The sequence below is a fragment of the Eschrichtius robustus genome, chromosome 1 (genome assembly GCF_028021215.1).
Source record: "Eschrichtius robustus isolate mEscRob2 chromosome 1, mEscRob2.pri, whole genome shotgun sequence".
Lineage (NCBI taxonomy): Eukaryota > Metazoa > Chordata > Mammalia > Artiodactyla > Eschrichtiidae > Eschrichtius > Eschrichtius robustus.
Genome location: NC_090824.1, coordinates 34541003 through 35694435, shown reverse-complemented (window position 1 = coordinate 35694435; position 1153433 = coordinate 34541003). Strand labels below are relative to the sequence as shown.

At 37.1% G+C, this 1153433-nt stretch overlaps 7 protein-coding genes and 1 pseudogene across 16 annotated transcripts; 5 read left to right on the top strand and 3 right to left on the bottom strand.

Annotated features, from left to right (window-relative positions):
* The first annotated feature begins 262742 nt into the window (after positions 1-262742).
* CCDC196 (coiled-coil domain containing 196) lies at positions 262743-275781 on the top strand. The gene is made up of 10 exons (XM_068565084.1): positions 262743-262792; positions 262897-263049; positions 265459-265555; positions 266597-266647; positions 268296-268373; positions 268576-268659; positions 269188-269247; positions 269619-269760; positions 275422-275477; positions 275662-275781. The coding sequence occupies exons 1-10, from the start codon at positions 262743-262745 to the stop codon at positions 275779-275781; spliced, it is 891 nt and encodes a 296-aa protein (XP_068421185.1).
* A 10260-nt stretch (positions 275782-286041) lies between these two features.
* GPHN (gephyrin) lies at positions 286042-918130 on the top strand. Of its 2 annotated transcripts, XM_068543944.1 has the most exons (24): positions 286042-286584; positions 407426-407504; positions 519870-519927; positions 577901-577993; positions 613681-613775; positions 652352-652418; positions 658318-658590; positions 659919-660026; positions 687487-687621; positions 703153-703209; positions 741025-741067; positions 793960-794097; positions 817323-817415; positions 826971-827026; positions 832721-832840; positions 834372-834430; positions 835496-835649; positions 853708-853829; positions 888657-888744; positions 900447-900520; positions 904748-904812; positions 908112-908215; positions 915618-915714; positions 917152-918130. In XM_068543944.1, the coding sequence occupies exons 1-24, from the start codon at positions 286521-286523 to the stop codon at positions 917283-917285; spliced, it is 2376 nt and encodes a 791-aa protein (XP_068400045.1). In that variant the 5' UTR covers positions 286042-286520; the 3' UTR covers positions 917286-918130. The 2 variants fall into 2 exon arrangements, with proteins under 2 accessions (XP_068400045.1, XP_068400051.1); XM_068543950.1 differs by lacking the exon at positions 703153-703209 and having other exon boundaries at positions 286044-286584; positions 917152-918128.
* Positions 756400-758674, bottom strand: LOC137762668 (mitochondrial assembly of ribosomal large subunit protein 1 pseudogene; annotated as a pseudogene).
* Positions 918131-941776: 23646 nt separating the features above from the next.
* GARIN2 (golgi associated RAB2 interactor family member 2) lies at positions 941777-961605 on the top strand. 3 transcript variants are annotated; one of them, XM_068564984.1, is made up of 6 exons: positions 941777-941947; positions 944724-944923; positions 945628-946162; positions 949028-949275; positions 955639-955667; positions 959351-959484. In XM_068564984.1, exons 1-6 carry the CDS (start codon positions 941789-941791, stop codon positions 959482-959484), a joined length of 1305 nt encoding a protein of 434 aa, XP_068421085.1. In that variant the 5' UTR covers positions 941777-941788. The 3 variants fall into 3 exon arrangements, with proteins under 3 accessions (XP_068421085.1, XP_068421022.1, XP_068420950.1); XM_068564921.1 differs by lacking the exon at positions 959351-959484 and adding an exon at positions 961576-961605 and having other exon boundaries at positions 941789-941947; XM_068564849.1 differs by lacking the exon at positions 959351-959484 and adding an exon at positions 958367-958447 and having other exon boundaries at positions 941789-941947.
* Positions 961606-979587: 17982 nt separating this feature from the next.
* Positions 979588-1082970, top strand: PALS1 (protein associated with LIN7 1, MAGUK p55 family member). Of its 7 annotated transcripts, none has more exons than XM_068543909.1 (15): positions 979588-979704; positions 1009740-1009817; positions 1016708-1016995; positions 1030610-1030818; positions 1047215-1047292; positions 1047865-1048011; positions 1049203-1049364; positions 1051202-1051279; positions 1061078-1061261; positions 1064137-1064208; positions 1064569-1064640; positions 1066926-1067093; positions 1068142-1068344; positions 1070057-1070167; positions 1079987-1082970. In XM_068543909.1, exons 3-15 carry the CDS (start codon positions 1016731-1016733, stop codon positions 1080161-1080163), a joined length of 1926 nt encoding a protein of 641 aa, XP_068400010.1. In that variant the 5' UTR covers positions 979588-979704; positions 1009740-1009817; positions 1016708-1016730; the 3' UTR covers positions 1080164-1082970. The 7 variants fall into 7 exon arrangements, with proteins under 7 accessions (XP_068400010.1, XP_068399992.1, XP_068400019.1 ...); XM_068543891.1 differs by having other exon boundaries at positions 1016466-1016995; XM_068543898.1 differs by lacking the exon at positions 979588-979704 and adding an exon at positions 998620-998635 and having other exon boundaries at positions 1016466-1016995.
* A 2054-nt stretch (positions 1082971-1085024) lies between these two features.
* On the bottom strand, positions 1085025-1098229 carry ATP6V1D (ATPase H+ transporting V1 subunit D). The gene is made up of 10 exons (XM_068543884.1): positions 1098167-1098229; positions 1097611-1097810; positions 1093281-1093398; positions 1092063-1092142; positions 1090632-1090699; positions 1089858-1089902; positions 1088650-1088753; positions 1088128-1088194; positions 1086864-1086942; positions 1085025-1085726 (listed from the first exon to the last, which is right to left on the bottom strand). The coding sequence occupies exons 2-10, from the start codon at positions 1097649-1097651 to the stop codon at positions 1085585-1085587; spliced, it is 744 nt and encodes a 247-aa protein (XP_068399985.1). The 5' UTR covers positions 1097652-1097810; positions 1098167-1098229; the 3' UTR covers positions 1085025-1085584.
* On the top strand, positions 1097978-1117310 carry EIF2S1 (eukaryotic translation initiation factor 2 subunit alpha). The gene is made up of 8 exons (XM_068543872.1): positions 1097978-1098417; positions 1102409-1102657; positions 1107659-1107738; positions 1109306-1109457; positions 1113530-1113636; positions 1114998-1115095; positions 1115827-1115970; positions 1116765-1117310. The coding sequence occupies exons 2-8, from the start codon at positions 1102417-1102419 to the stop codon at positions 1116888-1116890; spliced, it is 948 nt and encodes a 315-aa protein (XP_068399973.1). The 5' UTR covers positions 1097978-1098417; positions 1102409-1102416; the 3' UTR covers positions 1116891-1117310.
* A 2766-nt stretch (positions 1117311-1120076) lies between these two features.
* On the bottom strand, positions 1120077-1143235 carry PLEK2 (pleckstrin 2). Its single transcript, XM_068543860.1, has 9 exons — positions 1143104-1143235; positions 1135578-1135742; positions 1126320-1126501; positions 1125016-1125107; positions 1124514-1124701; positions 1124178-1124279; positions 1122337-1122420; positions 1121348-1121426; positions 1120077-1120603 (listed from the first exon to the last, which is right to left on the bottom strand). The coding sequence occupies exons 1-9, from the start codon at positions 1143143-1143145 to the stop codon at positions 1120476-1120478; spliced, it is 1062 nt and encodes a 353-aa protein (XP_068399961.1). The 5' UTR covers positions 1143146-1143235; the 3' UTR covers positions 1120077-1120475.
* Positions 1143236-1153433: the final 10198 nt, after the last annotated feature.

The following is a 1153433-nucleotide window of genomic DNA, read 5'->3' as shown; positions in this document are numbered from 1 at the left end:
TCCTGCACCCCCATGAAAGAACCAGCCATGGTGCTCTGCTCTTAGGCTTTAGAAGGCAATGCTGACTTGCTTTGCTTCAGGCCATCTTTTCACTGTCTCAATTACTTCATCGCTACCCCCGGAAAGCTATCTCAAAAGAGCGTGTCCAACTAGCAAGGCAGTATAAATGGGTTGGCATGTTTAGCCAGGATCTTTGGGCTGCAAGAACAGAGACCCATTCAAGTTAGTTCACATTATGGGAGTCTGTCATAAGGATATGCATGAAAACAAGGGGTTCCATAAAGCCCAGAAACAGCTGCATACTAGCTGGAGGGAATACAGAGGCCTAGTTCAGACGTGTTCTTTCCTGAAGAATTTCATCAGTCTTCACTCAGAACTCCACCATTAACACTAATGCAGGTCCTCTCCATCTCTGTTTCTGCTTCTCCATGAACCAAGTCAGCCTCTACTCTAGTGACTCTTAGCTACCTCCTAACTTGCATGCTCATGGTTATTATCCCGGACTCTTCTATAGCATGATATCTGTATCCACCTTCTCTCAGTGTGCTGTCCCATTTCTGTTCCTCCTACAAACTAATCAACCCTCTCTAATTCTAGTTCAAATTTCTAAGGAAGACTCATGATGTCCTTGCTTAGAAGAGCTTTCATGCCATGTGACATCATAGGCTGCCATTTGCCAGCCTACGGATTTCCTAATCTATACATCAGATACTTGCTACCAGTCTAATCGGTTCAAGCTGTGGCAGTGAGGTTCCCCTATATAGAGAACTTAGCCACTACTTCCATAATTAGAAAGCAGTGCATGGGAATCCCTTCGCATGAGGCTGTGGTCATAGCAGACTTTTAGCCTGTTTGGAACAATCAGGAAGTGAGAGATCATTTGTCAATTAGCTGAGCATACTTTTGCATATCTCTTGCATTGTGTTTAATAAATAATTTTTAAACCCCTATTTTACAGGAGCTCATCCTCTCCATTTTAAGAAAGAGATAACCATAGATATTAGATCCAATTTCCACTTTAAAGTGGAAGATATCACTGAGCAGAAAAGTGGCCTTAGATGCTTGACAAGAGTCCCAGTTTAAGGAGCCTCCTACAGAGAGTTTCTCAACGTCAGCAGGAGGGCACAGCAATCCTCCTGAGTGGGGAAATGCCTTTTTCTCCATAACCAAAGGCTCGTGTTTCTAGGACAGTTCAGAAGAAAACCTGCCTAAGAAGGACCATCCTTGCCACTCATTTAGTTCCACTGTCTCCTCAGTCAGCAAACAGAGCACTGACCTGGGTCTGAAGCTGTCGCGTGCCAGGTACAAGACCCGTGCCCCAAGCAAACATCCTCTGGCATCGGAATCTAAGGTGATGGCCCAGCAGAGAAAGTCAGTTTGGTCACCAGAGGCCTACACGGTGCCTCTGTGGCCTCCTGGGGTCTGGGGATGGGAGCTGATGCCTCTAACCCTCTGTCCCCACCAAGTGCCACTTGAGTTGAGCACGGAGAGGTTGCTGCAATCAAACGGCTGGCAGAACGAGCGCACTTGTGCTCAGTGGTGCATCTGGAAATTGGCCTTCTTTGGCTTTTAACAGGACATTTCTCCAGCAGTTTTATGATTACCAAAGACAATCAGGGCAGTTGGAAACCTGGAATATTTGTACCCTTTCCTCTGTTTGGGCCTCAAGCACCAAAAACATTAAGTCAGTGCTCTAGAGGGTCCCTCCTCTTTAGAGAAAATGTTTAGTAATTAAAAGGCACTGTATTTCTGTACTCATTAATTTTAAAATATTCCCCAGTCAATATTCTTAGCAATTAACATGATTATTTACTGCTTAGTGATAAGCTGAAGCTATAACAAGAATCCTTCTTCTACCACCTTCTGTTTTCTATCAGGAATAAATAATAGCACTCAACTATTCACAATATCTATTGTAGCTGGTGTGATTTTAAATTATAGACATAAACATCTATTTTTTTTGTTCCATCAATTCTTGGTAGTATTTCTTGACCACCACCTATCACTATAAGGTGAGGAATAGTAAGGACTACTCCTAACTCACTGTCCCTATCTCTCTTCTATTCTTATCCATATTTCTGTTGTATATTTTCTTTTACATAATTAATGACAATAACATTTAAATACTATTCCATAACCTTAATTATGTCTTCCACCCTTTGTTTATAGGTTGAGTCTAAAAGCTAACAAGCCAATAAATACCTTTTTTGTTATAATTACTACGCAAATATTATTCACCACAGAGGCAAATGGTAGCATATAATTACTTTTCCTTCTCTACAGGTAAAATATCATAACCCCTGGGACATCTGGAGAAGAACGTCATTAGTGTCAAGGTCAAATAGATTATCTGTCCTGACACTCAACCAATGCTCCAATCATCTCACAATATATTAAACTTTCTATGTGACCCATGACTTTGTTATAAAATGATTTGGTTTTTCCCAAGATTTCTAATTGGGTTTCTTCCACTCAGTTGTAGGAGGGCATGGAATCCCCATTTTACCCAGGGACCACCTTCAAGGACCTTCCCTCCTGGTGGACCAATCATTCTCCAGGCCTGCTGCACCACTTGCTATGCTGGGACTTTCCTTCACCACACTATTGGGTTAGAACCACTCTTTCCTTAATCATGGCTTTCTTTCCCCCTGTTTTTGCTAGAATAACTCTCTTATTTTGCCAAGTAAATATTCTGAATTCCTGTAATGCCTAAAAATGTATTTTACCCTCCCACTTGATTGGCAGTTTGGCAGGATACAGAATTCTAGATCAAACTAAACCTAGTTCAAAATAATTTTCCCTAAGAACTTTGTGGCACTGCTCCATGACTTCTATCATCCAGTGTTGCTGATGCCAGCTGATTTTAGTTACAATGCAGGCTACTTGATTTGTCAGTTTGTTTTACTCGGAAAGCTTTTAGGGTCTTCTCTTTATTCGGACCTTTCTAAGTATGATGAGATGACTCTTATGTGTGGATCTTTTTATGTTTTCATACTGCTCTACACTTGAAGAGCTGTGTCAAATTGAAGACTTGTACCTTTCATCAACTCTTGTAAATTTACTCACAATTTAAAAAATCAACCCTATATTATATAGTCTAAATTCTGCAACTACCATTAGTCATATGTTGAACCTGGATTGATCATTCTTTCATGTTCTTTTTTTCTCATGTTTTTCATCTATCTTTTTGCATTGTAGCTAGGAAGATGGCTTTGACTTTACTATCAAAATTTGCTATTGATTTAAAAGTTTTTAACAATTTTATTTTTTACAAAAGTTAATTCTTTGACTATTTGTTTATTATATCATTCTGTTCTTGTCTTGAATACAATGCCTTCTCAATTTTCTGTGAGGACATATTCAGCTTTTTAAAGTTATCTTTTGTTTCCTGAAATAGCTTCTCCAGGATCAGTTATATTTGTTTTGCTCCTTCTTTTACATACTGCTCTTCTTCTTCATATATTGTTCATTCATATTCAAGAGAAACAGACAAGGCTGATTATTCCAGGTAGATACTTTACCTAGAAGATTTCCTTCTGCTACTTTATAGGACTGTATGATTATTTCCCTAACAGACTTCTGCCCTAAATTGTAAGACTGATTGTAACTTTTGCATATCTGGATGGGATATATTTAATGGCAGGCTTTGTTTTAGGGTGATCAGTGAGAAACAAACTGCTCAAATTTCAGAAGAAAAAAATGCTTTATTCTGGGACAGCAATACTCACTAAGAATCTTAGCTCTCTACAGATTGCTTGTTCTCTTTCTAGAGAACATTTTTCAGTTTGGGTTTGTTTTGCTTTTTGGTTTTGGCTTTTACTTATTCGTTTTTTAGTCTTGGAGTAAATTCAAGCTACTAATTGTTTTACAAAGGGAGGCCAAGGAGAAGGGGAGTATGGGGCTGACTTCTGCAGCTCTTATCTTCAAGCAATCCTTTTCTTTTCAGTTGCCTCTCACTACTGCTCTCTACACCTATTGACTCAGAGTCCAAAACCTCTTAACGGTTTCACAGGTAAGATCAGCTTCCACCTCTCCTGCAAGCCCCACTTGCCCTGTGGCTTCCTCTGCTTTGCTCACAAATCAACACATTTTCATTTTCCCTCTTCTGAAAATTTCCTGAAATCACTTACTCACCAATGATCTCTCTTTCCAAACTTTTTGCCATTATATGCTTATTCCGTTTTGTGTTTCTCTAAGTCCTGAAATTTCAACTGGGTTTCAGGGGGTAAAGGGAGTCGATGAGTGAACAGGTTTTGAATCTTGAATTAGCAGCCCCCCAACACATGTTTTGGGGTGTTTAGACAAGAGGAGAGCAGTGTTTCTCCTCCCCCAGGGCCAGAGAGAGGACATCAATGGTGGTGGCCTGTGGAGGACAGTTGTGCCCAGCAGGATGGCTGCCTCATAAGAGTCACGAGCCACAAAGGCTGTGTGGCAGCAGAGCAAAGAAGCCCAAGTAGGAGACCTTGAGAAACGATTGTGAGTCAATTGTATGAGTCAGTCATTTGTCTGCAGAGCTCTCATAAGTAACTGGGGGCCACTTTAAAGAGGGTAGAAAAGAGGGGGTTAATCTCTAAAAGTAGGCAAGCAAAAGCTCATTTCAACATACACTGGGATAAGAAAAGAAGGGTAATCTTATATTATATTCTTTTTGTCCTTTAAAAATTTTCCTCCATAGAAGTGTTAGTGCAGTTCAAATGAAGATTAACCTTTAAAACATAGAAGGCCACCTCCAGGGACGAACTTTTGTTTGGTACAAGACATCTTGCCTGTTACGTACGTAATGTCTAACTCAAGGTGAGGGAAGGAGGGTGTGGAGGAAACCCATACTTACTACGATTCTACTACATGTTAGGAATTTGAGATATCTTATTTTGATTCATCCTCACAAGAACTCCATGAGATTTATTCATTAATTCCATCAACCCACTAAATTTAATGAATAGCCTATGCATACTTGGAACTGTGCTAGGCATGGGGAGAACAACGGTGTATGAAGACAAACACTCATTGTGTTTACAAACTAGTGTAGGAAAACAGACAATTAAATGATCACATGAATGAGTGTAAAGTTAAAATTACAAGTTCTACAAAGTGCTATATGATGCCATAAGAATGCAAAAATGAGGAAATCTGAGCTAGTATAAGGGGAGGATGAGGGAAGGCAAGAAAATGACATTTGATCTGAGATCTAAAGAAATAATGAGAGTTAACCAGCTGAAAAGGAAGGGGAGGAGTATTCCAAGTAAAAGACATATCTGTGCAAAGGCCCTGGGTAGAGAAAGCACTACAGTTTTAAAATATTTATTTATTTATTTGGTTCCGCCAGGTCTTAGTTGTGGCACGCGGGATCTTCGTTGCCGCGTGAGGGCTCTTAGTTGTGGTATGCAGGATCTAGTTCCCTGACCAGGGATCGAACCCAGGCCCCCTGCATTGGGAGTGCAGTCTTAACCACTGGGCCACCAGGGAAGCCCCAGCACTACAGTTTTAAATATGTGAAAGAATCACCATTTGGCAACCACCATAGTATAATTATTTTAGGCAAGAATCATCAATGAATTCTAATATTTGAAGATGAAAGTTTGATAAGGAACAAGACTCTAGATAGTCTCAGAGTATCTCCCCACAAGATATTTTTTAATTATAAAGGGAAGTATCACAATGGCTAAACCTGACAGACATCACTTTAACTAAGTGATCAAAATTAACATCATATCAACAGTAATGGGATAGTTGATATCATGTTCCTCCTGCTATGATGCACTAAGAACACAAAATTGCTTCCGTGATATTCCTGCCCAAAACGTATAACCTGTATCTAATCATGACAAAACATCAGACAACCCAAAATGAGAGACATTCCACAAAATAACTGGCAGGATTCTTCAAAAATGTCAGTGTCATAAAAGACAAAGAAACACCGAGGGACTATTCCAGATTAGGGAGTTGAAAGAGACATGGAAACTAAGTGGAATGTGTGATCCTGGATCCTGAAGCAGAAAACATTTTTTTTCTTTTGCTATAAAAGAAATTAATGGGATAATTAGTGAAATTTGAGAAAGGTTCATAAATTAGAAAACAGTACTACATTCATATTAATTTATTTTGATGCTCTCAAAAAATTCAGAAAAATATAGTGAATGATACATGCAGTAAAATTTAACATTTGAGGAATATGAGTGAAGTGTAGACAAGAATTCTTTGTACTATTTTTGCAGTCTTTGTATAAGTCTAAAATTATTTCAAGATAAAAGGTTAAAACAACAAAAATACGTGAAAGATGACTCCTATGAGTGGAAATCAATAAACAAAGGAAAGTGGGAGGCAGGATGAAGCTGAACTCGTAGAGAAAGGCCAAACCATGCTGTCCTTGAAAATCATGTTGAGATGTTGGTCTTTATCCTAAAGCAATGGGAAGCCACTGAAAGGCATGGAGAGGAAATGACATAACCAGATTAGCATTTTTGAAAAGCTCACTCTGGTTGCAGGACAGAAGAGAGACTGTAGAGGATCCAGAATAACTAGATAGGAAGCTGTCATGTAAAGTGCAGCAGAGTGGTGGCAGTGGGCCTGGATAGCAGTGGATGGATTTAAGAGCCACTCGGGTGTTAATATTTACAGTGCTTGGAATAGAGTGGAAATGGGAGAGGAGGGTGACGAGTGGGAATGGGAGGAATCACACCGGACTCCTAGGTTTCTGGTTTGCACAACTGGGTAGATAGTGGGGACCTTCTGTCAGATAGGGAAGACAGAAAGAAGACCAAGTTGAGGGGAATCAAGAGTTTGATTTTGGATGTGTTGTGTTTAGGTTCCCTTTGAGACATCTAGGGAGAGCTGTCAAGTAGGCAGCTGCACTTGAACGGTGGTGGGAATGAAAGGTGGGGACATGGCTGAGTTCGCCCAGAGAGCAGGGCCTAGGAGAGAGCCTCAAAGACCTCTGGTCTGTCTGTGTATCTATTTTCTTACCTTCATTTCATAGATGAAAACAGAAGGCAATAAGTGACAGAGAAGAAATTGAAATGGAGGTCCTCCTGACTTCAGATCTCTGCCTTTCCCAGTAAGCTCTCAAAAAAGTACAAGATGCTTTTGGTCCTTTTCCAATTTTATGCAAAATCAGCCTGAAGGAATCAAAATGTATTAAGAAAGAAGTGACATGGTAGAAGAGGTTTTTAGGTCTTCCTTTCTCTAGATGCCCAGTTAACAAGATTTTTAGGAAAACCAAAAAGCCACACTTTTCTTTTATAGGTTTTAAAATTTGCTTGCAGTTTATCTCCAGAAGCATATTGGAAAGACATTTTTCTTTTTAATATAAACAAATCCTTTGGTAATGGTGTAGAGAGTCAGAAAAATCTATCCCTGCTTTGGGTATAAATTTCCATGGTCAGGCTTTGCTGAGTTGGTTCTTCCCTGAACTTTAACATTCATCTCCTGTTAACATGTAAGAAATGAGAGAATTGGAGCTTGCAGTGGCCACTTTAGCAGAGACTCCAACATAAAACTGCAGTAATACTGCTTCCCCCTCTACCTCCTCATCTCAGGTTATGGCTGTATATGCGGAGTGAAGAATTTCATGTGTTATTTAGAGATTTCACCTGTTACCTAGAAATTTCATGTCTGTGATTCCATTAACCTTTTCTGAGTTAAGCGAAACAAACTCACAGCTATCCTTTGCACATCTCATAAAGAAGCTTGTAATAACTCCTGGCTTATGAGGTTGGCTGCTGGCAAATCCCTAGGGCACTGTGGTGGAATATGAGAGGCCAGGAACAGAGCCCAGCTAACAGAAGTGCTTAGAGTGACGAGCTAAAAATGAGAGGTTCAAAGATGGGAGGCTCTGGGATAACTCAGAAGCCCACCTGTTTTCTTAGACACTCTTTAACCTTTGTAAGAACATTCACACATTTATTTGATCTCCTACTGTGCTTTGCCAACACCAAGTACCCCCACATCCATATGCTAGTGTAGCTCTGACCCCAGCTCTAGGGTGTCTTCCCTAAACTCACAGTTATCTTTTGAAGAAGCAGTGTATTTTTCAGACAAGCAAATAAATACAGGAGTGTCCAGTCCTGTGCCCAAACTATGTTAATTTGAGTTAACATTCAGCTGTGGTCTTGAGCCCTTTGGCTATGGTGCTGACCATCTTTTGAGCAGGCTTAGACCAAAAATCTCGAGCAGAAATGGCATCTCTTATTCTCATTGCAACACCAAGACCCCTCTACTCAAAGAAGCATCCCCCAAGCACTATTACTAAACTTAGTCTGACCCAGGACAGAACCCTCATCAAATCTCTCAGGTCCAGTGGGTTAACCTGGAGTGGTAGTGGGGCTGGTTATGTTGTACCCAAACTCCTCTTTATGACATCTGTCCTCTATTTCCTGTCCATGTCACAGAAACACAACTAAATGATAATCTGAAAACATGTCAGAACATAAGCACAATGAAAATAATAATAGCTAACATTTACTGAGTACTTACTGAGTGCCAGGCACCATGTTGAGCCCTTCACATACACTATTTTATTGGTTCTTCCCAACAACCCTATAAGGCAATTACTATTGTCCCCATCTCGCTGATAAGGAAATAAGACTTGGCAAGACTAAGTAACAGCAGTCAGTGGTGCTTGGCCAAGGGGACAGAGTAAAACACAACTCTAAGTAAGCCACTAAATCTCAAGATGGGAACCCCCGAAACATAATTTCATCCAGTTTCAAAATAGTTTCATGACCAACAATCAGCCAGGAAAACACTGGACACAGTCTCATAAAATGAAATTTAGCTTGTAAGCCCACTTCACAGGGGTGTCAGCAGTGTGATCCTATGCCAGAGCAAGCATAGTTTCATAAATGATTGTAAGTATTTATAACAAAACAATTTACATCCTTGTAATAATCATTCTTTGTGCAAGAATTCTCATTGAGGACTTCCCTGGTGGCACAGTGGTTAAGAATCTGACTGCCAATGCAGGGGACACGGGTTCGAGCCCTGGTCCGGGAAGATCCACATGCCGCGGAGCAACGAAGCCCGTGTGCTGCAACTACTGAGCCTGCGCTCTAGAGCCTGCAAACCACAACTACTGAGCCCACGTGCCACAACTACTGAAGCCCGTGCGCCTAGAGCCCGTGCTCCACAACAAGAGAAGCCACTGAAACGAGAAGCCCACGCATGGCAACGAAGAGTAGCCCCTGCTTGCCGCAACTAGAGAAAGCCCACGCGCAGCAACGAAGACCCAATGCAGCCAAAAATAAATAAATAAATAAATAAATTTTTTAAAAAAAGAATTCATTGAATTTTTTCAACGTTTTTGTGCACACTCACACAGAAAGTGAACAAAACCTAACCGTACAACTTTGTATTTGCATAAAGTAAACACACATCTAACAACCATCACTGATCAGGAAACTGAATATTATTAACAGACAAATATCCCCCCTTCTCCCCCAATATATCAAACGGTAAACTATTCTCCTAACTTCTATCACCACAGATAGTTTTGCTTGTTTTTTAACTTCATATAAATGGAGTCATACATTAGACATTCTTTTGTGCCCAGCATCTTTTGCTCAACACTGTTTGTGAGATTCATTGTGTATGGTTGTAGTACATTCATTTTCACTGCCTCATGGCATTTCATTGTATGAATATACCATGATATAGCGATACTTACCCAGTCTACTCTTGATAGACATTGAAATTGTTTCTAATTTTTGGTTATTACAAATAATGTTGTTGTGATGATTCTCATACATGTATTTTGGTACCCATATTATGCATTTCTGTTGAGTATATATCTAAGAACACAAACAGTGGGTCACAGAGTATGTACAGCTTCCATTTTAGTAGATGGTGCCAAGTTATTTTCCAAAATAGTTAATACCAATTTGTACATCCACCAGCAGTATCTGCAGGATATGAACATCCTCATTGTTCCATATTCTTATAAATACTTGGTATTTTCAATCATTTTTATTCTAGCCATTCTGGACATTGTAGAATCTTGTTATGATTTTTATTTTACCTCTAATGAGGTAATTTACCTCTAATGAGATTTTACCTCTAATGAGGTTAGCATTGTTTTAAAAGCAACTGGGAGTTGGTTTAATCAGGTAAGATACATAAACAAGAAATGAGAGTCATGAAAAAAGAAGTTTCTATACTCACAGCTCCCTAGAAACAGCAGGCATGGCATGGCATGCCACATAGGGAGGCCACACAGGGAGGCACCAGGGTTGCTCAGGTGGCAGAGGGAACTGGGGAGAACATAAGCAAGAGCCTCTATGGTGGTTTTGTCAGTTGTTCCCAGGCCCTGGGATGGTTAGGGCACAGGTATGGTGACCTCGAATGTGAGACACTGATAACGGTGGCTGGGAGTGTGGACTCTGGATTGGTTGGTTTGTTTACTATTTCTAGGAATTAGCTAAGCTTTAGAAGGGCAGATCCTCCAGAGTCAGCAAGGCCCCAAGATGTCAAAACACCAGAGTACAGAAAATAAAAAGACATGGTTAATGCAAGTACTTTTTCATATGATTAATGGGCATTTGGAGATACTCTTTTGTAGCCATTCAAGTCTTTTGCCCATTTTTCTATTGAATTGTCTGTCTTTCTCTTTTGTTGCTTTTTATTTTATTTTTAAATTTTTATTGGCGCATAGTTGATTTACAATACTGTATTGGTTGTCTTTCTCTTATTGATTTACAGGAATTCTTCCTATATTCTGGATGTGAGAACTTGGTCAGCTATGTGTATTACAAATATCTTTTCCCATTCTATTTCCTTTTCACTATCTTACTGCTGTCTTGTGATGAATAGAAGTTCTTAATTTTTATGTAGTTCAATTTATCAATCTTTTTCTTCATGGTTAATACTTTTGCTTAAAAAATATTTGCCTACTCCAAGGTCATGAAGATATTATCCTCCATTATTTTCCAGAAGCCTTGTTGTCTTACTTTACCTATTGAAAACTACAGTCCATCTGGAATTTATCTGTATGGTGTTGATATGGGGAAAAAAATTTTGTTTCCACATAAATATCCAATTTGACCAGTATCACTTATGGAAAAGCAATCCTTTTCCCACTATTTTCAGTAACAATTTGTTACAAATTAGGTGAACATTTATGTGTGTGTGGGTTTTTTTAAGACTTACTATTATGTTCAATTGGTCACTTGTTTAGAAGATTTTGCCAACACCATGTATCTTAGTTACTGATAGTATAAGAACTCTGGCTTTGTTCTTCTTTTTCAGGAATGTCTTGACAATTTTGGGGTCTTTGAATTTTTATATGAATTCTAGAAGCAATTTGTCAACTTCCACAAAAAACAGTACCCACTGGGACGTCTTGAATCTATAGATCAGTGATGTCAAGTTGATATTACAATATTGAACCTTCCAAACTATGAACATTGTTTGTCCTTCCATTTATTTAAGTCTTCTCTAATTTCTTTCAATTTTATTGTATAGTTTTCTTTGTACAGGTCTTACACATCTTTCATTATATTTATTCCTAGTTATATGATGTGTTTTAATGCCTGTGGCAGTCATTGAGCTACACCGCTTGGGTCTCCCTTTTAAAAAGAACTTGCTATTGAGCTGCAAGAAGTTCTGATAGCTGACAGTCTCCAGCTGTTAGTACCTTTAGGATATGCTTCATCTTTAGAGGTTAAGAACAGGCTATTCCTGAGAAATCCCCAGACAATGACTGAATACAGTAAGGATACTTGGCTCTGGCCATATCTGCCCAATATGGGACCCCCTTAACAGACAATTTTTGCTTCAGTGCTCCGCATTGTGCGGGTCAAGACTTTGTGAGATCAATATCATGGTCTGAGGCTATCCTTTCCCAATTGTGCTTCCTCCTTCTTTTATCTTTCATGGATGTGACCCCACAACAAACATCTTGCACTCCTCAATCTGTCTCACTGTCTACTTCCCAGAGGATCCAACTGATAATGCTATTATTAAGGGCGTTTTTTAAAAATAGTATATTGTTCCACGTGCGGTACTCTTTATTTTAAATATTTATTTATTTACTTATTTTGGCTGTGTTGTGTCTTAGTTGCAGCACGCAGGCTTCTTAGTTGCGGCATGCAGACTCTCAGTTGTGCACGCGGACTCTTAGTTGCAGCATGCAAACTCAGTTGCAGCATGCGTGCCGGATCTAGTTCCCTGACCAGGGATCGAAACTGGGCCCCTTGTATTGGGAGTGCAGAGTCTTACCCACTGGACCAGCAGGGAAGTCCCAAGGGTATTGTTTATTAAACTTCAATTTCTACTTGCTTGTTGCTGGTACATGAAAACACAATTGATTTTTACATGTGACTTTGTATCAGTAACATTACTAAGTTCATTATTCATCATGATTCTTCTGCATTTTCTAGTAAAAACTACAGAATCCTTATATCTTTAATTTTTTTCTCCTGCTTTGTTGCACTAAGACCTATTATAAAATATTATAAACATCATAAGACAAAGTTATTATTTTTTCTTTAAATAGTTCTTTGTATTTTAAAATAAAAATCATCTTCTATATTTACCTAAATACTAACTATTCCAAATGTTCTTCGTTTCTTTCTAAAGATCCAAGTTTCCACATGGTATAATTTACTTTCAATCTGAAGAAATTCCCTCAGCATGTGTAGTGCAAGTTTTCTAACAGTAAATTCTCTTAGTTTTCTTTTATCAGAAAATGTTCTTATTTCACCTTTGTTCCTTTATAAAAATGTTTTTTTAAATAATTTTTTTATATTTATTTATTTATTTATTTATTTATTTATTTATTTATTTATGGCTGTGTTGGGTCTCTGTTGCTGTGCACGGGCTTTCTCTAGTTGCAGCGAGCGGGGGCTACTCTTTGTTGCGGTGCGTGGGCTTCTCATTGTGGTGGCTTCTCTTGTTGTGGAGCACAGGCTCTAGGCACGTGGGCTCAGTAGTTATGGCTCGCGAGATCTAGAGTGCAGGCTCTGTAGTTGTGGTGCTTGGGCTTAGTTGCCCCTTGGCATGTGGGATGGTCCTGGACCAGGGCTCGAGCCCATGTCCCCTGCATTGGCAGGCGGATTCTCAACCACTGTGCCACCAGGGAAGTCCCCTAAAAATGTTTTTTTGATATATAATTCATATACTACACAATTCACAATTCATTAAAAGTGTATAATTTAATGGTTTTTAATATATTCACAGAGTTGTGCAACCATTGCCACAATCAATTTTAGAACATTTTCATCACTCGCCCGCAACAAACCTCAAAGGAGCAGTCACTCCTCCTTTCTCCTCCACAATCTTCTTCCAGCCCTAGGAAACCACTAATCTACTTTCTTTCTCTATGTATTTGCCTATTTCGTAAAAATGGAATTACATAATATATGTAATATATGGTCTTTAGCGACTGACTTCTTTCACCAAGCACAATGTTTTCAAGGTTTATCCATGTTGTAGCATGCAGCAGTATTTTATTTCTTTTTATGGCCAAATAATATTCCATTGTATGAATGTGCCATATCTTATTTATCCATTCACCAGATGATGGATATTCAACCGTTTTCACTTTTGGATATTATGAGTAATGCTGTTATAAACATTTGTGCACATGTTTTTGTGTGGACATATGTTTTCATTTCTCTTGAGTATATACCTAGAAGAGGAATTTCTGGGTCTTATGGTTATTCTATGTTTAACTTTTTGAAAAACTTCTAGACTGCTTTTCAAAGCATCTGTTTGCATCATTTTACATTCCCACCAACAATGTATGAGGCTTCCAAATTCTCCACAGTCTTGTCAACATTTGTTATTAGCTGTCTTTTTTTTAATCATAGCTATCTTAGTGGGTATACAGTGTTATCTCATTGTGGCTTTGATTTGAATATCCTTAATGGCTAATAAATGTTGAACATCTTTTTATTCGTATATCTTCTTTGAAGAAATATCCTTTGCCCATTTTTAATTGGGTTGTCTTTTTATTATTGGGTTGTATACCTTTGTTCTTATATTTTCACTGGGTATAAAATTCTGGTCAAAAGGTTGGTTTTTTTGTTTGTTTGTTTGTTTGTTTAAGCACCTAAAGATATTATTCCAGAAATCACCATTAGGCAAAAACCACAGTAAAAATTTTCACAGACAAGATCCATAGACAGATACTAGTGAAAGACTGAAGTGAAACAGGATAGCTGCATGGTCTCAAAACACTTCCTACAAGACATTTTTAATTACAAAGGGAAAAACAATAACTTTCCAGTGAAGAAACGTGACCTTACCCAACTGATCAAAATTAACATCACCAGGAATGAGACATTTACCATCATGAACTCCCTGATACGATGCACTGAGAAGAATACAACATCACTTCTGTGATATTCTTACCAAAAATACTAATTCTAATCACCAGAAAGCTTCAGACAACCCCAAACTAAGAGACAGTCCACAAAATATCTGACAAATAACCTTCAAAAGTATGCAGGTAATAAAAGACAAGGAGAGACCAAAGAATTGTCACAGATGTTGGAGAGGAAACATAACAAATAAATACAATGTGGGATTCTCAGTTGGATCCTGCACCAGGAAAAAAAAAGGACATTAGTAGAAAAACTGGTGAAATTTTAGTAAGGTCTGTAATTTAGTTAATAGAATTGTACCAATGTTAGTTTCTAGGCTTTGATAATTATCAATGCTTATGTACACTGATAACATTAGGGGAAGCCGGGTGAAAGGTGGACAGAAATTCTCTGTACTATTTTTGTGACTTTTCTGTATTTTCTAAAGTTACTTTAAAATAAAAAGCTTTTAAAAAGATATTATTCCACTATCTTTTGGCCTCTAACATTTCTGATGAGAAGTGAATGATAATTCAAATCATTTTTTTTCTGATGTAATATGTCATTTTTCTCTGGCTGCTTTCAATATTTTCTCTTTAGCTTTGGTGTCAGCGATTTGCCTTTGATGCACATAGGCAAAGCTTTTTGGCATTTATTTTGTGTGGTGTTCACTGAGATTCTTGAGTCTCTCAATTTATGTCTTTCAATAAATTTGGGAAATATTCAGCCATTCTATCCTTAAATACTTTTTATGCCTAAGTCTCTTCTCTCTTTGGGATTCTACTCATTTAGATGTTACCATTTTTGTTACTGTCCCTTAGTTGTCTGTGATTCTGTTTATATTTTTCAAACTTTTTTCTCTCTCTTCTTCATATTGAATAACTTCTATTGATATATCCTCACATTCACTGACTCTTTTCTCTCTCATTTCCATGTTTTCAGTGAAGCCCATTCAGTGAATTTTTAACTTCAGATACTGTACTTTTCAATTCTAGAATTTTGTAGTTTGCTTTCTATAGTATTTCTCTGTTGAGATTCCTCTCTTTTAATTTATTACAAGCTTATTTTCCTTCACTGAGCATACTCATAATGTCTACCTTTAAATCTTGTGAGCTAATTCCATGGGTTGCTCCTAAATTTCTCAGTGTTGGTCTAAGTTTACTGTCTTTTCTCTTAAGACTGGGGCACATTTTCTTGGTTTTCATATGTCAAGTTGAATTGAATCGTGGATCTTATCAATGCTGTGTTGTAAAAAACAAGATTTATTTACATCCCTCCAAAGAATGGTGATGCTTTGTTTTAGTGGTCAGTTAATTTGACTTGCTCAAATTGTAAACTCTGTCTCTTGCATAACAGCTCAAATCTCACTTCTGATCTTCTGGCCTTCCTCGAGGTACTTGGAGTATGTCCCAGGCGTGTATGGTTCAGGGGTCAGCCAGAAACTTGGGCAGAGTTTATACAGAGAATTTGGGGCTCTGACTCTCTCCTTTCCAGGATTATAATTTCACTTTCCAGTCACTGTGGTAATCTGTCCTCTGATTCTTTAGGACAGAAAGACAGGTCCTAAAGGTCTTTTACCAGAGTTTTTGTCACCTCAGATAGTACCAAACTTTGGCCTGCCCTCAGACTAAGTCATAAAAATAGGGATCTCCCCCTTATTGGTCCCTTCTTGCAGGTTTTATCTCCCCTCCAGACTTGCCCTCCTAAAAGATTGCTGTTGTTATCTGTGGATGGTGAGGTCCAGTTGGAGCCCACTTAGTCTTGCCCTTGGCTGCTGTTTCCTGATTTGCTTCTTTCTGGGCCAGTGCCACTTATACTACTTTGCAAACACATCAAAGAGAAGCAACTCAGACTGTTAGGCTCATGTCTCTGCACTTCCCTTTGCAGTAGCACCTTCAAGTCCAAGCTTACTCAGTAGTCTTGAAGACCAATTATCATCTCCTAAGCACCATAGCACTGCTGAAAACTCTGCTCAGCTTCTTTCCTTCTTAGCAGGTGTCTTTTCTCTTACTTTCTGCCCCTCTTCCCAGGCCACGTATAAATTGGCAAATGTCTCATTTGGAAAATAGCACAGATTGTCGGGCTTTCCTCTAAGAGTTTCCCTTCTCTCCAGGATTGTGGCCCTCCTGTCCCAGCTGCTTTGAAGCTCTCCAATGCTTCTGAAACCAAGTTTTGTTTTGTTTTTAATCCATGTTTTCTCTGCCACAAGCTAGTTTGCCATCAGTGGAAGTTGAACATTATCATCTAAGTCTTTTAAATTAATTTAGGAGATTCACTTAAGCATATAGCAGCAAGAAGGCAATTTTGATTAAATATTTATGTAAGATGAAAATAAGTTATAAAAATCAGAGTTTTAAAGGTTTAATTCAAGTCGGTGAACTCCCTGTATCATAGTGGATAACAGCATTCACTTTCGAGTAGCCAGATCTGACCTCGAATACTACTCTGCTGCCTCCTAGGCAAATAACTTCGGGCAAATCACTTCAGTTTTCTCACCTGTAAAAGGGAGATGATAGTACCTACAACCACAAGTTATTATGAGAAAACTAAATAAATTATTATTTGTAAAGGCCTAAGGATAAATATCCCTAAGGTATAGGTAACACACACACACACACACACATATATATATATATGCCTTCACCACAATCAGCTAAGGACTTGAGGCCTCTTCCTTCATATGGTAAATACATTGGGCATGGTAACCTAACCATTGTAACCACGTATCCCAAAATCAGAGTAGATTAACACAATAAATGCTATTTCTCCCTCATGTCACGGTCCAATGCAGGTTGGCAGGAAGTATGGGGGAGCCCTGTGTTTCACACAGTCATTCAGGGATCCAGGCCCTTTCCGTCTTGAGGCTCCATACTCCTCTGGCTCTGTGGCATTCTCTCTATTCAGACGATAAATGCAGAAAGAGAGAGAAGGCTCGCACATGGGAGGGTTTCATCGACCAGGCCTAAAAGTGGCATATGTCACATCTGCTCACATCTGACTAGTCAAACTCCAGTCACTTGGCCACATCTAATTACAAGGGAGTCTGAGAAAAGAGTTGCCAGGAACAAAATAAAAATACTTGCTGAACAAGTAGCCAGCAACAAATATCATATTAAGTTGTAAAATATAATATATAACAGAGCATATCATATGATGATATTGATGACATAAAAATTGTATATCATCTATATTCTTAGCTAGATTTTGACATCTTTTAGGACAACGATTTTGTATCATTTTTTCTAGAACAGTATCTAACACTTACAGTAGTTCCCAATAAATGTTTGAAGAATGGGTTGTACAATATTGAAGCTAAAAGAGTCCTTGGAGATTTTCTAATCTAAATCCTTCATTTTAAATGTGAAGAATCAGAAATCTAGAGATGCTAAGCCCTTTGCCCATGTTTACTGGCAAGGCTGGGACCCATTTATCTCATATTCCAAATCAAATGAGACAATCTTTTTAAACCAACTCATCACGCTTCCCAGACCAAATGAGATTCTCCTTTTAACCAACTTATCAGAACTCGCACATAACAAGAATTATTTGTTCCAAAGAAGTCTTCTTGGAGTTTCTATACTAGTCAGATACTACTGCCATTTTAAAAATTCACGGAGCTTCATTTTAGGAATTGTTTTCATAGCCGATGGCATTTTCTTTAGAATTCCATTAACAGTGGCTGATAAATATTCATCCCCTTTATGGATTTGATTTTGAGAAACAGAAGTTGTTTGGAATCCAATTTGATAGATAAAGGTGAGTGGAGGTGACCTAGCTATGCAATACTGGTTTTGATTTTTTTAAAAAAGGTGAGACTGTATGTTATATGATTTGCCAGCCTGTTTGGGGGACAATTCCAGAAAAGGGGATGTATGGACATTTTGAGCAATGGCATCACTGTTGGAATAAGTTTGTGCAGTCCTAAAGTTACTGGTTTGAAGAAAAATAAGTAACAGTCATCTGAAATGTATACATTCTAGTTTAACCCACATGTCAGAAACGCCAGTGTTGTCAAATGCCCATGTGAACTTCTTATGCCTAAGATTCTAGTAAGAAACTTAGATGATTTTTAGGCCCATACTAGCTCCTTTTTCAAAGCAGCCACAGGATGAGAGAAAGAATTGCTATTAGAAGAATGGAGGAAATGTTTCTGGATAAAATAGCAGAAAGTTGGTAACCTTATCCACCCTTTTCTTGGGAAATACTTCGGAAAATACAAGAACAAAAAACTGCAAAATTTAGTTAGGAAATTTTGTACCCTAACTAACACTTCAGTTCAGGAGCTGAGAGGATTCTAAAAGCAACCACATACTCAGTGAGAGGATCCAAGAAGAAAACTTCTGTCCTCTCCATCAACAAGCCTCAGATGAGGAGAGATCTCTCCTCCTTAGATGATAAACAAATCAACAAGAAGCAATGGGGACCCTTGATGAGAGTCTGCAACACAGAACAGAAAGAACAATGCTCTAGCAACAGGTGTCCAGGGTTCTGCCTTAATTACCCTAAACTAACCTGGGGAAGATGGAAGTCAGAGTTCAGAATCTTGCTTTTGTTTTGTACACCTTTATAGAAATGTAAACATCAGTCTCATTAACTTACACTCACACCTGGCCTATTTTGAAACGCTCCATGGCATTTCCCTCACAATTGCATTTAAAGACGTTTCAATTGCATAATTACACTCTTTTGGTAAATTACCAACTTGAGCAAAGATCCATGTGGAAAGGAAAGGACTGTTAGGCAAGTGCTTCCTGGGAAAGTGCTATTGTACTGTAATAGGAATCTTTTTGGAAGTAAACATTTATTTTAGAAAATAGAAACATGTGAACATGTGGCCACAAAATAATTACCCAAGAACTCAACAAAGACCCCAGCCTAGAAAGCCTTTAGCTGGCCTACTCTGCCCTCACAGCTACACATAACGAAAACTCACACAATTCATTCCACCTAAGCCACCCTTTTCTCAGGCTGAGCTCTAATGCCTCTTGGATGTGGCATTTCCAAGAAAGTGGGAGATATGCAAATACACGGGTGGATGAATTGTCCAACCCTCAACAAGCCAGTCATCTGCCTCACCTCAACAGCTGAGCTGCTTAAAACTCTTTTTCCCTGGGGCTTTTAGATCACACTTAACTGAGGAAGTGCTGAACCCTGATGTGTACTCCTGGAAGGGCAGTTATTCACAGAAACCAACATCAGGGGGTTTCAAATTTCATCTCCGGGCAATTGCCTCCAGATTAAATTGTTCTCAGTTAACAGTCAAAAGCTGCCTCTATCTGCCAGTCCTAAATGCTCCACCTGGGATGGGAGACCCAGCTGTGCTCTTTTTCTGCCTCTCACATCTTCAAAAGTAATAAAGCCTCAGCAATTGGAATTTAGCTGTCAATTTTGCTGATGAGGCAGCAGGAAAATTAGAAACCATTTCCTAGCCTATAGCGGTGCTGGACCCCACAAATGCTAACCGGAGCAAGAAGTTGTGGCTGCACGCTTAAGTCAGCAGCCAGGAAGGGCAAGGCTTGGAGAGCCTTGACTGAGAAAGGGGCATTTAAAAATAGTTATCTTGCTTCCCAGAACTCCTATTTTAAAGGGGGCATCTCTGTTAATTGAAGGTTGTTTAAAATCTGATCTTCTCCGTTAGAAACAAAACAAACAACTTAGAAATGCATCAAGCAGATTCCCTAGAGACCAACATTACCCAGAAAATGTAATAACGCAAAGCCTAAGCAGCTGAGTTTTTATTTGTGCCTAGCTTCAGAAAGCCAAACCCCTAAGGGGTCTGAACCTAGGGTTCATTTATTCTTAATAAGTTCAGTTCCAGGGGTGCTGTCAGCCTCCAGCTAATGACAACACTGCCAGCAGCTGGGGTAGCTGGATTGCAAAGAAGAGTGAGGATCTGAGACAAGAAATATAAGTGTTGATTCATGTCAGCATTTATTAATGTCCAGACCCCACGTCTTATGTTTCTAACAGTTCATTCAGTATGGATTCTCTAATCCCCCTAAAAGAGAGCACTTCTTGGTGCTAATCAAGATGGCACTGGAGACAGAGGCAGTAATAGGCACTTCCAGGCAGCTTCCCCTTCACCAACCACAGATCCAGTGTTACAGCCACTCAAATGAGCTGGTCCTGGCCCACAGGACACACAGGGGGACTGCCCAATGTCACACTACAAAATGGCTGTCTCCTGGTCACGAGAGACATCAACCCAGATGATAAGTCATGAACTCATATTTTACTCTCTTCCCAGAGATGTGGTTTCCTCCCTGAGGAATCCAAGGCTACCACACCCACGTGAAGTAAAGGATCTGGGTCAGCAACTTAGCTGCAAGTCTGGTCAGCTTGGTCTTGTAATGCAGCCACCCTATCACAGGCCTTGCTTAAATCACCTTCCCTGGCCTCCCAGACTGAGTAATTCAGGTGGTCCTCCCTATTCTCTTGGTCAGCCCCATCTATAGCAAAAGTGAAGCATTTCCAAAATGATGTGAGCAGTGGAGATGATGATAAAGGAACAGAGTGAAGTTAGTTAATGGCCCAAGGGATTGGTTCTCTCTAGATGGGCCTGGGTTGCTTCCCTAACAGAACATGAAGAGGGGTTTTCTGGCTGAGGATACATCAAAAGCAGACAAGGGGACATTCTTGGGTAGACACACTACGTGTAGGAGGCTTTTCTGATTTCTGGGTCCTATCTGTCTCCAGTCTAGTCTAAGTACAGAGCCTTATGCTCTAGGAAGTACTGGGGTCTCACCTTCCACTAAACCCTGGATTCTGTAGCCTGATTCACAGAATCAAATCTACAGTTTGGACCTCTCCTTGGTCTTGAATCTGCAGAACCATTGTCTACTCAACATCTCCACTTAAACATTTCAAATGATTATTGAATTCATCAACCCATCAAAAACAAAACTTATGATATTCTTTCCAAACCTGGTTCTCTTCCTATGAAATCTCCATGGATGTGCCAGTCACTTTAGCCAGAAACTAGGAGTTGTCTTTGACATATTACTCTCCCTCACCCCTGATATCCAATTGATCATGGGATCCTGTAGATGTTATCTCCCAAATGTCTTTCAAATATACCCTCCTCGCCATCTCTACACTCTCTCTAGTCCATGCAGTCGTTATCTGGATCCCAAGCTACTGCCATTGACTCCTCTTTGGTCTTCCTATTTTCACCCTAGCTTCTCTGCATTCAATTCTCCACAGAGTAGCCAGAGTGACCTCTCTGTAGTACAGATCTGATAGATCACTCCCATATTTATGCCCTTCAGTTGCTTCCCATGGCTCTCAGGACAAAAGCCAAATCCTTGGCTTGGTTTATAAGGCGGTCCATGGACTGGCTCCTACCTACCTCTCCAGGTCCACTTGCTCCTCTCCAGACACATCAACTTTCCTAGGCTCCTCACAGGCGCTGTGCTTAGCTCCCACCAAGGGAATTTTACATGCCCACCTCCCTCTCCCTGAAGTGCTCTTCTCTCTCTGCTTCACAGTCACTACTTCAGGGGTTCCCCTCTGACCTCCTGACCAGGTAAGCTGCCCTGTTACATGCTCTCATAAAGATCATGTGTCTCCCTTTCAGAGTCCTTACCACAGTTAGTTTCTGTTTGTTTGTATGATTATTTGATTAGTGTCTCTCTCTTCCAGTTTGCTGTAAGCTCCATGAAGTCCATTTTTGCTCATTAAAGTGTCTCCTGTACAATGATGCATAGTCGGCATTCAAAAATTGTTGAAGAAATGTATTGAATTAAGTGCTAGAGGCAATAAAACAATGTCTACAGAATCTTGAAGGAAAAATGTTATGATCCAAGAGATTGCTTTAAGTTTTCATTTTACTTGGAATGCTTCACACCCTCCTTGCTTAAAAAAATTAAAATCCTACAGTTGACATTAACAGAGTCTTTGACCACTACCCACCCCCAACACCACACACACATACACACACACACACACACACACACACACTCGAACAAGCACACACACACGCATGCGCACACACTCAAAATACCTATTCCTTACTTAAGAGATAACTACTGTTGAAAATGTGGTACGTACTCTTTCAGAATTTTCTCTATACTTTTACATATATACACATGTACCCAGAAAAATACTTAATACTAGTTTATGAGAATGAGGGTAAGGTCCTCAAGAATTTTCAACTTGGATAGGATGTCTTTTACTTGGGAAGACAACAAAAAGACATTTCCAGATACACAAGCACTAAAAAAAATATACCACCCATGTATCCTTTAAAAAAAAACTTTTGAAAAATTATTTCATCCAAGAGAAGATAAAAAGTGTGATAACAAAGGATTCATCTTCACACAGTTTAGACTAAAGAGTTGTACTGTATGTTTTCAGATGAGGTCTATGGTCAGAGGACAGCTTTCTTTACCACGTTTCTCATTATTTTTCCCTTTCTGTTTCCACACCTTCTAGTTTCAGGAAATTGGGTATTGAGCCATATTCCTTACTCCCCAGTGATGGCTAATTTTGTCTAATAACATCATAAAATAATAATAATGCCGTTTCAGTCCTTGCTAATAATGATCAAACTCCATGTGGACAGGATGCTGCCCCAGGAGAACTGCTAGAAAAATCTCTGTTTTCTTTTCTCCACAAAAGCTTAGCTATAGGAAGAACATATTGTTCATTTCATTACCAAGGAAACTGAGATAAGATTAGCTGCTTTAAAACTCATATAGCTTTTTTAAGTGGTAAAGAATAACAAGCCAGATGCTGTCTGTCATTACACTTTTTCTTTTATCATTTTTCATCTAGTATCTATGAAGGTATCTGTGTAATTGACACTTAAAACCAATATACAAGTGAATTATATTTTAAATATATATATATATAAATAAATATCCCAAAATGTTAACAATTACTATATGTGAATTTAATTTTTCATTTAAACAAATACTATTATATGAGAAGAATGGAGCAATGGGTAAGACAGGCAAGAAAGGGTGGTAGAATTTTGGCTGCTTTACCTCTATTTTATACTTTATAATAATTTACAATTTCTATGAATTTGAACATTTCTCATACTTTTGGGTTCACTGCCATTAAGCTATTTGTAATATTCCTTTGTAATATTCTTAAATTTGCCTGCATCAGTAGTTTTCTCCTCTGCTTCATTCTTGACATTATTTCTTTGTGGCTTCTGCCTTTTTTTCCCTTAAGTAATTCTGCCAGAGATTTGTCAGTTTCCTAATGCTTTAAAAAAAAAAAAACCTTTTGGTTTTGATACCTGTACTGTAACTTTTTTCCCTAGGTCATTAATTTTTGTCTCTTGTTGATTATTTTCTTTCTTCTATGTTTTTGGAAGTTTATTCTATTCTTTTTAACTTCATAATTTGGATGCTAAGCTTATTTTTTTCAGTGTTCTTTTCTAATACAAGCATAATAAGCTATAAATTTCCCTTTAAGTACCACATACATTCTAGACTATAAATTTCCCTTTGAGTACCACTAACTACCACACGTCTTAATACTTAGTATTTATTTCTTTGTTGTTCAGTTCTAAGTGCAAAACAGTCCCGTAAGCAATACCTACAATCTGTATATTGTTAGCAGTTTACAACAAACACAATCTGTCACAGTCTATTCCTGATCTAAATTTTCCAATAATTCCCAAACAAGAAGCCATGCAGTACTAAATAGCACCAATAGTATTATATATAAGTACTAATCTGAGTATAAACTCTGTCTTTAAGATCTAAATACAAAGACTGGCCAAACAGGCTAAGACCACACACCCTGTGAAGTTGCCAATCCACTAATTTGGTAAACAACCTAATTACTTTCTCCCATCATGTATAAAAATTCTTTACTACATATCCTTGGGAAGTCATTTTCCTGATTGTATCTCAGGTGTACATCTGTACATCTGTTCATGTATGCAAGTCTTTAATAACAATTTGGCTAGCGCTCAATATAGTTACTGCTTTTTGCTTTAGCACATATTTTTCAGTACCCATTATTTCTGACATTTGGATTATTTAGAAATAAGTGTTACAGTATACAAACGTGAGTTTTCTTAAGTTATCTTTTTGGCGTTTAATTTCTGAACTTGTTAGCATTGCAGTCATTAAATATGATCTGAATAATACCCAATCATTAAATTTGTAAAGAGTTGCTTGCTTAACTACCTAGAAACAATTTTTATAAATGTTCCATGAGAATTTAATACAAATATATATTTGCTGTTTGTTGGGTGAAGTGCTTTATGTGCCCATTAGAACAGCCTTGCTGTCTGTATTGTTCAAATCCTCTGTATTTATATTGATTTCTTTTTTTATCTGCTTGATCAAATATTGAGAGGTGTATTAAAATCTCCTACTTTGATTACAGCTCCATTTCTCCTTGGTGTTTTATCACCAATCTATAATTAGGTGCATTCCAGGTTAAAATTGTTGTATCTTCCTCTTAAACTTTAACTAATACTTAGACCCTTCTTCATCTCTAGTAAAGCCCTTTTGCCTTAAAGCTTATTTTATCTGACAATAATATGCATAGCTATGCCAATTTTCTTTTGGTGACTATCTGTCTGCCTACATTTTTTTCTCATGCCTTTACTATCAACCATTCTGTGTTCTTATGTTTTAGGTGTGTTTCATGTAAACAGTTGTTGGGTGGATTTTTTTTTTTTAATTCAGTGTGACAAGCTTTGTCTTTTGAATAAAGAGTTCAATTTATGGAAGTTTATTGTATTAATATACTTTCTAATGTTGTCCCTCCTCCTATCATTCTTTCATATCTATGGAGGGGTTTCAAACTAAATTCCTATCTTCCTTCTGGGGCTCTGATTAAACATATGTTGGAGCTTCTCTTTCTATTATCCATGCCCCTTAATTTTCTTATATTTGCCATCTTCATGTCTCCCTACAAGAAATTCTAGGAAATTTATTTAAATCTATCTTCCAACTTGCTAAATCTCTCCTCAACTGTATCAAATCTGCTATTTAATCAATCCATTAGTTTTCTAATTTTCATCATTATATTTTTTATTTCTAGAAATTCTGTTTGTTTCTTTTACAGATCTGAGAATATATTGCTCCTTCATATACTTTCAGTGACCTCTCTTTAATGTCTTTAAACACTGAACATACTTTTTAAAAAATATTCTATCACTGATAATTTTAACATATGCAACATTTGATGGTCTAATTTGATGGTTGTTGGTTTCTGCTGACTCTCCTCCGCATCTTGTTTCGTCACGGGTTCAGTGATTTATACCTGTAAGCTCATATTCCTTGGAACTTCATCTGTGGAATTCACTGAGGTCTGAGTGTAAAGCAAGTCTTGTCTAAGATAATTTACATTTGCTGCTGCCAAGTATGTGAGGACACAACTAATCCAGAACCACTCTAAGTTAAATTTTCAAATTGGGGTTTCGTAGGCCAAACAATAGCATGAATTCCAGCCCAAAATCTTTTCAAGTATAAGCTATGGCTTAGGAATTCATAGGGAGAGTTTTTTCTTTGCCCTTAAACCTGGCCCACCAACAGGGCAGGTTTTTTCCTAGCTTTGCCTCTACCCGAAGTATACTGCCTTCCAGGGAGTCTCAGGTTTATCGAGAGGGAGTGTTCTTTGACCTTCCATCTGTTCAAACCCCTCTCTTATCTCTGCACTGGTAAGGGTTTCTCTGAACATCTACTCTGCCATGTTGCCAGAATCTGAAACTTTTTATATTTTTTTGTATTTTCAATTTTTCTACAAAGAACATGTTTTACTTTTATGATTTTAAAATCAGATATTTTCCCCAAAGAGGTATATACCATTTTGGATATGACATATGATCAGAGCAACACTGAAGAAAATACATCCAAAAAAGATTAAAAGGAAATATGCCAGGGACTTCCCTGGTGGCACAGTGGTTAAGAATCCACCTGCCAATGCAGGGGACATGGGTTCGAGCCCTGGTCCAGGAAGATCCCACATGCTGTGGAGCAACTAAGCCTGTGCACCACAACTACTGAGCCTGCCCTCTAGAGCCTGCGAGCCATAACTACTGAGCCCGCGTGCCACAATTACTGAAGCCTGCGCACCTAGAGCCCGTGCACCACAACAAGAGAAGCCACCACAATAAGAAGCCCGTGCACCGCAACGAAGAGTAGCCCCCACTCGCTACAACTAGAGGAAGCCTGCACGCAGCAACGAAGACCCAATGTGGCCAAAAATAAAATAAATAAATAAACAAACAAACAATAAAAGGAATGAGCATCTTGTAATTTTTTTTTAAAAAAGGAAATATGCCAAGATATATTCTAGGTATAAGAATTATAGAGAATTTTTCTTTCTCGTTTTCTGTATTTTCCAAATTTTTTATATAAAACAAATATTTACATTAGAGCAGGAAAAAGACAAAATTTTTTTAAGAGAAAGAATGAGATTAAGAGACAGAAAATGGTATCATATCAAGAAACCATTCATGTACCCCTCTAGAAAATTATTAAGCCATATTTTAGTTAGAAAAAATCCATTTCTAACAATATTAACTCAAAAAGCTACTGCAATTTGACCTTGGTTATGGTCTCAGCATATCTTCCCACTAGGTCCAGATCATCCTGAAATCAGAACAGTTCTTTCCTAATGCATTTATAATGACACACACTGAAACCAAGGAACATCTACTGCATGAGGAAGATGTCAGTGCAGATAAATAGCCCAAAACTTTAATTCTCTACAGAAATACTATGCTTATATCATAGAATAAGCATAGTCTCCTTTCCTTTTGATTCCACAGCTCTGGGAAATCCTAATAGTCAAACTAGCAAGGTTCTGAACTGGCATCGATCACACTGAGCCCTGTCTTGTATTTTCCTGGCATGCAAGTTTCAGCCTTCAATTTAAATAAAGGGAGAGTATATGGAAAGTAAACAACACACTCCTGAACAATTAAATCAGAAGGGAAATTTTTAAAATATATATCTTCAGAAAAATGGAAACAGAGTATACCAAAACTTAATGGGAAGCAGCAAAAGCAGTTCTAAGAGGGAAGTTTATACTGATAAATATCTACAATGAAAAAAGAAATATCTCAAATTATGCCTCAAGGAACTAGAAAAAGGAGAACAAACTAAGCCCAAATTAGCAGGAAGGAAGAAAATAAAGATTAGAGTAGAAATAAATGAAATAGAGAATATGAAAACAATAGAATAGGTTAACAAAACTAAAAGTTGGTTCTTTGAAAAGATAAACAAAATTGAAAATCCTTTAGCTGGACTAACCAAGAAAAGGAGAGAGGACTCCAGTAAATAAAATTATAAATGAAAGAGGAGATATTACAACAGATAAGACAGAAATACAAAGAATCACAAATGACTACTATGAACAATCATAGGCCAACAAATTGGACAACCTAGAATAAAAAAAGGATAAATTCCTAATATATATAACCTACCAAGACTAAATTCTGAAGAAATAGAAAATCAGAACAGATAATAACAAGTAAGGAGATTGAATCAGTAATTAAAAATCTCCCAACAAAGAAAAGCCCAGGACCAGATGGTTTCACTGGTGAATTCTACCAAACATTAAAAAAAAAAAAAAAAATTAATGCCAATCCTTCTCAAACTCTTCCAAAAAATTAAAGAGAAGGGAGTACACCCAAACTCATTTTATGAAGCCAGCATTACCAAAGCCAGATGACACTATAAGAAAACTACAGGCCAATATCCCTGGTGAATATAGATGCAAAAATTCTCAACAAAATACTAGCAAACCAAATTCAACAGTTCACTAAAATGATCATGCACCATCAAGTGGAAGTTTTCCCTGGAGTACAAGGATGGTTCAACACATTCAAATCAACAAATGTAATATATCACATTAATAGAAAGAAAAATAAAAATGACATGATCATCTCAATAGATGCAGAAAAAGTATTTGACAAAAATCAACAACTATTCATGATAAAAAAAAGAAAAACCTCTCAACACCACAACATAATAAAAGTCATACATGACAAGCCCACAGCGAACATCATATTCAAGGGTGAAATGTTGGAAGCTTTTCCTCTAGGATCAGGAATAAGACAAAGGTGCTGACTCTCACCATTCTTGTTCAACATAGGGCTAGAGTCCTAGCCAGAGCAATCAGGCAAGAAAAAAATAATAATAAAAAAAAACATCCAAACTGTCTGCTTGCAGATGATATATTATCTATAGAAAATCCTAAAGACTCCACCAAAAAACTGTTCAAACTAACAAACAAATTCATTAAAGTTTCAGGATACAAAATCAACATCCAAAAATCAGTTGTGTTTCCATATACTAAAAATTAACCATCTGAAAAAGAAAGAAAGAAAATGATCCCATTCACAATAGCACCAAAAACAATAAAATACTTAGAAATAAATTTAACCGAGGGGAAAGAGCTATCCACTAAAAACTATAAGACACTGATAAAAAAAAAAACTGAAGACAGTATAAATGAATGAAAACATATCCCATGATCATGGATCAGAAAAATTAATATTGCTAACATGTCTGTACTACCCAAAGCCACCTAAAGATTCAATGCAATCCCCACCAACATTTCAATAGCAGTTTTTACATAAATAGAAAAAAACAGTAATAAAATTTTTATGGACCCACAAAAAGACTGCAAATAACCAAAGCAATCTTGAGAAAGAAGAACAAAGCTGGAGGCATCACACTCCTTGATTTCAAACTATACTACAAAGCCATAGTAATCAAAATAGTATAAATGGCATTTTAAAAAAGAGCCCTGAAATAAACTCACACATATATGTTTGACTAATATTTCACAATGGAGCCAAGACTACTCAATGGGGAAAATACAATCTCTTCAATAAGTAGTATTGAGAAAACTGAATATCCACATGCAAAAGAATGAAACTAGACCTCTGTCTTACATCACTCACAAAAATTAACTTAAAATAGATTAAAGACTAATATGTAAGACCTGAAACTGTAAAACTCCTAGAAGAAAACAAGGGGGTGACCTTGACACTGGTCTTGGCAATGATTTTCTTGGGTACAACACCAAAGGCACAAGGAATAAAAGCAAAAATAAACAAAAGAGCTACATCAAACTAAAAATCTTCTGCACAGCAAATGAAATGATTAGCAAAACGAAAAGGCAACCTACGGAATGGGAGAAAATATCTGCAAACCATATATATCTGATAAGGGATTAATATCCAAAATATGTAATGAACTCATTCAACTCAAGCAAAAAAAAATATATATATATATATAAATAACCCAATTAAAAATGGGCAAAGGACCCAAATAGACAATTTCCAAAGAAGATATACAAATGGCCAGCAAGTACATGAAAAGGTGCTCAACATTACTAATCATTGGGGAAATGCAAATCAAAACCACAATGAGATATCAACTCACATCTGTTAGAATGGCTATTATCAAAAAGACAAGAGATAAGTGCTGGTGAAAAAGGAACACTTGTGCACTGTTGGTGGAAATGTAAATTGGTACAGCCACTATGGAAAATAGTAAGGAGGTTCCTCAAAAAATTAAAAATAGAACTACATATGGTCCAGCAATCCCACCTTCGGGTATATATCCAAAGGAAATGAAATCATTATCTCAGAGACATAGCTGTACTTCCATGTTCTTTGCAGCATTATTTACAATAGTCAGGACATGGAAACAACCTAACCGTTTGTCACAGGTGAATGGATAAAGAAGTTGTAAGATATAAATACACACACACACACACACACACACACACACACACACAATGGAATATTATTCAGCCATAAAAATTAAGGAAATTCCACCATTTGCAGCAACATGGATAAACTCTGAATGCACTATGCTAAATGAAATAAGTCGTATGGAGAAAGGCAAATACTGTATGATCTCACTTACATATGGAATCTAAAAAAGCAAAACTCATAGACACAGAGAGTAGATTGGTGTTTATAGGAGGAGGGTGAGGGATGAGTGAAGGTGGTCAAAGAGTACAAATTTCCAGTTATAAGAGGAATAAGTTTTGGGGATCTAATGTACAGCATGATGACTATAGTTAACAATACAGTATTGTATACTTGAAAGTTGCTAAGAGAGTTAATTTAAAAAGTTACTTTATATACACACACACACACACACACACACACACACACACACACACACAAAAGAGTAACCATATAAGGTGATGGATGTGTTAACTAGCCTTATTGTAGTAATCATTTTGCAATATATATGTATATCCTATCATCATGCACACCTTAAACTTACACAATGTTACATGACATTTATATCTCAATAAAACTGGGGACAATTCTTCTGTGTTATTCCATATTGATATAGGGCTGGCAGCAGCTTTATTATTTTTCCTACCATATAGTAATATATTTCTGGGCACTGGAAGGGTCTGATTCATATATAGTTAACTACTATCTATATTCCTCTTTCTGTGACTCCCTCCTCACTTGTTCTCCTGCTCTCACTTGCCATTGGCTGGTTCCCTTTTGGTCTCTTCCTTAGACACCCCTAGCCCACCCTGCTCCAGACTTGGCACTGAGCATCCTTATCTTCATCTTAAATTCCCAGGGTCTAACACAGTTCCTAAACTGCAGAAGGCCTTCAATAAGTGTCTGGTGGAAGGTAGAGGGTAATCTCATGGTTATATGAACTTCAGTGGCAGCTGGAAGATTGTTTTCCCCTTAACATACATACAAATAATTCCCCAGTGCAGCTATCCTCAAACTCCACCATCGCAGAAACATGCGTTTTTTAATGGCCTGTTGTTTGAGATCTTTATTAATAATAAAATGCAAGAAGGCCAGTAGCCATGACAGAAGCAACAAATCAGCGTGGTTTCACTCATGGCTGCCTTACCTCTAATGAATTAAACTAGGCAGACAACTGGGAGAGAATTATGAGGCTGGATTCAATTCACAATAGTCCAAACAAATGCTTGAGATTGTGTTTGCTGGGCACCGGGAATGGAGGAATAGGTCAGCTGAAGTCTAGAGGCAGGTCCAAGTAGAATAACAGGCAGGAGGGAGCAGCCTCAGTATGGGGAGTGGGGTCTGCCTAGAAAGTCGTTAGAGCTTCCAATGACACTAAGTATGCAAAAGGCTTGGTGAACTAAAAAGCCTTAAGCAAATCTTTGGAGTTATTATTATTGTAGAAGGAAAATGTTTGTGAACCTCTGGAGAAATTGTCACCCCATCCAGGATTCAGGTGGGGCTGGCCCCGATCAGCTATGGCTGGGGGGAAAGCAAGGACCCCAGGTTGTCTTTGAGAGGCTTCAGACTTTGTGCTCATCTAAGCTGCCACCCGCCTGACAGAAGCAGATTTCATGTATAATTCACATCATGGAGAGCGATTATAACAAATGCCACAAGTGCTCTCAGGGATTGTGAGTCAATTGGGTTGTGCTCCCCTAGCCCTGGTTAGCTTCCCCTCAGAAACCTGAGCACTAAGCAGGTGAATCTTCCGCAGTCCACCCCCCACCTCCTCTTTCTTTTTAAAGACACCTGAAAGAGCAATGAGCCAGAAAGCAGTCCTTCAGGGCCCAAGGAGTGCTCTGCTTTCCAATGCTTAACCAGCACACCAGGGTGATGAGGAAACAGAAGGCATAAAACTGCTTCTCTAAGCAGAGCTGCTCTGGGAATTCTCTCAGCTCCACGGCTCCCTCCCTCACAGCTCTTAGCTAGTTTTTTAAAGATAAAGACCAAACAGACAGATGATTCCTTAACACCCAATGCTTTATTTGTTCAACATGAATATGGGAGTTTAGCATAGACAGAGGGAATTAAAGAGGCTTGCATTTGTAGTCTTCCAGTGGATGGATCCAATTTGAGTTCAAAAACAGTGAGGGAGAAAGACCACGAAAGAAAACAGAAGGAGAGGTCCAACCCTCCAATAATTGGTCTTTGCCCAGATATGTGCTCAAGATGTTCTCAACAGGAATTTTAAATATTGGATACTGACAAATTAGTAAAGATCCTTTACTCCTTGCCTACAAAAATCGCATCCACATTGCCACAGCCTCTCCCCAAAGGACCACTAAAGGCCACGCACATCTTAGTGGAAGAAGGGACCACCCAAAGAAAGAGGTTAAAAAGACTTGTTTGGAGATAAAAGACGACAAACAGTTTGGCAAGGATGACAGCCAAGGTCCCTTCCTCACACTGTATATTCTCCTATAAGCTTGTCCTTGTCCTCTCACTGTGTCCCTCTATCACTGATGTTGTGGTCATCTGACCAAGGAAAGCCCAAGCACCTTTGTTTGGTTTTCAAGTGCCTCCTTGGGCAGATCCTGCACTGACTTTTCTAGCCTTTTCTCACATGGACTCTGGAACCACACTGCCTGGTGCTAAATCTTGCATCTGCTACTTACTAGTGGTGACCTTGGGAAGTTAGTGGGGTTTCTGTGCCTCAGGATAATATAATATTTCACAAGTGCTGTCTTGACCCAGTTTTGAGATCATGGCTAAAAAACTCTCAATCCCCTTTTGCAGCATTTTGCTAAACCCACACTCCAACTGTTTCCCTTATGGGGCTCTAACATTCCTGGGCTATAACATACATACCCCAACTGCCAGAGGCCTGACACCAAACTTCAAAGGACGGCCCCTTCTTCCTCGCACTTGCAGAATCATGAAAAAATATCCAATCCACAAGAAGCCTGGGAAACCTAGCTAACCCCACCTGCTTGTCATACACATTAGCCATCTCCTACAGTTCCAGCTGTCACTCTTTCCCCTGGAGTAACCCCTTGTTGCTCTTGTGGCTCTGTGTGGCAGCCTTTTCTCTTTGGGAGCTGTGAGTAATAAAACGTTCTGCCTTCCATCTATTCACGGACCACGGTCTTGTATCCTGCCATTATCTGAACCTAACAAATGTTAAAATAAGAAAACGCAGTTTCCTCATCTGTAAAATGAGTATAATTATTATTAATGGTTGTAACTACCTCACAGCAATGTCACAAGAATTAAAGGGGTTATTATTGATAAAGCCCTTAGAAGCTATACTAGTACGTTATATAAAGAAAAGAAAAGAAGTCATCAAATCTAACTACGGGAGGCTGCTTGGACTTAGTATTCATATTCCATCTCTGCTGCTTCCTCCAAGATTACTGTTTTTCCTCTCCATGCTTTTTTGTCCAAACCCTTCCTATTCCTTAAGTTCCAGTTTAAATGCCATATCTTTAGGTCAACTGGGTTGTGTTTCTTTTGCTCTGATTAGTTCCTTCTCAGAAACCTGAGCTCCAGGCTGGTGAGTCTCCAGCAATCCTCCCTTAACTTCTTTTTAAAGATATTTTAAGGAGCAATTGCACCAACAACGATGATCCTTGATTTCGACAACAGAAGTCACCTGTCCCTCCATTTAACTCTCATAGCACCTAATTCTTGGTTACATAAAATCATGGACCTTTGAAGCTGAAAGAAAGCCAAAGGTCAGCGCATTCAAGTGGAAGCCTATCTACAACATCCCAGGGCATGGCCCGCCAGCCTCTGCTCAAGAACTATGGACATTCAATCCACCCTTGTAGCTCTGACCTTGGAAGAAGGCTGGTGCTGCAGAACGTCGCCCAGTGCCCGCTAAAGCTTTAAAAGGTCTAATGCTTTTCTCTTCTCCTTACCCAAATCCTGGTTCTACCTTCACTCAATAAAATTCTAGAGTAGAGACTGCAAAATGGCAGCTTACAGGGACAAATCTGTGTTTTGTTTATCCTTTGTAGTGATTTTCCTCTACATAGTGTTTTTTTAATTTGTAAAATTAACTGCCAACATAAAAAAATTGAGAGGTTTCATGTAAATTTCTGTATTTCTGATTCCTCTTTAAAAACTGAAGGATATGATTATGTTGAACCTGTAATTTCCGGAGACAATTATCACCTGGGGCGGAGTAGGGGCTGCCCCTAAGTAGGGCCGTGTGCCCTCCACAGTTCTCACCCATCCCTATAGCTTCCCCGGCCCAGGGTACTTCTGCTCAGCTATGTCCCCTAATTGTTTCTTATGAACACTTGAGTTTGAAACGTTTGCCCTTGAGAGTCTGGCTAGTACACACCACATCTACTTGCACACTCAAATGCAAAACGTAACTCAGGGAATACACGTGAGAGGAGCATGTTTCTTCCTCCTTTGTTGCTAAAAACATTTCCATTCAAAATGGAGAAAACCACAGAGACGCTGTTGAAACCCTCAATTTCCAGGAACTGGGGAGAATATTTTGATGGAGTCGTAAACAACAACCCAGGAGTACCCACATCCTGCCCAGACAATCATCCTAGACCTTCGTCCCACCCTGCCCTGCCCCTCCTGAGGGAGCTCTGCACAACCACACAGTGTTAAGCAGAAAACTAGGACAATGGGATTAGAGATGTAGGCTGGATGGGAATCGTATCAAAAATCTCATCCTCATGTTGTTTTCTATCTGGGTTACAATTAAACAAATATAATAAATTTTCTGCTTTAGCCAGAAACACTTCCAGATTTAGCTTTCTGGAACAGACACTAACTGCATCAGAAAGATGAGAATGTAATTTGGAGAGGGAAAGAAAAAAAGATTTGAACTCAAAGGGAAAAAAATAAACTATTCACAAACTTAAAATGGGGGTTGGGAGAAACCAGTGACTTCACAAAGGCACCTAGAAGCTACCTCCAGTGGCAAAGTGCCCCCTCACAGAACCCCAGTGCATTTCTGTGGAACCCCAGGGCTCTAGAAGAAACGTTTGTGAAATGCTGCGCTATCAGTTAAAACAGCAATGGCAGCAGTTGTGCTGAGTGAGGCCAAAGCATCCGACAAGAATTAGACACCCGAGCAAAGCAGCTGAGAGCAGTTGAGGAGAATAACCCTGCTGGATCAGACACAGCTTCCAATATTCCATTGCTACAAATGCCACCTACAGATCTGAATGCAAATACAGATGCCTTGACTTACTCAATGTAGCAAATAACTTCTCTGAGCCTTGGTTTCCTCATTTATAATAATATTACCTACCTGAGAGGGCAACTGTGAAGGTCAAATGAGGAAAGCGCTTAAATGTTCTATCTGGCCACCAGCTCTCGATAAATCTTGGCTAGTAATTATAATTATTATTGCTAGTGTTAGCAGGAACTGTAGCATGTTTGGATTAAAGAGAGTAACTTGTTGCTTATCTTGTGGTTTAAAGCCATATTTTCATCTATTCTCTGCTTTAACAATCCACAGTCATAATGTCAGGGTCTCTCTCTCTTTTTGTCCCCTGACCTTTCCCTAATGTGGAAGTGTCTACTCTTGATGGTTCATGATTTTTGTTTCAGCCACGAGTTTGCTATCTGAGAGATGAGCTTCTGCTTTTAAATTTGGGGGTGGGGTGGGGAATAAAAGGTAGGAGATGAAGCCCCTTATACTGTCTTATGTCTTTTGAAGTTTCTTTTCTGAAGTCATTTAAACTCTTTGACTCTCTCTCTCCAAGGACACGTGAGAAACAATATGGGATATTCTAGTCTGGCTTAACAATAAAGAACTTTTTTGAGGCCAGCTACAAGCACTGCTACTCCTTAATGTGATGCTTGCACTGCATTTTCAATGTCCTGTCCTGTTAAACAAACCTTTTGAGCACCAGTCTTAAAAAGCATATCCTTGCTCTTCAGCGGGGTTCTGTTGTTATAGTTCCCTGAGAACAGAAACCCCTAGGATATTATAGAATCATGTTTTGGAATCTGGAAACGATCTGGGAGACTGCAGATTTAGTAGTTTTTAAAAAGTAAGGCCCAGAGAGATCATAGAAAATAAGATCATATGTCTTATCAGAGGCAAAGCCAAGACTAGAACCAAATCTCCTTAGTTTGGGTTCAGGGCTCTTTCCATTACCCCCATTCAGATAGAGAATGGTCAGGATTTCCTATTTTCCCCAAACACGCGTTTATTCCCAGTTTGCTCCTGGGCACCTCGGAGGTAACCCTTGGCCATCACTGTCCGCCCCAGCTCTGTGGCGCTGAGAGCTGCCCAGCGACTTCCTGCAGCTCCTGTTTTCCCACTGCTACACTGCTGCTGACATTTTCCAGAGAGCCACAGTTCCCTAGCCCCACATTATTTGTCCAAATGGAAATGGAAATCTGTATTTTTGACTCCTACAAGAAAGGTTAAAAGCCCTGAGGTTTATTTTCCCTGGTCTCTTCAGGGTGCTAATCAGCAGACAGCCTTTGAACTGCAGCATTTGGAACCCTGCAGGCCTCTGCCACCTGCTGTGGCTATAGATGTTTTGAAGTGAAGAAAGCTCCCTGGTTTTGCAGCTAAAAAGCTGGAATTCCCAGGAATGGGGGGTCTGCTTCCTGAGGAGACTGCCCTCCTGATCGCAGTCTGTGAGGAAATGAAGGGGCTCTCTCACTGAGAGTGAGGGGAAGGACCAGAAAAGGCAGAGGGGCTATAAAACAAAACAAAACTGAGACATTGATACTAAGCCAAGAAAAGGCACAGGAGAAAGGAGACGAGGAAAACAGCCATATAAAAACAGGAAGAAATGAGAAAGCTGAAAAGTAAAAGTGGGAGCTGGTGAGGCTCACATAGCAGAAAGGGCATCAAGGACAAAGATGACGGATCTTCCATAGAAGAGACCACTGGTCTCTAACACAATGGGTCTGAAGTATAGCAGAACATGCCACCCCTAAATATGCCACTTCGGCATAAGGATCATCTTGAGTGAAGGCCGTTGAGAAGAAGCAGATACAAGAAAAGCTCTCTGTCCTCCCCCACTTGTCTAAAAACAAGACATGAATTTGTAAAGGTGCCCCCCCAACCCCGTCCCAGCCAGGAGGGACAAAAGTTAATCACCAGAGACAATATACACACAATCTACACACAATCACCAGAGGAATCTACACACAAACCATGCTAATACTAGCCCTTATCTTCCATTAGTTTCTCCACATATTTGCCTTCCCACAATTTGCCACCCTACAAACTCAAAGTCCTTTTCCTTTGCCTTGTCACTTTACTAAAACTTTACTGTTCTTTTGTTAAGATACTATATAAACCCAAGTTCTAACGACCGCTTTGAGTTTACTCATTGCTAAGTGTTCACTTGTACTCAATCAGTTCAGATGCTAGTAAACTACTGTTTGCTTCCTCTTGTTAATCAGTCTTTTGTCAGTCTAATTTATAAGGCCCCAGTCAATGACCCTAACATGGTGCTATAGACAATGTTTGTGTCCCCACAAAATTCATATGTTGAAATCTAGCCCCCATTGTGATAGTATTAGGAGGTGGGGCCTTGGGGAGGTGATTAGAACATGAGAATAGAGCCCTCATGAATGGGATTAATGCCCTGATAAAAGAGACCCTAGAAAGATTCCCCCACCTCCTCTGCCAAGTGAGGACACAGCAAAAAGATGACCATCACCAGACACTGAATCTTCTGGTGCCCCAGTCTTCGACTTCCCAGCTTCTAGAACTGTGAGAAATAAATTTCTGTTGTTTATAATCCACCCAGTCTATGGTATTCTGTTATAGCAGCCTGAATGAACTGAGACAGATGGATAGAGAGAAAAAGAATTTTTCTTCTCCTATAGGTCACACCAACCAGGGATGGTGGTCCAGCCTTAAAGACAGAAAGGAGCTGCACATCTAGACTTCCATGGTTTGACAGTTCTTACTACTTCCCCAAGTGAGGTGGGAATGGACGCTGCAAGACGTGGGGTTAGATATCTAGATATTGAAATAATAACACTCAGTAAATCATAGTTAAAATCCCATCTAAATGTCAAATGTCATTTGGGACATTTTGGGGACATTAGGCTAATGCTACTGAAACCAGTTCCCAAGGAGGATCTAACTCTCTGTACCCCTGACCCACTCATAGTTGGCAGAGGCAGGATTATAGAATAGAAATTTGGATGTAGAAGGTTGCAGAGACACATGTCAATGGGATTGAGTTCTTATGTTCCCAAAGTGGAGGACAAAGTACTTCAGATGATAGGTAAGGCCTTCCAGAGCACTACCTACATGCCTCACACGTCTGAGCCTGCTTCCCTCTCGAAAAGAATAGAAAATCTAAGACAAAAAGCATAAAAGAATAACCCTCCTGGATCAAACACAACACTTCAAATATTCCATTGCTACGAATGCCACCTACATCACAAAAGCCTCTGTCAGATTTTCAAATTCAGTGTTCACTCCTAAAGAAAATAAGAATGAAGGAAAAAAATTCCTTCTATGTATCAGCTCAACTTCTTGGGCCTTTCTTTCTGAACAACTCTGCATGCCTGAGGAATTTTTTGAACTTGGAACTTTGGTTCATAATCCTCCCAGTAGCAGGTTGAGTTTTTATATTTAAGCTCAATGTTTTGCAGTCCTACCATTACATTTGTAATTAGCTGCATATAACTAATTAAATGTCTTTAAAGTCTTAAGTAAAAGTTTATGTATAGTATTAAGTGAAGAAACTCTTTTCAGGATCCCCATTTGAAACTATGGATAAAGGATTAGGTATAGTACGGCAGATATAGACTGGCTGCCCCCACACCACTGGGTACCCCTTTTCCCTTGTTTTCCTCAGCTACAGAATGCAAAAGCCAGAGCACTTACCTCCCCAGTCTCCCTTACAGCTAGGGGTAGCCATATGATCCCTGAGGAGGTGTTCCCTTTCCAAATATGAAGAGAAAGTCTCAAAAGGAGAAGGATTAGGGCTCTTCCCCCTTCTTCCTGCCTGGAATTCAGAAAGAGCTGCCTGGAGGCATAGCATCCATCTTGAAACCACATGGATGAAACTAAGAATGGAAAGCAGGAGATAGAAGGAGACTGGTGTATTGCCCTTAAAAAACACTGCACTAGCCTAGGGCTGCTTATCTCCAGGCTTCTTGGGACATGAGAAGAATAAAGGCCTTGCTGATTTACGCCACTGTTGGGTAAAGGAAAAAGTCTGAAAGACTTTAAAATGGACCACTTGTCTTCAAAGGAAAGTTAGGCATTGACTAATGCACTCTTCCCGGTTGTCTGATTCTATGGGGTCTCTGCAATTTTCAATGTTGTTGAACTATTTTACAACTCTGTAAATTATATGGAACTGACAGCAAGGTAAATGATTCTTGTCCATAAACATGCAAATGAATTTTGTCTGGCAGAGGTGCAACTGATCTCCCACAGTTTTGCTCTACTAAGCCAATTCAGTTTAGTATTCCTGATTGCTTATATATGTCTCTGTTCTCTAGATTACCCTTTGAATTGGTTGTAATATCTTACTGGTTCCCTCTTTAATTAATGAGTTAAATAAAATCACTGGCATGTGTTCATTCTATATTTGTATGGATATCATAAATTTACCTTTTTAAAAAAGATATATTCTTTAACAAGGGTCCTCTATTACTTGCAGTCTTACTAAAGTAATCTTAACTGACACATATACCTAGCATGACTACATATCCAAGTAAACTGGTACCCAGATGAGAGCTGAACCCACCACCTCCAATACAGAAAAGCAAAGCAGGAAAAACAACTCATTCTAGCAGACTCTGATCAAACCAGTGTCATCCAGACTTACCACACATGGCCATCTTCCTAGTCAACATCCTCCAAAGCAGAGAATGAGCAGGGACAGTCTCAAAAAGAGGTGACTTTGCTTACAAATTCCTGAGATATTTTGGCAGAAGAGGAAACTGGCTATAAGAAAGTCTGGAAGAGCCTGTGTGGGTTTTACTTCCCTTGTCAGTGCTGACAATTGAAGGTTTGAGTTTGAGATGAGCATGTGCACGAAGAGAAAGGAAGCATCACTCCTGCTCCATCCACTCTCTTTCTCTACCCACAGCAAGAGACTCTGTAAAAGAGAAGAGACGTTCAGGGTTCAGTCTCTTTGGTCTCTGACATAGGGAAACAAGTTCAAGTGCCCTTCTCCTTCTCCTTTGTATTATTTGTCTGACACGCTACGGCCCCTGAATGTGTCTTATCTTTCCTTGATGGAAATCCCTTGAGGGCTGGGGCAAATCTCTGTGATGGATCTCATAAAGCATCCAGCACACTGGGGGCATTTTATTTGAATTAAAGAACCTACTGGCAATTGGAATAAGATATTAGCATTTTTTTTTCTCCCAGGGATATCTCTGCAACAGTTCCAGGAGATGGGCTAAGTTCTATCCTAATAAACATGGGGACATTTTGCATGAGACTATTAGACCTTGTCATATTCAACATAACCCCCACCCTCATCTGACCTCCCAGAGGCTCTGTGAAGAATTGAATTCCATTGTCTGTGTTTGAAGATGTACTCTCTTGTGTATTAACATGTTAAAGGTTAATGCCAGCCCGAAAAGCACTTTCTAGAGACCTGGGTAAACAAGGGACCAGAGTTTGAAAGGGAATATCTTAACATTTGAAAGAGAATATTTTAACAGTAATGCTATTTAAGCCATACTTGATCTAAAGGATAACCAAAAAACTCCCCTGGGAGAAAGAACGCTTAAAAACTGTCCTTCCTTTAGAGATGTGGATTCTGAAGTAATCCTCTACTGGCTGGACCTGAAGTACTTTTTTTGGAAAGTAAATTACGCTTTTAAGATGCTAGTATCACTAATATGTATTAAATGGATAACTAATAAGAACCTGCCGTATAAAAAAATAAATAAAATTAAAGAAAAATAAAAAGATGCTAGTATCTGAGAGTGACGGTAAATGGTCCAGGACAGGGCTGTGGAGTCAGATAGACCCAGGTTATTACATTAACTTAGATAACATGGGGAGCCTGACAGGATGCTTGGCACATAGCACCAGTAAATGGTCATTATTGATAGAAGTCTATCTGGCTTATATGACCTTACCTTTGAGGGCTTGTGACCTGGAGTTAGCCAGTGAGGTTAATTAGATGAAAGACAACCTTTTAAAGAGAGGGTAGTAAGACCAAAGGTACTGGAATCAGTTTGTGAGAAATAAAATGAGGGCACGGACTTTGTCCTACTTACCCTGTGTCTCCAGACAGGGCCTGGCACATAGAAGGCATCAATAGGTACTTGTTGAGTCCAGCAGGAGGTCCAGCTCCCTCCTCAGTACTTCTGAGCTTCAAGGGGAGGTGGGTGCTTCGGTTTTCAAGGTGGTTGTCGTGAGCTCCCTCTGAGCTCCACTCCAGGCACATCCGCTCCTCTCTCTTGAGTCTTGTTCACCAGGTGTGGACGCATGAACCCCGGCCGCTTTCTCTTTCCATCCCCCTAACATCTCTAATACAAGGCTGGTGTGCGAAGCTCACCTTTTCTCGACAGCACGTGAGGATCACATCACAGTTCAGAAAAACATGCCCCTTGGAAGTCGGATGAACATTACTGTTCCTCGAGCCTCTGACCGTTTCTGCCACAGGAGACCCATTTTAAACCAGCTCTCTCCCTCGCTCTCCTTACAAGGGCTCACTGCCCCAGGGGCACAGAAGCCAATACTATGGCACCGGCTTTTGAGAAAAGAAGCTTTATCTCCAGGTCTACTGGCAAGGAGACAGGAGACAGGACTCAAATCTGTCTCTCTGATCTGGGGTTCCGTCAACCATTTATGACTTAGAGGAGGAGGGCTGGTGTGCAGAAGAACTGGTGGGGCAGATTTCCATTGGAGGGCTTTGGAACGTGGCCATTTATGGTAAGATACGGTAAAGGGGTCTTCTGCAAAAGATCTTCCGGAACGTCGGCCCCTGTGCTTCTGAAAGGGTTTGGCTTTCAGGTTCCGGTCGTGTCCTGTTCCTTTGGTTCCGTGTGGCGGGCGGGGTGGGAAACTTTGGTTCCGGTTGTTATTTGAGATCAAAATTTTCTCCTCTGTGCACGCTTCGCCTGCGTGACTGTTCTGTCTCTAAAAGAAAAACTCAGTGTCTTGTTAGAAACAGTATAGGGCCTGTTTGACCTGGTTCTACGGTTACACGCTGGTGGACCATCAGGTGCTTGGGGCTGGTTCCCCCATCTCCTCTCTCCTTGGAGAAACTGCCGTTTTAATCGCGCCTAACTGACAGACTGAGGATGGCAGAGCGGATGGAGGGGCTCAATAATTCTGCTTCAGCATAGCAGGTAAACCCCTTTTGTCAGAATCTCTCTCTTTCAAACTATACCAAAACCTTGTCTTTCAGAACCAAAAAGGTCATTAACCTGTTTCTAAAAATAATCACCCCCAATTCTTCATCTCCCCTAATATACCCCACTTACCCTTACCCATCCCCCTCACCCAAGTTCACTGGTAAACACTTCGACTCTTTTGCTTCCTTTTTTTTTTTTTTCCTGGTTTTTACTTCCATATCTTTTAACATGATGCTTACACTGCTATTTCTTGCTTTATCAATTTTAGACATTATTAATTGACTTCTGTACCAGACTCCATAAACCTATGCCAGATAATTTAATAGAGGGAAATTTAATATAGGATATTAGTTAGAAAGTGTTAGAATTGCTGAAAGAGCAAACAGAGATCAGTAACTCCAGCTCCTGCCTCCCCCAGGGCTGGAGGGACCAGGAGAAGGAGGTGTTCCGGGCTGCTTGACAGGAGGGGGAACTACTGGGGCCACCTGTCAGATTATGTTAATATTATTAACTGCTGAATCAGTACTGTAATTACATTTTGTTTCTCATACAATTTTTTTTTGTTTTTCCTGAAATAATTGCATTTTTTTGTGATATGCTTAGTTTACTGAATAACTAGTGCCAAGTGTTCCCAAACAGTCTGTGAAAACTCTCAATGCTCTCCTCCATTTGGTCCAACACACAGATGGAGTGATTCAGAACATGCCACCCCAGGATCTGCTGCTTTGGCATATTGATTATTTTGAGCTGAAGGTACTTGAGAAATAACAGAGGCAGGAAAGGGTTCTCTCAGCTCCCCCTTTCTACCTAAAAGCAGGTCGTAAAAGTTCCCATGAGAAAGGTGCCCTTCCTATAGCAGGAAGAAAAGAACAATCTCACCACCAGAATGGACCCATGCAAACAAAACTAGTAAAATAATCCTTATCTTTCATTAGTTCCTCCCCCTCACCCATATACCCCGGTCACTGTCCCACAACTGACCGTCCCAAGCCCAAGCCCCTTTGTCTTGTCACATCCCCACAATTTATCCTTCTCTGTATAAAAAAATTATATAAGCTTTATGGCCTATTGGCTTCTTTGGGTCTTCATTTTCCTTTTGAAGACTACCATGTACACATAAAAATATTAAATAAATTTGTATGTTTTTCTCCTGTTAAACTGTCTTATGTCAGTTTCATTCTTAGGCCAGCCACAGAACCTAGAGGGCAGAAGGAAGTTTTCTCCCCCTACATAGATAAGCCATTCGTTCCCTGTACTTTCCCTGGAGACTCTCCTGCCACCCCCGCTCCCCCAGCCCCCAGCCTCCCTGCTCCTGCCTAGGCTGGCTGCTGTGGAGGGGGGAGCAGGGGGCTGGAATATAGCTGTCATGCCAGTATGTCCCATAAGGGAGACCTCCATAGCTTTCTCTTCCTTGGTTTACTCCCTGACTGTGCTGAAGCAAAAGCTCCACAGAAGACAAAAAGTACAATTTTTGTACTTGTACATGGCTGTCTGAAAACACCTTATCCTATCCTTACAGTGGATTGAATCCCAGATTGAAAGCTGTTTCTCTTGCAGTATCTTGAAGGCATCACTCCACCTTCTTGTAACCTTCACTGTTGCTTTTGAGAAATTCAATCCCATTCTGATTTCTGATCCTTTGTACGTGACCTTCTTTTCTCTTTGGAGTCTCTTAGGATTTTCTCTTTATCCCTGGTGTTCTGAAAATTCACAGTAATGTCCTTGATCTAGGTCTTTTTATATTCATTGTGTTGGCCAATGCAAGGATCTTTTCATCCAGACCAGGAATCAGCGAACTTTTTCTGTAAAATATGAGATGGCAAATATTTTAGGCTTTGTGAGCCATACAGTTTTTGTCACAACTTCTCAACTGTTATCATTGTAGCAAAGCAGCTGTGGACAAATATGTAAATAAATGAGCATGGCTGTGTTCCAGTAAAACTCTATTTACAAAAAGGTAACAGCATGAATTTGACCCACGGGCTGTTTGCCAGCCCCCGATCTGGACTTTAGATACTCATGACCCTCATTTCAGGGAGATTTTCTTGTGTTATTTCTTTGATAAAATCCTTCCCTCCATCTTCTCTTTTCTCCCTTTCTAGATCTTCTATTAGTCAGATGTTGGCTTTCTTAGATTAATTCTCTAATATCCTTGTCTTTTCTTATTGTCTGTCTTTTTGTTTTACTTTATGGGAGATTTTTCCCACTATTGAATATTTTTGTAATTCTATTTTTTAATTTCTTACATCTTTCTTGTTTTTGGATTATTTTTTTAAACAGTAGCCCACTTGTGTTTTGCAGGTGAAATATTTTTGTCTTTCTACGAATATTATTGTGGAGGATTTATTTTTACATTTTGTTCTGCTCTGGGTGGTATCTCTGTTTCCTCTGAGCAACGCCTTCCCAACCTTTCTCTATTTTTTTGGTTTCATTTTGTTTCTCCATCTTTTATGCTGGATGCTTTCTTCAAACTTCTGCTGATCCTTAGCTGTTAACTCATATTTAAAAGTAAGGTGGAGAAAAGTGATGGCAGAATAAAAATTACCAAATAGTAATAACTACCAAAATGTACTTCCTGTCAGCTCTTATCAGACCAACCCTCCTCCAGAAGACCACTGTAAACCCTGAACAAAATACAGCAAACAATCTCCTGAAGGCACTACCGAGTGACTAAAAGTAGCCAGATACTGGAGAAGAGTTGACGTTAGGAAGCACTGGGTCATTTCTCATTCTGTACAGCTTCTAGCCTGAGAACAAGTCCCAGTCTGTGCTACATGAAGGTCAAAATACTACGAGAAACCCACAGACTTGCTGGCTTGAATAATCAAACTCCTGGCAGCAACAAAGTGAGGGGCAATCCAAAAAGGAGAGAGTCAGAAAAAGGAAACCCCAAATTCTGTGTAGAAACTCCCACCCCATCTCTGGTTGCCCCCTGAACCACAGTGTATCAAGCAGACTTCAAGCAGCTCAGCTAAGGCTAAAGTCTGGAACAAAAATGTCAGCTGCTGCCCACCACAGGGCAGTTTGCAGTTCAAGTTCAGACAAGTTAACTTTCTGGCAATTTTTTTTAAAATAAATAATTAATTTAAAAAAATAAAAATAGAAGTTATGAGACATTCTGAACGCCGAGGACAGGCTTACCAACTTGCAAGGTTTAAGGGGGGTCCTCAAACCTCAGGATCTCTAAACATTTCCTGTTCCGTTTCCCCAGAGAAGAAGCCACCTCTCCTGCAGGGGTTTAGGCCCTGGCTGCCAGCATCTGCAGGGCAGAGCAGGGCAGGGTAGCTGGAGGGAAGACATGTAATTGATCCCCATATTTTACCTGTGTGTTACCTCCACCATCTGTGGTTCATGATGTCCTCATAGCCCAAGCCTTTCCAGATTCAATTTCTAAAGAGAGAAGTTGGGAGTGTTAGAGGGGAGAAGTGTGGTTGTCCCCTCTCTGCAGGTGTCAGGAGGGACCTGGGGCTCTAACTGAACCCAGAGAGATTTTCAACCCATGGCCTGGCTCAGCCCATGTCCCAGGCCCCCTGCTGCACTTCTGGAGCCATCAGCTTGCTTCTCCTCGGTGCCCTTCTCTGTGGGCACTGAGGCTGCAGCTTCCCCATCTCTGGTAAATCAGTTGCCACTCTTTCATTTACTTTCCATCCTCCGAGAATGTGTTGACATCTTTCCTAGTTTCCCTCATTTCCTCTATCCTGTGGCTTCATCACATTTTATTTTTCCTTTGGCAGTCACTTTCGTGAGGTTTCAGGAGGAAGAAGAGCCGATTGCATGGGTTAAACTGCCATGTTTAACTGGAAGGAACTATGATTTGGGAATATGCCCGACAGCTAGCAGCAAACGGTCACGGCATTGGGCAGCCCAGGAGAGGATGTGCCTGGAGTGCTGACAAGCTCAGCCAGCGGCTGCCCTGGAAAGGCAGGTACAGACAGAGAGATTTAAAGACCACCTTCGGAGGTTCATAGTTGTCCTTTATTTCTGTTTGAAGAGGGTAGTATCAGGGCCTGGGGTTTTCAGCTCGAAAGTGTCTGGAGGCAAAGGAAAAGGAAACATAATCCAGTTCCCTGGCAGGCTGTCAACGGCTAAAAACCAGGAGTGTCCTAATGTTCTAGTTAAACCTGCCCTCCTTTCCTGGCATCCATGTGATTTATGCTAGGGCCTCTCTCAGGTGACAGCTGCCCCTCTGTTCTCCTAGCAGAGTTTCTGGCTGCTTCCAGACTCCTTTTGAGGAAAGACAAAATAGCGTTTTTCACAGAACATGAAGGGCCACCTTGGGTCCAAGTTTCTTTCCCAATTAAACTGCTAGTGAGGAAAGCCAGGCCGCCTCCCTCCCATCTGTACCTTTGGCTGTTCTCACATATCCAGAACAGGAACCAAACCTGCCTCACAGGTGTGTGAAGATGCAAAGATTCCCCAGGAATTGAGCCTGACATTCCCTGGGCAGCAACCCCAGACAGTGGTACTAGTGTTGGCTGGATTTTATAGCTGGGGGTGAACTGTCATGCTCACCACTCACCCCTGGGGCCCAGCACAGTGTCTGGCACGTGCAGTAAGAGCTCAATAAAAAATTTTGTGAATATCAAAATGAATGAGGCGAGGTTAAGGACCCAACCAAGTCCACACAGCTAGTACCTGAGGGAAGGGGAATTGGAAGCCAGGGCTGTCTGACTCCCACGCTGAGGCTGGAACCCCAGAGCTGTGTGGACTGGAACAAGGTCCGGGAAGAAAGAGCCCTTTACTTGAGCAACTGAAGACCTGCAGCTCCACCCACATCTGACCCCATCCCAACTTGAGTCTGCCTGGCTGAGCCTCCTCTCTGCTTCCTTAGCTAGCCAATGGTGCAGAGTTTTTCTACAACTTGAGCAGATTGACTGCAGCAAAGCAATGTCTTGGATCAAGTGCTGCCACCTTCCATCTGCAGGAAGGCTGCCTTTCAGCAGTAAAAGAAATCAATCCTTCCTGTAGTTACTTTAGCCAGACTTCAGGGACAATAGCTAAGGCAGCAACCCCTGCCCAGACTCAGGTGCTTCACCCAGCAGGGCACAGCGAGGGCATCTGACCAGGGGCCTCATGCCAGCTCTCTGGGGCACTTTCTGGAAGAAATAGTGAACCTGGAGGCTGCTGAAGGATGGACAACACCTCCAGTAATGAGCTGCGCCCACTCCAGCCTCCGTGCCCACAGCTTGGGCAAGTCTTCCCATACTGACCAATAAACCACTCCACTGGTTCACGCTTCCCCATCAGGGGTGTCTCTCATTCTGTCCTCACTCGGGAGCCAGAAAGAACCTTTCTTCCCTCAGTAACACCATCTCTGTTTTCCCTGACAACAAGCAGAAACCCAGCCAGTCCCAAACACCACAGCAGCCTTAGGAAGCTTCTGGAAATGGGGAGAAAAGCATCAATCGACAGCATCCCTTTCAAAGGAAAGGGCTGGAAATCGGCTTCTCTTCAGCATCAAGAAAGATTTTCTTGTTTCTTTCCTTTTCTCCTGCTGACAGGCCATGGTCTATCTGCTCCAGGAAAAAGATTTCTTGTTTTGCTAATCCCTCATGGCAGGGAGATTGTCCCTCTGCCATTCCAGGAGCCTGGAAAGCCAGAACCTCATTTTGAAAAAGACCCTAATTCCCATGGAGCAAAGGGATCATGTGGTTCAGATATAAAATAGGATTTATAGGGGGAAAACATAAATAGCAAAGCAGCTGAGCACATGTAACCCCTGGGCCTCTCACCATCCCACAATTCAGGCCAAGTGTAGACAGTCTGCATGCTTTGTGGCAAGGTTCCCATCAAAGGGCCCCATCCCTGGACCTTTGTGTCCATCCTCATTTTATACACACAACAGTTATTTAATACACACCTAGCAGGTACCAAATGGATGGGATCTGCACTAAATGGATGGGAGATCCTAGCATAATATCATTTAAATGTCACGCAAATGTCTGCTACCTGTGTATTCCAAATTATCCAGCTTTCCTGGGTCACCCTTTTCTTCAATTTGAAAAATAAAATGGATTGAGCATCACTCCCTCATTCCAGTAAACTCCAAGATTTCTATGTGTTTTTGAAAGGACTCATGTCCTCATGGTCATCTCTCCACCTGGTTTCCCCTCCCCACCAAAGTCTCAAATAATCTTTGAGAGTTTCCTCCAGAAGCTCCTCTCTAAGTCAGTGTTCCTTCACTGCTCCACTCCCTCAAGGTTTTTGGCAATAGTTTCCCATTAGAACAAACTCCAAAAGATTGTCCACATTTTTATTTAGGACGAAGTCTCCCCTCACTGAATACTACCGATATAAATAGGCCATTGGGAATCACTGGGATGTAGAGACTTTCATTACAGTGGTGTTTGCTATATGAGATTCCACCCATGTTTGAAATTTTCCACTGGCGTCAAATTGAATTCCTTTCTCTGACCTTCTAGAAAGTGAGATGCAATTGCCCCAAAACATCATTACAATGTTTAACGATATGGAGCTATCTAACTCCTCCCCCCCAAAGAAACAACTTCCCTTAGAGTTCCAGGAAAATCTGATGAAGACAAATAGTCATACACAATATCAGGAAAATTCACTGACCTCATATGCACATTAGCATCTCAGATGTAGACAACACAATGTCTCCAAGCCTATCTCAAAGTAGTAAATTTTGTCCCCAAATATATATATGTTAGGTTCTTCTCCATATTATATTTTTCACAATGCCCACTCAGTTCAATATTCCCTGACTTTCAAAACAACATTCTATAAAAAGCAGTAGCTTTGTTATTTAAAAAAAAAAAAAAAAAATGGAAGGACAAGTCTTCAGACGCAGTTTGTGCCTTGATTCAAAAGTGCTTGTCTTCAGCCATAGTGTCTAATGTTATCTGAGGAGTTCTTGGTCTCTTATGAGAATCTGTTGCCCACAGGAAAGGTCCTCAGACACTCACAAGCATTCCCAGTGTGTTGCATATCAAGGCCATTGCTATATGCCCTCCCAACACAAACACACACACACACACACACACACACACACCCTCCTCTCAAAAAAATTGTCCAGCAAACACCAAGTTCACATAAATCCTAAGAATCATAATTCAGACAACCTACTATATCCTAGTCACAAAATGAGTCTACAAAATGCTCTAAGTGACCTGCAGGACAATACAGGAAGTCACTGGGGCAGGGAACTGCTTACCCCAAAAGCATTTATGCCAAGGAAATAAAAGGAAAGAGCGTTACAGGCCAGAGCACATGTGAAATGTCTACTCAGTGCAAGACTTGCCCCTCAAGCTTGGTACTTCGTATAATTTACCTCAATTAAGTATGAGCATCTCACCTTTTAAGACTCTACAACCTATGTCACCTAACTTTGAGACCACCAACTATCCCTGGGTTCAGTCATCATCAAGAACCTGCTCAAAATAGTCCAGCTCGCACTGGCTGATGACACGTGAGCAACTGTCAGTGTACAAACTTGTGTGCAGGGGGAGCTTTCAAATCCATTTCAGTTGGGCAGCTGCTTATCAAGACTTTTCCCCAGAAGCCTATTTAGCCTAATGATTGTGAGTAGCAATGACTTCTGCTTAACTAGTACAGTAATCAGTGCAAATTCCCCCTAAATACTAGAGACCCATTTAGCAGGTGCCAAGTGATGCTTAACCAAGTGCTAAATAGGTGTGAAAGCCTCAGTTCTGGTCTTACCCAGCTAGTTGCCAAATACATAAAGATGAAATGGGGTTCTAAGTATGCCTGGATGGATGAATTGTTTAAAACATCTCTCTAATTGCTGTAACAGCCCCTCCCTGCATTTCTTGCCTCAACGAGTCCTTGTGAAGGCAGAGACAGCACCAGGGACAGAATAGAGCAAAAGTAAAGTCGATAGCACTTTGAACTGTCTGCTCCCGATTCCCAGTTGCTCCTCTTTCCCAGCCCCCACTCAGCATTCCTTTCCTGGTCAAATGTCCTAATTTCTGCCTTTGTACATAACAGTGGAGCTGCCTTTCATGCACTAAACAAGGGCTACCATCCCAGCGTGTACACTGCCTTGTCATCCATTCTGATGGGAAGTAAGACTGTGCTCCGGGACCAAAGGAAGGACTGAAGATAAACATTAAAGAGAGAGGACATTCCATATACAGTCAGGTGTATATGTGTAATTGACCCAAATAATACTCTCTTCATTATTTGGAAAAAGAACTAACTTTTACTGAGGGCTAGCTTGGGCTGGAAAATGCCCAGGGGTTATACAATTAAATCCTCCCTGACACCCAGTTCACCCCATGCTCAGCCAATCCATCCATGGCATTTCACTGCTGGCTACTGGTCCATGGGTGGGCATGTGTTCTAAGAGGGTCCAAACAGACGGAGGAAAAGTGCATGCATTCAACTCCTGGGGCAGAGGTTTTGCTCTCTCCTTCACTAGACGTGAGAGAGAAAGCATGTTACCCCAATGGCTGCTGCTGACCCTCTTGCAAATGCAAAGGGAGCCAGCCTGACTACAAAGCTGAAAATCAGAAGAGGACACAGACAACAGAACTGGAGGAAACATAACTTGGGCCCCAGTTGCATTCTGCCGGGAGCCCTCTTTACCTCTGGACTTCTCTCTATGTGAGCAAATACATTTCCACATTGTTTAAGTCCACTTGGGTTGACCTTTCTGTTATTTGCTGCTGAAAGCATCCTAATTAAAACTACAGCACTCTGGGGAAGGAACTGTAATATCCTATTTCTAGCTGAAGGACCAGAAATGCAGTGGAGTTAAATTACTTGGCTGGGGAACTGGCTGAGACCAGGTTCAGACCCAGGATTGCCTGGTGTCTGGGTTGTGCAAACTGTCTCCCGAGGAGTAAGAAGAGTCTGAGAATACCCTAAAAAGTGGCAGAACTTCATTCCTGTGATGACTGATTTTATATGTCAACTTGACTGGGTCATGGAGTGCCAGATATCTATAAATTTCATGGTATGTTTATGAAGATGTTTCCAGATGAGACCAGCATTTGAATTGGTGGACTCTGTAACGCAGCTTGCCCTCCCCAGTGTGGATGGACATCACCCAGTCCACCCTGGGGACTAACTAGAACAAAAGGCAGAGGAATGGAGAACCCATCCCTTTCTGCCTGACATCCATCATCTCCTGCCCTTGAACTGGGATTTACACCATCATCTCCTCTGGTTCACAGGCCTTCAGACTCAGGCTAAATTACACTACTGGCTTTCCTGGGATATATTCCTAGATTATATGTATTCCATTGGTTCTGTTTCTCTGGAGAGCCCTGACTAATATAATCCCTTACAGTTACTTTTTTAATCAAGTAAGTGATTTGGAACCAAGTTTGGAAAAATCAGGTGGGTGGTCAGGCAGAGAAACGACATCTTGGCTAAAGTTAGGAGACCTTCCCTTGTGGCTGAAGGCGGTCCTGAAGGAAGAGTTCCCAACAGTTTTTAGCAATGACAGCATTGGCAGAACAAGACCAAAGTCTCCCAAGGTAAGTACTTTAAAGGACCCTATTTTTCAGATGCACATATTCTAGTACGTTTAAGAAGTCATGGAGTCTTGATTATCGTCGTTCTATCCCGCATTCCAATCCCAGGCTAGAAACTCTGGACGTGTCTCTGAGTCCTCCCTCAAACACAAAGTCCCGAACATTCTCATTCCTTCATTGCGTCTTTGGAATTCATCTTTTCCCTTCCATTCACCTCAACTTGCACAACAAACGCCTTTCTCATTTTTCTCCTCACACTGCGGTCACCACTTCACTGTTTGGCCTATTATAATAGTTACCTATTATAATACTTACAGACACTTTCTGCTCTGACATCCTCACCTCCCCAAACAACTTCCGTTGTTCCCCCTCTAAAAAGACTCAGAAAACTGCACTGTAGCCTCATACAGCAAAATACGGGCTTTGTCAGGAGACCTGGGGCCAAATCTTCGTTCTGCTACTCATTAGCTGTGTGATTTTGCATAAGTTCCTTTGTCCTATTAGGCCTCAGTTTTCTCATCTTTAAAATGGAAGTAATAACAAGTACCTTATTGGACAGTTGTAAGAATTATAGTGGACAATAAATACTTAGCGATTTAAAGAGTGATTAAATGAGAAATCACATCAAGTATCTACTACAGGACCAGGTAAATATTAGACATTTAATATTGGCACCAATCATCATTACTATTGTATTTACCATATTTAGTTATCATATAGTATATGGTGGCCGTCACCAGTGATCTAACTTCTTGGTTTGGCAGTTAAGCTTTACCTGGATTCCTAGGCTTATGCTTCTGCTGCCCTCTCTTACGTTAGCATTTCACTCCAGTCATACTCTTCTGTTCATTGTCTTCTAAATATGACTCATACATCCCCAGGTCTAAAGATAGTTTCTTCCACTACCCCTGCCTGCAGCACTCTTCCCAAGCCCCTCCACTTACCTAAATTTTATCCTTCACTTAAGGTTTTTAAATCATCCTGTCTCCTCTCTAAGTCATCTCTGACTGTACCAGACCATTTACTAAGCTTTTTCTCCATACCAGGCATCTTCCACTCAGCCTAAGTGGGTCTTCCCAAACTGAGTATAAGGTGCTTGAGGGCCTACACCTCTTGGACTCCACAGTACTTAGCAAACTTCCCAGCACATAGTAGGAACTCAATAAATCTTGACCATTATCATTATTATATTACAATTTAGTTAGGCCACAACAAATTTTTTTAAAAAATCATTATCTTACAATATCAAGTGTCTATTAAGCAAAAATCTTTTATCCCTGATTTTTGAGGTTCTGGGTATGAGTGTACATTTCTGAAGCTAAAAATATTATTCTACTATAACTTCATTCAAATAGACCTTAAGATAATTGATAGCTGTACAAGCTGTTTGAGGCTTTACTGACTCCAACCTCACATGTCTAAAGGTAGATACAGATACCGATAGATTTTTTTCCATATAATCTGAGGTTGGGGTCATTCACAGGTGACAGCCCTGGAACCTTTGATTGCACCAGTAGTAGCAGAGCCAGCGTCTCTGTTTATTGATGATAAATCAATATGGAGCAAAACTGCTGAGTTTCCACTCCAAGGAAAGGACCAAGGGACGAATGAGTTAATACAGGTGAAAATACTTCTTCAAGTATAAAACAGCAGTCTGTGAATGAGTATTTCCATCGTCATCACCATTATTCCCCCTGATGATAATTAAATCACAAGGATTCTCTTAAGGACGGGGGATGGTCTTTACTTCTTGGAATCACTCCTATCACCCAAACTGGGTTTATTCAAAGATAGCTCAGACTCCAGCACCTCTCTCTTTATAGTGACCAAGTAGAAAAAACTTTGAAAAGCTTTGCTTATTAATAACACTCCCACAGAGAAAGAATATGAGAGCTTAGGTGTGAGTGAATAAATGTCTGTGTGTGTAATAAATGGCCCAGATTTCTCTAGAAATACCTGGAAAGGAACCCCATCTTCTGACAGCGTCATTAACAAGCTGTGTGCATTCACTGTCTCCATCCTAGATGCTCCCCACCGCGAGCTGGAATCTGTGATCTGGGACCAGCTGCTCCGCCAAGCACAGATTTTAATGAGGGACTCTGCAATGGGAAGCAATAGCTGCCATTGATTTTTACACTACTAGGGGCTGCTGACCGGCACCAGGGAGACTTGCCAAGGTCTTGGGGCGTGTGGAAGGAGCAGTAAGCTGTGTACAGATAGAATTTTTGCATGTTGTTGACAGCCAGTGAGAGCAAGCTATACAAACACAGCTCCTGGTCACATGAAGCTTGCAAAATTAAACTTATCTGGCTAGAAAATAAAAAATTAAGACTTAATTTCATTCAGCTGAATGCCACTGAATTTTAGGCAGAAAAGAGTTTGTTTTTTCATGTAAACTTGTCCTCCCTCAAACCAAAATTCTTCTCAATAAATTAAGCAGAGCCAAGATTTGAAGTCAGAAGCTCTGGATTTAAATCCCAACTCTACACCTTACTTATTAGTTGTATGGTCCTGGACTTAAATTCCAGGGGTCTCAGTTTCTTCACCTATAAATGAGAATATTGAAAGTAAATTTTTAAAACTTTAATTCTCACAGAATGGCTGTGAGAATTCAATGAGATTATATTGTCCTAGATCAGATTTCCCAGAAGGAGAGCCTGAGATGAAGATTCGTGGGCAAGCGATTCAGTATGAAATGCTCCCAGGAGAAGCAGGTAAGGCAGTGGGAAAGCAGGACGGGAAGAGAAAGAAACTAAGCCAGGGTGCAATTTCAGACAAAGCCTTATGGAGAGGTACTTCTGCCTGATCCCACAGAGCAACTTGGGAGCATAAATTATGCCTGAGTTTGTTTCAACCCAAGCAAGGGAGCTGGTCTTTCATACTCCACACCTGTCAATCATTGGCTAAGGGCTGCCCCAGGGACCTGAACTCCAGGCCCTGACAACTCTGTGTGGAGACAGAGGACTCTAGTGGCTGGGAGCAGTCTGAAAAGCAGGAGCAAGCTGATGGGAGCAAAAGGGCACCAAACCCAGGAGAGAAGTGAAGAGTTAGGGTAAAAAGGTGTCAAGAGGGTAAAAAGGTGTAAAGAGTAGACAGAGCCTGGCACACAGTAGGGGCTGGACCTGAATCTGCCAGTGGGCAAAAGGTGCATCATCTATTTTAGGTCACAAATGGAAAATTCTATGCAACTAAATATCTAGAAGCCTGAAGGATTTTCTGAACTATTAACCCTGCCCAAAAGCTGCATGTTCAATGCCCTGGAGAGATTCTTTAAGCAGCTTCTTGGGAAACGATCAATATTTTCTTCCTCATTGCTAGTCAGACTATGAGTGAGAAATCAAGATGAGGTTGATGTTAAAATAATGAACAGGAAGCAATTCAAGGGAAATGAACTCATTTCTTCTTGAACATTTGTAGATTTCTGGCAAGAAGATGAAAAGGGGTCAGGAAATGGTTCCAACCTTGTTAATAGACAAATCCCCAGAGTTGACTCCTGGGACAAATTTCACAAATCCTCAGTAAAGATGTCTCTAACCACACCTCTGAAGCTGAACCAGCTTTAACCAACACGTACAAAGGGGTCATCAGGCAGCCCCCAGAGGACATCTCACTATACTGTCAGCAGCTTTGTGTGGGGCATTTAACCTTTAAGGGACAGGAGGAGCCAAGACTGCAAAACGACAGAAGCTTAGACATAACTTTTGATTTCATCAGTCTCTGAAATCAGGATGCCCCAATACCCCAGGATCTTTGCCCTCTATCTCTCATGAGACACTAAGTTGAAGAATTTAGTGGGTCAATGAAAATTTGTCTCCTACTGTGTGAACGAATGACTCTCCAAGCACATCAGTTTTCCTTCTTCCGGGTGGAGATGTGACGATGCCAAAAATATTCAGTCTTTCTGGAGAAGAATAAAGAAGAAACAGAGCTGAAGAAACAGAACCCTGAAGCTCCACCACAGCTGCACATTTTCATTCCAATTAACAGATATTTATCTTGCCGTTACTGTATGCTAGGCTCTGCTATGTGCGGAGGGAACGGTGAGCGGTGCACCACATAGGTACCCCTCAGGGCAGCGGACTGACACTGGAGGCAAAGACAAGCATTTCAAGAAGGAGGGGCGGCCGTGAGGGGCAAGTCCCCGAGTGAAGGAGGAGAGGGGGGATGAAGAGAGTCAGAGGGATCTTGAGCAGGTGGAGAAGCCAAGAAGCAAGAGTGGGTGGCTGGTGAAGCAGCAGAAGCAGCAGCAAAAATTGCTTATAGCAAAACGGTTTCTCTCTCAGCACTCTTACCTTGACCCTCTTACTCAGAATTCCTACCAGAGAAATATCTGCCTTTGGGGGAGCACCAGGGGAACGAGCTCCTGCCCTTCATTCCCTGCCCTTACTCCCTCTTTCCCAAGGCAGGAGGTAAGTCTTCCTAAGGGGCAAAAGCACAACCCAAGCCCCTAAAGGTTATCACAAAGAAGGTTCACAATGAATGTTGATGAGGGATTTTATTTCTAAACAGATGAAAAGGAGAGATTGAAAAAGAGACAAACAAGGGCCATTGAAGAATCAAGGTCTGAAGGCAGTAGAAATGGTGACGACCATATGTCCAACTTTTCCTATTGTCCTGGCTTCATTATTAATAATGCCCCCTTTTACTCACAATAGTGTCCCAGTTTGGATAATAAATTGTATGGTCATAATAAAGGAAATGTGATCAAGCATATAGGAGGGAGAGTAGCTAGTCTTGGTAGGAGAACATCTACTCCTCAGATGAAAGAATAAGGGAAAGATGAAGATTTATGAGTGAGAAGTCAATTCAAGGGGCCAAAAGAGTAGATTATTATACCAAGCCAAAAAGCCGGGTTAGGTTATTTCTAAGGCCTCTTCCAGCTCCTAAAACTCTATGTTCCCATGGTTTTTCCCAATAATAAGGGAAGAAAGTAATGTTGAGAGCTTAAATGGGTTGGTAGCTTGGCAAAGAGTTACCAAGAGATAATTATCTTCTGATTCTATCTACCTAGTATCCCACCTGCAGGGCCTAACTCCCCACCTCCACCCTAAGAGAACCCAAACTGGAGGAGTTTTAATCTCTAAGAAACAACTTGGAACCTAATTAATTGTACAGAAAGTTGGGTGTAAATAGAATGAGAGGAAGTGGTTTTCAAAGAGTCTAGACAAACAGAGGCCAAACAACAAGAATTTGCTGTCACATTTTCAGCACTGCCTAGAGGATGATATGGCCTATTTATGGGCTTGTACTTAACAAACAACTTTTAAAATTATAACTTATGGATTTGCCTACAAAGAGAGAAGGCACAAACCAGCCAATTCAATATTTACACACACACACACAAATACACACTCACCCCTGCTCCACCCACAAAATTTCATGTTCTCATTATAAATATCTGAGATTTTCCACTTATACATCAAGTTCACATGAGTTTGCTGAATGTGAGTCACTTCCCTGAGTCTAACCTTCTCAGAAGAGACAATCTCATATTTCTGAAACCACAAAGCTTAAAAGCTGACCCCGAGTTGGGCACGGTCCCACGAGGCCCTGACTGAGATGCCAGTCCACTTCTCTTCTTGGTAACTCTGTCTATTCATTCTTCAGCATTAATACCCAGGAACTCTGAGCAGCTCTGGAGCCTCTGGGGTCCCCTTGCTGTGGGTAAAGACTGAGCAACACAAGGAGGATCTGTGGTAGGACTGGAGCTCAGATTCCTCCTCTCTACATCCCCCAAGCATCGCTGGACCCATCTTTCTGGAGTGCCCACCTGAGTAGTCTTAAGTCTCCACCTAATTCCTTTCTCTCTGGGACCAGCTTCCCAGAGTGTGTAGATTGGCAGTTCTTGCCCTCCCTGATGTTTTCTGACTTTGAGGAGCCTCCTCAGGCAAATAGGAGTTTTCAATGAAACAGTGTGAATTTCTTTCTTAATTTCTTGTCTTTGCCAACCCCACCCGACTTAGCAAATATTATTTTCTGCTATTCTCCAAGTCAGGCAAACATGGCCAATGCCATCTTCCCACCGTTACCCAAGTCCTTCCCCTGCAGTATTCTCTCCCTTCCTTCCAGGCCCAGCCTGAGCACCCCTGACTCCAGGCAGCCTTCTCCCTGAACTGGTTCCCTTTCTAACCTCCAAGAGTTCTCACTAATTGCCGAACCTAACATCTAGCACTTGCCCACACCCAGCAGCAAGAGAGAAGCTAGAATAAGGAAGGTGAGCTTGTCAGGGAAGCCTGGAGCCCAGGCTTAAATAGGAGCTGTAGTAGGCTTGTACTAGTAGGAGCTGTGTCACTGGCTTTAGGTCACCAGCCAGCCAATGGCCATTGTAGATTTTTAGGCATGCTGAAAGCAATGCCTTATGAAGGAAAAGGACATTTTCAATAATACACTGGCACAGGATGCTGTTCGTGCAGAAAGCAGGCAGGAAATGCCTACTTGTTTAGTATGCCTCTGAGTGGCTGCATCTTTCAAGCTTGATTAATACTTAATGTGATTGTCTTTAAAATCTGTCACTATTTGGCAGTGATCAAGACGAGTGCCAGGGACAGAAGCACAAATATTTGTATTAGGGCTATGCCGTGTGCTAGGGTTATATGATTAATAAGTTTTGCCTGGTCACCCACAGAGATTTTGTTTTCTAATTTATCCAGCAGTAGTATTAAGCAAAAATGCTGGAACCAGTATGGAAAAAAAGGAGAGGAAGGGCAGGTTGTTAGTAGCTTTGGGGTTTTTCCTTTAATTATTGAAAGGGTAGCCCATTGCTTGAAGGGACTGGCTCACAAATTTAAAAGTCCTCAAAATCCTACTGGAACCAGAGCAGACAGTCTCGAAGCCTGCATTTCATCAAGGCAGACACAGTCTGAAGAGAGCAGAATATGCCAAAGAAATGCTTTAAAATTAAAAAGGGGGGAGGGTGGGCAGGGAGAGAGAGACAGAGATTTTGCTGCAGGGAGAACAACAACAATTTTCTTAAGTTTCAGAGAAAATGCACACAAAATACCAGATGCCATTACTCCAACAATTCAAATACAGCCACACTAGATATTTCCAAGCAAGAAAGAACATTCTGAAAGGAGACAGAAAAGAGGGGTGCCCAGGCTGCCGCTACCCCATGAACAGCTGTGAAGTGATTACAGAAGACTCTGCCTGCTCCAGGCAAATCCTTAAAGGTCCAACTCTGCCTTTAACTCTTCAGTGGTCACAAGGTGGTCACATGGGGCACCATGTTTTAGTTTTTCTCATTTCAGGTGGGCAGAAGGGCCTACAGGTATCTCTCCAGGGCTTCCTGGCTATGTGTTCAAGCCAGCTACTCAGAATTGCTATGTCCTGGGGGCTTTCAGTCACTCAAACCTAGGTTTGAATCCTAGCTCTATCACTTACTAAGTATGTGATCTTGGGCAAGTCACTTAACCTCTCTGGGCACCAGTTATCTCATCTGTAAAAATAAAGACAATACTTGGGTTATTTTGAGGATTAAATGACCTATAAAATGAAAAACAGTAGCCATTATTCCAAGAGACTCATTCCTTCAAATCTCTCATTTCTACCTCCTTTGCTTCCTCTATCTTTCCCTCCCTCCTACCTTCTCATGCAGTATTAATTTCCAGCCATCCTACCCATACAAGCCCATCAGGTCTGCTAGCTTACCTGAATATTCGTTTCCATGACATCCACAATCATCTTTCAAGTACTAATCCAAAGACATTGATCCAAACAAAGGAAGACAGCAACCCCTACAGGATACAGTACTAACAGAAAGTGTCTAGTTCAATCATCAATATATTATTATCATCATCATCATTAATTAGGTGTCTGCTATGTGCTAGTTTTATAAAAGATGTGCTATAAGATAAGGCCAATAAATTCCTAGCAAGGCCAGATTACTCTGTGCCAAAAGCCAAATACTGTACAGGGTGGTGAGGGCGCAGAAAAAAGAAACCAACAGAGAAGAGGGGTTTGGGCTCAGTGAGTAACTCTGAAAGCTGACAACTGCATGAAAGGAGGCTAAGCAGTAATAAGGGGATAACTCCACAGATTTTTTTTCCCCCAGCTTCATTGAAATATAATTGACATAAAACATTGTATAAATGTAAGGGGTCCAACATGATGATTTGATACATGTATATACTGTGAAATGATTACCACAGTAAGGTTAGTCAACCTCATCACCCCACTTTTTGTTTTTTGGATGTGGAGAGAACTAAGATCTACTCTCTTAAAAATTTTCAAGTATGCAATGTAGGATTGTTAACCATTATCACCATGTTTCACCTTAGATCCCTAGGACATATTCACTTTTTATTTATTTATTTATTTATTTATTTATTTATTTATTTATTTACGGCTGTGTTGGGTCTTCATTTCTGTGCGAAGGCTTTCTCTAGTTGTGGCAAGCGGGGGCCACTCTTCATCGCGGTGCGCGGGCCTTTCACTGTCGTGGCCTCTCTTGTCGCGGAGCACAGGCTCCAGACGTGCAAGCTCAGCAGTTGTGGCTCACGGGCCCAGTTGCTCCGCGGCATGTGGGATCTTCCCAGACCAGGGCTCGAACCCGTGTCTCCTGCATTAGCAGGCAGATTCTCAACCACTGCGCCACCAGGGAAGCCCCATATTCACTTTTTAACTGGAAGGTTGTACGTTTTAACCATCTTCACTCATCCCCGACCCTCCTATAACCTATAAATTTTTTTAGATTCCATATATAAGTGAGATCATACAGTATTTGTCTTTCTTTGTCTGACTTATTTTACTTTGCTTAATGCCCTCGAGTTTCATCTATGTTAACAATGGCAGAATTTTCTTCTTTTTTATGGCTGAATAATATTGAAAAAATTATATACGCCACATTTTCTTTATTCATTCTTCAATCGACGGACACTTAAGTTGTTTCCATGTCTTGACTATTGCAAATAATGCTGAAATCAACATGGGGGTGCAGGTATCGCTTCAAGATAGCGATTTCATTTCCTTACGATATATGCCCAGAAGTGGGATTGCCAGATCATTCTGCAGCCTTGAAATAGCCAGTGACAGACCCACAAAGGAATCACACCCACAACCTAAATCTACATTCCAAAGAAAAATTTTGAGCATGACGCTTCAACATATATAAATGCAAATACAATTACACACACACGTAAATACATGTTTATACATGTAAGTGTGCTAATAATTGTATCTATTATAAAACGTACTCGAACACAGTAATTTAAGTGAAGGGATAAAGAACAGTCATATCCTTAAATAGCAATTCTAATATTTCTTTTTTTCTCCATGGAATCATCTTGTGCAACTTCTGAGATGTATGCACCCCACTTTGGAAATGGTTATTCTAGCCATCTGAGCCTTCAGCCCCTTCAGTAATGAAAGTCTGTTTTCAATCAGTTCTGCTAAATTGAGCAAATCCTAAATATAAGCATCTTCTATGAGACCCGCTAATAGTGCCGAAGGGTCAAAGTCGAACAAATCAGACTCAGTCCCGGTCCTCAAGGTGCTCACAAGCTAGTGGGAGAGAGCCACCGGAAACAGACCTTGTCAGCAGAATGTTGGAAGTTTGCCCACGGGCACCTAGCCCAGCCTGGGGAGGAAGAGTGAGCAATGCTTCCAGGAGCACACCTGAACCTGGTGGTGGAGCATGAGTAGGAGTCAGGAGTTGAAGGATGGTGATCTGCTGGTTGACCGAAAAGTTGTGTTTCCATACAGCCTTCCAAAAAACACAACAGTGAAAAGGAGAGCGCCGGCTAATTGAATCAAAGAATGAATTGAGGATTAAAACCCAGAAAAGAATATAAGAAGGCATATGTAACATGTCCTGACCTCTGAATAATTAATTTGGAATTACATTAAGTCTAAACGCCAAAATCTTGGCATACCATTCCTAGCTTGTTAGCCAAATCCCTGAGAAACAGGAAAGGCATTTAAAACCTCTTGAACTCCATGACCCCATCTATAAAATGAGATGTCAACAAATCACTAACCATAGAAAATACTTTAATCACTAAACATAACAGAAATCTCTTGTAAATGTATTTTGAAGCTTCTAAATCTAATCTAAGACCTTGTCTAAGTATCAATTAACAGAGCTTTACGATTCCAATGAGATAGGACTAATTTTCAAAGGGGAAAACTGAGTCACAAGAGGAGCAATAGCCTATCTACACTGGCACTGCTGGAGCCCAGGCTTATTGTCAAGTTCTCTACCATCCATACTACTACAGTCTCTGTGGTTTCTGCCTTGGGCCCTCTTCTCTACTCTACCCTCTTCCTGGTGCCCTCACCACTCCCATAAATGTGCTGAGAGCTCCCACATCTCTACCTGTAGCTTTGACCTCTTTTATGATCTCCCTGCCCCTTTATCCAACTGCCTTCTGACCACTGCTCTAATGGACATCCCAGCTGAAACATCCAAACTGATATCATTATTTTCCCTCAACAAACCTGACCCTCTTCCTGGTTTCTTACTTGGGGAAATGGTAGCCCCATCTACTAGATTCCCCCAGCCAGCACTGAGGAGTTATTATTCACTCCTCCCATTTCTCACCCATCAGTCACCCAGGACAATGGACTTCCTCTTCTAACTAGCTCTCAAATCTCCCGCACATCTCCATACCTGTGGCCACTACTACTGTCCCATTGGCCTTTGCTGAAATAGCCTTCTTCCTTTCCAATCCATTTTAAACTGTAAATTGTATCATGGCATTCTCTTGCTTGAAACCCTTCAAGGTTTTCTATTGCCCTTAGTACCAAGTCCAAATGCCTTAACAGCACTCATATGGCCCTTTAGGAACTGGTCTCTCTACATGTCCAGATTCATCTCTCACCTCTTCCCTCCTCAAACTCTATGCCCTAGCCATGCTGAATTCTTTCTACTCCATGAATGCACTGTACTCTCACTACTGGGCTTTCACAGACATAGTTCCTCTGCTTGGAATACTCCTCCCTCTTCACTTGGCTAATTCCTACTTATTTTTCAGATCATCTTCCTCTAGAACTCTTCCCTCATCCACTGAACTAGCTTGTAGCCATGTAGTGTATTCCCAATTGCATCTGTACTAGTCAAGAAAGTACAGGCTGTGCTGTGGCAACAGTAAACCCCAATGCCTCAGTGACTTAGTAACATTTAAATTTTTAAAATTTAATTTGGAAATAATTTCAAACTTACAAAAAGTTGCAAACCTAAAAACAGTACAAGGAACATCCATACACCCTTTACCCAGATTTGCCTATTGTTAATATTTTACCCCCATTTGCTTTTGTATTTGAGGGTAAGTTATATAGACTATGGCCCTTTGCCCCTGAATACTTCAGTGTGTATTTCTTAAGAATAGAGAGGTCTCTTACATAACCATAGCACAACTGGCATCTTCACAGGTTGACAATGCAATACTTTAAAAAAATCTAATACAATACTTTAAAAAATCTAACCTAATATTCGCATTCCAATTTCATCAGCTGATCCAATTATGTCCTTTGAAGCACTTTTCCCCTTTCTGTACATAATCCATTCTAGGGGCAGATATAGCATTTAGTTGTCTTCTTTAATCTGGAATATTGTCACTGTCTTTCTTTGCCTTTTATGACATCGACATTAAAAGTTTTTTTCTCATTCACATCATAGTCTGAAGCAGCCTGGGCTGCCCTCCTCCATTTGTAACTATGCTCGCTGGCACGTGTCTCCAAAGTCATCAAGTCTAGGTAAGCGTGAGTATGGAGAAAGTATGTCCTAGATGAAGGTGACACATTGCTTCCACTCACATGCCTTTGGTCAAAATTAATCACACAACCCTACCAAATGCAAGGGGCTGAGAAATGTAGAAAAGCAGACAGATGAATGAGTCTAACAGCCTCTGCCATTCTTCCTACATTTCCTGTATCTTGAAATCTATAATTTTCTATTGTAAATACTTTTATGAAACTGGTTGTCACACATGCAGATTTTTGACTGTGTCATAGCAGGGTTTCCTTAGTCACTGCCATCTCCCTAGCACCTACTGTAATGCCTAGAACATAGTCAGGGCTCATTAAATATTTGCTGAATGAATGAATGTGCAAGTTTGCTCAGTTTACGTATTATTTTAAGTATCATGCAACCTCAAGAACCCTAACAACATTAGAAGGCTCAGAATAGAGTCTACACATTTAGTTTGGTCAAAGAAGTTTCCCTAAATTCTCAAAGAGACAATCAGTTCTAGAAACAAGATGTAAACCATACTAATGACCATAAATAAAGCCAGGAAATAGTTAATAACCACCTAATTATGGTTTGAAAATTGTTTCTGGAATAGCCACAAATTCTAAGATGCCTACCGACTGCTGGGTAAGATATGTGAATTAAGAGGAAGCAAAGATTCCATTTAAGTCCTATAAATATCTCCAACCAGTCTCTCTGGAGTCTTTAACAATTTGTTAGAGAAGATTCTCTATCTCTTCCTTAAAATCCTTGGTTGCAACTTAACGCTTATGTGGAGGTTACTAAGAATAATACATAAGACCTTAAAAACCTACAGCCCACAGCTGTAGAGACTCACCAATGTCACGAAACTGGCGAAATAATGCCAACATCAGAACTGAGACTTCTGATTCCATTGTTCGTGATATCCTTCCCTTATACCTGGTAACCTGGTCAAGTTCCAGCTCTCGAGCCGTCACTGCCTCTGTTTAGCTGTTGCTATCTCAGCAGCCAGATTCATTAATATGCCCCGATAGTGCTCTATCTTCAGGCTTAAGCTTAGAAATCTCTCATTGTATTTGAGATTGGCTACTTCCACGTCTGTTTCTCACATTAAGCTCTGGGAGATGGGTCCCTGTTTTCTTCACTTACATTTACCCCCAGTAGGCATGTTAATTGGCCACAGTTGTTACAAATCTGACGGCATAAGCCTGAAGGGTTTTGCACTGTTCTGTGGTTTCCTTGTCAGAAACCTCAGCTTTGAACTACCCCTGAAATTGGAGCTGGAACATCTAAGCAGATGTGACTTGGCAGGCAAAGGCTAAGAAAATATATACATCATCCTAGCTCCCGTAATAGTGGCTTTCATCATATTTCTTCCCTTTAACACAGCACAGTTAGCTCTTTTGTGAAGACTTTACCTTGCACGTCTCTTACTAATTAAGCCCATTCCTTCCTGGCAGTCTCTGTACTGCAAATGGGATTCAGCACTGGCTGCTTTGTGATTTGCAGCCACAGGAGTTAGAAAGATCAGGGCGCCCAGAGAGCACTCTGGAAGGGGTGGGAGAGGAGGAGGGGGGTGAGAGGAGTGATAAATTGTTTATTTGTTCCAAGTAAAAATTACATATCCCCTCCTGGACTTTCTCACTAAGCACTGAATTGTTTTATTACCAAGTCCTGAAGAGAGCCAGAAAATGAGTATTAGACATGTGGAAAACATACTTTAAAGAAATAGTTCATCTGGCAAATAATTTGAAACAGTGCTTTTTTTTCAAGCTTGCCTTTTCTTAATAACCAACATACATATGGTGAGCATTTTATGCCAGGCACTTGTTAAGTTCTTAATGTACACTAATTCTTTAAATCTTTGTATCAACCTTATGAAGTAGATGCCATTATTATGCCCATTTTACAGATGGGAAAACTGAGGTACTGGGAGACTGAGTATAGTCGGGTCTTACAATGTTAAGGGGCAGAGCTAGAATTTGAACTTGGCAGTTTGATTTCAGAGTCAATTCACTTAACCACTGCACCAAACTCTCACAGGAAAAAAAGACAACTGTCACTACATTTCCTTACTTAGTAAATGTTTTACTTTAAGCAAATTGATTAACCTCAGCCTCTGTCTCCTCACCTGGATGAGGCTAATAGTATCCACTTGGCACGCTGGATAGAAGAATTAGTGGCAAAGTCTATAAAGTACCTATTACTGGAACCCGCAGCATGGACTCCATAGTAGTTATTAATCTTTGTCATTCCTTATATATCAAGAGGGACTCCACAGCAACTTCTGTAAACAGAATCACCAAGATGTAATCATTTAAACCCAAGACCAGAGGCACCAAATAAATATTAATAGTTACAGCTTCAGCATTGAAAACCTAACCTCAAGTAGACAAACGTCATGGATCCAAACACCTAGGAGAAATTACCTAAAATCTTCACCTCTCTCGTCCTGTAGCTCACCAGGTTCTGGCCGGTTCCCAGGGCCAGCCTCACCCGGGCGGGGTGGGTGGGGGGGCCCTTGGGCAGCCAGGTCAAGTCCAGGCCCTCTGGGCCCATTCAAGATGGGTTTGAGTGTTGGTTCAAAGTCTCCCCAGAGTAAACCTCATTCCACACATACCACAGAGTTCAGCCTGGAATCCTCCCCTAGCCTCCCCAGAGCTCTTCAGATTGGGTGTGGCCTGGGTTAACCACCTTGAGAAGATCTAGATTTGAAAGAGCTCTGCTGGGAAGGAGAGAAGAAACAAAGCATCATTCCAAGGCCCTCAGAGTTTCCTGGCCCCAGGTTAAGACTTGCACCAAGGAGGCTAGTCAAGCTCAAAAGTGCCTTTCAGCCTTCATGCAAACTTCTTTCAGGGAAGGAATAAGCCATAAGACACACAGCTTCCAGCCAGGGCCTGTGACCACAACATCCAGGGCTTTCAGCCTGAGGATGGAAGCCCAGAGGAAATGCAGGCAGAGGGAATAGAGATTAAACAAAGTGGACGCCCCTTGGAAGCCCAGCCACATGGAGGATACCCCTGAAGAAGAATGAGGAGGGTCAGACAGGGTGTCTGTCCTGCCTGGGATCCGCTGAGGCAAAAGGAGGGCCTCAGAAGCTTCAGACAGCCTCATTCTTTCAACGTGGGAAAGTCAATGCGCGGCACTGAAGCTGATGCTTTGAGGGTGAAATTGAAAGAGATATAATCCTGAAGTGTGGTTTTGTCAGAATAGAATAAAAACTGTCACTAGAAAAAGAAAATTGCTCATGAAAGGGCATGAGCCTTTCCTGTCTACTCAGAAGAGTGAAAGAAAATGCATCTGCTCAGCTGCTGAACTTTGCTTGAAGAGCAAAGAAAAATCTATGAACCAGGAGAGCTAGCGGTACCTCTGTGCAGGGTAAGGATTCGTGGTCAAATTAAAACTTCATTTTGAAGAAATCGTTGTTAAAGTCCCTAGACATGAAATTATTATAATTAGGTAATAGCTCCTGAACTTAAATCTCTCATCAAACTGAGAGTGGGGAAAAGGTAGCTACACTGGACCTCATTAAAACTAAATGAATAAATACCAGCTTCCAGAAGAACGCCAACGAGAAAAAAATGCCAAAGAGAAGAAAATGCAGTGAGTGTAAGCTCAGGAAGGGGCAGAGGCAAAACAATGGAGCAGAAGGAACTCTAAATTGGGTGCCAGGAAACCTGGGTTTGTGTCCTGCTGGCAGCTGCATGACTTTGGACAAATGGCTCAAGCCAGTGTTTGTTAAACTATAGCATAATTATTCAGAATCCTCTGGAGGGCTGGTTAAAACGCTGGACCCCACCCCAGAGTTAACATGCAGATTGCTGGGCCCCATGCCCAGAGTTTCAGGTTCCCTGGGTATAGTATGGAGCCTGCAAATTTGCATTTCTAACAGGTTCCCAGGGGAGGCTGATGCTTCTGGTCCTAGGACCACACCTTTGGATCCGCTAGGCCTATCGATTTCCATATCAATAAAATGACAATGGAAACCAGGTGATCTCTAAGCTCTCCTCCTGTTCTAAAATTCTATGAGATGAACAACCTGGGAAAGCAAGAACGGTAGCAAAAGATTTACCCTGCAATAGTAGGAGCAGCTCTGCTTGCTGCCTGAACTCTCAGGGAGCTATCAAGAGGAACGTACTCTGATTCAGTTGATCTACTGAAGACCCGACAGCAGGACAGAACCCTGAGCAACACATCCTGTGTGGCAGCAGCAGTGCTGGTTCATCAGTCTTTCCCCTTATATTTATTAATATATATTTATATTAATTTATTAATAAATATGTATCTCATAACAAGAATGTGTATGTAAAAGTATGTAAAATTGACATAGCTAAGGATTAATTGAGCAAACTTGATAGAAGTATGTATTTTTATTCATATTTATAATTAGTTGAGTTTATTTATATGCATACATGTATGTATAATTAAACCTATATACATTTCTCAGAAAAACTTATATAACTTTACATGTAATACTCATATGCTAACTCTTCTATGATGTCTCCCCTGATCCCTCACAATCAGTTTCATGTAGTAAAAACTCTTGCTTTTAGATGAGAAACTTATCTAATGTATATGTATATTTAATTACTCTTACAGTTAAAAAAATGACTTTAGAGTGAAGCTGCCCTAAGTTCGCATTTTGGCTCCACCGTTTGGTAGCTAAGAGATGTTGGGCAAGTTACTCAACCCCTCTGAACCTCAGTTTCCCTGCAGGGAAAATGGGGGCAAAAAATAATTACCTCATAGGGTCAATGTGAGAATTACATGAGTTAATGTATAATAAAACACCACATTTATAAAATGGTAGCTATTATTATAAAACAATGTGCTACTCTTTTCATTAAAATGTTAAATAAATTACGTACGGAGCTTTAATACATATTAAATTAACATAATCAGTCTCTAACTTAAAAAATTGGGTCTCTACTTCCAAGGTTAACTTCAAAAATAATGTGGGGCCTGTCAGATGGCTCCCAGGAGGGGAAATGTTGATAAATGTGGTAACCTAACAAGCAATGACCATGACCTAAGGGAAACAGTATCATTTTATGAATTTGCTAGTTGGTCTTTCCTGTTAGATCTTTAGCCATGACTTAGAGACAATGATTCATGTTTGAAATGGTCTTTTTGGCCAATATCTCTGACCTTAACTACTTTGGAGTCTCTCACCACCACTTTCCACTGCTTATTTGCTATTTCCACACACAGCCTCTTCCATATTATCACCTGGACAAAAGTGCCTGCCATCATCCAGTCACATTAGCAGATACCGCAACGCTTTGGATTCACCTACTGTGAGTAAAATATGCATAAAGATCCAGGCTTTGCCTTGAGCTGAAGTTTTTGCCTAAGGTCTTCAATTTTACATTTGGTCTATAATTAATTATGTTTATTAAATTGTCAAGCATTTGGAGAACCACTCATGGACAAAGCTCTGGGCTGAGCACTCAGGAGGGCTATGTTTGGGGAAAAACATAATCCTAGAGTCTAACAGGAGAAATAGTATCTAGATGCACGTAACTATCGCAGGTAGAGAGTAGAATGTAATGAGTATCACAAAGGATCGCTCCAAACTAAGACATGCAGTTCAGAAGACAAAATCTCTCCCTACTAGGAGAGGTCTAGGAAGGCAGGACAATGAGCAGATTGCAAGTTTTATATTTCTCTAAAACAGCATAAATTGAAAGAGGAAACTGCAGGATGAGGCAATGATATTTACAAAGATATTGACATATAAAGGTGGGATTTCTTTTGGCCACAAGTAACACAGGAAATGTAAAGGAATGGACAATAGTTAACATTGACTCACATTTGCTGAACGCCTGCCGTGTGCTTTATGTACTTTCGTCCATTATTTTATCTGATCTTCATAACAACCTTATGGAGTAACTATTAACTGAAACCAACACACTTTCCCATCCCTGGAAACAATACTAGGAACAGGCAAAAATAATTTAGCTATTTGTTCCTGAAATACTTACTCCTGGAAGATAAGACTGTGAAGCACATAAAATAGCTCACGTCAAGACTCTTGCCTCCTGGCACCCAGCAATCCAAAGCTACTGTTATAAACTGCCCAATCCCAACATCTCCTGCCTTTTAAGACCTGCCTTAAAGTCATGCAGCCCAGGACCTAAAGCCCTATAAAAACCCTCTCTTGACTTCCCCCTTCTGAGACACTATATTCTTTGCCAAGTGATGATCTTTCCTTAACTGCAGTAAGTCTAATAAACTTAGCTGTGCTTGAGCAACAGATTTTTTTAGTTGTCTTTTGAAGACAACTACTAATATTACCACTGATATTGAGGACACACTAATATTATATCCCCATTTTACAGATGAGGAAACTGAGGCACAGAAAGGTGAACTAACTTGTTCAGTGTTTCAACAGTCAGTGGCAGGGCTGGAACTGAAACCCAGATTTTCTGATCCTTAAGTCCAAGCTCTTAACCAGACAGTGGCAAGTTGGGGAGTCTGAATATTTTGGGTACTCAAAGGGATGTTCAAAGGCCCCTCCTCCCAAAGCCTTCTTGACTCCTGCCTTCTACAACAGGAGGAACTTCCTGAGGAACTCCCTCTACAACATCACTAGCAAGGGGCCAGGGGGTTTCTGTTTCAACATTTCTAGATACGGGTCCTTGCTGACTCAGAAGACAGCCCCTTGCATGATTCAACTGAACTAATCATTCTTTAGCTCTAGGCTTTTACAAAAGAAAAGAAGTCCACTTATTAGGAGCATGGACCCACCCCATATTCCTTCACCCCTGGCCCAAGAGTAGAAGATGATCCAGGGTCTTTCTCCTTGGAACGGTGTTGGCTTGTGGTGTCATGATTTTAAACCATCTAAACCATGGTTCAGCTTAGCAGTCCCCTTGATTTTCATCCTGGGATATCCAGGGAAACAGAGTTGGGCCTTCAGACATCCCTTGATGCTACCAACCACAGCACTTCCAGTTAGTTCCCAGGTCTCAGATGTTTATGCTGAATTTCCAAACTTCTGTTCATTAGAGCACAGCCAGCTTCTCAGTGATCCTTTTCCCCAAAGCTGTTACTTCAGAAGTAGGGAGCACCAGCAAAGGAGGCATGCAGGAGACAACTCACTGAGTTATAACTCAGTAATAACTGAGTTATTTCCTCCTGAAACTCAGGCAGAGGATGCAGGGTCTAACTTCTATTTGACTACTTCTTTTTTTTTATTTAATGAACAAGAACATCTCTGGCTGAGTTGTGCTCACTGGTACAAAGTTAACTTTGTGATCACTTCTGAGACAAAATATAATTAGAAATTCCTTGGCTTCTATCTTTTCCAAAGGGATATACATACACAGAAGAAAATGATCATACATAAGATAACATCTCATTTGTCTTTTTTCATTCTAACCTCAAGTTTAGAAAATTACCCATAGAATTTCAAGAAGAATTCACTACTTCAAAGACACTAGCTTAGCTCCGAAATTCACATCAACCATAAACTTGAGCATCAAGTCTTCCACCAAAATCATTAATTTTTTTAAAAGAGGGTGAGAGCAATGACAGTTTCCTGGAACACATCTCTCTCAGCTTCCTGAAATGAAATTCACCCACGCTCAGTGAGTTGAGCTCAGTTTCGGAAACTACACTCTTATTACCTCCTCCCGAGTCTCGTGCTTCAGTTTCCTTAATAATTCTTAACTAGAATTGCTTTTCCTTTCTGAGAAATTGATATCTCCCTCCTCCATACACATATAGCAATTTATTCGTACTTCTATCCTAGCACTTACTCCTGTCCTGGGCCATAATTCATTATAAGCAGCTTAAATGCAGGGACCATTTTTTGTGCCCTTTCAGTACCTATCACTGTGTGGATAGGAGCCCCAACACTGTTTGTTGAGTCGCTGAGTGGAGCTAATGAAAAAGACATTTTGAAAGAGCAGTTCAGGATGATTAAACTGGCTGTGGCACGAGGGAGACTTGGGAAAGTGTGCAGAATAGAAGTAAAAGCATCACTTAAAGAGTGATGACGGTATCTTAGTGTGAGATTAGAAGGGCCTGAACTAGGCAGGTGGCAACGGGAATGGAAGTAAAGGACCAATATGAGAGAAAACTGGGGAGAGAAAAGGCATGGTTGACAAGTAATTGAATCCATGGGGTGAATGAGCAGGCCCAGGATAACTAGCTGATGACCAAAAATTCATGCTTTCCTAGAATATCATCAAGAAGTGACTGCCCCTCCAGGGACTACATTTCCCCACTCCCCTTGCACCTAGGTGGGGCTCCCCACCCCCCTTGCACCTAAGTGGAGCCACATAACTAGCTTTTGCCATTGACATGTGAAAGGAAGTAATGTGTGTCGCTTCCAGATCAAAGTGGTTAAAAAGTGAGTGAGGGGGCGCTGGAGGGGGAGAGGGGGTTCCCTGGACTGGGACGGTCCTGGCACCCTCACACCTGCCCCTGGAGCGGCCACCCTCCCTCTCCTCTCCCCAACCCCCTCCATGGGCGGCCACCCTTGCCCGGCGCCACAGGTCTGTTCAGCCCTCTGGGCCCCCTCTCCAGCCGCCGCCCACGTCTCGCAGGAGCCAGGCTGGTTTCAGAAATGCCCTTACAGCAGCAGCCGCCGTGTGGCTGACAGGGTCTTGGTGCTCCGGCCGCGTGTCAGTCCTGTGCCTCTGAGGAGGGAGAGCCGAGTTCAGGACACAGGTCCACCAGAGACGTCCTGGCTTCACGTAATATCAAACGGCAAAAGCTCTCCCAGAGATCTCCATCTCAACGCTAAGATCCAGCTCCACTCAATGACCAGCAAGCTACAGTGCTGGACACCCTATGCCAAACAACTAACAAGACAGGAACACAAGCCCACCCATTAGCAGAGAGGCTTCCTAAAATCATAATAAGGTCACAGACACCCCAAAACACACCACCAGACGCGGTCCTGCCCACCAGAAAGACAAGATCCAGCCTAATCCACCAGAACACAGGCACCAGTGCCCTCCACCAGGAAGCCTACACAACCCACTGAACCAACCTTACCCACTGGGGGCAGGCACCAAAAACAACGGGAACTACGAACCTGCACCCTGAGAAAAGGAGACCCCAAACACAGTAAGGTAAGTGAAATGAGAAGACAGAGAAACACACAGCAGATGAAGGAGCAAGGTAAAAACCCACCAGACCAAACAAATGAAGAGGAAATAGGCAGTCTACCTGAAAAAGAATTCAGAGTAATGATAGTAAAGATGACCCAAAATCTTGGAAATAGAATGGAGAAAATACAAGAAACGTTTAACAACGACCTGGAAGAACTAAAGAGCAAACAAACAATGATGAGCAACACGATAAATGAAATTAAAAATTCTCTAGAAGGAATCAATAGGAGAATAACTGAGGCAGAAGAACGAATAAGTGACCTGGAAGATAAAATAGTGGAAATAACTACCACAGAGCAGAATAAATAAAAAAGAATGAAAAGAATTGAGGGCAGTCTCAGAGACCTCAGGGACAACATTAAACACACCAACATTCGAATTATAGGGGTCCCAAAAGAAGAAGAGAAAAAGAAAGGGACTGAGAAAATATCTGAAGAGATTATAGTTGAAAACTTCCCTAATATGGGAAAGGAAATAGCCAATCAAGTCCAGGAAGCAGAGAATCCCATACAGGATAAACCCAAGGAGAAACATGCCAAGACACATATTAATGAAACTATCAAAAATTAAATACAAAGAAAAAATATTAAAAGCAGCAAGGGAAAAACAACAAATAACATACAAGGGAATCCCCATAAGGTTAACAGTTGATCTTTCTGCAGAAACTCTGCAAGCCAGAAGGGAGTGGCAGGACATATTTAAAGTGATGAAAGGGAAAAACCTACAACCAAGATGACTCTACCCAGCAAGGATCTTATTCAGATTCAACGGAGAAATTAAAAACTTTACAGACAAGGAAAAGCTAAGAGAATTCAACACCACCAAAGGAGCTTTATAACAAATGCTAAAGGAACTTCTCTAGGCAGGAAACACAAGAGAAGGAAAAGACCTACAATAACAAACCCAAAACAATTAAGAAAATGGTAATAGGAACATACATATCGATAACTACCTTAAATGTAAACGGATTAAATGCTCCCACCAAAAGACATAGGCTGGCTGAATGGATACAAAAACAAGAGCCATATATATGCTGTCTACAACAGACCCACTTCAGACCAAGGGATATGTACAGACTGAAAGTGAGGGGATGGAAAAAGATATTCCATGCAAATGGAAATCAAAAGAAAGCTGGACTAGCAATTCTCATATCAGACAAAATAGACTTTAAAATAAAGACAATTACAAGAGACAAAGAAGGACACTACATAATGATCAACGGATCAATCCAAGAAGAAGATACAACAATTGTAAATACTTATGCACCCAACATAGGAGCACCTCAAAACATAAGGCAAATGTTAACAGCCATAAAAAGGGAAATCAACAGTAACACAATCATAGCAGGGGACTTTAACACCCCACTTTCACCAATGGACAGATCATCCAAAATGAAAATAAATAAGGAAACACAAGCTTTAAATGATACATTAAACAAAATGGACTTAATTGATATTTATAGGACATTCCATCCAAAAACAACAGAATACACTTTCTTATCAAGTGCTCATGGAACATTCCCCAGGATAGATCATATCTTGGGTCACAAATCAAGCCTTGGCAAATTTAAGAAAATTGAAATCACATCAAGTATCTTTTCCGACTACAATGCTATGAGACTAGATATCAATTACAGGAAAAAATCTGTAAAAAATATAAACACATGGAAGCTAAACAATACACTACTTAATAACCAAGATATCACTGAAGAAATCAAAGAGAAAATCAAAAAATACCTAGAAACAAACGACAATGAAAACACAATGACCCAAAGCCTATGGATGCAGCAAAAGCAGTTCAAAGAAGGAAGTTTATAGCAATGCAATACTACCTCAAGAAACAAGAAACATCTCAAATAAACAACCTAACCTTACACCTAAAGCAATTATAGAAAGAAGAATAAAAAAACTCCACAAGTTAGCAGAAGGAAAGAAATCAAAAAGATCAGATCAGAAATAAATGAAAAAGAAATGAAGGAAACGATAGCATAGATCAATAAAACTAAAAGCTGGTTCTTTGAGAAGATAAACAAAATTGATAAACTATTAGCCAGACTCATCAAGAAAAAAACAGAGAAGACTCAAATCAATAGAATTAGAAATGAAAAAGGAGAAGTAATAACTGACTCTGCAAAATACAAAGAATCATAAGGGATTACTACAAGCAACTATATGCCAATAAAATGGACAACCTGGAAGAAATGGACAAATTCTTAGAAAAGCACAACCTTCCGAGACTGAACCAGGAAGAAATAGAAAATATAAACAGACCAATCACAAACACTGAAATTGAGAGTGTGATTAAAAATCTTAGAACAAACAAAAGCCCAAGACCAGATGGCTTCACAGGCGAATTCTATTAAACATTTAGAGAAGGGCTAACACCTATCCTCTCAAACTCTTCCAAAATATAGCAGAGGGAGGAACACTCCCAAACTCATTCTACAAGGCCACCATCACCCTGATACCAAAACCACAAAGATGTCACAAAGAAAGAAAACCACAGGCCAATATAGCTGATGAACATAGATGCAAAAATCCTCAACAAAATACTAGCAAACAGAATCCAACAGCACATTAAAAGGATCATACACCATGATGAAGTGGGGTTTATCCCAGGAATGCAAGGATTCTTCAATATACGCAAATCAATCAATGTGATACACCATATTAACAAGCTGAAGGAGAAAAACCATATGATCATCTCAATAGATGCAGAAAAAGATTTCAACAAAATTCAACTCCAATTTATGATAAAAACCCTCCAGAAAGTAGGCATAGAGGGAACCTAGCTCAACATAATAAAGGCTATATATGACAAACACACAGCCAACATCGTTGAGACAATGGTGAAAAACTGAAACCATTTCCTCTAAGATCAGGAACAAGACAAGGTTGTCCACTCGCACCACTATTATTCAACATAGTTTTGGAAGTCCTAGCCACAGCAATCAGAGAAGAAAAAGAAATAAAAGGAATCCAAATTGGAAAAGAAGCAGTAAAACTGTCACTGTTTGCAGATGACATGATACTATACATAGAGAATCCTAAAGATGCTACCAGAAAACTACTAGAGCTAATCAATGAATTTGGTAAAGTAGCAGGATACAAAATTGATGTACAGAAATCTCTTGCATTCCTATACACTAATGATGAAAAATCTGGAAGAGAAATTAAGGAAACACTCCCATTTACCATTGCAACCAAAAGAATAAAATACCTAGGAATAAATCTACCTAGGGAGACAAAAGACCTGTATGCAGAAAACTACAAGACACTGATGAAAGAAATGAAAGATGATACAAATAGATGGAGAGATATACCATGTTCTTAGATTGAAAGAATCAACATTGTGAAAATGACTCTACTACCCAAAGCAATCTACAGATTCAATGCAATCCCTATCAAACTACCTATGGCATTTTTCACAGAACTAGAACAAAAAATTTCACAATTTGTATGGAAACACAAAAGACCCCGAATAGCCAAAGCAATCTTGAGAAAGAAAAATGTAGCTGGAGGAATCAGACTCCCTGACTTCAGACTATACTACAAAGCTACAGTAATCAAGACAGTATGGTACTGGCACAAAAACAGAAATATAGTTCAATGGAACAGGATAGAAAGCCCAGAGATAAACCCACGCACCTATGGTTACCTTATTTTTGATAAAGGAGGCAAGAATATACAATGGAGAAATGACAGCCTCTTCAATAAATGGTGCTGGGAAAGCTGGACAGCTACATGTAAAAGAATGAAATTAGAACTCTCCCTAACACCATACACAAAAATAAACTCAAAGTGGATTAAAGACCTAAATGTAAGGCCAGACACTATAAAACTCTTAGAGGAAAACATAGGCAGAACACTCTATGACATATATCACAGCAAGACCCTTTTGGACCGACCTCCTACAGAAATGGAAATAAAAACAAAAATAAACAAATGGGACTAAATTAAGCTTAAAAGCTTTTGTGGGCTTCCCTGGTGGTGCAGTGGTTGAGAATCCGCCTGCCAATGCAGGGGACACGGGTTCGAGCCCTGGTCTGGGAAGATCCCACATGCCGTGGAGCCACTGGGCCCGTGAGCCACAACTACTGAGCCTGCGCGTCTGGAGCCTGTGCTCCACAACAAGAGAGGCTGCAATAGTGAGAGGCCCGTGCACCGCGATGAAGAGTGGCCCCCGCTCGCCACAACTAGAGAAAGCCCTCGCACAAAAACGAAGACCCAACACAGCCAAAAATAAATAAATAAATAAATAAATAAATAAATAAATTTATTTTTTTTAAAAAAAAGCTTTTGCACAGCCAAGGAAAACATAAACAAGATGAAAAGACAACCCTCAGAATGGGAGAAAATATTTGCAAATGAAGCAACTGACAAAGGATGAATCTCCAAAATTTACAAGCAGTTCTTGCAGCTCAATATCAAAAAACAAGCAACCCAATCTAAAAATGGGCAGAAGACCCAAATAGACATTGTTCCAAAGAAGATATAGATTGCCAACAAACACATGAAAGGATGCTCAACATCACTAATCATTAGAGAAATGCAAATCAAAACTACAATGAGGTATCACCTCACACCAGTCAGAATGGTCATCATCAAAAAATCTACAAACAATAAGTGCTGGAGAGGGTGTGGAGAAAAAGGAACCCTCTTGCACTGTTGGTGGGAATGTAAATTGATACAGTCACTATGGAGGACAGTATGGAGGTTCCTTAAAAAACTAAAAATAGAACTACCATAAGACCCAGCAATCCCACTACTGGGCATATACCCTGAGAAAACCATAATTCAAAAAGAGTCATGTACCACAATGTTCATTGCAGCTCTATTTACAATAGCCAGGACATGGAAGCGACCTAAGTGTCCATCAACAGATGAATGGATAAAGAAGATGTGGCACATATATACAATGGAATATTACTCAGCCATAAAAAGAAATTAAATTGAGTTATTTGTAGTGAGGTGGATGGACCTAAAGTCTGTCATACAGAGTGAAGTAAGTCAGAAAGAGAAAAACAAATACCGTATGCTAACACATGTATATGGAATTTAAAAAACAAAAGAAAAATGGTCATGAAGAACCTAGGGGCAAGAAGGGAATAAAGACGCAGACCTACTAGAGAATGGACTTGAGGATACGGGGAGGGGGAGGGGTAAGAAGGGACAAAGTGAGAGAGTGGCATGGACATATATACACTACCAAACGTAAAATAGATAGCTAGTGGGAAGCAGCCGCATAGCACAGGGAGATCAGTTCGGTGCTTTGTGACCACGTAGAGGGGTGGGATAGAGAGGGTGGGAGGGAGGGAGACGCAAGAGGGAAGAGATATGGGGATATATGTATATGTATAACTGATTCACTTTGTTATAAAGCAGAAACTAACACACCATTGTAAAGCAGTTATACTCCAATAAAGATGTTTAAAAATAAATAAATAAATAAAATCCAAAAACAAACAAAACAAAACACTAAAAATAGAACTACCATATGACCCAGCAATCCCACTACTGGGCATATACCCTGAGAAAACCATAATTTAAAAAGAGTCATGTACCACAGTGTTCATTGCAGCTCTATTTACAATAGCCAGGACATGGAATCAACCTAAGTGTCCATCAACAGATGAATGGATAAAGAAGATGTGGCACATATATACAATGGAATATTACTCAGCCATAAAAAGAAACGAAATTGAGTTATTTGTAGTGAGGTGGATGGACCTAGAGTCTGTCATACAGAGTGAAGTAAGTCAGAAAGAGAAAAACAAATACCGTATGCTAACACATATATATGGAATCTAAAAAAAAAAACAAAAAAAAAAGGTTCTGAAGAACCTAGGGGCAGGACAGGAATAAAGATGCAGATGTAGAGAATGGACTTGAGGATACGGGGAGGGGGAAGGGTAAGAAGGGACAAAGTGAGAGAGTGGCATGGACATATATACACTACCAAACGTAAAATAGATAGCTAGTGGGAAGCAGCGGCATAGCACAGGGAGATCAGCTCGGTGCTTTGTGACCACCTAGAGGGGTGGGAGAGGGAGGGTGGGAGGGAGAAACAAGAGGGAGGAGATATGGGGATATATGTATATGTATAGCTGATTTACTTTGTTATAAATCAGAAACTAACACACCGTTGTAAAGCAATTATACTCCAATAAAGATGTTAAAAAAAAAAGTGGGTGAAAAATCCCCATGATTTTTTGTCTCATCTGTCACCCAGAAGGAGAGAATTCCAAGGTCCTGGAGGAGACTGGAGACAATTTGGAAGACGCCTGTGTCCTTGAGTGACCACACGGACGGCTGCCTACTAACTGAGAACACTGATATTTTACTTTACATGAGTGAGATGTGAATTGCTATTGTGTTTAGTTTATCTGTTACAGCAGCTAGTGTTATCTTAATTAAAATAGAAAGGGGCAGGAAAAGCCATGGATGCTTTTGGGTCCCTCGTGGCATCCAGTACTTTGGAGAATGGTGGCACTGTCTTAATATAATGAGGGGTAACAAGAGGAGGACCATTGAAGAGGGGAATTTCAATACACAGCTGAATGATATAATGATGTGAGGAAGATTCCAGAAAATGGAAGTCAGAAGGCTCAGCCCAAGACTAAGTTGCTCTGCTTAAAAAGTATGTCCTTAAACAAATTCCTTAACTTTTCATCCTCAGTTTCCTCATCCAGAGTGTAATATATGAAGGCAAGTCTTATAAACTATAAATAGCTATTCCAATGTAAAATGGTATTATTTTAATCTAATCACCCCCTTTTAAAATGACAGGGGAACTTACAGATCATCTGAGTGAGAAAAATGCTAAATCTCATATAGCAGTTACTATAAGTGGGCACTGTGTTAACTCATACCATCTTCATGACATAGATATTATTATTATCATCACTAATTTATAGGTGAAAAAATTGAAACACAGATGGGTTAAGTAATTTTCTCAAGGTCACACCACTAATAAGTGGAAAGTAGGGATCAAACCCAGGCAGTCTGCTTTCCAACTCTGTGCTCTTTACCACCACGAAAAGATATCTCTAGGTACAGCTTCTTCATTTTAGATGTGGAAACGTAGGTCATGTCACACAGGTGGTTATGCACTAAATATAGACTACAGTGACAGAGAAGGCAATTTTCTCCCCGGGAAAATTCTAGTTTCTCATAAAAGCCTGGTTCTGCAGAAAATCACTGAGCTGAGGATGCATAAATTACTAAAGAAACCTAACCAGATATTTGAGCAGAATTTATGTTGATAGGAGAAAAAGCAAAATGAGCTTTACCCTTGCTGTATCTTTGAAATATAAAACAGGAGGGATGAGCAGATGGATTTATTTAAATTTTTTCCAGCAAACTTTTCCTGTGGTTCTAAGACATATCAAGGTCCTGAGGGAAGTGAACCCCAGTCCCTTGAACCCTTTCCAATCTAGAGCAGAAAAATGGCCCCAGGGTGACCAAGAGGCCAGATCAAGCTCAACTCTCCTTCTGAAACCTTTTTGCCACAGTAAACCAAGTATAAGGAGCTGCTAGGAGAGCACACAACATGCCTCCTCCTCCTTGATTTCCTGAGATGCTCATCCCTGAGGAACCTGAATGTCCAAGCAGAGCCCCTGACAGGTAAGTGATGCCAACTGAAACTCTCTCTGGACAAAGCCACCTGTAAACAAGACTCCTCCAGATGCCATCTGAAGCCACCACATGAAAGAGTGGCTTCTCCTCATGTGAGACCCTTCACACTTGCTTACATTCAGGTCAGAGAAAATCTCACGTATCTGTAAGCCCCAGGGCCAACATGGTTCTCCCCTGGAACCAATAGGATCCACATGGCTTTCTCATTCCTACTGACCCTGTTTGTGGAATGTCATCATTCTCTTACGACACAGGTGGAACATCTTAGATGAATTTCCAGATGGCTAGTCTGCCCCTTTCTATTTCCCACACTGAGAGAGACGCAGGTCTATTGACTGCTACAGACCTGCGCAGACACTTTTGAGTATGTTTGTCATCTTTATATGGACTGTTTATCTCTGACCATTCGTTGGCCTTGATTAATTCAAGAAGACTCAAAAATCAAAACACATTGACAAAGATCTTTATTATGAAATGTGAAATGATAAGATAAAATCAAGAAGAAAAAAATCATTCAAAAAAGAGAAGAGAGTTAAGTAGGGACATTGGGAATCTATGATGAAGAGAAAGAGACCAGTTACTGCACAGACTTTTTCCTCCTGTCCCAATGCCAGGGGTCTAGAGATACAGATAACACCTGCCCCTGCATCACAGGCTATTGCAGAAAGGAAGGGAGAACTGTTCTTTACCTTTGGACTACACCACTTACAAAGCCTCTCCTATATCTTACCTAGTCCGTTCCCCCAACAATCCATTTTATAGGAAACTGGGGTCAAATTATTTAAGTGATTTGCTCTAAGTCACAGAGTTCTAAACAGAATGTGTCTACAGATTCCAACCCCAGGCTCTTTGTCCCACACCACACTCTCTCTTGCATCACCAAGTGAATTTGTGGGAAAAAACCACTGTTTCCGCCATCAGCTATATGATCAACGATGAATTACAACTTCTTTAGGGCCTCAGTGTCTTCACTTGGAAAATGAGGTTACACTAGAAATGGATGATCTACAGTTCTGAAAGTCCATGAACCCAGACGTCTGTCCTCCATCAAGTTTAACAAAACAGTATTTTTTAAATTGCCAGTTATAATTAGTGGATCATGAAATTAATTTAGTGGGTAGCCACCATTACCTTTTTTTTTTAAGTGACAGAACAGAAAAGGTTTGAACAGAATAAGGAAGGGTAAGATAGGAAAAAATGTCAGCATGCATCCCATGAAGTAAGGGTGAACACTGTTTTGTAAAACTGGGTGTGTACACTGAGTCATAATATAAAATTTATTTCTTACTATAAGACACAGTCAAAAATGATTGAAACTCAGGTTTAAATTATAGATTCATAAGACACATTACAGCAGAGTTTTACTGTATTCCAAAAATACGTATACACTTGCTTGGGGGGGGGAGGGGTGTTGTTTTCTTGTTTGTTTGTTTTTGCTTTTGTGATTCATTTGGCTCTGGTTTGACTTTCTCTTCCTTTTTTTGTTATCTTTTCCCCCAACCAGGAGTTCTCATCCCCTCCTTCACTTTCTCATTTGCTTTGGGGAGGTTTCTGGCTGCTGCCAGAAAGGGGAGTTCTGAACGAAGAGAAGGCAATGAGGGGTTAAATGGCATTGCATGTTCTGCAAAGCTCATGACATCTGGTTTCCTGAAAGGGGGAAGCACAAATGATAAAGAAAGTCTAGTTGGAAGGAGACTGAAGGCCCTAGAGATTCTGAACAATAGTGTTGTGGTCTAGGAGGGAGGGGGGCTATAATTAATATATCTCTGTCTCTTCCATCTTCTCCTTGTAGGAGGGTGATTAACATAAATGTGTTCCAACTCTTCAAATAAGGGTCTCTCATAAGGGGTCTATGTTGAGAGAAGTGGGGATTGTTTCTGCTTTCCCAAGGCTGGCAGCCTAAGAGAAAATTGTTTAAAGTCATAAAGGGAATGGAAGTTTGGGGAGGAAATTGAGGACTAGGTCTTCCAGTCCATTGCTCAAAACCACTCTCTTCCCCAAAAAGACTGACCCCTCTAGTTCAAGTTTAAGCAGGTGAGGCAAGTAGTTCCATGGGACTGGATATTTCCATGACCCTGGAGCCTCCCACAAGAGATTTCCAATTGTTACCCTTTCCTGGATCCTCTTGGGTACAAAACCTCTGACTTCCTGTGTGACTCAAAGTTTGAAGTCCCGGTCAGTGGCTAGAAAACGGAGTCTGCTGTGCTATCAGAGTCTCAGTCATTCAACGACTGAGATGAAGGTCGGTAAAAATATTTGACTGAGACCTTTTATTCTAAATTATCTGGCTGGAAACTCGAGATGTGGCATCCTAATTCTTCCTTTCAGCCTGGTCTCAGGACAGCTTGGCTTGGAATAATGTCCAGGAAATTATTAATAATGAGAAACTTTCATTCCCGGCAGGCCCAATCTATTAATAGGGAGGTGAAATGTGTGATCTCATGGGTTCTGCATAAATACTCTCTTTTGGCCTCTCAATGGCAAAAATACCAGTGTTTCCTTCAAGGGGCTGCAGGTGGAGGTGAGACAGGGCAGTCCCCTGGTTCTAATTGGCTCCCTGCGCTGAGCTCTGTGCATAGAGTCACGGTGTCCACTTCAGATCTGCCTGGCAATAATGCCTTGTCAAGTGCTACTGTGTTAAGCGGCCCCTGTGGCTTTATGAAACAGTTGACCTGCTATTGACCTGTTCTGTGTCCTTGCAGCTCAGGAGCAGTCTGTCTAGCTAATCTATCATGGGCCCCATGATAGATTATAATGAAGATTACAAAGGCACTGTTAAACCTAATGTCTCCCAACTGCCCTATAGTACAAGGAGCAGTTTCCTGTTAGAGGAGCATGGGCGAGCCCCTCCAGGGATATTAGGTCAGTAGCAGTGACTCCAGAGCTGCTCAGTAACAACCCCTTCTCAGCTTCTATCCCTCCAAGGAAAGCCAATGGTCCATCAGGGTCAGCCCCACATTTTTTCAGAACACAAACCTTTCCTTCATTTATTCCCACATCCAAAAGTGGCTGCAACAAATTTCCACAGGTAAAATCTTATCTTTAGCATTAAAAGTGAGTTACCAGGATTTATCCTTCTATGCTTTCTACTGGGTGGGGATGTTTAGCATCATTCCTGCCCTGGCCATAGTCAAATAAGGTAAGCACTTGCAGATGAGAGAACCAAAGCACTAAAGAGGTACTTAGATTAGATAAAATCAACGTTGACAATCAACTTCCTGTGTAAGACAAGAAATTCACCCAAGGAGCTGGGTAGCTGCAATAGCTGAACCTGGGTTTACTAAGAATTGAGTTTCCTGGGTATCAACACAGAGGGAGTTTGATGAGTTTCCCAGCTTTCTTCATTCAAGAGGAAGGAACTGTGCCATCTCCTCAGAGGAAGTAAAGCATGTCCTTAAATTTTTCCCTAAGACAAACTTCTCCCATGAAGCTTCATATTAGAGACACTGCATGGACGATGCCCTCAACAACAGGAAGTGCAGTCACAGTTTCAACAGGGCACCTGTCGTTTTTCTTGGTGAACCAGCAGGGTAACAAAACACAGCTCAGTGAAAGCAGTCTGCTGGAGGCCAAGCAGGATGGCCTGACCACATCTTTCCTATGGTCTGGCTTGATCAAAGAATGAAGAATAGAATACCTGAAAAAATAAATGGGCCTTTCAAAAGTCCTCTATAAAGAGTACTTTCTTTGTGGAAAATACTAGAGTGGTCAATCATGGCCTGCCCCACTCTCCAAATCTCCCTCCCCTAAGGAATCTACTCCATGGTAAAGCCACCATGACCCCACCTGCACGGGACACAGGTGGTTAGAGAAGGGCAGCCATTTCATCAGATGGCCAGATTCCTGAGGCCTGACTTGAAAGATGAACAGAGCTAAGCAGATGATTCCCCAGGAATTTGAATGCAAAGCCCCAGTTGGCATCAGGAATGGTTCTGAGATCAGAGGTGGGAAAAGCTGCGATGGCCAAGTACTGAGGTTGAGGAAGAGGGAAGAAGATGCCATATGATATTAGGAAAGACAGCTGGTAAAGAGTAAGAACAGAGCACATCTACACACAGAGACAGAAACAGGGCAAATCAGAGACCATGCAGCTCTTGAGAGAGACTGTGATCACATACTCTCCCCCAAAGCTGCCTTGGATCCGAACCACCTCGCATTTCCAGACCTAGCTATGGTGATCCCTAGGGGAGCCCTGGATTCTTATAATAAACTCTCAGTTTCTCCAGTAAGGTTGAGTAGGTCTTTATTCCTTGCAAATAAAGAGCCTGACCAAAATGCAGGCTTTTAATAAGAGTTGAAAACAGACAGTAATACGTCCCAGTCTCTACATTGCAAGCATCGTGTTGTTGAGTGAGGGCAGATCCAATGAACGAGAGATCAAAAGCAGATGGTATGACACACAACAACATGGATGGATCTCAAAGGCATTATGTTGAGTGAAAGAAGCCAGTCTTAAAAGGTTACATACTGTATGACTCCATTTATAAGTCATTCTTGAAAAAACACATAATAGTCATGGAGAACAGATCAATGGTTCCCAGGGGCAGGTGTGGGAAGAGAGTGTGACTATAACAGGACAGTACAAAGGGATTTGGGGGGAAGATGGTGCTAGTGGTGGTTACACAAATCTATACTTGTCTTTAAAGACATAGAACAGTAAAAAGAAAAGAAGGAAGGGAGGGAGGGAAGGAGAGATGATCGCTCAAGTGAGAAGCGCTACTAAATGAGACCTTCAGACAGACCAGAAGTTGGGCCAACTCTAGGCAAAATCATCTCAGCAGATGATCTTCTCATTGCTCTTAGCCTTCTCTTTTCATCCCTCAACTCCTCCTTCTTTTCTTTCTGGCTGACATGGCCTTCATAACAAAATCAAACCAAGGAAATGAGCAATGAAGGTGGAATTTCAGGTATCAGCCAAGAGGTGAGAGAGGTTTTGCGCTGGGATCAGGTCTTGCCATCTCTCCTAAAATCACACTGTAAGTCAGAAGTAGTTCACACGATTAGCTCCAGGTATAGGCTCTCCTGGGAAATTGAGTATCTGGCTTTCATTTTTTTGTGCCCAACTGCCGTCTTTTCCTGCCATTATCAAATTCATTTTTCCCTTCTTTTTTTATACCCAGCAGCATCTCTTTTTACCTATTCAGGAAGTCACGCTCTCAGCTTGCTAAAGAGATACTTCATGATATTTTCCCTGAACACAGAACTCAGAGGAAAAGTTTGGACTTGTAGCTCTCAGTTGTTTCAATTTTCCTCTTTGCTGGGAGATATTGGTATATCCTGACCGACAGCAAAAGCTCAAGCAAAGTAACTCTGTGTGAGATAAAAAGAAGCCTGTGTTAACGTATAAATTAGTAGCAATCACATCCTGGAGGATCTAAACTGTAACTTGAACAGGATCCTCAGATAAGCAGCAACAAAGGACTGTCACGATTTTTTAGAGAGGGGTGCAGAGAAGGTAACTCTGCAAGTCAGACAGGACTCAGAAACAATTGCAAAGGAGAGTGAGAAGACCACATACACCAGGGCTGGCCACCTACTAGTCACCTGCCGTCTTACATGGTCATTATCTTCTCAGCCACTGAAATGCATAGAAGGAAATGAGCAGAAGAGCAGTGGCCCTGGAGCCACACCCAGGCAACACCACATCCTAGAACCATGATCTTTGGCAAGTTCCTTGGGCAAGTTTCCTCAGCTTCCTCATCTAGAAACAGAAAAAATAATAGTACCTACCTCATGGAGTTGTGAAGATTAAACGAAATATACATATAACATACTTTAACAGTGTCTGGTTCAGTGTGCTGCACCCCCTCCAACACACACATACACACAAACAATCACCATCACCACCACCACCACCACCACCACCACAAAGTTATTCAAGGGGATCTCGGTGGAGCACCGACATTGTCCACTGTACAGAAGCTCTCAGAAATGCTAGTTCTCACGATGAACCTGACAATGAGCCACCCCTGCTCCTCACCAGGAGAGTCAAATGAAATGAATTAGGAGACATTCTCTGTGAGAAGATTTACACCAGTAAGACAGGGAGCAGTAAATAAAAGCAACAGATTAGTGCAATATTACTAAATCCCATCATTTAGGTTCCCGCCTGGCAGATTTAATAAATGAGATCTATCTCTTCTTGGTGGATGCAGTAGCATAAGTACCATCTAAATCAGGTCTGCAGAGAATCAAGTGACCTGATGGATATCTATCTCTTAGTTCAACAGCAGTAATGCATGGAGGATTTGGAGGGATTTGCACCGGGAATTAGAGAATGCAACATTTGTCTTGAATTAACTAATTTTTATAATCAATGTACTGTGAGTGATATGCTCCTGCGAAGATAGATTTGTGACCTGCCTGAAGCATCAATTATGTTCCAATTTATACAGTAAATCTATTTGGTAATATGAGGTGTTGCAGTAATTTTAACACATCAGTAAAGATGGAAATCAATTTCTTTTCCTTAGTAAGTTTTGTAAATAAAAAGAAAATATAGGGTTTCCGGGTCCAAGCCAGCCTTTTGCTTCAACTTTTTCTACTTCATTGCTGCTGATTGAGGACAGGGTTTGTCCCCCTAGAAATTCCACTCTGACACAAGACCAAGCTGGCACCCCTTGGGCGGCAAACCTCTTGAGTTTTGGGAAGAGTGGGATCTTCTTCGGGACAGGCCTGTTGCTGGGCTGATGGGCTGGAACTGAGCTTTAAAAGTGTGTCAGATACTGTCACACACATTATCTCACCTGGCAAAGGAGGCTGGGCAGATACTAGCATTCTTACTTTACAATAAGAAAAATGAGGCTCAAATTCAACAAGGGATTTACTGAGGATCAAGATGAGGCTCAAATGTTACATCTTCAGACTGTAAACCCTGATATTTGTCTATGAATCCACAAAGTAATTTAATGGTTTAATATCTGTGTAAATACGCCCCTGTCTTCTGAGCACATGAGAACATGAGGTCGTTGAGACAAGTAGGAAGTTGCCAAGTGGAGGAAAGGGGAGGGAATCTCAGGTAGAGCAAACAACATGTGCAAAAGCAGGAGGCTTACAAGTGCACGTGAGATGGAGAAAGTCAGAAAGAGCATCAGTCCTACACTTAAAAAAAGACTATTTTACAAAGAAAACAGTACATCCAAAACTTTTCTTGAAACCACCAAAGAGTTGAGGTGGCAGGACGACTAATTAACACAAAATCTGAGGAAAGACAGGCACCTGCAAGGAGAAATGAAACGTGTGCTCTTGCTTACTTGGGATGGATGTTGTTAGGCATTGAAGAATTTAGCTAAAATTGTCAGCAAACTGGTAAAGGACAAGTAGAATGTTTAGAACCCCTGGGGGATTTTCCTGAGGGGGAATCAATAGCCACTTGTAATTTCTTCTTCATGGATCTCACTGGGCACTCACAGAAAAGTCTGGCAAGAGTTCTGAGAAAGTGTCCCTTGTCCCACAGGCTTGTGGAAAGGAAACAGCTGCTGCTGCAGGAAACATGAGGAACCCTACCCAGATCCTGTTGCACTATATCACCAACAGAACAAAAGCTTTAAACTGTTGGAAGAAGAACAACACACACTATCACTCTTAGGGCACAGAAGATAACCTACTGCAGCCAAGGGAAGAAAACAAAAAAGAGCCCTCTAGTCCTGGGGATGGGGCAGTAATACCTGCTGGACCAGAACTACCTCTTGGAGGGGGCAGAAGCACTGAGACCCAGGGACATAGCCCCTGTCTGACACCTTCTAATGAGAATGACAGAGAATGCCTTTCCACTGCCCAACACTTCCTATGACCAGGCTAACAAGCAGCAAGTAACAAATAATAATCGAATATTGCTGAGAGACTTACAAAAGTGTGGAGAGAAACTCTCCCTGAGGAAATCTCAATGAGAAGACGGAAACCTGAGGATGCAGAAGACATTAAGCAAAACCCTCTGCAAGCCAGCCCCTACCCTCAATACAAGGTAATGCCAGAGGAATTTTAAGTCTGCAATGGGCTGTGGCTAATCATGGCAACAACAAACCCCAAGCTCAGGTCACCAAAAGCCTAGCAGAAGGAAAGGTGTACTCATTTCCACATACAAAAACTATTTACAGTCTCTACTATGCTATATAAGATGTCTAGATTTTTTTTTAATTATAAGACATATTAAGAAGAAGAAGAAAACAATACTGTCAAGAGATAAAGCCAAAAAAACTAGGCATATCCTATCAAAACTGCTGAAAACAGAAGAAAAATGTTTAAAAACTATTTAATAGAGCTGGGGAAAAGATACATTATATACATAGGAACAAAGATGAGAATTACAGAAGACTTCTTGTCAGAAACCAAACAAGCTAGAAGACAATGGAGTGACGGATTTAAAGTGTTAAAAGAAAAAGACTATTAACCAGTTCTATAACCAGCAAAAATAATTTTCAAAAATGAAGAAATACTTTCTCAAAAACAAACAAACAAACAAAAAACAGAGAGAATCCATTGCCGGCAGACCTGCACTATGAGAAATATTAGAGGAAAAATATCAGGCAAAAGCAATATGATACCAAGCACAAAACTTGGTATCAAGTTTTCACACAAAGAAATGACAAGCCCTTAAAATGGAATAAATGAAAGTAAAAATAAAATTCTTTTTTTTCTTATTTTTAATGGCTCCAAAAAATAGGTGATTGTTTAAATAAAAATAGTAGCAATGTATTGTATATTTATATCATATGTAAAAGTAAACTATATAACAACAATAGCACAAAGGATGAAAGGAAAAAATTGGCAACATACTGTTGTAAGGTCCTGACATTACACACAAGGAGGTATAATATTATTTGAAGATAGACTCTAATTAATTACAGATGTATAAAGTTGTACATCGCAAACAGATTGGCAATCACTAAAAAATTTAAAAGAAAGGGTAAAAATAATAAGCAAATGGTGGTAATAAAATGGAATCATATGTTTAACTAATTCAACAAGGGAAAGAAAGAGGAAAAAATTTTAAAATAGTTGGAAAAATAGAAAACAACTATCTAGATGGTCGATTTTAAGCAACCATATCAATAGCCATACTAATTATAAATGGTCTAAACTCATCAATTAAAATGTAGAGATTGTTCAGTTGTATAAATAAAGCAAGACCAATGATAACACAAAAAATAGTCGAACTGAAAGGAGAAATAGACCAATCCACAATTATGATTGAAGGCTTCAACACTCCTCCATCAGCAATGATAGAACAGAAAGACAGAAAATCAGTAAGGAACAGCACTATCCACCAACTTAGGCTAATTGGCATTTACAGGATTCTTCACCCAACAAAAGCAGAAAACACATTGCTTTCAAATGAACATAGACCAGTCAGTATGACAGACCGTGTTCTAGACTAGGAAACAAACCTTAACAAATTTAAAGAAATAGAAGTCACACAAAGTATGTTCTCTAACCAGAACAAAATTAAACTAAATTTTATAAAAGAGGGACAGACGGTTTAACTAGAAACTTTAGTTTCACCAGGTTGGAAAGGGAGCTAAATGGTCTTCTAGGACTATGCTGGTCTCAAAGCATGTGTTGCACATGCAGATAAAGACAGGCGAAAGCTTTATAATTTACTGTGAAATTAACACACATAGTAGGAAAACTATTTTTGGTTATCACATTCCTCCCCATCTAGCAGGAAATGCCTATGATTTGCTTTGACTTGAGATGTATATAGAGTCAGCCCTTTGTAGCCACACATTCAACGAACTGTGGATCAAAAGTATTTTTTTAAAAAATTCCGGAGTTCCAAAAAGCAAAACTTGAATTTGTTGCACGCTGGCAACTATTTACATAGCATTTACATTGTATTTACAACTATTTACATAGCATTTACATTGTATTAGGTATTATAAGTAATCCAGAGATGATTTAAAGTATACAGGAGGATGTATGTAGGTTATATGTAAATCTATGCCATTTTATGTTTGAGCATCTGAGGATTTCCGTATCCACGGGGGTCCTGGAACCAATCCCCCACAGATACCAAGGGATAACTGGGCAGAGAAAGGCAGTGAAAAATAGATTGATATCTGGGGATCCAAATCCAGGGTCTCCTGCTGATCATGCCCTGCTTTTTCCTTTCGTTTGTCAGACCACACAGTGCAAGCAATACAGTATGATGATTCAGCCCTCAGGCCTTAAGGACCTAGAGAGCAAAGCTCAATCCGTGCTCCCCTGCTCACCAGCTATGTGGTTATGGGTATATTATTTAACCTCTCTAAACTTCATTTGCTCGTCTGTCAAGTGGAGATAGCAACTGGATCTATCTCAGATTGGTTTTGTGAGAATTAAATGAAAATGATGTATGAAAGCACTTAGTACAGGGTGTAGAGACCGTAGTAAGCCCTCAGTAGAGATAGTTATCACCATTACCATCCATAATTATTATTCCTAGGGAAGAAATTCTCCTGGGAAGCTCTCCATAAGGCTAAAACACTTGTGCTGTTTAAAGACTATTTATTTAAATTTGGAACCTGGCAAGAGGCATAAAATTTATAGGTAGGAAGAAATGAAATCTGCTGTGGTTTCCCATCTCCTCTCTGGGAAGGTCAGGGAGAATAAAATGGAGCCAAAATACTGGGCTGCCCTAAACAGACTCTCTCACAGGAAGACCCTGTCCCATCCCATATTCCCCCAAAGCTGTTTTCCCTACCTGATTGTTGGTGCTTGAATTCCTTTAATTGGAACCAAACACTGTCATTCCACAACAGAAATATGACTTAAAATACATATAGTGCTGGGATGGGTGGTACAGTGTATTATTATACATTCCTATTAAGATAAAGAAAGCAGATTTTATATAAGTGGGGAGATGCTTTGTTTACATGAAGGGTGGGGAACTGGGAGGTCCTCACTAAAAGGGGAGACAGTACATCCTAAAGACCACCTGAACCCAAAGAAAAAGGCAAATGAGTAAAACTAAAAGGATCCTGGAGGGCAGGCAGATCAGAGTTCTCCAAACACCAGCCCTCAGACCAGTTTGTTAGAATCTTCTAAAGAGACCGTTAAACATACAGACTCCTAGCCTCCACCCTGGACCTACTGAATCTGAACCAGTTGGGGTGGGGTATAGGATTTTAACAAGCGGGAGGAGCCAGATGTGGGAATCCCATGTCAATATCAACTTTTCCCTTCATAGAGGATGAAAACTGAGCCCAGTATAATGAAGTAACTTTGTCCAGGGTCATTTCATAGCTGTCTTCGATACACTTGGCTCAGCTGTCATTGTGGGAGTGAGAAAGAAGTGTGAGCCAGCAACTCTAGTCACTTTCCCACCCACCCCCTAATGGTTCACTCGAGCATTTAACACATGGACAGTGTCACCATCCTGCGATTCCAGTCTTTCTGTGCTACCCATGGCGACAACTCTCTCAGGATGGCTGAGCTAAGCCAAACTCCTCTGTAAGTTCAACTTCTCGTTTGCAATTTTTCTCCAAACAGAAAAACTATCAGAGCTGGAAATGTCATATTTGGTCAGTAGCTGGCAGTCATGATTGGAGCAGCACATGCTAACAAGAGGAAGTAGCAAGAAGCCAAAAATGAATCTAAAGGGAGCAAAGTGACCTCTAACCAACAAGAAAACACAAGCCCATCAACCAAGAAAATCAATGAGGTGAAAGTGGTCTGCTCAGGAAAATCAATAGGGTGTAAATCGGCTGCACTCAGCCCTGTGGCCTTGCACCTGGCTCCAAGCCCAAAGTTGAAGTCATCACTCCTGCTCGTCAAAGAGCTCCTCACTCCCACCTCAATCTCCTCCCCCTAGAATCTTCCTGTTTACCACATTTTCTCACTGAAATACCCTAAATCTTGTCGACACATGAAAATGTGCTTTCTCCATCCTCTCATGGCCACCACTTTTGCCCAGAACCTCATCATTTTATATCTAGATTATTTCCAGAACCAGCTCCCTCTGCCTCCATCCTGTCCCTGGTGTACCTGGCATGCAAAGCTCAACGTAATGTCTCCTTTGTCTCCATTACTCCCTTATATGAACCCTCTGCCAACAAGGAAGGTCTCTTCTTTATCCCTGCCTGAAACTCAAAGTTTTTGTTCAGACCAGTCCTTAGGATGCCTATTCTCTTCTCTCTCTGAATATTCAGATCTTCCACCCACTTTGGGTTGAGCTAAAGTGTCCCCTTCTTTACCAGGCCTTCCTGGAACACCAGCAGCCCCCCAGAATCCCCTCCTTCTCTCAGCACCTGTGGAACTTTTCAGCGGCATCCCTCATGTCTGCATTAAGGAGGCCCACATGTACATTAAGTACATGCCTACATTCACTGTTACAATGCTGGGGGTTGGTGGATAAGGGTGTTGTCTCTATAATATTCTAAACTCCTGGAGGAAGGCAGTATAGAATGAAAAGTACACTGGGATGAGAGTTGGGAGCTCTTGGCCCAGCCCTCCTTTGCCTGTAATTACTGTGGGTTCTTGGGCAAGTGATTGAAGCTCTCAAGGCTTTTCTATAAAATGACATGGTTGTATGGGAGACCTCTAAGTTTCCTTCTCATTCAAACATTCTAGACTCTAAGACAAAAATTGTCTCTCCTTCATATCCCCCGTAACAGTGACTAGCTCTTTCCCCTTAATTTTTTTTAACCTCTTAAGATTCTCTTTCCTAACTTATTAAATAGGATTGATAATAATACCTTGTTCATAGAGTTTTTGAGAGGCCCAACTAAGATACCGCTTGTAAGATACTTAGCACAGTCCTAGACCAAAGTAAGGGCTTTATAAATTTTTGTTATTATTATTAAAGAAATAGAGGAGCATATTAAATATCTGTCAAATAAATGAATAAAAACAACTATGTTTGAGCCAAAAAAATCTGAAGTAATTTAATTGCTATTTAAACAATAAGGTATGTTACCTTTTCTTTAAAAACAGAAAGTATTTTCCTTTCCTTTCTTTGAGCTAGAAATTCCCATTTATAACTGCCTTTCTGCGTCCACATTGAAAGCAGAAGATCAGAGCTATTTCTGCAGGCCTATGTGCTGGACAGTGGGCTCCAGGAAGGCTAGGGAAAGATGTGCCCATCCCAGATGGCACTCCTGAATGTCAAAGCAGCCGCACATCCCAAATAGGAAGACCAAACATTCCATTTAGAGAAGCCACAGTCGCTTTAACCTGAGACATGAAGATGGTGTTTCCTTGAGAATGAAACGAGGAGAAGGCTGCAGTTCAGAGGCCCCTGGTCCCTGGCTGGCAAGGTGCTAACCGTCAGCGAACTCACGGAGTGAGTCCTTTTCCTTCTCAAAGCAGATCCACTTGATGATGCTTCTCTCAGTTAGAAGACAGAGAAATCTCACAGAGTTGGTGCTCATTTACTCAAACAGTCAAGTCCAAAGCAGAGGAAGTGCGTCCTGAGGCAGGTCCCCAGGGATGAGACCACACCCTGAGCCAACCAGCTGGGAGGAAGAGTCCCAGCTCAACAGATTGTGGAGTTTCAGGAGGAACCATGACAAGGCCAGCTGCCCCTGTGACTAAAAGACAAGACAGTCATTCCAGAAAATAGTATTCATGGAAATGGAGTTAGGCTGCCTGGAGTAGATTAGGAAACCAGAATACATGGCACTCCAGAATTCAAATAACTCAGACTAGATTTAGGGAGAGTGGCAAGGTCCTCTTCAGAAATATAACAATTTAGTAAGTCCACAGAACAAAAAGCTTCATACAATAAAAAAAATTTCTTTACTAGTGCTTATGATTCCAAACTTTTAAAGTATTGCTTCAAGTGCCAACAAAAATAAATAAATAAATAAAAAACCAAACCCTTCCTATCCTTTGATGGAATTCCACTGGCGTTGGGAGGCAGGTATGAGTGTAAAATATACAGCATGATTTAAAAAGAAATAAATACTTTCAAAAATGTATTACTCAGTAACTAGGTTATAGATGAACAATTGGTCAAAACCAATTTGTAAAGGAACTGCTACAGTCTCTCTATAATCTTACAAATGTTCCACATGCATCCCTTTTTCCATAGGACACACATCAATCCTGAAGTCTAATCCATTCTGGACCCTTTGTATGTTGATGGTTGAAATGACAGCCACAGTGCCTTCCTTCATTGACTCACGGTCACTGGAAAGTAGAGCAAACACAAGGTTCTTTGAAGTCTCTCAAGCGGAAGTTGGATGGAATGATATCTGGGGATAAGGTTAACCACTGTTCAATTGTTTTAAATTACCTTGTGTTAATATAGGGTATGTGTATGATATCAAACATAAAAAGCACCTAGGGGAACTTGACCAATGTTACTTGGTGACAAGGAAAGAAATGGTGAAAGTGTGTACAGTGGGAACTTCCCTGGTGGCACAGTGGTTAAGACCCCACATTCTCAATGCATGGAGCCCGGGTTCAATCCCTGGTTGGGGAACTAGATTCCACATGCATGCCGCAACTAAGAGTTTGCATGCCACAACTAAGGAGCCCACTGGCTGCAACTAAGACCCGGTGCAACCAAATAAATAAATACATTTTTTTTTAAATGAAATTAGAACATTCTAAAAAAAAAAAAAAAAAGTGTGTACAGAGTACCATGGTGAAATCTCAGGAGAACAAGTGGGAAAGAGAAGAATTGTTATGGGGACGTCACAGAGCAGAGCAAGTATTAAAGGTAGGGCCCAAAGAATGGAAACATGTCATTGTTCTGCCTCTTACCAATTTTAGGACCTTGCATAAGTCCTTCATATTCTCTAAACCTCAGCTTCATCATTACAAAATGGAGAAAATAGTAACTGTCCTTTGTGAGATCAAAGTATTGTTTTTCTCATGCAGGATCTCAGAGAGCAAAGTATAAAGACAAATCAGTGATAGACCCAGAATTCTGATATTTAAAAGATTTCTTGATCTGTTTGGAAGATCTGTTGTTTGTGGTAGTAGTTTCTAGTCTCAGAGTGGCCTACATGTTCCTGGACATGAAATAAAATGTCAGCCCCTGAATCCCTGAGTCCCTGAGTCAGGAAGGCCCCACAATACCATGAGAACTTGCGTCACGGAAGCTGGGACTGAACAAGTGGGTACACACGTCTTTTCACCTGTTCTGGCTATTAAGGTACAAGGGCAAGAATTCATTTTTATTTGCATACAGAAAGCCTCTTAGGGTGGCCTTGTCTCCTGAATACTGATCATATACCCAAAGGAGGTAGATTAATAGGTTAGTTCTGTTTTTGTAACAGAGACACCCACGACTCTATTATGTTCTTGCACGATCTCTAAGGGCATGCACACATGAGTGTGAGTGTGTGTGCATGTGTGTGCGTGCATGTGCATGTCAACCATGACAGACATGCTCTGGGTGTAGAAGGCCACTGACTCTCTGAAGGAGAGAAAGCCAAAGTGATAAGCTTAACCCAGGTGCCTATGGGAATTCTACTCCTGACCAATAGTGACCATCTCTGAATCTTCCTCGAAAGTGGTTTCAGCAAGCCTGGGAGCCCTGCCCTCCCCTCAGAGTCCAGCCCCTCTGTTGTGCCGAGGCTGCCAGCCAAGGGACAAATTAGTGTCAATGATGATGTCAACATTTGTCTGGTGAGTCCTGCATTCAGCACATCTTCCTAACGAAGCTCTGGACTATTTAATTAGTAGCTGCTCTGACAATTCTGTCCTTGTCACATCAGCCATAGATTGGAACACAAGGGAGAAAATGTCCATTGAACCCATGCCACGGCATTTGCTCTTTAAATTGAGATGAGTGGGATGCATTCACCTTGCTAATGCATAGAAATAAGAGGTAATGCAGTTTCTCACCCTATCAGGTGGGAAGGTACAGAGACACAGCCACGCATAAAACAAAGGATGTTTGTTTTTCTCCCCATCCAAGCAGTTGTTTTGCTTACCACCTCTCCTTTTTGAGGCATACATGCACTCCCTTTTAGGGCATTGTCCTTACAGTCAGAGGGACCTGAGTTTTAATTCTGCTTTGGCTTTTATTAACTGCCTGATTTGGAGCTAGATTCTTAACTTCTCTGAACCCCAGTTTTCTCATCTGTTAAATGAGAATAATAATGCCTACCTCTGAGGTTGTTATAATTCAAACAAACAAATGAAGCACTAAGCATAAGTACTAAATATTTGAAAAAGAACTTTTCGTATTACTGTTACATCTCAATGTCCTGAGATCTGAAATAAGAGATTAATTCCACACTGTGGTGAGCATAGTACTGGCTTTATTCACCTCTCTTCTGTTTCCCACTCCACACCCTTTTTTTCCCCAACCTAGTTTCTTCACCACTCCTTATACAACATAGGTTTCAGCCATCTCACCACCCCAGTTGTCTTCCTCTGTAAATTCCAGTTTGTAGGTAGTTTTCAAAAAGTGTGACTCCCAAGTTTAACCCCAAGCTCCCTTTCACTAAGTACAGTGGGACTTTTATTTCCCTTGAACTAGACAACTTGCTGACTAATTCAGTCTCAGATCCCATTAACTTTTCAGCAGCCATGCCATACAGGATGGGAAAGGGCCCTTCTATCCCAAGGGCCAAGAAGGTAATTTATTTGGAAGAAACCACCAAACTCCACCCATTTAAATTTTTATTTAACAGAGAGAAAATGAGACCTTGAGTGATAGAGTTCATTTGTGATTATTAGAATCTTCGAAAAGGTTACGGTGTTTACTACAAAATATAAAACAGTGATCTGCTTCTTTACCACTTAAATTTCAGGAAGGAGATTTAGAAATTTTGGAAGGCAACCATCCATTAGAGTCTTGGGAGACAAACAGTATTAAGATGGAATCTGACAATCAAGGAAAATGAAGATAAACAATAAAATAGTTCCATAAATTTTAGAGGATGTGTCATTGTTTCAAGGTTTTCTATTTACTACTTTAAAAATCAAAGGAAGGAATAGGTCCCTGGTACCTTCTTGAGAGTCAGTATGCCACAGAGAATGCAAAAATACATGAAAATCCTTAGTATTTTTTTATTATGATCATTCCTTTAGAGCCAGTTTTATTTCTAATTGTTAGTAGTTGTTTCATTTAGAATTCTGTTTTATAACAATGATCCACCTCTGTCATATTATTGATGTTTTTTACACCTTTAAAATAGATTTGTAATCAATAATACTTGTTAACGTTTGTCATAAAAAATTTAATGTAAATCTTATGCATTCAGTGGTCATTACTCTGTAATATGTAAAGACTTACCAGTACTCTGTTCTGCTAATTAATCTGAGGATTTAGACTGTAAGCTCCATGAGGGCAGGCAGTTAGTAGTTTTCTCATTTTTGTAACCATTTCTATTGTATGTCTGCATAGCATAGTACCATGATTTGATATATCAGAAATGGCATGTTTTAATTGGGTCTTCTTTATAGTAATAAAGGCTAAGAAAAGGGGGAAAAAAATAGGTCCATAATTTTACTTGTTCCTCCCTTCCAGTTCAAAAGAAAACATAGGTCTTTTCAACAGATAAAATTGCCTTTAAGAAAATTAAGAAAGTAAGATGGGATTTCTTTCTTTTTCTAAAGATGAACTTTTTAAACACTGCCCTTTTACCCTTGAAACCACCACTCCACCTCCCTGAAGGGGCCCAACCAGATCATGTTGCCTGTCAGCAAAAACCCATGTCTTCTCCAGAGAATCCTCTGTGCCTTGCAGTGCCTGGCACAAGTCCAATAGTCAATAACTAAATGGACAAGTATTTGTTGAATTAATGAATGAACAAATGAACAAATGAGTTAATGAATAACAATCTTCTCTGGGGGGGGGGAGTTTAGTTACCATATAATCAGGGTTGAGTGTAGATGACAGAAAACTAGTCCAGCTCATTCAAGCAGAGAGCTTAATATTGGGTAATAGGGGTTTACACAGACATTGGCAGAACTGGAGGAGAATCAGTCAGTCAGAGAGCTGCCACTAGACCTATAGATTTCAAGGTCACCTCACCATGACAAGCCACAGATCAGGAAGCTGCTGCTTTGGCCCTGGCTACAACTACCCTTCATACCTACAAATCTTGTGACTACACAGGGATATATACATATATACCGAATATATATATATATTCTTTTTCTTATTCTTTTCCATTATGGTTTATTCCAGGATATTGAATATAGTTCCCTGTGCTATACAGTAGGACCTTGTTGTTTATCCATTCTATATATAATATTTTGCATCTGACAGTCCCAAACTCCCAATCCAACCCACCCCTGCCCCTCCTCCCCCTTGGCAACCGTAAGTCTGTTCTCCATGCGACATGTAGTTTTTTATAGCTTCCTAACATATCGAACTAGAAAGAGGGTGGAGTGAAGTTTGAAGGAGCCAGTCCCTGTCAGGAAGTTCTTTCAATCTAATGAGAAAAAAGATTTAGTCATGAGAGAGGACGAAACAAGAGAAGAAACAGGAAGGGCTAAGAGATACACCTAATGACTCTATGGCCTTGATTTTCTAGTATGCTCCAGTTCAACTATTCGGGTCTATTATCAGACCTCATGCATCTTTTTGGGTTTGTAAAACTCGATGACATCAGATCCAGAAGAAAAAAATTCACCCCATTCCCCAAATATCATTTCTTCTATGACTCCATCCATATAGAAGACAGCCAGTATTCTGGAAAGAAATTACAGTAATTAAGACTAGGGTCTGTCCTGCCAAATATTTCCTTGGAATCTTGAAAACCTTCCCATCTGTTGCATAGAGGAGGCAGGTTTTCCAAACCAACTTCTGAATGAATCACAAGCTGTGATGGTCATGACAATGGGCCTCACAAACTTCCATCTGCAGGGAGTGTAACTGCTCAAGGGCCCCAAGCTGCTGCTGGCTCTGACACCCACTGAAATTCATCACTGCTGTGGCACCAAGGCCACTCTTCCCAAAAGCTGCTCCCAGGCAATGACTAAGCACAGCAAGGAGTCTAAGGCAGGCTCTTTCCTGGGAGAAATGGGACTCCTTTAATGGGTGACTTTGGCTCAAGGACTCCCCCAGAGCCTTGCCAAACTTTCCTTAGCCTGCTCGGCATCTAGGGTGCTCCCATGCAACATTGCTTTCCTCTGTCCTTCACTCAAGGTCAGATTTGCTCTGATGGCTCTTCCAGTCTCTCTCAGCTCCCTCCCATTTTCCCAGGCATTTCCCTTAATAAAATCCTGTCTTGGCATCTGCTTTCTGGAGGACCAGGACTATCACATGAGTCATGCTGGGAGAAGCTTTACAGCTGATCTTTAATATCCCAAGCCCAAGTATGTCCATAGGATGGGGAGGGAGACAAGGAGGAGATGGGGATAAGAGATCATTATGAGACCATGCAGAGTAAGCCTCTTACATAGGCAATGGAACCATGGTTCACATATACATATATCTAATGAGAGAACAGCTTTCAGTCATGGACAGGAGGAAGTCAGAGAACAAACAGTAAGAGCTAAGAGATATGCATGGCTACTCTATGACTGCGAGTTTCCAAGATTGTTCCAATTCAAATATTCCGGCCTATCACTAGAATTCATGCACCTTTTTGAGCTTATAAAACAAGCTCATACCAGGTACAAAAAGAACAAAATTTATCCCAATCCCTGAATATCATGTATACATGTATACACATCTGTGTGTGTGTGTGTTTATATAGAAGCAACTATTAAAAGGAGGACAGGGGCTTCCCTGGTGGCGCAGTGGTTGAGAATCTGCCTGCCAATGCAGGGGACACGGGTTCGAGCCCTGGTCTGGGAAGATCCCACATGCCACGGAGCAACTAGGCCCGTGAGCCACAGTTACTGAGCCTGCACGTCTGGAGCCTGTGCTCCGCAACAAGGGAGGCCGCGATAATGAGAGGCCCGCGCACCGCGATGAGGAGTGGCCCCCACTTGCCGCAAATAGAGAAAGCCCTCGCACAGAAACGAAGTCCCAACACAGCCATAAATAAATAAATAAATAAATAAAAAATTTAAAAAAAAAAAAAAAAGGAGGACATTTTATATTGTTAATCCTTGTCAAGAAAGATAATCTCCATTCTTGAATAGGTAAAATAATGAAAATGTTTTAAAGCTTTTTTTCTCCTGCTTGTATTCAGGCAAAATTTTCTTTCCTTGTAATGAGTTTTTATTGTTAGAAGTTCAGTACTTTTGCTTAAACGGTCACTAAATCAGAGTTTCCCTTGATTATTTTATTTCTGAGTATTCTCCTTGTTAGCTTAAGTTAAGTAGGAAGATAGATAGGTAGATAGATAGATAGATAGATAAGTATAGATAGGCAGATAGACAGACAGGTCTATCTCACTGTTTTCGAAATCTAGTCTGCAAACTCCATGTCAGGCCAGTGCAACACTGTCACCTCAGTTCCTAGCACTATGCTGGGCATACAGTCAGCACTTAAAAAAAAAAATTAAGTCTCAACCTTGATCCTTACAAAAGCTGACTTGACTCAAAACAACTCACAGAAGATTCTCTTTGCATTTATCTTCTATTATTTGTTAACCCCCTAAACAAGAACACATCTAGAAGGAACTAAATTCGGAGCCGACTTTCATGGCCCAGATCATGTAAAGTAGAGAAAGGGATTGCCAGATGGAACTTCAGTGTTACCCACTAACTCTAAACACAGTCTGTCCAAATGCAGTGACTCAAACCCCTGTTCAGCCACTCTTGGAGATCATTACAATGTGAAATGTTCAGGGATACCCAGCACCCTCTGAGCAGTCTAAGAGGGGCAGGAATTGCTTCTATACCATTGTTTCAGTTCTGGAAGATAAACCTGGAAGCAGAAACTGCTTCCTGCCCAACAGAGAGTCAGATTCATTGAGCCCACATACCCAGGGTCTGACCAAGACAGTCCCATGACCTAATTATTAGCATCTTTATAGGGTAAATTGGATTATATAGGCCAGGAATGCCATTTTTTAGTGGCCTAGAACTTGAAAAAGGAGAACAAAGATTTTTGAATGACGAAGGTAAGACTACTGGTGTGATGAGTTTGTGTCTTTCGTTGTGATTTTTTTTCTTTATCCCTCCTACCATTTTTTCTACCACTCTGGATCCTGCCCCTACTCAATGAGGCACACTTATGAAGTAGGAAAATCCTGACCCTTAGAAATTCATTCAAAAATTATTTATTGAGCACATACTACATTCCAGGCCTGAAGTTAGGTCCTGTGGAGCCCATGATGAGCCAAACTTACACACTTTCTACCATCATTAGAGCTTTAAGTTTGGGAGGGAGATCATCAGTAATAAAGTAATCCCACAAATCAAGATCCAGTTATACATTAAGAAATGTGCTATGAAGAGCAGGATGCTATGAATCATCCCAGAGGAAGTAATAGATTGAACTAAGCTGTGAAACATGAGGAACAGTTAACTCAGAGAAGCCAGGTAGATAAGAACCGGTGGGGTAGGGAACGTGGCTCCAGGCAGGCGGATCAGCACGTGGAAAGCAGGAAGGTTTAAACACAGAGCATTTCAAGAACTGGAAGAAGGCCACGATGGCTGATCCCAAGCATGAGAGGGAGTGCAGTGAGATAAGACCACAGAAGAGGCCACAGCCAGATCAGCAGGCCCTTGTACACATGCCAGAGCCCTGAGGATTTTCTCTCCTTTGGTTTTTCTTTATCCCCTCACCCCAGAGCCCAGTGTCCTCAGAGTTCCCCCAAGCTTGCAACTGACTGCACACTTTCCTCAAGCATTTCAAAATTCTCTTAGCCTCCTTCCTCCCCCATGAAAACACACAGGCTCGAATCCTGGACTAGAGCCCCTGTCCCTTTCTGCTATCAGCTCTCCCTCCTTGGCCTTGCTGCTTTTCCAGTGCCAAGTGTCTTGTTATTTTTTTTTCTCCCTCTTAGCTCAGATTTATTCTCAGATCCTCCCTTTGTTGATGTATAAATTCCAGGCTAGCACCTACTGTGTAATCCTTCCCAAGGATAGTGGACATTAAAAGGGAAAGCAGTGCCTCTCTGCTTTAACCCACAACAAGGAATCCCCAGACTCCAGGGGGTTTATCTTTCAGAGAGGAGAAACATCTGTGGGCACCACAATCCTGGTGCTCCTTAAATCTGCTGTGTAAGCAAGTGCCATTTTCCCCAAACTACACTTGTTTACATCCTAGTAGAAATATATGAGAGAAGATTATCCCCAGCTGCATTTAATAAACCAGTGGTTCTTAACTGGGGGGGGTGACTTTGGCCCCCAGGGAATTTATGACAATGTCTGGGGACATTGTTGTTTGTCACGCTGGAGTTGGGCGGTGATGCTTCTGGCATCTAGTAAATAGAAACCGGGAATGCTGCGAACATCTTAAACATCTCACAAAGCACAAGACAGCCCGCACAACAAAGAATTATTTGGCCCAAAATATTAATGATCATGAGATTGGAAAACCCTGCAATAAACTCCTCCAACTTCGAAGTGGCAGTTCAAGGTTTATATCCCTCATCCTTGATTAATATCAGTAATTTATCATAATTAATATCATTCCATGGCTAACCACCTCCACAATGCATTGACATAATTACTGCCTATATTTTTATGTATTTTTATTGATTACACTTTCACCCTTTTTGTCTCTTTAACTTGGATATTTAAGGTCTTCAAGGAGATGGTGCTTCATATATACTTAGTAACCCAGTTAAGACCTGGTTGAGCAGTTGACATCCAGTAGTCTTACCCTGTGTTGAGAGAGATGATTAGATTTCTGAGAGGTACTAGGTCTCCCTTCTGCTTTGCATATTCTCTTTATACAGGACATGGGACTGCTGCAGTGGGCCCCAGGGCTGCCCTGTGCAGAGGGAGACAAAGATGTTTAATAGTCAGGACAGAACTGAGCATGCTGTAGTGACAACAATCTCAACATCTTGGATGCTTTAATACTTCAAGAGTTTATTGCTCACTCACACTACATATCCAACACAGGCCAGCTGGGGGTTCTTCTTCCCTGTGTCATTCAGGGGCCAAGGCTGATGGACACTCTGCTATCTCAAGATGGGGCTTCAAGGTTCCCTTCAGGAGGGAAAGAGATGCTAGAGAATCATGCTTGAGCCCAGAATTGATACAAGTCACTTCTGCTTGTGACTCAGAAATAGTCATATAGTCCTATCCAGACTAGAAATAACAGCAAGAGAACTAGGAAATGTAGGGGAACTAAAAGAATATTAGCTGAGTTTGAATTCCAGCTTTATCACCTATAAGCTGGGGTAAGTTATATAACTTCTCTAAGCCTCAGTTTCTTCACTTGTAAAGTGGCAATAATAATAAGTATTTACTTCATAGAATGGTTGTGAGGATTAAATGAGATGCTTTATATATAACCCACAGCATACAATATTGGCTCAATAAATGAAAATTGCTATTGTTATTACAGTGATGACAATAATGAGAATATTGTTTTGGTTCTTCGGACCACAGGCATGTATAGGTTCAACAGATCATAATATAAAGCAGACCCAAGAGGAGGTTACACCCTGACTGGCTTTTTTCACTGGGAAAACATGGTGATTTGTCAAATTTTCTTTTGTATTCCTAAGAATAAATAGATTTACTCTTTGTTCATTCGTCCAAGATCATTTTTGAATACCTACTATATTCCAAGCATAATGCAGATGGTGCCAATAGAAAAATGAATAAGACCTCAGTCCTGTCTTCAAGGGTTCACAGTCTGGAGGGGAGGCAGCTGAGGTCTATGGAAGCTCTGTGATAGCACCCCACAGACCAGGGAGGCAAGAGTCAGGTCACAAAAAGCAAATGGAAGTTATCAGGGAAGGAGATGGACTGGACAAGGGAGAACAACCCAGCCAAGGAAAGAATATGGCAAAGGTACAGAGAAAGCTTGGTACATTCCATCATTTAGCAAGTCCAGAGCACTGAGGAGGGGAAGGGGCAGATGCAGAGGGGTCTTCTACACAAAGAAGAGTTCACACAGGACAGTGACATGATCAAGTTTGTTTTTGAAAGAATCTATTTAAGTGGTTACATTAGTCTGCTCAGGCTACCATAACAAAATACCACAGACTAGGTGGCTTAAACGACAGAAATTTATTTTCTCACAGTTCTGTGCGCTGGAACCCAAGATCAAGGTGGTGGTAGGTCTGGTTTCTCCTGAGGCCTCTCTCCTTGTCGTGCAGATGGCCACTTACTTGCTGTGTCCTCACGTGGTATTTTCTCTGTGGTCTGTATATCCTTAGTGCCCTTTCCTCTTCTTATGAGGACACAAGGTATATTAGATTAGGACCCCTCCCTTATGACCTCGTTTAACCTTAAATACCTCCTTAGAGGCCCTATCTCCAAATATAGGCACATTTGGGGGTGTTAGGGCTTCAACATATGTATCTGGGGGGGGCATATAATTCAGTCCATAACAGTGGGCAAGCTTGGATGCAGGCAAGCTAGAGAGGTGAAAGCAGCAGCAGCAGCAGCTCAAGCAAAACACTGCATTGAGTTAACGGGAGTAGGGATGAAGAAAAAGGGAAGTACCTGAAAAATTAAAAGTTGGTAGGACTGATGAGACATGATACTCATACACTGTGGTATGACTTAGGCAACTGAGTAGGGACTAATCATACCAGGTACTGAGACGGAGGGTGTGAACACGTATTGAGGAAACCTAACTCAAAATTGGAATCGGGAAGCCATGAAGTGCAGGCTCTCATGCACGTGCCCCTGCGCAGCTTGCTTAGTGCAGTAGGAAGAAGGAAGCTTTCCTCTCTCAGCCGCAACAGTAAACTGCCATCTCCTGCAGGCAATGAGAAGCTGCCACCACTTGGAACTCTCATTTTCCTCCAATGAACTTTTGTTAATAAAAACAACCCCGCCAACTTCCTCCTTTCCTCTGTGAAAGAATGCTCTCCTTGTTTGTTCTCCAGGCTTGCCTATGATTCACATAGTTTGTACCAAATTGCAATTCCTCTGCTATTCCCAAATAAACTCATCTTTTTTTTTTTTTTTTTTTGCTTAAATAGAATTGCTCTTCGCTCTGTTTAAGGTTGACAAGGGAAAACAGTAGGTAGGGGACAGATGAAGAGTTTATGTTTTAACTGTTGGTTTTGAGGTTCCCGGGGGACATACGAGTGGCGAAATTAAACATGTAGTAAGTATGTGGTCTGGCTCCAGAAAGAAATCCAGGCTGGACATACAGATTTGGGAATTGTCAGCATAGATAGGGGCTGATTAAGGACATAAGAGTGGATGAAATCACCCAAGGAAAGTAAGTAGAGTAAGAAGAAGAGATGGCCAATGGCCAAAAGCCAAACCTCAGAAAACAGAACAAAAGAAAAAAAACATTTAAAGAGTAGGTGGAATAAGATTTGCTTGTGAAGGTGCCTGAGAAGAAGAACCAGGAAGGTAATTGAGATATCAAGAGCATTTGAGGTCATGAAAGCCAGGGGAGGAAAGGGTTTTGGGAAAGGCCTGATCAGCAGGGTCAAAAATGCCACCAAAACATTAACAGTGTGGACCTTAAAATGGACTAAGCTCGAAGAGGTCACAAATGACCCCCATCGGAACAGTTCTAGCACAGAATGTGAGGCAGAAGCCACCCTGGGAGGGTTTGACCAAGGCGGGTGGGGAAGGGGGGATGCTGAGTAAACCAATCCTTTCAATTTGCTTGTGTGAAGGAAATGACAAGGAAAGAATGGAAACGAAAGGGAAACTTAAGAGCAAATGAAGGACTTGGTTTTGTTTAGGTAAAAGACTTAAGCACATTTATATGCTGAGGGGATGTGCCAGTAAACAAGTAGATTGAAAATATAACCAAGTGAAAGAAACCGATAGCATAAAACCCCAGGGAAGCAAGGGGATGCAATCCAGGGTCCAGGTGGAAGGAATGGCATCAGGCATAAGAATCTTCCGCGTGGACAGATTACATCCCTGAAATCAGAACAGAGAATCAGCATGCCCAGGCTCCAACCTCTCCTCCCCACCATCTGCTCAGACATCTCCCTCTTTCTCAGGAAAAACCCATTTTTCCAGGTTGGGCTATGGTTAGCTAGACATCTGGACTTAGCACAGTCCCTAGCACTACTTAGGTTTCATAAATATTTGCTGAATAAATGAATCTAGGAGAGGACCCTTAGCCTTTTCAGTGCAGACCTCGTACCTTCCCGTGATCACCAAAGAGGGGACCATACAGTGGTCAGATGAAAAGAAAAGGTGGGCACACTTGCAGGGAAGGTCTCTTGGAAAGATTCATTATTCATTCCACAAACCTCTACTTGGTGTATGGCACTGCCTTCAGCCATAGAACAGATGGCCCAAGGCAACAGATTCACAAAGACTCTTTCAAACTGGAGGGTTCCCTGCTCCCTGCAAATGACAAATCGGTGGCTTCTATACACACCCATCTGCCGTGACCTGGAGCCCAGATATTCTCTCTGAATCCCCAGCATTGGGAAGTGAATCACTACCAATTTTTCTTTCTGTCAACAGGAGCTGAGGAATAATTATGCCCCATTGACACAGGCAGCTCCAATTGCCTTCAGAATTTGGCCTGAAGCCCAATTATATTTCTCTAGCTTGTGCCACAGTACAATTTGTCTCACTTCTTTCTCTTGCTTTTTAGAATATTCAAAAAATTTTGGCTCAGTGAAACCAACCAAGCATGTTCTTTAAGAATAATCTTGAGCACGATCCATAAGCCAAGTTAATATGATACATATTCTGAGAGAAATTCAGTTGAAAGCATCTAGATATATTATTTTAAAATTATATGCACATGAGTAAAGTATATCGCACACAAATAATTTTAAAATGCTGTTGCTAAGTTGAATATAAATCGAGGTTGTAAACATGTACTTGTACAGGCACATGGTCCCAAATTCACCAATGAGCTGCTTTATAAAAATTATTTCCTAAGCTGGCTGTTTGAAATTTAGACTGTATGCTTACAGAAATAATACTATGAATGGTAAGCAGATTCCCAGAGTTATCTCCAAAAACCCTTCACCTATATAACTCAGATGCATTGGTGGGACTGATCTGGTTCCTGGGGAGCATGGACTCTGTGTTCAGAAGGGAAGAAAAAGAGGATAGGAGAGCACAGAATTGAAAAAAAAAAAATCAGCTCCCAGCTAAAAACTGTTAGAGAGTGGTGGTCTGTGCACCCTCCCCTTCCCAAGACCACCATGTTGCCCTACTTCTCAGGTTCTGGAATCCTTTCTCCAAGCTCAGACCTCCACTTGATACCAAAGACTTCATGCACCAACTGTGCTTATCCCTGCCCATGACCAAAAAACACATTCCCTCAGAAGCACAGATCTTACCCTACGAACAGAGCAGCACTGCCCATGGGCTTGTCCTCAGGACACGTCCCAGACGGGAACTGCCTGGTAAGACCCACACCAAGGAAGGGTTTGTTTGGCTCGTCCAATGAAGGCTTGTTCAGGGAATTCCCTGGCAGTCCAGTGGTTAGGACTCCACAGTTCTACTGCCAGGGGGCCTGGGTTCGATCCTGGTTGGGGAACTAAGATCCCATAAGCCGCCTGGCGTGGCCAAGAAAAGAAAAAAAAAAAAAAAAAGAACGAAGCCTTGTTCAGTCTCGTTTCCATTTCTTTTTCTTTTTCTTCCAAACTGTATAGTTGCTAACACTAAAAATCAGGAGTAGAGAGTAGATATTACTCATGCTCCCCAACCTCCACTTAGGCTTTTCTGAACATACTTCCCAGTCCCTTAGTAGTAGGTGGGGTCAAATGACTGCTCCTGGCCAATGGACTGTGAGCAGAAATGACATGTGTCTTTGAGGCAAAGTCAGGGAATAGTTCCTGTGTGTGTTCTCCACTCCTTCTGTTTCTCAGTATATTGTTTTCCCAGGGCTGCTGTGACAAACCGAGTGGCTTAAACAACAGAAATTATTCACAGTTCTGGAGGCTAGAAGCTTGAGATCAAGGTGTTGGCAGGGCCATGCTCCCTCTGAAGGTGCACGGAAGGATCTGTTCCAGGCCTCTCCCCTCCTTTCTGGTAGTTCCTCGGCTTGTGGCAGCATAACCGCAAATCTTCACATGGCATTCTCCCTGTGTCCATGTCCCAGTGTCCAAAATTTCCCCTTTTTAGAAAGATACCAGTCATACTGATATAGGGCCCACCTAATGACCTCATTTTAAAGTGATTACCTCTGTAAAGACCCTATCTCTAAATAAGGTCGCATCCTCAGGTACTAGGGATTAAGCCTGCAACATACCTTTCTGGGCAGATGCAATTCAACCCATAACACTTGGCCACTGGTTATAATGGAAACCTAGTGTTGAGCCAGTAGAGATGGCTTGATGGGTTGATGCATGGAGGGAAGATGCCTTGGAGACTTGCCCAGATTCCCAGAGAACTTCACATGAAGGAGGAAAAATGTTTGTTAAGCCACTAGGACTTGGGAGCTGTTTGTTATCACAGCATAGGCTAGCCTAACCAACTATTGATATAAGACTATCTCATATAAAAATCCAGATTTCTTCCTTGGAATATCTAGCTTGCTGGGCTTGCATCTCATGCTGGCAGATGAAGACTAGCAATTTCCTTAGACTGAACTAAATACTGCTCCCTGGTCTCCAATTCACTACAATCCCCACTGCTCCTTATCATGCCCCCAACCATTATATCCATTACAATTTTCCATTACATGTCTGTTACTATTTTTCTTAATCTTACCCTGCTTTCTTTGTTTATATTACCTGCCTGGCCTCTTTAAGCTTGTGAATCTGCCAACTCTGCTCTAAACTGGTCCTATTATTCATAGCTGCCTCCTTACTTCCATTTCTGAAAGTTTAAATTATAATTTTTGTGTGTGTTCTCAATAGCTCCCTAGGTAGCTGCAGGCTATAATGGAGGAGTAGATCCCTTCTAGCTCAGAGTTCATAATTATCTGTTTTTCCTGTTCTCTTTTAATGGAGAGGCATAAACACATTTCAAATATATGTTGAAAAACCATCATAATATCACAAAGAGAACTTTATACCTATTTTCAAAGCATTGTTATACTCATAACAATTCTAACAAGTTAGACGTAGAAGTATTATTATCATTTTTTTTTCAATGAAGAAACAAAAGTAATGAAATCAGGTGATATAACCACAGTCCCAGACCCAGTGACTGGTGAAGACGGGATGAAGTCTGCAGCCCTTAGGACTCAAAGGCAGTGTTCTCTTAACTTCTGGGTCTCCATTTCCTCACAGAAAAATGAAATTATTAGACAAGAAGTAGGAGTTTCCAATAACGTTTAGTTGTGTAAGTTTTATTCTGGTCAAAGCTCACTTAGAACAGCCGAAAGTATTAGACATAAGTGGCTCTGGCTGAAGTAGAGGTGAACGCCAGAGTCAGAAAAGTGACATTTTGATACTGGCAGATGTTTTGACCAAGGAACATTTTGACTCAGGAGAAAATACAACCAGTTAAACTTTCAACTTAAAAAACATTACCAATTTTCTTTTTAAATTACCAAATGTAGGGGGTTGAATGGTGGCCCCAAAAAGGTATATCCACATCCTAATCCCCAGAACTTGTGAATATTACCTTATACGATAAAAGCTTGAATGTGACCTTATTTGGAAAAAGGGTCTTTACAGATGAACTTAAGGACTGTGAGATGAGGAGATGATTCTGGATTATCTGTGTGGGCCCTAAACCCAATGGAAGTGTCTTTATAAGAGACAGAAGAGAAGACACAGGCACAGAGGAAAAGGCCACGTGAAAACAGAGGCAGAGACTGGACTTACGTAGCCACATGCCAAGGAACACCTGGGTCCACCAGAAGCTGGAAGAGACAAGGAAAGATTCTCTCCTGGAGGCTTCAGAGGAAGCACAGCCCTGCCGACACCTTGATTTTGGAATTATTGCCTCCAGAATTGTGAGAGAATAAACTTCCATTGTTTTAAGCCATCAAGAGTGTGGTAATTTGTTACAGCAGCCCAGGAAACGAATACACCAGGTAATGTGAAACATCAGTAAGCCCACCCTATACCTTACCTTTACCACACTGCCAATACTATTCTAGGATGAAGAAGTAGGGGTGAGGTCAAGATGAAAGATGTGGTGAAGGTGGATGAGTTTCAGAGACAGGGTGAGACCGAGGAATTCTTTAAGAATTTACTTATACCTTGGCTGGTCCATGTCTCAAATTCTCTCATTCAACCATCAGAGTTAAAGACACTGTGCATACTGATATTTAGCCCCTTATTCTCAGTTCCAGACTGCACAGGAAATTGCCAATTATATTTCTAGCAGTCCTCTCAGAACTTGTGATAATGTATGTTTTCATTTCATAATATTCCCATGTAACTCTGGTTTGGGGAGATAAGCCTGATGCTCCTAAGAACATATCCCAGTTTAATCAGACTTTTAAGAAATACCTTTAACATTTTTTTCTGAGTAAAAGTAATAAATACGAATAAAAATTCAAACAATAGATAAATGAGTAAAATAGAAAATGAAAATCACCACAACAGGGGTTGGGTTTGGGGTAGAGTAAGAATCAAGGCTAGCCAGGCACACTTTATTGATGATAAGGACCCGGGGTTTTATGATTTTACAGGATCATTTTGTGCAGCCATGCCATGCCACAATGTCTGTATCAAAATGATTGAGCCAAGATGAATTTTGCATCGTGATAAGCATGTCAGAATGCCCTGCTTCACCCATAGAACTGTACACTGTCTGACCTTCCAATACGCAGAAAGTCCCTTAAGAGATTTCCAGAAACCCCTAAGAGATCTTTGGGCCACAGTTTGAAAAATGCTGGGTGAGACGTCCTTCAAGTGCCTCTCAGCTATAACTTTCAATAAATGTGTGTAGATGTGAATGAGTTTAATAGACAGTGGTAAAATAACACAATACAGCAGAAAGCTATTGGAACGGATACCCATAAACCAGTTAATGCCTGTCAGCAATCAGAAAACTAGTAGCTTCTGCCTCTGTTGATACTTGCGATTACAACTTAATGATGTTTTTACTTAACTGATGGCAGTTGTCTCCACGAGAAGCTGTTAGCACATTAGGTCTTTATTAAGACTGGCAAAGTAATAAATAATCTTTGTGACTTCTCTTTTGTTCACAAGGTTAATTGTTGCTTAAGAGTATTCTTGTGATGTATTAAGAGCCCCCAAGAAATTATATATGCAAACCATTAGACTAAAAACAGAAGTCTCAACAATCTACTAATTTACAAGTTGTTGATGGACCCAAGTTGTACCTGGCAGTAAGATACTAGCAGTAAGATACTGGGTATTACCCAGGATTTTGCATTCATTCTGATTTTTTCATTTAATTTAACAGATACTTATTTAGCAAAACACTAAGTTAGGAACTCTGGGAGGTACAAAGGTATATACCACCAATGCTCTCCAACGTTGTTGAGGAGAAAAATATACATGTGTTAAGTGAATTATTGAATGAGCTGTATTCAGAGGATGCAAAGAGAAAACTACTCCAGCTTGGTTGTAATACAAAGTCTTCGGACTTCCCTGGTGGTGCAGTGGTTGGGAGTCCGCCTGCCAATGCAGGGGACACAGGTTCGAGCCCTGGTCTGGGAAGATCCCACATGCCGCGGAGCAACTAGGCCCTGAGCCACAACTACTGAGCCCGCACACCTGGAGCCTGTGCTCCGCAACAAGAGAAGCCACCCCAATGAGACGCTCGCGTGCTGCGGCGGGCAGGGGGGTGGCCCCCACTTGCTGCAGCGGGAGAGAGCCCGTGCAGCAGCTGAGATCCCACACAGCCAAAAATAAAATAATTAATTAATTATAAAATATATATATATATATATAAAATCTTTTTTACACATAGCTGAATATGGTTTGCTAAAATTTGCTTAGAAGTTTTTTTTAAGTCTACGCCATTTGTCTAAGTCACTGTTAATTGGTTACTTTGCTACTTGCTGCCAAATACACCCTAACTTACTTAGGTGTGGTCCATTAGACACCACTCACCTTGGAGTGGGACTGGACCTAAGAGATCATTAATTTCTACCTCTCTGTCCTACCAAAGAGGAGGGTGGATCCCAGAGAGAGGTGAAGGGATTGGTCCAAATCACGTAGCAGAAGCAAAGCCTGGACCAACCAGGGTTCAGGTCACTAAATTCCTTATTTCCTTGAGGCCTTTAGAAGATGGATTCAGTTGTGCTAATACTGCCCTTTATAGTTTGTCCAGTTTGGACACAATACCTCAAATTCCATCACATGAATTAGACACACAGGCAGAAAAGAAAAAAAGATGATGATGGTCATAGTGATGATGATGGTGGTGGTGATGAAGAAGGAGAAGAGGAGAATGAGAAGAAGTAGAAAATAGCTCTATTTAGTGAGAGTTTACGATAGACCAGGTGCTTTACAAACACATCTATTATAACCTTGATAGCATCTCTCTGAGGTAGATACTAAAATTATTCTAACTTTACAAATAAGGACACAGTGTCGTTGAATGCTGAGGTTGCACAGTAAGTGGCTGCCAGTAAATGTGAAATCCCAGACTGGTCTGACTTCAGAGCCTGGATTCTAAACACATATAACACTACGGGCTATGCAATTTCTGAAAAACCCTGCCCCCACTACCAGTCTGAGAGGGACAAGACAGGGACACAGGACAGTCCTTGCTGATGTCTGAGAAAGCCCTAAGAAAGACTCAGATTGTGCCAGCAGCCCCAAATGGTATTTCTGATGTTCTCGCTCTCTGCGGTGCTTTCAGTTACCAAGACAATCATCTCCAGCAGGAATTCCAATGAAGCTCAGAGCAAATTAATTAGCCTTGCTGCAGACACAATAAAACTCTGCAAGCAGTTACCATAGTAGGTAACCTTGCATGTTTTACAAAGTATGGCATTCTTACTTCATCTCACGTTGAATAATGAATAATTTTCCCTGCCCCCTGCTGAACAGTGAATGATGAGAAGCCCTTTGGTAATTCAGTGGTGTTGAATTAAATCTATGGTAGAATATCCACATTTTTTCCTAGGCTGCCATCCCCTTAGTTTAGCTCCCTCTCCCTTTTCCTCTCTCTGTCCCTCACAGATTCCATCACAGACATTGAAAGGAGATGGTGCTACATTCCTGGCTACAGAGGGAGCATCTGTTGGCAACATCCAGCTGGAGTCAGGCTCCTGTGGGAAGCTGGAGGTCACTGGGCACTCCAGGCAACCTAGATGCGGTAGTACTGCCCAGAGACCTCAGCACCCACTCTGAACCCACACAGCATCACCTCTGAGGAAGTCAATTCCAACATCCTCTGTTGCTCTCTAGCCCCTGCCCTGCTTTATTTGTCTTTAGAGAAGTTATATATGTATTTGATTTTGATTTTATTTTTCTCCACTGGATATAAATATCATGACAGCAGGGACTTTGTTTTGTTCACTGCTCTGCTGGGGAGAAAGCACCGAAAGCAGTGCCTAACACATGGAAGGAATGCAGTAATATTTGCTGAATGAATGAATGACTGCCAAAAACATTGGCCAGTAATGGCAGTTTTACTGAGGATTTCCTGGGGGAGGTAGAGGAGAAAATGAAATCACATTCCATGTAGTAAGACTTCACCCAGTCCCCCACTGGACCTCTTCCTCTGATGTAACTCCTCTCCTTTTCCCACCCAACCTCCACAAATGCACTTCAATTGTCCCAACAATCTAGGAAATATCAAAACAAAATATCAAAATATCAAAACAAAAGACTAGAGTCTCTGCACATGTACCCCAGCCCAAAAACCACCTTAGAAATCATTTCAACCAAAGACAAAACACCTCAAACATCAATAGGGAACTGACTAGATAAATTATGGTACATTCATAAAATGGGATATTATGCATCCATTACAAAGAATTTGGCCAATGACAGATAGATAGATAGATAGATAGATAGATAGATAGATAGATAGATAGATAGATATTGGGTGGACCAAAAAGTGCCTTCAGTTTTTTAAGTAAAAATAAAAGACACATTTTTCATTTTCACCAAGAATTTTATTTTGAACAATGTATTCGCCCTTTTTTTCCACTACCTTCTGCCATTTTTCAGGCAACTTCTTAATTCCATCTTCCCAAAACTTTTTATCTTTTTGAGCAAAGAACTGTTCCAGGTGCCTTTTACAGTCTTCCAGGGAATTGAAATTTTTTCCATTAAGAGAATTTTGTAAAGACTGAAATAAATGGAAATCCAAAGGTGCAATGTCTGGTGAATATAGCAGATGAATTAGAACTTCCCAACAAAGCTGTAACAGTTTTTGCCTGGTCATCAAAGAAACATGCAATCTTGTGTCATCCTGATGGAAGATTATGCGTTTTCTGTTGACTAATTCTGGACGCTTTTCATCAAGTGCAGCTTTCAGTTGGTCTAACTGGGAGCAGTACTTGTTGGAATTAATCGTTTGGTTTTCTGGAAGGAGCTCATAATAGAGGACTCCTTTCCAATCCCACCATATACACAACATTACCTTCTTTGGATGAAGACTGGCCTTTGGTGTGGTTGGTGGTGGTTCATTTCGCTTGCCCCATGATCTCTTCCATTCCACACTGTTGTACAGTATCCACTTTTCATTGCCAGTCACAATTTGTTTTAAAAACGAACGTTTTCATTACGTTTCAGTAGAGAATCGCATACGGAAATATGGTCAAGAAGGGTTTTTTTGCTTAACTTATGTGGAACCCAAACATCAAAGTAATTCACATAGCCAAGCTGGTGCAAATGATTTTCAGCACTTGATTTGGATATTTTGAGTATGTCGGGTATCTCCCCCATAGTATAACGTTGATTGTTCTCAATTATTGTTTCGATTTGATCACTATCAACTTCAACTGGTCTACCCGACTGTGGAACCACGGTCTACCCGTCACAAACCACTTTTGACACATTCGATCAGTCACAGCACCTTCTCCATACACTGCACAAATCTTTTTGTGCATTTCAGTTGCATTTTTACCTTTCTTGAAATAATAAAGCATAATATGCCAAAAATGTTGCTTTTTTACTTCTATCTTCAATATTAAAATGGCTACACAAAAATGCACCAATTTTGATAAGTCTTTTTTTAAATGCAAGCTGATATGACAGCTGTCACATACAATCTAACAAAATTGTTTCGAATGAAGTTAGACAACTAAGTGCTACTAGAGCCACCTTACGGAAAAAACCAAATGAAACTTTTGGCACACTCAATAGATAGATAGATAGAAAGAAAGAACAATGGCCAAGATATATTGTTCAATGAAAAAAGCAAGGTGTAGTTCCACATATATAGTATGATTATATAGGTGAAAGAGAGAGAGCAATACACATATATTAATATTTACTTAGTAGATCTTTGGAAAGACACATAAGAAACTGCTAATGGTAGCTGCCTATAGGGAACAGAACTAGGAAACTGTGTATCAAGGGTGGAAAGAGACTCTACTTTTTAGGGAGTTTTTGGTAGTGTTTGAAGTTTTAGTTTTTGGGGGGGGGGTGTTTCTTGTTTTTTGAGTGTTTAAATATTTTATATACATCAAATAAATGTAAATAATTAGAAACTAAAGGATAGAAAGTGTGGGTGACAGGCAGTCAAGCAAGCCATAGATCAATTCCACCTTCCCCTCAAAGACTTCATCCAACCAAACAGGAATATCATGCCTTGGGAGTGTCTGCTAAAAAAATTAGACTTGAATCTTCACCCTTCCATTCTCTGCCAAAGTGAAGCCTCAGAGCACATAACGGCACCCACTGGATCCCAAGGCCAAAGAAACTCAGTGAGCCGGCACTTAACTTAATGCATTTGCTCCATCCAGAAAAGCTATTTAAATGTAACTATGAGGTTGGTCTCCCCAGAACTTTTAGTTTCCCCAGCCATTCTTTTCATAGAAAATAATGCTTAAATCAGAGTAACTTAGCTTTTGTGAAAACAATATAATGTAATGAGTGTTTGGAAATGTTCTAGTTATCTAAGAAATCTCCAGTCACATCAGCTTGGTTTTCTGGAATGTACATCTTACCAAAGTATTGATTATCTGCTGGTTCTGTTGCCTGTATACACCACTTGCTAATATGTCCTCTGAAGTTGTCAGGTCAATTGTTGAAGTAAGAGAGAGCGCAAGAGCAGGGATTTTCTGGTTTTGTGTCAATCCCCTGAGAGGAATCCTGCCTGTCCCTTGGAAGGGTATTGTGAACCCTCCCGAGGGGTGAGGGTGTTGACTCTGCCAGAGAGACCCCATGGTGGCCAACGACCACCTTCAGTGGCTGACCAAGCCATGCTCCAGAGCCACTGAGGGACAGCAGGGAGTTAAGTCAGGATCCAAGAAATGTTCATTCCAGGCCATCCTCATCTCCCACAGATTCTGCCAGGCCCCTCACCTATGTCTATACCTACACCCACACCTAACATGTACGAAGATATCTATACCCTTTCTCTTGACTGAGTTGGACAAAAAACTGAGGGAGATTGAGCAGAGACAAGGTAAAGAGAAGGCTGGTGAAATTCACTCTTGAAAGAAGTAGGGGAAGCCTTTCTTTTAAAGTGATTCTGCACTATTTGGCACCATGAAGGAAACCATGGTGGAAAGAGCAGTTCCTGTCTGATTGCCAAGGAACAAACATGATTGGATTTTACACTTTCAAGCCAGCTGAAAAGAGAGGGGGCTGTGATAAAACTGAAGAGAAAGTCCTGTGCTATCAAATTCTGGATAAGTCAGGTGAGATTGTCAGCAAAATGTAGATGATTTAAATATGGCCAACAAGTGTAGGTTCATATCTTCATAACTTTCTATTTTGCATCTTCCTAGAATTAAAGAAAAATTGTTAATGTAATCAGCAAATTCCTAGATCACTGACAATTCTAGAGGATAAATGAACCCTGGCATTTTAATTTAGGAGCTGATTAGCTAGTAAAAGAGGTTCCATTTAGAGCTGAATGATCCTGTATTTCTAGCCTTAGAGCTTCATTCCTCTAATTTAAGTTCTTGACAATCACAAATCACTCAAGACAGAGCCCACTTTAAACACTTATCAGTCAATCACATCTAAATGTGAATTAATATGTTTTAGATCTCCCCTTAAGAATAGTTTGTACAGGAGGAAGAGGGACAGAACATGGTTCTGCATGTTTGAGGGAGTTGGAAAGGAGGTGCCCTCACAGACTGGAGTAACTGGGAAGAAAAGATGGGAAGCATAGAATGGGCACCAAACACAAATTTCACTACTTTCCTTGGGGAACAGGGCTCTCAGGCAGCAGAGAGCTTTGTCCACCTCACGTGCCTCTGTATTCTGTCCAGTGGCAGAGAACATGGTGGTTTCCTGACATCTCCTGATTCATATCTATATCTTTAGATCTTTATGTATAGAGGAACCTTGTCCCAGGGTATCTGCCAGCTCCCCAAGCTGTAGCGGTCCTTGGTCCGTCCCCCTAACTAGCAGCAGAATAGCATCACCTCACTCTGAAGTTTCATCCTCTGCTGCAGGGTATCACCTCCACCTAGCCACTCCCTCTCCTTCTTAACCACAGTAACATGACCTTGAACATCCTTATTATACAATAAACCTAGAACTGATAATGGTTTATGAATTCATCTGCATGGTCTATTATTGGCAACCTCTTGAAGAATCAACCCTAATGTTAAACGTGACTTCATTAAGAAAGCTTTTACACTAAAATCAAGCTGGCTCCTATAGCCAGAGACCTGACACTTAGGGAAAACTGAACCTCACATTATGAGTTAAATTGTTTCCCCCAAACTCATATGATGAAGTCCTAACCCCTAGTACTTCAGAATGTGACCATATTTGGAAATAGAGTTTTTGCAAATGATGAAGTTAAAATGAAGTCATTAGGGTAGTCCCTAATCCGATATAACTGTGTCCTTATAAAAAGAGGAAGTTTGGACACAGGGATACACACATGCACACAGAAAGAATGTCATGTGAACATGAAGGCAGAGATCAGGATGATGTGCCTATAAGCCAAGAAACAACAAAAATTGCCAGCAAACCACCAGAAGCTAGGGAAGAGGTATGGAACAGTTTCTCTCAAAGCCCTCAGAAGAAGACAACCTTGCTGACACCTTAAGTTCAAACTTCTAACCTACAGAACTGTGAGACAATCAATTAAGCCAAACTGTTCTTGGTATTTTGTTACAGCAGGCCAAGCATATTAATACACTAAACTTCAAAGCCCTGGCTCAAGATCCATTGACTTAAACTCTAAAACCTAAAATTGTTCCTTTCTCTATTTTGCCCAACCATTCCAGGAATCAGTCTTCAGCTAAACAGCTCCAAACTGAGATGGGTCTTGAGTTTCCAACTAGGGAAAGATAAATTTGGATTTTAGTCCTGGTTGACTCTTTGGGTGAACTTGAACAAGTTATTTCATCAATTTCCTGACTGTCAAATGAGGAGGTTGAATAAAATTCTGGTTGGCAAATAGACTGTATCTCTTGTGCCTATTCTAGCTGAGTTGTGGCAGCTACCTAGAGCACGATCTTGAGCACTCTACGAGGACCGTATTCCTTCATCTCTGAGCCTGACCCTCTGGATCTGCTCATCTCATTACATGACTTCCAAATAATTTAATGAGTTATATCCATCCCTTTCACACACTGTTCCAATAGGCTCTAGGTGAGACTCTTCATATTCCCACAGAGTAAGTGCTTCAGCTTTGGGATCACTCTGCCTTGCCACTCAGGTGCCTTGACTAAATAGAAAGAATACAATGATTGATCAACAATGGCTGCTGTGGACAAGATGGGAAGTCTGCCCCACATGACCTATGTACTTGCTGTCCCTGGACTGAATCGAAAAACTTTACAATTTTTTTCTCCACTGATCCAGAGCTTCTTATTATTGCCCTTATTATCACTTTCAACCATTGCTGCTGCTTTATGCTATTCTCTCCCAAACTATCTGCTCTTTCTTTTTTTTTTTTTTTTTCTCTCACCTCTTCTCCAACTGTGATAGTTAATTTAATGTGTCAACTTGACTGGGCTATGGGATGCCTGGATAGCCCATTGTTTCTGGGTGTATCTGTGAGGGTGTTTCCAGAAGAGATTAGCATTTGAATAGGTAAACTGAGTAAAGTGGATTGCCCTCACCAGTGCAGGTGGGCATCATCCCACTGGGTCCCTGAACAGAACCAAAAGACAGAGGAGGAATAAATTTGCTCTCTGGTTGAACTGGGACGTCCATCTTCCCCTTCCCTTGGACGTTGGTGTTCATGGTTCTTGGGCCTTTGGATTCCACCCAGGGCTTACACCATTGGCTTCCTTGGTTCTCAGCTTTTTGGATTCAAATTGAATTACACCACAAGCTTTCTTGGTTCTCCAGCTTACAGATGGCCTCTTGGCCTCCATAATCATGTAAGCCAATTCCTATAATAAATAAATAAATCTATCTAATTTTCTATTAGAATACGTGTATATATCCTACTGGTTTTGTTTCTCTGGAGAACCCTTCTACACCAGACTTTTCCTACTCTCACTCTCCTATGCTTTATGGCTTTGGTGCTGCCAGAATTGTCTATTATAGCTATCACCAGCCAATGAAAATACACTTTTCCTTCTGGGTTAGTAAAATGGTCAATTACAGGACATTATCTATGACTTTTTTGGCTTAAGCTCTTGGCAATTTTCTTCAGTGTTTATAGTAGTCTTTTTTGTCAAGTCTCCTAAGGGTTTGTGGTAGTCCTAGGTGGTTATGCGTGCTGGATGCTGATACACTGGGGCAGTGTTGTGATACCACAAAGAGCCTTCCTAACACTCAGTGACTGACAGAAGGTAAAGTCACATTTACGATTTCTGAAATCGAGGTGATTACATTACAGCAAACAAAGTTCTATCTTTATCTAGAGCTTTCCATACATTATCCTGTTTGATCTTCACAACCTTGTGATATAGGCAGGACAAGTATTCTGTTATTCTCACATTACATTTAGGGATCATAATCAGAAAGACTAAGTGACTCAGTTACGTAGAATTAAAAGATTTCAGGTTGTGTCATCTTACCAATCACTCAGCAAATCATTTAATTTCATTCATTGAGATATTATCATATATGAGTAAACCCTCTTTAACAGCCATCAAGACCCAACAAGTGAGTAGCGGTAGACAGTTTGACCAGGATTGCATTGATTAAAGACCACATTTAACGGAGCCTTAAACTGTGTCCAACTGTGTCCTGCTTTTCCCCAAAGCAGCAGGATGGCTTCTCTCTGAAGTACTCTCTCTTTTAGTGAACCAGTTTGGTGTAATTTCATGCCTGACTCATAGGCTCTGCTTGCCTCATCAGGTGTGAATCAGATAAAGAAATAACTAAATTCACTTTGCCCATGGTTCCAAGCCAATACACTCAGAGTGAGGGCTTGTATTTTACTCCACACTTATCCCACAAGGGTGATGGGTTTTGGGGTCAATGTTTTCCTTGCTAAACAGTTGTCCTTTACACTATGGTCTAGAAACCATCAGTGTATCTGGTAATCAAACTCAGCATAAGTATACAAACACATTGCCACGTGCTTCCAAGGGAAGCAACCAATCTTTAATGTTTCCTAGGACTATAAGGAGACCATAATGAGGTTTATGCTGTATATAACTCTCATTTTTCTGAAATATTGGCAAATAGAAATAACAGGTTCTCCTTTAGCCTAAATTTTCCTGTGGACCAATAACTAAAGAAAATTACCCTGAGAGCTCAAATAGTACCGGCTTGCTGTGAAAAAGCACACATCTCTAGGATGAGAAATAAGCATTTTCTTGCCTCCTGGCTCTGGGGAGACATCCAGCGTCAGAGGGAGTTCTGCAGGATGAGCAAGGCAAGCTCACCTCAGGAGGTGCAGCTGTGCTCTGGCTGAGAACAAGAACTACAGGTTTGCTCCCCAAAGAGCTGGTGAGTATTAGGAGGAGGCATGAATACCACCATCCTTTTTTGCTCTTGACAGGTATTACCCACGTTATTTGCCAAAAGGACAGAGCACAGGTTTCAAATAAGTCTTTCAAGCTAAGATAGCACAGAGCTCATGATCAGATTAGAGACTGAAAGCCACCAGGGTGATGGCTGCCGGGCAGGCTTCCCACAGCCTTGCATCACTCTTTTTGAGGCTGTCCGCCCACTCTTCTTTCCAAGTACGGCCATCCATCAAGTGTCTCTGGTATATTTGTGAGGCTCAAATGCCCAGAAACTTTTTAGGTCTTATTTTGTCAGACTTTTCACCAGATAAATCATATTTGATCATACTCTACTTCTTTATATTCTCTTTTTTCTCTGCATCTATGACATTATACTCTCATGGGTATTTCTCTACCCCTTTGACAACTTTTTCCCAGTATTTCACTCATACCTCCTCCTCCAACTAACTTTCAAATGCTGGAGTTCCTAAAAGCGCATTCCCAGCCCCTATTCTTTTTTCTATCTAGACTTTCTCCTAGGTGATCTCATTCATTTTATCTTTCTAAGTGTTATCTGTATACTGGTGTGCCAAAAAAATTTCTCCATGGAGATTCTTCTTCCTGAGGTCTAGATTTGTTTATCCAACCACTTTTCCATTATCTCACCTGAGATGTCTCAAAAGCTCCTCAAATTTAACAAAAGCAAAACTGAAGTCTTGACCCAAAAAAAAGATCTGAGACTTCCCTCACGGATTTTGATCAAGAAGGACAGACAGCCACCTATTCCAGGAGAATCACTTCTGGTAATGCGGGACTAGATAAATCAGACCAACTCTTTCACTGAAAACAGCTACAAAAGCCAGGGAAAATATTCTATATATGTTTGAGGGCCTCAGAGAACTATCAGTAACACAGCAGTGAATAATCATGAGGCCAAGATCCAAGAAAAGAAAGAAACCCAGAGAAATGAGCTTAGCTTTGGGGACTACTTTTTCCCTGGGGAGATCTTCCAATTACATAGAGATGGCTGAGAGGCAGAGAAACTGAGCAAAGTATTCAACAAACTGATAAGGCAAAGAGATAAAAATGACAGTTTGGGGCCTGCCAAGGAAGGGAACCCTCTTAAAGTTCCCAAGCTTTGGGGCTTGATTTGGGACCCTGCATTATTCAGGGGTTGTCCAGAGAAACAGAACCAATAAGATGGAGAGAGAGAGAGAAAGAGGGAGAGAGAGAGAGAAAGAGAGAGAGAGATTTTAAGGAATTGGGACATGCAAGTATGGGGGCTGGCAAGTCTGAAATCTGCAGGGCAGGCCAGCAGGCAGGAGACACAGGGAAGAGTTGATGCTGCAGCATGAGTCAGAAGGCAGTCTGGAGGTAGAATTCCCTCTTCCTCGGGGAACCTCAGTCTTTTCTCTTCAGGCCTTCAACTGACTGGACGAGGCCTACCCACACTGTAGAAGATAATCTGCTATACTTAAAGTCTACTGATTGAAATGTAAATTTACCTAAAAAATACCTTTACAGTGACAGCTAGACTGGTGTTTGACCAAATATCTAGGTGCAGAGACCTCCCCAGGTTGACATACAAAATCAACCATCACAGATCACAGACCACTGCTGATTTAAGAACCACACTTTGAGTAGAACTAGTCTAAGATCGTTGCATTACAGTTGAGCATTGGACAATGTGGGTTTGAACTGCGAGGGCCCACTAATATGCAGATTTTTTTCAGTAAATACGTACAACAATACTACATGATCAGCAGTTGGTTGAATCCACAGATGTGGAACTACACATATGGAGGGCTGACTATAAGTTATACTTGAATTGTTTGCTGCTAACCCCTGTGTTATTCAACGGTCAACTGTATTTGGTATTAGGAAAAAGTATTCATTACATTAGGCTTTGATAAGTCAAGGATATATAATATAATCTCTAGGATAACCAATAGAATAGTAAAATAATGTTTAACTTGGGATAATAGAAAATAATCTAAATACAAAGGAGAGATAAAAAAGAATATAAAATAGATGAAACAAATAAAAAGCAAATACTAAGATGCTAGATTTAGGCCCAAATATGTCAGTGATTAGTTTCAATGTAAATGAACTAAATATTTCAATATTTAGTTGAAAGAGGGGCTTAGTTATATTTCAATGTAAATGAACTAAATATTTCAATATTAGTTGAAAGAGGGGCTTAGTTATATTTCAATGTAAATGAACTAAATATTTCAATATTAGTTGAAAGAGGGGCTTCCCTGGTGGCGCAGTGGTTGAGAATCTGCCTGCCAATGCAGGGGACACAGGTTCGATCCCTGGTCTAGGAAGATCCCACATGCCACGGAGCAACTAGGCCCTTGAGCCACAGTTGCTGAGCCTGCGCGACTGGAGCCTGTGCTCCGCAACAAGAGAGGCCGTGATAGTGAGAGGCCCACACACCGCGATGAAGAGTGGCCCCCACTTGCCGCAACTGGAGAAAGCCCTCGCACAGAAACGAAGACCCAACACAGCCATAAATAAATGAATAAATAAATAAATAAACAAACCACTATTTGTCAGATTAAAAAAAAAAAAAAGAGGAAGATTATCAGGATGTACTTAAATATATATATAGATGTATATACATACACACACACACACACTGCTTAAGGACACACATTTAAATATAATACAGACAGGTCGAAAGCATGAGGATAAAAATGGTATACCATGAAAATACTAACCAAAAGAAACTACAATAGCTATACTGCTATCAGATAAATAAGACTTTAGAACAAGAAACATTATTAGAGCTAAAGAAGAACATTGTATAATAATAAAGAGGTCAATACACCAGGAAGATACAACAGTCCTACATTTGCTTGTTCCTTGGAACATAGCTTCAAAACATATAAAAAAATACAGAAAGAGAAGTCTGCAAATCCACATTTACATTGGAAGAGTTTAACACACCTATCTCATAGGTAGAGCAAGCAGTCAAAAAATTCAGTAGGAACACCAAAGATCTAAACAATACAATCAAACTTTTCCTGGTGGACATATTTATAGAACAGTGTACCTAATGACTGCAGAATATACATTCTGTTCAAGGACACACAGAACATTTGCCAAAATTGCCATATTCAGAGTCATAAAGCAAGTCTCAACATATTTCAAAATCAAAATCATATCAGAATATGTTATTTGGTTTCAGTGGAATTAAGCCAAATAAGTAGGAAATCCCTCAATTTGGAAATTAAGAAGTAAATTTCTAAATGCCTATGGGCCAAAGAAGAAATCACAAAGGAAATTATATAACAAATATTAACCCAAAGATTTTTTCTAAAATACGTATTCAAATCACACTTACATGAAAATTTATAGCCCTACAGACATACAACAGAAAAGAAGAAAGCCTGAACATCAGTGCACTAAGTATCCACGTCAAAAAGCTAGAAAAAGAGCAGAAAATTCAGCCCAAAGAAATGAGAAAGAAGAAAATGATAAAGATAAGAACATATGTTAATGAAAAAGAAAATAGAATAGTAGAGGAGATGATCCAAGAAAACAGTAGTTTTGCTGAAAAAACTAATAAGGTAATACTCCTTCAAAAAAAGGCACAAATAATTCATGTCAGGAATGAAAAGGGGATACCACTGCATATCTTACAAACAATGAAAGAATAATAATAAGATATTTTTAACTACATGCCAATACATTTGAAAATTTAGATGAATTAGATGGTATATTCCATAAAACACACACACAACTTAGCAAAACTAAAAGTAATTTAAAAAGTAATTCATTGCTTAAAAACCTTCCCAGAGAAACCTATAGGCCTAGATGGTTTTGCTGTGAATTCTAGAAAATATGTCAAGAAGAAACAATGCCAATTTTTCCACATATTCTTCCGGAAAAGAGAAAAGGAAAGATCACTCTTCAGTTCATTTTTAAAAACTTTTAGTGGAGTATAGTTGCTTTACAATATTGTGTTAGTTTATACTGTACAGCAAAGTAAATCAGCTATACGTATACATATATCCCCTCTTTTTTGGATTTCCTTCTCATTTAGGTCACCACAGAGCACTGAGTAGAGTTCCCTGGGCTATGCAGTAGGTTCTCGTTAGTTATCTATTTCATACATAGTATCAATAGTGTATATATGTCAATCCATATCTCCCAATTCTTCCCACCCTCCCCCTTTCCCCCTTGGTATCCACACGTTTGTTCTCTACATCTACATGTCGCTATTTCTGCTTTGTAAATAATATCGTCTATATCAATTTTTTTCATATTCCACGTATATGCATTAATATACAATATTTGTTTTTCTCTTTCTGACTTACTTCACTCTGTATGACAGTCTCTAGGTCCGTCCATGTCTCTACAAATGACCCAATTTCATTCCTTTTTATGACTGAGTAATATTCCATTGTATATATGTACCACATCTTCTTTATCCACTCCTCTGTTGATGGACATTTAGGTTGCTTCCGTGTCCTGGCTATTGTATATAATGCTGCAATGAACATTGGGGTGCATGTGTCTTTTTGAATTATGATTTTCTCTGGGTATATGCCTAGGAGTGGGTTTGCTGGGTCATATGGTAGTTCTATTTTTAGTTTTTAAGGAATCTCCATACTGTTCTCCATAGTGGCTGTATCAATTTACACTCCCACGAACAATGCATGAGGGTGCCCTTTTCTCCACACCCTCTCCAGCGTTTATTGTTTGTAGATTTTTTTTATGATGGCCATTCTGACCCATGTGAGGTGATACCTCATTGTAGTTTTGATTTGCATTTCTCTAATGATTAGTGATGCTGAGCATCTTTTCATGTGTTTGTTGGCCATCTGTATGTCTTCTTTGGAGAAATGTCTATTTAGGTCTTCTACCCATTTTGTGATTGGGTTGTTTGTTTTTTTGATATTGAGCTGCATGAGCTGCTTGTATATTTTGGAGATTAATCCTTTGTCAGTTGCTTTGTTTGCAAACATTTTCTCCCATTCTGAGGGTTGTCTTTTCTTCTTGTTTATGGTTTCCCCTGCTTTGCAAAAGCTTTTAAGTTTCATTAGGTCCCATTTATTTTTGTTTTTATTCTCATTACTCTGGGAGGTGGGTGGAAAAAGATCTTGCTGCAATTTATGTCAGAGTGTTCTGCCTATGTTTTCCTCTAAGAGTCAACCTTTAGCCAGACTTACCCATAAATTTAGTTCATTTTTTAAGGCCAGAATAATCTTGATACAACAACTTGCCAAGGCCATTTCAAGAAAGGAACATTAGAGGCCCAGCTCACTTATGACATTGATTTTTTTAAAAAATTCTAGACAAAGTCTAGCAAATCAAATATGGCAATGTGTGAAAAAGATTATATCAATACATCACAACCAAGCTGGAAATGCAAGAACTGCAAAGTTGGTTTAACATTCAAAAATCATTCAATGCAATCTGCTCCATTAATAAAATAAAGGAGATGAATCCTGTGACCATCTCAGTAGATGCAGAAAAAAGCAGTTCATAAAATGCAATACACATGATTAAAAAAAAAAACTGGTAGCAAACTAGAAAAAGAAATTAACATCCTTCATCTGATAAAGAGTATCTACAAAAACATAAAATAACACTTAGGTCCTTCATCATCTGCTCCGGAGCCACTCTTCTTCGAATCTTCTCCATCTCAGTAAAATGACATCTCCATCCATCCAATTGCTAAAGCCAAATATCTGAAAGTAATTATTTAGGGTTCAGTCTCTCTGTCTCCTACCAGCCTCATACCCAATCCATTATCAGTCTATTGATTCTACTTCCAAATATTTCCAGAGTTTTCCATCTCTTTCATTACTACTGTTTTCCATCTCTTTCATTACCACTCTGGGCTACTACCATCTCTCACCGGGATTATGACCATAGACTTACAACTGGTCTCCCTGTTTTTATTCTTGCCCCCTCCAAACCATTATCCAAATCCACATAGCAAACAGAGTGATATTCTTAAAGCACCAATCAGATTACATCACTGCCTGTTTAACAACTCCCTAAGGTTGTTGGGAAAAACATCCAAAATCCTTACCAAGGTCTACATGCCTCCATGCCTCATCCTAGCATCACTGTCCCCCTCACCCACTGTGTCACGCTGGCCTCTTTCAGTTCTTTGCATTTGCCAAGCTAGTCTCCGCTTCAGCATTGCTCCCCCTACTTGCAGTGTTTGCTTCCTCACTTCTCACTGGGCAACCTGACCACCCTATGGTTTCCTTTCTTAGAACCCTATACTTTCCCTTCAGAATTCTTATCATAATTTGCAAGTCTATATTATTCTTTTACTTCTTAAATTTCTATCTTCTTCACTATACTATAAACTTCACAAAGGCAAGAATCATGACTGTTTTGTTCTCTTCTGTTTCATCTCTATCCTAGTGCCTAGTGCATAATAAGCATTCGATGAATCATTGTCGAAAAATGAATGAATGAATAAGTGAATGAATGAATTCTTCTTATATTCCAAGTATATTAAAAGTATGTGTAGTTTTTTCAGGAAATTCCTTCCAGCATGCACAGTTTGAGCCACCATTGTTAATAACTGACTGTAAGCAGTTTCCGGCATATAACCTTGAGCTTCCAGACAAACCTTGAAGCAAATGAACACTGTGTCTCACTTAGACCTCTGCAATTAATTCTAACTTCTAAAAAACCTTATCTACTGGCACTAGGGCTGGCTTTGCATGGATCTTACGGGAAGTTATTGCAAACAGGCATAAAAGCAACCAAAGGCAACATAACAAGAGTTAAAAGCTTTTATTCAGCTACAAATACAGTTTTCTAGCTGAGCAGACTTCAAAACCTTCATTTTCATGGTAAGCAAATAATGTTCCTAAAATAAAATATGTGCAGCCAGTGATATTTATTTACAAATGCCCTATGACTACCTTCTAAGAAATGCTAAATGATGGTAAAACTTCAGAAGACATCAGTGCAACCAACACCATCTTTCTGTTAAAAATATTTTCATCTTTATGTGATAACCCCAGGAATACAATCTTTATAATCTCGCAACTAATCACTAACTCCAGAGTGATGTAAAATTAATTTGGTTATGCCTTAGTACCTCATTTTTTTCTACCTGCAAAAGGTGGCAGCTAATGTTATGTGAAAATAGAATCTATAGAGACCCCGTGTTCCTAACGCACTTTAATGATGGGGTCAACTCCCTCAGTATCCCAGAAAGAGAGGAAATAAAATTTTCATTTTTCTTCATAGGTTGAAAGACATGGTCAGACTTTGTACCATGATTGGAACCAGTTCTTTCTAGGATTAAGCCAAAATCAAAATCACAGGTTGATCATATGTTCCAAAAAGGTAGTTAACTCAGTCTCATAGACAGGGGAAAAGGAAAGGCATCTCCCAGTTGTATCCTTACTCGAAGGAAACAAGAAGAGTCCAAATTATCAAGCTGCAGACTTAAGGGCACTTAAGGGCTCTAGAAGCCACAGCAACTGGTGAGGGTAACAAGGGCTTTATATTCTCATGGTGATGAGTTCAAACCCCAGCTCCTTCACATGCAAATTGTATGTCCCTAGGCAAGTTACCAAACCTTACTCAGCTTCAGTATCTTCATCTATAGAAAAAGGATAACAATGCTGTCTTGTACAGAAAGTACATGGCACACAGTAGGAGTTCAAAAAATGGTAGTTATTCAGTGAAATAGATATTGGCATTTCTATTCCTCCTTTGTTAAAAATAAATGAAGGAAAGGAGAATGGGAACTAGCAAAGGTATTCTTAAATACTAACATTCCTCCTGGTGATGTTCAATACTGCCAGAAAACCTAAAACCCCTCAAAAAAGGAATGTGAATTAGATATAAAATATAGCTGGTCCCCAGAACTTTGTTATCTCACATCCCCAAATTAACATTATCTAAGAAACCAAATGACATCAAATCTGTACTACACTGAGAATAACTTTCAGAACCCCATGGGTAAGAGACAGAAAGGAAGGGAGGAGGAGGCTGAGATGGAAATAAAATGGAGGGGAAGGGAAGACATGAAAGAAAGAGAAGAAAGAGAGAAACCAACCAGTTCCATCTGGATTAAAGTTCACTTACAATCAGAACAATAATGGGATTGTCTTCTCCTTTCTGCTGTGTTCCCTATGAAAGTCAAGACCGTAGCTGTTTTGTTCACTTCTGTATGCCCAGTAGCTAACACACTGCCTGGAACATAATAGGTATTTAATAAATAATTGTCGGATATACAAAAACATGAATGAATGAGTGCTGTGTATGTCTCTGGAGTCGTAAATATTCACCCTGCCTCCAAGAACTTGAAAACAAAAAGGACTGATTTTATGCATTGACTCTGGGTATCTGGAACTGGAATTCCAGATATGAGTGTCCCCAGGTTTGCACCATCTCTCTAGCCCTGCAAAATGGCCTTTTCAAATAAAGATCTGAAGGTCCTGTGGGGTGGCCTCAATTTCAGCTCTCAGTCTGCCAGTGTTCTCAGTCGCCTTATAATACAGTGTCTGGTGCTAGATATTAAAATGCAGAAAGAACTTTTTAGAGACTCTGAGTTGTATACAAAAAAAAAATCAAAGATAGAGCTGAGCAGTTAGAAATCCGTCAATACAGTGTCTTGCTCTCATTATTGAGAGATGCTTAATCTCATTATTCAGTTTTGGGAGAGAACAGGAGGCATGTAGTGAAATTCAATAGAGACATAATATATAGCTTCGAGTTAACAACAGATAGTGTAATGTTGAAATAACCAATTTCAAAATAAGTTTAACTGTCAATAATTATAACTATTTAATCAAAATACTGTAAAAATATTTTTTGGTATATTGCATATTAAAAATTTTTAATCTATTAAACACAGGTCAAATGCCCCATCAAATATAGAAAGGCTACAGAAATTTCACCTGGTTGATATAAACCACTTCATTTACATTTGGGGACTTTTTCTAGAACAATTCTTATAAACCCACTACTACCAAAACACAGCTATGAGGATTAAATTTAATTGTGTATGTAAAAGCGTTTTGCAACATTATGTCTTTTTTTTTTCTCAGAAAGATATGAGACATTTTTGTTTCTTTCTCAGCCAGTTTGCGTGTAACATGTAATGAAATCACCTTCCATTTTCACCTGTCTCCCTATTAGAGGCAAGATTTTTTTTCTTTCCTTCTTAAACTAATGAGATTGTGAAAAAAGCAATCTCATCCCATCAGAAGCCACCATATTTCAGAAATGAAGTGATTTATGGGCAGTAATTACATTACGAAAAGTTTATACATCATTTGGGTATTATTCAGGGGAAAAGTTATAGTGTGTTGTTGCTGTTATTAAACCCCAAAGACCCATTGATCAAGAATATAAAGATCAACCACTTGTTTTGTTAAGTAATTAACTTAACTCTTCCCCATAGCTCCCATTCAGGCTTAGAACAATCCTATTTCTCATTGGAATGAGAGTCCCAAGCAATGTAGTTAAAAGGGCTACTAAAAGGTGATGCCAATTAATTGCCAAAAGTAATTGTCATTTTGTAATCACATTATTATCTAATTTGTTGCCACTAGATCATTAAAGTACCAATTATGCATCTCTGCTCTAATGCATTAATTAAAAAAAGCAATCATGCATTTATTACCTTTATAATTCCTGAGATAATTATACAACAGGCTGAAGGTATATTTCTTCTGGGTTAGGAAATTAGTATGCCAGAACTGATTATTAGAGCTAAAACCAAATATCCTCAGCTTCTTTATTCAAAGTGCCGTAGGGACATTCTATAGAATGGAATTCTGAGGAAGTAATAGTTTGCCTCTGTAAAATACTGCATTCTCTCTTCCTCCATTCTTTGCCAGTGGGGAGTCACATAGAAAGAAAACCTTGTTCAGGAATAAGAAAATGGTTTCCAGATTGGTTTATAGATTATGAGTTCTTGAATGGACATGTGGTCCAAGACAGGCTGTACTTCTCGGCTGTCCAATGAACCACTCTCATCTTGAGTAAGTCCCATCCTGCCTGAGGAGGGGTTAAAGCATCCCTACAGCATGGAGAAGGAAGCCGGGGCGGGGTGGGTGCGGGGGGCGGAGGGGCATGTGAAGTGGCAGTCTGGAGACATTTTCAAGTTTGTCTTCATTATTGTTCTTAAAATTCCGTGAATTCCCAGGTCGTAAGTCTCTTCCTTAACATAGATATAAAATCCATTCTGGAGATAAATAGAAATAAGTTATGGAGTCTCTATTTTGGATTATCTGTTCTATTTTTAATATAAATGGGTTTCAATCCAATTGAAGTGTCCTTTCTTATCAAAAAAAAAGTTATGGCATTGCATGTTTTTTGTCCACTCTTCTCCATATTTACCACATTTAAGACTGAAGTGGTCGTATTAGGTGCTCCCTGTAGCTACACATACGGCAGAAGGATTCCCCAGGATACTGCGGTGGCCATCCTCTTCTCTCAAAAAGGATTCTGTGCAAGGTGCTTCTCCAGCTGTCACAGTCCCACTGATACTCCTTTATTCACTCCCAACATTGTTCTAGCGCAGAGGTCAACTAACTACAGCCCAAAGACCAATCCAGCCCACCTCTTATTTATGTAAATAAAGCTTTATAGGAATACAGCCAGGCCCACTGGTTTACATGTTGTCTCTACCTGCTTCACTCTACCACAGCAGAGGTGAGTAGTGACAACAGAGACTGCATGGCCCACAAAGCCTAAAATATTTGCTATCTGGCCCTTTACAGAAAAAGTTTGCCAATCCCTATTTTAGTGGGATTTTTTCATCTTACTATTACAGACTCTCCTTCCTCTGAAATAAAGACCTTTATTCTTACATTGCTTAATGTTTTTCTTTTCTTCTCTCTGGACAATTCTTTCTAAATTACAGCATCTTCTTTAACTTCTGAAATTTAAATCTCTGTAACATTTCATCCACACACTCCCTGGCAGCTTTGAGAACACTTCCCCCAAGGATGCTCACAAAGGCGCTTGATAATGTCTACTTTTGATCTGTAGCCTAATAAGGAATCACTCTCTGAGTGGATGTAAAAATTTCATTCATTCCATCATGAATAGACATTTGATGAAGGTCTTTGTTATGTGCTAGGCACTGATACTAGATGCAAAATTCCATAAGACACAGTCTCTCCCTACCTAGAAACTCACAATCTGGCAGAGAAGACATCATACACATCAGGGTATTATTGTTCTTGCAACTGTTGTTTGTTTTAACACTTTCTTAGTTACATGCCAAGAACTGTGTTGAGAGCTTAACATATATTAACTCATTTAATCCTCATAACAATCCTGTGAGGAAGATGTTATTATTATCTTCATTTTACAGATAAAAAAATTTAGGTATGAATAAGAGAACTTCATGTGAGGTAGAATTATAGTACAGGTTTAGTAATTTGCCCAAGGTCACACATTTATTAAGTAGCAGAGCTGGGATTTGAACCCAAGCAGTCTGGCTCCAGAGTCCAAACTCCTAACTACTTTGTCGGTATTAACTTTTGTTTCCTCTGCCCTGGACATGAGAGGAGGCACCTCTACATGGGACACCCCTGAATTCCCCGTCACATAACATGCAGAGGATCTGAATTATGCCGTTGTTGACCGAAACAAAAAATGCACAACGTGAGAGCTGTGACTTTCAGTTTTATTTGAGGACCGTACTGAGGACTATAGCCCAGGAGACAGCCTCTCAGATAGCTCTGAGGACCTGCTCCAAAGGGTTAGGGGAGGAGCCAGGATGTATATGAATTTTCCTGGCTGGGAATTACGTGTAGTCAAGGATACATCCTGGTAAAAGATTACTGTTAATCACAAAAAAACCCAGATATTTCAAGTTCATGATTTTAGTGCTTATCTATATATGGGAAGATGCAAGAATCTGGGGTCATTAAAATTCTTCCTTAGATATGCATTTTAACCAGCTAGGAGCTCATATACCCAAAACATGGAATGCTTCATCCTGTTTTTGTCCTGAATTCCTTTCAGGGTGTACTGAAGGTCAGCGACTGCAGTGGCTAATGACTTGATCCTTGTAGAACTGGGTGGCAGGCACTTTCTTCGTTCTACACCCTGCAGATTCACGTCACTTGCCAGCATCATCCTGCTTTGCTTGAGCACTGACACCTTCAGACTCCCAGTGTAAGACCTGGCGATCTGAGGATATTCTGATTTCCCAGAAAATGGTTCTTTTATCAAACTAGAGCCTCTCAAAAAAGAAAAAGCTGGTTTTAACTTCTCTGTAGTGGGAGGGGGAGGACTACTATCCATTAGCAAAACTGATGGTGGCTACTTCTGATTTCCGTGGGAGAAGCAAAATTCCTCTGCAGAGAGACAATTCTTTAGTTTAGAAAAATACTCTGATGCATCTTAATGGGGTGTTTTTATTTGGGGCCTGGTTTTGGTTCATTTAAAAAAATTTTTGCTGTTACTGTAGGCACCTGAGTGTAAATGGATAGGAGTGTGTGAGACAATGAGAGTTGAACTGCTCTGCGTAGTAAGGTGAAGAAAATTTTGAGGGCACCCCAGAGAGAGAAGATAAGGGACTTGACTGAAAATGGAAGAGGTATGAAGGCAACCTGAAGACAGAAAGAGGCTCAAGAAGATGCCCAGGCATTGGGGCCATCAGAAGAGAAAATTGGCCAGGGAGAAATCCCCCGTAGGGAGATGGTCAATGGTCTTTAGGACAGTGATGCCTGATACCAAGTTTAAAGTTGTTTGCTGTGCTATGTGATCCTGAGAGAGGTCAACAGCTCCAGAGGAGACAGGAGCAGTGACGGGGGAGGGGAGGATAGTAGGAGCAAGACTGTTTATAAAAACAGTCTCCTAATAAAAGGCATAATCAAGATTGGAAAGGAAGAAGTAAATCTAACTCTATTCATAGACAACATACTCTTGAACATAGAAAATCCTAAGGAATCCACAATAAAACTATCAGAACTAATAAAAAAAATTCTACAAGGTTGAAAAAGATAAGATCAATATATAAAGGTCAATTGCATTTCTATGCACTAGCAATGAACAATCCAAAAATGAAATTAAGGAAACAGTTCCATATACGATAACATCAAAAGAAATAAAATACTTGGGAATAAATTTAACAAAAAAGTGCAAGACCTATATACACATTACATTGTATATAAGCACATCATCACTGAAAAAAATTAAAGACTTAAATGGAAAGACATCCTATGTGTATGGATGGGAAGACATTATTATTAAGATGACAATTTCTCCCAAATTGATCTACAGATTCAATGTAATCTCTATAGAAGTGTCTGCCTTGTTCACAGAAATTGACAAGCTGATCCTAAAATTCACATAGAAATGACAGGGACCCACAATAGCCAAAACAATTTTAAAAAACAACAAAGTTGGAGGGGACTAGTAATTCCTGATTTCAAAACTTACTACAAAGCTTCAGTAATCGAGACAGTGTGCTACTGACGTAACGATAGACATATAGAGCAAGAGAATAGAGTTAAGAGACCAGAAATAATCTCATATGCCTACGGTCAATTGATTTTCAATAAGGGGAGAGAATTCAGTGGAGAAGAATAATCTTTTCAACAAATGGTACTAGGACATGCAACAGGATGAATTTGGATCTTATCTCACACCATACACAAAAGTTAAATCAAAATGGTATAAAGACCTAAATTTAATAGCCCAAACTATAAAGCTCTTTGAAGAAAACATACGCATAAATATTCGTGATTTGGGGTAAGGCAATGGTTTCTTAGACATGACACCAAAAGAACAAGCAACAAAAGGAAAAATAGATAAACTGGATTTCATGAAAATTTAAAACTTTCATGTTTCAAATGATAGTATCAAGAAAGTGAAAGAGGGCTTCCCTGGTGGCGCAGTGGTTGAGAATCTGCCTGCCAATGCAGGGGACACGGGTTCGAGCCCTGGTCTGGGAGGATCCCACATACTGCGGAGCAACTAGGCCCGTGAGCCACAATTACTGAGCCTGTGCGTCTGGAGCCTGTGCTCCGCAACAAGGGAGGCCGCGATAATGAGAGGCCCGCGCACCGTGATGAAGAGTAGCCCCCACTTGCCGCAACTAGAGAAAGCCCTCGCACAGAAACGAAGACCCAACACAGCCATAAATAAATAAATAAATAAATAAAATTAAAAAAAAAAAAGAAAGTGAAAGACAAGCCCACAGAATGGGAGAAAAATTTTGCCAATCAGGTATCTGACAAGGGACTTGTATAGAGAATAAAGAACTCATAACTCAGCAACAAAAATCCAATCCAATTGAAAAATGGTCAAATCATTTTGCTATTTCTCCAAAGAAGATATACAAATGACCAACACGCACATGAAAAGATGCCCAATGTCATCAGTCATTAGGGGAATGAAAATCACAACCATGATGATATAATTCTCATCTAGTAGGATAGCTATAATCAAAAAGATGAACAAGTGCTAGGAAAGATGTAGAGAAGTTGAAAATCTCATATTGCTGGTGGGAATATAAAATTATGCAGCCCCTTTGGAAAACAGTATGACAGTTCCTCAAAAAGTTAAACACAAAGTACAATATGATCTTGGAATTTCACTCCTGGATAGATATCCGAGAGAACTGAAAACATACATCCACACAAAAATGTGTACACGAATGTTCACAGCATTATTGCTTTTGGCCAAAAAGCAGAAACAACTCAAATGCCCATCAGCTAATGAGTGGATAAGCAAAATGTGGTATATCCAAACAATGGAATATTATTCATCAATGAGAAAGAATAAAATACTGACACGTTACAATATGGATGAACCTTAAAAATATTAAAGAAGCCAGACACAAAAGGCCACATATTGTGTGATTCCATTTATATGAAATGTCCAGAATAGGCAAACCCATAGAAACAGAAAGTAGAATGTGGTTGCCAGGAGCTGGGGGGAGGGAATAATGAAGACAGGCCACTGATGGGTGTGAAGTTTCTTTTTAGAATGATGAAAATGTTCTGGAATTAGATTGCAGTGATGGTTGCACAACTTTGAAATATACTAAAAACCACTAAATGGTACAACTTTAAAAGCATGAATTATATATGAATTATACCTCAATTTAATAATATTTTTAAAAAGCCTCCTTTTCACCAAGTATAACCAAAAGAAGGTGAGCCTGCTGAAAAGGTAGGGAAACAGTTGGTAGGGGAGGAAATCACCTCATTCCTAGAGAAAGACCCTAAAAAAAGAGTATTCTTTTTTTTAACTCAAAAGAATTAAAGGTGGCTTCTAAGGCATTCACACTTCAAGTACTGCACCAGATAGCAATTTCATCTAAGGTAGAAAGTGGTTTCAGACAGTTCTGATGGAAAAGAAAGGGAAAAGAGACTTCCAAAACGATGTGCTGTGGGCAGATGTTTTTGGCTTTTCAGAGTGGCAGGAGTTCAAAGGAGGTGTGTGCAGGATTCTCTGGCTGCAGAAAAGCCTTTATCTCATAGGACTAGGAATGTTCTCAGAAAGAGCACGCTGAGAGTGTCCTTGGGGCCTGAGAGCCAGCCCCAGCTAGGAGTCACCCCAGCAAAGTGGGAGGGAGCACAGCCCTGGGCAGGCCCAAGGTCTGGGAAGAGGAGTTACGTGGACAAGGCTGGCCCTCCCACCCCCGCCCCACTGCCCTCCATGGACCTGTGCTGGGACTTGCGGTCGGTTCACGATGCTGCCGACCACACGGGTACCTCGATGAGACTGTGGCAGAGCCCGTTTCTGTGACCTGTGACGTGGTTCGTCCGTAACTTGAGCAACTGGGGAAAATGAGCGTCCCTTCCAGTTCAGTCCCTCAGTTCCCCAGTTTACAGTTCTCTTTTCACTAGAACTTATTTTCCAGAATGTGTGTTAAGAATGTTTACAACTTAGGGAACACCAAGTTTAGCACAATGCATTTTCCCTGGTTTCTGTGTCAACACCAAGGCCAGGCAACCTGACCCATCGTCCGCTCGCCTTCCTGATAAAGTCAATAAAATCCCCACTGAGATGGTCTTTGCCAATAAGGGAGGGACTGTGTACATGACGACTCCCTGGCAGAGAAAAGAATGAAGAGCCAGCAAGTAGATAGATGTGTCTGAAAGCAGGCTTAAGAATAGCTCCCACATACTTTCTACCAGGCAGAAATTCACTTTTTCCACAGGTATTGAACGAGGGCCATGGCTACTGGCTATCCTCACCTCTGTGTCAGTCGTTTTCATCTGATCAGCCACTGATTGAACAGTCTCTGGGTTTGGGGCTGGGAAGGCAGAAAGAGAAGAAAAAGACCACACAGAAAGAAATGAGCACCTACTCGGGTCAAAATTTGCTACTAACCTTGTGAGACCAGTTAGGGCTCGATGGGGCTTGAGACTTCATTCTTCCTGAAGGGAAGTGTGGACACTGAAGCAGGGAAGAGTTAAAGGGAGAGGGCAGCAGAAACCACAGTCAGCGAGGTGAGGGTAGGAGATGCGGAACACCCTCAGAATACCTGGGAAACATCCACGGGAGCCCCACCACCGCGCACGCGCACGCGCACGCGCACGCACTGTATTCCTACCCTCCGCCCAGGCTGGAGGCCTCTTTCTCACGCGAGAAAAAGTAACAGGTAGCTAGATCAAGGGCGCCACACCAGAACACCAGCCTCTGAAAACTGAGCCATAGAAAAAAGGTATTGCTTGCTCCTGCCTCTTCACCAGGGAGTGGCAACGCTCACCAGGGACAGCCAGCAGCACGGTCTCTTATCTGAAGCTCAGCCAGAGAATCAGCGAGGTCCACGTCTCCAGCTTTCTCCTCCTCAGAGGACACCCGTCACTGGTAGGAAACTGTTGACGGAAACTGCCCACCTTGGCCAGGCACGAGAATAGCCGCTTGCATGAGTTACCTCACAGTAGGAGGTCCCAATAAGGAACAAGGGACTGACAGCTGCCGCCAAAACCAACCAGAAGAATTCGGGAGGGGCCAAAAGGAAGGAGGAGACGCCAGCCCATGATATGTCCTGCCAACCTCCCAGAAACGCTCGCGCTGGAAACTATCCTGACTGAGAGTTGCGCGTGCCACCAAGAAGGGCCCTGGCGAGACCAGATATGGACACGAGCAAGATAATGGACCAGAGACAACCCGGAAGGCTAACCCCACCACCATAAAACCCGAGACTGCGAGCCAGGAGGCAGAGCAATTCTCTGGGGTTCCCTCACCCCTCTGCTCTCCCCTCCAATGCCCTTTTACAATAAGGTCTTTTGCTTTGTCAGTACGTGTGTCTCCTTGGACCATTCATTTCTGAGTGTTAGACAAGAGCCCACTCTCAGGCCCTGGGAGGGGCCCCCGCCACCCTGAAGCACCACCACCATAGGACAGAAGGAGAAGGGGTCGACTGCCTAGGTTCCAGCCCCTTACCTTTGGGCACTACAAAACCACCGCCTGTTAATGTTGCAGGCTTCTAGCTCCAGTTCTGAGATCGAAGAGTCCCAAGTTCAAACCTCAGCTCTTCTTCTAACAAGCTGAATGACTTTGGGAAGTTACCTTCTCAAAAACATCTAAGGGGAGTTGTCAGGTAAGCATACGGATGCACGGGTTTGGACCTGAGGGTACTAGACCAAAGATCTAAACTTGAAAGTCAGCTGTTGTTGGAGGCGACTGAAGCTAGGGCTTAGGTGAGATTGCCCAGAAAGAACACAGAATGATTAGAGAGCTCAGGAATGTTGGGGAAAATCATCAAAACCTCAAAAATGGGCCACAGAGACTTCTGAGCTCTGGGCATTGTCCAGTGGACCCTCTGGGGATTGTCTGATTCTGTAGAGCTGTGCACCTTTGATTGTCTTCCTATTGGCCAGGCTATTTTACAACTTTCTAGGGATAGAGGTTAATTTGTAGAAAACTGATAGTAATGCAAATGATTGTTGTCCATAGCATGGTGGATAAATGTTGTCCCAATAGAGATACAATTGATTTTTACCCTGTAGAAAAGATGCCCCCAAGAATTACGTTTTACTGTTCTATATTAACCATTTTGCACCTATTAGCAAATTCATTTCAGCATTCCTGAGTATATATGTCTGTTTTTCAAATTCTCCCTGAACCTGATTTTAACACCTTCCTGGTTTCTTCATTCATTAATGGGCTACATAAAATCTTTGATGTGTTCCTTTCCCATTTATGTGAGACTTGATTTTACCTTTTTGAAAATGCTTTAGCAGGACCAAGCCCTTGAGGAAGACCAGCAGATGGTGGAGGAGCATGATCTTACAAAGGAGGGAAGGAAAAAAGCAGCCAGTGAAGCAGGGGAAATAAGCAGGAGAGTCTGGGCACAAAAGTCAAGGTAAGGCGAGCGTTTTGAAAACAGGGAGTGGGCAACTAAATCCAAAGAGTATTTAATTAATTTTCATCTGACTTGACCACACAACTGCACGTAGCACACAGCCCTCCCTCCTGCTGCTGTTCTGCGCCAACCATTCCTCCCACCAGATGTGAGGCAAACTTTTCTAAACCATTCAAAGCACTGGATGTCTTGTTACTCCCTTCTCCTGGGACTGGAGGCCTACTTGTCTGACATTTACGTAACCAAGGGAACCTACTCAAGCATCCTTTGTAGAACAAGGAACATTTACTTCAAGGTGATTTTCTGTTCCCAACTTGAATCAGGTGGCACTATTTAAAAAAAAAAAAGGAAAAGCCCTGATATGTAATCTGTCAGCGCACCGCTTTAAATAGAGTATATATCTAACTGCTACTCTAACACCCTTAGAGGTTGTCCCACCACCTTAACATCATGGGAAGACAATCAGTTGGCAAATTTGATCATTCCTTCATTTCCAACTCACAGATGGGAAAACTGAAAAGAATTATGCAGCTCATGTATAAGTTACTCATCTCTTCAACCTTGCTCTTACTTCTTATGTGAACTTGGGATCTCAGTAAGCCCATTTTCCCCATTTTTTTTCCATGCTCTGACTTTCTGATAGATTGCATATATCATAGCAACAATCTTCCCCTATCATTTTCCAGCTCCTACAACCTGCAGAAAGCAGGAGCAGGTTATGATAAAAATCACTGAAATCCAACCAATAGGTTTTTTTTTTTTAAAGCAAACCCTTTCAGGTGTTCTCTAACCCTTAAAATCATAAGCCACAGGAAACGATTAAAGGTGCTCTCATTTTTTTTCATCCCCATTGTCCAGGTGGAAGGGAAATCCCCCAGCCGCCAGCAGGCATCATGACTTTTCATGTGTTGAGCACCCAATACACAGATCAACCTCGTGAATTGGGTGCTCTACTGCATCACCTGCTATGATCTTTCCAGGTGCACCCACAAACGACACTTTAGCTAACAAGCCTGAAGTTTGTCTGCTCATCAGAAGGGCGCTTTAAGAAAGTACCCATTTGTCTAGAACTGGAGGTGGCTGCAGTCACTGGCATTTCAGATGGTCCCGCTTTTCAGCATTACAGATTCTAGGGGAGGAACCTGACAGCACAGTATACCTCCCTCTCCAGCATCCACCTTCTCGTCTGCTTCCTAAAGACAAAGATGCGCTGCTAGTCGTTTTCAAGCTTTAGAGTTCTTGGTATTATTACAGAATAACCACAGCCCAAATTCAGATGGCACTTGTGAGTACATGCTAGTAACACCTCTGGTATATGCCAACCGTTGCCATGCTTAAACTTAACAAAATGTTGGTTAATTCTACGGAGTAGCCACTAGATGGCAGGCTTCAACCTCCTAAATCGGAGGTTTAAGCATCTCCGATGCTTCCAGTCTTTGCTGCCTACAGGGCTGGGGGACACTGAAATGACAAGCTGTGGGCAGAGGCATCTCTGCCTTTTATTAATATTCCCAGGCACAGCTTGAGCAGCTCTCACTTCACTTTAGGAAGCTGATCTGGCTGGGCATTCATGTGGTTTAAGAAGAAATATTCCCTAATCACTTCTCAGGTGACACAATTTTATGCTTTAGCTCCCGCCTTTATAGAAAAACAAAAATGTCTTCCCAAAGGATTCATGCTGGCCCCATGTAATATCAAACGTCAAAAGCTCTCCCAGAGATCTCCATCTCAACGCTAAGACACAGCTCCACTCAACAACCAGCAAGCTACAGGGCTGGACACCCCATGCCAAACAACTAGCAAGACAGGAACACAATCCCACCCATTAGCAGAGAGGCTGCCTAAAATCATAGTAAGGTCACAGACACCCCAAAACACACCACTGGATGTGTTCCTGCCCACCAGAAAGAAAAGATCCAGCCTCATCCACCAGAACACAGGCAGCAGTCCCCTCCACCAGGAAGCCTACACAACCCACTGAACCAACCTTACCCACTGGGGGCAGACACCAAAAACAACGGGAACTACGAACCTGCACCCTGAGAAAAGGAGACCCCAAACACAGTAAGTTAAGTGAAATGAGAAGACAGAGAAATACACAGCAGATGAAGGAGCAAGGTAAAAACCCACCAGACCAAACAAATGAAGAAGAAATAGGCAGTCTACATGAAAAAGAATTCAGAGTAATGATAGTAAAGATGATCCAGAATCTTGGAACTAGAATGGAGGAAATACAAGAAATGTTTAACACGGACTTAGAAGAACGAAAGAGCAAACAAACAATGATGAGCAACACGATAAATGAAATTAAAAATTCTCTAGAAGGAATCAATAGCAGGATAACTGAGGCAGAAGAACGGATAAGTAACCTGGAAGATAAAATAGTGGAAATAACTACCACAGAGCAGAATAAAGAAAAAAGAATGAAAAGAACTGAGGACAGTCTCAGAGACCTCTGGGACAACATTGAATACATTAACATTCGAATTATATGGGTCCCAGAAGAAGAAGAGAAAAAGAAAGGGTCTGAGAAAATATTTGAAGAGATTATAGTTGAAAACTTCCTTAATATGGTAAAGGAAATAGTCAATCAAGTCCAGGAAGTGCAGAGAGTCCCATACAGGATAAATCCAAGGAGAAACATGCCAAGACACATATTAATCAAACTATCAAAAATTAAATACAGGGCTTCCCTGGTGGCGCAGTGGTTGAGAGTCTGCCTGCCAGTGCAGGGGACACGGGTTCGAGCCCTGGTCTGGGAAGATCCCGCATGCCGCGGAGCAATTGGGCCCGTGAGCCACAGCTGCTGAGCCTGCACGTCTGGAGCCCGTGCTCCGCAACAAGAGAGGCCGCGATGGTGAGAGGCCCGCGCACCGCGATGAAGAGTGGCCCCCGCTCGCCGCAACTGGAGAACGCCCTCGCACAGAAACGAAGACCCAACACAGCCAAAAATAAAATAAAATAAATAAATAAATTAAAAAAAAAAAATTAAATACAAAGAAAAAATATTAAAAGCAGCAACAGAAAAGCAACAAATAACATAACAGGGAATCCCCATAAGGTTAACAGCTGATCTTTCAGCAGAAACTCTGCAAGCCAGAAGGGAGGGGCAGGACATATTTAAAGTGATGAAAGGGAAAAACCTACAACCAACATTACTCTACCCAGCAAGGATCTCATTCAGATTCGACGGAGAAATTAAAACCTTTACAGACAAGCAAAAACTAAAAGAATTCAGCACCACCAAACCAGCTTTACAACAAATGCTAAAGGAACTTCTCTAGGCAGGAAACACAAGAGAAGGAAAAGACCTACAGTAACAAACCCAAAACAATTAACAAAATGGTAATAGGAACATACATGTCAATAACTACCTTAAATGTAAATGGATTAAATGCTCCAACCAAAACACATAGACTGGCTGAATGGATACAAAAACAAGACTGGTATATATGCAGTCTACAAGAGACCCACTTCAGATCTAGGGACACATACAGACTGAAAGTGAGGGGATGGAAAAAGATGTTCCATGCAAATGGAAATCCAAAGAAAGCTGTTGTAGCACATGTCAGACAAAATAGACTTTAAAATAAAGACAATTACAAGAGACAAAGAAGGACACTACATAATGATCCAAGAAGAAGATACAACAATTGTAAATATTTATGCACCCAACATAGGAGCACCTCAATACATAAGGCAAACGTTAACAGCCATAAAAGGGGAAATCAACAGTAACACAATAACAGTAGGGGACTTTAACACCCCACTTTCACCAACGGACAGATCATCCAAAATGAAAATAAATAAGGAAACACAAGCTTTAAATGATACATAAAACAAGATGAACTTAATTGATATTTATAGGACATTCCATCCAAAACCAACAGAACACACTTTCTTCTCAGGTGTTCATGGAACAATCTCCAGGATAGATTATGTCTTGGGTCACAAATCAAGCCTTGGTAAATTTAACAAAATTGAAATCGTATCAAGGATCTTTTCTGACCATAACGCTATGAGACTAGATATCAATTACAGGAAAAAATCTGTAAAAAATACAAACACATGGAGGCTAAAAATACACGACTAAATAACCAAGAGACCACTGAAAAAAGCAAAGAGGAAATCAAAAAATACCTAGAAACAAATGACAATGAAAATACAATGACCCAAAACGTATGGATGCAGCAAAAGCAGTTCTAAGAGAGAAGTTTATAGCAATACAATCCTACCTCAGGAAACAAGAAACATCTCAAATAAACAACCTAACCTTACACCTAAAGCAATTAGAGAAAGAAGAACATAAAAAACCCAAAGTTACCAGAAGGAAAGAAATAATAAAGATCAGATCAGAAATAAATGAACAAGAAATGAAGGAAATGATAACAAAGATCAATAAAACTAAAAGCTGGTTCTTTGAGAAGATAAACAAAATTGATAAACCATTAGCTATACTCATCAAGAAAAAAGGGAGAAGACTCAAATCAATAGAATTAGAAATGAAAAAGGAGAAGTAATAACTGACTCTGCAGAAATACAAAGAATCATAAGGGATTACTACAAGCAACTCTATGCCAATAAAATGGACAACCACAAAGAAATGGACAAATTCTTAGAAAAGCACAACCTTCCAAGACTGAACCAGGGAGAAATAGAAAATATAAACAGACCAATCACAAGTACTGAGATTGAAACTGTGATTAAAAATCTTCCAACAAACAAAGGCCCAGGACCAGATGGCTTCACAGGTGAATTCTATCAAACATTTAGAGACGAGCTAACTCCTATCCCTCTCAAACTCTTCCAAAATATAGCAGAAGGAGGAACATTCCCAAACTCATTCTACAAGGCCACCATCACCCTGACACCAAAACCAGACAAAGATGTCACAAAAAAGGAAAACTACAGGCCAATATCACTGATGAACATAGATGCAAAAATCCTCAACAAGATACTAGCAAACAGAATCCAACAGCACATTAAAAGGATCATACACCATGATCAAGTGGGGTTTATTCCAGGAATGCAAGGATTCTTCAATATATGGAAATCAATCAACGTGATACATCATATTAACAAATTGAAGGAGAAAAACCATATGATCATCTCAATAGATGCAGAGAAAGTTTTCGACAAAATTCAACACCCATGTATGATAAAAGCCCTGCAGAAAGTAGGCATAGAGGGAACTTTCCTCAACATAATAAAGGCCATATATGACAAACCCACAGCCAACATTGTCCTTAGTGGTGAAAAACTGAAACCATTTCCACTAAGATCAGGAAAAAGACAAGGTTGCCCACTCTCACCACTATTATTCAACATAGTTTTGGAAGTTTTAGCCACAGCAATCAGAGAAGAAAAAGAAATAAAAGGAATCCAAATCAAAAAAGAAGAAGTAAAACTGTCACTGTTTGCAGATGACATGATACTATACATAGAGAATCCTAAAGATGCTACCAGAAAACTACAAGAGCTAATCAGTGAATTTGGCAAAGTAGCAGGATACAAAATTAATGCACAGAAATCTCTTGCATTCCTATACATTAATGATGAAAAATCTGAAAGAGAAATTAAGGAAACACTCCCATTTATCATTGCAAAAAAAAGAATAAAATACCTAGAAATAAACCTACCTAAGGAGACAAAAGACCTGTATGCAGAAAACTGTAAGACACTGATGAAATAAATTAAAGATGATACAAACAGATGGAGAGATATACCATGTTCTTAGATTGGAAGAATCAACATTGTGAAAATGACTATACTATCCAAAGCAATCTACAGATTCAATGCAATCCCTATCAAACTACCATGGCATTTTTCACAGAACTAGAACAAAAAAACTTCACAATTTGTATAGAAACACAAAAGACCCCGAATAGCCAAAGCAATCTTTGGAAAGAAAAACGGAGCTGGAGGAATGAGGCTCCCTGACTTCAGACTATACTACAAAGCTATAGTAATCAAGACAGTATGGTAGTGGCACAAAAACAGAAATATAGATCAATGGAACAGGATAGAAAGCCCAGAGATAAACCCACGCACATATGGTCACCTTATCTTTGATAAAGGAGGCAAGAATACACAATGGAGAAAAGACAGTCTCTTCAGTAAGTGGTGCTGGGAAAACTGGACAGCTACACGTGAAAGAATGAAATTAGAGTACTCCCTAACACCATACACAAAAATAAGCTCAAAATGGATTAAAGACCTAAATGTAAGGCCAGACACTATAAAACTCTTAGAGGAAAACATAGGCAGAACACTCTATGACATAAATCACAACAAGATCCTTTTTGACCCACCTCCTAGAGAAATGGAAATAAAAACAAAAATAAACAAATGGGACCTAATGAAACTTAAAAGCTTTTGCACAGCAAAGGGAAAAATAAGCAAGATGAAAAGACAACCCTCAGAATGGGAGAAAATATTTGCAAACGAAACAACTGACGAAGGATTAATCTCCGAAATATACAAGTACCTCATGCAGCTCAATATCAAAAAAACAAACAACCCAATCCAAAAATGGGCAGAAGACCTAAATAGCCATTTCTCTAAAGAAGATATACAGACTGCCAACAAACACATGAAAGGATGCTCAACATCACTAATCATTAGAGAAATGCAAATCAAAACTACAATGAGGTATCACCTCACACCGGGCAGAATGGCCATCATCAAAAATCTACAAACAATAAATGCTGGAGAGGGTGGGGAGAAAAGGGAACCCTCTTGCACTGTTGGTGGGAATGTAAATTGATACAGCCACTATAGAAAACGGTATGAGGTTTCCTTAAAAAACTAAAAATAGAACTACCATACAACTCAGCAATCCCACTACTGGGCATATACCCGGAGAAAACCATAATTCAAAAGGAGTCATGTACCACAATGTGCATTGCAACTCTATTTACAATAGCCAGGACATGGAAGCAACCTAAGTGTCCATCAACAGATGAATGGACCTAGAGACTGTCATACAGAGTGAAGTAAGTCAGGAAGAAAAAACCAAATACCGTATGCTAACACATATATATGGGATCTAAAATTTAAAAAAGGTTCTGAAGAACGTAGGGGCAGGACAGGAATAAAGATGCAGACGTAGAGAATGGACTTGAGGACACAGGGAGGGGGAAGAGTAAGCTGGGACGAAGTGAGAGAGTGGCATGGACATATATACACTACCAAATGTAAAATAGATAGCTAGTGGGAAGCAGCTGCATAGCACAGGGAGATCAGCTTGGTGCTTTGTGTCCACCTAAAGGGGTGGGATAGGGAGGGTGGGAGGGAGACGCAAGAGGGAGGAGATATGGGGATATATGTATACATACAGGTGATTCACTTTGTTATCCAGCAGCAACTAACACAACATTGTAAAGCAATTATACTCCAATAAAGATGTGAAAAGAAAAAAAAAAAGATTCATGGCAAGGGGATGTGTATGTGTGCAGAATAGTCACCTGTGCGTTAACAGAGAAATGTTTTCCAGGGGTTCAAGGGAATATAGAATTTACCCACTGGCAAAATAAATGGAAATATATATTACTGCAACACACATATACAAACCAGAAAAAAAATCATATTAACAATAGCTTGCAAATACTGTTTCAAGTTCCAACCATAATTATAGGTTTCACCATGAACCCTGCTTATTCTTTCTGACTTCTGACGACTCAGTCGCCTACTCAAAAAGGAGAAAATAAAGGTGCAAGAACCTTTAGTTTAAGGTGTCCAGTCACATCTTCAAAAAGCAGAAAACAAAATCTCATCCAATTTGTTTGGAAAGAGAGAATTATGTACTTGTTCCCACATAGGATCTACTAGTCGGGGAGGGGGCTGATGAGGAGGGGAGGCAGGGTGCAAATGAGGACAGGGATCTACACTGGGGACAGTGGTTCCACAGACAGAAATAATCTAGGTTCTCTTGGACAAAATGAGGAGGTAATTTAGTTGCAGCTGGATCAAGGTTTCAGAGCAATAAGAATCAGGTAAGGCAACAGCGAGAGTTAATAGAGGACCGTTTAGACTCACAATAAAGATATAATTTCCTTAGGGCCTTCAAAATAACAATAACTTCCAGAAGGTAGTTAGCATGCAGATTTGGAGATTACTTCAGCTCATCCTGTTCATCAAGACACACACATGGGTCCACCCACAAGAGCCAGTAATTAGATTCCACCACTCCCTGTCCCAAGCGGTCTTGGACAGTGACCATTAACCCTCTGCCCCAGAGGCGGGAGAAGTGATCTGGGAATGCCGTGTGCAGAGACCAGGGTTCATCATGACAGCAGCAATTACCCTCCCTCCAAGTGTGTGTCTGCCTCGGGGGCACGAGGGCACTTGGCACATTAAAGAGCATTTATAAACAGTAGCTTAGAAGAGCTCAGGGGAAGATGAACCATGTAATGAGTGATGGTTATTAATGACCATTATTATCCTTGTCCTGACCCAAGAGCCATTCCTCTGAGAATGTTTACTTAGTATGCAGGACTGGAGCTGAGTCAAACACGAGGAGCTCTGTTTTTACTTCTGCTATTAATCCACCAGTTTTACAGGGAAAGGAAATAGCGCCATGAAGTGAAGTTCTCTTCTTAAAAATTAATATATATAAATGAAAATTTTAGAGCCCCTGTGTTCCACATGAAGAGAAACAGATCGATTCTCTGTGTGGCAAGTCACATAATGGAGAGCATAAGGGCAGGTTTAACGTGAATAAGATATTGATTTCCCCTTGTTACTTGATTCAACTTTATTCCTTTTGGATTGCCAAAGGCCTCTGTGACAACACAGGCTGTGGTCTAGAGGGCAACTTGGAGCTGTATTCTCTGGTCCTTCATTTATTCATTAAAGTTTTGTGCTAACAACATCTGAGTGAAAGAGAGGTTCAGTTAAGCCAACAAGTATGCCTGAGCCTTTTCAGACTGAAGAAAGAGTGAACAGGTTAATTATCGAGAAAAGGACAGGCAGGCCATTCTCAGTACAGTTTATGGTATTTTGGAGGGGTTTGGCTTATTTTTTTTACTTGTCAAAATTTCATAATTCATTAATACAGTTCTGTTAATATTTCATATCAGACAAAAAGACTCTGAGGAAAAAGTGAACATCCTCTTTCACGTACCTGCCCCCCTCTCCCAATTCATATGTCTCCTCTGGGTAATGCTCTTAACACTTAGATATGTGTCCATCCTGGATTTTCTATGCCTTTGCATCCATATTCATGTATATAGATTTGTTTTCACAAAAATGGAGCCATACCATAGTATTGTTCTAGAACATAATATGTCTTGGAGATCTTTCCATGTCAGGATAAAGGGAGATCCCTCACACTTTTTAACAGCTGCACAGTATTCCACAATATGAATACCCTTCACTTATTTAATCCTTCTCCCACTGATGGGATTTCAGAATGTTTCCAGTTATTACTGCAATGATACCACAGAGATCACACATCTCAGCCTCACAGAAGGTCCCTTGACACATGGGTGGCCAGAGGAGAGGCAAAGTGGTGGTAGGATAGGTCTGGGATGGCAGAGGTATGTCCTGGGACCACCATTTCCTGTCCTGGTAGCCTATGGCCCCAGAGACAGGTTCAGGACAATATCTGAAAGGTTCCCCTGCCCCCGGCTGAGCCCATCCTGTCCGTACTTTGCTCAGGACAGGTGCAGATGAGGCTGAGAATGAGCTGGTGGCCCTGACTAAACCTCACAGTTAAGACGAGGGTGTTGAAGTTGAATAAACTGGCTGGATCCAGTGACCTGATACAGGGGCGGCATGCGGAGTGGATACATCAGTAACAGACACGGAGCATTTAGAGCCAATGTAACAAAGAAAAACAGAGGCATGTCAGCAGAATCCAGAGGACAGATACCTCCGTGTAGGGCCGCAGCCTGGTGAGAAAGGAAGGAAGGAAGAGAAGAAGAGGAAAATAGGAATTGCTTGAGTATTTATTCAAAAGAGACTGAATTCACCTGAAGACTCCCAAATTTGCTTTGAATTGGGAAGATCAAGTTTATCACCATCACTGAAAAAGATTTGAGTGTTGTATTGGTTTGCTAGGTCTGCCATAACAAAGCACAACAAACTGGGCGGCTCAAACGGCAGAAATGTACTCTCTCACAATTCTCTTAATTCTGGAGGCAAGAAGTCCAGGATCAAGGTATCAACATGGTTGCTTCCTTCTGAAGGCCAAGAGAGAAACTGTTCCATGCCTCTGCCCTAGCTTCTGCTGGTTTCCTGGCAACCTTTAGCGTTCCTTAGCTTTAGAAGCACCACTTTGATCTCTGCCTTCTTCGGCATGTGGTGTTTTCCCTGAGTGCATGTCAGTGTCCAATTTTCCCCTTGAGGTAAGGACATGGATCATATTGGATTAGGACTCATCCTAATGACCTCATTCCAACTTGATTCCCTCTGTAAAGACCCTGTCTTCAAATAAGGTCATATTCTGAGGTACTGGGGGATTAGAACTCCAACATATCTTTTTGGAAGGACAAAATTCAACCCACAACAAGTGTTAAGTTCAGTTAAAGAGAAAAAAAGTTCTAATTTTGCACACCTGAATTATGTAGACTGAAATTTGAATCTCCAAAACTATTTTATTTGCATTAAGAAACAGGAAAACTAATGGAAGTTTCTGTTCTTGAAAATGCTTGACCTGTAGCCTAGAATATATCTCATGCTAGATTGTCTCTAAGTTTAGCAGAATTTGCAAATAGTCCCCTGAAAATCCACTGCCTCACCTCTACAGGGATATGACCCTCAAGGCTACCAAGGAAGCTCCTCAAGGAAGACCCCACTGGCCACCGAGTTCACCAGAGAATCAGCCCTAGGAGGCAGCACAATAAGTTACCATGTGCTGAGTCTTGCACTGAAGAGGTGCCAGAGGAGATACCTAAGACCAGAAAAGGGGGCCGCCCAGGGTGTCTATGCAGAACAGAGATGCCTAAGAGCAGGGAGCAGGATAGAAACCCGGAAGCTCATGTGAAGCATCCATTTGACATGCAGCCTTCCTAGGACTCTTCTCATGATTCACTTCCCTGTTCATCCTAGCAGGTGGGTTCCAAGCACCAGCTCCAAGGGGCAGTCCAGGTGCCCATGCCAACACTTTGAATGGTCAAGTAGAAAGCAGGCAGGATCCATCCCAAACTCAGCGAGGAAGAAACTTGTCAGAAGCCAATTCACTCTCAACTAGTCAATGTCTGAAATGAAGGCAGCAATTCAGCAGCAGCAGTCATTTGTGGAGCTTCTGAAAGACTGTAGTACCTGCCATTCTGTCTTGACAGTTTCTATGAGACCTCATCCAGTTAGGGAGTTGGTTATGGAGCTTTGTACAAGGCTGTCATTTCCTCGTATGTGTCAGAGGTTGACAGTTCTTGGAGGGAGCGTTGTCAGCACAACAAGTGATTGAACTGTTGGAGGCTGCCGCAGTACATTCCAGCCAAGAGTGGAGCTTAGACAGCCTCTTGTGACAAAGGCAACAAAAAACACAGAGACAAACCACCGACAGCTGGTGAGAGGCTCACACCTATCTGCTAGATGAGTTTTCTCCAAAAAGCACAAATTGTGTATCATGTGCATGCTACATGCAGTGCTAGAAAAGCAGCCTCAAAGGATGACCAATGGAATGTGGTAAATAAACACCCAGCTCCCTCACTCCAACTGGGAGAACTCCAGGCATCTTTTGTACACTGGCTGTAGAGTTCCCCAGGGGCATAAACTCTAGTTGCCCAAGTGGGCACTTGATAACACCCCTTTCCTGGCTGCCTCCCTTCCCTGTCTCACTTTCCCCTTCCTCTACTGGTGTTTCCTGGAATCAATTTCCAAATAAACTCCAGGCACCCAGATCCTTGTCTCAGGGAAGACCCAACCTAGGACAATCACCTGCTGAATTGGATTGTTCCTATTTCACCAAGATGTAAACCCAGGTCTTAACATGGATTTGCTGAGAAACCTACTCTGTGTTCAGTACTGTGTGGTCTGGGGAAACACAACATAAGCTGAAGATAAGCTCCAGGACAGCCGGTAAGAACCGACTGAAGGTACAGAGAGAAGTAGGTTTCACTGAGAAAGAAAAAAAATGGATGTAGAGGAGCCATTTTCTCCTCCTAGTAATGAACCAGATCTTAGAATAATTTATGCCCTCTCCCCCCCCATCTTCTCCATTCCCTTTAAGTCCCATCTTCCAATAGAGGGAGGTGTCCTAAGCATGTGAGTAGATGTCATTGGCTCTCTTTTGGATCCAGCCTGCCACAGGCCTCATGTAGTCTCCACACTCCAGACTTTTCCATGCCTTAAAAGTCTACATTTTACTCCTGTGGAATCTAGCCACCCTGCTTGTGATGGGGTCATAAGTTCAATTCAGATGGGGAAGACTGTTCTCCTTGGATTGGAATAAGGCAGGTGCTTTGAGCCCTTTTGGACTCCTGTGCCTAGTCTTTAACTGGTCCAGGATCCAGGCAGCAGATGACATGAATAATTGGCTCCTTCAAACACCTACAGACACCAGATATGCTACTTTCATGATGGAACAGTGGGAGGAGAGCACTTTCACTTACTATGTTGGCAGAAGGAGTGTTTCACTGCTTCATTTTGTGGGCAGAAGATCAGATGGTCAACCCAGGAACAAATTAGCAGTACCAGGTGGCAGGAGTCACATAGCCCAACTCCAGCTGCAAACATCTGGCTTCACTCCGACTCATTTAATGAAGATTAGTTCTCCTCACCTCCTCAAATCAGCTCCACTAGAAAGTAGGTCCACCTGATGGGTGGCACAGGAAAGAGAACTACCCATGTGTCCTTAGCCAAGCCACTTCATGTCTCAGGGCTGCAGGGAACTCCCTCTCTTCCCCTGCCTTCTTGCCCAGTTCCTAATTGCTAGGTCTCCATGAACAAATGTGTTTTCCTCTGCAAACTTCCCCATTGACCCTGTGCTGCAGCCAGACCCTGAAGTGTCTCACAGCAAAGCCATCTCCTGTGGCACAGGTAATCCTAACACCCTTCCAGCTTTAGGACTCTATGGTTCTGTGTGCCCAGAATCCCTCATACATAGAACTTCTTAACACTTCAATTCCCCCAGCCGGGGAGTCACTGCCCATCCTCCACCTGGCAGTTGTATAACTATAAATAACTCCCTGAAAATCCACTGCAGAGGCACAACCCTCAAGGCTCCAGGGAAGTCCCCACTGGCCACCAAGTTCACCAGAGAGGCCCTAGGAAGCAGCAAGATAAGTTACTACGTGGTGCATCGTGTACTGCAAAGGACCGAGAGCCCTGTGCTGTGTCACCCAGGCCTGGAACAGAGAGACAGAGGTAGAGGCAGGGGCAGGTCATGACCTCAGGTAGACTCTACTCCCTCTGGACTATCAGAAATTCATTTCTATGAGAAAGATACAGGGAGGGAGGAATGTTCCATCACAGTGAGATCATGTGAAACAAATATTTCTAAGCCCCAGGTATTGGCCTATGTAACTCAAGTGGGGTTGACTTGTATTAACACCAAGGGAGTTGGCCCAGGCATGGGGAGTTCACTGTCATGGAATTTGACCAGAAGTATGTTCTCCCCCCTCCTAGGTACTCTTATTCTCCATAACCTGACATTCCAGGAAAGCCACCAAGCTTTCCAGTGGGGCAGACCATGAGGGAGGGCCTAAACCGGAGCAGAAAGATCAGAATAACAGGAGCAGTTCTGAGCTAGGAGAAAGGACACCAACCAATTGTCCTTCCTCTGTGAAACAGGCACAGTTGGAATTTAATACAGCAGATATTTTACCTCCAAGGTAAACGTCTGAAGGGTCATTTATGCTCTCCAACCCAAATGCCCTTTGACAGTGTGGGCAGAAATGATGTCCCCTTGGCCTAGGGCCTTTGACTGCTTCTGCCACACTTACCATCAGGTTGGACATTGAGGCCTAGAGTGAGACTTAGAATACCATTCTCTGCCTCCATTGTAGTTATTCATGCTCGTATCTTATCTTTAGCCCAGTGGTGAGGACCCTGACCTGGGAGTTAGAAACCCTGGGTTTGATCTTGGCTCAGCACTGAAAAGCTAGAGGTCAAGGGGAAATCTTTTACCTGTTCTAAATTCCACTTCCCTACTTCAAGAAATAAATAGATAAACCAGGAAATCTCTAAGGTTTCTTCCATCTCCTAAAATATCTCTACTTCCATTCAATTTAAAGACACACAATGGTTTAATTGCTTGCATAGGCCATATGTAGTAACGGGGGTAAGAGAGGCAGATGGTTGAGAATAATACCTTTTCAAGACACCAATAAAAAGTAATTTATATTTCAAGACTCCTATTCTGTCTTCTTGGAAAGCCTGAAAGAAATTTCTTCTTTTATCCGGTTGCCAGACAACCTTTCTATTGAGGATTTCATTTCCCTTTTTTTAAAAGAAGTATAAATCCGGCTTTGGATACCTGGTTAGGGGGTGAAAGCTGACTTCAGGTGTCCCTCAGCAAGAATGTGAATTATGGTTGCCTATCAGGAGTTTGACTGAAATTGAAAGAATTTAAGGAGAATGCTTTAAGGCAGCTGATGAAACTAAAAATGGCTAGTAGATGCTGGAGGCTAGAAAAAGCTATGGAGAGGATTGATAATTAAATGGTGCATTGTATTTAGTGATCCTCTATGTTGCAAAAATATCTTCCCAACTTGTATTCATCCTCATATTAGCCTTTTGAGTAGGAAGGACAGAGAGTCTCTTTTTTAACTGATGAACAAATTACACCCAAAAGGATAAATGACTTGCCTTAATTTTCATTTCTAAATAATGGCAGAGCCTCTCCAGTTTGGTGCCTGATTTTTGGGTGAGCGTCTACAGAAGACAAAGAAAGTTTATTTTCATCAATCAGCTTCCCTCAGACAAGCAGCCCAAGAAGGGCCAGGACAGAGAAAGATGAGAAGCACCCAGGCAGATTAGGCAATGTACCTCTAGGCCGGAAAATCCAGTGTTACTTTTTCAGGGGACAAGAAGAACCACATTTCCCTTGTCTCAAGTCCCTGCCCAGCCCCTGGGAGAATATTCCCTCCTAGGCAACCAGGGCACCTCCACTTGTCAGGACTCAGCACGATGTTTTAAGAGGAAACAGAAAGAAGTTCATCTGTTGGCAAAGCCAAATTCAGCAGAGAAGATTGTTCCATTTCAGTTCCCCAGCACCACACTGCCAGTCTATAGAAAAAAGAACCACTTGTCGTACTGTAATATATTTGTTTATATGTCTCTCTTCCTATTAGGCTGTAATCCCATTGAAAGCCAAAGACTGATGAAGCATACAGGTAGGTTTAAATTGGCAGGGAGAAACCACTTTTGCTTAATCTGTAAGGTTACGTGCCTGATTTCTTTGGCCAAGAACGCGAGAAGCGGTGGGGCATCCACCCAGAGCAGAAGCAGATGAAGCTGTTTTTAGCAGCTTCCCTTGGTGCCCAAAGCACCTGAGGGGCTGGGGGTCATGATGCAGCCCAAGTCTAATCCTTTTATACCTGGGACTTGCATCACTATTCAAGAATGTATGCAAATAATTCATACCTTTGATAGGAAATATTTCCGGATACCATCATCCTTTTGCTTCTTGAGTCAAACCCAGCATCAGCAAGGCCATATCCAGAGGTAGAAATGGGGTGAGATGGGAGGGAAGAAAATAAAGGCAAGTATCCAAGCTTTTCCTGGACAATATTCTTACTTCCAGGTGCCCAGCAGGCTGGAAAGTCCATTTCCCTGCCATTTCTTATTCTTCCTGTTCCCCAGTGTCTATATAGTGTCTGGTCCATGGTTTGTACTTCGCATGCATTTTTGAATTGACTACTGTAGTTGTCTCTTAGCTGGATTTCCATCTAAATGCCTTTTTGCTCCCATCCTAACAATACAAACATGAGCTTTGGAGACATTAAATGATTTGAATGATGACCCAGCTAGTTAGTAGCATAATCCAGATCTACAAGCATTAATTCCATCATTTTTTTCTACTCTACCACACAGCTCCTCTCCTCCTAAAAACCCACAGTAGTTCCCTGTGGGTTCTAAAAACCTACAGGGGTACCCCGTGGTTACTACATCAAATTTCGATGTTTCTGCTCTCCCAAATGCCGCCCATCTCTCCATTTTTTCCAGGTTAAAAAAGACTCTCTTTGCTAGTCAAGCATACCTGCTGGTCATCTCCTCATTCTTGCATTCTTACAAGCCCTTAATCGGGCAATAAAATGTTCCCCTGCCTCTTTCTATGAATTCATGTCTCTTTTCCTTTTTTGGGAAGTTAGGTCAGACTGCATTCCTCCAGGAAGCCCATCCAAACTAGTACCACCTCCCTCTGCTCAAATCTGACCACTCCCCTGTCAGCATCAACAGTACTTATATTCTCTTCATGGTTCATACTGGCTGACACATACCACAGACTGAATAAATTTGTTGAGTGAATGAATAAATAGATCCTGTTGATTCTATTTCTGAGCCATCTCTCAAACGTGTCCCTTCCTCCCTGTTCCCACTGTCATAGCCCCAGGCAAGCCTCTCATCATTGTTCCCGTGGACCATCCAAATAGTCTTCAAAGAGCTTCCCTTCCATCTTCCCTCTATCCGGACTCCACAAGTGCCACCTGAGTGAACTTTCTGAAAGAAATCTGATCATGTCTCCTAATTTCATGGTTCCCCAATGCCTTTGGGATAAAGTCAAAAGTTCTTAGCATGACTTTTAAAGCTCTTCACAATCAAGTCTCAAACAATCCTTCTGTCTCTATTACTTTTCGCTAACCCTTCAAGCACAGAGTGTATGTCTTTTTTTTTTTTTTTTTTTGGCTGTGTTGGGTCTTTGTTGATGAGCGCAGGCTTTTCTCTAGTTGCAGGGAGCATCGTTGCGGTGCGTGGGTTTCTCATCGCGGTGGCTTCTCTTGTTGAGGAGCACGGACTTTGGGCACGTGGGCTTCAGTAGTTGTGGCGCATCGGCTCAGTAGTCGTGGCTAGCGGGCTTAGTTGCTCCGCGGCATGTGGGATCTTCCCGGACCAGGTCTCGAACCCGTGCCCCCTGCATTGGCAGGCGGGTTCTTAACCACTGCGCCACCAGGGAAGTCCCAGGGTGTATGTCTTGTCAATGCTACTCTGTTTGCCAGAGGCATGCTTGTTTCTTTTCTACCTGCCAAACTTCCATTTATGTTTTGGGGTCTATCACACATCTTACCGCCACAGCCTGGATGGTTGCCCCACCTAACCCCAGAGATAAACCTGCCTTCCTCTGAACTTCCCGTGATTTGGGGCACACTGAGTACAGTTCATTTTAATTGCTAGCTGGTCAGTCTTGCTCTTGCTTTGTGAGCCTCTTGAAAGCAGGACCAAATGTTCCTGTCTTTTATATCCACAGCCCCATTAGAGTACTTAGCTCCTAGGATGCTCTCAGTGAATGAGTGAACGAAGCAGTTTGTTCACACCATGGTAATTTTCATTCACTTGAAACCATACACTTTTAAAGCTGAAAAAGATATTCGAAAATATATTTTCTAAACTGTTCATTTTTCATATGAAGAAACTTCAGCCTACAGGGCTTTAAGAGACTTGCCCAAGGTCATAAAGAGGCAGCAAGGGGCATTGACCCTGGTCACCCGACTCATACCACCTTCTACTTTATTGTACATATAAAGTTGTGATGCCAAAAGCCAGAGTAAGCACCTCAAGCGAAAAAAATGAGTATCTTCTTTCTTTTGCATTTTTCTATACAGGGGACTATATACCCTCATTTGAATTCAACAAATGTGACTGAATTAATGACATTTACAGACCTGCATCTCTGCTTTGCAGTTGTGCAGTTGCCCCTTGATATCATTTTGAAGTGCATTTTAATGAGTCAATTCCGTTGACTTACATTTTTAAAAAATTCTTCAAATATACTGAAATTCTGCAAAACTCCTCTTTGGATGATGTATATTAAAGTATTTAAGTTAAAGTGTTGGTGAGGATGTGGAGAAGGGGGAACCCTTGTACACCATTGCTGGGAATGTAAATTGGTACAGCCACTGTGGAAAACATACAGAGGTTACTCAAAAAATTAAAAATATAACTACCATATTATCCAGCAATTCCACTTCTGGGTATTTATCTGAAAAAATAAATGAAAACGCTAACTGGAAAATATATAAGCACCCTCATGTTCATTACAACATTACTTAAAATAGCCAAGTTATGGAAACAACCTAAGCGTCCATCAATAGATGATCAGATAAAGAAGATGTAGTATATATATACAATGGAATATTACTCAGCCATAAAAAGAAGGAAAGCTTGCCATTTGCAACAACATGAATGGACCTTGAGAGCCTTATGCTAAGTGAAATAACTCAGACAGAGAAAGACACCACATGATCTCACTTATAAGTGGAATCTAAAAACAAAACAAGCAAACAAGAAATCAAGCACATGGATACAGAGAAGAGATTGTTGGTTACCAGAGGTGGGGGCTTGGGGATGCAAAATGAGTGAAGGGGGTTAAAAAGTACAAACTTCCAGCTATAAAATCAATGTCATGGGGATGTAATGTACAACATGGGGGCTATAGTAAATAATACTGCATTACATATTTGAAATTGCTAAGCAAGTAAATCTTAAAAGTTTTCATCACAAGAAAAAAGGTATTGTAACTATGTGTGGTGATGGATGTTAACTAGACTCATTGTAGTGACCCTTTCACAGTATATACAAATAATCGAATCATTAGGTTGTACAGCTGAAACTAATATAATGTTATATGTCAATTGTATCTAAATTTTTTAAAAAAGAAGAATGGTAAAGCAAGCAATATCTGAACCTGAATTTTCCCATAAATTTCCTTTGGCTCTCCTTTATACTTTACTGCTTACAGCTGAAAAACTGTATTTACAGATAATTCCTTCAAATGTCCTGTTAATGCTTGAAAGGTATTTGCTTTCTACATAAACTTCACCTCTACAATACAGAAGTCAAGCTTAATTTTGATTCCATATTGCTTAGATATGATGCTCATTTTTAACTCCTTGTTTTATGTAAAATTAAATAGAAATTAAATGGCCAAAACACTGGCAAAAAAAAAAAGTTTACCTTAGACAGTTATGGACACTGACTTCTTCTAATACCCGAGATCAAATTACAAAGTTCCCAATTTATGCCATTAATGTAGACAAACGCTAATGTCTAGCTATTCCATTCAGACTTCTTTTTTTTTTAACTTATTTATTTTATTTTATTTATTTTTTGGTTGTATTGGGTCTTCTTTACTGCGCGCGGGCTTTCTCTAGCCGCGGCAAGCGGGGGCTACTCCTTGTTGCGGTGCATGAGCTTCTCATTGCGGTGGCTTCTCTCGTTGCGGAGCACGGGCTCTAGGCACACAGGCTTCAGTAGTTGCGGCACGCAGGCTCAGTAGATGTGGCTCACGGGCTCTAGAGTGCAGGCTCAGTAGTTGTGGTGCACGGGCTTAGCCACTCCACGGCATGTGGGATCTTCCCAGCCCAGGGCTCAATCCAGTGTCCCCTGCATTGGCAGGTGGTCTCCCAACCACTGCACCTCCATTCAGACTTCCGTCTCACAATATGATGCTGAGGATAATTTGCTCTTCTCAGATGGGAAAAGTCAAAGAAAGATGATCCTAGTGATAATCATGGTAATAACAGACAAGTGGAGAAGCAGAGGAACTGACACTGTCAATCAGTGGGAAAATAGGGCACTCAGATTCTTCTATTTTTTCAATCTTCTACAAAACTCGAACACAAAGAGAAATGCTTCTTTACAGGAAAAAAAATTAAATGAATTCATACTTTACTCTTTTGAGCTATGCAAGGCAACGTGCCCTCAGGATTCATCACTGCTTCCTGCTTGTTGACCCCATCAGTCACAAGTTTGCATTCTTCTCACAACAGAGGGCAAGTGTCTTAAAAGATTCTAAGAATTTTGTTCAAGTAAATACACAACAAAGATTTTTCAATCATTTGCCATAGAAAGGGAAATGGCCACTTTAGAGAGATTTAATAGCCCTTAACAGCACATCCGTGCACTAATGTGTGCATAGACTGTAAGCGAGGAGGTTATCTTTTACGCTCCTGCTAATACACTCCGTTTCCCCCTTTGTCCTGCTTATAGTTCAAACAGGCTTCAGTAGTCACATCGCTGTCATTTGGTACTATCTCAAAGTTAAATCATAATGAGTTTCGAGACTGTTGCTTGTTTCTCTCTTGTTTCTGCAGAAATGCAGGCTCCTTTTCCATTTTGGAGGATCTGAGCCTCCAGGTTTCTATGATTGCCTCTCACGCCTTCTCTCTCCTTTTATTCTCTCCTCTTCTTTGGCTCAGAAAGCAAACTCATTACCAAACCAAATATATAAGCCTCCCACACAGAATCTGTAGGAGAAAGTCGTTCCATTTAATTCAGAGGAGCTGTTTCAGAGGCCCTCCACCGTCCTCAGCTTCACCGGCCTGCAGGCCACTCCACGTGTCACCTGATGAAATACAGGACTGTCTCTTCAGGGCCTGCTCTGTTGGCTGAACAAAGTCACTGACATGGAAAAGTAACTAATTTTCTACGGAATACACTTACTCCCAAACAGTTTACAATCTCAAAATTAAAATTAGTATAATAATAATTACAACAATAATAACAACAAACACATAAGCACTTTGTGCCAGGCACTCATCAGAGCACTTCACATATATCATTTCATCTAGTCCTCACAACAACCCTATGAGGTAGATTCCCTCATTATCCTTATTTTATAGATAAGTGAAGTGAGGCTCAGAAAGCTTACCAACTTGCCCAATATCACACAGCAGCGAATGGCAAATGCAGCCTAAATTTCATAAACTCTGGTGCCAAGTTCATTCTCTTTACCACTATGCTGTGCTGTCTCAAATTAAAGGACAAATATATCCTTTTATAATAGAGATAATAATAAAAATAGTAAGACCAAACATTTATTGAGGGCTTACTATGTGCCAGATACATAACTTATAACAACCTTCTGGTGTTATTACTATCCTCATTTTCCAAATGAAGAGACTTAGGTTAAGTAGCTGGCCAAAAATCATGCAGCTAGTAATTGTCAGAATTAGGAAGTGAATTCATGCACCCTGACCCCTAAGTCATCTTGGTATATTTCTTCTCCATCTTACTTCCGTAAACGTGAGGAAAATGAGGCCCAAAGGGGTTTAGTATTTATATAACAATAACCTGATCTAATTATTTTCAAGGTAGTTTTTCAAAAACTCAGACCAAATTCCAGGTCTTCTGAGTCTCAATTATGTGCTTTTCTCATTGTAGCTGCCCTTCTTATGTTCCTTATCAGTGAATGCTGCCCCCTCCAGTCACCTAGGAGTCCATGTTAGACACCTGAAATCATTCCTAGTTCCTCTGTAATGCTCAGCAGCCTATAGCCAATTTGTCATTATGTTCCATTGAATCTACCACCAAACACTTCTCGAATCTAAACCTTTTGCCTTTGGGATAATGTCCAAACTCTTTAATGTAGCAACTTAAGGTCCTTCACAATCTTATCTCAACTTTGTTTGCAAGTCTCTCATTACCACAAGGGACCCCACCCCTTACACATAAACACAAACACACACACACACACACTGTACATTGCACAGTAGTCATGCTAAGCTACATGAAACCCATGTTTCTTTATACCCTTGCTTTTGCAAACACTATTCTCTTTGTAGGCAATACTCTTTCCCAAACTCTCCATTTTGTAAACTCCTATACAATCCTTAAAGCCTTCTTTTGCTTACCCAGGCAGATCCAGTCTCTGCTTCCTTGATACTCCCATGACACTTTTGTAGTATTTATCACACTGTGTTAGCATTTCTTATCAGACTATAAATTCTAGGAGGGCAAGAATTTTGTTTTAAATTCCTTTGCACCTTTATCACCTAACACCATGCCTGCATCATACTAAAGGTTTAATAACTGAGAGTTCAGTTAAATTGAACTTCTCTTACACAACAGCTGCCTTTATTGGTCTAGCTCCTTGCTACTCAAAGTGGGATCTAAGAGTAAGGCCCTATGGGACTAGTATTTGAATCTCCCTTGTACTTAGTTATAACTTGAAATACTCGGGAATGTATTTTCCTCTCTTACCCAACTAGTATAACTGAGATTAATACCAGTCTTCTAAAATTTGTGGGAGTTCACAGATACGCAAAATTTTGCAATCAGATATTATTTCTTTAGGCTTGGCCAACAATGGAGATACTATATTAGGGTAACTTTCCCTTCTCAGTAAAAAACAAAACCACTCATGAAAAATCAGAGTTATATTGAGGAGGATAAATAAAAAATTAAAAGTTCTCTTTCAACAATTACAATAGAAATATAAATACTCCAAGTTGAAAGTTTAAATTGGCCTTGGAATTCCAGCTAAATTAATACATACATAAAAATATACAGAGTATATTTCCTTATTAGTTTTTAAGCACAGAAGATGAACAGCAGAAGGAGTTGATAGTGTTTCACAGTTAGAACTGCTAAGGACCTAAAAATGTTTTTTTAATTAGTTTTTCTTCCCAATTCTGGGTGGCAGGACCATATGGCTACCCATTCATTTTAAAGATGAAGATAATAAAGCACAGAGAGTTAAATGATTTGCTGAAATTACCCAAACTACCACCTTCTGGTAGTAAAATAGTAGTAATCACTTATTAGGGCTTACTCTGTGACTGACAGAGTGCTAAGAATTTGTATGAATTATCTTAGTCCTCACATGAATACCATGAGGTAGGTGCTAGCCTACTTCCTCAATTGTAATATCCTTTTATTAAAAAACATTTTAACATCTCTAAAATAGGTGAATTTTACAATCAATGTTGTGTCATAGTTTGATTGGCAGTCATTTTTCTTCATTAGTTGTATAAAAAGTAATGCTAGCATCCTAGATCTAAGAAAATACAGTATCAGCCCAATTTTTGCAGGTGAAGAAATGTGACCTTGGAGAAATAAAGTCAGCTTGTCCAAAGTCAAACAGCTAGTAAGTGGCAGAGTCAGGATTTGAACCCAGGAATTTGACTGTAAGCCCACATGCTCAACCATCTATGGTACCACCTTCGATAGTTAATTCACACTCACGGCATCTGAAGTTGCCAGTGTAGTAAAGAATGCTCTCCATTGGCTCTAGAAGACAGTTGTCTCTGGTTGCCAGGGTCATTGAGAAGAGTGATGACTGATGAATGAATGAAAAATTGAGTTTCCCTTAGCAGGTGGCCTTTGACTTCTTGGGGGTTGCTGCAGTGATACAAAGCATCTATTAGTAGGAAAGGCCTGTGGGAAGTGCATGTTCTTCCCAGAGGCTACAGTTGGGTTGCAACAACTTCCAGCAGGTGCCATGGGGTCACACCCCTCGTTTTCATCCCCCAGCTCTGCATCTCCCTCCTGTAAAGGCAGCCAAGTATGGACCAAGCTCTGATTAGTTCATCATCCTCTATGAACTCATTCTACTTGCTAACATAAAGCCTGACTCTTCTCTAAACTGTGAAAACCCTTCTAAGACCATAGTTAAGTTTCCATTATTGGTTATGTTTTAGAAAACAAACTTGGCAAGACTTAAACTTGGCAATAACAAAATAGATATGTATTTTTCATTAAGGAGCGTTAGAATGCAGTTGTCTGCAGGAATTGGAATGTGTCAGCTGCTCAGAGAGAGACACACAGTTGATATGGGTAGCAGTGTGACTAATTAGGTTTTCTTTTGAGAAGGAATTGGTTTGTATTGATTCATTTATGTCTGATGTAACTCAGCAGTCCTCCCCCTGCCCAGGGAAGCCTGCCTGGACTGGTAAATGATAAGAAGACTGGCTCACTGGGGCTATGTCTACCTCACTGCTAAATCCAGTTTTCAGGGCCATGGTGACCAGATCACCCTTGCTGGTGTCCATTCCCTGCTTAGACACAGGCCAATCCTATGAGCTATCCCTGCTGGCTGGATATGGAAGGCCTAACACCAGGGTTGCCTTGAAAAGTCACTGGAGAATGCTCAGATTCTGAGCTGCAGAGAGTTTGTGCTTTCCTGATTCAATAAACTAAACCCAGAGGGACCCATCCTATATCTTATGTTAGGAAAAGCTCACTCTCTCTCTAGATGCAGACCGCTACCATCACTCCCATCACAGGTAGAAGAATCTCTCCAGTGACAGAACTCAGCACTAGAGTTAATATATCAAAAAACTATGCAGACAAAGCATTCAGGGCAACTTTTAGCATCAATAGTGCTTTTCAAAGAGAATTAGGAGGGGTGGATCTCAGATATGGTTTTGTAACTAATTAGCTGAATGTCCTTGATCAATTGACTGAACTTCTCTGGGTGCCTTTTATTTGTAACATTTCATATTAAAGATGACACCAGTAAATTTATCATCTCTAGAGCCCATGCAGAGTCATTTCTCCCAAGAGAATAGTGGTTTGGCACTGAGTTATCCACACTCTTTTGCCCAGAAACCGTTGTCTTCAACACACACCAGCACTGATTCACTAAGAGCAGTCTGAAGTTCTGCAACCATGAACAGCATTTATTTCTGTAAAAACAGGCTCAGAGAGATTAGGTAAAGTCACCCATAAGTAGTGAGAGTGAGATGCTGACCCATGTCTGTCTCAATCCCAGAGTCACTCCTTTGTTACTACTCTACTGCCAGTCGGCTATGGACCCGGGAGGGAGGAGTTCCTGAAACAGTGAATCTCCAGGAAAGGAGAATGGAAACCCCGCTTGGGCATGCCATGGAGTTTTTTTGTTTGTTTTTTGTTTTCTTTTATTTATTTTAATGTATTTATTTTTGGCTGCTTTGGGTCTTTGTTGCTGCGTGCAGGCTTTCTCTAGCTGCAGCGAGCAGGGGCTACCCTTCATTGCGGTGCACAGGCGTCTCATTGAGGTGGCTTCTCTTTGTTGCGGAGCATGGGCTCTAGGTGCACAGGCTTCAGTAGTTGTGGCGCACGGGCTCAGTAGTTGTGGCACACGGGCTTAGTTGCTCCGTGGCATGTGGGATCTTCCCGGACCAGGGCTTGAACCTGTGTCCCCTGCATTGGCAGGTGGATTCTTAACCACTGCACCTCCAGGGAAGCCCTGCCATGGAGTTTATAGAGAAACTAGAAGACTTTTAGAGGAACTACCAGAGACAGAAAGCATAAACTTTTAGTACTAAAACAGGTGGTAGAACAGAAGAAGCTTCCTGGGAATGGAAATGTCCAAAGAAGACCAAGCCGGGTCAAAGTAACCAGCATGGCAGAGCATAGGAAATGTTGCCAGATCAGGTTCAAGTGAGCACAGAGAGAACAGTTTCATCCCTACACTCTGTGAGCGATCTTAGGACCCAAGCAGAAAGGGCTTTGTCATCTTACTGACCGCCACCCTGCCCTTGGCAGTTGTGATTTCAAATAAGTAAGGATTTGTATTGATTAAGGTTTTTTGGTTGCAAACAACAGGAACTGACTCTAGCTAATTTGAACAACAAATTAAAAAGAAACCTTGGGAAGTACATGGGGCAGTTCACAAAAATTAAAGGAAAGCTAAACCTTAGATTTTAGTGCAGTCCAAAATAAGGGTAGCTTAGACAATCTCAATAGCAGGACTATTGGACAGTCACTTCAGGTCACGCTTCCAAAAACAATCCATCCTTGGGTCAATCTGTTTAAGATTTAAATTCCTGAAGAGAGTATCTGATTGGGCTGGCTTTTCATGTGGGGGTGTGTGTGTGTGTGTGTGTGTGTGTGTGTGTGTGTGTGTGTGTGTTAGGTCTTAAAAGATTACAGTAATAATGTATTTAAAGTATTCATCAGCGTCTAGGTTATATAAACAATTTTAACGCAAACATTCCTTAGGGCATCTTTCCCATTGCTCCCAAGATATCATCTCTTTCTGTTGCTATAGGCATAGATGGCTTCACTCCATTCTGTCTTCTCTGGACCATGACAGAATTCCAGCATTTCTCACATTTCTTGTACTTGGAAAAGTGAAACACCTTTCCCTGTCATAATTATTTTCATCCAAACATCTGCAGAATCATCAGATTCTGACAAGCACACGTGCACACACTAAGAAAGGACATGCTTCAGGCGGAAGTCTCATCAAGAGCTACTTGCAGTGTGGGAAGGGTAGTTTTACCACCAGGAGGGAAGGAAGGGCAGGCAGAAACAGTGGACGTCCACTGCAGGGTCCCAGACCAGCAGTTCTACAACAGAGCAAAGAGGGCAGATTGTGTGCCTTTCCAGGAACTATACCTGGAAAGTTCCTGGGAACCAGAGGCTATGTCAAGCTGAAAGAAAATCCACGCATGCAAGTAAGTGCTGGGGAATAGGAGGGACTCAGGAATCAGATATTCAGAGCAGAACTGGTGGACAAAATGCCTGGACAGTGTGACAAAATTTCACCCCAGCCAGAATCATCTTAAATATGTCTTGCTACAGTTGGGTCCATATAGAACCTGGGTTAGCCGAGAGAGAGAGAGATGTAAGCTGTTTAGGAGTTGGGTAACAGAAAATAATACTAAATCTTGCCAATGACAAGATAGAGGAAGCTGAAACAGTTCTGCCCCTGTAGAGCAGGTAGACTCGAGTCAAACAGGGCAGGAATTATCTCTGGGAGCCCCCAGTTGTGCCCCAGTACACACTAACAGACACAGACACACACACCACCACCACCACCACCACCACCACACTGGGGTAAAACCAGGGAATAGATGCTATTGTCTTCAGTTTCTCCCTATCATTCTTCAAGAACTTGGATAAGTGTCCCTGACTTTCAAACTCTTGTCTCCCATGTTTTTTTATATTTGCAAACTCATTTACAACGTGTTATGCTTTTGCACTTTAAGACATTATCTTTTATTCCAACTACGGAATAAAATATTTTATTGCTAAAACGTAGTGGAAAGAGCATTTTATTTGGTGTCAGAGGACTTGCGTTGATGAATCTAGTCTGGACACTCATCATCAGGCTGTTCTCCCCTTGGTTCTCCATCACTGCAGGGTGAAGGGCAAGACAAGGAACTGTGTTCACTCAACTTTCTCTCTCCTTGGCCACTCCGCTCCTCGAGGTCTAACCTTCATTCTAAGCTGCTCTACCTTGTAACTAAATCATGTCCAGCCCAAGTGAAGACAGTGTGGCATAGAGGAAAGGATCCAATTGCCCCAGTTCAAGCCCTAGCTCTACCACTGATGAACTGGAAAGCTTTAGACATATTACCTCGCTGAGGCTCTGTTTCACAATCTGTAAAATCCTCTCTTTCAAGAAGTCCATGAAATAGTTTATAAAGAAAGAAATGCCCACCGTAGCACCTGATGGCTATTATCATTACCTCTCGCACAAAGCCTTCCCTGACCAACCCTTTCTACTGATCTCTCCTTTCTTATCATACCTTTGGATGAATTCTCTGTATCATTTAGATAGTCATCCAATGCTCTGGGCTGCTAAAATATTACCTTTCTTCTAACACCAACATCAAAAATTTCCCCAATGTATTGTTTTAAAAACCGATTTGACAATGACCTGGTATGTTCTTTTTCCAGGAAATATCCTTTTAATTAAACTCTCCCATCAGCATGAAGTCCTATGACTTAGCAGCATGAGTAAGATGTTTAAGAAAGACCATTTTGAGTAAGAGGTTTATAACTATATGCTAATATACTTAAGTCTGCTCCTTTTCCTTTTTAATTTAACCCAGAAAGGCTCTTCATGTACATATACTCGATTTCTGAACCTTGGGATAAGCATGTATTTCCTGACCACCCGGAGTTAGTTGCTTCTCTTTTCCTGCTATTAATCCTAGTCACACCATCACAGCCTTGCAGTCCCGTGTCCTAGTTGTGCACATCACCCTCTGTGTTTCAGTTGTGCTCAGCATTGGGATTTGTTAGCCTAGGAAAAATGCAGAAGTGGGTGGAAATAAGAGCCAGGCTTTGTTCGAAACCTTGCCTACTCCTCCCCTTTTACACCTCCCCAGGCACCACAGCCCTCTAAGGAGTTATTGAATTTGAGTCTCTTTTCATCAATTTCATCAAAAGTCCGGCAACAGCTGCTGCATTTGAGTAAAAAGGCAACGAGTGAGGAACTTTAGAGATCTAATATCAATTCAGCAAGCTCAAGTCAGAGACACAATGTGGCTTTGGTGGAAGAGATGAAAGGGCATGGTGGATGGCTTCCCTGGGTGGGAGGGAAATGAAGTCTGAAGGCTGTTTCTGCTGAGTGTGCTTATTGTCAGGTGTCTGGAAACAGATCCCTAAAAATTGAGCAGGATCAAAGGACTCATCAAAGAACTATTCATCAAAGCTGGAATTCCACGCAGTCTGTATTAGAAACCATGTCCTCGCTCCAGACCCAGGAGGATCTGCACAGGTGGAGACAGTCTTCACTCCTGCTTATTGGTGTAAATCAATGATACTCAAAATGCGGAGGGGAGAAAAAGATAAATACCAGGAAAATCAAGGTCTCTGAGAGCTTTATGGCCTTTTGAAATTCTTAAAAAAATCTCTACCTCCTTCTTTCCTTTCCTAGGAAGGCTCTCGCTAGCACCAAAAATAGGTTTATACTTCTTACTATTTGTAAAAGGTAACACACTGAATGCCAGCAATGATATCACACAGTGTACAGTTAGATCCGATCTCTATTCTGTGGGCTCACATTCCCACTGAGATATAAATGAGAGAAAGGAAACAAAGGCCCTCAGGAGCAAGTATGTACATAGTATTTACACATGTTCTCTTGCTTTCTCCACCAAGCTGAAGGAGAGTGGTGAGCTCTGCATCCAAAACAGCCCCTTGTCTCTAGAAGGTACTCCAAGAATTGGAAGAAGAGAACTTGCACTTTGTTTTAGCTACTTTTGAATGCTAGATGAAAACTGAGGGGGTTTGCCATGGTCACAGATGGTAGACAGATAGGCAGAAAGGAAATGCCAGAGGCTACATGTATCTGTGATGAAGGACAAAGCCATGATTGGCAGACAAACTTCCCACCACATTTTCTTTTTTTTTTTTTTAATATTTATTTATTTTTTTATTCAGCTGTGCCGGGTCTTAGTTGCGGCACGTGGGATTTTCATTGCGGCATGCGGGGTCTTTTAGTCGCAGCATGCAGGCTCTTAGTTGCAGCATGCGGGATCTAGTTCCCTGACCAGGGATCGAACCCCGGGCCCCCTGCCTTGGGAGGGCGGAGTCTTAACAGCTGGACCACCAGGGGATTTCCCCCCACCACATTATCTTGAGAAGCAGAATGCATGCTATGAAGGATTGGGTTGGGTACAGATTCATAATAGACTCGATACTGCAATTAAAGTTCATGACTTTCTCCACATGATCTCTAAGCCCAAGACCAAGTGAAAAACAACAATGGATGAAATGTTTCTCCCTAAAAGATCTTGGTGAGACAACAGTTGATGATTCAAGGTTATGGATTAAAGGTTATGAGCCCAGATGTATCTTCCAATAAGGACAGAAAAATAGGAGTCAGTTTTGGACGTTTCCAAACACTGTGTGATGTCTTTGCCAGACAAATCTTGTCTTAACTTTAAAAGCATTTGAGAAATGGGATGCTTCTCTACAGTATAGCTTCCTGTAGTTTTCATAGAAGAAAACCAAATGTTGCAGAATTTGAAGGGAACAAAAATCATCCAGTCCAATTAAGTTTTCAAGTGAGAACTGAGTTCTCTCAAATGAGGTCTTTTCAAGAGGAAACTGGAATCACATTTCCTACAATATTTGGGGTATGGCTACAAGTAGACTTCTCTTCCTTACGGTCTCTGACCCTCTTCCAGGAAGTAACAGCTAAATGCAAAATTAGGATGAGGTCTTACTGGGAAGGCAGTCTCAACAGGAAGACTGTTCCAGGGAGTAGTCCTTCCGGGAAATAAATCCCCACACTTCAGTGACAACTGTGGGAAATGCTCTCAGCAGACTTGCTACAGAGCAGCCACTGGGAGTGGGGTGGGGAATATCATTGCCTGTCAGACACACAGCTTTTACTTATGTTTCTTAGGAAAATAGTACATGTCCTTTCTGTTTCCCACTGAGAGTGAATTACTCTTGCCTGCGCTCAAGCAGAGAGAGGCTGACGGGTCTGGGAGCACTCAGCTACAGCCTATTTAACTGAAGTTGCCTTTAAAGTTGGTTAACAATGAGAAAAACTCTGTGCTCCCATCTATGTATATGTCCAAGCTCAGATAAAGGAGAAAAAAGCTGGTGCAGAGGAACTTCTCTGGTGGTCCAGTGGTAAAGAATCCGCCTTCTAATGCAGGGAACCTGGGTTCGATCCCTGGTCAGGGAACTAAGATCCTACATGCCACGGGGCAATTAAGCCCACACACCACAACTATTGAGCCCGCGCACCTCAACAAGAGACCCCACGCGCCCTGGAGCCCCACGCACCACAACTAGAGGGAGAAAACTCCATGCGCCACAGTTAGAGAGAAACCTGCGCAGACCACGGCCGAAACAAAAAGATCCCACATGCCTCAACAAAGTTCCCGTGTGCCGCGACTAAGACCCGACGCAGCCAATAAATAAATTCCTTTCTTAAAGAAAGTTGGTGCACAAAAATGCCTTCATTTGACAAATTTAAATATGTTACTGACTTGATATCTAAAAACTCTTAAAGTTGTTGATATAAAAGTTAAAATGCAACCTGAAAATGATTACATCTATATTCTCTGATAGTTCAAATGTCTTGCTCACTTGCTCACACACCCACAAACAAAGTGACTTTCCTGGAGGTCAAACTGTACACAGCCTAGTTCGGCAAAGGAAACAGCAAACCTTTCCTCCCACTCTGTATCATTATCGTTGGTGTTTAGCATTTACATAGCACTGTACTTTTGGCTGTTCTTTATAAGCATTCCTATCAGCTGGCCCTGAGCAGTAACCTTCTTTTAGAGGTCAGGTCAGAGAATGCCAGTTTGCAAAAGAGTCACATAGAGGCCAAGTTTTGAGCAGAATCTCAAATCAAGAAACAATATTTGAGTACATATCTTTGAAACAAGAACTAAAAATAAGGTAGATAACCGTCATACTCCCAAACCCAGTTGTTAATCATTTAGGTTGTTTCTCTTAGAAAAATTTTCAGGCCAAATCCATAGCAGTTTATTACTCAATTCCTAGTATCTTTGTCTTTATTCACTATTACAATCAGCTCTAGGCACTTCTAAGATGAATTTCTGTTATGAAATAACATTAATATAAAAAGCCTACATACTTGGAATAATCCTTCCATCAGTCTTACAAAGCCTGGTTTTATTTGTTTTACTATTCAAAAGCCATATTTGTATCTTAATTGTCCAAATCAACTGACCTAATTATTGTTGACATATTTTAACCATTGTTTAATTAGTTTAGATAAGTAAGAGTTGGTAACTGTGTATGTCCCTGTCACAAGTTTAAAAGACAAAGGAACAATTTCGACGTTCAATGATTTAGTGTTAGCTTTTAATGGAAAGCAGAAACAGTAGAGAAAAAGAAAAGCAAACTCAGCATCACATGCCATGATTTGTCAACTGTAAAGCACAATACAAATGTTTGTTGGTGTTGATGATGGTGAAGGGAATGATGAGGAGGAGGGGGAGAAAGAGGAGGAGACAGTTGTCAATTCCACAGAGAAGTACCAAGTGTCATTTCTGGTCCTTAGTCTCAATGACGTAGACAGTCAGCCTTGACTAATCTTAAACTGGTTTTGAAAAGTTCTGGTGGTACAACAGGGCTGGTGGCCTGGTCTGGAAGTCTAAGCTTCTGATTGCAGATAATTCTGATTGTTGACCATATAACATAGATATTTTGCTGGAGTGACAGGATCTCAATCATTTATCTAGTCTTTGATCTTGGAACTTCCCAAATGGCAGAAAGACTCAGAATGTCATAAAATGTAGCTGGAAATGACCTGGGACTAACTTGTTTTTTGGGGGAAACAAAGGACACTGAAAACAGCTGGCTCTTTGTCAGAATCAGAACATCCAATAACTTGCAGTGATTTTAGCCAGGTACAAAATGTGAACATTTTGAACTCAGATTGTAACCCATTAAAGCTTTCCTATCTGAAATTCCGCAGCAACCATGAAAACAAGCACTAACTGTGTACTTTGGGCCTAAAGAAAATTAGACAATAAGCTGCAAATAGCTAACTCCGGTTTCTTTCTTTGTGCTATTCCCATGAATATCTGTACAGATAGCCTATAAACATCATGCGAAAAAGCACCACCATCCCATTCAAATGCCCTCTTTTCTGGTACAACACCCATTCCCATCATTACCTCCAAGTATTTATTTTCTTAACTTATGCTGCTGCTTCCCCACCTACACACCACCCCCACTCTACCCCCAATCCTAATTATCTATCTCAGGTCATTGACTCTGAATAACTGGATAACTGTCTGATCATCCAGCCACTGCTGAGACATGGATAGTAAGGCTGTGTCATGTGGTGAAAGGGCCACAGACTCTGGAGTCAGACTGCCTGGGTCCAAATCTCAGCTTTGCCAGTTTCTCGCTACTTGACCTTGGGCAAGTTACTGAACCTCTCTGTGTCTCAGCTTCCTCCTCTGTAAATTAGGAATGAGAAAATTGCTTCACCCATAGGCTGTCATAAGGATTGAATGAGTGAATACATGTAAAGTGTGTGGAGTAGAACCTAGAATATAGTAAGCATTCTACAAGTCCAAGATATTTTTCATCATTAAGGGCAAATGTTGAACAACCTTGCCGATGTCCTATTTCGGAAAAATACGCTGCCTCTCTCTGGACAGGCAGGCAGCTCTCTGAACAACTTTTGGCCCCTGACACTCCCTGGCCCTCCTTACACGCTACAGATGGGACCACAGCCACCAAGCTCTCTGGTGCAAGCACCCCCTGGACTCTATTCATCCAGCTGTCACTCATATACCTCCTAACCTATCCCTCTGGCCACCACTACTCACAAGTGTCTCTAGAATGGGTACAGATTCAAGTAAAATTTTGTTGGGCAATGAAGGAATAAGATTGCTAATATTAGTAAGAGAACTAAAGCAAGGTTTCTTGTCTGTCTCCGGTCTGAATACTCCAGAGGGTAAATACCTTAGAACTGCAACAGGTCATTGCCAAGAAGCACTTTCCTTTCAGCATCATTCATCATATGATCTGCATAAACATTCTGCCCCTCTCCTTCTCCTTGGCAGAAACATCCATTCAATTCTTCTCTAGCCAAACCCCTGTTGCTTACTTAGAGGCTGGATCTCAACTATCCCTATTAAGGCTTTTTACCCTCTCTGAAAAGCCCTAAATAGGCCCACTTCTCCCAACATTTCCTGCAGGTAGAAATTTAAAATCATGTAGGAGGAAGGAGAATCAGAGGCCAGTGGAGAAACGAGCTGGGACGAGCTGGATTCTCATTTCACCTTACATTTCTGACCAGCCAGTTTCTGAGGGTGCTCATATCACATTTGCTACTTGTGCTGTTTCCTGAGAAGGAGCCAGAGGAAGATAGTGACCAGGAATGGTAAACATGACAGGTCCAGTTTGAAAACTGACTTTGGAATGAATTTTTTTTCTAACAGCAAAGATTGGAGAGCAGATACCAACATGCAAAGTACTGGTCGTTTTCCACTTATAAAAAATTGAATAACAGGCTATAAAGCAACCTATCCTATAATAAAGAATGTATTATGTTCTACCATGAGAAGGAAATAGTAAATAAGTATTTTTGAAAATAAGATCTTAGGATCCTCCAGGATCCACAAGGTACTTCATTATAATTTTTTTTTTAATTTTGTGACTTTATGGCAATTATGTCTTTAAAAAATAATGTAAGCATTGCTATAGACTGAATGTCTGTATCCCCCAAAATTCATATGTTGAAATCTAATCACCAACGTAAAGGTGTTTGTAGGTGGGACCCTTGGGAGATGATTAAGCCATGAGTGTGGAGCCCTCACGAATGGGATTGGTGCCCTTATAAAAGAGGCCCCAGAGAGTGTCTCTGCCCCTTCTGCCATGTGAGGACATAGCACCAAGAAGCCAGCCCCTCACCAGACATCAGATCTATTGGTGCCTTGATCTTGGACTTCCCAGCTTCCAGAAGTGTCAGAAATAAATGTCTGCTGTTTTTAAACCACTTAGTCTATTTTTGTTATAGCAGCCCAAACAGACTAAGACAAACATATTCTGGATCTCAGGCTTCCAAAGTCTCAAAAGCCACCAAAGATTGAGAAATCCATAAAACAGTTCACTCTTGGACAGAAAATATGGAAAAAATGTATAAAACTCTAATCTAACAGATGCAGATAAGAAAAATGGCAGCCAAAATAAAAGTATCTTTGAATTTGTTCTTTCAATCTTTTTATGAAAATTCTCAATTTTATTTCAGATAGTGTCACTTTTGCATGCTCTGTCCATAATTTTTATAGGAAAGACATTTTTCCTGATTCACAGTCAACTCAGGTGATTCTAATAACAGTTTCCAAGCCTTACCTCTTGTCTGACTGGGCTGAGCAGAAGCTGACAACCAGGTTCCAGGAGTAGTTCCACCTCTACTTTACCTTGTAACCTCTCTGAGATTCAGTTTCCCACTTGTGAAATGGAGATGATGATTTGAAACAGAAGCTCTTTGTAAACTCTAAGTAATGCTTGTATTCTAAGACAATGTATCATTCCAAGGGGCATGTATGCTTTCTGAAAAGGCTACAAGGGCAAATACTCAACTAACTTTTTTACTTACCTTTGGTTTGATGTTTCCCCCTCCTTGATCCTCTAAATTAGTTTAGTGAAAGATGCATTCCTCCCTTCTTCTTGAATCCTTGTAAATAATGGAAGGTTTTTTACTGAGTATTAGGGGAGGAGAACAGCTATCCCCACACAAACATTTTACAGAACTGAAAAGGTAGGCCAACAAAAAGAGAGATTGCTAGGGTATGAACTGAATTAAGATACAGAACAAAAGGAAAGATAGTAATTTCTTTAATCACAACCTCCATAATAACTCTCTTCTCTTCCATTTATTAATTGGCTCAGTCATTTGTTCAACAAATATTGATGGCAATTTTGACCACAGGCACTATTCTTGGCCCCAGATATCCAGCAGTGACAAAACCAAGGCCCTGCTCTCATCAAGTTCACATTCTAGTTGTGGGAGCTGGTGGAAATAGACAAGAAATAAACATGGGGGGGGAGGTGCTAAGTACTAGGAAGAAAAATCAAGCAGGCTTAGGGAGCAGAGTGTGATGGAGGGAGGGGGTGTTATGCAGGGTGGTTATTATGCCTTTCTCATTAGGCAAGACTGCAGCTGAGGCTTAAAGAGAGCAAGACAGCAAGTCACTCAAATATGTGGGGACAGCATATCCCAAAGAGAAGGAACAGTATGAAATCCTGGAAGCTAGAGGGTGTTTGGCATGTTCTAGGAAGAGTCAAGAGGTCACTGTGCCTGGAGCAGTGAGAGCAAGGGGACAGGGATGACCCATGAGGTCAGGGAGATGGCAGAGGGACAGGGGGTGTGCAGTCTTGAAACTCATGGTAAGGATTTTGCATTCTATGCAGAGTGATAAGAGAAGATTTATAGGTTTTAGTGCAGAGGAGTGACATGGTCTGATTTATATTTTTAAAAGATTCCTCTGTGGAATATATGCAGGGAGTGGGGGAGAGAGGAGCACAGGTAGAAGCAGAGAGAACAATTTGGAGGCTGCTGCAACAGCCCAAATGAGAGATGATGATGGCTGAGATTAGCACGGTAGCAGTGGAGGTGGTGGAAGTGAGAATTCTGATTTTATTGTGAAGATTCCATCTCTGGGGGGTGCTAATGGACTAGGTGTGCAGCAGGTGAGAAAGAGGGGTCAACTGGGAGAATGGTGATGCCATTGCTCAAGACGGGGGAAGCCTACAGGAGGAATAAAAGCGGTGAGAGGAAAGAGAATCAACATTTGTTTTGGACATGGCAAGTCTGAGCTTCTGTTAGAAATCCAAGTGGAGATGCTGAGGCTATAAAATATGCAAGGTTTTTTTCCCATCTGTAAAATATTCAGGAGATCGATTTAGGCTGGAGATAGAAATTTAGGAGTCATCAGGGAAAAGACTGGATGGGCAAGGTTGCCAGATTTAGAAAATAAAAGCACAGGACTAAAAAATTATTGGTGGTCTATCTGAAATTCAAATTTAACTGGGAATCCTGTATTTTATGTCAGCCCTGTGGGTAAGGTTGGCTGAGATCACATAGGAAGTTAATGTGGACAGAGGAAAGAGAATCAGCCCAAGGAGTGAGCCCTGAGGCATTGCAATGTAAACAGATGAGAAAGGGGAGGGGGAGCCAGTGAAGAGTCTAGAAGGAAACCCAGTAAAGAAAGAGTTCTAAGAAGGAAGGAGTGATCAACTGTGTCAGTTGCAACTAATATAGTACAGGGGGAGGAAAGTCTGACTGGAGTGGATTGAAGAAAAAAATGGGAAAAGAGAACAAGAACGTAGGCAATACTTTTTGAGTTTTACTATAATGGGGAATATATAAGTGTGCAGTAGCTGGAGTGTGATCTGTGGTCAAAGGAAGTGTTTTTATAAGATGAAATAGTGGCCAGCAGCCAGGACAGGGGACTGAATTGGCATCCTGACCCCGGAGTGGCCATGCACTTGACACAGAGAAGCTGGTACTCTCCTGTACACAAACTCAGAGCTTTGGCATCCAGGTTGGAGTGGAAGAACCACAGTGGGTCCCAGACCAGGAGTGTCTAAAATGTGCACAGTGTAACAGCAAGTTTAACTTAATCCCCAGAAAGTACCACTGTCTCTGGGGTGGGAAGTGCTTCTGCATATAAATCCCTAGCCCTGGGGGTTTCAGATTTGGGTGGACGCTGTGTGTCTGAGTATCTAGGGTGCTACTACCTCTGACTGCTGGAAAATCAGATCTGAAACAATGGTTTGTCATCTTTTCAGCAATCAGAGATCTTGTTTCTGGATAGAAACAGGCATTATGGAACTGAAAATGCATATATTTCTACTGCTCAGATACTTAGGGCTTTGAAGAGGCAACACAAGATCTCAGGCATGTCCTTGCAGTATTCAGGTGCTGGAACAGAGGATGTGACCCAGATGAAGGGTGCAGCTGGGGGAGATTCGAGGTCCAATAGGAGACAGTCAGCTGTGGGGCTGGCAGCCATTTACAAGGCAGCCAGGTGTCTCCATGACTCATGGGACCATAGATGAGAGGCACCAATGAGTCCAGTGACTTGGCTGACAGAGCAATCTGGCACCCTACACCTTCCCTCTGTATCCTCACAGGTGATGAATCTCATCAGTGCTGAGCAATACAATTAAAGAATTTAGAGAAACAAATGTGTTCACATTTCTTCACATTTAAGAATGTGCATATTGGGTTTCCCTGGTGGCGCAGTGGTTGAGAATCTGCCTGCCAATGCAGGGGACATGGGTTCAAGCCCTGGTCTGGGAGGATCCCACATGCCGCGGAGCAGCTAGGCCCGTGAGCCACAACTACTGAGCCTGCGCGTCTGGAGCCTGTGCTCCACAACAAGAGAGGCCATGATAATGAGAGGCCTGCGCACCGTGATGAAGAGTGGTCCCCACTTGCCGCAGCTGGAGAAAGCCCTCGCACAGAAACGAAGACCCAACACAGCCATAAATAAATAAATAAACCCAAAGTTTAAAAAAAAAAAATTACCTTTAAAAAAAAAAAAAAAGAATGTGCATATTATCTTTCTGGTACTTTCTTGGGAGTGGGAGAGTCTAAGCTATACCACTTCTAAACTTATTCTAACATTATCTGTATCGAAGTTATATGATTTCCTAAGTTTACTGGAAGTTTATGGCCCATCATTGTTGATGTTATTTAATTCTTCCACAGAAACCTGGTAATAATGCCTGTTTCTGCTTAATATTGTAGTCTACCCAGCTTTAAATATAACAATTAAGGTTTGCTTTAGCATATTTTATAGATTGTCTACTTATTGTGTCACTAATTTTGAGCTTTGAAAAAATGTTTTACACTTCACCCAGGGAGAGGAGCCAGCTTCATGTTTTGTACTTTTTCACATAATTTCCCTTATTAAAATGACTGTACAGAAATTTGTTTATCTAGCTTATAGTTAACACCAATACTGAAATTTTTTAAAAGGTGAGTTATTGCAGCATGCATGGCGATGATCGAGTAAGGAGGAGGATCATGCAGGAGAGAGTGTAAAATTGCAGAAATGTTGCCCTTGAGTAAGCAAGGTTGGGGGATGTGCAGGATCTAGCCCGCAAGTGGAAGGACTGCCCTGTATAGGTGCAGGAATAGCTCACCCACTGCAGCAACAGCAAGAGCAAGTTTGTGGGTACAGATGCAGCTAGGTTATGAGTTTGGGTGGTGAGAACATGTGGAATTTCTCTTCTGAGTGCTTGTATCCTCTCAGTGAAATAAGAAATTAGGTCATGAGCTGAGAATGAGGAGTAGGGAGGGACGTTGGAGGCTGGAGGAGAGAAGGTATGAGATGATATTCTAGCAGGGATGGAGGGAATTGACTAGGGAAATGCTGCAAGATTGGTTGGCTACACGATCCACGTGAGGCTGTGGTAATTAATTCAGAGTAGAGCAATGGAGAAATACGGGGGCAAGGGAATTGAAGATACATGCAAGGGAATTTGGAGGGGGTGGCAGTAAAGACTTGAGAGGAGATAATGATCAGTGCAAAGGGGATAGAGTCGAAGGATTGGAGGTGAGGCAGAAGAGCTGTTGGAGTCCAGCTACTGGAGGGAATGAGCCTGACAGATAGTAGATGGTGGTAGGATATCAAAACGTTTGAAGTTGAGATTATGAAGGGAACGCACTTCCATCAACATTCTCGTTGCCTGCCATTATTTCTAAGGTTCAGTAAAAGTCAGTTTGATGTTGCCTAAGAAGACTGCACAACTGCCAAGGAACATGGTTCAGAAAAATCTCCCCTTCCCACTCCCCTTCTTACTGCTTCTTCCCATCCCCTTTCCTCCCTCCCTTCACCCACCCCCCTCATAAATCTGAAATGGAATAAAACTGCTCACATTTGAATTTAACTGAAAGAGACTAAAACCAACCCCTGATGAAAGAGCATCCTTCTGTTGCTCTGAAGATGTAGAGAAAACATTAAAAAAGCATGTTGCTGATAGAAGCTGAGAGGAAAAACACAAGAAATAGTTGTCTCTGGCATCTAAGCAAGCCTGACGCTGGGTGTTTTTAGATTTATATGAATGATAAATAATACAAGATTCCCTGTAGAGAACAAATCCAAGTGAAAAATAACCAATTGAGAAGAGAGGTATGTGGTTAGTGATCTCAACAAGAAAGGATGAGCTATTCTGAAATCCAAGATATCAAATGATAATTTCTCATTTGTAAAATTATACCCTTGGCAATTATCCAGCTGCCTTTCTCTCTCTCTCTCTCTCTCTCTCTCTCCCCCTAATGGATTTACATCTCTATCCAAGTAAACTGAGGTCCCATCTGTATTAGTAGGAATTAATTCTGGAATGTTATTTTATTTGGAAAATTCTTTGTCTGTTTTTTTAAACCTTTCTGTTTTTCTTCTCATTCAAACATTTCAGCAAAATTCTTCTCCACGTCTGGCATTTCCAACCAGTGGAGTAGTGGGGTCGGGGATTACTGTGCTTTTCCTTGGGAGTGATCTGATTTCAAAAGTGAAAAAAAAAAATCCATCCACTTTTTTACAGTAGGCATTAAACACTTGGGCATTCATATTTAGCAGAAGAAATGCAAATGGTTTATAAATATATAAAAGGTTGTTCAGTATCACTGGAATGCATTTATTTAACTCATATAGTGCATATTATGTCAGGCACTGTTCTAAGCAGTGTTTAGGCACCATTCTAAATCTTTACAAACATTAACATAATTAATCCGAATAATATTATTTTGCAGATACTATGATTTTTCCCATTTTCAATGGGAACAATGAAACTGAGTCACAGAGAAGCTATGTAACTTGCCAGGGTCACACAGCTAGTAAGCAGCACAGCCAACCAGGTGGGCTGTGGGTCCATGCTTTTACACACTATACGATGCAGTCTTGCCAAGGAAATGTAAATTCAAATAAGATACCATTTTCCATCCAACAGATTGGCAAAGAATTTTTAAATATTGGTAACATCAAGTGCTGGTAAGGATGCAAGCAAATGAACACTCAAATACTGTTACACCCTGTTTAGAAGGCAATCTGGCAGTATTCACTAAAATTTGTAGTACACAAAACCCTCTAAGTAACATTCTACTTTGAGGACTGTGGCCTACAGAAATAAAAGCATAAGTCCATAAGGCTGTACATGAAATTGCACCAGTGTTTGTGGTGATGACAAAACTGGAAATAGTACAAATGTCCATCACAGGAGCTATGGTTGAATAAATTATGTTACATCCATACTATGAAACATTATGCAGCTATTTTAAAAGACTTCAATCTATATCTATTGATCCAGAGAAAGTTTCAATAACGTGTACAGTACAATCCCACTTTGGGGGCTATTTTTCTGAGCATATTTAACAGTTACATCAGGAAGTAGGATGGGCAGAGCAGATTATTAACTTTCTCCATATATATTTCTGAATTGTTTGACTTTTTATATAAGCTTGTATTGCCTCTGCAATTTAAAAATCTAAGTTAAAATAATTATAAACATAAATGTAATAATCAGCGTAGAAAATTTGTTTTAGATCTTCAGTTCCACATAGAAAATTATATAAATAATATAGTTTTTCAGATCAAATGTGAAAGACTCAGATTTATATTTATGGAGATCTCTTATGTACAGGCATTGTAATTTATAGTTCTCAGCAATTACAGAGGAAACATTAATTTTCTTTAAAGGGCATTTCTGGCAATAGAGAACAGAAGGGATAGTTTGCTCATTCTTTGCTTAACAGTATAACTAGCTAGTGAAGGGTAATATTTTAAAAATCAGTGTATAATCTACAATCTCCTTTTCTATTCCTTCAGTTTCACCCTCAAGTAGAGAGAAAATCCACATTTAGGAGGGAAATGGAGGGGCTGGTGGTGTTGAAAGGTTTAAAAATTCCTTTCTTCTTTGATAAAGAGGATTAGACAGACATTTTGGGGGCTTCACTTCCTTCTTTCTATACTCTACTCTGTGTAGGGCTCAAAGAGGTAAAGTGGAAATCTGAAATAGTGGCTGGAAATGGGGGCACAGGGAAAACAGTAAGGAGACTGCCAGCGTCATCTGATTTCTGGTTGTGTTAACCATAGGCCCTTCCTGGGCTGGTGAAATTTAAAGTGCTGCTGCCATCTTCAGGAGTTCGCCACTGTCATATTTGAGTAAGGTTACAAGTAAGTTGGATACAGCCTTATAACCCTCTCCAGGAGTTCTGAATTGCAGCTACAAAACAGACCAGCAGTAACCCCAGGTTACTGCTAAAATAAAGGTAGTTCCTCCTAAAAGCTTAAGACGGTTACCTCGTAAGGCAGCTTTGGTGTATATGTTTAATGTTATAAAGTGGTAAATTTCTCCCTTTGAGAGGCAATACTAATTAAATTAAGACTTAGGGTCCAAAAAAATCCTCAAGTGTGACTGAGAAGTAAGCCAAGGCTTTAAAAAAAATGGGAAGGGGGTTAAGTTAGAGCAATTTGGATGCACCTAGTGGCTCTGAAGGCAATCGAGTCAGTCTCCCGGAGGACCATGTGATCAATTTCCACAGCCAACATTAAGTTTAGAGAACATTTGATAAAAAATGAACCTGTGGCTTTCCATTTCTACCTCATTTCTTGAGTGGTTTGTTCATTAACTCTAAGCCTGTCTCTCTGCTCTGATTTCTTGAGTTATGGCTAATGGATATAAAAGTCCAAATTATCTAACAGTACTCTCAACAAAGTTCCACTTCTTCTTTCCCAGAAATAATTTTACTTCACTGCATTGTGAAGAAAAATTAATTAAGCCCTAATGCAAAAATAGGTCCATTACACTATCTTTCTTCATGATAGTTAGAGGTATCCACAAACGGTACAGGAAGTCCGTGAGAACATGAATACCCCTGGTGGCTCTCAGGGGGGCAGTGGTCCAATCTTCAGGTCATGATATCACGATATTCTCTCCACATACTCTTTTGAGACACTGAAGTTTTCATAGAGCTCACTTCACACTGTTTCTTTTTTGTTTATTCATCATTTTAAGCAATCTTAAGTTCTCATGGCAAGTTGGAATGTACTTTATAGAGGCCATTTTTGCTCTTGGTTTACATTATTAAAAGCAGAGAGAAAATCCCTTTCAATTCACCTTTAGAAAAATTTCACAACATTTTAGATATCCAAGTTCCCTTTCACCATAAATCTGGCAGTTAAAAAAATGTATACTGAAAGAAAGGATTATAATACATAGCTAGCGCCACACTGGGTATGTCATCAGCATGACACTTCTGAAACTTTGCTGTATTTGGAAGACTGTCTATGTCTTCTGAAATCTTGCCTTGGAGTTATTCATTTCCTTGGCAAATACTTTCTAAAGGCGTATTAATATGCTAGGTATTCTGCTAGGTATACTTTTTTTATGTTTTCTGTTCATTCTTCACAATGATTCTGTGAAGATCATACACTCGCCTTTAGCAGATGAGGAAACTGGGATACAGATAGTTTAAGCAACTTGCCTCTGGTGACTTACAGTGAGAACCCGAGTGTGCCTTACTCTTATGCCTACACTGCTTGCACAATAGAATTGCCAAAGCCAGCAACATTCTGAGCACTTTACTGCCTACTACAATTATGAAACAAGTCATTCAATGAACAGTTGACTCTTTGCTACATTCAAGGCATTGTGAATTTTATTAATATAGCAGTAAGAGAGGAAAAAATAAGTCAGGCCTAAAATTAGACTATAAAACAAGCAAAAGTGATAAAAATGGAAAGTATGATTCAAAGCATATTGAGTTACTTGTGCTCACTACCACTGGGGGCATTGCTGACTTACAAGTGGAAGGAGAACTAAGTGAACAGATTACACACCAGAGAAATCCCATACCCTTAAGATAATTTTGAACCCATCCACAATGCCACATAGAAAGAAAATGTTTAGGTAAAAAGCTAAGACATACTGAAATGCACCTTACCACAATTTGGCATCTGGGCCGAGGTATAGATTACAATTTTTATTTCTACTTTACTTCCTATCCCTATTACACCTGACCACTTGAAATGGGAAAACAAATGCTCCTTTGCAAAATTTACCCCATCTTGTTTTATGTAGGATGCTGTTACTATTTCTGGATCTCAGAGCCTATAGCCTTAATTCAATGTTAGGGCAAATCTGGCCATGTTCAATTTCACCACACTCACTGTTCTTTCTACAGAGCTCTAAATGGTCCCAGATGCAGAAGTTAAACAGTGAAGCCACCATCTCAGCCCAGTGCCCTAAGAAGCCTCTGGTGCCACTACACAGCTGCTTACAGCTTAATGAACCACTGCTTAGTGTGCTGCTAAATGAGGTTGCAAAGAGCGAACCATTTCTAATGGCATCAGCCTTTCACTCGAGAAAAGGAGTTCTCATCACTTACCTGACTTCACCTGAAGGACAAAAATCCCCCCCCCCCACCGCCCTGCCCCGAAGACATTTGCATTTGGGGAAACTGGAAACTCTGTAAGGAGCAGATCCGACTCTGCCTGCTGATCTGACTTTCTGCTCGAGCACCCGTCATTAGTATTAATGCTAAATTGGAAGGAGAGGCATCGGGGTCCTCGGGCAGAAAGTCAGCACGAAAGGCTGAATGTGAATTAGGCAGGATGGATGGGTCACACTTAATGCTGATAATGATGAAAACTTTATATTGCTCAAGTGCTTCTTGAGGAGCGCAGACAAATGCTACCCTGATTCAGCCTAAAAGCATTGAAATCACTAGTCCTGTAATGACATTACATATATAAAAATGAAAAGTTGAGGAAATCATTTGGATATCTGTCTAGAGATGTACTTCGTGTTCAAGGAGACCCTCTACCCTAGAACTGCCAGGGCCATTTATCTGAGCCCCTTAATGGAAACTGCCTCAGACATTAGGAGTGTTCATTTATTCCTATCACTGCAAACTCAATAGGTCTAGAATATCATCTGCAGTATCCCCAGCCTCCTTCTAAGCTCACTTGGTACCTCAACTATCCCAATGTCTCCAGCCTCAACAGCGGGCTCTCCCCCACCCTCTGCCTTGGCCCCAGCACTCAATGTCATCAAGTCTTCCTTAGGTCCATTTCAGCATCCTTCCATCTGCCTTCCCTTGGCCAGATTCTCATCATTGCAGTTCTGATTCTACACTGACTTGACCCTGAGGGTAGCAGAACATGCCACCTCAAAATAGGCTACTTTGGTAAATTAATTATTTTGAACTGTAGGCATTGGAAAAACAGCAAATGCAGGGAGAGGCTTCCTCTGAACTCCCTTATCTGCCCAAAGTCAGATCCTCCAAAAGGATCTCACTTGTCATAAATCCCCTCCCCAGAAGTTTCATCAACCAGGCGAGATTGACTCTTATCACAGGAGAGGAGCCTAGAAGTCGACACCACACCCAGGCACACTTTGTCACAAACTATCACACCTCCCCTCTGTTCTTCTAAAGTCCATTCATCTTTCCTAAAAACCATTTACTCTCCTCTTAAGAGGCCTATGTACCCCTCCTCTTTCTCTATTAGGATGGTATTTAACCCTGAATTCTTAGCTACCTTGGAGAGTTACTCATTTTTCCCTGGGTATCTCCCATGTATACATGAGGGCTACATGTTAATAAATTTCCATTTGTTTTCTCTTGTTAATCTGTCTTTTACTACAGAGATCTCAGCTAAGAACTCAGAAGGGTAGAGGGAAAATTATTTTCCTCCCCTGCAACCCATAATCAGTCTCCTGGCCTTGCAGCATCCTTCACAGATTAAGTTTCCTAATGTGCCACACTCCCCCATTCAAACCCCCTCCGTGGCTCTCAAGTCTTCAGTCAAATTCTGACTCCTCAGCATGGTAGTCAAGGCCCCCATGAGCATCCCAACACAGGGCTTCAACTACTTCTCTAAGCTCTCAAGGCCCCAGACAGACCAGCCTCTCTTCCCGCCCCTGTAACAGGCTCCATCATTTCCATCCCCTATTATTCAGGCCATTCTGCCTGCCTCTTCTCTCATAAAAATCCTACTTCTTTTCAAAGACTGAGCTTACATGAGTCACCACCAGTAAGCCTCCCCAGTTCACCCTTCTGTGTTCTTTTCTTCTCAACACGACTTCTTTATTTATAACACTGTTTCCCAAAAGGATTTACAGCTAACTCCTGCAGAGATTACTGACTACGCCACTCGTTTACCACTTTCCATTATAATAGTAGTGAACACGTATAGTGCTTACTAATTCCTGTCTCTATATAGTGCTTTATATACATTAACCTATTTAAAACTCACAACAAACCTAGGAGGCAGGTACTATTATTTCTCCCTTTTACAGATCAGACACTGAAAGCTCTCACAACCTGCCCAAGGTTGCCCAGCTAAACAACTGCAGAGCCAGGATTTTGACCCAGGCAGTCAAACTCCAAAACTATGTTCTAATAGTTAATCTTTTATTATTCATTAACTTTTTATCCCTGCTCCTACCTTTCCACATAGTAGTCACTATGTCTCATGCCTCATCTTACCCCTTCCCATAACTAGTACAGAGGTTTGCACATAATTAGTTCTTTACAGTTGCTGATCTTATCTGCCTTAGATTAGTCTTAAATTCTTCCCGGGGGGGAAAAAAAGGTGGATATAAGCAAATAAATTATGAAGTCTTTTACACGCCAGTCTCCCTGAAAATCTAGGACCAGACCTTATAAAGACTTTTATCATCTCCTTTGAATCACGAATGCGAATCACATAGTCTGAAAAATCTGACTTTCTAAATGTATGAATTCTAGTAACAAGGCATGTAAAGTGAAACCATTCCCCGCCTCCCCCATACACATACCAATTTCCAATATAATGTTAAAAAGTATTTTCACAGGGAAAACAATTCCCAAGGAAATAATTCTCAAACGCATTAAATAAAAAATCATTACTGAAGAAGATTTAGGGAGGGTAGTCAATCTGTTGCAATATTATCCTAAAAGAAGTTTTTGCAGCATTTAGAATTTATTATTCGCAATATATAATCACCTATGAGGTCAAGAACCTTGTCTGATATCACGTTTATATTGTCCAAGCACCTAGCATAGTGATAGACACATATTAGTTCTTTAAAAATTCTCTGAATTGATTTCTCCAACTTTGGGGTTTTCCTGCCACCACTGATTTCTTTTCCTATCTTTCCCTGGAATATGTTAATTTCTCCCTAGCCTATGGATTCCCCTCCTCAAACTTTCCAGCTCCTGCAGCTTTGTTCTCTTTGCTCATCTTTTTCTGGGCCATTCCACTGCCTACTAGAGTTAGCCTGTAATATCATATTTGCCAGCAGGTGCTGCCATTTGCCATAGGATTTGCTAATTTTCAAAATTCCCTAAATTTGAGACTCCAGATTTTGTAAAATAATACAGTGCCTAATTTATCAACTTGGCAGGTTTGAAATGCTATAAAATCAGTTACTTAAAACGAGTGAAACTTGCAATGTGCTGCACAGTTTTAATGAGCAGAGTTCCACTGCTCCATTAAGACAACAGGAGACCACATTGAGAAAACAAGCAGCAAGAGTGTAGGTTAAGAGAATAGCAGGAAAACCTGCCTCTTGCCCACAAGATCCCAGCGGGGACAATGTGTTCAACAATTGACTTTCTCCTTGACAACTAAAAAAGGCTCATCTTAATGTCTTTCATATCTGTTCTTCCTCTCCATTTCCATACAAGGTCAGCTCTTTATTACCTCCTATAAAAATTACTCCAGTAGCCTTATGTCTTTGCTCCCTGCCCCCAGGTTCTTCCCACTCCAAACCATCCTGCGCATTGCTGGAATAATTTTCCTAAAATGATGCTTGCTTAAAAACCTTCAGTGATGCCCACAATCAAGGCAGCCCTCTTCAATGTGACACTCCAGACCTTATAATCCAGTCTCAGGTTACCTGTTCAATCTTACTTTCTATTATTCCCAGATTCTCCACTTTGACAAGGCAGGGGATTTTATTCTTCGCCACAGATTAAGCTCATTCCCGTCTTAGTACCTTTGTGCCTGCTAATCCACACACCTGAAATGTCTTCCTTCTTCTCTTAACTCCTTAGTCAACGCTATGGCTATCGTAATTTCCCAGGAGTAATTAAATGCATGGAATATTGCTGGTTAACATTATTCCTTCTCCCAGCATCCCCGGGAACATCTGAAATGTAGGACAAGTACTCTCTGACAAAACAATATTAATGAAATACAATACTGTGTAACACTTATACAGAGCATTGAGTGAGCAGACAACACACAGATAATTCCTGAGGGACCTCAGTCAGCACAAGCCCTTCTACTTGCCCATTTTTGCATTCCCAGGTGAGATATGATTTTGAAGGAGCCTCCCCCCCTTCTCAGGACTTACCTTCAGTGCATGAATGGAATCGTAGAGGTAACAGGAAGAACCCTCTTCTCCATTTAAGCTCCATCTTTCTTCTCTGCCAGCCCAACCCACATTTTCTTACTCTCCTGACTTCCTGAGAGTCACAGGCCACACCATGTTGTTGCTACCCCACTACCCTGGACTTAAGACACACAAATCATGACATCTGCTGGAATCACCAGAAGGAGGGCCAGCTCCATAATGCTCCCCTTTTCAATATGTTCATAGGCTGACCAGAGTCACTTCCCAGCTCTAGTTAGTCCTCCAAGAGCCTCTCTACCCACCCAGTCAGCCTCCTCTATGATACATCCTTGATTTATTGTTTTTGGATGAAATATAGTCTATTTGGAATCAGAAATCAAAAGGTTTAGATTCAAGTTCTAGCTCTGCTACTATCTAGCTGATGTATATGAACCTCTGTACCCTCAGAGGTAAAATGGAAATTATAACTTCCAAAAATTCAAGAAATGAGCTCAAAGGGGATAATGTATATGAAGCACACTGAAAACTATAAAGCACCACACACAAGTACAATGTCAAGTATTTCTTCATTCACTTGGTAGCACTCACAAACATACAGTTCACCCCATGAAGAAGAGACAATATGAACAAAGCTAAGACCCTGGCAGGAAGGAGGAGCTCTCTAGTTATTTTTTTCTTAGCACCATTATGCTATAGAAACAAGAATCTGTCCACCAGTTCCAACTGAATGTCATCTGGGCACAAATTTCTTATGAGAATGGAAGTACGGCAAATACAAGTGATGGTTCCTAAAGTATGACCCTCTGTCAGTATTATTAATGCACAATGTCTCAGCCTTAGCAGAAGACAAATTAGTGGCCACCTATGAGGTACAATATAAAAAATTCTGGATAAGGTCCTGTTTCTTAGGGATTCTCCCCCCATTCTCCAATACCCCCCAAATTTCATCATTAGAGCTTCATTTATTCAACTTTTGGAGAGTTTTTAGTCTTCAAAAGTCCTTTATTAAAATTAGAAGATCTGTGAGCCCTTAAATCTCTTCTATCTCACACCTGAGTAGAGTTTAGCTGAAGGAAAAGAAGAGCAAAGTCATACAGGAATAGAAATCAGGAGGAGGGGGGAAGAGTGGAGGGCCTTGGAGGGTCACGAGAGGGTCAAAGAGGAGACCAGGAGGACCAACGACAAAGTCCATACTCACCCTAGTTTTGCTTTAGCCAGACCTTGTTAATATATGTTGTTTGCCTGATTTTCATTCTTTTTGTATCCAGCAGCTTACAATTAGCCTTGACGGCTGATGAAGCCCATACGCAAGCAAAAGTGAAAAGAATGTGTTTTTTTGTTTTTTTTTTTTATGGCTCTGTCGGGTCTTCGTTTCTGTGCGAGGGCTTTCTCTGGTTGCGGCAAGCGGGGACCACTCTTAATCGCGGTGCGCGGGCTTTTCACTATCGCAGCCTCTCTTGTTGCGGAGCAGAGGCTCCAGACGCGCGGGCTCAGTAATTGTGGCTCACGGGCCCACTTGCTCTGCGGCATGTGGAATTCTCCCAGACCAGGGCTCGAACCCGGGTCCCCTGCATTGGGAGACAGACTCTCAACCACTGCGCCACCAGGGAAGCCCCAGGAATGTTTTTTTTTTTTTTTTTTTTTTTTTTTTAAGTTTTAAATGTATCTCTGGAGCTATCTCGGCACACACAGAGGCCGAAGAGGAGCAGTGGGGCTGTAGGCAAAAGGGGGACCTGCCTTGTGATTTGAGTCCAAAGCCGATGGGGCTTCCCACCAGCAGCCCTAGTTTGGCAGCGTAGCACTGGAGGCATGCCTCTTTGGAAACGTATTGGAGCCCTGCTTAGCTGTGTCTGCTCCTCCTCAACATGCTTCCTTTTCTATCTACAGCATTTAGAAAGATGAGAGACAACGCTACGAAGAACATAAAGTCTTTTGCAAACCGTCTCTGGCTTCACATTCAAAGCTGTTGCTATCAGGGTTGGATTTAGCAACTTGGCATTCACTTCATAGGACCACCCCTATTGGCGGCCATCTGGAGTCTTTTGGAGAATTTTTAAAGAGACACTGCTTGGAGAGCATTTTGCAGTGGAGGAAGCACTAGTGTTCAATCCAGGAAACCTGGTCTGAGGCCACCATCAGTAGCTAAGTGGCCTTGGGCAGTCCACTGCACTTCCTTGAACCTCTGTTTCTCTATCAGTTCAGTGACTTGTCAATTCCTTGCAAGATTTAATAGTCTGGGGCCGAGGTCCCCAAAGTGTGGTCCCTGGAGGAGCGACATCAGTACCACCTAGGTACTTAGCAGAAATGCACATTCTCAGCCCCCACCAAGGCCTCCTGAATCAGAAACTCTGGGAGGAGGGCCCAGCAATCTGTGTTTAAGAAACCCTCCAGGAAATTCTGACACCCAGTCAACTTGGAGAACCACTGCTGTAGAGTTCCTTGTTGTCCTTCTGCTGTTCCCAGTGTGCCTGGACAACACTGATTTGCAGTTGGTTGAAAGTGTGCTGACTGCTGGCCACAGGAGGCACTCACCTGCCAAAGATGGCTGACCAGGCAGCTGGAGAGGTCCGAAGCAGAGTGTCAGGGATTCTGCAGAAGACCCTTCTGTCACTCCCCCAGCCTCTCCCGTGGCCAAAGTTCCAGAAAACGCCAAGACTGTCTACAGAACAGATATATCTTCTGGGCCATGTTCTCATAGCACATTTTTACAACATCAAAAGAAACAAGAGCAAAAGTGGTTTTAATGATGCTAACTTCTCTTCCAACTATTTTCATCTCTAGTCCCCATAGGTACATGTCATTTAGTGCTGGGCAGGGGAAACTACTTCCTTCATTTTAGCTTTTTGTTTTTCCCCCTACTTTTTCTGACAGCTCTTGTCTTCCTCTAAGTTATCAGGGACAACTTGCAAGTGTTGTGCTGGGTCCCACCAGGGAACTGTGGTTTCCTAGCAACAGCCAGGGCCTGCTGGGCGATTCTGTGAGTCACCAGCTCCAGGCAGCTCCTGATAAGCAGTGCGGCTTGCAGAGGAACCCTCTGTGGACCCCACACTGGAGCCTGCCTCATAGAGTGATGGGATCTATAGAGAACAGACCATCGCTAGGACCTAAAGAGAGACATAAATAGAGCGCTCTTTATTCTAAACTAAATGGATCCTGCTTCCTGATTATTCCATGATGTGTTGAAAAAGGAAAAGGGAGGAGGGAGGGAAGTAAGGGCAAAGGGAGAAAGAAAGGAAAGGAGGGAGGAAAGAAGAAATGTTTTCAACAAGCATCCCCTGAACATCTGCATTGTATACTTTAGCTACATACTGGAGATGCAAAATCAAATAAAGTGTAGTCCTTGACCTCAGGAAGCTTGTAGTCTAAGAGGGAAAACAGTTCAGTAAACTCAGTTTGCATTCCATCCTAATAGATGTCATACTCCAATTTCCATGACAGAGTATAACTGCAGGGCTTCATGGGCCATAATAAGGCCTCTTTTAATTCTGTAATATTTTTATTTCCCTAAAAAATCATCATTACCATTGAGATTTTTAAATGTCTGAGGATTAAGTCATATACAATATTGCTCTTACAATGTATTTAATCTCTGTATCTGTGGTTATATAACCTTTCTTATTCTTAATGCTGTGTATTTGGGTCCTTTCTCACTTTTTTGTGATAAGGTTTTCCAAGAGTTCGTCTCTTTTATTGATCTTTTTGAAATAGGCTCTTGGTAAATTTATCAATTTCACATTTCTTTCAAATGTATTGATTTCTGTTTTTGTTTTTATTGATTCCTTTCTCTTGCTTTCCTAAAGTTATATTTGTTTTTTGTCTTCTTGAGTTGGAGCCATAATTGAATCCATTTATCTTCATTTTTCTTGTGTATTAATAAAAGCACTTAAAGCTGTGACTATCTCTGATTTCAGGTTTGGCTGCTGCCATATGTCTTAATATGAGCTCTTGTTGAATGTCCTTATTTACTTTTGTCTGCTTGATCTAGCACAGGGATTAAAGTCCCCCTCTATGATTATGGCTCTTGTGGATTTCTCATATTTCTAAGAGGCTTTGATATATATATTTGATGTACACGATTTAGCACTTAAAGTTTCAATGATTCCTTCATCTTTGTTATGGATTGCACCTATTAGCAATGGAAAAAGGAAGAAAGAAATAGAAAAATGCTTCTTCATCTCATTTAATGGCCCAGGCCTTGAATTCTACATCATCTGATATTGATATTGTCACCCCTGATTTACTTTTATTGTCCATACTATTCTCTACTTTAACATAGAGTTGTGTCTTGTATTTTGACCAAGTGTACTTGGTCCTGGATCTGTTTTCCCTCCAATTTATTCCTTGTGCTTCTCTTACTTAGCTCTGCATCATAGTGGGGTCCCTACAGACTGTCAGCTGGCTTCCCACTGGGTTTGGCCAATAGAAGAAATCTGTGAGAGAAAAAAATAAGCAGGGGTATTCCTCTGCCCCCACCTCTTATGTGTTGTTTCTTCAATAGCTGCAGCTCTGCTCTGGCTCCAGCTCCTCCTGAATGATCCTGTTCTGCCTTCTCCCTTGTCTTTCTAACATTGAGTGGATAATAGTTTCCTGAGGTTGCTAATCTCTGGGCTGCCTCACTGTCCCCCATTTAGCTTCTGTACCTTCAATCCCCTGTGTAACTGACATCCTACATTAAACTCCCTTTGTGGTAAATATTCAGGACTTGATTAACTATTTCCTTTCCCATATTAAGGAAGTTTTCAACTATAATCTCTTCAAATATTTTCTCAGTCCCTTTCTTTTTCTCTTCTCCTTCTGGGACCCCTATAATTCGAATGTTGGTGCGTTTAATGTTGTCCCAGAGGTCTCTGAGACTGTCCTCAGTTCTTTTCATTCTCTTTTCTTTATTCTGCTCTGCAGTAGTTATTTCCACTATTTTATCTTCTGTGGTAAATATTCAGAGTGGCTTTTGTTTTCCTGAGTGAACCTTGATATACCCACCCTATTTATTTTAATACGAAGATTTAACCTATTCATTTTTACAGCAAATACTGTGGGTTGACTTACTTAACATCAATCCCAAATCCCCTTTTCCTTGGCTTCTCTAGTACAAAAGCTGCAAAACCAGAAACTAAACTCTCTTTCAGCAAGCAAGGCCATGTGATACAATGAGACATATATAGAAGTCTATCAGGAATTTTTGGAAAAGTCTTGCTTTCCAAATAAAGATATCACCCTTTCTTTCCCTAGGCCTTCTTCTTCCTGTCTGGACACTGGATTTGATGGCTAGAGCTTCAGCAGCCATTATGAGACTATGAGGAAAAGACAATTAGAAACGCAGTGAACTGAGCCCTGAAACACTTGAGCCACACTTGAACCTACACCAGCAACCTCCAGACATCCTGTTACATAAGGAAAAGAAAATGATTATTTGTTTAAACTACTAATAGTAGGATTTTCTGTTATCCTCAGCAGAATGCAATTTCTAACTCAATATTTCCCAAAAGGACATAATTGGCACTGGGGGCTGGTCAATTCTTTTTCTATAGGGGCAGTCCTACAAATTGCATCCCTGGCCCCAGGTATTAAATGCCAGTAACACCATTTAAGTATTATGCAAATCGAAATCTCCCCCCATATGGGGATATACGTATGCATATAGCTGATTCACTTTGTTATACAGCAGAAACTAACACAACACTGTAAAGCAATTATACTCCTATAAAGACGTTAAAAAAAAAAAATCTCCCCCCATACATTTCCAAGTGCCTTTGGAAGGGATAAGGTTGTGCCCTTCCAAAAAAAACAATGTGTATACACAGCAAACACAGGAAGTTTTGTTTTTTTTAATATCATGTCAGAGTTACATGGACCCATGGCCTCCCTAAGAACTCATCAATCTCCTAAAAAAATTATTGTTGTAAGGACATAAGTTTAGATATTTATTACACTTTCGGGGGAGTATGAAAGTTTTTAAAAATAAAGAAAAGTACAAGAATAATATAACAAACACCCATGTATCCACTGTTCAGAATTAACAAATGTTAACATTCTGTCACTTTGCTTCAGATTTTTTTGAATAAAAGAAGCAAAATATTATAAAGTTGAAGTCCTTTATTTCAAACCACAGTCTCAAAACTCTCCTACCCTTCTTCCCCAGGGGTAATCACTATCATGAGTTTGGCATGTTTCCACTTAGTTCTTGTTTCTTACTGTTAATCGCTGTCTTTGTAGGCAATTCGTAGTAAAGTGGGTATGGCTTTGAGTGCTTCTTAAATGTGCATGAATCCTAGCATGGTATTCATACCATTCTGGAATTTGCTCTTTTTTCTTTTTAACTAACTTTATGTTTTTGATATTTAGTTAAAACACAAATGTAGTTCACTAATTTTAACTAATGTATATTATTCAGTTGTGTGAATTAAAAGTTCATTTATCTATTCCCCTTGTGATGGACATTTAGATTGTTTCCACTTCTTCACTATTACAAACAAGGACATCATTGGAGGAGTTCATGGGGAAGCACATTTACAAGAGTTTCTTTAAAGTGTATACTTAGAAATCAAGCAGCTGAGTACACACATCTTCAGTTTTGCTTCTTATTGCCAAATTCTCCAAAGTATTAGTACTAATTTAAAGTCCACCAAAAGATTAAGAGAGTTTCTGTTTCCCCATATGGTCACCAACATGTGGTATTGTCAGACATATTAGTCTTTGGCAATCACATCGATGGATAAGAATTAATATGTCTTTGTTAAATAAAATTTGCATTTTCCTGATTACTAGTTAGACTGAGTATCTTTTGGGGGGAGGGAGGGGGCATTTGGCTTTTATTTTCTTCAAATTGCTGTAAATTGAATTTTTCCTTAATCTTTCTATCAGTCTTTTTATTATTGTTTCATGGGAGTTTTAAATTCTCATTGATTATAGAGATTTGGCAGACTTTTTATTCATTCATTAAGCACCTGCAATATGCCAGGCACTATTCTAAGCCTGGGGATAAAATAGTAAACAAATCAGACAAAACTTATATACTCACAGAGCCTCTATTTCTCCCTCTTTCCTCCACAATCTGAGGTTTTTATCTGAATAATCTACCTTTTTAGATCATATTATTATCATTTTTCATATTTTTGCTATATTTTATAACATTAACAGCAATCATTTATACACTAATACTAAATTTTATTGGTTTCATTTTTTGCAATAACTTCTGTGATGCTCTGGCTTCCTCCAGTTTGAATTATTTATTTTGATTTCTTTCTTGAATTGCGATAGGACTTCTTCAAGGAATTTTTCTCAGGAAAATGAATATTTTATTAGTACTTGAATGTGTGAGAATAGATTTCTCTATGCCCTCTCACATAAACCAAATAAGAAATTCTTGGGCAATAATGTTTCCTTCAAAATTCTATGTATGTTTTTCCCTGTCGTCCAACAATTAGTATGGTGGGAAAGTAGTATGCCGATGCTCTTTTTTCCCTTTTCCAGATAATCTGTTTTGCTTTGTTGTTTTTCCCTGAGTGCAGGAAGGGACCTGCATTGGGCTCTATCTTAGTGTAGGAGCCTATACACTAAGTTTACCTGATTCCTAGTAGGTCCTTTCAGTCTGAAGATGCCAATGTTTTATAAGCTTAGTTTTTTTCTATTATTTCTTTATTGTTACCATTTCTGTAGCTGCTCTCTTCTTTTGGTATTTTTATTATACCTAAGTTGGATCTGTTGGATTTATTCCCTGTACATGTTTCCTTTATATATGCATTATGGTTAAGTTTGTATTTCTTCCTCTGTGATCTAGGAGAATTTCTCAACTTAATCATCTAATTCATCAATTCAATTTGCTGCAGGATTCAATTTTCTCTATGCTGCCTTTATTGAGAATTTTAAGGATTATATTGCTGATTTTATGGCAATATTTCCTAGCCTCAGATTGTTCCATTTTCATAAATACAGTGTCCTCTCTAATCTTGTATTGAAACATTAAAAGGAACTGGTGATTCACCTAAGTTTTTTCTTCTTCTGATTTCTTGGAATAAGTTCATTTCAGAGGGGCTGTTTCCTTGGATTGCTCTGACTGGTCTCTCTTCTTCTACCCATGTTTTCTTTTGTTTTGCCTTCAGATCTTTGTATATGATGCAAAACCTCTGAATGAAGCTCTCATTCTAGCATAATGCCTGGCACATAGTAAGTGCTCAACAAAAATTTGTTAACAAATGAATGTCTACATTTTTCCTGTTTGGGGATTTGAAAAGTCACTTATCAGAAACTGTGCAGGTCTCTATTCAAACTGTTTCATTTCAGACAAAGAAGAAAGGGAAAATTTCATATTTTCATGGCTTTATTTTTATAAGATTGGCAGTCTAGTTTGTACCCAGAAGTTAGGAAAAAGCGTGTGCAAGAAAGTTTCCCTGCTTAGCCCATTGTACTTAGGGGATGCTTTTCTATGTTTGTTGTGGTCCCCCAAGCCAGCCCCTTCTCTGAATGGCACAGCTCTCTTTAGTACCAAACTGCTGTGATGATGCCTCCATTTTACTTGACATGGCAGTTCATGGCAAGGATGGAGTCAAGGTCCAACTTCCCAAGGTAATTTGTAGTGCTCAGATGTGTCCCACATTTACTTGAGCCTCTGTTGTCTGAGTTTGGAGATTATCTGAGGCTCTACTAAGGGAATCTACCCACTTATTGTTCAGGTGTCTCTTCTTCATATACATTGGAGTCAGTACTCCTCTAAATCCAATTTTTAAAGCCTTCAGTCAAACTTGCATTAGTTTCCTAATGCTGTCATAACAAATTGCCACAACCTGGATGACTTAAAACAGTAGAAATCTATTCTCTTACAGTTCTGGAGGCTGGAAGTCCAAAATTAAGATTTTGGCAGGGCCATGCTCCCTCACAAGGCTCTAGGGAAGAATCCTTCCTCGCCTCCCTTTAGCTTCTGGTGGTTGCCAGCAGTCCTTGGCGTTCCTTGGCTTACAACTGCACCACTCCAGTCTCTGCCTTGCTTGTTACATGGCCTTCATTCCTGTGTATCTGTTCCAAATATCTCTCTTCTTATAAGTACACCAATCATTGGATTAGAGCCCACCCTAATCCAGCACGACCCCATCTCTGTTTGATTACATCTATAAAGATCCTATTTTCAAATAAGGTCACATCACAGGAGCTGGGAGTTAAGACTTGAACATATTATTTTGGGGGACACAACCCACAACAAAGCTTTTAAAAATAATTCATAAAGTAAGAACTTTTCATTACTAAATAGTAAGACCCTAAATCAAGTTTTATATAAACTATATCTTATAGAGATGTCTCTAAAGTTTCTGGCCTCCGGTTGCATCGTTTTCTGTTTTCTAACTCTGCTGCAGATGTTTGCTAATATTTCTTGAGCCATTTCAAATGGAAATGGGGTGAAAAGAAGAAGAGTTAAATGTGTGGATTCGAATCACTATCTTAAGTGAAATAATGTTATTTCACAAAATTTATCAATATTCACTTAATGATAAATATTAAATGGGATTAATAACGAGCACTAGGAGAGAAAAATAGTGCCATGGCTTTCAGCCATTAAAGAAATACAAATAGAATGATCGATGATGTCAAAAATCTCTGCCCTGAGATTTTACTGAACAACAGCTCAAGGCACACTGCTTCCCTCCGCTGAAAAATAGTTTTCCCCCAGAGAACTTGCTTAGGTGCCTAGCTTAGAAAATATCTAAGGGTGTTTCTCAAAATTTTTCTAATGTCAGTAAAAATGGAAAGATAATGTGGAGAGACATTTTCTCATTCTTCCTGCTGAAGGGAGGAGGGAGGCCCCAAGCACAGGTTGAACTTTGGGAGCAGTGTAGAGGGGGCAGCACGGATGAGGCAGGCGGCCGGAGGTGAGGAGAGACCAGGAACCTTGCCTGTTCCCACAACTGACCAGGCACTGTTCATGGACTAATTCCTTTAATCCTCACATGAGTCTGCAAGACAAGTGGTATTAGTTCTGTTTTTACAGATGAGGGACCCAGGCTCAAAGGGATTAATTTCCCCCCATGGTCATATAACAGTTAAGAGGCAGAAGCAGGGGGGAAGGGGTGGGTTGTTAAGACAGCAGTAAGTGTAGGGCTGAACAGTGAGGCAGGCACTTATCTTCTCTGAGCCTTAGTCACCTCACCTGCAAAATGGGACTAACACCCACCTTGATGGGGCTAAATGAGACAAAATATGTGATACTTGTTTCAGAAGAACATTAGTTCTCTTCTCCCACTTTTCCCAACCTAGAAGGGGAAATATCCCCAAGGGGATCCCGACCTGCCTAGCTTTGTTGTATGAATAATACTTTTTCCTTTCATTCTCAAAGTACTTCCACATGCATTATCCTAGTCAATTCTGGTTAGGAAAGTCTAACCCCCACTCCACTGCTCTGGCAGATGAAGAAACAGTCTCAGAAGCATTGAGGAATCATCCCAATGTCATAAGCTCCAGCTGGAACTGCGCTCCAGATCACCTGACTTCTGGTTACAGCTACACCTAATGGAGCAGTCCTGAAGCACTGCATTTGCTGAATTACAAAGTGCTGTAGCTGTACATCAGAGCCAAAAGCTATAACAAGCTGCTGTGACAGCAATTTTGGGTTGAGTTTCTATTGACCTGTTAGCTGTCCACCCTTACTGAGGCATCAGCTATCTCGCCTATTCTGTGTACAGAGTGAGGCTTCAATAAAGAGCTAGGTGGGGACCATCCATCAGTGTCACCTGCTGTGTCTGGAGGCTCTCGAGGAGACAGGAGTGGCGGGGGAGCAACACTGCCCACAGTCTGTGACCAGGGAAGCAGGCTCACGTAACATCTGAATTGTCACTCCACGGGGACTCAGCCACCTAACGCCACCTCTCAGACAGAGCCTTATCTAGGAGATAGAAATGAAGACCCCTGTCCCCTTAACCCCACAAGGAAAACAAAGAATAATCATAAATTATTATAAATAATGTGGAGTAAATCAATCATTATCTATCTATCATTATTTAACTTCCACTCTCAGATTTCTGCAACCACTTAATCTCTCTCTCTCTCTCTCTCTCTCTCTCACACACACACACACACACACACACACACACACGAGTCTAAATCTGGTTCAAGTTTGGCTGGTGTACATATATCTTGACTTTCACAGAAAACAAGGCAAATGTTAAATCCTTCTTCCCTTTTGGATCAATAATTTTTGGGAGCCTTAATACTTAATACTCGGAGACAAGCTCCAGAGTAATGCTCAGTTAAAATGCTGCACAACCGGCCTCATTTCCATCGCAGGATCTTAAGCTCCTGATTGTTAAACCTTCTGTGATGGGAATCCTTTGCTTACTATTCCCCTCATGTGCAGGCTGCATGATTAACTGCTCAAACGTGAGCCATGCTTTATGCCAAGGTGATCTCAGGCTACTGCACACATTACACAGACTTTGCATATCGGGGGAATAAATCTCAACGACCCTAAAATCTTTCCCTCATAATCAGTTTTCTTTCCTATAACTGCATCTCTCTAAGGACTGTCTGGAGCTTTACGGCAACAAATAAGTTAATATAGGAGAGGAAACAGATGGGCTTGACTGCATTCTGGGATTTTTATAAAGCAACTCATTTTGGAAAGTGTAAGTAAGGTTCTGTCTACAAATTCCCCAAAGGCATGAATAAAGAATGGGAATTTGGGTCCCAAAATAACAAGAAAGGACAATAATTAGGGTATCAACCCACAAGTGGCCTGAGAATTCAGTCAGTAGCACTGAGGTTCCAAATGCAAATTCCAGATAGTCACTAACTCACTTTATGATCTTATACATGTCAGTTAAAGCTCTACATTGAGTTGGAGTTTTCATTTGCAACACAGGTTTGATATAACAAATGTCTATTCAAAGTGAACATGCTACTTTTTACTAGCCACTAGAGATTTTTGTGCCTTGTCTTAAAGAAAAGTTTGAGGCTTAGTTTAATTTAAAAATAACAAATTGTCATCAACAGACCACTTCCATGACTCAGGACTATCGATCATAAAGGTGGTATGCTGAGGGTGAGGTGAGGGCTAGATAGAAAGGGAGAAATTCCAGAAATACCCAGACCACTCCTTCTTTTCTGAGAACTGCTCCATGGTGGGCCTCTGCATGACTGTGACCATTCTACTCCCACACACCACTGCCCATCCCCATCCTGAGCCATATTGAGCAGAGTAGGTATCTGACCTAAAGGGAACCCATCCTGAGACTGAAATGGAGTAACCGGATTCTATCTCCTAGAAATTTGGAATTAAAAGACAATGGGCCTCATCATACATTGCTGGTGGGAGTGCAAAATGATGCACCCACTATGGAAAACAGTATGGCAGTTCCTCAAAAAGTTAACATGGAATTATCATATGACCTAGCCATTCTCCTCCTAGGTAGAGGATTGAAAATATGTTCCTGTAAAAACTTGTACACAAATGTTCATAGCAGCATTATTGATAATAGCTAAAAAGTAGAAACAACTCAAATGTCCATCAGCTGATGGATAGATAAACAAAATGTGGTATTTCTGTATACTAGACTATTATTTAGCCATAAAAAGTAATGAAGTATTCTTACATGCTACAACATGGATGAACCTTAAAAACATTATGCTAAGTGAAAGAAGCCAGACACAAAAGTCATATGTTAAATGATTTCATTTACATGAAATGTCCAGAATAGGCAAAGCCAAAGAGACAGAAAGTAAATTAGTGGTTGCCAGAGAATAGGGGAGAGGGGATAGTTGGGACTAGATGCTAAGAGATACAGGGTTTCTTCTGGGGTGAAGGAAATGTTCAGGAATTAGGTAGTGGTGACGGCTGGACAACGTAATGAATATACTGAAGACCACAGAAGTGAACACTTTAAATGGTGAATCTTACATTATGTGAAGTGTATCTCAATTTCTTAAAAATACTATCTTAAAATTAAGCATTGAGATTAAGTCAGATAGGAATGGGCTGTGGACTGGAAACTTCCTATAACTCAGAGACTGAGGGTACCATTCATGGGCATCCATAATGAGCCAAACACAAGCTCAGCAGAGAAAGCTGGTCTGCAAGGGAAACAGAGAAGGAGCAGACATTCCAACAGCAGGAGAAACAAGGTGACTGGCAGCCCCTGTATTGCGAAGCTCTCTGAGTCCTAGTGTGGATCCTTGTGAGACCCAGCTGAACATCCTGCCCTTGGGAGATACCCCTGTATCTACTTAATAGGTTCCCCACTTTTGCTCAAGCTTGTTTGAGAGGATTTCTGTTACTTGGAACCAAACAATCCCTGTCCAAGACCAGTACCAAGTAAATGACAATACAGTTAAAGCATTCATTCCCCTTCCCACCCCACCGAGATGTTAAAAGCACTTTCCAGGTTTCTCAGACACCCATATGAAAATAGAAATACCATCAAGTACAAAACACCCGATTCTACTTGAAGAAAGGAAAGCTCACTTTCGCTTGGTCCGCACACTTTCACACCACAGCTTCTGAGCCTACGCTCTAGAGCCCGCGTGCCACAACCACTGAAGCCCGCGCACCTAGAGCCCGTGCTCCGCAACAAGAGAAGCCACCGCAATGAGAAGCCCGTTCACCGCCACAAAGAGCAGCCCCCGCTCGCCGCAACTATAGGAAGCCCGCGTGCAGCAACAAAGACCCAACGCAGCCAAAAATAAATAAAAATAAAATAAATAAAAATTTTTAAAAAGGTTCGGAGGCCCAAACATAGCAGGAGCTTAGAGAAACATATGTCTAACCCAAGGGCCAGGGGGCATGAAAGACACAGCAAATACTGGTCTCACCTGACTCCTCAATCAGGGCTTGAAGGAAGTCCACCTTCAAGGTAGCTGCAAACTTCTCAGAGAACCCCTCTCAAGTTTTCTCCCTCCACCCTACCTACCCTGAGGGTATCCTTGTTTCCCACTGAATGGCTAAATGGTAAATGTCAGGGAGGACACTCACTTAAATATAGTAGAGAAGGTTGGGCCATTCCCATGTCTGTCTTTTTTTTTTTTTTAATCACCTATATAAGATCTTAGCTTTTCTCCCAAAGTATAAAGTAACGTGATGTAGGAGACAGGCTTGTTGAACACCCTTCCTAATAGCATCCATGAAAATTAACTTTCATTGATTTGCTATTAAAATTCTACATCCATAACTACTTTGTATAATGATTTACTCAGTAAGGCTGATTTTGAGTCATGAGCTGGTAGGTGCATAGGTGCATTTATAGCAGAAAATTCAATTCTTTTAAAGGTGCCAGGAGATGCCTAAGCTCAGCATCACTGTTCACCCCAAGGTTCCTGAAGATTGGAATCTCAACATCTTCCAGAGATGCAGCTTACAGAAACTAGGCTTGCAAAATCAGGATGTTGCCTGTGAGGTCATTGGACCTTGGCCTAAATCTAATTTGAATAATTACATTTCGTTCCATCCTGAGTCAGTAGAGGCCCCTGATTAATAATCAGTATTTGCTACATGCCAGTGAAGTGTTTGCTGCTATAAATAGGCAGAGTTAACAATCTCATTAACTATAGGAACTGGCAAGATGAACACTTCATTCAGGGAGAAATATAGATGACAGTATTTTTAAGGTCTGTGGGCACTGAGCTGTCCCTGACCCTAATCCATTAGCAGTTACTGTCAAAGATCACTCTGTTAACCCTCATTTTTAAAACCTCCTTCCAAAAGCTATCACCTTTTCTTTCTGAGGGCAGGCATTTCAGTAATAAATATTCTGTAATGATACCATAGAACCTTGAGATGCCTAAGGATAAAACGTGACTGGAGAAGCATATGTCACTGTCATTCTAACACTTCTAACTCTGATAGTTCACAACCCTTAGACTTGCTGTCCTCAGTGACCAAGGCCCAACCTCTGGTGGCCAGGTCGGGACAATTCTGCCACTGCCTTTTTCACATCAGTGCTTGGCTCTCATGGAGTTTCTTTGATGCTTTCTTCTACCCAGTTTCAATGAAATAAAATCCAGTATAGGGCAAGCCTCCTGGGCCAAGAGTGTGTTCTATTAAGTGATTTATAATCTAAAGTTCACAATCCAATTTCCATCTGAGAGTATTTGAATTTGGTCTTCTATATAATTAAAATGAACATTTTGCCAACAGTAGGATTCCGGTCCTTTTGTTTTTCCTCTTTTTATTTCATTTGCAAAAATGTGTCTCCTTCCCTTGTCTTGCTCCCAAAAAAAGGATGCCTGAGTCCTAGAGTACCAAGCCAGATAAGCTGTGGCCTCACCATTAATCTCTGGCCTTTATAGAATTTTCTAAAGACAGGATCTTGGTTTTTCACACATTAACTAAATGTATATATCACCCCAGTGGCTGTGAGCCCAGGGCCTGGGGTCCATCTTTACATTTGGCTGTAGATTATATTTCTCTCCTCTCTCATTATCAAACCTCTCTACTGAGTGGCGCATTATCTGTTGCATTGGTCCTCTGCCTTCACTGCTGTGTCAAATGCCACCAGTGGTGTCCTAATGACAAGACCTCATTTCCATGGCTCTGTGGAAGTATCTGCCACCACTGAGCACCTTTTGCATTCTTGTACTTCTCTCCTCCCTTGGTTCAACTAACATTCTTCTGATTTCCATTAACTTTGGTGATAGAGTTGCCAGATTTAGCAAACTACAGGATACCTAGTTAACTTTGATTTCAGATAAATATGCATGGGATGTATTTATACTAAACTGTTATTTGTTGGTTAACTAAAACTTGAATTTAACTGTGTGTCCTGTATTTTACCTGGCAACTCTACTTGGTGATGATATTTCTCTGCCTTTTTCCATCCAGGCTTTAGTCTTTGTTCCTATCATTTCCTTTATGTTCGTTTGCCCCTCTATGAATGTATCTGTTCTACCAGGCTCAACCATCATATCCCTTCTAGATCACCTCTCTCCTTCCTCTGAACTCTTTACACATATCTGGCAATTTAATATGCTTCCCTGTCACATACATCTCTTCTGTTGTCTTAAACTATTATTTGAATCTTTCATGTGTTCATTATTTATTGCTTACGTGATTTTAGATTCCTAAAGGTCAGAATTCTTCTTTGTATACCAAGGCCTGCAGCTTGGCTTCCACGGATGGGCTTGTCAACAAATGTATAAAATTCCCATCCTTTGGCTTCTATTCCAAAAATAACCCCTTACCTTTTTATATTTACAATGCTGCCTGGAAATCCTACCACTACGTTTCCTCAGTCCTTTCACTCTCCCACCCTTCTGAGTGTTGCACCTCTTCATAATTCCAGCTCCTCCCCCTCCTCGCTCTTAGCTGATTGTCTTTCTTCCTGCCTTGCTGGGATAATAGAGGCATTCAGAGAATACTTGCACAGGCTCTCACTTGTGTGACAAGCAACCTACCGGTGTCTGTACCCATATATTACGCCTTCCCCCCTGTGACAATGACTCTGCTCCGTGCTCCTTTCCAAAGCTAACCTTTCCCTTGTTCAGTGGATCTCACCTCCCCCACTGACTCAAGGACATCACTGCAGCAATTCTCCTTTCTTTCCCTTGTACATTCAATGTTCTCCTTTCTAAGGGTTGTTACCATTAACTTGCACAAGTATTTCCCCTCTTAATAAGCAAACAGACAAACCAACCTCCCACTCCCTTGACAGCAAATTACTCTCCAGCTACCACACTATTTTTCTGCACCTTATACAGCAAAATTCCTCTAAAGGGCCTCTCTTTTCTGTCTCTACTTCCTCTCCTACTATTTTCTTCTGAATCCACTGCAAGCAGGATTTGGTCCCACCTACACCTAAACTGCTTTTGTCAAGGTTGCCTATTAATCACTTCCAAGTTGTCATAATAGGTGGAAACAACTTAGCCTCACCTAACTCAGGTGGTCAGCATTATGTGAGTTGAGTTCATTGCTTTAGCAATTGTCCCTCTCTCTTCTGTGTGATAAGTTCCCAAACATTCTTGAAACAGCATCTTCCCTCAGCTTCTATATCACTCCCTTTTGGTTTTCCTCCTTCCTCACTGGCTGTTCCTTCTCAATCTCTTCTGCCTATTATTTCTCATATTCCCGACCCCTGTAAGGAGGAATGCCCCAGGACACAAGCTCTGAACATATTCTTTGTCTATATTCAACCCCTTAGGTGATCTCATCCAAACCTCATAGACTTAAATACTTTCTATATGCTAACAATTCCCAAGGTTTTGTCTCTAAGGAGGACCTTTTCCCTGAGCTTCAGACTCATATATCCTTTTGTGTACACAACAACTCTACTTGAAAGTCTACAATGAATCTCAAGTTAAAATGTCCAAAATTAAATTGGTCTCCCCACTCTTACCCCAAACCTACTTCTCTCATAGAATTCACCATCTTAATAACTTTTAAATCCATTCTTCCAGTCACTCAAATCAAAACCTTGGAGTCATCCTTGACACATCATTTTCTTCCACACCCCACGTCCAATCAATCATAAAATCCTGTCACGTCTACCCTCAAAACGTATTCAGAATCTGACCACTCTCACTACCTCCACAAACTCTTGCCGTTGATCTATGACGGTCACGTAATCCGGCCTCCCATAACGTTCTGACCTCCAATCCACTCTTCTTCTAACCGGATTCCTTGCTGTTTTTTTGAAGATCCCAAGAAAACTCCTTGGAATCGCTTTTTATTTGCTATTTCCTTGGCCTGAAATAGCCTTACCTAGATACCCATCACTTCCTTCACAGATCTGCTCCAAAGTCACCTTATCAGAGTGCCCTTCCTGACTACTTTATGTAAAATAACATCCTTCCTCCCCTCTCCCCAACCCCATAAGCCCTATCTCCACTATTCTGCTTAATTTTCTCTCTAAAAATGTCATGTCAAGATAGGAGTTTGTGTACTGTCTATCTCCCCCACTAGAGTGTAAGCTCTACCCGAACAGGGACTTGGTCTATTTTGTCACTGCTGTATGTTTAACACCTAGACCCATGCCTAGCACTTAGTAAACATTCCACAGATAATTTTGTGTACATGAATGAATTTTGTATACTCTATGTTTTAATATCAGACCTTAAAAAAAGTTATTTTACCAGCAAAATGAGTTTATTTGAGAATAGTAGAGAATTGCAATTCAGGACAAGCAAACTATGGCGAACCATAGGCAAGTCTGGAGAACAGAGGAGAGGGGAAAGGAAAGGAGGAAATTGAGGAGGGCTGTGATGGTGTTTCATTGGCTGCAGGCGGTGGGCAGCTTGTAGTTGATGGGTGGGAAGGAAATCGTTCTTCCTGCTGGCGTCTGTAAGTTGTGGTGAGTGATACGTGTGTGAGAGCTCCCCCTTCAGGGCTTCCTGACTGCAATTTAAATGAGGTTTCCTTTATTCATTTTCACAAATATATTAGCCTTCTCTCAGCTGAAATGTTTTAAAAGATTCACATGCTTAAGTGTCAGATAACAAAGGCTCATCCATTCCTTTATTCATTCAACAGATACATATTGAGCATTTACCATGGACCAAGTGTTTTCCTAAACACAAGACAGTGGAGCATATGGAGTGGAGACCAAAGTCCTGTCCCTAGGATTTACCAGCTGCGTTGCCTTTGACAAGCAGTGAAAGTATAAGTGTCTTCCTGGATAAGACCATGAAGGAGGACTCCAGGCAGGTAAAACTGGTTTGGTAAAATTATGTGATCACTTCAGCTTGTTAGAAGTCAGATGTAAAGTTAACTGCTGAGGTACCCAGGTGGAATCTTCTCAGGTTTCAGCAGCTATTTAAATCTTATGAGGAATGAAAGAAGAGAAGCTGTAGGAGGATTTATTCCTTCCCTCTAAATCTAAACAAGTAAACAGCTTCTCTAAATTCTGCATTGATCAGCAACATTAGATCAAGAAAACTATCCACCTTGTAGGGTGATTGGGAAAAACAAAGAAGGTAATGTTTTCACCTGGATGTGCTTTGCAAACATTTTAGGGCCATGTAAATCATTACTGATCCTCACCACAACTTTATGAAGCAAACTGGGCAGTACTTTTACAATAGACCCATTTTTTAACTAATTTTTAAAAACTCATAAAGGTTAAGTGATTTGCCCCTAAATCACAGAGCTAGTAAGTAGCAGAGTTAGAGCTACATCTCTGGTCTTCAGGCCTGTGTCCTAGCTCTATTTCCATGGAACTCTTCCTTCCACGCAGTTCAAATTATGTTGTATGGATTAATGGAATTATGTTTATGAAGTCCCTCAAATGTCTTTGGCAAGAGATCTAGAGAAGTATCTGTATTATTTTCCTAGGGCTGTGTGTGGTTAGGCCATTCAAGATGGCTGTTCTCTTGCTCTCTGTACATTCCCTGCACAACCAGTCCCTGCTTTACTCACATGACTATCCAATCCTCTTAATTATAGACCTTAATTAGCCCCTGGTAACTAATAAGCCCATATAACATCGATTCCCCCCTATAAAAGGTAGCCTCGTTCTCCCTTGTTCGAGTAGTAAAGACAGTTGCTGTGTCCTGCTTGCCATCTCCTGCACACAGTGGGATGTCACTCCAGGACCTTGCTTCCGGTATGTAAGATTCCCCCGGTCCAATAAGTCACAGATGTCTCTGTCACTGACTCCTGGCTCTTTCTTCCATCTTGAGGCTGGGCAACTGCAAGGCTTGCAGGCCTGCAGGGTGCAGCCCAACAGGCTGCCATAAGTAAGTATCACAAATTAGGTGACTTGAAACAACAGAAACGTATTCTATCACAGTTCTGGAGGCTAGAAGTCTGAAATCAAGGTGTTAGCAGGGCCATGCTCCCTCTGAAGGCCCTAGGTAAAACTCTTTGCTTGCCTTCTGCTAGCTTCTGGGATTTGCCCACAATCCTTAGCATTCCTTGGCTTGTAGAAACATCACTTCAATCTCTGCCTTCATCATCACGTGGCATTCTCCCTATGTGTCTGAATGTTTGTTTAAATTCCCTCTTCTTATAAGGACACAAGTCATTGGATTAGGGCCCACTCTATCCTACAATGACCTCATCATAACTTGATTACATCTGCAAAGACCCTGTATCCAAATTAGGCCACTTTGGCAGGTACCAATGGTTAAGACTTGAACATCTTTTGGGGGGACACAATTCGACCCATAACAGTATTTAAAGGGCCTAGAAACATCTTTCAAAGAGCATGCCAGGCAGGAAGTTAACATCGTTGGAAAGTATGCATGTCCAAAGACAGTCCAGGTATGCATGGCTCAGACACAAGACAGAGTTTCTCTTGCAACTGACAAACACAAAACCTAAAGGCATGAAATTGTCACCCTGGTGGAGAAGGGTTTGGCAAAATGCCCTTGTTTCTCTGAGAGGCAGATTGATTCCTAAAGTAATCTACCTTAATCAGCGTTATATAATCCCACAAAAGGATGTGCCATGAAAGCAATGATGCAAGCAGGGCAGAGCTCAGCGAGGAATCTTGCCCTACATTGTTATGCGGTGCCACTGCGCAGCTGGCACACCTTTCATCTTGCTCTGCCTCTAGCACCTCGACTGGCAACTAACCCAGTTTAGTCAGACCTTCCAATGTTAAGGGAGCTCTATATTTAGACAGTGTTCCCTGCCTGAGGATGCACTATACTGGCTGCAGTGTCACACCTTAACACAGCTCTGTGCCTGCCCTTTGTGTTTGTTGGGGGAACCAGCAGCCTTCCCTGGCATGTGGACTTAAGGTATTTTTAGAGCTAGAGAGACCCCCAGAAGCTCATCTAATTCAACTCTTCCTTTTAACAGCATCCACATGCAGACTTGGATTTGAATCAGAGTCCCAACAATTCCTAGCTGTGTGACTTTGCCTCAGTTCCTTAACCTCTCTGTGCCTCATTTTTCTCATCTGTAAAATGCAGACAATAGTAGTAGTATTTACCAGAAAGGGTTATCGGAAGAATAAATAGATCCATGTAGAGTACTTAAAGTAGTGCCTGGCACATAGTAAATACAAAAGAAATTTTAACCATTACTATTTTCATCATTTCAGATGAGCACAATCAGACCCAGAAATATGATGTGAGTTGCCCAGTTTAACCGGCAATCTAGTGCACAGTCAGACTTGGAATTGGTCTGCTGGGGCAATACTCTCTCATTTGGTCCACAGTTAGCACACTTAAAGTAGCTCCTTTGAGATGGATAAGAAAGGTAGGAGCCATGTCTCACCAGCTCTACTCTTCTGTCTTTAATTTGTTTCCTGGGTTACCTGATTGTGAAAGTCAGGTGATGGGCCTAAGGGGATGAGATAATAATAAAAAACAGCAAGTTAGATTGGAGGGGTGTGAGATTAAAGGCAAGGGAACCACTTAGTGGCCATTACAGTAGGCCAGCTGGTAAAAATTAGATGGGCAGGGAAGAAAGAATGGGGAAATAGTTTATTAAAAAAATCATAATAAACTAAGGTGGTTTATTACCAGCAAAAGCACAAGGCAAGCAGTGAAAGTATAAGTGTCTTCCTGGATAAGACCATGAAGGAGGACTCCAGGCAGGTAAAACTGGTTTGGTAAAATTATGTGATCACTTCAGCTTGTTAGAAGTCAGATGTAAAGTTAACTGCTGAGGTACCCAGGTGGAATCTTCTCAGGTTTCAGCAGCTATTTAAATCTTATGAGGAATGAAAGAAGAGAAGCTGTAGGAGGATTTATTCCTTCCCTCTAAATCTAAACAATTGAGGGTTGACCAGCCCAAGAAAACACCCTGACCTTCATAGCATAAGAGAACCTTGTGTGACACTGAAAAGCAGGGTATCTTGAGTAAAGGTACAAATGAATTTTTCTCAGGAAAAGAAAAACTAATACTTTAAAAATATCTCTGAGCTCCAGGCATGTCAATTCATCTCATCAAATTCTTGGGCCCTGCATGAGACCGCAAATGATAAACAGGTTAAGGAAGTGTGTCCCCACTTTACAGAGAGGAAGAGGTGTTGATAGAACCTGGTAAATTATTGGATGTGGGCATAAAGGGAGATGAGGCCTTGAGGATAACACCCAGATGGAGGGCACTTTCCTGAGTTTGGAATTAACAAAGCGCTTCCACATCCACTTCTCATTTCTCCAAAGTACCTTAAAAGACAGGTAATCACAATAACAATCATTTGTTTTTCATACCTACTCTCTTTAATCCTCAAAAGATCTCTACTAGGTAGACTTATCTTTATTTTACAGATGAAAGAATCAAGATTCAAAGAGGTCACAGAACTCTGGTTTTCTGATACCACTTTCCTGACTCTCAAGTCTGTCAGCGTGATGGCAATGAGTCTTGTAAGGAAGGAGAACCAAATATGGCAGTAACTGAGAAAGCCGCACTCGGAAGCTTTGGCTTTGAAATGCCACATCTAACTGTCAGGGCCAAGAGAACATTCTAGCTTTACACTCAGAAGGTGGGCCTCTGGAAAATCATGACACAAATTTACTCATTCATTTGTACATTCAGAGATACTTCTTGAGTGCCTGCTATTTGCCAGGCTGGTCCTGTTCTAAATGCTGAAGATACAGCAAAGGACAATACAGACAAGGGCCCAGTGCTTTGTCTCCTAGATGGGGAAACAGGTAATAAACAAGTAAACAAATAAGATCTTCAGACAGTGCTGCAAAGAAAGTAAATCTGAGGCAACTGGTACGGGGGCTCTGAGAGGGTAATTAGCAACGTGAGGTGAGTGAGTCAGTGAACACATCCTCATCTACATAGCACCAGAAATTCTTGTGCAGGAAAGGAGTCAGCCTGGCTGAGATCTAGGTAAAGCACTTTTCAGGCAAAGAGAAGGACAGATACAAGGCCTGAGGCTCAGCCAAGTCAGAGCTAAGGGACCGTAGCAGATGAAACTGGAGAGGTGGGCAGGGGCCAGTGTACGTAGGTTTTGGCATGCTCAGAAGTTTAGATTCTTTTTCCAAATTAAAAAGAAAACCAGTGGAGAATTTCAGGTGAAAGAGTGATTTTATCTGATTTGTTTTTAAAAGATTCCTCTAGTTGCCATATGGAGAATGGATTGTAGGGCAGCATGAAGGACAGATGGGAGACGAGTTAGGGTATTCTATAGCCTAAAACGAGAGATGGTGTGGCTTGGATTAGGGTGAAAGCAGTGAAAGTGGAAAGAAGTGGATGGATATGGTATATCCCTTTTTTGAGCACAGAGCTAATGGACTAGATGTGGAGAGTAGAAGAAAAAAGGGACTCAAGGATAATTCACAGAGCTAAGTCCTTGCTGTCTGCTGTGGTGAAAGAGAACACCGTTAAGCCTAGGCAATGGAGGCAATAAATCGATGCAACCAAGGCAGTATAGAGGATTAGGAAGGACTCAGGCTTTGGCTGCAAATCTAAACTCAAGTTCTGGTTCCATCACAAATAACTAACTTTGGACAAATTTTCCTTCATCCTTGAGCATAGCCTTCCCTCGTGTATAAAATGGTAATGATAGTGCCTTTTCTCCTAGGATTATTGCTAGATAATTCATGGAAAATACTTAAAACAGTAGTGGCATATAGTAAGTGCTCACTAAATGCTAGATTGCCATTCTTTTCCATTAAGAATTACTTATAGGGAAGCAAGGTGTCACCTCTTTGTGCTTAGCTTCCAGATCTCTTGTTTCTTATCACTACCTAATCACATCATCCTCTTGGATCTGAAAGCAGCATCTCTTTGAGTTGGGTCCACAAAAGAAAGGCAATTGATCACCTGCTCTCTGGGTGTTCACCTTATGGCAACAGGTACAAGGTTTCTGGGTCTACCCCAGGCATCCTTGCCGGGGATATCTGGCAGGTAGGACATTTTCACAGGCCACTCCTGGCCAACTCTGCTCAAGCCAACTAGGATTTCCTTGACTATACTTGGCATACTCAGAAGCACGACTCAAGTGTTTATGCTATATAATACATAATAAAGCTTGGTTATTCATGAATGGAGTCATATTGTGATATAGTTGGACTAGTCATCTGCTAGATCAGCATCTTTGAAAAAGTTTTAACCATGACATCTAGTAAGAAATACATCATAGAGAATGAAGCTTGTTATAAAAAGTAAGTCCTTTCCTAAAGATGTTTACAAATGTGAATGTATATGTCCTTACAAAACCAAAGAGAAACCTTGTATCAGATCTTGTAACATTTGACATTACATTTCAATACATCTTCTCAGTCCAAGAGACTCAGAAAGGTAGTATTAAATCAATCAAACTTGTAACAGTATAGTTTCAAAGATCATATTTTAGGTAGGTAAAAAATCTCTCATTTTAACAGATCATGCAAACAGGAACATAAAGACATAAAATACCAGCTTGTACAGGCACTCCCACTAGCTACATATATTACAGTTTAGCATGAAGTTTTAAAATATTAATCACAACCAGATTGCAACGTAAACACCAAGTAAAACTGCGTGTTCCCATGCCTTTGCTAGTTTTGACTTAAGAGGTTTGCCTATAAAAGAACATGATGACTTTTCTTGGATAAACAGCAAAACTCACAGATGAAAATGCACACTGTCCCTTCAAAAGTATCACCTCTGTAGCCACAAACATCTATGTCAGCTCTTCCTGCTCTCAATATACGCTTTTTTTTAAAATAAATTTATTTATTTATTAAAAAAAAAAAAAGAAATACATCATAACCCAGTAAACAGTGTGTAAAGGAACAAACCACCATGGAACAGCATTTATTCTTAATACACATGGTGCACTCTGAATATTTCCTGTTCCTGTTCCCACCACCACCTTTTGTTTCAACTTCTGGTCACAACCCATTAAACTGATTTCATAACCTATTAATGGGTCATGACTCACAGTTTGAAAAGCTGTGCTGGAGGGCTGCAGCAAATTGTTCTATAGCTGAGTATATATTTATTTCTCTAAACCTCCTTTTTCAGAAAGTTTCTCGAGCCTCACCCTGTGTGGTTTGCTGTGATTTACATGTATTTGAACTCTCTACATCTGTAAAAGGCATTCATTGCTTGTAATTTTTCAAAGGATGCTTCTAACTCAAGTGTTAACCCATCTGTTAAGACCTATTTATTGCTTTTTAAAAGAAAAAAATTAAAAGCAAATTAGGAATTCCAGGCTTACACTAACCAGGATTTTTTTTTTTCCTTTTGTAAAAGGCTTCCATCTGCCTGCCCTCTTTTGCACATAACTCAAATAGGAGCACGCATCTCATCAAATCAAATGTGGGCTCTGTCAAAAAGCTGCCAAAATATCATGCCAGTTGCTTTATTTTTTTAAGGAGAATTCAAATCAGATTTAACATAATGACTTGTTTGTTTTGTTGCTTTTCTTTCCATCCATTATAGAAACATGGACTTCAATTTACTGTATGTAAGTATATGCAGTAGCCTTCCAGAGGCAGTCCCAAGGTACACTAAGATAAATCGGGATTACACAGTTCTGCCGGGGCAAAGATTAGTGGTGGAGAAACAAACCACTGTAGGAGCTGGGGTAGATCAAGAGCTCGGAGCTCTGAGCCCCATTAGACTAGGAACACCAGGGTGGGGCAAATTATCCCATCTGACTTGTTTTACTCTCTCCCACAGAGCCTGGCCCAGAGGAACTCAATACCCTCCCATTCCATTCCCCTGGCAAGTCATTTAATCTTTGACTAGTTCTCTTTCTTGACCTAACCTTGAGATTTAAAATAATAGCTGTCTATCTATTCCCCCAAAGAGCTTCTAAGAATAATCAGGAATTAAAGAGTAGAGTATAAGTAGATTGAGGGACCAAGAAGTTACTGCCCAGTTATCAGATGAAAGAGCCTGAAGCCTCTTGGAGAGATCTCCCTCTCTTCCTCCCCAAGATGGGTGGTCTCAGGACCACTACCCTACCACCAACAAGGATGCCACACCTGGAGGGGAGGCTGGTGATATGAGATGGTTAAGAGCAATGACTCTGAAGTCAAGCAGATCCTTCCATTCAAATTCTGACCCTACCATTTAGATCTGTATGACGTTGAAAAAAAATCACATAATCTCTCTAAACGTGTTTCCTCCTTGTTGTGGGATTAAATGAGAATAAATCAGGTAGAGCACTTACTATTCTAGAGAAAAAGAAGCCCACAAATAGCAGATGCTATTATTTTTGTTATTGTTACTGCTATGAAAGGAAGAAACTTAAGTATCTTGTAGGTAAAGAGCAAATTGAAATGTAGAGAAATCTGTAAAAAAAAAAAAAAAAGAGAGATAGAGAGAGAAAGCATGCTTGTGATGAATATGTTGATAAAGCCAAATGCTTAGATTTGAAAAGCAATGACATAATACAAAATAAGAGATTGATGAAGCTGAAAAAGTAAAGCTGGAAAATTATTTTAAATGGAGTATTTAGGAAGAATTGCTTTCCTGAATCAGCCTAATTAATGTCTTGGTGGTTGGGCCTTATTTAATCATGCATATATCTTGTTACCTAATCATAGGGGTTTATTAAAGCAGAAGCTTATTTTTCAATTTCCCTTCACAACATTTTCATCTCTTTTTGTCACATTCTCATACTGAAGAGCCCTTCACAAGAAAGCTAATTTTTGTTTACTCAAAATATGCCCTATCACATCTTATCCACTAATCCTTTATTATTCTGTGATGTTAAATCTCCTTCTGTGGTTCTAATCAATGTACCTCTTGAGTAGTACTTGGGTATCCCATGCATATATCTGAAATAGAAGTAATTAAAGGGAAGTGGGGCAGAGGATCTTTAAGTTTGAAGACTCTGATAGAGTAAAAATGACTATGACAACATTTCTGGTTGGATTTTAGCAGCATTTCTTTACTTGTAGAATTTAGTATAACCTATTTATCTGGTCTTTCCATTTCATAAATAAGAATCTTGTCTCCGGTTTTCAGCTCAGTTCAGTGACTCTCCTAGTGACATCTGACAGGGTTCTTTTCAATGTAGCCTTCTAAAATACGTCTCCTAACTACCTAGGCAAGAATACATTTCCAGCCCAAATCAATCCACTTCTAGGATACATGTATTTATGGAAAATGGAACATATTAAGTTGTATTTTCCTGTGATTTATTTTATTATTCTAGAAATTCTGTATCCTCATTTCTGATTGATCAGCATTTGGCCGTGGCTCCCTAGACTCTGCATCAAGTAACTAATGATCAATAAACAAAATGTGCCAAGGAAACTGTAATTTAAAGAAATCTTGCTATTTAAGAATATTTGTCTGTAAAATGAGTATTACTTTATAATGTAGATAAATTTTTTGTGTTTAGACTTCTGTAGAGCACTTTTCTTAAAGGGGAGCCTCAAGGCTACACCATAAAGGAAAAACAAGCCCATATTAAAAATGTCAGTTAATGTCTCTTGTGTGTAGTCTTGAGCAAGGTATTTCGCTTATCAGAACCTCAGTTTCATATCTGTTAATGGCAATGATATTGTGTACCTTGACTGTTGTAAGGATTAAAACTGATGACTAACAGGACATTGTAAAACATCTATACTTTAATTTTATTATTTATTTATTTATTTTTGGCTGTGTTTGGTCTTCGTTTCTGTGCAAGGACTTTCTCTAGTTGTGGCAAGCGGGGGCCACTCTTCATCGCGGTGCGCGGGCCTCTCACTGTCGTGGCCTCTCTTGTTGCGGAGCACAAGCTCCAGACGCGCAGGCTCAGTAGTTGTGGCTCACGGGCCTAGTTGCTCCGCGGCATGTGGGATCTTCCCAGACCAGGGCTCGAACCCGTGTCCCCTGCATTGGCAGGCAGATTCTCAACCACTGCGCCACCAGGGAAGCCCTATACTTCAGTTTTAAAAATGAGATAATGTTCCTGGCAAATATTAGCTACTTAATAAAGGCTAGCTATTTTCTATTAGAAACTCTGTTTATAATAATGAGACTGATAGAGCTGAAGAATAAGTCAAGCAGGAAAATTATTTTTAAGTGAAATATTCAGGAAGAACCACTTTCATGAATCAACCACATGTCTCTGTGGTGCCAAGTTATTCAGACTAAGCAACCAACCACTATGTATCCACTGGTTTGGCCCTTTGGGGGAAACTCTGAAAGCTTAAACTTCTGTCTCATTGGATAACTTTGCCACCATGCTGATTTCCTTCTGTGTCATTTAGTAACCAACCTTCTTTGATTTACCCAAGTATTATCTGGGTCTAATTTGTTATTGGAGGCTAGTACTGACATTTGTTAATGTGATGGTTAAACAGAATTAAATGAGATAATGCCAAGCTGGAATCTTAAGTGCTCACTTGATATTATTATTTCCTAGCAGGTAAAAATAGTTGGATAAGATGACCCCTGAATTCTCTTCTGTTTTTTTAATATTTCATGAGTTCAACCCAAAAGACACTAGCATAACTCGCTGAAAACTGCATAGCCTTTTATCTACAATTACAAAACACAAAGTGCTCTTAAAACTGAAAGTTTTTCATAATTCATCTGTCGGCAAACTTGACCTGAATGGCTGGGAAGCTATTCATAGTCCTTACACATTTCACTGCAGAAATATTCATGCATTTGATTGCAGGGTACTTGACCCAGACCATGCTGGCTGTGTTATATAGTATACACAGATTGTGTCATTCCTTTACAGTGGCCTGTAAACACTATAATCCAGGATCATATCTGGAAATCCTGAGAGTCACCCGTCACCAGCTCTTTTCCTACAGAGCTCAGCACAGTGCCTCGCCTAAGGCAACTTTCCCATTCAACTGATTAGATTCTTGTGAAGTATGTTCCTGCCTTGCAATTGTCCCTGCAACCCAGGTTTTAGCCACTTGACTCAACAAAGTAAAGACGGGAAAGAGAAAGGAACAAAAATTAAATCAGTAAGTATGTCTAATTATTAGGAAAAAACATTTTTTTAAAAACTTGAAATTATTGGTAAAAAATGAGACAGGCATTATATGGAGCCTTCACACAAACACCCTTCTAAGACACTAACACCACTATCACCAGACATTTCGCTAAGTTCTTTCCAAAGAACTTCTACATAATATTTTCCCCAAAGTGTATATAGTATTTATAGAAAACATAACAATTTTTACAAACAAGAAAAACCTAGACCCAGCACAGTTTTCTAATTACCACCGTTAACAACAACAGCAACAAAAATGTCTTTGTGTAGAAGAGTACAGGTTATTGGCAGACTATGACGTATGGTGATTTACTGTCTACAGCAAAGTTCTGAGAAAACTGGGAGGAGCTGTTCATCCTCCTGCTATGCTCTTTCAGTCTTGATTTCTTTCTACTCTTTTCCTGCTTGGAAAGAGAGCCATATCACTTTTGAGCAAGTAGCTAGTGTATAGAATAAAAGGGAAGGTCATTACAAAAACTACTTTCAGATACCACGTGTACACAAACTTCATATTTAAACATTATACTCTGCTAGGTAAGAAGCACAGAACAAGTTTGGAGAAACAATTTACTACTAATAGGCAGACTTTGTTTTTGTTGTTGTTTTCTTCAAGCTTATCTCTATATGTTCATTCTTTTATAACAGTTATGCCTTATTTATGCTTTTACAAAATCATCCTGTCACCATATGATCCAGCAATTCCACTCCTAGGTATATAGCCAAAGGAATTGAAAGTAGGGACTCAAACAGGTATGTGTACACCAGTGTTCATTATAGCATTATTCACAATTAACAGATAAATGAATAAACAGTACATGGTATGTACATACAATGGAATATTATTTAGCCATAAAAAGGAATAAAGTTCGGATACATGCTACACCATAGATAAACCATGACGACATTATGCTAAGTGAAATAAGCCAGAGACAAAAGGATAAATATTGTATGATTTCACTTGTATAAAATATCTAGGGAAGGCAAATTCATAGAGACAGAAAGTAGACTGATAGTTACTAGGAGTTGCAGGGAGGGGAAATGAGGATTTATTGCTTAATGTTTAGAGAGTTTCTGATTGGGGTGATAAAGTTTTGGAAATAAATAACGGTGATGGTTGCACACTACTGTGAATGTAATTAATGCCACTGAATTGCTCATTTTAAAATGGTAGATTTTATATTACATATATTTTACCACAGAAATACCCCCAAAAAACTCATGTCTAAAGACTGAAAAAAGTGAATTAGGAAAAATTAGGCAAAGTATTTGAAGTCTATGGCTAATGCATTAATAGACTATTAAACAAGTTGGGTGTGCTAAACCCAGAATTATACCTGATGATATATGAAATACACCTTTCTCTTGTGCCTTCGACATATCTCCACTTTCTATATACAGGTCTCTACTCAAAGCTTAAACATTTTGAAACATAGTCAGATTTCTTCTACATTCCTTATTAAAAATATGTACTTAGGCATTGTGGGTGAGGCTAGCTGTTTAAAATACCAGAGGACAGGCAGCTTTTCAACTCAAACTAAGTAATAAATTATGTACTTAAGAACAACAATCTTCAGAAATAGAAGTCATCCCCAGAACTCGAGGTTCCTCAGAGATGTAATATACCAAGAATAGACCTTGTCCAGGCATCATCTTCTAAAGCTCCATAACCCCTGAATCTTGTTTCCAATTGTTCATTCATACAGTGAGTCTCTTCTAAATCACACCTGGGGGATTCTTTTTGCACATAGATATTCAATTTTTCTAAGACATTTGCTGTAAAGATTATATTTTCTAATTGAATTACGTTGGCACTTTTGTCAAGAACCAGTTGATCAAATATATTAAGATATATTTTAGACCTTCTGTTCTGTTGATCTATTTTTCTATCTTTATGGCAAAATCACATTATTTTGATCATTTTAGCTTTACAGTATTAAAATCAGATACTGTAAGTCCTACAACTTTGTTCTTTATTTCCAAAATTGTTTGTCTATTCTAGGTCTTTTGTGTTTCTATATAAATTTTAGAATCAGCATGTGAATTTCTACCAAAAAAACCAAACCTTGCTAGGATTTTTATATCTACAATATTGAGTCACTCAACTCATGAACATGGTATACTTCTCTGTTTATTTAGGTCTTTAATTTCTCATAATTAAATAGTGCATATTTTTCAGTATACAGGTCTGGTACATGTTTTATTAAATTTATCCCTAAGTATTACATAGTTTTTGATGCTATTGTAAATGGCATTTTTTTAGTTTAAATTTTCAATTTTTCATTTTGAGTACTGTTGATTCTCATTTTTGCAGTAGTTATGCGCTATGAAGTCATCACAAACACTGAATTAATGCATACTGAACCTTTGCTCCTAGGGAAAATACAGAATTAGGTTGCTGTGCATCTCTGTTCACAACATTTTCATCAACTGATCAGTAGATAATCTTGTTTTACATCTATTTCTGTTTAAAGACAACTTAATATATATTGTCTCATTAGTGTTGAACTCACAGCCAACAGCACTATAACTCATGCCTGAATTAAGCTTATCCAAACCAAGTAAGGCATATCACAGCTTTCTTGTACTTAGGAACACTATACAGCACTTTAACACTATTCTTGGTGTCATTTTAAACAGCAAACTCATCAACAAAAAGCAAAAAATATGAAAAATGTGACATTGGAGCGCAAAAAAGGAAACTTGTTTATAATATGAGAGCTGAAACAAGAAAGCAAAACATCACCTTATTCAGCTTCATCTGGGAATGTGAGTGTTGGGTGACTTGAATTTTTCACTGCTCTGTGCATGTCTACAAATGATCACAAAAGCACTATTAAGTATTGATTTGGCGGTTACAAGTAAGTAAATTTTAGTGAGTAAGCAAATTTGAAAATACAGAATCCAAGAATAATGAGGATCAATTGTATTTATTTATTTTTAATTTTTATTGGAGTATAGTTGATTTACAATGTTGTTACTTTCTGCAGTACAGCAGAGTGAATCAGTTATACATATACATATATCCATTCTTTTTTAGATTCTTTTCCCATATAGGTCATTACAGAGTATTGAGTAGAGTTCCTGTGCTATACAGTAGGTCCTTATTGGTTATCTATTTTATATACAGTAGTGTGTATATGTCAATCCCAATTTATCCCCCCCCCACTTCTCCCCCCTGGTAACCATAAGATTGTTTTCTATATCTGTGACTCTATTTCCATTTTGTAAATAAGTTCATTTGTTTAGATTCCACATATAAGTGATATCATATGATATTTGTCCTTCTCTGTCTGACTTACTTCACTCAGTATGACAATCTCTAGGTCCATCCATTTTGCTGCAAATGGCATTATTTTGTTCTTTTTTCTGGCTGAGTAATATTCCATTGTATATATGTACCACATCTTCTTTACCCATTCCTCTGTTGATGGACATTTAGGTTGATTCCATGTCCTGGGTGTTGTAAATAGTGCTGCAATGAATATTGGGGTGCATGTATCTTTTCAAATTATGGTTTTCTCCAGGTACATGCCCAGGAGTGGGATTGCTGGATCATATGGTAACTCTATTTTTAGTTTTTTAAGGAACCTCCATACTATTCTCCACAGTGGCTGTACCAATTTACATTCCCACCAACAGTGTAGAAAGGTTCCCTTTTCTCCACACCCTCTCCAGCATTTATTGTTTGTAGATTTTTTTGACAATGGCCATTCTGACCGGTGTGAGGTGATACCGCATCGTAGTTTTGATTTGCATTTCTCTAATAATTAGTGATGTTAAGCACCTTTTCATGCGCTTTTTGGCCATCTGTATGTTTTCTTTGCTTTTTTTTGTTTGTTTATTTTTTGACTGTGTTGGGTCTTCGTTGCTGCACGCAGGCTTTCTCTAGTTGTGGCGAGCGGGGACTACTCTTTGTTGTGGTGCATGGGTTTCTCATTGCGGTGGCTTCTCTTGTTGCAGAGCACGGGCTCTAGGTGCGTAGTTGCAGCATGTGGGCTCAGTAGTTGCGGCACGTGAGCCCTAGAGCATGCAGGCTTCAGTAGTTGCGGTGCGTAGGCTCAGTAGTTGTGGCTCGCAGGCTCTAGGGCACAGGCTCAGTAGTTGTGGTGCACGGGCTTAGTTGCTCCGTGGCATGTGGGATCTTCCTGGACCAGGGATTGAACTCACATCCCCTGCATTGGCAGTTGGATTCTTAACAACTACGTCACCAGGGAAGTCCTGTATGTCTTCTTTGGAGAAATGTCTATTTAGATCTTCCACCCACTTTTTGATTGGGTTGTTTGTTTTTTTGTTATTGTTGTTGTATTTGTTGTTTGTATATTTTGGAGATGAATCCCTTGTCAGCCGCTTCATTTGCAAATATCTTCTCCAATTCTGTGAGTTGTCTTTTCATTTTGTTTATGGTTTCCTTTCCCGTGCAAAAGGAGGACAATTACAATTGGTTTTTCAAGTTGTATACACAATGGACATTTACCTTCAATCCTGTGACCTTACTAAACCTAATTTATAAGGTCTAGCAGTTTTTTGGAGATTCCTTAGGGTTTTCCACATTGATAATCATGTAGTCTGCAAAGTGTTATATCCTTACTGATATTCTGTCATCTACTGCTATCAGTTCTGAGAGAGGAATATTGAAATCTCTGACTATAATTATCAATTTCTATTTCTCCTTTCATTTCTATACATTTTGGCATCATGTATTTTTTTTTAACATCTTTATTGAAGTATAATTGCTTTACAATGGTGTGTTAGTTTCTACTTTAAAACAAAGTGAATCAGTTATACATATACATATGTTCCCATATCTCTTCCCTCTTGCATCTCCCTCCCTCCCACCCTCCCTATCCCACCCCTCTAGGTGGTCACAAAGCACCGAGCTGATCTCCCTGTGCTATGCGGCTGCTTCCCACTAGCTATCTATTTTACATTTGGTAGTGTATATATGTCCATGACACTCTCTCACCCTGTCACATCTCACCCCTCCCCCTCCCCCTCCCCATATCCTCAAGTCCATTCTTTAGTAGGTCTGTGTCTTTATTCCCATCTTGCCACTAGGTTCTTCATGACCTTTTTTTTTTTTTTTTCCTTAGATTCCATATATATGTGTTAGCATACGGTATTTGTTTTTCTCTTTCTGACTTACTTCACTCTGTATGACAGACTCTAACTCCATCCACCTCATTACAAATACCTCCATTTCATTTCTTTTTATGGCTGAGTAATATTCCATTGTATATATGTGGCATCATGTATTTTGAATCTTATTATACATCAGAATACTTAGGATTGTTATGCTCTCTTGATGAATCAACCATTTATCATTATCCATGATAATATTCCTTGTTCTGAAATTTACTTTATCTGATATTAATAATAATCACTTCAGCTTTCTTTAAATTAGTATTTGCATGATATGTCGTTATCCTTTTATTTTTAATTTACCTGTATCTTTAGAGTTTAGACACTTTTAGATAGCATATCATTGGGACTTTATTTTTAATCCAATCTGATAACCTCTGCCTTTTAGTTGGATTGTTTAGAATAGCATTTACATTTAATACTATTAATGATTATTGATGTGGTTGGCTTTATATCTACCATCTTGCTATTTGTTTTCTATTTGTCCCATCTGTTCTTTGTTCCTTTTTTCTCTTTGCCTGTCTTCTTTTGGAATAATTGAATATATTTTATGATTCCATTTTATCTTCATTTTTGGCTTATTAGCTATACTTCTTTGTTTGACAGGTTGCTCTAGGTTTGTCAAGGAAAGATGAGACCACCACTCAATACCTGAAATAAAAGGACGATAGAAAGGGAGAGCTGTGTTGATCAGGCACAGTGTCTCAGTGCAAAGCAGATTACTAATTTTATATTTAGTTTGGGGAAGTGTGGCGTTCAGGGATGGGGACTTTGAGAGGTGAAAGTCGAAGTGTGATTACTCAGGTGAAGTTATTGTTGACTGGTTGGCACTCAGTGTAATGTTTATGGAAGTGAGTTCATCCTGGATTAACCCATTTCAGTAGTGAGCGGCTGACACTGATTGGTTGGCTTGTGAAAGCATGTTTACTGAGGTGAGTTGTTGATTGACTAAACAGGTTTAAAGCCAATTCTTTTTTTTTTAATATTCTAATTTTATTGGAGTATAGTTGATTTACAATGTTGTATTAGTTTCAGGTGTACAGCAAAGTGATTCAGTTATACCTATACATATATTCATTCTTTTTAGGTTCTTTTCTCATATAGGTTATCACAGAATATTGGGTAGAGTTCCCTGTGCTATACAGTAGGTCCCCACTGGTCATCTATCTTATATATAGTAGTGTGTGTGTGTTCATCCCAAGCTCCTGATTTATCCCTCACCTCTGCATCTCCCTTTTGGTAACCATAAGTTTGTTTTCGATATCTATAAGTCTGCTTCTGTTTTGTAAATAAGTTCATTTGTATCTTTTTTTAAATTAGATTCCACATATGAGTGATATCATATGATAGTTGTCTTTCTCTGTCTGACTTACTTCACTTAGTATAATATGATAATCTCTAGGTCCATCCATGTTGCTGCAAATGGCATTATTTCATTCTTTTTTATGGCTGAGTAATATTCCATTGTATATATGTACCACATCTTCTTTATCCATTCCTCTGTCAATGGCATTTAGGTTGCTTCAATGTCTTGGCTATTATAAATAGTGCTGCAGTGAACATTGGGGTGCATGTATCATTTTGAATTATGGTTTTTCTCTAGATATATGCCCAGGACTGGGATTGCTGGATCATATGGTAGTCCTATTTTAGTTTTTGAAGGAACCTCCATACTGTTCTCCATAGTGATTGTACCAATTTACATTCCCACCAACAGTGTAGGAGGGTTCCCTTTACTCCACACTCACTCCAGCATTTATTGTTTGTAGACTTTTTGATGATGGCCACTGTGACTGGTGTGAGGTGATATCTCATTGAAGCTTTGACTTGCACTTCTCTAATAGTTAGTGATGTTGAGTATCTTTTCATGTGCCTCCTGGCCTTCTTTATGTCTTCTTTGGGGAAATGTCTATTTAGGTTTTCTGCCCATTTTTTGATTGGGTTATTTGTACTTTTCATAATGACCAAAGACTTTTTATAAGTTTGTAGGAACTTTTTTATTCTCAAATTTAAAACATATATTGTAATTTACCACACTCTATAATACTTTCAAATAATATTATACCTCTTCAAGTATATTATAAGAATCTTACCACAATATACTTCCATATCTCCCCTTTCATCCATTGTGCTAATGTGGTTCTGTATTTTATTTCTGCAAAATTATTAATCCCAAAATACATTGTTATTATTTTAAATAATCATCTCATAGAGTTTTTAATGAGAAAAAAGCTTTTCTATATTTACTCATATATTTGCTGTTTCCAGTCTTTTTACTTCTTTGTGTAGATCCAAATTTCCATTTTCCTTCTGTTTGAAGAAATTCCTTTTACATTTCTTGCAGTGTAGACTGCTGGTGATGAATATGTTCTATTTTTGTTTTTATGAAAATGGGTTTTTTTGCCTTTATTTTTTGAAAAATATATTTTGCTGGGTATAAAATCTTAGGTTAGATTACTTTCCTTCTGTACTATAAAGATATTCCATTGTTTTTTGACTTGCATGGTTTTTAACAAATCTGTTATCATTTCTCTCTCCCTCTTTGTTAATGACTTTTACCTCTAGTTGCTTTAAGATTTTGTCTTCATCACTGAATTTCAGCAATTTGATTATGATATGTCTTGTGGTTTTCTTCTGTTTCTACTACTTGAGGTACATTGAACTTCTTAGATCTGTGGGATTTTGGGGTTCATTAAATTTGGAAATTTTTTTACTATTATTCAAATATTTTTCTGCCATCCCTTCTTGTTTTCTCCTTCTGGGGTTCCAATTACATGTACGTTAGAACATTTGATAGTGTCCCTGAAATGGCTGATTTCTTGTTACTGATTTTTTTTTTCTCTGTATGCTTAATTTTGGATGGTTTATACTGTGATATCTTCAAATTCACTGATCTTTTTTGCTGCAGAGTTCTAATTATCAATTCCATTCAATATGTTTTTTATTTCTGATATTGTATTTTTCATTTCTAGAAGTTCAACTGAGATGTAATTAATCTCTTTTTTCTCTCATTTTCATGCTTTCCCTTCTGAAACATATGGAGATGGGCATTTTTAATGTCTTTGTCAGATAATTCCATCATCTCTCTCATTTCTGGATATGCTTCTATTGATTTTTCTCCTAATTATGGATACTATTTACTGCTTCTTTGGATGTCTGGCAATTTTTTTCTTGGATGTAGGTCCTTTGTATTAGAAATTCTTACCACTCTGGCTACTGAGAACACCAGCTATTCTGAGACCTATGAAATCTACCTACTCTTTTCCAGGGTTCTTTCCGTGACCTCAGGTAATTTTCTCAGATGCAGTAGATAATTACTCAGCCAAAGACTCAGGGAACTCCTTCTACAGATATGTAAAGATTTCTTTCTGTGAATTTCTCACATCTCCCACATTTTTCCCTGAATATTCTGGCCACCTTGGTCTGCCTAAACTTCAAACTCTGTCTTCTCATCTCAGCAGGACTGCTACTCCCTGTTTGGCTTCCCCTTCCCTGTGCTGCAGTCTGGAAACCCTCTCCAGGTAATAATCTGTTATATTTATAGGACTCACCTCATTTGTTTCCCTGGTTTCAGGGATCACTGCCCTGTGCCACCTGTTGTCCCATGTCTGAAACCCATTGATTCATTTTGTCCAGTTTTATAGTTGTTTAAAGAAGGTGAGTGAATATGGTCTTTGTTACTCAGTCATGGCCAAAAGTTTCCTGAGGGGTTCTTTTAAATGTGAGACATTTTAGAGGTCTCACATTAAAAGTATTAATTGAAAATAATTGAACTGTTTTTTGAAGATAGGTATTTTGTTTTGTTGGTTTAATAAACAATTACCTAGGACATAAGTTAAAGTTTAATCATGCATAACAGTTTAGTGCATGGACTCTGGAATCAGATTGTCTCAATCTTGGTGCTGCCATTTATAAGCTGAATGAGACTGATCCATGTTCTCATTCCCTCTTTCCCTCTGCTTCCCCACCTGTAAAATGAGAGTGATAAGGCTACCTATTTTATAGGGTTGTGGTGAACCTTAAGTGAGCCATATGTGCATAAGATACTGTAGCCATAATCTATTGCTGAGTAACAAACTTGTATAACAGAATACTCTAAAACTTAGTGAATTAAAAAAATAACCTACTTAGCTCACAGTTTGATAGGTCACAATTTTTTTTTAATTTATTTTATTGAAGTATAACTGATTTACAATGTATTAGTTTCTGCTGTACAGCAAAGTGACTCAGATATATATCTCTCTATATATTCTTTTCCATTATGGTTTATCACAGAATACTGAATATAGTTCCCTGTGCTATACAGTAGGGCCTTGTTGTTTATCCATTCTATATATAATAGTTTACATCTGCTAATCCCAAACTCCCAATCCAGCCCTCCCCCACCCCCCTCCCCTTTGGCAACCACAAGTCTGTTCTCTGTCTGTGAGTCTGTTTCTCTTTTGTATATAAGTTCATTTGTATCATTTTTTTAAGATTCCACATATAAGTGATATCATACAGTATTTGTCTTTCTCTTTATGATTTCCTTCACTTAGTATGATAATCTAAGTCCATCCATGTTGCTGCAAATGGCATTATTTCATTCTTTTTTATGGCTGAGTAGTATTCATATATATATATACACACATATATATATGTGTATATATATACATATCTCACATCTTCTTTATCCATTCATCTGTCAATGGACATTTAAGTTGTTTCCATGTCTTGGCTATTGTGAATAGCGCTGCTATGAACATAAGGGTACATGTATCTTTTTGAATTATAGTTTTGTTGTTTTTTTTTTTTTTTTTTGGCTGCATTGGGTCTTCATTGCTGTGTGCGGCCTTTCTCTAGTTGTGGCGAGCAGGAGCTACTCTTCATTGCGGTGTGCGGGCTTCTCTTGTTGCAGAGCATGGACTCTAGGCACGCAGGCTTCAGCAGTTGTGGCTCGCAGGCCCAGTAGTTGTGGCACACAGGCTGTAGAGCGCAGGCTCAGTAGCTGTGGTGCACGGGCTTAGTTGTTCTGCAGCATGTGGGATTTTCCCGGACCAGGGCTCAAACCTGTGTCCCCTGCATTGGTAGGCAGATTCTTAACAACTGCACCACGAGGGAAGCCCTTGAATTATAGTTTTGTCTGGATATATGCCCAGGAATGGGATTGCTGAATCATATTGGCAACTCTAATTTTAGTTTTTTGAGGAAACTCCATGCTGTTTTCCATAGTGGCGGTACCAATTTACATTCCCACCAACAGTGTAGGAGGGTTTCCTTTTCTCCACACGCTCTCCACATTTGTTATTTGTAGAGTTTTTAATGATGGCCATTATGATTGGTGTGAGGTTGTACCTCATTGTAGTTTTGACTTGCATTTCTCTAATAATTAGCAATGTTGAGCATCTTTTCATGTGCCTGTTGGCTATCTGTACAACTTCTTTGGAGAAATGTCTATTTAGGTCTTCTGCCCATTTTTCAATTGGGTTGTTTTGTTGTTGTTGTTGTTATTGAGTTGTATGAACTGTTTTTATATTTTGGAGATTAAGCCCTTTATGGTCGCATCATTTGCAAATATTTTCTCCCAGTCTGTAGGTTGTCTTTTTGCTTTGTTTATGGTTTCCTTTGCTGTACAAAAGCTTGTAAGTTTGATTAGGTCCCATTTGTTTATTTTTGCTTTTGTTTCTATTGGGTAGGTCACAGTTTTGATTGCACTTCTCTGAGCGTTGCAGTCTCAATGTGGCTTACTCATTCATCTACAGTCAGTTGCCAATGAACGAGCTGACTCTGCTTCTGGGGTTCAGCTTCTTGTTGGCTCTGATGATGGGGGTAAATGCACCACATGTCCCTCATCCTCCCACATGGTAGCCTGAGCTTGTTCATATAACTGTTCAGGGTTCCAAGAGCAGCAAAAGTGCAAGCTCCATTGTTCAAATACTTCTCAAGTCTCTGCCTCAGTCAAATTTTCTATTTTCCCATTTACCAATACAGGTCATATGGTGTAGCCCAGAGTCAGTGAAGGAAGGCACCATCAGAGGTGTGAATACAGAGAAGGGGCAAATTTGTGGCCACTTTTGCTATCTGCTGTAAACTCTTAGCAAAATTATAACTGTTTAATATATGTTAGTTATTTTTTATTTTATTGTAATATATTACAAATACAACAAGCATGTAGTAGTTATTATTTACAAATGATAGACAGTAATAAGAATCAGGTAGCTGTGGTATCAATTGTTAACTCTATCTCATCAGTATATAGTTATAGCTAAAATAAATGTGTTTGTCTTGGCTCAACTGATCTTTTCACTCTGCTTCTGTGCAATCATTACAACTTCAGGGGACATCGCTTGCCTCCAATTCCACAATCACGTTCTGCTGCAAAATTCCTTCTCTCTGCACTCTTCAGGGGGAACAGTTGTATAAATCACTCAGAATATTGACAAGAAAAGAGCAACTTCTGAGCTGAGTGCTTTTTGAAAAAAAATCATTCCTGCTTACCCAGAAGTCATTTACATACGTTAATTCCTGGGAGTTGAAATCCACAGCACCCCTTTTGCTGTAGCAACTGTGGGAGAAACTTTTTTTTTTTTTTTGCAGCATCACAGAGGGTTTACTGCTTAAGCATTTTATGCACACATATGTGGATACTCCCGACAACAGAAATACTATGTATTTTTCCTGCACATTTGGGATTAAATAGCTCTCCTTCCCTGGTTGTGTTACTCTCCTGACACCAAATGCCACAATTACTGTCCCAATGAACTATTGCCTGAATCTTCCAGGATCAAGAACTTATCTGCAAATCATTGCTCAGTCATTCTCTGGTCCTACATTCCAAAACTCGATTCAGTCATCAATAGGCTGTGCATATCCCACAAGTCTTCACTGAACCTCAGTAACCTACAAGTCACCTTCTTTGTGGCAGGATGATTCACTGAGATATTAATTTTACCTTGTTCCTGCTGTAATAGGAGAATACAAAGAATGAAAGGGAAATTTTCCTCATCCTACCTACCTTCCAAGAATAATCATGCCCCTGTGACCAGCCTCCCTTGCTTTGTGAGAATTATTTTAGTAGCTTTTTTGTGATTCAGAAGAGACCTTGAAAGCAACACCCCTCTCACACCCAGATCTCTGAGAAGAAGCTGATACTTGGGAAACAGGGATTAATGGCCTGACTTCTGCAGAAAGAGAAGGATTCCTTCAGAGTGGGAGGTTCTTGGAGGGGGGAGAGAGGTATTGTGTGTTTCAGGTGTAGATGGAAGACTTGGCCTTTACTCCCATGCAGTGACCAGACCTCTGCTGTGGCAACACATGGATACCAGGTATCATGGTCTTTGGAGCCATGACCAAGTTTGGTACAAGGGAGTGTTCATATTCAAAAGGACCAGGTAGGCTTGGGCAATGAACATCTTAGCCGCAACTATGATCGAGTAAAGACTGAGGGCCTTTCTCCAAGTTTCCTACATTGTGTAGGAAATCCTTGTAAGAGAACAGCCCCGTCCCCCGCTCCCCTGCCCCATGTGCCTGCAATTAGATTTCCTGCTAGCTCTAACGTGACCAAGCCAGTAAACAAAGCATGAATTACCTTTCTTACATCTTAGTCAAAGTGCGAATTTACAGTGATATGCTCATGAAAATAAAATCTTCATCACAAGTTCCTAGGAGCTGGTGCTCTAAGGTATTTTCCTTTGTACTTTTTGGTTTCAAGCTAGTCCTCAGAAATCCCCGGGATAATATGATACAGGAGTTGGTAGGAGTCTAGTATGTCAGTGCTAAAACCTCCTCTGGATCTGGTGCACAATAACTAGCTAACTTGCACCAATAGTCCTGTTAGCAGGTGTGAGATAAAAAGGGTTCAGATCCTACCATGCCCGCAGAAGAAATTACATAGAAATGTTGCTGTAGGACTTTACATTAGAAACTCTCTATCAGTCCTAGTTGTCTCTATCTACTAGTCCAAAGGCAATTTCCTTCCAAACTTTTAGCATTACAGATTCCCTCTTTCCCCTTGAACCTGAAAATCCAGCTGTGTTCTCTCGCCTCTGACATCAGCATTATTGGCTTTGATACAGCCAAACCATCTGGTTGATGAGGCATGAGGCAGAATGGAACCTAGCTCACTGTTCCCTGCTGTTTCCACATGAACACTACCAAATCAGCTGGCATCAACATGGATGGTGAGCTGTGACTCAGATTCACAAAGAATGAATGTATTATATGACCTGGCCCATAATTTCCAGTGACCATCATTGACATTTCCAGGTTGAGAATGAGGCATCTCTTCTTGTGATATCATGGAACTTTTGGAGGATGCTTTTGGTTAGGTGATCTCCCCAAGAAGTTTACCAGATGATGGGAAATCTTTAGTGCAGATGATAATATAGAGTTCTAGAAAATTGAGAAAAAAGTTAACATTTTTAGCTATTTCATTGTCTAAGTATGAAAAGTATCTGTTCATTTACTGTTTGAATTCATACTCCTTCTAAAGCTGCTCTTTATTTTTTCCTACTCCTTTTCAACACCTTATCTGTAAGTAGGAAAGTTCTACCCATCAGCGTTAACCATTTTCTTCACCTCCCACCCACAATAACTCACTCCCCCAGCTTTCCTGTCATTTATAACTTGGGGAATTATAAGGGAAAAGAGACAACAACAACTACAAAAAAGGGATAAGAGTAAGAAGAGGCAGTATGATGGTGGAAACAGATTTTTTAATCAGAGAACCTGGATTTAGTTTTCATTCTGCTACTTACTAAATGATTGTATATCTTTGTGTAACATCATTTGAACTCTCTTCACCTCAAATTCCTAATCTGTAAATTAGGGAATAGTAAATGAGGTCAGGTGTGGTCTGTGCAAGCCCTTATTGATATTATTTATTAAAGGAAAATTGAGAAAAGAGTTTTGAACTTTATATTAGACCAAAAATAGAGGCAATAAAATGAAAGTTGCTGAAGAAAACTAGTTTCTCCTTCTCATTTTCCCCATGAGCACTGAAGTAGGGACAATACTTGTTTGGTTTAGTACTTTCATTATGGAGATGAATTCTCTGAATAGATTTTCCCTGGTAGGGTGAGACTTTCTCTCTCTCTTCAGGGAATAGAAATTTAGGATTTAGGAAACAACATCAGGCCCTCCACTTATTTATCTGCCTGTGTCCCTGGACTGTCCACTTGCCCTTCTCCAGCTCTCCTTTGAAACTGAAATATAAAAAGAAAAGGGCCATCCACATCCTTACTCAACGTGACTGTGCAAACCTATTTCGTTCTTACTTTGTATTCAAGACACACACGCTCCTTCTCCTGTAGTATTTGCTGATATACTTTGCACTCCAGCTGCTGCAATATTTAAATCAGTGATTCAGTACACAGACCACACGATGTGCCACTACACTCCAACAAGCAAGGTCTGTCTCTCCGTGGGGACAGAGGATCTAAGCATCTGTCATTCTCTTCCCGTCACTTATAATTAACCACACACCCCTCTACACACATAAATATTTATGTGCAAAAATAAAACTCCCTGGTGCTTTAAGCCAATCTCTCTTCTCCTCAGTGAGCTTTGAAAGTTGCCAAAATGAATGTTTTACTTAATTCAAGACTCTATAAGAAACTCTTTAGTGTGAAGAATTTATAACACATAATTATAGTCCCAGAAAATAATTTTAAAACTTTGGAGTTAGAAGTAGGATACATGCACATTTCTAGAATGTGAGCTTAATGAGGGAGTGATATTTGTTGTCTGTCTCATTGACCCACCCCAAGTGTTTAGAACAGTCCTTCGTATAAAGTATGAGCTCAATGAATATTTTTTGAATGTTGAATGAATGAATGTACAGAAACCCCAAATATGAGGCATGATTCTGCTGTTTAGGATGAAGAATTTAAGACTAGAACATCTGGGCAAACATTGTGGAATCTGAAAATACTTTGATATTAAGTGAGAGTAAGCCAGAGTGAGAAATAATCACCCACTTATTATTAATTGACTCAACAAATCATTTAACTATTGTCAAGCATCATTACATTAAGTCCTGAAACTTTTATAAAAAATAAATACTGGTCCTTACCCTCAAGGAACTCTTGGCTTGTGTGTGATTCTCAAAGGATGGTGCATGGATCTCCTGCCTGTATTTGTTAAAAGTGCAGATTCCCAGGTCCCACCCCAAACCAACTGAATCAGAATCACTGAGGATGATCCTGGGAATCTGTATTTTCAACTTGCTAGCCAGGCACTTACGATTTGAGAAGCTGGTCTAGTGGAACTTCTGTTATTTTACTGTTTCTCAGCAATTACCATTCAGGTAATATTTACATTGCCACAGCCAAACATCCCTTAGTGAATCAATAGAATGTAATAATATTAAGGTAACATGACCATTTTAGATTAGTTGTTCAGTGTCCTATTGATTGGAGCCTACAAAATGGTACTCTTTAAAACCAATCTTTACTGGGACTGTAATTTGAGATGAGTTAAAAAGACAAACATGTAGCTCATGTAGACTTTCAGAAACAGGCCTAAACCGAATTTCCTGCATGTTCCTAAACTTCTGCAAATAGTGTTTGAAACTTGCCTCAGGCCTCACCAATTTCAAGTATTCCAGTGTCTCCATTAAACTGTCCTGCTCAGCACTAACTCCAGAATTGACTGACACCTGCACACCTTCTTGAAAAGACTAATTAGGTCCTCAGTGCCTAAGGTGTAATCAGAATCAACTACCATCTGTCTCAGGATGACACAGCCTTAACATTATGAATGTTTAGCTTTAATTATGTGTTTGTGTAATTTAGTGCAATTTTTTATGACTACTGACATAGCACATCTTTAAACAACTTTGCTGGCCTCCTGTGGATTGTAAGATCCATTTCCCAGTTGTTCTTCCCCATTGGAATATCTTCTTGGACCTCGCTTCAGCAGGCAGAGCCTTTCACATTTTTAATTGTCTAATGTCTTGTTCACTTCTACTCTTGGATATTTCCACATTGTTCAACTCTGTGATTTCTTCTGGCTCATGAATCATGTCCTTTATAGATCCTGACATCTTTAATAACCACTCTCCCCATTTTGACATTCATGCCAATCTTTCTCCAATTCCTCAACAATTATTTTTGAAATGATTTGCAGAAGTTTAATATTCAATTATTTTCCTAGTTCTATGACTCCGAACTGTGTTGTTTACCATTTCACTAAGTAGAGAGTACAAACTAAGAGTTGATCACATACCAGTGTTGGTTATTATTTATATATTAGTATATTATAATCTTATCCTCTGTGGAAAAGGTATATTAAATTTAATGCCAGCCAGAAAAATGAAAACGGTTTGGGAATTGCAAACATTGGTCACTGAGCTAGATGCAAACACCTCCTCAACATTTTTTAAAAAACAGATTAATAATGATTTGAGATAGCACCATTTAATGTCTTAATGTTAAACTGTTCATATTTGCTGTTAATCAAAACAATTTTTTCAATTCAAAGTGATGGTACTTAATGTTCTGTTAATTATACAAGGAGCTAATCAATTTGTCCCTTAAATGGATGTTCAACTGATTAAGAGAAGCTAATCATCAGTTATGAAATCCATACGGCTCAGACGAGTCAGTGATAAAATGCTTCTGCTAACTTGGGGCCAGTAATTCTGTCCCCTTAAATTACCTCTTATTTCAGTTGGGAGAAGTTATTTTCTTTTCTTAAATATGTAAGTGTTATACTCTTACTTGTGGATTGGAAATTAAAGCCCAGGTTAGCCTATAGTTTAGGAATCAAACCAAGGACAATGCTATGGTAGTTCAATTTCATGTGTAATCCCTAAAGGACAATAACTCGGCACAGGAAATATAATTCAATATTAAGAATAGATTGCTATGAATGAAATAAGACTATTTATAAGTTTAACTCCCCTCAATGCTATAAACAGGGGTTAGGTATGTTAATTGTTCAGTACTCTAAAAAGATCATTTTTCTGATAATACCATCCATTCAACAAATTTTATTAAGCATCTATTAAATATCAGGTACTGTGCTAGACACCAAAAATGTAAGTAAGGGCATATAAGGCACAGTTCCTGATCTTAAAAGGCTAACAAAGAATCAAAAACAACCACCATGGTAGAGCTTAAAAGTCCTACTCACAAGAAAAAATAAATTCTATCTATGTGTACTGACAAATGTTAACTGGATTATTGTGGTGATCATTTCACAATATATGCAAATATCAAATCGTTATGTTGAACACCTGAAACTAATATAATGTTATATGTCAATTATACCTCAATTAAAAAAAATTTAAGCAACCAAAATGATAGATAATTAGATACATTTTTACCTATAAGAGTTACTCAAAAATAAACAAATAAAACAAAAAAGAAAGAGAAGCAGAGTCATATTGCAATGTGCTAAAGCTTATACATCAGAGATTAACAGGTGGATAAAAGGTGCTCATGCCAGAGAAAAGCATAGTTCAATGACTCCAAATTCAATTGACTGGCAGGCAGAATGCCTGGCCTCTAATTCTAGCTTGTAGCTGTCACTGCCATCCTATTTGACTTTGGGAGTATTTAAATTCTCTCTGTATTTCAACTTTCTCATCTGTAAAAAAGAAAAAAAAAAAAAGGCAGTGAATTTTCCACCATACAGTAGAGGTCAATTTTAGATCCCTTGGAGGAAAACCAGCACATCCTCAAGGGCTTCTGTACTCGGAATCCAAATGCACAGTGCATTGGTCAATCAATCATTCAGTCAGTGTCTATTGATTATTTACTGAGTGCTCTTCAAGAATGCCAGGCCCTGTGGGGAAAGAGGAAATAAAATGATTACTTTCTTAATTAGTTGCCAGCCTTGTTAGGAAGAAAACAATTAATATGCAACAATAATGAAGAAGGAAATAAATGAATGAATATTTATTGGGTGACTATTATATGCCAGACACTGTTATGCTCTTTAGACTGCAAGGCGTTTTCACATGTTATATTATTTAAGAGTGAACAAGTGTATATAATCAAATACTAGACTGTGTAGTCTATTAAGATCTGTATAAAGTTGGAGGAGAGAGATACCAGTTATGCTACATCCAGAGATAGCTCCACTGAAGTTAGAGGATTTGAACTAGGCCAAGATGTCGAACTGTTTGGAGCAAGTGAAGTTGGACTTGCAACACATTCCAGAGGAAAGGGATCAAACCCCAAAGAGGCAAGGAGCAGAAGCTGATTGTGGTGGATTTATGGGCATATGCTTTTACTGAAACAGAGGTCGTATAGACGGATGATGGGAAACTAGAAATGGACTTTGAATGCCTAATTTAAAATTTGCAGGAATGTCAATTTAGGAGAAAGTGTGTAGAAAGAAAGAAAATATTTGAAATTGGTATAGGATGAAATTTCTAGAGTAGGGAACTCATGTGATAAAAGAGGTTTAAGGGAGATTGATCTGGTAATGTCATATTGACTAGATTTTACGGTTCAGCAACTAGACCATCAGGAGATCGGCTTTTTCTGATCCCATATTTCTGATTTCTGCAACACCCAAATCACAGATTTTGTTTTTATCTTTTGCAGAATAACATATCACTGAGAGATTTTAGATCTGCTACTTGATTTACTGAACCTGCAGTAACAGATGGCTCATGCAATATAAAGTGTTAATCCTACTTTTTCAATTTGAGGATTGTCATGCAAAGATTTTCTCAAAAAGGGGACAGTTGTTTATTTGCCCAATTTATATTTCTTCATGGTCTTCCTATCTATCTTTGTTTTAGCTCAACCCTGAACCAAAAGTCAGCAAAATAATGCCATTAATCCTTTTCTTCCTTCAATATCCAGGCACAATGAGTGCCTGGCTGAGGTGAAATGGGGCCATGACTCCTGTGGGGTCCTCAAAGCTTTTTGTGGAATGAGAAGTTGGAGGTCAAAGAATCAAAATGAAAGTTGCCACAGCAACTGCTCTCTCTGCACGGTGACTGGAGAGAGCTTGGAAAGAAGAAGAAGGGAGGAGCAGTAAACAAGAAGAAGAAAAGTGGAGATAAAGTGGGTGTTCTTTTCAAGTCTAGAAGAGGAGCCATGGGGCCAGTTCAAGACACAAGCTCAGTTCTGCAATTGCCTAGAGCATCTTAGGAAACTCCTGGGCAACACCCCCAGCAGAAACATTCACCTTCTGTCTTTCCTCCTCTTTTTCCCCTCTCTCTATGTATCTCCAATCCACAACCCCCCTCCTTTGCCAGAAACCAGTGCTTTTTTATCCAGACCTACTATTCAAAGGGGAAAGAAGGAGAGTTCTTTGGTAGCACACAGGAGAGGCTGACATTTGATTTTTATGGAGAGTACATTTTTACAAGTTATGCTTCATGAATGTGTACCTATCTATCTATCTATACATCTATCTAAATATATTTTAACATGATACGCTTTTGTAAACAGGACCATAGGAATCTTGATTTTCAGGCCTATCTGGAATCCTCAAAAATATTCCTAACTGCCATATTTTGTCCCTTAGTTTTCCTATCCCTTCCTCCCTGGCTCTTCTCTCCTCACTGTCTTCTCTTCTTCTCCATTCTTGGCAGAAAACATACAAAGCAAAAGAAAATATGGGGACTTCCCTGAAGGAATACTGACTCTAATAGAAGAGACTGACTTTCTGGAAAATGTAGACTGTACAGGGGGACACCCAAACAGCACACTCTCGTTTCTTCATCGTTTTTGTCAATGGCCAAAGGACTTCCCTCTTTCATACATCAGTGGATCTGAAACTGGGTCACTTTAACCACGGCACTATTCATCAAGGTTTCAAGAATCATTATGCTGCAGCCCTCATGCTCCTTTCTTGCCTCTCACAGAACCCCAGTGGGAATAAGGTATTCTCATCTCTACCAGAATAGCTTTATCACTCAGGCATGTGCTCCTGGCCATTGAACACAACACAGAAATGCTGAGATGTCCCTCTGTGCTGGAGAGTTAGAAGAGAAGATGATCTAGTCTAGAGCCTGGATGGAACTTTCTGACCCCTTTTAATATTCAGTTTTTTGATTTCTGAAAACAGACATACTCCCTCATTTCTAGTTTTTTGTTCTCTTCCCTCCCGCTCCCCATCCCCTCTCTTTTACACACACACACATGTCTCTTATTCTATTTTACAGCAAAGAACTCCTATCTAGTTCCCTGTATTTTCCTCCGTTTCAATTGCATGTAAAAACATCAGCAATGATTCTAAAGCCATAAATTTTATGATTTGGAAATACTATATTCTAATTAGGTAACAGCGCATGGAGCATCTGTACACTGTTTCAGACCAAGTTCTGACTACTACACTTCCATAGTGTCATAAGCCCACTCTGTGATCAATTTTGTAATAGGAAACGGGTAAGTTTTAATAAATATTAGTCAAGTTCACCCACTCTGAACTGGTCTTCAGATTTCTTGTCAGTCCCTAGATTTCAATCACAGGTATTGCTGATGTAATAATTCTCCATTGCTAATCAATAATAATTTTCCATTAGCTAATCAATGAGCTTCCTTGTAAGAACTTTGACAGATGTCTGAGTATTAAAATAGAGGAATGGGATGGAGTAGAAAAACCAACATTGATTTCTTTTTAATGTCAGACATAGTATCAGACATGTACAAGTTTTCATCTTAACCTCATTGTGATGATTTGAAAACAGAATAATAGGACTCTGATAGCCAAGGATTTAATGGCTTCAAAACATACTGGGTCTATTTGTCCTACAAGTATGGCAAAGATATATATTCACACTTTTTCTTCTAATGCAGTAATCTGGTATCATACCTGTTATATTAAATAAGATTCCATTTTAACCTATTTAAAATTCATTTTTAAAATTAAAAATACTTTTTGACTCTTCTTAGAATGTTTCAGACACATACTGCTACATTAGACACATTTCACACCCACATTAATCAAAGCTCAGAGAAATTATTACTAAAGATGTGAGATTGAACACTGTCTTTTGAGACATCTAGAGCAGACACTATACTGCACAGAAGACAATATCCAACTCAAACCTCCATCTGCCCTCCTTCCACTTCTCAACAAATCTCTACTAAAAATTTTTATAAGCCAAAGAAGCCACCACTCAAGAGAAATTGTTGAAATCTTTACAGCCAGATCTATTTTTTACTTTACTGGGTAAACAAACAAACAAAAGAATAATCAATGGCAGATGTGGTTATATTAAAGAAATCCTGCCCAGTTGGAAAAGTCTAAGAGAATGGAAGTTATTTTTCTCCAGAAAGCCATATTGCTCTCCATTAGCAGTGATATTGTCATTTACTTTTACAAAGCACATTGACATCAAGGGTCAACAATCTTTTTCTTGAAAGTGCATTCATTCTTTATTCAAAAAATATTTGACGGGGCTTCCCTGGTGGCACAGTGGTTAAGAATCCGCCTGCCAATGCAGGGGACACGGGTTCGAGCCCTGGTCCAGGAAGATCCCACATGCCGTGGAGCAACTAGGCCTGTGAGCCACAACTACTGATCCTGCGCATCTGGAGCTTGTGCTCCGCAACAAGAGAGGCCGCGACAGTGAGAGACCCGCACACCGCGATGAAGAGTGGCCCCCACTCGCCGCAACTAGAGAAAGCCCTCGCACAGAAACGAAGACCCAACACAGCCAAAAATAAATAAATAAATAGTGTTCCCTTTATAAAAAAAAAAAAAATTTGACATCTATTATGCACACAAATTCAACATACTGGGGATACACCAAAGCAATCTTGAGAGAGAAGAACAGAGCTGGAGGTATCACACTCTGACTTCAGGCTATACTACAAAGCTACAGTAATCAAAACAATATGGTACTGGCACAAAAATAGACATATAAATCAATGGAACAGAATAGAGAGCCCAGAAATAAACCTATGCAACTATAGTCGATTAATCTACAACAGAGGAGGCAAGAATATACAATGGGAAAAGACAGTCTCTTCAATAAGTGATGCTGGGAAAACTGGATAGCTACATGTAAAAGAATGAACTCAGAACATTTTCTCACACCATATACAAAAATAAACTCAGAATGGGTTAAAGACCTAAGTATAAGACATGGCACCACAAAACTCCTAGAAGAAAACACAGGCAGAACACTCTTTGACATAAACCATAGCAGTATTTTTTTGGATCTGTCTCAGCCTAAGGCAAAGGAAATAAAAATAAAAATAAACAAATGGAACCTAATTAAACTTAAAAGCTTTTGCACAGCAAAGGAAAGCATCAACAAAATGAAAAGACAACCCACTGAATGGGAGAAAATATTTGCAGATGTTATGACAGATAAGGGGTTAAAATACAAAATATATAAACAGCTCATACAACTCAATATCAAAAAGCCAAACGACTTGATTATAAAATGGGCAGAAAAAAATAAATAAATGGGCAGAAGACCTGAATAGACATTTTTCCAAAGAAGATATACAGATGGCCAACAGGCACATGAAAAGATGCTCAACACTGCTAATTATCAGAGAAATGTAAATCAAAACCACAACGAGATATCACCTCACACCTGTCAGAATGGCTATCACCAAAAAGACCACAAATAACAAATATTGGCAAGGATGTGTCAAAAAGAGAACACTTGTAAACTGTTGATGGGCATGTAAATTGGTGCAGCCACTATAGAAGACAGTATGGAGGTTCCTCAAAAAAATAAAAATAGAATTACCATACGATCCAGCAATTCCACTCCTGGATATATATCCAAAGAAAACAAAAACACTAATTTAAAAAGCTATATGCATACCAATGTTGTAAATAACAGCAGCATTATTTACAATATCAAAGATATGTAAGCAACCTAAGCATCCATCCAGATAAATGGATAAAGAAGATGTGGTATATATATATATATATATATATATATATATATATATATATATACACAATGGAATACTACTCAGTAATAAAAAGGATGAAATTTTGCCATTTACAATAACATAAATGGACCTGGAGGGTAATATGCTTAGTAAAATAAGTGGGACAGAGAAAGACAAATACTGTATGTTGTCACTTATATGTGGAATCTAAAAAATAAAACAAATGAGTATAATAAAACAAAAGCAGACTCACAGATATAGAGAACAAACTAGTAGTTACCAGTGGGGAGGGGGAAGAAGGGAGAGGCAAGATAAGGATAGGGGATTAAGAAGCACAAACTACTGTGTATAAAATAAATAAGCTACAAGGATATATTGTACAATCAGGGAAAACAGCCAATATTTTATAATAACTTAAAATTGAGTATAATCTATAAAAATTTAGAATCACTATGTAGTACACTTGAAACTAATATAATATTGTAAATCAGCTGTACCTCAATAAAATTTTTTTTTAATTTAAGAAAAAGGAAAACTTGTTTTAAAAAAAAAAGGACTGGGGATACAAGATTCCTCTTTTTCTGGGACTTATATTCTAGAGCAGTGTTATATAATAGAACTTTCTGCAATGATGGAAATGTTCTATATCTCTGGTGTCCAATATGATAGCCGCTAGCTACATGTGGCTATTGAGAACTTGAAATGTGACTAACACAGTTTGAAAACTGTATTTTGTATTTTATTTAATTTTAATTAAATTTATATTTAAATAGCCACAAGTGGCCAGTGGCTATATATTAGTGTGGTTTAGTGCATGCACGAGTGTGGGTGGCGGGTGTAGTGAGGGGGTAGAAACAGACTCCATAAATACTTAACCGAATAAGAAACATCAAATTATACTAAGTGCAAAGCAGACAAAGTAGGGTGATGTGATAGAGAGTGTTTGGGAGGCTACTTTAGAATGGGTGGTTGCGGAAGGAATCTGACAGAGTGACATTTAAGCTGCCATCTGAATGACAAGAAGGATCCATGCAAATATCAGAGGATGAGCATCACAAGGAGAGGGAACAGCTAGTGACAAGCCCTGAGGTGAGAACCAGTTTGGTGTTCCAACACCAAGGACAGAAGGGAGACCAGTGTGGCTGGACTGGAGAGCAGAGAGTAAGAGGAGGGCAATAGAGTTGAAGCTAGTGAGTTATAAATAATACCTGTATTTGCTTCCTAAGGCTGCTGTAACAAAATACCACAAACTTGGTGGCTTAAACAGCATAAATTATATTCTCTCACAGTTCTGGAGGCCAAAAGCTGAAATTAGGGTGTCAGCAGGACCTACATCCTCTAAAGGATCTAGGCTCTAGGGGAGAATCTTTCCTTTCCTCTTCCCAGCTTCCACCAGCTCTCAGCAAGCACTGGTGCTCCTTGTCTTATAGCTGTATCACTCCAATCTCTACCTTCGTCTTCATGTGGGCTTCTTCTCTATATCTCCTCTGTCTCTGTGTCCTCTCGTCTTCTTATAAGGACACCAGTCATTGGATTTAGGGCCCACCCTACTCCAGTATGACTTCATTTTAACTTAATTACATCTGCAAAGCCCTATTTCCAAGTAAGGTCACATTCTGAGGTTCCAAGTAGACATGAATTTTGGGGAGGACACTATTTAACCCCCTACAGCACCCATTTTGTAAGACTTTGAAAGCCAGATTAAGGAGTTTGACTTTTATCTTAAATGTGATAAGAAATCTATTGGGAAATTCGGAGTAAGGGAGTGACTAATATGATTTATGCTTTTAAAAAATCATTTTGACAATAGGGAGGAGAAGTAAGGTGGAAGAATGGAGACCAGTAAAGAAATCATTGCAGGAGCCCAGACATGAGAGGACAGTGGCTTGGATACGGCAGAGTTGGTGGAAATGGAAGAAGTAGGCATATTTGAAAGATGTTTTGGAGGTAAAGGGGATGGAATTAACTGATAGATTAGGTATGGGAAGGAGCGGAAAAGAAAAATCAAGGAAAACTCCTAGATTTGGGGTTTGAGCAAACAGTAAGTGGTGTTGCCACTTATAGGCCAGGGCAGAGTGTGACTGAAGCAGGTTCTGTTGGTGATGTTAAGTTTGAGATGCTTTTTATATAATCAAGTAGAGATACTGCTAGGTAATTTCACATGCAACTATAGAGTTCTGAGTAGTCAAATCTGGAGATGTAGATTTGGAGATTCAGATGAAGAAACTAAGGCACAGAGAAGCTAGAGAAGTTTTCGCAGGTCACGCAGCTAGTAAATAATGGCAGAGGTGGAGTTAGAACCTGAGAAGTCTAGCTCCAGAATCCATTCTTTAACCAATTTGCTGTACTACTCATTAGCACTTAAAAGGAACTGAGCTAACTGGAACATAAAATATATCCAATGAGAATATACCCAATAAGAATTCAACAATATCCTGATCAAGTACAATCACAAAAAAATAATTGATTATTTACACCAACTATCAGAATTTAGTAATTAAACTGTAGCAACAGTTGATGCCATACCTTATAATTAACATAGATCAGTTTTAAAAATGGCATCCATGATTAGTGACAAATAGCAAAATACTTCAGTTTATAGTCACTGTATTTACTACCAAGAGAGAATGTGGCACTGGTAAAAAAAATTCAAACTTTTGAAAAAGAGAAAAGTAGGAGATTTTAGAAAGATGTAGTGTGCACTGTAGACTCTTTTCTTTGGGGACTTTTGGGAGGCAAGAATGCACAGTGGTTAAAAGCACAGATGGCTCTGTGCCCTGCCATGTCCTCAATGTGGGTCACTGGGAAAGTTTTTAACTTCTCTTGCTTCTATCCTTTACCTATCTCTTAGAGTTATGGTAGGAATAAAGTGAGATAATACACAGAAAATGCTTAGAACACTGCCTAGCACATAATAAATACTCAAAAATGTTAACCATTTTCAGATTTCCTCAGTCTGTCTGTCTTTCTGGCCTTAGTCTGAAATTATTGTCTAAATATGAGGTGGCAAATGTTAGACCCTCTTCAGAAGCTCCCCCCAAGTATGAAAGGGTCCACTCTACTGCCTGTATCTCTTCCTTATCTCTGCTCTTGGGAGCTAAATGTTTTCTTCAGGAAATCATTCAAAATCCCTATTGTCAACCATGAAATTATACTTCTAGAATTTGCCAAATTTATTCTAAAAAAGAATTAAGAACTTATGCTCAGATTTAGCTGCAATGTTGTCATTAATAGTGATGAAATGAATTCAGAAAAAGTTAATAACAACAACAGAGGATTGTTTGGATAAATTGTGGAGCACAACACACACAATAGAATCTTAAGCAATTCTAAAAAGAATGTACAAAAATAATGAGCGACGGGGAGTGAAGTTCATAACATATTTTTTTATTTTTAAAAAGCATGCTACAATGCAACATATGCTCTATGGTACTATTTTTTTAAATGTATAAGTTAATATAAGCACAGAAGATGTCTCGAAGGTTTTCACCAAAATGTAGCACATCATCCACTCACCCCTCCCACTAACACTGCAATGGTCTACTAGCTAGTCTAGAAAACCAGCCATTCTTGTGTAAACTCAGCCTAATCCTCTTGCAAAGCAGAGACTGGGAGAAGAAAGGGGATACACTGGTTACAACTGGAAGGTAGGAGCAGCAGTCTGCACCTTCTCATTCTTCCCTGTATACCTCTTTGTGTTGAAGGATTTTCCGCTGGGGTTTCTCGTGTCAATGTCCACAAGTAGCTAAAGGAGTCATGGATGACAACAGAAGCAAAAGTTACTGTATTTCCTGCGTAGGACTTTGCCCATGGTCACTGCTGTGGTTCTAGGGCCATTGTCCTACCCCTGACCTAGGCCTTTCAAATGATTTTATGATTATTCAGGAATTTGAAATTGTTCAAATAGTGAATGATCAAAATTAATCTCCCTGCTTTGTATCACTAATGGCAATATTTTTTAAAACAAATTATAGATTCAATTTATTACTATATTCTTAGTTATGAAATACATGCAATCCTTTTTAACCATAATAATTGAGAGTGCTTGTTTTAACTTCAGAAATGGAGGGGACTGCTATGTGTTAAAGTAATCAATATTTAAGGTCATTAAATCTTTTTATAATACATTCAGATGGTCATTCCACAGCCTCTGGTAAGAGATTTATGATTAGCCATAAAAGTTCATAGTAAAATGTCATCTTCACATATTTTAATGAAGATGCTATAATATTTGTTCTAATTTTTGAGATCACTTTCAGTCCCTGGCATTTGTAAGCAAAGAAGAACCCTTTTAATGAACATTAAAGTACATTTTCTCCAAGCTTCAATGTTTCCATCACTTGGAACTATAGGTATAAATTAGCTGGTAATTTGTAAACTAAGATCAAACAAATGAAATTGGCAGTTTTTGACCTACAAAAAAATGACAATTTCATATGGTTCATCCTAATATAATTAAATGTATATAAATGATTTTTAAAATAAAGCCCCCTAAAAATATTTTTAAACAATTATTTTTACACAGATATATTTGTTATATACAACAGAGTTTATTTGTTTGTTTGTTTTTAATCTGAGATTTAACAAAAGTTTTATAATCAGTATGTTCTAAGGGAAGCAGGAACAGGGAGACATTAAGTATAAATTATGTAACTTGCTCTAGGAAGTAAACAGGTTAAATGGGCAACCAGGGAAAGGGCCTCAGAGCTAAAATAATTTTTTAGCCATTCAACAGATATTTGTTGAACTTATATATGTGGCAGGCACTGTACCAAATGCTGAGAACACACCAGTGAACAATTCCCTCATGGAAACTGTGGTCCAACTTTTTTACTTAATTTTATGTAAATATTCTCACAAGTATATTTCTTGTTTCTAGGGAACATTTAGCTACTATTTATATGTTTTTCTCACACTAATAAAATATTTTTATTGTTTTATATATGACATCAAAAATATTATTTTTTGCAATGAGTTTATATTCTTACTCATGTACCACTGTCACCCCTGTTGCATTTTTTTAATTGTAGCAAAATACATATAAAATTTACTGTTTTAACCATTCTGGCAATATGGTTTTTGTTATCAAGTGTGTAAGGAAAGTGTTCAAACTACGTGCATTTAATACTATAGATCTATGTGCATTGGACATTGTGGATCTGTCTAATGAAGTACCAAAAGTTCAAAAAGTAGGAAACTAAATCAAAAAGAGAGTGTACCCTTTGGGAAACTGGCAATCAGAGCATGGTAGCGACTTGGCAGCAAGTTCTAGGTCAGTGTTTCCCAAACATGTTTGATTATAATGTGGTGATGAAAAATCAACAGCTCATAAAATATAATAAGCATCTGGATTAAAGTAGACAGTAAAAAAATGGTCTCTGAGAAAATGTAACTGCTGTTAGACATAATCAAAATTTTATCCATAACACAATGTGCGTAATACAGGCTGAAGATCATGGGAAAGTCAACATATGTTGCTGTTTAGATTAAGTTGGTAAAATGGTCAAATCTGACTCTGCATCAATTAACAAATTGAACACCAGTCAATTATGCTTCAGGTGACATATGCAACTTTCTTTGCTCTTAGAATTGCCCACCATATCTTGAAGACAGACTTTTGCATACTAAGAGCAACAGAAATATGCTTAGTATTTTTCTCACATATATTTTTGAAACGCACTTTTGAAGAAAATATTGCTCCCACCAGGTTTTGGGGTTTGTTTTTGTTTTTGCTGAACCTATTAATATCTTAGGACAGTTTGGGAACACCTTTTATCTGCCATGCGAAGCTATAAAGGATTAATGAAAAAGGCTTTGGTCACGTGTGGCACCTCACCTTATTTTTTCAAAAGGTTTTATGAACACTGAGAATACCTTCCAACTTATGTGGCTATAAGTGATCTCCCCTACTTATTTACCAGGTTGGGACATTATAGAAAGCTAAGATGATCAGTTAATTAATTAAAGTGTTCCTTCTTTAGATTATAAACTTGGAGAGACAAGGAGAGAATCAGCTCCTGGTTTATATCCCTAATCATCTCCTTATTTAAAGCATCTAGCATGTTACCTTTCAACGTCTGTGAAAAAGAGGCAGTATGGCCTAATCAGACACACCTGAATTCAAATTCTAACTCAACCTCTTAATAGCTGAGCGACCATGGGCAAATTCGTTAATCCCAGGATTTGTTAATCCTGTATTATATGATGGTGACAACTCGTTCCACTATTGCTGTGAAAAGTAAGTGAGATAAATATAATGTGTCCAGTACAAAACTTGGGTACACAATAAAGACTCAACAAATGTAAGGTCCTTTCCCTTACTTTATATATATTCTTCATACCAGAGTCAATCTGAAAAAAAATTATAAAGTGAAGCCCCCTTGCGCTTTCCCTTTTAGTACCCAAAGACATTTTCACTTGTGGTGGGTTGATTTGGGCTAAGGTATAATTCCTGGATGTTCAAATTCCCTCTTTTGTCATTACAGTTAATTGGTTGAAAAAGTTGTTGACCTTTAAGGTTTCCTTCAGCACAGGAATTCTTTCAGCTCATCATTCCCCTCCTCTCCTCCCTACCAAATTTCTACTTAATCTGATAAACTAGGCATCAGGGAAAACCTACTGCATATTGCCCAAGGCTTCCAGAGGCAATTTTCTGGGCACAAGCAATTAGCTGTCCTCGGCAACATTGCACAGTAGGCAAAGCTTTCCTCCTCCCTCTCCTGCGGTACTCACCCCCATACCTGCAGGATTCCTCAGCTGCCTTCAGCCTGCCAGAGCACTCACACCCACCTACAATTCTGACTTCTACAGGAGCCTCAAGCTCTAAACTTTCCCCCTCCATCCCCCTTTATAATCTTCTATTCTCTCTTTGGAGTTCATCTAAGCTAGGTTATACAAGGTAATCTGATTTAAACTTTTCTGATTGACACCTGCATTTTAAAGAAGAATGCGTTCATGGACATATATACACTACCAAATGTAAAATAGATAGGTAGTGGGAAGCAGCGGCATAGCACAGTGAGATCAGCTCAGTGCTTTGTGACCACCTAGAGGGGTGGGATAGGGAGGATGGGAGGGAGGCACAAGAGGGAGGGGATATGGGGATATATGTAAATAAAGCTGATTCACTTTGTTATAAAGCAGAAACTAACACACCACTGTAAAGCAATTATACACCAATAAAGATGTTAAAAATAAATTTCTAAGATAAAAAAAAAAGAAGAATGAGTTGGCATAAATAGTGAAATGTTTATGGGAAATATTTCTGAACCTTCGAACCGTTAAGATGCCCTTTGCACACTCTAGGCTACCAGATCTTGCTCTAAAGTTTTATCTCATTAAAAGAATAGAAGCCATTTCTTATATCCTTGCTTATGAAATATTTCCAATTATTATGATGTTATTTCTTTTGTGTTATGATTCCTACTCATCTGGTGTGAAACTCATAGGATTTAAGCTATATTAAGTAATTCAAGATAGAGTCACAGTGGCCAAAGCGAACTTCTGTATTAGTTGTTTTGAAACGTCTGGTATAGGACTGCAAGTGTCTCTTGGTCTGATAAATAAAGAGTGCTACTTTAGATAAGGAATTTGTTTGTTAATGTCCAAGGAAAGATATCACTAGAACAGAAGGAAGAAATGATAGAGACAAGACTTCCTGGGGCGTAACAGTTACACCCTACTGGCAGACTCCTTAAAATGAGACCACTGAGCCCAGTGACTCTTTGCTGGAGGACCTGACTCCATGCTGCTGAGAACTGATGCAGATGGAGGCTGCCAGAGGCTTCCTCTTGGAATGGTTCATTTTCTCTTTTCACTACTTTGACTAACCTGTGTTGTGTGCTAATTGTGTGCAATAGACCAGTGATTCATAAATTGAATATTAGCTACGTTTCCTCCATCTCCAGTCCCGTGATTCCTACCTGGCCTTACCACTGGACCCTATGTCAAAACACCAATCCCTGTGATAAATTAACCAATGCCAGTAGAGTTCTTAGAAAACATGCAAGTCTCAGTGACTTCTTTTTCATACTGCCCTTCAATCTGTAATGCCTCACTATCCTTCCTCCATCTATATAAAATCAGGGGTCTCAAGTTGGTGGCCTAGGATTTCTGTAGGGCCCTGGATATGTTTTGTTTGGCTGTTTCATTGGGCCTATAATAGGTAATGAAGCACATATTATTCTTACCCAGCAACATAAACAGCTCAGCACCTATTGTGTTGTATCTAGTCTACTTCATATATTTATGTTAACTGCACAGGTACTTGAGTTTGTCAACCCCCTACTCATGCTTCAAGACCTCTCATCATAAAATCATCTTTTCCATGAAGATTTGAGAATCAATCCTTTGCGTATTTACAGCAAGTTAGTTGCTAGTTGCATTAAGTTATACTGCCTAGTCTTATGCAGGGGCTCTGAATAGAATAGTTGACTGCAAATGCAACCCAGTGGAGTAGATGTCATGGTGGAGATTTCAGAATGTGGCATCCAGGAAGCAAGAGGTATTTTGAGGCTGACTGAGCTTTTCTGTGCCCTTAAATTGCCCAGTGTAGGATGCTAACTCCTTTACATCTAGGAATGTCTAGTACAGCCACTAGTACCTTCTAGTGGCTCTGGAGGCAGTACTTATCCTTATATCCTATATACACCATGTCAATATTTATACAAATTTCATTTGCATTATGGAACATCACTTTTCCCTCCCTCTCATGCATAAACTGAACTATTTGGACTATAGCCAGGACCCACTCCTTTGTTACCTTTCTGCTCCTCTAAGCAAAATAAGCAAAAGCAGCACATCCTGCCCTCAATTCCCTCCATTGTCATGACTCTCCCAAGAGGATAAACATAATAATGATGAAAGTAATCACCAATTTTTTTAAAAAAAGGCATAAATCTAGTGTCTTGGAGCTTTTCTATAGGCCTACCATATAAGATTCATTCTCCTGGTATTTTGGTAACTGAAGCTCCTTGGACTGGAGATTGAAAGGACATAATATTATTCTAAACCTTATTCTTTTGCAAACAACCTAATGGCAAAATTCCAGCATAATCATACTGGACATTTACATAATGCCCTTTTCACAGGCATTCATAGTGCTTTGCAAAATTTTTATGCATTTTTTTAATATTAGATAAGAAAAGAGGGGAAGATGATTGATTTTCGATGGGGAAAGAGGGATAGGTAAAGCCTGGGGAAAAAAAAGTGTGAAACAGAAAGCTTAACAGTGGATTCCTGACTCTGAACCTAATGTTTGTTCTCTCCAATATCCTTCTAATAGCAAAGGATTTTTTTTCTTTTCTTGAGTCTGCTATTCAATAGCACCAAGTGAATATTGAAAAGCAAAAGAAGAACATTAAAGTGGCCCTTAGAATTGGACACAGACAAGAGACATGTTTAGAAGGCAAGATTTATTAAAAACAGTTTCCAAATAAGCCTATTTTTATGAATTAAGAAACCAATAGCAAGTCAAATTAGGAGAAAATATTAAATACCCACAAAACAAGCTATATCTTTGTGTACCCTAATGATGGAAGATATAGGAAATTGTTAGCTAAAAAAAGACCAGACTATCCTTAAATAACTTAGAGATAAGCAATAATAAATTATAATCCATCTGATAAATTTCTCAAAACAAAAATACATCCAGCTTGGACTCACTGGGGATTTTTCAGAATACTAGATTTAGAAGAGAAAAAACAGTACCTGAAATAGAAAAGCGGGGCGGAGGGGGGAGGCAAGGAATATATAGAGTGATTAAATTCTGAGCCTGATTTAAAAAAAAAAAAAACAGTAAAAAAGAACTAGTGATGTCATAATAACCCTAAGGATTTAAAAAGAGTTTCCTCAAATATATCTGGGGGATAAGAAACACTGGAGAGAAAATAGGCCCATTAATAAATGACAGATGAGAGGAAATGAGATTTTGAAACAGTTGGGTTACTGAACTGCTTTTTTATTTTTTTTAATATAAATTTATTTATTTTATTTATTTATTTTTGGCTGTGTTGGGTCTTCATTGCTGCACTCGGGCTTGCTCTAGTTGCGGTGAGCAGGAGCTACTCTTCATTGTGGTACGCGTCCTTCTCATTGCGGTGGCTTCTCTTTGCTGCGGAGCACAGGCTCTAGGCATGTGGGCTCAGTAGTTGTGGCACAGGGGCTCGGTAGTTGTGGCTCACAGGCTCTAGAGCGTGGGCTCAGTAGTTGTGGTGCACGGGCTTAGTTGCTCCATGGCATGTGGGATCTTCCCAGACCAGGGCTGGAACCATGTCCCCTGCATTGGCAGGCAGATTCTTAACCACTGTGCCACCAGGGAAATCCCTGAACTGATTTTTTTTTAAAATGGATCTTTTAACAAGAAAAACAAAAAAGGGGGATAAGGACAGAGAAGGAACAAGACTTGTCAGCAGAATGCTGATAAATAGCAAGCAAGGGAATTCAGTCCTTGCAAAAAATAAGGATTTTCCAAATCAGCAAACTTGGAGGATATGCCTTCTACTGGGGATAAGAAAGAATTGAGTAATTTATACTCTGAAGCACATTTTCTCTTGCATCTTCTAGCCAGGATGATCAAACCATATTATCAACCCCAGAAACTACTTTGACTTCATGCAAATCACCTGCATTGCGTTCTCACTTCTAATGTCCTCAGGTAATCTCACATGCTTTTAACAAACTTAATTATCTGCTTGTGCCAAGCACTGTATTAGGTACTGCAAATACAAAGACAAACATTAGCACCTATTCTAATTCATCCAATTTACCCTGGGCCCCTCAGTTTTGTTCAGGACTCCATCTGCCTTTCAACACGCACACATACATGCACAGGCATACGCACATCAACCTAAAAGCATACAAGTTAATACCTTTTTTTCCTTTATATGACATTTACTTATCTTCATTCCTAAATTGAGGACTCTGGAACTAAATACCCATGACCTTGAACAAGCCAATCATAGCCCCAAAGCTCTAAGAAAGCCAATCAACTTTCTTTTAAAACACATCAACAGTTTTAACTGAAAAAGTAATTAATATGTATGGTTAACATTTCAGACTCTCAAAAGGATCAATATACAATTAAAAGTAAGTATCCCCCTCAACCTAAATCACCAGACCCACCAGAAGTCTCACTATTGAATTACTTATGTAGTAGTCTTCCATATGCTTTTCATATACAAACATAGGTATAGGAATATCTTTTTTTAAAGAAAACATAAATGAACTGATTTTAAACCCTGTTCTGCATTTTTGCCTTTTTTTTTTTTTAAGTTACGCTGTATCTTGGGCAGCTTTCCATATCAGCACATAGAGATTTTTTATAATAACTGCATTAAAAAGTAGCTGCATAATATAGTATTTTATTGTAAAGATTACTATAATTTACTTAACAAGCATATTGATTGCTTCCTCTCTTTTACCATTACAGAAAACTATGTTATATATACATCTATAAGGAGATAATAATATACTTTTGTGCAGAGTTAATGCAAAAATTAAATGAGATAATTTACGTGAAAGCATCTAGAATGCCTAGCACGTGTTAGGCATTTTTAGTATGTGTTAGTTAAAGGAATGAACTGAATGAGGGAGCAAAGGAACCAACAATACATCCTGTTTTGTTTCTTGTCCAATGTCAGTCTCCACCCACTAGAATGAAAGCTTTATGAAAGTAGGGATCAATCATGTCTGTCTTTGGTCACCGCTGAATCCCTATAACTTAGAATAGTGCCTTGCGTATAGTAAATGTTTAAATAAGTAATTGATTAATGAACGGATATCATCAGCCATCATTCTTATTTTCCTGTGACTCAGTTTTAACTTCAAGATAAAAGGGCCAATTTAAGATGAAATACAGCACAGCCTTCTTTCAAGCGAGATTATTTGTAATTTGATTCTGAGAAAAGTTAAAAAGCAAGGCCACTCCCAGATGGGTGTGGGACCCTAGCAACTCAAACTCTCCTGCCTGCCCACACTAATCTCACTTGGAAGGAGTTTACACTGTCAGCAACCTTCATAAGCCTCTTGGGATATCATTATAGGCAGAAATTTTGAAAGTGATTTTAATTACATGCAGAAAAGAGGAATAGGTGCCACACCTACATGGCCCTGCCTCCAAGTGTGAGGCCTGGGGTGACTACCCTAGTTGCCCTACCCAAGGGATGAACCTGTTAAAGACAGCCATCATTTGTGAATTAATCACTGTTTTCAAATATAGATCAAAGTCCAGTCAAAGATTTCTTTATAATAACATTATGCTCACTAGGATTGCTTTCTTAATTTGGAAAGATTTGGAGAAATGTCTCAACTCTGGGTGCACCATGGGAATATAGTCCATATAGGAATATCACCCGTCCCATGTGTTGCCAAAAGAAAAAAAATTGACAACCACTAGTCTCGAATAGGGCTTTTTAACTCACGTGAGAAAAAGTTGGTCAGATTTCTAGAGCCATGTAATTGCATATATGGGACAAGCAAAGTCTTAAGTTTGGGAATGATGTTATAACAATAAATTACGTCGGGCCTCCCTTGGCTCATTCTGAACTTGTTCTCATGTTCAGAAACAAACAGCTGGGAAGACACAAAGTAATTATTAGTGTAATACTGTACTGTCTTCACTCTTTACTTCTCGAGTGGAGAAATATGCACCCCAAAGTAGAGAGTGCATCCTGAAGGCAGAGCAAGAATCTTTCAAGTGCTTTCTCCATTGCTCTCCCTTTCCATAACCTCACACGGATGGCAGCTGCTCCCAAAAACATTCACTCTCAATTCCCAACTTCTCTAAAACTCTACTCGACGCCTAGACCATGAGTTTATCTCTCTTCTCCCCACCTCCTTGATGGCATTATCAGTCAATCTGCTCTGTCCTGTACTCACATGGTACATAGTTTTCCCTTCTTGACTTCAATGCTGATTGAAACAGATACCATTTATTGTCAGAAGTATCTCCAAGTGACTTGAAGGGTTTTTGTTTGTTCTGTTTTTAAATTTTATATTATTTTTTTCTAAATATAGATGTTTCAATATTTTCTTCCTTTTTCTTCATTCTTTCTATTTTTTAAATTAGAATATATTGATTCTATAAAAGAAAAAAGTTTTTAATTTAAAAGTTTCTTCTACATGCCCATTAGAGAAACTCTGGAAAGTCCAGAAAAATAGAGGAAAAATATAATCACTGAGAGAACCTTAATTTTAGTGTATCTTCTTCAGTCTTCTACACACACACATGTATATGCACACACATATAGACTATGCTGTTCTGTATTCTTTATTTCATATTGTATTTTGAGTATTTTCTCTTTTTATTAAATATCTTTCAGAGTAAGATTTCTATGGCTCATTGCATTCTGTTGTATGGATATATCATAATTTATTGATCCATTCCCCTGTTAGAAATTTAGATTGTTTCCAATTTTTCATGACTTTATAATGAATGTTCATTATAAATTAATGATTTAATTAATTAATCTTTGAATCTATGATATTTCCTTAAAATAGATCACTAAATGTTTGAATTCCTGAGCCAAAAACTATAAACATTTCTTAAGAGTTTATGAAAGTTTTAAAAGTTTATGAAAATTTCAACTGTACCACAAAGTAGAGAGACCAGTATAATGAATTTCCCCATACACATCACCCCACTGTCAACATTTATCAAAATTTTTGCAACATCTTTATTTTTAAGATTATTGATATGCAGTATATTGTCTAATCACTTTTCAGAAGTCTGCCAATTGTCATTCTCACCAGCACTGTGAAGCTCCCACAAGTACTCTAACCAGTGTTGAGTATTTTCAGCATCTAATTCCTGCTGGTTAATTTGGTCAGTTATTTCAAACCTATCTTGTCAGAATCTGGCACTACATTGTCTCAGAGTCCAGTTCAGATCCTTTGAGAATTCATTTCATCCCACGAAACAATTTCTATTTTTCAAGATTGCCTTCCTATCTTCAGTTGAGCAGAGGAACTCAGACTTCATCTGACAGTCCTTCAACCTCTGGAAGATGGACGTAGCAGCAGCTCCCTCTCGATGAGACTATCCTTCGTGTACCTGGGCAGTACAACTGATCATCCCATTGCTCATCAGGACTCACTGTGAGTGATGATGATTGAAGGTTGTTGGCGGCTTTTAATCTCATACTAAGAGTTTCCATATGTCAGCCTTCTTCAAGGTCTGCATCTTTGCTGAATAGACTAAAATTTAGAATATGTAATTAAACATGACTTATTATATGCATTATCAGAACTAGGTTGGTCTATTTATAGAGAAATTGAATATCTCACTAGCTTAATACTTTTATTTGCGGCTAGATGTTCACAAGCAAAGTATTATTATTGTTGTTGTTATTATTGCATAAATAATATAATGGCTCTATGTTGTACTGGAAAGATCACTAAATTGGGAATAAAGAGTCAAAGTGTAGACTTGACTGTGCAATTAATTAGTTAGGTTAGGTTAGTTTTAAAATCACTCAAGATTTAATTTTGCTCTACTTTACTAAAATCCCTTACAGTTCTAAAATTCCACAACTTGAGAATGTCTTAATATAATTCCTTACCCATTTGTTATTTTAAAATGCATTTTAAAAGATGATAGATAGCATAGTAGGTATTATTACTTATCTGTAGGAGTTAGGTAAGTCACCCAGTGGTGTGCTGCTGATAAATGTTTAACAACAGGCTTTCTGGGGGGGGGGGGGCGGAAAGCCCTGTTATGTATCACTGGCCTAGTCCCATAGTGTAAATAGTCCCATCATAGGTGATGTAAAGCTACCAGCTTGAGTAACTGACAGCAGAATTGGGAAGAGATAGGCACAGTTGTCTCACCAGCTAGGGTGAGCTGGCTCTGGCACACCACTGACCCTGCATTTATGTGGTATTCCAGGTAGACTCCATTAAGCTGCAAGCAACAGGAATTCTAGCTATCAGTGGCTTAAACAACAAAAGCACTTAATTTTTCATGCCCTAAGAAGTCTGAAGGTAAGTGGTTCAAAGATTTCTTTAGCAGTTCTACCTTGTCAGGGTGTTGGGTTAGTTTCTTTATAATTCTCTTGGTCTTCTACATCATTGAAAATGAAAATGGCTACAGTACCCCCAAGCATCCAAAGTAAGAAAGAAAACATAGAGTAAATATAGTTTTTCCTTTTTTTAATCTCCTTTATTAGAGAGGACAAATTTTGCCTAGAAACCCCAGCAGCCTTCCCCTTAAGTTTTGTTAGCCAGCACTGAATCACATGTCCATACTTAAACCTATCATTGGCAAAGAGGATCTGACCAGCTGTGATTCCAACCCTGGGACTAGACACAAGGAAGAAAGAGGAAGTAACATTGATATAGGCAAACAATGATGTCTGCTACACACAAAAAGATTTCAAGCTGAAAAATGCTGATGTTTTCAACTATCAATTCAATTTGATAATTATTGAATCTGTTCAATGGGCAAGACAAAAAATGTATCTGTCTCCCTTTCATCATGATCACATGCTCATGAATAGCTTTATAGAGTACTTCCCAGAAGAGCCATTAATATATTCACCCTTTTTAAGCTTTTTTATGTTCCTAGGTCAGTATTATTTTTAAATGCCCATCCATGCCATAACTTAAGTTCCAAAGAACTTTTACTTAGTTAATGTGAACCTCTTAAATGAAGCTTTGTGACCATATGGACACAGGAGTAAACAGTCCTTAATGAATTAAAAAATGTAGAGTTAGCATCTATTTCAGAACTTTTATTGTCATGACACATTACTATGTAATACACTTCATTTTCTTTTTAGTAAATGCTGCTTGGTTTACAGATAAGTTTATAATACATGTACCCAAGTAATAACACTTCTTTTATTTAAAACGATTCTGTAGTTCAGAAATAATGTTCTATTTGATGCCTCATTTTGTAACATTCAGAAAGTTTGCTACAGTGCACTCACACTAAAATTGGAAAGGGAGTCTGATTTGGTATCTTAAACAAGTCTCTGAATAAAATTTTTTGTGCATGCAAAATAGCAGCTTATAAAGCCAGAAGATTTTCAGTGTTGTCACCCAGGACTACACAGCCTTTTAAAAAATACAATCCCTGCTCAGATTTTGTTTCTTTATGTTTCCTAATTATCATTTATAATCCTCTATTTATTTGCAAGTGCAAATGAAAAAACAGAAAAAATGCCACAATGTAGAAGAAAGGCTTAATAACATGATAAATATCATCTTATTTTTAGTATTTGATTGTTGAAGCAGTATAGGTGACGAGGGTACATAATTTGGTATTTTTATTTTGTAGTGCCTAAAATTATACATGGTTATTATTAAATTTTTAGAAATTCAGTAGAGGGCTACTTTAGGTTGTTTGGTTTTTTTCAGTTGAGGTAGCATATGAGCCTATACAAACAGCTAAACAAGAATCAGAGAATTCTGTGCTCAGTCTGGACCACTGAGCCTACTTTTGATTCTGGCTATGCAATATGACTAGATTGTCTAATTTGAGATGCATTATATACCCCCAACCCTTTACAAATGTTACATTTTATCTTTGTAATACTTTTTTATGTCCCCCGTAATGCCTAACAATAAATGTCAAAAAATATCTGTTGTTTTGGGGGTTTGGTTTTCATTTTATTTTGAAGAGTGTTGCCTCTGTCATTCACTCCCTGACATAGTGAATCTAAACCTATCAAATTAGGAAATGAGATCAAATTTGCATTTCATATAATTTAAGCAAAACTCTGCTTAAATTACCTGGATCTAAATGCCTTCTTTAAAAGTGATCATTTCAATGCAAGAAAAAGAGAGAGAAAGGAAGAAAGAAACAAAGAAACAAAGAAAGAAAAAAAGAAAGAAAGAAAGAAAGGGAGAGAGAGAGGGAAGGAGGGGGGAGGGAGGGAAGGAGGAAGGAAGGAAGGAAGAAAGGAAGGAAGGAAGGAGGAAAGGAAGGAAGGAGGAAAGGAAGGAAGGAAGGGAGGAAGGAAGGAAGGAAGGGAGGGAGAAAAACTTAGAAATTACAGAAAACAATTGATTTATCTTGAATTGAGTTTTCAAAATGGCAGTCTGCAGGCCAAACAAATCCCATAAATATGTTGTTTGGTTCATGCAACATTTAAAAGTCAAGAGGTTACATAAAAATTCGGATTTCCAGTTTCTCTTGAAAGTCATTAAGAACTGGCAGGACTGGGTCTGCATTTTCAGCTGGAGCTGAGTGGTGGCTCCCATCCCCACACTCACTGTAGATGAGGCCTCTGCTGCCCCCTATCCCCATGCAGTCCCCACCATGAGCTCCAAGTATACACTTAGCACCCATACACCCCAGCTTCTCTAACCCAGGAGGCAAGTGGGGGCTGTCCTCATCCCCACCCGTTGCCAGGCCTTGCACTGGATGGACCTAATTGCCAACATGGGACATCTTTTTCTAATTTACAATAGGAGACCCATGGCTAGCAGCCCTTGCAGGATCTTGGTCTATGCCTGGAAAGTCCTAAGAGCAAGGATTTTCTCTTCTTTGTCTCATCTGACTTTGTAACCCTAAGGTTGGGCAGGTCTAGGACATATAACAGGATTTTTAAAATATTGAACAAATAAATAATTCTTGAATACATACCTCTACCTTCTACCCTCTACCAAACATTATTTTCAAGGACTCCTAAATTTTAAGGTATATTTGGAGGACTATTGGCACCTTCATAGTCACCTGCCTGTGGGATCTGGACCTCTTTAAGGTGAATTTTGTGGACATTGTATCCTTCTTATTGACTGATTAGACTGCTCCATATTAAGAGATTCTACTTTTCCTGTTTGTTATGTACTATAATTCCCCAGTGGAACTGAAGCCTGGGCACCCAGGTAGTACCCTAAGTCCATCTAGTTTGTCCTACCCACCCCTCATTTTTCCAACCGTGCACCTGAAGTCCCAGTATGCCTTACCACTGAGTACACCCAAAATGTAACAGTAAATTTCATCAATCCATTTTCTACTTCCATAAGCAAAGCAAACTTCCTTTACAGATGTATAAACACACACACACTCAAACACACACATAGATGAATAAAACTAGAAAATATTTTGGTTCCAATGTATTGTATCCATATATATTTAAAGCATATACAAAAGAATAGTTTTTTGTTATTTGTTTACTGATTTATTTGTTTACGGATTTACTTCTGTAGAAAGGATCTGAGGTGATTTATTAAAATAATAAAAAAGGGGAAAAGTCATTTAAAAAATCAGGACCAAGAAAAATATTAATTACGTTAGAAGATCATAAGCAGGGGTTAGGACCCAAATGTCCAAAGTCACAAAATTATCTCTGAGATTCCTAGTAAACCAGACGAAAAGAAAAACAAAACCAGTTTATTGACTTATCCCTAAGAAAAACTACATACCAATAGTTCTCTGAAGAGGCAACACTTTCTTTGGTACCCAATTCTGAGTGAAATTTGTGATGTGTGGTCACCTGTGGGCAGCAGTGGTGGCCGGGAAGAATAGGTGAGAGAATGATGTCTTGGATAATCTTCTTTACAAATGCAGGAAGTCTTCATAAAATTTTCTCAAGGCTTCCCAAGTGAAAGGTGAAGGTGTGACACAAAATATGACTCAGAGGAGGCAGGCAATTCTACAGATGGCCCAGAAAAAATCGATTCAAGCAAGCAGCTTTCTGCTGATGCATTGTGATCTGAGAAGAAAACTTGAAGTGGTATTGCTCAAAGGCCAATCCACAAATGACATATCAAAATCACCAGAGAGTGCTTGTTAAAACTGTACTTTCTCCAGATCTACAGAGTAGGGATCTGTGGGGGATGAGCCCGGAAATCTGCAGCTTTTACAAATTTCCCGGGGGATTCTTAAATACAGTAGAGTCAAGAACCACTGCCCTGGAACAGTGGTCTTTAGACTTATTATTTTTTGCTTGTCTATTCTAAAAGAATTTTGAAACACTAGGAAACTAGGTATCATTTCACATGTTTTTAGATTGACATCTAAACTTTTTTATTGTAAGTTAAAGTTGTTAAAAAAATACAATTTCTGATGTAATATTGATGTTTTCAAATAAATCTCTTATGTCACTTTAAAATGTATACAATTAATCTTAAAAACCCGCATGCAATAAAATCTAAATACATGAACAAGCTCTTCTTTAGCAGTGAAAATTTTTACATTTCTGGGGCTTCCCTGGTGGTGCAGGGGTTAAGAATCCGCCTGCCAATTCAGGGGACATGGGTTCGAGCCCTGGTCTGGGAAGATCCCACATGCCGCTGTGCAACTAAGCTTGTGCGCCACAACGACTGAGCCCGCGAGCCACAACTACTGAAGCCCCTGTGCCTAGAGCCCATGCTCCACAACAAGAGAAACCACCGCAGTGAGAAGCCTGTGCACCGCAACAAAGAGTAGCCCCCGCTCGCCGCAACTAGAGAAAAGCCCATGTGCAGCACTGAAGACCCAAAAACAGCCAATAAATAAATAAATAATAAATTCTTTAAAAAAAAACAATTTTTTTTACATTTTCTCCTTTTTCTCCTTGAACTCAAATTTCCATCCCATTTTCCCCACAGAATTTTATTCAAATGTAATGTATTTTATGCTTGAAGTCTTTTTTTATCATCCTATCATTCTTCTCTGCAAAATATGTATGTACATTGAAATTCTATTTTTTTTATTTCATGTGACCTTAAGTTTCTAAATGTTAAAATTTCTTCAGAATTGCATTAGTATTATAACTATTAGTAAGTAGTACACATTGACAAAAAATAGACATTTTCATAATAATTTTTAATTATAATGAATTATTTTAGAAATGCTTCTATTAATTTGATGGGTAGACTGTTTTACCCCCTATTTAATTCTTGTATTAATAGGTTAATATTATTTATAGCTAGAATAAGACAGACTTCAGCATCAATTTTATTCATATTTTTTGCTTTACATAAAATACTCACTTAGAAAAATTGTTTACACAAGGTAAACAGGAGTGGAATGTGTTTTGTTATAGCAGTGTCACTCAGATCTTTGAAATCCTTCTGAATTATAAGCCAAAACCCATATAGTAATTTATCATCAAAATTTATATTTAATAAATTTAAGCTGAAAATTTGATTAGGTCATTCTTCAATTTTGTTGAAAGCAAAGAATTGGAAACCACATGACCTGCAAAAGAATTTGTAATCCAGTCATTAATAATCATTCACTCTCTTTAACCCCAACACCAACCTTGTAGTGAGTATAATGCCCTAGAGGTTTTTACACAACCCCCAAAGCACACCACTGAAGTAAGATAAGTCACTGAAGTAAGATTTCAGGTGATTGAAAGGTATTCCATTTTAACAAGTGTAAAAGTGTGATTAGGAAAGGGGGGACAGGAAAAGCCACCAAGGGGCATTTTCAGGCAGATCTACTTCGGTAAAAGAGTACTTGTGGAAACCGAGGATCCAGCAAGATCCTCTGAAAACTACCCTTGTTCCCACATTTCTTAAAAAGTCTTTGTGAAAGTTCAAATACCTCAGTTTGAAGACCATTGTACTAAGCATCTGGACACATTGGGAGAATACTTTCAAAAAGTCCTCAACAATAACAGAGAATTTAAGAGTTCCAAAATTTAATCTCCATCTTCTTAACTACCCGGATTCACTCCAAATGTAGGTGCACTCTAGCCTGGGACAGCTATAGCACAGATTAAAGTGAAGCAGACCACAAAACGGTCATAACAGACAACACAGGGAGATGTGGGAGATCTTCAAGAGCCTACAATTTTTGCTATTATGATTTTGCCAGCACATCTCTCCTTATTTTAGTTAATGGAATTCTTAAAATCTCCTCAGGGGTTGAACTGGCTCTGGGTCAGAAAAGACCAGAAGGTCCTCATGTTTCTTCACTGAGGAATTCTGTAATTTTATTGCTACAACCAAGGCTGAGTGTGAGGAGGATAGGAAAACTTTTTTTTTTTTTTGCTTTAATATGAAAATAATTGCCTCTACTCTTGGAGACCTGGCTTAATTAAACTAATCTGATTTTCTACTGGTAAAACTAACAAAAATGCTATTGCTCTGAGTTCTCTAATTATAGAGCAATCACACTTTCTCTTAACAGATACTAAAATCAAATGCTATAACGTTGGGTGAGTTCATTGTGAATAGCTTGTTATAAGGTCTATTTTGAGGTACCACATGAATTTCAGTGAATATTATGCAGTGACAGGAAGAAACAGAAAGCTTACTGCAGAAAAAAAAAGTATGAATTGCTACTAAAATTTATCTAAACAGTGATGAGGTTCTACAAGTTATTTCGTAAGAAGTATGTTTGCTAACCATAAACTCTTGTTCTTCCATCCCAAACTCCTTAAATTCAACCCCTTCTCAATCTCCCCTCTTAGCTACCCCCTTCTTCATTTTTTTCCCTGCATCGCCTGAATGAGATGATCAGCCTTTTGATGGATACTCTCACCAGTACTCTCAGTATCATTACTCCCTTGAACTTCTGCACATCCGTTCTGCCAAGTCGCAGCTCAGAATCAAATAACCATCTGCTCTCTCTACTACTGCTTCTAGTTTGCCAAGTACTGCTGGAGAAATTGCATGACTGCTGATTCATGCCATGGCAGATCAGCAATTCCCAAATTACCTTGACCCTTAGCACTACTTGGCAATCCTTTCACTCTTGCCTGGTTGGCTTCCTTTTCCACTGCTCAAGTGCTATTCCAAACCTCAAGTTATTACTCTTCCAAAGTTTCCTACCATGCTTCATGAATCAACAGATGACCTAAATGTCTACTTCAGGGAAAATTTAGTGTTCAACTTCTTTCCTTTCCACTTCTAATGTTCGTCTATCTCTTCACCCTCCCTACCTCTGTCCCAGAGATAATGTAGTATGTCAATTATTCCCCTTTCAAAACTGGGGTGTTCGGGGGTTTTTGGGGGGGGGGGTTTAAGCTCTTAAAGTCTGTGTACATTATTACAAGGCAAATATTCTTCTTGGAAGTCATATTCCAAGTTGAAGAAAGAGGCATCAGAATGTTAGGAAATTAAAGGTGCTGATTGGCTATAGAAAAGAGCACATCAGAATAGCAAGTGTTCTACTTTCAATCATTCCCAACCAAGGACTGAAAGGAAGGTGAGTTGGGATTCTGCATGTGCATTTAAAGTTTTAAAATTCTAACATAATTCTGCCAACCAAATGTCACAACAAGAAATTTAAAGAGGTCATGCTTCAGTGATCATTGCCATTTTTGTCCTCTATTTGCTACCACCTGCCACATCTGCAGTCTAAAAAGCCACAACTAATAATTAGTCCAACTTGTTCCTTCTTTTAAGTGTGTGGAGTTCGCTCACACTCTTTCAATCCAAACTTTTCATGGGAACTCCTAGGGGAACCTATGTGAATTACATTATGTTTCACCTGATATGGCTATTCTAATGTAATGTCATATTACACTAGCTATCATATAAAAATTACAAGTGACACATACATGCTTTAGAAAAAGTATTTGTAGAGACTGCCTAAAGAGAAGTTTTGATGTAGAAGATACTTTATATACCCTTAAAGTGTATATAATTTGGGGAGTTCTCTCTTTCCAAAAAAGAATACAAAATTATGAATACCAAATGAGGTCCAGGGCCCTTTGGAAGAGGTCTGTGAAAATGAAGGGCTCTGAAGCTTAAGCTTCATTAGGATAGTATAAATCAGCTTTTTGTATTTGACCTCTTACTTAGGACATTAAACAATACCTAAACCCAAACCATCCAAAAATTCACTAAAATGTAAATACCTGACATGAGCCAAGAACTTCACATATTGTATTTCATTCTTACAAAACACCTTTTAATTTACCATTCTCGTTTTTATAAAAGTGGAAACTGGGACTTAGAGAATATAGTAAGTTGCTCACAGTCAGCCCACTTCTCACAGCAAAGCTGAGATTCCAACGAAGATCCGACAAACTAAATCTTGTGTTATTTTCACTACAATACTCTGCCTTTAAGGTTTCCCAAAAGACAAAAGGTTTAAGTCATTTTGGAGAATGCCCCTAGAAAATCCCTGAAAAGGCTCAGTTAATACTTGAAATTAACATGACAATTCACATTTGAGAACGTCATTAAAAATATTGCCCTAAAACTGTGTGTAAAGAGCATAAAAGGGAATCCCCTGGCGGTCCAGTGGTTAGGACTCCATGCTTTCACTGCATGGGCCCAAGTTTGATCCCTGGTCAGGGAACTAAGATCCCACAATCCACGCAGCGTGGCCAAAAAAAAAAAAAAGAAAGAAACAAATGTATAACTCTTACAGTTATCTTCTGATCACTAAGTGAATAGATGAAGATGGGAGATTTTAGGGTCTAGGAGAAACATGATTCTAATAAGGAGAGGAAAATGGAGGCAAAATCAGAATCTGGAGGTAAGTCTACAATTACAGCCTCTCAGGAAGGAACTTGGCTATGGAATGACATACTAACAGTATGATCTTTTACAAATTATATCTTCTTGTTTCATGTCTGATATAATTCTACCTTGCCATTGTGATATATCACGTTTTAAAGATAGGAAAGTAGGGGCTTCCCTGGTGGCACAGTGGTTAAGAATCCACCTGCCAACGCAGGGGACACAGGTTCAAGCCCTGGTCTGGGAAGATCCCACATGCTGTGGAGCAACTAAGCCCGTGGGCCACAACTACTGAGCCTGCATATCACAACTACTGAAGCCCGCATGCTAGAGTCCATGCTCCACAACAAGAGAAGCCACCGCAATGAGGAGCCCGCGCACCGCAACGAAGAGTAGCCCCCGCTTGACGCAACTAGAGAAAGCCCGCGAGCAGCAACAAAGACCCACCACAGCCAAAAATAAATAAATAATTTTTTTAAAAAAAGATAGGAAAGTAATGACAATTGGTTCATGTATTGTATTACTCAATATTATACCCATACCTGTATTTGCCAGTTTGGCCTCTATTTTTTTTTAATGTATCCTAGAAGTATCCCCTCCTCCTCCTAAGTCTCCCAGAGGCAGATGCTTTGTCTTTATCTTTTCCTTACTCACAGAATCCAGTGCTGTGCCCTACAGATAGTAGGCATTCCATGGAGGTCAATTGCCATGGAAGATGGTGTTGATGAGTTATTTTTGATAAACCATCACTTTCTAACGCAATAGGAATTCCATAATATAGATGTGTTATGATTCTACCCTATTCAGTCAAAGACTTCAGAATAAAACTTTTGGCATTGGTTAAAGCTAAGGCAAGAACTGCTCAGATGTAGTTAGTAGTATTTTCAGTCAACAAGCTGTCACTGATGTTGGAGTTACTTTAAAGACCTGTGAAATCTGTGGTCTTAGCGCCATTGTGACCTCAACCTGTAGCTAAAAATCTGTCCAATGCAACAGGAGTTTCAAGAACAGCAGCACAAAAATGATGACTTAACTGAATGGAACAACAAGGCACATATTTTCAAGAAGACCTTTTTTATTCTTAGAGTAGGAGTTTTCCTTCAAGATGACAAGTGCTTCAAACTCTCCAGGATCTTACTTATCTTCCAAAACAAGGTGAGTCTTTGACGGAAGATGCCAAGTGGTAACTATCCAGGAACGAAAAGAGGGTCTCTGTTATTAGCCCGGGTTGAAGGCAGATATAGTGTCTCTTCCCACAGAAGTTCAAAAATAGATGACAACTACTTGAAGGAGTTGAGTGAGGATTTAAAACTAAGGAAGCAGGAACTGCTAGAGATGCTAAAACCTCTAGAAGATAAGAACAAGCTGTTATTCCAGAAGTTGACGTCTAACTTGGAGGAAAGACAAAGAAGGTAAGTGTTCCCTTCTCAGGATTTCCTAGAAGGGGAAAGGCAAGAGAACTTTAATCCATAGGATTTAGCAATGATTATTTACATTTTTTAAAAGGTTTAGACCTTCAGCTATAGTAAATTAAAAAGAATGTAACCACAAAATCAGGGTGGCAAGGAATCCTTCTTCTTTTAGTAGAATTAAATATAACTCAGCTCATCTCACAGGGCTACAGTTATTACTTTTCTTCCCAAGAAACTGTTAAGAGACTTTACTATCCTCAATCCATCATGGTCACACAGATAGCTCCTCATTCATGTTTGTGGAGTCACTTTAGGATAGATGACTCTGTTCTTCCATCGCCAAGCAGTGAAATGGTAATCATTTCTGAGCATCAAAGTCCTCTGGATTAGGGTCTGGCCTTACTAAATGTACTAGGCAGTTGAGGTCTTAACTCTTTGCTAGGGCACTCACTGTTCTTGGAATCCACCAACTCTCTTTTTCCCTTCTAGTTTCAGAGAATCTCACCTTAATGTGTCTACCTTCATTCTCTACCTTACCATAAACATTTCAGGGAGTTCAGACTTTTGGAGAGAAAACACCAGGCAGAAAGTTGTGAGAACAAACGCCAGGCAGAAAGTTGTAGTCAAGCACCAGCTGTTTACAACCGAGAAACTCAGCCCTCTCAGGGCAAGAGAACACAAAGGTTGGCTTCTTTGCTTATAATTAGAGAGGGAAAAGCACAAAGAACATAAGCATAAGTTAATTAATACCTTTGAAGAATATCCTCTCTCACAGTCATAGATTTGATATTAATTCGGATTTTGTCAGAAACTTCTTTTTTTTTTTTTTAGAATAACAGAAGACTTTTAATTAGTAAAAAATAAGATTCAACTAATAAAATCAAGATAAATATTTAAAAATTTAACATAAAATATTTTACTACCCACATAGTCTGCCATACTTGGTTCTAAGGAGAAAAAATAAGCCTAGAAAGTGTAAAAATGAAACATTTCAACTTTATACATAACATTTTATATCTTTAATTAAAATTATAAAGCAAATATAACAAAAATGATAGGATTCATTAATTCTAAGAGATGAAAATCAATTAGGTAAAAATCAATTCTTTTAGTCATGGTCTTGTTTTCTTTCCTTTTAATTTTTTACCAACCACCCCAATACAGTAAATGTATATCATTTCTTCTTCACTCTTATATAATATTTCATTTTCCTTAAGCATAAAGTACTCTAACATTCTAACTCTGCTGCAGAAAGCAGTAGCATAATATTAACAGCAGCAATACTACTACTGCTATTAATACTAATACAACTACTAACAATAATAAACAATGAATGAATAGGCCTCTAACAAATAGTCTGGATTTGCAACAAAACAAATATACAAAAAAATTTACAAATCACTGCTTCATTCAATTTCAGGAAAATAAAATACAATAAAATTCTAATATTAAACTCTTTTGTCTGTGAATCATGTCAATATTTAGAAGACTGAAAATATGCAGGGTTATTCAAAGATTATGCAGGCAAAGATAATTTTTTTTTAACATCTTTATTGGAGTATAATTGCTTTACAATGGTGTGTTAGTTTCTGCTTTATAACAAGGTGAATTCGTTATACATACACATATGTCCCCATATCTCTTCCCTCTTGTGTCTCCCTCCCTCCCACCCTCCCTATCCCACCCCTCAAGGTGGTCACAAAGCACCGAGCTGATCTCCCTGTGCTATGCGGCTGCTTCCCACTAGCTATCTATTTTACATTTAGTAGTGTATATATGTCCATGCCACTCTCTCACTTTGTCACAGCTTACCCTTCCCCCTCCCCATATCCTCAAGTCCATTCTCTAGTAGGTCTGTGTCTTTATTCCCATCTTGCCCCTAGGTTCTTCATGAGTCAGAAACTTCTTGATGGCTTGATTCTCTAGAGGCTACCATAAGGATATAAGTGGGTTCTCCAACTAACTCAAATGATTTTTATGTGGAGAAGCAAAGTAGGGGAGATGGACAGAGATGGGAGTAGGGAATAATTCTGAGATATATCCTTAAGACAAGAGGTTCTTCAACCTCCTTCTTCACAGAGGCAAAAAAAACGCCCCTTTCTACCCCAAAAGTCATACAACAAAACTTCCTTCTGAAGGGGTGGAGAGGAGTCTCACTAGCTGTTGGAGACCTAAGTTTTGAGCCTTACAGAGCACAGAATTCATTATAGAGCACATACCTAAGGCAAACGTCGATTAGGAATGAAATTGTCTTTTGGAGACCTTCTATGTCCAGAAGGACTTCCATAAATCTTGTGATTTCAGCCCCTATCTCCCTCTCATGGTAGAGTAGTTTCTGACTGGTCATGGAATATTAATATTTCTTTTTAGGAAGTATTATGTTTTGTGATATCTCTGTCTTCTTTCTAGTCTGCAGATCATGAGGCAGATTATGGCAGGGAAGGGGAATGGTGAATCCTTAGTCATTGAGCTCATTAAGGAAGCAGAAGAGATGAAGCAGAATCTGGTAAGAGGTTGGTGGGCACTCCAGGGAATGGCCTTCTGAACAAGGCTGTCAATTCCATTGCTGTCAGACAGAGTGCTCATCTCTAGCATTGGTGCTCCAACACTCATAGGTCCTTGATCTAGAAAAGTCCTGGAGTTAGGACAAAGGGAGTCAGGTGAAATGTTGGGAAGAATAAGAACTAGCTAGCAAAAATTCTATTTTTTTGACTTTTGAAAAACTTTTTATCTAAAGGTTAATGAATACAAGCATATTAACCCCTCACATTTCAGAAGAAATAGAAAATAACCAAAGTAAAAGAAAGGAAAGAGTTTGGTCTGAGAGATTCTTTCAAGATTTTAAAAAATTAACAATATAGGACTTCCCTGGTGGCACAGTGGTTAAGAATCCGCCTGCCAGTGCAGAGGACACAGGTTCGAGCCCTGGTCTGGGAAGATCCCACATGCCGCGAAGCAACTAAGCCCGTGCGCCACAGCTACTGAACCTATGCTCTAGAGCCCCCGAGCCACAACTACTGAAGCCCGTGCGCCTAGAGCCTGTGCTCCGCAACAAAGAGAAGCCACCACAATGAGAAGCCCGTGCACTGCAGTGAAGTGTAGCCCCTGCTCTCAGCAACTAGAGAAAGCTCTTGCGCAGCAACAAAGAACCGACATAGCCAAAAATAAATAAATAAAAATATAAATAAGTTTATTTTAAAAAATTAACAACATAAAGGATCTTAAAAATTAAAAATTAGTGGTCTAAGCCCCAAAGAAACTGCCATATGATCAGAACATCTTAAGTGTTTCAAGTGTGAGGAACTCACTACTATATAGATATACCACAATTACCATAATTAAAGTTACTATTCCAAATTGTTATTTTTTTTATCATCATCATCAATCTCATCTCTCATGTTCCTGGGTTTGGGGCTAGGCCCACTTATTGCCTTCCTCTGTGGTTTACTATGCCCCTACCCCTTAGTCCCCCTATTAATGATTCCTTCCAACTTTAATGACTAGACAAACACATATTTCTATCTGTTTGCTTTTTCCCCTCCAACAGGAAAGGAAAAACAAGATGCTTCGGAAGGAAGTGGAAATGCTATGGAACAAGGTATGTGTGCCTCTAAGGATCTCTTGAAAGTATCTGTCTTACAAACCATAATGCAAAGAAGCTTCCCTTTTTTCTGGTCCACATCCTCATTTTTTCATGTCTCTGTTTCCACCCATGCCTCATTCCAATTCATTCTCTGATCTTATTTAAAACAATCAAGTAATGTCACTCTTCTTAGGAAAACCCTTTACAGCCATTCCAGGCATAGTCTGGCTCTTGCCTACCTTTCTAGTCTCCTCTCATAGAAGACCTCCCCTCCCACACTGGCCTCCACATGCCAAGACCTTTCTTTTCTAAAGACTTTTGCTTTTGCTTTATCCCTGGGCTGTAATGCTATTTTCTTATAGTTGGCTCATTCTCATCCTTCAGGTCTCCGCTTAAATGTCACCTCCTCAGGGAAGCCCTCCTTATTCACTCCACCTGAAAAAGGACATCACCCCCCCCCACTTCCTATTATACAATTCTGTTCATGTCTTCCATAACAATTTTTATAATATAAGCTCACTATTTTTTTTATTTTATTGTGTTATTATTATTTTATTTGTTTCTTATCTCCCTGCCCTGTTCTGGAATACATGCTTCTCCAGTATCTTGATTGCTTTGTTCATCTTGGAATCCCTAGCATGTAGCACAGTGCTTGGCACATAGTAGACAATCAATAAATGTAAGTTGAATGAACGAATACCTGATTCTAATTCCCCTTTGACTTTGCAATAATCACAGGATTGTTTAATATAAAAATAGTATGGCCTTTTGCTGGGAAACCAAGCAGGGGTAGAAATTCCTTTGTGGACTAAGCCTTTGGGATCCAAGTGCTTTTTCACAAATTATGAGACCTGAATAGCAGATTGTCTTGTGATATAAACAGGTGTGAGTGTGATCTCTGACTGCTTTTTCCATCTCACCTTTGCACAGATAATTAGGATACTATCAAGCCCTGCATCTTGTACTGAGATCTGATCCTAGTTCTCAGTGGCAGCTACAAATCAATTCTATGAATTGTGAGAAGTTTTAGTTTCTGAGTTCTTGAGTCTTAGTGATAGGAAATATGCCAGCATCATTCCTCTGTCAAAATCCAGTTTCTCCAGAGTTCCCAAAAGACTTTGTATAAGGGATGTCCATATACCTGAGCTTGTGATTGACTTTCCCTCCCCATACTTTTAGACAATGAGAAATAGAGAGACAAGATCGTATGCCTAGTGGTTAAGAAGACAGACTTCAGAGTCCAAGAGATCTGGTTCAAATTCCAGCTCTGTACTTTCCTACCTGAGTGACCCTAAACAAATGACTTAACCTCTCTAAGACTCAGTTTTCTTATCTATAAAATGGAAATAAAAATAGTCCTGTGAGGATTAAATGAGAACATTTGTAATGTAGTAGAGTAAATAAGTAATGTAGTAAGTAGCTTACAGTAGTGATTGACATATAATAAAGGTTCAGTTAATAGTTTTTATTATTATAAGTTTCACTCAAAAGACCAGATGGAAGGGCTCATTCCATTCTGAACCTCCTTTGGTAGTACACTTTTCATATCAGGCCCTGAGAGTTTTCTGACTGGCAGGAACCAAAAGCCTTGACACCTATTGGCTTTCCACTTCCCTCATGAAGTCCCAGTAATTTAAAGCTTTGCCAAAATGTCTCTCTACAGACATTCAGCACAGAAGAACTCAGTGATCAACAAAAAGCACTGCAGATAAAGAACAAAGCAGACTTACAGGACAGAAAGGCAAGTGGACTGCATGGTGCTTAGAATTTCAAAGTTGTTGATGCCACACAGATGGCAACAGCCCGTTGACAATCAGGACTGATTAGGGTAGACAGATAGGAAGGATCTGGGCCTTAAGGGTATACTGGATTTACCGTCTGCTAAGACATTGCATTTCTTTCCTGGGACCTCCTATTCCCTTAGCTCTCTTCTTTCTTCCCAGGCTCCCAAAACCCCCTCATCATCTAGGAAGACCAAGAATGAACTGGAGACATTGTGTGCAGAGAAAGTGAAGGAAATAAGGAAGGTAGTATGATCTTTCTGAAAGTAGTGGCTTTTAGAGCTGATAGATTAGAAATCTTTAATGTAGCAATAATCTGCCTAAGTGTGCTCCTGAACTGATACAAAATTTTATAGGAGATCTGGTTCCCTTGGGGTATTACATTTGAGTCAGAGTGACACGGCAAGTTTCTGGTAAATCACGATAGCTAGAGCAAAGTGGGAAAATCTGTACCAATAATGACAACTTCGAAATAGCTATGTGATGTCAAAACACTTGTTAATTTGTTTTTGAACATTTATTTAGAGATATTATGCTTGTATCTAATCTTCCCGCAGCCAACTCATTGATAGAAAACGATCCTGTTCATTTAGCTTTTAGCTTTTGGAGAGTGGGATGTACAGGTGATGCCAATTAAGAGGACTGTGCAGTTGAGACCAATATATTAGTGAATCTATGACACCATAATTTTGCTATAAAGTCTTTGCAGCATATTGAGAAAACTGATTTCTGATCTCAATTTACTTTGTCACCAGAGGCTCTTTCTTCCACCAGGAAAAGCAACAGAGGAAAATGGAATGGGTCAGGTATCAGGAACAAGCTAACTTCATTCAGGTACTAAGTCTTCCAAGCCTGGACACAGGGTACAATTTCATTCATGCAGTATAGAGGCTTTTAGTTTCCTAATGGTAAACCTGATCCTCTCATCTGGGTTACCAATTGTCATGCTAAAAGAAATGTTTTGTGAGAAGATGACTGAAGAGACCTATCTCCAGCTTTACCTTGAGTATAGCACTTTTTCCCTATGATCTTGATTTTGTCCTATTTGAAATGGGGGGAAAAAAATTACACATAATTTCTGCCCACTTTTAAAGACTGAGCATGATAGAATCATTTTTAAACTTCTGAGTTAAAAGGATTCAGGTAATAGTGGATTTAGAGAAGCCAATACTATATGAGTAGTTTTGAAAAATGTTCTCTTATAGAATGACTTTAATGGCAAAGTGATTGAGCCAAGAATTGAAGCCTTGAAGAACTACCAGAAGCCCAATGATCTGAAGTTATCACTGTACATACAGCAGAATTTTGAGCCAAAGCAAGCATTTTTGAATCTTCCTGGGTCCCGAGGTAGGTAGAGTATCATAGGTACACAATTTGAGGTTTGTTTTGTTTTACATTGGAGATCCCATTACCTGTAAAGTGATAACACAATACCTGGCACACAGTAAGTTAGTTAGCAGTGTTATAATAAATGTTTTCACTATCATCATTATTATTATTACACTGAAACCCTTATATCAAGATAAGGTTTCCTCTAGAGGAAATAAAATTTTCCTTTGTAAAGACTGAGTAATATACTGTGTGTTTAGCATATGTAGTTGATACATAGTTGACACCTGATAAAATATTAGTTTTCTCCTCACCTCGTCCCCTGTCTTAGGAATTAGAGTAGTTTGATCTCACAAATCTTATTGGAATAGACTCTGCTACTTCAGAATAGAAGGCCAAAGAGACATCCAACAATGGTTGTGAGTTTCATCAATCCAGATATTCCTCTGGGAGTTTCACCATTTCCCCACCCCAAAGAATTTATGGCATCATTAGAGGAAATCATATAGCTTACCATAAAAAAATAAAGGAATGGTTTCTGAGGGACAGGAAGAAAGGGCTCTTAATTTTTCGTGGATCTATGAATCTGAACTCTGTAATTTAAAAAAGAGACATGCAATAAGAAATCATGGCTAAGGGATGCCAATGTTTTATCAGTATTAATATGTATGTCTCTAATTTCTTCTCAATCATATTCCATAAGGGCTTGAATAACTTATAAAATCACACACAGCATGAAGATCAAATAAACAGATGACTAAATCAAGGCAAAGGGAAAATAAGTTGAAGCCAGGTAAATACATAAAAATGTGTAATGAAAGTACCATACAGTTGGTACAGGTAGGCTTCAGTCTTGGTTATGAATTTCCCCGAAAAAGAAACATGAATTTATGGTGTCCACAAAATAAAAATAAACCAAGTTCTCAGAAGAAACACAGCTTTTACTGGTACTGAAATGAGAGAGAAATTTCTCTTCCAGGTCCTCATCAGGGGGACAGGACACTCTATGTGTGTCATAGTAGCTAATGTCCTCAAAAATATTTCTAAAATAAATTCAGAATCTAAATTTCCTAGGCTGTTTCTTATCTGTTCCTTGGCACAATCTGATAAGAAATTATTGATGTGAACTTTTTTTAAAAGCGATGGATCAGCTCAAGGTGATTTGGTCCAGGTCCATAGCACTCTGTTGGTCTGACTTGATCCATATTTAAAAGTTAGAAAATCTGGATGATTGGAGGAAATAGCTATCCTTCAGCCAGTGTTCCATTCATGTCTCTCTTTTAACTGTTGTTCTGATAAGAATTGGAAAGCAGAAAGCTTGAGGTTTTCTTCTCCAATAAGAACCTGGAATACAACCTGGAATACAACCAGAATTAAAAAGATAGAGGAGGGGAGGGTTATGAGGGCGAGAGATTCACGTCTTATTTCATTTAAAATTAGCTGAAAGTCATCTCAAGGGATCCATAGAGTAAGGAGCCAAAAATCTTTTCCCTCTGGATTCAAATCAAGCCAAGAAAATAAATAGTGAAAGATTCCATTCAGCATGATCACTACGGAAGATTTTTTTTCCCCTTGCTTGCAGAACACTGAATCTCTGAACTCTGAACTAGAACAGCCCACAGATCAACATCCTCTTTTCTCTTCTCTCCTCTAATGCTTCTGGAGTATTAAGCGATAGGGCACTAAACTGTTCAGTTACCACAAGTGCATGTAGCCACAGGCATGCGTGACCCATTGCTTGTGTGTTATTGATTGCACATGCATTGAGCACTGATTGTAGGCCAGTTTCATTTTCTAATACACACATATACAAAATTTATGAGTTTGTTTGAGCCCAAGTGGATATGAAATTTAAGTCTTAGATTATGGTTTTATTGACCTATTTATAACCTAGTGTTTAATTATTGAAAAGAAAACAAAAGGAATATTAGTTTTCTTCGTAGAGGGATTTTTAAAGTAGTTATATTAAGATATTATTACCAACAGTAGTATGTGTTGTAAATGAAAAACAAATGTAGTTTTCTATAATAGAAAGTAAACATAATAAGTATACAGAGAACAAAATTTTAGTATTCTAACACAGTGCTGAACCCTAAGGCCTGTTTTATCTTTATTAGGAAGTGAGATCAGCAAGATGTAGAGAGTTTTAAAGAAAACCAGCACCAAACTGAAACTCTTCTCCTTGATGCCATCAAGGTGTCAAGTTTGAAAGAATCAAAAAGGAATAATTTTCTCACTGTGACTTATAGTATTTAATGCTGTGTTCCAGCACCTCCTAAATTTATTGCAGTTACCTCCTAAAATCATCTCACCATCAAATTTTGGGAAATAGCAATTTACTGGGAAAAGCACTGGATTTAGAGTCAGATATATGAGTTGCAGGTCTTATTCTGAGGCTAACCATTTAGATGACCTGGACCAGTCATTTTGTTTCAGTGTTTTTCTTTATCTAACGCAACAATAACATATTATAGAGCATGTTGAAAACATGGTTTTGTGTAACCCTCATGATGACTCTATGGGGTAGGTATTATAGAACAAGAAACTAGTTTAGAGAAGCCAGGCTTCTGACTGCATATCCAAAGCTCACCTCCTAAAATATGCTATAAAGTGACAGTGTTCCAGTATGTGATTTCTTATGACTCTTCCACCTCTAAAGGCTATGATTTGAATTCAAGCTTATCACTTGTTTAATGTATAATCCTCCCAATAAAGAATCATACCCCCATCATTAATTTGCTCAGTAACAAAAGAAATACTACTTCCAAAAGGGGTTGACAGATTTGTAATTCTGCATATAGCCCAGTAGGTGGCACCAATCACATCCAGGCCTTTAGTCCATAAACAGTGGTAATTCAGGAACCTGCAGGGAGCCATCAGTCTTCTATTGCCCTTAGGACAAAATGTGCTACTTTTATGTATCAAATGAAAAAATTTAAAAGATCTATTGGTGTTTTCTGCCATGCTTTGTGACACTGAGGTGTATTACTGGCAGCCTTGATTATCCCGTATTAAATTCAGCATTCTGCTGCAAAATCCGTACCTATTATTCCACTCCGTGAACTACAGTGTCCTCCATTCCAAAAACAGCCACTGTCCCGCCCTCCACAATCCCTAATACTGTTTGTTTTTTTTCTACCACAGATAAATCAGGCGATCAGGACAAGGAATTAAAAAATCAGGCAATTGCGCAAGGTGGGGACCTTTTGAAGTTTAAGTACTTAGTAGTGTTCCTGGATAATGTTCCTTTTCCTCTAGTTTCAAAAGAATTGAATTTCACAGATCTGTCTTAAAGGATTGAATGTAATTCTGGACACACCTTCCAGCAAATCAGGGTACAGACCCTTCTGTTATAGGCATTTCCAAGTAGAGGGAGGGGTATCGCACTGCTCCTCGCCAAGAATTCCTCCTCCCACATCGATTGTCCTGTGTGCTGGTTGGCTGCATTGCAGTGGTGTGATCTGTTTAGTTGGCAAAATATAATCCTGTGTTAATACTGACTTTGTAACACTTCAAGCAATCCCTACTTGCAAATTCCCTTGAGGCCCAGGTTGTATGTATCATTAGCCAGGTCAGTCTCATCGGTTTAGCATACTTCATCACCTAGTCTTATAGAAGAGAAAAATATTTTATATCCACGGTGAAGTCTTTCCAGAGACGGGCCACATTTGAAGGGATTTACTTCCAGACCAGTATAAAATTACAGTTTGACCCAGAGTGTACGGCAGCCCTTCCCAGGCTTCTGTAGGGTCAAGAGAGCAGTTCTTGGCCTTTGGCAGTCACCTATCTTAGAGCGCACAGGCACGAAGCAATCTTTAAATTCAGCTGTTTCCCATCACACCTGCCGGTGTTTAAAGAAGAGGTTTATCTTCCATAATAATAGAACTGGTGATAAGACACTTGATTCTGACAGCCTTGCTTTTTTCTCCTCCCCTATCCCACCCCCAAACGCCCACCCCAACTCTTAGCATTTCCTTGAGCTCTTTTAAGAAGCTGAAGGTTGCATGTGAATATTTTGCTACACTTATAAATTGAGATGAAAGCCCAGTGCAGTGGGAAATGAATACTCTTGAGACCTTATTTATTCTATAACTCCCTCTGTTCTGAAAGCAAGTCATTCTCCCCAGCTTCAACCTTTGCTTCACTTTAGTATTACTCCTCCTGATGGCTGAATACACTCCAGCAGGTGCTGCTGAAAGGAAAAAAAGTAGTGTTAAGCTAAAATTTTGAAAGGCAGGGGCGGAAACCCACAGCTGGCTCCAATCTGAGTCCTTGATAAATAGCATTGCCCTCAAATACAGGCTTTTTCAAGCTTTGCAGCAACTTGAACTTTTTGAATGTCAGCCTTTGGTTCATGGTATTAGTAGGTCATGAAGTTAACTTCTTTTTTTTTTTAATTTAATTTAATTTTTATTTATTTATTTTTAGTTGCATTGGGTCTTCGTTGCTGCGCACAGACTTTCTCCAGTTGCAGGGAGCGGGAGCTACTCTTCATTGCGGTGCCCGGGCTTCTCATTGCAGTGGCTTCTCTTGTTGTGGAGCACAGGCTCTAGATGTGTGGGCTTCAGTAGTTGTGGCACGCGGGTTCAGTGGTTGTGGTGCACGGGCATAGTTGCTCCGCGGCATGTGGGATCTTCCCGGACCAGGGATCGAACCCTTGTCCCCTGCATTGGCAGGCAGATTCTTAACCACTACACCACCAAGGAAGTCCGAAGTTAATTTCTAAACTAGCTCATTCTTTCACTTCCTATAAAACTCCACAGAAGTCCAGGGGAGAACAAAAGTCTTCTTTCCTAAATATACATTTTGAAGGTTGAAAAAAAAGTAAACTGTACCTGTATTCATATTATGATTATTTCAGTGAGTGACAATCTATTCTAAACTTTTTTGCATCACACAATCAGGAGAGCAGAAGGTTGTCTAGGATTAGGTTGTCATACTTAGCTAATAGAAAGAAGATCCCCAGTTAAGTTTGAATTGCAGATAAACAATAAATGTTGAGTTTAAATATGTCCCAACTATTGCATGGGACATACATATACTAAAAATTATTTGGTGTTTATTGAAATTCAAATTTAACTGCGTGTCCTATATCTTAGTCTGGCAACCCTTACCTAGGACTGACTCACCACAGAGCCTATTTAGCACCCTACAATTCTCCCTCTTTCCCTTTTTATTCTCTCCCTTTCTCTCTCAGTCTGTGCCTGGTTTTCTCTCTGCCTCCTCTTTCTCATCCCCACCCCCACCTTCATCTTTTGTTTGTTCTCCGCTGTCCACAGTTAGCCATTTTTGTGGAATATGTGTCTGGGTTACCAGAGGGTGTGCAGATATCTGCGTGATTTATCACCTCATTTCTTCATTTAAAAGTTGTATTGGAAGCACACTTTGTAGGCTCTCAAATAAAATTGTTTTTACTTGATGTAATCTTCAAACGATTTTTTTTTTCCTGTGGGACATGAGCTCTCAACGGAAAAAAAGCTTGCCACTTCAACTTTAAAAACATTGTTTGATGAAGTTATTTTCTAAAACAACAATTAGAAAATCCACATCAATGCTAATACCAGAGTCAGTCCTACAATGATATGGTACTATGATGAATGTTAATAGCCTTGCAACTCAAAATAAAACTAGGTTTTTTTACTCAAAGAAAGCTCTCATTTTCCTAATTTTCCCCATCAGGTACCATGGACACTGCAGCTATGAGCAGAGCAACTACTGGCAAAAGTGAATCTAATGTGAAAATTACTTTGGTTTTTGAAATCATTTCAAAGGCTTGAATAGACAGTGGGTGTAGAATTTTGGAATGCATTTGTTAATATTTTTAGTATTCTAATTTAATATTTTTAGAGGATTTGCAAAATGAGTGCCAGGACACTTGGTGCTTTAGCTGTCATTTTTTTCTGTTTTTTCCTGTCTTAGAGAATTCTGGGCACAAAGACCTACACAGAACAACAAGGAGCTAAAGGAAGTCAGTTTGATGAAGGAAGAGGGAGGCTCTTTTTTCTGAGGTCAAGGCCAGATGAAGCGCTGAAGGATTAGAAGGCTTTCACTCCCTTTGCTTTGGACAGATTTAAAGACTAGGTACAGCCATTTGTGTTAATTAAAATCTCTCAAACCTTTGTTTTAGTGCTATTTCCACACTCTCTCCCCTCCACAATGGGTGGAAATGCTAGTTAGATGCTTGGCCTTAAGCACGTCAGGAATTTAGTCATCTAGGGATTGTAAACAGCCTCATTATTTTGATAGCTTTTGATTTTTGAAATGACTAGATTCAAACTACATTGTATGTTGTTAACAAGTCCATAAAAGCTGCTCCTCTCCACCTCTGAAATGTTTAATTCCGGGCAGATCCTCCACTAGCAAATGAGCAAAAGTAGTTACAAAATAAGGAAATAACACTCCATAGACTCCTCTTACTCTTTCACCCACCTCACCCATCTGCCCTGTTGATACTGCCTCCTAGTTATCTATTCCTTGAATATCTTCTGCCTTCCCAGTGCCACTGTTTTAGTTCAGGCTCTCTTTCCTGCCTGGATTACCACAGCCTCTTTAACTAGTTTCCCTGATTCCAGCCCCTCTAATCCATCTTCCACATCACCACTGAAACTATCTTTTCTAAAAGAGAAATGAGATCATGTCACGTCCCTACTGATTTCCCCTTGACTTCAGTATAAAGTCCAAACTCCTTCACAAAACACATAAAGATCTGCCTCCTGCCTACATCCCCAGTCTCATCTTTCACTGTAACCCCCTTCCCTCACACGTCTACAGTGAGCTGCACAGAACTAGTTGCAGTTCCCCTGATGCACCATGAGTTGTGTTATATCCATGCCTTTGCACAAAGCTGTTCCTCTGTCTGAAAGATTCTTCTCTTCTTGTCTGCTTGACCGTTGCCTATTTGACCTAAGGGCCAAGTTTGGTGCCCTTCTACTACCCCAGTAATTCTCAATCCTAGTTGTGTATCAGAATATCCTTGGGAGCTTTTAAAAACACCAATTCACTAAGCCCCTCTCCAGATCATGTAAATTATGATCTCTGAGGGATTTCTCTGGTGGCGCAGTGGTTAAGAATCCGCCTGCCAGTGTAGGGGACATAGGTTCAATCCCTGGTCCGGGAAGATCCCACATGCCATGGAGCAACTAAGCCCGTGTGCCACAACTACTGATCCTGCACTCTAGGGCCTGCGAGCCACAACTACTGAAGCCCGCGTGCTGCAACTACTGAAGCCCACGTGCCTAGAGCCTGTGCTCTGCAACAAGAGAAGCCATCGCAATGAGAAGCCTGCCCGCGCACCACAGCAAAGAGTAGCCCCCGCTCACCGCACCCAGAGAAAGCCCGCTTGCAGCAATGAAGACCCAACGCAGCCAAAAATAGATAAAATTTTTTAAAAAAATTATGATCTCTGAGAGAGAGGGCAAAAGCATCTGTATTTTTTAAAAAGGTCCCCAGGAAATTCTTATGTGCAGCCAGGTTTCAGAATCATTGTTCAGGCTACCTTACATCTACCATAGCACTTAGCGAACTATCTTGCAATTGTTTATTTACCCAGCTATTGATCTCCCTTACCAAATTGTGAGCTCTTTGAGGCCCAGGACTGTGTCTTCTTCATCTTTTCATTTTGATCACCTAACACAGTACCTGGGATTTGATAGAGCCTCAGGTATGGCATAAGGCCACAGAAAGTTAATTCCAAAGTCCCAGGTCTATTGACACCCTGTCTTGTGTCAGTATGATACCACTGGATCATACTGTAGTCCCTGAGATCTTCAGATCTTTTCTTTAATTAAGTTGTCATTAATTTCCTATCTCATGTCAATATGAGGAAAGTTGATTTGTTACAAAACACTTCATGACCTGTAGGAATCCCTTGTATGGTGTAATGAGTAAAGTAAGACAACTAAGTAAAAATCTTCCCTCTCCCAAGGTCAATTTACATTTTTAAAGGTTGCTTTAAAAGGTGGATTTTTTAAAATGTACTTTCAGACTGGAAAATTTTACAGGAAATCATAGAATTTGGGCATTAGATGGGCCTTTAAACAAGTATAAATCTCCATCACTTTACAGAAGAGGACACTGAAGTTCAGATATGTTGAAAGGGTGTCCAAAGTCCCACATGTTACTGTCCCACAGTAACAGTTAAGCTAATTACCAGAGCCTGGTATTATTACTGCCAATTCATATTCCAATTTAACTCACATCTTTCCTCTCTTGACCACAAAAATAACAGGCTCTGCAGTCCTAAGGCAATTAGTTTCATGTTCTATCAACTGAGTTAGCTGAGTGTGTAGTCCACATTCTGTTTCAAGAAAGCCACATCTGTTCTCATCTAGGCCCTCTGTGCTTTAGCAGTCCTGAAAGATTTTCCAAGTCAATTGGATTAGACAGAGCAATGAGAACAAAAATCAGGAATATAAAATCTGATTGTACCACTGACTATCTGGACTACATCGTTTAATCACAAGGCCTTTGATTCCCATTTTAAAAATTGAATTAAAAGAACATCATTCAAAAGTTTTAAAATCATGTTTTTTGTTTGTTTTTACCATTGAAATGGGTTTAGATGAGTATCTGACCTTTTTTCCCATTTTTTTTTGTTAACCAAAGCATGAAATAAACAATTCACTTGCTAGCAGAGATGTATAACTTCTTAAAAAGTGAATCATTTGTCATCTCTAAACTACTGAAATTGTATGTTATTATTAGGCTTATCACCTTTCCCTCAAATGTTCCAAATCTTTCAATTTCTTCAAAGCACAAAACTGAAGTATTATAGCCTTTTATTCTACTGTCTTTAAGACTTCACATTGGATTCTGACTTTCACCTATATGGCAGTGCAAAGTTATCAGTTAGATTGGCTGGCTATGCCTGGGTGTCTGCATTTTGATAAGTCCAGAATATGGATCTCAGCTTTGTGGGTACAAATTTATTCAGTCAACTTACCCAACAGATCAGAGACTCATTCGAGATACCCAAACTCCCAAGAGAATCACTGATAAATCCAATATTAGTTTAAATTACAGGGAGGGCTGTTCCTTCCAATGTGGTTGGAATATGTCTATATTTAGGGCATTCCCAACTCAGAATCAAATTATTAGCAAAACTGAATTAGTAATCAAAATATTTATGGCACTGAAACATTACAATTTTATTTATACTCATAATATTCCAGTTATGTTTCTCTGAGAATAAAATCACTGATACTCTTGACTGTACTTGGGAGATACTTTTCAATTTTAAGTTCAACTGAGGAAAACTCTATCCCATCAGCAAAACATTTAATAACCATAATATTGGGTAGTACTATTTTTGTGGCTTATCTCATTTATTTTACCTTGACATTCTAGCTATTCAAAGAATATTTGCTAACATTTCACCCCCAAAATTTGCTTTTTTGCAACGACCACAAAGTGATTTGTAATGTTTGTCACACTTCTTTCCTAAATGAAATAAGGCCAACAACAACAGTCTGCTATTTTCATCTTTAATCTAGAATTGCAGACATCAAAGGGGACAAGGGACAGTATGCAACATCTTGCCTTACTCTTTTAGATCCAGGCAGAAAAATCCAGCTTTAATATTGTTTGTGTGAACTCTGGCCACGTTAGCTGGTGTCTCCTTTTATAGGCAGAGGCTTCTGCAAGCTGTTACATGCCAAGGCAAATTTCTAACAGCCCCTCTGGTACCTTGGGAGTAGCCTGCACTGCTAGCAATTCAAAGTCCCTATTGCCTTATATGTTCTGTATTTAGTCATCAAATATTAGGAAATGGGAAGAAAACAAGGTTCTGTGTTGGAAAGGGACACACGCTCTGCACCCAATCAATCCCACAGCAGGCGATACACAGGCAGATAAATATGAAATGTAATTATTACATGGTAAAATGAGATTTTTCAGCACAACTGAAAAATCCATCATCTCTGCTTCCTTCACCAATTCATTTATGCTTTCTAACATTTCAAACTTCTACTGAAGGTTCATTTTAAGCTAAACTACTGTATAAACATTCCTATCGACCATACTTCCTCCAACTATTAGTCAACCTGGGAGAAAATGAGGTTACTTAGGTTAACAAAATAATTTTTTGTTGCTTTTACAGAGACAAAACTATTTTTCTAGGGTAGGTGGGCTTTGATTATATGGAAACCAATTAATAATAATAATTTTTGATTTTTTAAAAAAGCTCACTTAAACTTAATCCATGTCAGTGGTTAAGTTTGGGACTATTTTTTCTTTTCTTTATTAAAAATATTTATTTATTTATTTATTTGGTTGGTTGCACCAGGTCTTAGTTGCAGCAGGTGGGCTTCTTAGTTGCAGCTCACGGGTTCCTTAGCTGTGGCACGTGGACTCCTTAGTTGTGGCATGCAAACTCTTAGTTGCGGCATTCATGTAGGATCTAGTTCCCAGACCAGGGATCGAAGCTGGTCCCCCTGCATTGGGAGCATGCAGTCTTAACCACTGTGCCACCAAGGAAGTCCCAGGGACTATTTTTTCTTTACTTGTGTATACTGAATCCTAAAAACTGAAGGCCTTGTAGACAGAGCCCTTTTAAGAAATTAAATAGTTTCTGGACACTTAATGTTACTTTTCCATTTAACAAATCTCATTCTCCTTTCCCTTATCTAATAATTCCTTCCTCTTCTAGCAAATACTGTCCTCCTCCTCTTTCGTCTACACTTTCTTTGAATTAAGGAGGGAGAAAAACCAGTGCTTTCTTTAGAAATAAAACTTTTTTGTTTCTGGTTTCCTTCTTTTATCAGGTAAGCAGCCATATAAATAAGTGGTGACCTTGTATATTTGTAAATTGTCAGGACACACAGGGAAGAGCTTCTCTATCTTCTGAATATTAACATGAAACAATGTGGGTGGTATCAAGTGTATAAATTAAAGCCCTCAGAAAAGATTAAAATCTATAGTAATGGTAGAGAGAGATAGGAGATTTTGTGTGTGTGTGTGTGTGTGGGGGGGTGTTATGCATTTATTTTCCCAACTGTTATGCTAATTCAGATGCCTTAATGGAAGTATCCAGCTTTTCAACTTTTTATCATCAGAAACAGTTTTAAGTCTCAGTTGACATTTCAGTTTAAACCCTTTCTGACTAACTACTAATCTATCAAGGCACTAGCCTTACATATGGTACCCAGATGCATCCTCCCTTGATCTTTGTCTGTTTGGTAGGGGTTCATCTGATCCTGATCCTCTGGGTGAGCACATGACTGAGGCCAACCAATTAGAAAATGCTATTGCCTTTGCCTTAGTGCTTTGGGATGGAGACATGACCTAAACTTGTGGTTTCCAAGATTTTGGTCTCAGGACCCCTTTACGCTCTTAAAAATTATTGAGGACTCCAAAGAGCTTTTGTTTAAGTAGGTTATACCTATTGGTATTTACTATATTAAAATTTTTTAAATATAAGAATATCCAAACACACATTCCATTAGCTATCAGAGTGATGACATCACTACACATCACGTAGCCTCTGGAAAATTCTACTGTATCTAATGAGAAAATGAGAGGAGAAAGACACATAATGACTTAGTATTAGTATGAAAATACTTTTGACTTTGTAGACCCTCTGAAAAGATCTTGGAGTCTCCTGGTGTCCCTAGATGGACTCGAAAACTACTCATCTAAATTATAGCTTACAGAAGCCAATACGTGTCTGAACTTCCTAGCTGCATGAGCCAATGAATTCCTTCAGGCTTAAACTAGCGTCAGTCACTTGCAACCAAAAACATCCTCATACATCTGGATTTCCAGTTGGGGACCTCAGAGGAAGAGAGTAAGTGTGAGGAGAAATACAAAGGACTGTGGCACAAAATTATTCAAGCAGCAATCTGGGCAGCAGAATATAATATCAAAAGTCCGAGGAAGGAAAAGTTCAATGAATTTTAATAAACATGGCAGACATCGGAAAACATTGTCCTAGTTGTTCCCAAATAAGTGTCATCAAATTCCATGAGAAATTGATGTGGCTCAGCTCCACTTTACTAAAAGATAACAAAGGCATCAGAACTAAAACCAAAATGTCAATTTCATTAGTAGAACTGACTATATTTATCTTATTAGACTTTGGAAATTTCTAATTTAGAAAACTACTTCTGGGGGAAAAGCATTAGGCTATTTAGGTCAAAAATTTTAAATTTCCCCAGTATTCTCTATTCTATAGAGCTGTATTTTCTCTAACAATGTGTCTAATTTCTAAATCTCAGCTTTTTATTTCTTTTTAAAAATTATTTATTTATTTTTGTCTGCGTTGGGTCTTCGTTGCTGCGCGCGGGCTTTCTCTAGTTGCATTGAGCGGGGGCTGCTCTTTGTTGTGGTGTGCAGGCTTCTCATTGCGGTGGCTTCTCTTGTTGCGGAGCACGGGCTCTAGGCCTGCGGGCTTCAGTAGTTGTGGCTCGCAGGCTCTAGAGCGCAGGCTTTTTTTTAAATTTTATTTTATTTATTTATTTTTGGCTGCATTGGGTCTTCGTTGCTGTGCGCGGGCTTTCTCTAGTTGCGGAGAGCGGGGGCTACTCTTCGTTGCGGTGCGCGGGCTTCTCATCATGGGGGCTTCTCTTGTTGCAGAGCACAGGCTCTAGGCACACGGGCTTCAGTAGTTGTGGCTCGTGGGCTCAGTAGTTGTGGCTCATGGGCTCTAGAGCGCAGGCTCAGTAGTTGTGGCGCACAGGCTTCGTTGCTCCGCGGCATGTGGGATCTTCCCAGACCAGGGATCGAACCCGTGTCCCCAGCATTGGCAGGCGGATTCTTAACCACTGCACCACCAGGGAAGTCCCTAAATCTAGCTTTTAGAGAAACTTCTGAACATTCTTTTCTAATAGGCTGAGTTTGTAATTTATATGTTTACACAGTAATATAATCTATCACCACCTGTACTGGGTTGAATAGTGTCCCCTCAAATTTCACATCCACATAGAACCTTGGAATTTGGAAATAGGGTCTTTGGAGATGTGATTAGTTAAGATGAGGTCATGCTGGATTAATATGGGCCCTAAATCCAATGCCTGGTGTCCTTAAGAAGGGCAAGTAAAAATACACACAGAGAAGAAGGCCATGTGAAGACAAAGGCAAAGACTGAGTGATGCAACTGTAAGCCAGGGAACGCCAAGGATTGCAGGCAACCACTGGAAGCTAGAAAGAGGCAAGGGAAGAATTCTTCTCTAGAGACTTTAGAGTGAGCATGGCTTTGCTGACACATTGGTTTTAGATTTCTGGCCTCCAGAACCACGAGAGAATAAATTTCTGTTGTTTTAAGTCACTGAGTTTGTGGTACTTAGTTATGGCAGCCCTAGGAACTAATACATTGCCTGATTCAGTCAGTCAAAAGTTCATCTTAACTCTATCACCCTTCCTTTGGGGAAAATACTATGTTAAAGTCAACCAGAGCTTCACCTTACATCCATTTTTAAAAAAATTGTGCTAAATACACCTAACAAAATTTACCATTTTAATCATTTTAAAGTGTACAATTCAGTGGCATTAAGTATATTCAAAATGTTGCTTGCACCCATTTGTAATCCACTCAGTTGTGGCTATTAGCCAATTGGGAAAGAGGCAAGAGTAGAATAAGCCTTAGTGGAAGAATAATGCATTACCAAATCTGTTCTTGCTTACATCTAGTGCTAATGAGGAGAGTCTAACCCCAGAAAAGCCAGTAAACTTTTGCCTTATTTATATTGAAAGTGTGATTAACCACAGGAAAACTAAAGTACTAGGAGGACTAAATGTAAATACACCAGTACCAGAAAAACTCAACTGTCCTTCACTCAGTAATTCACTTCTACTGATAGACTTTCATCTTTATAATGAAAGTCATTATGACAGCCAAGTGTTTACCCATCTTTTATGTTCTCAGTTAGTGTAAGCTCAATTTTCATTATTAAAATCTCAGGAATGGAGAGAATAAATCCCTGGGCACTTCTAATGCTTTATATACAAACTCTGAACTTTTCCACTTTCTACCCCCCCAAATATGTTCCTGAGGTATTTATCAGTCTTTGGAAATGCTACTGTCTTCCTACTTTCCAGAAAGTTTTCTTTGTTGTAACACTTGATTCCCAGATGAATTCTGAAGAAATGTCACATGGTAACAGGAGTTAAAAAGCATGTGGATACTGCAATATTCATTCAATAATCAGCAGTAAAACAAAAAGTCCCACTAGACAGCAAGGTCACTAGGCTTTTCCTGTGTAAATTTTGTTAGAGCTTCCTAAATTCAGCTGAGATGAATATACTCGAGGAAAACTGTTGAAAGACAAGCATCTATTATAATTGTCCAGTTTAATTCTATTAACATTACTACTTTTCAGCAATTTTAGCAGGTTTAACAAACTAACCTCCATATACTTTAAAAGGCTTAATTCATCTTCACCCTTCCCAATTAAAATTTTTTTTATAAATTTATTTTTTATTTATTTATTTTTGGCTGCATTGGGTCTTCGTTGCTGTGCGCGGGCTTTCTCTAGTTGCAGTGAGTGGGGGCTACTCTTCATTGCGGTGCGTGGGCTTCTCATTGCAGTGACTTCTCGTTGCCAAGCACAGGCTTCAGTAGTTGCAGCACGCGGGCTCAGTAGTTGTGGCTCCCGGGCTCTAGAGCGCAGGCTCAGTAGTTGTGGTGCACGGGCTTAGTTGCTCCGCTGCATGTGGGATCTTCCCGGACCAGGGCTCGAACCCGTGTCCCCTGCACTGGCAGGCAGATTCTTAACCACTGAGCCACCAGGGAAGTCCCCAATGAAAATTTTACTGAATTTCACCATTGCTGCTTTTATAGATACAGAAAGTCCCTTGTTTTCTGTTATTTGTGAAACAAAAGTGCCAGTTTCTTTCCATGAATAATAACGGAATATTCTAAATTGAAAGGGTGCTTATCTACCAGCTTATATAAAGGATAAAGAAAAAGACCCCAATTCATTTAAGGTTACAGAACCTATAGTGGGCAGGATTAGAATTTATCTCTCTGAAAATTCAAGACATTTAAAAATCATTTCAAATTTGGGGCGCTAGAGGGAATAAAGATAGAAAGGTAATGTAACCAACCATTTGCTCATCTTTAGTTTGAAATAAAGAAAACATACTTTCACATACATATCTCTCATTTGAAACTAGTTAAGAATCCATTGGCTCACAGGCTCTATGGTGATAGATTATTATAGGAGGTGGGTTCATGATGTGGCTTCAGTTTTAAATCCACTGTCAAAAATACTAGCAATACACATACTCAAAAGAAATTTTACTAATTAATTTTCTCCCACCTCAATTCCACCCATCATCCCCTTTGTACTCCCATTATTTAAAATGAAATACATAACAATGTGAATCTTCAGTTAGAGTGTAAGTCCACGTTCTAGTTGGCACAATAAAACTTATAACCATCAAACTGAGATTTTAATTGTATACAAATGTTGATGATTATACATTTTTTTTGACACTTTGCTTTTCATTTTTATGCTTCCCGGTTTTACCAAAACTGAGAAGAAAAAAAACATACATATACATGTGTGTGTATATAATGTTTTTTATTCAGAAGTTGAAAGGGCTAGAAAGAAGGGAACTAAGAAACCCATGTGAAATAGCCACAGGTGATTCATATCACTCTTTATGAAAGACACATGAAGATAAGTGGCAACAAAAGCTATTTTCATGGTAACCTCATATCCCACAAATACTGAAATGAAAATTGCCACCACCGGGGTTCTATTTCCAGGTTTGTGATTGTGGCTCAGGGGGGAGGAACATTCTCTAATCTCATTCTCTAAGATCGGTGCTTTTCACCTAAAAGCAGAGCCTTTAGCGAAGAAGCCTGATGCCACAAAGCCATGGGACAGTGGGAGAAAGAGAAGCCAGCTATCTCTCCTCAAGATGCTCTGCCGCAGGCTCCTAAGCTTCGCTAGTGAGGATCCTCCTGAAGGTACAGACTTGGAGTTGGGAAATCCTACGGTAGGGCGAGCCGACTTAAAAGCAAGCGGGAAGATAAGGCAGGATAGGATACCTCCTCCTTCGCCAACCTCGGGCTGTCACAGCAGCTGCGGTTCTGCCACCCACGCAGCTTTGTAAGGCACCTCCAGGGTCCCTGGCGCCTTTCCTCTTCCCCTCGGGAGACCTGCTTTGCCGCCCCAAGAGCCGGCCGGAGTAGCTGACAAACGCCAGGCTCGGCAGGGGATTGCTTCTGTCTGGAGCTCGGCTGAGGCAGCGTTCATGTCTCGCGCGCACACGCGTTCTCCCAACCAATCCCGCGCTACTCGCGCGCCCAGGAGCGTTCCCCGGTCCTGCTCGGGCTGCGCCGGCTCCTTCCCGCTCCCAGCACTCGGCAATCGAGCTCTTACTCCTCCCCTCACTCTCCACGAGTTCCACGATTCTCGGTGTAGCTCCGCCCCTGTCCCCGAGTACGCCCCCGCGACCTCCCGAGCTTGTGCTCTCCTTTCCCCTCAGTCTCCTGCCGTCCAGCGGCCCTGGGTCTCGCGCTCCGCAAAGCGACAAGAGTCTCTCCCGCCTCGCTCCTACGCCTCCGCGCGCTCTCCCTCAGCAGCCACCGCGTAACCCACCCGCAGCTCGCTGTCTTGGACCCGGACTCGGGGTCGCGCGCCCTGACTCCGCCTAGTCCCCCCCGCGGACTCGCGCCCTCCGGGCCCGGCCTCTCGCTTGCGCAGGCCGCCGAGCACTCGCCTCGCGCTTCCCGGGCGCTCTCGCGCTTTCCGAGGCGAGCGCGCTCCCGGCCCGCGCGCTCCGGGCTCTGGCTTTTCCCGGCTCCCGTCAGTGCGGTGACTGCGCTGGGAAACATGGCGACCGAGGGAATGATCCTCACTAACCACGACCATCAAATTCGGGTCGGAGTCCTCACAGGTAACCGGGGGAGGAGGTCCAGAACCGCCGCGGCTGCTGTCCCCGGCTTGCCTCAGGCTTCTCGCCTGTGGTGACCCTTCTCTGTGGCCTCGGGAGGAGGGAAGGCTGAGGAAGGGGACTGGGGTGGGGGGGGCGGACGTATTACAACCGTTGAGAACTGCTGGAGGTTGGGGTGTTCCCGCGGGGTCCCCCGGGAGCTGGGGCCGACCCCGTGGGATGTCAGGTCCCAGTGCCTTCGCAGCCGAAGTCCTGGGCCCCTGGGGACAGAGGGGTCGGTGCGGCGGCCGCTGCGGGGCTCCTTGCTGCCAGTGCAGGCGGCGGGATCCCGGCTCCGCAGGCTGAAGCACGCCGCTCTCGGCTGGCCCGCGCGCTTCCTCCGCTACTGCTGGTCCCAGAGAGGGGGGAATCCCATTTCCACCCCCTCCCTCCTCTCCCTTCCCCCAACCCGGGCGGCCCCGCTCTGCTCTAGCCGTGCTTTCGCGGGGCACCGGCCGGAGCCGACACGGTTGTTCGTTAGGCAGAACTCTGCTCCGCCTCCGGCTGCCCCTCGCGAGCCGGGAATTCCCTCAGCCACCCACGGGACACCCCTCGTCTCCCCCGGGAGGTGGGGGATCGGCTTGCACCCGGACCTCGGAAAGTGTTTGCATTCCGCCTTCCCAAGCAAAGGGCCCTCTGCCCGCCTCTTCGTTTTCTTAGAGGGACAAGCTGTTATCTGCGGCGGGGGGGATCCAGCCCTTTTTACTTGAGAGGGAAGGATTCCCCCACTCGGGCTCCTCTGTTCCCCTCCCTTCTGGGACCACCCCGCGCCCGGATGGTCCTGAGGCTTGTGAGGAGCGCACTTTTCCCGGGTCGCGTTTCCCTTCCTCGCGGAAGCCGTGTGTGCTCTGCATGTCTGATTCCGTTGCGCTGTATTTGGGTAATATCCCTCAGTTCGGCGACAGGCAGTTGCTGCAGGGCATGACTTCCGAGATGAATAGCAAGCCGATTTGTAGGGGTTTCTGCTGTGGTTCTGTAGTTGGTAAGGTTTCTGTGTAATTGAGTGGCGAGGTGGGGGTTAAAGAACTATATTTGGAACCTGAGGGCTTAGTTCGGAGTGAAGGAAATCCAGGACTTGCTGATTTCGGAAAAAGAAGCGAGGTAGACGGGAATCCTGGTGTTCTCCTCCCACCTCCCGCCCCCCCCCCCCCCCCCCCCCCCCCACACACACACACACACACACACACACACACACACACACACACAGACTTTTAAATTTTTTTTCCCTTGTCAAGTTCTGACAGGTTGAGACGGTGCTCGAGAAGGAACTAAATTGAATGAAACTTGCTTTTATTATTAGGTAGAAAAAATCTCTCTTGGTAAGATAAAAATGCAAAGCTTAATTTCGCTGCTGAGTTTTATGAAAAAGATTTACATGGTACCCCTTCCTGTCTTTTAAGTAACTGGGTCGCCTTTCTCTGATATTGTTTCCAGATGTTGTTGGTGATTTATTGAATTTTCCTAATTGAAAGCCCCTGAGATAGAGAAACTAGTCTAAACCAGTTGCAGGAAGGGACCCTCCCCCGCCCCCCCCCCCCCCCCCCGCATTAGAAGATGCGCTGTTCTCTTCTTTTGGTGCTGAAGCTCTTGCCTTGTGTGAAGATTCAGTTGTAACTCAGAAGTCTTGGAGTTGACATTGCTGATTTTCAAAGAATCTAATTGCGGGGTGTAAAAGTATATACCCTATATCAACCCTCAACTTGCACTTTAAATTCTAGACGTGCTTTGAAAATTATTAGAGTAGTGAGAATGAGGCTTAATAGAAACCAAAGTATGTCAACTGTCCATGGAAATGAAAGGTCATAGATGTTTTAAAGTTAAACCATAGAGATTAGAAAAAATTTCTTTTTTGTTTATTTAAGCTTTCTATAATAGTTTTATTTAGTGAATCATACCTGGGTTAAGTGACATTGTAGATAGCTGTTGTACAGAATGCTTTGAAAGCTGCAGCCCTTATCTGTGTCTCTGCAGTCCAGTAGGGATGACATTGGTATGCAAACAACTAAAGAAACAGTGTATGTCATCACTGTGCTAAAATTGTCTAAATAAATTACTTGTGTGATTGAGAGCTAAATGTAAAAGGTATTCCATACTCAGATGGATTAGGAGCAAATGTGATTACCTGAAGGGATAATTTGGTACATTTACCAGGGCTAAGAAGAAACTGACATTTTTAAGGGGAGTTGAAAGTCAGTGGCAACCTTATAAATGAATATGTTGCTGAGGGTGAGGCTCTTGAGCAGAATAAAAATGTAATGCAAAGGCCCTGGAATGCCCAGGTAGGATAGGTAGGTGGCACGAGCAGAATGTCAATGAGAGAAGATAACTTTGGCAGTGGAATTAAAGACAATCTAGGGAAACTCTCATGAGAATGAGGTACAGTAGTTTAGGGGGAGAAGTCTAGGGTCAGGAATAAGGATATAGGTGAAGGAATGAAAAGGAAATTGCACATTTGGGAGAAGTGGTAACAGAGGACAATAGAATTTGGTGATAAAATGGATATTTGAAGTCAGAAATAACTCTGAGAGGTTTTTACTTAAAGTTAGTGATATAAGTATTGTCTGCTATGATAGAGCCTGGAAATGTGGAGAAGAATCAGAGGAAAGAGCAGCAGTCCCCAGTCTGAATAGTGGATTTTACTACAAACAGCTTAGTATTTATGGTCTTAACATTCCATGTGATTTTGTACACACAAAGAAGACCTACAGAAATAAAGCCATGTTACACAATTTTGTCTTGTAGAACTTCCAAGTACTGCAGTTTTACTATGTAAAATTATTCTTTACTGAACTTAAGTACTATGATTTCATACTTAAGAAAATTGAATTGAAGCCACACTTAAAACCTTGATTTTATGAGTTATAATTTGTGGCTTTCTTAAAGGTGGAAGGCTTGTTTTATAAAATATCCTCTCCATGTTTCATAATAGTGATTTTAAGTATTTTATCTAAGTCTGTTTTACAGAGGTTTTAGAGGAAAACTTAGAGGTTTTAGAGGTTTTACATATTTTAGAGGAAATGCACATATTTTACAATATGTTAGTATTTTGGTGAATTGTGTTGTCATTTCTAAAATCTTTGATTTCTTTGTGACATCTTTGATTATGTCTTGAAAGATAGTTTTTATACCACTTTGAAACTTTTCATCTTCTAGGTGTTTTTGTCATCTTTATCTCAGCTATGAATTTGGCAAATATGGTACGCAGTCTATTGAAACTTCGTATCAAATGAATTAACTTAGAATTTTGAAAGAATATGGTAGGAAAATACTTAGCAAAGGCATTTCTTTTTTTTATTACTATCTTGAATCATTCAGAACTTGGAAATCAGAGTATGATAGCTAATGTAACATGGATATGTTAGGTATATTATCTTTTTGTTCAGGAAAATGGGAACATTTACATAGGTTTTCATGGAAACATTTTATGTTGAAGATTATTGTCGATCTCTAAAAACAATATCTTTGTTAGTAACTGTTTTATGTTGATTTGTTAGAAATGAAAGTTATATGGTCTTTAGTGATCTAAGCTCTAGTTTTTAATGCATCTGTATCTAATGTTCTTTACTTCTATTACTATTTTTAACAGACTAAAGACAATGTGATGATGAATAACATGAGGCAAACAAGTATCTGTTGCTTTGAAACTAGAAACAAGATGTGGGGCGGATGTAGGAATTTTTATTATTTTTTTTTTACAACTTCAGTAGTAATTATACTTACAGTCTTAACAAGTACACAGCAGGCTCACTATATCAAATGTGTCATTTTCCACCTATTTTTGTCTATTTCTAAAGAAGCTGTTTATCAAGGGAGCACACTACTTCTACCACTGTAAGTTCCGTGGAAACATCAGGAAAATAATGAATACATATATGTTTGTGATATAGAGTGGGATAGATTATGTTTCGTTGGTTATTAAATATCATGTTAGCTAGCCACTGCTAATGTTTGGTATACCAAAGCACTTAGCTATAGATGATAATCCATTACCTAAATATTCACTAACAGTGGCATGGATGAGAAAATGATACAAATTTTTAGGAAAGGGCATTTTAAAATCATGCTTTTGCTCTAGTAATATACATTTTATTGCACTAAATTGTAGATTTGTAATCAGGAAGAGTTATTAGACATATATAAAACTAGATAATAAAGATTAAATAGAAGACTAATTGTAAACTAGAAACCAAAAATATTAGTTACATGTAGGGGGTATTTCAGTCATTTATAAATAAAGTCATTCAAAATATTAAAAAAACAAGTTCTAAGCTAAGGAGGTAATAATCATTTGACTCTGGAATTGTTCAATCGTTTATTTTATTTAATTCCTCATGCTTATCCTTGTGCATTATGTGTGTCAATATTATTTTCTGAAAAGCCCATTTACTGATAAAGATATATAAATATATCTTTTGAGAATAGATGTTGTCATTAAGTAAGGCAAATCACTATTGCAAACAAAACCTATATCCTGTGAAATGGAATTGTGTGTACTGGCAAACATACCAATATTGATCTATATGACTGTTATTAAAAAGAAGCCTATTTCTCAAACTAGGTCGTTCTTTCATGAATTTTTGGTTGGAAGCAATGTATTCGTGATTAAGAAATCATTACATTAACTTCTATTGAATACATTTAATACTATCACCACTGGCCCAAGACTTTATAAACTAGTAGTATGTAAACACAGTTAAGAGTTTTAACTATATTCAAAATACATATGACTGTTTGACTTTAAGGTATGTCGTGGAGAATCAGCAGTATGTTATTGGGGAGGAAATGATGAATGAATCTGTTTTTCTCTTACTGGTGAGAGATTCCTGGTTAAGGTGAATAGGGTGCTTTTTTGATACAGTGAGTAAAATAGATAAAGTCTATACTTTGCACCTGTAAATAGGATTGAAGAACTAAGCATATTTGGAATTTGAGATGTTAAAAAAAAAATCCTAAAAAAAAAAAAATTAAACCACAAGGGATTTCTTCCTTCACATCTGGGCAGAGAAGATGAATACCAAGGAAGAAGAAAAGATTATTTAACCTGTTAAAAGTAGTTGGATCTCTCAGTGCTTTGTGACCGCCTAGAGGGGTGGGATAGGGAGGGTGGGAGGGAGATGCAAGAGGGAGGAGATATGGGGATATATGTATATGTATAGCTGATTCACTTTGTTATAAAACAGAAACTAACAAATGATTGTAAAGCAATTATACTCCAATAAAGATGTTAAAAATAAAAATAATTGGATCTGTATTTAATATGAATAGCATGAAACCTTACTTAATTTTTGAGCGACCTCCCCGAAAAGCAAATGTCTAATGAGGTATTGTGATGTAGAAATTCCATCCAGGTGGTTTAACGAGTTCATAAGTGAGTTTGTACTTAATTGATTTAAACTAAGTAAGCAGAACTTCTTGAATATATTGTAATTAAAATAAACAACTCCAACAACTTTTACAGTAGTTTTGCCAGTAAGTATACATTTTGAAAGAATGGAATTAAATTTACTATGCTTTAAAAAATGTCCTGATTTGACAAATAAAGGAGCAAGCAAATGTGGTGGAAGGAACTTTACGCAGTTTGTGCCCTGCTTCTCAAGTTGGGATACATGACATTGTGTTCAAGGGATACTCTAAGGATTCTAAGCCTTAGAATCTAAGCTATGGGAACAAACATAATAATTCTTGAAGTATCAATTTTACTTAGAGTATATAATTTAAACCACTTTAATATTACAGTAAGCATGAGTAAATTAGGCATGAATGTAGACTTTTAAAGGAGCTTTTAGACAAAATCAAACTTCAAAGAAATTTCAAGTGAACCCATTGTATAACTCCAGGCCTCATTGTTCTTCTGTTATTGGTACTTCGGTGAGAAAAAACTAAGGCGCACAGGGCCACAGAAAGAACTCTAGAAGACTCTATCTAATGCTAGTTTGGCCAGTAAAGTCCTGTAACTTTGAGCAGAATTATTTAACTCTCTCTCTCAGCTTTTCTCACCACTAACATGAAGGAGGCTTATATGGCAATATAGGTTTCTATCCTTTAGTATCTTGACCAGCCAGAAAGAGAAATATAGTATATCAGGCTTAGGTTTTTTTTTTTTTTTGTCTTTATAATGGGAATGATTATGGGGGAGGGGTAGATTATACATTAAAAATGCAAGAGGATAAGAAATGGAAGAAAGAATGAAAAATTTCAGTGATTAGGTCCAGTCAGTATAAACCAAAGGGAAAATATTTAGATTTTTTTTCATTTAGAAATTTTTGTGGTATTAATCACAAAATTAACAGTAGTTTCAGTTTTACACTTAATTTCAGACTCAGCTCACACTTCATTTCCTCAACAAAATCTTTCCTAGGAATATTCTCTACAATGATGTCTTTCTTTCTTTTCCTTTAGTGTTTATAAATGTTGCTACACCCTGTAATCATGTACATGTGGGAGGCTGCAAGATGTAGTTTAAAGAAAAAAAAAAAAGACTTTGGAGTCAGACTTGTATTTCAGATCTCAGATCCTGATATGCCCTTTATTTTGGAAAGTCTTTTAACCTCTATGAATTTCAATTTCCTTCTCCAAAATGAAGATGGCAATGCTTACTTCACAGAGTTGTTAAGAACTGAGGGGACTTCCAGTGGTTAAGAATCCGCCTTCCAGTGCAGGGAACACAGGTTCGATCCCTGGTCAGGCAACTAAGATCCCACATGCCCTGCAGCTCTAGAGCCGGCACACCACAACTAGAGAGCCCACGTGCCGCAACTGAGACCTGACGCAGCCAAATAAATAAACAAATATTAAAACAAAAAACCAACAAAAAAACCAACAACAACAAAAAAACGGGACTTCCCTGGTGGTGCAGTGGTTAAGACTCTGTGCTCCCAATGCAGAGGGCCCAGGTTCGATCCCTGATAGGGAACTAGATCTCACATGCATGCCACAGCTAAGAGTTTGCATGCCACAACTAAGGAGCCCATGTGCCGCAACTAAGGAGCTGGTGAGCTGCAACTAAGGAGCCCATGTGCCACAACTAAGGAGCTGGCGAGCTGCAACTGAGGAGCTGGCGAGCTGCAACTAAGGAGCCCACCTGCCACAACTAAGGAGCCCACCTGCTGCAACTAAGACCCGGTGCAACCAAATAAATAAATTAATTAATTAATTAAAAAAAAAGAACTGAGGTAATGTATGTGAAAATGCCTACCATGTATGTCTAACTTGGATTATACAGTTGACTCTTGAACAGTGGGGTGGGGGGGGAGTAGGGGTGCCAGCCCCCCGTCCCCCACCCCCCACAGTACAAAACCTGAGTTTAACTTTGTAATTGGTCCTCCATAGGTGTGATTCTCCCCTATCCAAGGTTCCTTATATGTTGATTCAACCAACCTTGGATTGTGTAGTACTATAGTACTTACTGAAAAAAATCCTGGGTGTAAGTGGACCCGTACAGTTCAGACTGCTCTGGTTCAAGGGTTAACTGTATACTCAGTAATCTTCTTTTCCTCTTCATATGCTATTTTGGCATAATTTGCTGATAGCTTCATGTATAAACATCTTTAAAGTAGATTTTAAAGTTCTTGAAACAGGTGATGGTGTTCTTCGCTTCTTCTGTGCCCTTTTGTCGTAGCACCTATTAATGAAGTATTTGCATAGAAGATGTTTAATTAAAAAAAAATTGGATGGTGTGACACTTAGTAGTTTAGGAAGCAGCTACTGAGAAACATTTAGATAAACTAGAACTTTGCAATTATTACTAAAAAGACAGTTCAGGGTAGATGGAGTGGGGTTTAGTATTTTTCTGTATATTTATTACTGGTAATAGGATGATACCAATGATGTCTATTTGAGATATTTTATACTATCAAATTTAATATTTTATATATTTTCTTTATATTTCCCTTATGTATTTCTTTATGTATTTTTTAATCTATTTTCTAATTAATTTGTATTTATTCTTAGTTGATGGGCATAGTCTGTATGAGGATTATTTTAGAGTAATTTTAGAGTAATTTTTTAAACTGTCATCTTAAAAAATGAAAAATTGAAATTATAGGTAAAAGATTCTGAAAATGCTGCAGGTTATTTTGAAGGTTAATTCTGAAGGTCAAAATAGCATAAAATAGGAGTCAAAAGTTCTACATCTTCCACCACTTTCAAGACACTTAACCACATTTTACCTCAGTTTCCTTAGCATTGGATGGAGGAAGTTATGCTTACCTTACATAGTTAATATGAGGGAGAAAGGAAATAATGTGTTCAATAATCAACACCTACTATGTGCCAGGCTCTGTGCTAAAGTGAGGGATACAATAGTGAATAAAACAGACACAGTCCTTATCCTCTTGGAGCTTATATTTTAGCGCTAACATGAACACACTATTTAGTCAAGTTAGATGTTGACAAATCATGCTACGTTTATGTTGCATTTCAAGGAATAAAGTGCTTCTATATTTTATTTTTGTTGTAGATAAGTATAAGCACCAAAGCCGTTTTCATGTCAAGCCATTTTTGACACAAATTTTTAAACCATTACACATTTCCTGCTTTCTAAGATAGAAAATATTGAACATAATTTAATTATTTTATTCATTCAGGTTTAAGTAATTATAGCTAACATCTGTCGAGTTTATATACATACATACATATATATGGCATAAATATGTTCTATTTGTGCTTAGCACTTTGCCCATGTTATTTTATCCTTACAACCTTTATAAGGTAATATATTATTCCGTTTACACCACCTGAGAAATAGGTTAGGTAGCTTGCTCAAGATTACACCAGTGGCCCTGCCAGAATTCGAGCACAGGTCTGACTGTACTCTGAGCAATTACATTTCTATATTCTATTCTGAATATCTTTTATTGTGGAGTGTGGTAGTATAGTTCTCTCTAGTGTTTTCTTTTCAGTTGTGACTTTACACACTTGTTCCCTTCCCCACTTATAGTTTCTAATCTACTGGAGATGCCTTTTTGTGGCAGTCAGTGGCAGACTACAGGCCATAACTGACCAGTACACATGTTCATTAGGCCCATACTGTGTCTTTACAAAAAAGTATGTTTCTAACATTAAAAAATGACATTTTATATAAATCCGTACTTTTAGCTTTTTAAGATTCAGCAACACTGCAACCTCTTTCCCTCAGGACAATAGTTGGTTAGAGTGGCTGTCCCCTTGAGATAGGGCATGTATTCTCCAGTTTGCCACAATTCCCACTTAACCTATTTGTTATCTGCCTCACCTCATAGGTATTTGAGTTTGTGATCTTTGCTCATACATATTCTTCTTTTTCCATCATATCTTGGGCAACTTTTCATCTTAGTGAAAATGATAATACAGAGTTTATCAAGAGCTTACCAAGTGTGAAATAATTTTCTAGAGCCTGCCATAGAACCTATTAATTTATTTAATCCTCATAATAGTATCACCATTTTGCATTTGAAGAAATGGTAGCAGAGAGAGATTAAGTAATTTGCTCAAATTACTGCAATAAGAAGCCAAGCTGATAAAAGGCCAAACTGTGAGTTGAACCCATGTAGTCTGTTCCTAGAGTGTAAGCTCTTAACCACTACGTTATACTCCTTGGCATTTAATAATTAATTCGTATAGATACACATCTTTCTTTTTAATGACTCTATTGCATCATAAGTTACGTTATATTTAGTCAGTCCTCAATTGATGTCCATAGAGGTTTCTTATTTTTCATGTGACAAATGTTGCAGATAATAACACTGTACATTTATTATTGCATATTTGTGAGTTTTTTTAAAAATATAAGTTAAATTACTATAAATAGAATTTTGGGGTCAACACTATCTGCGTTTAAAATTTTTGATAGAAATTACACCCTTTTTGGAAGACAAGTTTGTACTAATTGTAATTAATATTCTCACTTTCATTTGGTATTATCTTTTTAATCTTTACGAGTTCTTTTGAGATACAACTCTTTCTTGAGTTATATACGTGGATTAAATTGCAGACGACAGATACCCACCTCACAGTTACCTTAAGTGAAAAGGGGAATTTATTAATTTACATAGAGTATAGAGGAGGAACTGACTTTAGATACTCAAGCAGTGTGTCCAGGGGATTACTGTAATGATGGACACTTATTCTCCGTTTTAGTGCTTTGATTTTTCAGTATGTTGCATGCTGACTTCCTTGATGTAGCCAGAATTGGGGCAGGGAGGGTGCAGGTTAGGAGATTATAGTAATAGTCAATCAGGTTTTCCGTACCCAACTAGTGAATCCAGAGGAGAGATTTTCTTTTTCATGGCATTTGTATATAAAAGTCCAGGTTGCTTCTTCACCTGGCTTGGCTCACAGGTCCATCTTTGGGCCAATCATTGTGACTGGGAAAGTGAGGACTGTGATTGGCCAGGTCTGTATTTCATGTCTGTTTTGGGATTGGGACACTAAATAGGCAGCGTCACCAGAATCACACGCAGAAGGGGATAGGGAAGCCTTCAAAAGAAGAGGGGTTTCTGCCACTAGAAGGGCAGAATTTAGAGGTTTTCTTGTCTTTATGCCTTTTTGCTTTCTTATTTTCCCCCCTAAGAGTATAGTTTATCTGCCCTATTTCCTTTCTCCTGCTTCTTCCATGAAAGTGGTCCTCTGGCAGATAGTTCTCATTGGAACTGGAACAAGTTAATGTGTGAGAACTAGTGGGTTAAACTCAGGGCCCCCTAATATCAACAGTGGTTAATTTATCAGGAGCACTCACAATGACTGACTTCCACTTTTTCATACACTGCGTAAGTGTGGTTATCTAAGGACATTTTAGAACAGTAGTATGCATGTAATAGTAAGATTTTACTAGTTTTTACAATAGTTCTTTTATGTTGCTTTATTTAAATTTTTGACCAGCTATGAGCCTTTATTTTACAAATTAATTAATTAAATTTTATTTTTGGCTGCCCTGGGTCCTTGTTACTGTGCGCGGGTCCTCTCTAGTTGCGGCAAGCGGGGGCCACTCTTTGCTGCGGTGGGCGGGCTTCTCATTGCAGTGGCCTCTCTTGCTGCAGAGCACAGGCCCTAGGCGTGCGGGCTTTAGTAGTCCTAGTGCAGGGGCCCAGTAGTTGTGGCTCACGGGCTCTAGAGCTCAGGCTCAGTAGTTGTGGTGCACGGGCTTAGTTGCTCTGCGGGACGTGGGATCCTCCCAGACCAGGACTCGAACCCGTGTCCACTGCATTGGCAGGCAGATTCCTAACCACTGCGCCACCAGGGAAGTCCCTAGCTATGAGTCTTTAGTCTTTTTTTCTACAAACGATCCCTCCCAGTATTTCCTAAGTTTTGTTCCTAAGTTTAGCACTTTTCAGGGAAATGTTATAATAGGTATGATGTTAAGAGATTTTTATGTGGTCAAGTAAATTTGGAAAGTGGTATATAATATATCTCTCCTTATGGAGATTAACAGTATACTCGAGCATATTAACATGTTAAAGATGTGAATGGTGTTACAGTTGTGGAGCCTGTTGAACTTTATTTAGTCTAGTGTTTCCAAAACTTTTTGAGAATGGAACATTTTTTCAAGACATACCAGAATTCTGTTCAGCACTTCTTTGGGAAATAGTGGTCTTTCCCCTGCAAATGATATTTTGGAAGTCTATATAACACCTTTATATTCTTTTAGCTTTTTGCTGTAGAAATAGTGGTTTCCTACAGTAATCTCTACTATGAAAATTAATTTTTTTTCTGGATTTGCCTTTAAAGTATATATATGTATATATACTTTAAAATGTAAATATATATATATATTTTTTTTTTTCCCCCCCAATTATCACCTCTGACTTTTTTTTCTTTTTCTTTCCACATTAAAAGATTGGCTGACTATATTATCTTATTCAGAAAATCTATGATAGCAAAGACCAGTCTTGATTCTGTTACTACTGTATGGGGAAAGAACCCTGGAATAAGTTCTATTTTGGATTTTTCCAGTGAGCATTTGGTATCATTATTTGTAAAATGTAAAGATGAAAAGATGCTTTTTAAAATCTCCTTCAGCTCTAAAATCTTAATAATCCCAATCTCAGGAACATACCTCATGTTTACCATTCTCATTGCTTGTATTCACATTATCTACAACCTGTTACTGACAGCAAAATTGTTGATTTGAAATGTCTTCCTTGCTTCAAGCAGGAAAAACTGCTAGAAGACACTGACATTCATACCAAGTGTAAATGGAAATAATAAATGTCTGTTACTTCCATTGCAAAATATGTGCAGTTTTATTTCATTCACTATCTCATGCTGCAGAGAGTTCAAATTGGAAAATGTTTAAGATATAGAATAAAAATTTACACACATGTAAGTGTAATAACTGATTCACACAATCAAGCTTAGAAGAATAATACAGATTTAGAGGTTTCAAGGTATTACCTTTTTCTTTTTAAATTTAAATTGTAGTGATACACCAGAGACCTGGAAAGCAAAAATTAGTATTCTCCCCAAATACTATGATTATTTTGCTATTAAATATTTAAAATGAAGCTATTGTAAAAATAAGACATATACCTTCATGAACAATATTATGTTTTAGGTTCACACAGATATTCAGAATAGTAGGTAGGCTGTGGATTAGACCACCTGGGTTTATACCTGAGTTAAGTGTAGGTTTTAGAGTTACTTAACTTCTCTAAGCTTCAATTTTCTCATCCACGAAATGGGGAAAAATCCTTTGCCTACCTGAGAGGGTTGTTTTGATAAGTGAAATAATAAATGTAAATGTTGAGTGAGTGTGCCCACATAATAAATATTCATTAAGTGTTTGTTGTTATATATTGTAATAATTTGAATCTAATTACCTTTACAAAGATGATAACAGAAAACAACCAATATAACTTTTAGATATCTGACCCAATCATGGTTTATTTCCATGCTGTTTTTTTCTTTTATTTTATCTTATTTTAGGAACATCATTAAGGAACAATACTGTACTGGGGTTTTGCTTGATCTAAATTCTTATTTTCTAGCTTAATTCTGGTGTTGTTAGAGTCAGAAGATGCTGGTTGTAGTGTAGTAACTAAGGACAAGAATTTGAGATTTTTGAGGTGCAGGTTTAAAGTAAAGTATATATGGGAAACTGCTTCTGATATTCTCTAGGGCTTGTTAAGATCTGTGGAGAAAACTGCCTCTACATACAGATATGTAGGTATTATAGTTATGGACTACTTTAGTTAAAGTGGAAAAGTTTTAAGTGTTATACAAATGGTGCAGTAATACAGGGTGGTAAAGTGATAGCAAAATGAAACTATTTACATAGATAATTGTTGATTTGTAGAAAAGAGAGTTTTAATTGACATATGAGGAAAATAGTAAATCCCAGGGACAGTGAGCCAAGGCTTAGACCTTGTGTTTGGGTTGACTTGGGGCATAAGACAAATGAATATTATATATAAAAGGAGATCGATACTTTATAAAATCAGGTACCAAAAGAAAATCTCTAGAACTTAAAGCATTGCCAAAGATGATTTTGGGCAGGAAGGTTTGAGAATAATTGACTTAGGTCAGTATTGGGCTTGGAATTTTCCGGTTTTCTTCTGCAGATGGGTCTATGAAGCATTATTAATTTAAAAAAATTGTCACGTATGCATCATAATGAAACATTCATTACTTTCTGATTCTAAATGCAATTCAGAAGTGGGTCATATCTAATAACATGAGAAACTTGAAATAGAGACCCCCCCCCACCCCCATAAGTAGGAACTTTTAAACAGCTAAATAGGTATGGATCTGATTTTATTACTATTGGTTTCCTGGCCTGTCATTTCCTGTTGATTAATCTGTTAGTCTGACCATAGCCTGACTTGTTAACAGACAATGCAACACAATTCAGTAACTGTCTCAGTCTACCTGGGTTGCTGTAACAAAGTACCATAGACTAGGTGGCTTATAAACAACGGAAATTTACTTCTTACAGTTTTGGCGTCTGGGAAGTTCAAGATCAAGTTACCAACAAATTCAGTGTCCAGTGAGGGCCTACTTCCTGGTTCATAGACAGCCATTTTCTCTCTGTCTCCTCACATGGCAGAAAATGGGAGGGAACTCTCTGGGTCTCTTTTATAAGGGTACTGACCCCATTCATGAGGGCTGTGTCCTCATGACCTAATCACCTCCCAAAGGCCCCACATCCAAACACCATTACACTAGGGGAATAGGTTTCAGCATGTGAATTTGGCGGGGCCTGACACAAATATTCAGCCTTCGGCAGGTATGTGCCATGTGATGTGCTTTGTGTTTTGCTAAGCTAATACTACTGAATGTTTATAGTGTCATCCTTTAGGGACGAGGAGTTGGTTGTAAAGCAGGTTTACAGGTTTATTTATTTATATATTAAAACACTTGCCAAGTCCTGTGTGACAGGGTTTACTAAACTTTTTATGTAAAGGGCCAGATAGTAAATATTTTAGGCTTTGTGGGATGTATAATTTCTATCACAGCCACTCAGCTCTGCCCTTATAGCATAAATGCAGCCATAGACAATATGTAAATAAATGAGCATGACTGTGTTCCAACGAAACTTTATTTACAAAAACAGATGGTTGGCCAGAGTTGGCCCAAGGGCCATAGTTTCTCAGTCCATGCTCAGAGACACAGTTTGTGTTAGGAAAGTATAATTTTAAGTTACCTGCATGTGAATTAAACTTTTATATTAAAATATGCATTGTAAACCACCACAAAACTTAGTGGCTTAAAACTACGATTTAATGTTTCTCACATTTCTGTGAATTACCTCAGTCATTCTCCTTTATGTGGCATTGGTTGGGGTTCTGGTATAGCAGCAGACATCTGGAGGCTTGATTGGGACTGTTGTCCAGGGCCTTGGTTCTCCTGCATGTGGGTTTCTCCACATGGCTGATTCATTAGCCTCATGGTGCGATGGCTGGGTTCCAAGAAGTATTCCAAGAGCAAGCGTTGTGACAGGGAGGAAACAGATCTGCCAGGATGATTAAGGGGTAGGCCTGAAACTGGCATAGCCTCACTTCTGACATTATTCTATTGGTCGAAATACTCAGAGGCTCAGCCCAGAGTCATCGTGGGAAGAGACTAGGAATACTAGGAAGCATGATTAATTCGGGGTCATCAAAGTGGCAGTCTATCACAGGATTGTTTTGGTTGCAAGTGACCATTCAAATTGGGCTAGCCTTAGTAAAGGGGGCATTTATTGTAAGAATACTGGGGTGTCTATCTCAACCTAAATATGGGATGAGGCCCTAGGAATATTGGACCCAAGGTTTGAAGGTCCTAAGGACTGTTTCTCATCTTGCTTCACTCTGTAAAGTAAGCTCTATTATCTCTTACCACAGACCTGCCTTTTTTGCAGTGCGAAAAACATTACCATTGACTGCTCCTGTATTGTTTAGATCTTCCCATTTCAGCCATTCAGAAAAGGACTGACTCTATTTTCGCAGTTTTGTTTCTAAAATACTTGAGGAAGAACTTTGTCCTGGACCAGTCATTTGTGATAAGAGGATAGAGGTTATGTTGGACCATGTGGACAGGAGTAGGAGCAGTTAACAGAAAAGGGATGCTGGATATTTAACTCCCAAGTAGTTCGCTTGCTTTCTCCCTAACCATCTATTTCCTGACATAAACTAATTTGGTAATTATTTTAATAAGTAATTTGTTTCCCCATTTCAGGCCTAGTTTACTTTTTTTCTTCAGCTATCTGCCTTTGGCTGTTTCATTGTTCTGCTGGAGAGTAGGCTGAAGCAAGGACTGGAATTAGTTCAGTATTTGAATATTCACTGTAATTTCTTCTTGCTTTGAGTAGGGTATAGCAGCATTTAGTATCTATTATTTCACTTTGCCACCATTAACATAGACTCAGATATGAAGGTGATCCTACTATGCTGTTATTCATTGATTCCTAAGGTTGATTTGGGTGATTTGGTTGGCTGAGTGAGTATATCCTTTCTCTGGAAAGGGTCCACTTACATACAAGAATGCAGGAACTATAATACAGAATGAAATAAGAGCTGTAATAGATACAAGCAACATACTGTGGATGCACAGAGGAAGGAACAATTAATTTTGACTGAGTGGCTGTAGGAGGGATGGTATTTTAAAGGAGATGGTTTGAGCGGGCGTGGAAGAATGAATAACCCATCCTTAGAAAAACAAGGAAAGGTAATCTGGCTGACAGGTTTCTTTCCCTGTTGAAGGGGTGGCACCAGAATGTCTTGGCTAAAGTAGATGAGCTTAAATATAGGTATAGAGGATTCAGGATAAACAGCAGCGTGTACTTCTTTTAACCGTTTTCGGTTAAAATTACAAGAGCTAATTTGGTTTTGCTACATTCAGGCCTTAGGTGACTATGTGGTAGTTTGAAATTTGAGAATTTGATTTTTTAAATAAAAGAGTTTATCTCAAAGACTCAGATTTTGGATATAGAAAGAACTTTAAGGATTATCTGTACTCACCCACTCTAGTACATAAAGAAACTAAGACTGAGTTAAATGACTTATTTAAGTTTACACATCTAAATGATAGAGTTGGAGCTAAATCCAGGCTACTTTACTCCTAGTCTTGGGTATTAAAAAAATTATATGGTGTATCCTTTTTAGTAAGATTTGTCCCAAATACCCCATTCAAATTATCTACTGTAGGAGTTTTAAAATTTGAGATATAACATGTATACAGTAAAATGCACAAACGTTAATTATACAGTGTGGTGAATTTTTCATATGTATAGATCCTTGTAAGTACCACCCATGAACATTTCCAGCACTCCAGAATTTTCCTTCATGCCTTTTACTAGTCAATATCTAATTCCCCGCCACCTCCAAGTAATCACTATTCTGATTTTTATCATAAAGGATTAACTTTGCCTGTTCTTGAATTTTATATAAATTAATGACTTCTTTCGCTCATTATTATGTCTATGATATTATCCACGTTGTGTGTGGCAGTTATTTGTTCTTTTTATTAATATGTGGTATTCCACAGAACAAATTGAATTATTATTTTTCTGTTGGTGGACATTTGACTTGTTTCTAGTTTTTGACTTTTTAATAAAGCTGTCATGGATATTCTCATATGGGTCTTTTGATAAATATATTGTCTCCATTCTAGGTGTAGAATTTCTGAGTTATTGTTTCCCCAGAAGGTTGTACTATTTTCTGTCCCCACCAACAATGGAGGAAAGTTTCAGTTGCTCTACATTCTTGTCAAAATTTGCTATTGTCAGTCTTTTTCTTTTTAATTTTATTTATTTTATTTATCTATTTATGGCTGTGTTGGGTCTTCATTTCTGTGTGAGTGCTTTCTCTAGTTGTGGCAAGTGGGGGCCACTCTTCATTGTGGTGCGCGGGCCTCTCACTATCGCGGCCTCTCTTGTTGCGGAGCACAGGCTCCAGACGCACAGGCTCAGCAATTGTGGCTCACGGGCCTAGTCGCTCCGCGGCATGTGGGATCTTCCCAGACCAGGGCTCGAACCCGTGTCCCCTGCATTGGCAGGCAGATTCTCAACCACTGCGCCACCAGGGAAGCCCTGTCAGTCTTTTTAATTTTGACCATTCTGGTGAGCGTGTAGTGGCTTCTAATTTATATTTCCCAGATAAGTAATGATGTTGAGCACCTTTTAAAGTATTAATTTAAAAAATATATATTTTTAATAGGACTGTCTTTGTCTTATGGATTTGTGGGAATTTTTTATAATTCTGAATATGGGAACTCTGTGTATATGTATGGCAAATATCTTCTCACAGTCTGTGGCTAGGCTTTTCACTCTCTTAATAGTGTCTTTTAAAAAATAAAAATTCTTAACAGTAATGAAGTTCAATTTATTAAATTTTCTTTTTATGATTAGTGGATTTCTTGTGTCTTGTTTAAACAGTCTTTGCCTGTTACAGGATCATTAAAATATTATCCAAATTTTCTTGAAGCTTTATTGCTTTCCCTTTCACTTAAGGTTCTGTGATACATTTCAAATTAATTTGTATGCATGACGAAGTAGAGATCAAGAATTTCTTTTGAACATATGGATAGCCAGTTGATCTGGCATCATTTTTTGAAAAAACTGTCTTTTCCCCACTGGATTGTAGGGTGCCTTTGATATAAATCAGGCGGATTTGTTTCTACAGTGTTTCTGTTCCACTGGTCTGTTTGTCTATCTTTGCACTAACATTACCTTGTCTTAATTACTATAGCTTTATACTAAGTCTAGATATCTGGTAGTATAAGTTCTCCAAAGTTTTTCTTCTTCTTCAATTCTTTTTTTTGTTTTTTTTGGAGGGGAAGGCTGTACTCCATCATTTGTATTGTCATATGCATTTAGAATCAGATTACAGTTTAAAAAATCTGTTGGTATTATGACTGGGATTGCATCGAAGCTGTAGATCAGTTTGGAGAGAATTGGCATGTTACAGTATAGTCTTCCATTCTGTGACTATGGATTATCTGTCTATTTCCTTGGGTCTTTAAGTTCTCTCAGCAGTGTTTTATGGTGTTCAGTCTAGATGTCTTGCATAACTTTTGTTAAGTTTATGGCTAGGCATGTAATGTTTTAAAAATGTTGTTGTAAATGGTATTGTTTATTTAAATTTCATTTTCCAGTTGTTTCATATTAATTCATAGAAATACCATTGATTTTTGTATTTTGGTCTAATGAACAGCAGCCTTGCTAAATTAGCTTTTCTTTTTATTGCTTTCTATTTTATTTATTTGAAAAATTGTTTTAATTTTTAATATTTTTAATTGAATGAAAGATTCTTTAAATTCTACAGTGCTTTACAGTTTTCAAAAGTTTTACAAACATGATTTCATATAATCCCATAATAAACCCCTTTTCCCCCTACTCCTTTATTGCCCTTACCCCCTTCTCTTCCCTCTGGTAACCACTAGTTTGTTCTCTATATCTGTGAGTCTGCTTCTTTTTTGTTTTATTCACTAGTTTGTTGTGTTTCTTTTTTAATTAATTTTTATTGGAGTATGGTTGCTTTACAATGTCGTGTTAGTTTCTGCTGTACAGCAAAGTGAATCAGCTATATATATACATATATCTCCTCTTTTTTGGATTCCCTTCCTGTCTAGGTCACCACAGAGCACTGAGTAGAGTTGCCTGTGCTATACAGTAGGTTCTCATTAGTTACCTATTTACTACATAGTAGTGTATACATGTCAATCCCAATCTCCCAATTCATCCCCCCCACCTTCGCCCCTTGGTATCCATATGTTTGTTCTCTACTTTTTTATGTCTTTGTCTCTATTTCTGCTTTGCAAAGAAGTTCATCGGTATCATTTTTCTAGATTCCACATAAAAGTGATATTATACGATATTTATTTTTCTCTTTCTCACTTATTTCACTTTGTATGACAGTCTCTAGGTCCACCACATCTCTGCAAATGACACAATTTCGTTCCTTTTTATGGCTGAGTAATATTCCATTGTATACATGTACCACATCTTCTTTATCCATTCCTCTGTTGATGGACTTTTAGGTTGCTTCCATGTCCTGGCTATTGTAAATAGCACTGCAGTGAACATTGGGGTGCATGTATTTTTTTGAATTATGGTTTTCTCTGGGTATATGCCCAGTAGTGGGATTGCTGGGTCATATGATAGTTCTATTTTTAGCTTTTTAAGGAACCTCAATACTGTTCTCCATAGTGGCTGTATCAATTTATATTCCCACTGAGTTTGTTGTGTTTTAGATTCCACATATAAGTGTTACCGAGTCCAAGCTCATACTGCTTGCCACATAACATGCCAGTAATTCGAGAGACAAATTGTTGGGGCAAGGAATAGAGACTTTATTTGGAAAGCCAGCAAACTGAGAAGATGGTGGACCAGTGTCCCGAAGAACCATCTTGCCTGAGTTAGAATTTAGGCTTCTTTTATAGTAAAAGAGGAGGGAGTGTGATTGGTTGTGCAAATTTCTTGGTGCTGTAATCCTTTGTTCTTGCAGCTGTCCACTAGGTCTGGTCACAGTGTCCCTATAAACCTCCATTAAGACAAAAGTTATTCTTTGTTCTGCAACTTTTTAATCTCTATATGAATAGAAAAGTTTTAAAGGTCAGAGCCTTGAGAATGGTCTATCCTGTATATTTCAGGCTATAGGCAACATTTATTTATTAACTTGTAGCAAAAGCAATAGAACACAAAGGTTAAAGTAAAAGAAAGAGATCCAATGTGGAGTCAGATTTGTTCTTCCCTATTCCATAAGTGATATCATACAGTATTTGTCTTTCTCTGACTTACTTCACTTAGCATAATGGCCTCCAAGTCCATCCATGTTGCTGCAAATGGCAAATAAATTAGCTTATTTTTAATATTTAGTAGTTTGTAGATTCTTTTGTATTTCCTGTTTACAACCATATCATGTGAGGATAATGATGACATTACTTACTCCTTTTTAGTCTTTATACTTTTTTGTTTTTCCTTATTGCAATGATCAAGATTTTCAGAACAATGTTTAGTAGAAATAGTGATAGTTTTATTCCTGAACTTAGGGGGGGAAAATGTTCACTATTTCAACATTAATTATTATGTTAGCTATAGGTTTTTGTAGGTACCCTTTGTCAGATTAAAGAAGTTTCCCATCTATTCCTAGTTTTCTAAATTATTAATGGCTAAATTTTATTTAAATATATTTATATTTAATTTAAATATAAGTTAATTATTAATGGTTAAATTTTATGAAATGGTTTTTCTGCTCTTACTGAGATAAATCATATGATTTGTGCCCTTAATTCCATAATATAGTGAATTACACTGATTTCAATGTTAAACTAACTTTGCACTCCTAGGATAAGTCCCACTTGGTCACAGTGTATTGTATCACTGGATTTAATTTGTCAATATTTTGTATGGGATTTTTATGTCTATTCATTAGCCTGTAATTTTCCTTTCTTGTAAAAATTTTTGTCAGGTGTTGGTATCAAGTTTTGCTGGCCTCATAAAAACTAGTCTCTGTCTCTCTTTTTTATTCTTTGAAAGAGTTTGTGTTAGATTGGTACATTTCATCTGTGCTAGAAAAGAATGTTCTGCAATTTGTTGATGTTAGTGTTATGTGTCAACAAGGTCAAATTGTTTAATCATGTTGATCAAATCTTTTAATGATTTTCTTTCTGTTTTTGTCAGTTATGACAGAAGAATCTTAAAATTACCAACTATGACCATAGATTTTTCCTTTCAGTTCTTTCAACTTTTACTTTATGTATTCTGGAGCTCTTGTTAGGTATATAAAAATTTAGGATTGTTATAATTTACAATTGAACTATTATGTCATTATAAAATGTCTTTCTCTATCTCTAGTAGTATTCCTTGTCTTGAAGTCTACTTTAGAACTTATATTAATATGATTGCTCTTTCTTTTCATCAGTATTTCTACAGTTTATTTTTTTCTTTTTATTTCAAGCTATCTGTATTCTTTTGTTTAAGGTATATCTTTTGGAAGTAGCATATTATTGGGTCATGTTTATTTGATCCAGTTTGACAATCTTTGTGGATTTTTTTTTTAAGCTCTTAATTTTATTTATTTATTTATTATCTATTTTTGGCTACGTTGGGTCTTCGTTGCTACGCGCGGGCTTTCTCTAGTTGCAGTGAGCAGGGGCTACTCTTTGTTGCGGTGCGTGGGCTTCTTACTGCGGTAGCTTGTCTTGTTGCGGAGCTGGGCTCTAGGTGCACGGGCTTCAGTAGTTGTGGCATGCGGGCTCAGTAGTTGTGGCTCATGGGCTCCCGAGTGCAGGCTCAGTAGTTGTGGCACACAAGCCTAGTTGCTCCGCGGCATGTGGGATCTTCCTGGACCAGGGATCGAACCTATGTCCCCTGCATTGGCAGGCAAATTCCTAACCACTGCGCCAACAGGGAAGTCTCAATCTTTGTGTTCTAATTGGAATGTTTATTTACATTTAATGTGATTACTAACATAGTTGGGTAGACTTCTGTCATCTCATCAACTCTTTTCTATCTATCTCATCTGTTCCTTGTGTTTTTTTTCATTCTTCCCTTCCTACATTTTTTGATTTGTCAACTTTTATAAATTTCATTTTTACTAATTAACTTTTCAGTTATACATTCATCTATAATTATACTTTTTTAGTCATCCTAGAGATTTTCATAAACATCTTTGATTTATTGGTGTATCTTAAATTAATACTTTTTAAACAATACCTTTTTCTATTTATCCATATATATATACTCTTTCTAGTGCTCTTCATTCATTTTTGCAGTTCTCTGCTATCATCTGGGATAATTTTCCTTTAGTTTGAGGTAATTCCTTTAATATTTCTTATATTGCTGATCTCTTGGAGGGAGATTTTCTTAGCTATTGTTTGTCTACAAACATCTTTATTTCACCTTTCTTTTTAAAGGAAAACTTTTCTGTTACAGAATTCTAGGTTGGTGTCTTTTATTCTTTCTACAGTACAAATATGTCATTCCTTTTCTGGCTGTCATAATTTCCTTTGAAAAGTCAGCCATCAGTCTTATTGTTGCTCTTTTAAAAGTAATGTGTGTTTCTTTGCTGCGTTTAAGAATTTCCTTTTGCTTTTAGTTTCTAAAAGTTTGTGTGGTATCTAAGCATGATTTTATTTGCATTTATCCTGTTTGGGGTGTGCTGGGTTGATGTTTTTCACTAATTTTGGAAAAACTTTGGCTTTTATATCTTTGTTACGTCTACTCTAATCTCTCTCCTCTCTCCTCAACCTTATTAGATGTTTTGGCTGTATCCCATATGTCTCTTGTGCTTGTCCTCTTTACTCTTTTCTCTGTGTGGGTTAGTTGGGTATTTTCTATTGACTTGTTTTTTAAGCTTACTGTTCTCTCTTGATGTGTCCAGCCTAATACTGAAATTACTTCAAATAGCTTATTTTTTCAGTTCTAAGAATTAAAAAACAATAGTCCCATTTTTAAAATAGTCTTTTTAAATAGATTCCCATTTTTGTTGACTATCTCTATCCTTTCATAAACTTTTTCTATTTTTTTCTTTCATGAAAATATTGATAATTGCTGTTTTAAAGTCTTTGTCTGCTTATTCCACTATCTGCATCATCTCTGACTCTGCTTCTATTTTCTAGTTTTTGTCTTGATTATAGGTCATATTTTCTTGTCTCTTTACATACGTTGTAACAGAAGGAAAAAATATACCATGAAAATATTGATGAAAAGAGTGGTTATATTAATAGAAATTCAAATATTTTATTATATACTGAACACTGTATATTGTAACTTAGCTATATAGAGGCTGAAGAGGATATCTTCCTCCAGAGGGTATCTTTCTTCCCTTTTTCAACTGTTAGGCCAATTGGGTGAGGTGCTGACACCTCAATTTAATTAAGAATTGAGCTGGATTTAATCAGGGTCAGTCTGGAGTGCAGTTACAGTAATATTTTAGTAAGATTGAATCGTCTCTTACTTGTCAACCTTGCCCTACTAGATTTTTGATTGAGAGACTGTCAGGTTTCTTCTCCACAGTCCTGAAAGACTACAGGAGATTCAGTTCTGTTCTTTGGAGGTCTTGAGATTGGCCCTTTGATCTCTTGCTTCACACTGCTTCAAATTCAGGCAATGTTGGAGACCTGTCATGTTTTGCTTGTGTGATTCTCCCTTTTCTAGCAAGTTTTCTCCTAAGTACCATGAAACTAAGGGAAATCTCACTCTGCAATTCTAGCTCATTCTCCCAGCCTCCTGCATCACTGTAGAACTTAGCAAATGTCCTTTTTAGCCTTGTATTTGGAGCTTTCTAGTTTTCAGTCCATCACACTTAAAAGCTATGCTGCTTACTGTTTTCACCAGTCCTCCTGCCTGGGCCAATCTCAGTTCTCAGGCTATGCCCGGAATCTTTAAATGCTCCTAGGAAAGAAAAAGCAGGTGATTATCACCTCACCTAAAGAGGGCTCTTTAGGTGGAATTTCAGTTTATCTACTTCTTGTTACTTCTTAAGTTCTCTGATGTCTTAAAAATATCACATTTCCTTCATTTTTTTCCCCTAGTTGTTGTTGAAGTATTATACACCTACTGTCCTTAAAGATTGAAGCAGTGAAATCTATTTTTTTCTGATTATAAAAGTAATACATGCTGAATTAACTTTTGCTGAGTTATACTGCATGACAAATGACCCCCATATTTCACTAGCTTACCAAAACAAAGGTTTATTTTTTGCTCTTGCTACATGTTACCCGAAGGTTGGCAGTGGCTCTGCTCTTGCTCCATGTGTCTTCTAATTCTGAGATCCAGGCTGGAGAACAACTCCTATTTGGACCACTCTGTTCTTACAACAGGGGAAAAAAGAAAGAGTTGGCAGAAATACGTTCTGGCTCTTAAATCTTCTGCTTGGATGTTTGTTCATATGTCATTGGCCAAAGCCAAAGTCAGTGGGGCAGAGATGTTTACTCCTATAAAAGTACTGTGTTACATAGGAACAAGTAGAGGTAGAGGTTTCTTCTCCTTTTGAAGAAAGGTAGAATGAATAATTGCAAATTGTAATAAAACTTACTAGCCATGCTAACTGAATATAAATGTAGAGATGTATAGTAGTTATAGTGGAATTCTACCTTCTGCCCTCCAGGATCGTCAGTGGTGATACTTTGGTATATATTCAGGATTGAAGCCTTCTTATTGTCCTAACTTGATGGTTTCTTTAAAAATAATAGTCTTGACATAAATTATAAATAAGACCTTTGTCTTTTCAGCCATTTACTCATAATAACAGAAGAGCGCTCTAACTGGCTACATTTGGTTCTTGCTTGCAGGTAGTTTCAGACTTACTGTAATATTCAATTTACATTTCTAAATATAAAATATCTTTTTATTTTAAAAAATTTTTCTTGGGCTATAGTTGTTTTACAATGTTGTGTTAGTTTCTACTGTACAGTGGAGTTCCCTGTGCTGTATAGCGGGTTCTCATTGGTTATCTGTTTTATACATATAAGTGTATATGTCAATCCTAACTTTAACACAAGTTTGGGTCTGATTCATGGCTTGTAGTGTTATCACTTTCTCATTCTCTGAGGGAAGATAAAATTCTGTGTTGTGGGATTTTATAAAGGATATATTTAAGGGAGAGAGTGCTGGAAATAAGTCAATAAAAAGTTCTTATGCAGCTCAGTTATTTTACCTAATGTGGTTCACAATGAAGTTTAAAGTGGGTTAACCAGACTTCCTGTTAGAATGAGAATAGCCATGAAGAGGGTTTATTTAGTCATGTATATTTGTAGATATTGGGTTGGCCAAAAAGTTTGTTCAGGTTTTTTTCCTGTAAGATGTTAACAGAAAAACCCGAACAAACTTCAGTATTTTTACATTCAGAGCGATTCTTAGTGATTCAGATTTTCATGAAGGGGGTCCATTGGTAGGGAAAAATGAAAGTAATTTTGTATAAATCGGGGGGAGGGCAAGACTCATTTGTGAGTTTGGACACTGAAGGGCTCTTAGCGTTTGAGACATGGAAGAAGAGGGAGGTGAAGAGGCCTGGGAAAAAATTGTTTAACTTGTAATTTGCCTTAGGTCCAACTTGGCAGAGGGTGGCATGCCAGTGAAAATCAAATTTACAAGACAGCCTGGCGCCGTTGGTACCATGGAAAGAGTGACTTGAATGAAGCACATCTAAGTTCATATTCTATTCCAGTTATGTAACTGAAAAGATGTGTGATTTGGGCAACTTAAGTCTTATTTTTAAAATAGAAATAATTGATTTATTGCTTCTACCATCTTTTAATTTGTTCCTCTGTCCCTTGAGTCACCACTTCCTCTTTTATCCAACTTTAATTTCATGGTCCTTCATTATCTGTAGCATGCATCCTCAACTCCCTGGCATATACCCTTAACTTTCTTGTCTCATTCTAATGTGGTCACACTCAGTTGGAAAAACTATAACCCAGATTAAATCTAATATTCATTTAAATCCAATCTGTATCTGTGGAGCTGTATGTGTCTAGAGGAAAATGCAAAATCATGCTGACTAGTTTTACTTTAAATTCATCACAAATGTCAAGTGAATCCTTAATAAATAGTACCATATTTTCCTAGCTCATTTATTTTTCTGTTCTCTTAAATGACTGATTTCATGTTTTCTGTCATCATACCTTCCAACAATATCTCATCCCCCCGTCTTGTCCTCAGCTGATGATTTTGCTTCCTACCTCACTGAAAAAACATGAAGCAATCAGAAGAGAACTGATTGCATGGACTCCTTTTACCACATCTACCTACTACCAACATCTCTAATCCCTATAGTTTGTATTCTCACCTATTACTTTCTACCTTTCTAAAGCCAATTCCCTCCATTGTGTTTTAGATTCTATTTCTTTATGCCTAATTAAGGACATCAGTTCTCCACTCTCACTATGTCATAGTTTTCTCAGTACTGTATCACTGCCGTAAGAAGACAAAACCTACTGCTCTTTCTATCTTTAAAACATCTTTTATTTTTTCCCTACTTACTTACCAGGTAACACTTTATTTGCTCCCCATTTACAGCAGACTCCTTGAAAGAGCTGTCTGTGTTGTGTCCAATTCCCTTCTTCTTATTTCCTCTTAAATCCAGTACAATCAAGCTTTTGCCATTACCACTGCATTGAAACTACTTTTGACAATGTTACCAATGACCTTCATATTGTTAAATCTCAAGTTAATTTTTCCATACTCATCTCCCTTGATTTAGCAGCAGCATTTGACACAACTGACCATTCCTTTTTACATATACCTTCTTCAGTTGGCTTCCAGGACATTATAGTTTTCAAAAATCTTTCTTCCTATGTCACTTGTTTTCCTCCTCTTCTCAGTCTCTTAAATATTGGAGTATTTGTTTTGGGTTCTCTTCTATGTCTATACTCACTCCCTTGGTGACCATGTCTTTAAACACCAACTATACCCTGAAAATTCCTATATCCTGAAAATTCCTAAATTTGTATTTACAGTTGATCCTTGAACAACATTGGTTTGAACTATGTGGGTTCACTTATACTTGGATTTTTTTCATAGTAAATACTACAAGTACTACACGATCCATGGTTGGTTAAATCTGCAGATTCAGAACCAAGGATACAGAGAAACCTTGGCTAAGGAGGGTAAACTATAAGTTATACTTGGATTTTCCACTGTGTGGAGAGTCCGGTGTCCCTAAGCCCTGTGTTGTTCAAGGGTCAACCGTATATCCCCATTTAAGGTCCCTCTCTTAAATTCCAGACTCATAGATATTGTATACAGATCCTCTACTTGACACTGCCATTTGGATTTCTGATTAACATCTTATAATGAATATGTCTCAAACCAAATTACTCATTCCCTGCTCAAAACTTGCTCTTCCCACAATATTTTTTTAGTTCAGTAAATGTTTACTACGTTTTTCCAGTTGGAGCTGCCCTTGATTCTTCTTTCTTACTCCCATAACCAATTTGTAATCAAAATCTTGTCAAGCCCTACTTTCAAAATATGAAAATATATTTTAAATATGTCAGTTTCTCACTACCTGAGCTGCTTTCACCCTGGTCCAAACCACCATTATCTCTCACCTGGATTACTGCAGTAACCTCCTTGTAATTTGTCTCTCAGTTGCCCTCTTACATGCCCTCTAACAGTCTTTTCTCAACATAGTAGCTGAGTGATCCCTTCAAAAAGGGCTTTTCCCTTTAGAAAAACTCTAAAGTTTAGAACTCTCCAGTGGCTCCCAGGAACCACACAACCAACTTCTTTAAATGTCACCATTGCAAACCACTGTAATTAAAATCGCATCCTAATCTCTTTTTCACATACACTCCTCCCCTATATACCTCTAATCCCCCTTACCTGCTCTGTTTTTCTTCTGTAGCATTTTTTGCCATTTAACACATTTCTTAATTTACATATTGAATTCATTGTTTATTGTCTATCTCTTCTGTTAGAATAAGCTTCACCAGGGCAGAGATCTTCATCTATTAGTTCTGTTTACTGATATATTCTGAGTACTCCAAACAGTGCCTAGCACATAGTGCCCAGTAAATATTTGTTGAGTGAAAGAATTACCTGCATCTCAAGATTGTGTAGATATTAAATGTGATAATGTACTTGTATGAACGTCATACAATAACTGGCAAGTTGTACATGCTTATTAATTTTGTTCTCTTTCATCCTCTGTTTCTTAGTTACTGATGCTTTATGTAGGTTATCTGGAGGTATTAGGAGTGCTGTAGACTTCTAGATACCATATTTTATCCCATTCTCCCTGGTGTAGCCTTTGCACCTGAACCCAGCTTTTCCTAATTCTTCATTTTGCTCGCTTCCTCTATCCAACAGAGGAGGGAAGGAGTTAGAATTAAAGGAGTAGAAAGAAAGAGGAGGAGAAAGAGGTCTCTAATCTTCTTGTGCATGGGTAAAAAATTTATCAGACTTGTTTTAATGATCTCTGTCTCTTTCATTTTAGTAAGTCTATTTTTTTCTTTCTCTCCATATATTATTTTCTGGTTCATAGTTCCTGGCATGTAGTTGATGCTCAACAATTTTTGAATGACCGTATTTCCTCTCTTCAGTGGAATTGATCTTTCCAAGCACAGACGGTCTCTTCTATGGATCAAATGAAACAGAAGATTCTGAGAACTAGGGGGTTAATTCAGACCAGTGAGGAAAAAGCTGATATAGTCCTATGCTACATGGGCCAGGGGGAGAAAATTTAGTTATGCAGTGAATCAGAGATAGACAGGTTTTGGCACGAACAAGGTGTTTGAAAAAAGTACAGCCCCTTGGGTTTTATAAGTCATTTTTTGTTGTTTTTTTCTTACAAAACATTTTGTTATCCCAGTGTTATAAATGGGGAAACTGAGGTTCAGAGTTGTGATATATCCTGTACAAGGTCAAATAGTAAGTATCGGAGTTGGTGCTCAAAATTAGGTCCTCGTGATAGCTAATTTCCTGCTCATTCTAGTAAGACAAGGAAACAATAAGGAATAACACAAAAATAGCATTCTGAGGCATTTATCCTAAGTTTATGTCCTGGCTCTGCAGGTTATGGGTCAGATCACATTCTTTCTCTGAGCATGATAACCTTTTACAGGGTGATGGTTGTGAGATTTAAATGAGAGGATGAACGTAAAAGTGCTATAAAAATGTTGTGTTTTTGGTGTTATTATTCTATCACAGGGTGGCAGACCATGACTGTACTGAGATTATAGGAAATGGTAAGACTGAGTAGAGGCAAGTAAGAATACAGTTGTATCAAGCTCCTATGAAAATGTCACCAGTGGCGAATAAGAAAAAAAATGGGGCTGGTGAATCTGAAGAAAATTAGTAAATATTAAAATGAATGAAAATAAATGAGAAGTTAAGGGAGAAAGAAATAATTTCAGAATGAGCAGGGGAAAGAGATGATATAAGTTCCTAATTTAATGAGAAGAGAAAATGTGAATTTTCTCCAAAACGGAAATTCTCAAACTGAAAGAGACCTACCTTAGAGTCTCTCATTTTATAGGTAAGGAAATGGAGGAGTCTCAGAGAAGTCAAGCAAATTGCTGAAGTCTGTAACGAGTGGTGAAATTAGAATTTAAACCCCAATCCAGGGCTTTTTCTATATAACAGAAGAAATACTCTAATAATCATAGTTAACACATATCATTATGATTAGTATATATCAGGCTTTGTACTGAGCATTTTACATGTATTAACTAGGTTAAAAGTAATCATAACCTAAAATAATAAGGCCTATTATTCCATTTTCTCATGTGAGGAAAACTGAGGCACAGAGAAATGAAGTGGTATATCTAAGTCACATAGTTTACTGGTGGAGCTAGAATTTCAACTTGGGTAGTTTGGGTTGTCCATTTTCTTAACCCCACTACATTATATTACAACTTTATTTCATTGAGATAAATGAAATAATGTTAAAGATAACATAATTAGCTCTTTGAATGAAATTAGTATTTTTGAAAATGATTAAGTGATAATCAATTTTGAATGTGTTGGTATAACAAATTAAACAGAAGATGGCATTGAAATACCTGCTTTTCCAGTAAACCTGGTAAAGTTACTCACCTGTCTTTTTTTTTTTTTTTAACCTGTCTTTTCTAAAACAAGTGTTACCAATTTGAATTAATACAAAAGAAATATCACTGAAATTTTATTCATATAAAATAATGCTAAAATAAGGTATTTCCAAACATGCTAATATTAATAAGTCATCTAGTCTACTTTGGTAGCATTTTGTGAAGTCCTTGGGTTATGTTAACATAGCTAAAAAAAAAAAGCCAGGTTTTATTTTTAAATGGCAGTTTAGGCCATTAAAAAACCCATTTAGGGTTTTTCAAGGTGATTGTTTCAGTAGTAAGGATAGATGATATGCCATTTCCAAGGCCCTTCGTTTCTTCTAAAGAAATCCTCATCAAGTCTCAGCATCCAAGTTTCTTCGGTTGTTATTTGGTACCTAATTTACAGTTGTTCTTTGGGTCCTGTCAACTTGACTTTATGTTCCAATGACTGTAGACTTTGGCTTCACTGTTAGGTAATCTGCCTCTTTTCTCTTCTGCATCTTTTCTTTATTAAACATACTGTGATAAATTGCAAAAATGGCCACAATTTTTTGCATCTCCTCCCATTGTGAGGTAGGGCCTTTTGTCTCACCCCTTGAATCTGGGACTTGCTTTGACCAGTTGAATATGGCTAAAGACTATTTGTGCAAGTCTTGAACCTTGACCTCAAGAGGTCTTTTGCTGCTTTTTGGAACCTCTCCTCTCCTGCTGTGTGTAAAAGCCTGGATTAGCTTTCAGCATGCTGAGATACACACATGACCCCTGTTGCCCCAGGTGACAGTCTACCTATTGATGGAGATGTCAGTGAGGCCATCATCTATGTCCCAACTGACAATACCACTTGATATATGAACAAGCCCAACAGAGATTTGCTGGTAACTTTTTTAACCCATAGTCTTATGGATAACTTTTCCTATAATTTTTACCTGAACTGCTCAGTTGATCCACAGAATTTTGAACTAATGAAGTGGTTAATTTTTAAGCTATTAAGTTTTTTTTTTTTTTTTAATTTATTTATTTATGGCTGTGTTGGGTCTTTGTTTCTGTGCCAGGGCTTTCTCTAGTTGTGGCAAGCGGGGGCCACTCTTCATCGCGGTGCGCGGGTCTCTCACTATCGCGGCCTCTCTTGTTGCGGAGCACAGGCTCCAGGCGCGCAGGCTCAGTAATCGTGGCTCACGGGCCCAGTTGCTCCGCGGCATGTGGGATCTTCCCAGACCAGGGCTCGAACCCGTGTCCCCTGCATTGGCAGGCAGATTCTCAACCACTGCGCCACCAGGGAAGCCCTAAGCTATTAAGTTTTAGAGTGGTTTGTTATACGTATAGCAAAAGGTAAGAGATACACATGCTTTCCTGTCTTGTCAAAACTCTCCCTTGATTCCATCCCCCATCTCTGACTAATTTTAAGGTTGTCTCTTTTTCTACCCACAGGTGAGTCACCAGCTTCCATGTCCTATCTGAGGGCCAATGAGCAATATTTTCTAGTTCTTCTTCATGAAAGAATAGCTTCTTTCTGACTTTTGGCTTTGTGCAAGAAGGCCAGTGCCAGCTATCCTTCAGCGGCCCTTCTTTTGGGAGTAAGCATTAAAACTGTAGTCTTTAAGATGCATACGTGGGATTTATACCTACAGGGGCTGCTGAATGTGAGTCCTGTTTACTACTACGGGTTTGAGTTTCATTTTTGCTTCTAGAGCACCTAGAGATTTTCTTTTCATCCCTTCACATTCATCTACTTTTCTTGATTTAAAGTCTCCACAGGCTTTGATCTGCTGATCAACCAATTCTTTAAAACTCCTTTATACTCTCTTTCAGTGAAACTACTCTTTCCTGTTTTATCACCTGTCTTTATGGCTACTTCTCATTCTTTAAAGTGTTTTTCTTTCTTTGTATTAACTATCTGTGTTTATTGGAGCTCTATCCCTGGTTCTTAGCCCATCTTAGTTTAGATATTACTTTTGGATAACCTTTTCTACACTTACTACCTTAACTACCACTTTTATGTTCTTGCCTCTTGTCTAAGCCTTAAGCTAGAAAGTTGTTGACCTCCATATTCTTACATTACATTCCCTATTCTGTTTTCCACTTGATTATCCTCTAGGCACCTCTACATGCCCAAAACAAAACTCGAACCTTTACGCTTGAAAACTTCTTTAACCGTAGCCCCCAGTATGGTTAAGGGAGACTGATAGCACCGTAATACAGAAAACTTGAAGTCATCCTAGATATTTCCCTTTCATTCGTCTCAATGTTTATTTACTCATTAATGCCTGCCTCAGTAGCATGTCTGGAAATCTATTTACTTTCCTTATTTCTTTCCATATAACTACCACCACAGGCAAGAGAAGAATATTTCCATCTTCTCAGAAAGTTCTCATACTTCATACCTCACACTTCCTACGTCACTCTGTCTCTTTCTCATTTTCCACCTGACCCACCCTGTTTCCTGGTTCTAATTTTCCAGTGTAAGACCTTACAACACTATACAGTTGTCCTTGGTATCTGAGGAGGATTGGTTCCAGGACCACCCCCATACCAAAATCTGTAATTGCTCAAGTTCCTTATATAAAATGGCATAGTGTTTGGGTGTATCCTATGCACATCTTCCCATATACACCTTAAATCATCTCTAGATTATTAATAATAACCTAATACAGTGTGAATGCTGTGTAAATAGTTGTAAATATAATGTAAATGCTATGTAAATAGTTATCAGCACATGACAAATTCAAGTATTGATTTTTGGAACTTTCTGAAATTTTTCTTTAATATTTTTGATCTGCAAGTTGTGTGAATCCACAGATTCGAAACCCATGGATACAGAGGGCTGACTGTAATTCCATTTTCTTGCCCCTTTTTGTGTGATTTTCATCATATGTTTTACTTCTGTGTATGTTATAAACCCCACCTTACAGTGTTGCTATATTTTTTTTTTTTTAAAGGAATTCCTTATTTTTATTATTTATTTATTTATCCATTTATTTTTGGCTGTGTTGGGTCTTCGTTTCTGTGCGAGGGCTTTCTCTAGTTGCGGCAAGTGGGGGCCACTCTTCATTGCGGTGCGCGGGCCTCTCACTGTCACGGCCTCTCTTGTCGCGGAGCACAGGCTCCAGACGCGCAGGCTCAGTAGTTGTGGCTCACGGGCCTAGTTGCTCTGCGGCATACGGGATCTTCCCAGACCAGGGCTCGAACCCGTGTCCCCTGCATTAGCAGGCAGATTCTCAACCACTGCGCCACCAGGGAAGCCCGAGTGTTGCTATATTTTGCATTTAACAGTTATTTGACTTTTAAGTGATGTAAGAAGAAAGAAAACATAGTCTTTATATTTACCCACTTATTTACCATTTCTGGTACTCTCTGTTCTTTCCTTTAAATCTAAGTATCCATTTTGTATCCTTTCTTTTTGACCTGAAGGACATCCTTTAGCATTTCTTATAGCGAAGATCACATGGCAAGTGTTCATTCTCTCAGCTTTTGTTTAGCTGGAAGTGTCTTTTTTCACCCTCATGTCTGAAGGATATTTTTACTGAATATAAAATTTCAGGTTGCTTCTTCCCCACACCCACAGTACTTTGAAGATGTCATTCTATTGTCTTCTGATCTTTGATGAGGAGTTGGTAGTCATTCTTATCCTTGTTTCGCTTGTGCATGATGTGTCTTCCCTCCCCACTTTTTTTCTCCATTTTCTGGCTGCACTCAAGATTTTTTTCTTTATCTTTGGTTTTTATCAATTTGACTATGATATGCCTAGATGTGGTTCTCTTTATATTTATCCTGGTTGGGATTGGCTAAACTTCTTGAAATTGCTGTTTTTCATCATATTTGGGAAGTTTTCAGCCATTTATTTTTCAGATATTTCTTTTGCCCCAGTCTCACTGTCTTCCCCAATAGGACCACAGTTACACATATTTTAGATCATTTGATAATGTCTGCAGGTCCCTGAAGCTTAATTCATTTTTCTTGAGTTTTTTTTTCTCTCTGCAAGTTTTGGTAATTTTAATAATTGGTCTTTAACTTCACTTTCTTATACCATCTCCAGTATATTGTTAAGCCCCTCCAGTAAACTTTTAATTTCAATTAGAGTACTTTTAAGTTCTAGAATTTCCACTTGGTTCTTCTTTATGTTTTCCATTTAGTTAATTTCTCAGTTAATCTAAATTATTTGTTTTTATATGGATAGTTCCCTGGCTTCTTGATCTTCCTTTTGTTTAATTTCATCAAAAGCCCTTTTATTTAATTTCATCTTGATTATAAAATGGTACTAGATATAATTTAGTACAAATTAAAAATATTTGGCTAATTATCTAAAAGTTTACATTTTGGGATATTTTACTTTCCTGAACTTTATGGGTTTTATTGTTTAAAAACCACGTGGATTTACAATTTATGCCAGGATTGGTGTGTGTAATCAAGGGCAGGGATGGGGACAGAAATGAGATTAAGGTTACGTTGGGTAGAATGGCCAGTGCAACAAATGGGGCTATGGCTTTAAAGACGTTTTAAGTTAGGTGCAGATCCCAGTAAATGATTGGATTTTACCTGAGTTTTGCTCTTATACTGTCAGTTGTACAGTTAGGGAATCATAGACTTTTAGTACCTGAACAGACTTTAGAAGTGATCCTAATAACCTCATTTTCATTCTTTGAAAGTGAGTATGTAAGGATTTCATTCACACTGAGTTGAACAGATATGTGAAAGATACTTCTAATGCAGATTGTTAAGCAAAAATACATAGTATAATACATACATGGTACAATATAAAGGTTTCAATAGTTTTCAGCCAATTTGTGGCAAATAATGTACAGATTTAAAATATTGGAACAAAGGTGGATTCAGAATTTGAAGGATAAACAAGTCACTAGTTTAAAAACAGAAAACAAAAACCAAAAGATGGTAGTAGCATAAGCACCTAATGTTTTTTTTATTACGTCACAAAACAAAATCTCTGTAGCAGATTGTGAACATATGCTAGGTTACATAGAATGGTATATTACTCATATGGTACATTACATCAAATATATTTATGCACATTTATTTATGTACACACATTTACCTAAGTTGTATTAAGTTCTATAATATTACCAAGTAATAATTTTCATCTTCTTTCCTATATTGATATGGGATTCATAGATGTTTATCAGTAGAGAATGAAGTGACTGTTTTGCAAATGTGTATATTGTTTATCACTCTTACCTCCCTAGCATCTATTACAGTGTCTGGCATATGGTAGATGCTTAATAAGTATTTATTGCATGAATAAATGAATGCATACAATTTTTAAAAGAATTCTTTTGAAAGAGTGCATAGAGAGATGAATTTCATTTTTGTACTGACTGTACTGCCAGATACATTATAAAGTTGAGGCATAAGCCTATACAAAATCCTCTGAAATAGAACTGTTATCCTCAAAATTTGGAGTTTGCCTTAGTATTTGGGATTTCTCCTTAGTCTGCTTCATGAACATTAACTTGTTTGTTAATAGACAGGTAATAGCTAAAGCATTTTTATGTGATGTGTACCTAAAATTATCATATGACCTTTTTTACCCTCAGTTTCAATGGTTTCCATTCATTGTGGCATTTAATCACCTTCTATCTTGTATTATTTGTTATTTAAATGTTTCATGTATATTAATGTTATTTAACTAGGTTGCGTACTTCTTAAGTATGGAGACCCTCTTTTATACAATTATTTGCCACATAGTGTAATATTACTCATGTAGTTGATGGCCAGTACATGTTGAATGATTTAAAAGGAGGTTGCAGAGCAGAAATATGTTTGAGACTTTGGTGGCCTTTAAGCCAAGACTCTAAAGAGATGTTGTTAAGTGCCTTTCTACCCATATCTTTGTAAGGGAAATAGCTTCTGTACTATTAAAGCCCTTGCCAAAGTGGCATGCCGAGGCAGGTGTGCATTTTGTATCTCTTGATACCATTCTTTCCAGCCATAGCCATTTGGACTTAAGAGGGGGCACCTGTTTCAAGAGATGCTCAATAAATAGACTGGCCTGTAATCTGTTTATCTTCTTGTGTTTAAAGATGATTTTATCTAATCTGATGGGAATTAAGAAAATGAATGATTTAGCAGGACAGCTGAACTAATGAGATTTCATGAGGTTGAGTTAGTTTATATTAAGTTGAATCTTGTACCGGCTGAAGTCATAGGAAGCAGAAAAGAGAAAGGATAGAAAGTAAAGTAGCTTGTTAGTAGAGAGATCAGAGCAATAGCTATGTGAATACTTAGATATGACACATAAACTGGCTTCACTTGAATCAGTATTTTAAATTATATAGAATAAGAACTTAAGTTTTTGAAATATTATACTTAAGAAAACAGGAATGACATTGTGATGTCAAATACGTATATGCCTGTTCTGTGACTCATCTTTTGTGATCTTATTGAGAATTAGTGTTAGGCTTTGTTAGGGCTTATCTATTTCACTTTTGCTCTTGTTCCATGTGGTCCTAAATCCAGGCCATTCTGAAGTCTCAACTTAAAGCCTAGGGTACTTTATCAAGGTCCTTTTAACTTTATATATATATGTGTGTGTGTGTGTATATTTATTTATTATATATTTATTCATTCATTCATTCATTCAGGCTGCACCATGTTTTAGTTGTGGCATGCAGGATCTTAGTTGCAGCATGCGGACTTCTTAGATGCGGCATGTGGTTTTAATGCGGCCTGCATGCGAGATCTAGTTCCCCTATCAGGGATCGAACCCCGGCCCCCTGCATTGGGAGCGCGGAGTCTTACCTACTGGACCACCAGGGAAGTCCCAAGGTCTTTTTAACTTAAATTACAGTCTTACCAACATGTGTGACTACTGAAACCTCTGCCATTTTCTGCTGGCATTCTTGGAGTTTTGCTCTGTGCATGTAAAGTTTAGGAGTAAGTCAACAACTGGAGGGAATATCTTTACAGGTTTGTAGCCTCCTACTCTGCAGTTCCTTTAAAGTCTCAGTCCCAGTAGTGGTTTAATAATAGTTTTATTTGTTTTCCCCCAGCCTTCTTTTCAGAAGCTAGGGTTGTGGTGGTGTGGGAGTAGTTTGAGGTATAAGTTCAAGCAGTGACTTTAGCTGTGGTCTTTGCTAGAGCTAGAGTACTTTGGTTCCCATTACCCTACAGGAACTGACTGATTATCTGCCAGTGCTTTCTTCTGTACAGAGGAGCTCAGTAGGTCTGTAGCTTTCACTCAGCTCACTTTACATTTTTATTTTATTTCCAGACCACAGGATGGGAGTGGGGTGAATATATAAACAGTAGGCCCTTGAACAATATGTGTTTGAACTGTGCGAGTCCACTTAATATGCAGAGTTTTTCCAATAGTAAATACTATAGTAGTACATTATCTGAGGTTGGTTGGATCCGTGGATGCGGAATTGTGAATACGGAGGAACTGAGGACACAGAGGGCCAACTATGTTATACATGGACTTTCGATTGTGCGGAGGGTTGGAACCCCTAACCCTACGTTGTTCAAGGGCCACCTGTATGTTTGTGTGTGTATATATGTACACACACACACACATAAGTATGTATATATAAATATAAAATATAAATATATAACTATATAAAATAAGTATTTTATGTACTATTTATGTAAATATATTTTTAAATGAATGTTGAGTAAAATTGACTTTTTTGGTACACTTCTGTGAATTTTAATACATACATGAATTCACATAGCCATGGCCACTGTCAGGATACAGAACAATCTCATCCTACCAAAAACCTCCCTTGTGCTATGTCATTTTGGTCACCTTCTCCCTGACTATAACTTCTGGCAACTACTGATCTGTTCTTTGTCACTGTAGTTTTATCTTTTCAAGAATGTTATTTCAATGGAATCGTACAGTATTTAACCTTTTCTAGACTAGTTTCTTTCAGTCTACATAATGGCTTCTGAGATTCATCCAAGTTGTTGCATTTATCAGTAGTTCATTTCTTTTTATTGTTGAGTTGTATTTCATTGTACAGATGTACCATGGTTTGTTTATCCATTCACCAGTTGAAGGACATCTGGGTTTTTAGTTTGTTTTTTGTTTTTTTTTTGTAACAGATCAGCTCTAAAAATTCACATACAGGTTTTTGTGAACATACGTTTTCATTTCTCTCGGGTAAATACCTGGGAGTGGGATTGATGGGACCTATGGTAAGTGTATATTTAACTTTTTAAAAAACTGCCAAACTGTTTTCCGTGTGGCTGTACCATTTTTGTCCCCCCAGCAATGTATGAGAGTTCCAGTTGCTCTGCATCCTTACTAGTATTGTTCGTGTCAATATTTTTTATTTTAGTCATTCTTTTAGGAATGTACTGGTATCTCATTGTGATTTGCATTTCTCTATTGGCTAGATGTTGAACATCTTTAGAAATGTGCTTATTTGCCATCCCTATATACTATTTGGTGAAATATCTGTTTAAGTTTTTTAAGTCTTTTGCCCATTTTTCAATTGGGTTGTTTTTTTTTTTAAGCCTCTCTAAATATCTTTTTTTTTTTTCCCTCTTCCCAGTTTTCTTTTCTCTTTTCTGTCACTACTGTGTGTTTGGAGCTGATGCTATGAGTCTATGTATAAACTCACTATACCATTTTTTTTTTTTTGGCTGTGCTGCGTGGCATGTGGGTCTTAGTTCCCCAACCAGGGATCGAACCCACACCCCCTGCATTGGAAGCGCAGAGTCTTAATCACAGAACCGCCAGGGAAGTCCCACTCACTATACCATTTTGATAGAAAGTTTAAGACAGAATATTTTCAAAGGCAGAATTTTTCATATGAAGGGATTGCAAAAAAACTATGGGAATGGAAATGGAAGGACATAATCGGGAATATCTAAATAATCCCACTGTATATTCTTTTGCAGATACATATCCTGATCTAAGAAATGGAATGAAACTAGTTTTTATTTGGATCAATATAAGATTTTGAGAGATTAGTGTAAGCCTAACTTTTGGTTCCAAAAATTTAAATTTCTGCATTTAAAAACTAGTTTTAAAAGTCTGTTTATATAGTTTTATATTAAATATATTGAACATTTAACATTGACTTCATTGAAGAATAACAGAAGTACTGTTGTACTGTTATGTCAGATATGTCAGATTACATATATGTCATATTACATATGTCAGACTACATTGACATGTTTTATTTCATTACCATTTTAAATTGGTGTCCCTTCATGGCAGCGGTCGTAGTATCTTTGGGTGCTAGAATATACAAAGGCTTCTACTTCAAGCATTTGTTACATGTCTTAATTAAAAAAACAAACTGATAAAGTTTAATGAATACTAAGATATTAAAATGTTTTCCCAAGCTTTGTTGAGAATATAATGGCAAAACAATGGTTTAATGCAACAGCAACTTGTAATTACCACTTTAAAATAAAAGACAAGTCATCACTGATTTAAGTGAACAATGACTGAGATACTTGACACTTGTAAATAGAATGACTGCTTATGTAAATTATGTCATATCTTTAGGAATTTGTCTTTAGTTGTATTGGCAGAATTATGATTTCTAAGGGAAATATTCTAAGGGAAAGAAGATACATTTTTTACATTAAATTATAAGATGGAACATGCTACATAGTTTTTGAAGGCATAGTTTTGAAGTTTTCAAAGCCTACATGTTTTCTCGCAAATAAAATCAAAGTATTAAATTACAAGAAAAGTAAGGTCTCACTGTCAGATTATCTGTATGTTCCCTTCTGAATCCACTGGATTCTGTGACTTAAGTGTGTTTAAAACAAGGCTGTCATCAAAAATCATCTTGACTTTTAAAAGTGTATTCTACTTCAGAATTATGTGTGGAATAAATCCCTTAAAACTGAGTTATTTTCCAGTTATGTGAGTTATTAATGTATCTTACAGTTGTGGAATTCCAAATTATGATAATCCTCTTGCCCTTGATTCTCATTTTGGTTTGAGAATATTTCTTTGACCTGGCTGCATACTAATTACTATCCACTGGAGACATTTAATAATAATCATTATTTTAGAAGCAGTTTAGTAATTTATTTGAAAAATTACTAAAAACCTTCACCCCCCCCTGCTAAATGAAATCTCTCAAACTAACGTGGGATAGGTTTTCAGTTGAAGAATTATGGTAATCTTTACTACTGTGTGCTAGCAAGTTTCACTATATAAAACTGAAGGTTTATTGATTCCTGAGGAATTATAGCATCATGGTAACATGTACTCCCACTCAGAATTTATTTTAAGAAATGACATAAATACCATGTTGTAATTGATCTCTTGTACAAAAAGTACTGAAATACAGTGAGGAGAATACACGAAGAAGACAACATACAGTCTTGAAGATCAGAAACAATTTTTCTGTGAAATTCTCAGAATAATGAGGATTTGAATAATGAGGTGTGAGAGTGAAAAAAATAATCTGATTTTACTGTCAGTCTTAGATAATGATACTCATCAGACCCATATATTTTTTTATATGGCTTCCTTTCAAAAAAATCTTTAATGTTTGCTCAGCCCTGAAATTTGATCCTTCATTTTAAGTCATTCTTTTAATTGCTCATATCATTTAGTATAGAATTCATTGTTATAAATGGAATTAATTATGTAATGCTATTCTCATTAACATAATCTTAAATTAATAGCTATTTCTATATTCTCTTTAATCCTCAGGTTTCCGGAGTCTAGGATAGTATTGACTATAATTGCTGTTTTGATTTATTTCATAACAATTGCTTATGGGTTTCATATTACTGATGAGGAAATTGGTGTCCCAGTGGTGAAGAAATGGTTTACCCAAGGCCACACAGATATTTAGCTGTCAGGCTGTGGCTAGAATTCAGGTTATCTTATTTTTAGTCTAGTATTTTGCTTTATATATGTTTGTATGTGTATTATTTCTAAAAATAGGCTACGTTAAAATATCTTAATTTATAAAACTGAAGTTACTTATAGAATATATATTTTCAGTTGCTGCTGTAAATAAATTATCACACAGATGGCTTAAGCAATACAAATTTGTTAGCTTATAGTGTTATAGGTCAGAACATGGATCTTACTGGGCTAAAGCCAAGGTGTCAACAGGGCTGCATTCCATTCTGGAGGCTATAGGGGAGAATCTGATTCCTTGCCTTTTCTAGCTTCTAGAGGCTGCCTGCATTCCTTGGCTCATGGCCGCCTTCCATCCTTAAAGCCAACAATGATGGATTGTGTCCTTCTCATACTACCATCCATCCTGTGTTCTTTCTTTGAAAACAACTGAGAAGGGTACCCTCTTTTAAGGACTCAGGTGATTAGATTGGGTCAACCCAGATAAACCAGGATAATCTCCCCATCTCATGGTCCATAATCTTCATTACATTTGCAAAATCCCTTTTGCTATGTAAAATAACATATTCCCAGATTCCGGGGATTAGGATGTTTACAGCTTTTAGTGGGGAGGCACATATAATTTTTTTTCTTAAAGGATTTAATCGTAATCTATGACGAGCTTCTTATTAAACAAAATGTAATGCTCTAGACCTCTCTAAGAATAATAAGTTTTAATTATAAGACTTAATGAACTTAGTTTTTTGAATGCTAGAAACATAATTTTAAAGAATAATATAGGGTGTAACATCTAGGATGGCTAATTTTGAACATATTAAATTAAGATGTAATTTAAGCCTCATACTAATATACAAGGTTTGGTACTTAGTGGGTTTATTATATACTTACCTAATTCTTTGTTGATGGTTTCACTTCTGTCCCAAAAGCAGGAATGAAGAATTCTTTCTTTATTATTTCTGAATACTAGGTTTCATTTAAATGACTTCACCCCTTTTCCTTTTAGCTCTCTAAAGTTTTCATCTGAGCCTGTTAAATGTTCATTTGAAAGTTAGGTCAGACCTTAATATAGCATGAACTTCTTTCTAGATAAAGGAAATGTAAACAATCCTAAGTTAGTAACTTACTTTACATCCCAGTTCTAATATTTTTAGAATATTCTTATTTTACACCCCAGTTCTAGTTATATTTTTATTTTACATCCCAGTTCTAATATTTTTCTTTATGTCTTATGACCAAACCCTTTTTTAGTACTTTGGATCCAATAATATGTATCATGTCTGATTCATCACCACCTCTTTGGCCAACTCATCTTGGTAATTTTGCTTGACTGCTTGCATTTTTTTCATTGGACACTTGTATGTCTCTTTCTTTTTTTTTTTTTTAAATATATATTTACGATTTTTTAATTTTTATTTATTTATTTATTTATGTATTTATGTATTTATTTATTTATTTATTTTTGGCTGTGTTGGGTCTTCGTTTCTGTGCGAGGGCTTTCTCTAGTTGCGGCGAGCGGGGGCCACTCTTCATCGCGGTGCGCGGGCCTCTCACTGTCGCGGCCTCTCTTGTTGCAGAGCACAGGCTCCAGACGCGCAGGCTCAGTAGTTGTGGCTCACGGGCCCAGTTGCTCCACGGCATGTGGGATCTTCCCAGACCAGGGCTTGAACCCGTGCCCCCTGCATTGGCAGGCAGATTCTCAACCACTGCGCCACCAGGGAAGCCCTGTATGTCTCTTTCTAATCGCAAATGCTAGTAATTTCTAGTCTGGCTTTTCTTGCCCACTGACAAATCCTTGGTTCTGCTATTCAGAGTTTAAGGAGACCACAGCAAGTTTTTATTATATTAATGTTTTACATTACTGTCAGCGTAGGTACACAGTAAGTACTTGATGAATAAATTAAGTACATGTTCCATTTGAAGCATTCAGAGGGCATGAACATATATTCTTAACAATTTCCTGACGATTTCTCAAGTTGCTATTCATCTTTGTACCTCTGGGGAAATAGATAGCTATCGCTGTATAAATGTGGTTCCTTATTAAAATACAGGGAGATTTAAACCTTTCATTGGACTCAAAACATACCTGTCTTTAGCATTTACTTTAGTGGTTTCTAAAATTTTGGATTTCATGGACTAGTAAAACATATTAAAAAGTTTGGAGGATGGACAAAGAAGTGCCAACTTTTTATTTTTCTAAGAGCATAATAAAAACCCAACTGTTATCAGCTATCACCGTCATAAAGGAATGTTTGAACGTCTAAAAAAGGACGAAGTCACTGAATAAAAAAGTCCTCTAAATTTAATAAAGTTAGCTTTATAGAAAAGCTCAATACATTGTCATTTACTTTTCTGAGTTTACTGAGAATGACTTAAACTTAAAAAAAAAAATTGGTCTTGGGTACCACTTATGTAGTCATTCCCTTTTATTTAAGTGGAGCTTCAGTCTCAGTGTATGTGGCTTTCTTAAATCTTAAAGCTAGCTACTGGTTGAAACAAAAGGCTAAGAGGAATTTAGAAGTACTTAGTAGTAGCCTTTTTCTTAGGATGACTTGCTTTGATCACACATCTAACATTTTGATGTAGTAAATAACATTTTATCCTTTCTGCTTCCCCTACTGTCCATTTCCTACAAAAACATCACATTCTCCCACTACGTATTCAGTACTCTGTAATCCTCTGTATTTTCCAGACCCTTGAGCCTTAATTTTGTTGCTGTGGCTATCTAATGCTTTTTTCATGGTCTGCTTAGTACTTTCTGATTTATTTGTATTTAATATATACATACATTCAGTATAGCACAGAAATGTTTAAAATGAAAAAATTTTCAACCTCAATCCCTTGTCCTTTTCTTTAAAGGTAGTCACTGTAAATTTCTAGTATAACTTTTTAAAAAACATTTTATACATATACCAGTAGCTGGATATATTTAAATATGTCTTCTAATATATACATCTATTAAAACATACAGCAATGGGTTTACACTTACGGTACATTTTTAGCTTTATTCCTGGCTCTACTTTGGCCTCACCCTTGTTTTTCTGTTTTTAAGAGTTTATGTTTAATTTATGCTCTTATCACACATTTTTAAATACACTTATATTTAAATTCTTCTTTGTACAAGTAAGGATACAAACAAATAAATACTACTTTGTTATATTTTTAGTATGCTACAATTAAATCTTGATAATTATTAATTACTCCTTTACAAGTGCTAATGATTGTAAGCCAAGAATTTTTTTTTACCAGTTAAAAGTATTAGAAAGCATTATTCCTTGGCATGTATATCATTAAATCTTTTCCTCAAATTTTATAACAAGTATGTGTAAGAAGTAAAATTTGCTGTTTCTGGCTAATTTTTGTGTTGGATGAGTCATCTATAAAGTGGGGAGGAAGAGGAGAAGGGTAAGTGTGTATGTCAGATTTTGTTTAATTGGGAAAGGTATTAAATTATCACAAGGAGAGGGTATATTATATGCCAACAACCATGTCCATTCATAAAAATGAGATTTATCATAGCAGTCATAGTATAAAACATTTGGTTCTTTTTATTGTAAATGTATCATCCATTCCTTTTGCTGATGTTCTGTGGCTAAGTGTTATGTACTTTTTTGATTACATTTCTCTTTCCTACTGAGATATAACTAGTTTGAGCAAATCACTGAACTGTGGGCTGAGACTCCTTCTCTTTGGTAACAATGGACATCTTTCAGAGCACAGTGGTACTTTGAGCATCATAGGTCTGTTTTACCTGGACTTGACAGGTTTCCTAGACAATGAATTTGGTGTCTTGATGAAAGAAATCTGCTAAACTGGTGTAAGATGCATGCATTTTTGGCATACTGTTTCTTATTGTGTTAGCTTAACTTATTGAAAGTCACTTCTCAGACAGAAGCAACTAATATGAGATTTAATGCTGGGTGTTTGACATTTCAAAATTAAGTAATATTAGCTAGGTGAAAAAAAAAATTTTCTCTATTTATAAACTGGATAATCCTGAACGATTGCACAGTCCAACCCAAATAATCTTAAATGAATTGGTTGCATGGTGTAGTTTACAAATTTGAAAAACTTGCTCTTAGGCCTTGCCTGATGAACTTTATGTATAAATACAAATATACAAATTAAATATATTTGTTAAGGTTATCTAGCTTGAATACTGCTCGTCAGTATTCTTTTTCTTAAATTCTAGTTTGACTCAAAATCAATGTTGTAATTATGATGATTATGACTATTGGTATGTTTAAAGGGACACATAGGTTAACTTTACAACATTCAAAGTTAGGCAGGGAATTTCTGCTTTGTAGGGTATGGGAAGCTAATGTTAATTTATTGTCAGGGAAGAGAACTTAAATAATACTAGTTTTTTGTTTTTGAATGTAAACTTCTGGAAAAATTTTTTTTTAATGAGCTAGCAAGTACGATTATTATATTCATCAGCTAAGAACTGAATAACTTTAGTTTCAGCCCTGACTCTGTCGTTACTTAGTTGTATGACCTTGGGAAAATCCCTATGGGCTTTAGTTTCTTCACTTTTTATTTTATTTAAAAAAAAATTTTTATTGAAGTATAGTTGATTTACAGTATTGTGTAAGTTTCAGGTGTACAGCACAGCAATTCAGTTATATATATAACTGAATATATATATATTCTTTTTCAGATTCTTTTCCCGTATAGGTTATTACATAATATTGAGTAAAGTTCCCTGTGCTATAGAGTAGGTTCTTTGTTGGTTATCTATTTTATACATAGTAGTGTGTTTATGTTAATCACTGCCTCCTGATTTATTCCTCCTCCCACCCTCCTTTCCCCTTTGGTAACCATAAGTTTTTTTCCTGTGTCCGTGAGTCTCTTTCTGATTTGGAAATAAGTTCATTTCTGTCTTTTTTTTTTTTTCCTTTTAGATTCCACATATAAGCAATGTCATATGATATTCACTTTTTAAATAGTGGAGTTGAACTCCTAGTTTATCTCTGAAATCCCGATCACTTCTAAAATTTGGTAACATTTTAAGATTCTTCGCCCCCTCCCCCCAGGCCAAGATAGTTTTGAATTACATTTAAATTTACCTTTTATTTTTTTCTAAATATGAATATGGCTTTAGGACTTTGAAATTGAGAGGGTACAAGTTCTAAACCAGAGAGAATCTTCTTAATAATCCCTTTGCTGACCACAATGTATGACCTAAGGAAGGAATTAGCGGTTCTAGGCCAGTGTGAGATAGGAATAATATTTTATGTGTATGTATGTATTTGTTATGTATGCATTTAAAGGTATATATATATATATATATATATATATATATATATGCATGTAAGTGTATATAATTCACTCTACTGCTATCAACTAATGTTATCATTAAGTCCCAGTAGGCAGGCATTGCATACCTGGATATAGGGATTAAGGCCTTTACAAGTGTTCCTTTTCCTCTTCTAGCTGTAAGGCTGGAACTAGCATGTATTCCTGCTCCTTCAAGAGTAGAGCCATCCCTACCCCCTGTGCTTCCCTCTCCTAGCTACAGTGAGTTTCCACCAGGCTATTATGGTTTTGATGTACTTCTCCCTATGTATTAAGGATTTTGTTCCGTATGTTAGTGCAGGGTAGGTTCTTGTTTCGTCACAGAAAGAATTCAGAGATGAGACATGGAGGCCAAGTAAACAAAGTGAGGATTTATTGAGCGACAGTATAACTCTCTGAAGGGAAAGCCGGTAGGCTCAGGTGAGCCCCAGAGTTCCTTTTAGCAAGATGGTTATATGGGATGTGAAAATGATTGGGTGGAATATTCATCGAGCAGGGAGGAGTTTTGGGGGTAACTTCCTGGTTTTCATCCCAGCTCCACCTTCCTGAGGGGAGGGGAAGTTTTTGTCCTTATTGGGTCTTCTTGGATCTGTCATGGCATCAGGTGCATGATGGATACTGCTCTGGTTGCAAGGCTAATTCTGTGGAAATGAGGGAATAATGAGCAAAAGGTTACTTTCAGATTCTGGAGGTTCCTGCCTTTCTTTCTTTGCCTCTAGGACCCCTGTTATCACAAGATGTATGGTTTCCTGTCACATGACCTGTGACATGCTCACTGAGAACTAGCTTCTCTGCTCACATCTGGCTAACTGCCTGCTCTAACACTTAGGGGAGATAATCCAGATGAGTGTGGTTAAAGTTTCCCACCTAGGTTAATTAGCAGTTTTATTCGAAGTTGTATTTGGACTAAATTATTTTTTGACTTCTTAACTTGCTTTATTCTGTGGGCTAATGTTGAAACATATTTGTTCTAGAGACTGACAATTTTAGGGATGCTGGAACTGCCTTTCTCTGGACTGGATGTACTTTGATTCTTTTTTTTTTTTTTTTAATCAGTCATCAATTTTATACACATCAGTGTATACATGTCAATCCCAATCGCCCAATTCAGCACATCCCATCCCCACCCCACCGCGGTGTCCCCCGCTTGGTGTCCATACGTTTCTTCTCTACATCTGTGTCTCAACTTCTACCCTGCAAACCGGTTCATTTGTACCATTTTTCTAGGTTCCACATACATGCGTTAATATACGATATTTGTTTTTCTCTTTCTGACTTACTTCACTCTGTATGACAGTCTCTAGATCCATCCACATCTCAACAAATGACTCAATTTCGTTCCTTTCTATGGCTGAGTAATATTCCATTGTATATATGTACCACATCTTCTTTATCCATTCATCTGTCGATGGGCATTTAGGTTGCTTTCATGACCTGGCTATTGTAAATAATGCTGCAATGAACATTGGGGTGCATGTGTCTTTTTGAATTATGGTTTTCTCTGGGTATATGCCCAGTAGTGGGATTGCTGGATCATATGGTAATTCTATTTTTAGTTTTTTAAGGAACCTCCATATTGTTCTCCATAGTGGCTGTATCAATTTACATTCCCACCAACAGTGCAAGAGGGTTCCCTTTTCTCCACACCCTCTCCAGCATTTGTTGTTTGTAGATTTTCTGATGATGCCCATTCTAACTGGTGTGAGGTGATACCTCATTGTAGTTTTGGTTTGCATTTCTCTAATAATTAGTGATGTTGAGCATCTTTTCATGTGCTTCTTGGCCATCTGTATGTCTTCTTTGGAGAAATGTCTATTTAGGTCTTCTGCCCATTTTTGGATTGGGTTGTTTGTTTCTTTAATATTGAGCTGAATGAGCTGTTTATGTATTTTGGAGATTAATCCTTTGTCTGTTGATTTGTTTGCAAATATTTTCTCCCATTCTGAGGGTTGTCTTTTCATCTTGTTTATGGTTTCCTTTGCTGTGCAAAAGCTTTGAAGTTTCATTAGGTCCCACTTGTTTATTTTTGTTTTTATTTCCATTACTCTAGGACGTGGATCAAAAAAGATCTTGCTGTGTGATTTATGTCAAAGAGTGTTCTTCCTATGTTTTCCTCTAAGAGTTTTATAGTGTCCGGTCTTACATTTAGGTCTCGAATCCATTTTGAGTTTATTTTTGTGTATGGTGTTAAGGAGTATTCTAATTTCATTCTTTTACATGTAGCTGTCCAGTTTTCCCAGCACCACTTATGGAAGAGACTGTCTTTTCTCCATTGTGTAGTCTTGCCTCCTTTGTCATAGATTAGTTGACCATAGGTGCGTGGGTTTATCTCTGGGCTTTCTATCTTGTTGCATTGATCTGTGTTTCTGTTTTTGTGCCAGTACCATATTGTCTTGATTACCGTAGCTGTGTAGTATAGTCTGAAGTCAGGGAGTCTGATTCCTCCAGCTCCGTTTTTTTCCCTCAAGACTGCTTTGGCTATTCGGGGTCTTTTGTGTCTCCATACAAATTTTAAGATGATTTGTTCTAGTTCCATAAAAAATGCCATTGGTAATTTGATAGGGATTGCATTGAATCTGTAGATTGCTTTGGGTAGTATAGTCATTTTCACAATATTGATTCTTCCAATCCAAGAACATGGTATATCTCTCCATCCGTTGGTATCATCTTTAATTTCTTTCATCAGTGTCTTATAGTTTTCTGCATACAGGTCTTTTGTCTCCCTAGGTAGGTTTATTCCTAGGTATTTTATCCTTTTTGTTGCAATGGTAAATGGGAGTGTTTCCATAATTTCTCTTTCAGATTTTTCATCATTAGTGTATAGGAATGCAAGAGATTTCTGTGCATTAATTTTGTATCCTGCAACTTTACCAAATTCATTGATTAGTAGTCTTCTGGTGGCATCTTTAGGATTCTCTATGTATAGTATCATGTCATCTGCAAACAGTGACAGTTTTACTTCTTCTTTTCCAATTTGTATTCCTTTTATTTCTTTTTCTTCTCTGATTGCCGTGGCTAGGACTTCCAAAACTATGTTGAATAATAGTGGTGAGAGTGGACATCCTTGTCTTGTTCCTGATCTTAGAGGAAATGCTTTTCAGTTTTTCACCGTTGAGAATGATGTCTGCTGTGGGATTTTCATATGTGGCCTTTTTAATGTTGAGGTAGGTTCCCTCTATGCCCACTTTCTGGAGAGTTTTTCTCATAAATAGGTGTTGAATTTTGTCAAAAGCTTTTTCTGCATCTATTGAGATGATCATATGGTTTTTATTCTTCAATCTGTTAATATGGTATATCACATTGATTTGCGTATATTGAAGAATCCTTGCATCCCTGGGATAAATCCCACTTGATCGTGGTGTATGATCCTTTTAATGTGTTGTTGGATTCTGTTTGCTAGTATTTTGTTGAGGATTTTTGCATCTGTATTCATCAGTGATATTGGTCTGTCATTTTCTTTTTTTGTAGTGTCTTTGTCTGGTTTTGGTATCAGGGTGATGGTGGCCTCATAGAATGAGTTTGGGAGTGTTCCTTCCTCTGCAATTCTTTGGAAGAGTTTGAGAAGGATGGGTGTTAGCTCTTCTCTAAATGTTTGATAGAATTCACCTGTGAAGCCATCTGGTCCTGGACTTTTGTTTGTTGGAAGATTTTTAATCACAGTTTCAATTTCGTTACTTGTGATTGGTCTGTTCATATTTTCTGTTTCTTCCTGGTTCAGTCTTGGAAGGTTATACCTTTCTAAGAATCTGTCCATTTCTTCCAGGTTGTCCATTTTATTGCCATAGTGTTGCTTGTAGTAGTCTCTTAGGATGCTTTGTATTTCTGCGGTGTCTGTTGTAACTTCTCCTTTTTCATTTCTAATTTTATTGATTTGAGTCCTCTCCCTCTTTTTCTTGATGAGTCTGGCTAATGGCTTATCAATTTTTTTTATCTTCTCAGAGAACCAGCTTTTAGTTTTATTGATCTTTGCTATTGTTTTCTTTGTTTCTATTTCATATATTTCCCCTCTGATCTTTATGATTTCTTTCCTTCTGCTAACTTTGGGTTTTGTTTGTTCTTCTTTCTCTAGTTTCTTTAGGTGTAAGGTTAGATTGTTTACTTGAGATTTTTCTTGTTTCTTTAGGTAGGCTTGTATAGCTATAAACTTCCCTCTTAGAACTGCTTTTGCTGCATCCCATAGGTTTTGGGTCGTCGTGTTTTCATTGTCATTTGTCTCTAGGTATTTTTTGATTTCTCCAGTGATCTCTTGCTTACTTAGTAACGTATTGTTTAGCCTCCATGTGTTTGTGCTTTTCACGTTTTTTCCCCTCTAATTCGTTTCTAATCTTCTAGCGTTGTGGTCAGAAAAGATGCTTGATATGATTTCAATTTTCTTAAATTTACTGAGGCTTGATTTGTGACCCAAGATGTGATCTATCCTGGAGAATGTTCCCTGCGCACTTGAGAAGATAGTGTAATCTACTGTTTTCAGATGGAATGTCCTATAAATATAAACGAAATCTATCTGGTCTGTTGTGTCATTTAAAGCTTGTGTTTCCTTAGTGTATTTTTCATTTCAGTTATTGTATTGTTTATCTCTGTTTGTTTGTTCTTTAATTCTTCTAGGTCTTTGTTAAACATTTCTTGCATCTTCTCGATCTTTGCCTCCATTCTTATTCCGAGGTCCTGGATCATCTTCACTATCATTATTCTGAATTCTTTTTCTGGAAGGTTGCCTATCTCCACTTCATTTAGTTGTTTTTCTGGGGTTTTATCTTGTTCCTTCATCTGGTATGTAGCCCTCTGCCTTTTCATCTTGTCTATTTTTCTGTGAATGTGGTTTTTATTCCACAGGCTGCAGGATTGTAGTTTTTCTTGCTTCTGCCGTCTGCCCTCTGGTGGTTGAGGCTATCTAAGAGGCTTGATGGGAGGCTCTGATGGTGGGTAGAGCTGACTGTTGCTGTGGGGGTCAGAGCTCAGTAAAGCTTTAATCCACTTGACTGTTGATGGGTGGGGCTGGGTTCCCTCCCTGCTGGTTGTTTGCTTGAGGCAACCCCACACTGGAGCCTACCTGGGCTCTTTGGTGGGGCTAATGACAGACTCTGGGAGGGCACACGCCAAGGAGTACTTCCCAGAACTTCTGCTGCCAATGTCCTTGTCCCCATGGTGAAACAGAGCCACCCCCCACCTCTGCAGGAGACCTTCCAACACTAGCAGGTAGGTCTGGTTCAGTCTCCCCCGGGGTCACTGCTCCTTCCCCTGGGTCCCGATGCGCACACTGTTTTGTGTGTGCCCTCCAAGAGTGGGGTCTCTGTTTCCCCCAGTCCTGTCGAAGTCCTGCAATCAATTCCCACTAGGCTTCAAAGTCTGATTCTCTATGAATTCCTCCTCCCGTTGCCGGACCCCCAGGTTGGGAAGCCTGACGTGGGGCTCAGAATCTTCGCTCCAGTGGGTGGACTTCTGTGGTATAAGTGTTCGCCAATCTGTGAGTCACCCACCCACCAGTTATGGGATTTGATTTTATTCTGATTGCGCCCCTTCTACCATCTCATTGTGGCTTCTCCTTTGTCTTTGGATGTGGGGTATCTTTTTTGGTGAGTTACAGTGTCTTCCTGTCGATGATTGTCCAGCAGCCAGTTGTGATTCTGGTGTTCTCGCAAGAGGGAGTGAGAGCACGTCCTTCTACTCCACCATCTTGGTTCCTCTCCTCTACTTTGATTCTTTTGATCACAATGAGATTTAAATTTCAGTACACTAGGAAACAAAAACCTATGAAAAGGATTTCTCCCACCCTTTATTTCCTATCCAAAGGAGTGTAAACAATACCTCTACTTTTCTGTACCCACCTGAAGGTGGGAATTGTCCAAAAAGTCCTTGTAATGAGAACTAGCTTTATTAGCGTAAAAATTGTAGGTTGACCAACAGGAGAGTTTTGCCTGTAATCTGTGTGCAGGCATCTGTAGATACTAGCAAATGACTGCTCCAGCAAAAGGAAGTGTTCTGACCTTTCTCTATGGCAGAAATTGTGGGGTCCAGTGACAACTTCTCTTTGCCTTGTTTAGAAAACTAGGAGATGGATTTGTCCTATAATCTATATAGGGGGACAAATATACCAAACATGAAAAAGAGAAATAAGAGATCTTTAAACACAGAATTTGCAGAAGTTACTCATTTTATCTTAGGGAAAAAATGTAATCCATCTTGTAGGAAAGGGTGCAGGGACTTTTTATACCTTGCCTAGGAATGAGGGTTATTATTTGCTAGTCCCATTTGTTTCCACAGGGTCAAATTGTTACATGATGGTACCAGGAATCTTAGACCTCAAGTATTACTTCTTAATTAATATAAAACTAGAGAGCTAAAATATTTTAAAAATAGAGAATACTTTTATCAAATTCTTGAGATATGAATAAGAGGACCTAACAATTTGTTTTCTTTTGTTCATTTGGTAAAAGAAAAATGATTAGGAATGGGGAGACGTTTCTCTCAAATTTTTAGTTAAAATCATATGACTTCTGATTAACATAAGATTTTGTCCCAAATTATGAAGGCACTGAACACTGAGATGAGTTGTTAAACATTCTTATGACTAATATGTTAACAGTTTTACAGTTAAAACAAGAGTGTATTTTATGTTTAAAAATATAAGGTAAAGTTTGCTTTACTATTGCAATACTGCCATATTCTTACCTATAATTCATTGGTGTTTAATTGTAGAGAATTAGGCTTTGTTCCTTTGAAATATATGACCATTGGAAATAAGAATCAAAGGATTTTTTTGGTTTGTTTTTGGTTTTGTTGTTTTTACCCTTTTTTGGTAGTAGTATTTTTTGATCTGTTCTAGTAGTTGCCAAAAGTTCACTCTAAATTTAAGTTAAATACCACAAAGTAAGCATTTCCAATGTAAGAAAAATAGCATATCCTCTGGTATGCCATTTTTAGTACTGAGTGACGAAAGCAAAAGCAAGGGCTTGAAACACACACTATAGTCATAAAGTGTTAGGACTGAAAAGGGCTTTAGAAATTATCCACTCTAACTCCTTCCCTTTTAAAATTATTATCTTTGGATAGATGAATAACTGTTCTGAACCTTGATTTACTTTTATATAATTTGGCAACAGACTTGTTGAGCCTTATGTGACTGTTACGATTAAATATAAGAAGATGACAATTTTAAAATGTTAATGATTATAATTGTTGTAACCAGTTATTACTACCCTAATTTTTAAAAATCAAGAAAAACAGTAGTAAAAGATATCACACATAAAACTACAAAACACAAGTAACACTTGAACAGAAAATTTTGACTCCAAACCCTTGCTTTTGTGTGTGAACTAACAGCTATTAACTTATATTTTTTATTCTTAATTTTGTTTTAGTCATTTTACTATACATAAATAATCTGAGATTTAAAGTAAGGAAATACTGAAAACATGAAACTAAAATATAGTGCTAGATTTGAGAAATTCTTTCAAGACTTTCAGGAAAAAAAGAAACAATATAAGATAAAAATGAAAGAAAAAGCAAAAAGAAAATTCATTTTTAAATTTTCTATTTATTTTAGGATTTTCTTCTTTTTAATACCATCAGTTTATCAATCCTAAAGATTCTTCTTTCTTCATTAGGAGTGATAATTATTTTAACACCTACTGAACTCATATCATCTCATGTCATTTTTTAAAAAAAAGTCTTCCTTCATTCCCCTACCTTTAAATTTTATATTACTGGGAATTTAGTTAATTCATCTTCTTGCCTTAAAGAACCTTAAAGTATTTTTGACATTTGAGTTATCTTTAGCCTACTTTTAAAAGTCTCTGGAAAAAGAGATTCCACTATTTCACTGATATCCATTCAGGTATTTAATAGCACTCATTGAAGAGATATTTCCATTTAATCAAATAGGTAGGCATAAAAGAGACATAAATCCTTGTATCTTGGGTATTTTCTTAATTCTGCAACTGACTTTAGAAGATAGCTAGGCTGTTTTATGAGGGAATAAAAATAACTAAGGAATTGTATCGACTGTGTCTCTGACACATAGTAAGCAGATAGTATTTTTTTATTGTCTACTTTTTCCCAGTGTATGTTGTATGGGTTCCTAAACTATCCGTAGTGTTAACTTAATGTAAACCTTTTGACCCCACTAGACTGAGCTCCTTGAAGGAAGGAATTTCTTCTTCATCTGTAAGATCTTTAATCAGGCACAGCCCTGGGAGGTAGTCAGTCAGCTTTTGTTTGTTGGTTCGTTTTCTGAACTGGAGTTATTTTGAGTTTTAGAGGCTTAAGAGTGTTTATAGACTCCTAAATATTTTGTAGAATAAAGCAGAGGACATCATATTTTGGGGCAATGACAACATTTCTCTTGGCAACACAGGGCTGTTGATAGTTAAGGAATGTGAGACTTAACAGAGACTTAGCCTCTTTGAAACTTTGTAGCATAGATTTGCCTGTAGATGCGGACTTTGGAAAATAAATCCTATAGGTAAGAGAGTAACCAAAAGATGTGGCAGGCTAGGTTGTCTTTAAAAGTGTTGTGGGCACTACATTTTTAAATGGAGCTAGCGCCAATCAGGCAGGGCATTTCAGGAAATTCAATATAGGTAACCATCATGAAGGGATGTAATTATTACCTTGGAGCCAAATTTTGCCATTTAGCAGAGTCCTGGGATATGAATTTAGACCCCCCAGATAAGGAACTGGTAAGAAAACAGAAGCAGGCACTAAAGCAGAATCCAACCCTGGAATCTTGTGCATACTAGGTTAGAGAAAGCTGAGGCTCCAGAGCAACATTAGAGCATAGAGGTGGTATCTTATCTTTAGATTTGTTTAGCAGTCCAGAGGACTTGGGATGGTGGTGCAGCAGTGGCTGTATGTCATTACTTGGTCTGGAAGGGTGACTAATGCTAAGCCCTAATGGATAAATAGGTAAGGCTATTTAATACTGAGTTGCTTTCATCTGGAATCTTCCAGGGGCCCGTTTTGTCCAGATATAGAGCAAGAAAATGAGAGAGGGGTGGGATGCAGAGCTGATCAATCTAGGAGGATTGCCGTGATTCCTGTTTAAATCCCTAGGGATTTGTTTGGATCTTGACAATACAGGTTCACAGAAAATATTTGTTGAATGACTGACTAAATGTAAATGGTCACTTGGATGCCCTAGGGCTATTCATACAACCTAGTTTAAGTTATGTGGATCATTTCCTTTATGTGATTATGGAAATAATAAACTCATCACCTCAGAACTTGAATGTAAAATCTGGGAGTTAAATTACTGATCTGGGTAGTAGGTTTTATTGGTATCACTTTTGTTGCTTTTGTTCATTGATGTATACCCTATTCAGTAAATAATTATTGAATACATTTTGTTGCTGTATACTATGTTTAGTGATTAATTTTATTTTGTGTCTTTTTTCAGTAGGTGTTTTTTGAGAGTCACTGTGGGATCTATAAAGTGTAAGTGTAAGATCTTATCTATAAAGTGTAAGGTCTCTGCCAATAAGGAGCTTAAGTGACAGTAGCTAACTCAGAGGAAGTTAGATAACTGCAAGTCAGTAAATGCAGTGAGTGATGTTTCAGAAGAAAATATTTGTAACTGTACATTCAAAACTTGATAATGGCAGCCTAGTTAGTATTTTGAAAACATTATTCTCTAATAAAGGCACTGTTAAAAGAAATAGAAAGTACTGTTATTTCACATTTTAATTAGAGGAAAGAGAACCAATTTATTTTTGAGTAGAGGTGTTATTAGATCACTCATTAATATTTCCAAAAGAAAATTTATAGAATTCTAGTTAAGCTGCAGTAGGAAGGAAGTAAATGTTTTGTAAATAATCATTCACTATATTTAAGATTTGATTGGTTCAATGCATTAATTAATACAGGTGTTCAGGATACTGTTTTATATTTTTGGGTGAAAGCACATTAGTGTTAGTTAAGTTTGTGTGCCCTGTTTTTTGTATTAGATCCATTTTAATTTAATGAGAACAGTGCCATCTACTGAGTCACCAACATGATTTAACACCTATTATTTACAAGGAAAAAAAAGAGGGAAATATACTTCTATTCGGTTATTTTTCTTTCTTATTTTATTTTTAAATCTAATTGTTCAGTGTCAAAAGAAGTTTTAATGAAAGAATATGAGTAAACAGGTGCTTTGATGCTAAAAAATTCCTTGGTTGGAAATAGCAGGTGAATTTGAGCTTTAAATACATTCTTTTTCTAGTACATTAAACAGATTGAATACTATCAAAAGCCTCTTGAACTACTTGTAGAATATATCACTTTATCCATCATCATCCCCATGCTTTCTTACTTTTATACTCCATATTCCATAAGCATATTTTTCTGCTTCTTAAGTCAAAGTTTTTTAAATAATGGATTGAATTCTTATCTTTTCAATTCAGTGGGGTAATTAAGTGAATTGTGAAAATTATCCCAATATCCCATCATTATATAAATTCATAGTATGTTTATAAACATATGGTTACATTTGGCCTTGAAAAGATATTCTAGGAAATCTCTATTTCCAAGAATAAAAAAGCATCTTGAAGAAAATATGTTGTGCTGTATATTGTAGCTAAATTCAAATCATTCTAAGCACATGAAGAAGTATGTAATATATATATTTTTGATGTGTCATTCTTAATTTATTGATACTGAATTATGGCTGTGTTTAAACACCTCTGTTGATAGTTACCCATGACTGATGAAAAAGTCACTCTTCCTCAAGAACTAAGCAAACCTATTTTCCCCTGCATGAATAAATCTATTGGTATGCTAAGGAATTGGTTGTACACAACTGAAAGGGAAAACTGTCACTGTCATTGTGAAATTGAATTAAAATGTGATAGATCTTACTTTTCTCTGTTCCGTATACTTACCTCATTTCTGTTAACAGACCCCCTTCCTCCCCCAACACACACCATTGTGCTTTTGTTGAGGTTACCAAACATAATATTCTACCCTTGTTTATTGAGGTGGGGACTTAATCCAGATGTAGTCAATTATAATGCCCCATCCCACTGGCTATGGCAATATATCCAGGGGCAGATAGGAGTTCTAACCTACCAAAGCTCACCCTTCCATCTCCCACACCATGTAGATAGATAACCTATGTTTAGCTGGAGAGAATGAGATCCACTCACAGAGTGAAGAGGCAGAGATAATCCTGACTGTGTGGTCAACTCCCAGGTTCTAGTTCCTCTTGTCCCTGTAGTGGCCCTATATCTGGCCAGTTTTTGATACACTGAGATGTCTAGATATCCTATAATAACCATATCCTACTTCTCTTTTTAACACTTAAGTTATATCCTTTACAATCAAAATAAATCTTTATTTTTCATACTTAATGTTGCCAGTTCATTTTTTAAGCACATTTGCTGAGAAAGCTGACTCTGCTTTAGTCCTCAAATTTAAATCTTTTCCTACGGGCTAGAAAAGGCCTCCATTTTATCATTAAGTCAAGGGTTTAGAAACAAAATTTTCGGCTCAAGGGATACTTGTGTTTTTTTTTTTTTTTAAATTAATTAATTAATTTATTTTTCGCTGTGTTGGGTCTTCGTTTCTGTGCGAGGGCTTTCTCTAGTTGCGGCAAGCGGGGGCCACTCTTCATCGTGGTGCGCGGGCCTCTCACTATCGCAGCCTCTCTCGTTGCGGAGCACAGGCTCCAGATGCGCAGGCTCAGTAGTTGTGGCTCACGGGACTAGTTGCTCTGTGGCATGTGGGATCTTCCCAGACCAGGGCTCGAACCCGTGTCCCCTGCATTGGCAGGCGGATTCTCAACCAATGCAGCACCAGGGAAGCCCAATACTTGTGTTTTATATTTTTATTACCACTCTTCTTTCAGTCTTGGAACATGTATAATACTTCTAATTAGTTCAGGAATGAGGGTGGGGATTTGGGAGGAAACCAGTGAAGTCAACAAATGTTTGAGATTCCAGGCATGGGACAATTCTTGTAATGATAAAAGAAGTTTAGAAAATTCTCACTAAGGAAGGTTCTGAACACAGCCACCTTCCTTGAGAGTATCCTCTGCGTCTCTACCCTTTAACCTGGGACAGTCTTAGCAATGTGGGTGGAATTCTGGGTGAGTATCTTTGCCAACCTAAGATTTCTCCTTCTACTTCTTGTGGAGTATTTTTGGGCAAGTTATCTTCGTAAATGTGTATAGCCCTTCCCTGCTTCCTCCCTACCAATCTCTTGTCCTTCTGACCCTAAGTAAAATGTCAAAAGGATTCCTTTGCCTTAAGCCATTCATTTGACATCTGCCTGCACAGCTGTTAGATTGAGAACTAAGAAATTTCAGAGTCCCTAAAACCAATTCTGATTAGGCTAGTCACTTACTGTCTCAATACTTAACATTCACATCTTTAAATGAGTAAGTTAAACTAGTAGGTGATCTCATTAGTTTTTTCAGCTCTTGAGAAATCAACAATTCTAAATAAATTGCTTGTTTTAATGACTTATCTTTTTGTTTCACTTAAACATATCATTAAGTGCCTACTGTGTACCAGTTACTGGACTAGGTGCTCTGGGGAATTAAATATAATATTCATTTCCTGTCAATAGAATTTTAAGCTATTTAGGGGATTAACCAGAGAGAAATATCAATTAAAAAACAACATGGTGTGGTGTAGTGTTTCTCAAAGTGTGTAACATTCAGATACTTGGGATAATGATAGAGATGTTCGAGACAGAGCATTAAATAACATCAAATTGCATAAAAACCTTTTCCATTGTTCTCTTTCAATCCTTTTCCTTGTATCTATAAACATAAGCCCTTAACACTTCTTGAACACATTCTCCCTTTTTAACAAAGAGGGGCTCAGGCTCAAAACATTCTGTGGGCAACATTCTCTAGTAGAATTTAATGATATTCTACTGTTATCTTTACTGTTATATATATATATTTAATTTTTATTGGAGTATAGTTGATTTACAATGTTGTATTAGTTTCTGCTGTACAGCATAGTGAATCAGTTATACATATACGTATACATATACTCACTCTTTTTTACATTCTTTTATAAATTGGGAGATTGGGATTGACATATATACTGTTATCTTTTATTTATGGCAAGTCATGCATTTTTCTCATTTGTGGTAATGATATAAAGGTTTTGTTTGGAAGTTTTTGTTTTAAAAAGTGAGTTGATTAAAAATGGCTAACATTGGAAATTTTGTATACTGTTTTAAGAACTGCCAAAATTAATGTCTTCCTTCTCTTGCCTGGATTGTTTTAATTTCTTTTAAATCACAACAAAGTAGAAATTTAGGAGAGATGGTTCAAAGGTACTCATTCTTTATTCCTTATCAAATGTAATGTCTTAATATTTATGTGCTCTACTTTCAGTCATCTGTCTGAAAGTGGGACTCTTCACTTGTCCAAAGCGTGTTGGTTCCAGATATGATATTGTTCCTTCAATGATTAAGGGCAGAGGAGTACAGAAGGATTGTGCATAACCTTTACTAGGATAGATATTTTGGGTCCTATGGTGAAATTTAGTCATAAGTTTATCCCTAGCGAAATCTCATCAGACTTCTCCTCAGGCAAAATTCCTTTAGTTTTTTTCTTCTGCTTTATTTGGTAATGATGGATAAGTCTCTTTCTAAAATATCTTAGAAAGAGACTGGTCAAAACAGCAGGGAGTAGAATTTCTTAACTTCAGAAGGAGAATTTGCATGTGTTATTCATTTTCCCGTGGTGTAGATGTGACTGATATAATTTCGACCTTGATTGGCAAATCTTGCCATAATTTAATAATACGATAGGTTACTTGAAGAAGGAACGATTGTAACATGACACATTTGAAGGATTTCAGGTTCCCTGTATAGATTTAATTGCCTTGTAATTACATATAAATAATTGAAGATTGAGAAGCACTGGTGTAGTGGAAAGTGCACGGAGTCTGTTGTTAGGATAAGTTGGATTTTCTTTGGCTCTACTACTAGCTGTAGTGACCTTGTTCAGGACCCTTAAGTTCTCTGTGTTTTTATCTTATTTAATTAATTAATTAATTTAATAAATTTATTGATTTATTTATTTTTGGCTGCATTGCGTCTTCGTTGCTGTCCGCCTGCTTTCTTTAGTTGCGGCAAGCGGGGGCTACTCTTTGTTGTGGTGCGTGGGCTTCTCATTGTGGTGACCTCTCCTCTTGCGGAGCACGGGTTCTAGGCATGCGGGCTTCAGTAGTTGTGGCACGTGGGCTCAGTAGTTGTGGCTTGCGGGCTCTAGAGCGCAGGCTCAGTAGTTGTGGCACACGGGCTTAGTTGCTCCGCGCCATGTGGGATCTTCCCAGACCAGGGCTTGAACCCGTGTCCCCTGCATTGGCAGGCAGATTCTTAACCACTGCGCCACCAGGGAAGCCTCTCTGTGTTTTTAGATGGATTATAAATTTTGTAAAGTCCTTTCCAGCTCTAAAGTTTTGTAATAACCTACTATATACCCTACTTTAAGTTCCTTGCTACTCTAAGTGTAGTCTGTGGTCTAGTAACAATGTCATCTGGGAGTTAATTAGGAGCACAGAGTCTCAGGCCTCAATCCTAGACCTACTGAATCAGAATCTGCATTTTAACTAGATTCCTGGGTGATTACATGGAAATGAAAGTTTGAGAAGCACTGCTATAAACTACTTATGTATTTTAGTTGTTACCTGAATGTTCAGTTGCTCATCTGAACATAGGTGAAAGTGTATTAGAAGGCATAGGAATTGATTTGAGAAAAGGGAAATGTGGAGATTCATGTAGATTAGCATAACTGAAGAACAATTAAACTTGATAATACTGTTTCAAATTGTGAATTATTTAAATGGTTAGAATTCATTTTAGAGAAGAAAAGGGAATTAAAAAACAGTTCGTCTCTTTAATACAGAAGAGAAAGATGATAGCCAGTGTTTATTAAGAATATACTAGTTTCAGGAATTCCCTGGTGGTCCAGTGGTTAGGACTCCGTGTTCTCACTGCCGAGGGCCTGGGTTCAATTCCTGTTCGGGGAATTAAGACCCCGGAAGCTGTGCGGCACGACCAGGTGGGGAAAGAAAAGGAATATACTAGTTTTAATTACATGATTGTATTATTCTGTTGGTAGCACCGTGGGATTGACATGAGGGTATTTTAACTTTTCCTGTTATTTCCACCAAAAATTCCCACCCCCACCAAATCTTCCAAATAAATTTAAATTGCATGTAGAAGGTATGCTTGCTGTGAAAATTTAAGTCTTTTAGCTTTATGCTCTTCCAGGCAGATTTCTATCCTGGAGTCCCTCTTACATAGATATCACTGGCATCATTATACACATTTTCAAGATAAGAAGACAGGTTACAGAGAGGTTTAGTAAATTGACTAAGGTCTCTCAGCTAATAAATGACTGAGCCATGATTCATATCTTAGGCTGACTGAGTTTAGTTTTTCTACCATTATACCTTACTGTTTCTCTCTTGAAAAAAAAATTCAAATTTATTACAAAATATCTAAAGGCTGAACATTTACTTTATAAAAGAATTATGCTTCCTTTAAAAACCATCAGAAGGCTTTCACAATCCTTTGTAAAATAAAAATGACTTGGAACTTTTTAATTTCTTTATAACTTTTAGAGATACATGTAATGGAATAAGTGAAGTATGCTGGTATTATCAGTCAGAGTTCAGTAAGGGAAGCAGAACCATCATGAGTGTTATGGAATCAAGAATGTATTACAGATATAAAACCTTGTATAATTGTGGGAGAAACTGTCAAGTAAGAATCCTACAAGGGAAATTGGAAGTGCAGAGGAAAGTCACTAATCACCTATTCTGAGACATTGATGTTGGTGTATTAATTGGAGCTTGCAAGGGAATATGGGAAGCCAGGCATTTCAAACTATTAGAGTGGGATCACAAAGAATAGCTACTGGATAAGTCTGTGGAAGGCTGTTGCCTGTGCTTCTGTCTTTCATCACATCTAACCATGACGATCTTCAGAAACTAATGGCTGCTGCTTCACCTCCGCCTTCCAGGTCTCATGGACATTTCTATGGATTAGCCCAGAACTACTCAGAGAAGAGGATTCTGGGAAACATAGTTTTGGCTTATCCAAGTGGACGTTATTAAATCACCACAATGTGTCTTATGACCTAATACTGAAAAAAGATGCTAAGTAATTGGTTGATGTTGTTATATACTATTAGCAAAGAATATGTTGACAAACTCCTTTCATGAATAATTCAGTGTGAGATTTTGGGTGAAAAAGCAGTACTTTGGGGACTTTAGATTCTAATCATATCTTAGATTTATGGCCTAGTTGCTTAATTGTAGTCATGTTCTCTTCTGTAAAAAGAAAGAGCCAGCTTCATTTGATAAATATTAGTAAAATAAATAAATGGAAATCTCTCAACTTCCCCCTAATGTTTTATTCTAAAAATGTTCTCACAGCAAAGGTGAAAGAATTTTACATTGAATATCTGTATAGCACCATCTAGATTCTGCTACTAATATTTTATTTTTCTTGTTTCATCAGTGTATCTAGCCATCTGTCTATCCCACATTCCGTCTATTAGTCCATTTTATTTTAGGTGCATTCAAAGTAAATTGCAGGGCTTCCCTGGTGGCTCAGTGGTTAAGAATCCGCCTGCCAGTGCAGGGGACACGGGTTCAAGCCCTGGTCTGGGAAGATCCCACATGGTGCGGAGCAACTAAGCCCGTGTGCCACAACTACTAAACCTGCGCTCTAGAGCCCATGTGCCACAAGTACTGAAACCCATGTGCCTAGAGCCCGTGCTCCGCAACAAGAGAAGCCACCACAATGAGAAGCCCACACACTGCAACGAAGAATGGCCCCCACTTGCCACAACTAGAGAAAGTCTGCGCACAGCAATGAAGACCCAATGCAGCCAAAAAAAAAAAAAAACCAAAGTAAATTGCAGACATCAGTATGGTTCTTCCTAAATACTTCAGCATGCATGTTATTAACTAGATTCAGCATTAATTTACAGGTTTCTTTTTTCTTTTTATGTAAAATTTACAGTGAAATAAACAAATCTCAAGTCTGTTTTCCCTAAGTTTTGACATGCGTATATCTGTGTAATCAAAATCCATATTGCTGTAGACTGTGTCCCACCCAAAATTCATAAATTGAAACCTAATCCCTAATGTGATGGTATTTCAAGGTGGTGCCTTTGGGAAGTGGTTAGGTCATAAGGGTGGAACCCTCATGAATGGGATTAGTGCCCTTATAAAAGATTCCAGAGAGCTCCCTTATCTCTTCCACCATGTGAGGACACAGCAAGAAAATGGCAGCCTGTGAACTAAGAAACAGGTCTTCGCCAGACACTGAATCTGCCAGTGCCTTAATCGTGGATTTGTCAACTGTGAGAAACATTTCTCTGCCCACAAGACAGAATATATGTTTTACTCTAAAACCATTATAGTTTTAGGCCTATTTATCTCAAATTAATTTTTGTGTATGATGTGAGGTAGATGAAACCTCTATACACTTGGATCAGTGAATGGAAATCACTATGGGTTATATTTTATCCAAACACACTAAATTTTATTTTTCCCCAAATATGATAAAACAGATGCTGTGGATGTTATTTGTTTAATGTGTTTCTGGGTTAAAAAAAAAATTGAGAGTGGAAATGATCACAAATCATATGACAGAGTCTTTCTAGCTGGCTCTAAGTTGACATTAGAAAATCAAGACCACTCTGGGAACAGAAATCTACATGTGGTAAGTAATTTTGCTAGAGAAAGGGGCTGACTGTGGTGGATGACCTAATGTAATTCTGGTATAAAAATACTGTAAATGAACTTTATTATGATTTAGTGTCAGAGGTGAAATGCCTGCTTTTAAAGTTAAAGTGACCAATTATAATGTATGTGTTGAGACATACTTTCTTACATACTTTTATTTTTTCAACAGTCAAAGAAAGCAAATATGGACTTCCAAAAACTAAGAGTATTATCTGCTATTGTAATACCTACTAGGTGATTCAGTTTGTTTACCTTTGGTGGTAAGTTTCATAGCCAGCAAGCAGTGTCAGTGTAGGACTACATAAAGAAGTTGCTCTATTATTGAAAAATTTATGTCAAGTTGTATAAGTTTCTTAATCTGGCTCTGATGTACATTTTATCTTTCTTATACCAGACACAAAAATATTAATTTTAGCAATCTTTAGATCACAGTGTTACTTATGAGTGACAGGAAAGAAATATAAATGTAAATGAATGAAAAATAGCACTAAAACTACTCATTTAAGTATAATATTTTTCCAGTGTTTGGGTCATAGAAGTTATCAAATTTTTATGATTGTAAAATCTTTTATATGTATAAAAATTAAAGTTTATAGTAAAAATTCTTGGGCACATAGTAAATGCAACCATCATATTAGCAAAATTGTCATTTTTCAAATGTTCTCTTAGAACACTGAGATGATTTATGTGGTTTTTTTTTCTATGTTAGTTGATATGATCATATCAATTTTCTTCTATTGATATGGCACATTACGTTGATTTTTTTTTTTTTTTTTGAGTATTGAACAGTCTTGCGTACCTAGAATATATCCCATTTGGTCTTGGTGTGTAATTCTTTTTATATACTGTTATTCAATTTGTTAGCATTTTACTGAAGAGTTTTTGTATCTAAGTTCATGAGAGAGATTGCTGTGTAATTTTCTTTGTACTATTTTTGTCTGTTTCTGGGTCCAGGGTAATACTAGCTTCGTAAAATGAGCTGGGAAGTGTTCCCTTCTCTTCTCTGTGTCAGAAGGGATTTTGTAAAAATATTCTTTAAATATGTGGTAGAATCCTCCAGTGAAAACATCTGGGCCTGGAGATTTGTTTTCTTTTTTTTTAAAACTTTTAAAGTTATGAATTCAGTTTCTTTAGTAAGAAGCTAATCAGATATGTAGACCTAATCAGATATTCAGGACTATTTCATCGTGGTTGTATTTAGTAGTTTGTGGTTTTGGAGGAATTGGTTCATTTCTTATAGTTTGTTGGATTTGTGAGTGTAACGTTATCTGTAGTATTCCTTTATTACCTTTTAATGGCTATGTGATCTTTACTACTGTTCTCCTTTATTCCTGATTTTAATGATTTGTATCTTCCCTATTTCTTTCTTTGTCAGTTTTGCTACAAGTTTTAGAATTTTATTAACCTTTTCAAAGAACCATCTCTTTGTTTCATCAGTTTCCTTTATTGTTTTCCAGATTTTAATTTTATTAATTTTTGGTTTTATAATTTTCTTCCTTTTGCTTGCTGTGGGTACATTTTACCTGTTTTTTTTTTTTTCTTTTTTTAGTTTCTTGAAGTAGTTGGAGCTTGGATTACTGATTTGAGGCCTATCCTTTTTTCTGATATAAACATTTAGTGTTATGAATTTTCCTCTTGGTACTGCTCTAGCTGCACCCATAACTTGATAAGTTGTATTTTCATTTTTATTTAGTTCTATGTATTTTTAAATTCTTTTGAGAGTTCTTTCACCCCTAGGTTATTTAGGAGTATGTTCTTTAATTTCCAAGAGTTTGGAGATTTTCTTGTTGTCATTACATTATTGATTTCTAGTCTGATTCAGTTATAGTCAGAAAGCATACTCCGTATGATATCAATCATTTTAGTTTGTGAGGTTTATAATCTAGGATATAGTCTATCTTGGTGATTGTTCCATGGGAATTCGAAAAAAGTGTTTATTCTGTTGTTACTAGATGGAGAGGTCTATAAATGTCATTTAGATTCTATTGCTTGGTCATGTAGTACAGCTCAGTTCCTTCATATTTTTGCTGATTTTTCTGACTAGTAGTTCTTTCATATGCTGCAAGTGAGATGTTGAGGTCCCCAACTAAAATGTGGCTATGTCTATCTCTCCTTTTAGTTCTCAGTTTTTGTTTCATGTATTGGGAAGCTCTGTCATTTGATTCATACATATTTAGGATTCCTATGTCTTTTTGGTGGGTTGATCCTATTATCATAAGGTAAGATTCTGCTTTGTCCCTAGTAATTTTTATTGCTCCAAACTTTATCTGATAATAATGTATCCATCTTTGCTTTTTTTAAATTAAAATTTGCATGACATCTCCTTTTACATCCTTGTCTTTTAATCTACTTATGTTTGAAGTGAGTTTCTTGTAGACAGTGTATACTTTAGTTGTGTTTTTTAAATTCACTTTGCCAATTTTTGCCTTTTTGTGTGTGTGTGTGTTTGAACTGTTTACATTTAAAGTAATTATTTACATGTGAGGGCTCAAGTCTGCCATTTTATTATTTGTTTTCTGTTTGATCCCTTGTTTCTCATTATTCTATTTCTGTTTTCTTGGCTCCCGTATGGATTACTTGAACACTTTCTAGAATTTTACTTTGATTATAATGTATATAGTTATCCATATAATTTCTTCAAAACCAAAACTACTATACCCTTTGTATAGTTTTCTTAGTGGTTGTTATAGGTAGTATAATAAACGTACATACTTTATCATAGTCTACTGGTAGATGTAACCATTTTACCATTTCAAGTGAAGTGTAGAAAACTTAATTTCATTTAGACCACTTTGCCCTTATATTTAAAATATAATTGTTATAACTATTTCCTTTACTTGTATTCAGCACATCAGATTATGTTATAATTTTTGCTTTTGCCATCAAATATGATTTTATAAATTCATGAGGAGGAGGATAGTCTGTTATATTTATTACTGTCATTACCTATTCCACTGGACTTCTTTCCTCTCTGAACTTCCAAGACTTCTTTTCTGTTTAGAGAACTTACTTCAATCATTCTTTAAAGGTATGTGTGCTAACGACAAGTTTGTCTGAGACTGTTTCCCACTCATTTCTGAAGGATATTTTTGCTGAATATAGAATTTGTGGTTGATGCTTCTTTTCATTCAGTATTTGAAAAATGTTATGCCACTTCCTTCAGGCTTCCGTGATGTCAGGTTAGAAATCCACTGTCATTGGAATTGGTGCTCCTCTATACATTGTTTCTTTCTGATTTCTTTCTTTATTTTTCTAAAAAAATTTTTAAAAATTGAAGTATATTTGTTTTTCTTTTGTTTTGTTTTCCCAGCACCATTTATTGAAGAGGCTGTCTTTTCTCCACTGTATATTCTTCTTTGTCACAGATTAAGTAACTATAGGTGCATGGGTTTATCTCTGGACTTTCTATCTTGTACTCTTGATCTGTATTTCTTTTTTTGTGCCAACCATACTTTTTTTTTTTTTAATACAGCAGGTTCTTATTAGTTATCTATTTTATGCATATTAGTGTATATATGTCAATCCCAATCTCCCAATTCATCCCACCACCACCCCCGTGCCCCCTGCTTTACCCCCTTGGTGTCCATACGTTTGTTCTCTACATCTGTGTCTCTATTTTTGCCTTGCAAACCGGTTCATCTGTACCATTTTTCTGTATTCCACATATATGCGTTAATATTTGATATTTGTTTTTCTCTTTCTGGCTTACTTCACTCTGTATGACAGTCTCTAGGTCCATCCATGACCCAATTTCGTTCCTTTGTATGGCTGAGTAATATACCATTGTATATACGTACCATATCTTTATCCATTCATCTTTCAATGAGCATTTGGTTTGCTTCCATGACCTGGCTATTATATAGTGCTGCACTGAACATTGGGGTGCATGTGTCTTTTTGAATTATGGTTTTCTTTGGGTATATGCCCAGTAGTGGGATTGCTGGGTCATATGGTAATTCTATTTTTAGTTTTTTAAGGAACTTCCATACTGTTCTCCATAGTGGCTGTATCAATTTACATTCCCACCAACTGTGGAAGAGGGTTCCCTTTTCTCCACACCCTCTCCAGCATTTGTTGTGTGTAGATTTTCTGATGGTGCCCATTGTAACTGGTGTGAGGTGATATCTCATTGTCGTTTTGATTTGCATTTCTCTAATAATTAGTGATGTTGAGCAGCTTTCCATGTGCCTCCTGGCCATCTGTATGTGTTCTTTGGAGAAATGTCTATTTAGGTCTTCTGCCCATTTTTTGATTGGGTTGTTTGTTTTCTTAATATTGAGCTGAATGAGCTGTTTATATATTTTGGAGATTAATCCTTTGTCCGTTGTTTTGTTTGCAAATATTTTCTCCCATTGTGAGGGTTGTCTTTTCATCTGTAATTTCCTTTGCTGTGCAAAAGCTTTTAAGTTTCATTAGGTCCCATTTGTTTATTTTTGTTTTTATTTCCATGACTCTAGAAGGTAGGTCACAAAAGATCTTGCTGTGATTTATGGCACAGAGTGTTCTTCCTATGTTTTCCTTTAAGAGTTTTATGGTGTCTGGTCTTACATTTAGGTCTTTAATCCATTTTGAGTTTATTTTTGTGTATGGTGTTAGGGAGTGTTCTAATTTCATTCTTTTACATGTAGCTCTCCAGTTTTCCCAACACCACTTATTGAAGAGACTGTCTTTTCTCCATTGTATATCCTTGCCTCCTTTGTCATAGATTAGTTGACCATAGGTGTGTGGGTTTATCTCTGGGCTTTCTATCCTGTTCCATTGATCTATATTTCTGTTTTTGTGCCAGTACCATATTGTCTTGATTACTGTAGCTTTGTAGTATAGTCTGAAGTCAGGGAGTCTGATTCCTCCAGCTCCTTTTTTTTCCCCTCAAGATTGCTTTGGCTATTTGGGGTCTTTTGTGTTTCCATACAAATTTTAAGATGTTTTGTTCTAGTCCTGTAAAAAATGCCACTGGGAATTTGATAGGGATTGCATTGAATCTGTAGATTGCTTTGGGTAGTATAGTCATTTTCACAGTACTGATTCTTCCAATCCAAGAACATGGTATATCTCTCCATCCGTTGGTATCATCTTTAATTTCTTTCATCAGTGTCTTATAGTTTTCTGCATACAGGTCTTTTGTCTCCCTAGGTAGGTTTATTCCTAGGTATTTTATCCTTTTTGTTGCAATGGTAAATGGAAGTGTTTCCTAATTTCTCTTTTAGATTTTTCATCATTAGTGTATAGGAATGCAAGAGATTTCTGTGCATTAATTTTGTATCGTGCTACTTTGCCAAATTCACTGATTAGCTCTAGTAGTTTTCTGGTAGCATCTTTAGGATTTTCTATGTGTAGTATCATGTCATCTGCAAACAGTGACAGTTTTACTTCTTCTTTTCCAATATATATTCCTTTTATTTCTTTTTCATCTCTGATTGCCATGCCTAGGACTTCCAAAACTATGTTGAATAATAGTGGTGAGAGTGGACGTCCTTGTCTTGTTCCTGATCTTAGAGGAAATGCTTTCAGTTTTTCACCATTGAGAATGATGTTTGCTGTAGGTTTTTCATATATGGCCTTTATTATGTTGAGGTAGATTCCCTCTGTGGCCATTTTCTGGAGAGTTTTTATCATAAATGGGTGTTGAATCTTGTCAAAAGCTTTTTCTGCATCCATTGAGATGATCATATGGTTTTTCTTCTTCAATTTGTTGATATGGTATATCACATTGATTGATTTGCATATATTGAAGAATCCTTGCATCCCTGGGATAAATCCCACTTGATCATGGTGTATGATCCTTTTAATGTGCTGTTGGATTCTGTTTGCTAGTATTTTGTTCAGGATTTTTGCATCTATATTCATCAGTGATATTGGTCTGTAATTTTCTTTTTTTGTAGTATCTTTGTCTGTTTTTGGTATCAGAGTGATGATGGCCTCTTAGAATAAGTTTGGGAGTGTTCCTTCCTCTGCAATTCTTTGGAAGAGTTTGAGAAGGATGGGTGTTAGCTCTTCTCTAAATGTTTGATAGAATTCACTTGTGAAGCCATCTGCTCCTGGACTTTTGTTTGTTGGAAGATTTTTAATCACAGTTTCAATTTCGTTACTTGTGATTGGTCTGTTCATATTTTCTGTTTCTTCCTGGTTCAGTCTTGGAAGGTTATACCTTTCTAAAAATTTGTCCATTTCTTCCAGGTTGTCCACTTTATTGACATAGAGTTGGTTGTAGTAGTCTCTTAGGACGCTTTGTATTTCTGTGGTGTCCATTGTAACTTCTCCTTTTTCATTTCTAATTTTATCAATTTGAGCCCTCTCCCTCTTTTTCTTGATGAGTCTGGCTAAGGGTTTATCAGTTTTGTTTGTCTTCTCATAAACCAACTTTTAGTTTTATTGATCTTTGCTATTGTCTTCTTTGTTTCTATTTCATGTATTTTTGCTCTGATCTTTATGATTTCTTTCCTTTTACTAATTTTGGGTTTTGTTTGTTCTTCTTTCTCTAGTTCCTTTAGGTGTAAGGTTAGATTGTTTATTTGATATTTTTCTTGTTTCTTGAGGTAGGATTGTATTGCTACAAACTTCCCTCTTAGAACTCCTTTGCTGCATCCCATAGGTTTTGGATTGTTGTGTTTTCATTCTCATTTGTCTCTAGGTATTTTTTGATTTCTTCTTTGATTTCTTCAGTGATTTCTTGGTTATTTAATAACGTGTTGTTTAGCCTCTACATGTTTGTGTTTTTTACGTTTTTTTTCCCTGTAATTTATTTCTAATCTCATAGCATTGTGGTCAGAAAGGATGCTTCATACGATTTTGGTTTTCTTAAATTTACTGAGGCTTGATGTGTGACCCAAGATGTGATCTAACCTGGAGAATGTTCTCTCTGCACTTGAGAAGAAAGTGTAATCTGCTGTTTTCAGATGGAATGTCCTATAAATGTAAACGAAATCTATCTGGTCTGTTGTGTCATTTAAAGCTTGTGTTTCCTTATTAATTTTCTCTCTGGATGATCTGTCCATTTGTGTAAGTGAGGTGTTAAAGTCCCCCACTATTATTGTGTTACTCTAGATTTCCTCTCTTATAGCTGTTAGCATTTGCCTTATATATTGAGGTGCTCCTATGTTGGGTGTGTATATATTTATAACTGTTATATGTTCGTCTTGGATTGATCCCTTGATCAGTACGTAGTGTCCTTCCTTGTCTCTTGTAACATTCTTTATTTTAAAGTCTATTTTATCTGATATTAATATTGCTACTACAGCTTTGTTTTGATTTCCATTTGCATGGAATGTCTTTTACCATCCCCTCACTTTCAGTCTGTATGTGTCCCTAGGTCTAAATGGGTCTGCTGTAGACAGCATATAGGTGGGTCTTGTTTTTGTATCCATTCAGTGAACCTGTGTCTTTTGGTTGGAGCATTTAATCCATTCACATTTAAGGTAATCATTGATATGTATGTTCCTATTACCATTTTCTTAATTGTTTTGGGTTTGTTTTTGTAGGTCCTTTTCTTCTCTTGTGTTTCCCACTCAGAGAAGTTCCTTTAGCATTGTTGTACACCTGGTTTGGTGGTGCTGAATTCTCTTAGCTTTTGCTTCTCTGTAAAGCTTTTGATTTCTCTGTCGAATCTGAATGAGATCCTTGCTGGGTTGAGTAATCTTGGTTGTAGGTTCTTCCTTTTCATCACTTTAAATATATCATGCCACTCCGTTCTGGCTTGTAGAGTTTCTGCTGAGAAATCAGCTGTTAACCTTATGGGAGTTCCCTTGTATGTTATTTGTTGTTTTTCCCTTGCTGCTTTTAAGAATTTTTCTGTGTCTTTAATTTTAGTCATTTTGATTACTGTGTGTCTCGGCGTGTTTCTCCTTGGGTTTATCCTGCCTGGGACTTTTTGTTCTTCCTGGACTTGGGTGGCTTGTTCCTTTCCCATGTTAGGGAAATTTTCGAGTATAATCTCTTCAAGTATTTTCTTGGGTCCTTTCTCTTTTCTCCTTTTGGGACTTCTATAATGTGAATGTTGGTGTGTTTAAATGTCCCAGAGGTCTCTTAGACTGTCTTAATTTCTTTTCATTTTTTTTCTTTATTCTGTTCCACGGCAGTGAATTCTACCATTCTGTCTTCCAGGTCACTTATCCTTTCTTCTCCCTCAGTTATTCTGCTATTGATTCCTTCTAGTGTATTTTTCATTTCATTTATTGTATTGTTCATCTCTGTTTGTTTGTTCTTTAATTCTTCTAGGTCTTTGTTAAACATTTCTTGCATCTTCTCAAGCTTTGCCTCCATTCTTTCCTGAGGTCCTGGATCATCTTCACTATCATTACTCTGAATTCTTTTAATGGAAGGTTGCCTATCTCCACTTCATTTAATTGTTTTTCTGGGGTTTTATCTTGTTCCTTCATGTAGTACATAGCCCTCTGTCTTTTCATTTTGTCTGTCTTTCTGTGCATGTGTTTTTCATTCCACAGGCTGCAGGATTGTAGTTCTTTTTGCTTCTGCTGTCTGCCCTCTGCTCGATGAGGCTATCTAAGAGGCTTGTCAAATTATATTTGACTTATAACATTTCAGGTGTACAGGAAAGTGATTCAGTTATACATATATATATATGTATAACTGAGTATATATATATATTCTTTTATGTATATATATTTTTTTAGATTCTTTTCCCTTATGGTTTACTACAAGATACTGAATATAGTTCCTTGTGCTGTACAGTAGGTCCTTGTTTATCTATTTTCAATATAGTAGTGTTTGTATGTTAATCCCAAACTCCTAATTTCCCCCCTCTCCCCCCGCTATCCCCTTTGGTATCCCCTTCAGTTTTCTTTCTATGACTGTGAGTCTATTTCTGTTTTGTAAATAAGTTCATTTGTATCATTTTTTTAAGGTTCCACTTATAAGTGATGTCGTATGATTTTATGTCTTTGTCTCACTTCGCTTAGTATGATAATCTCTAGGTCCATCCATGTTGCTGCAAATGGCATTATTTCATTCTTTTTAGTGGCTGAGTAATATTCCATTATATATATATACACCACATCTTCTTTATCCACTCATCTCTTGATGAACATTTAGGCTGCTTCCATGTCTCAGTTATTGTAAATAGTGCTGCTATGAACATTGTGGTGCACATACATTTCTTTTTGAATTACAGTGTTCATCTTTTCCAGATATGTGCCCTGGAGTGGGATTCCTAGATCATACAGCAGCTCTATTTTTAGTTTTTTGAGGAACCTTCATACTGTTCTCCATAGTGGCTGCATCAGTTTACTTTTCCACCAGCAGTGTAGGAGGGTTCCCCACATCCTCTCCAGTATTTATTATTTGTTTTTCTGATTTCAAGATTTTTTTTCCTTTGACTTTTATTTCTAGAAGTTTAATTATGATATGGCTTGGAATGGATTTTGGAGGATTATCCTGATGTGGCTTGACATGGAATCTTTTGGGGGTTTTTGCCTATAGGCTTATGTCTTTTGTCAAATGGGAAATTTTCTCGCAGTATTTCTGTAAATTCTTCTCAGCCTGTTCCTCTTTCTCTTTTGCTCCAGTGATATGAATTTAGGTCTTTTGATATTATCCCACAGGTTCCTCAGTTTCTGTGTATGTGTTTTTTTAAGTCTATTTTTGCTGTTTTGGTAAAATTTCAAAGAGTATTTGTAATTGTTTTTGAAGCAATTTTTTTTTAGGTTTTTTTTTTTTTTTTGATGTGGACCATTTTTAAAGTCTTTATTGAATTTGTTACAATACTGCTTCTGTTTTATGTTTTAGTTTTTTGGCCACGAGGCATGTGGGATCTTAGCTCCCCAACCAGGGACTAAACCCGCACCCCCTGCATTGGAAGGTGAAGTCTTAACCACTGGACTGCCAGGGAAGTCCCTTGAAGCATCTTTATGATGGCTACTTTAAAATCCTTGTCAGATAATTCCAGCATCTGATTCTTGATGGTGTTTGTTGATTTTTATTCTCATTGAAGTTTTGATTTTCCTTGATCTTGGTATGAGGAGTATTTTTTGGTTGTGTCCTACAAATGTTGCATGTTGTTATTGATTCTATTTTAATCTTCTAATTTGGTAAGCATACACACTGTGTCAGTTTAATGCATAGTCTCAGCCTGCTTTTGGGAGCTGTGGTTCCAATGACAGTTTAGTGCTCAGAGCTTTTATAATGCTCTTCTGGTCTCCTTCTATGCATCCTGTTTGGTCCCTAATGGTGCCATCCTCAGTTGTGGAATGAATGTCCCTGGTCTGGATCTGCTAGGTCAGAGGTAGATGTCAGGCCTTTGGACATGGAAAACTCTTTCGCTGCCTGCCTGCTGCTGACAGGACTCCCACTCCATTCCAGTTGGTGCTTTTGTTGGAACCAAAGGTGTTTCTCAACCTGCCTGGGCTGCTTTTTACCCCTGAGTGTTGGGTCGGGTAACATCAAGCCTGGGATGCCTTTTTTAGTTAGGTGATAGATTGAGCAATGCTGAGCTGCTGTGTTATTCTTCAAGTTCTGGGGTCCCTAGCCAGTTGCCTTCTTTTTTCCATCTTTCAGATTTCTCCTATGGCTGTCTAGTATACTATTTCTAGGTTTTTTAGTTGTTCTTAGCATGGAGAAGCATGGAGAGATGAGTCCATGACGTTGTGCCCCAAACTGAAATCCTAATGCTTTTTTTTTTTTTCTCAGTACTTTTATTTATTCTCTTCTTTCATATATATATATATTTTAAATCTTCATTGGAGTATAATTGCTTTACATTGGTGTGTTAGTTTCTGCTTTATAACAAAGTGAATCAGTTATACATATACATATGTCCCCATATCTCTTCCCTCTTGCGTCTCCCTCCCTCCCACCCTCCCTATCCCACCCCTCTAGGTGGTCACAAAGCACCGAGCTGATCACCCTCTGCTATGCCGCTGCTTCCCACTAGCTATCTGTTTTACATTTGGTAGTGTATATATGTCCATGCCACTCTCTCACCATTGTAAAGCAATTATACTCCAATAAAGATGTTAAAAAAAAATAAAAGGGAAACATTTAAAAATTGAGGACACAGAATTATTGAATATAAAGAAATTAATATTTCATAAAAGGCAAAAATTAATCAAAAGAAAACTGAGGTAGTCATACTAATATCAGATAAAAGACACTTTAAAAATGCATAATTGGAGTATAAAAGCTCACTATAAAATAACCAACGTTTATTTCACCAGAAACGTTTAACAATTGTATTGTACACTTGAACGCACCTAATAAAGAGAAAAACAAATGCCGTACGCTAACACATACATATGGAATCTAAAAAAAAAAAAAAGGTTCTGAAGAACCTAGGGGCAGGACAGGAATAAAGACTCAGACGTAGAGAATGGACTTGAGGACGCAGGGAGGGGGGAGGGTAACCTAATGCTTTTTATAAATAATAATTTTAAAAGGTAGTAGTACTGTAAATGAGGATTTGAGAGGTTTTTTTTTGTGATGGATATATGTTTAGCAGTATTGGCCATTAGATTTATTTATTCTACTTTCTTAAATTTGCTTGGATTTTTTTCAGAAATAGAAAGTACTAAAATTTTTTTTTTTAAATAGTAAGAAAACACAATAATCGAAAGCAAACCTAATTTTCATGTAGCACCTTTTTTAAACCATATTATATTGGAGAGTACCATTAAAGCAAATTATTCTGAAACCAGATAAATATTTAGGTGTTAATTCATTTCTACATTTTATATTCTGTGTCCCTTCAGCCATCTATGTATTTCTGTTGCAACTTATTATTATGGAACTGAAGTGTGTCTGATACTGGATTAGCAAAAAAACCTGCAAAGTGGACCTAATAAAAGATATTGGTAATGTTATAATTAAAGAACAAAACCTTTTGTTAACACATTCACTCAGTGAGATACTGTTTGTTTCTGGGAAGCAACAAAAAATATTTTGATAACTAGGATTAGGATAAAAGTAATTTGATGACATGGTAACAAGCTGTCTTTTTAGTATGTTTGTTGATTTTGTGGTTAGTGGGTTCTCTCTTCTTTGAATAAGTACAGTTGAGTGGTATTCAGTATATTGACAGACTTGTACAACTACTACCACTCTCTACTTCCAGAACATTTTCATCACCCGGTAAGGAAATCTTGTACTTATTAGCAGTCACTCCCCATTTCCCCCTCACCTCACTTCCTGGCAACCACTAATCTACTTTCCATATAAATTTGACTATCAGTCTGGACATTGCATATAAATGGAATCATACAGTATGTGTTTTTTTTGTCTGGCCTTTTTCCCTTAGCATATGCTTTTAGGGTTTATCCACATTGTCGCATATATCAGTACTTCATTTAAGTGCCAAATAACATCCCATTTTATGAATATACCACATTTTGCTTATCCATGGATCAGTTGGTGGACATTTGGGTTGTTTCCACTCTGAGTATTATGAATTATGCTGGTATAAGCATTGATATACAAGTTTCTCTATGGAAATGTTTTCATTTCTCATGAGTAAATACCTAGTAGTGGAATTGCTATGTCATACTGTAACTTTATGTTTAATTTTTTAAGGAGCTGCCAAACATTCTGAAGTGGCTGCATCGTTTGACATTCCCACCAGTAAATGTTTGTGGGTTCCAGTTTCTCTGCATTCTTGTCAAGACTTGCTATATCTGTCTTTTTTACTTTATTCATCCTCTGATCTCTCATTGTCATTTTGATTTGTATTTGCCTGAGGACTAACAGTGTTGAGCATCTTGTCATGTACTTACTGGCCATTTCAGTATCTTTTTTTGAGAACTATCTATTCAGGTCCTCTGCCTACTTTTTAAAAATAGACTTTATTTTTTAGAGCAGTTTTAGTTTCACCACCAAATTGAGGAGAAGGTACAGAGATTTCTCATATTACTCCTGCCACTGCATATATATAGCCTTCCCCACTATCAAAGTCCCACACCAGAGCGGTACATTTGTTACAATTGATGAATCTACATTTACACATCATTATCACCCAAAGTCATAGTTTACATTAGGGTTTACTCTTGGTGTCATATTTTGTATGGGTTTTGACAAATGTATAATGACATGTATTTACCATTATAAAATCCTACAGAGTAGTTTCACTATTCTAAAAATCCTCTACACTCTGCCTACTTGTTCCTCTCTCCCATAGTCTCTGGCAACCATTGATCCTTTTACTGTCAGTACAGTTTTGCCTTTTTCAGAATGTCATGTAGTGGAATCATACGGTGTTTAGCCATTTCAGATTGTCTCCTTTCACTTAGTAATATGCATTTAAATTTCCTCCATGTTTTTTCATGGCTTGGTGGCTCATTTATTTTTAGCACTAAGTAATATTCCGTTGTCTGGATGTACCACAGTTTGTCCATTCACTTATTGAAGGACATCTTGGTTGCATCCCAGTTTTGGCAATTATGAATAAGGTGCTATAATCATTCGTGTGCAGGTTTTTGTGTAGGTATACGTTTTCAGCTTGTTTGGGTAAATACCAAGGAGTGCAGTTACTGGATTGTATGGTAAGAGTATGTTTAATTTTGTAGGAAACTGCCAAACCGCCTTCCAAGTGGCTGTACCATTTTCCATTCCCACAAATAATGAATGAAAGTTCCTTTTGGTCCACATACTTGCCAGCATTTGGTAGGGTCACTGTTTTAGATTTTGGCCATTCTAATAAGTGTGTAGTGGTGTCTCTCTGTCATTTCATTTTGCATCTCCCTAATGACATATGATGTTGAGCATCTTTTCACATGCTTATTTGCCACTTGTATATTTTCTTTGGTTAGGTGTCCATTAAGGTCTTTAGCCCATATTTTAGTTGGATCATTTGTTTTCTTATTTTTGAGTTTTAAGAGTTCTTCTCCTATGTATCTTCTAGGAGTTTTATATTTATAGTTTCATGTTATATATTTAGATCTATGATGTATTTTTAGTTAATCCTCTGCCCATTTTTAAATTGCATTTTTGTTGTTGTTGCTGAATTGTAAGAGTTCATATCCCTCCTCATATATATGATTTGTAAAATTTTTCTTTCATTCTGTAGGTTGTCTTTTCATTTTCTTGATGATATCCTTTGAAGCATAACATGTTAAAATTTTGATGATGTCCAGTTTGTCTATTTTTTTCTTTTATAGCTTGTGCTTGTGGTGTCCGATTTAAGTAATTGTTGCCTGATACAAGTTCATGAAGATTTACTCCTGTATTTCTATTTATTTATTTATTTATTCATTCATTCATTCATTCATTCATTTATGGCTGTGTTGGGTCTTTGTTTCTGTGCGAGGGCTTTATCCAGTTGCGGCAAGTGGGGGCCACTCTTCATCGCGGTGCGCGGGCCTCTCATTATTGCGGCCTCTCTTGTTGCGGAGCACAGAGTCCAGACGTGCAGGCTCAGTAATTGTGGCTCACGGGCCCAGTTGCTCCACGGCATGTGGGATCTTCCCAGACCAGGGCTCCAACCTGTGTTCCCTGCATCGGCAGGCAGATTCTCAACCACTGCGCCACCAGGGACGCCCTGTGTTTCCTTTTAACAGTTTTAAAGCTTGATCTCTTACAGTTTGGTATATGATCCCTTTAGAGTTAATTTTTGAATATAATGTGAGGTAGGGGTCCAACTTCATTATTTTGCATGGGGATATCCAGTTGTAATAGCACCATTGTTGAAGACAGTATTCTTTCCCCATTGAATGATTTGGCACTATTGTCAAAAACCACTTGACCATAGATGTATAGTTTTATTTCTGAACTCTGAATTCTGTTCCATTGATCCTTATATTTATCCTTATGCCAGTAACATACGATTTTGATTCCTGTAGCTTTGTAGTAAGTTTTGAAATCAGAAAGTGTGAATCCTCCAACTTTGTTCATCTGTTTCAAGATTGTTTTGACTATTTGGAGTTCCTTGCAATTTCTAGGAATTTTAGGATAAACTTTTACATTTTTCAGAAAAGGCCATTATGATTTTGATAGGGATTGTACGGAATCTAGAACATTTGGATTATATTACTGTATTAACAGTAGTGAGTCAGTTCATGATTGTGCAATGGCTTTCCACACAGTTACATCTTATTTAATTTCTTTAAAAAGTGTTTTGTAGTTTTCAGTGCCGAAGTCTTGTACTTAAAAAAAAAAAACACCAAAACCCTAAGTTTTGGTTAGGGTTTTTTTTCTTTTTGATGCTATTGTTAATAGAATTGCCTACTAAATTTCACTTTTGGATTATTCATTGCTAATGTATAGAAATACTGTATATTTTGGTATACTGATCTTGTATCCTGCAATCTTGCTGAATTTATTAGTTCTAATAATTTTATTGTGAATGCCTATGTGTTTTCTGTGTACGTGATCATGTTTCCACAAATATAGATAGTATTTTAGTTCTTCCTTTTCAACTGGGATGCCTTTTATTTCTTTTTCTTGCCTAGTTGCTCTCACTAAAACTTCTAGGACAATGTTCAGTGTAAGTCATGAAAGTAGGCTTTCTTTTTCTTGTTCCTGATTTTACAGGGAAAGCTTTAACTCTTTTACCATTGAGAATGATGTTAACTGTGTTTCTCGTAAATGCTGTTTTCATGTTGTGTAAGTTCCTTGCTATACCTGGTTTGTTGAGTGTGTTTGTCATGAAAGGGTGTTGGATTTTGTCAGATGCTTTTTGTGCATCAGTTGTGATGATCGTGTTGTTTTTTTCTTTATTACAGTGGCCTATTATATTATATCTGATTTTGGCTACATTTCTTTATCCTTTTCAGTTTCAGTTTTCTGTAGTATTTCATTCTTTCATTAAAAAATCTTTTTTGAACATTTGTTAGCAGGCACTGTCCTAGACATGTACTCATTCATTTTTGACCAGTTTTAAAATTCTTTTATATATACTGTTGTTTTGTTCTGTGTTTGTTTAGATTTGCCTTTATATTAAACAAGTTTTTTTTAAAATAAATTTATTCATTTAATTTTATTTATTTTTGGCTGCATTGGGTCTTCGTTGCTGCATGCGGGCTCTTCTCTAGTTGCGGCGAGTGGGAGCCTCTCTTCGCTGTGGTGCGCAGGCTTATTGCTGTGGCTTCTCTTGTTGCAGAGCATGGGCTCCAGGCGCACGGGCTTCAGTAGTTGTGACACAGGGGCTCAGTAGTTGTGGTGCACGGGCCCAGTTGCTCCGCAACACATGTGATCCTTCCGGACCAGGGCTTGAACCCATGTCCCCTGCACTGGCAGGCGGATTCCCAACCACTGTGCCACCACAGAAGCCTACAAGTTTTTTTTTTTTTTTTTTTTAAAGTGGTAACTTCCTGTTCCATTGTCTTCTGACTGAACCTGAATCCTGCTTCTCCCCACATCTTTTTTATTTTTTGCACCTTATTTTGTTTTTTTTAAAGAAATTCACGTTCTTTTTTTTAATTTTATTTTTTATTTATTTATGACTGTGTTGGGTCTTCGTTTCTGCGCGAGGGCTTTCTCTAGTTGTGGCAAGTGGGGCCCACTCTTCATTGCGGTGCGCGGGCCTCTCACCATCGCAGCTTCTCTTGTTGCGGAGCACAGGCTCCAGACGCGCAGGCTCAGTAATTGTGGCTCACGGGCCCAGTTGCTCCGTGGCATGTGGGATCTTCCCAGACCAGGGCTCGAACCCGTGTCCCCTGCATTGGCAGGCAGATTCTCAACCACTGCGCCACCAGGGAAGCCCAACCCCACAAGTTTTTTGATCATCATTTTTATTCACTTCTTATAGCTTTCTTTTAAGGACATATTTCCCTTTCTTTGGCATGCTTTATTGAGAAATTCTTTTTAGAAAGCTTGACAGGCTCATTTATTATATATCTGAAAATGTCTTTGTTTTGGCCTTGCTCTTGGGGAAAGATTTTTCCCCTCTCACCAAGGTATACCATTACCAGTTTAGGTTGGTAGTTATTTTCTCTTAACATTTTGAAGTTATTATTACATTTATCTTCTAGCTTCATTTGAGCTATTAAGAAGTCTTTCATCAATCTAATTGTCATTCCTTTGTTAGTGATCTGTCCTTTTACTTGGGCTGTTTTAAAGATCTCTTTGTTTTTTTTTGTATTACAGTTTCTGTATAATATATCTGGATTATATTATATATAGCATGGATTTATATTTGTCATCGTTTGTTCTTCTTGTATCTGCAGGTTCAAGTCCTTGATCTGTTGTGGAAAAGTCTTAGCCATATTCTTTTTAAGTGTTATTGTTTTTGTATTCTTTGTAGTCTCTCCTTATTGTGCTAAGTAGTGTGGTAAGTCATTTGCTTGTATTGTCTCATTGAATCCTTACAACTGCCCTTTTTTACGTATAAGAATACTGAGACTCTGCCAAAGACATTAATTATCTTGCTCATGGTTATATGTCTAGTGAACCCAATAGTCTTACTTTGGATGAATGTTCTTAGCCAAAGGATACAATGCTCCTTCTTCCCAATTTCCACCCCTAAAAGCCAAAAGCAAAATAAAGAAATGGAAAGAAAATCAGTGGTCATTTTATCCAACCCTGTAGTTTATGTGATCTTTAGCTAAACACTCTAATAGTTTGAGAGGGAAGGCCATTAGTATAGTTTTGTATATGTTGAGCTTAAGAAGCTTTTGAGGCATGAATCTTTGATAGTTGCCTTACTTTCAGGTATAACATTTCCTCAGCTCATTTTGTGCATTTTCTTTCCTTACTTGAAGAAACTCTTTTTAGTGGAAAGTAGTTTTAAGGAGTTTAATCTGCTAGGGGTGTTCATTGCTTTTCTGTAATAGTTATTTTTAAGCCTTTCATTGGATGGAAGTTTTTAAAGTTTTTCTTCCTTACTCTGAGTTCACTTATTTCTCTGCTGTATATATGCCTTTGTATTTTGTTTTATTATTTTCATTATAGGCAGAGTCTTCTCTTCATTTTTTTATCTAAGTAGTTTTTTGGGGGAAGGTATATATGAAATTATATACTTCCTATTTGTTAATTTTACATCTTATTTACTAATTCTCTTGTGATTTGTTATAGATTTCTGTTGATTATTTTTGCATTTTTATGATGTAATAAATTATACCATAAATATAGATTGCTCTAAATAGAGATTGCTTTACGTGTTTTTTTCCTTTTTTTTTTTTGCCTCTGATGTTTTCTCTTCTCTAATTCCCCCTCATATATTACTTTTTTAATACTAGACTCATTGTCTTCTTCAGCTACATCTTATTAGACCATACCTTTTAAATGCATCATAAAATGCAGAAAATTAAGAGGAGAATTTTTTAGGCTCTCTTTTAAACCAAATGTTTTAGTAGGCAAAACTGTGATTACCTTCTTAGAATTGGGTTCTTATAATTCAGTTGATTCATAGTAGGTGGTATATGTAGAAGTCTACTGGAGTACGAACTAGTTGAGGCAAGAATTGTGGCTTTTCATCTTCTACATTCCTAATGCCTAGCAAAGTTCTTATCACATAGAAAGCCCACAGGAAATATTAATGTTAAATGAATACTTCCAAACCTTTTGTGACTAATATAATTAGAAGTGGCATATATAATTAGAAATGTGAATGTTATTATCGTTTGTGTGTGTTAAGGAATTCAATTTTACTTGTTACTTAAATCTTCATAAAATCTTAAGTTAGTGAAGGAACTTTAGAAGTTACTCCAATTCCATCTTAATGCCTATAGTAATAAGCACTTAATGCTGATAAAACTATTTAATTTAATTAACTAATAGGTAAAATTTAGGGTCAGAAAGACAAATTACTACCAAAATAAAGAAAATAGAACATTTTAATATGACTTGCAAGCTTCTTGGGCTCACATATCTTAGGGAGGATAGGTGGAAGGTGAAGTTTAAGGATCACAAAGACTTCAATCTAAGGCCAATAAAATTGAACATTTTGAAATAAGAGTTATAGACTACTTAGTGTTTGTTATTGGTCAAATTTTTTTTGATCCAGTGTTCAGTTTGTTTCTGTTACAACAGTCTCATGAAGCTGAAATGGGGATCACTGAGCAGGTATTTCTCCAAAGAAAATTGAAAAAATTGTTTCGAAAACATGGGATCCCGTTGTGAATCTCATAGGCTATGAAATCCTTGTAGGAAATTTATGTTGGTAAAAACTAAAAGAATAGGATTTCTAAAAATTCTAACTTTTAATTTATAAAATAATAAAATTTGAGAAATGCAAAATACACAAAGAGGAAAATTAAAAATTCCTGTAACCCCTCTATCCAGAAATAGTCATAACATTTTGATGTTTTTCCTTCCAGTTTCGTTTTCTCTGTGTATTTTGCAAACTTTGAATCAGACTCTAAGAACTGTTTTGTTCCTTGGTTTTTTCAGCTTTATGAACATTTCCCATGCTATTAAAAATTCAGCACAGAATCATTTAAATGGTTATATAATTTTCTGTTGAATACCAGTGTCATAATATAACTAATCTTCAACAGTTGGGCATTAATTATATCCAATTTTCAGTAGTATGAGCAGTGCTATGCTGAGCATTATTATGCCTAATTTTTATACACTATTACTATTTTTTAGGATGAATGGAATGGGATTTTAAATCATGTATTATGTCTAGCAGCTATGCTTCTATTTTATCTTAAATATTTTCCAATTATATCTTTAAATATCTCTCTTGGTAGTATGTAGTCAACAAATATTTGATATAAATTAGGTCACTTTTGTCTAAGGTAAAATATTTATTTTCATTTTTCTATTTTTACCCATCAGTTGTAGATGTATGAAGGAATCTTATATTTTCTTAAATCTGAAACTTGTAAATGTAAAGAAGGAAGCTTGTATTTCTTCACGTCTAACAAGTTGATTACACATCTTATCATTAATGTTAACATTCCCTGAGAAGAATATTCCACTGTCCTTTATGTACAGTCAACTGTACATTGTCCACTGTGATAAAATATGCCTCTGTGATATCCTCTGAATGCACTAGTTGTCAAAAACTTAAGGTATGAACACTTTGTTTCAATATTAGCCAATAGGTCAGACTAAGCACTTTAATTGGATTATCTCATTTAATTCTCACAATATTACATGAAGCTAAGGTAGTATTTCATCCTATTTTATAGATGAATTCTGATTTTTAGAGATTTTGCCAGAGTTTATGCAAGGTATAAATGGTAGAATCACTGTTAGAACGTAGGAACTGTGGCTCTAGCATCTATATTTGCGAACATATACAAAAGGAATGTATGTCACTTAATACTGTTTTCTTCCTTCTACTCTCATTTCTGAAGCTTATGGTTAATCTTGTGGATTATCTCCATTAGCACAAGTTTAAAAATTTACTGAATATAATATCTATGCATATATTTGTGTGTGTGTATTCAGGTGTAAATATACACCCACAAGCACAACTTAATGTTAAAGTTTTAATATTAAGAATATTAAAACAGTTACTTTGTAGACACTAGGTTATAGGATAATATCCATTAAATGAAGTCTTGTTTCTGGCTATAATTGGAGTATAATTAAAATATAATTTTAAATGTCTTTTTAAAGCATATTTCAGAAAAACAGATTTTACTGTTTGCTTCAGAAAATTATTCCAATTATGTGATTGTGTTTGTACTCAGAAGTGCTTATGTCTAATTTAAAACTATTCGTTAGTTGTAAGCTAATATTTTTTGTTGTCATTAGGATGGACAATAGTTATTTGTCCTTATAAAGCCCTTCAAATAATAAAAACAGATTTAATGGTTATGAATTTAACCTTGGACAGAAAGTTTCCAGATAGGGAACTAATAGAGTTCAGGGATATGCAGGGTGATTTTTTACTAGTAATTTGGTTATGTTTCCTTTTTTTTTTTTTTCCTTAGAAGTTACATGAGGGCAGTGATTATTTCTGTTGACTAAGGTTTATTCATCTGAATGTAAAGCATTATTTTTATGGCTAAAGCCATTGGTGGTGGTGAAGGGGGCTGTGATAAAGAACTTTATTGGATAAGATGCCTTTATCACCAATATAAATTCTTTTTGTTTTAACACCATTTCTGTAAAGGCAACAAAGCATAGAGAGTATACTCATTGCTATTTGGAGTACTTTGTTGCCAATCTGGAACCCCTGCTTGTACTTTTATAGTAGTTCCATAACAAGGCTATTTTTAAAAACAACATACTAAACTGAAATTCCAACATTGATTGGATTGATACTGCTAGTTGTAAATTAACACTTCCAGTTGTAAATCTTGAGGAAATTGGCATCAGACTTCAAACATATTCTGTTTTCATTTGGTTAGTGTTCTCAGTATTATATTGTGCTAAAGAGAAGAGTCTCAGTGCTTAAACCTCTTTAAAGATGTATAACTTGATATTTGTTCTTTTGAAAATCTTAGCCATCAATTACCAATTCAAAGGCCTGTGTCCTTGGTTCCTTGTTCTCCCAGTCATTGCCCTGTTAGAGCATTATTGTCTCTCATAGGGACATAGTAATGCATCCATACTATTTTTCATATTACTGCTAGATTAAAGTTTCCAAAGTTTAGCTCTAATCATGTTGTTTCCAAACTTGAATGTGCAAAATGATTTCCTGTTGCCCAGTGTGTTTTCTGTGGCTCAACATTTTAGGCTGTTTTGATGATTTCATCTTCTATCTACTTTTTTAGGTGTCTCTCGTTATTGTTTTCTCTTGACCTTATACTTAAGCCAAACTGTTCCCTAAATAGCCCAACACTAGTAGTACTTTTATGATTTTGTTTACACTGTTTTCAGTGTCCACTTCATGGACTTACCTGCCTTTGCCTGTCCAAAAAGATATACCGAATATGCCCAGTTCTAATGACTTTTCCATGAAGGCCTTCAAATCAAGTAATCACTGTAACTGTTTCACTTTTATAAATCTCATTTTATCTCCTGTAGTTTCTCTACATACTTGCTCCTTCTCCTATTATTTTTTAAACTTTTCATTTTGGAAAATTTAGGGTATATACAAAAAACAGTATGATATACCCCTATGTACTCATCACCCAGATAGAGCAGTTAGCATTATGACATTCTTGTTTCATTTATATGTTCCTCCACTTTCCACCTTCCACTCAGTTATTGTTAATTATTTGAGATAATTTATATATATTAAAATTCACAAATGTTAGCTGTATAATGTTGACAATTATGTGCATACATGAAACTCTTCTCCTTTCATAATACAGAATGTTTCCATCTTTCCAGGAAGTTTCGCCTGCCACTTTTCAGTCAGTCCTCCCACACTGAAGCAAGCACTTTAATTTTTTCACCATATATTTGTTGTACCTTTCTTATTCTTTCCACGTAAATGGAATTATACTCTTTGTGTAAGGCTTCTTTTGTTCAGCATAACTTTTCTGATATTTATTCCTTGTTATTCCATTTTATTGCTGAGTACTATTCCTTTGTATGACTATCTCATGATTTATTTATCTGTTTGGTTAATGGACATTTGGGTTAGGTTCAGTTTTTGGCTGTTGTGAGTACAGCTGCTATGGACATTTGCATATGTCTTTTTGTAGATATAGTTGATTCTCATTATTTGTGGTAGTTATGTTTTATAAAGTCACTGTGAACATTGAACTAGCTAATACTAACCATTTCTTCTAGGGGAAGTACAGGGTTAGGTTCCTGTGAGCTTCTGATCACAGCATTTTTGTCAACTGATCAATATATAACCTTCTTTTATGTATGTTTCTGTTTAAAGACATGTTATTTAACATATTTTGTTGATTCATTAACACTGAATTCTACAGTAGAAACTAACACAACATTGTAAAACAACTATACCCCAATAAAAACAAACAGACACTGAACTCATGTCCAGCAGCACTATAACTCATGCCTGAATGAAGCTTATCTAATACTCGTACTTGCTCCTTAAGGCACATCATAGCCTTCTTGCACTTAGGAATACTAGAGAACACTTCAGCACTATGATAGGGGGACATTCTGAACTGCAGCATCACCAACAAAAAGCAAAATAACTTGAAAAACATGGTACTAAAGAGACCACAAAAAGGATGCTTGTTTACACTATTAGAGTTAAAACAAGGCAGAGTGTTGCCTTGTTCCACTTGAGCTGACAATGTTTGTGTCAGGCAATTCAATTTTTCTCCATTCTGCACATGTCCACAAATTGTTGTGAGAGTGCTGTAAATGTTGCTTATTGGGTTACAAATGTGTTTTAGTAAGTAGGTGAATTCACAACTATGGATTCTTTGAATAATGAAAATCAACTGTATATGTTTTCGTTGGTCTTGGGTAAATATTTATAACTAGGATTACTGGGTCAAATAGTGTCTTCAACTTTATAAGATACTGCCAAACCTTCTTCCAAAGTAATTGTACCATTTAAAATTTCCACCAACAATGCATAAGAGTTCAGTTTTTTCATATACTCACTAATATTTGGTATTATCAGTCCTTAATTTTAACCACTGTTGTGTTCATTTGGTTCTTACTTGCTGTAGTTATTTTTTCATATCTTATCTTTCCTTCCTCTCCCAGCTGGAAACTTTCTGATGGCAGTATATAATTCACCTTTGTATTTGCCAAACTAGTATTTTTCAGAGGTACTATATAGCCTTGTTGTTAAGTGCAAAAACTTTGGATCCAGATTGCCTAGATTCAAAGCTCACCTCTTCCACTTACAAGTTTTGAGACCATGGGCAATAAAAATAGTATAGTATTAAATGAACTTTTCATAGTTAATTAATTGGCTCTCCCAACAAATAATTAATTTTGGAAATCAAGCTTCTTTGAGGTTAAGTAACTTGTCCCAGAGCCAATGAGTGGGAAGTACTAGAACAAGATTTTAAACCCAGGCTTAACTGACTCCAAAGCCTATTCTCTTAATCACTATACAGCATATTGCTGTCACCTGATTCCCACTTTGAAACCTACTATATATCATTAAATTACTGTTTACTATCCTCAATTAAGATGTAAATGAATGAAGGTACATCTTTAAATGTTGAGTGTTCCAATCCATGAATTTGATGTATTCCTCCATTTACTTAGATATTTTAATTTTTTTGAATTGCATAATTTTCAGTGTGGACATTTTGCATACCTTTCATTATATGGTACCTAGTTATGTGACATTTTCGATGCCTTCGTAAGTGGTGTCATTTTAAAAATCTTTATCTTTGTTATAATTAATTTTTTATATTGACCCTACATCCTTCAACCTTGCTAAATGTGTTTATAAATTCTAATAGTTTATCTGTACATTCTTTGCATTTTTTTGCCATATTGTACTGTCTAGCACCACCAGTTCATTTTTGAATAGAAGTGATAATAATGAATATTTTTGTCTCATTCCCAATTTGAAAGGGAAAGTTTTTAACATTTCATCATTAAGTGTAATGTTTTGCTTTTTGTAGGTATCTTTTGTAGATGTCAGACAAGGATATAACTAGTTGTAGATATCAGACAACTATTCATAGTTGGCTCAGAGTTATTAACATGAATGGATGTTGAATTTTATTTAAACATTTTTTTTTCAAGTACGAGATGGTCATATGTTTTTCTCCCTTAAAAGAGAAATATTGGTATAGTAAGTAACATTGATTTTTAAAAAATATTAAACCAACCTTGCATTCCAGTAAACTTGGCTGAGGTGTATTTTGTAATCACTGGATTTAATATGCTAATATTTAGGATTTTTATAATATGATTATGAGAAAGGTTGTCTTATTTTTTGTCTGATTTTGATATCAGGGTTATATTGGAAGGGCTCACTTCTTTTCTGGAAGAGTTTTTATAATACTAATGTTATTTCTTTCTTTCTGAACTTTATTACTCTTGTTTGTCTTTTTCTGTGTTATTAGAGTGTCTAGGATCTTCAGTACAATATTGAATAGAAGTGGTCAGAGTGAATATCCTTGCTTTGTTGCCAATTATTAGAGGGAAAGCCTTCAGTACTTTAATATTACGAGCATTTTAAGCATTTGGTTTATTTGTTGGATTTTATTAGATGCCCTATACTGGATTGAGGAAGCTTACTTTTATCCTTAGTTTAATGAGAGTTTCTTTCAGTCATGAATTTGTGTTGAATTTTTTCAAATGCTTTTTTGGTTGGTATCTATTGAGGTTTTATATTCATTGATCTGTGTAGAGGTTTTAAAATGTTAATCCAATTTTGTGTTTGTGGTATAAACCCAGTTGGTCATGATGTATCATCCTTTTTATATATTTCTGGATTTCATTTTCTATTTTTAAAAAGGATGTTTGCATCTATACTCACGATGGGTACTGGTCTGTGTCTGTTTTTTGTTTTCTTGTGATGTCCTTGATCATTTTGTTGTCAGGATTATGCTGGCCTTATAAAATAAATTGGGAAGTTAAATATTTAATAGAATTTACCAATAAAGTCATCAGTGGCTGGAATCTGGGTTTGCAGGATTTGTATATGGTTTTTTTAGATGGGATGGGGTAGGTGGAAATTGCTTAGTTAGGGAGAGTACCATTCCAATTTTCTATTCTTGTGTCAGTTTTGGTAAGATGTAGTTTTTCATGGAATTGATCCATTTAATCTAAGTTTTCAAGTATATTAGCAAGCAGTAGTTCATAATATCCCCTTAATATACTTTTAATGTCTGTATAATCTTTCATGATGTATGTCAAATCTTTTAATTTTGTTTTTTTAATAAATGTATGTACGTACGTATGTATTTATTTACTTATGGCTGTATTGGGTCTTCATTGCTGTGTGTGGGCCTTCTCTAGTTGTGGCGAGCGGGGCTACTCTTTGTTGCGGTGTGCAGGCTTCTCATTTTGGTAGCTTCTCTTGTTGTGGACCATGGGCTCTAGGCACACAGGCTTCAGTAGTTGTGGCACATGGGCTCAGTAGTTGTGCCTCGCAGGCTCAGTAGTGGTGGCGCAGGGCTTAGTTGCTCCGCGGCATGTGGGATCTTCCTGGACTGGGGCCTGAACCCATGTCCCCTTCATTGGCAGGTGGATTCTTAACCACTGCACCACCAGGGAAGTCCCAAATCTTGTAATCTTAATATTGATTATGTGTGTATTGTTTTTTTCTCAGTCTTGGCACAGGTTATCAATTTAATTAATGCTTTCAAAGACCCAATTGTTGATATGATTTTTCTCTATTGTTTGTCTATTTTCTATTTCAATGATTTCTGTCCTTTGATTATTTCCTTTCTTCTGTTTACTTTGGGATTAGTTTGCTCTTCCTCACTCCATCCCCTAGCTTCTTAAGGTAGAAACTTAGATCTTCGATTTTAAACTTTCTTCTTTTATAACATAGGCCTTTAAAACTATAAATTTTCCTATAAAATGTTTTAGGTATCTCCTGAAATTTTTGATATGTTTATCATTTGTTTGAAATATTTTCTATTTTCTCTTGTGATTTCTTCTATGGCATTATTATTTAGAAATACATTCTTAAATTTCCCATTATTTGGGGAATTTTCTAGTTACATTATTATCATTGATTTTTTAAAATATAATGATCTTGAGGTCAGAGAGCATACTTTGTATAATTGCAGTCCTTTGAAATTTATTGAGACTGTCCTTCATTGGTTAAATGGTTGAACAAACTTTGGTACTTTCAAAGAATGGAATAGTACTCAGCAATAAAAAGGAATGAACCATTGAAACAGGAAACAACCTGGATGGGCCTCAAGGACTTTAAGCTTAGTAAAAAAAGTCAATGTCAAGAGGTTATACCCTATATGATTCTATTTATATAACATTCTCCAGAAAAAATATCAATTGAGATGAAGAACAAACTAGTGGTTGCCACAGGAGCAGGGACAAGCATGGTGTGGGATGTAGGTGTTAATACAAAGAGATAATATGAGAAGTTATTTTGTAGTTTATGGTACTGTTCTGTATCTTGATTGTGGTAGTAATTAAACAAGTCCATAAATGGTATAAAACTGCGTGTAACTATGTACACACATATACACTAATGAATACATGTAAAAAAATGTTGAAAATAATAAGGTTTGTAGACTAGGTAGCAGTAACGTACAAATGTTGAGTTTTCTAGCTTCGATGTTGTACTATACGACATATCACCATTGGGGGAAACTAGGTGAAGGGAACACAGGACTCTAGTATTTTTGCAACTTCCTGTGAGTCTGTGATTATTTCAGAATAAATAGTTACATTATGATAACATTCAATTTATCAGTTTGTTCTCTAATGGATTGTGTTTCGATATTCTAAGAAATGTTTTGCTAAATCAGAGTCACAGATGTTTTCTTCTAGGTTTATTTGTAGAATTTACACAATTTTAAGCTTTAGGTCTGTGATCCATTATGAAATGATTTTTTTTTCAGGTTTTTAAATTTATTTATTTTTATTTATTTATGGCTGTGTTGGGTCTTCATTTCTGTGCGAGGGCTTTCTCTAGTTGTGGCAAGCGGGGGCCACTCTTCATCGCGGTGCGTGGGCCTGACTATCGCGGCCTCTCTTGTTGTGGAGCACAGACTCCAGACGCACAGGCTCAGTAATTGTGGCTCATGGGCCCAGTTGCTCCGCGGCATGTGGGATCTTCCCAGACCAGGGCTTGAACCCGTGTCCCCTGCATTGGCAGGCAGATTCTCAACCACTGCGCCACCAGGGAAGCCCATGAAATGATTTTTATACATGATGTGAGGTTTGGATTGAAATTCTTTTTTTTTTTTTTTTTCTGTATGCTTGTCCAATTTTCCCAGCATCATTTGATGAGAAGACTGACATTTCTCTACTAAATTTCGTTTTCACCTTTGTCTAGAAACAAATTTCCACCTATGTCAGGGTCTGTTTCTGGACTTTTTTCTCTTCCTTTGATCTATTTATCTGTTTTTACACCAATACCATGCTAGTTTGACAGCTGCATCTTTATGATAGTTCTTGAAATCAGATAATGTTAGCCTCCAAATTTGTTCTTTTTCCAAATTTTTTGTGGCTATTCTAGATCTTTTGCATTTCCATATGAATTTCAAAAGCAGTTTATCAAATTCTGCAACAAAATCTGCTTGGATTTTTGACTGGAATCTACATAGGTCAATTTTGAAACAATTGGCATGTTAACAATATTGAGTCTTTTACCCACAAACAAGGTATATGTCTTATTTATTTAGATCTTTAATTTTTCTCGGTAATGTTTTGTAGTTTCAGTGTATAAGTCTTTCACATTTATTGTGAGGTTTATTCCTAAGCATTTCCATATTTTGGATGTTTTTGTAATTGGTACTTTAAAAAATTTCCCTTTGTTCATTGATAGTATATAGAAACACAACTGTTTTTTGTACATTGACGTTGTATTCTGTGACCTTGCTAAACTTATTAGTTCTAGTAGCTTTTGTGTAGCTTTGATGAGAGATTCGGATGCTGATAGAGATGTGGCTTTAGGGAGGGAGGACAAATTCCCCCATTGGCTAGGATAAGAAATGTGAGAAGATTCCCTGGGACCTGATAACCAATGCTTTACCTAAGTGTTGAGCGTGAGGGCTGGGTGGGGAGGGAATTCCCCCATTGTCCTACCGATTGATTATGTTTAGAGGTTAAGCAGTGAGTTCGAGGATTCAGACAAGCTGCCCAAATGGTACTTTGGTTGTTAACTCTCTTCTGTGTGGGAGGAAAAGGAAGGTTATCCTGAAAATGTGGTAGCAAGCCCTGTGGCCCTAGTCAGAGGCAATATTGCTTGGCTGCTGAATCAACAGGTCCCCCAAAGTGAAATAAATTGTGTCAGCAGTGAGGATATAGACCTTTGGGTGAAGAAACAATATTAGAAGTTGGTTTGGTTGAATGATGGGGCTGGCTGCTCAAAACTGAAAGTAAATGCAAAGCCATGTTTATTGTTTTGTGCCACTTTCTCAGTCTGCATCCTCTTATCCCACCTTCCCTGTGTACCTTGACTTCAGATGCTTCAAAGGAAAATCTAAGTGCTCTTGGGAACTCTGAAGGAGAGGAGGGACTCAAATTTTTATGGCTCTGTTGAATACAGGTGCTGAATTCACCATCCTTCCTGGTCCCATGTGAGGAGGAAAAGATGGCCACAGGTGTTGCCAAAAGTGCCAAAGACTGAAGGGAAGAGATGCAGTGATATGTAGGTCCCCTGAGCTGGGGTGCTTTCCATATATTGGAAGTTACATGAGGGAGGAAACAACCCCAGGGCTTGAACCCAACTGTGGAGAGAGAAGCTAAAGGAGAGAAAAAGCCTACCTACAGCTCTTGGTGTCCCCAGCATCCTTTTTCTCTCTTGCTACCTGCTCTTCCCTGCAGTTAACACCTGGGAGTGTCGTAATCATTTGTGGCTATTACTGTAGCCCCTGATGTGTGCTTATTAGACATCTTGGTCATATTTTGGTAGGGGAAAAAGTACCTGAATTCAACTGGTAGATTTGAACAAAGTTTGCAGCTGGGAAATAATGTTAAATTGACCTTCTGGGTAAAGACCTTAGACTGATTACATATACAGAGTTTACCTTAAATGTTTGGGCCTGGTTCACTGATGATTCAGCTAAGTGAAAAGCTGATGGTGTCCACTGGGTGGCAGCCACTCTCCAGCTCCAAGGACAACTCTGAAAGACCAATTGTGGTAAGGGCTGATTATGATTAGCACAATAGGCTAAATTGAAATTTGTTTTCTTTGCCTTAGACCAAGAGTTGGCAAACTTCACCCCATGTGCCAAATCTGGCTGCAGCCTGTGTTTGTGCTGCTTTGAGCCTGGGAATGTTTTTTACATTTTTTAAAGCAGTGGGAATAAAATGAATATACACCAGAGATTGTATGTGGCTTATAAAACCTAAAATATTTACTATTCGCCCTTTACAAAAATAAAAAATTAGCCAATCCCTGCTTTAGGCAGTACTCCAAAGGATCAAGTATGTTATATTTTTCCTGAGTGGTGGGCTATTGACAGTGGCCTCACTTGGGTAGGATTACAGAATAGCAGATTAAAGGCACATCCTCAATGAGACCACAGCTGTGGAAACAAATCACAGCTGCCATTTGGAAGGTCTTGGTCACTCATATTGATGCTTAGAGTAAGGGCCTGTTTTTTCATGAGAGTGACTAGAATCAAATTGCTGATCAAGCCTACACTGCCCAGGTCACCACCACAGCCACCTGGATCCATCATTGTACTGGGTGTGGCTAATGTATCCACCACTGTAGACTGGGCCAAAGATACAGTACTATATGCTTATGATGTACAAGCCATCACTGCCTGCCAAACTTGTCACCCGTGGCAGAAGTTGGCCTGTTTTTCTCATGGTGAAGGACCTTTGACTCCATCTTGGGTCTACTGGTAATCCTTCACATAACTTTTTCAGGAATGGTTTTGTCATCCAGTCAAATCAACTGACTGGCTATACCATTGTCACTCTTGAAACGAATGTGTCATGTTTTTGGCCTTCTGAACTGTTTACATTCTGACACTGGTGTTCTTTTTGTCACAAAGGCCAAACTCGGTGGGGCAGTAGTCAAATTGTTTGATGGAAGTTCTGTGTTTCTTACCATCCACAGGCATCTGGTATCATTGAGTACTGAGTTGCCCTTCTCCAACATCAGCTTAAAAACATTTTTGACTGACTCTCTTTCACCACCTCCTGGTGCACGTACCTTGGTAAGGCAATTTGACACTAAATGTGGCCATCCTCAGAAAGTGATCATCTCTTGACTGCTTCCTTGCTAATAATGATCAGGGCTAAAAGGGCAGAAGATAATGTAGACCTATTTTGAAAATTCAAGATTTTGCCTTAACTATTCCTGAGCATAATGCTTCTTTCTTTCCTGTAATAGTTACTAGGCTATAATGGTTGGTATATCCTCAAGGTGTCAGCTTAGCCAAAATGGGGAGAGTTGGATGGCAGGTGCAGACTTTATTTGTGGCTGGGGTTCTAGAGAGTCTAACCATCATGCTAGCCCACACTTGTCTTTAAATATTTGTTAAAATCTTTCTGGTTTCTTCTTGTCCCCATTTATGGTGACTTCCTCCTGTTACAGCTGTTCTACCAAGGATGAAAGCAGCTCTTCTTCCATTTTCTGGATTTTATTTCATTTAGGTTTCTTTGCCTCCCAGCTCTATGATTTTTTTTTAAAATAATGATTTTTTGGTTTATTCAACATGTTCTTGTATTTAGGGTGAGAATGATGTTCTCTTGTGACTGTAACTTATGCAGAAGAAGTAGTCTCTAGGGAATAGCTTTAAAATGATATAAAGCATAGAAAGCACTTTGATGTGACACAAATAGGAAACACTCAGTAAATGGTAGTTTTTATTTGTGTCATTGCTATTGTTGTTACTTATGCTATCCTTCTCTCAAAGGAATAGATTATGCAGTCAAATTTCTTTTATTATGATCCCCTCTGTGATCCAAACATTGTAGCTAGGCAGAATCAGGTTAATAAATATGGAACAATAAATATTTTAAATCAGATAGAGAAAATGAATATCATTTTAAAAAGAATATTTTTTCTTGTGTTTTTATCTTCAGAATCAAGGAACTGCATTGATATTAAGTATTAAATGGAAATTTTTATCATGAAGATTCAAAAGCAAAAGAAAAACACATTTTGTTACTTAAAAATGCATTGTAGCTATTGCTGGTAATGTGTGACAACTTTTTAATATAGTACCAGGTAACATGATAGGGTAGAAATCAGAGAGCACATTACCAAGTTGTTTGATACTACAAGAGGAAAGTCAGAGGCAGAAAAAATATGACTTTCTATAGAATGCCAGCATATTAAAGTTAATTTCCTAATATATCTAATATTATCTTTAGTAATATATCTAATCAGAATTTTGATATAATAGCTCATGCCAACCTATTTGGTTATTATCCATCTGGATATCAAACATTATACATAAAACCTTTTGGATCCCAAATTCATTAATCCCCTATGAAAAACTAGGCTTCATATGACATCTCAAGGGATTGTATTTTATCTAAAATCAACGTTTGTCACTTGGAGATTTTCTATATAAAAGTAAGCAGTGCTCATCATATTTGTGTTTAGAAGGGTAACTCTGAGTCTATTGGAGGTTAAGTTATGGCCTCTTAGAAGAAAAGATTAAATGTAGGGATTTAATGAGGGATTAGGGATGATATGGACTGGGGTAAGGCATTGGTTTTAAAGAAGAGGAAATGCCTAGGTGGAATGGATCGTATTTTGTTTATTCCTGAGTTGATGTGTGTGTGAGAGATAATCTTTTTTGTCACAAGAAGTGGTTTTGGAAGGCATCTACAATAGTTGTTTTTCTAGGTCACATTAGAAATTAATATAAAATTGTATGACTTACTTTAAATATTTTTTACCCTTTGGAATTTTAAAAGTGTACCGCTACCTTATTATTAAACTGTAAAATATCAAAGGAGCTGCTAGAACTTGCTTATGGGGCAAAAATTATTCAGAGACTAAGTTTGACTTTGAACATCATTTTAGATTTAATATAGGCTTTCAAGTAAGTATTTGATGATGTAGAAGCTAAGTTTCGAAACTTTTTGAGTGCAGTGGAGTAGCTGGCAGCAAATTAGCATTCTTACCTAGAAAAACATGATAAAATATGGACATTACATTACATTACATTACATTACTATACTATGAACAGCTGAGTTTATGTTGGGGGCATATTTTAAGTCTTAGTTGCATCTGTGATAAGTCTCAGCCTACCTGTTCTGTCCTAATCATACTGGCAATTACATTAAATATAAATAGACTAAAATTCCTGTTGAAACACTAAACTTGTCAGACTGTATAAAGGAAAACAAAACCCAATTACATGCTACATTCAAGAACCACATCTTAAATATAAAGACCAAGGGAGGTTGAAGTAAAAGGATAGATAAAGATCTGCCATGCAGACTCTTAAAGGAAATCTGGTGTGGCTACACTAATGTCAAAGTAAACTTTAAAATCAAGACTAGATATAAAAGATGTATGATTATAATGATAAAAGGGTCAGTGTTTTAGGAAGTTATCACAATCCTAAATCTACATGGACATGGTAAGATAGTTTTAAAATATATAATGCAAAAATTGGTAGAAACAAAAGGAGAACTGGGCAACTCCTCAATCATAGTGGGAGAATTTATGATAGCTCTATCAATAGCTGATAGAAGTAGATGATCAAAAAATAAAGAGATAGAAGAGTAATCAGTGACCTAGTTAATAACTCTACAACATGTCACTGGAAAATGATAGAATACACATTCTTTTGAAGTTCATATGAAATGTAAACTAAAATTGACCACATAGGTCATATAGATTAATAGCTGTAAAGATTAGTGCAATTCTAATTAAAATGTCACATAGATTATTTTGTTTGTTTTTTAAAATTGATGATCTAGTCTAAAATTTCTTTGGAAATTCAAAGGGCCAAGTGTAGCCAAGGGAATCTTAAGGAATAACAAAGTAATTGGAAGACTTTAGGATACCAGATATTGATTTTCTGTAACACTAGAGTTATTAAGACAGTGATATTGGTGCAAAGGTAAACTAATGGAACAGAATAGAGTGTTCATTATAGTCGAGAGAATAATGGCCTCCAAAGATGTCCAGCCCTAATCCTTGGAACCTGTAATATGTCACATTATATAGCAAAAGGAACTTTGCAAATACAGTTAGGGTTGTTTAGATAGAGAGATGATCCTGGGTTATCTGGGTGTGCCCAATCTAATCACATGAGCCCCTAAAAGCAGGAAAATTTCTCTGGCTGGAAGCAGCAGATAAATGCAGCAGAGGTGGGAGTCGGAGAGATTTCAAGTATTGGGAGGATTCTATGCACTATTATTGTTGGCTCTGATATTCAGGTGCCCATGTACAAGGGCTGGAAAGAGGCCTCTAGTTGCTTAGAGCAGTCCGCAGCTGACAGCCAGCAAGGAAACAGAGACATGAGTCCTGATACCAAAGGACTTGGATTCTGTGAACTTGAATGAGTTTGGAAGTGGATTCTTCCCAGAGCCTCCTAATAAAAGCCAAGCTGACAGACACCTTGATTTTGGTTTTGTGAAACCTGAAGCAGAAAAACCAGCCAAGCCAACCCAGACGTCTGACTTACAGAACTGTGAGATGGTAAATTTGTGTTGGTTTAAGCTACTAAAAGTGAGTTAGTTGTGTTAATTTGTTACAGTAGCAACAGAAAACTATTAAATCCAGGAAAGGATTTATACATATACTGTCATCTGATTTACAACAAAGATAACATTGCATTACTGTACAGAAGAGAATTTTTCCCCCCCTGGATATCCTTATGGAAAAGATGACCATTGACCCCCACTTCACATCATACATAAAAATTCATTTCAGATATATCATAGGTCCAAATGAGAAAGATAAAAAAAATAATGCTTTTAAATGAAAACATGGGAAAATATCTTCATGATCTTGGGTTAGGCAAGGATTTCTTAAACAGTAAACAGAAAATTTGATAAACTGGGTCACATTACAACTTAAGGAAAGACTGTAAAATTGGATCACATTAAGAACTTTAGGAAAGATACTATAAAATACTAAAATGCAAGCCATAGAATGAAAAGTTATTTGCAATACATATATACAACAAAAGATTCATTTCTAACAACCCAATTTAAAAAATGATCAGAAGACTTGTAAGATACTTCACAAACAGTATGTGATCAATATGAACATGAAAAGGTGCTCAACACTGATAATCATTAGAGAAATGCAAATTAAAATCACCACAATATATATATCTCTATACTTTCACCACAGTGGCTGGATAAAAAGATGACATTTCCAAGTGTTAAGAAGTTATACAATTATCTCATACACAAATTGATACTACCACTTTGGGAAGCTGAACAGTGTTTACTAAACCTGAACATACATATTTTCTGTGATCCAGGAATTTCACTCATAGGTGTATATCTGACAGGAATATTTGCTTATGTTCACCAAAAGACATGTGCAAAATGTCTATAGCAGTGCTATTTGTAATAGCCTAGATTGAAAACAACCCAGACGTCTGCCTATGGTAGAACAGATAAATAAATCATTGCATTTTCATGCCGTGGAATACTATACAATGAGAATGAACAGTGCACAATTAAATTTAAAAACATAGATGAATCTCATAAGCATAATGTTTACCAAAATGCACTAGATTGAAGAAGACTGCCTGTAGTGTGATTTCATTTATATAAAGTTCAGAAACAGGAAAAACTAACATATAGTTTCAGAAGTCAGATAGTAATTCCTACTGTTACGGGTGGAGTAGTGACTGGAAGTTTTGTTTTTTAAAAAAGTAAAGATTTACACCCTGCTTCCAACAACATCTATGGTTATATTAATATATGGTTTTATTATCCTCTACTATGGTTATATTAGAGGAATTGGCCTTTTAATTCTTTTATTTCCTTTTCTGTATGATAAGTGATTCTGTTTTACTTGCATCAGTTTAATGGTACTGATTATTTACGCCTTTACTTGAGGCTTGTGCCTGTGCCAGGCAGGTAGATAGGAAGGTATATGCATAGTCAAAGGTAACCAACTGAGATTTATTTGTAAGTGATAGCTTAATTCTAGTGAGATTTTAAATTACTACTTTTAATTAACCAGTTTTTTGACCTTCGTTGGAGTTTACCTTTAGAGCTGCCTGACTTTGTTGAAATTTGGATTTCTCTATTACTTAGATTTATGATTAGTTCTGTAAAATTTCCAGTAAGCCTTGGGTTAAATTGTGAGTTTGGGAAGAAGTAATTACAAGTATATAGTAAGGTTCTCAAAAAATCTGTGTACTTCAGATACCATCCTTCTTAAATTTGTCTATATAAATTACAGTATAATCTAGTGGTTCAGTATACTTTTTTAGATATTCATGGTGCTTTCTAAGACGAATTTTGTTCTCTGCCCACATTAATATCTTTTCTGATTGCCTTGTTAATTAGATAAACCTTTAACTGTGAAATGTGCCATCAAAAATGTTTCAGTTTTGCTTTTATCCTTTTAAGGGAATTTATCACAAAGCCAAAGCAGAGATAATAGTAATGATTATAATAATAGAAATAATAGCAGTAACATTTATAATGTGTCTGGCAGTATTCTAATCACTTCATCTGTATTGACTTATTTACTGCTTGCAACAACTTTGAGAGAGGTGCTATTGTTAGCCTCATTTTAAACATGAAAAAGTCAAGGAACAGAGAGGTTAACTTGCTGAAGGTCACACATTGATTAAATGGATGCTAAGATCAAATCCAGGTCATCTAGCTTTGGAGTCTGTGTTCTTAAACCACTATGCAAGTAAAAGAAGGATAAGGAGATTTTAAAATTCAGTTGCTAAGTAAACAAGTCTGAGGTTTTTACAAAGTTTTCAAAGTTTTGAAGAGGTTAATGATTATATTTAAATAGAAGTGATTAATACATAAAAATTTATAATTGCATATTTAAAATACTAATTTAAAATTTGCAGTAAGGCATGCAAATGTTTACTTATTTCATGTTTAGAAGTTTTGCTGTGTTTTTCTTTTCTTTGTTGAAAGAAGAAAGTAATTCATGGTCTATCCTATGGAAGAGTGGCAGGTTGTTCTATAGCTCCATGTGATGAAGTTGATGTGGAATTCTTAAATTGCTCCTTGGAAATTCCTGAATATTTAGGAACTTCATAAGAGTATTCTGGAAGCAAGCATTAAATGGAAAACATGGTACTTAAAAATCTATGAAGCAAATGAAAAATAGAAAAGAATTGGTATGAATGTTAAGAATGACACTAATCTGAAAGATATTTATCTGGCTCCATTTATCCAGGTTTTTCTGATTTACTTATCATACATCCCAATCCTCAGTCTCTTTCCAGGTTGGTACATCTTTATTTTAAAATTTTCAAAGCTGTTTAAACTGATTTGGATGCAGCATCTATTTGTATAACTTTATTTTATAGTTTTACAATTATCTCGTTTGATATTCAGGCTACCCCTATGAGATCGGATAAGGACATATAATTGTCCCTATTGTATAGATGAGGGGCATAATGCTTAAAAAAGTTAAAATGTATATACAAAGTCACCTTGCAAATAATGCAACATAACTGTGTTTTGAAACACAGTGTTTTTTTTCTACTGTTATTGGTTACTTTCAATACGATTAAAAAAAACTTACATATGATTAAAATCACACTATTAAGAGTTGTAATTTAGTTGCAAAAGATGAAAAGCAACTCAACAACGAAAATCAGATGATTGGATTAAAATGGACAAAAAACTTAAATGGACATTTCTCTAAAGAAGATGTACAGATGACCAACAAGCATATGAAAAGATGTTCAACATCACTAATCATTAGGATAATGCAAAATAAAACCACAATGACGTATCACCTCACACCCGTTAAGATGGCTACTATCAAAAAATCCAGAAAATAACAAGTATTGGTGAGGGTTTGGAGAAACTGGTACCCCTATGTGCTGCTGGTGTGAAAGTAAAATGGTGCAGCTGCTATGGAAAACAATATGGTAGTTCCTCAAAAAGTTAAAAATAGAATGATCATATGATACAGCAATTCCACTTCTGAGTATATATCCAAAAGAACTGGAAGTAAGATCTTGAAGAAATATTTGTACACCTATGTTCAAAGCAGCATTATTCACATTGGCCAAAAGGTGGAAGCAACCCAAACGTCCATTGGCAGTTGAATGGATAAACAAAATGTAGTATATACGTAGAATGGAATATTGTTCAGCCTTAAAAAGGAAGGAAATTCTAACTCAAGCTACAACATGGATGAACCTTGAGATATTAGGCTAAGTGAAACAAGGCAGTCACAAAAAGAAAATACTGTATGATTCCACTTACATGCGATTCCTAGAGTAGTTAAAGGCACAGAAACAGAAAGTGGAACTATGGTTACCAGAGGCTAAGGGTAGGAGAAAATGAGGAATTGTTGCTTAATGGGTACAGAGGTTCAGTTTTGCAAAATAAAAAGTTCATGAGATTGGTTGCACAGCAGTGTGAATATATACTTAAAAATGGTTAAGATGTGAATTTTATGTTGTATATTTTACCATAATTAAAATTTTAAAAGTGAATTGCATAAAGTTATAAAAAAATCAGATTATGCCAACCCTCCAAAGCCTCCCAGTATACTTTAAATACAATTTAAATTTTTAAGAAAAAGATTAAAAATTGTACAAGAAATGTGTATGTGTTTCTTACAGTTAGGTATGCTCCTTCCCTTGTATTAAAGATCTTTTAATTTTTACAAGAAACCAAATATCAGCAGGTCTTTTACTTTTGGATGTATAACAACTCAAAATATTTTATGAAGTATTTATGTGTTAAATGGAAAATAAAGGAAGATTTTAAAATATATATTCAAATATCATCTTAAATAAGTTGCTGCCTTGATTTAAAGATCAACTTGCAATGGCAATCAACTTGCAAATCCAAGGGAATTTGCTATTACCTGTATGTTTTCAGTTTTACCACAATGGAGTTATTCATAATGTGATATCAGGTTAAGAATCATGTGGTGGTATGTATGTAAATCAGCTGATTTTGCAGCCAAATAACCCGAATGTTATTGGTGTTCTGGGGATAAGTTTTATGATTGCAAATAGTTGGAAATGATTGTGAATGATGTGGAGAGAAGCATTTTTAACTGTGGACACTTGGAGACTTTGCTGCAGTGGGTTTAACTCTGCATACTGACTACAAAATGAATGAGGGAAACAGAGCTCCAATGAAGACGATCTGGGATTTGCATGATTCAAAGTCCTTTACCTTAAAGGAATCCTTACTGATGGTTATTGCCATGTTAGAAGAGAGATATTTTTAATAAAAGACACATTCAGAAATTTATAAAATAAATAACATTTACTCTTGAAAATATTCAATAACGTCAGTCAAGGAACCTTGAATTTAATTATAAACCCATTGTACATTTATCAGTCCTGTTGATCTCTGCATTAGTAATGTTAACCATACATCTTATTTATATGGTATCTCACAGGTCTCAATGTGCTTTAACATATTACCCATTTGCTCTTTTCAGTAATTCTGAACATTAGGTAGTACAGATATTCTTATTCCCATTGTGTATATAGGTGAAGAGTCTGAAGGATATATACTTACGCTCATATAGCTAGTAATTGATAGAACCAGACTTGAGGTCACTGTTCAGACTTTACTCTTACTGTTCTTTCTATTGTACCATTGATTTTAAAACCTGACTATATCCCAAAATCTTAACTCACAATTGCTGAGACAGAAGGAGGTTCTGGTACTTAAAAAAACAAAAAACAAAAATTCCCTGGATGTTTCTGATGCACGTTATGGTTTGAGAAGCATTGTCCTTTACTATGGTTAATTAAATTGATTGCAGCAAACATTACTCTTAAAATTTTTTCATAATACAATGTACAATTTGTTGGGCATCTTCACAGGAGATCTGGTGACTACTCATTGTATTCCATAGCTAGTTATCTGATATTTGTCTTCTAGAAGAGAAGGAGGTAGAATTGCTGCTGAGCCTCCAGTTCCTAATAGAGAAAACTCCTGATTGCTTAATAGGTCTTACAAATCAAAATATTTTTGTATTCAACAGAAGTCTCTGGACTGATTTCTAATTCCATGTGAACTGAGAGTAGACAGGGCTTTTTTTTTTTTTCCCATGTAATTAATTTTTATTTTTTCATCTTGATCTTTTGTTAGCACTTTTATGAGTTCATCAGTTTTTCATTAGAGTTCTGAAAATGCTTATTCATTCAGTTCAGCAGTACAGTCAGTTACCAGAAACCTGTACTTGTCAGAGTCTTTTCCATGAATTCCTTGAAGATGAAACCCCCTTTTTTTTTTTTTCTTTTAATTTTATACACATCAGTGTATACATGTCAAGATGAAACCCTTTTATAGGAACATATTTGCAAAAGCATCAGAGTACACCCAGAACTGTCTGTAAATGACAAAAGACTTAAAAATGACCACGGTTAAAGATTTGATGAAAGTTCATAACAATGCAATTGACAAGGAAATTTAGTTATTTCTGAGATATACATTTTAAAGTAATAACTAGAATTATGACTTATAACATTCTACCAGAACATATAAGATTTTTAGAAATTTCATGTAATGTCTGAAACATTTATATTAACATATTTTCATACAAATAACTCAATGAAAGTTTGGTATTAGTTGTTTTATTTGTTTGTTTTTTTATACTGCAGGTTCTTATTAGTCATCAATTTTATACACATCAGTGTATACATGTCAATCCCAATCGCCCAATTCAGCACACCACCATCCCCACCCCACCGCAGTTTTCCCCCCTTGGTGTCCATATGTGTGTTCTCTACATCTGTGTCTCACCTTCTGCCCTGCAACCCGGTTCATCTGTACCATTTTTCTAGGTTCCACATACATGTGTTAATATGATGTTTGTTTTTCTCTTTCTGACTTACTTCACTCTGTATGACAGTCTCTAGATCCATCCATGTCTCAACAAATGACTCAATTTCGTTCCTTTTTATGGCTGAGTAATATTCCATTGTATATATGTACCACATCTTCTTGATCCATTCGTCTGTTGATGGGCATTTAGGTTGCTTCCGTGACCTGGCTATTGTAAATAGTGCTGCAATGAACATTCGAGTGCATGTGTCTTTTTGAATTACGGTTTTCTCTGGGTATATGCCCAGTAGTGGGGTTGCTGGGTCAACTAAGTGGGGTTGCTTAGTTTTTTAAGGAACCTCCATATTGTTCTCCATAGTGGCTGTATCAATTTACATTCCCACCAACAGTGCAAGAGGGCTCCCTTTTCTCCACACCCTCTCCAGCATTTGTTGTTTGTAGATTTTCTGATAATGCCCATTCTAACCAGTGTGAGGTGATACCTCACTGTAGTTTTGATTTGCATTTCTCTAATAATTAGTGATGTTGAGCATCTTTTCATGTGCTTCATGGCCATCTGCATGTCTTCTTTGGAGAAATGTCTATTTAGGTCTTCTGCCCATTTTTGGATTGGGATGTTTGTTTCTTTAATATTGAGCTGAATGAGCTGTTTATATATTTTGGAGATTAATCCTTTGTCTGTTGATTCGTTTGCAAATATTTTCTCCCATTCTGAGGGTTGTCTTTTCGTCTTGTTTATGGTTTCCTTTGCTGTGCAAAAGCTTTTAAGTTTCATTAGGTCCCATTTGTTTATCTTTGTTTTTATTTCCACTACTCTAGGAGGTGGATCAAAAAAGATCTTGCTGTGATTTATGTCAAAGAGTGTTCTTCCTATGTTTTCCTCTAAGAGTTTTATAGTGTCCAGTCTTACATTTAGGTCTCTAATCCATTTTGAGTTTATTTTTGTGTATGGTGTTAGGGAGTATTCTAATTTCATTCTTTTACATGTAGCTGTCCAGTTTTCCCAGCACCACTTATTGAAGAGACTGTCTTTTCTGCATTGTATATCTTTGCCTCCTTTGTCATAGATTAGTTGACTATAGGTACGTGGGTTTATCTCTGGGCTTTCTATCTTGTTGCATTGATCTATGTTTGTGTTTTTGTGCCAGTACCATATTTTCTTGATTACTGTAGCTTTGTAGTATAGTCTGAAGTCAGGGAGTCTGATTCCTCCAGCTCCGTTTTTTTCCCTCAAGACTGCTTTGGCAATTCGGGGTCTTTTGTGTCTCCATACAAATTTTAAGATGATTTGTTCTAGTTCCGTAAAAAATGCCATTGGTAATTTGATAGGGATTGCATTGAATCTGTAGATTGCTTTGGGTGGTATAGTCATTTTCACAATGTTGATTCTTCCAATCCAAGAACATGGTATATCTCTCCATCTGTTGGTATCATCTTTAATTTCTTTCATCAGTGTCTTATAGTTTTCTGCATACAGGTCTTTTGTCTCCCTAGGTAGGTTTATTCCTAGGTATTTTATTCTTTTTGTTGCAATGGTAAATGGGCGTGTTTCCATAATTTCTCTTTCAGATTTTTCATCATTAGTGTATAGGAATGCAAGAGATTTCTGTGCATTAATTTTGTATCCTGCAACTTTACCATATTCATTGATTAGCTCTAGTGCTTTTCTGGTGGCATCCTTAGGATTCTCTATGTATAGTATCATGTCATCTGCAAACAGTGACAGTTTTACTTCTTCTTTTCCAATTTGTATTCCTTTTATTTCTTTTTCTTCTCTGATTGCCGTGGCTAGGACTTCCAAAACTATGTTGAATAATAGTGGTGAGAGTGGACATCCTTGTCTTGTTCCTGATCTTAGAGGAAATGCTTTTCAGTTTTTCACCGTTGAGAATGATGTCTGCTGTGGGATTTTCATATGTGGCCTTTTTAATGTTGAGGTAGGTTCCCTCTATGCCCACTTTCTGGAGAGTTTTTCTCATAAATAGGTGTTGAATTTTGTCAAAAGCTTTTTCTGCATCTATTGAGATGATCATATGGTTTTTATTCTTCAATCTGTTAATATGGTATATCACATTGATTTGCGTATATTGAAGAATCCTTGCATCCCTGGGATAAATCCCACTTGATCGTGGTGTATGATCCTTTTAATGTGTTGTTGGATTCTGTTTGCTAGTATTTTGTTGAGGATTTTTGCATCTGTATTCATCAGTGATATTGGTCTGTCATTTTCTTTTTTTGTAGTGTCTTTGTCTGGTTTTGGTATCAGGGTGATGGTGGCCTCATAGAATGAGTTTGGGAGTGTTCCTTCCTCTGCAATTCTTTGGAAGAGTTTGAGAAGGATGGGTGTTAGCTCTTCTCTAAATGTTTGATAGAATTCACCTGTGAAGCCATCTGGTCCTGGACTTTTGTTTGTTGGAAGATTTTTAATCACAGTTTCAATTTCGTTACTTGTGATTGGTCTGTTCATATTTTCTGTTTCTTCCTGGTTCAGTCTTGGAAGGTTATATACCTTTCTAAGAATTTGCCCATTTCTTCCAGGTTGTCCATTTTATTGGCATAGAGTTGCTTGTAGTAGTCTCTTAGGATGCTTTGTATTTCTGTGGTGTCTGTTGTAACTTCTCCTTTTTCATTTCTGATTTTATTGATTTGAGTCCTCTCCCTCTTTTTCTTGATGAGTCTGGCTAACGGCTTATCAATTTTGTTTATCTTCTCAAAGAACCAGCTTTTAGTTTTATTGATCTTTGCTATTGTTTTCTTTGTTTCTATTTCATTTATTTCCCCTCTGATCTTTATGATTTCTTTCCTTCTGCTAACTTTGGGTTTTGTTTGTTCTTCTTTCTCTAGTTTCTTTAGGTGTAAGCTTAGATTGTTTACTTGAGATTTTTCTTGTTTCTTTAGGTAGGCTTGTATAGCTATAAACTTCCCTCTTAGAACTGCTTTCGCTGCATCCCATAGGTTTTGGGTCGTCGTGTTTTCATTGTCATTTGTCTCTAGGTATTTTTTTATTTCCTCTTTGATTTCTTCAGTGATCTCTTGGTTATTTAGTAACGTATTGTTTAGCCTCCATGTGTTTGTGTTTTTTACGTTTTTTTCCCTGTAATTCATTTCTAATCTCATAGCGTTGTGGTCAGAAAAGATGCTTGATATGATTTCAATTTTCTTAAATTTACTGAGGCTTGATTTGTGACCCAAGATGTGATCTATCCTGGAGAATGTTCCGTGCGTGCTTGAGAAGAACATGTAATCTGCTGTTTTTGGATGGAATGTTCTATAAATATCAATGAAATCTATCGGGTCTATTGTGTCATTTAAAGCTTCTGTTTCCTTATTTATTTTCATTTTGGATGATCTGTCCATTGGTGTAAGTGAGGTGTTAAAGTCCCCCACTATGATTGTGTTACTGTCAATTTCCTCTTTTATAGCTGTTAGCAGTTGCCTTATGTATTGAGGTGCTCCTATGTTGGGTGCATATATATTTATAATTGTTATATCTTCTTCTTGGATTGTCCCTTGATCATTATCTAGTGTCCTTCCTTGTCTCTTGTAACATTCTTTATTTTAAAGTCTGTTTTATCTGATATGAGTATAGCTACTCCAGCTTCCTTTTGATTTCCATTTGCATGGAATATCTTTTTGCATCCCCTCACTTTCAGTCTGTATGTGTCCCTAAGTCTAAAGTGGGTCTCTTGTAGACAGCATATATATGGGTCTTGTTTTTGTATCCATTCAGCAAGCCTGTGTCTTTTGGTTGGAGCATTTAATCCATTCACGTTTAAGGTAATTATCGATATGTATGTTCCTATGACCATTTTCTTAATTGCTTTGGGTTTTTGTAGGTCCTTTTCTTCTCTTGTGTCTCCCACTTAGAGAAGTTCCTTTAGCATTTGTTGTAGAGCTGGTTTGGTGGTGCTGAATTCTCGTAGCTTTTGCTTGTCTGTAAAGCTTTTGATTTCTCCATCAAATCTAAATGAGATCCTTGCCGGGTAGAGTAATCTTGGTTGTAGGTTCTTCCCTTTCATCACTTTAAGTATATCATGCCACTCCCTTCTGGCTTGTAGAGTTTCTGCTGAGAAATCAGCTGTTAACCTTATGGGAGTTCCCTTGTATGTTATTTGTCTTTTTTCCCTTGCTGCTTTCAATAATTTTTCTGTCTTTAATTTTTGCCACTTTGATTACTATGTGTCTCGGCGTGTTTCTCCTTGGGTTTATCCTGTATGGGACTTTCTGCGCTTCCTGGACTTGGATGGCTATTTCCTTTCCCATGTTAGGGAAGTTTTCGACTATAATCTCTTCAAATATTTTCTCTGGTCCTTTCTCTCTCTCCTCTCCTTCTGGGACCCCTATAATGTGAATGTTCTTGCATTTAATGTTGTCCCAGAGGTCTCTTAGGCTGTCTTCATTTCTTTTCATTCTTTTTTCTTTAGTCTGTTCCGCAGCAGTGAATTCCACCATTCTGTCTTCCAGGTCACTTATCCGTTCTTCTGCCTCAGTTATTCTGCTATTGATTCTTTCTAGTGTAGTTTTCATTTCAGTTATTGTATTGGTCATCTCTGTTTGTTTGTTCTTTAATTCTTCTAGGTCTTTGTTAATCATTTCTTGCATCTTTTCAATCTTTGCCTCCATTCTTATTCCGAGGTCCTGGATCATCTTCACTATCATTATTCTGAATTCTTTTTCTGGAAAGTTGCCTATCTCCACTTCATTTAGTTGTTTTTCTGGGGTTTTTTCTTGTTCCTTCATCTGGTATATAGCCCTCTGCCTTTTCATCTTGTCTATCTTTCTGTAAATGTGGTTTTTATTCCACAGGCTGCAGGATTATAGTTTTTCTTGCTTCTGCTGTCTGCCCTCTGGTGGTTGAGGCTATCTAAGAGGCTTGATAGGAGGCTCTGGTGGTGGGTAGAGCTGACTGCTGCTGTGGCGGTTAGAGCTCCGCAAAACTTTAATCCACTTGACTGTTGATGGGTGGGGCTGGGTTCCCTCCCTGTTGGTTTTTTTGCCTGAGGCAACCCAACACTGGAGCCTACCTGGGCTCTTTGGTGGGGCTAATGGCAGACTCTGGGAGGGCACACGCCAAGGAGTACTTCCCAGAACCTCCGCTGCCAGTGTCCTTGTCCTTACAGTGAAACAGAGCCAGCCCCCGCCTCTGCAGGAGACCCTCCAACACTAGCAGGTAGGTCTGGTTCAGCCTCCCCCAGGGTCACTGCTCCTTCCCCCGGGACCCGATGCGCACACTACTTTGTGTGTGCCCTCCAAGAGTGGGGTCTCTGTTTCCCCCAGTCCTGTCGAAGTCCTGCAATCAATTCCCACTAGGCTTCAAAGTCTGATTCTCTATGAATTCCTCCTCCCGTTGCTGGACCCCCACGTTGGGAAGCCTGACGTGGGGCTCAGAACCTTCGCTCCAGTGGGTGGACTTCTGTGGTATAAGTGTTCGCCAGTCTGTGAGTCACCCACCCAGCAGTTATGGGATTTGATTTTACTCTGATTGTTCCACTCCTGCTGTCTCACTGTGGCTTCTCCTCTGTCCTTGGACGTGGGGTATCCGCCTTGGTGAAGTCCAGTGTCTTCCTGTCGACGATTGTCCAGCAGCCAGTTGTGATTCTGGTACTCTCGCAAGAGGGAGTGAGAGCACATCCTTCTACTCCGCCATCTTGGTTAATCTCCCCTAGACAGGACTTTTTATTTATTTATTACAAATTATGATCTAATAACTTCCACAAGGTAGAAGCAGATACACACACACAGAGACACACACAGGCACAGACACACACACACACGAATAGTAATTGTTAAAAGCATCTAGTACACTTTACTGCAATCGAGTACTAGATTTGACTCTAAATATCCTGGAAACCAAGACAAAATAGGAACAAAAAAAAATATGTCCTATGGATATCATTATCTGAAAAGAAGAATCATCAGTTTTCCAGGAGAGTCAGACTTCTCTCAAAAAAAAGTTTGAGTAGTATTCAACATAAGCAAATTATAAAGCATAATGGATAAGGTATTCAATTATGGACTTATAAAAGATATATAAATGTTTTTCTATCACTTTCACTATTATGCTTTTGTAAGGAGGTGAGCATCAGGTTTTTCTTAAAAGGAAGAAGGTTTAACTATTTTAAATTGCACGCAGACATATTTGGTTGATCTAAAAAGAGATAATTTTTGGTAGCTTCTCCTTTCACTTTTCTAACAGGATTTTCCACACAGCAGCAGTTTTTAATTTTGACGAAATACAGTTTATATATATTTCTTTTTATGGATCGTACTTTTTGTTTTAAATCTAAGAATTCTTGCCTTACCCATAAGACTTTCTCCTGTTTTTTTCTAAGAATTTAATATAATTTTACATTTCACATTTAACTCTATGATCTAGTTTGAGTTAATTTTTCTTTAAGGTGTGACACAGGTGGAGGTTAAACTTTTTTGCCTCTGAATGTCCACTTTTTCCAGAACCATTTGTTGACAAGATTGTCTTTCCTTTATTGAATTGCTTTTGTACTTTTGTCAAAAATGAGTTGGGCATATTTGTGTGGGTCTGTTCTGGGTTCCGTATTCTGATTTATTGATATGTGTGTTTATCCTTCTGCTAATACCACACATTCATTATTACTGTCTATATGTCTTGAAATCTAGAAGAGTGGTTCCTCACTCTTAGTTCTTTTTCAAAATTGTTTTAACTATTCTAGTTCTTTTGTCTTTCTATATGAATTTTAGAGTGATGTTGTCTAGGTATACAAAAAATTCACTGAGATTTTGATAGGAAGCGTGCTAAACTGGATATCAATTTACGGAGAATATGTATCGTTACTGTGTTGAGTCTTCCAATCCATGAACACCATATGTCTCTCTTATTAGTTCTTTGATTTCCTTCACCAGCATTTTATAATTTTCAGTATACAAGTGCTGTACAAGATTTGTTAGATGTACTTACGAGTGTTTCATTTTCTTTTGAACAATTGTAAATGGTATTATATTTTAACTTTAAGATAATGTTTTCATGGCTAGTACATAGAAATACAATTGATTTTTATATGTTTATCTTACATCCTAACATCTTGGTGAACTCACTTATTAGTTCAAGGAGTTTTTGGTAGATTTTGTGTGTTGACGACGATGTTATATGTAATGAGGGATAGCTTACTTCTTTCTTTCTAATCTGTATGCCTTTTGTTTCCTTTTATTGCCTGTTGCACTGGTTAAATCTTCCATTACTTCATTCAGTAAGAGTGATGAGAGAAGACGTCTTCATTTTGTTCCTGACCTTTAGGGGAAAGCATTCAGTCTTTTTACCATTGAGAATGGTTTTAGCTGAAGATTTTTATAAATGCTGTTTATCAAGTTGATGAATTTCCCTTTTTTTCCTATTTTTTTTGAGATTTTTTTTTTTTTATTATGGAGGGATGCTGAATGTTGTGAAATGCTTTTTCTGCCTCAGTTGAATGATCATGTGATTGTACTTCTTTAACCTATTACTATGTTGGATTACATTAATTGTTTTTCAAATTTTGAAACAGCCTTGCATCCCTAGAATAAACCCCATTTGGTCTTGGTGTGTAATTCTTTTTATATATTGCTGAATTCTGTTTGCTGACTTTTGGCTAGGATCTTTGGAGTCTATATTCACATGGGAAATATTTGTGGGATTTTGTTTTTGTTTTTTGGTACTGTCTTTGGTTTCTGCATCAGGGTAATAGTAGATTCATAAAATCAATTTGGAAGTTTTCCCTCCACTTGTTTTCTGAAAGAGATGGTACAGAATTGGTATTAATTGTTCTGTAGATATTTGGTAGGATTTTCCACTGAAGTCATCGCAGCCTGGAGATTTCTTTTTTCGGGAGATTTTTAATTGTAAATTCAATTTCATTAATAGTTGTAGGATTATTCAAATTATTTATATCATATTGGGTGAATTGTGGTAATCTGTTTTTTGAGAAATTGGTCTGTTTTCTTTATGTTGCTAAATTTAACTCCTTTATAGCTGTTTGTAATATTCCTTTATTATTTTGATTTCTATGGAGTCCATAGTCATATACCTCCTGTTTTATTCCTAATATTGGTAATTTGTGTCTTCTATTTTTTTTTTTTTTCTTTGTCAGTCTTGTTAGAGGTTTGTCAACTTAATTGATCTTTTCTCAGACCCAGCTCTTTAGGGTATGTGTGCTGGTGACAAATTTTCTTAGTTTTACTTCATTTGAAAAGTGTCCTAATTTCTTCTCCACCTCTGAAGGATATTTTCACTATATATAGTATGTAGGTTCACAGTTCTTTTATTTGAGCACTTCCTTCTTCCCTGGTTTCTGATCTCCTGTCATTTGAATTGTTTTTCTGCTGTTGGTAAGGTGTAGTTTCTCTCTCACTGTTTTCAAGATTTTTTCTTTGTCTCTAGTTTTCAGAAATTTGGCTATGATTTGTCTTGGTACAGATTTCATTACCTTTCTCCTGTTTGAGGTTTGCTCAGCTTCTTGCATCTGTATGTTTGTGTCTTTTGCCAAATTTGGGAAGTTTTCAAGGCATTATTTCTTCAAATACTTTTTCAGCCCTGCACTTTTTCTCCTCTCCTTTAAGACTCAAATGATAGGAAAGTTAGGCCTTTTGTTATGGTCCCATAGGTCCTTGAGGCTTTGTTTATTTTTAATTTTTTTTGGTCTATTTTTCTGTGGTTAAACGTCTGTATCATTTCTGTATTGGTACCTATCAGTTGTCTTTTTTCATTCAGTTTGAGATCTTCTGGTTCTTTTTATGACAATTGACTTTTTATCTTTTTTTTTTTTATTGAAGTATAGTTGATTTACTATGTTCTGTTAGTTTCTGGTTTACAGCAGAGTGATTCAGTTTTATATATATATTCTTTTTCATATTCTTTTCCATTATGATTTATTACAGGATATTGACTATAGTTCCCTGTCAATACAGTAGAACCTTGTCATTTATATATTTTATTTATAGTAGTTTGTATCTGCTAATCCCAAACTCCTAATTTATCCCTCCTCAACCCCCTTTGGCAACCATAAGTTTGTTTTCTATGTGAGTCTGTTTCTGTTTTGTAAGTAAGTTCATTGTATAATATTTTAGATTCCACAAATAAGTGATATCATATGGTATTTGTCTTTCTCTGTCTGATTCACCTCACTTAGTATGATAATCCCTAGGTCCATCCATGTTGCTGCAAATGGCATTATTTCATTCTTTTTTTATGGCTGAGTAGTATTCCATTGTATATATGTATATATGACATCTTCATTATCCATTCATCTGTTGATGGACATTTAGGTTGCTTCCATGTCTTGGCTATTGTAAATAGTGCAGCTATGAATATTTGGGTGCATGTATCTTTTCAGATTAGAGTTTTATCTGGATATATGTTCATGATTGGGATTCCTGGATCATATGGCGACTCTGTTTTTAGTTTTTTTAAGGAACCTTCATACTGTTCTCCATAGTAGCTGCACCAATTTGCATTCTCAACAACAGTGTAGATGGGTTCCCTTTTCTTTACAACATCTCCAGCATTTGTTATATGTAGACTTTTTAATGATGGCCATTCTGACCAGTGTGAGGTGTAGTTTTGATTTGAATCTCTCTAATAATTAGCAGTGTTGAGCATCCTTTCATGTGCCTGTTGGCCATCTGTATGTCTTTTTTGGAGAAATGGCTGTTTAGGTCTTCTGCCCATTTTTTGATTGGGTTGTTTGTTTTTTAGATATTGAATTGCATGAGCTGTTTGTATGTTTTGAAAATTAAGCCCTTGTTGGTCGCATTGTTTGCAAATATTTTCTCCCATTTCGTAGGTTGTCTTTTCATTTTGTTTATGGTTTCCTTTGCTGTGCAAAAATTTATAAGTTTGATTAGGTCCCATTTGTCTATTTTTGCTTTTATTTCTGTTGCCTTGGGAGACTGACCTAAGAAAACACTGGTACAATTTATGTCAGAGAATGTTTTGCCTATGTTCTCTTCTAGGAGTTTTATGGTGTCATATCTTATATTTAAGTCTTTAAGCTATTTTGAGCTTATTTTTGTGTATAGTGTGAGGGAGTGTTCTAACTTCATTGATCTACGTGAGGCTGTCCAGCTTTTCCAGCATCAATTGCTGAAGAGACTGTCTTTTCTCCATTGTATATTCTTGCCTCCTTTGTCAAAGATTAATTGACCATAGGTGTAAGGGGTTTTTTGGGGGCTCTCTATTCTGTTCCATTGATCCATAATGACAGTTGATATTTTTGTTGAAACCTGGGCATTTTGGGTATTACATTATGAACTAGGATCTTATTTAAATCTTCTGTTTTTGCTGGCTCACTTACACATTGCTCAGGCAGGAAAAGGGAGGTAGTCATTTCCTCTTTACTGCCAGGCTGGGGTAGAAGTCAAGTTCTCCATTTGGTCTCCTTTGATACTTGAGTTAGGCCCTCCATGGCACTGCTGGGTGAGCATGGTACTTCTGGCCCCCCACTGAGTCTTCAGTGATCTCTCATTGTCTAGGATTGGTCGGTGAACATATATGAGGATGGATGAATATATTTGGAAGTTTTCCCAATAACTTGAGTTTTTGTTTTTTTTTTTTAATTTTTATTTATTTATTTATTTATTTATGGCTGTGCTGGGTCTTCGTTTCTGTGTGAGGGCTTTCTCTAGTTGTGGCAAGTGGGGGCCACTCTTCATCGCGGTGCGCGGGCCTCTCATTATCGCGGCCTCTCTTGTTGCGGAGCACAGGCTCCAGACGCGCAGGCTCAGTAATTGTGGCTCACGGGCCTAGTTGCTCCGCGGCATGTGGGATCTTCCCAGACCAGGGCTCGAACCCGTATCCCCTGAATTGGCAGGCAGATTCTCAACCACTGCGTCACCAGGGAAGCCCCAATAACTTGAGTTTTGATATGGGCTTTAGCCAGAGATATAAAAAATAGAGGAGAGCATAAATTGGTTCTGTAATTTATGCTCTTCTGTGCATAGTCATGGAAATATGCTATACTAATGCATGTGCTAAGGATTAACGTCAACTAGCTCTGTATAGTGCATGGTAATCCTCCTGTGTTCCTATAAACCAGAGATCAGTAAACTTTTTCCATAAGGGGTAGATAGTAAATATTCTAGGTTTTGTGGGCCAAGAGGCAAAATTGAAGATATTATGTATATACTACTATCACAAAAAAGAAAACATATTTTTACAATTTTTAAAATTTATTAAATCCAAATATAATTATAATAATTAAGTGCCGTATTTGTCATACACATTTACCAATTTAAAGAATGGAATTGGGTGGGGAATGATTAGAGTTTACAGTTAGTATTTCTTGTCATCAAAATAAATTGTAAATGTTAATTTATTAATGCTGATTTGTATGGAGTGTTTTATTTTTGCATATGTCTTTCCACACATTGAAAAGATAGTTATTGGTGAATACTGATATCAGTCCGTGAACAGATAATTTTAATGGAGCACATTAATTATTTGGAATGTGGTTTTAGAATTCTATTAAGTTTTCTTGCCTTTTAGCATGTACATTACATTGCAGAATAATCACATCCAATTGAAGATAAGGTGGAAGCTCCTTAGTTGCATAGTTATTAAGTGGATTTTAAAATATGAAAAAATTTCTTTCCACTTGCATCAGATCCAAAAAATGCTGCTCAAACTGTAGTTTGAACTCAGGAAACATATCTGTTGCAAATTTATTGGGAAAGGAGATTTCGCTTATTGTTTTAACTTTTCTCAGGGTGGGAATGTTTTACCTTTTGACAGCAAAGTGCACAACAGCTTGAAATTACTTAAAATTACTTAAGATTCAAACAACATTGGTAGTTGTGAAATGGTTATCATAGCATAGGTTTTACATATTAGCATTATTTTGGCTTGTAATTTTAGGTTGGATATATTAAGAAAATTACTAAATTTCCATCATGACAGTTTTTATCTTTCATTCAGTTTGCTCAGTGATAGTTCTTTACTTAGTTTGCATCCTTTTTAGGAGAATTCAGGGAACTTTTCTCCTAGGAGGTAGAAAATGGTAGGACTTAAACATGGAAAAAAAATATAAAGTGGCATATGAGGATAGGTAATTGGTAATAGTTAAATGCATCTTAAAATGAATTACTTAAAATTGGAACAAAATTTGGTATAAGAAATGGATTAGAATCCTAATATTCATATGGAATTGCAAGGGATGCTGAGTAGCCAAAAATATGTTGAAAAAGAAAAAGCTGGGGGACTCACAGTTCCCAATTTAAAAGCTTCTTACAAAGCTACAGTAATAGAAACAGTGTGATATTAGCATAAGGGTAGACATATAGATAAATGGTATAGAATTGAGTCTAGAAATCAGCTCATGTATCTATGAGTATTTGATTTTTCAGAAGAGTGCCAAGGCCATTCAATGGGGAAAGAACAGCCTCTTTCGTAACTGGTGCTGAAACAACTAGATACCCACACGTAAAAGAATGAAGCTAGACTCTTACTTTCACACCATGTACAAACATTAAGTCAAAATGAATAAAAGACCTAAATATAAGAGTTGAAATTATGAAATTCTTAGAAGAAAACATAGGGGAAGTTCTTCATGACCTTGGATTTGGCAATGGTTTCTTTAAATATGATACCAAAAGCACAAACTACCAAAGAAAAAATAGACAAATTGAACTTCCTCAAAATTAAAAACTGTTGTGCATTAAAAGACATCATCTAGAGAGCATAAAGACAACCTACAGAATGGAAGAAGATATTTGTAAATCATATGTCTGGGTCTAGTATCCAGAATATATAAGGACGTCTTACAACTCAACAACCTAATTTAAAAGTGTGCAAAGAACTTAAATAGACATTTCTCCAAAGAAAATATACAAATGGCCAACAAGCATATTAAAGAATGCTCAACGTCATTTATCATTAGGGAAATATAATCAAAACCACAATGAGATAATACTTCACACCCCACTGTTATGACTAAATTTAAAAAGACAGACAATAATGTCTGTGGATTTGGGGAAATGGAATCCTTGTACATTGTTGGTGGAATGTAAAATAGTGCAGCTGCTTTGGAAAACAATTTGGCAAAAAGTTAAACATGGAATTTCCGTATGATCCAGCAATTCCATTTCTGGGTATATACCTCAAAGAGTTGAAAACAGGTACTCAAACAAATATTTGTACGTGCATGCTCACTTAGCCTGTTCACAATAACTGAAAGGTGGAAACAGCTCAAATGGCCAACAAAGGGTGAATGGATGAACAAAAGTGGTACATACATACAATGGAATATTATTCAGCCATAAAGAGGAATGATTTTTCTCTGTACATGGATGAACCTTGAAAACATTATGCTTAGTGAAAGAATCCAGACACAAAAAGTCGTATATTGTATGCTTCCATTTGTATGAAATATCCAGAAAAATTAAATCCATAGAGACCGAAAACAGACTGGTGGTTGCCAGGGATTGGGGGAAGGGAAGGGAGCATTGGGGACTTGCTGCTTAACGGGTACCAGGTCTTCTCTTGGGATGATGAAAACGTTTTGGAAATAGACGTGGAGGTGCACAACATTGTGAATGAACTAAATGTCACAGAATTGTGCACTCTAAAATGGTTAATTTTGTGTTATGTGATTTTCATCTGAATAACAAAAAATACAGAGATTTATCTTAAAAAAATGAAACCAAGAATTATGGAGTTAGTCTAATTTTTCTTATATCAGATATTGAACTGATATATTTTCAAAATAAAAGGAATTAAGTGCTCATATTTTTTGGTATATTTTAAAATTACAGTATAATGATATTTTCCACTAAACCTTTAACTTTCACACTATGATCATAGAAAGGGACATTTTTTGAAAAATATGTATGTTCCTAAGAACCAGCTCTTAATTTTGTGATATTAATTATTGGAACAAAGAGCATAATAATTCCTTTTGTTGGCATATACTGGGGGGGGGGGAAGAACAACAGAAAAATATGATGACCAAACTGATTGATTTTGGTGTGATTTACACATGAAAAAAGTATGTTCACTAGCTTCTTAAAATCTACCATGTTTTTATTTATAATTGAAAAACAAAATTTGTTACATTGGTGAAATATATTTTAAACTAAAAATAATAAATATATTAGGCAGGTAAAGTTTCAAAATATTTGTTAAGAAACTATTGAATTTCTTTAGATTTCTTGCTCTGTTTTAAACTTAAACTTTGGATGGGATATGAACGTTAGAAAGTGCCTCCTTTAGCAAAATTCATTTTCACTAGCTGACTAATAAGCCTTTATAGGAGCAAAGGTTTATTCTGTTTTAATTAAGCCTCCAAAACTTTCAGGCTCTTGAAGTTTTTAACTAAGCTCTCATATTTGCCAAATTGGGCAAGAAACTTTATGAGAACAAATTTTATGATATAATATAATTTCAATATTAGTTCAACGCAACTGGAAACCAACTTTTCTTATAGTGTGGCATCATTTTATTTTTTTCCTTTTGGCCCTAATTAGGAAATGGTGTAATAAGCATTTGTGTTAAAATTATGAAGAGCAGAAAATTTGTCTTGAATCAACAGGTTGAGATCAGTGTCTGTTAAATATGGAGAGAAAATTATATATTGATCAAAATTACTTCATTGTGAAAAAAAAACGTGGGGGATATCTTTTTGGAGTTAATAAAAAAACTGCAAACTTGATTTCAACTTCAGATCCTTTAAATGCATCATTATATACATTTTTCATTTATATTAGAGGCAGATTCAGATTTATGGAGCTTATAATTTTGAGCTGTAAGAAAAGGGAATATAAAATCTAAATAAAATATTAGGTAATGGATCTTTGAAAGGAACAAGGCAAGTGTTATATTCTTCTTGCTCTTTATGAAGATTCAAAATGGCTAAGAGATACATAATAAAACTGTTAAATTGAAGTAGGAAATAATCACTTAATATTTATGCTAACAAATACAAAACTTTTATATGAGTAAAATTTTATTTCACCTTTAATTTTGGGATGGATATTTTATCAAGGTATAGACTTAGATTCTAGATTTTCCCCCAGCATTTTAACTATATTGTTCCATTGTCTTCTGTATTCCATAGTTTATGTTGGACTCTCAACTGTAAGTTTTATTGTTTTTCCTTTGAAGGTGATGTGTCCTTTTTTTTCCCGTTGCTGTTTTTAAGATTTTCTTCTTATCTTTGATTTTCAGCAGTTTGCTGAGGGTGGTTTTCTTTCACATTTTCCAGTACAGGGTTGGCTATATTCCCAGAGTCAATGAGTAATGTATTATATCAGTTTTGGAATATTCTCAGCGGTTTTTTTCTGAAAATATTGCTTCTTCCCCATTCTCTCTCTCCTCAACTACAATTACATTAGCTGTTTGATTCCAACATGTCTCTTATGCTCTGTTCTTCTTTTTTTTTTTCCTCTTTTTGCTTTAGTTTGGATGCTTTCTGCTGATCTCTTCAAGTTCACTAATCCTGTGTTTTGCTGTGTTGAGTTGGCTAAAAATCCACCCACAGATTTCTTAATTTCAGATACTGTATTTCTCAGTTCTAAAATTACTATTAGATTCTTTTTCACAGATTTTAATTCTCTCTTGAAATGTGAAAATTTTCATCTACTGTGAACATTTTTTCTATATCTTCTTTAACTTATGGTTTTCTTAAAGTCCTTGTCTTCTAATTCTGTATTATCTGTGGGTTGGCATATACATTATTTTTTAACTGGTTATTGGTCACATTTTGTCCCCTTTCCTGTACTTTGTAACTATTATTGTATACCAAATACTGTTTATCATAGGATCATAGAAATTGATGTAAATGTTATTTTCTTTCAATATTATATTAGAAAGAAATGATTCAGTGTTAACCGTCCCAACTCAACCACAAATTGAGCTGGGTGGTTTGAGTGACAGCTTTAGATATACTCAGTCTACCTCTGGTTTTAAATGTCTTAAGGGCCAGACCTATTGTGTTGCAGTTATTCCTCTCTGCTGTGGCTTTGTACTAATGTACTGTGAACTTGGTGGAGATTTTACCCTACCATTTGCCTTCTGCCCCCTTTTACTCATCTCCCCTCTCACGGTGGGATGCTTGATTGAGAGCAAATATCTTGAGGGGAGACCTATTGAAATTCTGACTGAAAGTGGTAGGCTCCATCTGTTGTAATGTGACTTTAACTCCTAATCACTTCTGCACTGCAGAAAACATTATTTGCCCTGTGTCCCATTCTCTTCTCCTCCCCCCAGAACTTCTTGTGCAGTCCTAGGCCTCAGCAAATCTCCCAGAAGAAAACTGTCTGTCTTGTGGGTCCCATGGGATTCCAGTCTGTCATTGCCCGCCCAAGAGCTATCACAAACTATGCTGGTTTCTCTTTTCCCTGGTAGTGTCCCTCTGTCTGGTTCTTACGTCTAGATGGTAAATCCTCCCAGTAATGAAACAATCAGGAGGCTCAGCTTACCCAAGAAGAGATAGCACTTTTCTCCTAGTTTATCCTTTTTGTATCCAAAGTTCTCCATTGTCTTTAAAAATATGATTTTGGGGGATAGTTTATCTTTTTTTTTTTTTTTCTACTTGTTGTGGAAGCAGTGACTTGCCACTATGGACTGGTAAATTAGTCTTGTAAAAGTAAAATAAAATTCAGACCCATATGTTTATTCTTTTATATATTGTATTTATATAAAGCCTGTGTGCTTAGATTATTGATTTATTATTGAATGTTAATATTTGCTGTTTAATCTACCAGGCCCAGAAATTGATCATTCTTGTTTAGAAAAACCCTATCCAGAGAACCAATTTTAATTTCAAAATTCCTTTTGGACAGTAGTAATTTAAATGAAATGTAAACAAAAATTGATTTTCTTTTTCTTTCCCCTTTTCCTGTTTAGTGAGTGATAGTTGCTTCAGGAATCTTGCTGAAGATCGCAGTGGGATAAATCTCAAAGATCTTGTACAAGATCCTTCTTTGTAAGTATTTGGTTTTCAGTATTAAGTGTAAATTAAAACTTTATGATTTGTGTGACTTTTTCCAGAAGAGTTGTAACAGAACTGATTTAAGGTTGAGTAATTTCTTGTTTTCTAACAATTTGTGTTACATATCGTGAAGCACATAGAACAGTTTGAACAGAAGTGAAGTTATGGAACACTTTCTGTTTAGAAATTGAAGAGATTTTAGAAGAAGAGATAAAGTTGTGATTAATGATTGACTTTCAAAGAGTATCTACTAATGGTTGATGATATCTTACCAATTTGGCAGTAGATAGTAGGCAGGGAAGATAATTAGTAGTTGTTTTGCTTGGGAAGGCAAGATTGAATTTGTTTACATTAATTTTAAACTTTTTTGAATAATTTATAATAATCATTTGTAAGTATAATTACAAATGTAAAACGGTTATTTGTAATAACAATATACTTGACTGTATTGAATATATTTCTGATGTTTTACATTAGAACACTATATGTAGCACAAGATTTTTGAACAGTTTTGTAGGTTTCAGTTTTTAATGTTCTTGCTCATGAGTCAATTCCATTCTTTATCAGAACATATTTCATATCAGAATATAGTGTCACTTTCTATTTCTATTTCGTGAATCAATTTTTTTCAGTTTTATATTAACTGCAAATCATGCATACTATCTTCTGTAGGAAAATATCCTTCCAGTAATATCACCTTTTATTAAAAAAATATTCAATACTAGTTAAGCCCTGGGCAGCAGGGAAAGAAAATTGAGTGTTGGCAGATGCTTTCTTTATATTTGATATTTAATGCATTCAGTAAAATATATCATAACAAAAAATTACTCTTCCACATCAGATGTAATCTATACTCATCCAAATTTTACTAGTAATTCATTTAAAATTGTGTGAGGAATAAAACACAGGAGTGTGTTGAAACTGAAGGTTATTGATTTCGTAATGATTTTCCAAGTCATTAAAAAAATATAGTTGCAAGACAGAATGGTGAAAATGATTGAATATTGAAGTTATTGTAATGAACTCATTATTGTAATGAGTTTCGAAATGAGTTTCCAATCCCAATTCTCTAAATTTTTTTTCTTTTTTTAATGTCTCTCTTTTCCTCATTCAAAAGGATTGTCAATATTCCTTCTCCATGATTTTTATTGAAATGAAGATTGATAAGTTGTCCTTTCAGTTCTATAAATATTTAATGAAGAATAGAATTGTTCTATGTGGATATAAATATTCCTAGTAAATGAATATTGAATAACATGTGCATGAGGATATGGGAAGAAACTTTACAATATCATTGAAAGATGTCACCCATTTGAATGGATAAAATACATTATTCCATTGTGTTATTTGTAAGGTATATTTTTGGTACAGTGGGATTATATATCTTTTTAATGCAGTCTTTTTGGAAAAAAATGTGCTTATATGGACTTCAATAATATAAAAGCTGCAGAGAATATACTTGAAAAATGGATCATAATAATGAGTTGTAGTGTTTTGAAACACTTTGGTACTTCTTCCTAGAATGTAGAATAATATTCATAATGTAACCTATCACTAAAATAGGAATTTAATCTTAGAGAAAATTTCTAAGAGAAGTTTATCTCAGATCACTACTGCATTGAGTGGACAAAATAATTCTACGTCTCTGTTTTAAAGTAGCCAGATATCTTAATTTAACATCATTCTCTTAATTTGGCATTCATCTCTTGGCATTAGTCTTGAATGTAAGAATTCAGTGAGCAAGAATTTGTCTTTGCCCTTGACACTTGGATTTGGAAAGACCTTTTTTCGTAATAAGAATTGTCAAAATGTACTATTAATGACTAATTCATTTTTTAAAGATATATTTCTTACTTGCTGAAATTCTGTAGGGAAAGAAATGCCTGGTGTGGAAAACTAATGTGTTTTTTTCAGTTGTTATGATGGGAAATATTTTATTCTGAGTTACTATTCTATAGCAATATTAACTTAGTACATACCTTAAGCCAGCTACCAGTTTTCTGGCGCAGACTCCCAGACTCTTGATGTAATTCTTTACTGTTTGTTCATCAGTTCATGTACACTACTTTTTGGTTCTATATGAATTGTTTATGTTGTAACATAAAGTAGAAAACATTTCGGAAATAACTTTTCTGCAAAAATCCCCTCAAAAAATAACTGGCATTTGATGAGTACTCCTGACTAGTGTAAGGGTTGCTAAAATTGTATAATATGTTATTTTAATAAATGTTCCAAATAAAAAATATTATTAGAATAAGATATGTGTGTTGAATGAATGCTCTATGTGTTAATCTGCCTGGCAGATTTGTATTATGCTTCACCTACATGAGCTCCTGATACTGAAAGGAGTTGATGTGTGAAGAAAAATTAAGTGCTGTGTTTCAATCACTAATGCTGTACGAAAGGAAGACAGAATAAAGAGAGAAGGAAAAAGTAGGTTGAGAAGAACCCAGGCTAATCTGATCAATATTGATACTCAGAATGGTGTGGAGAGTGTCTTAATCAGATAAATGTGCAGGTATGGAATATCTGTGGACAAAGTATAGTAATAAAACCAAGTTGTATGTGTGTATATGTATGAATGAATGAAGTTTAAGAGGTTTACTGCCTCAGAGGAGAGCAAAAGGGCAGAACCAAAAGTGACTAATTTATACTCTTATATCTATGGCAAGCTAATGGAATAATGTGATAGATCCTCTGTAGTTTATCTAAACTGTGTATAGTACACAACCCAAGATTTTTAGTAAAATCATTGTAGTGAAAGTAATTATTGGGCTTGAGTGAACTGAGTGAGCTATATTGTGTGAACATGATGAAGGAGGGATGCCATGGGCGGAGAAAAAAAAATAAAGTTGTGAATCCCTAAGCAAGACTTTCTGATCTTGTTACTAACTTTTGATTTGATGTAATAATGAGGGCAGAATCTGACTTGTGGCAAGGTTGTGGTGAGGGGAATACATGACAAGCTCTCTTCTTTGGGTAGTTACTCTAAGAGTATTTGTTTCTGTCGTAGTCTTGTAGGTGTTACGTACAAGACCAAGTAGAGGAACTTGACTTTCACTTTTTGCTAATAATGTGCCTAAAGGTTTGTTTGAATTAGTAATTTGCATGCGTGTTAAATTTTGAAATAAACAATTTAACAGTTTTACTTATCTTCTATTTATGATTATAAACATTTTAAGAATGATTTCCTCTGCTGTATGTATAATTTGTCAATTTGAGTTGTTTTATGAGACTTCTTGTATTAGTTGTGGTCTTCAATGGCACATTGAAAAGTGTTGTCAAATTTAACTTGATGTTATATTAGAAATGTATCTAATGTGATACGTAATTTTCATACATACAAGAAAGTATTAACATGGTATAATTAATTTTGTTCACTTTAAGTGGAGGGTTATGTGCTATTTAAATCATAAAAATTTTTACTTTTTCTTGTTATCTATGCTGGAGAGATGACTATTATATGAAAAAGAGATACTGTATATAGCATACTTTCAGTTACATCAGTTGTGTTCTCTATAGTGATAATTCTCAAAAATGCTTTCAAATTTCTATTGTCTATTTGCTGAAGATGAAAGATAAAACATATTACGATATTTATGCTTTAGATTTGTTATTGCTTATTTATAAACTATTTAGCAGAGATAATTATTTGAACTCAGATTCATTTATAGAAATTATTAAAAGCTGTTTAAGAATCAAAAGAGGAAATATAACATAAGAATGAAAAGGACTAACAGAAATTGAATACCTGTTTGTGCTACTCATTGTGTTGATGCTGATTGTGTGTGTGTGGGGGGTATAGATGGATGTATCTTGTTTGTTTAATTTGCAAAAGCTGTTAAAAATTTTGGTGCATCGTAGATACGTGATATGTAAATCAGAGGAGGAATTGTTTAATTCATAGAAGAATTGTCCATCTCTGAATACTAGAAATATAATTCATAATGTAGGATATTAGTAATTTTCTTTATAGGGCAAATAGGGAAGGTTTATATTCCTTGAAAATTTTGCAAAACATGAAAATTATGCCAGTCTTTGTTGTTTTTCTTTCTGTTACTCAGAATGTATTTTCAATTGCTTCAGTAATGTTAAGATTTTGAAAAAGATTTTACCAAATTACGACCTCTTGTGATTTTTAAGAAAGGGTGATTCAATAAAATAGAAGAAATCTTAATTATAAATTCTGGATAAATTGTATTATGGATGAGGAAATACTTCTTCTTGTTAATATTGTTAGTGTATTTTTTTTAATTGTGGTAAAATAAGCATAACAAAATTTACCGTTTTAACCAACTTTACCATTTATAAGTGTACAGTTCAGTAATGTTAAGTATATACACACTGTCGCAGCCTGTCCCTAGAGTTTTTCATCTTGGAGAACTGTAACTTTATACCGATTAAACAATAACTCCCTATTTCCCCCTCCCCCCAGCCTCTGGCAACTACCGTTCTTTCTGTTTCAGTAGTTTTGGAATACTCTAGGAATCTCATTAGTGGAATCATGCAATATTTGTCTTTTTGTGGTTGGTTTATTTCAGTTAGCACAATTGCTTCAAGGGAGTTCCAGCATGTGTCAGAGTTTCTTTCCTTTTTAAGGCTGAATAATGTTCCATTTTATATATATATATATATATATATCACAGTTTGTTTACTTATTCATCCATTGATGGGCACTGAGTTGCGTCTACCTTTTGGCTGTTGTGAATAATGCCGCTCTAAACGTGGGTGTGCAAATATCTCCTTGAGACCCTGGTTTCAATTCTTTTGGATATATACCCAGAAGCGGAATTGCTGTATCATATGGTAGTTCTGTTTTTAAGTTTTTGAAGAACTTCCATAGTGTTTTCCATGGTGATTGCACCATTTTATATTCCTGCCAACAGTGCATAAGTGTTCCAATTTCTCCACTTCCTCACCAACACTCATTTTCTGTTGGTTTTTGTTTTTTAATATAGTAGCCATCCTAATGGGTGTGAGGTGATATGTTCTTGGTATTTTTAATTGAACTTCACTTCTTTTATCTTTAATAATTTTGATGCAGCTCATCTAGAGAGTAAAGAAAAATAAAAGGTACTCTCTCTGTTTGATTATTATGATACTTTGGTACCTTGTGAAGTAAACTGTGTTACTTATTCAGTAAAATAGAAATTCTTTTCACTATCATTACAAAGATTATAAAGTACAGATACATCCAGGGTAATTTCATAACAATATCATTTTAATCAATTAATCTTCCTTGTTATGTATTGTATTACTCATCTTGTATTAATACTGCTCTTTGTTATACCTAATTTGTAAAGGATTGCTTTTGGGTAAAAAAAATTTTCTTATTTAGTTAGAAGGTGCCTGATTGGAAATGCAGCATACTAATTAAATAATAACAAAAACCTGCTAGTTGAAATGTATTTTGATAGTATAGATCATTAGTGTTTGATAATGGCATTTAATGTTTAAGAACAAAGATAAAATTGGACAAAATAGTTGTATCTGATTATAAATTTCTTAGACATGAAAATTTTATTTACCTTTATGTGCTTCTTTACATATTTTACCACCTTTGGTGGAAGCTATTCTTTTCATGGTCCTGAAACACAGCCTCATCCCCCTGAGTATGTATACTTGTCTTCACACTACAATCTGATTGAATGATATTTTGGTCCCTTGGATCATGACATTAAATATGAAGGAAAGGCAGGATTGCCGTCTGGAAAGCAATCATATCTAAATATAGCCTGTACTTATCTGCTGGTGTTAAGACAGGTTGCTGTGGTGAACTGAATTTCTTAAAAGTGCCAGTCATCAGAGGATAAACAGTGGTTTTTGAAGTGGTTATTTTCCATAGAGCTGTACATTCTCATACTGCAGGTAGATGATTTTAGTTAATGTTTTTTACGGCTTATTGATTAAATTTCAATTTTAATGTTTTTTATGGCTTGCTTATTAAATTTCAATTTTAGAGTATCTTTGAGACCTTTAATATATTTTTAAAAAAATATCTCTCTTTAGCTTTTCTTAAAAAATTATTTTATTTTTGGCTGCATTGGGTCTTTGTTGCTGCATGTGGGCTTTCTCTAGTTGTGGCGAGCGAGAGCTACTCTTCGTTGTGGTGCATGGGCTTCTCATTGCGGTGGCTTCTCTTGTTGTGGAGCACTGGCTCTAGGTGCGCAGGCTTCAGTAGTTGTGGCGCGCGGACTTATTAGTTGCGGCGCACGGGCTTAGTTGTTCTGTGGCATGTGGGATCTTCCTGGACCAGGGCTGGAACCCGTGTCCCCTGCATTGGCAGGCGGATGATTAACCAATGCGCCACCAGGGAAGTCCCAAGAGACTTTTAATTATTAAACAAAATATAAGAGTTTTTATATTGTTATCCTTTGTTTCTCTTAAGATAAATTTCATTTGATGTGGAAATGATTTTTCCAAGGACAGCATTTTAAACATTATTGATCATTCATTTTGCTCTGCTGCCAATAGTTCTGCTAAATCGAAGACAGACACCAAAGCTGTCTTGTCTGTAATAACATCTCTAACTGTAAGTTTTTATCATTTTTAATGAGGTTCCTTTTTGGATTATATGGTTATTAGACTGTAAAGTGTATATTTGGACAGTACAGCTTAATCTAGGCTGGTGCTAAGGTATTATGGTACTGTGCTCTATGTCAGAACTGCAAATCCAAAGACTTTGGATTATACTTTACTTTTAGAAGACTTTCTGTCATTTCCATCATTCCGTACATTCCTGAGAATGTATATTGCAGTTTTTATGGGTTCATTTGTTTAAAAATTTATTTAATCAAAACACTAGTAGAGGACTTCCCTGATGGCGCAGTGGTTGAGAATCTGCCTGCCAATGCAGGGGACATGGGTTTGAGCCCTGGTCTGGGAAGATCCCACATGCCGCGGAGCAAATGGGCCCGTGAGCCACAACTACTGAGCCTGCGCGTCTGGAGCCTGTGCTCCGCAACAAGAGAGGCCGCGACAGTGAGTGGCCCGCGCACAGCGATGAAGAGTGGCCCCCGCTTGCCACAACTAGAGAAAGCCCTCGCACAGAAACGAAGACCCAACACACCCAAAAATAAATAAATAAATAAATAAATAAATAAATAAATAAATAAATAAATAAATAAATAAAGTTACATAAAAACACTAGTAGATGTTCATCTTACATTCTTCAGCAGTTAGGTTTAATTGACATTGTTCTTGTAATTAAGGAACATATGATTGAAGATGAATAATATCTGAGTTATCTACCTGAGGCATATAGATGACCAATCCAGTATTAGAATTTTTTAATGAAATAAATAATGTATTGTTTTAATTAGTTGATTCTTTCATTTTCAGGGTACAGACACCTAAGTCAAACTAGCTTAAAAAGCTAGTTTGTGATTTGATTGGCATATGTAACTAAGGAGTACTTCTCAAGGAATCAAGAAAGAGTTTCAGAAACCAGATCAAGGGTGGGAGCCTCAAAGAAGAGAATTAGAGAGTTTGTGCAACTGGGTTTGTTTCTCTCACTTTCTGTCATCATCTCTTTTGGTTTTTCTTGGCTTTATTCTCACTTACGGCAGTCAGGCTTTCTCCATGAAATGGGCAAGATGGTTGATAACTTACTCTAATTCCCTTCCTTCTAGCTCCATGATCTCTCTTCACTTCATCTCTCAAACATAAAATCTCATGGAATAATTCCGATTTTGTTAATCTGGTCATGTGCCCAAACCTCAGCCAATCACTGTGGCCAGGGGTATAGGCTATCTTGACTTACCATTCATGGGACAGATGCCTGTGGTCAGAATGGTGGGCTACCCTAATTAAATGAGAGAGAAGATAGTCCCAGAAAATGAGTGATAAAACTAAGAGATGTCTAGTGTATTCAGTCTCAGCTGTTAATTTAAGGACGAATGTATACATTGTCAAGAATTGTTATTATTTTAAAACAGAACATTTTGCTTGCCTTCGCATATCATCTCAATTAGATAGGTATTGGTAGTAATAGCTATAATAATTTTAAAGGACTGCATAGTTCAGTTAATTGATAATAGTTGTTCCCTATTTCCTGATATTATTGACTGTTTATGTAGTACACACACACAAACGTGAAATGACTCAGATGAATTTATTACTTTAATTACAACTGGCTAGACAGCAGGTAGAATAATAGCAGATTATTTCTATCTTTCCATACTTTCTTCTTTCTTAAAAAGAGAAACTTTACCGCTGTCAGTCAAAAAGGGAAAAGGAGTCAAAGATTCTCATTCCCCTTTCCATTATAATACCTTAACTGAGGAATATTATTATAGAGGCATATAAAAGTTAAATGGGAGCACTGACAAAGTATTTTAAAAAGAGGTGGTCCTTGAAATGAAGCTTTTGTTAAGGGAAAAAAAAGCAGGAAGGGAGGGAGGAAAGAAGGAATAACAGAGAGAGAGAGAGAGAATGATTGATTATGAGAATGAATAGAAACTCCAGGGGTATGTTACGCTTTTTAGAAACTCAGTTTGGCTGAAGATGAATGAGAGTCTACGAGATTAAAACTAGTAATTAAAACAAAGTTTTGATATCCATGTATTTCATTTATCAAGAACACATTGATACATCTGACACTGATGGCCAGAGTGAAAAAATGAATGATTGCATTGTCTACTTATATTAGTTTTATATTGCCGTGTAACAGATTACCACAAACTTTCTTAAAACAACACGTATTTATTATCTCACAGTCAAGATTTTGGGCACAGTTTAACTGGTTCCTTTGCTCAGTATCTCCCAAGATTGCAATCTAAGTGTTGGCTGGGGATTGCATTTTCATCTGGAGGCTTGACTAGGGAAGATAGCTCCAAACTAGTTCAGGTTGTTAGCAGAATTTGTATCCTTGTGTTGTATGACTGTATATCCTGCTTTTTGCTGGGAGTTGGCTAGTTTCCTTCTGCACCTTCCATCATCTTACGGTCTATTGCCTACTACATTGAAATTTCCTTTTCTGCATGGGAATCATACTCAGTTTAGCTCTGTCAATTTAGAGATGTAAAACCTAAAGCTCAGCTGAGTTGTGATTTATCTAAGGTCCTAAAACTACATGGTGATGGGCCTCCTGACAACCAGGCATTGTGTTCTTTCTACTCCTAGCCTTAGTTTTGACTTTCTTGGTTTTGTTCTCACATTAAAAAAAATTTTTTTTCCAGTTTTATTGAGATATCATTGACATACAGCACTGTATAAGTTTAAGATCGACAGCATAATGACTTCACATTTGGTTTTAGTTTGTATTGCTGAGTTTATTAAAAGTATGATGGAATAACATCTTAGCACTGGCCACCTAGGAACTGACATTAAAATGTTTGAAAATATTTTTTTCTATATGGCTTGTAGGTATATGACTTTTGATCATTTAATTGTTTTCTCACCATGAACTTTTATATATATATATTTTTCTCAGTTTTTATTAGGAGGAGGAGGAACAGAATTTTTGTTTCCTTTGGTTATGGTTTATGTTGGTATCTGCAGAGACTAAACGTGAGATTGAAAGTGAGATTTAACACCTGCAAAGGAAAAGCCTCAATGAAATAATGACAGTTGAGTCCTATATATGAACTCCTTTTGGATTTTTCAGTGGAAGATTGTTGGTTGTTGGTTGGGAAGACAAACAGGCAGGTAAAGAAGCTTGCTAATCAAAAGTCTGCCTGAGTATGCTTCCCTAATGAGTTTCCTAAGAAACACCTGCTTGTGACTCAGCCCACATTAGGAAGAAAATGACAAAAGAAAAGCTAGGAGAGACCCGTTTATTTCTTTTCTAGATGTTTTAAGAGTTTAAAGTTTTAAAATACTATTCTTTGAGAGTAAGGAGGATTAAATTACCTTTACCCAGCTGGGAAAATGTCCACAATACTAGACAATTGGGCAGCAGTTTAAAGGAGACTAGCCCTTGCTGCCCCTTCTTTCCACTCCTACCTGGTCAGTGTGGTGAATGTTAACTACCCTAATCTTTTTTTACCCTCTGAGAGAAATTAAATGAACGTTAAGAAGGAAGCTGAAATTTTAAATTTAGGGTAATCCATTTAGGGAGGAAGGCTGGTTGAGCTGATTGAGCTTGGGTTTTTTCCTTCCTGGAGTCCTCTATGATCTCCCATGTGCTCCTCCTATATGTTGCCTAAACTTCTATCATAGCTTTTTACACTATATTACCATTGTTTGTATATGTACTGTCTGTATTTCTCAATAGATTATAACTTCCTTAAGGGCAGAGACTGTTAATGTTTAATCTTATATCACTACCACCTACCACAATAGACCCAACCAGACATATTCCTTAAATAGTTGAGTGAAGGAATGAATGTGTGATTCAGTGACTTAAATGAAAGAATGGGTAATGGAAAGAGTCAGAGAGTAACAGACTGAATGTATAGTGAATATACATTGGCAAAACGTGCTTTTTCCCCATTCTTCAGGCAGTTCTAACATTCAGCCCTTTATTGGTGTTCAATACAAAAGTTTACTCTCTGGTGACCTAATAGCTGTATTTAAACTTTGATCAGTATTGGTTCCTTCTGCAGCCTCAGTATCTTTCTAAGTGTGTATGAGATAAATGAGAGACCTAACTCCATGAGCAAAAGGATATGACGAACTCACTAATCCCCATGGTTTTGATTTCTAGGCACTTGCTGTTTAGAATACTGAGAAGATATCACCAACAAAGGATTCCATTTTTTCCTGATGAAATCGAGGAAGATCCCTGAAAGCATTTTCAAAATTGAATCTATTTTCTGAACAGTTCACTTTGAAAATAACTCTCATAGCATAATTTTGTAGAGGAAAAAAAATATTTTGAGTAATTCAGTCTTACTTTAACTTGTTTCTTAAAAGACAGTAATTTAAAAAGTAAGTTAAGATAGTATTTTTCTTTTTGTTCTGTAAAGTTGTATCTTATCTTTCCCTCTTTTATAAATAACTAAGACCATAGTCAGACTGGACAAATATTTGAGTTGCACTTTGTGAGGTGAAGTGACATTTATATTCTGGTCAGAGTTTCACTTAGCCACCTTGCATTGAGTGCAAATTTTTATAGTTCACTTAAATTGGAAGCAAAGTGATATTAAGTTGACATTTTTTAGCAGAAAAAGATGAAATGTAAATAGGGTACTTTTTAATACTTAGTTTAAAACATTCTTTTCTCTATAATTAAGTCAAGAATTTAGAAGTGCTTAAAAAACAACTAGTGAATATTTATTGAGTATATACTATGTGTCATTTAATATGGTAAGACCTGCAAAATAATGGTAGATAAAGTAGGCATGGTCCTTGCCATAATTTGGGGGACAGTTTTTAGTAAAATGGACTTCAGGTTACTCTTTTTGTTTCCAGAATACCTTTATAAAGGACAGTGGTTTGGGAAGGTGTCAGATATTGCTAAAAAGATGTAATCCAAAGGTCAGTTGTGTGTCCTAATAAAGTATATTACATTCTCAAAAGGGTAGAATTAGATCATTTGTTATATATGTTATTTATAACTTTTAAATTTAGTTATTTCATTGATTTATTCAGACCAATGATTTAGTCAGGATAATTGGATTTGAGAAAGCCATCCAGAATAAGCTGTAGTTTGTCAGTGCCTCCCTTAAAGTGTAATGGAAAAACTGAACACAGTGTTTTAGATTTGATCTGGCTATCACCGAAGAGATTAAGACTTGCTGAAATTGTTTGTTGCGCTTCTAATTCTTTGTGAATTTACTTTAACTTTTTTTTTTTTGGAGGGAGTGGGGAGTAGGTAGGGAGCCTGAACAGAGGCATTATCCTCCTTTCCTAAGGATCTTTTTAATGTCTAGACAACTTTATTCTCTATTGAGATCTAAATCGTATACCATACAGTTCGTCCATTTAAAGTGTACACTGTAATGGGTTGTTTTAAAATTTTTATTTTGTATTGGAGCATAGTTGATTAACAATGTTGTGTTAGTTTCAGGTGTACAGCAAAGCTATTCAGTTATACATTTACATGTATCTATTCTTTTTCAAATTCTTTCCCCATTTAGGTTATTACAGAATACTGAGCAGCATTCCCTGTGCTATGCAGTAGGTCCTTGTTGGTTATCTGTTCTGAATATAGCAGTGTGTACATGTCAATCCCAAGCTCCCAATCTATCCCTCCCCTCCACCCTTCTCCCCTGGTAACCATAAGTTTGTCCTCTAAGTCTATGAATCTATTTCTGTTTTATAAGTAAGTTCATTTGTATCTTTTTTTTTTAGATTCCACATATAAGCGATATCATATGATATTTGTCTGACTTACCTCACTTAGTATGGTAATCTCCAGATCCATCCATGTTGTTGAGGTTGGCATTATTTCATTCTTTTTAATGGCTGAGTAATATTCCATTGAATATATGTAACACATCTTCCTTATCCATCCATCCATCGATGGACATTTAGGTTGCTTCCGTGTCTTGGCTATTGTAAACAGCGCTGCAGTGAACACTGAGGTGCATGTATCCTTTCGAACCACGTTTTTTTCTGTATATATGCCCAGGAGTGGGATTGCTAGATCATATGGTAGCTCTATTTTGGGTTTCTTAAGGAACCTCCATGCTGTTCTCCATGGTGACTGTACCAATTTACATTCCCACCAACAGTGTAGGAGGGTTCCCTTTTCTCTGCACCCTCTCCAGCATTTATTGTTTGTAGACTTTTTGATGATGGCCATTGTGACTGGTGTGAGGTGATATCTCATTGTAGTTTTGATTTGCATTTCTCTAATAATTAGCGATGTTGAGCAGCTTTTCATGTGCCTCTTGACCATCTGTATGTCTTCTTTGGGGAAATGTCTATTTAGGTCTTCTGCCCATTTCTTGATTGGGTTATTTGGTTTTTTGATACTGAGCCACATGAACTGTTTGTAAATTTTGGAGATTAATCCCTTGTGGGACACATCATTTGCAAATATTTTCTCCCATTCTGTGGGTTGTCTTTATGTTTTGTTTATGGTTTCCTTTGCTGTGCAAAAGCTTTTGAGTTTAATTAGGTCCCATTTGTTTATTTTTGTTTTTATTTCCATTACTCTAGGATATGGCTTGGAAAATATATTGCTGCAGTTTATGTCAGAGAATGTTCTGCCTATGTTTTCCTCTAGGAGTTTTATAGTATCTGGTCTTACATTTAGGTCTTTAATCCATTTTGAGCTTATTTTTGTGTATGGTGTTAAAGAATGTTCTAATTTCATTTTTTACACATAGCTATCCAGTTTTCCCAGCACCATTTATTGAAGAGATTGTCTTTCATCCATTGTATATTCTTGTGTCCTTTGTCGTAGATTAATTGACCATAGGTGCATGGGTTTATTTCTGGGCTTTCTATCCTGCTCCATTGATCTGTATTTTGGTTTTTGTGCCAGTTCCATACCGTTTTGATTACTGTAGCTTCGAAGTCAGGGAGCCTGATTCCTCCAGCTCTGTTTTTCTTTCTCAAGATTGCTTTGGCTATTCGGGGTCTTCTGTGTCTCCATACAAATTTTAAGATTTTTTGTTCTAGTTCTGTGAAAAATGCCATTGGTAATTTGATAGGGATTGCATTGAATCTGTAGATTGCCTTGGGTATTATCGTCATTCTGACAATATTGATTTTTCCAATCCAAGAACACAGTATATCTTTTCATCTCTTTGTGTCATCTTTAATTTCTTTCATCAGCGTTTTATAGTTTTTTGGAGTACAGGTCTTTTGTCTCCTTAGGTAGGTTCATTCCTAGGTATGAAGTATAATAAACCTAGGAATTATTCTTTTTGATGTGATTGTTTCTTTAATTTCTCTTTCTGATCTTTCGTTGTTAGTGTATAGAAATGCAACAGATTTCTGTGTATTAATTTTGTATCCTGCAACTGTACCAAATTCATTGATGACCTCTACTAGTTTTCTGGTAGCATCTTTAAGATTTTCTATGAATAATGTTGGGTTGGCCAAAAAGTTTGTTCAGGTTTTTCCTTAAGATGTTACAGAAAAACCTGAATGAACTTTTTGGCCAACCCAATATTAAGTCATTTGCAGTGACAGTTTTGCTTCTTCTTTTCCAACTTGGATTTCGTTTATTTCTTTTTCTTCTCTGATTGCTATGACTAGGACTTCCAAAACTATGTTGAATAAAAGTTGCAAGAGTGGACATCCTTGTCTTGTTCCCAATCTTAGAGGAAGTGCTTTCAGCTTTTCACCATTGAGTATGATGTTAGCTGTAGGTGTGTCAAGTATCACCTTTATTATGTTGAAGTATATTCCCTCTGTGCCCACTTCTGGAGAGTTTTTATCATAAATGGGTGTTGAATTTTGTCAAAAGTTTTTTCTGTGTCTATTGAGATGATCATATGGTTTTTATTCTTCAATTTGTTGATGTGGTGTGTCATACTGACTGATTTGTGGATATTGAAAAATCCTTGCATCCCTGGGATAAATGCCACTTGATCATGGTGTTTGATCCTTTTACTGTATTGTTGGATTTGGATTGCTGGTATTCTGTTGAGGATTTTTGCGTGTATGTTCATCAGTGATATTACCTGTAATTTTCTTTTTTTGTGGTATCTTTGTCTGGTTTTGGTATCAGGGTGATGGTGGCCTCATAGGATGAGTTTGGGAGTATTCCTTCCTCAGCAATTTTTTGGAATAGTTTCAGAAGGATAGGTGTTAACTTGTCTCAGAATGTTTGATAGAATTCGCCTGTGAAGCCATTTGGTCCTGGACTTTTGTTTGTTGGAAGATTTTTACTCATTTTCAATCTCAGTACTTGTGATTGGTCTGTTGATATTTTCTATTTCTTCTTCGTTCAGTCTTGGGAGATTGTACCTTTCTGCGAGTTTGTTGCTTTCTTCCAGGTTGTCCATTTTATTGGCATATAGTTGTTATGATCCTTTGTATTTCTGTAGTGTCCGTTGGAACTTCTCCCTTCTCATTTCTAATTTTATTGATTTGAATCCTCTCCCTTTTTTTCTTGATGAGTGTGGCTAAAGGTTTATCAATTCAGTTTCTTTTTGAAGAACCAGCTTTTAGTTTCATTGATCTTTTCTATTGTTTCTTTTGTTTCTATTTCATTTATTTCTGCTCTCATCTTTATGATTTCTTTCCTTCTATTAATACTACCTTTGGGTTTTGTTTGCTCTTCTTTCTCCAGTTGCTTTAGGTGTAATTTTGGGTTGTTTATTTGAGATTTTTCTTGTTTCCTGAGGTAAGATTATATTGCTATCAACTGCAGAAGACCTTCCAATACTGGCAGGTAGCCCTGGCCCACAGGTCACTGCTTTCTCCCCCTGGGTCCTGGTGTGCACAGGACCTTGTAGGTACCCTCCAAGAGTGGAGTTTCTGTTTCCCCCAGTCATGTGTAATTCTTGCGATCAAACCTTGCTGACCTTCAAAGCCAGATTCTCTGGCGGCTACTCCCCCCATTGCTAGACCCCCAGTCTGGAAAGCCTGACGTGGGGCTCAGGACTTTCACTTGTGTAGGAGAACTTCTGTCGTATAATTATTTTCCAGTTTGTGGGTTACCCACATGGCGAGTATGGGATGTGATTTTATCACAGTTGCACCCCTTCTACCATCTCGTTGTGGCTTCTTTTTGTCTTTGGATGTAGGGTATCTTTTTTGGTAGGTTGCAGCTTTTTTTTTTTTTTTTTGGTCAGTGGTTGTTCAGCAGTTAGTTGTGATTTTGGTGTTTTTGTAAGAGGAGGTGAGCTCACATCCTTCTACTCTGCCATCTTGCTGGCCAATTCCAGTTCTTAATGGTTTTTATTGTATTCACAGAGTTGTGCTCTCATCACCACCACCAATTTTTTAGAATATTTTCATTGCCCCAGAAACAACTCCCCAGCCTCCCCCTCCTAGACAACTATTAGTCTACTCGTTGCCTCTATATATTTGCCTGTTTGGGATAATTTGCATGAATAAATAAATATGTTCCTTTTCTGACTGGCTTCTTTCACTGAGCATAGTATTTTCCAAGTCCATCCATGTTGTTTCATATGTCAATACTTCATTATTTTTATTGCCAAATATTATTTCATTGTATGGATATACCACATTTTGTTTATCCATTCATCAGTTAATGGACAGTGCGATTTTCCCACTTTTTGGAATTGTGAATAATACTGCTATGAATTGTAAAGGTTTTTGTATGGAAGTATGTTGTCTTTTCTCTTTAATATAGAGCAAGTGGTAGAATTGCTTGGTCATATGGTAACTTCATGTTTTAACATTTTAAGGAAGTGCCAGAATCACCCCCTTTCCCCCCAGATTTTTGTATTGTGGTAAAATACACACAATAAAGTTTACCATCTTAACAATTTTTAAGTGTATAATTTGATGGTATTAAGTATGTTTGTAATTTTGTGCACTTATCACCAACATCTATCTCCAGAACGTTTTCATCTTCCCCAAATGAAACTCTGTACCCGTTAAACACTAACTCCAGTTCTATGCTTCTCTGCAGTTCCCAGGAATTGCTCCTGGCAACCAGTATTCTACTTCTATCTCTATGATTTTGACTACTCCAGAAACCTCATATAAGTAGAATCATACAGTATATGTTGTTTTGTAACTGGCGTATTTCACTTAACATAACGTCCATAATGTCTTCAGAGTTCATTCATGTTGCAGCGTATCAAAATTTCCTTCCTTTTTAGGGCTGAATTCTATTCCAGTGTATGCAAATAGCACATTTGGTTTATCAGTTAATTTGTCAAGGTATACTTAGATTACTTCCACATTTAAGCTATAGTAGCCAGCCTAATGGGTGTGAGGTAGTACCTCAATTTCCCTGATAATTAGTGATGTTGAACATCTTTCCATGTGCTTATTAGCCATTTGTGTGTCTTCTTTGAGAAGTGTCTATTCAAGTCCTTTGCCCATTATTGAATTGGGTTATTTGTTTTTTTGTTATTGAGGTTTTGGAGTTCTCTGTATAATGTGGATATTAATCCCTTATTAGGTATATTAATTGCCCACATTTTCTCCCATTCTGTGGGTTGCCTTTAACCTTTGTTGATGTTGTTTGATGAAGAACATTTTTTAATTTTAATGGAGTCCAGTTTGTCTTTTTTTTTTTTTCTTTTCTTTTGTTGCCTGTGCCTTTGGTGTCTTATCCAAGAAATCACTGACAGATCCAATGTCATGAAGCTTTTGGCCTATTTTTTTTTTTTTTAATATTTATTTATTTGGTGGCACCAGGTCTTAGTTGCAGCATGCAGGAGCTTCATTGCAGTGTGTGGGATCTTCGCTGCGGTGTGTGGGATCTTTAGTTGTGGCATGTGGGATCTAGTTCCCCGACCAGGGATCGAACCTGGGCTCCCTGCATTGGGAGTGCAGAGCCTTAACTATTGGACGACCAGGAAATTCCCTTGGTCTACATTTGATTCTGAGAGTTTTGTAGTTTTAAGTCTTACATTGGGGTCTTAGATCCATATTAAATTAATTTTTATGTAAGGCATAAGGTAAGAATCCAACTCATTCTTTTGCGTATGGACATCCAGTTTTCCAGCAGAGTAACATTTTAATTTCTTTAACAATTTTTCACTATATTTTTAAAGTATTTTCTTAGTGGTTACTCTATGGCTTGCAACAAATATCTTAACAGATTCTACTTATTTATAGTAACTTAATTTGTGTGAGATATAGAAATGTTAATTCTGTATAGCTCTATTTATTTTCCTCCCTTTTTAAAAACAATTATTATACATATTTTCTCAATATATGTTACAATCCCAACACATAAATTGTTATAATTAGGTTATATAATTTTATATCTTTTCAGGAAACAAAGTATATGTGTGTAAAAGTGTTCATTATGTTAATATTCTTATTTACTATTTTTTATTCTTTTCATTTGTTCTTGTGGTGTTGTCATCTAGTATGTTTCCTAACCCAACACAGCTTTGTCCCTCAAGCTTCTTGTGCTATTTTGTCAATTATATTTTGTTTTTATGTGCTGTAGGCCCAACAATATAATTAGGTCTTTCTCTATATACATACAAACATAATTTTATACAGTTGTTCTTTAAATCAGTTAAGAAAAAAAGAAGTATACAATTATACTGTCTTTTATAATTACCTACACAATTACCTTTGCTCTTCATTGTGTGTGTCTGTGTGTTTCTGTGTATATTGTAATTACTCTGGGGTATTGGCTTTCAGTCTTGAAAGTTTTTTAGTATTTATTGTAAGGTAGTTCTGCTAACAATAAATTCTGCCTATTTTATTTATCTATGAATATCTTTATTTTGCCCTCATTTTTGAAATATTACTTCCCTGGACTTAAATTTTTATTTGACCCATTTTTTTTCTTTCAGTGGTCTAAATATTTATATCATTCATTCTACTGCATTCTAGTCTCTGTTTCTGATGAGAAGTCAAATGTTTATCTTATTGGAGTTCCATAATATGTGATAATTCAGTTTTCTTTTTTAGTTTCATGATTTTGTCTTTGTCTCTCACATTTTTACTGTAGTGGGTTTATTTGTGGATGTCTTATCTTAATTGGAGTTGGTTGAGGCTCTCAGATGTGTAGACCAATGTTTTTCATCAAATTTTGGAAGTTTTCCGCCGTTTTTCCTTGTAATATTTTTCAGCTTCATTCACTTTATTTTCTCCTTCTGATACTCCCATTACACATACAGTGATGTTTTTGGTGGTGTCCCAGAGTTTTCTGAACCCCTGTTCATCTTTCTTTATTCTTTTTTCTCTGTTCTTTGGTTTACCTAATCTCCATTGCTTTATCTCCAATTTCATCAATTCTTTCTATTGCCAATTCATATTTAATGTTCCCCTAGTGAATTTCATGTCTTTTTTTTTTTTTTAAATAAATTTATTTATTTATGGCTGCGTTGGGTCTTTGTTGCTGCGCCCGGGCTTTCTCTAGTTGCGGCGAGCGGGGGCTACTCTTTGTTGCGGTGCGCAGGGTTCTCATTGCAGTGCCCTCTCTTGTTGTGGAGCACGGGCTCTAGACGTACAGGCTTCAGTAGTTTAGGCTTGCGGGCTCTAGAGCGCAGCCTTAGCAGTTGTGGCGCACAGGCTTAGTTGCTTTGCGGCATGTGGGATCTTCCCGGACCAGGGCTCAAACCCGTGTCCCCTGCATTGGCAGGCAGATTCTTAACTACTGCACCACCAGGGAAGTCCTCCGTGTCAGTTTTATACCTTTCATCTTCAGAATTTCAATTTGGTTCCTGTATTATAATTTTTTTGTTGTTATTTTGTATTTAATGAGAAGTTGTCATCACACCTTCCTTACCTTTTTATTTTTTCCCAGTTTTGTTGAGATGTAATTGATATATAACATTGTATTAGTTTAAGTTAACAACATAATGATTTGAAATATATATATATACAGATAGTCCTTGACTTAACAATGGATTGATTTAGACTTTTTCAACTTTACAATGGTGTGAAAGTGATATGCATTCAGTAGAAACCATACTTCGAATTTTGAAGTTTGATCTTTTCCTGGGCTGGCACTGTACCAAATGATATCTCTTGTGATGCTGAACAACAGCAGTGAGCCTCAGCTCTCAGTCATGTGATCATGAGAGTAAACAACTGACACCCTTACAGCCATTCTGTACCCATACAACCGTTCTGTTTTTCACTTGCAGTACAGTGTTCAATAAATTACATGAGAAATCCATTACTTTATTATAAAATAGACTTTGTGTTATATGATTTTGCCCAGCTATAGGCTAATGTAAGTATTCTGAGCACTTTTAAGGTAGGCTAGGCTAAGCTAAGAACTTCAGTAGGTTAGGTATATTAAATTATTTTCAGTTTACAATATTTTCTACTTATGATGGGTTTATCAGGGTGTAACCCCATTGTAAGTTGAGGAAGATCTGTATTGCCAAATGATTACCACAATAAGTTTTAGTTAACATCTGTCATCTCACATAGCTATAGTTTTTTTTCCTTGTGATGAGAACTCTTTTGATCTACTCTCTTAGGCACTTTCAAATATGCAGTACAGTATTGTCAACTATGGATACTATGCTCTACATTATATCCCAAGAACTTATTTATCTAATCACTCTAAGTTTGTACCTTTTAACCACCTTCATCCATTTCACCCATCCCCCACCCCCTGCCTCTGGCAACCTTCAGTCTGTTCTCAGTGTCTATCAGGTTTTTTTTTAAAAATTCCATATATAGATGAGATCATACAGTATTTGTCTTTGTCTCTCTGGCTTATTTCACTTAGCATAGTGCCCTGAAGGTCCATTCATGTTTCACAAATGGCAAGATTTTATTATTTTTTATGGCTGAATAATATTCCATAGTGTGTGTATTTATGTGTGTATATATATATACACACACATATATATGTATACACAGAATTTTCCTTATCCATTCATTCATCCATCCATGGACACTTAGGTTGTTATCATGTCTTGGCTATCGTAAATATGCTGCAGTGAACATAGGGGTGCAGATATCTTTTCGAGAAGGATTGGTATTAATTTTTCTTTATTTTTCTTTTATTTTGTTTTTTAATTTTTATTGGAGTATAGTTGATTTACAATGTTGTGTTACTTTCTGCTGTACAGCAAAGTGAATCAGTTTCACCAGTGAAGCCATCTGGTCCTAGACTTTTATTTGTTGGGAGGTTTTAGATTACTGTAATCTCCTTCTAGTAACCAGTCTGTTCAGATTTTGTATTTCCTCATGATTCAGTTTTGGTAGGTTGCAACATGTTTTCTGTCTCTTTGTTGAAATTCTCACTTTGTTTATGCATTGTTCTCTTGATCTTGGAGAGTTTCTTTATTACCATTATTTCAGCTCTTTATCAGGTAAATCACTTATCTTCATTTCATCAGTCTGTTTCTAGAGTTTTACCTTATTAATTTGTTTGGAGCATATTCTTCTGTTTTTTGTTTTGTTTTTGTTTTTGTTTTTTTTTCATTTTCCTTGACTCTGTGTAAGTTTTGATGCATTAGATAAAATAGTTCCCTTTCCCAGTTTGATGGAGTGGTCTTATTTAGGAGATGAACCTCATCAATCAGGCCAGCCTGAGCTTTTAGTTTTCTCCCAGACCTTTATGATTGTCCAAGCTGCCATCTTTATTTTTAGTGGCTTCTAGTAGTTGAGGGTGTGCTGAGACAATTCAGTGTTGATGATATGGTTATTTTCTTGTTCATCTGATGTGTAGGATTTGCTTAGTTTCTGGATTTCTTTCAGAGGGAGTTGCTCTGTGTGTAGCTGTAAATTTGGTGTGTCCATGCTAGGTATTAAGATCAGGAGGCTCCTGTGTTGCCATCTTGGGCAACTGCATTGGGATTTAGTACACTAAGGACTGGGTCTTGATAAAATAAATATCCCGTAAGGGTTTCTGGAGTTCAGTCCAAGATGATAACATAGGAGCCTCCTGAATTCATCTCTTCCCATGGACACTGAATCTACAGTTAAACATGGAACAATTTTCTTTGAAAAAAATCCTGAAAAGTTCTTTATCAGTGAAATGGAAAACTATCACATAGTACTCTGTTTTTCTTTATGGGAGGAGATAAGAGAGTGAGGTCTAGTTGGATGTAAATGTAAACTTTCAAAGGGAAAGACAATTAGCTACTGTAAATTCAACTAATATTTTTATTTTTTGCCACAAATACTAGACTTTCCAGATAGAGTGAGAAGTAAAATAATTTTACAATTAAAATTCAATGAAGGAAGTATATTTGTAATTTAGATTTAGGGGGAAAATCTGACAGTAATATATGTAGGCTTGTTGGATCTTGTTTTGATTTTATTTCTCCATTATAAGTTGATTTATATATATTTTTGTACTTAGTAAATTGTTGCTTTTGTACAACTCTTCTGGACTCTTTCTGGTTTTTTACTTCTTTTCCTAAATTTGCACTTCTGCTACTGTTCTTGCATTTAATCATTTATCCTAGAATAGAATAAATGTTCACTTAAAGATTTTTATTTTTTCTCAAATATTTTTATTTCAGTTTTTTGGTAGTATGTAATGTGTGCTTATGAAGCTACCGGTGGGTATGCACACACACAAGGCTTCTGCCCTGCCAACATACATGCACATGTGTACACACACACACACACACACACACACACACAAATGTGATTGTATGGATACATACATAAATACGCCTGTATATTTATAGTTACATATGTAGATATATGTATATTTGCACAATATACATTTCAGAAAAATACACATATACTTCTTATATACATGTATGGTGTTTTGCATGTTTTTTTTTATTTAACATTATATTTCAAAGATGTTTCAATTTCAACATAAAAAGACATCTCTTTTTAATAACTGCATTGCATTTCATTCTATGGATGTGCCATAATCCACTTAAGTAGTCCTCTGTTGATGGTCATTTGAATATTTGCTACTCAAATATTGATGTAGTAAAAATGCTTGTGCTAATGCCATATTTTTTATATGTGCTAGTGTGGAACTATAGGAGGCATTTCTAAAAGTAATTTGTAACTTAGAGGGATATGTACTCAAAGTACATTTTGAAGTGTTAATAATAATGTCATAATTGAGTTCTTTCCAAGAATTCCAGTTTTCTCTGCAATTCATCTTAGAAGGGTGATAATGTCGATTCTTGGAATACAACATTTCATTCAGTCTTAAGCCAATTTTGTTCAGTTTAACACGATTATAGCAGTGAAGTTTGGACTCTCTGTCTGATTGCTTAGTGAACTGGGGTCAAATAGGTGTCAGGCAGTTAACCTGTAGGCTAAATGTATAATTTATCATTCCTAATAACGTCATGTTTGAGAGAGAATAGGGCCATTAAAACAAATTATATATGTTTTGAAACATTTATTGACCAAAAATTTGGATTTTATATTAGTGGATCCATAAAACCAGTCTACTGAAAAACTATTTTCAAAAATAAAACCATGTCTTAAAAAATAACAATTAGACATGTACTTTAATGTGACAGTTCAAAATTTTATTTATAGTGATTATCATCACATAATAAAAAGTGACAAAAGCAGAATAATATTTTGTACATATTTACATGCTTTAAGCAGTTTTTTAGCCATATCAGTCTGTAATATTGTGTCACTGATATTTTATTAAAAAGTATAATCTTCTTTGTTTAAATTTTTAAAATAAATTTCCTATAATCTTCCTCAGAAAGTTTTGAAATGTTTATTTTAGCCCAAGTGCTTTTACAGGTGGTGTTTTTTGTTGCTCCATTCAGAATTCCTTCCTTTGACACATATTTATAGAAGATTAAACTCCTTAAAATAACTTGTGTCTATGATTCTTTGTAATGTTTCACAATAGTAAGATGTTGCAAAATTCTAGGCTTTCTCCGTTTTATTCTCTTCTGTACAAAATATAAATATACTAATTTCATTTGAAAATGAGAGCTCCATCAAAAAGACTCTTCTCACGAGTCAAGATACTACAAAGCACAACTATAAAATTTCAAAATTAAATCTTTTATCCTGTATGGGCTTTTATTCTTTGAGTTATCTAATTCCTCCTTTGCCTTTTAAAGGATGAATTTCAACTTCTTCTGTTTATAAACTTTGTTTTTAGTAATTACAATTCACTAAAAAGTTTCAAAAGCTGTACTTTTGGTGCTCCATTAACTGATTTTGAAAAACATGCACACAAATTTAAATGATTCATTTATAGGAGTAATCAGTACTCATATGGCACTTAGTTGATTTACAAAATAATTCTTAAAATAGGCTTTGTTGTCAGTATAATGCCTTCTGCCTGTAGTTCTGAAGAATTGAGCCACATTCAGACGCAGCCGTCATACTTTTCTTGGGCATTAATTTACAAGATAAATTAATTCCCTTTATTTTATTTTATTATTATTATTTTAAAATTTTATTTTATTTATTTTTGGCTGCATTAGGTCTTCACTGCTGTGCGTGGGCTTTCTCTAGTTGCGGCGAGTGGGGGCTACTCATTGCGGTGGCCTCTCTTGTTGCGGAGCACGGGCTCTAGGTGCACGGGCTTCAATAGTTGTGGTGCGTGGGCTCAGTAGTTGTGGCTCATGGGCTCTAGAGTGCAGGCTCAGTAGTTGTGGCGCACGGGCTTAGTTGCTCCGTGGCATGTGGGATCTTCCCGGACCAGGGCTCAAACCTGTGTCCCCTGCATTGGCAGGCAGATTCATAACCACGGTGCCACCAGGGAAGCCCTAATTCCCTTTAAAAGAAACAAATATTTTACATGTTTAATAATGTCAATTTGTAACAAAACATGTTAAGAAAATAAAAAGAGATGTAAATCTATAGCTGTAATTTACTGTGTCGAGAAGGAAAAACTTTTCCTCTACTCTTTATTTAATACTGTGAATTAAACTAACAGATTAGCAAGACAAAAGACATTTTATTACGTATATATGTACCAGTTCACAAAAAATATGTGACTCAAATCGGTGTTAGAATTTGGGGTTTATATACTGTCTTAAAAGGGGAAAGGGAGGGGGAAAAGAGCACTTATGTGAAAAAATTACTTTTTAGAAGGGGAGGAGAAAGGTCAGTGATGAGAAAACAAATGACTTTCTTGAAAGATCTGCAGGCACTTGGAAGAACAGATGGGAGATATGATAGTTTTGTGACAATTTCTGTTTGGGTTGTGTTGCCTACTTCTCCTCCAAGATTAGATTTGCTTGGGGGATGGGTTGGGGCGTGGGGAGGGTGGGGTGTAGGAGTGGGGGAGTATTATGACAATTGAGTTCTTTTTGAATTCTTTTGGGAGGCTCTACGTTTAGGCAGAGAAGTGATTTCAGGAACTCAAATGCCTTCAGCTCAAAATAATTTTTATGTTACTGTGGCCTATTCAGGACCCCTTCAACCGAGTCTGAGAGTTTGCCAGATTTTCTTGGATTTGCCTGCTCTTCATTATTCAGAATAAAGTCAGAATGTTATTTTATATTTTTAAATGTTAAATAAGTAGGTCTAAATAGGTAGTTTTCATAATATATTATGGATCTGTTCTTACTGGCAAACTGCATGGTCACCTGTTTTTCTTCTAGTCGAATTTAGTAGGAAAGTTACTATCACCAATACTTTATATTGAGAAAGGCTTCCCAATGATTAATAGAATATTAAGCTTTTAAATTAGTGAAAGTTGAACATGTGAAGAACTCTTAATATCTCTTACACATAGGGAATCAAAGCATAAGGTAATTTATAAAATGGCTTCAAACATATTTAAAAAAACCAGAATGTAATATTATAATGTATCATGAGATCATCACTTTAAAATACTTATTTCTGAGAAAGCTAATTTGTCTAGGAAGATAATATATAATATCTCGTAATGGTAAAGTTCTTGTTATGGCCTTATGGCCATAATTTAGATTAGTAGAAGATTAGCAGGTTTCTTTTTTTCTTTTTTTCCCGACCTGCGGCTTGGGGGATCTTAGTTCCCCAACCAGGGATCAAACCTGGGCCCCAGCAGTGAAAGTGCCAAGTCCTAACCACTGGGCCGCCAGGGAATTCTCTAGCAGGCTTTTCTAAATAACCATTATTTTAAAAATAAAAGAAAACAATACTATAAAACAGGATTAGAATTCCATACCAGATTGAAAGCATTCTGAGGGGAGGAACCTCATGTACCCCATTCAACCTATTTTTTCATTGCTTGACAGTCCCTCACACTCAGTAAGAAATTTTCTTAATAAAGTAAGAATACCTAATGTTAGGTTTTAGCCTTCCCACTTATAAGATGTGTACCAAAAAGAAGTATAGAGTATTCCAAAGGGAGAGTCTATCTCCTTTTGGCCAGAGCCTTCATTAAGGAAAAGGAAAGAGTGTTTGAATTATCAATATCCAGAGATAAGGTAGATTGTAGGAGCACAGTTGTGGTTATTTAAAAAAAAAAAGAATAGGAATTGTTTGGGAAATAATGAATGTCCAGAGCATTAAGTACATAAAAGAAAGTAATGGGAAACTATTGAAGGAAGGGACTTGAATGGCAAAGGAAGGAAAACTTCTGAGCAGGAAAGGCATGTTGGGAATTGTCATTAAAAGGATAATTAACTGACAGTAGTGTGCATGAAATGGGCTGGATCCAGAAAAGCATGGAGATTATTAATACAATTGTACATACTTTACTATTCCCATAAATCACCCTAAGTTCTAAGTTATTCATATTTCAAAAGTTAATAACTTTATATATTAAGTTGTGGAAATACTAGAATTACTGCTACAATACAAATATATGGTACATAGATTCCAGTCATCAGTCATATAATAATTTGCTCCTCTTTGTTTATAAATCCCAGAATATATGTTCAGGGTTTGGAATCTGAGAAGTCTCTTTTCCAAAACACTTTACATATTATATAAGCTATGTTAAAGTGGATCTAAGCTTAGTCTGTGCATCATCACGTTTCAGAAGCTGCTAGTTAGCCAGGTCGTGATATGTCTTTTTCACATATACATGAATATAAAAATAGCACTATATGTATAAAGTTTCTTTTTAAGGTGCTTTACAAATATTATTTCTCCCTATATTTTATACTCCTTATATTTTACTCTCTCCTTTTATTTTACACTGCTTTATCTTTTCTGTAGCACACTTAATCAGATCTGCTTCCTTACCCTCAGGTAGAACATCTGGTAAGTAGTATTTATGGTGGAGTAGTATCTGGGAAAATAATTGACATGCGAGACAATATAGCACAAAAGTTAAGAGCTCAGATCCTAGCTTGACAGCCTGGATTGAAATAGTATGTTTTCCACTTAACAGGGCTTCTTAACCACTGGACCTCAGTTTCCATATCCGTAAAACTGGGATAATAATCTTACCTACCACGTAGGATTATTGTGAGGCTTAAATGAGGTAATATAAGTAAAAGCTCTTAGAACAGATTCTGCTAAGTGGAAAGCACTCAATAGATGCTGTCATTATTTTTATAATTTGAGTTATTTAGATAATCTGAGAAAGCACTATATGTACTTTACTAGAATGGTTCTCAAACTTTATTGGGCAAATTTTATTGTACAAAGGTTAGGAATTTATTAAATTATATATTCCTAGGTCACAGCTGAGAGATTCTGATTCTAGAATAGGGGGTAAATCCCAGAAATTTGTCTCTTTTTTAGAAGCATCACAGGTAAACCCGTTATTGAACGTATTTTCAGAAATTTTCCTTGAGTTTCAGAAAATGTAACAGTTGAACTATTATAAAAATTAATGCATTGGATATTACTAGTTTCCATGTAAATCATACAACTTTGGAAAGAATTTTGACATTTCTATCAAAAGCTACAAAAATGTTTTATGATTTGATTCAGTAAATCCATTTTTGATTATTTTTCCTAAGGAAATAATCCAAAACGTTACATTAGTTCATCCTTTATTTTAAAATTTTGATATCAAATATGACAACGTCTAAATATAGATTGCTATCTGAATTATTGTTTATCTGTTTAGCGGATCATTGCATAACCATTAGATTTATGATTGTAAGTACTACAGTATCATAGGAAAATATATAGAAAATTAGAAAGCGTAATTTATATGCACACAGTATTTGCAGTTGTGTGAAAATGTAACTTGGCAAGTGTTACAAAGAATGAAAGGAATATGTTCAAATTTAAAATAGTTGGCCTAGGATTAATTTAAAAGGCGGTATATATACATATGAACCCATTGTAAGCTATTTGGACAATTCATGGATTAAATGCAGTGAATTATGCTTTTAGACTCAGCTTTCTTTGTATCATATAGTCTCTCCCAAGATGAAACAAAAACAAAACTTCACAAGTTTTATTGTAAACACTTTCCTATAAATTCAGAGGCATTGGGTCCTCTCTAGGCTATTTGCTGAGTAGAGCCCTGATGTCAGGGATCCTTCTGACTCTCAAAGATAGAGAAAATGTATTAATTATCAGCACAATTCTAGAATGTTACACTAAGGGTTAATAATTGCTTTCTGCTCACCTGCTGGCTTATGAAAAGAGAGCTGACAGGCATTAAGGATTTGACATTACACACACACACAAATACCGTAAACCCAAACACAGCCAGTTAGTATAAATTCGGTACTCCCACCCCTTGCTGGTATCTTTTAGTAGATGAGTAATCAGTTAGTTAAATGACAGCTTTGATGGCAAATGGTAAAGCAGAAAATAGGGTATGGCATGATACAAGAAAGTTTCTGTTTTCTATCATATAGGTTGTTTTTATTTATTCTTGTGGGACAGTTCAAGTCTTAAGATTTTTCTGGATTATCATTCTAAGAGAAAGTTAATCTACTAAATTGTGTTTTTATCAATTAGGAAACAACAGAAAATGCAACTCAACTTGGCTTAAACAACAAAAGGAATATATTGGTTTATAAAATTTAACAAGTTTATAGATAGTTAGGGTTCAAGTATAGTTTAATCAGAGCTCCAGCTGTGTTTTTTGGTTTTGATTGATCAGTTGGTTGATTGGCTTATTTATCAATATTTATTTTTTATACTTCTCTCACCTCTGCCCTCTCACAGGCTGACAAAGTAGACAGCAATTCTAGGTTATTGATATTGAGAGAAAGCTTCTATGTCTCTGAATTCCCAGTGGAAGATCATAGACTCAACTTTGATTGTATTGGCTGGCTTAGGTAGTATACCGGAAGTGGTCACTTTGGCAAGGGGTTAGAATGTGCTGATTGGTTTAACTTAGTTCATGCTTCAGCATTGAAGCTGGAAGTCCAAGATCAGGGTACCACTATGTGAGGACAGCAAGAAGATGGCCAAGCAAGCCAGAAAGAGAGCTCTCGCCAGAACCTAACTATGCTGGTACACTGGTCTTGGACTTCCAGTTTCCAGGACTGTGAAAAAATCAATTTCGGATGTTTAAGCCACCTAATCTGTTAGTTTGTTATGGCAGCATGAGCTGACTAACATACCTGGCAAGCTTAAATGTTATACAACTGTCAAGTTTAAGGAGTATGTAGTTACTGTCTTATATCCTGATTTAGTTGAGTCTTTATTTAGTTCTAATCTTTTCCCCTCATATTCTTTGCCTTTACTGGAAAATAGTGTGCTTCATAGTGTGGCAGTAGATCCTTGAAAATAATGTTTTTAAGTGCAGAAAGGACAGATAGTTTTAATTGTCCCATTTCTACATTCTTCTGTAAATATAGAATGTTGAATCCGGTTTTTATATATTAGACTAAAATTTTGCTTCAGGTTTTTTTAAAAGAAAATATTTCCATTTTTAATGTTCAGCTTAGAATTACAAGATGGTCATGCAATTCATATGTGGTACTGAATAGGTCAATAAAATCCTTCTGACAACTTACTATTGAAATTGCTACTATATCTTGACATTTATAATATACCAAGATGAAATCTGGTCCTTAGCATCATGATCGTGATCGCTCTTATTGTCATCAGCTCTAAATCAGTTTCTTCTGGGTTCTTTGATCAAAAGAGATGAAATAAAGAATGATACTGTTTCAACTGAAAGACATACAAATAACAGCTACTGCCAAAGATTTCTGAAATTAAAAAACATAAAATATCAAATACTGCCACAAAGTAAACATTTCTTTGGAAGACAAATCAAATATGTCTTACCTGTTCTCTGTTAAATTAATACAAATACACTATTCTTAATCATGTGCTCCGGTACTTTCTTTTTAGCTTTATTCCAGAAAAATAAGGAATCATTAGCATTCCAGGCTCTCAGGATGGTGTCTGTCAGTAGAAGCATAACAGCAGAAATGGAAACATTTTGAAATTCATAAAATGCAGAACTTAATTAAATTCACAATAAATTCTAATTAGAAGATAGTGGTGTTATAAAGATGAGTTCTGATGAAGAGCTAGTAAATTTTTTCTATCAATGATGAGCAAATCAACCCCAGTAATGAGTCCTTCTTTATATTTTTCTTTATTTAATTGCACTTGCTAGGTAATCTTCTTCCAGAGATATTATGGAATCTCCTAATTATTATTGGCTGGAGAATGGATAGTCAGAGTCCTGGTTGATGGTATGATGACTTTATGTTATTACCAGTTTGCATTTATATAGCATGTTTCCTCTTAGGAGGTCAGATATTTCATAAAAGTTAGTAGTTAATATCAGAAAATTCCTGTGAACACAAGAGAAATACATATAGCTAAGAGAAAATCCCAACTTGCTCACAACTACTAGAAGTAATTTATCCATCTGTTAAAAAATTATGACTGAATATCTGGTTTGTGTGTAGTAAGTTACAATCTGATCTCCAAAGCAAATTGAATAAATTATATAATCTAAAGAGTATATAATATAATTTGTGGTGGTAGAAATCTGAAATTGGGAGAGAGGAAATTCACTGGAAAGGGTCATGTGGAAACATTCTAGGGTGATGGAAATATTCTGTATCTTGTTTGAGTGACAGTTTCTCAAGTATATATAATTGTCAAAATTCATCGAACATAACACCTATGATCTTTGCGTTTTCTTGTAAACTTCTGAGAATTTGAGTAGGGGTATAATGTGATTAAATTTGCATTTAAAATCAATTTAGCAAAGGTGAAAAAGATGGAATATATGGGAAAAAAGGTGATGTCTTTTGTGGCTGCTAATGGGTTGTCAGAAAAAAAAAGTGACAATTACTGTTTTTTTCTTTTTTATGAAACAGATTCTGGTAGAAAATGTGTATATACACTGTAATTCTGGTCTGATTTCTCACCAAGATTGTATAAAGCAGTGAAAACCTCTTCAACTTTCTACCAGAAATTTCATTTGTCAAACCCCTCCAGCTAGTGGTCCCTAGGACTATTGTATATTATATCCACTCCTGGTTAAGTTAATAAAAAAAAAACTTATTATAATGTTGATAAACATGTCAACATAATATTGATTGCTGCAGCAAGGGAGGATGTATAACAGAGGAACTGGAGTGCCATGGTAAGAGGGATTTAATAGGGATTTATCATAGGATTTAGGCTTGTGCCTAAATATGGTTCCCTTGTATTATCTCCTTAACCCAAAAAGTCTTTGGACTCCACCTGGGTTCGTACTCCTGTGCCAGCAAACTGGAAATTCTCTCAAGGCTTTAAAATGGTCATAAATCGTAAGGCTCATCTGTTTGTTTCCCATCTCTCTCAGATCACTGTCCTTCATGCTTGAGTTCCAGTATTTGAATATTGTGGTTTTATATATTTTACCTGATTTTTTTATGCAGTAGGGATAATCCAGTCCCTGTTATTCCATCTTAGTCAGAAGTAGAAATTTTGGTATTTTTTTTAAAAAAAATATTGGAGGAGGAGGATGTGTGGGTAGACAAAAAAGTTCAGTATGCCAGTGCTTATTTGGAAGACATGAAAGGCCACAAAACTTAAATGACAGTAGAAAAGTAATATTAAAACAGCCATAAGTAGTTTTTAAAAATTAATTTCAGGAATAGTTTTTGATCTGTGGAAAGAGAGGCATTTTAGCTAAGTTGTACTGAATAATAAGCACATATCAATTAATTGCAAGCACCTTGAAAGGAGTATTTACTGATTTAATTTTGCACATGTTGCATATTTTGTGTTTATATTGAATGCTCCGTAAATAAATGTTGAATAAGTATTTCCAGGATCAGAGATCTAGCATTCATAATATTTATCCTGTCCCTGAGCTTAATGAAGATCCATTTCTAGGTAAGATGAGAACTAATGCTTGTTTATATAAATCCAATCAAATATATGATTTTACATTACAAATTTTAATTTTCACTCAATTTTTAATGTCTGTTCCTTATTCTAGTCTCTCTTCATCTACTGATTATCAACTTTATGTCTCTCTAAATATTCACTCATTTATTCATTAACTAAAAATTTTGAGCACTTACTCTAGTGATCAAAGATTAATATGATTCTTGGTCTTCCAGAGCTTATAGGCTAGTGGGGAGGCACGTATTAGTCAAATAATCACTCTAATTTCTATATAAGTGCAGACTGAAATAACTGTATCAGAATTAAGGAAAACCTTTTGTTAAGACTGAGAGAATCTATTAATTCTCATATGTAGAAGAGAAGGTATTTTGGATGGTATTACCAAAGGTAATTTAGCATCATCCTTATAAAGAACAAAGAATATGTTTTAAAAAACATAAAAGCATGTATTAAATAATTTTCAAGTAGATAGTTACAATTTTGAGTTGTTTTGATAGTAGGTTATTGAATACCAGTTATATATTTAATCCTCCCTGGTTATTGTACAAATTTTTCTCCATCATTCTACTTAATTTCAGTAAATGGAACAAACATCTACCAGTTACTCAATCCCCAAACCTAGGAAACATTTTTGGTGTTTGGTCCCTTTTCTTCAATTCCACTGCCACCACCACCACCACCACCACCACCACCACCACCACCACCACCACCACCACCACCACCACCACCACCACCACCACTCACTCACTCACTCTAGTCCATTATCAAATCCTATCTGTCTTACCTCCAAAATAATATCAAATCTATTTATTTCATCTCTTCTACCACCATCCTGGTTCAAGTGAATGTTATCTCTAACTTTATTGCACTACTTCTAAATATCTGTTTCCATTCCTGGTATCTTCTAATCCATTTTCCATACAGCAGCCAGAGAAATCTCTTGTAAATCAGATCATCACCAGTTTTCTCCTTAAAATCTTTTAATGGATTTCTGTCAACATTCAGAATAAAATCCAATCTATTAAAGGTTCACTACTATTCCTCTGTGATCTGGTTCCTGACCTTTTCTCCAGTCTTACCTCATTACTATTTTCTCTCTCTCTCTTCACACAAAATATGCTGACTTCATTTTTATTGGAAGAACATCCCTTTTATTCTAAGCCCTTTTCTATCTTGGTGCCCTTCATTTATTTATTTTTATTTATTTATTTATTTAATCAGTCATCAATTTTATACACATCAGTGTATACATGTCAATCCCAATCACCCAATTCAGCAAGTGCCCTTCATTTAAATAGCTGTCCATTGTTCTTTACATGGCTGCCTCATGGATTTTAACTGATATCATCTTCTCATATAGACTTTATCAAACTTGCCTAAAGTGGTCTCTCACCGTAACTTTACATCATTGACCTGAAGTTATCCTATTAATGTATTTGTTTCCTTATTTAATTTTTATCTCCCTAAATTCCATGAGAACTGAAATTTCATTCTGCTTATATTGGTTTTAGCTAGAAGAATTTTGCACTTAGTTGCTCAATAAATACTTTTATTGCATGGGTATTTCCCCAATCTTTTAAGTCTAAATTATAACGCAGGATCATAACCACAGGAAGAAGTAGCACAGCATTATTGATAATTGATGATTTCTGAAAATTATAATCCATGTCAGTAGTTTTAAGGTAGTGAGCATTTTGGATTATAGCTGAAAAGCTCTTTAATTTTCAGTAGAGTAAAGAAAAAGGTAAGAATTGATATACATTCACAAGTGTAAAGTTATTTGCTATTCAGTTCAACAAATATCTTAATTCAATATTTAGTGTGTTCACTATTGTGTTAGGCAAGCTGTCTAGCCTGGTTAAAGGACAGTAAATGTTCTCAACCTGCATTCTAATTGCGGCAGGTAATTGGTATAGAATTTGGGCGTAACTCATTATCAAAATTCATGAACATCAACTAGTTTTAGTTCTTATTTACTATGAGAAGCCATAAAATAGACCCACATTTTTCAAGGTCTGCACGAGGATACCTCAGGTTGCTGCCCTAGCAAACTCTTAGGGACACTGATGGAACAGTTAAAAATTTTAAGGGAAACTCAGCAACATTTGTCAGACACCACACAAAGTACTGGCTGAAGGAAGTTCATAATTTCAGTGTTAGACTGCACCTTTTGATGATGTCATGTTTTTGTGATGATACATGCAGTTACTGTGATAAAAAGCAGATACTGCAGGAAAATCAATCTGAAACAGCAAGTGAGGGCAGTGGTATCCAGTATGATTCCAAAGTTTTAGAATATGTGCAGGGCTCAACAAGTGTATGCATCCCACAATCCCATAATTGTGATTATTTAATAATGAAGTTAAAATGTGATTTTTCTTTTAATTTTTATCTTTTTTGTTTTTAAATAGCTACTAAGTTGTTATAACATAAAAATGTATTAAGTTGTTTGAACCTAACTATTTAATAAACAGAACTGTAGTAGTTCTTTTGGCTTGGGAATGCCATGAAAAAATTATTAAGACCATAAGGTCACCTTGAACTGAGAAAGTGTGGGAACCTCTCATGTAGCCATATTTGGATTTTTTCCCCCAAATATGATTTTAGTCATTTTTGATGGCATTTGTCTAGAGATCTTGTCTTTGGCAGCCACTCTAGAGGACATTTCTGTTTATAATAGCTAGTGTCTAGAGTACTATGGAAGCATAGAGAATGAGACAGTATTTTCTGGGTGCTTATTACTCATGTTATAGGCATCTTTTTTTTTTTTTTTTTAGATTTATTTTTTTATTTTTGGCTGCATTGGGTCTTTGTTGTGGTGCGCGGGCTTCTCATTGCGGTGGCTTCTCTTGTGGAGCACGGGCTCTAGGCACGCAGGCTTTGGTAGTTGTGGCACGCAGGCTCAGTAGTTGTGGCTCGCAGGCTCTAGAGCGCAGGCTCAGTAGTTGTGGCGCACGGGCTTCGTTGCTCCGCAGCGTGTGGAATCTTCCCGGACCAGGGCTCGAACCTGTGTCCTCTGCATTGGCAGGCAGATTCTTAACCACTGCACCACCAGAGAAGCATTTTTTAATCTTGGTTAATACTCACAGTATTCCTGAGATGTGAATAATATTCCCATTTTATAGGCAAGGAACCAAAGGTCAAAGAAATTAAATATTTTGCTCAATGTTACACAGCTAAATGGGTGAAACTAGTATTTAAATCTAGTTCCAAAGTTTGTTATATTTTCATGATAAAAAACAAGTAATTTTCATGTTTATGGGAACCCTGTAATGAAGGCTTCTTGAGGTGATACTTCAGTTACTGTTTTCAATTTAGGGAAGTTATTTGGGTGGGGGATCAAGGGAACAAAGATCTACTATCTTAGGATTGGAAGTAAACACACAATACTAGATTTATATGTTAGCTCTTAGTCCCTATTGTACATGCTAGCTTTTTGCTTCATTTGCTGGATTATTAAATTTGTTAGTGTATTTGGTAGCTTTATTTCCATAGTAGACAGTGACTGAAGATTGTTTTTGTGTACACATAGTTAAGTCTGGTCATCTACAATTTAATAGTCCATAAGAGTCAAGTATTACAGTGTTACCTTTTCATTGTTGATTTTATGGTTTGAATGTATTCTTACCTTTGTGCTCCTAGAGCATAAAGACATCTCTGGAGCACATAAAAGACCTTTTATTATTTGTTCTCTATTATCTCCTTCTGGAATTTCTATAGTATTTTGAATTACAGTATTTCTACTGATCTCTTTTTTTTTTAAAATTAATTAATTAATTTATTTATGGCTGTGTTGGGTCTTCGTTTCTGTGCGAGGGCTTTCTCCAGTTGTGGCAAGCGGGGCCCACCCTTCATCGCGGTACGCGGGCCTCTCACCATCGCAGCCTCTCATGCTGCGGAGCACAGGCTCCAGACGCGCAGGCTCAGCAGTTGTGGCTCATGGGCCCAGTTGCTCCGCGGCATGTAGGATCTTCCCAGACCAGGGCTCGAACCCGTGTCCCCTGCATTGGCAGGCAGACTCTCAACCACTGCGCCAACAGGGAAGCCCTCTACTTATCTCTTAACCTTTTTTTTTTTTTTGCTGCATTCTGTCATTTTTGAGACATGCCTTCCAGTTTATGAATTCTGTTTTCAGCTGTGTCTGATCCCTTGCAGTCTCCGTAGTTTTCCCCAGTCCTAAAGTACTACTATACATTTCATTCATGGATGTCCTTGTTGGTTATTTTCAGATCTGCCTAGTCAGTTTTCTTACATTTAGTACTTTCTCTAGCTGTATTAGGTATATTAATGTTCTTTATCTAATAATTCTGATACTTATAGTATTTTCAGGTCAGATTCTATAGCTTGTTGTTTCTACGTATACTTCTTGTCGTAATTTTTTGTTTGCTTTTAATTTGTTTGGTGACTTTTGAATATGTGGAGTTTGTTTCTTTATGAGAAATGTGATTCTTCCATGCACATGGGGATAGTACCAGCGTGGAACCACTTAAAATTTTTTTGGGTGATATGAATTCAGGCCATAAACATGCATAAGTGTGGTTATTAATTATCATGGGACTCTTTTTTTCCTTTTTATTCTGCCCAGATCCAAGGCAGACAGGCATGTATCTCTGGAAACTCACTGTTTGGGTTTTTGTTTATTTGTTTTTTGTAGTTTATGATTTGGAGATTCTTGACTGTATGTGGGTTTTATTTGATATGGCTTCCAATCCAAATTGAACGTTTAAGTTCCTGGCCCTCAAAAATGGGGCTCTTTAGTACCTTCACTCTAGGCCACACATCAGCAGATGCCACCAGGGTCCAGCAAATATTGGATTTCTGCCTCCTTTTTTTCTTACGGTCCTTTATAAATTCTTTAGTTTCCAACCAGCCCAGCCATGTGTTTAATTGGCTTTTTAAAAAAATATGTTTTATTCAACATTTTTAAGTGGTGGTAGGCCAGGAGGGGAGTTAACTGAGTATCTTGGTCTACCATAGCACAAAAAGACAACCCATTTGATTTTCTGGAACCCTGACAGTAATCTGTGCTCACTGGAGTCAGATGCAGGTTACAAACATTAGAACTCTTCTGTATGGATTTGCTGTTACTTTACCCAGAGGTAGAATTAGAACTGTTTGACTGTCCTGGCCATGGACAACTAACTCCTACCTCCAAGGAACTTTTAAAATGGTGAAATTTCCCTAAAAAATATATCTCACACTTATAAGACTATAGCATATTTTGAAAAGATATACTGGGGTGGTAGTGGTGATAGGAAACCAGTTGTTAGGTATTCTATATTCATTCTTGAATATTACACCAAAACAGTAACATAAAATTCAAGTTATAAATTGAAGCTCTGTTAATTCAAAGCTATCTTTTCTGTTTTATATTAAAGTGTTAAGCTTAAACAGATTTTCTTCCTACCCCAAAATAGTTACATAAGAACAGTCTGTTGTCACAGAAATCATCCTATTATAAAGTCATTCTATTATAAAGGGTATAGTCTTTATTTAAAATGTTAAGCTACAAATATTTATCCTTTTGAGCCATCTGCTCTCCTAAATACCCATAAGTATTTTAGACTAAAATCGGAAAAATGGAAATACTTGAAAACCTTTTCATTGTTGACTTGATTTTTTTATAGCATGTGTCTTGCTTTGAGTAGAAATAGATTGATGCAGTGAGCTTACTTGCAAAACATTACATTACCCTTATTTAAAAAAAAAACAATTTTAAATCCTCTTATAGAAAGGACGCTCAATATCTGAAATTATTTTATTAAAAATACAATTTGTAATCTAAATAAATTTAAATAGAAACTCTACTCAATATGTTTATTCCCACAATAAATATATTTAACTCTTTTTTTGTCTATTCCTGACATTTTGTATATATATTTAACTCTTTAAGTTTAAAATTCTATTAGGTGAATTTATGTTTAAAATCATTACCTTAATTAACTAAGAAAGTTTCTGTTAGGAATGTGTGGAGAAAAGTTTGCTCCTCACTCCCTCCTAATGAAATCATTTTAATATTGCCTTTATAACTCCAGAAAATTAATAATGTCTTTAATTAGCCGTTTTTATGAATACATGTTTTGTTGAACATTTATTTCATATTTCCTTTTTGGATGTCATTTCTCTAAACATTTGGAGAGAGATTAGTCACGCTTGTACTACCTCTGCTCACCCATCACTCACACACACACACACACACACACACACTTACACACACACTCATTCCCAGAAGACTGAAAAATGGAAAGAAAGATGCATTAGAGCTGGACAAAATAGGGGTTTAAGAAAAGTCCCTGAGAATTAGTAACCATGATCTTAGAATGAATTTTCAATTCAAGTTCGTATCACCTGGACTGTACAAAAAAATGTAAATGTGTGAATTTAGTTTAAAGCAGTTCGTGACTGGTAGTGCTTCTGAGCACCTCACAGAAACAAATGCAGATTCCCTGGTGAATATATTTTATCCTAAAGTTCAAAGAAATACCACAGATTATTTCCTATGAATATGAAAAGCCACAAGGAAATGATGGACCATGAATGAGAATTACCAGAAACACTAGACAAGTTGTGTAGTTTGATTTGGAGGCCGTTGCATTTGTGGATTCTATTCTATTTGGATGGGATTGTATATGCCCCCAAAGTAAGAAATTTATTAATTTTTTACTGTCTAGTATCCTTTCCCTATTAAGATTCATTTGTGGAAGCAATGGTCCAGTATCCAGCAGCCATGATAGTGACCTGAGGTTGGAGAAATATTTTCTAGAGTCTAAGCCATGCTCTTTGTTCCACTAAAATATAATACAGTTATTTTTCCTGCTCCTTTTGTAGTTGATTTTGTTTCCACTTGTCTTCTAAGCCTGATTTTCTGGCCTTAATTTGGTTTTTCAAGCTTCTATTTCTTGTTTATGCCCTTTTTTGCTTAATAAAGATGGGGTTAGTTTTTTGGTTGTTTGCAACCAATTACTTTGATATTTGCCTTCACATTAGAAGGACCCTGTGCATTTTCTCAACTGTTCCCTCCTTGTGAACACACACCGGGAAAGCTTGCCTCTCTTGAACATGAGCATGTCAGCAGCATGTAGAGAGTGTTTGTTTGTTTGTTTTTGAATGGCTCCAGTTTATATTTTTGGTTGATTTTTAATCTCTATTTTCCCCTCAAAGTCCTAGTGAGCCCCACTCTCAAGTTAAACACTGATAGTATTCTATTTTGTATCCAAACACTTAAAAAGACAAAATTCATTGCTTTTCAAGGTAACATATGCCATTTCTTTTTCTTTTTCTTTAAAGATTTATTGATTGATTGATTGATTACTATGTTTGGTCCTCATTTCTGTGCTAGGGCTTTCTCTAGTTGCAGCAAGCGGGGGCCGCTCTTCATCGCGGTGCGCGGGCCTCTCACTCTCGTGGCCTCTCTTGTTGCGGAGCACAGGCTCCAGACGCGCAGGCTCAGTAGTTGTGGCTCACGGGCCTAGTCGCTCCGCGGCATGTGGGATCTTCCCAGACCAGGGCTCGAACCCGTGTCCCCTGCATTAGCAGGCAGACTCTCAACCACTGCGCCACCAGGGAAGCCCTCTTTTTCTTTTTTTAAAACATGGCTCCAGTGTATTCAGTATCCTCTCTTTTATTGAGCCCAAATTTATCTCATTGCTGGTTCTAAATCCCTTCACTAGGCATCCAGAAAAGCTTACTCAACCTTCCATATAAAAGCTCTTTACTTACTTGAAAATAGGTAGCAAGGTCAAGGCTCATTTTTTTCTTTGGGTTGTTTTTTTTGTTGTTTTTTTGTTTTTTCTTTTACCTTGTCAAAAGGGAAAAACTTTAGAATTTAATGTTTGGCAAGTCAGTATAGGGATAAGTCATCATTAGTGAAGAATAAACATTAGCCATATTGTTATTTTAAACAAAACAGTTTTATTTTTGCCTTCAGAATTCTGCCTGTTATTTACTGCTTCTCATCCTTTCTCCTAAAAGTTCCCAAGCTTTCAGCCATCTCAATTAAAGCATAACTTAGTTTTAACTAGCACAACTATATGTAATTGGTTGATGATACTGGATCCAATTGTGTATGTTCTATAGCCTTCTGTCTACAACTTGATTATAAAATTGCTTTGAGTAAAGTAAGAGACTAATGAAAGCCTACTCTGAGTTACTGTAGTACACAAAGTTTAATTTTATTACCTCTACTTTCCTTTTTATATCCTTTCTCTCCTATCTTCATTGCCTCCATGATATCTCCCTCTTCCTTTTATTAAATCTTTTCTCAGGAAAAGATCTGATCACTTAGTTTATTGAAGATTTAAGTGGCTGGTGGTCAGAAACAAGTTCTTCCTCTGGACTCTGCAGTTTAAACAAGGAATGAAGTCATATACTGTTTTTGGTGGGGAGTGGTAGGGTGTGTGTGTGTGTGTGTGAGAGATATCTTCATAGCAGCCGTTAAATCACACTATGCATGCAACTATCTACTTGTAAATCCAATGCTTAGAATAAACAATGAATTATCTAATACATTTTGCAATTTTTTTTACACCATGAAAGAATGTAGTGGGTACTCAGTTCTTATATATCGAATAATTGACTAAAATTTCAGAATACTAAAAAGTTAGAAATTGTAGTTGACAAAATATTTTATGATGCTCTTATGTACAAGTTAACAAAAGCACTGGCTGTCCACATTGGACTCTGTTGATTGATTCTGCCTAGAAAGGCAATCACATATTTGAGCAGTAGTTTAGTTGCCATTTCTGGTTGGAGATTTAATATAGCAATGAATAATTTATCTTAGAAAACTTCTTTATGAGGGATTATGATCCCAAGTAGTATTTGACGTGTGGATAAGGTCTTTTATGGTATAGGAGCTTCATCTCCAGGGTAGATGCCCATAAAGCCTCAAGTCAAATTGATTCTATTTACACTTCAGGTAGAAGGCCCATTAGGGCAAAAGAGAGTGAAGACACCAAGCTTTCAAGTGTAAAAAATTCTACATCTCAATAGAGGTTATAAATACTACATTAAATTTATTTGTTAATTTATTATTTTCACCTTTTTGTTGTTGTTATGCCTCAACTCTTTATTTTTTCAACTTTTTATTTTGAAAACTTTTAGCTTTCGGAAGAGTTGAGAAAATAGTGTGGTGAACACCTATACACTGCACACCTAGATTCATGAATGTTAGTATTTTCTAATACATGCTTTATCTATACGTATATATGGCTCACATTTTTTCCCTCCACTCTTTGAAAATATGTGCAGATATCATGGCATTTCACCCCTGAATACTTCAGCATGTGTCCCTAAAAATAAGAGTATTGTTCACAAAACCCTTATTATATGCTAGAAATTTAACACTGATATAATAATATCACCTATTTTACAGTCCAGTCTATATTTCTCCAATTTTCCCAAAATATTATTTATATATTTTTAAATTCAGTATTCCATCAAGAATCATGAATAGCATTTATACTTTATTTTTAATTAATTAATTTATCTTTTAAAATTTATTTTTTGGCCACGTTGGGTCTTCGTTGCTATGCACGGGCTTTCTCTAGTTGTGGCAAGCGGGGGCTACTCTTCGTTGTGGTGTGCGGGCTTCTCCTTGCGGTGGCTTCTGTTGCTGCAGAGCACAGGCTCTAGGCTCACAGGTTTCAGTAGTTGCAGCACACAGGCTCAGTAGTTGCAGTGCACGGGCCCTAGGGCACATGGGCTTCAGTAGTTGTGGCTCGCTGGCTCTAGAGCACAAGCTCAGTAGTTGTGGCACACGGGCTTAGTTGCTCCGCGGCATGTGGGATCCTCCTGGACCAGGGATCGAAGCCATGTCCCCTGCATTGGCAGGCGGATTCTTAACCACTGTGCCGCAAGGGAAGTCCCATGAATAGCATTTGTTAGAGATATCTCTTCATTTTATTATATAAGTTGTCAGAAATTTGATGCAGAATAATTCCATATTTTAGCAACTATGGAAAGTGTCTTTTCAGTCATGAAAAAAATATATATATATCTAGATAATTTAGAAATATTCCACTGTAACTTTTATGATAGTTGAATTTATTATTTAAAGTGACTTATATTCCTTGAAAACAGTTTACTTATGGATGTATGTGTTTGTGATGCCCTAATTAAAATTCTTTTATCTCTTTTTAAAAATTTATTTTTAAAATAATAATATAGTAAAACTGACTTTCTTTTCTAACCACCACCACAATCAGGATACAGAATGGTTCCATTATGCCCCCCAAATCCTTTGTATTATCACTTCATAGTCACACCATGACATCCTCATTCTACCTCTGATGACAAACACTGATCTGTTTTCCATTACTATAGTTTTTTCTTCTAGAGTGTCAAATAAACTGAATCAGATGGTATGTACCCTTTTGTGACTGGCTTCTTTCAGTGCATTGTCTTTGAGATTCATCCAAGTTATGTGTATCAATAATTTATTCCTTTTTACTGAACAACTGTGGATATACCACAGTTATTTATCCATTCCTCCATTGAAGGACATCTTGATTGTTTCCAGCTTTTGCCTATCACAAATGAATTTCCTGTGAACATTTATATATAGTTTTTTATGTGAATGTAGGTTTTCATTTCTCTGGCATAAATACTCAAAAGTAAAATTCTTTGGTCATATGGTAAATGTGTATTTAACTTTATAAAATGCCAAACTGCCTTCCAACATTTGCATCATCTTGACACTGGAGTTAGTTGATTGTCTTTTTCCATGTGAGTTTGTATCCTGTATTATTTTATAAGACCCTGAGTCTTAGATCCTATGAATAATGATATTTTTGTGGACTTCTGTGGGCTGTGATTCTAATATCAGCTCTGTTTTACAAGACTTTGCCATGTTATTTGGGTTTGTCCTTCAGTGCACCCTTAGTGGTCACTCAGGACCTGCCTCTGGGTCTACTCATTACTGAAGGTCTTTAAATCTTTGGTATGCTAATTAGGATCTCAGATTCATCCATAAATGGGCAGGTCAAGAGTGAGTCTGTCAGTTCACAACAGCTTTATGGGGTTGCTTTCCTGGTCTCCCTTCTCAGTTGTTGCCTAGGTATTCTCTGCTTCCTTGCGGTCTGCTTTTTGTTCCTCAGGGAAGAAACTGCTCTCTTCAGCAGTTGCACTACATCCAGGGCTGTGTGGTGGGAAGACAGTAACATACAGAAAAATCCTACAGGGTTTGGTCCTTCCCTTTTGGTTGTCACTGCTTCTCTGAGAGTTTGCTTCACCTTCCTTAGAGTTTTGGCTCCTGTAAGCTCTCATTTCCGGCCTCACTTACCACAGTTGCTGTGGGACTGCCCAGGCAGTTGTGGTATGGAAAAAAGGAGAAGGAAAAAAAGAAAAGGACCTAGGGATTTCTCCAACTCTTTATCAGTGCTTTAAGAGTTTAGAGCAGCGGTCCCCAACCTTTTCAGCACCAGGGACCAGTTTTGTGGAAGACAATTTTTCCATGGAGTGGGGGTGCGGGGGGTGGTTTTGGGATGATTCAAGTGCATTACATTTATTGTGCACTTTATTTCTATTATTATTACATTGTGATATATAATGAAATAATTATACAACTCACCATAATGCAGAATCCGTGGGAACCCTGAGCTTGTTTTCACTTGCCACTCACTGATAGGGTTTTGATATGAGTCTGCAAGCAATTGATTTATTATGGTCTCTGTACAGTCAAACCTCTCTGCTAATGATAATCTGTATTTGCAGCCACTCCCCAGGACTAGCATCACCGCCTCAGCTCCACCTCGGATCATCAGGCATTAGGTTCTCATAAGGAGCGCACAACCTAGATCCCTTGCATGCGCAGTTCACAGTAGGCTTCGTGCTCCTATGAGAATCTAATGCTGCCACTGATCTGACAGGAGGCAGAGCTCAGGTGGTAATGCGAGTGTTGGGGAGTGGCTGTAAATGCAGATGAAGCTTCGCTTGCGCTCCCGCTGCTCACTTCCTGCTGTGCAGCCCAGTTCCTAACAGGTCCTGGACCACTACCAGTCCGTGACCTAGGGGTTGGGGACCCCTGGTTTAGAGAGCTTCTCCTGGATCTCACCTGCATCACACAGTACTCACTTCTGGGTTCCTGGCTTCATTGAGTTCAAGCAAGCGATAAGAGGGGAAAAAATGTTAAATTTACCACTGTTTCAGTGGTATTTTGAATTTTGATATTCTTCCCTGATCTGCCTGTTAGCATTTTCTTTGCAGGGTTTTCAAACATTCTATCCAGGTTTTATAGTTGAATTGGTGGGAGCTAAAAGGAGACTGGTCTTTATTCCATCTCATGGGAACCAGAACCGCTAATTGAATTTTTAAAGGGTATTGAGGATATAATTGACCATCTACTTCAGTAGATAATTTCCAAACTGTGGGAGAAGCGAATTTAAAACAAACATCAGGCTCTTTTTGTTGTCATTGTTATTTGTACCTTTGGCATGAGATAAAATTTATGGAAGGTGTAACTAGAACATCATAAGAAGAAATTGATCTTAAGTGAAATATTAATTCATTAATTTATTCATTCAATAAAAACTTAATAAATAGCAACTCTGTGCCTGGGACTGGAATATGATAATGAAGAAGATAGGTAGAGTTTATTTTCTGTAAGGGGGTAACAGATATGAGACAGGCATTTATAGTACACTGTAAAAACACTATGTTCAGAAGTGCGAAGAGAACACTTAAATTGTTTTTTTCTTAAAGTATTTTTTTATTCTTTTTTTTGGGGGGGGATTTTTTTTTTTAATTCAAACAGAAAGTCACAAAAATTATACTCATCCTCATCAGTTCACTCAGTCCCATGTAATTAATTTTTTTTTTCATCTTGATCTTTTGTTAGCACTTCTATGAGTTCATCAGTTTTTCATTAGAGTTCTGAAAATGCTTATTCATTCAGTTCAGCAGTACAGTCAGTTACCAGAAACCTGTACTTGTCAGAGTCTTTTCCATGAATTTCTTGAAGATGAAACCCTTTTATAGGAACATATTTGCAAAAGCATCAGAGTACACCCAGAACTGTCTGTAAATGACAGAAGACTTAAAAATGACCATGGTTAAAGATTTGATGAAAGTTCATAATAATGCAGTTGAGAAGAAAATTAGTTATTTCTGAGATATACATTTTAAAGTAATAACTAGGATTATGACTTATAACATTCTACCAGAACATATAAGATTTTTAGAAATTTCATGTAATGTCTGAAACATTTATATTAACATATTTCCATACAAATAACCCAATGAAAGTTGAGTATTAGTTGTTTTGTTTTTTTATACTGCAGGTTCTTATTAGTCATCAATTTTATACACATCAGTGTATACATGTCAATCCCAATCGCCCAATTCAGCACACCACCATCCCCACCCCACTGCAGTTTTCCCCCCTTGGTGTCCATATGTGTGTTCTCTACATCTGTGTCTCAACTTCTGCCCTGCAACCCGGCTCATCTGTACCATTTTTCTAGGTTCCACATATATGCGTTAATATACGATATTTGTTTTTCTCTTTCTGACTTACTTCACTCTGTATGACGGTCTCTAGATCCATCCACATCTCAACAAATGACTCAATTTCATTCCTTTTTATGGCTGAGTAATATTCCATTGTATATATGTACCACAACTTCTTTATCCATTCGTCTGTTGATGGGCATTTAGGTTGCTTCCATGACCTGGCTATTGTAAATAGTGCTGCAATGAACATTCGAGTGCATGTGTCTTTTTGAATTACAGTTTTCTCTGGGTATATGCCCAGTAGTGGGATTGCTGGGTCATATGGTAATTCTATTTTTAGTTTTTTAAGGAACCTCCATATTGTTCTCCATAGTGGCTGTATCAATTTACATTCCCACCAACAGTGCAAGAGGGTTCCCTTTTCTCCACACCCTCTCCAGCATTTGTTGTTTGTAGATTTTCTGATGATGCCCATTCTAACTGGTGTGAGGTGATACCTCATTGTAGTTTTGATTTGCATTTCTCTAATAATTAGTGATGTTGAGCAACTTTTCATGTGCTTTGTGGCCGTCTGTATGTCCTCTTTGGAGAAATTTCTATTTAGGTCTTCTGCCCATTTTTGGATTGGGGTGTTTGTTTCTTTAATATTGAGCTGAATGAGCTGTTTATATATTTTGGAGATTAATCCTTTGTCCGTTGATTCGTTTGCAAATATTTTCTCCCTTTCTGAGGGTTGTCTTTTCGTCTTGTTTATGGTTTCCTTTGCTGTGCAAAAGCTTTTAAGTTTCATTAGGTCCCATTTGTTTATTTTTGTTTTTATTTCCATTACTCTAGGAGGTGGATCAAAAAAGATCTTGCTGTGATTTATGTCAAAGAGTGTTCTTCCTAAGTTTTCCTCTAAGAGTTTTATAGTGTCCAGTCTTACATTTAGGTCTCTAATCCATTTTGAGTTTCTTTTTGTGTATGGTGTTAGGGAGTATTCTAATTTCATTCTTTTACATGTAGCTGTCCAGTTTTCCCAGCACCACTTATTGAAGAGACTGTCTTTTCTCCATTGTATATCCTTGCCTCCTTTGTCATAGATTAGTTGACCATAGGTGCGTGGGTTTATCTCTGGGCTTTCTATCTTCTTCCTTTGATCTGTGTTTCTGTTTTTGTGCCAGTACCATATTGTCTTGATTACTGTAGCTTTGTAGTATAGTCTGAAGTCAGGGAGTCTGATTCCTCCAGCTCCATTTTTTTCCCTCAAGACTGCTTTGGCTATTCGGGGTCTTTTGTTTCTCCATACAAATTTTAAGATGATTTGTTCTAGTTCCGTAAAAAATGCCGTTGGTAATTTGATAGGGATTGCATTGAATCTGTAGATTGCTTTGGGTGGTATAGTCATTTTCACAATGTTGATTCTTCCAATCCAAGAACATGGTATATCTCTCCATCTGTTGGTATCATCTTTAATTTCTTTCATCAGTGTCTTATAGTTTTCTGCATACAGATCTTTTGTCTCCCTAGGTAGGTTTATTCCTAGGTATTTTATTTTTTTTGTTGCAATGGTAAATGGGCGTGTTTCCATAATTTCTCTTTCAGATTTTCATCATTAGTGTATAGGAATTCAAGAGATTTCTGTGCATTAATTTTGTATCCTGCAACTTTACCATATTCATTAATTAGCTCTAGCAGTTTTCTAGTGGCAGTTTTAGGATTCTCTATGTATAGTATCATGTCATCTGCAAACAGTGACAGTTTTACTTCTTCTTTTCCAATTTGTATTCCTTTTATTTCTTTTTCTTCTCTGATTGCCGTGGCTAGGACTTCCAGAACTATGTTGAATAATAGTGGTGAGAGTGGACATCCTTGTCTCGTTCCTGATCTTAGAGGAAATGCTTTCAGTTTTTCACCGTTGAGAATGATGTTTGCTGTGGGTTTGTCATATATGGCCTTTATTATGTTGAGGTAGGTTCCCTCTATGTCCACTTTCTGGAGAGTTTTTATCATAAATGGGTGTTGAATTTTGTCAAAAGCTTTTTCTGCATCTATTGAGATGATCATATGGTTTTTCTTCTTCAATTTGTTAATATGGTGTATCACATTGATTGATTTGCATATATTGAAGAATCCTTGCATCCCTGGGATAAATCCCACTTGATCGTGGTGTATGATCCTTTTAATGTGTTGTTGGATTCTGTTTGCTAGTATTTTGTTGAGGATTTTTGCATCTGTATTCATCAGTGATATTGGTCTGTCATTTTCTTTTTTTGTAGTGTCTTTGTCTGGTTTTGGTATCAGGGTGATGGTGGCTTCATAGAATGAGTTTGGGAGTGTTCCTTCCTCTGCAATTTTTTGGAAGAGTTTGAGAAGGATGGGTGTTAGCTCGTCTCTAAATGTTTGATAGAATTCACCTGTGAAGCCATCTGGTCCTGGACTTTTGTTTGTTGGAAGATTTTTAATCACAGTTTCAATTTCGTTACTTGTGATTGGTCTGTTCATATTTTCTGTTTCTTCCTGGTTCAGTCTTGGAAGGTTATATACCTTTCTAAGAATTTGCCCATTTCTTCCAGGTTGTCCATTTTATTGGCATAGAGTTGCTTGTAGTAGTCTCTTAGGATGCTTTGTATTTCTGTGGTGTCTGTTGTAACTTCTCCTTTTTCATTTCTAATTTTATCAATTTGAGCCCTCTCCCTCTTTTTCTTGATGAGTCTGGCTAAGGGTTTATCAGTTTTGTTTGTCTTCTCATAAACCAACTTTTAGTTTTATTGATCTTTGCTATTGTTTTCTTTGTTTCTATTTCATTTATTTCCGCACTGATCTTTATGATTTCTTTCCTTCTGCTAACTTTGGGTTTTGTTTGTTCTTCTTTCTCTAGTTTCTTTAGGTGTAAGCTTAGATTGTTTACTTGAGATTTTTCTTGTTTCTTTACGTAGGCTTGTATAGCTATAAACTTCCCTCTTAGAACTGCTTTTGCTGCATCCCATAGGTTTTGGGTCGTCGTGTTTTCATTGTCATTTGTCTCTAGGTATTTTTTGATTTCCTCTTTGATTTCTTCAGTGATCTCTTGGTTATTTAGTAACGCATTGTTTAGCCTCCATGTGTTTGTGTTTTTTATGTTTTTTTCCCTGTAATTCATTTCTAATCTCATAGCGTTGTGGTCAGAAAAGATGCTTGATATGTTTTCAATTTTCTAAAATTTACTGAGGCTTGATTTGTGACCCAAGATGTGATCTATCCTGGAGAATGTTCTGTGCGCAGTTGAGAAGAACGTGTAATCTGCTGTTTTTGGATGGAATGTCCTATAAATATCAATTAAATCTATCGGGTCTATTGTGTCATTTAAAGCTTCTGTTTCCTTATTTATTTTCATTTTGGATGATCTGTCCATTGGTGTAAGTGAGGTGTTAAAGTCCCCCACTATTATTGTGTTACTGTCAATTTCCTCTTTTATAGCTGTTAGCAGTTGCCTTATGAATTGAGGTGCTCCTGTGTTGGAGCACCTATATTTATAATTGTTATATCTTCTTCTTGGATTGATCCCTTGATCATTATGTAGTGTTCTTCCTTGTCTCTTGTAACATTCTTTATTTTAAAGTCTATTTTATCTGATATGAGTATAGCTACTCCAGCTTTCTTTTGATTTCCATTTGCATGGAATATCTTTTTCCATCCCCTCACTTTCAGTCTGTATGTATCTCTAGGTCTAAAGTGAGTCTCTTGTAGACAGCATATATATGGGTCTTGTTTTTTTATCCATTCAGTGAGCCTGTGTCTTTTGGTTGGAGCATTTAATCCATTCACGTTTAAGGTCATTATCGATATGTGTGTTCCCATTACCATTTTCTTAATTGTTTTGGGTTTGTTTTTGTAGGTCCTTTTCTTCTCTTGTGTCTCCCACTTAGAGAAGTTCCTTTAGCATTTGTTGTAGAGCTGGTTTGGTGGTGCTGAATTCTCTTAGCTTTTGCTTGTCTGTAAAGCTTTCGATTTCTCCATCAAATCTAAATGAGATCCTTGCCGGGTAGAGTAATCTTGGTTGTAGGTTCTTCCCTTTCATCTCTTTAAGTATATCATGCCACTCCCTTCTGGCTTGTAGAGTTTCTGCTGAGAAATCAGCTGTTAACCTTATGGGAGTTCCCTTGTATGTTATTTGTCTTTTTTCCCTTGCTGCTTTCAATAATTTTTCTTTGTCTTTAATTTTTGCCACTTGATTACTATGTGTCTCGGCGTGTTTCTCCTTGGGTTTATCCTGTATGGGACTCTCTGCACTTCGTGGACTTGGGTGGCTATTTCCTTTCCCATGTTAGGGAAGTTTTTGACTATAATCTCTTCAAATATTTTCTCTGGTCCTTTCTCTCTCTCCTCTCCTTCTGGGACCCCTATAATGCGAATGTTGTTGCGTTTAATGTTGTCCCAGAGGTCTCTTAGGCTGTCTTCATTTCTTTTCATTCTTTTTTCTTTAGTCTGTTCCGCAGCAGTGAATTCCACCATTCTGTCTTCCAGGTCACTTATCCATTCTTCTGCCTCAGTTATTCTGCTATTGATTCCTTCTAGTGTAGTTTTCATTTCAGTTATTGTATTGGTCATCTCTGTTTGTTCTTTAATTCTTCTAGGTCTTTGTTAAACATTTCTTGCATCTTTTCAATCTTTGCCTCCATTCTTATTCCGAGGTCCTGGATCATCTTCACTATCATTATTCTGAATTCTTTTTCTGGAAGGTTGCCTATCTCCACTTCATTTAGTTGTTTTTCTGGGGTTTTTTCTTGTTCCTTCATCTGGTATGTAGCCCTCTGCCTTTTCATGTTGTCTGTCTTTCTGTAAATGTGGTTTTTGTTCCACAGGCTGCAGGATTGTAGTTTTTCTTGCTTCTGCTGTCTGCCCTCTGGTGGTTGAGGCTATCTGAGAGGCTTGATGGGAGGCTCTGGTCTATTTATTCTTTAAGATACAACTTTTAAGGGTTTGGGGCCATGTTAAAGTTAAATGTACATTAATGCATTTATATATGAAATAGCTGAATATTTTTAAAAATTCATTTAAAATAATTCTATAAATTAAATAAACAATTGGCCCAGCAGGTAAAAGGAAGATATTTCATATTCTTGTAATGAAGCCATAATATTTTTTTCTCTCAAAACTTTAAATGCCACATTATTTACTTTGGTAGTGAACTATAATTTCAACATTAAATAAACAATTTCCAAGCTTTTTAACTGCCAGACTGGAAAACAGAAGTCCATAGTCTTTTAAAATCGTCTTCTACCAGTGTATAAATACCTTATATGATTGTGTACTTTATACTTTTTTTCCCCTAGGTAATTTTATATCCAGTCTCTAAGAGATTAAATTAGTCATCAGGCATTTTCTTTAATCAGTATGTTGATGTAGAATTGATAGACCAGATATTAAACTTGAACTAAAATATCATTAGCTATAGATTTTAAGATTACCTTAGACCTGTGAAACGTAATATGTTGCTGATGACTTTTAAAATTCTAAAATATTAAAAAATTAAGTGAAATTATGAATTTGGAATTTGGTGACTTTGACTAAGATCATTCATCATGCCCTTCCATAGTTACCTCCTTTTCCCAGGACCATTTTCCCCAGTATCATTTCTTTACTATACTTTACTCAGAATGCACTTCCCAATATTTCTGACTTAAGGTATTTCTCTATACCAGGACACATATTTCATATAACAAGATATGAATATTCTTACTGCCATTTTGTAAAGGAAATTTCTGAGAAATTTAGACAACTTGATGAGCTACTAAGAGATCTCAGCTCTTTCATTCTTGCAGTAAGCATACATAAAGCTCCTCCTGTAGTTGGGCATATTTCTAAGCTTTGGAGAAATGAAGAAATAGTTCCTGATTTTAAAGACCTTGTGTGGTAAGATAGAAAGCCATGGTAATAAAACAGGTGGAATAAAATAAATGCCAAAAATAAGGAATACAAGATATAATACATGCACATTTAATAACTTCCCCTTAACCATTTAGCTTATTTTCTTAATTACTTCTGTGAAACACACTGACAGATGTTCATAATATACTAAACCTTTGCCATTAGAGTAACAGACTGTTCTCTAGCATAGCTGCATACTTGTTCCCAGCAATTGGCATTTATGCTTCTAAGAACCAGTTGTATTTATCTCAAACCAGTTTATTCTGATAGAACTTATTATAATTACTGAATTAAACAATAAAAACTGTTGAAATAAGAAAGCAAAAAATTCATTTGTGTTAAAACTATTTTTAGAAAGATTGTAAAGTTGAGTTACTTAGTAATTTGTTTTACAATTAGATATTATATGAGATAAAATCATACAAATCTATTCTAATAATAGTTTGATAAGAAATTATAGATAATTAATTATTGAAAGAAACCTGATGCAAAACTCCAATCAGAAGACCCGTACTCAGAGAAAAACCTTAGCCAAGGCACATCAGAAGATTGGTGAATAGATGTTCATTTATGTTTCAAGGTAAAATGAAATGTGTAAGGAATTGTTTTTATGATCCCTTACCTTAACTAATTTTATTGACTAATCAACCAACACACTCATGTTGAAATAGACAGTTTTCATAGTTAATGAAACAGATAATCAGTTCTGCTTTTTCTAATGACTTTTCTTTAACAGAAAAGATTTTGAATGTTAAACAACTGTGAGGCTTTTTGTTACATTACAGTTTTTTATTTTCTTTTTTTCCCCTTAGTTTACATCTCCTGAGTCCATATGCCTTTCTATTCAGTTGAATACTAGTATCGTTGGAGCGGAAGTTTGCTGAGCACTAGTAATCATTAACATACAACCCAATTACTTTGTTCATTCTTTTTTTATAGACAGGTTAAAAAATGTGCCTGGTATTATCTCCCAAATTTGATGTCTATTTTACATTTCACCTAACTAGGTAACAAAAGGTACAAAAGCATTGTGTTGAAGTAGAATGCTGGAATAGGAGCCAAGAGATGTGACTTCTATGACTGGTGCAACGTTAACTGGGATGACCTTGGATTAGGCACTTATTTATGTTTTTTATCTTAAAATGGAGAGTTAAACTAAATTATTTCTGAGCTATTTTCCTTCATAAAACCCAAACAGAATAACCCAAACAAATGCAGTCATCCTTTTATAGATTACCACTTCTTTCAGAAGGCATTCCTTTTCTGGGGTTCTGATTTTTGACTCTGCAAGTGTCACTACTCTGATACTAAAATCAAACTTATAATAGCTCTGTTTTCTGAATCTGGAAATATGGAAAGGGCACAAATGTAGTAGCCATGGTCTTATAGGTTAAAAAGAAGGAAAATGTATTAATTTGGGGGGAGTGAGGAGGATGGCCTCTGTGCCTTTTTTTTTTTTTTTTTTTAAGCAAAGGTAAAGTTGATTTATAATAATGTCAACCTGTACTTTTCTTTTTTTTTTTCTTTTTTGTAGTAGGAACAAAATAAATTGAAGCTTGATAGGGCTCAGTAAAATTATAAATGTTGTTGGCCTTCTTGTATTTTATCCATGTAGAAAATCTGATGATTAAATCCTCAACTAAATGAGTTTGAGACTGTACTGAACATGCTCTAAGACTTCATGATTTTGACCCTTCTGATTTATTTTCTCATGTTACTATTACTCCTAATTGTGGTAGATAGCTTTGGCTTAGAGTCCAGAAAGCCAGGCAAGCTGGAACAATTGTCCTGAAAATAAAATTTTTGTTTGTTTTGCTGGGATAGCATTTGGTTGATTTTCTAATTTTATTAGATTTGGCTCAGAATTAATTATGTGTTACTTTGATATCAGTGTAAGATTTGTATTTATAATATTCTTTTTTTTTTCGAGAAGTTGTAAAATTAAAAAATAAATAGCAGAAGAGCAGTAAATGATATTGAAAAATTTGTGGCACTCACATTTTGGACATGATCTTCTGAAGGCTCCTAAAAGAAGCATTGTTCTATAGTATACTGGTCTTATAATACCTATCCTTGTTTTCTTTTTAAAAAAATTTTTTTCTATAAATATTTATTTATTTTTTATTGAAGTATAATACTTGATTTACAGTGTTGTGCCAATCTCTACTGTACAGCACAGTGACTCAGTTATACAGATATATTTATATCCTTGTTTTCTTTTTATCGTGTTTTCTTTTCATAGTTGAAACAAACTCTGGTTAGAGGAGAGATTAGGGTACATTCCTCCTTTTGCAAGCTTGTAGGTGTTTATGAATCACATGCTTAGAACCAGAGGTCCACAGCAGTGTGTTTCCAACTATGATCTTGGACCACTTACATCGGAATCACCTAGAGTGCTTGCTTAAAATGCTTATTTCTGGACCTCATCCAAAACCTGTTGAATCAGAATCTTTAGGGATGGAATTCAGGAATGTGGATTTTAACAAGGTCTCATGTGGTTCACATGCCCACTTAATGTAGAGTAATGGTCTCTGAAGTGGGTGGCATATACTCCAGAGTACAGCTTTTTTTTTTTTTTTTTTAGAAGGAATCCTTTTTTTTTTTTAAACCAGATTTTTTAAATATTTTATTCAAATCACATTTATTTTAAATTTATTTATTTATTTATTTATGGCTGTGTTGGGTCTTCGTTTCTGTGCGAGGGCTTTCTCCAGTTGCGGCAAGCGGGGGCCACTCTTCATCGCGATGCGCGGGCCTCTCACCGTCGCGGCCTCTCTTGTTGCAGAGCACAGGCTCCAGACGCGCAGGCTCAGTAATTGTGGCTCACGGGCCTAGTTGCTCCGCGGCATGTGGGATCCTCCCAGACCAGGGCTCGAACCCGTGTCCCCTGCATTGGCAGGCAGACCCTCAACCACTGCGCCACCAGGGAAGCCCCAGAGTACAGCTTTTTGATACCATTGTGACAAAGACTAAATCCTGTGCACCAAAATCTACTCTCTCTTTCTTCCTTCCTAACTTTCTATTGCAGTTAGGCATGGCCATGTGCTGACTGCCAGCCAACGGGAATATGAGCTTACATTATTTGCTACTTCCCCGGCCTGGCCCTTATAAACTTCTATGCATATTCTTCTATTTTTTTTTTTTTTCCTTCCTCTTGCTAACCAGGATTGAGATGACCATTATTAAAAGTTTAGAAGCAAAATGTTGAAAATAGTAGAGCTTTGGATTATTTGGAAATATTTTTTTGGTACCATTTTACAATGGTACTTTGGATTATTTCAGATGTGCTGAAAATAATAGTCATCTTTGATAATGAGCATGAAATTTCATAAATTTAGGTTGTGTTTGTTTAAATCTGAATTACATAAAAGAAAACAGAGCAGCCTTATTTCTAAGTTAATTCTGCAAAGCAGAAATAGAAATCCATGGCAATTAATGAAGGAGGAGCACATAGTGGACCTAACTTAGTTATTTTCTTGCTCGTTCTACAAATACTTGAGTTCAGCTCATTAAATTTTCTATTATTTCTTTAAAACCAATTGCAGTAAGCAATAATACAAGGAGTGAAGGGAGATGAAAACTGAGTAAATCAAGGTATTTTGTTGAGAGTGTGTTTGCATGAGATCGGGGTGGGGAATCTGGAAAAAGCCATGATGATATGAAAAAATAAAACTTACTGGTATATTTTATTTGGACTGGTAGAATCTCTAAGAACTAAAGAACTAAGAACTAGAGAACTGGAGGTATTCATTATATAGGATCATCTTTTTTGAAAGAATATGTCAGTCTTATCTTAATGACTAAAAAAGTATGCAGAAGTGTATATCCATGTATAAAAAAGGGAATATCTGTATATATCTCTATCTATCTATGCAGTTGCTTTTATATGCATACAGGGACACGTAGGAAACTGGTGTATCAGGGTAGGGAGGAAGAGTTTTCACCATGCTTTCCTAACAGTGGATTTTTTTTTTCAACCATTTAAGTGTATTATTTATTCCAGAAAGTAATTTAAATGAAAAATAATGATCTCTTAAAACAAGTTAGTTTTTCTACATTTTGGGAGAAAACTGTAATCAGATTGAATTTATGATTTTTATGATTTTCAATTGAATTTTCTGAGAGCTTTCTCTTTTTAATTGTTTATTAGCAATTTTGATATTAGCCATGGTGTTTTTTCTAGATCTATTGTGCTCTACTTGATAATAATTAAAATGTTTAAGATATATCCTTTTTCTTTACCTTTTTAAAAATAGCTATTATTTTATTTAGTTCTACCTGTGAACTGAATTCTTTGTTCATCTTCACGTTAAGTATATGTTTGATTCCTTTAACTGCATGAAGCTTATCAATAATTATTAATTGTATTTTATTTTATATCAGAAATGAAGTTGTAGAAATTTTTAGCTTTATTGAGATATAATTTGATATACTAAAAATTGCACACATTTAATATATGCATCTTGATGAGTTTGGGCTTTTGCAAACACCCATGAGACTGTCACCATAATGAAGGTACTAAATATACCCATTACTTCCAAAAACTTCTGTGTTCTTTTGTGTTGTTGTTGTTGTTGTTTGGTAAGAACACTTAATATGAAATCTGTCCTCAACATATTTTAATAAATACCATATAGTTAACTATGGATACTGTGTTGTACAGTAGATCTCTAGAACTTATCTTGTATAAAGAAACTTTATTTCCATTGGGAAACAATTTCTCATTTCTCTACCCCCACCAGCCCTTGGCAACCACCATTCTATTTTCTGCTTCTGTGGCATTGACTATGTTAGATAGCTTATATAAGTGGAATCATGCAGTATTTTCCTTTTGTGACTGCCTTATTTCACTTAGCATAATGCCCTCTAGGCTCATTCATATTGTTGCAGATGTCAGGAATTCTTTCATTTTTAAGGCTGAATAATATTCCAGTGTATGTATGCACCATGTTATCCTTATCCATTTATTTGCCGATTGACATTTGGGTTGCTTTCATATCTTGGCTATTGTGAATAATGCTGCAGTGAACATGGTGTAGATATCTCTTTGAGATCCTGATTTCAGTTCTTTAGGATATATACCCAGAAGTGGGATTGCTGGATCATATGATAGTTTTATTTTTAATATTTTAGGGAACCTCCGTCCTGTTTTCCAGAGTGGCCGCACTGTTTTACATTCCTACCAACACAGTGTAAGTGTTCCTTTTTCTCCACACTCTGGCCAACACTTGCTAGCTCTTGGTTTTTTGAAAATAGCCCTCTTAACAGGTGTGAAATGGTAGGTCATTGTGGTTTTGATCTGCGTTTCCCTGATGGTTAGTGATGCTGAACATCATTAGTGATGATGAGTGATGTTTCATATACCTGGTGGCCATGAGTATGTCTTCTTCTTAGGCAAGTCCTTTGCCTGTTTTTTAATTGGCTTATCATTATCATCATCATTATTATTTTGCTATTGTGTTGGATATTCTTAAATATTTTGAATATTAACCTCTTATCAGATAGATGGTTTGCAGATATTTTCTTTCCTTCTGTAGAATACCTTTTCACTCTGCAGATTGTTTCCTTTGCTATGCAGAATCTTCTTAGTAATGTAGTCCTTCCCACTTGTCTATATTTTGGATTTGTTGCCTGTGCTTCTGGTGTCAAATCCAAGAGGTAGTGACCAAGACAAATGTCAGGAAGCTTTCCCCTTATGTTTTCTCCTTGGAGTTTTGCAGTTTCAGATTTTACATTTAAGTTTAATTAATTTTGAGGGTTTCTTTTTTGTATATGGTATAAGACAGGGGTCCAATTTCATTCTTTTGCATGTGGATATGTAGTTTTTCCAACATCATTTGTTGAAGAATCTATCCTTTGCCATTTAATATTCTTAGCATTCTTGTCAAGAATAGTTGAATGTATACATGTTGATTTATTTATGGAGTGTCTGTTCTGTTCCATTGGTCTATGTGTCTGTTTTTATGGCAGTGTCATACTGTTTTATTACTTTAGCCCTGTAATATACTTTGAAATCAGGAAGTGTGATACTGGCAGCTTTATACTTCTTTCCTGAGATTGCTTTGGTTATTTGTGGTCTTTGTGGTTTTATATGAATTTTGGGATTGTTTTTCTATTCCTGTGAAAAATGCCATTTGGATTTTGATATGAATTGCATTCAATCTGTACCTTGCTTTGGGTAGTATGGACATTTTAACAATATTAAGATTTCTTTCAGCAAGGGTTTGTAGTTTTTACTGTACAAGTTAGTTGCCTTTTTGTAAGTTTATTTCTAAATATTTTATTCTTTTTGATACTATTGTAAATGGAATTGTTTTCTTAATTTCCTTTTCAGGTAGTTCATTGTTAATATATAGAAATGCAACTGATTTTTGTTTGTTGATTTTGTTTCCTGCAACTTGGCTCAACTCATTAATTAGTTCTACCAGGTGTGTGTGTGTATTCTTTAGAGTTTTTCATGTATAAGTTTATGTCATGTATTTACAAACATAGACAGTGTCATACTTCCTTTCCAATTTGGATTCCTTTTATTTCTTTTTCTTGCCTAATTGCTCTGGTTAGGACTTCCACTACTATGTTGAATAGAAGTGGTGAGATTAGACGTCCTGTCTTGTTCCTGATCTTAGAGAAAAAGCTTTCAGTTTTTCACTGTTGAGTATGATGTTAGCTGTGGACTTTTCATGTATGCCCTTTATTATGTTGTGATATATTCCTTCTAAACCTAATTTGTTGAGTGTTTTTATCACGAAAAAGTGTTAAATTTTGTCAGATACTTTCTCTGCATCTGTTGAGATGATCCGGTGATTTTTATCTTTTATTCTGTTAAATGTGGTGTATAACATTAATTGATTTGGGTATGTTGAACTATCCTTGCATCCCAGGTATAAATCTCACTAAATCATGACATATGATCCTTTTATTGTGCTGGTGAAATTCAGTTTGCTAGAATTTTGTTGAAGATTTTTGCATTTCTATTTTTAGAATATCAATTTTTTTTCTATTTCTGTTGGCTAAATATCAATTTATTTTTTCTATTTCTGTTGGCTTCCACTATCCTTGCACAGTTCCTTATCACATATGATTTGGAATATTTCACCATCCTTCTGACTTCTCTGTCTTTGATCTTTCACTAATTAGATCATTTTGCATGCTATTCTTATAAAAGTTTTTTCCATCTTAGTCAAAAATCCATAAGCTCCCAGTGCTTTCACAAGTTAGTCCCTCCTTATTTACATATATTTATTTTCCACTAAATTTTGCACAGTTCCAATGTTTTGCTGCCTTCTGTTTTCCACATGTACAATTCTACAGTTTCTACCTCTGGGCTTTTGTTCATATTCTTTTTCCCTCTTTCAAGGTTATCTCCTACTTTGTCCAGTCATATGTGGTAGAGAAATAAATATATTAAAATATTTGTAACATTCTATACCATTCATATCTCCCAACTCCGTTTCTGGATAATAGTTAGAAAGGCAAGTGAGAGAAGCCACTAAATTGCTTCACATAGTAAAGAGATGACTGGAGAAAGAGGAATTGAAAGGGGAAAGGAACATTAAAGTAAGAGGTAAGTTTTGAGTAAGTTTTAGAGAGAAAGGAGAGAGATTGCAGTTAAATGAGATATGACTCTCTTCCCTTAGAGATTGACAAAAAGACCTTTTAAGAAATTTTGCTGTGTGCAGGTAGTATGCAATGTAATTCCTTCATTCACATATTTTATATTTAAAATAGTTTTTCCTCATATTTTCTCATATATGTGACTTTTTTCTCATATGTATGAGAAAATATGAGAAAAATACACAAAATACATTAATATAAAGTAAAATATATTAACATTTTATATATTATAGCATGCAAATAATTTACATAATATCTGCATATATAATGTATAAGCCACACATATATAACATATATGTGCCGATTATATATATATGTGTAATTTACATAATTACATATGTTTTGCTTCTCAATCAAGATTATAAAGTTCGTGGAGCCAAAAACCATCTCTTTGTATCCCATAGATAACCCTGAATATTGCTAAAGTGAGTTTCCGTTGCTTACTCTTTTAATCGTTGTATTAAAGAGTATATCTTTCCATCTGTTTGTGTCATTTCAGTTTCTTTCATGAGTTTCTTAGAGTTTTCTGAGTACAGGTCTTTCACCTCCTTAGGCAGCATTATTCCTAGGCATTTTATTCTTTCTGATGCGATTTTAAATGGGATGGTTTCCTTAATTTCTCAGTTTGTTGTTAGTTTATAGAAATGCAACAGATTTCTGTTTGTTAATTTTATATCCTGCAACTTCACCAAATTCATTGATGAGCTCTAGTGGTTTTTTGGCGACGTCTTTAAGATTTTCTATGTAAGAGTATCATGCCATCTGCAAACAGTGATGGTTTTACTTCTTCCTTTCCAGTTTGGATTTCTTTTATTTCTTTTTCTTGTCTGATTGCTGTGGCTAGGACTTCAGTACTATTTTGAATAAAAGTGATGAGAGTGGTCATCCTAGTCTTGTTCCTGATCTTAGAGGAAATGCTTTCAGCTTTTCACCATTGAGTATGATGTTTTACACCACTGAGTATATGACCTTTATTATTTTGAGGTATGTTCCCTCTATGCCCACTTTCTGGAGAGTTTTTATTATAAATGGATGTTGAATTTTGTTGAAAGCTTTTTTTTGCATCTATTGAGCTGATCATCTGATTTTTTTCCCTTCAATTTGTTAATACCATGTATCACATTGATTGATTTGTGGGTATTGAACCATCCTTGCATCTCTCAGATAAATCCCACTTAATCATGGTGTGTCATCCTTCTTATGTGTTGTTGGAGTTGGTTTGCCTATATTTTGTTGAGGATTTTTGCATCTGTGTGCTTCAGTGATATTGGCCTGTAATTTTCTTTTTTGTGTGATATCTTTTTCTGGTTTTGGTATCAGGGTGATACTAGCCTCATAGAAAGCCAGTGGGGATTACTTTCGAAAGTCCCAAAAGGCTGGGGTTAATAGAGATTTCACTCTTAAAGGGCACACTCAAATGAGTTTGGAAGCATTCCTTCTTATGCAGTTTTTTGGAATAGTTTGAGAAGGATAGGTATTAACTCTTCTCTAAATGTTTGGTAGAATTTACCTGTGAAACCATCTGGTCCTGGACTTTTGTTTGTTGGGAGTTTTAAAATTACTGATTCAGTTTCATTACTGGTAAGTGCTCTGATCATATTTTCCGTTTCTCCCTGGTTCAGTCTTGGGAGATTGTACATTTCTAGGAATTTGTCCATTTCTTCTAGGTTGTCCATTTTATTGTCATGTATTATACTTGTTCGTAGTCTCTTATGATCCTTTGTATTTCTGTGGTGTTGGTTGCAACTTCTTTTTCATTTCTGATTTTATTGATTTGGGCCCTCTCTTTTTTTTCTTGATGAGTTTGGCTAATGGTTTATCAATTTTGTTTCTCTTTTCATAGATCTAGCTCTTAGGTTCGTTGACCTTTTCTACTGTTTTTTAGTCTCTGTTTCATTTATTTCTGCTCTCATCTTTATGGTTTCTTTCCTCCTGCAAACTTTGGGTTTTGTTTGTTCTCATTTTTCTAGTTCCTTTAAGTGTAAGGCTAGGTTCTTTATTTGAGATTTTTCTTGTTTCCAGAGGTAAGCTTTGTATTGCTATAAACTTCTTTCTTAGAAATACTTTTGCTGCATCATATAGATTTTGGGTCTTTGTGTTTTCATTTTCATTTGTCTTCAGATATTTCTTGATTTCCTCTTTGATTTCCTCAGGGATCCATTGGTTGTTTAGTAGCATATTTTTTAGCCTCACGTATGTGAGTGTTTTGCAGGTTTTCTTTTTTTTGTAGTTAATTTCTAGTCTTTTTACACTGTTGTCGAAAAAGATGCCTGATAGGATTTAAATTTTCTTAAATTTACCGAGGCTTGTTTTGTGGCCTGGCATGTGATCTATCATGGAGAATGTTCCCATGTGCACTTGAAAAGAATGTATATTCTCTTGCTTTTGGGTGGAATGTTCTCTTTCTGTCTATATATATATATATATATATATATATATATATATATATATATATATATATATGTATATGTGTGTGTGTGTGTGTGTATATAAAGTCCATTTGGTCTAATGTGTCATTTAAGGCCAGTGTTTCTTTATTGATTTACTGTCTGGGTGATCTCTCCATTGATCTAACTGGGATGTCAAAGTCCCCTACTATTACTGTGTTACTTTCAGTTTTTCTTTTTATGTCTGTTAATACTTGCTTTATATATTTAGGTGCTCCTATGTTGGGTGTGTGTGTGTATTTACAATTGTTACATCTTCTTTTTGGATTGATCCCTTGATCATTATGTAATGTTGGTTCCAGGGCAGAGTCTGGCCTGCTGGTGCGTGGGCTGCATCTACAGGCTGCAAGGCTACGATTTTCTTGTGGCTGGTATCTACCCCCTGATGGGTGAGGCTGGTACCAAGGCTAGAGCAGGCTTGCAGGAGGGTGGGGCTGGGGCCCAGGGGATTCTGGGGCTGATGCCTGCCCACTGGTAGATGGAACTGGGTCCTGGAGTCTCTGGCTGGAGGGCCTGTCGATCCTGGTTCTAGTGCCTGTACACTTGTTTGTGGGGACAGGTTCTGGGCTCTCTGGTGGGCAGGGCTGTGTCCAGGGGAAGCTGAAGGCTGAGTGGGTCTTAAGGCAGCCTGTCTGCTGGTGGGTGTGGCTGTATCCCTGTCCATTTAATTGCTTAGCCTGAAGTGTCTTTAGCACTGCTGCCTACAGCTTATTGAGCTAGAACAGGGTTGGATCCTGCTAGAGGGAGGATTCCAAAATGGTGCTTGCCAGAACCAGTGTCCACATGGTAGAACGAGCTCCCAGTAATGGTTGCTGCCAATGTCTAAGTCCCCAGGGTAGGCTGCAGTTGCCTCCTGCTTCTCCAGGAGACTCTTCATGATCAGCAGGTAGGTCTGACCCAGGCTCCTTCCAAATTAGTGCTTCTGCCCTGGATCCCAGAGCTTTTGAGACTTTGAGTGTGCCCTTTAAGAGTGAAGTCTCTATCTACCCCAGCCTTTTGGGACTTTTGAAAGTAATCCCCACTGGCTTTCAATGCCAAATGCTCTGGGGGGCCCACCATGGTGCAGGACACCTGGGGTGGGGAGCCCAACATGGGGCTTGGACCCCTCACTCCGTTGGGAGAACCTCTGCTATTTGTACTTGTTCTTCTGTTTGTAGGTCACCCACTCAGTGGTGGGAATTGACTATATCATGATTCTGCCTCTCCTGTCTGTCTCCTTGTGATTCCTTTTTTATGTCTTTGTTATCAATCTTTTCCAGTAGGTTCTTGTCTTTTAAATTAATGGTTGTTGATTTTAGTTTTAAATTTGGTGTGCCTGTTAGAGGAGGTGAGCTCAGGGTCTTTCTACTCTGCCATCTTTGCCAATATCCCAGAAATTACTTTAAAACTAAGCTATTAGAAATGAATTATATATGAGTATTTGAAGTAGAAGTTTATTACAATTCTTTTCTTCAGCTGAGTTTTAGTTTTAACAGAAGGAAAATGTGAAACTATGTAAATCTGATCTAATAGGAGATAAATTTTGAATTTTAATTTTTAACCTAATATAAGGAAATAAAAATATTTCTAATAACAAAAGTAGTTTAGAGGAGAAAATTTATATTACTAGAATGCTCTCGGTTGACAATGCCCACTTTTTCCTTTCCAATAAAAATAGCTGGACATGGTAGAGCTGCTGCAGGTTTATTTTTGCAGTTGTAGCGGGTGGTTACCATTATTCATCATTAAAACAGCAAAAGAATAGACTATACATTAGAAAGTAAATTTATTCAATGGTTTAGTCACATGTTTTTGTTTCATGAAGAATAGTGAAAATATGAGACTTTTGATTAATTGGGGAAATTCCATTGCCATTATAAAAGTCTGTCTGTTATCTTGCATAAATGTTTTGGTCAGATACTTAAACACCATGCTTTTTAAATAGTGTTTTTGAAAGAATCTTCATAACTTCAGAGATTTCTTATGGTTTTAAATATAGAAATTTATTTTTCATTTTCTGTATTAAATATTCCCTTTTTCACTCAGTGTGATTTTCCCTTTTATTGCCTATTTCTTTCCCTTTACCACGTTGGAGAAGTTTAGCTTGGTGTCAGTTTTCTAGCTTTTGATTAGTTAGTTGTATCAGTCAAGATTCAGCCAGGAAAAGAGGAATCACCCTGGCTTTTTCAAGCAGGAAGTGATTTACTAGAATTAGCAATTTATAGAACTTGTTGAAAGGCTGGAATGAAAGTCAAGTAAGACCTTTGTTAGATCTTAGTTTTACTGCTAACATTTAGGACGTCAGGAAGTTGAAGCAACTTCAGGAATTGTACACAATTCCTGAAGGGAATTGTAGGGATGATTATGGCTGCCTCCAATTCCAAGTGTGTAATTTGTAGAAAAACACCTAGAAGGAAATGTTACTGAGTTAGCAAAAAATTTGACACTATAGTAAAATATAGAAGGAGGATATGTTTAATTTTTGAGAGGAAAGTTAGCTCTATAAATTCTGTTAATGGCCTAGGATAGCATTTTTTTTTTTAATGCATCATGTTCCATGTGGCTATTTCTCACCTTCTTCTCACTGAGCCTATACATTGTGCCTCTGTTGGTAGTCACCAACTTCTTGCTGTCTCATGTTGCTGAATCCCAATCATATTGTGCATTTTTTTTTAAAACCATGAAGTGCTGAAGGTAAACCAAATATGCCATATTTAGAGGATGGGATTATTGAATGTACATGAAAAGGAAAACTTTTTTTCCCAGGAAACATATTCAAGTATTAGTAAAAGAAAAAGCTTTAAGTTTTCCACTGGAGTATGAGAAGAAAAGATGATGGTTTCATAGATCGTGAAAAGTGAAAGTACTCAAAATTTCAAAAAATCACTAATTTGGAAGGTTGTGTCAGCTGTCTGAGTCAATTACAGTATGAGTCAGTGATACATAAACCTTTTCATAGAAATCCTAGAAGTCCCCTTTTAGGTACTTACTGTCTTTGTCATTTAACCTCATATAAGATTCTGTGTAGGAGAAAAGATTTATCTCATTCTATTGCTGCATCCCTGATGATTCTAAGTGTTCAAGTGCTATAATTATAAATGCTTGAACAATGTTTATTTGCATGACTGTGACCAGCAATTTAATCATGACAATGAGTGAAGAGAGAACAAGAAGAAAAGGGCTGCACCTTTTTTTGAGTCAGATTGTGAACATAAGCCAGCATACAGAAAATCATTAGAATTCCAAAGTGAATTTGACCACAAAAGGCAAGAGAATTATGTTATTTGAGAATTTAAAAACCTAGTAAATTTTCTTTTAATTATCTAGAGATCAAATACTTTGGTCTTTTTCTGGGAAGTCAACACCCATTTATTTACCCATTGAAAAAAAGTCTCAACTAAACAAAGCATTTTCTTCTTCTAAATCACAAATACGTCTTCATCCTAAAGAAGCCAAAATGGATCTAAAAGGGAATTTCAGAATTTTATTTCCACTCTGAAGTGCTTTTTCTTTTTGTGTAACAAGTGATTATGAAAATCATTAATACTTACTGAAATAGAAGTAAATAAGAGTAGTAACAAAGGCATTACTCTTCCTACCCTTATTTGTTTTAGATATTTTAAGTTGGTCTCAGTAATAAATATTTTTCTTTGTATTTTTATGTCAAGTATGTATTTCTTATATTAAATTTTACCTTCACAACCAGAAAGATCTGTTGATGGAAAATGCTCCTATGGATGAAAGGTGAAATTTGTGCTTACCAACTTCAAAAAGTTGGTTTTAGGGCACCAAATTAGATAATGCATGTGAAAGTATTTCTTAACCTATAAATGTCATACAGATGTTAATAGTGTTTTAAATAATCATTTGAAATTGACAAGAATATTATGTTTCTCTTTGTTTCAAGTCCTAAATCAGGAGTCACAAACTCAGGTGCTTATAGGAATGTATTAGAGTGGCTCTATGCAATAGAACTTTCTGTGAAGATGGAAATATTCTACCTGTACTGTCCAGTACTGTAGCCACTAATTATATGTGACTGTTGAGCACTTGATATGAATGAGTATAGCTGAGAAACCAAAATATTTTATTTTAATAAATTTAAATAACCACATGTAGCTAATGGCTACCCTATTTGGACAGCACAGAGTTAGAGTAACACTAGATTCTATACAAATAAACCCAAAATTTCAATGATTTAATTTAAGTTTTATTTCTTTTTCTTTTTTTTTTCTTTAAATTTATTTCTTATTTATTTATTATTTGTTTTTGGCTGTGTTGGGTCTTCGTTTCTGCACGAGGGCCCTCCCCAGTTGCGGCAAGCGGGGGCCACTCCCCATCACGATGCACGGGCCCCCCACTATCGCAGCCCCTCTTGCTGCGGAGCACAGGCTCCAGACGCGCAGGCTCAGCAGTTGTGGCCCACGGGCCCAGCCGCTCCGCGGCACGTGGGATCCTCCCAGACCAGGGCTCGAACCCACGTCCCCCGCATCGGCAGGCAGACTCTCAACCACTGCGCCACCAGGGAAGCCCTCTTTTTCATGTAATAGTCCAATGTGAATATTTCTCTATGTCTGGAGCTGGTCTCGCTTCTTCATCTTGTGGCTTCATCATCCCTTAAGACCTTGGAGACTGTTGCTTCCTGATGGTAAAGGAGGGAAAAGTCCACTTTTTAATAACTCCAGCCTAGAAGTCAAAAAGATCACTCTGCTCACATTCAGTCATTGAGAACTTGTTATGTGGTCACATCTGGATCCAAGGAACTGGAAAATGTAGTTCCTGACTAGGCAGCCACTATGCGGCAATATATCTGACACTGTGGTGGGAGGAACACAAATTCTTGATGTTCGGTTCTGCCACAAAAGACTAGGCAAGTAATATACAAAAGTGAAATGGGCCAGATGTCAGTGCATATGCATTCACTGTGTGACGGGAGGCAGAGCTGTGGCATGCCCTGTACATAGACAAGTTGCTATTCATTATCAGCTAGTGTTGTCCTGTCCTAAGGTGGGACCCATGCTGCCAGAACTTTTAGTTTTAGGGTTTTGTGGTTTTTAATGAAAATCTGAAACCCCTGTTTTTATGTGAAGTAGCCCTAGTTTTGAAAGAATTATGAATAAAACTGCTGTAAACATTCAAGTATAAGTTTTTCTATAAACAAGTTATTATGTTTAACTTTAAAGAAATTGTCAAATTGTTTTCCTAAGTTGCTCTACCACCTTACATTCCCACCAACAATATATGAGGGTTCTAGTTGCTCTGCATCTAAACTTGCTGTTGTCAGTACCTTTTATTTTAGCCATTCTGAGAGGTATGTAGTGGTATTTCATAGTGGTTTTTATTTCACTATCATATTGGCTAATGATGTTGAACATTTTTTCCTGTGCTTATTTGCTATCTGTATATCAACTTTGGTCAAGTGTTTATTCAAGTCTTTTACCTATTTTTAATTGAGTTGTTTGCTTTCTTCCTGTTGAATTTTGAGAGTTCTTTATATATTCTTTGTAAAGATATATACAAGCCCTTTGTTGGATTTGTGAGTTGCCAGTATGTTTCCCAATCTGTAGTTTGTCTTTTCATAAATGTCTTTCACAGAGCAAAAGTTCTCAATTTTGATGAACTCTTTGCCTAACTCCAGGTCACAAAGATTTTTTTTCCTGTATTTTCTTACAAAATTTTATATTTTTATATTTAGTTAATTTCTGTGTAAGGTGTGAAGTTTAAATCAAATTTTTTTTATTTGCATATGGATGTCCAATTGTACTAACACTATTTGTGGAAAAGGAAATGGAATTGTGTAGGCTGCCAGGAGGAAAAGATATTTCTTAACTTCTGTATTCTCACTAGGAAACTTCCTATAAGGCTTTATCATTCCCATTGTGTAGCAAGTTCATTTGCTATGATGTGTTGACATTCTTTGAAAATTGCCTAATTTTAATCAAGAGCATGTATGTTTACTAATGCTTATCATAGTGAATTTGAACTACACTATTCCTTTCCCATATCATTAGATTATGAGTGTAAGCCTATAACTAAATGCCTAGAGTTTATCTTGTAGCAAACCTGTATAAAAGGCAATCAAAAAGAATTTAGAAGCAAATGTTTTAATACTTTAAATGTGTAAACTCTATAGTTATTTTGGACATTATATCCACAATTATTCTAGCACAAATGTGCTTTATAATCTCCCCCAAATCATTCAAAAATCAATAAACCAACAAATATTCATTGAGCATTTGTTTTCTAGGAATTGTATTAGGTTCTGCAGAAGATAAAAATATAATGTTTTAATGTCCTCAGAAATTGTACACTCAAGTTGACATGTAGTAAAATCTAGACCTGCAAACTCAAATGTCTTCAGTTTCCAGAGAAGTATTATAAACATTCTAAGTTCCTATATAAGACAATAGGGAGAGTTAGGAGAACTTTGTTAACCTATAGAGTTCATTCATGATTAAAGGCATTCACATAAACAAACAGACATACAAATGTCCAAAGAAATCACCTTCGAAGATTGAATTCATCCTAGGCTATAAGTTTGCAACCCAACCTCTGACTTTGGGGATCAACCTTTAGGTGTCTGGAAGAACTTTGAATTTGAAAGCAGTGCCTTTAAAAACAGTTATGTGTTATGTCTACACACATACAGCTTTCTTTGGTTAAAGAGCAGATTCTTCAAATTTCTCATTAGCTTTATATATAGATAGTGTGTGTGTGCACACGCGTGCGCGCATCTGCTTGTATATTTCCTGTGGTGAACATAGTCCTTTTATTCTCTCTTACATTTTATAATTGGTCATTATTGGTATTTTGAGTTTTGCTTGTTAACCTTCCAACGCTTACTTATTCTACTAAGCCCTTTAATATGAATTTAATTACAGTTGAAGATAGTATGCTTTCCTGACTTATTTTAGTGAGATGGTTTCTGACTTCTCACCATTTAGTATGAGACTTCTCACCAGTTAGTATGAGTAAATGTTGCTTTTGATTTCTTGTATATCCCCTTAGGAAATTTCTTTCTATTCCTAGTTTACTTGAAGCTTTAGATTTTGCTTATTTAAATCAACAGTGTATATAGAATTTTATCAAGTACTTTTCCAGTATCTGTTGAGATGGTTTTATGTTTTTTAATTTACATTGAACCCTACTCTAGAGGTAAACCTTACTTCAACATGTTATTTGATATGTTATTTATTTAATACACTACTAGAGTCTATTTAGGATTTTTACATCTACATTTTAAAAAGACATTAACCTGGTTTTAATACTGAGTTGATGCTAGCTTTAGAGAATATGTTGGGCAGCTTTCCATCATTTTTAATGCTTTGGAATTGTTTGTATAGCATAGGAATTATCTATTAATTCACTGTTTTATAAGACTCACATGTGAAAACCATCTTGCTTCTGATTATGATGCCTTTTTAGAATTGGATATTACCTGTTTTTTTAATCTCTTCATTGTTGCTGGCGTTTTAAAAAACTTATAAACTTCCTCCTGTATCGATTTTTAGAATTCATATTCTCCTAGGAAATCTTTTATTTCCTTGATATTTTTCAAATATGTGGCCATAATATTGCATATAGAGTTATTGGAGAACTTTATATTTTGTCTTTTCCTTTTAATATTATCTCTTCAAAGTCAGTGCTCTTCCCACTATACTATAGTATTTCCATATCATCTGTTTCGTATAAATTTATAATAAGAAAATACATGTAATTGAAGGTCATTTCTGTATTCAGAAATATATATAACAGAGTGTCAAAATAGAGAAAATAAGCTATAGCTAAGCAAAATAAAATTTTATACAAAAGCCTGGAGTTAGAGTTTTAGGTTCTAATCATTGTAAATTAAAAATAAGGTAAATTTTTACTCATTTTAAGATCATCATCTTAGTAAGTCCATGTTTATTATAATTATTAAAATAATCAGATACTGTTTCAGCTTTCCTTAAATGACCGTAATAATTTCTATAGCATTTAGACTTTATAAGGTATATGTATATATATTAATTAATTTGCTTCTGGCAACAAAGATGTGAGGTAGGCAGGTTGCTCACAATTTTGCTTATTTTACCAATAATAAAATCTGGGAGATTAACCAGTTTACCTAAAGTCTTGTAACTTATTGTTAGTAAATGGAGCTGTTATTAAGCTAGGGTTTTTTGATTCTCTGTCTGGTGTTGTGCAGACGTATCTGAACTATGTTTCTAACTTTCATTAAACTCTTAAGTGCAAAATGTTTACTCTTCCTTTTTTTTAAAAAAAAAAAGAAAACCAAGTCCTGACTGTTCTTCCTTAATTTAATGTTCCCTGCTTCTTTCTACAGGCATCCCTCACTTTACTGTGTTTCTGAGATATTGTGTTTTTTTATAGATTAAAAGATTTTGGCTACACTGTATTGTCAGACGATGGTTTTTTTTTTTTTTTTAGCAATAAAGCATTTTTAAATTAAGGTATATACATTGTTTTTGTGGACATAATGCTAATGTACCCTTAATAGACTACAGTATACTGTAAACATAACTTTTATATGCACTGGGAAACCATAAATTTGTGTGAAACCATAAATTGTTTGCAATATTCACTTTATTGCCATGGTCTGGTACTGAACCCACAATATTTCTGAGGTATGCCTGTAGTCTATTCTTTCTTCTAAATCAGACCTTCATTATCACATACATGAATTATTACAGTTATCTCTTTTCTGATGTTTCTGGAAGCACTCTTCCTCATGCTCCAGTACTGTTTCCAGACTAATCTTCCCATGATGGTTTAATTTATTTGTCAACTTGACAGGCTTACGGAATGCCCAAATAGCTGGTAAAACATTATTTCTGGTTGTATCTGTGAGAGTATTTCTGGAAGAGATTAGCATTTGACTCAGTAGACTGGGTGAAGAGTCACCCCTCACCAATGTGGGCAGGCATCATCCAATCTACCGAATACCTGAATGGAACAATAAGGCCAAAGAAGGGTGAATTCTCTCTCTGTTGAGCTGGGATAGCCATCTTCTCCTGCCATTGGACATCAGAGCTCCTGGTTCTTGGGCCTTGGGACTCTGGGACTTTCACCAGTGGCCCCTGAGTTCTCAGGCCTTCAGACTCCGTCTGAGTGATACCACCTGCTTTCGTGGTTTTCAGGCTTGCAGATGACTGATCGTTGGACTTCTTGGCCTCCGTAACCATGTGAGGCCACTCTTATAACAAATCTCTATCTCTATATCTATATCCATATCCTGTTGGTTTCTCTGGGGAACCCTGACTAATACACTTCCTAAATCTGCTTTCATATGTTATTTCTCTCATCAAAGAAATGTCAGTTGCTCCTCATTGCCTTCATAATAATGGCTGTTAGCCTAACACTTAAGACCTCATTGGTCCTGCCCCCTTGTGTCTTTCCAACCCTATAGACTACTTCATTTGAACATCCAGCTTTTGCTCTAGGTGATCTGTATAGCTCCTTTCTACCTTAATTCATACTGTGCTTCTCACATGAAGTACTCTTCTTCTTTATCTCTACCTATCTAAATACAAACGACTGTAGGCCCTAAATAAATTTTTTTTTTCTCTGTCAGGTCTTGAGTAGCCATTCTAGTATACCCTGATTTTTTTTCTGTATTCTGTATTCTACTGTTTGATAGTTCTCATTGTCTGTATCATTCATTTTAAGTTTAATTATATGTTGTTGTACTTAATTATCTCACATTCCCCTATTTTGGCAGTTCCTGATAGACAAGGATGATAAGTTAAACTACTTCATGTTCTAAACTTTTTTTTTTTGTATTCTCTTCAGTACACAGTATGATGCTTTGTGTATTATAGGTGCTCATTAAATTTTTTGAATTAAATAAATGAAACTATGTATTTATTGTTACTGTTAAATTAGTATGTTGGAAAGACAGCCTGGGACATAACTAATAGACCTTCATCTGTATCAGAATCCATGATAAATATATTGTAGTACTGTAGATACTTATAAGAAAATGTTTTCTCATTTTCTATTTGGTTTCTCTATTCCTCTAATGTAGGGTTTCTCAGTCTCAGCACTATTGACATTTTGGGCTGGATAGTTGTTGTGCGAGGCTCTCCTGTGCATGGTATGATGTTAAACAGCATCTCTGGTCTCTCCCTACTAGATGTCAGTAGTATCATCTAAGCTGTAACTAATGAAAATGTATCCAGACATTGCCAAATGTCCCCAGGGAGCAAAATCGCTGCCAGTTGACAGACACTCTGGTGGTTTTAGCAGATTTTTTTTTCAACAGAGCATAAAAATGTAGATAAGCCAATTAAAATTATAATCTTATTGAAAGTACCTTTGGGTTTTTTTTTTTTAAGCGTTTTATTGAATTTCCATGCTATTACAAATACATGTTGCTGAACTATAAAGAATGCTATAGGGATATGCTGCTTCAGTGCTATTCAGATTTATAACTTCAGTAGCTTATAAAGTCTAAGGTAAATTGTCAGAATGTTAAATTAGCTTTAGCAGGAAGCCTGGATGAACCACTTAGCAGGGAGCAGGGAAAACATAGGAATAGAGAGAAATCAAAGAGAATTAACAAGTTCCATCCTTAATTGTTCATCTTTCTCAGTGCAAAACGTCTCCATATTATTTGTTCAAGTTATATATAAAGTGCCTTATGTTTGCTTACAAGAGTGCTAAATACTGAATGGAATATCTTTTTTTTTTTTTTTTTGGAATATCTTTTTTAAAAAAGGTAGGACTGTTCCTGCTAAATATAATGCATTGTGAAAATATCACGCACACACACCAGAAACAACAAAAATAAGACAGTATATGTGATTACATGACAAGTGAATTGGGGTAACCAGTGAATATTAAAAGTCTATAGAGAAGGGAGATCATCTTTTCTTGGAATGGTCTTTTTCCAAGGAGTTTTCACTAAGAGCATTTTGCTTTTACTCTGCTCTTTCTCTAAAAATCAGACTATCTTTGTACTGTTATTCTCCTCATTCAAATTTTTACCAGAGTTTAGAGCTCATTTCATGGACCTGAAGTTGGATATTCTCCAGCCACACATTCCTCTAACTACAAGTTTCCAGTCAATAGTATGGGTTAATACAGTACTGTGAGTTCTGTTAACCTCTCTGCAATTAACTTGCAAGTGAAAATAAACTGTTTTACTGCTAAAAGTCATGATTAGCAGACCTTTCTTCCTAGTAGTCCTATTGTTTATTTTCTAGTGTTAGAGTTTGAGAAGGAATAACAGATATGTTTGAGGTGAGGAGAACAGAAAAGTTTGAAAGATAATTGCTGGTTAATGCTAAAAATAAAAACAGTGAAACGATCAGCTACAGCTCAGCTTAGCTGAATCTTCCACTGTCACTCCTGGCAAACATTTGAAGAGCAATCAGATTTTTCTACCATACAACGTCTTTAGTTTATGTTGTTTTTCCTTTTTTTAACTTAATTCTTATTTTTCATTGAAGTAATGCATTCACATGTTTTAAAAAAAATCAAACAATGCTAAAATAGCTCATGACAACAATAAAAACCATCTGCTTTTTTCCTGCTGCTTCCAAAAGCAACTTCTTTCTTGTAGTTGTTTCTTCTGATGTTTGCATACATATCTCATACTGTGCCCTTTGCTGTATCTACTGTATTTTATTTTTTTATTTTGTTTTTTATAAATTTATTTACTTTTGGCTGCGTTGGGTCTTCGTTGCTGCGCATGAGCTTTATCTAGTTGCGGCGAGTGGGGGTTACTCTTCGTTGCAGTGTGCAGGCTTCTCATTGTGGTGGCTTCTCTTGTTGCAGAGCACAGGCTCTTGGTGCGTGGGCTTCAGTAGTTGTGGCGCGTGGGCTCAGTAGTTGTGGCTCACGGGCTTTAGAGCACAGGCTCAGTAGTTGTGGCTCACGGGCTTAGATGCTCCATGGCATGTGGGACCTTCCCGGACCAGGGCTCGAACCTGTGTCCTCTGCATTGGCAGGCGGATTCTTAAACACTGCACCACCAGGGAAGCCCCTCTATTGTATTTTAGACATTATATGTTGACTTCTGTATTAGTTTTTCTGTAGCTACCATAACATTATTATAAATGGCTTAAAACAACAAGTAGTTGTTATCTTACAATTCTGTAGTTTAGAGATTTTCCAGCTTTTGGTGACCACCTTCTTTCCAGGGTTCATCACCCCCTCCAACTTCGAAGCAAGCAACATCAGGAAGCCTAGTCTTCACACTGCCATCTCTCTTCCACTTTTAAGGTATCCTTGTAATTTTACACCGGAAACCACCAAGATAATCCAGAATAAATTCTCTGTTTTAAAGTCAGCTGATTAGCTTCATTCCATCTGTAAGTTTAATTCCACAAACCACGTAGCTAACGTATTCACTGGGGCGTTATTCTACCTACTATACTTTCCCATTATGATAGATAAGAATATTATTAGCTCTCTTAACTTCCCCTCACTTCTACCTACTGTCCCTTTATAGTTAATATCACATTTTTTTTATTGAATCCATATTCAGTGTTTTCATTGTTTAGGGCTTGTAAATATTAGTGGCTGAACCAAGTGGTGTACTTCATTTATGCACAACTTTTTGTTTTTCCTATTATGCATAATTATCTCATTTTTTCCTTGTTAAAAATTTTTTTTCAAACTCTAGCTACATTTTCTCACTTCCTCCTACAGCTCTGTGAAATCTCTCACAGTACTCTTTACCACTTCTTCAAACTCATTAAATAATCTGATTTCTGCTTTTTACCTGGATACCTCTCTCCTATTCCTTCACCATCAGAATAAGTAGTTGTTTACCTGTACTGAGGACCTATGAGTCTTTCTATATAAGCAATCTGCTAGCTTATAATTCTCTGCCTTCTACAGTACTTTATACCTACAATTCCTAAGTATTCGAGGAGTTCTAAGATGAATCACCTTGTCATTGGTATTTCCTTCTGCAGGTGCTTAGGGTAGTGCCTAGGGTGACCACATAATTGATCTTTATCTGAACATGGGATACTATAGGAGTAGGAAAGACAGATAAAAGAAAGTCAAAGAAGAAGGAAAGGAGGCAGTAGAGATAAATTCAGATTACTTTTAGCCTAGACCAAGAGATATAGAAATACACAATCTCACTAATTTAAATAAAATGTTGATTAAATTGGCATTTAAAATAGAGAAATTTTTGAATTATAAGTTTTTGCTTATTTTTAGAATAGCTTTATTTCTTTAAATATATACAAATACTAGGGTAATTAATATCAGACCTTAAAGTTAGTACTTTCTCAGAGCTTAACTAGCACCATCCAGTCTTGTGCATGCTGACACATCATCCTGGTTTTTATGTTTTCCTCACAGCACTTACTGGATTGAAATTTTCTTATTTCTTTCTTTGTTTATTGCCTGTATCCCCCGATAGAATGTAAGATCCATAAGTATAAGTACCAAGTCTGTTTTGTTCATTGCCTTCTCTCTAGCATGTGGAGTAATGCCTAGCATATAATAAGTACTCAATAAATATTTATCTAATAGATGAACAAAAGTGTTTGACATGTTATTTTAGCAAATAGATTAACAGAATTTTAGTAGCATATTAAAAGAATCTTTGTAAATAAGGCTTTAGAGACTCACAAATGTTTCTATCTTAGATAATTTAAATACTACTCTCCAATCTCATTTAATTATGGATTACACTCTTTGCATATCAGCAAGAGGTTAAGTTATGTTAGTCCTGGGCAAATTATCATATAATCTATGAGTTCTTCATGTTTACTGTAAACTATATTATGTGAAGTCCATGCAATGGAATTTCACTAGTGTTTATTAAAAATAAGACTACAAAACAAATTAAAACTGCAGATAAGGGAAATGGCATAGTTATAAATAAAGGCTTGTATCCAATATACTAATTACTAATGGTTCATGTCAAATTGTTAAAGATCTTAAAAGATTTCTAACTTCTTCCTAAATTCCTTTCTCTTTTAATTTATGAAACATAATAATACAAACTTAATTGTGTTCCAGTGGTTAATCTATATGAGAGTTGTATGAAATTAAGAATGTATTACAGTTAATATTTTTAATGATAATTAAGTTTTCTATTGTTTAAATAAACTAAAGTCTGAAGAACATTCTCAGTCTTTAGAATAACATTTATATATGAAAACTTAATTCGAAGAAACATATTTTCTGATGCAGACAAGTATGACTTTGGTAAAAAAAAGTCTGGGCATTGGAATGAGATAGATCTAGGTAAATGACACTTTTCTCCTTGCTTCCTGTCTATCCTTAAGCAAATTAACCTTTCTGAACCACAGAGACTGTACTGAGACAGTATATGTAAAAATGCCTAACATAATGCCCATTATAAATACTCAGTAAATTCTAGTTCTCTTTCCTGGCTGGATGAAGTGAGAACAGAAACTCTTCTCATTTACCAAAATAGTGGAGAAGAATGATGAGGTTAAAAAATACCCATTTAGTGAGGTTGGCTATATTCACCTGTATTAAAAGAGGGGAGTTTCTAACAAAGGCATTTAGGAATCAAAGTTTGACCATATTTTAAAAAAATAACTCATTTATTTTTAAATAATTTTGGTCTAGTCTGTCTCATTTATCTTTATTCCGTCACCTTCAAGCATGTCCCTGCACCAAGGCTGATTTGAGTTTAAAAAACTCAGAAAGTTATAAGTCAGCCAACCTGGGTACCTCAATCCGTAGCTACTAAGGAATCTTTGAGAATGATTTGTTGATTTCATTTGTTCAGGCAGAATTCCAATGACTTCTCTGATACAGCACAGACATCTCTAGAAAATAGTTTCCTAGACGAGTGGCCCTCAAAATGTGGTAGGCACTCATTTGGAGGTCCCTGAGGTCAAAGCTATTTTTATAAGATGTATTTGCCTTTTTCACTGTAGGGGTCCTTAATATGTTTTAAGAGTACAGGGGTTCTGAGATGAAAAGTTGGAAAACCACCTACCGTGACATTTTATAAAGTTTTAAAGAAAGAATATGTGAAAGTGGGGTTTCTAGAGGAGCTAAAATTTTACCTAGGATTGTGTGGAAAAAATCGTTTTGGTCGCTAAGTCGTAAATTATATGATAATACAATTCAGAATGTCCTCTATCCTCCATTATGGCTATCAGGTGGAGGTATTTATTGGTGGTTAGATATACAGAGTGGATATAAAATCTGGAAACATAGGTAATATTATTTTATCACATATTGTAATGTGATATATAACCCTTTTTAGATAGTCAACTAATGTTCTAGACGTAGTAGCCACTCACAAGAATTAAGGGTTGGAGATACACATTTGACTTAGCCCGGCATGGGAGTGAGTAAGAGAACATCTGAAGAGAGTATACAGGGTAAAAAAAAAGAAGGGACATAAGGAAACATCATTTAAGTGATGAGTACAGGAAGAGTATCAAGCAGAGGAGACCAAACATGATGTGATGGAATTCAAGGATAGAAAGTTTCAGGAAGTAGGGGTGGTTAATATGTAGGTAAAGAATTTGATGTTTGTGTGTAAAAGTGAATAGTAGAAAACAACATAAAGGAACACCAGTAGGTAAGTGGGTAGGTAGTATATTCAGAAATTGAATACTATACGTTGGGGAAAATGAATGAGCAGAGCTCCACATTAACGTGGATGAATATCAAAGACACAATATGGAGAGAGAAAAAAGCAAATTGCCAAATGATACTTACATTGTAATACCATTTAAATAAATAAAACAAAACTAATTACTGTTTAAAGCCCTAGGAGGTAAAACTATGAAGAAAAGATTTAAACTACATATAGGATAGTGGGTGCTTCTTTGGGTTAGGAGAATGAGTATGATTATGTGAAAGGTTTAAAGAGGGACCTATAACTGTATTAGTAATGCTGTATATCATAATTTAAGTAGTGAATACAGGATGTTAGTCATATTATTTGTAATACTTTGGGTATTTCTCAAAATTTTTAAAATTTAAAAATTTCTGAGACCAGGAAATTGTTCATAAGAATAAAAAAAAAATCTGTAATTTACTTTTAACATATTTAAAAGAAGATGAAGCCTTGGTCTCATTTTTTTCTACAAGTATAAATCAATGAAATCCTTGATACTAGTGATCTAATGAAATGGCTGAATAAGGAGGAGCATTTTAAAATTAAAAACGAATTAGTGCACACAGTATTCTTGCTATTTTAAAAACTGAAAGGTGGTAGAGAATATTTAATACAGTTTTTCAAGTTCAGCATATCTTTGAGACTGTGGAGTTGATTCTGTTCGTTTAAAAAGTACTTTGCTTTTAATTTAATGCCAGAAGTTTAAGTTCATTGTAACATTTGATATTAATTAATGTGAATAAAGGACAAAAGTAAACTAAACCAAAAATAAAGATAAGGGCTCTGGGAAAAGATAAAAGGGTTGGTTTAAAGAAATGAGAATAAACCAATAAAATTCTTAAAAATATAGAAAAAATAATATATTTTATAGACATTTCAACTTCTCAAATAAAACTTCAGTATTCTAAAAGCTCCAAGAGAAATGGGCTGCCAGAAAAGTAAAACATTCTACATAATTCTCTCAATAATATGTAGCAAAACTAATTTTGTTACCAACACCCTGAGTTTTTCTTAAGTTGAAATATTCATTAAAAACATAAATATAATTTATGGAAATATAATTTAAAAGTAAATTATTGCTGACTATGTAAGAACTAATAATGCTTGTGGAGGTGAATTGTGTGTGGGGAGTGAAAAGTGGAGGATAAAAGAAAAGATGTTAAGAAAGAGAACAACACTGAAGGAGGGGGAGTTCAGTGAGGTGAGGAATATAGGAAATTGTAGAAAAACCACAGAGTTTTTAAGAAATTGCCATTGGTTTGAATGATATAATGATAGAATTGTAATGTGTGGCTTCAGAGGCAGGTAGGACCCAGACTGTAAAGAGCAAAGGAATTATAAATTTGTTTCTTTGTTGTGGTAATATATACCAAGCATAAAATTTACTGTTTCAGTCATTTTTAAGTGTAAAATTCAGTGACATTAAGTACATTCCAAACGTTGTGGAGCCATTGCCACGACCTATTTCCAGATATTTTTGATCATCCAAAACTGAAACTCTGTACCCATTAACAATAATTGTGCATTTCCCTCTGACCCCAGCTGCTGGTAACCCCTAATCTACTTTCTGTCTCTGTGAATTTAGCTACTCTAGGAACCTGATATAAGTGATATGATACAAATTTGTACTTCTGTACTGTTTTCACTCAGCTTATTTTCAAGGCTCGTCCATGTGTAACCTGTACTAGAACTTCTTTCCTTTTTATAACTGAATAATAATCCATTGTATGCGTATACCACAATTTGTTATTCATTTATGTGTTGATGGACACCTGAATTATTTCTACGTTTTGGCTATTGTGAATAATGCTGCTAGGAAAATTCACATACCTGTTTGAGCTCCTGTTTAAAATTATTTTGGGTATATACATAGTTCTATTATTAACCTTTTTCGAGAAACTGCCAAAATGTTTTCCAAAGTGCCTGCACCCTTTTATGTTCCCCCTGGCAATGCATGAGGGTTCCCCTTTTTCATATCCTCCCCAACAGTTGTAATTTTGATTTTCTTTTTGTAATAGCCATCCTAATGCATGTGAAGTGGTATTTCATTGTGGTTTTTGTTACATTTCAGTAATGACTACTGATGCTGAGCATCTTTTTATGTGCTTATTGGCCATGCGTATATCTTCTTTGAAAAAGCATCAATTCAAGTCCTTTGCCCATTTTGAATTGGGGTTTTGTTAATTGTTGTCATTTATGTATTCTGGATATTAATCTCCTTTCAGATGTAAGATTGCAAATGTTGTCTCATTCTGTGGGTTATAGTTTCGCTCTCTTTATGGTATTCTCTAATGTACAAATGTTTATAATTTTGATGAGGTCCAGTTTATCTGTTTTTTGGTTTGTTTCTCATGCTTTTGTTCTCATATTTATTAAAACATTGCTAAATCCATGATCATGAAGATTTTACTCTATGTTTTCTTCTAGGAATTTTATCATTTCAGCTCTCAAATTCAGGTCATTAATCCATTTTAGTTAATTTTTGTGTATGGTGTAAGATAAGCATCTGGGTTCATTCTTTGCATGTGAATATCCAGTTTTCCCAGCACTATTTGTTTTGTTTTGTTTTTTTTAACATCTTTATTGGAGTATAATTGCTTTACAATGTTGTGTTAGTTTCAGCTGTGTAACGAAGTGAATCAGCTATATGTATACATATATCCCCATATCCCCTCCCTCTTGCGTCTCCCTCCCACCCTCCCTATCCCACCCCTCTAGGTGGTCACAAAGCACCGAGCTGATCTCCCTGCCCAGCACTATTTGTTGAAGAGACCATTCTTTCCCATTCAGTCCTCATTAAAAATAAATCGACCATATGTGAGTGTTTATTTCTGGTCTCTCAATTTTATTACAGTTTTCTATATGTCTGTCTTTATACCAGTACCACACTGTTTTATTACTGTAGCTCTGTAGTAAATTATGGAATTGTGAAGTATGAGTCCTCCAATTTTCTTCTTCCTTTTCAAGACTGTTTTGTCTATTAGAGTCCCCTTGGGATTTGATGTGAATTTTAGGATGGGTTTTTCTATTTCTGAAAAAAAACTTGACTGGGATTTTGATAATAATTCCATTGAATCTATAGATGTCTTTGGTAGCATTGTTATCTTAACAATAAGTCTCCCAGGCCATAAACACGGGATGGTTTCCATTTATTTAGGTCTTTAAATATTTGAGCATGTTTTGTTGTTTTCGGTATACAGGTCTTTCACCTCCTTGGTTATATTTATTCCTAATTATTTTAGTCTTTTTGATACTATTATAAATAAAATTCTTTCTTAATTTCCTTTTCAGATTGTCCTTTGGTAATGTTTAGAAATACAACTGGTTTTTACATGTTAATTTTGTATCCTGCATCTTTGAGATATGTTTCCTCTATATCAGCTTTGATGAGAGTTTTATCATGAATGGATGTTGAATTCTGTCAGATGCTTTTTCTGAGTCTATTGAGATGGTCATGTGATTTTTATCCTTCCTTTTGTTAATGTGATGTAACACATTGATTTGTGGATGGATATTCAACTATCCTTGCATCCCTGAGATAAATCCCACTTCAGTATGGTGTATGATTCTTTTTATGTATTGTTGGATTCAGTTTGCTAGTATTTTGTTGAGGATTTCTGCATCTATATTCATCAAAGATATTGGCCTGTAATTTTCTTCTTCTTTTTCTTTTTTTTGGAGTGGCTTTGTATGGGTATTAGGGTTATGGCGGCCTCATAGAATAAATTTGAGAGTGTTCTCTCCTCTTCATTTTCTGGGAAGAGTTTGAGAAGCACAGGTATTTGCTCTTCTTTATATGTTTGGTAGAATTCCCCTGTGAAGCTGTCTGGTCCTGGACTTTTGTTTATTTATTTATTTAATTACAAATTCAATTTCACTACTAGTGATCAGTCTGTTCAGATTGTGTATTTCTTCCTGATTCATTCTGAAGGTTGTAATTTCTAGAAATTTGTCCATTTCTTCTACGTTGTACAATTTTTTGAGCATATAACAGTTCATAGTATTCTCTTGATTTTTTTTTGTATCTCTCTGATATTGGTTGTTATGTCTCTTTTTTCATTTTTTATCTTTTCAAAACCCATCTCTTGATTTTATTGATCTTTTCTGATGTGTTTATGGTCTCTATTTTATTTATTTCCTCTCTGATCTTATTATTTCCTTTTCCTGCTGACTTTCTGCTGTTTCTTCTTTTTCTAACTCATTTAGATGGAAGGTTAGGATGTTTATTTGAGATTTTTCTTGTTTCTCAAGTTAGGCCTGTATCACTATAACCTTCCCTCTTAGAACTGCTACTGCTGTGTCCGATAGATATTTTGAAAGTTGTGTTTCCATTTTCATTTGTCTTGAGATATTTTCTGACTTCCTCTTTGATTTCTTCATTGACCCATTGGTTTTTAGTAGCATGTTGTCAGTCTACACGTTTGTGCTTTTCCCGTTTTTTTCCTTGTAACTGATTTCTAGTTTCATACTGATGTGGTCAGAAAAAATGCTTAAGGGAATTTCTTTCCTCTTAAATTTGTTGAAACTTCTTTTGTGGCCTACCATGTGATCTATCCTGGAGAACATTCCATGTGCAGTTGAAAAGAGTGTGCATTCTGTTGTTTTGGGATCTAATGTCCTATAGATATCTGTTAGGTCCAACTGGTTTATTATGTCATTTAGGACCATTATATATATATATTTCTTAATGTGTTGAAATAAAACCTTTATTGATGATTTTTATAGATGATAATAGTATTGGGGTTATGTTTTTTTTTTTCTGTTCTTTAGAAATACACACTGAAATAGAGAAATACGTTGTTTTTGTTTTTTTAATTTTTATTGGAGTATAGTTGATTTACAGGACCACTCTTGCCTTACTGATTTTCTTTCTGGTTGATCTGTCCATTGATGTAAGTGGGGTGTTAAAGTCCCCTACTATTACTGTGTTGTCAATTTCTCCCTTTATGTCTGTTATTATTTGCTTTACATATTTAGGTGCTGCTGTATTGAGTGCGTATATATTAACAAATGTAGTATCCTTTTCTTGTATAGATCCGTTTATCATGATATAATGCCCTTCTTTGTCTTTTGTTATTGACTTCGATTTAAAATCTATTTTGTCTGATATGAGTAATGCTACCCCCACTTTCTTGTCATTTCTGTTTTCATGAAATATCTTTTTCCATTGCCTCACTTTTAGTCTGTGTGTTTCTTTAGTTCTGAAATGAGTTTCTTGTAAGCAGCATATAGATGGGTCTTGTTTTTTTATCCAATCAACTACCCTGTGTCTTTTGAGTGGAGCATTTAGTCCACTGACATTTAAAGTAATGATTGATCTTTTTTTTTTTTTTGGTATGGTGTGAGCCACTGTTCTAACTTCATTGACTTACACTTGGCTGTTCTTGAGGTGTTTTCTAATTTCCTTTGTGATTTCTTCTTTAAGGCAGAAGGGTGTGTTGATTAATTTTCTACATATTTGTGAATTTTCCAGTTTTACTTCTGTTACTGATTTCTAGTTTTATCCTACTATAGTCAGGAAAGATACTTTGTATTATTCTAATCTATTAAAATATATTGAGGCTTGTTTTGTGACCTAACATATGGTCTGTCCTGGAGAATATTACATGTGTACCAGAGAAGAATGTATATTCTGCTGTTTAGTGAATTGTTCTGTATATAGCTATTAGGTCAAATTGGTGTATAGTGTTGCTCAAACTCTCTGTGTCCTTATTAATGTGTCCATTTGTTCTATCCATTATTGAAATGGGTGTATTAAAGTTTTCAGCTATTAATGTAGAAAATTTTATTCCTCCCTTCAATACTGTCAGTTTTTGCTTCATATATTTTGGGGGTGTCTTGTTAGGTGTGTAGATGTTTATAATTGTCATATCTTCCTGATGTATTGAAACTTTTATTAGTGATATAATTTCCTTTTGCATCTATTGTAACCTTTTTCAACTTAGTCTATTTTACCTGATAATAATATTCCCTCCCCACTCTCTTTTGGTTTACCATTATTATTCTCTTTCTCCATTATACAGTACTTCATGTATATTAGGGATATGATAATTGTGGTCTTTTTTTGAAAAAAAGCTGAATAATGCTAAGCAGTTAGTACATGTTTTATCTAGAGCATTTACAGCTTTCAAGTTTATAATAAACAAGAGCAGTGTTTCTTCTTGCAAAATAGGAAAAAAAGACTAATGTGTTACAAGAGGAACTACTTCAGCAGTGTTCTTTTGTATCTTTTGATTCATTCAATATACACAAATAATTATAACAAATAAAATAATATTAAAGGTGAGCCAAATACTCAGGTAGAAAACACAAGGGTGATTATAATTCCATTATCTCTTTATAGAAAGATCTGTTTATTAAACAGCATTTCAGAGTAAATATTCTTTTCATACTACTTTTGATAATGTGCCAGACTTTTGTGTGACAATAGCTTCTATACATCATCTTTTCACACTAATAACTAAAAAATTAAAGAATGGCAGAGAAATAAATTATCTACCAATAATTGCTAAGTGGGCTCTCAAGGTCCGTGTTTGAAGTGATATCTTGTAAATATTTATGGTTTGGGTTGATCTTTCATGTTTGTAAATCGTTATGTGAAAACACACTTCAAAGATACAGATAAGGCCGTATATTATCATAAGGTGGATGATTTTTAAAGGACCTCTTTAGCTGAATTAGGAATCTGTTTACTTACTTGCAAAAGTTTTGAATCCATTATTACTGAGATGTATATTTCTCACTACTTTCATTCTTTCAGGATGATCTCACAAACTGTTAAAATAAATATAATAATTCCCTGAGTGAGCAGTATAGTATGTTGGTTAAGAACACAGTCTCAGTGGTCAAACAGCTTGGCTACTTCTTAGCTCTTTGACGCTGAACAAATTACTTAATCTTTCTGTACAATGATTTCCTCAGCTATAAAATAATACTCATACTATAGGATTGTTTCTAAGACTTACTCATATAAGACAGTGAATGGCACATAGTAAATGCTCCTTAAGTGATAGCTGGTATTATTAATATTGCCAGGCGCAATTGTAGGCACTGGAGAGAAATGAATAATATATTCATTCCTGTTCTAAAACCCCAGGAAGTAGTAGAGACAAATAACTAAGGAGATAATTAAAATTCGGTGAGATAAGAGCAGTTGTAGTATTATAATATGTATCTTGACTCTACTATTCAGGTAGAATCTGTAAAGTTCAAGTGTTCATATATTGCATTTCCTGGAGATGATTCTAAAACGTAGGATCTTGAAAATGACTGAACTTGCGCTCTAATAAGAAAGCAATGTAATTTAATATCTATGTGCATAGAATTATCTTTTACAATGAAATATATATCTAGACAGTTAATATCAGTTGATATGCAGTAGTTCTTCACATCAGTCTTTCTCATTCAAGAAATGATGATAGAGACTCCAGTTCTGGCAATGACAGAGTTACGTGAATTGAGTAGCCCTTTGACTGAAGATAACTATGAAAGCTGGATAGAGTATTGGGTTGGCCAAAGTTTGTTTGGGTGTTTTGTAACATGTTATGGAAAAACCCGAATGAACTTCTTGGCCAGCCCAATATATAAAACAAGTGTTTGATGGAGTTGCAGAGCTATCAGTTTAAGCAGAACTTGAGAGATTATGATCCTTGACAGAATAGAAGCATAGGAGGTGAACCCCACATTGACCCTGGCTTTTTCCCTCAGGACAGTTTTCAGTTACTAGTATAGAAAACTAGAGCCCAAGTGAAAATGAATCTTAACTCATTAGGCAACTTTTTACCAGCTCTTAAAATCTGTACGTACAGGTTGAAATTCCAGGAAATTCATTAGAAAACAATCTGGAAGGCTCTAGAGGTTAGCAGAGATTTCAGCAGCTGTATAACTGAGGGAAAGGTTGAAATTAAGCCTTGCCATGATGGAAGGGCCTTGGGAGACAACACAAACTTAGTTGAGACCACAGAGAATCACACTTTAGGAGTGAAGGCAAAATAGTAAAATACATCAGCCCTGGACTTCCCTGGTGGCTCAGTGGCTAAGAATCCACCTGCTAATGCAGGGGACACAGGTTTGAGCCCTGGTCTGGGAAGATCCCACATGCTGTGGAGCGACTAAGCCCATGCGCCACAACTACTGAGGCTGCGCTCTGGAGCCCGCGAGCCACAACTACTGGGCCTGCGTACCACAACTACTGAAGCCCATGTGAGAAGCCCGTGCACCGCAACAAAGAGTAGTCCCCACTCGCTGCATCTAGAGAAAGCCTGTGCACAGCAATGAAGACCCAATGCAGCCAAAAATAAACTAATTAATTAAAAAAAAATACATCAGCCCTAATAATGACTAAAACCACTGGTACTCTGTCTGCCTGCAAGAAGAAAACTGTAACCCTTTTGTAAGAGGATAACATCATTCAGAGACTACAGTATTTCTCAAACTTAATGTCAGTCATCTCATTAGGAATTAAAGGCATGCAAATAAGCACTGTCAGGTGATTGAAAGTCAAGAGGGAAAAACAGACCCCCAGGTGATTCAGATGTTGGAATTATCAGATAGATATTTAAAAATAATTGCAATTAAAACGTTTACAAAAATAAAGAGAAAGACGGAGATTTTACCTGAGATCTAAAATCTGTTTGTTTTTTTTTTTAAAGAGTCAAATGGAAAGTGTAGAAGCGAAACACACCTTAAATGAAATGAAGAGTCCATTAGATAGGTTTAGTGCATGATTAGGCACAAAGAAATAGTGAATAAATGAGCAGAAAGAGACTTGAGTCAAAAATAGCCATATTGACACACACACACACGCACACACACACAAAAGATAAAGCCAAAAAGGATGAGCCTAAGACACGTCTGGCATATGGTAAAAATGTCTAGCATTTAGAAAGAGAATGATACAATAGCAATATTTGAAAAAATACTGATTGAGAATTTTGTAAAATTGAAGATGTCAATCCACAAATGCAAGAAGCAAGACAAGTGTTATATGTATATATACACACAGCTAAGCATATTGTAGTCAAGCTGCTGAAAAACAAAAACAGGAAAAAACTCATTAACTTTGTTTTCTGCTTATTCAGTCTTTCAGAATAGTCAATGCCTTTAGCAACCATAGTTTTCCTGTTTAACTCCAATGTTTTCTGACATTTTCGGGAAATTCAGCATTCCTATTGATGGCTTCTGACACGGTTAGTGTCTCAGCATCCTTGTTCCTAAACCTCTCCTTCTCCAACTTCATTATTGTCTTTAAAAGAGTCACGGCATATGAGCTTTTAACTTCCATGGTATATCAAACCATATGTTCAAGAAGAAAAGTAAATAATTTTTTAAGGTGTCTTGGGATGTTCAGTAGGCATTCTACTCAATACTAACTTTATTGGAGTTAGTATAATGCAAGAGACTTGCTGGTCTTAGGTTAACTAAGTTTCTCATAATGTATCGGCCAAACAGACTAAGGTTCTCATATTTTTAAACACATTTTACTGGTACAGCACGGCCTCTAAAGTCAAACCAGCTACTTCATTCTTGGCTCAATTAAAGAAACAATAGTCAGTTCTGATTCCGAAAGAAAAACTGTCTGTTTGAGTTATAATATTGAGGAAGATTGTGTGTAAATTTTCACAGTCGAGTCTTTCTAAGGTATTGACAATTTTGACCCATTTTTTGCCTTACATGTTGATTTAAAGTAATATAGGAATAACAGTATTTATTTTTTTCTAACTTAAAAAGTTTTTCAATCTTTTTCTTTTTTAATTTTTATTTTATATTGGAGTATTGTTGATTAACAATGTGTTAGTTGCAGGTATACAGCAAAGTGATTCAGTTATCCATATACATGTATTTATTCTTTTTCAAGTTCTTTTCCCATTGAGGTTATTACAGAATATTGAGCAGAGTTCCCTGTGCTATGCATTAGGTCCTTTTTGGTTATCTATTTTAAATATAACAGTGTATATATATCATTCCCAAAAGGATTCATGTAATTTTAAATGTCTTCCTTCAGGATACCAACTTTTAGGACTCTTTCCTGACCATTACATCTTATTTGGATCTCCCTCCAATTTTGTTTTTCCCATGGAACAGGTTTTTCCCATCAACTTGTCATGATTTCCAGTTCCTTGATTTGTTACAATTCCTTCAGTTTTTTTTTTTTTTTAATTTTTTTTTTTTTAAGGAATTCCTTTATTTTTTTATTTTTTATTTATTTATTTTTGGCTGTGTTGGGTCTTCGTTTCTGTGCAAGGGCTTTCCCTAGTTGCGGCAAGCGGGGGCCACTCTTCATCACGGTGCGCGGGCCTCTCACTATCGCGGCCTCTCTTGTTGCGGAGCACAAGCTCCAGACGCGCAGGCTCAGTAGTTGTGGCTCACGGGCCTAGTTGCTCCGCGGCATGTGGGATCTTCCCAGACCAGGGCTCGAACCCGTGTTCCCTGCATTGGCAGGCAGATTCTCAACCACTGCGCCACCAGGGAAGCCCCCTTCAGTTTTTATGGTTGGCTTTATTATCAGCCAAACCTCAGGATCAACCATTTCAAAAGTACACTTACTGCCACAAGCAGGCCCTCCTTCCCTGGAAATTTTGTCATTTTCCTATTTGTAGTCTCTAGCCTAGGTTCTTTTTCCATCGCAGTCTCTCCATTTTTAATTTGGGCTGTGAAGGAGTACTGGAGAGATTATCATCCTATAGATTTGTTCCATGGCTGACTCGCTTTTTTCACCACAGAAAGAAAATAAAAGAGAAGAGTGAAGATACACAGATATTCTGCAATCGAGCATGGATAAATAGAATATTATTAGTAACACCTGTCATTTTAGTAAGACAGAAGGCTAATTTGCCTGACAAAAGTTAGAGAGATAGGCATGGTTTAAAATCTTGGGCAAAAACGGAAATTTAGAATACTTGCTATCATATGCACAGGTAATGTATGAGCTGGCCATATATAATCAGAAGAGCTGTTAAGCATTAGTCATGTCTGAGCTGCAGTTAAATAGCATACATTTATAATAAATTCTTTCACTTTCTTTTGTGTTTCCCAGGAGTATATAACAATGTTTGTACAAAGTAGGTGCTGAAAGGATTATTAAATAAAAGTAATTGTCAGTAGTATTTCTGGGAATTACTAAAGAAGAGAATACTGCATATATCAGGGAATATATCTAACACTCACACTAAATAATGTATTATAAGTTTATAATAAAAGTTTAAAAACAGTAAAAATAAATAAGGATACACAATGATTAAAATTGTTTATTAATTTAAGATATGGATCTATTTCAACACTTTGGAGATAATTTAGAAGAGACCTACAGGAATATTCAAAGATTTAGAAAGTCAGATTTATGATAAGCTGAGAATTTTTAAGTTACTAAAGAGAAAGCTGAGAAATGATTTAACCATCTAGTACACAGAACTGATATATATATATATATATGAGTTAATATATATATATCAGACTCATATATATATGAGTCTGAACATTTGTTTGATATATACACCAAAGACAGAACAAAAGAAAGTCAGTATGAATTGCAAAATGAGGGATTTTTAGTATATATCCTAAAGGGGAGAAGTATACAATATGAGACACTGGAATAGATTACTATAGAAGATAATGTACTTTCTTTTCTAAATTATTAAAAATTAAAATAGATTTTATAAACTTATTTCATACCTACTTTACTGAAAATTAAAATAGATTTTTTATGGTTATGTCATACCTATTAATTATAAGTACTAGGCCAAGTTCTGTAATAGACACACTGTTCCTGACTTTTCAGAGTTCTGTAGCAGAGAGTTATATAAGCAGTAAGTTTTAAAAAGGGACATTTTATACTGATAAAAGTGTCAATACATCAGGAAGAAGTAACAATTATAAACATACACATGTACCTCACAACAGAGTTGGAAATATATGAAGCAAAAACTGACAGAATTGAAGGGACAAATAGACAATTCAACAGTAATAGTTGGAGACTTCAGTACCCCACTTTTAGTAATAGACATAACTGTGTAGAAGAACAATGCATTATAGTCTAGATTTACAAGCACAGCAATAGAAATAGATATACAGTATAGATAGACTAGAGTCCGTGAGTTCATGATTAACTACTCAAGGGGGAAGGAGTAGTGGAGGGGTGGGAGAGTAATATCCAAAGTAATTTCCCAGAAAAATTGACTTTTCAGTTAGGTTTTAAAGAATGTATAGCTGTCTGCCACCAGGAGGACAGCTCTTCAGTTAGAGAAGAACTCTGTAGGCAGTGTATACAAAGATATGGATGTGTGAAAAACTTTGGCTCTTTGGGCATCTATATGTGGTTTTGAATTGTTGAGACTTTAGTATGTGCATTGAGGTGGACTGGAGAAGCAATAGTACTGGGAAATGAGACTGAAGAGGTGTTATTCTGTCTCAAAACAGTGAAGAATATAGGTAATGTTCAGTATTTATTAACAGTACTTATAAAAAATTGCTAAGCATCTATGAAATATAAAGAAATTGAGTTGGAAGGGAATCAAATTTTAATTCTTACTGTTCTTTCACTTCTTGAATTTGCTAGTTATGTGTATCTGGTATATTTTTAAAAAATAATTTAAAGTTTTTGATCCTGTTTAGGATTTTCTTTAATTATATATTAACTTTAACATTGAAACCTGTAAAGCCTGACAGTTGCTCTGTAGAGATTTTGAACAAAAATCTATTTCAGTCCTTCTACTGTACAGTGTGTTATTTGCAGTTATCACAGCTTTCTACTTTTAGTAGTAACTAAGATGTGCATATTTGTTAATTCTGCATTAGTCATACAGTGTTCTGTGAAACACTGACATCCTAAAAATATTACTAAATGATTCAAGTGGGAGGAATAAAAGTATTTGCAGGCCTCTCAGTTCCTTTACCACCTTTCATCCAATGATATGCTTCACCCAGTGATATCCTTCACCCTTCCTAAACCACTGGCTCCAATGGTCATACCCTAGGCTTTTTTATTACCGATAACTATAACCCCTCTGTAATTTTTATTTCAATCATCCCTCTCACCAATCACCACTTCTTTCTCTAACTCGTCTAGTAACTCAACTGCAATTGATCTCACTTGGACCTCCAATTCACTGCCCTTCGATTAGCTCTTTTCCCTTTTCATTTCCCTTCTTACCTGATTTACATTCTGTGGTCAATCTTTATAATTACTCCTATGCACACATCTTTAATTTTCAAGTCTTACTCATGTTGCACTGTGCTTGCTTGGCTGAATAATGCTTACTCAAAGATAACAGATACTAATCCCTGGGACTCTTTTACCTTATAATGAAAACAAGTATCTGCAGATATGATTAAGTTAATGATCTTGAGGTGGGGAGATTATTTTGGATTATCAGGGTGAGCCCTCAATCCAATCACAAGTGTCCTTATAAGAGAGAGGTAGATGAAGATTTCATACAGACAAAAGAAGGCACAAGCACAGAGGCGAAGGCCATGTGAATTGGAGGCTGAGATTGGAGTCATGTGGCCAAAAACCAAGGAATGCGGCAGCTACCTGAAGCTGGAAGAGGCAGAGAGCAGATTCTCCCCTAGAGTCATGGAAGAGAGTGTGGCCCTATTGACACCTTGACTTCAGTGATAATCTTGTATCAGTGATTTTGATTTCAGACTTTTGGCCTCGTAAACTGTGAGAGAATAAATTTTTAGTTGTTTGAGCTACCAAGTTTGTGGTGATTTGTTACAGTAGCCACAAGAAACTAATACACTTGGCTAATTCATAAAGCTGATGAAATCCTAACTTTCCATCTATTTTGGGCCTGCTTTCTTACAGCTAAATAAAATGGAGAAAAACGTGTAACCGTACTGACTCATCTGTCTTTAGATTCATGATCACTAACTTCATATGGGTCTGTTTATTTCAGCCTATTTCTCTAGTACAGGAGTTGGCAAAACTTCTTTGTAAAAGTTAGTAAGATTTTTAAGACTATGGGCCATATGGTCTCTGTCATAACTATTCCACTCTGCTGTTATAGCACAAAAGTAGACGTAGACATAATACATAAACAAATGAATGTGGCTATTTTCCAATACAACTATATTTTTAAAAAAGCAGCAGGCCTGATTTTGCCAAGCCCTGCCCTAATACATTCTCTCTCCCATAATATTAGATGGCAGTTGTACCTTCCTCTAAATCTTTAGTTCTCCAGCACCTCCTCCCCAATCCTTTCTATTAGCTTATGATCTTGTTTCTTATGTTAGGGAGTAAAGAAAAACAGTCTAATACAACTTTCCTATGTTTTCATAATATCAGTCTACCTTCATCTGAATCCAGACAGTCTGCTTTCTTGTGCATTGCCCATGAAAATACATATACATGAAAAATCATGTAGGCTTCTACGAAAGTTCAAGCCATTCATTTGTGTACTAAATCTGATCCCTTTTCATCCGTCCAAATATGTAGCTCTCACAATTTACAAGTCTCCTGAATCTTTACTTTTCTCTTTCTACTTGATTTTTCTCATTAGCATACAGTTATGCTGGTATTTTCCCATCCTTTAAAGAGATATCTTTTGATTCCCTTTCTTTTTTCAGTTATTGACCCATTTATCTTTTTTCCTCTTTAATAAGTCTTCCCTTTATTGTGTGGAAAATTTCTGTACTCTCTATCTACAGCTTCTCTCCTCCCATTCTTTTTCTCTCTTTTTAAAAATTATGTAAAGATTCAAACGTGTAAAAGAGCAACTAGTGTAATAAATCCTAATTTACCCATTACAAACCTTCAACATTTAATAATTTATGGCCACACTTGTTTCATTTCTACCCCTAGTCTCCCCATACACCACTGGATTATGTTCAAGGAAATTCCTGTCATCACATAATTTTATCCACAGATATTTCAGTATGTATCTCTCAAAGGTGAAAACACTTCAGTGTTTAAACATAACCACAATACCATTATCATACCTAAAAAATTAACATTATTATCTTGATATCCTCAGATACTCAGTATATGTTCAAGTTTTCCAGATTTGTCTTATAATTTTTCTTTATTTTTACTGTTGATTTGTTAGAATCAGTATCCAAACAAAATTGTTTTGACTTGATGTGTTTAAGTATTTTTAAATCTAAAAGTTTCCTCTTTCCACCCTTTTTTTCCATTCAAATTATTTTCTGAAAACACCCCATTTTCCCAACACCATTTGTTGAAGAGACTGTCCCGTACCTATTGTGTATTCTTGACACCTGTGTCAAAGATCAGTTGGCAGTATATAAGCGGATTTGTTTCTGGGCTCTGTATTCTTTTTCATAGGTTTATGCCTCTGTCTCTGCAGTACCATACTATTTTAATTACTTTTGCTTTGTAATATATTTTGAAATCAGGAAATGTGATGCCTAGAGTTTTGTTATTGCTTAAAATTGCTTTGGATATTTGAGGTCTTTTATGGTTACATATTAATTTTAGGCTTGTTTTTTCTATTTCCTTAAAAAAATGCTCTTAGGATTTTGATAGGGATTGCATTGAATCTGTAGGTTGCTTTGGGTAATATAGACATTTTAACAGTATTATGTCTTCCACTCTATCAACCCAGATGCCTTTCCATTTATTTCTGTCTTTTAAAGTATATTTTAGCAATGTTTTGTAGTTTTTGGTATACAAGTCTTTTGCTTTCTTAATTAAATTCATTTCTAAGTATTTTGTTCTTTTTGATACTATTGTAAAGGGGACCGTTTTCTTAATTTACTTTATGGATAGTTTGTTGTTAGTGTATAGAATGTAACTGATTCTTTTTTTTTTTTTTGTATATTGATTTGGTATCTTGCAACTTTACTGAATTACTTTTTTAGCTTATAACAGTTTTTTTGTGTGTCTTGAGAGTTTTCTATACATAGGATCATGTAATCTGCAAAGAGATACAGTGTTAGTTCTTCCTTTCCAATTTGGATGCATTTTATTTCTTTTCTTGCCTAGTTGCCCTGGCTATGGCAATTACAGAATTATAGAATTGCAGTACTATATTAAATAGAAGTGATAAGAGTGGGCAACCTTGTCTTATTCCTAAGCTTAGAGGAAAAGCTTTCAGTTTTCCTTTGTTGATTTCGATTTTTTTTCACTGTGGACTTTTCACATATGGCCTTTACTATGTTGAGGTACATTTCTTATACACCCAATTTGTTGAGGGTTTTTAACATAAATGTGTGTTGAATTTTAAGTGCCTTTTCTCTATCTATTGATGATCGTGTGATTTTTATCCTTCATTTTGTAAACATGGTTTATCACATTAATTGACTTAGTTATGTTGAGGCATTTTTGTATCCCAGGGATAATAAATGCCACTTGGTTATGGTGTATTACCTTTCAATGTGCTGTTAAATGTGGTTTGCTAGTATTTTGTTGAGGATTTTCGCGTGTGTGTTCATCAGGGTTGCTGGCTTGATATTTTCTTATCTTATAGTGTCTTTCTCTTGCTTTGATGTCAGTGTAGTGCTAGCATCATAAAATGCATTTGGATGTGTTTCCTATACTTCAATTTTTTGAAGAGTTTAAGAAGGGTTAATGTTACTTTTTTAATGTTTTGTAAAATTTACCAGTGAAGTCATCTGGCCTGGGGTTTTCTTTCTGGGGAGATTTTTCATTACTGATTCAGTCAACTTACTAGTTAAAGGTCTGTTTGGGTTATATATTTCTTCGTGATTCAGTTTTGGTAGATTGTATGTTTGTAGGAATTCATCCATTTCTTCTACATTACACAATTTGTTGGCATATAAATGTTCATAATAGTGTCATGATTCTTTTTATTTCTGTGGTATCAGTTGTAATGTTTCCTTTTTCATTTCTGATTTTATTTGAATCATCTTTCTTTTGTAGTCCAGCTAAGAGTTTGTCAATTATTTGTTTTTTCAAAAAACCAACTTAGTTTCCTTGATTTTTAAAATGATTTTCTATTATCTATTTTGTTTATTTCTGCTTTAATATTTGCTGTTTCTTTCCTTTGACTAACTTTGTTGCTCTTCTAATTCCTTGAGGTATAAAGTTAGATTATTTGAGATTTTTCTTCTTTTTTTAAAATGTAGTATTTGTCACTATAAAACTCCCTTTTGACACTGCTTTTTCTGTGTCCCATAAGTTTGGGTGTGCTTTCTATTTCTTTTCATTTGTCTCAAGTTGTTTTCTAATTTGCCTTTTGATCTATTCTTTGGCCCAGTGACAGTTCAAGAGTATGTTGTTTTTCCACATATTTGTGAATTTTCCAGTTTTCCTTATATTACTGATTTCTAGTTTCATTCCATTGTGGTCAGAAAAGATACTTGCTATAATTTCAGTATTCTTAAATTTGTTGAGACTTGTTTTGTGACTTAACATGTGATCTATCCTGGAGAATGTTCTGCGTGCACTTGAGAAGAATGTATAGTCTGTTGCTATTGGATACAGTATTCTATATATGTGTGTTAGGTCCATTTGAACTGTAGTGTTTTTCAAGTCTACTGTTTCCTTGCTGATTTTCTGTCTGGATGTTCTGTCTATTATGTAAAGTGGGGTATTGAAATCTCCTACTATTGTTGTATTGTAGTCTATTTCTCCCTTCAAATCTATGAATATTTGCTTTATTTATTTAGGTACTCTGATGCTGAGTGCCTATATATTTATAATTGTTATATCTTCCTGTTGACTTGACCCTTTAACATTATATAATAGCCTTCTTTCTCTCTTGTGACAGTTTTTGATTTGAACTCTATACTGTCTGATATAAGTACATCCACCGCTGCTCTCTTTTGTTTACCACTTGCATAGAGTATCTTCTTGCATCCTTTCACTTTCAGCCTATGTGTGTACTTATTTCTAAAGTGAATCTCTTGTGGACAGCATATAGTTCAATCTTCTTTTCTTTTTTAAAATTTTACGCATTGAGTCACTGTATGTCATTTGATTTGGGAGTTTAATCCATTTACATTTAATACAACTATTGATAGCTAAGGACTTACTATTGCCATTTTGTTCACTTTTTCTAATATTTTGTAGTTTTTTGTTCCGTTCTTCCTCTCTTGCTTTCTTCCTTTGTGATTTGATTGTCTTTTGTTACTGGTATGCTTTGAGTCCTTTCATGCATATCATGTGTTTTTGCTTTGTGGTTACCATGAGATTTTCATTAAATATCTTATATTTATCACAGTCCATTTTAAGCTGATAACAATTTAATTTCAATAGCACACAAAACTCAACACTTTTACTTTTCTCTCCACCATACTCCTTGTGATGTTGATATCATAATTTGTATCCTTTTTATTGTGTATCCATCTCTAATTTTTTAAAATTTAATCTTACTATTGTCTCTTAACTTTAATACTAAAGTTAGAAGTGATTTACACACCACTATTGAGTTATTATGGTATTCTGTATTTGTCTATAGATCTATCTTTCCCAGTAAGTTTTATACTTTAATATGCTTTCATGTTACTATTTAGTTTCTTTTTGTTTCAACTTGAAAAACTCCCTTTAGCATCTCTTGTAATGCAGGTCTAGTAGTGATGGGCTCCTAAGCTTTTGTTTCTCTGGGAATCTTTATATCTCTTTCATTATTCAAGGATAATTTTGTCAGGTTTAGTATTCTTTGCTGGCAGTTTTTTTCTTTCAGCACTATATTGTAGAACTTCCCAGCACCTTTATTATTGATTATGCTAAGGAGAACTATGAAGAATATATCCAAAGAAGACATGTAACATGTTGGTGTCCTAAGTTTATTTGTATATTTAATTTTGGAATGAGGAGGGAGTGTGTTTATTAACACCTCAAAGAACACTATTTTGGGAGTGCTACATAAATTTCATTATTCATTCAATACACATTTGTTTAATACCTACATGACGTTATCCTAGACACTGTATGGAATTCAAAAATGAATAAAATCTTGATCCTACTCTCAAGAAGCTTACATTTATTCAGTTTTTTCTAGATATGATTTAATAGCTGGCCACATTAAGAAAATTAATGTCATGCCCTTTGTAATCAAAGGACACTTTTTTCTTTCCTCCATCTTCTCTTTACATGTACATTGCACATGCTGAAGACTGATAACATGGACATAGTTGAGTACCATAAATATTAGACTTAAGAAATTAATCACTGTCCTGTTAAGATCCACTTTCCAAACTGTTGCTTTTTTTTCAAACTCTATTAAATAGCACATTTAGAAATTGTACCTGCATTTCAAAATGACATAAAAGTGTATTTCTTTAAAATCTAGGAAAATCTCAAAAGTGGTTTGCTTTTGTAAAGTTGTATTTCCAAGGACTGTTCATTTATAGACTTCTCTCCGAAGAAACCATTTTTGAAAGATTGATGCATACATTAGTATTTTATATTATGTGTGACCAATTATGACTGGACCTAGACATTAATAATTTACTTTTTAGAGAAGGGTGGTTTTTCAAATTTTTTGAGGTCTCTTTGCAGCACCCACTGATTTTCTAGCATTCAATAACCCTTCAATACATTGAAAGTATTTTTAGAAAGAAAGGATTGTTGAATGAATCAATAAAACAATTCAATAACAGAAATATAATTGAATAAAGAGACTCCCAGTTTCTTGATTTGATAATTTTAGTATTCATTTTCTTAATATTGTATATTTTACAATAAATCAGTAATAAACCACATTACCAGGAGATATAATTTCTTGAAACAGTTTTATTTTTTTCTCCAAGATTTTTTTGATGTGGGCCATTTTTAAAGTCTTTATTGAATTTGTTACAATATTGCTTCTGTTCTTTATGTTTTGGTTTTTTGGCAGCGAGGCATGTGGGATCTTAGCTCCCCGAACAGGGGTTTGAATCTGCACCCCCTGCATTTGAAGGCAAAGTCTTAACAAGTGGACCATGAGGGAAGTCCCTTGAAGCAGTTTTAGATTTGAATTTTAATTAGAGCTGGAAGAGGGACTTTATTTGCCACAACAGGGCCTTAAGCATAGAAAGCTCTAAAAATAACCAGTTACAGAATTTATTGAATATGTGTGTATTAAGTTGGACTAGTAGTCTCACTTTTATATTTAATAGAAGAACCTTTCTATTGAGATTAAAAAGTTTAGCATTGTTTAGACAACGTGCTCTTGCTGGAAAAAAATAAGATTAATGTTACTTAATGTTAAACTGACATCTGATAACTTCTACAAATGGCAGGAACCAAGCCAAGTGCAGAGATATTTTTTGAACACTGTCTAAGCAAGACTAATTCATTGAAGTTTAATGTATGAATCAATAATTTGGCTTCTTATGAAACTCTCTAAAGATATTCGGCTTGCTTGTTCAGTCAAGTTGAAAGCATTGAGGAATATAACACTGCTCAAACTAAGGTGTGTAAAAATTATTTTATAAAAGAAGTAAGTGTGCATAATGTGTATACCACAAATGTATATTATTATTAAAATAGAGAAAATGCTTTTTATTGAAATATAATTGTTTAACAAAGTAATATTAGTTTTATGTGTACAGCATAGTGGTTCAATGTTTTTATAGATTACACTCCATTTAAAGTTATTACAAAATAATGGCTATATTTTCCTCTACTGTAAAATATAGCCTTGCTACTTATTTATTTTATACATAGTAGTCTGTATCTATTAATCCTATACCCTTATATTATTCTTCTCTCTTTTTTTCTTTTTTTATAGCCTTTTTTTTTCTCCTGTGTTCCACACATCTGTTATTCTCTTCTCTGTTCTTTTTTTGAATTTTATTTCATTTTTTCATACTGCAGGTTCTTATTAGTTACCTGTTTTATACATATTAGTGTATATATGTCAAACCCAATCTCCCAATTCATCCCACCACCACCACACCCTCCCTTTCCCCCTTGGTGTCCATACGTTTGTTCTCTACATCTTTTGTCTCTATTTCTGCCTTGCAAACCGGATCATCTGTACCATTTTTCTAGATTCCACATATATTCATTAATATACAATATTTGTTTTTCTCTTTCTGACTTACTTCACTCTGTATGACAGTCTCTAAGTCCATCCATGTCTCTGCAAATGACCCAATTTCATTCCTGTTTATGGCTGAGTGATATTCCGTTGTATATATGTACTATGTGTTCTTTATCCATTTGTCTGTCGATGGGCATTTAGGTTGCTTCCATGACCTGGCTATTGTAAATAGTGCTGCAATGAACAATAGGGTGCATGTGTCTTTGAATTATGGTTTTCTCTGGGTATATGCCCAGTAGCGGGATTGCTGGGTCATATGGTAATTCTATTTTTAGTTTTTTAAGGAGCCTCCAGACTGTTCTCCATAGTGGCTGTATCAATTTACATTCCCACCAACAGTGCAAAAGGGTTCCCTTTTCTCCACACCCTCTCCAACATTTGTTGTTTGTAGATTTTCTGATGATGCCCATTCTAACCGGTGTGAGGTAATACCTCATTGTAGTTTTGATTTGCATTTCTCTAATAATTAGTGACGTTGAGCAGCTTTTCATGTGCCTCTTGGCCATCTGTATGTGTTTGGAGAAATGTCTATTTAGGTCTTCTGCCCATTTTTTGATAGGGTTTTTTTAATATTGAGCTGGATGAGCTGTTCATATATTTTGGAGATTAATCTTTTGTCCGTTGATTCATTTGCAAATATTTTCTCCCATTGTGAAGGTTGTCTTTTCGTCTTGTTTATAGTTTCCTTTGCTGTGCAAAAGCTTTTAAGTTTCATTAGGTCCCATTTGTTTGTTTTTATTTCCATGACTGTAGGAGGTGGGTCAAAAAAGATCTTGCTGTGATGTACATCAAAGAGTGTTCTTCCTATGTTTTCCTCTAAGAGTTTTATAGTGTCTGGTCTTACATTTAGGTCTTTAATCCATTATGAGTTTATTTTTGTGTATGGTATTAGGGAGTGTTCTAATTTCATTCTTTTACATGTAGCTCTCCAGTTTTCCCAGCACCACTTACTGAAGAAACTGTCTTTTCTCTATTGTATATCCTTGCCTCCTTTGTCATAGATTAGTTGACCATAGGTGCGTGGGTTTATCTCTGGGCTTTCTATCCTGTTCTGTTGATCTATATTTCTGTTTATGTGCCAGTACCATACTGTTTTGAATACTGTAGCTCTGTAGTATAGTCTGAAGTCAGGGAGTATGATTCCTCCAGCTCCCCTTTTTTCCCCTCAAATTGCTTTGGCTATTCGGGGTCTTTTGTGTCTCCATACAAATTTTAAGATTTTTTTCTCTAGTTTTGTAAAAAATGCCATTGGTAATTTGATAGGGATTGCATTGAATCTGTAGATAGCTTTGGGTGGTATAGTCATTTTCACAATATTGATACTTCCAATCCAAGAGCATGGTATATCCCTCCCTCTGTTGATGTCATGTTTGATCTCTTTCATCAGTGTCTTATAGTTTTCTGAGTACAGGTCTTTTACCTCCTTAGGTAGGTTTATTCCTAGGTATTTTATTTTTTTTATTGCAATGGTAAATGGAATTGTTTCCTTAATTTCTCTTTCTGATCTTTCGTTGTTAGTGATTTCTGTGCATTAATTTTGTATCCTGCAACTTTACCAAATTCATTGATTAGCTCTAGTGCTTTTCTGGTGGCATCTTTAGGATTCTCTGTGTATAGTATCATGTCATCTGCAAAGAGTGACAGTTTTACTTCTTCTTTTCCAATTTATATTCCTTTTTTTCTTTTTCATCTGTGATTGCCATGCCTAGGACTTCCAAAACTATGTTGAATAATAGTGGCGAGAGTGGCCATCCTTGTCTTGTTCCTGATCTTAGAGGAAATGCTTTCAGTTTTTCACCATTGAGAATTATGTTTGCTGTGGGTTTGTTGTATATGGCCTTAATTATGTTGAGGTAGAGTCCCTCTGTGGCCATTTTCTGGACAGTTTTTTTATCATAAATGGGTGTTGAATTTTGTCAAAACCCTTTTCTGCATCTATTGAGATGATCATATGATTTTTATTTTTCAATTTATTAATATGGTGTATCACACTGATTGATTTGTGTATATTGAAGAACCCTTGCATCCCTGGGATAAATCCCCACTTGATCATGTTGTATGATCCTTTTAATGTGTTGTTGGATTCTGTTAGCTAGTATTTTGTTGAGGATATTTGCATCTATATTCATCAGTGATACTGGTCTGTAATTTTCTTTTTTTGTACTATCTTTACCTGGTTTTGGTATCAGTGTGATGGTGGCCTCGTAGAATGAGTTTGGGAGTGTTCCTTCCTCTGCAATTTTTTGGAAGAGTATGAGAAGGATGAGTGCTAGCTCTTCTCTACATGCTTGATAGAATTCACCTGTGAAGCCATCTGGTCCTGGACTTTTGTTTGTTGGAAGGTTTTTAATCACAGTTTCAATCTCAGTACTTGTGATTGGTCTGTTCCTATTTTCTATTTCTTCCTGGTTCAGTCGTGAAAGGTTATACCTTTCCAAAAATTTGTCCATTTCTTCCAGGTTGTCCATTTGCTTGGCATAGAGTTGCTTGTAGTGGTCTCTTACAATGCTTTGTATTTCCGTGGCATCTGTTGTAACTTCTCCTTTTTTATTTCTAATTTTATTGATTTGAGTCCTCTCCCTCTTTTTCTTGATGAGTTTGGCTAAAGGTTTATCAGTTTTGTTTATCTTCTCAAAGAACCAGCTTTTAGTTTTGTTGATCTTTGTTATTGTCTTCTTTGTTTCTATTTCATTTATTTCTGCTCTGATCTTTATGATTTCATTCCTTTTACTATCTTTGGGTTTTGTTTGTTCTTCTTTCTCTAGTTCCTTTAGGTGTAAGGTTAGATTGTTTATTTGATATTTTTCTTGTTTCTTGAGGTAGGATTGTATTACTATAAACTTCCCTCTTAGAACTGCTTTTGCTGCATCCCATAGGTTTTGGATCATCGTGTTTTTGTTTTCATTTGTCTCTAGGTATTTTTTGATTTCCTCTTTGATTTCTTCAGTGATCTCTTGGTTATTTAGTATTGTATTGTTTAGCCTCCATGTGTTTGTGTTTTTTACGTTTTTTTCCCCTGTAATTGATTTCTAATCTCATAGCATTGTGGTCAGAAAAGATGCTTGATGTGATTTCAATGTTCTTAAATTTACTGAGGCTTGATTTGTGACCCAAGATGTGATCTGTCCTGGAGAATGTTCCGTGCGCACTTGAGAAGAAAGTGTAATCTGCTGTTTTCAGATGGAATGTCCTATAAATCTCAATGAAATCTATCTGGTCTATTGTGTCATTTAAAGCTTGTGTTTCCTTATTAAATTTTGTCTGGATGACTTGTCCTTTGGTGTAAGTGAGATGTTAAAGTCCCCCCACTATTATTGTATTAGTGTCGATTTCCTCTTTTATAGCTGTTAGCAGTTGCCTTATGTATTGAGGTGCTCCTATGTTTGGTGCATATATATTTATAATTGTTATATCTTCTTCTTGGATTGATTCCTGTAGTGTCCTTCCTTGTCTTTTGTAACATTCTTAATTTTAAAGTCTATTTTATCTGATGTGAGTATTGCTACTCCAGCCTTCTTTTGATTTCCATTTACGTGGAATACCTTTTTCCATCCCCTCACTTTCAGTCTGTACGTGTCCCTAGGTCTGAAGTGGATTTCTTGTAGACAGCATATAGATGGGTCTTATTTTTTTATCCATTCAGTGAGTCTGTGTCTTTTGGTTGGAGTATTTAATCCATTCACATTTAAGGTAATTATCCCTATGTATGTTCCTATTACCATTTTCTTAATTGTTTTGGGTTTGATTTTGTAGGTCCTTTTCTCCTCTTGTGTTTCCAGCTTAGAGAAGTTTTTTTAGCATTTGTTGTAGAGCCGCTTGGGTGGTGCTGAGTTTTCTTAGCTTTTGCTTGTCTGTAAAGCTTTTGATTTTTCTGTTGAATCTGAATGAGATCCTTCCTGGGTAGAATAATCTTGTTTATAGGTTCTTCCCTTTCATCACTTTAAATATATCATGCCACTCTCTTCTGGCTTGTAGAGTTTCTGCCAAGGAATCATCTGTTAACCTTATGGGAGTTCCCTTGTATGTTATTTTTCGTTTTTCCCTTGTTGCTTTTAATAATTTTCTTTGTCTTTAATTTTTGTCAGTTTGATTACTATGTGTCTCGGCATTTTTCTCCTTGGGTTTATCCTGCCTGAGACTCTCTGCACTTCCTGGACATGGGTGGCTACTTCCCTTCCCATGTGAGGGAAGTTTTCGACTATAATCTCTTCAGATATTTTCTCGGGTCCTTTCTCCCTCTTTTCTCCTTCTGGGACCCCTATAATGCGAATGTTGGTGTGTTTAATATTGTCCCAGAGGTCTCTTAGGCTGGCTTCATTTCTTTTCATTCTCTTTTCTTTTTTCTCTTTCGTGGCGGTGAATTACACCATTCTGTCTTCCAGGTCACTTATCCGTACTTCTGCCTCAGTTATTCTGCTACTGATTCCTTCTGGTGTATTTTTCATTTCAGTTATTGTATTGTTCATCTCTGTTTGTTTGTTTGTTCTTTAATTCTTCTAGGTCTTTGTTAAACATTCCTTGCATCTTCCCGATCTTTGCCTCCATTCTTTTTCCAGGTTCTGGATCATCTTCACTATCATTATTCTGAATTCTTTTTCTGGAAGGTTGCCTATCTCCACTTCATTTAATTGTTTTCCTGGGGTTTTATCTTGTTCCTCATCTGGTACATTGCCCTCTGCTTTTATTTTGTCTGTCTTTCTGTGAATGTGGTTTTCATTCCACAGGCTGCAGGAGTGTAGTTCTTCTTGCTTCTGGTTCTTACCCTTTGGTAATTGAGGCTATCTTATCCTTCTCTTTCCCTCTCCCCACTGGTAACTAGTAGTTTGTTCTCTGTGTTTGAGTCTATATCTGTTTTGTTATACACATTCATTTCAGTTATGTTTTAGGTTCCACATTATGGATGATATAGAGGATTTGTCTTTCTTTTTCTGACTTATTTCACTAAGTATAACACTGTCTAGGTTTATCCTCATTGTTGCAAATGGCAGAATTTCATTTTTTTTATGCCTGAGTCATATTCCATTGTATATATAGTTACCACATATTCTTCATTCATTCATCTGTTGATGGGCACTTAGTTTGTTTCCATATCTTGGCTATTGTAAATAATGCTGCTATAAATATTGTGGTGCATGTATCTTTTTAAATTAATGTCTTCAGTTTCTTCATATATAGACCCAGAAGTGGAATTGCTGAATCATATGATTATTCTATTTTTAGTTTTTTCTATACTGTTTTCCATAATGGCTATACCTATTTATATTCCCACAAACTGTGCAAAAGTTTCCTTTTCTTCACATCTTCGCCAACATTTGTTACTTGTATACTTTTTGATGTTAGCCAATCTGACAGATGTGAAGTGCTATCTCATTGTAGTTTAGATTTGCATTTCTCTAAGAATTAGTGATATTGAGCCTCTTTTCATGTGTCTGTTAGCTATCTGTCTTCTTTAGAAAAATGTCAATTTGTATCTTCTGTTTATTTTTTATACTGGATTTTTTAAAATTTTGAGTTGTATGAGCTGTTTATGTATTTTGGATATTAACCCCTTATTGTGCATGTCACTTGGTATTGTCTCCCATTCAGTATGTTGTCTTTTCATTTTGTTGATGGTTTCCTTTGCTATGCAAAAGATTTTAAGTTAATTAAAATTAACTTAATTTTAATTAAGGTCTTGTTTGTTGATTTTTGCTTTTCTTTTCCCTTAGGAGACATATCTAAAAAAAAATATTGCTGTGATTTAGGTCAAAGAGTGTTCTGCCTATATTCTCCTCTAGGAGTTGTATGGTTTTAGGTATTACATTTAGGTCTTTACTCCATTTGGAGTTTATTTTTGTAGATGTTGTTAAGAAATGTTCTAATCTCATTCTTTTACATGTAGCTATCTAGTTTTTCCAGCACCACTTATTGAATTTTTTTTTTTTTTCATTTTTTTGTCACTATGAATTTAGGTAAAACAGTTACCTGTTGCGGTCTTGAAAGAATGTCCCTGTATGGAAGTGTCCCTATACAGTCTGTGTGTGCCCGGTGCCTTTGGTGTGAGAGCTGGATTTGACATGAACAGAAGTGACATCTTTCCTCAGGGTGTGGTGGCAGCTATCACCTTGGTAGTGGATAGGGCTGCAGATAAAGGGATAGGGCCAGAGTTAAGTGTAAGGCAGTGCTTCCCCTCTACTCATTGTCCCTCTCTGCCGTATTGTGGGTGGGGTTGGATCCCAAGTTTAAGGAGCGGAAACCCTGAATATTGATTATGAGCTGGATTTGTTTCCTTAAAGTATGTGCTCTCTCGTCTTTCAGTACCTGGCATCCTTGCCCCAGGAGAGCAGTGCTGCACCAACAGCGGCCATGCAGGCTCTGGGCTCATGATGGGGCATGGGCTTCTGCAGGTTGGCCACAGAGTTTTATGCTACCTCCGATTTGCTGCCTGCGATGACAGCCCCCGCTGCATCTGTGTCTCCATTTCCCCCTGCAGCCACACACTCCTCCGCAGTCTCCACTAACCCTGTAATGTTGTAAGGCTATGCCGCAGGGCAGGCAGAGCCCACCTGGCCTCTTGATGTGTATCAGGATGCAGGCTGTGAAGTCTGGCCAGTGGCAGAGATTAGGGTTGCTTCTGATAAGCTTTCTCGGTAAGCACCAGCATTGGCCATCATGCTGTGCTCAGACACTGCCCAGGTCTGAGTAACCTCTGCCTCCCACAGCTGAGCCTTCCCAGTTGTGGCAACTGTCACTCCATTGTGGAGCTCTGAGGTGAAGTAAGCATGGCTGGAGCATTAGCTCAGCTCGGGCTGGGGTGCACGCTGGGACTGTTGTGGGAAACTGGGTAGCCACTCATGCAGTCCTAATTCTCCTTCTCTGTTCTGCTGTGGGAGCAAGCGAATGCTGGTTCACTCCTCACAAATGAAGTCCGTGCTCCCGACAGCCCTCCTGTTAGTCGTAGCAGAGCTCAACCAGCCAAGGGGGCTTATCTTCCCTGTGTCAGACTCCAGTACTAGGGAACCTAATATGTGGCTGGAACCACTCTCCAGGGAGATTCTCCACCCCTGTAACCTCCCTTTTCCTCTGAGTCCCATCTCAGGGGCACAAGTCCTGACCTGATCACTTCCCTTGCTGCCTGATTCCCTGTGGAGCTATCTTACAACCTTAATTGTACAGGAGTCTTTATGCCAATTTTCAGTTACTTTTTAGTGAGAATTGTTCATCATATAGATTTTTTTTTTAATTGGAGTATAGTTGATTTATAATGTTACTTTCTGCTGTACAGAGAAGTCAATCAGTTATACATATACATATATCCTTTCTTTTTTAGATTCGTTTCCCATATAGGTCATTAAAGAGTATTGAGTAGGCCTCCCTGTGCTATACAGTAGGTCCATATTAGTTATCTGTTTTATATATAGTAGTATGTATATGTCAATCCCAGTCTCCCAATTTATCCCTCCCCTCCTTTCCCCCCTGGTAACCATTAGATTGTTTTCTACATCTGTGACTCTATTTCTGTTTTGTAAATAAGTTCATTTTTACCTTTTATTTAGATTCCACATACAAGCGCTATCATATGATATTTGTCTTTCTCTGTGTGACTTCACTCAGTATGACAGTCTCGAGGTCCACCCATGTTGCTGCAAATGGCATTATTTTGTTCTTTTTTTATGGCTGAGTAATACTCTGTTGTATATATGTACCACATTTTCTTTATCCATTCCTCTGTTGATGGACATTTAGGTTGCTTCAATGTCCTGGCTGTTGTAAATAGTGCTGCAGTGAACAGTGGAGTGTATGTATCTTTTCGAATTATGGTTTACTCTGGGAATAAGCCCAGGAGGGGGATTCCTGGATCATAGGGTAGTTCTATTTTTAGTTTATTAGGGAACCTCCATACTATTCTCCATAGTGGCTGTACCAATTTATATTTCCACCAACAGTGTAGAAGGGTAAAAGGTAAATTAAGGAAACAATCCCACTTACCACCACATCAAAAAGAATAAAATACCTAGGAATAAACCTATCTAAGGAAGCAAAAGACCTGTGCTTGGATAACTATAAGATACTGGTGAAAGAAATCAAAGGTGACACAAACAGATGGAGAGAGATACCATGTTCTTGGATTGGAAGAATCAAAAGTATCAAAATGACTGCAGTACCCAAAGCAGTCTACATATTCAATGTAAGCCCTATCAAGTTACCAATGGTATTTTTCCCAGAACTAGAACAAAAAGTTTTACAATTTGTATGGAAACCCAAAAGACCCCAAATAGCCAATGCAATCTTGAGAAAGCACAACAGAGTGTAAGGAATCAGGTTCCCTGACTTCAGCCTATACTACAAAGCTACAATAATCAAAACTGTATGGTACTGGCACAAAAACAGAAATACAGGTGAATGAAACAGGATAGAAAGTCCAGAGATAAACCCACGCACATGTGGTCAACTAATCTATGACAAAGGAGGCAAGAATATACAATGGAGAAAAAACTGTCTCTTCGGTAAGTGGTGCTGGGAAAACTGGATAGCTACATGTAAAAGAAAGGAATTAGAACACTCCCTAACACCACACACAAAAGTAAACTCAAAATGGATTAAAGACCTAAATGTAAGGCTGGATACTATAAAACTCTTAGAAGAAAACATAGGCAGAACACTCTCTGACATAAAGCAAGATCTTTTTGACCCGCCTCCTAGAGTAATGTAGATGTATTTTTGGTGTGTTCATGCATTCTCCCACTCAGCCATCTTGATCCGAAAGTCTGGAGATACTGCTCTTAAAAAAGATTTTAAGATCTTGGTGAAAATTCACATGTCTGGCTCCTCTAACCTCTCTCATTAATTTACCAAATGTGTGCTGCTTTATCAAGCTTTAAGTACTCACTATTTGCCAAGTATAGAAAGTAATTTAAAATATAATCTGTACCTTCATAATCTAGTGGAGAAGATAGATCTCTAAATAGATAGTTACAATAGTAGGATAAAAGCTATAATGCAAGTGTGAGTAAGGCACTATTCACAGTAGAGGAGGTGCTTATTTCTGCTTCCAGAGTTTGTGTAAGTGTTCTCAAAGTGGTATTTGACTCCTGAAGGTTGATACGGAGTTTTGGGGGTGTAGAAGAGCATTCAAGGTACAGGTAATAGAGAGGCATAAAGCATTTATGAAACTAGTGACAATTGGGCATGGCTAGAACAAAGAGGTACTGTGAAAGGGTTACAGGAAATGAAACAAGAAATGGACTGAGGAGTCGAGTTTATAAAGGGAATTCTCATCACTTCTTAAGGTATTATCCATTAATTAATAAGGATGTGACATGAGAAGAATTACATTTTAGAAAGATGCGGCTTGTTACAACTGTGGCGAGGATACTACTAAAACTGTGGTTAGAAATGATAAAATCTTAAAGTACTGAAGTGGAAATGGAAGAATGACTATTTTCCGGATAAATTAAGGCCAATAAAAATTTGACTGTTATTACTTGTTGTAAGGACTGAGAAAGGTAAAAAGACATTTGAAAGATTTCCACACTTATGACATGGACTACTGGATCAATTAACATTTACCATAACAAAAACTGGGGCGAACTGTAGAAGAAGCAGATTAGAGTTGGGGAGAAAATTAAAATATTTCTGAGCAACTTTGAATTACCTTTAAATATTTCTATTCCTAATGAATTTGGACCAATAATTTTTTTCTGGAACTGTTTCAGTAATGGTAGTAATCACTGTCTACAGATTCCTTTATTTTTATTACATAGATTAATTCATTCAGAAAAGTCATATAATTAGAAGCCTGTTAAAGGAAATTACATTAAGGAAATGTATTATCACACTTAATTCTCACAATAAATTAACAGACACAAGCACAGTCATGTTTCAAAAGGGAATTGCTGATAATACACAAAGGAAGACCTGGAACATTTTATAGGATAAGCCAAATGTTAGGCCACAAAAAAAATGTCTCAGTAAATTTAAAAGGATTGAAATCATTCAAAGTATTTTCTCTGGCCACATTGGAAAGAAGCTAGAAAACAACAACGGAGGGAAACTAGAAAATTCACAATATGTGGAAATTAAACAGTTCACTCTTAACCAGTGGTTCAAAAAGAAATCACAAGGTTAATTAGAAAATACCTTGAGACAAATGTAAACGAAAACACAGCATACCAAAACTTACGGGATGCAGTGGAAGCACTTTTCAGAGGGAAATATATAGCTATAAATGTCCACATCAAAAAGAAAGAAACATCCTCGATAAATACACTACTTTATACCCTGAAGGACTAGAGAAGAAGAGAAAACTAACTCCAAAACTAGCAAACTTAGCTGTGACAACAACATAAAAGTAGGAGGATAGCCCTGTATAGGAGCAGACATTTCGTATGCTGATTTAAGTTGTTATCAATCAACTAGGTTGCTATAAATTTAGAATATTAAATGTATTCCCCATGGTAACCACCAAAAAAATACCTAAAAGATGTAAAACAGAAAATGACAAGGGAATTAAAATGATTCACTACAAAAAAAGAAAAAAAATCAGCTTAAATACATAAGACAATTAATGTAAGGAAGGGAGGGAGGCAGGGAAAAAAGAAAAGATCAAGGAAGAAAATAATAAGGATTAAGGTGGAGCTAAATAGAGAATAGAAAAACAGTACAGAGTCAACAAAAGCAAAAGTTTGTTCTCTGAAAAAATTAACAAAATTGACAAACCATTAGCTAGATTGATTAAGAAAAAGAGAAAGCACAAAAACAAATCAGAAATAAAGATGTGAATATTACTACTGACCTTACAGAAATAAAAATGATTATAAAAAATCCTGTAAACAGTTGTATGCCAACAAATTTGGTAACCTACATGAAGTAGACAAATTCCGAGAAGCATGTGAATTACCTAAACTGACATGAAAATAAAGTCTCAACAGATCTGTAACAAGTAAACAGATTTTCAACAATTAAAAACCTCCCACCAAACAGAAGATTGTAAAACAACTATACTCCAATAAAAATTAATTACAAAAAAAAAAAAAAAAGAATCTCCCACCAAAGAAAAGTCTAGGACCAGATTACTTCACTGGTAAATTATTCCAAACATTTAAAGAATTAACATTATGTTTTTCAAACTCTTCCACAAAGCAGAAGAGGAGAAAATAACTTTCTAACTCATTCAATGAGGCCAGAATTACCTTGCTACCAAAGCCAGATAAAGACATCAGAAGAAAGAAAAATTATAGAGTAATAACCCTTATGAATATAGATGCAAAATAGGAAAGTATTAAGACACTGAATGCAACCACATATTAAAAGAATTATACACAGCGACCAAGTGAGATTACCCCAGGTGTTCAAGGGTAGTTCAACATAAGAAAATTAATCACTGCAATAATACCACATTAATAGAAAGATTGAAAAGCAGAAAACCACATGATCATCTTATGACACAGAGAAAGCATTTAACAAAAATCCAGCATTCTTTCATGGTAAAAACACTCAGAAAACTAGGAACAGAAGGGAATCCTTAACCTGATAAAAGGCATTTGTGAAAACCCCACAACTAACGCCATGTTCAATTGTGAAAAATGCAAAGCTTTCTTTTTATATCTAGAACAAGACAAAGATACCTGCTTTCACCACTGATATTGAACATTGCACTGGAAGTTCTAGCCAGAGTATTTAGACAAGGACAAGAAATAAAAGGCATCCAGCCTGTTAAGTGAGAAGTAAATCTATCTCTATTCACAGATAATATGATCCTGTATGTAGATAATCCACAAGAAAGTTACTAGAGTCAATAAACAAGTTCAGGGACTTCCCTGGTGGCTCAGTGGTTCAGAATCTGCCTACCAATGCAGGGGACACGGGTTCGGCCCCTGGTCCGGGTATATCCCACATGCTGTGCAGCAAGTAAGGCCATTCACCACAACTACTGAGCCTGTGCTCTAGAGCCCTCGAGCCACAGCTACTGAGCCCGCGTGCCACAACTACTTTAGCCCGCGCATCTAGAGCCCATGCTCTTCAACAAGAGAAGCCCACGCACCATAACGAAGAGTAGCCCCTGCTCGCTGCAACTAGAGAAAGCCCGCACGCAGTAGCAAAGACTGAACACAGCCAAAAATAAATAAAATAAATAAATTTTAAAAAAAATAAGTTCAGCAAAGTTACAGGGTACAAGATCAACACACAAAAATCACTTGTTTCTATACACTGGCAATAAACAATCTGAAAAGGAAATTAAAAGCTATGCCATTTAAAATAGCATCTGAAAATAAATGCCTAGGAATACATTTAACCAATGTGGTAGAAGACTTCTATGCTGAGAACCACAAAAAGATAGACCTATAGACCAATTGAATAAAATTAAGGATCCAGAAATAAACCCGTATCTATGGAAAATTCATTTTAGACAAGGGTGCTAAGTCAAAGCTTTGAAAACAGCTTTGGGAAAGAAAAAGCTTGTCAACAGATGGTGCTAAATGATTGGATTTCCACATGGAAAAGAATTAACTTGAACCCATATCTCACACCATATTCAAACATGAACTCAAAACGGATCAGTGTTCTAAATAGAAGAACTAAAACCATAAAACACTTTGAAGAAAACATAAGGATAAATCTTCAAGACCTTGGATTTGGCAATGGATTCTTATGCATGACACCAGTAAGGTGAGCAACAAAAGAAAAAAATACATAAATTGTGCGGCACCAAAATTAGAAGTTTTTGTGTATCAAAGTATTATCAAGAACGTTAAAAGACAGCCTACAGAATGAGGGAAAATATTTGGAAATAATATCTTAGGTAAGAGTTTAATATCCAGAATATATGAAAAACTCTTACAACTCAACAGCAAAAAGCAAACAACCCAATTTAAAAATTGCCAGAGCACTTGAATAGATATTTCTTTAGAGAAGATATACAAATGGCCAATAAGAACATGAAAAGATGCTCTGTAGCAGTGGTCCCCAACCTTTTTGTCACCTAGGACCAGTTTTGTGTAAAACAATTTTCCCACTGACAGGACAGGACAGGGCGGGATGGTTCAGGTGGTAATTCGAGGGACAGAGAGCGGCAGATGAAGCTTTAGTCACTTGCCCATCACTTGCCCACCGTTTCCTGGGTTGGGGACCCATGCTCTATATCACTGCTTATTACGGAAATGCGAGTCTCAAAACTATGAGTTACCAGTTTACACCCATTAGGGTAGCCATTAAAAAAATAGAATAACAAGTATAGATGAAGATGTGGATAAATTGGAACCATCATGCATTCTTGGTGGTAGTATAAAATCGTACAGCCCCTGTGGAAAACTGTTTGGCAGTCCTTCAAATGCTAAACATGGAATTACCATATGATTGAGTAATTCCACCTCCTAGGTATGTACCCAAAAGAACTGAAAAGAGAGATTCAGATATTGTATGCTAATGTTTATTGCAGCATTATTTACAGTAGCCAAAAAATTGAAACAATCTTAGTGTCCATTAACAGATGAATGGGTAAATAAATGTGGTAATACATACAGTGGGATATTATTCAGTCATAAAACTGGAATGAAGTTCTGATACATGCTACCATGTGGATAAAGCTTGAAAACTATGCTGAGTGAAATTTGCTAGACACAAAAGGACAGATATTGTATGATTCCTCTATGTGAGTTTCCTAGAGTAGTCAAATTCGTAAAGACAATGTTGTTTAGGAGTTACCAGGGCCTGGGGGAAGGGGAAAATTAGGAGTTATTCCTTAATGATTACAGAGTTTCTGTTTAAGTTATGGATAAGTTTTGGAAATAGATAGTAATGATGGTTGCACATCATTATGAATGTAATTGTCACTTAGTTGTACACTTAAAAATGGTTAAAATGTTAACTATATTTATTACAATAAAATAAAAAGGAAAACAAAAACTAGTTGACCATAAATGTGATGATTGTTTCCGGACTTTCAGTTGTACCCTGTTGCTTTATATGTCTATCCTTACGCCAGCTCCACATTGTCTTGATTATTGTAGATCTGTAGTGACTTGAAATCAGAAAGTGTAACTCCTCCAACTTTCTTCTTTTCAAGATTTTTTGACTATTATGTGTTCCTTGAATTTCCATATGAATTTTAGAATTTGCTTATCAGTTTCTGGAAGTGAGTTCTTAAGCCCAGTCTGCCACTCCTAGTTGTGGGACCTTTGAAAAATTGCTTACCTCATTTTTTTCATAATTCTTATTATAGGTTATGAGAGTTAAATGAGAACAAAACATATAAAACCTGACAATTTAATGCTTGGCATACAGTAAATACTCAGTATACTACTAGTGGTAGTATTACTATTATAACTACTAGTGTTACTGCCAATGTAATACCACTTTTTATATATTGATTAGAGTAAAAGAGCACTCTACCTCTAGAATGATTCCTTTAGTGAGGAAAGCTGTGTGTTGTAAGGGAAAGAACATGAAATTTGGAATCAGTCTTCCTGAGTGCAATACTATAGAATACTGATGGTATGTTAAATTGATAGGTATTCTAAACCTGGCTGTGTTTCATGATGCCATGAAAATAGAAATGTCTGCTGTTGTTCTTGATACGTCTTAGTTGTGACAGAATCTATCAGTAAAAGTGACAGTTTGAGCATCATTAAAACCATCGATAAGAGAAGTTTAATTATGGTTAAAAATCTAACTTATGTTTCCTCTTGCAGTAGTCATTCACTACCTTTTTAAACTACTATATGGAAAACCTGAGTACAAAATGGTTGTTTTTCCTCCATGGTTATTGGGGTGGGTAATAGGCAATTATTGGTGGCACTCTGATGCTAATGGCAGAAACAGTCCATATTTTTAATACACTGTTGCTGGTTTTGAGAATTTTTTTTTCTCCTAATTTCAGGTTGGGTGGGACTATATCAGCATACAAGATAGTACCAGATGAAATAGAAGAAATCAAGGTATAGTATGGCGTTTTTCACCTCTACAAAGAATTAGTGTCTCGGCGGGAAGGTGGGCAAATAATTGTTTTTTCTTTATACTGTTGAATCTTTGGCTGTGTTAGGGCATCATTTAATTCCCAGTTATCCTGTTTGAATTAAAGTATACATATCAGATAATCATCATGAGATTTCATCTACCATCATCAGTACATGTTAGGAAAATAAAGAAAGCAACCCTTTCTTGTAAAATTCATTAAAAATTTACTTAAGAAAGCACTCTATAAGCATTAGTATGCATAATGGATTTTTTAAAATCTTGTTTTAATTTCTTTTCCCTATAATCTTTCACCAATTATAAATAATATTAGTCTTCTAGTATATACTTCCTGGCTCCTTTGATAACACAGTAGGTCAATTTCAATTTAAAATTGACAGTACAATAAATGAAAAATTGACCTTACTCTTTGAATATTACAGCATTGTTATTTTTCTGTCTCTAACATTTTACTAAATCCTGTGGACTGTTAGTCTTCTAGCATAACACGTGGCCCTTTTCTAAAAGCAGTTTACAGTCTAAAGAGAACTGAACTTAGTCTTTTCCATGAATAAAATTTAACAATTGGATAGCAATAATTAAGGGTAAACAAGACTGAGTTGAGCTGTTAACAGTGACATGTAAAGATCTCAACAAATTGTTAAGTTTGATTTGATCAGACTTTTCTAAATCAAGTTCAATAAATTCAAATCTTAGTAAACAGTTCCTAAACTTGGTTACATTATTTTTAAATAAGTTAAATTCATGTTCATGTTCTATACTGTTACTTTCAGTATCTCAGGTGTTCTGTGTGGACAACACCAGTAATTAATACCATGATTGTATTCTAGCAGTAAGTGGGGGAAAAAAGTCAGGAGTGTCAAGAGACTCTTTCCAACTTGACATAAATTCATAAAGTAGTTTGGCTGAGAGGAACCTTGTGTCTAATCCATATCTCTCATTTTTCAGAAGATAAAATGGGAATTAATAAAGGTGAGCTTGTTGAAATTAATTTTTTATGGTGCTTGAAGGTGCTCTGTCTTATATTACAGTTGCAATATGTGTTAAGTGATAAAGGTAAACAAAGTATTCTATGAAATACATTGGAAGGAAGGACACTTGGTCATTCAAAAAAGATAATCAGCAAAATCTTTCCAAGAGGTATACTAAGCAAATTGGAATTCTGTACAGAAGCAGAGGCACTTGTGAACGCATAAATAGGAGATAATATGACACCAGATAGATCACACGTGTAAAATAAAGATTGTTGAGATGTAGGACTGTTATTGGGCCTTTATGCCATGTTAAGAAATTTGGATTTTAAACTGAAAACTATGGGGTGCCATTATGTGATTTTAAGAAAGAAAGTGGCATAATCAGGTTGGTGATTTTATTAGGTTTTTCTTTGATGAGTGAGAAAAATTATTTCAGTGGAGAAGAAGAGGTTCCATCTATAAGGAAGGAGACCAGATTGCAGGAATATAGGCAACGATTGAAACTTGAACTAAAGCAGTGGCAGTGAGGCTGAAGAAAAAAAACTCAGATTCAAGAAATATTATTTAAGAAAATAGAATCAACAATACTTGGTGATTTACTGGATGTTTAAGGGAAGATGGAAAGGTTGACCTAGGTTTCTGCCTTGGGAATCTGAGTAGATTGTGTTGCTGTTAACCTAAAGAGGAGGTGCAAAACAAGGAATAAGTTTGAGAGGAAATAGGGTAAGTTTTGGACTTACTGAATTTGAGGTTCCTCTTAGGTAACCATATATCCACTAAGCCATTGGGTAAATCAGCTTGTAACTGAGAAGAAAGATAATTCTGTCTTTCAGTTGATACTGAGATTTGTCATTATGCAAAAGTTAGCTGAGGCCATGCTAGTTAATGGAATTGCCTAAAAGAGCTATATGAGATCATAATAGTGGCCCAAAACTGTTGCCTTGGGGAAGGCCCATCCTAGAAACAGAGGATAAATATACTCTTTTATTAGTTTAATTAATTAGCAGAAATGTTTTCTGTTTTTTAGTAGTGACTTTTCTCTAAAGGAGTAGTGTTTTTCATTGTGTTTTCTTTTTAATTCTAGAATTTTAACCAGTTACTCCTCAAGAGATTCCTTGAAAAAAACATGATTCATGGATGATATGTAATAGTGATTTTTTTCCATCAATTACTGTTATTGTATCTAAAACAGCTTTAGAGAGTTTGAGGCCTGAGGTATAAAAAAATGTGAAATTGATTCTTCCTTTCAAAAGTGTTGGAAGAAAAACAGTCATAAAATATTTCAACATTTTTTGGCACCATTAGTATTTTCAGCTGATATCTTTTTGTTTTGATTGGAGGAAATTTGAAACATCTGGTTGTAATGTTTATTTTATTTGGCTAGTATATGAGTAATTTTAAATTATCTAAATAGTACAATTGAGTCTAAATTTGAAATATATTCTTTGTAGTATACCCTGTATAAATAAATATGCATGTGTGTATTTACTATTAAAAAGATATGATTGGTTGATGAAGCATAATTCAATTTTTGTCAGATGTGGTAATCTTTCACAATGTTTCTAGCACCAGAAATCATTATTTAGTTCATACATAGTTTGAATTAAGCGTACATGTATTAATTACCATAAATCACCTCATATTGAATGATTGCTTGGCCAAAGCCTTAAGGGATAAAGAGCAAATACATTCCTAGCCCAATCACAACCATCTCTTCCACTCAATACCCTGAATTTTTATCATTATCAGTTCCTTGCTTTTATTTAGTTTTACTATATATGTATACATCCTTCAGTATTACAATTTATTTTTGTTTTTCTTTGAACTTTGTATGAATTGAGTTGCATTGTATTCAATCTATTGTGCCTTGCTTCTTTTTTTCAATACTGTGAGATTCATCAGGTTGTTTTCTATAGCTAAGGTTTTGGGGGGCGTTGTTTTTGGTGTTTTTTTTTGTTTTATTTTTTGCTGTAAAATAGTGCATTGTGCCACAAATTATTGAGATATCCTTCTGTTGAAGGATATTCAAGTTATTTCCATTTGGAGCTATTATGAAAAATGATGCTATAAAATTCTTATAAAAATATCCTGTGTAAGAGTTTCTCTGAAGTATACACTGAGGAATGGGATTCCTGAGTTTTAGTAATGTATATTTTCTGGATGACATCAAACTGTTTTCCAAGGTAGTTAAGCCAATTTATACTGCCACTTGGCTGAATTTATTTAAAATAGAGATATTTAAGTACTAACTCTTTAATCTATTTGTAATTTATATTGGTATAAATTTGTTTTTATTTACAAATGAGATGACTAAACTTTCATAATATTTTCCAAATGTATCTATTTCCCCAGCCCAATTTATTGAAAAACCCATCTTTTCCCCCTATGGTTTGAATTGCCTCATGTACCATGTATTAAATTTTCATATGCCTAGACACACACATACACATACACAAATCTGTCTTTTCCTGAACTGTTGTTTCATTGATCTATTCAGCTGTTCCTTTGCTAGCACCATACTATTATGATTAGAGTGCTTTTTTTGTATAGTAGGAAAGGTTGTATGTTGTTTTTCTTTTTTATTCTGTTGGCTCATGTATTAATTGCTCCAGATATTACACTGAGTTTGTCAAGTTCAAAAGTGTTCCTACTGAGGAGACTATTGGTTCTAGCCAAGGTGGAGTAGCCCTGTTCTTCCAAAATCTTTCCTCTCACAATTAAAAATCCCTGGACTTTTGTTTGTTTATATTAAAAAATAAGCACAGAAAGACTCTGAAAGGTAAGAAGAAGAAATCAGACTGCCTTAGGACTTCAGGACTTGAGGAACGACATGGCAGTGAGTTACCTGGGTTTCTTTTTATCTCCCATTTTACCCAGCCTCCAACCTGGAACCACCAACAGGCAGAGAAGAAAAGCACCTAGAAAAGCCTGTTCCCTCTTGCCAAAGGACCCAAGACAAGGGTGGACTAACAGAACAGAAAGCCTTTTTGGCATACCCTCCCTACTCCAGCCAAATGCCAATGGGAAAACTACTTAACTTCCCCAGAGTTTCAGCAGAGCCAAGAAGGGGGCTGATCTTCCACCTCACCCCCTGCCACCTGACAGAAGCAGGTGGCAGATCTCTGAATCCCCCCTGCCAGTGGTGTTGGTGGGGTGATCAGTGAGCTATTCTTCCATCTCTCACATAGCAGAGTAGACAGTTCTCTTATTTCCCTGCCAGAATATGGTAGTGGGGACCAAGTGGGGAGTTGATCTTCTATCACCAGCCCAGTGGAAACAGGTTATGCTCTGATTCCTCCTGCAGGGTAGTGTCAGTAGGGTCCAGTGATGAGCTGAGACTCCCCCAACCCAGCAGAAGTTAGACCAAGAGACAGTGCAAGATAGGACTAGTCACCACTCTACTTCACCCTCCCTTTACTGTGTTAATGAGGCCTTTAAGGGAGATGACACTCCACCCTCATATACATCAACATCAGTGGAGATGTTACTGCACTCTTAGTATGAGTCAACCTTCTACTTCCCCTCTCAGTGTTAACAGGGTCCAGCAGGGAGCTGAATATCTCATACTAACAACAATGTGGAGCAAGGTGATGCACCACTTTCACCAGAAAGGTTTCAGCAAGGTTAAGAGAAGAGTTAAACTTCTACCCTATTGTCTTCAATGAGGCAGTGGGAATCAGTGCTTCACTTCTGCCAGAGTGGTGTCAGTGGGATCCAGTAAGAAGCTGAACATATGGCCCTTATACTACAAGTCAACAAGAGGACATCTTAAAAAGATTTAAATAGGATTCAGAGTCTCATAATATCCAGAACATCCTGGGAACAGTCAAAAGTCACTCATCATACCAAGATCAATGAAAATAACAACTTGAATGAGAAGAAAACAGTGAACAGACACCAATATGAAGAGTAATCACATGTTGGAATTATCTGACAAGGATTTTAAAGCAACTAATCATAAAAATGCTTCAACAAGCTATTACTAATTCTCTTGAAACAAACGAAGAAAATAGAAATTACAAAAAGGAACCAAATGGAAATTACAGAACTGAAAAGTACCATCTCCAATATAAAACACTGAAGGTGGGCGGGGGGGGGGGTGGTGGCGGGGTGGGCAGTGACTCCAGAAGAAAGCGGCACAACATTTTTCAAGTGCTGAAAGAAAGAACTACCAGGCACAAAGTCTACATCCAGTCAAATTATCCTTCAGGAATGAATGGGAAGCAGATACTCAGAAAAAAGAAAAATAAAAGAATTTGTCACTAGAAAACCTACCCTGAAAGAATGGGTAAATAAATTCTCTAAAGAGAAAGGAAATGATAAGAGAAAAAGGCTTGAAAATTCAGAAAGGAAGAACAACAGCAGAATGGGTAAATAGATTAGCTGATCTTTTTTTATGATTTTCTTAAATCACATTTGAAGGTTGAAGCAAAAATTATAACACCATATGATGCGGTGCACAATGTATGTAAAGTAAATAATGAACATAATCATATTTAAAATGTGGGAGGGTAAAGGTGCCTAAGTGGAAGTAGAGTTTCGGTATTGCACTTGAAATGATAAAATGCCAATACCAGTAGACTGTTTTAAGTTACATCTGTATATTGAAACACCAAGCAACCACTCAAGTATTCAAAATTGTGTACTCAAAAACACTGAAAGTTAAGATGGAATCCTAAAAAGTGCTCAAGTAATCCACAGTAAGGCATGAAAAGAGAAACAGAAGATACAAACAAAAGATAAATAATAAAATGGCAGATTTAAATCCTGAGATATCAATAATTACCTTAAATAAATAATCTAAAAAAAATAATAATCTAAATATACCAATTAAAAGACAGAAATTGATGTAATAGATTTTTAGAAATGATCCAACATATGCCATTCTCAAGAAACTCATTTGAAAAACAATGACATAGGTAGGTTGAAAGTAAAAGGATAGAAAAAGATATACCATGAAAACACTAATTTTTAGGGAAGAGGAAAGCTCTCAAGTCACTAATCAATGTTTCTTCCTCAAGAAACTAGAAAAATAAGAGCCAGATATAGTCAGAGCAAGAAGAAGACAGGAGATACTTAAGAATTGGAATCAGTGAAATTGGGAACATTAAAACGACAGGGGAAAATCAAATAAAAAGCTGGTTCTTTTAAAACTCAATAAAATTAGTAAACCTCTTACTAGACTAACAAAAGTAAAGAAGACCCAATCACCTATATCAGGATTGGACAAAGACTATCACTGCAGATCTTCTAGTCATTAAAAGGATAATTAGAAAAGGCTTTGAAAAACTTTATACTCATAAATTGGACAACTTAGAAGAAATGGACCACTTCCTCAAAACCCACATACTACCAAAACTAACCACAATGACATAGGCAATCTGCATAGTTGTATAACCATTAAAGAAATTAAATTTGTAATGAAAAAGCTCCTAGTAAAGCTCCAGTCCCAGATGGTTTCATGGGAGAATTCTATCACACATTAAAGAAGAATTAATATCTATTTTACTCAGCTTTACTGAGTCACTTCCCACCTTGTTTTATGAGGCTAGTATTACATTGATACCAAAATCAGAAGAAGACAGTACAAAAATGAAAACTGTAGACCAAGATCTCTTACGAACTTAAAATCCTCTACTAAATATTACCAAATCAAATCCAACAATGTATAAAAAATTATACACTACTGCTAAGTGGGATTTATTTGAGGTAAAAACTTGTTCAACATTGGAAAAACAATCAATGTAATCTATCATATCTACAAGCTAAAAAAGAAAAATTATATGGTCATATCAATTGATGCAGAAAAGGTGTTTGACAAAATCTAAAACCCGTTCTTGAAAAAGCTCTTAACAAAATAGGAATGGGGGCGAACCTCCTGAACTTGATATAGAACATCTACAAAAAATTAGAGCTAACAATATACTTAACGGTGAAAGAATTAGTGCCTTCCTCCTAAGATCAGGAAAAAAGCAAGGTTGTCTGCTGTCACTATTTACCTTCAACCGAGCACTAGAAGTTCTCAGTAGCACAGTAAGGCAAGAAAACGTATTAAAAGGCACAAAGATTGGAAAGTAAGAAATAAAACTCCCTATTTGCAGATCACATGATTGTCTATGTAGAAAAAAGTATCTAGAGAAAAACTGCAGCTAATAAGTCAGTTCAGTTAATTTGGGGGATATAAGATCAACATCAAAAAGGTCAATTTGATTTTTATATAATTACAACAGTAGGAAGCTGAAATTTAAAACAATACCATTTACAATTACTTCAAATAAAATTAAATAGGTCGCACTTAAGAACACACATATCTGTATGCTTAAAACTACAAAATGCTGAAGAAATAAAAGGACAAAGAAATGGACAGACATACCATGTTCATGGATGGAAAGATTAAACATAGTAAGGGTGTCATTGTTCTCCAAATTGACATATAGGTTTATGCACTTTCTATTAAAAAACCCAACAAGTTTTTTTTAAGACATACAATTACATAAATTTATTTTAAAATTATATGGAAAGGCATAGGTTCTAGAATAGCTAAAACAATCTTGAAAAAGAATAAAGGGAAGGACTAGCTCTACCCAATGATAAGGTTTACTGTTAGCTACAGTAATCAAGGTAGTGTAGTATTGGCAGATAGATAGATATATCAATGAAACAGAATGCATAACCAATAAGTAGACTCACACAAATATATCCATTTGATGTTTAATAAAGCTACAAAAGTACTTCAGTGGATAACCTTTTCAACAAATGATGCTGGAACAGTTGGACATCCATAAGCAAAAAAATTAACCTCACCCATTTTAAACCTCTTATATAAAAATTAACTCAAAATGGATTATCGATTTAAATGTAAAACAAAAGCTGTTAAGAGAATAAAAGGAAAAATGTTCAAGACCTATGGTTAGGCAAAGAGTTTATGTCCTATTTTTTGTTTCCTACTATAAATGGAGTGCGTTCTCTCTTTATTTTAACCCCTCCTCATCTTTTTTTTTTAACTGAAGTATAGTTGATTTACGGTGTTGTGCCAATCTCTGCTGTACAGCAGAGTGACTCAGTTTTACGCATATATACATTCTTTTTTAAATATCCTTTTCTATTATGGTTTATCCCAGGAGATTGGACATAGTTCCCTGTGCCATACAGTAGGACTGTGTTGTTTATCCATTCTAAACGTAATAATAGTTTGTATCTACCAACCCCAAATTCCCAGTCCATCCCTCTCCCTCCCCCTCTCCCCCTTGGCAGCCACAAGTCTTATCTCTATGTCTGTCTGTTTCTGTTTTGTAGAATAGGTTCATTTGTGCCATATTTTAGATTCCACATATAAGTAATATCATATGGTATTTGTCTTTCTTTTTCTGACTTCACTTAGTATGGTAATCTCTATTTGCATCCATGTTGCTTCAAATGGCATTATTTTGTTCTTTTTTATGGCTGAGTAGTATTCCATTGTAAATATATACCACATCTTCTTTATCCATTCATCTGTTGATGGACATTTAGGTTGTTTCCACATCTTGGCTATTGTGAATAGTGCTGCTATGAACATAGGGGTGCATGTATCTTTTTGGATTATAGTTTTGGCCAGATATATGCCCAGGAGTAGGATTGCTGGATCATATGGTAATTCTATTTTTAGTTTTATGAGGAGTCTCCATACTGTTTTCCATAGTGACTACATCAATTTACATTCCCACCAACAGTGTAGGAGTAACCCCTCCTCATCTTGATGGAAATTTCACTCTGGATAGATGTGGCCTCGTCTATGGGGCTCCCTCTCCCCTCAGCTCCCAATTAAGGGTTATGGTATCTCTCCAAGATGGGCAGGCCTTCATCATTTCTTATGCCTCCAACTCTGAATTGCACAGGTTAGATTCCTGATGAAAGCAGTCGAAAGTCAGGGGCTCCCTTCCTTTACCCAGCCCCCATTCATAGGAGGGTAGCTCTAGTCCTGATGCAGCACACTGAGAATACTGGAGGCCTTATCATCCTCACTCCAGCTTGCTCATAGGGCAGAACATCCACATTAGGAGAGGCAGCCCAAGCAGACCAAAGGCTACCACCCCTACAACAGCACTTGGAACAGTGGCTTAAAGATTTTTTCCAGGCTAGTCCATAAGAATGTATTACTCTTAAGCTATTCCCAAAGGAAAGGCCTTATTTGAAACAGTTTGGGGAAGTTCAAGCCTAAGGTCACTCTCAAAAACAATGGATATTTTGGTGGTAAACAATTCAGAGTTGGCTGATAATCTCTCTAAAAGAGCAAGGAGCTAAATTCGTTAGTTTATCAGACTGAACCTGGGAGAGAGTCAGCTAAAAAGAATCCTCCTTGGATCAGAACAAACCTCAAAGATGAACTGAAAATCTACCCTGTCTGAATTTAATTTATCAGACTGTGGAGCAATGTATGTCCCCAGGCATTGTTCATCACAGTAGTATCATTAGTGGAGCATAACAGCTGGATGTGCCAACAAAGAGGCAAATAGCTTAACAGATCAAGGAAAGAAAAGAGACAGTTGAAAAAACCCCTACTAAAACCTCTGTTTTCCCAAGGTGACTTTGTGTATGCCTTGGCTGTACCCTCTGAGGAGCAATATCAGAAGTTTCATACAGGGTGGAAATAGTCTTTTTAAAGTAGCCTAGCTGATTTCAGTAAACAAATAAATAATCAAACAACAAAGCTCTGAAGAGAGGGAAGGGTGTCAGTATCCCAGGTTGCTACAACATATTATATAACATGTCCGATTTTCAAAAAGTATTTTAAGACATGCAAAGAACAGGGGAGTGTGACCCATACACAAGAAACAAAGCAGACAACAGAAACTGCCCGTGAGCGGTTCTAGATATTGAATTTAACAGATTTCAAAGCAGTCTATTTAAATATGTTTTTTAAAAAAGAAACAAATCTTCTAGGAAGCCATACTGAAAGAAGTAAAGAAGCCATGATGACAGTGTCTCATCAAATAGAGAATATCAATAGAAATATAAATTATTTTTTAAAAGAACCAAATGAAAATTCTGGAGTTGCAAGTATAATAAATGAAATGGAAGATTTGCTAGTGGGGCTCACTGAACACCTGTTTTGTGTTGACAGCAGACTTAAAGATAGGCAAATGATCAGAACCTCAGAGAAAGGTGGAACACCATTAAGCACACAAATATATGGTAATGGGAGTACAAGGAGATAAAAGGGCACAAAAAATATGTTAAAAAATAATGGCTGAAAATTTGCCAAATGTAATTATAAACATTAATCTACACATCCAGGAAGCTCCACCAATTTCAGATAAGATAAACTAAAATAGTTCCATACCCACGCACCTGGTCTTAGTAAGTTCAGGCTGCTATAGCAAAGGGCTCATAAACAACGAAAGTTATTTTTCACAGTTCTGGAGGCTAGAAGTCCGTGGTAATGGTGTCAGTATGGTCAGGTTCTTATGAGGACCTTCTCTGGGTTGCAGACAGCTTTCTTCCCATTCCTCACATGAGAAAGAGAGCTAGCTAGCTCCCTGGCCTTTTGTTATAAGGGCATTAATTCCATTCATAACGACTTCACCTTCATGACCTAATCACCTCCTAAAGACCCCACACCTACCAAATACCATCACACTGTGATTACGGTTTCAACATAGGAGTTTTGGTGGGACACAGACTTTCGCTTCATACCACACATCATAGTAAAAGTGCCAAAAGACAAAGATAAAAAGTTTTAGAGCAGTAAGAAAAATGATTCACCAAAAAAGAAGTGAACCTGATAAAATTAACATCTGACTTAACATCAATAAAAATGGAGGCCAGTAGTATGACATATTCAAAGTACTGAAAGAAAAAAACCTGTCCACAAACCAAGGATCTTATATCCAGGAAAACTATCTTTCAAAATTGAAGATGAAATACACTCCCAGGTAAACAAAAACTGAGAGAATTTATTGCCAACAGATTCACCTTGCAATAAATACTGACAAAAATTCTTCAGGCCGAAAGCAAGTGGCCACGTAAAGTAAATGCACACACAGAAAGAGCACTGGTAAAGGTAATTATGTAGTTATAAAAGACAGTATAGATGCATGTTTTTTGTCCTTTTCTCTCATTACTGATTTGAAAAGCAATTGTATAAGACAATACATATACAACTTTTGCTGAGCCAGTAACATATAGAAATGTAATATATTTGAAAATAACAAAACAAAGAAGGTAAGTGGGAGAACAAAGCTGCATTAGAGTAAGTATATAACACCAGATGATATCTTGAATCCACAGGAACAAATAGGAGAACCAGAAATAGTAAATAAGAAAGTTAATATAAAAAACTCTATAAATATATACTTGCCCTCTTACTTTTCTTGGCTTCTTCAATAAATGTAAATTATATAAAATCTCAATTATAGCAAATTATTGTTGGATTTGATGTGTGTGTATTTGTATGTACAAAAACATATATATATATATATATATATATATATAAAACATGGATAACAATAATAGCACAAAAAGGAAAGATGAGAGACTAGAACTATGTAGGAGTAATGGTTCTATATCTCATGAAATTAAGTTAATAAACTCTAAATATTTGTTTTGTCCTGTTTGTTCATTCTTTTTACTTTCTCTGCATCAGTTTGTACTTTTTTGTTGATTTGTCTTTGAATTTAATATTCTGTGTTCTGCTGCATTTTTCCTTTTGACTTGTGTTTACATTCTTCAATCCTAATAAACCTACTCGTTTAGACCTGAATTTCAGATATTGTAAGTTTATGTCCTAGTATGTCCATTTAATTTTTTATAGATTCTGTTTCCTGGTGAAATTTTCCATCATTTTTCTATTTTATTTATCTCTCTTCTATTTTCTTGAATATATTAATCATAGTTTACTTTAAAATTCTTGTCTGCAAACTCCCCATGCATCTCTTGTGGGGTTTTTCATCTGTTTTTTCTTTTTAATATTGTGTCCTATTTTCTTACGTGCCAAGTAATTTTTATGAATGTATTTCCTGTGTAAAACAATCATATTGGTTATAGATGATTTATCATCCATCATACTGTCTCCCTTTCTACTGATAGGCAGAAAATATGAGAAAGTGATCACTCCAATTCAGTCAAGAATTTTGCTGAGTTAGAGCTGAGTTGAGAATATAGTGGGTTTTCATCCCTTCCTTCCTGTTACAATAGGAGATTTAGCTTTGATAGTCTTAGGTTCCAGCCTAGCTCTCTTGCCTCCAGCCTAACCAATATAAGCCTCAAAAACTGGCAAATATCTTGAAGTGGAAACTTTCATTGTTCTTTGGTCAGCCTTCCCTAGCAGATCTTTCTTTCTTAAGCACCATGAAGAATGCAAAGGATTTCACTCTGCCTTTCATAAGCTTTTTGTCTAGCTTTGCAGGCTTGTGTACAGCACTGCAATCCACAATTGTTCCAAGGGAAAAAACAGCCATGTGTTTAAGTCTATTCAAGTTTCCAGTTTCTAAATGTCTAAAAGCTTTCTGGTTTCTTTTCCTCCCAGCAGAGGTTCTCTGCCTGGAAAAGCTGATGGTCAGCCCTGTGACCAAAATCAGCAAATATCCCCAGTGTAGATGGGTGTGGTGGGTAGGAAAAGCTACAGATTATCAGTTTAACTTAGAAAAGTTTCCCCATTTCTAAAATTTTATTTTGTCTAATTTATTGGTTCTGTAGCTCTTCAGTGTCTTTTAAAAAGTAGGAGTTTTGTAATTATTTGATTGTCTACTCATTATGGTATATAAGTATTGACCTGCTATGATCTACTGCACTCTGCCCAAAAACAGAACTCTTGCATTATATTTTTAACCGATTATTGCTAGGAAACACTTATTATATCTAGTAGTTTTTCAGTTGATTGATTTAAATAAACTTTAGTAAAGTGAAATCACAAAGTCACATCCTTTTGCCAGGATTGTGTTTTGTTTGTTTGTTTAATGTTCAACGTATCAGGCACTGTGGTAATTGCTTTAAAACTACTAACTCATTTTAATCCTCATAACAAACATATGAGGTGGGTACTATTATTGTTCCTATTCATAAGTGAGAAAAATGAGGCAAAGATCGTTAAGTGATTTGTCCAAGGTCACACAGCAAGTAGTGGTGGAGCCAGATTCAAGCCCAGATTCTGGATTCTTTTATGGTAATGAGAATTAGTAGTAGCATAGATACAAAACATCATTCACCCACTCTTTCTACGTGAATACGTGAATACAGCAGACCCACTGAGGAAATGTTTACTTCAATATTTGTTACTTTTTGATACCCCTTCTCTTAATTGGATTGCTGTTCTTAAATTTCTTAAATCTCTCATTTGCCCTTTTATTTATTCAATAATAATTTATTTAGCATTTGTTTCTTCTGTACTTAAACTCACTTGGTTATCTCATCCAGTCTCATAGCTTTTGTTTCGCTTCTGTTTCCTAAAATAAACTTTTTAATGAAGTATAATATTCTATATGAGTTGTACATAAAAGACACAAATCATAAGTGTAAAAAGCTTGTTAAATTATCACAAAGAGAACATATCTGAGTAACCACCACAGCTAAAGGAATACAGTATCACCAGCATCCCAGAAATCTCCCTATGCCCCCTTCCAATCACTACACCTTCCCTCTTCCTCAAAGGTAATTACTATCTGATTTCTGTCACCATGAATTATCTTTACCTGTATCAAACTTTATAGCAATGGATAATTGCTGTGCTTTTTGTTTTATTAAATGTACAGTTTAGTTATCCATTCTTTTGATGAAGGATATTTGGGTTGTTTCCAGTTAGGGGCTGTTACGAATAATGCTGCAATAAACAGTCTTGAACATGTCTTTTGGTGCATATATATACACATAATCTCATTAGATATCCACCTAATAGACAAGCTAGATGTGACCTAGAGATACTGGATCATAGGGTATATAAATGAATAATTTTACTAGATTCTGCAGTTTTCCCAAGTACATGTATGAATTTATATGCTCTTTAGCATTTTAGGAGAACTCCTCTTAACTTCACATTCTCACTAACATTTTGTATTGTCAGTCTTTTTTCATTTAATTATTTCAGATAATTGTGACCAAAAATGTTTCTAATATATGTATTTCTCTAATAACTAATGATATTGAGCATATTTTCATATATTTATTGGCCATTTGGATATCCTCTTTTGTGAAATGACTTCGTGTGTTTCGTGTTTTAAAAGTTAGGTTAACTGTCTTTTTCTTATTTATAGTAGGCATTCCCTATATGTTCTGGATGAGTCCTTTGATATGTGTATTACACATTTATTCTCGCAGTCTGTTGCTTCCCTTTTTACTCTCTTAAAAGTGTCTCTGACAAATAGAAATTCCAAATTTTAATGTAAGTTAGCTTGTCAACCTTTTCAGTTATAATTAGTGAAGAAATATTTGTTGATTAAATGAATGATCCTGAAGACTTCAGTGTCTTGTGCAAGAGACAGTCTTATTCATTATAAAATGTAATTTTTATGTTAAATATGTATACTAAAACTTTTAGAGCACAGAGGGGACAGTGACTAATTCTGGCTTAGAGGGTAAAGGAATTCTTCATGAAGAATATGATGAGAAGGGCTTCTAAAGAAAAAAAAAAAAGTGAGCAAAGACACTATATATGAATAAACAGTGGGTTTTTAAAATAAATTTATTTATTTATTTTGGCTGCGTTGGGTCTTCGTTGCTGCACGCGGGCTTTCTCTAGTTGTGGCGAGTGGGGGCTACTCTTCGTTGCGTTGCGCGGGATTCTCATCGCAGCGGTTTCTCTTTGTGGAGCATGGGCTCTAGGTGCGCGGGCTTCAGTATTTGTGGCTCGCGAGCTGTAGAGCGCAGGCTCAGTAGTTGTGGCACACGGGCTTAGTTGCTCCACAGTATGTGGGATCTTCCCAGACCAGGGATCGAACCCATATCCCCTGCATTGGCAGGGGGATTCTTAACCAATGTGCCACCAGGGAAGCCCTAAACAGTGTTTTTGAGAAATGCAAGTTTGTCTAAAGTCAAGGGATTATTAAGAATAACTTTAAGAGATGACAATGGAATGTTAAGTTGTTGGAGTCACATTGTAAATGATTTGTATGTCTTAGGGAGGGAAACTTTTGAAGATTTTGAAACAAAGACATTTTTAGGTATATTTCAGAGGATTTGCTATCCTTAGCAAATGAATTGGAAGGAGGTATAGAGGCAGAACACTTAGGATGCTCTATACCAATCTAGATGAATGATGATAAAGGCAAGGCTCATGTCTTTCCAACAGGAACGGAAAATATGGGAGGTACATCACAGTGGTTAATAAAACAGACTCTGTATCTTAATTGGTTTGTGACCGTGCGTGTATCTTAACCATTCTGTGTTTTCCTAAAAATATGGATAAAACAAACCAACCTTTGTTGGATTACAAAACCTGCTGTTGTTATTTTGAGGATTAAATGTTTATAAAATACTTAGCACAGTGCCTGGTACATAGTGAGCACACAGTAAATGGCACCTATGTGGTATGATCCAAGTAGACTTGAGAAGTGAGGAGTAGAAATAGACTGATTCAGGTTTTTAGCTTAGACAACATCATGGAAGATAGTGCCAATCCCTGAGCTCTGGAATTAAAAGGAAAAAATCATATTTGGGAGGACTAATGAATGTTGGGGGTCTTTAAGGCATACAGGTAAGAATCTAAAACTGGGAATTTATTCACTTCCCAACCCAATTAATTTAGTGTTTTTGTCTGGTTTGTTCACTGTTGATGATTTTCATCTCTCTTCTTTTCTGGTACTATTCACTTAATTGAGAGCACTTTTTCCTATGTTATATTCTCCTCAGGATAAGGGCATCCCAGAGGAATGATGGAAAAAACACATATATTTAAAATATTAGAAATATCAAATTGCTGTAGGTTTTCTCTCTACCATATTTCTGGTCATTTAGTCCCTTAAGGGAAAAAAAAAAAAAAAAAAAAACAGACCTAGCCTTACCATTGTGCAATGTGGAGTAGGTAATTTTCCTCTCAACATCAGAACAATCTGATCTGGTAAAATGAGTAGTTCTTGGCTCTCTTTGAAAAGGTAGTTTAAGCCTTCCTCTCTTCTATTTTTTTGCTGCCTATAGATAGATCAGTGTTTTATTGTTCCTCTTACTAATTATTATATAATATCTTTACATAGAGGTCTTGGCAAAAATTCCATCCAAATACTATATTTAACCTTACTAAAATGAATTTCCTCTGCTTTTCTTTACTAATAAACATATAAATTATATTGTAACGTCTTAAAAATATTCTTTACCACTGATATTCTTATTGAAAAGTAAACCATAGTGATGGTTATTACTATTAAAGTTATTGAAAATCAGACCTTTTATATTCCACATATGGCTAAATATCAGTGAATAACATTGTTTTGAGATAACTTTTGTTAAGGAGATTTTTAAATAGAATTAAATTAATTAAATAATAGGTGTTATCTATGCCCAATTATTTACCTAGCTATATTCAGCCTGGAATAAAATGTTCAAAGGAGAACCACATCATATACAAAACTTTGTCGGAGGCACATCATTGACATTTGAAAGAAGGTGATGTAATTAAAAAAGAAATTCTTTTATGTCTTACTCATTATAAAATTTGAATATGAAGATGGATTCTCACACAAAATTTTGGTATATACATAAGTCAATAATAAATAATGTGGTTTAGTCCATGGAAACAACCTAAATGTCCATCGACAGATGAATGGATAAAGAAGATGTGGCACATATATACAATGGAATATTACTCAGCCATAAAAAGAATGAAATTGAGTTATTTGTAGTGAGGTGGATGGACCTAGAGTCTGTCATACAGAGTGAAGTAAGTCAGAAAGAGAAAAACAAATACCGTATGCCAACACATATATATGGAGCCTAGAAAAATGGTTCTGATGAACCTAGTGGTAGGGCAGGAATAAAGATGCAGACGTTGAGAACAGACTTGAGGACACGGGGGTGGGGGAAGGGGAGGCTGGGGTGTAGTGAGAGAGTAGCATTTACATATGTACACTACTAAATGTAAAATAGATAGCTAGTAGGAAGCTGCTGCATAGCACAGGGAGATCAGCTCCAGGCTTTGTGACCTCCTAGAGGGCTGGAATAGGGAGGGTGAGAGGGAGGCTCAAGAGGGAGGGGATATGGGGATATATGTATGCATATAGCTGATTCACTTTGTTGTACAGCAGAAACTAACACACCATTGTAAAGCAATTATACTCCAATAAAGATGTATTAAAATGAAAATGAAAGAAAATAAATCTCTTCTGCATTTAGGTTACAAATTAAACCAAAATTTCAAATACTTAAAAAAAGTGTGCTTTGGCCAAGTATCTTTGCTTTCTTAATAGTTTTATAATGTGTGTGTATGTGCGTCCATGCGCATACAAACAGGCACTTATTTTTTAAGTTCCTATGTGTACCCAGAATTATAGTAGATGTTTTTCATGTCCTTGCTTACCTTACTCCTCTTAACAGTGGTCCAGCTTTCAAAGAATTTCACTAACTTGCCTATGGACACAAAGCTAGCAAGTCGACTAGAACTGAAACAGGCACCCAGGTCGGTCTTGCCTCCAAGCCTGTTCCCTTTCTATTACCTTTTCTTCTACCCCAATGGCTCACAGTTAGAAAACTTATAAAGGTAAATAGTGTTGTTTATAGATGTGAAAAACTAAAAGCAGCAAAAATATTTATCCATAGGGTTTTTAAATTAAAATATATAGACTATTTTATGTAGATTTAAAAATCATTTTAGTGAACTTACTAATGATATATTGTCAAACTGAAAAATCAAGTTAATAGCACAGGTGTGTGTGTTTATGTATGGAAATTTGTATAGAAGGATGATGAGCAAGTTTTAAATGGCTTATCTCTGGTAAAATGTTGGTGATTTTCAATTCTTTATACTTCTTTATTTTGATTGAATTATTTTTGTCTTTTTTCAGTGAGCATGTATTTTTAGAATCATGAAAATCACTAAGACTGTTCTCATTTGGCGCCCAAAAATTAAAAGTGGTACAAAAATAGGAACAGGTTAAAATACAAAACATTTATTTTTTCACCAACGGTCATTTCTAGAACCTAGTTTGTAACTGTGTAACAGATGATACGTGTAATCAAACTTCTCTCACATAGCCATTTCTTTTTTTTTCATATTGCCTATTCTACAGCAGTGAGTAGAATGACTTTAAATGCCAGACCCATAGAGGTGGCACTAAATTTTATTGATAAATAAAATAATAAGTATTTAAACTGCTTTGAGAGGAAGCTCTATTCCAGTATAGCGTAGTGGTTCGTATTAGAAGCCCCTATTGTTTTCACAAATAACAATTACAAAGTCTGGACTAAAAAAACCCCATAACTACCTGAAAGCACTGGAGAGTGACCAAGAGCAAGCAGATTCTGACATTTGGAAGAAGGCACTAGTTGAGTATCCCATTTTTATAACACTTAACCCCGGAATAGGCTCCAGTTTGGCCTACCTGGCAGCTGAAATCTGCAGGCTTACTGGCTGGAAAAACAGAGTTTGGGCAAACACAGCTGCTTTAAAGTGAGGGGGGGTACTACATCACACCGGTCAGAATGGCCATCCTTAAAAATCTACAAATAACAAATGCTGGAGAGGGTGTGGAGAAAAGGGAACCCAGCTACACTGTTGGTAGGAATGTAAATTGGTGTAGCCACTATGGAAAACAGCATGGCGGATCCTCAAAAAACTAAAAATAGAGTTGCCGTATGATCCAGTAATCCCACTCCTGAGCGTATATCCAGACAAAACTATACTTCAAAGAGATACATGCACCCTTATGTTCATAGCAGCACTATTCACAAGCCAAGACATGGAAACAACCTAAATGTCCATTGACAGATGAATGGATAAAGAAGATGATGTACATATACACAGTGGAATACTACTCAACCATAAAAAGAATGAAATAATGCTATTTGCAGCATTACATGGATGGACCTAGAGATTATCATACTAAGTGATGTCAGTCAGAAAGAGAAAGACAAATACCATATGACATCAATTATATGTGGGATCTAAAATATGACACAAATGAACTTATTTACAAAACCAGAAACAGACTCACCGATATAGAAAACAAACTTATGATTACTAAAAGGGAAAGAGGGTGGGGGAGGGATAAATTCAGAGTTTGGGATTAACAGATACAAACTACTGTATATAAAATAAACCACAAGGTCCTACTGTATAGCACAGGGAACTATATTCAATATCCTGTAATAAACCATAATGGAAAAGAATATAAAAAGAAAAGCGAGTGGGGAAATCCTGGAAGGGATAGAGCCAAAGAGAGGAGCCTCAAATTCTGTAAAAAAGCTCCCTAGATCTCTGGCTGACATCTGAACCATGAGTAAACTACTGTCAGCCCAGCTAAGGCTAAAGGAATTGAATTAAATTTTGGATTGCCGTCCACTGCAGAGCAGACAGTTTTCAGTTAGGTCTACCCGAGTCATCTGCTTAGTGAAATAGAAAGAAATCCACGTTCTTCAGAATAATACAAAAAAACCTAGTATCTCTTCAACATATCATTCACCATGTGCAGGATGCAATCCAAAATTATTTAACATACAAAGAAATAAAAAAATTTGACCCATTTTCAAGAGAAGGACAATCAACTGATATTAACCCCAAGATGACCCAGCTATTGGAATTAACAGACAAAGATTGTTAAAGCAGCTACTATATCTAGGCTCAATGACTAAAAGAAAACATGCTTGTAATTAATGAAGAGACATGAAATCTTAGCTCTAAAATAGAGACTATTACAAAGAACCAAATGAAAATTTTAGAACTGAAAAATACAATAGCTAAAAAGTGTTTTGAGAGTATCTTTTTATCTTTAATTCAGGGTCTCACATGAGCTAATTTAAGAATGATGGCAATAAGATCATGTAATAAATGCATAGAGTTATTAAATAAAACTTTACAGCATGTTGGATTCACTTTCAAACCAACAGGATTCATGCCTAGTTATTTGTGTTTGGAAAGTTTTGGTATTGTTTGTTAGTGGAACTATAATACTATGGAAATGTAGAATAAAAGGAAAACTGGAAAATATTCACAGTTCTTACTCTGAAAAATCATCTTTGGGAATGAGACAGAGATCACGCTAAAGGTAACACACTGTTTTACCTTGGCAAATTTCTTATGTAATATAGCATATCTATTTAGAATTAATAGTCGATAGAACAGCTAGTTTTAGAGCTTCAAGCTCCCACCCCTCCACAGAAACACTATAAAACAAGCAGAAACTTATTGGAGAGGATCAAGATGGTGGAGTAGGAGGATGTGGAGCTCACCTCCACCCACAGACACATCAAAGGTACACCTACATGTGGAAGAATTCTCACAGAAAACCAACTGGAAACTAGCAGAAGATCTCTTATACAATGAAAGCTTCAAGAAAGATAGCCATGTAAATGGGTAGGATGGGGGAAAAAAGGGATCAGGATGGGATCATCGCCACTGGGAGGGGTCTGTGATGGAGGGAAGGCCCACATGGGCAGTCCCTTGCCCTGGGGAGCCCCACTGCCTGCTGGGAGGACTGCCAGGATACATAGAGGGGCTGATGGGGCCAGGACTCTGCTCGCAAGGAGTGTGCTCTTGCTGGCTTGATAGCAATCAGGATAGAGAGAGATCTGTGCTGACAGCTGCCATCTTGCTGCACTTCCTAGCCCAAAACCTGCACCGGCCAGGGTTACTAGTATGCACAGAGGCTAGGTACTGAATCTCAGAGGGAAGGGCCCTGGGAAAAGACTCAGTCTGGCTGCATGGAGACAGCCTGGAGGCCTTGGGGGCATAGTCCAGAGCAAACCTCAGAGCCTATTATCAGTGTGTGCACAGGGACAGGCCACAGGTCCTGAATCAGAGCCACGGTTAACACTCAGGTGGGTGGGTGCGGGTTAAGCAGCCACAGAGCTTGTTGGTGCACACACCAGGTGGCACCACAGAAATTCACGTCTCGGGTTGACAGCCCCTGGGGAGGAGTACACAAGTGGTTAATTTTCCAGCGGGAGCGCACCAGTTCTGCCCATCCTACACCAGTGCTTGGAGCCGGATCTGGGGTGACAGGTCCTGGGAGAGGCCTGCCACAGAAGCAACCCAGGTCCCAGGCTGCAGCACAACCAACTCAATTCCTGCAGTGACAGCACCCTGGCCCCCAGCACCAGCCTAGCACCAGGTCTGGGATGAACACAACAGAGAAAGGGATGCAACCTTGGGCTGCTTCTAGGCAAAACCACAGATTCCTGCACGGGCAGCAGATAGGTTTGCTGTGACCACATGGGCCTCACTTGCTTCAACACTCACCTCCTTTGGGACAAATCATGCACTTAAAGGCAGTGGAGCCTTATAAAACCCAACCCTCAGGAGTTCTACTCCAACAACTGGGACGCAGACCCTGCCCTCTACAGGGCTGTGAGCAAAGAGGAGGCCCCCAACTAACATCCAGTTCAGGCTCTGAAAACCATAACACCAATCACACCCCCTATCAAGGGGATAATGGCCAGCACACTCTGAGGAAAAACGTGGCTGGCATCCATACCAAAAACACCCCTTGCATCAAAAATATTGGACTCACACAGTCTACACAGGGATGCTCCCACATAAAAACACCCCTTCAAGATCACAGTAGATAACTGTTTTTCCTAAATTCATAGAGACAGAGAAAGTTAAGTAAAATGAAAAAGCAGAGGAATTAATCCCAATTAAAACAAGAGAAATCCCCTGAAAGAACAAATAATGAAATGTCTCACCAGTCTACTAGACCCCGAGTTCAAAAAGGAGGTAATAAAAATACTAAAGAAATTAAGAAAGATTATCAATAGAAATGCAGGTTACTATAACAAGGAGAGAGAAACTATAAAGAGGAACCAATCAAAATTAGAAAACTCAATTGCCAAAATAAAAACCAATCTAGAAGCATTGAATAACAGAATAAATAACACAGAAGAACAAATAAGTGATCTGAAAGATAGAATAATGGAAATCACCCAATCAGAACAGCAGATAGACACATGAAAAAAAAAATTAAACAAAATGTGAGATCTATGGGACTATATAAAGTGTGCCACCCTACCCATAATAGGGGTTCCAGAAGGTGAAGGGGGGATTAAAAATGTATTTGAAGATATTATGGCTGAAAACTTCCCAAACCTAAAGAAGGAAACAGATGTCCAGGTACAGGAAGCACAGAGGATACCAAACAAGATGAATCCAGACAAACCCACACCAAGACATATCATAATTAAAATGGCAAAAGTTAAAGAGAGGATTCTAAAGGCAGCAAGAAAAAAAAAAAAGAGTCAATTACAAGGGAACTCCCATAAGGCTATCAGTTGATTTTTCTGCAGAAACTTTGCAGGGCAGAAAGGAATGACATGATATATTCAAAGTCGTGAAAGGGAAAAGCCTGCAACCTAAGATAATCTACCCAGCAAGATTGTCATTTACAATAGAAGGAGAGATAAAGAATTTCTCAGACAAGATCATTCTTTAACACCATTCTCAAAAATAAGCTCAAAATGGATTAAAGACCTCAATGTGAGACCAGGCACTGTAAAACTCCTAGAGGAAAGCATAGGCAAAACGCTCTCTGACATAAATCACACGAATATCTTTTTCGATCCATCTCCCATAATAATGGAAATAAAAACAAAAGGAAACAAGTGGAACCTAATTAAACTCAAAAGCTTTTGCACAGCAAAGGAAACCATCAACAAAACGAAAAGACAAACCACAGATTAAGAGAAAATATTTGCAAATGATGTGACCAATAAGGGATTGGTCTCCAAAGTTTACAAACAGCTCATGAGACTTAATATCATCAAAACAAACAACCCAATCAAAAAATGGGCAGAAGACGTAAATAGACATTTCTCCAAAGACATACAGATGGCCAAGAGGCACATGAAAAGATGTTCAGCGTCACTAATTAATAGAGAAATGTAGATCAAAACTACAATGAGATATCACCTCACACCAGTCAAAATGGCTATCATCAAAAAGTCTACAAACAATAAATGCTGGAGAAGGTGTGGAGAGAAGGGAACCCTCCTACACTGTTGGTGGGAATGTAAATTGGTACAGCCACTATGGAGAACAGTATGGAGGTTCCTTTAAAAACTAAAAATAGAGGTACCATATGACCTTGTAATCCCACTCCTGGGCATTTATCCAGAGGAAAACATGATCTGAAAGGATACATGCACCCCAATGTTCATTGCAGCACTATTCACAATAGCCAGGACATGGAAGCAACCTAAATGTCCATGACAGAGGAATGGATAAAGAAGATGTGGTACATATATACAATGCAATATTACTCAGCCATTAAAAAGAATGAAATAATGCCATTTGCAGCAACATGGATGGACCTAGAGATTGTCATACTGAGTGAAGTAAGTCATACAGAGAAAGAGAAATATCCTATGATACTCCTTATATAAGGAATCTAAAAAGAAATTATACAAATGAACTTATTTACAGAACAGAAACAGACTCACAGACTTAGAGAAGGAGCTTATGGTTACGGCAGGGCGGGAAGGTTGAAGGGAAGGGATAGTTAGGGAGCTTGGGATCGACATGTACACACTGCTATATTTAAAATGGATAACCAACAAAGACTTACTGTGTAGCACAGGGAGCTCTGTTTAATATTATGTGGCAGCCTGGGTGGGAGGGGAGTTTGGGGGGAGAATGGATACACGTATATGTATTGCTGAGTCCCTTTGCTGTGCACCTGAAACTATCACAACATTGTTAATCGGCTATACTCCAATATAAAATAAAAAGTTAAAAAAAAAAAGAATTTCTCAGAGAAGCAAAAACGAAAAGAAGACAGCAATAGTAAATGTACCCTAAAAGAAATATTGAAAGGTCTTCTCTAAATAGAGAAGAAGCACGAATCTCTAGGAAAGGGAAAATCACAGTAGGAAAGGCAAATTTATAAAAAGAATTGACGATCACTTTTAAATAAGCTAGTACAGAGCAACAACAACAAAAAACCTAATCGAAAAATGAACAGAAGAGCTAAATAGACCTTTCTCCAAAGAAGACATACACGTGGCCAAGAGACACATGAAAAGATGCTTAGCATTGCTTATTAGAGAAATGCAAGTGAAAACCATGAGATACCACTTCACACTAGTCAGAATGGCTATCGTCAAACAATATATGCTGGAGAGGGTGTGGAGACAAGGGAACCCTCATACACTGTTGGTAGGAAAGTAAATTGGTGCAGCCACTATGGAAAAAAGTATGAAGTTTCCTTAAAAACTAAAAATAGAGCTGCCATATATAATCTACCAATTCCACTCCTGGGCATATATCCAGAAAAGTTGAAAACTCTAATTCAAAAATCTGTATGCACTCCAATGTTTATAGCAGCACTATTTACAATAGCCAAGACATGGAAACCACCCACGTGTCCATCAACAGAAAATTGGTTTAAGATGATGTGGTATATATATATGTATATACAATGGAATATTAATCAGCCATAAAAATGAATGAAATATTGCCATTTGCAGCAAAAATAGATGGACCTAGAGAATATCATACTCAGACAAGTAAGACAGAGATAACAAATATTACATGATTTCACTTATATGTGGAATTAAAAAAATAATACAAATGAATAAATGTCGAAAACAGGAACATATTCACAGACATAGAAAACAAACTTATGGTTACCAAAGGGGAAAGGGAGGGGGAAGAGGGACAAATTAGGAGTATGGTATTAGTAGATACAAACTACTAAACATAAAATAGGTAAGCAACAAAGATTTACTGCACAGGGAACTGTATTCAATATCTTGTAATAAAGTATAATGGAAAATAATCTGAAGAAAGTATATAACTGAGTCACTTTGCTATATACCTGAAACTAACAGAATATTGTAAATCATCTATACTTCAATTAAAAGAATAGAATTATCCCTCTTAAAAAAACAAAACAAAACAGGGCATTCTCTGGCAGTCCAGTGGTTAAGACTTCGCCTTCCAATGCAGGGAGTGCAGGTTCGATCCCTGGTCGGGGAGCGAAGATCCCACGTGACTCACTGCCAAAAAAACAAAACATAAAACAGAAGCAATATTGTAACAAATTCAATAAAGACTTTAAAAATGGTCCACATCAAAAAAAAAATCTTTAAAAAAACAAACAAAAGAAACAAGAAACAACTGTTAGAATCAACTTTTTCAGAACTGTGTTTCAGAAAATAGTCAGGTTTATAGCAGCCAAGCAAACACTGAATCAATAATTTTGATTTGTTTGGGGTGATGAAAAAGTTTTGAAAAGAGATAGTCATGATAGTTGCACTGCATTGTAAATGAAGTTAATGCCACTGTGCCACTGAATTGTGCACTTAAAAATGGTTAAGATGGCAGGTTTTATTATATAAATATTTCATCACAGTAGAAAATTTTTTGAAAAAAAAAAGTAGAGTTATGTGTTGGTAATTTGCTACAACATGTATGAGTCTTAAAAACACTATGGTAAGTAAAAGAAGCCAGTCACAAAAGACCACATGTTGTATGACTCCAATTGTGTGAATGTCTAGAATAGGCAAATCCGTAGAGACAGAAAGTAAATTCGTGGTTGCTTGGGCCCTCCCAGTCTGAGAAGTAGTGACTGCTAATGTTTGCCAGGTTTCTTTTTGGAGCATTGGTAAACTCTAAAATTATATTTTGGTAATGGTTGCACAACCTTGTGAATTTATTAACAACCAATGAACTGTATACTTTAAATATATAGCTTTATGATATGTGAACTGTATCTCAATAATGCTCTTAAAAAAAAAAAAAAGATTATGAGCTCACACAAATAAAGTTTCTTAAGTAAGCCTAATCCATGGGATGAGCTAAATAGTGAGAAAATGTAAAAGGTAAAAGGATTGGTAAGTAATAATTGACCTTAAATATAATAGACCCTAAATATAGACCTTAAGTGTGTATGATTAGTTTTACCATTCCTGGTCTTAGTGTATTTGAAGCAGATCAGGGTGAACTGGGATTAGGAAATAAGATAGCCAAGAAATACTAAATTATGTAATCTGGATGCATATTCACCTTTATACTGTTTACTAAGTGACATATCATTACTGCCTGAATGTGTGTGAATATTGTGTGACCTGCTAGAGCTGTTATATTTAATTTTTTGGAGGTTATGGATATCTTGACCCTTGTCACTCCAGAAGATCTTCATAGGTATATGCTTTTGGATGTGATTTTACAAGAAATGTAAATCATGGACCATGGTAAGAACATAGAGCCTTACTCTAATGAAATAGGCTGAGTTGGATAAAAGAATCAGGAGTTCTTGAGTGAGAAAGTTGATATAAAGAAGTAGGCACAGAGAGAGAAAGAATGTAAGACAAGAAAAGAGCCCTCTGAAACCATGGTAAAAATGGGTAAAGAGCTGGGAATCTAGAGACCAGAGTTTTATTACTACCATCTACCAGTACTAATTAAACAAATCTCTTTCTATAGAAGAACAAAATACATTGGTAAAGCATATGAATAGGGGATAATGAATGGAAAGAGTACCAGTAGTGATAGCAAAAATAAAACCATATTCTAATAAACATCTATGTTTGCCTTCTTAGCATCCCAGCTGTTCATTCTAATATTATTTTCCATTACCTCATTGAAGTATGGAAAGTATACTCTTCACGAAAAATAAAATAAAAAAACATAGAACAAATATGCTTTGTTCTATAAACAAACAATAGAACAATCTTTTTTGTTCTATAAAAATTTTAATTAATCATTAAAAAGATTAGCTTCCCTGAAGCAAGAGTTTATATTGACTGTATTCCATTGAGATTTGAGAATCTTAAGGCTAAAGGTCAAAGAAGAAGATGCCATCATCCCCTTTTCTCTTAGATCTTGTTATATCTTTAATATGTAAACAAATCCACACATATATTGTTATTCCAAATGTTCAACCTTGGAAGCAGCATTTTTCTATATTTCTATTGGCTACATTGATTCTGTAATCTAGAATCTTACTAAACTTTGATTGTTATCAAGCTAGTCATATAAATATCTCATAAATTTAGTGTGCTATCTCTATAAAATGGGATAAATATTCTTGCAATTATCTCATGGGATGAGCAGATTTGTCCTTACCTTGCCGAGTTCTTTAGCAGTGGGCCACAATATAACCACCCTAGACTTAGAAATCTAAATGTATCTATAGTAGAAAAGGAATGATGGTACAAGTAACACACACACACAAATTGAGCAAAATGTAAATACTGTAGCAGTGTGTTCTACGTGTGAATGTTGTTTCTCAGTTGTTTTTAACAACTTTGGGGACCTAGTATACTAATGTGATAAATGGTTCTCTCTCCTGTTTCCAAAGCCCTGTTAGTTCTGATTGAAATATATTGAATACCTAATGTTGAATTGCTCTCAAACTATTGGTCATATGTCTGTTTTGTCTTGTTTTCTTTTGTTTTTTTACTCTACTGAGGTATAGTTGCTTTATCATGTTGTGCTAGTTTCTGCTGTACAGAGAAGTGAATCAGCCATATGTATACACATATCCCCTCCCTTCTGGATTTCCCTCCCATCTAGGTCACCAAAGAGCACTGAGTAGAGTTCCTTGCACTATACAGCAGGCTCTCAATAGTTACTCTGTTCCATACATAGCAGTGTATACATGTCAATCCCAATCTCCCAGTTCATCTCACTCCCCCCTCCCCCCCGCTTTCCCCTCTTGATGTCCATACATTTGTTCTCTACGTCTGTGTGTCTATTTCTGTTTTGCAAATAAGTTCATCTGTACCATTTTTCTAGATTCAGCATATATGTGTTAATATACGATATTTGTTTTTCTCTTTGACTTACTTCACTCTGTATGACAGTCTCTCTAGGTCCATCCGTGTCTCTACAAATGACCCAATTTCATTCCTTTTAATAGCTGAGTAATATTCCATTGTGTATATGTACCACATCTTCTTTATCCATTCATCTGTCGATGGACATTTAAGTTGCTTCCATGTCCTTGCTATTGTAAATAGTGCTGTGGTGAACATTGGGCTACATGTGTCTTTTTGAATTATGGTTTTCTCAGGTATATGCCCAGTAGTGGGATTGCTGGGTCATATGGTAGTCCTATTTTTAGTTTTTTAAGGAACCTCCATACTGTTCTCCATAGTGGCTGTATCAGTACATTCCCACCAACAGTGCAAGAGCATTCCCTTTTCTCCACACCCTCTCCAGCATTTGTTGTTTGTAGATTTTCTGATGATGCCCGTTCTAACCGGTGTGAAGTGATACCTCACTGTAGTTTTGATTTGCATTTCTCTAATAATTAGTGGTGTTGAGTATCTTTTTATGTGCCTCTTGGCCATCTGTGTGTCTTCCTTAGAGAAATGTCTATTTGGGTCTCCCGCCCATTTTTTGATTGGGTTGTTTGTTTTTTTTGATATTGAACTAAATGAGCTGTTTGTATATTTGAGAGATTATTCCCTTGTCAGTTGCTTCGTTTGCAAATATTGTCTCCCCTTCTAAGGGTCGTCTTTTTGTCTTGTTTATGGTTTCCTTTGCTGTGCAAAAACTTTTAAGTGGGGGAGACCTTCAAAATGGCAGAGGAGTAAGATGTGGAGATCACCTTCCTCCCCACAAATACATGAGAAATACATCTACATGTGGAACAACTACAGAACACGTACTGAACGCTGGCAGAAGACCTCAGACTTCCGTGAAGGCAAGAAACTCCCCACGTACCTGGGTAGGGCAAAAGAAAAAAGAAAAAACAGAGACAAAAGAATAGGGATGGGACCTGCACCTCTGGGAGGGAGCTGTGAAGGAGGAAAAGTTTCCACACACTAGGAAGCCCCTTCACTGGTGGAGACGGCTGGTGGGCAGGGGGGAAGCTTCAGAGCCACGGAGGAGAGCACAGCAACAGTGGTGCAGAGGGGAAAGCAGAGAGATTCCTGCACAGAGGATCAGTGCCGACCAGCACTCACCAGCCTGAGAGGCTTGTCTGCTCACCCACTGGTGCGGGTGGGGGCTGGGAGCTGAGGCTCAGGCTTCGGAGGTTAGCTTCCAGGGAGAGGACTCGGGTTGGCTGCATGAACACAGCCTTAATGGGGCTAGTTCACCACAGCTAGATGGGAGGGAGTCCGGGAAAAAGTCTGGAACTGCCTAAGAGGCAAGAGACCATTGTTTCGGGGTGCGTGATGAGAGGGGATTCAGAGCACCGCCTAAATGAGCTCCAGAGACAGGCGCGAGCCACAGCTATCAGCTCGGACACCAGAGACGGGCATGAAACGCTAATGCTGCTCCTGCCGCCACCAAGAAGCCTGTGTGCAAGCACAGGTCACTATCCACACCTCCCTTCCTGGGAGCCTGTGCAGCCCACCGCTGCCAGGGTCCTGTGATGCAGGGACAACTTCCCCGGGAGAACACACGGCACGCCTCAGGTTGTTGCAATGTCACGCCAGCCTCTGCTGCCACAGGCTCACCCCGCATTCCGTACCCCTCCATCCCCACGACCTGAGTGAGCCAGAGCCCCCTAATCAGCTGCTACTTTAACCCCATCCTGTCTGAGCGAAGAACAGACGCCCTCAGGCGACCTACATGCAGAGGTGGGGCTAAATCCAAAACTGAACCCCAGGGCCTGTGCGAACAAATAAGAGAAAGGGAAATTTCTCTCAGCAGCCTCAGGAGCAGCGGATTAAATCTCCACAATCAAATTGATGTACCCTGCATCTCTGGAATACCTGAGTAGACGAGGAATCATCCCAAAATTGACATGGTGGACTTTGGGAGCAACTGTAGACTTGGGGTTTGCTTTTTGCGTCTAATATGTTTCTGGTTTTATGTTTATCTTAGTTTAGTATTTAGAGTTTCTTATCATCGGTAGATTTGTTTATTGCTTTGGTTGCTCTCTTCCTTTTTTTTTTAATATATAGATATATATATATGTTTTTCCTTATTCTCTTTTTGGAGTGTGTATACGTATGCTTCTTTGTGTGATTTTGTCTGTATAGCTTTGCTTTTACCATTTGTCCTAGGGTCTGTCTGTCCATTTTTTTTTTTTTTAAACTTTTATTTATTTATTTATTTATGGCTGTGTTGGGTCTTCGTTTCTGTGCGAGGGCTTTCTCCAGTTGTGGCAAGTGGGGGCCACCCCTCATCGCGGTGCGCAGGCCTCTCACCATCGCGGCCTCTCTTGTTGCGGAGCACAGGCTCCAGACGCGCAAGCTCAGTAATTGTGGCCCACGGGGCCCAGCTGCTCCGCGGCATGTGGGATCCTCCCAGACCAGGGCTCGAACCCGTGTCCCCTGCATTGGCAGGCAGATTCTCAACCACTGCGCCACCAGGGAAGCCCTGTCCATTTTTTTTTGTTCGTTTTTTTACTGTAGTTTTCAGTGCTTGTTATCATTGGTGGATTTGTTTTTTGGTTTGGATCCTCTCTTCTTTCTTTCATTCTTTTTTTTTTCAGTTTATTATAACTTAAAGTTTTTTTTTCTTTTAATAATTTTTTTTAATTTTAATAAGTTTACTTTATTTTCCTTTATTTTTTATTTTTTCTTTCCTTTTTTCTCCCTTTTCTTCAGAGCCGTGTGGCTGGCAGGGTCTTGGCACTCCGGCCAGGTGTCAGGCCTGTGCCTCTGAGGTAGGAGATCCGAGTTCAGGACATTGTTCCATCAGAGACCTCCTGGCTCCACATAATATCAAACGGAGAAAGTTCTCCCAGAGATCTCCATCTCAACGCTAAGACCCAGCTCCACTTAACGACCAGCAACCTACAGTGCTGGACACCCTCTGCCAAACAACTAGCAAGACAGGAACACAACCCCACCCATTAGCAGAGAGGCTGCCTAAACTCATATTAAGGTCACAGACACCCCAAAACACATCACTGGACGCAGCCCTACCCACAAGAAAGACAAGATCCAGCCTCATCCACCAGAACACAGGCACCAGTCCCCTCCACCAGGAGATCTCCACAACACACTGAACCAACCTTCGCTACTGGGGGCAGACACCAAAAACAACAGGAACTACAAACCAGCAGCCTGAGAAAAGGAGACACCAAACACAGTAAGTTAAGCAAAATGAGAAGACAAAGAAACACACAACAGAGGAAGGAGCAAGGTAAAAACCACCAGACCAAACAAATGAAGAGGAAATAGGCAGTCTACCTGAAATAGAATTCAGAGTTATAAGAGAAAAGATGATCCAAACTCTTGGAAATAGAATGGAGAAAATACAAGAAACATTTAACAAGGACCTAGAAGAACTAAAGAGCAAACAAACCAACACAATAAATGAAATTTAAAATTCTCTAGAAGGAATCAGTAGCAGAATAACTGAGGCAGAAGAACAGATAAGTGACCTGGAAGATAAAATAATGGAAATAACTACTCCACAGCAGAATAAAGAAAAAAGAATGAAAAGAAGTGAGGATAGTCTCAGAGACCTCTGGCACAACATTAAATGTACCAACATTCGAATTATAGGGGTCCCAGAAGAAGAGAAAAAGAAAGGGTCTGAGAAGATATTTGAAGAGATTATAGTTGAAAACTTCCCTAATATGGGAAAGGAAATAATCAAGTCCAGGAAGCACAGAGAGTCCCATACAGGATAAATCCAAGGAGAAACACGCCAAGACACATATTAATCAAACTATCAAAAATTAAATACAGGGCTTCCCTGGTGGCGCAGTGGTTGAGAATCTGCCTGCCGATGCAGGGGACACGGGTTCGAGCCCTGGTCTGGGAAGATCCCGCATGCCGTGGAGTGGCTGGGCCCGTGAGCCACAATTGCTGAGCCTGCGCGTCTGGAGCCTGTGCTCCACAACGGGAGGGGCCGCGATGGTGAGAGGCCCGCGCACCGCGATGGGGAGTGGCCCCCGCTTGCCGCAACTGGAGGAAGCCCTCGCACAGAAGCGAAGACCCAACACAGCCAAAAAAAAAAAAAAAATTAATTAATTAAATACAAAGAAAAAATATTAAAAGCAGCAAGGGAAAAACAAATAACATACAAGGGAATCCCCATAAGGTTAACAGCTGATCTTTCAGCAGAAACTCTGCAAGCCAGAAGGGAGTGGCAGGACATATTTAAAGTGATGAAAGGGAAAACCCTACAACCAAGATTACTCTACGCAGCAAGGATCTCATTCACATTCGACGGAGAAATTAAAACCTTTACAGACAAGGAAAAGCTAAGACAATTCAGCACCACCAAACCAGCTTTATAACAAATGCTAAAGGAACTTCTCTAGGCAGGAAACACAAGAGAAGGAAAAGACCTACAGTAACAAACCCAAAACAATTCAGAAAATGGTAATGGGAACATACATATAGATAACTACCTTAAATGTAAACGGATTAAATGCTCCAACCAAAAGACATAGGCTGGCTGAATGGATACAAAAACAAGAGCCATATATATGCTGTCTACAAGAGACCCACTTCAGACCGAGGGACATATATAGACTGACAGTGAGGGGATGGAAAAAGATATTCCATGCAAATGGAAATCAAAAGAAAGCTGGGGTAGCAATTCTCATATCAGACAAAATAGACTTTAAAATAAAGACGATTACAAGAGACAAAGAAGGACACTACATAATGATCAAGGAATCAATCCAAGAAGATACAACAATTGTAAATATTTATGCACCCAACATAGGAGCATCTCGATGCATAAGGCAAATGTTAACAGCCATAAAAAGGGAAATTGACAGTAACACAATCATAGTAGGGGACTTTAACACCCCACTTTCACCAATGGATAGATCATCCAACATGAAAATAAATAAGGAAACACAAGCATTAAATGATACATTAAACAAGATGGACTTAATTGATATTTATAGGACACTGCATTCAAAAACAACAGAATACACTTCTCAAGTGCTCATGGAACATTCTCCAGGATAAATCATATCTTGGGTCACAAATCAAGCCTCGGTAAATTTAAGAAAATTGAAATAGTATCAAGTGTCTTTTCCGACCACAACGCTATGAGACTAGATATCAATTACAGGAAAAAACCTGTAAAAAATACAAACCATGGAGGCTAAACAATGCACTACTAAATAACCAAGAGATCACTGAAGAAATCAAAGAGAAAATCAAAAAATACCTAGAAACAAATGACAATGAAAACACCACAACCCAAAACCTATGGGATGCAGCAAAAGCAATTCTAAGAGGGAAGTTTGTAGCAATACAATCCTACCTCAGGAAACAAGAAACATCTTAAGTAAACCATCTAACTTTACACATAAAGCAATTAGAGAAAGAAGAACCAAAAAACCCCAAAGTTAGCAGAAGGAAAGAGATCATAAAGATCAGATCAGAAATAAATGAAAAAGAAATGAAGGAAATGATAGCAAAGATCAATAAAAGTAAAAGCTAGTTCTTTGAGAAGATAAACAAAATGATAAACCATTAGCCAGATTCATCAAGACAAAAAGGGAGAAGACTCAAATCAACAATTAGAAATGAAAAAGGAGAAGTAACAACTGACACTGCAGAAATACAAAGGATTATGAGAGATTACTACAAGCAACTATATGCCAATAAAATGGACAACCTGGAAGAAATGGACAAATTCTTAGAAAAGCACAACCTTCCGAGACTGAACCAGGAAGAAATAGAAAATATAAATAGACCAATCACAAGCACTGAAATTGAAACTGTGATTAAAAATCTTTCAACAAACAGAAACCCAGGACCAAATGTCTTCACAGGAGAATTCTATCAAACATTTAGAGAAGAGCTAAGTCCTATCCTTCTCAAGCTCTTCCAAAATATAACAGAGGAAGGAACAGTCCCAAACTCATTCTACGAGGCCACATCACCCTAATACCAAAACCAGGCAAAGATGCCGCAAAAAAAGAAAACTACAGGCCAATATCACTGATGAACACAGATGCAAAAATCCTCAACAAAATACTAACAAACAATCCAACAGCACATTAAAATGATCATACACCATGATCAAGTTGGGTTTATCCCAGGAATGCAAGGATTCTTCAATATACACAAATCAATCAATGTGATACACTATATTAACAAATTGAAGGAGAAAAACCATATGATCATCTCAATAGATGCAGAAAAAGCTTTCGACAAAATTCAACACTGTTTTATGATAGAAACCCTCTAGAAAGTAGGCATAGAGGGAACTTACCTCAACATAATAAAGGCCATATGAGGCAAACCCACAGCCAACATCGTTCTCAGTGGTGAAAAACTGAAACCATTTCCTCTAAGATCAGAAACAAGACAAGGTTGTCCACTCTCACCACTATTATTCAACATAGTTTTGAAAGTTTTAGCCACAGCAATCAGAGAAGAAAAAGAAATAAAAGGAATCTAAATTGGAAAAGTAGAAGTAAAGCTGTCACTGTTTGCAGATTACATGATACTATGCATAGAGCATCCTAAAGATGCTACCAGAAAACTGCTAGAGCTAATCATTGAATTTGGTAAAGTAGCAGAATACAAAATTAATGCACAGAAATCTCTTGCATTCCTGTACACTAATGATGAAAAATCTGAAAGAGAAATTAAGGAAACACTCCCATTTATCATTGTAACAGAAAGAATAAAATACCGAGGAATAAACCTACCTAGGGAGACAAAAGACCTGTATGCAGAAAACTATAAAACACTGATGAAAGAAATTAAAGATGATACAAACAGATGGAGAGATATACCATGTTTTTTGATTGGAAGAATCAACACTGTGAAAATGACTCTACTACCCAAAGCAATCTACAGATTCAATGCAGTCCCTATCAATCTACCACTGGCATTTTTCACAGACTAGAACAAAAAATTTCACAATTTTTATGGAAACACAAAAGACTGCAAATAGCCAAAGCAATCTTGAGAAAGAAAAACGGAGCTAGAAGAATCAGGCTCCCTGACTTCAGACTATACTACAAAGCTACAGTAATCAAGACAGTATTGTACTGTCACAAAAACAGAAATATAGGTCAACGCATCAGGATAGAAAGCCCAGAGATAAACCCACACACATATGGTCACCTTCTTTTTGATAAAGGAGGCAAGAATATACAGGGGAGAAAAGACAGCCTCTTCAGTAAGTGGTGCTGGGAAAACTGGACAGCTACATGTAAAAGAATGAAATTAGAACACTCCCTAACACCTTACACAAAAATAAACTGAAAATGGATTAAAGACCTAAATGTAAGGCCAGACACTATCAAACGCTTAGAGGAAAACGTAGGTAGAACACTCTATGACATAAATCACAGCAAGATCCTTTTTGACCCACCTTCTAGAGAAATGGAAATAAAAACAAAAATAAACAAATGGGACCTAATGAAACTTCAAAGCTTTTGCACAGCAAAGGAAACCCTAAACAAGACGAAAAGACAACTCTCAGAATGGGAGAAAATATTTGCAAATGAAGCAACTGACAAAGCAGTAATCTCCAATGTTTACAAGCAGCTCATGCAGCACAATATCAAAAAAACAAAAAACCCAATCCAAAAATGGGCAGAAGGCTAAATAGACATTTCCCCACAGAAGTTATACAGATTGCCAACAAACATGAAAGGATGCTCAACATCTCTAATCATTAGAGAAATGCAAATCAAAACTATAATGAGGTATCACCTCATACCGGTCAGAATGTCCATCATCAAAAAATCTACAATCAGTAAATTCTGGAGAGGATGTGGAGAAAAAGGAACCCTCTTGCACTGTTGGTGGGAATGTAAATTGATACAGCCACTGTGGAGAACATTATGGAGGTTCCTTAAAAAACTAAAAGTAGAAGTACCGTACGACCCAGCAATCCCACTACTGGGCATATACCCTGAGAAAACCATAAATCAAAAAGAGTCATGTACCACAATGTTCATTGCAGCTCTATTTACAATAGCCAGGACACGGAAGCAACCTAAGTGTCCATTAACAGATGAATGGCTAAAGAAGATGTGGCACATATATGCAATGGAATATTACTCAGCCATAAAAAGAAATGAAATTCAGTTATTTGTAGTGAGGTGGATGGACGTAGAGTATGTTATACAGAGTGAAGTCAGTCAGAAAGAGAAAAACATATACTGTATGCTAACAGATATATATGTAATCTTTAAAAAAAGTATATATATATATATATCTGGTTCTGAAGAACCTGGGGCAGGACAGGAGTAAAGATGCAGACGTAGAGAATGGACTTGCGGACATGGGGATGGGGAAGGGTAAGTTGGGACGAAGTGAGAGGGTGGCATGGACATATATACACTACCAAATATAAAACAGATAACTGTTGGGAAGCAGCCGCATAGCACAGGGAGATCAGCTCAGTGCTTTTTGACCACCTAGAGGCGTGGGATAGGGAGGGTAGGAGGGAGATGCAAGAGGGAGGAGATAATGGGGATAGATGTGTATGTATAGCTGATTCACTTTGTTATAAAGCAGAAACTAACACACCATTGTAAAGCAGTTATACTCCAATAAACATGTTAAAAAAATAAATAAATAAAAGGAGAGGACAATGCCAAGGAAGATAATTGTTTCAAGGAGGGGGTGATTAGGAGAGGTGCCCAACCTTGACCTACCTTCCTTTAGGCTTTCCCTTTTTCTTATACCCTAATAATAGTACTGTATGCACCCATTTTCTTAAAACTCAACACTTAGAGGTCGCAGCCAGATTATCTGATAAATTTACCTAAAATTAATGGATTCTAAAGGCTTGATTTGTTACCCCATTCAGTTAACAGATTATCACTGAAGTAGTTTTTTTTTTTTTTGAGACAATGCCTTCACTCTAAAGAACAATTATTAAAATAAAAACAGTAATATCAGCAGCACTAGTAGTAATAATAACAATAGTAGCAGCTAACATTTATTGAGTGACTACTGTCTACCAAACATTTCACAGTTCAATCCTCACAATAACCTTTAAGGTAGATACTCTTATTATCATTTTACAGATGAAAAAATGAAGGCAAGAGATACTGAGCACTTGCTAGTAAGCAGAGAAACCAAGATTCAGGTAGTTGAATACTAGAGTGTGTTTTCCTGTATAAAATGAGCCAGTGAGGACAGGTGTTTGAGATCCACAGATTTTTCACTGTATCTCAAAATATATAAAAAAGGCACCCACTTGCTCTGCTTATGTATGTGCCTGAATTTGAGCAGCACATCAATTTAGAGGGTTCAGGCTTGTTAAATCATAAATCTTGCTTATTGAAAGTGTTTCATTACTTTCTTAAATTAGAATTAACATTTGGGACTTATAATACTTTAAATACTAAGGGGTTTTAATGGACTAGATCTATCATTACAGGAAATGTTTATCAAACCTGACGGTAATGGGATGATGGACAGGTTTCATACAAATATTTAAGATCACTATCATTAAGATGATGATGGCATCATTAAAAAGATGATCCATTATGTGTCACTATCATGTATGTAATATCCATACATAAATGTAGTATCACATTTATGTATGGATATTAAAAGTATGTGAACAGAAGGAGATATAAGTAAGGTTATAGATAGAAAATAATTAATTATAAAATAAAACAGAAGTAAATCTAACTCCTGAAACCTTTGCCTGAAGTATTAAGGTCACTGAGAGAAACCCTAAAAAATCATAAAATTCAGTGGATTAGAATAAGACTAGCAAACTTTTATGCATAAAGTAGAAAAAGCAAAGCCTCACAGAAAGTTAGGAGCTGCAGATAAACTAACATATCTCAAATTTTCATTTAATAGTTACAGTAAGAATTTTAATGAATGACATTTATCTCATCTGCATCCCACTGAACCCTGTTTTATCATATAATGAGTGTCTCCAATAAAACAGTAATGTCTTCAAGTAAATGTGTCTGTAAGATAAAATTACTTTGAAATTAAAAGCCTATTTGAAACCTGGGATGAATGTGCTAGTCTTTGAGAACTGGCAAAACAATTTGGAAGAAAAGAGTTGCTTGAAAAGAAGGACAATGCTGAGTCAGTTTCAAAATAGAGCCATGGGAAATCCTTTACTTCAGTAGTGACTCGACCGAATCATTATTCCAGTTTCTTGCTACTGTAGTAATAAAATGTCTTAATTCATTTAAAGAAGAAAGTCAGGGGAGAACTTCAAGATGGTGGAGGAGTAAGACATGGAGATCACCTTCCTCTCCACAAATACATCAGAAATACATCTACATGTGGAACAACTCCTACAGTACACCTACTGAATACTGGCAGAAGACCTCAGACTTCCCAAAGGCAAGAAACTCCCCACGTACCTGGGTAGGGCAAAAGAAAAAAGAAAAAATAGAGACAAAAGAATAGGGACCTGCACCAGTGGGAGGGAGCTGTGAAGGAGGAAAAGTTCCCACACAGTAGGAAGCCCCTTCACTGGCGGAGACAGGGGGTGGGCGGGGGTGGGGTGGGGAAGCTTCGGAGCCACGGAGGAGAGCGCAGCAACAGGGGTGCGGAGGGCAAAGCGGAGAGATTCCCGCACGGAGGATCGGTGCTGACCAGCACTCAGCAGCCTGAGAGGCTTGTCTGCTCACCCGCCAGGGCGGGTGGGGGCTGGGAGCTGAGGCTCTGGCTTTGGAGATCAGAGCCCAGAGAGAGGACTGGGGTTGTGCGTGAACACAGCCTGAAGGGGGCTAGTGCACCACAGTTAGCTGGGAGGGAATCCGGGAAAAAGTCTGGACCTGCATAAGAGGCAAGAGACCATTGTTTTGGGGTGCGCGAGGGGACAGGGATTCAGAGCACCGCCTAAACGAGCTCCAGAGATGGGAGCGAGCCGCGGCTATCAGTGCGGACACCAAAAATGGGCATGCGATGCTAGGGCTGCTGCTGCAGCAACCAAGAAGCCTATGTGCAAACACAGGTCACTATCCACACCTCCCCTCCCGAGAGCCCGTGCAGCCCGCCACAGCCAGGGTCCCGCGATCCACGGACAACTTCCCTGGAGAACACATGGTGCGCCTCAGGCTGGTGCAACTTCACGCTGGCCTCTGCCATCGCAGGCTCGCCCTGCATTCCGTACCCCTCCCTACCCCCGGCCTGAGCGAGCCAGAGCCCCCTAATCAGCTGCTCCTTCAACCCCATCCTGTCTGGCCAGGAACAGATGCCCTCAGGTGACCCACACACAGAGGCGGTGCCGATCCAAAGCTGAACCCCAGGAGCTGTGCGAACAAAGAAGAGAAAGGGAAATCTCTCCCAGTGCCCTCAGGAGCAGTAGAGTAAATCTCCACAGTCAGGTTGATGTACCCTGCATCTGTGGAAAACATGAATAGACAATGAATCATCCCAAAATTGAGGCGGTGGACATCAGGACATTGAATCACCAGAGACCTCCCAGCTCCATGTAATATCAAAAGGCAAAAGCTCTACCAGAGATCTCCATCTCAATGCTAAGACCTAGCTCCACTCAACAACAAGCAAGCTACAGTGCTGGACACCCTATGCCAAACAACTAGCAAGACAGGAACACAACCCCACCCATTAGCAGAGAGGCTGCCTAAAATCATAGTAAGGTAACAGACACTGCAAAACACACCACCGGATGCGGTCCTGCCCACCAGAAAGACAAGATCCAGCCTCATCCACCAGAACACAGGCACTAGTCCCCTCCACCAGGAAGCCTACACAACCCACTGAACCAACCTTAGCTACTGGGGGCAGACACCAAAAACAATGGGAACTATGAACCTGCTGCCTGCAAAAAGGAGACCCCAAACACAATAAGTTAAGCAAAATGAGAAGCCAGAGAAACACAGCAGATGAAGGAGCAAGGTAAAAACCCACCAGACCAAACAAACGAAGAGGAAATAGGCAGTCTACCTGAAAAAGAATTCAGAGTAATGATAGTAAAGATGATCCAAAATCCTGAAAATCGAATGGAGAAAATACAAGGACCTAGAAGAACTAAAGAACAAACAAACAATGATGAACAACAAAATAATTGAAATTAAAAAATCTCTAGAAGGAATCAATAGCAGAATAACTGAGGCAGAAGAACGGATGAGTGACCTGGAAGATAAAATAGTGGAAATAACTACTGCAGTGCAGAATAAAGAAAAAAGAATGAAAAGAATTGAGGACAGTCTTAGAGACCTCTGGGACAATAATAAACGAACCAACATTTGAATTATAGGGGTCCCAGAAGAAGAAGAGAAAAAGAAAGGGACTGAGAAAATATTTGAAGAGATTACAGTTGAAAACTTCCCTAACATGGGAAAGGAAATAAACAGTCAATCAAGTCCAGGAAGCACAGAAAGTCCCACACAAGATAAATCCAAGGAGAAACACACCAAGACACATATTAATCAAACTATGGAAAATTAAATACAAAGAAAAAATATTAAAAGCAGCAAGGGAAAAACAACAAATAACATACAAGGGAATCTCCATAAGGTTAACAGCTGATCTTTCAGCAGAAACTCTGCAAGCCAGAAGGGAGTGGCAGGACATATTTAAAGTGATGAAAGGGAAAAACCTACAACCAAGATGACTCTACCAGGAAGGATCTCATTCAGATTCGACAGAGAAATTAAAACCTTTACAGACAAGGAAAAGCTAAGAGAATTCAGCACCACCAAACCAACTTTACAACAAATGCTAAAGGAACTTCTCTAGGCAGGAAACAGAAGAGAAGGGAAAGACCTACAGTAACAAACCCAAAACAATTAAGAAAATGGTAATAGGAACATACATTATTGATAATTACCCTAAATGTAAATGGATTAAATGCTCCCACCAAAAGACACAGACTGGCTGAATGGATACAAAAACAAGACCGGTATATATGCTGTCTACAAGAGACCCACTTCAGACCTAGGGACACATACAGACTGAAAGTGAGGGGGAAAATGATATTTCATGCAAATGGAAATCAAAAGAAAGCTGGAGTAGCAATTCTCATATCAGAGAAAATAGACTTCAAAATAAAGACTGTTAAAAGAGACAAAGAAGGACACTACATAATGATCAAGGGATCAACCCAAGAAGAAGATATAACAACTGTAAATATTTATGCACCGAACATAGGAGCACCTCAATACATAAGGCAAATGCTAACAGCCATAAAAGGGGAAATCGACAGTAACACAATCATAGTAGGGGACTTTAACACCCCACTTTCACCAATGGACAGATCATCCAAAGTGAAAATAAATAAGGAAACACAAGCTTTAAATGATACATTAAACAAGATGGACTTAATTGATACTTAGAGGACATTCCATCCAAAAACAACAGAATACACTTTCTTCTCAAGTGCTCATGGAACACTCTCCAGGATAGATCATATCTTGGGTCACAAATCAAGCCTTGGTAAATTTAAGAAAATTGAAATCGTATCAATTATCTTTTCTGACCACAATGCTATGAGACTAGATATCAATTACAGGAAAAAAATATAAACACATGGAGGGTAAACAATACACTACTTAATAACCAAGAGATCACTGAAGAAATCAAAAAGGAAATAAAAAAATACCTAGAAACAAATGACAATGAAAACACGATGACCCAAAACCTATGGGATGTAGCAAAAGCAGTTCTAAGAGGGAGGTTTACAGCAATACAATCCTACCTCAAGAAACAACAAACCTCTCAAATAAACAACCTAACCTTACACCTAAAGCAATTAGAGAAGAAAGAACAAAAAAATCCCGAAGTTAGCAGAAGGAAAGAAATCATAAAGATCAAACCAGAAATAAATGAAAATGAAGTGAAGGAAATGATAGCAAAGATCAATAAAATTAAAAGCTGGTTCTTTGAGAAGATAAACAAAATTGATAAACCACTAGCCAGACTCCTCAAGAAAAAAAGGAAGAAGACTCAAATCAATAGAATTAGAAATGAAAAAGGAGAAGTAACAACTGACACTGCAGAAATACAAAGGATCACGAGAGATTACTACAAGCAACTATATGCCAATAAAATGGACAATCTAGAAGAGATGGACAAATTCTTACAAAAGCACAACCTTCTGAGACTGAACCAGGAAGAAATAGAAAATATAAACAAACCAATCACAAGCACTGAAATTGAGACTGTGATTAAAAATCTTCCAACAAACAAAAGCCCAGGACCAGATAGCTTCACAGGCGAATTCTATCAAACATTTAGAGAAGAGTTAACACCTATCCTTCTCAAACTCTTCCAAAACATAGCAGAGGGAGGAACACTCCCAAACTCATTCTATGAGGCTACCATCACCCTGATACCAAAACCAGGCAAAGATGTCACAAAAAAAGAAAACTACTGGCCAGTATCACTGATGGACATAGATGCAAAAATCCTCAACAAAATACTAGCAAACAGAATCCAACAGCACATTAAAAGGATCATACACCATGATCAAGTGGGATTTATCCCAGGAATGCAAGGATTCTTCAATATACACAAATCAATCAATCTGATACACCATATTAACAAATTGAAGGAGAAAAACCATATGATCATCTCAATAGATGCAGAAAAAGATTTCAGCAAAATTCAACACTGTTTCATGATAAAAACCCTCCAAAAAGTAGGCATAGAGGGAACTTACCTCAACATAATAAAGGCCATGTATGACAAACCCACAGCCAACATCGTTCTCAATGGAGAAAAACTGAAACCATTTCCTCTATGACCAGGAACAAGACAAGGTTGTCCACTCTCACCAATATTATTCAATATAGTTTTGGAAGTTTTAGCCACAGGAATCAGAGAAGAAAAATAAATAAAAGGAATCCAATTCAGAAAAGAAGAAGTAAAGCTGTCACTGTTTGAAGATGACATGATACTATACATAAAGAATCCTAAAGATGCTACCAGAAAACTACCAGAGCTAATCAATGAACTTGGCAGAGTAGCAGGATACAAAATTAATGCACAGAAATCTCTTGCATTCCTGTACGCTAATGATGAAAAATCTGAAAGAGAAATTAAGGAAACACTCACATTTACCATTGCAACAAAAAGAAAAAAATACCTAGGAATAAACCTACCAAAGGAGACAAAAGACCTGTCTCTAAAAAACTATAAGACACTGATGAAAGAAATTAAAGATGATACAAACAGATGGAGAGAGATACCATTTTCTTGGACTGGAAGAAGCAACTTTGTGAAAATGACTATACTACCCAAAGCACTCTACAGATTCAATGCAATCCCTATCAAACTACCAATGGCATTTTTCACAGACTAGAACAAAAAAATTTCACAATTTGTATGGAAACACAAAAGACCCCAAATAGCCAAAGCAATCTTGAGAAAGAAAAACAGAGCTGGAGGAATCAGGCTCCCTGACTTCAGACTATACTACAAAGCCACAGTAATCAAGACAGTATGGTACTGGCGCAAAAACAGAAATACAGATCAATGGAACAGGATAGAAAGCCCAGAGATAAACCCATGCACATATGGTCACCGTATTTTTGATAAAGGAGGCAAGAATATACAATGGAGAAAAGACAGCCTCTTCAGTAAGTGGTGCTGGGAAAACTGGACAGCTACATGTAAAAGAATGAAATTAGAACACTCCCTAACACCATACACAAAAATAAACTCAAAATGGATTAAAGACCTAAATGTAAGGCCAGACACTATCAAACTCTTAGAGGAAAACATATGCAGAACACTCTATGACATAAATCACAGCAGGATCCTTTTTGACCCACGTCCTAGCAAAATGGAAATAAAAACAAAAATAAACAAATGGGACCTAATGAAGTGTAAAAGCTTTTGCACAGCAAAAGAAACCATAAACAAGACAAAAAGACAACCCTGAGAATGGGAGAAAGTAATTGTTAATGAAGCAACTGACAAAGGATTAATCTCCAAAATTTACAAGCAGCTCATGCAGCTCAATATCAAAAAAACAGACAACCCAATCCAAAAATGGGCAGAAGACCTAAATAGACATTTCTCCAAAGAAGATATACAGATTGCCAACAAACACATGAAAGGATGCTGAACATCACTCATCATTAGAGAAATGCACATCAAAACTACAATGAGGTATCACCTCACACCAGTCAGAATGGCCATCATCAAAAAATCTATGAACAATAAATGCTGGAGAGGGTGTGGAGAAAAGGGAACTCTCTTGCACTGTTGCTGGGAATGTAAATTGATACAGTCACTATGGAGAACAGTATGGCAGTTCCTTAAAAAACTAAAAATAGAACTACCATATGACCCAGCAATCCCACTTCTGGGCATATACCCTGAGAAAACCATAATTAAAAAAGAGTCAGGTACCACAATGTTTATTGCAGCTCTATTTACAATAGCCAGGACATGGAAGCAACCTTAGTGTCCACTGACAGATGAATGGATAAAGAAGATGTGGCACATATATACAATGGAATATTACTCAGCCATAAAAAGAAACGAAATTGAGTTATCCGTAGTGAGGTGGATGGACGTAGTGTCTGTCATACAGAGTGAAGTAGTCAGAAAGAGAAAAACAAATACTGTATGCTAACACATATATATGGAATCTAAAAAAAAAAAAAAGTGGTCATGAAGAACCTAGGGGCAAGATGGGAATAAAGACGCACACCTACTAGAGAATGGACTTAAGGACATGGGGAGGGGGAAGGGTAAGCTGGGAGAAAGTGAGAGAGTGGCAGTGTATAGATGGACATATATACACTACCAAATGTAAAATCGATAGCTAGTGGGAAGCAGTCGCATAGCACAGGAAGATCAGCTCGGTGCTTTGTGACCAGCTAGAAGGGTAGGATAGGGAGGGTGGGAGGGAGGGAGACACAAGAGGGAAGAGATATGGGGATATATGTATATGTATAACTGATTCACTTTGTTGTAAAGCAGAAACTAACACACCATTGTAAAGCAATTATACTCCAATAAAAATGTAAAAAAAAAAAAGAAAAAAAAGATGTGGCACATATATACAATGGAATATTACTCAGACATAAAAAGAAATGAAACTGAGTTATTTGTAGTGAGGTGGATGGACCCAGAGACTGTCATACAGAGTGAAGTAAGTCAGAAATAGAAAAATAAATACTGTATGCTAACACATATATATGGAATCTAAAAAAAAAAAATTGGTTACGAAGAACCTAGGGGCAGGACAGGAATAAAGACACAGACCTACTAGAGAATGGACTTGAGGACAGGGGGAGTGGGAAGGGTAAGCTGGGATGAAGTGAGAGAGTGGCATGGACTTATATATACTACCAAATGTAAAACAGATAGCTAGTGGGAAGCAGCCGCATAGCACAGGGAGATCAGCTCAGTGCTTTGTGACCACCTAGAGGGGTGGGATAGGGAGGGTGGGAGGGAGATGCAAGAGGGAGGAGATATGGGGATATATGTATGTGTATAGCTGACTCACTTGTTATAAAGCAGAAACTTACACACCATTGTAAAGCAATTATGCTCCAATAAAGATGTTTTAAAAAAAAAGCTTTTAAGTTTCATTAGGTGTCATTTGTTTATTTTTGTTTTTATTTTCAGTACTCTAGGAGGTGGGTCAAAAAATCTTGCTGTGATTTATGTCAGAGTGTTCTTCCTATCTTTTCCTCCAAGAGTTTTACAGTGTCCAGTCTGACATCTAGGTCTTTAGTCCATTTTGAGTTTATTTTTGTTTATGGTGTTAGGGAAAGCAAACTAATCTTAGAATCCTAAGGGAAATTTTGGAGGGAGGCATTTTTATTAGTTTTTTTTTCCATATTTCAACCATTCTCTTTTCCTAGGTAGCAAATACTTGACTGATTGGAGAAAGCCTGAAATTGCATTTCTCATATTAGGTAGATTCCTAAGGTTTCCTATTGGAGTCATCTTGAAATAATATGTTTGATTTCCTATTATTTATTTCAGTGTCCTTTCAGAGTTCCAGTCAATCTTAGGAAAGGCTTTATGTCAGCAGCATCATCACAATTTATTCACGTAACCTATTATATAAGATCACTGAAGAGTACAGATATGCATAAGATACGGCTGTTAAGCTTAGTGAAGGCCTTAGGGAAAATAGGATAAAAAGGTCAAAAGACATATCTCTTAAATCCATTTAGGTCTATAAATCATTTGATTATTCTCTTTTGCAGTTTTTCTTCCTTTTAAAAAATGTCATTTCGATTTTTGACCTATCATAATTCATTCATGCTAAGAAGATTACCATGAACCCTGAACTCTACTGATATCTTCTAAGGTAATTAACTTGTGGAGAAATTCCATACTTAGACAATGTAACCCTGACAGAAATAATGTTGAAAAGTAACAGAAGTAATCATTTATTCAGCCCTTGCTATGTCTGAAGTATTCTGCCAAGTGCTTAACTTCCATCTGTGATATTCCATCTTTAGGAGCAAGTCCTTGGTATTCTGTGAAACAATTCAAGTTACTAATTCCTCATCGTAACAGTGTTCCCACACTATTGTGGTAATTGAGGAATGTGGACCCAGGTTACCTTCATTCAGAACAATACACTGGAGATGCCCAAGCACAAATTAATTAGACTTGAATAATTAGGCATGTGATATAGTTGTATCTACTCATTTCTATTTCTTTCAGCAGTGAGAGGATTAATATACCGTTATCTAGTTAAGGTTGCGAAAATCATATTGGTAAAAGACATTTAGTAGCACAAGAAAAGGATTATCATAAGTAATATTAATCTGCTGTCCACAACCATTTGACACAATCAGTGCAAGGTCTTACATTATGTTAATTAAGATCAACAATGGTTAGAACTCTAATCATTCACATTCTTTAAAATAAAGATATAAGTAGTACATACAGTATTGGGAAACTATAGTGTTTGGTGTCTAAATGTATAGAAGTAAACTGAAATTGGTCCAGGGGTTAAGAATCAGACAACTTGAATAAAAGAACAGCCCTCACTTTCTTGTAAGGGAGAAGGTACAATTAGCCTGAAAGAGCACCTGGGTTGACATTTTTTGTGGGTGTAAGAGAATAACGAATGATAATTTGAAATGCAACAAAATCTTAATTTTGGGATATTCTCTACATAAGAGATGTCCTAAGGATTATGTAAACCCACATACATATATATATATATTTTAAATTTATTTATTTATTTATTTTTGGCTGCGTTGGGTCTTTGTTGCTGCACGCAGGCTTTCTCTAGTTGCAGCGAGCGGGGGCTACTCTTCAACGCAGCGTGCGGGCTTCTCATTGCCGTGGCTACTCTTTGTTGCTGAGTATGTGCTCTAGGTGCTAGGCATGCGGGCTTCAGTAGTTGTGGCACGCGGGCTCAGTAGTTGTGGTGCACGGGCTTAGTTGCTCCGTGGCATGTGGGATCCTCCTGGACCAGGTCTCGAACCCATGTCCCATGCCTGCATTGGCAGGCTGATTCTTAACCACTGTGCCACCAGGGAAGTCCAACACATATATATTTTTTTAAAAATAGATAGATTTTAAATAGATTTAAATAGATTTTAAAATGTTTGAATGCATATAATGTTCATATACATGCAAATGGAAAATATGAATGTATGAAAAATTATGGATGAATACTCCTTGGATAAAGCTACCTGCTTCCTTTTTATCTCTACAACCCCCTAAATATCTCAGGAACACTTATACTTCTCATTTTAATCACTTGCTATGCTCTTTTTTTTTTTAATATAAATTTATTTATTTATTTATTTATTTTTGGCTGTGTTGGGTCTTCGTTTCTGTGAGAGGGCTTTCTCTAGTTGCGGCGAGCAGGGGCCACTCTTCATCACGGTGCACGGGCCTCTCACTATCGCGGCCTCTCTTGCTGCGGAGCACAGGCTCCAGACGCGCAGGCTCGGCAGTTGTGGCACACGGGCCCAGTTGCTCCGCGGCATGTGGGATCTTCCCAGACCAGGGCTTGAACCCATGTCCCCCGCATTGGCAGGCGGATTCTCAACCACTGCACCACCAGGGAAGCCCTGCTATGCTCTTTAGTCTAATAGATGATACTTATTGTTTGCATTTACTTTTTTAAGAGCTTAGTGAAAGCTTCAACTATGTTAACAAATATTTAGAAAATGTGTTGCTGTTTTCTCCAGTGAAGAAATGTAATTTTTAAAAAGTTTTAAGGAAATATAGTTTAGAATATTAATTTTAAAGTGGCTTGGAGTAGATTGACAAAGCCAAAAAGGACCAGAGAAGGAGATTTTAAGCCCAGATAATACATGAATACAGATAAGTTGATACTAATGGACAAGGAATGGGAGGATCTGCTTAATAAATGAGAAGTTAAAATAATTCAGGAGACAACTTGGAAAAAATGATGTGAAAGAAGATCTTAAGAAAATTTTCCTAAAATATTAAAACATGCTTAAGATACTTGGATATTTAAAATTGTTCACATTAAGTTATTTTGTTAGTGGAAATGATACTGTGTTATTTATAAAAAACTAGTAACTGCAGAGTAAAAAAATCTAGGAAACAAAATTTTGATTTAAAAATTTTCCATTTAGAGAATTTTAGTGGATTTTGAACCTATTTTTTAATATTTTCAAAGTAACATCTTCCAATTACTTTGTAGAAACAACTAATTAATATTATAAATGATGGAAATTTATTAACCCCATTTCGAAAAGGCACTTGCATGTTTGGTGGATGAGATTGAAAAATAAATGTTGTGTAATGATTTAGTAAATATAGGTCAAGTACTTCTTCCATTTCAGTCTACTTATCTTTTAAAACTGTTTTTTACTTTTTAATTACCTTATCACAAAATATCAAACCAAGATTTTCTAAAATAATGCGTATTAGTCACATTGCTCTCACAAAAACATTGTTGAGAACTTTTTGTGCATTTAATTAGTAAAATAAAATGAAAAACTATTTAAAATATTATGTCATCTTTATCTCATCTTTTTAAAATTTCTATTTAAGTGTGATATACTACATGCTTTTCCAATGGTTTATGAAAATAACATTCAGAAATTGTTTACTGATAGAGAGTCATGATCAACCTTTTGGAGATCACTCTCAGAGATGAGACAAGTAAACATGTAAATTTCTTTAAACTGTGAAAAGTGCTTTCCAGAGGAACACACACCGGGAACAAATTGCCTGGAGGAGTTAGAGGAGACTTTACTGAAATGACCCTAAAACCGTGTCTCATTATGTACAGATAGGAATTTTTTAGGTGGTTATTTCACAACTATTTAGTAGACCAAAGAAAAATGTAACATTTCTCAAATGATTTTATTTTGGTGAGGTCTGCTTAATTCAGTGATTCATGTTTCTGTCAATAAATGTAGAGAAAAGAAGAAAATGTATTATTTTAGATTTAGATCTAGATGAGTATGCGACTTCGGTCGGACGTAGAGAAAGATGGCTTGTCTAAACTTACTTCCTCATATCTCTTACTGTCCCATTTTCCTCTTTATTGGGTTTTTTACTCTTGGGCAAGAGAAAAATATTACTAAAAACCTTTGTAGTGATAGTTTTCATCCGAGTTATGATAAAGAAAATGTTATATATTCATAAATATGTAATATCTGTAAAAAATTTAACATGGGCATCCTTCTTTCATAGCACTAACCATGATATATGATGTACCATACTGTATTAATTTGTTCATACCTCTGAGCTCTTTGATATCAAGGACATTTGTCATGGGTTTTTTTTTTTCCCCCATTCCTACATTTTCCTGCACATACTAGGCATTGGTATGTTTCTTAAACTGAATGATTAAATGATACAATCACTTTCATGAGACTTTATGCCAGTTTATTTAAATGTAACTCACATCAAGTTCACTTTCAAAGCTATTTGGAAATTTATTATAAAGGTTGTATAAACTTATGACTAATAAGATATAAATTGGAAATAGCCAGAGAAAGAGAAGGATGCAAAAATGCTAATTATGAAAGTAGTTATCTGTACTGTATTTGTTGCATTAAAAACCACCACAAAACTTAGTGACTTAAAACAACAATGACTTAGTATTTCTCACAGATCTGTAGATTTGCTGGGCTCAGGTAGGTGTATCATCTGGTCTTACCTGGAATCACTCATGTGGCTGAAATAATTCGTTAGCTCAGCTATGGCTAGAGAATCTAACATGGCCTCAGTCAGATGTCTAGGGCCTTGCTGCTATCTGTTTTGCTAGGCCTTTCTCTCCACATCATCTCTCACCATTCCATGATTTAGCCTGGGCTTCCTATCATGGTAATAGAAGTATACCAAAAGAGTGAAGGCAGAAACTGTGAGGCCTTTTGAGACATAGGCTTCAGAACTCACACACCATGACTTCTGCCCCATTCTGTTGGCCAAAGTCATAAGTCCAGTCCAGATGCAAAGGTTGTAGAAATACATTCCACCTCTTGATAGGAGGACTTATAAAGAATATGTGGCCATATTTAATCTTCCACAATAATATATGAATTGTTGTTAAGTATAAAATTTGTTTCTCACCTGGCTTATGATGAGGGGAAAATGAGACATTAAAGTACTAGCTACCAGAATGAAGAACTAATACCAGAAGAATCCATTTTTTTCTTCCAGTTTTATTGAGATACAATTGACATGCAGCACTATATAAGTTTAAGGTGTACAGCATAATGACTTGACTTACATATATCATGAAATGATTACCACAATAAGTTTAGTGAATAGAAAGAAATAGAAACAAATTTGTTTCCTTGTGATAAAAACTGTTATGACCTACTCTCTTAACAGCTTTCATATATAATGTATGGCAGTGTTAGTTATAGTTATCATGTTGTACATTATATCCCTAGTACTTATTTATCTTATAACTAGAATTTTGTACCTTTTGACCACCTTTATCCAATTCCCCCTCCCACCATCCCCTGCCTCTGATAAACACAAATCTGATCTCCCTTTCTTTAAGTTTGTTTGTTTATTTTTGAAGTATAATTGACTTACAACACTGTTAGTTCCTGATACGGAACAGAAAATTAAATTTTTAAAATCCCTTTAGTTTTTAATAATACATGGGAGGGCTTCCCTGGTGGCGCAGTGGTTGAGAATCTGCCTGCTAATGCAAGGGACACGGGTTCGAGCCCTGGTCTGGGAAGATCCCACATGCTGCGGAGCAACTGGGCCCGTGAGCCACAATTACTGAGCCTGCGCGTCTGGAGGCTGTGCTCCGCAATGGGAGAGGCCGCGATAGTGAGAGGCCCACGCACCACGATGAAGAGTGGCCCCCGCTTGCCACAACTAGAGAAAGCCCTCGCACAGAAACGAAGACCCAACACAGCCAAAAATAAATAAATAAATAAATAAATAAAATTTAAAAAAAATAATAACAATACATGGGAATTATAAAGAATTCCAAAAATACAAAAAAATTAAAAAGGGAGTAAAAAATAAAATACACTTCAAATCTAATTACCCAGAAATAATTATTATTAAGATTAATTGTAAAACATTCTAACATCTTTCTATGTCTATATTACAGGTAGAAGAATGGATGAATGAATGTTTGAGTAAAAGATGTAGCTATATGAAATTAGAATAATTCTCTAAAGTTAATACAGAATAGCATTTTATTTCATTTAAACAGAGGAAAAAGAAAAGGAATGAAAAGAGCATATTACAAGAGATATTATTTGCTGAACAGAGATCTCTCTAAAGTTAAAATCAGGAACATCATTAATAGGTTACAGTCATAGTTTTAACTTTTTAAACCGTAGGGTTGGTTGAAAGATAAGGAAGCTAGCACTGTTACATTTCCTTCTAACTACCCTTTCCTTGCCTTCAAATTTCTGTTTATTGTATGGTTATCAAAAAAAAAAAAGAAAAGAAAACCTGCTTGAACAATATCCAGTCTTCAATCTGAGCTTATTTCATAAACCATTGCAGAGACGTAGGAAGAAAGATGAAGTCAGCCCAGAGTATATCAGATCTTGACAGACTTGCACAAAGGAAAATAGAGGAAGCGAGGGAACAGAGACAACATGTCGTCTTTTTTGGAATGCTCTGTTTTTCTCTGTGAGATTTTATTAAATGTCCAGTACTAGAGTTTTTCTACCTAGATAAGGGTTTTTAACTCACTGTTTATGTGGGGATATCATTAGGTTTCAGATTAGTTCCCCAATTCAGTGTGCATTTGTTCCTGGAACCTTCAACTTGATCACAGAGATTCAACCCCTTGTTTCATTTGTTTCTCATAGCAGCTGCTTTCAAGATGAAAAGATAGTTTCTTTCAGTTTACATCTCTCTAGATTTGAAGATATTAGTGAGAATTTTTATGATTCTGATAATTCACCATTATGACTTCTTTGGGAGCCAGAGCAGCATTATGAGCCTCAACCCTGCTGCAGTATGCTTCTCGAAGACCATGTATTTCTGTCATTGACCACCCAACTTCTGAGATTTATGACATACAGCTGTATATTTTTTCCCATTTGATCATTGCTGGTGGAAGTTTTTTCCTCTAGTTTTTACTCTTTTTTGTTGTTCATTTCTGTTAGATATGGAGAGGCAGAAATTCTTTGATACAACTTGATTATACTGTGCTAACCTGTAAGCTCAAGGCAGTAAATTTTTTTTTTTGAAAGGATTCCTTTTTTTTTTTTTTTAATTATTTATTTATTTATTTATTTATGGCTGTGCTGGGTCTTCGTTTCCGTGCGAGGGCCTTCTCTAGTTGTGGCAAGTGGGGGCCACTCTTCATCGCGGTGCGCGGGCCTCTCATCATCGCGGCCTCTCCTATTGCGGAGCACAGGCTCCAGATGCGCAGGCTCAGCAGTTGTGGCTCACGGGCCCAGTCGCTCCGCGGCATGTGGGATCCTCCCAGACCAGGGCTCGAACCCGCGTCCCCTGCATTGGCAGGCAGACTCTCAACCACTGCGCCACCAGGGAAGCCCAAGGCAGTAAATTTTTAAAGAAATACCTTTTATGTAAGGGAAAATAACCATTAAAATAGACAATGCCTTCAGCCTCAGTTTTGCAACAGATGCAGAGGAATTTTTCGTAATGATGGTTCATGTAGAAATCCTCAATGATACCTGGTAGCAGCCAAATATTAAGGTATATCTCAAAATGGAAGGTATCTTATAGGTGCAGAAACATATATGATGAGATAAATTGCTTTCAGGTGATCTAACGTGATAGAAAAGTAAGACTCACAATATCCTGAGTGGTACATGGTTAGAAAGCATGGCTTAGTCCAGTTTAATGTGCATATATAGCACCTTGAGGAGTCTTTCTAAAAATGCAGATCCTGAATCATTAAGTCTTGGATGGGACCTGAGATTCTATATTTCTAACAAGCTCCCTGGTAAAACAAATGTTGCTGGTCTTCAGATCATACTTTTAGTAGCAAGTTTTTTGTTTTTTTTATTTAGAAGAAATATTTTAATTTCCAATTGTGCACTGGTGGTATATACAAATGCAATTGATTTTTTTAAAATTAATTAATTTATTTTTGCTTGTGTTGGGTCTTCGTTTCTGTGCGAGGGCTTTCTCTAGTTGCGGCGAGCGGGGGCCACTCTTCATCGCGGTGCACAGGCCTCTCACTGTCGCGGCCTCTCTTGTTGCGGAGCACGGGCTCCAGACGCGCAGGCTCAGTAGGTGTGGCTCACGGGCCCAGTTGCTCCGCAGCATGTGGGATCTTCCCAGACCAGGGCTGGAACCCGTGTCCCCTGCATTGGCAGGCAGATTCTCAACCACTGCGCCACCAGGGAAGCCCTAGTAGCAAGTTCTTGACTAGACTCACAGCACCTATACTTGACTAAATCCTTGAGGCCAGGGCCTTATATTTCTTTGGATCCCTGTTATCTAATGAAGTGCCTGAATAAAAGGCACTTTCTTGTTAAATAAACGAATTGATGTGTTAAATAAATATATGACCACTAGGTGTCTGGAATACTCGTATTTTATATTAACGGTTGAGAAAGAATCCTTATGTTTTGGAGACCAGCTGAGTGAATGATAAGATTGCTATTTTCTCTTAAAAGTCCAAAATCCTAACTAAGATTTTTGCTCAGTTGAAAAACTGTTGTACATCACACAGCTACTTTGGGCAACAGAATATTACTTTTCAGATACTTCAACATATCCTTCACTGAGCTCAAGATATCAAATTTTATTTAAATGAAAGAAAATCTATATAGTATGTGTTATCACTTATCCATCCTGGGAATAGAAAAACTTAAGTAATATTCCTATGGTGCAACTAATCTTAAGCTATGACATCTTTGTGGGCCCACCCAGTGGGGTTAGCTGTGAAGTTCACCTTAAGATAACTGAACTTATTGTCTCTTTAAGCTAGTAGTTCTCAATTGGTTGGCAGCATTTTAAAATTACCTGGGAATCTTTTTAGAATCCCAGTTTCCAAGCTGTACCCCAGAAATGAGACCCAAGCATCAGTATTTTTACAAGCTCCACAGATAATTCCAGTGTATAACCAGAGTTGAGAACCATTACTGGACTATGAGCTCTTTAGAACCAGGGTCAGTCTTTCACTTATTTTTTAACTCTTAACGCCTAAGACATGGTGTAGGTACTCAGTAAATGTTTATTTAATCAGTGGATGAAATATGTTGTAAGAATTATTGCCTGTTGCCAAACAATAGCATTCTTCAGTCTAAAGGGACTATTTTGACTATTTTTATTGGCATCTTGAAATTTGAAAAGTTTGAATTGCCCTCTTGGTATTGACAATACTGAAAATTAGTATTTGGTATAGTTTTTTTTTTTTTAGTGCTTGAGCTGTTTTGTTGATACAACTTGGATTTCACATCACTTTTTATCAAGATCTGATATAAATGGAGGTGTGGTCAAAGACTAGAATGCTGTGGCACAGACACTTCAGTAATGTGGAATGTTACAAAGAAATCTAAAGTTTCTAAGGTCTATTAGTGGGAAGACAAGATCAGTTAATCTCATTGCTGAGTTATGGAGTCAACTATGTTTTTTTTTATAGACCAGAAATAATAACTACTGAGAATGATGAGTATTTTTGCTTTTCTAATTTTTAAATAAATAGAAGAGCAAAACAATGGAAATTTTAAGTTTGATTTGTGAAACCACCACATAATCACCTTTATTATAATAACCATTGATTTTGTTTGTTTGTTTTTGTTTTTTAACATCTTTATTGGAGTATAATTGCTTTACTTTGTTGTGTTAGTTGCTGCTGTATAACAAAGTGAATCAGCTATACGTATACATATATCTCCATATCCCCTCCCTCTTGCGTTTCCCTCCCACTCTCCCTATCCTACCCCTCTAGGTGGTCACAAAGCACCGAGCTGATCTCCCTGTGCTATGCGGCTGCTTCTCACTAGCTCTCTGTTTTACATTTGGTAGTGTATATATGTCCATGCCACTCTCTCACTTCGTCCCAGCTTACCCTTCCCCCTCCCCATGTCCTCAAGTCCATTCTCTACGTCTGTGTCTTTATTCCTGTCCTGCCCCTAGGTTCTTCAGAATCTTTTTTTTTTTTTAGATTCCATATATATGTGTTAGCATATGGTGTATGTTTTTCTCTTTCTGACTTACTTCACTCTGTATGACAGACTCTAGGTCCATCCACCTCACTACAAATAATTCAATTTCGTTCCTTTTTATGGCTGAGTAATATTCCATTGTGTATATGTGCCACATCTTCTTTATCCATTCATCTGTCGATGGACACTTAGGTTGCTTCCATGTCCTGGCTATTGTAAATAGTGCTGCAATGAACATTGTGGTACATGACTCTTTTTGAATTATGGTTTTCTCAGGGTATATGCCCAGGAGTGGGATTGCTGGGTCATATGGTAGTTCTATTTTTAGTTTTTTAAGGAACCTCCATACTGTTCTCCATAGTGGCTGTATCAATTTACATTCCCATCAACAGTGCAAGAGGGTTCCCTTTTCTCCACACCCTCTCCAGCATTTATTGTTTGTAGATTAACCATTGATTTTGTGTGTGTGTGAGCTTTCCTCAGAACAAAATTATAACTATATCAGTGGTGGGAGTTCTTCAGTTAGGCTCTAGTAGTCTACATTTTATGTCTTCTTAAAAATAGTTTGTTGCCATTAATTAATCACAGCAGGGGAAAAAATCTCCTTCATTTGGAGTTTTGCCCTCTCCATTCCTGTGATACCAGGTTGAAATAAAAATGAGTGAGGATAGGGAAAAAAATCATTTAAAAATCCTGAATTGTCCTTCTGAATAATTATCATGCATTTTGTGTCACTGATGAATTAGAGAACTGAGGAGATTGTATTTTACATATAGATATCAGCCTGCCTCTGGTATTTCACATCTAATTATCAGTACATAAATGATATACTTGTATTATTAAGTTTTGGACCTGAATTGTATAAAAGTAATGAAACAATAAAATACCAAAGCAAATATTTAATTATAATTTAAATGAGCACTTAATAGTTCTTTTTAATAAATAGCCAGAATGTAAGATAGATGAATAGAACTAGCAATAGAGTAAGCAGAGATCCATGTCCCACTTCTTTACAAACTAGCTGGGTAACTTTGAGTAAATTATTTAACCCCATTGCACTTCAGTTGTCTTATCTGTAAAATGAATAGGCAAATCTACTAAGGCCTCTACCAACTCCAAAATTTTATGGTATGTAATTCTAATCTCAACTAAATGTCATAATATTGGTGTGGAAAAAAAGAAACTTTAAGCAATCATTTATTCCTACACCTTTCCTTTAAGGCAACTATGTAAAATAAAATCCTGAAAAATGTAAAACTTTCCTACACCACTTGAAACTTAGGAAAAAAAATATTGACTCAATCATAGGCAAAATATAGAGGAACATCTGTTGAGGGTCCAACAGCTCTAAGTTTAAATTCTAGCTTTTTTCCCTTCTAGTTTGTGAGCCCATGAGCAAGTATATTTCTTGATCTCTCTGATTCCATTAATGAAAAAAACCAATCAGTGTGTTTCCTTAAATATAAAATTGAAGTATGAATATTTACCTGACAGGATTGCTATACTTATTAAATAATGAGATCATATAATTAGAAACAGTGCTCAATTTTTTTTTTTTTTTTTTTTTACAATCTATAGCATATCATCACCATCACAAAACCTAGGAGTAGAAAGTGAATATCATGACGCCAAGTATGCTAATGTTCTCTTTATTTCAGGGGAAGAATAAGTACCTTGCGTTTTTACAGTGATTTACGTTTAAAAAAATCCTCATTCAATTGGATTGTCTCAGCAATCCTTCCAGGGGTCGGGGGCAAGAATGATTATTCCTGGTTTACATTTTGAGGAAACCGAGGCTTATATACTTGATGAATTGTTTGGAGTCACCAATAACTAGTAGATTTTGATTTGATTTTAGATTTTCTGACTTTTTTCTACTGTAGACCTCAAATTCCTTCCTAGAATTATGGCTTCTGGGTATAGACACCAAAAACAAGTGTGGGTGCACGTGTGCGTATTCTCCCAACACCAAATGCAGCCATTCAGAGATGCTCCTTCTCTGCCTGTTTTTCCGATGACATACAGAACACAAGCCCATCGCCGACCCTCCACACACACCTTTCAGTCGTTTTTTACACTTTTTTTCCTCCAGTTTCTCCATGGAAGCTGACACATCAACACACACAGTCTTGGATGGCCCCACTATCCCTGGTATCGTGCTGGGGACACAGCTGCTGCTGCCCAAAGTTTGCAGAATGTGGCCTGGCTAGACCTGAATATATTTTGAGTGGCTGACAAGATGTCAGACATGCCATTTAAATACATAATGAACATTAATTATAAACTATTTATGCTATTTCCTGTGTTACATTTACTTTCAAGAATCTGATGGTTGCATCTTCATTTTCTATAATGAATAAAATAAATACCCAAAACTGCAGTGTCTTTTGATTAACAGTGGAAACTGTTCCATGAATTGTGCTTCACATTTTTCTCAATGAGTGTTGAAAAGAATCTGTTTCTTCACTGTATACGAAGTATTTCAGTATGTGAATGTTTTGAGTAGACAGGCAAGTCCTTCTGCATGTGAAAATATTATTGTTTTCTTTCAGGAAACCCTGATAGATTGGTGTGATGAAAAGGAACTTAATTTGATACTAACAACTGGAGGAACAGGGTTTGCACCACGAGATGTCACTCCAGAGGTGAGATAGTATATGCTTTTCTGATATTCAAGGAGTAGACTATTCATGTTATTTTAAATCCTTTTTATTATTTTTATATGATTTATGTAATTTTGCTAGACAGAACAAGAGACCTGTGGTTCTAAGAATGTGAACATTTTGCTGTGGGAGAATCATTATATTAATAAAAAAACTTTCTTGACTTCTTTTCTTTGGACTTAAACTAGAAATTATCTAAAATGAGGAAGATTGAACTGGTCCAGAAGGTAATCCTGCATTTGCTCAGTGGTCTGTGGTATCGGCTGAATTTCAGGCATATTGCCAAAGGAGGTAATAGCAGAACTCTGACTCAGCATGGCATCTGGTCTGATGTGCTTTGTTAATATAATTCAAAATGTTTCTGATTTGTCTTTTCTTGAGATACCTTTGTCATTGGTCTCAAGTAGGATGACTGCAATAGCATATTTATACCAATTTTATAGTATTTGATGAGAAAGTTATATATTCCATAATTTTAAATGTGAATTTAAATGCAGAATTTAATAAGCCAAAAGGCAGAATTAATCTCTAGGCTTCATGCCACAAGAATCACCTTCAATCTTGCACAGGAAAAAAAATTAGGGAAAGAATGAAGAATAGACAGTGCTCAGTGATACAAGGGGGAAAGTCCTTTCTTTTTAAAGAAGCCATAAGCTTCATGTGTCACTTCAGAGTCATATGCAAACTTATATTAATACTTGTGATATTGTTTCCTTTACCGCCCAGAAAAGTGTTTTTTGGCTGAATTTCAACTTACTGTTAACTGGTTTTTTATTTCCAAATCAGTACACCATTGTGTCTCCTATCTTATTCATAGCAAGATACTTTTGCTCTGTACCTATTAAATAATTATTGTCCTTACTCGAATATAGCAGTTTTCAAACTTTAGCTTGTACCACAATTAGAGGTAAAACAGATTGTTGTGTCCCACCCACAGTGTTTCTGATTCAGTCAATCTGCAGTGGGTTCCAAGAATTTGTGTTTCTAGTAAGGCCCCAGGTAATACACATGTTGCTGGCCCATAGACCGTGCTTTCAAACTTTGGGAACCATTGCCTCTAGTATGTGAAAATGCACATTGTTTTAACAAGTTTTAAAATGTTTTCTATTCTTCTATGTAAAAATCATGGCACAGAAATTTTTGGAATATTATTATAATTAAGCTTATAAATAAAGTCGTTTTGTTAAGCAATTAGAATAGAATTCTGGGAGATTGTTAGCTTCAACTGCTTAAAAAAGAAGTCATTCTTACATAGCTTCTGGGTCCTAAGGGGAAATGGTCCTTTGGCCAATTTTTATATTTCTTTTAAACTGTGAGAGTAACTTAAAAAGTACAATTGGAGGGAAGTCATCTCCTGTAAAGGTGTGTTTATGTTTTGTTTTGTTTGTAAGAAAATCGCCCGCATATGTGAAGACATTGATTTTTGGAGTTTGAGTGCTGGGTTAAGTGTTTGAAGTAAATGACCTTGGTTTTATATACCCTTGTTGTTTGTGTACTGGTTTGATATTTTCATAATATTACTTTTATATCAGAAAAGTAGAAAAAAGTTACCATAGAATTCATTCATAACCAGTTAACAAAATTATTTTTAATTGTGGGAAAATAATTTGCATCACAAAATTAAATATTTTGTATTTTGTGGAGTTTCAAGATAATACCAGAACACTAGGTTGCAAATCAAAACTTAAATTCTGGCTCTGCTACTTACAACACGGTGAGTGTAGACTAGTTATTAAATCATTCTGTGCCTAATTTCCTATAAAATGAGGGAAATGAAACTGCTTATCTACCAGGGTGGCTGTGAGGTTTCAATGAGAACTATTCCTGGCATTTTAGTAAGCACTATGTAAGGGTTAACTTATAAGGGTTAATTTTTTTCATTAGTTATTACATAACTACCAAAGTGGGCAAATTTGTAGTATTTTTTATGTATAACTATCAAATGGGCAAAAATAGTCGTATACTAGATTTAAAGTATATCCATGAAATCGTCACAATCTTGTTCAATTTTTTAAAATTTTAACATAGTAAGCTTCATATTTTATCTTTTCCATCTCCATATAACTCAGAGGTCTTGAAATTCTACCATTCTAGTATCTGTTTATCGCCCAACCTTTTTTTTGCTGTTAGTTAACAAGAGTCTGTGTCTTTCCATGACCTTGTATATTTCATTATATCAGAAAATTGAGAAGTCCTTTATTCTTCAATGCAGTTCTTCAGTTACCAGAAAACCTTAGAAGTGCTCTTATATTTGTATATGCCTATAGCAACTACCTGGCTAAAATTGTATTAGGGTAAATACATATAATTATGTCTCATCTAGTATCTATTTTTGAAAACAAGTAACTTACCTGATTGTGAATATCTTGATCTTTAATAATTTACTTTATTTCAAATTATGTGTGTGTGTATATATATATATATATATACATATATATATATATATATATATATACACACACACATATATATATATACACACACACACATGTAAGGTATGATTATCTACAGCAAAAGTCCATAGGGCTGTTAAGCCTTTGAAAAATAAACATAAAAGCAATATAAGACCACCCAAAAATAATTCTCCTAATTTCTCTAACCTTTAAATGTTGCAATTCTTATAATATCTAAAACTTAACACTGGGATGTCAGCTAGGAATCCAGAAATATAATTTTGGACCTGTAATAATATAGTTATTTGTCTTAGATAATTGTGCCTAAAAAGAGAAACCTATTTGTAGAGCATATGTACCTATATACAACTTAAGGTTGCAAATATTTTTAAATAGAGTCAGAAGTTATTGACAGAAAACACAAATATTAGTGATAAAGGTAAAACAATATAAAACTTCTCCCTTAAGGTGCTAATATTTTATAGTCAGTAATTGTCAGTAATAAGTTTGATCTACAAACACAACGGACAATGTTTGTGAGTTGTGTGTGTTGTTTAAAAAAAGGAAGGGGGAAAATGATAAATTGAATGAGTGAAATAAAGCAATCTAAAGTTATCGTCACTGTGTTTGAACCTTAGAGAAAATGAAAAGTTTAATAGCTTTAGAGTTCTTCCAGGTCTATTAACAGAAAAATGGAAATAGCAAGTTTAGTAAAGTGTATCTTATTTATATATTTTATACAAATAAGGCAATCAGAATTGATTTTCCTAAATTATGAATTTGTTTCTACTTTTAGGCCCTGTATCTTAGAATGAGGTTCATCTGATAGTCACGTACCTGCTAGTCTGTTCCCTGCCTCTCAACATGAGACACTATCAAAGCTTACATATAGTAGCATAATAATCCATACTCTGCAACTTCTGAAAAGTTTTGTTTTTAATAATAGATTGCATTTTCTCGGATCTGATAAAGGTTGGATAATCCGTTGACATTGGTGAAATGCTAGTAATAAAATTCTATAGAACGTTAACTCATTGCTATACCAAGTATATTATCTCTTCATGTCCCATTATCACTTAAAAGCAATAATATCCAAAATAGATATTATTACGTAAAGAATCTTTTATTAGTCTTAAAAGGTAAAAGTATAATTAAGGACGTATAAGTGAGGTAAAGTGAAAGCCCTTTAGACATAAAGTCTAGAAGAGAATAAAAGATGAAGAAACATTTATTTTAAAAAGAACATCTTTGCAATTACAAAGAAATGTTTGATAATATATTATAGTAAATTAGAAAATACTGAACTATTTAATATTTGTAAGGTAAAAATAATTTTCAGCACTTTTAGACTACTAAGCTACACCTGAACAAAAGGTTGTATAGTAATATTTTGATTATGAATTAAAGAGTTAAATAAAAGCCTAGCATTCATCTTAGGTCTCATTTATTTATTCATTTATCAAGCTTTTTATTTTTAATCCTTGATATGTATCTGATTCCATGCTGGGTGCTGGAGTTAAAAAATGAATAAGACATGGTCCCTGTCCTCAAGAAACTCAATCTATTGCACGGGTCAGCAAACTACGGCCTGTAGGCCAAATTCAGCCTGTCGTATTTTTTTGTATGACTTGTGAACTAAGAATGGATTTTTCATTTTTAAATGGCTGAAAGAAGTCAAAAGGAAAATAATACTTTGTGACACGAGAGCTATTTGAAATTTAAATTTCAGTGTCCATAAATGAAGTTTTATTGGAACATAGCCACACTCATTCATTGACCTACTGCCTATGGCTACAACAGCAGGACTGAATAGTTGAATGAAAACCATATAGGCCTGCAAAGCCTAAAATATTTACTATCTGATCCTTTGCAGAAAAAGTTTGCCAACCTCTGGTCTGTTAGATGAACTTAAGTCATCTTTACTCACATTTTTAACTGACTTTTAAATTTACTTTTACCTTTTGTTCTTTAGTAATTTGAAATGATGTTGGGTTTCATTTCTTAAATTTTTACTTTTAGAAGGAGCAAAGAAAGAACACTTTTCTTCCAAAATAAAGTGTATTGCCCCATTGTCTCAGTAGACAATATAGAATAATAGAAACAAAAGATCCCTCATTATAAATAATATATAAAATTTTGAACCTTCAAAATTGATCAAATTATTGGATTTGTTATACATTAAGTAAAGTCTCACTCTGAAAAAATTTTTAAGCTGTTGTTCGTAGTAGTATCTCCTAAAAAGTGTCCTGATAAAATTTGTCATGAAATAATCCAACTAAAGGAGGAATCACAAAAATTTCAGGAAACTATAAATTTGATGTAAAGGATATTCATTTAAAAGGGTTTTTATGGTTCATTTTGGAAGTGAAGAGGCATCTGACAAAATGACTAATGCTGAAAGAGGTAAAATCTGGTACAAAGGATGAATTTCTAGGAAAAGATTATGAATTCCAGATCACATATTTTGTTTATAGCCTAAAATATTTACATTTCTTTGGAACAGATTACTACCTGAGCCTTTCTACAAATATTTTCCACTTGGGTTATTAGGAATTTTTTTACCGAAATATCAAATCAAAGAAAAACTATTTTATAAAATTTGTTTCATAATCAGTATATTGAAATTTATATATTTCATAACTTCAGATGTGAATGTACTGTAAGTCAACTATAATTTTATGTGGTCATTAACCATTTTCCTTACATTATAATGCTTCAAAAATGAGAATACTGTGTAAGTAAAAGGAAGGAGACATAATTGAGCTGAGTTACTGACTATATGTTAATGATTCTTAATTTGTGACTCTTGTGAAACTCAGTGAGGATTTACATTTAACAGCACCATCTAAAAGTTAACATTGGACATTTTAAAAACCAGAAGAACTCTCCTGCATTATAGCAGAAGCATAGCAGAGCACCACGTTTAATAATTTCTGTTTTTGAAAGAAAATTTGATCACTGCTGTAGGTCATTTAAATTATATAGTTGCTTTCAAGTATGTATCAATATTCTCTAGAAAACATTGTTAATTTCCCTAGCAAAATATCATATACTGATACTGTAGAACTCTATGAATATTTATTTTGTAATTCTAACATTGTTATGACTAAAGTAAAATACCTATTATACATGGTAAAGGTAAAAATAGCCATATTGAAATAAAATTTTGAGTATTTTAAAATTGTTCTGTATAAATAGGATAACTAAACAGTGTGAAATTGGTAAGAAAGCAGAATACTAGAAACTCTTGTACTGCAAATATTTAAAACTAGATTCAATAAAATATACTATCCCTTTATGGTCAAATAAGGTTATATTTTATGCCATTTGAAGGAGCTCTTTTTGTAATTTTTATGAAATAGTCCTGGACTTGGGAAATATGTTTTCATCTTTTTACCTTTGTCTAAATATGTTGGGATGCAATATGTCTATATCCTGATACTAACACTGTAGAGTCAGACAGACCTAAATTTGAATCTAAAACTCTACCACTAACTATGAAATTAAAGCAAATTAACCTGTTCAAACTTCAGTTTTCTCATCTACTCAATTAGCTAATGCCTACCTCTCAAGGTTGTTTTTTCTGATAATTGAGATAATAAAAGTAGTCAATAATAATAATTAACAAATATATATAGCACTTACTATGTGTCAGGAGCTATTTCAAGCGTATGTTAATTCATTTAGCCTTCAAAATAACCATATGAGGCAGGTACTATTGTTGTATCTATTTTAAAGGTGGAGAAACTGAGACAGATCAATTAATTGATTTGCCCAAGGTTATCCAAGCTAGGAAGTGACTATAATGCATGTAAAAGCATCTAGTATAAAACCTGGCATGTTTGTAGATGCTCAGTAAATGTCCTTTTTTCCTTTACCTTTTTCTTTCTCATTTAATTAATAATATTACCTATTACCTCTAATTAGATATGATAGCCGCCAAATGTTTCTGCTACTAACCATTGTACTCCGATACCTATTGTTAGCTATTAGCATACCTGGTGGATATGTCTAAAAAATAAGAATGTTAGTCAGCAGTTTCCCACTACTACTTCAGGGCATGGGCAAAGGAACAAGAATAAGAATTTCTATAGTCTATATTATATGTGGATTATTAGTGCAGTTGCATTAAGTACCTCCTGATATCCTGTCTGAACCTATTTACTTTGTTCCTCTGTAGTTTAAAATTTTTGGAATATGGCTTGAAATGGCCCAAATATGTGACATTCAGGATAGCTTTTTAGTAATAGTCCCTTTTATCTGGGGCTTATATTTATTTTGCATTATCCATTGCAAAGTAGTATATGCCTCAGAGCATGGGCACATTTATGACCTACCAGTTTGCTAAAAACAGCATTTATAGTCTTTGTTCAATTTAACAAGTATTTATCAAGCACCTTGGGCTTTATTGAGTGAATGCTAAAGTACATGTACTCCTAAAATTGTCACCTGACAAATCAAAACAATACAAACTTAGTATCAAAAATGTTCAGACAATTCAGGTCAAAAAAATTCTTTAAAAGGAAAGATTAATATAAAGCTGAGCTATCAGTGAAATTTTTATACAAGTAGAATTTAAGCTAAATTGAAGGAGAGAAATAGGATTTAGATTAGGAGAGAAGAAGACATTACTGATGGGAGTAAGAAAGAAAGGGAAATGTATGATCAAGCTACAGAGAAAGATAAAATTAAGAAAATCTTCCTGGCTAGAGCAGAAGATTCACTTTACATAGAAGGATGGATAAACTAGAACTATGTTATTTTAATCCCTTTCTTAGAATAGCTAGAGTAGTACCATCTGTGGAGATGAAAAATAGCAAATATCATTATTCAGAGATTCCTCTGAAGCCAGAATTCATAAGATGACTATCAACCAATACACACAGTAAAACCATGCCATCAATCCTTTCTAAAAGTAAACCCTTTTGAGAATTGGCACTTATTCAAATGTACATCCCCCAGTAAGACTAACATTCTTTTTGAAGATTGGTTTTTTGCCCTGGTTTTTGTTTTGTTTTATTTTGTTTTTGAAGTTCTGATGTAATCTGCAAACCTAGTGACTATCCATACCATTATATAAAATTTAAACTGCTGTGAAGCACAAGGTTCCAATTTTGTTGGTTTGTTGTTCGGAAACCTTTTCAGTCAATACTTATCTTACCATCAAAACAAGGAATATTTTTTATCATAGATTTTTGTCAGTGCTGTACCTCGAGTTGGCTTAATGTTTTATATAAAATTACTAGGTAATAATAGAGAAATCACTGTTTGATGAGAATTCAAAATCCGTCGTGTTCAAAGTCCTAGCATGACCTTTTCATCATTCCCAGACTTTGTGTGAACATCTCAGTCACAGCTTCTTTCATCTGAGAGCTCATTGCTTGTGTAATTCTAATTATTTGAAAGTCCAACCCTGCCACCTTACCCAAGACATTTACCCTCTGTTTTATTTATGCATTAAAAGGAAAAGCTCCTTAGTATTACTATCCCAGTTGAAAAGTAACAGGTATAACATTAGAACATTCAGATAATTAGAGCAATATGTGACATTGCATTTAAAAATGATGTTGAAAGCCTCCTGTTCCACATAGCAATACTACAGAGGGAAGTGTACATTGTTCCTTGAGGCGGGGATTTTGGAATTTTAAGCATAAGGCAAAAAGAAAAATTTCATATATGAAGAACCTATAAATAAAACGCTGTCTTCATTTTCCCTTAAGTACGTTTCTTTATTGTATGCCTACTCTGCATCAGAACAAGTTTTCAACTTTTGGGGAATCCTAATGGGGAAGAGAGATCAATCATATCAGTTAACATACAAGTGAGTACAAATATACTTATTATCGTAAATTCTATGTCTAATTAGAGCTCTTACTAGAAAAGTAGTGTTGCCCATATAACCATTTGTGACGCAGCATAACATAGTGCTTAAGAGCACAGACTACTTGGATTTGAATCCTAGATTCACCTCTTACTAGCATGTGACCTTACACAACTTACTTTACTCAGTTTTCTTACGTGTAAAATGGAGAGAATAAGAGTACCTACCTCAGAGGGTAGTTATATTATGTGAGTTAATGTAAGTAAAACACTAAAAGCAATATTTATTTGCTACATAAATATTTCCTATTATTACCTACAATCTAAATAGAAAGAACTTTAGCTTAAAAAGTAAGTAGATAATGGTTGAGTAAATATTGAAAGAATTTTTCTCTGGGGAAAAAATCAAGCAGGATAGGACCTAAGGTATATAATACAATAGTTACAGAAAAGGAAAAAGAAGCAGAGATGACATGCTAAATGTTTATTTTTACCTTGAATTTATCAGAGTAATAAAATCTTGAAATCAGTGTTCCAACTCACCCTTAAAACCTACTCTCTTAAAATGAACAGAGACTGACATACTAGAATAGTTTTGCAAAATGTGTGCTAAGATATTGACAACAAAGCATCATTAAATATTTTGCAAATATAAAATGCTAAAAGCATGTTTATTTAGAGATATAGTTTCAGGAATGAAGATTTCAGAATATTCCTTTCTTCATTATTGTCTGAAACCAAGAATGTGAATTCATCTTCCTTTTATTAGATCTCCATCTATAAAATGGACTTAATATCGCTTTTCACACAAAATGTAATATGATGACAAATGGATTTATATCTGTCAAGTCCTCTGAGCTTCTTAGAGTAATATCACTGAATTAGAGCAGAATATTTGTAACTTTATGTTATTGCCAGGCATGAAAGGAAACTGACAGAGGGTAAGAAAATGGACTCAGATAACAAAATAAACTGTTTAGAATTATTCTAATAATTTTACTAGTATTATTTCCTCATATTGGAACTTGGGAAAACCATGGCTGCTATTAAAGAATGGCAGACAAATATCCAACAGAGGGAGTAACCATTTCAGATAATCATAATAACAGACACAACTGAGAATTTACAGGAAGAATCCAAGTTCCTTCAAAAGATGCTGAGAAGAAAGAAGTAAAGCTGTTGGAAGTATGGAGTTTGAAAATGAACTGTTACCAGTTTGACAGAGAGAGAGAAAGACATCAAATATCAAAGGCAACAATGCAGAAGAAGCAATTGATTGTGCTGAAAGGACCAATTGATAAGAGGCAATATATTATAATCCTCTATGAAGACTGAAGGTAGCATTATATTGATGGATGTCATTGAATAATTTAAGTGTTTTCCCCTCACCTTCTTCACTCCTTCCCATAAGTTTGATTGCAGCATATGATATATGGCCCTTGCATGTAATAATCCTCAGCGTGAAATTTTATGTGAGGAGAAGATAGGTCAGTTTTGATTAGGAGGTGATTTTGAATAGAGTTCTGCAAATTTTAAAAAAACTTTTCTACAAAATGTAGGCATTGGAAGCAATGACAAAATTAGTTTTGAATATTGTATAAATATGGGATTTCCCTGGCGGTCCAGTGGTTGACTCCGTGCTTCCAATGCAGGGGGGCATGGGTTTGATCCCTAGTCGGGGAACTAAGATCCCACATGCCATGCGGCATGGCAGTAAATAAATAAGTAAGTAAAATAAAATGGGGTCTTATTATAATGTTTCTCATGCTTGCAATGATTCAAGACTATATTTTATATAGGAGACCTGCATTATAACCCCATTGATAAGGTTCAAAAGAGATTCACGTCATGCCAATTTCCCACTATTGTTAAACACGGTATTTAGAGGTTTTGGGTAATTATGTGATACTTTGAGTTCTATTTGTGGGTCCTATTTAGTTCCCTTTCTCATTTACTCCCTTTTTGGCATTTTTCAAGACTTGCCTGTACTGTATCCTGTCCCTTAAGATGGGACTGCTCTGTGGGGTGGATAGATGAATGAATATCACCATTAGTATTAAATATTTAGAAGAATGAGAGGTCTGCTTTTATATAATAGTGAAAGCCTATCCTAATACAAATGCACCTTCCCTCATAGGTGTATCTTGTGCAACAGTAGCAACAGTATTAATAATAATGCTCTAGTTTATCTTTGTTCAAACTTTAGTTATTACTGTTTGCCTTTTAAATATAAAATACCTTAGAAGAGGGATCAGCAAACTTATTCTTTAGAGGTAGTAAATATTTAGAGATAATAAATATTTCAGGCTTTGTGGGCTACATAGTCTCTGTCATAACTACTCAGCTCTGCCAGCCCTGTAGCACAAAATCTGCCATATGATGATATAAATGAATGGGCCATGCTGTGCCCCAATAAAACTTTATTTATGGACACTAAAATTGGCTTTCTCATAATTTTCATGTCATGAAGTATTACTCCTCTTTTGAGTTTTTTTTCAATCATTTAAAAATGGGAAGATTACCATTAGATTGCAGGCCATGCAAAAAACAGACAGCAGGCAAGATTTGTCCCATTGGCTGTGGTTTGCCACCCCCTACTTTAGGACATTCCTAACCTATAGTATATAAGCATCTGCTCTGTTAATCAAAAGCTCATAGTGTGTAAGCTTTTCAGAAAAATGCTCTGAGAATTTAAGACGGAAAGGAGTTGCCCTACGAAAATTAACACTTCATAGACTCAAATATGCCCTGAGTGCCTACTGTGTATATACCAGGCACTGTTCAAGATATTGGGGATACAGCAGTGAACAAAGAAGTCCGAAGGTTCTGCCTTTATGGAATTTACATTTTAGTGGTGTGTCACAAATATAAGTAAATTAGTAAAATGCATAGTATTAGAGATGGCGATAAGTACTATGGATAAAAATAAACCAGAGAAGGTGGATAGGTAGTACAGGCAGGAAAGAGGGTTGTAATTTTAAATAAGGCTATCAAGCAAGGCTTCATTGATAAGGTGACATTTGAGCAAAGACCTAAAGGAGGAGAAGGAGCAAGCCATGGATCATGTAGAACCTGTGTGTCACCCTTAGTATAATGGAGAGTTTTGAGCAGAGGTGTAACATGATCTGACTTATATTTAAAGAGGGACAGCATTTAGGAGGCTATTGAAATAATCCAGGTGAAAAATGATAGTGACTCAGACCAATGATAGAGATAGAGGTAGTGAGAAATACATTATTGTTATATATTGAAGGTAGAGGTAACAGATGGAGTAAGAGAAAGAGAAGAGTCGAGTATAAGATCCAGGACTTTGACTTGGGCAATTGGAAGAATGGAGGTTGCCATTCAGTGAAATGGAGAAGACTGGGGGAAGAAGAGGTTTGAGGAGGAAGATCAGGAGTTTTACTTTGGTCATGGAAATTTGAATTGCCTTTAGATATCCAAATGGAGGTGTTAAGTTGGCAGTTAGGTATATGCATCTGGAGTTCAAAGGAGAAGTCTGGGCTAGAGATACTATTTTTTTAGAGTCATCAGTATCTTAATGGAATTAAAATCCATGACAACTGATGAGATCATCAAGGTATTTACTAGTATTACTATTTATTTATTGTATTACTACCCCTGCTTCATTTCTCATCCACTTTCAAAGAGGTAGGTAGTTTCTAGTAACCTGTCCCCTCTGCTCACTCACGAAGGGTGGAAGGGATCCCACTGAACAAGAACCTGGCCTACACAGGAAGTACTATTAGTTGGCTATCCTGAAATTTTGCCATGGTGTAAACATGGGAGTGAATTTTCCCAAGTACCTCCTTGCTGGAAACTGTTTGCACTGGAGGTAAGTGTGAAAGGGGAGGTTGTGGGGAATGATGGGGTGAGGGCTTCCTAAACCTTTCCCAAACCTCAGGAATGGCCTGATTCTGAGGAAGGGAGAAGGTTCAGGCTGGTTCTTGTTTCCCTGAACCAGTTTATACAGCCCTAAATTTGACCTGCTTTCCTCAAACTGGGAGTCAGAAATCCCTTTTCTCTTCTGTTTTTCTGCTGCAGAAATTCCCAACATTCCCATTTTGTGGGCTCCAGAAAGGGGTAAGCGAAGACTTCAATCCCAGCCAATCATTTCCAGATTAATAATTTTTAGTGTTTTGGTTTCTTTTATCATCATAAAAAAATGCTTGGACCCATTTTTCCCATCTGTTTAATTTCCTTGTGGATTGTTATGTATCTATGTTCTAGGGTCATTCTGTATCCCTGGGCAGTAGAGTTCAGATCCATATGCTATCTCCATTTGTGTGCTATTTCTCTTGTGGATTCTCATATGCAGTTTATTGATGACTATTTCCTAGATGGAAGACACCCCATTCAGGAGACTGCTTCACTCTTAATCTCATCTTTTCCTGAATGTTGTTCTGTTCTCCTGCTGACAGCTTTTCACTACCCTACCCAATTGCTTCTGATGATCTGTCATCGCTTCTCTGCTGTCCTGTCTTCCTGTTTGACTGCCTTTGATTTTTGTCTCTCCTTTTTCCCCCCATTACTTATCTACTGAATGATTTGCGTTCTTCACTCACTGGTGCTTTGTCCTTCAGCAAATGGCCTGGTACTACATATTCATCTGCTATTTTAGCATTTTAGACTGCCCAGCATTGTCTGTTGGCTCTCCTACCATTCTCCTATACCGTGGCCTTCCAAGTGCTATGCTATCTGTCTGCCTGATCTTGCCCTACCCAATCTATACCAGTAATATCATAAGTAGGTTCAGATTGTTTAGCACTTTCATTACCTATCTCTACTTGCCTTGTGCCACTAAGTTGGACTGCTGAATGAATTTGCTTGACTACTGTTCTTCTCTACCTATTTGCTGCACATGGCTGCCCCATTAGTTGACATGAGACATCGCATTCATCACCTGTGTACTCAGCCTTGCAACTTGCTGATTGGTCCATATTGCCTCCTTTATACTTCTCTGCATCTGATAAATCACTGGTGCTGCTCCTCTGTTGTCTTGTAACCCTGATCAGATTTTATTTCCAAGAAGTGTTGCCTACATATTGTCCAAACATATCTTAGCAATAGGAAAATGCTTCACTATTTAAGTCCAGTCCAATTTACTCCTAAACTGACTTTTAAATTCACTACCACCATCTTTCTGCTTTTTTATACAACTCCACATTCTTCCCTCTATTTAGGAATAGATTATTTTCTAAATCATTCATCATCTTTGCTTCAGTTGCCTTTTCATATCATATATTATGTACTTTTATTCCTTGTGTATGGGATCTTTCAATAATTTTCCATATACTAAATTTGTTTCCTAATTTATTTTCCCTGATTTTTCCAGGGCTTCATGAGGATAAATTACTCCTATTAATTTTATCCTTTTTAGTTAAGACCAGAAGAATTTTTTGAAACTTTAAAGTATCATCTCTAAAAATAATAAATTTAGTTGTCTTATAGCTCTTTGTAGTTAAGATTAAAGTAACTTTCCACTCTGCTCCATTTTTTCCTTTGAGACTATCATTTCTCTGCTACTCCATAATTTATGTAATATCATTTAGAGATCCTTTTGATGTATTTATCTTTCCCTCCCACATTTTAGACTGTGTTTTCTTTTGTGTGGGTAAACTTTTAAAATTGACATTTTCCTTTATTTACTAAGTATTTGGCAACTAGACTAAAAAGCTTTAATTATCTGGACTATAAATCTTATTGTCATTCACTTGTATTTAAATGAAAGACAAGATCAAACAAAAAATAGAGAAGAATCTTGGTAAAATTTTCACACAATTTCAAGAGTCTGAGGAGATTTGAAGTGGGGTGTGTATGCATGCATGAAAGTGTGTGTATGTATACTTGAAGTGTTCTATGTGTGTTTGTATCCACAACATCATTGTGCTTGAAGTGTGGAAAATGCTGAGTATCCATATTAAATTTTATTTTATTTTTACTAAAAATGAGAGGGAAAAGGAAAAGGGAAAGCTAAAAAGAGAGTGATAAACAGGGAATGCAGGAAAAGGTATGGATAGGTTTTGCTTCTGCTTCTTCTTTTCCTTTAGTAATAGAGATAAAATTGATATGAAGCAAAAGACTGCTCTAGGAAAGTCAAGAAAATTACTTCTGTAGGTTTTTATTTTTTTATTGTGATAAAATACACATAACATAAAATTTACTATTTTAATCATTTTTAAGTTTACAATTCAGTGGCATTAAGTACAGTACATTCACTATTTTGTATAGCCATCACCACTATCTGTTTCCGGAACTTTTTCACAATCCCAAATAGAAGCTCTGTACATTAAACAATAACTCCCCATTCCTCCCTCCCCTAGCCCCTGGTAACCTCTATTTTACTTTCTGTCTCTGAATTTGCCTATTCAAGGTACCTCATATAAGTGGAATCATACAATTTTTGTCTTTCTATGTCTGACTTAACATAATATTTTCAAGGTTCATTCATGTTGTAGCATATTTGACAATTTCATCCCTCATTGTGTGTATATACAATAGTTTGTTTATCCATTCATCTGTTGATGGGTACTTGAGTTGTTTCCATCTTTTGGCTCTTATATTAATGCTGCTGTGAACATTAGTATGCAAGTACCTGTTTTTCTTTCCATTCTTTCGGGTATTTACCTCGAAGTGAATTCAGTAGCTTTTAATACTTTTGTCTAAGAAGAAATTAAATTAGTAGCAAAGACATCAGGGAAACTACATAATTAACACGAAAGATGGATAAGTCCAAGATACTGTATCAGGAGTCGAAGAAATTATAAACTTTTAGAAAGGCCACAGAAGGCCAAGTGAGATCTAGAAGACACTATATTCTAAGAATAAAAGGGAGAATAAAGTTGAAATAACACAGATATTAGATGTTTGAAGGACAGCAAAAGTGATTCTGGAGAAGGTTGAATTTAAAAGATACTCGAAGTGGAATAATGCAGACTTTAAAAGAAGAGGAGGTAAGCGTTTGAAAGGCAATGTTTAAATGAAGTTAACGGAACTGAGATGAGGCAACCACGTTGTATTTTTAGGAGCCAGTAATGGGAACAGGAGTTCATTTCAATTCAGTGGTCTTCAGTTCTGGATACCCAGCTTTCTACCTGAATTGAACTCTGCACCATAGTGTCCTAGACCTTACAGGAGTTACAAAGATTGGAAAGAATTGTTCCTTGTCTTCAAGGGGTTTGAAACTAGAGTAGTTAAATATGCAATAATAATGCATTTAGGAAAGAAGATTTTCAATCCTTTAGGTGATAATGTTTTCACAACTCAACAATTTTTTGGTGATTTTACATACTCTATCCAGCCTTTCTGAGCCAAGGTTCCTCATCTAAAGTATCAAACACAGAAATTGATTTGAGTGACTATCTTCTCAGTTCTCCCAAGGTGGTGTATAAACTAGTACTATTCTGTATGCATAGGAGAGAAGTTAGTTCAATACATCCAATAATTCTCTCAGAATCTATTCAAAAAGGCTTACTCTGTGCCATATACTCTGTTAGGTGTCTGTAACACAAAGATAAGGCCTTATTCTCAAGGAACTTACATTCCAAAAGAGGGAAAAAGACATTTAGCAAAAAAATACATTTCTAATATCATCCACAAAATTTTGTTATTTTCTTATAATTCTTCAGGGAAAATGTTCAAAGTCAGAGTGATTGTATATGAGGGAATCCTTTCACCTCTTCTAAGCATCATTGATTCAGGAAAAAGAATGTCTTCTATGTTAATACCTTGTCACAGCTGAAGGATTCTGGTAATAGTTTAAATGCCAATAAGAATCTCTTTAATTTTAAAACCTAGGGCATTCAGTGACAGATTACTGATTTCATTGGTAGCTGTTAATAAACAGCATTACCTCACACCAAGTTTATTGGTTTTATAGTGGAAGAATAGAAAATGGTTAGAGATAAATATATAATTAATGTTCAGGAGGTTGTTCTTGAATGTAATTGCAAGCACAATGAGGGATTTTACCCCCTGAGGTACAACAATATACTAATACTGAAAAGGTTTGGTAATTTAATTTATTCTCACTGTCAACTAAAGCTCACTTGAATTCCTGGTGTCAGAAGATTCAGTTACATTTATTGGTTTTTATTATGGTTTTGATTAATTCATCATTTGAACTAGGAGTTTATTTGTCTTCCCTATCTTGATGTGTGCCTTCAAATTTGAGAGCAATTAGCTTCATTCCTATTGGTCAGTACTTCACAGTGATTCCTTTAAAGTAATCTCTTTAAAGTGCTGCACTTAAGATAAGTTTTAGTAACCTATTTTTCCTCCTTGACTGATGTCCTACTAAAGTTATTTATTTTGACAACACAGCTGGGAAGATCAAAGTTGTCATGTCAGGAGAAAAGCACTAAAATAGAAATTATATCCAGATTTAACTTTTTATTTTTTTTTAACAATGGTGAATAATTTTAAAAGATTTTTCTTCACTTGTATTCTTTCTGAAAAACATATTTAATGAAAAAAAATGATTTAGGTATTTTAAAGTATAAGACCTGGGATAAAGGAAAATATCAGTAACATCATTGTATTCAACTTGTTTTATTTGTAATAAATATACTTTTTCTTTTCTCATGACATCTGAAATTCTGTTTTTATTTTGAGGGAAGCTCAATTGGAAATAGAGTTTTGTAATGTATTTTTTTGTAAAGGTTAACCTGAAAAGGCAGTATGTCTGTCATACCTTTGTTAGTCTTCAAGTCCTTTTTATATTTAATAAGAAGATCCTCTAAATTTCTTTGCAATCAGTAGATTCTTTGTAGGCAGCTACTCCTAACAAACAAGTTGTCGTGTAATTTTTCATTTTCTTTTTTTTTCCTTTCTCTCCTGAAGAACAGTAGGTCATATTCAATACCTCGCAAAGGAAGATGTAGCTTCCTTATATGAGCATTTTGTGTAGGAAGTTTCACTCCTTCAGTTCTGAATATAGGCAATGACAGTAGCAGGCACTAATAACCAGTCTTTGAAACCCCAATCTCTTTTTCTCCCCTTTGTTTCCTACATCAAATATTTCAGTGTTGCTGGCAAAAACTAACACATTACATGTGTGGCACAAGAGATCCAGTGGAGCTAGAGAGACCATTGAGGGAAAAGTCAATTGCCTTGGATAAAGAAACTGTTCGATACAAACTTCTTCATGTATATTTACCAGTATTTAATTCCGTGAACATCAAAATCAGTACCTGAAAAGTTCACTAGTTAGATATTTGGATGTTTATAAAATACAAACCACTCTAAACTTTTTGTATTTATCTCTGAATGCTTTTAGATTTCTTGTAATATTTAGTACTTATGAAGAAATAGAGATTTTCTATTCATATCAGCAGCATAAAAACATCTTAGATGTTCAGGAATCAATTTTTATTTGGTTTGTTCATAACCATATTGCAATAGTAGATGTGTACTTACTGTGCAATCATAGGTAGTCTCATTATCGAAATCTTGAGCAAATATTCTGAAAGAAAATATCTCTTATTAGTTAAATTCTTTTCTCATCCTCCAACTGGCTGCCCTCTGGTCAAAATTAAGATCCATCTTGAGAGAAGGATAAAAGGCAAAAGCCTTTTTAGATGTCCTGTTTCTCATGATGGTTAGTAACTAAAAATAAAACTTAAGGCCATCTGCAGAAAGCTCCTATTTTATTAACCAGAAAATCTGTCTTCAAATTTCCATAATTCCTGGTTTGTTAGAATTAGAATATTAGGACCCCAGCATTTTGCATATTATAGGTGTTTAATAAGAGCATAAAAATGGTGACCTTTTTATTAAGACACAGTATTAAAGGTGAGATTTTAACTGAAAAGCATATGGTCATTTAGGATAAGGAAAGGACAGATGTTTTTATGACTTACAAAAGGCATAATAAAATGCCTTTTATTAATAGCTTTAAATTTTTTTTCTGAATGTAGATTTCTAAATATATTTTGATTTTACTGTTTTTGCCAAAAAATAATTTGGGAAATACAGAAAAGCAAAATGAAGTAAATACAAACCACCAATAATCTCAACATATAGTTACTAGCTAGGACTAATTGATTAATTTGCCCAGTAGCAAACCCATCATATATTAAGGTTTATATCTTGGGTTTCTTAATAACATCATCCCAAGTGATGCCATAGCTATGAAAATTTATTGTGCACTTACTGTGTGCCAGGCATTGTGATAAACATTTATGTAATGTCTTATTTAATCCTCATAACAAACCTACACAAGAGGTACCACTTTACAAACAGGAAAATTAGATTTTAGAAAAATTAAATCATTAATAAGTTAACCCAGATCACAGAGTAGAAGAAAATAGAATTAGAATTTGAACAAGGTAGTCTTGACTCCAGAGCCCTTGTTCTTAATCACTCTCCTTTTCATATAAAGTAAGCTTTTCTCTGTTTTATAAGTGTTCTTATAAAAGAACAAAAACGGGGGGGAAGGGATGTGTCAGTCACTACAGAGTATAAACAAGCTATGAGTAATTTAATTTCCCTGTCATTAATCATTTAGGTCCTTTATTATTTCCTATCATAAACACTCTATATAAATTGTCATATACTTCTCTGATTACCACTTTAGAAATATTTCCTTAAAATAGAATAACAGTCAAGATTGCTGAGTCTGCCAAATTGCCCTCCAGAATATGTACAAATTTATATATTCATACTATCAGTTTATGAAAGTATACATCCATTATCAATTTTAATCTTACTAGTTTGATAGGTGAAAATTGTATGCCTTTATTGGCATATTGCAGACTAATAATGAGATTAAACATTTTTCTTGTATTTTTCCAGTTTTGTTTCTTTTATTAACTGCCTGTGTTCTATATTCAGTTTTGGCTCAGCAGCCTGTTCTTAAAGACTGATTCTAATTGCTTGTCAGGAAATAATTTTGGCAGAGTCAGATTTATACTTTATCAGTTTGACACATAAATATAAACCAATTCATTTTCTTTTCTCGAACTCCATTAACATAATAGTACTCAATTATTTCACTACTCACCATCTTGCAACGGAGGTCAAGTTCAAAACACATCCTGAATCAAAAACATGCAGTTTATAAAGTGCAAACACATTATTTTCTAACAAGCTAGTTATGCCCTTGGTCAAGTTTTCTTCTCATAGCTGATGCACAGTACTTTATTTTCTAACTATTCTTTTCTTATGGAATATTCACACTAAATGTTTTATGGATAGAATATTATGAACCTTAATATTTTAGAATTAATGGTCCATTCATAGATACAAACCTTGCAAAATAATTTATAGTTAGGACATTGAATACATAGAGCTACTATTAGCAGTCATTTTTTAAAACACCACAATATACAGTCCTATTTACACAATTATTTTGCTTGGCAAACTCACTTTTCTGCATAGAATTCCAAAGGAAAGAATATTCTAGCATGCAATTAATATGAATTACATTTGATTATCTAGACATTTAAAGCATTTTATAAACTTTTCCTGGCAGAGCTTAACTTCCCCTCTAGTGTTCAAAACAGCCTACGTTTTTTAGTCGCCCCTAAGAAGCAAACCATGTAATGCCCAAAGTTTTTTGGTAAGTGAATTGTTTAACACTTGGCTTGGCTTGGCTTGGGAATTCCCTGGTGTCCACCACTTTAACTGCAGTGGCCCAGGTTCAGTCCCTGGTGGGGAACTAAGATACCGCAAGCCACGCGGAAAAACATGTGGCTTATATTTTTTGACAGAAACATTTTTTTATGTAAGTGATTGTCAAGCAGGGCATTTTGGTCCCCAGGGTACATTTAACGCTTTGTGACATTTTTGGTTGTCCCAACTGGAGGGATGCTACTGACATTGGGTGATTAGAGGCCAGGAATGCTGCTAAATATCTTGCAATGCACTGGACAGTTCCCACAACAAAGAATTCTCTGGGCCAAAATGTTAAATGTGCATAAATTGAGAAACCCTCATTTACATAATATTAGTGATTACTCACTGCCAGGCACTGTGCTGGGGCATGGGGATACATGGATAGAAAGTTATGATCTTAGTACTCAGGGAAGTTCATTAGAGAAATTTATTATCTTAGTACTCAGGAAAGAATTGGATAAATAAAATGTAACATGATCATCAATATAATATTGGTATATATGTAAGATGAAGTTCATCTGAGGGGCATAGGGGAATTTTCAAAAAAGTGATACTAGAACTGTTGTTGTTCTTATTTTACCTTTTACTTAAATTTACATAAAGTGTACAAATAGTATAGTTACAATTTAATGGATTTTCAAAAAATGAACATACCCATGTAACCAGCATCCAGATCAAGAAACCAGAATAATTTTTTTGTTTCTTAATCTCTTCTTTTTTTAATTGAACTATAGTTGATTTACAATGTGTAAGAAACCAGAATATTATCATTGTCCCAGAAGACCCTCTTGTGCCCCCTTTTCGTCACAGCCCAACCCATGAGAGTAACTACAGTTCTGACTTTTAGCATCATAGATTTTTTGGGTTTGTACTAACCATTATATAATTGAAAGTGTATAGTATGTAATCTTTTGTGTCTGGATTCTTTTGCTCAATATTATGTTTGTAAAATTGATTTATACTGTTGCATGTAGTTGTTTGTTGATTCTCATTACCATTGTATAAATATGCCATTGTATAAATATACCATTGTATAAAGAATTGATTAATTCTACAATACAGGCACAATGGCTGAAATCATAAGTCTGCCAGTAGGTCAGTCTGCCTGCAGAATGGGTTTTGAGGAGGCAGTGTCAAGAAAGAGCCTGGAGAGGGGTAGAGTCAAATGATGAAGGCTCTCTGTGTCATTAAAAAAAGGCATTTGGATTCTTTCTAGTAGGAAATGAAGATTTTTTTTTTAAAGATGTTCAACAGCAATGAATTTAATGAGATTTGCATTTTAGAGAGACTACTTCGGCAGAAGAATAGAGAATGGGTTGAATGGGAGTAAACTTAGCTACAACACCAATTAGGATGTTATTGGAATATTCAAACAAAAGATGCTGAGAACCTAAATGCAGATGTGGGTAGAAAGGGTAGATTACTCTCAAGATAGAATTTATAATACTTTTTGACGAACGAGGTATGGAGATTGCAGAGTAGTTTCCTGAGCCACCTTTCAAAAGCCTGTGTGTGTTCCTGACATACAAAATGTGTGCAATGAAGAAAAATAATAGAATTAAATGTTAGTAATTAAAATTGAATTCAAAATAACATTCAAATGTATCTATAGTGTTCGAACTTGTAGAAAAACAGATGTCATTAGTTGAAAATGAATAAATTGAAGGGAATCTTTATGGAGAATATGTAGGAAAATTGTTAACAGTTTAGATGAAGGTTAATGGCATTGGCCCTTTATTTGTTTTAATTTTAATCTAAAACTTATGTCTTCCTTTTTGTTGTTTCAGAATTTTGCTATTTTTATTTTTATTTTTTTACTAAATTTGTACATTTAGTCATGAATAAGGTAGTTTGCAGTTCAGGAAAAAAAATAGATAAGTGTGTGTGTGTTTGTGTGTGTGTATGTGTAATAAAAGCACAAGTTGAGAAAGGAAAGGAAGAAGGGGTTAAAATATTGCATCTCTATGAATAAGAAGGAAATTGTCTGAAGTGGAATTAATAGAGTTCCCAGTTATCTCTAGGTAGGAAGATTACTGTGTTTTAATTTTGTTTGTGTATGCATCCCTAAAGAGAATAAAGGCAGTGAGTCAGAAAGTTCCCCATAGTCACCCCTAATAGCATCGCTTCAAAGATGCATTGATTACTCTCTGAGATAGTAAAGTCAGTTGTCTCTTTGTGACCTAGAGAATGAGTGCAATTAGCTTTTGATAACAGAGCACACTGCTTATTAATGTTTTTAAAATGAAGAACTCTAACATGAATTTTTTTTAAAGCTGTAAGCCCTTTATTTATGGATGTGATTATTCACCTAGAAAACCCAAAAGAATCAGTTGAAAAGGTATTAGAAGCAAGAAGAGTTCAGGATGGCAGCTGCATATGAGTATTTTATTTCATAAACATCTATATGCTAATATTACTTAAATTAGAAACAACCCACTAGAAAAAATTTTGGAAAGATTTCATTTGCAATAGCAGAAAAAAGGAAACTTCATAATACCTAAGAATAAACTTAAGCCATTTGACAGACAGACCTGAAAAAAGAAAACTTTATTAAAGGACATAAAATATAGCTTGAATGATTAGGAAGTCATGCGATATTCTTAGATGCAAATATTTTTGTGAAAATATTTTTTGTGTAACTTATCAATTTACCTTAACTTGATTAATACATGTGATATAATTCCCACTGGAATTTTGGAGGAGAAATTGATTCTAAGTCAACAAAATTGATTCTAAATTTCATTTTAAAATAGTAAAGGTATGAAAATAACTAGTGATTTTTTTCAAGTAAAACAATAAAATATAAGGCACAACAATGACAGGAAAATAAACTCAGAAAGAAATGCAACCAAATGATATTTCATTAACATACCTATGTATAAAATTGGAATTTAGTATTATATATATATATGATACATCAAGACATTGGAGGAAAGAAGGGTCGGTCATTCAGTAAACGGTGTTGAGAAAATTGGCTATCCATTTTGGTGGAGAAGATTGATCATGCAACACAGAATTAAACTACAGACAGATTAAATATTTAAACATTAAAAACTGCAAACTTACGATTTAAAAATTAAGGTGTTATTTTTCTCATCTCTAGGTAAAAGAAACCTTTCTAGGTGAGACATGAAACCCAGAAAATATAGTAAAAATAATGATAGAACCCCTTGTATAAGCATTTAAAACCTCTTAATGGAAATGTCAACTAAGTAACAAATTTTACTAAGCAACTGAGCAACAAAAATTGTAACAAATGTCAACTTAAAATAAATATTTACAATAGATTTAACTGTCAAAGGTTTAATATTTTCAATATATTAAGTTTTCTAAATATTAAATAGGAATAACATGGCAACCAGTAGAGTAGCAGGCAAAGGATATATACAGGCCATTTGCAAGGGGAAAGAAGCACGTTGCTTTTAAATATGTACTCATAACTGGTAAGAAATGTAAATTTTTAAAATATTCTGTTTCTTTGTACACATCAGTTAAATAACTGTTTAAAACTAAGATTGCCTGGAATTGGCAGGGTTTAGATGAAAAGAGCATTGTTGTTTGGCATATAAATTGTTAGCATCTTCTCGTAGGGCAGTGTGCAGTACATCAAAAACCTCAATGTAATGATGATATAAAAGATATTCATTTTATAGGAGAATAAAGCAGTTTACAAACAGTATATGGCCTGGAATAATTGTTGATTTGGAACTTTGAAAAACCTTCCCTCTGTAGAAAAACTTGGCCCAGTAAAAGGACATACCCTATGAGGCATACCCTGTTAAAAGACATACACTGTCAGTCTTTACATTCACTCTTTCCCCCAAAATACCATGAGACCAAGGAGCAGGGAGCAAGAGCCAGAAATGTATGAAGCCAGGACTTGAGAGAGGGAGAAGGAGATGTTCTGAGGACAGATGACCATCGCAGCACTGCTGGTAAGACAACCTTAGACAAGCAGCAATGTGTAAAGCTCAGCCTGGGATCCCTGAGACTATGAGACATTTGTGGGAGGCTGAAGTGGAACTGGTCAGTGGTAGCCTCTGATTAAAGGTAGAAGCAGAAATAAATTTTCTCCACAGGAAGTTTTCCCCACTTTAGGTCAGCCGTACTCCAACAGATTAAAATCAAGTAATGAATGTACTACCGAAACTCACCAAGCACAAGTAAGGCAGCAAAGCCATTAATCAATAGGTGGACTGAAAAGATGACTGCTAGAACTGTCAAATACGAAATACAGGACAGAGAGAATTAGGTGAGCATTATCATTTATTATCCATATTTGGAAAACTTTGTTTAGGACAAATACTAAACCATAAAGGATGCAGACACAACAGAAGTATATCAAACTGTCCCTGACAATCCAAGGTTAAGTAGTGTATGATGAACTATCCAGAAGAACAAAGACATATTGGGTTGGCCAAAAGGTTAGTTCATTTTTTTCCATAAGATGGCTCTAGTAGTGCTTAGTTGTCTTTAAATTCATTCAAAGCAATTTTGTTAGATTGTATTGTGACAGCTGTCATATCAGTGTGCATCAAAAAAAAAAAAACTGGTGAATTTTTGTGTAGCCATTTTAATATTGACGATGGAAGAAAAACAACATTTTCGGCATATTATGTTTTATTATTTCAAGAAAGGTAAAAACGCAACTGAAATGCAAAAAAAAGATCTGTGCAGTGTATGGAGAAGATACTGTGACTGACTGAAGGTGTCAGAAGTGGTTTGCAGTTTACTGCTGGAGATTTCTTGCTGGACGATGCTCCACGGTTGGGTAGACCAGTTGAAGTTGATAGCAATCAAATCGAGACATTAATTGAGAACAGTCATTATACCCCACTTGGGAGATAGCCAACATACTCAGAATATCCAGATCAAGCGCTGAAAATCATTTCCACCAGCTTGGTTGTGTTAATCGCTTTGATGTTTGGGTTCCACATAAGTTAAGGGAAAAAAAACCTTCTTGACCATATTTCCACATGCGATTCTCTACTTAAACATAACAAAAACATTCTGTTTTTAAAACAAATTGTGATGGGCGATGAAAGGTGAATACTGCACAATAATGTGGAACAGAAGAGATCATGGGGCAAGCGAACTGAACCACTACCAACCACACCAAAGACCAGTCTTCATCCAAAGAAGGTGCTGTTGTGTGTATGGTGGGATTGGAAGGGAGTCCTCTATTATGAGCTCCTTCCGGAAAACCAAATGATTAATTCCAACAAGTACTGCTCCCAATTAGACCAACTGAAAGTAGCACTCGACGAAAACCTTCCAGAATTAGTCAACAGAAAACATAATCTTCCATCAGGATAACGCAAGACCACATGTTCTTTGATGACCAGGCAAAAACTGTTACAGCTTGGCTGGGAAGTTCTGATTCATCTGCTATATTCACCAGACATTGCACCTTTGGATTTCCATTTATTTCAGTCTTTAATTAATTACTATTTATTTAGCTTCCTAACCTACCTCTACCAATGACACAGGAGCAACTCAGACCTAATACCCATTTTAATAAATAACTTTAAGAGTAAATCTACATTTGCCCTGATTGATTTAGGCCACATTTATTTTGAGATGCTGGAAATTAATACTATAATTCCATTCTTTTTTTAATGATTCCTTCCAAGTTAAAACAACTACTGTTTCTCTTTGATGTTTTCTTGTCATTGCTCCTGGAGATCAGAGACAGGTCAGAAAGATTAAGGAGAATATTCCTTAAGTGGACCCATCATGTTGTAACATAAAAAGCTTTTAAAAAATAGAGAATTTGCAGAAGTGGTGGTATCTGAAAATTATTCACAGAAAATTCTAAAAAGTCTGATAACTTCTGGGAAACTTGTGTTCAAAAAAGAAGAAGGAAAAAACAAAGACTCCTCTGGGAAACCAGGACACGACGGAATCTAAAGTTGCCACTCTCCACATGCCCACCTATTTCTTTGTTTTCGTTCCTTTCTCTAGAGACAAACTTGGTTAGGTATAGACGTCTGCCCTTCCTATTACAGTATTGATTGAGCAAAATATCAACTTCCATCTGCCCCAGTTAATGTTCCTACTTTGGGCACCTTCTACTCTTGGATACTTAATTTTTATTATGTGAAGAGAAGATCTGAGTTAACTCTGTTCATAATTACCTATCTGGTTACCAAATCTTTCAGGTTTGTTTTATAAACCTGACTTTTTAATATCCTTTGTTTGTTGATTCTTGTGAATTTGGTTTGGGCCTACCATATGCTGAGCTACACTTAGGGGTACAATTTCTAAAGCATATAACTGGGCTAAAATGAACATCAAGGTAGCATTGAAAAGAGGCAGTGTTGTAAATGAGCAGCCTCAGGAGTGTGTGTGTATATTTTTGTGTATGTTGTTTGCGTGTTAGTAGAAATGGTCATTTCTACTCATTCTGACTAGGTGATGGGATTTGTTTAGTGGTGGTAGATAGAACCAATTTCTTCCTCCCCATTCCCACCAGCTGCCCTAATAAAGTCAACTATTCAGTTGCTTATAGCCCTAACCTAAAGAACTCAACTCCAATTCTAAGACATGTACTTGTGTGTACACACACATATACATTATCCTCAGTTTTATGAAGTGTAATTGTTTTGTTCAAGGATGGACCCTTTTAACTTCTAAATCTCAGACTTGAAGGCAACATAGGCTTTATTTGGATAGTGAACTACCTTATTCTAAGCATCATAGTCTGGATGTTCTGAAAAAAGTTTGTGATCTTCAGAGCTTAAATTATAGATGCTGATTCTAAGATATCAGCTCTAAGTTCCATACCAAAAAAATATATGTGTGTGTGTATACACAAGGGTATACACACACACACACAAATATGTAAGTTATGATTCCATGGAAGAATCTCATAATTATAGAATAAAATATTTCTTTTATCTTTCAAATTAGAGTGTATATAAGAGCTGTTATTTAACTTTTTAAGAATTTTTTTGATCTTTTTTGCATTCCTACAGTTTTACCTTTTTCATTGGCAAAGGATAGCTGCAACTCTTTTTAGAATAGTTTTTAAAAATTGGGCCTCTCATTATTTTTAAGTCTTTGTTAAGAGATTTTTCTTCCATTATAATAAAGGTAAAGATTTTCTTTCATCTGACTTATATCAATTTTATTTAATAAATAATGTGTTCTTCCTTCTATATGTCTTCCAGGTTGTAACTCACTGAGTTATTTTTTATTTTTCATTCTTTTTTTTTGAGAGACTCTTGCAAAGTAGATTTTTCTACTATGAAGTATAATATTGTTGATTTTAAGTGATTATGATAAGACCCCTCTGTTTAGCATGAGCAGCAGAGCATTAACTTGAGTCAAACGTTGCCTCTTTGCGTTCCCCTATTTTACAACATCCTGGGTCTAAGTCCATCCTGACTTATTGTCAGGCTGATGTTGTTTCCACAGCCTTAATTTGTAATGTATGGTTGTTATGGAAATTTTAAAAATTATATAAACTTATTTGGCTTACCAATTTGAACGATTTATTTACCACAAGTAGTTATGGATACTTGCTTATATTTTTTCATCTTTGCTTAAGTATGTAATTACATAGCTGTTTTCTATTGGACTTAGGTGAAAGCATAAATGCAGGAGGTGCTGTTAGTTCTTTTTCTTCAAAATATATTTATAATCTTCTCATTTTCTTTTCCCAGTTTACTTTGGAGGTTTTATGGTAATGTCCAAGGCTATATTCCTGGTCATTGGTATCTCCAAAACTGCTGTTTCTTGATAAATCTTCATTAAGTTTTCAAGATTATTGCTAGCATATTGCATTCTTCAGACATCTGGTAATTCACACACATTCAAAAACAAACGTGCCTGTAACGTCTATTCTGTACTGCTTCTGGTTGAACTATTCAATTTTCACAGTTGCTTTGACTGTAGTCCATTACAGCAACTTGTATGACATAAGTGACTTTAGACTTTTGTTTTAGTACAAATCATAGTATTCAACATTTGTTAAACACTTGCTACGTGTTAGGAATGATACTGAGCATTTTTATGTTCTATCGCATTTAAGCAAAGTACAAAGATCCTTCCTACGTCTGAATAGGGTATAGTACCTTGTAAACTGAAAACATATAATAGATTTAATGGATTAATTTCAGAATTGGAGTCTACAGGCCTAAGTTTTATTGATTTACTGTGTGGCTTTGCATTATTCATAGAATTTATTAGTGTGTCTATTTCTTCACTTACAAAAAGATAATAAAATATGTCTCCTCTGTATTATGTAATATAGGAATATGTTGTGTTTAAACAGAGAATATCTATAGATGTTTTGTAAGAAAGGCACCATAAATAAAACATTCTGATGTGAATATTTCTATTATTAAATTATGTTGCTAAATAATAGTATTCATGTTTAGCTCTCCAGTGCAATAAGAGAAATAAGAGCTTTTTCACAGCATTATAAATTTATGTTGTATATAATGTTATCATACTAGCATTATAAATATTATGACATCCTTTTAGTTAACTAAAATTGCTTTATAGTGTTAACAATTTAGTTTTATAAGATGGATAACAAATATTATTACCCCTTTTTACAAATGGAAAACTGAGAGATAAATTTCTGGAGGCATAAGAACCAAAGCTTATATTTATTTAATATGTGAATAATGAAGGACTATTAGGTTATAGATGATGAATAAAAAGCCTGATCATAAAGTGAGAGGTTAGTAGCTTTAAAATCCATCTTTAGATGAGCAAAACCGTAAGAGAACAAGTTATTTAATTCAAGCTACAGCATGTCATAGCCTCCAGATACTTAATGTGTATGGATTTTGCTCTCATCTTTACTATTGGAACTTCTCCTAAGTTAAGCTTATCACAAGACAACAGCAATATTGGATTTCTTTGCTTTTAGGAAGTACTGTACTCATTTCCATCTTTCCCAGTTGGCCTGTAATTTTAAAACTGAGGGTGGTATGAGAAGACAAAATGCAACACCTTATAATAATATTTAAAATAGGAATGAGCTGTTTTTGGTTTTTCTCTTTTCTTAGCAGTTCTTCCACTCACTCTTTTTCCTTTACCTCACCTATTTCTTCCTCTCACTTTTTCACATGTGTCTGTTTTGGTGAGAATCTAGTTTTGTTGCAAGAGAACTTCAGATGTGATAATTACGTGTTTCTAATGTGGATACTTTCTAAAGAGGCCACCAGTGAGAATTATTGTATCTTAAGGCAAAAGAGCAAAGTTTTAGATTTTCTAAAATCAACTGGCAGTGAGTCATTTGCAAATAGTATTTATAAGTCTAAAGTAGGAGCTTATTTCCTTTATTCTCAATTAAGATGTTTAAGAATGGCTTAAATTATGTTGTTATATGAACATTAAAAACTTACACTGCTTTAAAAGTAAACCAAGTAATTATGTGTGACCATCAATAGAGTGGAAATCCAATGTATAGATTTTTTCAGGTAGCTCTTATGTTTCTACTTATATTATACACCACTAACCACATTAAAAAAACAAAATTCCAAAGTAGCTGGAGTAAAGAAGCTGGGTTATACATTCACCAGTTAACTGACCAGACAACAGCCTTTCAGTACAATTTCAAATTGGATCATCTTTCTACTTCATCTTTCTTCAGATTTGAGAAACAGGATATTTTTCCATATCTATATATCAACTTTTGAAGAACATGAATGAATAACATTTTCTTCTCTATAGATTAAAGCACATGTAACCAACAACCTACAATAAAGGAGAACTTTATTATTTTTCACATAGTGCCAAAAATGAATAAAAGTATAATGCATATATAAAAATGCTAATAATCCATAGAAATACCACTATTTTCTCACCTTTTTCTGGAATGAGATATAAAGTAGTACAATTTATAAGTAGACTATAAAGATAAGTGCTGTTCTTGTGAAAATCTCTTATAAAAAATAATTCACTCATTTGAGTTCCCTGATTTTTTGTTTGATAATTTGACTATCAGTATTTAGATAAATGAGGAAAATAATATGAAAAAGTACTCACTGGGTAAAGAAATTATAAAACTTTGGAGTACTCACTGCTATACATATACTCAACTTGGTTATTTAATAAGGGTTGAGATGAACAATGGAAACAGTAGACTCTTCACTCAGCATCTCAAGCTCACTGCAGAGTACATGTTCTTTGAATGGAATGGATAATGAAATTGCCTGAAGTACTTAAATTTTTATTTTTATTTTTTTGTGTCTTTCTCTATAATTATACTGTCTCCTTTGATCTTTCATTATAACCAGATCTTACTTAAATATTGTACCACTTTAACTGAAAAACAAAATGGAGTAGCTCCATTTTGAAAAGCTTTCTGCTTCTTCCAAGAGTGGAAAAAGATGTAAATATTTAAGAAGGCTAAAGCTCCAAGGAAGATAAATACATTACCAATACACTCATATCTCTCAAGTAAAACTGGAATAACTATTTTCATTACTTAGTTGCAGCTTCTTCTTTGTAGCAGTAGTCTTTAACCACTTAGTCACACTGTTACGATACAATGACATGATTAGTTGAAAGGTGTTTGTAATTAGTAATATAAAATTAACAAAATCTGTATGTGAATGTTTTTAATTAATTGGAATAAATTAAAGACTGCCCTTATAATACTGCGACTCTTACTTCCACTCTGCTCTGCTTCTTAAATGAGGAGAGAAAAGAGTAAATTTATAGCTGGTGTTCCTTGAACATCCCTATGAGTTATTCATCATGTATAGTCCTGAGAAAAAAATATATTAAAGATAGCTTCTCTGTACCATAGGATACTTATAGGGACAAGATCTGAATTGTTTGTTTATTATAACCTTTTATTAAAGTATAAAATAAAATTTATGTGTTTGAGTCAAGAAAATGTACTTGGCTGACGTTAATGGATAGAGTCAGGAAAGTTTGATTGGCTGTCATTAAACTGCCTGTTTTTACCTAATTTATCTCCTCACTAGGTCTATATTTTGCTCCAATGAAGGATCCTCACATTTATTTCAATCTATTTTACGAAGTTGAATATAAGGTGATTATGAATATTAGAACAAGTTGTGTACATTATCATTAATCTACCTCATTCCTTCTGTCTGCTGTCTGTTTTTCAAAGTGTAGTCCTCTGACCAGCACCACAAGCATAACCTGGAAACTTGTTAGATATGCAAAATTTGAGACCCTAGCCAGACATTCTGGATCAAAATCTCTGGGTGTGGCCCAGCAATCAGCATTTAACAAGGTTTCTAGGAGATCCTGATGCACACTAAAGTTTGAGAACCATGGCTCTAATCATATCCCACCTTGATAGCTTAACAAGGTTATTAGTACCCGTTAGATAGTGTTTCAAAGATAGTCTTTGTTATTTAAGATTATTTAATCAGCAGAGGGCACTGTAGTAGTTGTTAGGAGGAAATTATATTAAATCTACATGGTCAAGTAACAAGCATGTAAATACTAATGCATAAATTATACCTGTTAATAAAAGTATGTCTGTAAAAATAAAAGCACTATACTAAGTGCTTTTTCACCACCACCACGCATACAAGAAATTTCTGCACATTTACATTTAACTATTGTTTGGCCTGTGCGTACTTAAACATCATTGACTTTTAGCAATAACGTTTTTTAAGGTAATTTTTTCTATGAAGGTTAAAAATGGACCTGAACTTCATTGACAAGTTCCCTGGGCTTATAGAATCATTGTTTATGACACTCTTTTTTGCAACTTGAGTAGTCTTTGAAGAATCTTTCTGACTTTCATGTTATCTTCAAAGTGTCAAGGGTAAAAGAAAAAATCACAATAAGTGATTTTGCATAGGAGATTGCAACCTTCAAAGTTTAGAAAGTATTTAGCAGTTAAAAATAAAATGTCTTATTTAAAGAGTATAGCTAAATCCAATTAAACCCCATTATTTTGGAATCTACTAGTCCAAAAAAGGTTATATCTGAAGTAAGAATATAAATTTCTACTATTGCTCAAGGAAAAAAAGAATTTGGTAATCAAATTAATAATTTATAAAAAAAAAAGTGGGAAACGGAATGAAACTAATTAAGAAAAAAGGATTTCAAACTTAATGGCATCTTTTTTTGCCATTGATTATGAATAGTCAATTGATAATGATTGCTTGTTATCTACTTGTTAACAAGTACTGATAACCTTCATTTATCTGTGCTTGTCATCCTAATGTATATGATTGAAGGAATAAAGCTACATTTGTTAAAACCACTCTTCTGTTTGGATTTTCTAGTAAGTTAGACAGATAGTTTTTTCTCATTTTATTCTAAACTAACTTTTATTCTCTTGCTCTTTGCCTTCTAGTTGAGCCTCTCCATTTACGGTTTACAGATGTTTTCACCCAGCTCTTGCCCTCCTGTCCATCTACCAATTTCCATCTCATTTGGCTGTTTCTTCCCTTTAGATACCATTATTTCAGTATTCTTCTTCCTGCCCTCAACTTGTCAATGTTCTTACATTTAGGTTCTTGCTCTCTGTTGTCTTTCTCCTCATCTTTGGTTCTCAACCACTGTTTCTAGGTTTGGTTTCTGGATTTTTGTATTATTTCTCTTCTCTAACTGGTATAATCAAAACTGCAAGGATGTAATTGGAAAGCAGAGGCATAGAGAAAATTGGCATGTATTGAATACCTACTCTATGCTAGGTGATTTACTTACATCATTTAATTCTCATAAAATGTAGGTATGCTTTATTATTAGCTCCATTTTATTCATAAATACACTGAAGCTCAGAGAGATTAAATATTTTGTTCTAATTCACAGAGCAACTAAGTGATAAAGCCGGGTTTCAAGCCTATATTGGTTCATTTATTCACTCCTTTATTCAACAAATATTTATTGAGTGCACGTTCTGTATGTTGGACACTATGGTAGGTGCTTCAACAGATCCAGTCCTTACCTTCCAGACCTTAATTGTATGGTGGTATTGTCTGACTTCACAGATGGTGATCTTTTTGCTACACCAAACAGAAGAAGAGAAAATAAAAAGTAAATAGAATGGTTCTGATGTTTTATGGAAAAGATATATTTGATATAGATGTAAGAAAGACTATATTTGTGCATTATTTAGGAATATATAGCAAAAGCGTTGCTTTGTGTCTAGTCCTAGAGAGGGTCTCCCTCCTCACTCACCCCTGTCAACGCCAATGCCTTTTAGTGGCATCACCACAATATATATTTTCCTCTTATGTTCTATGCTGTACAAGATTTATGTCTATAGGCCAACATTGTCTGGAAAGTCTTCAGAAGGAATTAACTGTCCTCCCTAAATTATGTTTGGAAAAAGATGAAGACCCCTGTGTAAGAATACATACATTCATTCATCCGTCTATTATCCATATATTTACTAATACCCTAAAAAGTATTTAGGGTGGTTTAACCAAATACATAAAACACAACAGAACTTTTAATAAGATAAATGTGGAAAAATAGGGCAAGGAAAAAATAAGATGAAATTGGGTTGTATTCAGTAAGCCTACTAAAAAAATATTCATAAATTTGTCTCTCTTCTCAAAGGTAACTTGATTCACATTCATCATAATTTTAAAAACAAACTGGTGTCACAGAAGTGTACCCCATTCCTAGTTGTAATACTTAAGAGGAAATTTCTCCTACAGGTCCTCCTAAAGAGGACCTCAGTACAGTGTGGTGAGCAATGGCCTCAAATACTCGCTAAAATAAATATGAGTTTCACTGAGCCATTTAATTGTATCCACCTGCATACCATAAAAGCAAAGTCCAGTGAAACAATTCTTTTAAAAGTGGATGAGCCTTTTCAGGTAGACCACTGTGGTCTGGCCAAGTCCAATGGTATATTTTAGAGGATCTCGAAAAATGAATGAATTACATTTCTTTTAGGTAATTCTCATATGTAATTTGTCAATTGAGTTTTTCATGTACTAGATAACTGAGTTTACACACTCTTACAAGTTTTATTCACTACTTCAACATCGTTGCATAGAATACCACCTAGTACATAGTAGGTGCTTAATAAGTATTTGTTGTATGGATGGATAAATGCTGTGCTTTGAAGTATGTAAGTGAAAGACTTCCTCTGTCACTTCTCTGTTGATTTCTTCTTCCTTTGTCCTTAAATAAAGTGTGCTACTATACTTTGGAGTATATCATCTTTATGTGGACCCCCAAATTCATTAAATGTCAGACATTGCTTAGGTGACTTTTTCAAACAGATAAGGAAATCAATATTAACCCTATACAAAGAGCTGTTTTAAGATTGTTCTCAGTAACATCCCTTTGTTGATTTTTAGGGCTCTAAGATTTTAAGGTCCCTAAGAAGAAGTTGTAAACTTCAGTAAAGCAATTTTAACATGGAAATAGTGTTTCTTCTCAGAGACCTCAAAATCATATCGGATTTATTAAATTTGGAAAACATGGGATAGATTATATATAACACTAGCTCAACAATTTTCAGCTATATATTGATATTTTAATGAAAGTAGTTAACTCCCAAACTTAGAAATTTAAGAATGTCCTTTTCTCCTTCCTGCTGGCCCTTTATTTTTAAAGCAGGTTTTGTTGAAAAGCATTATGGTAGTGTTAATTTTCCTTTAAAATTTCTGACATTGTTAAATATTGCATTATGCTGGGATTCAGTGAACCAGTAGATTACATCAATTCCAGTAATCCTTTATTCTATATAATTATAAGGGATTAACTAATTTATATGCATCTTAGAAGTTTATTTATAACATCAACTGGCATGTAACACATACTTGATGCATTTTAACTGCTCTGCCCAGATTTCTTACTCTATGAAAATCTATTGAGCTATTATAACAATCTGAGGCTTCATTTTAAAATTTAGGTTATTAGTCTAGATGAGACATTTACCATCCTAAATTTTGCCTAGAGCAGTGATTTTACTTAGGACGATCACTCGACTTCTAATGAAATATTGAACTATCAATCTTTCACTATATTTTTCCATAACTTACTTTTTATTTTGTTTGCCTTCTTCTTATTTACTGTAATACTTTATTTTGCAAGCTTTCTTCCTGTGTTGCTCCCAGTTATTGTAACCTGCTACATATGTAGAAAGAGGATTAGAAATGGATTAAATCATGTGTTTCACTCCCAACTTTAGCCTAAAACATATCTTTACCATCACATTATTATAAATATATGCCTATTTTCATTGACCTTTAGAAAATGAAATTTTCTTGCCCCCTTCAGTACCTTTTCGAGGTTTAACCACACTTGTCTTAAGAATACCCTATCTTAAAACTTCTATTATATAGTTAAAGCCTATCACTTCATTAATTCTTTTTTAAAAACAATCAGATAGTTCATTTATATTGAAGATATGGAAATGGTAAATCTAGAGTTTTTCTTCTACCCAATTTATGGGGAAAGTTGACTTGATGATTTCTTGAGTTCCATTTATTATATCATAAAATCATAGAGCTAGGAGAGATACAAGGTGATCTCAGGTTTTTACGGACTAATTATTTCAAGAGTAATAGACAAAGAAAACTACCCAGATTTCTTATTCTGTGAAAATCTATTGAGCTGTTATAGCATTCTGAGGCTTAATTTTAAAATATAGGTTTTTAGGCAAGATGAGATTTCTATTAAATACTTCTGAATTGTAAGGGATAAGAAAGGTCTGCTAATGTAAAAGCTCCCTTGATGTTCTGGTCCTCATCTTTTATTCAGTGGTCCCAAAGAATTGAGTCTTGATGCCTTAAAAAAAATATTTGGAGAACTACTAAGTATGGTTTGTAGATAGCATGATTTATAATTAAGTTAATTTTACTACTCTGCCTTCCTTATTTTTGGTTAATTTCACTCAGTCTGCTATTTAATCTTTAATTACAGGCCACAAAAGAAGTAATAGAACGGGAAGCGCCAGGGATGGCCCTGGCAATGCTGATGGGATCACTTAATGTTACACCTCTGGGCATGCTCTCTAGGTAAGAAAGTCACCAACATGTTGCAAAGAAAATTAATTCCATACCACTAATCACTACAATAGACTGATAAACCTAAGAAACTTCAGTCATACCACTTAATTTTGCCCCCCTTATTTCCCAGAGTTATGAGTCTCAGTATCCTGTCTAGTTAAATATTGGCCACGGTTTCTTTCAAGTTCTTTTTTGTTTGTTTGTTTTTGCATATTGTGTTGAAACTTTTAAAAAATATTGTATTACTGCTAAAAGTTATCAATTATAACCCCAAGAAGAGTCCAGTTTATTAAGATGTAAAATATTCTTTTTTTGTGTGATTATAATCATCAATTAATTTCCCTTAGTTGTCATTAAATACTAATTTAGTAAAACTAAGCAGTAGAGTCTTTTTTAATAAGTTTTTACAAGTTAGGAGCTTTAGTTCAATTTGTAAATAGGCATATTGATGTGTGGTCATGAAAAGAAGCTCAGTCAGTAATATATTACTAGTATATTAAATTAGTATATTTAAAACTATGCCTTTGTTGACCTACATGGTGACATCCATCCTCAATTTGATGGTTTAGTTATTTATTTGTTTTTATTTTAGCAATTCTTAGATTAAAATCCCCTTTAATGAGAACAACATACATCACTTACGTTAAAGACAGAAATATCAACTTAGTGAGAATCTGTTGATTTAATGACCATTGATTAATACAGTTGATTTCAGAGCAATCTAGAAAATACACAGCAACTTTATAATTGCAGGGTTTCACAATCATTATTTATAGCCATTTATTGATCCTGTGTGCAATGTGAATATAAAAGTAAATATATCTATTGAGTGCATAGAATATGAGTTATAATGCTCTTTCTGTTACTTAGACTAAGTTTGTATCGCATAAATGTCAGCCACTTGAAGCACAGCTACAGGGAAATGTGAATGGGTCATTAGTTAACTGTATTTTCTTCCCTGTTACAAATACTATATTATAACATTTCATTTTAATAAGAGCAAAAAAAGAACTAAAGTAGCTTGATAGAGATTTTGAATTTAAAAGTCCACGCTGGTCTTTAATGAACTCACATTGATTCTTTTATGCTGTTCTTTTTTTAACCCTTAATTATATTACCTGACCGTAGGAGATCAAAGGTCACATTTGGTCCCTCTTCTCTATGGAATTAAGTAGTAGTCTTTGAACATAAAAGAACTCTTTCTTGGCATTCAAGGAATATAGTCAAGAAAGAATTAAACATTATCTCTTGTTAATTATTTTATAATAAAAATCTAATTCAACAGACATAATAATACTCTATTTGCCAGGCCTTGTATTAACCATTAGGGATATAAGTATGGAAAGAAAAGTAAGAAATGGTCCTTACCTTCAGGATCCCCAGTTTATCTGGAGAACTTGTTCCTTACAACTGCTAAGGTAACACTTTAAATTGGATATAGGTTTCTTGATCTAGTATAGAAATAGCACTTTCACCTTATTGAAAGATTTTTCTGGATTAATTTCTCCTCTGCCTTCTGAATCCCCATAATTACTGAACAGTGGACTGCTGAGTGAATGGGAAATAAGTTAGCAGGAGCTGATTTTAAGTATTTTGGAATAAGTCCATCACCTTTAGGCTGAAGGCTTTGAAAACTAAAGCATACACAACATAGTATACACAACCAGATTCTATATACACATGGTATACACAGCCAGATTCTTCTGGCTTTTCTTTATGTTCATTTCCTATTGAACTGAGAGTTTATTTACAAATTTGAAACAGAGATAGTAGTTGGCATGAGCTATGGAAAAGGGAATTGTGGACCATTTCCCTTAATGTTTACTTTTTGGTGCTTTTCAAATCGTTTAAAAAAATTTTTTAGACAGCCATGATTAGATTGATGCTTCCTTTGTTTAGCATTTTTACCTTGTATGTACTTGGGGCTTTGTACATGCTTATATTATAACACATGTGATATTGTAAGTATTTACTTTCTTGTCTGTTTTACCTAATTTGTATAAAATCCAAATTTGTATTAAGAACAGCAGCTTTATCTTATTCATTTTATATCCTCAGCCCCAAAACAATTTCTGACACATAGTAGGTACTCAAAAAAATGTTTCTTGTTATGGTTACTATTGATAACTCAGTGTTTCATCCTAGCTGTAATAGAATTTTTTTTCAAAGTTAAGTAATGCATCAAGTTGGTGCCTTGCCTTCCTATTTTTATCTCTAGAGAGCAGCATTAAATAAAAATAATTTTTTAAATTACTAAATCTGTTTAAATGGTTTTCATCTGCTTGGTTAACTTAATATCTTCCAGTTTTCCAGGTTTTTTTGTACAAGTAAGTTGGAAGATTGCATCAAGTAAAGGTTAATAGCGTCATCTCTGAACTCAGACTGCTTGGGTTCTATTCTTGCTCTGTTACTAGCTACATAACATCTTTTTTTTTCTCATGTCTATAATGAGGATGTTAGTAGTACCAGCCTTCTTGCATTAAGTAAACTAGTCCATTTAAGTGCTCAGAACAGTTGATTCATAGTAAGTTTAAGTGTTGATCACTGTTGTGTTGTTATTTGTTCAGAGTTCTAGTTCTTAGAGCAAGTCTGCTGGCAGAACCTTTTAATGCTTTCCTTCATCTGGAAATGTCTTTATCTTACCTTTATTCCTGAAGGATATTTTCACTAGATATAGAATTATGGATTGACAATTTTTTCCTTTCAGCATTTAAAAAAATGTTATTCTATTCTCTTCTGGCTCCATGGTTCCTGTGGAGAAATCCACAGTCTTTTGAATTGATATTCCCTTATATGTATGATTTTTTTCTCTGGATGCTTTGAAGATATTTTTTCTTTATTTTTGATTTCAACAATTTGATTATTATGTATCTGGGTGTGGTTTTCTTTGAGTTTATCCTTTTGGGTTAAAAGAGCTTCTTGAATCTGTAAGCTTATGTCTTTAACCCAATTTGGGAAATCTGTAGCTATTTTTCAGATTTTTCTTTTTCTGCACCAATCTCTTTCTCATTTTCTTCTGGTACTTTTGTGATATGAATTATACATCTTTTGATAACATATCACAGGTTTCTGATGTTCACTTTTTTAATTCATTTTTACTCTATTCTTCAGATTGTTTTTATTAATCTGTCTTCAAGTTCACTGACATTTTTCCTCTTTCCTCTTCATTTTGCCTTTGAGCCTATCTAGTGAATTTTTTAAAATATTTGTTTACTTATTTATTTATTTGGCTCCATTGGGTCTTAGTTGCAGCATGCCGGATCTTCACTGAGGCATACAGGATCTTTCATTGCTACACACGGTCTCTTCATTGTGACGCACGGGCTTCTCTCTAGTTGTGGCGTGTGGGTTTTCTCTTCTCTAGTTGTGGCGTGGGCTCCAGAGCACATGGGCTCTGTAGTTTGCGGCACGCCGGCTCTCTCATTGAGGTGCGCAAGTTCAGTAGTTGTGGCACACAGGCTTAGTTGCCCCGTGGCATGTGGGATCTTCATTCCCCGACCAGGGATCAAACCCGCGTTCCCTGCATTGGAAGGCGGATTCTTTACCACTGGACCACTGGGGAAGTCCCTCTAGTGCATTTTAAAATTACAGATACAGTATTTTTTCAGTTCTAAAATTTCTATTCAGCTGCTTTTTTATGGTTCTGTTTCTTTGCTAAGAATTTTTATCTTTGCATTTATTTCAAAAGGAGAATGGTTATAATAGCTGCTTAATATTATTTTTCTAACAATTCCCGTATCTGAATCACCTTGGAGTTAACATCTGTTGATTTTCTTTTTCTGTGAGAAGTGCTCAGATTTTCCTGATTCTTTTCTATGTTGAGTAATTTTGGGTTGTACCCTGGACATTTTGAGTATTATCTTTTAAGACTCTGGACTCTGTTAAAATCCTCTGGAGAGAGTTAGTTAGTTAGTTAGTTAGTTCATTTGTTTCAGGAATCAAGCTGATTGGATTCAGATTGAAAATTCTGTCTCACCTTATGTGGATGGTGATTCAGCCTTTGCTATACTGTCTGGGTCTGCCCAGCACATGAACCATTCAGGAGTTAGCCTGAGATGTGGGCAGTGGAGTATATTTTACTTATGTTTTTAAAAGCCTTTCTTATAATTCTTTGGGTCTGTTACATGTGCTTAGCTCAGGAGTGAGCCTGGAACTTGTGTCAGTTCATTCGCAGAATTAAGGAATCTGCCTTCTCCAGCTCTCTCCTCTCTAAGAATTTCCCTACACTCTGCAGTTCCCAGTTAATACTCTATAAGAAATAGCTTCTGGCTAAAGGAACTGGGAATAGATGATATTTCTTGTAGAGTATTAATCCCCCGTGCTATTATGCAATTCCACACAATTGGACCACCTTCAGGGCAAGGGCAAAAGAAAAGGAAAAATAAATAAATAAATAACAGAGCTTCCTCTCACCCAAGCTTTTACACTTTAGCCAGAGAGATAGGTCTTCTCACTGGGTTCTAGCGCTTGCACCGTCATGATCGCAGTAGTACAGCTCTGTAACTGGAATTAGCCCCCTTAAGGGTTATTGACTCAAGTTCTGACTTCAGTCCCCAGTTTGCCTGCTATTGTTTATGTTCAGAGTTCTCAGGTAGTCACTCTTTGATTTTCTGTCCACATTTAGTAGGAGACAGACCCATAGTTAAGGTTCTACTATGTTGGTCAACACCAACAGAAAAAGAGCTCTATTTTTAAAATCAGATCCCTGAGTTTATATCCTAGCATTTACTAGCATTTACTATCCATGTGACCTTGGGAAATTTACTCAGCTAGATTTAGCACTTCCAGTCCCAGTAGCTAATTGAACTGCCCACAAAAATTCAGCATATAAGCTCCCCAAATCTGTAATTTATGCCTCACTCACTTTTTAAAGAGATCAGATACTTTTTTTTCTAAGCATCATTGACAATAATAGAGCAACCACTGTGGTTACACATTGAGACATAATTTGTCCTGGTTTTATTCTCAGTTCAGTCATTAACTTGATTTGTGATCTCTACTTAGTTTTTTAGTGCCTTCACATAGCTCGTGGAAATGTTATGAGGTCCTATATAGATTAACTTACTAAGAAAAACTATCATATGAATATCTAAATTCATAAAAAGAAAAAGTGATAAGGAGTTTTTAATTTTATAAAGAGATTTACCATCGTAATACTCCATAACGTATCTTTCAATTGTGTCTTAAATATTCAGCTTATTTTTTTGTTACATAGAATTTTCCATAATATCTATCTTATGAAATAGAAGATGAAGTCTCTAGTTAGTTTTTAATATATGAAGTAGGACTAATCTTGTTTTCTTACAGTTTGCCCCACTATCTACCATTATTACCAATTTGATCTCAGCTTCATCTAGTCAGTAACTGAACATAAACACTCAAACACATGCACTGCTATAGGGGAGGAGTAAACTTTTTCCATTCAGTGCCAAAAATGGTTTCATGCTAATATTGTTTAAAAGTTTTTTAAGGAAAAAATAACTGGATTTAAATTTTTATATCAGTGAATTGTTATCCCTAGTATTATTTAATACATGTTAAAACAACATGGATCATTTAAAATAAAAATTGACAATAACAGTATTGCCATCTTGAAGTGCTTCTATTTTTTAACCTAAAACCAAATATACTTAGCTTATAAAAGGCTGTAGAAGGGAGCTGGGCAGAAGATGATGGAGAGGAAGTACCAGTAATCCACTTCTTGACCTAGACAACAGTTGGACTAACAGAATCTGATATAACAATTTTGGGTATCTAGAGTGTATTCGAAGGCTTTCAGCTTCCAGGGGTAGGTTTAGTTGGTAAACTATGGTTAATTTTAGTCAATTTCAGCCCAAAATAATAGTAACTATACACTCCCCAATCCCTCAACCCCATGGCAGGCAGCCACACTAACTTGCTTGTGGGAGCCAGAGTGGGCAATTAGGACCTTGTCGTTCAAATATCAGGAATCTAGGTTCTATTTGTGGATTACTGCTTTGATTATAGGGGTACGGACAAAGGCAGGTGGCCGTTGTTGTAACCCCCACCAACTGAAGTGACTTCAAGAGGAGTTAAAGGGACAGTGCCTTTTTTTTTTCCCTTACATTTTTCTCTTTTCCCCTTTTCGGGAGCCAGACATTTAAGGATTAGGACACTCAAGAGCAACCACATACATAAGGGAATTTAAAAAGCCATTGCACATGCCCAAAGAGGAATGCAGGCTCAGAAAAGACCTGAGTTGGCCTTAGGTTTACACCTCAGACTGATCCCAACACAGAGACACTCTACCACAATCAAAAATATAGCAAACCCTGCAGGGAAGGGAAGAATGGGATTTCCAGAAGTACCACATTACAAGATTCAGATACCCAGTTTTCAACAATAACAACAAAAACAACACAACACAAGATATAGAAAGAAACAGAGAAGTTTGGCCCATTAAAAGAAAAAAAAAAAAATTGACAGAAAAGACCGACTAGGATGACCAGATGGTAAACTTACTAGACAGAGACTTTTCAAACAATTGTCTTAAAGATGCTCAAATTACTAAAGATGCGAACAAAATCAGGAAAATTATATGAGTAAAATGTAAACATCAGTAACAAGATAAAAAATAAAAAGAAGGCAAAAAGAAATTCTGGAGTTGAAAAATACAACTGTAATAAAAATGTCACTAAAGGGATTCAGAAGCAGTTTCAGTAAAAGCAATCAGTGAACTTCAAGATAGGGCTATTGAAATTATCAAGTCTGAGGAGCAGAAAGGAAAAAAATTGAATAAAAGTGAACAGAGCCTAAGGGACCTGTGGAACACCATTAAGTTCTTGGTCTAACACCATTAGACCATGCTTTGTGAGAATCCCAGGAGAAGAAAGAGAGAAAGGGGCAGAGGATTATTTGAAGAAATAATAGCTGAAAACTTCCCAAATTTCATGGAAGATATAAATCTGCAAACCCAAGATACAAAACAAACTCCAAATAGGATAAGCTGAAAGAAGCCCATATAATAATCAATCTGTCAAAAGCCAAAATCAGAGAATATTGAAAGCAGCAAGATCAAAGGCACTCATCATATACAAGAGATCCTCAAAAGATTTTAAGCTGATTTCTCATCAGAAACATTGGAGGCCAGAAGCAGGTATGGAAGTGAAACATTCAAAGTAGTGAAAGGAGAATACTGTCAACCAAGAATTCTATAACTGGCAAAACTGTCCCTCAAAAATGAAGGAGAGGGCTTCCCTGGTGGCACAGCAGTTAAGAATCCACCTGCCAATGCAGGGGACACGGGTTCAAGCCCTGGTCTGGGAAGATCCCACATGCCCACGAGCAACTGGGTCTGTGCACCACAACTACTGAACCTGCACTCTATAGCCCACGAGCCACAACTACTGAGCCTGCATGCCACAGCTACTGAAGCCCGCAAACCTAGAGCCTGTGCTCTGCAACAAGAGAAGCCACCGCAGTGAGAAGCCCATGCACCACAACAAAGAGTAACTGCTGCTCGCCGCAACTGGAGAAGGCCCACGTGCAGTAATGAAGACCCAACGCGGCCAAAACTATAAATAAATAAATAAATTTATTTTTTTTAAAAGAAGGAAAAATTAAGACATCCCTAGATAAACAGAAGCTGAGCAAGTTCATTACTATTACATTCGCCCTACAAAATAAGCTAGCAGGAGTTCTTCAGGTTGAAATAAAAGGACACTGTACAATAACTGAAAGCCTTGTGAGGAAATAAAAGATCTCCAATAAAGGTAAAAATATGGACAAGTATAAAAACTAGTATTATTGAAATTTTGGTTTGTAATTCCACTTTTTATTTTCTTTATTTAAATCTTTGCAATTTAAATGCATAAGAAAATTATTAGTCAGTGTTTTGGAGCACACAATGTATAAAGATGTAATTTGTGACAACAGTAACTGAAAGGGAATGAGGATGGAACAGTTTAGGAAGAGGGTTTTTAAATGCTATTGAAGTTAAGCTGGTATACATGCAAATTATACTGTTAAATTTTAGAATGTTAAGTGCAATTTCTATGGTGACTACAAAGAAAATAGCTATAAAATATACACGAAAAGAAGTGAGAAGGGAATTAAGATATTTCACTAAAAAAAATCAACTAAATTCAAAAAGAGACACTAATATGGGATATGAGGAACAATAAAAGCTATAAGGCATATAGAAAACAGTTAACAAAATGGCAAAAGTAAGTTCCGCCTTATCAGTAATTACTTTAAATGTAAATGGATTAAGCTCTCCCATGAAATAATAGAGACCGGCAGAATGGATAGAAAAGCATAATCTGATGACATACTGTGAACAAGACTCTTGGTTTAGATCCAAAGACACAAATTTATTGAAAGTTAAAGGATGGAAAAAGATATTCATGCAAATATTAACCAAAAGAGCTGGTTGACTATACGACTATCAGACTAAATAGACTTTAAATTTTAAAAGGTTAAATATCCTAAATCAAAAAAGGTTATAAGAGACAAGATATTTATATAGTAATAAAAGTTTCAATTGAGTAGGAAGATACAACAATGATAAGCATTTATATACTTAATAACAGACAAATAACAAAAATAGATGATGACGGAATTGAAGGAAGAAATAGATGGTCTGGGCTTCCCTGGAGGTGCAGTGGTTAAGAATCCGCCTGCCAATGCAGGGGACATGGATTGGAGCCCTGGTCCAGGAAGATCCCACATGCCACAGAGCAACCAAGCCCATGTGCCACAACTACTGAGCCTACACTCTAGAGCCCATGAGCCACAACTGCTGAAGCCCTCGCACCTAGAGCCCAAGGTCCGCAACAAGAGAAGCCACGGCAACGGGAAGCCTGTGCACTGCAATGAAGAGTTTCTGCTGCTCACCGCAACTAGAGAAAGCCTGCACACAGCAACGAAAACCCAACGCAGCCAAAAATAAAGTAAATAAATTTATTAAAATAAAGAAAAGAAATAGATGGTTCTACAATAGTAGTTGGAGACTTCAGTATCCTACTTTCAGTAATGGATAGAAAAGCCAAACAGAAGATAAGTAAGCAGATATGAGTTGAGAAACACAAATCAGCTATCTCCAACAGGCATATAAAGAACATACCACCCAACAACAGTAGAATATACATTATTCTGAAGTTCCCATGTGACACTTCCTATAATAAACCATATGTTATGCTGCAAAATAAGTCTCAATAGATTTAAACAGGTAAATGTCATCTGAAGTATATTCTCTGACCACAAAACGATGAAGTTAGAAATCAATAACATCAGGGACTTCCCTGGCAGTCCAGTGATTAAGACTCCACGCTTCCACTGCAGGTTCAGTCCCTGGTCAGGGAACTAAGATCCCACATGCCATGCAATGTGGCCCAAAAAAAAAACAACAATCAATAACATCAGGAAAATCCACAAATATGTGGAAATTAAACCAGTACACTCTTAAACAACCAACTGGTCAAAGAAGAAGTCATGAGGGGAATTAGAATATATGGACAAATTTAAATGAAAACACAGACTACCAAAATTTCAGTGATTCATCAGAGAAAACAGTGCTAAGAGGGAAAGTTATAGCTGTAAATGCTTCCATTAAAAAGGAAAGATCTCAAAAACAACGAGCTAACATTACAGCTTACGGAACTAGAAAAAGTAATAAACCAAAGCCAAGACTAGCAGAAGGAAGAAAATAATAAAGATTAAAGCAGTGTTAAAAAAAAGAGAAAGTGGAAAAACAATAGAGAAAATCAACTAAACCAAACGTTGGTGCTTCAGAAAGATCAACAGAATTGAAAAACTTTTAGCTATATTGACTAAAAAAAAAAGAGATATGACTCAAGTTAATAAACTTAGAAACAAAAGAAGGGGTTACTACCAATTTCTACAGAAACAAAAAGGACTATAAGAGAGTACTATAAACAATTGTATGTCTAACCTAGATAAAATGGACCAGTTCCTACAAACACAAAATCTACCCAGATGAATCACATAAAAGTAGAATATTCAAGTAGATCTGTAACTAGTAAGAAGATTTATTCAGGGTCAAAAACCTACCTACAAGTCAAACGCCTGTACCAGATGACTTCCCTGGAGAATTCTACCAAACATTTAAAGAAAAACAGACACCAGTCCTTCTTAAACTCTTCCCCAAAACTGAAGAGAAGGGAACACTTCCTAACTAATTCTGTGAAGCCAACATTGCGTGCAGATCAAAGACAAAGAACTGCAAGAAAAGAAAACTACAGACCAATATCCTTTAGGAACATTGATGCAAAAAAATCTTCAACAAAATACAACCAAATTCAGCATATCAAAAAGATTATACACCATGATCAAGAGGGATTTATTCCTAGAATGCAAGGGTAACAACATACAAAAGCAGTCAATGTGATAAACTACAGTAGCCGAATAAAGGGAAAAAAAAATCTTCTCAGTTGATGCAGAAAAATCATTTGACAGAATTCAGCATGTTTTCATGTAAATGACACTCAGCAAGCTGGGAATAGAAGGAAACTATCTTTAAATAAATAAACAAACAAACACACAGCTAACGTCATGCTCAGTGATGAAAGAGAAAGCTTTTCCTCTAAAGCAGGAACAAGTCCAGGATGCCTCCTTTTGCCACTGTCATTAAACATACTACTGGAAGTTGTAGCCAAAGCATGAGGCAAGAAAATGAAATAAAAGATATCCAAACTGGGAAAGGATAAGTAAATTTGTTTCTGTTTGACATGATCTTAAAAGTAGAAAACCCTAAAGATTCCCCCCCCCCAAAAAAAATCTAATAGGACTAATAAATGTATTCAGCACAGTTGAAGATAATATAATTAACATGCAGAAATCAGTTGTGTTTCTATACACTAACAATGAACAATGCAAAAAGGAAATTATGAAAACAATTCCATTTACAATAGCATCAAAAAAATACTGTGTAATTAACTTGATCAAGGAAGTGAAACACTTGTACACTGAAAACTATAAAACTTTGCTGAAAGAAATTAAAGAAGGCATAAATAAATGGAAATACACTCATGTTTATGGATTGGAAGACTTAATATTGTTAAGATATTAATATTGCCCAAGGCAATCTGCAGATTTAATTCAATCCCTATCAAAACACAGCAATATTGTTTTGCAGAAATAAAAAAAAAAACTATTCTAAAGGGACCCTAAATAGCCAAAACAATATTGAATAAACCTCAGCAAAATTGGAAGACCCACACTCCCTGATATCAAACTTACTACAAAGCTACAATAATCAAAATAGTAGTAGTGGGAAAAAAAAAACCAGTGGTAGTGGCATTAAGTCTGACTTTTAGTCCAATGAAATAAAACAGAAAAAACAGAAATAAGCCTTTGCATATAGGGTCAAATGATTTTTAAGAAGGATGCCAAGACAATCCAATGAGGAAAAAACAGTCTTCAGAAAGAAATGGTAATGGAAAAATTGGATAGCCACATGCAAAAGAATGAAATTGGACACTTACACCATATGCTAAAATTAACTCAAAATAGATCAAGACCTAAATATGAGAGCTAAAATTATAAAATTCATGGAAGAAAACGTTGGGGAAAAGCTTCATGACTTTAGATTTGGCAGCATTTTATTGAATATGACACTAAGTGTACAGGCAACAAAAGGAGAACTAGATAAACTGGATTTCATCAACATTAAAATCTTTGTGCCTCAAAGGACACTATCAACAAAATAAAATGGCAACCACCAAATGGGAGAAAATATTTGCAAATCACATACCTGGTAAATATTTAATATCCAGAATATATAAAGAACTTCAACCCAGAAGCAAAAGCAACCCAATTTTAAAATGGGCATGTTTATCTAAGCAATGGACAGAAGTAAATTTTCTCTGGAAGAATTCTACTTCAACCTAGATCTCAAAGATTTCTCATAGATAAAGTTCTAAGGAAATTAGCAGGTCACACATACAGAATAAAAGTTGACCAAAAAAACATAAGAATCAAGGCATTCTAAGGATGAGAGACTACAGTTGGATCCTGAAAGACTTAAAATCCTGGTATTATCAAAAGAATAAAAATAAATAAATGTAATATATTTAGAGAACTAAAAAAGAAGCTTGAAAATTATATGTGAGGAACAAATAGTTTGAAAAAGAGCTAAATATACATGTAGGTATGTAAAATATAATATGAAAATTTAAAAACTTAATAGATGGATTAGATTGCAGATTATATAGAATTGAAGAGAGAATTGGGGAACCAAATAAAACTATTTGAAGAAATTATCCAGAATGCAGCTCAGGTTGACAGAAACATAAAAATGAGTGAAAAGTTAAGAAGCATGGAGGATAGAGTTAGAAAATATAAAATATACATAGAGTTCAGAAGGAGATAATAGAGAATGAAGGAAAGGAAATGGTTGAAATATAATACCAAAAGTAATCTTAAAATCTTGAAAGACATCAATCTGCAGATTTGGGAATCCAAACAAATATTTATCAGGATGAATAAAAAGGAACCTATACCTATGCACATGGTAGTAACCCTGTAAAATACCACAGAAAAATAGGTATTAAAAATTTCCAGGAAAATGAATTTTATGGTATGTAAATTATACTTCAATAAAGTTTTAAAAAGTGGAATTTTCTATATCTTGACATTATAAATTTGATTCTTTCTGATTGTGATAAGCAGTAAATGGTATGTCATTATTTACCTGTACATTTCATTGCTTAATAGCAATATTAAACATTTTACATGTGTTTTTTTTGACTATTTATATTTCCTCATTTGTTAGTTGAATATTCACATCCTGTATCAATTTTTAGTCTGATATGTTTCCTTATTGATTTTATGAGTTTTTTTATATGTTAAGATTTTAAACTTCACTTGTAATTTTTTTCTAATTAGTCATGCAGACTATTTATAGTATTTTGTCAAACATAAATTTCAGTTTTATGAAGATAAATCTTTAAAAATAAAATTGGGGAGACAGAAAATACAGAGTACCTAAATATAGACAGCAATTTGACTAATTGCTAACCTCTCAATAACAATAATTAAAAAGAAGATACTGGAATAGTACCTTCAATGTGCTGAAAGAAAATCTCTTAACCATGAATTTCACATCCAGCAAAGCTGTCATTCAATTATGAGGGAGGAAAAAAAATGTCATTTTCCTACTAAGACAAATGGGCAGATTTTATCACCAAAAGAATTTCACTTCAAAGATTTGAAGGATATTCTGGCAGAAGAAAAATTATCTCAGCTGAAGAGTTAGGATTCAAGAAGGAAAAGGGAACAATGGTTAATGTCTGCTTTATGGATGAAAAAAAGACACTGGAACTAATTCTTGAAAACAACAACATTGGGACTTCCCTGGTGGTCCAATGGTAAAGAATCCACCTTGCAGTTCAGGGGACATGGGTAAGATCCCTGGTGGAGGAACTAGGATCCCACATGCCCCAGGGCAACAAAGCCCGCATGCAACAACTACTGAGCTCGCGCACCTCAACTAGAGCCCACGTGCTGGAAACTACAGAGCCTGTGCACCCTGGAGCCTGCGTGCCACAACTAGAGAAGAGAAAACCCGCACACCACAACGAAGAACCCACGCACTGCGGCGAAAGATCCTGCATGCCTCAACAAAGATCCTGTGTGCCACAACTGAGACTTGCCACAGCCAAAAATGAAAGGAAGGAAGGAAGGAAGGAGGGAGGGAGGGAGTCAAAGAAAAGAAAAGAATAACATGTAAGTTGGGTTGATATGATTATAGTTAAATATTCTAAAAGCCCTGTGGTTTTTCTAGGAGATTAAAGATACTGATTAATTTTTTAAAGTTAATGTACATGCTAAAATTGTTAGGGTAGTCACTAAAAGAATGGATATAACTTTCAAAAGCAAAGGGAAGAAATGAAATGAGGAAAACAATCAAAATAAGGCACTGAAAGGAGGGAGAAAATAAAAAGAAACAAAAAGGCAAGACAAGTACAAAGCATATAAAATGTTTTTTTTTTCACTAAAGCATTTAAAATACATCAAAACATCTCCCCAGATAATAATTTCTCAGTAGAACACCACTTGGTTTTTTATATTCAAATTTTATAAATGTGTACCTCTTAGTATACCTTTGGCTGATATTTACATATAAAAATATTTACATCTACAAAATTCAGTACATTTTTAAAAAATTGGTTATTAATTAAAACTTTTTAAAGATAATTGTAGGTTGAGATGCAAATGTAAGAAACAGTACATAGAAATCCCATGTACCCTTTATCAAGTTTCTCCTAGTGGTAACACCTTGTAAAACTGTAGCATAAAATTATAATCAGGATATTGACATTGATATAGTCAAGATACAGAACGATTTTATCCCCACAAAGATCCCTCCTGTTGCCTTTTATTTCCACAGCCAACTGTCTCCCACTCAGCCTTCTTTTTCTAACCTTTGGCAACCACTAATCTGTTTTCCATTTCTGTATTTTGCCATTTCAAGAATTTATATAATTAGAATCATACAGTATGTAACTTTTGGGGTTGGCTTTTTACACTCAGCATAATTCCCTAGAGATTCAACCCAATTGTTACATGGATCAATACTTTGTTCTTTTTTATTGCTGAATAGTGTTCCCTGGAATGGTTGTACCAGTTTGTTCCACCATTGAAAGACATCTGGGTCTTTACCAATTTAGGGCTGTTATGAACAAAGTTGCTATGAACGTTTATGTACAGGTTTTCATGAACATGTATAGAATTATTCCTCATTATCAGCATCCCCCTCCAGAGTGGTACCTTTGTTAACAATTGATGAAGCTACATTGACGTATCATAGTCACCAAAAGTCTACATTAAGGTTTACTCTTTGTGGTGTACATTCTGTGCATTGGGGCAAATGTATAATGACATGTAGCCATCTTTATGGTATCATACAGAGTATTTTCACTGTCTTAAAAATCCTTTATGCTCTGCCTATTCATCCCTCCCTCCTTGTCAACGCCTGGCAACCACTGATCTTTTTACTATGTCCATAGTTTTGCCTTTTCTGAAATGTCATATAGTTGGAATCATGTAGTGTGTAGCCTTTCCAGATTGGCTTTTTTTCACTTAGTAGTATGAATTTAAAGTTCCTCCATGTCTTTTCATGGCTTGATAGCTCTTTTCTTTTTAGCACTGAAAATATTCCATTGCCTTGATGTACCACCATTTATTTATCCATTCACCTACTGAAGGACATCTTGGTTGCTTCCAAGTTTTAGCAGTTATGAATAAAGTTGCTATAAACATCTGCGTGCATGTTTTTGTGTGGACATAAGTTTTCAGCTCCTTTGGGTAAATATTAAGGAGCAAAATTACTAAATTGTATGGTAAGAATATGTTTAATTTTCTAAGGAGCTGTCAAACTGTCTCCCAAAGTTCCTGTTGCACTACATTCTTGCCAGCATTTGGTGTTGCAGTGTTATGAGTTTTGGCTGTCTAATAGGTGTGTAGTGATATCCCATTATTGTTTTAATTTTCATTTCCCAGATAACATGTGATGTTGAGCTTCCTTTCATGTGCTTACTTGCCATCTATATATCTTTTTTGGTGAGGTGTCTGTTAAGGTCTTTGGCCCATTTTTTAATTGGATTGTTTTCTTATTGTTGAGTTTTAAGAATTATTTGTTTATTTTGATTAATATTCCCCTAACGGATGTGTTTCTTCTAATATTTTCTCCCAGTCTATGGCTTGTCTTCTCATTTTGTGAACATTGTCTTTCATAGAGCAGAAGTTTTTAGTTTTAATGAGGTCCAGCTTATAAATTATTTCTTCTATGGATTATGCCCTTGGTGTTACATCTAAAAAGTCATTGCACCCACTCCTATGTCATCTTCTAGGAGTTTTATAGTTTTTGTGTTTAACATTTTGTGCTGTGACCCATATTGAGTTAATTTTTACAAAGAGGTAATGTTTCTGTCTAGATTCATTTTTTGCCTGTGCATGGATGTCCAGTTGTTCTAGTACCATATGTTGAAAAGCCTAATTTTTTGCTCCATTGTGTTGCCTTTGCTCCGTTGTCAAAGATCAGTTGACTATATTTGTGTTGGTCTCTTTCTGGGCTCTCTATCCTGTTCCATTCATCTGTTTATCTGTTCTTTTGTCAATACCACAGTCTTGATTACTGTGGCTTTATAATAAGTCTCCAAGTCAGTTAGTATCAGTTCTCCAACTTTGTTCTCCTTCAGGATTGTGTTGGCTGCTTGGGGTCTTTTGTCTCTCCGTATAAACTTTATTTTTTTAATTAATTACTTAATTTATGTATTTATTTATTTTTGGCTGCGTTGGGTCTCCGTTGCTGCGCACAGGCTTTCTCTAGTTGTAGCAAGCAGGGGCTACTCTTTGTTGCAGTGCACGGGCTTCTCATTGTGGTGGCTTCTCTTGTGGAGCATGGGCTCTAGGCATGTGGGCTTCAGTAGTTGTGGCTCATGGGCTCTAGAGCGCAGGCTCAGTAGTTGTGGCGCACAGGCTTAGTTGCTCCATGGCATGTGGGATCTTCCCAGACCAGGGCTTGAACCTATGTCCCCTGCATTGGCAGGCGGATTCTTAACCACTGCGCCACCAGGGAAGTCCCTTCCATATAAACTTTAGAATCAGTTTGCTGATATCCATAGAATGAGTTGCTTGAATTTTGATTTGGGTTGCATGAAATCTGTAGATCAAGTCAGGAAGAACTGAGATACTGACAATATTCAGTTTTTCTGTCCATGAACATGGAATATCTGTCCATTTATATAGTTCTTCTTTGATTTATTTATTTATTTCATTCAGGGTTTTGTAGTTTTCCTCATGCAGAACTTGTACATATTTTGTTAGATATATCCCTAAGTATTTCATTATGGGGAGTGCTAATGTAAATGGTATTATGTTTTTAATTTCAAGTTTCTATTGTTTGTTGCTGGCATTCAGGAAAGCAATTGGCTTTTGTATATTTACTTTGTATCCTGCAGCCTTGCTATAATCACTTATTAATTCCAGGAGTGTTATTTAATCTGCAAGAATTTGGGGATTTTTCAGTTATCTTCTTGTTATTGAAGAAGTTTTAATTTCTAGTTTAATTCCATTGTGGTCTGAAAGTAGACATTATATAATTTCTATTCTTTTAAATTTGTTAAGATGTATATTTTATGGCCCAGATTGTGGTCTGTCATGGTGAATGTGCCATGTGAGCTTGAGAAGAATGTGTTTTCTGCTGTTGTTGGGTGAAGTTTCTGTAGGTGTCAATTATACCCAGTTGATTGATGGTGTTGTTGAGTTCAACTGTGTCCTTACTGATTTTCCCTGAGTTACATCTGTCCATTTCTGACAGAAGGGTGTTGAGTCTCCAACTATATTAGTGGACTCATATATTTCTCTTTGCAGTTTTGTGGTTTTGCCTCACATAGTTTGACACTTTTGTTAGGGGCATACACATTAAAGATCATTATATCTTTTTGGAGAATTGGTCCCCTTATCATTATGTAATGTCCTTCTTTATTCCTGATAAATTTCCTGACTTCGAAGTCTGCTTTGTCTGAAATTAATATAGCTACTCCTGCTTTTTTGATTAATGTTAGCATGGTATATTTCTATACATCTATTTACTTTTAATCTATATGTGTCTTTTATATTTAAAATGGATTTCTTGTACACGACATATAATTGGATCGTGTTTTTAATCCACTCTGACAATTTCTGTCTTTTAATTCGTGGATTTAGACCATTGGTACTCAAAGTGATTATAATTGGAATAATGTTTACCATATTTGTTACTGTTTTCAATTTCTTGCCCTTTTTTGTTCCTGTTTTTATCTTCCACTCTTTTTCTCTGCCACTTGTGGTTGTAGTTGAGGCTTTTATGTGATTCTGTTTTTTTCTCTTTTCTTAGCGTATAGGTTAAACTTCTTTTTTTACTTTTTTTTAGTGGTTGCCTTAGAGTTTGCAATATACATTTACAGCTAATCCAAGTCCACTTTCAAGTAACATCATACTACTTCACAGGTACTGTGAACACCTTATAATAATGAAGTTATCCTTATAATAATAAAGTTATCCTAATTCCTTCTTCGCATCTCTTATATCATTGCTGTCATTCATTTCACTTATATGTAAGTATACATAAACATATATATACATAAATATACATAATTAAATACATTATTACTACAATTTTGAACAGACTGTTACATGTTAGATCAATTAAGAATGAGAAAAATCAAAGTTTTTATTTTACCTTAACTTATTCCTTCTTTGATGCTCTTCCTTAATTTACATAGATCTGAGTTTCTGATCCCTTCTTTCTAAAGAACTTTCTTTTTAATATTTTTTTTTATTGAAGTATAGTTGATTTACAATGTTGTGCCAGTCTCTGCTGTACAGCAAATTGACTTGGTTCTACAGATATGGACATTTCTAAAGAACTTCTCTTAACATTTCTTGCATGGCAGATCTGTTGGCAGCAGATACCCCCAATTTTTGTTTGTCCTGCACTTTTGAAGCATAATTTCACAGGGTATAGTATCTAAGTTGGTTTTTCTCTTCTCTCAACACTTTAAATATTTCACTCCACTTTCTTCTTGTTTGCATGGTTTCTAAGGAGAAATCAGATGTAATCCTTTCCTTTGTTTCTCTTTAGGTAAGAGTTTTTCCCCTTTGGCTTCTTTCAAGATCTTTTTTTTAATCACTGATTTCTGTAGTTTGAAATGATACTCCTATGTGTAGTTTTCTTGGCACTTATTCTACTTGATGTTCTCTGAACTTTCTGGATCTGTAATTTGGTGTCTGACATTAGTTTGGGGAAATTCTCAGTCATTATTGCTACAAATATTTCTTCTGTTCCTTTCTTTCTTCTCCTGCTAGTATTCCCATTATGCATATATTACACCTTTTGTATCGATAGTTGTTCCACAGTCATTGCATATTCTGTTTTGTTTTTTTCAGTTGTTTTTCTCTTTGTTTTTCAGTTTTCAGGGTTTCTATTGATATATTCTCTAGCTCAGAGAGTCTTTCCTCAGCTGTGTCCAGTCTACTAAGGAGCCCATCAAAGGCATTCTTTATTTCTTTTACATTGTTTTTTATGTCTAGCATTTCTTTTTGGTTCTTTCTCAGGATTTCCATCTCTCTGCTTACATTGCCCATTTGGTCTTGCATGCTGTCTACTTTAACCATTGGGCCCTCAGATAGTTGTATTAAATTCCTGGTCTTATAGTTTAAGCACCCCTGCCATGTCTAGTTCTGATGTTTGCTCATCTTCAAATTGTGTTTTTTGCCTTTTAGTATACCTTGTAATTTTTTTCTTAATAGCTAGACATAATGCACTGGGTAAAAGGAATTGCTGTAACAGCCGTTTATTAACTTGGTCATGAGGTTGGAGGGGGGAGCATATTTTGCTCTATAAGGTTCTTAAGGTGGGAGCTTATATTATTGATTGGAGACTTTACCTCTTTTTAATGTATTTTTAGAAACACTGTTTTAGGTGAATCTCACAGATTTTGATATGTTGACCTTTCATTTTCACCCACTTCAATATATTTTTTTCATTTCTTTTGAGACTTCTTTCATCCATTGGTTATTCAAAAGTTTATAAACTTGGTTTAGGTTTGAACTATATGGGAATTTTTCTGTTAACTTTCTATTATTGATTTCTAATTTTATCCTATTGTGGTTAGAAAACACACTCTGTATGATTTCAATTCTTTTAAACTTGCTGAGGTTTATTTTTATGATCCAGGATATGATCTCTCTTTGTGAATGTTCCATAGGCATAGGAGAACACTGTAGATTATTTTGTCAGGTGAAATGTTCTATAATGTCAGTTAGATCCTGTTGATTGATGGTGTTTTTTAGTTCTTCTATATCCTTGTTGATCTTCTGTCTAGTTATTCTATCATAATAACTGAAAAAGATTTTACATCAAAAATAAAGAAGGTGCTCCTAGATATTTACCCAATTGATTTGAAAATTTATATGCATGAAAAAATCTGCATGTGAATGTTTATAAGAACTTTATTCACAATTGCCAAAAGCTGGAATCAACCAAGATATACTTCAATAGATAAATGGATAAGCAAACTGTGGTGCATCCATACAATGGAATATTATTCAGTGTTTAAAAAGAAACGAGCTATCAAGCCACACACACACACACACACACACACACACACACACACACACACACAAAAAAAAACCATGGAGGATCCTTAAGCGCATATTGCTAAGTAAAAGAAGCCAGTCAGAAAAGGATGAATGCTGTATGATTCCAATTTTATGACATTTTGAAAAAAGTAAAATTATAGAGACAGTAAAATGATCAGTGACAGTGACTACCAGGGGTGTGTGGGGAGAGGGGGATAGAGGCATGGATGAGTCACAGCAGATTTTTAGGGCTGTAACACTATGCTGTATGATACTGTAGTGGTGAAATATGGAAACATGACATTATGCATCTGTCAAAACTCACAGAACTTTATATCACAAAGAATGCTTACTATATGCAAATTTTTAAAAAAACATTATTTAGACATAAAATAATGCAGACTCTGACAAGAGAATCTAAATGTCTTACAAATACAGGAAACAGTGTCACTAAAGGGGATAGAGGGAAAAGACACTGATCTAAATAACTTTGGATATGAGTGGTGTTTATAAGACTGAAGGTGAAAGGAACTATACATAAGCGTTTTTGTTGATAATGTTGTAGTCCATGTTGGTGTGCATTAACAATTCTGATATTACTATATTTGTACAGATCTTCCTCAGTTTGACATGGGGTTACATCCCAATAAACCCATTCTGTTATAAGTCAAAAATGCATTTAATATCTCTGACCTACCAAACATCATAGCTTAGCCTAGCCTATCTTAAATGTGCTCGGAACACTTATATTAGCCTACAGTTGGGAAAAATTATCTAACACAAAGCTTGTTTTATAATAAAGTGTTGACTATCTCAAGTAATTTATTGACTACTATACTGAAAGTGAAAAACAGAATGGTTATGTGGGTAAAGAATGGTTGTAAGTGTATCATTTTTTACTCTCATGATTGCATGGCTAACTGGGAGCTGCAGCTCGCTGCTGCTGCCCAGCATTAGGAGAGAATATCATACCACATATTGCTAGCCCAGGAAAAGATCAAAATTCAAAATTTGAAGTATGGTTTCTACTGAATGTATATCACTATCACACCATCATGAAGTCAAAAAATCATAAGTCAGAAATCATTGTAAGTCAGAGCCCTTACTGGGATTGAACAATTATGTAAATGGGTGATGAGTGGTGGGAACCATATTTCTCACTGATACAGTAGGAAATCACATAGTTACAAGCAAGAGGAGGAGGCTAGAATGATCCATGTGGTGTAATGGATCAGAGTTGGAGAAATCAGTATGGATTCATGTTAGGTTAAATATAGATACAAATGAGATATATAGAAATATTTGTAGATATGTATATATATGCAGGTTAGCATGCACACATATGTTCCTTTGCTCTGTCAACAGAGAGGACCTAAAAGAAACAACACCCCAGTAACAACAACCATACCTAATGCGCAGTTCTTGGTTTTGAATACCATTTTCCAATAAATGGAATTTCACCTCAGAGAAATGGCTGATTGTAGGGCTGGGGCAAGAAATATACAAAATGACCCTGGAGTATCTCTTAGTGCTTGAAAGTAAGGAGGTGCTCAAAAAAAAATAAATAAAAAGCCATATTATGGATGAATGTCACAGGAACATAGGAGCCAACTGACAAAGCTTTTAATGGCCAAAGATAGAACAGTTTGAGCAACAAAATAAAGTAGTATTTGATTATAACCTAAAGTATAAAATAAATATTCAGGAGTCCTTACTGATACCAATAAATAATTGAATAAATTAATAGTGAGGGAGAAGAGACAGATCTCTCTTACAGAAGATTTCCAAATAATTTATGTAGACATTCCACCCTCGAGGAGGGGACACAAAACTCCCCACTCCGTGACATGGGCTGCACACAATAACTTCCTTCCAAAGTGTACAGTATGGAAAGGAGAGGAGAAGAGTAACTTTACTGTGGAGAAATCTCCCAACTACCTCAGCTAGGTAATCAAGATTAATAACATGCATAAATCATGTTGATTGCATGGACCTTTGCTATGATGTGATGAAAATAACACCTTACTTCTATGGTCTTCCACCCTAAATCCCATTGTGAGAAGAATATCAGGCAAACTCAGTAATGGGGCACTCTACAAAATACCTGACCAGTACTCGAAAACTGTCAAGAGAGCGTTAGTGGTATAGTGGTGAGCACAGCTGCCTTCTAAAACTGTCAAAAGCATTATAGCCAAAGAAAGTCTGAGAAATTGTCACAGCCAAGAGGAGCATAAAGAGACATGAAAATTAAATGTAATATGATAATCTGGATGGGAACCTGGAACAGAAAAAGGACGTTAGGAAATATGAATAATGTATAGGGGAAGCTGGGTGCAGGGTATATATGAACTCTCTATACTATTTTAATTTTTCTGTAAATCTAAAACTCTTCTAAAAAATGAACTTTATTTTTTTTAAATAAGTTTAATTCATTTTATAGACATATTCTATACAACTGTCAAGGAACAGATCCAATCTTACATAAACTGTTCCTGAGAATAGTAGAAATGTAAACGTTTCCTAATTCATGTTATGAAACTAGGATAATCCTGTTATCAAATCCGGAAAAGGATAGTAGAAAAAGGAAAACTATAGGCTAATGTCATGGTGAACATAGATAAAAAACTTCAAAAATAAAATATTAACACAACAAATCCAGCAATGTATAAAAAATGATACATCAAAACCAAGATAGATTTATTTCAAGAAAACAAAGATAGTTCAACATTAGATAACTGATTAACATGAGTCACCTATTAACAGAGTAAAGAAGAAAAAACCATGTGGTCTTCTCAATGGGTTCATAAAAAAGCATTTATTAAATTCAACACCCACTTATGAATAACAGCTCTTAGCAATCTGGGATTCGAACAGAGAACTCCCTTAATCTGATCAAGCAAATATAGTTAGTAATTAGATGTTAGACTAATAGTCTTCTCTTTAAAGTTAGGAATAAGACAGAGTCCTACTATAACTACTTTTATTCAGTATTGTGCAAAGTAAAAGAAATTGTATAAGCATTGAAAAGGCCATAACATAGCTTCATGATTATCTGTATAGAAACTTATAAGAAATCACTAGTCTTTTAGAACCAGTGGAAGAGTTTATCAAGTTTGTTAGATAAAAAATGAAGATAGATACACCAGTTGTTATCCTATAAACCCAAAATGTTTTTTTCAAAATGGAGTCATTTGTAAGGTTTATTTCATGTTTATTTCTTGTTTATTTTATAATGTGGAGATTATAACAGCACAATTTTCTGAACTTACCTTGTTTCATAAAAATTGAATTAAGTGCATAAATAAATGATCATGACATTGTATTAGATGGTATACAAAAAAGTCCATACCTGCCCTCCAGAAGTTTACAATTCTTAGGCACCCTGCACAAACAGATGGAGATACATAAATTACAGAAGAAAAATAATAAGCTAAAACATAAATAAACAATAATATACTTATATAGAGTCCCAATACCTTTCTAAGGGTGGGAAATAAGGATAAATATAGTAGACAGGGAATTTAGAGAAAATCAGTAGGATATCCTTGTCCAAACTGGTCAAGGTGAAATATGAAATTCTTTTTCTTAACTCTATGGACACCTCTTAGGGCAGGTGGTATTTTCAGAGCTGTTTACAGGATGAGATCAATGAATGGTGGTTAGAATGAAGGGATCTTCCAGTATGGCATTGCTTTGAAAAAACTCTTAGAAAATTTAAGTTAAAGTAATTTTACCCCAAGCTTTTATTATGAAAAATAACAAACATATACCAAATTGAAAGAATTTTACAGTGAATACCTTTATGTATTCTAACTAAATTCTACTGTTAACCTTTACTATAGTTGCTTTATCACTTATCTATCATCTGTTCATCCCGATGTTTAAAAAAATCCACTTCTGGGTGTTTATCTGAAGAATATGAAATTACAGTATGAAAAGATACATGCATCCTTGTGTTCACTGAAGCAGTTATTTATAATAGCCAAGATATGGAAACAACCTAAATGCTCATCAATGAATGAATGGATAAGGAAAATGTTTTATTTGTATATATATGTATGAATACAACACAGCCATAAAAAAGAAGGAAATCATGCCATTTGGGACAACATGGATGGACCTTAAGGGTATTATGCTGAGTGAAATAAGTCAGATGGAGAAAGACAAATACCATATGATCTTACTTATATGTGGAATCTAAAATATGACACAAATGAACTTATCTACAAAACAGAAACAGACTCATGGACATAGAGAACAGACTTGTGGTTGCCAAGAGGGAGGGGGTTGGGGGAGGGATCAGTTGGAAGTTAGGGATTAGCAGATGCAAACTATAATATAGAGAATGGATAAACAACAAGGTCCTACTGTATAGCACAGGGAACTATATTCAATATGTTGTGATAAACCACAGTAGAAAAGAATATGGAAAAGAATGTGTGTGTATATATATATATAAAACTGAATCACTTTGCTGTACAGGAGAAATTAACAACATTGTAAATCAACTATACTTCAATTAAAAAAAAGAGGGGAGGGCTCCATTTCCCATGAATGGGGGTGGGCAAATAAATAAAACAAAAACAAACTCATAGATAAAGACAACAGATTGGTGGTTACCAGAGGGGAAGGGGACTTGAGGGTGGGCAAAATGGGTGAAGGGTATCAATTATATGTTGATGGATGATAACTAGATTAATGGTGGTAATCATTTTGAAGTTTACACAACTATTGAATTATAATGTTGCATACCTGAAATTTATATAATGTTATATACCATTTTACCTCAATTTTTAAAAAAATAAAAGAAATGCTAAACTAAAAACAAGACAAAAAGAAAAATCTATGTCAGTATCAAGCTTTGTCAGGATAGACAGCAATACTGCTGCTGATAGGAGTATAAATTGGTACAGACACTATGGAATATGATTTGTTTTTATGTAGTAATGCTGTACATCTGCTTATTACTATGACTTATAAACTCCACATCTGGTGATATTCCCTAGAACAGTAGCTTTTACTTTTTTGACCATGAGCCATACTAAAACATATACTTCACATTGTAATCCAATACCCTCACACATATGTATGTGTATGGCTCTGTGTATGTGGGTATATATGCATATATATGGACACATATGTGTTTAGAAGGTACAAGTTTTTGGAAACAATAGTTATCCTAACTACAAGAAAGGCATTCTGATATTTTCTTTTCTGTTTTTTGTATTTGTGTGTGTATGTATGCTACTTAAGACTATTTAAGTCCGTGTACTGCTCTATTAATTGGTTTTGACCTGCAAGTTGAAGAATACTGCCTTAGGGAAAGACTTGCACATATATACCAAGAGAAATGTAAAGGAAAGTTAGTAGCTGGATTTTTTGTAATAGCAACAAATGGAAGCAAAAAATGTCCATCAGCAGAAGAATGCATAACTATACCACATTTTATTTATCCAATAGAATATTATACAGCAGTGAAAAGGAATGTCAACATGGAGGAATCTCACAAATACAACATAGAGTGAGAAAAACCAAGTTATATAAGAATGTATGCTGCATGATTCCATTTGTGTAAATTTCAAAAACATGCTAAACTGAACAATATATTTCTATAAACCTATGTGCAAAAGTATCTTTTTTTAAGTAAACTGTGACTGACATATACTCCAACATGGATGAACCTTGAAAACAAAATAAGCCAATCTCGAAAGGCCACACATTATATGATTCCATTTATGTGAAATGTCCAGAATATACAGATCTATAGAGACAGAAAGTAGATTAGTGGTTGCTCAGGTCTGAGGGTTGGGAGAAAATGTGGACTGCTGATAGGTATGGGATTTTTTTTGTGGGGGGAGGGTTAATATAATATTCTAAAATTGATTGTGGTGATGGTTGCACAACTCTGAAATACACTAAAAATATTTTTTTTCACTTTAACGGGTAAGTTGTATAGTATATGAATTACATCTCAATAAAGGTGTTACAAAAATAAGTAAGGGTATGATTTTTAAATTCAGGAAAATAGTTATCTGAGGAAAAATGGGACTTGAGATCAGGATAAGGCACACAGAGTCTTTGAAGATATAATAGTCTGTTTCTTAACCTAGATTGTAGGTACATAGGTAGGTTTTTTTCATTATTGTCTACATTTTATACATACATTACAAACTGTATGTATTTAATACTTAATAAAAATTTCTTTTTAAGGGAAACAAAATTGTATTTTTCATATTATTTTATATCCATGCCTCTTGTGATCAAGTTAACACCGAATATCAAAATTCTGGTATTAATCTACACTAGGACTTAGTTTTCATCCAAGTATGTCCCATTTTAAAAAATTATTCTTTATGTAATTTACAAATATATATATATTTTAGGATTAAAAGGTTACTGTCTCATTATAGTCTCTGTAAGTCACGAAAACTTAAGACTCTGTAAGTCTCTGTAAGTCATTTAAAAACTATAACCTGTCTATTTTTCTTCATCACCATTGCAACCATCCTAACTCACCTCTCATATTCCAACATTCTAACTGGTTTCTTTGCACCTCTTCAATCAGTTTTCCACATTGCAGCCCAGAGACATCTTTTGAAAACACAAATATTAGTATGTTATTTCTCTGCTTAAAACTTCAGTGGTATCTCATTTTTCTATGGATAAAGACTGAATTCTTTAAGATTACTTTCCAAGACCTATGTAAGTTGTCACTGCTGTCTATTTAGCAGCATCTCCCACTGTCTTAATTTGGGCTGCTGTAACAAAGAACCAGAGACTGGGTGGCTTATAAACAACAGAAATTTATTTCTCACAGTTCTGGAGGCTAGAAGTCTGAGAATAGGGGGCCCAGCACGGTCAGATTCTGATGAGAACCCTCTTCCAGGTTGTACACTACTGAGGATACAGAAAAGAACTCACATAGTGACAGGTGGGGTGCTCTATAGCTCTCTTTAGAGTCTCTTCTTTAAGGGCACTAAATCACATTCATGAGGGCTCTACCCTCATGACCTAATTACCTCCCCAAGCCCCGAACTCCTAATACCATCATATTGAGGGTTAGGATTTCAATATATGAATTTGGGGAGGATACAAACATTCACTCCATTCCACCCACCCACCCTTATTATTGTTACTACACACATCAGGTTCTGTCTCTAGCTTCCGAGTCCTTTGTTCATGCCATTTCCTCTGCCTGGAATGTTCTTCCCACTCTAACTGATAACACCTTTTCTTCAGGTAGCAGCTTAGATTTTCCTTCCTTCTAGAAGCCTTCCCTAACTATCCCTTGCCCTCCCCCAACTAAGACTAAAGTGCCGTTCCTGTTGTTCCTATAGCTATTAACATGCGTATAACTTAGTTAACTATCTTAATACTTACTGATATTTTCCTATAAATCTGTAAACTCCCCTAGGCAACACTGTTTGCTTATTGCCCATGGTAAGTACTCAGTAAATATTTACGGAATGAATGAATTAATTCATTCTGATAACCATACTTTATATATTTTAGAAGGTGTTTTTAAATAAGAAATTTATGTTAAATTATCCCACAATTAATCAGCAAATAGGTTCAGGGTCTTTTGTACTTGTTTTTTTGTTTTTTTCCCCTGATAGCTCTCCATTAGATGAGTTTATATTGAAATTAATGACAGTTCAGTCTATCATTTAAGTTTGTGCACTAGCCAAGTTCACCTGATTTTTAAATATATTATTTATTTTTTAAAAAACTACTGTTACATTACCATTTAATATTGAATATTTCTGGCTGTTTATGCATCTTCTCATTTGATATCTTTAAAGAAGACAAAAACTAGAACATTCTTTGAAAGGAAATAAAAATCCTATTACTCTTTCTAATTTCCTTTTTAATTTCTGAGATTTATTTTGTAAGTATAAATTCAGGCAAATATATCTCAAACTTTCATTGAATAAAATGTTGCTATTCTAACTATAGTGCTTACAAAATTAATTTATCTTCTGTATCAGATATAGAAATATCTAAAAATGAGAGCTAAAAGGCAAGTAATATCTGTCAAAGTTGACAGTAATTTATATTTACATATAAAAAACTAGAAGGTAATATACTGTTGTATACATACCTCGAGGGGGTGTTTTGTGTGTAATGTAAAAATGCCAGTAAAACACATGACATATAACAAGCACTAGTTAACTGTTAGATGTTAAGTTTTTCACAAGTCTTCTCAATCTCATTGCCATATCATTAATAGCAAAAGAAAAAAAATCAGGTTTTGCCCCCTTTCTCCCTGCAAAAAAAGAAAAGTGAAAAAAACAGTAGAAAAGGAAGTAGGATTTCTCTAGAAAAAACAAGGTACTGTATGAGGTACTGAAACAGATACATCACAGAACATATACCAAGAATCATTCAACTTGTATTTAGTGTTTCTATTATCAGACTTTCTTTTCTTTATATCTGTATTATCCCCTTTCCGTTTATTTTAGACTGTTATTCCTCAAGTAGTGCTTGATTGTATTGAACAGAATCCATCAGTGGTCCCCGATACCTTAGTAATACTTTCTACCTCTTTATAGTGAATTTATGACTTCCAGTGTCTAATCACAATATACTTTCTAAGAGAAAAAGGGCCAGGTACTTATTAAGTATCCATTAAGTACTATATTGTACATTATGTATCCACTGTACTGTACATTATATGTCAAGGATTATATTAATGCTTGCAACAACTCAGATTTTGAAAACTACATAAAAGAGACTCAGTAACTAAGGCAAGTTTACACTGATAATAAATAGTAGTACCAAAATTCAAGCATAGTTTATCACAGTAGTTCTCAAGCTTTGCCATGGAACAAAATCAACTAGAGAGCTTAGTAAGATACTAAGTGCTAGATCTCACCCCATAGTTTTTGATTCAGTAGGTCAGTCGCAATGAGGAAAGGAGCAGGGCAGTGTGGAACGTTTTACATTTCTAACAATTTACCAAATGATGCATATGTTGTTGGCACAGAGACCACACATTGCAAACTATTAATCTTTCAGACTGCAACGTCTTCCCACTGGTACTTCTTATCTCACATTACTCCTGAGTACAATGTGCTCTCACTAGATGAAGGACTTAATATACTCAAAAAGTACTTGGTGCTTTTTTTTTTGTCTCTGTGCTTTTATCTTGTTTTTCCCCTCCACTTAAAACTATCCTCTTTTTCTTGCCGTTCCCCCACTTTCCTACCTGTTGAAATATTTTCCTTTATAAATTCACTCAAGAGCTATCTCTTGCATAAAGACATACTTCATACCCTCCCAAAGAAATTTATTGCTCTTATTTTGAACTCATTGTATTTTAGGATAATTTGTGTCATCACTTACTATCTTGTAGTTGTTTATATGCTTTTGTGATCTGTATTAATATTTATAAACTCCTTAAGGAATTGGGTTGCATTTATCCCATAATACTTACTGCAGGTCGTTTAATAAGTTTTGGAATATGCTAAGAATATGGTGCTTATGTTTCTCAAAATTATTAAGTAAAATAGTGTTTGTAAAAATACTTCATTAACCAAAAAGGTTTATATAAATGAAAAGTACTTTCTTCTTACAATAACTCTGGATGTTCTAGAAATGAAAAACCACATCTCAAAATTAATTTTTAAACATTCAAAGAGAACGGGGAACTAACAAAGAATTTTTGTTAAGTCTGATCTCATATTTTTGGCAAAATAAAAGGCCAAAGAGATTGAGGGGGAAAAACAGATATAATTTCTCATGGCTATATACTAAGGCTTTTAATTATATCATACATACACACGTAACACACATACAGAAATAGTGGTCTAGGTATTATAATTATTATGTACATACAGTACTGATAGAAGTTTATACCCATAGCTTTATTAACACTGCTATTTGGGTATCAACCTAGAGCAAATGAAGTATTATTGGAGACATAACAGGCCTGGGCTTGATGACCAAAAGGTTGGAATTAAAAGTATTGACTGAATTTTAATTTGTCACTAACCTTGTGGTGGAGGGAGTTAATAAAACTTGGAACATTCTTGGAAACATCCTTGGAAAATAGTTATATTCTTGGACAATATATTCCATGTTTTGTAATACTTGATAAATTAAAAATGTAGATAGACCCAACATCATTCTAAGTAAGGATAAATTTATGACCACTATACTTAGAAAAAGAAATGACATAAGTACAGTTAGAATGAACTTGCTTCATAAAATTACAGAGATCCCAGAGGCATGTATCAATCTGTACCTAAAAGACAAAACCTCAAAAAAAGACCTTAATGAAACAGACATAAATGGTTTACCTGAAAAAAAGTTCAAAATAATGGTCATAAACGTGCTCACCAACGTCAGGAGAACAATGCATGTACAAAGTAAGAATTTCAACAAAGAGAGAATATAAGAAAGTACCAAACAGAAGTCACAAACCTGAAGAATACAATAACTGAACTGAAAATTTCAATACAAGAGTTCAACAGCACTAGATAATGCAGAAGCAGGGATTGAGGAACTTGAAGACGGGGCAATAGAACTCATCCAGAAAGAGGAACAGAAAGAAAAAGAGTGAAGATAGCTTACAGGACTTACAGGACAACATCAAGCAGAATAATATTAACATTTCTAAGAATCCCAGAGAGAAAAGAGGAGGGGACAGAAGCCTATTTAAAGGAATAATTAATGGCTGAAAATGTCCCTAACATGGGAAACAGACATCCAGATCCAGGAAGCCCAGAGAGTTTCAGTAAACATGAATCCAAAGAGACCCACCCACACAAAGACATATTGCAATTACATTGTCAAAAATTATAAAGACAAGGAGGGAATCTTAAAAGCAAGAATGAAAAACAACTTTTTATATATAAGGAAACTTCCATAATACCTTCAGTAGATTCTTCAGCAGAAACTTTGCAGGCCAGAAGGGAGTGACATGATGTATTTAAAGTGCTGAAGGGAAAAAATTGTCTACCAAGAATACTTGACCCAAGAAAGTTGTCCTTCAGGGTTAAAGGAAAGGTGAAGAATTTCCAGTCACGCAAAAGCTAAAAGAATTCAGCACCACTAGATTGGCCTTACAGGAAAAGTTAAAGGGACTTCTTTAAGCTGAAATGAAAGAGTGCTAACAGGAAAGCATATGAAAATGTAAACCTCACTAGTAAAGGTAAATACATAGTTCAATTTAGAATAATCTACTCTTGTAATGGCAGTGGATTGACCACTTATCTAGTGTGAAGGGTTAAAGTAGTAAAAGTAACTATAACTACAGTAATTTGTTTAGTGAATACTCAAAAAGATGCAGATTGCAACATCAAAAGCATTAAACATAGTGGGAAGAGTAAAAATGTAGAGCTTTAGAATGTGTTTGAACTTAAGTTGTTATCAGCTTAAAATAGACATAAATAAAAGTTATCAGCTTAAAATAGACTTATAAATAAAAGATGTTTTACATAAGCTTAATGGTAACCACATAGCAAAAACCTGTGGTAGATACACAAAAGATAAATAAAAAGGAATCTAAGCATACTACTACCAAAAAAATCATCAAATCACAAAGGAAGGGAGCAAGAGAAGAAGAAAGTAACAAAGGAATTATGAAACAGCAGGAAAATAGTTAACAAAATGGCAATAAGTCCATACTTATCAATAATTACTTTAAATGTAAATGAATAAATTCTCCAATCAAAATATACAGTAGCTGAATGAATTTTTTTTAAAAAAAGCACCCCACTATATGCTGCCTGACTAACTTCTCACATAGGATACATACACATTGAAAGTAAAAGGATGGAAAAAGATATTCCATGCAAATAAAAAACAAAAGAAAGCTGAGATAGCTATAATTGTATGAGACAAAATAAACTTAAACAAAAGACTGTATAAGAGACAAAGAAGGTCACTGTATAATAATAAAGGGATCAATCCAACCAGAGGATATAACGTTTGTAAATATTTGCACACCCAACATAGGAGCACCTATGAATATAAAGTATATAAAGCAAGTATTAACATACCTTAAGGGAGAAATAGACAGCAAATACAATAATTGGAGATTTCAGTACTCCGCTTTCATAAATAGATAAATCATCCAGACAGAAAATCAGTAAGGAAACATTGGACTTAAATGACACTTTAGATCAGATGGAAAGCAACAGAATACTCATTCTTCTCAAATGCACATAGAACATTCTCCAGAATAGATCACATGTTAAGCCACAATACAAATCTTGAAATTTAAGATTAAAATCATATCAATCATTTTTTCTGACTACAGTAGTATGAAACTAGAAATCAATTACAAGAAGAAAATTGGAAAATCCACAAATATATGGAGATTCAACAACATGCTACTAAACAACCAGTGGGTCAAAGGAGAAATCAAAAAATATCTTGAGACACATGGAAATGGAAATACAACATACCAAAACTTATAAGATGCAGCAAAAGCAGTTCTAAGAGGGAAGTTCAGAGCAATCAATGCCTACATTAAGAAAGAAGAAAGAGCTTAAAGAAACAACCTAACGTTACACTCCAAAGAATTTTAAAAAAATAAAACAGAACTAAGCCTGCAGTGGAAGGAAGGAAATAACAAAGACCAGAGTAAAAAAAAAAAAAAAAAATGAAATAGGGACTTCCCTGGTGGCACAGTGGTTAAGAATCTGCCTGCCAATGCAGGGGACACAGGTTTGATCCCTGGTCCAAGAGGATCCCACACCCCGTGGAGCAAGTAAGCCCATGCGCCACAACTACTGAGCCTGTACCCTAGAGCCCGCGAGCCACAACTGCTGAGCCCACTCACCGCAACTACTGAGCCTGCGTGCCTAGGGCCTGTGCTCTGCAACAAGAGAAGCCACTGCAATGAGAAGCCCGCACACCGCAACGAAGAAGAGTAGCCCCCGCTCACCGCAACTACAGAAAGCCCGCGCACAGCAACGAAGACCCAATACAGCCAAAAATAAATAAATAAATGTATTATTTTTCTTAAATGACATAGAGACTAAAAAGACAATAGAAATGATCAATGAAATGAAGACCTGGTTCTTTGAAAAGATAAACAAGATAGACAAGCCTTTAGCTAGACTCATCAAGAAAAAAGAGGACTCAAATAAATAAAATTAGGAATGAAAGAGGAGACATTACAACTGATACCACAAAAATACAAAGAATCTGCTGTGTACAAAGAGACTGCTATGTACAATTATACACCAACAAACTGGACAGCCTAGAAGATATGGAAAAATTCCCAACATCCACAAATCAGTGAGTATGATAGACCACAGTAACAAAATGACGGATAAAAATCATATGATCATCTCCATAGATGCAGAAAAAAATTTTGAGAAAATTGAACATCCATTCATGATGAGAATTCTCAGCAAAGTGGGTATAGAGGGAACATACCTCAAAGTAATAAAGGCCATATGTGACAAGCCCACAGCTATCATACTCAATGGTGAAAAACTGAAAACTTTTCCTCTAAGATCAGGAACAAGACACGGACAGCCACTCTTGCCACTTTTATCCAAGATAGTAATGGAAGTCCTAGCCAGAGCAATTAGAGAAGGAAAAGAAATAAGTCACCCAAATAAGAAAGGAAGAAGTAAAATGTCTCTCTTTGCAAATGACATGATATTATATATAGTATACTCTATGGACTTCACCAAAAAAAAAAAAAAAAAAGTTAAAACTAATAAATTTAGTAAAGTTTCAGAGTACAAAATCAATATATAAAAATCAGTTACATTTCTATGCACTAATAACAAATTATCAAGAAGAGAAATTAAGAAAACAATCCCATTTACAATTGCATCAAAAAGAATAAAATACCTAGGAATAAATTTAACTAAGAAATTGAAAGACCTGTACACTGAAAACTATAAAACATTGATGAAAGAAATTGAAGAATTCACAGAGAAATGTATATATCTTTCAAACATAAAGTCAAAAAGGAAACAGTCCTTAAATGAAACAATGGACTTAAGATATTTATACAGATCATTTCATCCAAATGCAGCAGACTACATATTCTTCTTAAATGCACATGGAACATTTTCAAGAATATACCATATGTTGGAACACAAAAGAAGTCACAGTGAATTTAAATACTGAAATCATATCAGGCATCTTTTCCACCACCATGGCATGATCAACTATCAATACAAGAAGAAAGCTGGAAAATATGTAGAGACTAAACAACATGCTACTGAACAACTATTGGGTCAATGAAGAAATCAAAAGGAGAAATCAAAAAATACCTGAACACAAATAAAATGAAAATACAACATATCAAAATCTATGGGATGTAGCAAAAGCAGTACTTAGAGGAATGTTTATAGCAATAAAGCCTACCTTAAGAAACAAGAAATATCTCAAATAAACAGTCTTAGCATTACACCTAAAGGAACTGGAGGGGGGAGAAGAACAAAGTCTAAAATCAATATAAAGAAGAAAATAAAAATCAGAGCAGAAATAAATGAAATAGAGACTAAAAAAGGCAATGGGAAAAAAGTCAGTGAAACTGGTTCTTTAAAGAGATAAACAAAATTGACAAACCTTTAGCTAGACTCACTAAGAAAAAAGAGGTGTAGATAAATAAAATCAGAAACAAGGAAAAATTACAGCCAATATCACAGAAATACAAAGGATCATAAGAGAATACTGTGAACAGCTATGCATCAACAAATTGGACAACCTAGAAGAACTGGATCAATTCTTAGAATCACACATTCTTCCAAGACTGAATCATGTGAAATAGAAAATCTGAATAGATCAATCACTAGTAGGGAGATGGAAACAGTAATCAAAAACCTCCTAAGAAACACATCCAGGACCAGACAACTTAATTGCTGAATTCTACGAAACATTTAAAGACTTAATACCAATTCTTCTCAAACGCTTCCAAAAACTAGAAGAGAAGGGAACACTTCATAACTCTTTTTATGAGGCCAACATTACCCTAATAACAAAACCAGACGAGAACAACACACAAAAATGAAAATTACAGGCCAGTATGTCTGACAAACATAGATGTAAAAATTCTCAACAAAACATTAGCAAACTGAATACAGCAATATATTAAAAGGACCATACGCCATGATCAAATGAACTTTATTCCAGGGATGTAAGGATGGTTCAGTATCCACAAATCAATCAACATGATACAACACATTAACAAAAATGAAGGACAAAAATCATGGTTTTATATCAATAGATGCCCTAAAAACAGCATATGACAAGAGTCAACACCCATTTATGATTAAAAAAAAAAAAAACTCAATAAAATGAAGGAGCATACATCAACATAATAAAAGCCATATGTGACAAACCCACAGCTAACATCATACTGAATGGTGAAAAACTGAAAACTTTTTCTCTAAGATTTGGAACAAGAGAAGGATACCCACTCTTGCCACCTTGCCACTCTTACTCAACATAGTACTGAAGTCCTAGCTAGAGCAATTTGGTAAGAAAAAGAAATCCAGATTGGAAAGGAAGAAGTAAAACTGTCACTATTTGTGGATAACATGATTTTATATATAGAAAACCCTAAAGATTCCACAGAAAAACTACTAGAAATAATAAATGAATGCAGTAAAGTTGTAGGATACAAAATCAACATACAAAAATCTGTTGCATTTCTGTACACTAAGAATGAACTAGCATAAAGAGAAATTAAGGAAACATTTCCTTTTACAATCACAACAAAAAGAATAAAATACCTTGTAGTAAATTAATCCAAAGAAGTGAAAACTATAAGACATTGTTGAAAGAAATTGAATAAGACACAAAGAAATGGAAAGATAGTCCATGCTCATGTTACAAAAATTAACATTGTTAAAATATCCACATTACCTAAAGCAACCTATGGATTCAGTGAAATCCCCATCAAAATACCAATGACATTTTTGATGGAAATAGAACAAAAAAATCCTACAATTTGTATAGAACTGCAGAAGACCCTGGATAGCCAAAGCAATCTTGAGAAAAATGATCAAAGTGGAGGTATTACACTCCCTGATTTCAAATTATACTACAAAACTATAATAATCAAAACAGCATGGTATTGGCAGAAAAACAGACATAAATCAATGGACCACAACTGAGAGCCCAGAAATAAACCCATACGTATATGGACAATTAATTTACAACAAAGGAGCAAAGAACATACAATGGAGAAAGGACAGTTTCTTCAATAAATTGTGTTGGAAAAACTGGATAGCACATGCAAAAGAATGAAACTAGACCCTATCTTACACCATACACAAAAATTAACTCAAAATGGATTAAAGACTTGAATGTAAAACCAGAAACCATAAAACTCCTAGAAGAAAACGTAGGCAGTATACTTTTCACATCAGTCTTAGCAGTCTCTTTCTGGATATGTATCCTCAGTCAAAGGAAACAAAAGCAAAATTAAACAAATGGGACTACATCAAACTAAAAAACTCTACACAGCAAGAGAAACCATCAACAAAATGAAAAGAAACCCTACCAAATGGCAGAAGATATTTGCAAATCATGTATCCATAAGTGGTTAATATTTAAAATTTATAAACAACTCAACAATTTTTTTAAAATTAAAAAATGGGCAGAGGATCTGAATAGAAATTTTTCCAAAGAAGACATACAGATGGCCAACAGGCACATCAGAAGATGTTCAACATCACTAATTCAGGAAATGCAACTCAAAACCACAATGAGATATCACCTCACACCCATCCATTAGAATGGCTGTTATTGAAAACAATAACAAGTGTTGGAGAGGAGATGCAGAAAAGGGAACTCTCATACACTGTTGGTGGCAGTGTAAGTTAGTGCAGCCACTGTGGAAGACAGTATGGAGGTTCCTAAATACATTAAAAATAGAACTGTCATATGATCCAGCAATTCGACCTTTGGGTATTTATCCAAAGCAAACAGAATCCCTATCTCAAAAAGATATCTGCACCTCCATCTTTACTGCAGCGTTATTTACAATAGCCAGGACATGAAAACAAACTAAGTATCCACTGATGGATAAATGGATAAAGGAAATGAGGTATATATATGCTATAGAACATTATTCAGTCATAAAAATAAGAAAATCTTGCTACTTGTGACAACATGAATGGACTTTGAGTCCATTGTGCTAAGTGAAATAGGTCAGAGAAAGACAAATACTATATGATCTCACTTACATATGCAATCTAAAAATAAGCAACTCATAGATACAGAGAACAGATTGGTGGTTGCCAGAGGCAGGGGTTGGTGAGTGGGTAAAATACGTGAACGTGGTCGAAAGGCACAAATTTCCACATATAAATCCTGAGGATGTAATGTACAGCATGTTGATTATAGTTAATAATATTGTATAGTTGAAAGTTTCTAAGAGAGTAGATTGTAAGAGTTCTCATCACAAGAAAAAAATTGTACTGTGTGTGGTGATGGATATTAACTTATTGTGATGATCATTTCACAAAATATACACATATCAAATCATTATGTTGTATACCTAAAATTAATACAATGTTATTTGTCAGCTATATCTCAGTTAAAAAGAAAAGCGTATGGAAAGTTTTAAATAGCTATGAACACTTTGTGAATAGGACAAGAAAAAAACAATAAAATAAAAGACAATTTTAGGTTATTTCAAAGAGTTAAAGTAGTTAAAGAAGAAACTCAATCAGAAGTTTTAGGAAAAGATTCTTATGTGACTTACAATCTAAGTTGTGAAATTTTAGAAATAGACTAATCTAATCTAGTCCTTTTGTTTTCAAATGAAGGAAATGATATCATTACCAGGTCAAAGTAACACAGCCAATTATTGGAAGAGCATGATTTGAACTGTCATGAAATCTAGGCCTTCAACTCTTTATTCCAGTTTTCCATGCTTTTCCACTGTTTATGTTTCTTATCTAACCACTTGGTTTAAAAGTGGCCTGAAAATTTACAGTGATCTCTGAAAGACCTTTCTACTTTAAATTGACGCTGTTTATCAATGAATCAGTTAACAGCTGAGCTCTCTGAACTCCCACTGCTATTGATTTATGAGAGACCTGTCTTACTTTAAAACGTATAGACTTCCTGAGAAGCAAGAGTTTAAACATCTCACTCAACTCATGAGTGCCTTATGTGTTAGACTTTTGAACATAGATATTACTATACTAGTCATTTTTAATATGCTATCTCATTGAATTCTTAGAACTGTAAGAAATATGAAAAAGTTGAAGTTAGAGGAAGAAGGTAATTTATTTCTTTAAAGTGGCTAATTTATTCTGACTTCATGTTCAGTGCATTTTTCAAATCCCCTGCACTAACCATTATTATAAAAACCTCAGCCAGAGTGAGTGCCCAATTTGTATAACAATTGGTGAATCTTTAGCTATAACAACTTAATTCCTAAAACAGTTGTTCACATATAAAGTACAATGATTGATCTTTGTTGTTGAATGTATTTAAACCAACTATCATTCTAATTTAGTATTCATCAGGTTTCTCTTTCCTTCCAGGCCTGTATGTGGAATCAGAGGGAAAACTCTTATAATTAACTTGCCAGGTAGCAAGAAAGGATCTCAGGTAAGCTATCTTGAGATTTATATGGTTTAGTGTAAGAAATTTTGGCCACTGTGAGAGCCAAACAAAAAGTTGGAGCACTCCACAAGACTACCCTCACTTCTGACACCAATTGCAGTTCAATGCCTTCCCAAAACCACCCTCAGTTTCAGTAATTCACAAGATGGATTCAGAGAACTCATTGAAAGGTGGTATACTCATGGTTATGGTTTACTACAGGGAAAGGATACAGATTAAAATCAACCAAGGGAAGGAGTGCATAAGACAGAATAAAGGAGAGGTACCACATGGAGAGCTTCTAATATCTTCTCCCTGTGGAATCATGAACACATTGCTCTCCGGGCATCAGTGTGTAACAACACAGGGATTGTTGCTTATCAGGGAAGCTCTAAGCCCTTAGCATCTGGAGTTTTTATTGAGGCACATCATATACTGCCCATATACCTGTAGTCTCCAACACTTTCCAAAGGCAAAATTGATACCACATTTCCCAAAGCCCCCATCATAAATCACACTGTTAGACTGTCTGGTGGCCAGAGTTTCCAGACAAACAAAGACACTCCTCCTTTCATTTCCCAGTAACTGAGGGCAAAGGCCAGACTCTCTTTGGGTAAGGTTAGTTCTTTATTACACAAGCTACCCCCTGGCCTCTGGCCAAGGCTTTCTTACAACAAAACAATCATATTTGTATGGCTGGCCATCTATATTTAGTACAGCACTTATATTATAGACACAACATCAGTAACAGTGTGAATATGCCTAAGATTTGGAGGAGCCAGAGTGGGATAGGAATAGATTTAGAGAAACAGGTAATTCATCCTCTAAAGCCATTATACAAATTTTCATATTTTTGTACTCATTTACTAATTTTTCATCTTGATCTACTATTATTTGTACCCTATGATACATTCTCACAGAGCTATTTACCATAGAAATTAGCTCTCTTGCTCAGGCCAATCATTTCCCATTGGTATTGCATATTGAGGAGGCTTTAATTCAAATTCCCAGTATATATGACCATCAATATCAGCATATAATCTTATTAACAATGCCTGTATTATAACATATCATGGTATATTAGTAAATATAACCTGAAAAATAAGAGTCAAAAGATACTGGCACATTACTGGAGTCCTACACAGGCATTAACAGTTATCCTAGTCGTCATCATATCATATGATCAAAACATGTCCCAGAGCGATGTTCCTCAGGTTTACAGACTTGTCAGGTTCCAAAAGCAGGAGTAGTCTCAGCAACATATGGCTTTTCCCTTTCTGGCATCTGCTACAGCTGAGCCAAGAAACAATATCAACTTTGTTCTAAGCTTCTTGTGAGACACCAAGGTAATACTGGATTTCCCTTGTTGCATAACGCATTTATTCATTCCTTTACCTTCAACTGCCATTCCTCCTTCTCTCCATTTATACTCAGACATTTCCTTTGAGCATCTTTGAATGAGACCGTTGGTTTGGCCACTGGGCTGGCCCAGATTGCCATTAGTAATACTAGTTTAGCAAGTACTTCCCACTCAGTCCATTTCATTCATATAAGATAAGGTTAAGGTTACATAGGTACCGAGCTAGTAGGCAGTCTGAAACACCAGGCAATATAACTGCATTTACTGTCATGCCCAATTTGGCCAGGTGGAATAAGACATAGTCTACACCATCAGGCCCTTAGGAATTCTGACATAAAGATTTAAAAGTATAGTTACAGTTTGGGCTTAAGAATCATCCCTGCTTCTGGCACCCACAGTTGCAGCCCTGGTCCTAGGAACATTGCATCAGGTAGAAAAGAAGAAAGTTGAGGTGACGTGGGGAAAAACGAAAAACGTTAATCATAAAGAGAAAAGTATAGTTGTACAAGCATCCTTTTCCATCCCCTCTTCCCAGAAAAGTAGAGGAATCTGTCTAGAAGGAACTCTCACTTAGCCTCCCTATTGTTGAGTGTGATCACACACTGATGAAGGCTTCATGACTTTATCTCCTCATATTTTAGACAACAAATGTTTCAATTGCCCGTTTCAATTTTCTATCATACTATTGCTCTGAGGATGAAAGTGTTCCTTGGTCTGAAGAAGTGTGCCTCCATGGTCATTGATACAATATCTTCTGTTCTGGTCCTTTTATAGTACATTGAACATTTGCATCTACTCTGGGATAAGCAAAGCTCATACCAGAGTAAGTGTCTATACCTGGTAGGACCCATTTGTAGCCTCCAGGGACTAAAAGCATCAGTCCAACGTGACAGCTATGTGTAGGACTTTTCCCCTGTGGAATTTGCTGCATAGCCCTCTGCCTCTCTGTCTCTCTTTTTAGCAGACAAAACAGTTCTTATTGGCATTTTGTGTCTCAGAGTGTAAGAGGAATATATCTAGATTCAGCCCATCTCTGCATTGCTACAGACCTCCAGTGTCCACTCATTTCATGGACCCAGGTGGCCATGTCAAGCAAGTACACCAGGATATCTGCTCGCCATTACCAATCAACTTCCAGTTCTGGAAGGGAGTTCTTCTTGTGCGCATTAACATAATCTACTTTAATATACCCCTTACGTTCCCAGAGTGATTTCCACAGGGCCATGTCCCATACAGGTATTCCTTTAATAGACCAGTTTTCCATTGCCCATCTGCCTGACCATACCACCAGGCCATTTGGACACTTCCCGTGACTCAGTAAAAACCCAAACATAGGGGCAAACATGTAGTTCAGCCCATCGAGCTGATTTGTTTTTACCTTCTTCAATCAGAGTGGCGGCCTTCCAAACAGGATGCTGTCCCTTCACCTTGGAATTGCCATCCATAAACCAAGCAGCTCTTTGTTGATCAATAGAAAGCTGTTTATAGGGCACCGCCCAAGTGGCCCAAGTGGCCATAGGATCCAGCAGCTCCTCAGGTGGTTCCGAAGTCAGCCCTAGGTGAAAAGAGGCTGCCTGCTCGTGAGTACCTCCTTGCATTCTCCTGGTAGCATGATTCTATATGCAACATTTCCATTTTATTATGGAACTCTCCTGGGCATTGCCGTCCCCATTAGAGCTTTTCTCTGAAATTACCCAAGACCTTTTGGATATTTCAGGTTTTAGGATTATTTTGTGTCCTTTAGTCATAAGGGCAGTCTCAATTAAAGTCCAATAGCAAGTAGTAATTGTCTCTCAAATGGAAATTTTCTGGTCCAAAATCCCAGCAGTTGTTGTTGGGTGGCACTCACAAGTTTTTGCTATAAGCCCAGTCTGCACTCCACACAGGGCTTTTGTACAGCAAATTAATGAACTGTGTGGGCCCATTTAGCATGTCCAATTATATTGGTGGAAGAGTGGATTTACATGCCTGCTGTTTTACAATATGAGGTAGGGGATGAATTCTTCAGTCAGACCACAACATCCATGCCCATAATACATTCAGGTAAAGGAGATTCACTACTTCACATAAAGTTCACTTTCCAAACATTCTGATTCTTATCCAAACATTCACCTTAATCCCATCAACTATTGCATTCCTATATCTTCCCATTCTAACTGTATCCATTAGGATTTCAACAGGTTGTAGATCACAGTACATGAAGCTCCCATGTCAAGGAGTCCCAGAGAAGTCTCTTCTCTGTTTCCTGATGATTTTAGCCATTTGTGTGCATATGGCCTTGGAGTTCTAAGGCCTGGGTTGGGTCAAGGGATCCAGACCCTTTTGTCAGACCTTATATTGATTAGATTATGGGTCCATCACTTAAGGTGATTCTAGGTAAGGTTTCTTTGCTTCCTAGCTTTTTTAATTCCTCCAAACCAGGGTAAATAGAGAGTTGTTTAGGACCCCTTAATGTTAGGAGACCAGCAGGGTCTCCAGTCTGTCTATTCAGCTCACAGCAGTGCTTCTTTAAGACCTCTGTTTTGTCCCCATCAATGCTCACTTTTTTCATACATTTCTTAATAACCATTTAAATATTTCCACCCTGCTAGGACAAGTCCCTTGAATCTCTTGTTTCTTTTTCCCCACTTTCTTATAAAGTCCAACTTTATTTACTGTTCATTGCTTCAACATAAATTTTTCCTTGGGAAGCAGCTCTGAGGCTAACAGCTATATGTCAGACCATTCAGAGTCCAAACTTGGCCCAGCCTCAGGATCCACCCCAACATTCTCCATTACTTTTGTTTTAGCTAGTACAGATACCATTAACCAAGAAATTGTGTGTTTACTTTGTTTTTTATCATTTTGCATTTCTTGTGCTTTGACATAACTCCTTAGGAGTTAGATCTTTCATTTTAAAACTGCATTGCTAATTTTATCTCCAGTAACTAATTACAGTACAGCTGCAGTTCCATACTGTGGGTGACCCTGTGTTCATCTAGGCTCTAAAGATTCATTATCCCCCACCCTCTCTTCCTTCCTCTTCCCAGATCACAAGTTTCAGTGAGTCAGGGTCTTTCTATCAAATCCCACTTCTTAACACCAACTGTAAGGAGTTTTGACCAACTGCAGAAGTTAGCCAGCTACAAAGTTGGAGCACTCCATAAGACTGCTCTCATTTCTGACACCACTTGCAATTGAGGGGATTTCTAAAATCACCCTCACTTTTAATAATTCACTAGAAGGGCTCACAGAACTCACTGAAAGCTGTTATACTTATGGGTATGTTGTATTACAGGGAAAGAATACAGGTTGAAATCAGCCAAGGAAAGAAGCACATATGGTAGAGTCTAAGAGAGGTACCAAACAGGGAACTTCTGGTCATCCTCTTCCATGGAATCATGGAAGCATCACCTCCTCTTAGCCACAATATAAGACAGTATACACAGAGTATTGCTAACTATGTACATTCTCCTTTGCCTTTGGTGTTCAGAGTTTTTATTAGGACTTGATCACATATTGCCCACATGGTTGACCTAGTCAGCCATTCCCAGTTCTTTCCAGAGGCAAAACTGATACTGTGTTTCCCAAAGCCCTCATAGTAAACCACATTGTTAGACTGTTCAGTGGCCAAAGCCCCCAGGCAAACAGAGACACTCTTATCAGGCATGACATAACAAGGAACTAGAGATCACCTCCCAAAAGCTGAGAGTAAAGGCAGACCTCTCTTTGATTAAAGTTAAATTCTTCACTATACAATTTTTTCCAGTAGGTTAAAAGATTAGATACCTTCCAGGTAGTCCATAAATTGTAAGATATTTCTTTACATATTAGATTTTAAGGTAAGTTACTTTAAATGTAAAAGAGAAAGACCTCTGCTCAAACATATTCCCCAAACATATCTGGCCTTATGTTCTGATTTTAAAATTCTCACCTATTTTCTTTTGGTGATACAATATAGGTAATAATGGATATATTTTGAGCATTAGCTGCCTGTCCTCCTTGCTTGGCATCCTGCAATAAATGCTGTACTTTCCTTCACCGCCCCCTAAAAAAAAAGAAACCAAGGGACTATATTGACTTTTATGCTGTACAAACTTATACCTATTTTTACATATTGTACAACGTTGTCTAGCTATACTTTATGATTGTAGTCAGAACTTTAGCTCTCTGAATAAAATAGTTCAGTACTCAATTGGTTTGTTAGTTCTAGTATCCTTCTCTAACCAGAAAGGTAAAAATTCTTACCTGCTCTCTCATAATGTATCTTTAAACCCTGAAGTTGTATAGAAATTTTACTTAAAAAAAAAAAAAAATGTACTGTGTGCTTATATAGTGTAGTTCTTCAGCTTATGGAGAATACTGTAATATATACCATGCTTACTTCATATTTTGCATTGCAAGGACAATACATTAAATATGATTCATTCTTAAGACAGATGGAGAGAAAATCACAAATAAATCCAAAATTTGTGATCCAAAATCACAAGCACATTTGATTGCTGCCATTTTGTATGCCTATAAAAATGCTTTATCTTCATTTTTTTTTCTTCCTCTTGCATACAGGAATGCTTTCAGTTCATACTGCCAGCCCTACCTCATGCCATTGACCTTTTACGTGATGCCATTGTAAAAGTAAAAGAAGTGCATGATGAACTTGAAGATTTACCTTCCCCACCACCACCTCTTTCCCCTCCTCCCACAACTAGCCCCCATAAACAGACAGAAGACAAAGGGGTTCAATGTGAAGAAGAGGAAGAAGAGAAGAAAGACAGTGGTGTTGCTTCAACAGAAGATAGTTCTTCATCACATATAACTGCAGCAGCCATTGCGGCCAAGGTAAGCCTGCTGAGAGAGACCCAGAGATCTAAAGGACCCACAGGTAAATGTATTGATTTCATCTCTCTTTCCATCCCATTCTTCCATAAGTTAAATGTCACTTCAGGGCATCCTTTAAAAAGAACGGGGATATTCATGACACTCCACAGCTATATTCCCTCCATTATGTAGAGTTCTTGAAAGCACTGAAGTTTTGTTCTGAGTTCTGAGGCATTAAAAATTCTGCTGTTATCTATTGAAGTAATAGCTCCAATGATAAACAATGTGACATTTAAGAACTCTTTGAAGATGTCATTTTTGTGATCATAGTAAATATACAATGTTCATGTATTCAGCACATCAAATATTCACAAATTCTTAGAGGAGCACCAAACTGAAGGTAAGATACCTAAGGTGGTTCAAGAAATTAGCTGAGGAAGATTAATAAATATTTTTTTTAAAGACAAGACTTTTCAGCAGTTAAGTAGCACTTATTTAACTATTGGACACAAATTACCCCAGTCATAAAGAGAAGAAATGGATGTAAGATATTTGTGTTTTTAATTTAATAAAGTAATAAATATTATTAAAACAGCATCAAAGTATTACAAGTTCTCTTTGAACAATTCTGGGAGTAAATATAGTACCATGAAGTACTTCAGTAAATTTAGTTATCATCTTAAAGTCACAGAACATGATTTACATTATTATCCATACCTAGTATAACCCACCTTGTACTCTTTAAAATCTTCAGACAGTAGCATATCACTTCTGGGAGTAATGATTGTTCACTGAGAGTGTAAAGATTGAAAATCTAATCACTATATGAAGTAATTTTTAAAGTTTTATGGCTCATGCAGATACTTTGGCTATGAGCATAACATGAGAGGATTTTTTGACAATGTATATATTGGAAAGGATCATAGAGATCCTTTGGAAGTGTCCATTCAGACAACAAGTAAGTGGTTCTTTCACTAAAGACGGGATTATTCTGTCTCCAGATCCATTCAGTGATCCATTAAGTCCTTACTTAAGGCTAGTAAGTATTTAAGTTGTGCGTGAGGTTTGTTTTGTTTTTATGGAAATGATTGATGAAATACATTATTAACTCATCGTATGTTCTCTTTCTTTTACTCTTAATTAAAAGAGTTAAAAGTACCATCAGTTTCAATCTTAAAAAAAACTTGTACCATTTGAAATCTAAGCTAATTTTGTCATTCTTCATTTGAAAATTTTTGACATTCCATTGTTCCATTTGTTTTCACCCTTTTTCCTTTCCAGTCATTTTGCTTGTATAGTTTCATGTTTTCCTGTCACTATATTCATAGTTGTTATGTGTTGTGCATTAGAAGCATCCATTCTACACCAGTCCTGCTGTTATCATGGCACACGGTGAGCAGCCCATCCCTGGTCTCATCAGTTATTCCCATGATGCAACAGGCAGTGCAGAGGAACCGGTAAGACAAGAGGCTTTTGCATTAATGATTTTGCAGGCATACAGCCTACCTCCTATCCTTGGAGGTAGGCTATAGCATATGACGGAAGATGTGTTTTATTCTGAAAGACCTTCACTAGTGCTTTTTTGTGAAAGTGTAAGTGCCACTGAGTATCTTCCATCAAGGAATATAATAGAGTTTCTCCTGTACCTAAAGTACTCTAACATCATTAAGATTTTGTAGTATGTGGCAATGAACTTTCATCACATGACTTTCAAGAAATTCATTGCTCAGAAGTTAATTTTTTTCTTTAGTAATTTCATCACGTACCTTAAAATAAATTGCCTGGCTTAATTAAGTTAATCCCTTAAGAGGATCACGTTAAGTTTTAATATCCAAACAGATTGGTCAAGATAATATTTAATTTGTATTAATCTTGCTTTTTTTCCTTATGATTTTGCATCTTTTTTTCTTTTCTTTCACTATGTTCTCATTACAGCCATTTAGAAAGTTGAGTCTTTGTACAAATTCTGATATTACTGATCTTCATATAGAAACTTTTAAGGATCTGTATCACTTCTTTCAGTCATTGGCTGAATGATACTTTGTAAAAAGTGTCAGGCTAGGAAAGATTAAACTGATAAGTAGAGCTGAATAAGCAGTGACAATTTAAACCATGGCTGCAAAAGAAACCTCAGTCCCTGATATGAATATAAAATGAGAAGGAAAAAGAAGAAAAATAAGTAATAAGTGTAATTTTGTTTTTAATCCTTAGGAAGAAAAAACACCCAGGATTTCAGGGGGATGCAGGGAGGAAAACTAGTATCAGTCGACTCTTGGGAGCTAAACTACCAAATGATGACTTTAACGCTTATATTCAACAAGCCATGCCTGGTTGGAAACAAACTTAGCTAAGTCAAAGGCCAAGTAGAAAATGTAAATATTGATTAATAAAATTATTAATGAATTCCAGTTGACAACTGAATTCTCCAGCTATAGCTTTGCTATAAATTATAAACATTCCAAAATGTACCAAACTGTCTTTTGTATTCTCATATTATAAAGCAACCACAGCAACTACAATAATTATCCTGGTTTTCAAACTAAAATATTTGGAAGTTTCCTATTCATAACCAAGCTTTTAAGTTATCATATTCTGAGTTTCATATTATTACACAGAAAATTATTTGAATAGCTCTTCAATAGTTAGCTCCTAGTGATCTGAATACTGGTTATTGCCAAACTGATCAACTTGCTTTTTCAAGAAACAAAGAGGCTTGAGAAGTGCTTCTCATAATGGATATTTGTTAGTTGCCTCTCCAGCAGCCATTTCCCATCCCTCTTTCTAACACTACACCGCATTTCCCAGTCATATAGTTTGGGTGAGACTGACTAATCCTCCAGGGTAGGTGGCTTAGTACAATCAGCATATCCATTTCACATAACCACAGTTTTTAGTTCAAGAAACACATAACTCAGGTCAATAGGAGCAAGTGGGTCTCATCTCTTAGATTTTATTTGAATGACTAGGAACATAGACTCTCTGTTTCCTATTGAATATGAATGAGGAAATATACAACTCGAAGAATTCCTATCTTGGAACCATGAAAGTAATGCCTGCCAATAATGGAGCCAACTGTAAAGAAGCATTCCTAAGAAATGGGAGAGAAAGAGAGGTACTCGGTCCTGTCACATTTTTCAACCACTTACTCCAGCCCCTGTTGAACTATATCTGCCTCTTGACTTTTCAGTTACCTGAGCCAATACGTTACTTTGAAAAAGCTAATTAGAGACAGAGATGGGTAAACTGTTGTCTGCAACCAAAAAGCATCTTAACTAATAATTCTCAGTATGTAGTGTCTCATCAAAGAGCTGAAAAGTCTTCCTTATAATAACTGAAACATAGCAAATAGGAATCCCTGAAGTTTCATATTTGAGTGAGAAACCTGATTCAAGAGAACAGAGAGTAGGGGCCTGTGACACACGGGAGGAAAAAAGGAAGAATAAATCTTGCCCCTCTGTGATTACTAAGTAAGTGTAAAGGTCTTTTCATGGAGAGTGGATCCAAAGCTGAAGAAATTACAACTATACTTTGCATAATGCTTGTATTATGCTTGCAAAACTCCAAGCATAATGAGAGGCAAGGAGGAATTTAAGACAAAAATAGCCATGGAGATACATAATAAGAAATCTTGTCTTACTGACAGAAATTAAATCTTCTGGAGAAGTCCCACATAATAATGATGGTCCCCAAGCTCCACTGGATGCAAGAAAATCTGCTGCTTGCCCTGGGAAGAAAAAGAGTTGCTGATTTCCTTTTGGGAAAGGATATGGAGAAAACAAATATGTTAGATTGATATGGCTAGTCAGGAAGAGTCTATCTTCCTAGGGCATTTATTTGGAACTTAAGAGAGAAAATGGTAAGAGTTAGCAACCTGCCACTCTTACAGATTTGCCTGGAGATAAATGATACTGTTACAGAAGACCAGAAACACTTATAAAGTTTTGGTCAGAAAATTGAAGAATATACATATTTATATATATATGATTTTATTGTTTCTTCCTATCCACGATGATTTTAGTATATTAAAATAATATTGTCAGTCACTCTTCTAAACATTTTACATATACCAACACTTTACATACATTGTCATTTTACTTATGAGAAAATTGAAACACAAAGAGGTTAAGGACATATAACCAGCTAGAGACTAAACTGGTATTCAAGTCCAGGCAGTCTGGCTCCAGAATCATCACTCTTGACCTCTCTGCTATAGCAACTCTCAGTGCAAGAGAGAAAGAAAAAGAATGATGTTATGAGAGATGACTAGCTAGTTACAAATTCTTCTAAAGAATGAGAATTAGGATTTTTGGACCTTGGTTTGGAATACTTGAATGATAAAATGCATTGCACAACCTAAGAACTGTGAACAGTAGGCTGTATTTACTCTGGAAGTTTGCTGGTCCAAGCAACAAAGCTTTAAGCTATAAGCACAATTGGAGTCAGAAATATATTTAGATAAATCCATGAAATCAAATACTTCGGAGAACACAGTATGATATGTGTTAAAGGATAATATTTTTAAAGGTTGAATCATAACATTCATAGAAATATATAATAAATGTGTCAATTCTATTTAATTAATGAGAGAACAGTAAGCTGTTAAACCAGTTCAAAGAAAAAAAATCAAAGGACACATACATATATCAACAGTCACAAAGACTGGGGTGAATTTATAAGTAGATACAAAATTGGTCAGTATACACAGGGTAATAATCAATTGTTCCTTCTCAAGACAAAATTTATTTGCATTTCTGTAGACAATAATTTGCATTAGCATTAGTTTTCTATAACTTGCAGAGTTGTAAAATAGTGAAAGTAAAAAGTACAGATAACCCAGAAGAGTATACAAATCAGGACATCTAATAATCTTTCTTGCCCGTTTTCCTGACAACTCTCTACACCCCCAATCATAATAATCTCATAATGATTTTTGTTGCAAAAAAATGGCAGATCTCATTAGTTTGGGCTTGATTATTTATTTAGCTGCAGCAAGGTATTAATTAACCAGGTAGCTTCTGTGAGTTTGCTTTGCAAATACTGAGGCTGCAAAATTAACTTCTGTCTGGAAGTTTTCATAGGGAATCTCGGATTTTACTTTTAAAAGTTTCTATTTTTGCCATTCCAAGTTTAGGAAACCAAGCCCCAGACAATCTCTTCACCCTGTTTCACCTGCAGGTACCTGTTACTGGGTGAATTCCTCTCTTCTCCAGGTCACCAAAAGTTCATTACCATATATAAGTGACCTTCCTTACCACATGCAAGGCTGAGACCCTCTACTTCAGGTACCAGGTCATTTTTCCTGGGAGGGCTTTGTAGGTATTAGCTTCGTGAGTACAGCCAGTCTTTGTTCTTCAGAAGTGGTAGACATATCTGATTAAATGGGCACCATTCTCAAACATGACACAGGTAAGTCCTTGGTTCCACCATCAATTTGTCCAATTATATCCTGTTAAAAAAGGAAGACATTCTTAATAAATCTATGGAAATCACTATATTGTCAAGAAAAGTTAGCAGACCTAGTAAGAGTTTCTGAATTCTGAGGGACTCAGTGAGAATCAAATATTTTTAGTTTTAAGAAATCAGGATCTATGAAATTGTGTGGGTTATATATAGATTGAGAAGAAAGAAAAAGTTTCTTCACATACCCTGAAAATAGAACATTTAAAACATCAATAATATTCCGAACAAATAGCCACGAAAAAATTCTTCTGTTTACTCAGTCCTGTGTAATTAATTCTCATTCTACTAGATCTTAGCTTAGCAGTTTGCTTTCATGAAGCTTTCAGCTTCTAGACTAATTAGAGTTTTGGAAATACTAACCCAGTCCACTATTATAGTCTAAAAGTTATCTAAGCAATGTCACTTCAGCAGTCTGTACCCAAGAGTATATTCTTTGAAGTGTCAGTAGTTGGAAGTATCTGGTACAGTTCTTTCTATGAGGCTTGTGAAACTGTCCTTCTTGTTAAATGCACAAGCTCTGGTCTGTAGCTTACAGCATAACTTTTAGGTAAGCATCAAAATCCATCTGTAGATGACAGGAACTTAATAGCTGTAGTTACTAACTGTAACCACTAATATCAGAATGGCAGGGAGTAAAATTCTCTATTGAGGGATGGAATATAACTATTTCATGAGTTTTTAAGCAGTATTTCCCCTTACAGTAAAAACATTAGGGACTGGGGGTAATTGACGATTCTCCAGGGCCTTTACACAAAGCACACAATTAATGAAATGGTTATATTAATAATATTTTGCTTATATAAACTTAACCTAGAGAAGACTGGGCTTCTCTTTTGATATGACGACTTCCCATGAAATTTATAGTTGTAACTCATCAAACACATCTAATTATATCTTTCATCACTCTTTATCTATGCTGAAAGAACAAATTTCTGTGATTTCTAGGAGACTGCCAGGAAATCTCAAAGATAGTTTTCAGTGAAAGATACCCTGAAATTTTTTAATAATTTGATTTGATTTAGAGTTGTCAGGAAATTTGGACACTTGATTTAAGATAGGATCATGGATGCCTGAGAAATAATTTTTTGGTTGCCTTTTTTATTAAAATGACAATAAAGCATTTTTAAAAGCACAAAAGGTAACACAGTTATTAAGAAGTAACTCTTTCATAACTGAGGAACTTTTTGTTCTTTTTCCCCTTAAATACTCAAGCATATAATAAAGTTAACATATAGCAGAGAAAATTATTCTGGTAAGACACAGGATCTCTGCTATCTAGGCAGATTACATAGATAATGGATAAAAGCACTAATCAGTAAGCCAAGGAAAGAAGCCCATCAAAATTAAGTGAACCTTGTTTTAAGTGAATGTGTATTTTAACACATTTTATAACTTATTTTCAGGCTCAGGCATTATAAATCAAAGGAAATAATCTTCACTTTCCAAGTTTTATCTTTCATTATGTTCTTTCAAATATTCTGGAACAAACTGATACCTTGCTTTAGGATTACAGTTCTTTCTCAAGTGACCCACAAGATGAAAACTATCTTCATAATAATATAATGATATAGTTTATTTGACATGCAACATGTTAATCATTGCTTTTTTCAAATGAAGTAATAAGTTCATAAAATTTTTGTTTTGATTTCTAATTCAGTAAATATTGATAGTTATAACCCACATGTACAAAAGCTCTACGAGTTCTAAATAAATTTTAAATGTGTAAAGGGGTCCAGAGACCAAAACGTTCGAGGACTGCTGCTTTAGGGCAATTTTTTTTTTTCCCCTTAAAAAAATAAAAGCACATGCTCAGTTGTATATCTCTATCACTGTTGCTTCTGCTATAGTCTCAGCGACTCATATTAAGTATAACTTTTAATGAAAGTCACTTCTATTTCACAGAGAAAACTTAGGGTAGATAATTAAGAACTATCTGACATACGCATATATTAGCAGACAGCAAAGCTCATGAACATGCATAATATAATTTTCTACAGCAACATGCAATCCTTTGACTACTTGTTAAAGTAGCAAAAAGGAACATGTTCATAAATATGACACAAATTTCTAGCATCTGTATAGCAAATAAAAATAAGCAAAAGTATATAAACTTAAAATTATGATTAGTAATCAATGCAACAAAAGAAAAAATAGATAAATTGGACTCCATCAAATTAAAAACTTTTGTGCATCAAAGGATACTGTCAAGAGAGAAAAAGACAACTGACAGAATGAAAGAAAATATTTGCAAATCACATGTATGAGAAATGATTAATATCTAGAATATAAAAAGGACTCCTGCAACTGAAAAAAAAAAAAGGGAACCCAATTGAAACATGGGTGAAGGATTTGAATAGACGTTTCTCCAAGGAAGGTATACAAATAGCAGTGTGCACACAAAAAGATACTCAACATCACTAGTCATTAGAGAACTGCAAATCAAAACCACAATGAGATACCACTTTATATCCATTTGGGTGTTTTATCAAAAAAAAAAAAAAAACAACCCCCCCCCAAAAAAAAACAGATAACCCAGAAAATTAGTGTTGGCAAAGGATGTGGAGAAATTGGAACCCTTGGGCATTGCTGGAGGGAGTATAAAATGGTACCACCACAGAGAAAAACACTTTTGTGGTTCTTCTAAAAGTTAGCCATGTGATCCAGCAATTCTACTTCTACTTATATACCCAAAAGAATTGAAAGCAAGCACTAGTACACCAGTGTTTATAGCAGCTATATTCACAATGGCCAAAAGGTGGGAACAGCCCAAAGATAAATGGATAAACAAAATGTGTTATACACATATAACTGAATATTATTAAGCCGAAAGAAGAAATGAAGTTCTGATACATGCTACAACATGAATGAACCTTGAAAACATTATGCTGAATTTAATAAGCCAGAAATAAAGGACAAATATTGTATGAGTTCACTTACATGAGGTACTCAGAATAGTCAAATTCATAGAGGCAGAAAATAGGATAGATGAAAGTGGAGAGTGGGAAGTTACTGTTTAAAGGGTATGGAATTTCTCTTTGGGATGATGAAAAAGTTCTGGAAATGGATAGTGGTGAAGTTTGCATTACATTGTGAATTTGCTTAATGCCATTTCATTGTACACTTAAAACTGGTTTAAGTAGTAAATGTTATTTATATTTCACCATAGTAAAAAAAATTTACTTATGATTAGTACTTGATGTTTCCTATTTTATCTTATTTAAAAATTATCTAGGCTTCTAATGATTATCCATTAATTTAATGTAATGCACTCCAAAGTTTAAGTTACCTAAAGATCATGGAAATTATGTTCAAGCTGACATGCATTATGTAGGAATGATGTAAGCTTTTTCAGTCAATAAACCTGTATATGTTTAGGGAAAGCAACCCAAGAAAAACAAAATGTGTACTTATATTATATTTAACATTAAAAATTATTTAAGACAATTTTTAAACCAAAATTATTAAACTAGTCATATTTGCCAAAGATTTACCCTAATTATATGAACTTGGATTTTTAAAATATTTATGAGTTAGTTTCTAGTAGAAGATCCTTTTTTAAGTCTAGCATATTTGAAGTATTAGAAATTCAGTTTATTTTGGGAAATATTGGAATAATTAACTTATTTAGGCATTTATCTCTGTAAGCCAGTCAGAACAGAGCTCCTTTAACTTCAGAGACAATATAGCTTTATACTTCCCAGAGATTGGGAAACATTTCACAATGGTAAAGGGTAAAGGTCTTTCTGAATTACAGATAAACACAGAGAGAGCTCATAATTTCAATTCTGCAGCTTCAGCCACAGGTCCAGAGTAAATACAGAAACACAAAAACTGTGTCAAAGACCTGTTCTCCTTCCCAGGGGACACCAATTTCTTAATTGTTTTGAGCTCAAAATGGAGAAATAGGCAAATAAAACTACAAGTAGGACTACAAATAGGATTATCTGTCATCTTTCACCCAACAAAGAATGGACATCTATAATACATTTACAGAGATCACCAAGTGATCAGACCATAAAAGCAAAGTCTCAAGCATTGCTGCCACCAGGAAGCAATAATTTCCTGGCAGTGCACAAACTAGAAACAAAGACAAAACACAAATCAAAAAACAATGAGGTTGGGGCTTCCCTCTTGGCGCAGTGGTTAAGAATCTGCCTGCTGGGTTTCCCCGGTGGCGCAGTGGTTAGGAATCCACCTGCCAATACAGGGGACACAGGTTCAACCCCTGGTCCAGGAAGATCCCACATGCCGCAGAGCAACTAAGCCCATGCGCCACAACTACTGAGCCTGCGCTCTAGATCCTGAGAGCCACAACTACTGAGCCTGCGCTCTAGATCCTGAGAGCCACAACTACTGAGCTGCATGTCACAACTACTTAAGCCCACGCACCTAGAGCCCACGCTGTGCAACAAGAGAAGCCACCACAATGAGAAGCCTGCGCACTGCAATGAAGAATAGCCTCCCTCGCCACAACCACAGAAAGCCTGCGTGCAGCAACGAAGACCCAACGCAGCCAAAAATAAATAAATAATAACAATAATGTTAATAAAATAAAAGAGATGATATTTAAAAAAAAAAAAAGAATCCACCTGCCAATGCAGGGGACACAGCTTCGATCCCTGGTCCAGGAAGATCCCACATGCCATGTAGCAACTAAGCCCGTATGCCACAACTACTGAGCCTGCACTTGAGAGCCCCAAGCCACCACTACTGAGCCCACATGCTGCAACTACTGAAGCCCATGCACCTACAGCTGGTGCTCTGCAACAAGAGAAGCCACCACAATGAGAAGCCCGCACACTGCTACAAAGAGTAGCCCCCGCTCACCACAACTAGAGAAAGCCCGCACGCAGCAACGAAGACCCAACACAGCCAAAAATAAATTAAATAAATAAATAAATTTATTTATTTATTTAAAAAAAAAAGTGAGGTTTTGTTTTCTGTTTTTGTTTTTGGTTTTTTTTTTTTAGTTTTTTTAAACCTAAAGAAACAGTCATCTAAGTAAAGTTCTGTTGGTATTTGGGATTCACTTCCAATTGCCAAGAAAAGATACTCGTGGGCTTAAGCAAGTGCTTAAAAGTGCACTCCTTACTATACTACAAAGCTACGGTAATCAAGACAGTATGGTACTGGCACAAAAACAGAAATATAGATCAATGGAACAGGATAGAAAGCCCAGAGATAAACCCACGCACATATGGTCACCTTATTTTTGATAAAGGAGGCAAGCATATACAGTGGAGAAAAGACAGCCTCTTCAATAAGTGGTGCTGGGAAAACTGGACAGTTACATGTAAAAGAATAAAATTAGAACACTCCCTAACACCATACACAAAAATAAACTCAAAATGGATTAAAGACCTAAATGTAAGGCCAGGCACTATCAAACTCTTAGAGGAAAACATAGGCAGAACACTCTACGACATAAATCACAGCAAGACCCTTTTGGACCCACCTCCTAGAGAAATGGAAATAAAAACAAAAACAAATGGGACCTAATGAAACTTAAAATCTTTTGCACAGTGAAGGAAATCATAAACAAGACCAAAAGACAACCCTCAGAATGGGAGAAAATATTTGCAAATGAAGCAACTGACAAAGGATTAATCTCCAAAATTTAGAAGCAGCTCATGGAGCTCAATATCAAAAAAACAAAAAACCCAATCGAAAAATGGGCAGAAGACCTAAATAGACATTTCTCCAAAGAAGATATACAGATTGCCAACAAACACATGAAAGAATGCTCAACATCACTAATCATTAGAGAAATGCAAATCAAAACTACAATGAGGTATCACCTCACACCAGTCAGAATGGCCATCATCAAAAAATCTATGAACAATAAATGCTGGAGAGGGTGTGGAGAAAAGGGAACTCTCCTGCACTGTTGGTGGGAATGTAAATTGATACAGCCACTATGGAAAACAGTAAGAGGTATGGAGGTTCCTTAAAAAACTACAAATAGAACTACCATACGACCCAGCAATCCCACTACTGGGCCTTTACCCGAGAAAACCATAATTCAAAAAGAGTCATGTACCAAAATGTTCATTGCAGCTCTATTTACAATAGCCAGGACATGGAAGCAACCTAAGTGTCCATTGACAGATGAATAGCTAAAGAAGATGTGGCACATATATACAATGGAATATTACTCAGCCATAAAAAGAAATTAAATTGAGTTATTTGTATTGAGGTGGATGGACCTAGAGTCTGTCATACAGAGTGAAGTAAGTCAGAAAGAGAAAAATACTGTATGCTAACACATATATATGGAATCTAAAAAGAAAAAAATGGTTATGAAGAACCTAGGGGCAAGAAGGGAATAAAGACGCAGACCTACTAGAGAATGGACTTGAGGACATGGGGAGGGGGAAAGGTAAGCTGGGACAAAGTGAGAGAGTGGCATGGACATATATGCACTACAAAATGTAAAATCCATAGCTAGTGGGAAGCAGCCGCATAGCACAGGGACATCAGCTCGGTGCTTTGTGACCACCTGGAGGGGTGGGATAGGGAGAATGGGAGGCAGATGCAAGAGGGAAGAGATATGGGGATATATGTATATGTATAGCTGATTCACTTTGTTATAAAGCAGAAACTAACACACCATTGTAAAGCAATTATACTCCAATAAAGATGTTAACAAAAAAAAAAGTGCACTCCTCTGGCAGTGCTGTTTACCGGTTCTATTAGGTGAATCCATTGGACATCTCAGTGGATGATCTCTAAAACTGTTAAAGAATTATTTTTTAAGTTAAAATCATGTCTTTGTTACACATACCAAATGAATACATATCAAAGATGCTATTTCATTCGTTAATTAATGAGGGAACCAGAAAGATGTTACAACTGGTTAACAGGAGAATTAAAAGAACACAAATATATAGGCATTGGGAGTGCTGAAATGAATTTACAAGTAAATGCAACACTTGGTGATTACCTGCAAGGCAGTCCACTGTACTTCCATGGTACAAGAGGATCATTTGGACAAAAACTATTTACATTACTCTCAGTTTTTTACAACTTAGATTTGTAAAATAGCTAAAAGACTAAACAGTGTAGATAATTCAAAATGGTCCACTACACAAGACACCTAATAATATTTTTGTCCATTTCAAAGTTTTTCACGATTTTTCCTGGCATATGAAAGGAATACAATAATGCATGGATGTTTACAGAATAAAATAAAATTTCTGTTCAAGATGTCCATGTGCTTAATGTGCTTTTTTATTCTTGTTTATTTGTTCCTACTCATATGGATGCCACATAGCAGAATTTTTTAGAAGGTTATGTTATCTTTAGTAATAAATGTTTGACTTTCTCAAAATTTTAATTGAAAAAACTGAGAAGTTTTTATATCACTCTTATAGTTTTTAATGTAGGGATTGAGTTATTAGGATGCCAGTTGTTTTTTCCTAGCATTAACCTTTGAGTACTGTGGACTGATGATGTATGCATGTGTAGTAAACCTGTAGTAATCACCATTTGGGCCAATAAGTATACGTTCTTATAAGTTTTTCACAAAGATTGCTATTATTATCAATAAAATAAGTAGGAAGCTGTATTAAACTACGTAGACCTTTTTCAAATCTGGGAAATAGTATGCATTGTGCTTTAACAACATGAGCTTTGGCATCAGGTAGTTTCTATTCTGCTAGATTCTACATGATCTGGTTCTAGGCCCTTCCCTTACCATCTCTCCCTCTCCCCTTTGCTCACTAAGTTTACATCCAGCTTTTTTCCTGGCTCTGAGCACATGCTGTTCCCACTACCTAAAAGCTCTTAACCCCACTCTTTACCTGGCTAACTTGTGTTTATTTTTTCTGTTCCAGTTTCAGTGTCTCCTTATCACAGAAAGACTTCTCCTCCTCCAATCTAAATTTTTCTCATAGCTATTCTCTCTCATAAGACCTTGTTCTTTTCCTTTATAGCACTTACCACAATTTACAATTATATACTTATTCATGTGTTTGATTTCTATATATGTAGACTATAACATCCATGAGACAAGGATCACATCTGTTAGTTTATATGATTTATCCAACATCTGACACAGTTTGGCACATAGTATATACACTGTATGAATATTTGTTAAATATGTTTTATGAAAAAATACAATGCATCATCCAACTAAGTTCACAAGACAGATACAAAAAACCAAAATATATTTAGCAATCCCCATTATGTACAAGGACTTTTCCATGAGATAGACAAATAATCAGCATATTCTCTCCCTATAGTAAGCAAATGTATTAAGCAGCTATAGTAATAATGATAATATTGATAGATAGCTTTAAATGCTAATTATGTAGCAGACTCTATTCTAAGTGTTTTAGACAGATACACCATCAGAAATTGATACTGGAATGCAGGTATCAGCAAGGTTATACCTTTTTATTTTCCTAGAAGGCAAATTTATATGAATAATGTAATAAGAACTCTGATTACTACCATTGAGAACAACAAAAATCCCAAATGACTTTAGTAAGTATAAACAGTTGTTGTTAAGAAACAAACTCGTATGAATATTTACATTTTTATGTTTATTAAAAAAGATCTGTTATAGTCAAGCCTCATAAGTTCTCTGTCTAGACAAAATCATAAAGTGTGGCTTTTCTTTATAAATATAAATCATAAATTCTTGTGGATTTTTTATACCATTGATTTTAATCTAAATCCAGGTCTTCACATTTATTCTTGTTTAATTTCATTTTGCTGCATTTAACTGATCAGTCTACCCCAAAGAGACATTTTTTAAATCTATATCAGACATTTGGTATTTTACCTGTCTTTTCTAGTGCTGTCACCTGCAAATATGCTAATCAAGTTGTCATTCAAGTCACTGATAGAACATTTTTTTAGGATAGGCTATTTCACATACTACCAGAAACTCTACGGTTAAATGCTTAACTAGCTAATATATGTTTCTCTTCTAGCCCATCAAAACACACTTTGTCCATCTTGTCCCAAGAACTTTTAAAATTCTCGTCAAATATATGACTTGTCAAATACCTTAGTGAACTCAGGATACTCTGGTTTGGTACTTTTGTTCTTTAGTAAAATTTTTATAACACTTAATCATAACACTTTAATTGGTGGTCTGATCAGTATTAGAAGCTCTGGGAAGACACATGATGTATTTTTTTTTTCTGAAATAACCCATTTAGGCATTCATATATAATCTGTTTTTATTATTAGTTCAGGTCCTATATTGCACAATTGGATGTATAGTAGGATTTTTAAGAGAGTGCAACCTACCTTAAAGGTCTCTAAATAGAGACGTTACCAGGAAAGGGTTCATATGATAGAGCTAACCATCAGGCTGACAAGGACTGCAAAAGCCTTACAATGGGGACTGGCAAATTGTTGCCATGGAAGCCATACTCCTTCATACATGGCTGTTTTGGGAGACTCACTTCAATTATTATAAATTTGCTCACTAGCTACCCAAAATTAAATCCAAATAACATCTTCTGTTGTATGTCTTACAACTTTTCTGTAAGTTTGAATATTTTTTCAAAACAAAAAAATATTAAGTGGTAAAAATAGTGATTCAAAGAAGAAATGTATGCCCACTAAAGAATTTCTCTAGCATCAAAATACAAAGTTGTATGTTTACTTTATTGGTATTCTTACTGGTGTTTCAAAAGACAGAGTTTATAAAGGGAAATGATAGTTCGGCTATGTATTCTAATTTTGATAATATAATTCTCCATTTCTTCTTTTAGAAGTGTTTGCCCAATCAGTCTAAGTAGCTTTCGGACAGAATAGCTACATAACTAGAAAGAATCAGCACAGTTCCTAAGAAAATATGTATTCCAATTATAATTTCCCTTATGAGGAAAATTCTGTTGTTTAATAATTCACAGTTGAAATTACAGTGCATATCCTCAGAAGGTTTGAGATCAACTGAAATAAATTGTTTTCCCTATCTTCTCAGTTGCATAAGATAATAGGAATACAGATTAGTGCTCTAAAAGTAGGAATGCTATTTCTTTTGGAAGTTATTTGGCATTTCTCCTTCTTATTTGTGCTGACTTACCCACTACGAATTCTGCTTGCTCAAGAACCTCACTACTTAGCAAGCCTTTCATTCATCTCTTGACTCCTTTATATACATTAATGAATTGCAGTTTTCAGACTTTTACGTTTTTTCATCTCCTCATTTCCCCTATTCTCTCCTCTTGCTTATTATATTAAAATAAAGATCACCAAGGCTAAACAACTATCCTTTCTGCTTAAACTATTTTTCTGAGTTAATACTTTGTTCCATTCCTTCTATCTCAAAGAGAGCTTGTAATTCTCAAAGTTGGTGGCCACTTCTGCTTCTTTATTATCAAAGAATAAATTATTATCAGCTGTGTACAAGACATTGTGCTCATTTTTTTTACTTCTCTCAGGCTCTTGAGTACATTGATCACTTTTTAATTTTTGAAACAATCCCTCCCATGGTTTTCATCACTAAAAATATTTTATTGTACAATAATACATGAGTACATTCTTTTTATTAAAAAATAAAAATAAACATGGATAAGATTGACATCCGCTTGAACCACCCTCTCATCTCATTCTCATTTGCTTTCACACACCCCCCAGAAGTAAATACTTTTCAATAAATTAGAGGGGTATCCTTTAAAACTATTATCCTTTTCTGTACAAGCGTAGTAAATAAAATCCTAACAGTTTGTATGTGGTGTGTGTGTGTTTGTGTACGTATTTAATTAAGAGAGGGAGAGAGAAACTTGACAAGCTGCTTCTAAAATTTATACAGAATGGAAATGCAAAGGACCAAAAATAACCAATATACTCTTGAATAAGAAAAAGAACAGAGTGAGAAGATCTGCTCTATAAATACCAAGACTTAAAATGATATAAAGTGTGTTATTGGTGCAAGAATTAACACTTAGATCAATGGAACAGAATAGAAGCCTAAAAAATGCCAACACATATGGACACTCTGTACTACAGATTAGTGAAGTTCTTTTTCCAATAAATGATGCTGGGACAACAGGCAGTCCTTATGAAAAAATGAAATTGATTCTCGTATCCCATACAGTATCCAAAAAAAAGTTCTAAGTTTTTTAGAGACGTAAATATGAAAGACAAAACTATAAAGCTTTCACAGATTTATATAGGACAAAATTTTCATTGTGCTGGATTAGGGAAAGATTTCTTTTTAAATATATAATTGAAGTAAAAGTCACATAAAATTCAACTTGTTTATTAGGTGTACAATTCAGTGGCTTTTAGTACATTTACAATATTTTGCAAGCATCACCTCTAATTCCAGAATATTTCATCACCCCTCAAAAAATACCACACCCAGTAAGTAGTCACTCCCCATACCCCCACCTCCCATCCCCTATCAACCACTAATTTGCTTACTGGTTATGTATTTGCCTACTCTGGACATTACATATGAGTGGAATCATACAATATGTGGCTTTCTTTGTCTAGCTTCTTTCACTTCACATCATGTTTTCAAGGTTCATCTGTGTTGTAGCAGGCATCAGTACTCCATTTTATGGCTGTAAAATAGTCCGTTGTATAGATGTAATGCCTTTTGTTTAGCCACTGATCAGTTGATAGACATTTAGGTTGTTTCCACTTTTTGGTTTTTAAAATAATACTGCTATCAGCATCGGTGTACAAGCGTTTGTTTGAACACCAGTTTTTGATTCTCTTGGATATACACCTAGGATAGAACCGTTGAGTCATATGATAATTCTGTGTTTAACTTTGTGAGGAACCGCCAAATTGTTTTCCACAGAGCTGCACCATTTTACTTACCTAACAGAAATGTATGAGGTTTCCAGTTTCTCTACATACTCAACAACGTTTGTTATTTTCCTTTTTTAAAAAAATTACAGCCTTTGAGTGAGTGTGAAGTATCTCATTGTGGTTTTGAATTGCATTTCCCTTAATGACTGATGATAATGAACATCTTTTCATGTTGCTTGTTGACCATTTGTATATCTTCTTCAGAGAAATGTCTATTCAAGTCTTTTGCCTCATTTCTTAAAATGAGGTTTTTTGTTTTTTTTTTTTTAAATGGGTCTTTTGTTCTGTTGTGAGTATTCTTTATATATTCTGGATACTAAAAACCATTATCAGATATAAGATTTGCAAATATTTTCTCCCATTCTATTGGTTGTCTTTTCAACCTTTCTTGATAATTCTGTGATGTACAAAAGTTTTTAAATTTGATGAAGTCCAGTTTGTCTAAATTTTCTTTTGTTCCTTATGCTTTTGGTATCATATCTAAGAATCAATTACCAAATCCAAGGTAAAGAATATTTATCCCTCTGTTTTCTTCTGAGAATTTTATAATTTTTAGCTCTTACATTTAGGTCGTTGATCCATTTTGAGATAATTTTTGTATATCGTGTGAGGAAAGGGTAGAACTTCATTTTTTAAATGTGGATATCCAGTTGTTCTGGCACAATTTGTTGAAAAGGTTATTCTTTCCTATTGTCTTGGCACCTTTGTCAAAAATCACTTAAGCATAAAAGTATAAGAGGGTTTATTTCTAGACTTTCAATTCTATCCCGTTGATCTATATGTCTGTCCTTATGGCAGTATTACACTGTTTTGATTACTGCACCTTTGAAGTAAGTTTTGAAATTAGAAAGTGTTTGTTTTTCAAGATAGCCAACTTTGTTTTTCAAGATTGTTTTGGCTGTATGGAATCCACTGAGATTCCATATGAATTTTAGGATGGGCTTGTCTATTTCTGCAAAAAATTCTATTAGAATTTTTTTTCCAGTTTTCGTGATTTTTTTTTAATTCATTTTTTTATTGGGGTATAGTTGCTTTACAATGTTGTGTTAGTTTGTTGGAATTTGATAGAGATTGTATTGAATCTGTAATTCCCTCTGGGTAGTATTGCCACCTTAACAATATATGTCTTTCCATTTATTTATGTCTTTTTTTTTTTAATAAATTTATTTATTTATTTTTGGCTGTGTTTGGTCTTCATTGCTGTGTGTGGGCTTTCTCTAGTTGTGGTGAGTGGGGGCTACTCTTCGTTGCGGTGCACGGGCTTCTCATTGCAGTGGCTTCTCTTGTTGCGGAGCACAGGCTCTAGGCGAGCGGGCTTCAGTAGTTGTGGCACATAGGCTCAGTAGTTGTGACTTGCGGGATCTAGAGCACAGGCTCAGTAGTTTTGGCGCACGGGCTTAGTTGCTTCGTGGCATGTGAGATCTTCCCGGACCAGGGCTCGAACCCGTGTCGCCTGCCTTGGCAGGTGGATTCTTAACCACTGCACCACCAGGGAAGCCCTATTTATGTCTTTCTATGTTTGGTAATATTCAGTGTATAAAGTCTTGCACCTCCTTGGTTAAATTTATTCCTTAATATTTTATTCTTTTTGATTCTGTTGTAAATGGAAATGCTTTCTTAATTTTCTTTTTTAAAATTTTCAGTGTTAGTGTATACAAATACAACTGATTTTGGTGTGTTCCTCGTATGTCCTGCAACTTTGCTGAATTTATTAGTTCAAATATTTCTTTCTGTGGAAAAAAAAAAAGTGTCATCTGTGAATAGAGATTGTTTTACTTCTTCCTTTCCAATTCAGAAGCCTTTTATTTCTTTTTCCTGCCTAATTTCCCTAGCTAGAACTTCTAGTACAGTGTTGAAAAGAAGTGGTGAGTGCAGACATCCTTGATCCTGATCTTAAAGTAAGCTTTCAGTCTTTCATTAAGTAGAATGTTAGCTGTGGGGTTTTCATAGATGCCCTTTATCAGGTTGGGAAAGTTGTTTTCTATTCCTAGTTTTCTGAGTGTTTTTGTCATGAAAAGGTGTTCTATTTTGTCAAAATGCTTTTTCTACGTCATTTGGATTCTGGGATCATGTGGATTTTTTCTTCATTCTATTAATGCGTTGTATTACACGTTACTATATTACACATTGATTATATTTATCATGTTGAACCACCCTTACATTCATGGAATAAATCCCACTTGGTCATAGTATATAATCCTTTTAATATGCTGTTGGATTAAGGTTTTTTTTTTTTTGGTTTTATTTTTTATTTTTTTTAACATCTTTATTGGAGTATAATTGCTTTACAATGGTGTGTTAGTTTCTGCTTTATAACAAAGTGAATCAGTTATACATATACATATGTTCCCATATCTCTTCCCTCTTGCGTCTCCCTCCCTCCCACCCTCCCTATTCCTCCCCCGTAGGTGGTCACAAAGCACCGAGCTGATCTCCCTGTGCTATGCGGCTGCTTCCCACTAGCTATCTATTTTACATTTGGTAGTGTATATATGTCCGTGCCACTCTCTCACTTTGCCACAGCTTACCCTTCCCCCTCCCCATATCCTCAAGTCCATTCTCTGGTGGGTCTGTGTCTTTATTCCCGTCTTGCCCCTATGTGATTGGTTTTAACCTCCTCTCTGCCTTGGGTGCATTGGGTAGTACTGGACAAGATTTTTTTAAAGTTCATATGGTGGAGATTAGCCAAGAAGATTATGAAAGTGAAAATTAAAGTGGGATTTGCTTTACCAAATGTTAAAACTCACCGTAAAGCTAACTATAAACAAGAGTATGGGGAATTCCCTGGCAGTCCAGCAGTCAGGACCCCACACCCTCACCGCCGAGGGCCTGTGTTGGATCCCTGGTCGGGTAATCAAGATCCCACAAGCCACGCAGCACGACCAGAAAAAACCAAAAAAAAAAACGAGTATGGTTTTGGCTCTCTATAAAATAGAGTGCAGAACAGATCCCAACAAAGAACATGATATACAACAAGGGGAGCATTTCAATTCATTGGGAAAATGTTGCTGACACAGTTGAATGTGGATTAAGTTTTATAGTGCTTTATTTAGGATGTTTGCCAAACATCTATATTCATAAAGGATATTGGTTTGTAATTTTCTTTTCCTATGTCATCTTAATTTGTCTTTGGTATCAGGGTAATACTGGCCCTGTAAAATAAGTTTAGGAAGCCTTCCCTTCCATTTTCTGGAAGAGTTTGTGAAGGATTTATTATTTAGAATTATTTAATTCTTCTTTAAACATTTGACAGAATTCTTTGATGAAGCCATCTGGTTCTGAGCTTTTCCTTGTTGGAAGCTTTTTTCTGATTACGGATTCAGTCTTTTTACTTGTTATTTGTCTATTCCAGATGTTCTATTTCTTCTTGAATCAGTTTTCATAGTTTTTGTGTTTCTAAGAACTTGTGTGTTTCCTCTAGGTTACCTAATTTGTTGGCATATAATTGTTCATGGCATTCCCCTTACAATCTTTTTTATTTCTGTGAGATCAGTAATAATGTTCCCACTTCATTAGTGATTTTAGTAATTTGAGTTTTATCTTTTTTTCTTCTGGTCAGTCTAGCTAAAAGTTGGCCAATGCTGTTGATATTTTCAAAGAACCAATTTGGGTTTTGTTGATCCTTTCAGTGTTTTTCTGTTCTCTATTTCATTTATCTCCACTGGAATCTTTATTACTCCTTCCTCCTCTTTTTTGGGAGGTTAGTTTGCTTTTCTTATACATTTTCCTCTGAGCATTCCTGTTGCTATATCCCATAAGTTTTGCTGTGTTGTGTTTTCATTTTCATTCATATCAAAGTATTTTCTAATTTCCATTGTGATTTTTTCCTTGACTCATTGGTTGTTTAAGAATGTGTCTAATTTCCACATATTTGTAAATTTCTCAGTTTATTTCTATATTGATTTCTACTTTTCTTCCATTATGGTCAGAGAAGAAACATTGTATGACTTCAGTATTTTAGTGAGACTTATTTTGTGCCTTGACATTTGGTCTATCCTGTAGAATGTTCCATGTTCACTTGAGAAAAATGTGTATTCTAATGTTATCAGGTAGATTGTTTTCTATATGGTTACTAGGTCTAATTGGTTTATACTCTTGTTCAAATCTTCTGTTTTACTTGTTGATCTTCTGACTAGCTATTCTAGCCATTATTGAAAGTGTTGAGAGCATTGAAGTCTGCCAATTTTATTGTTAAAAATTTTTTTTCTCTCTTTAATACTGTTGGTTTTTGTTTTATGTATTTTGGGGCTCTGGGTAAGTGTTTATAACTGTTTTGTCTTCTGATGAATTGACCTTTTTGTCATTATTTGAGGTGTTTGTCTCTTTGAACAGTTTTTGCCTTACAGTCCATTTCATCTAATGTTATAGCTATTCCAGCTGTCTTTCAATTACTGTTTGCATGGAATATTTTTTTCCACTTTTTCACCTTCAACCAATATGTGTCTTTGTATCTAAAGTATGTACTTGGATCATGGGGGTTTTTTTTTTTTTTGAGGGGGGTTTAATCTATTCTGCCAGTCTTTGCCTTTTAATTGAGTAGTTTAATCCACTTACATTTAATGTAATTACAGATAAGGTAAGATTCCTTCCAGTTCACTGTTTGTTTTCAGTGTCTTTTGTTGTTGTTCTTGTTCCTCATTTCCTCCATTACTTCCTTCTTTTTTGATTAATAGATATTTTTTCCTGTTTTTCCTCTCATTTCTTTTACCAAATATTTTTTAGTTATTTTCTTAGAGATTGCTGTGAAGGTTACAGTTAACATCTTAATTTATCTTAATTTATCACAATCTAGTCTTAATTAATACCAAGTTAGTTTAAATATTATGCAAAAACTTTTCACTATCTCCCTCACTTATATTGTTATTTTAACAAGTTATATATGTATACGTTGTGTGCCCATCAACACAGATTTATAATTATTCTTTTATGTAGTTTTCTTTTTAAATTATATAGGAAAAATACAGATTCATGACCCAAAATATACATTAATAGTGACTTTTATATTTACCTATGTAGAGTACCAGTGTTGTTTATTTCTTTACATGAATTCCAAATTACTGTCTAGTGTCCTTTCATTTCAGCCTAAAGGACTCCATTTAGCATTTCTTGTCAGGCAGGTCTTCTAGCATTGAACTCTCTCAGTTTTCGTTTATCTGAGATTGTATTGATTTCTCCTTCATTCTTGAAGTGTAGTTTTACCAGGCCGAAAAATTTTGGTTGACAGATTATTTTTCTTTCAGCATTTTGAGTATGTGTTCCCACTGCCAACCAACCCCTTTGCTTTCTTTTGAAAAATCAGCTACAATTCTTATTGAGGATCTCTTGAGTTGCTTTTCTCTTGCTGCTTTCAGGATTCTCTCCTTTCACTTTCAATAGTTTGATTATATATCTAGGTGTAGATCTCTTTGAGTTTATCCATCTTGGGGTTGTTGAGTTTCTTCGATGTGTAGATTCATGTATTTCATCTAATTTGAAAGTTTTCAGGCATTACTTCTTCAAATATTTTCTCTGCCTCTTTCTCTCTTCTCTGTGGGATTCCCATTATGCATATCTTGGTACATTTATTGTTGTCCCACAGGATTCTTAAACCCTGTTCATTTTTCTTTATTCTTTATTTATTTCTGCTCCTCAGTTCATTGATTGTTTCTTCTGCTTGCTCAAATCTGGTACTGAACCCTTGTAGTGAATTTTTTATTTTAGTTACACTTTTCAACTTTAGAATTTCTATTTGGTTTCTTTTTATGATTTCTGCCTCTTTATTGATATTCCCTATTGGTGATACATCATTATCTTGCTTTCTTTAGTGCTTTTCCATGGTTGCCTTTAGCTTTTTGAATATATTTTAATTAGTTACTTTAAAAGCTTTTTCTAGTCAGCCCAGTGTCAGGACTTTCTCAAGAACAGTTTCTATTTCTTCTTTTTTTTTTTTTTTCCTATACATGGGTCATACTTTCTTGTTTCTTTGCATACCATATAATTTTTTTGTTGAAAACTGGGCCCTTTGAATATTACTAGTAGCAGCTCTGGAAATCAAATTCTCTCCCCTCCCCAGGGTATGTTACTGCTGCTTGTTACAATTGTTGTTGTTTGTTGGTTGGTTAACTGTTCTGAACTACTTTTTTTTTTTTAACATTTTTATTGGAGTATAATTGCTTTACAATGGTGTGTCATTTTCTGCTTTTTAACAAAGTGAATCAGTTATACATATACATATGTCCCCATATCTCTTCCCTCTTGCGTCTCCCTCCCTCCCACCCTTCCTATCCCACCCCTCTAGGTGGTCACAAAGCACCGAGCTGATCTCCCTGTGCTATGTGGCTGCTTCCCACTAGCTATCTTTTTTTTTTTTTTTTTTTTTTTTTTTTATTTTTGGCTGCGTTGAGTCTTCATTTCTGTGCGAGGGCTTTCTCCAGTTGCGGCGAGCGGGGGCCACTCTTCATCACGGTGCGTGGGCCTCTCACTGTCGTGGAGCACGGGCTCCAGACGTGCAGACTCAGTAGTTGTGGCTCATGGGCTTAGTTGCTCCGCGGCATGTGGGATCCTCCCAGACCAGGGCTCGAACCCATGCCCCCTGCATTGGCAGGCAGATTCTCAACCACTGCACCACCAGGGAAGCCCCTAGCTATCTATTTTACGTTTGGTAGTGTATATACGTCCATCCCACTCTCTCACTTTGTCCCAGCTTACCCTTCCCCCTCCCCGTATCCTCAAGTCCATTCTCTAGTAGGTCTGCATCTTTATTCCTGCCTTGACCCTAGGTTCTTCTGACCATTTTCTTTTTTTTTAACTTCATATATATGTGTTAGGATACGGTATTTGTTTTTCTCTTTCGTACTTCACTCTGTATGACAGTCTCTAGGTCCATCCACCTCACTACAAATATCTGAACTACTTTTGTCAAGTCTGTTCTTCTTTGTTGTGTGTGGCCACTGAAGTCTCTGTTCCATTAGCTTTGTGGTCAGCTAGTGATTTGACATAATTTCCTTAACTGCCGGGAAAATATATATATACAGGAAAAGAAAATCTCCCATTCTTTGCAGATGAGCTCTTTTTATATATTGGAGCATGCCTTCAACACTCAGCCAGGCAGTTTACTACTCTGCCTAATCTTCACTTCCTGCTTGTGCAAAATCTTTAGTTCAGCAAGAGGTGAAAGATTAGGTGAAGTCTTCTAAGGATGTACATTGCCTTGGGCATAATCATGACCTCCTGGAACTCAGGAATATCTGGGAGCTTTTCAAAGCTCTTATGCCTGAAAGCATCTCATTACATGGCCTTTCCTCCCAGGTTTTTAAGTTAATCTGTTATTCATCCCACCTGTTATCCACTGCCTAGACAACAGTGGCTAATATATTTGACTTTAAATATTTGGATAACCTCCCTTCCAGTTAGTTGCCTGAGCCATGGGAGTGTTCCAAGATAGGGAAAATAAAGGAAAGCCCTTTGAGGGTATCCTTCAGTGAGCTACCAGACATATTGAAACAACCACAACCCTTGAGAATAATGTTTGTTTCCCTTCAGTACTCAGAACCGTTACCAGACATGTGGGCTGTGTCTTCAAGTCCATCACTGAGCTATGTAGTAGGGGATCAATTGGGGGGTTTTGTGGGTTTTTTTGATTAAGCATTCACCTGGCTGCTGTAAACTTGATTAGCTTCTAGATTTCTGATAAAGTTGATTCTGACAGATTTTGTTAGTTTATTCACTTCTTTAGGAGAGTGGACTATTGACATTACCTACTGTACCTTTCTACTGATGTCATTCAGAAAGGATTCCTTTTAAGACACAAAAACCACTAACTATAAAGGAAAATATTGATAGAGCTAACTAAATTAAAATTAAAATATTCTGTTCATCAAAATACATGATAAAGTAAGAAGGCAAGCTACATAGTAGGAATAGATATTTACACCATATAAAACTGACAAAGGACTTGTTATCCAGAATAGATACAGAAATGTAACAATTCAATAAAAAAGAACGACTTAATAAGGGGAAAATAGGGCAAATTGAATAGGGACTTTACAAAAGAGAACATCTAAATAGCTGATAAATGTATGAAAAGGTATTTACTCTCATTAACAATGATGGGAAAAGAAATTAAAACCACATTAAGGGGACTTCCCTGGCGGTCCAGTGGTTAAGACTTCACCTTCCAATGCAGGGGACGTGGGTTCGATCCCTGGTCGGGGAGCTAAGATCCCACATGCCTTGCAGCCAAAAAATCAAAACATAAAACAGAAGCAATCTTGTAACAAATTCAATAAAGACTTTTTAAAAACACACACATTAAGATATTTTTAGTATCTATCCCATTTGAAAAAGAATTAATACTGACAGTACTAGGTAGAGCTAAGTTGTGGAGTCAGAGGAATTGTCACCATTTTCTTTTGATAGACATATAAATTGGCTTAACCAATTTGGGAATTTGTAAAAGAAAGTATTCACACCCTACAACCAGCAATTCTGTTTCTGAGTATATGTATCCTAGAATTAATGCATGTGGGAATTATGGTACATGAACAAGAATTGTTCATAATATCTCCAAAAAGGAAACATTACAAACACTGTACAACAGAGTTATCCATATTCACTGCATCCTTTTCCTTACCTCCAACTTTTTTCTTTACCACTTATATTGAGGTATCTATCTTCATCAAATAATAGCTTTCTTTTAGGTTACTAATGACTACCTCTATCTTGTTCTTTAATGTCTGTTTCTTTCTCCTTTTTCTGTCTTGCTGTATTCTTTCCATATGGTCTTTGTCTTTCAGATCTCATCTATTTCTGTAGCTTACACAATCATATCTCTGCAAATAATTTCTAAGTCTCTGTCTGTAGCATAACTTTCTTTTTTGAGATGGGTGAAATTTTATTTCCACACTGTATTACATAATGAAATTGGAAATTTATGGTTGCCAGTATTAACTGGATTCTCAATGATGGTTGATATTTCCTTTGCCAATGCCTTAGTTATCCTCCATGCTTCAGTCATCAATGCATTTTTCCAGATTTTTATGACTCTCCTAGAGTTATCTTTCCCACTTTTACTTCCCCTTTTTCTCATCAGATAGATCTTCATTCCAAGCACCAAAGAAAAGAATATTAATGAATGTCTCTCTTTTTTTCCCACCGATTACCCTGATTTGTCATCCCCACTTGCTTCCTCAACTCATTTCTATTCTTTTTACTTTACTTGTATCTTCTTTAATTGCTAGATGTAATGGCATCTTTTCAACTCTCACCTTACTCCTGTTCTCCCCAATAGTTGATATTTTGTAACATCTCCTGAAAGTTTCTTCTCTTCCCTCTTCCCTTATGTTCACTCTGTCTCAATTTTCCTCTTTTGTCTCTAACGGTTTCTTAAAGATAGGAAGACCAAATAATTTATCTTCCAAACTGAAACACTTTTGAAAGTGAGAAGATGTGTTATTTAATAATTAAGTCAGGATAATAGATATAAACCCAGATTATTCAAGGAAAACAAGGATGTATCATCATACCATTTACAGGGTTTTTTTTTTTCCCTAATTCCTTTTCTTCTGTTAACCCCTTAATATGGATATCACCTAGAATTTTCAACCATCATCTTTTGTTCTTTTACATGCCCTCCTTGGGTGACCTGAAATATTTGCATGACTGAAACTACCACCTTCAGTGATAATTCCCAAAGTATATATCCAATCCCTAACTTTTTCCTGAGCTTCAGACTCATATTTCCAATAGTTCATTCTGCATTTCCAGACTAGTAACCCAAAAGTATGTACCTCACAATTTAAATTACCTTCTCCCTCAAATATCATACTCTTTTGTTTATTGGGGGGGTGAAGATCGTGTGTGTGTGTGTGTGTGTGTGTGTGTGTGTGTAAGTCTGGAAATATATATCACGTGTACTACTTTGTGCAGATGCTTCATTAGGTACTGGATGTACAGTAGTAGCAAAAACACAGTTTCATCATCATGACAATGCATTCTGGTGTGAGAGATAGACATTAATCAAACTAGCATACATATAAATGTAGTATAAGTATGGGTAATTTCTGTGAAAGAGAGGAACGTGGTATTATGTGAAATATAATAGGGGCATTTGACCTTTTTCTTTCCAATACATGGCCTTTTATATTAGACATAAGTGGCAACATATAGCTCTTCTAAATTAGACTACCTCCATTTCTTTAAAATATTTATTGCAATTCACTATTCAAATATACTAGCAAATGGAGCTATTTTTCTTCTCGGAATTCCCATTGCTTTTCATCCTAGTTATGGGGTTATTGTTCATAAATCACATAAATTGTTAAGCCCTGAAATGGTGGCAGTACCTTTGGTATTGAGGATGTAAGTATGGAAACTAAATAAAAGAGCATTTATGAAAATAATATGTCCTTTATGAGAAAGAGATGGTGTGTAAGATACAGAGCACCTTTCTAGTCACAAAATCTGGCTGCTGTTTTCTTCTTTTCACATAGTAAGTAATATTTGTTGATTGAATAATTGCTTGAAAGTAGTCAAGTTCTCATTTTGAGATTAGAAGACCTACACTTACTAGTACTAGCCCAGAACATGAACTAAATTATGCATAGCCCCGAATAATAAATTTTATAATCAACGTAAATATTAATAATTTTTTAAATAATCCACATTATTTGTCCTTACATTTATATGTTTTTACAGTAGTAATATTCAGTTACATCAGTCTTTACCTTATTGATAGGTATAATATAATAACTAGCAATTGCCAACATTTATTAAGTATTAACTACTTGTAAGTGTTATATAATTTATATACCTTATCTTATTTAACCCTCAGCAATAATCTGGTGAGGTTAATGCTATCATTATCTACATTTTTTAGATAAAGGAAATGACAAATTAAAAAAATATATCCATCAGTATCCCAGCAAAGTCACAGTATACTTAAATGGATAATTGAAAAGAGTTTAATAAAGGACTATGATATTTACAAAAGCTTGGGCAGATTTTAGGAAAGCAACAAAACATGGTGCAGCACCCTGGGACTAGTAATAGTGGGAATCATTAATACTCCTAGTCCTAATGGGGCAAGGGAGGGAGCTGCTATTGGAATCCAGAAAAGAGCCAAAAGCAAGGGTCATCTGATAGGGGCTGTGATCTTAGCCAACCTACGGTGACCTGGTAGAGAAGGAGCCAGGGGAATAAATGTCAGACCTTACTCTCCTACAACTCTTCAGTTTCCTGACAGTGGCTCCTATTAGCTGAGCCCAGCTAGAAACCAGAGAGCACAAAATAGTTTATTGATTCTATCTATACAGGTTAGCTTCAAGCAGAGAGAGTGAAGAAGGGTGGAGAATGAATCTGAAAGGGAAACAGAAAATGTCTAGGAATTAAATAAATATTAAGTGGCAGAGCCAGTATATGAATGCCAAACACTTTACCTCTCACTACAATTCTATACTGCCTCATAAAAAAAGCTTTGATGAAATATTATTTGGCCAAGGAAAATATTTTAAATCTGAAGGTTTCTACCCTATCCCAAATTGTTGGATGCATTCATACCTAACAGTAAGTGAGACCAAATATCTGAGAGCTCAGCAGCAAAGAATGCCCCCCCAAAAAAATGTTTGATGTGGGTATTGATTTTACATGTTGTTGGTATTTTCAGCATATTAAACCATACTTGTTCCTCTTGTCCAGATTCCAGACTCCATCATTTCTCGTGGCGTTCAGGTGCTCCCACGAGACACAGCCTCCCTCAGCACTACTCCTTCAGAATCTCCTCGTGCTCAGGCTACATCTCGCCTTTCTACAGCTTCCTGCCCAACACCAAAAGTAAGTACAGTTCCTTGGCACCTTACACCTGCTCTGCTATGTGAATCTGGGAAAACTAACCAACCAATATTTCCCTCCGCTTGTCAAGATTGGATTGCATGCAAGATAATACGATGAAAAATTAATGGGCTATAACACAGTTACTACCTAATGTTTCACAGATTGTCGTATTAGGCCAACAATAGAGCAATAGAAATTTCATTCAAAATGCCTACTACCTCACAGCTATAGGTATTACTTTGTGTAGCTCCTGTTTCTTTGTTGTAGACTTATTATTTTTTAGCATACTTATTAGTATAGATGTGAAGTTATTTATTTATGCAGAGGATGAATGTGTTTCTGGCCAATAAACAGCAAGATTAACAAAATAAAATAATATCACCAAAGGGATTTTTTTTAACTTGTCCAGGCGGGGGTAGCTCCCTGCTCTAGTATCATTCCAAATTTTTTCAAACATATTCAACTTGGAATGTTGCTGCCTAATATTTGGAAACAAATTTAAATTGATTAGAAAGAAAGTTTTAATGCCAACCTTTGGGGGAGGGAGGAAGTGTCTTAGTATTTATTTTTTATAATTTTTCCCAAGTACTGAATCATGTAAGGGGGTGGGGGGAGGATTAGACATTTATTTGCTACCTGACATCTTCATGTATGTGAAAAATTGAGTAGCAAACCTAATTACGACTGTGATGCTTTTTCCTGGAATATCTCTTTCCTGGCAAAGTTAGTCATTTGTCCTTTCAAGTTTTCTGTGGGATGGATCCACTATTGGCATCAAAAGCTTAACAGTAACATTCCTTCTTATTTAATAGGATATGATGTTAGATATCAGGCTATACAGTAAATTTATTTCAGGGCTCTCTAGGTAAATTTTCAAACTGTGGCTTTTTCACTGTCATCAGATTTAAGGACTTATATAGCTCTCTTCCTCAATTCCAGCTTTTCTATGAGTTTTATGAATATTATCATTGAATTTAACTAGAAGTAATCTCAAGCAATTCTTGATATGTGTAGTGCAGTTGTTTTTACATTCCATGGTACAGCCTTTTCAGCAAAGTCTTCAGAGTGTTAACTGTTGTATATCATTGTTTTTAGACTTGTGTCAAAAATAGGTGATATTAATTTTATAGTTTAAAAAAATTGAGGTCCTAAATCTTCAATAAAGAAAAACTATAAAAACATTCTAGATATAAAATGTATGTTATACATTTATACATGGGGTGCCAGTCAGCTACATCTTCAACTGAATGAAAACATGGAGTTCTCAAGACATAAATTGGGTAGAAGAATCTCATCCATACCTTATAAATTTTTGAAACAAAATAATTTATTTGACTTCATTAAATTCCAACAGTATAAGTTGTACTCATTTATAAAGTCTGGGAGATAATTAAAGCTAAATGTTAAGTCCATTTTAAAAGTTTACTCATTCATCAAATATTAAGACCTTAATGATGGGAATACAGAATTATCTAAGACACAGTATTTTTTTCTTAGTGATATACTGTGTACATAAATATTTTAAGCTAAGTTTAATTATACATAGTAGTTCTTGAGCCTTTTTAAAACTCTGCAATTACATCTTAATTACAAAGAGAATATTAAGTACAGTTTTAAAAATCACTCCAAATTTCTACATTAAGTTAATTTGCTTACTGCAAAATTTTAGGAGAGAAAGTGGCTTGTCTTGATATTTTTTCCATAGTTAACACTTAGCTGTTCACATTGACAGTAAATTCAAATAAAACAGAATATTTGAATATCTTTTTTTTCAGGAATTTTTTTCCATATTTTTGTCTAGGAATAAGATTCTGTTTCATTTAAATAATTTTTACCAGCACCAGAATGTAATCTCAAAGATAAAATTATTGCTTTGTTGTAATTTTAAAATTAAACTTTTACGGTTGAATCAGAGTAGTAATATAAAAGAAAAATTAGTTTGAATACTTATTTTTTAAAAAGAAGTGAAGATAATCAAATTAATCCTCCTATTAAAAGTCTCAAATTATAAGACTGCTTAATTGAATGTAAACTAGATGCTTCTATATGTACTTTTATATCAGTGACAGACACAGTCTCTGCCCTCATGGAGTTTACAGTTCAGTCAATGGTATATTGAAATAAATAGGTATTTTTAAAACAAATTTATTTAAAATAACTGTTTAAATTATAATAAATATACTTTTACAGTAACTTAATAATGATACATTGAAATTCACGCTAAGAAGAAGTAAAAATGTGTAGTGATAGAAAATAAAAGGAGGGAAACCGCACTTAGATGGGATGATCAGAGAAGGCCGCTCTAAGGAGTAACATTTCACCAGGGACATGAAAGATGAATAAAACAAAACAAAAGCTTTTTTTGCCAGATAGAGGTTTTGAGAATTATATTCAGCAGAAATGACCACCTTACAGGCAGTATTCACCAATCAAGAACTCTCAGACTAAAACTTCATTAGTACATAAATAACCTAATTCAGTGACTTCAAAATCCAACTTCAGATATCAGTTCTTTTTTATTTTAAATAATGACTTTTTGTGTGTGTGCCTTTGCCTGCTGAGTCAAATTACAAGGCGGTAGGTTTTAGCACGTAAATCTGTTCTAGATGAATTCTTTATTTTAATTTTATAGCATAAAAATTTAGGGCAGAGAAGAAATCAGAAAGAAAGTCAGGTTTCTAATTTGAGATATGGGTAAATGATGTTATTAACTATACTAAGGAATAAAAGAGAAAAAGCAAAGGAGAGTTGTTAATACATTTTGGTTTTGAATGTTTTCAATCTAAGATATGTATAAGACATCCCAGGAATGATATCTAGCACAAAATTAGAACACAAGTTGAGTTTGACATTGTTATTGTTACTGCGTCTTGGATGGGATATTTATAATTTAGTACATATTACTGTTAGCCAAACCCCATAGAAATCCCCCTTCCATGTTTCAGATTAGGCATGCAATCTGTCATGTGTAGAAATATATGTGCGAATATGTTTTCTTTACCTCAGAAATACAATACAGTCTTAAAAGATCAGCACTAGAAAGAGCACTTGGCTTGATAAGAGAAGACCTGGATTCAAATGCTGACTTCTCTACTTAATTACTACACTGCATTAAGCAACTTGCTCAACTTCTCTGAGCTTTTTGTCTATGATGAAACTGGTAATCCTTGCCTCCCCAACAGGGTTATTAATCTATTAAATAAGTCTTTGCCTGGTTCTGGGAAAGCAGTGGTGAGCAAATAACATTGTTCTTGGCTTTACAAACAGATAAAACAGGCAACTCTAAATTATAATAAAGTATAGTAAGTGCTATGATTTATCAGCAGGAGTACAGAATACTCTGGGAATAACCATCAGAAACACTTACCCTGGTCTTTGTGAAAACACAGAAGGGTTAAATAACCAAATTATGTTTAAAAACTAACAGTTCCAACCTTTCCCTCTGTAGCTTTTTATCATGGGGCAGCATTTAAGGTGGAAACTTTCTGTCCATTTGTATGTATGCATCTATTCCTGTTAGGTCAACAACTATAATATTAAACATTATTATGAATTCATGTTTTTTATGCTCACTGCAATATAATATCCTAGATTGTGCTTTGATCCTTTAAGATTCTCCAGCTATAGTGAGAACACGATCTATAAAACATACCAAGTTTGGATTTCCTTTTCAGTACACTCATCACAATCTAATAAGGACAACAAGGTGTTATCTTTTCTAAACAGTTCTTCATAGAATGGCATTGTCTCCAGCAAAAATTTATTTGCTGAAATGACATAATATTTTTCTGTATGTGGGGAAAGTCGTTTCTCTTTCATATCAGATATTTTCTTTTAATGAAATCTGACTGAAATGACAAGTGATTTTTCACTTCTCTTGCTTGAGAACACGGTGAAGTATATTTTAAGAACAAACTTGGGATTTTAGTCTTTCATTGCCCTAAGTAAAGTAGTACCTAAGCCAAGAAAGTCAAATAATTTGTAGATTCTGTGAATGGGCAATATCTAGAGGACTCAAGTTCTAAAATGGTGATAGTCTCCCAAAAATGGTTTGCTAAAAGAATAATTCTGTAACAAACTGTGTTTTAAAGTGAGCATGATCCACAACTTAAATGAGTTCTGACTTTCAATTATGAGAGGCAGCAGCACCTCTATTAGAATCAAGAGACTTGTTGTAGAGAATAATGACCAGAACAAAAAAGAAAAAAAATTCCAAACTTCCAATCAATTCACCATTCCCTATAGATGTTATTAAAATAGAGAATTTTTTACAAAGACCAATTCAATTTTCCGTTTATTCCCTAAGCATCTGAAGTTTGACTAAAATAAATAACTGAGTAAATGTAATCTCTTGTCACATATTCCCTTGTACCTCAAAGGTTAGAATAGAATTTTGTGCCCAGACTAACCAGCAAGTTCTTTTTTTTTTCCTCTTAAGAAGAAAATATAAATTCTCCCTGTCTAATTAAACTAAACTTTATAAAATAATTAAAATGTATATATTGAAATATCTTTAGGTAGTATGTGTTCATTTAATAATTAGTAATAATGTCTAATGTTATATTCAAACAAAATGCAGAATTATGACTTCTCTCTAGGCTTCTGTTATTGTCCTTTGAGCAAAAGAATTTATATTACTCTGGTTAAAGAATATTTTCTTAACTCAGAGTTTTTAATGTGTATGACTGAAAGGCAGTGTGATTTCCTTAACATATAAAAATGGCATTATTTGATCCAGTATCAGGGTAATATTTTCTCTGAGATATTTTTTCCTAATGATGTTAGTTTTTACAAACTATTCCATATTATCACTGCTTTCCTTTGTGAACATCAGGGTGATTGTGTAATATGGCTAGTTCATTGGTTCCCAGGTCTCTGGAGAATGTCATGAAATTTCTAAAATTCTAGCCTAGATCAAGGCAATAACTGAGGCCTGCAAATGATTTTCCACTATTTTTGAGAGCCTAAATAAAATCAGTAAGACTACACTAAACATCAAGTTTCTTTGCTTTTGTCTGAAGTCATGTCAACAATGGTATATCAACAACTGTTCAGCAGTTAATGACATTGTAGAAATGTATGGGTTCTACATGTGGAGTCAACAAACACCAAAAAAGTTGGGAAACACTGAATTAATAACATTAATTAATTTAATAAAATACATTCTCTGGACATAAAAATGTAAGTTTTTTTGTGTTCCAAGTTAACTGTCCCATGGGGGCGTTGGTTATTGAGCAATAATATTCTCAACGTTATTGGTCAGATCCAGCAGTTCTCAAACTTAATGGTCTCAGGACTCCTTTACACACTTAAAAATTAAGGACCTCAAATAGCTTGTTTATGTGAGTTATAGCTGGTGATATTTACTGCACTGAAAATTAAAACTTAGGAATTTTTTAAATGTTTATTTATTTGCTTCAAAATGAGAATAATAAGGCCTTTCTATGTTAATATAAATAATATTGCTATGGGAAAAATAGTATTTTCCAAAATTTTAAAAATCTACTAAAAAAGATGACATTGTTTTATATTTTTTCATATTCATTTTGATGTCTGGTTTAATAGAAGGCAGCTAGATTCTCACATCTGCTTCTGTACTCAGTCTGTTGTGATATGTTGTTTTGGTTGAAGAATATGAAGAAACAAATCCAACCTCACAGTTCCGTAGTTAGAAAAGAAAGGACTATCTTAATAACATTTTCTTATAATTGTGGATATTCTTTGACACTACATCAAAATTTTTCAGTTGGTAGTCTATTAAAAGTTAGTGGAAGCGTAGAATCTAAAACCCTGTCAAGGACAATTTCATACTCCTATGTATTAAAATCCATTGGACACACTACTGTATATAAAATAAACAAGGATCTACTCTATAGCACAGGGAACTGTGTTCAATATCTTATAATAACCTATAATGGAAAAGAATCTGAGAAAGAATAGATAGATAGATAGATATAACTGAATCACTTTGCTATACACCTGAAAATAATACAACATTGTAAATCAACTATACTTCACTAAAAAGTTGTTTGTTCTGGGAAAAAAAAATCCATTGGTCTGTCCTGAACGTTTAATGGATCTTATATACAGGTATGATTTTGTAACATTTTTTGATCACATGGAAAATATAAGTTCTTCCAAGTGTTGACTATATCCAAAATCATTTTAATTAATATAACCACCAAGCTCATTAAAAACACCTTGGAAGCATTGGAAGCTCTCAAGCTCATGGTGATGTACGTTTTCCACAGTTCTAATTTTTGCTTAAAACGTAGAGTTTCTTCTTTGGCAAAAAAAAAAAAAAACCCAACAAATCCTGTCTGTTTTCCATGAATTGACAGTCTCATTTCATTCATTTTCAAGAAAATGTCTACCAGACATCTAAGTCTGAATAGTCATAGTTTGTCAGATGTTGTTTCAAGTAAAAATGGTGTTCTGTGTAAAACCTGGCTAGTTCAGCTTGCAACTCAAACTATTGCCTAAGTACTTTAACCTGAGACAACTCATTCTTTGTTATGCATCAGAAGGGTTTTATTTCATACTTTCCATTTTGTCACACTCAAGGGACAAGTTTTAATTAAATTGAATTAGTATTTACTGTTTCATTGAGGAAAGTGTTAAACTGTTAGTACATAGTGGTGAATAATACAATAACTATTCACACTATTTGGATCCACTGCCTCGATTTTTTACTATAGTACCAACCCACCATTGCTTTTGTACTATCAGTGCAAATGTCAACATAGTGTAAGAGACAAATAATGTCTTAGTATTATTATTAAAATAATTTGGCCTTGTGGACCCCTGAAAGGATCTCAGGGACCCTTACAGGTCTGTGGACCACACTTAAAGAACTGCTAGTATAATCAAATGAGCAGAGTGGTTTATGTTTCTTGGAAACATCCTGGGTCAAAATTACGTGTGTTCTCTTTTTCATTTAGACCATGTTACAGTGGTATTCTCATTCCAGAGATCTTATTCTTTAGGGAAATGACCACCGGTACCATGCTTAATATAAATGATTCACCCTTGACACTCTGATCCAGATTCATTCTAGGACAGGGAACAGAGTTTCTCCTCCCTGATTCAAAATAATAGAAGACTTCACAAAGTCTTTTGAAGATACAACCAGAAAATGTAATTCCCAGCTAACTTTACTCATCTCCAATGTGATACTACTTCTATATTTGTATAGTAACTAATGTTTCCCTAGGGTCTCCTTTCTACTTATAGGTGCACAGAGAGCCCTCTTTTAAGTCATAACCTAGTTGATGGAAGATAGTTTTATTAGGGATATCTTTGGGGATGTCTTCTTTTTTTTTAACTAGTTTGGAACATTTAAAATTGGTGAGATTTTAAATAAAAATACAATTTTCAGCTATTTCTAAAAAAATCAGATTGACATTACTGGGCCAGCACGACATATATCAGTACTCAGCTGGCATTCTTTATACCCTCCAGCCTACTTTACTTATTTGCATTAAATGCCTGGCTCCTATAGACTTTTGAGTAACTGATTTCCACTCTCATTCATTATTGTCTAGTTTCTCCTCATTTATAACAACGTATTTATTTTGCTATTTATTCTAGTTTGATAGCAAAACAGATTTTTGAGACTTCAAAAAAAGGATTGTTTTCATATCGTTTCTAACAGGAGAGACACTATCCAGTATGGTATATTAGTTGTTGACATTTTGAAGAAAACTAAAATAGTAATAATATATTTTAGCTATGAATTTTCAGTTTACAAATTATTTTAAATGGTTGTTCTTTGACATTCTGCTAAATATACAGGATTTTACATTGATTTCTGTTTTTCATTCATCTAATTAAGTGTCCCCTCTACGTTTTATGTACATTGAAAATTGAAAATGGAATTCCCCCCATCCTTTTCTTATTATTTAATGCTCACAGAATTATATTTATCATTGAAAGTAAGAATAGCTTAACTGTGAAGTGTACGATCGCCACTTTGAAATCTGAGTTGCAAATGAAATTTGATTAGCTAGCCTGAGAAGATATAGCTAACTAGAAATTAATAGCTATAGAGTTAACAGTTTTATAGTTTAGACAGTCTATAAGTGGCATGGTCTTTTTTTTTTTTTATTTAAAAAAAGTGATATACATGCTCATTTTAGAAAATTAATATAAGCAAAAAAAAAAAAAAGAGTTCCTGTAAGACTGCCTTTAATAAATAACAACTGTTAAAACTCTGCTTTTATCATTCTGGTTTTTTTCCCATGCATTCAAGTATTTTATATAAATGGATCATTATGGCAAGGCAGTGATTAAGCGCTCTGGTTCCGGAGTCTCCAGGCTTGGCAATGAATCTCAGCTTTATCACTTACTAGATGTGTGGCTTTCAGAACGTTACTTCACCTCTATAACCTTAATCATCTGTAAAATGAAAAATAATAATACTATTTGCCTCATAGGGTTGTTTTAAAGTTTAAATTTTAAAATGCATATAAATCACTTACCACAGTGTTTGAAATATAAAAAACGATCACTAAATGTTAGCTATTGTTATGAAACTATATTTTAACCTATCTCATTCATTTAGTAACATTCTTTCTATGTCATGTACATCTTTACATGTTTTTAAATTATCTTCTACAACATTAATATCAATTATTGTTCAGTATTCAAATTTGTGGGTATAGCATAGTTTTTTTCACCAGTCCCTATTTTGCATATTTTAGTTGTTACCTATTTCCTAGTTTTAAATATAATGCTGTGATAGTCTACTGGAAGTGAAATGTTTTAGAATCTTCTCTTAATTAAACTTAGCGACTTGTATTAATTCTACCTTTGTTGAAAGTGTATGCCAAACTTTTAGGCCCACGGTTCCCATAATTCATATGGATATCAGGAAAAGATCATTTTTGCATCTTCATTAATTCAATTCAATCATATTCTAGAAGGAGCAGCCTTTAGCATTTGCTTTTGGCTGATTTACTGACAGATATTTTAAAAATTATGGATCCAAAGTTGTTTGAAAAGTCAACAGTATTGAGTATGTAAAAGTATTGCACTATCAGGCACCAAATATTGAGTATCAGCCCTAGTGTGCCACTTTATACCTTTGTTAGAACTAGTAAACCTCAGTTTCTATATCTGTAACATCATCATACTAAATTAAGTAGCCTCTAAAGTCCCTTCTAGACCTATAATTCTATTCCTTTGCAATGTTTCTACACTGACTGAATAAATATTATCATTCTCTTTAGCCCTTCTCTCTGATATTATGTTAATATCCAATTAATGTAAAATAATTTACATTTATTTATTTCAGCTTTTGCATTTCATGCTACTACATAAAGTTAAAGATTATGAAGTGAAAACGTTCTAACTTCGTTTAAGATCTTTCTCATTTAGGTCAAGCTTTGTCTCTGTTAAGTGGAATATTGATTTCTCTTGGTATTCACTAGCATTTTGTTTAAGTTATAGGATGACAGGGAAGTGAGAACTGTAGAAATACAAGGAATAGTGAAATTAAGAATACTAGCTTTCAGTTAATTTAATATCTTTGTTTCCTATAAACTTCTTTTTAAAGGTTTGGGGTATGTTTTGTGTAAAAGCAGCTCAACAAAAATAATCTGTGCCATCATTATTTCAGCAGCAGAATTGATTAGATATAGCCATGATTCAAATCTATATAGTTAACTGGCCATGTCTCATTCATGACTTTAATAGACAGCATATACCAAACTAAATTATTTCCTAGATCTTTATATTTTTAAATGATACATATTCTAAAATTGGCCATGTATTTTCTTGCCCAAAACTTCAGGATTATCTGCTCTCCCTTTTCATCCTACTTTCATTAAAGACAAAACACACATTAATTCAGAAATTCATTCAATGAATATTTTTAGTGCATATTATGTCAAGTACTGTGCTAGGTTTTGGGAATATAGCAATGCATAGACTTACTAACCATGACCTCAAGGATCTTATAGTGGAGCAGATGTGAAAAAGAAAAAAAAAAAAAAATTACAACAAATCTATCAAAGCTTTGATAGCCTAAAAGAGCTCTTCTAATCTTATAGGGGAAAAAAAAAGAAATAAAATGAGTAAAGGGCAGGAATAGCCATTTCATAAAAAGAATTAAATTCAGCAGATAAATATGTGGGGAAAAAATGTACCCTCACAGAAATCTGTTAAAAATTTTGTAGTCAAATTGATAACTATTTTTAAATTATAATCATCCGTGCTATAATGAGCAGTGACATGAATATTCCTAGTCACACTAGTAGGAATATAACATTGTATAACCTTGCAAGCAAACTATATATATAAAAAATTTTTTATGTTTTAACCAATCATATTATTTCCAGAAATTTTTCAATGGAAGTTATCAAAGAGGACATGAAAGACTTATGTACAAGATTATTTATCACAGCATTATTCATATTCATGAAAAATTAGAACCAACCTTAATGTCTATGGTTAAATAACTTGTATAATAATATGTATATATATGAGTTATTTATATAACCTAAAAAATCATATCTTTAAGAATATTTAATGACATAGGAAAATGCTGAAAATAAAATATGTAGTTTAGAAAAGTACTAAACAAAATTGCATAGGGATTAAATTACAGGTTATTTTATAATCTATATTATTTTTTAAACCAGAAAAATATAAGTTTTTGTTGGTTTGTTTTGTTATGTAGACAGGATCTGGTAATGATGAGGATGGATGTCTTTTGCCTACTTTTCAGATTTATGGCAAATCTTCATAAAGCCAACTATTTGTTTGTGTTTGTAACTCTGTTTATACCAGAGCATTTTTATATGCAGGCTAAGCCATTCCAAATCTTGCTGGATAGAAAATTATATTTCAATGGAAGTTTGAAAATAAACTTTTTTCTATCTCCTACACAAATAATAAATAATTCTTAAAAACATACTATTTAAAACTTATCTATTTCAAAATGCCTAATAACTTTTTTATACCATACCTGTGATGGGCTTCATTATTTCTTTTTAGACAGATACGAAACTTGGGGAAAAAGAGCATGGATTGAATTATTCTCTGGCTAGTGGGCAGGAAATAACTTGCTTAAAAGTCTAATTTTGTATAGATTGTATTATTTTGGAATCAAAGCTATTATAGAAACTTAGGGATCAAAATTATAAATGTACAATAAAATATAAATAAATATTTGAAATGTTAATAAACCATTAGAAATCGGAGCCTTTAAAATAAAGGATTTCCTAAGTATAAAAATTTTTGTAAGTGGGTGGGGCAGTTGGTAGAGCTGTGACTTGCTACCAAGATTCTAATTTTTGACTTAATTCTTCATTATTCTTTGCAATATTTCCTTGAACTTCTCTATCCTTTTATTGGTTTGCCTTTCTCCAGAAATGCATTAGAGTATTTATTTTTCCCCGACACACTTATAGAATTATTGCTTCTCTTACTTTCATTTCTTTCTTTTCTCTTTTTTAGTTTGCCTTAATAAATCACAAATGAAACAGAATTGTTTTACAATGAAGCACCAGTTTTACTGAAAGGACTGAAATATAGTGAATTGAAATATTAACCAGATTCCCAAAAGAATTTCTTTATTTACAAGAGTTTGTTTAAATTTTGAGTTCTCAAGTAAAACTTTTTTAAAAACCTCCTTCTCCAGTCACAACTACCAGAAGCAATCTATAGCTGTACCAATATGTTCTGAGTGATACTGGTTGGAAGAGAAACAATTTCTAAAAAAAAAAGTTTTCTTTCCTGTCATTGATACCCATACTTTAAAAAAGAAACTGGCATAATAAAAGAGGATTAAAAATGTCTGTCTCTCAGGGTAGTTCTGAAGGTAAGTTAGATAATTCTAAAAATAAAACAATTCAATCCCTAGGAAAAACAAACAAAATTTTTTTTAATCTATACAATCTTAATCTAAATCAATACAAAATATATCAGGGGAGAAAAAGGGGAAATCTACATTAGTCATTCTATAATGAGAGCCCAAATTTAATGAAGAGAACTGAGAGCCAGAGAATTTAATATAAGCTATGCTTTTTTTATTGATATGTCTCCAAAAAGCTAATGGACCTCTCTAAGACCTGCGTTCTCTCATCAATAAAACAAACACACAAAATATATAACCTGTTCTCACAGTTCTTCACCAAACATCTTGCAGCTAAAGAGATGTGTTAATGCATACATCCAGTGATATGGGTGCCTACCTTAAGTGGCTTCTACAACCCCCAAATTTCTTGAAGTTTCATATTTTATTTCAAAACTCAATATAAAGTTGGATTTCTACTCCAAAATCTTATTTTTGCCTTTAAAAAATATTACACTTACAGCTACTTATTATTGGCAAGAGAGATGAGGGTGAGATGGGGTGATTTTCTACTTTGTTAATAATGGAAATAATTTTACAGTGAGCTCAGTTTTGGAGAACTGAGCTAAATCAAAGGGAATCAACAATCCGTATTGTGTTAGCATCCAGGCAATTTCTTTTGTTGCATGATATATCTAAAATTCAAGCTCTTATTAAAAAAAGGTGAATACAAATAACAGTCATTTCACTACTTTAGTGACCACATCCTGGTAATTAATTCCTGAGGATAGATTACCCAGTAATTAATTCCTAAAGAAATATTCCCAGAATGTTGCAAAACAGGTGATATAGTGCAATCTTTTCAGACAATTTTTAATGGATATCTTGTTAAATATATTCAGGCTGAGAGGCTGAATAGAAGATTGAAATGATTTTGATCCTCCGATTTATGTCTTAACAATCTCAGTAAAAATATTTATAAAAGGATTTCTTCAGGGTACAAAAATCATTAGTGATAATATTTTTTGTTTTGCAGGTAACATTTCAGTTTTCATATATCATTATTATAAACTAATAATCTCAACCAACCTGTAATCCCTACAATTCTTTACATCCAATTCTCAAGCTTCATTTATATTGCAGTGATTTTATATGTAGTATAAACATTTGCAGTTTAGCCTCTCTTAGTTATTGATACAGAATGTTTATAGCCTCAGAAAAATATGTATAAAATTAGCTAACAATGTGAGGCTTTTATAATTATCATGAAGAGTAAAGTTCATTTTATCCAAATGCTAATCTTTTGTGATTTCTTTTAAATTCTAATCAAAGAAAAATAGTAATCAGGTATCTGGATTAGCTGTGAATTTCTTTTATTTATACTACTCCATCATAATTGATGATTAAGGGTTGACTAGCATAAATGAGAGCATTACGTCTTAAAATCTATCGATTTGACTTTTCTCTACAATTCAAATTTTAGTATATGTGACAAATCTTTTTCATATTCTTTCTGAAGTTTTTCAATATTAGGGATAATTACCTGTATCAGGAGCCACAAAAAATCACATGGCACTTGATTTACAACCACTTGTGGCTTTGATAACCGCATTGGTTTTCTAAAGTCTTCCTCTTACGATAGTTAAGGATTCACAAAATCAGATTTAAATACAGAAAATTGGTGTCAAGCATTGACAGATGAGCTGTCTGCTCCTAAAAATCTTTGTGTAAATTGGTATATAGTCTGTTTTTCATGTTCAGAGTTCAATGGTGATTGTCTTTTCTCTTCTTATATTTCATTCTTTAAGCTTCTGTACTTGCACTTGCATTTGGAATTGAAATGATTTAGGAAAAATTTCATCCATACATTAATGTGGTAACATAAAATTTCTTCCATAAATGAGATAGATAAACAGACACACAGGGACATGTATACATATACATCCTCTTATAAGCATCAGGTTTTTTCCAACCCATTTATTTCCAGGCCTATTAAGGTAATACAGCTTTAAAGTAGAAACCAGGAACGGTGGATGTTGGTCTTAGATTTGTCATTAATGTCCTGTGTAACCTTGAAGAAACTACCTCATGTTGCTGGACTTGATGTAATTTTAAGCTTTACCAGAAATAAAAGATAATGTAGAAAATGGTGTTCACTTGTTACTATATAACAATGCAGTTTCTAAAAGTTTTCAGAAAGCAGCATGAAACATTAGACTCTATTTTTTTTTATAGAAAACTACATTGTTTATAATCAAGATATTGTGTCAATTTAAAATGGAAAATAGCTTTTGATATAAAGATGTTCTCTGAAATCAAAGAAAATAGCATAAGAAAATGACTAAATAATATGAACTCACTGTCCATCCAGAGGCCCTTTCTTATAGACTGTTTCCATTCTAATTAGTATCCACTGTTTCTAAATTTAAGAACTCTGTTCAACCAAGAAGGGTAAGAATCAGTGATTATCTTTAGGGTACAATATTTAATTAATGTTGAAGAATTAGTAAAAACTATTTATATCAAGTAAAACCAAAAGTTGACACAATTCTTATGGATCAAGATGCTGTTTTTCAAAGTGAAAATCCAATTTTCTCAGTATTATTCCTAAGCGATCTACTTATGCTATCAGAGATATCCTACAAGGGATAAGACAACTATAGCCTGTCTCCAGAAACTATAATTTTGTAGCACGGTCAGATTTCTTATTTTTCCTGAGGACTTTAACACTGGGAATTTGGCATCACATTGATACTTCATCAGTTGTCTCCTAATACAAGCAAGAGAATCACAACTAACTTGAGCTATGCTGGTCTGAATGGAGACCGTCATTCTGCACATGTAGGAACCCATAATGTAAAAGCACTTGGTCTGAAGCTTCCTTCCAATCTCCCCCCTACTCTTTTTTTAGTTTGACTTCCTCTTTAACCAAAATATTATTGTTACAGCTCTATTAAAAAGCAAAGGGATTTCTAGTTTATACCTAACCTAATAAAACACTTTGGGTTTAGAATCTTCCTTTTCTCATTTACACAATGAGGTGAAACAAATTTTTAAAACAGCAGTTTTACTTTTCTTTTTTTCCTATCTTACCCAAAAGGAAAAAATAACTGAAATAACTGAAAGCTTTGAGGGAGTAAATGTATCTAACTTTGGTCTGGCATTAAAATTTTCTGGTTGGGCAGCACAATTGTTTAATTGGGAATCTCAGTGACAGCTGAACAACCTCAATGCTTGGGTTAACAAGCAGAGGAGCTTCACTCTGTCACCTGTCAAGAATGATGCTTGTCAGGACTGATCTTTCCACTTAAGGAACACTCATGTTTCTAGTCATAGCACTGATGTTTTCTGATATTACAATGGAATAGACACTAAAGGAGACAAAGTTTTCTGCATAGGTATATTTGTATTTCTTTGTTTTTCGTAAGCCAAATGCAAATGTAACACTACTCCAGACACTGCTTCATGAGAAGTCCCCAAGATAACCAAAAGTAAGTGCCCATTTCCTCATCTTAGGAATAGTGTCATAACAAAGACTGAATTCTAGTGACCAACCTGTCTGCAGAGCATGTCATATAGCCTCTGGGTTAGTTAACTCCTTGGCTTGGCCTCCTAAGATGTATCTCAAAGAGTCAATTGATGTTTTTGCATGTATTATTTACTAATGTTTAGAAAAATTTTTAAGTTCACTTTTTCTTTATTCTGTCTTTTTTACCCATCTTCCCTCATTGTAGCAAATTAGACGGCCGGATGAAAGCAAAGGAGTTGCTAGTAGAGTTGGATCCCTCAAAGTAAATATGTTTCTAACATTTTTTGGCAAGATTTCGTCTATAGCCTACACTTCTTCCTTTTTGGAGGGTGGTGGGAGGAAGGGGGCTTTTTCCATTTTTCACCATCCCATTTTGTTTTATTTTAATATTTTTATTGGCTGTTGGGTCATTTTTGTTTGTTTGTTTCAGCTACACATAGAGCAACCAGCTGAAGGCAAGCTGCCAAATAACTAGCTTTGAGTGGCACCACAAACAAGAGAAAGGGCAACTGCCTCATTACAGGTGCCTGTAATTTGGGGTTCTATAGTAAACCGTTCCTCTGATTGATGTCACTGACTATGTGTTAAGTTCCTGTTACACAGAGAACTAATATTTATTTTCAGAATGTTATATCCCCTTTTTACTTTTTTTTGTTAAATGTTATTTTAGTGTCGTTACCATTTGTAGTTCATTCCAGAAAATAATTATTATGAGTTAATAACATGTATTTTATATATATATATATATATATATATATATATATATATATATATATATATATATATAAAATCTTAAGAATTAGAGAGAAAAGGAATTTCATATGATGCTTGCTAGTATAGTGGGCTCACATATAGCTAATAGTAAGCACTCTTAATCCCCTTTGTTTTATTTGTCAAAAGTTAAAAAATGTATATAACAATCAGCAGAAACTGATATATATATATATATATATATATATATATATATAAATGTTTGCCCATTTGTGTATGTGACCTACTAATACACCACTTAAAGATTTCTGATCTAATGGTCCCATTTGGTAGTTGTTAAATATCCATTTGGTCAATTTATCTTGGGCACTCGATACTCTAACATTTAATCACAATGAAAGGTAAATAAATTATCACCCTTAAGAGACATAGACATAGCCAATTAATCACTTTTAATGCTGCCACCATAAATGCAAGTTAGAAAATTTGCTGAATTTTAAAAATATGCAGAGAAATCTACCTCAATATTAACCACTTCTTCTATCTCAGTCCCATTTGTCCTTACAGCAATAGTAACTGCTAAATTAATCAAAATGACATAATTCACTGCACTGGGATGTCCCAAAATTCAATAACTACTTTGAGGCTAATATTAAGTCATTTTAAAATTTTACACACCTCCAATTTATTTCCATTTAACAATTTATGGAGCACTAATTTCTGCACTCTTTCCTCTCCTTGCCTCTTCTGCCTTCTTAATTTTACTTTTTTGTTGTTGTTTATTTATCTGTGTGTGCACACACATGAGTGCACATGGATGAGGGTGTGTCTGTATGTTTGTGTCCTTTATTCCAAACAAGCCATCTTCTCTGTTCTCTAACACTGCTATATACTGGGTAGCATTTTTTTGTTGTTGTTATTTCACTAAGAATAATCAGAGGGGATGGGAAGTGTTGATTATATACCTATTTCAGAAGCGAGGCAAGCTAAAATTATTTAGTCAGAAAAATATGACTTTATGTGTCTTGATGATATATCAGTAGCATTCCTCACTGTCTACCTGTGAGGTATCATATTTTAATTTTTTAAGGGAAGATAAATCCATTATTGTTGAGACTATGGATTATGACTCAGATTCAAGTGAAAAGGTGCAGTTTGACATAACTTTTTGGAAATGACTGATAGTGAAATAGAGATAAAATGGCATCCATACTGCAGCACCATCTGTTATAAACTGGATTGTGTGTGCGAGAATGCGTGTGTTTATCTCGAAGTTCAGCTTTTGGATGTGTAGAACTTCAAGTTGTAATTGTATGTTTATTGTTTTTAAGTGTATATACAATATGATTATGTGTATACACATAAATATGTATAAGAACAAAATATACATTTTAGGGTTCAATCAGTTTATTTGAATATGGATGCAGCCTTAAATCAAAAAGAGTGTTTGGGAAAGAAAGGCAAATTTCATAATTTTAAAATGTCTTTATTCCATATTTCTACAAAATAGAAAATTTTAAAGTGAATCTCTAGAGGTTTATAAGGATAGTTAAGGTATTTATTTTCTCTAACACTTTGGGGAGAAAAGAGGCTTTAATTAAAATAAAATATTCTCTTCCTAGTCACGGTTTATTGAGCATGTATTCTTGCGCTATACAAAGATCTTCGACGTTTTGAAATGTTTGCCAAAGGCAGTGAGAAATGTATAACGCTATGATCTTATTTTTAAAAGGAAAAAGGAAAACTGAAAAGAGACCAAGTTGCTTTTTCAATTCATTTTCTGATGTTTACATGTAGCTCCATCGAAAGCTGGAGGAGCTCAGAGATCACCTAGAAGGCAATGTGAAAGGATACTCTCTCAGAGTAAATGTACGATTTCACCTGGTGATTTTTTTTTTTTTTCCTAAACTTCTGCTGACTGGTAATTCCAAATCTGATTGGTTTGTCCTCTCATCTCCATCTTTTTTACTTTCTGTCTCTTTTCTCCCTATCTCTTTCTTTCTTTTCTAACTGCAGCCTCATGCTCACATTTATGAAAGAAAGATTAAATTAGCATAGAAGACCTTTAAGCCACACTAACATTGCATTTGATTTAATAGCATTCTGGCTCCAATGCAAATTAAAACCTTTTTTTTTTTTCAAAATCTGTGTTTCTTATACAATTGTATAATTTTCTGACGATCTTTTCATGAGACTTCATTTGGAGCTTTTCCATTTACTGTGTCTTCTGTCCCTGTTGGATGTGTCAGCAGGATTATAAATTATGGGCCGGATCCAAGTGATAGAGCCTTGATGATTAGATTTCATTTGTCAAGGAAAATATTCAGTGTTAGAGTCTCATTATAGGTAATCTGGCAAGTAGATACATCTATTCTGAGTTAATAGACTTCTCTTAACTCAGACTCTTTGGGAATAACTATAAGATATCATTTTTTGTCTAAAAATAAGAAAATTAGGCAGTAGGAATCTTCAGTATGAACACTATTATGTAACATCTTACAAATACTTGAGATAATGGCTAATATAATATACCCAGGACAACAATGAAGGAGAACAATACCTTATAGCCACTCAATACTGTACATACGTCATATAGGCATACTAACAATAGTATTTTTTGTGACTGATAGTTCAGACTCAGAATGCTTGGTCCTTCTCCTGAATATATCTTTTCAAGATAAATGGAATTAAAATCTCTAAAATGGTACATGGTATAAATATGGTAGAAGAAAAGCTAAAATATTACAGTAAATAATTTCTGGCTCTATTTAACCTTGACCTCGTATTTCTGAGGCTTTAAAAAAAAGTTCCTATGAAACTTAGCCCTGATTTACTTCTCCCAAGATTATTGTCATACATTTAATTCATATTGCTATAATAATTTTGTTATGAAGGATAGAATAAAAAATAATAGTGCTATGATAATTCTCTGGTTTCTCAGCTTTGTTTTTAATTATATACTATGTGTATTTTGTATATCTCTTCATTAAATTTCTGTTTACTAAAGTTCAAAGTTTTTTATTAATATCAGTCATTAAATTCTGATAGCTAAACAGAAAAGGAAATTAATACATGTCTCATTTTTCTACTTCTTTCTTTTGAGCCAGTCCTTCTTTTCAGTCATATTCTTAGAGAATCTGAAAAATTACCCACAATCATCCCCAGAATCTATCCCACTGTTTTAAAAAAAATAAAAAAGATTAGTATGAATTTTATAATTAAATCAGTCTAGATATATCTGGATATCATTCTAGAAACTCCTAAAAAGATTCTGATAATGTATGTTTTTAGTGCCATACTCTTCCCTAACCAGTCATAAAAAATGATATTATTTTTCTTTCAGTGAAACCAAGACCAGAAAGTTGAGACTTGCTAAGGTCTATATGGTAGGGAGTTTGTGTTAGATTAGGGTTAAATTGAAATCTCTGTGCTTTGGAAATTGGTTTTCTCATGCCACTCTTCAATTTCTTTTTTTCAATACCTGTACTGCATGGTGGAGTACATAATAACTAGTCTCAGTGTCTTCATCTTTTGTTTCATTTCACTGGGTCACACTTTGTTCTGATTACCTTTCTTCTAAAAAGATTGAATATAAGGTGTATCCTTCTAAGATTCCTGTTAACTAGAAAAGTACGGAAAAACAAAAAATATATTGTCAAAAGGCAAATAATAGTATTTTCTCCACAGAGTTCAGCTAGGAAAAGACACAAATCAAAATCTTAGCTGAATGTTCAGTGTCTCTCCTTCGCTTTAATTCTTATTGCCCCAGAATGCCTTAAAATATGCCTTGTATATTAAAAAATTGTTGCTTAGAAGCAGAATAAAGTTATTCTAAGTACCATACGCTATATAAACAGATTTCGTTTCTAAAATGAGATAAATTGGCATATAGTGACCATTCCATTTTGTGAAAATTTATTGTAGGTGTCCACACAGAAGAGCAAGTATATGAATGCCTTTTAATTCATTGAACATCGCTAAATATTTCAATAAGATGAAAGGTTCAGAACCATGTTGCCACTTAAATATCTTATTTAATAGTTGAAGAAGGTGAGACATCATTCAGAAGTTTGGGATAAGGATTTAATTAAATTATTCATGTTTCAATTGGTATCATCTATATGATATATTATTTTTTAGAGGAAAGAACCCTGCATTTTTATTTATTACTTATAATCAATGATATAAAGTAGACTATTGTATTAAGAGGTAATTTTTAGAACAGTATTAAATTTTATTTATTTCTCATATGAAAACATACTTTTTAATTTTACATGGACTCTTCTATAGCAAAAAGTAGGATGCATTTGATTCTTGAATTCTAAGTTAAGAATGTATCATCTTTTTCTGTACTTTATACAAAACTGAAGTATTCTGAACCCTAAATGAGTTTTTAGTAATTTTAATAATAATAAAATTATCATCTTGTACCTAAACAGAGTTTGCCTAATTTAACTACTGCAAAAATAACTACAAATCCTTAGATTGATAATGTGTTGAGAATAATGACTGAAGAATGAAACCACATAAAGGAAAAAATTAATTTTCCATGTAATCTAATGCATGAATCTAGTAGGAGGTATATAAATCAGACAGAGAAAGACAAATACTGTATGATATCACTTATATGTGGAATCTAAAAAATACAACAAACTAGTGAATACAACAAAAAAGAAGCCAACTCACAGATATAGAGAACAAACTAATGGTTACAAGTGGGGAAAGGGAAGGGGAAGGGGCAACTTAGGGGTCAGGGATTAAAAGGTACAAACTATCACATATAAAGCTACAAGGATATATTGTACAACACAGGGAATATAGTCAATAGTTTATAATAACTGTAAATGGAGTGTAACCTTTAAAATTATGGCTCACTATACTGTACACCTATACTTACATAGTATTGTACATCAACTATACTTCAATAAAAAAGTAATTAGTTAATTAAAAAGTAATGCAAAAAAAAAAAAAAGTAATGCAGACAGATGATAATTGGAAAACATAAGATAATGCAAATGAATTCCTTTAAGTAATGTACATCAAGGTAAATTTATAAAATTGAAGTTAATTCATTAAAGAGCAATAGGGCCCTGGGAAGCTTGAATGTTAAAACGTTCAGGAAAAAAGTAGATAAGTACTCATGAAATAAAGACAAAAAGAAAAGAAAGGAGAGGAATAAAAATACCTCAAAGCCACAAATTTTGTATTTTCCCTCAGTCTATGTAATATGATGATACATTTCCATTCAGCTACAAATATATACAGGTAGGTTTGGGGTAATCAAATATGTTAATTTTTTAAAGGCTTTAATAAACAGTAAAATGGAAGGTGACTTATGAAGACAGATTATTGGCACATAAGTGAACTAAGAAGAAAGGTGATGAAGTAGAAGGAATATGATAATTATATGTACCTGCTATGCTAACACAAAAAAAGGGATGGTATTATCTGAAGTGGAAAAAGTTAAGGGAGGAGTTATCACTTGACTATATTTTTATTAAGTTTAAGAAAAATGTTTGAATCAAGCCAGAAACTAATATCTTTTGAAGTGTAGTTTTAAAATGTTTAATAATTTCCTGAGTGCCAAAATGAGACGAGTATGAAATAGGGTAATACAAATAATGAATTAGATGGTTGTGATTTTATGTCTTTCAAGATCAGTGTCTTCATTCCAGCTTTAGTTCTAAACTAACTCATCTTATATTGTTGATGAATTGTCTTTGGGTTTTTTGCACTTTTTTATTCATTAAATTAATGCTGTAAGTCAGGGGTCAGCAAACTACAGCCCTTGGGCTAAATCCTGTTTCTCTTTTGTGGGCCCATGAGCTAGGAATGATTTTTGCAGTTTTAAATGATGGGGGGGAAATCAAAAGGATATCATTTTGTGACATGTGGAATATTATATGAAATTCAAATTTCAGTGTCCCAAAAATAAAGCTTTATTGAAACACAGCCACACTCTTTCATTTGCATATAATCTGTGGTTGCTTTTGCAGTATAACAGCAGTTGAATAGTTATAGCAAAGACCATATGGCACATAAAGCCTAAAATATTTACTATCTGACTGTTTACAGAAAAAGTTTGCTGACACCTGCTAAAACTGGTTAGTGTGTCAAGACGACATTGACAAAGAAATTATTATAATAGAGATTGTGTGAAATTATCATCATTTTACAAACTGAGAAAAGGAGAGCTGGTTATTTTTTCTGAGGATGGTGTCAGATCATTCTGCATGGAAGCATGCGCTTAAAAGAGTTGATCCCCTGAAATTTTCTACCTTTATGTTTTTATTCTTCCTTTTTACACTGTTTATTCTGTGCTCTTCACATGCCAAGCACACATACATGCACACAAGGTAAACTCACTATGGAATTACGTTAAACCCTTCAAATATAGAACTATCATATGGATAAAGTATAGATTATAAGTTCCTCTTCTTTGGGGAGCCCCTTACAGAGATTTAAAGATAATTTCCATTCTTGCTCTTTAAACTTTTTTAAAATGTGTTTTTAGAGTATTTTTGCTGTACACATTGTATTTTTCTGTTTATTACTTCCTTGCCTCTTAATAAAGATATTTCCCCTGAAAACCACGATCAACTTTTGATTTCTGCTAAATTTCCTGCTTGACCTCACCTAAAATCATACCTTCTATAGGAAATTTCGTACAACTAAGAAAGACACCCTGAAGTGATCAAGTAATACATCATATCTTAATATAGCACTTAAAAATCTGTAAGTGTCTACATTGAATCAGCCTACTTTGATTGAGGTGAGGAAGAACTACTGGAACCTTAGTCCTTAGATGAATAATCTTTTGGTAGCTTTTAAATGAGTAAACATCAATTTGTTTATGTACTCTACTTTCTTTAAGCAAATTTCAGTGTTTTTTGGTTCTTGTATGTAGAACATTGTTTGAGCCTCCTGAGTCTTCCTTGTTTGACATTTTGGCATTTACTCATATTAATAATATGTGTTTATTTACTATTTAATTTATAACATGTAACATCCTGAGTATCTTGGTAGATAGTGTTTTGTAATATGACCAGATTACAGTAATGGTGAAGATGACAGTAAATAAATTTTAAGAATATCTCTTTGGAAAACAGGCTAATTTTGCTATCTTTCACTTTATAGAATTCACTTAACATGTAAAGTTAATTAATGCAATTCTGAAGTTTCAGTTCTACTGAAAAATAACAAAAATCTTTCTTCTGCTTTGAACCATCTATTACTTATAAAATCGCCTGCAGTAGCATAAGACATCATTTGGAGTGGAAGTGACACATCTGTGAGGTGTTTAATGCTTACGGTGGAATTGCCTTCTCAGAATTGACATTAAGACAATAGAGTACTAGTAAAAGATCTCCTTGACAAGTAAATTTCCCTAGTAATTGAAAATGGAGAAGTGAGGGGAAAAAAAAGACAAGACTCAAACTATTTTGAAAGATAAAGTTTTTCAGTTTTATGGGTATAGTTACAGTAACAGAACAAACATGCAGAGGAAGGCTTTCTTAGAACTAGTATCCTGCTAAAGAAAATCAGATATGTATGTGGTTGAAAGAAAGATTTAATTTCTTAATATGTATAGAATTGATCATATTTTAGAAACTACCTCATAGTAAATCATTAAGTGGCAGTGATACATTTTATCACAAATCTTTGTGATGGTAAGTGTAAAACCTTCTGAATATTATTTCACACAATTCAGTTTTTGAGGATAGAAGAAAAAGATTTTGTATATTCACTTATTCAGTAAGCCATTATTGAGTGCCTACTATATTCCGCTCTGCTGGGTGCTGGAAATACACTTAAAGAACAGATCAGATAATAAGGGCATTTCTGATTTCTCCACTGTGCCATCTTCTTCTTTACCTTATTTCCCTACCCTAACTTTGTATTTTGGAACTTCCTGAAGAATTTGTAACTAGAAAATGCATGCTTGAGTATTTAGCTCACATGGCATTCTGACAACATAATGAAAGAAGAGGCCACAAAATTGAATGTGGCAGTGTGACAACCTAGAAAGTAAGAACAGGCCAGGAAGTTATCAAGTGAAAGTCATGAAGATTAAACATGGTTTTAAGTATAAAATAGTTATCACAAAAAAATCAATGAAACATTCTGATAAAAGACAGGTCTGGAGAAGAGTTTTGTGGTTAAGTTTTTTTAATATCTTTTTGGTGTTGCTACTGGCTTATTTGTTTATTTAGATTCAGTAATACTGAATGGATTCAGTAATGAGAATGGAATAGTAGGAACAGGAAATTAGAATCAGAATACTGATCTGGCTTTGGTGCCCTCTTTAAACACTAATATGAAAATGTACAATAGAGTCATTCTATAAATAATCTCACATGTAGTTTGCTAGTGTTAAGACAGTGAGATCAGTGTGGTACCATAGGAAAAACTGACCAGTGTTCCACTTTCCTGTTAACCTTAAATGAGCGTCTTCTGAGCAAGATCATACCAGATTCTGATCTGGGGAACCATCTCCATCATGGATTTTTTTTTTTAAGCCAGGTATTTTTTTATCACACAGTTCTCCTCAAATAGTATGAACCTTGAGATTTCAAGCTCAAGTGTCTGTTTATAAGGCTGTTTTATTATCTGGCAAATGTGTTGGTGATGGAGCCTTCTAAACTTCCGAGACCCTTACTGTGCTATCATTTCCTCTTTAACAGTGTTTTCTTTTCCCCACTGCAAAACCAGGCTCGGCTTCCCTCGTGCTCATCTACCTATAGTGTATCTGAGGTATACTTTGCACGTGTTTTCTTACATGGTCAACAACATGCTCGCCCTCACCATTTTTCTTATTTTATTTTCCTTTTGCCTTAATTTATTTTGCCTTGCACTTTGCACTTGGCTGAAAGAGGTGAAGGTACCAAAGGGGAAAAGTTAGCTGTTTTATGGGGAAATTTCTATATTTTCATACAGCACTTTTCTGAGTAACTTTTTTTTGGCAGTCACTGTATCACATTGAAATGGTTAAAGCCCAAACAGCCAACTTAATTGTGGCCACCACCTTAATTCCATAAAGATTCCTTTGAACTGGGTAATTTGTTGTTAAACTCACGTTGGCTAACAACAAAGATTCCAGTTTGCAGAGCTGTATAGGTCTGTCTCTGGTAGCTGAAGATTTACATTAAATTAGTAACAATCCTGTCCCATTAACCATAGACAGAGGAAAGCCTCCAAATTGATTATTAAATGAAAATTTAATATGATTCCCCTATTTTTACGTAAAATAGAAGATTCACTCCCTTTTAAAGAACTGATTAGGTTACTCAGGAAAATAGTTTCCTTGATACTTGTATAAGGTTCTTAAATTAAAATCTAGAAAAGCTTACCACTCATGAGATTCATGTTCTTTTAACAGAATACTTTACATCAACTTTGACCTATGTTATTTGCCTTTTCAGGGGTTTAATTTCTTATTCTTACTGTGTTAAACCATAGCATAAGTGGGTTTTCTGGTTGTGTAAACCAGAGTCCCTGAAATATCACTAACAGTCTCTGAATATCCTTTAAGTCTACTATTCAAAGCAGGGGCACTATTGAATAGCTAAGAGAAAAGAGTGTATGTACCTCAAAATATGACTAGTAAATAACAGGACTTTAATAGCCTGTGAATTTTAAGATCTTAATTTTTTACTTTACAGACATATTTCTACACATATTTACTTTGTGCAGGCTACTTTAGCTACTATGTGCAGGCCAGTATTGTCAGCTTAATTCTGATCACAGAAATATTATCTCTGAATTTCATGGAGAAAACAGAAAGATGGCACTGTCTAAAATACCAGGTAAATGTATGCAGAACCACAGGCAGAATATCATCTTTTGACTTTAAAACTTTATAAAAAGCCTTGAAAGGAATAGCATTGCTAAACCTGTAGCTTCACAAAGTTGAACTTATTGAGTCAATAGAATTAAAGCCATCTTCTTTAATTTTTTCCTTTGCAAGTTGCAGCTGTTACAAATTTTTTTTTCCTGTTAAAACTGATTTTGTGGAGAATTGATTTCTTCTTGAAATGTGTGTTTGTAGGGAGAAACGAAGTAATGAAAGGCAAATGAATTACTTGTGATATTAGCAAAGACTTTTGAAAGAGAAGATTGGTACCATCTCATCACTGCATTTTCCACAGGTCTTTTCTTAATACCCCAGGATTATGATTCCCAGTGTAAAAAATATATAACCCATTTCTTTCTGCCATTTCATCCAGGCATTTCTCCATTTCCCATGAGAGTGTTTAAGAAGTTTACCATTGGCATCATCTCCAATCATAACCTACAGCATCCATCAGGGTATTACTTTCTCTGTGACAGCATGTTTGCAGGAGGGCTCTCAGGTTGGAATGTGGAACTGGTTTCTGGGGAGTCGGGATTGTGTATGCTGTGGCCTTTTCTCCATAGCACTCAGCTCTTAAATGAACTCTGGCTTCACCTGGGTTTGTTTCTTTCATTGTGACACATGAGGTTTATTTACTTGTCATGAAGTGTGTTTCTCCTTTTGTCATCTGTGGTAGGGTTTCTATATTTTATACTCAGTGCCACATTTCTGTGGACTCCATAGGTGGTGTTTATGTTTAATTTATGAAGCTGTAATGACCAATACAGTGAAGAACTCCTTAGGGAATCTAACATTCATGATGTCCTCTTTACAGAAATAACCTTGCATAATTGTTTCCTGTTTCATTTTAAATTGGTAAATGATTGTTTCACAAAATTTAGACTATAAGCCTTAACAGTTAGAATTTCAAGGAATGTTCTCATGTTTCTATTTTTCATATGGAAGCCTCTTGTTGTTATTTATTTTATAGCATCACTATGGAAGTAGCCAAACCTTCCATGTTTGGCTTCTCTTCTTTCCCTCACATTTACATCATCTTCATTTATCTCCACTGCTGAAGAAATAAATTCTCCAATCCCTGATGTAGCACATTGATTTTACCAATTTCATGTCACTATCTTCTGTGATGAGACCAAAATAATAAGCCTTGTTCAAAAATTAATCTATCCATGAGATGTACAAAAACAAGATCATTTCTAACCTTACCTGGCTCAGCAAATGTTACTCCATGTAGTTGACAGCCCCTTTGTAAAAAACACAATTCTCTTACTATGTGACAAGCTCTATGTTTGACATCTTATTTATCTTATCTCAGTCTTCACTACAGCTCTGTTTGAAGAAGATATTATTGTCATCCTCATTTTGCAGATGAGGAAACTGAAGCTCAAAGAGGTTAGATACCTTGCCCAAAGTCGTAAAATCTGCCAAGTGAGTAGCAGAAAATTGTTTTGTCTTAAAAACCATGCTTTTCACTTTTCAGGAGTTATTAAAAGTCGTCAGCTCTCTGAATGGCATGCGGTAGTCTTGTATTTTCACAGTATGTATTTACCTGGTTCAGGTTGATTATATAGTTTTGGATTTTATCTTATGAAAGGATACAGGTATTTCTATAAGATATGAAACTTTAATTCAAGGAAATATTAGAAAGACATTCCTTTGTGTAATTTATTATTCTTATTTTTCTCATATTTAGTCATTTAATAAATATTTATTGATCACCTACTATGCCTTACTTAAATATTATCTTCTAGCTATTTCTTGATCTTTGGAATTGGCTTCACATTTAGAATGTGTAAAATATTATGAATGTAATGAGATCAATGGCTCAGGTTGTACACTATTCATCCCTTCAAGCCAAGTTTAAAAAAAGCTGGGGGTTGGGGGAACAGGAGAACTCACCTTCCAGATCTCTAACTAATCTTCAACTTTGTTCCAACAGTGTTCATTTTTCAAAATCCTTTGAAAAACTTGCTTCAGAATTCCCTTAGCTTAAACCAAAGCCAGAAATAGTACTATCTCTTGGTAGAAAGTGTTCTTTCTGACTTTATTTGAAAAGCTGGAGTATATACTAGATATGTCTTTTATGATTTGTAACAGTATCTAAACCAAAAAAAAAAAAAATTAATAAACATTGAACCTTTTGAAATCTTGTTTTTAATGTCTTAGATTTCCCAGTAGCAAGATTGATTTAGATAATTTGAGATTTTGAAGCTAAATTCATTTTTCCTGTTGAGTGGACAGAGACTGAAACTTTATTATATTTTTACTTAATGCTTAAGAACCTTTAGGGGACTTCCCTGGAGGTCCGTACTTCCACTGCAGGGGGCACCGGTTCCATCCCTGGTTGGGGAACTCAGATCCCAAACACAGTGCGGCCAAAAAACAAAAAAAGAACTTTTAGCTACCTAAAGAAAAGGAGGCATTTTTAAGTTGTAACATGCAAAGCAGTTGCCATTTGAACTCTTAACCCACTATTAGCACACCAATTCTAATCTAAACAAACCTTAATTGACTGACAATTTGGAGCTTATACAAATAGAAGTTTTAGTTGAATTGCAGATAGGAGATTCAAGGAAGGAAGGAAAGGAATAAAACTTGACTTTAAGCACTGTAGCATTTCCTGTTTCAAAAGGAAAAATGGGGCCAATTTTTAGAACCAACAGGGCCACAAAATGTTTAAGCTGGAGGAAACTGTAATAAAATATTCATAAAATGAATATTCTGTACTGCGAGATAATCACATAAGATTTTCTACTTTACAAAATCTCACTTAGAAAATCTTTATTGGCTTCTTATTTATTTCAATATAGTTGTCTGTGATGTTCCACGTTCCTTTCACTCTTATCTGAATTATTTTCATGCTGTTTCTATATAATAGTCGGAAATTTGGATATAGTGTAAAGAGATCTGTTAGAAATGTATCTTTTGAAAGCACTGCAACTACTCTACCAAAGTTTCTTAACTCATACCTCTTTTTGGAATCTTTAAAAATGAATTGGAGTATATAAATTGTTTGGGTCAAAGTAAGAAAATTAAGTACATATTTCTCTCTGACATCCAAATAAGTGACCAGCCATAAAGATAGTGGGAAAGCACATGACTGTCTCTTTGACAGGGATATTTGATACATATAATCAAAACATTCTTGAAAAAGAATTGAAAAGAATTGGTTGATAATTTTTGACAAAAGACAATGGGTACTTCTTTCTACTTGGCCATATATTCTTAAATTTCCATTATAAAAAAGATTTTTGAAACACATTATTGTAATTGACACTAATGAATTTCTGCTTATCCTCATATATTGCCTCATATACTCAGGTCATTTGAAATACAAAAGAGGGTCATCAATGGAAGTAAGACATGAGAATTCTAAAGTTTAAGATGAGGAAATATTAATGCTGTTAATATGAGCAGGCGAGTTCCCCTGCTCACCATCCCCCCCAGCTTTTCTTAACTTGGCTTGAAGGGATGAACAATAGTGTACAACCTGAGCCATTGATCTCATTACATTCATAATATTTTACACATTCTAAATGTGAAGCCAATTCCAAAGATCAAGAAATAGCTAGATCAAGAAATATTAATGCATAGATAACAAGTTTAGGAAGTTTTTGAGGTAAGTGTCTTAAAACTAAAATATAAACTATATATATCTCTCTTTGAGAGAGAGAGAAGATAGAGATATATTGTCTTGGTCCAAACGCAGGTTGGAAAAGAATTTCCAGACACAAGGCAGAATGTAAAGAAGGTAGAATTTATTAGAGGGAAGGGTTGCTGCGGGAACAGCGGGGCCTACTTCCTAGTAGTCTGGGAGAGTTGAGCCCGAACATGCGCTATTGATCAGTTTTTATAGCCAGAAAACAAAAGAATGGTCCGAGGTGAAAATTTCATTTACTGATTGTTCGAGGCACATATACCTTCCTTCTATAGGGTAGGAGTGGGACAGGCCAGACTCCTTTCCTTATTTGGGACAGGTCCCTTTCCCAGGTGGGCGTTGCCCAGGTGGGCTCAGGAATTTCGTAACCATCGCAACATGGTGGGGAGGGTGATTAAGAGTCCAGTAGGGGGTGTAACGCTGAAACGTTTTCAGGCAGGGTGTCCTTTGTCCTTGAAGCATCAGTGTCCTTGGAGCACCACATATATCTAGATAGATAGATAGATAGATAGATAGATAGATAGATAGATAGATAGATAGGTACATAGGTAGATTGGTAAAAATCTCTTCTCCTTATGTGGAAATCCAGCTTTATACAAATAGATTAGCTTATTGTCATGATGTTATCATTTTTCCTGTGCCATAGAGAATTTACAAATACAATAGATTAATTAGAGATATGGATAGTTAGAGCCCAAATAAATGTTGGCTTGTTAGAATATACACTAAAGTGACATAGCTCACTTGCATTCATACTTATATTTCCAGCTGTTGTTCAATTGTGCTTCTAAACCGTATTACCCTATATTGCTTTTCCTTTTCCCTATTTGACTGTTTTTCTACTATTCCTTACATGTTGATGATCAACTTGATTCATTCCCAGATTCTCTTGATTTCATTTCTCACTATATGTCTACACTGTCCAAAACAATAACCAGCAGCTCCATGTGACTTTTAAATTTAAATTCATTAAAATTAAATAAAATTTTAAATTTACTTTCTCAATTGCAACAGCCACATTTGAAGTGCTCAGTAGTCACATGTGGCTATTGGCTACCATATTTAAAAGTATAGACGTAAAACATTTTCATTATCACAAAAAGTTCTATTGGACAATGATGCTCTGTATACTTCTGGGTTATCTCATAATCAACCATTGTTATTATTATGATCACCACCATCCATCATCATTATTATTCTACTTACGGTATAGCGCTTACTTTGGTCAGGGATCATTCTAGGAGCTCCACATATATTAACATTACATCACTATATAGTAACTACCTTGGCATCAACTCCTATTTACAGCCCACATCTCTCTCCAGAGTTATAAGCACCTTGTACATAACTCAGCCCCCAAATTTGTACCTTCATATGACACTAGCCAATCACGCAGACTAGAAACCTGGGAGTTATATCCCTTCTAACCAATCAGACCTGAGTCTTAAAGATTCTGCCTCTTTTGTATCTCTAGAATCTATGCCCTTCTCTCCAGAACCTCTTTCAATTATTTAGTTGGATTTTTCATCTGGATTACTAGATTAATATCCAGACTAGTTCCTCTACCCTCATCATTTATTCCATAAATATCTCTAATCCATCTTCACATGCTTACCAGAATGAACTTTTTAAAATGTTAATGTAATCATTGTCATTCCATTATTTAAAATCTTTTCAGTGGCTCTCCACAACCCTTAGGAATTGGTGGTCCCTACCTACATCATCAACTACTCCTCTTACCACTCCCTATCATGGTTAAAACTAGCTTCAGCCATGCTTTTTGCCATTTCCCAGTTGCCAGGATCCCTCACATCTGTGAATTGCGCTAGCCTTTTTCTCTGACTTTCCCATCTTTTCTTCACCCAAATTATAATTGTCCCTTAAAACTGTGCTCATATATCTCAGCTCCAGGAAACCTTTCCTGATAACCTTCCCTCATCCCCTACCCCCATCTGAGTTAGGAGCATCTCTTACATATCCCCATAGCAGTTTGTACTAACTTCTATTATACTACTTATCATGGTGTATTGTAATCGTATGTTTTACTTGTCTTTCTGTAATGTATTGTGAACTTCTGGAGACCAGAGGCTGCTTTCTTTTTAACCTGTAATTCACAGGCCAGATTAGTGTGGGGCAAACAGCAGATAGCAAGTGTAGGTTGAATGAATGACATTAATTATGCCTTAATTGCTATATCTATAATAATATTCACTTTGTTATTAGACTATGAAACTTGGTTGGGTAAAGACATTGATTTAGCTTCTTTACCCCATCTAGCACACAGTAACCATTTAATAAACACACATTACCCAAATCGTGAGTTACAGCCCAGTCTCAAATATCCCATTATATATGTATCAAATGTCCCTAAGATTTGTATGCATTTTTCTAATCCCTGAAGCATATATTAATCTAGGTCAATGCTTCTAAAACATTTTAATTCTACACTGCCTGACTGTTCCTACAGTCTACTCTAATATTGCATTTTTAAATAAATAACAGGGGTAGCTGGCCCAATTTTTCTTCATTGTGGGCTCAAACAATATCAAACAGTCATCCCAGTCTCTACAACTTTAATTCCTTGTTGACCTTGGATGTAACAGGAGGGAAGGGTCTCAAACAGTAGAATTGACTTTCTTGCCCTATTATTGAAACTTGAAGTTTACATAGAGCAATGCAGCTTTGTTCTCTGTGACCCCAATCAGTCTCCTTGACATCCTGTTTGAAAAACACTGGGAACTAAAAGTCTATGAAAAATCACACTCTCGTAAATTCAGATGGGAATTCATATGGGAATCAGAATTGGTACACAAGCAAAAAAATAATATTAGAAAGCTGAGGTTTATTGTTAAGTCAATAAGTATTTCTTAGTTAGCTTTCAACAAAATTGTAGTCAGAATCTAATGTTATTGATTGATAAGTCAGTTGTATATAGGCCTCTGATTATAGCTTCTTCATCTATTACCAAGACACAGAGGGAGTACTGGTAGGCAATTTAAGTCAAAAGAAGGCTCAAAATATAAATTTCCAGTGGCTTTTGTACTCTGTAACCAATAGTGAGGGAAATTGACATCAAAGTGATTTTTACTCCCCATTGGGCTCATGCCCATCATTCTTTTCCTTTATGTGCCCTTATGCACCACAGGCCAACATTGTGTCTCCATTTTTCTTTTTCTTTCTTAACCCAATTGTCACTTCTGTATAGGTGGTAATACCAATGCATGCTTGCACAGCTTCCTGTAAATTACAGAGGTTTAATGAATTCTGAGCAGTTCATGACCATACCCTGATGTGGTTCATACCCATAGATTTACAGACAGGTTTGGTTTACCACCAGTCCTGTTCTAATTCTTTTTTTTTTTTTTTTTTTTTTTTATTTATTTATTTTTGGCTGTGTTGGCTCTTCGTTTCTGTGCGACGGCTTTCTCCAGTTGCGGAGAGCGGGGGCCACTCTTCATCGCGGTGCGCGGGCCTCTCACTGTCGCGGCCTCTCCCTTTGCGGAGCACAGGCTCTAGATGCGCAGGCTCAGTAGTTGTGGCTCACGGGCTTAGTTGCTCTGCGGCATGTGGGATCTTCCCAGACCAGGGCTCAAACCCATTTCCCCTGCACTGGCAGGTGGATTCTTAACCACTGCGCCACCAGGGAAACCCCTGTTCTAATTCTTAAAGATTCAGATAAATATCTTCTTGACTACTAGCAATGTAAATTTTCTTTTACTTGTTTACAAAAATATGCATTTGGATACAATGGAATATATAGCCTGGACTTCAGCAAATAGAATTATCAGTTTTCTCTAGTCACCTTATTTTTCCACTTTGAAGAGCACTTCCTTTCTTAGCCAGAGTTCCTCATCTAAACCACAGTACAAGGAGTGACTTGTGTGGCTATTTTCTAAAGCTCCTGTGAAGATGGTGCCATTCTAGATTCATAAAAGAGAAGTTAATTCATTATATACAATGGATGTATAATGCATCAGGGATTAATTCTCTCCCAGAATTGAAAAAGATATAGTAATTCTTTCTTTGCTTTTTTAAGTAGTTCAGTGCTTCTTGAAGCCATTTGTTATTTAAAGCCGTACTTAATATTTCTTCTTTGGGAATTCTCCCTATTGCCTTATTCTTTGGATACTAAAATATCTAAAGAGCTTCATGCTTACCGTGTGAATTTAGGAGTTGAGAGTATGAGGCCGTGTTTTTATTTGAGAGTTTTTTTAAATAAGCTTTTTAATTTTCTGGAAGAATCAAGAACTTTAACCAGCCTCTTAACATATTCCAAAGATGTTCATGCTTTGGTGGTAATTAATGTTTTATTGGTTGTCTCACAGTGCTTAAAAATCTGAGATTGGGCTAGATTTCAATCCCAGCCCTAGATTTGAAACCCAGCCCTGCCTCTTACTAGCTTTGTAATATTAAGCACTTGATTGTAAACTTAAGTTAACTTGTCTGCACTTCATATTTCTATAAAATGGAAATGATACCACTTTAAGGATTGAATTGCTTAAGACTGCTTGATGCAGTGCCTGATATGAATAAGTACTCAATAAATAATAATTATTATTATTATCAATACTGGTTATCATACTAAAGGCCTAAAGGTAAAGTTATTTTTAGTTTGAACTGTCAGACATATCATATGCTACATTTGTCACACAGTAGAATGTGTTTTGCATATGGTTGTTAGCCACAATCTAACTAAAATATCAAGTATTATTAGCTTCACTGTCAACTTGACACAAGTTAATGTCAGCACTTGTGCCATTCCTGCCTTGCTTCTTTTTCCTAATCATTGTCAAGTGTATTGAAGATGATATATATGAACATATATCTATGAGATATATCTTTTTTCATTCAATGAGTTGACTGTCTCCTCCAGTTTTTATCTTATCTATTTCTTCAAAATCACTTTCCTATTTAGTGGCTGGATTATTTATGCACACACACCCCACCTCACTGAAGATTATGGCTAAAAAGAATAGCACTTTTTATTATAATTATTATTTTAGGGTAGGAAAAAGTTTTCCTTGACCCTCTTAGGGTCCCTGGTTGGGTCTGAAAATTAAACTGACAAAGATTAACAGGAGGAAGCATACAAATTTATTTAATATAAGTTTTACATGACACGGGAGTCTTCATAAGGAAATGAAGACCCAAAGAAATAGTTAAATCTGAGTATTGTTATGCTAGGTTTGATGAAGAGGGGACAGTCACAGAGAAATATGATGGGGCATAAAGTATGAGCTTAGGGTAGTAAACTAGAAGAAACTTAGTAAGGCCTGTTCATTCTTATTCTTCTTGGTGCCCTTTTGTCTTGGAGAAAACGATGCTTCTTTCTTCAGGGTATAAGGAGGACACCTCTTGTTTGAGGGTGTTATGACCTTTTTCAGGGGAGAAGGGCAGAGGAAGGACAAGAGACCTTCTTGCTTTCGCCATCTTCTCATACTTCTTCAGTTTTATTCAGTATGCGAGGTGCCATGTTTTTGGGTAGCACGTCCTGAACCCCATCATTATATTGTCCTTAAATTCCATTATATGCTATACTCTACAGACAGTCACCAACTTATAAGTGGGGCAAAGCAGTTTCCAATGAAAACAACTTTATAACTGGTTACCAGATTCCTAGGCTAGTTCTCAAAAGTTTATATAACCCTTAATAAGCTGAAATGGTGTTACGGTTTAACTGAATTGAGGGTCAAATAGACATATATGGATTAATGTAGGAATCTATGTACTATTTGTAACATTATTTCTTGGGAAAATGCTTTTTAACCTCTAACAGAATCCAGCTTACTCCAAAGTATTTTTACCCTGGCAAATTCTGAATGGCAACAGGATCTTACATTCTGTTTTCTTCTTCCAACAGCTCAGATAGGACATCTTCTTTAGAATACTCATTGTAGTGGAAGGTAAAGGGGGAGGGAAACTGGCAATTTGGGGCAAGGACTTCTCCACAGCACCATCAATCGGTGTTTGTTGAATGAATTTATAAATTGAATGTTTATATGAAGGGGTTATGCCTATATAGTTAAGTTTCAATAAGCATTCTATAGTATGGTATTTTTATTTTCGAATTCCTCTTTCTAGTGAATGCTGATTTTTCTGACTTATTAAATGCCTTCTGTGTCCTTAGTATCTTATAAACAAGATATAGGTCTTTGAACCAGCTGAGCAAAGTAAAACAAACATATGACTGTGAATTAAAAGAGGTGATTTCTACTGTGTGGTCTGTTCATGAGAAAACTAATATATCATGAATGTAACAAACAGGATTTTTAATCCTGTTAAAATATTAATGGTATAATTTTAAAGATATTGGATTTTGATTATCCTGTATGCATTTTGCTTTCTACATGAAAGTTCAGTCAGAGTGCCAAATGCAGATAAAAAACATACTTAGAGCTTGAAAGTCTATAATGGATCTTGATGCCCTGAATTAATGTAAAAATTGGATTTGATATGATAGTTATTTTTACTTGATTGTTTATGCTTCCAGGATTATTGCAGACCCTACCAGTAGGTCACGATTAGTCATCTAGTGTCTGTTGAACATCTACACTGCAGAGTAGATATTACCATATTAAGTATATAGAGAACATAGCAAAAATTAAATATGGGGCCTCACTTAAGGATTTTACAAATTGGAATATTGTCTTTTTTTAAATCATATTCTATGTATTCAGGCTGTGGTGTTTGAAAATATTACTAGAAAAAAATGCCTTTGGCTTGAAAATTAAAGCTCTTCAGTGTTAGCATCAAAAAAAATCCATAGGAAAATTATCATTTTGAGGTCCTGTGTTCACAAAATAGTCATGGGGGAATTACTCAGAAATTTACCAAGTTATTGGTAAGTCCCAAAAAGGAACTTGCATAGGGTAGATTTTCCTAGAATAAATTTGAGTTCTTGGGATCTTATTTTATAACTTTAAAAATGCCATAATATTTCTTTAGGCCACACAGAGATGGTGTCAGTTATTCTAAATTGGTGGTAGGTCTTATTTAATTTATTTGCCAAGTACGCACCTCTTTGGAAAAGAGAAATAAAAGCAAAGCAGGATTTTACACTTTATTTCCATTACTTATAGCGGAGAATGCAAGTTTTCACCCCTTAAATGCTCTCCTGTGCTCTGCTAAGCTATCTGACGCATTGGAGTGGTATAGGAAGACAGAGGACTCCAGTAAACATTATAAGTCAGGATGAATAGCATATGCAAAGGACATAAAGTTTATGAAAAGGAATTTGATATGTTTTTTTAAGTCTACTCAACTGAATTTAAGGGCATGTTTTGAATCCTATGGAATCCCTTGTGATCATACTGATAGTCGTTCGCATGTATTTTAGGCACTTAACCTGTGTTATCTAGTAACACCCTATTTTACAATTGCAGCTATCATTCTCCAAAGTAGATTAATCTATAATATTCACAGTCTTGTTAATCCTACGTGTACTATGTCTATTATTCAAGAGTTTTTTAATGGTATTCTTTTGTCTTTTCATAGCATCTCTCATTAAGATAGAGTTTTCATTTTATTCTCATTTTTAACAAGAATTACATAATTTGGAATTATAAAGAACTGTTGAGGGTTTTTCCACAAGGCACCCTATCATCAACAGTAGGCTAAGCTAGAAATAAAAGTGGATAATGTATGGTAATACTCTTTCCATTAGCTTTTAAAAGTTCAGCTTGTGTAATTACATGTATATAATGTCAGAGTATTTCATAGGTATGCACATTTTATCATATTCACTTACTTCTCTTCAGCTTAAGTATTTCAGGAACCCAGATTCATGTTTGGTTTTTCAGTGAGGTATTTTTTTTTTATCCATGAGTAAGTATCAATGCATTGGATGATAAATTGTAATCACATACAGCTTTTGAAATATATGTGCTTATTAACATTTATGCATCTACCTTTTAAAGTGCTTTTGACTTAGTTTCCATGTGACTTCTGTTATGAAACATAGTAATGTTATTACATAAAATAACATTATTTTTAATATAACACAGCTCGATGTATATTATGAATAGGAGAACTAGAATGGCATATATCCCTTGGAATTGAGTGGGGAGAAAAAGTAGGTATGTTGGTACTCAAAAGTTTTGCATTATAAGAAATTTTTAAAAAAAGAAAAAGAGAAGTGGGGGGCAAGGGGATGCTCTGGGGAAGGGAAGAAAGGGAGAGATGGAAAAAGGAAACAAGCCCTAGTTTTTCATTCCCTTTTCTGCCTCAGTATTTTAAAAATTGGTCACTTATTCTAACTTTCCCATATTAAATAGTTGCAGAGCATAAGGAACAACTTATAGAACAAGGTGAATTCAGAAAGACCTTAAAAGATATTTTTAGATTCATGTTCCATGAAACCCTGAATGGAATTCAGATTCATATGGACTTTTATAGCCATAGTTTTCAATTATATTAGCAATTTTCCTTGTTCTATTTCTGAGTCTGCCTTAGGATAAGAAAAGAAGGGTCTATTTTTGAAATTTTGTCCTTGCCATTCTGCAGTCAATATTGCCTACAGTCATAAAAATCGGGCTTGCTGCTTTTTTTTTTTTTTTTCCTCTGGCAACTTGCTGCTATCCCAGCACACAGCAATTAAATCCGATTCTGTTTGGGCTGCCATGCCTAACTGTTCTTGTTGAGAAGCATGGCATGAACTAATGCATGGCTCTTTGAGAACACTGCTGTGTATATCTGCACTGAAAGAAAACTTCTATAGCAATCTAGCCCTTTGAATTTAGTATTAAAGCTGCAGTAATTAATGATGAGCTCCTGTACAGTGCTTGACACAGAAGGGAATTCCCCAGGAATAAAAGTGGAAACTGAAGGAAAAAATGATATTTGTAGTCAGATGCTGCTAAATTAGTCGTTGGTACTTCTCATCTGAGGAGGTAAGCATCCTTTCAGAGCATGCACATGAGTGAGAGAATAGGAAAGAGAAAAAAGGATGCCATTGAGACCTGAAAGAGGTTGTATAGGGAAATGTTGGGTCAATTCTTAATCTCAAATATTTGGCTCAAGAGTCTGAAGTAGTTTGGGTGAAAATGAGACTGGTTTTAATTATCTTGCCACCAGATTTCACAGCCTAATCACCCAGCATTAAATATAATGGACATGACTTAACTCCTTCATACCATGACAGTTTCAAGCTGTTTTTGTAAACAACCTTATAATTGCCTTCAGTATTTTAATTAGGAGCATTGGTTCAATGATCAAGAGATCAGCACCCTTTATTAGTTCTGTTAAGCATTTGTCTTGTTTCATCTATGCATTTTTTCTTTACTAGAAAATAAACTAGGCACTATTTTTCCAAGTGAAAAAAACCTTCCTTTTTTCCTTTCATATTACAGTTTGATCTTGAAAAGATGGGAAGCAAGTGAATGGTCCTGAAATTGGGCATTTAATCTTTATATTCCTAAACAATTTTTCTGGGCATGAATTATTAAGTTTTACCTAATTTATATCAGGATGTTCCCAAATAAATGTAAGTACAGAAATTGAACCATGCAACTGTCAGTTACTCCAACCTTGATATGTAGGTTAATGAAGTTTGGACAAACAAAAAATGTTGTATGACCAGAAGTTCAGAATCATCTAAATCGCCTCCTTTAGCTCATTTTCCTTTATACATAGCAAGTTTATCTGTAATCTCCCCAATTCATCTGTTTTAGAGCCATGTAGCACAGTTCAGGAGTTCAAAGGACAAGTCAAAATAATATTGGGTTATTTGTTCAACCTTAACTGCCACCATATAGCAAGGATCTCTGTAGCCATTCTCACTATTACAGGTCAGTGATAGTAGCATTTCTAAAGTGTTCATTTAGGTACCACTCTTTCAGTCCACCTATATCACTATCCTTTCACTTGCAATTAACTGTCTTTCAGCATAACTGACCTCTGTTTCAAGGCTTTGGTCTGAAATATTCTCCAGCTAGAGTTACCTACTTGGGCTTTCCTTTACCGAGTCATTTATCCTGGTGGATGTAGTCATACTATGTCATTGCTTTAAGTTGTGTTTCAAATCACTTTGGTTTCCTTTTAAATATCCCATCCACAAAGGGAAATTTTGCTACTGCTCTTAAGATTAGTCATGATGTATTTCAAAATACCTATCTTTTTTCCTACACACACACTTTTTTAAATTTTATAAGCTATGCCTTTTGACTTTAAAAGACAGTTTCAGAGCAGGGATGATATTGGTGTTGTTAAGGTCTGCCGTGTGTTTTGAAGGTTGACGTAAGAAGTGTGAAGAGGAGAATAATCTATACAAACCCTCATTCCGTTATTTATTACCTCATTTACATTCATCCACCTTCCTAATGCAGTTCCCTACACTTCACTCTTTTCTGTGCTTCTTTCCCCTTTCCTTGTGTGTGTGTTTTATAATAGAAATTACCTGCCTTTATCTAGCTGTTTTTTGTTTTCCTTTCCATTTTCAGTGAAAACCCATCTCAGCCACTGAGAATTAGAGTATGAACCTTAATGATTGTTGTTAAAATAAATATGTGTATCTCATTTTGCTATAAAGGAACAAAATGGGATGAACATACCTGTTCTAGTGTTTAAATATGGTGACCCAACCATATACTGTGCCTGAATTCTAGGCCAACTAGTTCACAGCAGTATAGGAGAGGTAATCTGGATGAAACTAGCATAAATGAATTAGATATAATATCTCTACAGGTAAAATTTCTAAGTCTAAAATACAGTGGTCCTGTGAAAAGACTAAAGTATATATGTGCCTTTTTCAGCTTAGATGAGTGAAAACATAATGCTAATGAGTCCAGATTTACAATTTATAAAGCCAGTTAGCTTCACAGCTGTTCTATGATTATAGACTGTAAACTAATCCTAAGTATCTTATTGCAGATATGTATGCAGAGGAAGGACTGAGGAAGTATGTGTTGATGGTTCAAAATAAACCTATCAGCAATTGACTGAGACTGACTTGAACAAATATTATAATGGTCAATCTATATTATACTAAAAGGTTTGGATTTTAGAATTTTTTTAAAAATCAAATGTCTATCATTTTCTATGACAGTTTCTATTTTCCTTTTATTTTCAATGACTTTTGTCTTGTTTTTCACATGTTCAGTAAAGAATATAGATAAGCAAAGAGGGAGGAAAAATCACCCGTGAACTCTCCCATGTTAATTGCTATTAACATTTAACAAAGAAATAATATGGATGGTGAACTGAAGAAAAGAGAGGAGAAAGTAGGGAGTTCTACAGAGACTGTAGAGTAAATAAGCAATAAAGAAACATGTATACAAGGAAGAATTATTTTTAAGAATTCCCTATGTGGAAAAATTTTAAGAACAGCTAGTATATAAGAGATTTAAGAGTTGGAAAGCTCTGATGGATGCATTTCTGTGGAGTTTGAGTTGATTGTGATTGTATTCCTCATGTAACAACTGAGCAATGCAAGGCACAGCAAAGCTACCTGAAGCAACCCTGTGAAAGGTTGAGGGAGTAAACTGGCTAATGGTGAAACTATCAAGGACAGTGGTTACAATTTAACAGCATTCTCAGTCCAGTGTATACTTAGTAAAGAGAAAAAAATGATGAAAAATATTTGGGTTGCAATCATTGGCATTGGATATTCTTAGAATAAACAGGGCAAAAGGGTGTCCAGATGATCCCAAATTCTAAATATAAGAAACCTAAGCCAAAGGATTTGAGTATGGACAGCGTCATGTCAATGTCCTTTGGTAAATCAGTCCCCCCTTTTCTTTCTTTTTTTACAGTTCTCATTTTTTAGTGAAATATTTCAAATATATAGTAAAGAATATAGCTGACAAACACCCATACACTGACTACCTCGATTTAATAAATATTAAGGTTCTCTTTCCCTTAGGAATTTTTCATGACTGAATCTTGACAAGATAAGGTTTATATTCAAGCTGAGTTTTCACTGAACTTGGATGAAAAAGAAAACTACAAAAATGTGTGTGTATTAAGACTTGGAAGTTATATTTTTCAAGTCAAATTTTAAAAAGAACGCAAATTTCATATAAATTCCAGTTTTTCAATGTGGTAAACTTATTTTAATATTACAATCAACACAAAAACTGAAGTCCATTTAAAAGTGACTACAGTAGTTATTTCATATAATCTTATAAGGCAAAGTTATACATTAGGGGAAAAAGTATCTAAAACTAAACTAAACTAAACAAAACTAGAACTCAATTAATAGACATAAATTCTATTAATAGGTACTCCCAGGTCAAAAAGTTATCAGGTAAAATTGTGAAAGACATTGAAATAAATGAAAATGATTATTGGCTGTCTTATCTAGGGCATCCTTCTGAGTCATCTCCTCCTTTTACCATCTGAGCTATTGTACAAGATTAAATTGTAGTATACGAATAGTAAGGTAAATGATCCTAACCCATAGAAATGCACGTCATGTCCAGTTGGAAATACAATTGATTTTTGCTCAGTTAATCTGAAAATTCATTTCAACATTCCTGATGGTCCATATATGTGTGTTTTTTTGATTCTCTTTTGAACCAATTAAAACATTTTCCTTGTTCTCTCATTAATTAACACTTTAGACAAAATCTTTAACACATGTTCATTTTATATTTGTATGAGAGTCATGAGTTTATCTTTTAAAAAAAATAATAACTTTTAACAGTTATGCCTTCTCTGTAAGCCGGAAGTTCTGTTTTAATGACAGTGGATTTTTCTGCCTTTCCTTTGATTAAGCCTAGACATCCAAAACTTGAGAATTCAGAGAAAATGGAAAGGATATGTATAATGTAAACAGGAGTCTAACAATAATATCAAACTATATCTGTTAACTGTTTACTTGGTTAGGTCATGAGAGACTTGATTAACAATATAATATACACCACACATGGCTGCAATATAAGGCTTCAGAAAACTTTGCTCATATCTCCAGGCCTCACGGGAACTGCCTAAACATTTTCTAAATCATTGCTACTTACTAATATGTTTTAGAAATGTTTTTACCTTCATGCATCTTCCATGTGCCTTACGAATGCTAATTAATAAGCATTTAGAGAAATAAAAGTCGCAACTTTTTAAGCCAGTGCTGTGTTTAAAAAGAAACAAGAGGCCCAAAATGGAGTCACTTGTGCTAAACCCTACATCAGCAAACCAAGACTTAATACGTAACCTAATTGCAGTTTCAGCCTCTCCCAGGAATGTAACCTTTAACTAGTCAATCTAGGGTTTCCTGGCCAGCACTGGTGAGGCAATCCACCTGATAGACACCTGCCTTCCCCCACCCGCCTCCACCACCCTCAAGGAAGTTAGCCTAGCCTAAAATATTCCTTTCTTTTGTTTATGACTTCCTTGTCTTACTGCCTTTCTGCCTTCAAAAACCTTCCATTTTGTACAGCTTCTCAGAGCTCCTAACTAATTACTAGGTGGGATGATGCTTGATTCATGGAATGTTGAATAAAGTCAAGTAGATCCTCAAATTTTCTCACTTGGATTTTGTTTTTTAACAACTGCAATACAACAGCCTTTGATTTAGAAAGGAGAACAATGCAGCCATACTCTTACATGGTATATTGCACTCAGTAGAAATAGTAGGTTTTTTGTTTTGTTTTAATGAGTAAGTAAGTGATATGACATGACATTTAAGAATGTGTAGGGGAGGCAAATAATTTTTCATGTACCTTTCTGAGTTCTTTGCTGAGACACCTGTGATAAAAGATTAACGAGAGGAAAACAAAAGTTTGTTAACATGTATACCTCATGTTTACTTGGGAGCTGCCAGGAAAAGATGAGTAACTCCCTAAGATAGCCTAAACTACCAGTTTAAATATCATCCTCAACTAAAGACAAATGAAAGGTGGGGGCAGTAAGGCCAGTTACAGAGAGGTTACCAGGAAAAGCACAGCAAACAAGAATAAGGTTTGTTACATAGATTAAATTGGTGCCTTCTCCATTGACAAGATTTATCTTGTGATTTAAGAGTCATCGTTCTTCTTCCAAGTCCAGAGGACTGAGACCCCAGTATAAATGGAAATTTATTTCATAAATGTAAATTTCCCTTACAAAAGGGTAACTTCTACTCTGTTTTCAGAGCCTCTTTTATGTCTGCTCTTTCTCAAAATAATCTTTATGCCAAAGAGCCACATTTTGGGGTGGCATTTCTGCTACCACTCAAGGAAAACCAAGGAGAATATTAAATCTAGTTAAAAACTCAGCATTTCAAAACTCATATTTAATGAAAATGAAGGTGATTTTCTTCTAAAAATGTCAGAAAATGATAATAATTACAAGTGCTCAATAATTCAGGTTTTTGTATTATTGACTATCTATTAGGCTTTATTTCATAAGATTTATCAGTTTTTTTTTAACTTTCTATTCAAATACTTATCTAAACTAATCTTACTTGATCTTATTTATGAGAGCTGTCAAAATCATGAAAGAAATTAGACTACATTCTTTATTACAGATCTAGAGTATCATCCAAACAGAAGAATGGTAATAGTATTGATAACAACAGCAAACATAGTATTAGTTAATACTCATACACTGTTCACTCTGGGCCAGATATTCATCTAAGCAAACACTTTTTATATATTATCTCATTTTCTTCACAACAACCCTATGAGGTAGTTATTGGTATTATTCTCATTTTATACATAAGAAAACAAAGACACAGAGAGATTATGACTTACCCAGTTTCAACAACTAATAATGATAGAGTCAAGATTGAAATCCAGTTTGGCTCTAGAGTGCTACTCCCCAAACTGCCTTCCATTATATCAGTTTTTCTTCACTCCTGCTTTCACATACCTATTCTAAATGGTTTTCATTGCTAAGAGAAATAGTCAGGAGCAAAAAGTCAATGAAAATTCAAGGTCTAATTAGGCATGCAGTGATTGCCATTGGTAGGTTAGAGAGATAAGGTCATCTACTAGTGTACAGAGAAATGGATTTAGAAGTCAAGAGGGCTGAGTTCCATTACTACTTTACTGTGTGCTCTAAAGCCAGTAACAATCCTTGCTTTCTCTTCTCTAGAATGAATATAAATTTCTCTTTAAAATAATCGGTTATTCATCTGAAGATTGAGAAATTGTGTCATCAATAATTGAAAATCCCTACTAGTCAAAAAATATTTTATTTAGGTTTGTTATATATATATAATTTATATATATATATATATATTTAGGTAGTTGTATTTTCCTCATGTTTATCATGATCAACATTAAAATTCTCAGAACAAAAATCAACTCACAAATATTGTTGGTACCAAGGGAAGACCAACCTAGGACTTACAAATTTTTTGGAGTTCATTGAGAGTGACTCAATTTAGAATTAAAGCTTTAAATAGGAAATACATTAAGAATATTCACCATTGATGTTCAAATTATATTCCCTTGAGTCATGGTGTGATCAGTTCTATTCTTAGATATGTTCTACATATTATAGTATTCTCTTTGAGAATAAGGAACTCACCATGTTACCTATAAAGCAGCATAAATAGGCTTTTCATTTTTAATGGTAATTATTCACTTCACCAGCTGTGTAACCTGCCATAGTTCAGCTTCTTTTAGAAGAGGTTAATACTGAAAAAAGAGAAATTCTTCACATTTACCTAGGCCTTAGGAAAGCTAAGTGGAATTTAAGACAGTAGTAATTCAAATGGCGATGGGAAAACATTTAAGAATGGCCCTCTGGAAAAGATTTGTAAAATTATGTTGCTTATAAATATTGTCTGTGTGCCTGCAAAGATTTATGTTGTACTTAGATAACAGCATTGTTGCTCTCTACCTGTGATCAAGGTATGACTGAGTTCAAAGAATATTAATGATACACATTTATCCACACACGTGTGTGTGTGTGTGTGTGTGTGTAAGTTCACCTTTGGTTAGAGAGTTTGAAATGTGATGACTGTTAAATGATTATTCCATTTAATTATCTAAACCAATGGGAAAAGAACAAGTAAAGCAGAATTTTTTTTTTTAAGTCTGAGGTCTTTATAACTTTTTAAAAGCCATGTATCTTTTTTGTTTCTGAGATGGTCTGTCTATTAAATGGGCAATTGCTTAATTCAGTGACCAATATATAATTTTCTCAAAAAGAGAAGGACTTCTTTTATATGTGGTTTGATAAAGGGCAGCAGATGGAGGTGTTAAAGATTTCTTACAGCAACAAAATCCTAGAGATAAAAGGAAGCTTAAAAGTTACCTAGTTCAGAGTTTTTTTTAACCTTTTTGCCCCCATAGACCCATTTGGGAATCTGACAAAGCCTACAGACTCTTTTTCAGAAAAATATTTTAGATATATATAAAATAAAATACATAGGATTATAAAAAAAACTAAATTGAAATCATTAGCAAAATATCTATTACAAATTATGATATAATAATACTGCCTTTTTAAAAACACATCAAATAACAAAATTTAGCAGCAAGTCATTAATTTGAAATCCTGATGAACATACACAATATTTTTAAATATCCATAATAATTTGAGGCAATAGATTCTGCTAATATTACTATAATTTGTCACCTAAGCTCATAATGAAAGAAAATAGTAAAATTTAATTAGGTTGGTGAATATAAAAATGATAATTTTTTTCTCCATCACAGTAAATGGACCCCTCACTTTTATCCACAGGTTCTCTCAAGGGGTCCATCAACCTCAGTTGAAACCCCCGAAAACATCCTCATTTTGCAGATAAAGAAACTAAGTCCCATGGAAGTGAGATAACTTGACTAAAATCATACAACACAGAATTAGATTAACCCTTGCAGCGGTAACCTCACACCTTAACTCAGCCTTTTTTGAAGCTTTAGTCTAGAAATTGGCAATTATAGTCTTCTGTTTGTCCCTGATTTATGGCATGATCTGGAGCAAATTCTTTATTCTCATTGTGCCTCAGATTCTACGTATATAAAATGTAGGTGACTTAAAATGTACGTAAGGATAATAATAATGACTTAGATTTGTATTGCTCTTTTTCATTTACAATAGTTTTTACTTTTACATACATTATCCTACTTAATTTTCCTCATTTTATGGATAAGGAAATTAAAACTCCAAGATGTTGAATGTCATGTCTAAGGTTCTAAAGATCAGAAAAGGAAAAACCAGTATCAGAAACCATACCACTGGACTCCAAAGGACTTTCCTTTATCATGCTGCCTTTCACGTTATAAATAAAACTCTTGAGTTCAGTCACATATGTATTGTGATATCATAAACACAAATTAAACACAAATAAATGGTCATCGGGCTCAGATGAGCCAAATACTTATATCCTAATTTATCCAGATAAAGTGATGAATGAATAGAACTATGGAGCAGAGCTTTTCTAGACCAAGTCTCCATTTTTGCAATAAGAAGTGAGAAGAGAAAGAAATAGAATTTAAGAGTCTAAGATTGTAGAGTTGTTGGCTTAATGTTGTTTAAATCAATCCTTTCTTTCCTTCTCTTTCAAGGTAGGCTAAAGAGGCAAGTAATCTGAGTAAATGCCAATGAGGTCCTTTTTCTCTATTCTCTTAAGTTTTACTTTTATGAGTTAATGGTATTCAATGAAATTTGTTCTTTCAGAGACAGATTACTCTTAAATAAGTTTAATAAGGTAGAGAAATTAAAGTCGAAAGGGCCATGATACATCAAATATCTCTGCCATTCAAGTGACCTGACCTATGAGATACAGGACATTCTGTTCTCTCAGAGAATAAGAAATCTTCTTAACCTGACCTAAAACCTATGGTATAGAATAACCTTTATTGGACTCCAAATGTCACTATTTGATTAACCTTAAACAGTATTAATAGTAATTTGTTTTCCAAATTCTGATAATCATTCTATAGGGTATTCAGATGTTTCTTTGCTATAATCCACATACTTTTCATATTGTATCTCTTAATATTACCCGGTCCAAATAAATAAAAAACATTTTAAGATAGTACAGGAATAGCTATGATCATACTTATACTATAAATAATAAATTTGAATCTGCTGAGATTGAAAAAAACTATAATTACTACAAAAATAAACAGACATTCAGATTTGGCAAATGTTTATACAAAGCACTATATTTGACTTAGTTAGAAATATAAAGAGAATTAAAGTCATGGTCCTCTCGCTCCAAAAATAAACAGTATATTTGGGAACCTACATCGATAACTGAAATGTGAGTAACTATGAGAACTCTTAAAGTAGAAGTTCAGTTAAGAGGCTTTAATAATTTAGGTATACCTAAAATTAGATTGTGGTGATGGTTGTACAGCCATATAAATCTATTAAAAGCTATCAAATGTGTACTTAAAATATGTGAATTTTATAGTAAGTAAATTGTTTCTCAGTAAGACTGTTAAAAGAGTTCAGGGAAAGAAGAGATTACTTCTGGTTGAGGAACTTGGGGAATATTTTTTGCCCCAAATACAATTTAAGCTGTATCTTAAAGGACAAGTACTATTTGGATCAGAAAATAAGCAACAGAGTATTCTAGAAAGAGGAGATAGCTTGTCTAAGGTCTAAAAACTCAGGAGTACAAGAAATAAGCTAGAGGAGCTAGTTCAGACTTTGCTCCATGCCTTAGATTATATGGCTTTCATTCCTACCAGTACATATGGCCATATGGCTATGACATTTCCATAAAGTTTTGGTCAATCCCTATTGAGAAAAACATATAACTGTACATGGATTTTTTTTCTTTCCATCAAAAATAAGAATTTGCCTCCATTTTGAGCTGATGAGAAAGTTATAATGAGGAGGGTGTATAATTCAGAATGTTTCACAGCTGTCAGTGGCTCCACTGATCATAACAACCACTGACATTTGTTTCTGTCTGTATAGCTTAAAATCACTGATACATATATTATTTCCTTTGATCCCGTAACAGTCTTTATTTTACCGATGAAGAAAGTAAGATTAAAGGAGGGTCCAGAGCCTAAAATAATAAAGACATGCTAAAGTAAAGGTCAAGATATTCTGGCCTGCTAAGAATAGGATGAGGGAGAGAAAATAGTAATATAAGTAAATGAGCTTTAAACAATTAAAAATCTGCTAACTAAATTCATGCCACACATGAATCAAAGCCCATCTCATACAAAAAATAAAGTTAACTGCTGTCATCAATAATAGGAAACCAAAGTTGACATTTTTTCTAATAAGCTGATATAACCCTCTTATTGACTGGAACAGCCCATGTTAAAATAAGATTTATCGACAGTAAAGAAAAGTACATAGGGAGCTTACTAACAATTTCTAAATAGGTAGTCATTTTTGTTATTTGCTTTTTAAAATTTAAACAGATTAAAATTTAAACCAAACCACTGACATAGTTTCTCAGATTATATAAGTAAGCATATATACAGAAGCTTAATTTTTAATTTAAAATGTAACTGCCAGCCAGTAAAATCATGCTAAAAATAGAGAGGGCTTTCTTAATGTCCATCAAAGAAGATGACTTCTTTTGTTCTTGACTTTGACCCCATCTGACCAACTGCTCAGAAATTTTAAATATGAGCCATATTGTATAGATTTATTCCAAGCATTTACAAGGAAAAAGAATACAGGTTGACCCGGTGAGCAGCAAAATAGAGGCAGTTTTTATGAAACCTGAGTTGTGTTAACCTGCAATCAAATGTAATCTCCATTTTAATATTTATACATCTTTATATTGTTATGAACCTATTCTTGACATGGGTTTTATTTTGTTTCTCTCCTCCCTCACTTCTGTGAAATGCAGAAGAGAAAAGATGTTTGTTATTCACATATTTGTACCCCACTAACTGGTGTTACACATCTGGCTTCCACTGGAGAGCCCCTGACATCGCAGGGAACGGTGATCAAAATTCCACACACTAGCTTCAAGCTGGGGGCTCGTAGCTATTGCAGCATTGAAGGGGGTCTTTTCCTGGCTTCTTTAAAATAAGCATGGTGATGGGATGGTTTAAGGGAAGAACACCTCTCAAATCACATGACCACTGCTGTGCTTCCGTGTGTCCTGCTTTCTTCATAACAGCTTGGCACTACATTCTTTCTCTGTATCTTAGTAGGCTTTTGTGTGTACAAGTGGGATGGGGGTTGGGTTTGGGGGGCTGTCAGTGGATGGTTACACATTATGCATGCATCTTTCAATGTTAGAGTGATGTGCCTTCCCTTATGTGTCACAGATTATGGTCACAGATTAAATCTTCTGTGTTCCTGAGAGATTGGGCTGTCTCTCTCTTATTGGTGTGAGATTCATGTGTTTTGATGTTTACACCCTCAAATGTTCTTCATGTTGCATTAAACATAAGTTGAAATGTTTTCCCATAAGAGTTAGCTTTTCATGTTGGGCTGAAAAAGTCTTCATTTCTGTGTAGCAATTCATGTTATTATAACCTATGGCTTTCAATTGTACCTCCCATAATGAAGAGCTGACTTTAAACACTGTGCTATTCTTGTTAAGACCTAAGCATAAGGTAAGTCACTTCTCTAACTGTATCTAAAGATTGTGGTTGTTTGTTAAAGTTTTCTCAGCTTTGTTTAAAGCATTTTCACTTTTTTTCCTTACCGTTTATTACATGCTCTCCCTCCTTTTCTTTTCTGTTTCATTGCTTAAGATGTCTTAATGGACAGTGTGATCTTCAGCAAAAATTATATTATACATGTAAACACATGTTGAAATGAATTAAATGAATTATTTGATGTCTGAAAGCAGGCTTGATTAGTAAATGAATACCTACATTTTCAGTAAGTCTCTTGTGTTTTTTATTTCCTCTATTGACTTTAATATACTGTTTCTACACATTATTTTAGCTTTGATTTCAGTTGAAAGGGGAATTAATTGTCAATACTATAAATGTTATCTTAGTAAAATAACATAATCCAGTAGAATAAAGTAACAGATCATCCAACACCATACTTTTCATTTTTAATCCCTGACAAATTGGGTAAGATGAAGAAAAACAACAACAAATCATAAAATTTGAAACAGACCTGTGTTACCTTCTTTATAGTCCATATTGTGAGAACAATAGTTGTTTCTCAACTTTATTCTTTCAAGTAAATCCCATTACATTGTGAGCTAGGCAGAATCTTCATATTGGGATTTTGTTAAATTAAGTCAGTATTATAATGATGACCAGTTTCATGGTACAGAAAAGAGGGGCATCCACTGCATGCATAAGTATTAAAATGTTTTAAATTAATTTCCTCAATTTTTTAATGTATACTCAAAATCACTAAAGTAAAGAAGTTCATTTAATCATTGATTTTTAAAAGTGATTTCCCTCAAATCTGGGTCAAATAGCCAATGTAATGTAAATGAGAAGACATTGGTTATACTGATGCTGGCAATTTTTGAACCTAGATTCACAGATTCAGAATATTGAATTTTTCTCATCATCCAAATTTCTCTTCCAAAACTGTTTGAAACATATCATTCTAAACTGATGTTCCACAAAGCAAGACTTGGGTTTCTTTATTAAATTCATGCTATGAGGGACTTCCCTGGTGGCGCAGCGGTTAAGAATCCGCCTGCCAATCCAGGGGACGCAGGTTCGAGCCCTGGTCCGGCAAGATCCCACATGCCATGGAGCGGCTAAGCCCATGCGCCGCAACTACTGAGTCTGCGCTCTAGAGCCTGTGAGCCACAACTACTGAGCCCATGTGCCAGAACTACTGAAGCCCGCGTGCCTAGAGCCTGTGCTCTGCAACAAGAGAAGCCACTGCAATGAGAAGCCCGCACACCGCAACGAAGAATAGCCCCTGCTCGCTGCAACTAGAGAAGAACCCTCACAACTACAAAGACCCAATGCAGCCAAAAATAAATTAAAAAGTAAATTAAAAAAAAAACCAAAAAAAACCTACTTTAAAAAAAAAATTCATGCTATGAATTAATTTTTGTTCATTTTTTAGGCCACCTAAGAAAGGGAGAGAGTGTATTTTTTATTGTGGTTTTGATTTGGTTTGCTTTTTTTGGTAAAGCCAGCTAGTACTTCACCTCCATTTCCATTTAGACATTATATAAGTCTGTTGAAACATTTGATGAGACAATTTGAACTACTCATCTGAACTGCTCTGTTCATTGTAAATCTCTTGTTTCTATCCATACACTAGCTCCACTCTAGATTGGAAGGGCTTAAAGATGAACTCTGGAGGAATAGAGGCTACGACTTAAGAGTAACTATTACTGATCAAAGGAGCTGCTTTCCATTCGCAAACGTTGCTTTGCGCTATGGGTTTGGCTCCTTCTGTTTCTACATCTTGTTGAAGACTTTCTTGACTTCCATTTGACTTCTTTGAATTCTGTTTTTGTCCTTCAACATTTTCCCCTTTCTTTTCCTTCTCTCTCCCAGATTTTTCTCTCACTCTTTTAGCTATCTCTTGTGTTCTTTGAATCGTTTATAAAATGTAGTTTATCTCTTTATTAAGCTTGTCTATTAATTTGTCTGTTAGTGTTTGTTTCTTTTCTCCTTTAAGGCTATAGTGATATAGTTAACACTTATTATCATTCCATGGTATGCCAACTTGCTTGGTTATTTTGCAGCAAGTTCATTAGTCATTCTTACCCTCTTGGTATGAATTTTCAATAAGAAATAGCAGAACATTCTGCATTTACATATTGTCATACTTTCTTTTCTGTCTACTAGATTTACCCTCCCCAAACCTCTCTCTCTTCTTTTTCTTTTCCTTGCTCTTGTGTCTTCCTTCCTGTATTATTTTCTTTAAGTAGTCATTAATTTCTTTCCCATTTGGTCCAGCATTGTTCTCCAATAAAACTTTGAGTAAAGAATATAAGAATATTATCTTACAGTTAGCTTCTTCATTCTAGTGTATTTAAAACTAATTAAACAACCTGGGCCAAAAGAGAATAACTTTAACATCTGGAATTATTTTTCCCCTCTTTTTTTTTTTTTTGGTGTGTGTGTGTGTTTCTTGTGTGTATGTTTGTGATTTTTTTTATTATTGTTGTTGTTTCTTTAAACATTAACAATTGTTTTTTTCAGGGAAGGACAACCATAACCCACCCTAAGTTGCAACATTACTTTCATAATTTGTTTCATTACAATAGTAGACTGTGTTAAGCGATAGAAATTAATTTGCTATGTATACCATTTGGGGCAAGCTGCTGCGGAGTGGGAAGAAGAGGTGTGGAGTTTCAATACAGTTGATTCTGAAATCAACAAGTGTCAAGGCCATCCAGCATGGCCCTTGAATTCATCAGTTTTGCAACATGTAAAGGAATGTTCCACTTTGACCTGAAATATTTGAATCAGCATGAGTCTCTGATTGATAACTATATACACACTTAAGAACTGGCAAATAAATGACTTCAATTTCATTGATTTCCAATCAAAACATCTTTCATAACTAATATTATAATTATAATCAATTATAATCAGTAAATAACAAAGGTTATTAGACTCACATGTAAATATTGTATATGAAGATTTCTCTTTTCCCTTCATTAACATATGTAACTAAAAATGACTACCAAGGAACATTTGATTACAACTTTATTACTTGAATTGCATTATTATTTTAGTCAAGAGATATGCACAGTGTCTTTAATATTAAGTGTCTGAATTCACAACTGAATATGTGGTAACTTGAATTTTTTCCCATATACTAATTTCCAATACACATCAATTTAAACATGCCATTAGTTCTACCCTTGTCCCATTTACAATATTGTGCCCCCAATTTTTTTTTTCTAGAAATCAGTCCTTTCTTTAAGTAAGAAAAGGAAAAATTAAAAATATATGGAATAAATGTAACATATTTTTATTAACATGTTTTTATATGTGAGATACATAAAGCCTTTGCTCCTAGACCTCAGGAGTTTGCCCATTAAATATGCATATATATCTGGCTATCTCTGTTATGAGCCCTAAATTACTGAGTTTATGCTCTCTCTGCAGGTCCAGTCCAGGTGCAGCAGCAAGGAGAACATTCTCAGAGCCAGTGAGTATATCATTATTTCAGATGGACTACTGGGTTAGAACTTGTGGTTCAACAAGAAGGAAAGCTAAAAATGACATTTTGGTGAAAGACTGAAGAAGAGCAATGGGGAAAGTTTATGTCAAGAATATGAATTTTAGAGCTTTTGCATTCTAAAAATAGCAGTATCAATATATTAATGAATATTTCCCTTATCACAATTGTTTTTGCAAGTTCTGACATCAGAACTTTGACAGCACTACCGGTTAGGGTAGTAATGAGCTCCTCTGTGACTCTAAGATGAGAACCCTCTTTAATTGCCCCACTGCCAAAAAGTTATTTGAAAGCAGACTAACTGAAAATAATGTAATATAAATCCACTAAATGAATCTAAAAAAGAAAAAAAGGACTCCTAAGAAGGTACATCATAATCATTTCGTGAATATGAATTCCTAAAAGATGTTATCTTCACAGGCAGCATGTTTCAGAACATAGTGCCCTAAACCAAGGATGAAGAAACCTTAATTTTATTTTTCTGTTTTATCACCAATAACATTTGCATGGAAGTCATTTGACTTTGTGTATTATTCATTTTCCTATCCTATAAAAAGGAAATATAAATAGCTTTTCCTTACCTGTATCCCTGAAATGATGTGACATCAAAGGTTGTGCCTTGAAAGCTTTGGGATTCTAAGAGAAAAGTGCTGTATAAATGCTACTTTTGTAGATGTTGTTCTCTGTCACTTAACATTAATGGTATCACCCTGTCTTCTTCCTGATCATTATCAAGAGAAGAAGTGCAGGAGGACCATACTGAAATGGGTCCTTACTTATACCACTGGGAGTTTTAGTAAATGGAATGATTTCTATTTCCAGTAGAATGTCTGTATTATTTAACAATTAAAAAAGTACCTGGAGAACTTCAAATAGGTAAAATTTTGTTTCATTTTATTTTCTTTAATGTAAGATTTTCCCATTTCTGTGTTGTAAATCTGCTACCTTAGCTTGAAAACCTTGAGTTATTAGGCAAGCACACTGCAGTTGTTTGTCCAGGACCTTCATATTAGAGTTATATAAAAATAAATGCAAACAGGCATGTTTAACTTGTATACTTTTGTGAGTTTTCATAACATCTGACAGACATGTGAATCTGAGGGAGGAGCTTCAATAATAGGAGCTGTAAAGTCCTATAAGCCCTTCTTAAGACCTAAGGTTGAGAAAACTAAGAGTCAAGGAAGTGATGATTGAATATTTACTAAAATAAAACAATAGAAATAAATGAAATTTTAAAATGATATTTTTGATGATTACTGTATGATTTCCATTTATTGTTGATCCTGAGATGATGATGGATCACTGATAGTGATTGTGGTGATTAGGAACAAAAAAAATTTCTAACTGAGAACAGATTTCTTTGAAACCTTTTTCACCTCTATCATGGATCTTTGTGCTGTTAGAACTGCTTTCATTTCGCTTATGCTCTTACTGGCTTGTTGGTTGTTAATCACTTTGAATGGACCTTATGATGGTCCAGGTTTTTCTATTCACCTTTTCTTAGGATAAAATAATCATGTAGATGGTCCATATAGCCATTTAGATCCATGTAGAGAGCCCATCCGACATTGTAGCCTCTTAGTTCTGTGAGTTCTATAAGTTTAAGGTCGTTTTTCTCAATGCTGCTTTAGTAACTCATACTCATGCCCATAGCCACACCCAGGACTTTTTCATGAGCTGTTCTACCTCTGAACTTCTTAATCTCATTGCTTATTTAGTCTACTTCTATCTTTTATTTTTTTTCTTCCTTTGCCATGTAGTACTATATTGCAGTCATATAGACCCTATTAGCAGTTCCCCCATTTTCTCAGTGCTATGTCCTGCCTCTATTCCTTGGGACCCTTTCCCTCACAGCATAAAATATCCATTCCCCTTATTTTCCTAGAAAACTCTTACTTATCCTTCCATACTCAGTTCAAGTGTGATCTCCTCTGTGATGGCTTCTCTGAGTTCCCCCAAGGCAAGGTGACTAATCCTTCTTGTATACCCCCTACAGTTTTTTCTATTTTAATCATTTTTTCATTTACTTACTAAATTAACTATCCTCAAGGAAAACATTTCCAAAATGTAGCTAATAAAAAGAAAACTATGATCAACTTCTTTTTTAGCACATATAAAAATGTATCAAAGCAAAAATCAGCAGATACCAGAGAAAGGAAAAAAGTTAGAACTTAATAGAGCTTGTTCAGAATTGTCCAAGGAAGAGTTAACTTCGGTAACTTTGTTCAAGCAAGAGGTAACTTTCCTTTAGCACCTCAAAACTATTGAATTGGCCAAAAAGTTCCTTTGGTTTTTAAGTAAAAATAATAGACACATTTTTCATTTTCACCAAGAACTTTATTGAACAATGTATTCACCGTTTTGTTCCACTACCTTCTGCCATTTTTCAGGCAACGTGATAATTCTGTCTTCCCAAAACTTTTTATCTTTTTGAGCAAAGAACTGTTCCAGGTGCCTTTTACAGTCTTCTAGGGAATTGAAATTTTTTTCATTAAGAGAATTTTGTAAAGACCGAAATAAATGGAAATCTGAAGGTGCAATGTCTGGTGAATACGGCAGATGAATCAGAACTTCCCAGCCAAGCTGTAACAGTTTTTTCCTGGTCATCAAAGAAACATGTGGTCTTGCGTTACCCTCATGGAAGATTATGCGTTTTCTGTTGACTAATTCCAGACGCTTTTCGTCAAGTGCTGCTTTCAGTGGGTCTAATTGGGAGCAGTAATTGTTGGAATTAATCATTTGGTTTTCCGGAAGGAGCTCATAATAGAGGACTCCCTTCCAATTTCACCATATACGCAACATCACCTTCTTTGGATGAAGACCGGCCTTTTGTGTGGTTGGTGGTGGTTCATTTTGCTTGCCCCATGATCTCTTCCGTTACACATTATTGTACAATATCCACTTTTCATAGCCCGTCACAATTTGTTTTAAAAAACAGACCGTTTTCGTTATGTTTAAGTAGAGAATTGCATGCGGAAATACGGTCAAGAAGATTTTTTTCACTTAACTTATGTGGAACCCAAACATCAAAGTGGTTAACATAACCAAGCTTGTGCAGATGATTTTCAGTGCTTGATTTGGATATTTTGAGTATTTCGGCTATCTCCCACGTGGAGTATAATGATGATTGTTCTCAGTGAATGTCTCGATTTGATCGCTATCAACTTCAGCTGGCCTACCCGACCATGGAGCATCGTCCAGTGAGAAATCTCCAGCACAAAACTTCGCAAACCACTTTTGACACGTTCAATCAGTCACAGCACCTTCTCCATACACTGCACAAATCTTTTTTTGGGTTTCAGTTGCGTTTTTACCTTTCTTGAAATAATAAAGCATAATATGCCGAAAATGTTGCTTTTTTTCTTCCATCTTCAATATTAAAATGGCTACACAAAAATTCACCAATTTTGATGCGGTTTTTTTTTAGTGCACGCTGATATTGTGGCTGTCACAATACAATCTAACAAAATTGTTTCGAATGAAGTTGAAGACAAGCACTACTAGAGCCATCTTACAGAAAAAAACCAAATGAACTTTTTGACCAATATTAAAACAACCTGTTGATAAAAAGCTGAGTTTATTCTTACTCTGGTAAGGGAGAGTGCCACTTCAACAAAGTCTTAGTCTCAGAGTCTCAGAAAGGGAACGGCAAAGTCAGGATATTGATGAGGTTTTGAAATTTGATTTAAAGCAGTTCTTTTAATGTGGGCTTGATTAGAATTAAATAAGGATCGTGATATAATCATTTAGAAATCACAGACATGGCAAGGCAAGGATTTCTGAGTCTTGGTGTATAAACCGTTTGTTGGTACTTTCTATTTAAGAAGCTTCTGGAATGAGCAATAAAGTTATTTACAACTTTTATCTTCCAAGGAAGAATCTTCTGGAATAGTAAAGTTATGCTGATAAAGACAATGGAATAGTAATGTTATGCTAATGAAGACAGTAAGCTGTGCACTTACAGATGGTTTCAGGTATCAAGAATTCCCCTTGTGATCAGCCTAAGCTGAAAGATAGACCATTAACAGCTAAGGATGTGATCAATCAATCAATCTAGACTTTCACCCTTACTTAAGGAATCACAGTAGTACATCAACTATCTAGGAAAGTTTTTTCAACCTTCGTAAGTGTCAGTTTGCCTGCGTTTGTTGTTGGATGGTCATTTATTGAACTACTGAATGAGACAGCAGCTATATAGCAACATTTAGGACTGTGGAGGTCTCACATCTGAACCCTGCTACACAAATGTGAGAAGGATTATGATCAGAGTTTGTAGTTCTTTTTTCAGCCAGGAGCCAAAAGTGTCCAAAATTAAGCCAAGAACAACTATATGTCAACAAACTGGACAACCTAGAAGAAATGGAAAAACTCTTAGAAGCATACAATCTATCAAGACTGAATCAGGAAGAAATAGAAGATCTGAAGAGACCAAATACTAGTAAGGAGATTGAATCAATAATCAAAAATCTCCCAACAAAAAAAAAAAGCCAAGAACAGATGGCATCACTGGTTAATTTTACCAAATATTTAAAGAATTAACACTGATCTTTCTCAAACTCTTGCCAAAAATTGAAGAGGAGGAAACACTCCCAAACTCATAAGGCCAGCATTACCCTGATATCAAAGCCAGAAAAAGATACCACAAGAAAAGAAAACTACAGGCCAATATCTCTAATGAATATAGATACAAAAATTCTCAATAAAATACTAACAAACTGAATTTAGCAGTACATTAAAAAGATCATTCACTATGATCAAGTAAGATTTACCCCTGGGATACAAGGACAGCTCAATATATGCAAATAAATAAATGGAGTGCATCACATTAATAGAGTGAAAGAAAAAAGTCATATGATCATCTCGGTAGACACAGAAAAAGCATTTGACAAAACTCAACATTTGTTCATGATAAAAAAAAAACTCTTAACAAATTTATAGGTATAGAAGGAACGTACCTTAGCATAATAAAGGCCATATATGATAAGCTCACAGCTAACATCATAATGGTGAAAAGTTGAAAGCTTTTCCTCTAAGATCAGGTATAAGACAAGGGTGCTCACTTTCGTCATCCCTACTTAACGTATTACTAGAAGTCCTAGACAGAGCAATCAGGCAAGAAAAAGAAATAAAAAGCATCAGAATTGGAAAAGAAGAAACAAAGTAGTCTCTATTTGCAGATGACATGATTATAAAATAAATAGAGAAAATCCTAAAGACTCCACCAAAAAACAGAACTGATCAATGAATTCAGTAAAGTTGCAGAATACAAAATTGACATACAAAAATTCAGTAGCTTACCTGAACTAACAATCAATTTTCTGAAAAAGAAATAAAATGATCCCATTTATAGTAGCTTCAAAAAGAATAAAATAGTTAAGAATAAATTTAAGCAAGGAGGTGAAAGATCTCTACACTGAAAACTACAAGACACTGATGAAAGAAGTCAAAGAAGACACACATAAATGGACAAGTATCCTTTGTTCATAGATTGGAAAAATTAATATTGTTAAAAATGTTCATACTACCCAAAGCCATCTATAGACAGTAGACTATTCCTATCAAGATTCCAATGGCAGGCTTCCCTGGTGGTGTAGTGGTTGAGAATCCACCTGCCAATGCAGGGGACACGGGTTCAAGCCCTGGTCCAGGAAGATTCCACATGCCATGGAGCAACTAAGTAACTAAGCCCGTGCACCGTAACTACTGAGCCTGCATTCTAGAGCCTGTGAGCCACAACTACTGAGCACGCATGCCGCAACTACTGAAGCCCATGTACCTAGAGTCCGTGCTCCACAACAAGAGAAGCCACCGCAATGAGAAGCCCACACACTGCAGCGAAGAGTAGCCCCTGCTCACCGCAACTAGAGGAAGCCCGCGTGCGGCAACAAAGGCTCAGTGTACCCAAAAGTAAAATAAATAAATAAATTTATGTAAAAAAAAAACATTCCAATGGCATTTTTTGCAGAAGTGGAAAACAAAAATCCTAAAATTTTTATGGAATCATGAAAGACCCAGAATAGCCAAAGCTATCCTGAGAAAGGAGAACAAAATGGGAGCCATCACACTTCCTGATTTTAAGCTATATTATAAAACTATAATAATCAAATAGTATAGTTCTGGCATAAAAACAGACACAAAGACCAATGGAACAGAATCAAGAGCCCAGAAATAAATCCATGCATATACAGCCAACTGATATTTGACAAGGGAGCAAAGGATACTCAATGGAGAAAAGACTGTTCCATAGATGGTGCTGGGGAAATTGGATATTCACATTTAAAAGAAGGAAACTAGGGACTTCTCTGGTGGCACAGTGTTTAAGACTCCGAGCTCCCAATGCAGGGTGTCCTGGTTTGATCCCTGGTCAGTGAACTAGATCCCACATGCGTGCTGCAACTAAGAGTTCGCATGCCACAACTAAGGAGGCTGTCTGCCGTAACTAAGGAGTCCACATGCCGAAACTAAGGAACCAGCGAGCTGCAACTGAGGAGACCTCAAGCCGCAACTAAGGAACCCACCTACCACAACTAAGGAATCAATGAGCTGCAACTAAGGAGACCACCTGCCACAACTAAGACCCAGTGCAACCAAATAAATAAATATTTAAAATAAAATAAAAGAAGGAAAATAGACACCTGTCTTACACCACTCACAAAAATTAACTGGAAATGACTTAAAATACTTAAATGTAAGACCAGAAACCATAAAACTCCTAGAAGAAAACACAGGAAAAAAGTTCCTTTACATCAGTTGTCCCCAACCCCCGGGCCATAGCCCGGTACCAATCTGCAGCCTGTTAGGAACTGGGCCGCACAGCAGGAGATGAGCAGCAGATGAATGAGCGAAGCTTCTTCTGCCGCTCCCCATTGCTCCCCATCACTCACGTACCACCTGAACCATGCTTCCCATCACTTGCATTACCGCCTGAACCATCCTCCCCCGCCACCCCGGTCCGTGGAAATATTGTCTTCCACAAAACCAGTCCCTGGTGCCAAAAAGGTAGGGGACTGCTGCTTTACATGGATTTTGTCGATGATATTTTGGATATTACACCTACAGGACAGGCAACAAAATAAAAAGTAAGCAAGTGGGACTACATCAAACTAAAAAGCTTCTGCATAGCGAAAGAAACTATTAACAAAATGAAAAGACAACCTTATATAAAAAGCTCATACAACTCAATAGCAAAAATAAATAAATTAAAAATCCAATATAAAAAGACCTGAATAGATATTTTTCCAAAGAAGGTATACGAATGACCAACAGGTACATGAAAAAGGCACTCAACATCACTAATCATAAGGGAAATGCAAATCAAAATCATAATGAGATATCACCTCATGCCTGTCAAAATGGCTTTCATCAAAAAGACAAGGGATAACAAATGCTGGCAAGGATGGGAAGAAAAGGGAACCCTCATTCACTGTTGATGGAATTGTAATTTGATGCAGGCAACAGGGAAAACAGTATGGAGGTTTCTGAAAAAATTAAAAATAGAACTTCCATACTACTCAACAATGCTACTTCTGGGAATATATCCAAAGGAAACAAAAACACTATGTTGAAAAGATATCTACATCCCTTATTCATAGCAGCATTATTTACAATAGCCGAAACATGGAAAGAACTTATCTCTGCCAGTGGATGAATGGATAAAGTAGTTGTGTCATGTATACACACACACATAGACACACACACACACACACACACAATGGAATATTATTCAGCCTTAAAAAGGAAAGAATTCTTGCTATTTGCAACAACAAGGGTGGACCTTGAAGGCATTATGTTAAGTGAAATAAATCAAAGAAAGATAAATCCTGTATGATCTCACTTATCATAACAATCAAAACAAACTCTTAGAAAAGGAAATCAGATTTGTGGTTACCAGAGGCAGGGAGTGTGTGTTAGGAGAACTGGATGAAGGTGGTCAAAAGGTACAAGCTCCCAGATATAAGGCACATAAGTACTGAGGATATAATGTACAACACGGTGACTATAGTTAACATTATTGTATGGTATATTTGAGAGTTGTTAGAGTATAGGTCCTTAGAGTTCTCATCACAAGAAAAAAATTTCTTTTTCTTTTGTATCTATATGAGGTGATGGATGTTAAATAAACTTATTCTATTAACCATTTCACAATATATGAAAGTCAAGTTATTATGCTGTACACCTTAAACTTACACAATGCTGCATGTCAATTATATCTCAATGAAACTGGGGAGAAAAACAAAAACAAAATTAAGCCTATCTGAGGAGTCTTTAGAAGAAGATATAGGGTTATTAGCCAAACTACCCAATTTTCTGACTTCTTTGTTTGCTTACTAGATCTTTTTAGTAATATAAATGATCCCAGAGAAGTATACAGGCATGTAAGAACAACATTCTTATCTAAAAGCAGCACATGTTTTTCGTTGAAAGGCCAATATTATATCTAAAGCAGCTGAGCCACTGCCAATGTAATTTCATGAAACTTTCAAGTGAGGAGTTCTTTAGTCTTGGTGGCATTACCTAACTCACCTAGTCTCTGAATCAGAGCATGTAGCACACTCCTTACTTTCTGGGCCTCTTGTAAAGCTTGAAGTAAAGAGGCTTGAGAAAGGAAGAAAGAAATCCAGAATTTCCCTAGAGTGATCATGATTTTTATTCTTAAATCAAGGTCCACTTTTCCTACTTTTTTAAAAATTAAATTATCTAACAATCTTTTTTTTCTTCAAAAAGAAACTGTTGGCTTAAAAATGGATCTTGGATGATGTTGGGGACTCCACTGAAGGCAGGCATCAGTTAACAAAGATAGTAAGATCCTATCTAGTCTGTAGGCTTTTGTACCACAAATCCAATACCAGTAATTGGGGAACACCCAATGACCTATTTGGGACCAAAATACCCATAAGTGCTTATCAAATATGTTATAACATTTGGAGCCACTCATCAAAAATAATTCTGCACCATACAATAAAATTTAAAGTGTTGAGTCCATTTAGAGGTTCTGAAACAAAAGAAAAATAGTATCTTAACTTGTAAGGTGTATAAAAGTGAGACAGCCTCCAAATACATTGTTGTTTCTTAGTTCCCTTACAAGTTCTATTTCTTTTAAAGTTTGGTTCCCACCCCAAAAAATTAGAGAATTATTTTGGTGGAGTCAAGAACCTTGTCTTCTAGGTATGACCTAAGAAAGGATTTTAGATCTCCATCTCTTTGGCCTGTTATATAGTTTGTCATTGGAAAAGTCACCTAATAGTTGAGTATAGTTCCCCAGGAAACCAACAGATTCATTACGAGGAAGTGGAACCAAAGGAATCTGGGTGGCTACCAAAAAAAATAATAATAATGTAGTGCAAAACCAGTTTGGTTGTATGCTTTAGCTAGTTCACAAGTAAATAACAGCCAAGTATTAGATACATACCAATGAATGATTAAGGATGCAAACGAAGTGCAATGTTAAGAATAGGGCAATATAGATAACAGTTAAAGAAACATTAAACCAGGGGAAGAAAGGGAATAAAATAACAATGAAAATAAAGAACAATAGAATGCAGATAAAACTGTGGCAGTCCACCTTCTTAGTCTATGGATCTTGGGTAGAAGCTCCCTACACTCATGTGGTCAAAGGTTTTGGATGGAGGATGTCTCTTTCAGAGAATTGTCTGTTTCTAGAGGATTTCTAAAAACTCCTCGGCTTAAAATCTACAAATTCAGGAATGGATTATGCCTCTTTGGGAGACATGAATCCAAAGATCAAACCTTTAGAGTTGTATAGCTGTGCTGATTACTAACAGTACTTGATAAGGTCCAACGGGGTTCCAGAGCTGTCTTTCTCTGATGTCTCTTCCAAAAGACCACTTCTCTGGGTTTTAGGTCATACAAGGTTATTTAAAAGGGTGTTGATGAAAGGCTGCTTGTACCTGTTTATAAGACTTGGTGTATGGCATGAATAATTCCTTGCAATATTTAGCCATTTCTGCTTGCAATAGTGTGGAATTTAAGGAGATATTCCTAGATGTATGTGGGAGAGTTGATGAACCACAGAAAGATTTGATCTCATTGCCATTAAAGACAATGCCTTAGGTCATGGAAGTTCAAGAGTCTCTATGTTTGTTCTCTCTACCTTTCCTGAAGATTGGGGGTGAAATTAGTAAGTGGCATATCTTTCCAAAACTCTTTAGTAATAGGCCCAGGAAAATGGGTGCCTCCATTACTAGAGAGAAAGGTCAGAATTCCCTGGACTGGGAACATGAAATCAAGAAAATTTTCCTACTATTAAGAGTATAGCTCTCTATCAAGGGAAGGCTTCAAACCATCCTAAGAATAAGTAAACAATCACCATGAACATATTCAAAACCCAGAGAGTAGTTCTATGAAACCCATTTGGAGGTGTTTAAACCTCAGGAGGGGGCCCTGAGTTTTGGACTCTTATCCATGTCCCACCTTTATATTCTTACCAGGATTATAGTGGTGACAGATGAGATAGAGTAAAGCTTTCCCATCAGTATTAATTATTTACAGTGGCAAATTTCTTCTTTAACTTACGGGTAATTTCATGTAAAATTTTTATAAGATTCTATTTGAAGTCCTTCAGTGCTGCTAAATAGCTAATAGTGCAATTTACACCCAGCTTTCTCCTGGTGCCTCTTTTCTGATTGGAGCTGATTGCTAGCATTCTATAAAAGGGGCTTTGAACTCAATTTGCTTTTAAAGCAAAGACTTGGTCCCTTGGGGTATTATAAGGGCTATAATTTTAGTGAAGGCTGTCTGTCTGGCATGATGATTAGTCAAGACATTTCCTCTAGTTTCCATATTATCTCCTTTTGTTTGAGCTCCTATTTTTATAATAGCCACTTCCTCAGGAAGCATTAGAGCACTTAAAATTTCTATAAATTGCTAACCTTTTTTTTTTTATTATTATTAATTTATTTGGCTGTGCTGGATCTTAGTTGCCACATGCAGGATCTTCATTGCAGCATGTGGGATCTTTAGTTACGGCATGCGGGATCTAGTTCCCCGACCAGGGAACGAACCTGGGCCCCCAGCATTGGGAGCATGGAGTCTTAACCATTGGACCACCAGGGAGGTCCCTAAATTGCTAACCATTCTTAATTGAGATTCCTTCTGAGGTCAAGAACCCTTCCTTGTTTCCAAAGCATTTCAAAATCATGGAATAACCCAAAAGCAAATCTACTGTCAATGCATGTATTAACCCTAATATCTGTAGCTAACTAAAACTTCTGGTGTGCTCACAGAGTTCTGCCATCTGGGAAGATTTGCCTCTGGCAAAGGATCATATCCTAAGGATGAAATTTTATAAAGATTAGGTAGGAAGTTAGTAAAGAGCTAATTTTAACTCGCAAAAGGCCTGTTCATGTTTGGTGCCTAGGGAAGAGGTTCACTTTCAAAGGACTTGGTTAAGTCTTTTATTGGCATGGCAGTTGCAGAAAAGTTGGGAACGCATTGCCCGCGGCAGTCAGTGAGACTCAAGAATCCTTTTTATTATCTCTTAGTTAAAGTCCATATTCTGTCAGGAGTAAGAGATTTACTTCCTTGAGAGAAATCATGTTCTAGGTAATGAACTTTACTTAGACAAAGTTATAACTTCTCTTTGGAAACTTCATCCTCTTTGTGAGTTAAAAAAGTAAGTGGATAGATGGAATCAATCTTAGAGCTCATTCTATCTTTAGAACACAACGTTACCCACATGTTGAATTGAGTAGAATCACAGGGAAATATAAAGTCTTAAGGTCCTGGTTGAGGACTTGTGAAAAGTAGGAGAGTGTTGCAGTAAATCTTTGCAACATAACAGTCAAAGTATATTTTGTATTTTCTCAGGAGAAGGCAAACAAATATTGACTATTTTGATCTAAAGAGTCATTAAAGAAAGCAGAACATAAATCTCCACAGTCAAATATGCAGCCTCAGGAGGCACTGAAAATAAAATACGTTTGGAAGTGGGAAATGGCTATTCTATTATGGGCCTGTTGTGCTGAACAAATCGCTATCCCCACCCATGCAGCATTTTGACTGAGGGATAGAAGTGTTACAAAAACTAGTACAACATATGTTGCATCTTTTCTCTATTTACTTTTACCTGTTAGTTTTAGTGCTTCTTTAGCTTCTGGTTCAAGAGAGCATTTTACACTTTGGGGTATAGGTTTCGATGGCTTGATTTGGGTACTAATAGGTTCAGCCCCTGTAATCCTCCCTATATTCATTGAATTTTTGCTCACAGAATGAAAAAGTCTGGCATCTCCTTGAGATCTTCAATTTAGGGTTGATTTAAACACAAAGATACTAGTAAATCAATTTCCAAATTAGCTGTAATCTCTTTGCAAATAAGGGAGTCCTCAGAGACTTCAAGAAAGAAACCATAAGGAAAATATTTAACAATTCTGTTATAGTACACCCTGCCTAGCAAGTTAGCAGGTATGATATCACAGAAGAAGGAAGAATGTTATTTTGTTAAATGTCCAAGGGTAACAGTTATGAATGACATGGAACCAACAAAAGGATTATTAGAGATACCCACTGAGTAGTTTTTTTTACCCCATGGGGGAGGTTGTGTAACAGTGGTCAAGTTTAAGATTGATAGTGTTTGCCTCTATATCAATTAAAAAAAAATTTTTTTTTGGCAAGGTTCTCCTTTAATATTTAGAGAAATTTCTCCCTGGGAATTTAAGGGTAAAACAAAAAATACCCCTCATTAATTTATTTTTTTTCCCCTTTAGCTTCTTAGCTAACACAAGATAGTTCTTTTTCCAATATCCTTTTTTATATAGTATCTGTAAGTATCTTTATCAAGAGATTCCCTCTATTGGGATTTACTGACCCTGGTAGAAATATCTAGTTGTTTTATCTCTAATGCTATCAATTTATTCTGAGTTTTATTTTGTTTTTGTTCTAAGACTCTCAAAATATTCAGCAAGGTGCTTGAGTTCTGGCAGTGGCATTATTTCCCATACTAGTTTTTGCTTGCCTACTAAATCCCCTATTTGGCTTAAGACTGTTTACAAAAATCTAGAAGAGAGTTAGGAGTCACATCTGCTTTAACATCTACTCCTGAGTGCTGTCTAAAACTGTTAAAGAGCCTATCCCTGAGGTCTCCAGTGTTATCCTTTCCTTGCTTGTAAGACTAGGTCAGAGCCCAGTCTACTTTCTCAGGAAGGACTTCGGGAATAGCCTCCAAAAGACTATGACCAACTTCTATAGCTTTTCTAAACCCCTCTGGTTTCCTATGCAGTTTAGGTTCTTCTAAGTTACCCACAGGTTCTTCAATTCTGCTTTCTCATGGAATTTTTTGCGTCTCAAGCTTCCACAAACATAAGAACTAATTGTTATAGAACTTGAAGCCCTGGATATGTTCTTAAAATTATTCCAAATTTCTCTGCAAATTTCACTCTGCCCTTTCTAGGCTTTGGAAAGTCATTGATGACTCTCAGCTCAGAGGAAGAATGGAGCTTAAAATCAACCATAAGGGGATTTTTTTCTGTTCTGAAGGAAGTTAAACTTTAAGAGGTAACTGAGCTTTGGAAGTTTCTGGCCAGCCACAAGGAAAGGGGAGTGGAGCAGAGGGAGAGATGGGTGGAGGGAAATGGAGGAGTATAGGATGGGGCAAAAGAAATAGTTAAGATAAAATCCACTAGGTTCAAGGTATGATTTTGGAGGATCTAACATTATTTTAAGTTTTTCACATTTTTATTTTGCCTTGGCCAAGGAATTTCTTTAAGCAATTTTGGAATCTGAATTTCTTTTGGATATTTCCTCACACCAATCAAAAATATCCAGCCCATTAGATGTTTGGAATTTTGTTCCTTTTTTGTCCTACAGCACCTCTCAAACAATTTTGTTTATAACAGAAGTTCCCCAAAGTGACCACTATAATTCTAAATTATCCTTGGTGAAATTAAAGATAAATACATAGATTTGGGGTATAACATAAATGCATGTAAGAAGTAGGATTCTGGCCTGGATAGAGGCATAGATTTAGGTTTAGACTAATGCAAACGAGAACCTGTGAATAGTCCATCCAAGGTGTTGCTTGGACACCTCATACGTCAGACTCCCCAACCTAATGAGTGGACTGTCCAACTACGAACTGATGTATTTGTAGTTCCAGAGCATCAAAAGGTTTGAAGGGGAGCTCTCTTCCACAGCCAGACTCTAACAAAATAAGAACAAGGAAAGTTCTCAGAGGTTGATGGGTAACGCAGGGCAAAGCTTAATCAAAGGACACCACTTTGAGAAGAAACCTGAACCTCTCAATTCCCAGAGCCAGTTTGCAAAATAGACTTATTGGGGCCTACGCCCATATTTTTCCATATGAATTTTCCCCTTACAGAGGTATAACAGAAAATGCCAAGGATAGACAGAGACAGACAGTAATGTTTTTAGTAAAAAGATGGGTTCCTTATTCCTACAAGACAAAATAAATTTAGCAGTTGGGGAGCTCAAAGAAAATAAATGAGTGTTCAGTCTAATGTGAGACTTACTTATCTCACTGAGGTGATTAGAGACACTCCCATTCCCCAAAGCAGGAGGGTCAAGGAGTCTCAGAGGAGCTTGCTGTTGTCAAATCAAGGATCTTGGGCTCTGGCGGGAAGGGGTCAGTCTTGACTGGGTCTCCTTATGGCCTCTAAGACTGTTGAATGTTGACTCCCCACAAATAAGAGGTTAGTGTAGCCAGGGAGAATACCACCTTAACAGAGTATTAGTAGCATTTCAGTGTGGGCTCAACATTGAGATATTTATGATATTTTGAAGCTAGGTTTAAGTTGAGTTTTTCATTGTGACAGTTTGAAAAACTCAACTTAAACCTAGCTTCAAAATATCATAAATATTTTGACTAGATTAGAATTGATTAGAATTGGGTAAAGATCATGATGTAACAGTTTAAGGTGGGTGGATACAGCAAGACAAGGATTTTGTGTGTATGGTGTGTGGCTTTGTTTGGTTTTACTTTAATTTTGGCCTTTCTACTCTACAGAATAGATTTGCATGTAAGCAAAATTAATTAAAACCTGAGCAAAGCTCAAGTTGAACAAAAGGGCCAATGCTAACTCCAGGAAATCCTTCAGGGATCCCCCAAAATAAAGACAACATGTTAAAGTTGTGACTTGAACATATGGATTTTTTTGGTGTATTCAGTCATTTAGCTACAGTCTTCACGTGTCAGTCAGCATGAGTACCCAGGACACAGGTAAGGCTTATGTTAATAACAACCAAACCAAACTATATAGAGATAAGGAGTTGTATTTTTCAGAGAAATGAGTCATTCCAAATCTGAAATAACTAAAATAGTTCATTTCACTTCATTCATACTCAAATTCCGCTGGACTCAGAGATGAAGTGTCATCTTCAATTCCAAGAATGAAATCTTTAGGTAATGTTAGATGCTATCTAAACTAAATGTCATATGAGTACATGATCCATAATTCTCTAGTTGGTAGGTTTCTCTGGTTTCTAGAACATCAAATGAATTACCATGCTGCCAAAGTCCACATAAAACCAATCATCAGTGTCTTTCCTTTTAATTTTTTTTAATTGAGGTGAAATTCACATAATGTAAAATTATTAATCATTTAAAGTCAATTATTCGGTGGTATTTAGTAAACTTATAATGTCGTGCAACCACCACCTCTATCTAGTTCCAAAACATTTTCATCACCCCAAAGGGAAACCCCGTACCCTTTAAGCAGTTACTCTCCATTCCCCAGCCCCTGACAACCACCAATCTGCTTTCTGCCTCTAAGGATTTGCCTATTCTGAATGTTTCATATAAATGGAATCATACAATTTCAGATGAATGTAATATGTGACGATTTTTATCTAGCTTCTTTTACTTAATGTTGTCAAGGTTCATCCATGTTGTAGCATGTGTTAGTGTTTCATTCCTTGTTATGGCTGCATAATATTCCACTGTACATTTATACCACATTTTGTTTATGCATTGGTCAGTTTATGAACATTTGTGTTTCCACCTTTTGGCTATTGTGAATAGTGCTGATTTGAACATGCCTGTACCTATATTTGTTTGAGTACCTATTTTCAGTTCTTTGAGGTATATACCTAGGAGATAGAATTGCTGGGTCATATATTAATTCTATGTTTAACTTTCTGAGGAGCTACCAAACTATTTTTCACAGTGGCTGAACCATTGTACATTCTCAACAGCAGTGTACAAGGATTACAGTTTCTCCACATCCTTGCCGAAACTTGTTACTTTGTTTTTCATTTTTTGTTGTTCGTTTTTTTTTCATTATAACCATTCTAGTATGAGTGAAGTGGTATCTCATTTTGGTTTTCATTTGCATTTCCCTAATGAGAAATGATGTGGAGCATCTTTTCATGTACTTCTTGGCCATTTGTGTATCTTCTTTGGAGAACTATCTATTGAAGTCTTTTGTCCAGTTTTTACTCAGGTGGCTTGTCTTTTTGTTGTTGATTGTAGGAATTCTTTATATATTCTGGGTACTAGACCTTATCAGATATATCATTTGCAAATATTTTCTCCCACTGTCTAGGTTATCTCTTCGCTTTCTTGATAATGTTCTTTGATGCACAAAAGTTTTTAATTTTGGTAAAGTTTTATATATATATGTTTTCTTTTGTTGGGTGTGCTTTTGATATCCTATCTAAGATTTCATTGCCAAATCCAAAGTGATGAAACTTTACTCCTATGTTTTCTTCTAAGACTTGTATGGTTTTGGCTCTTATATATTTAGGTCATTGATCCATTTTGAGTTAATTTTTGTATATAGTGTGAGGTAGTGATCCAGTCATTCTTTTGCATATGGATATCCAGTTGTCCCAGTGCCATTTGTTAAAGAGACTATTCTTTCCCCCATTGAATGGTCTTGGCATCCTGGTCAAAAATCAATTTACTATAGGTTAATTGGTTTATTTCTGAACTCTCAATTCTATTCCATTAATCTATATGTCTATCATTGTGCCAATATTACATTGTTTTGATTACTGTAGATTTGTAGTAAGTTTTAAAATCGGGCAGTGAGAATCCTTCAGCCTTGTTCTTATTTTTCAATATTGTTTTGTCTCTTTGGGGCCCCTTGCCATTCCATATGAATTTGAGGATTGGCTTTTCCATTTCTGGGGAAAAGAAAAAGGGCTTTGGGACTTTGATGGGTATTACAGTGAATCCATAGATTGCTTTGGGTACTATTACCATCTTAACAATATTAAATCTTTCAATCTGTCTTCCTTTGGATCTTAATGTGAGGCTCACTTTTACATCTCAGGCATTTGTACATTTCACAGTGAACTAGGTAGGCCATGACATGTAAGTATCTGATGGAGATTCCATTCCCAATCACAAAGTAATCTGTATATTTCATCTCTGGAGGAACTTTTATCACACAAATATCTCTTTCATTTTCTTGCCTCAAAGTGAACCCAGCATGTCAATGCCAAATTTGAGATTAATATGATCTGCTGTGCCAGACTCCAGGCACCCCTCCCCACTTTTCCTCCCACCTGCTTTTCCAGGCAGGGCTTAGGGCCAGGCAGCCCAAGCCAATTGCTAGTTCTGCAGTAGGCCACCTCATGGCCAGCAGTGGAGACCAGGGCCATGTGCCCACAGCATGCCTTACTCCCTGGAAAGGGGTTGTGTACCACAGCAGTGCCCAGGGCCCCCAGCCCCACCCCACCCCCGGCATACAAGGATTTGTGGATGAGGGCTTAAAAGAGTCTTGGTGTTTAAACTGTCCTTGATACTGTCTATTTACGAGCTAATGGGTCGGGACTTACCTGATAGTGCAGTGGTTAAGAATCCGTCTGCCAATGCAGGGGACACAGGTTCGAGCCCTGGTCCAGGAAGATCCCATATGCCGCGGAGCAACTAAGCCCATGCGCCACAACTACTGAGCCTGTGCTCTAGAGCCCGTGAGCCACAACTACTGAGCCCGCGTGCCACAACTACTGAAGCCCCTGCGCCTAGAGCCCGTGCTCTGCAACAAGAGAAGCCACCGCAATGGGAAGCCCGGGCACTGCAACAAAGAGTAGCTCCCCCTCACCACAACTAGTGAAAGCCCGCATGCAGCAATAAAGACCCAACACAGCCATATATACATACATACATACATACATACATACATACATACATACATACATACATACATACATAAATAAAACAAAAGAAGAAACACAAATAAAAAAACAAAAGCTAATGGGTCTTTCAGGAAATTCCTAGGTTGAGTAATAAAGTTATTTGAAGTTTTATCTTCCTGGGCAAGAAGTTTCTGGATTAATAAAGTTATGATTATGAAAACAATGGTATAGTAAGTTCATGTTTCAATTCTCATTCTAGCATAGTAGTCAACATTATTTATCTAGGCAGAAATATCCGTAGAGTGCAAAATAATTTATCTGCACCTAATTTGATGAAAAGGCATTCTTCTTCATTTAACTGTGTGTAAAATTCTATACTAATTTCTGGAGAGTATTTGAACAAACTGTAAAAGAAGTAAAATAGAGGCTTCGGGGTTTGGGTTATACAATGACAGAACTGACTTTCTTCTTTTTTTTTTTTTTTTTAAACATCTTTATTGGAGTATAATTGCTTTACAATGGTGTGTTAGTTTCTGCTTTATAACAAAGTGAATTAGCTATACATATACATATATCCCCATATCTCCTCCCTCTTGCATCTCCCTCCCACCCTCCCTATCCCACCCCTCTAGGTGGTCACAAAGCACTCAGCTGATCTCCCTGTGCTATGCGGCTGCTTCCCACTAGCTATCTGTTTTACATTTGGTAGTATATATAAGTCCATGCCACTCTCTCACTTCATCCCAGCTTACCCTTCCCACTCCCCGTGTCCTCAAGTCCATTCTCTAGTAGGTCTGTGTCTTTATTCCTGTCCTGCCCCTAGGTTCTTCGTAACCATTTTTTTTTTTTAGATTCCATATATATGTGTTAGCATACAGTATTTGTTTTTCTCTTTCTGACTTACTTCACTCTGTATGACAGTCTCTGGGTCCATCCACCTCACTACAAATAACTCAGTTTCATTTCTTTTTATGTCTGAGTAATATTCCATTGTATATATGTGCCACATCTTTTTTTTCTTTTTTTTTTAACATTTTTATTGGAGTATAATTGCTTTACAATGGTGTGTTAGTTTCTGCTTTACAACAAAGTGAATCAGTTATACATATACATATATCCCCATATCTCTTCCCTCTTGTGTCTCCCTCCCTCCCACCCTCCCTATCCTACCCTTCTAGCTGGTCACAAAGCACCGAGCTGATCTTCCTGTGCTATGCGACTGCTTCCCACTAGCTATCTATTTTACATTTGGTAGTGTATATATGTCCATCTATACACTGCCACTCTCTCACTTTCTCCCAGCTTACCCTTCCCCCTCCCCATGTCCTTAAGTCCATTCTCTAGTAGGTGTGCATCTTTATTCCCATCTTGCCCCTAGGTTCTTCATGACCACTTTTTTTTTTTTTTTAGATTCCATATATATGTGTTAGCATACAGTATTTGTTTTTCTCTTTCTGACTACTTCACTCTGTATGACAGACACTACGTCCATCCACCTCACTACGGATAACTCAATTTCGTTTCTTTTTATGGCTGAGTAATATTCCATTGTATATATGTGCCACATCTTCTTTATCCATTCATCTGTCAGTGGACACTAAGGTTGCTTCCATGTCCTGGCTATTGTAAATAGAGCTGCAATAAACATTGTGGTACCTGACTCTTTTTTAATTATGGTTTTCTCAGGGTATATGCCCAGAAGTGGGATTGCTGGGTCATATGGTAGTTCTATTTTTAGTTTTTTAAGGAACTGCCATACTGTTCTCCATAGTGACTGTATCAATTTACATTCCCAGCAACAGTGCAAGAGAGTTCCCTTTTCTCCACACCCTCTCCAGCATTTATTGTTCATAGATTTTTTGATGATGGCCATTCTGACTGGTGTGAGGTGATACCTCATTGTAGTTTTGATGTGCATTTCTCTAATGATGAGTGATGTTCAGCATCCTTTCATGTGTTTGTTGGCAATCTGTATATCTTCTTTGGAGAAATGTCTATTTAGGTCTTCTGCCCATTTTTGGATTGGGTTGTCTGTTTTTTTGATATTGAGCTGCATGAGCTGCTTGTAAATTTTGGAGATTAATCCTTTGTCAGTTGCTTCATTTACAATTACTTTCTCCCATTCTCAGGGTTGTCTTTTTGTCTTGTTTATGGTTTCTTTTGCTGTGCAAAAGCTTTTACACTTCATTAGGTCCCATTTGTTTATTTTTGTTTTTATTTCCATTTCGCTAGGACGTGGGTCAAAAAGGATCCAGCTGTGATTTATGTCATAGAGTGTTCTGCATATGTTTTCCTCTAAGAGTTTGATAGTGTCTGGCCTTACATTTAGGTCTTTAATCCATTTTGAGTTTATTTTTGTGTATGGTGTTAGGGAGTGTTCTAATTTCATTCTTTTACATGTAGCTGTCCAGTTTTCCCAGCACCACTTACTGAAGAGGCTGTCTTTTCTCCATTGTATATTCTTGCCTCCTTTATCAAAAATACGGTGACCATATGTGCATGGGTTTATCTCTGGGCTTTCTATCCTGTTCCATTGATCTGTATTTCTGTTTTTGCGCCAGTACCATACTGTCTTGATTACTGTGGCTTTGTAGTATAGTCTGAAGTCAGGGAGCCTGATTCCTCCAGCTCTGTTTTTCTTTCTCAAGATTGCTTTGGCTATTTGGGGTCTTTTGTGTTTCCATACAAATTGTGAAATTTTTTTGTTCTAGTCTGTGAAAAATGCCATTGGTAGTTTGATAGGGATTGCATTGAATCTGTAGAGTGCTTTGGGTAGTATAGTCATTTTCACAAAGTTGCTTCTTCCAGTCCAAGAAAATGGTATCTCTCTCCATCTGTTTGTATCATCTTTAATTTCTTTCATCAGTGTCTTATAGTTTTTTAGAGACAGGTCTTTTGTCTCCTTTGGTAGGTTTATTCCTAGGTATTTTTTTCTTTTTGTTGCAATGGTAAATGTGAGTGTTTCCTTAATTTCTCTTTCAGATTTTTCATCATTAGCGTACAGGAATGCAAGAGATTTCTGTGCATTAATTTTGTATCCTGCTACTCTGCCAAGTTCATTGATTAGCTCTGGTAGTTTTCTGGTAGCATCTTTAGGATTCTTTATGTATAGTATCATGTCATCTTCAAACAGTGACAGCTTTACTTCTTCTTTTCTGAATTGGATTCCTTTTATTTATTTTTCTTCTCTGATTCCTGTGGCTAAAACTTCCAAAACTATATTGAATAATATTGGTGAGAGTGGACAACCTTGTCTTGTTCCTGGTCATAGAGGAAATGGTTTCAGTTTTTCTCCATTGAGAACGATGTTGGCTGTGGGTTTGTCATACATGGCCTTTATTATGTTGAGGTAAGTTCCCTCTATGCCTACTTTTTGGAGGGTTTTTATCATGAAACAGTGTTGAATTTTGCTGAAATCTTTTTCTGCATCTATTGAGATGATCATATGGTTTTTCTCCTTCAATTTGTTAATATGGTGTATCAGATTGATTGATTTGTGTATATTGAAGAATCCTTGCATTCCTGGGATAAATCCCACTTGATCATGGTGTATGATCCTTTTAATGTGCTGTTGGATTCTGTTTGCTAGTATTTTGTTGAGGATTTTTGCATCTATGTCCATCAGTGATACTGGCCAGTAGTTTTCTTTTTTTGTGACATCTTTGCCTGGTTTTGGTATCAGGGTGATGGTAGCCTCATAGAATGAGTTTGGGAGTGTTCCTCCCTCTGCTATGTTTTGGAAGAGTTTGAGAAGGATAGGTGTTAACTCTTCTCTAAATGTTTGATAGAATTCGCCTGTGAAGCTATCTGGTCCTGGGCTTTTGTTTGTTGGAAGATTTTTAATCACAGTCTCAATTTCAGTGCTTGTGATTGGTTTGTTTATATTTTCTATTTCTTCCTGGTTCAGTCTCAGAAGGTTGTGCTTTTGTAAGAATTTGTCCATCTCTTCTAGATTGTCCATTTTATTGGCATATAGTTGCTTGTAGTAATCTCTCGTGATCCTTTGTATTTCTGCAGTGTCAGTTGTTACTTCTCCTTTTTCATTTCTAATTCTATTGATTTGAGTCTTCTTCCTTTTTTTCTTGAGGAGTCTGGCTAGTGGTTTATCAATTTTGTTTATCTTCTCAAAGAACCAGCTTTTAATTTTATTGATCTTTGCTATCATTTCCTTCACTTCATTTTCATTTATTTCTGGTTTGATCTTTATGATTTCTTTCCTTCTGCTAACTTTGGGATTTTTTTGTTCTTTCTTCTCTAATTGCTTTAGGTGTAAGGTTAGGTTGTTTATTTGAGAGGTTTGTTGTTTCTTGAGGTAGGATTGTATTGCTGTACACCTCCCTCTTAGAACTGCTTTTGCTACATCCCATAGGTTTTGGGTCATCGTGTTTTCATTGTCATTTGTTTCTAGGTATTTTTTTATTTCCTTTTTGATTTCTTCAGTGATCTCTTGGTTATTAAGTAGTGTATTGTTTAGCCTCCATGTGTTTATATTTTTTTCCTGTAATTGATATCTAGTCTCATAGCATTGTGGTCAGAAAAGATAATTGATACGATTTCAATTTTCTTAAATTTACCAAGGCTTGATTTGTGACCCAAGATATGATCTATCCTGGAGAGTGTTCCATGAGCACTTGAGAAGAAAGTGTATTCTGTTGTTTTTGGATGGAATGTCCTCTAAGTATCAATTAAGTCCATCTTGTTTAATGTATCATTTAAAGCTTGTGTTTCCTTATTTATTTTCATTTTGGATGATCTGTCCATTGGTGAAAGTGGGGTGTTAAAGTCCCCTACTATGATTGTGTTACTGTCGATTTCCCCTTTTATGGCTGTTAGCATTTGCCTTATGTATTGAGGTGCTCCTATGTTCGGTGCATAAATATTTACAGTTGTTATATCTTCTTCTTGGGTTGATCCCTTGATCATTATGTAGTGTCCTTCTTTGTCTCTTTTAACAGTCTTTATTTTGAAGTCTATTTTCTCTGATATGAGAATTGCTACTCCAGCTTTCTTTTGATTTCCATTTGCATGAAATATCATTTTCCCCCTCACTTTCAGTCTGTATGTGTCCCTAGGTCTGAAGTGGGTCTCTTGTAGACAGCATATATACCGGTCTTGTTTTTGTATCCATTCAGCCAGTCTGTGTCTTTTGGTGGGAGCATTTAATCCATTTACATTTAGGGTAATTATCAATAATGTATGTTCCTATTACCATTTTCTTAATTGTTTTGGGTTTGTTACTGTAGGTCTTTCCCTTCTCTTCTGTTTCCTGCCTAGAGAAGTTCCTTTAGCATTTGTTGTAAAGTTGGTTTGGTGGTGCTGAATTCTCTTAGCTTTTCCTTGTCTGTAAAGGTTTTAATTTCTCTGTCGAATCTGAATGAGATCCTTCCTGGTAGAGTCATCTTGGTTGTAGGTTTTTCCCTTTCATCACTTTAAATATGTCCTGCCACTCCCTTCTGGCTTGCAGAGTTTCTGCTGAAAGATCAGCTGTTAACCTTATGGAGATTCCCTTGTATGTTATTTGTTGTTTTTCCCTTGCTGCTTTTAATATTTTTTCTTTGTATTTAATTTTCCATAGTTTGATTAATATGTGTCTTGGCGTGTTTCTCCTTGGATTTATCTTGTGTGGGACTTTCTGTGCTTCCTGGACTTGATTGACTGTTTATTTCCTTTCCCATGTTAGGGAAGTTTTCAACTGTAATCTCTTCAAATATTTTCTCAGTCCCTTTCTTTTTCTCTTCTTCTTCTGGGACCCCTATAATTCAAATGTTGGTTCGTTTATTATTGTCCCAGAGGTCTCTAAGACTGTCCTCAATTCTTTTCATTCTTTTTTCTTTATTCTGCACTGCAGTAGTTATTTCCACTATTTTATCTTCCAGGTCACTCATCCGTTCTTCTGCCTCAGTTATTCTGCTATTGATTCCTTCTAGAGATTTTTTAATTTCAATTATTTTGTTGTTCATCATTGTTTGTTTGTTCTTTAGTTCTTCTAGGTCCTTGTATTTTCTCCATTCGATTTTCAGGATTTTGGATCATCTTTACTATCATTACTCTGAATTCTTTTTCAGGTAGACTGCCTATTTCCTCTTCGTTTGTTTGGTCTGGTGGGTTTTTACCTTGCTCCTTCATCTGCTGTGTTTCTCTGGCTTCTCATTTTGCTTAACTTATTGTGTTTGGGGTCTCCTTTTTGCAGGCAGCAGGTTCATAGTTCCCATTGTTTTTGGTGTCTGCCCCCAGTAGCTAAGGTTGGTTCAGTGGGTTGTGTAGGCTTCCTGGTGGAGGGGACTAGTGCCTGTGTTCTGGTGGATGAGGCTGGATCTTGTCTTTCTGGTGGGCAGGACCGCATCCGGTGGTGTGTTTTGCAGTGTCTGTTACCTTACTATGATTTTAGGCAGCCTCTCTGCTAATGGGTGGGGTTGTGTTCCTGTCTTGCTAGTTGTTTGGCATAGGGTGTCCAGCACTGTAGCTTGCTTGTTGTTGAGTGGAGCTAGGTCTTAGCATTGAGATGGAGATCTCTGGTAGAGCTTTTGCCTTTTGATATTACATGGAGCTGGGAGGTCTCTGGTGATTCAATGTCCTGATGTCCACCGCCTCAATTTTGGGATGATTCATTGTCTATTCATGTTTTCCACAGATGCAGGGTACATCAACCTGACTGTGGAGATTTACTCTACTGCTCCTGAGGGCACTGGGAGAGATTTCCCTTTCTCTTCTTTGTTCGCACAGCTCCTGGGGTTCAGCTTTGGATCGGCACCGCCTCTGTGTGTGGGTCACCTGAGGGCATCTGTTCCTGGCCAGACAGGATGGGGTTGAAGGAGCAGCTGATTAGGGGGCTCTGGCTCGCTCAGGCCGGGGGTAGGGAGGGGTACGGAATGCAGGGCGAGCCTGCGATGGCAGAGGCCAGCGTGAAGTTGCACCAGCCTGAGGCGCACCATGTGTTCTCCAGGGAAGTTGTCCGTGGATCGCGGGACCCTGGCTGTGGCGGGCTGCACGGGCTCTCGGGAGGGGAGGTGTGGATAGTGACCTGTGTTTGCACATAGGCTTCTTGGTTGCTGCAGCAGCAGCCCTAGCATCGCATGCCCATTTTTGGTGTCCGCACTGATAGCCGCGGCTCGCTCCCATCTCTGGAGCTCGTTTAGGCGGTGCTCTGAATCCCTGTCCCCTCGTGCACCCCAAAACAATGGTCTCTTGCCTCTTATGCAGGTCCAGACTTTTTCCCGGATTCCCTCCCAGCTAACTGTGGTGCACTAGCCCCCTTCAGGCTGTGTTCACGCACAACCCCAGTCCTCTCTCTGGGCTCTGATCTCCAAAGCCAGAGCCTCAGCTCCCAGCCCCCACCCGCCCTGGCGGGTGAGCAGACAAGCCTCTCAGGCTGCTGAGTGCTGGTCAGCACCGATCCTCCGTGCGGGAATCTCTCCGCTTTGCCCTCCGCACCCCTGTTGCTGCGCTCTCCTCCGTGGCTCCGAAGCTTCCCCACCCCACCCCCGCCCACCCCCTGTCTCCGCCAGTGAAGGGGCTTCCTACTGTGTGGGAACTTTTCCTCCTTCACAGCTCCCTCCCACTGGTGCAGGTCCCTATTCTTTTGTCTCTATTTTTTCTTTTTTCTTTTGCCCTACCCAGGTACGTGGGGAGTTTCTTGCCTTTGGGAAGTCTGAGGTCTTCTGCCAGTATTCAGTAGGTGTACTGTAGGAGTTGTTCCACATGTAGATGTATTTCTGATGTATTTGTGGAGAGGAAGGTGATCTCCATGTCTTACTCCTCCACCATCTTGAAGTTCTCCCCTGACTTTCTTCTTTAAATGAATTAAGACATTTTATTACTACAGTAGCAAGAAACTGGAATAATGATTCGGTCGAGTCACTACTGAAGTAAAGGATTTCCCATGGCTCTATTTTGAAACTGACTCAGCATTGTCCTTCTTTTCAAGCAACTCTTTTCTTCCAAATTGTTTTGCCAGTTCTCAAAGACTAGCACATTCATCCCAGGTTTCAAATAGGCTTTTAATTTCAAAGTAATTTTATCTTACAGACACATTTACTTGAAGACATTACTGTTTTATTGGAGACACTCATTATATGATAAAACAGGGTTCAGTGGGATGCAGATGAGATAAATGTCATTCATTAAAATTCTTACTGTAACTATTAAATGAAAATTTGAGATATGTTAGTTTATCTGCAGCTCCTAACTTTCTGTGAGGCTTTGCTTTTTCTACTTTATGCATAAAAGTTTGCTAGTCTTATTCTAATCCACTGAATTTTATGATTTTTTAGGGTTTCTCTCAGTGACCTTAATACTTCAGGCAAAGGTTTCAGGAGTTAGATTTACTTCTGTTTTATTTTATAATTAATTATTTTCTATCTATAACCTTACTTATATCTCCTTCTGTTCACATACTTTTAATATCCATACATAAATGTGATACTACATTTATGTATGGATATTACATACATGATAGTGACACATAATGGATCATCTTTTTAATGATGCCATCATCATCTTAATGATAGTGATCTTAAATATTTGTATGAAACCTGTCCATCATCCCATTACCGTCAGGTTTGATAAACATTTCCTGTAATGATAGATCTAGTCCATTAAAACCCCTTAGTATTTAAAGTATTATAAGTCCCAAATGTTAATTCTAATTTAAGAAAGTAATGAAACACTTTCAATAAGCAAGATTTATGATTTAACAAGCCTGAACCCTCTAAATTGATGTGCTGCTCAAATTCAGGCACATACATAAGCAGAGCAAGTGGGTGCCTTTTTTATATATTTTGAGATACAGTGAAAAATCTGTGGATCTCAAACACCTGTCCTCACTGGCTCATTTTATACAGGAAAACACAGTCTACCTGAATCTTGGTTTCTCTGCTTACTAGCAAGTGCTCAGTATCTCTTGCCTTCATTTTTTCATCTGTAAAATGATAATAAGAGTATCTACCTTAAAGGTTATTGTGAGGATTGAACTGTGAAATGTTTGGTAGACAGTAGTCACTCAATAAATGTTAGCTGCTACTATTGTTATTATTACTACTAGTGCTGCTGATATTACTGTTTTTATTTTAATAATTGTTCTTTAGAGTGAAGGCATTGTCTCAAAAAAAAAAAAAAACTACTTCAGTGATAATCTGTTAACTGAATGGGGTAACAAATCAAGCCTTTAGAATCCATTAATTTTAGGTAAATTTATCAGATAATCTGGCTGCGACCTCTAAGTGTTGAGTTTTAAGAAAATGGGTGCATACAGTACTATTATTAGGGTATAAGAAAAAGGGAAAGCCTAAAGGAAGGTAGGTCAAGGTTGGGCACCTCTCCTAATCACCCCCTCCTTGAAACAATTATCTTCCTTGGCATTGTCCTCTCCTTTTATTTATTTATTTTTTTAACATGTTTATTGGAGTATAACTGCTTTACAATGGTGTGTTAGTTTCTGCTTTATAACAAAGTGAATCAGCTATACATATACATCTATCCCCATTATCTCCTCCCTCTTGCATCTCCCTCCTACCCTCCCTGTCCCACCCCTCTAGGTGGTCACAAAGCACCAAGCTGATCTCCCTGTGCTATGTGGCTCTGTCCTCTCCTTTTAAAATATCTGTTTCCTTTTTTTCCAGCTTCTCTGAAGGCTCCTACTTTTGACCCAGTCATTAAATATCAGTGTTATTCAGAGTTCTCTCTTAGACCTTGCATTCACACTCTGTATTCTGCATGTGCAAGGTCATCTACTCTCAAAGCTTCAGTAAACCTGTATTTTTCCCTTAACTTCAGACTTATTTCCAATTATCTATTGTAGATGTCTTCTTGGATATTCCACAGTTATCTCATACTCAGCATGACCAAAACTAAATTTATAATCCTAACCTGTTCTTCCTCACATCTCAAGGAATGACATCACTATCTACCTAGTTTTACAAACCAAAAATCTTTGCAGTGTTTATCTTTTGTTCCTCTTCCTGCAACCATTATTATCTTTCTAAAATGCAAATCTAAACCTGTCATACTCTTTTAATGACTTTCATTCTTTAATAGTTTCTTCTTGTTCTTAAAGTCCCAAATCCTTGAAATTGCTTATAGTCTAGCTTCTGCTTACCTCTAGTTTTACCTTTACCACTCCCACCTTGAATTCAGTGCTCCAGCCATATGACACTTTCAATTTGCAAAAAGTTCCCTCTTTTCCAAAATGTTGTTGTCCCTTCTCTTTCCCTGGAAAACTTCTACTTATTTTATATTTCCTCAAGGGGCACCTCTCAAATCTGAGCAAAGTGCCCCTCCTATTATTTTCTCTTGTGCCCTGTAGTCCCTTACCTTATCTATCTTGTTCACCAGTACTATTCCCAGGATCTAGCACAATTACTGTTTCTCAATAAATGGGTTGAACAGGTAAGTGAGTAAATAAGTTAGAGGAAGACCTTGGGCAAGCAGAGCAGGCAAGGGACAGCAGAACATCCAGAGTAAGAATTCAGAATGGGAGCAGAGAAGGAAAACAATAGACATTAGCAGAAATGCTAACCTCTTTGTTACCGATACTATTTTTCTTAACTGCTCCTTCTCCTTAAATTATTTTGTGTTTTTATTCTGGCCCTTATTCCTTCACTCATTCTCACTACTATCACCCAGATTTAGGGCCTATTACTGCCTCTTACCTGGAGTGTATCATTACTTTTTGGTTTTAGTCTTATGCCATTCAATCTATTCTTTATGGATAAATCTTCTAGTTAGTTTTCTTGCACCTTGCCATAAAAAACATGAAGTTTTCTTTTTTCTTCATATTCCTCAGAAAAGAGAAATATGAAATAGTTCTTGAAGAAGTATGCTCATTTCTTATAGTTCTTACTTTTAGAAAAAATTTCCTAGTTCTCTCCTTCTGCAAACTAATTCCTTTCTCCCTTAATTGACACTTACTGGATCAAACAACAACTGCTTAGCATCACTTATTCAATTTTTCTTTATATAACTAAAGATAATTAGCAATTCACTTCCGTAAGTATTTATTGAGGTACTATTAATAGGCACTGCCCTTCTCAACTTTCTCATCTAATCTCCTAAATAAATCAAGTGTTTCTTTCATATATCCTCATATAGTTTATTTACCAAGTTTTCAAATTTTTTTTATTTGTAAAACCTAATAATTCCATAAGGAGTATTTACCTTCAATTTAAATTTGATCTCACTTGTCTTGTTTTCCTAGCTTATCACATTTTTATTTTATATGAAAAATTGTGACTCATTTATTACTTTTAGTTAATCTTTTTAGCCTCTTTATTGTCAGTATTGTATCTGGTATAGCTAAAAACATTAAGTTAATAGATTGCAGAATAGGAAGTCCTACCCTTCTTTCCCCTACAGACACCAACTTAACAATATATGGACCAAAATATCTTATGAGAACTTCAGAAACCACTTAAGATGTTGCAGTACCCAGGTGTGGGCAAAGCCAAGAACAAGCCAAGAACAGCTGCATTAAAATGGGTAAGAAGAGTCTTTTCACTTTACCTGTGATCTCTCCTCCCCCAAGCCAACACAGCTCACCATGATCAGCAGAGAACACCTGGTGGCTTGTAGTCTCCCACTGGAGGGACAAGGAGAGAAAAGAATAGAATGTGCACCCAACATTCCAGCTTTTCACAAGGCTGCCCAAGGAACTGGCTTCTGTCTTGCTTGATGCAATGCTAATGGAATCGACATAGTTTGGGTACATGGGGGCCACTGAAAGCAAGGGAGAGCAGAAGCAGCTTGCACTGACATCACAGAGCCTGAAATGGTGCAGAGGCCAGCGTGGCTCAGTGTGATGGAGAGAAAGCACCCAACTCACAGTTTCTCCATTGGGCAGAAGGGAGAAGAGTAGAACATGTGTCCGGCTTTTTTTTTTTTTTTTTTTTTTTGTGGGTGGGGAGGTTTCTGTCTACCTGACTCAGGACATTTGAGCCAGCATACTTTCGATGCCTAAGAATAGAAGAGTAGATTGGTTTGCCAATGCAGCACCAGGGAACCTGCAATACTGCAGGCAGACACCAGAAGGAATAAGAGATTATGGACTTCTGAAAAGAAACTGGCAAACCTCTGATTAGGAAGTTACATACACAGCCAAGAGAAGTCACATCACCCAAAAAAAGGTTTCAGAGGCCTCCAGAATCTCTAGCCAGGCTGACTGGTGAAAGTCTTCACCTGTACAAAGCCAGTCCATGAAGATTGGGAGATGTGGCTCGTTTTTCAAATGCATAAAACTCAGCCAAAAAAAAAAAAAAATTCACAAGGCACGTGAAGAAACAGGGAAACGTGACCCAATCAAATGAACAAACTAAATCTCCAGAAACCAACCTCAAAGGCACAGAGATCTATAAATTTCCTGGCAAGGAATTCAAGGTAATTTTCTTGATGCTAAATGATCTGCAGGAGAACACAGATAGAAAACTGTGCAAAATCAGGAAAATAATTCATGAACAAAATGAAAGTATCAACAAAGACATAAAAATTAAAGAACCAAATAGAAATTCTGGAACTGAAGGATACAATAACTAGACTGAAACATTCATTAGAGGCATTCAGTAGCAGACTTAATCAGGCAGAAGAAAGAAATTGAAGAAAGATCATTTGAAATTATCAAGTCAGAAGAGCAAAAAGGAAAAAATGAAGACAAGTGAAGAAAGCCTAAGGAATTTATAGGACTACATCAAGCAGATTAATATATGTATCATGGGAGTCTCAGAAGGAGAGAAGAGAGAGAAAGGGACGTAGAGCTTATTTGACAAAATAATGGCTGAAAACTTCCCAAAGCTGAGGAAAGAAATGGAATTTGAAATTCAAGAAGCTCAAAATATTCCAACTAAGAATAGGAAAGTTTGAAAATTCACAAATTTGTGAAAGTTAAACTCTTGAGCAACCAATGAGTCAAAGAAGAAATCACAAGGAAATTAGAAGATATCTTGAGACTAATGAAAATGAAAACAAAACACCAAAACTTATGGGATGCAGGAAAAGCAGTAGTAACAGGAAAGTTTATAGCAGTAAAACCTACATTATAGAAGAAGAAAAGTCTCAAGTCAGTAACCTAACTGGACAAATTAAGGGACTAGAAATAAAGAACAAACCAAACCCTTGCATATATGGTCAAATGATTTTTGACAAAGGTGCCAAAACTACACAATGGGAAAAGGACAGTCTCTTCAACAAATGATGCTGGGAAAACTTGATGCAAAAGAATGAAGATTGACTCTTATCTTATACCATGTACAAAAATTAACACAAAATGTCTCAAAGACCTAAAGGTAAGACCTGAAGCTATAAAACTCCTAGAAGAAAACATAAGGGGAAAGCCTCAAGACTGGAATGGGTAATGATTTCCTGGATGTAACACAAAAGCACTGGCAACAAAAGCAAAAATAGACAAATGGCACTACATCAAACTTTAAAACTTCTACACAGCAAAGGACACGATCAGTAGAGTGAAAAGGCAACCTATAGTATGGAACAAAATATTTGCACACCATATATCAGATAAGGAGTTAATTTCCAGAATACAGAAAGAATTCTTGCAATTCAGTAACAACAACAATAAAAATTGTTAAAAAATGGGCAAAGGACTTGAAGAGACATTTCTCCAAAGAAGATATACAAGCATATGAAAAGATGCTCAACATCACTAATTATAAGGAAAATGCAAATCAAAACCACACCTATTAGGATGACCACTATCAAAACAACAGAAGTTACAAGTGTTGGTGAGGATGTGGAGAAATCAGAACCCTTGTGTACTGCTGGTGGGATTGTAAAATGGTGCAGCTACTATGGAAAACTGTAAAGAGGTTCCTCCAAAAGTTAACATTAAAACTACCATATGATCTAGCAGTCTCACTTCCAAATAAATAATCAAAAAGAATTAAAAACAAGATCTTGGGGCTTCCCTGGTGGCGCAGTGGTTATGAATCCGCCTGCTAATGCGGGGGACACAGGTTCAAGCCCTGGTCCAGGAAGAGCCCACATGCCACGGAGCAACGAAGCCCATGCACCACAGCTACTGAAGCCCGCATGCCACAGCTACTGAAGTCCGCACGCCTAGAGCCCGTGCTCTGCAGCAAGAGAAGCCAGAGCAGTGAGAAGCCCACGCACCGCAACAAAGAGTAGCCCCCCACTCACCGCAACTAGAGAAAACCCGCATGTTGCAATGAAGACCCAGTGCAGCCCAAAATAAATAAATAAATAAATTTTTTTTAAAAAGATCTCAAAGAGATATTTGCACATCCATGTTCATTGCAGCATTATTCACAGTAGACAGGATGTGGAAGCAACCTAAATGTTCATCAACAGAGGAATGAATATATACATACAATGGAATATTATTTAGCCTTTAACGACAAGGAAATCTGTCGTATGCTACCACACAAATGAACCTTGAGTCATTATGCTAAATGAAAAAAGCCAGTCACAAAAAGGCAAATACTGCATGATTAGACTTATCTGAGATATCTAAAGTAATCAACTCATATAAGCAAAGTAGAGTGGTGGTTGCCAGGGGCTGGAGGAAGGAGGAAATATGGGGCATCATTGTTCCATAAGTACAGAGTTCCAGTCACACAAGATGAAACTGTTCTAGAGATCTGTTGTACACAATGTGCATACAGCTAACAAGACTATACTGTACACTTATAAATTGTTGAGTGTAAAAAAAAAGAAGTGTATATTATTGGATTTACTAGGTGTATACTATTAATGCTTAAATATAGACCTACCTTCTCTCCCAAACTCCAGACACTCCTTGCTGTTGCATACTGGAATCACCCCTTGATGTCCTGCTGGCATCTCACATTTCCCTCATCAGTAACCAAATTCAGTACCCTTCCATCCAAATTGTTTCTATATTGCTTTCTTAGTTAATGATACTCTCACCCACCCTAATAACCAAACTTGAAATTTCACCATAATATTTACCTTCTCCTTCCCAAAGCACAATCACTCATAGAACCCTTTGTTATGGCTCTTCTAAATATCCTTTATCCAATTTCTGTTGTACTCTGGCCTTCATTGTCTTTTAGCTTTAGGATTGCAGTAGCATACTAACTGCTCTGCCTGTCTATAGTCTCTCTTCCTTACAATTTACCATCAGTCAAGAATTACATTTTTATGTATCACTTTACTGTAAAAAGTCTTTAATAGTTCTCCATTTTCCACAGTACTATAAGCATCTTCAAAATTTGTCCTAACTGAATTAACCAGTTTATATCTTATATTTCATCCTCTCCATCCAACCTCTAACCTCATTACACAATTTCTCATTCTCTAAAATGAGAATTCTCTCTCTCTCTCTTTTTGTTCATTCTGTTTCAAATGTTCCTTCCTTTTTCTTATTGTTTAAAGCTCAAAGCAATTGTTACCACCTCTGTGAAGTTTTGCAGGTTGTTCCATCAGAATTAATTATTCCCTTTTCTGTGTTATCATACATAGTATTTTGCTTTTACATTAAAACATAAGTATTTACAGGTTTGTTTTTTTTTTTTACTTTTTCCTTAAAACACAGCCTGATTTGTGTGTTCCATGAGATTATGGAAATTGGAATCCCATCTAATTTACCTTAACATCACTCCCTAATGTTTAATAAACAGCCTTATATAGAGAGAGTATTCAATTTATATTTAGTAAATGAAGTTGAACCAAAGAAAGTTCCCCTAGTGTAAGATAGGAAGAAGCACACCAGACAAAATCTGGGAATTTGGTCTTTTCATCTTGACCTACTGTCTATTAAGACATTTGACTTTGAGCTAATCTTTTAACCTCTCTGCGGTAGAATTTGTTTTCTACAAGAAATCTTTATGGGCATCACACCCATGCTTAAAAACTTTAAAATATTGGCTTACATGATAAAGTTATGTAAATGGTTTTCCATAGGCTTACATGATAAAGTTCAAACTCCAAAGCCTAGCATTCAGAGGCCTCCACAGTCTGGTTTTAGTTACTATTCTGGTCTCAGCTCCCACTAACAGGAGGCCAAGGGGAAGAAATACCTTAGTTCTGTACTCTTCTCCTGCTCACCACTCTCCTGCCAGTACTTCCCATTGGCTGAACTCAAGCAGAAGCCACAGGGACAGGGAGGCCATTGGTCCTATTCATAAACACTAGCTCCTTGAAGGCACAGAGCAGGGTAGAGAAGAGTGACAGTGATGAGGAGGAACAGATGGAGCGGCTTTATTCAAACTGTTCTCCCTACCTGAATTTAAGGCTATTTATCTCAGTCGATGGCTCTATAAAAAATAATATGAATGCAAGTGTTTAACATTTATGGAGAGGCTACCATGGTCCAGGCAGTCTGACATGCAGATAGAGGAGGAGGTATGGTTTGAGGAGGAGGAAGAAGGGAATGAGGGAAAAAAGAGGCTGAAGAAGTTACCAGATCATGACCTCCAATTGGCCATATAATTTTTGCAGACAGACATCCTAATTGCCATCCTAATGGGTTTGGACCTTATTGTAAAGACCAATAAAGGAATTTAAACATGGAAATGACAAGATCAAGTTTGAGCTTTTGAAATAATGTCTACTACTGTGTGGAGAATGAATTGAGTCAGGGTGAGATCAGAACCAGGAATCTGATGAGAGCTTGAATGAAAGCAATAGTAATAGAAAAATAAAGCAGGATTTTTGAAATATTAAGGAATCACAATTGACAGGATTAGAAACTGTATGTGGAAGTTAAGTCAAGAATGACCCCCAATTTCTAACTTGAGCAACATAAGAATTAGAATACCATATATTGATATAACCCATACCTTATCTTCATAGTCTTAAAAAATAAGCAAGTATTTGCTAGTTGGACTGCAAGAAGAAGGACAGTTGTTTCAGATGTGTGACAAAATCATGCTGTGTACTAGAAATTATTGTTTGCTATAGCTAGAAGAAGGGTATGTGTAAGAGCAAAGAGAGATGAGGTTGAAGAGAAAGAACAGATCATGAAAGGCCTAACACATTACTCTAGGCAGCCTGAACTTTATCCTTAGAACAGTAGGAAGCTTTTAATAGTTAAAAGTACAATTAAATCAGACGCTGTTGAAAAATTTCCCTAGAACCCTAGAATTTGGACCATGAGTTTGGAAGATATTGACTAGGTTTGACCAAGAAAATAATAATTTCAAATTAAAAAGCATTTATTAAATATTTTTGAGTATTGTAGAATCAGTCAAGAATCTGAATAATAAAAGTAGGGGAAAAAAATCACTCTCATCCTACTACTTAAACATAACTACTAACACATATAATTATTTTCTTCCAGTATATACCTTGGATTGTACTTTATTTCTACAGTTACAATCATACTATGATTCATACTTTTTTTTAATCTACAGCATTTATATCAGCAGAATTAGTAGTGAATTAACCCTACTTTTTAGGCCTATGGAAAGACCTAGATCATGTCAAGTGCCCAATAAATATAAACTACAGTTTTTATCTACATATTGTGCAAAATACCTTAAAAACTAGATTTGTTTTCACCAATGGCACTAACTCAGTCTTCACATTTGCTTCATTCTCTGTGATCACCTGTTCTAAGATTTCCTTTCTCAGCCATACAAATTAACATCTACTACTTGCCTAAAGACCGTGATATATATGTATATCTGAAACTGTATCTTGACAGCCTGTTTGGGGAATAAGAGAATTCTCAGTCAGCTTTTTTGACTACTGAAGGTTAAAAGGGGGGTCCTAGCAGCCTAACAAAGGCAGCTAGAGTTCAGAGACCCAAAGTGCACCAAACCAGAACGCAGATAGCAGGACAGGAATGAACCAAGGAAATATAAACCAAGCTCTGAGGTTTATATTCCTGAACCAGGATAACAGCGAAGCAAAAGGTAATTACCAATAGTGTAAGCAAAGAGAAAGATCTGAAGAAAGATGGGGGCAGAAAAGGGGAAGATTGTGTCTGAAAGCTGGTCTTTTGCCATAATGGCTACAACCAGTACCCACAATTCTTAATGTATATAAAGCACTAGCGCTGCTAGTAAGGGCAAGAACCCAGGGAGCCCAATTTGAGACCTTCCTCAAGAGCCCTCATCCTTAAGAGTACCTCGTTGTGAAATCCAGCCCTATAAAGACAGTCATGAAAAACTACTGTTGATCATCTGAAGCCACCTCAACTCAAAAGACTTTGCTTCCTTTGTTAGGAATATTGGCACTTGATTCCTACACTTAAAGTTTGTTTAAATAATTTTATCCTTTTTTAGTGTTACTTTAGCTGTTCTCTTTAATCATTATATCTTCTAATACCATTTTTTTCACTTCATCTCTTTTTACACTGTTCTGTCAGTTCTTTTACCTATTTACTTTTAGTTTTGTATATTTAACTTACCTGATGTGACAAATTTAAATTAAAAGCCAAAGGAAGACAGCTGCCAAGACAGTTCATACCTGACCATGGGAAATGAATTACTTTTTCCTCCTTTTGGACTTATAATTTTTTTGTAGATAAACTTCTTGATCTCAAAAAGAACCTGTAAGGATTTATTTACAGTGTTGCTTACAATGTTATCATTTAATCTTCAAGCTAAGTAGTACATGCATTGAACAAAGCTAATTTTCCATTTCCCTGATTATTTGACCTTAGCTAAAAGTGATAATTATCATATTTCTTATTCTCCTTTTTCTTTTCCCTACCACAGTGACTCATTACTTTTTAACAAAAAGGTAGAGAAAAGAGAGGAATACCTAGTTTTCACTTCATTGTTAACAAATGTTTGCAGTTGTCTTTAAAAGGGGGGCAGTTCTAATAAAAAGAACATTGAAATTAATGACCAGTATAGAGTTTGAAATTGTATTTCAAACTCTAGAATACCATATATATTCTATATATATATAGAATATATATATATATAGAATAGAATATGTATATATCTCTACAGCCCATCTTCTTTGGCAATCTATGTATTCTAGACTGATTAAAATCAAGCATTTAGAAACTCATTCATCAAAAATTTTCTATGTGACCGCTGTGTGCACAATATTGTTGGGCCTTGACTTAAAACATGTTTTCCTTTCTCAAAGAGCTGTTAATCTAGTTAAGAAAACAGACATGTATATAAAAAAGTATAATTACTGTAAGATATGTAGTAAATACAATATGCAATGAGAATCCTGTGATATAGTATTTTCTAGTGCCTCTGCAGAAAAAAATAGAATGGTCATGCATTGCTTCATAAAGAAGGGACTATTGAAAAAAGCTTCTTTAATTTTTTTTATTTTGAAATGATTTCAAACTTCAGAAAAGCTACAAGAATAGAACAGACAGTTCCTGTATATCTTTCACCCAAATTCCCCCAAGTGTTAGCATTTTGCCACATTTGCTTTATCATTTCTCTCTACATATTAATATACATATTTTCCTAAACTGCTTAGGAGTAAATTGCAGACATGATGCCTTTTACCCCTTAATACTTCAAATGTATATTTCCTTTTAAAAAAAAAAAAAAAAGAAAAGAAAGAAAAAAGAAAAAAATATATTCTTACCTAACCACAGTACAATTATCAAAATCAGGAAATGAACCTTGCCATAATGCTATTATGTAATCTTATTCGAATTACATTTTGCCAATTTTTCTAATAATGTTCTTTATAGCCAAAGGGAAAAAACATTCTCTTCTTCTGATCTGGGGTCCAATCCAGAATCATGCATAACTTTTAGATATCATGTGTCTTTAGGCTCTTTTATCTGGAACAATTCTTCAATTTTTCTTTGTCTTTCATGACCTTGATATTTTCGAAGAGTATAAGAGAGTTATTTTGTAGGCTATCCCTCAAATTTAGACTTTTCTGATGTTTCCTGATGATTTGATTCAGGTTATGCATTTTTGACAGTAATACCTCATATGTGATTTTGTGTCCTTCTTAGTACGTTATATTAGGAATTTCATGATGTCATTTTGTCCCATTACTAGTGGTATTAACTTTGATCATTTGGTTAAAGTGGTGTCTGTCAGATTTCTCCACTGTAAAATTACTATTGTGGTTAATAAGAATCTTGTGGGGATATATGTTGAGACTATACAAATATTTTTTTTTCTTGAGGTTTTTCAGCTTCTAGTTTTAGTATCCATCGATGATTTTTGCATGAACCAATTATTACTATGATAGTTGCCAAGTGGTGACTTTCTAATTCCTTCTTTTCATTTATCAGTTACTGACATTCTGCTATAATGAAGAATTTTATTTAATCATTACTTTATTAGTATATGCTCATGGATTTTAATTTTTATTTTATTAAATTGATTGTATTATCTGTTAGTATCCTAATAACACAATCCCCTCAGCCATGGTTTTTAGGTTTTGTCAGATATATTATTCATTATCTTGAAAAAACAAGTAGTAAAACATTGAATAATCAAGTAGAAAAAGACTATTAAATTGAAAACAATATAAGAAATTATTTTCAGATATACAAAGTGTCCTGTAGACCCGAGCCTACAAATGCTACTATTGCCAATGTTTCCCTAGAGCTTTGGACATGATTTCTCTTAATTTGAGGTTTATATGAAAGACTAAATTCTTTGTATATCTGAACCACACATTCTTTGAATTACCAAAGGCCCTAGCTATTTAACCTGAATAAATTACTATCACCTTTGCTTTTTAAGCTTCCTAGGAAAGTTATTCATTGTCTTCGATGGTTTGTGTTCAGAAAGATCCAGGAAGTAGAAATATAAGAAATTTAAGCTGCAAATACAACAGGAAATAGAGGCAGTAATATTAATAGGGCAGACCAGGTCTCTCCCGTGAGATTTTCTGTATCTGAGGAATGAATAATGATTTACACTTTAAGTAGTTTGGAGAACTCTTTTACCAATTGTTTTGAAGAATAAAGTTTTCTCTTGAGGTTTTGAATTCAATCAAGAAGAACCTGCATGAACATCTTGTTTCTATTATACTCTGTCACCTGAAAGCATCTTTTCTTCTTTTACATTTTTTTTCTTTGATTCTCTCAATCTTCATTTACTTCTAATTTAAAAAATGGATTTTCAAGCCAAGATGAAACATTGTATATTAAGAATTGGCAGGTTAAAAAGGATGCATTTGAAGTGGGAAAAAGTCATTCCATTGGTATGAACAGCTTCATTTAAGATGGCCATGCCATAAGAAAAGGGTTACTGCTATATAACAAAGATCCCTGGTTTACTCAGTAGAAAGGAATCCATTTGTACTTTTTTGTCCCTTTGAAGGCCTTGTACATCATAGACATTGCCATTAGTATTTAAATATGTCTTTGATGATGGCAATCCTGAGTGAACATCATATATAGTCTTTTTAGTGATTATAAATGCTGCATGGAAGATAGGAAATCTCAATAATATTTTGAGTTCCTTACCTGCAAAGATTCTGAACTCACATATAATCAACCCCATGTCTGGACCTAAACACGAGAAAATAAAAAGAACAAGTTTTACTAATGGAAACCTAGGCTTATTAGGGAAACCTCTAGGTCATCAATCTGTGACTAATTTAGAATTGCTTTAATCCTGAAAATCTACTTCAGAAAATTAAACCCATCATATAAGAATGCTGTCAATTTAGATGTTATAATAATTCAGCCTGTTACTCTTTGCTTAGGTTGGACATCTATGAGTAGGGAAGATGTCTAGACTTCCATTCCCCATCACCACCCCTACTCCCATATAAGGATCCCATATCCTAAAGTACTTTGTAGTTTATTTTTCTCAAAGTAGCCAGTCTACCTACAAATTATCATTACCATACATCACCAGCTAAACTGTTATAAGTTTAGATTTGATCAGCTCAAGATGGTGGAGTAGGAGGACATGGAGCTCACCTCCCCCCACGAACACATCAGAAAATTATCTAGAGCGTCCCCCCACAACTAGGGCGCCTGCTCACCGCTGGTGGGGGACTCTGATGCCCAAGGAGATGGGAGGAACCCCAAAGTGAACCGGCGGCTTGCGGGATCTTGGCTCACGAGCCCGGGGTCAGGTGGAAGCTCCTGCAGTGGGAGCTCTGAGTCCGAACCACTGGACTAACAGAGAACCTCAGACCTCCGGGAATATTCATCGGAGTGACGTCTCATGGAGTTCCTCATCACACCACCAAGACCCAGCTCTACGCAATAGCCTACAAACTCCAGTGGTGGAAGCCTCAGGCCAAACAACCAGAAAGACAGGAACACAATCCCACTCATTAAAAAAAAAAAAAAGAAAAATGAGACGGCAAAAAATATGTCACAGATGAAGGAGCAAGGTAAAAACCACCAAGGCCAAATAAATGAAGAGGAAATAGGCAATCTACCTGAAAAATAATGCAGAGTAATGATAGTAAAGATGATCCAGAATCTTGGAAGTAGAATGGAGGCCCAGATTGAGAAAATACAAGAAATGTTTAACAAAGATCTAGAAGAACTAAAGAACAAAGAAGCAGAGATGAACAACACAATAACTGAAATGAAAAATGCACTAGGAGGAATCAACAATAAGGCAGAAGAACGAATAAGTGAGCTGGAAGACAAAATAGTGGAAATAACTGCCAAGGAGCAGAATAAAGAAAAAAGAATGAAAAGAAATGAGGACAGTCTCACAGATATCTGGGACAACATTAAATGCACCAACATTCAAATTATAGGGATCCCAGAAGAAGAAGAGAAAAAGAGTCTGAGAAAATATATGAAGAGATTATAGTGGAAAACTTCCTAACATGGGAAAAGAAGTAGTCACCCAAGTCCAGGAAGCACAGAGAGTCCCATACAGGATAAACCCTAGAAAAAAAACACTCCTAGACACACATTAATCAAACTAACAAATTAAATTCAAAGAAAAATTATTAAAAGCAGCAAGGGAAGAACAAAAAATAACATACAAAGGAATCCCCATAAAGTTATCAGCTGATTTTACGGTGGAAACTCTGCAGGCCAGAAGGGAGTGGCACGATATGCTTAAAGTGATGAAAGAGAAAAACCTACAACCAAGAGGACTCTACCCAGCAAAGATCTCATTCAGATTCAGTGGGGAAGTCTAAAGCTTTTCAGACAAGGAAAAGCTAAGAGAATTCAGCACCACTAAACCAGCTTTACAACAAATTCTAAAGAAACTTCTCTCCGCAGGAAACACAAGAGAAGAAAAAGACCCATAAAAACAAACCCAAAGCAATTAAGAAAATGGTAATAGGAACGTACATATCGATAATAACCTTGAATGTAAATGGATTAAGTGCCCCAACCAAAAGACACAGACTGGCTGAATGCAAAAACAAGACCCATATATGTGCTGTCTACAGGAGACCCACTTAAGACCTACGGACACATACAGACTGAAAGTGAGGGGATGGAAAAAGTATTCCATGCAAATGGAAATCAAAAAAAAAGCTGGAGTAGCAATACTCATATCAGATAAAATAGACTTTAAAATAAAGACTGTTACAAGAGATAAGGAAGGACACTACACAGTGATCAAAGGATCAAGCCAAGAAGATACAGCAATTATGAATGTTTATGCACCCAACATAGGAGCACCTCAATACATAAGGCAAATGCTAACAACCATGAAAGGAGAAATCGATAGTAACACAATTATAGTAGGGGACTCTAACACCCCACTTACACCAATGGACAGATCATCCAAACAGAAAATAAATGAGGAAACACAAGCTTTAAATGACACAATAGACCAAATAGATCTAATTGATATTTATAGAACATTCCATCCAAAAGTGGCAGAATACACTTTCTTCTCAAGTGCACATAGAACATTCTCCAGGATAGATCACATCTTGGGTCACAAATCAAGCCTCAGAAAATTTAAGAAAATTGAAGTCATATCAAGCATCTTTTCTGACCACAGTGCTATGAGATTGGAAATCAATTATAGGGAAAAAAACTGTAAAAAACACAAATACATGGAGGCTAAACAGTGCACTACTAAATAACCAAGAGATCACTGAAGAAATCAAAGAAGAAATTTTAAAATACATAGAAACAAATGACAGTGGAAACACAGCCACCCAAAACCTATGGGACACAGCAAAAGCAGTTCTAAGAGGGAAGTTTATAGCAATACAATCTCACCTCAAGAAACAAGAAAAATCTCAAATAAACAATCTAATCCTACACTTAAAACAACTAGAGAAAAAAGAACAAAGAAAACCCAAAGTCAGTAGAAGGAAAGAAATCATAAAGATCAGAGCAGAAATAAATGAAATAGAAACGAAGAAAACAATAGCAAGGTCAATAAAACTAAAAGCTGGTCCTTTGAGAAGATAAACAAAATTGATAAACCCTTAGCCAGATTCATCAAGAAAAAAGGGAGAGAAACTAGCACACCACTGTAAAGCAGTTGTACTCCAATAAAGATGTTAAAAAAAAGAAAAGAAAAAAAATGGAGAGGACGCAAATCAGTAAAATTAGAAATGAAAAAGGAACAATCACAATTGACACTGCAGAAATACAGAGGATTATAAGAAACTACTACAAACAACTATATGCCAATAAAATGGACAACCATGAAAAAATGGACAAATTCTTGGAAAGGTACAATTTTCCAAGACCGAACCAGGAAGAATTAGAAAATATAAACAGACCTATCACAAGCACTGAAATTGAAACCATAATTAAAAATCGTCCAACAAACAAAAGTCCAGGACCAGATGGCTTCACAGGAGAATTCTATCAAACATTTAGAGAAGAGCTAACACCAATCCTTCTCAAACTCTTCCAAAAAATTGCAGAGGGAGAAACACTCCCAAATTCATTCTATGAAGCCACCATCACCCTGATACCAAAACCAGAAAAAGATATCACAAAAAAAGAAAATTATAGAACAATATCACTGATGAACATAGATGCAAAAATCGTGAACAAAATACTAGCAAACAGAATCCAACAACACATTAAAAGAATCATACACCATGATCAAGTGGGCTTTATCCCAGGGATGCAAGGATTCTTCAATATACACAAATCAATCAACGTGATAAACCACATTAACAAATTAAGGAATAAAAACCATATGATCGGGCTTCCCTGGTGGCGCAGTGGTTGAGAGTCTGCCTGCCAGTGCAGGGGACATGGGTTCGAGCCCTGGTCTGGGAAGATCCCACATGCCATGGAGCGACTGGGCCCGTGAGCCACAGCTGCTGAGCCTGTGCGTCTGGAGCCTGTGCTCTGCAATGGGAGAGGCCGCGACGGTGAGAGGCCCGCGCACCGCAATGAGGAGTGGCTCCTGCTCGCTGCAACTGGAGAAAGCCCTCGCACAGAAATGAAGACCCAACACAGCCAAAAATAAATATAAATTAATTAATTAAAAAAAAAAAGGTTTAAAAAAAAATGTGATCATCTCAATAGATTCAGAAAAAGCTTTTGACAAAATTCAACACCCATTTATGATAAAAACACTCCAGAAAATGGGCATAGAGGAAACCTACCTCAAAATAATAAAGGCCATATATGACAAACCTACAGCAAGCAACATACTCAATTGTGAAAAACTGAAAGCGTTTCCGTTAATATCAGCAACAAGACAAGGATGTCCACTCTCACCACTCTTATTCAACATAGTTTTGGAAGTCATAGCCACAGCAATCAGAGAAGAAAAAGCAGTAAAAGGAATACACATTGGAAAAAAAGAAGTAAAATTGTCAGTGTTTGCCGACGATAGACTTTCCAAAAGATGCCACCCGAAAACTACTAGAACTAATGAGTGAATTTGGTAAGGTTGCAGGATACAAAATTAATGCACAGAAATCTCTGGCATTCCTATACACCAACAACAAAAAAATCAGAAAGAAATTAAGGAAACACTCCCATTTACCATTGCAACAAAAAGAATAAAATACCTAGGAATAAACCTGCCTAAGGAGGCGAAAGACTTGTACTCAAAACTATAAACACTGATGAAAGAAATCAAAGATGACATAAACAGATGGAGAAATATACCATGTTCTTGGATTGGAAGAATCAATACCGGTAAAATGACTATACTACCCAAAGCAATCTACAGGTTCAATGCAATCCCTTCAAACTACCAATGGCATTCTTCACAGTTTTAGAACAAAAAATTTTACAATTCATATAGAAACACAAAAGACCCCGAATAGCCAAAGGAATCTTGAGAAAGAAAAATGGAGTTGGAGGAATCAGGCTCCCTGACTTCAAACTATACCACAAAGCTACAGTAGTCAAGACACTATGGTACTGGCACAAAAACAGAAATATAGATCAATGGTACAGAATAGAATGCCCAGAGATAAACCCACACACATATGGGCACCTAATTTACGACAAAGGAGACAAGAACATACAGTGGAGAAAAGACAGCCTCCTCAATAAGTGGTGCTGGGAAAACTGGACAGCTACATGTAAAAGAATGAAATTAGAACACTATCTAACACCATACACACAAATAAACTCCGAATGGATTAAAGACTTAAATGTAAGACCAGACACTATAAAACTCTTAGTGGAAAACATAGGAAAAACACTCTTTGACATAAACCACAGCAAGATCTTTTTTGACCCACCTCCTAGAGTAACAGAAATAAACACAAAAATAAACAAATGGAACTTAAACTTAAAAGCTTTTGCACAGCAAAGGAAACCATAAACAAGACAAAAAGGCAACCCTCAGAATGGGAGAAAATATTTGCAAATGAAACAACAGACAAAGGATTAATCTCCAAAATATTCAAACAGCTCATGGAGCTCCATATCAAAAAAACAAACAATCCAGTTAAAAAATGGGCAGAAGAACTAAATAGACTTTTCACCAAGGAAGACATACAGGTGGCGAAGAGACACATGAAAAGATGCTCAACATCACTAATTACTAGAGAAATGCAAATCAAAACTACAATGAGGTATCACCTCATGCCAGTCAGAATGGCCATTATCAAAAAATCTAGGAACAATAAATGCTGGAAAGGGTGTGGTGAAAAGCGAACCCCCCTGCACTGTTGGTGGGAATGTAAATTGATACAGCCACTATGGAAAACAGTATGGAGGGGCCTTAAAAAACTAAAAATAGAACTACCGTATGACCCAGCAATCCCACTACTGGACATATACCCTGAGAAAACCATAATTCAAAAAGAGACATGTACCACAATGTTCACTGCAGCACTATTTACAATAGCCAGGACATGGAACCAATCTAAATGTCCATTGACAGAAGAATGGATAAAGAAGATGTGGCGCATATATACAATGGAATATTACTCGGCCATAAAAGGAAAGGAAATTGAGTTATTTGTAGTGAGGTGGATGGACCTAGGGTCTGTCATACGGAGTTTAGTAAGTCAGAAAGAGAAAAACAAATACCGTATGTTGACACATATATATGGAATCTAAAAAAAAAAAAAAAAAAAAAATGGTACTGACGAACCTAGTTGCAGGGCAGCAATAGAGGTAGACATAGAAAATGGACTTGAGGACATGGGGTGGGAGGGCGAAGCTGAGGCGAAGTGAGAGTAGTATCGACATATATACACTACCAAATGTAAAATAGTTGGCTGGTGGGGAGCAGCAGCATAGCACAGGGAGATTGGCTCAATGCTTTGCGATGACCTAGAGGGGTGGGATAGGGACGATGGGAGGGAGGCTCAAGAGGGAGGGGATACGGGGCCTTGTGTACGCATATGGCTGATTCGCTTTGTTGTACAGTAGAAACTAACACAGTATTGTGAAGCAGTTATACTTCAATAAAGATATATTTTTAAAAACTATTATAAGTTTAAGTAAATATTTCTTTGAACACAATAATCTTCTCAGTAGGACACATATTTCCATATGTTTGTTAGTTTTGTTTTGTTTTATATTGGGTTGACCAAAAGGTTAGTTTGGTTTTTTCCATAAGATGGCTCTAGTAGGGCTTAGTTGTCTTTAACTTCATTTGAAACAATTTTGTTAGATTGTATTGTGACAGCTGTCATTATCAGCATGCATTTAAAAAAAGACTTACCAAAATTAGTGAATTTTTGTGTAGCCATTTTAATATTGAAGATGGAAGAAAACAACATTTTCAGCATATTAGGCTTTTTTATTTCAAGAAAGGTAAAAACGCAACTGAAACCAAAAAAAAGATTTGTGCAGTGTATGGAGAAGGTGCTGTGACTGATGGAACATGTCAAAAGTGGTTTGAGAAGTTTTGCACTGGAGATTTCTCGCTGGACAATGCTCCACGGTTGGGTAGACCACTTGAACTTGATAGCGATCAAATCGAGACTTTCATTGAGAACAATCAACGTTATACCATGTGGGAGATAGCCGACATACTCAAAATATCCAAATCAAGCACTGAAAATCATTTGCACAAACTTGGTTATGTTAATCACTTTGATGTTTGGGTTCCACGTAAATTAAGCAAATAAAACCTTCTTGGCCGTATTTCCTCACGCAATTCTCTACTTAAACGTAGCAAAAACATTTCATTTTTAAAACAAATTGTGACAGGCTTTGAAAAGTGGATACTGTTCAATAATGTGTAATGGAAGACATTGTGGGGCAAGCTAAATGAACCACCACCAACCACACCAAAGGCCGGTCTTCATCCGAAGAAGGAGATGTTGTGTATATGGTGGGAGTCCTCTATTATGAGCTTTTCCCGGAAAACCTAATGATTAATTCCAACAAGTACTGCTCCCAGTTAGACCCACTGAAAGCAGCACTCGACGAAAAGCGTCCAGAATTAGTCAACAGAAAATGCATAATCTTCCATCAGGATAACACAAGACCACATGTTTCTTTGATGACCAGGAAGAAACTGTTAGAGCTTGGCTGGGAAGTTCTGATCCATCTGCCGTATTCACCAGACATTACACCTTCAGATTTCCATTTATTTCGGTCTTTACAAAATTCTCTTAATGAGAAATATTTCAATTCTCTGGAAGACTGTAAAAGGCACCTGGAACAGTTCTTTGCTCAAAAAGATAAAAAGTTTTGGGACAAAGGAATTATGAAGTTGCCTGAATAATGGCAGAGGGTTGTGGAACAAAACAGTGAATATGCAGTTCAATAAAGTTCCTGGTGAAAATGAAAAGTATGTCTTTTATTTTTACTTAAAAAACAAAGGAACTTTTTGGCCAACCCAGTAGTTTACCTAAATTGAATGGAGCTAGTACCGTCACAGATTATCTTTGTGACTGTTGGTATTCATTTGTAAGGTAGTCATCAGAATATGTTTGTGGCCGGGAAATAGCTTTTGCTTTATAGGAAAAACTGTATCCAAATTTTGGGTATTTTCTCTGTCCAAAACCCCATCTTCCTTTTGTTATAACCGTCTTACTTTTTAAAAATTATTCTTTCCTTCCTTTCCTACTTCTTTGTAAATGGATTTTATGGACCACTCAATGAAAACTGGCTGCTAGGCTATAACTCATCTGGCCTTCAAAGACAAAAGTGCATACTTTTTTTCCCCAATTTTTTTCTCTTCTATCAGATTTCTATGCTGAGCTCAGAATCAAGAAGAGGGCTGGGGTGTGGGGGAGAACATTTCATGGTGCGTTTTCCTGTCTGAGTCAGTTCTTCAGTGGCCCAGGACTGTTAGAAGTGCTTTGGGGTTGTAACTTGCAAAATAGGAGAAGTCAGAGACAAGTATTCTTAAATTTTGTGAAGCTTTCATTTTAAAGCTTCTTGTCAGTCACTGGTGTCAACATCAAAAAATAGTTGAATTTTTTTTTTAATGGAAACAGAAGAAGGAAACATAACTATTTGCTTATGAGATTTATTTTGGAAATGTATGCCTTCTAAAAATGGGCCTCCCCATTGCCAGCCCATGGGAGGCCTGCATAAGAGCCCCTGAGCTATACATGTGAGTGCTGTGCATCCTCAGCCTGTGCCTCCAGCTGCCAGTGGCTCTGTGTGTGTGTCCCTGGTGCTGCCCCTCAAGCATGGCTTATCCACTTTTGATCTGAAAGTGAGAGTACTGCATCACCTAGATCAATGGTTTTCAAACTTATTTTAGCTACAGTCTTTTGTTAAATGGAATCTTACATGGTCACATAGTCATCCTACATGTGGTGAGGGATACAACAGAACTAGGTATGTTAATGTTATATAATAATTCTATTTACATAAAAAGAGCAGCTATTAATTATTAGAAAAATGCAAATCAAAACTACAATGAAGTATTACCTCACACCAGTCAGAATGGCCATCATTAAAAAGCCTACCAATAATAAATGCTGGAGAGGGTGTGGAGAAAAAGGAACCCAGCTACACTCTTGGTAGGAATGTAAATTGGTGCAGCCACTGTGGAGAACAGTATGGAAGTTCCTTAAAAAACTAAAAATAAGAGTTACCATATGATCCTGCAATCCCACTTCTGGGTGTATATCCAGAGAAAACTCTAATTCAAAAAGATACATGTGCTCCAGTGTTCACTGCAGCACTGTTTACAATAGCAAAGACATGGAAGCAACCTAAATGTTCATCGACAGATGAATGGATAAAGAAGATGTTGTGTGTGTGTGTGTATATACACACACACACACACACACACACACACACGGAATACTATTCAGCCATAAAAAAGAATGAAATAATGCCATTTGCAGCAACATGGATGGACCAAGAGATGATTGTACTAAGTGAAGTAAGCCAGACAAAAACAAATATCATATGTTATCACTTCTTTGTGGAATCTAAAAATATTATACAAATAAACTTATTTACAGAACAGAAATAGACTCACAGACACAGAAAACAAACTTATAGTTACCAAAAGGGATAGTGGGGGGGGGGGGATAAATTGGGAGTTTGGGGTTAACATATACACAGTACTGTATATAAAATAGGTAAACAACAAGGACCTACTGTATAGCACAGGGAACTATACTCAGTATCTTGTAATAACCTATAATGGAAAAGAATCTGAAATAGAATATATATATATTCTTAGCTGTACACTTGAAACTAACACAACATTGTAAATTATACTTCAATTTTTAAAAAGAGCAGCTATTATCTATATCATTTTATTCTTGTGTGTAGAAGGTAGCAATACTGTTTTTCTCATATTTACACAACTAAGTTAGCCCTTCTTTATTGGTGAAGTAGCTATTTCTACTATGTGACCGTGGGTGGGTCTTGAGTGGGAAGAAGCCACCTGACACATAGAAGGTGCTCAGTGAACACTTGTTGAGAACACACACATACACACACACACACACACACACATATCTGCTAATGTGCCAGAGAATTAAAATACTCCTCCTTTGAGACATTTCTTTCAGTTAATTTATTTTATATCCAGAAAGCCCCTGTGATAACATGCAAATAGTTTAGTGAGGGACCAATATTAACCCATTAGCATCAAAGTTTGAATTATTTATCTAGCACTCTGGATTATTTATCTGTCACTTTGTGACAGAGAGTTTATAAATATGAAAGGACCTAGAGAAGCAAAGGGCAGAACAGGAGGCGCCACTTTGAATCTTCCTTCCCAACTTTTAGCTTTGTTTGAAGGATTTGCTATTCATTCATACCTCAAGTATTTATTCAGTACCTACTGTAAGTATAAGGAAAGCATTGCTCTAAAAATAGCAAAAGATACACAGATGAATAAGATATAGGTTCTGCCTTCAAGGAGTTTATGATAGACTAGCATAGGTAAGACAAATATTTAAATGTCTATAACATTAGATAGAAAGTGGTAGGTGCCATAAGAAAGATATAAACAAGGTACAAAATTATTTTAAAGACAGGAAAGATTTTTCCAGGCTGGTGGAAATTGGTGTGCAATTTCCAATTTAAAAAAGTATCAATCTCTATAGTTAGAGAACCATCCGGTGGTTTACTGTCCTCCTGCTCTTATTTTTTTATTCACTTACATGTCTTTCCTTTCTGCAGAGCTGAAACATTCTTCAAGGCAGGGTGTATCTTACTCTATGTATACCAAGTGTGTAACTGTGCCTGGCTCATAAAATGCACTCAATAAATATTTGTTGAATGGATGTGTGTATCACTGATAATCAAACTTGCTTTCTTATAAAGTGCAATTTTCGCCTCAGAAACCAAACATTTTAAAAGCACAGCTTTTATAAGATTGTACACAATTTTCACCATAAAGAAAGTAAAGAATATCTTAGAAAAGATCAGATCTGAGATCTATAAACCCGAATAAAAGGGTTTATAGAAACACCTATCTATCATTCTCTTCAGTTACACTGGTTGTGACAATATGTATTTATTGATATTTAATGACGTGGCAGGGACTGTAGTGGAAGTGAGTTATGAATAAATTTACATTTCAATTATAGGTAAATGATAAATCATACATAATCCTTCTTTAAGTGTTCACCTTAAAGTAGAAAAAATTTTACATATTTAGCACTAAATAATCTCTAAGGTCCTTCAGGCTTTGAAAATTTTGTAATTTTGTGATTACCCATGGGTGAGAAATAAGTATAAACATATTGTATGTCTTTTTCTTTGACTGCTTATGACAATGTCATTTGTCTTAGAATGAAAACTCTTTGGGACAGTTCCTGTAAGTCAGTTCAGTGAATATGTCTGAAGCAGCTGCTGGGGTTTGGGTAGGAGGACTAAATTTAATAAATTGCAGTGACCCGGAACTTACAGACTACAGAGGGATATATACAATCATTATAAGGTGGATTAAAGAAATAGGAGCTTATTTGTCTCACATATCAAAAGTCTGGAGGCAGGCAGTCCAGGGCTTGTACAGCAGCTCAGTATTGTCATCAGAGACTCGGCCTCTTTTTCTTCTCGTGTTTCCAATACTTATGTGTGGGTTTCTATCCTCATGGTTGAAAAATGGCTACGGCACCTCCCAGTATCTAGCCATGCTCTCCTCTTAAAGCTTTATCTCTTTATCTTTTTACTTGTAGTAGGAAGCCTGCCCCAGGGACTTCTTCCTACATCTCACTGGCCAGAACTATATCATATGGCCAGTCTTAGCTGAAAGGTGGCTACGGAAGAAGGGAATTGTGAATATCAGTTACAACAGCCAAGCAACAGTGTTTGCAGTTACTCCTTTTATGTTTACCCTTTGGGCCAAGTTGTTTATGCGTGGGCCAAGTTGTTTATTGTGCTCTAAGAAGTTCCTTTTTGTCATTAAATGATTAATTTATTAAGTCAACAACTATTTATTTTTTATTGCCTAATATGTGCCAGATACTGTTCTAGGTATTGGGGATGACAACAGTGAATAAAAAAGACAAAGTTGCTGCTGTCATGGAGCTTACATTCTACTAAGAAGGTTATAAACAAATAAGTATAAATATATATTATAGGTATATAGATATCAATATATATGTGTATATGTGTGTGTATATATATGTGTATATGTGTGTATATATATATATATATATTTTTTTTCCATGAAGAAAAGTAAAGTAGGATAAGGAGAATAGAGAGTGATGGTAGGTAATATTCTATATAGGATGTTTAACAAAGGCCTCTGATTAGGTGATACTTTAGCAAAGACCTGAAAGAAATGAGGGATGAATGGAACCATAATACCTGGGGAAGAATGGTCCAAGTAGGGGAAATGGCAAGTATGAAGACCCTAAAGAGAGATGTATTTGGCATCCTCAGGCAAGGAACCAGTTTGGCTAGAGCACATTGAATAAGGGTGAAATGATAGGAGAAGAGAACAGTGTAGGCTATAATATGTTGGGCTTTGAGGGCCATAGCAAAGATTTTACTCTGAGTGAAATGGAAAGTCATGGAGAGTTGTGAGCAGAGATTAGCACAATTCAACTTACAGTTTAAAAGGAGCGTTGTAACTACTGTGTGGAGAATAAACTGTAATGGGATGAGGATAGAAGGAAGGAGACAAGTTAGGACACTATTCAGTTTCCCAGGAAATAAATGATGGTTCCAATTACTGTAATAATTGTAGAGATGGTGAGTAATGATCAGATTCTAGAGACATTTTAATGGTAGTTTAGATATGGTTCTGACAAAAATATAGAAGAATCAAAGATGTCACCAAGGTTTTGGATTAATAACTGAGTGAGTAAAGTTTCTATTTACTGAGATGAGAATTGCAAGAGAATAAGACATCGTGCAGGTAGGTTAGGAGGGTGGGGAATCAAGAGTTTGATTTTGAACATGTTAAGTTTGAATTGCCTGTTGCACATTCAAGTGCGTATTTGATGATTTATAAGCTTGTAGATATACGCTGTTATCCACCAGCTATTTGGATGACATATAAGTCTAGAGGTGAAGGTAGAGGTTGGGGTTGGAGATATAAAATTAGGGGGTTTAGTGTATGGATGGTATTAATGCCATGAGACTAGATAAGGTTACATACGGAGTGAGTAAATAATATTTTTCTATGTTTTTAGAAGAAAGAAAATTTCCTATGATATTCTAAATAAATTCAAGTTTGTATATTTCATTTCACTAACTAGCTCATTAAGTGTTCAAACTTCAGTATAGTAGTTAAGGACATGGACTCTAAAGCCTGGCTACCTAGGTTTGAATCCTGGCTCTTCGGTTTCTAGCTTTGCGATTTAGGCCAAGATATGTAAACCTCTTTTTCCTCATCTGTAATAAAGGATAATAATGATGGCTCCCTTTAGGTTGTTGTGAAGATTAATTAGAATAGTGCCATGACACATAGTTAAGCACTCAAAAAGGATTAGCCAATATCATCATTAAATTTCACCAACTTTTGATACATGATGTAACATTACTAACTTGATTTAATGTTCCACCAAAGCAGGCTATATTTTGGAAGCAGGAAAAAGTTTCTCACCTTGCAATCTTCATTTCTGGACACATGAAATTGAGACTTGTTGATATTTATAAGCCTTTCCCACTTTATAATCAGTGTTTCAGCATCATATTCTTAGTTAATTGTCTTCCTGTTTAGGTCACAGTGCTGTTGATATCACCAAGGTGGCTAGAAGGCACCGCATGTCTCCTTTTCCTCTAACATCTATGGACAAAGCCTTTATCACAGTCCTGGAGATGACTCCGGTGCTTGGGACAGAAATCATCAACTACCGAGGTACTGTTATATTTGCCCATTGCCTTTTATTTTCATTTTTTTCCAAATAAGATTCATCTAACACTAATACACAGTTTTCCTGAAAGAGAAATGTTATTAATCATTACTGCAATTATTATCATCTTCCTTTTTGCTTCTTATTTCTACTCAACTCTAAGATCAATCTTAATGGTATACAGAGTAAAATACCCATAAAGCTTCCTTTACATAAAGAAAAAAAAAAAAAAAGGAGAAAGTCAACAGTGTTTCTCCTGTTCATCAAAATACCAGTACTCTAAAGAAAGGGCTGTCAGCACTGAGTGAGAAAAATAGTTGACTGTGAGTCTGCCTTATGTCCTTTCTGACAGAAATGGGAGATGTGTCTTGTAATTATTTTCATTTGTGGAAATCATGTTTTTAAATGTAAAATGTAAATACTACGTTAATTTATCTATGGATCACTGAGCAACCAGTCTGATCTCAGTTTTTCTGCTTCATATATCTTCTCATTTTCTTCTCTTAGTTTAGTAGTACATTGAGACCAGCTTGTGGAAAGATAATGGAAGGGTAGTTTTCCCCAGTGTTTTCAGTTTTTAATCAACTACTTCCCTTTCTAAAAATTCAGTTCAGGTGCAATCTGAATAAAATGTAGTTTCTTAATTGTTTTTGTTATACAGATAAAAACAATACAAAAGGATTACTTTTACAAATAAAGGACTTTATTCACAGATCATAAAATATTCAAATTTCAATGAACATTAGAGAGCATCTATACAGACACCATAATTTTTCTACAAGAAAACTCAAACTCAGAACAGCAGAAAAGGAATAGGATTAAGGCCTAAGACTTAACATTCTTGGGAATTCCCTTGCAGTCCAGTGGTTAGGGCTTGGTGCTTTCATGGCGGTGGCCCGGCTTCAATCCCTGTTCCGGGAGCTAATATCCCGCAAGCTGCGTGGCACAGCCAAAAAGGAAAAAAAAAGAAAAAACGACTTAACATTCTTATTTTTACTACATAATAGTGCTCTTCTTCCAGTGTTAAAATATAAAAAACAATAGTAGATAAAATAACAAATTATGTTAAAATTAAAAGGCCTAAAACTAGTGAAATATTAAATGCCAAACTCTAGCTCTTTGATCCCTGACCCGACTTAGACAAAAATTATTTTTACATAACTTACACCTATGCTACATCTTTGACTTACATTCTTTTAGATATGTATATCATTAGGTTTAAACCTTTTCTTTTGTTTTTGTTTTATTCCTCATTAAAGGAAAGATAATAAAACTGACTAGAGTGGAGAGTTAGGAATTAACTACATAATTTCAGAAATTTTAATGAAATAGGTTTCTTTCTATTATTAAGTGCAGATATTTAGATATTTATATGTCAAGCGACAGTTAGACATCTTCAGAAAATATGAATGTAAAATTAAGTTGAAAAAATTTACGTGTTATAAAAATAAGTTAACCATCCCTGGCCTCTTGTAATATCAGGGTAGTTTCTCTTAACATCAGTCCTTAGAAAAATCTCACTGTGATGCCAAGTCACATTTAGACAGAAATTCCAGTCCTTTTAAGGAAGAAACAGAACTGGAAATGGCCATTTCTATTTCTCCTCTAGAAAAAAAAAAAAAAAAAAATACTGTCAGGTGGATTCTCTTTTCCTTTCATGTGCTTGTTTCCCCTTCATTTGTTCATCAAATCAGTCGTCACTCATAAGTAAGCAAACTCTTCATGGATGGTTAACTTCTTGTCAAGTGTTTCCATGCATGATGATGAAAAATAATAGTTAGGTTTGCATTCAACCTTTGAGTTGGATCAAACTCGATTTGTAATGCAAAAGAGCATTATAATTAAACCTCCTAGGCACTTTTATTAGTTGTTTAGAAAACAACACCATATATAGAAACATAATTCAATTTGTTCAACAATTATCTATTAAAAATCTAAATTCCAGGTACCATATTAAGTCCAGATAATGCAAAGATGAATAAAATAAAACCCCACCCCATGCATCTCACTGTGTAGTGCAGGAGAGGGACAGATAAACAATGTGGTACATTTTCTCCTTTACTGGCTCTTTTTGTAAGCTTGCCTTCCTTTGTCAATTCCTTGAATATGAACTTTCTTTAGAATGTTTGTCTCTGACCCTTTTCAGATCTTACACATTCACTTCAGATAACCTCATACGTGCCAGTTGTTTCAAGTACCAACTATTAAGTGATTTCTAAATCTGTATCTTTGCCCAGACCTTGCCTGAGCTCCAAACTCTTACAACAAATGTATACCTGCTGCTAGTAAATTTAACATGACCAATATTAAACTTATTTTCTTTACTTCTACAATACTCATTTCCTCTACGTCCTCTTGAATCTGTCCCTTGTTTGCCATCCCCACTGCTATCATTTTAATTTAGGTCTTTATTATTAACTTCCTGGATTATTGTAAAGGCTTCCCTCCCCCAATTAGCATCTTTACATCCATTTTCCAATTTCATACCAAAGTAATCTGTTCAAATTTGATATTAACGTTCCTGCATACAACTCTTCAGTAGTATTCCTCATAACCTCCAGATAAAATTCAAACTCCTTGATATGTCATTAAGGCCCTTTATAATTGGCCACTATGTATTCTTTCTTTTCTGACTTTATTGAGGCATTATTACTAAATTAAAATTGTGTATATTTAGGGTAGACAACATGATGATTTAATGTACATATACATTGTGAAATAATTACCATAATGAAGCTAATTAATACATCTACCACTTTATAGTTACTCTGTGTATGTGTGTGTATGGTGAGAATACTTAAGATTTACTCTTTTAGCAAATTTCAAGTATGCAATACAGCATTATTAACTACAGTCACCATGCTGTACTTCAGATACCCAGAATTTATTCATCTTATAAATGAAAGTTTATACCCTTTGACCAACATCTCCCCATTTTGCCAGTACATGTTTTTTAAGATTAAGCTTAAGAAGCTCCCCTCCATGAAGACATTTCTGGTGTCCACTTCTCCCTTTCCCTAGCTGGGTTAAGTATCCTTCCTCCATGTCCCCATAGCACTTTGTTCATTTGTTTTATAATAGAAATGACTGACATATTTGATCACTCTCTCTTATAAATGCCCTAATAAACAACATGGGTATAAAAAGCTGAGTGATCTAAATGTGAATCACTATAAATTGAATTTTGAGTCATATGTGGCCTGTAATTCTCTTACTCAAGATAAGCGATTTCTCCCCAGAAAAAAGATTAGAAACTCATTCTCACTATACTTTAAATGTTATCTTTTCCAAGGATGTTTGCATTTTAATGAGCAAACCTTCATAGTTCATTTTGATTTCAACTAGATGCACCTCTAACTATTGAATTTCATAGGGGTGAGGAGGACTGAAAGGCCTTCACAGTTCTCTGAAATCCCAAATATTTTGCCTCTGCAAATACTCTGACACCTACAATTATAGAAGCCTGTAGAGGAAAGCCCATGTTTCCTAAGAGAGATCCAGAACCACTGAATCTATGAGGCAGTTTGCTACTGTAGGATCTCTAAAATTACTTTTTATATGTCTGTGAAGGTTCAACAATAATCCCAGAAAACTAAGAATAAATCATGTATACAGAAGTGCTGGTAGTGATGCTCTCAAGGTCATATATTTAGGGTAACTCTGTGAAGGAATGTGACAATATAATATATTAAATGCTTATAATATTACAATAAGAAGGTAACTTGGAGATCAGGTAGTCTCTCTTACTTTAAAGACAAAGGAATTTAGGACCAAAGAGGTGTAATAATGTTCTTAGAGTTAGACAAATTGTTATGATTAAAAACAACTAGAACCTAGGATTCTTGACTCCTAGTCTACTGTTCATTCCATTATAGCAGAATACGTCTCAAATCAGTATGAAAATTATTCTTCTAAAGTAAGTGCCTAGATGTGTAAAGTGTATTGTTTGTTTGTTTTAACCTATTTTGACTACAGGTGAATTTTCTATTGTCTCTGGTCTGCCCTTTAGCATATCTACTATTTTCAGCTCCTATCTGCAAGCAAGGCCTTTGAGGAGCAAGTGCTCCACTGATTATAAATACCTTACTTTTGTTTCTTGGGAGAGGAATACCAATAGAAGATAATATTTGCAAGACTACCATTTATGATTCATCTTTGCTTATAAAATACATGACATGAACACATTACAAATTCACACTTGGTACAGTACTAGCTACTGAAAGGCAGATTAAAATATTCTAGAATTCCCTGTAATCCCCAATATCGTTCAGTTAACAATGGAAAAACTATAATCTTTGAATAGAAAGGATTCTGCTTTCTTAGGAGCATTACTTTATAAGCGCTAGGCTTTTTTTTAAGATTTCATGACCAAAGACTTTGGCATCGCTGACCTCAGTTCTTTGTATTTCCACAAAAGACTTAAGCAATTCTAGACGAGGAAGCTTTAAGTTTACTGAACTCAGTTTAAAGCAGTGAAGTATCCTTTTTAGAATATTGACCACAACAGAGGTAGTTCTCCCTGTCTCTGACCTAAAGCAAGATATATTCATAATATATTTTAGAAGAAAAAAATATATATGAAAATATATAATGATATGCATAGAAGGAGGTATGAAATAGGTAGATTAGTCTACCTGATTGTGACATAGGAATAATTCGGCCAGCATTATAGGTCTGATTCCTCTGTGAGTTAATTTTACTCAGTTGGGTAACTATAAAAATAACTCCCCCACACAAGGGGGCTTTATGAGTGCCTAAACAGTCATAATATCTAGTTGAGAAGTTACTGCTGCCTGGCTCCTTTTCTAAAACCACGTGCCCAAAGTTTATTCAACACTAATACTTGGGCTCCACCTATGGGCAAAGAGAAGAGATGGTTTAACATCTATCTAAGTATTTCTATGTATGCAAGAGAGACTGCCCCATGTGATAAAGTAATTTGCAGCACTACTATATACTCTTTAAGTTCCAAAGTCAATCATTGAATGAAATGTAATATTGACTGCTTGGAAGAGCTATCCGTTGTCTAATCCATGAATCCTACTGAGATATATGGATATAGTTGCTGCTGTAGCAAAGGGGTGTACCTAACGTTTATTCCTTCAGTTCTCAAGTATTTGCTGCCAGCTGGGAGCCCTTACCATTTTCTAATCAATTGCGTATTTCTCTTCAAATCCTTTCCCTTGCCTTAGGCTTTTAGAAAAAAACTTGAAGTAATGCACGTTTTTCTCTTTGAAGAGACATAAGTTCTGCTGGTAGGTTAACTTGATACCAACTCCAAAAGCAGAACTAATCCAGTAGGGATCTAATTTACCTTAAAGATAGAAATCCCTATATTTAGCGTGAGTACAAAATAAAAATCTGGCCAATTTTCTATTACTAGATTTATATTGATAACCTTAAGCATGAAGCTGTTCTTTCTTTCCAGATGAAATGTTTTATTTTTCTTTCCAAGATATTTTAAAGATCTATAAAGACCAGATGGTATATGTGTGCTTCAAATATGACTTTTCTTGACTCTTCTATATATAGTTGTATGTTAAAATGAGAGAAATATTCTTCTTTTTAAAAAAATCTCATATTCTTGCCCTTTAAAAAATAAGTTTACTGAAATACAATTCATATACAGTATAATTCACCCACATAAATTATACAGTTCAGAAGTTTTTAGTATATTCACAGATATGTTCAGCCATCACCACAGTCAGTTTTAGAACATATTCATCACCTCAAAAAGAATCCCCATCCCCTTTAGCTATCATCCTCCTCCTATCCCCACAGCTCACCATTCAGCCTTAAGCAACCATTAGCCTACTTTTTATCTCTATGGATTTACCTATTCTGGACATTTCACATAATGGGATCATATAATATGTGGTCTTTTATTACTGGCTTTTTCTACCTAGCATAATATTTTCAAAGTTCATCCATGTTGTAACATGTATCAGTATCTCATTCCTTTTTTAAATATTACTGTAGTAAAAAAAAAGCATATAACATAAAATTTATCATCTTAGCCATTAGAGTTCAGTGGCATTAAAGTACATTCACATTGTTGTGAAACATATCTCCAAAATTTTTTCATACTGGATACCTGAAACTCTTTACCATTAAACAACAACTCCCTTTTTCCTCCTCATCCCAGCCCCTGGTAACCACCACTCTACTTATTATTGCTGATAATTTGACTACTTTAGATATGTTATATAAGTGCAATCATGCAGTATTTGTCTTTTTGTGGCTAGCTTATTTCACTTAGTATAGTTTCCTCAAGGTCTGTTGTGCCACGTGACAGTATTTAGATATATACACCACATTTGTTAATCCATTCATCTGTTGATGGACATTTGGGATGCTTCCAACTCTTGACTATCATGAATAGCCGTACTATATGAACATGGGTGTACAAATATCTCTTCAAGACCCTGCTTTCAGTTCTTTGGGATATATACTCAGAAGTGAGATTGATGGATCATATCTGTTTTTAATTTTCTGAGGAAACTTCTTCTGTTTTCCATGCTGGTTGCACTATTCTACAATCCTACCAACATTACATAAGGATTCCAATTATTCTACATTCTCATCAACACTTTTTATTTTCTGATTTTTTGATAGTAGCCAATTTATGGGTGTGGGATGATATCTCACAGTGATTTTGATTTGCATTTTCGTGATAATTAGTGATGTTGAGCATCTTTTCATATGTTTATTAGCTATTCATACCTCTTTGGAGAAATGTCTATTCAAGTCCTTTCCCATTTCTAAATATTTTTTAATTTTAGTTAATTTGTAATGTTCTGTTAGTTTCAAGTGCACAGCAAAGTGATTCAGATATATATATATATATATATATATATATATATATATTCAGATATGTGTGTGTGTATTCTTTTTCAGATTCTTTTCCATTATAGGTTATTAAAAGATATTGAGTATAGTTCCCTTTGCTATATAATAGGTCCTTGTTGTTTACCTGTTTTATGTATAGGAGTGTGTATACGTTAATCCCAAACTCCTAATTTATCTCTCCCCCCACCCGCTATCCCCTTTGGTAGCCATAAATTTGTTTTCTATGTGACTCTATTTTGGTTTTGTAAATAAGTTTATTTGTATCATTTTTTTAGAGTCCACATATAAGTGATATCATATGATATTTGTCTTTTTCTGAATGACTTACTTCACTTAATATGATAATCTCTAGGTCCATCCATGTTGCTGCAAATGGTATCATTTCATTCTTTTTTAAGGCTGAGCAATATTCCATTGTGTATATACACCACTTCTTTATCCACTCATCTGTTGATGGACATTTAGGTTGCTTCCATGTCTTGGCTATTATAAATAGTGCTTCTGTGAATATTGGGGTGCATGTATCTTTTCTTTTTTTTCTTTTTTTAATCAGTCATCAATTTTATACACATCACTTTATACATGTCAATCCCAATCACCCAATTCAGCACACCACCATCCCCACCCCACCGCAGTTTTCCCCCCTTGGTGTCCATACGTTTGTTCTCTACATCTGTGTCTCAACTTCTATCCTGCAGACCCATTCATCTGTACCGTTTTTCTAGGTTCCACATACATGCGTTAATATACGATATTTGTTTTTCTCTTTCTGACTTACTTCACTCTGTATGACAGTCTCTAGATCCATCCACGTCTCACCAAATGACTCAATTTCGTTCCTTTTTATGGCTGAGTAATATTCCATTGTATATATGTACCACAACTTCTTTATCCATTCGTCTGTTGATGGGCATTTAGGTTGCTTCCATGACCTGGCTATTGTAAATAGTGCTGCAAGGAACATTCGGGTGCATGTGTCTTTTTGAATTACGGTTTCCTCTGGGTATATGCCCAGTAGTGGGATTGCTGGGTCATATGGTAATTCTATTTTTAGTTTTTTAAGGAACCGCCATATTGTTCTCCATAGTGGCTGTATCAATTTACATTCCCACCAACAGTGCAAGAGTGTTCCCTTTTCTCCACACCCTCTCCAGCATTTGTTGTTTGTAGATTTTCTGATGATGCCCATTCTACCAGGAGTGAGGTGATACCTCATTGTAGTTTTGATTTGCATTTCTCTAATAATTAGTGATGTTGAGCAGCTTTTCATGTGCTTCATGGCCGTCTGTATATCTTCTTTGGAGAAATGTCTATTTAGGTCTTCTGCCCATTTTTGGATTGGGGTGTTTGTTTCTTTAATATTGAGCTGAATGGGCTGTTTATATATTTTGGAGATTAATCCTTTGTCCGTTGATTCGTTTGCAAATATTTTCTCCCTTTCTGAGGGTTGTCTTTTCGTCTTGTTTATGGTTTCCTTTGCTGTGCAAAAGCTTTGAAGTTTCATTAGGTCTCATTTGTTTATTTTTGTTTTTATTTCCATTACTCTAGGAGACGGATCAAAAAAGATCTTGTTGTGATTTATGTCAAAGAGTGTTCTTCCTATGTTTTCCTCTAAGAGTTTTATACTGTCCAGTCTTACATTTAGGTCTCTAATCCATTTTGAGTTTATTTTTGTGTATGGTGTTAGGGAGTATTCTAATTTCATTCTTTTACATGTAGCTGTCCAGTTTTCCCAGCACCACTTATTGAAGAGACTGTCTTTTCTCCATTGTATATCTTTGCCTCCTTTGTCATAGATTAGTTGACCATAGGTGCGTGGGTTTATCTCTGGGCTTTCTATCTTGTTCCATTAATCTATGTTACTGTTTTTGTGCCAGTACCATATTGTCTTGATTACTGTAGCTTTGTAGTATAGTCTGAAGTCAGGGAGTCTGATTCCTCCAGCTCCGTTTTTTCCCCTCAAGACTGCTTTGGCTATTTGGGGTCTTTTATGTCTCCATACAAATTTTAAGATGATTTTTTCTAGTTCCGTAAAAAATGCCATTGGTAATTTGATAGGGATTGCATTGAATCTGTAGATTGCTTTGGGTAGTATAGTCATTTTCACAATGTTGATTCTTCCAATCCAAGAACATGGTATATCTCTCCATCTGTTGGTATCATCTTTAATTTCTTTCATCAGTGTCTTATAGTTTTCTGCATACAGGTCTTTTGTCTCCCTAGGTAGATTTATTCCTAGGTATTTTATTCTTTTTGTTGCAGTGGTAAATGGGAGTGTTTCCATAATTTCTCTTTCAGATTTTTCATCATTAGTGTATAGGAATGCAAGAGATGTCTGTGCATTAATTTTGTATCCTGCAACTTTACCAAATTCATTAATTAGCTCTAGCAGTTTTCTGGTGGCAGTTTTAGGATTCTCTATGTATAGTATCATGTCATCTGCAAACAGTGACAGTTTTACTTCTTCTTTTCCAATTTGTATTCCTTTTATTTCTTTTTCTTCTCTGACCGCCATGGCTAGGACTTCCAAAACTATGTTGAATAATAGTGGTGAGAGTGGACATCCTTGTCTCGTTCCTGATCTTAGAGGAAATGCTTTCAGTTTTTCACCATTGAGAATGATGTTTGCTGTGGGTTTGTCATATATGGCCTTTATTATGTTGAGGTAGGTTCCCTCTATGCCCACTTTCTGGAGAGTTTTTCTCATAAATGGGTGTTGAATTTTGTCAAAAGCTTTTTCTGCATCCATTGAGATGATCATATGGTTTTTATTCTTCAATTTCTTAATATGGTGTATCACATTGATTGATTTGCATATATTGAAGAATCCTTGCATCCCTGGGATAAATCCCACTTGATCGTGGTGTATGATCCTTTTAATGTGTTGTTGGATTCTGTTTGCTAGTATTTTGTTGAGGATTTTTGCATCTATATTCATCAGTGATATTGGTCTGTAATTTTCTTTTTTTGTAGTGTCTTTGTCTGGTTTTGGTATCAGGGTGATGGTGGCCTCATAGAATGAGTTTGGGAGTGTTCCTTCCTCTGCAATTTTTTGGAAGAGTTTGAGAAGGATGGGTGTTAGCTCTTCTCTAAATGTTTGATAGAATTCACCTGTGAAGCCATCTGGTCCTGGACTTTTGTTTGTTGGAAGATTTTTAATACATTTTTTTTTTAATTTATTTATTTATTTTTGGCTGTGTTGGATCTTCGTTTCTGTGCGAGGGCTTTCTCTAGTTGTGGCAAGTGGGGGCCACTCTTCATCGCAGCGTGCGGGCCTCTCACTATCGCGGACTCTCTTGTTGCGGAGCACAGGCTCCAGATGCGCAGGCTCAGTGATTGTGGCTCACGGGCGTAGTTGCTCCGTGGCATGTGGGATCTTCCTAGACCAGGGCTCGAACCCGTGTCCCCTGCATTGGCAGGCAGATTCTCAACCACTGCGCCACCAGGGAAGCCCTGTTGGAAGATTTTTAATCACAGTTTCAATTTCATTACTTGTGATTGGTCTTTTCATATTTTCTGTTTCTTCCTGGTTCAGTCTTGGAAGGTTATACCTTTCTAAGAATTTGTCCATTTCTTCCAGGTTGTCCATTTTATTGGCATAGTGTTGCTTGTAGTAGTCTCTTAGGATGCTTTGTATTTCTGTGGTGTCTGTTGTAACTTCTCCTTTTTCATTTCTGATTTTATTGATTTGAGTCCTCTCCCTCTTTTTCTTGATGAGTCTGGCTAATGGCTTATCAATTTTGTTTATCTTCTCAAAGAACCAGCTTTTAGTTTTATTGATCTTTGCTATTGTTTTCTTTGTTTCTATTTCATTTATTTCCGCTCTGATCTTTATGATTTCTTTCCTTCTACTAACTTTGGGTTTTGTTTGTTCTTTTTTCTCTAGTTTCTTTAGGTGTAAGGTTAGATTGTTTACTTGACATTTTTCTTGTTTCCTTAGGTAAGCTTGTATAGCTATAAACTTCCCTCTTAGAACTTCTTTTGCTGCATCCCATAGGTTTTGGATCGTCGTGTTTTCATTGTCTTTTGTCTCTAGGTATTTTTTGATTTCCTCTTTGATTTCTTCAGTGATCTCTTGGTTATTTAGTAACGTATTGTTTAGCCTCCATGTGTCTGTGTTTTTTACGTTTTTTTCCCTGTAATTCATTTCTAATCTCATAGCGTTGTGGTCAGAAAAGATGCTTGATATGATTTCAATTTTCTTAAATTTACTGAGGCTTGATTTGTGACCCAAGATGTGATCTATCCTGGAGAATGTTCCGTACGCACTTGAGAAGAATGTGTAATCTGCTGTTTTTGGATGGAATGTCCAATAAATATCAGTGAAATCTATCTGGTCTATTGTGTCATTTAAAGCTTCTGTTTCCTTATTTATTTTCATTTTGGATGATGTGTCCATTGGTGTAAGTGAGGTGTTAAAGTCCCCCACTATTATTGTGTTACTGTCGATTTCCTCTTTTATAGCTGTTAGCAGTTGCCTTATGTATTGAGGTGCTCCTATGTTGGGTGCATATATATTTATAATCATTATATCTTCTTCTTGGATTGATCCCTAGATCATTATGTAGTGTCCTTCCTTGTCTCTTGTAACATTCTTTATTTTAAAGTCTATTTTATCTGATACGAGTATTGCTACTCCAGCTTTCTTTTGATTTCCATTTGCATGGAATATCTTTTTTCCATCCCCTCACTTTCAGTCTGTATGTGTCCTTAGGTCTAAAGTGGGTCTCTTGTAGACAGCATATATATGGGTCTTGTTTTTGTATCCATTCAGCAAGCCTGTGTCTTTTGGTTGGAGCATTTAATCCATTCACATTTAAGGTCATTATCGATGTGTATGTTCCTATGACCATTTTCTTAATTGTTTTGGGTTTGTTTTTGTAGGTCCTTTTCTTCTCTTGTGTCTCCCACTTAGAGAAGTTCCTTTAGCATTTGTTGTAGAGCTGGTTTGGTGGTGCTGAATTCTCTTAGCTTTTGCTTGTCTGTAAAGCTTTCGATTTCTCCATCAAATCTAAATGAGATCCTTGCCGGGTAGAGTAATCTTGGTTGTAGGTTCTTCCCTTTCATCACTTTAAGTATATCATGCCACTCCCTTCTGGCTTGTAGAGTTTCTGCTGAGAAATCAGCTGTTAACCTTATGAGAGTTCCCTTGTATGTTATATGTCGTTTTTCCCTTGCTGCTTTCAATAATTTTTCTTTGTCTTTAATTTTTGCCACTTTGATTACTATGTGTCTCGGCGTGTTTCTCCTTGGGTTTATCCTGTATGGGACTCTCTGCACTTCCTGGACTTGGGTGGCTATTTCCTTTCCCATGTTAGGGAAGTTTTCGACTATAATCTCTTCAAATATTTTCTCTGGTCCTTTCTCTCTCTCTTCTCCTTCTGGGACCCCTATAATGCGAATGTTGTTGGGTTTAACGTTGTCCCAGAGGTCTCTTAGGCTGTCTTCATTTCTTTTCATTCTTTTTTCTTTAGTCTGTTCCGCAGCAGTGAATTCCACCATTCTGTCTTCCAGGTCACTTATCCGTTCTTCTGCCTCAGTTATTCTGCTATTGATTCCTTCTAGTGCAGTTTTCATTTCAGTTATTGTATTGGTCATCTCTGTTTGTTAGTTCTTTAATTCTTCTAGGTCTTTGTTAATCATTTCTTGCATCTTCTCAGTCTTTGCCTCCATTCGTATTCCGAGGTCCTGGATCATCTTCACTATCATTATTCTGAATTCTTTTTCTGGAAGGTTGCCTATCTCCACTTCACTTAGTTGTTTTTCTGGGGTTTTTTCTTGTTCCTTCATCTGGTATATAGCCCTCTGCCTTTTCATCTTGTCTATCTTTCTGTAAATGTGGTTTTTGTTCCACAGGCTGCAGGATTGTAGTTTTTCTTGCTTCTGCTGTCTGCCCTCTTGTGGTTGAGGCTATCTAAGAGGCTTGATGGGAGGCTCTGGTCGCATGTATCTTTTCAAATCAGAGTTTTCTCTGGGTATATGCCCGGGAATGGGATTGCAGGATCATATGGTAACTCTTATTTTTAGTTTTTTAAGGAACCTCCATACTGTTCTCCACAGTGGCTGCACCAATTTACATTCCAACCAACAGTGTAATTGGGTTCCTTTTTCTCCACACCCTCTCCAGCATTTATTATTTGTAGACTTTTTAATGATGGCCATTCTGACTGGTGTGAGATGATACTTCATTGTAGTTTTGATTTGCATTTCTCTAATAATTAGTGATATTGAGAATCTTTTCATGCGCCCGTTGGCCATCTGTATGTCTTTTGTGAAGCAACGTCTATTTAGGTCTTCTTCCCATTTTTTGATCGAGTTGTTCAGTTTTTTTTTTTAACATTAAGCTGTATGAGCTGTTTTTATATTTTGGAAATTAATCCCTTGTCAGTAGCATCATTTGCAAATATTTTCTCCCAGTCCATGGCTTGTCTTTTTGTTTTGTTTTTGGATTCCTTTGCTGTGCAAAAGCTTTTAAGTTTAATTAGGTCCCATTTGTTTATTTTTCTTTTTATTTCCATTACTCTAGAAGACGGATCCAAAAAAAATATTGTTGTGATTTGTGTCAAAGAGTGTTCTGCCTGTGTTTTCCACTAGGAGTTTTATAGTATCTGATCTTACATTTAGGTCTTTAATCCATTTTGAGTTTATTTTTGTATACGGTGTTAGAGAATGTTCTAATTTCATTCTGTTACAAGTGGTTTCCCAGCACCACTTATTAAAGAGACCATCTTCTCTCCATTGTATATTCTTGCCTCCTTTGTGGTAGATTAATAGACCATAAGTGTGTGGGTTTATTTCTGGGCTTTCTATCCTCTTCCATTTATCTATAAGTCTGTTTTTTGTGCCAGTACCATAGTGTTTTGATTACTGTAGCTTTGTAGTATAGTCTGAAGTCAGGGATCTTGATTCCTTCGGCTCCGTTCTTCTTTCTGAAGGTGGTTTTGGCTATTTGGGGTCTTTTGTGTTTCCATACAAATTTTTCAATTTTTTGTTCTAGTTATGTGAAAAATGCCATTGGTAATTTGATAGGGATTGCATTGAATCCGTAGATTGCCTTGGGTAGTATGATAATTTTAACAATATTGATTCTTCCAATCCAAGAATACGATATATCTTTCCATCTGTTTGTGTCATCTTCAGTTTCTTTCATCAGCGTCTTATAGTTTTCAGAGTACAGTCTCTTGCCTCTTTAGGTAGGTTATTCCTAGGTATTTTATTCTTTTTGAGGTGATGGTTTCCTTAATTTCTCTTTCTGATCTTTCATTGTTAAGTGTATAGACATGCAACAGATTTCTGTATATTAATTTTGTATCCAACAACTATACTGAATTCATTGATGAGCTCTAGTAGTTTTCTGGTAGCATCTTTAGGATTTTCTATGTATAGCATCATGTCATCTGCAAACAATGACAGTTTTACTTCTTTCCCAGTTTGGATACCTTTTATCTCTTTTTTTTTCTCTGATTACTGTGGCTAGGACTTCCAAAACTATGTTGAATAAAAGTGGCCAGAGTGGTCATCCTTGTCTTGTTCCTGATCTTAGAGGAAATGCTTTCAGCTTTTCACCATTGAGTGTGATGTTAGCTGTGGGTTTCTCATAGATGGCCTTTATTACGTTGAGGTGTTCCCTCTGTGCTCACTTCTGGAGAGTTTTTATCATAAATGGATGGTGAATTTTATCAAAAGCTTTTTTCTGCATCTGTTGAGATAATCATATGGTTTTTATTCTTCACTTTGTTAATGTGGTGTATCACATTGATTGATTTGCAGATATTGAAAAATCCTTGCATACCTGGGATAAATCCCACTTGATCATGGTGTATGATCCTTTTAATGTATTGTTGGAGTCAGTTTGCTAGTATTTTCTTGAGGATTTCTGCATCTATATGCATCAGTGATATTGGCCTGTAGTTTTCTTTTTTTGTGCTATCTTTGTGTGGTTTCGGTATCAAGGTGATGGTGGCCTCATAGAATGAGTTCGGAAGTGTTCCTTCCTCTGCGGTTTTTTGGAATAGCTTCAGAAGGATGGGTGTTAACTCTTCTTTGATCATCTTTACGATGATTACCATGAACACTTTCTCGGGTAGATTGACTATCTCCACATCACTTAGTTCTTCTTCTGGGGTTTTATCTTGTTCTTTTGTCTGAAACATCTTCCTCTGTTGCTTCATTTTGTCTCAATTGCTATTTGTATTTTTATGTATGTGGTAGATTGGTTACGTTTCTTGACCTTTGAGAAGTGGCCCTCTGTAGGAGATGTCCTATGTGTCCCAGCAGTGCACTCCCTTCTTGTCACCCAAGGGCCAGGGGCCAGCTGGTCAGTATCTGGCCTTTGTTCGTGGACTCGATCTGCAGGCTGCAGGACTGTAGTTTTCTTGCCACTGGTGTCTGTCCCCTGGTAGATGAGGATGGTCTAGAGGCTTGTGCAGGCTTCCTGGCAGGAAGGGTCGGTGCTTGCCCCCTGGTGGGTGGAACTGGGTCTTGGTCTTCTGGGGGGCAGAGCCATGCTTAGGGATGTGTCTAGAGATGGCTGGGGGCTCAGGAAGTCTTTAGGCAGCCTGTCTGCTGATGGGTGCAGCTGTGTCCCTATCCAGTTTGTTGTTTGGCCTGAGGCATCCCAGCACTGATGCCTATATGCTGTTGGTGGGGCCAGGTCTTGGTGGCAAAATGTCAGCCTCCAGGAGAGCTCACACAGATGAATCCTCCCGGATATGTCCGCCACCAGTGTCTCTGTCCCCAGGGTGGGCTATAGCCACCCCTTGCCTCCCCAGGATACCTTCCAAGATGAGCAGGTACGTCTGGCTCAGGCTCCTATCAAATTACTGCTTTTGCCTTTAGTCCTGGCGTGTGTGAGATTTTGTGTGTGCCCTTTAAGAGTGAAGTCTCTCTAACACAACACTGTGAAGCAATTACACTCCAATAAAGAGGTATTTAAAAAAAAAAAAAAAAAGTGTGAAGTCTCTATTTCTCCCAATCCTGTGGAGCTCCTGCAATCAAGCCCCACTAACCTTCAAAGCCAAGTGCTCTGGGGGCTCCTATTCCTGGTGCCTTTCCCATTTTTAATCAGGTTATTAGATCTGTTTGTTTTTGAGTTGTAGGATTTCTTTATGTATTCAGGAGATTAACCCCTTATCAGATATATGATTTGCAGATATTTCTCCCATTTTGAAGTTTGCCTTTTCACTTTGTTGATAGTATCCTTTGATGCACAAGAGTTTTTAAGTTTGATGTTGTCCCCTGTGTCTATTTTTGCTTTTGTTGCCTGTGCTTTTGTTGTCGTATTCAAGAAATCATTGCCAAATCCAATGTCATGAATCCTTTCCTCAATGTTTTCTTCTAAGAGTTTTATAGTTGTTGGTTTTACATTTTAATCTTTAAATCTTTAATCTTTAATCTTTTTTGAGTTAAGTTTTGTATATGGTGGAAGATAAAAGAGTCCAGCTTCATTCTTTCGAATGTGGCTATCCAGTTTTCCCAACATCATTTTTTGAAAAGGTTATCTTTTCCCCATTGAGTGGTCTTGATATCCTTGTCAAAGGTCATTTGACCGTATACGTGAGTGTTTATTTCTGGACTCTCTATTCTATTCCATTTGTATTAGACAGAGTTCTCCAGAGAAACAGAACCAACAGAATATATATAGGAAGAGATTTATTATGAGGAATTGACTCACATGATTATGGAGGCTGAGAAGTCCCATGATTTGCCATCTGCAAGCTGGCAACCCAGGAAAGCTGGTGTTATAATTCCAGTCCAAGTCCAAAAGGCTGCAAACCAAGGGAGTTGATATAAAGCCCATCCAAGGGCAAGAGAAGACCAACGTCCCAGGTCAAACAGGCAGGCAGAAAGCAAAAGGGACAATTTTTTTCCTCCACCTTTTTGTTCTATTCAGATGCCCAATTGATAGAATGATGCCACCCACAATGGGGAGGGCCATATACTTTATTGATTCCACCAATTCAAGCACTAATCTCATCTGGAAAAACTCTCACAGACACACCCAGAAATAATGTTTAATCTAGGTATCTCATGGCCAGTGAAGATGACACATAAAATTAACTATCAAACCATTGGTCTATTTGTCTGTCTTTATGCTAGTGCCACTCTGTTTTTCTTACCGTAGCTTTGTAATATGTTATAAAATCAGGAAGTGTGAGTCTTACAACTTTGCTTTCTTTATAATCGTTTTGGCTGCTTGGGGTCTCTTGAGATTCCATATGAATTTTAGGATGAATTTTTCTATTTCTGCAAAAAATGCCATTTGCATTTTTATTGAGATTACGTTGAATCCATAGGTGGCTTTGGATGGCATGGGCACTAAGAATATTATGTCTTTCAATCCATGAGCAAAGGATGTCTTTCCATTTATTTGTATCTTCTTTATAATTTCTTTCAGCAATGTTTTATAGTTCCCATTAGTACCTCACTCCTTTTTATAGCCAAGTAATATTTCATTTTATGTGTATACCATGTTTTATTTATCCATTCATCAATTGATGGACTGTTGGATTGTTTCCATCTTTTGACTGTTAATGAATAATGCTGCAATTAGTATTTGTGTACAGGTTTTTGCATGGGCATATGTTTTTGTTTCTCTTGGATTTGCCCTTGCCTTTTAAGAAGAACTGAATTTAAATAATAGCAGAGACTCCTCTGGAAGTCTAGGCTGCTAAAAGTCATTTTAAATATAACCTGTACTTGTTGCTTTGATTAGCCATAAATGAAAAATACAGTTCTCTTTCTTCAGAAACTTAAGAAACCAAACACACACTTTTCTCACACTCACCACCTTGAGAACTCTTACACACAATTTTGCAAATACTTGCTGATATATTACTAACTGAATATACAAGAGTAGTATTCAGAGGGGCAATAATCAAGGAGAACCTACTATCTTAAATGGGGTCTTGAAATAGGTGATAGACATTTATTGATAACAAAAAGGAAGATGATAGTCCAGGTTTAGGCAAGTCATGACTGTAAGCATGGAGGTGAGCATCCATTACACACAAAAAAAACGACTTGCTTAGAGGAGTCTAAGTGGGAAATAATGAGAGTAGAAGTTAGCAAAATGTCCTTCTCCATTTTATGTATTCTCTGGATGAAGTTGGTTGTATTTGATTGATGTGACCTTTTTCTCTATTTACCTGACATTTCTTTCCCTCCTTAGTTCTAATCATCAATGCACTCAATCATTGATTCAGTCATTCAACAAACATTTACTGGGTGCCTTTTAAGTATCAAGCACTGTGCTTGGTACTGGGGATACAATGATGGGTGAGATATGCTGTGACAACAAGGAATTCACAACCTGATGGAGAAGTCAAGATAGTTTCACAAACAACCGTAATGTAATGTGGAAAGTGTACCATAACAGATGGATACAAATGTTTTAAGAATATGAAGACTAAGTACAATCCCTCCAAACCATTCTGTATCTTGTCACTAGGCAAGTTCATAAAAAGTTCCATTATCTCTGAAGAGACTTAAACACTGCTGGGAGGTTAACTTGAAGTCATCACTCTGCTTAAAAATCCTACATTGGATTCCCATTTTCATGAGATTAAGTTTAAACTCCCTCGATCCTGCTTCCGTTGTCTAAAATGCCCCCTCCTTTCTCCTACTTGGTTCTTACTTCAAACTGTAAAACTCAGCATAGATACCTCATGTAGGAAGATTTTCTTGTTGTTCCACAAATTGTTGGTTAGGTGGTTTTTTCTGTTTGCTTCCGATATTGCCCTGATCATATATCTGTCACTGCCCATATCATACTATCTTGTAATCATATTTTTATTCCATATCCCCCTTTCTCACATGCACTGTTACATGTGAATTCCTTGAGGAAATCAGCCAGGTCTTACTAGTATTTTTGTCCCCAGTGTCTAGCATATAGTAGGTTCCCAGTGTTTGATGAATGGATAAATAAATCGGTCAGTGAACTAACTTTTCCTGTTTAGAGACAGAAGACCAAAGACATGACATCTGAGCTGAAACTTGAAGGTTGCCTAAGGTTCACTAGGGGGAGAAAAGAAGAAGGAAAAAAGGTATTCCTGTCCAAGGCAACATTATTTGCAATGGCATAGAAATAAGAAAAAGCCCACCACGTTTAAAATGTGGCAAATCATTCTTTGTATCAGAAACTGGACACTTGTCAGAAATAAAGCTCAATCTCAGTATAAACATTTTCCAAATTATACTAGGCAAGTCTTATGCTAGCACCACAGAATTCTTAAAATAGGATCTGTGTATTATTTTGTAGCCTAATGAAGCTTGGGTAGATTTTAGCATTTAAATAACTCACTTATAGGATGTAAAAAAAAGGGAACCTCCTCGTACACTGTTGGTGGGAACGTAAATTGGTACAGCCTCTGTGGAAAATAGGATGGAAGTTTCTCAAAAAACTAAAAACAGAACTACCATATGACCCAGCAATTTCACTTCTGGGTATATATCCAAAAAAGCAAAAACACTAATTCGAAAAGATACATGCACCCCAGTGTTCGTGGCAGCATTATATATGATTGCCAAGATATGGAAGCAGCCTAACTGTCCATCAGGAGATGAACAGATAAAGAAGGTGTTACACACTCACACACAAACACACACACACACACACACACACACACACACACTGGACCACTACTCAGCCATAAAAAAGAATGAAATTTTGCCATTTGCAGCAACATGAAAAGACTTGGAGGGCATTATGTACGCTAAGTGAAGTAAGTTAGAGAAAGACAAATACTGTATGATATCACTTATATTCAGAATCTAAGAAATACAACAAATTAGTGAATATAATAAAAAAGAAGCAGACTCACAGATGTAGAGAACAAGCTAGAGGTTACCAGGGTGGGGAGGAAAGAAGGAAGGGGCAAGTTAGGGGTAGGGGAGTAAGAGGTACAAATTATTAGGTATAAAATCAGCTACAATCATATATTATACAACATGGAGAATATAGCCAATATTTTGTAATAACTATAAGTGGAGTATAACCTTTAAAAACTGCAAACCACTATATTATTGCACACCTGTAACTTATAGAACATTTAAAGCAACTATACTTCAATAAATAATTAAATAAACTCACTTATTCTTGTCATATGTACATCTTCTCAATCCAGAGTTATTATTTGAGCCTCCTCAGATTTGAGGGCTATTTTTTAGTGTTTATGTGTATGGTAGGATGGGGGTAGGGGGTCAATTATTATTGGAAACTTACAGAACAAAGTTTTTGCTTTAGTTTCCAGAATCTAATTTTGTCAAATTATGATTGAGTAGACTGTATACCTTAGGAACCCTCCAGAGTGGAATTGCACAGTAAGATACATGAGTAACTCAGGCATTAAAGGGAGAAATCAAGTCAGCTGATACTCTTTTCTCTAAACTGGCTGTCAATGAGAGCTTAGTTAACTTATGTTGAGCCACTACAATATCTACAACTGTCGGTATTAACAGTCTTTCAAACTTAGCATACTAAGTGTTCAACCTCTTTCTTTCTGGAATACAGGAATAAAAAGAGCCATGATGGGCATGTATCACTGCTCTTGGGCTACTGGCAAGGACTTAGGAAGGAAAAATAACATGTGCTAGCTGTTGATGCCATCCGTTCTTTGTAGTTTTTTGTGGTGGTGGTAGCACATACATAAAATAAGATTTACCATTTTAATTGTGTTTAACTGTACAGTTCAGTGACATTAAATACATTTACATTATTCTGCAGCTATCATTACCATCCATCTCCAAAACTTTTTCATCTCCCCACACTGAAACTCCATACTCATTAAAAAATAACTTCCTATTCCTCCCTCTCCCCAGCCCACGGCAACCACCATTCTACTTTTTGATACTATGACTTTGAGTTTGAATAGTCTGATTACCTCATATAAATGGAATCATACAATATTTGTCGTTTTGTGACTGGCTTATTTCACTTATTTTCACTTATTTTATAATGTCTTCAAGTTTCATCCATATTATGGCATATGTCAGAATTTCCTTCCTTTTTAAGGCTGAATAATATTCTTATATGTATATACTACATTTTGTTTATCCATTCATCTGTCAGTAGGCACTTGGGTTACTTCCACTTTTTGACTACTGTGTTGTGAATAATGCTGCTATAAAAATAGTGCACAAATATCTGTTCAAGTCTCTGCTGTTAATTCTTTTGAATATATACCTAGAAGTGGAATTACTGGATTATATGGTAATTCTATGTTTAATTTTTTGAGGAATCACCTTGTAGCTTTTTTAAATGTCAGGGAAACAGAGGAAGAGCAGTACATGGAGAGTATGTAGCTATTGCCATTGTAGTAATGATTGATGCTCTAAGATCTAAATTTCAATCCTACCTTAGCCACCTGTGAAATATATGACCTTGGATAAGTTACTTACCCTGTTTAAACTTCTCTTTTTTCATCTGTAAAATGAATATAATAATGCTTTACTAGATTTTTGTAAGGATTAAATGAGATTATATATGTATATGATATTACTTAGTAACTTATAAAATGCTATATAAACATATATTAGATTAACTGGACCAGCTGCCAAAAAAACTCAGCCCTGGTGCTATATTTGATTATTAACCACTGTTACTGAGCTATTCCAAATCCCAGAAAATTATTCTCTTAGGATCTGAACTGGCATAGCACTTATATTTTCATTCACCACACCAGACCAGAATAGTTTCAGATAAGGAGCTACCCCAGGTAGTTTATTGTGACCCTGGGCAGATGCCATGGGGCTCACTACCAGAGACTACCTTATAGCTTCAGGTTCATTTGGGAGTTAATGTTGTATATATGAATACAAACCAGACCCTCTGGTCCTACCACTTCCCTGGTCTTACAAAGTATGGTCCATAGCTACAGAATAGCTTCAACCTCCTGGGAATACCTACAGCTAGAATCTGCTAAGAAGTTCTCCCTTCCAATTCAGGTGTCACTTTCCTTAAAAAGAAAGAGTCAGTATCACTATCACTGTGGATCAGAGTACAAAAGTTTTAAATCTGTCTGTCCTTACTTCTTTGTCCTGGAATCTGGAAACCAGAGGCTCTAGGTGGCTAAGAAGGACAAAGCTAAAAACAAAAAAGAAACAAACAAAAAAAGACTCATCTAGCTCTGGAAACAATGGAATTTTCTAAATCTATACAAACATCTTATGTAAATCAATTCTATATTACTTGTAGTCTTTGTAGTGAAGCTTGATTTTTTTTTCCTTCTCCTCTTCTTCCTTCTCTATCTCCTATTAATTATTCTGTTACTTCTTTAAGATAATAACAATAGTAATAATAATAATAATAAGGACAGATTCTGACTAGAGGATTTAAGGAATTGGTCATGACTCTTGAAACTTTTATTCTTTTTGGCACTAAATCAAACTCCTGAGCTGTAACCAAATGTGATTGTCATCCAGAGTGGATGAATAGTGGTTTGAATAGTCACTTCACACAATAGGTCACTGGTGCTCTTCTTATAGTCACTAATTTTTTTAGGTTAATAAAGCCAAAAGTTTGGCTAAAGTTAAATAGAATGATAAGGAAGCTCCTTTCTTTTCTTTACTTTTCTCTTCTAAAGGAAAAAAGCTCTAAAAATTACTTGTGATCATTGTAGAAAACTTGGAAATTTTCAGAAAATTATAGCAAAGGGTATAAAATTATACATAGTTCCAACATACTGCAGTAAACAAATACTTTATATTTTCATGTATGCCTTTCCCATCTTTTGCTATTGCTCTATATACATATATCTTAACATAGTTAGGATTATGCATTATATGTACAGTTCTGCATGTTTTTAAAATGTATGTCATAAGAATTTTCCTGTGTCAGTGAATATTTTTCAAAAATATTACTTTAGCCTGTATAATATTTTATCATAAGGATACATCATTGTCTGTTTAAATTTCTATATTGTTAAACTTATGATTTCTTTCCATTTCTCACTAATGTAAGCAACTCTGAAATAAACATGTACAGAAAGATTTATCCATTTTCTTAAGATAGATTTCTAGAAGTGAAATTACTGGGTCAATGACTATGACTGTTTAAGAATTTACTTTTTAAAGAAAATCGTCTTTGGATTGTTAAAGGATTAATGACACATCAACTTGAACACATCTTTGATGACTGTGTAGCTACTCATATTCAAATAATCCCTGCAAGCATTGCTATTAATTGACTGAATCTTAATCTTTTATTTCAGACACTAGGATGCATCTCTTCCTTCTGTCGCCTATTCCTTGGGATAGAAATCAGGAGATCTGACTGAGCCCTTATACAAGCCTTGTCAGACAAGTACATATGTCCATCTTGTTTAGGACTACCTGTTTAACCCACTGCACTTAACATCCATATTTTCCTTCTTTTCTCTTACAGATGGAATGGGGCGAGTCCTTGCTCAAGATGTATATGCAAAAGACAACCTACCCCCGTTCCCAGCATCAGTAAAAGATGGCTATGCTGTCCGAGGTAAATATTTTGGCTTTCTTGAGTATCAACATACTCACATTGTAATTTTTTTTTTTTTTTCGGATTTGTGGCTCAGCCCAGGTACCTAATGACTATTACATCTATTTCCCCCTTGGTTGTCAAAATAATTTTGTTCACAGATAACAATGTTAACCTATACCTATATATTTTCCAGCACAATCTTGATTAAAACTTTTCAGTGACAGTACTATAGTTACTTGAAAATTCTTACTTACAAATAAATATGTAGAGGTTGATAAAGACACTGTATTATGGTTTATTCTTTCGGCCTCTACACATACCAGATGGCAGACAGTCTTGGTCTGGAAGTCCAAATGTTTTCTAGTTGAAAACATCTATATGGTCCAAGAAAGAAGAGCAAACTCCCAACACCAGGGATAAAGTGGGGAAGTTTTTTTCTCCTGCTTTAAACTCAAACATCAATAAGGGCTTCATAGAAAGCAAGCATGAGGGAAACCTCTAATTCCCTAGAAGATTCCATATTTCAAGGCTCTGAAGCCCCAGATGGTACCAGCAGCTCATGCCTTTAGAGTTGCCTGGGATTGCATAAAGCTCAAAAGCAAATACTAAATAGCATTTGCCTGCCTAAAGTCCAATCTACGAAAGAACCCAAAATGAAAATGCAACTGAATTGCTTAGAAACTATTATTGGTTATTAACTCAAGGCTGGTATCATTGAAGAAATGTCTAAAAACATTTCCCAGTTTATCAGAGCTGTTAAGAAGGCCAATTCCTTTTTAATGGTCATTTATGGAGTCCCTTACTTGATTTTTTGGTTTTGGATTTTTTTTTACTCTATCTAGCTATTAAAATAATTTCCTCTTTCTTGTAATTAAATACATTCATTGACCTCCTCCGTGTTCCATTGCCATCTCTTAGCAGTATCTTTCTCTGTTGGAGACAGTAGAACAAATGGTTAAGATTATGGACTTTGAGTGATAAAAAAGTGAGTGATAACAAAGTAAGAGTGATCTGGGTTCTAGCACCAGTTCCATCTATGTAACTTTGAGCAAATCACTTAAACTTTTTGAGCCTTGGTTTTCTCATCTATAAAATGGTGATAATTATAACAGTATTTATCCCAACAGGTTATTGTGAGAATTAAGTGAGACTGTAGAAGGCCTTAAAGTATATGGCAAACACACACACACAAAAAAGCACTCAATAGTTGTTTTTTAATGTTTAATAATAGTATCTATTATTACTATTATTATTACTTTTTTATTTTTTTATTATTATTATCACATTTTCTTAAAACATCTCTGAAAAAAGGATAACACTTATCTAAACTGTTATTCTCATAAAATGGTGGAGAGATTAATTCCTACTAGTGTATTCTTTCTCAGGAAACTGTCTTAAATGCACCTCATTCGGCTCTATCTCACAAATTAGAGTATTTCTGAAAATATAAATAACAAATCCCCAATGCCTCCTATGTTTTCTCTTCCAAATTCATTTCTTCTATAGTGTTTATTATAATGACTATTATCCAGAAAGAAAATTATTTTAGTCTTCTGATAGCCTCACTGGCTCTTGTTTCTTATTCCCTCTAAAATGTAAATTCTGTTTGAACTTATAATTGGTAGCCATATTGGATTGCTATGAAATGATGAATTCTTACTTCCAGAGTAGAACAAACAACTACAGCAGGTGAAACACCAAAAGGACAAGAAAGTCTATTTTTTATATTCTTGGTAATGTAAAGTAAGAGAAAGTGAGAAAATAAATTATATTAGGCAGAATTATTCTGAAACAGAAAGTTGTTCTGTGATTTTTAGATGAGGTAGCAGCAGCTCAATAAAAAGAAACTATTGCTTTTAGCTTTTCTAGTTAGCCCATGTGAGCCAGGAAAGAGCCTTTCTACAACTGTAGAATCTATCAAAGAAATTTATATATAAAATTACCATTTAGTATATCATATTTATTCTTTTGTTTTAGAGTGGTGGTGTTTTTAGTTGTTTCACACACATACGCAGACACACACACACACACACACACACACACACACACAAACATTTAAAATGACATCTCACGGTATAAAATGTTCAACAGATAAGCCACCATGCAGCTAATTCACATTATTTCTTTCCTGTGAAACGTTGCTAGTTCTCTAAGATATGGAATGTATAACAGAGACATAACACATAACAGATAACCATCATGGATATAGTTAAATTTCAAAGTAGGAATGACTGGTTAATTATGATCAGCATCATAATTAAGGCAGCAGAAGTCATCAGTGAACCAAAAGGCATGGTCTTAGTCTTTTCTGTGTTATAATACCAACCCCAGGCAGTGTTTTGGTAAAGAATATCCTTGAGGCTATTGTTGTGGCTCTCTACCTCTCTACTTTGTATACCTTCTTCTCTCCACCCCTTCTTCCTTTACTCCCATTCCTTTCTCCCCACTCCCTTTATTCTCCTTGTTTTTCTTCTCCTCTGCCTTTGCCTTAGGCCTTCCAGTAATAACCAGTGGCACCTGTGAGCATTGCTAACCCTCTAGGTGTAAAGAGGTTGCTAACTTGCTCTGGATCACTAAGCATTAGCCAGTATCCTTCAGAAACATGTGGGATAAAACTCCAAACCAGTTGGAGGATCACTTACTTTAAGGTATGTGGGTTGAAAAATCAAGACAGTAACAAATAGCTGAAGAAATAAGAAATAGGAACAGCTTTTAAAAAATAAGAAAGAATAGAGTATAAAGAAGACAGGAATCAAGTGATGATGATGTAAACTAATAAACCTAAAACTACATTCAGGAGGGAATGAATTTGAATGATGAAAGCAGAGAAAAGAAAATGAAAGTAGCATTTACCAGTTAGAAGCAATACAATAGTTTTATTCGTATTTTTGAAGAGTTATTTCTCCCTTCACACTGATTAAGCCAACCATCTTCTTGATGCATTCACACGCTCCTATAGAGATGTGGGTGCCCATTGTCTCACAATTGCTTCTGAGATGTTAATAAAGGTAAAAATATCTCAGAATACCAAATTCACTCTCTTGAAAATGTTCAATTTTAAAGGTTTATCACTTCAGAATTAGTTTTGGGATTATTTAAGAAAAGGGAAAATTATAAACAAGCCAATACTTATTTTGAGAACCATGTACAACAAACAATTCTGGAAAATTATATTAAGAGAAATCCTTGCCATTTAGGTTAAGTAAATATTAAAGCTTTTTCTTTTATACATTCCGATTAAATACATGCTTATGGAAAATACAGAAAATCAAAAAGAACATTTTAACCCATTTTCTCACTGTCTAGCTACTATGAACATTTTGTTGTACTTCCTTCCAGTGTGTTAAAACGCGTACTAAAATTCGGTATAACCTTTTTTATTTTGAGCTAGTTCTTATTCTGTCACAAAAGTCATGTTTTAGAGTTTCTGTTTTGTCCATTTAAATCCTGTTTGGCCATAGCTGGTTTTCCAACTCATTTGACAGCCAACGGCCTTCCACTGTAGGACACTTTGGATGAAAAAGAAAGCCTTATGATATAGGAGTATTACTCATGTGAGCAGAGAGATAATTTGGAATAATTAAGTTAATCCCAAAAAGCTTAAAATAATGTATTTAAGGAAATAATATATCTTTTCCCAATACTAACAATATATGGGCATTTTTCTCCTGGAAGATGATGGTAAAGAATATAAAATGCCTTCTCATTCATCTGTTCTACTCCTTGCTCCCTGCTTTCCAGGCAGCAGATTTAAAATTCCAAACAACTCACCTGATTTAATCCCTCAGTATAACTGCAGCAAGTATTAATCCTGTTGTGCTAGTCTTGTCACCTACCCTTGCCACCACTCCAAACTCGTTCTACAATGTTAATTTTAGTATACACATAAATATCAATACTATTACCGTGTTGCCTATCATCCACTCTTAGACAGTTTGGTTCCATAATTAGAGATAAACAAAATCTTAGTCCCTCTGCCTTATTCCTCTGTTGAAGAATAGAGGTGGCTAGGACCTCTGAAAGTTATGCTATCTATGGCCTCTGTTTATTCAGTCCTAACATGGAAACGATGAGGCTTTTGTTACTGAAAATAAGTGAATAGCTATAAAGGATTTCAAGAGATTTAAAGAGAGCTCCCACATGGCTGGAAAATGAAAATGAGGGATAATTCTAGGGCAAATGGCTTGAGGATGATCATTTTCTATACACTGCCACAATGAATAGTTATCTAATGGTATCAATTTTATATCAAATGATATAATCAGAAATCTTCAAATAAAGACTAAAAGTGTTTTCTGGACATTAAAAAGGTGGAAGTGGGAGCAGTTTCAGGGTCTAGCATTAAGCATTATACAGTGCATTTGCTGTTAGGATTTGGTTTATATTGCTTTTATCTCTTCCTTCAAATTAAATTCTACAGTTACAAAACAGAAAACTTATTAACAGAAATGCCAGAATTAGTGGGGGGAAAGAGTCTAAGCCTTTACAGAAATCCTTGGAATCCATCCATCTTTTCTAATGGCGTACTGTGGCTTACTTAATTTCTTTCCAAGCTTTAGCTTCATCTGCCACTGTACCTCCACTTCTGCCCCCTCCCACCCAAGCTGGTAGAATTCATCTTGAAAATGGCAACTTTTCTTTTACCTGTCTCTTTAATAGATATTTTAAAATAAATATCAGTAAGTTAGGTACCGATTGATCGTTACTTTTCTGTCTTTATAATAAATAGTTAGCCTTGGTGTTGATGTAAAATCAGGACTTCTGTTGTAGTTCACTAATTTTTTATTTCTTAAGTTTTCTCTTAGTCTGAATTTGTCTGTATTCCGTTCAGTCTTACAGTGCTCTGCTCCTCAGAAATGGTAGTCCATGAACCAGCTGCATAAGCATCAGCTTGTTAGAAATGTAGAACCTCAGGGCCTGTCCCAGACCTACTGAATCAGAATCTGTATTTTAACAAGATCTCCAGGTGATTTCTATGCACATTAAGGGTTGAGAAGCACTGTTATAAGGGAAATGGTAAAAATGACTCTTCCATTGGTACCAGGGACTTTCTATAATGTTGGTTGACTGAGCCTTCCTTAGCTAGCAATATAGAGGCATGTTTCCCAGGTGGAAATTTTCAGGGCAAAGTGGAGAACATAGTTAAAGTGAGACATATTCTCTCCCCAGTCAGTGTACCTTCCTTGGCAACAAAGCATCTTGCTTCTTAGAATCACTTAAAGGCTCTTTCAGTTGTTGGTCTCCGTGACACTCTATACCAACCTTGCCCTGGATTATCTCTAGCCACTCATTATATAATGACATTTGTTTGGAGCATTTGTGCAGAACACTGATACGAGCATTTTGAGTGTATGTATATTTGCATGTGTGGGGAACAGGAGACAAAAGGAAGACTGAAGAGCAGAGGGTTTCAAAAAAGAAATAAAGGAAGTGATCCCTACCTACCACACATTTATAAGATTACTTAAGAAAATTTACAGAGCACAATACTAATGTGTACAAGACAGTTTACAAACTTCCCACCTAAGTATTATGGAAGTGCCAAATTCATTTCTTTATTTTATCAAATATTTACTGAGCATCAGTGATGAGCTAGGCACTATGCTAGACATAATCTAAGTTATATAGAGTTAAACAGAGCAGTCTTTCTGAACATTCTAAAGATGGTGAATGTTGACTCGTATTTTGAAGAAAACAATATACATGAACCAGCATAAAATGGAAGGCATTCAAAATACAGCATTTTGCAGTGGAAAATATTATTTATTGTTCATTCATGCATGCATCTTTCTACAAAGATTCTTAGGAGCCACACTCATTCGTTTCTTGAACTTTCGAATACTTCGTATATTGAACATTTATTGAATACCTGTTATTCAGCAGGTACTAGGAATTTCCCTGAGACAAATAAGCAAATGATTACAAATACATTAGGAAGCCATAATTAGAGTTATTTCAGGAATACACTGTGGAAACAAAAGAAGAAGTAGGTGACTCTTGAGGGAAAGGAAGTCAGATATGACTTCCTAGAGAAGATGACACTTGAGCTGAGTCTTAAAAGCTAAGAAGTCTTTAACCAGAAGGCAGGGAGAAGAAAAGGACACTCCAAGCAGTGAGAGTAGCATATGTTATGGAGCTGAAATATGAGTCATCTTGGTATTCTCAGGTACTCCTGAGAGTAGCTAGACTATAGGATAGAGGGAGGACGTGAACCAGAGCCTTTACACATATTGTTTTCTTTAGGTGAATATCTATAGATGAAGCATTTTCATTTCCTCTCTGTCTCTCTCTCTCCCTCTCCCTCTCCCCCCATCTCTCCCTCTCTCCCCATCTCTCCCTCTTCCCTCCACCCCATCTCTCCCTCTCCTTTTCCTTCTCCCTCTCCCCCATCCCCACATATTTTTGCCTACTTAGCTCTTCCTCATCCTTCATATTCAAATCATAAATGCTTTTATCAGGGTGGCTTTCCCTGACCCTCCAGTGTAGTTCAGGTACTCTCAGTGTATGCTCTCATAAAACCGTGTTCCTTTCCTTTAGAATGGTTTTCTTAATTTGTATTTATATACAAATTTGTACTTATATACAAATTTATATGTTCATTAATGTGACTATTTGATAAATATCTATCTCCCTCACTACATCGGTGGCTTTAAGAGTTTTGTTGTCACCACACCCATAGAAAGACACACATTAATACATTAGACATCACAAACCAATGATATACACATACATATATAACATATACAATGCATATAAATATATATGCATGCATATATATAAACAAAAATAAGTTTCTGGAAACAATTTTCACCTTTACCATGTGTGATGAGATATATTTTCTGTTCTTTTTCTTTACAAGATGATTTTACAGCCCACCTCTATTTGTGATCTAGGGTTTGAAAAACATGCAACAGACTGACACTGCATTAGAATAGAAACAATATCTAGTTTTACTCTCTACTCTGTCCCAGCATCTAATATAACACTAAGGGCACAGAAGACACTCAGTAGAAATTTAGTGAATGAATGAAAGGAATAAAAAGCCTTAAAAGGTATTATTTTTAAAGTATGGTTATTCCCATTTTTATCAACAAGCAAACTGAAGGTTAGAGAAAGTTTTAGTAATTTGCTGAAAGTCTAGAGGCTAATAATAGGCAGAACCAGGATTCAGATACAGCTTTTACTCTAAAACCATGCTAATTTTCCCTTGAGCAAGAAGTAAAAAGAGAAAACATCTAGGTTGCTTATGGGAGGTGGAAAGCTGGTAATATCTCTAGCAGAGAAATAATCAAAAATAAGTTTATTCAGATTTGAGATGCAGTTAGTACAGAACTCTGAAAGATAATTGACTTTTTAATTTTCTACAGTAAGAAAATTATGATTAACTTTAAAATACTGCAAAAATAAGTGTGGGGATAGATGAAACAAAATTGGTAAAATGTTGATAATTGTTGAAGCAGTGATTTCTATGTCTGTTTTAAATTGTTTCATTAAAAAAAAAAGAAGAAAGAAAAAAGAACCCATGAAAGCAGCATAAGAATACCATTGCAGGAAAACTACAGTATTCTCTTTCTTACAAACACTGAAAATACAATAGCATTCCAAAAAACACCAGAAAGCCAGGAGTTTATTAACTGAGACAATGTCTAAAAAGCACAAGATAACAACATCTAGTAAGTAGAAGGCACCCAATGTTAATTTTTTTTCCTCTTCACATCAGGTTAACCAAAGCCAGCTGTGCAAAAAAGTGACTTATTATAAACGGTATTGTATATATAAGGCTTTAGAAAAAATACTGCTTTGGGGCTTCCCTGGTGGCGCAGTGGTTGAGAATCTGCCTGCCAATGCAGGGGACACGGGTTCGAGCCCTCGTCTGGGAAGATCCCACATGCCGCGGAGCAACTAGACCCGTGAGCCACAACTACTGAGCCTGCGCGTCTGGAGCCTGTGCTCCGCAACAAGAGAGGCCGCGATAGTGAGGGGCCTGCACACCACGATGAAGAGTGGCCCCCACTTGCCACAACTAGAGAAAGCCCTCGCACAGAAACGAAGACCCAACACAGCAAAAATAAATTAATTAATTAATTAATTTAAAAAAAAATACTACTTTGTAGTCACATAAAGAATAAATTTTTTTTTTAATAAATGTAATCAGGCTACATGGATTCTCTTATATCTGGCTTCTTTCTTTCTTTAAATTAATTAATTTATTTATTTATTTATTTTTGGCTGCTTTGGGTCTTTGTTGCTGTGCACGGGCTTTTCTCTAGTTGCAACGAGCGGGGGCTACTCTTCGTTGCGGTGCACAGGCTCCTCATTGCAGTGGCTTCTCTTGTTGCGGAGCACAGGCTGTAGGCGCGCGGGCTTCAGTAGTTGTGGCTTGCGGGCTTCCGTAGTTGTGGCTCACAGGCTTCAGTAGTTGTGGCTCACGGGCTCTAGAGCACAGACTCAGTAGTTATGGCGCACCGGGCTTAGCCGCTCCACGGCATGTGGGCTCTTCCTGGACCAGGGCTCGAACCCGCATCCCCTGCATTGGCAGGCGGATTCTTAACCATTGTGCCACCAGGGAAGTCCAAGAAACAATAAATTTTATATCTCCTCTCTAAAAGAGGGAAAATACTTTTTATTATTTATCAATATGACTGCAAATATGATTAAAATATTCATATAAATAGTGTTATCTTTGCTGTGTATGTGCCCCCAAACCCTTGCTGTATGCCGATTACAAGGAGATAATGGTCATGATCATGAAACTCATTAGGTATGCATTGCCTTGCCAATAGTATTGGTTTGAAATCCACGTTGTATGTGAAGAAAACCCTTTTGAATACATTTACCTCCAGGAATATTATTTCATCCAGCCATTACTATACTGTATATAGAAAAAAATTGGATGAGAAGTTTTTTCCATCTCAAGTCTGAAAGTGTTTCTTCCAATTTAAAAATAAACAGTCAATGGGAATTGTGATGCAGCACTGCCTGTGTATTTTGATTTAGAAACAGCATTTTGATCCATCATAAAAAAAAATACTGTATTGGAAATTCAGGGACTGGGGTTTTAGTCCTACCTCTACCACTAACCAGAACTTGTTAAAGGTACTGAACCTGTTCTACCTGAGTTTCTTCATTCTGTAACTCATTTCCTTCAAGTGTCAAATGAAGAAAAGAATATATGTTCTTCCTACTTCACTTGCTGCTTCATATATATGTCTCCATGAGTGTGTACACACATACAACACATACATACCCATTTATTTAGGACGATAGGCTAAAAGAACTTCCTATTAAAAAGTGCAAGAGTGGAAATTATGGAACAACAAGAAAACTATCACCAGAGACACCAAGAAAAGGCACAATCTGGACCACTTCTATTGTTTCTTGTGAGTTGTGGATACCAAAGATCAAACTAGTAATAACAAAGCCCTCTTCTAAACTAGGAGATCAGAAAAGTATTCCACTTTCCTGAAGCCTTATCTGATCATTTGAGTCAAGTTTTAGAATTCCAACACTAGGTTCTTATTCTTTGCTATAGGTCCATTCTGATGATTGTTCTTGGTTCTGTTCATCTCACAGCTGCCGATGGCCCAGGAGATCGTTTCATCATTGGGGAATCCCAAGCTGGTGAACAGGTGAGATTCATAAGCCTGAAAGGCCCTAAAGATTTTAGTTTCATGGACTTTCAGCTTCTAATTCTAGACTTCTGCCATTGTTGTAATGGAAATCTTAGAGAAGGATTAGACAGGTTATCAAAGAGATGAAAGGATGGTTCCCATGAGAAAGAACCAAATGAATTATTTCTTAACTGAAAGCATCTGCATCTATTAATATACAGCATGGTGTTACTGGTATGTCTCAGATGACATGCCCCACAAGCATTTTCCAGCCCTGTGATTGGATGAATCTTTCTTCTGGTATAAACATTAATGTTTGAATAGAGCTACAATTTCTAAGTGGTCTTTGCAGAGTTTTCCCCAACTCGTGTTACATAAGGGTAATTTAGAAGAAGCAGATTATTTAATCTTTCTAGCTAATCATTTTGATTAATTTTTCTCATCAGGGGGCTAACCAGAGAACAGGTATTTCTTAATAGAAATGAAGCACTAATGGGCCATGGTGGAAGTACAATAGAAGTCCTCCTAATTAATGCTTTGGATACCAGGAATTGGTCATTTAATTGGAAATAAGTTACAAGTGGGAAATTATCTTTTACTTTTAAAATAAATATAAATGTAACTTAAATAAATGAACATTTATTTGTCAGTAATTTGATGGAGAGCCAAGGCTTTTCTTTTAATAAGTATCTGCTATTTGAACTTCTCTTATACCCAAAAGGCATTATATGTGATTTCAAGTTTTAGTTTCTTTAAAGTGGAAAAAAATTTAAGGCCTTTGCAAAGTATCTAAGTATAGAATCCTTCTAGATTTTTATTACATTTTTATAATTTTTTTTTCAGTTGCTTCACCCATACCTAATTTGACATCAGTTCTTTTTAGCAGCCTTTTTTAAATGAATTTTTCCAAAGGTTTAACTTAATATTTATAGGAAAAAAATAACTCCTTTTACACTCATATATCATTGGTTTATGTAATATTTATTTAAATAACTTAATTCAGTAGCACCTGTTGCCACAAACTGGTACAAACAAGTTTGGGAGCAAACTCAGTTGAATCTTAGGTGTACAAGAGAAGAGTCTAACAGTTTCAAACAAAGTGTGCTGTAGGCATCATTACGTTCAATAGGAAATAGAGAGCATATGTTAATCCAGTGAGTTTTGAAAGTTGGTTAAAAGAGCACCTTCCTTATTGACTAGAGCCAAAGGGAAAACCAACGCACTTTTCTCTTCTGCTACCACCAAACACTCATAAGGATTATATAAAAATAAAGGAGGAAATAAATAAATAGAGCAGTTTGAACAAAAGCTATATCCCACGCCTTAGCATGTACTCCCGTATGTACTAAAAATAGAGAGGGGTTGAGGAAGTATATAGGAGAAGGATGGTGCCAGTGGTGGTAACCCTAGCTGCCTCACCTCTACATCCAAGCATTGAGGAGTACTGTGTACAGGTCTCTGAAGCTAAGCCTGGCACTGTAGTAATTAGATCCTTGTCCATGCTGTGCACAGGCTGGTTTTGCTCTTCAGGACTGTTTTCCTGACAAAAAGAACAACTAGACCTTGGTCCCTTTTTTATAAATAACTTGCATTATGACCTCATAACTTACTTGACCTCTTGGTATGTGTATCCATCAGCAATGGACATACAAAGCAACCATTTTTTTTAACAAAGCCCCAAAATATCAATTATTCAAGGAGTACTTCTCTGATCTTCAACTGAGTCTATCCAACATTTATCAAACATACCTACTGTTCGTACCAAGAAGCACTGTGCCAGGTTCTAGGAATATAAAATAGATTAATACATGATTAATACTCTTAACAGTTTACATCTAGTGGCGGAGCCAGAGTATAAACAACTAAATATAATACAGTATATTAAGTGTTAAACTAATGCTGTCAGTCATGTGCTATGGAGCACAATAGAGAGGTTGAGCATTTTGTCCTAGAAGGGCTAGGCAGATGACATTGGAGCTGGGCCTAAGAGAGTTTTACAAAAACAGAAACAGAAATGAAAAAGGAACATTCCAAGCAGAAAGAACAGTATAAGTCAAGACCCAGTGGTGTTTGAAAAATTGCGTGGCATTAGGAAATTGCAAATAGTTTGTGGTAGTTACAGCCTAGAATACTTAGGCATAGGTAGCAGATTGTTAAGAGCCTTATGGACCCTTAAACTTTATTTACTAGTTAAGACTTCCAACTGATAACAAGGAGCACAAGAAAAGTTGTGAAATTAAAAAATTGCCAACTTCTTGTAAGTTCTCATAAAAGTTTGTTGGGAAAAAAGATCAAAACTATATAAGAAAACAGGGTTTTTCCTCAAGTTACCTGTGATGTACTTTATCTATAACTGATGTATCATACACATACACTCTTTACAGCAATCTCAGGGATCTTGCAAGAGCCAAATTGCTCACTTATTGAAAGTAAATACACTTGAGCACTAGGGGACCATTGCATACACTGAGACAGTTATTTACAACATGGTTTATTGGTGTACCAAAATACTTGATCTCAAATCACTTATAGTTTGGTCCTACTGGTTAGCATTGGACACTTTCAATTTCAGTTGTGTAATTATGAAGTGCTATCATTGGACAAAGTTCAAAAAATCCAACTCAATATCTCTATTAAGGAAAAATCAAGATTTTTATAGTTTTTACTTTATATAAAGTATATAAGGTACCTATATCAATAAAAAGAAAAAAAGAGTTGGTAGTCTTAACAATCTAAAGGAAGTACTTCATTTATTGCTAGAGTTTTTCCAGTTGATTCAATTCAATTGCAGTTTATATGTCTACTCTAAGTAGATATATAAATGTCTTTATATATCCAGTAATATCTTTTACATTAGATTTAATATAAGTGAGCTGGTGGGAATCCTTCACCTACCACTTAGAATTACTGGTTTTGGAGAGGAGCCAAATTTTTTATTTAGCAGCCACACAGAAACACTTCTTTAAAGTTGGTTTAAGCCAAGAAGTAGAGAAAATTACAGGTATAGCCACAGTAAAACTTAAAGTAAATTTACATAATATGGTACGTTGAATCAGACTAAATTGAGGGAGGGCTCCAGGCTAACACACTTCAGCTTAAGAAGCAACTACCCTGAAACTCACTTTGGGAATCACTTTCTGCCTTAGCCAAAAAGGCACTTTCAGGGGAAAAAAAGGACTTCTTTAGACCTACATTAAATATTTTTATTGCACAGGCTCAGAAGATAGTTTTGACGTTAGCACCTTTACTGAAAAACACATATATCAAAACATTAATGCTTTTCATCAAAAATCACTGCACTGCAAAATGGTCATGTTTAGTGAATTAAGAGATGCACCAGATAATAAGTAGTATCTGCGGTTGAAAAAAAATTAATGCATTGAGGACTTCCCCAGTAGCTCAGTGCTTAAGAATCCACCTGCCAATGCAGGGGACACGGGTTCAAGCCCTGGTCCAGGGAGAGCCCACATGCCGCAGAGCAACTAAGCCCGCGCCCCACAACTACTGAGCCTGCACTCTAGAGCCAGCTAGCCACAACTACTGAGCCCGCGTGCTGCAACTACTGAAGCCTACGTGCCTAGAGCCCATGCTCCACAACAAGAGAAGCCACTGCAATGAGAAGCCCGCGCACTGCAACAAAGATGCAATGCAGCCAAAAATAAAAATTAAAAAAAAAAAAATTAACGCACTGAGCCCTAAGCTTTTTTTTTAAATTCTATGCATTATCTTGGTAGAAAATTGCATTAGAATGTAACAATTCCAAATAAGCCTGAAATGTCTTTTATTCAAATAACATAATAAGGGGATATAAAGTATGTAGTTCAATGCCAGATTTGATCCCAAGAACCTTTCTCCAGTGACTTGTGGGAAAAAATCAGTGAGAACACTGGAATTGTAAGCCAAGAAGGGTTACATGCTTCATGTAGTTGTTGTGGTAATGAGATCATGCATACTTATTCATTCATTCTGGAAATATTTATTGACTACCAACTTTGTGCCAGACACTTTCTAGGCTTTGGGATGATAGAGCAATAAATATGTCTGGAAAGAGGGTGATTAAAGATTAATGAAATGACTCTACCCAAGATATAGACAGGATTAAGGGAAACTAACAAAGGAATGTGAAGCACTCAGGTACTAGCAACAGTGAGATTTCATTACTACCTCTAGGTCTGAAGGGGCAAAGGGAGAGAGTAGTACCTAGACCTGGGAGATTGATAGCTATGGGAGAGGTCCACCTCATAGGAGCTGTGGCATCAGTAGTAGAAATGACATACCCATCACCAAACTGCAGCCCAGCAGGGAAAGGGCAAAGGGAATAAAAATTGTACTTCTCTCTCTCTCCTACCCTCTGATCTCTTGTTGGCCCCTCCCGTTGGCTGAACCTAACCAGAAGCCAGAGTGATGGGAACCTGGTTGAAACAGTCCATAGAGGTTGGCCTTCTGGGCCACAGCACAGGAAAATGACGATGTGATCTAGAGAGGCAAACAGAAAATGAAAATTTCTGTCTTTATAAGGCTTATATTCTGGAATATAATAATGCACCTAACACTGAACCTAGCATAGATTGAGTATTCAATAAATATTAGCTATTGGTGGTATTGTTTACAGCAATAACATTATGGAAATAAGCTTTTTAAGGCTTTTCTAACAAATAAATTTCCAGTTTTACTTTGATTGTACATCTAGTGGAAGGGTATTTTTCCTTAATCATTCCCTAATTTTTGTAATGTGGTAAAAAATGTATAACATAAAAAGTACCATCTTAACCATTTTTAAGTGTACACTTCAGTAGTGTTAAGAATATTCACATGTTGTAACCTAAAATTTTAAATACCTAAGAAGCAGATGTCTTTGGAAAGATATCATTTTTATTGGGGAATTAATGTTATCTCAGAATTTTCTTTTTGGGGAAATCTAAAGCATTCCTTTTCCCAAATCTGACCTAAATCATGGCCCATGACAAGTGACTCTTCTGAGGCCAGATCAAACCTATTAGATGGAGCTGACAGAAATATGATTTTTCCTGTGCTGGGAGGAAGTGTGCAGGGTAGGTCCTGTAGTCAGTCTCCCATACCATTCATATGAGAGCTCAGACAATAAAAATCTTGAATATAATATTTAACCCAAATCATTACAGACACTGGAATCATTTTTAAATGATTTAATTACATTTGTTAGACTTTTATTATTAGTTGTAAGGTGAACTAGTATATTTTATAAAGATTTTCAAGAGCAATAATTAAAATAATTTTTCTGGCTTGCCTTTATTTAACTAAAACATTGGTTAATAAAATACTATAGTTCTCAAACATCAGAACTTCAGTAAATGATCAACATGCTGGTTTTTCATAATTGTCATTCATAAAATCATATTGCATGGTATTTTTTTAAAGACTGTCAAATCACTTTACATATATTAAGAAAATTCCCATTGAGTGAGAGACAGTAGTGGCAAATATAAGTGATAGTTCTTCAAAAGGAAAGCAGGGCACCAAGAAAGACATCTAATTAAGTCATTACTTAAGTCAAATGAAAGCCTCTTTGGTGTAAATATATCTGTTTGTGACTTTTATAACATTTTCCCAAAATGAATAAGACTGTAAGATTTTCCTTTTATGGTTTGTTTCAAAAACTGTCACATCTCCTGCAGACTTTTCCTTTGCAGCAGTAAAGTAAATCGACTCTTTCTTGCATGTTTGTTTTTCTAGCCGACTCAGACAGTAATGCCAGGACAAGTCATGCGGGTTACAACAGGTGCTCCAATCCCCTGTGGTGCTGATGCAGTAGTACAAGTGGAAGATACTGAACTGATCAGGGAATCTGATGATGTATGTCATTACCAGGTCTTATGGCTCCATTCCTATGGCAGTATTATAAGTCATGCCTATTTTCTGCAATGTTTATGAGATTAGCCCAATTTTTTTGGTTATGTTAGAACCTTACATTGTAGTGTATAGTAAATAAGGAACTGCCTTAGGCTTGAAAACCTTTTGTTATAGGAGATGTTTTTATGATCATTACTGTGATTACAGCAGAATTTGAGCCACATTTGAGCCAAGAAATTTCACATGCAAGCAAGGAAAGAAACTACCTCAAGATAGAAGAGCAGAGATATTAACTGTTGACTTACCATCTAGCTGAGAAACTTGTTCATCAGGACTAGCTTCTGATAAAGTGTGAAGGAGATTTTAATAGAGAAGAATTTAACAAAGAACACTTGGGCAAGTTCTTGAATATTTCACTAAGCCAAGCATTTAAACCAAATGACCCTTTCAGCTCTGGTTTTCTATAATTCAGGAAAATCTGTGCCGCCAAATTACAGTCTGGAAACATTAAATTTATGTCAGTTCCCCCTCTATTGCCTAAAATAAAGGACTCTGTTCTAAGTAGGCCTTTATCTCACTGAAACTAGTGGCAATTATTGAAACCAGAGGATCAGTCACTAATAAAAGAATAATTTCAACTGAGGTTTTAATGACTGGCTATCTTACTTGTTTTGAGAAGAAGTTTAAGATATCTTATATTTTTAAAGTTAGAATTAATAACAAATATATATTCCCCTCGGCTGGGTATATAGTAAAATTTGGCCATGCTGAGACACACCCTCTTTTCTTGATTTGGGGATTTTCTCTTTAATCACCTTCCCACAAGTAAGGCTTATAAAATTCAACTCTTGGCACACAGATCACATTGCCCTGCTGTTAAAACTGTGCAACAGATTTATTGGCATCAGTGAAGCCAGCAGAGCATTGAAATCCAGAACACATGCCTTCACAGACTCTGACAGATGACAAGACACAGTTCCAGTGTCACAATGTTATTCACAGTCCATAAATGTAAAAATGATGGTCACCATTAATTTATAGAAATCTACTACCAGATAAACTATAAGTCCTTCACTGAAATTTCTGCAGGTATTTCAGAAATACCTGCAGGTATATATGCAAGGAACCTTGGCATAGTATTGAACCCATGATTTAGAAGAGACAGGTTATCTCCACGCACATTCACTGTATCTATTAGGGTAGCCATCTTTTTTTTTTTTTTTCCCTTAAGAATGCTGCTTACAAAGTAAGAGTCAGTATTTGAATTGGTACATTTTTTAAAAGCATGAGAATCAGTGAAAATGTTTGTTTGTTTATTTATTCATTCATTCCTTGACATCAAACCTGATTTTTCAGGAACCTGTGGTAGAAATTCATCATGTTCAAAGAGTTTAGCAAAGGCTTTTCTGTTCCTCTCTATTTTTATATATTCTGGGCCTATCTGATGATGAAAGCATCTGAGTAGCTAAATTCTATTGATCAAAATTCAGTTAGATTGTTCTGTTTGAAATTACATGATTTGCTCTTATTATAGGGCACTGAGGAGCTTGAAGTACGAATTCTGGTGCAAGCTCGGCCAGGCCAAGATATCAGGTAAGTTCATAACATATAGAATGTATAGCCAACTTTTATTTCTGCCATGATCATGAACTCAGGAGAGCATGGCTATTATAAATTCACAGCTCAGTCAGTTAACCATTAGCTTTCAGGGCTTTTAACAAGTAGCAAAATTAATTTTCTGAATTCTATATCCCATGTCTGCCCTCCCTACTTTTTTGTAAAGTTGGTAAAGGCAAATGAAATATTCAAAAGCAACATGAGAAGGAGGCAAAGTCATGAGCCTACATAATCCACAGTTAATCCTCCTCCTAGATAATCCAGAATTACCCATCCCTACCCCTTGGTAATCCAGAATTTGATATTAACACAGATACTTTCAGAGTTGAGTATTTATATAATTAGCTGAAAGCCCCTCCTCTATTGACTGCCAATAATAATGGAATAATGTATTACTGTTTATATACAAAGATGAGACTACTGTCTTACCATAAGTAGTGTATATATGTCAAATGATTTTTCTTACAATTGAATATGTTTGCCCTGATTCTATTAATGCTAATTTGCTCAACATTTTGTAACAAAGCTACACTTCTCCAGTTCCTATGGCAGCAGGCCAAGGTGAATGGACCTCTACAGCCACAGAACTGGACCAACCTAAGTGGTCTAAATGGAAATTATCTCCATGACTGTAACCTCATTAGCATTATTCTCCTAACCACAAAGCTAACAAGCTATGGACATGGCATTAGATATTTTCATGTAAATGCTTGCCTTACATCAAAGGAAGATTGCAATTGGTGTTTTGGACTGTAATGTGATACAAAACAATTTATAAAATAATTTTCAAACATGAAGTAACATATTCCTGTTTAACAGCAATAGATACAAATCTATTTCTGTCTTCTGTTATGTGATTTAATTTTTTTAATTAAAAAAGCATAGAGTTTTTAGAATCTCTTCGTTTTAGTATTCTGGTCCTGCCTCATCTCTTGACTTTTTCCCCCTTGAGTGTCCTCCTTCTTTAACACTAAAGTTTCCTCTGAGTTGAGAAAATATTGTTCTTAGTCTTACTGTTTATGGTTCTGCTTTGACTTTCAGACCCATTGGCCATGACATTAAAAGAGGGGAATGCGTTTTGGCCAAAGGAACCCACATGGGCCCGTCAGAGATTGGTCTTCTGGCAACTGTAGGTGTCACAGAGGTTGAAGTTAATAAGTTTCCAGTGGTTGCAGTCATGTCAACAGGGAATGAGGTAAGGAAAAAAAAGGGGGGGGGGGTGTGACAGCAGGGGAAAGGTCGTGGGTAGTGGGGCTTTCAGATGAAAGCATTTCTGACATTCTGTGTTCTGTGTTATAAATAGAACATTAAGGATTATAGATCTTACCACATTTCTATAACAAGGAAATAATAAATTGGCCTCAGGATAGTTCAAGTACAGAAAATGAAAAGGAAGAACTAGAAATTACATATTAAGAAATGTTCCCTTCCATTTACTAAAATGAAATATTACAACCAATGGCCTTCCACACACTCAGTACATATAAACAAAGAATGTTGACTGCTAGCTGTAGATATTCAACTGTGCAAACCCAGTACTTAGTCTGTTGGGACAATCAATTGTGCATACCCTGCTGCAGAGATGATGGACCACCTCTGTGTGGGAAATAATTCAATGAACTGGGACACCATGGCTAGCCCCTTTTCTTGCTAAACATTCCAGGTGATCTTTAATCACCAGGAAGGATTTGAAAATCAGGGGGGTTTTTTTCCTCTAAAGATAGCATCTCTAGTAGCATGCTATTCAGAATGTGTCAAAATGTCATTTCAGCCCTGATTTAGGAAGGGGAATTTAGTCAGTCTTTTTATGAGAACTTTTGAAAAACTTCCTGTCCCCTGTTTGCTTAGGTTATACAAAACTCCAATTGGAAGCGCTAAGGTCAAACTGGGAATATTGAAAAGTGAATCTGCTGGAAATTCAAAGCCTAAAAGCAGGATCAAACTACTGAGATTTTTTAAAGTAATTCCTTTAGATCTTATACTATTTTTAAACAGATTAACAGGATTTCATTTTTTTCTCTTTTAACCTCTAACTTTGTTCTGAAAATAAGCCATTTGCTACCATTATTTTTAATTTCCTAGAGTCTTGGAGATGGACGTTTTCAAGGGTCTATTACCCTTATAGTTCTTTTGGAAAGGGCAAAAGAAAAGAATGTTTTGTTTTGCTAATGGAGAGGTAAATCAGAATTCTAGATTTGCTTACTTCCCAGTATAGGTGTACTAGTCATTCCCAAAAACTATTGACTGACCCAAAATAAACATTCTTTTTAATTGATCTACAAAGTGATGATTCTAATATCCCTAGGACGAACTGACACTATGTTTAGCATGAGAAAGAAATTTCTGTTAAACTGGTTGACTTAATGATCTATTCTTATTTGAGATTTATTTATATGCTTGTGCATCTAAGTGACTTCATGGGGTTTAGGAAAGCTAAGTAGAATGAGCAAACAAATAGACAACTAGTTATTAGGCAACTTTGTTTAAGCTACATTTATTGTGTTCTTCCTAATGACTTTGTAGGTCTGGATTAATATTCTCAGTTATCCCCCAGAGTACTTTGGTAGTATTTTTTAAGCTATCTTTTATACCCTTTATTAAAACTATTTACTAGTAGTAGGGAAAAGTGACAGGGTGAGAATAGAGGTGGTACATACATGGTAGAATCTAAAGAAGATTTTGTAGTCCTAGTTCCCTGCCCCCATAGATTTTATTGTCCTTAGAGAAGCTTTGACAGATTCCCCTACGTTTTCTGGCCTGCTGTACTTAACATGGTTTTCATGTAGTTTGACATTCCTCCCTACTCCCATCCAAAGTTAGCTATTGTTGTGACTCTCTATCACCATATAGTTTAGTTCAACAAATGTTTGTTGAATACCTCTATGCCAGACCCTATACTGGAAACTAGAGATAAAAGTGATAAATAGGGCTTCCCTGGTGGCGCAGTGGTTGAGAATCTGCCTGCCAATGCAGGGGACACGGGTTTGAGCCCTGGTCTGGGAAAATCCCACATGCCGCGGAGCAGCTAGGCCCGTGAGCCACAATTGCTGAGCCTGCACGTCTGGAGCCTGTGCTCCGCAACAAGAGAGGCCGTGATAGTGAGAGGCCCGCGCACCACGATGAAGAGTGGCCCCCACTTGCTGCAACTAGAGAAAGCCCTCGCACAGAAACGAAGGCCCAACACAGCCATAAATAAATAAATAAATAGAGAGAGAGAGAGAGAGAGAGAGAGAGATAAATGATAAATAATGCATAGTATCTCTCCTGAGGCTTGAGATCCTCAGATAGCCAGAAAATAATAAGGAAAAAAAAGTATTCATTTATTTCAGAGAGTCCAAAAGAAATTACGTTTGTCTATGAATGTGACAAGTCTATAATTTTTCAGTCACAGCACAAGCTCCCCTTAAGTATTAGTTCTGATTTCCCCTGATATGTATGGCTTCACATACGCCACCTCTTGAATCCAGTGTGGTATATTGGTAAGCAGAACAGTAGCCTTAGCCAACCCAAAGAATGCCATACAAGATGTCTATGTATACTGTATTTAAAGCCTGCTCTGTATTTTGTGACTGCATGATCTTATTCAGGATGAAGGAATTCTTTTAGAATTGGGAAGCTAGAGTTGTAAACAATAACTAACACAGACCAGCTGTTGTAGACACTTGTTGATTTCCACAAACTATGCAGGTTAAAATTTAGGTAATACCATTCAATAATTACTTAATTGTGGTCGTACATTTCCAACCTCATGCATTTGTTCAATATATACTTATTAAGCATCTGTTACACGCTGGAATGCTCACCAGAGGTTCTCTTAACTAAACATCAGACTTAACAAGATATGAATATACTGTACCTTGAACCAGTTTACTTAGAAAGATATTGAACAGGAAACTCAGCATCCAGCAGGGGAGCATCATGCTTTCTTCAGTGGGACCAGTCATCTTAGCAGTTCCCACAGCCATCCAACAGCTGTTCTCTTTGTTCTTCAAGTGACATTTAGGTGCAAGGGAACAAGAATTCTACTAGGAGAGAATGGGAGCCAGCAACTTAGAAGCACCATGTCCTACATAGGAATCAGTATTTCTTATAACAATCTTAGGCAACTTCCAGAGTCCCTACAAGGGAAATGCCCAGCTTCAAGTGTCACCACATTCGTGGAAGCCCAAAGCTTGGCTTTCCACTAGGGATTTATAGTTCATTTGTAATTTCTTCCATTCCATATGCAAGTTACTAATCAGAGACCATTTTACCATAAGAAGTGTTGTCTACTAACAAGCTGACATTTTTCTTTATCAGATTTCCAGAGGAACTGAGCTAGAAAGTTAACCCAAGTTCAAATTTGTCCTTAGAGATGGAGAAAGGGTTTTATTAAGGCTTTACCCTCACATTAAAAGAATGCACTGTCTGCAGAAAATTCGAAAACAGTAATAAAACTAACTACAAGTCATTCTGTTCTTTATTATCACCATGCACTGGCAATTCTAAACAATGTCAGTGATAAATACTCCTTTCCACTGAGGCAGTCTTCTGTCACAACCCCTCCCCTTTTAGTATGCTACCATACTGATGTCAGGCAGTGTTCTGACTGCTGGAGATGCAGCAGCAAGCAGGACAGACAAAGCCCCTGCTCTTACAGAATTTATATTCTGATGGGGGCGGTGGGGCAGGTAGTCAATAAACAAACATATAGTGGTAAATGATATGAATTTTTAAAAAGCCGAGTAAGATAATAAAGAATGCTAGCAGAAGAGGTATATGCCAGGTATTATCTATTGAAACTTATTCCACATCAGCCCTTTTGTTCTCTCCCCTATACAATAAAGCTGGAAGCCTGAAAACAGTTTCCCAGATTCTCTTTCCAGCTGTGGTCCAGTTAGGTTTTGCCATTGAGATGCATTAACATGGTATTAGAAGGTGGAAAGAAGGTAGCAGGAGTATATCTCCTCAACTCAGTAACATCACTTTCCTCCAACAGCCTTGGGGACGATGGTGACTGCAGTTACTGATCTTTAGTAATACATGTTTCTTCTTTTGTTTCTCCAACTCTGCCAACACATTTGTAACCAATCCCATGCATTAAATCCTCTCTTCTCCCACCCCCTCCATTTTAAATACCTAGAGGAGTTTTGGTTTTCTCATCCCGGACCTGACTGGTAGACAGGTAGAGTCCTCTGTTTCACAAAGGCTAATCAGGCCACACTGTTGAGGGGAAATTAGAGTGGAAATCTGAAGGCATGGAGGGTCTATGCCACGTGAGCGGAACTGTGTTCCAAGCAGAGGGGACAACAAACACTAAAGCCCTGGAGTACATGCTTATCAAGTTTGAGGAACAGCAAGGAGGCCAATGTGGCTGAAGTATAGAGGGAAAGGAGAAAAGTAAAAGGAGATGAGGTTGGAGAAGTAACAGAAACAAGATCATTTTATTCTAAATGGACAGTTCTGAGGAAGCGAAACATAGCATGGAACATAAAATGTCTTAAATTTTTAAATGATCACTCTGGCTTCTATATGTATGGCTTGGCGTATGGGAGAGAAAAAGTGAAAAGCCGGGAGGCCAGTTAAAAGGATATGCAGTGGTTACTGTCTGTACCTCTTTGAAGCTTGTATTGTTTGTTCACTACTGTATTACCAATGCTGATAAAATTGCCTGACACACACACACACACACACACACAAAAATAAAATTAAAATTAAAAATTAAAATAAATTTAAAAATTTTAAAAAGAAAAGGATATGCAATACTCCAGCAGGAGATTTGGACCAGAATGGTAGTGGAGATGGTGAGAAGTAGTCAGATCCAGGATACATTTTGAAGGTAAAATCAACAAACAGGATTTGCCAGTGAATTCAAGGTAGAAGATAAGAGAAAGTGAAAAGTCAAGATGAACTCCATTCCATAAAATATATTGTTTCCCTTGAAACTGTAGATGGTGACTTACAGGTCTTTAAACTGGACATCAGTCAGCCAGCTGCCATTAGCTTCAGGAAGTCAAGATTGTATGCTTGTTATCTAGTTACCCAAAGTACTAGCAATAAATATTCCTTCCATAGATGGTAAGTTTTCTTCTAGTTTCAGTAACCTTCTGCCATATTCCATAACTCATTCATTCATTTCTATTCATTCTCATTCTTTCTACCCCCTCCTCCCCTGTCTCTCCCTCTCTCCCTTCCTCTCTCTCTCTCTCACTCACACACACATACACATACACAGAGCTAAGTGTATTTATCTCCACTATGCCTCTGCTTATTTTATTCTATCTTTTGTAAATCTCTTGGCCACTCTCAATAACAGATGTCTGTACAAACAAGTTTAAACTTTAGATATATAAAGTCTGTCTAAAATTTCCATGTACTGTTCTTTGGGAGCTGCCACAAGCAGCTGTTATTATAAAAGTAGAATCTTTAAGATCTTTGTCCCCACTAATAAGAGAAGGAATAAGAAGTTGAGTGTCTACTATGACCAGTACCGCTATGTGCTTTATGATTAAAGCAACACTATGAGGTTAATATAATTATCCTTCTTTTTACATAAGAGAAAATTGAAGCTCAAAAACAAAGCAACTTACCCAACATTATATATGTTGTGTAAGTGATGAAGCCTGGTTTCACACCTAAATCTTCTGGCTATAATGACTTTTGTCCACTATTCCACAATGCTTCCCACTTCCTTAAATTTCATTTCCCCAGCTTTTTAATGGCAATCTCTGAAGCCTATCAGGTTAGATAGTCCATTACTTTCTTCTAGCCACCCTATACTTCTTGTCCAGATTAAGGACTATGACTCACCACTTTAAAGTTGCCCTCACTAACACTTCAGATAGCTTCACTCCTTTAATCTATTCCTTTGCTTACTGTGGTAATACCCACAGTGAACGACTCCATTCTCCACCTTCTCCATTTTTGTTCCCAAGCAGAAAAACATTACTGAAAAAATTCATAGAACTATGATTACCTGAACAACTACAAATTACTGCCATTTAATGGCAACCTGGCACTTAAAGTTGTTCAGTAATTCTGATGTAACTGTCTCGTTGATTTTCTAGTACATTCTTCCAGTTCCAATATGATAGTTCATTCATACACTCTATACCCTCTTTAAACCTCAGTAGCAGCCCTACTTTGTACTCTTGGCAGATGACCTAACCACCTTTATGGGAAAAAAGTGAAGGTAAAAAATAAATCTATTTGTCAAACTGAACTAGATGAGATCTCCCTCTTCTTCCCATCTCATTACCTCGAAAATTTCCCCATTCCTTTAGCTATCCTCCTTTCTTCCAATCTAAAAGGAAAAGGTACTTCTTTCTAAGAACAATTCCTCTACTTCTACCTTTAGACCCACTTTTTCTCACCTTCCTCGGAACTTTGATTTCTAAATTACTTCCTATGTCTTCTGTGTTCTCTGATTATTTTCTCTCTAGTGGCTCCTCCTCCTTCCACATCCAAATAGACAAAGATTACTGCTATCAGAAGAGAACCTATATTTAAACACCTTCTTGCCTCCTTGAGCTACTGCATATTCACCTCCTATCCACTACCAGCTTTGTTGAAAGAGAGGTCTGCACATGCTGCCTTTCCTTCCTCACTCTGCACTTTCTCCTCAAACTCCCGAATCTCATTATTGCCCCCCATTAGTACAGAAACTGCTTTCCTGAGTATACTAATCATCTCCTAACCTCTAAAACCTGCTCTGATATTTATCTTCCTTAACCTGTCTATATCATTTGACATCAGTGTCATTCCTCACCCACCACCTTGAAGCTGTCTCTTTCCTGGTGTTCCATGATTGTTCTCTCTTGATGCCCTGCCAACTACTACTTTTTTTCCTCATCGTTCCTTATCTTGATCCCATTCCCTAATTGGAATATTCCCCTAGGATGCTGTTCTCTGCTGTGTCTTCCACTCCCTCTAAATTCTCCCTTAGAGTTTTCTTCTCATTTCAAATATATGCAGGCAACTTCCCATATCTGTAGCCCTAAACTTAACCTCTTTTGTAATTTCAAGCCTTCATTTACAACTTCCTCTGGATATTTCCACCTGATGTTCCACCATTACCTAATCTCACTCACCATCTTTCCCTTCCTACCATAAAGAGTGGAATACTTCCTTCCTGACTTGCCTCTTTTTTAAAGGCATCACTATTCCCTGAAACTGTTATTGCCAAGGTCATCAGTGACATTTAATTTTTTTTTCATTTTTAATTACAATAGAATACACATAACAAAAAATTTATCATCTTAACTATTTTTAAGTGTATACTTCAGTAGTTTTAAGTACATTCACATTGTTGTGCAACCAATCTCCAGAACAGTTTTTATCTTGCAAAACTGAAATTTTAAACACAGCTCCCCATTTCCTCCCTCCCACAGCCCGTGGCAACCACCATTCTACTTTCTATCTATATGAATTTGGTTACTCTCAGTACCTCATATGAGTGTCATCATATAGAATTTGTCTTTTTGTGTCTGCCTTATTTCACTTAGCAAAATATCCTCAAGTTTCAACCATGTTGTAGCATGCGTCAGAATTTTCTTCCTTTATAAGGTTTCTTAAAGGAGGTGAGTCTTGAGCCTTCAGTATAGTTTTTTTTTTTTAAATAACCCGTTAACTTTAATTAATTAATTTATTTATTTATTTATTTATTTTTGGCTGTGTTGGGTCTTCGTTTCTGTGCTTCTGTGCGAGGGCTTTCTCCAGTTGCGGCAAGCGGGGGCCACTCTTCATCGCGGTGCGCGGGCCTCTCACTATTGTGGCCTCTCTTGTTGCGGAGCACAGGCTCCAGATGCGCAGGCTCAGTAGTTGTGGCTCACGGGCCTAGTTGCTCCTCAGCATGTGGAATCTTCCCAGACCAGGGCTCGAACCTGTGTCCCCTGCGTTAGCAGGCAGATTCTCAACCACTGTGCCACCAGGGAAGCCCCAGTATAGTTTTTAACAATGTAAAAAATGACCATGGATTGGCAGACTGGGAGACAGTGCTGAGTATAGTTGAGGAGAAGAAAGCCATAAGATTGGTGTTTGAGAAAGATCATTTTCAGTAGATGTGTGCTCCTGAGCAACAGAAATGTCAAAACCCCCGTACAAAGACCACCAGAGCCCTGGGTATGACTCATTAGAATTTGTAATCTAGGCAAGTTGCTGGAACTGGACAGTCAGTAGCCTTATCTTTGGAACATATGAATCTATGTGGAGTTACTATTAAATCACTTTGTTCATGGTCTTAGAACATGTGGTTCTGAATGAGCTGGTGTTAAAAAACAATTTCAGCTAAGACAGTTTGTGCCCTGTATTATGGTTTGGCACAATTTATCTGTATTAAAAGTCATAGCACACTTTTGCAAGTTCTGATTTCAATTTCATTTCTCAGTGCCCCCACTTCTGGTTACTTTCAGCCTAAATTAGCTCATTATCTTTGAGATGTGATCAATCCAGATTGGTACCACTTTTTGATGGGCTATGATTGTGTATTAGGTTTTCTGAGGTAGTTTTTTTGATCTCTACATGCACCATGCCTTTGTGTACTCTTTATTTCATGATAATTTGTTGAACCATATAGCTTACAGCAAATGTGCAGCAACATTTAAGGCTCTAGAGTTTACATATTCGGCCACTGCCATACAGACAAACATTAGGACAAATATATTACCAAAGTTTGCAAGGTACTTCAAAGCCATGATTCTAGACTTCCAAACCTGTACATGAAAATATGTCAAATATTTTATCATTGTTCCCTTTACAAGAAGAAAGGAGCAAATCTTTGTATTATGTAGTAGCCATCCAGTAAACTCAAAAATTGCTTAAAATGTATAAAAGACAACAGATTTATTCCAAATTTGGGAAAGGCAAAACCAAGAAGAGTTGTCAGAAGAAACAAGATATTAATGTCATAAATAAAGACAATAAATATTTACAGACAATATTTTTAATCAACAATAAGTAACCATTATTTTTAGAAGCTTTTGATTAAAATGATTTAAGAATGTGCCACAAACCAGAGAGTTAACAGAATCTTTTTGGTTATAAAAAGGGACCTTTGGGGCTTCCCTGGTGGCGCAGTGGTTGAGAATCTGCCTGCCAATGCAGGGGACACGGGTTCGAGCCCTGGTCTGGGAAGATCCCACATGCCACGGAGCAGCTAGGCCCGTGAGCCACAATTACTGAGCCTGCGCGTCTGGAGCCTGTGCTCCGCAACAAGAGAGGCCGCGATAGTGAGAGGCCCGCGCACCGCGATGAAGAGTGACCCCCACTTGCCGCAACTAGAGAAAGCCCTCACACAGAAACGAAGACCCAACACAGCCATAAATAAAAAATAATTAAAAAAAAAAAAAGGGACCTTTGTTATCTGGACACAAAATAACTTAGCCATTTTTAACAAAAAGAAAACCCAAATTCTAGTAACAATTTACAATAAAAGATCCATACGCCTTTTTTCCTTATGAATAAGCCCACGTCATGTAGCCAACTTTGTCAATGTTTTTAATACATATTATTCTTCCTGTATATTCATTATTTGTAGTTATTACTGCCAAGCAATAAATCATTTCCCTTCAGACCTTCTATACTTTACTGACTAATACTCCTAAATTTATTTTTTACTGTCTTCCTTTATATTTTGGCACAATCAGTAATTTTTACTTTAAGAAAAATATTGTTCTGTTTTTTCCTAATAAATAAAACATAATCATTACCTTGCACAAGCATTCCTCTATCTTCATATATCCTTTCTACCCTGTTAATGATGGTTACTTTAACCTGTTAATGATGTACTTAATAAAAACACTGGTATATTTTTTTTTAACATCTTTATTGGAGTATAATTACTTTACAATGGTGTGTTAGTTTCTGCTGTATAACAAAGTGAATTAGTTATACATATACATATATCCCCATATCTCCTCCCTCTTGCGCCTCCCTCCACCCTCCCTATCCCACCCCTCTAGGTGGACACAAAGCACAGAGCTGATCTCACTGTGCTATGCGGCTGCTTCCCACTAGCTGTCTAGTTTACATTTGGTAGTGTATATATGTCCATGCCACTCTCACTTCTTCCTAGCTTACCCCTCCCCCTCCCCATGTCCTCAAGTCCATTCTCTACGTCAAGCACTGGTATATTAAACATTATAGTGCCCACATATCCAAGATTATTTATCAGTCAATCAAATTAATATTAGTTTAAGATCTTAGAGTTAACTAAGGATCTGGCAATTAAAATTTAATTTCTTATAAAGTCATGATTTAATAGAAGCATTATAAGAATTCATCTTGTAAGGGAGGAAAAATATTTTTTCCTCTGCCTTTCTGATTTCTCAAGCTCTGAATTTTATTACCTCTGTAACAAAAGACAGATTAATAAGAGAAAAGCACAGCATTAATTTAATGTAAGTTTTATGTAACACGAGAGCCTTCATTTAAAAAAAATGAAGACCTGAAGAATCAGTTAAACCTGAGCATTTTTTTTTATTAGTTTTGATGAAGAATGGAAAGTCATGGAGAAATATGAAAGGACAGAAGTCATGAGGAAAGTGTAGTAAACTGGGGGAGACTTAGCAAGGCCTGTTCCTTCAGATTCCTCTCTGTCCCTTCACCTTCAGAGATAAGGATGCTCCTTTCCTCTGGGCATAGGGAGGGCACCTCTAACATAAGGGTTTTTTGACGTGCTTCAGGGGGAAGTCAAAGTCCTTCCTGCATGTACTATTTCTCAAATTCCTTCAGCTTAAAATATTCACTATGCCAAATGCCATACTTTGGGGTAGCGTGTCTTGAACCTCATCAGTCTCTTTTCACAGAGACATTCCATATCATCATCCCCATATTTAGATGCACACAATTTAAAAGGTTCAAATTAGGATTTTTTTAATAAGAAAATAGGGAATTCCCTGGCATTCCAGTGGTTAGGACTCCACACTTCCACTTCCAGGGGCCCAGGTTTGATCCCTGGTCAGGGAACTAGGATCCCACAAGTCGTGTGGCACGGCCAAGAAAAAAAAAAAAAACCTATTAAGATTTTTTATATATGTGTATGTATAACTGATTTACTTTGCTGTACAGCAGAAACTAACACAAGGTTGTAAATCAACTATACTCCAATAAAAATTAATTTTAAAAAAATTTTTAAAAATAAGAGTCTTTAAGAATAGAACAAAAAAAAGCAAAGAGACCCAAGGCTTACATAACTAGAATATTATACTAGTATAACTTTCTTACATGGTGGTAAAGTTAGGAAAAAAACACAGGACAGTTTTTAAACTAAAATTATTAAATCAGTCTAACATGTCCAGAATCATGATAATAGAAATAGAATATGAATTTTTTCTAATACAATTTGTAAACCTCTGTATTTATAAACCAAATTCTTAAAGACTCCTTAGATTATGTTTAAAAGCTCTGTATGTTCCTTTTTCTTTCTTACATCCAAGCAACCAAGGCAATTAATTTAACTCTCAATTAAAACTTTTTTCAGAGTTTAATTAAAAGCCATTTAGAATAAGACTATTCTCCATTAGAGTTTATAATCTGACTTTTCTCACCTTTATTTGTGTTAGGTCTGTTTGTCTGGACTATCTGGGTATTTCTAAGGTGTGTCCATAATGATCAAAATTGATTTTTGATCAATTAATTATGTTTTCCAAAAGAAGGAGAAAGTAAGGATGTATAAGGAAGCTGTTTGCAATGGATATGGTAATAGTTACTGACCTATAAAATTCTAATACCTTCCCTTTGCAAAGAGGAGAAAAGTCTTAGATGCAGACAAACCCATTTCAATACATTAAAAAGAGAGAAAGTAAGTTATTACAACCAGTCTTAGGCCCTTTGACAATACCATCAAGACCATAGGATTAAATCTCTGAAGAACAGAAACAAAGAGGGAGGTCTCTTAAAATAACTAAGTGATTTCTCTTTAAGACAAATAAGACAGAGAATTTCCTCAATCCAGGGTTTAACAAACTTTTAAATATTTTGTATTTTTATTGAAATTTCATTTTGAAGCAGTGCATAACAATAAAAGTGATAATCATTGAATATTCCGAATTGTATTCACCCTTTGTTCTAAAAGTGCTTTCAAGTGAATAATTGTCATGTCAAAAGTACTCCAAAATGACCACTGCAATTCCAAATTTTCCTTGATGAAACTATGTTTTCTAGAAAAATAAATGCAAGAGAGGTAAAACAGAAGCCAACTTATGCCAGGAGAAGTACAAGTTTATTATTAGATGAATCCATGAATTCATTAGCTAAAAGCCAGTCAACAGGGGAAATATCACTTATATATGTCTAAAGTCCTTAAAACTGAGGTTGAAAACGGAGCTGGAGGAATCAGACTCCCTGACTTCAGACTATACGAGAAAGCTACACTAATCAAGACAATATGGTACTGGCACAAAAGCAGAAACATAGATCAATGGAACAAGCTAGAAAGCCCAGAGATAAACCCACGCACCTATGGTCAACTAATCTATGACAAAGGAGGCAAGGATATACAATGGAGAAAAGACAGTCTCTTCAATAAGTGGTGCTGGGAAAACTGGACAGCTACAGGTAAAAGAATGAAATTAGAACACTCCCTAACACCATACACAAAAAGAAACTCAAAATGGATTAGAGACCTAAATGTAAGACCGGACACTATAAAACTCTTCGAGGAAAACATAGGAAGAACACTCTTTGAAATAAATCACAGCAAGATCTTTTTTGATCCACCTCCTAGAGTAATGGAAATAAAAACAAAAATAAACAAATGGGACCTAATGAAACTTAAAAGCTTTTGCACAGCAAAGGAAACCATAAACAAGACGAAAAGGCAACCCTCAGAATGGGAGAAAATATTTGCAAACGAATCAACGGACAAAGGATTAAGCTCCAAAATATATAAACAACTCATGCAGCTCAATATTAAAAAAACAAACAACCCAATCCAAAAATGGGCAGAAGACCTAAATAGACATTTCTCCCAAGAAGACATACAAATGGCCAAGAAGCACATGAAAAGCTGCTCAACATCACTAATTATTAGAGAAATGCAAATCAAAACTACAATGAGGTATCACCTCACACCAGTTAGAATGAGCATCATCAGAAAATCTACTAACAACAAATGCTGGAGTGGGTGTGGAGAAAAGGGAACCCTCTTGCACTGTTGGTGGGAATATAAATTGATACAGCCACTATGGAGAACAGTATGGAGATTCCTTAAAAGACTAAAAATAGAATTACCATATGACCCGGCAATCCCACTACTGGACATGTACCCAGAGAAAACCATAATTCAAAAAGACACATGCACCCCAATGTTCATTACAGCACTATTTACAGTAGCCAGGTCATGGAAGCAACCTAAATGCCCATGGACAGACGAATGGATAAAGAAGATGTGGTACATATATACAATGGAGTATTACTCAGCCATAAAAAGGAACAAAATTGGGTCATTTGTTGAGACGTGGATGGATCTAGAGACTGTCATACAGAGTGAAGTAAGTCAGAAAGAGAAAAACAAATATCGTATATTAACGCACGTATGTGGAACCTGGAAGAATGGTACAGATGAACTGGTTTGCAGGGCAGAATTTGAGACACAGATGTAGAGAACAAACATAGGGACACCAAGGGGGGAAAGCGGCGGCGGGTGGGGGTGGGATGAATTGGGCGATTGGGATTGACATGTATACACTGATGTGTATAAAATTGATAACTAATAAGAACCTGCTGGGGCTTCCCTGGTGGCGCAGTGGTTGAGAATCTGCCTGCCAATGCGGGGGATGTGGGTTCAAGCCCTGGTTTGGGAGGATCCTGCATGTCACGGAGCAACTGGGCCCGTGAACCACAACTACTGAGCCTGTGCGTCTGGAACCTGTGCCCTGCAACAAGAGAGGCCACACAGTGAGAGGCCCGCGCACCGCGATGAAGAGTGGTCCCCACTCGCCGCAACTAGAGAAAGCCCTCGCACAGAAACAAAGACCCAACACAGCCAAAAATAAAATTAATTAATTAATTAATTTTTTTTAAAAAAGAACCTGCTGTATAAAAAAATAAATTTAAAAATTTTTTAAAAAACAACAAAAAAACTAACGTTGAACCCTTGAGAGCTAACCCTAAAAGCCAGCAGGCCAGAATGGGGAGGTAGATCTCTCTGAAAGCCTGTTTCTCATACATAAACATAGAAAAGTTCTTACAGATACACAACAGTGTATCCAATTGACAAACAAAATGGTTAGTAGCAAATCAACACTTTAGCAAACCAACAGTAAGGAAAACAAAAATCCTTACAAATTCAGTCAGATAACCAAAAAGTCCTGGGAACCTTACTCTTAGAGCAGAAAAATTTTCCATCTACCCTTCTAGGTTCTTTGGCTGATCTAATAATTAAATTGACATAAGGCAGATTAACAAGAGAAAAATTTAATTTTGTGCATACAGGAATCCCATAAAAATATGAGACCCAAAGACAGTCAGGCAATTGAGGCTTGTATGTCAGTCTGAGCTAAGGAATGGGATAGGGCCTGGGGCTTCAAAGGGGAGAAGGGCAGTTCAGGAAGATGAGAAGAGCAGATGTTTAGTAATCAGATGTTTGCCCTACCATGCAGGTAAGTCTTTCATATAAAAAGTTATCTCTGGTAATAGCTCTCTTTCTGGGCCAGGCCTCCTATCTAAATTCTTTTAGGCGGTTAAGGGAGTAGTAAAAGTTTTTATTGAGTCTGCTGGGTCTTGATTGCCTTCAGCTCAAAGTAATGCATGTGCCAAATGGGCACATTTGGAGGTGGCATATTCTGCTCCCCTTCAAAAACAAAATAAATTTCAGCTAACTTTGGGAGCTCAACCAAAAAGTATCAGAGTTTAATGTAAGTGCTGGACTTACCATCATAAAGACTCCCCTGAGCAAAGAGGCTCAAAAGACCTCAGTGAAGTGCAATGTAACCAATATGAGAATAGTGGTGGCATGAGGTCTTGCCTAAGTGTTGGTAGGGACCGTCATGACCATCATTGTCCTAATACAGAGGCCACCAGGGAAGCCTGTTGATCATACAAAGCTGGATATATTAAAGTTTCTGAGCAAGGAAGAGCATCACCTTGAGAGTCTCAGTAGTGTCTCAAGAGGAGGAAGTTACAGAAGGATAGTTACAGGATTTTGAGGACTGGAATTGGTCATGAGGTGGTTTTAAGGTAGTTAGTAAGTACGGTCTAGGCAGAGACTGATCACATTTTGTAAAATAGGTGAGTTGCTGAAACAATTTCATTTTATCTTTGGAGCACGAGTCCATATGGAGTTACCGTGGTCTCTAATTGTCCATAATCTTATAGGAACATACAGGTCTGAACAAGCTTATGTTATAACAATTTGACTTAAGATAGTTTGTTACATATCATAGTTTGGTACAGTTTACCTGTTATGCAAGTAATTGTACAGTTTTGCAAGTAGATGTGTCTATTTTATTTCTCAGAAGGAAAGAGTCTGTCGGCAAGATAGCCAATTATAAGGCTTTTGCAGAAATTCAGATATATTCAATGCCTGAAATTGGGGGATGGAGAGGGTTGATAAGAGAGTGAATGAAAATGTAGTGTCAAGGAGGAGATGGATTCCTGTGTATAAAGCAGCAAAATATTAAAAAAAAAAAAAAAAGGAGATGGAGTAAGGATTAAGGATTGAAACCTTTGGGAAGATAGTGGACTACAAAGGAAAAAAATCAAAGGCTAAATGTTTGAAAGCTGGAAATACAGTGGCACCATTGACAATAACAGAAACAGGAAATTGAAATTTAGTATGTGGTAGATAAGAAAGTAACAAGGTATGAAGATAATGGGTTATGTTTTCGTTTTTTTGTTTGTTTTGGGTTATGTTTTATTTTACTTTATATTGTATTTTTCCTTTTATATTTTAACTAGAATAAGTTTCAGGCATCATTCCAGAGATGACTAGAAGTATAAGAAGCTGGAAGATAAGATTACATTTTTAAAGAGGAATATTGTGAATTTATTCTAGTATATGAAACCTTATAATCTTCCATTCGATTCTGTGTGTTTTCTTTGAAAATACTTAAAATGCACTGGAAATCCCATACCCTCACTTAACTAGCTATTATTTCATTATGTCAGTTTTACAGATAAGCAACTGGTTCTCCAGTGATCGCTAATTGTTCTATTATTTCTGGAACTGTGTGCAGCAAAATAACAGAGAGGAACATGAATGGCAAAGAAACCACCCCAATAACGGGGAAATCTTATTACTCAGTTGGTGGTCAGTACCCTTTGTGAAAAAAATATTATATAACCGTTCAGTTTTCTTTCTGCAGCAACTTGTCTGATTAATGGAGTTTAAAAGCTGCAAGCCTTGGCCTTATAAAATTATAAGTTCAATAACTGTGTGTTAATTAAGATCAGAAAATTAATCTGTATTAGTACTGCAATAGCAATTTTCCAAGCTCTGCCAGTGACTAAGGATGAAAGTGGGCTGCAGTGTCACATGGGATCTGATTAAGTTAGATTAGTGCAGTATTTGAAGGGAAGTCTCCCAGGTGACAGTGAATAAGATGATCAAAGTTTTTCTGCAGATATTTTAAGGGGACAGTTGTTGGCAAAGCTACTACTTTTCCAACATAAAGCCAAAGGTCCAGCCACATGGTATCACTAATGAGTCAGAAGGAAGACTAAAGGGGCTTGAGGTCATTGTTTGGCAGAACTGAGATACAAAACCCTGGGTATTGGCCATATTAACAGCCTAAGCATCTGAAATGTGCAGGCTTGCCTTCAACCTCTTAGATAATATTCCAGATTTTCTCACTTCAAAGATGCACTTTTTTTTTCATTTTGTAGTTTTCTGAAATCAAAGTACATCTTAAAATTGTGTAAATTAAATTTGCATGTTGTGTGTGTCTGTGTGTGTTAGGGACCTCCTACTCTTAAGTATTTTATAATCTAATAAATGTAAATCTGTGTTCACGTTATAAACTGATTCCATCCATACTAGCATCTAGGAGTAACAATATGAGAACAATTGGGGGGAATTAGGTGCTCTTTCAATATCATGTATCATAAAGAAAGGACAGAGAATTGTTTTTATTGTATATTTATCTATGTTAACTGAGTGTTCATTATCTCAGTCCTAACAACTGCCTTTCAAGGTAGTTTTATTACTATATATTATAAATGAGAAAATTATGGCATAATGTGTTTGGGCAACTTGAATTTGAACGTTATCTGAATAAGGTAGACTCTTGCTACTACGCTACACTGCCTCATTGGAACATCCTAACATAAAATAAGCTTCTTATAATTTTCTTCATTGACATATAATAGTAGATATTAAATCTCTTAAGGGTGATTCAATTCAAAGTCATGGAATCATGGGTGTGTGCAGTTAAGTATTACTTGTTTAAGTTTGCTAATAGAGACAAGCTATCTGGCTCCCTCTCCTTCAAATAAGTTTAACTTCTTCGGTACTACTGATACCACTTCACAAAAGAGATCAAAAGGCTTGAAAGAAAAGATAAATGATCATTCTCTTCAGACTTGAGAATATCATATCACACAGTCTCTTCCTCAAATATTCTCAGTGAAGGACAGATTAGAAAATAATAGTGGGAGGAAAAAAGAAAGTTGTTTTTTTTTTTTTTTAATTTGACCCAGTAAACAGCCAACCAGTAGAAAGGCAGCTATCTCCAGAGCACTATTTTGTCAAATTGGAGCCAAAGCTGGTATGATATTTGGCCTGCTGTTTAGTCACCACTTAAATTTCTGCATGTTTTTTAATTCTGGAGGAATGTTTTCTCATCCTCCTATGCTTTCAATATTTATCAAAGATCCTTTGAGGGCTTCCCTGGTGGCGCAGTGGTTGAGAATCTGCCTGCCAATGCAGGGGACACGGGTTCGAGCCCTGGTCTGGGAAGGTCCCACATGCCGCGGAGCAACTGGGCCCGTGAGCCACAACTACTGAGCCTGTGCGTCTGGAGCCTATGCTCTGCAACAAGAGAGGCCACGATAGTGAGAGGCCCGCGCACCGCGATGAAGAGGGGCCCCCGCTCGCCGCAACTAGAGAAAGCCCTCGCACAGAAACGAAGACCTAACACAGCCAAAAATTAATTAATTAATTAATTTAAAAAAAAAAAAAAAGATCCTTTGAGCATATATCTTCTATGGGCCAGATACTGCTATAGGTGCTAGATGTGCTAAACTCTGTTTACTAGATCTATTTTTTTCCCATTAACAATAGGCAATATTATCCTAAGAAAATAATTTGTAGTGGTTTTTTTTTTTTGGCTTTGTAGCTGCTAAATCCTGAAGATGACCTCTTACCAGGAAAGATTCGAGACAGCAATCGTTCAACCCTCTTAGCAACAATTCAGGAACATGGTTACCCCACAATCAACTTGGGAATTGTGGGAGACAAGTAAGTATTGGATTTTATTTTGAAGTTGTTATTGTACAAATATGAATTTGGGAGTACTAACTAGGCGGGATTGTTGCTAAAGAGAAAGAAATTTAATACCATAATTTTCACTTATTTCATTCTTCAGAAGTCAAAGAATTATGGAGATGTCTATGTCCTTTAGCGATAGACATTTTCCTGGAATGCCTTTTACAATAGGAGAAATATGTTGCTCTGCTTTGGGTGTTATTCCTATTCATACTTTTACTTATGTCAAGAAAGATAGGGAAGTTTCATTCCCTTTCACCCTTCCTAAAGGCAACTATATCATAAATTTGTTGAGTATATTTCTAGTCGATGTTTTATGCTTCTGTTACATACAAAAATATCCATAAACAATGTAGTATATGCAAAAAAAAAAAAGAAAGGGAAGACATGGGTGAGAAGAGTAAGAGGGAAATGTCAAAATTAGTACTAACTGATTCTTTGAAGTTTAAGTACAATTATTTTCTAGGACTTTTATATTGATTTTTGTATTTTTATGTAACCTGAGTTTCTCCAAGCTTCACCCACTTGTAAATACAAAGGGAGGCACATTGACTATAATTGCCCATCTCTGAGACCATATTACCCCATTTACTAAATTAACTCAGCTCTCTGCTAAATTCCCCAACTATTTCTGTAAATTTCCAACTGCGTCTCCAGCTCCAGCTGCACATGCAATCAAAAACAAGTCTGCTCTTTCTGAGCATCCCACTTCCATGCAACACTGCTGTTCAGCCATGTTTCACCAGGCACTATTTCCAGTTCACCAGAGGTGTGCCTGCTCTTAGTAACACTCAAACAACAGCCTGCTGGAGACAAAGCTAGGAGACAAATCTGAGTGATGGATGCCCTGATGTATCTGTCACCCATAATTGCCCCTTTCTGTCTTATCACCATCTTGTCACTGAGCAAAGCTCATTATGCCTGGATCCTCCTTCCCTTAAGATGAGTGCTATCCCAGGGCTCAAATATGCTCTTGAAGAGGCTCTACCCTACCATTTCACAAGGTATGCTGGGACTCCTGTAAACCCCAGTTTAGGCTCAAACTGGACACAGTGTAGTCCAAACCTGGAACACAGCGTCTTGCTAGTAACCTGAAAGGCAGTCGTTTTTATGTTAATCTCACCTTTTAAGCTTCTCTTCTTTCCTCCTGATTTTTTTTCTTTCTCTCTGGACACTGGAGTAGAGTCTGTTACACATATTTTCAAACATCTTTTTTTTTTTTTTAATTCACCATTTGTATTTACCTGAAAGTTTAGTTGTAGAGAAGTCCATAGGTAAGTAACCAGCCAACTTAGAACCCATGCTGGTGAAGCCAGTGCTGCAGGTTACCTGGTATCACCCTGACCCAGGCTCCGTAGCCCTGGGAAGGGATAGAAAGAACCCAGTGAAAAAAAGCGGGTAGGGTTGAATTTGGACCTGACTAGTAACCCATCCTTTCATATATATAAACTTCAAGCATCTAAAAATTATCCTGATGCAGATACACCTTTAAAGAAGGCAAAAATTAATTTCTGAGAGGAGGTAGGATGAACCCAAGAGTTCCAATAGCAAAAAACAGGCCTGAAACTCTAGAGAACAAATGCACCAGATTTAGAATTTGTTTCCCAGCCACCGCTGACTCTGGCCCTGCCTCCAAGTGCATTAATGAGCTCTAAGAACTATTATAAGGTAAAAGGTGCTTTTTGTTTGTGTGTATCATTTTTACCTTATGCTGTCTTGACTATAATTCTGTTCATTCTCTCCTCCTAATGTTGTACTTCTGTATTAAAAAAAAAGCTAACTTGATATATACTATATATGCTGCCATTACCTTACTATAAAGGCCAAAACACCATTGAAAGGTTCCTATGTTGATATGCTAATATTTGATTTTCTAGGACCAGCTGTTGATTTGTTGTAGACATTTCCTAATAATTAATGTTGCTATTACATGTAACTTCAAAATGTCCCTTGAAAACAACATATAAAGAACAACAAAACTTATGAACAAGATATAGGCAATTTTGAGAATATGCACATCTTTAGTATATTCTTTTCTTGGATTGAATACCTTACATAAAACTGAGAACAATTTTTTAAAAATACAATTGATGCAAATCTAAACTTTCTCAGTCTTAGAGTGCTGTATTGAAGAGGCCCAGAGTAAATGGTTTAAAATGCAGAGGTGGAATGTGGGAGGAAAGAATTTATAACTGTTCAGATGGAAATCTGTGCTGTGAATTTAGCAAAGGAAACAAGGTATATTTAATCTGCAGCCTGTTGATATTCTGTGAAGGTTGTCTCCCTCTTCATTCTTCTCTTTCCTATATAGCCGTTTGCTAATGAAAGCAAATGTTGTTATACAGAAGCCTCTATGTGAAGCTCTCCAGGGAAACAAGCAGGGTCATGGGAGAAACTACCCTATGTTTAAAGCAGGGAGAGAAATAGCTCAAGAATGTCAGCAAGCACAGAACCCTTACTCAGCTATGCCAGATAAGAGTAGGGAGTAAGAGTGCTATTCTTGTTATTTTTAAAAGGTTTCAGTCTGGGTTTAAATTCTGTATGATTCTACTTCTTAGCTCTTATTCTTATCACCTACCATGACTTTAACAATAAATGTTAAACTTGAAGGGTAAGACTCTATAACTTATTTGGATTGACCTGGATGAATTTTGCCTTTGTTTCTTGTACATTTCATTTAAAAAGAGGGTACAGTGGAGATTATGGGAGGGGTGCTTCAAATACGTGAGCATTAACTGTATTTTTAAAACATTCATTTTTAAGTATTATGTGAATATTAAAACACATTCCTTAGACATATTTTCTCTCATTGTGTGGAACACAATACTATTGTGGTTCCTAGCGTTTTTCTTTAAAAAGACAAATTTTTTTATAATGTAAAAAAAAATTGATTGAGGTATAATTTACAATGTTATATTAGTTTCAGGTGTACAACATAGTGATTCAGAATTTTTATAGATTATACACCATTTAAAGTTATAAAATATTGGCTGTATTCCTGTGCTATACAATACATCCTTGTAGCTTATTTATTTTATACATAGTAGTTTGTACCTCTTAATCCTCTACTCCTTAATCCCTCTTCTCTTCCCTCTCCCCACCGGTAAACACTAGTTTGTTTTCTATATATGTGAGTCTGTTTCTGTTTTGTTATACTCACTAGTTTGTTTTATTTTTTAGATTCCACATATAAGTGATATCATACAGTATTTGTCTTTCTCTGTCTGACTTATTTCACTAAGGATGATACACTCCAGGTCCATTCATGTTGTTGCAAATGGCAAAAGTTTTTTTCTTTTTCATGGCTGAGTAGTATTCCATTGTATATACCACATCTTCTTTATTCATTCATCTGCTGATGGACATTTAGTTTACTTCCATATCTTGGCTGTTATAAATAATGCTGCTATGAACACTGGGGTACATGTATCTTTTCAAATTAGTGTTTTGGGATATATACCCAGGAATGGAATGGCTGGGTCATATGGTAGTTCAATTTTTAGTTTTTTGAGAAGCCTCCATACTGTTTTCCACAGTGGCTGTACCAATTCACATTCCCACCAACAGCATAGGAGGGTTCCCTTTTCTCCACATTCTCACCAACATTTGTTACTTGTGGTCTTTTTGATAAAAACCATTGTGACAAGTGTGAAGTGATATCTCATTGTGGTTTTGATTTGCATTTATCAATGATTAGCAATGTTGAGCATCTTTTCATGTGCCTATTGGCCTTGTGTATGAAAAAGACAAGCTTTTAAACCCAGAGATGTTCATTGAACTTGCCCAGCAATATATACAAGTTAGTGGCAGAGGTGGAAATGGAATCTGAGTTTCTTGAAATTAATAATCCACAATTCTCATTATGAAGACAAGATAATATCATTTTGAAGATATTTCGTTTTAGCTAGAACAGGAAGGATAAATAGGATTTGTGTATTTAGAAAAAGAGAGTATGTTAACCAAGTAGGAAACAGGGAATGAACAAAAATAGAGAAGTAGAAAGAATAGTTTACTCAGGTCAGGCCAGACTGTTTAGAGTAGGAGGTTCAGGTAGAAGGATGATATGTGTAAATTTGGTAGAAATTTGAAGCCAGATTTTGAAAGGCTTTGTAATCCAGGCAGCACTACCCAATTTGGTTAAATTTGCAGCTTTTTTCAAAAGCAGAATTAACATAGTAAACCATATTTTGGAAAGAGAATTTGCCCAAGTTGTATCACATGAGCTAAAGTTGGAGACCTACTAAAAATAAGAACAACAGTACAGTTTGTTTATTCTTTGTTCAGTTAGTCAGGAAGTATTTATTGTGTACCTATTTGAATCACCTGGAGATCTTATTAAAAATGCTGATTGTGATTCAGCAAATCTGGAGTGAACCAAGATTTTGCATTTCTAACAAGTTCCCAAGAATACCAAGCCACTGGTCCATGGATCACAGGAAGTAACAAGGGTGTGGTAAACTTAATCATGATTCTACTATGAATTTTAAGCCAAAGGCTCTTGAAGATTCAAAACTGAAATAGATATAGATCTTGTCCTTAAAATTACATGTACTGTAAATGCACTATAAATTACAGCCTAGTAATAAGATGTTTTAGAAAGTTCCAGAGCTTATGCTCAAATTTGGAAGTAGAATTTTTAAAAAAGAGATTAAATTGAAAGACATTATGAAGGCTATTACGTAGAACAGAAGGGTGTCAGTGTTGATTCATCTTCATCTGGATTGCAAAGCCTCATTGAAATGGTATGTGTCTGTAAACACAAATAAAATGCCTGCGTAACCCAGCTATTAGGTCTCTCTACCACAATTTTACATCCCTCTCCAGCAATACACCATTTCAACTTCTTCATTCTCCATTTGTAGTTTATTCTTTCTTGTTTTGGCAGCTTCTCTTCCTATGCTCATTCCCAAATCTAAGTGTCACCATGGCTCACCCTTGACCTTTTTTCCTTCTAATTCTGTATGCTAATGACTCCCAGATCTTATCTCTGTCTTGAGCTCCATGCCTAGATCCACCTGCTTACTAGGTATATTTTCTTTAAGTTCAATAGGCAGAGCAAATTCAACATGTAAAATTAAATTCATTATCCCTCCTTTCCTTTCTCACTGCGCCTCCCACTACCATCTTACTCCATTTCTTTGAGTTCTTCTAGCTCAGTGACTGCGCCCACCAGCCACCCAGTCACCCGAGCCAGAAGAAACCTGATTGGAAAGCTTCTGTCTCTCACTCAGCCCTGTATTTAAATCCCATACAGTTTCCCTCATCAGTACTTCTTCTGTACGTTCCTATCTCTTCATTTCTACCATCCTGGCTTAGTTTGGGGCTCTGTTTACTTTTTGTCTAGACACATGAGGCTATCCTCTTCACTGGTCTCCCTGCCTCAAGTCTTGTTCTCCTCTAATTCACCCTCTATTCTGCTACAAATATGATCTTTCTAAGGTGCCAACTATATACTTGTGGCAGAATTGGGGTTTTATTATATATGGGTAAGTATACTCTAATAATCCAACAAACTTTTATGAAGGGTTATGCTATATCAGATGTTGTCTCAGTCTTTGGTACTACAGAAATGAATAAGATAGTTATTAGTAAGAACTACAAAAGTTTTCAATTCTGTTTCACTCCTGTCTTTCCTCCCCACCCAATCCACATCCATTTTCTCCAGCCTCCTCACTCCAAACATGCCAGTCTTTTCCTGGAAAGATACTAATCTTTACTTACTACCTACTATATATATAGTACTATACTACATTCTTTCACTTACTTATCTTATTTAGGCCTCATGAAACAACCGATCCAGATAAGTGTCTTTTATCCCCATTTTGTAGATAATAATACTGAAGCTCAAAAAAATTAAATAAGCTGTTCAGAGTCATACAACTAGTAAAAGACAGAATGAGGAGTCCAGCCTAGGCCTGTCTAACTCCAGGGTCTTTCTCCTTTTGCTGTACCATGCTGCCCTCTTAACTGGGCTTAGCACCCACAATTTATTAATACTAAGGTTAATAAACTAAATATTCTATATCCATTTTAATAGATAAAACCCCTAAGTAAATAGTTACTGTCAATATTTCAAAAGCCAGAGAGGAAAATTTAGTTTAAATTTTGAATTAAATATTGACTATGTGTATGAATGAATTATAAGGACTTGAGTTGCAAAATTCTAGATCTTTAGGTGATATAGAAGTGGGGGAAAAAGGCAGGAGGATTTATTACAGTAGCTCAAGTTTACTTTCTGGACCCCTAAATAAAGCTTCTTATTCACTGTAAAATAGACACCTCTCCCTTCCATAAAGAGAAAAGCCCCTTCCTTTTATAATTTCTTCTTTTATCTTTCCTCCCACAACTACTAGAGCCACTTTTGCAGCATTTATTACCTTTAGGTAATTTGTTATAACAAGTTCATAGTATCTTCCAGGGGGTGGGAAGGAGTGAAGAGAGGAGAATGGGAAAGAGGAGAAGAGAGCGTGCATGCAATGTAAATAATGGTAATTTGGTATTCAGACCTACATTAATTCAATTTACAAATGACTGAGATTCACAAATGGCTACCCTATTCTAACCTTTCCCCTACTCACCATCTAAGCTCCTCTGTCAGTACTTTTAAGAGAAGGGAAGGGAGAGAAAGCTTTTTGAGAAGTGAAAGGGGAAAAGCCATGAACAGCAAGAAACTTTAGAGGAACAGTTAATCTCCTTATTCCCTGACTCTCAAGATCCAGTCTGTTTAGGAGAGGTGTTTTATTAAGCCCAAATATCCTCCACATTGGCTGAATGTGTTTGTTCTGTTCACTTTGCTATACTTTTTGATTATCTAATATTTAGAGGTGCATTTGTGTTTAAAAGTATTCTACCTGAGAGTGAGTTATTCGCATATTAATATTTAATAGTTCAAATCAGACATCCAACATCTGGGTAAATATGCTGTCCTAAATAAACAGGAACTAATCACTTAGAACTTAGAGTTCTTTGACTCATAGGGCAAACCCTGAACAGGACCACTTCAGAACCTTAGCATAGCAAGATACTGTAGGCATGGCAAAAAGTACATTTGACAGCAGGAAAGGACTCTAGAGAGGTAGATAGGAATATAACTTAAACAAATGCTTTCCATTTCAACATTCTTTCTTCAGTCTTCCACCTTGTTTCCAAAATTCAGGTTAATAGTAAAGCATAATTCAGCAACATATTAGTAACATTATGAGCTAAATGAAGATTTGTTTGTTTGTTTTTAACTACCCCGGAGTCTTGCCCACCATCTATAATATTATTTTTAAAGGAATGTGTTCCAGGTTCCAAACAGCCAATTTCTCATATAGACTCTGGGAACATAATCTGTGAGTTAGGAACTAGCTGTGCGAAAAAAGACTCTCCTGAAGCAGTCAGCTTACTATTGACTGTATACTGTCTTTCAGTGCTGTTTAAGGAGTTGTATTGGGTTGGCAAAAAAGTGCCTTCAGTTTTTAAGTAAAAATAAAAGACACATTTTTCATTTTCACCAAGAACTTTGCCAAGCAACATATTCACCCTTTTGTTCCACTACCTTTGCCATTTTTCAGGCAACTTCATAATTCCATCTTCCCAAAACTTATCCTTTTGAGCAAAGAACTGTTCTAGGCACCTTTTACAGTCTTCCAGGGAATTGAAATTTTTTCCATTAAGAGAATTTTGTAAAGACCTAAATAAATGGAAATCCAAAGGTGCAATGTCTGGTGAATACGGCGGATGAATCAGAACTTCCCAGCCAAGCTCTAACAGTTTTTTCCTGGTCATCAAAGAAGCATGTGATCTTGAGTTATACTGATGGAAGATTATGCATTTTCTGTTGACTAATGCCAGACGCAGACGCTTTTCGTTGAGTGCTGCTTCCAGTTGGTCTAACTGGGAGCAGTACTTGTTGGAATTAATCATTTGGTTTTCCAGAAGGAGCTCATAATAGAGGACTCCCTTCCAGTCCCACCATATATAAAGCACCACCTTCTTTGGATGAAGACTGGCTTTTGGTGTGGTTGGTGGTGGTTCATTTCGCTTGCCCCACGATTTCTTCCATTCCACATTGTCGTACAGTATCCACTTTTCATCGCCTGTCACAATTTGTTTTAAAAACAGACCATTTTCATTACGTTTAAGTAGAGAATCGCATGCAGAAGTACAGTCAAGAAGATTTTCTTCACTTAATTTATATGGAACCCAAACATCAAAGCGATTAACATAACTAAGCTGGTGCAAATGATTTTCAGCGCTTGATTTGGATATTTTGAGTATGTCGGCTATCTCCCGCGTGGTATAGCGTTGACTGTTCTCAATGTCTCGATTTGATCGCTATCAACTTCAACTGATCTACCCAACCATGGAACATCGTCCAGCGAGAAATCTCCAGCACGAAATTTCACAAACCACTTTTGACATGTTGGATCAGTCACAGCACTGCACAAATCTTTTTTTGCATTTCAGTTGCGTTTTTACCTTTCTTGAAATAATGAAGCATCATATGCCGAAAATGTTGCTTTTTCTCTTCCATCTTCAATATTAAAATGCCTACACAAAAATTCACAAATTTTGATAAGTCTTTTTTTAAATGCACGCTGATATGACAGCTGTCACATACAATCAAACAAAATTGTTTAGAATGAAGGTAAAGGCAACTAAGTGCTACTAGAGCCACCTTACAGAAAAAAACGATCGAACCTTTTGGCCAACCCAATAATTAGTAGTAGGACGCTGAAACATTTTAAAATGGGTGTAACATGATCACCTTCTCTTCCTGGTCCAGTTCTATTATGAACTTCTTAGGCCATTGTTCTAGATATTCTAGGTATACATTTTCTTTTTTTCTTTTTTATTTATTTTCTTGTTTATTTACTATTTTATTTTTTCATTACAGCATAGTTGATTTACAATATTATACAAGTTTCAGGTGTACAACATAGTGATTCAAAATTGTTATAGATTATACTCCATAGATAGTTATTATAAAATGTTGGCTATATTCCCTGTGCTATACAATACATACTTGTAGCTTGTCTATTTTGTACATAGTAGTTTGTACCTCTTAATCCTCTACCCCTATCTTGTCCCTCCTCCTTTCCCTCTCCACACTGGTAAACACTAGTTTGTTCTCTGTATCTGTGAGTCTGTTTCTGTTTTGTTATATTCACTAGTTTGTTGTATTTTTTAGATTCCACATAAAAGCGATAACATTCAGTATTTGTCTCTCTCTGTCTGACTTATATTATTAAGCGTAATACCCTCCAGGTCCAGCCATATTGTTGCAAATGGCAAACCTCCATTCTTCTTTATGGCTGAGTAGTATTCCATAGTCTATATACACCACATCTTCTTTATCCATTCACCTGTTGATGGACATTTAGGTTGCTTCCAAACTTGGCTGTTGTAAAGAATGCTGCTATGAACATTAGAGTGCATGTATCTTTTCAAGTTAATGTTTTCATTTTCTTTGGATATATACCCAGGAGTGGAATGCTGGGTCATATGGTAGTTCTATTTTTAGTTTTTTTGAGGCATCTCTGTACTGTCTTCCACAGTGGCTGCACCAATTTACATTTCCGCCAATGGTGTACAAGGGTTCCCTTTTCTCCACATCCATGCCAACATTTGTTACCTGTGGTCTTTTTGATGATAGCCATTTTGACAAGTGTGAAATGATATCTCATTGTGGTTTCAATTTGCATTTCTCTGATGATTAGCGATGTTGAGCATCTTTTCTTCTGCCTCTTGGCCATCATATGTCTTCATTGGAAAAATGTCTATTCAGTTCTTATGCCCATCTTTTAATCAGGGTGTTTGGGGTTTTTTTTAATATTGAGTTGTATGAGCTGTTTATATATTTTGGATATTGATCCCTTATTGGTCATATCATTTGCAAATATTTTTTCTCATTCAGTAGGTTCTTTTTTCATTTTGCCAATGGTTTCCTTTGCTGTGCAAAAACTTTTGAGTTTAATTAGGTCCCATTTATTTATTTTTGCTTTTGTTTCCTTTGCCTTAGGAGACAACTCCAAAAAATTATTGCTACAATTTATGTCAAAGAGTGTTCTGGGTTTTCTTCTAGAAGTTTTATGGTTTCTGGTCTAACATTTAGGTCTTTAATCCATTTTTAGTTTATTTTTGTATATAGTATGAGAAAATATTCTACTTTCATTCTTTTACATATGGCTGTCCAGGTTTCCCAGCACCACTTATTGAAGAGACTGTCTTTTCTCCACTGTATATTCTTGCCTCCTTTGTCATAGATTAATTGACTACCACAGGGGCATGGGTTTATTTCTGGGCTTTCTAGTATGTTCCATTAATCTATATTTCTGTTTTTGTGCCAGTACCATACTCTTTTGATTACTGTGGCTTTGTAGTATACGCTGAAGTCAGGGAGTCTGATTCCCCCAGCTCTGTTTTTCTTTCTCAAGATTGCTTTGGCTATTCAAGGTCTTTTGTGTTTCCATACAAATTTTAAAAATTTTTGTTTGAGTTCTGTGAAAAATGCCATTGGTATTTTTTAAGGATTACATTGAGTCTGTAGATTGCCTTGTGTTGTGTGGTTGTTTTAATTCTTCCAATCCATGAACACGGTGTATCTTTCCATCTGTTTGTGTGGTCTTCAATTTCTTTCATCAGTGTCTTATAATTTTCTAAGTACAGATCTTTTACCTCCTTATGTGGGTTTATTCCTGGGTATTTTATTCCTTTTGTTGTGATTATAAATGGGGTTGTTTCCTTAATTTCTTTTTCTGATCTTTTGTTGTTAGTGTATAGAAATGCAACAGATTTCTGTATATTAATTTTGTATCCTGCAACTTTACTGAATTCAGTGATGAGCTCTAGTAGTTTTCTGGTGGCATCTTTAGGATTTTCTAATGTATAGTATTATGTCATCTGCAACAGTGACAGTTTTACTTCTTCCCTTCCAATTTGGATTCCTTTTATTATTTTTCTTGTCTGATTGCTGTGGCTACAACTTCCAGTACTATGGTGAAGAAAAGTGGTGAGAGTGCGCATCTTTGTCTTGTCCCTGATCTTAGAAGAAATGCTTTCAGCTTTTCACCATTGAATATAATGTTAGCTGTGGGCTTTCATATATGGCCTTATTATGTTGGGGTATGTAACCTCTATACCCACTTTATTGAGAGTTTTTATTATACATAAATGTTGAATTTTGTCAAAAGCTTTTTCTGCATCTGTTGAGATGATCATATAGTTTTTATTCTTCAATTTGTTAATGTGCTGTATCACACTGATTGATTTGCAGATATCAAGCCAGCCTTGCATTCCTGGGATAAATCTCACTTGATCATGGTGTGTGATCCTTTTAATGCATTGTTGGATTTGGTTTGCTAATATTTTGTCCAGGATTTTTGCATCTACATTCATCAGTGATATTGGCCTGTAATTTTTGTGTGTGTGTGATATCTTTGTCTGTATTGGTATCAGGGTGATGCTGACCTCATAGAATGAGTTTAGAAGCATCCTTCCTCTGCAATTTTTTGGAACAGTTTGAGGAGGATAGGTGTTAATTCTTCTCTAAATGTTTGGTAGAATTCACCTGTGAAGCCATCTGGTCCTGGACTTTCGTTTGTTGGAAGTTATTTGGTTACTAATTCAGTTTCATTACTGGCAGTTGGTCTGTTCATGTTTTGTAATTCTTCCTGGTTCAGTCTTGGGAGATTGTACATTTCTAGGAATTTGTCCATTTCTTGCAGGTTGTCCATTTTATTGGTACATAGTAGTTCTTGTAATCTCTTATGATCCTTTGTATTTCTGTGGTATCGGTCATAACTTTGCCTTTTTCATTTCTGATTTTATTGATTTGGGTCCTCTCTCTTTTTTCCTGATGAGTTGGCTAAAGTTTTACCCATTTTGCTTATCTTTTCAAAGAACCAGCTCTTAGTTTCATTGATCTTTCCTATTGTTTTTTCAGTCTCTATATCTTTTATTTCTGCTCTGATGTTTATGATTTCTTTCCTTCAACTAACTTAGGTTTTTGTTTGTTCTTTTTCTACTTCCTTCAGGTGTAAGGTTAGGTTGTTTATCTTAGATTTTTCTTGTTTCCTGCAGTAAGCTTGTATTGCTACAAACTTCCCTCTTAGAATTGCTTTTACTGAGTCCCATAGATTCTGGATCATTGTGTTTTCATTTTCATTTGTCTCCGGGTATTTTTATTTCTTTCATTTTTTTCAGTGATCCATTGGTTGTTTAATAGCATATTGTTTAGCCTCCATGTGTTTGTGTTTTTTGCAGTTTTTTTTTTCTTGTATTTGATTTCTAGTCTCATAGCATTATGGTCAGAAAAGATGTTTGATATTATTTCAATTTTCTTAAGTTTACCGAGGCTTGTTTTGTGGCCTAGCATGTCATCTGTCCTGGAGAATGTGCACTTGAAAAGAATTTGTATTCTCCTACTTTTGGGTGGAATGTTCTGTATATATCCATTAACTCCATTTGATCTAATGTATCATTTAAGTCCAGTGTTTTCTTATTGATTTTCTATCTGGATGATATTTCCATTAATGTGAGTGGTTTGTTAATGTCCCCTACTATTATTGTGTTACTGTAAGTTTCTTCCTTTATGTTTGTTAATATTTGCTGTATGTATTTTGGTGCTCCTATGTTGGGTGCATATATATTTACAATTGCTATATCTTCCTGTATTGATCCCTTGATCATTATGTAACATCCTTCTTTTTCTCTTGTACAATTTTCGTTTCAACATCTATTTTGTCTGGTATAAGTATTGCTACCCCAGCTTTTCTTTTGATTTCCGTTTGCATGGAGTACCTTTTTTTCATCCCCTCATGTTCAGTCTGTGTGTGTCTTTAGATCTGAAACAAGTCTCTTGTAGACAGCATATATACAAGTCTTGTTTTTGTATTCATTAAGCCACTCCGTGTCTTTTGATTGGAGCATTTAGTCCATTTACACTTAAAGTCATTATGGATAGGTATGTATTTATTGCCATTTTGTTACTTGCTTGGGGGTTGTTTTTGTAGTTCTTTTTTGTTCCGTTCCTCTTTTGTTCTCTTCCCTTGTGGTGTGATGGCTATCTTTATTGTTATGTTTGGATTCCTTTCCTTTTTCTGTGTGTGTATCTATTATAGATATTTGGTTTGTGGTTACCATGAAGTTTATATATATAGCAATTTACATATATATATATGTATACGTGATTATTTTAAGTTACTGATCTCTTAAGTTCAAAAACGTTTTAACAACCCTGGATTTTTACTCTCCTTCCCTCAAAATTACTATTTTTAACATCATATTTTATGTCTGTTTGTTTTGTGAATCCCTTAACTGCTTATCATGGATATAAATGATTTTGCTACTTTCGTCTTTTAACCTCCTTACTTGCTTTGTATGTGGTTGACTTTTACTGTATATTTGCCTTTACGATGATCTTTTTCCTTTCATAATTTTCATGTTTCTAATTGTGACCTTTTCTTTTTCACTTAGAAAATTCCCTTTAACATTCATTGTGAAGCTGGTTTGGTGGTGCTGAACTCTTTATGTTTTCCTTGTCTGTGAAACTTTTGATCTCTTCATCAAATTTGAATGAGAGTCCTGCCAGGTAGAGTATTCTTTGTTGTAGGTTTTCCCCTTTCATCACTTTAAATATATTGTGCCACTCCCTCTGGCCTGCAGAGTTTCTGCTGAAAAGTCAGCTGATAGCCTTAGGGGAGTTCCCTTGTATGTTATTCATTGCTTTTCCCTTGCTGCTTTTAATATTCTCTCTTTATTTTTAATTTTGCCATTTTAATTACTAGTGTGTCTTGGTGTGGTCCTCTTTGGGTTGATCCTGTTTGGGACTCTCCGTGCTTCCTGGGCCTGGCTGTCTGTGTCCTTTCCCAGGTTAGGGAAGTTTTCAGCTGTTATGTCTTCAAATATGTTCTTCGCCACTTTCTTTCTCTTCTTCTACTCTGGGACCCCTATAATGAAAATGTTAATACATTTGATGTTATCCCAGAGGTCTCTTAAATTGTCCTCATTTTTTTAATTCTTTTTTCTTTTTTTTCTTCAGCTTTAGTGATTTCCACTAGTCTGTCTTCCAGCTCACTGATCTGTTCCTCTGTATCATCTAGTCTACTGTTGATTCCTTCTAGTGTATTTTTCATTTCAGTTATCATGTTCTTCATCTCTGTTTGGTTCTTCTTTATATTTTCTAAGTCATTGTCAAAAAATTCTAACTCCTCACTCTGTTCATCCATTCTTCTCCCTAGTTCTTTGATTATCTTTACGATCATTACCTTGAACCCTTTCTGGGGTGTATTGCCTATCTCCATGTCACTGAGTTCTCCTTCTGGGGTTTTATCTTGTTCCTTCATTTGGAACGTGTTCCTCTAACCTCATTTTGCCTAACTTGCTGTTTTTTATTTCTACGTATCTGGTAGGTTGGTTACATTTTCTGATCTTGGAGAAGTAGCCTTTTGTAGAAGACTTTCTATGTATCCCAGCAGTGCACCCTCCTCTGGTCACCAGAGCTATGTGCTATAGGGGTGTCCCCTATGTGGGCTGTGTAGGTCCTTCTGGTTCAGCAGGCTGACTACTCTGGGTGATCTGGTAGGTGTGACTGGCCCCCAGTTTTGTTGGTTACCAGGCCCTGCCTTGTACAGAGCTGCCAGCTACTGGTTGGTGGGGCTGGGTCATGAGACAGCTAGCTGCAGAATCCCAGGGTGCCCAGGGCTATTGCTGGCTCACTGGTGGGTGAAGTTGGAGTCCAGGACATCCTGGGGCTGGTACCCACCTACCAGTGGGTGAAGCCAAGTCTTGGAGCTAGTGCTGGCCCATTGGCAGGGTTTGGCTGCAGGGCCCAGTGGTCCCAGAGCTGGTGTCAGACCACTGGTCAGTGGGGACATTTCCTGACACAGCTGGCTATGGAGTCCAGGGTGTCCCAAAGCTTGTGTTGTCTTGCTGTTGGGCAGTGTAGGGGCCCAGCCAGTCCCAGGGCAGGTGTTGGCCTGCTGGTGGGTGGTCTGGGTCCTGCCACAGTTGTGGAGCTGCAGTTGTCCCCAGCCTAGCATTCTCGTCCAAGGTGCCTGCTATTGGGTGAGACTGCTCCCAAGGCTAAAACAGGCACACTGGTAGGTGGGATCAGGGCCCAGGGGATTCTGAGGCTGGTGCCTGCCCACTACTAGGTGGAACTGGGTCCCAGTATCTCTGGCTGCAGAGTCTTGGGGGTCTCAGGTCTAGTGCCTATGCAGTGGTGTGTGGGGACAGGTCCTGTGCCCTCAGTTGGGCAGGGCTGTGTCCAGGGGTGGCTGTGGGCTCAGGGGATCTTAAGGCAGCCTGTATGCTGGTGAGTGGAGCTGTGTCCTGGCTCAGTTAGTTGCTTGACCCAAGGCATCACAGTACCAGTGCCTACAAGCTTGATGGGCAGAGGTGGGGCTGGGTATTGAGACTAATAAGCTAGAGGGAGGATTCCAAAATGGCATTTGCCAGCACCAGTGTCCACGTAGCAGAACAAGCTCTCAAAAATGGTTGTCGCCAATGTCTGTTTCCCCAGGGTGATCTCCAGTTGTCTCCTGCCTCTCCAGGAGACTCTCCAAGATCAGCAGGTAGGTCTGACCCAGGCTCCTTTCAAATTACTGCTTCTTCCCTGGGTCCCAGAGCATGTGAGATTTTGTATGTGCCCTTTAAGAGTTTAGTCTCTATTTCCCACAATCCTCTGGGACTCCTGAAAGCAAGCCCTGCTGACCAACAGAGCCAAACGTTTTGGGGGCTTGTCTTCCTGGTACAGGACCCCCAGGCTAGGGAGCTTGATGTGGGGCTCAGACCCCTTGCTTCTTAGGAAGCACCTCTGCAATTTTAATTATTCTCCCATTTGTATGTCACCCACCCGGGGGTTTGGGTCTTGACTATACTGTGACTTCACCCCTCCTACCCATCTTTTTGTGCTTCCTTCTTTATGTCTTTAGTTATATTATCTTTTCTGGTAGGTTCTGGTCTTTTTCATTATAGTTGTTCTGTAAATAATTCTAAAATTTTTGTGCCTATGAGAGGAGGTGAGTCCTGGATCCTTCTACTGTGCCATCTTGGGAACCACCCCCCCCCCCCCGCCCAGGTATACATTTTTAATGTAACTTTTTTTTTTTTTTTTTTGACCTAGCCTCATGGCATGCGGGATCTTAGTTCCCTGACCAGGGATCAAACCCGCGCCCCCTGCAGTGAAAGCACGGGGTCTTAACCACTGGACTGCGAGGGAAGTCCCTAATGTGACTTTTTAATCTTAGAACAAATAAACATTCATTGAAGAAAATTTAGAAAGTATAGATTTTTTTTAAAGCAAAGGAAATTAACACATAATCCTGTTACCCAACATTACTCTTCTTCTATTCTTTAATTCTATGCATGTATACGGTTTATGTGTATGTGAATGTGTATTAAAAAAACAAAGAAATTATACTTATTTTTGCCTTCCATTTTCCTTCCCTCCACTTTTATACTCAGTATACCATAAACATCTGTCCATATCATTACATAGTACTCTGCTATGTCATTTTAATGCCTACATATTATTCTCTAGCAAAAAGTATAATTTGACTGATTTATACAATCCCTTGTTGTCAGACATTAGATTGTTCCTAATCTTTCTCAATTGTGAGTAATTGATGAAGACCTTTATAACTAAATCTTGGCATATACCCACAATTATTTGAGAGTGTTTTTAAATTTTTTATTTTATTCACTTTACGACCATTTGTTGAGTGTCTGCTGTATGCAAAGCTATATTGATACCAGGGGTAAAATGATAAATAAAACAACTGCTATCCTCAACTGCTTGCTGGTGGGCATGTGAAACAAGTTGTTCATGGCTTTATCCTTAACATTTAGAACGTTGCCAGCACATGGTAGCTACTCAATAAATGCCAGGAAGTAACAGGAAAGGAAAGAGGGGGACACTGAATATGGTCTGAATATGAAACTAGTCAAACCTAGTGATTTCAAACTGGCACAAATTAGTTTGTGTTTACAGGGGTAAACTATAATACTTCTAAGCTACATCCTATTTCTACTTTGAATATGGAACAGTAGATATCCTAGTTTTCTTTTCCCCGTGGCTGGTTCAATAACCTGTTAGCTTCCTTTTGTCCTCCTAGGCAGCATGAGCTACTGTTTCCCTACTGTGGAGGAAGTCTAAGACAAATGAGGATGTTTGCATACGTACATAAGTACAGAGTATTATATGTGCCATGACAGTTGTGGCCAGACTTGGTTAAGATATTGGTCATTTAGCACATATGTGCTTCTCTGTTTTTACATTTTTTCTCTTTTCCCTCAGTGTCCTGATGTGGCCTAAACAGGGTGGGAAAAGGATATGTTCATATTGAGCCAGTGTTGTTTTCTTTCCCAACATGTAAGCTCCATGAAATCCAGGACAAGGTATGTCTTGGTAACCCTATGTCTGTAGCACTTAGTAGGAGTACCTCTTCTAGATTAGACAACTCTGCTATCTTTTCCTATACCATCCTCCTTTTTCATGGAACCTAGAAACTTCCAACTGTGCAACTGTCCAGAAAAATCTTACAGGGTCCCTTCAAAGTGAGTACAAAAACCTTAGCCATAGGAGCAGACCAGAAAATATGGCACTGACAACAAAATTATATTGGTAACTGAGGTACATCAGAAAAAAATGCATGATATAAAGCTTTGCACCTAGGATGATTCATTTTATATTTCTGAAGAATGTGGGGCAGGAAGGGGGAACAGAATTCCAAATGAATTTAGGAAGCTTCTAACTTTAAAAGTTGGGGAGCTGCTCCCACTGGCTTAGATGATCTTACATATTAACATCTTTTTTTTTCCCAAAAAATAATTTTTTTTTAATGCTATTCTTGTCTGCTTACATTCTTTTTATTTATGTATGTATGTATGTATGTATGTATGGCTTTGTTGGGTCTTCGTTTCTGTGCGAGGGCTTTCTCTAGTTGTGGCAAGCGGGGGCCACTCTTCATCACGGTGCGCGGGCCTCTCACTATCGCGGCCTCTCGTTGCCGAGCACAGGCTCCAGACGCGCAGGCTCAGTAATTGTGGCTCACGGGCCAAGTTGCTCCCCGGCATGTGGGATCTTCCCAGACCAGGGCTCGAACCCGCGTCCCCTGCATTGGCAGGCAGATTCTCAACCACTGCACCACCAGGGAAGCCCAAAAAAAATAATTTTTATTGTCACTCTCATCCACTTCACACACCTTTAATTCTCCCAAGCCATCTTTCACAAAAGGTAAAATGTTTTTCCAGAGTAACATATATGCATTCTGGCACCCGAAAATTTAAGTACAAAATGACTCATTATATTGTTAGGAGCAGGATGGTGATGATTTTAAAGAATCTGTCCAGTTCATGAATATAAACCAATTAACATATCAAGTTCAATGCCTAAAACTGCATCTCTGAGAGGTGTTGTCATGTGCAGTAGCAAAGGGAACAGAGTGAGGGACTCGGTTCTCAGTGGGTACATCTCTTCATGCTCCAAAAAGTACTAGATGGTCACAGCAGGTATTAAAAAAAAAAAAAAAACTACTATAATAAAACATGTCATGCATTTCTATCAGGCCAAAAGAAATAGAGTAACAGTAAAAACTGGGTAGATTTGGGGGATTTAATCATTCAGTAGATATTAACATCCAAACATTACACATTAACTTCTTAAATATACCAAGCAGTAATTATGATTCAAATACACAAAATCCACTCGGGGAAATTTTTTTAAATGAAGTTCAGCATTGATTAAATTTATATCATTCCTAAAACTGAGTTTTAACTATTGAGCTGTTTATATTTCTGTGTAAGTTTTGAAACAGCTTGGTAATGTAGCTACCAAACTGCTGACTTGGACTTTCTAGCCTTTCAAGGCCTGAAAGGCTGGGAAATTCCCTTAATTAAGAAAAGAATTCCCCCTTCTGGAAAATTGCCATCACAGAAGCCTGCCCCACTCAAATCATGCTGGGCTTGCTTGGTTCTGTCATAAATTGATGTTTTGGATTTAAATTGCCTGCTCCTGCTGCTGCCAATTTGTGAAGCTGCCTCTTCCCAGTGAAGCATGAAACAGAAGGGGAACAGGTGCAGAGATAGCAAATTGGATTCTTATAAAACTGACACATTTAGCAGGAATTATCAAGATAGACTTAACAAAGCCCAGTGCCTTACATCCTCCAATTTGTGAACCAAACATATCCTAGCTTCCTAGTGCTTAATTTATAAAACTAGAAATTTCATATTATCAGACAGAATTTAGATCTGAATTTAAATGGTTCTTGTCCTCTTTATAAACTGCCAGCTTCCCTTATGGAATAAAGTTTTAATTTTTAAGTCAACATAATAGATTTATTTTCTGATCATTTATCAACAGATGTCTCTCATTTTCTATTGGTTAACCGAAAATATTTTTTTTTACCATAACAAACGTGTTTATTGACAAGAGATTCTTCCCATTCTTAATGACAGACTTTTTAGTGGCTACTACATTTGCCTCTTTTAATCCTTAAGAGCTGCTATTACAGTTGATGTTACTGTTTCTTCCAAGAATTACCTCTAGGTATTACTGTAATTTTCGAAATGTTTTTCTCACATGACCTGACTCCCATAAAGAGTAATATGTCCAGAAAGCCTTTTCTAATTATCCCAAACCAATTCTGATCATTCTATTCCACTCAACATTTATAACATTTCTTTTTATATGTATTTTCACTTTAATTAATGTATTTTAAGTTCAATCAGTGTTAATTTATTTGCTCATTTTATTCAGTTTTCTAAATTTTGTCACATGTTTTCTGCACTGGTTTGTACATTTAAAGGCAGTGACCATGCTTTATTCTGTTTTATATGACTCCATAGTACCTGAAAACCCAGTGGGACTGAAGGAGGACTAAATGATGACTATATGTAGTAGTATATAGTTTGATCCTATACGTGAAGTAGACACCCAGAAAATATTTATAGTTCAGGAATTTATCCTTGACCTCTGAAGAAATTAGTATATGATTAGTTTATCCTTAACTATTTTTTTTTGTTATCTTGGTATGATCAACTGCCATTATTGTTTTAATCTCCAAATCCTAGAATTTTTTTCCAGCTCTCCTGCTGTCATCTTCATTCATCCTAAAATGATACAGCTCACAGTTGGTGTAACAGATGAAGCAGGAAACTAATTAGCAGCTGTTGTCCATCTGTGTGTTTATATTAAATATTTTAAAATAAAACTGCATTTGCATTCTGAATACTCTGTCTGAAGTCCATAAAATCTAATCTTGGGTAAAGGATCTGTCTTTGTTTTGACTTCTATAGTAGACTATGTGATAAAGCAAAAAAAAATTTATCCCAGAATCAGGATTACAGTAACTTAAGGCAGATACAATTTTTTTCCACTTTTATTGAGATATAATTGGCATCCAGCACTATATAAGTTTAAGGTGTACAGTATAATCATTTGACTTATAGTAGTTCTATATTTAGTTTTTTAAGGACCCTCCATACTGTTCTCCATAGCACTGTACCAATTTACATTCCCATCAACAGTGTAGGAGGGTTCCCTTTTCTCCACACCCTCTCCAGCATTTATTGTTTATAGACTTTTTGATGATGGCTTTCTGACCAGTGTGAGGTGATACCTCATTGTAGTTTTGATTTGCATTTTTCTAATATTTAGTGATGTTGAGCATCTTTTCATGTGACTCTTGGCCATCTGTATGTCTTCTTTGGAGAAATGTCTATTTAGGTCTTCTGCCCTGGGCATATATCCAGAGAAAATCATAATTTGAAAAGATACATGCACCACAGTGTTCATTGCAGCACTATTTACAATAGCCAAGACATGGAAGCAACCTAAATGCCCATCGACAGAGGAGCGGATAAAGAAGATGTGGTACATATATACAATGGAATATTACTCAGCCATAAAGAAGAACAAAATAATGCCATTTGCAGCAACATGGATGGACCTAGAGATTGTCATACTGAGTGAAATAAGTCAGACAGAGAAAGAAAAATATCATATACGATATCACTTATATATGGAATCTAAAAAAATGATACACATGAACTTCTTTACAAAACAGAAATAGAGTCACAGATACAGAAAACAAATTTATGGTTACAAGGTGGGAAACATGGGGGAGGAATAAATTGGGAGATTGGGACTGACATATACACACTACTATATATAAAGTAGATAACTAATACGGACCTACTGTATAGCACAGGGAACTCTACTCAATACTCTCTAATGACCTCTATGGGAAAAGAATCTAAAAAGAGTGGATATATGTATGTGTATAGCTGATTCACTTTACTGTACACCTGAAACTAACACAACATTGTAAATCAACTATACTCCAATAAAAAATTTTTAAAAATCATCTGACTACATCATGAAATGATTACCACAATAAATTTAGTGAACATCCATCATCTCGTATAGATATAAAAGAAAAGAAAAAACCATTTTTTCCTTGTGATGAGAACTCTTAGGATTTACTCTCTTAACAACTTTCATGTATAACATACAGCAGTGTTAGTTATATTAATCATGTTGTACATTACATCCCTAGTATTTATTTATCTTGTAACTGGAAGTTGGTACCTTTCCACCACCTTCATCCAATTCCCCCTCCTCTCACCACCGGCCTCTGGTAATCACAAGTCCCTCTCTTTTTCTATGGGTTTGTTTGTTTGTTTGTTAAGTGTAATTGACCTACAACACTATGTTAGTTCCTGGTATACAACATAGTGACTCAATATTTCTATACATTACAAAATGATCACCATAATAAGATTAGTTACCATCTGTTACCATACAAAGATATATTATTATTGACTGTATTCCCACACTGTACATTTTATCCCTTTGACTCATTTATTTTATAAGTTTTTACCTCTTAATTGCCCTCACCTATTACAGTCATCCCCCCATCCCCTCCCCTCTAGCAACCACCTGTTTGTTCTCTGTATCTATGACTCTGTTTCTGTTTTGATATGTATGTTCATTTGTCTTGTTTTTTAGATTCCACATGTAAGTGAATCATAGAGTATTTGTCTTTCTCTGTCTGACTTATTTCACTTAGCATAATACCCTCTAGGTCTATCCATGTTGTCACAAATGGCAAGATTCCATTCATTTTTATGGCTGAGTAGTATTCCATATACAGTATATACACACCATCTCTTCTTTATCCATTTATCTATCAATGGACACTTAATTGCTTACGTATCTTCACTATTGTGAATAATGCTACAGTGAACATAGCGGCGCATATATCTTTTCAAATTAGTGGTTTTGTTTTCTTTGGAAAACTACCCAGAAGTGGAATTGCTGGATCATATGGTAGTTCTATTTTTAATTTTTTAAGAACCTCCATAGTGGCCACACCAATTTACATCCCACCAACACTGCACAAGGGTCCCCTTTTCTCCATATCCTTGCCAACACTTGTTATTTGTTGTCTTTTTTATAATAGCCATTCTGACAGGTATGAGTTGATATCTCATTATGGTTTTGATTTGCAATTCTGTGATGATTAGTTATGCTGAGCATCTTGTCATGTGCCTGCTAGCCATCTAAATATCTTATTTGGGAAAATATCTATTCAGGTCTTCTGCCTGTCTTTTTTTTCAATTAATTTTATTGGAGTATAATTGCTTTATAATGTTGTGTTCGTTTCTACTGTACAGCAAAATGAATCAGTTATACATATACATATATCCCCTCTTTTTTTGGATTTCCTTCCCATTTAGGTCACCACAATGCATTGAGTTCCCTGTGCTATACAGTATATTCTTGTTAAGTTACCTATTTTATACATGGTATCAATACCGTATATATGTGAATCCCAGTCTCCCAATTCTGCCCAATTTTAAATCAGGTTGTTTGTTTTTTTGATATTGAGTTGTATGAGCTATTTATATATGCTGTATATTAACCCCTTATTGGTCATATCATTTGCGAATATTTTCTCCCATTCAATAGTCTGCCTTTTCATTCTGTTGATAGTTTCCTTCTCTGTGCAAAAGCTTTTTAATTAACAAATGTAGTCCCATTTGTTAATTTTTGCTTTTGTTTCCTTTACCTGGGGAAACATATCCAAAAAAAATATTGCTACAACCAATGTAAAACAGCATACCGCCCATGTTTTCTTCTAGGAGTTTTATGGTTTCTGGTCTTACACTTAGGTCTTTAATCCATCTTTAGTTTATTTTTGTGTATGGCGTAAGAAATTAGGCAAGTTTGAGTCTTCTGCAAGTAACTGTCTAAGTTTTCCCAACAACATTCATTGAAGAGACTGTCTTTTCTCCATTGTATATTCTTGCCTCCTTCATCGTAGATTAATTGACCATATGTCTGGGTTTATTTCTGGGCTCTCTATCCTGTTTCATTGATCTATGGGTCTGTTTTTGTGCCAGTGCCATACTGTTTTGATTGTTGTAGCTTTGTAGTGTAATTTGAAATCAGGGAGCTTGATACCTCCAACTTTGTTCTTCTTCTCAAGATTGTTTTGGCTATTCACAGTCTTTTGTGTTTCCATACAAATTTTTAAATTATTCTAGTTCTGTGAATAAATGCCATTGGTATTTTGATAGGGATTACATGAAATCTGTAGATTGCCTTGGGTAGTATGGTAATTTTAACAATATTAATTCTTCCAATTCATGGACACAGTCATTGTATCTTTCTACTTGTGTCATCTTTAATTTCTTTCATCGGTGTATTATAGTTTTCCAAGTACAGGTCTTTTACCTCCTTAGGTAGGTTTATTCCTAGGTATTTTTTTCTTTTTGACACAATTGTAAATGAGATTATTTTCCTGATTTCTCTTTCTGATAGTTTGTTGTTAGTGTATAGAAACACAACAGATATATGTATATTAATTTTGTATCCTGCAGCTTTACTGAATTCATTTATTAGTTCTAACAATTTTTTTGCTGGTGTCTTTAAGATTTTCTATATATAGTATCATGTCATCTGCAAACAGTGACAGTTTTACTTTTTCCTTTCCAATTTGGATCCCTTTTATTTCTTTCTCTTGTCTGATTGCTGCGGCTAGGACTTTCAATGCTATGTTGAATAAAAGTGGGCATCCTTGTCCTGTTCCTGATCTTAGAGGAAATGCTTTCAGCTTTTCACCATTGAATATGATGTTGGCTGTAGTTTGTCATATATGGTCTTTATTATGTTGAGGTATGTAGCCTCTGTAACCACTTTATTGAGAGTTTTTATTATACATGGATGTTGAATTTTGTCAAAGCTTTTTCTACATCTATTGAGATGATCATATGATTTTTATTCTTCAGTTTGTTAATGTGGTGTATCACATTAACTGATTTGTGGATATTGGACCATCATTGCCTCCCTGGAATAAATCCTACTTGATCATGATATATGACCCTTTTAACATATTGTTGAATTCTCTTTGCTAATATTTCATTGAGGATTTCTGCATTTATGTTCATCAGTGATTTTGGCCTATAGTTTTCTTTTTTGTGTGATATCTTTGTTTTGATATCAGATGATGCTGACCTCGTATATGAGTTCAGAAGTATTCCTTCCATCTCAGTTTTTTGGAATAATGTGAGAAATATAGGCATTAACCGTTCTTTAAAAGTTTGGTAAAATTCACCTGTGAAGCCATCTGTTAATGGACTTTTGTTTGTTGGGAGTTTTTTAAATTACTGAATCAATTTCATTACTGGTAATTGGTCTGTTCATATTTTCTAATTCTTCCTGAGTCAGTCTTAGGAGATTGTACGTTTGTAGGAATTTATCCATTTCTCCAAGGTTGTCCATTTTATTGGCGTATAATTGTTTGTAATAATCATTTATGAACTATTGTATTTCTATGGTGTCAGTTGTAACTTCTTTTTCATTTATGATTTTATTTATTTGTGTCCTCTCTCTTTTTTTCCTGATGAGTCTGGCTAAAGGTTTACCAATTTTGTTTATCTTTTCAAGGAACCAGCTGTTAGTTTCATTGATCTTTTCTATTGCTTTTTTAGTCTCTATTTCATTTATTTCTCCTCTGATCTTTATATTTCTTTCCTTCTATTAACATTGGGTTTTGTTTGTTCTTTTTCTAGTTTCCCTTTAGGTGTAGGTTAGGTTGTTTATTTTAGATTTTTCTTGTTTCCTGAGATAGGCTTATATCACTATAAACTACCCTCTTCGAAATGCTTTTACTCTGTCCCATAGTTTTTGGTTGTTGTGCTTCCATTTTCATTTGTGTTTAGGTACTTTTTTACTTCCTCTTTGGTTTCTTCGGTGATTCATTGGTTGTTTAGTAGCATATCATTTAGCCTCCAGGTTTGGGGTTATTTTTGCAGTTTTTTTCCTTATAGTTAATTTCTAATCTCATAGTGTTGTGATCAGAAAAGATGTTTGATACGATTTCAATTGTTCTCTAATTTAATGAGACTTGTTTTGTGACCTAGTATGTGTTCTATCCTAGAGAATGTTCCACATGCATTTGAAAAGTATGTGTATTCTGCTGCTTTGGATGAAATGGTCTGTATGTATCAACTAAGTTCATCAGGTCTAATGTGTCATTTAAGGCCAATGTTTCCTTATTAATTTTCTGTCTGGGTGATCTGTCCGTTGATGCGAGTGGGGTGTTGAAGTCCCCTACTGTTATTGTGTTACTATCAATTTCTTTCTTTATGTTTGTTAATATTTGTTTTATGTATTTAGGTTCTCCTATGTTGGGTGCATATATATTTTACATTGTTATATCTTCTTGTTGGATTGATCTCTTTATCATTATGTAATGTCCTTCTTTGTCTCTTGTAACATTCTCCGTTTTAAAGTCCATTTTGTCTTGTATTAGTATTGCTACTCCAACTTTCTTTTCTTTTCTATTTGCAAGGAGTATCTTTTTTCCATCCCCTCTCTTTTGGTCTATGTGTGTCTTTAGATCTGAAGTCAGTCTCTTGCAGGCAGCATACATATGGGTCTTGTTTTTTTTAATTTATTCAACCACTCTATCTTTTGATTGGGGCATTTAATCCATTTACATTTAAAGTTATTATTGATAGGTGTGTACTGATTGCCATTTTGTTACTTGTTTTTGCAGGTCTTTTTTGTTCCTCTTTTGCTCTCTTCCCTTGTGATTTGATAACTATCTTTATTGTTATGTTTGGATTCCTTTCTCTTTTTGTATATGTATCTTTTATAGATCTTTGGTTTGTGCTTACCATGAGGTTTACATACACATATACATGATTATTTTAAGTTGATGCTTTCTTAAGTTCAAATACATTCTAACAACCCTGCATTTTTACTTTCCCCTACATGTTTAATATTTTTGACATCATATTTTATATCTTTTTGTTTGTATACCCTTAACTACGTACTGTGAATATAGATGATTTTACTACTTTTTTCATTTAAGCTTCCTACTAGCTTTATGAGTGGTTGGTTTACTACGTTTACTGTATATTTGCCTTCACCAGTGAGATTTTCTGCTAGTCTTCAGGTCACTCTCATCGATAGTTTCTCTGTAAGTAGTTGTGATTTTGGTGTGCCCATGGGAGGAGGTGAGCTCAGGGTCTTCCTACTCTGCCATCTTGGCCCTATTCCAGATAGAAATTTTGAAAAGCAGAGTCTGAACTGAAAGTGGACCCCCAATACCCACTGAAATCTGAGAAGATATAATAGTCAAAAGATATCATACCCTCTAGACATATTCCTCCTTCACAGGAACTGATTAGTATGTAAAGTCTTGAGAAAGCCACATTCATTTTCTGATAGATTTATTTTGAGATATACTTCTCCTTTCTCTTTTATCTACCTTTCTATTAACTTTAAGCTTTTTTGACATCTAATTAAGTTACAACTCTAGGAAGAGTTATTATTATTATTGGTGACCATCTTCCAAGATGAAGGTGAATGTCATAGCTTGGGGGAGGGAAAATGCTTCTATTTTTTTCACTCAAGTCAAATAGTCAAATGTTCCTGAAGTCCAAAAAGTGAGAGGGAGACAAGTGTGATCTACAAGCTGAGTATTATATTGCAATGTCTGCATCAGTTTCTCCATCTCTGGTTCAGTCTATACATGAAGAGAAAATAGTCATTGTGTTAATTATATAAATTTTGGTATTTCCATAGAATACAGTATCTTAGAATTGAAAGGAATTTCTCACGTTAGCTTCTCCAATATTTTACTCAGTGGAGGTGTTAGAGAAAATTTCTAACAGCTGGCCATCAGGTTTTTGTTTGATGCTTTTAGTGAGAAAGATATTATTTGCCTCATGAGGAGAACATTTATTGTTGGATGGCTGTTATGGCAAGGATGTTTTTCTATTACACTGAGCCAAAGTCTTTATCCCTGTTTCTCTTATCCATTAGTTCTAATTCTGCCTGGAGCAACACCAAATAAATTGACTCCCTCTTCTACATGACAGCCTCTCAAAGAAAGTGCTACTTATGATTATGTAAATGTTAGTAGTATCTTCTCTTCCACCCACAGACAATATTATTTGCCCATAATATCATTATAGTTGTAAATATTGTACATTATTCATTCCCAAAGCTACTGTGGAGAGATTAATTTGAGGCCAGTGTTCATTCATTTCTTGAGTGCCTACAATGTGCAGGGATTTGGTAGGTCAATCAAGAAGCCTAGATAAAATGAGAACATGACTTGTGAGACAGTCATATATTATTGTATCAGCTTTATAAATTTGCTTTTTATCACAATTAGTTTCCTCTCTTTATCCTTTTTAGTTCTTTTGACTTTAAATTCCACTTTGACATTAAAATGCCATTCCTACTTTTTTGAATATTTACATTAGCCTGGTGTCTTCTGGGCATACCTTTTATTTTTATTCTTTCATCTCTTTTACGTGTATCCCTTAAAAATAACATCCAAATGGGAATTGAGCTTTAAAAAACTCAATTTTGCATTTGCCTTAGGTTACTGTAACCCTGATCCTAGCTTGACGTTCATTTTGCTTTACCATAAAGTTTGCTATATATTATTCTCTTGATATTTTTTCCTTCCATCTTACTTTATTTTTACTATTAATAGACTTTGTTATTTCTTCTTTGTCCTTTTCCCTATTGTTGGTTTGATCCAGGTGCTATTTGTTCCCTTTCACTCATTATTTTAGAAGGTGTGCTGTACTCTACCATCCCCCTCATGCTTTCCTTCTAATTTCTGATACTAATAATCAAATATTCATTTCTCCACTATTATATTTTTAAAAGGTGCTCACTATATCCCTCCTACAAGGCCTTCCCATTTCTTCCATGCACATCGTACACCAATGAGACTTTGAGAACACTTTTACTTCTCCCATCTCCTCCCACTCCTTCAACTTTTAGGCATTGCTGAGATAATGCTTTTAAATCTAGACTATTACTAAGTTTTCTTTTGCAGTATGTCTCTACAACTTCTGGGAAATCCATGTTTAGTACATATATTATAATCCCCCAGTTGATTTGATTGTTATTCATTTAGATTTAGTAATATAGTTTATAAATGTGTGTGTATTTTACTAGCGTTTTCTCTACTCTTCATCTTCCCCTATCTTGAGATCTCTGATCTGGTTAATTTTTTTCATTTAGAGTAATTTTTCCAGAACATTACTTGTTGATTTATTATCTAAATTTTTACATTTTCATAAATATTATTCTTCTGTCCTGACAGGTGAGTGGTGTCTGACTGGATATAGGATTTGGGGGTTGCAAGCCTTTTTTCTCAGAGTACGTTGATGTTAATCTACTGTTTTATAGTTTTTAGTATTGTAGGTAAGAAGTCCAAAACCAGTATTCTTTTTTTCTTTGTTAGTAAATTTAATCTTTCTGTCTGACAGCTTGTAAGATATTCTCTTTATCCTTGAAATTATAAAATTTAACCAGGACATTTTTAGGTTTATAATTTTTTGTCAGTCTTACCTGGAACTTAGTAAATCTTTTCAATCTCTAAGCCCAAGTCATTCCAAATAAATGAAATTTTCCTCTATTTTCCCCCTCTATCAGTTCCTTTTTTCCCATATGGGATTCCTATTAATAATATGTCAGTGTCTTGCTGTGTCCTCCAAATTTCTTATCATCTCCTGCATGACTTGTGTCATTTTATATTTTTGTACATCTCTTTGAGACATTTCTACCACTTGGTTTTCCATGCCACTAATTGAGTTTCAACAGGGACTATATTCACCTTCATCTACTAAATTTTAAACTTTGAAAATTATATTTTTTGTTCCAGAACATCCTTTTAAGGTTGTAAATGAATCTCCATTAGTGCTTTAATTGTATGTTGTTTTTGTTGTTGTTAAAATTATCTATTTCCCCCAACATGTTGATTTCACTAAGAGCCATCCTAACTATCGTTCTTACTCTTCCACCCTCCAGTTGCTGGCAGCTTAAATTGCTGGTATTTTCCTTTACCTACTGAGAGTTGTATTCACCCTCAGCCCTCAAGAAGCTGCTAGGGTGCCATAGACCTGATGGGAATGTAGTTGTAGTGGAAAAGAGGATCAAAGTGGTAAAAGGCATGGAAATCACAACTCCTGAATTGGCAAAGCAGCAATAGCAAGCTGCCAGTCTTCTATTGAAGCCTCTGTGCTTCCTGGACATTTAGTTATGAAGGTTTGGGCTTTCCCAGCTGTTAGGGATAGGGCAGTCTTAGTATTTTTTAAGTAGACTTCTGGGTCAACTTAAAAATAATACCTTTGTGCTTAAACTGCATCCCAATCAGCTTCTAGTGCTTTAAATCAGTGAATGTTAGACATGGAAAGGACCTAGTCCAAATGTTCTCATTTTATAAATAAGGATAATGAGACCCCAAGAAATGATGTTCACTTTTCAAAGTCATCCCAGCGGTAGAGACAAAACTGGATTCTAGGCCCTGACACACTCAGGCTTCAGTTGACAGTTCTGTTTACTGTCACCAAGTACTTAAATTTCTAGCATTTAGCACTAAATCAATGCTCTTATAGAATGTTTTCATATAATATTGGTACTCTCAGAAAACCATGGGTAGGTACTTATTTCAAGTGAAAATGGATAGAAAGTGTTAGTAAATCAAGATTAATGCTAGTATTAGATTTATCTTTAAAGAAATGGTTAATCACCTTTCAAATCTAATTAAAACTGCAGTTTTTAATGAAGAAAGAATTAAATTATATCACAATATCCCTTTAAGATCTGCTGCTCTTTGAGAAAAGGGAAGCTACTGGTATATACCTAGAAAACTTACTAATCTGCTTAATTGAACATCCCTTCCAGTGGCAATGGTGAGAAGATATTTCAAATGTAAAAAGTACAAGTTATGGTTTTTGATCATCACTATTTGGCATACACAAATAATATTTATATACTAAGATAAAAATGATAAATAGCTTTTTTCTGATGATGTATATAACAAAGTGTCTTTCACAGTGTGAACAGTAGAGTGAACATAGGTGACCTTGAACCTGTCACTACCTCTGTGAATTTCATTGACCTCTCGCTCTGCCTACATCATAGAGTTGTAAAATTAACACATAAGTGTGACAGTGTACTGTTCTTTTAAAACAAGAGAATTATTGTCATTAATTTTATTTCTTAAATATCAACTGATCTTACATATAGGAAGTAATGTCATATATAAGACATATAAGGTCATATTATGTTTTCATTTTACTCTCCTATCTTTGCGAAAATTAATATGCTATGCTCTCTATTTAAAAAAACTGAGAAAATCATGAATTATTTTTATCCTACTATAATATCCATGCTTATAATCCTTGCTACCTATTTTTTATCATTATTCAGAGTAATCTCTTAGTCTTAGAAAGCAAACTCAGTTTTTAGTTCTTAAAAGTAAAAACGTTGGGGGGACGGAATATGAAATAAATATGGGAAAATATTAGCATTTGTCAAATCTGAGAGATGGATACATGGGTGTTATACTGTTATCTTATGTGAGAAATATTTCATCATTTAAAATATGAATCACAAAAAAAGAGAGCAAATTTATGACTTGTAAGCAAGCCCTAAGTTATGTTTAATCAAAATCTTATTTAGTTTTCATCTGAATATAGGATTCAGAACTATGTTTGTTTCATTCCGCAGAACTAACATGTTCACAGATACACTTTTCTTGTCATCCCAGACAGATCTCCTCCTGCTGCCATAGCATCCTCTGTTTTATGCTTTTGCATAACGGTCCATTCTCATGAGAGTTTTCCTTGTATGACATATCATATGCCTGAAAAAACTAGACAGTCACTCTGCTTAGGCACTCGACAAGGAAACAGAGGTTCTAGTCCTAGCTCTGCCACTTACTGCTCCGCCTAGCCTTTAATATGCTACTTTGCCTCTCTGAATATCACTTTCCTTTTCTGTAAAATAGGCATAATCATACTGTTCAATCTACCTCAGAGATTTATTGTGAAATAATAAATGGAGGTATATCATGCAGTGTAAGTGAAGTTACAAATCCTCTGACAATTGCCATACATTGGTCCCTGTCCCTGTAAGCTATGATCTCTTACTAGATCCCACACACCAGAAGTATGCAGCTGAAAGTAGAGTTAAAGAGATGGGCAGAGGGAGATAGAGAAGGGCAGGCCCTGAAGAGTGCTCCCAGCTCTGCTACTGAGCACAATGACCCCCAAAGACCTTTCCAATTTTAAGATTTAGTGATTTTGTGAATCCACCAGCCACAGAGAAGAAAGCAGCATTGAGTGTATTCTTTGAAACATAATAAATTACAGTAAGGACTTGCTTGGTATAAAATTCCTTTTAGTTTATTTCTGCAAGTTAGAAAATATCATGTGGAGAGTTGATGACTCTGCAGTTTTACAAAATAGGAAAAAAGTCTTCCCCAGATAATATGAAAACAAGGAATAAGGGGGGGGGGGCGGAAATCACTGAAAAGTATGTTTATTTGCAGCCATCAGCTAGCCTGTCCCAGGAACTTTACCCACCTACAAAGATGTCAATGTGTATGTCACTGCTGCTTTGTTTCCAATGACTTTGCCATAATCCTGTAGAGTTGACAAGCTATAAATTAAATATTGTAAGATTGGTAGAATTAGCTAATGTCTCTTATACTAACACAAAAGTATATGTTGTGTTGATAATAGTCATTGTCCCTTCACCTGAATCACATTCCACACCACCCTGTGTTTGTGTTTTTCCCACTTACTCCATAGGCCAACCATTTGGCTCAGCTTAATGATCCAGCAAGGCAAGGGGACCAGAGTGCTGGGCATGCAGTGATCAGGAATCCATCACATACATATCTTATAGTATTTCAGTACAAAAGAATAATTTGTTATTTTTTCCCTAAAGCTAAACGAAAAAGATTGATGAAAACTCTGTTCAAAATACATAGTTCAAAAATACACCCATTTTTTAATATAATTCTTCCAAGATGTTTGCCCAACCAAATTAGCTTCAAAATTCATGTCAGGGATTTTTTTTTAAGGTTTTTTTTTTTTTTTTTTTTATGTTTTACACATAGATCCTACCTTCACTGCATACTTGGGTATCTTTTTGGCTGCATAAGCAATTAACTGGATGATTTCAAAGGATCTCTGTGTTGTAGATTGAACCTCATGTGAGCCATTTTTCAAACTTTTACTATTGTCTCCTTGGGAGCTTGCTCACCAAAGCCAGACAACCTCTGGTACACTCATGGACAGGCCAGTGCTTGAGGAGCAGGAGAATTTTATCTAGAGTCATTAAGAGAACCTAATAGTAAATGGGACTATTCAGGCTGGAACCAGGCCTAGCTTATTTATTGAGCCCTTTGGGCTTTTCACATACAGTTCTGTGAATGTATTTGAGGTCCAATCTATGATTTTCTTCTGTGTTAGTCATAGATATTCTCCTAAATAAAAACAGTCAAATATGCTGAAGTTGAACTCTGCCAGGTTGTTATGTTTGTATGATAACTTTTGTCAGTGCCACAGTAATAACAACAACAACCAACCTTTCTTGAAAACTCAGTTTGTACCAGGTACTATCCCACAAACTTATATATATTAATGTTACTTAATCCACATAACAACCCTATACTATCCCTACTTTATAGATGGAAAACTAAGGCAAAGAAAGGTTAAGCAACTTGTCCAAGGTTCTACATCTAGCAGGTAGTAGCACCAGGATTTAAACTCAGGCAGTCTGACTCCAGAGTTCACACCCTTAATCTCTGTAATGTGCCACCTCCCAACTTTGTCTCCTGGAGAGCCTCTCGGGTAGATCTCAAGTTCCTCTCCTTACCTCTGTCACCCCTGGATAAAATTTGTGCTAGTTACAAATCTTCTCCTCCTCCTCCTTTTCCTCTTCTTCCTCCTCCTCCTTCATCTCCTCTCCCTCCTCCTCATCCTCCCATGAAATAGTGCATCAAGGGAAAAGGATATGAACAAACTTCACTACCACGAGAGGTTTGGGAGAACGTATGCTATCGCATTGAGACATCATTTGATTTCAAGTTAACAAAAACCTGCTGAGTCTAGTTTAAGCAAAGGGAGGGATTTATGGGAAGATTTATGGGAAGAGTTGTCTCCTGGAGCACAAGACCAAGAATAGGCCTCAAGAAGGACTAAAAGCAAGAACTAGAGCATCAGAAGCCAGGATTGTTCCCTTTTTAAATGTACATGTTAGATGTCTATGGGGGAGAAAGGGGAATACCTCCCTTCTCCACAGAATAAAAAGTTCTTAGAAAACAGGGGTTTAGGCTGAACAAATATTCCTCAAAAGGCACCTTTTCTGTACTCCCATCATTTGAAGGTAAATGCAAGTGCAGTGCACATTGCCCAGTAGCTTTGTATGCATTTAAGATTGTGACTAAACAGTCCCTTTCAGCTATTCCCTGATTTCCTGTTCCTCCAGAAACCCTGATGCTTGGCATTTTGTTTTTTTCTCACTTGATCAATCTCAAGTTAGGCCTTTGCAACCCTTCTAACATCCATAGGATAAGACTGTTGATTTCATGCCATCCTTCCTCCCAGGCCTTCCATCTGTACAATCAGAGGGCCTGGTGCACTTGTCTTTTCAGTTGACTGTCAGGAATCTCACTAATTTCAATCCTAACATTCACCCTGTCCCTTTATCCTCTCAAAATATCTCATACTGTCTCTGCCTTCCTTGTTCTTTTTTTCTCTACCCTTTTCCCAATAAACACCTACTGGCTCTTTATATTTTTAAGGACCCCCCCCCACCCTTTTCCCATTAGATGAAGTTCAAATTCTTGACCTTGAGGGCCCTCCAAAATCATGCCCTACACTACCTATCCCAGCCGTTTCAAGTCAGGTCCCTCACTCAAGCAGTTCATTTTCCCCATTCATCTAGAACACCACAGGCTTCATCATAGTCAGATCCTCTTGCTTACAAGGCCCTTTCCCATTCCTTCCCACCTGTAAAAATTCAGCCCATTTCTTAAGGCCTAACTAAATTAAGTCATATTCCCTCTAAAGAGTCCTAAGTCTCCAACACCTAGGGTGATCAACTGTCCTGGTGTACCTGAAATTTCCTAGGAAATGTAACTTTCAGCACTACATCTGGGATATTCCTAGGCAAACTGGGATGGTTAGGCAGCCTATCCACACCTCACTGTCTCCCCTCATTATACTGCCTTGTTGAGTAAAAAGCCTGTGAAAGTACCAGTAACTACTCTTTCCACACTTGCAAGTTTCTTTCTCCGCAATGAGTTATGCTTTTATTGTGCAGAGACCTTTTTGATTCCCACTTCATACAGACTTCTGTGCTGTACTTATGTTAATGCCTACTTATTGAATAGGTGGTCTAGTTTTTAGTTGGCACTATATTTAAAATCTTTTCCTTGTGTGTTAATTTATTTGTCTTTATTTTTTTTCCAGCCCAGATGACTTACTCAATGCCTTGAATGAGGGTATCAGTCGTGCTGATGTCATCATCACATCAGGGGGTGTGTCCATGGGGGAAAAGGTATGAAAAAATGAGGTTCATGAAGTATGCAGTTGATTAACAGTGGTGTGGTAGTCATCTGGTATCCATAACCAGACTCCCACAAAGCTGAAAATCCACAGGGCTTCAGAAATTTCTGGGCATTCTAAAAGGTATGCAGTACGGATAAGTCAGAGAGCTTACCATCTCAAATTAAATCCAGGAGTGAAGGTGTTAAAATGTAGGTAGGTATTCTCTTCATAGCAGACAGATTGCTGGGTCAGTCTTCCCTCAAAGTCTCCTAGAGGTCTTGAGCCCTGAGTAGAGCAGATTGCTGCAGTCCTCTCCCAAGATCACAAAGGCTAGGGGCTGAGGTCTGCATTGTAGCAAAGCTATAAGAAATAATTTGCAGCATGTCTGTTTTCATTACCATCAAACTGCCTGAAGTGCTCTGAGCATCACGAGGGCAAACCCTGAAGTTAAGAGTACTTAAATTTTAAATTTCTTATTTCCAGGGAGTGTTTCATATAAAACTTATCTTGGTTGCTAATGAACTTAATTATGGGACAGTACCTATTTGGCAGACCGGAAGTTTGCTTTTCCAGTACTTCTGAAGAGGCAACAAGCTTATAGCTTACATAGGCTTGGCAATTGTGGCTCAATTATGGTAAGAACAGAACACTTCTCATCCTTAACCTTCTTTATTAGTGCTAACAAAGATGTCATTTATCCCAGGGATTTGCTCACAGGTCAACAGCCAATATAGTAAAGCATATTGGTTTTCTCTTTTTTACTCTCTGTGTGGTAAGATACTTACACTAAACCTTTAATTTACTAGGAAGGAGATTTTTAGGAACTGGGCAACCCAGAGTATTCCATAGGAGCTAATAATTGTCCTTCCTAGCTCCTTGAGGGGGAAATCATATGAAAGAAGAACCAGGAAGAAAGAGAGAAAGCATCAGTGCAGCAAACTCCTGCCAGCCTGCAAATTCTAGTCCCCAAAAGAATTCCAGTGTACTTTAGTAGCAGAAAGAAAGAAAAGTGTAAGAGAGAGAACATCTGCTTCAGCCCAAGGGCAGAGCCTGAAAACCAGTCACTGAAAAGACAAGGAAGTAAGTCAAGGAAAGATCCAGAAACATTATGTAGCACGCATGAATTTTAAGTGCAGAAACTCAGGTACACAAGAAATTTATTTATGTGATTCAACTTAAATTCTACTGTGAGTACCTATGCTACAGAATTGGCAGGAAATTTTATTTAAGCCACTATAGGGTTAATTGCCTCCAAAAATTATGCCAAAGAACTGGGAGGGGCTTAAGAGGCAACAGAGCATCAAGGAGACACATCTGGTCACCAGTCTTCGCTGGATACATCTAGAGTGTCCTTGTCATGCCATTAGATCTCAGGTCTTTGTTCTTTTGGGCCATGCTAATAGCACTGGGATTATGGGGAGGCTGGGAGTCTTAGGGCAGAGGGAAGGGGCCCCTGCTGCTTGTGGGACCCACAGACCTCTATCCTCTTCTCAGCCAAGGAGAAATGACTCTTCCATAGTTGCTTCCGTCAAAATCTCTCCCCACCCCCACCTCCTCCTGTTTCACATAGCCTTTGCAAAGAGTTTTCATTTTTATAAAACACCAAAAGTTTCAGGTAAACAGTATCTGCTTTTTGCCCTAAAAACTAAAGAATTGTGTGCATTACTATAAATTTTCCACCACCTACAGAATTGTAAAATAGCTCAAAGACAATGAAAGGTATAGATAATCAAAAAGGATACGCTAGACTGGACATCCAATAATTGTTTCTTCCTATTTCAAAGTCTCTTAATTTTTCCTAACAGTGTCTCCCCCACCCCATATGATCAAAATAATCACAAAGATCATTACTGATCACAGAAAAGGACTGGTCTCATAGGTGTTCCCTGATTATTTAGCAACAAAAGTATTAATTAACCATATAGGTCTCCTTGAGTTTGTTTTACACATCTAGAGCCATATAGCAATAGAATATTAAAACTAATCAACAATATTCCAAACAAATAAATTATTTGTTAAAATATTTTTTATTTCCCTTAACATTTCATTTAGTCTCATGTTTTTCTTGTTCTGCTAGATCTTGGGTTATCAGTCTGCTTTCTTGAAACCATCTGTTTTCATTCTAAAGAGTCCTGGGATTCCTGACTCAGTCCACTGGTACTGTACAAAAGTTATCTAAGCTATATCACCTCAGCAGCCTGTACCCTAGAGACTATTCTTTGAAGCATCAATAGTTCAAAATACCTATGATTGTCCTTTTCCCTAGTGCTCTGAGTCTGTCTTTTTTGCAGACACAAACTATTTACTGTAGCTTATATAGCAGAGCCTTCAGGCCAGCATCAAAGTAAAACAGAGGCTTTCCTTAGCTAGTAGATATTTAATAGCTGTGCTTAATTTATTACTGTAACCAATAATATCAGAAGATAAGTAAGATTCTCTCTTGGTATACAGTAGGTAACTATTTCATAAAAGTTTTGGTCAGTGTTTCCCCTGAGGGTGAAAACATATTATGAACAGCAAGGGCACTGTCAAATCTCCAGACACTTCCCATAAAGCATACAATTTCTGAAATATTATATTAATGACATTTTACCTGCATAAACCTAACCTAGAGCACAGTGAGCCTTTCTTCTCAGATGTAACAGTAACTCCCTTCCTATGAAACTCCTGTAATGGTAACATATCAAACAAACCTAACTATTTCTAACTTCTCTTTTTTTTTTTTTTTTTAAAACATCTTTATTGAAGTATAATTGCCTTACAATGGTGTGTTAGCTTCTGCTTTATAACAAAGTGAATCAGTTATACACATACAATATGTTCCCATATCTCTTCCCTCTTGCATCTCCCTCCCTCCCACCCTCCCCATCCCACCCCTCTAGGTGGTCACAAAGCACCGAGCTGATCTCCCTGTGCTATGTGGCTGCTTCCCACTAGCTATCTATTTTACATTTGGTAGTGTATATATGTCCATGACACTCTCTCACCCTGTCACATCTCACCCCTCCCCCTCCCCATATCCTCAAGTCCATTCTTTAGTAGGTCTGTGTCTTTATTCCCATCTTGCCACTAGGTTCTTCATGACCTTTTTTTTTTTTTTTTTTTTTAACTTAAAATTTTAATATATTTCTCAGCTTCATTTCAAACACAGGTAATATAAACCAAGGCAAATCAAAGTCATTTTCAGAGTTTTGTCCTTCATTATGCTTTTTTTATATTTTGGAACAAACTGACACTTTACTTTAGAACTAAGAGTGGTCTCCAGACCAAAGAGGGTCCTGGAGATTCTTTAAGTGGGTATGCAAGGTTAAATCTATCCTCATAATAAAACTAAGACTTTATTTGACTTTTTTATTCTCCTTCTCTCATGACTGTATAGTGAGTTTTTCCAGTGGCTGTATGATCTATGATATCTCATCAGACTGAATACAGAAGCAAATAAGAGAATCCACCTGACTTCTATTAAGCTGAACATTAAAGATTTTTTAAATTATAAAACAATGTATAAACAATAAGTTACTTACGTTAACATGAAATAGCTTCATCACTGCTGTTTACAAATGAACCAACAAATAAATATTCTTAACTTCTTAGTTTTAATTTCTAATACAGTAAATATCGATAGACATAACCCACATAACAAAAGCTCTAGGGATCCTTAATGGATTTTAATTTAAGAGCATGTAAAGGGTCCTGAGACCAAGTATTTTGAGTATTGGACTTTTTTTTAAATATTTTTTTTCCTGAAAAATGAAAGAACCTGCATAGTTTTACTTGTCTGTCATTATTACTTCTAACATAATTGCAACCACCCATATTTATTATAATGTTTAAGAAAATCACTAATTTCTATTTCACAGCAAAAATTAGGGGGCATCGATCATTGACAAATCATACATAAGCATTTTAGCAGACTAGCAAAGTTCATAAACACACAGAATACAACTTTGTACAGCCACACACATCCCCTTTGTACCTTCTTAATGTAGCAAAAATGAAAACATACTCATTAACACGACCCAAAGATATATCCTCTCTATGGCATATTAAAATAAGAAGCAGGGACTTCCCTGGTGGCGCAGTGGATAAGACTCCATGCTCCCAATGTAGGGGGCTCGGGTTCGATCCCTGGTCAGGGAACTAGATCCCACATGCATGCTGCTACTAAGAGTGCACATGCCACAGCTAAGGAGCCCATGAGCGACAACTAAGGAGCCCATGTGCCGCAACTAAGGAGCCTGCCCGCCACAACTAAGACCTGGTGCAACCAAATAAAAAAAAAATAAAAATAAAAAAAATTTTTTTTAAAATAAGCAAAGTATAATGTATTAACTAAAGTCATGCTTAGTAAGCAGTGATCGAGTATTCTGTTGTACTTAGAAATCAAGGTATCTCATGATTATTCATTAATTAACCAATTTAATAGCTGTTCAAGATTTTAAATTACTTAAAAATCTTGAAAATTATTTTCAAGCTGACATTCTACAAACATAATTACTATTGAAATTAAAAGTTTGTCAGAATAATGATTCTATTTAATTGAACCAAATTTTAGATTTTTCACAATCTTAAGTATTATATAAGAATAGCGTTAGACTCTTTGATGAAGTAACCTATATAATTTTAGGAAAAAACAAACCCAAGCGAAATAAAATGTATTTGCCTACTTAACACTGATAAATAAGGGAAAGAATATGGCTGGGCTTGCTTATTAACCAAAATAATTAAGCTAGTCTCATTTGCCAGAGATTTACCTTAACTATGTGAACTTGATTCTTAAAATTATAAGAAGAATATTTTTTTAGTGCAGCATATTTAAAATAGTACAAGATAAATTTTCTTATTATCTGGGAACTTTAGGAATATTCTATTTATGTAAGTACTTATCTCTAAATCAGTCAGAATAGAGTACCTTTAATTTAAGAGACATTAGAAGTGTTTTGGTGTGTTCGGTTTTCTCCCCGTTGGCAAAGCAAACATTTTTGTGGGCCTAAGATCAGGGCTCTTCTCTTCATGCCCCACTAAACCAGAGAGTTGGGGATGAGAGGCTCTTGTGTTCCCCTGCAACACCTCCATCACATTGAAATTCAGATGGAGAGACCCAGGGTAGGGGACACCCTGCATCTGCAGCATACTCCGAGGAAGGCCCAATCTGCATGGTGGTCTCACAGGCATATAATTTATGAATACACTCCAGAAATAGGAAAACATTTCACACTCACAAAACAAGATAAATGCCTTCCTGGATCACAGACACATAGACACACGACCACATAAAGAATATACAGCTTCAGGGACTTCCCTGGTGGTCCAGTGGTTAAGAATCCGCCTTCCAACGCAGGGGACGTGGGTTTGATCCCTGGTCGGGGAACTAAGATCCCATATGCCGCAGGGCAGCTAAGCCTGTGCGCCGCAACTAGAGAGCCCGTGTGCCACAACAAGAGAGCCCGCATGCTGCAACTGCTGAGCCCACACGCTCTAGAGCCCACATGCCACAACTAGAGAGAAGCCCACGCACCGCAATGAAAAGCCCACTCGCCGCAACGAAAATCCCGAGCGCCACAACCAAGACCCGACACAGCCAAATAAATAAATAATTTTTTTTTTTTCAAAATACAGCTTCAGCTCTACAACTTCAACCACAGATTAAGAGTAAACACAGAAACAAACAAACAAAAAAAATTAGTCTACAAATAGATATTTTCCTTCCTAGAGGTCACAAAATTCTTAATTGGTTTAGGCTCAAAATGACAGTAAGACAAATAAACAAGAAAGACTAACAAACCAGATTCTCTATCTTCTCTTACCTAACAGAGAATAGATTTCAATCACCCATTTATAGGAATCACCAAATGGTCAGACCATAAAACCGAATTCTCAATCATTGATGCTACAAAGGGGAATACCTTATTGGCCATGCATAGAACCAAAATTAATAGAGGAGGCAAAAATAGAGAAACCAAAAGTTAGCAGATTTCAGGTTTTATTACTACTTGGCATACACTCCAGAAACCAAAGAAAGATGTATGCAGGTTTAAGCCACCCATAAAATGCACTTTTCTGGCAATTGAGTTTACTTGGTTTTGCCAGATAAATCAATACGGCATCTCAGTGGAGCCTTCAGAATTGTTAAGGTATAGTTTTGTAAAGATAAAATCATGAATCTCATATTTTTTTATTTTATAAAATGTGTCAGTGATTTTATTTAACTCATTAATGAGGGAACCAGTAAGATGTTGCAACTGGTTCTAAGAATTCAAAGAACAGAGACACCTATAGGTAATCAGAAATGCTGAAATCAATCTGCTAACGGATGCAAAACTGTTCTATATCCACAGGAGAATAATCAATTACACCGCCACCAACAGAATTAATTTGCATTTCTTTGGATACTAATCATGTTCACCGTCAGTTTTCTACAGCTTAATTTTTATAAAATAGCACAAAGACAGTGAAAGGCACAAATAACCCAGAAGGTTGTTTGGACATCCAATCATCTTTTTTGCCCATTTCAAAGTCTTTCATAATTTATCTGACATTGTTTGTTCTTACTTGAGTTGAGGGAAAGACCTGTCTCCTTCATCCATTCGTGTTTCTTCTTCCTATCTGGATCTAGCTTTCAGAACATCAGACAGAGATCCTTCCTGCTTCTGTAGGTAGACAAAAATTTAAGAACAGTGATGATTCTCAGCTTTTATTGCTATGTCTGGTACAAGCTTTCCATCACAAGAAACATGAAGCATTTCTTCATGTTCAGAAAGAATGAAAAGGGGCATTTTTACAACAGAAATGATTTTTTTTCAAGAAAAATATAATACTTTCATTCATTTAACAAGTATGTAGTGAGCATATATGCTTTCCAAATTCTGTATCATTACCCATAAGGCCCTGCATGTATGGCCTCTGCCTGTCTCTCCAACCTCCCCTTATGCCTCTTTCCTATTCATTCACTACCTTCCATTGTCTTTTCAGTTCTAGACACACTCTTTACTGCTCTTGAAGGTTTTGTATATACTTTTCTCTGCCTGGAATTCTCATCCCTCCACACTTCTCATGGCTGAGTCCTTCTCATCCTCACCACCTCTTTTAAAATGGCCTTTCCTTATTCTCCACCTCACGCCATTATTCTCTATCCCAGCACCTGCTTTTTTCCTTCATAGCATGTACCACACTTTATGGTTATTTTATTTGTTGTTTTACTTATTTTAGACTGTCTCCTCCTCCAGTAAACTATAACAGGACATCCTTGTGCCAGGGACCATGTGTATCTTGTTCACTATTAAATCTCTAGCACAAATAGAATTCCTCATACATAGTAGGCACTCAAAAATATTTGTTGAACTAGCAAATGAATGAATGAAACTCATGTGCTAATCACCATGGACTCATTATACAGAGGGTTTCTGATCTCACAAACTTTATAATACAATAAAGGATACATATCTGTTATCAGGCAACTGCAGTATTACTTAAGTGTATGATGTCAGGAGGACACAGTATTATAAGAACACATAAGGAAGGCCTGGAGATTTCTGCTTCTACTATGATGAAGTGGCTTATTTGGACCAACTCTCCCACCAAGGACAACTATAAAAGCTATGGTGGCACAGTGGTTAATAATCTGCCTGCCAATGCAGGGGACACGGGTTCGAGCCCTGGTCCGGGAAGATCCCACATGCTGCGGAGCAACTAAGCCCGTGAACCACAACTACTGAGCCCCCGTGCCACAACTGCGGAAGCCCATGTGCCTAGAGCCCATGCTCCGCAACAAGAGAAGCCACCGCAGTGAGAAGTCAGCCCACCTCAACAAAGAGTAGCCCCCACTCACTGCAACTAGAGAAAGCCCGTGCACAGCAACAAAGACCCAACACAGCCAAAAATAAATAAATAAATTTATTAAAAGTAAATAAATAGATAAAAGCTATATAAATCTTTTAAATTTTTTGAAGAATAAGAAAAAGAAGGTGTCCAAAGAGAACAACTAAGACAGATGGGATTCAAGGTACCAAGATCTCAGAGAAAAGTGAACCACAGAGAAGTTGAACTGGAATTCTTCACCATATATTTCCTCAAGGCATTTACTAATTCCTAAGCCAGGAGGGACAGGGGATGATGTAATGGTCAAGAGGCCAAGAATCTAAGCATAACAGAATAGCTAAAAGGCTAAGAAAATAAGCAGAGTTTTCAACAGTCTTAAGAGTTCAAGACCTGCCGTGGAGGAGGGACCCTGGCAAATATCTCAGGCTTTCAGTTTAAACCCTTGAAGTGCTGTGATCTAAGAATAAGGACAAACTGGAAAAAAAACAGTCTTCGCAAAGACTGCAATTGAGCCTCAAATTATCTCAGTCTCTGATTATATCAAGGTAATCTTAGTTAAGCTGCCAGAAGAAATTAAATTCTTTCTGGAGGAATATATCACCATTCAAAACCTCTAAATTTTTTTCATATATAATGTTTGGACTTTACCAGAAATACCAGAAATAGCACAAAATAACTAAAAATTTAGAAGGGAAAACAAGATAGTACAACCCTAAAAATGGTCCTGACATTTATATTGTCTCCTATGGACTTTTAAAAACTGTAATCAATGTGTTTAAGAAAAAGAAATGGCAAAGTAAAGAATTTCACTAGAAAATTAGTATCTATTTATAAAAACCAAATGAAAATTTGGAAAAAATATGGAAAAGAGCATAAAAGACATATGGGATTTGGTGAAAGGTGTAACATGTGTAATTGGAGTCCCAAAAGGAAAGGAGAGAGTGAACAAAAGCAGTATTTAAGAGATACTGGCAGAGAGTTTTCCAAAACTCATAAAAGACATAAAGCCAGATATTCAAGGAGTTCTGCTAATCTCAAGCAGGATAAATACGAAGAAACCATACCTAGGTAGTCATAGCAAAACTACTGAAAACCAAGGGCAAAGAGAAAAATCTTACCAGAAGGACACGTTACCTTCAAAGGACCAAAAATAGAACTAACAGAAATGATTTAAACAGAAATTATGGAACTCAGAAAACAATGGAGGGACTTCCCTGGTGGTCCAGTGGTAAAGAATCTGCCTTCCAATGGAGAGGACACAGGTTCAATCCCTGGTCGGGGAACTGAGATCCCACATGCCGCAGGGCAACTAAGCCCACGCACCACAGCTACTAAGCTTGCACGCCTCAACAAAAGAGCCCACGTGCCACAAACTACATACCCCATGCGCCCTGGAGCCCGTGCACCACAACTAGAGAGAGAAAACCTGCACGCCACAACTAGAGAGAAGCCCACGTGCCACAATGAAGACCCGACGCAGCCAAAATAAAATAAAATATTAAAAAAATAAAAACAATGTGTTCAAAACAGAACTTCTAAAACAAAAGAGAGAACAATGGAATGGCATTTGTAAAATGCTGAGAGAAAATAAAAGCTAGTGTTGAACTGAACTAGATAAAAACTGAACAGACCTATCCTAAAGGGAGTTCTTCAGTGGGAAAGATTATGGAAGCATGAAAATGCAGAAAGGACTAAAGAGCAAAGGAAAGGGTTAATATGTTGGTAAATGTAAATGAATTGTTGATTATATGAAATAATATCTTGAGGTTTAAATGTGTATAAATATTATATATTGAATATATAGAGTATATATTTGTATAGTATATGTAGAATGTATATATATATAGTTATATATATACACACATATTTATAATGTATATAGAATATATGATACATGATAGCACAAAAAGGAAAGAGGAATGGATGGAGTTAACATGTTTTAAAGTTCTTACATTGGGAAGTGATAAAAATACCAAATTATGATAGATTGTAGTAAGTTAAGAATGCATGTTGTAATCTCTAAAATAACCACTAAAATAATAAGAGAATGTGTAACTAACAAATAGAAGAGAAAGAAAATTAAATGACAAAAAAATTTTGGTGAATTGAAAGAAGACATGAAAGAAGAAAAAGAAATAAAAACAAAAGTGACAAATAGGTAATGAATAGGAGGGCTATAGTTTTAAACCCCAAATATAGCAATAATTATATTAAATGTAAATGGACTGAGTCCTCCAATTAAATATTGTCATTCTGGATTTTACAAAACAACAAATTGCATGATGCTTATAAGAGACCCACCTTAAATATAAGGACACAGCTCATTGAAAGTAAAAGATGAGAAAAATGTTACAAGGAAAGATAGCCGGTATGACTCTCTTGATATCATAGAAAATTAAGATAAAAAGGATTACTAGATATTAGGTGGAGGGACATTTCCTATTCATATATTTACATGGATCAGTTCATCAAGTAAATTCTAAATTATTGCATCTAATAATATAACCTGAAAATAAACATAAATCAATAATCAATCTACTATCCAGCCCTGGGAATTCAGGGGAGGCTGAGAAGATGACTGAGATTGAGAGTCATCTCAGAGATTGAGAGAGAGGAGGGTGGAAAGAAAGAGTATTCTAAACGGAAGGAAGAACATTTTCAAAGATTTGAGGCAAGAAAGTGTAAAACCTGACAGCAATATAGTCCTGCTGGAATGTAGAGAGAGAGAGATTAAGGAAGTGGAATGGGGCTGGGAAAAGGATTGCCTGATAAGAGCAATGATTGGCAAAAGGGGACTAGAAAATACAAGAATCTTAGCTATGATATTTAAAAGCTGAGACTTGTTTCTGGAAACCAGGAAGTTATTGAAGTATTATATATTGATTTGATCAGATTTGTTTCCAGGAGGCCTCTCTCACTACTGTGGCGGGAATAAATTGGAGGAGGGCAGGAGTGTTGGCAGAGAGACCTATTTCAGTAATTCAGGTGAGATGATGTTGGCTGAGGCTGTGGAGATAGAAGGAAACAGCTTTTAAAAATAAAGTGTCCCATAATTTGTGAAATATTTAAAATTTTAGTAGGTTACTAGACTCTTGGATTAGTGAGCAGGAAACTCAGTAATAGACCGAGAGGTTGTATTACTTAAGAGAAACTTTTTAAACTGCAATATTTTTCATTATGTTTACAAAACCAACTACAAGGCAGTATTGCCTTTCCTTTCCAAAGATCATGTTTTGTCAGATGGCTCTGGGTTGATCATAACCTTAGGTTGGTTGTGTTGGTAATAGCAGAATATACAGTTGGAGCAATTAAACACCCTTGACTTTCTGTTTTAGAGCTCCCTCCCTAAATTTTTAGTTGACTTATTTAGATTTGGTAATCTGTGGGCAAATGTCCAAGTGTCTCCTCAAGGAATGTGCATCATTTTAAGTTACTAGACAGAATAGTGTGTGATGCATACATGTGGCTTCCCTGCCCAGGCACAGCTACTTAAGTCATATTTATTAACATCCTTTCTCAGACATAAAATTCTGTCTTAAAAGAGAGACAGCAACCTATCAAGTAATGATTTATACGTTAATGTAGTTACTTGGTTTACTATCTAACTACTTCTATTAGAATGTACCTTTTATGAAGGAAGGGACATTGTCTCTTTTGCTCAAGGCTGTATCTCCCTGTACATAGACTGATACTCAACATATACCAGGTGCTCAGTAAATATTTACTGAATGAATAAATGAATGAGGAATGAAGGAATATTTGTCTTAAATCAACTTCACTAAAATAAGGTGTTTCTTTTCATTTCAATCTTATAAATTTTTTTTTTTCATTTAAAGTTTGAAAGTCTGATATTAGAATGTTCGAAAGTAAAGTGATTATTTTTCATATTTGCAGGACTATCTCAAGCAGGTGCTGGACATTGATCTTCATGCCCAGATCCATTTTGGCAGGGTTTTTATGAAACCAGGGTATGAAAATAATCTTATTATCTAATATATGGGGTTGGTTTGGCTTGCTTTGACTAACAAAGTTTTTAAATGCTTTCTTTTTACATTTTGTATTATGGATTATTTATTCTAATAAAAGAAATATTATAGTATTAGAGTTCTTTGAACAAGTGTATGTCCTATCTGAAATGGGAATTCATCTTTATAAATCACTGGGTCTGGTTTAAACAAAGCAAAACAACTTTCCAAACCTTTTCTCCCCTTTAATTCTCATGTCTAGTTCCTTCCTTCTCTTTTTCTGCTTCTTTCTCTCACTTAAAAAACATTTCAGTATGAAAATTCTCAAACGTACACAAAAGCAGGGAGTACAATGAAACCCCATATACCCATCACCCAACTTCAGTAACTATCAACATTTTTCTGTAATCGTTTTATCAATCCCCTTCTTCACCTTTCTGGGGGGACAGAGGGCTGGATTGTTTTAAAGCAAGTTCTAGACATGTCATTTTAGTATACGTCTCAGATATTAATAACAACAGCAGTTACATATGTAAGCAGTTACATTATCTTACATAATCACAATGGTATTATCTCAGCTAACAAAATAAATAAGAATACCTCAGTATCATCTAATACCCTGATCGTATTTGAAAATTCTCCCAAATGTCAAGGAAAAGTATGCCTTCTTACATATGTTTTGTTTGAATTAGGATTCGAGTCAGGTCTACTCACTGTATTTGGTTAAGTTTCTATTAAACAGGAACATTTACCAACCACCGCCCTCATTTTTTGGCATGCCACTGACTTGCTGAAGCAACTGAATCTTTTGTCCTAGTTTTGTCCTAGTGAATGGATTTGGCTGATTGCTTCCTTGTGGTGGCATTTAATTTGTTCCTGTCTCTCTCCAGTATATTCTGTACATCAGAAGTTAGATCTAAAGGTTTGATTAGATTCAGATTCAATTTTTTTTTTTGTAAGAATACTTCATGAATAGTGTTTCATACTGCTTCTTACTACCTCCCAAGAGGAAAGAAAAGTAACCACATACCTAGATCTTGCATATCTCCTGAAAACTAATAGCTCCCTCAGGAAGGGCTAATGGAGGTTCTGTAATCCATTGTAAATCCTCAAAGAATGCAAACATTGGTGTTGATAAAATATGTGTGGCCATGTCTTTAAACAACAGCCTGCCTGTTCAGACCCCTGCTCCTCTATAAACCTGTGATATGTAAACATTATAAAAACACTGTTGAAAGCCCTCAGTGTGTGGGTGAGCATTCCAGCACACCTCCGTGCTGTCAGGGACAACAGTAATGATGCTTTAGTTCAGGGTCATACTCTGATGGGTGCTCATATGAACCCTAAGAGAAAGTAGAGGTGGGACTTACCATTTGTTACAAGTGAGCCATGGGAACTAGCAGCAAATTCCAGAAACCTTTTTTAAGTGTTAAGCCAGCCCTCCTAATCTCCCTGATTTATTGGATACCTTGTGTTAGTTCTAAGGCAGAGATCAGGCTTTACATTTAAGTATGAAGTTAAGATTGTCCCTAAAGCCTTCTCCACAATGTAATAGAATTTAGAATTCTTGGCATTGTATTTCTGTAGTTGCTCTGATATGCTGCCACTGACAAGGCCCTTTTACTATTGAAGGTGTTGGACTGGGATCATTCTTATTAAGAATATCTTGTCTTAAGCAAATATTATTATGCTATGAGTACACAGGCTTTTTTTTACTCTGTCCCCATGGGCAGTACTAATTTGATTAGAATACAGAGGACATCCCAAAAGTATGTCAATGTACTTCTCACTAATCTCAAAAATTGAATTGATTATTCCTTTGCAGTGAGAAAGAAGCTGACATTACTTACCCTCACTTCTAGAGGAGAAATATTTGTATAATATCTATTATTTAAATTATCCATTATTTAAATTAATCTCAGCACCCATGATGTATAATTTTGGTACTTATTTTATTTTTAGTCTATTATTTACCACTTACTTCAGCTGTAAGAGTTCATCAGTTCATACTGTTTATTCTCCTCCCTTAAAGTCATAATATTCTGTGACTTCGGTTATTGTATAAAAGCTGTTACATTCTGATCTCAAGAGGAAAAATGAACAATAGGTGTTGAGTTTCAAGGAAATGGCTTTCCAGATCCTAAACAAAAACTTCACAGTCTAGCAATAAAACACTCATGATAGCAGTGCACATAACAAAATGTTTTATTGTAACGGAATCTTTTTAAAATGAGTACCTTCAGAGAAATCACAGTAGCTGTCTGCAAGGTTCAAAAGATGATTTAAATTGGCTTTAAATATAGTAGAAGGAAGGTGTTATGCATTCCCTCCTCAATCTTATTATGTGTGTTAGTTTGCTATTAAAAAAAAAATGGTTTAGAACTTTAAATGGGCTTCCTTTAATTGGCCAGAATTTTATACTTGTCTGAAGATAAGAAGAATTTAAAGGTAATTGCTACTTAATAGTAGAATAAGAAGAAATATAAAAAAGCTCAAAAACAATTTAGCTTTGCTCTTCCCACATACAGTGCATTCAGAATGCAATTAACCTCTTTCATTTTAGACATGGAGATACTCAAAAAGCATTTGGAATATTATCAACCACATCTACCAATCACAGTTTTTAGGGGTCATCTACAGTGAGCATAGCTGTTGTCAAAAATGTATCTTGGAAATTATTTTCATCACACAGTAACAGTCATTGCCAAATAACCTATCTATAAATGGATATGACAGTCTAATCTCAGTTTTCTAAAACACAGCAAAGAATCAGGAAGTAAGCAAAAAAGGCCTCAGAGTAGCCAAAAATAGATGTTACGAAGTCCATGTAATAACACTTCACAGTGTACCCTATGAGAGCCTTATCTAATTATGAGCCATAAAGTTAGAAAAACCTTGGTTCAAATCTTAGTATCTGAGTGATTTTGGCCAAATTGCTTAATCTCTCTGAGTCTCATTTTCCTCATCTGTAAAATGGGATGACAATTGTCACCTCATGGGATTATTGTAAGAATTAAATGAAATAATGGATATAATGTTTAGATATTTCTTTAAAAATAGTAACTTCTATTATTACTATTATTATTATCATTCCAACAGTATAACTATTACTACTGCTCTCTGGTTCCCAAACCTAAGGCCAGCTTTAAGGGTCAAGATGATGACAGTCTAGCATTATGGGGACCTACAGAAAAAAAACTAGGGGAAAAAAAACAGAAACAAGAACTATAGAAACACCGCCACGTGTACTGTCATGTTATGGTTTAATACCCCTGTGACCCAAAATCTCTGTATCATAGCAGAGTAGAATCAATTCATAATGATGGCTGCAATTCATCAAAAATGTTAATGTTCATCATATTATTGCAAAAGGTAATGAGTGAGTGATCCTTTCTTCTTTCAACCAACGAGCAAAAATAGTAAAAAGGAAAACAATTTGGGTGCTTAAAAGGGTAATTTTTCAGCTACTTGGAAATTTCAGCATTCCCTAAGAATTTTGCATCACTCAAGTTTCATTAATGTAATAAAAATTTTAGCTGAAATTCTATATTAAGGGTAGTCAATAGAAAAAAACCACCATTATTAACCACCTGCCCTCTTCACACTCACACCCCTCTCCACACCCCCATGATGAGGGTTCATGTCAGACTTTTGACGAAGTATAATTTGATAATATTTTTAAATTACTATTGCTTTAATTTTGTTCTAGTCATGGTATTTTATTTATTTTGACATTTCAAAACATTCCCTTCATAGGAGGGAAGCTTTTATGTCTATTGCTGAGTATAGTCTTAAAGGGCTGAGAAATACTCATCTTGAACAATAGGTAGTTATCTGATAGACATGTATTACCAGGTAGTCTTCAGATAAAAAGAATGATTGTTATTCTCCAGCAGAAAAAAAAAACGTATAGACATTGTTAACTAGAGGGGTGGAGAAACTCCAGGATTTGGGATAAGCTTCTATGGCACTGGCAAGAAGGAAAAAAAAGTAAACTACAGAAAACCAGGAAGTTTGGTTACTTGAAAACAGAAGATGCTAAAAAAGAATTAATTTAAATGCTCTTGAAACACTTCAGGTTATAAAGATTTAAAGGAGAGTCAACAGAAAAGTACTTTTACACAATAGGTGACCTGTATGAAGAACGATGTAACAAGAAAACTGCAGTATTTAACTTACTCCTCAGATTGCTTAGCAGTCACTAACAAACAACCTCTACTTTTCCTCTAGCCTGCCAACGACATTTGCAACTTTGGATATTGATGGTGTACGAAAAATAATCTTTGCACTACCAGGTAAGAATAATTGAAATAGTTTCTTTTGCTTTTTCTGGAAAAATGACCAAAATCTTTTTGTTTCCCAGGTGACCAGTCCCCTATCAGAGTGCATGATTTGGAATCTGAAAGACCTGGGTTCAAATCTCAGCTTTTCATACTGTATGACCTTGGGCAAATCACATAATCTCTCTGAAGCTGTTTCTTCATCTATAAAATGAGGCTAATTAGGGTTGGTGTGAAAGTCAAATTAGTATCTTTCAAAGCACATTCCAGACCCTAAGATGATAATCAGGAGTTAACTGTCACTACATCTTTCTGGGGCACCTGCTTTTCCTTACAGGAAATTGGTCAAAGTTAGCAGTATAATTACCTCTCACAACTAGAGTATTATGCTCAAGGGGCCAAAGGGCCTTGAATCGCCTATGGAAATACTAGGACAAAAAAATACAAAGCTGCCTTTGGTTCTCACCAGATTTGGACTGGTTGGGGAGAGCAGCAACACGGAAGGAGGGGCTGCAAATACTGATGCTTCTCAGCCAAATCCCAGGCATCATCAGTCTGACCACATCATTATCCCCACCCTCTCCCACGTGAGCAGAAACTCACGTGTTCAGATTATAGAAAAAGCAAAGTGGTTCAGTTTACAATTTTTGGACTTTGGCTGTGCATTTAAAGCCATGTTTTAAAGCCATTACTAATCTTAATAAATTCTAAAGCAGTTTAGAAGTTTTATATATCTACTTATTTTTTTCAATTTTAAAAATTATCCTCTGATCTGTAGCAGTGTCCCATTCTCTATTTTTTGGCATAGATTCCTTTAGAAAATAACCTACTTATTCCTTTCAGATGTACAAGTCTGGTGGCTTTGGAATATTTACCTGCTTTTTTATATTAAATAAAGCTCAAAGTAGAGATAGAAAGAAAAGAAGGCAGGCAGAAAATTTTAGAACTTTAAAAACATGTTTAAAGCCCCTATCTGTAAGCATAAAAGAGAGTATGTTTCTCTCATATAGGAAATTTTAAGAGCGAGGTCATGTAAATAAAGTTTTAGTCCTCGAAATATTTCTGTGGTACAAAACTCCTTAGGGCCTTTAATACATCCCTAGATACTCTGAAAACCATTATATAGAGAAATGAGATCATCTTCCTAGCTTCATTTTGACTAGAAGAGACTGTTTTTGTTGTCTACAGAAGATATGACTTGACCTACAAAGTATGTTATAGTGGCAGCCTATTTTGCCGTTACTAAGTGTTGTTGATCTGCCAAAGAAGTTATAATTAAATAGCCTATTTTCAAATTGCTACTTTGAGATTTTCACTGCTCAGCCTGAAAGTACCAAAAGAGGGCAGCAACAATTCACATGTTCAGATTGTAGAACCAGCAAAGTGGTTCTTTTTATAAGGATTTGAAAACTCAGAATTGGATTTTTGGTTTCTTAAGGTCCTTGCAATTAAAGCCATTACTAATCTTGATAAGTTCTAACGCAGTTGAAAAGTTATGTGTTATCTACTTGTTTTTTTTTTTAACTTTTTAAAATTACTATGGTAACGTGTTCACTGTAAAAACATTAGAAAACACAGATAAGCATTAAGAAATGTTATCCATAATCTCCCTCCCCCTGAAATAACCACTATTTGCAATTTTCTTGGTGTTGATTTTTCCAGTCCCTTTTCTTATATAGAGCAATTCATTTTTTATAGAGTAATTTTATAAAACAGTAGCATTACAAGAATACTGTAATCATTGTTGAACAATAGCTTTCTTATTTCTTTTTCTTTTTTTTTTCCTTTTTTTTTTGCTTTTCCAGAAAAATTTCCATCTGTTTGTATTTTGAGGCAAGAGGAAAGCAATTGATTCTCATTAAGAGTCTGCTGTTCTGTGGGACAACTCACTTTTTCTATTGAAATAATCAATGCCACTCATCACAACTTTTTTTAACAACTTAAAAAAAAAACTATTCTTAACTGCTTTTGTGGGTAGAAGAAAATTAAAGGTATGGTTTTAGCTAGTAATAGGCTAAACTGACCATTGCTTTTATTTTGATGATGAAATTAGCAGCACAAAGCCAGGCCAAGGGAACCTAAAATATAATAAGCATTCCCCACCCCCTCTCTATATATATATGCATACTCACATACCACTGTATAAAAGTATTAGTAAAATTTGAATTTTAGAACCAAAAGGAATATTAAGAATCATATCATCCAAACCTTTCATTTTGTGGATGAGTAACGTTAGACCCAGAAAGGTTTGGAACTCTTGCCTGGGTCGCATGGCTTGGTTAGTTAACAATACCACACAAGAAGCTAAATCTGTTATTCTCAGCTCAGTCATTTTTTCATAGCCCACCTTACCTCTCTTTGAAGTGCATGACACACCCAGATTTCTTCTTGGAGAGGTACAGTTGAATTCCTCAAATTTTTCTTATAACTGCAAAAGAACTTGGTGTTTGTATTAATCTGCTCAGGCTGCCATAACAGAATATCACAGACTGGGTAGCTTAAACAACAGAAATTTATTTTCTCACAGTTCTGAAGACTGAAAGTCTAAGATCAAGGTGCCAGCAAGGTTGGTTTCTGTTACAGTCTTTCTTCCTTGCTTGCAGATGGCCACCTTCTCTCAGTGTCTTCACATGGCCTTTCTTCTGTGTATACACACTCGTGTTTCTTCCTCTTTTTATAAGGACACCAGTCCTATTGGATTAGGGCCTCACCCTTACAACCTCATTTAATTTTGGTTACCTCTTTAGAGGTCCTTTCTCCAAGTACAGTCACATTGGGGGTTAAGACTTCAACGTATGAATTTGAGGGGAACATAATTCAGTTCCTAAGAGTATTCGCCTTCAAGTCCTTCACATCTTAAATCATTTAGTTTTATATTTTTGGTTTAAAGAAATTTCTGGTTAGAGGGGATTATGGATAAATTTCTTTATTCTTATCCTACTTGCTAATTTTTTTTTGCACTGAGCATGTACTACTATGGTAATTTTAGAACATTTTAAAAATAGCAAGTGCAAACTCATTACTAAAGGCTTTCAATGTACAGCTCTCAGGAAAGCAGATATAAATGGTGTCAAACAGCTTCTGTGCATCAGAAATATCTGCGTTTCACTGCTAGATCCAAATATTTACACCCTCTGTGGCATTTGGTTGACTACAGCTCTATTCTGGCATCCTTTTGGATTCAAGGTGATTCAGAAGAGGAATGCTAGTGGTTAGTCATTTCACTCTCTATGATACCTGAAGGTATAGACAGTCATAATTATTTGGCAAATTTTTATGTGTGTACTATAAATAACTGCTTGGTTGACTTTCAGGGAATCCTGTGTCAGCCGTGGTCACCTGCAATCTCTTTGTTGTGCCTGCACTGAGAAAGATGCAAGGCATCTTGGATCCTCGGCCAACCATCATCAAAGCCAGGGTAATGTTTTCTAATGACCGGAAACCAAAACTGAAGCCTGATAACAAATTAGGATATGATTTTTTAACTGCCCAAAACAAACATCTAGAATTTTATATTAGTTTTGAGGAAAAATGTGGTTATATTCCCCTCTTCATGATAGAAAACAGAGGGAAACGAGTCCCTTTTATTCCCTTCCCACATTATTCCATGACTCCTAAAGTGAATAATTTTCTCCAGCTAGGAGTCCATTTAGGAGTGGATATGTAATGACAAAATGGTCAATAGAATACTAAACTAATACTAAACCTATATGGAAGGAGGGACAAGAATTCCCTTTCCCCTATGTAAACTTAGAGAGAACAGCAATTTAGCTGATCACTTTTTCTGTGACCCCGCTGATAAATTTTAAACAGTTCAGAAAAAGACAATTAAAGGACAAGAAAGAGATTCTAGTGAAGCAGAAGAAAAGGGAGACCATATTGTTTGGAAAAAGGACCACTAAGGCTGAGGAAATATACCTGCAGTAAAAGTCACTCAGAAATTAGAGTCCCCTTCTCCACCAACACTAACTTCAGTTTGCTTTACTACTACTAGTCAACTAATTATGTAACACAGTTTCTATGTAATAACTAATGAACAATTTTCCTGGCAATTTAAACCATAATACTAAATCAGTACTTTTCTTTCTTTTAAGCTTTACTAAGGTATAATTGATATACACAAATTGCACATATTTAATGTAGACATTTTGATGAATTTGGACATATGCAAACACCTGTGATACCGTCATCACAATCAAGGTACTAAACATATCCATCACCTCCAAACATTTCTTTGTGTTCTTTGATTTGTTTGTTTATTTCATGCTAAGAACATTTAACATGAGAACTATCCTCTTAAGGTATTTTGAAGTGCACAGTACCACATTGGTAACTACAGGTAATATGTTGTACAGCAGATTCTTTAAAACGTATTCACCTTGCATAACAGAAACTTTATATCCATTGAGCAACAATTTCCCTTCCCTCCTCCCCTCAGCCCCTGACAACCACCATGCTATTCTCTGCCTCTGTGAGTGACTATTTTAGATACTTCCTATAAGTAGAATCATGCAGTATTTTTGTAACTGGCTTATTTCACTTAGCATCGTGTCCTCTAGGTTTATCCATGTTGCCTCATGGAAAACAGTATGGAGGTTACTCAGAAATTAAAAGTAGAACTACCATATGATACAGCAATCTCACTTCTGGGTATATGTCCAAAAGAATTGAAATCAGGATCTCAAACAGATATTTGCACCCCAGTGTTCATTATAGCATAATTCACTATACAAAGATAAGGAAACAACCCAAATTTCCAACAACAGATGAATGGGTAGGGAAAATGAAGTGTATGTGTACAATGGAGCATTATTCAGCTTTAAAAAAGATCAGTCATTGAACATCAAAAGGTATAATTGAATGCCTGTTATATGAGAATATAATGGCCTATGGACTGATTAAAAAACAGATATTGAAAATGATAGAACTATGATTTATAAGAAATATAAACCAGTTTTATTATTTTTCGGAGATGAAAAATATAACTAGGTTATAGAAACTTTGGAAAAATTAACTTAAAACTGATCTGCACCAACAGGTGTAAGAATTTTTAAAGTTACTTGATAAATTTTAGATGATTTATAAGGCAGATGAGCTCGAGCGCCTCTCTGTTGGACTAATGAAATCAGTGCCTCATAACTTCTCTAGTACTTTTAAAAGTTAGTGTAAAGCTCCTTTAACCACTCTTTGGAAGCTTTGACCAGACTTGAGCAGAGTCCGGGCCCTCAGTACCAACCAGGGCCTGGAGCATGTCACCTGGGACCTCCACTCTAATAGAATCCCCTCTGGTCATCTGTTTTCTCACAAACTCTCTTCTCCAATCTGTGCAGCTTAGTCCAGCCTCTTCCCCGAGTCTCCTGGAGCTTTCACCTTCCCCTCATTACCACCATCAAACCTTCCCAAGACTTTCAGGTCTTTGGCAATCGTCTAAAAGTCTTCTCTCCCTCACCTCTTATCATCAGTTGCTTTATTTCCATAATTCTAAATAACTTTATTTCTGCTTCAGCAACTCAATACGCACATCCTTTTCAATACCATGAAGTGCTCCATCTCAAAAATCACCAACTCTGGTATACAGTTTAGGAACAATGGCAAGTTACCTACCAGTAGATATCAAAGAATTTAAACACTCCTATAACCCCTGCCCTTTTCCCTCTCCATAAGCCCCTTCTGGCTTTACCCCTTTCCTCATCCAACCTAAATCCTGTGGTGTATCACTTCAATGTTTTTCTAACACCCTCAAATTTTTTTTGCCTCTTCTTCCGTGCACTGTAGTCACTCTAAGAATCCACAAACTTAGATCAATCTTCCCTTTTTTGTCCTTCACTTTTATTCCCAGGGCACTGAGTACAACTAGAGAAGAGAGTACAACTGTTCAAGTTATCACTTCCAATTTACAAACCTCAGCAGGGGCCAAAATTCCCCCTGATGATCCTTTTATATCCTGTGGATCAGCTTTTTCCATTCCTTACTGCAGTCTTCCAAATCTTCACCATTCTTCTAAAGCGCCCTCCACCATCCACATCCCCTGTGTTTTGTAGCCAAATAAGCTGGTTTGAATGATGGCTCCAATGTTTAATGGTTTCTCTTCTAATCCTGCCTCTTTTTAAATCCCTTTTCTAACTCTAATCATGTCAGCGTCTCCAATTAAAATTCTTCAATGCTGCCCATGACCGCAGGGTTAAATCCAAACTGCTCAAGTGAGCACAGGAGGCCCTCCATCCCAAGGCCTGTTTTCCCCTCCAGCTTCATCTGCTTCCCATCCTGCACTCTGACCATACCAAGATTTTTACTGCCTCCAGAACGGACGTGAGATCCCCTTCCTAGGAGGTTCTCTCCTAACCACCACCATCTCTTTTCTCAGCTTGGAAAATTCCTTAGTCATAAGACTCAGGCATCATGCCCTCTGTGGAGCCTTTCTCAGTGTCCCTAAGAAGGGTTGATTATTTACTTCTTTGTGCCCTATTACACTGTGTTTGCAATTAATTATTTACTGTATTAGATAATTCTTTGAGGTCACTTCTCTAAAAGATGGACAGGACAAAGAGGAAGGAAAAAAATATTCTCCCCTTTTTTTAAGTAACAAATTTTGTTTTTTAGAGCACATTTAGGTTCATAGCAAAATTAGGCGGAAACTACAGAGAGTTCCTGTATTACTCCTCCTCCCCACCCCATCCTTACACACACAACCTTCCCAGCTGTTGACGTCCTGCACCACAGTGGTACATTTGTTACAATCAGTGAACCTACAGTGACACATCATTATCACCCAAAGTCCATAGTTTACATTAGGGTTTACTTTCGGTGTTGTGTATTCTAGGGGTCTTGACAAATGTACAGTTACAGGTATCTACCATTGTAGTATCGTACAGTTTCACAACCCTAAAAACTCTCTGTGCTCTGCCTATTCGTTCCTCCCTCCCTGCTCACCCTTGATCTTTTTACTGTCTCCATAGTTTTGTCTTTTCCAGAATGTCATATTGTTGGAATCATACAGTATGTTACCTTTTCAGATTGTCTTCTTTCACTTATTAATATGCGTTTGTTTCCTCCATGTCTTTTCACGGCTAGATAGCTCATTTCTTTTTAGCAAGGAATAATATTCCATTCTCTGGATATACCACCGTTTATCCATTCACCTACTGAAGGGTATCTTGGTTGCTTCCAAGTTTTGGCAATTATGAATAAATCTGCTATAAACATTTGTGTGCAGGTTTTTGTATGAACATAAACTTTCAATTCACTTGGGTAAATACCAAGGACTGTGATTGCTGGGTTGTATGATAAGAATATATTTAGTTTTGTAAGAAACTGCCAAAATGTCTTCCAAAGTAGCTATACCATTTTGCATTCCCACCGTAGTGAATAAGAGTCCCTGTTCTTCCACATTCTCAGTAGGATTTGGTGTGGCCAGTGTTTTGGATTTTTGGCCTTTCTAGTAAGTATCTAGTGATATCTCATTGTTGTTTTAATTTGCAATTCCCTAATGACTTATGATGTTGAACATTTTTTCATATGCTTACTTCTCATGTGTATATCTTCTTTGGTAAGGTGCTCAGTTCTTTTGCCCAGTTTTTAATTGGGTTGTTCATCTTCTTATTATTGAGTTTTAAGAATTGTTTGTGTATTTTGGATAACAGACCTTTATCAGGTGTGTTTTTTACAATTACTTTCTCCCAGTCTGTGGCTTATCATCTCATTTCATTGACCTTTTTTTTTTTCTCATTCTCTCTCTTAGACATTTACATGTAGAGCATACCATATAATACTATACCAAATAATACAGTTTTATCTCTTGAGTGACTACTGTGTGCCAGCAAAATAGTCAAAGGAAACAGAGGACTCCTAGTCCACAGCTCACTGCCCAATTTTGAAAGAGTAGAAGAAATCGGCAGAAGTGAAACATCCACCATTTGCAATGTTTTTCCACCAAAATATTGATATATGTGTATGTTTACTCATGGTACATCATTCTTATAAGCACTGAAGCTTATAGTAAATAGGCGCTTTCTTAAGCTAACTGATGTAATATACCAGAACTATAATGTCAGTGTAACTAAATATATTGGTGAGTAAAGTATTCTGCATTTCAGTAAAATACCATAAAAATCTAATTAGCTTCATCTCTTGCTACAAAAGGAACAGCTGTTTGTGAGGCTGTGAAAAAATTTCATTCACTTTAATTTGATGCAATTGATTCTTGTTTCTTAAATTAACAAATATCTTCCTTTAAAACAAACAACCCCATTTTGTAGATGAACAAACAGGTATGGGAAAGCAAAATAAGTTGCCAATACAGCACATCGGTTAGCAGTAAAACTGGGAGTAGAACCTAGGTGCCAGTTATCTTCCCAGTACAGTATTTGCTCCACTGTACTTCCATGAGCCAGTCAGTGCCATTGCTGGGGAAAAACCTTAAACACTTAGCAAATGACACAGCCACATGAATAGCTCTTGTGGTTTAGTACTGGAGAACACACACACACACACACACTCAGGTTGAAAGACAGAGGTTTTTGTCCTCAGGTAAGCACAGAATAATTTAGGAACAATGGCAAGTTACCCCCCAGTAGATATGAAATAGGGTATAAACATAAGTAATATCATGTGAAAGAGTAGAGTGTGATTTAATCAAGGAGAAACACCCTAGAATTGAATTTTATTCTGGATTCCAGAGAAAAAGCATAATTAGAATGTTTTAATATTCTAATTAGATTATTAGAATATTTTATAACAAAGTAACTAGAATGGATTGGAGATAAACTCACTTCAATCAAGATTTCCAGGTCAAGTTTTAACTGTATCATTTAATCTAAGCAATATCTCTTTTAGTTGAGTAAAGGATTTCTAGACCATTTTAAGATAGAGTAACTTAAACGATTATTATGCTAATGTAAAATGTTAATTCTCATGCCTTGGAATGAGTCTTGTATTCACTAACATTGAACTAATCTTTGATGGGCTATAGATTATAATTATGTACTGTATAAACATGTTCAAGTCATACCTTTTAGGCACCTGCTACCAACACATTATCACCTTGATCAGATTTCAGGATGAATTTAATGACATAGATAAAAAAAAAAAAAACAGTGGCTCCAGGTTGAAGGTTGATTGTTCATTCTGTATAATGTGTGTGAACAGAAATTGGCTATGTTACAAAGATATGAAAGATGCCATTCCATAGCAAAGACTCATTCAGAGGAATTCTTTTAGTGCCAGTGATGTGACCAAACCAAAGTGGTATAACTTTTATGAGACTACTTTTATTTGCTTTAATGAGATTGTTTATCAGTATTGGGACACTAGGGGGAATAATCAAGAGAAAAGAAAGTAACTATCCCTTTTGCTTAATCTCTAAAATATACAAATATCTCATGCAGCTCAATATCAAAAAAACAAACAACTCAATCAAAATATAGGCAGAGGAGCTAAATAGACATTTCTCCAATGAAGACATATAGATGGCCAGGGGGCACATGAAAAGATGCTCAATATCACTAATTATTAGAGAAGCGCAAATCAAAACTACAATGAGATAGTCAGAATGGCCATCATCAAAAAATCTACCAACAATAACTGCTGGAGAGGGAGTGGAGAAAAGGGAACCCTCCTACACTGTTGGTGGGAATGTAAACTGGTACAGCCACTATGGAGAACTGTATGGAGATTCCCTAAAAAACTGAAAATAGAGCTACCATATGATCCAGCAATCGCACTCCTGGGCATATATCCAGAGAAAACCATAATTTGAAAAGATACGTGCACCACAATGTTCATTTCAGCACTATTTACAATAGCCAGGACATGGAAGCAACATAAATGTCCATCAACAGAGGAATGGATAAAGAAGATGTGGTACATATATACAATGGAATATTACTCAGCCATAAAAAAGAATGAAATCATGCCATTTGCAGCAACATGGATGGACCTAGAGATCGTCATACTGAGTGAAGTAAGTCAGACAAAGACAAATATATGATATCACTTATATGTGGAATCTTAAAAAAGGGTACAAATGAACTTATCTACAAAACAGAAATAGAGTTACAGATGTAGAAAACAAACTTAGGGTTACCTGGGGGTAAGAGGGGAGGTGGGGAAGGATAAATTGGAAGATTGGGATTGACCTATACACACTACTGTAAAATAGGTAACTAATAAGGACCTGCTCTATAGCACAGGGAACTCTACTCAGTACTCTGTAATGGCCTATATGGGAAAAGAATCTAAAAAAGAGTGGATATATGTATATGTATACCTGATTCACTTTACTGTACACCTAAAACCAATACAACATTGTCAATCAACTATACTCCAATAAAAATTTTTAAAAAGAAAGTACCCCTTTCATATTAAAGATAAGCGTATGAATGAGTAGCTGAATTAGCACCTCAGTAAATAACTTTACTGGATGGATGGATGGATGGACAGTTGGATGACACACAGATAAATGGATGTTGAGCTTGTATGTTTGTGTAGGTTTACCTCCTTTATTTTCAATGTTAAAACATCTGCTTTGATTTCTTAATTCATAGGTCAGAGGTAAAATTAGAATTCAAAAACAGACTTTATATTTTTCATCTGCCCTTTTTCCTACTGCGGATACCAACTTCTTAGCCTTCTTTTCTCTTTTCACCAGAGCAACACAACCTCTGGACTTCCTGTATTAAGAACATAAGGTGGCAGTGGTGGAGACAGCAGAATGCCAAGATATTTCCATGTCCATTGCACTCTTTGCACAACTGCCATCATCCTGTAGTTTTAAGAGATGATCAGGTGATCAAGTTTGTTTTCTTTTCCTCATTTTTCTGTAGTTATCATGTGATGTAAAACTGGATCCTCGCCCAGAATACCATCGGTGTATACTGACTTGGCATCACCAAGAACCACTACCTTGGGCACAGAGTACAGGTTAGTCATTCACACCTGCAGGTATCTCTATACACCCATCCTGTTAAAACACAAATTTATGTATAACCTCCTTCCTTGAGTATACCTAATTTTGTAATTATTGTACATTTTCCCTTTTGAAAGATTAGATGTTAACCTATTCCTAAAACAGTGTAGCATAACAGGACAAGAGTAAAAAAAAAAATTAATAAAGGTTTTGTTATTCCATGGAGCCATATTTTCTAGATAAACATTTGAAATACAAATCTAAAATTACAGAAGATTTTTATCTGTTTGTTCAACCAGTAAGTTCTGAGCATAACTTCGATTGTAGGAAAAGGAGGGGACTGTGGCTATGCCACCCATCAATGTGAGATTAAAGCCCAATTAGAGTGTGATTCTCTGTAGCCTTTACTATACACTAGATATTGGTAAGATTTAAGGACTGAGAAATCAACGTTGATAATTCACAGTTCTGAAGTTACCTGCTGTAGACTTTAAACTTTTATCCCCAACTTCTCTAGTCATATTTTACCTGACTTTTTTTTTTTTTTTAATTTTATTTATTTATTTATTTATTTATTTTTGGCTGTGTTGGGTCTTCGTTTCTGTGCGAGGGCTCTCTCCAGTTGTGGCAAGTGGGGGCCACTCCTCATCGCGGTGCGCGGGCCTCTCACCATCGCGGCCTCTCCCGTTGCGGAGCACAGGCTCCAGACGCGCACGCTCAGCAATTGTGGTTCACGGGCCCAGCTGCTCCGCGGCATGTGGGATCTTCCCAGACCAGGGCTCGAACCCGTGTCCCCTGCATTGGCAGGCAGGCTCTCAACCACTGCGCCACCAGGGAAGCCCCTTACCTGACTTTTGATGGGATTCCAGAAAAAATTAAACAAAGGTCCTATCAAGTGCAAACATCAGCTAGCACAGTGAGTAGGTCTCTGATGGGCTTTGCCATCAGACTTGCATTCAAATTGGCCACCAACTAATTAGTAGGACCCTAGGCAAGTTATCTAACCTCTTTTGAGTCGTTGAGAATTAAATAAGGTAGTTGAGTAAAAGGTCTACCACCTTGTCTGGTACTTAGTAAATACTAAAGAAATGGTAGCCACTGCTGTTATTATCATTATTATTTTAATAGGGTTTAAAAGCCTCTCTTTTCAGACACACGTCACATTTTAGCCTGAACTGAGAAATTCTATGGCATTTTCCACAATGCTGTAAAATTTTGGTTTTGTTCTTTTAAGCAATAATTTGTAATGTTTATTTTTAAAGTTCAGTGAGAAGGTAGTAGGATACAGTAGCAAGGTCACCTGAAAAAGGTACTGGGAAGTCTGATCATCTCTCTTCCTCTTGAAGACCTGTGTTTCTGTTCATCAGTTTTTATTCTGAAAAGAACTGCAAGGGCTGCGCATGCATACACCGTGTCGCTGCTGCCACTGTAATGAGAGTATTTCCTCCCAGGTAATCAGATGAGCAGCCGTCTGATGAGCATGCGCAGCGCCAACGGATTATTGATGCTTCCTCCAAAGACAGAGCAGTACGTGGAGCTCCACAAGGGCGAGGTGGTGGACGTCATGGTCATCGGGCGGCTATGATGGTCACCAGCAAGAGAAAGCTCTGATGCATGTCTACATATCATTGACTGTATCCTGTAATATGCAACGGCACAGCTAGTTTTTCTGATTTGGATAAAAGTTGATCTGTATGGTCAACATCTTGAACTATATTTCAAAAGAATTTAAATACCTTTTAAAGAAAAAAACACCTAAAAATCTTAACAAACAACTCTATTCTGATTATATCAAAGCAAATTTTTCCTTTCTTGCAAATTGCTTTGTGTGTTCAATGCTAGGTCTGATAGCGATAGCTTTTAGTAGACAGCAGTAGGTGCCTGCAGAACTTGTGTTTTTCTCATCTATAAAATACAACTACTTATGCTCTTAAATCAAGGCTGTCTGCTTATTTATACTAGCGTAGGCAACACTTGGATTTCCCTTCTTAGTATGCTTCATAACCGCTTTACAGAGAGCTTTTGCTTGTTCTTTATCATGTATCTCGTGTTTATGTGCACAGTGCCAAATAAAGAGTGACTGGGTGGCGGCCCTGCCCTGCCTCAAGGAGAACCATCCCCGCAGAGCGTTCGGGGGTGGGGGGGCCTCGCATCCCAGTAGCCTCATGGCACAGTACTCTTGGGCAGTAACTGGATACCTTTTATTTGAACAAACAAACTGGGGGGAAAAAATGCTTCCTTAAGTGCTGACAGCCTTTTTAACCAATACGTTTAAAATTGTACAGAACAAAAAATAAAATCAAAGACTGATCTTGTACAGATATTAGTGTTACCAGCATTCATGTGGAAATCAAGAGCAAAGAAAAAACAATGTTAAACAACTCTGTACCATAACATTTTCTGTAATGATACTGAAACTTAATGAATAAAAAAAAATCCTCGATCATTATTTAAAATCCAGTGTGTGTTGGCCTTGTTATTAAAAAAAGAGAAGATTGTTATGCCATTCTGATGGGGTTCTGCCTGGATAAAAGGAATAGTTAAGATGGCTTAGCAAGGTTAAGTGGTATAAAGGAGATTTTAAAAAATATAGAGTAATCTATATTTTACTGTAGCATTGTGCAAATACAGATTAGAAAGTAGGAGAGAACGTGTAGTTGGTCTGGTCTTTCCAGTCATAGCTGGAGAATAGCAAGCAAATTTAGAGGAAAGATAGTTGATAATTTAGAAAAAAACTATATTTTTATTTCAGATGTCATAAAAACAAATTTCAAACATCTACAGTTCCTTGGAATAGAGGGGGAAAATAAGTAATGAACCATAAAATTGCAGGTGAGTACCTGGACATTTTTTTTTATCATGTTTGGAAGTGAAAAATGGGAAAAATCTGTACTGACTATAGAAAATACAGTTGAAATATATGCTATCCACAATGGCTTCTTTAATAAAAACTTAGGGGCACTTTCCAAACAGTGGTAATGGGGGACATTAAATATGCTATAGAGTATACTTAGTAAAGCAAACAACAAAAATTAGCCTACTAGTAGACAAGGTGCCAAATGATGGTAATGAAAAAAGCCAATTTGTAAACAATAAATATTTGATACTTACACTTGATATTTCCAAAGTTGAAAATAAAATGTTCTATATTTTAAATTTAGTTTATATTTTCAATTAAAGAAGATAAGGTTAATTAATAGAGGTCAAATGAAAGCTCATGCAAAGAGTTCTTTACCTACATTCATCCAAGAAATATTTATCAAGCATATACTGTGTGCTTGAGTACAAGGTACATCATGCTATACTATTTACAAGAATGAATAGGGATAATTGCTAACATTACAGTCCATCAAGGAAGATTAAAAAAACATGTGCAAGTAAGCATAATATTTGATATGTTTGATATTTGATAATAACATGGTAGAATGTGTAAAATGTGATAAATGCTGTAATTCAGATTTAAAGAGTTGGAGGAGTTCAAATGAGAACCTTCTACAAGGTAAGATTTCAAGGGGTAAGAAATTTTAGTGGGTCTTGAAGTCAAGGTAGAATTTTAAAGGTGATAATGCAGGAAGAAGGGTATTCCAGAAACAATGTACAATTAATAATAATTGTTATTTTTATTATAGAATTTAAGATCCACAAGGGCAATGATTTTTGTTTGTTTTGTTTACTGATATTATCCCCAAATCCTTAGAGTTCCTGGCATATGTGCATATGGATAGGCAAAAGTAAATATTTGTTGCATGAAACATTATACAGAGCTTACCAGGCACTTTTCTAAGCACTTTTCATATGTTTAATTTTCACAACAACCCTGTAAGTGTTATTATTCCTATTATAGATGAGGAAACTGAGGCACAGAGAGGTTAAGAAACTTGTCCAGGGTGACACAGCTAATAAAAGGAGGAGCCAGGATTCAAACTTAACAATCTGGCTTCAGAGTCCATATTCCCAAACACTAAGCCATAGAAACAGAAAATTGATATATTTGTAAGACCAAAAAAGTACATGTTTGAGGCTCTAACTATGAACTTCTTGAATACCAGGGTAAGGAGTCTAGATTTATTCTAGAGACAATTAAACCATTAGAGATTCTTGATCAGGGAAGTATTAGGATCATTTTTTGGAAAAAAAAAATGCTCTGGCAGCATTGAATAGGATAGACTGGATTGGGGAAAAACTGAAGAGAGACACCAATTAAGAAGTGATCTTTATTGTGCAGGTGAGGGGTGATGACAGCCTTAACCATAATGTTAGAGGGGTAATGGTGATAGGAAGGTCATGACATCTGAGTGTGCCTCTGGACATAAAAAATGGAAAAAATTTTATGACTGATTACAAGTGTTGGAAGGAAAGTTAGACGAATAAGAGATGATTCAAAGTCTTCAGTCTTGGCTGACGGAGAACATGTTCAACAAGTAACAAAAAGAAAGAAACATGGATTTTGTGGAGGAGCTGGTAAGTTTGGACATGTGTTTGAGATGTCACAGGGGCCCTAAGGTAGCCATGTCCTGTTGGCATTTGAAAATATAGGTTAGGAGTTCACAGAAGAGATACTGGCTGAATATAACCTTGGGGATCCTTCACATGAAGGTAGTAGTTGAAATGTAAGGGTAGATAGGAAAGATTATTAAGGAAGGACTTGCCAAGAAAAGAGGACAGAGCCTTGGGGAGCACCTTATTTTGGAGTGTTGGAGGAAAAAGCCATGGATGTAATGAAAGGAAGAGCAGTTTGTAGAAGAGAAAAAACAGGGTACTGCAGTGTCCCAGAACGAGGGAGGAGAGTTTCAAGAAGGAAAGATAATCAATTGTCAAAAATAAATGTCAAGAATGAGGGCTCGAAAGAATGTATTGATCAGGCAATCATTTGTGAGCTGCAAGAGTGCAATTTCAATAATGGGTTGAAGGCAAAAGCCAGATAGCAAAATAGAAACTGTGACTATGAAATATTTGGAACTTGGGCATGAGGAAAGAAAGATAGACACAGGATGGTAGCTTGAACCGATAACAGGATGAAGAAAAGATTTTTGTTTGAAAAACAATAGTAGTGGGCATATTAAAAATTTGAGAGTAAGGTTCCAGATGGGGAAAGGAGAAGAGGAAGGAAGGGCTGGATTAAAGGACACTGATGGCCCAGTTAGGCTGGAGAAGAAAAGGAACAGTTTTCTTTCTGAATTAGAAAAGGAAAAAAAAAATATGAACACATTTGAGGTAGATTCAAGGGAAATTTAATTTAAAGCTTAAGGGTCAATAAAATGGTTCTACTTGGCACAGTGAAAGTCAATGTCATGTAATCTATTTGCATTATTTGACCAAAATTATTTTAAAATTATGCATGTATGATGTATTACAATTCTTTGTCTTAGTAGTTGATATTTAAATAAAAGATTATAAGATGTTTTTAGATTCTTGCTTATAGCTGTGTGGAAGTTAAGCAGTTCCTTTTTCTCATGTTTGTTTGTTTTTTCTTATGATTATACAAGCAGTACATACTTATCCACCCAAGTCTACAGCAAGACTGCCACCCCCACTAAATTGACAGACTCCCTGCCCAGACACCCAGCCCCTTCTGTAGGTCACAGAGAAGTCCTTGACCCTCTTGTGTCAAGGACCCACCTTTCTGCCCAAGCCCTATACTCTGCTCTATCTAACCTATAGTGTCACCTCTCCCTGCTTACATGCTTTCCCATCAGCTTTATACATCTTTAAAATTCTCCGATGTCCTAAAAACAAAAATGAAAACCTCCCTTAGCCCCCTGCCTACCCATAGCAATTACCCAGTCTTTCTTGTTCCCTTCAGAGCTTGACTTTTCAGAAAGAATTGTGTATATTTATTTATGTAGTTACCATTTCTGGTGTTCTTCATTCTTTGGTGTGGATCCACATTTCCATCTGGTATCATTTTTCTGTTGCCTGAAGGAGTTCCTTTAAAATTGTTGTGTGGGTCTGCTGGTGATATATTCTTTTAGCTTTTGCATGTCTGAAAAAGTATTTGTTTTGCTTTTGTTTTTGAGAGAGATTTTTGCTGGGTATAGAACTCTAGGTTTATAGTGTTTTCCTTTCATTACTTTAAAGATGCCTCTCTTCTTGCTTGCATTGTTTCCAATGAGAATTCTGCTGTCATCCTTATCTTTGTTCCTCTGTACATAGCATATATTTTTTCTCTGGCTGCTCTTAAGACTTTTTTCTTTGTCATTGTTTTTGATCAGTTTGATTATGATGTGTCTTGGTGCAGTTTATTGAGCTTGAGGTTTATTGAGCTTCTTGGATCTATGGATTTATAATTTTCATCAAGTTTGTAAAGTTTTCAGTTATTTCTTTAAATACTTTTTCTGTTCGCCCCACTCTCTTCTCTCTTTCAGATACTCCAATTATCTGCACATGAGGGCACTTGAAATTGTCCCACAGCTCACAGATGCTGTTAATTTGGGGGACTCTTTTCCTCATTGTGTGTTTCATTTTGGATGGGCTCTATTGCTATGCTTTAAGTTCACTACTCTTTTCTTCTGCAATGTCTAATCTACCATTAATCCTATTGAGTTCAGTTCTCATCTTAGACATTGTAGTTTTTATTTTATTGAAGTATAGTTGATTTACAATATTGCATTAGTTTCAGGTGTACAGCATAGTGAATCAGGTGTGGGTTTTTGCAGATTATATTTCGTTATAGGTTATTACAAGATATTGAATATAATTCCCTGTGCTATGGTAAATCCTTGTAAGCAGTTCCTTTTTAACCTGCTTTTTTGGTTCTGTGCTTTGGTTGTTTCAAATCATGTAACACACAATGAAAAAAAGAATATAAGCAGATTACATTTACCAAGTAAACGCTATTAAGTGATGTTGCATGTTACAGCAAGTGGATTCTTTGGATGGCTTTTATTTTTTAAATTATTTGCTAACCAAAAAAACTTTGTGGATCTAACCCATAACCAACTCTTGATCTTCATGAAACCCTAATAGGTAAGTCATTATCATTCCTAATTATAGAAAGTAGGGATGTATGTACGTACAGAATTCAAAGCAAATAAATTATGTATCTTATTATCCCAATGATGATGGATCTATGTTAAATAATACATTGTATTCTAACAGGCTTATAAGAAGTGTTGAGCTCAACTGTCTATAACAGAGTTACATCATTATAGAGTTCATTTATAACTTGGCCTAGAACCAAGAGATTAAAAAGTTGCTCAATTCTGGCCATTTTGTATGGTCAGTTAGCAATATGTCTCCTGTAGTCTTTTGTAATAATTCAATAATTTATTTAACAAGCATATAATAAGTTCCTACAGTATGCAAGGCTCCATGCTAGGCTCTGAGGATACAGTGATGAATGAGACAAAGACTCATATCCAAGAGGAGACAGATTATGAGAAAGCAAAAAAAAAAGTTTTTTTTGAAATACAGATTATGAAAAGTCTATGAAGAAAATCCTATTAGAGAGTAACTGGATGGAGGCCTAAATCATATTCAGTTGTGTAAGATCCAGCCATTAAGAAAGGCAGAAATTACACTAAGAGACTTTAGTGTAACAATAAGTTAAATCTGTGTTGGAGATCTGGAAAAGCACAAAAGAAACATGGAGATGTCAGAGATAATAACTATAGGAAGCAGATACCACAACTAGGGCTGGGAGATGGGAGGAAGAGGTTAGAATTATCAGAATCTGGAAGCTCAGAAGTCAGACCTCTTGGAGCTAGGACTCAACCCTCCAAGGAAAGGGCACTGCCCAGATGCTAATTCTGAGAGTGAGGGGAAAAAAAGGCTAGAACAAGTTGCCATTACCAGGGTGACAGAGAATCAAGAAGCAATCAGGAACAAACACAAGTCCCTTCTTCGCTCCCTCTGCTTTCCGAGTTCCCTGTAGTCTAATGCAGCCTATTGTTGAACCTAACAGGAAGCCAGCTGGCAAAAAAGAAAAAAGAAATGTCGTTAGCTGAGTTCCAGCCCCAGCACCACAATGTAAAATGCAATGGTGGATTTAGAGCTGAGGGACAATCACTTGTCCGGGGATTGAGGAAAGGGTTCTCTAAACAGGTGACATTTGAAGTTAGATCAGAAGAATGAAAATAAGCCCCACATGTTAAGAACTGAGAGAAGAGCATTTCAGACAGAGGAAAGGGCTTAAAGAATACAACACCAGAAAGGAGACAGAAGCATGATGAGGGAGAGGGGAGGGTTCTGAGATACAGCTGGAGAGAACTGAAGACAGGATGCAGCCAGATCATGCTCACACATGTATAGGCTCTTGGGTGTATACTAAACACACACACACACACACCCCTATGATATATGTGATATATGTCAAATAGCCTAAGAGCATGGGAAGCCACTGAAGGTTTAAGGAAAAAGCCTCTTATTTACTAAACACCTATTGAATACAAGGCACCATGCTAGACAAGGGCTCCTGCAAACAAGGAACTCAACCTTCCTGCCTCCTACACCTGTTCCTCTGCCTGTGTTTTGTTTCTTGGTTAATGGCACCACCATTTACCCAGTTTCCCAAACCAGAAACCTCTGAGTCACTCTTTCTTCTCACTTCCCACATCCAGTTAGTCACCAAGTTCTGTCAACTCTACTAATAGTTCCTAAATTAACCCTCTCTTTTCTAGTCCCACTGCTACCATCTTAATCTGTATGCCTCCAGAATTGCCCTCCCTGAGTCTGTCCTTCACACTGCTACCAAAGTGATCAATCCAGAGCATAAATCTCTCTGTGCTAAAACTCCTCATCAGAAAACTGCTGCAACAAATTAAGTCCAAGCCCCCAGTTGGGGTCTTTAAAGTCCTCTGTGATCTAGCCCCTCTATCATCCACCTTCACTTTCCCCCCTCACTTAACACCAGACCATTTGCAGTTACCCCTTCAAAGCATGTCATTTTATGCCTCAGTGCCTTTGCTCAGGCTGGCTAATCTTCCAAGATTAACCTTGGACATTAAATCCTCCAGGAACCCTTCCCTAAATCCCCAAACTGGATTTAGTGCCTCTTATCTGTGCTTCCACTTATCTCTGCATCCCACTGAAATTATCTGCTTACATCACCCCTCCTCCACTTGATGGCAGAGACTGTTCACCTCTGTAGCCCCAGGAAATAGTAGGTACTCATTACTAAACTGACCAACAGAATTGGCCTTGTATAGCACTCACCAGGGAGCCAGAGACAGAACCTGGCATGAAAACTTCATATCATGCTTAGGACATGCAGTAGAGAGGACCCCATGCTGGCATGGGCAAGTTGGCACATCTCATGAGGAACAAGGACAGAGGGTTAATTGGTCATGGACCTCACTTCAACAAAGTGCCTCAGACTCAGAACTATGACATCATCTCCACGTAAAGTTATAAGTATGGCTTAATACTCTGTGCACGTTAAAAAGCATTAATATTTTAAAGGTAAATATTTAAAATATACCATGATTTTTATTTCCCTCTTTTGCTATTTCTTCACTTTTTAATATACCAGTAGCCTCGAAAAAAAATAGAAGTGAGAAACGAAGAGTTTCATCAAGACATCAGAATTAGTAACACCAACATGGAAGAGATGAATCAGATTTATGCAGAAACGTTCCCTGGCCCTGAGTTAGGAAGAACAGAAAATGGCAAGCGATCACGCAACAAATACGCTCAATGAAGAAATAGCCAATAGTACTCATACAACTAGAGGAAGAATTTGTCCATCCAAAAGAGGGCATTCAGGGTAAAAGACGGGAAAGGGAGTGTCTGAGGCAAAAATAAAAGGAAACCCTTTGATCCTGCACATGTACAGGCTGCCCTTGCCTGCAAGCTGAGCCAGTTATACGTGGACAGATATCACCAGAGCTTGACGCCAGTAAACACTCCACTTGTGCATCCAGCCCTCAACACTGCTTCTGGGAAAACTGCCTGATACACATCCTATGGGAGTGGATGCTGTGGTCTCCCTGACACCAACACGTGGTCCCACATGGAAGTTACCATTCTTAAGGAAATAGGAACCCTATCATCCACTCAGAAACTCAGATGATATTTATTCTGAGACTGAATATCCTCTGGGCCCTGTCCAAAGCAAGTGTTTGAGTCTAGAATATGGTGACCCAAGTGAAGTTAATTCACTGAGGTCATGCCCCCCAGGCCTAAGTGGTGAGTTAGCATCCCCTGGTGCCCTTCCATCCTCAAGAGCAGGGGAGGGAGTGGCTAGACAGGTGGGCATCTGTAGCACTGGACCACAACACAAAGGTGAAGAAGGACAATCTGACAGGGAAGCCACAGAGAAAAGCAAAGACAAATACCCTAATCATTTATCTTCAAGAGAGAGGAGAACTTCAGAGAGAGAATACCATGCGTTTCTTTACATTCATTCATTCACCCAACAATTACTGAGTGCCTACTACAGCACGTGTCAGAATATACTAGAAGCTGGAGGTATGAAGATAAAGAGACCTCTGCCCTCTAAGAATCCTACCTTCTTTTGAAGTTTTTCTTCATAGAAGCACAAAGCGGCTTAAATATGTTTAAGTCTCTGAAAATTGGGATGTAGGTAGATTGAATGATAAATTATCACTTGAATGATAAATGATAGTGTTTTCAACTTTCTCAGTATGATATCTTTTCCATGGTGATCCTATGACTAAACTGGCTTTTCTCTCAGGGAAGCCTCTGAAAACTTCATGCAGCAACCAGAACTACTGCGCCTGAGCTGTGCAGGCTCCACAGGAATGCTGGCAACACCTAACCCCAGGGTTAGGGGCTGACCTTCAGGGCTGCTCCTTCCCAGCGTTCTTCTCTTACTTCAGAGACTATGTCAGCACATTATGATGCAGCAGCCTTAGAACAATGCCCAGGGCAGTCTGGCCTCCTGTGCTTCTTTTATTAAGTGGTTAGTTGCCTGCCCAGTAGACTGAAAACACCTGCCAAAGAAATGTGAAAAGAGCTGGAAACGTGCTATTTGGAGACTATTCTCCTAGTAGACATCCAGGAGATCTCCAGAGATCTGTTTCATCCTCACCTCTATGTAAGTGACTGTCTGACTACTGCAACTTTGGTGTGAACCTGAGGGAGAAGGAAAGGATAGTTCAATGAATTCTCATAATTCGAGGGCAAAATGTCTATTCTTTTTCCACCTTCCCCTTTTCCTTGAAGTTTCATTTCCTTCTAGTTTCAACCAGAACAAGCAAGAAATCTCAGAGACTTAACACCTGGTTACTGAATTTCTTTTTCTTAAAAATAGTTTCATTGAGAGTTTCTTTGAAAACAAGTTTTCTGATGATTTTTAAATTTTGATTTTTCAAACTTTCTCCCATAAGTGACTGAACTGAATGAATTTATGGAAATATGGTCATTTAAAATTATTCAAATGAGAGAGAAGGTCTAGAACACAGGGCTTTTCTGTTCAAAGCTGAAAGGTTAGCTGGGGCCCCATTGTCAGAAGAGAGGGAGGCCATAACAGTTAGATCTTCTCTAAGGTTCAACCAGAATTGCAACCTAGGACTGTGATGGACCAATACTAAAAATATGTTTACTGCTATGTTAAGAATCTTAGAAAAAAACTAAGTAAATGCTATGCTTCAAAGTGCTACGAAGAACTAACCTCCAAGCTCCAAGTATCACAGAGACCAGTTCTAATGAGTGACAGGTAAACCCCATCATTCAAGAGCTTTCACATCATTATGGAAATAACACAACAAAAGAAAAAGAAGAGAAACTATGTGGTAGGTATATGCGTGTTCACTATAGAATTTTTTCAGCTTTGTTATAGCTTTGAAAATGTTTTATCATAGAATATCAGTGGGGGGAAAGACTACATGGAAGTGGTATTATTTTCAGGGCATTTATACACACCCTCTCTGATTTCAGTGGTCAGAAAAGCCAATGAAAACACTTGCATGCTAGCTCCCAGACTTTCACTCTCTCCCCTTCCCAATTTCCATTAAAACTCAAGCTGTTGAGGAGGACCTTCAAGATGGTGGAGGAGTGAGATGTGGAGATCACCTTCCTCCCCACAAACACATCAGAAATATATCTACATGTGGAACAACTCCTACAGAACACCTACTGAACGCTGGCAGAAGACCTCAGACTTCCCAAAAGCCATGTGGCTGACAGGGTCTTGGTGCTCTGGCCTGGTGTCAGGCCTGTGCCTCTGAGGTGGGAGAGCCAAGTTCAGGACATTGAACCACCAGAGACCTCCTGGCTCCACATAATATCAAATGGCGAAAGCTCTCCCAGAGATCTCCTTTTCAATGCTAAGACCCAGCTCCATTCAACGATCAGCAAGCTACAGTGCTGGACACCCTATGCCAATCAACTAGCAAGACAGGAACACAACCCCACCCATTAGCAGAGAGGCTGCCTAAAATCATAATAAGGTCATAGACACCCCAAAACACACCACTGGATGTGGTCCTGCCCACCAGAAAGACAAGATCCAGCCTCATCCAACAGAAAACAGGCACTAGTCCCCTCCACCAGGAAGCCTACACAACCGACTGAACCAACCTTAGCTACTGGGGGCAGACACCAAAAACAATGGGAACTACAAACCTGCAGCCTGAGAAAAGGATACCCCAAACACAGTAAGTTAAGCAAAATGAGAAGACGGAGAAACACACAGCACATAAAGGAGCAAGGTAAAAACCCACCAGACCAAAAAAATGAAGAGGAAATAGGCAGTCTACCTGAAAAAGAATTCAGAGTAATGATAGTAAAAGTGATCCAAAATCTTGGAAATAGAATGGAGAAAATACAAGAAACATTTAACAAGGACCTAGAAGAACTAAAGAGCAAACAAACAATGATGAACAACACAATAAATGAAATTAAAAATTCTCTAGATGGAATCAATAGCAGAATAACTGAGGCAGAAGAACGGATAAGTGACCTGGAAGATAAAATAGTGGAAATGACTATGGCAGAGCAGAATAAAGAAAAAAGAATGAAAACAATTGAGGACAGTCTTAGAGACTTCTGGGACAACATTAAACGCACCAACATTCAAATTATAGGGGTCCCAGAAGAAGAACAGAAAAGGAAAGGGACTGAGAAAATATTAGAAGAGATTATAGTTGAAAACTTCCCTAATATGGGAAAGGAAATAGTTACTCAACTCCAGGAAGCGCAGAGAGTCCCATACAGGATAAATCCAAGGAGAAACACACCAAGACACATGATCAAACTATCAAAAATTAAATACAAAGAAAAAATATTAAAAGCAGCAAGGGAAAAACAACAAATAACATACAAGGGAATCCCCATAAGGTGAACAGCTGATCTTTCAGCAGAAACTCTGCAAGCCAGAAGGGAGTGGCAGGACATATTTAAAGTGATGAAAGAGAGAAACCTACAACCAAGATTACTCTACCCAGCAAGGATCTCATTCAGATTCGATGGAGAAATTAAAACCTTTACAGACAAGGAAAAGCTAAGAGAATTCAGCACCACCAAACCAGCTTTACAACAAATGCTAAAGGAATTTCTCTAGGCAGGAAACACAAGAGAAGGAAAAGACCTACAATAGCAAACCCAAAACAATTAAGAAAATGGTAATAGGAACATACATATCCATAATTACCTTAAATGTAAATAGATTAAATGCTCCAACCAAAGGACATAGACTGGCAGAATGGATACAAAAACAAGACCCGTATATATGCTGTCTACAAGAGACCCACTTCAGACCTAGGGACACATACAGACTGAAAGTGAGGGGGAAAACGATATTTCATGCAAATGGAAATCAAAAGAAACCTGGAGTAGCAATTCGCACATCAGACAAAATAGACTTTAAAATAAAGACTATTACAAGAGACAAAGAAGGACACTACATAATAATCAAGGGATCAATCCAAGAAGAAGATATAACAATTGTAAATACTTATGCACCCAACATAGGAGCACCTCAATACATAAGGCAAATGCTAACAGCCATAAAAGGGGAAATTGACAATAACACAATCATAGTAGGGGGCTTTAACACCCCACTTTCACCAATGGACAGATCATCCAAAATGAAAATAAATAAGGAAACACAATCTTTAAATGATATATTAAACAACATGGACTTAATTGATATTTATAGGACACTGCATTCAAAAACAACAGAATACACTTTCTTCTCAAGTGCTCATGGAACATTCTCCAGGATAAATCATATCTTGGGTCACAAGTCAAGCCTTGGTAAATTTAAGGAAATTGAAATCGTGTCAAGTATCTTTTCTGACCACAACACTATGAGACTAGATATCAATTACAGAAAAAAATCTGAAAAAAATACAAACACATGGAGGCTAAACAATACACTACTTAATAACCAAGAGATCACTGAAGAAATCAAAGGGGAAATCAAAAAATACCCAGAAACAAATGACAATGAAAACACAACGACCCAAAACTTATGGGATGCAGCAAAAGCAGTTCTAAGAGGGAAGTTGATAGCAATACAATCCTACTTGAAGAAACAAGAAACATCTCAAATAAACAACCTAACCTTACACCTAAAGCAATTAGAGAAAGAAGAACAAAAAAACCCCAATGTTAGCAGAAGGAAAGAAATCATAAAGATCAGATCAGAAATAAATGAAAAAGAAATGAAGGAAACGATAGCAAAGATCAATAAAACTAAAAGCTTGGTTCTTTGAGAAGATAAACAAAATTGATAAAGCATTAGCCAGACTCATCAAGAAGAAAAGGGAGAAGACTCAAATCATTAGAATTAGAAATGAAAAGGAGAAGTAACAACTGACACTGCAGAAATACAAAGGATCATGAGAGATCACTACAAGCAACTATATGCCAATAAAATGAACAACCTGGAAGAAATGGACAAATTCTTAGAAAAGTACAACCTTCCGAGACTGAACAAGGAAGAAATAGAAAATATGAACAGACCAATCACAAGCACTGAAATTGAGACTGTGATTAAAAATCTTCCAACAAACAAAAGCCCAGGAACAGATGGCTTCATAGGTGAATTATATCAAACATTTAGAGAAGAGCTAACACCTATCTGTCTCAAACTCTTCCAAAATATAGCAGAGGGAGGAACACTCCCAAACTCATTCTACAAGGCCACCATTAGCCTGATACCAAAACCAGACAAAGATGTCACAAAGAAAAAAACTACAGGCCAGTATCACTGATGAACATAGATGCAACAATCCTCAACAAAATACTAGCAAACAGAAACCAACAGCACATTAAAAAGATCATACACCATGATCAAGTGGGATTTATCCCAGGAATGCAAGGATTCTCCAATATACGCAAATCAATCATATTAACAAATTGAAGGAGAAAAACCATATGATCATCTCAATAGATGCAGAAAAAGCTTTTGACAAAATTTAACAACGATTTATGATAAAAACCCTCCAGAAAGAAGGCATAGAGGGAACTTACCTCAACATAATAAAGGCCATATATGACAAACCCACAGCCAACATCGTTCTCAATGGTGAAAAACTGAAACCATTTCCTCTAAGATCAGGAACAAGACAAGGTTGTCCACTCTCAAAGCTATTATTCAACATAGTTTTGGAAGTTTTAGGCACAGCAATCAGAGAAGAAAAGGAAATAAAAGGAACCCAAAATGGAAAAGAAGTAAATCTGTCACTGTTTGCAGATGACGTGATACTATACCTAGAGAATCCTAAAGATGCTACCAGAAAACTACTAGCGCTAATCAATGAATTTGGTAAAGTAGTAGGATACAGAATTAATGTACAGAAATCGCTTGCATTCCTATACACTAATGATGAAAAATCTGAAAGAGAAATTAAGGAAACACTCCCATTTACCATTGCAACAAAAAGAATAAAATACCTAGGAATAAACCTACCTAAGGAGACAAAAGACCTCTATGCAGAAAACTATAAGACACTGATGAAAGAAATTAAAGATGATACAAACAGATGGAGAGGTATACCATGTTCTTGGATTGGAAGAATCAACATTGTGAAAATGACTCTACTACCCAAAGCAATCTACAGATTCAGTGCAATCCCTATCAAACTACCACTGGCATTTTTCACAGAACTAGAACAAAAAATTTCACAACTTGTATGGAAACACAAAAGACCCCGAATAGCCAAAGCAATCTTGAGAAAGAAAAACGGAGCTGGAAGAATCAGGCTCCCTGACTTCAGACTATACTACAAAGCTACAGTAATCAAGACAGTATGGTACTGGCACAAAAACAGAAATATAGATCAATGGAACAGGATAGAAAGCCCAGAGATAAACCCACGCACATATGGTCACCTTCTTTTTGATAAAGGAGGTAAGAATATACAGTGGAGAAAAGACAGCCTCTTCAATAAGTGGTGCTGGGAAAACTGGACAGCTACATGTAAAAGAATGAAATTAGAACACTCCTTAACACCATACACAAAAATAAACTTAAAATGGATGAAAGACCTAAATGTAAGGCCAGACCCTATAAAACTCTTAGAGGAAAACCTAGGCAGAACACTCTATGACATACATGACAGCAAGATCCTTTTTGACCCACGTCCTAGAGAAATGGAAATAAAAACAAAAATAAACAAATGGGACCTAATGAAGCTTAAAAGCTTTTGCACAGTGAAGGAAAACATAAACAAGACGAAAAAACAACCCTCAGAATGGGAGAAAATATTTGCAAATGAAGCAACTGACAAAGGATTAATCTCCAAAATTTATAAGCAGCTCATGCAGCTCAATACCAAAAAAACAAACAACCCAATCCAAAAATGGGCAGAAGACCTAAATAGACATTTCTCCAAAGGTGATATACAGATTGCCAACAAACACATGAAAGAATGCTCAACATCACTAATCTTAGAGAAATGCAAATCAAAACTACAATGAGATATCATCTCACACCGGTCAGAATGGCCATCATCAAAAAATCTAGGAACAATAAATGCTGGAGAGGGTGTGGAGGAAAGGGAACCCTCTTGCACTGTTGGTGGGAATGTAAATTGATAGAGCCACTATGGAGAACAGTATGGAGGTTCCTTAAAAAACTAAAAATAGAACTACCATATGACCCAGCAATCCCACTACTGGGCATATACCCTGAGAAAACCATAATTCAAAAAGAGTCATGCACCACAATGTTCATTGCAGCTCTATTTACAATAGCTAGGACATGGAAGCAACCTAAGTGTCCATCAACAAATGAATGGATAAAGAAGATGTGGCACATATATACAATAGAATATCACTCAGCCATAAAAAGAAACGAAATTGAGTTATTTGTAGTGAGGTGGATGGACCTAGAGTCTGTCATACAGAGTGAAGTAAGTCAGAAAGAGAAAAATAAATACCGTATGCTAACACATACATATGGAATCTAAAAAAAAAAAATGGTTATGAAGAACCTAGGGGCAGGACAGGAATAAAGACGCAGACGTAGAGAATGGACTTAAGGACACGGGGAGGGGAAAGTGTAAGCTGGGATGAAGTGAGAGAGTGGCATGGACTTATATATACTACCAAATGTAAAATAGATAGCTAGTGGGAAGCAGCCTCATAGCACAGGGAGATCAGCTGAGTGCTTTGTGACCACCTAGAGGGGTGGGAGGGAGATGCAAGAGGGAGGAGATATGGGGATATATGTATATGTATAGCTGAATCACTTTGTTATAAAGCAGAAACTTAACACACCATTGTAAAGCAATTACACTCCAATAGAGATGTTAAAAAAAAAAAAAAACTCACGCTGTCAAAGGTCCAAAAATTTCCCAGTAGCCAATAACCAATAACCACATCATCATCGGCATCACAGGGTGAAGAAAACTCATAGGTACACTATTTTCAGCACTAATGTGGCTTTGGTCATTCTTGAAACATTACCCACGTGGGGAGGTCCTGGTGACATCATCAAAGCCTAGGGCAAAACTGAAGTAGTTCCATCCCTGAAATGTTACAACTCATTGCTTCCCTGTGCTAGGTTTCCCCATTAAACCACTGGCATTGGTTTCTGGTCTGTAATCAGATTTAATATGGAATCTGTTTTCTTATACTAAAAGTAGCCAAGAATTCTTCTTCAGATGAAAATTTATACTGTAATTCTGCAGAAAAGTCCAACCTGATGTAACTATCTGCTGAATTAATCTCCATTCAATTGGAACTAAAAAGAGAAAAAAAAATTGAGAGTGGGGGAGAGCACTAATTAAAAGAAGTAAAGGATGCAAAGAATCAGCTTGTGATAGGATAAATTAGGGTCCATCTCAAATAGAACTAGATTCTTTTATGTTGTCCTTGCTCTGCAACACACAAAAAACCTTTCTCTATAATATCACTCTATAATTGCTTGCTTAATTAGATGTATAAGACATTTAATGGGCCTAGTGAAAGGCATAAATTATTGGAAAAATATAAACTGTGATTGTGAAAACGAATGCACAATCCTGGTAGGACACAGTGTAACAAAGGAGTCTGTGTATCTGTGAAATGAAGCTAGCTCTGTGTTCCCACCATGGCCTACTGCAACACTACTTTGCTTCTCTGCTTTAAGTCACACATTAATTCAAAACATATTTACTGTAATTCCATAATATATACATTCATTGACCCTTTAATGTTACTAAGCTATTTTTAATACTAAAATTTACTTTTTATTTGAGTTCTATATTGTAGGTCTCTACTGCACATGTAATAGTAGTAAAGCAAGATAGTATGAACTTTCATAAAGAATTTGCATAAATAAGCTTTGTTTTACTTTTAAAATATTTATATAGAATCTACAAATGTTCAGCTTATTAATAATATTATAGCAAATTTCCCTCACAACATCTTTGCTCTGACTTCTCATCAAAAAAGCCATGTTCATATCATTCATTCTCTGACATGCAACAGTCACAGGGTGATACAAGACAGACATAAATGCACTATTCGTGCTTTTCATTTATCCTGATTAAAAATTTATCCATGGATAATGATGAAAATGTTCTAAAGTAAGATTATGGTGATGGTTGCACAACTCTGTAAATACAGTAAAAATCATTGAATTGTACCCTTTAAATGAGTGAAGCTGACAGTATGTAAATTATACCTCGATAAAACTATATTAAAAACTCATCCATGGATAAAATTATTAGGAAAACAAAACTATCTGTAAAAGTTCAGCCCACACAAAATTAGAGTTATTTTGAATCACCGAAATTAATAACAATATTTCTGTATGGGTTGCTCATTGGCTAAGCGGGCTGCGGGCTGTGAGCTGGCTGTCAGGCTGCTCTTCTGTGATCTCCCCACAAGAAAGCACAGCAGAGCACAGGAGATGCATCAGAGGGAGAACCTTGAGTCATCCACTGCCCTTTAAGAGAAAACTGTTTCCCAAACATCGGTTGAACCATTGGGTGCAATTCGTTTTGGCACATCTTACAAGAGACTGTGATGTTCCAAATAGGTCCACACCATGATTGGTAACTGCTGTTTTTTAAAATATCTAATGTCATGGGAAAATATTAGTATATATTATATTATATACATAAAGCGATTTGTAAAACTGGAAAGATATAAGATATATATGGATATATGGATATATATATATATACCAAAACTTTAATACTATCTCCAGTTATTAAGAGTGGTCCTGGTAAATAGTTAACAGCTGACCCTGCTTTTGGACCACTGACAAAATGTGTGGTGCTGTGCGTGTGCACAGCCACACAACTGGTTTCACAGAACGATTCATATGCCATAAGAGCAGTGCTATCTTGATTAATTAACCAGGATAACTGAAGAGGTTAGGGGTGGAGGCTTTGGTATACAGAGAGATAATCTCAAATCACAGTTACAACAAAACTAGTTAAAATTCAGCACACATTTACCATCCATACACATAATCCAAAAGTATCAAAGTATTTCCAGAACAAATATTTAGCAACAAACACTAAAAGGCATCAAACCAGAGAAGATAAAAGATATGGTTACATTTTTTGTTCCTTAGCTGACCCCTACCTTTGTTCCGGGGTTCAAAGGGGACAAGAGGGGCCAGGCCTGGTCTTGGCTACCAATCCCCTGGAGCCCTTCCTTCTCCTCATTCTCTCCTCCCTCTCTGTGGCCTTGGATCCACAGCTACGCCTGCTCCCCTGGGAGATCATCCTCTCTCTGGAGGAACTGTTCTCAGACCCAGGGATTCTGGAAGCCACATAAATGACTGCGCTGGGAAAGGGCCACAGGGCACATACAGAGTAGCATATGTTTGTGAACAGTAGACATACCCTCCAATATGTGGATGTTGTCACTTTGTTAAGTGATTTTTTTCCCCAAAAATGTGTACTCTATCATCCACTTGTGGATGAGCAAGAGTTGACTACTGTGTTTTATCAAATCTGAGATCCATCAATTATAAGATACATCATTATATTATGGGCCACTGAGAAAGAAAAAAATGCAGCTAATTATATAACTCAATGCTTTCTTACTACTTGGGATTCTTCCACACAATATGTATCTGTCACTCTCTGTGCCCTCATCCTCTGTGCCTTTCTTAGAGGAGTGCTCCACTCTGGTCTCTTGGCCCTTCTTCCAAGCCTCTGATGTGCCTTCTGCAAGTTTTATACAGAAACTTTCTTAATCTTACCAGAAGGTGTCAACAAAAGATTTTCAGGTACCCATTGGGAACACATTTTAAATGGCAATTAAATGCAACCCATTCAGTACAACCAATGTACATAATTTAATATGAACAACCATGACTAAGTCCATGCAGGTACAGCCAAATGACAACCACCATGCAATTGTCCCCGCCAGTGGAACGTGATCACAAGGCACACTCCATTTCACAGTTTTTAAGCTGAGGAAATTCCTTCATTCCTTAGAATGAATGAAACTTGGGAAATATGAAACTAACAGTGATCAGGAAGGAACCCAGCCCAGCAAACACTGAGGAGATTATACTTTTGGACACAGGGTCAGGTGTGGTGGACCAGCACGAGCAGCTACAGGTGCTCACTGTGCAATAGCCATGCTATTCAGTGTTTTTTACACATCGGTGCATCCAGTTGTCCCAACACTGAGTTGAGTCCGGTAGGTTTTTTTTTTTAATTTCCTTTTTTAATAAATTTATTTAGTTATTTATTTATTTATTTATTTATTTATTTATTTATTTATTTATGGCTGCATTGTGTTTTCATTGCTGCGCGCGGGCTTTCTCTAGTTGCAGCGAGCGGGGGCTACTCTTCATTGAGGTGCACGGGCTTCTCGTTGTGGTGGCTTCTCTTGTTGCGGAGCAAGGGCTCTAGGTGCGCGGGCTTCAGTGGTTGTGGTGCACGGGCTCAGTAGATGTGGCTCGCAGGCCCTACAGTGCAGGCTCAGTAGTTGCGGCACACAGGCTTAGTTGCTCCGCGGCATGTGGGATCTTCCCGGACCAGGGATCGTACCCATGTCCCCTGCATTGGCAGGCGGATTCTTACCACTGTGCCAACAGGGAAGTCCCGAGTTAGGTGGTTTTATCCTCATTTTATAGATGAGGAAATTGAGCTCAGAGATGTTAAGTAACATGCCAAGGTCACCAAGTAGCAGATGACAGAGCCCAAATATGAACCTGGATATGTCTGACTCCAGATTCTTTATATCCCCACCACACCAGCTTCCATACTGGCCTTACAGCACTTGCGTTCTGAGAGCAATTATAGTTGTAGTTCACCTGGTCCCAGGTATTCCTGAAGGGGTTATTTCAGAATTTTATGGAGAGGAAAAAGGATTGTCTATAGTGTCTGCAACCACAATACGGTGTGAGAACTACGTACTAGTGACAAAATAGTATGAGCATATGTAAGTGTATAATATACACAACTACCAGTTGGGATGGTAGAGAGTTGAATAGGGTGCTCTGGCTCTTTATAGGAAGACAATAACCCAGGCTTCTTATGACCCTCCACTGCACAATGGTTATTTGAGTCTATATTACTAGCTTTGTCACATTATCAAATATCCTCATGACTATAGGAGCCCAGGATTTCTCTTATTTGGCAGTTTCAGGCCAGCTATGGGCTACGGACTCATGACTGTCTGATTCCACTCACCAAAAACTGTGATTGGCACCATCGCCAACAGCTCAGCTCAAATATAGACAGCAACCTTCTGACCACTAGTGTAATTAGAGGAACTCTTTTTTTTCTTTTTTAATTTCAGCATGGGCAAAAGCCTTTATTTATTTATTTATTTAATTTATTTTGGCCGCTCAGCGCAGCATGAGGAACCCTAGTTCCCTGACCAGGGATCGAACCCATGCCCCCTGCAGCGGAAGCGTGGAGTCATAACCACTGGACTGCCAGGGAAGTCCCTAGAGGAACTCCTTTTAAGGCATGGTCCTCATGTAGTAAATGAAAGTAAGGATTAGTATTGAAATTTTCTTCCTTTGTACACTTTATTTTCCATTTCTTGTCTCCTTCACAGAAGACTTCATCATGAAAAGGAGGAAGCCCAAAATGAAGTGAATTAAAAACTTTGTCTCCGAGAGGATTGTGGCTTGGCCTGAGTTGAGGTAAGAGGTGATGGTGCGTATGGGGTGGGGGGGACCACGTAGAGCTACACTGTCACATGCGCCCTCACCCTTGGTCTCTCGCTCTCTTCCCTTTCTACTTACTCCACTTTCCAAGCTTTCTCTTTCTCCTTTCCTCTTCTGGGAATGACGCTGTACCAAAGACACTGCTTACAGGGATCAGCTTTTCTAGACCTCAAGCAGGTACACGTGAACTGATAGTAGAGAGTCTGGGCTGATAGGGGCAAAAGTGTAAGCAATCACAGCTGTTCTGGGAAGTGAAGGGTGAATAGTTGCTGTGATATTGCTGGTAACCCTGAACCAAAAGGCTGCTGACCTTTGCTTTCCTTCCTCTGTCATACCTTGCTCTCATCTAAAAATGCACCTTTCTTGTGATTTCTTGTCAGATTCTAGGAGATCCCCATATATTTAGGCCCCAAAGAACCCAGTTGATGTTTCCAGCACTTGCTGTGTCCTCTGATTCTCTAAGGCAGCTTCATTGTTTCTCAACCACTCAGCGATGATAAAATAAAAGCCTTGTCCTGCTGGATGTCATGGAGGAGAGAAAACCTAGATGGCAGTGGGCCATTATGTGCCTTTTTCCTACCATCCTATCACTGTGAGGATTCTCCAATTGCTATTGCAAAGCTCTCTCCTTGGAATCCTGAAGTGGCTAAATACAGCCTTTTGCACTGATGGCCAAACACTCAGAACTCATCCATCTCCCCTCCTCCATCCTCTCGTCTGTACCAGCAGTCCCCAACCTTTTTGGCACCAGGGACCGGTTTCATGGAAGACAATTTTTCCATGGACCGGGGGTGGGGGACGTTTTCAGGATGATTCAAGCATATTACATTTATTGTGCACTTTATTTCTATTATTCTTACATTGTAATATATAATGAAATAATTATACAACTCACCGCTGCTGATCTGACAGGAGGCGGAACTCAGGCAGTAATGCGGGTAATGGGGAACGTCTGTAAATACAGATGAAGCTTCGCTTGCTCGCCAGCCACTCACCTCCTGCTGCGCTGCCTGGTTCCTAACAGGCCACAGACTGGTACCAGTCCATGGCCCGGGGGTTGGGGACCCCTGGTCTATACTTTCTTTTCCTTATTCTTTCCTTGTATTATTATTCCCATTAAAATTTTTAAACAATCACAAACAGAAATATTGCAAGTATAATACAAAGACTTTTTTTTCCCTGAAGCTTTCGAGAGTAATTTGCCAAGTTGTTGCCCTATTATCCCCAAATACAATCAAGGGCATTCTCCTACACAGCCAAAACACAACCACCAAAACCAGGACAGGAGCATTGCGTATTACCACCACCTAATTCCGAGACCCCACTCAGCGTTTGCCAGTTGTCCCAGTAATGGCCTGCATGGCCAAAGGATCCAGTTCAGAATCACTGTCATGTCTCTTTAGCCCCCTTCAGTCTGGAACAGCTCTATACTCTTTCTTTGACTTTCATTAGTTTGACATTTTTTAAGATCACAGGCCAGTTATTTTGTAGAATGTCCCTCAATTTGGATCTGTCTGATGTTTCCTGATAATTGGATTCAGGTCATGCATCTTTGGGAGGAATATCACAGAATGATGTGTGTACCTCGTTGCATCCTGTAAGGTGGTACATCATTTTGATTTTTCCCATTACTGATAGTGTTCACTCATCACTTCATTGAGACGGTGTCCACCTGGCTTCTTCACTGTAAAGTTACTTTTTTCCCCTTGACACTGATAAATATGTTGGTGAGAGGTACTTTGAACTAAATATTCTGTTCCTCATCAAAATTTTAATTTACATAGAGTCTCATGGTCTCCTAGTTTATTAGATCAATTCCCCTGCATGAACCAATTACCCATCTCTGCCACCGTCCTCTCTCCCTCTCGGACCCCCTCCTCATGCTGCTTGGCCCTGATTTCTTACACTGGGCTGCACCCCTTCTCCTGGTAATAGATGCCCTCTTGCCTCCCTTGTGTCCTGAGCTGTGGCTCCTCACTCCCCCCCATTACAGAGTCCTGCCTCCCTTTGTCCCAGCTAATGGATTTAGGACTAAATTATTCAGGAAGGGAAGAGAATAGGAAGAAGGGGAAGGCACCTTGTGTTGTCTCTGGTTCACCCTCCTTTTCCTTTTTCCCATACGTCCTGACCTATCCTGACCCCTCTCACCCTTGCCAATTCTCACATCCATCTTTCTAAGCACTCAGGGCAGGACTGAACCTTAGGCCATGGCATAAGCTCCTCTAGTCAGACTATGAGGTTCTGATTCCTGGTGTGGGGACTTATAAGCTGTGTGACCTCGGGTAAGTTACTTTCCCTCTCCAAGCCTCATGGTGTATACAATGAACATCTTAAAAATGCTACTTCATAGTGCTTTTAGAATCAAATGAGACAGTGCATGTAAAGCTATTATTGCCTGCCACAAAGCAAGAACTAAATATATTTTGTTGATTATTATTTTCCATCCTCTCTCTTTCAGCTGATTGTTGTTGTTTTATCTCTTTCTCTTTTTTTTTCCTGAATGATCTCTTTTGTCTCATTCTTTTTACATTTTGGCTCCTCTGGACTATTTCACTTTCTCTTGAGTCACTTCACTTTCCTTATGTTCATGTGTAAGATGCGCTGAAGGGGGGCATTGCGTTGTCACCAGCAGAAGGTCTGATGAGAATTCCCAGAGTCACACACTCATGGGATAGCAGGCAGCGGTGGTCTCTGTGTCCCAGGCCCTGGCTGGGACAGAGATGGGGTATGTTCACTGCTACCCTCTAGCTTGGCTAGGGAAAGGAAAAAAAGGATCTCTGAGAAAGGACTGAGGTGTAAATAAGTATTCAGGACTTACTGCTTGCCAGTTAAGGACCCTTCCTCTAACTGGCATGGAGTTTGTGAAGAAGGAAGAGTGATCTTTTGAAGGTTTGAACAGAATCGCATTCTAGGACCTGTTCCCTTCTTGGAATTCTGTGATTTCTGGTAGATGAAAGGTGAAATCCAATGATGTAGAGCCATTGGTGTCTACTGAAGCAGTTTCTGGAGAGAGAGCCAGAGCGAGAGCAGGAGATGTACAGCTGTCAGTGACTAGATAGATACCCACTGTTCACTAAGCCTCCATCATGGGTGAATGGTCAGGAAGAGATGGTCTCAGGATAGTATGGTTAGTATGGTATACCCTACTTACAAAAAAGGACTTTATACCCGTGCATGCTGGGAAGGATAGAGGTACCATTAATTAGGAAGATGGAAAATAATGGTTTGGGGAGGGGGGATGTATGCTGAGAAGCCTCCCCTAACCACCCTAACTAATTTCTGTTGCCAGCCCCACACCCCAGACACTTTTTATCACATGGATCTGATCCAGAGTCTTTGTAGCCCTTATCATCCAACATCTTCTAGCTTACTCGCTTACTCGCTGTTTCGCCAGAGACTGTAACCTGCATGAGGGCAGGCATCTTATCGGTCTTATTCACATGGATCTCCAGTGCCCATTACAGTCCCTGGAATGTCGTAGATGTTGATAAAATTTGTTGAATTAGTGGATAATTGAGGCGACTTAATTATTATATTAGATTTTCTCTGTCTCTGTTCATTGTATTTCCATTTCTTCAACTTTCTGAGGTTTATACATAAGCACAATGAAGAAGAATAACAGGAAGTCTACTACGAGGATCGACGAGCAAGATGACATCTGTGTCCCAGACTCCAAGGATCCAGGAGAGCTTCAAAATATGTTGGATGAAGGAGAGTATGCCCCTTTTGTATCTCCTCCGATATTAGAGAGCAATTTTATCCAGGTAAATAATAATTGAGCCCTGAATTGAGTTCCAATAACTTTGGTAATTAATTTTCTCAAAGACAACAGAAAAGGTTGGAAAAATTGTTTTAATGTGGCAAGGGAATATGTGATACAATTAAAGGGAACAGTTTGGAAACTTCAAACAACCTAAAATAATTATAATGTAAAAGGAAAATTCATTTCAAATTTTCCCAACAAACTCTTACCTAGAAATTCTGTCCCAAGTCTACTGAAATTTTCATTCTATCATCATCTCCCCAAAACTACACAAAGAGATTATAGTCATTTTTAGAATATTCTGCCACAGGAAAGCACTCAGATAACGTCTTAACTTAGGAGACATTTTAAAGAATAATATCTATGACACAACTAGGGATTAAAATGCATTTTGGTTCTTAGTTCTGAAGGTAAAATATAATTGTCAAATTGTGTCAGGGAGAAAAGTTTCCTTCTCCTAAAAATTATATTATGAATGAAACTACATTTCAATGCATTTGAGAGCAGTTCTAACTTTCCTCTAAACATTCAACATTAAATTATTCAGACAGGGGCTTCCCTGGCAGTCCAGTGGTTAAGACTCTGCGCTTCTGCTGCAGGGGGGGTGCAGGTTCGATCACTGGTTGGGGAAGTTCTGCATGCTGTGAGGTATGGCCAAAGGGGGGAAAAAAAATTCAGACAAAGAAACAGGGAAATGAGTTAAATGGTGTGGGCCATACCCTTAAACTTCATGGAAATGTCACAACCAAGTCTAATGTGAAACACGCCCATTTAAGCAGCTCCTCGGCTGATTCTACAAAGGAGTGATAGGAACAACAGCATACACACATTCTCTGCACTGATGGGAGACCTCCTCACTTCCAGACACCATAGGAGGGAGGTGATGCCTTGAAGAACACTAATGTTTAAGTCATGCCCCAGAATGCATGTGATGCCGTGATTTGATGTTCTTTACCTTCTGTGTGCTTCTTTCCTACTAGTAATCTTTTTATTTTATTTTTCACACTTTGCACCTTTTTCAAATAACCATTTTCAAGCTCTAATGAACACTGGGAGAGGCAGTCAGCATTCTATAAATCAGACATGGCCCCATGTCATAACTGGATATGTTATTCCCTTTAACACACACAACCTCTTGTGGTCGGTATGTCTTTGGCAGCAAGTTACCAAGGTTCCTGACTCAACTGTGAGCAAAAAAGAACAACAATTATCTCAAGTAGAGTGAAAGAACCACAGGACATCAACTCACTCATGGGAGTCATCAGGGACCCAGGTTGTCTCTTCTTGTTCTGTCACCCTCAAATTCACTCCCTTCGGGATATCACATGCAAACAGGACATGACAGCTGCCAGCAATGGAAGGGATGTGTCTCTTCCTTGAACTGTCTGTGAGGGCTGAGAACCCTTTCCCAGAGCCTCCAGGAGGCCCCCAGTAGTGTCTCATTGGCCAGGGCCTGCTGAGAGCAATCGCTGGCCAGGGGATGGAATGGATCACCATGACCAGTTGAGGTGGGTCAGGATTTAGCTCCTCAGCTGGGGCAGCGTCCCTGCGGGGTAGATACTGGACAAAACCAGAATTCCATTAATCTGGAAGAATAGGAGCATGGCTTTGGGTAGGTAATCAATAGTGTAGGCTACAATCTCTTTCTAAATATATTTGCTTTTAAGTCATTTTTTTTTTTGAAGCAGTTAACGTACAGCTGAGAAACCAAGTGTTTCCCCTCTCTGGCTTCCTTCACATCCCTGTCTACCCACTTTCCAGTCTCCTCCTCTTAAAACTGGCAGAGATTCTCAGCCAGTCTATGTCCCACATTGTTCAGGTCTCAGCTAGAGGTCCCTTCCTCAGGGGAGGATTTTCTGACCCTATGGTGAGGGTGTGCTGGAACTGGCCGATTGGTAAGTGTTCAGGAAGTTTACAAGTCAGTTGTTAAACACAGCCATCATTAAGAATTAAATTGTATAAACTTATAAATAAAACTATTCAAAACAAAGGCAACAAGGGATTTCCCTGGTGGTCCAGTGGTTAAGACTCTGCACTCCCAATGCAGGGGGCCTGGGTTTGATCCCTGGTCGGGGAACTAGATCCCACATGCATGCCACAACTAAAAGTCTGCATGCTGCAACTAAGAAATCCACATGCTGCAACTAAGAGCCCACATGCCACAACTAAGACCCGGTGCAGCGGAAATAAATAAATAAATGTTTTTAAAAAGTACCCCCCCCAAAAAAAACCCAAAGGCAACAAATACTCAAAACTCATCATTCCTATTATATTACTACATTTTACTATTATCTTGAGGTTATGGATACAAGAGTTTGACTTCTGGGAGAATCAATTGGTTGTATGGATTTAACATAAAGAGTATGGTATATCATGGTCTGTAAATTGTGTGCTACTCATCTTTTATACCAGTGAAATTGATAATAAACTTATGAGTATCTTCCGAGAGACAGTGGTTACACACTTATCAGCACACCACTGCCTTCTTCCTCCCAAGTCAAGTTTTCTGTGATGTGCTCCACAGCACAGCACCCTGAACTTATACTCAGTAACACTTACAACAACACTTAGTGACATACTTGTTTAATGTTCGCCTTCCCCAGTGGACCCCACAGGTCAGAGACTGTGTCTGTCTGTTCTCTGTGATATCTCCAAGAATTCACACGAACAAAGGCATCATGGTTCATTTCTCCTTTATTCCTATACTGCTTGGGTAAACGAGGTTGTCAGGGCCACACACTTTAACAGAAAACTCCTCTTCCTGTTCTCTGCCTCAGGTCAACAGGAGAGGTGAATCCATTTACCTTCATAACCGAGCCAACTGGGTGACTGTAGGCATCTGCTCTTCCAGTCCCACCCTCAAGACCCCCAACGTGATGCTGTTGGCACATCTGACACCCGCCACACAGAAAGATTCAGAACCCCTTTTTAAAAGTCTTCTGACATCTCCTTCTCCAGAGAATCTGGTGCTCACCAGGTGAGTTACAAAGGGAAGAGGTTAAAGACCTCTCAGAAAACATGCTTTACCCCTGAGGAGCTGAGAATAGAAACACAGATGACAAGTGGTCCAAGGGAGCATCTCATTTGTGCTCCCTGCTGCAGATGAGAGAGTCACATCCTTAAAGTCTGGGGAAATAGTTTGACAACCTGGAAGTCAAACAGGCCATTCACTTTTCAAAAATTAAACCTAAGTAACAGGAACTGAAGGCTCATAATAAAATGCCTCTCTAGAACATTCCCCCCGCCCTATCCCAACTTCCATCAGAATTAGCTCTGGTCTTGTCTCAAGCCACCAACTTGCTGTAGGACCCACAGCAAATCACTAACTTCTCTCAGTCTCAACCTTGCAGGATTAACTAAATGGTACAACTTCTCCTAAATAAATAATAAATAGTTGATATTTTAGTTCATTAGAGTCTTAGTATGATTCAGTCAAGATGGCCCTCAGGAGCCTGATTACATGTACTAAAAATCAAAGTTTTGACCCTCAAAAGCTAAGAACCAGACCTGGGAACATATGGCCACAAGAAGGTCCTGCCCCATCGCATGCCTGCCCCTCCCCAGGCCTGTCAGAGAGACACGCCTGTTGTCCTGAGTCTCACGCCACAAACTGCTATAAAAGGAAGGTCCTCATGAGAGTTTCCAATCAGGCCTCCAGATGATATTTGCGTTTGTCTGCAGGTTTCTCCCTCTGCAGTTTGTGACTCTTTCTGTGCATGATGCTGAGAATATGTGCATCAAAGTAAAGCTGGTGAGTGGCCGAGCCTACTACCTACAGCTCTGTGCCCCTGCATGCAAACAAGACACCCTATTCCGTCAGTGGGTGGAACTCATCTCCCTCTTGAATGAGGAGAAAGCCAAAGCTTCCAAAGTGTCAGAAGTCTCCAGCCTCTCAGAAATCACAAACAGCACAGACATCACAGGGTCAATGGACATCATGGATATTGCAGCCTTCACAGCTGTACAGACCCCACACCTGTACACATGTTCAAACCCCATCAATGACATAGAAAGCATTGATTTCTCAGAATTCACGGACATCACGGATGTCACCGATGTCACGGATATTCCAGAAAATGAGGTCACCGAGGCCCCAGATATAAGAATTGTCACAGAAGTCACAGAAGTCACAGACATCTGCAATGTCACAGTGGACTCAGGGGTCACAGTGGTGTTTGAGAATGATGACATACTCAGGGCCAAGCGGGAGGAAAAGGTATGTGACATGGAAGACTTTCATTCTCTAATAATCACTCTCTTTCACCTTCTTTGGTAAGCTACCTGACATCGATTATCAAAATGCTATGGAACTTACTCTGAGTAACCTAATATTAATAATGAGTTCCGATACCTGAAGCCTGGTGCAAAAGAGTTGTAAGATGTTCCCTGAAACAGGCAGTGAACATCCATACCATACAACTTAACCCAGTATCAGAAAGCTATGGTGGGACAGAAGGAACTTTGGTATCAGAGTCAGAAGCCCTGGGTTGGAATCTTGCCCTGCTGCATATTAGTTTGGCCAAGTCACTGAACCTGCATGAGTCTGTTTCCTCATCTCTCAAATGAGGATATTAATATCATGCAAGGGCTATATTAAGGTTTAAATGTACACAAAAGTATGAAGTATACTGAAGGATGGGGTGAAATTTCAATAAGAAGTGAAGGTGGAAATAAGAAAATAAAATACCCAAAGTGAGCATCTTTAGAAAGGGCCAGAAAGTGGAAACACAGAGACACATCTGAGAATAAATCAGTTTGGCTGGAGCCTAATATATGTGGAAAATATTAGGATATAGGATTGGAAAGTTGCTTGCAAACCTTGAATGCCAAAATAAGAAGTGTAGACTCAGTCCTTGGGCAAACCTTAGCCACAAAATCTCTGTGTAAGGGAGTGAAGGAGCTGTGTTTTTACAAGATTAGTCTGATGGAAGGATGGATTGCAGGTAAAGAGATCAGTGTGTAGACTGCTGCTGAGAAACCTCCGTGGGGCCCACAATAGAAAAATGGCAGAGGGCAAAGATGGACATTTTCAGAAGAAGAAAATGCTAGCTAATGAATTTAGTAGAAAAGTTTTACCTCACTAGTAATCAAAGAAATGCAAACTTGAAAAAAATTTCACCTATAAAACTGCTAATTAAAAGAATAAAAATAGTCAGTGTTAGTAAAGGTGGGGTCACCTTGGAATTTGTAAAGATTCATGGTAGGGTGAGAATTGGAACAAACTTTTTTGAAATCATTATGAGTCAAGAACCTAGAAATGTTGACACCCTTTGACTCAGTGATTCCACTTTTAAGAATCTTTCTTAAGGAGTTAATCATCAATAGGAATGAGGATTTAGCTATAAAGATGTTAATCATACCACATCAATACCATGTTTATAAAAATGAAATAATGAAAATACGAAAGTAAACTAAACATCCACCACAGAGAAATGGCTAAATGAATTTAAATCCACAAAGGTCAGGTGCCATGTTTATCTCATTCAGGAGCAACCACAGTGACTGGCAAGATCATAGTCACTCAGGAAATATTTGTCAGACGAATGACTACTCTGTAGCTGTTAAAATTGTTGGAGAATTTTTCTTTACTTGGAAAAATGTTTATGATGTAAACCTGAGTGAAAAACGAAGTAAAGAATATGATCCTTATTACATAAAAATGCATGTACACACAACAGACAGTAGGAGGGGGAAAAGTCATATTGTTAATAGTAGTTTATTTCTAGATTGCAAGTTTATAAGCAATTGATGTTTTCTTCTTTATATATTTCTGAATTTTCTGTTTCCTACAATAAAAATAATTTTTAATTAGAAAAATTCAAGTAGCTTTACACAGTTTTTAATAACATGGGGAAATTTTTATAATAAATCATTAAGTGAAAAATGTGGGATATGACCACAAAGCAGACACATTCAAAATAAATAAATGGACAGAAAGATCAGAATGAAATGTGTCATAGTAGTTATTTCTGGCCTGTGGCATCAAGCAAGCAATAATTTTCTCCCTCTAACTTTATATCTCTTAGGATTTTCTAAATATTCTATGATAAATATACATTACTTTCATTGTCAGAAAAAAATGTTTTAGCTTTAAAGAAGATTATTGCATTATTTTCAAGGAACAGCCGTAGAGGTGATGGACTACGTAATGACAAAGGGAGGAAGAAGATGCAGATGTGAAGGACATCAGAGAGACAGAGTCTTTTTTTAAAGATTTATTATTTATTTATTTTAATTTTTGGCTGTGTGGGATCTTTCGTTGCGGCACGCGGGATCTTTCGTTGCGGAACATGGGCTTCTCTCTGGTTGTGGTGCGCGGGCTTCAGAGCTCATGGGCTCTGTAGTTTGCGGCACGTGGGCTCTCTTGTTGAGACGCGCAGGCTTAGTTGTCCCCCGGCATGTGGGATCTCAGTTCCCTGACCAGGGATCGAACCCGCGTCCCCTGCATTAGAAGGCAGATTCTTTACCACTGGACCACCAGGGAAGTCCCAGAGAGACAGAGTCCTTAAGACCGGCTGACCTATTGCTCTGAGGCCTGAGAGAGATTCCAAGGAAGGCAGGGAGCGACAGAGGTGGTGTATTAACAGAAACCAGGACATTAGAATGGGAGATATTTTAGGGTACTAAGTTTTAGATTCTAAGTCTTTTGAAAAACAAACTCTCTAGTATTACTAGGAACCTCCAACTCCTGTCACCTATTAGATGCTCTTAAATCAAGAGCAACCTTGGATTGGGGAGCAGGTGTCAAGGCATTTCTAGAAAACCTTCCTTTCCCTGCCAATTCAGGGAGAGGAAGTCCTGCAATTGAGTCCTAATTTTCTTGTGTGAGGTGACATTGGTGTACCTGACCACATGAGTTTTAGCATGTGCTGTGTCAGGTCCCCATGCTGCCAGCCTCCAGTGCCCGCCTGGGCTCTTCTCAATGGCTGTGCAATACCAAGCCTCACCCGCCTCATTATTGCGCCTGTGCACTTGAGGCCACTCAGTAAATATAGATGAAATGATTACTGCTCCTTAAATAATCTGCTTCTGTATGATGCTCTTCTGCTCCCTGATTTGCTGCTGCTTGTTATTTTCAAAGGAAAAAATGGAAAATATTCTGAAGCCTGGCTGTCTACGAGATACAAAAATTAAGAATGAGTTTAGAGAATCCTCAAAACATGTCACCATCTCAAACCTAATGCTGACTTTCGAAGGTGAAAGATGTTTTCAGACTACCTTGACTCCAGAAGAAGGTGAGACAAATAAATCCAAAGAGATGAGTGATAGACCCTCTGAAATAAGGACAACAGACTCTAAAAGCACGGCTCTCAAGGCTGAAGAATCCAGGTATGTGAGGCAGGGAAATGCCAAGTGATGCTAAGACGTGATGTATGTAAATAAGTGCATGCTTTCAAGTCCCTGCAACTAGGGCATTGTTTGCTGAACATTCTCAGACATACATACAATGTAATTGGATGATAACATAATCAACTCAATTATCCACATTTGGTTCAACCTTGTCTAATTTTTATTTTCACACCAACTTCTCACACCATTCAATTGGCATTCTGGGCTATCTGCCTGGTGTCAGTGGTGTGTGCTGAAGGAAACAGAACAGAATCACGATGTCCACATTTTGGAGTTAGAGGCTAGAGTAATTACGGGTATTTTTATCTTTACACTTCTCTGTATTTTCTTCTCTACATATCCCTTACCCTTTTCTACATTTCCAATGAATAACTTAATAATCTGAAAAACTATTTTTATAATTGTAACACCCAATTGCAAGATGAATGTGAGAGACACTGTGGTATTATAAAGATAAAAATTAATATGATCATTCTGGAATAACAGCTAATAAGAAACCAGAGAAAAATATAGATATCTAAATGCTGTATTAGCAAGAATGAAAATGAGGAATGTAATGAATTATGTCTAAGTTCTTTTTAAATATAAAAAGGAACAGGGGAAAACAGGGAAACAAACTTTTTAAAAGTTTGATTCATTCATTCAGTAATATTTACTGAGCACCTTCTATGTGCTAGAGACTGGAAATACAGCAGTGAAAACAAGTCATGGAGTGTTTCATTCTAGTGGAGGGTATAGATAATAATCAAAGTATATTATGCCAGCTGGAATGTGCTGAGAGAAAGCAAAAAGTAACAGAAGGATTTGAGGAGGGAGTAGGGGTAGTTTATGTAAGTGGAAAGGAACTGCTTCTCTGAGGAATGGCAGAGATCTGAAGGAAGGGTGGAGCTCTGAGGGAATAGAGTTCCCAGCTGACTGACTGCATAACAATTATAAATGGGACACGTTAGGTGGTCAGTAAATTATCATTATTGTCACTCTTACTTCATTTCCAACAGCGTAGATAAAAGAAAGTTGGCTATTCTGTCAAAACAAAAACAGAAAACAAAATATCTTAATTGACTGAGGGTTAAGTGTTCAAAACTGGCTTTCTCTTTAACCTTCTTCCCCAGCTAAGAAGGGGTCCAGGGAAGCAAAGGAATATGGATGATCCTTAGAGGATTCCTAAGCCTTGAAGTCAGAGTAACATTTGCTTTTGCTCCTGGGCAGCCACATTTCTCACAGTTCTAGGGCCTCTAGATGCAAGTGCCAATACATTCAAGGTGTTGGTGGATCTTGATTATAACTTCAATACTTTTGGTTGTATGCTTAAGCAAAGCATCGTGTCCTATGTAGGGTTTCTATACCAGTGGTTCTTAATGTGTGGCTGGTCAGCAGCATCACCTGGGAGCCAGTTAATGATGTAAATTCTCAGGCCTACCCCCACCCTGCTGAATCATAAACTCTGGGATGATCTCAGCATTTTCTGTTGTAATAGGCCTCCAAGTGGTTCAAATGTACAATCAGGTTTGAGAACTGTTGCCTTATGAGAAGCCAGTCCTAGGTACAAAGCAGGGCTGAGCAAGGCTTGTGAGGGCTTCTCCTGAGGCCCCAGAGCCAAAATGAGGATTCCCCTTCATAGCCATAGGAAGAACAATCAGCTCAAACTCAAGGGGGGCTTCTTCAGAAATTTTTCCTATATGACCAAGAGCTTTTAAGTTTGGATTAAAAAATACATTAAAAATCAATTCATATAGATAACTAATGAGAACCTGCTGTATAGCACAGGGAACTCTACTCAATGCTCTGTGGTGGACCTAAATGAGAAGGAAATCCAAAAAAGAGGGGATATATGTATACATATAGCTGATTCACTTCGCTGTACATCAGAAACTAACACAACATTGTAAATCAACTATACCCCAATAAAAAAAAAATCAATTCATGTCTTTTTCTTCTCTGATTGCCATAGCTAGGACTTCCAAAACTATGTTGAATAAAAGTGGTGAGAGTGGACATCCTTGTCTTATTCCTGATCTTAGAGGAAATGCTTTCAGTTTTTCACCATTGAGATGATATCAGCTGTGGGTTTGTCATACATGGCCTGGCCTTTATTATGTTGAGGTAGGTTCCCTCTATGCCCACTTTCTGGAGAGTTTCTATCATAAATGGGTGTTGAATTTTGTCAAAAGCTTTTTCTGCATCTATTGAGATGATCATATGGCTTTTATTCTTCAATTCGTTGATGTGGTGCATCACACTGATTGATTTGCAAATATTGAAAAATCCTTGCATCCCTGGGATAAATCCCACTTGATCATGGTGTATGATCCTTTTAATGTATTGCTGGATTTGGTTAGCTGGTATTTTGTTGAGTATATTTTCATCTAAGTTCATCAGTGATATTGGCCTGTAATTTTCTTTTTTTGTGGTATCTTTGTCTGGTTTTGCTATCAGGGTGATGGTGGCCTCATAGACTGAGTTTGCAGTTGTTCCTTCCTTTGCAATTTTTTGGAATAGCTTCAGAGGATAGGTGTTAACTCTTCTCTAAATGTTTGATAGAATTCACCTGTGAAGCCATCTGGTCCTGGACTTTTGTTTGTTGGGAGTTTTTAAATCACAGATTCAATTTCAGTGCTTGTGTTTGGTCTGTTCATATTTTCTATTTCTTCCTGGTTCAGTCTTGGGAGATTGTACCTCTTTAAGAATTTGTCCATTTCTTCTAGGTTGTCCCATTTTTTTGGCATAGAGTTGCTTGTTGTAGTCTCTTATGATCCTTTGTATTTCTGTGGTGTCAGCTGTAACTTCTTTTTCATTTCTAATTTTATTGATTTGAGCCCTCTCCCTTTTTTTCTGGATGAGCCTGGCTAAAGGTTTATCAATTTTGTTTATCCTTTCAAAGAACCAGCTTTTAGTTCATTGATATTTTCTATTGTTTTCTTCATCTCTATTTCATTTGTTTCTGCCCTGGTCTTTAAGATTTCTTTCCTTCTACTAACTTTGGATTTTGTTTGTTCTTTCTCTAGTTGCTTTAGGTGTAAAGTTAGGTTGTTTATTTGAGATTTTTCTTGTTTCCTGAAGTAAGATTGTATTGATATAAACTTCCCTCTTAGAACTGCATTTGCTGCATCCCATAAGTTTTGGATCATCGTATTTTCATTTTCATTTGTTTCTAGGTATTTTTTTTAATTTCCTGTTTGATTTCTTCAGTGATCCATTGGTTGTTTAGTAGCATATTGTTTAGCCTCCATGTATTTGTGGTTTTTTGCAGTTTTTTTCTTGTAGTTGATTTCTTAAGCTCATAGCATTGTAGTAGGAAAAGATGCTTGATATGATTTCAATTTTCTTAAGTTCACTGAGGCTTGTTTTGTGGCCCATCATGTGATCTATCCTGGAGAATGTTCCATATGCACTTAAAAAGAATGTGTATTCTGCTGCTTTTGGATGGAATGCTTTTATTTATTTATTTATTTTCCGGATGGAAGAAACTTTCCTGCTTCAGATTGAGGGTGGAGAAGTAGCTGAAATAGAGAAATTTCCCTCAGAACACTGATCTATTATTTCTTGATGGTAACCACTGAGTTCTTTCAGTGGAACTAAATAATAACTAGGAGGACTACTGGAAGTCTGATGTGTTAGAGGAGAAGGAAGGAAGGGAGATTTAAAAAGTAATCAATCATCTGTCAGAAGTAGTGAGAGAAAAACAAAGAATGTAAGAGGCAAAGGTATAGAAGCAGGTGCCACTCAATAGAAAATATATCTTTTGCTATGTATGAGTATGACTTTCATAGAAAAGCATAAGATTTCTAAAAAACAAGTGAGATAAAAACGAATCCATCCAATCTAGCAATTTGTCCTAAATAATAATTAATCAGGTCTGATCATTCTGACATCTTCCTTCTGACTTATTTCATTCATTATGTCTCAAATTCTGTCCCGCCCTTATCTAAGGCTTCAGAAACACATGATTCAAAATCTAACAAGGTTAACTGTTTAAATCATTTCAACTTCTTTCCTTGCCCTTCTGCAAATAATAGATGCCCTGAAGCACTGGATTAACTTTTAATGCCTTTAAAAGAAAAAAAAACTTTAAAAAAATAATTAATAAACTTTTTTTAAGTACAGTTTTAGAGTTACAGAATAATTGAGCAGATAGTACATACAGCCCCATATACCCACCCCACTGACACCTCCTCATCCTCCTCTCATCCCCAGTTTCCCCTAGTATTAACACCTGCATTAGTGTGGTACATTTGTTACAATTAATGAACAATATTGATACATTATTATTAACTATAGTCCCTAGTTTAAGGTTCACTCTCTGTGTTGCACAGTTTTGTGGGTTTTGACACATGCATACTGACACGTATCCACATAAAGAACAGTCTCGCTACCCTAAAAATCCTCTGAGTATTAGATAAGCTCTTAGCAGTTTTTTTAAATATTAAAAATTGTAGAGAGAACTTAAGTTTTTAGGTTGAAAAATGATCTGCAGGTGCAAAATTTTGTTAGTCTCACTATTATGATCACTATCAGAAATGATAAGAAAATGAATGCCTATATAAATAGCAAAAATCTTAGAATTTTAAAGATTGAAAAGGATCGTGGTTAGCAAATCCCAGACTCTTCCAGGCCCTGCCCTTCAGTCTCTCAGCTTCCTGTGTGATCTATCTGCTGACTCTACTGTAGAGAAAGAAAGAGATAAAAACAAAGCAAAAAACAAATTTTGGTTCTAACTAATCCTCTTAAGTCCAAATTAATCAAGCATAAATTATATTTTATTGCCTATTTACATCAGGAACTTAATTACTAGCTAGAGCCTAATTTGAGAATGTTCATTATAAATGAAAGATGTGATAAGATCAAAGAACAGAATGGGATTCACTGATGCTTAATCCTGGGACAATTGCAGGATTAAGTCAGGACACCGTGAGAGTGATAAATAAATTCTAGTATATATTCATTTTTCTTCTCCAAGACCATGGATTTCAGTGACACTTTCTAACCATATACTTTGGAACAATGGAAAAAAGAAATTAAACAATGACGTCGTTGAATATTTTGCCCTCAGATTCATTGGTCTTTCAAATGTAAATTGAGCAACTTAAATCTAGATGAGTGAAAGACGATGGAGACTTGTGTAATGTCATTTTAGGTGCTTTAGAAGTGAAGGATTTACTTTATAAAGCATTTATATTCCTTCTCATACCTTGGCAATAGTGCTACTGTGACTCTTCCCTTTGTTTTAAAGAGGATAATGGCAGGCTTTATTTTAATTTGCACCTATTTTTTTTAAAGTACACTTACTTGATATTTCTCAGTCTCTTGAAAACTTTTATCATTAAACTCAACCTTATTTAAATCACCAGACCTACTTGGTACATGAGTAGTTGTTTGCAAACTTCTCAGAAAATTACTAATTTAACCTTAAGATCCATTGTAGAACCTGAACTGCATGGATTTGCCGGACCTCTTAAATGGATCAGAATTATGTCTTTGCACATTTATCTGGGAAGATATTATCTAAGGATAATTATTCTTCCCAAACCCTTTTACTCAAACAGCAATACTTCCAAAAGAGTTACTGAAATGTAGCCAAGGAACAAAGATTTGGTGAAAATTAACTGACTTAAGTTTATATTTTAGCATGTCAATGAGGTTACAAACATAAGTATTTTTTGATATTAATTTTAAAAATCAGGCATGCAGAAAACAAAATTCTTTATCCAAAGACATCTCTGAAAGTGAAATAGCCTGAAAAACTGACAGCTAGTCTCCTATTTTATCCACTAAACCGTAAGAAGTATATTAACTTGGACAAACACTTGGGTATGTTATTCACCTACAAGATTCCCATCAGGGCCATAGAGACTGTGATGAAGAGCTAGCAGAGTAGGCACTGTAACCCCAGTCACCCATCCATTCCAGAATGTACCCCACGTGTCTATGAGAGCCTATATTCCCAACACAACTGACTCTGTTTACGGAAGCCCCAGAGCAGCAGCAGTTAGCTTCTTTGAGTCTCAACCTCAAATGAATTTTCAGGGGCTCGAGAGGTAGCAGGATAGGGATGGTCACAGCCTCACTGAGTGACAGGTGATAGTTACAATAAAAATAGGTTATACGTAATTACATACAACTCACTTTTACAGCTTTTACATGTTGGATAGCTTACATGTTACAAAAATTTAGGTAATTTTACTCTAAGATGTATTATAATGAATAATACCCTTGGCTTGCTAAATACGTTTCATTACTACCTACAAAGTACTTAGAGAATGATTATCTCATACCTAGTAATTCTTTTCTAAGTATTTGTGGTTATACTGGCAAAACTTTGAAATGTGCTATTTATTTTTACAGGAGCAGGAGAACTGATTCAGACACTTCAGGTATGAAACAAATTCCACTACATTTCTTTGTGATCCCTGGTATCAAGCAGTCACCTCTGGGTCCTAGAACAGAGTAGTTAAGAACAAAGGAATCCAGCTAGATGTTTTGATGCATTCCCTTTCCTGCCTTTGCTCCATTGTGAGAGTCCTATCCTGCAGAAACTGCCTCAAAGACTATATTCATGCTATCTTTCAAGTGGTAGGCATCACTTTGCTTTTTTCTGTGCTGATAGAGTTCCCTAGTTCCCTGAATGTCTAACTCACTGGGCGTGAACCACTCCCGAGGTAGCTCTGTGGGCAGAACCTGAACATGATACGGCCTCTTATTCCTGCTGATTTGGAAGGGAATTGATCCACAACTCAATTTCTTGGTAAATCTAAAACCACCTAGCCCCTCTTTTCTTCCTGCTTACGTCTTTGGCTTCTGCTTTGCTGTCAGGTGATACCATTTAATGTTTTTTTCTGGCAGTTTTTTCCTTGCATATTTCCATATCTCGGGATCTTTAACTTGTAACAAGTGTTTGAAGTAGAGGCTGTCGTGTAGGCACCGGTGGAGATTTCTGCCCTTACTTGCTGCTGACCCACTTCTAAGTTACTGTCTAACTTCTGGGGGGTAGAATAGGCCTCAGCTCCAGTCATGCACATAAAAGAACATCATGGAAGGAACACAGAAGCACACTTCACTGAATGTAAATGGAGAGGAAAAAAATACCAAAAACACTTGAAGACATTTTTAGTCACTTTTGCAAGAGTCCTACCAAAAAAAAAAAAAAAAAAGCAAATGATTGTTGGGGAGGGCTAAATGGGTAAAGGGGATCAAGTGTATGGTGACAGAAGGAAAATAAATTTTTGGTGGGGAGCACATTGTAAGATATACAGAAGTAGAAATATAAAGTTGTACACATGAAATTCATATAATGTTATAATAAATGTTAGCTCAATAAAATTTTTAAAAAGCAAATGATTATAGGAAACCTATTTATACAAGTGGGATTTGTCTTTGGGCCTTCCCACTGGAATTTAGTGTCCGAAATACCAGATGAACTTCATTGTAATGTGGTTTTACCTATATTCCAATCTACAGTATTAAACCTGAAAACAATGTAGGAAAATGCTATCATAGTTTATAAGAAAAATACAAAATTTTCTTCGCAATATATAGAATTTTCATCTATCAATTTCTATCCCAAATTTCATTTCAAAAAGAAATCAAATCTGTAAATCTTCCAGAGATATCCTACGCAGGCAAACATTTTCCTCTTATTTTCTAAAGACAAGGATAAATCTAGCAACAGCCTTACCACTAATACATAATTAGTACAGGAGCATATAATTAGTACATTCTTTGTACATTCTGAAGCACTCCTTATTTTAGCCATGGAAATTTGAAATTAATGTAGGACATTGATACTTTTATTTTCATCTTATATATGACTGATTCTTTTACCTGTCTTCTGGCACAAACTCAATTTTGTTCAACTGAACAAGCGTTCATTGCCTATCTATTATATATGAGGCACTGTGACAGGCTCTGGGAGAGATTAAAAATAAATAACAGGACCTATTGCCTGGCCTCAAGACATGTGCACAAATAACATAAATAGGAATGTTATAGGCCCTATATGAGAAAAGTGGAGAACTTAGTTTTAGCTCAAGAGAGAAAATCATGAAAGATTCTATGAAGGAGGCAGTCTTTGAGTTAGGAAAGGGGAAACAAGAATATCCTGGATATAAGGAACAGTGTGGGCAAAATCAAAGTGATGAGACAGTGCTGGGCATGTTTAATTTAGGAGTAGTGAGAGAGGCAGCTGGAAAGCAAGGCAGGAGCCAGTTCATGGGGGTTTTAATCCACACTAAGGAGTTTGGAAAGTACTACTTGGTAGGTAAGGAGGAGTCACTGAAAGCCAAGGAAATGACAAAAATAGTATTACATTTTAGGATGAATACTCTGACTGCAGTCTCTAAGAGAAGCTGGAAGAGGCTAGAGGCAGAATGTCTTTATAATAGTCTAGGTGAAGGGTACCAAAGTCTTGGCCAGGCAAGAAGCAATGAGATGAGAACAAGGACATGAACACACAGTCAACAAGCTTTAATGACTGACTACCTGTGTGGACACGAGAAAAAAAGGACTGAGGAGGACAGAGTTTGGGAGGCAACATGACTAGGAGGTAGTGAGTCCATGAAGCAAACTGGGAAAAGGAAGAAAATCTGGAAGGAAAAGGTGAAGGAATCAGCTATGAAACACTGAACTTAGAATCAAAAGCCCTAGGTTTGAGTTCTAACTGCACTTCCTCTGTTTCATGAACACATCATTTAATCTCTCTGGGCCTCAGTTTCCTCAGCTATCAAATGTGTGTGCATATGGGTGGGGGAATGAGGAGGGCATGACTGGCTGTCTCAAGGCCCTTTCTGCTGCTATGATTTTCTTAGCTCATATTTGTGGTCCTGGTGGCCCATCTATGTAAATTTACCAGGCAGCTTGAAATGGGGCTCTGGAAATCAGGAGCTGAGGAAAGATACAGCAAACGTGCAGCAAAATTCCACTCTTGAGCTTGTTAAATCATGAAGATGGTACAATATACACATTTGGCATGCAGTTTTCACGAAGTATTAATTATTTTCCCTGTTTGTTTTCTTTCATGTACTTTCTCATTCTTCCTGCTTTCCTTTCCTATATCTTCTCACTTTTCCTTACTTAGGATTGTACAGTTTTTCAATTTTCCCTCTGATTAGCATTTCTTTCCCCCTTATCACACTCCTCTGAATCACTTCTTTTTTCCCCTTTCACACTCAACACTCTTCACCCCAAGAAAAGCAAAGATTAGTAGAATTTTAATCCCTTGTCCCATTGAATTTAGACTGAATGTAGACGGAAAGTGAGTTTGTAAATCTGATTTCTATTCTAGGCAGGAGCCAGAATAATAACTGCTCCCACGGCAGTAAAACAAATCACTGTTTCTATTAACCCCATCAGATTCACATTCACACAACTCCTGGGCAGGGCTAGTTGGGGACCATGGTCTCCAATTCATCTCTCCAACCTCTCAGCAGTTTGAAAGAATGACACTTTTTCCCCTTTTTGAGTAAGGTTTTGGGTAAAGTGGCACTGCAAATGTACTGTTTTTATGAAAAGGCTACAAGGCAGGGCCCAGGCTAAACCCATCTTCTCTGGATCTGGGTCCATCTTTCTCCTTTATTGACTTTCAATTTCTTACCTTTCTAAGCTTTATTCTCCTTAACTTTGCTGATTTCTTTACAGTGAGCCCAAACAATAGGCTTATCTATGATCCCGTGGTATTTTTCCAAGATGGAAAGAAAAGAGACAAAGGATAGAGATTCAAGAAATAAGAGGGAAATCATTTAAGAAATACTGGGAGTGTCCTCCCCTCCCCCACCCATCTTTCTTTTCCACTTTCCTCTTAACTACCGAAAATCAAACCCTTGGAATCCTAAGCAGCCAGGTTCATTCTCTGGTTATGAAACCAGGGCTAAAAAGAGAAAGAGTGGGGGAAACTGTGAAATTTAACAATGGGCTCCATCGGAAAGGATAAAGACATTTTTGATGAGGAGGTTGGAACATCATTTGAATTTAAGACTCAAATTTAAGTTCTCTCTCCTTCTGTGACTTTTTCTCTCCTGTTTTTGGCTTTTTTCTTTCCTCCTCACTTCCTCTCTCTCTCTAGTGATCTCTCTTCCATTTTGCCCTACTATTTTCTGGCTCTCTCTTCTCCTGTCAAATCCTCTTCTAATTTCCTCAATCTTGTGCCTCATCTGTCCTCCCTTTCTCAGGGGAATACATGTGAGGAAAGGAAAGTAAAACAAGAAAAGGCCAATGGAAAAAACAAGTAAGACAACCTAAAGGTAATTTTTACAATTATAAGTCTATAGATATAAATGACAGACATGACTTTTTCACAAAAAGCTGTCAATAAACTGAATCTTGTAACATTGAATCTTATTACTTCTACTGTAGTAACAATAGAGGTGGAATGGAATATTGAGATATTGTTGTGGTTTCTGCTCTAGAATCCACCAGGGGTCAAAATGTAACATCAGCACAGGGCAAGAAGGCACTTCAGGTGAGGCACTGGCAGGGAATTACTTGCTACTGCTTTTACAGTGATTCCTTTCATTCTCATCGCTACCTTCCTCTTTGCTTCCTTATCATACTCTTTCCCAACCTGCTTTCTCAGATTAACCAACACAGCCAAAGCCTCTTACTTTCATACCAAAATTATACAAATATTCACAGAGTCCCTGCAGGGCTGCCATGTACAATTGTGCAGATTGTACACTGCACAGAGTTGGGGGTCCCATTCACATTGTAGTCTCTGCGCAGTGAATAAATTGCACAGCTGTATGTGGTGGCATACAGTATTCTGAATTTCTTTGAGACACTAGCTTTACAGTGAGTTACTTATGAATGAAACTTCTCTCAGTTGCCTCTCCCAGTATAGCTAATGCTGTGTGTGTGTGTGTGTGTGTGTGAGAGAGAGAGACTGTGCATGTGTGTGTGTGTGCATATGCACACACATGCGTTTAAGGCTGAATTCACACAAATGAAGGGAAGTTTGGTGAAACAGGGGTGGCTTCAGCAGGAAGCACATGCCCATCTTATCAGGGCTCTGATGATGGAATTGAGGTGCCCACCCTCTTTTCCGCCTTTCTGTCACTCTGCCACCAAAGTCAGTTTAGCATTTGAGCACTGAGTTTATTAACAGGGCCCCACCCAGATGCACACCATGGGCCAGAGGTAATGCACCAGAGAAAAACAATGTGGCCAAAAAATAACAAATGTTCACACACCATAATCCCCTGGCCTTCACATACTCTCCTTAGTCTGTGCTGTTCTTTTGTCACTTCTTTTCTTAATAGTGTATTAAGAGCATACACTATTAAGTATGCTCTTAACAGTGTTCTATGGTGGTGGACAGTGAAGGGATGGCACTCAGGGTGATATGCTGATTCCTACACCCACCTAGGGAGAGTCCCAAGCCCAGCTATTTCTCAATATATTATAGCATTTAGAGAGAGAAGTTCCTTTAAAAAGCTAACCCAATATTCTACAGTGATTTCATCCTTTGATTGATATATTCTATAACATGAAATTTCAAATATTGTGGTCTCATTAAGAGAGATCTGCAAATGCAAAGAAGGGCAAAAATGAGATATACATAACATATTTAAATCTTGACTTCAGAAATTTAAAAAGTGGCTCCCAAATATTTAAATTGTGAATCGCTAATATATGGGAAAAGGTAGATGATTTTTTTATATGGTGAAAAAAGTTTGCTACTAATAAAGACTTCGCATTATTACAACTGAAATAATGTGAAAGTTACTTGGCCCCTTATTTACAATGAGCATAAATTATGTGTATGTAAATCTCACATATATATGACTTATTTCAGGACTCAGTTTAGCACAGATCAAGAACTTGCAAATAATTCAATGACAATATCTATAAGTCTTAAAGAATAAAAGCCCATAATTTTAATCTTGACTTTTTGATTTATTAGATTATTACATGGTAGAAATAACTTTTTTTTTTTAACATCTTTATTAGAATATAATTGCTTTACAATGGTGTGTTAGTTTCTGCTTTATAACAAAGTGAATCAGTTATACAGAAATAACTTTTAAAAACAAAAATTTTAAGAAGTTCCTTTAATATTGCATCAACTTCTAGATTTAAAAAATGAGATCTTACCTGTCCAAAGGATATTTATTGTTATACTAAGAAGAAATGCTGTATTGTATTATAAATGTAATTTTACTTATTTCAATCACTTATTTTACTCATGTTTAGTTATTTTAAGTTTTATACTTAACAGTAATAACTTTAAAAGATTCTGTATTTCAGACTTTTGAATTAATTGAACTGACTCCATCTTTTTTTCTCTGCCAGATAAATACAAACTACTAAACTAAAAAACAGGCACAGCTCAGGAAATAACAATCGAAGGAAGGGAAAACAAAGCAGTGTCTTCCATGTGGCAGAAATAAAGGCTACTACTGATCATTAAGCATTTAATCCATGTCAATCTAATTTCTTAAATCTTAATTATTGTAATTGTGGATACTGATTTTAAAGTAAGTATAGAACTATACAAACTGTAAGATTTTCAATTCATAAACTCACTTTTATCTGCAGAGCTTCTTTTCTTTGGGGTTGTTGGATAAATATGTTATTCTCTTTGGTTTTACTTTTTCTCATTTGGACATTAGCCCACCACTGTGTTGTTTCTAACATTGGGCACTCTGGGGTCCTTGAAGGTGGGACCATGTTCTTTCCGTCTTTGTGTTCCAGTGAGCAGCTGGCCTAAGAGGCAATACTTAGGGAATCAATGAATGCCATTTTCAAACAGGTTTTTTTAAACTCTCGATGCTTTTAAAAATAAAAAAGAAAGTACAGACAGCCTCCATCCAAAGAATCATTTGGATTTTTAAAAGCTACCACTTACTCATTTTCAAAAAGCTGCCAGTCATTCTACAATGTGCTTTGCATGCATTCTCAATCTTCACTTTGATCTAAGGGGTATGATTACTGTCCTGTTTTACAGACAGATGGTGATAGTGAAGCTTAGAGAGATTAAGTTATCTATTCAAAATCATACAGCTAAAAAATATATATTTTTTTGAATTTCACACAAATAGTACTGGTATTTCTACAGTGACCTGAGTTGCAATAACAAATATGTCTCACCTCCATCTTCCTCTTCCTGTCCCACAGACAGCTGTCTAGAACTACGTGGTCCAATATGGTAGCAACTCATATGTATGGCTCTACTGAGCACTTGAAATGTGACTAGTGCAACTGAGAAAGTGAATTTTAAATTTCTTTTAATTTTAATTAAATTTAAATGTAAAAAAACTGAAGCAGTGTAGAAGTTTTCTTCATTAAACATAAATATTGTTTTGGTAAGGCTATATTTTTTCACTTCAACTGTTGAAAATTTAGCATCTGTACTGTGATAAAGTGTAACGTACACATCAAATTTTTAAGTCTTAGTATGAAAAAAAGAATGTAAAATATCTCAATAATTATTATATTGATTGTGTGTTTAAATTATAATATTTTAGCTGTATTGAGTTAAAAATTTATAAATTAATTTCATCTGTTTCTTTTTACTACTAAATAGTATGTCACAAAATTACGTATGTGGCTCACATTAGATTTCTATTAATGTTGCTGTAGAGGAAAATCTTCTACTCATCCCCCTTGGCCCACAGCCCAGGGGATTCTTCCTTGTTTTTTCCTTGCTGTTCCAAAGATGAAAGGGATTTCTTTCCCACTTCTACAATCAGAAATAAAATAGGGGGCAACCAAGATAAGATTACTATCGGGGTCATTTTAAAGTTATGAATATATATAAACTAACAGTTTCTAATTTGGAGATGGCTGTCTCATTACAGGAAATGCTTCCTTGAGAGTGATTATCTGGAGCAAATTGATTCTGCAGGGAAGTCACAACTAAGACTGAGTACTATTACCTAGTAACAGAGTCCTTCAAAAGGCAGTACCAGACCACACCAACTGCAGGTGACTATGTGGAACAACTAGATCTTTCATACATCATGGCCCCTGTACAACCACTTCGGAAAACAGGAAATGTCTTACAAAGTTAAGATATTCTTTTTTGTTTAAATTTATTTATTTTTGGCTTAGTTGGGTCTCAGTTGTGGCACGTGGGCTCTTCGTCACAGCACACAGGCTTCTCTTTAGTTGCAGCACACGTGCTTAGTTGCCCCACGGCATGTGAGATCTTAGTTCCCCAACCAGGGATCGAACCCGTGTCCCTTGCATTGGAAGGCAGATTCTTAACCACTGGACCACCAGGGAAGTCCCAAGACATTCGTATCGTATGACCAAACAATCCTACTCCAGGTATTTACTCAAGAAAAATAAAAACATGTTCACAACAAGACATATGTTCAAAACAAGACTTATATACAAACTCCCATAGGAGTTTTGTTCATAATAACCAAAATCTGAAAACAACCCAAATACCCGCCAACAGAGAAACAGTTCAACAAACTGTGGTACTGTGTATTCATACAGTGATACTAAATGACAGCAACGAAAAGAGATGCAACAACAACAACAATGAAGTCAGATACAAAAAGAATACATACTATATGATTCCATTTATATGAACATTGAGAAGGTAAAACCAATTTTTAAAGACAAATTAGATCAGTGGTTGCATGGGATCAGGGTGGGCTGGAAGGTATTGACTGCAAGGTGGTAAAGGACACTCTTTGAGGTGAAGGAAAGTTCTATATCTTGACTGGGGTGGTAGTACACTGGTGTATGCATTTATCTAACTTAACACTTTAAAGTGGGTGCATTTTATTGAATATAAATTATACCTCAATAAAACGATTTTTTTAAGGTAGTACCATATTTTTATAGAAAAAAAGAAACTCAAGGAAGTTCAGCCTGAAGTTGCAAATTTTTATTAGGTTTAAACATACACACACACACACACACACACACACACAAACTTGCTTGCTCTTAATAATGTACTGAATTTTTTTCTTAAAAATAGGTTTTTGGTCAAAGAAAATTCATAAATATTCCATAATTGGGTTGTTTCAACTTTCTGCAATATTCATTGTTCTTTGTTATATAACACGTAAGACAGGTTTATAACATTTACCTAAGCTTTTAGAATTTCGCACCAGTACTCCTTTATATTATTTTCCATATTGTCCTGCTGTAAAAATAGCTCATGGGATAGCACATTGATTCCTTAGTACAGCACTGTCCAGTAGAATTTCTGTTATTATGAAAAGCTCAATATCTGTGCTATCCAATATGATCAGCATAGCCTTAGAACACAATTCTTAAGACAATGCCTATTATAAGGAAAAATATGTTCATGATTCATTCTACTTTAAAACAAAAATAGTTTAAACTATACTTTGGAAATATTTCAATAAAATGAGGGTGATATTCCCTGTGGATGGATAAATAAGTGTTACCTCTAAATACCAGATATTAATCTTGAGCATAACTGGCTGTCAACTGTCAAAGGTCTGTTAATGTCAATATTTAAGGAAAATTCAACTAAAGACCAATAAGCTAATTATTAATACATGGCTGATGCAAGTGAGTGCAGTGTTACCTTTCTAGGAAGCAGATGATCTCCATGATTTAGACATAAAGTCAGTCCTTGAATGTATAATACTTGTTAGAAGAGCCTTTAGATATAAACAGGCTGAGACATCAGAAGTGCAGATTTGTCCTCTGTCACTGCTACTGCTACAGGACTCCAAGCCACAGAGACAGCTCTTACCTTCCCTGCTACTGGCACCACTGCATGGGACCAGGACAAAGTAGGGGTGTCCCGGATTTTCTGGCTAGAGAACTAGCGTGAGTACTACAGGAAGCAATCAATTCCCACAGTAATAAGTTTTAACTTGGAACACATTTTCTGATGCATTGGTGAAGTTCTGTAGGAGCAATATTATAGATCAAATAAGGTGTTTTGGTTTTGGAAGTGATATAAAAACCTCACCATCATAACTTGTCTGTTATTTGAGAGATCCTTGTATCTTTAAATATATCAAGCAGATCTAGATTTTGCAGGGCAGAAAGTCTCTGTGGCTCACTGAACACGTAAATAAAGCCTTCTTACTAGGGGAAAAGCGGCATGACTTCTGAAAGGGAGACTCATGCCACAGGAATCTATCAAAGTTCACTAGAGCTAAGTCTGTGTGAAAACAAGGGCAACTTTATAGAATTTTAGAGTATGAATTTATTTGAACTGTTCACACCTTTTGACAAAGTGCCATATCAAAAGTGTTTTGCTATGTGTGGAAAGCAGCCCTGCTGTGGGAGTATGACATTTCCTATGCTCATAAGAAAGGAAATAAGGATCTTCTGCAAGAACTGGAGTAGGTCCTGGGTGGGTTTGGGAGAGAGGCAAGTAACACAGCTATTGTTAGAGGGAATGTGGACACAGACAATAGACTGTGATAATGCTGTGAACATTATTTGATTTTATCTACCTGATCCTCGTGGTCATTGCTCAGAGGAGAGTAAAAAGCTCAAAGCTCACAGATAAAATATTCCTCAGCCCTAAATATGTTCACATGTAATTTATTGATGCCTAAAGTACTTATAAAATGTTAGATTACCTGGTGGTTTTAAAAATATGTCCACAGATGCTTGGTACTCCTCCCTTCAAGAGTTGGAATCTGTTGCCTTTGCCTTGGGTGTGGGCTGGATTTAGAGGCTTGCTTCAAGAGGATAAAGTGGCAGTGATGGAGTGTGGTTTTGGAGGCTAGGTCATAAAAAGGCCCTGCAGTTTCCATCTTGGTTGTTTCTCCCTTGGACTGCTTATTCTGGGAGAAGTCAGCTGTCATATCCTAAGGAAAGGTCCACATGGCAAGAAACTAAGGCCCCTAGCTAACAGCTATGTGAAGAAAATTCCTGGAAGCACTTCCTCCAGTCCTAGTCATGCCTTCAGATGACTGCAGGCCCAGCTGACATCTTAACTGTAACCTTAGGAGAGACCTTGAGCCAGAGCCACCCAGCTGAACTAAGCTCCCAGCTGAACTAAGCTCCTGGTCTCCTAACCCTCAGAAACAGATTATATTTGCATGTAATTTTGCATCACAAAATCTCAGCCTTAATTTTTCTATTAGAAGAGCTTGTCTTTCTGGGTATATTTTATACGAGAACTTCTAGATGTTTTGTGAAATATGTTAACATGTTTTGGACACCCTTTGAAAGAGTTCAATTTTCTCATTAAAGCTAATAATTCAAATGTAAGAGAAAAAATAACAGCATAAAGCAAAGGTAACTATTAATCTTCTAATGCTTTACAAGGGGTCAGCTCTTTTCACTGCTAAACATAATTGTGCTAAAAGATAGTTTTCAAGGAATAATTGTTAAACTGTGATTTTGAATAATGTCTTTGACTTCTAGGTTACCAGATGAGAAGAAACAGGAAACTCTCAGAGTTTCTGCATACTTTCAAGAGCCTTTACACATGTGGTTTATGTAATAGATGTTTACAAATTATATATTTTTAAAGTTAGAAAAAAAAAACCCCAACAGTTAGTTCATACATTTAACCATGATCCTAGGTATGTTCATTTCCTATTCTAGACTTCAAAGAAAAAAAGTCAGTGCATTTTTATTCTTGTTGCCAAACTATTCTCAGCTCTTCTGTGCCTTGAACCGAGATCACAACGCTTGGGGTACTCCTGTTTGCTACTCCACCCTCTAGCATTTGATTCAGGTGTTATCCAGGTGCTATGAGGCCTGAAAGCTTTCAGTCTAAGTACTTGGTTAGTCAGGCCCTGGCACCAGCTTCACACTATTTACTTTTACTTGATTTAAAACTGTTTATATTCTCAAATATGGTTTGAAAAATTCTTCTAAAAAATACTCTGGAAAAAGGTGAAAAAAGATACCTTTTTTTTTTCTCAGTGGCCCTAAAGTGTCCACCGTGGTACTCCAGATCTCTCATTCAACCCAACACATTTTTTAAAACTTCTTGAGGGCAAATGCATATTCTGTTTCTCCTGGAGTCTATCACATATCAAAGTTAGGACTTGTCCATGAGAAAGAAGTTTGTAAAGTCCCAGATATATGTTTCCACTGAGTTTTTGCAAATTCCTGGTTAGAACTATCTCCTCTATGTGACCTGTAATTTCCATCAGAAACTCCCTTCCTCAGGTTAAGACTTCCCCTACCCTGTCTCATGGCAGGAGTATGTACGCTCTGAACTGACACGTCCATTAAAGGGTCACACACATAATAAGCCCTTATAATCTGTCGGATGTTAGAAACAAGATATCTAAGCTTGTCAGAGACTTGTGCAAGTTCAGAAGTAAAAGCTAAGTGCAACGAATTAGTTATATCTATTACTACTTTTGAAGGAGATTTTTGCTTTCTAATTCTCAGCTTTATCAGATAGATGAGGATTTATCATAGCAAATGGAATGACCCATGAAGCACAGGAAGGAGGTGGTGAAGAACAAATAGTTTTCTCTTCCTTTTTTTATTTGTTATACTGTCTCCCTCCCTCAACACAGAGTACTACCTAAGAGCAAAAACAATCATCTTTAGGCAGAAATTATTTCTAAGGCTAGTCATAGGCCAAACATTTGACAAAGCTGAAGTTTTTCTTTGACCCTTTCATCATCATCCTTATTCCACATACTCAGGTCTATTTCAATCATTCATTCACTCATCAAATATTTATTGAGTACTAGTTAGAACTATCTCCTAACTATGTTAAGAACTATTTTAGATACTGGGGAATCTAAAAATAAGTAGCAGTGAGTAAAATAGACAAAGTCTTTGCCATTACATTCTAGCTTGGGGAGACAGATAACAAATACGCAATATGTCAGATGGCGAATAAATACAATGAAAAATAAAGTTGGGGAGAAGGGATAAGGAGTGCTGGGAGATGGGGCATGAGAGATGTTCTAGATTTTATCTAGAATAAGACAGGTCTCACTGATAAGATAAAGTTTGAAATGAGACCTAAAGGAAGTGAGGAAGAGTAAGCATATGGAGATTGGATGTTTCAGACATAAGAAATAGCAAATGCAAAGGCTCTGAGGCAGAAGCTGTTGGAATATGGAGGAGCAGCAAAGATGCCAGTGTGGCTGGTATGAAACGAGAAGGAAGAGTGTAGTAAGAGTTGAGGTCAGGGAGATCATGCCAGGCTATAGGCAACTAAGCAGAGCAGTGACTTGATCTCACTTTTATTTTAGCAGGTTCACTGTGGCTGTAGTATCGAGAAGAGAAAATACGGGTGGGAAGAGCATATCACAGTAATCTAGGCAAAAGATGATGATGTCTTGGAGTAGGGTGGTAGCAGTGGGGTTGGTGAGAAGTGGTTAGAGTCTGGGGACTTCCCTGGTGGCGCAGTGTTAAGAATCCGCCTGTCAATGCAGGGGACATGTGTTCGAGCCCTGGTCCGGGAAGATCCCACATGCCTCAGAGCAACAAAGCCCATGTGCTACACTACTGAGCCTGCGCTCTAGAGCCTGCGAGCCACAACTACTGAGCCCATGTGCCACAACTACTGAAGCCCATGAGCCTAGAGCCCGTGCTCTGCAACAAGAGAAGCCACCACAATGAGGAGCCCGTGCACTGCAATGAAGAGTAGCCCCCACTCACTGCAATTAGAGAAAGCCTGTGCACAGCAACGAAGCCCAACACAGCCAAAATAAATTAATTAATTAAAAAAAAAGTGGTTAGAGTCTGGAAACATTTGGAAGGTAGAAATAAAAGGATTTCCTGATGGATCAGAAGTTCAGTGGTAAAGAAAGGCTGAACAACTGGAATAGTGGCATCACCATATACTGAAATGAAGAAAACTGGATGAAAATGAAAGTTTGACGTGTTAAATTTGTAATGCTCATTAGAAATTCAAATGGAGATGTTGAGCCAACAGTTGAATAGGTGATTCTGGAGTTTAGGGCAGAAGTTCAGGCTAGAGATAAACTTAGAGTTTATAGTGTAAAGATGGAATTTAAAGCCACTGAGACTAGACAAAATCACGTAGGGAATGAGTGATAAAGAACATGATGGTAAGAATAAGGACAAGTAGTTTTTTTCCTTGTAGATCTCTCTTAGTGCCTCTAAGAGTCCTCTGTTAGACAGGGTGCTTCAGAGAAACAGAACCAGGAGGGTGTGTGTGTGTGTGTGTGTGTGTGTGTGTGTGTGTGTGTGTGAGAGAGAGAGAGAGAGAGAGAGACAGAGAGAAAGAGATTTATTTTAAAACTTGGCTCATGAGCCTGGGGGTCTGGTGAGTCCAGAGATGCAGGGTGGGTGGGCAGGTGGGCAGGCTGGAGACTGAGGGAAGGGCTGATGTTACAGACAGAGTCCAAAGCCAGTCTGGACAACAGCGTGGCTGGGCTGGACTTTCTTCACTCTGAGATTTAGGAAAATCTGGCAGAGTAGTAGAGATGGCAGAGTAGAAGGACGTGTGCTCACTCCCTCTTGTGAGAGCACCGGAATCACAAATAACTGCTGAACAATCATTGACAGGAAGACACTGGAACTCACCAAAAAAAGATACCCCACATCCAAAGACAAAGGAGAAGCCACAACAAGACAGTAGGAGGGGCGCAATCACAATATAATCAAATCCCATAACTGCTAGGTGGGTGACTCACAAACTGGAGAACACTTATACCACCAAAGTCCACCCACGGGAGTGAAGGTTCTGAAACCCACGTCAGGCTTCCCAACCTGGGGATCGGCAATGGGAGGAGGAATTCCTAGAGAATCAGACTTTGAAGGTTAGTGGGATTTGATTGCAGGACTTCGAAAGGAATGGGGGAAACAGAGACTCCACTCTTCGAGGGCACACACAAAGTAGTGTGCACATGAGGACCCAGGGGAAGGTGCAGTGACCCCATGGAAGACTGAACCAGACCTACATGCTAGTGTTGGAGGGTCTCCTGCAGAGGTGGGGAGTGACTGTGGCTCACCGCGGGGTCAAGGACACTGGCAGCAGAAGTTCTGGGAAGTACTCCTTGGCATGAGCCCTCCCAGAGTCCACCATTAGCCTGACCAAAGAGCCAGGTAGGCTCCAGTGCTGGGTCACATCAGGCCAAATAACCAACAGGGAGGGAACGAGCCCCACCCATCAGCAGACAAGTGGATTAAAGTTTTACTGAGCTCTGCCCACCAGAGCAACACCCAGCTCTACCCACCACCAGTCCCTCCCATCAGGAAGCTTGCACAAGCATCTTAGATAGCCTCATCCACCAGAGGGCAGACAGCAGAAGCAAGAAGAACTACAATCCTGCAGCTTGTGAAACAAAAACCACATTTACAGAGAGACAGACAAAATGAAAAGGCAGAGGACTATGTACCAGATGAAGGAACAAGATAAAACCCCACAAAAACAACTAAATGAAGTGGAGATAGGAAACCTTCCAGAAAAAGAATTCAGAATAATGATAGTGAAGATGATCCAGGACCTCAGAAAAAGAATGGAGGTAAAGAACGGGAAGATGCAAGAAACGTTTAACAAAGACCTAGAAGAATTAAAGAACAAACAAACAGAGATGAACAATACAATAACTGAAATGAAAAATACACTAGAAGGAATCAATAACAGAATAACTGAGGCAAAAGAACGGATAAGTGAACTGGAAGACAGAATGGTGGAATTCACTGCCACGGAACAGAATAAAGAAAAAGGAATGAAAAGAAAGAAGACAGCCTAAGAGACCTCTGGGACAACATTAAACGCAACAACATTCGCATTATAGAGGTCCCAGAAGAAGAAGAAGGGAGAGAAAGGACCTGAGAAAATATTGGAAGAGGTTATAGTTAAAAACTTCCCTAGCACGGGAAAGGAAATAGCCATCCAAGTCCAGGAAGCATAGAAAGTCCCAGGCAGGATAAATCCAAGGGGAAACACGCCAAGACACATAGTAATTAAACTGACAAAAATTAAAGACAAAGAAAAATTATTGAAAGCAACAGGGGAAAAATGAAAAATAACATACAAGGGAACTCCCATAAGGTTGACAGCTGATTTCTAACCAGAAACTCTACAAGCCAGAAGGGAGTGGCACGATATATTTAAAGTGATGAAAGGGAAGAACCTACAACCAAGATTACTCTACCCAGCAAGGATCTCATTCAGATTCGATGGAGAAATCAAAAGCTTTACAGACAAGCGAAAGCTAAGAGAATTCAGCACCACCAAACCAGCTCTACAACAAATGCTAAAGGAACTTCTCTAAGCAGGAAACACAAGAGAAGAAAAAGACCCACAAAAACAAACCCATAACAATTAAGAAAATGGTAATAGGAACATATATATCGATAATTACCTTAAATGTGAATGGATTAAATGCTCCAACCAAAGACACAGGCTCCCTGAATGGATACAAAAACAAGAGCCGTGTATATGCTGTCTACAAGAGACCCACTTCAGACCTACGGACACATACAGACTGAAAGTGAGGGGATGGAAAAAGATATTCCATGCAAATGGAAATCAAAGGAAAGAGGAGTAGCAATACTCATATCGATAAAATAGACTTTAAAATAAAGAATGTTACAAGAGACAAGGAAGGACACTACATAATGATCAAGGGATCAATCCAAGAAGAAGATATAACAATTATAAATATAAATGCACCCAACACAGGAGCACCTCAATACATAAAACAACTACTAACAGCTATAAAAGAGGAAATCGACAGTAACACAATAATAGTGGGGGACTTTAACACTTCACTTACACCAATGGACAGATCATCCAGACAGAAAATTAATAAAGAAACACAAGCTTTAAATGATACAATAGACCAGATAGAGTTCATGGATATTTATAGGACATTGCATCCGAAAACAGCAGATTATACTTTCTTCTCAAGTGCACACAGAACATTCTCCAGGATAGATCAAATGAAGCCTCGCTAACTTTAAGAAAACTGAAATCACATCAAGCATCTTTTCTGACTACAACGCTATGAGATTGGAAATCAATTACAGGGAAAAAAAACCGTAAAAAACACAAAAACATGGAGGCTAAACAATACGTTACTAAATAACCAAGAGATCACTGAAGAAATCAAAGAGGAAATCAAAAAATACCTAGAGACAAATGACAACGAAAACATGATGATCCAAAACCTATGGGATGCAGCAAAAGCAGTACTAAGAGGGAAGTTTATAGCAATACAATCCTACCTCAAGAAACAAGAAAAATCTAAAATAAACAATCTAACCTTACACCTTATAGGAACTAGAGAAAGAAGAACAAAATCCTAAGTTAGTAGAAGGAAATCATAAAGATCAGAGCAGAAATAAATGAAATAGAAACAAATAAAGCAATAGCAAAGATCAATAAAACTAAAAGATGGTTCTTTGAGAAGATAAACGAAATTGATAAATCTTTGGCCAGACTCATCAAGAAAAAGAGGGAGAGGACTCAAATCAATAAAATTAGAAATGAAAAAGGAGAAGTTACAACAGACACCACAGTAATACAACACATCCTAAGAGACTACTACAAGCAACTCTATGCCAATAAAATGGACAACCTGGAAGAAATGGACAAATTCTTAGAAAGGTATAAACTTCCAAGACTGAACCAGGAAGAAACAGAAAATATGAACAGACCAATTACAAGTAATGAAATTGAAACTGTGATTAAAAATCTTCTAACACGCAAGAGGGAAGAGATATGGGAACATATGTATATGTACAACTGATTCACTTTGTTATAAAGCAGAAACTAACACACCATTGTAAAGCAATTATACTCCAATAAAGATGTTAAAAAAAATCTTCTAACAAACAAAAGTCCAGGACCAGATGGCTTCACAGGTGAATTCTATCAAACTAACACCCATCCTTTTCAAACTCTTCCAAAATATAGCAGAGGAAGAAATACTTCCAAACTCATTCTATGAGGCCACCATCACCCTGATACCAAAACCAAATAAAGATACTACAAAAAAACAAAATTACAGACCAATATCACTGATGAATATAGATCCAAAAATCCTCAACAAAATACTAGCAAACAGAATCCAACAACACATTAAAAGGATCATACACCATGATCAAGTGGGATTTATCCCAGGGATGCAAGGATTCTTCAATATATGCAAATCAATCAATGTGATACACCACATCAACGAATTGAAGAATAAAAACCATATGATCATCTCAATAGATGCAGAAAAAGCTTTTGACAAAATTCAACACCCATTTATGAAAGAAACTCTCCAGAAAGTGGGCATAGAGGGAACCTACCCCAACATAATAAAGGCCATATACAACAAACCCACAGCAAACATCATTCTCAATGATGAAAAACTGAAAGCATTTCCTCTAAGATCAGGAACAAGACAAGGATGTCTACTCTCGCCACTATTATTCAACATAATTTTGGAAGTCCTAGCCACGGCCATCAGAGAAGAAAAAGAAATAAAAGGAATACAAATTGGAAAAGAAGAAGTAAAACTGTCACTGTTTGCAGATGACATGATACTATACATAGAGAATCCTAAAGATGCCACCAGAAAACTACTAGAGCCAATCAATGAATTTGGTAAAGTTGCAGGATACAAAATTAATGCACAGAAATGTCTTGCATTCCTATACACTAACAACGAAAGATCAGAGAGAGAAATTAAGGAAACAATCCCATTCACCATTGCAACAAAAAGAATAAAATACCTAGGAATAAACCTACCTAAGGAGCTAAAAGACCTGTACTCAGAAAACTATAAGACACTGCTGAAAGAAATCAAAGATGACACAAACAGATGGAGAGATATACCATGTTCTTGGATTGGAAGAATCAACATTGTGAAAATGACTCTACTACCCAAAGCAATCTACAGATTCAATGCAATCCCTATCAAATAACCAGTGGCATTTTTTACAAAACTAGAACAAAAAAATCTTAAAATTTGTATGGATACACAAAAGACCCCGAATAGCCAAAGCAGTCTTGAGGGAAAAAAACGGAGCTGGAGGAATCAGACTCCCTGACTTCAGACTATACTACAAAGCTACAGTAATCAAGACAATATGGTACTGGTGCAAAAACAGAAATATAGATCAATGAAACAGGATAGAAAGCCCAGAGATAAACTCAAGCACCTATGGTCAACTAATCTATGACAAAGGAGGCAAAGATATACAATGCAGAAAAGACAGTCTCTTCAATAAGTGGTGCTGGGAAAACTGGACAGCTACATGTAAAAGAATGAAATTAGAACACTCCCTAACACCATACACAACAATAAACTCAAAATGGATTAGAGAGACCTAAATGTAAGACCGGACACTATAAAACTCTTAGAGGAAAACATAGGAAGAACACTCTTTGACATAAATCACAGCAAGATCTTTTTTGACCCACCTCCTAGAGTAATGGAAATAAAAACAAAAATAAACAAGTGGGGCCTAATGAAACTTAAAAGCTTTTGCACAGCAAAGGAAACCATAAACAAGACGAAAAGACAACCCTCAGAATGGGAGAAAATATTTGCAAACTAATCAACAGACAAAGGATTAATCTCCAAAACATATAAACAGCTCATGCAGCTCGATATTAAAAAAACAAACAACCCAATCCAAAAATGGGCAGAAGACCTAAATAGACATTTCTCCAAAGAAGACATACAGATGGCCAAGAAGCACATGAAAAGCTGCTCAACATCACTAATTATTAGAGAAATGCAAATCAAAACTACAATGAGGTATCACCTCACACCAGTTAGAATGGGCATCATCAGAAAATCTACTAACAACAAATGCTGGAGAGGGTGTGTAGAAAAGGGAACCCTCCTGCACTGTTGGTGGGAATGTAAATTGATACAGCCACTATGGAGAACAGTATGGAGGTTCCTTAAAAAACTAAAAATAGAACTACCATATGACCCAACAATCCCACTACTGGGCATACACCCAGAGAAAACCATAATTCAAAAAGACACATGCACCCCAATGTTCACTGCAGCACTATTTACAATAGCCAGGTCATGGATGCAACCTAAATGCCCATCAACAGACGAATGGATAAAGAAGTTGTGGTACATATATACAATGGAATATTACTCAGCCATAAAAAGGAACGAAATTTGGTCATTTTTAGAGACGTGGATGGATCTAGAGACTGTTATACAGAGTGAAGTTAGTCAGAAAGAGAAAAACAAATATCATATATTAACGCATATATGTGGAACCTAGAAAAATGGTACAGATGCACCAGTTTGCAAGGCAGAAATAGAGACAGAGATATAGAGAACAAACGTATGGATGCCAAGGGGGGAGTGTGGTGGGGATAGTGGTGGTTGTGGGATGAATTGGGAGATTGGGTTTGACATATATACACTAATATGTATAAAATAGATAACTAATAAGAACTTGTATAAAAAGTAAATTAATTAAATTAAATTAAGAAAAAATTTAACAAAATTAAGCCAACTGATTAAATATATCATTATAATTATAAATGATTTTGGTGACTGAATGAAAATAAAAAGAATAAGGACAAGTAGTTAATGCATACAGTGTCGGGCACTGTTCTAAGCACTTTACATATACATTTCATTTAGTCCCTATAACCACTGGAGGTAGCTAATTTTATTATCCTCAATTTATAGATGAGGAAATTGAGTCTTAGAGAAATTAAGTAACTTTCTTCTGATTAAACATCTAGTAAATGTTAGGGCTGTTTGTTCAAACGCAGGAAGAGAGAGAAGTAAAATATTGCATGTGAGAGCCCTGGGACACTCCAACTTCTAGCATTCAGGGGGATATAAAAAAGAACCAGCGAAGGAGACTGAACAGGAGGATCCAGTGGGTAGGACAAGAAGCTAGAGTGGTATTGCAGGAGCCCAGAGGACAAAATGGAGAAAATGCTCAACGGTGTCAAACGCTGCTGGCAGGTCAAGGAAGATGAGGACTGAGCATTGACCTTTGCATTTAGGAAAGTGGCTCTTGAGAAAGGCTGTTTTGACTCAGTGGTGGAGTTAAATCTCAATCAGAGTGAGTGCAAGAGAGGCTAGAAGAGGCATTAGAGTTCAGCTCTTTGGAGTTCAGCACAGGTACCACTCCAGGCTCAGTCACAGACAGGTATTCACATATGGATATGAATCAAAGTGACAGGTGAGATTAACACACTAACAAAATAGAGATTTGATTGGGAGCTTGGTGAGGAAAAGATGTGGGTCACTTTATAGCCCTGTTAAAGGAGAACAAATTTGATTTCCTTTCTCTTGGCATTCAGTCTTGGACTTCCCTTCATTAGAAAAATTTCCAAGCTCCAAATTTGCCTACTACCTCTCTGCAAAATAAAAATTCTCCTGGGTCATGTTTTATTTACCTATACATCTTCAGCCTAGCAAAGGACCAACTAAGAAGGGTACAAATAAAAGTGTGATAAATGACTAATATCCTACCCTGAAGTTATTGCAGACTACTTGCTGTTCCCATATAAGCCCATGTTTGTCTCTGTGGACTGTACTCAAGTCATTCAAATTGATTAAAAATTTTATATCTATCTTTCTAAAGCCATGTGTAAGATCTCGGTTTTCCTATTACTGTGGGTATTTTCATTGTAGTTTACCCTCTGTCCCTCTCTCTACCCCCCTGTCATTAGAAGTTAGTAAAGCTTCTCTTAGTATAAGACTACCTTTCTCTAAGTCCATAGAGCACCTTATTTTCATTTACCATATTTTCCCTTGTATCTTACCTATATGAACTTGCCTTACTTTTCCCTTTCCTCACCTTTTTATAGTCCAGGACAGGAGCTGTCACATGTTTTGATTCCCTACAGCCCAGTTCTTAGCACATAGGAAGTACTCAGTATACATTTTTTAAAATAACGAGTGAATATTTATTAAAGTCAGTTGAGTTGAATGATACTGACCTATACTGAATGATACTGGTGCTAACTCAGACAGTGGGACCTCCCATTCCACATGGCAACAACTGCACAGTGTTCTTAGCTTAGGTACATAATATCTTTAGCTAGGTTTATGAAAGGTTAAGAAGTACTATAAAATATCAAAATAATAATAACTAAACCCAATTAAATTAGAAAAGTTCATGGTTTGTTGGTTCGCTTTCTGGGTTTTTTTGCATTGATAAAAATTTTAGATATTTGTTTAATAATTAATGTACCTACTAATTTGTTGTTTCATAACTTCTCATATCTGAATCAGTGAGTATTCTTCTTTTAATTTACATTATTTCTGATCATCTGGTTCATACAATTATAAGGTGATTAGGCTATTAATTCAGTTACGAAAACTCAGATTTCACTAGTACACAGAGGTGATAAGACCAAAGGGATATAATAGCCTTAGTTACGAATTTCACATATAACGGTTAATGAATCTTGAAAACTGAGATTTCAGACCTGTTGCAAATATCTGAAATGCAATATTAATATATTTCCCCCAAGCCTTTAATGAAATAAACAGCACAACATTTTATTACATCAACATGTAATAGAAGTTGTTGTCAGATGATGGACTGAACAGATGCCAAGATGAGGAAGGAGGAAGGGTATTTACTACGGTTACTCTGCACCGTTCACTTGATTTTACAGTTTGGCTTTCATTATTCATCCAAAGTTCTTAGTTATAAATTTGCCAGGGTGATTCAGTGGGTAAAGTGCCGTCTGACAGGGGGGTTTAAACCACAGATTGCCCAGTTCATTCTATTTGGGGAAGAATATTATATTTTCTTAACTCCCTATGCTATCCATGTTAGATTACATATGCAGAGGCTTCCAGAATCTTAAAACTAGAAAAAAGTAAAAGTAGTTAACTTGTTAATTTACACATGAGAAAATTTAGGCCCAGGAAACTTGTCACGCACCCAAATCACGGAACTAGTTAATTTCAAAGCTAAAACTCAAATCCAATCACCTTGCCTCCAGTTTCTATACCTTCCATTCTTCCAGCTATCCTTCATTTTTTTGCACACGAGACCAGTAATTTGAGTGATTTTGGGATTCCAGGAATGGCTCTATTTACCAGAGAATAAATTTTTTATTTGCCATAGGTTCTACCCTTTTTTAAGATGAAAATACCTTTAGAAAGTAAAAATAATAATTAACATTTGTATAGCATTTCACAAAGAAATTTCCACATATTTTGAGGTCAGTAGCTGCTATCTCACAGAGAGTTGTCAGCATTTTATTAGGATGGGGCTCTGTGACAGCGGAGTCCAAGCAGCTGGGGAAGCAAGGCTAGGTAGTTGGAGGGTTCATTTGGGTGGGGTCTTTTGCAAAACTGCTTGAGGCCAGGCAGTTGGAAGGGATGGGTAGAGAGACTACTTCTAAGGATGCCGTTTCTTTGAACAGCTAGATCAGTGGTTCTCAAATGGAGGTGAGTTTGTCTCCCAGAAGATCTTTGACAACGTTTAGAGGCATTTTTGATGGTCACAAATGGGGGTAGTGGTGCTGTTGGTATCTAGTGGGTAAGAGAGCAGGGGTGCTGCTACACATCCTAAATTGCACAGGACAGCCCCCAAAGAAAGAATTATTTGGTCCAAATGCCAATAGCGCTGAGGTTGAGAAACCCCGAGCTAAAGGGGAAAAAAATTCATTGAGGAACCAAAGGAAATTTCTTGAATTATTACTTATTTTATGCATTTAAGAACTTAGAAAATGAACTAGGTCTCTCTTCACACGCACACACAAACCTTTTTTTTTTTTTTTTTTCCTTTCCTTTTTGGATATGGCTGTTTCCAGGGAATCCTGAAGACTGTTTATCTGGATTTCCTTGCGTTGGATGTGGGTTGAGCCAGGGACTTGAGTTTTGTGAAACAGCTGTGGCCCTTGGCACCTTCCTGTCTGGTTTTCAGAACTCGGTCCTACGTACTAGCTTTGTGGCGTCTTCCGTGGTAGCAGACAATTCTTTTGTGGGACACTACACACATCCAGGTGTTCAGGTATGTCGTGGTTCTTTTTTACACAAATGTTATATTGTGTGATGTGTGTCACAGGACACGAGGAGTCGCCTCAAGAGGAATCAGATTTTCTTCAGGAGCTGACAGACATTCAGGGAGAGAAGAAAAGTCTGTAAAAGCGTTAACCCGCCCATTGCGTCTTAAGGAAACCTCACGTCCTCCCATAACCTGGCCCGCGGACTCAAGCCGAAAGCTGTTCCACAGCGACTGAGCGCAAACTTCGCTTTTTCCACTTGAGGCGCGCGAGTGCGCGCGCGATCCGGCCCCCGGAGCTGCGGAGCGGACCAATGAGCGGGCCCTTTCTCCGCGCCGGCTCGGGATTGGGCGAACCGCGCCAGCCTCGCTGCCTAACAGCGTCGGGAGCGCGTGCGCGGTCTCGCGCGGTCTCGAGGTGGAGTCGCTGGGGGCGGCGGCGGCGACGGCGGCGACTGGCGGTGGGGCGGGGGCGGGGACTAAGGATTGTGAGGTGGGGAATCGCGAGTTTCTGGATTCTTTATCCGGTATTTTAAGTGCCGCGGGGGAACTGTCGTTTCTGCAGTGTTTGCGAGAGGCCGGGGCAGGAGAAGTGGACGCCGCCGTGGCGCGGAGGTAAGAGGCGGACAGGCAGCGGCTCGGTGTGGAGGTCTTAATCAACAGGTCCCAGCGAGCGGCCGGGGGAGGGGCGGCCGGGCTCACCCCCTCCCCCACGCGCCGGGCCCGGGCGGGACCCTGGGCTGCTGCAGGCAGCCGGCGCCGGGCCGGCAGCGGAGGGCGTGAGCCCAACCTTTGTCCCTCGGAGGAACGCTGTCTGGCGGTGCCCGCTCCCTCTGGCTTGGCGAACGACTCACCTCGGCGGGGGCTCCTGCCCGGCCGGCCCGAGGTGCAGGGAGGCGCCTTCTCTCTGCGCCCGCGCTCCCGAGTTCGTGACTCTCCTGACTCCCTCCAGGCAGGGTCCGGGAGATCGGCGGGGCGAAGAACACTTTCCTTTAGAAGACGGAATGTAGTCGGCGTTTCTCTGCCCGACTCAGCTGCTGGTATTCGGCTGCTCGCTGCATTCTTTAAACAAATAAACAAACAACTTGCTTCTTCGTAACCATTTTCAAGAAGAGCCTAATCTTCTTCATGGTTTCTGATAATGTACTGTAAGTTTGCAAGGTGAACTTTGAAGCCTGTAAATTGTTGTAAGCTGCTTTTAATGAGATGCTTTAAACAATCTTTGGTGCAAATTATGTAACTTCCTAATGATAATAACTCACCTCTGTTTAGTTGATTGACATACGGTAAGGTGTTCGGAATTTAGGTTTCGGTCGAAAGGTTTTTCTTGGCATTTGGCGCTGAAATTAAAATCTGATAGCTAGAAGGTTTCTAGAAGTAGTACATAGTGTGTGTTTTGTCTCCATACTCGTTTAGGATTGTGAGAATTTAGATTTCGAAAGCCTGTAGCACAACAATTTTGAAATTTTGATTTTAATGACAAGATGAAAGGAGTTAATATTTCTGTTTTTTTTTAAAGTGTATATGTTAATGATAGTATTCTAATTATGCCTTTGGATTATACCGGAAGTTAATAACGTAATAAATTCTGCAATAGGAACAAATGGCATGCCGGTTATTGGTGTCTTTGAAGTATTAGTACTGGGATAATGAAATTGTCAAATAAGCTTTTTGGATTATGAACTACTGATTTTTTACTAGATTCCTGTGGACTTGGCATATTACAATTTTTTTTTTTTTTTTTTTTTTTTTATGGCTGCGTTGGGTCTTCGTTGCTGAGAGCAGGCTTTCTCTAGTCGCAGCGAGCGGGGGCTACTCTTCGTTGTGGTGTGCGGGCTTCTCATTGCAGTGGCTTCTCATGTTGCGGAGCACGGGCTCTAGGCGTGCAGGCTTCAGTAGTTGTGGCGCGCGGGCTCAGTAGTTGTGGCGCGCGGGCTCTAGAGCGCAGGCTCAGTAGTTGTGGCGCACGGGCTTAGTTGCTCCGCGGCACTTGGGATCTTCCCGGACCAGGGCTCGAACCTTTGTCCCCTGCGTTGGCAGGCAGATTCTTAACCGCTGTGCCACTAGGGAAGTCCCTATAAGTTTTAAAAGGCTTTTTATACTATTGTAGCAGGTGAAAGCTATTAAATTATAATGTAGGAACTCTGTAGGTGACACAGGCAAAAAATACGGAAAGCAATTTGTCGTTTTATCTTTGTTAAAACAAAATCAAGTAAATCTTACCATGTACTTCAATGACTTTTGGCCAGACTGATCTGAACTTGACAAGATGGACTCATTAATATTAACTTGTTCAGAATGTTAAAATGCGAAGGGATATGAGGGTTACCCAAGTCAGTAGGGTGAGTTTAGGAGTTTGTATGGTCTTTCTAAATTATTATTATATGATTAAAAAGCTCATCACAGACATGCCAAGAAATTTGGTCCATTTTTTTGTATCAGTGTTCTTGTTGAGTTGGAAATAATCTTAGTCTTTGTATAGTCTAACCTCTTCCTTTTCCAGGAAAAGGAAGGTGAGATTTATAGACAGACTAGTTAGTGGCAGAGTTGGAACTAAGTGCTAACATGCTTGCCTTCAGATTCCAAGTACAGTGTTCTTTTCACTATATACTGTTGTTAAATAAACAAACCAATAAGTTACCCTTCTTTGATTTTTTTTTTCCATCATGCATTTTCTTTCCTTTTCTTTTTTAAATAACCACTAACCACAATTAATTCATTCCCTGACTGAAGGGTTGTTTTCAGTTTTTCAATATTTCAAACAAAGTTTAATGAACATCCTTGTGCATATCCCCTTGAGCACATTTGTGAAGTTTTCCCTAGAATGAATTGCTGGGCCATAGGTTGATGTGCATTTTCACCTTTACTGGCTGCAGCCAAATTATCCTCTAAAGTTGTAACAATTTACATACCTGACAACAGTATATGAGTCATCCTTGTCCAAACTTGGAATTGTCAGATTGGCATTGTCAGATTTTTAAATTTGTGCCAATCTGATGGGTGACAAATGATATAATTATTTTCCTTCTTTCACAGAGGTTTTAGCTTTATTTTTAATTTACATGAAGTGAAATTAACTTTTTGTTGTACAGTTGTCTTGACAAATGCATAGAGCTGTGCAACTACCAAAATCAAGATACACAACAGTTCCAGCACCTGAAATTCCCTTGAGCTGCTCTTTTGTAGTCAGCTCTTCCCCCACCCTTAACCCCTGGCATCTGATGTTGTCTTTCCCTGTAGTTTGTCTTTTCTAGAATATCAGGTAATGGAATCATACAGTGTTTAGCCTTTTGAGTCTGGCTTCTTTCATTTAGCGTAATACATCTGAGTGTCCGTCCATGTTGTTGAGTGTATCAGCAGTTCCTTCTGTTGTATTGCTGAATGTAGTATTCCATTGTATGGATGTATCACAATTTATTTATCCATCCACCAGTTGAAAGACATTTGAGTTTTTTGTTTGTTTGTTTGGACTATGAGTAAAGCTGCTATAAATCTTTGCCAATAGGTTTTTACGTGAACATAAGTCTTCATTTCTCTTGGATAAGCACCTCCAAGTGAAATTTCTGGGAAATGTATGTTTATTAAAAAAAAAAGCAGAAACAAAAAACTGTGGTGCGCCGAATAACGGCCCACAAAGATGTTCTAATCCCTAGAACCTGTGAATAAATTAGGTTACATGGCAAAGGTGAATGAAAGTTGCAGATGGAATTAATCAACTGACTTTAGGGAGTTTATCCTGGGATTATCCAGGTGCTGTGCTGGTGTATCCTGAAGGTCCTTAAAGGGGAAAGAGAAGATAGAGTCAGAAAGATGTAACAATGAAAGCAGGGACAGAGAAATGCAGAGTTCTTGGTTTTGAGGTTGGAGAATTTGGGGCATAAGTTAAGGAATGTGGTGGTCTCTAAAAGCAGGAAAAGGCCAGGAAATGGATTAACCTTTAGAACTCCCAGAAAAGACTGTAGCTCTGCCAGCAACTTGATTTTAGCCCAGAGAGACCTGTGTCAGATGTTTAACCTACAGAACCTGAGAATAATAAATTTACGTTGTTTTAAGCCACTAAATTTGTGGTAATTTTTTAAAGCAGCATAGGAAACTATACACTGTAAAACTGGTTTTCCAAAGAGGCTGAATTGTAGTCCCACTGGCAATGTATGAGTGTTCCAGTTACTTTACATCCTCATCAACACTTGGTATGATCAACCTTTTTAATTTTAGTCACTCTAATAGGTATATAGCAGTATTTCATTGGGGTTTTTATTTGCATTTTTCTCATGAATAATGATGATGATCATCTCTTATGTGCTTATTTGCCATCTGTATGTCTTTGGTGAAGTGTCCAAATTCCAAATCTTTTCCCATTTTTAAATTGAATTTTCTTTTATTTTCTGGCTGCGTTGGGTCTTCGTTGCTGTGCGCAGGCTTTCTCTAGTTGCGGCGAGCAGGGGCTACTCTTGGTTGCGGTGCGTGGGCTTCTCTTGTTGAGGAGCACGGGCTCTAGGCATGCGGGCTCAGTATTTGTGGCTCGTGGACTCTAGAGCGTAGGCTCAGTAGTTGTGGCCCACAGGCTTAGTTGCTCCGCGGCATGTGGGATCTTCCTGGACCAGGGCTCAAACCCGTGTTCCCTGCATTGGCAGGCGGATTCTTAACCACTGTGCCACCAGGGAAGTCCTGAGTTAATTTTTGTATAAAGAAAGGTTTAGGTTGAGTTTCATTTATTCAGTTGTTCCATGACCATTTGTTGAAAAGACTATTCTTCTCCATGGAATTGCCTTTGTCTCTTGGTCAAAAACCATTTGACTACATTTGTGTGGGTCTATTTCTAGACTCCTGTGTTCCATTGATCTATTTTTTTTGCCAATATTGTAGTGTCTTGGTTAATATAGTTTTAAAATTAAGGCTTGAAATCAGGTAATGTGAGTTCTCCAACTTGTTTTTCCTCCAAAACTGTTTTAGCTGTTTTAGTTCTTTTGCTTAAATTTTAGAATCAACTTGTTGATATATCAAAAAAAATTCTGCTAGGATTTTGATTGAGACTATATTAAATCTATAGATTAACTTGATAATTGACATCTTAACAAGATAGAGTTTTCTAATCTATGAACATGGTATTTCTCTCCATTTGTTTAAGTCTTTGATTTCTTTCATGAATGTTTTGTAGTTTTCAACATGTAGATCCTGCAAATATTAGATGTATACCTAAGCATTTCAGTTTTTTAGTCCTATTGTAAATGATCATTTTTAAAAACTTGGGTTTCCAGTTGATCATTGCTAGTATGTAGAAATACAATTGATTTTTGTATGTTGACTTTGTATCCTGCGTTTTTGCTAAACTCATTTATAACTTTTAGGAGCTTTTTCCTGTAGATTTCTTGGGATTTGTCTAAGGAGATAGTCATGTCATCTATGAATAGAGAAATGTTTCTTTCTTTCTAATATGTATGTCTTTTCTTTTTCTTGACTTTTTGCAGTCTAGGAGTTCCAGTGAGATATTGATTAGGAATGTTGAAAGGGAACATCCTTGCCTTGTTCACAATCTTAAAGCATTGAGTCTTTCACCTTTAAAATATAATGTTAGATGTAGGTCATTTTGTAGATTCTCTAAATCAGATTAAGGAAGTTTCCTTCTGAGGTTGCTGAGGGTTTGGGGTTTTTTTTGTTTTTTTTTTTTAAATCATGAATGGATGTTGAATTTTGTCAGATGCTTTTCTGCATCTATTGAGGTGACCATTTGAATTTTTTTTCTTTAATCTGTTAATATGGTGAATTACACTGATTAATTTTTAAATGTTGATGCAGCCTTGCATGTTTCTGGGAATAACTCCAGCGTTGTTGCAAACTAAATCATTTTGGATTATTTTTCTTTGACATTAACATTTTTCTTAAAAATAAACAAGGAAACTGAACATAAGATTTTGTGAACCAAAGTGTTTATAAAGTCAGATAAATCAAGGTATTCATTAGCAGTTGTGTAAATTTTACATGTTGGTAGGACTTAAGTTTTCTTGATCTGTCTATACTGGAGTTTATAGACTGTACCACTGGAGGACTCTTCTTTAAAATTACTAAATGGAGAAAGAAAATATTATTTGTGGCACTGTACTCAAGCATTCCTCATGCTGGCTTAATTTAGGCAAGTTGTTTAAATGTATTTGGATAGTAAGTATATTTTGAATGAAGATAAAATGATTTAATTAGGAGATTTTTTTACTTGGAATGAAAACAACCCCAGGAAAAAAACAAGCTCCTTCCTCAACACCGGAAGGTCAATTATAGACCCTTGAGTGATCACATAAATGTTTGGCTTGGTCCAAGTATAATGAATTAAGTGAATGTATTAAAAAGTGTGAAGTGAAATATAAAATAAAGTACTTAAAAAGCCAGGCTCTGTTTTGCTATACTGAAGATATTCTTTCGTGAAAAATGTGGGTACATAGTAAAAAGATGCATGCTTATTAAATATACTTTATTATGTTGAATTGTGAAGTTTTTCCTCCATCAGTTCAGGCTACAGAAGACAGTTTAATTATTAAGAATAAGGTTTCATGGGGAGTTCCCTGGTGGTCCAGTGGTTAGGACTCTGTGCTTCCACTGCAGGGGGCACGGGTTCGATCCCTGGTCGGGGAACTGAGATCCCACATGCTGTGCAGCGTGGCTAAAAAAAGAAAAAAGAATAAGGTTTCAGTAACTTCATAATCAAGCTGTTTAATTTTATTATTTTTATAAATTTGGGCTTATATGATTTAACCACTATAAAAATTCAAGCAATTTCTCTCAGATAATTTTAAAGTTCCTTAAGTTATTACTTGTCTCAAAGACCCTAAACATCGAAGTTTTGAGGCCTCTGAGGTTCTTGGCATTATTGATCCTTTAAGGCAGGGGTTGACAAATTTCTTTAAAGGGCAAGATAGTGAATATTTTAAGCTTTGTAGATCATATAATTTCTGTTGCAGGTCCTCAACTCTGCTGTTACAGTGCAAAGATGGCCAAACGAATGTGACTGTGTTCCAGTAAAACTTTGTTTATTCAAAACAATGTATGCCTGATTTGACCTGTGGGCTTAGTTTGCCTACTTTGGTTTTGGGCAAAAAGTTAGCAGGAGAAATGAAAATAATTATAGTAATGTAGCAGAAAGACCCTTAGGGTCAGCTGAGTTGGGAGGTTATTCCATGCTGTAATTCCCAGCCAAGCCCTCACTTTCCTTATCTATAACATGTGGCCACCTCGGAAGATGATTTAAAAGGTTAAAAATAGGGTATATGGAAGGCACTGAGCAAAATATTCTGACACATAGTAGATACTCAATAAATATTTTCTCCCACCACCCCACCATTTTATATAATTTTACAGTGTGTAGTATATCTAATTAGTTATTCCAAATATTAGAAATTATAGTTGTGTTTATATTTATAGCTAAATTGCCTTTTGAATTATGCTTTTTGGCCATATAAGTTTTAACTGTTTGGTTTCACAATAGTATCAGAAACTTCACATGAAAAAAATTGAGAATTTGTGTTGAAATATAATTTCATGTTTTGAGGATTTTACATTGTCACAAAAAATGTTTGATAATGTCACTTAAAATGCATTACTTTGATTTGACCTAAGAAGTAGGTTTTCTGTATTTTGTGTGCTTCAGAAGTGCCTTTAAGACTGCATTCATTTAAGTTAATTGACTGCCTTCTGTGAGTGCACTGAACTAGGTGCTCTGCTAGGATTTGGTTGTACTTAAAAAGTACCCATATTTAGGTACTCATTTTTGCGTAATGTTTGGGACATAAGGGAAGTGTCAGAAAGTTGTTTTTCTTTCTTTCTGAATTTCTGTCAAGATAAAGCTGGATTCGAGATTTTTAACTCCCCTCCAAAAAAAAGTTTTGTGCTCCTTCACAGATCAGAGGCAGAGATGCCACATAGGTGGATGTTGAAATAATTTTGCGCCAGTAGTTGGTGGCAGGACTAGGGTTGGATCTCACATACCAGATTCATAATCTTTTTAGTACTCTTTTCATTGCACCATTGCCTGGTTTATTAGCTCTGTTACCACCTGCATCTGGACTCCCAGAAATCTAGTTTTCTTGTCCCACATTCTCCATTTTCCTCCTAAAGCTTAAACAGAAGCTGTTGCAAAGTCTTATCAAATTTTACTAAGAAAACATTATATTATTATTTAAATACAGTTATAGCTTAGAATGTAATTGTATTATACTTAATATGAAAGAAAAGTTTGCTGTTTTAAAGCAGATTTTAAAAATTCTTTATATTGGTTATATTATCTGTATGATATTTATGTATAAGGAGTTGGTTTTCCTTTGTTCTACAAGTAATCATCATTCACTTTTGCACACTTTTGTCTGCCTCAGATTTCCTAAGTAGTTTATTCAGAAAATTATAGGTAAATACTGAATACTTACAATGTGAAGACTTTGGGCAGGATATAGAGAAGTATTAGATAAAGTCACTGCCCTCAAAGGTCTGGCTTTGAAATAAGTGTGGACAGTCCCTTAGAGATAGGTTGGATTAAGAGAATTTAATAGTTGTTTGAAACGGGCAGAGTCACAGAATTGCTCAAATAATATGCAAATAAATTGTAGGATTGTATTTGTAATGTTACAGAATTATAAGTTTATTTTTAAAAAAATAATGTATCACAATTTATTTAACTGTATTACTGTTGGTGAGTTGTTTCTAGCTTTTGGTTATTATGAGTAATGTTACCATGAATGTCTTTGCATGTTTAGTCTATCAAGGTTAATACGTACATGTGTTTCTCTAGGGCTGTGCTCTCTAGTATGGTAGCCGTTAGCCACATATGACTATTTATTTATTTATTTATCTTTGAATTTCATTTATTTTTTTATACAGCAGGTTCTTATTAGTTATCTATTTTCTACATATTAGTGTATATATGTCAATCCCAATCATGACTATCTAAATTTAAATTAACTAAAATTAAAAATTCAGCTCTTCAGTTACACTAGCCACATTTCAAGTGCTTCATAACCATATATGGCCAGTGGCTATGTTATTATTGCACAATGCAGATATAGAATATTTCCATTATTGCAGAAAGTTCTATTGGACATCACTGTTCAAAGTATATAATTAGGAATGAAATTGCTGGATGATAGCATAGGGGAATGGTCAACTTACTAGATAATGCCATACTCTTTTAGCGTAAACTGTTGAGTTTCTTCAAATTGCCTCACATTGAAAACTGTAAATTCTACTTTATAAATACTGGACATGTAAACTTAACTGTCTATTAATCTTTTGTGAATCTTATGGTCGTTTGGCCCTGTCCCCCAAAACACACACACTGTTGTGCATATCAGGGAATTCATGGAAATTAGATCATGAACCCCAGAGTTAAACCTCTGACCCAAGTGATTTGTCTGAGAACTATACAAATAAGCTGCAGGTGTTTTTCAAAATAATGATTCACTTAAGAGTAATCAGTAGATACCTAAGAGTTTATGAAAGGAAATTTGATGGTTCTTTGTATGCATCTTAAAGGGATAGTGTTCCTTTTATGTCTTATCCTTTTATACTTTTATACTTAATTTTATACTTAAATTTTATAGTGAGAGTAGTAGTGCATTTGGCTAAATTACAGTACTTTTTCCTTTCCCCTAACTCCTACCCAGAACTGTATCCCTTGCCCCATCTCTTAATGTGTTGTGCAGTATGCTATATCCTTTGTATATAGTTTTTTTTTCTTAAATAAATTTATTTTATTTATTTATTTTTGGCTGCATTGGGTCTTCATTGCTGCACGAGGACTTTCTCTAGTTGCGGTGAGCAGGGGCTACTCTTCGTTGCGGTGCGTGGGCTTCTCATGGCGGTGGCTTCTCTTGTTGTGGAGCAAGGGCTCTAGGCACGCGGGCTTCAGTAGTTGTGGTGCACGGGCTTAGTTGCTCCGCGGCATGTGGGATCTTCCTGGACCAGGGCTCGAATCCGTGTCCCCTGCATTGGCAGGTGGATTCTTAACCACTGTACCACCGGGGAAGTCCTGTATATAGTTTTAAACATTAACAACTTTGTGACTGAACAGAGACGCAGAGAGATTATTTTATCCAGAGTCTTATTGTAACTGATAGCAGGTATTTGAATTCAGTTTGACTCCAAAGCCCTTGGATTTTTCTGCTTTGTATTTTAGCCTGCCTTAAGACTTACCTTGTTTAACACTGTCTTTTTGGTAAGATTAAAATCTTTTTTTAGGAAAACCATCTTTAATTTAGTGTTTAAATTGTACTTGAATTAAAGTGAAGAACTTTGAACCTGTGAATTGTAAGCTCCTTAAGGGTAGGGGCTGTGCCTTTTTATTTTAGTATCTAACTGCTTAATATGACACAAGGTAGGTGCAGGTTATCAATTTGCACTTTTTAATCATTTACTTGTTAAACCTTAGCCTTACTTGTGAGTTTCATCCCAGAGACTGTTCTAATCTAGTTACCTCCTGTAACCTGAGAGAATTTGAGATTCAAAACAATTCCATTTATCCTCTGTTGGCTGTAAGTGTGTTTAATGATAGGTGGAGGGTTCTTGATTCACTTTATTTACAAAGATATAAGCATGAACAGATGAATTTGCTCATGGCTTTGACTTGCTTTTTTGTGGGCTCTTACTGATAGACATTATAGTTACAAACCTTGTGCCGATTAAGTACTCAGACTATTGCTGAAATGCCTTCTTGACTTGTGTGTGACTCTGGGCAGTTTTACCTGTGAAAATCTGATTAGTTATCTGCAGAATAAGGAATGTTGTACTTGTGGGGGGTTGTACTTGTGCCTGATTCAGAAGGCTGTAGGGGAGGAAAAAACTTTTTCTCTTTCCTCCTAGGTTCATTGTCCGGTGCCCTGTAAATTAAACTGACAAAAGACAGATTAACAGGAGAAATGGTTTATTACTTATACATATGGAGACCTTCAGAGAAAAGAATTGAAGACCAAAGAAGCAGAGAGACTGAATGATAAATTGTGGAATCGAGACAAGACGAAGGAAAAGAGGCTTTTAAGGGCTGTAAATTGTGGGAAGGTAATTATGTGGGGGGAACTAACAGAATATAAAGGTTATTTTAGTAAGGTTTGTTATGCAGATTTAAGTTGGTGTCATCTGCTTTGATAAGAGTCAACTCCCAGTCCTCTTTATGGTACCTTTACAAACGGAAATTCATGCTAGCTTTAAAAAGGGAAATTTATGCTGTGCTTTTTAAGCCTGATACGGGAGGACAGTTTTTTTTTCCTGTGTCTGTTTCTTAATTGCCTTTAGCTCAAAATAATCCTTATGCCAAAGTGTCACATTTTGGGGTGGAATATTCTGCTCCCCTTTAGAGTCTTTATTTTGAGGATTAATTGAGATGATGTATCAAGAATGATTAGTGAGAGGGCAGACAGCAGAAGCAAGAAGAGCTACAATCCTGCAGCCTGTGGAACAAAAACCACATTCACAGAGAGATAGAAAAGATGAAAAGCAGAAGGCTATGTACCAGATGAAGGAACAAGATAAAACCCCAGAAAAACAACTAAATGAAGTGGAGATAGGCAACCTTCCAGAAAAAGAATTCAGAATAATGATAGTGAAGATGATCCAGGACCTCGGAAAAAGAATGGAGGCAAAGATCGAGAAGATGCATGAAATGTTTAGCAAAGACCTAGAAGAATTAAAGAACAAACACCTAGAAGAATTAAAGAACAGACAAACAGAGATGAACAATACAATAACTGAAATGAAAACTACACTAGAAGGAATCAATAGCAGAATAACTGAGGCAGAAGAACGGATAAGTGACCTGGAAGACAGAATGGTGGAATTCACTGCTGCAGAACAGAATAAAGAAAAAAGAATGAAAAGAAATGAAGACAGCCTAAGAGACCTCTGGGACAACATTAAACGTAACAACATTTGCATTATAGGGCTCCCAGAAGGAGAAGAGAGAGAGAAAGGACCCAAGAAAATATGTGAAGAGATTATAGTCGAAAACTTCCCTAACATGGGAAAGGAAATAGCCACCCAAGTCCAGGAAGCGCAGAGAGTCCCAGGCAGGATAAACCCAAGGAGAAACATGCCAAGACACATAGTAATCAAATTGACAAAAATTAAAGACAAAGAAAAATTATTGACAGCAACAAGGGCAAAATGAAAAATAACATACAAGGGAACTCCCATAAGGTTAACAGCTGATTTCTCACCAGAAACTCTACAAGCCAGAAGAGAGTGGCACGATATATTTAAAGTGATGAAAGGGAAGAACCTACAACCAAGATTACTCTACCCGGCAAGGATCTCATTCAGATTTGATGGAGAAATCAAAAGCTTTACAGACAAGCAAAAGCTAAGAGAATTCAGCACCACCAAACCAGCTCTACAACAAATGCTAAAGGAACTTCTCTAAGCAGGAAACACAAGAGAAGAAAAAGACCCACAAAAACAAACCCATAACAATTAAGAAAATGGTAATAGGAACATACATATCAATAATTACCTTAAACATGAATGGATTAAATGCTCCAACCAAAAGACACAGGCTCGCTGAATGGATACCAAAACAAGACCCATCTATATGCTGTCTACAAGAGACCCACTTCAGACCTACGGACACATATAGACTGAAAGTGAGGGGATGGAAAAAGATATTCCATGCAAATGGAAACCAAAAGAAAGCTGGAGTAGCAATACTCGTATCAGATAAAATAGACTTTAAAATAAAGAATGTTACAAGAGACAAGGAAGGACACTACATAATGATCAAGGGATCAATCCAAGAAGAAAATATAACAATTATAAATATATGTGCACCCAACATAGGAGCACCTCAATACATAAGGCAACTGCTAACAGCTATAAAAGAGGAAATCGATAGTAACACAATAGTAGTGGGGGAGTTTAACACCTCACTTACACCAATGGACAGATCATCGAAACAGAAAATTAATAAGGAAACACAAGCTTTAAATGACACAATAGACCAGATAGATTTCATTGATATTTATAGGACATTCCATCCAAACACAGCAGATTACACTTTCTTCTCAAGTGCTTATGGAACATTTTCCAGGGTAGATCATATCTTGGGTCACAAATCAAGCCTTGGTAAATTTAAGAAAATTGAAATCGTATCAAGTATCTTTTCCGACCACAACACTATGAGACTAGATATCAATTACAGAAAAAAATCTGTAAAAAGAAAAAAAATACAAACACGTGGAGGCTAAACAATACGTTGCTAAATAACCAAGAGAACACTGAAGAAATCAAAGAGGATATCAAGAAATACCTAGAGACAAATGACAATGAAAACACAACGATCCAAAACCTATGGGATGCAGCAAAAGTAGTACTAAGAGGGAAGTTTATAGCAATACAAGCCTACCTCAAGTTAACAAGAAAAATGTCAAATAAACAATCTAACCTTACACCTAAAGGAACTAGAGAAAGAAGAACAAACAAAACCCAAAGTTAGTAGAAGGAAAGAAATCATAAAGATCAGAGCATAAGTAAATGAAATAGAAACTAATCAATAGCAAAGATCAGTAAAACTAAAAGCTGGTTCTTTGAGAAGATAAACAAAATTCATAAATATTTAGCCAGACTCATCAAGAAAAAGAGGGAGAGAACTCAAATCAGTAAAATTAGAAATGAAAAAGGAGACGTTACAACACACACCACAGTAATACAAAGCATCCTAGGAGACTACTGCAAGCAACTCTATGCCAATAAAATGGACAATCTGGAAAAAATGGACAGATTCTTAGAAAAGTGTAAACTTCCAAGACTGAACCAGGAAGAAATAGAAAATATGAACAGACCAATCACAAGTAATGAAATTGAAACTGTGATTAAAAACCTTCCAACAAACAAAAGTCCAGGACCAGATGGCTTCACAGGTGAATTCTATCAAACATTTAGAGAAGAGCTAACACCCATCCTTCTCAAACTCTTCCAAAAAATTGCAGAGGAAGGAACACTCCCAAACTCATTCTATGAGGCCACCATCACCCTGATACCAAAACCAGACAAAGATACTACAAAAAAACAAAATTACAGACCAATATCACTGATGAATACAGATGCAGAAATCCTTAACAAAATACTAGCAAACAGAATCCAACAACACATTAAAAGGATCATACACCATGATCAAGTGGGATTTATCCCAGGGATGCAAGGATTCTTCAGTATATGCAAATCAATCAATGTGATAACGCTGTATTAAATTGAAGAAAAAAATCTGTATGATCATCTCAATGGATGCAGAAAAAGCTTTTGACAAAATTCAACACCCATTTATGATACAGACTCTCCAGAAAGTTGGCATAGAGGGATCCTACCTCAACTTAATAAAGGCCATATACAACAAACCCACAGCAAACATCATTCTCAATGGTGAAAAACTGAAAGCATTTCCTCTAAGATCAGGAACAAGACAAGGATGTCTACTCTCGCCACTATTATTCAACGTAGTTTTGGAAGTCCTAGCCACGGCCATCAGAGAAGAAAAAGAAAAGGAATACAAATCGGAAAAGAAGAAGTAAAACTGTCACTGTTTGCAGATGACATGATACTATACATAGAGAATCCTAAAGATGCCGCCAGAAAACTACTAGAGCTAATCAATGAATTTGGTAAAGTTGCAGGATACAAAATTAATGTGCAGAAATCTCTTGCATTCCTATACACGAATGATGAAAAATCTGAAAGAGAAATTAAGGAAACACTCCCATTTACCACTGCAACAGAAAGAATAAAATACCTAGGAATAAACCTACCTAGGAAGACAAAAGACCTGTATGCAGAAAACTATAAGACACTGATGAAAGAAATTAAAGATGATACAAACAGATGGAGAGATAAACCATGTTCTTGGATTGGAAGAATCAATTTTGTGAAAATGACTATACTACCCAAAGCAATCTACAGATTCAATGCAATCCCTATCAAATTACCAATGGCATTTTTTTACAGAACTAGAGCAAAAAATCTTAAAATTTGTATGGATACACAAAAGACCCCGAATAGCCAAATCAGTCTTGAGGGAAGAAAATGGAACTGGACGAATCAGGGTCCTGGACTTCAGACTATACTACAAAGCTACAGTAATCAAGACAGTATGGTACTGGCACAAAAACAAATATAGATCACTGGAACAGAATAGAAAGCCCAGAGACAAACCCATGCACCTATGGTCAACTAATCTATGATAAAGGAGGCAAGGATGTTCAGTGGAGAAAAGACAGTCTCTTCAGTAAGTGGTGCTGGGAAAACTGGACAGCTACATGTAAAAGAATGGAGTTAGAACACTCCCTAACAGCATACACAAAAATAAACTCAAAATGGATTAGAAATCTTAATGTAAGAGTGGACCCTATAAAACTCTTAGAGGAAAACATAGGAAGAACACTGTGACGTAAATCACAGCAAGATCTTTTTTGATCCACTTCCTAGAGTGATGGAAATAAAAACAAAAATAAACAAATGGGACCTTATGAAACTTAAAAGCTTTTGCACAGCAAAGGAAACCATAAACAAAACAAAAAGACAACCCTCAGAATAGGAGAAAATATTTGCAAACGAATCAACAGACAAAGGATTAATCTCCAAAATATATAAACAGCTCATGCAGCTCAATATTAAAGAAACAAACAACCCAATCCAAAAATGGGCAGAAGACCTAAATAGACATTTCTCCAAAGAAAACATACAGATGGCCAAGAAGCACATGAAAAACTGCTCAACATCACTAATTATTAGAGAAATGCAAATCAAAACTACAATGAGGTATCACCTCACACCAGTTAGAATGGGCATCATCAGAAAATCTACTAACAACAAATGCTGGAGAGGGTGTGGAGAAAAGGGAACCCTCTTGCAGTGTTGGTGGGAATGTGAATTGATACATCCACTATGGAGAACAGTATGGAGGTTCCTTAAAAAACTAAAAATAGAATTACCATATGACCCAGCAATCCCACTACTGGGCATATACCCAGAGAAAACCATAATTCAAGAAGACACATGCACCCCAGTGTTCATTGCAGCACTATTTAATAGCCAGGTCATGGAAGCAACCTAAATGCCCATCGACAGATGAATGGATAAAGAAGATGTGGTACATATATACAATGCAATATTACTCAGCCATAAAAATGAACAAAATTGGGTCATTTGTAGAGATGTGGATGGATCTAGAGACTGTCATACAGAGTGAAGTAAGTCAGAAAGAGAAAAACAAATATCGTATATTAACACATATATATGGAACCTAGAAAAATGGTACAGATGAACTGGTTTGCAGGGCAGAAATAGAGACAGAGATGTAGAGAACAAATGTATGGACACCAAGGGGGGAAAGTGGCGTGGAAGCGTGGTGGTGGTGTGATGAATTGGGAGATTGGGATTGACATATATACACTAATATGTATAAGATGGGTAACTAATAAGAACCTGCTATATAAAAAAATAAATAAAAGTTAAGAAAAAGAATGATTAGCATACTACTTGGTGTATATTAAGCACTTCATAAATGCTTATCCATAGATAAGAGATAGGAAGAATACAAAACTGGTTTATGATGTTTACATGGAATAACAATGAACTGCATTATGTTTTAATAAATATATTTTGAATAGATTGTATGATTATCAATAATTTGATTAAGCAGTTTTATAGGAATTGTGTGAATTGGTTGTCATAGACTGAGTCAGTGATGAATAATTATAATTGTGTCTTGAGGTAGAGCTTTTTTCATCTCTGAAATAATAGTGAAAGTCAATGGGGGAAAACAATTTGTTGCTTTATTTATAAACAGCTTATGTATGTAGTGAGATCAAGTTCTACTCAGCTTTATCAGTTTCTCTTATTGACTCTCAAGCATTACTCTAGGGTAATTTTTACTAGGTCATTTTTACTACACATGTTTAAAATAGGCTTAAAAAGTAAAAGTTTGTAGAGTTTGAGTTTCATTAGGGAGATTTAAAATTTTATGTTTAGAAAGCATTTGTTTAATTTTACTCATGTCAGTGTGCTTGCATTAGTGTTTTGTTTACTTTTTTTCTTTTTGTGTAATGGAAGCCTTTCATATTTGTCTTGGGTCTTATATTCTTTCCCATTTATACAAGTTTTCTTAGAATGCTCTTCCTCTACAGGTAATTCCTGTAGCATTTTTGCAGTTGTAGTATAGCACTTATCAAATACCATTGCAGTTCTATAGGGGTTTTGTTTGTTTGCTTGTATACTTACCTGTTTTCCATACTAGAATTTAAGTTCCTTAAGGATAAAGACTGCCTTAGCGGTCTTTTTTTGCCAATGACTATCCCATGTTTTTGTACCAAATGGGTACTTACATTGTTGCACGAATGTGTAGTTTAGTAACCCTTCATAACTATAGTATTTCTGTACAGTAATCTTTAAGATTGACCTTTTGTTCTTATTTCTTGTTGCATAATATCCCCTTTATGTTTTCCTGCCTTCTAAGACTGTCTGGTCAAAATCAGATCATTACTCATACCCAGACATCAGTCAACAATTCTATAGTACTGAAAGCTCAGTGGATTCTAAACTTGGTGACATTTTTTTCCTCATCAGTCTTCTTCATTCTCAAATTCTCCTTTCCTGTTTTGATGATACAACTCTACTTCTGGTTCTGAAAATATTCTCTGTTGATTATTAATTTTGCTTAATGTTCTTGTTCTAATAATTCTGAAATGGTATTTCTTCAATGACAAGGCAAATTCTTTTTTTTTTTTTTTAATGGCCAGGTGTTGAATTGTATACCAATAAGCCGTCTAGGTAGAGGTTATCATCTACTAATTTGCTGATGTTATGGAGTATATTTTTTGTTCTCTAGTAAGCTATATACATCACTTGAGGTCAAAATTTAGTATCTCTTACAATGTATTTTTAGAGACCTGCAACTTGTGACACATGTGTTTCAGGGAAAGTAATTGACTAAAGGATTGACATCTAAGATTAAAGGGGAAGGAGAAAATCTATATAAAATAGGCATAGAAATAGGCATCTAGAAGGCAAAACAATAGCCATGTGTTTGGTAATTAGGATTCTTTGAGTTTGTGATTATGCATTATTAATATGATGAAAGGTAAACTTGACTTACTATATTGTAAAGTATTAGTGGTCCCTTTTGGAATTTTTCTTAAAACTAATGTTCTTATTCCATTGGTAAGCTGGTTTCCTCTCATTTTTAAATTAAAGATGTAATGTATGCATTTTTGTGTGGCAGAGGAAATCCTGACTTCCAAAGGGTCATGATCCTAAGGACTGCTTAAGTGCCTTATTTAGAAATTCTTATTTATTGTTGCATTGTTTATAAAATTGTTTAGGGCCTTGGGGATAATATTTTGATTCCTTTTCTTTGCCTGATGGTTCTAGAACTCTTGAAAGGACTTTGTTGCTTCTGCTAATTTTTATGTACTTTAAGAAGGTAGTTGTAATTTTAAAAGTTTCTACTTTTTTTTTCTTTCAAAAAAGTATTATCTGTGTGTTTTTTCTCCCAAATTATGAAAGTAACACTTTTTTTGTCAATATTTTGTAAGATATCCAAATTGTACAGAAGACAGACCTGAGAGGTCTGTTATCCTTACTTTTCAGAGATAGTAAGTGAAAACAGTATTGCATATATTCTTCCAGATTTTTTGTTAATAACTTTATAAACGTATTTTTATGTCATTTATAAAAATGGGATGATATATAAGCACCATTTGGAAACCTAATTTATTCACTTGCCTTTGTTCCATGTTAGTTGATATAGGGCTTCATGCTCTAGTAACCACATTAAAAAATTTTGAAAGAAACGGGTGACATTCCTTTTCTTTTCTTTTTTTTTTTAAAGCTGCGCTGCGTGGCTTGCAGGATTTCAGTTTCCTGACCAGGGATTGAGCCCAGGCCATAGCAGTGAAAGCCTGAAACCCTAACCATTAGACCACCAGGGGACTCCCTTAATAGTATATTCTATTTAACACAATGTCTAAAAAAATTACCATCTCTACATGTATTAAATACAAAAAATAATGAGATGTTTTACATTCTTTTCCCCACACTGAGTCTTCAAAATCTAGTGTGTATTTTATACTGATGGCACATCTCAATTAGAATGATAAACTTTCATTGGAAATACTTGATCTGTATTTAGAGTTTTTAAAATTTACAGTTGAAAAAGTAGAGTAACATACCCCAATTTTTCCAAACATACTTTATAGGATAAATTTCTAGAAAAGGAATTGATAGTGAAGGTTTATTTAAAATTTTTGGCATATAGTTGCAAAATTGTCCTGTATAACATTGTACTGATTTATGTAAGAGTCAACAGTACATAATGTCTGTTTTCCTATATTGTTTCCAACACTGGACATGATTGGTCACTCACACAGACACACAAAAACCGTATACCAAAGTGAATATTTTTACATATTTATGCTACTTTTTTTTTCTTCCTACCTTAATTGGAAGAAAAGGGCCATTCTCACTATAAATGTTTCCTTGCAGAGAACAACAAAAAGGCAGAGCCAGAAGTCATGAGCAGCTGTGAGGAATTAAGGTAGGGGGCAAGGATGCAAAAGAATAACTCAAAGAGGATGTGATCTGCTCTAGTACCAAGTAAATCATGGTCTTAACAAATTTACCTCGTGTACCCTTTCTGAGGAAACTATTGAAGGTCTCTCAAAAAGAAGGGTGTCGATAAAGAGGAAAGAGGTGAGGAGAATTTATCAGGGTAAGGATGAACAAATGAAGATGACTTAGAGAATAAATTCAGACTGGAGCGTGTTTTTGTCAGATTCCATGCAGAAAACAGATGGCAAAATCAGCCTGAGTAATGGAAGACAGTTTAATCAATGGACCGTTCACAAAGGTGTGGGTTGGGTTAAGGGAGCTAACAAGGATGGTGAAGCACCCAGGGTTAGCAATAGCAAGCAGCCAGCTAAGCCTGGGCCTAAAAGGGCAAAGGTGGAAGTAGTTATTGGCATTTACAAGAGCTCCTGCTGTAGGAGAGGGGCCACTGGATGAGAACTGTGGCCTTAGAAGAACATACTGCCTACCAAACTACAGGAGGAAGTGAGGGGGCTGAAGAACCCAACCACTCTCTCCTCCTTTCCAATGGGTACTTCTCCCTGGCTGAACCCATGGGAAGCCAGAGGACAAGAGAACATGGGTAATACAGTCTGTAGAGGTCAGCCTTTTTGGATGTGGAGCTGATGGAGAAGGATGGTGAGTGGATCTGGGCAGAAAGAAAATAGCCAGTTTAGAACTGGAGAATGGAGGGCTCCAGAAAGGATGTCTAAAAAAAAAAGAAAGAAAAAAAGGAAAGAAACCAATAGGGTACCTGATTTGCTTGAGTATGTACATTAAAAAGTAAATTGAATCATCTACCAGAGAGTATGGGGATATATTAGTGACTTAACTAAAAAGTGAAATATAACTTATGGGCAGAGGGAAATGTATAAATAAATGCTACAGCAGAGGCATAGATTAAGTACCCTAGAAGGGTAGGGTTGGTTGTGGATGGGAACGGGCAGAATTAAGGAAGATTTCATAAGACATTTAATGGAAGAGGAAAATTTTAACAGATAAAGAATTGAACATAAAGGACTTTTTCCCCAGGTATGAGGAAGAATAAGTCAAAGTTGCGGAGGAAAGAAATTACAGGGCTTGTACTGGAAATGGCAAGTAGAGCTGACCCTTGAACAACTCGGGGCTTAGGGGCAACCCCTCTGCCCAGTCAAAAATCTGAGTACAATTTATAGTCTGCCCTCCATATCTGTGGCTTCAACCAACCTCAGATCGTGTTATACTGTAGCATTTACTACTGAAAAAAATCTGCATATAAGTGGATCTGTGCAATTCAAAGCCGTGTTGTTCAAGGGTCACCTTTAGTTTGATATGGAAAATAGAGGAGGGAGAAATAAAGTGGGAAAAGTATTCTGGACAAAGTCAAGGGGAGCCATATTCCAGGCTAAGAAATTTGAAATGTGTCTACAGAGTAGTTGTTAAGTGCCAGAGTCAAGCAGACTTCAGTTTGATGCCCAGCTATGCCATTTAGCTTTTGACAATGGACAAGTTACTTATCTTTGCTAAATTACAAAATTGAGCAAGGAGATGGTTGTGAGGGTTAAATGCGATATTTCATACAAGGTGCTTAGCTCAGTGAATGAATGGTAACTAGTAAACCCTTGGTAAACAGTAGCTTAAGATAGGGGAAAGGCAACAGGAACTTTTGAAAAGGGATACTGTCATGATTGTACGTGTGCTTCAGGAAAGTTAATCTGGCAGTACTCTGTAAAATGTAAAATGATTGTCAGCTAGAGACATTGAGTTGGGGGTGACTATCAAGAAATTCATAGAAAAACCCATGAAAGAAAGAATGTGTATATGATTTAAGGTAGTAGTATGAGAAGAGAGAAGCTGAAGGAGGTATATGTGAGATATTATGGAAGGAGAATTGATGGGAGTTGGTATAATTAGTTATTAACATATTTAGGTGTATTAAGGTTATAATATTCAGTACTTAAATTTGACCCCAAGGGGATAGCTAATTTATCTAACAGGATCTGGTCTATTGTATTTTTATGGTATTCATTTTTCAAGCTATACATTAATATTTTATTATCAAAACAGTTGTCAAGACAGGACATTTGGCTCACTGTGGCAGGACATACTGAAATTGGAACAATCCAGAGTAGAGAATAACATTTTTAAAATGTTACTGAGAAGTTGGGATGTTGGTAGCTTAGTTTCACTTTTCAAATAGGTTGGAAAATTCACTTGCATTTTCTACTATTTCTCCACTTGCCTACTTCTGCTGCTTGACTGAGTATTTAGAAACTGAGCAATAGATGTTATGCTGCCGCAATCTGGCACTATAGTAACTTTGTAGTCTCTTAACACATGTAACGGTGAAATTAATTACCAGATTAAACTTCATTTTATGAAGCACTCAGTTGAGAAAAGATGAATTTTCTATAATCATATTCTAAAGGCGAAAGAATGATGTAATTATGTGATTTTTGAAAGGAAGCCTATAGTCAGTATGGTATTGTCTTACAGAAATATAGCTAATTTAGCACTATGGATCCACATAAAGTTTCACTCATCTGGATTTTAGTTCCTATTCTAGTACTTCTAGCTCTGACTTAACATGTAGTCCTTGCATATCTTCTGGAAAATGGGGATATCTGACCTGCTTACCTTTCAGGGCACCTGTGGAGATCAAATGAGATAATGTGCTTGGATTACTGTGGAAACTGAAAAGCTTTACAAATGCAAGATGTGAATATGAAATCACTTACAAATTTTCATTTCTAGCCTTTGGTTCTCTGTCTAACAGTTAACAGCCTGATAGAATTCCCACTTGAAATGCAATACTTCTAAAACGGAATTTATCGTCTTTCTAATCCTCCCCCTCCTTGCTCTCTCCCTTCCAGGGAGAGAAACTTTATTCTCTGAATTTTCCTATTTTAAGGTCCCATAATTTCTGCCAGGTTCAATTGTCATGCTCAGTATTTTAGAATTGTATTTGGTTCCTGGTCTCCGAAGCCTGTCAAATCATCCTTTGTTATCAGCATTGTTTGAAATTATCCCTTTTCCTTTCTTCTCCTATTTCCTTTATCCTCCCATGCATAAGTATTAAAATATTGTCTCTATTGGCTTCTCTACTTACATTTTCCCTAGTCAACTCTGGTTACAGTGTAGAGAAGATTTAACTTTCTAAAAAACCTTTTTTTGATTCTTTTAAAACTCAGAAACCCATAGTCTCCCATTGCTTGCAGGAGAAAATTCAAACAATTTAGCTTGCATTTAGAGTCAGTTCTGGCTTTATCTTCTATCTCTTACACTGGCTCTGTTCCTTATCAGAGACTGTTCTTGCTCTCCAACTAGGCCATATATATCCTTGATTGGTAGCAATATTACTGAAAAGCCATATTGCAAGTAATTTTATCCCACAAGTTTAAAAATCCGTTTCTAGTCAGTTTGAAAATGTTGTAAATTACCTTTTGTCTTAGTGCCTTTTTCAGAAGCTTTACTTAACCTTTTGGATACATTTAATCTTTCATTACCAAGTTGTTGAAGGTGATAATGGGGCGGTTCAAGTAACCAACCATTTGATATCTTTGATACTGTTTGGCTTTTAACCAATTCCTACTATGAGTGTGTGGTCTTGAATATCTCCAAAGACCACCATATCTTCAATTTTGTGTTTGATATAAGCAAATGGAGAATTTTCCCACTGAATTGAAAAAAAAAAAACACAATACTTTTCACTGCAGAATATTACATAATATATAGGGAGCTTATTATCTGGTTAACAAAATGATTTCTTGTTCCTCCAACAGTTTTTTTAAAAATTTATTTATTTTATTTATATTTATTTTTGGCTGCGTTGGGTCTTCATTGCTGCGCACGGGCTCTCTCTAGTTGCGGGGAGTGGGAGCTACTATTCGTTGCAGTGCACGGGCTTCTCGTTGCTGTGGCTTCTCTTGTTGCGGAGCACGGGCTCTAGGTGCGCGGGCTTCAGTAGTTGTGGCGCACTGGCTTAGTTGCTCCGCGGCATGTGGGATCTTCCCAGACCAGGGATCGAACCTGTGTCCCCTGCATTGGCAGGCGGATTCTTAGCCACTGCGCCACCAGGGAAGTCCTCTCCAACAGTTCTTAATATTGCAAGGTACTACTGTAACAGGATACTATACAGATTTGTAAAGGAAAATGGTGCATGATTGTTCATTATGTAGTCCCATCGGTCCCTGGGAATAATTATGGCCAAAGCTAAGTTTTAGGCATAAAAAAGCAAGAGGGGGCTATTAGGTATTTGGATCTGCAAGTATGTTTTTCATAGAAGTTCATTGGTTAAAAGAGAGACTCTCTATGGACAAAGTGAAGGAAGGTTCAAAACGCTAAACTGAGAATAATCAATAGAAGTTTTCTTTCTTTCCTCTTCGTATTGGATAAGACTAGATAAAAGTAATAGCAGGAGTGAAGAGCTTCTATTCTGAAGTCATACAGACTTGGTATGAGTCTTGGCTCTGTCATTTAGATTTATGACCTTGGGAAGCAACTTAACCTCTTCATACTAGTTTTCCACATCTGTAAACTTGAGGATAACTTTGAGGAGTTGGAAGGATTGAATGTGAATAATATATGTGAAATTTTTGGCACCCTGCCTGGCAAGAAGTGCTACTGCTTTTACTTCCATTAATACTAACCGCTATCACCATCACTGCTACTCAAAACCATTTAAATAATCGTTCTACTTTTGTCCTCTGTAAAATACCACATAAGGATGTTGTAAGGATTATATGATACAAAGGACTTGAAACCGTATACATAAAAGTGCACGTTACAGCTGTTGAATATTTATGTTGAGGTGCTCTTTGGGCAAAATACTTTGCTTCTTTAAATCTGTCTTCCCTTTTGTCATTGGGGATAACAGTAGTACTTAAACTTGTAGAACTGTTTGAGGATTAACTGTATAAAGTTTGGTAACCCAATGTTCAGGACACAGAGAGAATCAGTAAATAATACTAGCTTGACCATTAAATGTTTTGTCTAAACACTTTTTTAGTCTTGTTTGCGCCACTCTTAATGTAAATATCATTTTATATGCATGTTTAGTCTCTGGCCAGATGGTAATCATTTGATGCCGGTGTGGGGTCGGGGGGAGTGTATCATATGCTGGAATATGTTATTGAAATTGTATTTGCTTTCCCACTCAGGTTCTGGTATGCAATACAGGGCAATTTATTTGGCAATAGTTTTTATTCCATTTACTCTGTTGCTATTCTGTTGGCGATCGTTACCTTGTTGAATTTCTAGATTTATTGAGCTCTGCCACTTTGTCAAGTGACTTAAATTTTTCTGGACCTTACTTTATGATTTGTAAAGTAAGAGTAATTCATGAGATTAAAGGTTTTATTATTTAAACATTTAAGTTAGCAGAACTTTTATTCCGTGAACCTTAAAAAGAATGACAAAAATGAGCTTCTGCTCTTTCATCCACTGCCAAGATGACTCTTGAAATAAATCCTTTCTTGAACATTTTGAAAAACACTAGATGATATTTAAGCATCTCTCAGCCTCAGTTTATTTGGAAACCAACAGTACTGTACTTGAAAAAGAGTTGAAACACAATCAGTGAAAATCTAACAATCAGTGAAAATAATCTAAGTGGTTATTAGCAAGGGAGTTTGACTGTTTAAAGTTTTGTCTTGGAAGTGTGAGAAGCTTATTGAAAATTACTGAATGAGTGAATGCCTCAATTTTGGGTTAGTGATTGCTTGGTTTAACTCAGGGTCTCTCAACTTTGGCATTACTGACATATTTTGGACTGGATAATTCTTTGGTGGTGGGGACACTATCCTGTGCATGTTTAGCAACATTTCTGGCCTCTGCTAAGTAGATGCCAGTAGCACCCCTCAACCCAGTCCTGACAATAAGAAATATGTCTAGACATTGTCAAAATTCTCCTGGTGGGGACAGGTGGAAGGCAAAATCACCCTTGATGGAGAGCCACTGTAATTCAAAAATGTTTTAAAAAGAGTCAAGGTGATATTTATAAATAAATGTTTGATAAACTTTAGTAAATGAATATTTTAGGATATAGATGTTTAACAAATGATAAATGCAGCATTATTTTTCCAGCCATTTTTTCCGTGTTGTCTTATTTTTATTTTTGTCTCAAGGCAATCGTATAGCCTAAAATTACAGGGTGAGAATAGGAACTTGAAAATTAAATCTTTCTGTTGCAGATATGTTTTATATACAACTTTTGCCAGTTATGTTCAAAGCTGCTAAGTCTCTGAAAGTTTTCCTCTGAGAAAGATGTGTCTTCTAAGCTATTGACATTGCCTTATTGATATCCAGTTACATTGAGCAGGAATCATACCATTCTTTTTTTTTTGTCTGTGAGAGCAGATGACTTACGTGGCTTTACGTTATATGTTACCCCTACTTCCCTTTGAAATATTTACTCATTTGATTTCTACTTTGAGGATTTTTTTCAAATGAAGGAATTTTGCTTCCATTCTATACAAATTTATCTGACATAGTACGTTCTAAATATATCAATAGTTTTAAAGCTGTGAGGATAGCAGTGGCTTCTTTGGAATGCAGTTATCTGGATGATAAACAAAGGTACGTTTATCTGAAACCTAAACCATAAACTAAGTAGAATTTTAGAAATGCCATTATTATAGGACTTGTCAGAATGTTCCATTAAAAAATAAACCCAGGACATTGGCATTTGGTCTTTTTCTTAAGTTAAGGGGCTTGGTTTGTCAGTTGTATAAATCTGTTTTGCAGCTTAAAAAAATTTACATTGTTACCTATTGAATTCAGTTTACTTCAAATATATTATTTTTTATTTTAAAAATATAATGTTTAGTTCGCCATAAGGAATAATTGAAAAAACTACTTTTTCAATTAAATCTTTGGTGAGTTTATATGTTTTTGCTTAAATTGTTGTCACTAGTAATTTCTGAGCTAGTACTTTTCATGACTAGCCCAAATACAGTTGACGCTTGAACAACATGGGTTTGAACTGTGCAGGTCCACATACAGGTGGATTTTTTTCAGTAGTAAATACTATAGTATTACAGGATTCATGGTTGGTTGAATCCATGAATGCAGAACTGCGGATATGCAGGAATCACCTATACGGAGAACTGCCTGTAGGTTATACATTTTCCACTGCACAGAGGGTTGGCGTCCCTATACCCGTGTCGTTCAAGGGTCAACTCTATTTGAGTTTTGACTTGTATTTACTTAGTTTTAGATATAGCTAAATTTCTTCTCTGTGAAGATGATGTGTGGGGCATTCATTGTTGGAAACTAAAGTTTTTGCTTTGAGTTAAACATTTATTGAGTAAATAGGTTTTTTTTGTATGTGATGTCAGTATACGACGTGGTCTTTGTTGAGATATAATTTACATGTAATAAGATGCAATTTTAAATGTGTAATTTAAAATCAGCTCAATAGGTGTAACTTACATTAAAATTCAGTAATTTTAAGTGTTCAATTTGATGAATTTTGAAAACAACTTTATCGAGGTATAATTTACATTCCATAAAATTCACATGTTTTACAGGTACAGTTTGAGTTTCATTAAATTTATATCGTGTAGATATCACTGAAATCTAGTTTCATTACACTTCCATCCTGTAAAAAAATTCCCTTGTCTCCTTTTGTAGCTAGTTTCTGCTCCCATCCCCAGCTCCAGGAAACCACCAAACTGCTTTCTCTAACAGCACTAATTTTGCCTTTCCTAGAAATTTCATACAAATGGAAATCATACAGTATGTACTCCTGTGTCTGGCATTATGTTTTTGAGGCCACCCATGTTGTTGCGTATATCAGTAGTTCGTTTTTTTTTTATTACTGAATAGTATTCCGTTTTTTTATTTATCCATTCACCAGCTGAAGGACGTTTGGATAGTGTCCAATTTTAAGCTATCATTATTAATAATGCTTCTATGAATATTCCATATAAATCTTTGTGTTTTTTTACAAATAAAAATATGTATTTATTTCTCATATGGAATCAGTGGGTTATATCATAAGTGTATGTTTAACTTTTTAAGAAACTGTCAAACTGACTACCATTTCATGTTCTCACCCGTATTAGGGTTTCAGTTTCTCCACATCCTCTCCAAAGCTTAGTATTGTCAGTCTTTTAAATTTTAGCCATTTTACTGTGTTTGTAATGGTATTTCATTGTGGTTTTTTTTGTTTTTTTGGTTTTTTAAAGGAATTCCTTTATTTTTATTATTTACTTATTTATTTTTGGCTGTGTTGGGTCTCTGTTTCTGTGCGAGGGCTTTCTCTAGTTGCAGCAAGCGGGGGCCGCTCTTCATCGCGGTGCGCGGGCCTCTCACTATTGCGGCCTCTCTTGTTGCGGAGCACAGGCTCCAGACGCGCAGGCTCAGTAGCTGTGGCTCACGGGCCTAGTTGCTCCGCGGCATGTGGGATCTTCCCAGACCAGGGCTCGAACCCGTGTCCCCTGCATTGGCAGGCAGATTCTCAACCGCTGCGCCACCAAGGAAGCCCTTCATTGTGTTTTTTAACAGCCTTATTGAGTTATAATTCACATACCATGTACAATTCATCCATTTCAACTGTACAATTCAGTAACTTTTAGTATATTCAGAACTGTGCGACCATTACCACAATCAATTTTAGAGTCTTTTCATCACCCCTCAAAAGAAACGTGTACCCCCCTTAGCCATAATCCCCCCACCCCACCCCACCAGCTCTAGGCAATCACTAATTTACTTTCTGTCTCTCTAGATTTGCCTATTCTGGATATTTCATAACTGGAATTATACAGTATGTGGTTCTTTGTGACTGGCTTCTTTCAATTCTGTTTTTAAAGTTCGTCAGTGTTGTAGCATGTATCAGTATTTTCTTTTTATTGCCCAATAATATTTCATTTTGGATATACAACATGTTATCTATCGGTTGATGGACATTTGGATTTTTTTTTTCCCACTTTTGGTATTAATAATGCTGCTGTAAACATTTTTGTACAAGGTTTTTGTTTGGACATATATTTCATTTCTCTTGGTTGTATACCTAGGAGTGGAATTGCTCTGTGTTTAGCCTTTTGAGGAATTGCCAGACTATTTTACAGTGTGGCTGCACCATTTGACATTCCCAATAGAAGTGTATGAGAGTTTCAGTTTCTCCGTATCCTTATCAGCACTTGTCTTTTTGATTCTAGCCATCCTAGTGAGTGTTGTGGTGTCTCATGGTTTTGATTTGTTTTTCTCTGATGGCTAATAATGTTGAATATCTTTTTATGCACCTATTTAAGAAAGCCATTTGTATATTTTCTTTGGAGAACTGTCTATTCAGATCCTCTTCCCACTTTAAAATCAGACTATTTGTCTTTTTATTATAGAGTTGTAAGCGTTTGTTACATATTCTACACACAAGTCCCCCATCAGATAAATGATTTGCAAACATTTTCTCCCATTGTGTGCATTGCCTCTTCGCTTTCTTGATGGTGTCCTTTGAAGCACAAGGTTTTAAGTTTTGATCATGTCTAATTTATCTGTTTTCCTTTTGTTGCTTGTGCTTTTGATGTCCTGTCTTAAGAAACCATTGCGTAATCAAAGGTCATGAAGATTTATGCCTATGTTTTCTTCTAAGAGTTTTATAGAATTCTTACATGTGTGTTTTTGATTCATTTTGAGTTAATTTTTGTATATGGTGTGCGGTAAGAGTGCAACCTAATTCTTTTGCATGTGGATTTCTGGATATCTAGTTGTCCTGGAACCATTTAAGAGACTGTTTTTTTCCCATTTAATTGTCTTGGCACCCTTGTTGATAATCATTTGCCTGTAAATGTTAGAGTTTATTTCTGGTCTCTTAATTCTATTCCATAAATTTCTGTCTATCCTTATGCTGGTATCTCATTGTGGTTTTAATTAGCATTTTTCCTAATGATTAATGGTGTTGAATATCTTTCCAAATGTTTATTTTTTGCCATTTGTATATCTTTGGTGGTCAAATTTCTTGCCTCTTTTTAACAATTGTATTATTTGACTTACTGAGTTGTAAGAGTATTTATAGTGAATATAAGTATTTTGCAAATATTTCTCCCTTTTTATAGCTTGCCTTTTCATTTTCTTAACAGTATCTTTTAGTGGCATATTCTGGGGTGGCTATTCTGCCACTTTTTCAGTGGATCCTAAAAACCTTGTGGTATCAACAGATCTTTTTGCAACTGATTGGATAATAAGGCTTGGGGAAGATCTTGGAGATAGTGCTATAATTAACAATAGTAGGGAAGAAGTTGAGGTCAGTTTGGGATATATTGAAATTGAGATTCTGGTGACATCCATGTAAAAATGTACTTTCTGTTCCCTCAATCCGGAACCCTTTATCTCTGGATCTTCCCACAACTGACTTTTTTTTTTTTTTTTTATCATTCAAGTCTCAGCTTAAATATCATCTCCTAAAATAGGCCTTCCCTGACCATCTTATCTAATGTTGCCCCTTCCAAACATCACTGTCTATTGTATAACCCTGTTTTACTTTCTTTATAATTCTTTCTCTGAATTCATCTTACTGTGTATTTGCTTTTTATTATCTTTTACCATGTCAGAATGTAATCTCCCATTAGGACAGGATCCTCTTCTATCTTGGTCTTCAGTGTAGCATCAACTTTCCCCCCTCTGAATTAACTGTGGTTCTTGTCTGTCAGATTCTTTTTGAATCTTTTTGGATCCTAAACTTCTCATTTTCTTGGCTTTATGAAACTATTTATAAGGTTTAAAGTGGATCCAGAAGTTGTAGTTAAAACAAAGAAAAAAACCAAAAACTGCATTTTTGTTTGAGCCTAACCTAGAGATAAAAAAAAAAGTCATTAAAAATCATCTACAAAAGGGTCTTGTGCTTTTTTTTAAAAGCTTTTAAACCAGTTATGTTTACCTCTTTCTCATCATTGACTTCAGGTAATTTATACTGATTTTAATTGATGTTCATTAGAGATGGGTGTGTGTACATTTTTATTGCTTTATACTGAGAAATCCTAGTCATCTGCAAACAGAATTGGATATCATATTGAATTAACTTTTCTCTCCCATTCCCTCCCTCTAAAAGACACTACAGACTTTTACACTTGATTAATTGTCTCTTTTCTGTTTTACAGAGTAAGAAAGTTAGTCTGAGTTCTGTGAAAAATCAGAGAACTAAGGATAGTAGACAAGGACTTTCCAATTTGCATAATGTAAGTTCTTTTCACTATTCTTGGCCTGAATTTTGTGTTAGCTGACAAAGCTGTTTCTATGGAAACAAATAGTGCAACTTCTTAGAATGTCAGAGGAATGCTGATCACTTAAAATGAGACTTACCAGCTGCTGGTCAAAGGGCATTACTCCTGGGAGAAGGGGAGGAAGGATGAATTGAAAAAAAAATCTAGAGCTCTAAATGCTAGTGTAGACCGACTGTGTTTATGCATATGAAGTATATGTTTTACATTTCCCTTTGCCTAAAAGTTAGGATACTGATTATATAGAAACTGGTCTTCCTGCTAACAGTTAATGTTTCCCAGCTCTCACACAAATGGTTTTGTTTCTTGGTGTGGAGTTTTCAGTGGGCCTATATCCCTCAGGCTATTTCAGGCCCCCCAGTCTCAATCATTTGTACTTATTGAAGCTTATTTAGCTTCTTTTTACCCCCTTCTTCTATATTCAGTTCACATAAGCAGAGTCCTTTCTCTCCGACTAGTTCAAAGTTAGCATTGAAATAGCTTTGGCCTGCAAGCCTGAAAATTCATTTTCTTCTTTTGTGGAATGTGTAAAGAGTTTTGCTTTGTTTTTAAAATTTTTCTTTCTTTTTTTTTTCCTTGGGGGTGGTGGGTATAAGCTGGGACTTTGATTAGGATTTGAAATGCGGGCCTTTGAGGCATTTTTAAAACAATTTATTTATAATTAGAGGATTGAGATGAGAGGAATACTCTTAGGGCCAGCGGCTTGTAACTATATTATCTGCATAAGTCAGTCTTTTATTTACATATAAGGAGGTAATTCTCTAGTTCAGTCATTTACCAGCCTCCAGATTGTCAAACAAAGGACTGTAGGGTTTTTTCCCCGAGAGTGACAGAGTAATTCCTTTGGACTGGTTCTCTTTCATTGTTTATTGTTATGTGATGACTACATAAATGAGCTAGAATATTCATGGTTTGCCTGTTTAAAAATTATAATGATCTTTAATGCTAAAACTGTGGGACACAGCATAATGTTTCTTTGATTCTGGAGGAATCTGTCATGGACCTCATGAATTAACTTGTGAGCATTATGAAGTCTTTCGGAGTGTTGGTATGGTGAGATCATTATTTAACTGGGGAGATCTGGAAAAATTTCTTGAAGGAATAGTGATTTGTGGTAGATCTTGAAAGCAGAAGATGAAAGGAGAAGCAGTTCTTATTTCTTAGTTTGTAAGACATTTGGGCAGGAAGAGAAAGATATGGGATAGGCAGGCACAAATGAGGAAGCTAACTTAGAAGGCTTGTACAGGAAAGTAGTAAAAGATACAGTTAGAAAGTTTGGATTTACCTTGTGAGTTTGGACTCTATTCTCTAGGCAATATGAAAGCCATCAGATGTTCTGAACCCAGGAGTAATTTGCTCATATGGTTAATTAGGCGTTTATCCCTTAACTAGTTATCAGGGCTATAGAGATCAATAAGACAGATCCCTGCTGATTAGATCATTTACCTGTATGACGTATAATCACCTTGAAATTGTGTCTAAAACTAAACCCGTAATACCCTTTAATTTATCTCCCCTTCTATCTAATTCTCCTTCTCTTGAATTCTCCATCTTAGTTAATGACATTGCTGTCCACCTAGTGACCCAAAGATAGTGGCCATGAAGTCACACTGCCTGGGTTCATATTCTGAAGCCTCCAGTTTGCTTGGTCTTATACTAGGCAGTGTCACGGATCCAGAGATGGGTCGGCATGGTTCCTGACTTCCAAGCGTTTCTAGTCTGGTGGGGCAGACAGACAGAGATACAAATAGCTGTAGTCGAGTTTGATCAGAGATGTGATAGGGATTGTGGGATTTCAGAGGAGGCACATATCCAGTTTGGGAAATTATGGAAATCCAGAGGAGGATGTATTTGAGCTGAGACTTAAAAGGAAAATAGGCAAGGATTAGATCCTAGGCAGTCTGGTTCTCTGGAGCCTGTACTCTTAAACATTGTGCAGTCTTGGGTAACTGGGTAGATATAGTGGCATTGATTAGAATTGAGAATGGAGGAAAAGGATCAAGGAGAATAGAGGGGATTAAAGGGAAATATGAGTTTAATTATGGACACATTAATTTCTAGATCTCTGTGAGACATTTTGGTAGATAAACTAATGGGCAGGGATCCTGTCTCTGTAGCCCTAGTACCTAGCCAGGGGTAAGTGCTCAACTAAATTTATGTTCAGATCACCCCATTTTTCTAAATCTTTGACGGCTTTCTTACTGCCTTGAGATTAAGGACTTATATTTAAGACCTTTCATAAGTTGGACCCAGTCAAATTTTCTAGCCAGTATTCTCTTATACAAACTGACTGCTATAGTTCAACTAGCCTTGTTTGTACTTTTCCCATACCTTTTATTTTTCTGTCTTTAGTTCATATGGCCTCTTTCTTTTTCCTTCATCCTGTCTTCAAGGCCTACTTCAATCCCCATTCCTCATTTATAAAACAGGCATATTTGGACCTACTTTTAGAGTTTTAGTGAAGATTAAATGAGTGAATACTGTGTGAAGTGCTTGCAGTAGTGTCTGGCATAGAATTATGTGCTCAGTAAATGTTGTAGTTGTTGTTACCACTACTACTACTACTTCTTCTACTGTTACTACTTCCTTCTCTTCTTTTTGCCCTGCTGTATGAAATATGGACACCAAGTTTTAGGAATTCTGTAACCTACATGCTTCTTTTTATTTTATTTTTTTAAATTTTTTATTTATTTACTTTTATTTATTTATGGCTGTGTCGGGTCTTCGTTTCTGTGCGAGGGCTTTCTCTAGTTGCGGCAAGTGGGGGCCACTCTTCATCGCGGTGCGCGGGCCTCTCATTATCGCGACCTCTCCTGTCGTGGAGCACGGGCTCCAGACGCGCAGGCTCAGTAGTTGTGGCTCACGGGCCCAGTTGCTCCGCGGCATGTGGGATCTTCCCAGACCAGGGTCGGAACCTGTGTCCCCTGCATTGGCAGGCAGACTCTCAACCACTGCGCCACCAGGGAAGCCCTACATGCTTCTTTAATATAACTTTTCTTCATTCTCACTATCTAAAATTAGTTCAGGACCCCAATTCTTTCTTTCTTTCTTTCTTTTTTTTTTTTCTGGCTGCATTGGATCTTCGTTGCTGTGTGCTGGTTTTCTCTAGTTGCGGCAAGCGGGGGCTACTCTTCCTTGTGGAGCACGGGCTCTAGGCACATGGGCTTCAGTAGTTGTGGCACGTGGGCTCAGTAGTTGTGGCTCGTGGGCTCTAGAGCACAGGCTCAGTAGTGTGGTGCATGTGCTTAGTTGCTCCGCGGCCTGTGGGATCTTCCCAGACCAGGGCTCGAACCCGTGTCCCCTGCATTGGCAGGCGGATTCTCAACCACTGCGCCACCAGGGAAGCCCAGGACCCCATTTCTTACAGTTGCCCTCAAACTGGTCTCATTGCCACCCTTCAGTCTATCCTCTAGTCTTCTACCAGAGTGATATTTCTCTTAAAGTGAGTGTGATCATGTTAGTCCCTGCTTTAAATCCTATGATGATTCTTACTACTTTCAGGATAAAGGTCAAAGTTTTCATCTGTTACTCTTCTCCATCTGGCCCCCTGCTTGCCTTTCTAGTTTTATCATTATTCATGTATGACATGCTCCCATCGTCCCATCCAGCCATTTTGCATTCCATTCTACCTTCTGCAAGTGCCATATTCTCACGCTCTTCCTTCCCTTTGGTCTTGTGTTTCCCTCTGCCTGGAACAGACTGTTCTATCTGGCTAATTTTTAGTTGTTTTTTGAAATACTGCTGGAAGAAATGCGTCCTTATGTTTTGAGGGTTTGCTATGACTTTATCACAGGCTAAATTTTAGAGCCCATCTTCTGAATTTATAACGTTTCTAAGTTCAGTTGAACAAATACTTAATGGACATTTCCTATATGACATGTATTGTGTTAAGTACAGGGAAGGTATAAAAATAAGACATAAATGACCCGTTTTTAACAAATTTAGAATCTAATGAGGAGAAATCAACTGGGAAGAATAATCATTCATTTTCTTTTGCTGTCTCTCCCAGTGGACTATGAACACTCTAAGGGAGATGACCAAAATGGAGATTTAAGTGAATTAATATCAGGTTGCAGAAATTTTTCTGAGGGTAAAAGCCTAGATCCGGATAGACAAGCATGATTATAGTCCAAGCATGAGAACTCTGACTGAGATCACCTGGCCTAGTTTCTCTTGCATGATTGTAATTTCCACCCCCATGATTTAGTACAGTGAATATGGACACAATCTTATCATTTTTAAGCTAAGTTTTCATTTCAGATCATAATTTTTGTAGACTAGCATATATATAAATAAAAAATACTCATGATTAAATTTGATTTTTAATATCCCATAAATGTTTTAAATAGAGAAAGTTGAGAGTTTTAATTTTCTGGAAGTATGTATACTCCTAAATTTTTAAAATTAAAATTAAACATAGCACTACAGTAACTCCTACATAAATTTCTGCTTACTTGTAATGAAAATATTAAATAAGATAAATTTGCATTTGCATATAATCAATAGTATAAAACAAGAATTATCTAACATAATTTTTTTAATATTTAAATTCATTTATTTGTTTTATTTTTGGCTGCGTTGGGTCTTTGTTGCTGCGCACGGGCTTTCTCTGGTTGCAGCGAGCGGGGGCTACCCTTTGTTGCGGTGCACGGGCTTCTCACTGCGTGGCTTCTCTTGTTGCGGAGCATGGGCTCTAGGCTCACGAGCTTCAGTAGTTGCAGCACGCAGGCTCAGTAGTTGTGGCTCATGGGCTCTAGAGCGCAGACTCAGTAGTTGTGGCACACTGGCTTAGTTGCTCCGTGGGCATGTGGGATCTTCCCAGACCAGGGACCAGGGCTCGAACCCGTGTCCCCTGTGTTGGCAGGCGGATTCTTAACCACTGCGCCACCAGGGAAGCCCCTATCTAACATAATTCTAATAGCTCTCGTTTTAATGAAAAAGAAGGCAATTTAATGGTAAATAAGGTATTTCTATGTAGATCGCATAATTATAAAAAAACAGAGAGCTATAATTTGGATGGAAGACAGAAAAATCTACCAAAATTCTTGTGAAAATGTAATTCTAGTGGCTCACGTAGCTTGCATCTGTTTTCCTGATTATTGATCTAGTGGTTTTCCTGGTAGTCTAGGTGGGTTTGTGTTAAGCAGTCTGTGACAAGATGTTTGCTTGAGAGAAGATTGGCTGGCATTAGGAATATTGTCTGAAAACTCAGCTTTTGCTTAGTTGGCATGTTCTCTAACCAACCTATTAACTGGAGTGCTACTCAATTCAAGGAGGTAGTAGGTTTATTATTGTAAATATTTTTAAAGTCTTGAGCAAAAGAAGACTAATTAGATTTAATGTGTGGGTTTGCACATATATAAACAATCTGCCTATTTATGCCCAAGAAATAGCTTGACGAAAAGCCATTGTCATCCAGTAAAATATTTTTCTTGTCTAAAATATGTTGAAGGATTTTTAAAATAGAATCAAATTAATACTAAGAATTAATATAAGTAGTTTTTAGTTCTAAAACTTTATCTCATTTAAAACTCAGAACAGGGGACTTCCCTGGTGGTCTGGTTGTTAAGACTTCGCCTTCCAGTGAAGGGGGTGCGGGTTCAATCCCTGGTTGGGGAGCTAAGATCCCACATGCCTCGCGGCCAAAAAACCAAACCATAAAACAAGCAATATTGTAACAAATACAATAAAATACTTTAAAAATGGTCCACATCAAAAAAATCTTTAAAAAAAAAACCTCAGAACAATTCTATGAATAAATTTTCCAAAGGAATCTAAGGTTCAGAGAGAGAAACTAGGCTTAAATCATAAAGCTAGAGGAAGTAGCAGAGCCAGAATTAAAATTCAGTCTTCTGGTCTCCAAGTCCAATATGTTCTTGTTTGCTGTATAGTGTGACTTTAAAACATTTTTGAGTGGTAACAGATACTACCGTTTTCTCTAAATGAATCCTCGTAAAGAATTAACCCTAATTCTTTTTTTACTGCCACCAGTTATAAAGACTGATAACTGACATAGTCTTTTTCTCACTTAAGGTAGTTTTATCCTGTAGATGTCTTAGCTGCTAATTAAAATTTCTTTTTCATTGGGTATCTTCTTCATCTCATAAACTCCTAAAGGTGAATTGTCTCCCACAGTGCTGCCTTTATGTCGAGTCAACAACATGGCTTGCTGTATACCAGGTTCTTTAGCAGTTAACTAGGAAGGGATTTCAATCTCATGTATATTAATTGAGCATAAAGGATTGTGTTGAGACAACTGTAAAGATGATTAAAATACCTTTACACCTTAAATATCTCATTTTCTACTAAACTAGTACCCAGAACCTTCTTATTTTCTTGCTGTGCTAAACTTTCTAATACATCATTTTTCTTAGCTGTAAAATTAAACAGTATACTTGAGAGGGTACTTTTTTTTCTTGAAACAACTTGTTTTCCTCAGATCTATAAAATGAAAGGAAAATATTTAATCTGTATAGCAAGATAATATTATATACTTATGAGATATTTTCTATATTGTGTAGAGATAGAGATTGGAAGTGGACTATGTAAAAAAATCTACTTTTATATTGTAATTCTTATACTTTTTTTCCCCATCTTTCCCCTTAGATTTCCTTCATGGATACATTTTCATAGCATTATTATGTGATGTGAGAAGTTTTTTGTTTTTTTTTTTTTTGAAGTAACATGGATTTTATACTACAGAATCAAGAGATTGGCTTTATAGGAAAAATTGAATTATAAAAAGTGGTACGGGTTTTTATAGATAACCATGACAACATCCCATATGAATGGGCATGTTACTGAGGAATCAGACAACGAAGTAAAAAATGTTGATCTTGCATCACCAGAGGAACATCAGAAGCACCGAGAGATGGCTGTTGACTGCCCTGGAGATTTGGGCACCAGGATGATGCCAGTACGTCGAAGTGCACAGTTGGAACGTATTCGGCAACAACAGGAGGACATGAGGCGTAGGCGAGAGGAAGAAGGGAAAAAACAAGAACTTGACCTTAATTCTTCCATGAGACTTAAGAAACTAGCCCAAATTCCTCCAAAAACTGGAATAGATAACCCTATATTTGATACAGAGGAAGGAATTATCTTAGAAAGTCCTCATTATGCTGTGAAAATATTAGGTAAGTAAAAACAGTAGAATAATAGAAAATGTTTTGCTTTTGTTTCTCTTGCCTTAACACAAATGTGTATAGGAAGGAGGAGGGATATAAGAGAATGTAAGTAATAGCAATTTGAATTCAGACCAAGATCAGTTCCTTTCTCGGAAAGGCCATATGACCATTGTTTTCTGTTAGCCATGTAGAGCTAAAGCACATATCCTAAATGTTCAGTCACTACAACATAATTTTTGTATCTAATCTTTGAATTAAAAATTTCTGTATGAGGCCTAACTTTTAAAGCCTTGAAATTCACGTTTTATTTCAAACTCAAACTTTTATATCAAAATTACTGAAAAGTAGTTTTCAGATTTTGAATTTCTGATTTCCTTAAGGTTTGTAAAATAGTAATAAAATTAATATATGTAGCTTAACATTGATTTGATTTTCTTTAATTAATGGCTGTTAATGAGAAGAACTGGTGCTATTCCTATGGCATAATACACATAAAACATGGCTTAAAAGTCCCTATACTAACTATTCCCAAATTTCATTTTGTGAAGAAAACAAAAAAACTAGTGCCATGAGATATTAATAGATATAAATAAAAAAGACTTCTGTGATCAAATAAATTTTGAGAACACTGGGTTAAATAAGTTAAACAGCTTCTTATTACAGTACTTCTTGTAGCTTTAGACTCTAATAGGCATTATGAATCTATAAGAGAAATTGATGTCAAATGTGTTTCCAAACTTAAAATATTTCATAATTGAACTTACTGCCCTCTCTTCTTACACACACACAGGAGAGATTCCTGAACTAGTGTCAGTGGTATACATTAACTTGTGTTCCCTTAAAACCAGGCTAACTAAAAGAAAGTATTTTATTTCTTAGTGGTTTATTATTTATAGATGTGAAAAGAGAGACACTTCACTTCTCTATGGAAGGAGAGGGTTTTTGTTGTTGTTGTTTTGCCATTTATTTAAGTGTCTATTGAATCCTGTACGAGATGCTGTAGCAAACAGCTTTCTGTTTAGTACCCACAGTAGTCCTGTTAACAGGGCTCTGTAATATCCATTACAGAAGAAGAAATTGAACCTCAGTTAAATCACTTGTGTTAAGACTCCATGCTAAGTGGTAGGGCCAAGTTTGAATTTGCCTAATCTGGATATGCAGTTGATGTACTGCAAAGAACAGAGGGTTTGAGTGGAGACTGATATCCAGCCTGCTCTTCACTCAGTAGACCAGAGCTTTGGCTACCAAGAGTGGAACACCTTTTTCTGATTTACTCAAAGGTACCATATGTACTATCTCTCTGTATATAGTATACCATATATATTAAATCTATATATATAAAGGTACCATATATACTGTATATGGTATATACACCATATATACTAAATCTAGTCTAGAACAGTTTCTACTTTATCACAACATCTGCTTCTTTTCTTTGCTATACATTTACTAAGGATCCACATTTCTTGACAGAAAGCAGTGTGCATACTTCTCTGTGATTTAAGAAATCACAGGTGTGTTCAGCCATAGTGAAGTCTGCTAAATGCCTTCAGATGAAAGGCATTATAGTGAAAACAGAAAGATTACATATTTTTTAAAATACATTTATGTGAAGGAATTTTATGCTCTTTTTTTCCTAAGAGTTTTGTTAGAGTAAAATTATTTCATTCCCAATTGCCTCTTATTGGCCTTCATCTCCTACCACTCCATTATTTTTTATTAAAATATTCTGTAAATATTCTCTGTGGCTTGGAGAAAGCTTACATTGTAACATATCCAACCCAAGCCTGGATTGAGTCTTCTGGGTTTCTGTTTAAATTTCTTTAAAGATTAATGTATTTGTCCATTTGCTTTAATTGAATCAGGCATAAAAGTCCATCTAATAGACAATATTCGTGTAATCTCCATGAGGAAACAAATACAGCTTAAGCCAGATTCACTCTGGGAATTTTTATTTATTTTTTTACCTAACCACAGAAAATTGGAGACCATTTCTCTTAAATTTTTTGCTTTTTCCTATTTCTTTTTGTATGCTGCTTGGTTAAACTTTCTACAACTATAGATTAAAGCACAGATATATTTTCTTCCAACTTGCAGTCCAGTGTGGTTTTAAAAATTATCTTTGTGCAATCTTTGAACGTAAGGCTGTTTTACATATTTTATTTTAAAGTAATTTGAAATGTATTACCAGGTATCTGTAAGTCATTTCTTGGATAGGAGAATATTTCATATTTTGAGAAATAAGTGATAGATTTAATTTTAATACACAACACAAATGTGTTAAGTGTAGGAAACATGAAAAGTTATCGTAAGTTATAAGGTTGTTATTGTCAGTCAAATCTTCAGTTTTTGGATGTACTCAGTTTTAAGTGTTCATTTTAAAATGAAGTATATTAGCTTTGTATCAGACATTTTTTTTTTCCTGTTTATAATTTGCTAACACATCAGACTACAACAGTACTCCCTTAAAGTTGTATGAGTCTCCCTGCCAGTGTTTTGATTAATACACACATGCCAGGAGACAACTTCTCAGCCTTTTTCACAGCCAGAAACAGCAACCTTGTTTTAAATGAGGGAAGGATGGGGCAACTGATTTATTTCTTTGAGAGGGAGCCTTCAGTTTCCAAATGATACATCATCATTTATCTGTGAGTAGAGGAAATTCTCCTTAAAGAATTGAAAATGTGATTGGAAAGGTTAGATACTTTATTTATCTGGGTGGTGGTTTTAATGAACGTATTTATAAATTCGGCACTGTATAATAATAAAAATGCAGGGATGGAATTAATAGAAAATATTCAGAAAGGATAAACTGAATTTTCTTGTTTAAAAGCAGTTAGAATCTTATTGAAAATTAGAAAATAGTGATGTGGAAATTTCAAATGAATAATTAATATTAGTAGTATAAATTATAAGAATTTTGATATATTAGGGAGGCTTTCCTTAAAATTTGCAGGAGTTATTCAAACTTGCTTTGCTACAAATAAAATATCATTGTCTTGTTCTCTTTCATAAGTAAAGCAAGCTACCTTGTGAGAAAAATTCTGAGAAAAGAGCAGAATGCAGGTAGGATGAGGTAGAGTAGGATCATCTTCAGATGTCTTTAGATTATAGATTTCACTGTTTGATTGATTTTTATAGTCAAAGATAAGTAATTTTGGGCCAGGATTGTGGACAAGTAAATATAGTAGACAGAACATTTAAAGGGAATAAACTAAGAAACATTGCTATCTATCATAGATGTCACTGTATGATTATCACACTTTTGAAGAGACCTTAGGAAAGGCACACACACCCACCCATCACACAACCATGGTGAGCTATCTGTTTTGTGGCTATAAGGAGATTCTTGAAATTTGTGATTAGGGGCTTTCTGATTTACACCAGATGCTACTAGTGTTAAGAAAAAATAAAAAAGATACACCAATGGGAAGAAAACTAGGATGAATAAAATATTTTCATAATATTAATACCATGTTTCAGTCTTTATTAGTATCTACATAGTTTTTGCCAGGTGTCTCTGAATATTCAAACTTTTAAGTCAAGAGTATTCTTGTGTTTGATGTTATAAAATAAAATATTTCTTCCACATTTGTTTCTGATGTTATTTGACTTTTGATTGACCGTGGGAAATGCTGGAATTTTGCTAGATTGTGATAAACTTTTTTTAAGATTGGCTTTTAAAATAAAGTTTATTTAAAGACAACAAACAAAATTCCAGTGCCAATAAACCTTGAGTTCGTACGTTTCTGAGAAGTTAATTATTCTTGCTATTAAATTTTTCCTCAACTGCTATAGATATTTCCAAACTTTATTAGCCATTCTTTGAGAAATTTTTTTTTTTCTGGAAGTGAAATGATTAGACCTATTGGTATTATGTTTAATGTTTAAAATGTTGGGACATTTGACGATTTTTTGATTTGTTCAGATTGCTAAAATTAGAACTAACCTAAAATAAAGATTAAAAAATTCATTAGAATATGTGTATAGTCATGTAATGTTTGGTTATTAAATATGCATAATGCTACTGAAAAATAATTAACTGCTATACCATTTAGTCTTTGACACAATGTGTCAAAACTTCATTCCATCTATTAAGTATTAATAGGTTTTAACTTTTTCCCCTTGCAAAGACTTGCATCATTATATGTTCAGAAATGCATGATATCATTGCATATTGGTACAGGGATGCCTGGAGTCAAATGTAGAGTTTAAATACTTTTTATCTTCACTTGCTATTGACCTTTGACAAGTTACTTAAGTTTCCTGAGGCTCAGTTTCTGTATTTTCTTGAGGACCAAGTGAAAACACATATATAAACATGTTGCACATTGTTAAGTTTGACTAAAATTTAACTTTTGTAAGGACCAGAAGCTACCAGAGATCATCTAACCTTTTAGTCCATGAAATTAGTTTGTGGATCTTAACCAGTAATTTTTTATTTCATTTTTTAAAATAACAGCTTTACTATACCATAAAATTCACTCTTGTGAAGTGTACAATTCATGAGTTTTTAGTACATTCACAAGATTGTGCAGCCATCACCATTATATAGAGTGTTTCCATTACCTCAGAAAGAAACTCTGGACCCATAAGCATTCACTCTCTATTCTCTCCTCCCCCTAACTCCTGACCACCCTAATCTACTTTCTGTGTATTTGTTTATTTGGGACATTTCATCTAAGTGAATCATACAGTATGTGACTTTTTGTGACTGGTTTCTTTTCACATAGCATAATGTCTTCAGGGTTCATCTGTGTTGTATGTAGTATGAACCATTACTTCATTCCTTTTTATGGCTGAATAATATTCCACTGTATGGAAATACCATGTTTTGTTTATCCATTCATCTGTTGGTGGAATGTTTGGGTTGTTTCTACCTTTTAGCTATTGTGAATAGTGCTGTTACAAATATTCACATATAATTTTTTGTTTAAATATCTGTTTTCAATTCTTTGGAGTATATACCTAGGAGTGGAATTGCTGGATCAAATGGTAATTGTGTTTTAACTTATTGAGGAACTGCCATATTTTCCCCAGTACCTGCACTATTTTACCTTTTCATCAGCAGCATGAGAGGGTTCTAGTTTCTGTACATTCTTGCTTCTATTTGTTATTATATCAATATGTCTTTTTAATTTTAGCCATCCTATCAACCAGTAATTTTTTTAAGAACTAGGAAAAAATAGAAGATATTAAGGTATATTATATTGCACATAAGTATTTACAAATTTTTATTTCAAATAGGGATGTATATACTGGGTTGAGAAATTTAAAAATACACATTTTTAATGGATCACTAACGAAAGTTTGAGAAATAATATCCAAGTCAAACCCACTCATTTTATGGAAAGGCCCAGAGACTTGAGATGGATTTTCCAGTGATATATATTGCAGCTAATAAGTGATCCAAGCCATAACTAGGACCCAGGTATTCTGCCTTCAAATTTGGGTCTTTTTCTTGCTCACCAAACTCATTTAAGTTTTGTCCAGAGAAAAATCATGAAGCTTTTGTACTTGACTGAATAGTAGTCATTTCAATGATATTTTTCCATTGTCTTATATTTAGGGCTAAGGTTTTTGCTCTGCAATCTCTCTCAACTATCTTTGCTTATATGCTTGTCTAGAATTTCTTTTTAATTTGTAACCCAATTTTTTAATGATTAATTACTGTTCAGGGTGTTTCATGAGCTTCTTGTTATTTTTAATAAATGCACTTTAACCTAGTCCACTGAAAACCAAAGCTCCGAGATCTGAATTTTATGTCCTTAAATTTAAAAAGAAAAAAAGAAAAAGGAAAGACAACCCATCCCTACTTTAGCAAAGATTTCCTAAATGAACATTCATATTTCGATTCAGTGGATAGATGTACTGGAAACTGGTATAATCTCCTCATACTCAATACTATTAAGTTCCTCGTCTGAATAGTCAATTTGACTGTACAGTTTAGGGGAAAAGAAGAAATCTTTAAAAGTTTTCAGGAAAAAGTCATGAAGTTGGTTGAAATATAGAAATTTCTGAGGATAGGTTAAAAGAATTGGTATTATTTAAGCAATGAAATGGAAGAATATTAATGCTAGAATAGATATGTAGAAACTGCTTTCATGTGGGGTAAATGATAGCAGTAAGTGAAAATAACAAAGCTAATCCAAGGTAGATGGTTATCTCCATTGCTTTGAAAGATCTCCAGAAACGGAGATTCCTTAGTAGCTTCCTTGAGTAATTATATTGTTTACCCTTACTGCCAAACAATTCTCCAGGGTCTTGGGTGTTTGAAGATAGAATTTTCAGATAGAGCAACTCTTGGTGATTGCTTTCTGTTGCCCATTTTAGAGTCTTCATTCTTTTATATTTTAGGCAGCCAGGAGAGGGCCAAGGGGAGAGGAGAGTGTTCAGGGGGTGGATTTGTAGGCTGATGTGTGTGTTTGTATTTATCTGATTAATTGTATCCCCAAACCAAATGTAAGTGATTTTTCTTGCTTTTAGATAATATGTCCTCTCTTTTAACATAAATAATCAAGATTTAACTGTTGTATGAAACGTTAGAGGAGATGGGAAACTTAAAACAATGTCTACTGAACATCAAATAAGAGGAAATAGATCAAACTGCAGGACACGGCATTTGAACTAGATATAAAGAACTTGCTTCTAGGGAAGTTGCAGCAGACTAGAGTTTATCACCAAGGCCAGATTTGCCATGCCTGCCTTTGCCTTCCCCTCAGCACAGTGTCTGTCCGCATTTCTCTCTTCCCTCCATCCTCCCTTGTTCTGGGTACTGCTCTTCCTCAGTACCCCCTTCTTTGTTCACTCCCCACTCTACACCTGTGTCATTCTTTCTCGGTAGCCCTGTGTTCCTTATTTATCTCTCTACTTCTCTGTCCATGTGGTTCTTTTTCCTTGTGCCTGTTGTGTCTCTGTGTATGGGAATGGGGAAGGGGGGCTCTGATCTCTGTATATGGGGAGTCTCTGTTCTCTCTATAGTCTGTCCTCTCTTTCTTGTCTATCTTCATCATTATTAGAGAAGAGGGTACATATTTGACAGGATGGATTTAGCTGCATCTGATTAGATTTTTCAGATTTCCTCTGGAATTGCACAGAATTTCGAAGAACTTAGGTGGTTTTCGTTTAAGTGGCACGTAATCTAATTACTACATCATACAATGGAACATTTCTTATGTGTAGAAAATTTGCTGTTTTGCATAAAATGTATTTGTAAAATGCTTTTAAAGATATACCATATAGAAACAAAGTTTTTTAAACCTACAGCAAAATACCTTTTGAAATTAAGAATTTTTATATGAAACTAAAATGAACGTGTGTCAGAATGAGAATCCCAGAGTTGATATTGCCAACAATTATTTTTCACTACGACATCATACTTAATATCAAAGAAAAGACCTTTTGTCAGAGTTCCATTTAGAATTTTCCAATAAAATTTATCATAATCAGTATTTTAAGACTAATGCGATAGGTATTTTTTGCTTTCTATGTGACCTTAAAACTTTATTGGGCAGAGGCAGCATCATTTTAAATTTCCATTAAATTGATAAACCCTCTGATGAAATTCATGTCTTTATAAATAAGTTTATATCATTTAGTGTTTCATATTTTCTTTTACATATTTATTTGTTTCAGCTATATATGGTTTAATCCATATCTTCTTGTCAAGCTATATATTTATATTTAATGAAGTCTTAAAAACTCTTGAGCGTCTGGTAACTTAATCTGTTCTCTTTGTTCATTAAACATTTGTCATGGAAACATACTTGAACCTGAAGCATGAGAGTACGTGGGGAGCTTTCCTGCCTAAGAATACTATCTGGAAGATTTCCCAGCTGAATTGGCCATGAAAGCAGATATGGAATTTATCTGAAAACTGCCCATTTAAATCATAAGTTATCAATTTTGCTGAACTACTTAGTTACCCAGGCTAGTGCTACACTATCAAAGATGTTTTTACAATATTTCTCAACAAGATACATAGGCTCTACATTCACAAGAATTGCAGTTTTGGTTTCTTTTGCTGAACTTTCACAGTGTACTGCCTAGCATACTATTGTGATGTTAGAGTTGAAATAAAATACTCTGAGAAAATATTTGAAGCATAAGACACTTGGTTAAAATAGCAGAAATAAAATGCAACAGTATTATAAAAGTAGCATTTGGAGGGTGTATTATATGTGTGAACATGTACAAACACAGTTAACTAGAGGAAATTCTTCCTCCATGTACATGGTAAAATAGAATGTGTAAGCTCCTCTAAATACTAGTCAGTGTACATTGCATGCTACTATATTGGGCAGAAAGACACTTCAGGACAGCTTTTCTAAAGCAGATAAATGACATGTCACAATCAAGCCCTAAAATCTAAAAAAGAAAAAAAAATTATCTTTTTTTAAGCCCTTGGTATGGCAGAAAAAGCACTGCCTTAGAAGTTCAAAAAGATTCTTCACCCAGGTGCCATTTTTCTGTATGACTTCATTCTCTCCATCTGTAGAGATTTGCTCTGAACTATGTATGTCTCAGGTTTTGGTGGGTTTTTTTAAATTGGGAAAAGTTTCTCAGATTTTATGAGGATTAAATAAAATAGTATATATGTATATATGCCTGTAATACAGATATTGTTCTATGTCTTTCTATTCAATATTGGCAGTGACCAGTGTGTAATTCAGGCCAAATACATATTTGTAGTTTTTCAACTACAAATAACGGGTTGGTGATATTTCATTGTGAAAGCTGAGCTTAAGTGCAAATGATCTCAATTTAGTCTGGCAACATTGATTAATGCAATAAGTCTGGAGACAACTCCTAAAAAAAGATAATTTCAGTGAAAACAGTTTTTACTAATTAAAACAACAGAACGTGAATAGGACTTCATAGAGGTTAGTGAATTTGTAAAGGATGATAATTAACAAGTTTAAATTGGTCTTGATGCTAACCTACAAAATTTGAACCTTAAGCCCAGTTAAAGTTGTTATTTCTGGCACTTGTCATGGTCCTTAAGTTCTCCCGATAGCCTTTACTTAAGTAGATAGGTACTAAGTCAACAGCCTCTTTGGGACTCAGTTGTATTGTTCTTCTGCTTTCAGCCTTCCTATTCCTATAGATCTTATCTTGGTCCCTGATCTCCTGAGAGAAAGACATTTCCAGTTTGACCCTGAGATTTTTTTTTCTTTTCTGGATTTTAAACTGTCCCGGATGGTCTTTATGTCTTTAGAATTCCTCAGTATGAACACAATATGAACAAATTGACCAGATTTACTCTTTCTCTGGAACCTGTATTCCTTACCTAACTTCCTATCAACACAAGAAGCCTACTGATTTCTTAGAATTTTTTTGGGCTGCATTGGGTCTTCATTGCTGCACGTGGGCGTTTTCTAGTTGTGGCGAGCGAGGCCTACTCTTCCTTGTGGTGCGCGGGCTTCTCGTTGGGTGGCTTCTCTTGATGCGGAGCACGGGCTCTAGGCACGCGGGCTCAGTAGTTGTGGCTCGTGGGCTCTAGAGCGCAGGCTCAGTAGTTGTGGTGCAGGGGCTTAGTTGCTCCGCGGCATGTGGGATCTTCCCGGACCAGAGCTCGAACCCGTGCCCCCAGCATTGGCAGGTGGATTCTTAACCACTGTGCCACCTGGGAAGCCCCTCTTAGAACTTTAAAGCAATCATCCCTTTTGGATTAACCACAAAATTTCCTGTTGCCTGTCTGTGCTGCATCTCAGCTGTTAACTGATCTCCTGAAATAAGGCCATTCTCCAGTTTTATCTCTCATTAAGCCATCCCTAGTTTAGATTACCCTACCTTACTTTTCCTGTTTCCTTGCTGGCTTATGACTACAGTATTTTATTTGTGCGTAAAATATTCTAAAAATGAAAATTATATGCTGTGTTTACTACGGAAGTAAGAGAGGGCAACAAACAAAAGGAAATACTGAATAGTTGCAAAGGAGGAACTACAATAACTATAAAGCAGACACAAAAATTCAGCATAGCAATCAGGGTTATTTAGTATAGAAGAAAATAGGTGTGAGTGCTTTAGTTATTCCCAAGTATATTATGTCTTAAAATATTACAATAACTGCTGTTAATATGGCCTGTAAGTCATTGGTTCTTAACCAGAAGGGTACATAGTCAACTTTAAAATATATATATAAAATTAAAGAAGACACAGGAGATTCTGATTGTGTTTGAGGTAGAACTCAGGACATAAATATCTTTGTAAATTTCCTTAGTGATTCTCATAAATATCCTTGATTAAAAACCATTGTTCTGATATAGCAAGAAAATTTATTTAGTACATTCTGCTTAATTAAGACTGCAGGGATATTTATATAATCTCTGTAATTCTAGTCCTTAAGGAAAAAAAATCTAGTAGAAAAATGGTCAAAAGATAAGGAGAAAATCGATGAAAGAAGAAATATAAATGACTGTTAACCTTGTGAAAATACATTAAACGTCACTACTAGACAAAGAAATACATGTTTTCCTAACCAGATCACCAAAAGTGAAAATTTTGGGCTGTTTGTAGAAACAAGCACTCAAGTTTTTTGGTGGTAGGAGTATGAGTTAGTACAAATCTGTAGGGCAGTTTGGCAATATGTATCAAAGTTTTAAATGTTTTTATTATTTGATAAGTAATTTTATCCTAAGAATTTATTCTAAAGACATTGGAAAATATCAGATTACAAAACAACATTTACAATGTGACCTCTGTGGTTAAGATCAGCATTTTTTACAAGTCTGAAAGGCTATATATAGAGAGTATAACAAAATAATACCAGTAGTTATAGCTGAGAGGTATGACTACAGATAAAAAAAATTTTTTTTAATGTCAGTATTTTAGTGTCTGTGGGTGGCTTTGGTACACAGAGATTATGTAGGAGTTCCTTTGTCTCTAAAATTTTAAATCCTCCTGGGCTTGAAGAGACATGGTAGGGAGTTTGTTACCTTCTGGGCTGTCTAAAGTTGCTTATTGATTTCATTCAGCAATGAGATCCTGAAGCTCCTGATTTTCTCATTGCCCTGACAACCAGGCTGAGCCCCTTTAAACAATTACTGAAATTTTATACAGAAGTCTCTTTATCCACTCAGAAAGTCTATAGTCTCCTTAAGATTGTAGTCAATTACCTTAACTACTTTGTTGGTTTTGTAATTCTTTTTCCTTTTAAGATATTTAAATGTTTTCCTGTTTTGCTCTAAAGATACTTTAAGGCTATTGAATTCTTTATACTCAGGGAATTCTTTATACACTCAGGTAATTCTGTGGTAACTTCTTCGAATTTAATGAAATCTGACACTCCATGTTCTTCCCCCACCCCAGCTTTATTGAAGTATAGTTGGCAAAAAAATTTTATATATCTAAAGTGTACAATGTGATATTGTGAAATATTTACCACAATTAAGTTGATTAACACATCCATCACCTCACGTAGTTACCTTTTGTGTGTGTGGTGAGAATGCTTAAGATGTACTCTCAGCAAATTTCAAGTATACAATACAGTATTATTGACTGTAGTCACCATTGCTGTCCATTAGATCCTCAGAACTTATTCACCTTAAAACTGACAGTTTGTACTCTTTGACCAACATCTTTAAATTTCCCGTCTGTATTCTGTCTACTCTTGTAGATAACATTAACTTATGGTTAAATTCTGGCTATTTCTCAAGTTTTATTTAGCTCTGGATCACAACTTCTTAGGTCATTCAAATGACAGTTTTGACTTTCACATTTTTTTCCAGTTTTTTGGTACATTTTAAATTACTAAAGAGCATATATAATTTTTATAAGGAGAACTAAAGCTGTTTTGATTTGGGGGGGAAAAGATAGGGAACTTCAGAATCAACAGAAGAGCTATTCTAACCTATAAAATATTTAACAACTGTTAACTAGTAGGATACAAGATAAAGAAGAATCAGTAACTTTTCTGCAGGCCCTGTGTGAAGAAAACTAACAGAAAGACTTAAACCAAGAGGTTTTTTGCTTTTTTTTTTTTTTAATGTGACTGTATAAGACACAGATATACACAGGTACTATCTACTGAAAGTTTTTCCCAGAATCATTTACAGTTTTAATTTTAGTCAGCATCTCAATAGGTTTTTCTTTCTGGATGAATAGGAAATAGAGAGTGAGGTGGTATCTTAAAAATGATTCTGTAGCTCATTTGAAGTCAAGACATTTTTGAAAAAGTAATGAGCAAGTATTTGTCATATCAATATGAGCAAAGACTATAATACTATTATAAGAAGATTGTGGTTCTGATAGACCAGTGGACTAGAAACAGACCCTGATGTATGTAAGAATTTGGTGATATCATAAATCAGTGGAAAAGGAGGGATTATTCAATAAATGGTGTTAGAATAATTGGTTAACCATTTGGAAGAAAAGAAATGAAGTTAAAATTTCCCCTCAAATCTATAACGAAATTCCAGATAGATTGAAGTTAACTACAAAATAGAAGCCATTAGAAAATTTAAATGTAGGTAAACATTTAATGACATAGGGGAAGGAGTTTATAAGCATAGACAGTGAAAGAAATCACACAGGGAAAGGTGGATCATTCTTAACACATAACAGCCGAAAACTTCTACAATAAAGGTACCACAAATGCAAGTAACAGATGGAAAAATTAGAAAACTATTTCCAGCAAATGTGACAAAGTGTATACATGTGCACATATCTACCTCTTGGGGGTCAGAGAAGAGATAAACTGTGGTTCTTAACCATTTTGGGACAACCCTCTTCCAGAAAAATGCGTGTGCTGCACACGCACACTAATGGGAACGTGCGTACATACACATGCCCCAAATTCTCAGTAAAATTTTAGGAGACTCACATGTTCATAGGAGTTCTATGAACCACAAAAGAAGTGCCTGAGTAAACCTCAACCTCCCTGTTAAAGAAATGGAAGGTTTTTAAAAATGGTAATTTTGAATATTGGTAAAAATATTGGTAATGGGATATAAATTAGTAAAACCTCCCTAGAAAACTTTTTGGCTTTTAAAATGTCAGAATCTTATTTAAAAATTCTGTTTCTTGGAATTATTTTAAGAAACATCAGAATCTCAGACATTTTTACTGTACATAGCAGTGATCATTATGTACAGAAATGCTCATTACTTATACTAGCAAAAAATTGGAAGCACCCTGAATGCTTAACTTAGTGTAATGGTTATTATAAGTTTTAGTTTAGACATATAATAGAACATCACGGAGCCATTATAAGTTTTTTAAAGACTGTTTGGTGATGTGGGAAAACAATTAAAATGTCCTGTTAAATGAAAAAAGGAAATGCCGTATGATTTTTTTTAAAGTTGTTTCTAAGTGATGGGACTATCGGTGGTTTTAAATTTTTTATTCATTTATGTATTCTATCCCTCATTTATTTTTATAGTGATATGTATTAGTTACATAATTAAAACACTTGAAAAAAATGTTATTTTATTCTGTTGTATAATTTTTAAGGTCTTACTTAAAAATCAGTAAAATGACAATGATTTGACACTCAAAAATATTTGCAAGTTTTGTTTTTCTTGAAAACTTTAATTGTTATTGGTTCAAGAAATTTTATCTTAAAATACATGTGGAATTAAGACAGAAAATTAATTTTTGGATACCTTTTCCTTCTCCTACTAGAAGTGGAAGACCTGTTTTCTTCACTTAAACATATCCAACATACTTTGGTAGATTCTCAGAGCCAGGAGGATATTTCACTGCTTTTACAACTTGTACAAAATAAAGATTTCCAGAATGCATTTAAGATACACAACGCTGTCACAGTACACATGAACAAGGCCAGTCCTCCATTTCCTCTTATCTCCAATGCGCAAGATCTTGCACAAGAGGTATGTATTCTGAACATCTCATTGACATATACAAAGTAATTGTTAGTGATAGTAAGGCGGCGTTCTTGGAAAATGCTGGTGTGATTATAAGGTTTGTTAGAATTAATTAATGCTGCTCACGTGTTAATAATTTATTGTGTTAGGAAAAATTTGCTTATGTGTATTTTATCCTGAAAAAATATATGCTTAGTTCACAGTCAGGGCTCTGTTACATGAAGAGAATAGCATTAGGTTTGTATATACAACTACATATTTGCATAGTAAGAGAAATATTTGTCTAAATTACTAAAGGGGAAAAATTTTAATGCTTGTAGTATAGTTTTATTTTAAGCATTATACATTATAAACTGAGATAAATGAATGCTGATGAGATTAAATTATATTTGATAATCAGGTATCATAAATATGTAACTTCTAAGATTTGTTACTTGTAGATATTTTGAAGTTTTTCCTCTATAGATACTGTATAGAAAGTCCAAAATAATTAAATTTTAATGTACAGTGAGAGTTTCTCATGTTAACATGCTGATATTTAAGTTCTGGTGTCTGCTGCTTGTTGATGTTTAGTGTTTAATGTGTTTTGCAAACATTTTATTTTATTTATTTATTTTAAAAAGTATTTATTTGGCTGCGCCGGGTCTTAGTTGCAGCACGTGGCATCTTTAGTTGTGGCGTGTGGGATCTTTAGTTGCGGCATGCAGGATCTATTTCCCTGACTGGGGATCGAACCTGGGCCCCCTGCATTGGGAGCGCAGAGTCTTAACCACTGGACCACCAGGAAGTCCCTCTGCAAACATATTTTATTTATTTTATTTATTTATTTATTTATTTTTGGCTGTGTTGGGTCTTCGTTTCTGTGCGAGGGCCTTCCCCAGCCGCGGCAAGCGGGGGCCACTCTTTCATCGCGGTGCGCGGGCCTCTCACCATCGCGGCCGCTCCTATTGCGGAGCACAGGCTCCAGACGCGCAAGCTCAGCAATCGTGGCTCACGGGCCCAGCCGCTTTGCAGCACGCGGGATCCTCCCAGACCAGGGCTCGAACCCGTATCCCCTGCATTGGCAGGCAGACTCCCAACCACTGCGCCACCAGGGAAGCCCTGCAAACATATTTTAAATTGAAGGTTTTTAAAGGATGTAAGTAAGCCATCTCCTATTTTGGGGGGCTGGACATTCTGTCATTATTACAGGATTTTAAGTTATTTTGATATTATAAAAATGAATAATTCTGGAAGCCCATCAGGTAAATCTATTTCACTGAACCCAGACACAAAACAGAAAATGGGCTGAGGGAAGGGTAGGACTTCCAGAGCTACAGACATGTAAAATAGGTTAGGAGGCACTTTTTGAATTAGCACAGAATGTATTTTCTTCATTTAGATGCTTACAGTGAGCGAAGGTCCTATGTGCGAGAGTGGCAGAGAGAAGTCTCATGTTGCTCAGGCTAGGAGTGTGACCTGGGGACCTATTCCTAGAGGGGAAATTTCCCATCTGCTAGTTAAAAGACCTAGTTGAGACCTATTCTTTGTGCTCATTTTTTATTATTGAAATTAAATAAGCAGAATTTTTCATTAATAAATTATCCCTGTAGTTTTACTTATAGTTTAAATGGGTTTCTTGAAAATTCCTTATAGAGATTGAAATAGCTGACAGTACTTTGATCTTATTTATTCACAAGTATAGTGTAACTTTTATTGTGTAGGGTTGGGAGGAATACATAATAGATCATTGTAATCCTTCTCATCCCATTTAGGAGGAAGGTTTGTCCAGCTAGGTACTGGGGCTTTGTTTTGTTAAGAACAATAGGTAGAAAAGAGAATGATGTAAGCAAGAGAGATTTAAATTGCTCCATTGGAAGAAAGTGACACAACAGAAAGGGTGGAAAGAAAGGAAAAAAAGAAGGCAACGTAGCTTTAAAGGGTTTTAGGAGTTGAGAGGCAAAGAACTAGAAGTGGCTTAAAGAGTAATGCTTTGAGAGAGAAAGAAATGGTTAAAAAGGACTTTAAAAAGTCTATTTTGAATATTAGATTTAGCATAGTTAACATGTACATGGTTCACAATTGTAAAAGTATTGATTCCATATCAAGGAGATTTTCTCAAAGTTTGCTTTCACAGCCTTCAGTAATACTTGAGAATTGTATTGCTTTGGTGGTGGTGGGATAGTAGGTGATTAGTGACATTGGGCCGAGACTGGTCTTAAAATGAGTGCAAAATGACTAACCTAGTTGGGGCAACAACATACGGTTGTGCTACAAAGTGAATGATTTCCCCTGGAGTTGTGCATGCACAACTGTGTGGCAGCCCTGACTTGACAGTGCATAACACGTGAGAAAAGGATGTACTTGGAACTCATCAAAGAAGAGTGTTAAATCTGATAACAAAATTCTGAGGGTTAAATGGATTCATTGCTTTTATTTTACAGCTGGAAAAGCTTAACAATCACCTTATTCAACCCTTCTGTTTTATGTTTCTGAATATTGAGGCCAGGTGAGGTTTTGTGACTGGGATGAGACTAACTAGGCTACTCATATGCCCATTGCCTAATTTTTTGCTTTTTAGCATTCATAATTCCAGCTTTTTTCATATACAGTATTTAAAGGAAGAAATTACCTGATGTTTCAGTTAGTATATGATTTTTAAATGGAAATTTAATCCAAGTAAGTAAAAAAAACTCAAGGAATTTGATGAAAGAATGTCTTAACACATTAGGAAGTGTTCTTTTTTTTATGGCTTAAAATATCAGTTAAACATTAAATATCATATAATAGATAATACAGCTTCTGAAAACTTCAGAGACTTAAGATCTAGATTATATCTTTGACAATCTAGGATACTCATTAATAAATGTAAAACAAGTTTTTTGATCATTAAAGTACTTTTATCAAGAAAAGGTTGAGAACCTGGGTTTCGTTAAATGAACTTTTGCTTATCCAGTAAAAATGCAAGCCAACAGACTAGAAAATGGTATTTGATTATTTGATTTTGAGATATTGAGGTATATACGTGTATAAGTATATATATAACAAAAACTTGCATCCAAAAGAACTGTCGCAAATTAACAAGAAAGAGACTAAGTTTTTTTTTAATGGGCAAAGGACTTGGACAGACACTTCACAAAAAGAGGAAACCCCAACAGCCAGTAAGTATGAAAAGTTCAGCATCATTAGCTAATAGAGAAATGCAAATTAAAACAAAATGAGAGACTACTGCATAGACACCAAAATGACTAAAAAAATTTTTAAAAGACTGGCTATGTTAAATATTAATAAACTTATGGAGGAACTGAAACTCTGATAATGTGATTGGTGGAGTATAAATTGGTACTGCCACTTTGGAAAGTGTTTGGAAATGTCTGCTAAAGCTAAAGTACCTGTATCTGTGACCCAACATCTTTATGTCTGGGTATGTACCTGAGAGAAATGAAAACATATCCACACAATGGCTTAAGCATAAACGTTCATAGCAGCCAGATAATCATTAGAAGCTGGAAAGAACCCAGATGGCCATCAACCAGTGAGAATTGAGTTAGACTCTCACTGTGGAAGAAAAATGAGTTAACACTCACAATCTAAAGAGAAGTACTATGATGGCAGTATGAAAAAGGTACCAAGAGCGTAATGAGATGTGCCTACTTCAGTAAGGGTGGGGGAGAGGCAGACATGGCAGAGGAGGAGATTTGGGAGGAAGGAAGAAACAGAAAATTTAATATGCTAAGTCTTGAAGGACAGTTGGGAATTTACCTGAAAGCCCAAGAAAGAGGAAAAGCCTTTTGCACTGGCAAAGGGTACAAAGATAGTAGTGACTGAGAAAGCCTGGCATATTTATTGAACAATGAGTAAGGAGTAGGATATGATTTTCAAGATAGAGTCCAGATCCTAAAGGCCAGATAAGCCATATTAATAAGTTTAAATTTTCTTATGATGGATCCACATTGGTAAACATTTTTAAATAATTAAATTACATGAATAGATGAAAGGAGAAAACCATATGATCAACTTGATGCAGAAAAGACATCTGAAAAAAATTTAATACCTTTTCCTTGATAATGAGAATTCTTAGAAAACCAGGTACATTTTGTTAACTTGATAAAGAACAATATCAGAAACTAATAGGGAGCATCTTACCTAATGATGAAACACCCAACATGTTGCTTTTTTTTTTTTTTTTAATTTTTGGCTGCGTTGGGTCTTTGTTGCTGTGCGCGGGCTTTCTCTAGTGGCGGTGAGCAGGGGCTGCTCTTCATTGCGGTGCACGGGCTTCTCATTGCGGTGGCTTCTCTTGTTGTGGAGCACAGGCTCTAGGCACGCAGGCTTCAGTAGTTGTTGCACGCAGGCTCAGTAGTTGTGGCTCGTGGGCTCTAGAGCGCAGGCTCAGTAGTTGTGGTGCACGGGCTTAGTTGCTCCACGGCATGTGGGATCTTCCCAGACCAGGGCTCGAACACGTGTCCCCTGCATTGGCAGGCAGATTCTTAACCACTGCGCCACTAGGGAAGTCCCCAGCATGTTGCTTTTTAAGTCTGGAGTAATAAAAGACTCTCACCACTAGTATTCAACATTTTTCTGGAGGTACTAGCTAGTGCAGTAAAACAAGAAAAAGTAATGAGATATAATGTTGTAGGGGAACAGGGAAAATGTGAATAGGTTTAATTAGTTACTTTGAAAAACTAAAACCTTGATTCATTTGGTAGTCAACATGAGACCTATTAAAGTATAGATAAAATGTGTATACACACAGATAATCCTATTTGAAAATGCAGGTAAAGAGATATTGAGAGAAATAATAAATTATTAACAAGGCTATCTCTGGGTGGTGGATATATAGGTAATTTTCTTGTTTAGATGTTGATGTGTTTCTCAAATTTAATACACAAAAGCCACTAAAGGAGAGTTTAAAGCAAGAAATTTATAAGTGATTGCAGAGCTACCGAAGGGTTTTAAACAAGAGTTTGATATAAACAGGCTTCCAGTTTAAAGTATTATTCTGATAACATTGTGGGAGATGTGTGAGATCAAGAATGGAGTCCGGCTTAGAGTACGGAGGCTAGTGTAATTGTCCAGATGTAAGATTTTGAATAGCCATTGAACATGAAGTGAAGAAATATTTAAGTAGAAAATTAGGGCTTCCCTGGTGGTGCAGTGGTTAAGAATCTGCCTGCCAATGCAGGAGACACGGGTTTGAGCCCTGGTCTGGGAAGATCACAGAAGCCGTGGAGCAGCTAAGCCCACGCGCCACAACTACTGAGCCTGCACTCTAGAGCCCGTGAGCCACAACTACTGAAGCCTGTGCGCCTAGAGCCTGCGCACCACAACGAAGAGTAGCCCCTGCACGCCGGAGCTAGAGAAAGCCCACACGCAGCAACGAAGACCCAGTACAGCCAAAAATAAATAAAATAAAAGAAATAAATTTAAAAAAAGAAAATTAATAGAACAGATTGTCCCCATGTGGAGAATAAAGGTAAAGGAGGCATCAAGGGTGACTTCCTGCCTGCTCTTCTTTGTACTGAATTCATCAAACATTGAGTGCTGTTTGCCAGGCATTCTGCCAATAGCCAGATACAAAGCTGAATAAGATACAGTTCCATCTTCAACGAGCTCAATCTATTGGGGATACAGTCACATCAACAATTTTAAATCAAATGTACTTAGACTTATGAGTACTTGTTATCTAGGCAAGTTGACTAAGGCAGTTTAGGTAGATGGGACAGCTAGCATAATCACAGTCATCCTGGGGAGACAGCATAGTGTATGTAGGGAACAACAAGCAGTTTATGGCTGGACCAGGAAAAGTTAAGGCATGAGGAATGCCAGGAGATAGAGCTGGAAAAGAGGCAGGAATCAGATGTGCTAAGGATAATCTTATAAGGAGCTTGGACTCGATCCTTTAAGTGACAGAGCCAGCAAGAGCTAGAATGGTTATATTTGTATTTTAAAGTTTAAAAGGATATTTAAGGACATAGAAAAATAAAGTATTTTAATAATTAGTATCAGGGGGATTTCCCTGGTGGTGCAGTAGTTGGGAACCTGCCTGCCAATGCAGGGGACATGGGTTCAAGCCCTGGTCGGGGATCCACATGCCGCGGAGCAACTGAGCCCGTGTGCCACAACTACTGAGCCTGTGCTCTGGAGCCCGTGTGCCACAACTGCTGGAGACCGCGCACCTGGAGCCTGTGCTCTGCAACAAGAGAAGCCACCGCAACAAAGAGTAGCCCCCGCTCACTGCAACTAGAGAAAACCCGCGTGCAGCAATGAAGACCCAACGCAGCAAAAAAAAACAAATAAATTAATTAATTTAAAAAAATAATTAGTATCAAATTGAAATAGTTATATTGTTATAAAACAGTATGACTAGCATGATCTCATTCTGGTAAAAGTAAGAAGTAACGGATATACACAAAGATTTTCTCATAGTTTTGAGGTTATGGGTGTACTGTTTTTGATAACCAACTTTACTGAGATATAATTTACATACACTTAAAATTGGTATGCTTCATTATATAGTTCAATATTTTTGGCACATGTATACACCTGTGTAATCTACCACCACAGTCAAGTTATAGAAACATCCGTGAATCCATAAAGCTCCCTTAATTTCCTTTGCAGACAGTAACCACTTCCCACTCCCCAGGCCCTAGGCAGCCAGTGATCTGTTTTCTGTTTTTACAGATTTGCCTTTTCTGGAAATTTCATATAAATGGAATAAAATAATATGTAGTCTTTTATATCTGACTTGTTTTGTTTAGTATAATGTTTTTCAAATTCATCAGTGTGTTGCATGTATCAGTAGCTTGAACTTCTTGTTGAATAGTATTCCATTGTATGCATATCCTATAATTTGTTTAACCACTCTCCTATTGGTGGATATTTAGGTTGTTTCCATTTTATTATTCTAGCAGATGTGTAACAGTATCTTGTTTTAGTTTGCATTTCCATATGTTGAGCATTTTTTCATAAGCTGTTTCCCTAACTTCTTTTGGAAAATATTTTGATCTTTTTCCCATTTTAAAAATCATATTGTAAACTTTATTGAGTTGTAAGAGTTCTTAATGTATTCTAGTTACAAGTCCTCCTGTCAGATATATATCTCTTGGTGAATATTTTGGTAAAAACAAGTATAAGAATATAGGAGGATATATACCAAATGATTCTCCCTAGGTTTGGGGATTATGGTGAGTTCTATTTCCTTCTTTTGGATTATCTATTTTCTGATTTTTCACATTTAACATATACCATTTCTGTAATTTAAAAAAATTAGTTTAGAATGCTCTGAAGGAAAATAGAGAAGGTATTTTAGCTAGAGAAGAGTACAAGATCAAGAGAGAACTATTTTTTTTAAAAGATAAGAGATTAGAGCATTTTTATAGCCTAATGGAAAGGAGCCAGTATGATGTAAGAATAGCCTTTTAATTCCTTAGGCCTTTGTAGAAGTAGCTCATGTTGTATGTTGACACTAAAATAGGCAACAACTGGATTAATAGGGGAAGGAAATAAACACTTAACAGGAGTTGAAATTTCTTTAGAAGGGACTGTCTCAGAGGTGCTAGGAACTGATTTAAAAGTAAAAATAGGAGGAAATTCCCCTGCAGTCCAGTGGTTAGGACTTGGCACTTTCACTGCCATGGCCCCAGGTTCTATCCCTGGTTGGGGAACTAAGATCCTACAAGCCGTGCAGTGCAGCCAAAATAAGTAAATAAATAAAAAGGTAAAGATAGGAAAAAAGTGTCTATACACAAAATTATTGAGTTGACTTTGTACACTTTGTTCACCCTTGGTGCATTTCTAATCCAAAATTTTCTTTCTCCCTCAGGATCACTTTCTTAGGGACTATAAATTTCATTTTAAATTAACTGGGATTTGATATATTTAAAAAAGAAAAACACCCTATTTTAAAAATCAGCATTTAATTATTCACAGTTTTGGATTACTGCACTTGACCATTAGTAAGACTTTAATCGAATTCTTGCAAAAGATAATAATTGCTATGCCCCCCTGTTTATACATATAGAACTCTACATTTAGAAACATGTTTTTCTAGGTACCAAAACCAGAGGACAGGCTAATTTTGATGCTGTCATTGCTATGATCTACTTGTGGTCAAATTAGTTAATCCCAAAATTATCATCTCTTAGGTTTGATAGGGGAATTACTTTAAAAATTATTTAAAATAACCATAAGAGGTATTAGAGAATTACTAGATTCCTGTTCTAATCATGAGTTACTTTTTTAAAAATTTATTTATTTATTTATTTATTTTTGACTGCGTTGGGTCTTTGCTGCTGTGCACAGGCTTTCTCTAGATGTGGCAGGAGGGGGCTACTCTTTGTTGTGGTGCGCGGACTTCTCACTGAGGTGGCTTCTCTTGTTGTGGAGCACGGGCTTTAGGCGCACGAGTTTCAGTAGTTTTAGCACTGGGCTCAGCAGTTGTGGCTCGCAGACTCTAGAGCGCAGGCTCAGTAGTTGTGGTGCACAGGCTTAGTTGCTTCACGGCATGTGGGATCTTCCCAGACCAGGGATCGAACCCGTGTCCCCCACAACGGCAGGCAGATTCTTAACCACTGCGTCACCAGGGAAGTCCCAATCATGAGTTAGTTTTATTAAAAAAATTATTACTTCTATATGTTTTCATTGATGATGATAATTTTGGCTTTGTTAATCTGCATTGCTGCAAAGTGCTTTTTGGTACTCGAGTTAGGAAGTAGAGAAAGGAAGAAAATCAGAGGTATTAATAATGAAAACATATATAGTATAATCTTTGAGGAAAACTAGTCCACAGAGCAAATTTGTACCTTTAAATATTTATGGTAGAAAAAAAGATGGAAAATAATTCGACTGAACATAACAGCTCAAGTGATTAGAAATTGAAAAGGGAAATAAACTAAAGCAGAAAAAAGGAATTAAATTATTTAAATGGAAAGAACAATAGATTTAACATCAAAAGCTGGTTTTTTGACAAGTACAAGAAAATAGAGAAACCTTTGACAAGTTAGATGAAGAAAAAATACTAATAACATTAGGAAAGAAAACATAGATGCAAACACAGGAGAGTAAAAAATTATAATTGCAGCTTTATGTCACTAAATATGAAAGTGCTGTCAAGTGGGTGGTTTTTGTAAGAAAATATAAATCGCCAAAAGTGACTTAAGAAAAGATAACCAAAAAAAGTAGTAACTATAGATAAAATTGAAAGTTGGAAATCCACCCCTAAAATAAACTACCAGGCCCAGATAATTTTACAAGCTCTATCAAAACATTAAGGAACATATAAGTCTTACGTTAAATAAACTGTTTTCATGTATAAATGTTGACTATTTCCCAACTCATTGTGCTAGAATAGTATAGATACTAAAAACAGTAGTTCTGTAAACCAGTGTATATGACTATGCTCACCAAGTCTCTAACCCAATTTATGAACATTAATATAGAAATCTTAAAATGTGAGTAACTCACATCTAGAAATATATTAAGGTAATAATTTACTATGTGCTAGGTAGTGTGCTAAGCAGTTTATGTGGATTATCTCAATCTTTTAAGAACCTTACATTGTAGGTGCCAATCTACAGGTGAGGAAACAAAGACTAAAAAAAATTCTTCATACTCATGTGGAGTTTATCTTAGGAGTGCAAGAATTGCTTGACTTGGGGAAATTCTTTAATGTGATTCACTGTAGTATGGTGGTTGTTTCATTACTCTCATATAAATTTATCTGTTAGTCTGTAACTCTTTAAAATGTCATCTCTGATTTAAAATGTAGTTACATAAACATATGATTAAAGCACTATAAAATAGCAACATAACTGTTAGAGCAGTTCTTCCCTTATATAATCATTATTAGTCTCTTTTATATAGTATGTTTGCAGAAATTTTCAAGAAGGAAGTACCTCATTCATAGGCATAAATAAAAATGCTATTGTCCATCAGGTAACAAGATTGAAAACTCTGTGAGAAAAAAATACTTTTTTAAAGTTATAATTCTCTTTAGTGCTTTTCTTTCTTACAAGTAGTTTTTACAACTTTTTTTGAATTTTTATTTTATTTATTTTTTTAAACAGCAGGTTCTTACTAGTTATCCATTTTATACATATTAGTGTATATATGTCAATCCCAATCTTCCAATTCATCACAACCCCCCCCCCCACCACCACTTTCCCCCCTTGGTGTCCATATGTTTGTTCTCTACATCTGTGTCTCAATTTCTGCCCTGCAAACCGGTTCATCTGTACCATTTTTCTAGGTTCCACATATATGCGTTTATATACGATATTTATTTTTCTCTTTCTGACTTCACTCTGTATGACAGTCTCTAGATCCATCCACGTCTCTAAAAATGACCATATTTTGTTCCTTTTTATGGCTGAGTAATCCATTGTATATATGTACCACATCTTCTTTATCCATTCATCTGTTGATGGGCATTTAGGTTGTTTCCATGACCTGGCTATTGTAAATACTGCTGCAGAGAACACTGGGGTGCATGTGTCTTTTTGAATTATGGTTTTCTCTGGGTATATGCCCAGTAGTGGGATTGCTGGATCATATGGTAGTTCTATTTTTAGTTTTTTAAGGAACCTCCATACTGTTCTCCTTAGTGGCTGTATCAATTTACATTCCCACCAACAGTGCTGGAGGGTTCCCTTTTCTCCACACCCTCTCCAGCATTTGTTGTTAGTAGATTTTCTTTTTTTTTTTAAATCGTATTTATTTATTTATTTATTTATTTATTTTTATTTTTTTAAACTGAATTGCAGAGCATGAATTCGATTGTTTTATAGTTACTTTATTTATTTATTTATTTATTTTTGGCTGTGTTGGGTCTTCGGTTCATGCGAGGGCTTTCTCTAGTTGCGGCAAGCGGGGGCCACTCTTCATCGCGGTGCGGAGACCGCTCTTCATCGCGGTGCGCGGGCCTTTCACTATCGCGGCCCCTCCCGTTGCGGGGCACAGGCTCCAGACGCGCAGGCTCAGCAGTTGTGGCTCACGGGCCCAGCTGCTCCGTGGCATGTGGGATCTTCCCAGACCAGGGCTCGAACTCGTGTCCCCTGCATTAGCAGGCAGATTCTCAACCACTGCGCCACCAGGGAAGCCCAGTAGATTTTCTGATGATGCCCATTCTAACTGGTGTGAGGTGATACCTCATTGTGGTTTTGATTTGCATTTGTCTAATAATTAGTGATGTTGAGCAGCTTTTCATGTGCTTCTTGGCCATCTGTATGTCTTCTTTGGAGAAATGTCTATTTAGCTCTTCTGCCCATTTTTGGATTGGGTTGTTTGTTTTTTTAATATTGAGCTGCATGAGCTGTTTATATATTTTGGAGATTAATCCTTTGTCTGTTGATTGGTTTGCAAATATTTTCTCCCATTCTGAGGGTTGTCTTTTCGTCTTGTTTGTAGTTTCCTTTGCTGTGCAAAAGCTTTGAAGTTTCATTAGGTCCCATTTGTTTATTTTTGTTTTTATTTCCATTACTCTAGGAGGTGGGTCAAAAAAGATCTTGCTGTGAATTATGTCAAAGAGTGTTCTTCCTTTGTTTTCCTCTAAGAGTTTTTATAGGGTCCAGTCTTACAATTAGGTCTCTAATCCATTTTGAGTTTATTTTTGTGTATGGTGTTAGGGAGTGTTCTAATTTCATTCTTTTACATGTAGCTGTCCAGTTTTCCCAGCACCACTTATTGAAGAGACTGTCTTTTCTCCACTGTATATCCTTGCCTCCTTTGTCATAGATTAGTTGACCATAGGTGCTTGAGTTTATCTCTGGGCTTTCTATCCTGTTCCATTGATCTGTATTGCTGTTTTTGTGCCAGTACCATATTGTCTTGATTACTGTAGCTTTGTAGTATAGTCTGAGGTCAGGGAGTCTGATTCCTCCAGCTCCGTTTTTTTCCCTCAAACAGCTTTGGCTATTCGGGGTCTTTTGTGTATCCATACAAATTTTAGGATTTTTTTGTTCTAGTTCTGTAAAAAATGCCATTGGTAATTTGATAGGGATTGCATTGAATCTATAGATTGCTTTGGGTAGTATAGTCATTTTCACAATATTGATTCTTCCAAGAACATGGCATATCTCTCCATCTGTTTGTATCATCTTTAATTTCTTTCAGCAGTGTCTTATAGTTTTCTGAGTACAGGTCTTTTAGCTCCTTAGGTAGGTTTATTCCTAGGTATTTTATTCTTTTTGTTGCAATGGTAAATGGGAGTGTTTCCATAATTTCTCTTTCAGATTTTTCATCATTAGTGTATAGGAATGCAAGAGATTTCTGTGCATTAATTTTGTATCCTGCAACTTTACCGAATTCATTGATCAGCTGTAGAAGTTTTCTGGTGGCATCTTTAGGATTCTCTATGTATAGTATCATGTCATCTGCAAACAGTGACAGTTTTACTTCTTCTTTTCCAATTTATATTCCTTTTATTTCTTTTTCTTCTCTGATTGCCGTGGCTGGGACTTCCAAAACTATGTTGAATAATAGTGGCGAGAGTGGACATCCTTGTCTTGTTCCTGATCTTAGAGGAAATGCTTTCAGTTTTCACCATTGAGAATGATGTTTGCTGCGGGTTTGTCGTATATGGCCTTTATTATGTTGAAGTAGATTCCCTCTATGGACACTTTCTGGAGAGTTTTTCTCATAAATGGGTGTTGAATTTTGTCAAAAGCTTTTTCTGCATCTGTTGAGATGACCGTATAGTTTTTCTTCTTCAATTTGTTAATATGGTGTATCACATTGATTGATTTGTGTATATTGAAGGATCCTTGCATCCCTGGGATAAATCCCACTTGATCGTGGTGTATGATCCTTTTAATGTGTTGTTGCATTCTGTTTGCTAGTATTTTTCTGAGGATTTTTGCATCTGTATTCTTCAGTGATATTGGTCTGTGATTTTCTTTTTTTGTAGTATCTTTGGTTTTGGTATCAGGGTGATGGTGGCCTCATAGAATGAGTTTGGAAGTGTTCCTTCCTCTGCATTTTTTGGAAGAGTTTGAGAAGGATGGGTGTTAGCTCTTCTCTAAATGTTTGATAGAATTCACCTGTGAAGCCATCTGGTCCTGGACTTTTGTTTGTTGAAAGATTTTTAATCACAGTTTCAATTTCATTACTTGTGATTGGTCTGTTCGTATTTTCTATTTCTTCCTGGTTCAGTCTTTGAAGGTTATACCTTTCTAAGAATTTGTCCATTTCTTCCAGGTTGTCCATTTTATTGGCATGGAGTTGCTTGTAGTAGTCTCTTAGGATGCTTTGTATTTCTGCGGTGTCTGTTGTAACTTCTCCTTTTTCATTTCTAATTTTACTGATTTGAGTCCTCTCCCTCTTTTTCTTGATGAGTCTGGCCAAAGATTTATCAATTTCGTTTATCTTCTCAAAGAACCAGCTTTTAATTTTATTGATCTTGCTATTGTTTTCTTTGTTTCTATTTCATTTATTTCTGCTGTGATCTTTATGACTTCTTTCCTTCTGCTAACTTTGGGTTTTGTTTGTTCTTCTTTCTCTAGTTCCTGTAGGTGTAAGGTTAGATTGTTTACTTTAGATTTTTCTTTTTCTTGAGGTGGGATTGTATTGCTATAAACTTCCCTCTTAGTACTGCTTTTGCTGCATCCCATAGGTTTTGGTTCATCATGTTTTCATTGTCATTTGTCTCTAGGTATTTTTCGATTTCCTCTTTGATTTCTTCAGTGATCTCTTGGTTATTTACTAACGTATTGTTTAGCCTCCATGTGTTTGTGTTTTTTTATGGTTTTTTCCCTGTAATTGATTTCTAATCCCAAAGCATTGTGGTCAGAAAAGATGCTTGATATGATTTCAGTTTTCTTAAATTTACTGAGGCTTGATTTGTGACCCAAGATGTGATCTATCCTGGAGAATGTTCTGTGTGCAGTTGAGAAGAAAGTGTAATCTGCTGTTTTTGGATGGAATGTCCTATAAATGTCAATGAAATCTATCTGGTCTATTGTGTCATTTAAAGCTTGTGTTTCCTTATTAATTTTCTATTTGGATGATCTGTCCGTTGGTGTAAGTGAGGTGTTAACGTCCCCCACTATTATTGTGTTACTGTCTATTTCCTCTTTTATAGCTGTTAGCAGTTGCCTTATGTATTGAGGTGCTCCTATGTTGGATGCATATATATTAATAATTGTTATATCTTCTTCTTGGATTGATCTCTTGATCATTATGTAGTATCCTTCCATGTCTCTTGTAACATTCTTTATTTTAAGGTCTATTTTATCTGATACGAGTATTGCTACTCCAGCTTTCTTTTGATTTCCATTTACATGGAATATCTTTTTCCATCCCCTCACCTTCAGTCCGTATGTGTCCCTAGGTCTGAAGTGGGTCTCTTGTAGACAGCATATAGATGGGTCTTGTTTTTGTATCCATTCAGTGAGCCTGTGTCTTTTGGTTGGAGCATTTAATCCGTTCACATTTAAGGTAATTATGAATATGTATGTTCCTATTACCATTGTCTTAATTATTATGGGTTTGTTTTTGTAGGTCCTTTTCTTCTCTTGTGTTTCCCACTTAGAGAAATTCCTTTAGCATTTGTAGTAGAGCTGGTTTGGTGGTGCTGAATTCTCTTAGCTTTTGCTTGTCTGTAAAGCTTTTGATTTCTCCGTCAAATCTGAATGAGATCCTTGCTGGGTAGAGTAATCTTCGTTGTAGGTTCTTCCCCTTTCATCACTTTAAATATATCATCCTACTCTGTTCTGGCTTGTAGGTTTCTGGTGAGAAATCAGCTGTTAACCTTATGGGAGTTCCCTTGTATGTTACTTGTCATTTTTCCCTTGTTGCTTTCAATAATTTTTCTTTGTCTTTAATTTTTGTCAATTTGATTACTGTGTGTCTCGGCATGTTTCTCCTTGGGTTTATCCTGCCTGGGACTCTCTGTGCTTCCGGAGAGTGGCTATTTCCTTTCCCATGTAAGGGAAGTTTTCGACTATAATCTCTTCAAATATTTTTTTGGGTCCTTTCTCTCTCTCTTCTCCTTCTGGGACCCCTATAATGCGAATGTTATTGCGTTTAACGTTGTCCCAGAGGTCTCTTAGGCTGTCTTCATTTCTTTTCAATCTTTTTTCTTTATTCTGTTCTGCAGCAGTGAATTCCACCATTCTGTCTTCCAGGCCATTTGTCCGTTCTTCTGCCTCAGTTATTCTGCTATTAATTCCTTCTAGCGTATTTTTCATTTCACTTATTGTATTGTTCATCTCTGTTCTTTAGTTCTTCTAGGTCTTTGTTAAACATTTCTTGCATCTTCTCGATCTTTGCCTCCATTCTTCTTCTGAGGTCCTGGATCATATTCACTATCATTATTCTGAATTCTTTTTCCAGAAGTTTGCCTATCTCCACTTCATTTAGTTGTTTTTCTGGGGTTTTATCTTGTTCCTTCATCTGGTACATAGCCCTCTGCCTTTTCATCTTGTCTTTCTGTGAATGTGGTTTTTGTTTCACAGGCTGCAGGATTGTAGTTCTTCTTGCTTCTGCTGTCTGCCCTCTGGTGGATGAGGCTATCTGAGAGGCTTGTGCAAGTTTCCTGATGGGAGGGACTGGTGGTGGGTAGAGCTGGGTGTTGCTCTGGTGTGCAGAGCTCAGTAAAATTTTAATCTGCTTGTCTGCTGATGGGTGGGGCCGGGTTCCCTCCCTGTTGGTTGTTTGGCCTGAGGCGAACCAGCACTGGAGCCTACCTGGCTCTTTGGTCAGACTAATGGCGGACTCTGGGAGGGCTCACGCCAAGGAGGATTTCCCATAACTTCTGCTGCCAGTGTCCTTGTCCTCACAGTGAGCCACAGCCACCCCCACCTCTGCAGGAGACCCTCCAACACTATCAGGTAGGTCTGGTTCAGTCTCTTATGGGGTCACTGCTCCTTCCCTTGGGTCCCAGTGGGCACAGTACTTTGTGTGTGCCCTCCAAGAGTGGAGTCTCTCTTTCCCCCAGTCCTGTTGAAGTCCTGCAATCAAATCCCACTAGCCTTCAACGTCTGATTCTCTAGGAATTCCTCCTCCTGTTGCCGGACCCCCAGGTTGGGAAGCCTGACGTGGGGCTCAGAACCTTTACTCTTGTGGATGGGCTTCTGTGGTATAAGTGTTCTCCAGTTTGTGAGTCACCCACCCAGCAGTTTTGGAATTTGATTTTATTGTGATTGCGCCCCTCCTGCCGTCTCATTGTGGCTTCTCCTTTGTCTTTGGATGTGGGGGTATCTTTTTTGGTGAGTTCCAGTGTCTTCCTGTCAATGATTGTTCAGCAGTTAGTTGTGATTCTGGTGCTCTCAGAAGAGGGAGCGAGCGCACATCCTTCTACTCCGCCATCTTGAACCCGTTTTCCAGTTTTTACAATTTTAAATCGTACCTTTTTTTTAAAAAAAGGATCTTTATAAATGCTGGTGATATTTTCTATAACCTAGGAAGAATATTCTTTGTTTCTTAGGTACAAACTGTTTTGAAGGCAATGCACCAGAAGGAAGGACAAGAATTAACTGCTTTGCTGAATGCTCCACATATTCAGGTAGAAAATGGAGAGAGCATCATATATGTGGTTTTCCAGCATCCAAAATCACTTTGAATCAGTCTCTTGGGCTAAAAGAGACCTCAAATACTAATGTAGCCTGTTTTGATTGCTTACAACTCCCACTACAGAATAATTATTGTTGGATTATATATTTTTGTAGTTAAAGTTAACCGCATTATTTTGAAACAACTTCTTATTCTTTACAAATTCCTCCCTTTTTTGGTCATATTTTTCCATAAATTTTAATTATCTATGATGTTGGACCCTTGAGGTAATTTTTTTTGTTTTTTATGAAGTTTAATAAGCATTTTAGACTTTCATAACTCATCCCAGAGTATTCCCTATTATACCTAACAAATCTTTAGTTATTATTAGCTGTAAAAGATACAGGGTTGCATCTGTACTTCATTTGGAAAGTTTGGAAAGAGATCTGAATATATAATTAATTACAGCACTTCTTTTAAAGGTTTAATGATCAGGATACTATCTATGTACATGATTAGGTTAAAATCTCTCTACAGAAATAAATCATGCTGTTACTTTAAATGCAATGGGTTTCTTTGAAACAGGCACTTTTACTGGCCCATGATAAGGTTGCTGAGCAGGAAATGCAGCTGGAGCCCATTACAGATGAGAGAGTTTATGAAAGCATTGGCCAATATGGAGGAGAAACTGTAAAAATAGTTCGTATAGAAAAGGCTCGAGATATTCCATTGGTAAGTGTCCCACATGTCTGATATATGATCCTTTCTACACAGGGGTCTTCTGTATGGTAGATAGTTGAAGACCCTTTACATTTCTGGTAGTTTTTCTCTTTGGAGGCTAATTTTTTGGAATCCTTTTATGTTCTTCCTCATACTCCTTATTCATCTGAGAAAAAATTTGTTCATCTTTTCTCACCCATAATTTGATGAAAATAATAGCTTGTGAAGTAATTGTTGAACAAAGAAGGGACAAGTAATCTGCTTCATTAGTCTGCCAGCTTTTTATAAAAACATTGGAAGTCTGATCTTTTCATTCAATGTAATTACTTACATACTTCACATATACTTAGAAGTATGCATTGTTTAATGTTAATATTTTGTAGTTTTTATATGTAGAACGTTTTTCTGTTAGTCTGCTATCATTGACTTAATTTTCTTTATTTTCAGAGAAATGTTTTTGAATCCTGAGTTCTCAAATTGTCTTGCACAGTGGTACATGAAATAGGGACTGTATTTTATTAAAGGGCATTTTATGTAACTAGGTGTTTCCCCACCAGAAAAAAAGAAATTGGGAACGTTATGACAAAATTTTAAAATAAAAGTTCAGGAGAAAAGTGTTACAAACTGTCTACTTTCAACCTTTATTCTGTATTTCATATTTCCAGTTTTTGAGTGTATATATTTCAGTTGTACTTCCAATTTGTGTAATAAGTATTAATGTTTAATACATTTTAATGTGAATTGGATGCAGCTGTAATATTTAACATTTTGATAATTAACCAGATTAGTATCCATCTCTTAATGATATTTTGAATTTAAAAAGACTTTTAGTTACAAGTCATGTTCACTAATTATACCTAAATATAATATAACCATTTGAATAGCATCCAGCATATAGAGAACAAATTTGATTATAGGCTTTCACATTGTTTTTGAGCAAGTGCATTTTTATGCTGTTGTATGCTTCAAAAGTCTGATTTTAGAATTTTAACGAATGGAATGCTTCTGAAGCAAAAAATGTGGGGGAAATGATCAGCTTTCAAACCTAATTGCCATGATTACTCTAGCTGTGTAAATAAATTTTTTCTCAAGATAACTGAAAGCTAGAATTGTTGAATAGAAAAATAAAAATTAAAAAATGAGGAAATGTTGAACAAAAAAATTGCATTTTTATTTAAATATTGGCTATTGAATTTTTTTAAGGGTGCTACAGTTCGTAATGAAATGGATTCTGTCATCATTAGTCGGATAGTAAAAGGAGGTGCTGCAGAAAAAAGTGGTCTCTTACATGAAGGGGATGAAGTTTTGGAGATCAATGGCATTGAAATTCGGGGGAAAGATGTCAATGAGGTTTTTGACTTGTTGGTAAGTTGCCCCGGGTAGAAGAATAATTGATAGACTCTCAAAAGCGTCCTTTGTTATTGGACTTCAGAATAAAATATTTAAAGAGCATTTTAAAAATAACTGTTAAGATCTCTATACAATTTCGAGCATAATTTTCCCATGATATAATTGTTTCCACAATATTTATTAGAATTTTATTCTTGTGGGGGTGGAGGTGCTACTGATTTTTTTTCTTTATTACTACCCAGGTATATTTTATTCGCCTCTGAAATCACTAATAATAACTCATTCAAAAATATATGTATTAAATGCCTACTGTGTGCTAGCTGCTAGGGAAACAGTAACAAAACAAAGTTCACACCCTCATGATTTTTATGTTCATTTTGGTTTTTCATTACCTACAATTGATTGTTGTTTCCTTAACAATATTAGATAATAACAGTGGTATAGATCTACATTGTTCAATATAATAACCATTAGCTACATGTGCTAGTTATTTCTATTTAAATTAAGTAAAACTTAAAATTCAGTTCCTCATTCTTACTAGCTGCATTTCAGATACTCAAGAAGCAGTATGTTACTAATGGCTATCATCTGAAGGTGTAGATATAGGAATATGACATTCTGCAATTCCAGTCCACTGATCAGAATTCTGTCATCATAGAAAGTTCTGTTAGACAGTGGTGGTATAATCAGGAGGCCATTTAGAGCCAACTTTTGAGGGCAATTTATGATCACTTCTTATATACCCCATCAATCAGATTTATATTCTTATTTACTTAATATGAGTTGTTACATTAGAATCTCTCCTATCTGCTGACGTCTACTGAAGAATCTAGAAAACATGCTCACATCCTTATTGTCACCCAGTCCCATTCATTGCTTTGATAGCACAAAGTGCCAGTGGTCATTGTTCTTAGCCCTTGTTTTACTGGCTGCTGTCTCTAGATTGAGTACTGCTCCCTGCTATCTCAGGACCAGAAGTGTGATTACTGTCTAGGCTGGAGGTAGCTGAGCAAGGCGGGCAGTGGTGTACAGTTGTCCCTTGGTATCCATGGGGGATTGGTTCCAGGGCCGCCACGGATACCAAAATCCATGGATGCTCAAGTCCCTTACATAAAGTGGCATAGTTTTTGCATATAAACTACGTACATCCCCCAGTATACTTTAAATAATCTCTAGATTATTTATAATACCTAATACAATGTAAATGCTAAGTAAATAGCTGTTTGCAGGTGGCAAAATCAAGTTTTGCATTTTGGAACTTTCTGGAATTTTTTTCCATCCACGGTTGGTTGAATTCACAGATATGGAACCCATGAATACGGAGGGCCGACTGTACTGGAAAATAATAGAGAACCTAGCAGTAAGACTCTATACAGTTATAAAATTGAATGACAGAGAGAAAGCATCTGGGAAGTAAGAATATTTGTGTACTTGCATCGCTTTTCTAATCCTAGTAAAATTACTATTTTAAATTCTACTGTATTAAAATCGATGTATGTCAGAGTAGATAACCCAGAAGTGCTGCAGTATCTTCCAGTCCTTTACTGTGGAATCTTCCTAAACTTAAACTTAATGGAAGACAAAAACCCAAGACTTATGGGCTAAGTGGCTTTTCCCAGTGGACGAGAGGACCAAAATTGCAGAATGTCATATTCCTGGGTAGCTCTATAATGGAGTCCGTGAAAGGCATAATTTGTGCTTCCTGATAAAATGGGATTCATCTTTTCCAATTTTTTTTTTTAAGTCTCCTTGGGGTTCCAGAACAGTCCAGTTTAGGGACTATTGATCATAAGATCATGGAATGATTTTCATAAATACAGCTTTTTAAAATAATGTACTTTTTCTGTTACAGTCTGATATGCATGGTACTTTGACATTTGTTCTGATTCCCAGTCAACAGATCAAGCCTCCTCCTGCTAAGGAAACAGTAGTAAGTGATTTTTTTAATGTTCATTATTTATTTTCTGATGGCTACTGTTTACTTTTTTCTTAATTAACAAACTTGATTTTTTAAGAGTATTTTTAGGGGACTTCCCTGGTGGCACAGTGGTTAAGAATCTGCCTGCCAATGCAGGAGACACGGGTTCAATCCCTGGTCTGGGAAGATCCCACATGCCACAGAGCAATTAAGCCCGTGTGCCACAACTACTGAGCCTGAACTCTAGAGCCCGCGAGCCACAACTACTGAGCCTGCGCACCACAACTACTAAAGCCCACACGCTCTAGGGCCCGCCTGCTGCAACCGCTGACCCCGTGTGCTGCAACTACTGAAGCCCACACGCCTAGAGCCCGTGCTTCGCAAGAAGAGAAGCCACTGCAGTGAGAAGCCCGTGCACTACAACGAAGAGTAGCCCCCACTTGCCACAACTAGAGAAAGGCTGCGTGCAGCAACAAAGACCCAATGCAGCCACAAAAAATAAAAAAAAAAAAAAAAAAAGAGTAGTTTTAGGTTCACAGCAAAATTGAGCAGAAAGTACAGGGTTCCCACGTAGTTCCCACTCTCACACATGCACAATCTCCCCTGCTATCAACATTCTACACCAGAGTGGTGTATCTGTTACATTGGTGAATTGATGGTTTCATTATTACCCAAAGTTCATAGTTTACTTTAGGATTCAATTTCGGTGTTGTACATCCTATGAGTTTTGACAAATGTATAATTACATATATCTACCATCGTAATGTACAGAATAGTTTCACTGCCCTAAAAATCCTCTATGCTCTGCTGATTCATCATCACTTCCTCCCCCCAACCCATGGCAACCACACTGTCTTGACTGCGATGGTTTACGTTTTCCAGAATGTCATATAGTTGGAATCTTACAGTATGTAGTCTTTTCAAATTGGCTTTTTTTCACTAGGGGTAAGCATTTAAGTCCTCCATGTCTTTTCATAGCTTGATAGCTCTTTTCTTCTTAGCACTGAATAATATTCCATTGTCTGGATATACAACAGTTTACCCACACACCTACTGAAGGACATTTTGGTTGCCTCCAAGTTTTGGTAGTTATGAACAAACACCCCTGTGGAGGCTTTTGTGTGGATATAAGTTTTCAGCTCATTAATACCAAGGAATTGAAAACCTCAAACAACATGCACAGCGATGTTTATCATTTGAGCATCAGAAATGTCACTCTAAATATTTCTTGCACTCAAGTAAAAACAGGTAAATTCAGTAGATTTTATTTAAATAAATATGACATACTAATATTTCAAAGTTAGTGAACTCTGAAAAGTAAAAAAAATAGAAAATACTTCTTTTTCAGAATTTTTATGACTTATAATGTTCAACTTTGTCTTTTTCTGTCAGAATAGGTGGGTTTATTTAACTTAAATATGCTTAGTGTAGTGGGAAAAAGTGCTTTTTACAAAGTATGCACAACTCTTAATTTAGAATGTATATTGCTCTTTATGTTAAATACTCTAGCTATAGTAAAAAATTCATTACCATGAAGACTTCATTACCATATGATCCAGCAATTCCACTCCTAGGTATAGATCCTAAGAGAACTGAAGACATACCTCTTTTCAAAAACTTGTACATGAATGTTCAAAACAGCATTTTTCATAGCAGCCAGAAGGTAGAAACAACTCAGATGTTTGCCAGCTGATGAATGGAAAACGAAATATGGTATATCCATAGAATGGGATATTATTTGGCAGTTAAAAGGAATAAAGTACTGATATATGCTACAACATGGATGAACCTTGAAAAAGTTATGCTAAGTGAAAGAAGCCATTCACAAAAGGCCGTGTATTGGGGTTCATTTATATAAAATGTCCAGAATGGGTAAGTCCATAGAGACAGAAAGTAAATTAGTAGTTACTTAGGTGAAAGGGTGGGGATTTAGGAGGGAATAAGAGTGATTCCCAATCAGTAGGGCTTTGATAAAAATGTTCTAAAATTGTTTGTGGTTGCACGACTCTAAATTTACTAAAAACCACCCAACTGTACACATGGGTGACTTGTATAGCATATGAATTATATCTCAATAAAGCTGTTAAAAAGTCGTAGACTTCAGTGTGCTGGATTAACATGGTAGCCTGATGTATTGCATCTGTTACTATTCTTAATTTTTGTACAAGCATAACAATTTGAAAGGGAACACAGTTTAATTTTTTTCTTAATATTTCATCACAGTTATGCTTTATATTTTGGCTATTGTTCCATCTTTTCCCTTTATTGGAACATATTGAAGTCAATGTTGCATTTGCAACCTTCCTTCTGTTTAAAGTTCTTTGTAGGAAGAGAAATGAGGAAATAGTTTGTCTTTGAATTTCAACAGCCTTATTCTCAGTGCACTATTCTTTTCCACATATCTCTCCTATGAACAAGCCCTGAACTTCAAAAGTAGCTATGCAGTGTGAGGAGACACAACAGAAGAAGGTTGGAATATTTGCTTACTAATATGACTTTAACAAGAAAGGGAGAGAAAGGAAAAGAAAAGATGCTAGGCTTATCCCTTTTAGAATACAGCATTTGATGGGTAGAGGTGTTTTCAAAATAGAAACGGTGTGCAATATTTTTTTTCCCTTCATTTCCTCCTTTCATTGAGAAGAACTCTCAATTGCAGTATCTCTTGTAAAGTTTTTATCAAACTTAAACAGGTTTGAAATGAACTACTATTATTAATGCTCGCATTGAAGATTTCCGCAAGGAAAACAGTGATAGTATATCATAATTTTATTTGGCATATGCAGAATAATTTTATATGGGATTAGTGATTTTAAGAAATAACCATTTTTTAAAATTGAAGTATAGTTGATTTACAATGTTATGTTAGTTTCTGGTGTACAGCAGAGTGATTCAGATATCTATCTATTCTTTTTCATATTGTTTTTCATTATGGTTTATTACAGGATATTGATTATCTTTCCCTGTGCTATTCAGTAAGACCTTGTTGTTTAACTATTTTATATATAGTAGTTTGTATCTGCTAATCCCAAACTCCTAATTTATCCCTCCCCCACCCCCTTTCTGTTTTGGTAACCGTAAGTTTGTTTTCTACCTCTGTGGGTCTGTTTCTGTCTTGTAAATAAGTTCATTTGTATCATATTTTAGATTTCACATATAAGTGATACCATATGGCACTTGTCTTTCTCTTTCTGACTTCACTTAGTATGATAATCTCTGGGTCCATCCATGTTGCTGCAAGTGGCATTATTTCATTCTTTTTTATGGCTGAGTAGTATTCCATTGTATATGTACCACATCTTCTTTATCCATTCATCTGTTGATGGACATTTAGGTTGCTTCCATGACCTGGCTATTGTAAATAGTGCTGCTATGAACACTGGGGTGCATATATCTTTTTTCATATTAGAGTTTAGTTAGAACCAATTTATTAAGCATAATTATGGTACAGGTCAGGATCTAGTAAGAGCAACAAAAGGTTATCTTTCTGATGTATGCTTTGTGATGTTAGAAAGAAACATGCGTTTAAGATAACAAAATAGGTGTTATCTGAAACTCCATCATAATCACTTGCTGAATTATAACATTACAAATGGCAAGACTAAGCTGTGTCAGGAGAAGTACTCCCTTATTTGGTAAGTTTCTTTTGTATCACACATAGCAGCCAGGGGTTGCTCCATTGATTGCAGTGGACAAAAGTCTTGACACCTTTGTAGTTTAGCTTCCTAGGTTACTGGCACATTTGTCCGAGGAAACATATACATTGTTTAAACTGCAGTTACCTTCTCCCCGCATTGACTAAAAGAAAAGTTGGAGTTCCCAGAGAAGTGTGTAAAACTTTAGATTATTTCACAATATAATTGAAATAATATTGAAGGGAGGAAATAGAATATTTGAGCCGAAGGCACTTTTTTCGTCTAGTCTAATGCCCAAATATAAACAGGAGTAAATTGAAATGTAGGGGATCACACTAGTTATTAGTGATGGAATATGCACTAGAAAATTCAGAGATTATTGGTTGTCCAATAAGTGTTAGCTGTTATTATGATTACTTACTTTGTGCCAGGCACAATACTAATTGTTTCACATGTGTTATCTCATTTAATCCTTATAGTATCCCTTTTAAGTATAGCTATCTTTATTATTCCCATTTAACAAGCACTGCAACTAGAATTAGAAAGGTCAAGTTAATTGCCCAAGCCCACTATTGGTGAGTGACTGAGCCAGGACTAGAACCCATGCCTATTCCAGAACTTTTGCTCTTAACTGCTGTGTAATATAACAGGTACTGTCCCACAAAGCTACTAAATGTTAGAAGGTTTCTGTATTACTGTTTATTATCAGTCCAAAGAAAATAATTACAATACCATGATAGAAAATTGTAACTATGGGTGAATTAACCTGTTAGTAGCTATATGATATGATAGTGAGTCTGGATTATGAGTACAATAAAAGCATATTATGAGACTTTAGTATTTGAAATTGAGGTAGGATCTCTTCTGTCTGTAGGAGACTTGATAACTCTAATAATACTGGGAGCATGCCTGAAGTCTCTTGATTTTGGGGGTCTGGGCTGGGAGTATGGGAGAAAGATGTAGTTTTAGGGGAATTTAAAGACTTACGAGGATACTAAAATCACAGTTCAGGGATACAAACCATAGAATTAACCACTAGGCCAGTGGTATTAATAATTGAAATATTATGGGCCCCAAATAATTTTTTTCCTCACAATGAATATCTACTTGATCCCTTTTGTGTACTAGGGCACTGTGCTAATAAGTGCTAGCTTTATAATAATGAACATGACATTAATTATAGTTTGCAGTAAGTGTTAAGATGGAAATCAATAGAATATGAACACTGAGAATAAAAGGAGGTGGATTGATTATATAAGGTTGGCAGGAAAGGCCTCCTGGAGGAGGCAACATGAAGCTGAGACCTGTAGAATGAGATGAAGCCAGGCCTGTTAATTACCAGAAGGGCTTTCAGGTATAATTTCTAAAGAACTTTGTGTTTGGAAAGCCTGTAGGAATGGAGCAAAGTAGGGGAGTAGAAAGGTGGGGAGGGAATTCTAAGAGATGAGGCTTGAGAGGTAGATAGGGCCAGGTCAAGTAAGTCTTCTTGGCCATGGCAGGGAGTTTGCATTTCAAATACAGTAACATGGTCTGATTTGTATTTAAAAACAAAACACATCTGGCTGCTGGGTGGAAATTGGATTAGTAGAGCCAATAATGGAAGCAAGGAGATTTAGGAAACTGTTGCTGAAGCCATTATAAAGTATGATGTTGACTTTTAAATTTCGATGATAGCAGTGGCAGTGGAGAATATGAATCAGGCTATGTTCTGAAGTAGAAATGACAGGACCTTGTAATGAATGTGGAGAGTAAAGGATAGGGAAGAAGCAAGGATGCTCGAACAACTGGGTGGATAGTGGTGGTGCTTACTAACAGGAAATGTGGAGGAAAAACTGGTTTGGGGAGAAAAATCCAAAGGTTTATTTTATAGATTTGAGATACCTGAGAGGCATTCAGGTAGAGATATCAAATGCATAGAATAGAATATATCATTTTGGAATTCTAAGGAGAGATCTGGGCCATAGTTGTATTTATTGTGGGGAAATCAGGTCAGGGGAGCAGTCTGTTTATATGTACTTTATTTGTTTGCAAAAAATTCTACAGATTTTTAACAATGATAGGTTAAGGATTGTTCATAGCCTATGAAGATAACTGGGTTGAAAGGAAAGGTTGAGAACCACTGCCATCCAGTATACTTACTTTTCTCTTAGAGGTATAAAATGTATAATATAATTTTCATCTTAATTTTTTCTCACTTGGAAGAAGATCTGGAATTTTATAATGCAATAAAATTTTTATAAATATTTTATCAGAAGATGAAAAAATATTGAAAATTTCAGTGTACAGTATGTTAGATGGACATTCCCTTTCAGGTTAGGGCAGTTGCTCTATTAAGTTTGCTGTTACCCTAAGGCTCGTATTTTTGTCTGCCTACTACTACTAACCATTAACTGGATGCCCCACAGATATCCCAAATTTCTCCTGTTAAAAATGGAAGAGAACAAATAGTAAAGATATTCCTTCTTGAATGGGCATCGGAGAGGAGGAATCTCAGGATGAGGAGAAGGAATTTGAAAACTGTTGCTTGACACTGCAAAGGCTTTTCTTGATGCTGCCCTTAGTTTTATAATCTGCCTTATGGTAAAGTTTAGGCCAAAGACAAAATAAGACACACTTTCACTATTTTCTCTTCCATAAGTAATTTTAAAAGTTAGAGATAAATCTAGTATAATAAGAAATACAGAAATAAAAATTACAAGGAAAAGTTATTTTTGAGCATTGAATCCCTTAGGAAAGATGTAAATAAATTAATGAATTATTATTCCTTTACCGTGTTCCCATCATTAGGACTTCAAATGTGAATAGCTTACATGTGCTTAAAAAAAAGGGACAAGGAGAAAAATGTTGGACTGGAAGATAATTGTGTCTAAACAGCCCTGTAATTTAAAATTTAAACAGATGATTTTGTTTGGATTAGAAATCAAACATTGTTTTGGTCAGATACATCATACTGATACTACAGCATTGTTAAACCCTGGAGCTTTCCTTTAGGGGTCGGCATCTCTCCTTCATTTAAAAAGGACTCTGTTTTCTTTTGTATGGGAAAGGAAATAAATTAGCCACTAACAGAGCTGAAGAGGAAAGATTGCTGGAGATAACTTCTAGAGCTGATAAGAATTGCAGTGGAATACAGGCATACTTCAGAGATACTGCAGGTTCTGTTCCAGACCACTGCAATAAAGTGAGTCACACTGGGCAAGGAAATAAATTAGCCACTAACAGAGCTGAAGAGGAAAGATTGCTAGAGATAACTTCTAGAGCTGATCAGAATTGCAGTGGAATACAGGCATACTTCAGAGATATTGCAGGTTCTGTTCCAGACCACTGCAATAAAGTGAGTCACACTGTATCTGCAAAATGCAGTAAAGTGAAACACAATAAAACAAGGTATGCCTATATATAGATAGAAGTCACATAGTACATGTCAAGTCAATACTCAGACTTTTACTCAGTCAAATGGTTAATTTCCCTGATATGAAATAAACTTTGCTCTCAATTTTACTCCTCTTCCCAGCCTGCACAAAGAGGGGCCTCATTCCAAACCAACTAAATCTGAATAGTCAAGAGGTAAAACCTAAGCAGAGTAGGGAGAAAAGCATCTCTGGGTGATTTTGTTTGGCCTCTGGCAAAGGTCATAGACTTAGGTACAGCGTCCTCACTGGTCTATTTAGTTTCCCTCAGGGTAGTAGTTCCCTGAGATTTTAGGGTACATCTTAAACAGCATGTATGTGACAATTATCCAAGGAACCTAATTAAAATACAGAGTCTGAAAGTTTGAGACGTGGCATAAGAAGTCAGTATTTTAATAAACATCCTAGCAGGTGTTCTGAGCAAAACAGTTTGAAAACAACATGCTGGGTATTGATTTCAGAAAGTGATTTGATAAAATCATCAATCAGGCTGACAAAGTAGTCTGATTTCATGGATCTTTGAAAAACCTGATAATAAAATGATCTCTCCACCACCATAAATGATGCCTATAATTTCATGTTCAGATTGCCAAGATTGTTTGACTAAAAAGCAACAATTTAAACAGATGTAGAAGCATTATTGATTAACAGGGATGGTACTCAAGCAGAGATTTTTTTTTTTTTAATCATCCTATAGATTCTAGACTTCTCATGCCAGGATTACAAAATTGTATGTATAGTCTTTTTACCCAGTCTCTCAACTGTTTTGACTCACTACTACCCTGTATAACTCTCTAAAATTCATTTTTGGTTTTAACTGACAAAATTTTCAAGATTTTATTAAAAAGTCTGTTTTTCATATCAAGAATAAGGCTGTTTAGGGCACATTCCAGTTGGAATGCAGCAGAACACTGTTAAATTGAGTGAGGTATCTTAAACATACTTAATCCAGGAGTGTGTACTATGTGATTCCATTTATATGAAGTAAAATACAGGGAAACTAATCTATGCTAGAAATCAGGGTGATGTTTACCCTTGGAGGACAAAACGAATCTATGCTAGAAATCAGGATGATGTTTATCCTTGGAGGACATAGCATGGCTAGTGACTGAAAGGAACGTGAGGCGGAGCTTCTGAGGTGTTGGTGATATTCTGGTTCTTGATTTGGGTGCTGGTTACACAGGTTTGTTTTGTTTATGAAAATTAATTGAGCTATACATTTAGGATTTTGTGTACTATTTGAACTTACGTAGTACATCAATGAAAAGCTACCCCCCAAAAAGCAGACTAGCATTTAAGTTCTATATTTTTAACTGAATCACTTGCTTTACTTCAGTGTTGCTCTTTGTATATTGAGACTTAGATTTCCTCGTTTCCTATTTATAGCAGTAAAATATTTTTCTGAAATTAAAAAATACAGTATTCTTTATCTAAAGATACCTTCAAACAAAATTTCTGAAAGAGGCTGTTGCTTTCATGAGGATTCTTGGTTATTATAATGGAGGGATATGTATTATATATATATCACTTAAAATGTATTTTATCAAATTTCATATAGTCTCATTATTGATTGAGAATAGACAATTTTTTAAGTGTTTCAGGAGCTGAAAAAAGATAGTGTTTTCTCATAAAATAGTTTTTGAAGCAGACCAGTATTATCTTTATGATTGGTGGCCTCAATTATGGTTAGGGTAAAAGGCTTAAGGAAAGTCAAATAACAATTGGATAGAAAAGGACTCAGAATTATAAAATTCTTAGGCTGTCAATCAAGTGCCTGGATCACTGAACCCAAACCTGAAATATAACCTATGTGGGGCAGAAAAACTCATTGAAAATAGGTGTAGGATTTTGTTAGATGAAAATGGGCTTTTTACAGATTTTGGAAATGCCACATGCCATTTGACCAGCTTGGATAAAAAGTACAGATAGAGGGGTTAAAGAGAATATTAATTCCTTTATACCTCCTAAGAAGTAAGAATATTTTGTTTATCTTATAGAAGTATATTGAAGAAAACAGCATCGGAAATAACTTAGCTTTCAGTAAGGTTCATGTGAATTCTTACCTTTAGTGCTAAGAGTGTAACAGTTTTTAGATATGCAAAAACACAGTTAACAAAAATTTTAACTTGTACCACTAGTAATAAAGCCTATGTATAGAACACAATAGGAATGATTATAAACTTGATTTAGATAATTTTAGCAGTTTAGGGTGTCATTATTTATGAACCTGAACATATCCCTTTAGAAGAAACTCTGAAAGAGATTAAGACACAGTCGCACTGACAGTGTGGTCAAGAAGGGATGATGGCTCCAGGGAAACTGACACTCACCTGCTTAGATGACAGATGTGGTGAGGTTTACAGTCTACCTTTCCTGGTAGTAGTGGTTTAGAAATTACATACCTTACTGCAGAGTCATTGTTTTCACAGGTCAGGAATGTAAGGGGAGGGAGTCTGTATTACATTCCTTCTGCTTCTATCAAACCTTTGAGGCCCCTTAGCACCTCAGCTTGTTAGCAGCTAACAGTGCAGTGTTTTGCATACTCTTGTACATGTTTACAATCAACAGGACTGTCTTAACTGAAGAAAACAGATGAGTCTGGGAAAATTCTGCTCCCAAAATACAGTTACTCAACTAACCTCCCTTCTTTCAATTCATAATATCTTTGCACTAATGAAAAATGTAACATTTTAATTATATTTATGCTGAATATTGTGTGTTGCCATTTCATTATTGTTGTTTTTACTTTTACCCTTTTTATCTTTTAGATCCATGTAAAGGCTCATTTTGACTATGACCCCTCAGATGACCCTTATGTTCCATGTCGAGAGTTAGGTCTGTCTTTTCAAAAAGGGGATATACTTCATGTAATCAGTCAAGAAGATCCAAATTGGTGGCAAGCCTACAGGGAAGGGGATGAAGATAATCAGCCTCTAGCTGGGCTTGTTCCAGGTAAGAGACAGTATAGTAGAAAGTACTTAAGTTTAAAAAAACATTTAAAATACAAATCTTCAAAGAGGAAAACTCACTTTTTCATGCCTTTTAAAAAATGATGTAGTTACTTTTTCACGTCGTTGATTTTTATGTTGTGTCTGTAACATAAGTATCTTGAATATAAATTAACCAATTTGTTGGGCTTTAGAATGGAATTACGATATAATCTCGTCAGCCAATCCCATGTTGTGCTACATTCACTGTAGGTACATTGAGACTACCCTGTTTTCAAGGCAACAAAACTTGTATTGAACAACAAAAGCATCAAGGCAACAAAACTTATTACTGTTAACAAGAGATTATCATCAACTGGGGCATCAAACTTGATATCTAAATAGGAATTTGTTAAGATGCATCACTTTATAAGGAATCAGGAGAGTAAGACTACTGAATTTATCTCTCCTAAGATATCTTAGGGTGGAAATAGGATGCCCCCAACTTTTCATTGAAGAAAACTCTCTAATTTAGACTATACTAAATTAAAACTTTAGCTCATGTTGGACATTAAGATTATTAAGGGAACATATTTCTTCTAAAGAGTGAAGATGATGCTTAATGGAATGAAGTGTATAGATGTAATTTTTCCTACAAATTGTTCCTGCAGTTCCCAGGATGTGGGTATGGTGGAATGAGGGAAACAGAACCAAGGAAAGTATAATAAGATATTAGTGAAGGCAAAGGAATACTTACAGTATGATGAAATGGGAATAAAGTGATAATTCATCAGCTTATTCACTCAAAAAATACTGTTATATCAGCACTGTATAAGGCACTGAGATAAGCTTCTCTTTCATATTTGACTTTAAAGCATATCTGTTAATACTTTAATTATACATTAAAACAATATGTATTTTTGTGTGTGTGTGTGCCCTACTTTATAATACTTACATGGACTTGTCTATTACAGTACTTTGTACCGTATATTCTCAGTTTGTAAACTTCTAGGCCAGTGACTACATCTTACTTATTCTTTTAAATTTCGGCAGTATCTGCTAAATTAATAAATAGGTGGTTTTTAAAAATAGTTCTGCCAGAACTGGTGCTTCTGAATTAGACCTTCTAAGGCTCTTTTTTTTTGTTAAAAAACTCTTCCAAACTTTGTCTTTTGCCTATAACATTTTTTAGGGATTATACCTCCTATTAAACCTTAAGATTTTAAGCATAACAGATTTGGCTATAGAATTTGGCTTACAATGAATGTGACTACAAGTAATACATTACGTGTATAATAAAGTCACAGCCACAAATCATCTGCTTTAAAACCCCAAAGCTGGAGATTCTGTGTATACTGGCTCATATATCAAGGAAGGAGGAATGGGCTTCTTATATTAAGTTCAGAGGATGATACTATACCCTTGATTCTTCACAGTAACAGTTACAGGAGCATTCCTCTAGAATCCTGGGGTAGTGGGCAGCCATCATGGTTCATAGTGCTTGTGCCAGATATCAATTTGATATCTTTCACCATGTCAGCTTTAGCCCATAAATACTTAGAACTAATATCTATTGACTGATTGATTACATTGAGTTTCTGAAAATATATAGATAAATCAAGGAAATTTTAATGATATCATTTGTAAGTCTTTTTATAGGACAAATAAACAGACCCACATTAGTTTGAGTTTGACAGTTTTCTGTCAGAAGGATTTCTAAGAGGTTATAATGTCCATCTCCCACTAATGTCTGCTTCTATTTCAAAAACAGTCTACATATGTGTGTACTATAAAAATGTGCCATAGCAGTACATTACTGTAATGTTTTTAAACATTTTAATATGTAAATTATTTAAATTATTTTGTTCTTATTTTCTAAATCTGTTGAAGTCAAATACTTTTTTAAAAAATTTAATGCTCTTAAAAATTTCCCTATAGTCATAGCTACTTGTTTTATCTAGAAACACAATCTGTACAGCCTCTGGAGATAACTTGATTTCTTTTAATGCTTTTTATATATATCAAACTCAATACCTTTTTTGCTTGTGCTCGTATAAAATGCACTAAGTTCAACAGATTATCCCAACATAGATGGAATTTGCTTATTGATTTTTAAGACTCTCTGGCCTGAAATGGAAAGAATTAAATATAAAAATTAAATATAAAAGTAGAACTCTAATTCAGAATTTTCTAACTAAAACCACTTTTATCCTTCAGAAAAAAAATACATTTGATTCTAAGGTAGATGTCTGAAAAGAACATGAAAATCAGAAACCTTGAAAGCCTCCTATATTAAAATCTTAATCCGGAGAGGAAAAACATAATAGGTTTTTCATTTATTTGTATCATGGGTAGCTTAAGGTAAAAATGAAAAATCTTTAAAGCTTATACATACATACAAAGAAAAAGAGGGATTGAAAATGATAAATGCAAGGGAATATGTTGAATGGTGTCTTGGAATCAAAAACTGGTGAATGTTTACATACTATTTTGGAAAGTTAACTCCTAGAATTAATTTGCTTGATTTGCAATAATTCAAATGATCAGAACCATTGTAACATCCAGCACAGTGCTTTCCACATAGTAGATGCTAAATGAAAACTTTGTAAAAATTGAACTATTAAATTTTCTAGCGCTGGTTTGTTATTTATCTTTTTTAATAGATGATATATAGTCCAGTAATACATGTTCTAGGATTGATTGAGAGCAAGGTTGAGACTTAATACTTTAACTGTTTGGAGCTTATAATCATAGTTGACATAGTCTCATGTGGTGGCAGGAGGATTTAGAAGGGAATATAAATGAAGAGTTACTTCCGGTGTTGTCCCTTGATTTAAAAAAAAAAAAACTTCTATCCTTTTGACTTAACTATTTTACTCTTTTTCCTTTCTGCTTATTAGGGAAAAGCTTTCAGCAGCAAAGGGAAGCCATGAAGCAAACCATAGAAGAAGATAAGGAGCCAGAAAAATCAGGTTGGACACTTATATTTGACATTGAGGTTTCTTGGGTCTTCATCTGGAATCAGGTTTAGATTTACGTATCAGAACTGTCAAGAAAGATGTATTCATGGCAAGAGTGATGTGAGAAGCAAAACTGATTACCTTAGGACTGTAAAGGAAGGAGAGGATTTAAGTATTAAAGATTATCTGTCTCTGATGTGAGATTAATGGAAAATTATAACTACTTCTCTGAAAAATAGTTCTTCTATGAACAATGTAACACGTGTCTATAAATTTAAATTTAAAACTATTTGAGTTCTTCTATTTGAAATATGTAGCTTTATTTAAGGAAACAAATACCACATTTATACTTATGTTTTTGATTCTCAACAGGAAAACTATGGTGTGCAAAGAAGAATAAAAAGAAGAGGAAAAAGGTTTTATATAATGCCAATAAAAATGATGGTAAGTTCCACTCTCAGATATAGTGGTGTTTATATCCGAAAGAGGTCCATATCTAACACTTGAAAGAAATTAAATTGATATTTTCGAGGAATTTTATTTCTGGTCCTGGCCTCTTAATGTAACATGTGTGCTTAATAAAGCCATTTAGCAGAAATTATTTTCTTTTGGAATCCTATGAGGAATGCACAGTTTTAAATTCTGAGAAAAACTGGTATAAAAATTATAGTACAATTTAGCATGTACAGTGTTATATTGATAGTTTCCTCATAAATTTTTTCCTACTTAAACTCTTTATTTGCAAAATTAATACATGTTTCTAACAAATTCTAACAATATAGCTGTATTTTAAGTAAAAAATGAACATTTTGTCTACAGTAACTCATGTCACCAAGGCAACCCATTCCATAGAGCCTGCTTACTGAGTCAGGCACACAGGAGAGTTTTTTGTTCTATTTTAATTTATTGTTAAGATTAAAAAAATTTTAAGTTGTAGCTTCTCTTAAAATCAAAAGCTCTAGTAACACTGGGCTCATATTCCCACATGACACTGGTCTGCTGGACCTGAATGATGGCTTTTGCCTTTATACTGGGCACCTACTTAGTTCAGCAGTCTCCGCCACATCCAATTTTTTATAAACCCAGCCTGATTTAGTGCTTTCATTACCTTCTTGGTTGGTCCTTATGGGCTTTAGAATTTGCTACCCCTTCTTTAATTCACATTAGAAACAAGCCAAATAATAAAGCAAAGGAAGTCTTTAACTTCGTACACAATTTATAAGGCTTATTTTTATTCTCTCAATACCTTGAAAATTTCTTAAGTGGCATAAATTAAACTAGTGAAAATAAAATGTTATAGATTATTGGAAAATTTGATACAAAACTAAACCTGAGATTCCATCTACTATAATAAATTTTTTTTCCCAAAATAAACATTCTTAATGCTAATTGATAGATTATGTAGCTAAGAAGATTTATTGGAATTTTAATCTTTTCCTCTATACTTGGGTAAGTGATTAATATCTGTTTCTTTATCTTTTGTAATACACTAAAATTAACTGGTTCAGCTCTAATAGCTGTTATAATATATCTACGTCTGTGAGTCAAAATGCTTCCACAGTCTGATTGTACATGTTAGAAGAAGGAACTTAGATTTTTCAGAGGGAAAAGCGTTTTGAGAAGGGAAGGAATTACATTTCTGTTCATAGTGCTGTTGTCATAATTAACATTTTTATTAATAACTATCATTTATAATAACTTCTATTCCAGGGGCAGTAACCTTCATCCATTTAGTTCTCAAAATAAATTCCTTGAGATTACAGATTAATGAATTCAAGTTCAGATATGAAAGTGGCCTGCTTAAGTTCTTAAAGCTAATACATGGTTGAGTTGGAGTTTAAACAACTGGAGTTTGAGTTCCTGCTCTGTGCTCTGTGCTAAGCACTGACAAGATTAAGATGGTCCCCTGCCCCCATGGAACTTATAGCTGACCGTCTGACTACACATCACCCAGTTAGGTGAAGTAATATGATTGAGAAGATAGCAGGTCGCTAGTTGTCTGCCTTTGTTCTTACCACTTGATAGCTCTGATTTCATCTGGATTATGGGCTTTAGGAATGTTACCCCACCTGTTATAATTTATACCTCTTCTTGAATCATGATCTCAGGTTAGTATTAGTATTCCAGAATAAAGTAAACATAAGTGTAGAAAGTTGGATAGGATAGATATGCTGTGTTTTCAAGTTATATGATCACAGAAAAGTATTCCAGCTTTCTCTGATAACACTAGTTGCAGCACTATTTGTAAATGTTTGTCTATGCCAGGTATTGTTTTCAGCATATACATTGTCTTCTCCTTAAACCAACCCTCTAATTAAAGTATTAGTATCCCCATTTTACAAAAATGACAGATATTATTCTCATTAGTTTATCCCTTGGTGCCTCACCCTCTGTCAAAGTATTGGCTGCAAACTAGCTATTTTATATGAATCAGTATAGTTATATTGTATTAAACATTCAAACACAGTATGAAACGAGAAGCAATAAACATTTCTAGAAGGATTAATATATTATTTGATTTATTTTCATAATCCTGGCAAGGATATAATGACATGGGAAAATACTCATGATATAATGCTACCTGGTTATTACTATCTTGATCCCAAAAGTTAAGCATTTTTAATGATAATAACTTGTGCTTTTTTTCAATTTTTTGAAAGATCTATGAGTATATCTTTATTACATGGCAATAATTCCGTCTGAAGGGCTTAACTTTTTCTTTTTCAAAGATTATGACAATGAAGAGATCTTAACTTATGAGGAAATGTCACTTTATCATCAGCCAGCAAATAGGAAAAGACCTATCATTTTGATTGGTCCACAGAACTGTGGCCAGAATGAATTGCGTCAGAGGCTCATGAACAAAGAGAAAGACCGCTTTGCATCTGCAGTTCCGCGTAAGTTTGGATGCATTCCCATTTTCCTGTGCTTTTCAGCTTACCACCTTAGAACCTAAATGTGTAGGGAAGTTTTTCACCCATTTCATCAGAAGAGTGTTGTCCAAGAAAGAGGAACTTTGTTTTAACCAAATCTTTTGAGAGTTTGCTATAAAATATAGTCACTCTTGATAAATATACATTTTTCCTAAGAGTATGGTACTAATTACTTTCTAAATGAATTTCAATTTGGGCATCTTACAATGCCCTGCTCAGTATGGAATCAGCTCCTGGTTTTTTTAACTGATGCAGAAGATAGAAATTTAGACCTAATTTAGACCTAATTTCTGAATACAGAAGTTCTGTTTAAAGATTGTATAGTACCTAATCTTATGGAAAAACTGAGTGATAGTATTTTATTTTACTTTTAAAATTTATTTATTTATATTTATTTTTGGCTGTGTTGGGTCTTCGTTGCTGCGCGTGGGCTTTCTCTAGTTGCAGCAAGTAGGGACTACTGTTTTTTGCAGTGCGTGGGCTTCTCATTGCGGTGGCTTTTCTTGTTGCAGAACATGGTCTCTAGGCACATGGGCTTCAGTAGTTGTGGCACACGGGCTCAGTAGTTGTGGCTTGCGGGCTCTAGAGTGCAGGCTCAGTAGGTTGTGGCGCATGGGCTTAGTTGCTCCACGGCACGTGGGATCTTCCCAGACCAGGGCTCAAATCCGTGTCCCCTGCATTGGCAAGCAGATTCTTAACCACTGCGCCACCAGGGAAGTCCCCAGAGTGATAGTATTTTAAATGAAATGCAAGATGAAGTAATTTGGAGTGTAAGCATAAAACATATTAAATGTAATGGTTATTAAGATACTAAAAACACAGTTTTGTGCATTTCTCAATCTAGAAATAAAACCAGTCAGTGTTAAATTAAACACATGGGGGTCTAACATTTCCTTAATTCATTATTTTTTAGTTTGTATTACAAAATAAACATTTTTTCTGACTAGCAGAATTATCCCTCATCCTTACTCTGATCCACGTCCATGATTTTCACCTGATTTTGTTTGCCTAGATACAACTCGGAGTCGGCGAGACCATGAAGTAGCCGGTAGAGATTACCACTTTGTTTCACGGCAGGCATTTGAGGCAGACGTAGCAGCTGGAAAGTTCATTGAGCATGGTGAATTTGAGAAGAATTTGTATGGAACCAGCATAGATTCCGTACGACAAGTGATCAACTCGGGCAAAATATGTCTTTTAAGTCTTCGTACACAGGTAAAACTATTTTGGTTTAGGGTGTTGAACTTGAGGACATTTTTCACAGAGTAATTTTTAGTGGAAACTGTATTTTGGTCCAAGAACCACAGGACCTAATTAAGTTCTCATACAGTTTTTTCACACTGATTCCCTACGAATTTAAGTTGCTAAATCTCTTTCAGTTTCCTCTGAGGGGAAAATACATATATTCCATACTTACATATATGTACATGTACATGTTTTCTGAAACTTAAAATACAGTAACTGTAGTGCTGGTATAGTACTTTAGTATTTTAAAGGTTATAAAAGAATTTCCCTTTCCTGATTTTTATATGAGAAAAATTAGAATAATTAGAGGTCATTTTTATGGTTTTAAATGACATAGTTCAAGTATTAGCAAGTATCATAATGAGTGCTGGGTTGTATCTAACGAAATGTCCACTGTTCTATTATCTGTCATACAAAAGAAAACCTTCAAAAATTACTAACAATTGCTTTTTAGATTTCCATTAAAAATAAAATAATTTTAGAAATTTGGGATTTTTAAGATTGTGTTTGTTGTGAATTTTTTTTTTCTTTTTCTACATTGTACAGCTTTAGCATAAAACTTTCCTTAATGTGGTGGAACCTACTGTGTATGTCAACTCACGAGACATAGGCAGTGGTCATTAAAGAGATGTATATGAAAGAGAATTGAGGGACTTCCCTGGTGGCGCAGGGGTTAAGAATCCGCCTGCCAGTACAGGGGACACGGGTTCAAGCCCTGGTTTGGGAAGATCCCACATGCCGCGGAGCAACTAAGCCCGTGCACCACAACTACCGAGCCTGCGCTCTAGAGCCTGTGAACCACAACTGCTGAGCCCGTGTGCCACAACTACTGAAGCCCATGTGCCTAGAGCCCGTGCTCCGCAACAAGAGAAGCCACCGCAATGAGAAGCCCACACACCACAACGAAGAGTAGCCCCCTGCCGCTCGCCACAACTAGAGAAAGCCCGCACACAGCAACAAAGACCCAACGCAGCCAAAGATAAATAAATTTATTAAAAAAAAAAAAAAAGAGAGAGAGAGAGAGAGAATTGACTCCAAAATGGCTTTCCTGAAATAGTAATTAGGTTTTCTTTATTTTTTAGTGAACAAAAGAGCTTATTTGTCTCTGCTGTTTCAATTATAAATATCAGACTTAAGAGAAGCATTGATGTTTTTACTAAATTCCTTCAGAATTCTTTATATTATTTTGGCTAACAGATTTACCAAAGAACTTAGAGTAGTTAAGCATATTGTCTTAATTACTGTTTTTAAGATAGAAAAGGACATGTCCCTATAATCCCCATTTTTGTAGAGTGCTTCAATTTAGGGATATACATTGATGCAAAGGCAAGGTGAAAACCACAGTCTCTTATTTCAGACAGTATGCTTTTTCTTCTTGGATGTGCTTTTCCAGAATTTTCTTTTGTATGTGTATGTGAAGTTTTTCTCTGATTCTTTTTGCATTTAGACCCTGGCACATGGTAAGGTAACTGCTCATTTGTAATTCCTTCAAAATGGATTTTTAATATGGTTATTTTCATCTGTGTGTGATCCTAGTAGCAGGGTATTTTATCATCACATAGTTGTAATTCTTCATTAATTTTATTTCATTACATAAAAAGAGTAAGCCAATATTCTGTGTGTGTTATAGGTACACAATATATTCTTATATTGAATGGTTAAAATCTATCTTTTCTTTACAGTCATTGAAGACTCTCCGGAACTCAGACTTGAAACCATATATTATCTTCATTGCACCCCCTTCACAAGAAAGACTTCGGGCATTATTGGCCAAAGAGGGCAAGAATCCAAAGGTAAAGTTATTATACTGTCATACTATTCCATTGAAAGTAACATGAAACAGTCATGGCTTAATATGTCAAAGTGCTTAAAAACTACATCAGCTTAGGCTTTCAAACTGATTATTCTTTCTGCCATATCACTTTCCCCAAAACTGCCACAGTTGCCTTTGGTTGGACTTCAGCAGCTCTCCAAAGCAGGGGGCTTCTCTTGTTGTTCTGCATACATTCCCTATTATCACTCCGAATGTATGGTAGTAATACACACATTTTTATGTATTACTACCATAATATACATACAGTAATACATACATCTTTGGCATTTCTTAAAACTTCCTTAAACTTCTTCACACAGATCTATGTTATTTCTAACAAGGATTAGGTAACACCCTCCCCCCACACCAGATATTCTCAGCAGATTCTTAGGGATTACCCACTTTTATCTGCAGATAGTCCACATATGCAAGGAGCCAAACTTGAGTCCTCTTGCTTTTCTCTTCTTTTTTCTCATTGAAATTTTATGTTCTGTTTGTCTTTTTGCCTTTGATCTTTTTGTATGATCTGAAATGGAAAAATGTTTTTAGTCATTATTATTTTTTTGCCAGAATATAGTCAAATTTTATTTTATATGTTATAAGGTACAAACATATGATGCCAGAGATTGTACTTTAAATTTGGCATTGAAAAAATATAATTTGGAAATCGAAATAATTATTCAAAGTTCCATAATGTATTATTTCTCAGATTTGAAATTCAAAATCTGGCATTCCTTTCGTATGCCCCAAGATATCAATCAGCATGAGGTTGTGAATCTTGTGTTGCAACATGCAGCAGAGAATTCATCTTTGAATCCTTTAACTTTGAGCAACACTTAGTTTTCTTTAGTTTCATAGCAGAAAATAGCTACTCACAAACATAAGTACTTCCAAACATGGACAGAATCTTTGCATAATGGTTTTTATATTTAGGGTAACCACTCCCAAGATATCTGTAGAATTCTGGGATTCCAACATCATCATATTTGGCTTTCAGTATAGTGTTGAACTGCAATTCAGTAACTTCCATTTGTAGCTCTTTATTCGCATTATTAATACTAATTGAGAAAGGAGAACTGAACAATATTAGTTCATTCTCATAAAGTTGGAAAAGTCAGAGAACCTTTTTTGGAATTGAGTCTTAAACTCTTTAATTTGGGGAATGTAGTTCAGGCTGTCATTTTCATTTTCAAAAACTAATTTCATCGTAGGAAAGTGGGCCAGATTGTTCCTTCCCAAATGAGTCTCCCGAAGACACAGTTTCACTAGGAATGAGCCAACTGAATCATACATTTGTGTCACCACTTGTGAACGCCTTTGCAGAGAAATATCCAACATGTTTAGATATGTTATAATAATGTCAACCAAAAAGGTTAAGTCTCTGACCCAATCTTTGCTCGTAAGCTGAGGCACAGATTTTCCTCTAGAAGACATGAAAAAGTCAGTTTCCTCCAACTGTTCAAAAAGCTGCCTTAGGACCACACCACAATTCAGCCACTTAAGTTCCATAGAGCAGAACATGTTTCCATATTGTGCGTCTAACTGATTAAACAAAGCACCGATTTCTGTGGTCAGAGCCATGGGAGTGTATCCAGGTTATGGTATAAACTGTGTCCATGACGTGATCCATTTTTAATCTTTTAGCACAAAGTGACTCCTGGAGAATGAGACCGTGCAGAGACTTAAGTTCCTTGTCTTGGCAAAGCCCTGACACTTTAGATTTCAGTTTTGTAACTAGTTCTTTAACACTAACCATCACAGAGTCACCATCTGTGCTAATACTTACCAACTTTGACCAGTCCACGTTAAATTTTTTAAGACTTTTCTCATCACGTAAAACTATTTCCTGATGTTGTGCCTGTTATGGGAACCACGTCCAGAAGTTCTTCGGTCACATCAAAAGTTTCATTGACACCATGAATAAATACAGCTACGTGGGGGGGCGTTATTTCCATCCACGCCTTCCTGAGCTACAATGGAAAGAAGCCACAAATGATTCAGCTTTTTCTTGCAACTTGTCCTGCAAGTTCTCAGTCGTATTGTTAACATGCTGGGCAACAACATTACCAGTTAGTCTTATGTTGGCAAATGCTTGTCTCTGTTCAGGGCACATGATTTCTGCTGCACTCAACAGACAGTCTTTGATAAACTCGCCATCTGCAAGAGGTTTTGCTGACCAGGCAATTTTCTCGCTTAATACATAACCACATTTCATGGCAGCATCACTTATTTTATTCACGTTCAAAAGCAAATCATGTTGAAATTTCAGTCTTTTTTTCAGTTCGTTGAATTTTCTATCACACATCTTTTCTGTAAATCCATCGTGGTTCCTATGATGGTTGCTTTCATAATGGTGTTTTAGGTTACATTCTCTCGACACAGACGGACTTTGTTTGCATGTTAAACATGTAGGAACATTTTTTACCTCCACAAAGAAATAAGCTCTCTCACATTTTTCTTGAAATGCATGGCTTTCTTGTTCTTCCGTTTTCCCATTCTCCAAGTGCTCTTTTTTCCATCTCTTTCATCTTGGCCTTGGCTTTTTTGTCCGACAAGGTCCAGAGCTACAGCAAGCCCACCGATCTCTGTTCCTTGCTTCTCTTCCAAGGCTCGCTGTGCATCGGCCTGTGACTTGAAGTCAATATAGGCGATCCTTTCACTCATCCTATCCTTGCTCACCAATCTGATTTGAAAAGCATCCTAAAACACTTCTATTAATTCATGCTGAGTGACTTTGTCAGGCAGGTTCTTGATCAAAAGTGTTTTGGCATTTCGATCTTTCTTTGTTTCCTTTCCCTTTTGTTTCTTCAATTTAATTTCATATCCAAGGAGCTTTGTTTCACTAAGTTCCGGGGCTTTTTCCTGGTCATCAGCAGATTTAAAATTCACTAACCAAATCTCCTTCTAATTTCTGTTTTTTGGTTTCAGTGGAAGCCTTCTGTTTGGTCATTTCCTTCTTCTGTTTATCAGGTGCTTTCTTCATAGGCTCTTCATCCTCCTCAGAGTTCTCATGTCTCTTCTCATGGTCCTTGAGCTTGGCACTCCTCCTGTCTTTTGGCAAATTGGCCCCTGTGGCTCCCTTCCTGTGTGGCAATACTAATTTCTCAGCAAACATGGGAGCCAGAAATGTTTTTTCGATTTTATTTCCTGGAGCAGTAGCAACCTTCCTACCATTCTTAGGGACGACAGCCTCATCTCTGCTGCCGTTGTCATTATCTTCTGACATCTCATCTTCCCCGTCTTCTGTCTCCTTTAGGGAAAGACTCATTTTCTTCAGTTCACCTTGATTTGTTTTCCTCTCCAGACTGAGAACTCATTGTTAACGGGACCAGCTTCCGTCTCTGCCCCCATCAAAATTAACAACATAAATAAGGAGTCTAAAGCCAGAAGCTTTAACCATCACTTCCCAAATTAACCCGCACAGTGCCGTCCCTGACGAGTTTTCCTCCCTTTAAGGCTATCGCTGGTGTAGGCCCCTGCCCACTCAGAGCCCTGCAGGCCACCACACGCAGCCAACCAGGACTGGACGCCCAGGAGAAGCCTGCAGCAGCCCGCAGGCACCGACAGGCCAGGAAGGCCCTCTCAGCAGCCACCCAGGACTCTAGGCCCCAGGCAGCTAATTATTTTAGATGCTGGGTGTGGTTGAGTTAGTCCATATTACACCAAACAGTACTAAAAATTAAATGATAATATATTGATATACGAATCAGAAAGCATTGACATTTTATTTAAATGTATGAAATGAAAACCGTCAAGCGACATGCTATATCAAAGTAACAAATACTCTTCCTTGTTTTTTGCCGATTTCCTAAAAATTTCTATTTTACAAAGGAATCACTTAGATCCCGTTTCATTTGCTATGCCTTTAAATCTCCTTAAAAGCCATAAAAGCACATAATAATACTCCTCCCTAAAATCTCCTCAAAAGTCTTTGATTCTTGACTGTTCACCTCACCCACCAGCCCTCCTTCTTCCTCCCCAAGGTATCTTTTTCTGTTCTGGGTCTACCTAACATTTGTTATTCAGTCTATATGTGAAGGTGGTATTTTTCAGTGTCTTCGACATCAGGGACTTTCCTCTCCTTTGTGTTGAGCATAATTCTGGTTGCTTTGTTTAGGCTAAGTAGGCCAGCTGGTTAAAGTAGTGTTTCACTCATTTTTCATTTTTGTAACACAAGTGCAAGTTCATAAATAAGTGGGGTCAGAGTATCTGCTGTCCTAAGCACTTGAGATGATACAAAAGAAATCTGAGACATAAAGCGGGGGAGGTGGTGGTGGTGGGATGAACTGGGAGATTGGGATTGACATATAGACACTAATATGTATAAAATAGATAACTAATAAGAACCTGCTGTATTAAAAAACTAAAATAAAATTCAAAAAAAAAAAAGAAATATGAGACATGGTTGCTGGCTGTTCTTGAGGAGGATCACATATAATAAGGAAAACTAGATCGATAGTCTATGAAACTTGGTGCCCAGGTACCTACTTTGGTAGACCAGAAATACTGTAGTGGTTCCAGGAGAGGGATGCACATAAAGGACCAAAATGGATCCATTTTACTTGTTCAACCTAATTTTCTATTTTCTGACATGCACACTTATTTTTTGTTAGGTTATTCTTCTCCAGCAAGAATTTGGTACCATGCCAAGGGCCACATGCCGTTCCAAAACATGTTAAGCAACTTTCTTTTGCTTGGTGATCTCTGCCAGTGCTCTCATGGAATTTTTTTACCTATTTTATTTTTGATATTTTAATATTTAATTGTAATATTTAATATTTTTAATATTTTTACCTACTTTATTTTTAATTCAGATTGAGTGAGTTCTAGAAAGAATACCTATTAGCAGTTGACCCTTGAACAATGTGGGGTTTGGGCACCAAAACCTCCACACAGTTGAAAATCTGTGTGTAACTTACAGTTGGCCCTCCATATCTGCAGTTCCACATCCTCAGATTCAACCAACTGCAGATAGTGTAGTACTGTAGTATTAACTATTGAAAAAAATCTGTGTGTAAGTGGACTGTGCATTTCAAACCTGTGTTGTTCAAGGGTCAAATATATACATGTTTTTAAAGCGGGAACTTAATCAGTTACCACAGTGTTTTAGCAGTATACCATGTGCTTAATTTTCAAATTATAGTTTTCTAATTTTAAAAAATTAACGTTATTGAGATTACTTTACATGCATGCATTTTAATTGTATAATTTAGTGAGTTTTGGCAAAATGTATACCTGTGAAACCACCATGCCAATCAACATTTAGAACATTTTCATCACTCTAGAAAAGTTCTCTCATGCCCCTTTGAAGTTAATACCCCTCCACTCTTTCCTAGGTAACCACTTACCTACTTTCTGTCACTATAGATTTGTCTGTTCTGGAAGTTCATATAAATGGAAACCATTTATAAGTTTAAGTTTATAACTATTTATAAGTAAGTTTAAGTTTGTATCTAGCTTTTTTAAAAAATAAATTTATTTATTTATTATTTATTTTTGGCTGTGTTGGGTCTTCGTTGCTGCACGTGGGCTTTCTCTAGTTGCAGTGAGCGGGGGCCACTCTTTGTTGAGGTGTGTGGGCTTCTCGTTGTGGTGGCTTCTCTTGTTGCGGAGCACGGGCTCTAGGCGCGAGGGCTTCAGCAGCTGTGGCACGTGGGCTCAGTAGCTGTGGCTCGCGGGCTCTAGAGCGGAGGCTCAGCAGTTGTGGCGCATGGGCTTAGTTGCTCCACGGCATGTGGGATCTTCCCGGACCAGGGCTCGAACCTGTGTCCCCTGCATTGGCAGGCGGAATCTTAACCACTGCGCCACCAAGGAAGTCCTGTATCTAGCTTTTGATAAGCATAATGTTTTTAAGATTCATCTATGTTGCATCTAACAGTAGTTCATATCTTATTGCTGAGTTGTGTACCATGATCTAAATATATCACAATTTGTCCATTCACCAGTTAAAAACCATTAGGGTTGTTTCCAATTTTGAGCTAGTGACTAAAGCAGCTCTAAACGTTCATAGTTTTTTGGTGGACGTATGTTTTCATTTTTCTTGAATTGCTGGATCAAATGATAAGTGTATGTTTTAAGTGTATAAAAAGTTCAAAACTATTTTATAAACAGTTTTCCTTTTTACACTCTCACTTTGGTTCCATTTGCTCTACATCCTTACCAACTTTTGCTGCTGTTGTTTTGTAACAACTTTTTAGTCATTCTAATAGGTGTGAAGTGTTGCCATTGTGGTTTTCATTTGCATTTTCCTGATGACTAATGATAGCATCTTTTCATGTAGTCATTTGGACAAATTCTTTTGTGAAATGTCTCAAGTTTTATTTTTTTTAATTGAGCTGTTTTCTTGTTGAGTTGTAAAAATTCTTTATATATTCTGGATATAAATATTTTTTCAAAGTCTTTGTAATTTAAAAACATTTTTTTTGAAGATCAGAATTGTTTTTAATGAAGTTCCTCTGTCCCTTGGTATCCATGGGAGATTGGTTCCAGGACCTGCTGCGATACCAAAATGGAGGATGCTTAAGTCCCATACTTGGCCTTCCATATCCACAGTTTCATGTCTTCAGATTCAACCAACCACGGATCATGCAGAACTGTATTTATTGAAAAACATCTCTGTATACACGGTTCAAACCTGTGTCGTTCAAGGGTCAACTGCATAATTTTTTTCATTTTTCTTATGGTTAATGATTTTTGTGTATTGTCCGAAAAAGTTTGCCTACTCCAAGATTATAAAGATTTATTCTGTATTTTCTTCTAAAAGCTTTCTTATATTAGTTTTCCCTTTAAGGTCTATAATCTATCTCAAATTAATCTTTATTTTAGTGTGAGGTAAGGGTTTGGTTTTTTTTAATCACACATGGCTATCCAGTTGCTTTAGTATCATTTCTTGAAAAAGGCTATCCTTTTTTCCCATTGAATTACATTGGCATCTTTGTCAAAAATGACTTGACCAAATACGTAGCGGGGAGGGATTATTTCTGGACTCTATTCTGTATTTATGCTAAATCACAGTGTCTTGATTACTGTAGCTTTATCTTTTCTCGAAAAATGGTCATTAAAAGGAATGAAGTACTGATACATGGTACAACATGGATGAACCTTGAAAACATAAGTAAAAGAACCCAGTCACAAAAAAAAAAAAAAAAAAAAAAAAGAACCCAGTCACAAAAGACCATATTTTGTATGATTCCATTATTTGGAATGTCCAGAATAAGCAAATCTATAGAGGCCTGAAGTAGATTAGTGGTTTCCTAGGGCTGGGGGTTGGGAGAAAATGGGGAGTGGCTGCTAATGACTGTGGGGTTTTGGAGGGAGGGGGGCGAGGGGGAATGGAGGGTGATGAAAATGTTTTGAAATTGATTGTGGTGTTGATTGCACAACTCCTCTGTGACTATACTAAAAACTATTGAATTGTACATTTTAAGTGGGTAAATTGTATGAATCCCCCATTGAATTGCTTCCAGTTCACCATTAAATGGGTGAATTGTAAATGAATTATATCTCAAGAAACCTGTCATCTGGGCAAAATAAATCCCAGTGGCTTTTCTCTGGAAATTGAAAAGATTATTTTAAAATTTGTATGGAAATTTTAAAGAATAACCAAAACACTTTAGAAAAAGAAATAAGTTGGGAGACTTTTTTCTTAATTTTCTTTATTGTTTGACTATTTTCCATTTAATTGACTTATTTTTATTCTTTCCTTATACTTACTTTGGCTTTAATTTGCACTTGCTCTAGTGTCTGAAGAAAATTTAGATGATTTTTAAACCTTTCTTCTTTTCTAATGTAAAGTTATAAATTTCCTTCTAAGTACCTTAGTTGCATCCTACAAATTAAGGTTATATTTTTCATTACCATTTTGTTAGAAATATTTTCTAGTTTCCTCTGTCGTTTTCTTTAACCCATGGGTTATTTTAGAAGGATCTAATTTCCATCTATTGGAGATTTATAAAATATTTTATTGATTTACAATTCCATTGTGGTAAGAGAACATACTCTGTAAGATGTCAGTCTTTCAAATCTTGTTGAGTCTTATTTTATGACCCAGTATCTGTTCTATCTTGGTGCGTGTTCCTGCACACCAGTAAGAATGTATATTTTGCAGCTTTTGGGTAAAGGGTGGTGTATATGATTGCCTTTTATGTTTTATATCCTTTGGTATTTAATAGTGTTTTATTCACACAATAGAAGTGTTGAGTAAAAACAAATTCTCAATTTTAACTCTATGAGATAGTGCTAACTAAGAAAGTGATGGTGTTCCTCACCAAATGCAAAATTTAAATAATCAGTTATTTCATTGTATTGTGAATCTTTGCTGCTGTAATGGGGGCTTGAGAGTGGTAAACTAATAGTATGAACTGTTATGGTCAGTTTTGCCTAAAGATAATTTTTTCAGGCCAAAGATATATGAGCAAAAACATTTTGTTTCAATTTCGTCATGAATTGTAATTTGAAAAATTAAAACATAAACTACCAAGTAAATAAGTCATTTTGGCAAAAGATGAATACTTAAATTTGATACAGAAAAACTAGGTGGATTAGATATTCATGTGAATCTATGTAAGATGTAGGGCTTAACATTTGTATTTCAAATCTAGTAACACAAGGTTTAGATTCTACTTTGAGTTCTAGAATGTTCTTTCAATAATCTTGAGCTTTGAGTAGACATAAGTTTTAACCAGAATGTCACAGTATGTTCAGTTACAGTGGTGTAGTAGAGTCCCTGCTGGGAAACAAAGGATTCTGTGTACCAGAGCCAGATGCACAACATTCCAGAAAGAATATTAGAGGGCCACACAAGAAACTGACTCAGGACAAGCCAGAGCTGTCATATTTTTAATATGTTTTCCTTCTGTTAAAAAAGTTCAACCAGTTGAACGATACAAATTGTTTGGTATTGTGGCTCCAATATAGTATTGATGTATGGCCTTTATGTCCGAGACATATGGACATTTAATTAGTTCTCTTCATTGACAGGGGTGATTTGGGGGCAGTTTCACTTTCTTGGACACATGTGCCTGATTATCAGAAGGTTCTCGATAAGTTTTGCATATAACCTTGCCATCTGCTTATCTGTGAAACAGCTGTTTCCTTTACGCATTATTTTAAAGTAGCCTGCCCTATATGGCTTCCCAAACTCTTCTTAGGATACTTGTTTTTGCATCTGGAAGACCTCCTTTGTGTATTGAAAGTAGAGAAGCAATTTTAAAAGCTATTTCCCCCAAAAAATATATTAGATTATTAAAATCTTGGATTTCCCAGCAGTGTTTTCATAGAAAAAGATACCCATTCTGTTGATCCTTTTCTCATGATGTTTACTCTTTTTAACTCTGCAACAGATATAGAGGGCAGGGGTTCTTCATAAGAGCCAAGAGCAGGTGGCACTTAAGGTCCTGCCAGAAAGGTTCACTCTGTTACAGAAGATGTTAATTTTAGGAAGAGGTTATGGTGCCCTAAAATGTTTGAAAACGAACGTCTGTAGGGAATTCAAAGCAACAGTCTGTGCACTTGAAGCCTCTAGTCTTGTGGATAAGACAGAAATGTATAAAAACCTAAATAGCAGTATAAACAGGTTATATTGAGTTGCAAATGGTTCGCAGTGTGAGTGCTGAAGATGCCGGAGCAAAGGAAATCCCTGTGGCCATGACAGGGTTGGGTTGAACACTGGAGGCTGAGTATTTTGAGAGACAGAAGGAAAGCAGCGTTAAGGCCATTTCTTGTTCTTCAGCCATCTCTGACTCATTGTATATTTTGGTAAGGAATGGATTACCTCATAATTTTTATCTTCTCTTTGCAGCCTGAAGAGTTGAGAGAAATCATTGAGAAGACTAGAGAGATGGAGCAGAACAATGGCCACTACTTTGACACAGCAATTGTGAACTCGGATCTTGATAAAGCCTATCAGGAATTGCTTAGGTTGATTAACAAACTTGATACTGAACCTCAGTGGGTGCCATCCACTTGGCTGAGGTGAAGGAAACGTCCATTATGAGGCATGATTGGACTTGATCTGGCAAACTGCCAATAGGAAGATAGCCCTGATACTTGAGCAAGTCTCTGAGAAGGTGGCAGGCAGTATAAATTGTAGACCTGTTCTTAGATCTTGAACTAGTGAGAAGAAAATCCCCTTAGGCAATTCATTAACAGCATTCTTTATTCTCTGTACATGGCTTTAGAGGTTCTTGCCTCATTTGGGGATTTTAAATGGAAGTTTTCAACAGAGCAGTTCCATTTTATCCACATAAAAACCTTTTAATTCTGTTTTCACCTAACCAAATCTTTTCTGCCTAGTCATATTTCCATGAAAAACTTGTGTGTGTATACACAATGGTCCATGTCTCACATAGTAATAAATATTGATGTTATTTAACAGTTAACTTAAATGACTGCATGGGAATTTGTGGGTGAAGGGAAACTGTGCTTCTGTGCACTGGGCAAGACAACAGTATTTGGTTAGTCATCAGAACTACTTTTAAAAAAATGGTGCCACTTTGGTCTGGAGCTACTCTGTTAGGCTTGAATTCATTTGTATGTCTTTTAATTCTTAAAAACATTCTGTTAGAAGCACCAATTTTTTAGCTCAAACTTGTGGATCAGACTTCACTGCACACATGAAAGGTTTATGCAAAGGCCACACCTGTTTAGACTCTGATCTAAAACATATACAACATATGCTGATCTTTTTAAAGGTATAATGATTTTCTGAATTTTTTTCTTTAATCGTTGCAACTGATTGGGTAACTTTTACTTCCTTTTCCTGATCTGCATAGTACAATAGAATGTATAAGTTACATTTTTATGAATGGCAGATATTCATATAAACTGTGTTGACTGTTAAGATTCTTCCTCATGATGCAAATAGTTTTTTACATGCATAAAAGGACATAGCACATTTGACAGTTTTTTCATTTTTATATATGAGCACAGTATAATTTGATGACTGTGCTATATATGTAGGTAATAAACTGGAATTCTGTGATCAATATAGTTGCTGTACTGTATACTAATATTTAATAGATTGACAAATGGTCATTGATTACACTTGTTCAGCATTGGAATAAAATTATATGAGGGAAATGATATGACAATTGACTTTGAGATCAGAAGGAAAGGATGACCTGAAAGTCATTTGAACATTTTAGGAAAAGAACATTGCAGGGGAAAAGTTAAGCATATAGAAATAGGTTTTTATCCTGATAAGGTCTGCCTCTTAATGATCAGAATGCAACAAGCTAAATCATAAAACATTTAAGCTAATGAAACTTTCATACTGTCTCTATAGCTTGTAGCTTTAAAATTCAACTTCTGTAATTGGCATGGAAGTTAATTTGCAGTATTTTCAAGGCTTAAGGGATGGTGTGATGTGTGACGAACAACCTCAAATGTGAATGTCTTGATTTTATTTATATGGTGACTTTAGCTACAACAATTCCTGTTCCCAAAGCTAAACACTGGAATGATACTGAATTGTCACTTAATTTAACATAAGCAACTGTTTTTAATGAGTAGTTTGTCTCAGTGTCATGTACATACTTGAGTTTTTCTCCTTTGCATAATATTATTTGAACAAATTATAGACAGTTTATATGCTGCCTTTTTCTGTTGAAATTCACATGGCCTCAAAGTTGGCTGTGGAATATATCTTGTGTGGAAATACTTTCAAGATAATGTTCCTTAGGAAGAAAGTAACATTCCTAGGTTGAGGGAAGGAATGCCATACATACTGTCTCTTCAGGTCTGAAACACTCCAGTTTATGGCAGGAAAATGCAAAGGTCACAGTGATTTTCAGCACTGAAAACAAGGCACTGTAAGTACTTAATCTTTTCAGTTTTCCAATTTACTTTCTCTTTAGGAATGAAAGGTAGTCTGTGGTAAGACAGTGGAGTTTTGTGAGCTGCTTATCGTAACTGACAACTATTTTCAACCCTAAGATCTAAAATGTTTGCAGTTTGAGTCAAGTTAGAATGAGATTTCAGGTGGTGTCAGTAAGTGGCTGCTATGCTAGTCCCTGAGTTACCTGTAGGCCACAGGGCCAACACTAGGGCCACGTGCTATGCAGACTCAGGCATGGCTTTAACCAGCAAGTCCAAGTCCCCTACCGAGGCACATGCTATGCCACAGTATACTTCTTAAAAATCTAAGCTGATGAGGTATTTTGGGGATCAGTTAAGTCCTATATAATTTTCTCCTTCCTCATCAGCAGTGGTAGAGGGATAGAAATGTTTATATCCCAACTTTCCTCAATCCTGGTGATATGGATGTGCTGATATTCAACATAGTCCCTACAAAGTGAAAACTGAGTTGTTGCTGACTTCCTTGAAAGAAAATAGAAAAAAGACTTGCTCTCCACCTAGTTGTGCTCTACACCACTCTGGCCAATTCCATTTCCTGTCCCTCTGTGGTTCTGATTGGAGACCCCAGTGTGGGGGGAGGTCTTAACCACTTACAGGAATGATACCAATCGCTAATGAAATGCACATTAGTTCAAGTAAGGAAATAATCTTCCTTTACTAAATTTCCTTAAGTCAGAACAAACAGAAAGGAGAATAGTGTTTAGATTAATCCAGATTTGCTTTCTATGAAAATCTAATGTCTGGATTTTTTTTTTCCTTTTCTCATGGCCTAAGGAATAATTTGAATGTAATTCTGTGAATGTGTGTGGAAGATTTAAACCAGGGATTTAGCCTTAATAAAGGTAACCTTTCTGACATCTATTGTTAATCCTCCTTTGTACTCTTCCCCTGCCTGTATCTGCACTCTGTTGTTTTGAGATGTAACACTGCACATTGTAATGTAAAAATAAAAAGTAAAATTATATTTCAAATTTAAAAAGTCACTGAATACTTTCTCTTGCTGTGTTTATATCCTCTGCCATTCAAGGTTTCAACACATCTAAAATGACCCACCCTTGTCTTCAAGTTTTGCCAGAATCAAGTCCACTGGAACCTCTGGGTGAAACACAAATACATTTTAATTTATTCTTCACAGTGGGGGAGTGCCCCCTACTGGCACAAATGTAGATTCTGTTTCCTTAATTGTTGTTTGTTTAAACTGTATCAAAGATAGACAACTTAAAGCTGTGTATTCTAGAACTAGTTTTCTGGGGAAGAAGGTATGTAATACTCAGGCGAATTCCACTATATGCAACCACCGATTTGAGAACACCGAGGATAGGATGAGTTGTTGACAAATATATAACATACTTTCATTCTCCATTCTTCATCCCTCCCCTTTTTCTATAATACCTACTCCTCTGTATCTCGCAAAGGAGGCCAAATCATGTACCAAAAAGTGTTTGTTGTTACACATACACACACCTGCTACCCCAGTCCAGCTTTCTATTCCTATTCCTGATCTACTCCCTTCCCATACAGCTCGGATCACCCCAACCCTACGCAACAAATTTTCTGTCCACTCTTGTCTCTTTCTTTTTAACAATATGCTAAACTGTAAAATCTTCTGCACTTTTGTAGGGAGGGTAGCCAAAGCCAGTAAGTACCAGAGGTTTATGGTGCCACAGGAAAAAAAATCTAGGGTACCTCTCTGGCTTAGTTCCTTAAGGTGAACATAAATTTATCTAAATGAAAACCCACGAAACCTGGCTCTCTGCATCTACTTTGCAGCTAATTTTTGCCTCCTACAGAGCCGTACATATCACTTACTTAAGAAGAACCAAGGCTCTGAAATCAAGATACATTTGGCCTGCCTTCCACCTGCAAAATGGAGATGATGATGGCATTTATAACAAACAAACAACTAACTCACTCACTAGAGGAGTGTTTGTTGGGAGGATTAAATATTAAGCAGTTGTTACCTATTTATTTATTTTCAAGACTTCTTATGAACTCAGTTGTTTGTTTGTTGTTTGTTGGTTTTCCAATCAATCAATCACTACTGAATTTACATTTAATCTGAGATTTTATTGTGAGCAGCAACAGGATTTCCTAAAAACCAGCTCCTCCAGGACAGGCCTTATGTCTTTACCTTTACCCAAAGTTTTTAACATAGGGGAGGCAAAAAGGATAGAAGTTAAGTTGTTAAGGATGTAAAAATTCTGAAGGAAGGTAGACTGCCTGGATTTAAATCTGGGATTCACCACTTCAAGCTCCTTGTGCCTCAAAATTTTCTTCTGTGAAATGCAGGATTAAAACAATCCGTACCTCTTAATGGTTGTTGTGATGAGATAATATAGATAAAACACAAATGTCTAATACCACTAAGCTATTTTATAGTAGGTCTTTCTTTGTTAAATTTATGCAAAATAATTACTTTAAAATTACTTTAAAATTAGCCTAGGCTGTGATATCAGTTGATTTAAACACAATACGGTTAAGGCTAGTGTCACAATTTCACTAATTAATTAAAAACTGTTCCACGGCCAATCACGTCAAACAATGCCTGTAACTGAGTGCAGGAAAGCCTGAGTAATCATGGATGGCTCACACCAGATCAAACTACTAAAAACCTCAGTCAGTCACCTGATGTGGCCATTCAAATGCCTCAAGTTGTTACTGCTTATAAAATAGTACAGTTAGTTACCTTATTACTCTCAAATGGGAATTAATTAGTATTTTTTCTTAGAAAAAACAGCAGTAATAAGCCCTCTTAACTCATTGGCAATCAATCATATTTATTAGTATCCCAGAATTCAACAATCAATCACTCACCTCAGTAAGTTTATTAGTAAAACACTGAAATATGAAGGGGGGAGAAAGGGAAGCTACCCACTTCATACATGTCTGCAGAGAAAGCTCTTTTTGGATGCCAATCCCATGTGGTGATCTGAGCATAAGAACACAACTTAGCAGTAAATTCCTTAAAAAGGAACAACTCATTTTTAAATCATTTTACTGTTTATTACCAGAGTCACATTTGAATTGGCAGAACTGTTCCCATGACAGACAAGACAGACCTGTCATTCAAGGAAGAATAAGTGAAGGTTTTCATAAAGCTTGAGGAGAGAAGTCCCACAGTAACTAACACAAGGATGGCTGCAGCAATCTCAGACAATGGTGTGCAAGTAGGTGGTAGGAACAAAGGGTGTTCCAGCAGTAGCTGTCCTACATGTGTTGGCCTGAGACCACTGCTGTTACCTAAGGGGAATTTCTTAATATGTTGGTAAGCAGATCACTTGCAACAGACATGTAAGTGCAGTAGGGTGACACTTCGCAGAATAAATTCTGTAAGTTTCTGGGCAGGTTCTACAAATCTCATTGGTGATAAATGGTTGCTGAACTATGATTCTGCAAAGGTAATCCCATAAACGGACATCAGGGAATTTTACAACTGCTGAAATTCTTAGGCCAAAAATTAAATAGCCACACATACCAAACCTACACACCATGAATTAAAATGATGCCATGTTAGGCCTTCTGAAAGAATCAGCAGAAAAGATTATTCAAAGAGAAGATCCTCATCCTTCTCTTCAGCCAGAAGATTAGCAGGCTCCATCACCTCTCCAGCTGCCCTCCGTTGTTCCAAGTCCTTCTCAGACTTTTCCTTGAGAATCTTTTTCTTCTCCTGTATTTTCTTTAACCTATAAAATAAAGGAGGGAATTTTCTGAATGCTGTTTTGGTACTAAGTAGAATTGATTTCTTCTAGTTCTGTAACAAGGATAATAAACACCTACAAAGTAGAACAAAATTCTACCTTTATTAATTTCAATTTCAGTAACATATTTATAACCCATTTAAAAAAAAAAAAGATTTGAGGTAGAATACACACACATTTTAAGCTAATAACTGATTTCAAAAGCTCCTGTCTCAGGGTGAATAAACTTTGATGTCCATTCCCTGATAACGGAACAGGTTTTCAGCATTCAGACATTAAAATTTTGGATCATTCAATCTGGATTACCACAACCCTGCACATCAACTGAAGGACAAACTAAATTTTGCTAATTACGATTATAAGTCATACTCAGATGCTACTCAAGGTCCAAGACAGCTATGTCTTTCCTGAATACACCTGCCTTCACCTATCTCCCACTTCTCTGAAACTGACACACTGACCCCTGCACACCACCTATTTAGTATTTATTGTCCCTACTAGCTGTAAATGTTCAGAGCTAATTCCTGTACAGGTATCATTTCTCTCCAAGTACTCTCTCTAATGGTATGATTTATATTATTATGTAATGCCCCCAAGTACTTTATACTTTCTCCTGGAACATTTTCAACATGCAATACATATTTGTTGATTGACTGATTAATTCCAGTTTCTTTTTATGTGGGAGACACCCCATCTAAATCATTGTCTCATTTTAAAGAATTATCAAGGCTATTTATAGTTTCTCCGAAGGGCCCAAGTTTTCAGAGATGCCATATTTTAGGTGTGTGCAAAACTTGGCACAGATCTGTCTCCACAGTCTTTGGCAATATTATTTCTTGTTTCTTATCAGAATAAAATACAAGTTGTACTAATTCTTTCTTTCTTTTTTAATTTTTTTTAATTTTTTTGCCCGTGCTGCACTGCATGTGGGATCTTAGTTCCCTGACCAGGGATCAAACCCATGCCCCCTGCAACGGAAGCGTGGAGTCTTAACCACTGGACAGCCAGGGAAGTCCCAAGCTGTGCTAATTCTAAAGAACATAAGCCAACATGTCTCAGAAAATCGAGTTTTTGGAATATGGAAAAACAAAAAATGATCAATAACTGCAAATTCCAACAAACCTATAGAACTCTTCTCTCTCTCTCTCATCCAGCTCTGTGATGATATAAGCAAGGGTACGTTCAATCCGGGGAATGATGACTAGGGTTTAAAAAATATATATATAGTGAGAACTTCAAACCTTTTTTCAAATTGCCAGTGCTCATTTGTATAACTAACTTATTTTTTCTAACTGTAAAATAAATGTACATTTAATGCAAAAAACAAAAACACAAAGAAATAAAATGAAGTATAATCCAACCACTCTATAGTTAGCTATTATAAATATTTTGGAATATGCCCTCATACTGTCTTTTCTATGGACAGGTAACACCGGACCATGAGATATACAACACTGAATATACTGAATTTATATGAATATGTAACATTGAACCACAGATGTTATTTTAAATATAACAGCAATCCGCTGTTAAAAACTGGAGCACTGAGCAGAGAGAATACAGTAAGTTGAATTTTGTGTTAATCGTAAGGTTCTACTTTACACAGAATTTGCCTATTCTGCTTCTAGAATGTGAACTCCTTGTGAATTGGAACTGTTACCTTATCCATTTTGTTTTGCTTGCAATTCCATGCAAGAGGCTGGCACAAGCAAGCAGTCAGGAAATGTGTTTTGAGTTTTTTAAAAATGAGATAACTTCCTCTTTAACACTAACAGAGCCCAAGCAAAATAATTTCCTTGCTGCTCAAATTTTGCTCCTTTCTTACTTTAAAATTGAATAAGTGTTTCTTTAATGAAAACTGAGTTTCTTAAGCAAAAAGTACTGTGGCAACATTCAGCAGTCATAGTTTTAAAATAATGAAATGAGAGATGGAAAATAAATGCATCCAATGGGAAAATTTATTTTTAGAAATCAAGGAGAACAGCAAGAGAACAGGACATAAGGCCTAAGAAAGAGAGATTTAAAGTTTAATACTTCATGTGTTCAAAAACATTTATCACTCAGTCATTGGAAAGAACTTACAAAAACATTAGGGCTCTTGAGAAATAGTTTCACCTTTTATTCATGAATAATCAGAAATGAGTAAAACATTCCGTACTTTCTAACTCACCACTCTCCTCTAACTACCCCCTAAATCATACACACACTTCTATCAAAGGATTTACTAACAGCTATCTGTATTACTGACTCACTGCCCTTCCCACTGTGGGCAGGGGCAACATCTTATTCACCGGGCGATCAGTGCCTGATTCCTAGTAGGTCCGCGACAAATGTGGAGGTGCGGACAAGAGGATGGACAAAGAGCCTCACAGCAGCTTACACTCACCATGTTCAATGGCATTTACACGCCTGTTGGTTATCTTAATAGCTTCATCCAAAGTAACAAAGGAAGTCTAAAATAAGAGGATAAATTAATAATGTAAGCACAAAGTCTTCCTAATCATGCCCTGTCCACCACTTGTCTTCACTCAGCACTTGTAGAAAACATTTGGAAACCAAGACTACTTCTTTTCAACATACTTAAAGAACAGAAAATTCTTATGAGATTTCCATAGAGCTAACATGATTTCCATTCTATTAGAATTTGTTTCCTTCAGACTCACCTGAAGTTATAAAAATGGCAAGAGAAGAGAATCATACACTAATGACCTAGATATATATTAACTGGCCACAAAGAGGGGGGAAAAAAAGGCTTTCATGCATAAACCATATTATATTTGCATTTAAATCTATATTGACTATTGCTGTTCTCACCTAGCCAAGAGTGAAACTATACCATTGCGCAAACATTTTGCTAGTAGTAAGAAGTAGGGACAATGGTGCACAAGCCACCATTTCAGAAACTTACCTGCAGCGAAGCTAGTTCCACCAGTAGTTCCACTGCTTTGGCATAATTCCTCTTCAGTTTAGCCAACTGTTCGCCACCTCTGGCTAAACCAGTCAGTTCGTAACCTGAAAGAACCAGTCAGACAACATTTGCATTTAGGGTGTAATCTTCCCCGTAAACTTCCCAAAAGAAGATAAGTCAGAATAATACCAAACATGGAAAAACAAATTCACTAACCCAAACACTAAGTGCCCATTTCACTCCCCCAAAACTGTAGGACATGTTGCTGAATAGTTTTGCACAAGGATACTATTCTAAATCTAACTATAGGAGAAGTTAGCTTGCTGGATTAACCAATGCACCCCTTCCCTTTGTAGATTATACTGCCTGATGCCCCAGTACGGTTGACACTCTCTGTTAACAGGTGACTCTTTAGAATATTCTACTTCTTTATTCAAGCAGTACTAAATATTTGATGTGAACCAATTTAATATGAGGGCCAAAGAAAGAATATTGTTGTTTCTATGAAAGAAAACTGATTACTTTGGAAAGACTCAACAACGATGCATTACTACCTGAAACATGCTGTCAAATTAGGAAAAGGTGAGACAATTATAAAAAAATTGGGCAGGCTGGCTATAAAAGTCTAGGAAGATTCAGCATTCAGATTGTATCACAGTGTCTGAGATCTTACTCTACTTTAAAAAGACCCAAACTGGAAATTATAAACAATGCATTATGGGTGTGGTTTATGCAGAAAGACAACATGGAAGTCTAATCAGTGGATTCATACTCAAAGAAAGGCCATGGCCTTATATTTTTAAAATTGCGAATGACTCTATAAATTTCTAGGTTGAGATAAAATATTTTAAGCAATGTACAATGTTTTGTGACTCCCTGCAATAACACTTTTTTGATTAACTGATAAACTATTGTCCCAAATGTATCTGATAAGAAGGCTTCTGGACTTCCCTGGCGGTCCAGTGGTTAAGACTCCACACTCCCAATGCAGGGGGGCACGGGTTTGATCCCTGGTCGGGGAACTAAGATCCCACATGCTGCCCGGGGAGGCCAAAAAAAAAAAAAAAAAAAAAAAAAAATGAAGGTTTCCAACACTGGAACCACTGAACTCTAAGCAGGTCTATTTATCATCATTTTCCAGAATAAGGTTCATTTAAAGAGGAACTGGAAGAACCCAGAGACACACACATAAAAAGTTTCACACTTACTGTCAGTTCCTTCATGGTAATGTTCAAATACTGGCAAAGTAACACCTGTTAAACACAGAAACATATATGGATTCACAAACATGTCCTTGAAGTACCGTTTCTTAACCACTGTTTCCTGTGTTTCTTTTTCAGCAAATACTCAAAAGTCAAGAGATTGCCTGGAACTGTAACTCGTTTCAATGAATGAATTTAGAAACCTTCCTTCTTAAGTGTTCATTCCTATTCAAAAGTCAGATTATCCTTAGTAAGGGATCTGGTTGTTACAATGTTTGTTTGTTTGTTTTCTTTCATCTTTGAGGTATACATAATATACAAATAATTGCACATATTTAATGTATACATTTTGATGAGTATAGAAATATGCATACACCCATGATACCATCATCACAATTAAGGTAATAAACATATCCATCACCTCCAAAAGATTTGTGCCCCTTTTCCTGTGTGTATGTGTTAAGAACACTCAACATGAGATCTACTTTCTTAAGTTTTTAAGTGCACAACACCGTATTAACTGTAACTATACTACTGTACAGCAGTTCTCTAAAATGTATTTATCTTGTATAACTGTAACTTCACATCCACTGAGCAATAGCTTTCCCCACCCCCGTTCCCTGGCAACCACCAGTAAACAATAGTTTTAACATGTAAAGCCAATCAACTTTGTCTAAGGAGAAAAGATTAATTGGGCCATCAAGATCTTGCTGTATAAACGGGTTAATTTTAAAATGTTATCTTTTCTCCGCTAAGAGTTCCAAAGGGTTGAAAAGTTACCTGCTACATTATCTTTCTTTGCTCTAATCTTCACTTGGGCTTTATTTACATTTTGGATTACTGTGGTGCTGCAGAAAAAGAAAAGGCCTTGATTTAGCTGAGTTTTTAGAGTGAGAAATAAACCATCAGGGACCCATCAGGTGACTTCAACAAAAGTAAGATGTCACGATTATGCTTTGATGATTGTCTTCTTTCAGAAAAGAACAATCACTGCTACCAGAGGAGGGCCTCAGAGAGCAAAGTATGAACAATATTCAAACATTAGCCATAAGAATACAAAGAATGATTTCAATGTACATGGACTGCTTAAGTTTTCAATCAGACATGTGGTGCATGGATGTGACTTTAGGGATTTTCATTCCACTAATGTAATTTGGAGAAAACATTCCTTCCTTCTGGGTTTGCTGTTCAAACCTCTAGGTGTGTCTAAGCAGGAGTTCAATTCCTTTACCTTGGAATCTATCTAATTTCCATCTGGCTTTGTCTGACTCCCCACCTGTTACTATCACAAAATAAAGTGTCTTCCCCATAACCACCCTAAAACACTTTCACATACCACATACACACTCTTTATTCCCACCCTCTCATGGAAAAGTCAATGCAAATTGTTATCCTACCAACACTGGCAAAAATTAAAAGTCTACTACTTCAAAAGGTCTTATGCCCCTCAAGCTGTAAGACTGTCCACAGGTAATGTTCCCAGATAACACAAGCTAAGAATGGAGGCACTGTGTTATTGGTAAAGAAGACTAAAATCAAAAACCCTGAAAACTTCCATTTCTGCCCCTGAGTAGTCATTTGACTTTAGGAAGGCACTGAACTTAAACTGAGAACAACAATGCTCGCCTGGTCCACCTCACAGGCTTATGTGGAGAATCAAATGACATAACTAAACATATGTAAAGCAATAACTAAGCCATTTTGTACACTTTGTAAAGCACATATTGACATATGCCATAAAGTCCATGCCCTTTAAACAACCAATTCCATTCTCAAAAATTTTCCTAAGGAAATAATTCAACAGAAATTTAAAAATATATACATAAAGATGTGCATGGCACCTTTTCTAATAATCCAAAAATCTGAAAATCAACCCAAAGGCCCACCATTACAGGAAAACGTTAATACATTATCATACATCTAAAGATTATGCAGCTATGTGAAAATAGGGAAGAATGTTTATGATACAATACTAAATGAAAATGGACTGTAAAATATTAAGTATTCTGTGCCTGCAACTATGTAACAGATACACATGGGTGGTAATAAACACAAAAGTGTTAAGGTGATGGGGTTAAAAGTGTTCTTATTATTACTGTATCATTTGTCTTTAATGCTTATGTATTTTTTTAAATTAAAAGAGGCTTTTAAATGAAATTATGAACATGATAGCACTTTGTTTTTCAAAACACCCCACTTAAGTGTTCTTACCTGAAGTCCCCTGCTGTGAACTTGGCTTCAGCAAGTGAAAAGGCAGCTTCTCTCATCACTTCACCCATCAACATTTTAGTCTGGAAAAGCAAAAACCAACAGCCAATTCAACCAAGTTTTTTACAGGGAAAAATCATATCATAATCATGTTCCTTTAACAACCATCAGTATTTTACACCAGGTGTACATGTAAATATTGATTTGGTAACAATAAAATAAATATATCCAATTTCGGGCTTCCCTGGTGGCGCAGTGGTTAAGAATCCGCCTGCCAGTGCAGGGGACATGGGTTTGAGCCCTGGTCCGGGAGGATCCCACATGCCGTGGAGCAACTGGGCCCATGTGCCACAACTACTGAGCCTGCACTCTAGAGCCCGCAAGCCACAACTACTGAAGCCCGCGCGCCTAGAGCCCGTGCTCTGCAACAAGAGAAGCCACCGCAATGAGAAGCCCGTGCGCCAAAACGAAGAGTAGCCCCTGCTCGCCGCAACTAGAGAAACCCCGCGCACAGCAACGAAGACCCAACATAGCCAAAAATAAATAAAATTTAAAAATTAAAAAAAAAAAAGAAAAAAAAAATATATATCCAGTTTTGCTTGAACAGTTTTGGTTATGGTTACTAACAATGTTGCAAAACCATGAGTTTTATAATTAAAATACTGGAATAAAGGCACTAAGAAATAGGAAACTGAATCTTTACTGAAGGGCCTACCTTATTCCTGAATGAGTCCATGCTGATTTGCTCAAATTAATCTTTTAAATTCACTATACTGCTCTCAAAATCCTAATGGCACAGTGATTCTAAAATCTGGAATATTTAATGTTTGAGAATACCCAGTAATTTTTTTGAAAGAGAAGAAAAACTGGGACAGGTGGGTAGAAAGTTACCAGACAGGCCAGAGGACAGTTATAATCAATACTGGGGAAAGAGCATTTCGGGCATTAGAAACAGCTAATGCAAAGGTCCTAGAGGAGGATGTTAGAAAAAAAGCTCCAAATGAGATCAGAGGGGCAGGCAGGGGCCAGAGTAGATCAAGTGGGGTTTGGGGGCAAGAGTAAAGAGTTTGTCTTATTAAATGTACTTTCTGAAACTTGTTACATTTATAATGGCATTTTTACTTTTGAAAGAAAAAAGTCTAATTAAAATGCCAACGGCTGTGCTGGATTTTCCATAGATACTTCTAAAATAAATACAATTCTAAGCAAACTTCATTCTACCTCTATTATCTTCTTAAGGATCTGTCGAAATCGAAGAGTTAAGGCGTCAGATTTTTTCTTTAGGAGGTTTCGACCCGTCTGTGCTCCTTTTAACCGAGCCCTCATGATGGTCTGTGCCCTATGTAAATAAAGTTAAAGACATTTAAAATAAAAATACTTCCCCAATATGGTGTTAAAATTATGCTAATTCCTTGATGTCATGAGAGCGAGACTATGTACCATTTGTAACTGACAGGCTTAATTGGTTTCTCAATACTGTAGATTTCCACCCTCAGTGTTCCATAAATAAGAAGTCTTTTTTATTTAAAACAGAAACAATCCTTTAATAAATAAGTATTTAATAATTTGATAAATAAGTTACTAACATTAATAATTTAATAAATAATTATTATAATAAATATTATTACTTAATAATTGGTTAATAATTTAATAAATTTTATTATGATTTAATAAATATTTATTAGAACTATTTTATGATGCCAGCATAGTTTAAATACTTACTTGATTTGTGAGCTAAAACAGTATATGTTTCCATTAGGGATGCACTAAGAATTAAAAAAAAAAAAATCTGTCCAATGATATATATCAAAATTTGAAATGCATTTACCTTCAGGACCAACAATTCTACTTTAAGGGATTTATCCCCCTGATTTACTCCCACATGTACACAAAAACATGTACAAGGTCAAGGATGAGTAGTCCAGCCTTATTTGTAATAGCAAAAGGGTGGGAACAAGTTAAATGTTCCACAAATCATGGTTCATCATACAACAGAATGGTATGAAGCCATTAAAAAAAAAGAGGAAGGAAAAAAAAAAAAAAGAGGAAGGTAGATCTGCATGTGCTCCTCATATTACATTGTCTCAGTTATGCACAGTAAGGGATGAATGTGCTTATATAGATAAAGAGAATAGTTCTAGAGAGGTTCACAGAAAGTGGTAACAGTTTCCTTTGGAAAATTAGGTTGAGTGAAAAGAATGGATTTACTTTTTACTATTATATTCTGTTTTACCTTCTGTATTTCATACCACAGTCATTTATCACTTTTTCCATTAAAAGTGTGGCATTGAAGTGTTTTGATATCATCAATTAAGACTCTACTACCAATCACTTTACTAATTTGTAAATGACTCCAGGTAACAAATGACACATATAAGTAAACATTTCTGAGAAGTGACAAGCCATTGATATCTCCTTACCTCCCTATTTCAATCTTTTCCCATCAGAAACCCCAAAACCAAAGTCAAGAAAGCAACAGCAGAAATTGACATTTCCATTCTTGCCACCATACGCCAGACAAAATTTAATAATGAGAAAAACAAAGTGGATAATAAGATTCAATAATCAATTGTATAACATACTTAAAGTGATTTAAGGGGACATAATTTCATATGACTGGTGTTATGACCAACTGCAAAATAGTTTTTGCTAAACTTCTGACTAAATTCTTCGATTATACTGAATCTTCTACCATAGGCCAAAGGTTACTAAAACAATTCTATAGCTGGAAGGGGCTTTAGACATTATCTTGAAAGATAGGAAAACAAAGCTCAGAAAAGTGAAATGACTTTCCCACAGTCACTTGGTGAAGAAAACGCAGAGCAAGACCTGAAACAGATTTCTGACTCCAGGGATTTAACCAAGGTTCAAACCTAGGTCCACTGTACCCCAACCATGTGCCATACTGCCTCACCTATAGATTAAGGGGACATAATTCAGGTGAACAGTTCTGTCTTTGAAAAACTAGCTATCAGTGGCTGAATTTGCACTGACTAGCCTCATTGGAGGTCTAACCAAGTGAAGCTGGTTCAGCTTCCAGCCTGAGCAAGAGCTATGCACCCCAATGTGTACATTTAACATACCGTGTTGTTGACACTAACCACCAGACTTTGGGCTCAAAGAGTTGAACCAAATTTAAGTCAAATCCTAGTACTGCAAATGGAAGCAAGTTTACAGTAAAAAGGTGAACTGGTTCATAAAACTGAATTCACCACGCTAATTTTAATTTCCTCCTATATTTAATTTCTTTTCTCATGAAATAGACAAATTTTAATTCTTGAGACTCAAAGAGTGACTTGCCCAAGGGCTTATAGCCAGTATGTAGGAGAACCTGGATGTGACTGACTTCTGTTGACTCCAAATCCTTCATGCCTCTTTTGCTTCCACTCTAAACTTGTTTTGCTCTCTCTGGTGCCTAAGTGGGTGACAGCCCCATTTCACAGGATAGCACTGTAAGCTAGTACTGTCTGAGACAGAAGTCACTAGTGTATTTTCTAGCCTCGCTCTTTAAACACTTGTTCTTTTACAAGTTACAGAGCTGCTTGGCCCTACAAAAAATGTTTGACCTTCAGCTAGGATGATGACTTTGCTTCCAGCTGAATCAAAAACATCTGACTACATGACAAAGTACCTGCTGATAAGCCTTGGGGAAAATATTTAGAGAAGCAGTTACTTCCTGCACCTGATTTTCCTCTCAATTGGCAAGCTGAGTACTCTCAAATAGCAATTTTCACCTTCACAAACCTATCATTCTTGTCTAAGCCCAAAGAGTGTATTTTCACCTCTTAGTCTCAAAGTAAAAACAAAAAACAAAATGTTAACATTCTGACTACTATCAAAGATAAACACAGCCAGACATTAGTTAAAGCTGTGAAAACAGGTATTATTCAGTAACCACTGACAGCAGGGGAAAGAGCTGAGCTCCTTTCCGATTGTGCACAGGTGATTAGGCATTTTAAAATGAGTGAGGAGAGTGAGAGTGGATGCCAGTCAGAGAAAAATTCCAAAAGGTTGGGCACTGGAAATGCCATCAGGCCAGCTGTGTCTGCTAGCAGGCAATTAAGGAAGGGAGGTTAGGGGCATAGTCTCAGGTGTTGCATAGAACAAAGAGTAAATTCTCCTGGCTGGATGAGTTTTCTCAAGCAGGCATTTTACTAGGGGCTGGAGTCATTCTAGGAACTTAGCCTTAGGCTACCAGAAGCCATGCTAGAGTCTGGTGTCTCTTAGGGCAGAGGTTTGGATGGAGGTCAGAGTCTTTAAGTGCTGGGAGTTCTACAGTCCTCACTACCCCAGGGTAGTCCTGATCCTTATCTATTTCACAGGCACTGCCTTTCTCCACAACTGACTTACTTCCCACCTAGGACGAACAGCTATTAGAAAGTCAACAGGCGAAGGTAGAAACCAAACAAACAAAAACCCCTTGATTTCATTAAAAGCTGTAGCCACCCAGGTAGGTACAGAACTCTAGGTTTGGGGTTTAAATATAACGCTTATTTTAAGCATCCTCAGATTCTCTGAGAAAAAGTCAGAATAAAGAAAAACAACAGAACACCCCCAAAGAGATAGGACCACAATCAAAAGATCTAAGTGTCAAAACCAAAACTGATTTTCTGCTCCTCAGTGAAAAAAAGAGGAAAAGGAAGAGGGGCAGGGGGAGGGGGAGAGGGCAAATAAGAACAATCTTTACCTTCCACACGTTGTTAGGCACATTTGAGAAAACTTAAAATTTTTCTCCTAACAAAGAATTCAGGCCCAAAGAGAAAGGAGGCCACAACTGAACAGATTCCACGGCATGGGTTCATTCAAGTAACATTTTTTGTGGACCTTCTGTGGATTAATAATCAAGACACTTCTCATCCTGGAGAGAGCTCATAGTTCAGTGGTAAATATACATAAACAAATATGCGCTTTACAATGTGACGGGTGATATTAACAGAAGTCTGAATGAGATGCAATGGTGACAGAACAAAAGGAGTGCCTCGGAAATTCAGGTATAGCTTCCCACCGCATGTGACATTTCAGGGGATCTTGGAAAATGAGTATGGGTATCCAAGATCGAACCTGACGCCCACTTTAGGGCGATTCGATTCAACCCCCAAATTGGCTTAGAAGCCTGCTTCCCACCGCAGTAGACTTCCCTTCTCAAAGCATTTATCAAACTTCGTCCGCTTATCTATCCCTCCACTAAACTGTGAGCTCTGTTAGGGCAAGAGTGGCGACGATTCATAGTTATATAAATCCAGTGTCCGGATCAATAAGGGAATATGGAATGAATGGCTCGATTAATGATTAAAGTCAGCGGATCTCTACAAAAGCCAGCAGGCCGGGCGCCTGTTCTCACGGGCTGGACTTGCTCTGTCCAGTCTGGTTCACTCAGAGGAATGTGTAAGGGGCCCCTGAGGGAGCCTCGCCTTGGACTCACGAGAAGAGACTGGAGAGAGCTCACGGTCGGCCCAGGAAACAAGGAGCCCCGCTGCTGGTCCAGGGTATGGAGGAACAGCGGCTCGGGCAGGTCTTCCTGAACACCTGTTCGTTCCATTCTTTTACTTACATTCGCGAGGGAAAGATTTCAATTCGGTCTTTGCCCGACATTCTGACGATGACTGTTCGGCCCGGGTCCCTGGCCGGGCAATCGTGGCTGCAACAAGCCCAGCCGCCGAGTCTTGCGCCACCTGAGTCAGCTGGCTGTGTCACGTGACCCCCTGGCGTTGCTAAGAGGCAGCCAGGATACGCCTTCTTCACTTCCGCTTCCTGTGGGTAAGGTTTGGGGGGGTAGGGGTGTGGGGAAGGCGACAGGAAGAAGGCGATGCCCGGATGTTGAGGCGCGCGCACCCCGGAGCCGCCCCTCATTTCCGGTTCATCTTCTAGCCCCCACCCCCACCCCCCGGTCTCCAGCTCCCAGGCGGCTGCGCAGGTCGAGGCGCAAGAACAGGGAAGAGTACACTCCTTCTCTTCCTCCACTTTTCATCTTTGTTCACAGCGCCACCCATGGTTGACTAAAGCTTTCAGAAAGGATTTATTTTTCAGGGACAAGGAATCCGAGTCGTCCCTCTTACCTGCACCTTGAAAGTTACTTAGCGAAAGCTAAAGACAGCGAGAAAACGTACTTTTCAGGTCCTCCTAAGGTCCACATCCTTCTTTGTTCTCGGAGGACCTGGACTCTATGGTCAGTGACGAAGAGGGGGGGGGCCTCCATCCTGTTGGCGCTTGCGTGCTGCGAGGTGGTTCCGCATGCGCGGTGGGGTCGAGCGAAGCGCACGCTGAGAGTCGGCGGTTGCTGCGGGTGGATCAAGTCTGGTCTCTCCGATTGAAGAGCGTGGCGCCGGACACCAGTGCGGGATTCACACACATACCTCAGGTGACTAGTCGCCCCGATCGGTTTCTCCAGGAATTCACTTCGGTTGTGTCCAGTGACATGGATGGTCGATAGAGGGTAGGCCCCAGGCTAACACCCCCTCCTTCTCCCGTCCCTTCGCGGGAAGTGTCTGCACACAGCTGCCACCGCCCGCCGGCTCCGTGTCGGTCTCCCCGTGTAGCAGAGGTGTCATGGTGCGAACGGAGGCCTCTCGTGAAGGGAGGTGGGCCGAGTGACTGAACAGCCCTTTCAGTGTGCTTCAAGTGGGGACGCCGTGAGGTGGGGCGGCCTTGGGAGAATGCCGTGACGCCCCCGCCCCGGGACGCGGAACACTTTGCCCTCTCCGGGCCAGAGAGTTCCATCCTTTTTTTTTTTTTTTTTCCTTCCGCCCCAGCAAATACTCGCAATTGTAACCAGACCCGGCACTTGATTGGGCCACGATATTGACAAGAGTTGGGTTAAAAAAAAGATCCAAGTTTGTTCATCTGATAAGTGATATTAAAAAAATCGAAGCTCCTATCGCCCTGTGTTGCTGGAGTGGTGCGTTTCTGGAGAATGAGTCGCTCCTTAAGATGGAACTAAAAGATCCTGCTGAAGAGTTTATTACTCTTCGTATCGGTTTGCCATGTTTCAGCACCAATTACGCGCTGTGATCTTACGGTTAGGCAGAACTAAAACACATAAGATACGGGGATTTTAGGTCCCTTTTGTCAGCGCCCCAAACTTAGGCTACTTTAACGTTCATTAACAAGAAACATTGTTTCTTGGGGAAAGGGTGTAGCAAAGAAGTCTTGTCTTTTCTACCGATTTAAGCTGTTATCCAAGGGGAAAAAACCTTGTAACTCTGTGTCTTTCAACAGTTCGGAGTTACTTACATAGAGCTTTACTGCCTTTTCTCAGTTCATTGGATGCCAAATGACAGTTAGCGATTCTCAAAACATCTCAAAAAGATGCACAGTAATGTTTTTAGAGATGGATGCTTCCTATTTCAATGACAGTGAACTAGTTTAAAAGCTTTATTTGTGTAGCACTTCTGTAGTAAAAACGAGCATTCAGAACATAACTGTTAGAGCCGAATTAGAATGATCACGGGAGTTGCCTTTATCACATCGTACTTTACTTTGGAAAAGAATGTGGACTTCTGTATCCATTATGGCGACTTGACCATGCAGTGGTTTAAGAAGTCCTGCCTACCGTTTGACCAGGCAAAATTACTGACATTGCAGGGTATTTGAAATTATCTTGGAGTTCAGGTCATGTATTTTGAAAGATGGGTGTTCTTTACTGGAGAACACATACTGTATTGTAGTACTCCGACATATTGAGGCTTTGTGGGTTAAACTCTGGAGTCAATGTCAGATGACCTGGATTTAGCTCCTGTTGTACTTAGTTGTACTTAGTAAGCATTTGTCTTTGAGGAAGTCTTTATTTTAATAATAAAATAATTGTTTAATGAATTAAGTTACAAAATGGAAGTGATACCTCCTTTGCCTTTTAATAGCTTATATTTGTATAGCACATTACACTTTCCAAATTTTATCACATGTATATTATTTCATTTGATACTCTCCACAAACCGGTGAAGTACATGGTACACACTAGAAACTACAGTTAATGGGAATGCATTTCCCAAGCAGCCACAGCTAGTAAGTAGGAGGCGAAGTCTGGAACCCATGTCTAGAGCTATTCCCAAAGTCAGGCTCTGCTACTTGCCTGACTTGAGGACCCCATTGAGGGCGAAATAAAATAAGTCGAAGTGCTTTGAAAATTATGTAAAAGGGCTGATAGATACTTGGTGTGTGACTCCTATTTTCCTGACTGATTTTTTTCAAAGTTAGTGTTATTAGCATAATATCTCCATAAATAAGGAGATAGGTTCAAAATCTGTCAACCATTTTGCAGGTTCTTTGCAAAGCAGATTTTTTTTGTACTCCACTACTTTCTTTTACTGTGAATGACATACCATTAGCAGTATTCCTTTGTTTACACGGTCTATTGCAAAGAGACTTGTACCTCCTGAAGCATTAGCATCCATATCTCCCTTCAGGATTCTTTTACACGATTGCCTATGTTCTTTTACAATCAAATTAAGTCTTGCTTCTCCAAAATTATTGGCTTTACTATTTGAAGAAACTTGGTGAGTAAAAGTGGTTAGCACCTGTTAAATCTCTTAAAACTGTTTCACACATTTCCATAACGTTTATTTTTATATCCAGTTTGAAACTTTTTCAGCTCTCAAATTTTAGTACTTTACATGCAGATATTTGACAACAGTTGTCCAAGAAAAAAAAAAAAAAGCCCTGTTTAAAAATGAAACAACCAGCTCAGCTGTTTCTTGGTGGGTAATTGAATGTCTGCTTCCCTTTATTTGCTAAATCCCTGTTTTGTCAAGCTTCAAAGAGAAATATATCTCTGCCACTATTATTAACATGCAGCTTTATTTTTTGTTATACAGGATAGGTTAATACTAAAAGTTTGCACTAATTTATAGTTTATAGTTTATGTTCCAGCGCTGAATAGGTACGTTGATAGTGCTTTTTTTTTAAGATGTTTTACTGATTGTCATGTATTTATCAGTGATATTGAGAGAAAAATATAGACTGATGAATAAGACACAAACTATGGATTCAAACTTCATAGGTTCAAATTTTGACTGTCACTTGTTAGCAGTATATGACAAAACAAGATGCTTAACCCATGCTTCATGTTTTTCATCTATAAAATGGGGAAGACTAGGGGGAAAGTGATACCTTAGGGAGATAGTCAGTGGCCAGATAATATAGGACGCTGTAGGTAGTGGAAAAATGTATAAATCAGTGGGTAAGCCACTAGGAAGAAACATGTGGGTGCAGGTGGCAGTTCTCAAACTGCTCTGAAGCAGAACTCTGGTGTTCTATGAGCTGGATGTAGGTGTTCCGTCTTTAAGATAAGTAATGACAGTCTTATTTCCTAATTTATAAGAAAAAAAATAAGTTAGTAGGTGAAGTTTCACAAATTTTTCATAGGACCTTAGGTCTTATTATTGCCTGTCTTCTGAGCTTTGACAATAGTAAGTTAGTTAAGGTTAGCAGAAAAACATGAAAATTATCAACTATGATTAATTTGAGAGCTTCCTTTTAAAAACGTATTTCTACATATGGTATGATTTTAGGCCTGTGGGTCATAAAAGGAGTGGTGTTGAAAGTAGGTTTGGTGGATCAAAGGGAATAGTTTTAAATATATTTAATGTGTGGAGGTTAAGAGAAACTTGAACTTTATAGTAGTAGGAATCTATAAAGCTGTTCTCGAGCTTGGGTATAACTATTCAACAAAAGAGAAGAATATTTGGGAGTAATGGGAAAAGTGGAAGCTAAAAATTATGGCAGTTGTGAATTAAATTCAAGTTTGTTTTAAGAGGAAAAAAATTCAGAGAGAAGGATACATTTTAGTTAAATTTAGTGTCTTTTGTGATTAATAAATTTTTTGTTTTTGTCTTGACATGTGATACTATAATTTTGGCTATAATAAATAATAGAGTATATCATTTGATATATGGTTAGGGTTAGGATTTAATTTGTTGGAAGAGTCTTCCCTTTATATAGTAGGCGGTAGCATATCCAGTCTTAGCTGACGTAGAGGAAGAGTAGCTTTAGTTTTTCTGACAGGTTTATAATAGTAGTGATGCTTCCTTTCATTTGTTATTTCTTAAAGTATTAAAATAATATTTTACTCTTAAGGTGTACCTTTAATCCTTCAGTGTCAGGACTTTGTAAATGGTCATTATTTTTTATGATTCCTCTGAAACTGATGGTAGAGAATCAAGCAAGCCTTACAAAAATGTGGAGCAAAATAAAAATTAAAGCTTGGTTCCTGAACATTCCTCTGTTTTCTGGTACCATTTAAGAAGTTTAAAGAGGGGAGAAAACCAATAACTTCTTCCAGTGGCAAGATGTGGAAAATTGACATTTTAAAATTTTGACCTTAACTGAACACTTAACTTGATTCTTTTGTTCAGATTGCAGAATGCCGGGTCTAAGTTGTAGATTTTATCAGCACAAATTTCCTGAGGTGGAAGACGTAGTGATGGTGAATGTAAGGTCCATTGCTGAAATGGGAGCTTATGTCAGCTTGCTGGAATACAACAACATCGAAGGCATGATTCTTCTGAGTGAGTTGTCCAGAAGGCGTATCCGTTCTATAAACAAACTCATCCGAATTGGCAGGAATGAATGTGTGGTTGTTATCAGAGTGGACAAAGAAAAAGGTAAATGAGAAAAAGATTTTAAATAATTTATATTTTAAAATTTTTTATTTACTTATTAAATATAAATTTATATTTAATATATAAATATTCATATATTAAATAATTTATCTGGAAATTTTTGATTTAAAATGATTTATTTTAAAATATATTTTTTGTAAATTGCCTACTGCGGTAAAAAGAAAAAAGAAAAAAAACCACCTCCTTTTGTCCTTAAACTCTTTTACATACAAAGTTGTTAGAGAAGGATGCCAGTTAACCATCTAAACAAGACCTTTTAAGTTAGTAGTGTTTTTCTTTTTTTTGGTGGTGGTTGTTTTTTAATTAATTAATTTTATTTATTTATTTATTTTGGCTGAGTTGGGTCTTTGTTGCTGTGCGCGGGCTTTCTCTAGTTGCGGCGAGCAGGGGCTACTCTTCGTTGCGGTGCATGGACTTCTCATTGCGGTGGCTTTTCTTGTTGCAGAGCATGGGCTCTAGGCATGCGGGCTTCAGTAGTTGTGGCTTGTGGGCTCTAGAGCGCAGGCTCAGTTGTGGCGCATGGGCTTAGTTGCTCCGCGGCATGTGGGATCTTCCCGGACCACGGCTCGAACCTGTGTCCCCTGCATTGGCAGGCAGATTCTTAACCACCATGCCACCAGGGAAGCCCAGTAGCGGTTTAATTAGTACATCCCAGGACTAGTTTTTGTGAGCCAAGTAACTTGAATTTTATTCCCAGAGGTTATCGGGATCTTGATAATTGACTCATTGCCAAACTCACCAAACTCAGAGAGACAAATAAGCAAACCAGAGTACTAGTTCATTCATATTTGTCAGATGCCTTTTTATTGATTTAGAGTTAGATTAGTTATCAGGTTATTGAATAAGTGATGGAAATTGGGCAAAGGTAAATGGATTTTAGGAATATTTTTATGTCTTTAAAAAAGCAATATACTGCAGACACACACCCAAAACCCAATATTGTATGTCTCTGGTAATCAGAATGTTTGTGACCCCCAATCCTATGGGATCTTTCTGACAGAGATGAATAGGTATTCATTTATTCACTCTGTGGGTGCCCCTTTTTTGGACCCCATGTAAATCTTCACGTTTGTGAACACATTTTTTTCTAAATATATTGTATAATACCATTGAGTAGGTTTTGTCTTCCAACTGGCTTAATATAGTTAAGATAATTGGTTTCAGTCATTTTACTATAGTTTGTTAGGTTTTAGTTTCAGGCAAGTGGTTGCCGTCATGCTTAAAAGACCAGTCAGTCACCCTGACTGAGCTTGGCTTTCTGAATCTCCTCAGCCACCTAGTTAATTGATACTTCTGCAAATGAATAATTTTATACATAACTGACTTCTTTTCTGATTATAATCTTAGACAATAAACTTTCGAGGCAGCTTATATTACCCCTTAGGTGGTGCTACCATTTAGCACATTGATTATTCTAAATGCTTTGATATGACTTACTTGTGGCACCCTCCCCAGCTTCCATTTATTAAACTGCTTGAAGACAGATTATTCCTTAAACTTGTGTTTCATTGTTGCTCCAGTAGGACCTCAAATGGTGTCTTATCTTATATTGCTTTCCTATTATATGAAATATATACACAAAAAGGAATCAAATACATCTTCAACTGCCATCAGAAAAAGTAAAAGGGTAAACTTGTATAAGTACAGTAGTTACATGTAAAAATTCATTTTCATAATAGCATTGTTTTTACAATGTTAATTAAAAAGAAACAACAATCTAAATTGTGGTTATATAAATCATGACACAACACAACACAAGCAAGGCAATTTTATACAGAATGGGATCTGAATATTCTGATATGAAAAGATCTCCAGGGTAAGATAAGAAAAAAAGCAAAGTGCAGAAGATCTATAGAGGGGATCCATTTCTGTAACTAGAAGATTAAGTCCTATTGGATAAACCATTCATCTTAACTGCTATAAACCCTAAACAAGTATCTGAACGGGTGGTAAAAATTACTCAAGGACATTGGGAGCAACCAAAAGCAGGCTGAAACTGAAGGCAGGTTGACACTTGGAAGAAAGGAACTGCACTGGATAAATTTTACAGCTTTTTGACTGAGTGCATGTTACAGACAACTTCCAAGCAGGGCATCGAAAATTCCAGGGAAAAACCTACAGTCTTAATGGCTTGAGAGCCAGAGATGAGAGTTCTGGACAACCACAACAGTTGGAAAGTGGTGATAGGGATTAGAGAAAGGAGAGACACAGAGGGAGAGCCCCCAAGTTTATATATAAATTCTGCTGAAATCTCTGGCTAACCTGTGAAACTAGTAATACACAGGGTAGACTGCAGCCCAATAGGGTAAAAATCTAAACAAATTTTGCTTGCTTTCCATCTGGGGAGACAGAGCTTATAGTTTTGAATTCAGACAAGCTAACTGCTAAAACAAAAATTCAGTATTCTTGGGAATTCCCTGGCCGCCCAGTGGTTGGGATGCCTCGCTTTCACTGCTGAGGGCGTGGGTTCAATCCCTGGTCGGGAAATGCAAGCCATGCGGAGCAGCCAGAAAAAGAAAAAAGAAAAAATTCAGTGTCCTTAAGAGGAACCTAAAGGAATTCACAGTGTGCCACATATCTTTCCTAATGTCAAGGATACAACTCAAATTGCTAAATAGTTGAAGAAACGGGAAAATATGACCCATACAAAAAAGGTAATCAATGGAGACTGACCTAGAGATCACCCTAATGTTGGAATTAGCAGATAAACATTTTAAAGTAAATTTTATAACTGCTCAGAGATATTAGGAAAATATGCTTATAGTGAATGAACAAAATGAAATCTCAGTAGAGAAATTAGAAACTCTCATAAAGAACTAAATATAAATTCTAGAAATGAAAAATATAATATCTAAAAAATTCACTGGATGGGCTAACAGCAGATAAAAGATGACAGAAGGCGCCTTGAAATTTGAAGGTAGTTCATGTAAAAAGAACCAATCTGAAGAACTGAGAAAAAAAAAAAAAAAAACCTGTCAACTCTCAAAAGCTCTATTCCAAAAGAAGGGGAGAAAAAGAAAGAACAGAAAATATATTTGAAGAAACCATGGCCAAAAGTTTCCCATATTTGCTGGGGAAAAAAAATGTTTATATATTAGAGAAGCTCAGCAAACCTGAAGCAGGATAAATACTAAGACCACATTTAGGCATATCAAACTATTGAAAAACAGAGAAAATCTTCAACGTAGCCAGAGGAAAATGATGTTATTTATAGGGGAACAGTAATACAAATTACTGTGGCATTCTTATTGGAAATAATGAAGGTCAGAGCATTGAATGATATCTGTAAAACACTGAAAGAACACTGTCAAACCAGAATTCTGTATTTGAAGAAAATATTCAACAACAAAAATCAAATGAAAACATTTTCAGGTAAATAGAAACTAGAGGGATTTAATACCAGATAAGACCTACATTATAAGAGATGGTAAAGGAAGTTGTTCAGGCTGAAGAGCTGTGATGCCTGAAATGGAAAATATGTGGGTAAACGTAAAAAACCATTTTCTCCCTCTTTATTCTTCTTTTTTTTTTTTAATGGGGGTGTAGTTGATTTACAATGTCGTGTTAGTTTCCAGTGTACAGCAAAGTGAATCAGTTATATACATATATCCACTCTTTTTTTAGATTCTTTTCCCATGTAGGCCATTACAGAGTATTGAGTAGAGTTCCCTGTGCTATACAGTAGGTCCTTGTTAGTGATCCATTTTATATATATAGTAGTGTGTATATGTCAATCCCAATCTTCCAATTTATCCCTACCCCCACCATCCCCTGGTAAACATAAGTTTGTTTCTACATCTGTAACTCTGTTTCTGTTTTGTAGATAAGTTAATTTGTACCCTTTTTTTAGATTCCACATATAAGCGATGTCATGATATTTGTCTTTCTCTGTCTGACTTACATCACTCAGTATGACAATCTCTCCATCCATCCACGTTGCTGCAAATGGCGTTATTTTGTTCTTTTTTATGGCTGAGTAATATTCCATTGTATGTATGTACCACATCTTCTTTATCTGTTCCTCTGTTGATGGACATTTAGGTTGCTTCCATGTCCTGGCTATTGTAAATAGTGCTGCAGTGAGCATTGGGGAGCTCCCTCTTAATTCTTTAAAATACATTTAACTACTTGTCTCATTGTGTACCCATGGGACTTTTATTTATGGAGGTGACTGGTGACATGGAGAGGCCAGTGCCATTGAAAGAACATTTTTATTATTAAAGTTTCCCAAGAGATGGGGACCCAGCATGCCATGCAAAGCCACATGAGGAAGCATCGGTTTTGATCAGGAGGTAGAAAGAGCAAGGGGAAAGCCTAGGCCAGAGCTTTTATTGAGGTTTCCATGACAGAGGCAAGGCAGGTCGGCGTAAACAGTTTAGGGTTGGCTCATTTGAATAGTTTGGGCAGGGCTTGGTACATTGGGGCTGTCACTAGTTGTGTGGTACCTGGCTCTATGCTGGTTTAGGGCATGGGATAATATTGACCTGCTGTGTGTAACTTTGATGAGATGATTGGGGGTATGGACTCTAGATTGGTTGATTTGCATGTAAAAGGCTGCTCCCATTGAGGCCTTTGCCAACTCTAAGAATTGGCTAGTGCCAGGCAGGGAAGTCTCTTTCCCAGTCAGCCAGGCCACAAATGTCAGAACATCAAGAATACAGAAAATATAGTTAATGCAGTTGACCCTGTGAAGAATGGATGCCAAATAGACAAATACAGTGTCTTTTGGCTTTAGCTCTCATTTGGATAATTGAAAATTATTCCCTCCACTAAGGTAATAGAATATACAGTTACATGATGATAAAAATTCATTTCTGAAAACAAAAATCTCTTATCTTGTACTTTTTATGCAGTATTTTATTGATACGATTTTAGTGTGGAATAAGTGTAGGTATGCCAACCCAACAGTCTGGTGGTGAAAATTGTCACAGTGATTCTTTGGCACCTGGACAGAGATAATTTTTTCAAATTTTTCTCATATAGGATATATTGATTTGTCAAAACGAAGAGTTTCTCCAGAGGAAGCAATCAAATGTGAAGATAAATTTACCAAATCCAAAACTGTAAGTTGATTTTTTAATCAAATTAGTCCACTATTTGATGTGTTTAATAAATAATGTGCATGGTGTGTTCCTGGTAGAAACAAAACCTACATTTTCTGTAACAGTATTTCCATTTCTCATTCTGTGTTACATAGAAAAACCATTTGAAGACTTTATTTCAAAAGAGTATGGCTTCAGTGTTCTTGTCTCATGATGTTACTACCTTAAAGCATTGCTTGATGTGTAATATTCTCAAATCAGTACTGGACCATTAGTGTTTTTAAGCTATTTTAGGTTAAATTAACTATGGGTGATTTCAGCTGATTGGGCTTGTCGCAGCATGTAGTTTTTGACTTTCAGCTCTGTTCTGGGATAAGGATCACAGAGACAGCCAGCTATTGTTTGTTAAGAATGAGCAAAGGTTTGTAAAATGTCTTTGAATCCAGGAAAGCAAGGCAGGGCCTGTTACTTAGTGTGGTTCTCCACCCCACCCCTCACCTGCCTTGGTTTTTTTTCCTTTTCTTATTAATTTTGCTGTAATTTCCTCAGTAAGCACTAATAAAGCAAGGACAGTCATTTCTTCATTCTCATCTTTCTGTATTTTTCTGTTCTCTGGTCCTATTTAGATTTTCTTTTATTCCCTAGATCCTCAGTGCTTATTGGCAGTTTCCATTGGTTCTGTTTTCTCTACCCTTCTCTTGTGTCTTTTGTTCCTCTGCCATGTGTGTTTCTGTCCTCAAGATAAAATGCCAAGAAAAGTTTACATGAAGAAAAGATTTTTAAAATCTTGCTTAACCCCAGTAAAAGAAAGTATAAATCTAAAAGCCATCAGACCATTACCTAAATCTTTCAAGTCCCACCAAGTCCAGATTTGAGAAGCACTGCTCTAGGAAACTTCCATTTTGTTTTGTTCCCCTAGGATATTGTAAAATGAGCATAATAGATCTTATTAGGATAATAAGACGATAAAATGAAATAGCCAATGTTAGTACTTTTCCTCACTCAGATTTTGTGTGTAATTAACATGAAGCCCTCTTTATACTCTTTCTCTTCTTTAAGCCCTTTTATGTTCAGGAGATTAGGAAAAGAGTTTGGCAGCAGTGGGTAGGAGGTGGGTAGGATTGAAGGATAACTGTTAAATGATAACAGAGCAAAAGAAATAATAAAATCTCCATCTAGGTTCCATGCTCTCATGGAGTAGTAATAATAATATCTTACATTTTGATCTGTGTAAGAACTCGCTACAGTAAAAAGGAAAGATACTAGGATCTCCCTTTTCCAGATGAGGAAATATATTCAGAGAGGTTTGTTTGTCCCAGAATTGACTTGATCTGGGTCTTAGGTTGTAAATGCTATACTAGTTGTACTTGTTATACCCACTTGAGTTCATTATTATGGAAAAGCGAATATTTCTCTATGGAGAAAGAATTTGTTGTGTGGTGATCTTTTGTTATTAAGGAATTAGTGTAGTCAAATTAACCAAACGTTTGTTTTTATATGCTATCTACTAAAATGTAAACATACCTATTTTTTTTTTTAATATAGATCTCTTACCTTTGAATTGTTGAGCTCTTCATTTTGTTTCTAGGTTTACAGCATTCTTCGTCATGTTGCTGAGGTCTTAGAATATACCAAGGACGAGCAGCTGGAAAGCCTGTTCCAGAGGACCGCTTGGGTCTTTGATGACAAGTACAAGAGACCTGGATACGGTGCCTATGATGCATTTAAGCACGCAGTCTCGTAAGAACACCTTCTTAGCTCTGCTTCTGCATTGATACTACAGCTGCTGGGTCTAGCACACAAGTTGAGAGCCTGACATTTAATAGCACAACATTCATGTATTAAGTCCTTGCCAAATTTAGATAAAAATATTTTAGTATAATAGGCCCATGATATGGACCAATCCTATAAAGCCGAGCCTATATGATTTGATGTACCATAGTTATGTAGTTTTGTAAACCATATGGTTTCATCTCACACTACTGTCTTACATACTTTCCTCTCCTAGTTTTAATTTTGTTATTGTCCTAGGTGACTTCAGGGCCAACATAGATGTTTTGTTTAAAACTTGTTTTCTTTACCTCAGTTCCTTAGACCTTCAGCCCATGCCACATTAGCTAGTCTTCCATATGGCCTCACCCTGGGTCTTACTGTCACCAGGATTTGCTCTGTCTCCAAAACCTTTAATTCACACATTCTGTTCTTTCACCACAGCCTCCTGTCCTTCCAGCTCCCACAGTTAGTCCTACTCTGTGTCGTTTTAATTCTTATTATTATCAGGCTCTGATTCCAAACCTTTTTTTTTTTCTCCCTTTTTCACCCTTTCCTGCCTTCTCTTCCTTATTCAGCATAGACACACCATGGTCCATCATTTCAACAACTTTCTTGCCAGTGTCATGAGTTTTGCCCTGTTTTTCCTTCTGTTACATCCAGCCTTGGAGCGATGTTCCTGCCTTCTCTGCACTTGTAGACTGCTGGGTGCTGCTAGGAAAAACCACAGTCTTGCAGGTTGGTGCCACTGCATATTCATGGTCTCCAACCTCAGCTGGGCCTTAACTGCTGCCCCACATTCTGTTTGCTCCTGGTCACTTCTTCCTCTCATTCTTAGATTGGCTATTTTAGAACTTCTCCACACTCTTCCTCTGATACCCACTCTGTCCCTCTCCTCTCACTCTCACCTGGTGCACTCACTACCTAAAAAAGAAAACAGAAGCCATTGAACAGGATCACCTCTACTTCCTTCCACTTTCTCAGCCAACTTATCTCCATCCCACCTGTCACTGCCTCCTGTGCTCCTGTCATGCTGGAATTCGGATCCTTCCTGCTCTCAAAGTAATCTTACCACCTGTGCCCAGCTATTCCTAAGGGATGTCTTTCCATCTCCTATTCCCTCTCTTGGGTCTTCAGCCTTTTTCTTTATTGGTTTTGCTCCGTCAGCATAAAAATATGCTCAGATTTCTCTCATTTATACTAAAAACAAACTTTTCAACGTTCCCTCTACTTTCTCCTGTTGCAGGCACTGTGTCCTCTCTTTTTGACAACCAGATTTCTTAAGTTCTCTGTACTTACTGCTCTACTTCTGCACCTCCCAGTCCTTCGTAGATGTTAATACCTCACAAGCAGCCTCACCACTGCATTGTTACTTTCCCAGCCCTTGTGCTGCCAAGGGTTATTGGTCTCCTCAGCCCTCAGAATGGCCAAGTGGGGCTTAGAACTGTTAGAACCTCCATCAGGCCTACTCATCAGAGGCTCCAAATACCTTCTAGTTTACCCTCTCCTCTCATGTGACTTTTTTTTTTTAAAATATCACCTTGTGGGAAAGGTGAGAATAATAATAACAGTTAACATTTATATAATTCTCACAACAACCTGTGGTATAAGTGTTATTATTATTCCTATCTTATAGATGAGGAAATTGAGACAGAGATTAAATTGTCCAAGTTCACACAGCTACCAAATGGTAGAGCCTCAAACACAGGCATTGTAGTTATGCTACAGAGCTTATGCTATTAACCATCAAGCACTGCTTTATATTTCTGTCCTCCCTGACTTCAATCCTGGACTCCTCAGTACATGTCTTACCTTGGTTTGCTGTCATCATCAGCCCCACTTACCTCTCTAGCTTCTGCCTCCACCCCTTCTCCGTTACCACTCTGCATTCTTAACAAATAACAGGTTACATTCTTAACAAATTAACATTCACCTTAACGAATTAACATTCACTCATCACCGTTCACATTCTTTTCTTGCTTCATCAGACATGTTGCAACTGTCCAGATTTAACTCATGATAATTCTGTGCCACATGTGCTTCATTTTTTTTCCTCTTAATTAAATAATTAAATAGAATTTCTGAGATTGTTGGAAACGATATTTTACTCCTCCCAAGCCATTCTGGTCACTTATCAGTAGTAACCACTCTTCTGAAATTAGTTTGTATCATTGTCATTTATATACATATACATGTGTGGGTAGGTTATGAAAAGTATGTATAGAATCTTTTTTATGTTTAAATATTTAATTTGTTGAAACAAAAAAATAAATTTATTTTACCATTGTAACAAACTTTTCTGTACTTTACATTTTTACTCGTAATGCTATTATTGACCAGAATTTCTCCAAATTGATAGATGTATGCCTACTTCATATTAATTTCTATATAGTATTTTGTTGTGAGAATATGCTTTATTTGTTCCTCTATAAAGAGATTTTTACATAATCCCCTCCACCCTTTTATCCCCCTACTTTTCAAAACTACTATGATGAATGTCCATGTACATGTCTCTCTGTACAACGTTTGGGAATTTCTAAGATAGATACCTAGGAATAGAATTGTTGGGTCATAGGATTGATTATATGCACCTTTAAATTTACTTAGTTTTGCCAAAGTACTCTCCAAATTGGTTCTACAATTTATATTCCCTCTTCATCAACATTTGGTATATATCTCAGATTTTTTTGTTTTTTTGCCAAACTGATTGATGTACAGTAGTGTCTTGTTTTGATTTGCATTTTGCTGGTTGTTGGTAAGGTTAACAGCATTTCATATGTTTATTGACCATTTGTATTTCTTCTGTGAAACATCTGTTTATCTCATTTCCTCATTCTCTGTTGGTTTGTCTTTCAGTTATACCATAACTTTCTTAAAACTTTAAGTTCTACCTTAGCTCGTTAAAATCCTACCATTCTTTTAGTCGTCATTTCATTTTTTCCATTTGTTCATTCGTTCAGCAAACATGCCAGTGACTAAGACCTTGGTCCCTGTTTGTGGCACTTACGAGGGTCAGATGAAATGCCACTTCACCCATGAAGCCCTTCCTGACCCCACTAATATCTTCCTCTCCTCACCCCCAGGGATGCACTTTTGTTTGTTTTTTTCAAAAAATTTTTCCATGTTTTTGTTCTTTTTAAGCTCCTTGAAGCAGGGACTGCTAATTACATGGAAATGCTTAATTATAGTGGGATGTGTGACGTATAGGCATAACTCATTTTATTGCACTTCGCATATACTGTGTTTTTTTTTTTACAAATTGAAGGTTTGTGGCAATGCTTCATCAAGCAGGTCTGTTGGCGCCAGCTTTCCAACAGCGTTTGCTCACTCCATGTCTCTGTGTCACACTTTGGTAGTTCTTGTAATATTTCAAAATTTGTCATTATTTTGTTACCGTGATCTGTGATCTCTGATGTTACTATTGCAAAAAGATCACATCTCCCTGAAGACTCAGATGATAGTTACCATTTTTTAGCAATAAAGTATTTTAAAATTAAGTTATATACATTTTTTTAGACATAATGCTATTGGACACTTAATAGACTACAGTATAGTGTAAACATAACTTGTGTATGCACTGAGAAACCAAATGTGTGACTCACTTTATTGCTATACATGCTTTATTGTGGCATTCTGGAACTGAACCCGCAGTATCTTCGAAGTATGCCTGTATAGGAGACATTTTAAATTGCTTGCTTTAGCCAGATCTCTAAAATTTTTCTTTTAATAATAATCAATTGGATGTTTTCTATTTGTCATACAGGCCTAAGCGCTTTACTTGCATTATCTCATTTAATACTACAATCCAGTGAGATACACTGTTTTCATTCGCATTTTACATAATTGGAAATTGAGGTCTAGAAAGGCCCCAAAACACATAGTGATTAAATTGTGAAGCTAGGATTTGAACTCTAATTCTGACACTGAAGGCTGTGTTCTTAAACATTATTCTGTGGTATTATGTTTGTTGTCCTAATTATCAGTAAAGTAACCTTGACATTTTGTTTTGTGTATGTGTGTGTTGTTTTTTTTTAATTATCAGAGACCCATCTATTTTGGATGGCTTAGATTTGAATGAAGATGAACGGGAAGTACTCATTAACAATATTAATAGGCGTTTGACCCCACAGGCTGTCAAAATTCGAGCAGGTAAATGATTTTTTAAATGATGTTTAAAATATTTTGCATGTACCAAAAAAGCTGTTACATAATGAGCCTCACCAAAGAATATGTTGCTACATCAACATCTGCCTTTTTCTAAACTTTTTTCATAACAAGAAAAGTTAAAGAAATTAAGTTATCTTTGCTTTTACTGAATTATAAAATACATATATATTGACATAAGTAAATGAGTTCAGCTAACCTTAAGTTAGCCCGCTTTCTGGGGTGTGGGGGGGCGGTGATTATTTTGTTTAGTGCATGCTTTAAAATTCCAACAGTCCAGTAATATCCTCCCAGGCCTCTGGATTAACCACTGTTATGTTAGTTTGCAATATATTCTTTCAGCAGAGATTTTTCCTATACACATATGGTGTATAGGAATGTATGCTGTTTATATTCAGATGTAAATTTTTATGTTTTTATAAGGATGGGGTCATACTATGCAAAATTTTCTTCAACTAGCTTTTTCCACTTGGTGTATCATGGCTGCCCTTCCATGTAGAACACGGAGATCTTTCTCATTTTGAATAGCTAAGTAATATTCCATAGAACGATAAACCTTGATATAAGCCAGTCTCCTCTTGATGAGTGTTTAGGTTGTGCCAGTCTTTTTACAGCAGTTGACCCTTGAGCAACGTGGGGGAGTTAGGGTCGCCCACCCTCTGCACAGTCAAAAATCCACATATAACTTAGCCCTCCGTGTCTGTGGTTTCGAGTCCAAGATTCAACTACCGTGGTTCGTTTAGTGTTGTAGTGTTTACTGTTGAAAAATTGTACTTGTAAGCAGACCATGCAGTTCAAGTCTGTATTGTTCAAGGGTCAACTGTATTACAAAAAAACACTGCAAATTAACACCCTTATACACATACACTTACCCATTTATACAAGTGTTCAGTAAGGCAGATTCTTAAAAGTAGAATTGCTGGGTCAGAGGGTATGCAGTTTTTAAACTGTTCTAAACAATTTGTGGTTATTGTTTCATTCAGTCTTCATCACACTCCTCCTTATCTCCATTTTACAAATAAGGAACTGAAGCACAGAGGGGTTGAAATCATGACTTTTAACCCAGACATAGCCACAATTCAAGGTGTTTGTTAAATTTCTCTGTTTTTTTTATAGTTTCATCATTCAGGGGCTTGATGTGAATGAGAAGATACAATTTCAGTGCATATTCAGATATTTTTAATTATGAAAATTAATGGCTGGGATTGATTTCTAATTGAAAGGATGATGAAAGCTTTCATATGTATTTGAATACTAGCGTATTTGTCATGTCTCTGATTTCTTTTAAACCTCTAAAAAAAATTTGCATTTTTTTGGTATAAGCTTTTGAATTTTTATGATTTTAGATATTGAAGTGGCTTGTTATGGTTATGAAGGCATCGATGCTGTAAAAGAAGCCCTGAGAGCAGGTTTGAATTGTTCTACAGAAACCATGCCCATCAAGGTGAGTAGTCAGTTTTTTCCCTCCCTGATAAACCAAAATCACCTAAACCAAATCAAACCAGATTTTTTTAATGATCATGTTTCATAACAAATGTTATGAAAAGTGGTTCTTGATATGATATTTCTAGGAGATGTTTACAATTATGTGTAGGCTTTTTGTTGTAGCTACTGCTACTGTCACAGTGGATGGAGATTCCTGTTGGTATTTAGTGCCAAGGGGCCAGCTATGCTAAACCTCCTTTACGGTAAAGAGTCACTGTGCCCATAATGCTCATAGAATCTTGAAAAGAGCAACTTATTCTCTCATATTCACACAGAGCTTTCAGGAGGTTTGGTTGAATCTTTCATTAGCGATAAAATTAACTGGATGGTTGTCATTCAGAATCTCATAGAAGAATTTCTTTTACCAATTTAGTTTGGAACCAAACAGGAATTTTAGAGACAAATTATCCATTGTGCTAATGATAGCTATAGTTAGTTTAGCCACCAAAGACCCAGAAGTCATAATCCTTCATATTTGGTATTGCAGTAGCCTGTTTATACTACTGGATTAGATCATAGTATCAGCTTCGGCTACTTTAACAAACTACTCCAAATTGCTGTGCTGCAGAATTGGGAGTAAGTTTTGGGGTGATTTGTTGTTAAAGCAGCAGATAAGCAAAACGATTCTTGAATATCCTCACTGTTGTGTGTTGTATAGGTACATTCATAATTTAATTTTGTCTTCCTTAGATTAATCTAATAGCTCCTCCTCGGTATGTAATGACTACAACCACCCTGGAGAGAACAGAAGGCCTCTCTGTCCTCAACCAAGCTATGGCTGTTATAAAAGAAAAGATTGAGGAAAAGAGGGGCGTCTTCAATGTTCAAATGGAGGTGAGGTCAATACTGGGGTTTTTTGCCTTGTTCCTAAAGTTCTTAAGAAATTTAAATGATCTAAGTGATTTGCATTCTAAAATATCTAATCGGAGACATTTTAAAACATGAGATACGTTTAAGATTACAACTCCCCTAAGCATAAAATAATCATTGACTCAGAGAGTTCTAAAAGGGTTTTTATAAGTAAATAAGAACTATCATGGGATGGTTATTCAGGACTGTGGTCACTGATCCCCCAAAAGGAAAAAAATATAGACAATGAAAATAAGTGATTGGTTATTGCCAGAATTTAATGTAGAATGCTTAAAATTTGATTTCAGAATTAAAAACAAGAATAGTCTCATACTTTCCTCATCTCAACAAGAACAAAAACTAATTTTCATATATAATTTTCAAAACAATTTCTTCTGTGGAAAGGAATAGTAAGTAATTTATTTTGAAGCCAGAAGATGCATTTTTACAGGACATCTTTTTGTGTATTTGAAAGATACAGCCACTGCAATTATTTTCATATATTTTCCGTTCTAGCTTGTTAGAAATTACAGAAAATATATTAGGTTTTAATATATATGTTTTCTTTTCCTGTATTGTCTTACTCTCATAAATTTCTTTCATTATTTATCTCATGGAATTTATTGGTGATATTTCAGCACTCAAAAGTGAACAGATAGGGCAGAGTTGTTAGCAAAGTGTTTTTTTAAGAGTTAAAATACCAGGCAGTAATAGTATTGAAATTGAATTTGTGTACTGTTTAACTACTTCACTTTGAAATTGTGCCTCTGCTTTCACAGCCCAAAGTGGTCACAGATACAGATGAGACTGAACTTGCAAGGCAGCTGGAGAGGCTTGAGAGAGAAAATGCCGAAGTGGATGGAGATGATGATGCGGAAGAAATGGAAGCCAAAGCCGAAGATTAACTTTGTGGGCAACAGAGTCCAGTTTAAGGAACACAAAGCAGCCTTCCTGGCTGTTAACCCTAGACTTGAAAGTTTTCCAGTATTGAAAACTTCAAAGCTGAATATTTTTTATTTCGAAGTATTTAAATGTTCCAACAGACCAAAACGTGAAATGCCCTCCTAAATGTCAGCTGTTTTCACACAGTAGCTCTGACACCTTGAGCATTTTTTAAGGGAGTGGCCTGATTTCACTAGAGACAAATCTTTAAGAACAGTCATAAAATGGGGCGTGTGATTTCCATTTCTGATGTCTCCAGATTGGCACCCCTTTGTAGTTCAGTGCCTCCATGAGATTTACCAGGGGCACCCAAAGCAAATAGTCCTAACCTTTCTATATAAAATGTATCAAGCAAACATTAAATAAATTTCTGGGATATTTAACCATAGGTTTCTTCCTTATTGTCACCAGTTAAAAGCATTATGATTACTAAGACCCTAATTCTATTATCTTCATTTTATTTGAAATGTAGTAATATAAAGGCAGGTGACCTAAAGGATCAATATAGCAGATCCTTTCAAAGGGAGGGTTTAGAGAACATAATTTTAATTAGTGAAAGTTTACTCCTAGGGGGAAAAAGCCTTAAAATGCAACTAAAGAATTACATTGGTTGTGTGCCTTTTACCTATTTGAGACTGATGACAACATGTGGTATGAAGGAGAATTTATCACACTGGTCCTTGTTGGTGTACTAAGCTGCTTGCCTTGAGTTTGTAATTCAGGGTGGTAAAGGTTTTGGGGGTGTTTTTTTTGTTTTTTAAGAAAAAGATGCTGCTTTTTAAATTAAGTTATTTGAGTCTCATTGCCCAACTTTTGATTTTTTTTTTTCTAGTAAAATATTTGCTAGGTGCCACCTAGAAGCTTCAGTTCTCTTCATAACAGAGTAGGGATCTGTTTGAACACAATTACAATGGTTTTTATATGTTTCCATCATTTTTTTCTTTAAGAGCTGATTGTTTTAAAGGTAAATAAATAATATATACAGAGGTAAATAAATTTCATAGGTAACGTATGGTTTGCAGTTACAGCTACAGTAGCCAGGGTGTAGAAAGTCTTAAGTTAACTTTGGTCTGCTTCATAAATTTAATCTCTTAGGATACTTGAGGTACTAGATAAATTAATTTTACTAATCATTTCCAAGAATAGCTTTTTAAATACTTAGATTAAACCTAACCCACCTTAGTCAATCCAGGACTAGACTTACCTCAGTGTTAAAGGGAATGGAAAATAGAAGAGTGTGTTGGTGAGCCATTTGAGCCATTTTTGAAGGTTTGTCCCTTTGTTTAATTTAGCAGCCTCTACTAGCTCTTTAAATCCAGAAGTCTAATTTCATATAACCGTTTCCACGAGGGAGCCATGATTGCTGGCTTGCATACTGGGAATATTTACAGGAGAATCTGGCACATAATTTTCACTTCAGTCTTTTCTGAGGAGTCAAAAAAAAGTCTATAAAGCTCACAGCATCAAGAATGTTATCAAACTGTAACAGGTGCTCCTTAAATGTTTGCTGTAAGCAGAGGAATTGAATTTTCACTTTGTTTACTGAATTTTTTTTTAATACTTCAAAAGCCATAACTGTCGAGAAATACCGGTGGCATCAGTGGTGAGTGATTTTATCCCATGCAGGCCTTTTGCTCAGTTTCACAACAGTTTTGCAAATTTATGACCCTTATGAGAAAAAAGATCAATACCTCACTGATCATGAAGGAGAGAACTAACTAAACTTACCCTGGTGACCTAAAAGTATCACTTTCAAATATGAGAACAAGATCACACCCAGCTCCAAATAACTTGAACAGATTGACAAAGACAATTGACCAGTTTATCCAAATGGATCTCTCCCCACAAAGACTCTTCATTAAAAATTGACAATTTCATCTACTCCCCATGCTGCCTTTGAGGTCAAGTGGTTATCGACTCATAACTGAAAATAGTTTGAGTATCCATTAGTCATAATTAGTTGACAATTTTAAATGGCCGGGAAAAATATGAACGCAAACCATTTTTCATGTTTTCTAGTAAAACAAGACAAGCCATTACTTACGTGGATAATGCTCACTTAGTGGAAACCTACAGAGATGTGCTAAGCAGTACAGTTACTACTCAGCTGCCGTACTTGACCTAGCTACTTTTACATCAAGAACAGTGTAAATGGTTCAGGATTTTTAAAAATTCAAGTGCTAGTACTCTTGGCAAGAGTTGACCCCTGATTTGCCTCAAGGTGATAGTCAACTACTTTTCAACACATGATACTGATACCATACAGAGTGGGGTGTAATTGTGCCAATTTAGAGTCAAGAAGCCATCAAACCAAATGCAGTTTAATTCAGGTAAACACCTGTTGATAACAAGAAGCAATAAAGAAACTAATTCCAAGGACATAGACCTTGGTGAAATGCCAAATGGAAAATGGTGCTTTAAAAGGCAGTCTCTTAGAATGTAAGGAATAAAGTAAAACCTCAGATCAGGTATTCTAGACAAGATTAAGAGGAGACAGTTCAAACTATTGAAGAGAATGAATTTTTACTTAAGCACTTTGGAAGTATCCACTCCCCTTAAATGTAAGTTACGTATCTATTCATTAAAGGAAGCCGAAGCACTTGTACTTGGCAGATTACTGTATTAAACTTGAAAGTAATAAAAATGTTTTTAAAGATACTGTATGATACAGACTTTTCACTACTTCAGATTAACCTCCTAACTGGTGAAGCTTCTTGGTACCTATTTGTCTCCATTAATCTTCATTCTAAAACCCAAAATTTCATGCCTTGATTTAATTCTTTTCCCATTGACATCTTTCTGTGTCCTTTAGAGAGCTCCTGTTCCTGTCCTTCAGCAAGCTCCTGCTCTGTGTCTATCTAAATGACATTTTTTTCCACAGAAAAGCTGTAATTTTACTTTTTTTGTATGTGTGACTAATCTGTCCGAGTCCATGATTTCTTTTCTGCAACGTATAATACGAAGGCTTATTTTTCAAAGCAAAACGATATTTTCAAAATTTTGCCCCCATCCCCACTTTAAGATGAGGCATGTTTTAGTGACAGATCACTTGAGATGTTTTTATAATCAGCTTGTCTAATAATTCGTATAGCCTTAAGCATGAAAAACCTTTGAAAACTAAAACTTGGTATAGGAATTCTAATAGCCAGGAACAAATATCAATTTTTATTCATTCCAAAGAATGAGTTGCTGACAGCATTTCAGAGAGCACCACCATGAGACTATAGTGTTTTATTTAGTATTACAACGTGGCCAGTTAGTGTGACAAGGGAAACCTACTTTGGTACCCAAGGAATGGCTGGTTGTGATGATGGGCGGAAGTCAAGATGCTGATGCCTAATGTCTATTCTAGCATTTCCATGTTAACTTTGAAGGTGGGGACGGAAATAGCACCACTGCTGACTGTAATCTAAGGAACTTCACCAATCTCACTCCAAAGCAGTACAAAATAGAAAAAGCTAAAAGTCTTAACACATTCCCATTTTCCAGGAAATCCTGTGTCATCTATTAAGAGGGAGGAATCCTGATCCCGTTCCCTCAGGTCCTTGTCACGTTAGCTTTTTGATAGCTTCAATCCACTCTGAACGCTCAGCCTTGCTGCTGGCCTGGATATAATAGTGTGTGTCATCCTTAGTAATCACTTTGAAGAGATTTCCCTGGACATTCCCTTTAACCCCTAGGCAGGAAGAAAAAAAAAAATCAGCGAGTGAACATCCATGTCTGCTTTCAGCTGGCAGTAGCTGAAAGTCAACTGAGACACAGACAAAAACACATATCATGAAGTATTTCTTAGTACAAATGTGTATGGTTAGGAAATCCCACCAGATGTGTGCTTTCTTGTGTTCCTGTCCATCCCCTCTCCCTCACCTGTGCCTTAAGGCCTGCCAGTGCTATATCTGGACGTTCTTGGAAGCCCTCTTGGCCTGCCCCCTATGCAAACCACAGGTCTACAGTCTAACTCACATCAAAGAGTCCAGTATGTTTATGTTAAAACCAGACACAGATGTGGGATTTGACTTGAATTGTTTAACTTCTTTGAACCTCAATCTCTACATCCATAAGTTAAGAAGAATACTATCCTCCTACCTCAACTGTCTATTGTGAAATTAGTGTGCTAATAGTGTGTTGTCAATCCTTAAGCACTACTGTAAGCTACTGTTCTTAGGTGGAAGCCTATGGGCCAGTAAGCACAGAAAAGGATGGGAAAGAATATTAAAGACAAGGGTCATTTAGTTGTGTTGTTAACACACTAAGAACACCCCACTTGCCCTTTCTCTAATTGGCTTCAAAGCTCACACTATTCATCGTCTCGCTGAGAAAGCCCATCAGCCCTCACAGCTTAGCCCTTCATCAGCAGAGTTAACTGAGAGCACAGGAGGGAGGCCCCCGAGATCAGGCCAGGGCCAAAGTTGCCCCTTACCCATGGGAACGCCATTATCCTCCAGAGCAGATACGAGTGAACCACGAAGAGAAAACCCACCCACTGGCCGGTTCTCTTCCTGCAAAGGAAAGGAGACCTGATTAGGAACTGTGTGAAGGCACAAAAAAGAAGAGTCACCCTCTCATCTATAACCACCCGCAGTCAGCCTGCTAAAGTAGTCTGTGAGAGTCATTTGTAACAGCAGTTGAGGCTGAACTTGGACATCACATGGCAAGTTGTCTACACCAGCGAGGAAGTCTGGGCTTCTTCATTCCACAGCCAGCTGCAGCAGTGCCACCCCCCTCCCTGTCCCTCGGCCCTCCCTGTGGTCTAGCAGGGTCCCGGGGTGGGAGGCTCTTTCAACCTCCTTCAGTTTCTCAGCTTAGGGTGGGGTTCCTGACTGAAGCTCAGCAAGGGAGGAACGTCCATTCTTATTTCAAAAAACAAATGAATACATCTACCAAGACAAGGCTGAACAGGCTGACTAAAAGGACATTTTTCTTTTCTTCTGATTGGAATTCGATCAAACCCAGCATGCAGTAATACTTATTATCTGAAACTCAAGAATTATGGCTTAAATATTAAATGGTAAAAGAAACCTTTCAAAACGTTGGTGGGGACATGAGGTTGAGGGGGCAGAATGCATGGACTCTTTGGGTGGAAAGGGGTGAAAAGAGACTAGAAAGCACCAGTTAGGAGTCTCTTTATCAGCCCACCTCGCCTTCCCTAGGCACACAGCCAGCTTTGGAGAAACTGAAAGACGCTTTTCCTCTCAAAACAATGTAGATCCACTGAGCAGGATCCACTAAGCAGGCAACAATGTGATGAAAGAAAGGAGTGATCAGACTGCGAGGGGTAGCCTGCACTGTGGAAGGAAAGGCATAGTGGGTGGGAGTTATGGTAGGGATGCTGGGAGGAAGGGCGGAGGTGAAGCCAGCTGCCTGCTCTGCTCTGGAGAGACGTGTCTGGGAGCATGACAAGGCACTCACTTTGGAAGGGTCGTAGTAATGCAGAAAAGCTGGGTCCTTCCTCAGAACAAAGCGCCGCACCTTCCAGTTTTTCCTCTTGTGCCCCTGAGGCAAAGAGAGGGTGCAAGGCTCATCGGTGACAGCTCTCAGTCACTTCCTCCCACCTCCGTGCCTCCAGTGCGGAACCTCGAACCTCCCAGCCAGCCTGCTCCAACGAACAACTTTCTCAAAAGAGCCTGGAGACCTGGGGATTGCAGTGACGTGTCATGGGCTTCACGGCTCAGTGACACTTCACCAACAGCACTGTCACCTTTAGCCTAGTTGACACAGCCAAAGAGGGTCAGCACTGAAAGAAGGGGGGAGCACTGCCTGGACACCACTCAGGGCACACGGAGGACAGGGAGGTCACAGGTTTCAACTGGACCAAGAACTCACAGGCAAACTTGAACCCAAGGGCACCAAATTTTAAGCGTCAACTTAGTCCGAAAACAAACCTATGCCTACAGATATATATATGTGCACTTATATACAGTGAAAACCACTTTGGCATTCTGCATCAGAAAAGAGTAAGGCGTAGTAAACAAACTTATGGTTACCAAAAGGGAAAGGGGGTGGGGGAGGGATAAATTAGGAGTTGGGGATTAGCAGATACAAACTATCATATATAAAACAGATAAACAACAAGGTCCTACTGTATAGCACAGGGAACTATATTCAATATCCTGTAATAAACCATAATGGAAAAGAATAGGAAAAAGAATATGTATATATATATTTATAACTGAATCACTTTGCTGGACACCAAAAACTAACACAATCTCGTAAATCAACTCTACTGCAAAAAAAAAAAAAAAAAAAGTAAGAAACAATCAATTATATGTTTAAATCTAAGCGTGGAAGATACTGCCGTGCGTGTGACTGTGGCTTCACCCCTAGATCACAAAGCTTCCTTAGCCCTCTAGTCTGGAGCACCCCGAGTCCCTCCCACAGCCTCCTCCTCTCCCAGGACCTCACTACCTCCCCTCACCAGACTCCCTTCAGGCCCAGCAGAAGCAGAGCCCTTGGAATAAACAGGCAGTTACGTGGACGGTAAGCAATCTAAGAGCAGAAGGGGATCCTGATACGCAAGAAGCAGGTGACAATGACAACGAGTGCTCCAAGAAGATGGGAACGGTGCTGAGCAGCGTTGTACAGACGCACACATTCACGTGGCGTGTCAGGAGCGCACAGACACAAGAGGTGTGTAGGAGATTGGCTTACACCTCAGGTGCCGGGACGCGGCAGCTTGGTTTGCAGGCACAGGTGGACATGCCGCAGGTGTGACTGTGACCCGGCTGTCCCCGCTTAACGTGGCCGCTCTCCCAACATGGTAGGAGCAGTGGCCATGGTCAGTTTTTAAACACGGAGATTACACTGTAGAATTTCACCTTCAACCTACTGAAGTAGGTGGAGAAAATACTTCTCAAGGGGGCAGGCAGAGTCCCACAAAAGCAGGCAGAGACCCCAGGAAGCCTCAGGGAGCAGAAAGCCAGCAAAGGCAAAATGCCAACCAGTAGGCAATGCCCTTTCAGACAAATAAGTGAACTGGGCAGTGACATAGGCATTGTTTTCTAATGCTGCGATAACTACTTGTGTGCACTTTTCCCAGAACGCCCCCTTGTCTGGGGCTCGTGTATGCGCGAGTGGACACGTGCATGCCCCTTGATTTGCTCCTGGTCGCTACCACTGGACCCTGACTTTAGCAGGTTCTGCTGATAATTAGTGCCCCTGGCAGTCTCAGCCCTTCCCGCCCTTTGTGGGGATTCCTGCCTCCCCCGAGCTTGAGAACTGCCCATCTGCTCCCCCCTCCAAGGCGGCCATACCTGCTTGGCCAGATAGCCTTGCTTTACCACTGTGCCACTTAACTCCACGGTGCTGAGACTGATTTCTTCCTTGGAGCTTATCTTCCTCTTGGAGCTCTCAGCCTAGCGGGAAGGAGAGAGCAAGAACTCTGTCACCGAAAGGTCCTAGTTCTAGGCTGTGGAGGCTACCGCGGGGGAAAGGAAAAGCCTCCATACAGAAAACCCACTCCACCTGGGGTGAAGCTGTTCCCCCAGCCTTGGCCTCTCACCCGTGACTGTGGACCCCCGCCCCCCCCCACCCTGTTGCCTCTTCCTCTCTCTGCCCCTGTGGCAACAGGAACCCACTCCTTAACTTACAAAAGTGTACAGGGCCATGGAGTCATCCAGGAACTGCTCAGCCAGATCCCCAGAGCGAATGGCTCCCGTGCTTCGGGTGCCTACCGGCCTAAGGAAGTTCTCCTCCATGAGCATGGAGGCCAGGGTCACAGCCTCTAGACGGCTGGCTGCAAAGTTGTTGGAGATGAGCCAGTCCACCAGGGAGGAGCCTGCATCAGGGCAAGGGCAGCGCCCGTCAGATGACAGGCTCCAGACCAGCTTCCTCAGGGTGCTTGGCTGTGACCTCATTGACCCTGACCTCTTGGGCAGCCTGGCATAGCCTTGGGGCTCTGCCCTAGAGCAGACCGAAGGCCCCACCTGCTGCTCAGAGCTGTGGCCGCACTCACATGTGGCCATCTCAGGCCAGCCCCTTGGCTGGCAGGCAGCTCTGGCCTCAACACAAGCCGGTCAAGCACACTGAGTCCCGGATCACCAAGCCCCAGGTTTCCAGTGCCTGGCCCAGCCCCCGAGAGGGGAGGCTCACCTATGAAGGTCTTTTTGTAGGTACTTCCCTGCTCCATGTTGGGGCTTGGCCGGATTCCGCTGCTGCTGTCATGCATCTTGTCCACGATGCGACTACACGGAAGGAAGGCAAAGGAGAGGGACCCTTGTCACACTGACAGGTATGAGGGAGGGTCCAAGAGTCATTGCTAAGGGTATAAAGCACATGGCACATGGCATGATACACATCGCAAAAAAAGGGGTATTCCATTATGCATCAGAATTTGAGAGGTAGGATTTGGGGACGTTTCTTTTTCTTCTTGCTCATCTAAATGTTCTAATATTTCTAGACTAGACAGGTATTACTTTTGTAGTAGAACTAATGAGCTGTGGCATTTAATTTAGAAACAAAAGAATGTTCAGTAATGATTCTCTATGATCTACTGCATAAAGTTCAAACTCCTCCAGCTACTTCTCAAAGTCACCCATCACTTGAACCCACACCCATCTGCCACTGGTCCTCCTTGCACTCACCATGGTTCAGCCGCACCCTAGATGCACAATCAAGATCCCAGAGCCTGGTATGGAGCTTTTTGGTAGTTTTGCTGCCTGGAAGGTTAGGGGGTATTTCCTGCAGATGGGCTGATGTAAGAGATTCCATGATGGGAACTCCTTTCATCCGTCCCTACTTTAGAGTATCACCTCCACTACTGTTTTCCTTCTCTTCTGTGGGATGATTCCTGCCACCAATGGAAGATCTTTTCTCATTCTCTGTTTATGTACTTGGGCTGGAAAGCCCCTGAGATGAGACTTTGTTTATTCTCATTTGCATCTCCTGAGCACCTAGAGCAATGTATGGCATGCAGTAGGCACTCAATAACTGTTTCCTGAATGAATGAATAAATGACTGAATGGATGAATGGATGAAGAATCCCACAGAGCGAGAATGCAACCGCTACCAGAACACATCGTTCTTGCCCCCAGGCTGCAAACAAGACTAATGACTTGGGTGAGCAGAGATTCCTGGGGAGCTGTCACATAGCCCTGAGCACCCTGGCTGAAACTGAAGAGAGGGTGTCAAGACACTGAGGGGGGCAGGAGCAGCAGAGGCCCCAAGAGGTTCCCAGGGCAGGTAGGTAGGGCCACTCCCAGGCAGAGAAAACAATGTAAACAGGACAGTGACAGCGAAAGGCCCTGAAGCACAATGGTGGTACCAGTCAGGCCAGGGTAACAGCCACAGGCCGCTCCCCCCGCCAAACCCCACCCCAACCCTGCATCCCCGCTGCACACAGACAGAAGAGTCTGCAGCCAAGCCAGGTAGGGCAAGGGCAGGGCCCAGGCACTCACTGCAGGCTGATGTGAGGGGGCAGCTTGAAGGAGTTCTTCAATATGTGGAGCTGTTGGACCTTCCCCGGCTGCCCCGCGTGAATAGCTCCTGTTATCTCAAAGGCCCAGGCGTCCCTCTCCTCTCGAGAACAGGCCTCCAGGAAGTACTCCGTGGATGTTTGAGTCTTCAGCTTAATGAGGAGCTGTGGGAAGACAGCCAGTCAGACCAAGCAGGCAAGAGAATGCTGGCTGGGCAGCTAAAATGACAGAACCGAGGTGAATCTGGGAGGCCACGTGGTCCAGTGACTGCCAAATGCCCGACCACTCAACCACACCCCAGCTGGTGGTCTTTAAAAGATTTGCTTGTACACCTCCAGTGACGGGGAGCTCACCACATTTCCCCTTTGGACAGACTCATTAGCATAGGGTCTGCTTCCTGGGCACTTGGTCTCTCTGCTCCTGATTCTGCCTTCTAGAACCACATAGACTGAGCTCACCTCCTATGACAGCCCCTGTGCTGAAGTGGGAAATGCACAGGCTTCCAGGTCAGACTGATATGGATACTTAGCTATGGACGTTTGGGCACGTTAAAGGACCCACTGACTCTCAGTTCCTTCACCTGTCATATGAGGCTATTAATGCCTACCTTGAAGGAACTGTTAGTTCTGCTCCTCTTCATCCTCTTTCTAATCGGGTCTAATCATCCCAAGTCTTTCACACGTTCCTCATATGATACTGTTTAAACTTTCTCAACCAGTTTATGCCCTGCTAAATGTTCTGCAGTTGGTTCAACATTCCCATAAAATATGACCCTCGGAATGGAACAAACTGCTCCAGGGAAGGTCTGGGGGTACAAGGCAGCACGGGCTTGAGGTTTCATTAGCAGTGGCATCTTCAGGGCTTGATGCTCTGTACAGTCAGCTGAGAGTCTTTTTCAGGTGGGCCACATCTCCTCCATCTTTTAAATGGGCATTTAGGGGTTTTTTTCAGACATTGTGAGATTTTGCATTTTGATCCTACTAAATGTCATCTGAGTAGACTGGGCTCACAACTTCTGTTGGAAAACAGAAGGATTCTGTCTCATTCTGGTTCTGGTTTCCAATGTATTAGCTCCCACCTTGCTTTGCTTGCAAACTTCATCAATTCCTTCACCTAAACAGCAAAAATGGATAAGACAAGGTGGGCTCACGGTCCCAAAGAGTACCATGAAGCCGTTCCTCCAAGTTAACATGGATTCACTCATCAACATCGTGGAAGGATGAGTTCAACCAGCACCCTGTCAGTCTGTAGTTTGCCATTTTAATGAAAAGATCTCAGGAGAGACTATAAAGTTCCACATGAAATCCAGACACACTTTTTTATAGCTTCCCTAATTAAAAATAAATTAACCACACACACACACACACACACACAGATGATACACTTTATAACTTGTTCTTAGTGAACCTACTGACTCCTCTTGGCTTATTCCCCCTCAAGTAGTCATGAACTGGCAGCTGACAACTTTCTCTGTTTGAGAATTTTACGTAGAATTAGCAAGAAGTTCACAGCTCCAGCTAGCAACTTGTCTCCTTTTTTGAAACACAGAACAAAGTTTTCCTATCACCAGCCTGTTCTACCAGCACTTCTGCTCTCCACTGTTCCTTAAAGACTATGAAATGGTATCAGGTCAACAAGTTAACCTATAGGGGAGGAGGAGTCAAGATGGTGGAGTAGGAAGAGGTGGAGTTCACGTCTCCTCACAACTAGGGCCCCTACCAGGCACTGGTCAGGGACCTTGGAAACCTAAAGGGACGGGAGGAATCCCCGAGCAACCGGGTAGGATGTTGGGGGGAAGGGGGAGGGGAGGAAAAGTGGAGGCGGGATGGGACTGGCACCCCTGAGGGGCGGCTGGGGGAAGGGAGGGGTTCTCAAGATTGGAGGAGCCCACCCATGGAGCAGGGATTAGCAGGGATGGGGAGAGACCTTTGGGGTATTGGGGGATCGGAGGGGAATGAGGCTAGTGTCTCCCCTGCCTGCTCAAGCCCCAGAGAGCCTGCTGGGGCCCTGGGCCTAAACCTCAGTCCTCCGGGACCCCCTCCAGCCATGCTGCACCTAAGCTCCACCCCCCACCAAGGCCTTTTCCAGGTTTCTTTTTTTTTTGGCTGTTGTTGTGGTTCTGTTTTTGCCTTGTGGTTGTTTCATTTATATTTTTATTTTTCCTAATACATTTTTAATTTTTCTAATTTTATTTTATTTTTTATTACTGTTTTGCTTTTTTTTTTTTTTTTTTTGCCTGCACTGCACGGCTTGAGGGATCTTGATTCCCAGGTGAGGGGTTGGGCCTGAGCTCCTGTGGTGGAAGCACTAAGCCCAAACCGCTGGACTAACAGAGAACCTAAGACTCCAGGGAATATTAATCGTTGTGAGATCTCCTGGAGGTCCTCATCTTGGCACCAAGACCCAGCTCTATCCAACTGCCTGCAAACTCCAGTACTGGACGCCTCAGGCCAAACAAACAGTAAGACAGGAACACAGCCCCACCCATCAAAAAAAAAATGAGACAACAAAAAAATATGTTACAGATGAAGGAGCAAGGTAAAAACCTACAAGACCAAATAAATGAAGAGGAAATAGGCAACCTACCTGAAAAAGAATTCAGAGTAATGATAGTAAAGATGATCTGAAATCTCGGAAATCCAATAGAGCCACAGATTGAGAAAATACAAGAAATGTTTAACAAGGACCTAGGAGAACTAAAGACCAAACAAACAGTGATGAACAACACAATAACTGAAACGAAAAATACACTAGAAGGAATCAATAGCAGAATAACTGAAGCAGAAGAATGAATAAGTGAACTGGAAGATAAAATGGCGGAAATAACTGCTGAGGAGCAGAACACAGAAAAACGAATGAAAAGAAGTGAGGACAGTCTCAGAGACCTCTGGGACAACATTAAACGCACCAACATACAAATTATAGGGGTACCAGAGGAAGAGAAAGAGAAAGGGTCTGAGAAAATATTTGAAGAGATTATAGTCAAAAACTTCCTTAACATGGGAAAGGAAATAGCCACCCAAGTCCAGGAAGTGCAGAGAGTCCCATACAGGATAAACCCAAGGAGAAACACACCAAGACACATATCACTCAAACTAACAAAAATTAAATTCAAAGAAAAAATATTAAAAGCAGCAAGGGAAAAGCAACAAATAACATACCAGGGAATCCCCATAAGGTTATCATCTGGTTTTTCAGCAGAAACTCTGCAGGCCAGAAGGGAGTGGCAGGATATACTTAAAGTGATGAAAGGGAAAAACCTACAACCAAGATTACTCTACCCAGCAAGGATCTTATTCAGATTCAACAGAAAAATCAAAAGCTTTACAGACAAGCAAAAGCAAAGAGAATTCAGCACCACCAAACCAGCTTTATAGCAAAGGAACTTCTCTAGGAGGGAAACACAAGAGAAGAAAGAGACCCACAAAAACAAACCCAAAGCAATTAAGAAAATGGTAATAGGAACATACGTATCAATAATTACCTTGAATGTAAATGGATTAAATGCTCCAACCAAAAGACACAGACTGGCTGAATGGATACAAAAACAAGACCCATACATAGGCTGTCTACAAGAGACCCACTTCAGACACATACAGACTGAAAGTGAGGGGATGGAAAAAGATATACCATGCAAATGGAAATCAAAAGAAAGCTGGAGTAGCAATACTAATATCAGATAAAATAGACTTTAAAATAAAGACTGTTACAAGAGATAAGGAAGGACACTATATAATGATCAAGGGATCAATCCAAGAAGATATCACAATTGTAAATATTTATGCACCCAACATAGGAGCACCTCAATACATAGGGCAAATGCTAACAGCCATAAAAGGGGAAATCGACAGTAACACAATAATAGTGGGGGACTTTAACACTTCACTTACACCAATGGACAGATCATCCAGACAGAAAATAAATAAGGAAACACAAGCTTTAAATGACACAATAGACCAGATAGATTTAATTGATATTTATAGGACACTCCACTCAAAAGCAGCAAAATACACTTTCTTCTCAAGTACACATGGAACATTCTCCAAGACAGATCACATCCTGGGTCACAAATCAAGCCTCGGAAAATTTAAGAAAACTGAAGTCGTATCAAGCATCTTTTCTGACCACAACGCTATGAGATTAGAAGTCAATTACAGGAAAAATACTGCAAAAAACACAAACACATGGAGGCTAAACAATACACTACTAAATAACCAAGAGATCACTGAAGAAGTCAAAGAGGAAATAAAAAAATACATAGAAACAAATGACAATGAAAACACAACAACCCAAAACCTATGGGATGCAGCAAAAGCAGTTCTAAGAGGGAAGTTTATAGCAATTCAATCTCACCTCAGGAAATAAGAAAAATCTCAGATAAACAATCTAACAATTTAACAATTTAACAATCTAAACAATCTAACCTTACACCTAAAGCAACTAGAGAGAGAAGAACAAAAAAAACCCAAAGTTAGTAGAAGGAAAGAAATCATAAAGATCAGAGCAGAAATAAATGAAAGAGAAACGAAGAAACCTACAGCAAAGATCAAAAAAGTTGGTTCTTTGAGAAGATAAACAAAATTGATAAACCTTTAGCCAGACTCATCAAGAAAAAAAAGTGAGAGGTTTCAAATCAATAAAATTAGAAATGAAAAAGGAGAAATTACAACTGACACCACAGAAATACAAAGGATCATAAAAGACTACTACAAGCAACTATATGCCAATAATATAGACAACCTGGAAGACATGGAGAAATTCTTGGAAAGGTACAACTTTACAAGATTGAACGGGGAAGAATTAGAAAATATAAACAGACCAATCACAAGTAATGAAATTGAAACTGTAATTAAAAAATCTCCCAGCAAATAAAAGTCCAGGACCAGATGGCTTCACAGACTAATTCTATCAAACATTTAGAGAAGAGCTAACACCTATACTTCTCAAACTCTTCCAAAAAATTGCAGAGGGAGGAACACTCCCAAACTCGTTCTACGAGGCCACCATCACCCTGATACCGAAACAAGATAAAGATATCACACACAAAAAAGAAAATTATAGACCAATATCACTGATGAATATAGATGCAAAAATCCTCAACAAAATTCTAGCAAACAGAAACCAACAACACATTAAAAGGATCATACACCATGATCAAGAGGGATTTATCTCAGGGATGCAAGGATTCTTCAATATATGCAAATCAATCAATGTAATACACCATATTAACAAATTAAAGAATAAAAACCATAGGATCATCTCAATAGATGCAGAAAAAGCTTTTGACAAAATTCAACAACAATTTATGATAAACTCTCTAGAAAGTGGGCATAGAGGGAACCTACCTTAACATAATAAAGGCCATATATGACAAACCCACAGCAAACATCATTCTCAATGGAGAAAAACTGAAAGCGTTTCCCCTAGGATCAGGAACAAGACAAGGCTGTCCACTCTCGCCACTCTTATTCAACATAGTTTTGGAAGTCCTAGCCATGGCAATCAGAGAAGAAACAGAAATAAAAGGAATACAAATTGGAAAAGAAGAAGTAAAATCGTCACTGTTTGCAGATGACATGATACTATACATAGAAAATCCTAAAGATGCCACCAGAAAACCACTAGAGCTAATCAATGAATTTGGTAGAGTTGCAGGATACAAAATTAAGGCACAGAAATCTCTTGCATTCCTAAACACTAACAATGAAAGATCAGAAAGAGAAATTAAGGAAACAATCCCATTTACCATTGCAATAAAAAGAATAAAATACCTAGGAATAAACCTACCTAACAACACAAAAGACCTGTATTCAGAAAACTATAAAACACTGATGAAAGAAATCAAAGATGACACAAACAGATGCAGAGATATACCGTGTTCTTGGATTGGAAGAATCAATATTGTGAAAATGACAATACTACCCAAAGCAATCTACAGATTCAATGCAATCCCTATCAAATTACCAATGACATTTTTCACAGAATTAGAACAAAAAATTTTACAGTTTGTATGGAAACACAAAAGACCTCGAATAGCCAAAGCAATCTTGAGAAAGAAAAATGGAGCTGGAGGAATCAGGCTCCCCGACTTCAGACTATACTACAAAGCTACAGTAATCAAGACAGTATGGTACTGGTGCAAAAACAGAAATATAGATCAATGGTACAGGATAGAAAGCCAAGAGATAAACCCGCACACCTAAGGTCAACTAATCTATGACAAAGGAGGCAAGAATATACAATGGAGAAAAGACAGTCTGTTTGCTGGGAAAACTGGACAGCTACATGTAAAAGAGTGAAATTAGGACCCTACCTAACACCATACACAAGAATAAACTCAAAATGGATTAAAGACCTAAATGTAAGGCTGGGCACTATAAAACTCTTAGAGGAAAACATAGGAAGAACACTCTGTGACATAAATCACAGCAAGATCCTTTTTGACCCAGTTCCTAGAGTAATGAAAATAAAAACAAAAATAAACAAATGGGACCAAATTAAACTTAAAAGCTTTTGCACAGCAAAGGAAACCATAAACAAGATGAAAAGACAACCTTCAGAATGGGAGAAAATATTTGCAAATGAAGCAACTGACAAAGGATTAATCTCCAAAATATACAAACAGCTCATGCAGCTCAATATCAAAAAAACAAACAACCCAATCCAAAAATGGGCAGAAGACCTAAATAGACATTTCTCCAAAGAAGACATACAGATGGCCAAGAGGCACATGAAAAATGCTCAACATCACCAATTATTAGAGAAATGCAAATCAAAACTACAATGAGGTATCACCTCACACCAGTCAGAATGGCCGTCACCAAAAAAATCTACAAACAGTAAATGTTGGAGAGGGTGTGGAGAAAAGGGAACCCTCTTGCACTGTTGGTGGGAATGTAAATTCATACAGCCACTATGGAGAACAGTATGGACGTTCCTTAAAAAACTAAAAATAGAACTACCATGTGACTCAGCAATCCCACTGCTGGGCTTATACCCTGAGAAAACCATAATTCAAAAAGACACATGTACCCCAATGTTTATTGCAGCACTATTTACAATAGCCAGGACATGCAAGCAACCTAAATGTCCATCAACAGATGAATGGATAAAGAAGATGTGGTACGTACATACAATGGAATATTACTCAGCCATAAAAAGGAACAAAATTGGGTCATTTGTAGAGATGTGGATAGACCTAGAGTCTGTCATACAGAGTGAAATAAGTCAGAAAGAGAAAAACAAATATCGTATATTAACGCATATATGTGGAATCTAGAATAGAGACACAGACGTAGAGATCAGACATGTGGACAAGGGGTGGGAAGGGGAGAGTGAGATGAACTGGGAGATTAGGATTGACATATATACACCACCATGTGTAAAATAGATAGCTATTGGGAACATGCTATAAAGCACAGCAAGCTCAGCTCGGTGTTCTGTGACGACCTAGATGGGTGGGATGGGGGGTGGGTGGGAGAGAGGTCCAAGAGGGAGGGGATATATGTACACATATAACTGATTCACTTCGTCATACAGCAGAAACTAACACAACACTGTAAGGCAACTGTACTCCAATTTTAAAAAATTACCACCCCCCAAGAAAAAGTTAACCTACAAGTTCCAAGGTTTAATTTATTGAGACCCAGAGTCTTAAATGCACCTAGAAAACTAGGTTTTCTTCTTAAAACTGTCTCACTTATCTGTAAATCTTTCTTTTTTATTAAGCATTTATTCAACAAACATTTACTAAGCATCTGCTATGTGCCCAGACATTGTGTCTGGTCTGATGATCCTACAAGGAAGAAGATGCAGACCCAAGTCTTTCACCAGGCTCAGCACTCCCCAGCAGTCCCATCCCACCCCCACGGAGAGCTACGCCATCTCTTTTAATCAGTGGCATTTCCAGGTTTGCAGTGGAAATTACAGAATGACATTTCACTTTTGCAGCCTCTTGGGCTGGAATGATATTCAATGCCTCCCTCTCCCTTGCCCTCAACATCCAGTCAACGATGTCCTGTCAATGTTTCCTTCATAATGTTTCCTCATGTTCATCCCTTCTTTCTGCCTCATTTCATGCCTGATTATTTTAACAGCTCCTTTTGTTTTCTATTTGAGAAAATTTTTAAACTATAAAAGAGTACAAAACAAACACCAGTAAACCCATTACCCAGAACTCACTGTCATTAATATTTTCTTATACTTAGAAGATTCATCAATTTGTCTAGAAGAGCCAAAGAAGAAAAACATGATAAGAAAGAAGAAAATGGTAAGATCCCTTCCTTATGGAACTAGTTATCTTATTAGGAACTGAGCTTAGGTCCTCATTTTGGTCTTCCTAAGAGAGTTTTCACCCGCCACTTCTCTCAGTCAAGACCTTCAATGGCTCCCTATTACCTGTACCTGGCCCCAGCCAATCTCCCACCACTCCTTCAGTGAACATACCCTTTGGCCACAGTGGCCATCCTCATCTCCAAATTTATCCCTAACTGTCCCTTCACTTTTACCCAAGACCTTCTACCTGCCTGGAACCTCTGCCTCTTTCCTCTTTCAGATCTTTGCCCAAACCTCTATCCCTCTCACAGCTGTACCTGAGCAGACAGCCTATGATGGCGTTTTCCTCCCCTTCAGCAATACAGTGTTCTCTGCGGCTAATAGTGTTTGTACCAACATTTGGAACTCTGAATGTTTTTCTGTTAATCACTTGCTTTCATAATAAGATCATTAACTGAAAGAAGCAATCTTACCATTTTCTTCCCTGACACCTCCAAGCCCAGCAAATTTCTTGGCACTTAATGGGCCCTCAGTAAATGATTAATTCAGATTCTTTCTTGATGGTAGAGTTGAAGCTGCCGCAGACTTTTGGAACACGTACCCCTCGGGGGATGAAAGTCATCCTATTGAACCCCAAGTAGCAGTAATTATTCACATTTATGTAGTGTCTCCTAGCCTACAAGGTGTTTTGACCCACCATTACCTTCATGCTCCTCATCACAGCCGTGAGAGAGAGTCAGGTGTCATTATTTTATCCCATTTTATAGATGAGGGACTAAGGCTCGAAGAGATGCAGTTACTTGCCCAAGGTCACATGCCTGGTACGTGATGCAGCCAGGATTTGAGTCTAGGTTTTTCAGTAACTCAGCTCTTCCCATGGCCCACACCACCTTCACCAAAGAGGCCAGAGACGGGAGGGTCCGGGGAGTGGGAGGGAGGAGCTGGGAAGCGGGGGCCTTCACTTACTGGTCGGTTTTCATACTCCAGGCAGGGGCAGGTAATGGTGCAGCCATCCAGAAGGATGCGGCCCTTGGGAGGGATCACTTTCCGACCCCCCTCGAGCTTGTAGTACAGCAGCGTGTTCTGCCGAAGGATGAACCATCGCACCTTCCAGTTGTGGACAATGTGACCCTGAGGACAGACAGGAGAACCCTGAGGTGAGGTGGCCGAGGGGACAACGTGGTGTCCAGGGAGAGGTGGCCCATGGCACAGGTGACCAGACTGTGCCATGGGATCAACTCTCCAATAAGGGGACGGCATTATCTCTCTTCTTTAGCTTAATTTTATTTTTTTACTTCGAAATAGTTTCAGTTCAGAGAAAAGCTGAAGAAAATTATAAACTTTTTTACAAAAGTGTTTTAAGAGCTAATTTTTAACGTGATTAAGCTCCAATCACTTCTCAGTATTTTATTGTGTAACTTCTACCAAAAGATAAAAGGGGTATTTCCAACATAACCACAATACAATCATCAACATTAGGCAATTTACATGAATATATTATTTTCATCTGTTCCACAAACTCCATTCAAGTTTCACCAATTACCCCAATAATGTCCTTAATAGCCAAAGGATCCAGTTCAGAATCATATGTTTTATTTTCATTTTCATGAAGAAAGCATGAGCTTTGGATATCTTTGTCGTCTCTTTTGAGTATGTAACAAAGACCTTTGGCATTGACTTTCTAGTTCCCATCTGTTCTTTTTTTCTGGTTATAAGCCTTGAGAGAAACTGCAAAGTCAACAGAAGAAAAGATCCTGCTACTAGGAGACGGCCATTGTTAACATTTTGTATTTCCTTCCAGTCTTTTTCCCTTTTAGTTTTTACTTTCTAGTTTTTTTAAAAATCAGGATATTACATATATGAGTTTTATTTTCCAGTTTTTCTTTTGCTGACTTTGCCAAGCATCTTCTCACACCATTAAATTTCTTTAAAACATGTCTTTTAATGACCACTAGGTGGATGCGTCATTTCCTTGTCCATCTCCTGTTGTTTGTAACTGAGGTTGTTTCTTTTCTTCGCTATTATAAACAACTCTGCAATGAATATCCTTGCACATAAATTTTGATCTGCATCTCTTAATTTTTTTTCCTTAGGATATATTCCAAAAAAAGAATATTGCTACTTGAAGGGTGTGGGCAATTTGTAAAGTTGCAGCCACAAATTGTTAAGGACCCTAACGTTTTTACCTAGCCTGCTGTGACAGGCCTAAAAGGCAGGGGAGTTTGGGGGGGCTCTCAGGTGGGTCATGGAGCCAGTGGACAGGATAGTCAGGTGAAGGCAGAGAGTCCGTTTCTAGAACAGAACAGTGGATGGGAGAATGTCTGCTGAAGAATCAGAATGAAATGATTTTGTATACGCTCATGAAAGTGACTTTCTTGGCATGTTTCCCAGAGCAGAGCCCAATTAGGGCTGGATTCTAACCAAGAGAGATGCACTTTATCTGAATCACTGTCCCCGATTCACTGGTTTCCTGACCCAGCATTTACTAATTTCAAAGGCCCCTTCAGTTCTCACATCTGTGGTGCTGCAATTCTGTTCCACGCTCAGCGTGCGTGTACTGACTGTGTTAGGGAACCGAAAATTGTCGAAGGAGTTGACTGTGTGAGCACTGGTCTACACCTGACCACATAGCCCAGACTCAAGTCCCCTCGCCCAACAATCCCTGCAGAGGGGGGGTCCTGGCGCAGCATTAGCAGTAAAGGCAGTTGCTGGCACACAGGTGTGGCTCCGGCATGGGGGCCGGTGTGAGGCGGAGAAGGGGAGGGGGCAAAATAGTCTTAAACCTTAAAACATAGGTGTTCTGAGCTGAATTATCCCCCCCTCCCCATTCATATGTTGAAGCCCTAACCCCCTACTACCTTAGAATGTGACTGTATTTGGAGACAGGGCCTTTAAAGGGGTGATTAGGTTAAATAAGGCCATTAGATGGGCCTTAATCCAATCCGACTGGGGTCTTCATGAGGAGAGGAAATTTGGACACGCAGATGTCAGGGAGGCATGCACACAGAGGAAAGGCCATGTGAGCACACAGCAAGAGGTGCCATGTACAAGCCGAGGAGAGAGGTCTCAGAGGAAACCAAACCTGCCAACAACTTGACCTTAGACTCCGACCTCCAGAACTGTGAGACAATAAATCTCTGTTGTTTAGGTGGTCCTGTCTGTGGTAGTTATAGCAGCCCTAATAAACTAAAACAACCGGAAAGGAGAAAGGGGCCTGGAGATGTTAGGGAGAGAAGTGTAACCGACAGAAGTTGAGCAGAACAAACCAGTAGAGATAGGGCTACGTTTCCTGGACAAAATGCTACACTTCGCAGAATCGATGGCAGGAAGGAACAGGGAGGTGGCCGGGTTGCTGCCAGTCCTGTGCATGGGGCACTGATGCATGTTTGGCAGCCACCAAGGTGGCAGGATAGTGGTGGAAGGACAGGTTCTTCTGACACCCAGTCCCCAGAGTTACCAGGGACAAGTGGCAAACAGTGTCGGCAGTGACGTTTCCACAAGAAACGTCTGGTGGTGCTGTTGGATATTTTTGTCTGGCTGCATCATCTCTGGCTGTATGGTACCCGGCCCTCCCAAATATTCCTGAGTTATTTGATATTTATTATTCTCTCTGAAATCCCTTCTGTTGAAACTTGCTAGAGTGGACCGTGTTATGAGCAGCTAAGAATCCAGACTGACAGCAAAGGAGAGCAATCCAAGAAAGGCTGATGAGATAGAATCTACTATGTAGGTAGAAAACTCGGAGCAGCTGGTGACTTCACTGTGGCCGGAGGGGAGTCCCTGAAGACATTTAAGCAGAAGGATGACAAGCGTAGGTTCTCATGTTAAAAAGATCAACCGACCACACCGGGGCAGAACAGCTGAGTAAGGTCGGCCAGACCGGAGCGGCCAGCTCAGCTGGAGGTTACTGTAATAATCCACAAAATGGGAAGGAAAGCCCCATTATCCCTGCTTCTCAGATAAGCTTCGCCATAATCAGAGGGCGTAAGGGACTCATCCAAAATCAGCAGGCAAATGGTGTCAGAGGCCAAAAATACAGTGGTATAAGCTGAAAAAGAACCCAGGCTTCCCTTCACCTGGGAATCTTCCTCCCTCTCCAGGCTCCTTGTCTGTAAGTGGCTGACTGGGACCAGAGGCCAGTTGGACCATGAATGGCTTAGAGCCCCCTTAGGGGGAAGGAGGAGAGTCCATAAGCTGGGATGTAACCCTAGGACTGGGCTTAAGAAGCACAGAACGGGAATTCCCTGGTGGTGCAGTGGTTAAGAATCCGCCTGCCAATGCAGGAGACACGGGTTCGAGCCCTGGTCTGGGAAGATCCCACATGCCGCGCAGCAACTATGCCCGTGCGCCACAGCTACTGAGCCTGTGCTCTAGAGCCCATGAGCCACAACTACTGAGCCCGCGTGCCACAACTACTGAAGCCCGCGCGCCTAGAGCCCGTGCTCCGCAACAAAGAGAAGCCACCGCAATAAGAAGCCCGCGCACCGCAATGAAGAGTAGCCCCCACTAGCTGCTCTCTGCCACTAGAGAAAGCCGGCGCACGGCAACAAAGACCCAACGCAGCCAAAAATAAAAATAAAATAAATTAATTAATTAAAAAAAAAGCAGCACAGAATGTTACAGCTGGAGGACCCTTTGAAAAAGCCTATACTATACTCCCTAACTTTAATGATGAGGAAACTGAGGCCCAGAAAGGTCTTGCCCAAGACCCTATAACCCCAAAGAAGCAGAGATGGTATTTTTTGTGGGTTGAATTATGTCCCCCAAAAAGATACATTGAAGTCTTAACCCCAGGGAAATGTGAATGTGATCTTATTTGGAAATAGGGTCTTTGCAGATGTAATCAGGTTAAGATGAAGTCATACTACATTAGGGTGGCCCTAAGAACACTAATATGATTGGTGTCCTTATATGAAGAGGAAAATTTGGACACTGAAAGACACACAGGGAGAAGACAGTCATGTGATGATGGAGGCAGAGATAGAATGATGCATCTACAAGTCAAGGAACAGCAAGGAGTGCCTGTGTGAGATAACAGAAAATGCAATATATTGCTCTCTGCCCCCGGTTCTTGGTACAGGGCTCCTGAACCCCCTGTAATTTCCTGGGTGACAGGAGTATCTTTTATGCTAATGAGGCAACTCTGGGTGGGCTCCTGGGTGAGGGCTGGTCACTGGAAAGACCACACCATGATTAGAAGCTTGGAATTTTCAGCGCCCCGCTCCCATTCTCTTGAGAAAAGAGAAGGGCTGAAAATGGAGTTAACAATCTATCATGCTTACGTGATGACGCCTCCATAAGATCCCAGAAATACGGGATTTGGAGAGTTTCCAGGTTGGGGGACACACAGGGGTGCTGGGAGAGTGGTACACTCGGAGAGGGCACAGAAGCTCTGGGCCCCTTCCCACATACCTTGCCCTACACATCTCTGCCATCTGGATGCTCATTTCTTTCCTTTATCACATTCTTTAATAAGCTGGTAAACGTTAAGTTAAGTGTTTCCCTGGAACCTCTGATCTATAGCCAGTTGGGCAGAGCACAGGTGACAACCTGGGCTTTTGACTGGTGTCTGAAGTGTGTGTGTGTGTTGGGGCACGGGGGAGGGCTGGGCAAGCAGTCTTGTAGGACTGAGCTCTTATGCTGTGGGATCTAACGCTGTCTCTGAGTAGATAGCGTCAGCACTGGGTTAAATTGTAGGACACACACCGGGTGTTGCAGAGAATTGCTTGGTGTAGGGAAAAACCTCCACACATTTGGTGACCAGAAGAGTCAGAAGTGAAGTGTTCTGTGTAAAAGTAAAGAAACCCCACAGGATAGAGAAACACACAGTGGGGAAGAACTAGGTTTTTCCTACACAGGAAGGAAAAATCTGCGTGTTTCCTTTACAGCCTGCGAATACAAGAAACAAAAGCGACAAGGAAGGATTCTCCCCTGCAGGTTTCAGAGGGAGTATGGCCCTGCGAACACCTTGATGTGAGACCTTTAGCTTTCGAAACTTCTTCTAGCCTTCTTGCTTTTTTCTTCCAAGCAAATTTTTTCCTTACTCATACCATTTATATTTTTACTCTTTGGATTATAATATTATAAACATTTTTAACATCTGCATAACGGTAATTCACTTGTAATCATTTGTTTATTTGGGGGGACATATAGGTAGTTTCCAGTTTTTTCACTACAGAAATAACACTTTGTTCCTAAAGCTTGTATGGCATTTCCTGGGGATAGTCCTACAAATGAAATTTCTAGGCCAAAGTGTGTTGACACTGCCATGTCATTTTCTGAGTGTTGTTTCTGAGGTACGAGCCAGGCAGCAATGCCTGATTCAGTGCTTCAGATGCTTCTTAAAGCACAAGCAGTCCTACCCACGCAGATCCGCCTTCCTTCCCCCTCACCCTCCTTCTAAAGCCAGGCCAAGTGAGCACTCTGCATTTCTGTCGGGAGCTTTGCTTCTTTCTTGTCTGGGCTGGATTAAGAGCCAAATCCATCATGCCCCTGCCCGTCTCCTGCTTTGCCCTCACTGGTGATGACTGTTCTGTACTCTGGGTTTCCAGCTTGGGCCCTGCCCCACTTCTGGACCGTAAACCCCCCCTGAATCTGTGGAATCCCACCGTCGCAGCCCTGCACCTTCTCCAGTGGCCACGGGGGCTGCTGTTGCCATCCAGGAGGAGAGGGGAAATGGGGGAGAGGGAAAGCCCGACTGATCAGTAGGCAGGGACTGTTAGCAGGGGCAGGGGGGGCAGGGGCCCCATCCCTGCCTTGTAGGAAAGGGTGTGGCTTCCGCTTGCCTCAGGGTCAGGCTCCAGCTCCAAACTCTTGTCTTTGGGTTTGGCTGGAATGTGCTTTAGGTATTTCAGCCAAGGCCCTCGGTGGGCTTTTGGGGCCAGACCTGGTTGACTGTCCTCACTTCCCTGTACCCTGTACTCCCTTAGCTACCACCCTGGAATGGGTGGCCCATCCGGAAGAGAACTCACATCCTCCCTTCCCTCCAGCCCTCCCCTGACTCTGCGTGGTGGTGGTGTTGGTGGGGAATCATATAAGGTAACCCCCAGGAACAAGGGGACGCCCCAAAGGGCCCCTCTGCACGGGCTTGTCCTCAACAGGCCCCTACCAGGGCTCGGCTATCCCAGCAATCAACAATGCCCACCAAAACCTCCTGCCCAAACCCCTCTCCCTCTCACCTTATAAGCTGCAGGAAAAGTTCCCCATAGGTGGTCTCTCTAAGGTGCAGCTGCCTCCACAAACTGTGAGCGACCAACCTATCACTTTAATCCCAGTGGCATGAAACAGGCGTGGAATTTTGTACCTGCTTGTATCCACTCTGACCCTTGATCCGGCACAGCCTCCTACACCTCCTCCTGCTTACAGTTTTGAGCAAACAACACACCCGCCCTCCTATGTCAAATAATGTGTAAAATAACATGGCTGCATTTCCTATTGAACAGAAAGTGATTTGAGACTTCAGGGTTGATCTGGTGGCCAGGGGAGGCCGAGTCCCTTCACCCCTCTTCATCCATCCCCCTCCCAAAGCTGTAAACTCAGAAGAGCCAAAAGGCTCATCCCCAGATTTTATGCTCTGCTGTTAGGGTTAGCATAAATGTTTAGTGTGAACATCAATGTTAAAAGAACTTTTAAAAATCTAATTTCCTCTTGCAGCTGCTTTTTCATTCATGTTCTACCTTGATCCTATATGTTGAGTTTTTGTGTGGACTCTTGCTTGCTGTGGGAAAGGCCACATGGGGTGATGTGGAAGAAACGAGGATGGAGGTGCCAGTCCCGGCTGTTATTAGCCCTGGGGCTCTGGGCAAGCGATCTCATCTTTCTACCCCTGTTTCCTCATCTGTAATACAGGAATAACAATACCCACCCTGCAGTGGGGCAGAAAACGGTTTGGAGTCAGCCTGAGTGGGTTTGATCCTGCTTCATCACCCACTAGCCCAGATCCTGAGCTACTTAACCTCTTTGAGCTTCGTTTTCCCCTTGAAGAAAGGGGTGGGGGGCGGGTAATGTGGGACCACCAACCTGTCGGACTGTTGGGAGGATTAAAGGAGACAACGTCCAGGACTGGTGCACTGTAGGGGCTCAAGAAACATAAGCTTCCTCCTCGCTCACGGGTTATTGTGAAGAATATAGGAGACGATGCATTAACTGGACGGGAGCTGGGGACTACCGAACACACTTTCGTTGTTTTAATACATCATATTTAAATCCTATACGCTTCGTATTTTAGTAAGTTGTTTTAATTAAGCTGTCCACTACGAGTAGCCGCCCCCTGCACCCCACACGCCCTAGCCAAGCGGGATTCTCCTCCTCGCCTGTGCCCTGGCCCCTCTTTTCTATCTAAAGCTCACCCCCAACCACCGTCCACCCGGCTCTCCCCACTACACGCGCCTCCTCCCAGCGTGGCCCCAGGCCGCCCGATCGCGGCTCAGGTGAGCCGGCGCCCGCCGCGGGCCCGCCCCGGGCCGTGTCCAGAGAGGCTCCGTTGCGCTCACCCTCTTGACGAGGAAGCCCTCCTTGAGCACGCCGTCCTCCATGTCGCCGCCGACGCGCCCTCCTCGGTGCGCCGTCCCGCGCCTCCCGCTCCTCCGCGCGCAGCTCGGCGCGCGCTGCGCCCAGGAAGCGCCTCTGATCCGGCGCCGGCGCCGCCCCGCTGGCCCGCGCCCAGAGCCCGAGGCCGCGGGGCCTCCCGGGCAGGAAGTCAGTCCTGGATGGGATTTCTAACGTGGTCTCCCCGCAGAAGGTGCCCTAGGGTCCGTGGTTAGTCCTCAGGGGAGTCCCGCCCCCGTGTCGCCTCCCGGAGCCTCCCCCGCCCAGGCTCTCTCCATCCAGGTTCCCCCAGCGCGCTCTGCGCCTCTGACTCTTCCCGTCTTTGCCCATCTTCCTCCACTCCCAGCCTTAACCAGGTACTTGCCTGGCACTTAGTATATTGCCGTTGACTAATGCTTAACGGAATTAAGCTGAACCGAAAGGATTTCAAAGATTTGGGGTCATTCCTGAGCTCCATGGAAATGGGGGTGGGAGAGTGGATGAGTTGGAACCAGGCTGGGAACTTTATCCTGACCTCTGGTGGGGGCAGAGAGAAGTTCCCATTAGCAAGGTCACAGGTTTAAGTAAGCAGGCACAGTCTGTCCCCAAAATACACCTCTCCCCTCACAAGGTTAGAGCTGAAGTTTCCATCATTAGGGGCAAAAGTTAAGGGAGTGCCAAGGAACTCAGTAACAAGATAAATAATATTTTAATGCAATGTTTTAAAATATGTTAAATATTTTTAAAAATTTTAGTAAAAATTAATGCAAAAAAAAAAAATCCATGATGAACAAAATGTCACAAATTTAAGTGAGGACTGGATGGATGGACAACAAGCCATATTGGCGCCCGAAACAAAAGGAAGCATCAGTAAAACTGATCCTGTCTGGTAGTCCTTAGGAGAAGGTCAGTTTATTCATTGTTTGCCCCGCAGTGTGAAGGGCCCTGTTAGGACTGTTCACCAGGAAGGCGAAAGGCCCCAGATGCCTAAAAAGGAAGAGAAAACTCTAGATTGGGAGATGGTGCCCCTGGCTGCTTTTCAGAACCAGCCTGGAGCCCACTCCCAAACCACAACGGGCTCCTGTGCCCTGGAAATGGCCCATTTCAGCCTTCTGCACAAACCGACCTTCGGATCTCAGAGGAGTCCAAAAGCAATGGGGCTTCCACTCCATTGCAGACTGAACATCGACTCAGCACCTTCTAAAGCCAGGCCTGTATTGGGTGCTGGGTTCTATTTAATGCACAACATGCCATGAGGTGAGTTTATTATCCCATTCTTTCCAGCTAAGGAAACTGAAACTTGAAGCAGTTAAATAACTTGCCCAAGGTCACACAAACTTGGATTTTTAACCCCAGGGCAGCGTGAATGCATTTGTTTCTCATGTCAAGAGCTGGGAAGAGGAGGAAAGGATAATCGGAGCTGTGAAAACTTGCTAGGCTCAAACCCAGGACATGAGAGACTGGAATGGGAAATTCTTATCCTCTTTGGTTCTAACTATGGTCTGTTATTCTCCTTCTTCCTCTCGGATGCTGGGGGGCAGCCAGTTGGCACAGAGGCAGTTTGGCCTTACCCAGACACAACCTTCTGAGGCTTAGAAGAGATGGCATTTTCTTTGGCAAGAGGGGTTCCTGAATGAGTTCACAGAAATGCGAAAGGGAGAAAGATTGGTCCTCTATCCTGGCAGCATCCCTATTAGGAGGGAGCTAAGGCCTCTGCATACTTAGAACCTGCTTCCTGTCCTAGGGAAGCCCCTGGTCCAGCCCACCCCGAGTCTGACTCACTGGACACAGGGCATGAGTCACACTCCCTCTTCCCCTGGCTGTGGTGGCTGAGCCACCAGTCTACCAGGGAAATACACTAACATCAACCAGACTCAACCACAGTGAAGAGGATGGAGACAGAGGAAGCAGACAGACAGTGGGGAACAGCTTGAGACTGGGGGAAGGAAGCAGGGAAGGGAAGGAAACTCAGGACAAAGGAACTTGTCTTGTTCTTCCAGAGAGACACCTCCCGTCTCCCTTTCAGGGCCAGAGGCTGATGTGGAAGGGATTCTGACTCTCTCAAAAGGGCCAGCTGATGTCAGAATGTGTAATCTGTAGAGAACTATCAGGTCAGTATTTGGGTGTAGGTGATTCACAGTCTGATGTGAAATTTTACCATTAGAGAGTCACTTCTTTAGCTATAGCTAAGAATCCCATTTACTATACTTACACTAAAAAAGGATAAATCATGAAGCCTTATTCACAATGAATACCTTGACCCAGTGAGTTTGTTAGAATCACAGAATCAGAATTTAATTCTTAAATCATCTAATCCAGTAATCTCATTCTATAAATGAGGACCCCCAAAGCCCAGATAAATAAAATGACTTGTCTATGGTCCCACAGCCAGTTAGTGGCAAAGCCAGGACCAGAATACAAGCTAACCATGTAAGGCTTGCTCCTGGCAAATGCAGGGGCACTTCCCCCAGCAGTGTCCTGCATCAGAGCAGGACTGCAGTGAGGGAGTGACTGTCTGCAAAACCAGAAAAGACTTTAAACAATGTTTTCTATATTTTTTCTGATCATAAAAATAATCTGTGCTCATTATAGAAAATTTAGAAAATACCAAAAAGGATAAAACCACTCAAATCCCATCACCTAGACAGATGATGAGTATTTTTACATACACATATATTTTTATTAAATTTTATTTTAAAAATTTAAACCCTTCCTTTTCCATTTGTCATAGCTAATAAGCATCTCATCAAATCATTAAAAACAGTTCAGAAACATAACCTTAATGGCTGCATAATATTTCATCATGCCTATTTCATAATGTATTTATTTAATCATTTCCATTTAGGTTGAATTTCCTGTTTCACTGTGTAAATGATGCTATGATATATCTCTATACATAAAGATTTTGCTACATCCCTGATTATTTCAGATAAATATCTAGGGCTTAATTTTAGGTTAAAGCGTATATATTTTTTAAATTCTTGATACATGTTGCCAAACTGCTTTCTAGAAATGTACCACATTTCTAGATGCCCTCACCAGCAGCATATACTAATGCCAGTCTCCTGTGTCTATCAGACCCAACACAGACCATCCCCAGTTGCCTATGCTCTGTATTATCTCTGTTGGGAGTGGACCCCTACTCCCCAGGGGCAGTCAGCTGGAGGGGGTCCCCCTGGAAGAGACTCAGAACTGGGAAGTTGCTGGGGAAAGCGGCAGTGAGAGGCCCAGAATAGGGCACCACTCACAGGAAGAGGAGGGCTTGTGGGGTCCTGAAGGCATGTAAAAGCTTAGGCAGAGACTAAAAGGGGGAGGAGAGAGGAGCTAGGAGTGCAGGCAGCAGGAAAAGTTGGAAAAGAAATTTTGCCCAAATCTTGGCTTTGCCCAAGGTCATCAAATTGCCCTCTTACAGTGAGAAACATAGTCATTCATTCATCCATCAATTCATTCATTCACTCACTGGAGCAGGATACTCATATTGAGTGTATCCTGTGTACAAGGCACAAACCAGTTGCCATGGGCAATACACAAACCCTGCTCCCAGGCCTCACCCATCAGTGTAAACGAGGTATCATTTTGATTAACCACAGATATTTCCCTGGTCTGCCACAGCTGACCCGGCAGGCCCACCAGCACATAGTGAATGCAGTGTTCCAGAGCACTGCCCCTCACACCGTCTGTGGTGACGACCAGCGATTTTCATTTCCTCTGAGTCATAGACAATTGTGTGGTCCTACTTGCATGACTAGAATGGCCTCCACCACATGCAACTTACCAGACACTTCTACATCACCTAAACTAGTCTGTATTCTGTTCAGCGAAATTAAGGCTATTTCGCTTTCACTTGAATATCATGGCAATGTCCAGCTGCCATAAGTTTCCAAACTTACTCTCAGTTTCTTTTCTTATCTACCAAACAAATCACTCTCGAAAATCATTGCTCTAGAGCATGGGTCCTGGAATCTAAAGCATGGCTTTAAATCCTACTTCTGTCACTGCATGACCTTGGGCAAGTTACTTATCTTCTCTGATCCTTATTTTCCTCATCTATAAAATGGGGTAATAATCGTACCTACCTCACAGGGTTATTGGACAAAACAAGTGAGATCATGAAGGTAAACTGTGTGGTTCAGTGCCTGGCACGTAGTAAGGACACAATAAATTCTCTCTGTTCCACTTGATCCCAACCCTGTGAGGTTAGTAGGTGGAGTCTTGGTAATAAATACCTCCAGAGTTATGGATAAAATACAAAAGATGGGAACGGAGTAGAGTAGGGAGTTTTTATTTACTGTATTCCTACTATGTGCCAAAGACTTAATATTTACTATCTCATTTAAGCCTCAAAATTTCCCTGTGAACTAAGTATTATACCCTTTCTGTAGATGGAAAAGAAGATTCAGAGAAGGTAAATAACTTGGACAAGATCACACAGCTAGTATGTGGCTGAGTCCAGGTTAAAATCTAGACCTGTCTGATTCCAAGCCTTTTTATTTTCACCACTTCATACTGTCTCCTTTGGCCAAAGGATGTTCTCTCTTCCTTAGAAGGAATCCCCTTGGCCTAAGTCAGGGGCCCACTGTGGGAGATTGCATTACTGTTCCTGATTATTCACTGCCCTATCCTTGTGATAGAATTATACGTCCCTGCTCCAAGTCACATGCAAGTGACTTGGGATGGGTCACGTGACTTGCTTTGACCAATGAAACGTCAGCTGCATATCCCAGCAGACGCTTTAAGCACCATCACTTGGTTCCACCATTGCTCTTTCCCTGTGCCACAGCCCAGCATGGCCCAGAGAGGGGCTGTTCCTACAGCTTGGGTCCGTTAATGAAGACAACTTGGGAAGGGAGCTGCAGCCAGACTGAGTGAGAAGTAAGCCTTTGTTGTTGTAATTACTGAGGTTTGAAGGGAGGGGTTGTTTGTTACCATGGTGTAACTTAGTGAAAACTGACTGATACACCCACCTCTCTATCCCAGCTGCCCACTCTCACCATAATGGATGCTACAGGGCAATGCCAAAAGAACTACATGACTCGGAACCTCTCCCAGACATGAAGGAGTGGAGAGCCCTCTCATTAACACCCTGGAACCCACCTCCCTTTTGCATTGGAAAGGCTGGAACACCTTGAGAGGGGTGTCACTCCCTCCAGGGTGCTCAGCCAGCCTTTGGTGGAGGAGAGCCCAGACTCCCTGCCACCAGTACCAGCAAGCCTGTGTAGCCCCCAGAACGCAGTCCTGAAGGAGAAATGCCCATTGGCAGCTGTCTCACTTCCAGGAGGTGGGGGGTGGAGCAGTACACCTAGCATGACTCAGCTGTGCTCACAGGCAGAGCTGGACCTGTTTAATGTAGATAAGGGCCCTCCCCTCCTTCTCTTCCCCCTTCCTTCCTCTTCCCTCCTTCACTCCCTTCCCTAAATGTTATTCCTGGAGGTTAGGCTTTCTTTTTGTTTATTCTGTGTGGGTAATAAAGAAAGGGGCAGAACCTTGGCCTGGGAATGTCTGAGGAACCTCACAGGAAGTGAGTGGCCATGGCGCCATGTTTGGCCAAGATGTATCACATGCACACTCCAGGCCTCAGAGACTCCCATTGGCAAGTCATCAGAAATACCTGCAAGGCTTTTACCAACCCCACCCAGGTCCATGGCTCACAGCAGGGCAGGTTTCGTTCTGCATAAAGCGGGCAAATGGGGGCCTAAGGGCAATGTGTGTCCCTCAGTCCAAGATCTCCGAGCCCCCAGGGCTGCATTCCTAAGGGGAGGGGGTTTCTTCGCCTAAAGGCTCCATCCACTTGCCAAGCCACATCCCAGCAGGGCACATCTGCTCAAAGTGGGCACCTTTTTTCTACTTCATACAAAAGTAGCAGGGGCCATCTCCATCTCCAGGAGATTCTGATTTGTGTGGATTGGAGAATCCTAATTTTAGAAATCTCTGCAGGTGAGGAAAAGCTCTGAGGGTAAGTCGGCTCTGGGAACCTCGGCCCTGGAAAATCACGAAGTTTCTCAGCCCTCCCATCAGCAGGACCCTCTCCACTCCGGCAGCCAGCTGAAGATCAGCGCCCTTGCTGATGCAGAGCCCCAACTAGACGCTGCCCCAAGGAGTCTCTGGCCTCTACCGGGTGCTGTGAATGGCTCGAGCTGAATTCAGGTGAGCCATCTCCAGCCTAGCCTCCCACCTGCACTCATGCGGGCACAAAAGCCGCAGGCCCCACGCACCCAGCTCCGCCCCCGGGAGGGGCTCTCTGATGCAGGGTGAAGGCAGCCCCAACCATCTCCAACGCAGAGCTGTGAGCTTAAAGGTACCAGAGGGGTAGAGGGTTGCTGCCAGCTTCCTAGGGTTAAAAATGATAAGAGATGGTGAAAGGATTGTATTCTGATTCTGAGCAATCAGGCTCTTTTTTGGAGTACCCTGTACTGGAGCTGCTCTAACCAGAAATCCCCAGGACTGGAGCCTGGCTTTTCTAAGCGCCCCACGCGCGCCTGCGGAACAGCGCGGACGGGCACCGCACCGGTGGGGGAAGCGCCAGCTAACCGAGACTTCTCACTTTCCCCTCACTTTCCCTTTTCACTTTTTCACCCGAGGCACGCATATCAGAGCCGTGCGGCTGCGCAATCAGTACCCGGGAGCGCGTGCCTCCTTAAATTTTGCGCCCTCCGTTCCTTGGCGCCGCCGTCCTAGTCCCGACCCCAGTCCGGTCCTGGGGACAGTGTAACGTCTGAATTAGCCGACGCTGCTGACAGTCTGTGCGGGGGCCTGCCCACGCTGTTCTAGGATCTGGGGCCCTTAGCAGCCCGCTTCTCAGAAGCAAGGTGAATCTCCTCTCACTTGAAGATCAGAAATTGGGGTCTTTCCTGTTTCCAGTAAATGCGGACATGGAAGGAAATAGCAGACGACAGCGATTGAGATTGCAGGCTCTGGATCTGATCTTGATAAAGCGCAGATCTGACTCAGGAGGGCTGTGCTGGGCCTGGGATTCTGCATTTCTAACCAGCTCTCAGATGATGCTAGCTATTGCCGTTGGTCAGGGACCACAACTGTCAGTTACTCAGCTACTCTAGAGGGGAGACCGGCAACATAATTTGCAGGGCCCAATACCAAATGAAAAGGTGGGCTCCTGGTTCAAAAATTAAGTATTTCAAGACATTGACAGCTAGGTATTAAAACAATTGCTGGGCCCTTTGCCACTTAACCTGAGCCTCATAGGGTTGTTTGGAGGATTAAAGCTTAGCTCTGTAAAGCACTTAGAAAGCACCTGTGCCTGGTAAATCCTTGATAATGTTAGTGATCATTATTGCCCAGCCCCAAACAGCCTCATCCTGAAAACATGGACTATCAGTCTGAGAGCTTACGTAGACCAACCTTCATTTTACAGGGGAGGAAATGGAGCCCCATAGCAGGAGCTCAAAGAATAACAGTTGGGTGGATGGGTGACTCGGGTCTCCAGACACCAGGCTAGGGATCTTCCTTCTGGATTGTCTCCTCAGTGGGGAAAAAAGAAGTGGTAACAAGAAGTAGGTAACACTGCATCTCTCAGAAATGCTGGGGAGAGCTTGAGACTGGATGGGTGAGGGTTGGCCCTATATGAACACAATGCTAACCATTGCATCACTCACCTGTTGGACTTCTAGAGATGTATCTTCTGAGCCCGTTGGTAAGAGCATGGAATTATGCAGGAACTGCAGAGACGCTGTCAAACACGCCCTCTGAGACAGATCCAGACTGCTGTGCTTTATGGGTTTGTGGTCTGCTTTTCATAGTTTCTCTCTCTCCTCCCTTATTACCAGCTGCCACTCCTCTTGCTGTCAGGGTGCCCATCTCCAGCGGCTACTCTATAAATTGCCTACAATCTGATTAGACTCAGACAACTAACCCGGGTTATTAGATGGCGTTTAAAAAAAGGGATAAATGGCGTCCAAAAGCATTAGTGCTGTCATCATGTGATATCTATTTCAGTCTCTCCAGGCTTTTCCTTCTTCACCTGATTTCTGATTCTGTGCTTTGTTTTGCACATGAGTGAGGTTGCCAGATATTGAATTCTGGATGAATGAGATATCAACATAGCAATAAGGAAATTGATACCAGAAAAATTGCAGGTTTTAAAAATTACTGCCACTGTTACAATTTTAGTTGTCGTTATTAGGATAAAAAGACCGACAGTGAGTTTCTGAGGTCATTCTGAGAACCAGACTGGCTCGGCACTTCCTATTACAAGACAGGGTAATCCGTGCTAAGATAGCAGTTGCGCCTTCTCTTTCTAGAGGCCACCACCAGGCAGCTTATATTGAAGACAGTCCTGGATCCCTCATGGCACTTTTGCAGGGATGGGGGCTCACTATGGCCAGAGATGTGAAGATGCGGTGGTGAGCTATCCAGCCCTCAGCTTTGTGTCCACCCCAAACCAGGACACAGATCATGGCCACCTCCTCCCTCCCTCCCTCTCTCCCTCTTACCCCTCGCAGTGTCTCTTGATTGGCTTAGGAAGGGAAAAGTGAGTGAGGCTCAGGGGTCAGCCCAGTCAAGCAGGCAGCCCCAAGGACTGAGCAAGGCAATTGTCCTCCTCCCAGAATGGTCCTCCCCACTTCCCTCTCTAGCATGACCCTGCCTGTCGCAGACCCACCTCAGTGGCCCCTCTTCTGAAGCCCCCTTCAGCTACCCCCAGACAGAGTTGTGGCTCAGCCCTGTGTGTCACCACAGCTTTCTAGTAATAGCTGCCATATTTGGGGTACTGTGCTAAGTGGTCCATTAATCCCAACAGACCTATGGGGTAGCTGCTGTTTTTCTTTGCATGTACAGGTAAAGAAACAGAAGTAACTTGCCAAGGTGGTACAGGTCTGACTCCAACTCTGGGCTCTTAACCTCAGAGGTGCAGTGAGGTAGTGTGTTGTATCCTATGGAGGTGGTCTCCCAAGGAACGGAGCAGCATAGAGGCCTGGTGCTCCAATGACTTCTTTTTTTTATCACTTTTTTTCTTTTTTTAAACGTGTAATATTTTATCTATTTTTAGCTGCGCTGCTCTGCACACGGGATCTTAGTTCCCCGACCAGGGATTGAACCTGCGCCCCATGCAGTGGAAGCACAGAGTCCCAACCACCGGCCTGCCAGGGAAATCTCTCCAGTGACTTCTTTTTTTTTTTTTTTAAATTGAAGTATAGCTGATTTTTTTTTTTAATTAATTAACTTATTTATTTATTTTTGGCTGTGTTGGGTCTTCGTTTCTGTGCGAGGGCTTTCTCTAGTTGCGGCAAGCGGGGGCCACTCTTCATCGCAGTGCGCGGGCCTCTCACTATCGCGGCCTCTCTTGTTGCGGAGCACAGGCTCCAGACGCGCAGGCTCAGTAGTTGTGGCTCACAGGCCTAGTTGCTCCGCGGCATGTGGGATCTTCCCAGACCAGGGCTCGAACCCGTGTCCCCTGCATTGGCAGGCAGATTCCCAACCACTGCGCCACCAGGGAAGCCCGTGACTTCTTTTTTAAAATTTTTTTTTTAACATCTTTATTGGAGTATAATTGCTTTACAATGGTGTGTTAGTTTCTGCTGTATAACAAAGTGAGTCAGCTATACGTGTACATATATCCCCATATCTCCTCCCTCTTGCGTCTCCCTCCAGTGACTTCTGAATGAATAACAGAATGCAGGGGATGGAGGCATTTTGGAGGACAGGTAACTCTGTAGCACAATCCCAGGGAGCTGCCTGGTCTGCAGGCCTGAAATGCTCTGGGGTGCCTTGAGGTGCTTCTCCTTGTGGCTGTGGCCTGCTCAGGACATTGCTGGCTCCTGGAAGTGGACTTGGGTAGGAAGCCTGTCACCTATGATGTCAGGGTCTCTGGGAAGTAGGCCTGGTGGGGAATAGTCCATATTTCCCTGAAGACCAGGGTCAGCTTGAGAGGATGCAGTGCTTGTGTGTGAGACCCAGAGACAACCAGGGAGGGCAGACCTGGGGTGGGTCAGCCCAGCCCTAGGACCTGGGATGACTCAGTCCCCTCCTCATGTGTCCTTTTTGGAGCAGACTCTTGGGAATTGTATTTGTTTTACCCTCCGGCTCCTTGTCTTAGCCCCTGAATCAAGGTAGCAATCCGAGTTACATGTCCCTCTGCCCCAAGGGCTGCACATTTGCATCTCGTAGCCTCACACCTTCTTCCCCTTCTGCCTTAGAATTAACACCAGGAGGTCCTTCCTCCTGGGGTCCTGAGTCAGGACTGGGTTCCAGGGTGGGGACCTCCTCGCTGCCCCCAGTCTTGCTGTCTCACAGATGGGGCAGGTTTGAGACCTGTGTGGTGGGCTCTCATTCTGCGACTTTACC

Coding starts and splice junctions, on each gene's coding strand:
- EIF2S1 (XM_068543872.1), top strand. CDS start 1,102,417: ATGCCGGGTCTAAGTTGTAGATTTTATCAGCACAAATTTCCTGAGGTG. Junction 1,107,739..1,109,305: donor AATTTACCAAATCCAAAACT/GTAAGTTGATTT, acceptor TTTTGTTTCTAG/GTTTACAGCATTCTTCGTCA. Junction 1,109,458..1,113,529: donor GCATTTAAGCACGCAGTCTC/GTAAGAACACCT, acceptor TTTAATTATCAG/AGACCCATCTATTTTGGATG.
- ATP6V1D (XM_068543884.1), bottom strand. CDS start 1,097,651: ATGTCGGGCAAAGACCGAATTGAAATCTTTCCCTCGCGAAT. Junction 1,093,399..1,097,610: donor GAAATCTTTCCCTCGCGAAT/GTAAGTAAAAGA, acceptor TTATTTACATAG/GGCACAGACCATCATGAGGG. Junction 1,089,903..1,090,631: donor AAAGAAAGATAATGTAGCAG/GTAACTTTTCAA, acceptor TGTGTTTAACAG/GTGTTACTTTGCCAGTATTT.
- PLEK2 (XM_068543860.1), bottom strand. CDS start 1,143,145: ATGGAGGACGGCGTGCTCAAGGAGGGCTTCCTCGTCAAGAGG. Junction 1,122,421..1,124,177: donor AAGGCTATCTGGCCAAGCAG/GTATGGCCGCCT, acceptor TCTTTGCCTCAG/GGGCACAAGAGGAAAAACTG. Junction 1,121,427..1,122,336: donor ATTACTACGACCCTTCCAAA/GTGAGTGCCTTG, acceptor TTTCCTTTGCAG/GAAGAGAACCGGCCAGTGGG.
- PALS1 (XM_068543902.1), top strand. CDS start 1,016,629: ATGACAACATCCCATATGAATGGGCATGTTACTGAGGAATCAGACAAC. Junction 1,030,819..1,047,214: donor CGCAAGATCTTGCACAAGAG/GTATGTATTCTG, acceptor TTTGTTTCTTAG/GTACAAACTGTTTTGAAGGC. Junction 1,067,094..1,068,141: donor CTTTGCATCTGCAGTTCCGC/GTAAGTTTGGAT, acceptor TTGTTTGCCTAG/ATACAACTCGGAGTCGGCGA.
- GPHN (XM_068543944.1), top strand. CDS start 286,521: ATGGCGACCGAGGGAATGATCCTCACTAACCACGACCATCAAATTCGG. Junction 660,027..687,486: donor CAGGCAGTGCAGAGGAACCG/GTAAGACAAGAG, acceptor CCTCTTGTCCAG/ATTCCAGACTCCATCATTTC. Junction 853,830..888,656: donor TTGGGAATTGTGGGAGACAA/GTAAGTATTGGA, acceptor TTTTTTTTCCAG/CCCAGATGACTTACTCAATG.
- CCDC196 (XM_068565084.1), top strand. CDS start 262,743: ATGACAAGTGCTTCAAACTCTCCAGGATCTTACTTATCTTCCAAAACA. Junction 266,648..268,295: donor TGGAAATGCTATGGAACAAG/GTATGTGTGCCT, acceptor GTCTCTCTACAG/ACATTCAGCACAGAAGAACT. Junction 268,374..268,575: donor CAGACTTACAGGACAGAAAG/GCAAGTGGACTG, acceptor CTTTCTTCCCAG/GCTCCCAAAACCCCCTCATC.
- GARIN2 (XM_068564984.1), top strand. CDS start 941,789: ATGAAGAAGAATAACAGGAAGTCTACTACGAGGATCGACGAGCAAGAT. Junction 941,948..944,723: donor TAGAGAGCAATTTTATCCAG/GTAAATAATAAT, acceptor TCTCTGCCTCAG/GTCAACAGGAGAGGTGAATC. Junction 944,924..945,627: donor GAGAATCTGGTGCTCACCAG/GTGAGTTACAAA, acceptor GTTTGTCTGCAG/GTTTCTCCCTCTGCAGTTTG.